Source organism: Camelus dromedarius, chromosome 8, assembly GCF_036321535.1.
Source record: "Camelus dromedarius isolate mCamDro1 chromosome 8, mCamDro1.pat, whole genome shotgun sequence".
Taxonomy (NCBI): Eukaryota; Metazoa; Chordata; class Mammalia; order Artiodactyla; family Camelidae; genus Camelus; species Camelus dromedarius.
In genome coordinates this window covers 29,739,205-30,717,076 of record NC_087443.1, presented here as the reverse complement: position 1 = coordinate 30,717,076, position 977,872 = coordinate 29,739,205, and the positions used below count along the sequence as shown (strand labels likewise).

General features: G+C 38.1%; 10 protein-coding genes, 2 long non-coding RNA genes, 1 other non-coding gene and 2 pseudogenes across 35 annotated transcripts in view; 8 read left to right on the top strand and 7 right to left on the bottom strand.

The window, feature by feature from the left end:
• The first annotated feature begins 3,237 nt into the window (after nucleotides 1–3,237).
• VCL (vinculin) lies at nucleotides 3,238–94,653 on the top strand. Of its 2 annotated transcripts, XM_031461073.2 has the most exons (22): nucleotides 3,238–3,516; nucleotides 35,273–35,343; nucleotides 52,549–52,699; nucleotides 52,879–52,987; nucleotides 55,244–55,366; nucleotides 57,157–57,317; nucleotides 64,787–64,877; nucleotides 65,722–65,869; nucleotides 69,143–69,296; nucleotides 70,000–70,175; nucleotides 73,050–73,240; nucleotides 74,480–74,679; nucleotides 75,820–75,948; nucleotides 79,454–79,603; nucleotides 81,235–81,343; nucleotides 82,469–82,771; nucleotides 84,021–84,145; nucleotides 85,438–85,623; nucleotides 87,630–87,833; nucleotides 89,836–90,039; nucleotides 90,403–90,507; nucleotides 92,591–94,653. In XM_031461073.2, the coding sequence occupies exons 1-22, from the start codon at nucleotides 3,349–3,351 to the stop codon at nucleotides 92,735–92,737; spliced, it is 3,405 nt and encodes a 1,134-aa protein (XP_031316933.2). In that variant the 5' UTR covers nucleotides 3,238–3,348; the 3' UTR covers nucleotides 92,738–94,653. The 2 variants fall into 2 exon arrangements, with proteins under 2 accessions (XP_031316933.2, XP_031316936.2); XM_031461076.2 differs by lacking the exon at nucleotides 87,630–87,833 and having other exon boundaries at nucleotides 3,239–3,516.
• A 168-nt stretch (nucleotides 94,654–94,821) lies between these two features.
• On the bottom strand, nucleotides 94,822–115,736 carry AP3M1 (adaptor related protein complex 3 subunit mu 1). Of its 5 annotated transcripts, none has more exons than XR_010381920.1 (9): nucleotides 115,430–115,577; nucleotides 107,368–107,643; nucleotides 106,377–106,548; nucleotides 102,946–103,083; nucleotides 101,910–101,995; nucleotides 101,106–101,239; nucleotides 100,032–100,261; nucleotides 98,616–98,760; nucleotides 94,822–98,146 (listed from the first exon to the last, which is right to left on the bottom strand). XR_010381920.1 is itself a non-coding variant. In XM_010984137.3 (9 exons), the coding sequence occupies exons 2-9, from the start codon at nucleotides 107,638–107,640 to the stop codon at nucleotides 98,046–98,048; spliced, it is 1,257 nt and encodes a 418-aa protein (XP_010982439.2). In that variant the 5' UTR covers nucleotides 107,641–107,643; nucleotides 115,610–115,736; the 3' UTR covers nucleotides 96,024–98,045. The 5 variants fall into 5 exon arrangements, 4 of the variants coding, with proteins under 4 accessions (XP_010982439.2, XP_010982441.2, XP_031316937.1 ...); XM_010984137.3 differs by lacking the exon at nucleotides 115,430–115,577 and adding an exon at nucleotides 115,610–115,736 and having other exon boundaries at nucleotides 96,024–98,146; nucleotides 100,054–100,261; XM_010984139.3 differs by lacking the exon at nucleotides 115,430–115,577 and adding an exon at nucleotides 115,594–115,614 and having other exon boundaries at nucleotides 96,024–98,146; nucleotides 100,054–100,261.
• Nucleotides 115,737–116,041: 305 nt separating this feature from the next.
• Nucleotides 116,042–525,781, top strand: ADK (adenosine kinase). 2 transcript variants are annotated; one of them, XM_010984136.3, is made up of 11 exons: nucleotides 116,042–116,184; nucleotides 146,159–146,233; nucleotides 166,607–166,660; nucleotides 255,955–256,033; nucleotides 314,915–315,087; nucleotides 318,112–318,220; nucleotides 397,960–398,130; nucleotides 449,669–449,704; nucleotides 459,065–459,179; nucleotides 502,852–502,938; nucleotides 524,907–525,781. In XM_010984136.3, exons 1-11 carry the CDS (start codon nucleotides 116,120–116,122, stop codon nucleotides 525,029–525,031), a joined length of 1,089 nt encoding a protein of 362 aa, XP_010982438.1. In that variant the 5' UTR covers nucleotides 116,042–116,119; the 3' UTR covers nucleotides 525,032–525,781. The 2 variants fall into 2 exon arrangements, with proteins under 2 accessions (XP_010982438.1, XP_031316940.1); XM_031461080.2 differs by lacking the exon at nucleotides 116,042–116,184 and adding an exon at nucleotides 132,388–132,544.
• On the top strand, nucleotides 328,183–328,393 carry LOC116155765 (uncharacterized). The gene is made up of 2 exons (XR_004139605.2): nucleotides 328,183–328,223; nucleotides 328,277–328,393. It is a non-coding gene; the product is annotated as an uncharacterized LOC116155765 (long non-coding RNA).
• Nucleotides 525,782–585,863: 60,082 nt separating the features above from the next.
• Nucleotides 585,864–744,579, top strand: KAT6B (lysine acetyltransferase 6B). 6 transcript variants are annotated; one of them, XM_010984131.3, is made up of 18 exons: nucleotides 585,864–585,994; nucleotides 596,173–596,242; nucleotides 599,130–600,008; nucleotides 686,081–686,189; nucleotides 694,869–694,984; nucleotides 695,218–695,299; nucleotides 697,713–697,845; nucleotides 700,637–701,568; nucleotides 702,548–702,669; nucleotides 704,202–704,317; nucleotides 706,306–706,447; nucleotides 709,643–709,804; nucleotides 712,919–713,012; nucleotides 733,785–734,016; nucleotides 734,345–734,504; nucleotides 735,100–735,447; nucleotides 737,586–737,877; nucleotides 740,436–744,579. In XM_010984131.3, exons 3-18 carry the CDS (start codon nucleotides 599,388–599,390, stop codon nucleotides 742,967–742,969), a joined length of 6,195 nt encoding a protein of 2,064 aa, XP_010982433.2. In that variant the 5' UTR covers nucleotides 585,864–585,994; nucleotides 596,173–596,242; nucleotides 599,130–599,387; the 3' UTR covers nucleotides 742,970–744,579. The 6 variants fall into 6 exon arrangements, with proteins under 6 accessions (XP_010982433.2, XP_064344098.1, XP_031316928.1 ...); XM_031461068.2 differs by lacking the exon at nucleotides 585,864–585,994 and adding an exon at nucleotides 586,610–587,099; XM_031461070.2 differs by lacking the exon at nucleotides 585,864–585,994 and adding an exon at nucleotides 586,613–587,099 and having other exon boundaries at nucleotides 700,637–701,019.
• Nucleotides 744,580–748,931: 4,352 nt separating this feature from the next.
• On the bottom strand, nucleotides 748,932–779,498 carry DUSP29 (dual specificity phosphatase 29). The gene is made up of 4 exons (XM_010984129.3): nucleotides 779,277–779,498; nucleotides 768,792–769,025; nucleotides 758,852–759,072; nucleotides 748,932–749,528 (listed from the first exon to the last, which is right to left on the bottom strand). Exons 1-4 carry the CDS (start codon nucleotides 779,360–779,362, stop codon nucleotides 749,284–749,286), a joined length of 786 nt encoding a protein of 261 aa, XP_010982431.1. The 5' UTR covers nucleotides 779,363–779,498; the 3' UTR covers nucleotides 748,932–749,283.
• LOC105092445 (large ribosomal subunit protein uL30-like) lies at nucleotides 763,139–763,884 on the bottom strand (annotated as a pseudogene).
• Nucleotides 779,499–797,044: 17,546 nt separating the features above from the next.
• Nucleotides 797,045–809,765, bottom strand: DUSP13B (dual specificity phosphatase 13B). 6 transcript variants are annotated; one of them, XM_010984122.3, is made up of 7 exons: nucleotides 809,594–809,765; nucleotides 807,068–807,275; nucleotides 804,401–804,604; nucleotides 803,400–803,494; nucleotides 799,836–800,009; nucleotides 798,134–798,354; nucleotides 797,045–797,482 (listed from the first exon to the last, which is right to left on the bottom strand). In XM_010984122.3, exons 1-7 carry the CDS (start codon nucleotides 809,740–809,742, stop codon nucleotides 797,280–797,282), a joined length of 1,254 nt encoding a protein of 417 aa, XP_010982424.1. In that variant the 5' UTR covers nucleotides 809,743–809,765; the 3' UTR covers nucleotides 797,045–797,279. The 6 variants fall into 6 exon arrangements, with proteins under 6 accessions (XP_010982424.1, XP_010982425.1, XP_010982427.1 ...); XM_010984123.3 differs by lacking the exon at nucleotides 807,068–807,275 and having other exon boundaries at nucleotides 809,594–809,649; XM_010984125.3 differs by lacking the exons at nucleotides 807,068–807,275; nucleotides 809,594–809,765 and adding an exon at nucleotides 808,579–808,627.
• Nucleotides 809,766–811,490: 1,725 nt separating this feature from the next.
• Nucleotides 811,491–859,100, top strand: SAMD8 (sterile alpha motif domain containing 8). 4 transcript variants are annotated; one of them, XM_031462131.2, is made up of 7 exons: nucleotides 811,575–811,681; nucleotides 817,066–817,111; nucleotides 840,458–841,050; nucleotides 847,468–847,563; nucleotides 849,747–849,864; nucleotides 854,137–854,287; nucleotides 854,462–859,100. In XM_031462131.2, exons 2-7 carry the CDS (start codon nucleotides 817,109–817,111, stop codon nucleotides 854,764–854,766), a joined length of 1,266 nt encoding a protein of 421 aa, XP_031317991.1. In that variant the 5' UTR covers nucleotides 811,575–811,681; nucleotides 817,066–817,108; the 3' UTR covers nucleotides 854,767–859,100. The 4 variants fall into 4 exon arrangements, with proteins under 4 accessions (XP_010982423.2, XP_031317992.1, XP_031317991.1 ...); XM_010984121.3 differs by lacking the exon at nucleotides 817,066–817,111 and having other exon boundaries at nucleotides 811,491–811,681; XM_064488026.1 differs by lacking the exons at nucleotides 811,575–811,681; nucleotides 817,066–817,111 and adding an exon at nucleotides 813,813–813,868.
• An 870-nt stretch (nucleotides 859,101–859,970) lies between these two features.
• Nucleotides 859,971–860,512, bottom strand: LOC116156082 (thioredoxin-like; annotated as a pseudogene).
• An 8,193-nt stretch (nucleotides 860,513–868,705) lies between these two features.
• Nucleotides 868,706–869,148, top strand: LOC105092442 (small ribosomal subunit protein eS26-like). Its single transcript, XM_010984120.3, has one exon. It carries the CDS (start codon nucleotides 868,712–868,714, stop codon nucleotides 869,057–869,059), a length of 348 nt encoding a protein of 115 aa, XP_010982422.1. The 5' UTR covers nucleotides 868,706–868,711; the 3' UTR covers nucleotides 869,060–869,148.
• A 9,833-nt stretch (nucleotides 869,149–878,981) lies between these two features.
• Nucleotides 878,982–891,282, top strand: VDAC2 (voltage dependent anion channel 2). Its single transcript, XM_031462135.2, has 10 exons — nucleotides 878,982–879,140; nucleotides 879,345–879,399; nucleotides 880,430–880,498; nucleotides 881,378–881,427; nucleotides 884,513–884,665; nucleotides 884,758–884,810; nucleotides 885,782–886,009; nucleotides 886,887–887,037; nucleotides 889,544–889,601; nucleotides 890,895–891,282. The coding sequence occupies exons 2-10, from the start codon at nucleotides 879,369–879,371 to the stop codon at nucleotides 890,984–890,986; spliced, it is 885 nt and encodes a 294-aa protein (XP_031317995.1). The 5' UTR covers nucleotides 878,982–879,140; nucleotides 879,345–879,368; the 3' UTR covers nucleotides 890,987–891,282.
• Nucleotides 891,283–893,596: 2,314 nt separating this feature from the next.
• On the bottom strand, nucleotides 893,597–895,719 carry COMTD1 (catechol-O-methyltransferase domain containing 1). Its single transcript, XM_010984118.3, has 7 exons — nucleotides 895,500–895,719; nucleotides 895,221–895,348; nucleotides 894,856–894,961; nucleotides 894,648–894,766; nucleotides 894,490–894,544; nucleotides 894,087–894,220; nucleotides 893,597–893,849 (listed from the first exon to the last, which is right to left on the bottom strand). Exons 1-7 carry the CDS (start codon nucleotides 895,591–895,593, stop codon nucleotides 893,697–893,699), a joined length of 789 nt encoding a protein of 262 aa, XP_010982420.2. The 5' UTR covers nucleotides 895,594–895,719; the 3' UTR covers nucleotides 893,597–893,696.
• LOC105092438 (uncharacterized) overlaps nucleotides 895,084–977,872 on the top strand; it is a 138,312-nt gene continuing 55,523 nt past the window's right edge. The window contains exons 1-10 of one of the 4 annotated variants that reach the window (XR_010381918.1): nucleotides 895,274–895,401; nucleotides 895,961–896,073; nucleotides 897,293–897,385; nucleotides 898,831–899,091; nucleotides 899,600–899,869; nucleotides 900,965–901,012; nucleotides 903,679–903,779; nucleotides 904,134–904,243; nucleotides 904,507–904,672; nucleotides 957,829–957,969. This is a non-coding gene — a long non-coding RNA (uncharacterized LOC105092438). Of the gene's footprint in view, nucleotides 895,175–895,273; nucleotides 895,402–895,960; nucleotides 896,074–897,292; nucleotides 897,386–898,830; nucleotides 899,092–899,599; nucleotides 899,870–900,964; nucleotides 901,013–903,678; nucleotides 903,780–904,133; nucleotides 904,244–904,506; nucleotides 904,673–957,828; nucleotides 957,970–977,872 lie in introns of those variants that run through there. The other 3 variants (XR_010381916.1, XR_010381915.1, XR_010381917.1) reach the window with 3 other exon arrangements.
• On the bottom strand, nucleotides 968,136–968,265 carry LOC116156119 (small nucleolar RNA SNORA31). Its single transcript, XR_004139979.1, has one exon. It is a non-coding gene; the product is annotated as a small nucleolar RNA SNORA31 (small nucleolar RNA).

The window sequence follows — 977,872 nt, the reverse complement described above, 5'->3', positions numbered from 1 at the left end:
TGGAGCCTCCAATAATAATAATAATAGCTCCCTTTTACTGAGGTCTCCTGGGTGCTTTACACAAATTCATTCACCAATCCTTATATCAGCTCTATGAGGGTGATATTATTTCACTTTTACAAGGAACAAAATTCAGGCAGAGAGAAGAAAAGCCTCTTGCCAGATTTCAGTCCCAATTAAGTTGAAAAGCTGGGATCACAGGTTGAGCTCTGGATGACTTCGAGCCTGTGCTCTCTGCACTGTTTAACTTGCCTGTCTGTGGGTCTGGGGGGAAGCAGAAGGCAGTAAGTTTGATCTGAGTCCAGTCTGTGGAGGCACTGATGCTAACGTGTGTTAAGAGGTGCCATGGAAGATTTTAGAGGGTTCATGTGAATTGTAGGGGAGGAAGTGGGACAGAAGTGGATATGGATGTGGATGGAGGGGAACACATCAGCTGGATGTGTGATGTGGTCTTTTAGGGAGGCTAATATGGCCAGTTAGGAGGATCCTGGATTACAAGAGTTGCAGGCAGAGATGATATGTTACAGTGAAAAGACTACTGTGTGATCAAGCCCCTGAATCTTGCTGCCAATTTGCAGGAAATTTACAGGACAGAAGAACATGTTAAACTTCATGTGAGTATACAATCAACAAAGTGGAGGCAGAATGAGGATCACAGGAAACAAATTGCATATAGTTCCATCACCCCAGTGCTACTACTACTAATGTGAAATAACAAGCAGAGAAAACAGCTTTGGTAGATGTGTTAAGACTAGACAAAATTTCTATTAGTTTTTAAAATTTTTAATGGAGGTGCTGGGGATTGAACCCAGGACCCTCGTGCATGCTAAGCATCTGCTCTGCCACTGAGCTATATCCACCCCCTTACTAGTTTTGATAAGCAGCTCCAGGTGAAATTGGAGGTCCCAAGGAGCTGTTTAGTAATTAAGAATCAGTCCTGGTCAGCTGTGTTAACTAGGAATAGGTTTGTGGGTATGCAATCAGTATAGCTACACAGGGCCCCAGAAGTTCAGAAGAACTTCATATTTGGGGTCCAATGCTCTGCAGTCACTGTCTTGATTCTTAATTTTATCTTTGAGTTTGTATTTTAGACGAGAAGTCCAATGGGACAACTGGAATGTGCACTGGGGGGCTTGGAGCTTCAGCTTCTGCGTGGCCCTACCTTCCACCACCTCCCTTGGTGGGTTTTCAGCAGCTTACTCTCCCAAGCTCTGGCCTCCTGACCCCACCCAGCCTCCCCAGCTCCTGTTCAGTGACCACTTCTGCCTTCTGCTCTGCCTTGGCCAAGGCTCTGTGTATGCTACCCATGATGTCTAGGGGTAAGACAAGGAGGTGGCCATACTCAATCCAATCTATCAATGCCACTTCAGTTGGTGGGGGTGAGCCTCTTGCCTTCCTTGATCCAGTTACCGAGAGAGTCTCAGGGTGGAGGTTGTAATACCTTTGGAGGTCACCCATTTGCTGTTGATTGGGAAGGGAGGCCTGTGGGAAGGGGAGATGCCTGGCTGGGTCTCCTTGTCCCTAGCTGGGAATAGCATGTCAGTCCAGCAACCGGCAGGAGGAGGCTTCAGGCAGCCAGTGAGCTGCATGGGCTCCCAAATTCCTGTGGGGGGAGGGGGACCTGAACTCATCCACAAAGTATCCCCTGCCCAAGGAGTGTGACATTAACTAGTAAATACGAAATACCATGACAGGTTGAAAGACCATCAAAGGAAGGAATAAGCTCTACACTTTAGTATATTTAACAGTGCTTTCTCCTACTTCCTGATCCACATTTTTGTTTTGCACTGGGCCCCACAAATTAAATAGCTGATCCTATGTGTAATCTTATAAATTACCAAGTACCAAATTCTAAGTTTCTTAGAATTTAAAGAGTACCAAATAAATGTTAGCTTAAAATTGAGAGATAAAGAAATCCATTGCCTATGTGGACATGTGAGCAACAACAACAAAATGAAAGTATTATGAGAAGGAAAAGTGCAGAATTTGATAATATACACAGCAGAAACAGAGGAGATTATATATATATATAATATTATATATGTAAAATACATATATATATAATACTGGACAAAAATTGCACAGGGCAACACACATAGTTTAGTCTCTTGAGAAATGTGGAAACTTGAGAAATATTTTCATTTGACTAGACCATCTTCCGCTTGGAGGTACTCATGAAAGTGTTTTGTCTTGGAATGGGGAAGTTTAGACAAAAGAGATTTTGAGGTGAGGAAGACATTTACAAGATGTCTTCTACAAAGCATGCTGTGATTGAATTAGACAATTTGGTCTTATCCATCAAAATGTAAAATGTACATATTTTTGCATTTTCACTTCATTTTTAGATTCTAAATAAATACACATGTGCACAACAGAGAGGCAAGTCCCATGATGTTCATTCGTAATTGTTTTTCTAATAGCAAAGAACAGAATCCAACCGAAATGTCTATTATTAGGAAATTGTTTGATTTCATGCAATGGAATACCATGCAGCCTTTAAAAAGAATGAGGTAGCTCTAGACCTATATTTACCAATAGTGAGATAACCAGGGAATTTTAATTAAGGGGAGAAAGTATCAAGTTTCAGGAAAATGTTTAATCCCACTCACGTAGAAAATATATGTGTACAAGAAAGCAAGTAGAGAAAGGTCTAGAAGCCTGCACACCAAACTGTTAACAGTGAGTATCTCTTAAGGATGGGAGTGGGTGGAATGTGTATGTGAATGAATGAGACGCTCATGTATCCCTGTGCCTCATTGTTGTTCGAACGTATTACTGAGAGAAATGGAAAGAGTATTTTGAGGGCATTGTATGACAGGAAAAGTTTGGGAGCTGGCAGGGAGACCTATAGGTCAGATTCCAGCACCGCCCGAGGTGAGGAGACCCCGCCCCGCTGAGGTGATTCTGCAGAGGGGCGGAGCTCTGCAGAGCAGAGGCGGGAGGCGGCCCCGGGGGGCGGGGCCCCCGACTCCAGCCGCACGCTCCGTTCCCACCATGCCCTTATAAGGAGCGCCCGGCGTTAGGGCTCGGGAATCCGGTCGCAATCCCTGTGGCGCAGCCCCAGTCCCAGGCCCCTCCCTTGGGAATGGGGGCGGGGCGGGGTCTTGGCGGCGCGGTTGCGGGGGCGGAGCATCTCGAAGCGGGACCAATAGGTGTGGCGGCCCGGCTCTGAGAGGCGCTGCCATTGGGCGCGGCGACGCGAGGGGGCGGGGCACCCGGGAGGCTGGTTACGCTGAGGGAAGCCCGGACTCCGTAGTCGCTGCTCGGAGTCCGTCTCTCCGCGGGTTCCCGGTCCAGCCGTTCTCAGTTTTCTGTAGTCTGCGGTTCGCCGCCCCGCTAGCCGCCGCGATGCCGGTGTTTCATACACGCACGATCGAGAGCATCCTGGAGCCGGTGGCGCAGCAGATCTCGCACCTGGTGATCATGCACGAGGAAGGCGAGGTGGACGGCAAAGCCATCCCTGACCTCACTGCGCCTGTGGCCGCCGTGCAAGCGGCCGTCAGCAACCTCGTTCGGGTGAGCGCGCTGGGCCTGGGATGGTGAACGGGGGCGGGACACGTCCCTGGGATCCCAGCCCGCCTCGCGGCTCCTTTTCGCTGCCTGTGGCTTTGCGCGGGGGCTCTGAAGCCAGACCGCCACGGGTTTGAATCCTGACTCCCCCGTGCTGTGACCTTGAGCAAGCCCCTGCACCTCCCTGGGCTTCAGTTTCCTCATCTATAAAATGGGGGCAATCATAATAATACGGGTTTGCTGTGAAGGTTTGGCGAGGTGGTGTTTATAAAGTGCCTAGCGCAGCTGTAAGACCCATAGTAAGCGCTCAATAAATGATTGGTATTAGGATGTCGGATAGCCCCTTTCCGTCAGCGGGCTGTCTCCCCTCGCGTTGACAGCCTTGCTCTCAGCTCCTGCTTAGGCCTCCACAGTCTGGCTTCTGGGCTGCCGGGTTCTTCTACTGATACACTGCCTTTCCTTCCAGAGATTCTTTGAGCCACGTCGTTCTCCTTTCTAATACTTCTACCCCTCGCCTTGAGACCCGCTTCACCCACCACCCCTCCCCAGCGTTCCCCGCGTCCAGCCCTTTTGTCTACTTGTCTTAACTGGCCACTCGTCTCTGTTTCCTCCCTTCCTGGACATTCTACTTCTGCTCACACCTCCGGCACTTACAAACACCGGGTAGTTTCTTTATGCAGTTATTCAGGACCTCGAATAATCCCTTTTCCCCTTTCGCTTAACCCAGCTGTTTTTAATTTTCAACCCCCTCCCGTGGAGATTTCCACCTGGCTTCTACCTGCTGTCAAACGGCTTCCTCCCACTGGGGCCTTTCCAGACTCGGGGACCCTCCTCCTCGGCCCCTCCTCCTGGCAGGAAGCAAGATGGAGCTGCTGGGAGAGGCCTGTGGAATCTGGGATCTGCGGCCCCTGCCGGAGGAAAGGACGGGGCGTCTCCTCCCCGAAACACAACTTTCCTAGATGCCTAAGTGGCTCTGCAGACCCATGTAGCCCACAGCTGTGACTAATAACCGAGGTGGTTCCTGGAGGAGGCGGAGTCCATTTCTGAAATAGGAAAAGAGGTGCTGTGACCAAACTCCCAACACTCCGCTGGCTAATATCACACTTTTCTTTCCTACACTGAGTGGGTGACTCAGACTGCTGCTGCCTGTGAGGAACAACTTTGGAAAAAGTTCATACTGTTTCCCCCTTGAGCTGTATAAATAGTGTGTCAGGGTAGTTAGGAGGCTGGGAGGCAACTGTGGGTCTGGGTGGGGCTTGGGTTACTTATCTGATTAGAGCACTTTAATGCACTGGAGGCCTTTCAGCAGCTGAAAGTCTGGCTCAGTCTTCGGGGCCCCTCCACTGTTCAGTAGACTGGTAACCAGGAGGACAGTACAGACCAGATTCCTCATCTGCCTTCTGTGTGGGTTTAGTAAGACTCTATTCAGAAAGAATACTGTATTCACTCAAAACGTCTAGTTCTACATTGTTCTTGTTCTTTTTGTAACTAAGTTTAATCTAGGACTCCAGAGTACATTCTTATGTAGTGGTGTCTAACATGGCTGCATTCCAGGCCTCCATTTTTCAACAAATAGGAAACAATGTAAAGAGACAAGGTAATAGTGTCCCTCCAAGGAGTACTTCAGGAAATGAAATCTTAAAACCACATGTTGCACTTGGAACAGAGCTACTGTAGTCTAGGGGCTGATATCTGGTTAGGCTATTTAGAAAAAAGTTATTTATGAGCTTCAGTGCATGAATTAATAAGAATTGAATGTCTGCTTTGTGGGGAGCATTTTAATAAATCAGTGGTTCTCAGGTTGAGATGTGCATCTGAATCAGCAGTGGGGCTTTTTAGAAATAGAGATGTCCAGCTCCCACCCCAGACTTACTGAGGAGCTCTTCAGGGGGTCTGGTGGAGGCCTTTGAGTTTTTAGGAAGCTTCATAGGTGGCTGTGATACACTCCCTTAGTTAGGAAAACACTGTACTAGATACTGACAGACAAATGCAAAAAAAAAAAAAAAAAAAAAGAGAGAGAGACCAGCCATAAGCTGAAAACAAAATTATGTATAGTTACATACTTCCCAATACATTACAAAAGAAGGGACTTGAGATTGGAGGTAGATAGGAGTTAGCAGAAAGATAGTGGGGGGGGGGGATTGGGCTGATAACTAGTCATGAACACTGGTGCTTGTGAGTACGACACTTCTAAGTTACAGCAAGTTGATTGTCTTGGCTAGCTCAGGAGGCAAGTTGGAAAGAAACTAAGATCAAGTTGGTGCATGCCATATGGGCAGTTTAACAGAAGTCCAGTAAGATGAACAAAGAGAGTGGGCAGGAGAGGATGAGGGCAGTGTGGGAGGGAGACTGTATAGATTGTGTTGTAGAGAAGCCAGAGGACCTGCTCATTGCTTGGAATTCTGGGTGTCAGTTGTGGCAATTATATATATATATATGCTGAGTACTGTGATGAATCCTGTCAAGTTCCCAGCTAGATTGTGTCTGGAGAACCGGCCTTGTCTGATAAGTGTGTGCTCTCCAGATGCTCCCCTCAACATTGGCACGTGGGGTGGCTTGATAAGTATTGTGGAAGGGAAGATGCAACTATGGGAAGGGAAATAAATTAGGAGACTTTTAAAATTGGTTGGTCATGAAGAAAACGAAGGCCTGGACTTAGGGTGTGGCAGGGAAAATGGATCAGGAATTAGAACAGTATTAGAAATATAGTAGAAGAAGAATTAGTCGAGCTTGTTAATAGAACTCTCAGAAAAAAAAATGCAATATTACTATAAAATAATGAAACTAATTTTTGAACAAATGTTTTGGAATTTATGCAGTTCACATTTTTTTTTTCAGTTATCATGGGAGATTATATCCTTATTCCAGTGCTTCTCTTTGGGAATTTCTTACAGATTATTTACAAACATATGTCAAATTAATTTGATTTTGGTGAAGAAAATTTTATCTGAAGTGTGCATTCCTTATCTCTGCTACTTTGTGTACCATTCCTGAGTCTAAATGACTTTTGGACCTTTCCAAAATTAAAATTTACCAGGTGAAGATGAAATTCTGCATTGTTAAACAGTAGTTATCCACTGATCAAATAGGTATTTATTGAGCCCCCCTTTTAATGTCAAAGCAATAAGTATGATACTGGGCAGAGTAAATATAATACTGGGTTGAAAGTCCTAAGTGGCTTGGAGGAAGAGAAGTACCATGGAAGTTCAGAGGAAGGTAAGTTTCCTTTTCATAAGAGCATGGGGACAGCTTCTTAGAAGAGGTGACATTTGAACTGGCTTTAAAGATGGGTGGGATTTGAACATTTAAAGATGTGGTAAGAAGGGCGTTAGGAGTGGAAAGAACTCAGACAAAGGCACAGGATCATTGAGAATCTAAGGATCAAGTTTTGACTGAGGGCATCATTAAGCAAGACTCTGCTGAATTTGTAATTTTTCATTTATGTTAAACAAAAGTAGTCTGGTCACTATATATATGTATATATAATCACAACTGAGTCATCACTTTTACCCCACACTTAGGGAGAGAATAGGATGTGAATATTTATTTGCATGTCCTTTTTTCAACTCGGGATCCTGAACAAGACCTTTTTTTTTTTTTAAAACAGCTTTTTGATGTATAATTCACATACCACACAATTCGTTCATTTAAAATGTACAATCCAGTGTTTTTTTTAGTATATTTAGAGTTCTGCAATATCACTACAACTAATTTTAGGACATTTTGTCCCCTCAGAAAGAAACTTCATACCTATTAGCAATCACTCATTCCCTCCCATTCCCCACCACCCCCGCCATATGCAACCACCAATCTACTTTCTGTCTCTAGATTTGCCTATTCTGGATATTTCATATAAATGGAGTCATAAAATATGTGGCCTTTTGTGTCTGACTTCTTTCACTTAGCATAATGTTTTCACGGTTCATCCATGGTGTAGTATGTATCAGAAATCCACTCCTTTTTGTTGCTGAATAATATTCCATTGGATAAAAGAAGGCCATTTCAACACAGTGATTCTGATACAATAAGAAAACAAGGAGCGGGCCTAGGAGAAAGAAGGATGGGAAAGGAAAAAATAGAGGAGGGGTACAAGTTCCAAGGGGAGGGTTCAGTAAGCAGTGTGAAAAATTCCGAACTCTTAGACTGCCTGTCTTGTAGCATGGTATATAAATTTGTCTTTTTTTCCCGCATTGAAATGGCCCATAGAAATCTCAGTCTTTGTGACCATATAGTCATGCCAGTTTTATTAATGGGGTTCAGACATTGCCTTTTCCATTGCATCTGAGGGCATGTGTTGCAACTCCTCCTGGGGCTCATGAAATATTTATTTTGGGAGTTTTTGTGCCCTTGACTTTTATGAGCCTCACCCGTATATCATACCCTGTTGGGACCAGCTCTGGGACAAATAGCAGCATTGTCTTTACTTTAAACTGATAGATGGCAAAGACTGTTCTGCTCTTAAAAAGAGCTCAGCAATTTTGTCATTTGTAAATCATCTGTATTAACATCTGAAAGTATTCTTTAATTTCTTTTGGTTGATATTGGACTTATTTCAGTTAAAATAAATAACAATGATGTTTGGGTGACAGGCCTGTGGGTGATTTTTTTCCTTAATCTGTAGTTTCCAGTTTTTCAAATGGACATATAAATTCCCATATTAAGGAAAAATTAATAGAGTAAATAATAAGAGTATTTGTATAATCCTTTATAGCTTATAAAATGCTTTCATATATATAATCTCAGCAATCCTTTAAGGTAGGTATTGCTATGGTCCCAATTTTACAGGTGAGGATACTGTATGTAGATCAGAGAAATTAAGTAACCTGCCCACAGTGGCACAGTTAGTGGTGGAGCTTGGAGTCAAACTCTGTTTCTCATACTCTGGATCCTCTGCTTTTTTGACTCCACGATTATGTGTTCACTTAGAGCAAAGTTGTTAAATATCAGTGGAAGTTTTCCACCTTGAATCAGAAGCAAGAAGAATGCTGTTAGTTTCCATTTGTCCTGGACCTGGCAAGGTTACCTGTTTGAAGCCTGGCTTTGGCATGGCCTGTGTGAAGGGCCTATATGAAAAAAATGATGTGAAGGTAGGGTTCTGTTTCACAGTGACGTTCAATTTTGTAGCATTAAAAAAATAAAGAATAGATACAGATCAGCACAAAGTATTTATGCCTACAAAACAGATAAAGACATTTTATAGTATATATGGCTGCTTGGCTTGAAGCCTATTAGAACTAAGTAGTATTTAAAGTAGCTTTGTAGGATTTCTATTTAAATAGTATTTAAAGTAGGTTTGTGCATTCTTGAGGAATCATGAAGTTTCATTTGAAAGATTCTGTCTTCAGATCAAAAGAGAGACACGAATGGGACTTTGTTCCTATGATACTGAACATTTACTCATATGATTGAGAGAATGGAAGAGTTTTGGAGATTGTATGTTTGTAATTTTAATGGAACCCCAACTTAAATATTTGTTTCTATATATTGACACAGTGGAAGGTTGGGCTTTTCTAAAGCTCTTTTATAAACAGCACTGGTATAACGATAATAAAAATAAAAGTTCTTTTATATTTTACAGACAAAATAAAAGTTACATTTTAGGGACAAAATAAAAGTTAAAGTCCTGTGGTGTCAACCCCAGTATCTTAAGTTGACTCCTTTTGTTACAGTCCAGGAGTAAGGGCAGCATTAAGGTGACTGCTTTTATGGAGATGGGGGGGACTTATTTGGGTTTTAATGTTTCTTGTATATTTATTCAAAAAGTAGTCTGGTCATTTTATATACTTACTTAATTGCTGCATATATATATATATATTTATATATTTTATTTATTTATTATTTATTATTTATTATTATTATTTATTATTTTAAAAGCTTTCTGACAAATTCCTGGCCTTATGCTGGTGCACTTAGGAAGAGGATAGGGTCGAAATTTCTTCATTATCCGCAGGCTACAGTCTAGCATAGCATGCATTTGTTCTCCTGTGACAGTCATCATACTTGGTCAGGGTTTGTCTTCTCCACTGGATTGTAGGTTTCTCCCTGGCAGGGACCATGTCTATTGTGTTTGCTCCTTTGTTTCCAGTGTCAGGCTGGTCATAGGTGTGCAGTAGAACTTCTTTTTCTCCAAATAAACATATATATATAGCATTTCTTTCTTTTTATGTGCAAAATATTGTAATAGGAATTTTTGTGCAACAGATATTTTCCATCCCCAGCTTGCAAACATCTGGTGATTGTTTTCCCTTAATATTCTGTATTTTCCAGTTTTTAAAATGAACATATAAATTCCTATCTTAAGGAAAAATTAATAAGGTGAACAATAAGAATATTTGTACAATCCTTTATAGTTTATAAAATGCTTTCATAGATGTAATCTGTATTTGAACAGTCTAATCAAATTTATAATGGGCTTTGTCTGAAACAAGTAGAATATATACTAAGAGGGAGGAATGAATGGCTAACTGCCCATTGTTTGAGATAACAAAAGTGTCCAGGCTATTTTGGGTTGTGGTTCTCTGTTTCAGAGTCATTTCAACTATGCAGGCCACTTACTAAATTCATAATGTGAGAATATGTTGTCTCCTATCTGAAAGTGGCATTGGGATTTTGCATTCTTTTTGAATTGAGAATGTCTTTTTAAAATTTAATGATTTAGACCAGGTGTTGATATATTATTTGGAGCTCTGCTGGTTATAGACTATGTGGTATCAGACTATGAGTCATGAATTCCTCATTAAAAGATCTTTATTTCCCTGAACCGTATGGCAGGAGACAAAGATATCATAAAGTTGATCTGCTGCTTTTTTGCTTTCTGGTTGATCTGGGCCCAGCCTTTTCCACTGAACCTTATGTCATGGTCATGACAGTGGCTTATATTTTTACATAATAAACCAGCATTAGAGCAGTATCAAAAGAAGTAGCAGTCCATAAAGAGCAAATGTCAGAGGTTAGCTGGTATCACAGCAAGGTTTCTCTCTGGGATAATGCTCTGTGCACAGGACTGTTGCTGGGGAGGGGCCGTTCTATCCATTCGTATTGCTTTCAGGCAGCTCTGCCCTTAAACCTTGCCATCTAGATGAAACTAGAAGAAGAAAACATAAATTTCAGCTTTGTCTTTTTTAAGCTTCAACAGCCTTCAGTGCTGTGCAGTATAAATACTTGAGAGTGAGCTTTAAGGAGTGAAGTTCGAATCTGTAATAGGACCCTGACACACCCAGAGATGAAAGTTGATATGTGGGAGGAAGGACCTCCCATTGGAGGCTTTCGTCTGTCTTTCTGTTCCTTGTCCATTGGACCCGTAGAATTCTTGCAGTACGTGTTTGGGTGTATTGGGCCGTATAGTTAAGTTTGTGTAACGTAAGTTTTGAGTTATCCAGGTGCCTGCTTCTCTGGTTTTTTTCTGTCATTTTTGTATTTATTCAGGTTCCACTGGGAATGGTTATGGAGAGGAAGGCTATCTTACCTGTTTCTTAATAATTTACAAAAGGGTTTATTAGGAAAGAAAGTTGAGATAAATATATAAGTAGGGGATTTTTGTTCACTTGTTTTATCTTTCATTTAACACTAAATAATATTAGTGAACAACACACTACCAGTAATTATTTTTTGTCACGTTGAGGCTTCATATAGTCTTTCAAAAAGAACAAATTTTTTCTTGTTACAAAAATATTACATTTTTAGTGTTGAAATTTATAAAAATCTATCTTTAGTCACAATCTTCTGTTTCTCAGCCCTTTTCAGTCTATTTGAACTTGGTTTGTCTTTTTGTCTTTTCTCTCTGCTCCAAACCAGTTTGTGTTTACCTAGCTATAAATACAAATTTAACTATATATAGATGCAGCATCTCATATCCTTTTTCACCATTAACACCCACCCTCCCCCAAACCCTTAAATTCACTTTCCTGCTCAAGAATTTGGAAAGAAAAGTGAGGAAAGCCAGTCTGTTTCAACACCCCCTGACTTTCTCTGTCTTGTGCTGTGTAGGGAGCCATTCTGTATTTAGCTAACTGCTGGTTTAGTAAGTGTGGAATGAAATAACTTCAAAATGATGGACTAGATCCTGAGAGAACGTCTAATCTCAGTATACTTGTTAAAAGTATGGGGGTCTTTAAGTTGATTAAATATGTTTAAGTATGTACATTATGTGCAGACAGAGGGATAGAGTATGATACAGTCGTGGATAAAAGGGGACTTGTGTCATTCGACATGGGAAGTTGGGGATTCATCACCTTCTTTCCAGTCCCTTGGTAAAGCTTTGTAGACTTTGCGTCCTTGTACTGCAGGGCATCAGCCTTTGGATGATTGATTTGATTGTGTTTGTGTTTTCCCCTCCCTCCCAACTCCCTAGGGTGTCTCCCTTTAAGACTGTTGGTTTCTGGAGGGCAAGGACTGGCTTACATTCTTCTTGATATTCTGGGTGCTATGTTTATCCCAGTCCCTGGCTCACGGTATTCCTTTGATAAGTGTGTTGTGCTTTGGTACTCACTATTCCCACTGGTCATTCTAGGCTCTTTCATGATGACAAGGATAGCTCACTATCTCCTTCCTCCATGGGATGGCCTGGGGATTCTCTTTTCCTGTCCTCAAATGCTGCTATATACAGATGCCTATGTAATCACAAAAAGAAACGAAGATTCACAAATGTTATTCTATTGTGTTTGGTTACATATTTGGACCTTTAGATTCACAAAAAATCTGTCACTCCTATCAGAAGTCAGCTCATTGGACTGGTATGAGTACAGGAGGTGTGTATGTACAGAGAATGAGAGGTAGTGAATCTTAGAACTAAAAATGTTTATAAATGTCTTTAAGTTGCAGAAAATAGAGTCTTTGGCCCTTAGAGAATTCCCCACTGATAAGATTTCCAGTTGAATGACTTTTAAGGGTAAAGTGGCTGAATTTTATTGCAGTTGGCCACAAGCCAAGCCAAAGTCATTCCTTCTTTTGAAATAAGCTTAACTTATTCCCACAAGTCGGCTTTCTGTGAAAAAAGGAAAAATGGTACATTTGTTCTCAGAGTTGAGAGTTGAGGAACCTCTGTTATGTAGTTTCCCTGGATTTCCAGCCTTCTCTCTGTCCCCACCCCATCCCTTGACAACTGGCTTGGCTCGTCTTTTATATGTAAGATGGACAACATGTTTTTATTCATTTAATTCAAATAGATAAGGGTATATGAATGTGCTGGTTAATCTCTGGTAAAACTAAAATTTCTTATTCTACTGCTCTTCTCCCCAAATAGCAAAATTAGTTATCACAAGCTAGTATGCACATCACGTTCCAAACGATGGTAGGCCATATAAGATGCAGTCTCTGGCCCCAAGTTGTTAAAATACAGATGAAATTTATGATCTTATAAATGATTTACCTTATCTGCATCTTCTCCACCAGTGAAATTGTTGCAAAATTTAAATGATTTATTTTAAAAGATTGTGTGCTTGTACTCTATGTACAGTTTTTATTCTTTGGAGCCATGGAGAAAATGTGAGTGGGCCAGCAGCAGAACAGGCAGACGGTGGGCGTCATGGTCAGGAAAAGACTTTTGAGCATTGGCTTCAGCTGCCCTCTTCTTGTGGTTCTCTGGGCACACTGGATTTTCCTTGTCTGCAAAGCACAGTGCTTCTTGTGGGCCTTCACATGTGCTTTTTCCTCTGCCTGAACCACTCTTCTGTTCTTTGCTTGGTAATTTCTACTAACCCTTGACTTCCATATTAAATGTCAATTTTTTTGGGACACTGTCCCTGACTCTACCTCCAAAACTATGTTAGTTCCCTCTCTTATTTATTTTTTTTTCCTTATTGTGCTTTTCATAGTTGTAAGCAATTATTTGTGTGATTATTACTTCTTTAACATCTTTCCCCAACTAGAGCCCCAGGGGCCAACATGGCAGAGCCAGTATTTTCAGCACCCATCAGAGTTCCTGGCACGTAGTAGAGTCTTGAGGAATAATTGTTGAATGAACAAGTGGGAAGACCATTTGCTGCTTCCCTACTCCAAACTGTTTTATGCTTCTTTGGAAAAATGTAGATCATGCTGTGGGTGAATCGGTGACATTTAACTGCCAATTAGGAAAGCAGCTGTAACTCATTGCTTAGTGCAGAGTATTGCATGCGGTAGGATCATCCAATTCATGTTTCCTGAATGAATAAATTCCAGGCATAGAGTCCTGGAGTGCAGATGGGGATAATCCTGCCCAACATAGGATTATACAGAATATGTAAGTGTAAATAAAAATATAACACGAGGGGGGAGGGTATAGCTCAGTGGGTAGAGTGCATGCTTAGGATGCACAAGGTTCTGGGTTTGATCCCCAGTACCATTAAATAAATAAATAAATATAAGCCTAATTGCTTTCCCTCGACCCCCCAAAAAAATTTAACACAGATTTGGAATTCTCTGTTAGTTTTGATGCTTTGCAAATGAACAGAATACTCAACTTTGGCAAAGTGCACCTGATATGAATTAGCAAATACCAAAGTCAGACTTGAGATATGGATATGTTAGCCTACAAACATGGGAAGACTCTTGGGAGGCAGTGTCACATAATGGTTATGAGTAAAGGGTCTAGAGCTAAATGCCTGAGGTTTGAATCCCACCGTTGATTGACACCTGCAAAGTATGTAACGTTGGAGAAAGTATTTAATTTTTGTTTCTCAGAGTCCTCTTCTGTAAAACAAAGCTAATCTTAGTATATGACTTGGAGTGTATTATTGTGAAGATTAATGAGTTCATAAAAATGTTTAGAGCTATGCCTGTCACATAGTTAAGAGCTCAGTGAGTGTTAGACATATTAATACACTTTCGCATGATTTTTAAGTCATAGTTTAAATGTTAGTCTAATGAAAAGGCAGTGTTTTTGTTTTTTTTTTTATGTCTAAGTATAACTTCTAACTTTTGCTCAACAAGGCAAAGTGCCAGTGAAAGCTTTCAGTAGAATTCCATATGTTGTGGAATATACAGTTTTACCAACTGTGGGGAAAATACCACTCACAGTTTAGGTGCCTGCATTTCCCATGATTTAAATCAGACATCTAAGTTTATGTTTGATATCTCTTTTGGTTGGAGTAATAATGAGAGTAAAAGTGTGTCTCCTCTACCCTCAATTTAGAAGCAAGAATTGGGGCTTAGGATTTGGGATTTATCCCAAGCATTCACTGTTCTATTTAATGAAAAAGAAAAAACTGAAGGGGTAGTCACTAAAATAAATTGAATCAAGCCTTCTGTGTAGAGTTGAGAAGTATGATGCATTTGTGAAATAGAATTCATCTTGTTCTGGAATAGCCAAATTAATTTAAAAAATGTTTAATGACTAAGTACTAGGCTGGATATTGCAAGAGTTTAGTATCTCTTGCCCAAAAGGAGGAATAGAACCTATTTCAGATGATCTATCAGTATATAGGAGTAATACAGTTGAACATGAGGGTTAGGGAACCATAACAACTGGTTTAGGAAGGTATACCTCTTATTTCTAGTCTTGTGGTTTTCTGGAAATTTTTTAACATGCATATTTAACTTAAAAATCTTAGATTAATTAGCATATTTACTGTCTGCCTGAATAATATAACATTGTAAATTCCTCTGTCCTCTTATATACAGTTTTCTAAGATTTCATTTGTCTTCTTTTTTCACCCCACAGATTAGGCACTATTGTTGTCTTATTCAGTTGTTTTTCTCCCCATTTACCTACATGTTTACCACTTTCTTTAAAGTATAGGAGAAATGATGACCAGATGTCCCTTTTTCCTGAAGTCTGTCCTTCATTAGTATCTTTAGTTGGGTCTCTGGGCAGTTTACACTCAAAGTTCTTATTTATCTGAAAATATCTTTATTTTGTCTTCTTTTTTGAAAGATAATTTCACTGGATATACAAAACTTGGCTCATAGTAGTTTTTTTTTCCCAGCACTTTGGAAATATTATTCTTGTGTTTTCTGCATTCAAATCTGCCATCAGTCTAATTGTAATTTTGCTGTAGGTAATGATTTTTTTCTCCCTGGGGTCTTTAAGATCTTATTTATCCTTCCTGGGATTTTTTTTGTGCCCCTTAATTTTGAGGGCTGATTTCTTTTATCAGTCGTAGAAAAATCTTAGCCATTATCTCTTTGAATTTTTGCCTCTTGCTTCCTTTTATTCTCACCCTTTGGAAGTAGAATTAGATACTGGATTTTCTCACTCTATCCTCTTTGTCTCTGAACAGTTTATATTTTCTATTTGGTTATTTCTTTAGCTCTTCCAGTTTGCTAATTTTCATGCAGCTGGGTCTAATGTGCCATTTAATCCATCCACTAAATGTTTAATTTAAATGACAGTATTTTTTACTTCTAGAATTGTATTTTTTAAAAAATCTCCTTGTCAGTGTTGAGAGTCTCTTGTTTCATCATACTTTTTAAAGAAGATTGCCTCTATTTTCACTTTTTTGGTTTGGTGAAAAAGATCTTGGAGTGTAGAAACTGCAAAAGCTTTATACCAGGATGAGAATAGGAAGGGACTTCTAAAATTTGATGTGTTAGAATTTCCTTCCTTTTAAAGACGGAATAATATTCTATTGTAGGCATATACCACATTTTGTCTATCCATTTATTTGTTGATAGATACTTGGGCTGTTTCCAGCTTTTGGCTGATGTGAGTAATGCTGCTATTTCATTACACATTTAATGCCCTCTGAGCTCTGGTCTCTGTCCCTGAGGGGTGTGAGCTTCTAATGGACTCATGGAGGACTATGAACACCCAGCTTCTAATGCCAGGGAGCAAATATGTAATCAAAGCAGTCCAAAGGCCCTTTTGAAGGTGGGAAGACAGGAGGTGAAGTTCAGTCTGTCTTAGGCAGTGTCTGATGCATGAGCAAGTTCGCCAGCTAGAGAAAAACTGGAAAGCCTTCTGTGCAGAGAGAATGAGAAGATATAAGGGTGTGAATGTGCAGTTAGGGAGTGGGAGTGCTTTAATGATGACACTATTAAGGTAGATTGTGCTAGTTTGTGAAGAGACTTATATGTTCCTTTAAATAATTTTTCTTTTTGGTGGTAGTCGGGGGAGGTAATTAAATTGATTGATTGATTAATTTAAATGGAGATACTGGGGATGGAATTCAGGACCTCATGCTTGCTAAGCACACCACTGAGCTGTACCCCTCCCCCCATATGCCATATTAATCAGTAAACAAACCAAAAAAAAAAAAACCCTTCAATTTTTGAATAAGTGAAAAATTCACCTGGTTCAAAATTTAAAAGGTTCAGCAAGGTTTATAGTAAATAGTCTGCCTCCCACCCTTGAACTCCAGCCACCTGGTTTCCCTCCTCATAGGATACCAGTGGACACAGGAAACCAAATGTCTTGCTTATGCTCCTAGGGGTAGTTATGCATAGTCAGGCAAAATGTATTCCTATTTTATGCAAGTGATGACCTATTATACTGTCCTGTTCCATAATTTTTTCCCCTTAACATATTTTGGAGTTAATTTATAGGAGTAACATATAGGAGTTGGGGAGCCATTGTCCACCGAAGACAGTGAAGGTTGCCTTCAAGCAGTGGGAGGAGTGCAGATGAAGAGGGGGCAAATTCTAGAGACACCCTTTTTATTACTTAATTTACATTTGGATTCAAAGTATTCTCAATTTCAAAAATGCATCAGTAAAACAAGTGAGTTTTTAAAATTATCAATTATTTTATTTATCCTCAGTTAGTTTATTTACACCATGTGGTTATTATTCTCATTTTACAGGTGAGGTACCTAAGGGCTCATAGAGCCTTGAGTTAGTAAGTGGCAGGACCAGAATTTAAGTATTTTAATTATGCAGATAAGCTCACTTTGAAATTCAGGACAGGAAACCTAGAATCCTTATCAAATCTGAAAGAAGTCAACAATGGTTTTACTTAAGTTATATGTTAAATGAGTCATACCCATACCTTTTTTTTTCTTTCCTTTTTCTTCTCATCATGCCTTATTTATTTATTAGTTTGTTTATTTATTTGTTTATTCATTTGAAGTATAGTTGATTCATAGTGTTGTTAGTTTTAGGTGTACAGCAAAGTGATTCAGTTATGCATATACATACATATTCTCTTTCAGATTCTTTTCTATTATAGGTTATTACAAGATATTGAATACAGTTCCCTGTGCTATACAATAAATCCTTTTTGTTTATCTATTTTTTATATAGTAGTGTACTGTACTGCTATACACTACTATATATGTTAATCCCAAACTCCTAATTTATCTTTCCCTCCTACCCCTTTCCCCTTTGGTACCCATGGTTTATTTTCTATGTCTGTGAGTCTATTTCTGGTTTGTAAACAAGTTCATTTGTATTATTATTATTTTTTAGATTCCACATATAAGTGATATCATATGATATTTGTCCTTCTCTCTCTGATTTACTTCACTTAATTTGATAATCTCTAGGTCCATCCAAGTAGCTGCATATGCATTTTTATGGCTGAGTAGTATTCCATTGTGTGTGTGTGTGTGTGTGTGTGTGTGTGTGTGTGTGTGTGTGTATCTCCATCTTCTTTATCCAATCATCTGTTGATGAACTTTTAGGTTGCTTCCATATCTTGGCAATTGTAAATAGTGCTGCAATGAGCACTGGGGTGCACGTATCTTTTCAAGTTAGAGTTTTCTCTGGATATATGCCCTGGAGTGGGATTGCTGGGTCATATAGTAACTATATACATACCCATACTTTTTGATCTCATGTGGAAGCAAGAAAAATCTTGGAAGAAGACATAGAGAAAAGATGAGATTGAAATCAAGAGCTCAAAGGAAAGTCTGTAAAGAAAGGGCTATACTTTCTCTTGAACTCAGGTATGCCAGTGGTTTTTAATCACTCTGGTATGTATTGCCAGCTGGCATGGACAGATATCAATGCTAAGATGTTATTGTTATCCAAAATACAGCAGGGGGCTATGTTTAGAATGATCCTATTTTGTATGGAAGACTATATACTAAAATGTAGTGAGATTGAGTGGTGGGCTTTCAGGTTAAAATATTTTTGCTTTTTCTTACCATAATTTATGTTTGTCCCCTAACAGTGAGTATATACCACTTCTGAAGTAAAAAAGTAAGCCCAACATCTCCCCACATCTTTTTATTGTTATTGTTTTCACTGTTCTCGCTGCCTGGAGTTACTCTTCCTCTCTTGTTAAAATGTGCCCAGTGTTGATGTCACTTTCTCCATGAAGCTCTTTCCGGGCTGCTCAGTTGAAATTAATCTCTCCCTTTGCCGTGTTTCCACATTTCTTATCAGATACTGTCATGAATTAGAGCTACTATGTGCATGTCTGTTAGCATCCCTTCTTCCTCCAACTCCACCCAGCTTCCAGACTTGATTTCTGGAAGTCATGTAGTGCTCCCATTGAGTGGGATTACTTGGAATTGAGAGACACTCTAATGCTGAATTGGTTGTATTTGCAACACTGCAGTTTTTTTCCTCTGTCAGAGCAAGGAAAGATAGATAAAAATTCTGAGTCACAGTCAGCAGGGTGATGTTAAAATTCTGAGGGCAGTGATATATCTATGTATACCAGATGAATACTCTTTCCTAATTTGAGAAGGCTGCTGACAATCCTCTGGAGTGAAAGGAGCCATAAATAAATAAACATCATCTCTAAAAGTGCCGTGTATCTATTGCATCTCTAAAACCAAAACATGAAGGCTACATTTTACCTGATATATACTCTAGAACTCTTATCTTTGAACTGGAAATTCCAACTTGGGCTGTTTGTTCGAAAGCTTTTATAAAAAGGCAAATTTCCTCAATTAGTCTACCACAGTCATATACTCCACTGAAAGCACTGAGGGATGAGAATACAAAAATCATCTCCCCCCCCCCTTTTGTCTGGAAATTGACCTCTTTTATTACATTTGCCAGATAAATCTTTTTTTTTTCATATCTTTTTTCTTCTCTTTTCTCAAAGCTACCAGTCTAGATTAGGCTTTAATATTCTCTCTTCTTGATAGTTATCTACCAATCTCTCCCTCCCCTCCATTACTGCCAGGTAAAGCTAAGTGCACTCTGATTCAACACTTTCTTTCCCAGAAACTTGCACCCTCTCCCATTGTTTTCTGAGTTAAATTCCTTTTTTTTAGCGCTTTTAAAAAAATTGAATATATTTGACATAAAACACTGTAAATGTAAGGTATACAATATGCTACTTTGATACACTTCTGTATTGTAATATGATTGCTGTTGTAGTGATATTTATCACATTATGTACTTATAATACAACACTGTTGTCTGTTTTATTCTAGTTCTCCAGGGTTAGCACACCCTGCCCCCTTGCTGTTCTTTCTCTGTGGAATGGAAAAGTGAGCAAACTACAGCCCATAGGCCAAATTTTACTCTTCCTGGGAGCTAAGGATAGTGTTTACATTTTTAAATATTTGAAAAAAAGTCAAAAGAAGAATATTTTGTGACACATGAAATTATATAAAACTAAAGTTAATATCCATAAATACAGCTGTATTAGAACAAAGCTGTGCCCATTCACTTACATATTTTCTGTAGCTGCTTTCGCACTACATCGAGAAATTGTGACAGAGACCACATGGCCCACACAGCCTACAATACTTACTCTCTGGCCTTTTAGAGAAAAAGTTGCCAACCATCTACCTAGTGGCATAGATTGTAAAGTTGGAAATAAGAGCTCAGAGATGTTCTGATCCAACTGTCTCATTTTAAAAATGAGAAAATATGTTCTCAGATGTAATTAACAGTATGTCCAAGGCAGGTTGCTTGGGCAGTGGAAAAGCCAAAAAGCAGAATCCTTTGCTGGTCCTACCCCACCATAGTGCCCCTCCCAGGAAGCTGGTACTAGCTTAGTGAGACTGCTTGGTGTGTCGTGAACAAACTCCAGTTTGTCTCACTTCTGCTTCTGTGCACATGCTGCATTTCCTTCCATCAAAGATGCCTTCTTCCTTCCAGAAATTTTATCCATGCTTTAAGGCTCAGCTTAAATACTTGAAGACTGTCCTTATCTCAGCAACTGGTTGAGCTCCTGTCTCCCAGCCCCCAGTAGTGCTCAGTTACACTTCTTGTTGGCTTTCACCCGAATCATTTACGTAGTCCTGATGCTATTCCAGGCCATAAACTCCCTAACTGTGCATCTTTGTGTCACCTGAGGAAGTGTCACCTGCACATTGCCTTACACACAGAATTCTTGGGACATAATTTAAAGAATGAACTAATCTAAAAATGTCAGGATACAAGAGATGCCTTCAAGATCTCTCGTTTACTTCTATTAAAAAAGAAAGAGAAGGAATTTAACTGAGTAATATTTTTGATGGGATCAGCTATGTAGAAGAATTCCTAGGGAGTTTACCTGTACCATATCCACCTAGCAATGGATGAAGTATGTACACCCTGGGGAGAGAACTCGGATTCCTTCTAAGGAGGGTTACCTAATTCCATGATGATTATTTTAGCTTTTAGTATGGTTGTTGATTACTAGGCTTATAGAAACATGCCAGCTGAGATAGGAATTCACACTTTTAAAATTCAGCAATGAAAACCTTCTACATTCTTTCTCAATCTCCAAGGATTTTCTGCTGTTATATCTTCCATATAAACTCTCAATATGGGATGGTTTCCATTTATGAACTAAATGTAGACTTGTGTTCTGTAATGAACCATTAGGTGTGAACTTGATATTTAGTAAGGACTGAAGATAAAAGGATTGTAATTTAGTCTTATATGTGTTGCCAGCATTGTCTTTTATACTTTCCTTAAAACAGCAACAACAATAAATATAACTGGACAGATGAGTGGACTCTCAATATAGAGTAATTCTCTCAGTTCTAATTCTGTTTCTTCCTTTTGCCCAACTGGGAATGTTACCTAAGACTGTAGAGCCAGAATTTACTAATGGGTTTAGTTGTCTGTGGCAACTGTTGAACATCTGGGCCGCAGTATTGATATTTTGTATTAGTAAGCAAGTGGAGTAAAAGGAAATAATCTTTATTATTCCTGTCAGAGTCTTTCTCTTGATTAGACCGAGGCTGTGTCTGATCTGTTCATGTTATATGAAGAGCAGTGATGAAATGCAATCTGTAAAAGGCACAAACACATGTAGTATTGCTGGGAGTGGTTGATAGCTTCTTTTAAATCTGTACATCTTGGCCAGTTTGTTCTGGATGTGTTGTAGCTGTTCTCTTATTTCACTTTTCAGCAAGTTTAGAACTAAGTCTGTGCTCAATCCATATGTGGTCACACTAAATTATGTTTGTAGTAGTTGAGAAGAAAAAGAAAATCATTAAGAAGAAAAGCCTAAAGGTAAAACTTTGGGGATTTATTTAGTATAGTTATCATAAAACAGGGTTTTTTTCTGTGAGCATTTTAATTAATAGCGTTAACCATTTGACACATTAATATTACAAAATTTTGAATTCTGGCTGCTTGTAAGAAATGTGTTTGTAGTTTGAGCTAAGAAATAAAGCAATTTTTTTATGGCCCTAATTTAATGGGTCAGAGTGTCTATTATAGCCTAGAGCCAAATTCAATTACTATACTGTAAAAAGTGACTCTAAAAAATCTCCAGTTACCAAGCAGGATGGTTGTTCCCAACATTAGTAATGATACCTACTTTTGCCACTGAGTTACTATTTCAAGTTTTGACCACATCTTTAAAAAAAAAAAAAAAAAAAAGCCTACCTTGTTGGTTGGTCCTGGTTCAATTTTAAAAGCTAGTTGTAGCCAGGTTGACTCAGTTGATTGTTCCTAAGCAAATAACAGTTAAGGAGCTTAAGCAGCTGAAACCCTAGTGAGCCTAAGCCATATTTGCTGTGGAAACCTTCCAACTTCTGGGAAGGAAGATCAGAACAATTGGACATCAGTTGTTTAAACTGCATCTCGGTGGTTGATATTTGCTCATTGTGAGCTTGAAGTTGTTCATATCTTTGCCATCTGAGAGCACCACGGAATTCTAGAATCATGTAGTATTACAGAGGAAAGCTTTAGGCATCGTTGAATCTGTCTTCCTCATTTTTAAAAAACACAGTATAGTGATTTAGGATTAGAGCGTGGATGTGCTGAAGTCAACAACACTGTGTGAGTGATTTTAGGCAAATGGATCAACCTCTCTGTGCCTCCAGTCTTCATGTGTAAAGTGAGATAGCAATGGCACCTCCCTCTCAAGGTTGTTAGAAGGATTTAATGAGGTAATAAATGACTCCTGACTTACAGCCTGTGCTCAATAAAAACAAGTATTTTTTTTTTAAAGGAGAAAACAGAAGTCACAAATGAGTACTGCAGTGGCAGAGGGAAAGAAAAAGGGACTCATGTTTATTTAGCACCTGTTATCTTTCAGGCCCTGAAAGATGCATATGTATTAGGTGATTTACATGTGTATTACTGCTTTTTTAGCCAGGAGAGGCATTTTACTGATAAAGAGACTGAAGCTCAGAGATTGTTACTTGCCCATGGGCACAGAATCAGCAGTAACAGAGCAAGGTGAGATTCATTCCCAAGCCCCAATTCTTTTCGCACCACTCCATATTACCTTCCAGGATGAGCGCTAGGTCCCAGTTTTCCAACCATAAAAATAGCTTATATTTCAAAATTCATTTACAAATTGGTTTGGAGTGATTTTTCCATTGGAGCAGTGTTACAGGTGCTGTGTTACATACCCAGGCTTATTTGCAACAGCTAAAATATAATTGAAATTCTCCACATTTGTGAACTAAAACTGTTAAGAAAAAATGTGTTTGCAGTTCTAGCTATTAAAGTAGAAAACCAGAAAAAAAAAAGTGTATTTTAAGTTCTGTGGAAGGTTAGCTCTTTGAGAAAAGCAGATTTGAGTAGAGGGCAGTGAGGAAGAAGACAGGGACTGTGACGCTCATGCGGCCTCTGGAATACTTTAAGGGACTAAACAGAGACATCCTACAGTTGATAACACTTTGATAGTGTACAAAGCACATCCATATGCTTTATTTCCCTCTAATTGTGTGTGAGATAGGACAGTTGATAGAGCTGACCTAATTTCTCCTAGCAATATTTAGCTTTCTTTTTTTCATGTTTTTATCCATGATTTTTTTTAAAATGGGCTTTGAGAGCCCAACTAGTCACCTTAATAGAACCACAGAGGATTAGCTTATAGGTGTATTGAAGAAAGGATGAAAAAAAAGAATGGATGGTCTTCCTGAGTTAACTGTGCAGGAATGAAAGAAATTAGAATGCAGTAAAGAGTATATGTGGGCAGATATGAAAATGGTAGAGTTAAATGTTAACCCCTTTAAACTAATTATCTTTCTTTATCATTTCACTTTTTTCAGCTGGCACTTATTTTCTGAGCATTTATTGTGTGCCGGTCACTGTGTGTCATGGATTTGAGGGAAAAAACAGTCTAGACCCTACCCCCGTGGAATTTGTTCTCTACTTGAGAAGCATCTACCAAAGATTACATTCAGATCACACAGTGATCTTTTCCTCCCTGCTAGTATTTATGAACATACAATTGTTATGGAATTTTAAAGCAAATGGCACTAATACCAACTTCTCTTTTAAGTAATCTTTAGTAACTAAGAAAATTGGAAAAACTAAAAGAGATTGAGTGAAAACAATCCTTTTACTTTCCCACAATTATTATCTGATTTCCTGCCACTAAAGGTGGAGAATTGGAGGACCTTTGTGTTATGTAGCATTTGCTTATGTATGTTTGAAACCAAAATGGAAACCACTTTGTGTAGGGTTTGATATGCTCTGACTGAGTGTAGGAATAGTTGTCACTTACCAATGTCTTGCTGGCAGGTTAGGAAGTGTGTCTGAAAACGTGGGAAATGTTTTGGATTCAAATTCAAGTTCTGCAGCTTTCTTAGAGAAATAACTTCTCTGAGCCTCATTTCTTCTTCTTCTTTTTAAGAGCTTCTGACTCTCAGGCGAGTGCTCTTTATATATTCATTAAAAAATTTTTTTTCCGGGGCACTAGGGATTGAACCCAGGACTTTGTGCATGCTAAGCATGCACTCTACCACCAAGTTATACCTACCCCCACCACCCCCAGCCTCATTTCTAAAGTGAAGAATTTTGATTAGGTTGCCAGATTCTTTTTCACTCTGGAATTCTCCGTGAAAAGGAAGGAGCATATCTTGTGTTCCATGGGAGGGCTGGGAGAAAGAGGATGGCAGGGAGAAGCTGTCTGTGCTGATGACCTGCTTTATTGTTCACATGGTGGCCATCCAGAGCACAGGTGTACATGGCTGTGTCTACAGAAGACTCCTGGGTTGAGGGAGAGAATGAAGTTGCAAATTGGAAGCCTGCCCACTGTGTCTTCATAAATAGGGATCTGGTGAGCAAGGCTGCTCTGCTGACATTTATGTAGCCTTAGTTGATACACTCAAATCTCCAGTTGGGTTAAAATAAACAGCTGCTGCCAAGGCAGCTTAACACTAGTTCTGACAAAAGTGTGTTGCATCAAACGAGCTTGCTTGGCATTAGAACTCGCCACAGACGTAGTTCACCTGCTTTTTTTTACCCATTTGATTATATTCTCATTGATGCATATTTGAATTAAGATTTTGGCAGTTGGTCAAAATTTGAACCTTTTAGGCATTGGTGGTTTCTCACTACTTCATAGATTGTTATGTACCAAGAATATTGTTGATACATTTTAGAAATTTAGTCTGTATTTTTCTGATTCTGAAAGTATTGCATACTCATTTAAAAAAAAAATCTGGAAGGTACAGAAAAAGATTAAGAAGAAAATAAAAATCATCTGAAATTCTACTTTCCATATTGTATTTTCCTTCCAGTCATTTTTTTTTATTTGGCTGTACATTGGGAAGAGAGTGGGATGCTTCCCTATCAGTGAAATGACTGGGGCATAAGTACACTTTTACATGACATTCGTGGTATTGGGGAGCTTGCCTCATATACTATGCTAGTTAAGAACTGAATCTTTTTTTAAAACTGGTGGCCCAAACCCAAATACCTGCAGGGTCAAATAGGTAATGGGTGAATCAGGTGGGTTATAGGGACCTGGGGATGGTAGGGAGGGTGGTAAACTGAAAAATGCAGGCTCTGATTGAAGAAAACTGCTACTGTCTTCAGCTTATTATTGCTGTGTGGAAACAGGGCCTGGGGTTACCAGATCTTCCTGATATTCAATAAAATTTGGAGATCTATATTTCCTTTTAATGTGAATTTTCCCATTTAAAAAGAATGCTGTGCAGGTCAAACAAAATAGGTCTGTAGGTTGCATTTGGCCCATATACTCCCCTTTTGTCATTCCCGACATACCTTCTTGTCAGTTTTTTTCAGAGCTCTCACAAGAAGAGCACTTTTAGAAAGTATTTAGAGAGGAGCTGGACAAGGAATTTCTAAGAGTGGCCTCAGGAACTTTCCACTCTGTATAGAGACTGAGAGGGTTGTCTAGTATAGGAATGAAAAACTCAGATACCCACAAGGACCAGGCAGTGACATAAATGAGTGAAATGGTCTGGATGTTAAGATTTTAGAGAGTGATGCAGAGAGTATATTCCCCATATGGGACATTTAGATTCCTACACTTTGTTTCCTTGCTCCTGGAATGCAGATCTAGTATGGCCAAATCTAGATGTCAGAAATTTGGATCCTTCTTTTTTTTCAGGTTAGTAATTGTAATTGTTAACAAAAACATTAACAATTATTTTTCTGTTGAAGTATAGTCAGTTACAATGTGTCAATTTCTGTTGTACAACATAATGTCCCATTCATGCATATATATACACATATATTTGTTTTCATATTCTTTTTCATTAAAGGTTATAACAAGATATTGAATATAGTTCCCTGTGCTATACAGAGAAATTTGGATCTTTGTGAAGTGTTTTATTTTATTTTATTTTTTTTTTAAAGGACCAAAAAAAATCACCCTTGGCCCAAATTCTGCACAAAGATTTGCAGCTCCTGCCTGCCCTAGATTACAATTTCCCTAAATATATTCTACAAATCTTGTTTCTGTGATAGGTTAGTGGGTATTAATAAATAAATAATTCTTGGTCAAATGGTGGATTAAAGAAAGTTAAGCAGATTTCCTGACTGAAGATTATCTTAGATCCTTAAATATACTATTATGCCTTGTAAATTCCTAAGAAGAAGCTCTAACTTGTAGACTCCACAGTTACAGTTACTTCTCTGCCTCCACTCATTTCCTCCACCATTTCCCTTGTCTCTTGAGGAGGAGGTGGCTTTCTTTCTGGTAAAGTTAGGTCTTTCTTCCTGTTCTTTACATTTTATCCCTGCCTTTTCAAGGACCTTGCTTCATAATCACTGTCTTTTTTCATTGAGGGAGAGGTAATTAGGTTTAGTGTTTTTATTGATTGATTTTTAAATGGAGGTACTGGCAATTGGACATCCTGCATGCTAAATATGCAGTCTGCCACTGAGCTATACCCTCCCCCCTATTGTCACTGTCTTGTTTCCCACCTCCTTTCTTTCAGTCTATGGACATGCTTTGTTTTCTCCTATTTAAACAAAATAATAACCCTTTCCTTACATCATACACAAAAATTAACACCAAATAGGTCATGGATCTAAATGTAAGAGCTAAAATTCTTAAAAAACAGAGGAGTAAATCTTTGTGACCTTGGTTAGGCAAAACCTTCTAAAATACTGTATCAAAAGCACAAGCAGCAAAAGAAAAAAAGAGATAAATTGGGCTTCATCAAATTTAAAACTTTTATACTGCAAAAGACATCATCAAGAAAGTGAAAAGAACCCACGGACTGGGGAAAGTATTTCCAAGAGACACTGCCTAATTAAAATATGGGTAGAGGGTCTGAATAAAGAAGATATACATATGGTCAGGAAGCACATAAAAAGCTATTCAACATGATTAGCCATCAGGAACATGCAATTCAAAACCACAATGAGACACTACTGCACTAGGATGGCTATAATAATAAATACAGATAATGACAAGTATTGGCAAGGACGTCGAGAAATTGGAAACCTCACGCACTGCCGGTGGGAATGTTAAACGGTACAGCTTCTTTGGAAAACAGTCTAGCTGTTTCTCAAATGGTTAAATATAGGGTTACCATATGATCCATCAATTCTACACTTAGATATATATACTCAAGAGAAATGAAAATTTATGTCCACACAAAACTGCCTTAGCTCATCTTTAGTTTATTTTTCAGTAAGACTCTAAGCTCCAAGAGGTCAGGGGCCACATGTATTTTCTTCATCACTGTCTTAATACTTGGCACATGGTATGTTATATAAATATTTGATTGAATAAATGCACTAACAAATGAACTTGTCATCCTAGCTTTCTTCCCTCTAGTCCATTCTTGCTGCTGCATTTTTCTTGTTGAATTACAAACCTAATACTGTCTTTTGCTTAGAACCAAGAAATAATTTCCCACTGTTTAGAGAATAAGCACATTGCCTACAGGGCTCTCCCTGATGTGTCTCTTTCTGCTCCTCCGACTTCCTACCTCTCCACACCTCTTCTCCACCCAGTACCGTGTTCCAGCCCAGTGGCTCTGTGTTCCCTGTACTGGCTGTACTTCACACATGATGCTCCACTATTGGAAAGCTCCCTTTTCTTCCCTAAATCTCATTACTCCTGGATAACTCTTTATCAGTCTTCCTTTTCCTCTGTGAAACCTCCCCTTCCTCACTCATGCAGAGCGGAAGTTTGGATGTAACTGTTAGAGGATACGTTACACTGTTACAATGACTTGTTTAAACATTAGTCTTGTCTGTGAAGAGCGAGGTCTGAGTTCTCATTTATTTTTGTATTCCCATCACACGTAGTGTTGAACATAGTGCCTCCCACTTAGGAACTTCTCGTTAAGTTCTTGATTAAATGAAAGTGAGTGAGTTGGAACTCAGAGTAGGTTACAGAGTCCTAGTTTTTCTAGTATATATTGCCTTTTAAACACTTGACTCTGGTGTGTCATCTGTGAGTGATACAGAAGGTACCAGTGAGGGAGTGGATGGATCACAAATCCATCACCAACCACTGCAGGGAAACAGTCAAAAGTGTTGCTGGTGTTGGGTCACATACATTATTGTCCCTGTATAACACACGTGTGGTACTGGACACAGCTGCCTATCAGAGTGGCTGTTCAGTATAATGGATTGATCAACCTAATACTTATGCCATAAGAAACACTGATTTGAACCAAGCTGACCCGGCAGATGGATGCACACTCTCTTGTCTTGTCACAGTCAGTTGACCCTGTAGCTTGGCTTGGGCCATTGTAACTTTAACTGTAAGTGAGGCTTCCATTTTCATCATTTGTATCTTCTTGTCTAAATACATTAACAGCCTCTGTTGATTATCATCTCCCTGCCACCTTTTTAATATAATGCTCTAAGTTACCACTTAGACTGTACAAATCGGTGACACAAGTCCTCCTTGCTGTGTTTTGTCTTTCTGTTTTTTTATACTTAGTCTAGCTAAGGGAGACATCTCTATTAATATATTTTTTAGTCTGGGTAGTGACTTGAACCAACCAAGCTTTCTTTACGGAAAGAAACCAAATCTCTCTACATTACTAAACCAAGTTGAGTAGATTGTGATAAACAGAGTAATAACAACAGCAGAAGACAAAAGGCCTCACACAGAATTTTGAACTGAAGTCACATATTAAACAAAAGATTTTAAAATTAACTACAAAGTAAGAGCTCTTCAGAAGAAACAGGGCTTCCCGCCAAGCCCCCTAAATATGCCCCCAGGGCTCTTACTCATTCACTACCATTATTTCAGTTTATATATGGAAAGATGTTTTATTTCTTATCTCTTTTTTCCCCACCACCTAGCAGAGGCGTAGTTGGCACTTACTGCCTGTTCATTGAAATGAATGGAATTGAATTGAATGAAAGGGCCTCATGAGTTAGAAGCAATTCTCTAAAGAAGAAAGTGAAAGAAATAATTTTAGCAGTGAATAGAATCAACAAATCTGAATTTCAGCAGTGGATTAAAGTTTGGAAGCAATAAAATGTGTTCACTGTAAAGTTAGATTACTTTGAAAGGATTGTTTTAAAATGCTGACCTGGAAAACCTGCTCAGACCTTAAGACTAAGATCTCTGTGTCATTTTTTTCTCTATTTTTTTTTTAAAAACACTTTAATATATAGGTCTTTTTTTCAGAGGGAATAAGATTTATTTTAAGGTTTAAAAAATCAGACATCTAGTTTTGTCTCAAAATCTTAAACAAATAGATAAAATATTCAAGAAGTGAGAGCTTTTAAAGTTTATATTTATTAATTGTTTTATACTTTGTCTTGTTCTCCCAAAGAATTTGAGGTTGAAAATGAGGACTTAAGGTAGAAGAGATAAAGGTAAATTTCCTTTATCAGAGAGCTAAAAGGGAGTTGGGTTAACCTATACTGGACAAGTAAAGAGACACCTAAGGGAATCACATAGTATAAAAGAAATATTTGAGTAATTAAATGATTTTTTTTGAGATCACAGAGGCACTTATTAGCTGAACTGGAACTAGAAATCAAGTCACCAAATTTCTATGCGTTTTCTTTTACCGTGTATGTAGCAAAAACGTTTGGCTTAACTAGGCAAGTGTTTTTATGACTTGGTTTTGCACAGGTTCAAGAAGCATTTGTCACGATTATTACTGACCCACTTGTTTGCAAAGTTGTAGCTTGTACTGGGAAATCATATGCTTCCCCCTACTAATGTTGACCTCCAGGAGTAATGTTTCTCCACCAGCTACGAAGATTCCTACTAGTTAACAAAGAACATTTTGTGAATCCCTTTCTCAATTGTTCTGCTCTTTTTATTTGGAAAAGACGGGTGCAGGAGAAACTGTTTCTGTTTTGATAGTGTGAGGAGAGAGGAGGAAAGTTCATTTCCTGTCATCTCCTGGTTGATGGCTTAAAAACGAGAAGTTTTGTCTGTGGCTGTTTTCAATAGGGTTTGCCAGCTGTTTACACACAGGCAATGCCTTTCTGGTCCTGCCTATCTTTAGACACTGGCTTCTTCGGAAATTCTTGACTTGATAACTTCAGTAATGGAATCCTAAATTGAAAAGATCTAGAACAGAGGATGACAACCTTTGAATAAATGGGCAGGTTAAGTTACATAATCCTTTCTGCCCTCACTTGGTATACAAAGCCCTTCCCAGGCTGACTCCAGCTTCCCTTTCTAGCCTCATTGCCTTTGCTGAAGCCACACCAGCCTGTTTTTCTTGTCTGGTCAACCATGTGCTCAAACACTTGTGAGCCGTGGCCTGTGCGCTTCTTTGTGCTTGGGCTGTCTAATTCCTCTTCTCCACCCAGCTACTTCTGTCTTTCCAAGCCCAGCTCTTTTCTTCTGTGAAGACACCACGTAGTAAAGGCAAAAATCAAGGTTAATCCGGCAGTTGTGGGGAGGGTGAGTTAGAAGAAGGGAGTCTAGAGGCGGGAGAACCAGTTTTAGGAGACAGTGAAAGCCCCATAGACCTGAGCTGTCCAGTGTGGTAGTCACTAGCCGCATGTGGAACTTCAGTTCAATTTAAGTGAATGAAGATAATCTGAAAAGGCTACATACTGTACGATTCTAACTATATGACATTCTGGAAAAGGCAGAATTATGGAGATAGTAAAAAGATCAGTGGTTTCCAGGGGCTTGAGGGCGGGGAGGGGTGATAGGCGGAGGGCAGGCTTTTTAGGGCAATACTCTGTGTTACCGTAGTGGTGGATACCTGTTATCATGCACGCATCGAAACGCAGAAAGTGTACAACACCAACAGTGCAGTGTAAAATGAACTGTGAATTTGAGGTGATTATGATGTGTCAGTGTAGGTTCATCAGTTGTAACAAATGTGCCACGCCAGTGGGGGATGTTGACAATGGGGGTATGTTGACAATGGGGGAGGCTGTTGATACCAGGGCACAGGGTGTACGGGAAATCTCTGTATCGTCTCAGTTTTGCAGTAAACCTAAAACAGCTATTAAAAAATAGCCTTAATAAAAAAGATTAAAGATTATAGTAAATAAAAGTAATAATTCAGTTCCTCAGCTGTACTAGCCACGTTTCAAGTGCTTGGTAGCCACATGCTTGGCTACCATATTGGGTAACACAAATGAAATAGAACATAAATGGAACATTTCCCTCACAACAGAAAGTTCTGTTGGACAGCATTGCCAAAAATCACTTTCCCAAGTAAATATGGCGTTCATTCTACATAGTCTCTTTTTATGTGTTGTGCCTTAAAAACAGGACCATTCATTTTATGTAACCTAATTGTAGGCTGAGTGTATTGAAGATCAGAGTGATTATGGATACTGTCATGAATGCAGCTTGGGATAATAAATCAGATTTAGTGCCCATCTCTTAATGCTTGAAAATAGCTTCAAAATAAGTAGCCCTTGAGTATGTTTTTCTTGTCTATTTCTCTTTCCTTACCTACCCCTACCCTTATAGAAGAGACATAAAATAGTTAAATAAAATTCATTCTTTAGTAATTACCTCTACTGGGGTCAGAATAATTGCTATTTGAAAAACGGCTTCGGTGGTTTTGCCTGGTATGCTCATGGTTGTTTTACTTTTCATGATATATCTTAGTCGTATATCAGCCTTCTAGCATTGCTGCCTTTGAAGACATTTTAGTTGACCTATATGCCATTTTTTATTTTTCTTTCCCTCAATCCACTCCCCATCCTCTACCTTACCCATCCCAAGAGCAAGTCCCATTAGCTCTTCCTCCAAAAAAACTAATTCTTCATTTCCACTTTCACATCTTGTTTTAAGTCACTACCGTCTCTCCCTGGGACGGCAGCAGTAGCCTCCTAACTGGTCACTCTGCTTCCCCGAGCCCTCTGAGATCACTTCTCCTTGTAACAGGCAAAATGACCTTAAAAAAAATCAGGTCATGTCAATCTCTTGTTTATCGCTCCTGCTTTCTGTTGTACTGAGAGAAGGTTCCAAACGCCTTAACCTGGCCTACAAGGTTCTCTGCCTTCTTACCCAACCTCATCACATGCCTTCTCCCTCACTGAACTTCAGCCATTATGGCCTTCTTAAGGTTCCTTGAGTACCCAAACTTTCTTGCCTTAGGGTCGCCTTCTTGCTTCTCTCTCTGGATTCTTTCCCAGCTCTTGCATGAGTGGTTCCTTCTCAGCTCCAATGTTACTTCTTTGTCCACTCTTTTAAAAGTAGGCTCCCTCTACTCCTGCCCCGTACTCTTTGTAGCATCATCCTTACTAGTAATCTGGAATGATTTTTGTTTACTCATTTATTTACTTGTGTAGTCTCTCTGTGTCTACTCTCACTAGAATATAACTTCTATGAGGGAAGGAAACTTACTTTGATTCCTGATCTGTCCCTGGTACATAGAAAGGTGACTGGTGCCTATAGTTGTACTCAGTAAATATTTAATAACGCTGAATAACTGAGTACTTTCGAAAGGAGATACAAGAGGAACTCAGCCCCCACCCCTTCCTCTGACTTACAGGTTCTCTTCCCCCTTCCCCAACCCTTCCCCCCTCCCTCCCTCCCTCTCTGCGCCTGTGTGTGTCTCCGGCTCCCTCTCTATATGTACACATGTGTGTAAAATAAAAGGAATCACCATGTATCTAAATGGGAATATCCTTCTAGGCCCTTTGTGCTTAGTATCAACTGGTGACTTTGTTGCTGAACTTCATCTTTTACTTCACAAAGTCATGGCCCACAGCTTTTTGAATGGTTGATTTTTGTTGGAAACTATAGTGAACAATACATCTGGAAATATTCTGTCTGTTTTGATCTGAGAAACTCTGGAGAACCAGCTGCTGATTTGAAAGGCTTTTATTATGATACAGACAGTCTATTGTCTACAGAAGCACTGGCTATTACACAGTGGTATATGTGTTTTGCTTTTTTCTGAGCTATTAACTTGAGAGAAAAAGACTTGTATTCATTAACTCATGCCTTACTGGTATTCCGTGAAAACAGAGTATTGTGTTAGTTACTTTAACTGATTTACTATGCATTTAGGACATTTTCTTTCCCATTTTTCTTCTTTAAATTCAAGCAAAGTTTAAATGGTTAAATAGGAGAACTGAGACACTTTCCATTCTGGGTTTAAAAAATTTCACAGATTTCTGAATTAAAATGTGGTTTGTATTCAAGCTTTAACACTTCTAAATAGTGTTCTATTGATAAAAGGGTGAATTTCACTATTCTCTATATTAAATATTAAAGTTCACTTCTTCTAGAATAGCTTATAATGTGATATAGTTAAAGAAAAATTGACATCCAAGCCTCTCATAGGAATGATGTCAAAGGAAGAGAGTATGTGTACCATTTGTGGTATAATAAATACACATGCACATACATGCAAAGTGTGACTTAATACTTTGATTTTTTTTTTAATTTTGGCTGTTACTTTTTGGAAAGGTTTATATAAAATGACAGATAATTACTAAAATTATTAGGTAGGAAGTAATTGCACCTAAATAATCCAGAGTAACATTTTAATATTACTTGAAAGTTTAAATTTTTTTTCCTTTTTCTTTTACATATATTTTATTTATTTTATTATTATTTTTTTACTTTTCCCCTTAACGGGGGCATTGGGGATTGTGCACTCCAGGTGCACCCTCTACCACTGAGCTATACCCCCGACCCCTGCTTTTTTTGTTTTTTTAATGGAAGCCCTGGGAATTGAACTCAGGACCTCCTGCATGTGAAGCATGTATTCTACCACTGAGCTATATCCTCCACACCAATATTATTTTTTAAGTTACAAAAACTGTATATTCACATTTCAGAAAATTAGAAAACAGGAAATACAGATAACAAATTCCCACAAAATTCTGCAAGCATTAATAAAACCACCGGTAATATATTTTTTAAAATATTCTTTCAAAAGGTGTTTTGCCTTATACATAATGATTTTTTGATTTGTTGTAATCATAGTATATTTATTTTTTATTCCTCCTTTTCAATGAATTATAATGTAATAAACATTTTCCCATGGTGCTGAGTCTTTGTAACCATTATTTTAATGGCTCCATAGTACTCACTCTATATATCTTAATTTACTTAACTGCTCTTTGTTGTTGGATAAGTTATTTAAAAAATGTTTCGGCTTTTGTAACTAACATGATAGTGAATACTTTTATGAATATTGTTATTACCACATTTGGCATTACTGCTTATAGGGTATGTTCTCATAAGTGGCATCCCTAGATGTGGCATTTTTATGTCTCAGTACACACTAGCAAATGATTTCCCATAGAGAATATACCAGTTTGCATTGCCACTGGCAGGATGTAAAACTATCTATTCCATTGCAGCAGTTAGCATTATGTATTATTTCTTTTTAAGTTGCTCTATGATTAGGGGAAGCATCATGCTGATTACTAGTTAAGTTGTACATATTCGTATGTTTGGTTTCTAGTTTCAGAGTTATAATTGCTTCACCTCCCATGCTTTCCCAGATTCAGGAACATAAATTTTTTTTCCGAATAGATATTTTAGCCTATGTAACTGGATTCACATACTTCATGTATTCTTTTGGAGATGTAGCAGTTTGTCAGTTAAACATAAATACATACACACATGTATCTCAATGATGAATTTCTTTTTTTTCTTCCTCATTGTAGTTGATGATGCTTTCAAATGAATTACTCTCGAAAAGGATGAATACATTATGCTTATACTCCATATTGTTATCCAGGTGTATTATGGAAGCATGTATGGGAGCAATCTTGATAATTTCAGAAAAGCCAGAAACTTTCTTTGAATCCAGAAACTTCATTGCTAGATTATGTGTAATGTATATGTTTCATATATGTTTAAGTGATAGTTTTAAAAGTCTGAGAATGTATATTTGAATTGTGAGTCTTTTTTTCTCTGTAGGTTGGAAAAGAGACTGTTCAAACCACTGAGGATCAGATTTTGAAGAGAGATATGCCACCAGCATTTATTAAGTAAGTAATTAAAGCATTCTGTTGCTAAGCAGAATAATCCTCTTGTTAGAAAACAAAAGTACTGATTTTAGGAGCAATTAAAAAAATTATATAAAGCTCTGTTTACAGTTGGAATGTCATTCTTTCATCTTTCAACACTCAGGTTTCCTACTATTGATTTCATTCATCAGTGTTAGGCAATTTTGATACAATTTTTAATCAAGCCATGATTTCTGAATTTTGTTTTTCAGGATAGAAAGGATTTAGAAACGTTATGACCTTGGCATGTGGGAATCTTGATTGTATACTAAATATTGTTTGCTTAAAGATAATAGTGGGTACAAACTTTCAAAAAATATATTATAACATATTTCAGTAGTATCTTGTTATATTTACATATCACTTAATAGTCCTACAAATAATTTATGGACATTTTGACCTATTTTATGTAAAGCAAAAAGAGATACTAAGGTTTTGTTTTTTTTTTAATGGAGGTACTGGGGATTGAACCCAGGACCTCATGTATGTTAGGCAGGCGCTCTACCACTGAGCTGTTACTCACCCTGCAAGTTTTGATTAGTCACAGCTTCTCAGGTTCTTGATTATATTGTCTTTGATTAATGAATTTGTTCCTCATCCTTTATGGCAACCAAGTCCTAAGTAAAAGTAAAGGCATAAGACCAAAAAAACAGTGGAACCTCTACAAGCCAATCAATCTCTTCAGTTTAAAAATAAAAAAGGGCAAAAGACTTCAAAAGAGAGGAAATCCAAATGGTCAATAAATCTATGAATAGGTGCTCTATCTCATTAGTCATCAGAGAAGTACAGACAGGTCTATTTTAAGCTCCTAAATTAAGAAGTCTGATGATGTCAGTTGTTGGTGAGGATGTGGAGCATTTGGAACTCCCATACACCGCTGTCAGGAATGTAAATTGGTGCTACTTTGGGCAACAGTTTGGTGTTAGTAAAGCAGAAGATAGGCAATTTCACTGCCCCTGAGTATGTTCCCTAGAGAACCTTATGCCTATGCACTCTAGGATCCACTTACAGAAATACTGGTATCATCATTGCTCACGATGATGCCACTGGTCTGTCTGCTACTAGAAGGGATAAAAAACAATCATGGTATAGTCATAAATTGGAATAATTATCAGTAATAAAAAGGAATGAGAATTTTTCATTTTAAAATGGTTAGTTTTATGAATTTCACCTGAATTTAAGAAGAAAAAGAATGCATGGATCTCAAAAATAATTGAGGGAAGTGAATGACAGAGAGATGTGTAGGTAGGTTCTATTTATTTAAAGTTCAAAAACATGTAGAAATAAACTATGTTGTTTAAGGATGCCTATTTGTCAGATTAAAAGATAAAGATGAATAAGGAAATGAGGGCCATAAATGTCTGGGTAGTGGTACCTCTGGGAAGAAGGAAGAGGGCAACACGCAGAGAGAGCAGTGCCGAGACTTCTAAAGTGATAATAACGTTCTCTTTCTTGATTTAACTGTTGTGTTACATGAATTGTTGTTTTATAATTATTCATTATATTATACATATGTTTTGTGCAATTTTCTGTATGTATGTTATATATCACAATTTTAAATAAAGTGAGAAATGTTCCTTTATTTTTATCCTCCTTATGTTCTATTATTTTCCTAGAACAGATGCAAAATTTCACCCGTATTGATGTCTTCTTATTTCTAACTTACTTGAGTGGGTGCTTCTACAGAACTGTTTCTGTTATTCTGCAAAATGTTCATGTGTCAGGAAGTAAGGTACCAGAAGCATCTGTTTTTGGTAGAGCCTGTTTTGTGGGAATATTTTTTTAAACTTGCCTTCCTTGGACCTGGTGGTCACCGAGGTTTCTTTTTTCCCAGCCTTAACCAGTAGGAGCCTACTTTGTTTACATGCCATTTCATCAGTGTGGTAATATTAAGAATCCTATGCTGTCAGCTAAATGTATTATAGTTAAACTTGTATTTACTGTACATTAAAAACACAGCTCCAGCTTGTACCCATCTGCCCCTCACCCCCTGGAAGGTACAGAGGATGGTGAGATAGAATACAGGGAGTTTCAACATCAGGAAGGAAGTAGGACTCGATGATCCTATAAAAAGTTCCTTCCAACCCTTCACATTCGTGTCTATGAATATCATTTGATAGGTAACCGAATTTCTTCAGGAAACTCATTTCTGCTTATTCCCGGATATAGACCCTTAAAATATGTGATGTGCTCTCTCACAGGCTTCCTTGGGGACTTAGAAAAATTAAGGAGTGCCTTAGTTGTGACAACATTTTCCAAGAAGTGGGTAACTTTAAAACAAAACAAAACTTCATTGATCCCCCTTGGTAGCAAGTAGGACACCAACCCCTTACTCTCATAATAATGGGAAATTTAAAGAAAAGAGTTAAGCATTTATCCTATCTTTCCAGAGGTTTATCAAAAAATTAAAAACAGAACTATCATATGACCCAGCAGTTCCACTTCTGGGTATTTATCTTAAGAAACCAGAATCACTTACCTTGAAAAAATATCAGCATCCGATGTTCATAGCAGCACTATGTACAATAGCCAAGACATGGAAACAACCTTAGTGTCCATCGATGGGTGACTTGATAAAGGAGAAGTGATATATATACATATCTACATCGTATAAAATATGTTATTCAGCCATAGAAAAGAAGGAAATCCTGAGACAACAAGATTTGTGACAACATGGATGGACCCTGAGGGCATTATGCTAAGTGAAATAAGTCAGAGAAAGACAAATACTGCATGATCTCACTTGTATGTAAAACATTTAAAAAACTGAATTCATAGATACAGAGAATAGATTGGTGGCTGCCAGAAGCCGGGAGGTGGGGGTATGTGCAAAATGGGTGAAGAGAATCAAAAGATACAAACTTCCAGTTATAAATAAGCCATGGGGATATAACATACAGCATGGTGACCGTAGTTAACAATTCTATATTGTATATTTGAATGTTGCTAAGAGAGTAGATCCTGTAAGTTCTCGTCACAAGGGAAAAAAAATGGTAACTATCCTCCCTTTCCTGTGCAGACTTTATTTCACAATAGTCAAATAGCACTAGTTGATGAGGGAAATCCTAACCGATAAATGTGGACTAAATGACAGAATTAGAAAGTCATCACTGTGCAACTTTTACTGGAACCATTGATTTTAGTAAGGATCATTAGTGAATGAAAACATTGAGAGATTTTAACCTTTATCATACTGTGGGGAAAGGAAAAGGAGGAGTCAGGGAAAAACACTGTGTTATGACCGACTGAAATACTTCTAGAGCAGTGTTTAAAATGTACATAACCAATATGCCACACTCTGAAATGCTACCTGAAAATAGCCTAGACTACAAAAACAATGTGGCTGTGGTTGGGGGGGCAAACAAATTTGAGAGCCCAAGAAATATTCTGCAGTTTAAAACATGATGGCTCTTTATGCTTTTCTTTAGAATGCAAAATGAAGCAGAAAATAACTTTAGTAGATGCCTTGACTCTGATGGGGAGGGGACAGAGAGGGAAACAGATGGAAACAATTAGTGACATCCTTGGAACTGTTGAGTAGGACATTCTTTTGAGCTGTTTGGTTGATGTTTGGAAGTTTCCAAGGCATGATAGACTGAAGCTTCCTCTGTCTCCACTTTCACAAGGATTTCTAAATAGGGTCTGTTTTGGTAACAGTAAAGAATAAAATAAGTTTAAAAAATTTATTCTTAGATCAGTCTCCCAGACTGCTAGAATGTTAGACTGTCAGGGCTAGAGAAAACAGAAGACTCTTGGTCTGTGGATAGATTTATACATACCTAAGTAATCTGATACAGATTTAGATACGACATTTTCAGGATTTTGAGGGTCTCAAAGTCAAATCATAGTCTATTTGAGAGACTGGCAGTTAAGGACATGTTGAAATGTTGGAGCATGGTTTAATATCAGTTAAAGATGATAGATTTGGGTTGTAACTGTCAATGAGGGACTTCCAATGCTGGGGCAGTTCGTTATTGTAAAAGTGAGGGCCGTTTTAACATAGAGCAATATTTGCATTGTCACAGGAAGGCTTTCTCTTGGGTGGAGCAAAAGTTATCTGACCCCTGAGTGCACTGGGATAGAGTTTAAAATTTACTAATTTTACCCAAGATTGCGGTAATAGCCCCACTATTGCACAAGAGGTGTAGGGTTGCATGGTGATTGCCATAGAAACAGCCATGATCTTCATAGACTTCAGGCGTGCCACCGTCATGCTGTAACTGTTGAAATATTGGTTAGACTCACGCTATAAGAAGTCCTTTGGAGACTGTCAGAGGGAGATTCAGCCACTGCGCTCCATGTTTGCATTTTGTATCATCATTGTCAATCATTATCACTAGGCAGAAGCAGCAGCAATATTTATGTGTGATTGATTGATTAATGGGCTAGACACACTAATTGGTTAATTAAATATTTATTGATTGCTTTCTATGTGTCTAGCATGCTAAGTGCTGTATAAAATAGCGGTTCTTATCATTCTTATTATGAATAATCACTCATAAGATGTTGCTTGTTAATAGTAGTAAAGTGCCAAAGTTTGCCAATGCTTTACTTAAGAAAAAAAAGTAAATGGAGTGTATTCAAGGTCACATGTATAATGATATCCCTCTCATTCCCACTCACTAAGTTTTTTTTTTTTTTAACTTTTATTAAAGTATAATTATAATTCACTGGCTTTCTTTAGTAGGGGAGAAGTTAGTGGAATTACAGCCATTGTGGCTGGAAATTGTGCATAATCCCAGGCACAGCCATGGCTGTACGTCATGTGTGAGAGATTTATCCTTCTGTGTATCATGGATGAACTAAGGTGGAGAGCTGCTGTTGCAGAGAGGTTTTTTTTGTTAATGCTTTAAGAAGTTTCAAACTGAAGAGCTGTAAAACAGGCTGACTTTACCTGTAATAGGAATTCAGAGAAAGAGTGGTATTACTGTAGGTAGGAATGGTAGAAAGAGGCTTCGTATAGGAAGTGGGACTTGGGAGGACAGATGTAGGGAAAAAGGAGACTCCGGGAAGTGGGGACAGGTGTGGCCAGAAAGGAGCATACTCCTGGTGAAAGGAACAGCATGCATCGGTCACATGGGCTGTGAGGCGAGGGATGGTCCCATTGGGCGGGGTAGGAACTAATCTTTAGGGAGGTAGGTCGGACCAGGTGATGAAGGCCCTTGAAAGCCAGGCCCAGGTATTTGGAACTAGATGGCAGAGAAGCTTTGCAGTTCTTGAGCAGTAAGTAGTGCATAAGGTGAAAATGGTTTCTCAGGAAGATTCTTGGCCAAATACAGGATGACTAGTACGTGCTAGTGGAGGAGAGTAAGCTGTATATCAGACTGACCAGATTCATTTTTCTGTCAGCATGGATTTGCTTCAAATTGATTTCTTATAGGTTAAAAAAAAACGTTTATGGCAAACCATTTTATTTGCCTCAGAAAAATTGCTATTGCAGTATGTAGTGAAATTTCATTCTTATTTCTGCAATGGAGCTGAAATGGATAAGGAAGACAGTTCTTGGCCCTTATCCAGGGGTGTTCAATACCTGAATGTATCAAAAGGTGTCACTTATGAGGTGGGCTTGTGGCATGAACTCCTTAAAAGGGGCATAATGAGGTTTGTCTGTTGGCAGGCAATTGAGTTTCATTTAGAACTGTAAGCTGTTGCTACTCTGTCTCAGTGCTGCCCTGAACAGTTCGCTTGAAATCATCAGAACTTGGATTGATTCACCAGTTTGGACTATTTTTTGAAACATATTATAATGTCTAAACCTATTGGATAAAAGAATGTTCCTAAAATACTTTGTGAAAGGGTGTATGTAGTATTGGCAATCTACATGATTGTCATTAATCATATTTCCTAGGAAGTTGCCTTGTTTTAACCCTTAAACTTTATTAGTTAAGCACAATTATGGTCTTTATTTGTATGATTTTTCCCTGACAGATATTCATATACAAAGAAGAAATTTGAAAGGGATTTAAACATGCTTACACTTAATTTAGGTCTCTTTTGACCTAATTTAAAGTAGTGTCACATTTTTAGATCACAAGCCCTCATATTGAGCTTTTTTCTTTGCTTTTGATCTTGAACACTCAAAATATTCTGTGATGAAATTTGTATTTTCAAACACTCTTCTTGGTGAAAATGCCCAGAATATCTTTTTAAAGTATTAATTCTTCACACATACTGCTCAATGCACTTTGCTTAACTGGGGCTGATGTGTGATTTTATACTTTTTGAGTTTTTTGTGATCCTTTCCATTGATATTTTAAGAAAAGATTTTTGTCTTTTAGCATAAATGACCAAATAACTATAAAATAATCATTCGCATCTGCCAGCTGACTAGTTGCTTTTTTGACCTAGAGCAAGCACTCAAACTTTAAATAGTTCACCTTTAAACTTGCCACGTAAATCATAATTGAGTACCACTATTCTTCACAGAGTTTCTCAAACCAAAATGATTTAAGACTTGAGTCTTCTCAACAGTGAACTCTGAGTATTTTATTAACTTGAGAAAGAGTTCTAAACAACTTGGCAGGGATTTAACCCTCGTTCTACTTTGTATGCCCTTCATGATTAAGAAGTAAACAAATAATGCTTTAAACATGTAATACTTTGGTTTCCATTGTCCACAGAGGAGTCACAATCATATGATTGAAAGGAACTCAAGGGGCCAAGGGAACTCATATTTACTGAGTATGTATTATTGAGCTGGGTATTTACATATTTCCATTTTCTCATGTAATTCTGAGAACACCAACCTCTAGGTATTAATAACTTCATTTTATAGATAAGAAAACTGAGGTTTGACAAAATTTAACTCACCCAAGTTTGTTCAGCATGTACGAGGCAGAACATGTTTCCCACTGATGATCTCTCGGCTGCCAAGTCCACGTTCTTTCCATAATCTGACTTCCAAGAAGTCATGTAGTCCACCCACCTCTTTTCAGGCAGTACGAACTCTATACCACTCTTAGAGGAGAACAATTTACAGTTTTCCTAAATATTTCCAGAGAAGGAATTTTACACATGTAATTTGTGATGTACAGAAGCATCTTATGATTCAAGCTACAAAGAAGTTAAAGTCATAATATTTTAAATTTTAAAAGAATCATAGACATTATTTAATCCAACCGCTTTATTTTATAGATGAACTGAGGCCATTGGCTGCACCAACTCTACTCTGCAAATTCAGACAGTAGCACTAAAAGTAATTAGACATAAGTATTCCCTTGACTATTCCTATATAGGTCCAGTCCCAAATTAAGAGGTTCTCAAGGTTTAAATTTTTTCCCACATCTATTTAAAATCTTTATTGTTCTTTCCTTAGTGGAAGCAAAAGAACCCGGTAAAAATAGCTCTATTTCTTTGAATACCTTTGATGAGCTGGGTACTTTAAGTTGTGTTAATCCACCTCATCTTGCATATGGAGAAGCTGAGACTGAGAGGCTCACAGTAACTTATTGAGAGTTGACCCAGTACATAGATGGCAGAGGTGAGATTCAAATCTTGAACTCCCTCACTCCCAGGCTTGTGCTCATTTCAGGATGCAAAGGCTCTTTCTCACCCTTCATTGTAAGAATCCCTTCTCATAATATAATATTGTGAGGCTTAAATGAGTGAGATAATGTATTTGTGAAAGGTAATGTGAAAGTACCTGAAAAAAAGATATTTGGTGATTATTAGCTTCCTTCTTCAGCTTCTCAATCTTTTTTTCCTCAATCATTTTCTCCAGATAAACTCAGTTACTTTTTAAACTTTCTCATGGAAAATTTTCCTCTAATTGATTGCCTGCTGTAAAAAGACTTCTAAAAAAATAATGATTGCTTATTTTTATTTAATGCTCTTTCTATATCTGTTGAGATGATCGTGCAATTTTACCCTTTAGTCTGTAAGATGGTCTTTATGCTACTCCATAAATACTGATTTTTGTGATGGTGAGCCATTTATGCATTTCTAAGATAAACCCTGCTTGGTTGTGATTTAGAAAAGAAAATATAGTGCTAAATTCAAATTTTTATTAATACAGTGCTAACTTCAATTCTAATATTTTAAAAAGATTTTGCTTGACGGATCTTGATGTATAATTTTCTTTTCTTGTTCTATTTCTTACCCTGTTTTGGTATCAAGGTTATTTTAAGTGTTTCCTAAAATAAGATCTTTTCTAGTCCTTGAAACCGTTTAGATAAGATAAAGATTGTTCTTGAAAGTCTGGCAAAACTTATATCTAAAATTCTCTGAGTCTGGTGTCTTTGAGAGGAAGAAACTTGATTATTCATTTAGATTCCTTTTATTATCTAATTCAGGTTTTAAATTCATTTTGAGTCAACTTTGATAATCTGATACTTTTCTAAGAAATAATCCATTTCATCTATCATATTTAGTTCACTATATGTACTTCTGCCTTTTTTCTTATCACTTTTATGGAGATTTACGTTTTGTTAGATTTTCCCCCAAAGATCTATTTAGTTCGAGTCTTCTCATATTCATTAGTTACTCTTTTATTATTTGAATATCTAATTTTTAATATTTCTTTCTTTATATTCAGTATTTCTTATTTTTAAATAAAAATATTTTGGGCTCTCCATTTCGCTCTGTTTTACAAGTTTGGAAACAGTTATATAAGTACTTTAAAAGTTGTTCAGCCCTAAATATTTTGTAATTTTGGTTGTGAATTCCTCTTACCCTTGTGCATCATTGAGGAGTACAATTCAAAGTCCTTTTTGCTACACGCATACTTTGGAGAACCGTGTGTTTGGTTCCAGACCACCATAATATTAGAAATAAAGTGAATATCATGGTAAAGCAAGTCACATGATTTTTTTTTTTTTTTTTTGGTTTCCTACTGCATATAAAAGTGTTAACACTATTCTATAGTTAATTAAGGGTGCATTATGCCTATAAAAGCAATATACATACCTTAATTTAAAAATATTTTGTTGCTAAAAAAATGACAAAACAATTCATCAGAGACCACTGATCACAGATCACCCATAACAATATAATAATAGTGAAAAGCTTGAAATATTTGAGAATTACAAAATGTGACACAGAGACATGAAGTGAGCAAATGCTATTGGAAAAAATGGTGCCCATGATCTTGTTCAACACAGGGTCGCCACAGACCTTCTAATTTGTAAAAAAAAATATCATATTTGCGAAGCACAATAAAGTGAAGCACAATAGAGCAAGATATGCCTGTATGTTTTAGTTGTTATATTTCTAATTTAATTTCTTTGTGGCCAAAATAGATGGTTGGTATATTATCAATTCTTGGAAATTGTTTTGTGACATTATTAGTGGTCAGTTTTGGTAAGTGTACTGTGTATGCTTTAAAAGAAAGTATATTCTCTTTTACTTGGGTGTAGGGTTCTCTTTTTATCAGTTAGGTCAACATATGTATATCATTATCAGACTTTCTAGAGTCTTGCTGTCTTGCCTGTTTCAGCTGTCTATGATTGAGATCTTTTGAAATATATAATATAGATTTGTCAATTTTTCTCATAACTATCAATTTTAGCCTTATTTCAAAGCAGTATTATTAAGTAGTTACAAGCTTATGATAATCTTGGGTCCCATATTCTGTTAATTGTTTTGTTATTACCCTTTTTTTAGAATGACTGTTGATTGATGTTAAGCCTACTGTTGACTTGTATCTTCAGATTTTGTTGTTGTTTTTTTAAACCACATGCCGGTTTTTGTCCGTTTTTATCATAAGTGAAAATATTCTCTTGCTGTGTCTATTCCACTTCATTTTGTGTCTAGGTATTTACATTTCTAACTCATTCATCACATTCTGCTGTAGAACAGTGATTGTCAACTTTTTTTCAGCATAAGGACCATCAAATATTAATGGTGAGATGCTTTATTATTAGTTGAGTGAGAATGTATAAGAATAAAAGTTACAATGAATTTGTAATGTTTTAAAATAAATTTTCATTTTATTCATGACAACAGAATCAGGATACATCTGAAAACTACTAGGATCTGTAAGGCACACTTGCTTATATATTTATCCTTTTCTGCTGTAACCCTAGCTTGAGACAGAGGAATGACCAAAGGAGCTGACAGACCTGTAGGTAGCAGAGTTTTTGACTGAAACTTGCAAACTTAGCATCTCCTCTCCCATCACAGATGCTGCATTTGAAATGGGGGTGAAGGAAATGGGTAGAAAGACTAGGACTAGTCATTCAAGCTTTAAAGGATTCACAGGTTGTGACTCATACTCTACTTTTCAAATAAGCTGCCACCAAGAGGAGCAGTGACACTTCTAACCCTCCCATCCCCAACCTTCGGCTTCCTCTTCAGTTATCTCTGGGCTCTGGCAGAATCCTTGTGTTTGAAGGGGTGGAGGCTGGGGGTTGAAACTGGCTACATACCCTCCTAATCTCATCTGAAATAAAAGAATTTAGTGAGCCTTCAGTGTTTATGTGTGTGTTTTAGCTTTGTTATCTTAATGTAAGTGTTCTAGTGAAAAAGAGTTTGGTCTTGCCCTTGAAGGGTTTTGAGTGTTTTCAGTATGACTCACTGTGGTTTTTAATTTTAGTTTTGGGTGTACGCTTGCAATGTCCTGTACTATCACCAAGTTAGGTCAGGGAAAGGAATAATTTGTGGATGAGGCCTGTGGCATCTTGAAATCTAGGAGCCCGGGGATGGAACGTCATGTTTTAGTGTTATCACACAGCGTACACGTGGGTGAGTTGGTGCAGTGCACTTGCTACTTGGACTAGATTAAAGTCTGTGGTTGTACTCAGTGTTCCCCATGCCCTCCTGAAAACTGTAACTGCTGGTAGCCTTCACTCAGGTTTCTGGGTGACTGATGGCTAAGGCTCCTTGACCTTTCTCGGAACGGCAACGCCAGGAGCAGAGCATGTTGGTTAGTACTGGGATGCCACAGGATGAACTACTTTTTGCTGTTTTACAGTAAAACTTGTGCCCAATGGCTACTATATAAAAGAATACTTTATTTTCACATATCTTGCTGAATCTTTTGAAATCTTCACATGTATTATTATTATCATTGTTTAACCACATGTATAGACACAAAAAGGATGGAGTGAGCTGGGTATAGAGGCATTACTACCAGTTTGAGAGATACTAGAAAGATTGCACTATCAGTTCTAATGCTGGAAATTTCATTAGCGCTCATTCAAAACAATTCAAATGCTTGAATGCCTCATGAAGGGACGATTTTTTAAAGGCATCATCAGTCGTTTTTACTTATCAGACCTTTGACTGAGGTTAGGTTCTAAATATGGGAAAGCAGAGAGCGTTTGAGGGCCTGCGCCTTGCCCCTAACCCCTGGCCTCTCACTCAGGTCTTAGATCTGTGAAAGGCCTGGACTTCAATTAATTTTCTTCAACTGATGCTATATATGCAGCCATAGAGAAAAAGAGGGTGTCTTAAAAGATGTTATTTGTGCATTTAAAATTATTCAATGTAAAGAGTTAAATATCCCACCATGTTTATGACCCTGTTTTGGCACTTACTCATTTTTAAATATGATAGGCTTCTCAAACTTGGAAGTGATCTGGGCCTTGATCTCTTCTTGATCTCTGACAGATCCTGCCCAGATAGGAAGGGAAAGAAGGTCTCAACAAGGGTTAGGAAGAGATCAGGAATAGCCTCATAGTCAATTTTGCCTGTCAGATAACTATGCCAGGGCCAGCCTGGTTGGAAATGGGTGTCCCAGCCACAGTGGGGGAAAACCTCACCAACCAGCTAATTTGTTCTTTCTTCTTCCGACCTGTTTCCTCCCCATCTACCAAGTGTTGTCTGTGCTAGGCTTGGTCAAGTATGCTTGTGGCCTGACCAGCTGTCTGTCTTGAAAGGATGGGTCCCGAGATGTAAACACCTGTTTCCTTGAGTATGCTCCAGGGTAATCCAACTTCCATGAAATCAGGTTTTTCAGGTGTTCTGCCTCATAGCACTGCAGTCTTTAGCAAATAGAATGCATCTTTTTGGTGACAGTGTTTATAACCTAAATGGCTATACTGTCTGAGGTCAGGTTTTATTAAAACAGTGAATTTGATATGGGAAAGTTTACCCCACTCCTAACATGTTTTTTGGGGTGAAGTGAAAGTTTAATCTGTTGAATGTTTTAGGGAACTTTTTGGTTTAAAATTATGGAGGAGTATGTATCTGTATAGGTACATCAGACTGTCCGCTTTATAGAGGCATGAATTGTTTTATTGCACTTAACTTTATGAGCTTCCCAGATACTGTGTTTTTCACAAATTGAAGGTTTGTGGGAACCCTGCATTGTCGGATGGTGATTAGCATTTTTTAGCAATGAAGTATTTTAAAATTAAGGTATGTACATTGTTTTATTCATAATGCTATTGCACACTTAACAGACTACAGTGTAAACATAACTTTCACATGCACTGGGAAACCAAAACATTTGTGTGTCTCGCTTTATTGTGAAATTTGCTTTATTTCAGTAATCTGGGACCAAAACCTCAACATCTTCTAGATATGCCTGTATTATTTTGTCCAAAGCTCTCTCTCCCTTCCTCAGCTAAATCAGTGAGCTGCGATATGATGACTGATTTTGACAGAAGCAGATTGAGATTGTTTGGCTTCAGGGAGAGGGAGTTACCTGTACTTTGTGATGGTAAATTGCCCTCCCTAGTCAAACCAGGTCTATTGCAAATGCATGTTGTTATTCACAGAAAGGACTCGTGCGCACGTGGGTGGGTGCGTGCGTGCGTGTGTGTATGTGTGTGTCTGTGCAAAGAATCATCATTATAAGTAGTGCTGAGCTTCTGAGGGGAGGAGCAATGTTATCTTTACCTTCTCTATCATAACTTTTCTAATTTCTCAGGTAAAAATGACTACTTCCTCTTTTATGTCCTCTCAGCAGCTGCTGGGCATACTTCTAAATACTAATTTGTATTTGCTTGTTTACATGTATGTCTCCTCCTACCAAGATGGTAACCCTTTAAGACCAGGACTTAAAAGAATCTAGTTCTAGGACTCATGTAGCATGTAGTAGGTCCTCAATATGTTAAAGGGACAAATACATGAAAGAATTAAACTAAAAGAATTTAAGATTAGTAACTCATGTCTGGATGTAGTCTAGAAGAACCTTTAAAAATGTCTTGTGACAATCAGTCTTTTTTATCTCTGGATCTGTTTCCCTCTTATTTTTCTTAAATAAAGAATCTAGCATAAGTTTGAGCTTATTGATTAGTGATAATTGAAATCACATGAAACTGAATAGTTTGGAACCTTTTCATCTCTTAAATTGTATAGCGTTATATCATCCAGTAATTCTGGGAAGAATGGATTAGAAGATTATGAGTGGGTCCTGTGAGGCTGTCATTTGTCCACTGATCTAAAGCATAAGAATTTTCTATCATCGTAGGTTGAAAACTCAAAGTCAGAGAGAAGCCTTAATCTGTGCTAGTTGATTGATTTAAAGCAGCTAAATCAATATTATTAGTATATAGTCAAGATATATAATTATTTAGAAAATAGACCATATCCCTACTGTCATTCTCTCTAATGCTTTTTTTAAAAAAAATTCAGACTTCTATTAAAAAATAGAAGATCACTTTAAGAAGCCAGGCAGCTTGAATGTTTAAATAAAATCTCATTTTCACAGAAAGACAGACTCCTTCCTGTTTCTGCCTACTGGTTAGTCATGGTGGGATTTGTTTGGCTTTTACGAATGCCATTAAATTTTAATGTACAGATCAGATGTCTTACTGTAGGTTTAAAAAAGGGTGCAATGTCTGTTTTGGCCCTATCATGTTACCACACAAGGGAACCGTTAGTGGAGAATCAAATTGATTCCTGTAAAGCTTTTCCATTTCATCTCTTTTTTTCTCTCTTTCCTTTCTCCCTGATGGTTATTCCTTTTACTTATTTTTTGCTTTTTCCAAATCTGAAACACTTGTGCAGTAATTAGATCCTTTCAAATAGGTGTAGTGTGACAGTTGCATTTTGTGGTGCTTGTATTTGTTTGGTATAATTTCATCAAGTTCATGTTACCTGGAAATAAAATTAAGTTTGTGACTTTTTAAAGTTAATGATTTCTATGGCCAGATGATTTCATGATCACCTGTACTTGGTGAAAATCCGTTCATTCATTCAACAAATGTTTATTGAGCGTTTATTATGTGTCAGGGATTGTACTCTGTGAAGACAGTAATGAACAAGATAAATAAAGTCCTTGGCCTTGCTGAACTTACAGGCTTGTGGGAGAGAGAAAATTAAATTGAGAGGGTTTATATCTCATAGGAGCACATAGGAGAGGTACTTACAGATTTAGGATGGTTTCTTGAAGGAAGAGTGTTTTAATAGTGGAGTCTAAGAGAACCAGCAGGGGTTATTTAAGTAAAAGAGGAAAGAGAGAGAGGTGTTTCAGTTAGAGAAATAACCTTGAAGCAAGAGGTCAGTGCTCTTCAACTAGTGGTCTTCAGGAGGTGGCTGGCTGGTGTTTAGGAAGGAAGGGAAATTATCAACTCATTTTAGATTTTTAACATGCCAAGTTTCCATGTTAAAATATTTAATGTAACCACAGAAATAACAGAAATAGGGTATGTAACCTATAAAATAATGAAGGGAATTGAAAAAAGATAGAAATTGACCCTCAATCAAAAAAAAAGGAAGGAGAAAAAAAGAAATTGAAATATTAAATGGCATGTAGAAAATTAATACTAAGATATGAAAGTAATTCTAAATATATCAGTAATATTAATACATTAAATAGGCTAAGTTATTAAGTTAAAATTTGCTAAAATGGGTTAAAAATATGTAGCTGTATGGTATTTATAAAGACAGATCTAAAACATAAGACTACAAAGAGTTAGAAAATGATACACCAGTCAAATAAAATAGTCAAAGAAAGCTGATTTACAATATTAATCTCAGACAAAATAGGCAACAACCATTGCTGGCTATATAGAGAGGTGTTACATAATGATAAACAGGTTTAGATTACAAGAAAGATGTAATAATTGTAAATGTACATGTACCTAATAAGCCCCTCCTTCCCTCCCTCCCTCTCTCTCTCAATATGTATATAAACAAAAACAGAACTACAAGGGAATACGGGCAAATCTGTTGTTACGGTGTGAGATTTTATCACTCAGTAATTTGATAGATAAAACCGACAAAAAAATCAGCAAGATATGGAAGATTTGAACAGCACAATTAATAAGCTGGAGCTAATGGAATATGTAAAATATTTCACCTCAAAATTAGAGCATACTCATTCTTTTCTAGTACACAGAAAATTATACTCTTTAAAATGACTAATTGTATGTTATATAAATTTCCCATCAAGTAAAGTGTTGAGATCCATTTCGGTCTGTCATATTGGTGAAGATACATCAGCTTGTATGTGGAGTTGCTGAGACTGTGAGGAAACAGGTACTCTCATCCCTTGGTGGGAATGTACGTTGATAACTTCTGTGGATGGCAGTGTGGCAACATTTGTCAAAATCATTCATGTCCAGACCTTTGACTCCGCAGTTCCATGTCTAGATTGTATCTTACAGATATGTGCATTTAAAAATGATATTTATTCAAGGTGATTCATTGCAGCAGGCTAGTAAATTGTGGACTAGCTACGTAGCCGTATAAAAGAATCAGGAGACTCCTTATGTGTTTTAATCAGAACATCTCCTAGTTAAAGTAAGAGAAAAAATCAGTGCACACAGTATGATAGCATGACCCTATTTGTGTAAAAAAGGTGGAAGCCTACGTTTTTGTTTCTGTATGCATAAAGTGTGTGTGTTTTTCTTTTTGAAGAATACACAGGAAACTCATAACATTAGTTACAAGTAGATGAAATTTGAATGCCTAGGGGATAGTGGAGGGAAGATTATTCACTGTATACTTTAGGATTTTATATATGTGTATAGGTTTCTGTCTTATATATGAATATGCATATTGTTTAATTTAAAATTAAATTTTAATTTAAAAATTAAAAAGGAACAGAAAATGACCAGTCATCTAAGAGTGATTAATATCAGACAAAATAGGCAACAACCATTATTTTACCACATCAGTGAGGTCTTGTTCTTCTCTGACGTTTATTACCTGCTGCCTTATAGCTCTGAAGTTTTTACATAGTAAACTAAACTTCTTGAGAGTTTTTGCATCTTTATATACATACCTATAGTGTCCATAGCCCAATGTTTTCTATGTAGTTGAAATGCATATGTTGGTTTAATTCTGTTTATTAACAACACAATCCTGCTTTAATTGTGGGGGTTTGTATTGTTTCATTTGATCCTCAACTCCCCTGTGAAGTGGGCTTTTATTTGCATGTGACATTTTCTGTGTTTTCAATAAGAATGTGTAATTTTGCCTAAATATTTTAATTTGAAGTAATTTGTCACATATCTTTATAAATTACTTAGTGATAACATAATGGGTTTATTGAATATGAGGTGATCTATTAGGTTTTTTTCAGCACCATATGGAAGAGTATTTGAATGAATACATTTTAGTGGTGCAAGAGGGTCAAGGAGAATTCTCGCTTTATACATTTTGGATTCCTTTTTTCAATGAATGCCCCCCTGCTGAAAAACACTGTTGGCTGATCAGGTCATCTGTGTTATTAAATGGTATTAATATTAAACTGATAATAACTGGTTCAGTTATTAATGTCAGTGAAATTTTAATTAACAGCATAGTTTTCTAGGGTTGTTTTCAAATAGTCCAGTTTGTCAAACAGATCCATTTAGCTAGATGAATGAGAAATTAATACATTACCTCGTACTTTTTCTGTGTGTTTCCTCCTGTTCCTTTGCTTTGTCTGATTATTAAATTTCACTTAGCACAGTGCTTTGATGTTTTATTTCCAGATGTCAAATCTGAAACTCATCAAGGATTTCAGTTCTTTGTGTGTCTTTTAATGGCAGTGTGTGTAGGGTGAGAACTAGGGAAACAAAGGAGTCACAGAGATACAGTGACCTGAAGGAAAAGGTCCAAAACATTTTCTCATTATTTTCTGTTGCCAGGAAAGAATGAAGAGCAAGGGCTTAGTGCAGTGAATGAGTGAGTGTGCTGCCCTTACTTGTAAATTTTAAAAGCTGGAAACTTCGGTTCTATTATCAGTTGGTCTTGGCTATTTCTCATATAGGAAAAAAATGTGAATTTATGTCCATTTACATTTCTTGCATTTGCATGTGATACTCTTCTGCTTGCTCCTGCCGGTGAATTAACTCCATGCTTCTGCCTCAGGGTTGAGAATGCTTGCACCAAGCTTGTCCAGGCAGCCCAGATGCTTCAGTCAGATCCGTACTCCGTGCCTGCTCGGGATTACCTCATCGACGGGTCAAGGGGCATCCTCTCCGGCACATCGGACCTGCTCCTCACCTTCGATGAGGCTGAGGTAGGCCATCGGGGGCCCATGCAGACCCTCTTTCAGACAAAAAGCCCAGCCTTAACGGATAAAAATGGAGGACTGATGATTGTTTAGGATGAGAAAATGTTGACTAGCTACACATCTGAATTCCTATTTTCTACTTACTGTTCCCTAACTTGACTGAATACTCCGAAATATATTTTCAGGTTCGTAAAATTATTAGAGTTTGCAAAGGAATTTTGGAATATCTTACAGTGGCAGAGGTGGTGGAAACTATGGAAGATTTGGTCACTTATACGAAGAATCTTGGACCAGGTTAGTCATATCCTACTTCTATAATAAAAAATTTTATCACTTGTCTATGTTTGATCAAGAGGAAAGGGCCCTCCCTACTACTTTTTGTGGAAGGTAGGTAATGATGTAGTGGACTTTTAGGTGTCTCTGCTCTCTTGATGGAGCTGACACTGTGCTTCTGCTGAAGAGATACTGTTGCCTCTGAAAGCTGAATCTGCTTTCTGCAGATCCTGGCCTTGTCTGTGAATTAAACTAGACATTGCAAATGTTGCTGGAGACTGCAGGAAATACTTTTCTATTACTACACTGCCTAAGGCCATCCTGAATCCTGACCTCTTCATTCCACATTATACAGCATTCCTTCACTGTCTGCCAGCTGGCCTGCAGCTCTCAGTGACCTCTTAGCTTGCTAATTAGCCCGCCTACTATTATGGATTCATGCCCTTGCCCAAAGTTGCCTACTATAATCAGACCTACAAGGAGAGAAGAGCTTCTGCGGCTAAATCTCTGATTGTTTAGTCATCTGAGAATTGAATATTCAAAATACATGAACAGATACCAGCTTTTGGTGTTACAGACGTATACCATAAACTTGAAGCTCCTTAAAGTATGAATGAAGACATGCCAGATGTTTAATTTGTTATTAAATTTTTTTGTCTTACATAAAATGATTTTTATTATTTATTTATCTATTTACTTTTAATGGAAGGTATAGTCAGTTACAATGTGTCATTATGTGTACAGCATAATGTCCCAGTCATGCAAACATACATATATTTGTTTTCATATTCTTAAAATGATTTTTAGGTAACAATATTTCCTTGAGGTTCCGTCCAGGGCAGTCATTCTGTACTCTTAGGGCAGTTAAGAATTTCTCGGAGCCGTCATTGAAGATCACTGGGAGATGGCTTTAGAGCAGCACTCTTTAAACTTTCTCATAGCTCTGTGAGGAAATTTTACTTCTTTAAATGAAATCTTATGCAGAACCCCAGCATATAAAAGACAAAAATGGAGCTCCTCTGGATGAAGCAGGGGCAGCCCCACCCTTTCCATCTCCCTCTGGGTACCTCTTGATGATCTGTGAAACTACTTAAGAAATTCTAAGAGCAGTTTGAAAATCAAAGCTTTAGGGAATCACATAGCACCTTTGAATAATAACCAAAGTAAACAAAAAGTGCTAGCAGGCTGATTCCAAAACACCAGATGCTTTCAAATGCTGTCATCACTATAATTATTTTTATAATATTTTTATTTATTTCTAATTATAAAAGTAGTACATGCTTACTTTGGAAAAATTGGAAAGTACAGAAAAATTTAAAGATGAAAACGAAACACGTTATTGTAATTCTTAAGATTTTTTTCAGCCGCTAGTGTCTCATTACTTTATTGTGCTTCACACATACTACGTTCTTTACAATTGAAGGTTTGTGACAACTCTGCCTTCAGGCAAGTCTATCAGCACCATTTTTGTGACAGGATTTATTTACTTCATGTCTCTATGTCACATTTTGGTAATTCTTGCAATATTTCAGGTTTTTTCATTATTATTATATTTGTTATGGTGATCTGTGATTGATGATCTTTGATGTTACTGTTGCAAAAAGATTCTGATTCAGTGAAGGCTCAGGTGATGGCATTTTTTTAGCAATAAAGTATTTTTTAATTAATGAATGTACATTGTTTTTTAGACATAGTGCTGTTGCACACTTAATAGACTACAATTTAGTGTAAACATAATTTTTACATGTACTGGGAAACTAAAAAATGCCTGTGATTCGCTTTATTGTGGTATTCACTTTATTGCAGTGGTCTGGAACTGAATCTGCATTATCTCTGTGATTTGCCTGTACTAGGCTCACATGAGATTTTTACATACATAGGCTCAGAGGCCATGTATATCGTATAAACCTGGCATGGTAGCCAGGCAAGGTATTTTTTCCCCTACTTGTGCATTAATTTTTTTACAAATACATATTTATTCATTTCAACATTTAAAAACATTTGTGAATGTATTTGTGACATACTTGAGAATTATGTCATATTTAGGATTTATATTTAACAAATTACTTTTAATGAAAAGAGTAAAGTTGCACTGTTAGAACTGTCATGAAAAGTTCTATGTCATAAATGCTAGAGTTCAGTGACAGTATCTGTTGTTTACATAAGTGGGAGGTCAGTTTGGACTTTCATAGTAATTCATCATGGATTTAGGCTCAGAAAGCTAGACTCTGGATTGTTTTGCTACTCACCCTGCACGATTTATTCCTTGTGTCCCAGGAATGACAAAGATGGCCAAGATGATTGACGAGAGACAGCAGGAACTGACTCACCAGGAGCACCGAGTGATGTTGGTGAATTCAATGAACACCGTGAAGGAGTTGCTACCTGTTCTCATTTCAGGTATTTTCTTCTTCCCTTCCCTCCCCCCCCCCATCCCCTCCCCTTCCCCTCTTTCCTTCTTTCTTTCCTTCTTTCCTTCTTCCTTTAATACCATTATTATAGTATGGTTCCTGTACAGTAAACTACACATATTTCAGATGAACAATTTGATGGATTTTGATTAGATGAATTTTGATAGAGTTTGATACACCAACGGAACCACCTCATTTCAGGTATTTTCTACCTGTACTTAATCTTACGGGAAAAAAAAGTTAACATGTTGTAAACTCTGGTGTTCATTTTCTTTGCTGTTAAGCTGCACGTTCTCCAGTCTGGGCAAAAATGCAACTGATGGGCTAAGTACCAATATTCACCTGCTCTAATGCTCTCCTTTTCCTACTTCCTCCTGTTGTCTGATTCTGTTCTCCTGAAGTTCTAACAGGCCCCTTTTCTCCTCTAGAAATTCTAGTTTTGGACATATGGATTTTGACACTTTTATTTATACTATGAAAAAATAATTGGAGGAGGGTATAGCTCAAGCAATATAGTGCATGCTTAGCATGCACAAGGTCCTGGGTTCAATCCCCAGTACCTCCTCTAAAATAAATTAAAAAAAAAAACCTAATTACCTTCTCCAGCCAAAATATCCAAAAAACAAACAAACAAAACCTAGCAGGTGGAATGAATATTATAGAGCACTTTGTTTAGTAAAGAAGTGAACCCAGAGCTCTTTTCAGAGGTGTGTTAACACAGTTTTCCTAGAAGATATTTAACTCTTTACTGTAGAGCTGGTGGTCTGTATTAACTGGGACTACCTTCCCAGTGTGCAGAGCCCAGAAATGCAGACATGGTGCTGCTCTCTCAACTAGCAAAAGAGAGTTGCACTTACTGAGTGTCTAGTAGTACCAGACACCTCATGGTTTATGTTAGCTACCTTAGTCAAGTTGTAGGTTAATTGCTTTGACTTTCAGAGGGCAGCTTTAGTTTCAGAATCTCCTGAGGCATGTCACTGTGACCACTCCGCCACCCTGACCCACCCCAGCTACTGCCTTCCTGCTTTGTCATTTCAGGTAGTATCTAAAAAAGGAGATGTGCGTGTAAGGATTCAGCAAGGTACATGAATTAGAAAACAAAAGTTTGTAGATAGAGCCTTATAATCTCCATGGGAAATAGGTTTTTGAGGCCAAGTGCTCTATGTGGCAGAAAGATTGTTGGGAAGAAGCATTCTTTCTAGTCTGAGTAACTCAATAAAGTGTTGATTAATCTTTGTTTTTATAATTTTAATTAGTTTGTGGGAAAATATTCTTCAGTGTTTCATGTTATTATTATGATTTTCTTCTTCACTCTTGGAGGTTAGAAAGTTCCTGCTATTTGTTGAGAGAAATTATAGAAAATAAACTCAACACTTTCGGATCTTCCACTAGGACTGGGGGCAGCAGGAGACTTCAGTTACAGTTTCCTGACTGTTTTTATCTTGTCCCGTTAGGTTTGTTTTAGATGGGGCCAGTGTTACGGCTGCAGTGATGACTGTTTTAGAAGGAGACTGGGTATTTTGTGATTGTGTAGTATTTGCGTGTTGAATTAGCTCCCTGATCATGAGGTGGTGGAGTTCTGTACCTTGAGTTTTCTTTACAATGAAGGCTGCTGATATTCGAATTTTATGGGCAGACTTGCAGTGTTTGTTTTCACATTCTTTTTAAGACCTTGGCAGCCCAAAACGTGTTTAAAGTGCGGAACATCTTGTGTGAATATTGTAATACAGCAAGATTAAATTCCAAGCTTAGTTCCTGATCTTTTGTTTATTTTTACAGCTATGAAGATTTTTGTAACAACTAAAAACTCAAAAAACCAAGGAATAGAAGAAGCTTTGAAAAATCGCAATTTTACTGTAGAAAAGATGAGCGCTGAAATTAATGAGATCATTCGTGTATTACAACTCACTTCTTGGGACGAAGATGCCTGGGCCAGCAAGGTGAGTGTTATTGGGGGAGAAATAAGCAAAATCCCAAATTCTCCCCTCCTGGGGATGTGATTATCTCACATCTTATCTTGTGATTGTGTGTAGCATAAGACTGTTTTGATATTATGAAGGTAATTTCTTCTTCACTTTTGTTTCATGGGTTACTTGCTGCTCCTGCAAATTTCCTTTATTCTGAGGTAGAACAAATAAATAGGTATGTGGGTGAATGTTGGTTGAAAGCTGAGATGCGTAGCTTTTCTTTCAAGCTGGGGTCTCATTGACTGGGCTGGCAAGAAATTCTGGTGTGGTATATACTCTCCTGGATGGGAGACCTGCCTTTCATGTGGGCGATTGTTGCTAGGTGACTAAATAAGACGCAGAATATGCCTATAACTGAATTTTATGGAAAACTTTTCCTTAACTCACCTTTGACCCAGAGAAATCTACAGAGGAAACTCTTGGCATTTCTAGGTATGTCCCTTCATCATTCTGTTTTCCCGAAAGATAGCTTAGCTAAAATGTTAGCTTTCACGTTTGTCAGTTAGTCCCTTCACCCTTGGTCTAGAATTTCTTATTGGACTCCAAAAGGGTTGGTAGATTCCTCCTAGAACCCAGCAGTGGTTGTTTGCTTCTCCCTGTCTAGTGACTGTCTCTGGGAACAGAGATGCTTGGGTTTACACTTTCCTCATAGGACCCCAAGATGCAGGCAGTGGGGGGAACACACCATCTCCAGGATCCAGCTCCCCCCCTACCCATATGTGACCCACATGATGTCTCCAGGGCCACCATGCAGGCTGGGAGCGGACTACAGAGGGGCTTTTGTAGTATAACCCCCGCTGGGTGCTTGGTAGGGCTCTGTTGGTCCTCCAGGACACTTACAAGGTAAGGTCAGAGCTGGGGCCTAAGGTCACCAGCTCTCTTTTGTTGCCAAAAAAGTGGATCTAAATGTGCAGGAGAAATTAGTCAGCTTGTCTTAACGATGGATTTGTTTTCAGAGGCGTGAAGTTCTTGAACAGATTCTAAGACTATATTTTAAATCCAGATGGCTACATCATTTAAAGTCTTTGATATTTTACTTAATCTTGCTTTTGCATATTTGACAACTTTTACTTCCCTGTTATGACTTCTTTATGCATTTTTGTTCTCTTGTCTGTTTCATTCTTTTTTTTCTCACGTTTAGAAGGTAAGCTTTCTCTTGCCCTCTAGTTTCTTTTTCGCTTAAAAAGAGAAAAAGCATGTCTGTGAGGTTTTCTTGTGCTGTGTGCCGTGCCTGATTCTGTGTGCCGGTGTAACACTGTGCTCGAATATGCGTCCGAATGTGATTTAATACGGGACTTGGGGCTGTGCTGAGCAGACTGACTCTGGCTCACACGGAGCTATTTCTTTGGGGAAAGCAGCAGGAAAGACATTACCGTGGGAGATCAGGCTTTCTGTATTTGGTGGGTGCTTTCCTCTCTTTGAGCAGGTTCCTGGGAACTGTTTTGGCCTGGTCCTTCCCACTGCCTTCATCTGAAGGGCAGGCTTCCCCAGGTCGCTTATGCCACCTGTGGACCCTGCTCTTAGGAAAGGAAACTTCCAGCTGATGCCATCTCTGTATTTGCCTCTCCTACTGGCCTCCTTTGCAGGCTCTGGAATTTTGCTTTTGGAGATGCATCACTGAGGTTTTAAGCCACAGTGAAAATGGGCAGTCTAGAGAGTTTAGATGGGGGTACCTGTCCTTCACAATAATCCTAGCCTTCAAAATCAAAAGGGTAGGTGTACCTGGTTTTTCCTAACTTCAGTCCGTGGCTCACTGCATGTTCTGCTGTCTAAGCTGTGAATCAGCTGTAGTTCCCCATGACCTCATGTTCCCTTAACCTAATCCCTTTCCTTTGCTTCTGGTAGATGAGAAAGTAAAAAAGAGGAGCAGACATTGCAACCTTAGTGTTTCTCTGTTTTTAGAGGGGAAGAGTCACCTATCAGTTAGCAAACAAGTTTAGTTACTCAGCTTTCTTTTGTGCTTTCAAGAGCTGCTGCTCTAAAACCAAAACCAAAACCAAAACCCATGGTCAGTTGAGTTTTTCAGGATGGGCATTAGGCACTTGGAGGGTGTACAAGGGACATAGACCTGGTCCCCACCATGTACAGTCCTGGAGCTGACTCAGTTTTACGCTGATCTGGAAGGAGCGAGACTGTTAGGATGCCAGGAAACTATCAGAATGAAAGGAAATAAATAAAATTAGTTCAGCCAAAAGAGCGCAAGTACATAGTGACATCAAAATGTGCAAGAAATGTTTAATTTTTAACTTCATTTTGTTATACATTTACCTGGTTCAAAAATCAAAGTGCTCTGAAAAGATGCACATGACAGATCTCGCTCCATCCCCTTCCCCATCCACTCTACCTCCCTTACCCCTAAGAGTCATCGTTTTCATTAGGTATAAGAATATTTAGAAAGACATTTTACCGTAAAAATGAAAATCAGAAACTAGGGTTTTGGTTGTTACTCAGTTTAGCAGCACTATGCATCTTTCATTGCTCAACTAAGCAGTGAATTATTCAGACCTTGTGTCTGTCTGTGATTCCTGGGTTCCCATTCTGTTTCATACTTACGGTATCTTTTACCTCCTCACGTCCCTACCAAAAAAGAATTAACTTTATCTTACCGTACTTGTTTCATGCTTCCCCACTGGTGCAGTTTTCTCCTGGAAAGTGATGGTTCCTCTAGAAAAGTAGGGGAAGAAAGTAAGTGGAAAAAAATTCTTGGTAAAATTGCGTCTTGCCGAATAAGTTAAGATTTTAAAGAGGCAATGCAATAGCTGATTATTTTACCTTTTATACCTGCATTCAAATATCAGATTTACAAATTTAAAAATACTTTGACTTTAAACACTTCACTTTATTTTGAAAATAAAACTTTTCCCCTCCTTAAATCAACAGTCATCTTATAATGATCATTAAAAATTAGTTTAGCATTTTTCCTGGGAAATACATTATGAGACAAAAGAATTGGGGAGTTAAACAATTCTCATTTTACCCTTTGTAAATTGAGCAATCTATATTTAATCTCTTTTTTTGGTATTTATATTACGTGTATCTTGTGCGTGCTGGGAATTAAGAGGAAGTGAGAAAAATTTAAAAAGCGTTTCATTACTAGGAATTTTTGAACCCTATGTGGGTGTTCCTGGAACAGCACCTGGAGTCATTAGATACTCCTATTCAGACTTCATTCGTGTGTTGTGTCTCCTCCCACTGTGGGCCTAGGCTGGTGGTGGGTAAATGTATTGAGTGACCCAGATGTCTTGCACAGACTACCCTTCCAGAGAAGGAAATACTGGTTAGAACATGTGATCCTGTTACATTTGCCTTTACTGCAGACCTTCAGGATTTAAGAGTTAATTTTTATTTCACTTTTGAAAAAAGAAGGTTGTATAGGAGCTCTTTTTTTGGAGTCTTCTAGTGTTCTGTTATGCAGTATGAGTATTCTAGTATGCAGCTAATACAGCAAGATTTCTCTCTTAGAGTTTGAGATAAATAGTTAATTCAGGCATTTATGATATTATCCCCTCCCCCCAGAAAAGTGAAAAGCCCTCCATGTTAAAGGAATTGAAGTTCCCCTTCTGATCCAGGTGATCTTTTAGTTGGTACATCTACATCTTAACTGTAGAGCTGGGAAGGTATTCTTAGAGACTGCAACTGATGCCTGGTAACTTGCCTGAAGGCTCAGAGCTCGAAGACTTAAATGACTTAAATGTATTTGATAAGATTTTGTTCTACTGCCCAAACTATTCTTTCCAAAAAATCTTTGTTTAAAATGTGGATTTGGAGGTGAAAATGTGGTTCAGAACGGAGTGGAGTGGGAAGGGTGGGGACCGGAGGTGTTAGTGGAAAGGAGAGAGTAGGTTGGGGGGTGATTGAGAGGGGGTCTTTAGTGCCATATTTAACATTTTCAAGAGCCTGAAGTTGCAGGATCTCCCTGTTCTACCGCAGTTCCTCTGATTGTCTGTAGGAGGAACTCAGTGGTTTTCAGTATTATTCAGTGTTCTTCAGGTCTAACTCCACGTAAAATTTCAGGAGTGTGTCAGTTCCTGGAAAAGCATGTAAAACAGAGTGTAAGTTGGCCTCCTTCTGCCTTTTGGTATGTGTGGCAGAGTGCCAAGGCACTGTGGTTATTTTTTCATTTAAAACCTGAACTCATAAAAGTTTTACAGTAAAAGGGACCAGAGGAGGAGGGCACCAGATGCCAGCTGTCCCCAAAGCTGCATGAATAGATCTGGTCTGTTTTGTATTCACTCTTTAAAAAAAAAAAAAAAAAAAAGAAGACCAGTGACAAAAACAGAGACAAGATTGGTGGAGTCTTTTCTGTTTTTCAAATCTGAGATTTTACAAAGAAAAGCATTTAAGTGAAGATCTAGTTTTTTTTCTCCTCTATATCATACTCTGATTGTACTCTGGGTACTTAGACTTAGATGAGAAGATTTAACTACAAGCTTTGTAGTACACAGTATACTTGACCATAGAGTTAGCGTTATTTTCACCCTTTATAAATAATATTTCAAAATTGCTTCTTAGCCCTAGTTATTCAGCAAATTTGTTTATATTAAATCCAATGTTAGCATACTTCTTTTGCTGCTTATGATTGAAACATTTGTTCCCATAGACTTTTAGTAGATATGACATTAAAATGGTATGTGTTTAGTATTGTGTTTCAATGATTATTTACAACTTGCTCTATTCCAGAAAGAATTTAAGGTGGACTTTTCAATGACTGTTTTAAATCCCCCAAATTGTTTAAAATTTATGCTATTAAGAACTTTGGTATGGGGGGAGGGTATAGCTCAGTGGTAGAGCGCATGCTTATTTAGCATGTATGAGCTCCTGGGTTGAATTCCCAGTACCTTCATTTTAAACAAACAAACAAACAAACGAATGAATAAAAACAAAACAACTTTGGCAACCAATTGAAATTCCCAGTTTAAAAATGCAGCTTCATTCCAAATTTGCCGTTGATTCTTCTCAGGAGAAAATGAACATCTCTTAGTTTTAATGTCTTAATATTGTCACATCTCCCACACAGGAGTACATTACTCACATCCTGAGAATCAGATTCTTTCCTTGAAGCATGGTGGCCACGCTTTATTAGGGCGAAAAGAGCTCTGATTTTTGAGGCTACTGAAAAGAGCAAAACCAGTTTTTCTATTGTGTTTTAAGTAATTTGGGGGCAATGAGAATAAAAGCAGTTATTTAGGTCAGTGAGGATTATGAATTTGATTTCTAGAGCTGATTTTCTAGGCAGTATTAAACCAAAGCCAAAATAGAGAAGGCAAAGATTTGCTGACTGTTATAAAAGGTTGGTGGAATCTTTGGCTATTCATTTTTGTAAAAGAAAAAAATTCTTGAATTTCATCTAATAAAAAATAGTGAGTTTTGAGATCAAATTGGGCTTCTAAGATTGAGCGCCTGTTTCTTAATTTGTAAAATGAAATTGCCTTTAAATTTGAAGTTCAGTGAAGCAATAAGGGGGAGAATGCCTAGAACAGAATCTAGCATGTAGGAAGTGCTCAGTTAGAGACAGGTTCCTAACTGGTGGCCTTTAATGCTAGAGTAGACACTGAAAAATTTCTGATCTTTGTTTCCCCTTGAATTTAGATTTTTGAACTGTAATAAATATCTGGTTTTTTCACTGAAAATATAAGTATGTTAAAGAAATGATTAACAGATTTTAAATTAAATATTTTTATATGGCTATCGTTTCTCTTCTTCTTCCTAAGTGAGAGACTGAAATTTTTCTTTTTTTCAATCTGTACCTAGACGAAGTCCTATAACTTGTATTAAACCCTGAAGGCTATCCGACTCTCTGAAGTTGGGAGTTGCCTGAGACTCTCTTTAAAAAGATATTGATTTGGGCCTTGCTGTTTTGGAATAAAGCTGACTTTTGAAGGCAAAGTTTGCTGTACAGATTAATTAGAACAAGATGGAGGAGGAGAAAATATTTAAACAATTTGAGAATTGAAGCGCTTAAAAAATGGCATTTGTTTACTTGTCCTAATTACAAATGGAGTTTGAATTAGATAGATCCTCCTATGACTCTCCCTTTTATTGATAAATAGCTATCATAATTCTGTATAATTTGATAATAAAAATATTTTATTTCCATTTTTTTAGCCATTTAGTTCACTTCTTTTTAGTTGCTGCGGCTGAGAATTTGCTGCTTAGAGTTTTGGATAGCCAGTTTCAACAGGAGAACAAGCTGTATCTGTTTAGGTGGGGAAAGAGGAAGTCCAAAGCTGAGAGTCCTATAATTTGAATAGGTACTTTGGAAAAGCTGCGGTCAGGCTGCTGACCTTAAGCCTAATTCTCATTGCTCCCAACATTGGTGCTAGTGCTGGGTTTTGTTTGAATTGGAAGTGGGGATGCGCCTAGTGCCCCCGTGTGGGAAACTGGTGGTACCACACCTTTAAGAACCCCAGCTTGCAGGACTGGAAATTTAAAAGGATACGGATTTAGGGCATTGCCTGGAATTTCAGAAGTTAACCCTATGCTTTCATGGATGGACTCCAATAAGAGTCAGTTCCCTAAGCAAAAGGTAGGTAGGCTGTCTTTCAAGGTGTTTATAAACAGAGCCTTAAGAGATGGCCAGCCTGTCAGTTGTGAGGATGGGTAGGTACATGGGTATTTGTTATACTGTTCTCTGTATTTTCCTTTATTTAAAAACCTTTATTAAAATGTATGTATATTTTAAAAGTGATAAGTCTGTTGTTTTGACTTCTCACGCTACATCCTGGGGGATTTTATGCTCGTTTCATGCTAGTATTGTGAATCCTGGTTATAAACAATAAATTGAGACCTGCTTGTTTTATCCAGCCTCTCCTTCCAGGTAGGGACAGTCAGGGCACTAAGGATGAGGGATGCCAGGGAAGGGCAGAAAGACACTTCTTTCTTGTATTACATTTAGTGGGTTTTTTGGGTGGAATTAACACTAAATTGCCATATTAAATTTTTCAGTTTTCTTCCAACCAGTAATTCCAAGTTTTTTAGATTAATTAAACCTAGTGAAACATCATCCACTGTGTGTATATTTCAAAACAAGATGTAAAAATACTGTGATTTGTGGCACCACATGCTAATGAGGCTTCCCTGAAGCCGGGAGGGCTTTGGCAGGGCTGCCGTAGGTGAATGTTGACTAGTGGAAAGGCTGATAACGAGGCATGTGACAACCGGGCTTTTCCTTGCTAAAGACGTTAAACATCTTTTGGCTTGAGCAGTTTTACCAGTTTAGCAGTAGGAAGACTAGGAAACAGAGTAGAATTAACTGAAGATTTGCATGCAAGATGCTGCATTTTGACAGAAATAAGCATTATGGTGTGATTGAGAATACTTTTAAGGCTGTTGTAGGACTACCTTAGCGATTGGATGTTAAAGGTGTAACTTCTCTGTCTTATTTTGTATGATGGTATCTCAGTTTTTGCAGAGAAAATAACCGTGGTATTTTTCTTCAAAAGGACACTGAAGCCATGAAGAGAGCATTGGCCTCAATAGACTCCAAATTGAACCAGGCCAAAGGTTGGCTCCGTGACCCCAGCGCCTCCCCAGGTAACCCTCTGGTTCTACTTTTCTGAAAGATACAACGAAAAGCTAAAAACTAGGAAAACAAAAGGAAAAAAAAGAAAGAAGTTATTCCATAATCTCATAATCCTGAGATAACTACCGTAGCATTTAGGGCCATATTCCATTCTCTGATAGTTTTTCACTAATTAAAGCATTACTGGTCCTTAAAAGGATGAAGGGCATAGACAGGTGACCTCTCATCACGGAGGAACAAACCAGAGTCAACTGGGCATTCGTTGTCGCATTATTAGTTCACCCCTTCCCTGAGTCAGAAAAGTAATTATTTTGAATAAAAGCTTTTCTCTTCTAGTTCCCATTGGGCAGGTTTCCATTTATGTCAACAGAGTACTTTATTAAGCAGATTAAACGATGTTGCTAATAAGAATTGGGAAGCAGAGTTGACTTATATAAAGATAAGACCCAAACAGGTTATTGAGCTAGGCTTTATGGATTTTCTAATCTAATATTTATTCAGTTTTAGATTAATATTTGAATGAATGTGAAAAGCCTAATGGAGTTTGGAGGTGTTAAGTACTATTAAGTTGTTAGAGCCTACTTTCATCATCCATATGCTTACCACAAGCTGCTTATTATCTCCAGATGGCTATGGTTCCAGAGGTCTTTTTAGCAGCCTCTGTGGGTGGAAGCTCACCCTCTGGCTGTAAGAGCACTGCTCCGTTGGCTGCTAGCTGTCAGATGTATTGCCTTCAATTCACTTGTTCTGTCGTATAAAGTCATCTGTTCCTTCATGAATGAAATGCCTTGTAAAGCATCCTCTCTGAATAATTAATGGGTCAAAACGTAGATATTGAATATCTCTTTATTTTAGGGGATGCTGGTGAGCAGGCCATCAGGCAGATCTTAGATGAAGCTGGAAAAGTTGGTGAACTCTGCGCAGGCAAAGAACGCAGGGAGATCCTGGGAACCTGTAAGATGCTAGGGCAGATGACTGATCAAGTGGCTGACCTGCGAGCCAGGTAATGTTCCTTTGCTCTCACCAGTGCAGGAATGGGTAGCAGATAGGATCTCATTCCTGATGGAGTGACTCAGAAAGCAAGTTTCTGTGAATTTTACTGAGTTCTCTACGGCTGATAGATAATATAGATACTATATTCTACTAGTTCTTTTGACATTGAAGTGAATTTTCCCTTTGTTGAACTTTTAAAATATGCAGATGCCTTGTAGTAAAGTTGAAATTGAAATAGAAATCTGTTAAGTTTCTAGCCATAGGCTTATGAAAAATAAAATAAGGGGGCAGTGGGTAGATATTTTTTTATGAGGAATGGGTAGAAAAAAACAGAGTGAAAACATCAGAATCACTTCACATGTCATTTTTAAAAATCAGTTAAATAGATTATCCTCTACATTGACCATTTCTAGGCTCTTTTAAGTTTCTATTTCATCATTATTCATTTGATTTTATAATTCTTTTAACTATCTTTTACCTACCTCAAGTCTTGGCTTTTAGAATCTACTCCCACCTTCTCATAAACTAAATATATATAGTTTGCTTTTAAGGAAACTCAATATGACATAGGTTTATTTGGAACTCATAAATACAGTTAATGATGCTCTAAAAGATCCTCACTTTGATGGAATTTTATAGCATGGACGTTGAGAAAAATTGAGGTATGTCGACACACTAGTACAATGAAATTTAACTTTACTTTGAGAATGTCATGAAGCATCTTGAGATGATTGGAAAACGAGGTCTCCCTACAAACTAAGTCCTCAGAACTCGGTGGCATGTTGCACACCGTTACACCTGGCTTCAAACGTGTTCACATGATGGACTTAAGAACACAGTTCTTAAAGGAGTGGTTCTTAACCTTTTTGGGACCAAGATCATTTTTATAATCTGATAAAAGCCATTACTGAAAGCCATTACTCTGTACCTAAGCAGATGCACATGGGCATGCCCATATACAATATTATGTGTACATTTCTAGAGGTTCATGGATTCACTGTAGCCCTGGAAGTCCATGGGCTTCCGGTTAAGAGCCTCCAGCTTGAAGGGGAGAAGGAACAGCATCAATAGATGTCTCTCAGTGAGCTCAGGGGGCCTTTTCTCCTGCTGTGAGGCAGTATCCCCTGACGTGAGCATGACAAAAACTTCACAGAAAGGACAAAAACAAGTTCTGTTCCCATTAGGAGAAATGCCAATGCGGTTTGATGAGATTCTTGGCTCTTCTAATTTCTCACTGCCGGCTCTTTTGTCTGCAGCCTTTTCACAGTGTGGTTTCACAGTGTAGTAGACAGTTTTCACTTGGAATTCTCAAATACACAATTGCATGTCCTCAGAGAAAGATGGATTTGAGCAAGAGAATGAGGTAGTTGCTGTACAGGATCAGCTATAAATCTGTAGAGAAAAGGCTGGGACAGGGAGGGGCTGCGGTGGGCCTGCTCCACACTGGAGCCTGCACCAGCCCCACACAGTGAAAGATTACAAAGCCGTCTCCCTGTTATCCTTTCTTAAATATGCCTGCTGGCTAACATTTAAGCGGCTGAAACTCAGTAACAAGTTCCTAGTTGATATTCTTCTATTCAGTCACCAAGGGTTTCTAGGATAGTAAATATCTATTTTCTCCTCTGTGGGACTCAATAAACTTTTTATTTTGAATGAAAAATTATGTAGTCCATAAATATTTTTACTTTTTCACTTGGCCTCTTAGACCAAAAAGGTACCTCCTCATGAATTACTAGATTTGAAGGAAAAAAGCAAGTTAAATCATAAAAAGTTTATTTCCCAGAAGTCTTAGACTCCTCTGCTGTGTAAAAGGGAGGTGTCAGGTACAAGGGAAAGCTGTATATATACCTTTTATATACCTGGCAATAAATGTTATTGCGTTCACTGTCTCAAATATTGGTGTAAGTGAAAAGCAGAGATAAATTTAAAAAGAGGATAGATAGGTGAATGAGAAATCTGTACTATTATAAGGGAAGCAAAGATGTTTTGGAGTTTATCCTAAAATTAGAAGCTCAGGTTAGGATGATCAGCTGTGCCATTCGGCCTAATGATGAAGTTGCCACCCCTACCACTGAGTTTACCAGGCTGGGTGGATTGTAAAACCTGAGTGTAAAAAGATGGCAACTCTTACTTTGTTGTGACTTGGGAAGTATTTTACAAAGGGAAAACAAGTTTCTGCTAACTCATGTCATTTTTTGTAGTAGTAGCATACCACTTCTGAGGGAGGAAAATAGTGAAGTTAATTCTTTAGGAACTTGGTAGGAAGTAATGGTTTCTAGTCACCACGTGCCCTTTCCCTTCAGTACTAACTGGCTGTGATATTTACAGATTACATAGGAGTGGAAGGTAAATACTTAAGGTTATCATTAGGTTATGATAACTACAATTCAGTAATAACGATAGTCATATATGTACGTTACTTTATTGCCAAAATGCTTTCAAGTGTATCTTTTTGCTTGAAGCCACTCTGATGAGCAGGGCAAGTATTGTTACCTACCTATCCCTCACTTTGTAAGTTAGAAAACTGAAGCCCAAAGAACTTGAACATCGTAAACAAGGTTCCATGGATATCAGGAGTCAGGATTTGAACACAGATCTGCTTGGTCTCAGTGCGGTGTGCTTTCAGTAACGCTAGGCATGCTGCCTGTTGAAGCATTTTCAGTGTTCACTTGCCCATGAACAAGACAATCTAACGGACTGTTTATTTCCAAGGCACACATTACTATGGCAACAAAACCCTCCATAGCAATAAGATGATAAGCACGTCCTCCCCCCCCCAAAGATTAGGTTTGAGTATGTAATCACCACCAAGAGGAGAATCATTATTATCAAACTTGCAGGTCTGGTCTTTAAAGTGGTTATGCAGTTCCTTGAAGCTACTGTGTGTGTGTGTGTGTGTGTGTGTGTTTTAGAGTGGTATTTATTGATTTGTTTGTTTGTTTATTTTTTGCTTTTTTCGGTGGGGGGAGCAATTAGGTTTATTTATTTATTTTTAGAGGAGGTACTGGGGATCGAACCCAGGACCTCATGCATGTTAAAGTATGCACTCTGCCACTTGAGCTATATCCTTCCCTGCTACTGGGTATTTTTCAAAGCAAAGGAGAAATTAGGTGGTTTGGGTGTTTTGCTTTATTTCTCTGTGTTTCCTTGTGCTATTCCAGATTTAGTGGAGGAAAGGAAAAAGACAAGCATGTTAGCAAAATGACATATACTGTGCTTTTAGTATTATTTTGCTCTTAAGACTTTGAGGGAGTACAATAACAGCATCTGTCTGTTTGAGTAGAGGACAAGGAGCCTCACCGGTGGCCATGCAGAAAGCCCAGCAGGTGTCTCAGGGTCTGGATGTGCTCACAGCAAAGGTGGAAAACGCAGCCCGCAAGCTGGAAGCCATGACCAACTCAAAGCAGAGCATCGCGAAGAAGATCGATGCTGCTCAGGTAGCAGTGATGTTTTCAGGAGTGTGGGGGATACAAGAGAAGGTGAAATGGTCCATAAACATCCTGCATCCCCCTCATCCAATTTACTGTGGGTGGATAATGGGGGTTTTTGAGCAATGACTGATTCCCAGCAGTTGCCAATGTTAACACGTCCGCTATCACCACAGGTTTTAGACTAATGTTTATTTATATTTTGAAGCAGAGATCTTAATTTTGAATCCTTTGGTTAGTTAAAAGTCAGCATTCTTGGGTACCAAGAGAATCCTAATTCCTGATGGAGACTATGGTATTTTAAAGCTGTTCTTCATCTCAAAAATCACAACTGTTTTTGGTCATAGCAATGTTAGAGGGTAACGTTTTCCAATACTACTCTACTGTGAAATGATTTTCAGGCATTTCCTGAAGAAACACAAATGTTTGAGAAAGTGAAGAATTAATAAGACGTGATTAATTCAAAGATAAGATAAAACTTGTGAAGGTATTTTCCTAATGGGAGAGAAAAAAATCATTTTTAAGACGAAGGATTGATTTGGTTTTACCTGAGCAAGAACCAATGGGGGGAAAAAAGGATCAGCGTTAGACAAAGAACTGCAACTATGCCTTGTGATTACTAGTGAAATATTTCTGATGGCCTTGTTAAGTTTAATAAACTTGGCTCATGAATAGATGACAGCGTGCTTCTTTTCTGTTCCTGTGTCTGTAGAATTGGCTTGCCGATCCAAATGGTGGACCAGAAGGAGAAGAACAGATTCGAGGGGCTTTGGCTGAAGCTCGGAAAATAGCTGAATTATGTGATGATCCTAAAGAGAGAGATGACATTCTCCGTTCTCTGGGAGAAATATCTGCTCTGACGTCTAAATTAGCAGATCTACGAAGACAGTATGTATTTAATCAATTAAATGGTCCTTTACTCTCTCTCTCTTTTCTCCTAAGAACTTACATAGTTGAATTTCATAGGTTAAATGCACATATGATGTTCTGTGTTCTCATTGTTTCTGTGTGACATGGTGAGGGCAGATGGTTTTAAATTAATAAATGTAGGATTTGGATTTAATAAATAAGTTTATTAATTTTTTAAATTAATAAAAAAGAACTCATTTTTTGAGAGCTATGTTTAAAATCTCTAAGCTGCTACACATGGTGGTGACCTTTCTGTTTCCCAGCCATATGAGGAAAGTAAGTTTTGCAGCTAGCTATGAAAAGATTGTTGTGTGTCGGGGGAGGAGGGGGTACGGTGGGAGGAGGCCTAAGAAGGTACTTTCTTCCTTCCCCAGCAGTGTTATTGCTTATGTAGAAGTTATAAAAGATCCTTAAATATGATATCTTCCCCACAGCTTCTTCTTTTAAGGGGATTTTTTTTTTTTTTAAATCAGTGAGACAGATAAGGCTTTCACAGCACCAGCTCTGATTATCTAGAAAAGATGTATTGCTGTCTTCTTTTGAAAGATATTTTTCTGTCTTTAAAAAACTGCATCCCATGCTAAAAGAACATTGAGAAAGGTTGCAACATCAAAAGTAAGAGTTGCTTCTTTCCCACCTCAGTCCTCCAGCCACTTCTCCAGGGATAACCATAGTCAAGTATCTTGTGAAATTTGGCTTTTCATTGAATTTGCATGTTTCAGTTCCTTTTCTTCCATGGGACAGTGCCTGACCTTTTCCCAGAGATACTTTTGAGTTCTTCAGATCTTATGTTGGCTCAGAGAGCAATGTTGGCTAAGAAAGCAAACTCCTGCCTTGGACTGTGAAATAGGAATGAGTAGGAGCAGGGGGGACAAACTTCAGGCAGGATGTTGTGACAGAGAGCAGCTTAGGTAACAGCTCAACTCTGATTGTATATCAGGCACAGTCATTTGGGGGGTGGTCTTGGTTTTACACCCCCAAATCTTAAATTTGGGAAGGTGGGAAAATGTGTATTTGGACAATCATAGAATATAATGGCTACGAAGTTAGGTCTCTGTTCATTAATATCATCTGTTCACATTTTTACTAGATTTAAAAATAAAGGAGGAAACTATATTCTCAGGACCCTAACACAAGTCCATACACATAGCAGGCACTCATTAATGTTTCTTAATGATGAAGAGAGAATGAATGATAGTGATAGTAACAGTAGATTTCAAGTCTGGTCTTGTAGTGTTACCGCTACTTATTCCTCTTTTATGTAATGAATAAATAACCCTCTGGCAGCAGAAATAACTATGATCAGAATCACAGTAAATAACTTCTTTGTCCAGCTTTATAATGGAGAAAGTATGGAAATTTAGAGTCATAAAGGAGCTCTTAAGATAGTATCTGAATTAATCACTCTGTCAGGTAGGCTATTATTTGCATTTTTATTGGTGAGACAGATATGATTATCCCGAAGTTTACTTTTCTGTGACCTAGTGGACTTGAGATATAAAATGAGTCAGACTCTTTATATGGTCATAATGGTTAGAATCATAATTTGAAATAAAATTTTGGGGACAGCAGTTATCTCCCTTTGTGATATAATTGTGGTTGTCTTTTTGTATCTGTGTTCGTGTACTTGTTGAGGTTCTTTGGTTACAAGGACCAACTCAGGTAAAAGTGGATGTTTATTGATGATACATAGAGGCATCTAATGGGACTCAACAGCTTGAAGTGTGGCTAGGTCTTAGGGCAGCTGGAAGCTTCTCCCTCCTTCTCTTAGCAGCTGTGTGGTGCGCTCTGCCTGTTTCACTCTGTGTGTTGACTTTATTTATTTGAGTTCTTCATCTAGCTTTGACCCACTGTGTCCCAGGCTTCCCAGCTCCAGATCCCACCACTAGCTGAGTATGCAGGGTTTTTAAAGTCTGGACTGAAGACCACCTATCTCAGAATCTCCTAGGAAGGTTGTTAAAAATACAGAACCCTGGACCCCACCCCAGACATACTTAATCAGAATCCCCTTTGATGCTGGGTTTAACAATCTGCATTTAAAAATAATATCCCTGGTGATTTATTCACACTGGACTTTCGAGAGCCACCAGAATCAAATTAAGTGCCTTGCCTGACTGTGACCATGTCATCTTTGAGTTAGATAACCACCCAGTTCCATCATTTATGGTAAGGATTGAGGGTTATTTGATACCAACATAAGGCAACATGTGTAGTATCTAAGAGTGAGGACTCTGAAGTCAGGCAGAGTGCCTGGGTTTGAATCTGGCTGCACCACAGTAAGTTTTGGAACCTTGAGTAAATTATCTAACCTCTTTGTGCCTCAGTTTTGTTTTTTGAATAATGGGAATAATGCTGGTATTTACCTCATAAATTTGTTGTGAGGATTAAATAATACAAGAAGAGTGTTTGCAAGAGTACCTGGCAGAGTTAGGACTCAAAAAATTGTATTACTACTAATTCTACTCTAGCTCCTTCAACTAGTGCTGCACAGCAAACGTGTCTGCTTGGGCCCGCTTAGTTCCAGAAGGAACTGGTGTTTTCAGAGGTGCCAGGCTGAGGGGTCAACTAACCTAGTGATGATTGACTAAGCTCATTTTACCAAATGGTTGAGCTCGACTGGTCAAACTCAAACTTAACTACAACATATTTAACTGCCTGAACTAGGCAAGACAGTCAGAACTTATATTATTAATCTCTTATTTAAGGGCCAAATAGGTAAGTCCCTCTACTTTCAAACCAAATTAATAATAATCATTTTGTCATCTCATTAGCATTTGTATTAGCAATTAAATCATCTCAATGTGAAGAGTGCCTCTGTGTGACAGGATGGCTATTTTTGTTTTTCCTCTGCAGGGGAAAAGGGGATTCGCCAGAGGCCCGAGCACTGGCCAAACAAGTGGCCACAGCCCTGCAGAATTTGCAGACCAAAACCAACAGGGCTGTGGCCAACAGCAGACCCGCCAAAGCAGCTGTCCACCTCGAGGGCAAGATTGAACAAGCACAGCGGTGGATTGATAATCCCACGGTGGATGACCGGGGAGTCGGTAAGGCACTGAACCCTCCTTAAACTTATTTCAGTGAGGATAAGCAAGTTGTTGATAGAGCTGTAATTAGGTTCAGAAAGGGTTCTTTAGCCTCTGGTGAGTAAGTCATTCCACAGTGGGACTCCATTTCCAAATGGAGCCAATACGATTCCTGTGATTTAATCAAGACATGTTAGCAAAGGAATGGATTTTCTGTGGGCAAGAAGAGCCCTCGGGTTGCAGTGGGAACTTCGCGCTGATTACTTCCAGTCTGTGTGTACCTTAATTCTGTTGTATTTCTGTTATTATGGTCCTTAGGAAGTTCTCAGTTAAATGTAATTTTTGAAAATAAGTAAAAGGCGTGTGGTTGCCGAGGTGATTTTCAGTGGTGAGGGCTCCTGCGTCACACAGTCACCTGTAGAATTGATTACCTACAATTCTGTGGGGTTTTTTTTGAGAGATTTTAGAAATGGCTCTATAAGAATTAAGGTCATATTATGATAGCAAGCCTGCTGAAGCTGAAAGACCTGTTTACTTCATTTGCTGTATTAGTTGGAAAGAGATAAAATTTTTAATTGGTGATTCCCAGTACTGGGGATCAGGCAGATGTATAATTTACTGGTGGAGGAATAAATTGGTGCAAACTTTATGAATGGCAGTTGGGAATTATGCGTCAAGAGCTTTAAAAAAGTACATACCCTTGACACAACATTGTAAAATGATTATAAATCAATAAAAAAATGTTAAAACAAAAAAAGTACATACCCATTGACTTAGCAATTTGACTCATAGGAATTTATTCTAAGAAATAATTCGAGATGTTTCTAACTTACATATGAGAATTTATATAAACGGCATAAATGCTTACTAATAGATACATGGCCAACAATTATGGTTAATATGATGAAATGTTACCTAGTTTTAGATTATGAATTTTTAAGAATATTTACTGACATAAAAATGCTTGTGTTAAATAAAAAGAAGAGAGGAATAAAAGTTTATGTATAGTATGACCCCAGTTTTGTAAAAGAGAAATGTATGTTTGTTTGGGAGCATGCAGTGCATTCAGAAAGACTGGAAGGAAATGTTCAGATACAGCAATTTCTGAGTGATGGGCTTATGGGTGGTTTATATTTTTTAACATTTTAAAAAATTTCCCCACTTTTTTGTGTTGTTATTATTAAAAAAGAAATACCAGAGTGGCCCTGCCTCTGGCCTCTCTGGGCCTGTGTGAGTTTCAGTGTTTTCTTTTTGGTCCAGGTCAGGCTGCCATCCGGGGGCTCGTGGCCGAAGGGCATCGTCTGGCTAATGTCATGATGGGGCCTTATCGCCAAGATCTTCTGGCAAAGTGTGACCGCGTGGACCAGCTGACAGCGCAGCTGGCTGACCTGGCTGCCCGAGGGGAAGGGGAGAGTCCTCAGGCCAGAGCACTTGCATCTCAGCTCCAAGACTCCTTAAAGGTAGAACTCAGGAGCTCTAGCATTACATTTCTTATGCTTACTGCTGTTGAAAAACTAGGAGGCGGAGAGAGTTTTTAAAATATATACTTTCTTGAGCCTAGGGAAAGTGAGAAACGTGTGATCAAGAATATAAGGAAATCCAGAGCTTATTCGGGACAAGCTCACACGAGTGTGATAACAATTAAAATTGCGTTTCCCAAGTTGCACCCAGTCCAGAGCTCTTTCATATTTGCTCTACCACGTGTCATCTATACTTTTTAATTTAGCCAATAATTTTCTTAAAATGGACTCCTTTTTAAAATGTAAATAAATTTGTTTAAAAGAAAAGTTTATAATAATCCTGAAATCAGGAGCTTGATGAACTAGTTAGATTTTTTTTCTAATATTCTGTAAAAGAAACACACAATTATTAAAATAAAACCGGTTGTCTATATAACACCTAAAATCATCTCATATCACCAGCCCAGACATGCCCCCCACCTTGAGAAACAGTGGGGGTGACTGAGACTACTCTGACTATAAATCCAGAATAAAACTTAGATTGGACAAAGTTTGATAATTATGAAAAAGAGTTTTTTTCATGACTTCTTAGAATCCTCTTCTTTAGACTCATGTTAAAAAATGGGTACATAAATTGGTTATTGAGTTTTTCTAGAAACTTAATTGAAATGGCATGTATCAAAAATATCCCATTCTTGATATTTTCTTCTACATGTAAGAAATTGCTTAGAAATTGGGCACTGCATCCATTGAACAATCCTTACTGTTACTGTGGTCAAATCAGGCCCCTCCAGCACTGAGATTGGTGAGGGGCTCTCTGTCTTCTTGGGCTCAACCCCATGATTCATAGTATCTTTTCTTAGAGGGAAACAAGAAAGGAAGGAAGATTTCTTGATTGCGTGGAGCAGTCTCTAGGAAAATGTGGGCCATGTCTTACTTTTCCTTAATCTTTTGGAGGGCAGGATCCACATCTTACCCCTGTTTCATGCTGGCTCAGTGTTTTGTTGATGCTTACAGCTGATAAAGTTGAATGAAACACTGAATGAATGAATGTGTCGGTGAAGGGAGAACACATTCACTGTGACAGATGTGCTTTTTGGATATTTCTGGAAATTTTCAATTATAAACAATATTTTTAAGGATCTGAAAGCCCGGATGCAGGAGGCCATGACTCAGGAGGTGTCAGATGTTTTCAGTGATACCACAACTCCCATCAAGCTGTTGGCAGTGGCAGCCACTGCCCCTCCTGATGCACCCAATAGGGAAGAGGTGGGTATCTGAGGTCTTCCGTTTCTTCTGTTGGCCAGCCATATGTGTTTGTATATATGTGTGTGTATGTATGTGTGTGTGTGTGTGTGTGTGTGTGTGTGTGTGTGTGTGTGTGTGTGTGTGTGTGTGTGTGTGTGTGTAAAGGTAAAATGTGACTACAGTGTATGTCAGGGGCAGTGGTTGGGAAATTGTGGATGAAGGGTGGAAGGGTAGAAGAGGGAAGGAATGCCCTGCCCCTTCTTTCAGTCAAGTATGTCACTTAGGAATGTCTTTAGGAGATGTAGTGGAAGACCTGACTGTCAGATTAAAACAAGTAGGTTTTATTTTCATCACATAACAAGAAACATGGAGGTAGGTAGCCTTGGCATTGGCTCAGCAGCTTGACACCATGAAAGCTGGTGTCTCTCTGAGTTTCTCGGTCTTTTCCTTTTGGTGTGAGATGGCACTTGTGGCCTGGGCATTATGCTCAAGGCAGTAAGGAAATGAGGAATGGGGGCACTCTAGCCATAACTGTCAGTTTTATTAGGGTACTTTATTCTCAACACAGAAGTCAGGGCAATTTCAAATCATTTGATGTCATTCTTTTACTCAAACCCTTCAGATGACTCCTCCCTGTCCCAGAGAGAAGGCAGAGTGCTTACAGTGAACAGTAAGGCCAGTGATAATGCTGGTAGACCAGCTCTCCAGGAAAAAACCAAACCAAACCAAACTAAACCAAACCACAAAAAAAGCCCTGATTTGTAATGTTTGTTGACTTCCATGATGTAAATATTCCCACGATGGCTGTTTCAACGTGAAGTCACTGTAAGCAGAGTTGGGAGGAAATGGGTGCATGTGGCTCTTAAGAGCTTATATGAGTTGGTACAAGCAGCCGCCATCACACTCTGCATCTGGTCCCGCATCTGCTTCTCTGGCCTTGAGTGGTGCCTCTCTTCCCTTCATGCTCCTCTCTCTGCATTGACCTTCTTGCATTGTACTTCCAGTATTCCTTGTTTATGTTCACGTGTTCTAACTGCTGGCCCCTTGCTCTTGTTCTCTCTGGTCCTCCCACGGTACTTTCTCTAGCTCTACTGAAATGTCACTGTGGGGTCACCACCTAAGATAGCAACCCCACCCCAACCCCAAGGAATTTCCTCATCTCCATATCCTACTTTTCTCCCTAGCGTTTATCAACAGATGACGTATTTGCTTTGTTTCCCTCACGTTAGCATGAAAACTCCACGCAGGCAGGGATTTTGTTTTGTCATTACTTGTTCCCCAGTTTTTAGACCAATGCCTGGAACTTCACTGGTGCTGAATTAGTGAAAGTAAAGGCTTTCCCAGAAATCCTCCCTGAGAGAATTACCCGTGTCTCATTGGCCAGAGCTGTGTCACATGGCCACATCACTGCAGAGGAACCTAGGAAAGCAAGCATTTGGTTTCCCAGCCTCTGTGGTGTTGGCAGTGAAGGAGAAGGGGTTGGGGCAGGCACCGAGACAATGTAGAACTGGGCGGACAGAGGCAGGCCAAACTGTCTACTGGTCATCTCCGCCCAGATGCTGCCTGGGTACCTCAGCGGGTGTTGTCCTCCTGTTTTCTTTCTATTGGAAATTTGTGAGTCGCTACTGACTTTTGTTTTCCCTTCCCTTCATCTTCCTACATCAGTAAATTAAGGCAAGCTAATCTGGCCTCACAAATATTTCTTGAGTCCTTTCCAGTTTCCATTCATGTTGCCACAGCTCTAGTGCTGAACTTGTCCCCTGCTGCCTGATTGACTGCACGGCTGTGACTGGTCTTCTTTGAGTCTGTCATTAGGCCACCAATAAAATACAAATACAGATCTGACCCTTATATTTTCCTGCTTAAACTCTTCAGTGGCCCTCGCCTTTCATGTAAGAGGAAGCCTGAGCTCTGTGATCTGGCTTCTCATACTCTCCCTGTGCCTGCTCCTACAAGCCCCCGCCTCCAGTTCATGCCCCAGCAATACCTCACTGCTTGTGGGTTCCTGCGTGCTCTGCCCTTTCTCCCCTCTGTGTCTTTGTTCTTTCTGTCTCTCTGCCTAATTATCTTCCCCTTCATCTTTTGGCTAATCTCTATGTATCCTTTATCCTAGTATCCTTTACTTCCTGGATAGGCTGAGTGCCTTTCCTTTTCCTCCCATGCTATCAGTGCTTAGCTTAATTACTATACACAGCACCCTCTACTGTAAGTATCTGTCTGTGGGCCTTTTTAACCCCAGTAGGATGTGAGCTCCTTGAGATGCAGAAAGGCACATAGTAGATGCTCAGTAAATTCTGATTGAGTGACAAGAAAAGCAAGCTAAGCAGTTGGTTAAATCAGAGAGTGCAGCAGACACGGGCTAGGATTGAGATGGTCAACCAAATTCGGCAACAGTCTGGTAGATCCAGAGTGTGGGAGACCAGCCAAGAAAAGAAACAAGGGCTGAGGGCAGGAGAAGAGAACCAGCAGATCAGAGATTTAGGCAGAGATTCTGAGCATTAAATGGCAAGAACCCAGGTGGCTGAATCCACACAAGAGGCCAGGATAGGGAAGAGACTTGAGTGGGTAAACACAGAACCCTGGCAATGAGGCTGGAGCCTGCTGTTAAACCAAGAGACCTTTAGCGATTGTCAGCCGGGAGCCAGAGCTTGTCTCCACATGTGGGCAGGTGGGCCCTCGGGAGGAGGCAAAGAGGAGGGTGGAACCTTCCAGGCCCTTCCTGCCTTGCTCTGGGTGTAGGAAAAAGCTCCCTGGGGCTGGTGGATGTAACTTTGCTTCAAGCATCAGTTCTACTATTATTTGAACAAATGACAGAAGAACTTTTGTCATCTTATCTAAGTTAAATGGTCCCCTTTATGGTATTCGACCTTGCATAATATCCATGTTGAAGAAAAAGTTAACTTTTAAAAAATGTGAGTGCTAAGTGAGTGATTCAGTAGGTGGTTTTGCACGTGGGCTGACAGAAGTCAGTCAGCCTTACCCCGTGTCAGGCCTGGGCGTGAGCACCAGCTATCGCCTTTCCCGTGGAGGTCAGAGGCAGGGTTTTTACAACATTAATGGTAATGGGATATGTGAGCGGAGCTGCCCTGAGGAGGCTGGACCTCTGGTTAGGACTCCGAGGATGTTCTTGGGCTTTAGCCCACCCAGCCACCTGCACTAGAGCCTGGAGTGGATTTTTTTGTCTTCTTCAAACTAGAGGATAGGTGTTTTGGGAATGGGGATTGTTTACGTCTTTGCATTCTGTGAACTCCTTACTGCAGACTGCATGGTGCTGTATGTCCTGTTTGCACTCAGTAAGAATTGGTTAATGAAATTTCAGGGGGTGTGCGTGCACATGTACACGCACGTGATGCTTGTGGCCAAACATCCTGAGATGCGGCCAGGCCAAGACTAGGGTTTGATGTCGTCTCCTGAAGTCTTTGCTCAAGTAGTTGCTTTTTTCCTGCTCAAAGAGAGACTGTTTCTTAGGCCACTTGACCCATTTTATTGAAATAAATTTTCTTAATATCTTTGTTTTTTCCTCCAGGTATTTGATGAGAGGGCAGCTAACTTTGAAAACCATTCAGGAAGGCTTGGTGCCACAGCCGAGAAGGCGGCTGCTGTTGGAACTGCCAATAAATCAACGGTGGAAGGGATTCAGGCCTCCGTGAAGACGGCCCGAGAACTCACACCTCAGGTGGGTTCTGCTCCTTCGTCATCGTGTCCTTACTCACCCCATGTCAGTGTTCACCACATTCAGAAATGAAGGTTAATTACAGAACAGTTTCTATACATTTTTGAACACTTACTATAAAATATCATGAAAAAAATCACATATCTATAGTGTCTAAATAATTTTTGTATTGTTTGAATTTTTTACAGTGATCATAGATTGATTTTGAAAGTAGAAAAAACTAGTAAAGCAGTGCCCCCCCCCCCAAACCATGCATAGTTAGGGAAATACTTGGATAATCTTGTGAGGTTAGTTTGTTTTGTTTTAGAGCTTATACCTTTCCCCACGTCTCTTTGAGGGTATTTTAAAATTTTTAGTTGTGTCCATAATTTGTTTTCTTTCTTCTACTTAATTATATAACCAAGATGTGGCTAGTAGGCTGTGAAGAGTATACTGGAAGGGTGGGAACAAAAGAAAACAAATTGGACAGGAATTAACATTCTAGTTCATGGTAGATGTTATTAAAATATCAGTTCAACATTGTTTAGTGTGATGTTTGTGCATTTTTTCTTCCAATCAAATTATAGGAAATTCATTACTTTTTCTTTCATTTACTCAGCAGATTTTATTGAGTGCCTGTGATACATTAAGGACTGTCTGGGCTTCGCAAATCTGTGATCCTGGTTTTCCTGGGAGCTTGTGGGCGGAGACTAGGGGAATAAGCATGTCTCTTAATTGTTCAACTTTTGCCCATGTGGCATGTTAACAAGTTAGGTTCTCTTGAAAAATTATATTTGTGTAGCTTTTCAGAAAAAAAACTTCCATAAAACTTGAACATGTCTATATTTCTTTTAAAACTTCCATAAAACATGGAACATAAAACATAGGATTAAACTGAGATTAAGAGGCTTAAGACACCAACTATGGAAAGAGCAAGGACTTTGGAGACTTCTGGACCTGAATCCTCTGTGACATTGATTTTCCTCATGTGTGACTTTGATTTTCCTCATGTGTAAAATGGAGATAATTCCTTTCTAGTGGATTGTTCTGAGGATTAAGAACATGCTTGTACAGCCTGTAACTTATCATATACTCAATAAATGTTAGTTCCTCCCTCAAGTGCTGTAACTGACTAGCTGGGAGCTCTTGAGCAAGTCACATTTTCTGCATCTTGGTTTTTGCAGCTGTGAAGTGGAGAAATTACTGTCCTGTCTCTCTTGCAGGGTTGTTGTGAGGATTCAGTAAGATAATGGATTGAAAGCACTCTGAACTGTGGACAGTTATTTTTAATAAATATTTATAAATCTGTTTTAAGTAATTTTTAGTGTTTTGCTTAATTGGTGCTTTTTAAGATGGAATAATTAACATCAAGGGCTTACGCCTGTTTTGTGTATGTTCAGAAGTATTAAGCAAACACTTATTTACTTTGTCACTTTATTACCTTCTTAAAATCAAGCTGTGACTGTAAAACCTTTTGCAAGGCCCATGTTGGGGAGCTATTCAGGAGACCAAACTGGAGTTCAGTCTGAAAAGAGACTTGTAGATTTTTGGCCTCACAGCGCCACCTGTAGGTAGAGGGGGGAAGCTCTGCCGAAGGCTTATATCTGAGCGGGAAGGTGCTCTGGTTTAAAGGTCGTTTGTTTTGTCATTGCCAGGTCGTCTCAGCCGCTCGCATCTTACTTAGGAATCCTGGAAATCAAGCTGCTTATGAACATTTCGAAACTATGAAGAACCAGTGGATCGATAATGTTGAAAAAATGACAGGTAGAGTTGTGTGCAGAGTTCTTACTGTCTAACCCATGAGGGTCAGGTTCTCAGAAACTCAAGCAGGACCGGTTATGTTACTCAGCTGCAGTTGGATAAAGGGACGGTCATGTGCTCAACAGTGCACTTGGCCCTGATTAGGGCCGCTCGGCAGCGGCTTCTCATTCAAGCCTTGCAACTTTGTCTGAAGAGAGACTCTTTGAGTCGCTTTTATTTTAATGCCGCCCCCCCTCCCCCATGTGTTGTTTATTGTTCCAGCTCCTATCTTCTCTTTGAATAGTGTCTTTTCTCTGTCTGAGCTGGAGTTTGGTTTCAGAGGCGGAGAGGCGGTGTTTGTGGATACAGTAGGTGGCCCTGTCATTTTCAGTGGGTTCATGTTTCAAGGAACCACAATAGCTACCATTTAATACAACTTGTCTCAGAGTTTCCTCCAACTTATCAGCTACGTAGTTTTAAAAAAAGGAGAAACCAACTCCCGACAAACTTGTGTCTGTGCAGTTGAAGTGGCACCTCTGAATCTTCTTCGCTCTCCGTGGAGGGAGGGATGGGAGAGGAAGAGATGAGGGATGGAGGCTTTTCGGCTTCCCTGCATAACCAGTGGGGACAGGGGTCCCTAGCAGCCAGACATGAAAGTGGAGCTCCTGAGGTGTCTGAAGAGAGGTAACAGAAACAAGGAACAGGCAGATAGGGTTATTGGAATCCTCCGATTGCCTCATCTTGGGCACTGCAAGCTGCCAACAAGCAACAGATGGCTGGGAAGTGAGACGGGAAGGGAGAAAATATTACTAACAGATAATGTGGTGCTGATGCGGTGAAGGTTTCAGATGTAATCCTTGTTTCCTCCTGATGTCGCTGCATTTCTGGTTGTCTGTAGTAGATACATGAAGGCCAGTGACCACGGTTGGTATAAATGCTGTGAGTCTGTTTGGCTTCCTGGACCACATCCTCAAATTTTTTTATCATGGTAATCATCTGGAAGCTTTTGATTATAAAAGAAGGGCTTTGAGTGAAGGGAAGAATTATGGGTGTTGTACATTCACATGAAAAACTTGAGTGGACAATGGGGTTTTAGAGTCTCTGTTCTTCTAAAATAGAAACTAAATTCCATCTCTCTTCTCTGGACAGGGCTGGTGGACGAAGCCATTGATACCAAATCTCTGTTGGATGCTTCCGAAGAAGCAATTAAAAAAGACCTGGACAAGTGTAAAGTAGCCATGGCCAACATTCAGCCTCAGATGCTGGTCGCTGGGGCAACCAGCATTGCTCGTCGGGCCAACCGGATCCTGCTGGTGGCTAAGAGGGAGGTGGAGAACTCTGAGGACCCCAAGTTCCGTGAGGCTGTGAAAGCTGCTTCTGATGAATTGAGCAAAACCATCTCCCCAATGGTGATGGATGCAAAGGCTGTGGCAGGAAACATTTCTGACCCTGGTAAGCAACGCATGGTGTGGTTCACCTCGGTTGAGAGGTTAGTTCAGGAAGCTGACAGCATGGGGAGAGGAGATGCACCCCACAGCCACCGAGTACAAAGTCTGGGAGCAAAAACTACAGATACTTAATTCGAGAATGCTAGGTTACTCCTTTTCTGTCCAAAATATATTGGACAGAATACTTTCTGCAATATTGACAGGATTATTGTAGATTCGTTTCTCTGGACCAACTTCTCTGTGCTTTTTTAATGTTGTCTGACTAAATAGCTCCTGGTCCTGTTTAGTCAGTATTTTGGAAATTTTTCAAAAGATGCTTGATAACCAGTTTATACCAGCCATTTAGCTTATGTAACTGGCCTAACTTCTGCTTTTCTTAAAATGCTTTTTCTGTGGACAACATCCTCTATGTCTGTCAAATCTGGGAGGCTTAAGTTGACCTGTGAATCCCCTAGATGATTATCTTGGTCATGCACCAGAGAATCTGGGTTTTCTTTGGCTGAATTTGGATCATGTTTTCATGTTACTACTAAAGATGTTGCCACTCCTTTCTGGTTAGAAACATCGGAATTCCTTCTTGCTGTGAGCATCCAAGGTTTCTAGCCTCGTCTGTGAGTAGAATCCACTCAGTGTGAGAGAGTGGGAAGGAAGGGCTGCCCTCTTCTTCCTCAGCCCAGGCAGAATCTTTCTAGTTTTCTCAGCTTGCCATCACTAAGTACATGTTGAGTTTCCTAATCGGCGTTTCTAATAGTTTGAGTAGATGGCTGAATTCTAGGTGACCGGATAGACAGTAGCAGCAGCTCAGCATAGGGGTTAATATGCTGAATGCCCAGTGGAGCAGAGGAGTAGGGAGAAAGGTGAGAAGTACTCCAGGGAAGGTGCGCCCCATCTGAAACTGACATCTCCGCTGTTCTGAGTGGGGCCGGCTTATCTCTTGACTGCTTTATCATAAAAGAGGTGATGGACACCACCTGAGCCCAGAGTGTTCCTGCCCAGGAACGTCCCAAGGACCTGTTAGTTGTACAGGCAAGAAGGCACCCTGGGCAGGGAATTGCTTTGTGGTGCTTCTGACTCTTCGCAGGCCTCAGGGTGTCTGCCTCGCGTTTACCTCCCTTCCGCTTCAGTCACTGCCTGTGCTGCTTGCTGGCAGCTTCACATCCAGCTTTTGTTACTGGAAACCAGTTCTTCTGCTGGACAGACAGTGCTCCAGGGCGCTGACCTGCCCCACTGAAAGTGAGTGCGTCTGTGTTTAGGCCTGCAAAAGAGCTTCCTGGACTCAGGATACCGGATCCTGGGAGCTGTGGCCAAGGTCAGAGAAGCCTTCCAACCTCAGGAGCCTGACTTCCCGCCTCCTCCGCCAGATCTTGAACACCTCCGAGTAAGTAAATTCAGACATGGGGAGAATTGAGCAGCAGGGTTTTGGGACTGTGGCAAGAGAGAAATAGACTGTTTGGAGCCTCAGTCACTAGGTGGCTTTAACTTTTACTTGAACCTTCATCAGAGGCACAACTTGACTTTCATTCCTGAATCCAGTGGAGTCCTAGCCCAGTGCTTATGCATGGGGTGTACTGGGTAAGTGGGGGTCTGTGCTGTTGGCCTGCTGTAACGGGGGCGCCTGGAGCAGAGGAGCTGGCTTTGGTGCATGTGGATGTGATGAGTGATGAGTTGGGGAGGAGAGGGAAGGAAACCTGCACAGCCTGTGATGAGCATTTGTGTCCCCAGTTGACGACAGCAAAACTGAGGTGTTTAGACTCTTGTGTATGTTCCTTCCTTCATCTGACTTTTTTTTTTTAGTAACACAATACAGTCCTCTTTTTAAAAAAGTTTATTTTTCCCCAGCTAATTATAATTTAAAATCTTTTGATGCCCCACAAAATACTATAAATTGTTTCTTCCATAGGTAAATGGTCTAGGAGGAAAGCCGGGCACCAGCTGGCAGATACAGGCCCTAGAACCCGAAATACTGATTATCTGTGGACACTGACTCCAGCAGTACTGGGAGTAGTTTGACCTTGGGAATAGCTTATTGAGGCAATAATTTGACTGATTAACTTTCCCATATTTAATGCCCCAAGTTCAACTTTCCCATATTTAAGTCTCTAAGCTGGTTGAGGACAGAATTGGGTCATTGTGCCCATAGTTAATGAATGGTGCTTCCCTAGCCTTCAACGCTTCTCTTTGATTTGATTCTTTCCGGCTGGGCTGTTTTGGTGGGTTAGGGCCAGGAAGAGGGCTATTCAAGGGAATGGATTTTTATTGATCAATAGAGTCGTGACATTTGGAATCAAGATCTTGGAGGGCATTTGGTCTGGCTACTCCTCGTTGACAGATGAGGGGCTTGAGGGCAGAAGTTACAAGCCTGTGCAGCTGCCCCTCAGCAGAGTCAGGGCTTGAACTTAGATCTTCTTTGAGAATCCTTGGTCTGGTAGTGCTGTACTTGCCTCCCTGGGATGTGTCCAAAACAGTAGCTGCTAACTTTTTGTGGAGAAAAAGGGAAGAAAATATGCTTCTGTTGAGATTGAAGCAGGTGGTCCTTGTGCTCAGTGTGGGTGGTCTTAAATGGAGTGAATGTGGGTGGCTTTTCTGGGGATGCTTTTTAAAGGAACGGAAAGAATTCTAGTGGGGAGCAGTTCTTAGGGCTTTACTTATGACCTGGCGATTCTTTCTTAGCTGACAGATGAGCTTGCTCCTCCCAAACCACCTCTGCCTGAGGGTGAGGTCCCTCCGCCCCGGCCCCCACCACCAGAGGAGAAGGATGAAGAGTTCCCTGAGCAGAAAGCCGGAGAGGTGATTAACCAGCCAATGATGATGGCTGCCAGGCAGCTGCACGATGAAGCTCGCAAATGGTCCAGCAAGGTAAGTAATGGAGCTCTTCTTGTTGAGAGAGGACGAAGACCATGCACACAGCCTAGGAAAAGTCTCTTTAGAAAGTCACCCTCTCTCTGCTTTGGTTTCTGTTGCCAATAGCAAAACCCTCGTCTTCCTGTGGCTTAGTGAGATGTTTCTGGTGCTTGATGGTTTCTCCTGGCAGCTGAGAGCTAGGATCCCTGTGGTTTGAGATGAAGGTTCCTTTCCTCTGTCCTCTAGAGTGTCCGCTGCCCTGACACTGGACATTTGGGGTCTTTTAGAAATTGCTTTTCTTTCCTGGGTTGCTTAATGTCTTTAGTTGCTCTCTTGCTAATTATCCACACTCCAGACATGGCACTGTCTTCTTCAGGCTCTGCTGTAGCTACATGAAATGGTTGCATTTTCCTTCTATTTCTTCACAGAAGCAGGTAGATTGGTGTCTTAGAAGCCACGTGCTTTTTCCTTTTCTCAGAATCATCTTACCCCTCAACTCAAGACAGCTCTAGGCCAACTCCAACTGAACAAACCGGAAGTGTAAATATTGACATGGTCGGTGAAAATGTAGATGCTGCAGCGGTCATGCCCGGTGGATAACTTTTGTCTATTTTGCTCTAAATGATGAAAAATGAGTGGTAGCTTTTCTAGATAAGAGCTAAATGTTCTCATTAACCCCGCAGTGGGATGTAGCTCCACTCCATCCAGGGGTCCATCCCTACATCTTTATTCCCAACACCCATTTGCCTTTGTTCTTTTCACACCCTCAGCTGTCTCAGGCTCTTGTAGTGAATGTCGTTCCCCGAGGGACTCCTGCACATGCAGCTGATCTTGGGTTTTTTCAGGCTGGGAATTTCACCTTGGTTTTTTACCTCTGTATTTTTCTGAACTGTTAGCTGTGAGCCCAGGTTCCAAGAAGGAATGGTGACCTTGATGGTTCTGGGCCTGACTTGGAGAATTACTTATACTTACGTCTCTCCATCTGGGACATGCACACCCCTGGGACCATTAGTGGAGTCCCAGTGCATGTGGAAAGTGGGGTGGGGGTGACAATGAGAGTTTTATTCAATGGTTTTTAAGAAAATGTAAATTCCATTACAATAAGCCCAGATACATTATGCAGTGGAACACAAAATACACTTGAATTGTAAAGATAAACAACTTGAGTTTGGGGTGAATGAGAACCCTGTTTTGCAACAGGAGAGATTTAAGTTGTACCCAAAGAACAGCTTTCTGAGTTGATACTCGCAATAAATGCAGTGTGACTGTGGTGTCTCTGAAGACTTTACAGAGAGCTGGCCTGAAATGTGGCTTTTCCCTAAGATGGAGCTGGATGAGGTGTCTTCTCGAGGCTCCTTGTAGCTGGGTGATTGTAGGGTACTTGATAAGTTCTCTTCACTCACCATTGTATTTTTCTTGTCTCTCTTGGTTTGATATCTGCTACCTACGATGTGTCATTTTTAATTCTGAGACTTTTAACTCTTGGAGAAAATAACCTGCGTCTGGCAGCTGCAGAGCTGACTCAAGACACTTCCTGTGTCCAGGAAGATGTAGAGCAGTGTCCATGTGAGCCAGCAGGGTGTTCACTTTGTCCTGTTCAAACTTGTGTGGCTGCATTTACTCTTTCCCTCTGGATTCGTTTGGCTACTACAGTTTGGTTGTTTGGCTTCTCAAAAATGTTCTGACATGAGAATTACTCTTGGCAAATTTAACTTTGGTAGTAAGTGTATAAAAAAGGAATGCCACTTGCTTTCTTTGTATAAATATTTCTCTGGAAACCCTCTGCTACTGGAGTAAGTCTCCTTCCCTTACTCGCTGTGAATGGGCTGGTGCTGGAGGCTGAGAATTCCCTTCTCTGTGGGGCGCAGTTCATCTGAGAATGGATACTCCTGGAGAGTATCCATTCTCTCCCATCCTAGGCGAGCTTTGGTTACTAAACCAGCTGAAGCTCAGTTTCCCAAGTCCTACTGTGCTCATGCTAACACTGTCCCTGTTTCTCATCCTTCCTACCATCGACAAAGCCGGGTAACCCAGCCGCTAAGGTGGGTATAAGTGTTGTAGCTGAGGCAGATGCGGCTGATGCTGTTGGGTTCCCTGTCCCCCCTGACATGGAAGACGATTACGAACCTGAGCTGCTGTTAATGCCATCCAATCAGCCGGTCAACCAGCCCATTCTGGCCGCGGCTCAGTCATTGCATCGGGAAGCTACCAAGTGGTCTAGTAAGGTACTGACTAGCACCCCCGGTTGGGGCTGCTCCATATGCATCCGGCCATGTGCAGCCTTGACACATTGCATCACTCATGATCTGTGCGGGTACTGTGAGTCTGAGCCGGGCGGGCATCTGTCTGTCTGCACCTTGTTGTTAGGACTGGCTTCACAAGTTTGGTAGGTCTGCTAATGCCAGATTAATTGAATTGCATTTATATTTGGGGGCTAGGGAGAGGTAGGATCACTGTTCGAAAGGATTCCTTTCCTTACTGACCAACATTGGAACCTTAAACCCCTTGGGAAGCCGTGGATGCGTCTGTCAGACTCTCAGGTCAGGAATCGTTGTAGACCATTAAGAGGTCATCTGGCCTGATCTTTGGGCTTTGCCTGCCCCCCTGCTGACTTCTCACTGATGGCTCAGGCAGTTGATCAGGGTGAGAAGCAGCTTTACGTGGCAGGGTCTCTGGGGAGGACTGCTTGCTGTCCTGCACTTGGCTGTGTGGCAGATGCTGGCCTTAAGGGGAACCCCCAGGGAAGGGGGCCTCACTGCTTGTCCAGGGGTTTCAGTGGGAGAGGGGGTGGGAGTTGGGGACAGAGAGCGCTCAAGGCTGCAGGACAGGGACCAACAGAACTTTGGTCTTGGGGCGTGGGGGATGGGGGTGATCACTTTTTTCCTCTTGAAGGTGGCATGTTGCAAGAAGAAAGGGTTTGAAGAGTGATGGGTAATAAGTAACACTGGCACTACACCATCTTCTAACCAAGGTCCTGAAATTCTGGAATGATCCCAGGTCTGCACTGGAAGAGGGGTCCCAGACAGCCTTGTCTAACATGCTCCTCTTCTCATGCCTCCTTCCCATACCTGTGTTCTCTCTGGCCTCAAGTACTGCCTGAGATGTTACACGCCTTCCAGCGTAAATGATCAGCCACTTCGTGGTGACTGTGGAGGTCTCTAACAGAGCACCCTGCAGTGGCATGGTTTGTGAATGCCTCACTGCATTATACATAAATTGAAAAGCATGAGGGGAAAAATGAGTAGGGCCTGGCCTTTTAGGTAGTTTTGAACATTGCATTTGTTATTTTTGGTTGTTACCAGACAAAAGATGAGCCTTTTGAAAGCATAAAGTAAATTACTTGTACATTTCTTTATTATCACCCATGAGGGTTTTAATGAGCCAAAATGCCAAATCTAAGATAAACTGCTATTAGTTGGAGTGGGAGTTCCATTTACAGCTTGACTCAAGATTTGTATTTTTCCAGTGCCTCTCCCAGCATCTCTTAGCTGAAAGTTTCTTCGTTAATTGAAGCCACTTAGCTAAGGGACTGAAGAATTGATTCTTGGCATTTTTAAATGTAAAAAATTAAAATAACATGTTCCCTTAGGGTGACGGACAAACAAGAGGCAGTAGGGGGAAGGCAGGAGCAGTCTAGGTCAGGAAATTTTTTTTTTCCACCAAGGCTAATAATAGTTACTTGGTTTATATTTTAGTTCAGCGACAATCCTTGGCTGCTACTTGTAACAAGGATAAGGATGAAGAGGATGATTTCAGCATCTGGAAAGGCTCATCTGTATTTTTCCCCTCAGGCGAGCTCTACTGCTTTCACCCCACAGAAAGGAAAATGCCTGTTTAACCAACTTCTTGGCCCCATCCCCGTTTTATTGAAATGATTAACCTGGAGATGCTGAAGTGCTTGTTTAATGCTGTGCCTGGGGCACACACGTTGTCCTGTCAGATTAATATCCAAGTCTTCCTTTTATGGGTCAGGTGATCTCTCTCTCTCCTCCTCCCCTCACCCCTACCCTTTCCCCTCCCTCTCCCAGTGCTGGGGCGAGTGTCCTGGCTCACTCTTCTGTTTCTCCTGTGCTATCCGTATCACTCAAGAACAGTCTGTTCATCCTCTTCTCACCTTTCTGAGGACTGCTAGAGCAGCAGGCTCCCTCCTTTCTTTGTTCTTCTGCTTCCTTCCCTAACTTGACCAGGGTGTGGGCTGAGCTCACACCGTATCTTGCTTCTCTCTAGGGCAATGACATCATTGCAGCAGCCAAGCGCATGGCTCTGCTGATGGCTGAGATGTCTCGGCTGGTCAGAGGAGGCAGTGGTACCAAGCGGGCACTGATTCAATGTGCCAAGGACATCGCCAAGGCCTCAGATGAGGTGACTCGGTTGGCCAAGGAGGTTGCCAAGCAGTGCACAGATAAGCGGATTAGAACCAACCTGTTACAGGTACTCAGGGAAAGTGTGTGTGTCGGGTGGGTGGTATGGGAGGGAGAAAAGCAAGAGACAAAACTCGTTGAGCAAGGAGGAGGAGGCACGTCAGAATGGGAAGAAATAGCAGAAAGGGAAATAGGTATTTGGGAAAGACAGATTCAGGAAAGTTTATTTCTGAATCAAAGAAAGAATTTTAATGCTTCCTTTCTGGACAGAAGGACTAGACTGATCCTAGGGGGAAAACAAGTGGAATCTGGCTGTGGATTTATTAAGTGCCTTCTGCACACCAGCCACCGAGAATACAGACGTGGATAAATCTCGCCCTTGAGAAGCTTGCAGGCAAGAAAAACACAGAAGCATATAAACTTTTCTTTTTAGGTATGTGAGCGAATCCCAACCATAAGCACCCAGCTCAAAATCCTGTCCACGGTGAAGGCCACCATGCTGGGCCGCACCAACATCAGTGACGAGGAGTCTGAGCAGGTACGTGGCCGCTGCTTCTGCTTGCTCGCCAGCAACTGCTGTGCCACTTTGTGGCAATTTAATTCAGCTTTGGGGAAACTTTACCTGTGAATTGAGTATTCAGTGTGTGGAATGGAATCTTCAGCTCTCTCAGAAGGGCACCTGTGTTGGAGGTGAATCAGAAATCTGGAAGGGGAGTGAAAAGTGTGCAGCTTTTGTCATTTTATGGCCGGTTAAGTGTCTGAATCAGCACCAGTTAGGACTGGACTCAGCTCTTTTCCTCCCTGGAATAGGTTTGGCTCCTTTGAGGCCTTCAGTGCCTAGTCACTCCCACCCACTGTATCTTTTTGGCTAGAGAGAATTTCTGCTTCCTTGCTCCCTGTGTGATAAGTTCCTCAGGGAGGATGAATAGTGTAGGCTTTTCGGGGACATGGAGGTGGTTAGGCCTGTGCTGAGGCTGAAATGACATCTCAAAGGAGGTGCTTCTCTTTTGGTTTCTTTGACATAGATTGAAATAAATATGGTGGGAGTGTTTACTTAAGCGATGTTTCTTTTGTGTGTCTTTGCAATCACTTCTTGGAGTGTGTTCTCCTTCCATTCCTCCTGGAAGTGGGGCTGAGGTCTTTCAGAAAGCCCTCATTTGAGCACCTCTTCCTCTCTTTATCTCCCCACTAGTAGGCCCTGCTGTGAGCCAGACTTCTAATTTCTTCTTATGGTAGGTAGTACATCTTTTGTTGACCTGCTCAGATGAGGCTTATCATACATGAGTTATGTATGTGACACTGTATTCCGTACTAATGTAGGGGAGTTTAAAAAACAGACAGAGTCCCTCTCCTTGGGGAAGTCACAAATAGTTCTAGGTCAGGAGGAAGAGGTTAGGAGCACTTCAGAGGAGACAAGGTGGTTACTTTTCTTGGTGCCAGCAGTGCTGCTTTCAGTACTGAGTTTTAATTCAGCAGTGCTCACCTTAACCCTCTCTTCTCCCAAACCATGGGAACTGGGTCTTCACCTTTAACTTCCATGTCTTCTGGGCAGGATTTGGGCACTTACGCCTTCCTGTCATCTGACCTCTTCTGCTCCAAGAAAAGGAAGTAGGCAAAACAGGGAAGGAAGGGTTAAGACTCAAGAGTTTCAGACCTTATCATTTAGTTATTCCATTAACCAACAGAAATGTATCTTGGGAGTATCTACAATGTTCCATGAAATATTCCAGTTACAAAAAAAAAGGTAGAAACTGGTAAGTGGTAGAATGGAAGAAACACAGGACTGTTAAGTCAGAAGTTTTGAGTCCCCATCCTGACTGTTGTGTGAATTTTGTTGGCAAGTCTCCGAACTCTCTGGACATCGGCCTCTTTGTTGACCAGGTAAAAAGATAAAGTGTTTGGGAATTCTAGTCCATAGTTACGGCTCTCAAAGCCCTTGAATCCTCTGAAATTGAGTGCACAAATTTTGTGTACATGAGCATTTTTCTGGGAAGAATTCCACAACCTTCATTAAACCCTTAAAGGGTCTGTAGCTCAGAAGTAGTTAAGAATTAAAAACAAACAAAACAGAAAAGAAAAAAGTTTCTGTGGTGGAGTACGTGTGATCCCAGTCCTGTATTTTGTGTGTTTAGAAGATTTACTTGTCTACTTATCATGGATTTATAAGGTGGTTGGTTTGTTTACTTGGTTACTTTTTCATTTAATTGAAGGATGAGGAATGCTGGGAACTGGGACGGTGGTTGGTGATTTAGAATAAGGTGAACAAGAAAAGCCTCACAAAGGTGACAACTGGGCAGAGATCTGGAGGAAGTGAGAACAGAGCCATGGGGGGGAAGAGCATTCTAGGTAAAGGGGACTGTAAGAGCCTCTGGCAGGAGTTTGTTTGGACACCAGGAAAGCAGTATACACTGGAGGCCACATGATGGTACAGTACACAATCAGGGATGGTCCAGTTTTGAGCTCTTTTTGGTGAAACAGCTATAAAGCACCAGTGATGTGAGAAGTACGAGTAATGTCAGGTGCAGTAGGGTAAACTGCGGTCCATTCCTGGCTTAAGCCTGTTTTTGAGGCAGGGCTCCATCAGGGACTGTGAGTAACGGAGAGCTCCTCTTTCTTTGCAGGCCACAGAGATGCTGGTTCACAATGCCCAGAACCTCATGCAGTCTGTGAAGGAGACTGTTCGAGAAGCAGAAGCAGCTTCAATCAAGATTCGAACGGATGCTGGATTTACACTGCGCTGGGTTAGAAAGACTCCCTGGTACCAGTAGACACCTGGTTGAATCTGGCTGACACAGAAATCCCTGCTAAGCAGAATGAAAATGATCTGAGTTTCAGGAGCTGCCCAGGATTTGCTAGGAGGGTTGAAAGCCACATCCTGGCCTGACATAACAGAAAGGAATGTGTCCTTTTCACGTTAGAAAACATTTATACTCTTGTCATGGACACTTTGAAACGTGTCTCCGTATAAAGCCTGTATCCTCAAACACGGTTATACTCGTGCACACTCTATCCCAGTAGACAGACTGGGTTTCTAGCCCATGGACTTCACATAAGCTCAGAATCCAGCAGTGAACACTAGCCAGACACCCTGCTCTGCCCTGCCCTTCCTTGTTCCTTAGAGGACAGTCACCTCTCTGCTTCATTTTCCCTGCACCTCTCCAACCCCCACCCCTCTCTCTGCCAGGCTCCCAAGATCCAGGGCCCAGGCAAGTCGGTTAAGAGGGAAATCACTGTGCCTCCAAAATTTGCTTTGGGCTTTCTATGTTGCTGCTGATCCTGCCTGCCTTCTCTGGGGGTGCTACCTGGGTCCTTTTCAGAAGTGAGCTTTGTTGCTGCAGGGGAAGGTGGCCACTAGGGAGCCCCAGCATATAGCTCCTGGATTCACTTCCTGTCCTCCCCCATTTAATCCTTCTGTTTCCACAGTGCAAAACCAAATTTCACTTTGTCAGGGGGAAATCACAGAATCACAGGATTCTGTCTTTACCATGCCCGAGAGCAATGTCTGTGCTAGGGAAACTTTCCGTCCCATATCCTGCCTCGGCCTGCCAAGGTTAGCCATCCCACAAACACACTGTGTGTCCTGGTGCTCTCTGCCAGAGAGGCAGAGTAGCCTGGGTGTGGCCCTGCCCATCCTCCCAGCAGGGCCACTCCCAGGCATTCCACGCTTTGTCACTGCCTGCAGAGGTCTGTGCTGAGGCCTTACCATTCATTCTTAGCTGAAATGCTGCATTTAATTTTTAACCAAATCATGTCTCCTGTCCTGGCTTTTGTACTCTTCCCTCACACCCTTCCTAAACAAGATTTTAAAGATAAGTGTTTGTTTTATAATTTTGAAAGATCCTTTTTATCCTTTTGAAATTCAGTCCTAAGAATTGGTGCTTGCCCCCCAGGGGTGTTTAATGGAAAGGCAATCCTGTCTGAAGGACACTTTCTACCCAAGGGAAGTGGTACCTGCAGACAGGAATTCTGGCGCTGCTGGGGATAAATCAATGAGAAATAGTCCTTAGTAACTCCTACCTCCCTCAGCCAACCACCACCAAGCCCCTTGCATCCTCTCCTCCCTCCCAAGTACAGGTGGTCGAGAGTGATGCGTATAGTATATAATTATCACCACAGTAAGTTTCCTATTAGCAAAGTGACAGAGAAGGTAATTTTTCCTTTTCTGTACGTATCACTGCTGTCTAAGCATTCCCCAGCACATGAAACTGTATTTCTTCCCAAAGCCAGAACTGGATGAGTAAAGTAGTACGAACCCTTGCCTGAATGTTCTTTCCCACCTCCAGTGTGTGTTAGATCCTAACATCGAATGTGTAAACCTTGTCTTAAGTTGGTACTGTACACTCAGGCTTCCTCTATTCCTTTTAACTGATGATTATTTTCAAGGCCCTCAGCATCTTTGTATAGTTGCTTACTTGATATAAATGCAATATTAATGCCTTTAAAGTATGAAAGTATGAGTCTATGCCAAAGATCACCTTTTGTTTTACTAAAGATTACTAAGAGGAAATAAGAAAAATCATGTTTGCTCTCCAAGTTCTTCCAGTGTTTTGAGACACTGGTTTACACTTTATGCCGATGTGCTTTTCTCTAGTATCAGTGCTCAAGACACAGTGAAGCAAATTAAAAAAAAAAAAATCCCTGAATGCTGATTAGAGATATCACCACTAAAAAACTCCATTTATAAGCTAGGATTTGTTATATGCAAATATTTTCTGTCTCTTCTTTTGTTCTGTTTAAAACAATAAAATGCATTTGTATAAATAATGCTTTCAATGATGGGTATGTTATTTTAGCGAGAACTTTTAGATTAGGTTTCTCCTTTGTTCTGAGGAACAGCCAATGAAGTTAATCCTCACGATGTGGAAATTAGTTTTATTTAATCTAAATGCTGTACTGGAAGGAACTAGCAGTAATATATTTACTTGACAAGGATCTGGGTACTAGAGGATACTTTGGGGATTTTACACTAGCAGGAGCAGAAGGGACAAGGTTAACTTAACAGTGAGAGGAAAGCAGCGGATGTGGCTCATCCCCTGGTTGAAGTAGTCTGTCCTCGTCATAGAAATGCTAGCTCTACTTGGAGGCCATCACCATGCCCTAAGAAGCTTTAAAGCTGTTACATGTGCAGCAGTATCGCAGGTCTATCTTTCATATTCCCAAACCCAGTACAGAACAATAGGGTGTCAGGGACCTACCAGAGCCATGAGGCAGAGCTACCTTTGGGGGACATTTTCCTCTTTGTGGTTGAGGAAGCTCTAAGAGTAGGAGCAGGTTCTTGGAGTAAAGCTGGGACATCACTGTTTTTGCCTGATTTTCTAGATCTAAAAGGGGTAAATTACTTTAAAGGATGACAGTGCTGCCTACTACATTTGTCACTGCTTTAACTCAGAAAAGTTGCTGACTAGGGATGCAGATCCCAGCTGTTTGAATTAAAGAGAAAAGTCCAAGGCTACTGAGTTGGCTCAGCAATATCTGAAAACAGTACTCATGGTCTCGTTTTTGCTACTTACCATATGTTCACTGGTGCTGCCTTCCTGCTGTATTATAGTTTGTTTTCTCAAATCAGATGGCTCTAAGAGAGACCACAGGACCAGTATCTTCCACGGGTTCTTCTGTAGTACCACTTACGGCATGAACCCATCACATGACTTCCCTTTGAATAAAATTATGCTGACTCATTTTATGCAGAAAATGAGCTCTTGGAATGTACTCCTTTAAGAATTTAGAAAACAGAGTTATTCTTGGATTATATGGAATTCTTTGCTTGAAAAATATTTCACTACTACTAAGTATTCATGGATCTTTGTTATTCGTAGGTGGTGGTAGGGAAAGTAGCTTTGATCACTTACTGTTCTGTGGCTAGAAGGCAGATGCTTAGAGAAAGTATACAGGGCTGTTAACATAATGAGGCTAAGAGAAGAGCACTTTGGAGTGCTTTGCAGCAACTCACACACCTTGTGTGATGATGCAGAATAAAATGTGATCATGTTCAGCCTGCTCTAACACTGAAGCATGCCCATCTGAGAATGCTCAATCAACAGTCAAGCTAAAAAATCAGCTTGTTACTTTCATCTTTTTATTGACAGTATAGCCAGAAAGAGAAAAGGGCTTATTGGATTCAATTAAATTAATAAATACAATAATTTAATTGTAAAAGGGAATAATCTACTTGCAAGTTTTAGCAGAAAACTACTAGCGGCAAGGGACTCTTGGCATCCGCTTGCATATGAGAAGACAGCACAGAAAGGAAATTAGTCCAGATACGATGGTTGAGATTAGGGATTCTACAGAAAGGAAAGCAAATGTACTGACTGCTCTTCTGAGGTACGAACTCTGAGGAGGAAGACATTAAAAATGAAAAGCAACTGAACTGGGTAACCAACCTCAGGCAAAGAGAGTAAGTATTTGGCAACATCGTGATTTTTAGCTGCCAAGCTGATCTTGGTTACCCTAGAAACTGCAAGGTTTCAAGTGAACTCTCCTGTTAGATGAAAGGCAGGCTGGGCGCCCTAAGCAGGCAAAGGTAAGAATGCTGCTGTAGAGTGGACTCCCTGTACCAGCACCAACTGCAGCCCTTGGCAGCAGAATGGGGTGAGTGTAAGGGCTATCCTTAGCATGGTAAGGGAAAGGGAGTTATAAGCTGAGAAGAATTAAAAGAATGGAGTCACACATAAAAGAAAACTAATAGCATGAGTAAGAATAAGAAGGAAACATGAAGAATAAGCACTTACATTTAACTTTTCTCCATTCTTCACGTCTAATGGGACAAAATAACTCCGCAAGGACTTCTAAGCCAGTAAAATTAAATGAAATGGTGTGGCTGCAGATGGACTTGCCAACCAGGAAGATCAATACAGGTTTATCAGTGTTACTGAGGATTTTGTTTCTGCCTCATTATGACGTACTGCCTTCTACTGTGTCAGTACAGCAGACCTGTGCAGGCACTGCAGTGACAATTACAACAACAGGTTCAGGAAGGAATCTACTGACTATAGCCTTAAGAAGCACGCAAAATGAAAAGGGAGTTCCCCTGAAGACAAGCAATGTAGGCAGATTCAGACCCTTAAGAACAACAAAAAAGGATAAAGGATTAAAAAAAAAGTTGATGATAGTGAGGCAGGCACATTTTCCTCCTTTAGCTGAACTAGGGCATGAGGCCTTTAGGCGAACTATGGTTTAGGTGATGCTGAGTAAGCTTTATAAAATATGAAGATGGCAAAGGTTCACTGAAGTTTTTTTACTATGTTAATTTGCTTAAAATCTCAAATGCTTGTGCTTACAATAACTTCCTAAGAGCAGAAGTAGTGTTCCCTTTTATTACCTTAAAGTATTCGCCCCTCTGATACATTGATTTTTACTGTGCTAGAAGCTGAACAAAATGGCACAAAACTGAGATGGTACTTACTGCAGCAAGGTCCCTGTAAATCAAAATCTGAGCTTTACATAAAAATCTTATTTATAAAAAATACAATACCAAGTACAGTGAGAATGGAGCAGGGAGCAGCAGTGCTGTCCCTGCCTGGGCCATGTGGAGTGGCTTCTGCTACAGTGCTTGCTTAATGGCACACGTGAAAAGCTGAATAAGGCAAACACTTGAAGAGGCAGTTTTTTGTAAACTTCTTGGGGTGGGGGGAACTCTTCCTCTGTTGGGACAGATACTGATTTGGGGTGGCTAAAATCAGGTATGACATTTGGCTGCACTTGATACATCACATTACATAATAAGACAGCTCCTGCTGATTGAGACCAGTTCCTGTTTTAGGAAAGAGGTTATCACTGTAGACTTTTGCCTTTACTATTAAAATATGCAGCCTCGAGCTGGTGCCTTCCCTATGGAGGAAGTCACCTCCAAATCTTTCTTAATAAGCTAAGACAAATACGCTAAGTCATTCAAAAGTTTCCTTAGCTTAAAGCTCCTTGAACTCTACATTGATTCTAAGCAACTCTGTTAGCAGTGTGTGGCTCGACACAAATGCTTTAACTAGATTATGTATTCCCACCCAACTGGTACCTAATAGTAATAAACTGTAATGACACTTGGAAAACAAACAGATCTTGAGGAATTCTGGCCTCTTCTCATGTCCTCACTTGGAACTTTCCAGCTTTTGTGACATATTTGACTCCTTTAAATGGCTTGTATTTCTCTCCATACATGTCCAAGCGGTTTACTTTTAAGCCTATGTCAAAAAGAACAGGTAAGAAAAGGAATAAATTACTATCCTGGTTACACCAACCAACAGAAATATTTACTTAGCGAAGAGCACTACACAGCAAACCTGACATTAACCAGTGTCCCATCCACCATTTGGAAACAATGTTCCTTCTACCATTCAGATTATAGCACTGTGGGGATTTGGTTTTAGTTCAGATTCCCATGTGGGCAAGGAATATCTTTTAAGGATAATTCTACTTTCTGTGAGTATGAATATAGACTCCTTCCTTGGTGCCTGAATGGGGCTTGGGGTGAAGGGAAGCTGTCTGGATTAAGGTGCTCTCCAAAATCACTGTACCCACAGCACAGTGTGAAAGGCAAACTGCAGCTGCTGCTCTTTCTAGAGAAGGAACGTCAGTTACCCTTCTAACCTCTTAACAGCTGACCTCAGAGAAACTCAACTACCCTTAAACACAAATCAGATTTCTTCTTACCTGAAATAGCAAGCTGCTGGATTTTGAACTGTATGTTGAGGCTTGGATTCTCTTCTGGCTTGGGTGCTCCAGACTGTAAGTTTACCAGTCCTTTAAGACTTGGGAGCTTTTGTGGAGTAATTTTTCCCACATCCCATGTTAGTACCTTAGAAAGACATAAAAAACAGAAACAATCTGAACTATTTCTCAAAAACAAATGTTCAAAGACACTATATGCTTCTGTACAAAATGAAGCACAGTGTGTTAAAAACAAAGGACCTGGGATCTTCACTGAGTTTGACCCCTAGTTCATTCTGTGACTTTGAATGCAGAGTGAGGATGGAGAACCAACATTTGCTGAACATACACTTTTGGCTACAGCCCTGTGCTTAGCATTATCCATACATCATCTCATAGATGCCTGTGATGTGAATTTTGTCTTCTTTTTTCAAATGAGGGAAAAAGGCTCTGAGGTCAAATGACTTGCTCAAGGTCACACAGCTAGTTAGAGGCAAGGTTGGGATCTGAACCTAAGGCTATTTAGTATCAAAGTTCTTTCCACTATGCTACCTTTACTGTTTCTGGGCCTCAGTTTATTTTTCTGTTCTGTAAAATGAGATGATGGGCATAAATCAGTGTTTTCAAACTTTCAGTGATGGAATTATTTGTTTAAATGAAATCTTCAGTGTGGGAGCTCAGTAACAGATAAGAAAGTGAAGCTGTTACGGTTGAAGTTGGGGTGAAGGTCCAAGGATCTGGAGCTCCCCCCTTCACTTCTCATCCCTGTGTAGTCCCTGGAGAGATTCTTCAAATCCTTAGGACTGGATTAGACAATCTAATTCAATGATTTTATTTTAAAAAGTATGCTTTTTCATTTACCAAGCAACTCAATGACTCTACTGTGGAAAAGAATTGTTTTTCACCCAAGCAGGAAGCTGAGAGAAAATCATCTTTTATAGTTTCTCTGAAATCCCTCTGCTAGGGGCAGATATACGCAGGGTAAGAAGTCAGCTTCTCTAGCCAACATACCCTAGGAAGATTATGAAACAATGCTCTTAAATTAAAAAGGAAGAGAAAGGTCTTCATGATCAATGTCTACAGAAAATTTAACAATAGATTATAATACCTTCTTATATCCACACAATGATTTTCTCTTTCTAAAAAGTTTTTACACCTTCTTCCTCATTAGAGTGAGTGAGTCTCTGGATTATCAATGGATTGAGTAAAGGCAGACTCTGAAGGAAGACAGAATGAATCTCACTTTTCTGTTCATCTGCTCAGACACAGGATTTTCTCCATAGCTAGTGGAAGATGCACAGCACAGGATGCATTCTAGGTTTTACTAGGAATTTTAGCTTTAACCAAGATATTAAACCCTTCTCTCTGCCCCTCACATCCCCGAATCACAAAATAAAGATTGCAGAAACACATGCTCACTCTTGATCTGAGGTAGCTGTACCTTGGTAACTGGATCAAATGTATAGCTGCCTTGTGTTGGTGTCAGGTTCATATTCAACACAACCTTTGGCATGTGAACTGTCACTGTGATTCCTTCAATGGTTTTCCCCATGTTCTGCTTTGGTCCAATTGTAATATCAAATCTGCCACAAGAACTGTTCTCCTTGAAGCTGATGCTATGTTTCACATACACTGGTATTGCCACTAGACTAAAAAGAGAAAGACACAAGCACAAACACACAAAATTAATGGTATGAGCTCCAGAGGTGGCCTGAAGACCTGTCCAAAGTATGTTAAACCCTCAGAACTGCAAATTCGGTATCTGCACCAGGGCAGGTTTAGTATAGCACAGAGTTCTGGTATGATTGTGCTAGGACTAATATAATTTCTGAGAAGTAAGTATACAAATCAAGATAGAAATCTGAAGCTTAATTATAAACAACTGGGGCAAATAGCCCTAGTTTAAAGAAATGAATTAAGATCTCATAGAAAGATAATTTAAAATTATTTAAACTAAATAAAGCAGTTCCTATGTGGGAAGAGCCAAGAAACAATTCCTCTGCTTTAAGTCCTTTCCTGATGTTACCCAAAATACTTTGATACTTTTAAGGGACAAACCAGTTACAACTCACAATGCTAAATCACTCACTTAAACCTCAATGCAGAGAAAAATAACTTGAAGCTAGTTAGTTGAGGGACGTCCTGAGGAGATACAGGTAGGCCTGTCTCCTTCTATCAGCCATGGTGTTGACAGATCATAGTAATAACATGGCATGAGTTCATGGTTTTGCCCAGGTTATGCACGGTCCAAAATGCTTGCTCTCAGGTACATATTTTACTATAGTTTAATTTACTACTACTTGATAGTCTTAGACTCAGGATACACTGATTATTTTAGACACATATTTTCACCAGTTCTTCCTGGGTCTCAAGGCTAGCAATGGCTAAAGGGAGCAATGATGACTTTAAGTACTGAACTGTTAGAATGAAACAGAGAAAGGTAAGTTCTACCCAGTACACTGACATACGGTTCTGGCTGATGCAGCAACATACTTTTGCGAGCTGACACGGTATGATATGAGTCGGAAATTTCCATCTGGAGGAATAAATGACAAAACCCTTTCAGATTCCCAACGCTTGAACCGGATGCAGGGGTGGAAGCTGACATCATCTAGAAGCCTTGGGTTCTGCCAGGCAAACAGAAGACAACCATAAGCATAAAGTATAATGACAACTCTATTCAGATATCATGAGAAATTAATATGCGCTCTACAGCAGTTACATAAGAGTTTGTTATTAAGATTGCATCAACACAACCTATGGTTTCACGATGCTTTAAAGTTTGCTAATATTTTATATACATTATTGTATTGAATTTTAGTAACTCCATGAGGTATAAAATGTGAGTGGTATCATTTCCATTTCATAGATGAAAAAACTGAGGTTCAAAGAACTCATGATCACAAGTTAGTGGCAGAGATAACACCAGAGCTCTCAGTTCTCTTGATTGTTCTTAGTAGCTTGTCATGCTGAATCTAAAATTATGCAAAAGATCAATGCCCTTTTGTGACAACAAAGCATATAATAATTCAGTAAAAGTGACATTGCAGACTTGCAGAAGCCAGCTAGCTATTTAAGCCACTTCTAGCATAGACAAAGGCAAAGACCCTCTCTTCAGTCTTTCTATAACAGTCATGCTCATCACGTAAGCTACAGTTCTGGAAGCTGTGCTAGGAATACTTCTGAGATAATCCTTTGCAATCTAAGCTACAACATGTCTCAGTATTTATTATTTCATTTAGTACTTCATATGTATTAGTCATACAGGGAACTACAAAATAGAAGAACAAAACTTACCATGAAAGAAAGGGAAAGGTCAGGCATTCCAGATAGCTTAATGCAAGCATCTATGACCCCTTGAATTTCTGCAAAGACTGTAGATCCTGAAGAAAGAAATAAAGATTTACTGGAATCTGCATCCTTACCAGGGCTATCACTATAAATGCAGTAACAGGTATCTCCTGGGTGTTAGACATAGTGAAGTTTTGCACATCTATTAAAAGGTTAGGGACAGGATCCATTACACCAGTTCAGACAGCTTCTTCACTGAGTGCCATGGCCTGAATGTATCTCTGGTCGGAATATGATAATTCTAAGGAAAATCAAATCTATCTCTATCTTTATAGAGTCAACCCTGTAAGACTGCTGGCTATGAAGTTGAAGAATTTTTAATAAAATTTAAAAATTAGCCAAGTTTCTAATGAAATGGACAAAGCTGCCTGTTAACTTTTAAGAAATAAGAGCCATTATTCTTTAATAATAGTTATTATTCCATACAATGGAATTTTATAATAAAAAGGGCACTTTATGAAAGATACTGTCTATAATTTACAGTAAGTCATCTTCACATAACAACCAGCTGTGTGACCTTGAACAGATTACTTAACCCTTCTAAGCCTTAGTTTCCTTATATATAAAATGTGAAAGTTGGACTAGATGTTTTAAATAAAATGTTATAATTCTAACAGAGTACTGTTGTTTTGTCTGAGGTTTTCACTAGAAGGACTGCATATAAAGTGGTAGCAAAAAGCATGGTGCATAGTAGATACATAATAAATATTAGACTGAATAAATGGCAAGAGAGAAAGGTATAAAGGGTCATAACCGGAGTAAAGTAAGGCAGCATGAGATCTGATTTACAAAGGTTTGGCAGATCTCAACGACTTGTTATGAAAACTGTATGTAACCTCTGGGCAAAATAAACAGATTTTAAACCATTAGAAGATGAATGCCTTTCCGCTGAAACCGTATTTGCCAAGGGATTTCAATTTGCTATTCAGCTTATGTCAGCTGAACTGTTTTTTCCCTGATAAGACAACATGCACACAATTACCTGATTTATCTATAATTGCATCTATTTCTTCAACGACATCAAAATAGGCTTCATTGTTTGTGTATTTTACCCCAGCCCGGCGCCATGGGATGTTGGACAGCTGCCCAGTGGGGAGTGTGTCCCCAACATTACTACTGCCTAATGGGAAAACGAGAAAGCAAAGCTAACGCATAAAATGGTCATCAGAAAAGCTATTAACAGAGGAAAAACAAAAAACCAAAAAACCACAACTCGAATACTTTGGCTGCTTCTTTAGTGTTTAGTTTTTTCTTCACTGAAGTTGTGGATGGTTTCCAAAATTGTCAGAGACATATCCATACCAACATGATCAAATTTCTAGAAGACAGAAATAGGCCATGTGGTCCTGTGTCTATCTGTAACCAGGTTAAATTCATTTACTTATCTTTTGCTTCCTGTGTGTTAACAGTAACCTAACCTAATGCCAGTGACTCAACAACAGAATTTTATCCTGCTGCTACTGATGAAAAAAAGAGGCTGGTTGTTTCAAAACCTTCTGCTGATAAAATGTCTCCACTGAGAATACAGAGTGATAACTAGGCCATATGGTATTCAGCTTAAATTCTATGCGATACTGCTAAGCAGGCCTCAGTGGAGTAACTACCTGAAAACATACTCTGGTCTTTTCCTATTTTAAGGTCAGCATATCCAAATGCAATACAGCTAATGTTCAAAATCTGGCTAATTTCCTGGTAAACTGATAAATGTCTGAAAATAATTCCAGCTGTCCAAAACATGTATCCTTGACCTGTGATGTATTTTAACATTTTGGTTAGTTTACATTTCAACTGCCTAACATGTGAAAAGTGCAGAAAAATAGCTGAAAAATACCTATCTTCCTATTACCTAAATACAACATTTTGGTATTATTTCTTTAAATATTTCCCTCATAAACATAAATATTTATTATTTTTTTCTATTTTGATAATTTTGCTTTTTTTCTGACTGCACTTTAAAACACAGTCAACCCATGAACAATGCAGGGGCTGGGGTGCTGACCCCCCATGCAGTTGAAAATCCACATATAATTTTACAGTTGGCCCTCTGTATATGCAGTTCTGCAATAAAAGATTCAACCAACTGTGGACTGTGTACTACTGCAGTACATATTTATTGAAAAAAATCCACATATAAATGGACTTGTGTAGTTCAAACTCACGTTGTTCAAGGGTTAACTGTAGTTGCAATCAAACTATATATACAACTTTGTGGTCCAATTACGGTTGGTGCTCCTGTTTCCAGCCTGTTGCCTTCCAGCATTTTCTAAAAACACTGCTTTAATTTTCCTGTCCAAAAACTTTAAATGTTTCCCCACTGGCTTTATGATAAAAGCTAAATATTTAGCCTAGCATTCAAAGATTTCCTCAACTCAATTTTTTATCTCTTAACTACTCAACTGAAAAACAGCTTTGTTTCTGTTAAAATGGCTAATATAACTCAGGATTTTTCACTGTGTGTTTTTTTATCACACAGTTCCACCTATGAATAATGCTCTTATTTGTCCCTCTCTTCATAAACTCTATTGATTCTCTAAGCCTTGCCCTCGGGCCACCCACCACAGTTCAGGAGGGATTACTTCATCCACTGAACCATTCCCTTGAACTTTATAATGTATTACCTTAATAATCCATGTTATATTTTTTTCATTCTATAGTTCAGTAATTTTTTTCTGACTAAAAAATACATGCTTATTTTTGGAAATCAAAGTATAAAGCAAAAATAAAGATAAAGTAGAGTTCCTCAGCTGAACATGATCATGATAAACTTTAGAACTTCTCTGTGTGAATATTTATGTGTAATTAAAAGTGACTTTTTATGGTTTTGTGCTTTTTTTCCCATTTAATATTATATCATGTGTACTCTCCAGTGTCACTACCTCGTCTATAAAGTATGAAACTGCTTTTCAAAATCTTACACTGTTATTTATGTGTTTTAATTTTTTTCCCCCAGTCTCCCATCCATAGTGCAAGTTTTAGGAGCACAGACACTTCATCTTATGTTTCCTTGAATTTCTCCTGACACTTAGCCTTGCCTAGAGGATGAATAAAGGAATAATCACTTTCTTATAGGCCTCTTATACACCATTTTTTAGGTCAGTGCATTTGCAAAGGGATTTATAATGGAGGCCAGTATAGTTAGAGTGGCATATAACATTTCATAGAAATCTTTCTCTAGAAGACTTTGATACTTTCAAAAGAATACTGTCACCTGGAGGTACATAATTTCCAGCTATACTCAAGAATTAAACCAAAAGCTGGTAACACAAGTACAAGGCCCACAAATGCACAAAATCTCACAAATAGATTATGTTAAGAGTGATGTTAAAATTCATGTGGAAAAGTGAAGGGACAAGACCAGATAAGGAAATTTTAAGGACAATACAGGAGCAAGGCTTTTTCAAACAGATACCAAGATATACAATAAAATTATAGCACTTAAGACAAAAGGATACTAGTGAGGCCAATGGAATAGAACAGAGAGCATCCAAAACAGATATATGCAATTCAACTACATTAAAATGAAAACCCTAAACTTTTATTCAACAAAAGACACCATCAATGAAGTGTCTTTGGGAACACTTTGAAAAAAAAAATCTCACAAATAGACTAATTTTCTCTTTCTAATATATCTTTTGCATGTATAAAACAAAGACTTGGAGGAGAAAGTATGTATTCTATGGCTTAAATTTTCTATACTCTAGTAATTGTGGGGCATTCAGCATAATGCCAGTTTTATAATGCTATTTTTTAATTTTTATTTTTTCCCCAGCTTTATTGAGATATAATTACATATAACACTGTGTTAAGTTTAAGGTATACAATGCATTGATTTGATACACTTATATATTGCAAAATGATTACCACTATAAGTGTCAGTTAACACCTGCCTTACATCACATAAACAAATGCTATTTTAAAAACTAGAATGCCGGTCTATAAATGCACTTCTAAACAGCCTCATATATTGGCTTCTTGTTTATTTTTATTTTTTCCAGTTTTATTGAGATATAATGGACATACAACATTGTATCAGTTTAAAGTATATAACATAATGATTTGATATATGTCTATATTACAAAATGATTACCAAAATAAGTTTAGTAAACAGTAATCACCATATTGATTTCTTTATAATTAACTGGAATAATTTATTCAGTCCTACTGTTTAGTGTTAAACAATAGTAATAATATTGTTCTGGTCTTGTAGAAAAACCTATAATAAAAAAAGTAATAACCAAAAGTTCTTTATCATTTATGATCTTGCCTCTTTCCATGAAAAGAAATATATATCCATTTTAACAATAATGTTAACTTTAATTGTGGCCAAAATAGATTACCTTCATAATCTGCAAAATCATAAGCAAAAATGGGTTTTAAGTGCTCAGTTCCTAATAGAGTATATTTTCACCTTACCTGTAATAGAGTTGACAACAGAACGTAGAATTGTTGGTGGTTTAATCAATTCTTTCAAAATGTTAGATTCAGTAGCCAGTGGAAATCCATTGTCTAACATTTCTTCCAAGAGTTCATATACGATGACCACATTATCCTTAATTGCAGCCTCCGAACACTCACCAAAGTAGTCCTAACAAAATACATAATATTGCACAATGAAAGGCATGAAGAAAATCTTGTTAAATACTTTTTGTTCTAAAGGATAAACTTACAGGAGCATAATTCATTGTTTCAGATGCTGAAAATATGTAACAAACAGGAAAAAAACCTACTGTTCTGTATGCTATTCCTTAATATTTCCTTAATATTTTTACACTGAATTGAATTCCTATTACATATTATGATAGAAAGTACACTGAAACATAAAACAGAATGTGAACTATAAACTTTATCTGCCCTGATTAGGTATCCCAAAATATGTTTATTTTTTTTTGTTTTTTTTTAGAGAAAATTTTGTTGCTCCTTTATTTTTATTTTTCTTATTTTGGGGGGGAGGAAAATAGGTTTATTTATTTATTTATTCTTAGAGGAGGTACTGGGGATTGAACCCAGGACCTCATGCGTTCTACCATTTGAGCTATATACCCTCCTCTCCTGATAGGTTTTAAATTACAAAAACTTTGAGACCACTTAGAGAACTGTATGTGGAGGGCACTATTATTTTCTGATGACATAATTCATAACATATTAAAAAAAAAATACAGCTTCCGTGATCATGAGATTGTTCTGTTCTCCTCAAACAGTAAATGGAGCAGCCACATGTACTACTTACTATACACCCCACAAAAAAGGTTTATGTTTATGAACTTATGCTTAGTTGAAAATAAGAGGGAGAGAGAGAGAGGCAGATAGACTACACATCAAAACCTGGGAAATTAAAGAATGTAACCGTGTCCCACCTCCAGCTAATTTGGATGATCTGAATTCAAAAGACTGATGAAAAACCAACCTGAAAAGTGTCAGCAACTCTATGTAGAAACTCAATTACAAAGAGAGGTGGCACTTCAGTCTGTATGACAGACACAAAGAAGAGCTTATCCCGGTAGATACTGATGAGGTAGTGATGAGGTGTTGAAATAACAGGTGGTACATTTTCAACATCAACAGCTTTCTCTTGAGCCTCAAAGAAATAATCACAGACAGACTGGCTCACAACGCTCTTCCAGTGCTTCTCTAGAAATATGTCACCGGAACAGTTTATGAGAAACAGACTGTGGATCATTTTCTGGAGGGGGAAAAGAAGTGTAAATTTAGTATACATCAAAAAAGGTATCCTTGTGTTATCTTGATAGCAAAACCAGACAAGGCAATACAAGAAATACAGGCCAATATCACTTAAGAATATAGATGCAAAAATCTTTAATAAATTACTAGCAAACCGAATTCAGCATTATAAAAACAATTATAATCCTGACCAAATGGGATTTACTCCATGAATGCAAGGTTAAACATGAAAATCAATCAACATAATATACAATATTCATTATAAGGCAAAGATATAATCATTTCAAAAGGTGCAGAAAAATCATTCAACAAAATCCAGCAACCTTTGGTGATTAAAGACATTTAAACTAAGAACAGAAAGTAACTTCCTTGACTTGATAAAGAACATCTATGAAATAGCTACTATATTTAATGCTAAAAGACGAAAAGCTTTTTCCCTTAATATCAAGAACAAACAGTAATTTTAACTTTCACCACTTCCGTTTAGCATGGTACTGAAAGTTCTAGCCAGGGCAACTAAGCAAGAAAATGAAACTGAAGGCTTCCAAATTCGAAAGGAAGACGCACTCACAGCGGAAAAAAAATGCGACAATGAATATATGTATGTTCATGTATAACTGAAAAATTGTGCTCTACACTGAAACTTGACACAACATTGTAAAAATGACTATAACTCAATAAAAAATGTTAAAAAAAAAGAAAGGAAGAAGCAAAATTATCTATCTGCAGATGACACTATCTTGTATATAGAACTTTCTAAGGAATACACACACACACATACACATATAAACTATTAGAGCAATAAATCAGTTCAGCAAGGTTGTAGGATATAAAATTAATATAAAAATCAATTGTATTTCCACACATTAGCATGAATAATATGGAAATGAAATTGAGATACAATTCCATTCATAGAAGCATAAAAAAGATTACAATACTCAGGATTAAATTTAACAAGTATAAGACCTAGACAGTGAATATTATAGAACATCACTGAAAGAAATTTAAAAGGCCTAAAAAATGAAAGACATTTCATGTTTATAGATTGGAAGACTTAATATTATTAAGATGACAATACTTCCCAAATTGATCTACTGATCCAATGCAATCCCAATTAGAATGCCAGCTACCTTTTTTTTTTTTGATGGAAACTGAGAGGCTGATCCTAAAATTCACATAGAAATGAAAGAGCCCAAGAGTAGCCAAAACAATCTTGAAAAGGAAGAACAAATTTGGAGGACCCACACTTCCTGATTTAAAAACTTACTACTAAGGTACTGTATGGTACCGGCACAAACATACACATAGATCAGTGGAATAGAACTGAGAGTTGTTAAATTAATCCTTACATACTTTAGGAACTAAGAGTTTAATCCACAATATCCATGTGTTAAAGCTTGTGTCATGAGATAAAACCCTTGTTCTAAAGTATATTATCCAAGGGGAATCAGGAGCTAGAACTAGGAAGATATGCATGATTCTGATCATTTTTCCTTTCCCTTAATTTTGGGACTTTCCCCCTCAGGTAAAGATCATAGTTTAAAATACACTAAACAAGACTTCTTTTCATTATTTCATAATTTCTGGTGACTGGCAAATGTGATCTGTTCTATTGCTCACACATTGAATTAGAGCAATCTTCTTTTGTCTTTTAATTTGGATTTGCTTATTGACTTCCTATATCTGCTCTAAAATAAAACAGTATCTTCTTCTTTTTTTTTTTTTTTAAGTAGAAAGCTATCCCTCAAGGTTTACAGATTCCAGTAACTTGGATCTATTATAATGTATTTGCTTATACTGGTTAGGATTAACAAACAAACCTCTTAGAGAGTCGTATTTTCTATCAGGATTCCTACTGAGCAAAAAGCTTGGTAGACAGAGGTTAGGATCTAAAGAAAATAGATCTAAGAAAGAACCCATATTCTTTAAGTTGAGTACCTACCCTAAACTCAAGTTTAAGGCTCTATCTCACAAATACATATCAACTGATTTTGCACAACAGTGCCAAGACCACTCTATGGGGGAGAGAACAGTCTTTTTAAGAAATGTTGCTGGGACAACTGAATTTCTACATGAAGAAAAATGAAGCTGGACCTCTACCTCATATCATACACAAAAATCAACACAAAATGTATCAAAGACCCAAAGTGTAAGAGCTAAAAAATAACTCCTAGAAAAAATATACACATCAATCTTCATGACCCTGGATTAGAAAATGTTTTAAAGATATGACATCAAAAGCACAAGGAACAAAAGAAAAAACATATAACCTACACTAGAATTAAAACTTTTTGTGTTTCAAAGGACGTTATCAAGAAAGTAAAAAGACAACCCACAGAATGAGAAAATAATTGCAAGTCATATATCTTACAAGGGACTACTATTCAGAATATATAAAGAATTCTTACAACTCAATAATAAAAAGACAAATAACTCAATAAAAAATGTGCAAACAATTTGACGTTTCTCCAAAAAAGATATACACACAAATGGTTGATAAGCACTAAAGAAGATGTTCAATATTTTTACAAAATATGAATCAAAATTATAATGAGATAGCATTTCATACACTTTAGGCTAGATGTAATCAAAAGATAGACAACAACAAGTGTAGACAAGAATGTGGGGAAATGGGAACCCTTATACATTGCTGGTAGGAATGTAAAACAGTGCAGCTGCTGTGGCAAACAGTCTTGAGTTTTCTGAAAGTTAAAGATAAGAGTTACTAAATGGCCCAACAATTTTATTCCTAGGTATACACCCAAGAGAACTAGAATATATGTTTACACAAAAATTTGTACACAAATGTTCCTAGTAACATTATTCATAATAACATTATTCATTCAAAAAGTGGAAACAACCCAAATGTCTATTAATTGATGAATGGATAAATAATAAACATCCAAAAATAAAACATTATTCTGCCATAAAAAAGAATGAAGTACCAACACATGCAACAACATAAATGAACCTTGAGAACATGCTAAGTGACAGAAGCTAGACACAAAAGATCAAAAACTGTAAGATTCCACTTACACGGAGTATCTATTATAGGCAAATTTACAGAGACAGAAAGTAGATTATTGGTTGCCAGGCACCGGGTAGAGGGGGAAGAATGGGCAGTTACTGGTTTCGGTATTTCTTTCTTAAGTGACAAAATCTTCTAGAATTAGCTAGAGATGATGGTTGTGCAACTCTGTGATTATACTAAAAACTCCTAAATTGCACAGCTTTAGAAAATTGAAATTTAGTAGTCTTTAGTTTAAAAAATGGTTAGTTTTATATGAATTATTATCTCAATTAACAAAAAGCATTCTTTAGCTTTGTGACAAACAAATCCACTCCCAGCTGGATTAACAGAAATAGGTATGAATGTGCACCAAAAAGATGTATAAAAAGATATTGTAATGGTGAAAACTATTATCACCTACTAATAGAACAATGGAAAAATAAACTAGTGTATTATTAAAGTGAAATATACAGCAATGAAAATGAATAAACAATTGCTACATGAAACAAATACGGATGAATCTTACACAATATTGAACAAAGCCAGACACAAAAAGATACATACAAAATAATTCTATTTATATGAAGTTTTAGAAGAAACAAAATGAATCCATGGTACTTAGAAATGAAATGGTTTCTTTTATGGAAGAGAGTAGTGGTGGTGACTGAGGGGGCAAAAAGGTGGTTTTCTAAGGTGCTGGTAATGTTTTATTTCTTGATCTAGATGATGGTTACAAGCAATGTTCATTTTGTGACAATTCACTGAGCTTTATGTTATGGCTTGTATACTTTTCTGAGTGTTAGTTATGCTTCAAATAGTTTATTGTCCTTGTAATATGAGAGACAGTGGAAAAATGTCTAATTACCTTAACTTGTTCCTTTCTTTAATATGGGTAACATCAGTATAAGGCATCTAGTGGCCCATTCATTCAAAATTATAGTACTGAATGGTAAATGTAGCCGGAGGAGAAAGAATATAAAATCTATGAATATAGTTTCTATGCATGAAAATAAATTCCAAAGAGGAAAGGAAGACTTTCCAGAATGAATTCGTTTAAATCTATTGACATAGAAAAAAATGACATCAAACTGACCACTTCTTTTTAGAGGAAATCATTTATTTTATGAAATAAAGACAATTGTGGTGATGATTTCTCCTTTCCATTTGGTGCATGTTCAACAATTAGCAAGTAAATAACATTAATCACTAAGATGTATTTTATTATTGTATTAATAAAGTATGAATGCTGTTAATAGTTTAGGGTTCCTGTTTATTAGAAATAAAAAATGTTTCTATGTTCAAAGCCATCTGTATTTAGCCAAGCAATCAATCTGAGTTGGGAGTAATAAACCCTGACTCCTCAGGCTTTGGACCTACTATATTCTTCCGAACTAGTATCTGGAACCTGCTACATTTTTCTACTTTATCTAATCAGATGCTTTGTTTAATAGGTTTGCTTTGTGTCAGTTTTTATTTGAGTGTTAAAATAGTGTCTCTGGAATACAGAGACTTGCTATTCAGAACCTGCTGACTTTTAACTATCTTTCTGATACACTTCTAAAAAATGGAACAGGAATACCCAGCAGTAAGATCTTCAAGTAAATTTGCATTATGATGTCTTTTCTTGGAATGAAATCTTCATCTAAAATATAAAGTATGGCTTAGAACATTGTAATCAACTCAATGAGACCCAGATTTGAGCACTTCAGGTGAGCCACCTATGGAATATGGTATCCTTGCAATAATTAATTTTCAGCTTCATTCAAAGTGTTTTATTCATTAAAGATAAATGAATTAATAATATTTAAAATGTACTGAGTACTGCCTGTTGGCCAAACACTATCCTAGGCACTTTACTTACACTATCTTATTTCTCACAACTCAATGCTATAAATACTACTTTTATCCTCATTTTATAGATTAAAGTCTTGGAAACATTAAGTCAATTATCTAAAATCATACAGTAAGTATCAGAGCTAGGATTCAAACCCAGAGCTAGTTGAATCTTGAGCCCCTGTTCTTACTTGCCTCTTAGAAACTAATTATTAGGAACACATTAAAAAAAATTTGGGGGAGGTAATTAGGTTTTTATCTACTTATTTTAATGGAGGTACTAAGGATTGAATCCAGGACCTTGTGTGTGCTAAGCATGCACTCTATCACTGAGCTATATCTCCTTTGGAACACATTCTAATGCAGCACTGTCCAACAGGATTTCCTGCAATTATGGCCAGACATGTCCTCTATTTGTGTTGTCCAATATAGCAGCCACTAGTCATATGTGAGAAGCTGAAATGTGGCTAATACAAATGATGTATTTAAGTTTTAATTTTAATAAATTTAAATTATTACATGGAGCTAGTATAATATTGGATAATCATACTGGATTGGGCACCAAATGTTCTGTTTGAACTTATAATTTAAGAGAAAGAATTGAAGGCTATCCTTCTTGCTTAGTTAGAAGCCAAAATGTGTTCTAATAAATTATTTACAGCAGAAATAATATTTAAATTTAAGAGCTGACATAGGTTATCTTCTTAAACTATTCATCCCAGTGAAAGTGCAGTACACATAGATCTGTGGTACTACACTGCCACAAGAGAACCCCAAAAGAGCTGCTTGTTCTTGAACCAAGTAACTTCATAGTTTCTCTGTTTTAGGGGCCAGATTCCTACTCATCCTCTTGAGCTGGGGAAAAATTCTTTCCAGGAAAAGTTTCCACCAAAGTTGTTTTCACTGGCAGCAGTTCAGGTCTCAGAAGAATACAGTACATTCATCCCGCCATCTGGATTTATTGTTGTTATCCTTAGTGCTGAGATGAGAGTATAGCACTTGTAGCTTTCAACAGTGTTTACTTTTTTTTTTTTTTCCCCTACAGGAGGTACTGGGGATTGAACTCAGGACCTCATGCATGCTAAGCATGCACTCTACCACTGAGCTATACCCATCCCCAACAGTACTTAGCTTTAAAATCCATCTTAACCTTCTAGTATAGGAAAAGAGAGCCTATTTCATTTACCCATATTATGACCAAGGGCCTAAAGCAAAAAAAAAAAAAAACAAAAACAAAAACACATGCAGCAGTGTAAACTAGCCTGTTTCTTTAGCTACTTATCCTTTTGCTAGCTGTAGTTACTTCTTTCACTATTATAATAAATTTTCTGGGAAAGCTAGACACTTATGACCACCACAACTATCTTTTTGTTCTTAGTGACTTTTGAGTCAGAAAACAGAATTCTCTCAGCTTATTTTAAAGCCACTTAAGAAGCTGTTCAGAGGCAGTTCCATCAGAGCTTTGACTGCAGCTTAAATACTTAAATAAACCCTCACTACCCAATGTTGAGCACTCTCATCCTAATGTTTCACAAGCAATGTGATTACAACAGTCACAATATCCTTGGAAGAGAGTGTCTGAAAAAGAAAATATATTCCTTCTATACATAACAGAATGGAGGCATAGAAGGGCCTCCACTATAATAGGAGAGAAGGTGATTTGAAGAATGAGGGAGAAGGGCACAGAGAGAAGGAGTAGGGGAGAGGGGGGCAGATAGAGAGAATTCCTCTTTGCTACTCATGAAATATTATTGAGCTACTTAAAAATATCTAGTCTGCAGGGAACTCCAATAGTCTATTGTGTTGACTGTTCAGAAACATTGTAAAAATCGTTAAGATTCAGTAAGAAAAGCTAACCTTATTGCCAAGAGAGGGTTCCTACTAAAAGTATGTTAAGTTTCAGGTAATTTTTCATTCATCTCATTCCTCTACTCTTTCTATGGTCAACTGAAAGTGTCCTCTGTTCTTTATAACACTAATCCTTCTACTAGTAATTTTGATCCCATTCTCTTTCCTCTTTTCCCAGGTCTTAACTTCTCTTTCTTGAATTTCTTGTGTGTGAACCTTACACACTAGTTATTTGCTTTCTGCCTCCAAACATAATGTGTCTTGTATTCTCCAAAACAAGCCAACCCCGAACCTTTTAGAGTCCTTGCCACCTTCAACAATCTTTTGCTTCATGATCCAGATGAAGAAGGATTAGTCTACACGCAATCTCCCCTCTCAGTAACTGACTCTGCTAAAGCAGTTCTCTCAAATGACATAACTTCCTAATCATTAAATTCAACGAGCTACTCTCAGACTTCAACTTCCTCCTTCGGTCCTCGCAGCATTTCATGTCACTGATAAGTTTCCCCAAAACAAAGCAAATACTTCTTACCAAATTGTATGAAATTTCACCTGTTTTGGTTCTCACTTCGAAAGTTTCCTTCTGGCTTAATTCTTGGCCTTTTTTTTTTTTTTAACTCTTTCTATCATCTCCACCTAAACCACTGTTTCAAACTTGATACATCCTAAACGCCACAAGATTCCTCCTTCTAACGTGAGGACTCCAAATTTTATAGAGATACCACTTTTTTAACCAAGTTTCAGCTTCGGGTTCAATTCAAATCCAACCAACCACATTGTTCATACTTTTCCATACTCACTGTCACCTCATCAGTTTAGATTTCTACCAACTCACTTCGGTAGAACTGCAACACTCTCCTCAACGCATCCCCTACCCCAGGCTCATCCAGGCCCCACCCTCTAACAGGACGTCCGCTCAGGCCAGTCAGGGATTTTGTCCTCCACAGCAGAAGCCAGGGGCTGAGGTTCGAATGGTCGGTACTCCAGCTCACTGTGCGTGACAAGACCTTTCCCCCGCGCCGGAGTACGGTGAGGGACCCCAATGAGCCTGAACTTCTTGGGCTTGGGGCCGAAAAACACTGGGCCTCAGGTGTACCTCTCCTTTCCGCCCCGCGGGGAAGAAAGACCGGAAGGCAGGGAGGGAGGCGCGGTCCCGGCTCACAGCACCGCAGACGCTCCCGCATCCCAGGCTGGAGTCTGGAGCCCCAGCCATTCAGCCTACTCCCCGATTTTCGAGCTGTCCCCAGTCCGCAGACTCACCGCCCATCACACTCACCCCAACACCTAAGCGCGTCAGTGATTCCAAGTGGGGTCCTCTTCGGACCCGAAGCAGAGGCAGCTAAAAAGGCCGTGAGGACCCGGCAATTGGAGTGCCCGGTAGATTGCCTGACTAACAGCTTCAAAGAAAATAAAGCATTGGAAAGACTAAATGAGCGGGAAGAAATTGAATGAAAAGAAAGAAGTCTTTTGATGTATAGAATATAATCTTCTAGATCATCCAGAATCTAGAAGAGTGATTTCGTACATTCTGGACTCAGGCGCTCGTTCGCAGCCTAAATCGATCTGGGGTGTCCCTATAGCCGGGCGGGCGGGGTCAGGAGAAGCTGCGTATTAGCCAATGGGTGAGGCCGGAAGGTAGAGCCAATGGCCGTGGATGGCACGTATTGGGAGGAGGAGAGAGGGGCGAGGTCTTGAGAAAAGGAGGCGGTGATATGGTGAGGGGCGGAGCCAGACAGCCGAAGGGAGGGGGCGCGCGCTGGAGCTTAAGTAAGGTGGGAGTGCGAAGATGGCAGCAGCTGAGGAGGAGCCGAAGCCCAAAAAGCTGAAGGTGGAGGAGCCGCGAGCGCTGAGGTGAGCGCTCCCTGACGTAGGGTGGAGGGTGACGGCACCTGCTGCTAACTAGGGCCCACCTGGGGTTGCGCGGCCCCGGCGTTGGGTGGTACCCTCATCACCGGCATACGGCCAACGCAGAGGACCGGCCGCTCGGGGAACTGACCCCCTGGCTGCGACCCTTTGCTTGGCGCCCGCCCAGTTTGGCTGAGTCGCCGCCTGCTCCGGAGAGGCTCCGCCCTCACTTGGCCAATCAGAGCCCCGGCCGGGGGTGCGAGGCGGCTGTGGGCAGGCTGCGGGCGCCACGTGGGAGCCCGTCCCCACTGGGCTGGTGCGACCTGGGAGGACCGGACCCGACCTGAGCCGAGTCACACACGGCCACCTCCTCGTCCCTGGAGGAGGAGGACGAGGAGAATGCCCAGCAACTTCTCTACTCTGGGGCAAAGACAGAATTCTTGGGGATTTTTCGTAAAGATCGCGGAAGGGCACCTTGACCTTCCTTTGCGTACACCTAATCCGAGGCCGGTATCTTTGGAGACCATCTACCAAGGACCAAGAGCCCGCCTTCGAGTTTTTGCGGGGGTGGCATTTGCTAGAATGGTTCGGAAAGGTTGATTTTTCTTTTTGTCTTTGCACTTTTTTGCAGCAGTGGAGGTAGTTCTGCACTAACATTTGCTTCACATGCGATGTGATGTTGCAACTTTTACTTATAAAAAGTTGTTGGTTAAAATATTCCTTCTTAATAAGTATAAAAGTGCAGTATGCGCATTCCTTGAGGATTTTGAAATGTCCCTTGGAAGGTAATGATTTTTCTATCTAAAAATAGACCATGTCAAACTGACTTAAAAGTATTGGGACACTGCTGATTATACAAGACAAATCTCATATCTTCCAACATTATCCTTCTTCACCTCTGAAAGAACGAATCATTCATAAATGAAAAGATCGCTTAGGGTGTGTTCATGCTGTTTTGAATAGATGGTGACCAAATCCCAACCAGTGCCTTTAATATACCCCTCGGAGGGTTAGTGTGCCTGCCTTATAAGAAGAAAATAAACCTTTTTTAAAAACGACTCAGGATGTTCTACTTTTGTTTTAAACTTTCAAACTATAGACTAAAGCAAAGGCTTTTGAATCAGATCTACCTGGGTTCAAGGCATATGCTTTCCCATTGGTCCATTATTAGAGTACTTCCTTAGAAAGCACCTCCTTCACAAAGTTTCCTCTACCAAATTGGAAGACAGCTGCAACTTTCCCCTGCAGTCCTACTAAACATACAGCCCTTAGATTTTCTCTTATACCCATTTGCAAAGTGCTTTCCTATATTACAGATGAGGAAAGGGAAGCCTAAATGAAACAATTAGGGAACCGATGTATGAACCCAGAGTATATGGGTGCAGGTTCATTGTTGTTTTGACTTTACTGTGCCTACTTTTATATAGCCACCTAAGATAAGCTTCACTCTGCCTATGTAGCCTTAAAAGTCATGATAAATAATGATGTTTAATATGTGTTGTTTCAGCATTTACCTATTTTAACTCATTAAATCCCACAACAACCCTACAAGGTAGACACTGTAATTATATCCATTTTACCAAGGAGCAAACAGGTATAGAGAGGTTAAGTAACTTGATCAAGGTCACCTATCTAGTAAGTGATGGGTTTGGGATTTAAATCCAGGTAGTCTGATTCTAAGTCTGTGCTCCTAATTACCACACTCTGCTTAACTTCAAGCAATTTATACAAGAGCCCTAGTGAACTGTTAACTCAGATTTCTGTACTTTCCCTTTTGTGTTTTTTTTTGTTAATATACATAATTTTTTATGTTGTTGCAAGTATATGATTCATAATAATTCTTAAACAGATACAATATATTTTACATGTCATTAGTGTCTGTTTAAAACTTATAGAAGTCCTTAGGCAGCTAAAAGTCATTTCATACAACATACACGTATTGCCACCTGTAGACATGAAGTTAAAAGATTAGACACTTGGGTATTGGGATAAATCTCTTAATTTTGTGTAAAGACTTTGGGATTGGCTGTTCCTACGTTCATTGTATTTGTCTTTAAGGGTCTCAGTGTGATATGTGCTGAGTGGTTAGACTGCATGCATTATCTCTGATGACTTACTTGATAGTTAAGGGGCTAGCTACTGGTTTTGGTTAGACAATGGCTTATAAAGTCTAAGCATAATTTATTGTGTATAATCAGTTACTGGGGAACAAATAAATTTATGATATATATTTATAGATGTCAGGGAAAGTATTTAGGGCTTTGTGAGAATTTCAGTTAGTTCTAGGGTAGCAGTTCTAAACCAGGGAAAATATTGCCCCCACAAGGGGCATTTAGCAATGTCTGAAGACATACTTGGTGGGGAGTGCTAATAGCACCGAGTGGGTGGAATTCAAGGATGCTGCTAAACTTACATCCTACAATTCAGAGGAAGCCCCCTACAACAAAAAATTATCCAGCCAAAACTGATAATAGTATGAGACTGAAAAAAACTCTTCTCCAGGGAGGGCCTCTGACAAGTCTAGCCTCCCTTTCTCAAATACACATTATTTTTCTAGCCTGGATTGCTTTTCAGGGTATAGCAGTTACTGAAGTTGCAAAGAAATAAGCTAGGTCTATCATGTTCTCACACTGGGTTGGGGAACAGAAGGGAACATTAATTGAGTGCCAGACATTATACTTTATATATGCTATCTCATTTAATCTTCCCAGAAACCTGTTAAGTAGGGGTAATGATCCCCATGTTACGGATGAGATATTTAGGGCTGAAAGAAGTCAAGAAGCATTTTTGGGAACTGCTTCCTAGATGAAGATGTTCTGTGATGATTACCTGTATTTAGGACCACTTAATTTTATTTTTCATTCTTTGGAAATAATCATCCAAGTTCATTTAGCAGTCACCTTTAAGAGGATAGAGTTCCTTCCAAGGCTTGTTGAGCACATGCCAAGTCTGTTCTTTCAGTTAGTCTTTCAAGTGCCGGCTATTTTAGGCATGCTGCTAAAAATTAGGTGCCTATCTATAGACAGAGCTAAAAGTCAGGTACCATCCTCCTGGTGGAAAATGAGTGGGATTTGGGAAAATGATACCTGATCATTCTGAAAGATGACAGCTAACCAGGTGTGAAGTAAAGTATCTGACCTTATAGAGAAGTTTGTTCGGTGGTAGACATGGGAGACAGCGGCCTCTGTTGGGGAACTACATTTGTTTGATCTGACTGAAGCAGAAGATATAGGCGTCCCGGCTTTGTACTGGACACATTCACGTGTATGCTCTTTCTATCTCTGTATCTTTCAGCTCTCAGACCCTAATTTTAACTGTTGGCTGAATATCTCCTTCTGAGTGTCTTGGTGACACTTTAAAGTCATATATATCAAACTAAATTCATCTGCTGTCCTAAATCTACACCTTCTTCCATGGTTCCTGCATCTATTAATGGCACCACTGACCTCTTACTCCAAAGTTTTGAACCTAGATCCTTTTCTTCTCCATCCCTGCTGCCACAACTCAAGTTTAGCCTTTATTTTGCTTAGATTTTGTATTGGCTTCCTAACTGGTCTCTCCACCTTCAGTTTCAAGTTCTGCCTACTTGTCTGCAGGTGCAGCTCTACTTACTTATCATAGCAAACACTTGTAAACTCTGAAGTTGATGTTAGGAAGAGTTGAATCCAAAGAGCTCATGTCATAACTCTCTCTGACATTAGGAATTATACATTATTCTGGGTCATGATAATTTTAATTTCTATTAAAGAAACAAACTGCAATTCTCCAGTCAGCAAATGTTGATCTTTTCTCAAATTATTGTTTCCTAACCGTTTCACTTCCATGAACTAACTTTATTCTTTCCTTCTGTCTCCTACCTCACTAAAGACTCTGTGTTTTAAAATTGTGTGGTAAACCTAGAAAGAAAAGTCTGTATCTGAGGTGACCAAGCAGTAGTCTCAGTGACCTCTTCTTTTAAAACACTTTTTTTTTTTCTGTTTCAGAAGATTCTCTGGAAAATTGCTTTATTTTTATAAACTGAGCATACTGTTCCCGGAATGGCCTCTTGTGAGGATTAAATGAGGAAAATATATGCAAACTAGAAAAAGAGAAAGGATGATCGATTGTGTGTCCTTAAAGTGTTGCTCAGTGCCTGGTCCTTAGCTGTTCAGTTAATGTTTGCTGAATGAATTATCAGCACTGCATAGTGTGGGACTGATAATCTTCACTTTTCTAGACCTTGTGTTTTTAACAGTGCAGCCTAAAATTTGTAAATTTGTAAACTGAAGAGATTACTTGGCCTATATTTGCTTTGTAGGGTCTAGGGACTTTAGTGCATCCCTAGTAGAACCATTTCTCAGTCTCTAAGAGATTCAGTTGACTAACATAGCAAGGAGTCTAGCCAAAAATCATTCATTCTTGGAGTGCATCTCTTGCCTTTATTGTCCTCTGCTATTGGATTTATTTCTCACACATGCCATTTTAATGTAATAAAAAGGTGGTATTTCTCATCCCTAAGCCAAAATCTCATAAGCCCAGAGAGACTTTCCACATCTATGTATCAGTTTTCAGAATACTCTAATTGGACCTACCTGGGTTATCTACCCACCACTGAACCAATCACTGTATCAGAGGCAGGAATTTTAGCCAGCCTTAGATATATTTTCATTCCTTATTCTGTGTGTGTGTGTGTGTGTGTGTGTGTGTGTGTGTGTTCTCACGCCAGTGGTGTTTTAATTTATGGAGGAGTGGATGGGTATTGAGGGGGACACTCAAAAGTGGCCTGATTTCTTCTTTGTAAATTCAGAGGGCCTTTGGCTGGACCTTTGGCTCAAAGTCCAGCCAAAGTCTGTCTTCCCTGTAAAACTTTCCTAATCTGCGGCCCTAGAAATGGCTTCTTCTCTGATTGTACTGCATACTTTGCATTATTGCTGTGCACAGTATGTGTATGTTTTATCCCGTCTACTGCTACTTGAAGTAAGGAAGCTAGTTGAAAGCTTAATGCCTTATAACTAATTATGCCATTGCAATATAACAGGCTCTAAATTGTTGTTAAATGAACTAATTCTTAATTCTTTAGAGGTAGTTTAAGGTTATGTTTGTAGTACTCAGTGGTGCAAAATGGATTCATGTATTAGCTGTAAATTCTTATCCATTCAATAAGAGTTGATAGAACCCTTACCTGAAAACACCTCATGGTTCTTGGACCTTTCTTTTTTCTTGTTACATAGAGTGAGCTTGTGTGTGAAAGAAATCTGATACTGGAGGATAGAAGCAAGATAGATGCACTCCTAGATTGCATTTCTGTTCTTTCTGGTGACTGTAGTGAGCTTTGACTATAATAATCATTTCTTGCATTTGTCCATGGGGAAAATTCCCTTAGAATAAGTGTATTTCTCCTGTGTAAGCAGTGACATTTTATTAAGGCCCTGTGGTCAGTGTTTTCTTTCTTTTATTAAAAAAATATAGTAGAATGGCTTATTTGGTGGAGAAAGAAATTTTCTGAAAGAGTGAATTTACAAAGAATAAATCAGTGACCTATCAAAATGATGAATGTTTTCCCTCTGGGTTAGCAAGTCCTTAATTAGTGAGATTATTTTCATTATAATTAGAACTCCAAAAGCACTGAATGGCAATACCGTTCTTTTAAAAAAATTTTTTTTTAAATTGAAATATACTTGATTTACAGTGTTGTGTTTAGTTTCGGGTGTACAGCAAAGTGATGCAGCTCTTTTTCAGATCCTTTTCCCTTATAGGTTATTGGAAGATAATGAATACGGTTTCTTGTGCTATACAATAGATCCTTGTGTATCTGTTTTATATGTAGTGGTGTGTATCTGTTAATCCCAAACTCCCAATTTATCCCTCCCTCCTTTTCCCTTTGGTAATCATAGTTTGTTTTCTATGTCTGTAAGTCTATTTCTGGTTTGTAAATAAGTTCATTTGTATAGTTTTTTTTTTTTAGATTCCACATATAAGTGATACCATGTGATATTTGTCTTTGTCTGATTTACTACATTTAATAGGATAATCTCTAGGTCCATCCATGTTGATGCAAATAGCATTAATTTATTCTTTTTTATGGCTGAGTAGTAATCTATTGTATAAATATACCACAAATGTTTTATCCAATCGTCTGTTGATGGACATTTAGGTTGCTTCCATGTCTTGGCTATTGTAAATAGTGCTGCTATGAACGTTGGGGTGCATGTGTCTTTTCAAATTAGAGTTTTCTCCAGATATATGCCCAGGAGTGGGATTGCTGGATTATATGGTAACTGTATTTTTAGTTTTTTAAGGAAACTGCATACTATTCCCCATAGTGGTTGCACCAATTTACATTTCCACCCACAGTGTAGGAGGGTTCGCTTTTCTCCACATCCTTTAGCAATACTGTTCTTAATTTCATAGCATACTGTGTAACAGTGTACTATGTAACCAACAGATAATACCACAAAATGGTCTTTTTAAGAAATTTGTCTCTGTTGACTCATCCAGGAGGGGTCACTGGAAAACAAAATATAGCAGAAGAATCAAATTCAGATGTCTTTGGTTTCTCAATTTCCTCTAAGCTTAATATAGCAAAATAAACAGTTTTACTCTCTAAGCCCTGAGCTGAAGTCTGAAAAGCCATGTTAAGTTTTTGAGTAAACAAATTAAAGTAGAAGAAAATTATCTTCTTTAAAAATAAACGGTTCAAATGTGTTGTCTTTGAAGTTAACCACATTAGATATTTGAACATTTCCTTGTTTTACAGGCATGACTGAGGATGTCTTAGCTTCCTCCTAAAATAAGAGTTTTTCACAAATTGTTTTTCTTAAGCAGAGCTGAGACATTAGTTATCATTTTCAGTTCTTAGTTTTGGTGAAGGTTAAAGCTGTTAAACTGTAGAAGTGATGCAGATTTACACCCTATGTCTCTGTTGTCACATACCCAAGAGGAACTGATTCTATTACATTTTAGCCAAGGATAGCTCGTTGATCACATTAAAGTATGTTGACATTTATACTTTGTCTTGTTTGTTTCACTTAGCACTTGCATATCCACATGTATAGAACTAGACTGTTTAGATTAGAAATATTATAATAAAACATAGTTATATTATTAAATTCAGTAAGTAGTACTAAAATGTTTATTATTAAAAATAATATTGTAGTAAAAAATAACTTAAAAATGTTTCTTTTTTTTTTTTTTGGAAGGTTGGAGATTTGGGTTCTTGTCTGCATGGTAGGTTTGACTTCTTTGAGTGTATTTATCCCTATGCTTGAATATTGTAAAGGTGCTCTGTAGAGAAATATATAAATTTCTAGACTCACACTCACAGATCCTTAGATTGGGAGGGATATTAAATTATCTTTGCCTCCTATCTCAGACAGGAATCCCTTCTTTAGCACCCCTCCTCTTCTATTTGTATAGCACTCCTCCCCTAGATTCAGCACAAATATGGGAAAAGGAGTACATTTTTCCACTAATGGAAAACACACGTACATACACATCAGAGACCTTCAACCTCAGTTCTGTGTGAAGCTTGAATAAACTACATTCCTAAGAAAACCTGTTAGTATCTTGTAGACATCAAGTCAGATTCATATCTCTTTAAGGAATTTCTTGTCCAAGATATTGCTTCTTTATATTCATAAAACAGGTTAAAGCAGACTCTCCTTGCCTTTCCCTTCTAGAAACTTCTTTGTTATTTCCAAAGACTGTTTGGGAATGCTGGTGGGAGTAGGAGCAGGAGCAGGGGTGGGAGGAGACAAATCCCCAGGTAGGGTGGAGCTGAAGTTTCCTGCAGATGATGGGGTCGAAGTGTGAAAACAACTCAAATCTCAGTATTAGCCAGATATGGCTTTGAAATGGTCATTTACAATTTTATATGATTTTTGAAAACTCTTTGAATATGTTTTAGACTCTTTAGATTGTTAGTGCCTGAGGGAGTACTTAAAATCAGAATCTAATATTTCCCTTGTGCTGTTTGGAGAATTGAAGCCCAGTGAGGTTTAATGGTATCAGTCAGGTAACACAGCTAATTACTTAAAACTGTTGAACGTCTGAGGTGAAATTTGATCCTAAGTGTTATAACTTCTTCTGCTGCCTTCTGGAACAAGAAATGAAGTGTCAGTCTTTTTTTTTTTTTTTTTTTAAGATAACAATAACATGTTTAAAGAATAAGTCAAGCACTTTAGAATGCCACCAGGTAACTGTCTTCAGCCGAGGAAATAGACCCAGAGAAGTTAAGGGCCCCTAAGTACTAAGCTCTCATTTCACACTCAGGACCAATGATTCACATTTCTTGCTGTTTATTTTACACTTTGAAGACACAGATTGAGACAATTGTCAAAGTGAATTCTGTATGTGCTAGATAAGCACACTAAAGAAATTCTGTGGCAGTGTGTTTAGTAACCTTGTTTAGATTTTTTTTTTTTCCAGGTTTTCTTGCTCACATATATAGGTCTCCCCTGTCCTCCCCCCTGCCCAAGGATAAACATTCTCTTGTAGGATATACTTAATTGTATGCTTTGCAAATGGATTAACTCATTGAACTTGAATTTTGAGCAGATTGTGTTTCCCATTAAAAACCTTGGGCTGGGGAAGGTATAGCTCAAGTGGCAGAGCACATGCTTAGCATGTACAAGGTCATGGGTTCAATTCCCAGTACTGCCTTGAAATGTAAATAAACCTAACCCCCCTCCAATAGTTTGACTCCTTAAAAAAAAAAACAAGAACCTTTGGGCAAACCAATTTTGCTTATGTTTAACAGTTAAAATGTTCCAGTTAAGAAAATAATTTCTTTTTTGTTTTTTGGGTTTTTTGGGGGGTGTGGGTAATAGGTTTATTTATTTATTTTTAGAGAAGGTACTGGGACTGAACCCAGGACCTTGTGCATGCTAAACATGTGCTCTACCACTTGAGCTATATCCTCCCCCAAGAGTATAATTTCTGATAAGTTTTTACTTACTTCAGAGATTTTGCGCATTTCTCAATACTGATATTTATAATTTGAATCTTATGGCTTAGTATTATTAATTATTATATAATATGGGATAACCATTACAGTTACAGTTCAGAGAGTTTAATATGCCCAAGATTATACAATAAGTGGCAGAGATAGGATTCAAACCTGAATCTGTCTTATTTTTAGTAATTAACTAAAATAGTCAAGTATTGTATAAACAATAGAACAGAAATCAACAGTGATTTGTGTCATTAAAAAATAAGCAAGTCTTTTGCTTCATATTATTGTATATTAAACAATAACTAGTAATCTTTTAAAAAGCTGTTAATCCTTTAATATTATTAATAATTTCAAATTTTATTAAAATGTTCTATGAGATCTGAGATGACAGTGATGAGAATTCTTTTTTATTAAAAATGACCTACAGCCACAATTAGTCTTGGACCTTATACAAAGGAAATAAAGCAAAATTTTTAAAGAAATGATGAAATGTTCAGTTAGCCTACTTTTAAGAGTATGACTATAACATTTCATTAAATTCAACTGATATTTAAAAACCTGAATTTCGTAATGCTTGATAACCGAAGGAAGAGGAAGTAGGGGAGGGAACAGATCTGTGAAAAGAAGAGGGGAGGTAAAAGGAAGTGATAAAAAGGGAAAGGCTTAATTCCTCTTAGCTATTTCTGATTTCTGTGTTAACTTCCCACCTCAGACATCTCTGCTTTTCAGCTTTTCACTCAGCTCTGAGGTGCATATGCTAGTTTGTGAGAAACTTCTTGTTATGAACTGTTATACCTATGGGCTGTTGGCATGATGCAAGGAAAAGAGCTTTTGTATTAGGAATCAGAACACCTGGGTCCTATTAAGGTTTCTGTCTAGGTTTGTGTGTGTACCTGTGAAGTTAGTAGTGTAGACTAAAGTGCTTTTCACACTGGACCATGCATCAGTTTTGGTGCAGAACAAGTAGTATTTTATGAGGTAAATAAAAAAAATCAGTGCATTGAATATGGTAGCAGCAAGTGCTGCTTTGTGAAACATTGTTTCAGTTATGTATATGTATAGAATATTAGGTTGTAGTGCAAAATATATTTTTCACCATGAGTTTGACTTTTCTATCCCAAAATTTAGTGGCTTAAAAGAATAGCCATTTTATTAGAATTCATGGTTTTGTGGGTGGTGAATTCAGACATTTGGCTTGACTAGTTGATTCTTCTGAGTAGACCTCAGTAAATATTTATTGAGTTAATGAGTGATTGGTTCCTTAAAGTTTGTTTGTGCAGTATCAGATCTATGGTGAAATTGAAATAAGAAAATCTTTTATATAGAAAATATACTTCATAAGATTACCAACAATATTTTGGGCAGGGCTGTTTATTCTGTGATGTCCTTCATACATTTTTATGTTACAATGCCCTTTTATGAAATGATAGTGATATTTAATTGTATAGTTTAAAAATATATTCTTGGTAGCATAAGTGATTGGGAAGCACCATTGTCCTCTACTTTTAGATTGGAAGTTTTCTTTGAGTTTTAGAGATTTGTGGTTCACTGAAAATAAAGAAGCACTGTGTAGGTGTTCTTGGGAGGGAGTTTTGCTAAGGATTCTTACTAAATAAAGCTCTATCAATCAAATGTTATATTCTTCAAATTCTCCTGGGAAATAAATTGTCAGGTTCCATTTGAAGATTATATTCTACTTGAATATGTAATGTTAAAGTGAAATGTGACATAAGAATCTACAGATAATAATTAAAGGAAGGAAAAATAGCGAACTTCTTATTGTGTCTTTTGGGGTAATACATTTAGCGATGTTTCTTTGAATAACCTTGTCAATGAAAGCTAAGTAAAATTGCATCATTGTAGTTGCATTAAAACTGATCAACTATAGAAAAGCAACCCAGTTTGTGTTGAGACACAAGTGGACAGTTTTCTTCCACTGTCCAATAAGAACTGAAAAGGACCTGAGATGCCACCTATAACAAACTGCCTTGTGTTTCAGATAAGGAAACTTTTGGTCAAAGGGCATAAATTTTTTCGGTAGGCCTAGGATTAGAATTCCCATCTCCTTATTCCCAGGCTCCTGAACTGTACTATGTGGCAATACTTATTTGAGGGAGACAAATTATAAGAAATGTCTCTTTCTGGAGTATGGTATAGATTGCTTTAAAATATTACTTTATCAGTATTTTCATTCATATAAAATGAGGAGATGTATTTTTTTATTTTTTATATTATTTTTATTTTTATTTATTTATTTTTATATCTCTAGCACATAACCAGCCCAAACACCTGTACCTGGTAATTGTCACTGGGTTGTGTGATTATAGGTGATTTTTATTTTTCTCTTTGTGTTTCTATTTATTTTTCATGAGGACTAAGGGGGAAATAATGTTTAATTAATCAGCAAAAAAAGGATAATTTTTTAAGGTATCTAAAACAGAAGGGGAATGGATGATGAAAAGTGTTTAGTCAAGTGTGGTAGCAAGTGGCAGTTAAGAATGAAAATGGTACTTGTAAATGGCTATGCAAGAGAAAGGATACATGGCAATTAACAAATATTAGCCTATGATTTAATTTGATTTATTAAAAGCCTCAAATATTCTGGAATGTCCCTGTGACTGGACTAATTTAAAGAATTCTAAAACATAAACTACTTGGTCCAGAATACTTTTAGAAATTATTTTCAAAATGTTTATAGTTGATCCTAGGAAAAACACTGATTTATATTAGATGATTTGTATATGTATTTTAAAAAAGGCCCCGATGAAATCTGTAGGACATTAATCTAAGTCTGATTATTGGAAGGAAACTATTTGTTACTCTGTGCACTCTCAGGTGCTTTAATTTCACGGCCCTCTATGATAAAAAGCTCATTCTTGATCTGGGAAAAAAAAGCAGAGGAGATGTATTTTTAAGTAACATGCAAGGAAGACATTGCACATTCAGTGTTGACAGCTGGCCTCTAAAGCCTATGCAAAGCTTTAACAGTGATATTTATGCTTTTAATTTTTGTCAAGTGAAGATTTAAAATTAACCAGGGAAAATTAAAGACATTTTTGTCATCCCTGTCTTAAAGAATCTTTACACATGAAAAGGAGACATTTATAAAATAAACCCAATTCCTTTAAAAATAATTGTAGTTTTGATGGTTGTGATGTAAAAAAATACAGGTTTTAAAAAGAGCAGGAAATCAGTTCTGTATTTTTAAAGCATTTTAGAAAGACAATTTAAATTTAATCACAGTTATAAAAATTTTATGCTAATTAAACCCATATATAGTAGAAAATTTATAAGCTAAATCAATATAAATAAGAGATTCAAAGTGACACGTAATTCTACTTTCCAGAGAAACCAGTAATAATATTTTGGTGTGTTTCTTTCCAGTCTTTTTTCTGTGTGTGTATGGCATGTATTTGTCTTTAACATAGTCAAGATTATACTCTACATTCCTTTTATTTGTTCTGCTTTTTTTCACTTAACATTATATCATGAATGTTTTCCTGTGTCCTTAAAAGTCTGTGAAAATATTTTATAGTAGCTCCATACATTTTCCTGTAACTTATGTAAATATTAATCTATTTTTACTTATTTATGGATATAATAAATTTTTTCTGTTATTAATGCTGAAATGGATAAGGTATATAAGTTTTTGTTCACATTAGTTCTATTTAATTTATGATAGTTGCCTAAAAAATGGAATTGGTGACATACATTGCCAAAAAGCTTTCTAGAAATTTACCAATTTCTAGAAATACACTAATATATGAAAATGTTTGATTTATTGCACCCTTAACAACAAACTAATTGTGTTTGAAGAGAACTTTGCTACTATTTTGGGGCTTGAAGCATTTGTTGCAAAGGTGAGTGGGTGGGTCCACATATTTGTAATGCTATCCAGAGGCACTTTAACTATTTGGGGTTAGCTGTCTATTTGCTTTTATAGTAGCAGACTAACCACATGATTAGATAAAATAGGATACTTATCTGTCTTTCCAAGAGAAAACTATTTTGACCCACTGATCTTGATTCAACTATTGGAATTGGAAGAAGTTTAATGAAGGTTAAAAATTTCAGTTGATTGCTTTTTCCTAAAATGAAAAGAATAGGATTGAAATAAATTGCTTAAAAAATTGATTGAAAGAGTTTTGGTAGTTAATAGCTAATCGCATGCAGGCGTGTGTGCTTGCGTGGTGTGTGTGTGTCTGTGTTTTGAGAAAGACTGGGTGGAAGAGAGGGTGGGGAAAGATTAGAAAAAGAACATGAAAGGCTGAGGAAAAGAATGTACTGTGAATGAAATAAAAAGAACGTCTGCTTTACCTGGAAAAATATGTCTTTACTTTTATAGCTGCCTGATTTACTCTGAAAGAAAAATTGCACATGAGCCCTGTTTGCTGAAGTAACATTTTTGCAGCTGTATCTGTTGAACTGTTACCTAAATACATTTGAAATAATACACTTTCTGAAAGTTGTTTTGACTGCCTGAGTTAAAAAACCAAAGCTTTAATTTTTAGATGCAAAGTGTCAGTCATCAAAAATAAATTGTTTTTCTAAGTCTTTGAATGTGGTATGGTTTTAATCTGATGGAATATTTGAATATTGCCAACCTTTACCTTCCCTTAGTGACAAAGAATTTACTGTATTTGTTAAAAAAAATAAACTTTCACGTCTAGCTGTTTTGGTACCAGAATTAGCTTTTTTTGTAAAAAAACTTTATTTTTGAAAATCAAAAGTAGAAGTTAACAAAGTATGTTAAGCAAGAGTAAAGTGCATCTATTTTTTCCCAGGGTTTATGTTCATGTTAGCTTTCATATCATGCTTCCCAGGGATATAATTTTAAGTAGTGTGATAATAATAATGATAATACAAAGTAATAATCATGTCATGTGCTGAGGGCCCTATTAGGTACTTTACTAGAATTAATTAAGTTTTAATTTTACAATGCTCTGAAAAGCATGTAGTGGGTAAACTGAGGGACAGATAGGTTAAGAAACAGCCCAAGGCTGTGCAGCTAGTAGGAAGTCAAGCAAGGGTTGTTGAACATGATTTCTGCTTGCTTCCTTTACAGTCTTGCTACTTAGCATGGCCCACAGACGAGAAGCAATTGGCAAGATCTGGGAATATAAAGAAATGCAAAAACTTGACCACAGAGACCTGCCGAGTCAAACACTTATTTTCACAAGATCCCCTCAAGTGATGTGTATATATATACATTAAAGTTTGAAAAGCACCATTCTACATCCCATATTAAAAGTTATATTGAAGTTTTGAAGTCCATTCTAAGGATTATTCCTGTTTTGACTTCAGTTCATGTGGGTTATCTATTAACATTTTCCACAAGAGGAGGAGGAGGTTGAATTAGTCAGTGTCTCCACCACTTCAAATTGCTATCCTGCTGCTGCTTTGATTCAGATCCTATTTAATTCAGAGGAACAATTGACTAATTCTCCTTGTGGACATTTGGTCTAAGTCTCAATCAGCCAAGTATAGCTCTGCCTTTACTCATGGACTGAAAACATCAGATTTATAGTTCATGGCTTCGTTCTGGATAGCTATTTTGCAAACTAAAGAGAATAATACTAAAACTATTTTCGAAGGAAACTTGGAATCTTTGGAATATTTGATGTTTGAGATAATTACTAAGGAATCACAGATCTGTGTAAACTGGTCTCCTTACTAATTTCATTTTGGGAACATAATTATTCTGTCACAAGGGCGATGATAGGTAAGAAAAGAAGCAAGGCTAACTTTGGAGAACACTGTCAGGTAGGAATATAATGCAAGACATATAATTTAAAATTTTCCAGTAGTCACATTAAAAAAGTAAAAAGAAACAGTTTAAATTAATTTTAATGTATTTTATTTAACCCATGTAGGAAAATACTATTTCAACATGTAATCAATATAAAAATTGTTAGAGATATTTATATTTTTTGTACTAAGTCTTGAAAAATTCAGTATGTATTTTATATTTACAGTGTCTCAATTTGGATGCTAAATTTTCCACATTTAAAAGGTGAAATATAGTCCAATGAAAATAAAACTGAGTTTCATGCAAAAATACTTTACCTTGCTTTTGGTTTTAAAATTTAAACTAATTAAAATTAAATAAAAATTCAGTTCCTTCAGTCACAGTAGGCACATTTCAGTATCACATCACATGTTGGATTGTGTTTCTAATGCAACTGATTCCAGACTTACGGAATTGATCACCGTCCAAATGGTCAGTAAATGAATGCCACTGTTGGTTGTGGTCTGTTATTATAAATATTTGTACAGAGACTAAACAGGGAATAAACAAAGCTGTTTAGGTCATAAGGCGTTTACTGACTCCTCTCCTCCTTTCTATACTTCCCAGTTGGAATTAATTTACCTGTCTTTTACTAGTAGTTCAGAATCAGTTCCTTAAATCCTTTAGCCCCACTAAATTGTAAGGATAGCGCCAAGAGTTACGGTTCTTCTTATTTTTCCGCTGTAGCATTAGATGCATGCCTCAGAGCGCTGCGTACTTTTCAGAGAAGTGAGGTAATCTTACAATTAAGTATGGCAAGCAGGATAGTCTTGAATAGGCTAGTTTGGCCCAGCGGTTTTAAAACTTTACATGTGTACTCGGATCACCCGGCAACTAGTTAAGAATACCAATGTCCGGGCCTCACCTTTCCAGGTTCTGATTCAAAAATTTACAGTGAGACTCCAGACACTTCCATTTTAAATAAGCTGTTCTAAGTGTTCCTTAAGTCTAAGAACATTTGAGGACCTTCAGACTCAGCAGTTGACCCTTAAAGGCTGCGAGTTCCAATTTAACGTATCGTGCTGATGTTGCCACGCGACCGGTTTTCCTTGGGCTGAGGTTTCCCTGGGCGGTTGCGGCTTTTCTGCAGATGAGTTTTCAGGCTGTTAAATCCCATCCCCAAAGACTGCCCTGACGACGTCCCAGTCCCAAGCCCGGTTAAAGCGACCTGAGCTGGCCGAGGTAGACCGTGACCATGTGACTGACAAACCTGGTGCCTTTCGGGGCGGCCATTTTTGAGGCGGGCACCCAACCTCATGCCCCGTAAGCCAGGAGTGGGGGGAATGCTGTTACCAGGACTCAAGATGGCCACCGCGCCCGCTAGCCAGCCCGCTAGCCCGCGCGCCAGCGAGCCGGCACGAGACACACGGGCCGCTTGCAGCTGCCCGCGGCCCCCAGGGCTGGTCTCCGGCCACCGATCGGGGGCGGAGCGCCCGCCCCTTCCGGGCGCGGCCAATCAGCGCGCGCGGTCGGCTCGGCGGGGGCCGCCCGCGCGCGGGGTGTGTGAGGACGCGCTCCCGGTCGCTGAGTGCCTGAGCCCAAGAGCGGCGGCTGTGGTACCTGCTGCTGCCGCCCGTGCGGACGCAGAGCATCGGACGCGAGCGCTGTTGCGTGGGGCAGGAAGGTGAAGCCATGACGTCCATCAGGTAATGAGACAGGGCGGCAGCCTAAAGTGCGCGCTTGCTGGGCGTTAGCCTCCCGGCCGCCTGAGCAATATCGCCCCTTCTCTGGGTGGTCTGGAGCCTGCCAGTGCCACCGGTCCCCCTCATGTTGGAGGCGCTCTCTGCACTTTCCACTTGGTCATTTCTGCCTTCCTCAGAAGTTTTGGGGGCTGTGGCACATGGCGGAGCCCTGTAAGTAGCTGCACCGCTGAGGTGACGCTCCTCCAGATTCCAGGATTTAAGGCTTCTGGGCTATGTAGTGGATTTCTCATGAAAAAATGTAGCTCTCTTTCCCCCGCCTGGGGTGGCCGGGGCCTGGGGAAGTGTGACGTGCACCGGGTGTGTCCATTCCCGCATGTCATGTCTCTGACAACTTCGTTGATGGCCCAGAGCAGACCTGCAAAGTTGTCCCTTTTCTGATGCAGGTAGACTGCCCAAAAGTTGTGAAATTGTGTGTCCCCAAAATATTTGTTTATGATTGGAATTAGTAATCCGGTTCCCAAGGTGCCATTTGTTCACCTATTTTTATCAGAGTCACAGGCGAAATGAGTTTTGTGAGATAGTAGGTATATAATGAAAGCAGTAAATGGGAGACTTCCCCTCAATTGCTCTTCCAGAGTTTGGAAGGTTCTTTTTTGTTGATGGCGACAGAATAATGGACCCGTCCAATGTCTGGGTGTAACATTGACTGAATGTTTACCTTTTGCTAATGTAACTATTTATAAAAAGGGATAAATTGGCTTATTTACCCAGTGTTCTGAACTGCCTCTTGTAAATGGACCTTGGCCTTCATTGTCCCAGAGAAAGGGAGGCCCCAGCACAAATGTGACGTGAATAAAATAAGTTAATTTTTGGTCTGTGAGCTTTCAGCAGCGAAAGTTCTGGTGATTTAATGGTTTCTCAGTGGTAATGTTGACTACACAATATTTAAGAAATGACTTGAGAACCTAACCCTCAGGTAAGTAAATTAAGGTAAGGTGTAACTGCTAAACTTGAATGTGGTTTCTCTTAAATTGCATGTTTCTGTTCTAACACAGACAGAGGATACTTACCTCATTATGCAGGAGAAATTCAGGTACTGAAATGTGGAGACTCACATGGAAAGATTTCACAGTAAATTATATTGGGACATATAAGTCTAGCCTTTAATACTGATAGTATTTTAGGATGGATTAGGATTATGCTGTTAAACTGAGTTAATCCTCCCTCTCTCCACTCCCACTCTCAATTCCCATCATTGTTGCTAATTAGGAGTGTGGGTCAAATATTTAAGGGTCACTTTTTAGGTGGACTCAATTTTATTCCATCATCGTATTGCTGGGTACTCTTCTGTGGAGAAGCACCCAAATCTAAAGCTTCTGCTCCTTGGCCAGTGACAACAAAATGTGTCTTTTGATGTAGAACTGAATGGTTGTTGTGTTCAAAAGATTGATTTAAAGATTGACATCAACCTTATTTGATTTATGGAAGGATAGATAACTCATAGTTATATTTATGCTTGTTTCTTAAGGTGTTATTCTGAATTTTGAATAGTCTTCAACTACAGTGACATGACTCAAAAAGATTTTTAGATGTTATCTAAACACAGCTACCGCATTTATACTTGACAAACTGAGACCAAGAAAAGTTGAGTGCCTTTTGCAGATCAGTCAGTGGCAGAGTTAGGAACTGAATCCAGTATCCATGATCTAGTGGTCTGCATGATACCTTCTTAGAAACGATATACTACTTAAATTCCCGAAAAAGCAGCTTCTATGAACAAATTGTAAAATATTGTGAGACAACTCTAGTAACTCTTTTGCTATCTTCTAGTCCTGTAAGGAACTTGGTAACTTAGTTTTAGGAGTAGGGAGGGAGACTGCTGAAGTTGAGGCAACTCTGTGTATATGGTGACGATTTTAAATGAGTTGGTAATCTTACAGATACCAGCCCTTCCCAGTGAGGACTGCATCTAATGCAAATTTGTTACACCTTTAGTTTTCACAGTTATGATGTTAGGCATGTTTCCATTTTGTGCTCAGTTTAACAGTAGCCCAAAAGGTAGGTAATACTGACTTGCTTTTACTGATGAGGAGAATGATCAAGGTCACCAAGCTGTCAAAATCTGACTTTGTGTCTAATGTGGTTTTTTACACCACGCTTAAAATAATTGTTGCTAAGTATAGTAAATGTGACTCTTTGCATTGATTATGACAGAATATAGGATTGGAAACCAGTGAGGGCCAGTGGTCAACATACCTGGGTTCTAACTGAGGGTCTTTTTCTCAGATACTGATCTTCCTTTTCTCTTTCCTTCTTTGGGCATTTATTTAATGAAATATTCAGTGATAATGATACTAATACGTACCCACAGTGTTGCTGGGTAGATAAGAACGTGTTTTTGTATTTCAAGGCATTTTATAAATAGAATATTCTCTGCTTGTTGAAAGCAATTTGAGCCCCTTAGAGAATAGTGTCATTTGAAAGGAAATGTTTAAATTTTACATTTTTAAATGGGAAGAGAACTTACCTAATTCCCTCATTTTACAGTTGAAGAAACTGAAGCCACGGCATTATGATTTGTTCAGATTCACACAAGTAGTTGCATATCTTGAACCAGAACCCAGATCTCTAGACACCTGGTTCAGTGCCCTTTCCAGTGTAGCATTCAACTATTAGGAATTCCTAAATAGTGATGTATTTCTTTTTCTTTGGGGGGGGGAGGTAATTAGATTTGTTTGTTTATTTTTAGAGGAGGTACTAAGGGATTGAACCCAGGACCTCATGCATAGTGAGCATGTGCTCTGCCACTTGAGCTATACCTTCCCCCCACGAAATAGCGATTTAAATCAAAAGAATTAAAAAAAAAAAACAAAAAACCTTAAGATCTTTGAATAAGTTTGACTGGAGAATTTGACTCTCTTCTGACTTTTATTAATTGTATTCTACTCTGCTACACCATTACTAATGGAGAGTCTAAGTTTACAGTTTCTAAAGCTAATTATCCTTGAAGAACAACTTATCTTTTGTTATATATATCAGATTCCAGTTGTTCTTCATTTGAGAAATGGTAGAACATATTTGATAAGTTAATGGTTTTGTCATTTTTAATTGGCCCAATAGAAAAGTTGATGTTTGAGTTAAAATTCAGGAAATAGAGGAAAGGACTAGAAGAGAATCTTAGAGAGCATTTTACTCTTTTTGTTTCTTTATACTGGACCTTGAGGCCCAGGCTGAAGTGATATGTCCTAGTTAGGCAGTGGTAGAGCCTAAGATAGAATTTAGGTCTCCTGACTCCTACTTTGTGCACTTTTCACTGTTCAGCACTGTTTCAAAATACTCCTATGAATATTGCCTTGTTTTCCTAACATGAATGTCTGGTCTGGTTTTGGACATTGCTTACAGCTTGAGTTTGTGCCAGGGAAGACTGGGAAAATGAGGTAGGGAGACAGGGAGAGAGTTTGCTGTAGAGCTGAGGAACTCTATTCTTTGGCCTGCCCAGACAGGTCAGATTTGGTTTAAGACTATTCTGGGACTCGACATGTCTGTGCTCTACATGATAATTCTGTAACCATTTCTGTGGGTCAGGCCTACGCTGGAAAATTTATGTGGGCTGTGGGTGGGGTCGTGGGGTATTTTTCTCCGAACACTCAAGTTTTTTTGAGGTATGTCCAGTAGGATCTGCCAAACCATTCAGATGGAGAATATTCATATGGAGGCTAAATTCTGGCTAAAATTGAAACTGCCTTTGTTGAGTTGATTTCTTTAGAGCCTTTAAACAATTCTCAAAGTCATTTCAGGACCTGTGTCTTTTATAAGAATTGCAAATTTCAGATTACTGCACAAACTTAAATGCTCTGAAACTTCTAAGTGAGGCAAGTGAGCTTTTAAAATAAAATGAAATCGTTTCATTTGTGAAATACTTTGAAGAACTAAAATAGGAATCCTTTTTTCTTAGAGAACTGCAATGTTGTCAGCTGTTAATACTCATATTTATAAATAGGTCATCTTTGTTTGAAAAGGCATACAAGGTTTTCTAACTCCCAATCTTTCCAGCCACAGTATTGCTACATTAAGCAGAACTGTCAAAGATGAATTGGAACCAAAATGATTGTCTAGACTGTTTAAATGTTAACCCTTTCCTATAACATTGGTTAACAATCATGTCTGTTTACGTCTTCATACCTACTTGGTTTTAAGTTGTTACTTTAAAAAATACTGTAATAAAAGGTAAGTATGAATTCTTATTTTCACATATATCAATTTATACAGGACAGTCCTGGATCATGACTATTATCCTGACATAATTGTTAATAGCTCTTCCTGTACTCTCAGAAGTGTCCCATTTGGATAATGAATTACCTGGTCATGTACATACACACTATAATAATTTTGTTGTAGTAGATTTTGGTTGTTGAGGTCTTATTTGAAATAGGACTATAAGATAATGGAATATTAGATTATTTTGACTAGATATGGATATTTTTCTTTGGTTAGACATTTTTATTGCAGTAAGAGAGTTCTTATTGATTTGTTGTTTGACCTTTGGCAGATTGTAAAACCTTGCTGAACCTCTTGTTTCTGTTAGAGATAATAGAAATATCTACACTATGGGGTTATTGTGAGGATTTAAAGGCAATAACATACATAAAAATGCTTTGTAAGTTGAAAATTGCTATGTAAGTGTTAGTCATTAAAGTGTCACACGTATACTCCTGAAAATTAAATTTTAGATGAATAATTTTATCTAGTTTAGGGGAACTTGCTATTTATCAGCACAATCTTTTCGAAGTGTTTCTACTGTAATGGGGAGCAGGAAACTAATAGTTGGAGATGTATGTGGGGTTGAGGTTTTTTGGGAGGGAGGGGCAGAAATTTCAACATTTTTGTGCTGAAAAGAATAATTCAATAGAAACTAAAAAAAAAAATAGATGATGCTTTTCAGAGAGAAGAGATTATTGCCTTGAGTATGCAAGAAGGCGTGCTAGTATGCACAGGCATAAATGGAAGGACTGGTTTTACATAGCCTAAGGGGTACACATATTTTCCTAGCTTGTTAACTTTTTAAAAAATGCCAGTGCTGTAATTCACATATAGTAAAATCACAGATCCTAAATTCACTGAAGTTTGGGGGAAAAAAATGCACTTATTTGTGTAAAACACCACTCAGGTCAGTGTACAAAACATGTTCATCTCCCGGAATACTCTCCACTGCGTCTTTTCAATCAATCCCATTACCTGCCCCATCTAGGCAATTATTTTCTGGCTTCTATTAGTAGAGATTAGTTTTGCTTTTTCTAGAACTTAATGTAAATGGAATCGTACAGTAAATACTATTTGTGTATGATTACTTTGATTGCTTTTGTTCAATAATAATTTTGAGATTCAACCATTTTGATGTGTGTGTCAGTAGTTTGTCCCTTTTCACTGCTGAGTAATATTCCATTATATGGATATAGCAACAGTTCTCCTGTTGATGGACTTTGGCTTCTTTCCAGTTTTTGATTACTATAAATAAAACGGCTATGAACATTTGTGTATAAGCTTTTGTGTGAACTTGGATAAATACCTAGGTATGGAATGGCTGTGCTCCTAGTGTAGATGTCTTTATAACTTCAGAAACTAACAAACTGTTTTCCAAAGTGGAAAACTGAATGCATTTCACATTCAGTGTTATATGAGTTCCATTTATTCCATATTCTTGACAGTATTTGGCATTTTTGATTTTAGCCATTCTGCTGGATGTGTAGTTATGTTTCATTGTGGTTTTAGTTTATAGTTCCTTGATGGCTAATGATGTGGTTGTAAAACATTTGCTTATCTCTTCTTTTGAACTGTCAGTTCAAGTCTTTTGCTCATATTTGTATTGGGTTGACCTTTTGTTGCTGATTTGTAATTCTTTTTGTATTCTGGATACAAGTTGTTTGTTACATTTTAAACACAAACATACATACCTCCAGATGTAGCAAATATGTTCTCCCTAAGCCATGCTTTCCCATTTTCTTAACAGTGTCTTTTGGGAGCAGAAGTATTAAATTTTGAAGTTGAATTCATTGATTTGATTTATTTAACGTTTACTAACTTTTGGGTTCTTAGAAATCATTTCTTCCCCTATCCCAAGGTTGTGAAACAATTCTCTTGTATTTTCTTCTAGAAGCTTTATAGTTTTAGGCTTCACAGTTAGGTCTATGATCCATCTTTAAATTTTTTCTGTGGTATACGGGTTTCCTCAAAAGGATTCTCAGTCAGTAGATTAGATGAGTGTACATCTTTTCTTGGACTCACTATTCTGATCCATTGATCTATTTGTATACTGTTAATGCCAATACCACACTGTCTTAATTATTATAGCTTTGTAAGATTGGTATTGTTTGTTTACATTTTTGATACGATTCAGCAATGAAGCCATCTGAGTCTGGAATGTTGTTTGGATGAAGGGATGAAAGGTTTTAAACTACAAATTTGGTTTCTTTAATAGAGAAATGATTATTCAGATTTACCATTTTCTCCTGTGTCAGTTTTGGTAAGTTGCATTTTTAAAGAAATTTATTGTAAATTGTTAAAAATTTACTCACAGTATGCTGTTATTGCCTGTAGGAACTATTTTATGTTCCCCTTTTCATTCCTGATATTGGTATCCTTCCTTTGGGGTCAATCTTGTTAGGGGTTTATCCAGTTGTATTAGTCTTTTCAAAACCCAGACTTTGGTTTTGTTGAACTTTTATATATACGTGCATTTTATATATAAAATGTTCCCCTCTCAGTACTTCTATAACTGCATCATACAAATTTTGAAATGCATCTTCAGTTCAAATTTTCTAATTTCTATTGTGATTTACCTCATTCACAGTTCATTTAAAAATTTATTTCTTAATTTCTAAATATTTAGATATTTTAAAGTTATTTTTAAAAAATAGATTTTCAACTTAACTCCATGATGTTTGGAGAATATATTTTTTATACATTGTAAACACATATCTATAGTGGAGAGAGAGAGAGAATACATTGTTTATGATTTCAGTCCTTTGAAATCTACTGAGATTAGTTTTATGGCTTCACCTGTGGTTTTGGTGAATGTTACATGTGTTTTTTTTTTTTAACATTTTTTTATTGAGTTATAGTCATTTTACAATGCTGTGTCAAATTCCAGTGTAGAGCACAATTTTTCTGTTATACATGAACGTGTATATATTGTCACTTTTTTTTCTCTGTGAGCTACCACAAGATCTTGTATATATTTCCCTGTGCTATACAGTATAATCTTGTTTATCTGTTCTACATTTTGAACTCCCAGTCTGTCCCTTCCCACCCCCTACCCCCTTGGCAACCTCAAGTTTGTATTCTATCTCTATCAGTCTGTTTCTGTTTTGTATTTATGTTCTTTTTTTTTAGATTCCACATATGAGTGATCTCAGATGGTATTTTTCTTTCTCTTTCTGGCTTACTTCACTTAGAATGACATTCTCCAGGAACATCTATGTTGCTGCAAATGGTGTTATGTTGTCAGTTTTTATGGCTGAATAGTATTCCATTTATAAATACACCACATCTTCTTTATCCAGTCTGTTACATGTGTTTTTAAAGTCTTTAATTTCACTCAGGAATATTTTGAGGTTTTCAGTGTAGAAATTTTAGATATCGTTAATTAAATGAATATTGCAGTTGTTAACTGTAGTGTTCTATAAATACCAATTGGGTCAAAGAATTTAATTGTTTTATTTACTTAACTATTAACTAATTACTGCATTCAAATATAATTCACATACCATAAAATCTGCCATTTAGTATATTCACAAGGTTGTGCATACATCACCACTAATTTCAGAACATTTTTTATCACCCGTAGGTGAAACCTCATACCTGTTAATAGTCCCTCTCCATTTCCCCTGCCATCTCCTGACAACACTAATCTCTTTTGTCTATGTGAATTTGCCATATTCTGGACATTTCATAAGTGGAATCATATATTTGGGCTTTTGTGCCTGGCTTCTTCCACTGAATACGATGTTTTCAAAGTTCATTTATGTTTGTTACATGTATCAGTATTTCATTCCTTCTTAGGGCCGAGTAATATTGCATTATATGTATGTACTGTGTTTTGTTAATCCATTCATCAGTTGACATATTTTTATTTCCACTATTTGGCTATTATGAATAATGCTGCCATAAACATTCATGTATAAATTTTTGTGTTGTCACGTATTTTCATTTCTCCTGATTATATCCTTAGGAATGAAATTGCTAGGTCATATGGTAATTTTATGTTTATTTTTTTGAGGAACTGCCAAACTTTTTTTCCAAGCCGGCTGCATCATTTTGTTTCCACCAGCAATGTATGAGGATTCTAATTTTTCTGTGTTCTTGCCAATACTTGTTATAGCCTCCCCGTCTTTGCTGAGAGGCTGTATGTGCTTACTGAGGCATACCTTCAGCTTTCAGCCAGGCTTATAACACTGCCACAGTGTTTGTTTCCTGCTTGTGTAGAGCCTCAAGCTCAGAGGTGATTGCTTAGTACCTTTTCAGGTCTTTCTTGAGCATGCCCACGGGCCAGGGCACATGTTCCTGGCCTTCTAGACTCTCAGGAATATTCAGAACTTTTCAAAACCCCTTATGGACATCTCATGCCCCTGCTTTTCCTTTTAGGTTTTTTGGTTAGCTTGTTGTTTGCCCCAACTGCTTCAGATGGCTCGGGTGTTAAACAATTGCAGCTGATTGTTTTTGACAAATGCCCCTGGGGAAAAGGCTGTTAGCACTGGGCAAGCTCTGAGTCAGGTCAAAGAATGAGTAATCTTGCGAGTAGGGGTTTTTAAGGGAACTGCCAGTAAGCTCAAATAATAGGAGTTCTCTGAAAATGGGGCTTTGGAAAAGCTCCAATTCTGTTCCGACTCCTCCAGTGGCTGCTAGGCTCCTCATTTCCGCTATGTTTTTGAGCTGTTGCTTTTAAGGCTGCTGGGGAGGGGAAAAGAGAGTGGGGCAAGTTATAATGCCACAAACCTTGCTATTTTTACTGAAATTCAGTCTTTTTTCCCCCCTTGAATTAAATGCTCCTTGAATGTTACAAGCCTTTCATTAATTTGTAGAGTTCTGAAAGTGTTGATTTTGACATATTTTGCTAGTGTTCTTGTTGCTTTTATGGAAGAGATGATTTTTGGAGGCCCTTATTCTGCCATTCCTCATGATATCACCCTAATTGTTTTTTAAACATTTTTTTCAATATCCCTACTTTCTCTTTCTTTTGAAATACTTTACAAGTTTTTTTTCTGGAAGACTCACAAGAAGTTGTAAAAAGAGTACAGAGAGTCCTGTGCAGCCTTTACGCAACTTCCCCCAATGATAAATCTTATGTAACCATAGTATATTACTAAAACCAAGAAATTGATGTTAGTATAGTACTATTAAGTTGACCTCAGATGTTATTAGAATTTCACCAGTCTTTGCATACACTATTTTTTATTGGTGTGGTGGTAGTGTATAGATACATGAAATTTTATTATGTCCAGATTCCTGATTAACACAGTTAGGGTACTAAACTGTTGTGTCACCACAAAGAAACTCCTTTGTGTTATCCCTACATGGTCACACCCTCCCCCCAACCTTAACCCCTGGCTACTACTGATCTGTTCTTCCTCAATATAATTTTGTCACTTTGAGAGTGATAAGTAAATGGAACCATACATAGGTTCTATACACATACACATAGGTAAGATTTTATTTTCACTCAGTACAGTGCCTTTGAGATCCATCCAAGTTGTATCATAGTTCATTCCTTTTTATTGCTGAGTATTAGTCCTTTGTGTGGGTGTACCACAGTTTGTTCACCTAGTCATCTGTTGAAGGACATTTGGGTTGTTTCCCTTTTTTTTTTTTTTTTTTTTACTATTACCAGTAAAGCTGTTATGAAGAGTATCAAAATTTGTATGGTGCAGTTAATGAAATACTGAGAAGGGAACACTTTATATAAAAAATGCATAAAAAAGTTCAACTAAACCAAAATCAGGGTTTTTGAAAAAATTAATACAACTGATAAACCCCGAACAAGATTGACCCCAAAAAGTTAAAGAAAGGAGGGATACCAATAATCAGGAATAAAAAGGGGGACATAAAACAGTTCCAACAGGCAATAACACCATACTATGAGCAAATTTTTAACAATTCAACTTACAATAAATTTTTTTAAAAATGCAACTTCCCAAAACTGACAGGAAAAAATGGTAAATCTGAATAATTATTTATCAATTAAAGACATTGAATTTGTAATTTAAAACCTTTCACCCCCTTCACCCGAACAACATTCCAGGCCCAGATGGATGAAGTTATAAGTTTTCATTTCTCTGAGATAAATATCCAGTAGTACAATTCCTAACATATTTATTTATTTGGGGGGGGGGTTGTGTAATTAAGTTTATTTATTTTAATGGAGGTACCAGGGATTGAACTCAGGACCTTGTGCATGCTAAGCACTCTCTCTACCACTGAGCTGTACCTCCCCAACTTATTTTTGCGTTGTCTGTTTTACTAATTACTAAAAGAGGGGTGTTACAATTACCTAAGATTGTGCATTTGTCTGTTTCTTTTGTTTCTCTCAAGTTTTTTTTCCACTGAGTATTATGAAGCATTTATTTTTTTGTGAGTTGACCTATTTATTTTTATGAAATCCTTATATATCTGGTGATACTCCTTATTTTAAAGCCTACCTTGTCTGATATTAATATGGCCACTGCAGATTTTTTCTGATTACTGTGTGCATGGTATTATTTTTATCCAGCTTTTTATTTTCAAACTGTCTATATCTTTGTATTTAGCATGTATCTCTAGTAAATGACATTTGTTTTTTCTTTTAATCCAGTGTGACAGTCTTTATTTTTTAATTGGAGTGTTTAATCCATATACATTTAATGTAATTACTGATGTGGTTTCATTTAAGTACACCATCTTTTTGTTTTGCTTATCTTGTATGTTATTATGTTATTTCTGCCTTTTTTCCTAAATTGACTATATTTTAATTTTTCATTTTATATTTTTTGTTGGATTTTTTTTTAGCTATACCTCATTGTGTTATCATTTTGTGATTGCTCTAGGAAATGCAATATTCATTTTTAACTTAAGACAAACTATCTTGAATTAGTGTTATATTATTTGACCTCAAGTATCTTTAAAATCTAACCTTACTGTAAACCCAGCCCTGATCTATGGGAGCCTGAGAGAAGCAGCAGTCTGTTGATCAAAAAAATCATAGTCTAGAATCGCAAAATCCCTCAAGGCCCGTGAGATTATCATATGCTAGCCATTGAGAATACAACTGTAATTAAGATTAAAAAAAATTTACCCTTTATATTGAGATAAGTTGATTGAGATAAAGTACAAAGAAACCCTTAAAAATCAATTAAAAAGTTCATCAAGGACTTAACAGAACCTAGAGGGAGGAAATGAGTAAAACTGGGAGGGAGAGCAGCAGTGTCTTACTTTATAGGAGCTATCTTTCACATTGTGAATAGAGCCCTCTGGAGTTGTGCAGGGGATAGCTTGTGCAGTTTTACATGAGAACCCTTGGGTACGAGTTAGAGAAGATTTTTCTAAGACAGCTGGCATATGAGACATTTTAAATAGATGAATGGGAGTTTGCTAGACAAAAGAACTAGGATAAAGTACTTTACAGTTAGGGTCTTTTTCAGGGAACAGTGAGGTATTGTGATTAGAAAATAGATTGTATGTATGAGTTAGAATGGTGAGATAAAGTTAAAGAGGCACTGTATTTCAATGATTGTAATATGCGTATTTCTTCACATTTTAACGTTTCTGAAAGTAGAATGCATCTCTCATCAGGGTTTATGTTACATACGTCTTGCAGCGAGGGGCAGTAGGCAGTGTATAAGTATTTCATCTTTTGTCCTTTAGACGGGGAGTTCTGAATCACATTTTACATGTTCTTGTCCAGTTATGTTCATAAGAAAAGGTTTTGTTGGACAAATAAATTTAGGAATGAGTTTAAACATGGTTATTGTGATTCAGTGTGCTCATTCCTCCCTGCCACCCCCCCATAGTTCTTTAACTGTAGAAGCCATAGGCCCAGAGAGGTTGCATTAATTTGGTAACATTATTTTTACTAAATTTTCAAATAGAGTGTAAGGAACTATTTTGAGAATGCAGGAGATGCGCAAAGGACTGACTTCTTAAGAAGAAGTCACAGTTATATTCTTTTTAATTGTATTCCTTAAAACCAAGAGGAGACCAGTTGGGGATGGAGAGACTGACAAGGGGACAGGATGGTTTTTTTGTGTGGTGATGGAAATGTTTCATATTTTGATTTTGGTTGTGGTTACATGACTATTTATAATGAACTGAACACTTAAAAGGGGTGAATAAAAGGAAACAGCCAGGCAGCTCAGTTGTATTTCCCCTGTACTTTTCTTTTTAAATAAGTTCTAGGAATTTTTATTGTTAGACTAACAATACATAAATCACGGAGAGATGTCCCTAATGAAATGATGATCAAGTGTTACTGTATCTGCCTGCTGATCCTTCATTTTCTAAGGACTTAAAGTATTTTCTTTTTGTATTAGACTTTTTTTTTTTATAAATGTCAGTGTGAATAAATCAATGAATGATCTTTTCACCATCAGCTTTCTTTAAATAGAAAAAGGGACAAATTTCTTTTTTATTGCATACTCAACTGTAGTTGCACAATCTGTGATTTTATTAAGAGAAATTCATCTAAATATAATTCGTTCTTCTAAATCATTATAGACTATTATTGTAGGCTGTGCCTCATTCTCCTAAAGCAGCTTTGGGGTATTGATCCTGTTAATATTATTGGTAACCTCCAAATAAGGAGGATGGTCACCAGTTTGGAGGCAACTGGAAGAGAGCTTGAGCAAACTAGAGATCAGTGGGAAATTACACAGAGGTAAATTTTACTGCATAAACTAGCGGGATGCCTTCCATGGAGGCTGACCCAGTTATGGCCACTGGTCCATTTCTTGCTTTCAGTTGGGCTGGAAGGTATCACTTGGGTGGAGTTCTGTCTTTCCCTCAGTTTTGAGCCATATTATGATCCGTTTTGGAAAACAGACTTCCTCAAAGCCTGTTAAATGTAATTGAAAATTACAGTATCTATGATACCCATTGTGAAGGTCCCACCCCAGTCATTCACAGATATTTAGGGATAAGGCTCTTGACTGGACTCCTCCAGGACTTGCTGTATGCTCCCTGAAAACTTTCATTTGTTCAGTATTTCACTTGTTAGAGAGAGTTAATTGTCTATCATGCTGGTTGGGTGCAGAACTTTGTTATGATAGACCTTAAAAAAAAAAGAACATTGAAATTAATTAGCTGCAGTCATTGGCTGTTAAATACTGTGGGAAGAAAATCACATGATCTGATTTCTTCTGTTATATTTTAGTTCCTCCAACTTAAAAGTCATTCTCCTTTCTGAATGTACTTGTCCTACCTCTAAAATGTTGCCCTGCATATAATAGGCAAATCAAAGGTTTAATAAACTAGTATGTTACATGTATTTTCAAGGTAAAGTGAAGATATTTTTATATTTGTGTGCATTTTACATATCACTTATCTTCAGAAGTATTTCTCACTTGTGCTTGTATTTTGTTTCTGTTTTTTTAGTGAAAATATTCTCTTTGGAATGGGAAATCCTCTTCTTGACATCACTGCTGTAGTGGATAAGGATTTCCTTGATAAGTAAGTATTAAACTTTTTTATATGTACAATGTGAAACTTAAAGAAAAACTGATGAGAACTTTAGAATTTACTTTCTTAACATCTTCAACTGGAGGAAAACTCCAGAAATATAAACCTGCTATTAGCAAGTAGAATATTATTACTTATTAAATAATTGACCATACTTTTCCCTGGGAAAACTTAGGTACGTTTGTTCATTCCTATTGCTATTTTCACTTGAAATTTATTTTTAATTTTTTCAAGGAAGAAGTATGTGGTTTACTTCATGATTTAATTTCCACATTTAAAAATTACTATCAATGAACTACATCTATAGTGGTACCATAATAACATGAATGGGAGAAGGAATAGGATTAGAAAGGGCAAGAAGAGTATCAGGACATAACCCAAATGCCATGAATTTCCACTATTTTCCCCTAATAGTAACTTTCAGTGTTGTTAATTTAGCTGAGAAATCATTTTGTGTTTATTTATTCTGACTGTCTGAGATTATTTGGTACAAGAAAAAAATTAAGTACTAAAAAAGGATTAATAATGAGAAATCAAGGTCCTTCTACTTGATCACCCCAAGTTCTATGTCCAGGGGCAACCACTTTTAAAAAAATATTGTTGAGGTATAATTTACTTGAAATTCATAATTTTAACCATTTTAAAGTGTATAATTCAGTGACTGCCAGGACATTTGCAGTGTTGTGCAACCATCACCACTACCTAATTCCAGAACATTTCATCACCCCAAAAAGAAACTAGTACTCTTTTAGTGGTCATTTCAGTATTTTCAACCTGCCCTCCCCACCTTGCCCCAATCTCCAGGGAACTGCCAGTCTGCTTTCTGTTTCTATGGATTTGCCTATTCTGGACATTTTATTTCATATAAATAGAGACATACAATATGTGGCCTTTTGTGTCTGGCTTATTTTACTTAGCATGATGTTTTTCAAGGTTCTTCATGTTGTAGCATGTATCAGTACTTCATTGCTTCTTAAGGCAGAATAATAATCCATTGTATACATACCACATTTTGTTTGTCCATTCATCCATTGATGGACACACTGATGATGGATGCTTTGGGTGGTTTCATTTTGGGGCTATTATGAACAAAGCCGCTGTGAATATTTGTGTACAAGTTTTTGCATGGACATATATTTTCATTTGTCTAGAGTATACATTTTGGAGTGGAATTGCTAAGTCACATGGTAATTCTGTGTTTAGCTTTTTTAGGAACCATTTGACTGTTTAAAACACTGGCTGTACCATTTTACATTCCAACTAGTTACAGGTGAGGGTTCTATTTTCTCCACATCCTCAGCAAGACTTGTTCTTTTCCCTTTTTAAAATTATAGCCATCCTAGTGGGTATAAAGTCATATTGTGGTTTTGATTTACATTTTTCTAATCACTGATGATGTTGAACATCTTTTCATGTGCTTATTGGCCATTTGTATATCTTTGGAAAAATGTGTATTGGAATTCTTCACCCATTTTTTAATTTGTTTTTTGTTGTTGAGTTGTAAGAGTTCTTTATATATTCTTAATACTAGAACCTTATCAGATGCATGATTTGCAAACACCTTCTTCCATTCTGTGGGGTTTTTTTCCCCACTTTTTTGGAAGTGTCCTCTAAAGCAATAAAGTTTTTAAATTTTGATGAAGTTCAGTTTATCTGTTTTTCCTTTTGTACCCTGTGCTTTTGCTATCATATCTGAAACCCATTCTAAATCTAAGATCATGATGATTTGTGCCTATTTTCTCCTAAGAGTTTTAGTTTTAACTCTTAAATTTAGATCTTTGATCCATTTTGAGTTAGTTTTTGTATAAGATGTATCTTAAGGGTTCACTTCATTCTTTTGCATGTGAAAATCTAGTTGTCCCAGCATCATTTATTGAAGAGACTGTACTTTTCCACACTGAATGGTGGTTTTGGCATGCTTGATGAAAATCAGTTGACCAGGGGTGTTTGGGTTAATTTCTGGATTCTCAGTTCTATTACATCAGTCTGTATGATTTTCCTTATTCCAGTACCACACTGTTTTGATTACTGTAGCTTTGTAGTGAGTTCTTAATTCAGGAAGTGTGAGCTCTTCAACTTCGTTGTTGTCTTTCAAGGTTGTTTTGGCTATTCGAAGTCCCTTGCAATTCCATATTAATTTTAGGATCCTCTTGTCTGTTCCTGCAAAAAAGGCAGTTGAAAGTTTGAATGGGATTGCATTTAATTTGTAGGCTGGTTTTAGAAATATTGCCATTTTAACAATATTAAGTCTTCTAGTTCATGAACAGGGGATGTCCTTCCATTTATTTAGGTTGTCTTTAAGTTGTTTCAACAGTTTTTAGTAGTTTTACGTTCACAAGTCTCACAGTTCCTTGGTTAAATCTAATCCTAAGTATTTAATTATTTTTGATGCTATTGTAAGTGGGATTTTTTTTTTTTAATACTGTTTTTGGATTGTTCATTGCTGGTACTTAGAAATACAACTGATTTGGTGGGGAGACAACCATTTGTAACAAGTTTTGGTTTTTTTAAATGTCTTAGAGATTACCTCCATAACTCTTTATTTGGATAAATTCAAATGTCGAAGGATCAGGCAAGAATTTATAAGTGTGTAAATTTGGCCTGTTGTAATATAATAGGAAATGGGTTGGGGGGTGTAGGACAAACTGGAGGATGTCTTATCCTATGAAATTCAGATACAAATTTAAAAAATATACTTTGCTAATCAGAAACATGCCTGCAAACAATTGTGTTAATGGTTTTATTTCTTCTGATTATCTTGTGCTTTTAAGTAACATACATACATTAAATTTTTTTCTTACATCAACTTTTGATAGAATCCCTTGACTTCTCACTATATAGAATGAAGTTAGCAGTGCCCCTATTCTTCCCTCTGCCACTTCTCCCTTATTTTCTAAATTCTGTTAACTTTCTGCTTCTACTTCTAACTGTAACTTTCTACTTTCTAACTACTGTTTATATTTTTAATATTCAGATTGATGTTTTCATTCTGTTATCTATCTATAATTGTCTTACCAACTTTGAATGCAAAGTGATAATGAAGGTTGAAAATCTTTTATCTACATGTATACTAGCATCACTGTATTAATCACTTTGCAGAATTAAATGGCATCCTAGGAATATAGAGTAGGTTTAACGTTTGGCATGTAGTTAGAGTACATCACCATATTAACAAACTAAAAAAAGAAATCATACAATCATCTCAGTAGTCACAGAAAAAGTGTTAGCCAAAATCCAATGTATTTTCCTGATAAAATTTCTTATAGCAGTTGTGGAATAGAAGGGAGCTTTTTTAACTTCATAAAATTTAAGTTGGGGAAAAGCCTACTGATAATGTAATTTTTACTGGTGAAAGTCTGAATAATTTCCCCGAAGATCAGAAACAGTTCAAGGATGTCGGCTTTCACCACGTCAGAATGTATGCAGTGGTCCTGGAGAATCCAGTCAAGGCAATTAGACAAGAAGAAAGAAAAGACATCCAGATGGCATAAGAAGAAATAATTTTTTTATTTCCAAAAGGCATTGTCATTTATGTAGGATAACTGATGGAATCTATAAAAAAGGATACTACCTGATTTCAGTAATTATTATAAAACTACAGTAATCAAAACAATGATACCAGTGTAAAGTTTGATGGCACAGAAAATCCAGAAATAGATTCACACATAAATAGACAGCTGATTTTCGACAAAGGTGAAAGGAAGTTTGGAGGAGAAAGGATTGTCTTTTCAACAAATGGTGCTGGCACAATTGGACATCCACGTACATAACAGTGAATTTGGATCTGTATTTTGTACCATATTCAAAATTAACTGATAGAACTAAATATCAAGACTAAAACTATAGAAATTCTATACAGTAATATAGGACAAAATCTTTGTGATTGATTTAAGGCAGAATTCCTTATATACAGAATACAGAAGTATGTTCTATAAAAGAAAATATTGATGAATTGGACTTTATCAAAATGAAAAAATTTTGCTGTTGGAAAGACACTGTTTTGAGAATGAAAGGACAAACCACAGGTTGGAAGAAAATCTTTGCAAAGCATTTGTCTAATAAAGGACTACCAGTCAGTCAGAATATATAAAGAACTCTCAAAATTCAATCAGAAAAGAAGCAACCCAACAAAAAATGGGTTTTTGGGCGAGTGATTTGAACATTTACCAAAGATACATGGATGGCGAATAAACACAGGTAAAGATACTCTCTTTAGTTATCAGAGAAATGTAAATTGAAGACACAGTGAAATATTACCATACATTTGTAAATTGCTAAAATTTAAAAACATATCAAATGTTTGGCCAGATTATGGAGGAAGTGCAGTTTTCTTCTCATGGGAATGTAAAATGTTGCACTGATTTTCACAGTCTTAGAAAGTTAAACACACATATGCTATTTGGTCCAGCCATTCCTTTCTTAGGTATTTACCCAAGAGAAGTGAAAGCATATGTCCGTACAAAGACTTGTTCACTAATGTTCATGGTAACTTTGTTTTTAATAGCTAAAACCTAGTAACTTCTATGTCTATCAGCAGGTGAATCAAACAGATTGCTTACCCATGGAGTGGAATACTAGTCAGAAATGAAAAAGGACTGGAATACTGATTGGATGAAACTCATAATATTTGTGTTCATTGAAAGAAGCCTGACAAGAAGTATATACTGTACAATTCCATTTATATTGAGAATATAGGAAATTCAATTTAATCTATGGTAACAAAGCAGATCATTAGTTTTATGTGCATTTGCCAGGGTGTGACAGAGTGCAGGAAGGAGAGATTACAAAGAAACTGGAGGGAGCTTTTAGGGGTGTGTTCATTAATCTTGATTGTGTAGTGATTTCATGAGTATATGTATGTATCAGAACTTATCAAATTATATACTTTAAATATATACAGTTTAATGTATCTCAATTATACATTGAAAGGTTTATAAACAAAATAGAACCAACTGAACATGAATTTATGGGTTTGAAGTTAGATCTCCTTTGTTTGCTTAGTGCGAGATGTTTTGTCCAGGAAATCAACTAACTGATGGTCACTAAAAAAAATTCACATAGCGTATAAAAATCCAAAGAGAAAGTAACAAATTGGAAATTTTATGACGTGTGTAACCAGCGTTAAACTGTTGATGAACATGCTTTCAGACATTTCTTAGGCATGTGTAACCCAGAGATAAATGTTTGTTTTTATGGGATAATACTATGGGTAGTCTTAGGTAATTAGCTTTTTTTTCATTCTATACTATGTTTTGAATGTTTGTTTTTAAAAGTTTGTGCAAATGTGAACAGAATGATTATGATCTGGCAGCTGTGTGCTGACACTACTGGGAGCTCAAGTAGCTTCTTTGTTTCACTAGCAGCTGGTCCTAAATGGCCAGCTGAAGTCTGATTTTTTTTTTTCTGGGTGGCGGTGAGGGTTTTAATGTAACCTTTACTTTTGAAATAAGTATGTAGAGATAAAAAGCAAGTTTTGGTCGTAAAAGGTAGAGAATTTCCTTGTTTATATCTCTGGCCATTTCTTCCAAAATATATTTTAAAGGTCCTTATTATTTCAATAGACTATGTTTAACTTGTATTTCAGACCATATTTACATAAGTGTTTTATATTTGAACTGTGTGAAAATAAACTATCCTGGAATAGTCTGTTAGGTACTCTAACTAATCATTAAATATATACTTATTAGTATCTTATGCTATAAAAGTGAGTCAACTGTCAAAATTCTTCTGATAAAGTATTTGTTTTTGTGATTCTGATTTTCAAAAAAGAAGTATGTGATCTTTTCAATAAAAAAATACTTATCATTGTAAAACTAGTACTAGTTAAAAACTAGTTAAACTGGTTCTGAATGTTTTTAAGGAAAAAAATCAGTTCTTTGCGACTTCTTCCGTCTCTCTCCTTGCTTTTACCCTTCTCCCCATAAATGCTGTTTTTCCAGACGAAACCATTTAAAATTCTGTTAGCTGTTTTTTTCCCCCTAGTATCTGTCTGTGTCTAAACAATAGGCTAATATTGCTATGTGTGATTTTCATAAGGATGATTGATTGGATAGGCAAAGGATAAAAGTTCCTTTAATGTAAGGAAAGGATACAAGAAATTGATTCGATTAGGATGGATTCCAGAATAGAGGATACAGTGGCACTCCATGTGGAGAGGCACACTTGGTCTGCAGATTGTTAGGAGAGTAAATGACCAAATCGTGTTTTGGGGCGATGGTGGAGAGGATTCCCTCTGACCTTCTGAGAACTTTGCTTTTGCCATTCTCAACAGGATTTTTATATTTTCTTGATTTAAAAAAATTGTTGAAGAGTCTGATTACTTCCTTCCTTGCTGATCAGGTTGTAGTAACTTGGGAAAACCCCTGTGCATTCTTGGATTTTTACTGGGAGACTAAGAGAATTGAACGTTAATTTCTCATGCTTACCCATCTACCTAGCAATTCTAAGCTTAGGGGCTTTCTGAGGTCTGTATTTCTAGCTGTTTCTTGATTTGTCAATTTTAGATTTTGCATGTTGACTCTCTCTTATGATAGCTAAGGATTTATCTCTCTTATATGAACACCATTTCCTCTTCTTCATCTTCCCCACTTTGTTATATTACATTAAATCATGAACAAAATTACAGACTTTGATTACTTATAAAGCTTTTCATTTTTCTTGCCATGATTTATTGCATTCTGTGTTCATTTGTACCATTTTCTGTACACTTATTCAAATTTTCAGTAGCCACTCAATATATTAAGTCTGTTGTGTGCCTATTAACCACTCTCCCCACCACTCCTCCTCCTCAAAGTCAGTAAGTCTATCAACCTCTTTTCCTCTGTGACCTCCCTTCTGGAGTTCACCATCGTTGTGCTTCAAACTGAACTAGTTGTGTTGCTCTACCTGTCTCATTTTTTTGTCCTTTTAAATAGTACTCTACCTGAACTTTTGACTTTCTCCTTTTAGATTTCTTGTTTCCTGTGTCTCGTATTTTCTTCATTGATTTCTTGTGTGTGTGTGTGTGTGGTGTGTGTGTGTATAGCATATCCTTCAGTAGCTTCCTAAGAGAAAGAGTGCGTGTGTACATGTATGGTAATTTTTTTAATCTTTGTGTATGTCTGATGATCTTTTACGTTTTTTTTCCCTTCAGTCTTATTAACTGGTTAATACAGAGTTTTTGTTGAGAATTTTGAAGGCCTTTGTCTTCCAGCATCTCATATATCTCTTTTTTATATTACCAATTTTTTCTCTATAGAAGCCTTTAGGATTTTTTTTTTTGGTCCTTGATGTTAGAAAACTATTATTATGTAACATTTTGTTCTTGTGTTATGAATGTAGATTTTTTTCCCTTGTCTGTCTAAGCATAATAATTAGAGTTGCTTTTGTTTGGGTTTTGAAGGTTTCACTTTTCTTCCCTGCTTTATCTGTGGATTGTCCTCTTCTGATTGCTTATTGTGATGTTTCTCCTTCACAGTGGAGACTTTCCTTCAATATTTGGTGACTGTTGGCTGTCTGTAGTTAAATGTAAGACATTAAAAAGCTTATTCTGTTTATTTGCATAGGAATAAGAAAAACTCTGGACGAATATTTTCTAAACTCTAACATTCATGGTAGGGTACCTGTATTTCAGCATTCTGTACAGTTAAATATTTTTGTAACAGTCCTGAATTGCTTTTATGAGTTTTTTTTATACTTTAATAGTTTTTTTATTGCTGTGTAGTAATAATTATCTATTGCTGTGTACTACATTACCCCAAAACTTGGCTGCTTGCAATAACAAACATGTAGTATCTCCCAGCTTCTGAGGGTTTAGGAGTGTGACATAGCTGGGTGGTTCTGGCTTAGGGTCTCTGATGAAGTTGCAGTCAGTCTGTTGGCCAGTGTGGCAATCATTGCAAGGTTCAAATGTGGCTGAAGGATTTGCTTCCAAGCTCACTTATGTCGTTGGCTGGCCTCAGTTTCTTAAGAGCTATTGGACTGAGGGCCTCAGTTCCTCACCTGATAAGCATTTGAGTGTCCTAAAAAATGGCAGTTGGTTTGCCCTATTGCCAGTCATTTGAGAGAGAGTTGATTTTCCATAAATATAAAAAAGCTGCAGTCTTTTTATAATCTATTCTTGGATGTGATGTGACATCATTTTTTCCATATGCTTGCTATTGGTCATACAGACCAAACTGGGTGTAATGTGGGAGGGCACTACACATGGATTTGAAAACCAGGAGGCAGAGATCCTTGGGGACCAGAAGGCAGACTGGGATAGCCTGCCTCCAAGGTGGCTCCCGATGATCCCCTCCTGCTGGCATTCCTGTGAGTTATTCCCTCCCATATTGCACCATGGCTGATCCACGTAACCAGCTGCGTATGGCAGAAGTGATGGTGTGTTGCTTCAAAGATTAGGTTGTTAAAGACTGTGTCTTCCATCGTGGGTGCTGTCTTACTTGCTTGTGCTTGCTTGCATGTTCTCTCTCTCTCTCCCTCTGTCTCTGTGTCTTATTTTTGGATTACTCATTCTGGAAGAAGCTAGCCACCATGTCTTGAGGACATTCAGACACCTTGTGAGAAGCATAAATGGCTGGAGAGAAGAGGCCTCACGCCTACAGCCAGTGGGGAACTGAGACTTGCCAACAACCGTGTAAAGGAGCTGAGAAGTGGGTTCTCCATCCTCTGCTGAGCTCTGAGATTATTGCAGCCCTGGGTGACAGACAGCTTGACTGAAACCACATGAGAGACCTCGAGCCAGAGAAACTCAGCTAAGCCACTTCTGGATTCCTGACTCTCAGAATCTGTGGGATAATAACTACTGTTTTAATTTGCCAAGTTTTGGGTGAATTTGTTATATAGCCAAGAGCACTAATAAATAATGCAAAGAAAATTTGTTTTTCAAAAACCCCTCCCCCCAGTACCCCTCATTTGAAACCTCATTAGCAGGTTGGTATGTATGGGTTGGACTTGTTGACTGGTGGGACTTTATTGTGGCCTAATTATGCTAAAAGCCTGTTTTTTTTTTTGGAGAGGGGAGATGACCCTTAATGTTAGTATCTGGAAGTCTGTTTTGAGAATCTTTTCAGTTTCTTTATAGAAAAGTCTTCATTTTCCTTCCTGAAGGTATAAAGCTGCTTTATTGTTAGAGTTGGCCAGAGAAAGGGGGCCAGAGTTACCATAATTAGGCAGTTTCATCTGTCCCTCCCTACTTCTGGCTTGCCAGCTGTCCCTCCATTCAGAGATGCTTCTCTTTGGTTTCTCAAGGGAATAAACCTCTAATTTATCTCTGATTTATCTTAGGAGTTGTAAATTGTGAGGGTGAGATGGTAGACTGTTCCCCTAATTTGAGCTCCATGCCTTATCCGTGTCTTCTGAGATTTAGGGCTTCTGCAGGTGTTCTGGGCTTGCTTATCATATATAGACTCTTTCTGTTGGAATTGAGATTTTAGTTTCTTTGGTGCTGCTGAGTTCCTCATCTGCTTTCCTTTTTCTGGAAATTTGTGGAAACCTTTTGACTTTCAATGCTTATATTACTGTTCTTTTTGATCCTATTTAAGTCTTTCTGCCATATTTATGAAGTCCAAGGGGTGTGAGTGTGTGTATTTCACTATTATTATATGTGCTATAATAGCAGGAAATATGTGACTACAGTTGCATAGAATTTTTGAGATACATTGAAATTTGGAGATGTTTTAATCCTCTTTATTGTTTTTACAACAGAAAAAAACCAGGTTCAGTGAAGTTAAATGTTTTCCCTTGATTACAATTAGCAGTGCAAGCCTGAGAGAGAATCTGTATCTCCTGACCCTATATTTTTCCTTTTCTACCTTGTCACACTATCTTTATTTATTAACTAGATTATTAAATTTTTGGTAATTTAAACCTATGTACAAACTAAGAATTGATAACTACATGGCAGATTTGGGGGATTCAGAATGAGTAAGCCTGTTTCCTGTGTCAGAGCAATCCCTGGATAAATCAAAATGGTTTTCTTACTTTCCTTTAGTTGAAGCTTTTTGTTGATTTCTGGTCTCATCTTTTGTTTTAAGTATTTAAAATTTTGTGTAATTTATGTGATAATCTTAATTTCTCAAATAGGTAGTGTTTTGAATAAGAGAGACTTTTTTTTCTTTAATTTAAAATTTCCTTTGACTTTCTTGGTTCTGATTTGCTTACTCTCTTCTGGTTTCTGATCTCTTGAGAGGAAGCTCAACATTCTTTTTTGTACAAGGTATATAAGTAAATATCCATAGTATAAGCCTTGCATGCAGCATTTATAAACATTGGTGGGGAGAAAAACAATTAAGAAAAGTTTCTTAGTAAATCCTTTCTGTGCGCAGTGAGCTCTGGACACCAAGGAACTGCACTATGCTTTTTTGTCATGTGACTGTTAGCATAGTGCTGAATACGCGTTAGGCACTCGGTAACTATATCTGACTGAAAAGCCTTTTTTAAGTGGAATTTTAAGTGTTAAAAGTTAATGAGGGTATTGATACTTTTTTCACATATATTTTTGTGAAGTTATATTTTCCACATGCTATGTCACGCTTTTCAGAGCAGTTTTTAAAAGAACAAGAACCATTATATCCTAATGGTCTTTGCACATTGGAGTGGTGTGCAAAAAAGGGTTGAATCTAAAGAAGTGCCATGGAAAATTCTTCTGAAAAACTTTCAAGAGTGAGGAGAAAAATAAAAGTATAATAATTTTTAATAATTATCTGATAATAATAACATTTATTCAGCATATATTAGCTGTGTTTTTATATGGTATTATTTTAGCTCTTATGACAATTTTCTGAGGTAGTTATCCTCATAAAGAATAACTTAGTGTCTAAGGCATTTGTTCATGACCAAAAAAATGTATCAGTCATTGTGCAGAGTATTTGTTTTACTTGTAAGCTTGTATTCTTTATTTTCCACTATCTTACTATAGAAGTATTAATTTGAAAGTGGAAAACTCTATATCCAGATTTTTTGAGTATAAATTAAGTAGATATGTAAAGGTTTATAAACTTAATGAAATTCTGTTCTTCAGTTACAGGTATAATGTAAGTGAGAAAAATGTGTGTAATTTGCTCTAAAAATTGTTAGCATTCAGTTTTAATTAATGCCTTTGAGTAGATTACTGATTTCTTTGTGAGAGGTTGAAAGACTCAAAAATTCTCATCTTGACTAAGCTTTCAAAACAGTGCACTTCTTGTGTTGGGAGGATGGTATGTTGCCTACAATTGACCTGTTTCCAGAATACAGCAAGCATTGACATGATTCAGAAATATAGATACTCATTTGATATTAAAAAATTAAAATTTCTTCTAGAGTATCCTATTGTTTATTTGAAGGTTTTAAAGCTAGTTTTCCCCTTGAATAAGAAAAAATTAAGATCTTTATCTAATTAAAAGAAAAAGCAGAGTCAAGTTAGTCAGTTTTAATGTATCCAATTTGCCAAATATAACAACTGAAAATAAGTAGGAACACTTGTGGCAGGAAGTAAGCTATTGAAAATAATCTTTTTCAGCATATTGAAGAGACACAGTGGGTGTGAGGGGAGAAGGAAATATGGAACATGTAAATACTTCCCAGATGAGTTTGGTCTAATTATGGAGAGTAAAGAAAGAGGTATGTATTAATAGGGATGGAAAACGGAGAGAAGGAATGCATAAGACAGATTTGCCTTAATTATTTCTGACACCAGATAAATATCGCAGAAGTTAAGAGGAATGAGAGAATTAATGAAATGATAATTGGGAAATAAAAATCATCATCAGAAGTGAAAATACTGTTTTAAAAAGAGAAGCTAGAGTAGTTTAGAAACTATGTTTTTCTCAGTGATGTAAATCTTTAGTGGTAGAATGATGTGAACCCTAGGTAAATCTTGATTAATGTAAGCATGCATGAAAGATACTACTTTAATGTCCACTACAGAAATACTGAGAGTAATAGTAGTTGGTCATAAATTTCAATGCTCATTACTCAATGCCAAAAATTTACAGCTGAATTATTTTTATGAACTAAGATGAATTACTTCGATAAATGAGTGTATATTAGGTGGATATTAACACTCCTAACAGTATTTAGAGTGTATGTTAAACTCCAAACAGTATATTTAGAGTGTACATTAACACTCCAAACAGTATTTTTGGAGTGTTGTGATACTCTGTATATAAGGTTAAAAACTATTATTGTTTTGTTTTACAAATTCTGAAATGTCCTGACACTTGTAGTTAAGTCTTTATACAGCTATTTTGCAGTGTTTTTCTTCTATAAGTTATAACATTATGTTTTATATATTTAGGTCTTTAATTGAGCCTGAATTGATTTTGTATATGATATGAAGTAGGGATACCGTTTTTAGAAAGTTTTTCTTATAGGAATCAGCTGCTTTATAACTGTATTTTGAATAGTCCAGCCTTTACTCACTGATCCGCAGTGCCGATTTTTATTTACCTCTAGTTTGGTTTCTTAATTCTATTTTTTTTCCCCTCCTGGTCTGTCTGTCTGTCCTTGAACTAATGCCAGCCCTATCTTTATTTTATTACTAAAGTTTTACGGTATGTCTTGATGTCGGATAGAGCAAGTCCCTACATTTGGTTCTTATTCAAGAATTTTCTTAGTTGTTCTTGGCTCTTTTCTTTTGTCCATAGATTTTAAAATAAGTTTGTTGATTCCTATGAAAATTCTTTCTGAGATGTTGTTTGGGATTGCATTACATTTATAGATTAATTTGGAAAAACGAGCTCTTCACCATATGGGTTTTTCTGTCTCTACATATATTTCTCCATTTAGCTTATGTATTCTATTATATATTTCAGTGACACATAGGTTCTAAGTACATTAAATACAGGGTTACAAAATTAATAGTATTTTTTAAACTTATACATCTTGTGGTAGTGATCATTGCTAAATTTGTTATAAAAATAAATGATTTTTGGAAAACATTCAAACCATTCAGAAGCAATTAAAAGTAACAGTGAAATCTGGGGTAATTTACTATATCTGCAACAGCGCTGTCCACTGGAACTTTCTGTGATGCTGAAAATGTTATATAGTGTTGTCCAGTATGGTAACCAGCAGTCACATTTATTTAGCTTTGAACATTTGAAGTATGATTAGTGCAACTGATGAATAGAATTTTAAAATTTTATTTAATTTTAGTTAAATTTAGTCATGTGAGTAGTGGTTATAATATTAGACAGTGCCACTTAGGTCTTACTGCAGAATTTTACAGTTTTCTTTATAAAAGTACTTTTTTTAGGTTTATTCTAGGTATTTTAAAAATATGGTTGTTGCTATTGTGAGTAGAATATTTTTTCAATAACACTTTTTAGATTATTACTGGTATTTGGAAATGCTACTGAATTTTGAATATTTCCTTTAACTTGGTTACCTTTGACCTTCATTAAAAGAAAGATGAGCTTTGACTATTTTGATTCTTTCTTTTAGAATTTGAAATAAACTGGTATTTAATTCTGAATCTTTATATTTCATATTATGGAATTGGACTTGAGTTGCTCTGGAGTTTCTTCAGTTAAGACTTAAATTATGAATACTAAATGAACATGGACTCATTTATGAAGACCTCATTTTGCTCCAGATATTTTTAATAGTGTTCTTTGTAGCTTCTCTGATGTTCAGACCTTACTTTGAATATTGAGGGAAATGGTATTCCTAAGGCTTACCTAAACATGGATTTATTTTTAACAGTTCACTTGAGCTCATAGAAATTTTTTGGAGCACCTGAATTTTCATCAGCATTTTTCAAGTACTGGGACTACAATGTTAAATAAATTTCTTGCCTTTAAGCAGCTCGTCTAATTGAGGAGAGACAGATGTAGAAAGAAATTGCTTCATCACCGTAGTTAAGATTGTGCTCTGGAACAACTTGTAGTTGTGTGATTTTGGTTATATTTCTTAATCTAAGGAAGCTCAGTTTCCTTGTGAGTCAAATAGGAATATTAGAATAGGAATATTATAATGTAAGGGTTGAATGAGATAATTTATGTATTTGCCATATGTTAGCTAATACTATTGGCTACTAAGAAGCTCGAAATGTCTCTTATCTCTGTTACAAACAATGGAGACAACTTGAGGGGGTTTAATAACCAGGGGGATGACATGATCAGATTTACATATAGAATTACATAAATCACTGTGTCTGCAGTAGACCAGGGGATTTGAGGAGATAAATTAGGGAAGACTATAGTGTTAGACCTGTTGAGAGATGGTGACCTGGTTGTTATAGTTAGGAGAGGATAGTTGGGAGAAAGTTCATTAATACTGTAGTGTTATAAAGGTAAGACTTGATTAATGAAAAGGACAAAGGAGTCAGGGGTGACATTTCAGTTTTAGTTTTGGGGAGTGACTAGATTGTTGTTATTTATAACTGAGTTAGTATGAGAGGGAGTAGAGAGATTGAGTTCAGTTTTGTTCATGCATGAAATGAATATGTGATATCCAGGTGGGCATACTCAGAAGAGAGTCTGATTTATGTTTCTGGTGGGTAGAGGATTCATGACTGAAGAGCTCTATCATAAGTAAATGTTATATTTAATTGTGCTTTGACACAATGCCATTCAGTAAATATTAGCTGTTATTACCATTATCATCATCATCGTTAGCATCATCATCATCATAACTACTACCACGATTATTATATAGGTGATATTTAAGCAACCAGTAGACGAGCCTTTCTAGAGAAAGAGCATAAAGTAAAAGGAGAAGTGGTTGGAAGATAGAATATTTCATGGATGAATAGATGAAGAAGGATTACCGAAGGAGATAGAGAAGAAATGGTGAGCTTTTAGCAGGAGAGCTAAGACAGGGTCTCACAAAGTACAGTGAGTTTGTATGACAAAGTGGTTAATAATGTCAGTTATAACATCTCTGGCAACATAAAGCCTGCAAAAGTCCACTGAATTTGACAATAGCATGTCAGTGGTAACCTCAGCTAGGTAAATAACAGTGGAGTGACAGATAGGGACAGAAGTCCGATTAGAATGTACTTAGAAATAAATAGGAAATGTGATATAAAGTGTGCTGATTTTGTTGATGTGGCCCAAGAGCCAAGTGGAGACAACTTACAAGTACCAAATTTTAAAAATGTCTATTAATGAAAATATGTGGCTAGTCACTATGAATAATTATCAACAATTTTAAAAAAAGAATATAGTTTGGTGTGTTTAGGTTTAAATCTAGTTTAATTATTTTTCCTCCAGCCTTCTCCAGTTGAGTTTTAATCTTCATCTAGTTTACTAATGAGAATTTAAAATACTATTTTCATAAACCTTGTAACTTTTTGCTATTATTTGCATTCTAACCCCATGGTTTACTCTTAATCTATTACTTTATAAGCCTCTTAAATTTTACCTTTAGTGATTAGTGGTGGTTAATATGTTTGGTCTCTCTTTTTCTTTCTTTCCAGTGTGTTTTAATTAACTTTTGTTTTTCAATTGCAAGAGCCAGTTAAACATGTGAAGTTGTTTAAAATCTTTGCAATATCCAGACTGTCTACCTGATTGATTCTGTCAGATTTATTAAACTACAGGATACCATTAGGGTTCTTTGGTCTGTGAAGTAGTGTTTGCAGATTTCTGGAATTTTACTTGTTTATTTCTCAGAAGGCAATCTTAATTGCAAGTATTTATAGAATATTTTATTGTCATCCTGCTATGTAGCAAGTCTTGGTTTGGCATAAACTATCTATGAAATGGGGTAGGGCATTTCATTTATGATTGGGCTGTTTGTGGACTTCACTTTCTCTTCAAGGATCTTTTTGAGCCTGAAATTCTGTTATGCTAATCTTCTTCAGGGAAAGAGCATACTTGAATAAATAATGTTTGTTTCTGTCTCTTACAAAAGGCCCAAACTTCGTTTTATTACTGTTCGTAGCACATTACTGCTGTTCTAGCATATCTCAATAGTTACCTATAATGTATTAATGCATTTTACTTATGTATTATGATATTTAATTATAAATCTGAATTAACAATACCATTTTCTCATTGCCCATGGTGGGAATGGCATTAGTGGGTTTTATTCGTTGTTTTTTTGTTTGTTTGTTTGCTTCAGGTGTGTCTTCCTTAAACAGCTCAGAGTGAGGAAAGAACTCCTTCTTCTCCTCTCCCTTCCGTGTTCCCTCTTTCTCCCTCCTTTCCCTCTCCCCTCCTTCCTACTTATTTGTTACCTGTTGCTCTCAATATTTATACAATAAAATATTTAAATTTATTTAAATTTTTAAAATACAAGATAAGTTTTGAACTAATCTTTGGAGGTTTACAGATTCATTTGTTGAGAAGTTTAAGTGAAAGCTACATCCAGATGAGTATCATAACCACATTCTAAAGTGTTATATGTATTTTTTAAAATATTTTTTCTAATTTCAAAAAAATACTATTTACATTTTGAAAGAGCACGAAGAATATATAATATTTTGACATACATGTTTCCACCTCTTTTTGGGAGTATTTACAATCTTATTTTTTTTTAAACTTAATATTGTACCATTTCCCTGTGGTTGAACTATACTTTATTGATGCAGTTGGCTCCTTTTTGGATGGCATAATTGTTTGCAGTTTTACTTTTTCATAAATAATGCTCTAGTTGACATCCTTGTACAGAGCTCTCTGATATTTCCTTAATGGAAATCTGTAGTCATGCAGTTGTTTCAAAATATGTGAAACACTTTAATATCCTCCCCACTTTCACTTATGAGCTTATTGAATTATTCATTTTATAGAGGTGCAGGCACCTCTAATAAAGAGGGGAGGGGTATTTATTACGTGTTGAATAATGTGCTGGGCCTTTTGCATGTATTATCATTTTTAATCCACATAGCAAAACTGTCACATAGGTAGTTTTGTCCTCTTCAGAGAAATTAAATGGCTTGTCTACTTAATGGCAGAATCAGGTCTTAGACTTTCAATCTAATGTTCTTTCACTGGCTCAGAGGCTCTCTTTGTAGGGGCTTGTGGCAGGAATAAAGAGGTTCCCTTCCCTGCTCTCTCTCCTGCTTCCTCATCTTCTGCTGACTGGAGTGTATGTCTCTTCCCTCTGGTAAATTCAGGTAGAAAAAAGGCTGGAATACCTTTTGCTGTCTCTGGCATTTTAAGAGACTATGTTCATGTTTGAATCTAAGAAATGGATATAAAACCAGAACATTTTAAAATCATGTCTTTAGGAAACAAAACCCAACTGAAAAATAGGCTCTGCTTTGGTATCATTCTGGAAAAGACATAGTAGAAAGTTGAAGTATATGTGGCTCTCTACTTTCACTAAGTTGAATTTTCTCTTTGAAGTTTATTAATTTAAAGTGTCAAATATTCAGATAATAAGTTAAATGTAATAGAAAGATTCAAAAGGCTGTGTATCTTTTGTTCTACCAACAGCATTTAGGTTGGCAGAACAGGACATACAAATGAAAATGAGAACTGCCTGTAATTATAGCCCCACATTTAAATAAACATTGACATTAAATGTTTCAGTGAGAAATAGCCCCGTTTATTATTCCCTCTTTGTATGAACATTATACATTGTACCTAACTTTATTGTAATACCACATTATGAGCAGTTACTTTTATTCTGATTTGTCTTCTGAATTGTGAGGTCCTTAAGGGCAAGAAACGTTTTTTATTTCTCTATCACTAGCCAGCTAGAGAAAGAGGGAAAGTAGCATTGATTGAGTTCCTATTTTATATGTACCAAGCACTTTGCTAAGACACAGATGTCGAATCCACTGATTTCAAACTTTATAACTTCCATAAAAAAGTTTTGATAAAAAGTATTTCACTTGTTAATATTTGTGATTTTTATATTATAATGTTAAATAAAACTGATAAATCACAATTTTAGTGGACTAAATACCATAGTGGTTTGATACTTACCATTATTCATTTATAAAAAGACACAAATAAGCTTTTTTTTAACATTTAAAATTTTTATATTCCTTTCTCTGTTTAAATTTATATATCTATTACACCTTTCCCCACCAGATTTTATCCTTGTGTGATGATTTTTTATGCATGAATTATGTTTTGCATGTAATATATTATGCATACATTATGAAGGCAATGTATTTTTATGCATTAAAACCTTTCATGCATGTTGATCACCCTTTCATATGTCTCTACAACTAATATATGTGTGAAGTCAAGTTTTTAAAAAAAATCTCCTAGTCATTAAATTGTGATTAGTATATAGTTAGTAAAACAACATAAATATGTTAAAATGTTGTTAAATCATTATTATACACAAGAAAATTAAGTTATTGGACTTGCATCTTTTAATGAGATGGGTGGAGCTGATCTTTAATTTTTTTCAATTAATTCAACCTTTGTGCATAAATAATACTCAGTGCTGCAATAAGACCATGTTCAACATCAATTTTATTGCCTCTTTCTTTTAGTGGTATAAGTGCTGAGAGATCTGTTCACATAATTAATTGATAACAGACAGAGTTTTGTTTCAGCAGTTGTCACTCAATTATTTGAACTCTTCTAGCATCAAATGATTTATCATCAAAAATTATTTTTATTTATCTGCCAGCTGATAATTTGATTAGGTCCTTGAGTTTTGTTGGAAGCAAATAATAGAAACCACTTGACTTGCCAGTTATTAGAGTCATTAGAGACTTGCAATTCTGGGAAGTATACCAAAAAAGCTTTATTAAGTCTTCTTAAATAACTAGTAATTATATCTGTTAGTGTTTTACTTAATAGGCATGCTTTTACTTCAGCATTTTAGGAGGTGCTGAGAGAAGTTAAATATTGTTTATTTCGATATACCTATGTCAAAAATGTGTTCTTTTGATAAAATATTTTTATCAAGTCCTTTAAACATGTTTTAGCGAAAGCCATTTGTTCAGTTTAAAGCCATTGTCTGCCTTGGAATCTTGTTGGCAAAACTGCTTTTCATTGTCAAACCAGTTTTAATTTCTGATAGAAAAAGTCTGGCTTTATTTTTCAATTCAAATAAATAATTTCATTGTATTCCTGTGACAATCATCTTCTCCTTGGTAGATAAATGGAAGGCAGGGAGCCTTGTTTAAGTATGTTGCTTGGAAGAAATAAATTGACACTGTCTTTCTTGTTCATTTTTAGAAACTCGCTTAGCTTTGCTTCAGCAGGTTCTCCCTGAAAAGCAACATCTTCTTTAACGATGAACGTGGGATGGAAATGATAAACTTTTTAAGTGAAAATTGTGACCAGCTTCTGCCCCATTCCATAATATATCATATCATATATTATCATATATAGGAATGTCATATCACAATTCCTCCTTTTTAATTTCTAGAGTCATTCTTTATAGTAACAATGTATAAAACAGGAAACCCTATAGTCAATTTGTCATACTTTAAGTAAGGAAGGGTTTTCAGACAAAATATTATGAATCATTCCTTGTTTAATACTTCAGAGGTTTTTATACCCAGGTAATGCAGTACAGTTCCATTCAGGAGGAGTGAGAGGTTTGCCACTCTTTTTATAAAGTGAGTAAAGGCATTTGTAGAAGGGGAGTCAAGAAAAGAGAATTTATTAATATATTAAATTTTGGGGGGAGGGAGTAATTAGGTTTATTTATTTTAGTAAAGGTACTGGGGATTGAACTCAGAACCTTGTGCATGCCAAGCATGCACTGTACCACTGAGCTATACTCTCCCCCCAAGAAAAGAGAATTTAGATGACTTCTCCGCTTGGACCTTGGACCTCTCTGATCCATTGTCCGACAGATTAGTTTTAGAAAAGGGATAAATGCAAGTGGAAACTGAAGCCCTGTCTTTTGTTGTTTATCTATTTCTCTGTACTCCTCAGAAAGTCTGTTTTATCTTCAGCAGTATAAATATATGTTATTGGAAGATCTTTGTTCTGATAGTTACGGTAGCTTCTATTTTACAGCCAGGGAAACTTAGACTTAAAGAGGTGAAATAATTGCCTATGATCATTAAGCTAGTCAATGATTTAGTCGAGAACTCCAGAATATATTTTTCCTCCTGTGTCACACTACCTAGTAAGTTTACTATGTATTTAACAAATGAATAACTGCATATTGTTTTGTGAATTCTTAAATTATTAACATTGTAGTAGTTTCTTCAGTTTTGAACTGCTGGATGATTAGAACATTACAGATGATTTCACTACAGAAGAATATTGAAGATACCTAATGTTTTCAAAGCATGGTCAAGTTGATCCAGCTTCAGCTCTTGAGATGGTGTCTATAGAAGTGACTAATAGAGCATCAGAGAAGTTGAGCATTTTTTAATATTTTGTCAATTAAGACAGACCTGTTAACCATGTAATAATGCTTATTTGATAGGGGTAAACTGACTGTATATTGATACCACAATCAGATGTCTATGAGGCAAACATACTTACATGTTTATATGACCAGCATATTTCTGTTTCTGTGTTATAGGTATTCTCTTAAACCAAATGACCAAATCTTGGCTGAAGACAAACACAAGGAACTGTGAGTGCATTGAACCCTAGATTGTACATAATTTACTCTGTCTATGGCGTTGATATGTATAATTTAAAAAATTTCAAAAAGTATAAAATGTAAAGATGTAATAAATACTATGATCTTAATCCTAATAGGATTAGGATAATTTATACTACATAAGGTTAACATGGGAAATAATTGTTCCTGTGTGCACATTAAAATGTGTAGTATTGTATTCCATCATGTAGACTAAGGGTATTTTGGGAAATTTGTCATTTCATTTTCTTTCCCTAGATAAAGTGTTAAATTGTCATTGTTAATTTTGGTTCTTGCTCAGTGGACTTTCACCTTATGCTTAAGATGGAGAAATATAATTTTCTTTCTTTTGTTGCCTTATGAAAAAGTAAATGCCTAACTATGTTTAGCACAAGGTAAAACACTTTAAATATAAAGTTTTAAATGTGAGTGAAATTTTGTTTCTTTTTAAAAATTTAATGTTCTTAGGGTTCTATTATTCAGATAAAAGTAACTGTACACAGGATTCTGGGACATCTCTGTTGCTAATTTTCTGCCCTATGGTAGTATCTAAAAATATTACTACCTCACAGGAACTATGAGGTTTTTGGTTAAAAATTATAGATTTGGGACTTGCAAAAATTCATCTTCTTGCTTTGCAATATCATAAGATTGTCCAAAGAGGGAAGCCCCCCACAAAATATATATGCTTTTATTTTCTAATAGTCTAGGTTTTTTCTATCACAGAGCAATAAGAAAGTTCTGATAACCTTAATTATTATGCAAATACCTAATGTCAGATAATATTCTAGAATTAAGAATTAGGAATTTGAGGCTGACTATACCTTCACATTGGACCACCCTTGTTCTTGATAATAATTAAGGTTCTATCCTGTTTATAAATACATTGGTGAATTTTACAAACTTCCTTGGAAGTTTCCCTAATGTTTGACATTCCCTTATGTTAACAATATTTTAACTTCTGATTCAATGCTCTCATGGTTTAGTTTAATATAATCCTCAGTTGTGTATGGAGAATAATTTTTTTTTTGTAGATAGAGTGCTTCAAGACTGTTATTTTATTTTTAAGATTAAGTAATGATTTTTCCAAGTACTTTTTAAGCTGCTTTTTAAAAACTCTGTCCTGAATATTTTCCAAATTATATTTTCTTTCTTCTCTCTTATTGAAGAGATTGTAATAAGTGTTAATCATAAAATGGTAGGCTTGATGTGCAGAGGAAGGATTTCTTTAAGAGTTCTTACAGTTCTTACATCCCATTGTTATGCTGGCCTTTCATCAGTATTTTTATATTTGTTCTGTCTTCATTGGATTATACTCTCCGTAATGGGTTCTCAAATATATTGTCCAGATAATTTATACAGTTTCTTTCTTTATTGCCAAGTATGGTCAGTGAGGGTAGGTGATTGTCACTGGACCATTGGTTGATTGCTTATTACTTATAAGCCTGGTAACAACTTTTTTTGGTTTGGGAATTAGGTAATTAGTCAACCTAGAGTTTCCTTTGGGCCTTCTAAACTGTGACCAATATTAAAAATACTGAAAAACTGCAATAATATGAATATTTTCATTTTATTTAATATGTAACTCATATTAATGTGTTAATTCATTTACAGTTTCTTTAGCTGTCTGTGATATAGTTCACCCTCATGGGTAGACTGATTTTTTTTCTTACATTTTATTATGAAAAATTTTAAATAGGATCCATATATTCATAATCCATAATCCATATATTCATAACCTAGATTTTATCATTAACATTTTACTATACTTTATCACCTGTCTGTTCATTCTTTTGTCTGTCCATCACTTCATTTGGTTTTTGAATGCATTTAAAAGTAAACTGCAGACATCAGTGTTTCCCCATAAATATTTCAACATGCATACCACCAACTAGAGTTCAGTATTTTAAGAGTTTTTTATCTTTACATATAAAGTTTTCATACAGTGAAATGCACATATCTTAAGTGCATATTTGCTGAGTCTTGATGAATGCATAAATGTTTGTAACTCAGTCCTCTGTCAAGATATAGAACATTACTGTCACTCTAGAAAATTCCTTTATGCCTTTTTGTAGTCACTCTGCTCCTGCCCTCCCAGAGGTAACCATTATTACAGGATTTTTTTTCTACTATAGGTTAAAATTTTCCTGTTCTGGAATTTCTTATTAATGGAATCATATGTATGTTCTGTTTTATATAATACTTCTTTCACTCAGTATAATATTTTTTATATTCGTTCATGTTACTGCACATATCAGATAATTTCTTATTATTGTGGATTAACATTAATTGTTTATCTGTTCTCTTATTGGTGGTGGGCATCTAGGCTGTTTCCTTTAGTTTTTGGCTACTATGAATAAAGTTGCTATTAATATTTTTGTACAAGTCTTTTTGTGAACATGTTTTTATTTCTCATGGATAATTACTCAGGAGTTGATTTGGCTGAGTCAAAAGGGGAACAGTATATTCAGTTCTATAAGGAGCTACTAGATTTGCTTCTAGTAGTGTCATTTTACATTCCTACCAGCAATATATGAGAATTCTAGTTGCTCTACATCCTCACCATCTTTTGGCATTTGTTGGTTTTTCTAATTTTTGCTGTTCTGGTAGATGAGTAGTGGTATCTCATTGTGGTTTAATTTTATATTTCCATGATGACTAATGATATTGAGCACTTTGTCATTTGTTCATTGGCCATGTATATTTTCTTTGAAGAGTGTTTAGATCTTTTGCTGATGAAAGAAATTGGGTTGTTTTGTCTTTTTATTGATGAGTTGTGAAATTCTTTATATATTCTGGATACCAGTCTATCAGATGTATGTTAAAAAAATTTTTTTTTCCTCCAGTCCCAGTCTTACCTTTTTTCTTACTGGTATCTTTTGATAAGCAAGTTTTAAATTTTTATAGAGTCTCATTTATCAAATTTTGCCTGTATGATTATTGCTTTCTGTGATTGTCTAGAAAACCCTTACCTATCCTCAGTTTATGACAGTACTCTTATTTTTTTTTTTTTTCTTTAAAAACTGTGTGAATGGTTTGAGCTTTTTTGTTTAGGTCTGTGATCTATTATGCATTAGTATTTGTATTTGGTGTGAGGTAGACGCTGAGGTTCGTTTTTCTTTACCTATATGGATATCTAGTTATTTTAGGTCCATTTACTGAATAGACTTCACTTGTTGATTGAACTGTTTTGGTGCCTTTGTTGAAAATCAGATAACTGTAGAAATACGGGTTTATTCTGCTCCATTGATTTACTTGTCACTCTTTATGCCAGTAATACAGTATAGTAAGTATTGAAGTCAGTTACTATAAATCCTCCAACTTTGTTCTTCATTTACGAGATGGCTTTGGATGTACTAGATCCTTTATATTGGCCTATATTTTAGAATCAGTTTATCAATTTCCTCAGGAAAAATCTTTTGGGATTATCATGGAGATGTTGAATCTATCTGGGAGAGAACTGACACCTTAACAATACTTAGTCCTTCTTTAATTTTTCTCAGCAGTGCTTTGTATTTTTTAGTGAGAAAGTTTTGCATGTTGTTTGGCTAAATGAATTTTAATACCAGCCTTGCTTTATGACTATGAATTTAGAAACTAAAATTTGAGGGTTTCAAATTATATTTTCACATAAAGTGTATTAAGTTTGAATAGATGATCTTTTCTTCTCACAGTGCCTAATAGCTCTTCTGGATATACCATAACAGACCTTTGGTAGGGCGATCCTATCTTGTTAACAGTATCAGGTGTAAAACATTCTGGCTGAGTGTAAATTTCCAGAATTTTCTTTCTTTTTTTTTTTTAGGCCACTTGGAACATCCTCTGAATTTGATTGTTGCATACTTTTTAAATTACTCTTCTTACAGATTTCTATTCCTTTTGAATGTATTACATACTAATTCTTTTATAAGTTAACTAACATTCATCACTAAAAGTGTATTGCAGTTATTATTTTTATGCCACATAGACATATTCAACTGTGTAGGAAAATGAATGATGTCCTTAATCTTTGCTAACTGTGGTTAAAATGAATGTCATAGGCCATGCCAGAGGCTGGAAAAGAAAGGTAGATACTTAGCTCAAATCTGTCATGATTATTAGAGAAACTCTTTAAGGTATGTAGTATGATGGTAGGTTAATAGCTCAAATTTTTAATCTAATGAAAGTGCTCTGGAAAAAAGTTGTATGGCATTATGACAGGAAAAGTAAATTTTATTGATTGGAGTAGATTTTCAGGTGAGACTTTTTCTTTTGTCATTACTTACATTAACAATTTACATCTTTTCTAGGTTACCTTTTGTTTTGCTTACTTTATTTCAATTAAAAAATATGTTGGAAAGGAGTCCAGAATCTTACTAGGAGCTGTATGACTTACATCTTAATACTTAATGTGTACTCATTTTATAGAAAACATAAATTTCGTCAACCATTTTAAAATCAAGTGCCCTACCACTGGATTAATCTTAAATGACCCATTCTCTTTTTCCAGTGCAATTAAGTAAATTAACTCTGAGGACTGTTATGCAATTATTAGAATGTTTTTAGGAAGATATTTAATATTGTGACATTTAGGTAGTTGAAAAGCTTCCTTGTACATATTCTAGAAGAGAATTGTAGTAGAATAGTAGTTTTGTGGATGATGGGGTTATAGGTGAAATTTTTTTCCTTCTTTGTACTTTTGTGTGTATTTAAAGTCTTTAATGGATTGTGTTATTCTATAACCAGAAAAAAGAATGCAATGAAAGAAATTCTAAATTCCCTAAATTTAAATTGGTAATTTAGTATGCTTATCTATTACAAGATGAACTTTTTCAACTTTATAATCATAATTGGTAAACTAAGTTAGCAAACATAATGAGGATCTAAAGGTTGAGAGGACACAATTTAATTTTTTTTTCTGGTATAACATGAATTCTTTCTTTTTTTTAAACTTTTTTTTATTGAGTTATAGTCATTTTACAATGTGTGTCAAATTCCAGTGTAGAGCACAATTTTTCAGTTATACATGAACATATGTTTATTCATTGTCACAGTTTTTTTTTTTGCTGTGAGCTACGAATTCTTTCGTAATAACTAGTGCTTATGTAATAAGGATCTTATAATTGTGAGTATATGCTTGATTGATTTGGCATTGATTATCTTAATTCTTTTGGCTGCTGACTCTCTGCCTTGTAGTTTTTAACCTATACACTAAAGAACACTCTCAATTGAATGTTCCACCATCAAAGCAGGATATTAATTAAAACAAATTCACCAGCCCTTCATGAAAGCTGCTCATAAATAATCTCATTTGTGTCTTTACACTTTAAATAGACAAGATCTCTTTGTGCTCAAGATGAAGCTTTTAAAAATATCATATGAGGTGTAGATATAAACAACAGTAATTATCCAATTAATAATACCATGCTTTAATCTCATAAAACATTATTATTACTTCTTAATTCTAATCTGCTGAAGATAATCTTGATTCATCATGATACTGTAAAAATGCGTTGGCATCATCACATTAGCCGGGTTTTTTAAAATGTACCTCAAGAAACGTAAAAGCATAATATAAAGTAGAAAGTTTTGAATGAAGTTATTGATGTTGTATCTTTCCTACTCCATTGAAAGCTACCAAAAAAAAAAAAAGATTGTCTTTTATATAACAGAGACTTAGCAAATACTTGAATAATTGAATGACCTTGCATTCCCACAAATGATACTTAATGCATAGAAAAATATAACTTAAAAGTTTTATGATTTTTGTTCATAGTAATTAATTTATATTCTTCTCCTGACTGCTACACACTCAAGGAAAGATATCTCATTTGTTCTTGTATCTTTAGTACTTCATGCCTGCTATGGCGTTCAAAAAATGACGTAATTTTGGTACAAGTCCTCCATATATAACTCAGAAAACACATATCTAAGCTGTATATAAAGATTTAGGTTTTACTCCCAATCCTGCTAAGATACTTAGGGATTAACATATTTTGAATTTTTGTCATTTTTCTGAATGGTGGTATAAAACACACTTAAAAAAAAAAGCAAAAAAAAAAAAAAGGTACCTCAATTCTTTGTATATGTATTGGAGAGTACAGTCTTTTTTATTTATTTTATTATATTTATTTATTTTTTGGTTTGTTCTTTTGGGGGGGAGGGAATTAGGATTTATTTATTTATTTATTTATTTTTTAATGGAGATATTGGGGATTGAACTCAGGACCTTGTGCATGCTAAGCACACCCTCTACACACTCTACCATTCAACTGTACCCTCCCCCAGGAGAGTACAATCTTAACTTTAATTATTTTGATGTTACTTTATGTGGTAAATATTAACTTTTTTTGTTTTTTGTTTTTTTTTAATTTTATTGAAATGTAGTTGATTTACAGTGTTGTTTCATGTGTACAGCAAAGCGATTCAGTTATATGTATACATACATATATATATTTTTCAGATTCTTTTCCATATATTACAAGAAATTGAATATAGTTCCCTGTGCTACAGTATTAGCTATACTTATATTTAAAATATTCTTCGTTGCCTAATTGTGATTCAGATTCCATATACACTTAATCACTAAGGTTTCACGGATATTCTTGTTATTTCCCTATCTGGGGAAGACTGACATGCAAGAAAACAGGGAAGATTGATCAGCAATGAAAATGACACTTGCTTTTTTAAGCATAATCGTTTTTCTCAAGTTTCTGTTTTCTGAACTCTGGTCATGGATTAGTTGAGAACGTACTGAAGATTCTGGGGGGTGATTTTAACTAGGGAAGGTGAATAAATTAAAATTGTTATCTGATTAACCCAAAACTTCGGAATTGATACTTTACTCTCTATGTGGTCCAGTAATGAACTGGTTTTATTAGTCTATAGATTTTTCTCAATCAGAGTTTTTGTTTTTTTAAGTGGAATAATTTAAAATAAATTAGAAAAATATCACTATTTCATTGAATAATTTTTTTTTCAGCTGCTTACCAGTCATTATGCCAGGCACTATTGAAAGGAAGGATACTGACTTTATAAATGAGTCTTACTCTCCTGTTTAATATTATTTCATATTTCAAAACAGTTTCATAACTGGAGATTTTGTAATAGGGTTTCTTATTGTTAGACATATCTGCAAGCTATAGAAGATAGAACCCTTTTGTTTTCATTTATGAATATCTAAATTTTGTGTCACACTGAATAGAACACTAAGATTAGATCATAAAGATTCAGATAAGGAAAAAAAGCTGGGCGGAGTAAGAGACAAATTCCAAAGGCAAATATAAGTACATTTAAAAGTATCCATGCCACTTAACATAGATAGAAGTAACTTGATAGCTGAGAATTTTTTTCAGTTTGCTGTGCTATAGAAAGCATGGGGAAAGCTATTTTTAAAAAGAGAGATTCTCTTTTATTTACTTGGCTTTTCAAGATAGCTGCCAAGATAAAGGCTGAAATTTTACAAGTAGTGTTTGCTGTTCTAAAGTATATTTTCCCTTTTATTATTGAATGAATTCTCCTTAATGACTGTTTCTTATGTCAAAAATTGAATTATTTTGTCAATTATACCTTGAAGTTAAAAGTTTTATCTTGTAATAATTATACTGAAGTTTTTATCTGTTTAGTATTATGATGAAATAGGAGAATATGAATTATGTAAGAGGTATGAAGCAAGAGTATTGGAAAGGACACTGTTAAACCTTAATCTTTGGTTTGGTGTAAAATATTATAATCTCTTAAAGAATAATTCCCAATTTTTAAACCAGCAGGGGAGATTTTTAAGTATTTAAGTGGCATGTTTAAAAACATGTTCAGAGCCCTTAGAGACAATGAGTAACATCTGATATGCTTTTAAATTCATTACTGTTGTTGTGGTTTAGTAATTCTTTGAAAATGATCAATACTGTTTTGTAAGAGTAATATAAGAACTGATTGCCTGTAAAGCTGATAGATTTTGTTCATGGCAAATGTATTTGCTTAATGCCTTAGAGAAAAAAAACCCTGGCAAGTGAAAAGTCAAAACTGAAATAAAGACTATCTAGGACCATCAATAAGGTTAATGGATACTATTTTTTCAGTATTCACAAATAAGCTGCAGTATTTTAAATATCATGAACATTTTTATTGTCCCTTTCTCAGGTCCCACTTTCTTTTACATATTTTAAATTATAGAAGTTAGATTCTAGAAATGAACCCTGGAACTAATTATCCATGATTTATAATGAATTGAATGAGATCCACATAACAAACTGACTTGCTGTGAGTTACACTGATATTTAATGACAGTGCTGAACCAGAATCCAAGTCTCCTGCTTCCCATTTAAGTGCTTTTTCTATCACACCAAGCAGCTCCCTAAGTATACAATAATTTTTTTTAAATAAAAGGGCTTGATACCCATTGCAAGATTGAGTAACTGATTATAATGAAATCATTAGCTATCCAGACTCAATGGCTGGTTAATTTCACAGTATTATGGTTTTAGAAACTACCTCAGACTCTTCGCATGAGTTGAGGAGAGTCAATCAAATAAATACTGTGTATACCTAAATTTCAAATGCAAGGCACTTCTCATTCTTCCAAGGAGAGGTTATAATACAAATTCAGCCAACTTGATTCTAAAAGCTTTTTGAGATGCTTCTGAAATAAGTCAAATTTATACTTATTATTTAGTTTAGTTAATGTCATACCTTTTACAACCACATATTATGTGAAATAAATTAAATATTTTTTTATTTTATACTTCTCATTTGTTTGAACATTGAGAATTTTCCTCATCTTTGTTCACTAGGATTCCTTTCTCCAGGACAACAGTCTTCTTTGATTTTTTAAATTGTTTGAATCCATGTCTAATCCTTTCTTTAGACATTTTATCCTAAACTACAAATGCCTCTTACATAGGGAACATTTTTTAATTGATTTTTTTATGGATAATCATGATCTTTATAAAGTAACTGTTTACTATGTTGCTTTTTAAATTGATCTTTAAAAAACTCTGTATAATAACATTCACCATTTGTGCTCAGGAAGCTGTGCCTCCAGGAATAAATACTAAATGTGTGTTCAAATTCTATGCTCCTTTTTTTAAACTAATACCATCAGATGACTTCTGTAAGAATCCCAAGCTAGGATTGATTGAATTCTTTTCAGTCAAGCACAGATGGTTCTCAACTAATCTGTGACCAGATTTCACCCTTTTGGGTGAACTGTGCTCTCACTTTAAAATTCTAGAATTTCATAGTTTCTTCTTACCTGTTGTTATATCTGGATTGTGAAACTTCTGAAAGATTTGTGTAAATGTTTATTGTTTAAGAGAAAATTATTAACCCTGTCATAAATGAGAAGAACTCATTACAACAGATAATTTTAGTATTAAGCTTGGTCTTATATTCATGCATGAATGATAGATGAATGAAAATTGTATGTTATTAGTGGTAAAATCTTTCAAGCCTTAAAGGATTTATCCTAAATTGCCACCTGCTGCTTTTGAAGACATTTATGGTGCCCTGGACTTAGCATTAGAAGAAACTTAGTTTATGTATGAGTTTTGCCATAGACTGTAACCTTGGTGTATCAGTTAAGATTCAATTCCAGTATGAGTATTAAGAAATAAGAACCTTATTCATTGTCGGGAAAACTAGGGAAGTAAAGGTCCAAAAGGATTAGAGAAATGTCACTAACCAGTCCTTGTGTAGGTTAATGAATTGGAGCTTTCAAGAAGCAGCTAAACATGTCTAGCTGCTGAAATGAACTGGGAAGGGAGCTGGTGGGTTGTTGGCTCTTGCAGTTTTCAATAGAGCATTTGGTGATGGGCTTGGACTTGGTTTGAAAGATGAGCTGGAGGTGGAGTGGGGATAAAGTAGGACAAATTGGAACTCCGCCCTGTACCTTTCTGTCTGTTTTTCACTGCTGCTTACCAGTAACTACCCTTTATAGTGAAATGGCTGCTGCTTCATGTGCATCTCACAAATTGTATACAGATTTCTCTTGTTGCTAATACTAACCTGAAATCACATAGGGAAGGAAATTCTAGGAAATGTAGTTTTAGTTGACACAGTATAAAACTACTACACTTGGATTAATCACTTAATCTCCTGCATTTAACATCCTTACTGTAAAATAGTGATAATTTCACTTTATCTTGTTAGATTTAATGAGGATTAGATGAAATTATATATATGGAAAAGTTTTGAACTACAAAGAACCGTAAAGGTCAATTGTGATGTAGGTTTTTGTGAGTATGATGATGCTCATGAAAACCCTCTTGCTCTTAGAGGAGCTGTCTGTCATATATCATTGTGGGGTTAGATTAATGCTTTGCTATTTTATTACTATCCATTAAGTAAATGATTTCTTTAACTAGGTGCTTCTTTTTTGGTCTATTTCCATAATCCCTTTGAATGTAGTTTTTTGAGTTTCTGGCATAAAATTGTTCAGAAAAAAATGATAATGGCCTTTTTTGCGTTCTACCTCTATTTTCAGGGGGAAGGGTAAGCTGTTTCCTGAAGCTTTAACTAGGGCTTTTCAGTCCAAGTGTACTGCATTGATCTTTTGCTATAAATAATTTACTTGACAGCATTGTACTATGTCATATCTATGACGTGAATATTTTTTAGGGTCAACGTGGGATAGAGAGAGTAGAAACTGCTAATATGTTGAATTCTTTTTTCATCTTGGTCTACAACAGACAAGAATATTTTGAAAGTGAAGCTATGACAGATATCTATCTGAAAAATAATTTCAGGGGTGTGCCAACATGGTCTATATTCCCGTAAATATTGAGTCAGATTTTTTGGGAACTATATAAATTTAGGAGTTTGGGGGAACTTTTATGGCTTAATATTAGCAGCTATTCTAATTCTTGAAAACATTTTCTCTACTAACTAATTAATGGTTTCTTTTTGGAAGTGTTGAAATAACACTTATGTGTTAAAGAGGATTTAAAAAATTTTAATTACTTTTATGCTCTAATTTAATCCTCATAGTAAGCCTCTGAGGTAGATATAATTATTCCCATTTTACAGGGAACTGAGGCTTGGAGAGATTCCATAGCCTGTTTTATAGTAGAAAAGACTGCAATTTTATTTCAGATCTTTTGTATTGCTTTTTACTTTAGTAAATTTAGTGACTTAGGAAAAAGAATATTAAATCAAATTTTTTAGAAGAATGATTTATTTAAAACAAACATTTACTTCACAGACTTATTTTGGGTTTTTTTTCTTTTGATTTTTTTTTCAGTTGATGTATAATCAGTTTACAGTGTTGTCAATTTCTGGTGTATAGCATAGTATTTCAGTCATACATATATATTCATTTATTATTTTTCATTGTAGGCTACTATGAGATATTAAATATAGTTCCCTGTGCTGTACAGTGTAAACTTGTTTATCTATTTTATATATGGTAGTTAGTTCTGCAAATCTCGAACTCCCAATTCATCCCTTCTCACCCACAAACTTTGTGATAGATGTTTTATTTCATTAGTTTTAATATGACTAGAAAAATGCCATAGTTTGTAGGTAATACTGTGGGTTTTTTGGTTGGCTGATGGCTCAGGTATAAAACCTTAGAGGATAATCTGAGCTTAATATTGATGAATAGAAATCCAACATTTCCAACAGACTAGGTCTTTTCTTGAAGCTCTGTGTGTTATAAATTTATTTCTTGTGATGCTAGCTCCCTCTGTAGAACTTCATTAAGATTGCAACTTAATTTTTTCAAGCATTTAGCAAAGTGATTGAAACTTTGTCTATCTAGAACAGATTTAAACTTTCTCTTATAAAAAACACTTCCAAGTGTTTTCTCTTGTGAAAATGTTACCTTTATAAAAATGTCTCACATGAATATACTAAATTTTAGTAGCATATACGAAGAGAAACCATCTTCCTCAAATATTCTTACTACTTTAATGCTTAAAAATTTTTTTTAAATTTTTTATTAAATTTTTTTTTTAATGCAGGTACTGAGGATTGAACCCAGGACCTCATACATACTAAGCATGCACTCTACCACTGAGCTATACCTCTACCCAGTTTAAATGCTTTTTTGTTTCTGAAGGCCAGAGACACTTGTGATTTCTAGGTCTATAAGTATGTGCTGGGTAAGACCAGAGAATATAGAAGAAACCTGTTAGAAGATTTGAAAAAAATTTTTTTTGGAAGTTTAACTGATTTCCCATCTATCATATTTGAAATTATCTTTTTTAAAGAATTTTTTCAGTCTTGAATGAGAAAATGGTCATTAAGGGAATTTTCTTTTTTTTTTCAGTCTCGCAGAAAGACATCATTTATGCATGCTAGAATGATTCATTTCCTTTTAAATTGAATTCAACAAAAAATTCAACAAAGAAATGTAGAAAATATGCTTCATATACACAGTTTCCATAAATTTATGTTCTTGTAGGAAAGTCCTTTATTATCAAGTCCTATCACCAGTTTCCCTTTGTGGGAAAACTACTTTTTCTCCTTTCTCTCTTTTCTTTCCCAGATTTTATATTTAAGTATTAAATTGTGTAATTAGCTCTTCAAGGATGCTTTCCCTACTGAAATGAGGACAGGGAAATGTGACTGGCTTCCAAGATGGAATTTAGAAAAATGAGTAAACTGATGTCAACTTTAAAGCTAGGGACTAAAACATAATATCAAGATAGGAAAGAACTAAATTATATATGCTCTTTCAATTCAAAAAATAACTATACTCTCTTCTAAGTAGGATTGAGGGACGTTGTTAGGATGATGCATGAGTTGGCTTTTAAACAATTTTGAAGGATAATTATCTTTGAACCTTTTGTTAATTCTAAACATATTTATTCTGTTAAAGTATAATATTGCTTACACAAACATGGAGATGCATTATGATGATACAAAGAACGTCAAGGATAATTTTTTTTTATATTTGTTGACTTTGAATTTGCTATCAGAATTGTTTGAAAGAATAGAACTGAACTATTTTAATATAACAATATCCTTCATTATCTTTTTTAAAAAGTGGTATATATTTGACATATAACATTGTATTAATTTCAGGTGTACAAGATAATGATTTGATATATGTTTATATTGTAAAATGGTCACCACAATAAGTCTAGTTAATATCCATCAGCACACATAATCACAGATCTTTAAAATCTACTCTCTCAGCAACTTTCACATACACAGTTGACCCCTGAACAACAGCAGGGGATTAGGGACATGCACCCTCCACATGGTGGAAAATCCACTTAAAATTTAGTCTGCACATATGATTCCTCTGTATTTGCAATTCTCTATCTGTAATTTCAATCAACCTTGAATTGTATAGTATTGTAATGCATAGTGGACCAATGCAGTTCAGACCCATGTTGTCCAAGGGACAACTGGACAATACAGTATTACTAACTATAATTACCATGCTATATATTATATCCCCAGGACTTATTTATTTTATAACTGCAAATTTGTACCTTCTGACCACCATCATTATCTTTAAAGCATATATTATGCCTTGAAATAGTACTGTTGTTTCTTTTATTAGTAAGCAGTTTGTATTGCTATATATGTACTTTGCTAGGAGTCCTAATAGTTTTTGTTTTTCCTCTAATTATTAATGGCTGCTTAAGTCCATGTCATTTCGAATTTGTTTTGTGTTGTGTATCACGTGTATAGGAGCACTTCCCAATGTTAGTACCTAAATTGTTTATTTAAATTTTTCTTTATATTAACTGGAAAAGATTAGCCTCATCTTATATCAGTGAAATCCTGAATTTTACACATTTATTTGCACATTTATTGATTTATTTGAATATATTACTATTAAGGTGAAAAATGTTTGCCACTTAAAATTGTCTCACATACAAGTTGACATCATTTGTTTCTTGATATGATGCACTGAGGAAAGAATATCACATGTGTAGTATTCCTACAAAAAGCTGGCCGGTACTCAAGAGTCACTTGTTACGAAAGATAAAGGACTGGGAAATTTGCAGAGAAACCAAAGAAATATAAAAACTAAATGTAATGCGTGATCCTGGATTATATCCTGGGAGGAAAGAAGGAAATATTATAAAGGACGTTGGGGCGGTTGGCAGAATTGAATATGGACTGTACATTAAATAATGGTATTGTAGCACTGTCAATATTCTGAATTAATAAATGTACTGTGGTTATGAAAAACAGTAGTCTTGTTTTTAGTAAATAACACAGTCAAGTATTTGGGAGTAAAGGATGTTGATGTCTGCAATGTACTCACATGGTTCAGTGATAACTATGAATAATAAATAGTTATATATATATTTATATAAATTAGGGAGAGAGAGGTCAAATTCTGGCATGATATTAATATTAAGTAAATGTAGGTGAAGAGTATGCAAGTGTTATTTGTATAATTCTTTCAGTTTTTGTTATGTTTGAAATTATTTCAAAATAAGAGGTTAAAAAAATCTTGTCTCAAGTATGATCAGTGGTACACGTACTATACTTTGGAATGACTTGACCCTATGGGTCAGCAGTGGCTGTGGTAGGTGTTTTTAAATAGGCAGAACATTTTAAAAAGAAAACCATGGAACTTCCTTTATCCTACTGGACTAACTCCTCCTCATCTTTTAAGGCGTAACACAGCTATGAATTCTTCAGGATATCATTCTCTATTGCATAGCCTACCTGTACTCTGGGATTAGTTTGGTGTAAACCATCAGATAGACCAGGATTAGTTTTGACCCTTACTAGTTGTGTGACTTTGGGTTAGTTACTTATTCCTTAAATGTTTCTTCATCTAAATTATGAGAATGATAAATATAGAATTATTGTGAGGATTAAGTAATAATAATGCATATAGACAATTCCAGGATGCCTAATATGTGAATAACTACTCTCCCTACTACTTTTATTTATTTATTCTTTGTTTATCTTCCTTCCAGACTAAATACTTTGATCATAGCGTTCACATTTTATTCATATTTCTACCCCCAGTGCCTGGCACATGGGAGATGGTTATTAAATATTTGTGAATAACTGAAGACTATTTTAAAAGATAGTTTGCAGAATATCTATGTTTTTCAATTCACATATTTATATGTACATTTTACCAATATGTGGGTTTATTCCCAATAAATAGTTTTGGTTGTTCTTGGTTTTGCTACAAGGTTGTTGGCTAATAAGCAGACTTGTTTTTATAACTGTCTTTATGAATGTCATCAAATTTAATAACAGGCTCCTTTAAGAAAATCAAATAGGTGCCTAAGATACAATTAGATGCTTCTCATTATTCCCTAAATATTACCAGTTTAAGTTTCTTAGAAGAGAACAAAATCTTTCTGTTTTTTCCTCCAACATTTGGATTGACTTTATTTGGAATGATTTCTGTGACTGCCCTCTTAAATCTGGATTCTGAGAGAATTTTTTATGCCCATTTTGGTTTTCTTTAATTAGAATTCTTTTCTTTCAAAGTATGTGGTAGATGAGAACATAAGCTTTTTCAGTACTGGTTCCCTTTAAAGACAGGAGATTGTGTATTTCCTACATTGTGATGCCTGTGATCGTGAGTAACAGACACTCAAAGCAAAATGACTTTATACTTGGAAAATTTTGTTATTTAACCCAATAAATTTGGAGGTAGAGGTTGCTTAATTCAGTGCTTCAGGAACATCATCAGGGAGCGCTGGGCCCTTTGTGCTTTTCTATTTACCATCCGAGTGTAAAGGCTGGTTACTCCTCATGGTTACAAATGGGTCTTACAGTTCCGGAGCTCAGATGTTAGTTGGTAATGTCTAAAGACTCTTAGGAAAATCTTTGTGTTATTTTTTTGAGAGTAAGAAGAGTTTTGCCAGAATTATCCCGGCAGACTTCTTAATTTATCATTGATTTCCATTGCATCATATACTCATTCCTAAACCACTGACTGGCAAAGAAAATAGAACTATCATGAATGGCTTACTCTAATCAAGAGTCATTCTGTGGGTCAAAGCACAAGGCTCCCTAAATAAGTGAACAGAATTTGGGGTTCACTGGAAAAAGGAACAGCTGTTGGTTTGGGAACTAAAAATACACTGCTCACAATGTTTAAATAAAATGGTTATGTCATATTTCCCTGGGAACTCAGCAGCCAGGGCCAGACTTAGAGACTGCCTCAGTGCGAGATTTCCTAAAGCTATGTTGACTGAAATAAAATCACACAATGTGAGAGTTGTGGGTTAAGTTTTTATCTTGGGCAAAATGGGGGCCATAGCTCAGGAGACAACATTTCAGATAGCCCTGAGAAACTATTCCAAAGAGGCAGGGAGAAAACTCAGTATTGTATATGATTTCAGCGAAGGAGGTACGTACAGTCAAGCACACATTTAGGTAGAGGCTGCTGCTAGTCATGAGGAGCAGATGTCACTGTTAATGATTTTAGTGCTTTTCTAGATGCGAGGGGATGCAAGAATTTGGCTCATAAAATCTTCTCCTGAAAATATCTAACTTTCTGATGTCCTGTTCAGCCAGTTTTCCCAGAGCACAGAATGCCTCATTCCTGATCTCCATCCTGAACTCCTTTCAGGGTGTGTTGGAGGTCAGCGGCTGCAGTGGCTCAAGATTTAATCCAAGCAGAGTTAGATGGCAAATGCCAACGTGATCCAATCCTTGTAGAGGCAGATGGCAAGTGCCCTTTTTTAGTTAGCAGCTATTTCAATCTTTCTTCCTTATTACTGTGCACATTGAAGAAATGTAAAATTTTTAAAAATTGAAAATTTAAACCCATTCCCTGATAGTAACCAAGATGTAAAAATATGAGGAATTGAGTGAATATTTTTTAAAGCATGAGAGTTTTGTGTTATACTCAGACTTGGAAGGGGGTGTGCACACTTATGTAGCCTCATGGGAAATACTGCTCCCTTTTGTCATGACTTAATTTTCAGCCTCTTTGATTTCATCCTCAGCAACCTAGAAGGACATAATAAACAAGTTAAAAATAAACAAAATTATTTACTGTCTCTAAACTTGGAAAGGTTGAGAAACACATTGAGAATTATGGTATGCAGTGTAAAGTGCTGCTTTGATGAGTGCTCTGTATTTGAGAAGAGAAACTGTGTGTTTTGAGGGGATCATAATGGGGAAGTTGGTCTTATTTCCCCTGCTTCCTGAAACAATCATTATAGTTTCTTTGTTTTGATTTGTTTGTTTTTGTTTAAAGTCCTAGTAGTTTGGGGAATTTTATTCCAGGCTGTTATAAATGACTACTCAGTAACTTGTTTTAGAATTATTTTACTTAGTCACCTGACAAAGGTAGAATTCTAACTTCACTATAAAATGAAGAGTATTACCTCCTCTGCAAAGAAGTATAGATTAGCCATGGGTGAAAGCAGCGGCTGTTGGTTCAATACACCTTGAAGAAAGAATAAATAGAATTGAATAATCTCTGGAAAAAGCAAGATGGACTGTTACATTCTAGTACTTACTTACTATGTGTAAGAGTGTTTAATGTTGTAGGTGATTTTATAATTCAAAGTATTCTAATTTAGATATGTTTGAATCATTTTGTAATCACTAAACCACAAAAATTCAATTTGCTTTGCACCTTTAAAGGAAGTTCTGTCTTAATCTCTGTAATACTTCTATATATTTATGCTTTTCATTTCTCTTTAAAGCCTTTTTTATTAATACGTGAGATTTGGAAAATAGTAATAATGCTGCAATTCCTTAAAGATTATAGTAGTATATAACATGACAATGTTTCTCAAAAGTGGATAATTTTCAGCCTCTCTTCAAGGCTTCCTGATTATTTTTAGCTGTATTTGTTAACTTTTTCCTCTTTCTTATTTGTTTCCTTGAAAGTATAGGTCTGTTAACTATCTTCTTTGTTCTGTCTGGAGTGATTCGTTAATAATGGAAATACAAAATTTATCAGTAAGACTGTAGGATTCTGGGGATCATCTCATTGACTTTGTGACAGAATGATCACTGTTGTTAATCATTATCCTTTGAATTTACACATTTGTAAGGCAGAGTAAGCAAAGCCATTATACAGATTGGGAATTGTGGACAGAAGGTTGCCTGCCTTTCTGGTAAAGTAGCCATCAGCCACTGCAGCTGCCCTTGATGGTGCGCCGTGAGGGGAGTTCAGGATGGAGAAACATAGAATACTGGCCCTAGATAGTTATGATGCATATCAGAGGAAAAAAAGGAAATGAGCCCAGACTCCTGCATCTTCCTATACAAAGAAAAGCACTAAAACTATAAATTTGAGAGTCTCTTTTTGTGATTAGCAGTAATCTTTTTGACTTCCCCCCAGCAAAACTCCTATTCAGACTCTTCCCTTACATTTTTTGAAACTATTCTTCAGAGCAATCTTTAGAAAGGCTGTCTCCTGGGCTGTCATACTCAGTAATGTCCCCGAATTAAACGTAATCTCAACTTTTAGGTTGTGCCTTTTTTTTTTTTTTCTAGTTAACTGAATGATTCCAGGAATAATTTAGCATATTATTTAGTGTGAATCTGTAGGAATTTTATTTAAAACCTTTTCTTCCCCCCTTAGTATATTATGGTTTTAAGGCCCCCTGCTTGTGGCCATTTTGTGTGCAAAATTTTTGGTGGTAAAAATTGTGTTTTATCAGCTTAAAATGAATCCAATTCCCATATATAAAATATTCATGAGGTATTACTTAAAATGCTTAATTTGTGCCTTTCTCTTATAGCAGTAGTGAAAATGTCACTTAGGTTCCTGAATATTTTCAGCTGTAGACAACATTTAGTACCATTCCTTTAATTTTACAAATGCATAAACTGAAGCATAGAAATCTTAATTGGCCATGAAAAGACTGTTACTCAGGTCTTCTTTTTAGTTCCTTGTTCTTTTTATTTTACCAAATCATATTCATTTTCCCAATATATGCATTATAGAAGTATATAGGAATTTGAATCAATGCCCTTTCAGAAAAGAAACAGATTTGTTCTTTATTTTCCAACCATAGATTTTTAGTTTGAATGCAGGTTGAGAGAGCTCATTTCAAATAGAACTATCTAGTGATTAAGTATTCTATCCTTCATTGTCATGACCTCTTTGAAGGAGTAGTAATATTTCCTCCTATGAAGAGTAGGGGAATAGAAACTTCACATACTTGTTCAACGTCACGGTGTGTGTGTTGAATTGAGAGTACTCTTAAATCAACTGTAGCTCTTTGGTTCCTGTCACCATTAGCTTTTGTATTGTTAATATAAGGTAAAGCATGTGAATTACCAAACTAGTTCCCATGCATGGGGACACTCAAATATGCACGTTAGTTACATTTGGACTATTATAATTTTTCTGAACTGAAAGTCTGGTCTTGTTTCTTCTAGGTTTAAAACCTTGTAATGATTACTCTTTATTGGCAAGGTAAAGCCCAGAGAACTTCCTTTGCTTTTTATTCCTTAGTTCTGGCATCTATTTGTGAAATTGAGCAGGATCCTTTGGGGCCCTCCTGGGTACAAAAGCCTTTTCATGTACCTCTTGTTTGTAGGAAAAAGGCTTCAGCCTCCCAGACCCTCCCTGAATCTGTAGGGCAGATTCAGTTACTAATAAGAGGAGGGAGGGAATGCAGAAACAAAGGAAGGGCAGTCAAGAAACTGTAATGCGTGATAAAGCTGGGTCCTGGTTCCTCCTCAAGGAATAAACATAACAATATATTTTTGAGTTCTTCTGCAGGGACTGAGGCCCTCACCTAGCTGGAGGATGGTGACTTCCGGTTGAGCACGAGATTCCTGGAATACCACCCTGTTAACCTTACCACCATCCAGTCCCAAGAGAGTCACACATCCTGCAGCCCTCACCTCAAATTTTGCCTATAAAACTCTTCCCTGAAAACAATCAGGGAGTTTGGGTTATTTTGAGCGTGAGCCACTCGTTCGTGCATGGCCCTGCATAAACCTGTATCTACTATGAACTGCGATGTTTGGTTTGTTTTTCCTCACTGTACACTGGGCACACAAACTTCTGTTAGGCAGCATTTGCGGGTCATTGAACATGCCCCTCTTGTCCATGTACCACTCCTCCTGAAAACCTCCTCCTTATAGATCTCCTCTCACCTTCTACATCTTTTTCAAGCTTCAGATCTTTATTTATCTGGAAAACTATCTTGACTTCCTAAATCTGGGTTGTACCCATGAAGGAGGGGTGGATTTCCCTTCTTCCCTTCTAGGTTCATTGGCTGGTGTGATAATGAAATTGATGAAGGGTGGATTAACAGAAGACAACACAAATTTAATTTTGTGTGTACAGCACCTCCGTAAAAATGTGAGACCTAAAAGACAGCCAGGTAGTTGAAGCTTATTTGATATCCAAAACTGAGGAAAGGGTTAAGGGTTTCAAGATAGAAACAGACGAAAGGCCATTCACAGGAAGGCACAGAGAAAACCAAGACTGCCCTGTGTAGATAAGTTTCTTAGGTAAAAAAGTATCTCTGGTAATGACTCTCTTCCTGTTATAGGCCCCCTTTTCATATAAATGTAGGCAGTTAGGGGGAAGGGGAAGAGCTTTTCTTGACTTTGCTGGGTTTTGATTGCTTTTAGCTCAAAATAATCCTCATGCCAAAGTGTGGCATATTTTGGAGTGACGGATTTTGTTCCAGATTTTATGTTGTAGGAGTTAGTAGATTGTTTTGTATTTCCCTGCTAACTTTTTCTTTGTTTCCTCTACATTATGAGATATCCAAAAGCAGGGATACTTTTATCTTTGTATCCTTAGGGCTTGGCACTATGCCAGACATGTTCTAGGCCCTTAATACATTTTTAATGAATAAATATCATGCTTAAATGTCTCCAACTCTCTCTCTTTCTTTTCATAGTTCTTGCCCTGGAAAGTTACAGTAGCACCTGCCTTTATTCTCACTCCTTTTCTGTACTTCACATTCTTTGTTTAATGTTTGTTGTACTTTTAAATTTGTTTCTGTCCTATTGATTTATCCACCTTTCTAAGACAGTAGTTTGTCCCATCACTTGACCAAGTTATTAAAACACATTAATAGTTCTCCTTTGCCTACTGGATGAATTTCAAGTTATTATGAATGACTTGGAAGCAGCTGATCTGAAACTTTTTCCCCCTTTAGTGCTATCCCCTGCCAACAGCTTTCTTCTCTCCAGTAAGATCGAATTGCTTGTTTTTGTATCTGTGTCTTTGCATGTACTGTTCTACCCTTTCCCAGTCTGATCTAACTGATAACTTCAAAATTTAGCTGCTTCTTCCAGAAAGCTCCCTCTTCACTTGTAATGAATTTGCTTCTGTTGTTGTACTATAATTTAAGTGTTGTCTTCCATATTAGATTGAACTTTTTGAGGCTTGTGACTATTTCATATCCACTTCTGCTTTGTGTAGTATATAGGTCTGCTTCTGAAATGCTGTTGAATCTAATTAAATGCCTGTGGGTTATGGAATAAGTATTAGTGGAATTCTAAGTGAAATTTAAGAAAATGATGCTTTAGGAATTTAGGAAAATGTTGTTAGTTTGTGAAGCATGATCCAAAGTGATAGTATTTTTATTTTTATTTATAGAAGGATTTTTAGACAAGTTAAAATGATTCTGTTTCTTTGTATTGAATGTTCTAGGAAAATATAAAAAAGGTTTCAATCCATAATTTAATCATTTCAAAATAGAGTTAGTTATCAGAACATTTCTAGAGCGTAACTGTATTCCTGTGCTGACTTACTTAATCCTGCAACCTTATTTGTAGTCAAATAAAGAAGAGAATGCGTGGAAGGGGGACGGAAGAGAGGAAAGGGTAGGGAATGCAGCAGGGAGGGGGAGAGATGGGTGTGTGTATGGGAGGGTGTGTTTGTGGGTGAGAGAGAGAGATAGAGAGGTAGACTAGGTTTATTTTACCATTCAATGTATAGACTTTTAATCTCTTAATCTCTTCTTTTTCATATGGATGCATAACCCCTGTCTCCAAAAATTTCTGAGTCTGGGGATTCTGCAAGTAAATCGACTTGCTTGTTATGTCTCTCTTCTCTTCTTCCTCCTCAGGCTTTGGTTTTAGATTTTGCCTGGTGTTCTGCTTCATCTGTCAATATTTCTGTTACTTTAAAGGCTTCAACATACTATGGACATTTTTCACCAAAAATATTGTTCTTGTGAGCTTCTTGTCAATTTAGTGCAAGTAGCAAAGATGACCTTTAAGTCTTTTGTGTTGAAGCAAAAGTTTATGATGGTCAGCATATTTTTAATATGAAGGTTGTATAAATTGAGATGTTCAATTCCTTTACATTAGAAAACAACAGGGTAAATTAAAGGGAGAAGAATTGCTGCACCTGGAATATGCTCAGACAGTGCAGAAAGATAGCTTCATTGTAAGCTCCACAAGAGAATGGGTTTACATCCTTGTTTGTGTGTGTTTGTGTTTGCTTTCCATTGTATACATAGTGCCTAGCTGAGTGTAATGTAGTGTGTGGTTAACCAATAGTTATTGGAAGAAAATAATATGTAGTTTTATCATTTTAGATAAAAAGTACATCAAGAAATATGCTACCTTTTGGGAGGTTTTGGTACTTTGATCCTGCTCTCATCCTCCATTTCACCTTTAAAAGTCTAATGTGGAAATTATCAAAATAAATAACCTCCCCATATTCCTGATTTTGTCTTTAGTTTGTTATATTCTTTTCCATAGTTGTTACATGTCTATTTTAGCTCATAAAATTATGACCTAATTTATGTTTTGACCATTACCAGCACAGTTAGTGTTTAGAAAGCTTTTTATTGTTAATCAGCCTTACCAATTGCAGTTGATGATTTAGACACACCTACTTTTTCAAAAAGTCTTAAAATAGAAACAACAGACAATCCTATCTTTTCTGAAAATTATTATATTCACAACTTATCCTCTTCATTGAATAGTATAGATGTATTATATCAAAAATAAAAATTATTTTTGAATTAAAAATTGACACTTCGTTTTTTTAGTTAAGACCACAAGGTTCTGAGATTTTATCTTTAGTAGCCTTACAATGATGGTTAGCTTCTCAGTAATTAAAAAACAAAACAACTACAACCTTGGTTCAGTTTTCAGGTATACTTTTGCTTACTAGTCAAGCCACTTTTTATTATTCATTCGTGGTACTTTATAATGATTCCCTATTATGCAGTTTTTCAAAGATAGTATTAATAAGGTACATGTAGAAATTTATTTTAAAGCTAAAGTGGTACCCACCAGATGGTGCTATTTCGCCTTTGTAAAAAAAAGACGAATATAGAACTTTTTAAGAGTGTATGGGAGATCTCCTAATATTTTGGGGATAGAACAGCTCAGTGAAAAGAAATATTCAAATATTGTCACCTTAGAGAATATGGAATAAGTTTACATATATAAGTTATACTAATATGTTTATCTTCATAAAGATAGAGACTATTGCTAGAGTTAACATGGCAGAGAACCTTCTTTAGTCTAAAAATATTAAGTAGGTATTCTTAAGGTTTACATAATACAAATTGCTATTAGCTGTTGTCACCCCATAAGCATGAATAATGTAATTATTTATAAAAGGAGGTGTGCATTACCAAAATTTATATTTCAGTTTTCTTTACATTTTCAGTTAAATAGTATTACTGTCCAACTGAGTTACATAGTTATTTACAAGTAAGGGAAACATTTTGATTAGTTTATGTGTTCTTGAACATTTCCCAAATCAAAGAGAGAAAATTAGACTTGGATTCATTATTTTTACAAAGGAAAAAGATGACTGTTTTAATTTGTTTATTAGGAAGAAAGCAGCCACACAGCACACTAGTCATTTAGATGCTACAGTTGAATGGTTGGCTATCTGTTATAGTTAAAATGACTAGCTAGTGAAATATTCTTTTCAGTGAAGTATGAGAGATTCAGCCAGTAGGATTGTCTGTTGTTTCTATTTCTAAGATTTTAATATACTTAAATTAACTTTCTCTGGCCTTAGTGTCACTCTGTTTGTATTTGGCCATGAGATTAAAGCATAAAGGTATATAGGTGCTGTTATAAGTATTTGCCAAAGTCATTGTTGATGATGCCAACAGTGATTTTATCGGCATTTGTGAAATTAGAGGTTAAACTTGCTTTTATTTCTTACATTTGAATTTTTCCTCTGGAAAGGTGTGTGTATTACTTTGTAGGGTTGGAAAATTTTTTCCTCTACTCTTCTAGGTTCTTTGGGCTGCTCTATTAATTCAGTTGACATAAGATAGATTAAAAGGAGGAAAACAAATTTAATTATGTATGTGAAGGAGCCCCATAAAAATATGAAACCCAAGGGCAAGTGTGACAGTTGAGGCTTGTATGCCATCTTGAGCTAAGGAATGGGTTAGGGGTCTGGGGCTTTAAAGAGGAGGAGGGTAATTCACAGGAAAAGAAGAAGAGCAAATGTTTGATAAGTAGGTGCCATACAGATAGGTCATTTAGATAAATGTTATCTCTGGTAGCTCTTTCTTTGAGCCAGGCCCCTACCTAGATTGTTTTAGGTACTTAAGGGAGGTAAAAAGCTCAAAATAATCCAAATGCCAGAGTGGCATATTTTGGGGAGGCTTGTTCTGAACCCCTTCAACTTTGAATTCAGTAAAAGAAACATATCTTTATAGGTTAATATATATAGACAGTAGTTTTTCTTGTATTTCTAGATTTTGTGAATGAATAGTTAATCATAATTTTATTAACATTGTTGATATCATTCTCAGAATAACCTGGAGATTATTAACCACCATACTGCTTTATCTTAACTAGTTTTATAGCTTTTTTTAATATATTTAAAATTTTTTTTTAAACTTCGTATTATAGTTTTGGAGTATACCTCAGATCTGTCCTATAAGAGTATAAAGTCCTTCCTGATTAGATTTCTTCTCTCTACTTAGCACAGTGCTTGACGTATAGTAGATGATCTATATATATTTGTTACTTAAGAGTTAATTTTGTCATGCCTAGTATTACTAGTAGCAGTATAATACAAAGTAAATTATTTAGATAGAGCTTTTCCTCCTAGTAGAAATTTCCATACTAACAGTATACTAAATTCTGTTGTTTTTACTTTTATACTTCTTTCCTGATAGGGCTTTTTACAGTTGGTTTTAAAAAGACCATCTCACTGAAATCTCTTAAAATCGTTTTAGTGAGGCATCCTATCATGGTAAGGCTTTTCAATTTTTTTCAATTTTTTCGATTTTTTAAAAAATAAAAAATCTTATCTGCCTAGTTTCATGTGGATCTTGAGAATTAAAGATGATCTAGTCCAACAGTTCTCAAAGTGTGGTTCAGGGCCTCTTGGGAGGGTTCCTAAGATCTTTTCCAGGGAGTCAATGAGGGCAGAGCTATTTTCAAAATGATAGCAAGACATTGTTTGCTTTTTCATACTCATTCTCTCATGAATGTAAGTAGTTTTCCAGAGGTTACATGACATGCAATATTGATTGAATGCATAAACATATGAGAATGAAGCTGTCTTCTATTAAGCCAGACATTAAAGAGATTTGCAAAAATTATAAAGAGATTTAACTCTTCTTACTAAATTTTTTTAGTTTGGAAATAGTTTTTTTCCCCCCGTAAAATGTTACTTGTATTGACATTTAATGCTTTGAACATTTAGAAATCTATGTTTTAATTTCTAATATGGTAACCAGAGATAGACATAAAAGCTCTTTGATGTACTCAATGCTTTTTTTTTTTAAAGTATAAAGAGGTCCTGAGATCAAAGTGTATGAGAACTTCTGATCCTAATTCTTTATCTTCATTTCACAGATGAGGGTACTTGGAGGCCCAGAAAGGTGAAGTGGTTTAATCAAGTACACCCAGCCAGTTTTTGGCTTAGCTGAAACTTGTGTCACTGACTTCTGACTGATTTGATTTATTTTACTAGCTTTTTTTTTTTTTTTTTTTGCTATGTTTAGATATTCTCCAGCCTAATACCAAGGCGGAGTTCCTTAAACTGTTTTTGTTTGATATTTTAACTTTGTAAGTATATGAGTAAATTGGAAATATTGACCTGATTTTTCAGGTACAATGAAAAAATGATTTTTGACACATAAAATGTCTGATATAACCTTGCTATAAAGTATGAACTTTCAGGCAGGAAAAGGGAATGGATAGATGAAAAAGTATAGCCTTAGTGTCAAAAAAAATAAAGTTGAGGGCAAAGAGGTAGCCTCTTGTGCTTTAGAGACTCTTTTACTATCTTTTTTACTTTTTTTTCTTTTCTCTCATCAACAATAAAACATTGTTTACAAGCTTTCCTGAACATTTATGGCTGTTCATTTGTAGTAGAATGAGCTGTTCTACTGTTAGGTTTCAAAAATTAAGAGGGATAATAATTCCATTTTGCTCTTTTGGTGGATATGTATTATTTCTCATGTTACATTTCATGTTTGGGAGGATGAATTCTAAAACATTCTCGTTTTTTTGGAATTTTTGAAGGAATTTAAAACCATATTATGAAGATGGATTGAAAACCTGGATAGTTTTAGCTTGAAGAAAGAGAATCAGGAGATATGTATGATAGTCCTCTTCGTTTGAAGGACGTCCTTCATGTGGAAATGAGATTAGATTTATTGATTTATTTGTGAAATCTCAAGGATAGAAGAACCAGTGAGGTGGATGAAATTTCTAATAGTAAAGAAATACAAAAATAGAGTCAGCTTGTTTTGTAGGTAATAAGCTCCCTGTGTCAGGAGGTGTTAAAGTATAGACTGGATTGCTTAGTAGGAATGTTGAGAAATGTTGTTGGCAAATGAATCAAGGAGTTGTGGTTAATTGGGTTAGATGACCTTTAATAAAATTCTTTCTATTATGTGTTTGGGCGTACTTGTTGAAAATAACTTGTATTAATGATAAAGAGTTTATTTTTGAAAAGGCAGTTGGTTTAGCAGATATATTCTACTTTTGTGTCAACTAGTCAATACACTTTATGGATCTGCAGTCTTGCCATGAGCAGTATAATTGATTCTCCTAGAAGGAGTACGTGTTTTGTTTGTTTCTTTTATTGCAAGCCATTTGAAGAGATGATGGATTGGTAGCAGAAATTTAGAAAAGAAAGGAATGATAAACATTCTAAAGGAAGATGAAAGCCATTTTGAAGATGTACATTGAATTGATATTTTGAGATATGTTTTCTAATTTGGCTGTGATCACAAGCATTTTCTGCCTCTTACTACCAGTTTTTCCTGTCAATTCCTTTCCAAATATTCCAACAAGGTAAAATAGTCCATAACGAATATTCATGTGAAATTCTCTCACTTGTTGGTGATTTTATAAGTTGTATATAATCAAAATGATGACTGCATTAAAACATATTACTTCTTAATTGAATGGAGTATGAGTAGGGGGAGGATCTAGTCTAATATTTTTAACTTTTTTCTTGGCATACTAGCAGAAAATACATGTTCTAACTGTAACTAGAAGTAAATGGATTATAACAAAATATTTGGCTTTATTTTCATTTGCGAGTGAGTGTCTGTGTTTCTCTGTATATGCATGTATCTTTCTCTATATATCATGTATATTCTTAATAGCTCCAAAAAGAATTTGAGATCTTATAATGTCTTACACACACAGACACACACACACACACACTGTTTTATTTGTTCATCAGACATTTATTGAAGGCCTGGCATAGGAGTTAAATTACTACAGGGTTCAGGTAGGAAATGAAGGAGTGAAATGAGCCAAGTTAGAGCAATAGATTTTGATTGATGGGTGGATTTTAGCTTCTCTTCAAAATAAGATTTGTGGCACTGTGAAATCTTGCCCCCAGTTATACAGTATAAATAAGATTGTTGTATGTGAGATTTAAATAGTTAAGAAATTCTACTAGAACTGAATGAAAAGGCTTCTTGGTCAACTCATCATTAGACAAATTAAGTAATTTTGCCATTCTTCAGGGTCACTGAAATTTTCTCTTATTGGTTGATTAATTCATGTATTTATTCATTTAATTAATATTTATTTACCTTCTACAATTTGTAAAGCCCTACTTTAGACACTGGATCCAATGTTAGACAATAATTTGCCTTCATTCACAGAGTTTACAGTCTAATGGTGAAGACAGATTTAAGCATTAAACTTCTTACTCAGTAAAAATTTCTAGTAAAATATAAAGTAAAAAACTTTTGAAACTGGAGACTAATGACTTGAATTCTTATTCAGCTGCTATTTACTTATTCATCCAGTTAATTTACTTATTCATCCAGTTAACACTTATTAAATGTTTATTATATATGCCAGAAATGTAGAGATTAGTAAAGATATAACTCTGCCTTGAAAAAGTTTCCATCTTTCCAGGATTATAAATAGGCAAAAGCTAGGGATGACTGTTACGATTAAATTATGTATAAAATCCTACAAGGGTAGTAAATTCCTCTAGCTGTGAGGGGTGCTAGAACCTGTCTCAAAGAGCTAATATTTGAGCTGGGCCATGAAGGATGAATAGAAGTTAGTTGGGGGCAAAAGAATCAGCATGAACAAAGGAGTGGCTGCCCTTGTTGACTTAAAAAAAAAATGCTCAACATGAAAGCTGTGAATTCAGTTTTATTTGGGGCTTACTGAGAGGACTATAGCCTGGGAGACAGATCTCAGCTCTGAGGAACTGCTCCAAAGAGGTAGGGGGCAAGATCAGGATATATGTGATTTTGGTGAAGAAAGTACCTGCAATCAAGCACACAAGTCAGTTGAAGATTGCTGCTAGTCACGCGGAACAGGTATCTCCGTTAATGATTTTAGTGCTTTTCTAGGTATGAGAAGATGCAATAAATTGTGTTCATCAAATTTTCTCCTCAAAATAGCTAACTCCCTGAAGGCCTGTTCTACCAGTTTTCCCCAGAGCACAGAGTGCCTCATTCCTGATCTCTGCCCTGAACTCCTTTCAGGGTGTGTTAAAGATCAGCAATTGCAGTGGCTAATGACTTCAATCTTGTAGAACCAGATGGCGAGTGGCATTTCTTTAGTTTGCGCCCTTGTACCCCAAATAGAGTGGTCTACATGAATTACACAAAAGCATGAATGAGCAAGATGTATTTGGAGATTGATGGAGTATTGTTTAGTTTGTTTAAAACACTAAGTATACCATGGAAAGAGGTAAGAGGAGAAGAAGCTACACAAGTAGGTTGAAGCCAGATTATGAGAAGTCTTAATATACTAGGCTAAGCTGTTGGGTTTAAGGTCTTATATATTAGGCTAAGTTATTTGGTAAAATTGAAATGTATTTGTGACCACTGGAAGATTTTAAAGCAGGCAAGCATGCTTAGTCTGCATTGTGCAAAGATTGTTGATAGAATTATGGATGAATTGGAGAGAAGTTGAGGCTAGAGGAAGATGTACTAGTTTGAAAACTCTTCATAATAGATAAGAATGGGATAATGAGGACCTCTTATAGGGTAGTAGTAGTGACTTCAAAACATAGGAGATGAACTTTAAATATAATTCAGAGGCTGAATTGACAGGATTTAGTGACTGATTTGTGAGAAGAGAGGACATCCAGAGAGATTTTGAAGTTTTGTCTTTAACATCTGTATAGGTAAATGGTGAGGCCATTAAATTTGAAAGGAAACCCAACATGATTTTGGGGGAAGTAATAAATTTGGTTTTGTGATGCTGAGTTTGGAAGAGTCAATCTAAAAGGAATGTTGGAAGCATTTAAATTGTAAGTGAAGGAAAATGTCCATTTGTAGAGAAGGGAGAAGAATCACGAGAGAGAGCTATTTGGTGTGTTGTTGAATCTCTTAAATTCTCAGCTTCTTATTTTTAAAATATGGGAGGTGGAATCAGTAATTTTTCTGGTTTGGAGATAAGCAAAGTTTTAGTTAGCACAGGTTCTAAATTAGTGGTGCAGAAGTCACAATAATTATGTATGTTATAGACTAATAATATTAGTTAAACTTTATTGAGTGAGTTAAAATTAATTGAGTGCTTCCTATGAAGTTCAACTCAAATGCTAAGCGTTTTACGTTTATCATCCTATTTAATTATCATGGCAGCAAGAATTAAATACTACTACTATCTGGCTTTTCAGAAGAGAGAATATGTTGGCCAAGATTTTACAACAAGTAAATGGCAGGTTGGGTATTCAAACCCAGGTTAGTCTGACTGTAAAATCCAGGCCCTTAACCACTATGCTAATTGCCTGTCTTGTAGAACGTTAGAGCTGAAATAGATCTAAACACATTATCTAGCCCTGCCCTATAATCATATATATGTCATAGCTAAAATCTCTAATTAACGTCAAGATTAGCTATCCAATTTACTTAATAAAAAGCTTACCCAGCAGCCATTCATTACTACTGTTGTCCTTTTGGCAGATCTTTCTGTGTGTGTCTTGTGGGGGCGGCTCACCCCTCTACTGTGTGACTTGAGTGAATCCTTATCAGTCTAGGCCAGTCATGGTTGTCCCACTTTTTGGTGCTAGTAATGAGTTAAGACATGGGTATGAGACTCATATCTGGCCAATGAGACACTGAGGGGACATTTGATGGGGGGCTTCTGGGAAGTGTTTTCCCCCATATTTTTGAATGTTATCCGTATGGGTATATGAAATTGTGAGGAGCTATTTTGTAACCATTTGAGGACTAGTTGAGTATAAAAATAAAAAAACACTGTGTAGCAGAGTGAAAAGACGGAGAGAACCTGGATCCTTAATGACTTTGTTGAACACAACAACAATCCTAAAGCTGCCTTGCCTCAGGACCCTTATGTGAAAATAGAGGAAATTTCTTAGGCTGTGTGAAATAAATAAGGAAGTTTATTAACCTATTTTGAGTTGGATTTGATCCGCCCCCATAATTACCACTGAAGGAAACCTAACTGGGGTCTGAAGTGTTTACCCTTAATCTGAAGTACAATAGAAAGCATTGTAAGTCTTGCATTGCTACTAAGGTAGTAGTAGACAGTCTTAGTGTCAGTGTGCCTAATTTGATTGGGGTGGAAGCTAGAGATGATTATTTTCTAGAAAACAAATGTTGTAAGTTAAAGTAGCAAAATGTCATTGAGGAAATAAACCTTATTATCTTGACAGTTTCTGTAGGTTAAAGGAATAGAAAGTAGGTCCTCAAATTAGGATAGGGAATAGAGTTGGATTTTTTTTGTAATCAGTTAACTTAAATTTTAGGGTTTCTCACTTATACACACCCTTCCAAAGCCCTGAGAGGATCCCAAGCAACGTGTCTACATAGTTTTTTTTTTTTTTTTTTGGTGAAATTTAGAAAAGTTAGACATTTTAACCAGTTAAAACTATTGTCTCTTTTCACTTTGATTTTCCCTCTATCTGGTACCCTCATTTTGGTTGGCATTAAAGTGGCCAGAGGCACTTTGGTGATCTGGTTAAGGAGAGGTTTAATAAGGGATACACTTAGATGGTGTGTGTGGTTTGCAGTTGTTTCTATGTATAGTTAAGTTATTACTAGCCATTCTTGCATAGATATGACTTCAGGAATATTCTTCCTTTCCACTGTGCCAAGGGCTTTATAATACACAGATGCAAAGCCAAGAGTTTTAGAGCAATATGAATATGTGTTTTGTATCTGGTACCAGAAGTATCTAGGCAGAGGAAGATTTAAGTATATGGAGTCAGAAACTAGTCTGGAAAAATTTTCTAAATCTTAGAGCTCATATATGAAAGAAACTTGATGGAGGTTTTCCTAAGTCCAGCAGTGTTCCTAAGAATGCACATGACCTTATCTGTAATAAGTTGTAAAACTGTTAAATGCTTATAAACTATTAATTTATAAACATTGATCAAACACATTAGCAGAAGGAATTACCTTTCTATTCTCTTCATATTAAAAAATTGTTATATGAAGAGGCAGTCAAATATGTAGCCAGAAATATAGGAAAATATGAGCATTAGAGAGGTAGGTCAGGTAGTTGATAAAAATATGCCATTCTGAAATTTATGATGTTTGTGGTATTTGTCAACTTTTTAAAGTTTGTGGTTGTGTGAAGGAAAAACCGGGCTGGTCTAACAAGATAACTCACAAGTCTAGGAATGTGAAGGAGAGGCTGGGCTGGGCTAACAAGATAACTCACAAATCTAAGTATTGGAATACTGATCTGAGTTCTGCTAGACTAACTTGTAAATCTAGGTTAATTAGTGTTGGTTTGCTGTTCATGTTTTTTGCTAGCCAGCTGTGTTTTCAAAGATACATATCTGGCTTTGGAATGTTGGTTTGCTGCCTCCCCGCCTCCACTTTTGTGATGATGCTGCTGCTAAAGCTATTCCACGCCTATTGGCCGAATACCCCAAGCTTGTACTTTACCCTATAAAACCTCATGTGCACATCTTGAAGGTGCTCAGAGCTTCAGAGCAGAAGCCCCTCTGAGCCCGCCGGCGTAATACATCTGAGTGCTCCAACCCTCCGAGTGGTGCTTGTTTCTTGGCTGGCGTGTTGTTTCCGTAACTGTTGTTGTAGTTTATTTTCCACATTCTAGATAAATGTTTACTTCATACCCAATTTTGTATTCTTTTCCTTAAAGAGAACTCCCTATGTTGTAAAAAATTTTCACCTACAAAACCAGGATCCATTCCTCTAAGGAAACAAAAGTTAAAATTTGTTTTGTAGCAGTGTTGAAATAGGTAAGTCAAATGACGATTAAGTGAGTACCGTGTTTCCTTATTACGGCAGAATAAGATAGAAGTACAAGGTTTGTAATGAACAGAGAGAATTGGGGGTTTTAATAGCTCTAGTGGGTTTGAGTGATAATATTTTCCCATAACATTTTATCAGATCATTTCTGGTACATGGCTGTGGCACCCTTGATGATATTTTCTTCATTAACATTCTTCAGGAATTGGAATGGGAGAGATTTGATGAGCGGACAGAAGCCCTCTACCCTGTGCCGGCTAATGAAGAACAGATAGAATCACCCCTGTTGTATAATAAAGAATTTATCTGGTTTTTGTCCTGGGTTCCTGGTACAGAGCAACTGAAACTCTTGGAATTTCCCAAGTGACAGAATTGTCTTTGTTATTCATGAGTTGCTTGGATCACTGTGTTATCATTATCAGTATGCTAATGAGGTGACTCTTGGTGAGTCCTTAGATAGCTTCAGGTGTGGGCATGCAGGTCACCCAGGAAGACTAAAGCGAGTGATTGGGCCTGGGGATGGGACTTTGAGCCAGCCCAACTTCTGGAAAGGTGGCTTTCCAGAAGTTCCAATGAACCAAAGGTGGTTCATTGATGTGGCCAATGATTTAATCATTCTTGTAATGAAGTCCCAATAAAAACTCTGGACATTGAAGCTCAGTGGAACTTCACTGTGTGTAAACAAAGTAGGTGCCAGGAATGTGTCCAGCATGGAAGCTCTGTGTTTGGGACCCCTCCAGACCTTATCTTATGTGTCTCTTTGTTTGGCTGTTAACTGAGTTGTATCATTTATAGGAAAATTGTAATTATGATGCTTTCCTGAGTTCCTGAGTTTCACAGTCTCTCTGTGAATTATTCAACCGAGAGGTCAACGAAAACCCTCAAATTTGTAGGCAGGCAGTCAGAAGTGTATGTGACATCTGACATCAGGGAGTCATGCTGTGAACAGTGTCCTTTAACTTGTGAAATCTGCGTCAACTACCAGTGGTTAGTGCCAGAACTGAATTGCAGTACTCCAGTTGAGTTTGGAAGAGAATACCTCCAGAATGACAAATTCTAAAATAATGTGCCAAAACACGGAACACAATTTCGGACTTGCTGGTTTGCAGCATCAAAACAAAAAACATGAACAGACAACTTAAGTATGAGAAGATGTTCAACTTCATTCATAAGGAATGGAACATTTTGTTTTATTTTTTTGGCTTGTTGTGTGTTTCAGTGTTTCGCTTTCAGGAGAATGATAATCACCAGTTCACATGTTGTGTCAATTAGGACTGATTTTGCATATACTAGAAAGTCCAAAAACCACAGTGACATAAGCAAGGTAGAACTTTATTTTTCTTTCATGTAAAAGAAATCTGAGGTTAGGTAGTCCAGGATGGTGTAGTAGCTTTACAGTCATGAGGAGCCCAAGTTCTGTTTTCTCTGTGCTGGCTTCTGTTTCCAGGTTCACTTTATGATGACGGTTACTTCAAGGTACGTTAGGCCTTATTCTAGATCCTATCCTTTGAGTAGTCTATAAAACAGACCCAGTCCCAGACCTCATGGAGTTTGTAATGAGTGAAGAAGCAGCTTGTAAAATTGAAGGTGTATTAGGCATCACATAGTGACTTCTCTTGGGGAAGAGGGGAAGGCAGCTAAGAAAGTGATTTCTGAATAGGGGAGATTAGGAGCAAAAGTAGTGATAAAATTATGATGATATATTCAGACAGTTATGAGTGAACTAAACAAACAACAGTAAGATAATCATATATTATCCTAAAGGAAATAATAAAGGACTTGTATAAGATAAGTGCTAGCCAGCTTCTAGGAAGGAATGACTAACTTTGTCTGGATAGGATCAATGATTCAAGATAAACAGGACAGTCTTTCAAAGGACTCAAAAACCCCTATTTGGTTTCTTCCTGAGCCTCTTGTTTATTCAGGCTTTCATTTTCTGGGTAGCCTCAGGTGCTCTATTTGCAGTTTCTTGATTGTGCCCTGACTTCAGTACTTGTATGTGATTCTCTGCCTGGAAGTTCTTACTCTCCCTAAAAGGCTAATTTGTTTGTCCTTGAATATTCAGGATTCCTTAAAAGGTTACCTGAGAGCCTTTCTCCTATCCTCCTCCCTCCATCATGCTAACCTCTCCTGCACTCCCACAGCATGTTAGTATTTATTGCTTTGTATTGAAATTATTTTCAGTTTGATGCTTCCTAAAAATTGTAAATTATTTGAAAATAGAAACTGTGTTTTAATTCTCTCATCTCTACTGAAAATAGTAAAACATTTACATGAAGAAAATTCTTCTTAATATGGCATGCTCACCTGCACATTTCTCACTATCTATGTGTCTAAATATATAAAGAACTATAACATTTAAATATTTTAAATTGTAATTTTCCTAAAATATCTGGGCTTTTCGGTCACTTTTGTACCATATAACTTCAAGTTATATAATTTTATAAAATCTATTTAAATGCATATATACTGAACGTGTACATGAAAGTTTTGTTACACATTTTAAAAACAGTAGTATGATCAAACTATTAATAGCTTTCTCTCTGGAAGGTATACATGCAGTAAACTCTAATTCTGTTTGTTATTTTTTAATTAGAAATCACAATAGCAAAATTACAAAAATTCATCTTTCTTTGGTTCCAGATATAAGTACATTGCATTATATTGTCCCTTGTGAAAGATCGTAATGATTCATAAATATATAGAAAGCAAAAGTCCCACACATTTCCTTATTCATGAGATAGCCAGTGCCAATAACTTGGTATATATTTTTGGAATATCTCTCTTAAAAAGCATTTAATGTAAACAAAAGAATATGTGTAAGTCAGACAGAGGAAGGCAAATACTGTATGTTTTCACTTATATGTGGGATCTAAAAACCAAAACAAATGAACAAATGTAACAAAATAAAAACAGGCTCACAGATACAGAGAAGAAACTAGTGGTTGCAAAAAGTGGAGGAAGATGATGGGAGGGGCGTAATAGGTGAAGGGGATTAAAAGGTACAAACTACCAGTTGTAAAATAGTCACAGGGATATAATGTACAGCACAAGGAATATAGTCAATAAGATTATAATAACCTTGTATGTAAAGAATCTATAAAACATCAAATCACTCACACAAAAAGAATATGTATAATGTTGTTCAGCATACTAATGAAATAACCATCATGAACTCATCACCCAATTTAAGAAATAATCTTATTAATAGCTTTGAGACTCTGTGTGCTGCCTGTGAACTTCATTCTCCCAAATTCCTCGGAGGTTTTTTTGAGGGAGGATTTTGTTTTTACAGTCCCCTTTCTTTATCATTTTACTATAAATGTGTATTCCTAAACAATACGGTCTTTAGTTTTGCCTGTTTTGAAACTGTGAAGTTAATACCATTTTTGTATGTTTCTGTGATTTATTGTGGCTGGTACATGTAGCTGTAGTTCATTGGTTTTCATTGTTGAGTAACCTGTATTCCATTCCACAAACATGGACATACATGAATATATATACGTATTTTTCTGTTCACCTGTTGATGGACACTTAATGTCATTTCCAGGTGTTTTGCAATTATAAACAACACTACTGTGAACATTCTTATATGTACCTCCTGTTGTACAAATGCAAGAATTTCTTCAGGGTAGTGCTTATCAAAATACTATGAACTGCAGCTTGCAGCAAGCAACATATTTTCTACTTCAATGCATGCATGCACACACAGGCTTCCCTGCAACTGATACTAATAGTACTTACTCTTACTAAATATAATCAAATAAAAATATAAAAGGTTAATGACAAATATGATTTTTAAATCTCCAAAAGGAACAATCAAAATGAATATTTAGAAGTTCTTTGTTTTGGAAGTATTTATACAATTTTGGAAATGTTTATGATGGATGTTCTTGCCTATTCATAAATTCATTTCAATTCACTGCATATAGATACAATGCACTGTTTATTTGGTACACTGTTGAGCCTGTTGGTGTCTTATGTTTTTAATTAAGTTAAAATCTTTGTTCATACTAATAGGTTGTTGTCAGTGGTAATAGGCTCTTGCTACTTAGAAATATAGTTTGGGTTCTAATCTGAAATAATTCATTCTGTTTGAACATCAAATTTAATGAAATATTGAGTCTAGGCTTAAAAATTGGGTATTTGTCCAAACGTTTTTCTTTAATGTTTCATATTTCTCTTTCATAAATCAATAATGAATTGTTTTACACAGAGAAGTAAGAACTCACAATACTAAACTCTCATTTAGTTCAAACCTGTCTTCATTAGTGTTCTCTTCAGTAAGCTAGGGAACAGTGTCTTTTGGTTTCCTTGGGTATGTCTGATGTATTAAAATGTGTCATTGTTATCCCTATAGTTTCACATTTGTTTTTTTAAGTGTTGAAAATCATCAAATATGCCTATTTTGTCCCCTAGTTTTTCAACAATATTTTCCAGATAAGATTTAAATTCACTTGAATTAAAAAATATTTCTAACTTCTGCATTTCATACCATCCCCTCTGCTTAGTGTGTTCTTTCTCAACAACCAATAAACACACTTCAGATGTAATTCTAAGTGTATGGTTAGTTCCAATCTCTGAACAAAATATTTTAGAAAGTCAGCTATTCAGTGAGCTTCCTTTCATTACATTAACAGCTTTTATTACATTTTACCCATGAGATTTGGTGGAATTTCTGTGCTCAAGCTTTATTACATGAAACAGTGATTCCAACCAACTCTTTGTTTTTGTAGCCTCATAATTTTTTTGGAATAACTCTGCTCTTTTCCAGTCAAATTTGCTACTCCATCACTTATAATTCCTGTAATCTTTTTACTTTAATTATATTGATCAGCAGTGAACTTTTTTTAAATTTTTTTTTACATTTTCCATAAAGTTTTGTTGGAATTTATTCTAATAATTTATCCAAAGTATATTGTTACTAGTATGTCTGTAGTAGACCTTTGATATTCATGAGGGTTATTTATACCTGTTATCTTTATGAAACTGAACTATCAATGCTTCTCTAGCACCTATTGTCACTGATAAAATGAAATCAGGTACAACTGGAAAGTATACATGACTCTTTTAGATCCTTAACAGTTGTATAAATAAGAAACTAAACTTTTATAAAGCTGTTAAAGCAACTGAATGAACTGTTTCTCGTTTCTCTTGTTTGCATTGGACTTTATTATATCAGAGGGCCGAGCCATCTCTGAGTGCTGCCCTTTTAATAAACTCAGTCATCTGAAATTTAACACGTCCAGACCTGTTCCTCTTACAGTCTGCCTCACTTATAGATAATTCCAAGCCAGAAAACCAGAAGCCATCTGTGGCACTGTGCTCTCTGTTATTCCCCACCTCCAGTCCAATTGCATGTTTTATCTATTTGTTCTTCTTTCAAAATGCCCTAAATCCATGCACCACTTTCTATCTCCACCAGCACCACCTCAGGCTCTTCTCTTTCAAGAGCCTCCTGTCTACCTCTTGGTAGCAGTGTACTTTATAATTCAATAAGTATATTTATGCCAGTTCTACGAGAGGTTAAAATTTCTATAATACAGAAGTCTTAACATTAAATGGTCTTCCCACCTGTATCTGGCATAAATTGAAAGAATTCTTATTAAGTTGGGTCTTGAAATTTATTCCAGACTAAAACAGAAATAACACTATTTCTTGATATTTTGCAACAGTCAGAGTTTATGTAATTTAATAGTATACCATTTCCAAAAGATAGAGCTATTAATTTGTCAATTATTTTAAAAAAATACATTTTCTTGTCTGTACAGTGCTAACAGTAAAAAAAAAGTTCAGTGGCTGTGTGAGTCAATTTCTTTTGCCTAGAGTTAAGTAACTAAATGATAACAAGAATGACTAAGAATTGGGCTAAATTTGTCTTTTTTTCTTTCTCTGAAAATATTTCAGGAATGTAGAGCATGCTGTTTTTCCAAGTATCTTTACTTTTAAAGATTTTAATCTTTTGTTTATAAAATATTGTTATATTTGGACTTTACCATTTTTATTAAGTTACTGAGTTTTTGTGAAGTACTGTCTGTATTACCCTTTCAGATACAGCAACTGAATTTGAATATGCCTCTTGTTTAAATCACAGTAATTCATGTACAGAGTAATATAAAAATTTTCATAATGTAAGTAGACTATGAATTACTGCAAGTACCTAAAAGAAAGGTCATTTTGAAAGAGATTAAAATGACCTTATCTTTAATTTTTTAGCATAAATACAGTAAGTGTGATATAAATCCATTACAAAATTGGGTAAAAGTTGAAGGCAACTGCAGTGTTTTAAGTCACTGAATTTAACTTTACACTAGTAAAGTATTCCAGTAAGTATTTACACAATCAGGAACTTAAGGGGTTCACTTGTACTTTGATATTCAAAGTTCAAAAATAATCTATATATACACTTTAAAATAAGGCATGTGGTGGTATTGATATTTGTTTGAAAACATGAGTTACTAAAGCAATTCATAATTTATGGACATCATGTGATTATTTTGGGAAATCATTATCCAGTATCATTAGGATAATCATCTTTATATAGATAGAAGTAACTTGATCTTTATGCAAGACATTCTTAAGATGTTTTATTATCTTAACTAATAATGAATAATGAATAAAAATTTTACCACACATATACATACTAATATATGCTTAAGATTGTTATCATTTACTGATAGTAAATTAGATTTTCACACTACATGATACCTGCTTATCTAGGCAGTAAATTTAAACTATAGAAGAAATGCAGTGTAACTTGTACTGTAAATAAACTATTAGTAATGAACATCACAGTGAGAGCTGGTAGCATATGAATTATTCACTGCAAACTTATTATCTCTGTGTCATTAGCATGTAAGATAATGAATCTAATTACCATGGCTTTAAACTCAGGGGAGTTAGCAATTTCTGTGTGGAACTTTCTGGGCTGTCATTACCACCCAGAAGGGTATTGAGAGAACTGCAGATACTACTTCTGTATTTTGTTTCTGAGATGCTCTTTCTCCTTACTTGCTTCTTTGTTGGTCAATTAGTTTTTGTTTATTTTTAGAGAAAGACTTAAGGGATTTTCTGTTACTTGAATATCTTTTAAAGGAGTTATGGGGAATATTTAAGTATTTTATTATGTGTTCTTCTTAGTGTAATTTAGTGTTGTCAGTAGACAAAATATTTCTGGTATGCTTTCATTAACCCACATGGGTTAGCATCACCTATTATAGTAGATTACCAAAAACAGTGTAATTACTTGAACAAACTAGGCTAAAAGGTTAATAATCAGTTTTCTCCCCTTAAAGGATTTGGACTAAAATACTTTACTTCCGAAGTACTTGGTATTAGCATATAGCCCTTTCGAATCTTAATACTGTACCTCGGGTCTTAATTTAACATTTTGATGAACTTCTTGCTTCTATTTTCTTATATTATAGTGTAAATGATCTGTAATAAGCCATTCTAATTAAAGTTGGTAAATCTACAACTGCTTCAATTATACACTGATCAATTATACACTAATTTAATTCTACTTAGCAGGGTACGGCATATCATTAATTGGTTTCAGACTTAATACAACAGATTTAGAAGTAATCAAAATTTAAAGCATTTTACTTAGCTGGGGAAAAGTGAAGGATCATAATGTCAAGTAATTCACATATCAACTATGATAAACTAAGAGGTTTATCTCTTTAAAAATGAAGGCATGTGTTTGCCATTTATGTTCATTGTTGAGGACTGTGGGTTGTGAGGGAGGTTTAATAGTATCTTTAGTTATTAATAATATAGTTTTATATTCTTCCCTTTTCTTTAGATTTTTATCTTTTTTAATGTTACTAAATTATTTTTTACAGCATGGTTATTTTATATATGCACATATATATATATAATATATACAAATAATATCATGGGTATACCCTAATTCACTCCTTTTCAACTTCCTTGTCATGGCTCTCACAAAATATTTATTATTAGTTGATTTTGAATATGTAAGCATGTGCTGTTTTTTTTCAGAATTATGTTAAAGAAATAAGATGATTAAATATAATTAACTTGAAAATCTTTAGTAAAGTGATCTTTATTACAGTTTTATTCTTGTTGAGGTGATGACTTAAGTGTGCCTCAGAAGTCTTAGGAATGACTGATGAACTCAGTGTAATAACTTTTCTCAATTAACTGCTCTTTGAATTAAGTGATTCAGATTAAATTTCATTACTCATTCTTTCTCTGCATGTTCGTATTATTGGGAATGCTCTTTGCCTTGCCCAGCTTGCTTCCCAATAAATTAGTATTTCTTTATAAGAATGTTATAATGGAGCTTTTCTGTGTTGTAAAGACTGTTAAATGCACTTCACCCTTTTGAGAAAGTTATTTTTGGTTACAAGTTCAGGGAACCCCATGGGCCTTTGATCTATTATATCTAAGGGCCACTTAAAAAAAAAACAAAACTCTAAGTTAATATATGCACATGGTTAGGATTCAAATAGAACAGATGGTCTTATAATGAAAAACAAGAGAAATCCTATCCTACATTTCCCCTTCTCATTTCCCCAAAGGCAGCTACTTTTAACCAATTGTGTTTTGAGTGCTTATGGTGGTTATCTCTACCTTTATTAGGCTTATATTATTTCTTGATATTTCTGACCTTCTGTATTCTATGATTAGATGAATCTTTATCTTACACCACCTCTACCTTTTTGTCACCTTTCCTGGTTTTGATCACTGTTTCAGTTCCTATACTGATTTCTTTGTATCTTCAAATAATAAAAATAAAGTTACCTTTCATGTTTTATTAGCTGTGTTCCCTGTTTTCTATTTCTCAGCTTCTTTTACTTTTAATATTATCAAAGTTGATAATAGTAGGACCATTTTTGTATTAGAATAATTCTTGCATATGGGTAAGAAAGTGATTGGTGCCAAAAGGTTTACAATAAAATATAGCAGTCTCCTGCTCTCCTCTTAGTTTTCTAGAAGCAACCAATTTTAATAATGTTAGTTTCTTCCTTCTGATACGACTTTATTTCTAAATAATATGGTTACTCAGCTTTTCTTGATTCACCAGTTTTACGTGTTATCTATTGATCTTTAATGGCGATTTGGGATTTGGATCATATTACACACCTATTCCTCCAGTTTTAAAAAATTATATTAATTTTGGTTAAATCTATAAACAACTTGTACTTAGTATTTTCATTATAATGACCATGTACGCATTGAATAATATAATGGACTATATTACATCCATTTACTTAAACAGATATTTGTGTCCTTTCCCCCTCCTGTATGATTTATTGCCTTGCTTATTTATTTGCTTGCTTTTCTATGGGCTAGTTTGCTAATTTCTCTTTCTCTTTAAATGGATCTCTCAGGCAATGCTCAAAACAATTTTTTTAAGGTGTTTAAATAAAGGTCTGAAAGCTCAATTAATACTTTTTTCTTGGAGAATTCTCTCCGTCAGCCAGCCCTCTGTTCTGCTTCAACTTTTACTTTTTTATTTTAAGTTTTTGCTTTCTACAGCCCTGTTCCTGATCTTCTGATTTTTCTTTTGTTGGATAATTTGCTTTTTTTGGTTGTTTTCTCCTTTATTAGTTTATTCCCCACTGAAGCATATCCTTCAGAGATTCCTGATGATAGGTTGTGTGGAAAATAAAATTTTTGAGGACTTGGAAGTCTTAAAATGTTTTCATTCTACCTTCACATTAGATTGGTATTTCAACTAGGTATGGAATTGTAGGTTAAAAATAATTTACCTTAAAAATGTGAAGGCCTTGCTCCATTAGTAGCTAGCTGTCCTTCCTGTCATTTTTGTTAAACATTTTTGGTAATTTCCTCTCTACCATCTTCTCTGTTCTTTCTCTCTGGAACTGTAAATTATTTTTATTAACCAATTTTCTATTAATGAACACTTTGGGTTTTTTTAGTTTTTCACTACCAAAAATACATTTATTGTCTCTTCACATGCCCTTCTACACAACTGTGCCAGTGTTAAAATAAGATATAACTTAAAAGGATACACATTTTAACTTTGGAGAAATGCCAAACTGTCTTTCATAAAAGTTGTATCAGTTACTTATGATAGAGTATAATGTTTATTCACTGTGGTAAATAATGTGATAAGTGAAAATATGAAATTTAACATTTCTAATAAGCTTTCCTCTAATTATTACTGAGGTTGAGAACATTTTTGTTTTATTGATCATTTGTAATTATATATTTTGCAAAGGCTCCTTTTGTACTCAGTCTGCAAACAGACCTTTTTGCCTGTTTTCTTCTATGTTCATACCCTGATATTGATATTAGCTTGGAGTGGATTGGCCTAAACTATCCACTCCAAGCCTTTCTCCTAGCTTTGTCATTTTTCAGACAGAGGGGTTGTTCTGAGTGTAATTGCACCAGACAAATGGAGCACTGAGAGAAAATCTGGCCATAAAATGAGATTTTAGGGGGGAGAGTATAGCTCTGTGGTAGGTTATGTCTTAGCATGCATGAGATCCTGGGTTCACTCTACAGTATTTCCATAAATAAGTAAAAAAAAAAATCTGTATATACATATATCTATATAGATATATATGAATACTGTAAAAAATGGTGAGATTTTAACCTTTAAATTGGGATTTGCTTTCTCTGTTTATCAGTGCTTCCTCTGAGAGATGGAGGTTTGGGTGCAGAAGGCAGCAAGAGGGAAAAGCTTTGAGATTCTCCTACTTGAACTTCAGATTCTAGTGTGAAGCTCCAACACTGAGTTAGCATTGCTTTTTCAGGTATATCTATTTCCAGTTTTTGAAATTATTTTGTCCTACCAAGTCATGAAGCATGAAAAACCAACATGGAGCACATTTGATACTGATGATAAATAGGTAGTTTTATTCATTTATTCATTCAGTCATATATATTGACACTATACTTGATCTCATGGAGCTTAGAGTCCTAGGGATTGAAAGGAGTCTAATTGATAAAACATGTAGTTTATGCTTCTTAAAAACAGGATTGGCTAATTCAGGAAAACTTTTGAATTCAGACACAGGTTTGCTTTAAACTGGAGTGTTTGCTTGTTTCTATTTTCATTAACACATTTCTTAGCTTTTGATTTTTAAACTAGGAGAGAGCAGAGTATCTTGGCAGAAAGATCTAATATGTGATCCTTATGAGTTCCTCAGTTGTTGCAAAACATAAACATTTCATAAGGGGTTCAACAAAGTAGATTAAATGTTATTTAAAACATATGTTATAGTTGACCTCATGGCTAAATGCCTGGTTCAGGAATCTATGAGTTATCCCAAGGGTAATTCTTATATAGCAAAGTTTTTTGTTTTATTTTGTTTTTTTCATGCTGAAATACTTTATTTCCGCAAATACTACATAGGGGAATTGAATAAAAAGTCAAAAAGTCATAAGAAAAAGAAAAGAAACCTTGCCTTTTTACTGCTTTTACTGGAACATAGAAAATGTTTTTGGTAACAGGCTGTGCTTCATCATGAAAATACACTTCAGTGTTTTAGGCCTTCACAAATTTGATTTCATTGTGTTTACTGATGGATGTTAGTGGGCTGAATGAGATAGGGAGAAATTAAAGAATAAACAGGAACTCTCAAACTTTCAAGTGGTTGTTTCTACAGTGTATAGCATGGATTTTCCTGTTTTTAGATTTTCCTTATGAAAATTTTCAGTATGTCGAAACATTTAACAAGACTAAAACATACACTCATGTACCCAGTATCTTAACACTATGGGCTATATTTGTTGAAGGTTTGATTGTAGTCGGGGGAGGGAATAAAAAAGGTACAGTTCAAACCTGTACACCATTCTGCAATCTCCTTCTCCCTCTTATCCCAGGTCACTGGTACTTTTAGCTCTTTCTCATATTTTTAGCTGTAAGATGTTTCTTAGTGCTTAAAGTGAGTATATTATGTATCCATGAACAATATGAGAGATTGATTTGAAGGTTCTAAAACATTATGTAAATGCTATTTTACTGTGTTCATGTTGCTTTTTTGTGCAATATTATATTTTTGAGACTTTTAGATGTTAAAATTTTAATGTCATATAATGTGTTTATATTTTATAAATATATATATTATAAAATAAATATAGTTCATTTTCTCCTATACAATATTGTATGACTGTGTCACAATTTATATTCTGGTTGAGGAATTAGGACTTACAACTTTTTTCTGCTTTAGAAACATTGCTGCAATTAAAACTTTTGTACTTATTTTGTGTATGCATATGTGAAAGATTTTCTAGAGCTGTCCAATACAGTAGCCACTAGTCACATGTGGATGTTTAAACTTAAATTAATTAAAAATTAATAAAATTAAGGTCCTCAGTTGTACTGGCCACATTTCAAGTGCTCAGTAGTCCTATGTAGTTAGCAGCTAATGTCCTGAGTATTGTAGATACAGAATATTTCCATTATTCTGGAAAGTTCTATAGAATAGCGCTGCCTGGGATTTATACCTGTGTGTAGAATTATTGGTCATGCAAATCTTACACTTTACTAGATATTGCTGAATTGTTTTTGCCAGCAGTATCTGAGCATTCCATTTCTCAATTGTCTTGCTAAAAATTAGTATCCATAGAAATTTTAATTTTTAAAAATTTAATAGGTATAAAATGTGTCTTACTGTGATTTTTCACTTCCACCTTAAAAATGTCTGGTGAGGTTGAGCATCTTTTCCTAAATGTTTATTTGCCTAAATTTCCTGTTTTGTGATTGCCTCTTAGTGTCTTTTGCTCACCTTTTTTTTTTTTTTTTCCTGCTGGAATACTTAAAATCACTGATTTATAGAGACTCTTTATATTTTATGGATACTAATTCTTTGTTTGCGTTTGTTAAATATATCTGTGCCCTGTGTGTGACTTGTCTTTAATTTTCTTTGTAATGTCTGGTTTCATACTAGTTTTTAAACTTGATGTAACTAAATTTATCAGTCTTTTTTTATGCTTTATGCTCTTATGCTTTGTTTAAGAAATTACTTCCTACCTGAAGGTCAAAGAGTTTTCCTATATGTGCTCTACAGAGTCTGATGTTTCATCCAATTGAATATAATTTTTGTGTATGGTGTGAGGTAGACTTTGAGACCGAATTTCTTTACGTATGGATAACCAGTTATCCTGGCATAATATTTTGAACAGTCTACTGAGTTCCCTTATATGTGTGAGTCTGTTTCTGGATTTTAATCCTGTTTCATTGATCTATTTATCTCCATACCAATATTTCATTTGAATTTTCTTAAAATAAACAGAACAGTGTGGTTAGATCTAAGTCCTCCCCCCAGAATTGATTTAACTGATGAGAAGATAGAGGATTGTAATTCATAATACAAAATATTAGAAAATGTTTTATATTTTCTAATATATTAGTACAACCAACAGAAGTGAACAGAAACATTTTTTTCTGTGATGGTATTTGAGGAAAGCTTGGCTTAATTTTCAAAGAATGAAAAAAATGGATAACTGAAAGTCAGAACTTCTGTACACTTTCAAGTGGTAGATTGAGCCTAATTTCTTTTTAAATCTAATTTTTCCCTTTCAGTGCCTTTTGCTTTCTTCTAATACACAGCTGCATCATTTACCACCAATTTTATAAATTGAGTTTGTGGTTTGGCCATAGTATGAAAAGAAAAATTAAGGAAAAGCATCATGGGTCTCATGAATAGTAATTAAGCAAATGAGTTTTGGAGTCATCCTGTCCAGTGATTTGTCATCTTGGGCATGTGAATGGGATACTTCTAGTAAATAATAACTTTACAAAGTGCTTGTGATGATAGTCTGCATTAAAAATCAAGCGCCTTGGCAAAGATGAAGGGCATACTAAATAGTTGTTCCTAAAGAAACTGGACAATTATTGAGAGAGAGATGAGAGAAGACTTAGGACAAAGTATATGTACATGTGAATAATAAGGAAATGGATTTTGGAATAATGATTAAATACAGAATAATAATTGGAGACTAGCCTGTATTCCTTTAGCTGCAGAAGAAAGTGGAAGACAGCCTCAGTGACCACTGCAGGACACTAGGTGGTGCCATTAGCCTAGATTGTTTATCTGATATCTCTGGAGGCTGAATAGCCTCAGGGTAGAAAGATAACTAAAAAGGTAGTCATAAATTAAGAGATTAGTCAGGAATTGCTTGTATATTAAAGGTGTTGAATTTTTTTTTGAGTATATTTCAAAGTAATATGATAGTTCTTGATATTTTCTTCTCCAGTTATCATTTTGAAAAATTTCCTGTTTTAAAGCAGTTTGTTACTTTTAAAATGCAGTTTATTTGGTGGACAATCTGTTTGCTTCTAATTTAAAATTAAAAATGTATTTTTATTTAGAACTCATAGTAAAGTAAGATAACAAGTTTCATATTGAAATGATAAAATTCAGGAGGAACTTGGTGTTTTAATAAGCTTTAGTTGACCTTGGGTCAATGTACAGTTCCATTAAACTTTTTTGAAATACTGAAAATAATTTCTTGATTTCTGTTAATTTCTTTTAAGATTCCAGATTGAGAATAATTAAATACATTATTTGATTTCTGGGGATGATTTACACCATTAAATTTTTATTGATAGGTTCATTGAACAAATGACAAAAAACCCCAATTCAAACTGTCTTAAATTAAGCAAATGGATATTTATTGGTTCACGTAGTTAAAAAGATCATGGCATGGCTGACTTCAGGTGAAGCTTGATCCAGTGGCTTAAATAATGTTCTTTGAACCTTCTTCAACTGTGAGCTCTGTTTTTCTTGTTATTGACTCCTTTTGCAAATAATTGGCTCTCATCTCCTCGAGGTAGGGTACCTGCTAGCAGCTATAAGTTTATATCTTTCTTGCTCTCTCTCTCTCTCTTTTTTTTTTTTTTTGCATCTAATGGCTCCGAGAAAAGCTGTGGTATTAGATCATATTAGGTCTGTTTGACTTGGCTTGGGCTGCATATCTACTCCTGCAATTGGGGATAGAATTAACATTCCTGAAAATTTAGGGATTAAGAGTGTTGAAGGGATAGTTTCTCAAAAGCAAATTTTCAGTCTGGTTGTAAAGAATGATTGTAAAATGACAGTCATTTCTTTAAGAAAGTTGTATTAAAATTGTTTTCATTCCTTTGATTTTATTTAGCTAGAATTTGCTTTTACTTTAATCCCGTTTCTGTCATTGGTTAGTTGTATGACTTCTCAGAATCTATTTCTTCATTGGCTAAAGTGGGGCTATGACACCTAGTGATATGGTAATTGTGATGATGAAATAATATAATATGTATGAAATATATATTAGAGTGCCTGGCATATATTAGATATTCCAGAAATGTTAGTTTACCTCTAAGCATAGTTATCAGCCAGGCACTTTTGACTATAATCAATACTTGATATATGTCTCATATTAGCCTTCTATAATCAGTGAATATTACAAACATTAACTTATTTTTAATGGAGGTACGGAGGATTGAACCCAGGACCTTGTGCATGCTAGGCATGCACTCTACCACTGAGCTATAGTCAACCTCAAATGTAGTAACTTTTAATGATAAATTTCTAAATTATTAATGTAATTTTCTGATTACCACTTCCAGTGCTTAAAATAGCAGTTGATAGACACTGTTCTGTTCATGACTTACCTGTATTTTTATATTTGTACTGCATGTGCAGGTTTAGCACATGAAAGATTTTTTATTTAATCTATTCTGGGAAGTATAAATTATCTTTAAAGACAGCAATAAAATAGTGAAATTATGATAAATGATTTTATTGTTTAGGTAAATAATATAAACTGCTTCATGTGTTTGAAGAATAGAGGGAAACTGACAGCACGGGAGAAAGATGAATGATTAAATATGGTTTAAACTTGTTTTTTTAATTAAGGTGCTTCATTGCTGTGTACAGTATTCAGAAATGTATTTTAATGTAACATTAATTTTTTAATTACCATTAATCTTTATTAGAAAATATTGCTTATATTTATCATAATATGTTTTCACCAACTATAAGGCTTTTGGAATCCATTTAGGTTTATTTGTATGTTGTCTCAAGAAAAGGACCTCCATTATGGTTTTTAAACGTTAGATTTTTAGTAACCCACATTTCCAGTAACTAACAATACACATGAAACTCTTGATCATGATGGCATAGAACTAATTATTTACCTTACAATTTAACATAGTGGTAAACGTGGTTAGCTATAAGCTGTGTTAAACTGGTGTCTTTTATTCAGAATTGATAAATATGAATGTCAAATATAAAAAAAAGTTCTTTTAAACAATTTTCACTACATAAAATGTTGTAGCCAAAAATAAAGCTACAGGAGACCAAAGGATGTTGTAAAACTGATGTGGCCCATCATTTTATTGTTGGTTATTGTGTTCATTATTTGTTTGCATTGTAATTGCAATTTATTTTTTAAAATACTGTATTATGTATGTGTAAAAGCAGTAAAAATATGAAATGCAGTAAGGAGAGAGGTATCAATCTGATGGTAATTAAAAGTAGAGAATTTTTAAAAATTGGAAAATAGTGAAAAATTGGTTTGTGCAACAACAGGAATTATTTTGAAGACAAAGCTGGTGATCAGACATGTGAAAAGTAGTGTGCCTGTACTTCAGAGAGCTATTGCTTCTTGGTTATATCTGATGGTATTTACCATATCAGAAATTAACATGGAGACATTTAAAAATACTTATTAATACATTTAAAGATAACTGTAATAAACTCATTATATCTTAACGGAAGTAATGCATTTTTGGGAAAAGTAACTATTTTCCATAACAGAAAATACTATAAAAATATTGGTATTGTTTTACATTTTTTGCAAACTTCTTTAATATCTGACTTAGTAGAAGGCAGTTGGATTCTCATTTGCTTCTGCATTCAATCTTTTGAAATACATTGTTTTGACTGAAGTATACAAATGCAGAATGGCCTCATGCTGAGATTATATCAACTATAGCTAAGCTAGTAAGAGCACAGTAGAAGTAAGCTCTGAAAATGGGCATATTAACATCCTAGATCTGTTACCTTAAAAACTTCTCAAACAAAATGGAACAAATACGTAAGCATCCATTTCATTAGCCACCAGAGTAGTGTCATCACATATTATGTAGCCTCTGGGAAACTGCTGTATAGTCATGCAGGAATAAATAAGAAAAGGCAAATAATTTTAACCTGTGGATTCTCTGAAAGAATTTTAGGGACCCCTGTGGTCCATGGACCACACTTTGAGAACTGCTGGCCTACACGACTAAAAATGATTAGTACGAGGCATTGGTAGAAGTTCTTTTGAATTTACAGCAAATATCAGATGTCTATTGACCTTATGTTAAAACACCAAGAGTTTAAGGTCCAACATTGTGTAAATGCTGCTGATCAATCTTGTCACAGCCAGAGATAGTCCTGTAGAGTTAAGGTCCTTTAAATTAATGTGGTACTCAAGTAAGTGGCAAAGTAGCAACTGTGGATTCCATAGCTGCTAAAAAGTTTATAAAACTTGTGCAGAGATCATCAAGCAGGGAGAAATTATCTCATAACCAATTTTTAGTGTGGACAAAACTGAAATATTTCGGAGAAAGAAGTCAAATAGAAGGCATGTACCAGCAATTTAGGAGTAGAGGGTAACAGTGTAATAATCTAGTTGATAGGACTGTATTCAGGGCCTGGTCATGTTCGATTAAGAAACAGAGATTTAACCTACTTATATATATATATATATATAGGCCTCCGTATAGAGAACTTTTCTTAGTATAACATGTATTCACCCCAATGTCAAGTTGTGGGGGATTCTGATACCTTCATCTAAGGCATGGAGATAGGCCAGACTTTGGTTAGTATCTTGCAGTAATTAAGTGTTATTTCTAATGTTGGAAATTTTAGCTCTAACACTACTAAGCACTTTAACCATTTATATTTTCATGCTTAGAGATAAAAAGTATTTCTCTTTTAAATTTTTATTCAAGTATGTTTTAAGGCAATTTGAAGTATATCATTTGTTTTTCTTAATAGTGTTTATCAAAGCTGTAATTATTTGGTATGACAAAGCTACTTGGCATTATCATATTAGTTTAAACTTCCCTTTGTTAAGTCCAGCGAATAATTGGTTGCTTTTACTGAACAGAAATCAAGTACACTGCAAATCCACTGACACTGAATTATTTGTGGAGATTTAACATGTAGGGAAATCTTAATTATTCACAATATACTTATGTTATGATGTGTAGATGATTTGTTTACTATCTTTAACTCAGTCAAAATATGAGCAGATACTTGCATAAAAGAGAAGTGTGGCTAATACCCTTTGCATTACTGAATGCTACATGTAAAATTAATTTTCCTTGTAAGGGATGTGAGAAAGTTTTTCGTTCCTCATTTCTGTTTCTTCTCTTCAATTTCTATGAAAATGTAGATTTGATCTTTTTATAATATAAGGAGAGTGGAACAACTGATGGGAAGCAGCATAGGTTTCTGGTAAGATCTGAAAGTGTCAGCTTATCAGCTCTCAGTCTCAAGTATTTATATAATTCTCTAACAATCAACAGCAGATTAAGTAGGAGGAAGGATGGTTGATCCTGATATTGACACTTTGAGTGTAGCTCTTACCCCTTGTAAGAACACTCTTGTTCACAGTGCTTCAGTGAAGCTCATCTTCGTTTTATTTCTTGAACAGCTGTTGATTCCTACATTGGGACCTTTGCATTTGGTGTTTCTTTTTTTCTTGAATATTTCTTCTCATGGTTCTTTTGGACTTATTTCAGTTCTCAGTTTAAATGACACTTCTCATAGCACTTAGCAATATCTGAAGTGACTTTGCTTTCTTGTTTATCTGTCTCCTCTAACTAGAATATAAGCTTCTTGAAGGCAGGAGTTCTGTCCTGTTGACTTCTATATCCAGCTCCTAGGAGTGGCTGGCACACTGTAGGACCTTAAATATTGTTTTATGAAGAAAGATTCTATTTAAATAGTATATGACAAAATCATTAGAAATGCTTTATTTTCTCATTCTGATTATAATTAAAAACATGGGCTGTAGCCCCCAGATAGTGGCATTTTACTGCTCCTTCTTGTGATGGATAAATTATAAGCCATCCTGTTCGGAGGTTTGCTGTTAGATCATTTTGTCAACTATTCCCATGTAATTACTTATTTCATTTACAGCCAAATAAACTTAGAACAGTAGGGCCTCCTTTTACCCACATCCAGCTTCAGTCTGTCTACAGTCTATAGTGTATCTCTTGGAAGTTTTTTGCGGTGCAGATCCTGCCTGCTTGGGCTTTTGCCTTAAGCACATGAGTGTAACAGAAGAAGTCTAAAAGAGAAGAGGGTAGATTCGGAGAGAGGAGGGAATTTTTAAAATGGATGAAATGAATTCCTAAGTGAAAGTGTGGTAGACTTGGAGTTGTGCAGCCCAGATCCTCCTTCAAGGAAGAATTGCAGCCTAGCTGTGGAGAAGAAAGTAATCAGAAAGCCTTTAGCTGTCAGCCCCTTCAAGGTCAGCTTCTGCTCAGAGAGCCTCCTCACCTGAGGTCCCATTCTTCCCAGAGCAGCTCTCATCCTGAAACTGAGCAAGGCAGAGGGATAAAGGCCCAGCCTTTTTGTTTATACCTGGGACGACTTTGACAAGCAGTGTACCTCCAGAAATCCCTGCGCAGTTGCCTGAGGCCTTGTGAGGCCTGTATTGTAATTTGACTTCTGTCTCTATAATTCTGCTTCCTCTACATTCTTTCACAGGTGTTGATCCCTAAGAAACCTCTGGTACCCCATACCATCCCAGTGTCCGTTTTCAGAGAATCCTGGTCACAACAGGGAGGTGTAGGGGCTTCATGTTGTCCTTGAATCTTTCATACATTCCATGTTGTTTTTTTTTTTTTTTTTGGTGTGTGTGTAGATATGAATAATTCTGAGAGGGTCTACAGCTTTCACCCTATTCTTAAAGCTAGATTGAAAACTACAGGTCTTTCTTACCAAGGAATTAAGAAGGAAAGGCTTTTGATTTTTTAGTATGCAGGGTCAAACTAAATATTGTGAACCTTTGATTCTGGTTAACATCTAAACCAAAGCTCTTGATATGGGAGCATTCTCTAGTGACAAAGCAATTTAACAACCTGGCAGAGGCCTTTGGAGCTGGTTCTAATATGCTGCTGCAGTGGCTCTTGGAAGCTTGGAAAGAATGATGGCCCATATCAATTGAAGTATATCTATCCGAGCTGCATGGCAGACAGTGTAGCAAGGGATCAAAAGGCTTAGAGAAGTGAGCATGCTAGAATGGAGCTACTTCTTGAGACCAGAAAAACCCTCTGCTTGTCAATGATGCAGTAAGGAAGTATAATAGTGAGGGGAGCCCTAGCATCATAGAAAAGCCTTAAGAGTGGCTTTTTACTGTAGATGGGGACTGATAGTAGATGATACATTTACAAAATTGGACTCTAGGAACAAGGGAGATGATGGGATCCTGGAAGAGTAAAGCCTAGGGAGCAGCATTTTATTGTCAGGCAAGGAAGATATTTTAGTTTTCTGTTGCTGCCATACAGATTGCCACAAATTTAGCAGCTTAAAGCAACACCTATTTATTATTTCATAGTTCTGTAGGTCAAAAGTAGGTACGGTGTGTCTCACTCAACTGGTTCTCTGCTTCAGATTTCACAGGGCTGAAATAAAAATGTTGGCAGGAATTAGGGCACTAGGGATGAATGCTTCCATGCTCATTCAAGCTGTTGGCTGAATTCAGTACTAGGAGTTGTAGGACTGAGGTCTCGCTTGTTTGCTGTTGGCCACAGTCTTTTATCTGTTTAATTTCTGTTGTATCTAGTTATATGTGGGTGTGTTTTCTAAACTGATTTCTGTTGTACTTTGCTTTCTGTTTCATTGATTTTTGCTCTTATTCTTTTTCCTTTCTTTGGTTTTATTGTTACTTCTGTAATATCGTAATGTGAACACTTAGCTCATTCATTTATAGCCTTTTTTTCTTTTATAAGATTTGCAATTAAGGCTATACATTTTTCTCAGAACACCTTCTATGTGGTATCACGTAGATTTTGATAGTCTTTTATTTAGCATTCATTTCTAAGTATTTTAAACTTCCCTTAATGGTTTGTTTTTGACCCACTAGTTATTTGGGAATTGTTTTAAAATTTGAAATATGGGCTTTAAAGAAGTTATCTATTTGTTTTTTAATTTAATTCCATATTGTGGTTAGAGAAAACATTGCATGTGATATTTGCTCTTAGAAATCTTTGCAATTTGTCTTATGTCACAGTGATTACTTTCGTAATGTTTTGTGTATACTTGATAAGAATATACATTCTCTGATTGTTGGATGAAAAATTCCATATATTCCATATGTCATTATGTGATTCCCTCATATTGTTATTTCTTACATATATGTTTTTTATTTAAATGCTTGCAGTAATGGAAAGAGGTGTGTCGAAATGTGTTGTGATGTTAGATTTGCAATTTATTTTTCAGATTTACTTATTTTTGCTAAATATATGTTTGCCATTTCATTAGGTGCATTTACTTTTAGAATTACTATTCTTTCTTGTAAACTGAATTTTTAAAAAACCATTATGTAGTGACCCTGTCTATTCTGATTGATATCTTTTATTTTAAAGTTTATCTGATAATGATTACAGTTAAACTTATTTCCTTTTATTAACATATGACCAGCATATCCTATTCCTCCTTTTACATTAGAACATTAGGCATCCTTTTGCTTTTAATGTATTTTCTTTTTTTTTGATGTATCTCTTACAACAGCCATTAGTTGGTTTTCTTCCTTTATCTAATCTTGAAATCTTTCTCCTTTAGCGTAAGTGTGACTTTCCAAATTTGTATGTATTACTTCCCTTTTTTCTCCTTTTTAAAAAAAATTGGATGCCTTTTACTTGGAACCTCACCAACAGAGTTGTTTAATTTTTGATTTTTTCTCTTTTGCCAGCTTAATCACTAAGTAATGGTGTTTCAACCTACCTCTAATTTGTGTTTTTTTTTTAAATGAGTGAAGTTGACAACCTTATTTAAAAACCATTTGTTTCTCTTTCTCTGTGAAATGTTTGTTCATATATTCTATAGCAGAATTCCTTTTTTGGGGGAGTTGTTAATGTTTTTAATGATTGCTAGGAGTTTTTTATATGTTAGGAACCATAAGCCCTTTGTTTGGCTATATGTTACAAATATTTTTACAAGATTATAATTTAGATTTTTATTTTGCTAACTTCATTTTTTATGGTTATATAATTGACATTTTTTTTTTAAGACTTACCAGTTTTGTACTTTGAAATAATTGGTCCATTTATAATTATCTTCCTACACAAAATGGGATGTGGATCCTATTTTATTTTTTATAGCTGGTTATTTAGTTGTTTCATACTGTTTACTGTCTACTCCATTTCTTCCTCATTATTTTGAGATACCACTTTAACCATGTTACCATCATATCTAAATTTCCACGTTTATTTTGCTTTACTTTTGGGCTTTTCTTCTATGTTCCATTGGTATGGCTTTTGATTCATGCCAGTTTAGTTATTGAAGGTTAGTAGTCTTCTTTATTCTAGTCCGTCCTGTTAACTTTAGTTTTTTCAGAGTTTCTCATTTTATCCTTATTTAGTTTTGTTTTGTTTTATTTTGTTTTGTATTTTTTATCATGTTGTCCCATCTGCACTACCCATCCTGAAAAAAAAAAAAACAAACAAAAACCCTGAAACCGGTTGCCCTTGATATGGTTATTGTGTTAAAGTTAGAAATTAACTGAATGTAAATGACATCTCTGTGTCGAGTTTTCCTAAGCAAGAGCATGCGTTGTCCGTTTGTTGCTTCATGTCTTCTGTTAGTGCCCTCAGAAGTGTTTTAAATTTATTTTCTTACAGGTATTATACAATTCTAAAGTTTATCTTTTTTATTCATTCTGTCAATCAAGATCTTTTAAAATTGGCTTTGGTTTTTATAAATGGAAGTTACCGATTTTTATATGTATTAATTTTTTACCCATGTAACTTATCACATTCTCTTATTGATTGTATTTCTCTTAAATTTTTTGGAAAATTTTTTAGCTATGCAGTTTTTTTTTAGCTATGCAATAACATTTAAATATTTATACCTCCAGTTTCCTTCCTTTTGTTTAATGGTGTTGGCTAGTATTCCAATATGATGTGCAATGATAATGGTGGTAGTAGACTTTATTATTTCTAACTCAGCAAATTAGTAGTAAAGTTATGCATTTCATGGTACTCCTCGAACCTTCAAAAAGTATATTTTCACAGTCTTTTTTAATGAATTTCCCCTGGTGGATCCTCTTGCTACACTTTGTGCTTTTCTTACTACTGCATGGAAGCAACTTTTGACAGCTTACAGTCTACATTTATAGTTGTTCCATATCATCACTGATTACTCCATCTTCTCCTTATTAATTTGCTATGCCTACTGACTGTATTTATCTCCTGTTTTTTTCCTGAAAATAAGGTGCTGTTTTCATTATTTTGCATGATTTCCAGTAGCAGGAATAGAGTGTTCCGTGAACATTAGAATTTCTAGTCAGAAATTTCTAACAGACTTGGGACAATTTTGAATTAAACCACGACTCCATTTTTCTTATTTTCTCTGTAGGATTGAAATATTTAGAGTTTCTGAGGTTTGAGAGCTCTTATTCCTTTCTTGCAGTACTGGCTAGTCTAAAACCAGCAAGTATGAAGCACGCATTTTTGGTGCAAAGCTATTCTAAATCTCAGTAATGTGTTTTTTGCCAAAATTGCCTTTGTATTTTCAAGGCAATGCTCCATTATCTTCTAGCTTTCAGTGTTGCTGTAATGAAATCTGATGCCATTCTGATTCTTTATCCTTTGTTCCAAACTTTTGTGTGTTTTTTTCTGCAAAAAGCCTTTAGGCTCTTTGTCCAGATAATGTCTTTGTAAGTCTCTTTTCATCCACTTTGCTGGGCACATTGGTAGTGGATTCTTTTGATACGGATCATGTCCTGGAGTTCTAAGAAATTTTCTTGAATTATTTATATGATTTCTTCATATTTTCTCTATTCTCTTTTTGGGTAGGGACTCCAGTTATTTGGATATTGGACATCTTAGACTGGTCCTCTAAATTATCTTTTCTAATTTTATTCCATGTTTTAAGAAATTCTGATTTTTACTGTCATTTTTAATTTCAAAGAGTTCTTATTTATTCTGATACTTTTTTTAAAGTAGCATCTATTCTTGTCTCATGGATGCAGTATCTTCTCTCATCTGAGGATTTTAATGATAAGATATTCTTTTTCTCAAGCTTTTTAAAAAATATATGTCTCTTTCCTACAAGTTGTCATTTAAATTTTCTATTTATTTTGGCTTATGTCTTTCACAGTGGAGTTTCAAATATCTGGTGATATTTACCTCTTTGCTTATTTTTAAGACTGGGAAATTAAAAGACAGTGATTGTGCATGGATAGGAGTTGTCAGCTGTTTGTGTCACTGTTAAAAGATCTGGCTGTGCTGTTTTGTAACAATTTCATGTTGATAGCATTAGATCATTTCTTAGACTAGGTTGATTATAGGAAGGTTCCTTTTCCAACTTCCTGTCTTCTGGAGCCAAGAAGAAGAAAATTGGAGGTCCCAAAGTATACTATATTAACTTTTGGTTAATCCTCTTGTTTTCAATATATTTTTCCAGCCCTCTTTTTATCCTTTTTCGAAAATGGACCTCTAGTCTTCTGCCTCACTGAGAAAGAGGGCCATTTTCCCTGATGTGCAGAGTAAAGGATGGTTTCTTAAGCCAACTTTTATGCCCTACTTTCCCTCCCATTCCTAGACATTCCCAGTGCCACCTAGTGTGGTGCCTTTAGGGGTATGGCAGTGCAAATTTGGCTGCTCCCAATTTCCTTCTGTCTTTCTCCACTGCTGTTTAGAATTCAACTTTTTTGGTTTGTAGAGTTAATCACTACTCCTCATTCTGTTTTCTAGTATTCAAATTTTTGTCACCATTGTTTCCATTTCTGTTATTTTTGTCCTTGAGAATAGTTTTAGTGGGGTTCAGGAGGAATCAGAAGTTCTTGCAAGTAGTGAATTCCTTGGTTTTTTCCTAAAAGTCTGACATATCTTGAATTAATACTTTTATCTTTTGTCTTTATTAATTTAGATAGAAAATTATTGCATTGTATTGTTTTCTAGTGAGATATTCTATTTTCAGAATTGAGATATTAAGGGTAACAAAAAGGATTTTCCACACTGTTACATAAAATGTTCATTTGAAACATGTAAAGGAAATAATGACTATTATGTGCAGTGTATGAAAATAGCATTAATTTGATGCTTTATCTTTTTATACAGTTGATTTGATATTTTAGTTTTTATCACTCATCAGATGCCCATGTGCTTTATGGGAAGCTGGATTCTTTACTTTTGGGGGCTGAATCTGGATTAACCTAATCCAGTCATCCTTATTTCATTCCTTTTGCCATTGATTGATTTAGTGAAGCGTGGCCAATGACACTTGGAGAAATTTGTTGGGAAAGGTTTTCTTTCCTTTTTTTTTTTTTTCCAAGACATAAAGAATGGGCAGTCTCTCTCCTTATCTTTGAACAATAGGTAAGGTGATAAGGTGATACTTGGAACTACTACAGCAACTCTGGGCCATTAAAGGACAAAAAAGTTATCACTCTAGGGATGACACAGGGAAAACATACGAAGAACCTAGGCCAGTTATGATGCTGAGTAATAAATTAACTAATCCTGGAACTCCTCTAGCTCTGGTGCTGTTTATGTAAAATAGTAATTCCTCTGATTGTCTTACAATAATACAAATAACCATTACTTGTAGCCAGGTTAAAAAAAGAATCCTAAGTAAATAAACATTCTCAAGTTCTAATTACATAAACATTAAAGCTTAAAACTACAGGTTTCTGAGAAGTTAGTGGTTATTATTTTTCCACTAAAATAAGCTGAATTGGAAATTTATATCTTTTTCTTTCATTATTACTGTCTTTGGCCATAATTTGTGTGGCTCTGACATTTTAGTTATTTGGTAAAACTGGTAATTTTATTCTTTTATTTTGGTATGATTCAGGTTGACCTGACATTTTACTAAATCTGGCTCCTAGGACTGATTGAAAAAATATCTTATTTGTTGAAATATGTGCATTTTCTTCATGAAACTGGTTTTCTTTTTTATTTGTAAATTGTCTTTCCAAAGCTTTGGAATCATATGTTTTTGATACTGGCATTACATTTTTAATTAATATTTTAGATGCAAAAGGTGGCAGTTTAAAAGATTGTTTTGTTAGTGACTTATCCTTAAAAGCAAGTGGCATTTGGTTTTATTTTACAATAGAATTTAATCTTACATGTTTTTTGTTAAAGTAATGTTACCAAAACTCTTACTGAACTATTTGTGGTGAGCTTTTTAAGGATGTTTAAGATTTCACATGCAGTTTAACTGATCACAGATGAAGTTGTAAATTAATACCTCATGAATGTATTTGACTGCAGGGCATTGTTTGTGACTCAAAACTGCTTTGTTCCTGTAAACTGTGAAAGAGGTTTAAACATATGGATTAAAATTGCATGGTGATACCGATGTACTTATGAAAAGACACTGTAGTTGGATTATTTAAAAAGTACTAAAATATTATGAATAGCCATAAATTGTAATAATTCCCTTAAGCTTTTAAGGGTTGTACGATTTAGTTTTATTCTTTTGTTGGATTTAAACACCTTTATAAGAAATTGTTTTGTTGCTTTTAAAGCTGTGCATAGTAATAAGGATAACCATTGATATAGTATGGTGATGAGAACAGCTAGTTTCCCAGAAAACATGTATTTTTCCAGAAATGTTCGCAGTTGTATCAAATACATACATGAAGTGTTTTCTTGTTTTCATTTAAGTCATTGTTTTACCAAAACATGTAGAATGAGTAATTATTCATTGTTACCTTATAATATAAGATTATTAAGTGTGTTTTCAGTGTAAAATCAGATTTACTTGCTGTTATTTTTGTTTTACACTATATGAAAGTCACCTGATGTAGAATGTACTCTTCTGGTTATGACAAACTGTGATGTATCTACCTTCAGTGCCAGAAAATTGTCAGGGACTTGTTCTGGAAGACAGTGGTAAGTTAGAGGAAGCAGAAACAAGCTTATAATTAATTTCTTTAGTCGCTAAGGCAAATGCTAGATCATAGCATGGAAAGGTTGTTGGGAAGCTTTTGGAGTTCTGATCTGTGTCACCCTTTTAGGCCTCTTCATTATTTGAAAACTTTGGTACCTGTTTTACAAATATTCTGTTTTCTGTTATCTTCATAGTTCTTATATGATGACATTTCCAGCACCAATCATCACTCTTCCTTAAACTCCTCTATTATAGCTACCTGTATCTTCATTCCACTTGAACAACCCTCTTTCACATTTTGAACCTAGTCGTTGCCGAGAACTGCTTTAAAAAGTCTGTATCCACATCCTGTTTCTTGCCTTCTCATTTTCACCTTACTCTCTTTATCCAGCCTGAGTGGCATGGTGCGTTATTTCAACTACATATTACCATTACCTTCAGTTCTCTCTCCCTTTTGACCCTGCCAGTTTCTAAACCTGGGTAATTTTAATTGTGTGCCTTGCTTTTTGACTTTTTAATCACAATTAACTTATTTTATCATACAAGGCATTTTTAGCCATTTTGGATCCTGCTTCTTAAACCTTCATAAGCAGATTGTTCACCAGCTCTCAATAACTGTCTGAAATGACTCAAATCTTACCTCTCTTTGCTCCTTTCATGTTCATTGTCCATATCATCTCTTGCATTAAGAACTGTAGCCCTCTCTTCTCTGGTTTTATGTCTCCAGTGGTTCTCCCTTTCCACTTTTTCTATCCCAGCAGTACATGAGGGATTGGATCCTCATGGAGCTCCCTCTCCCCTCTAAATTAAGAGTCTCCCTTCAGTAGTAATTCTCAATTGAGGTGCCGAATCCTTTGGGTCTCTGTGTGGTGTACGTATGGTTTTTAAAATACCCTAAAAGTGATTTTTTTTCTGTCTGAGGTTCTAAAGGTTCTGTTGTAGGACTTCTTCAATTCCATCTGTAGTGCTATAGGTGTCATCTTTCTGAAACCTGGATTTATTCATTTTAAATATATAGCAACTTAGTTTTTGCCAAGGGCTGGATTAGCTGCTGGATAAGGAGGATGCATGTTTGCCTTTGAGAATAATATTAATGTTACTGTACATCTGTCATTTAGCAGAACTTAATTATTAAGTGCTAAATATTTCCTGCACTAGTCCTTATAATAGTCCTTTAGTGTAGATAATGTTAGTCACTGTACAGATGAGTAAACTTGAGTCTCAGAATTCTTGAGTTGTCACATAGCTAGTAATTTAATAAAAAAGTGGTAATTGTTTGGATAAACACTTGAAAAGGCACTTCTGGAGAGTATCAAGTATCTAGTTCAGGATTAGAACTTCACAAAGTTAAGGTTGACTTAACTTAGAAGATAATGTCTTAAGCTCAGTCTTTAAACACAAGTATGAACTTAGGCACTGAAAGTGATAGGCCAGAAGTTATGTGTATAGCATGGTTATATTGTGAACAGTCTTTGCAAAAGACGTGCAGAGACATGAGAAAGCATTTTATGGGAACAGCTCAATGTGACTGAAGCATAATGTGTGAATTGGGGAACTCAGAGTGAGTTTAGTAGATATAAAGACATTAAACTACGTTCATATTATGTATATACCCTCTAGAAATTTAGATTTGCTATTTAATATGTGATGGGAATGATTTTAAATAGGAGAGTGAATTGATTAAAAAGTGTGGAGAACGGGTTAGAGGAAGGCCTTTCTGCAGTCATAAAGACACGTTAGACTAAAGAAATATCCCAAAAAAGAAAAAAGGAGGCCCTGAATAAGTTGGAATCAGATTGAAGGGGAAAGAGGTGGAACTAAAGGTTATTTGTGAGCTGGAATCAACAGACTTATTGATGTAAAAAAGTCAGTGAGAGGAATGACTTCTCAGGGTATATTCATTGTGGGAGAGTGGTTGTGTCAACCTGAGGTAAAGATATTAATAATATATAGTACACAAAGTAGGACATACTTAAGGCCCTAATAGGATCTAAATAAATATTTATGTAAGCTGCTTCCTAAATTGTCTCCCAGTTTTTTTTTTTTTTTAACTGAAGTGTGTTTAAACACCTGGACAGCTGTGGGCACTGAGACCTTTTCATTTTTCCAGCCTTAACTAGATACCAAGGGCCCAATTATATTCCTGTTCCTGGGAGGAAGCACAAAGGAAGTTCTGGGACTTGCCTATCTAGTTGAACTTCTTGAGTTTAAACAGCTTATGAACTTCCAGTTTTCATTTTCTCCAGCACTGGAAACAAACTTTTACTAGAGATCAGGTAAATTGTACTGTGGTTTAAAAAAAAAAAAGAAGAAAAAAACCATAATATACAGAAGTAAACTTTTTAAAGATATTTTATTAACAAGTTTATTAATAAAAGAGTTGTCTAAATTTATACTACCACCATTCTTTTATTAGCTTGTACTGACCCTGCATTTTTGCAAACATTAAATACTTTCTTTTTTTAAATTGAAGTATAGTCAGTTTACAATGTTGTATCAATTTCTGGTGTACAGCAAATTGCTTCAGTCATACATGAATATACATATGTTCAAAAAGTAAACTTTTAAAACCTCGCTAAAGAGGCATTTGCCTGAAAGTCTCACTGTTTTTTGTCAAAATTTATAAACTATTAAAACTAAAGTGAAGATGATCTCTTTACATACCTCTGAGTGGAACCTTGATAACTAATAGTGTGGCAAATAGGGTCTAAAATGGGTTAGCAGTGTTATTTTACTTCTTTTTCTTTATATCTATGGAAATTAATTGGCCTTAAGTTATTTAAGAGATTATCTGAAAAGCAAGTAATGTTTTATAAGTCTGTATTGCAACAGATTGAGGGAGGGTGAGTACTTTGAAAATTATGTTAATAGGTAGGAAATGAAAATATAAATGAAGTAGTTTATGCTTCATTGTTTAATTGACCTGGATTAAACTTTATTGCAACTCAAACATCACACACACACACACACACACACACACACACACACACACACACACACACACACACACACACACACACACACCCCAAATACAACCAAATACACATTCACCGAAGTCTCATGGCTTCTTCTGTGAACTGCACATCACTTTTTTATGACACTCTGCTTTACACATAGTAGGTGTTTGGTAAATATTTGCTGAATTGAACTAGACATTTTGCTTCTCAAAGCGTTGGGAAGATTAAGCCTAAGCAAAGATGTCAGTTGAACTATGATGAAGATTAAAATTACTTAAAATGTATTCTTATTTAAAAAGGAATGTTTCTTTTTCATTGTTGAGAATTTGGAAAATACATAAAAATACAACAAAAAAATACAAAGATCATCAGCAATTCCACCATGAATAGAGTATATTGAATCACTGTGTTGTGTACCAGGAACTAACATAGTGTTGTAGGTCAATTGTACTTCAAAAAACACACTTATAGAGAAAGAAATCAGATTTGCTGGAGGAAAGGGGGCTTGGGGGAGGGGGAATTAGATGAAGGTAATCAAAATGTATAAGCTTCCAGTTGTAAAATAAATAAGTACTAGAGATAATGTACAACATGGTTAATATAATTAACACTGTTCTGTCATACGTGAAAGTTAAGAGAATAAATCCTGAGTCTCATCATTTAAATTTTTTCTTTTTATTTTATATTTATACAAGATGATGGATATTCACTAAACTTATTGTGGTAATCATTTTGTAATATAGGTAAGTCAAATCATTCTGTACACCTTAAACGTGTACAGTATGACAATTATATCCCAATAAAACTGGAAATAAAAATGGTACTAGTATATAAACAACAAGTTTATACTGTACAGCACAGGGAACCATATTCAATATCCTGTAGCAACTTATGAAGAAGAATGTGAGAACGAATGTATATATGTGCCTATGTGACTGAAGTATTGTGCTGTACACCAGAAATTGACACAACATTGTAAACTGACTGTACTTCAGTAAAAATATATTTTTTAAAAAGATAACTACATTTTTCAAAAGAAATGAGTACTTCAGGAAAGTTGCTATCAGTTTGCTTTCTCACAGTGGTGCTTCTCAAAAAAGTGGCCCTGAAGTTGTCTCCTGTAGTGAATCTTATTTTGATGATTTTTTAAATCTCTACCTTTCCTCTAAAATAAAATTCTCCTTTGCGGAAAAAGGAGAGAAGATGGAATGTATGTATGTCATCATACAACTGAAAATTGATGCATTTCTGTGATGTATGGACAATTAGTAGTTTCCTCTTTCTTAAAATAATACTTTTATACTCTATTAGGATTCTTGGCTTACATGTGGCAGGAAGCTGAACTAGCACTAGCTTATCTAAAAAGGAAACTTAGCAACTTAGTCACTAAAACTGCACACATGAAAGTATGGGTACACACATTAGGCATAAGGGTTGACTAAATTTAAGGACTCAAAAGCTGTCAGATTTTTCTTTCTTCAGTTCTTTCCTTTGTCTCTGAGAGTTACGTACAGTTTGTCAGACTTCTTCCTCTCTTTTTTTACTTTGACTTTGTGTATGTATTATGGTCCTCTGCTAGCTTTTCCTTCTTGTTTATTTGAAAAGCTATCAGTACTGTTGATTAATTAGTAATTTCAGATATTGTTTTTACATTTTTATTTTATATGCAAGATAAATATCCAGAAAAAATAATTTGGTTTAATATTTTTGTAAGATTTACAATGTATTTCATTATTTTTCCTCAAAAGAGTAATTTCAAATGAAATAACCATGACTGGAGTTTCATTTATTTAATGGCTGAAAAAGCCTTCAATTTACGCCAGGGACCAGCTGATAAATTTCAGTATTTGTGATGCCAGTATTTATATTCTGAGGTGTTAAAATGCTTTTATGAAAGAGGTAAGTGGTTTACCTAAAGAATGAGAAAAAATTAACTTCATTTTTATAATTTACAGCTTTCTCCATTTTTGCTGAATGCTTTAAACATTTGTTTTTACATTGTTCCAGGTTTTTCTTCTTGCTAATCAACTAATGTGCTAAATGTGTTTTGTTAAGGTGACCCTTTGAGATGGCTCATATAGACTAAGGAGAGGCACTGAATTTTCTAATGTTGTGGAAGAGGTTATATTTAGCTGTTGGTATTTCAAGTTGGAACACTTCATTCTACTGTGCCTTTAGTTAATGAGTCATCTGGAGAAAATGGGCGGCCTCTTGCTTTTAGGAAGAGTCTGTAGCAAATAATAATAATAAGTTAAACGCTGTGGGAGATTTTCTGCCAAATAACAAACTTAAAATGGAAAATGTTTTGTAATACATTTTATTGCCCATATGTAAAATATATGCTAAAGGATATAGAAGCATTTTGCTCATTATTATCTTCAGCTGATAAAAACAAACAAAAAAACCCCCCCAATGTCACATGTAACAAAAAGAAAGCATTTTTAAAACCAAAGTATTGTGTAGATTGTTATGAGTTACAGACAAGTGGGAAGCCAGCTTAACTGTAAAATTCTTTTATATAAAGTGGTCAAATCTTAGTGATAATTGTCAGTAATTGGGGAAAGTATTGTGATTTTTGAAGTACTGATTTTTAAAAGTGTTTTTATGTTATGTCTACTTAATTTTCCACCATAAAAAAAAATTTTAAAAATACATATAAAATTTACCATCTTAACCATTTTTTAGTGCACAGAGGTATTAAATACATTTGTAATGTTGTTCAGTCATTACCACCATCCATCTCATAACTCTTTTCATCTGGTAGAACTAAATCTCTATGCACATTAAACAATAGCTCCTCTTTTTCTCCTTTCCCCAATCCCTGGCAGCCACCATTCTACTTTCTGTCTCTTTGGTTTTGATTACTCTAAAATACCTCACAGAAATGGAATTACATGGTATATGTCATTTTGAGACTGGCTTATTTCACTCAGCATAGTATCCTGAAGATTCAGCCATGTTTGTGTTGTGTCAGTTTCCTTCCTTACTAATATTCCATTGAGCCTATATACCACATTTTGCTTATCCATTCATCTATTGATGGACATTTGAGTTGCTTCCATGTTCTAGCTATTGTAAATATTGCTGCTATGAACATGGATGTACCGATACCCTATTTGAGATCCTGATTTCAGTTGTGTTGGAATATATACCCAGAAGTAGAATTGTTGAATTATATTGTAATTCTTTTTTTAAGGTTTTGAGAAACCATTATGCTGTTTTCCACAGCAGCTGTACCATTTTTCATTCCCACCAACAGTGCAAAGGGTTCCAACTTTGTCGTATTCTTGTCAAACACTTGTTATTTTCTGCTTGTTTGATAGTAGCCATCCTAATGGGTGTGTCTCACAATTTTGATTTGCCTTTACCTAATGATTAGTGATGTTGAGCATCTTTTCTTGTGCTTATCGGCCATTTGTATAATATTTTTTTTAGAAATGTGTATTCAAGTCCTTTGTCCATTTTCGAAGCAGGCTGTTTGGGTTTTTTCTTGTTGCATTTTAGGGGTTCTCTATATATTTCAGGAACTTAATCCTTTATCAGATAATTTAAAAATATTTTCTTCCATTTTGTGTGTTGTCTTTTTACTCTGTTGATACTGTTTTTGATGTACAAAATTTTTAATTCTCATGAAGTTTTGTCTATTTTTGTAGTTGCTGTTGACTGTTCCTTTGGTGTCTTATCCAAGAAATCATTGCCAGATCCAATGTCATGAAACTTTTGCCCTGTGTTTTCTTCTAAGAGTTCATCATTGTAGCTCTTAAATTTAAGACTTTGATCCATTTTCAGTTAATTTTATGTATAATGTTAGATAAATGTCCAGCTTCATTCTGTTGCGAGTAGATATGCAGTTTTTGCAGCATCATTTGTTGAAAAAACTGTTCTTTCTTCATTAAATTGTCTTGGCACCTTTGTCAAAAATCATTTGACCATATATGCCAGGGTTTATTTCTGGGCTTTTTATTCTTTTCCGTTGGCCTTTATGCCAGTTCATACTATTTGATTATTGTAGCTTTGTAATATGTTTTGAAATCAGGAAATGTGTGTCCTCTATCTTTGTTATTTTCAAAATTATTTTTGTTACTTGGGGTCTCTTGAGGTTCCATATAGATTTCAAGATGTATTCTGTTTAATTTCTGGAAAAAAGGTCATTGGGATTTTGATAATGTGCTAAATTTTTATAGTTTTCTTTGATACCTCGTATTTGGTTTAGTATGACAGCTTTGCAATATTAGAAATTTTTAGAGTAGTGAAGGATATGGGAGATACTGATTCTAATTTTGGTTACCTTAATTTACCTTACCTAATTTTGGTTACGTATGTCACAATGTTTGCATACTTTAGTTTTCTCATCTGCATAATATTTTTTTACTTTTCTTACAGGAATGAAAGCAGGTAGCATGGGATAAAGAAGAGCATATCATATTGAAAAACTTGAAATTTTAAAATCTTAGAATTCAGATTTTTAATGCAAGATGTCTCTTTTGAAATAAATTTGCAGGGTTTTCTTGGGCACAGAATGACTACATTACTAGCACCATGAACTGTGGGATTTTTTCCATTTTTCTCAAATTTATTTATTTAACATGGATCTATCTAGACTATTGTGAGCCTAGTGTTGTCTGCTGTATGAAGAATACCAGTTCTTTACTCATTCTGTTCGTTTACAAAGATCACGTGGAGTATGCTGGAGAAGAATTTGATTCTGTCTTAGGAAAGCCTGCATTTTGGTTCTTCCTGCACATGGCAATCAGGATGTAGGCCAGCTTCTGTCTTGGTAAGATGGCATCTGTTGTGAAGTCTTTATCCTTGTTTGTGGATCTCAAGGAATCATTTCTTTGCAGTGAAGTAGAATGTCCTGTGGCATAACTCTCTGTCCTTAATCGTACCAGTTTTGGAATATTGGAGAATCAGTCATGTTTGAGAGATGGTTGAATGTTTTTTTCAACATTTATTTAATGAAAATGCTTGTGGTTTTGAAATCCTAAACTCAGTTTATCCCAAACTGAACTCCTAATTTTCCACCCCAAACCTCTTCTACCTGCAACCTTCTTTTTTCCACTTCATAGCAGTTTTATCCTTCTGGCGGTTCAGGCTTCAGAAACCTTAGCATTATTCTTGATTCTTTTCTTACAGTGCGTATCCAATCCTTCACAAATCCTGCTGGACCACCCTTGAAATATATCCTGAATCTAATCAGTTCCCACCCTTGACACCACTACAGTCATCTGTCCCTTGCTTTGTGCCACCATCATTCTTTGCCTGGGTTAATATAGTAGCCTCTACTAGTTTCTCTCCTACTCTTGCCACCTTCATTCTATTCTCAGTACAGGAGACAGGTAGACGTTTTAAAAACATAAGTCAGATCATGATGCTCTGATAAAAATCAGTAAGGTATAGAAATGGTAAAGAAAGGAAATATTATTCACAGGTAATATGATTGTAAAACTCAGAAAATATCAACTGACAAATAATTAGAAACAAGAACATTTACTTGGTGGGGCGTTAAAGAATTGATACACAAAAATATGTTTTTTATGCTTTATACAAAGAACCACAAACAATAACTTAACAGCAACATAAACAGAGTACAGCTACATATCAAGAGATTAGTACAAGTAGGGTTTATTTTAAAATGAAAGGATATTTTAAAATGAAAGTTCAGAATTAGGGAATCTATTAATATGATTTACCATGCTGAGGAAAGCTTCGCAGAAGGTTACTGTTGTTTGCTCATCAACTTTAGACCAGCTAAAGGAATGAACTCTGCTATTTGGTGGCTGAACCACACCTTCTCAAGTGAGATCTCATTCTTTATATGTTTTTCCTTCCTCAGGCACTCTTCAGTCAGAACTAGAGTACCATATGGAGCTTTCTTGTCTCTTACTGTTCCTCTTTTATCATAGTTAATTCTTTATGTTAAAATTCCCTTGTTTAACTTACTGTGGTTTTAATCTTTTGATTGGACCCAAACTAACAGATTTTTGGAGAATTTTTATATGATTATTTTCATAGATGTTAAAAATGCATTTGCAAAATTCAACAGTCATTCTCCTTTTATTAACTTTTTATGAATTGAAGTATAACACACATAGAAAAGTATACAGATCATAAGTGTACAGCTGAAAGAATTACCTCAAAGTAAACATACTTGTTTAACTGCCATCCAGTTCTAGAAATAGTACTTGGCTAGCAGCCCAGAAATACCCCAGGCCCCTCCCCTCTGTCTTCCCCAAAGGTATCCACTATACTGACTTAAAACATCAGAGATTAGCTTTGCTGTTTTTGAACTTTAAATAAATGAAATTATATAGTGTGAATTTTTTGTCTCTGGTGTCTCAGGCTTACCTTTGTGTGATTTATCCACATCATTACTCGTGGTAGTGCTTTGTTCATTTTCTTTTCTATGTCCTATTCCACTGTATAAATCTATCTCAATTTACTTTTGTATGCTACTGTTGATAGATATTTGAGTTGTTTCTAGATTGGCTCTATTACAAATAATGCCACTGTTGAACATTCTTGTATTTATCTTTTGGTGCTCATGTGCACATATTTCTGCTGGAGTTGTATGTAGGTTTAGAAATACTAGGTCACTTAGTATGCTTGTCTTAAAGTGTACTAGATACTGCCAAAAAGATTTAGAAACTTTTGTATTCCCATTAGCAGACCTGAGAAATCCAATTGTTCCACTGGTGTTCTCAGGCTTTGAAACTTTTGTTGTAGCCATACTGTTGTGTGAGTAGTGGTATTTCATTGTTGTTTTAATTGTTATTTCTTTGACCATGATTACTAATGAAATTAAGCATTTTCTTTTTTGCTTATTTACTGTTTGTATATTCTTCTTTGCATGTTTAAGTTCTTTTCCCCAATTTTCCGTTGGATGTTTAATAATATTTGGTTCATAGGAATTCTCTATATATTCAGGTTGTGACCCGTTTTGGTTGGTGAATGCTTTCTGTGACTTTGGTATTTGCTTTTTCACTTTTTTAAAGGTATCTTTTTCTAAGTAAATGATCTTTAATGTGGATACTCATTTTGGATACTGTATGATTTTGCATATGGTTATTGTTATTTCATCCTTAAATGTTCTATAGAATTCAGTGATAATACTGTGTAGACCTGGAGTTTTTTTTTTGTGTGTGTGTGTGGGAACATTCAATTAAAAACAGTTAAAGGACTTTTTAGATTTTTCTACTCATTCTTATATTAGCTTTGGTAAGATTTATATTTAAAAGTATTAGTATATTTTGTCTAAATGTTAAAATGTGTTGAGCATACCCTTGTTCATAATATCTTCCTTTGATGTCTTAATATGTGTGTAGTTTATGGAAATATACCCTTCTGCACTTCTGCTAATGATTATTTGTTCCTTCTAAGGGTTTATCAGTTTATTAGCCCTTTCAAAGAACCAACTTTGGCTTTGTTGTTCCCCTATAGAGTGTGCTTGTTTTCCCCTATTCATCTCTTTGTTATTTCTTTTTTCTACTTTCTTTGGGTTTAACTTGCATTTCTATTTTTACATTCTGGAATGGACATGTGACTGTTTAAAAACACACTTTTTAATTCATGACATAAAGTTTGCATAAAGTTGGAAGGCAGTTTGCAAACTGGTCAAAATAATTGCCAATTAAATCTCAGTCCAAGTCCTACTTCTTTAATATGTAAAGAACTCCTAGAAGTCAACAAGAAAAGAGCAACAGTTACTTAAAAATAATAAGCAATGTCTATAAACAGATGATGAATGGAAAAGTTAATATTAATGGCACATAAACAAATGAAAGGATGTTTTATCTTTTCTCATAAGAGGAATTAAAAATAAACCTGTTACGATAATTCTTATATATTATATGGGCAAGGATATGGAGAATAGGCACTTTTGTAATGTGGTGGTGATATAAATTGCCACAACCTTTTTGAAGGAACAATTTATATTATTTATCAAAATTTTAAATGCCTTTGATCTGCGAACTTTGTGTACGTGTGAGGAGTTTGTTCCCGTACACTTGTAAAAGAAAAGAAAACCTAGAAAACACCAATCGGTTTATTCTACAGATTAGGCTGTAGCTGTGCGGTGGAAAACTTTGAAGCCACTAAAAAGAGGTAGACTGTCGGTGCTGGTTGTTATGTCACAAGCCCTATAAAAGATTGTTCCTGAAATATGTATTTTATTAAAAGAGTTTGTGGATGAAGTGTTTGTGTTTTGTGTGTACTTACTGAATTTCTGAAGTGCCTGTGTATCTTTTACAAGGTAAATGCTAAGTGTTTGTTGTATGTTTATGGAATTGGATTGACTTCATCTGTATTTGACACAGCTATTCAGAATTTCTTTTAGTGATGTTGTATTTTCTCACTTCATTGGAAACTCATTGAAAATAGAAAGTATGGACCATGTTATATGCTCATTAGGTGTTCTACACTGCCTGGCATAATGCATTGGATGTTGTATGATCAATGTTTTGTGAATGCAAAATAGAATTAGTTGAAACTCAATCACTCATCTGTTTTACAGTTTAAAAACCTGATCACATATTATCTTTGATGGTCTTTTTCATAGAGCACTGTGGTAGATAGATACAGCAGTCATTGTTTTATTTTCATGTTACGGAACAGTGAACTGAGCCCAAGTGAATAAGTGATTTCTCTAAAGCTGGGATTGGCAAAGCCTGTGGGCTAAATCTGTCCCACCACCTGTTTTTGTATGGTTTGTAAGCTAAGGATGGTTTTCATATTTTTTAATGGCCGAGGGAAAAATAATACAACATGAAAGTTACATGAAATTCAAATTGCAGTGTCTGTAATTAAAATTTATTAAAGATACTCATATGTATTCATTTATGTATTATCTGTGGCTGCTTTTCCACCCTATGGTTGGGTTGAGTAGTTGCAACAGGGATTTGATGTGGCATTTTCATTACTTCATTCACACTGCTGCTTGGCACACTACACATCTCAGAGATGCAGTTGTGATCAGTAGTGTTTCAAGTGTCATACATATTGCTGTGCCATACACTTAATTTTTTATTACTGTTGCATGCCCATCATGTCAAAACAAGAAAGGGATAGAAAGGGGGACTTTTAATCTCATGGTTTTAGGGGAGTGAACTGTGGATTGCTTCATTAAATTAGATGGTAAAATATGGGGTTTATTATGGTCTATTAAAAGAATACAGTATACATTGCCATTGCCAGGCTAAGCCCTTAGAGTATTCCAAGCACAGGAAAGCAACTCTCATAAAAATTGTAAAATTTAAAATGTCTCATCATAGCAGATTTTTTTTCACAAACAGAAAAAAAGTGAAAATGAATATGCACTCAAAGTAAGATTTGGAGTGGCTCATTGGTTAGCCAAACAAAGAGAGCCACTTACCAATGGTGAGCTAATTAAACTGTGTTTCCTTGTAGTAGCCAAAGAAATGTGTTCAGAAAAATAAATTCAAGACTATTAGCCTTTTGGTGGCAATAATTGCTTTAAGAATTGAGGACATTGGTAACAACACCAAAAGTCAATTTAAGAAGAAGATAATGATTTTGAGTGGTTTTCCTGGACTCTTGATGAATCAACAGATGTTTACTGACACTGCTCAGTTATTGATTCAAAGAGGTAATGCCGAGTTTCAAGTGACCAAAGAATTAATTAGCCTCCATGGAAAGTCTTTGTAGAACAACTGCAGGCAAGATTATTTTCAAAGAAGTTGACAACACTATTTCTGTATAGTCTGAAGTAGAATCTGTTAAGATGTGTTACAAGTGATGGTGGTAAAAATATGTGTAGAACATAAAAAAAGTTAATTGGACACATTTACAAAGTTTGTGAGAATGTGAGGCTTTTAAATTCTGTCATTATTCATTGTATTATTATGATTACAAAGTTGTAGAAAATATTTGACTCTGTTATTTATTACTGAACCAGTGATATAAACAGTGAACTTCACTTGATCTCATGAAGAGGTAGTTACAGTTTTTGTTAGAAATTGGAGCTATTTGACATGGCCTACACCCATAAGTTTGATCGTTACAATTTTTTGAGCTCACAGTCAAGATTCAAATTTTTCTAGGCATGGACACACTCCTTTAATTACTCTTACGTAACACTGAATGGCTTTGAACATTACCTTTTGCTTCCTTATTTATAGTGTTTCTTTTTAGAAATTGTTTCTTAATGATATAATTGATAATATTTAGTTGTGAGACAAAACAACCCTTATATGTGAAACTTATAATATGGTAGTCATTTGTCAGCAACTAAGGTAGTTTGACTCACAAATAATGTCAGTCTACTTTATAAACATCACGTTCTGACAGAAGTTAAAGCAAGGAGTGATATCTCTATTCACACAGATATTTGCAGTAGATACATTTTCCAGGCTGAAACTACAGTTCAAACAGTATTTTTTTCAGAGCTTGATGGAAGTGCAAAGGAAATTTCCTTATTTCAAAGTCTTCTAACAGTGCACTTGAGGAGTGTCTACCTAACCTTGAGTTAGAAGTGATTAATCTACAATGTAGTGACATGCTAAAAGGCAAATACCAAGAGACCTCTGTAATAGAATTCTATAAATGCCTTCTAAGTGATGAATATGCTCAATTAAAATCATATGCTTGTGGATTGATATCAGTATTTGGCAGTATATCTCTGTGAAAAGACGTTTTCAAAGTTGAAATATCTAAAATCTCATTATAGATCAGTGTTAACAGATGAACATTTGCAGTCATTTTTGATGATAGGGAACAGTAACTTTGAACACCAATTAAATGAAATGTTATTCCTTCCCCTTAAAAGAATTACGCTCTTTTTATTAGTAGACCTGAATTACCAAAGATTTTTTAGAAATTTGTTTTCTCTCTTGTTTTACAACTACCTAAATAATATTCTTGTTTTTCTCTTTACACTCAAAGCCTAAAATATTTAATATTTGACTTTTGATAGAGAGTTTTCTGACTCCACTCCGCCCTTAAAGGAATGTTTACTTAGAAACTAGTTACATATTGGGTTGCTTGTGCTTTAGCCTCGTTTTAGATTTCTTGGATTTAGAAAATACTAAAAATGTTCATATTTGGAAAAGTTTATTGTCTGTGCACTATAATTTAAATCTTTGAAGTATTGGAAAAGAAATTCATCTGTGAATTATGTCAGTAGAGTATATCCCATATAGTATCTTGCAACAAACACTCCTTTCCAGGAGCTGACTAATTTTGGAATTCAGGGCTTCACCTTCTTTTACCCTTCTTTGTTTGCTTTTTCTTCCAAATTGACAATGATAGTTTGCTCAATTTTTTTTACTTCTGAAATCCAGTATGTACTAAAAGGAATTTTTATTTGACATTGTACTGAGTCCAAAGTTGGTAGTTGTTTTAAAAAAACAGTATGAATGCTTTCTTCAACTTGTAAGCTTCATGGGCAGTTTTATTTTAAATTCTGTGGGAGATACGAGTTTTAGGATCTCATATAATATGCCTTGAGACATTCTATAATGTATATTTTGGTAAATAATCTTTTTATGAAACAAAATTGTACATTGATATCTTAACTTGATGTAAAAGAAAAATATACTTTCAGTATGTTTTAAATATAAATTCACCCATTTATTTCTTGCAATAGCTTTCTGAGAGCTTATTGTTGTCTCGTGAGAGTTTACATCTGGGGAAACATCTTTCACAAAAGAGTATTTGTAATCTGAACCCATCACCCAATATCCTTCAGTTAGCAGTTATAAAGGATTATTGACAGTTACCTTCTGGTTGCTGATCCCTCTAAAATCATTATGTTCTCAGGATTATTTTATCATTTTATAAGTCCTTTTTTTTTTTTAATAATTGAGCTATAGTGTTTATTTTTAAAGTTTCCCTTTATGGAGCATTTTTGTCTTGGTACTTTGTTTCCGCATTATAGTTCCTTTTGTCTTTTCTTCTCTTTCTCTTTCTCTTTTTCTTTCTTTCTTTCGAATCTGTTTATAGTCAATGGGATTAAAAACACACTTCCTCTTTTAGAGCAGATTTATCATCTACCCTTCAGGCTGTTCTCTAACATGGAGCTCTTAAGAATGAATATCTTAAGATATTCCCCAGATGTTTTAAACTTCAGCAAACTTGTGGTTTTCTTTATTGGAATCTCTGTTTGTAGTATTCGGGAGATGAAAGAAAACATCTCCTCAGTCTCTAAACACTTTTCATATTGGTTTTAATGTCTTCTGCTACAAAGACATGCATAAGATAAAACTTTCTATATTGATAAAATTTCAGAATCTTTGCTTTTAAAAAGTAATAGCAAAATGAGAATTGCATTAATAGTAATGTAAAAAATAATACTATGTGTTGTATGTGCTTTTGAACTAGCATTGTTATGTGGTTGGTTTTTGTTTTGTATAGGTGTAACGTTTGGTTAACTGTTTAATGGGTTTTGCAATAGATTTTATTCTTCATTACTTAGTAAAGTAGGGATTAAGAATGTTTTGCTTTAAGTGTTTTCCAAAATGTTGGGAAGTTTGAATTTAAAATTTTAAAGATGTCAATCATTTAGTTCTTTTTTAGAGCATAACCAAATTGCATATTCTCTGCAGAATCAGCAACTAAGGTATCCCTCCACAATTATAAAAATAATTGGTAACATTTATTGAGTGTTTAGCACGCACAAGGCACTGGCATAATGCTCACAATGGAGTGGTAATGATTTGTACAAATTGAAAGAAAGATAATAAGGGATTAGTAAATGAAATGAAAAAGTGAAATAGTGCACTACACACAAACACACATATACATACAAACACACTTTTCTCTTGAGTCTGTTGTAAAGGAGGCAAGTAGGAGTACCTTATCTGATCTCTGTTTAGAAATAATCTGACTTTTATTTCTCACCAGGTGACCTCCTATCTAACCTAAAATTTATTCTTATAGTTAAATTTCTCTCTAATAACAATGTACTACATTCTTGGTTTTTTTTCTTTTTCTTTTTCTTTCTTTTTTTTTTTTTTTTTTTAGTTCTTTTGCCTTAATTTTCTGCCTAGTGTCTGGTAGTCATCTGGGACATCTAGTAGGCAAAATCACAATCAATGTCAAATTCTGTTTAAAAATACTAAAGAAAAACTTAATTTTGTTAAAATGTGTACAGATTGGTAGTATGCACCTTCTTAAAAATCCAACACCAGCACTAACAACAGCAGCAGCAAGAAGACTCTTATTTAATCCTTCCCTAATTCACCCATCCATTTCTTTTTCTTTTTTTTTTTTTTTGCATGTGTGTACCCAGTATCTGTCAAGCACTATTCTTAAATATTGTGGAATGTAAAAACAGTTAGGGGTTTTAATGCCATGTTTTATAAATGAGGAAACTTAATCTCAGAGAGTATAAGTTACTTGCCCCATGTCAGACAATTAGATGAACATGAAATTAAAGACAGGTCTGTCTACTCCAGAACCTTTGCTTTTAAGCATTAAGGAATGCTGCCTATCCTGATGACTTGCAGTGTAAAATCACATTTTGACCGTGTTGATACCAAATTTGTCTAGTATGTCCTTAGTTAAGAAATTTGACTATGCTGGATATTCCTTCCTTCCGTCCTGAAGTTTCCTTTTTTGGTATGTGATGTTTCCCTTCCTCTCTGCTGATGCCTTTTCCTCTTATATACTGATGTTTGGCCCAGTTCCACCCTCTGGGTTCTTACTTGTCTGGACATGGATTTCTTTAGGTATATAATATTGGAGTTTCTGAGTTTCTTAAGCCTGTAGGAGTGTGTCTTTAATCAAATTTAGAAAGTTTTAAGACATGTGTCTTCAAAATTTTTTTCTGCACTGCATTTTTCTTTTATGGTACTCTGATTATGTACACGTTAGATCTTTTAGTATTATTTCATAAGTGTCTGAGTACTTGTTCATTTAAAAAATCATTTTTCCCCTTGTTCAGACTGGAACATTTTTATTAATCTATCTTCAAGTTTAAACTTATTCAATGAATTCTTAAACTCATATCAAATTATTCAGTTCTAGATGTTTACTCTTTTTTTAAAAAATAATTTCACTTCTCTGTTGAAATTCTCTGTTATTTCATCTAACTTAGACATTCTTTCCTTTAATTCCTTGAAAATATGTATTATAGTTATTTTGAAGTCCCTTTCTTTATTTTTAGTATCTGAATCATTTCTGAAACTTTTCCTGTTGTGTTTTCTTTGTAAGCTTTTAGTCAAGTTATTTTGCCTTCTTGCATAACTATCAGTTGTTTATTGTCTGTCAGGCACTGTTTACCTAAGAACTGTAGATCCTTCAGACTGTGTCTTCTACCAGAGTGTTCACCCTTTTCTCTATGAGGCTGATGTGGAGTGACGGGAGAGCTGATCACCTTAATAAAGTTAAGGATTAAAACTAGGTCAAAGTTTATTTTCGGTTTTGATAATTCAGTCTACCCTGTTGGCCTGTTATTAGAGCTTGGCGCTGTAGGACTTTTAATTCAGACCACTGGGGTCTTTGTCTCATCACCTATGGAACAGCCCACCAGAACCACTCTCAGAGGTTTCTAGCTTAATTCTTTATCCCTTTGCCTGATGCACCTTAAAAATTTGGCAAATACATTAAGCAGGAGACTGACATTTTGTTTCAGGCCCTCAGTTTCCAATTTTATCACATTAGTACTGTGTAATGACTAAAATTTCCATTTTTTAAAACCCCCTTGCCCTTCACCCTCATAACATTGTTCTGCTAAACCCAAGTCTGAATTTTCAGCTTCCTGGTATACCCAGGATAGATATATGTCCTCTCCCTGTCCCCAGGAGATAAGTGTCTGTGTATCTTTAATTATCCTTCAATCCTCCTAGGGATTTAATTTCTTGCTTATCATGTTTTCAGTTCCTTTCCTGCTAGCCTTTGTTTTGTAAGCACTGCCAGACTGGGTGAACTTTCTGGTTTTCAGGTGATTTTGGATAACCTTCACAGCTTACATTTCATTTTCAGAATTCAGCAAACGTGTTATGGGACAAACCAGCTATATGTTTTTGGTCCCTGAAATGTTAAATTTTGTCTCTAGCCTCCTGCTACTGACTACAAATTCAGACAGGTTGGACAGACAGCTTGCCAGTTCTGACCTGCCCTTTGAACAGTTCTTACCTCCTCAGTAATTTATTCATTTGGTCCTTGTTGCCTCCATAGATCTTTGATACCTTAAATGATTTATAATTTGTATGATTTTTCTAGTTGTTGTCAGTAGGAATGCTGTTTACAACCCACTGTATGATACTCAGAATCAGAAGTTTCATATGTTATGTTTTGATAAACATTTGAATGTTTCTGATGACTGATATTTTTTATAATTTAGTAGAGAAAAACGATTAATTATTGCTTAAGTACTGTCCTTATCTGTTAATACATGTTTCTAGAATATTTCTGTCGGAGAAACTAAGGCCCCATTATAAAACATGGATTCTGTGATAGAAATACCAGGCGAAATCAAATCAATAAAGGAGGGGGAAAATGTAATTTGTGTTTTAGAACATCCTGTGGACATATGGATGACACTCTGTTTATCAAGAGACTATACATCTCATTTTGAGAAACACTATGTTGCAGTATTTCTTTTTTCCTTATATATGGCTTTTTCTTGTGTAGTTTAAATTGATTCAGTAAAATTTTATTGTATTTTTACAATGAATAGAAACCTAATGCACATGCTGCCATACACCTGAATTTAAGAATAACTCGTTTTATTTTAATCATCCATATTTCTATACAAAGTGCTTTTCAACAGTATATTTGATCATTTCATGTGCAAAAAAACTTCAGTCATATTTGGAGTTGTAAATGGGAATAATTAAACTTTTAAACATTTTAGAATTGAATGAGGACTTGTCTAAGTAACGCATGCTTAAAACCCCTTATCGAATAAAATAAAATAAGAGGTTGGAGAAATACCTTTAAATTACAATCCTTATGAACTAATAACTTAACCCTGGTTTTGAATGACTGTTACTTTTTCCATCTTTTAAAAATATGCTTAAATATAAACACATGTGGGAAATGTTCTTTTGGCTTTTATCAAACTGACATTTAAGTGAATTTTTTTGAACCTCACTAAACATTTGTGGTAAAAGATTTCAAAGCTTTGACTCTTACTATTTGCCTATGGATTTTTCCCCCTTGTGTTATTCTATTAACATTTGGTCTTAATAAGTATAACCTGGTTAGAATTACTGATGTTTTTTCATATATTATTTGTTTAGATGAGAAGTTTAGCAAAGAACTCCATCAAAAACCCTGCTTGGCAGTTATGAATACTTTCTTAAGGAAGTTAAAATTTTTGCATTTTACTGTAAAGATTTTACCTGCGTCTTATCCCTTATATGTCTTTTTTATGAAATGTTCCAAATTGTTGCTGTTCGGTTTCTGTGCTGTGGTGATGTTAGCACAGTATGAGAACTTCCTTATCTTCTGATGTTTGCTGAACTCTCTGCCTCTTTTTTCCCCCAAGACTGGAATAAAAGAAGCTTTAGTTACTGTGAAAATGGGAAACAATTGCCCTAAGATAGAGATAGAAATTGTGAAGGGTAGTTTTCTGGGCATTTTCCTCTTCATAAGTCTTCTTATATCTTATAAGGACTGTTTTTTCTCTTAAGAATGATTGGTGCAACACTGTAAACTAACTGTAACTCAATAAAAAAATTATTAAAAAAAGAATGTTTGGTGCTAAGTTATAGGGTATAACCATTAAATCTTTATCATTTCAAGTAGTATTTGTTTAGAATCTGATAACTAGAAAAAATTATACCTTAAAATTTAAAGAGCTTTTTATATTCTTTTGATTTCTTGTCTCTCGTTTTCTTTCCTTAACACTTTCCCTTTTATTTTTCTGGCTTTTTAGAATGGTTTTCTGGATACATTTTAAAAACAAGCCACAACTGCTTTTTATTAAAAAGTAATTTTTTATTAAAAATTTAATTTCGGGCCATAAAGTGTTTTATTCCAAATGTTCTCATTTTTATTTTGTATGATTATAATGTTTTCTTAATTATTGGATAGATCTCATAGTCCTGAGTCTACCACTTACTAATTGTAAGAAAGTCATCAGAAGTCACTTAAACTGGGCTTGGAACATAATGAAGCTAAATTTCCTTTCTTCTTAAAACAAGGTACACAAATAAAATCACTTATAACCTGCATTCAGAATTACTAGGAGACAGATCATATGATGGATTCATATTTCTTATAAGTAAAGGAGGAAGCGTGATATTCCAGTAGAGCTCTTACTGCTTCTATACATCTTTACCTCTGGAGAGCAAGGATGGGAGATGGAGGGCCTGTGAGAAAGAAGGGAAAGATGTGGAGAATGTAGTTCAAGAACAGACATAATCACTCCTGAAAAGAAAAAGTCCAACACATGTTCCAGACCTATGTTTTTAACATGGAGCAGGATCAGATAGGCCTGCTTCCCAGTGCCCCATCCCCACCCTAGTCCAGTTGTGAGTTCTCTTTTTGCCCTTGAAGTGGCTTGTCTAGGAGGGCCACTGATCCCTGTACTGGACCTCAGAGCAAGGGATCTCCCTGTGGAGGAAGAGGAGATAGTCTGGGAGTTTTCTTGATTTGTTTCCCCCTAGATAGTATATTCTTCTTCTTCATCTTTTTTTTTCTTTAATAAGCCTGGTTTATTGAGGTATATTGAGGTTTAATTTAAGTAGGGGAAAATGCACCTTTTATGTGTGTAATATTCTATGAGTTTTGACAAACGTATACAGTTGTATAACCATCACCATGGTAACCATTTCCATTGCACCAACCCCCCCCCCCAACTCATTCTTCTTTATAGTCAGTTTCTTCTCTCTGCCTTCACCTCCTGGCAACTACTACTCTGATTTGTCTCTCTAGCCTTGTCTTATCCAGAATTTCAGGTAAATGGAATTATATTATTTGTAGCTCTTTTATGTCTGCCGTTCATATGGCATAATACTTTTGAGATTCACCCAGGTTATTGAATGTTTCTTTTTATTGTTTAATAGTATATTCCCTGTATGAATGTGCCACAATCTATCAGTTCACTGATGGACATTTGGTTTGTTTCAAGAGTTTGATGATTATAAATAAGACTTGTTATAAACAGTCATGTACTTGAGTTGTCTGGCAAGTATATGTCTAATTTTTGTGAAATTACCAAGTTGTTTTCTAAAGATACTATATCCATTTATCATTTCCATCAGCAGTGTATGAGTTTCAGTTACTCTGCATCCTTGTCAGCACTTAGTATTGTTATTTTTTTAAGCCATTCTAATAGATATATCTCCTTATGGTTTATTTGGATTTCCCTAATGAGTATTGATGTTACAGTCTATGCTTATTTGCCATCTGTATCTTTTCTTTGCTAATGTCCTTATTAATCTTTTGCCTGACTTTATTGGATTGTTTGTTTTTTCATTATTGAGCTTTGAGAGTTCTTTATATACTCGATAGTATATCCTTCTCAAAGTTAATATTTATAGTAATTGTTAAAAAGTCTATTTTTATAACAAATATATTTTTGAAATTGTTGATCAATAATGTTTAAGTCAGAGATCATGAACAGTGGTTTCATACTATTAGTTGCTAGACTCACTGTGGCATGTTCATAATTGTCAGGAATTAATGTTTTGTAATATGAAAAATATAGCTTGGTAAGTCACTAATTTTTTAAAGGAATGTCAGAAAATAAAGTTTATGTTTCTAAAATTTTCTGTTGAAATTCTCACATTTATATCTTTACCATTTGTCTTGCCAGTTTACATCATTGTTTGGGTAATTTATTTAGGGTTAAAAAGGAAGTGTTTTTGGAAGAAATTTCTTAGCCTAAAAACTGAATGATGATAGGAATTTAAAATTACATTTAAAAACTTTCTTTGGCTCTTACAAAATGAACCATGCTAGATCCTCAAATTAAAGGAGTAAGACTTAATTTTTCATTCGGATCCTTTATGCTTGAGTGCTGAATTTTCTAAGCAAAGAAAGCTTATCCCATTGTATATATTATATTATGTTAGATTCTGTGTTTCTGCTGTCATTAATCTACCTCTAACAACTCATTGAAAAAATCATGTTATGTTTGTTCTTCACTTTGCAAAGTTGAAACAAGCTGGAAATTTTACGAAATGATCAGTACACTTTAATAACAAGCAACAAAATCTAGATACTCTAGCATCATAATTCTTTTCTGTTGAACTTTTTAGTTATTGCCATTCCCACAACCTATATGCCTGTGTTGTAGTTAGCATAATAATTACTGCTTTTGAAAAGGTGAATCACTTTGTAGTATACTATCCTGTATTTATTCCATTAATACTTGTGCCTTGACTTCAATGCCAAAAGGCCTTTTATGCTAGAGGATGGATTATGTTAGTTTACCTTTGTTTACTTTAGTCATTTAGGCACTGCCCAGCTGTTCCACGGTTAGAAGCTCTTTGCTGCTGCTAGTAGCATGTTTATGATCATCAGTATTATTTTTATTTTTACTAGAAATCTATGCTGTCTTTTAGTAGACTTTAAATTTTCTTATTTGTGCGTTTTCATTTGATACCTTTTCTATGCATAGTACCACTCTGAGGTATGGTTTAATATTAAACCAGGATTAAAAGACTAGTATTTTGTCGTAGCTTTGCCTAACACATTAGTGTTTGAAAGCTTCTCTATTTCCTTGTATTTTACTTTTCTTCTCAAAAACGAAGCAGGTATGTAGATAGCTGTCATATTATTGTCAGGAATAATCAATTGTTTATGAAGTATTTAATAATATGTGATGTGAGAGTGGAAAGCATTACTTAGAATTTAAATTCTCCTATACACTATCAGCACAAGTATTAAAAAAATTTTAGAAGTATGTGGTATATCGCTTTTTGTTTTTTCCCATAAGGTTAGTCTTCAATAAATTCTGAATTACATTCCAGTGAGATTAATTTTTTCTTTAAGACTTTTCTTTAATTAAAATGTTTTCCTTACAAAATGAATATAAGCACATGATCAAATTGTAGAAAATATCTAAAAGGAAAAGGCTTTTATCAAAAATATTGTTTGAATGTTAATATATTTCTTCTGGTTATTTTCATTAATTTCTAAAGAATACTGAACATGTTGAATACATTTTCATATTCTAATAATTTTTTTGAACAGTAAATATAAGAATATTCCATATTATGGTTTGGTTTTCGTAAGCTACAAATGTGTTCTTTTGACTTCATCTTAATTCACTACCTATATTTTTAATGTCATTTTCTTGCATTTGTTTGGTCTATTTTTTCACTATAGTATATTAATCATATCTTTATAAGCTGTCATAATTCCTTCCTAGAATGATACAGCATATAAATATCTAAAATATAAATTTAATATTCTTTCTAGTGGTAATTACCATAATTTAATCATTTCCTTATTTTTAGATATTTTGTTTTAAATGTTACTTTATTATATCTTATGGTAGTATGAGCAGCTCTTGCATATAGCATTATTTATGATTTGGATGGCTTCCTTAAGAACAGTGTATGGTTATGTCAGCTTTTTCACATCTCTACTAATGCTGAGTATTATAATTTATACTTAACTAATTTAATGTGCAGAAATCTGTTTATATATTTTTGATTACTGCTGAACGAGGCTGATTCTTTTTCAATATTTGTCATTTTTCTTTTGTTCATTTGTCTATTTATATAAGCCTTAATAGTTTCTTTCTGTTCCATTTGAGAATATTAAAATAATATTTTAAAAATATTGAATTAATAAAATCATTAAAAGTTAAATTAATGTTATAGTATATAAATCATGTTTAAAACATTTAAAAATCTTTTAAGTAAGGATAACCATTTTTCATATTTGTTAAACATTTCTTCTTTATATTTTAATTTTTTTGTTTGATTTTGGTTTTATTTATAAAAGCTTTAAGTGTATTTTTAATTCAAGTATAGTTGAGTTACAATATTGTATCAGTTTCAGGTTTACAGCAAAGTGGTTCAGTTATTTATTTATTTATTTATTTATTTCAGATTATTTTTCACTATATGTTATTTACAAGATATTGAATATAGTTCCTTGTGATACATAGTAAATCCTCGTTGCTTATCTATTTTATGTATAGTAGTTTGTATCTGTTAATCTCATACTCTTAATTTATCCCTCCCATACTTCCCCTTTGGTAACTGTAAGTTTGCTCTCTGTGTCTATGAGTCTGTTTCTGTTTTGTATTATATTCCATATGTAAGTGATATCATATAATACTTGACTTTCTCTGTCTTACTTCACTTAGTATAGTAGTATGATATTCTCTAGGTCCATCCATGTTGCTGCAAATAGCAATAGTTCATTCTTTTTTAATGGCTGAGTAATATTCCATTGTATATGTATATCACATCTTCTTAAACCTGTGGTCTGTTGATGGGCACTTGGGTTGTTTCCATGTTTTGGCTATTGTAAATAGTGCTGCTATGAATGTTGAGATGCATGTGTCTTTTCAAATTAAGCATTTTCATCTTATTTGTATATATGCCCAGGAGTGGAATTGCTAGATCATATGGTAGCTGTATTTTTAGTTTCTTAAGGAACTGCCAAACTGTTTTCCATAGTGGCTGCACTAATTTACATTTCCACTAATAGTGTAAGAAAAAGAAAAGCTCTAAATATTTTTACATTATCAAATTTGTTATTCTTTGTTTACTTCTCTCAGTTGGAAACTCTCATTCACAAGTTTGATAAACACTGAATCCATTTTAATTAATTTAATCCTTTTAATTAATTAATTATTTCAGTTATATTAGGTAGAAATGTTACAATTTGACCGCACATATGCAATATATTGCATGTAAATATATACACAATATACTGCACATTTAAAAAATTTACATATATGTATTGTTCATTGTTTCTAAGAACATTTGGAGCTTTTTATCTCTGCATTTTATTTATGTAACATTTCCTCTGGAATTCTTTTAGCTTCATAAAAGCTGTATACTTTATTAATTTGGACTTCACAAATAGATAACCGGTAGGAAAATGGATCAGCCACTGTTCTTTCAGTTCTCTCTTTTGATTGAGGTGTTTGATATGCTCACTCCATTCAGACAAAGTAGGTCAACCAGAAGGGAAAAGTAAGAATGTGTCTATAAAGTAATAAAATTGCTGTACGTCACTCCCTGTAGGGAAAAAAAAATAATCACGGAGTGGAAATATATAGAAGTTCCCCATAGAATTTAAAGATATCATAAACTCTTCCATCACTAAACAACTTAGAAAATATTAAAGGTTTTTATGTAATTGATTACATCCCTATAGAGATATAATCATTGTTTTGAGATTTATTAATGTTTTAGCCTGAAATTTTTTGTTCTTTCATTAAAGATACACAGTCCTTCACCTTTTCGTAGTATTTTCCACTGGGTACATTGATAATTTTGACATAGATAACGTAGACCATTTGTGGACAAACAGATTTTTAGCAGCTCGAGAAGTATATAGAAAAAATGTGCCCAATCCATGCAAGAGATTAAAGAAAACAAATCTTGCCCCATGCAGTCGTTTCTCTAAACAATTGTTTCTGGGTTTGACAGTCAACTATTTAGGAGTTCCCTTTTCTCCATGTGATTTTTCTTCTCTCCAGTATTTCCTTTCCTAACACCATCCCAACACTTAACCAAGCCAGAAGTTTCAGAATTGTCTTTCCTCTGCCACATCTTCCACTTCTGGTTATTTATCACATGCTATACCTTCAACTTCAGAAATGATTCCTTAGCTTTATCACTTCCCTCTGGCCCCTGAGCTTAGCATCTGATCTTTGGTATGAACTATTCCATAGGCAGATAACCTGCCTCTCCTTATTCTCTCTTGTCCTCAGAGGAGTGCTCTCATCATTTAAAAATTTAAAAATCTGCCTTTCCTACTATTAGTAAACAGATTTTAATAATTCCTAATTGCCTCTTGAATTTATTAGCCTGGCAGAGAGTTACCTTTTCTTTGTCAGTTTTTACTACTTTGATTTTGACCTACATTTTAGTCTATGTGTAACTTGTTTCTCTGAATATGTTATGGTGTTTGTTTTACCCTCAGCTCTGAATATTGTTTCTCCCTTAATCTGTCAAATTGCAGTTAAAATGTTAAACTTTCCCTGCTTCTTTCGGTCAGAATCACTTCTCTGCTGTGTGTTTTGTTCTATATGTAGTTCTTTTTAAATAATTGTATGGAAAATTGCTATGTTCTTCCATTATAAAATGAAGTAGATTTTAAAGGTGTTTTTATTACCAAACATTTATATGCTTATTATACAGATAATGAAAACAAATGTATGTAGAATCCATAATTGCTCCTACTTTGGAGCTAACCACTGTTAACAACTTGGTTGTACTCTTCCAGGTCCTTTTCAGTACACATGTTTATTGGGTAATTTTATTTGCAATGTACACATGTATATTGTAATTTTCTTGGATTATATTGTGCTTATGTTTTGGTAACTTAATACTTAAATTGAAATATGGAAAATATCTAGCAGCAGATAGAGGTCTATAACATTTATATTTAACTTTTTAGTAGTATCAATGCATACACCCAGTAAAAATAAATCAAAGTGAAAAATTAAACATTTTTCTTTAAGACTTCCAGTTTTGTAAAGTGGACCTACCCTGCCATTCATCAGGATTCATCAGGCAAAATTTGGAATAGGACTAAGTCTGCCTCTTGTCACCCTCTGCTCTTTATTCTCTATGAATGCTGTGGTGGAGGTCCTAGTCTGCACTCAGACAAGAAAAGAGGAGAAAAAAAATTTTTCCGTATTCACAATGATGGTTATGTATGTATGGCAAAAATACAGAAACATCATTGCTACTAATTAGAGATGTTAGCAACTTGGCTAGGTAAAAAAGATAAAAGAATTGTATTTCTAAATACCAGCAACAGATAAATGTGAGGTTTAAACAATATCACTTACAGTAGTGTTAAAACATAGGAAGTATGAAGTTGTGACTAGTAAAACATGATCAGGATTTATGACAAAAATTATGAAACTATTTAAGAGATATTAAAAGCCTAAATAAATATACTATAGTATATGGTGTGATCATGGATTGGACAATTTAATATTGGAAGGATATCACTTTTCCTTGTATGTATGTATGTGAATGTGTATATAATGAATGCAATCCTAGTCAAAAATCCCAAGAAGTTTTTTTTTTTGGAAATTGAGATCTAGTTGTGCATTTATATGGAGGTACAACAAGACCAGGAATAGTCAAAACACTCATGAAGATCATGGTGAGGGCACTTGTCCTTTCCTTCAGACTTACAAAGCAATAGTAACTAAGACCAAATGGAAATTCTGTAGGGGTAGACATATGGATCAGTGAATCAGAATAAAGGGCCTAAAAATGGTCAAGCATATATATCTGTCCATCTGTCTATCTGTCTGTCTATCTGTCTGTATGTCTATCTATCCATCCATCTACAGTAGTGGTGATGGTTGTGGTGGTAACATTGGTGTTCACTTTAGAACTATTTTTAAATTGCATGTTTATTTTAGATACCCTTAAGAAATGTATAAAAAATAAAACTGAACTAAAAACAAGCTAAAAAAATGTAAAAACCTTCCCTTCTTCATTCCTTAGAGTTGTATTTTGTTATTTAGTTTACTATTATAAATAACGTAGTTATGCCCCATTTTTTTAATTAACAAATTTATATATCCATTGACTCATCTGTGAACTGAAGAATGTAATGTACTTAGACTGTGTTTTTTCTTTTCCCTTCTTCATCATCTGTTATTTTATATATTTTTAATTTTTTACTGATTGACTTTATTAGTTTAACAATATACTTAAAACCTTTTTTTTTTTAAAGTTGACTATTAACATTTGAGATATCTGGGGACTCTTTTCAGTTGAAGGAATGAGAATAAGAAAATTTTTCATCTCTTAACTCTCCCATCTTCAGAATGTCAGTGTTATATATAATGTTTTTACATGCTGTTTTGCAACTATAATTATATGTTATATGTTTAATCTCTGCATAGATTCTAAAATTGAAAACAAGCAACCTAAACTTTTGGTTGGCGTTGGCATTCCTTGGCTTCCTTGGTTTATGGCCACATCACCCTGGTCTCAGCTTCCATCTTCACATGGTCTTCTCTCTGTCTTTCTTCTATCTGTTTTAAGAAGATCCTGGCATTGGATTTAGGAGGGAGGATCTTGTGGCAAGATCCTTAATTATATCTACAAAGAAACTTTTTTTTCAGTTTACAGTCACAGGTTCTGGGAGCGACATATCTTTTTGGAGGAATTGACTTTTGAAAGTGAAGGGACCTCAAAGGAACATAGCAATTGGTCACTCTGTTTTTTCTTTGTCCACTGACTCTCCCATTCTCCAATCTCTAATACCAGTTTTCGCTGATACATAGCTCAGAAAGTAATTAGAAGAGAACATTTCCTGAATTACCACAACTGCCCACCTATCTGCATCTGGAACTATGTCCTTTGCCCTCTCTCCTGTTAGTATGACATTATTATTAGTGTTACACAAATACTGCTGTCAGTATTTTGGGAAGATTTGCTAATTGTGTTTATTGGCATCTCAGGGTTTTATAGGTTGAATCCCAAGGCAGTTAGAAAGTGGGTATAACAACTCCATTTTTCCTACTCCTAATGTAATTATCTCTTCATTTATCTTTTTATATTATGAAGTTCTATGAACTGTTTCATTTGTGTAAAAGGATCTTCTTATGTACTTAAAATTTTAAATTTTGAAAAAAGACTGAAATCCTCCTTGAGTATTCTACTGATATCCCAGTTTCTTTCTTCTTTGATTGACTTTCTGTAGCATTTGCTGTCTACATTGCATACGTCTTATTATTTGATAACTTGTTATTTTCTGATTTTCTCTTTTTTAATGTGTATTCATCCTTTTGTCCCCCAAAGCTTGTAAAGCCTTTTAAATTAAAGTTATACCTATACCTATGCCCTTTGGATATCTCCCACAACATCTAACATGTTAGAGACATGTAATTGGGAATATTGATTTGTGATCTAGATTATTAAATGCCATCTAATTTGAGACTTATTTGAATAGGTAACCATAGACCTTTGGCTGGGTGTGCGATGTTTACATGGATCATCTTTTATGAAAAGTTTTATGTGTAGTGAGTGTCTGTATTTTCCTGGAAAGAAGTTCTGTAGCTTTGTAAGATGCCAAAGTAATAAAGTATCAAAGCTTTAAGTCACCTCTCTCTTCCCCTTTATTTGGCACAGAAACTGTCACCAAGCAGTTTGCCTAGAATCATACAACCCAGTGTAATTTCTATTTTTAAAATTATAAACCAATAGCGTTTATGATATCTAAAACTTTTAGAACTTACTAAAATATACATTTGTAAGGACTCTAGAGTTTAATACTTGATACAGGAAAATATACATTGCAAAACAATAATTTATAAACTTTTATTTTTACCTTTTGTTAATTTAATGGTGAATTATGGGCAGCCTGACTATATATATACATATATATATATATATGTGTATATATATAATTGGTGGTGATGGTGGAAGTACTAGGGATTGAACCCAGGATCTCATGCATGCTAGGCACCCATTCTACCATGGAGCTTATACCCACCCTCTCCCTGCCCCAGTCAGCTTATATATTTTAAAATCTTATAGTTGTACATTTGTGAAAAAAATTAAGTATGGAAATTTAGCAAAGTTTTTCATACAGTATTTTAATTCATTTATTTAACATAATTATGTAATTTAAAAAGTGATTTAATGCACTTCTAGTCAGAAAAGTTTGCATTGTGACAACTGACAAATTCTAACCTACTTTTTTCTACTGTGATTTCCTTTTAGGTTTGATGAACTTGTAAAAAAATTCAAAGTTGAATATCATGCTGGTGGCTCTACCCAGAATTCAATTAAAGTGGCCCAGGTTGGTTAATTATTTTTAAGATGATAAAGAAATGGATTCAAAATGATTCTAGACTTTTGGTCATTGTGCATAATTGTTTCAATCTATATTTTGTTGCTATAAGATAGTTTTGTTGGTTTTTAATGTTTATTCATTTACATTTCTTCTTTCTTAATTACTTATTGAATCCATTGTTTATTCTTTGATAATTTTTCATGTTATTGGTTTGTAGAAATTCTTCATATTTTATGGATTATTCCCTTTTACTCTATAAATTGAAAGTATTCCTTATTTGTACTTTAACTCTGCTTATAGTGTCTTTGACTGTGTCAGAAATCTTAGTTTTTTTAATAGATAAAACTTTATGGCTTCTGCATTTCTTATAGTACTTGGGACATCGTTATAACAAGATACTGTAAGTTTTCTTGTGTTATATATAAATACATATGTACTTATATAAGTGTATGTATATGTAAATTTATATGTTTATACTTGTATCTGTCTGTATCTTCCAGTGGGTATTTTCATAAACTTATTTTGACATACACTCTTCAAGTCATCAGCCTAACCTAATCTTAAGTGAGAGTGTTAGTGTTCTATTTAAATTTCGAATTTTGAAGGACATGAGAAAACTTTATAAACCGCTGGTTCTTACCTCTGCAATTTGAAAACTGGCTCTCACTCCCTCTCATTGCAGTCACAGGTCAACTCTGAGGGACTCAGGTCATTTTGATTTTGTTTTATTGATTAATGCTTTCTCTTTGAGTTTTACTTTAATTAAGGACTGGAGAAGTGGAAAATTTACAAAAAAGGTTGAACTTCTCTTTTTTTAAACTTACTTTTATTAGATTTGAACATACAGTGTAATTATCCCACATACTTTCAAAGCTCAAATTTAATCATAGTTATAACTATTTTAAGTTGTAAAAATTAATCTTTGTGTGCAGTGGCCTGAAAAGAAGATATTTGTCAATTTTTTTTTAAACATTCTTATGGTCACTTTGTGAGTTCAGGTTAGTAGAGAAGGGACAATTTACTTTTTGTCCTTAGATATTTATATTAGTCTCCTCAGGCTGCCTTAATGAAATACCACAGACTGGGTACCTTAAACAACATAAATTTATTTTCTTACAGTTTTGGAGGCTGGAAGTCCAAAATCAGGGTGCCATCAGGTTTGGTTACTGGTGAGGCCTTCTTCCTCACTTGTAGATGGCTGCTTTCTCATTGTGTCCTCCTGTGGGCTTCTGTCTCTTCTCTCTCTTTCTCTCTCTCTCTCGGTTAGTTTTCCTAAAGCTTTGTTGGAGAGAGAGAGAGGGAGGCAGAGAGAGAAGGAGAGCGAGCAAGCTCTGGTGTTTCTTCTAATAAGGACACCTGTTCTATTGCATGAGGCCTTCACTCTTAGCACTTCATGTAACTTTGATGATCCCCCTAAAGATTCTGTCTCTAAATGTAATCACACTGTAGTTTAGGGCTTCAAAATGTGATTTGGTAGGGGTGGGGGGGTGTGGACACAATTCTGTCCATAACAGATGTCTCATAAAAAGCCTCAATCTATCAAAGCACATTCTAATACTTTTTCAGTTTTTATCCTCCTAGATCTGGGATGCTATTAGCTGTCCACTAGTAAATTCTTTTCTTTATTGAGTATATCCATCAATTTTTATTTCCCAAGGTTTATAACTTACATAATTAATATCAAGGTCACCATTGAATTTCTATCTGATATCAGTCTCATTAATTTGAATAACCATTGCCTAACTATTATTATTTTCTACTTCTCACAATACTTCATGTGCTTTGTAACAGTAAATTTCTAGTAATGGTTTATTCATATCCATATTTAACAAAAAAGTAAATGGAATTTAAAATTTTGGGTGGGTCATCTAATATTTTAATTTTGTTATTAGTGGTATTTTGGGGATTGAAATCTTATGCTGACTTCCAGAGTAGCAATCTTTCTTTTATATCATATGCAGAGCAATTTAGTTCAGGTCAGCCAACCTGATATGTATAAAGCTGTGTGCTGTATGATATACACATCAATGAACAAGATATGTCCCATGTTTACAAAATTCTTGCTTACATTGTGAAAATTACCATTTCCCTTCTCTTTAACCACTATTCTAATTTTTTGTTTTCTGCTCTTCCTCTTTCTCTTCGTCATCATTTATTGAATTCCTCCTGTGTGCCAAGTAGTCTGTTAGATGTTGGTGGTGGGACAGTTCATAATGGACTTGGCCCTTACTCCTAAAGCTTTCATTATTACAAAAATATATCTGGGATGGGGGTGGTGGGTTGGAGAGAGATAACTGTAAACTATTAGGTGCAATATCACTTTGTCAGAGCAATCCTCTCCACCCCTGCAAGACAAAGAAGCAAATTTACAAGAACCAAAATAAAAATGCATCAATATTCACATGTGTGATTCCACCAGTTTCTAAAAACTTGAAGTCAAAACTCAATATATTTTTCCAAGTACACCTCCAACGTGATGTTCACTTCCTGGTTGAATCACACTTCTCATTTTCCCAGTAGGATTTTTTCTTATATCCTAAATTTTAGGAAATTTTAAATTTGAACTAGGAAAACTGAATGAGATACCTATGAATAGCAATTTTTCTATATCCATCTTGAACCATCCCCCTCCCCTAACATAAACTCTGTTGTCTAAGATTTTTCTTCAAACAGTGGAACCTCTCAGAAGTTGTCACAGGGAGGCAATACTAAAATTGTTCTAGATTTGTTGCTTTAAAACCAGAGCAATTCTGCTTTCTATTTTGTATATTAGCTTTAAAGTAAGATTTAATTCTTTTAAAAATTTTACTGCTCACCTCATATCCATTAGAATGGCTACTATCACATAAGCATCAAATAACAAGTGTTGCCAAGGAAATAGAAAAATCAGAACCCTGTATACTGTAAATGGGAATGTAAAATGGTATAGCCACTGTGAAAAACACTAGTATGGTGTTTTTTCAAAAAGTTACAAAGAAAATTGCCATCTTATCCAGCAGTTCCACATTTTAGCATGCTGTGGACTTAATGTTTGTGCTCCCCCCCAATTCGTATGTTGAAGCCCTAATCCTCAGTATGATGATATATGAAGCCTTTAACAGGTTATTGGGAGGGGGGAGGGTACAGCTCAGGGGTAAAGTGTGTGCCTAGGTCCTAGGTTCGTTCCCTAGTACCCCCATTAAAATAGATAAATAAATAAAAACCTAATTACCTCCCCCCAAAATAAAATAGAAAATAGAAAATTTAAAAAATAAAAGAGGAAGTTAAAAAAAAAAAGGTTATTGGGTTTAGATGAGGTCCTGAGGAATTAATGCCCTTATAAGAAGAGACAGCACAGCGTGCTCTCTCTCTCTCTCTTTTCCCCACGTCTCCCTCACCTTCTCCCCTGTTACCCCTGGCCATTTACAAGCCAGATAGAGAGTCTTCTCCAGGAATGCAGTCGACTAAATCTTGATCTTGGATTTCCCAGCCTCCAGCAAAAATTTCTGTTCAAGCCATTTAGTCTATGATATTTTGTTATGGCAACCTGAGCAGACTAAGACAGAAGATTTGAAAGTAGAGTGTTGAAGAGATATATGTACACCTGTGTTCATAGAAGCATTATTCACAATAGCTAAAAGGTGGAAGCAACCCAAATGTCCTTCAGTAAATGAGTGGTTCAACACAATGTGGCATATACATGCAATGGTATATTATTTAGCCTTAAAAAGGAAGGACATTCTGACACATACTACAACATGAATAGATCTTGAGGGCATATGCTAAGTGAAATAACCCAGTCACAAAAGGGCTACTAATGATGATTCCACTTATATGAGGTGCCTAGATTAGTCAGATTTATAGAGGTGGAAAGTAAAGTGGTGGTTGCCAGGGGCTGGAGGAAGGGGAAATGAGGAGTTATTTCTTAATGGGTACAGAGTTTTAGTTTTACAAGATGAAAAGAGGTGTACAGGTGAATAGTGGTGATGGTTGTACACCAACATGAATGTACTTAATGCCATTGCACTTTAAGCTTAAAGATGATTAAAAAGGTAAATTTTGTATATCTCTATTTTACCACTATTGAAAAATAAATTGAAAACAGATTCTAGAAATGCTTCAGTAGGGTGTGAACTCAGCCTGATTCAAGTTACAGATTTTATTTGCTTATTCAACAATTAATGAGGTGACATAACAAGTTGAGAGCATGGGCTTGCTCTTGAGGTTGTGGGAGTCCGTGAGAACTGGATTTGAGTTCAAGCTTTGTCAATTTACTGTCTGTAAAACCATGAGCAACTTATCCAGGCCTTTTGTCTGGAAATAAGGAGGTTAAAGCTTATCTCAGATGGAAGTTGTAAGGATTAATGAAATACTGAATGTTTTAAAAAATGATACCACTTTTTAAAAGACAGTTTGGAAACCACTAGAGTTGAAGGGCCCCCCCCCCCCCATTTTTCTGATTTTTCTTCTTCTTAACAAAATGTAAATTTACCCATTCATGGACAGAACAACCAGATTATTGGCTCTCATCCACTTAAAAATACTTATTTCAATTTAGTCCTCAATTGAACATCTTGTTTGGCTTTTCAGTTCTCCTAATATTTTGAGAGTGTTTTTCCTTTCCATCTGATTGATGATCAAACTACATAATTGCCCAGTTATAATTTATGACTAGAATAACCACACAGTTTTGAAAAACATGCCTTTAGAAGTACTTTTCTTTAGAAGGAGAATTTCTCAGATTTTTCTTGGCAATCATTAATAGGAGGAACTGATTCCACTACGCACAGCAGATATTTATTGTGCATCTGCTGTGCTAGTCATTGTGCTAGGTACTAGCTGGTGACATAAGCTGTGTTGTCTAAATTTTAAGTAAAATCTGGTAAAATATTTAGAGCCTTAGAATGAACAATCTGGATAAAGTCTTGCTCGAGTCGAATGTGGTGAGTGAATGAGGCTGGGCTTTAAACTGTCTAAAAAAGTCTAGCCAGGGATACCCAACCAGGGAAGGTGCTGAGTTTTGTCTTATGTTAGTGTGTTTGGTTGGTCTTCAGCTGTTGTCTTTTTTTCTTATCCATTTCTGTTCTCCTTCATCTCAGAAAAAAACTGGATTACAGCCTTCCATTTTTTCTATCCAGAAGAAGCAAACACAGTTCAGTATAGCTACACTAACTGAATGTCAGGTGCTGTGAACTCTAGATCTAAAACAGAGTCAAAGTCTATGATAAGATTTGATCATCATCGAAGTATTCATAAACCATTTAATTGTATTTTTTTCGTTAGTATATACCATGTGTAATATGTGTTTTATAGAATATGTATTTTGAAAATAATTCTTCTGTAAAGACAAGAAAAATAATAGGATAGATGAAATTCATAGATAGTAAACTGATAGCGAATAAGATTGAGGCAAAACTCACAGGATATTTTTGATAGCAAATAAGGAAGTAGCTTGGGAAACAGGCGAATTTGATAAGATGCATTAAATATAAATAGCAAGTAGGCTTGTAACCTGAAAGACTGCTAAAGATAGAATAAAGAAAGACTGTAACAAACAAAAGTATTACTTATAGATGGAAAGGGATGGAAAGACCATATTACGATCATATACCACTGAGCTGGCAGTTTTATCACCCACAAAAAGATTACTTACTAGTGAAACTTACTGTGTTCTCATGCACACAACCAAGGTAAGGGAAATAGAGTCATGACTATTCAGGCTTTTCCCCAGGCTTTAGTGCCCTTACTTTTTAATACCTCCTAGGGACCCCTGTCTGTGGGCCCCCTTGCTCAAACTGTGGCCCTGTTCTAATAACTGTACCATAATCATCAGGGAAGGCAGATGAGGTAAGAGGGGAATGTTTGAACATTCAGATAGTTTGTCTTTATACTTGTTTGCACCCTTGTGTTACCTTAACCTAACTCTTTCCTTTGCCTCTTTTTGTGTGTTTTAAATGGATAAATCTGTGATCTCAACATCTTAATTTGGTTAGTAGGCCCTGTTCTGTGCCCTCTGGGGTAGCTTGTTTAGGTACATACTTGAAATCTACCAGGATTTTGAGATAATTTCCCCACACAGCACCAGGTTTAGATAGAGCTCTCCTTGTTCAGTTGTTTTACAACAATAACTCACATAATAGCTATGGAAAAATATGCAGAAACATTGAAAGGGGACGTTATTTGCAAAAACATCACCTCTTTGAAAGAAGAATTGAAAGTCATATGAAGAGTAAAGGTTGAACACTTGACAGTGTAGACCTCATTCTGTCAGATCTTACCAATAATCATAGTTTGATATATCAAGTGATGTGAAAAATCATGTCAGCAGGAAAATGTGCCCATTAGCTCTTAGATACTTTGGTTTGTTAAAACATGTTCTTAAAGATTTTAATGAAACCACAGGCAACATAAAACAAAATATTGTTAATATCTTATCCAAATACAATTCTAGACTTTTCTCATCTGCATTTTTGACAGGTAGTGCAAAACAAATTTTATTCAGTGTAAACTTCTTATTAATGAAAATAAAAAGATTTTTATCTTCTAAATATCTGCACACTTTGTATACGACACTGTTAAAAGGGATATGCTTTGCTTACGTTTGATACTGATACTTTCATAGTGAACGTCTTTGGTCACTTTTGTTTTTTCTTTAGAATGTACAGATGTACTTAATGTGCTTTTTGACTTTAAAGAAGTGGAAGGAGATAGCCTCCTTGGACATGTACCTAAAAGATGGCAATAATTGTTGCTAGACTTAGAAAATATGCCCTGTAGTAAAATATTTTTAAAATGTGAGACAAGAAGAATGTCCTTGTCTAACGTGGCAATACATTGAAGGTAAGAATGGAGAGAAAGAGTACTCTAAAACAAAAATTTATACGCCATTTCTCCAAAAGTGTTTGATGATATTTGAAGATGCCATAAGAAGGCTAGAAAAAACTTATACAACAAATAAATGGCTCATTTTTGTGAATATGACTACCTTATATCTCATGGTGGGGAAGGTCACTGTAAGGGGGCAGCCAGCTTAAATGGGACTTTCTCAATTTCTTTACTAAAGCTATAACATACTTGGAATCTAACTTAGACAGCACAAATTGAAATCCCCATTGTGCTTGGGAGTGTTTTGAAATCATCCTCATTTTAGGCATGGATAGTACATATAGTTAATTTATAAATGCAGAGGATATGATTGATAAATAGTTGGAATACCAAAACAAGCATTTAGATTTAAGGTAGATGAATATTTTGTAGAGCTAAAAATTAAGAATTTCTTTCTAAATATCATGTGTTGCTAGTAAGTAAAATCCTTAATATTCCATGCTCAAATGCTTTTGTTGAGAGGGTATTTAGCTTCATCATGTTGGACTGACACCAAGAATGTGGACTTGATAAGAGCAGAGCCATAAGTCAAAGTGAAATTTACATTGAACTATATTCAGTTTTACCACACATTAAAGGTGTCCTAATGGTTCTAATCAGTTCAGAGAAGTATTTTTGGAAAGGAAACACACAGTAAAAAATATTCTGTTATTTCATTGGAGAAAAAGGAACATGTCACTGTTTTTTTCCTGCATTTTGGTAGTATTTGTTTAATCCAGCTGTACCTACTTTTTTTAAAAATCTTAACATCTGTGTATGTTAAGAGTATATAAAATGGCCTAAAATTTAAATATCTAATAAAGAATTAAGAAAAGTTAAAATAAGTTGCTGTATTTAAAAAAGAAACAATGGTTATATTTTCTCATACATACTGTTTAGTTAGTCGTACTTTTAATTATTACTAATTGCCACTATTAACTATCCCTGTTGTTTCATTTAAATGATGGCACTTGTGTAATGAAAGGTAAATAATGCAGAATAATATATAATTTAAATTAAGTACTGTATTGGTTTTCTCAGCCATAATAAGTACCATGGATTGGGTGGGTTAAACAAGAGAAATTAATGTTCTCACAGTTTTGGAGGCTTAGAAGTTTAAGATCAAGTTGTTAGCAGCTTTGTTTTCTATGGGTTCTCTCTCCTCATGCTACTTCTTCACATAGTTGTCCATCTGCACACCCTTCTTTCTCTCTGTGTGTTCCTATCAGTGCTTATAAGGACACGTGTCAGATTAGATGAGAGCCTACCTCATTTTAACTTAATTATCTCTTTAAAAGCCCTATATCCAGATACAGTTGCGTTCTGAAATCCTGGAGGTTAAGCCTTTGACATATGAATCTTGGGAGGACACAATTCATTCCATGATGAGTACTCATTTGTTTATATTTTTTATTTTTTGTAGTGTGCCATTTTGATTCCCATCTTTCCTTTTCTGTATGTTTTAGTTATCTTGTTGGTGATTACTTTGGGGATTACAATGAATGTTCTAAACTTACAACAACCTAGTTTGAATAGTACCAACTTAGTTTCAATAACATAAACATTCTTCCTCTACATCTCCATCCTCTCCCTTTATATTGTTATTGTCACTGATTACATCTTTATACATTGTGCTCGTTAACATAGATTTATAATTATTGTTTAATTCATTTGCCTTCTAAATTCTATAAGAGTAAAAGGAGTTGCAGATCAAAAGTGTAATAATATTGGCTTTTATATTTATTTATGTAGTTACCTACATCATTGTTCTTTAATTCTTGTTATGCTTTTAAATTACTGTCTGGTATCCTTTCATTTCTTGTAGGACAGGTCTACTATTAACAAACTCTTTTAGCTTTTGTGTTTACTTGGGAATGCTTTAACTTAGCCTTTATTTTCAAAGTTTAGTTTTACCAGGTAAAGAATTCTTGGTTCACAGTTCTTTTATCACTTTAAATATGTCAAATCATTACCTTCTGGCCTCCATGGTTTCCGATGAGAAATCAGCTTTTAATCTTACTGAGGATCTCTTATTCTTGACAAATCGCTCCTCTCTCTATGCTTTTAAGATTCTTTATTTGTCTTTAAATAATTTAGTTAAGTCTTGTTACGAATCTACTTGAGTTTATCCTCCTTGGACTTCATTGAGCTTCTTGGATGAATAGGTTCATAGATATCATCAAATTTGGGAAGTTTCTGGCCATAATGTCTTCAAATAATTTTTTCTAATTCTTTCTCTTATCTTACGTGATTCCCACAATACATGTATTATTAGTCTTCTTGATTTTCTTTTTTAATGCTTCTGTGAAAAGAGTTTGGAGCTGCCTACTCCATCAGTTTTCTTCATAATTATTTATTATATCATCATAAATATATATATATATATTTTTTGGCCTGGTATTTTTGTTCCCGGATTGGCATTCTAAAAAAGTTGTTGACTTTGTTTTAAGGCCCGTGGCCTATTGTTTTCTATTCTTGCACTGGAGCTGTTTGTTTTCATGTACTTTACCTATTTGTATTCACTCCTTGCAGTCCTTATTTTATACTCTTGTATGTTCTCTCAATCATGAGATCCTCACAACAGCCTATGAGCCTGACAAGAAAATGTGATCTCCATTTTAATGATAAAGATTCTGATTAAATAAGATGAAATACCATGGTGTATACCTAAGCAGGTCAGAATTAGAACCCAAGTGTCCTAACTGGAGGCTTCTGATTGCTCTCCTTACTGGAGATTATTCTCTCTTCCTTAGAGGGTTTCAGTTTTGACTTGTCCATATGTTAGAGATTTTGGGTAGTGTTTCACATACTCTCTACACTTCTTATAGTCTGCTTCAATTTGGGAAGAATTGGAGGTTGTCAGAGAGAATCAAGTATCTTATCATTTTAAATACAATTCTGAGCAAACCAGCTCTTTCTTGCATGATTTTTAGGGGTGGCAGTTTTCCTTGCTGTTTGGATACCTTTCTGCTCCTTGGTGATTTATGCTATTTTCTGACTCACTGAATTTTTCAGAAGCCTGTTGCCCAGCTATAAGTGGTACTCCTATGTTGTTTGAAGTTATATAAGTTCACTGTTTTTATGCTTCCTGCAAATTGACCTCCTGATTTTTCTAATGTCCTGTATTTGTTAAAAATTTGTCATTTTGGGATATGTTCTGGGCATCTAGTCAAATAATTTAAGTGCCTCCTCAGCCTTTGTTACCTGGAATATAAGTAGATCATCATTGGAATCAATTGTTTCTTCTCCCTGTCATCCCCCCCAATGTTGAGGCTATATGGCTTTTTATGATTCTCTTTCACTAATAAAGAGTAATCATTTTCTTACTATTTTAGTAGCTGCCATCTTCCCAAGTAAAGTTTATTTTCTCTCTCATTTAAAGCAGAGATTTTGAGGGTAAAACAGTACTTCTTTCTTTGCTGTACTAAAAATCATTTATTGAAAACTACTAAATTTGTATATACTCTCCATCAAATAGCCCTCTCTGCCTCATTTTTCTTTAGAAAATAGATACGACATTGTGTACCTAATTACAGATTTTCTTTCTTAATTGTAAATATAAATACATCAGAAATAGAATTTGATTCTTTTCTTCACATAAGCTTTAAATGTTTAGCTTGGTCTCTTCCTGAATTCTTATATCCTTATTTCTACCTTTAAATCCTGATCTAGTTCTCTGATCATTGACTTTTCAGTCTTCCTACTTCTCATCTCTCTTTCAGTTAGCTGAGCCTCCATATTTGTATTTAACCTCTAGTGAAAGCCTAACCACATTTTTGTTTTGTTTTTAATGAAATTTTGAGAGAACTGTCATGTGCCAGCTTGTTTATGTTTTTATGTAGGATTGCAACAAGAGGGTTGGGGGCAGTATTTTAATTGTTTGTTTTTTCTAATGCAAGCATCATATGATGAACCAGTTTTCAGAATTATGTTTTAAAGATTTCCTAAACTCTTTGTATAGTGAGTACCTAAAAGCATTTCAAATAAAGTTTAAAGAATTATGTTTGAATGAATAGAAACATATTCAACCCCAAATTGCAAAGTTGGTATTTTAAGAACCATTTCCAGTTTTGTCATACTGGTATTTTGATATTAAAATTGAAAATCAAGAGCCTCATCTTTTCTTTTGTAGACCTTTTAAAAAAAGTCAGTCAATGTGTTTTCTCTGTATCAATAAATAGTATTTGATTATCTCTTTTTGTGACCTATTTCACGTGAAAAACTAGTTAGAGATTAAAAGGCATTTTACTAGACATATCTCCTGGAATCTGGGAACAGTCCAGATTGCTTAGATCTAAAGAGAAGAAACGACATTGGAGTGATCAAAGAGAATTCTCTCTTCTAATGCCTTACACCTGGAGCAGTTGTAGAACCGTCAGTAGCACAACTGTATTTATGAATATCAGAGCAGGATGTGGCAGATAGTGATGCAACACAGTCTTGTCAAACTTTTATGTCACTGAAAAGAAGGTTCCTGTTAGTGCCAATTTTAAGAAAAATAAATAATTTTAAATAACTTACAAAGTAATGTTGACTATTCAAATTGTGAATTTCTCCTTGCAATTGAAAATTTTAAAGAAGAATTAATACCTGCTTTCTTTGGTAGTCTTTTTCCTTGTTGAGTTAGATTGTGAGAGGATTTAATAGCTAAAATAAGGTGTAGAAAGTAGTGTTTTCTTTTCCTAAATGGTGTTTTTTAATATGTTTGTGACATTTTTCCTAAGTTAAGTCAAATTCTTTAATGTAAAGCAAAATCTGTATTTTATCTCTTCCTTCTCTCCCTTCCTCTTTTCTCTTTCTTTTTTTCTCTTTTCATTTTTTTGTCCTTTAAGCCTTATTTTGTAACTTATATTAAGGGATTCTTTTTACCACTGTTAGTAAAACACGCTTTTAGTTTTGTCTCATTATTTACGGTGTGCACTGAGGTTGTATAAATCTACATGTACATATCATAATTATCTACTTTATAAAAGAAAGCATAGCTTTTACATTTATAAACCTTAATGTGGTACATTGTGTCTTCCATGATATGACATTAAACATGGGTACAATTTGAGATTGTCTCTCTCCAGCCTAAGGGCAAATCAACAAGAACTGAAGTAAAAACTGTAAGTGGCAGGACTTTATTTCATCCTGGGGATAAAATTCTTTCCTTGATTCCATTCTTTTTCATTATATTTTATAATTGGAATTCGGGAACTTTTAAAGTCAATGTCTTGTGGATTAATGTATTTATTTATTTCAATTGAAAAAAATAAGTCAGACCTCTTCTGTTGGGGGAAAAAGTCTCATTTGTTTGGTTGGACAATGGGCATGTCTGTGTCAATTAAATTATATAGTGGTACTGTCAACTGCCATTTTTTTTAAAGACAAGCTTTTCTAGAGTATTTCTGTTTTTTGGTACTTTTGATGGTAAGGTACTTGAGATAACAAAGTAAAAAACAAAATAAATCTGAATTTTAGCTTAGCACAGCATTGTGATTAAGGGCATAGCAATGGGCTATGAAATTGAGCAAAGCTGGCAAGTATAAACTTGGGCAAGTCACTTAACCTTTTCAAGTTTCAGTTTCCTCTTCTGTAAAATGGGAATAATCACAGTACTTTTATAGGGTAACATTCTTAAAAGGGTAAAATCATGACTCAGCTATAAAAAGAACATGTGTCAACAATTTCATTTAATTCACAATTAATGAGTGAACAGGTAAGATGTTGCTGCTGATTTAAAAGAGAGTTGAGCTGATCATTGAGAAGCTGTTCCTGGTAGGAATAACAAGTGGGTTGCAGGTGGTGTGTAGTTAAATTAAAGAGCTTTGCCATTTGCTACTTGAGTATTTAGAAGTGCTTTTAACAACATGTATATGAAAATTTTTAGATTTTAAAAATTTGAGACCTGACAAAATACATAACTTAGATTTGATTTTGTGAAAGCAATACCAACTATAGTCCTATTTGAAGATGGCAAACCATTTATGTAAATATGAACAATTAAAATAACATTTCATGAAATGAATCAGATTACTTTCAGCCATGTTAAGAATAGTAATTATTCATATTTATTGACCACTAGGGATTCATGTTTTGTGTAACAGTTGTCACATTCTTTCATATTAAAAATTGAATGACGTGTTCATTGGGTAGACTAATATAACTCACATAGGAAAGTAATAGTTGAAACATGTTGAGTTTATGGTGAAAAAGAATATGAAAATGAATACATGTATATTCATGTATGACTGAAGCATTGTGCTGTACACCAGAAATTGACACAGCATTGTTAACTGACTATACTTCAGTAAAATAAAATTAAAATATGGGGGAACTGAAAAGTTACACCTCTGTGAAGCATTTATATAATTGTGTCTTTTGTCTTAATTGTTAAAAAAAAAATTTAAACCTTTAAGTATATAGCACACTACTTTGAATTATTTAACATGGGACATTTTCCCTTCTCAAAACTTACAGATTTAATCCTACCCCGAGGAAAATTACAGTAAGTGTGAAAGATCATATTCACTAATAGTGTAGTCAGTGTTGCAGTTTTTTAAGAGCTATCAACTATCAATTCTTAACCATCTTCTTTAGGCCCCTAAGGGATAAATCTCAATTATAGCAGCAATGACTACAAGTAATATACAGGGTTTGGGACATGTACAAGGCTGATTTGACAGGGCTCATACTTTTGGAGTGGCTATACAGTAGGTAGAACAGCAAGTCAGCCGTTGGACTCTTCTGTAGATAATTAAACCTGGCTTGTAAGAAGTTGTGGCAGGTTTATACTTTACCCTCACATCCCCCTATTTGTAGGATTCCTTAAAAAATTTTTTTAATGGTTTTGATTGTTAAATTTAGAACACATGTTAGAAAATTGAAACATGAAGAAAAAGTGACAGTAACCTCCTTTCTTCCATTTCTATGGGAGTCAGTGTATGTGTTTACATAGTTCTGCAATTTTGTATTTGCATGGGGGAGAAAACATTTTGCTTTGTTTTTTAATGTAAATTTCCTTTGTATCATGTTATTTTACAGAGCCACCAAAATAGAATTTAAGGGAAATAATGTAAGAAGAGTATTTCAAATGAAGGAAAATGAACCTTCTACAGCATATGTCTTGAATGTGGTACTTAGTTCTGGAAATTGTATATTGAGAATACATGATAAACACCTTGTTGCAAATAACATTGGGCAAATTTACATAGCCTTTCTGTGCCTCAGTTTGCTCTTTTGTACACTGTCCACTTCGGATTGTGAGGGTAAAATGTAAAGTAAAGATAAGAACAGTATGTACTAGTAGGTAAAGTACTGGCACATAAAATCATTGTTATGATAGATGCTGTTAAATTTTAGTATCATCACCACCGTTAAAGCTTATATGATTTATTTTCACAAAATATTTATATTAAGTAAGTGGTTCACATTGATATATTAGGCTGGACAGAGCCATTTTCAAGATGGTCCTATAATTATACATTTATTAAACTGCTGCTCTACCTACTGGGACTTCTGAGAAGCACAGTAGTATGGGTTGGATTTTAGATGTCAACATATGGATTGAAATGTTTGTTGGCATTTCATAAAAGTTAAATCTCCCAATATTCCCTCTCATCCTTTTGAGTAATGATATAAGTTTATCTTCCACAGAATTAAATGAATCATTTCTTTTAATTTTGTAAAGTTATTCTATTTGTATTTTCCAAAATGTAATATACATATTTTGATTATTTAAAAGTATCTCCACAAATTCTTTGACATCCCTTCATTTAAAAGGTAGAGGCTGATTTCCGTGCTCTTGAATATGGGCCAGACTTAGTAACTTGCTTCTAACAGAATTTGTGGTGATGATTTACGTTTTCTGAGGCTACATCATTAAGAGCATTGTTGCTTCCACATTATTTTCTTATGGAATGGCCATAATGGGAAGGTCAGCTGCCATGTCTCGAGGATACTCAGTTAGCCTATGGAGATGTCCACATGGGAGGGAACTAAAGTTTTCCACCACCAGCCAGCACCAACATGCTGGCCATGTGCAGGAGCCAGCTGCAATTAAATCTTCAGTTGTGGAGGCCTTGCCAATTTATTCACTGGAACCTAATGAGATACTCTGAGCCTCAACTGCTCTACTAAGGACCTCCCAAATTCCTGACCCATAAAAACCATGTAAGGTTATGTTTCTTATTTTAAGTCACTGTGTTTGGCAGCAATAGATAACTAATATGCACAAAGTCCAAAAAAAATTTTTTAACATTTTTTATTGATTTATAATCATTTTACAATGTTGTGTCAAATTCCAGTGTTCAGCACAATTTTTCAGTCATTCATGGACATATACACACTCATTGTCACATTTTTTTCTCTGTGAGTTATCATAACATTTTGTGTATATTTCCCTGTGCTATACAGTGTAATCTTGTTTATCTATTCTACAATTTTGAAATCCCAGTCTATCCCTTCCCACCCTCCACCCCCCTGGTAACCACAAGTCTGTATTCTCTGTCTGTGAGTCTATTTCTGTCCTGTATTTATGCTTTGTTTTTGTTTGTTTGTTTGTTTGTTTTTGTTTTTGTTTTTTAGATTCCACATATGAGCGATCTCATATGGTATTTTTCTTTCTCTTTCTGGCTTACTTCACTTAGAATGACATTCTCCAGGAGCATCCATGTTGCTGCAAATGGCATTATGTTGTCGGTTTTTATGGCTGAGTAGTATTCCATTGTATAAATATACCACCTCTTCTTTATCCAGTCACCTGTTGATGGACATTTAGGCTGTTTCCATGTTTTGGCTATTGTAAATAGTGCTGCTATGAACATTGGGGTGCAGGTGTCATCCTGAAGTAGATTTCCTTCTGGATACAAGCCCAGGAGTGGGATTCCTGGGTCATATGGTAAGTCTATTCCTAGTCTTTTGAGGAATCTCCACACTGTTTTCCATAGTGGCTGCACCAAACTGCATTCCCACCAGCAGTGTAGGAGGGTTCCCCTTTCTCCACAGCCTCTCCAGCATTTGTCATTTGTGGATTTTTGAATGACGGCCATTCTGACTGGTGTGAGGTGATACCTCATTGTAGTTTTGATTTGCATTTCTCTGATAATTAGTGATATTGAGCATTTTTTCATACAAAGTCCAAAATTTTAAATGTACAAGAGTATATAGTGAAAAGTAGTTTTTCTTCCTATACCCATACTCTACTCACCCAGTACATTTCATTAGGTGTTATCACTGTAACAGGTTTCTTGTATCCTTGTAGAAATCTATTCTTTTACAACTATGTGTGTATCTATTAAAGTGTATTTTATTCATATGTTATACCATATACACAGTTTTATGTCTTGAATTTATTTCTCAATAGTATATTTTGGAGATTGTTCCATATCATTATAAAATAGATCTGGCTAACTCTTTATAATTTATTTCTAGAAATAGAATTACTGGCTCAAAGAGCATAGGCATGGTACATTTTTAAAGATATTGCCAAATCTGTCCACAGAAACATTTTACTAATTTTTATTTTCGTCAGAATTAAATGAATGTGTTTGTTTTAATATATCATTAACAACTCAAAGTATTCTCAGAGCCTTCTTTGTCAATATGATACGTGAAAACTCTCGTTGAAAGTTTATGTTTACATTTCTTTGGATGAAATGATTTACTTGGACGGAGTGAGCTATTTTCTGAGAGAAGTAAATTACCAAACTCTTTCTAAAAAGAGGTAGAAAATGTGCATGGACTAATGCTCATACAAGAAACAGAGCAGATTATTAAAGAGCTTCCTTTCCACGAGAGTAAAAGTCCTGGGTGATTTCACTTGGTAAATATACCAAATTTGGGAGAAGCAGATTATTCTAAGATAATTCTAAGCCATTCATTAGCATAGGAGCAGAAAAGTTTCTCAGTTCTTTTTTTCAAGCTGGTCTCACATTGATACCACAACCCAACAGGAATAGCAGAAAGAAGAAGAAATAACCAAGCATAAAATTAAAATTAGAGATAGATGAATACTATTTATGACTGTTATAAAAAAAAATCCCAAGTAGAATATTTGGAAAGAGAATCTAGTACCACATTAATAGTCGGTGATCAAGGTGGAAAGTAGAGTTAATTCTGAGAATGCAAGGATGGTTCAGTATTATAAAATGTATTGTTTTGGTCAGGTAGCAGTAAAATGAGAAATTAGATCTTCTCTGGAGATGTTAAAACAATCTCCATTAAAGAAAATAGATATATGCTTCCTTAATAGAATCTGTCTCTCTCAACTCCAAAGCCTGCATCATATTTTAAAGATAAAATAGGGAAATAACTACCTTTTTTTATTTTATTGTGGAAAAACCCCAACAGAATGAAGTGAATACTGTTGTAAACAAAGAATTAATAAACTAACTGGATTTAAAATTAAAATATTGAGGCACTTAAATTAATAGACTATATAAACAAACTGTAAACTTCATTTATAGTAGCAAACAAAAAGATAAAATACCTTTTGGACTGACATTGTTTTTATTGTTTTCTGTAATTTCTTCCTCCACCCCTCTTTTGTATTTCTTGTTTTTATTTAAGCATTATTTTTCTCTCCTCATTTTTATTTTTCTTTGTTTTCTCTCTATTCTCCCATTGCCACGTGACTTTATATATTTAAGCTATAAGAATAATTTAATGCCTGAAACATTACAGTGCATATTGAAAATGCAAATAATATTATACATTAATATGGTAGCTTAAATCAGAAAGTACAAAAATAAGCTATCCTTTGGCTAATTTTTTTTAACAGATGCAGGGAAATGTCTACATTTTAATTTTATGTACGACAGTGTGTTTTGAAAGTTTTAAATCATGCTTCTAGTTTTGAAAACCACTCTTGATTTTTATTTCTCACAAATATGATGCTCTTAGGTAAGTGATTATAGAAGTGATTTATATATATATAAAGATATATATAGAAGTGATATAGAGTGATTATAGAAGCCATTTTATTTCAATTGAAGTAGCAAGGCCAGAATTAATTTTATTTCCCAGAAGAAAAACAAAATAAAAAATCAGTGGTAATTCTATATAACATTAGCCTGTATTTCTGTTTCTTTAACTTTGAGATCATTTGTTGCTTTTACCTGGATCATATTTCTTGAATTTTACTTTACTAATTTTGCTAATGTAAAAAATCCCAATATAATGTGATTAACAATGTCATATGCTGTCAAGCTGATGCTCTCTTAAAAATTGTTGATGGTAATATAAAATGAGGGGTGTTCGTAGTTATGAAGGATCTTAACCTGATTGTGTATCTTTTTATTTCAGAAAAAAGTACTCATATTGTTTTTATCACCAGAATTTTTTTTAATGGTATAGCACAAAGAACTATGTTATGATGGTGAGACTATGAAAAGGTAAATTTATGGTTACCTTCCAGAGCTGCTCTAGAGTTTATTACCATCTGGTCTCTTTGGAGACTATTATAATTATTCATGGGAATGTTTTCAACACAAAAAAAAGGATGGTTTGTGTATTGGCAGGAAGCTAAAAATACCAGTGGTTTAAACCATATATAGTTTTCTTAGAATTAGGCAAGGGAAGTGAACTGAAGAACTAATTGAGAATCAACAGTGGTGATGTGGTTTGTCTCAGTTTTGTCAGAATTCATTCATAAAGAACAAAATATTGCACAAGAAGATCTGAAGGTAATAGAAATACAACAATACAATATGAACTCCATTTAGCATATTATTTTGTTTTCATTTTAAACAATGAAATGTAGGATAGTCTCAGATAAATCTTGATGTAAACCTCAGAAACAAAATGAGGAATGTATGTCAAATTTGAGGACTTTAAAAAATGAAATGAAAGCATTTATGTTTAAACAATTACAGAGGTGAACACTGGAAGAATTTTACCTTTTATTAAAGATATTTTTCTTGAATTTAATGCAAGCATATTATTTTAAATATTACATGTGTTGTGGACTTGTATCACTCTTCAGAAATAGAAGTAGTTCACAATGTTTTTTAAGCTTAAGTTGATTTAATAGTAAAAGGATAAAAAGAAATATTGTTTTACTTTTCCATCCTAAGAGTTGGAGAGAGGTCTATAAAAAATGAGATGACAAGTCAAAAAATTGAAATCATCTATTTTTATTCAGCTGTTTTAAAAGAAAAATGCCTGGTGGGCTGGGAATATACAGGAAATTTAAATTTGTGATTGAGAATAAGAAATGCATTTGTGGTTTAAAAAAGAAATATCAGCATGTCACATTAAAGTTATGGTATCTATAGTATTGTACAGTTAGCAGGAAAATGTATTACATCAGGGGGTATGTTGCACCTTAGAGAGCTAGTGTGGGGATGCGGATGAAGAGAATCACTCCATAGAAGGCATGAGCATTAATAATCCAGTCAGAGAGGAAGAATTTTGCTGTCTCCCAAGTAACATAAAACAGATGTTACATTCTATTAAAAACCTTCTTAACTAAAATGAGTGTTTAGATCACTGGTCAATAGGAGAAATATGAACAATGGCAATTTAATGATTTTGAAAATTTATTCTGTTTGTCAGTTAATATTGGTGGTAGGGAGGGTGAAGGGAAGCTTGCCAAATGTTACTATGTTTTGGATATCTTAATTTAGAAAGCTGAAAAGCAACAGTAAAGTATATTAATTTTTAATTTATTATGTTTTGCCAATTTCAGCTGTTTTCTTTCTTAGAATTTGTTGTAAAAACCCAGAGATTTAGAAACTGTGAGTCCTCATTTAATAAGTCTGAATAGTGATTTAACTATCTCTAAAAGTGTAATTAATTAACTTTAAATGAATTCTGAAAACATTGTTTAGTTGGCAGTGGAAAGAAGACATATGCAGAAAGGGCCAATGGGACTGTTACCACAAGGTCCTAGTTATCTTTTCCTTGTCTTTTTTTTTTTTTTTTTTGTCTTCTCAGATTTACCTACCCCCCCAAGTATTTTTTCCATTAAAAATTTGAGGTGTAACTTACATACAATAAAATTGACCTTTTAAATGTACAGTTGTATAAGTTCTGACACATGCACACAGTCATGTAACCACTCAGGAGTAAGATATAGACTAGTTCCAACACCCCAGAACTTCCCCTGTGCCCTTTCGTAGTTGGCCTTTCCCCCACCTCATCTCCAAGCAATCACTGCTCTGTTTTTATTGGCAAAGACAGACTTCCTTGCTCGATGTGCCAAGACTGTAAGGCTCTGACTGCTCTCTTTCCTCGGACATTTCTAGTATTATTTATACAGCTGGTGGACTTAAGACATGAGGTAACTGTCTCTCCCCAGACAAAAAGCAGACTTAGTTACTGTTTGCTATAAAATTGGTAGATTCCCCAAGCTTTATGTTCCTGACCTGCCAATGCAAACCCAGTGCATACATAGCATCTACCTGAACCATATCGTGTCACCCCCATAGGACTCGGGGCAAATGGAACTGGTACAAATATGCTTATGTTTTTGTGCCTTACCGTGAGTAAAATAGTCTTTTGTCTTCGATCCAGGAATCTTGGGTCTTCTGCCCTTGTCTGTGAATTGGTATCAGACATTTTCTGGTTACCTTTTAAAACAAGGTAAAATAAAATCCCATATCTCATAGTTTTCTGTTTCTGTGGTTTTGCCTTTTCCAGTGTTTTGTATTAAGGAATCTAGCTCCTCGCCAAAAACCTATGTGTGATTTTTCAGGCCCAATCATAGGGCTCTACAAAGGTTTTAGCCGGTAGGCTTTACGTGGGAAAGCTACCTTCCCCACACCAGGCTTGGTGCAAAGCAAATGAATTACAGTCTCTGAAGGGAGTTGCAGTCAGGGATTCAGCCTCCTGGCCAGCCATGCTCTTAACACGTATCTCTGTCCCGAGCCCAAGCACCTTCATTTGGAGGCATCTTTATCTGGGGCTTTCATGGAGGCCTGGCTCAGATGCCCCTTTCAGGACCATCTTATTGGGTAGAGAACTTTGAAGACACCTTTCTATACTGTGACTTAGTACTTTTCTACACCTAGCTTTTCCCCTTCTACCTTCCCCAGGACCAGGGTTATAAAACCGCAGGAGCCTTTTGGGGAGGCTCCCTTGGCAATGAAATAACTCCCACATCTGTGTGGATTCACCTGATCCTTGACCAGTATACTGGTCCTTGTAGGGGGAATGGAACAGTGGAGAGCTGGCACTTTCTCCAGTTTAGCCTCTTTCTTATCGTATCACAGTAAGTGATGAAAGACTTAACTGTTACATTTTTTTTCTCTTGTTGTCTTAATTGACTATTCCAAAACCTGGCAGCTCAGTTCTATCCAGCTTAATTGAGTTCCTGACACATATAAATGGAATCATACAGTGCATAGCTTTGAATCTTATTTCCTTTAGTTGGTATAAGTGTATTTGAGATTCATCCCTTTTGTTGTATGTCAGTAAATAGTTTGTTTCTTTTATGGCTGAGTAGTATTCCATATAGTGATGTACTGTAGCTTATATATTCATCCCCAGTAGAGGAATATTTGGATTGTTTCCAATTTGGGTGATTACAAATAAAGCTGGTATAAACATTTGTATGTAAGTTTCTCTACTAACATTTACATTTCGCTGGAAGTGGGATTGCTGTCTCACATGCTAAGTGTACAGTTAACTTCATAAGAAGTTGCCAAAGTGTCTGTATCGTTTTACATTCCCACCAGCAGTGTATTAGAGCCTTAGTGGCTCCACATTCTTGTCAACTGTTGGTATTGTTAGCTTTTGTTATTTATTCGTTATAACGGGTAGAGTAGGGCCTCATTTTTTAAATTAATGCTTTTCTGATGATGTTGAGCATATTTTTATGTTTTTTTGCTATCTGTATATCTTCTTTAGAAAAGTGTTCAAATCTTTGGCCCTTTAAAAAAAATCATGTTTATTTTATTACTGAGTTTTAAGTGATTTATATTTCTGAATATGTCTTTTATCAGATTTATGATTTTCAGATATTTTCTCCCATTCTGTTCTTATCTTTTCATTTTCTTAACAGTATCTTTCAATGAGCAGAAATTTTTTTTTTTACCAAGTTATCAGTTTATTTTTTATAGATTTTGTATGTGTGTGATGCCTAAGAACTTTGCCTAATCAAGGATCAGAGAGATATTCTTCTATATTTTCTTCTAGGTGTTTTAGTTTTACTTTTTATATTTAGGTAGAGTTCCATTTTGAGTTAATTTTTATATATGCAGGATGAGATATGGAACAAGGTTCTTTTTTAAAATCCCAGTCTTTGGCATATGGATATCCAATAGTTCCAGCCTGTACACTTACCTGAAGTCTTTTTAAATCATTTTATTTGCCCTTGTACTATTTTCAAAAATCAATTATATGGTTGTATTTCTATGTATTCTGTTCCATTGATCTGTATGTCTGTTCTTTCTCCAGTATCATGCCATCCTGATTACTGCAGCCTTATAGTAACCCTTTATGTGTTTATTGTTTTGTGGGCTCTATAATCCTGTTATATTGAATCTAGATGTTGAAATTACTACATTTTACAGGTTGAAAATTTCTTACATTTGTAGTCATTAACATCTATAAATTTTCACTGTTGAATTTTGATTTAATGTGCTTGTTGGAAACTGTTTTCAATGTGCAACGTGCTCTTAATTTACAGTGGAAGAGAGATTTGAAATTTGAAATTTGATACTATTTAATAGTAATAAACAGAAAAAGTAAGTAGGTAGAAAAAGGAAAACTTACACATCTTATTAATTGTCACTACTTTTTCTTTTAAGTGTTTTTATTTTTAATGGGATTCATTTTGTTGTGATGGGTAGTTTAATTTATATAGGTTTTCCCAGCAGCAGAACCTAGGACAAGGGTTTTAGAACAAATAGATTTAGGTAATACTGGCAAGGGCGACAGGAGGTGATTCAGAGAAGACTAAGCAGCTAATAAAAAGTCATTAAGCCAGCTACCGTGATAGGCTGCTGGAGCTTTATCCTGTGGGGAAATTTTGAGAAAAGTCAGTGTCAAAATCAGTTTCAGAATTAACTTACTGGAAGTGCAGGTATGTTTCATGTTATTGGTTGTGGAGAGCAATTTGGGAGACTGTGCACCTGCCTAGGGTCCAGGTGGGCAAAGCAGCTCTCACCAGTTCAGGGCATAGAGAGGAAGCTTCTAGCTTTTGAAAGTAGTCTGGAGCAAGGGGAAATTGTTAGGTCCAAAGGATATGGGAGATGGCCAATGACAACATCTGATGCATGCCTTATTACTTTTAAGTACCTTTCCTGGATTATGGTAATAAATAGCTTTAATCAAATCATCCATATAATGATATTTTCTAAATAAATTATATTGTGTTTTCTATACTTGTATGTCTCCACTTTTTATTCATAAAGCTTCATTAACTTTTGTACATTTTTCCTTATCATACTATTTCCTTAGGTAAAAGCTAACTGCACACTTGGAGATGTTATTGTATAATCCCTCCTCAGATCATAAACTGTTAAATGATAAAATAGGATATTTAAGATGGCAAATAAGCATATAAAACATTTTCAGTATCTTCAGCCATCAGAAAAGTGCAAATTAAAGACATGAGAAACATTGCATATACATTTAAATAGCTAAAGTTAAAAAATGCTGACAGTAACTAGTGTTGATGAGAATTCACAATGACTGGATCTCTCATATATTGCTGTGGGAATGTAAAATGACAGAGCCACTCGGGAAACAGCTTGGCATTTCTTATAAAATTAAACATACATTTTCATGACTCAGCAATCACATTTCTGAATATTTATCTTAGAGAAGTGAAAACTTATGTTCATGTAAAAACTTACTATACATATATTCATTCATAGCACTTTATTGCCCTAAACTGGAACAATCCAAATAACCTTCAAGTGAATGGGTAAACAAACTGTGATACATGTGTATAATAGAAAATGGAATACTACTCAGCTTTAAAAAGTATTGATACAGAAAACAATCTGCATGGATATTAAGGGCATTACACTCAGTAAAAAAAAAAGCCAGTTGCAAATGGTTACATTCTGTATGATTCCAATTGTATAATGTTCTTGAAATTAAAAAAAAATGTGTAGTCTTGGAAAACAACAATGGTTGTCAGGTTAGAGATGAAGGGGAAGCAGGGACAGTGTGACTGTAAAGGAGTTGCACACGGGACATTCTTGGTGGTGATATCTTGATTGTGGTAATGGTTGCACAAATCCATACAGCTGATAAGATTTCATAAACTGTACACATACTTAAACAAGAGTGTGGGTAAAAACTAGTGAAATCGGAATGGGGTCTGTAGTTTAGTATTGTACCAGTGTCCAGTTCCTGGATTTGAAAATGGACGATGGTTTTTGTAATATGGTATCATTAGGGGAAGCTGGGAGAAGGTAATATGGGAGCCTTCTGTACTGTTTTTGCAACTTTTTGTGAATCTAAAATTAGTATTTGGTCATTCAGTAAGTCCTGTTTATTCACATTCTTCACATCTTATGTCTGAGCTAATTCTCTTCATGACAGACTAATCCCATGATACATTAAAAAAATTAAAAGTTAGGGCTCAAAAGACTATGAAACCAACTTTATGAAAATAAATTTTGTGAATTAGTTTTCCTTTGTCTATTACTTTTTTAACCTGTTCACAGAATTTCAGGATTATAAATATGAATAAAATAGTTTTATTTTTAAAATGACCTACTCGTGATTTCTTCAGAATTCTAGGCTAGAAATTGAAACTTTTGTGGTCACCCATCTCTTTGGCATAAATGTACAGTCTTCTCTGCATGTAACATTCTTTTCCTTCATTTGACCAATTTGTACCCATTTCGTGTGTCAGCTTAAGTGTCACTTTCTTGTGGAAGTCTTAGCTCTGATACTCTGTCCCCTGAAATCTGTGTTTGGTGCTACTCGGATATGCTCCTATACCAAGTTGGATTCATTTTACAGATGTACAAAGTGACCAAATAGTGGGCAAGTTAATCAACCTCCTGAAACAGTGGCATTCAGTATAAAATTTCAGAATACATCCTAAATCTTAAGTGTATGAATAAATTATTCAAAACATGAGACCACCCAGCCTATTCTAGTGATACTTAACAGAGATGTATTTGCAACTGGTAGAAGAAGAATCACTCCCTGGGCACAGGATCAATTGCTGTTCATTTTATTCATCTGATGATAAATCACTTTCACAGATTTTGCAGACTTCCCCTTTTCCTGAAAAAAATGATTTATTAAGGTGAAGGCTCCTTTACTATATCAATGCTGTCTTACTCTTCTCTTTATAATATTTCTATATTGAAAGAATCCAGAGGCCAACAGTAGTCTTGTCGATCTGCTCTTTATTTCACTGTTATTTTTAAACCAGTTGATGAAATTCCCTTTCATTTTCAAGGGCTGTTTTTCTCCTACATATGAGGGAATTTAAACTATTTGTGCTGCTATTAACATATTCTATTACTATAAATTGTCTTTAGTTTGATTTAAAATATATATATTGAGTTATATTTATGTAGAGTAAATGTAGGATTCAACTCTACTGACCAGAAAAGAAAATAGTGGTTTTTGATGTGAGGGAAAGCCAAAGGTATAGAATACTGGTTAAAAATCTAAGGAAATGCTTTCAAAGTTTTATCATGTATCTGCATTTTGCATTGTTTATATTATATGAGAAAAACTTGGTTGTTTCCCTATTTTCCCACACACTTTTTGTCAGTTTGAGAAATATGACAGTTTTTCATTTCTGCATCTAGTGACTTTTCATTCTTTAAATATTTTCAAAACGAGGTTCAGAAGTTGCATTCTGGTTCCTAGTTTGAGAACTCTGAACATTAGTATTCAAAACTGTAAGCAGATAAATCTTTCATGAAAATAGGGGCATATGTACCATTTGCTTTGATAAAGTGAATAGAAGTCTGGACTGTTCTAGGATATATAATATGTTTCTATATATATATATATTATCCTTGTACATAGATTAACAGATCAGGGCATCAGAATAGAGTCAGGAAGAAAAACACAAATAGAAATGGAAATTCAGTAAGAATATATATAAAACTGGCAACCAGTAGAGGGAAACTGAGGAATTTCTATTTGTGGGATATTTTTAAATTCGGGGTGCCTTCTAACTGTTTTAATTGTTTTTACAACATTCTGTGTACTACCAATTTTAAACATGTACATAATTTTAAAAAGTTAAAATGGCTGACAAATTTGTATAGGAACAGTTTACTTAATCACTATTTAATTGTCTGTTTGCAAAATATAATTATACCAGGAATAGTATGATACGTAGAACATTGGACATTGTCTTTCAGATACCAAAAAAAAAATACTACAACCTCCTTCCATAAGAAGTATTTCTTAATGATTAACTATTCATTAGACATATACCATTATCCTTTATGTCAGAAATTTAGAGTGAGAGAAATTTTATGACTGGCCTGATTAATGAACATTTGTCCTCATTTTCTTGTGCTGTGGCCTTTGTGACATCCAAAATCACAGTTTTCTACTCACAGTTATTTTCCTTCTCTTTGATAGTATATTAACACAAGTATATTCAGAATGATGTTTTGATTTTTTGTTTCATTTGCATATAAATTTTAACTTTTACTGTGCTTTTGCCAAAATTTCTTATACTTGTCATAGTATATTATATACATTGAAAGAACTTCTGCAATAATTACCCTTGCTTCTTGCTGTCTCCGGTTTTGTTTGTTCACTTGTTTTATTTTACTACCTATTTATGTCTTCTTCACAGTTTTCTGTATGTTTGGGCTTTACTGCAAAATCCACCATGTGTTGGTTCTCATATAAATAGTTCCCCATTGTCATATAGTTGCTTACACAATACAAGTAACTATTCTTGGAGTTTTATTTATTTGGCTGTCATTGCATTGAAAATTGTTTGACAGTTGTTTATTTCTGAACTGCCTTAGTGCAGAAATATGCAGTGCAAGACCAGCATGCTCAGATTGTGCTGTTGTGGTTAATTGCTGCTTTATGTGTATTGTGAGATTTTTAAAGGCTTAGAGAATAGTAAAACACATAACAGCACAAACATCATTACTCCTTGATATCTTTATACTGTTTTCACTTTTTAAAACTCTGTTCTCATCCTACTTTAAAAAAATAGCTTTATTGAGATATAATTCACATACCATACAATTCATCCATTTAAAGAGTGCAATTCCATGGTTTTTAGTATGTTAATAGATATGTGTAGCCACCACCAGTGTGAATGTGAGTACATTTTCATCACCTCAGAAAGTAACCATATACTCTTTAAGCTGTCACCCCCTGGTCCTCCCCATGCCTGTTCCACATGAGTTTTGGAAATCAGCTTGTCCATTTCTATACAGTTTAGACTCTGATCAGGATCCATATAGGTATTACTGGGCATAGTGGCAATATGAAGTCTTCCGCTTCATAACATGGGATACTTTTCCATTTATATCTTTAAATTCTTTCAACGATGTTTTATAGTTTTCAGAGTGTAAGTTTTGCATGTTAAAGAAAAGTACTTCCAAATATTTTCTCTTTTTGTTGTTACTGTAAATTGAATTGTTTTCTTAATTTCATTTTTGAGTTGTTCATTGCAAGTATATAGCGATACAATTGATTATTTAAATATTGATCTTGTATCCTGTAGCATTTCTGAACTCATTTATCAGTTCTAATATTTTTCAATGGATTCTTTAGGATTTTCTATGTACTAAATGTCATCTACAAATAGAGTTTTACTTCTTCCTTTCCAATTTGGAAGCTATTTATTACTCATTCATTAAGTGTATGATGAGAAGAATATAGCTCATTCTGTTTTGAAAATCTAGAAAATAATTTACAGAAAGCATATGCATTATTACATCTTTATGATTTTATATTATAAACCCTTTCACTTATATATGTGTATGTAAATTTGCATTATATATATTTCATAGTAGAAGGTAAGAAACAGACTAAAGCTTTCTTCCTCAGAGTGAGAGATTCTTTATCCTGTGTTTGGCTACAAGAGGATGATAAAGGTTTTTGTTTTAAATAAGCTGTCATTAACAAATACTTTACTGCATCTGTACAGATCCATTCATAAATATAGCCACATTTTTCTAAAATACACCTGGAACTGTCTAACATGATTAATTATGAAGAGTATCTTAACATATGTAATTTGTAAATATTGTCTAGTTGCTTAACGATATTCTGAATCATAGTTATTTGAAATTATGTATCATGCCAGAAGAAACCAGGATAATAGCAGAATAAGTAATGGGTAAAAACTTGCATAAAATCATGCTGTTTGTACATAGGCAAAGTAACTTAGCTTTCTGGATTAAGTTGGGCCCTGAACCTTCTTAATTTACTTTAAAATTTTTTATGCAATTTTTAAAGGTTATACTCCATTTACAGTTATTACAAAATATTGGCTATGTTTCCCACGTTGTACAGTACATCCTTGTGGCCTGTCTTACACACAGTAGTTTGTACCTCCTGCTCCCCCACCCCTATATTGTACAGCCCACCACACACATACACACACATACTCCCCAGCCTCCTCTTCATCTGTCAAGAGACAGCCTCTCAACTAAGCAGTCATTTTAGCTCTCAAGAAGTGTTTTTGGTCTCTTGTACATAGTCACACTTAATTGTATCCACACCTATACTTTATTATTTCTATCTTATACTTGAGATATAGGTATTCCCCTCGTTTTCTTTTATATCCAACACCCCTCATTTGTGCTTTTCATCTCATTCTTGAATCTGCCTTCAAATCTTATCCCCTTCACCATCTTTGTTACATGTGTGCTTAAATTCTCTCCCATCCCAATATAAAATAAACAAATTAAAAAAAAAAACCCTCTCTCCAGCATCTCCTTTATCTGTCCTCTTCCTTTTCAGTTGAATTTCTTGAAAATGTAGTCTGTATATCTTTAGGTCTTACTCAGTTGCTCTCAGCACTTCTCTGAAACCTAGAGAGTAGAAGCCACTCATTATGATTAAGCTGTGAAATCCACTGAACGCTTTTCAGTTCTCATCTCACTTATGAGATGGCAAATCTGTGGCATTTATCATTGTTGACCCTACTACCAGGTTGAAACTTTTTTTCTCTCTGACTTAGCTTCTGTGATACCTCTCTTCAGGTTTTCTTCCTTTTCTGGTTCCTCTGCCTCCTTTTCCATAACTGAATCTATCTATCCTTTTTTAGTTCCTACAGTGCTTCTTTCCTTCTCTTTTTAATCTTTGCCCCACGTTTCTCTTGGGTTCTCACAGCCTCTTAGCAAATGAATTCCAGCTCTTTCTGAGGTCATCTAGCATGAAGCTGGATTGTCACAGGCCTTCTCTGGGATGTTCTCTCCTTTATCTGCTGGGCAGTCTTACTAAGTGTCTACCCCAAGCAGCACTATTTCCCACTGTCTTTCTCTGACACTCCTTCATCTCTTATCTAGTTTGTTCACTTCTCTTCTAGATTAAGAATAATTTTTCTCTGCTCTCCTTACAGCCAGTCTGGCCCTCCACCAATCTGTCTTCCACAGAGCTGCTGAAAACTCTCCTAAAAGACAAATTTTGTCTTGTTACTCCTTTAGGATGCTTCAGTGGCTGACATTAACAGTTAGGATAAAGAGTCTTACATTTCTTTTTTTATGTTCTTTTTTTTTTTACTGAGGTAAAATTCATGTAACATAAAATTAATCATTTAAAGTGTACAATTCAATAACCTTTAATGAAAAAATATGAAAACAAAAATATGTATGTATATGCATGACCAGGACATTTTGCTGTACACCAGAAACTGACACATTTTAACTGACAGTACTTCAGTTTAAAAAAATAAAAATAAATAAATAAAGTGTATAATTCAGTAGAATTTACAGCATTCACAGTGTTGTGCAACCATACCCCCTGTCCAGTTCCAAGACATGTTTTCATCACTCGAAACGTCAAACCCATTGAGCAGTCAATCATTCCCCATCCTCCCCTCCTGCCAGCCCCTGACAACCACTGGTAGGTTGTCTGTCTCTGTGGACTTAACCAGTTCTGAAGGTTTCATCTAAATGAAATCATTACTTCATGTGACCTTCTCTGTCTTGCTTCTTTCACTTATAATAATACTTTTGAGGTTCATCTAGGTTGTCACGTGTATTAGCACTTCATTCCTTTCTGTAGTTGAATAATACTCAGTTGTATAGTATAAACATGTCCTGTTATCTGTTCATCAGGTGATGGACATTTGGGTTGTTCCTACCATTTGAAAGCCTGTTTTTGATTTGTTTGAGTATATACCTAGCAATTTAATTACCGAATCATATGGTAAATCTACCTTTAAATTTTGAAGGAACCAACAAACTGTTTTCCACAGTGGCAGCAAGGTATACATTTTTACCAGCAGTGTATGAGTGTTTCTGTTTGTGCACATCCTTGCCAGCACTTATCTTCCCACCCTTTCTTTTTTTTTTTTTTTTTTTTTTTTTATGGCCAGCCTTGTGGGTATAAAGTGGTATTTCACTGTGCTTTTGATTTCCCTAATGACTACTGTATTGAACATCTTTTTATGTGCCTGTTTGGTCATCTGGATATTTTCTGTGAGGAAATGTATATTCATCTTACTTAACAATATTTTTTCTTTGATTGTTTGTCTTTTTGTTTTAACCCAGACATATCTTTTAAATGATCAGATCCAGGTTATTTCTAGATTTAACGGTTATCAAAGAAGGGTCACATTTGCCCTTTGAAGTTCTCTGTTATTATAATCTCATTTTTAATAAATATAAGCATGCCTGGTCCCTCTACTTAAAATGCAGTAAATTATTTTTAATTTTAGTACTAAAATATCCAGTAATTTTGAAAATTTTAATATAGAATATTTCCATGTATTTCTTCATAACCTAATAAGCAGTTATAAAAAGGGTATAATTTCCCCTGTCGATTAACTAGCAGTCATTGGTTAATGCTGAAATAATTGTTGGTATTTCTCTGTTGTTCACTTTTCTCTTTTTAAAAAAAACTACTTGCTTTCTTGTTAGTACTTCACAAATATTTACCAGGTTAATATGTCAGTTGTAAATCAGATATAAATGTGTTTTTGGCAGTCAAACTTTCTTTTTGAGGCTGTAAGGCTAATATTTTATAATCAGCAATTTTAGATATTTCGTATGGAGAGAACCAAGTAAAGTTATAAAGCTGATGTAAATATTAATGTGGTGTGTAACCTCACACTTTATGTGTTCATAGTACCAAAATTAGAGCATTTTGAGAACTAGAAGAGCTCTCTAAATTAAACATGTATTATTTTTCTGCTTATGTTCTGTAGATTTTTTAAAATAATAATTCTGCAAGAAAAATTTGCTTTGGAAAGCATGAAAACTGCAAATGTATTTTATACTGTTTGACACTGTATATTCTATTTAGTTGGTAAACCTCAATCATTGCACTATGCATTCAGAAAATGTAAGCTGGTGGTGATACAGCAGTGACTATTTTGTGAGTATGAAGAGTTAAACAATAGTTGAAACCTAAAATGGTTATCGGGGTGCTTTAAAAATTCTTTACACAGAACCTCTAAAGCTGGCATTTTAAGAACTAGTTCATGGATTATCAATTATAATGGGGGTCTGTTTATGGGCCTATGAGAGGTCCATAAATCCACTAAAATGATCATTTTTAACATGTAATTTTTAAAGGAGAATACATTACTTATCTCCCATTCTCAAGAATCCAAGATTTGAAAAATGGTTAGAAACCACAGATTTAAAATGTTGATAAAGGCTGTTGTGGGATCCACTGTGTATACAGTCGATCCTTATTATTGTAGATTCCGTATTTGTGACTTGACCTATTCAGTAAAAATTTATTTGTAAATCCAGAATTAGTACTGGGGGCACTTTCTTAGTCATTCATGGATATGGGCAGAGTGGCATTAAATTTGAGTCACTTGATGTGCACAATACCATGTGAGGTCAAACAAGGTGACACCTATCTTCTTGTTTCAGTGCTTGTATATACTATAAACAAGTGTCCTTTTCATGGTGTGTTTAGTGCCATGTTTTTTGCATTTTGTTGATGATTTTGTTGCTTAAAACGGCCCCTCAAGGTAGTGCTGAAGTGCTCTCTGCTGTTCTTGAGATCTGTGATGTGCCTTATGGAGAGAATATTATTAGGTATGTATAGTTTGTTCAGGCATCAGTTTTAGTGCTGTACACCACAAAAATCAGTGATAATGAACCAAATATAAATAAGTATATATATACATATAGATATTTTTATATGCAATTATGGTTATGTATAGATACATTATATTTATATGAGTATAAATTTAAGTCTGTATCTCTAAACAGAAACACACGTAAAACAAAGTTATGTGTTGATACTGACTGGAGCAGTGGTTTGGTATTCATGAATTCAGTGTTGTGACAACTTTGTACAACATAAGTACCTTGAATAATGAGCATTAACTGTAACTGGTTAGAGCCAGCTAGGCTAATCTAGTTGACCTTTTGAAGTTTTTTTAACTTAGTATTTATTTCTTAATTCATTTTTATGTGAACATTTATGTGAGGCTATATACATCATTCATCTCTTAATATCACACATCAGATGCTTCTAACGTAACTATGATAAATGCTGTTGATTTAAGTGGGCTTCATATTTACACTTTCTAGCTCTGCCAGAATTCGCTGGTCTACTTCAGTTTTCTGTCTGAAACATTACTGCTCATCATACAGTATATTGGAATATAATACTATATTTTGCTATGAGATATTGGTAACTATACTGAGTTTAGTCATTTTATCTACAGGCTTATTAATTCATTAAAGATGAAGAGTTAGAAGCAGGTCTTTAACAAATATTGATCTGTATTTGTGTACTTTAGTACATTCACTAAATAAAAGTATATTTTTCATTATTCATAACTAAAGGAATTTGGGGCTCCCTCTTTCTAACAAAATGGAGTAACAAGTACAGGATTTACTCCCACCTGAAAAAATGATCAAAGAAAAGCCATATGATCATGTCTGTAGATACAGAAAATCAGTTGACCAAAATCCAACATCCATCTGTAAGGAACCAGTGGTAATACAGTAGTTATTGCTGAAAGACTAAATGCTTCCCCACTAAAATTAGGAGGCAGGGATGTCCACTTTCACCACTTCTGTTCAACATTGTACTGGAGGTTCTAGCCAGAGCCATTAGTCAATAAAAGGAAAAGCATCTAGATTACAAAAGCTGAAGTGAATCTGTCATCATTTGTCAATAATATGATCATCTATGTACATTATCCTATAGAATCTACAAAAAGATACTCGAACTGATGGTGGAGTTTGGTACATTTACAGAATTTAAGATCAATATTTTAAAAATCACGTGTATTTTTTCCTTATTAGCAAAAACAAATTTGAAATTTAGTAAACACAAGGTGTACTGTAACATTAACAATGTAAAATACTTAGGGACAAATCTGTCAAAAGATGAATGAGACCTGTATATATACAATAAGTCAAAACATATACAGTTTTGTACCTAATATTTGTACAAATAACTTTGTATCATTTAAACCTATATAAAGCTATTAAATCAGTAAACAAAAAAACTAAAGCAATTTGTGTCAACATAACACTCAGTTGTCTTAATTGAACTCAGTTTTTAATCACAAGATTTCTAAAAATGAATGAACATCCCTGATCAAGAGTTATGAGTATGGTAGAGTGTTAGATACCAGTCAGCATATCTTCAGAAACCAAAACTAGCTTGAGTATTCATAGCCTTGACCAACTTGTTTTCTTGTTAATCATAATGTTTTGGGGTAGCACTCTAAAGTTTGAGTGAGCAACATCTTTTGAACCATTTTTGACTGTTTTCTGTAATTTATTCTGATATATATTTGGTCAAATAGGTTATGGTTAGACATGAATTTAGAATATGTGTGTTTAGGGTAGAGGATATTTAAGAATTAATTTTTATTAAGAATCTTTGATTAATATATTTGAAGATTATGTAGAATAATTTTGAGGTAACTTCAAAATAACCTTGCAGTTGTTATCATGGAGATGTGTTAATGTTAGTTTGGGGGTGCTTTTACTGATTGGTATGTTTTTATTCATGGTATTTCCTTTTCAAGCAACACATTGTGATGAAAAGCAAATTCACAATGAAATACATGTATTAGCAATTGTAAATTTTGGATTTGGAAAGGAACTTTAAATTAAAATCAGCCATGTTTACATGTTGGAAAAATTATAATCTGAAGTTTGCTTCAAACCCCCCATCCCTCACCACCAAAAAGAGTTTTCCTCAACTTTCTGAAAAGTTTTACTTCAGGTTTCTAACATCATTTTGAAAGATCGTGTATGTATTTTGATTTATGTTCAGGAAAAACTGGAAGGTTTAGCCATAATGCTGGAATATCCTTTTATAATCAATGTATAAAAGATTACTTTTTATAAGAGAGAATTCATACATCCTTAATGTCTTTTATGTTACCTCCAAATTTTTCAAAGATGCAATAAATCTGACTTCCACTACTATTTTCCAAATGAAAAGTTTGTAGATACAATCTTTTTCTTCTTTATCTAGAGTTTACTTTACAAACTTAATTTAAATGACTATTCTCTGTCATTGCATATAATTCCTGGAGACTAATTACATCTGTTGATAAGATACATGTTTTAGCTGTCAGGGAATTTCCACTGTGTACCAATTATTTCTTAGGAATGGGCAGTGAATTATTCTGGAATGGAAATATTCTATTTTTTGTCTACCAAGTAGCAGTTTGTATGAATAACAGGCTTTTTTTTGGGTGTTTATTAATTGGTAACTTTTGGTACCAGTTGACTCCAGGGAGTCCATAAAGTATTTATAGTTGTTAAAAATTAACAAAATGAAGAATTACGATCTTTGAAGTAATAGTTGCCTGTTTTATACTATATTTTTGCTTGTTTAGTGTTCCTGTCATCATTTGTTATTTTTATTTAAATCCTTAACTCGGTCTAATAAGTGGGGCATTTATGATAATCAGTATTTTTTATTTTAGTAAAAATTTCATTTTTATTTTCACATCTTTTATACTGTCAGTTCCTGTTTTTCCTTGTTCTCCTCAGAACAATGACTTTATATTAAATCCCAGCATGATTTTATACACATTCTTCAGATCCTTCTATACTGAGTCAGCAGGCATTTATTGATTGCTTAATATAGCATTGGTTTAGAATATGTTTCTTAAACTTTAAAATATTTCCGTCACTTACTTTTTTGAAGTAAAAATTTCTTATGAATAATTCATTTATAATACCTTCAGTTCAAGTTAATAATAGTAGACATTATTTGAAAAATTAAGAATAAAATGTTGTGTAATGATGATCCTGACCTGATATCCCTTTTCAAGACAATTTTAACGTTTCTCTCTCTTTTTTCTTTTTGACAGTCGTTTTTAAAAATCGTATATTTCCAATTGATCCAACAGAAGCAGGAAAGTGTACATTTTAGTCATTCCTTTTTATATTTTTGAAGTTTAAAGAGGTTTAAATGAATTTTATTGTGGCTTATATAGCTATCTATCAAGGATAGATACCCCAAATAGAAGGTAAGGGATAATTTAACTGTTGTAAACAGCCATTGTCCAGTTTTGGAGTTTGTTGGGCTTGGTTCTTTTTAAACCATGCACTGTCATGTCTGTATGCTGTATGTTGTCGTCCCTCACAGTTCTATGTATGAAATATAAAAATCTAATGCTCTGCTTCTTGACTGAAACCTCTCATTCTTTATAGTTTTTCCCTGACTTTTCTCCTTTTATTTCAGTTCTTTGATGGCTTAGAATTCTCCTAGCCCTTGTACCTGTGTCACTGCCCCCAAATCTGCCATTTGACTGCACTTAATGCATTTGAGTGCATTTAAAAGTTTTCTCTCAATTTTTGTGCCCTTTTATTTCACAATGTCTAGGAACCAGTGCTAGGTCAGTCTAACCTACTGTCCACCATTCTTATACCTTGCATACTGAGATTACTGGATGAAAATCATAGTACTATTATGTAAGTGAGTCCTATTTCAAATTCCTCATGTCTAAACCCCCACTTAGCTCTTCCTGTAATGTTTTTGGAAACGGTAGCTTTTCTTTTTTGAAATTCTTTTGAAGACTAATATGTGTTATATAATTTTAAGTAAATATTCTATTATCCATCCATTTGGAGGATACCCATTTCCAAAATAAGAATACATTCTGTAAAGTTGAAGAATATACAGCTGACCTTTGAACACTGCAGGGGTTAGGAGTGCCAACCTTCTGCATATAACTTTATAATCCACCCTCTGGATCCCTGCACCAACCTGGTTCTGCACCAACCACAGATTGTATAGCGCTATAGTGTTAACTATTGAAAAAAAAAAAAATCTGCTTGTAAGGACCTGTGCAGTTCAAACCCATGTTGTTCCAGGGTCAACTATAATTGATATGTGAAAACACTACTCTTTTTATATACTCTGCTTGCAAATGAAACTGTATCCTTTTATTTGTTATTTTGGTTGAATGTCAACAAACCATGGCAAAGAAATTTTGCAATAAAAATACTACTTTATGACACAGAAGATTTAAATGATATACAGGACAAGCACTTCAAAATATAAAAGCAGCTTCATGATTTTGATAATTTTATTATTGTTATATAACATGTTAATATAACATGTGAAAGGTATATAAGAATTCTCTATTATTCTGTAACTTTAAGTGTAAAAATAATTTAAAGTAAAAAGTTAAAAATATGAAACTATTACTTCATTGTTGGTTTTTAAAAATAAACTTGTTTGGAATAATTTTAGATTTACAGAAAAAAATTTTAATCGTACAGAGAGTTCCTATGTAATCCTCATCCACTTTCCCCTTAATTTACTAAATAAAATTTAATTTACTAAATAAAAATACCATTTTCAGTGAATGTTTAGTAGCTGAATACATTTAGTAAAGTCTTTATTCTAACTCTGTTTAGGTATTAGCTTTACCACCGATTAGCAATTTTAGTACGTTTTACTTTTACTTTTATTATGGAAATGACTTATTGACAGTTAATCCTGGTAATACAGATTTAGATAGAAACTTGACTAATTTTTAAAATTTTTACTTACATTTTACATGATGATATTTTAAGTTATTAATTCTGAGGTTATATATGTATTAAAGTATTGTAATTAAATGCCTTTAGAAATTTTAAAGATTCCATTTTTAATGACGTTTACAAATCTTTCATGCTATATTGCAAATATAAATTTCAGTAGCTGCCACTTCATCAACTTCCCAACCCCTTAATCTGACATTTTTATCTGATTCTATAGAAATTAAATAAAGTAGAATTTCTTTGGGAAATCATATCACCATGTAATTGTATTAGTATACTGGTTTACATAAAACATAAAAAGTAATATAAAGCAGGGAGGGTATAGCTCAGTAGTAGAGTGCATGCCCATCATGCACAAGGTCCTAGGTTCAGTCTCTAGTACAGTCAGTCAATCAATCAATCAATGCAATCCACCACCCAAAAAAGTAATTTAAAAACTAGATTTTGTGAAATATGTATGTTTTTTAATTATCCAAAATTCAGTTAAATTTTATACTCATTGAGTCTGTCTGTGTGTGAGACATTTTTCTAGGCATTGTAAGGGACTCACACATGTCCACTTCTACAGCACTTCCAGTTTCTGCTCCAATTCTCATTTCCTTGTGTTTATTCAAATCTTTCTCAATCTCCTGTAACATCTTACCCTCCTTAGCAAGTGACTTTACATCCTATTCTACAAATATAACAGAAATCATCAGGTATCAATTTCTTCATCTTCTCTCCCCATTGTTCTCAAATTTGCTTGTATAACTTTGGTTTTTAATTCTATTCCATTTTCTTTTTCATTCTCTAGAACTGCAAATTGTTATGCTTTGCCCCTTCCCTTCACTACCAGATGTCTAGACAGAGAAGTTTACATTCATTATTAGTACTGCTTCAACTCCCGCTCATTCTTTATTCACTAATTGCAATATGGGATCTCAACTTTATCCTTCTTTGGAAACATTTCTTTTCTGTTTCTTTCTTTTTTTTTTTTTTTTTTTTTTGCAAAAGTCACTAACAATTGCCAAACCCAATGGCTTTTTAAAAATCTGTATCCTAATTGACCCATTTGAGGTTGTTTCCTTTGTTGATTTGTATCCTAATTGACCCATTTGAGGTTGTTTCCTTTGTTGATACTTCCTCATTTTAAAACTTTCTGTCTTCCATTAACTTTCAGGTCAGATAGCATTCTTTCTTTGTTCTTACTAACTCTTTGAGTCATCCTATCTCTGTACCCTTTACTGGCTTATTTTCTCTGTCAATTTCTTATTGTTATTTCTAATCTCATAGTCATAAAGATTTAAGTAAATAAAAATGCAAAAAATAGGTGAAAAGGCAAAGATGAAATGAAAAGTAAATATTTGCCAGATATATCAGGCAAAGAGTTAATGTCTCTAATGAGTGAAAAGATTCTTGGCTTCTTGGCATCACTAAGAAAAGAAAAACCTAACTGAAGAAGTAAACAAAGGATATGATGAATAATTCAATTCACTAAGAAGTAGGAATTGCTAATAAGTAAATGAAAAGCTCCTCAACCTAATTAACAATAAAAAAGTAAGTTAAAATAGAAGTTAACCATATTTACATATCACTCTGTTGAAAATAAACTGATTAGAATTCGGTCTTGGGGAGACTGGAAAGCAAAGGACACTTTTATACCCTTATGTATGGGCATGAAAACAAGGTATACCTTATTGTAGACCAGTTTTGCAGTATTTTTACAATTTTAATATGCACATAATCTTTGACTCAGTAATTCCTACTTTAGGTATCCTATAATAGTAGTTAGAGATGTGCGTAAGTAGTATGTAAGTATATTGAGCCAGTATTTATAATAAAGTAAACTGAAGACAATCTAAACCTTCAATGATAGGGGGAAAATTATGATTATTATATCTCTCTATAGAATACTAAACTTTCAATGATAAAACAAATTATAATACCACTTGCATTTGTTGAATGTCATTTATATATTAAATCTATGTATTTAAAAATCCATTGGTAAGACAGAAATTAACTTTAAGATCACAAAGATTTTCTCCCATTTTCTTCTGGAGATTTTATAGTTTTAGATTTTACATTTAAATCTGTGATCCATTGCAAAGTTTTTTTGTTTATGTAGGAGTAGTGGAAGATTTTTGTTTTTAATGTGACTATCCAATAATTCTATTACTATTTTTTTGAGAAAACTATTCTTTGTCCAGTGAATTACTTTTATAACTTTGTCACATTTACTTGTTATAGATTTGAGAGTCCAAAAATAAATCCATCCATTTATGATTAATTGATTTTTGACAGGAATATCAAGACAATCTACTCGAGAAAGAATGACCTTTTCAACAAATGATGCTGGGAAAACTAGCATTTTTTGTATGTATGTGGAATGTATCTCAGCAAAGCTATTCTGTTAAAAAAAAGTATATCTATCGATCTCTTTAACTCTTTGGATAGAAATTCTGCCCATAAGTGACTTTTAGTATAATGCGTAAGTCATTTGCAGAGTTTTTGTTCATTAAATTATGCAAATCTTCCAAATACTGTAGAATGTCTCATTTGTCAATATCACTACCAATCTCAAGAAGATAGTCTTTTGTGTATTGGGATTCTCACTGTGGTGAATATGATTTACACAATTACAATTTTCAATGGAAAGCTCAAATTTTATTATTAGCAATAAATCCTGACAGTTATTTTTTTAAGTGACAGGCTTACTTTTTTCATTTTCAAGAAAATGTCTGCCAGATACTCAAGTCTGAGTAACTATCATCTGTCTGTCAATCATTATTTCAAATAAAAATAGTTTTCCATAAAAAAAGTAGTTATTCATGTAGAAATTCAGTTCACAAGTGTTTTTCCTCAGGAAACCATTGTACTTCATTCATACTTCCCAATTTCTTACACAAATTATTAAAAAGATATGTATTTAAAAGTCATTGTTGAATAAAAATCAATGATTGTTGATGCTTCAAAAATTCTTAAATTGGTATCTTTGAAAAAAAATTTTCCTTACAGTTTTATTGAGCTGTGATTGACGTAAAGCACTGTATAAATTTAAGGTGTACAGGGTAAGGATTTGACTTACATACATCATGAAATATTATGACAGTAAGTTTACTGAACATCTATAATCTCATATAGATATTAGAAAAAGAAGAAAATTTTTCCTTGTGAAAACTCAGGATTTATTCTCTTTAACAACATTTATATATAATATACAGCAGTGTTAATCATATTTATCACGTTACACACTATATCCCTAGTACTTATTTATTTTATTATGGGAAGTTTGTACCTTTGGCTACCTTCATCCAGTTCCTGCTTTTACCACCACCCTGCCTCTGGTAACCATAAATGTGATCTCTTTTTTATGAATTTTTTTATTCTTTTTTTTTCTAAGTATAATCGAACCTACAACATTACATTAGTTCCTGGTGCACAGCATAGTGATTTGATATTTCTATGCCTTACAAAATGATCACTGTTTTCAGTCTACTTACCATCTGTCTCCATACTGAGATATTATATTATTGAATATATTTCCCACACTGTACATTTCATAAATTGGTATCTTTTTTATATGAGCACAGGGTTGTAAAGAATTCGGTGGTTCCACTGCCTTTGTCTTAGGTACCAGCAGTTTTACCCACCATTGAATTTGCACCTGAAAGCAAATGTTAACACAGTGGAAAATGCAAATAACATCTTAATATATTGTGAAAATTAAGTTGACTCTGTGGATCCCCTGACACATTTTTCAGAGTCTTCTAGGGGTCTGCAGATTCTTCTTCAAGAATAGCTAATCTTCAGTGCTTTTTCTTTATTCCTTCCTTCTTTATAGAACTACAAAATGGTATTTCCAGTGGTCCAGTAGATACTCTACTTGAATATCCTGATAATTCTGTATGCTTAAACTCACCATTCTCTAGCTCTTCACAGTGTACTTGTTCTTATGTTCTTATATAGTTTTTCTCTATTAATGGTGTCACCATCCATCAGTCATCCAATTAGAGACATTACAGTCATACTCAGCATACTTCTCCTTCATCTCCCATACCTAATCAGTGCTAAGTCTTATCCTTTTTACCTCCAAGAGAACATTTCTTACATCTGTTTTCCTCCCTTTTTTAAAGAATTCTTGAGGTTGAGATTCTTGTCTTTTTTTCTGTAATACTACGTGGCCTCATAATTGGTTTTCCTATGTCCTTTCCTGCTCATCCTTTTCTTTTTGGTGAATAACTGTGAAATGTCTGGGATTTTACCCCACTTACAAGCTAAAAAATTAGTCTGCCACAGCTGCTTAGATGTTAACAGAAGACAAAAGCCTCCTGGGTCAGAGACAAAGGGATTTTTTTACTTAATGGCGCAGCAGGCAGTGTGAATTTTATATTCCAGTTGGTTCTCTTTGCCTCCTCAGTCACTCAGAGACAGGCACAAGTATAAGCTGTATTCACAGAGTTTACATCGCAACTGAGGAATCCTAAACTTAGGAAACCCCAGTCTTCAAAGATGCTTCTTGAAAAGTCACCCAGCCTTTACCCTGAAGTAAAGCTACTGTCGTTACCTTTGAAGGCTGCTTGCTATGTGAACATCCGTAAAAGGAGAGAACAAAATTGATGAAGACCTACAGAGACATGATAAACTCAAGGAGAATTGTCTCCCAACATTTTTTACTTAGTTTTCTGAACATTATTGCCAAAGTTATCTTTCTAAAATACATTTTTGTCATGCAACTCACTGATCTCAGCCTGCTTTTCTGCAATATGAACCACCATTCCTTCATAAAATATGCTATTATATAGACCCCATGTTTTTACTAATCCCCTGAGTTAGCCAAGAACATAGTATCTGTCTATATTTTTGCACATATGTTTCTCTGTGTATAATTTACTTTTATTTTTCTTATTCTCAGCCTGGTAAAATCTTCAACCTTGAACAACCAGCTTATTTTTCATTTTCTCTTTGACTTTTTCATTACTCTCCAAACTTCCTGATGCTCTCAGAATATTTTGTGTCTACCTCTGTTATAACATTCACTGTATTTTATTTCCATTCTGCCACTCCACTAGACTGTGTACTATTCAAGGTCTTAATTAGAGTTTGTATTCCCTCACAGAGTATTTAGATATAATAAGAGCTTAATAGAAGTTTATTGGATTAATAAGTGTATAATTCCATAGTGAGTGCCCAGTAGCATTTTTATTTTGATGATGATATAATTGAGTTACTAACAAGATTCTCCTTGAAATCTCTGCATATAAATCATTTCCCTAAAAAACTGTATACATTTTAATTGTCTGATGCTATTGTGTAATTATCTAATGTTACAGTGCAAAACACACATTTATTGTCCATTGCTATTTATTTTATTGTTAAGAATAGACACAGGTGGGCCAAAGTGTGGGCCCATCAGAGATATAGATATACCTGGGAAATCATCCTTTGATTAACCTGGCCTCAGAAATCTGCACTCAGAACTATGATACAGTATTACCATTTACACCTGGTGGATAGACAGTCTCAAAGGTAAAGTCTCTTATTAGAGTCCGTCAGGAGGGACCATAATTGCATGAGCACCTCAGCAGTACAATGAGAATGGCAAGGGGAGCTTCTTGAAAGACATAGGGCATCCTCACTGAACAGGAAATAGCAACAGCAGTGGCGTCCGTAATGCAGATTTGAAAGCCAATGAAGATTTGTCTTTTTTTTTTTTAACTAAGTACTGCTTATTTTCACTATGTGCAGTCTCTTGGGATTTTAAATGCTTGTATTCTTTACCTACATTAAAAGAGTATATGTATTATTACCTATATATATGGGCATCACCTCTTCAAGCACCACCATCCTTGTGACAACTTTACATTTTTTTTTTTTTTTACTGTTTTTTGAGAGTGCTTCGTACTTTAAGGATTCTGACCTCCCTCCATCCCCTGCTGCATACATACACTCCTTTTTCCTATATAACGATCTTAAGTTTATGTCTAGTCCGAGCTATCAGTATTTCCTTCATGCCATGGTTAAGGAAATCTGCCTTGTTATTTTTTTAAGTAGCTGAATTTTCTTCCTTTCTGGTTTTACTTTTTTTACATTTTTTGGTTTAAGTATGAGGGGAAAGAGTCATACCGCATGCCCCAAAGTCTGTATACTTATCCCTGCTCAGTGTATTAAATAATTCCCCCTTTTCCCAGTTTAGTGACATGTCATCTGGATCCTGTACTGTGTTGTCAGAGGTACTGGAGTCTGAGTTCGACTCTTTTTTTTTTTTTAAATTCCCATTGATTTCTTCTTGTGTCAGTACCAAATGGTTTCAATTACAGTTGCCAAATAATATATTTAAACACCTGGTCATAAATCTTCCCCTTCCCCCATCATTATTACTCATCCTTTTTCAGGATGTATAATATATAAAGATAAAATTTTTAGGGTAAATGCGTATCTTTTGTCATACATCAAGATTTTTATTTTGTTTTCCCATTTTATATATATATATATATATTTACCTTTTTAACATTTTATTATAGAAAATTTGAAACCTACACAAAAGTGGGGAGAATAATATAATGAACCCCATGTACCCGTTATCTAGCTTCAATAATTACAATATTTTATCAAACTTGCTTTATCCTTGTTGTTAAACTGTTTTCTCCTATGATGCAAATTCTAGATATCTTGTCATTTTAACTGTAAATCCTTCAGTTTGTCTCTCCAAGAATGACACTTAAATAAAACCATACTATTACCTTAACATCTTAATTTTAATGTTATTTAACGTTCAATTCACATTCAGCTTTTCATAATTGTTTAAAAATACGTTTGTGATTTGTTTATTTGAATCAGAATCTAAACAAGAATTCAAACGTTGCATTTATACCTTAGATCTTTTAGTTAGCAGTTATCTTGCTTTCCTCTTTTTAAAGCATCATTGACTTTTCTTTCTTTTTTTAGGGGCAGCTGGGTAATTTGTGCTGTATACTGTCTCACTTTCTGGATTTGGTCCATTGCTTCATATTTAGTATTTGCTTGCAGTTAGTGCTAGAGGTTTATTTAGATTCAGATGTTTCTCTTTAGGCAGGAATCTTTAAAAGTGCTATTCTATCATTTCTGTGATATCTCATTTGTAATCCATCGTTTCTGGTGGTACCAGTTTTTTGGCCATGCTAAGATTAATCACTGGGTTCACGTTTGGTTTCTTCTTGCTGCTATTGTATGTAGAATTTTTTCTTTTTTGTTTGTTTGTTTTAATATTTTTTTCTAATTTTTTTGAGATATAATTGACATACATCACTGTTTGAGTTTCAGGTGTACAGCATAAAAGTTTGACTTACGTATATTGTGAAATGATTACCACAGTGATTTTAGTTAGAATCCATCACCTTATATAGGTATAACAAAAAGAAATGGAAAAAAATTATCATTGTGATAAGAACTCCTACAATGTACTCTCTTAACTTTCATACATTTCTTAGAGCAGTGGTAACTATAGTCATCATGTTGTACATTCCATCTTATTATTGTTTTTCTAATAGTTTATCAATAGAATTTGAGAAAGTTTTTAAAGCACATGTTTTAGTAATGAGCATCTTTTCTTTTTTAATGAAAGTACTGAGGATTGAACCCAGGACCTTGTGCATGCTAAGCATGCACTCTGCCACTGAGCTATACCCACCTCCAGTAATTGAACGTCTTACCGAACTTTCTTTACTATTTCTAATAATTTTTTAGTGGATCCTCTTCAGTGACCATTACAGAAGAGTGTTTAAAACTTGGGTCTTCTTAGTACAATGTCTAGATTTAAGTCCTAGGGAGCTTATGCACCCTTTCTGTGCCTCACTTTCTTCCTCTGTAAAAGGGGGATTAGTGAGTTATTTCCCATAATGTGCAAAAAATAAATATTTTTTTAATTTCCATTTTTTTCCAAATTGTGACATTCTGTTTTCCCCTTTCAATATTTTTAGTGCTTTATTTAATTTTAGGGTATAATTATGTTGGCCATAACTCCAGTTATGCATTAACAGCGTAGGGCCAGTAATATTGAAGGATGCATTCATGATACTAGTAGCTAATATTTATTGAAGTATTATTTTCTTGTTTTATTCTTGTATAAAAAGCAAATGTGTTTTTGGAATAGGTGTTAATATTATCAAAATAATTTTTGTTATCTATTGATCTGCTAAGAAGATACAATTCATCAGGTACCTATTGGGTATCTACTATGTGTCAAGTGCTGAGGATGCACTGATGAGCAAAACAAATAAAAATTCCTACTTTCTTGTAGCTCATATTTTAGTGGGAGGGAGAAATAAAAATAATGTAATACGTAAGTGTTGACATAGAAGAAATATTTCTTTAGCAAAAATGGGTTTATTCAGGATCAACAGAGAATTGCAGTTGATAGGTCTGCAACCATGACAAGCCATGTGCAAGTCCCTGCCCAGAAAGGAGGGAAGGACTCTTAAAAGAAGTGAAAAAGAAGTTGGCTGGGGTGGTGGTGGGGTGCTATATCGTAAAGGAAGAGTCTGTTGCTGAATGGAAGGCGATAAGGAATAGGGATTAAAAAGTAGAAGTGTGGCATTGGAAATGTTGGAACAAAAGGACTATTTTACAGTATTAAATAGAGTGGAACAGTTTTGTTTGATTTGGGTAAAGGCTTTCAAGGGGAGGGAATAGCTATCCAGCCCCTGGGGAAGTCTAGTAAGAGATGTCAGCAGTTTCCAAGGGAGAGCATGCATGACATGTTTCAGAATCCTTTGAGGAGTTCAGTATGATTGGAGCAGGATATGAAGAGTTGCAGGAGGGGAGGTTAGAGGCAGCAAGAGGTAGAGAAGAGTGGCTTTATCCTGTAGGGCCTCATAGACTAATGTAAGGATTGCTTCTTACTGAGTGATGTGAAGAGCAGAGTTTTGAGCAAAGGAATGACATTTACTGATTTACATTTTAAAAGAAAAATATCAAGGATGGAAGCAAGGAGATGAGGAAACTATTCCAACAATCTAGGCGAGAGAGGTTATGGTAACTTGGATGGGTGGTAGCAGTAGAGTTAACAAAAAGTGGTTGAAAAAAATGTAGTTAAAATCTGGAGATAATTTGAGGATAGAGCCAATAAGCTTTTCCGAAGGACTTGGATGTGGGTTGTGAGTAACACCCTCCTAACTGATCTCTTTATTGCCTTTCTGTCTATGTGTAGTACAAATACCCTTTTATATACAATAGCAAAATTGATCCTCATTTAAATTTAATAATAATTTCACTTTTCATATTTAAAACTCTTCAGTGGCATCCTGTTGCACCCTGTATGAAGTTTATTCTTATTACCATAGCCAATAAGTTGTGCGTTATCTGGAACCTACATATTTGCCAAAACTTAACTACTATAAATTAAAAAAAAATTTTTTTTAATATGCCAGCCTTAAAGCTTTGTACTTGCTTTCTTTCTGTTTGGAAGAGTCCCCAACCCCCAAGCTCACTTTCTGCCTGATTAGCTTATTTGCATATTTTATGTCCCAACTTAAATGTTCTTAGGCAGGCCTATTTAAAGTAGATTATTTTCTTGCTTCTCTCTCCCACCCCCATTGTCTTTCTCAGCCATTTTTTTTTTATGGCATTTTTTACAATTACTTTATTTCTCTATTTTATGTTTTTGTTTTGTTTGCTTTGCCTTTTTTTTTTTTTTTTTTAATGTTCATGAGACAGGGACCATGTCTAACTTGTTCAACTTTGTGTCTCAGTGCTAGTCAACTGTCTGGCCCATAGAAACATTTAATAAATAGCTTTAAGTTAGATTGACTGACTAAATTAATGAATAAATGAACAAACAAAATAATTACTTTATATGCCAGAGTAGCAGCCCTGGGCATTACACCTAACTTAGGTTTTAATTCAGTCTTGTTATTTTGATACTTTTGTCTTTAATCAGCCATTGCATATTGCTAATTGTAAGATGGTCTTGTGTGATTCTTTATCACTAGAAGAAAATTTCCTCATTTAAATTCATTTAGTTATTAACATCTAGGTAAATCCTTATCTCAGAAGATTACTGTAGTCATATGGTTATACTACCTGTCAGTGAGATGTGTCAAAGAAGATGTGAAGCAGTAGCTTTAAAGATATCCTCTGCCCCCACCCCATTTTTCCCTTGAAGCTATTATCCTAAAGGAAGTAAGGGAAAAGAGATATCTATGGTGTGAGTTCAGGTTTACTGCTGTAAGTGTTTAAGAAAGGGCCCTGTTACCATGACAACAAATGCATGAATTTCAAGTGAAATTTTTCAGCATATGGGACTGATAAAATTGTAGCATCCCTGTTCTCTTAGTATAGAATTGCTGTTTGTCAAGTTAAAAAAAAATCTGAAAACCTGTTAAAATTAATTTTTAAATTAAATTAATTTTTAATACTGTTTTAAAATCATTTATTAACTTAAAATTATACCAAAAGAATATACTTTCATAGATCTGTCATACAGAAAGCTAAGCATTTGATTTGACATTAAAAATTACTTTTCTAATCTGTACTAGATCTTTGCTTAAATGGTAAATAGTTTAATGTATTGGGAGTTTTTGACAATAGAAAATGGCCTGCCACTTTATAGATTCCTTTTCCTTAAATGCTTTCTAACTCCAGTGGAGGAAAGCTGTTAAGCTTTAAGTGCTCTGTCATATTTGCTGGCTTTTATAGTCGAAGAGAACAGCAGTGAGCAATGATGATGGAAAACGATGGCAGGTAGACTTAAAACACCATAAAGCACAGCCGATTGTGTGTAATGCCTTGAATTGAATCCTTTTTGAATGAAATGATCAGCCATATGTGCCACCCTTATGGACCCTGTAAGAAGAGGAGAAGAAATGTGCCCTAATGCTAACTGTGCATGAAATTGCAGTGTTAGGAGATATTGACCAGATGTTTCAATCTCAACAAATAGCTTGTTATGTGACTGAGTGAAAATATCTTTGCTGCTTTGATCACATACACCTTCAAGGAAGGGGTAATTTAATAGAGGCTGTCATAGTTCATCATTGTCAATAAACTTTGACTTGACCTTTGCCTTATGTTTTTGATGTTGCTTCTGATAAGTGTTGATGGGCAGATGTTTACTGCCTTGAGGGATTTTTCTTTTTATAATGTGTATGCTAGAAATAGTAAAGGAGAAGGATTTTTCTCAATTCTTCTCTTGCTCTTTGGTTATTAGTTGGCATACTTCTCTGTGCAATTTGTAGAATTTCTGGGCAAATGCCTCTGACATTCTTACCTTTAAAGACCCACTGTTTTCTCTCTAAAGGTTTCTTACTCTCTTCACCTCTGTGTCCTAATTTTAATTGGCCAAAATAAGCTTCCATGGTGATTTTTCCCCCCTTATTTTATATACAGCACATTCTTCTGGGATTTTTTTTGGTTTTTTGTTTTATTTTGTTTTGTTTTTGTTTTATGTTTTTGTAGCTTGAAGTGATGGATCTCTTAGAAAATCATCATAATTTACTGACTTTTACAATTGAGGACAATACTAGCTGGAGAGATTAAGTTACTTATACAGGGTCACGTGGTTACTCTTTTCCAGACCAGCTGTGTATGTCTGAGATCTGATGACATTCTTTCCAGTATGATTTTGTTTACTTCCCTTTTTTCCCTCGTATCTAGAGTAGTGATTGAGAGTATACCTTCTAAAATCATACAAATATGCACCTACCTGTGAAATTGGAATAGTAAGTATATGTACATGGTGCTTCGTGGTTCAGAATAGCTGAGGTAACGTACGAGGTAAAAGATTAGCATACTGCCCAACATATAGTAAGAACTCATTAATTTATCTCTTAATTATGTCGTTTCTAACTCATCTTTGGTTAATTATAGTGTTTTTTAGCTGAACCTTTGGTTTATATTTGGTTTTACTGCAGTTTTTCTTATGTTGTCAGGGGACTTTCTTATGTTTGGACTATATGGGAAAAATGATAAAATGATTTTAGGTATTATTTTAAAATCATGGTAAATACTAGATAAATAAAATGGCCTTTAAACTAGAGCAGCCATTGTTACCATCTCCTGTAATTTGAGTTTCTTGAGGATTGTAGAGGAGGAAAAAGTTTTCCTTGACCTTCTTAGAGTCCCTGGCTGGGTCTGAAAATATAAGTGACAAGGTGTACAAGTTTATTTAATATAAATTTTAGGTATCATGGTAGCCTATATGAGGAAATAAAGACCCAAAGGAATAGTTTCACCTGAGTATTTTTCTAGGTTTGATGAAGAATGGGGAATTTTGTAGAAATAAACTAGGTCAGAGAGTATGAGGCAAGTGTTACTTGGAGAAAACTTAGCAAGGCCCTTTTGTTAGGATTCTTCTCTGTGTCTCTTTGTCTTTGGAGATAAAGATGTTCCTTTCCTCCAGATGCAGGGAAAGCACCTCGTACATGAGGGTTTTACAGCCTGTTTCAGGGGAAAAAGAGAAGGAAGTTCCCAGTGACCTTCCTGCTTCCACTGTTTTCTCAAGTTCCTTCAGCCAGCATGCCGTAATTTGGAGTTGTGTGTCCTAAAACCCCCTCAGCATATTGCCCTATATGTGTACAGCATTAATTCACTGTATAAGGGAATTTAACAGTTTCAATTAATGTGACGGAAAATGCTATATTGAGTTCTGCTTCTGAAGACATTTTCCAGAAGGTTTTTTTTTTAAGATCTGATTTCTCCTTAAGAGATCTCTTTATTCCCACCTAAAAGAAAGATTTAATTTTGCATAGTGAGAAACTAAAAGTAGGTGTGGTTTTTTTTAAATCTTGAGAGAATATAGAAATAGTATATATATTATCCATTTGATAGAAATCCTATTGCTTAAAGGCTTCTGGTGAAAGTCAGACTGAATGAAAACCGGAAGCATATGATAGCACCATATTCAGGTGCTGTGTTATTTTCTATCATCTAATTTTGGAAACTTTTGGGAATAAATCTAGGCTACTTATTTTTGATAGCTAAAGAAATTGAGTAACAATTTCAGGTAAGTTGTTTAAAAAATGTAACATACAGTGTTTTTTAATTTGGATAAATATTTTTGGATCAGTGGTTTTCTTGATTAATTTAGCGCAGTTCTATAACCTTGTTACTCTTCCACTTAAAAAGAAAAAGACTTTCTCCCTAGCTATAGCTATGTTCTTCCAATACCTTTCTGTCTCCCCTTCCCTCCTCTCTGGTGTGGGTAGCCTAGTTACCTTTAGGAATCTGATAAAATCCATGAATCCCCTCCTCTGAAAAATACATCAAAGTTGCCTTACATTTCAGGGAGTTCATGGATTCCCCACTTCCCCCCTCAAATACCTTGCCCTCATAGGGGCCCATGGGCCTGACAGGCTACAAATCTCCTTAGAAAATAAAATTCAGACTCCTTTTTAGTATTCTAAATATTTAACAATTTGCGTTAGAAATAACAATAGTGTTTTTGTTACCCATATAATAATTACAATAGTAGTAATTATAAGAATAGTTAAAATTTATTCCGTGCCTACTTTGTGCTCAACCTTTAACCTGGACATATGGTTATGTTATTAATGATATCTCCAAGTGGAATATATTCAGTATGCATTTATTGTATGCTTTAGAAAATACTGTATCTTTTCAATACAGATATAAAGAAGAGATTATAAACATTTTGACTCAAAGACCTTTTCTTATTTGTCTTCATTCATTGCTTTTATAAGGTAACAAATTTTTTGGAATACTGAATTTACTTTTAGTTGTTTAATTCCAATACTCTCTTTTTTGCTTTTGAGCCTCTTTGTCATTCTTATTCTACTGAAAATTAACTATCCCATCCAAGATCCACTATGTCCTTTCATTCCTACAAATCTCAGCTTGGACAGTTTCGTGTATTTCCCTTAGGAGATCTTTGGTCACACTCCAAAACTGTCTAATATACGTGCTACTCCTGTGTGCTGCAATAACATTCCCATCCTCGTTCATATTCTCCCTCCCTCCCTTCTTCTCTCTCCACGTATATATCTATATGATATATAGATCATATATATAACATATATATAAACAGTAGTGTACTTTTGTCTGTAACATTTTATATAACCCTAAACTGTAATCTTTATGAAGAAAATATTACAGATTTCCTGTTCATTCATTTGTTTGACAAATATTTATTAGACACTTGGAATATGGCAGGCACTCTTCTAGATGTAGAAATATACTTTATATAGCTCTTTCAAAGAAGCCAGGAAAAGTGTATTGAATAGGACATTACAACTAAGTGGAATTAATTTTATGATGGGATTGACACAGTTTGCTGTGGCAACATAAAACATGGGCATATACTCTAGTGTCTAGGAAGAGCTTTATCCAAGGAAGTGAGGCCTAAAATCTTAAGTAGGAAGCTGGAAAGAACATGAGCCAGAATATGAACAGAATGAGGTGTTCACAATTTAAAAAAGAAAAGCAAAAAGAACAGCCAAAATAAAACAATCTCAAAAGAGGAAAAAAAAAAAAGAGAGAGAGAGATGTTCAATGAACATTGCATTCAAAGGAGAGTGAGTACGAAGGATGTACTTAGAGAGGCAGTTGATGGTTCAGTTGTAAAGTTGTTTGTGTTTGAACTTTGCTTAAGAGAAATGGGTAACTGTTGAAGGACATTTTTGAAAGATCACATTTTAAAAGATGCTGTGGATTTGAGGGAAACAGAACTAAAGGCAGGGAGATGAGTTAAGGAGTTTTTGCAAATGGAGTGGAGGAAAGAGACTGGGGCATGATTGCTAATGGACACAGGTTTCTTTCTGGGGTGATGAAATGTTCTGGAGGTAGATAGTAGTGATGGTGGCACAACCTTGTGAATATACAGGAAATAACTGAATTGTGGTAAATTCAGTGGTAAATCTTACAGTGTTTGAATATATTTCAACAAAATTGTAAAAAGAAGCCTTTGCAGTAGTCTCATTGTGAAGGTGGTGAAATACACTGCGGTGATAATGATGGAGATAGAAGCAGAAATGTGTAGATCAAGCAGGCCAAATAGGGTTCATAGGCTTTTGGATATTTGGGTCAGTAATCTGAAGACAGGTCTAAACTTAAAAATAGAGGTGAGGAGTCTCAGTGTACAGATGGTAATTGAAACCGTGGGAGTAGATTAGATCATAACCAGAAAAAGTGGATAGGATGAGAAGAGCTGGTTATTCTTGGATCCAGGCTAGATAACACTCAGGGATGGGGAGAAGAAAAGAAGCCTACAAAAGAGACAGAGAAATGCTTCTTTATCCAATATTTACGTCAGTAATGCTCAGCAGATGGTAGGTGATCAAAAATATTTATGGAATGAGTTGAATGAAGTTAGACTAAAAATTTTTTTTTATCATATCTCAGTGCCCTGTTACTATCATCAGTACTCCTAATAGGCAGTGCTTTAGGCACTTAGCTGGCATTATCTTACTCACTCTCACAATAGTTCTGCAAGAAATATAATTTCTCTTAGCATATGTAATTTACCATCACAAACGAGATGCACTTACATATATTTGAGTCTAAACTGTGTTTTTTTCCTAGTAGGCCAAAGTTTCCCAAAGTCTCTTCTGAGAAATAAAGGTTAACAGATACTTAACAACAAAAATAACTAAAGAAAGCATTGTTGGGATGATAGTTGGATTATTGGGAATCATTTTTTTATTAATAGGATGCTTGCCAACAGGGGTAAATAAAGTAGTTTTGGCAGGAAAGGAGGATAACATACTAGTTATGGAGGGAGAGTGGATTCTTAATAGTATTTATGAATTTTTTTTGTTTCACCCTGACTCGCTTAGTAACATGGCAGTCATCTGGGAGGCTCAGTCCTTTTAGCTTTGTGATTTATGCTATTTTCCTAACCAACTACTTTAATTTTGATTCCTCATCACCCTTTGCAGTCTCCCTGTTGTTGTTACTTCCCAGTTTTGACATTTAATTTCTTTTAGTTGTGCTTTACAATTTTTTTGAAATGCCTCATTGGGTTTTCCGGTATAAAATTTCTTATCTTAGGCTTATCTTGCAAGTAGTTCAGTATCTAGGTGTCATTCTTCATCATTCTATTATGAATTGAATTAAAGTATGTAGCATTATTTTAGAAATGACTGGCTCTTGCAGCGTTGTCACTTATATAGTCCTAAATACTGCATTTAGGTGACAGAGAGGAAATTTATCTGAAAAGTAAAGTTAATATTAATAGAAGTCTTTCCATATGTTGTTAAAGACTCTTGATATGAAACTTAATATGTCATTTTTCAGCCCCTATTTAAATTCAGTTGTAAATTTTCTCCTCGTGGTTTCCTACCTTAATGAGGTATCCTCTCTTACCACCTCACTCCTTTGCTCAAAAACCCTCCTGTGCACCCTTCTACCTACAGATTGCCACATAAACTTCTTAAAGTGGCATTTAATGATCTGGCTTTCATCTCCTTTTCCCGTTAGTCTCTTCCCTCACACACAGTGCTCTATCATTATACTCCTAATTGACAAATGCTTATTAAGTCTTATTTCTCTTTCTCATTATTTTTGTTAACACTATACTTCTTTTATTTCCCAAACTATGTGCTAAGGACCCTTCGGTGGATATTTTAAGTTTTCTAGGAAAACAGTAACATCTATTAGATATGGCATGAACCATTAGCTCCAGATATTTCTGTTTTAACTTTAGATTGCTACATTCCTTTGAATCATATCATAAACTGGATATCTGGGGGGTTTTGTGATTTAAAAAACATAATCACTGCTCAAAAATCAATATGAAACAAGAAAAGAGGGTGGTGGTGACCAGTCTGATTCCAGGGTTTGAGAATTTTGCAGTGCTAGATAAGCACTAAATTGTTATGAAATAAATACTTAAGTTGTTTGGAACCAACTACTTAATAAATAGAATGTCTTTTGCCTTAGGGACAGCATGATTAAGTTCCTAACATGGTAAAGAAGGCATGTGCTCTTTGCTTCTACTTTCTTTCCAGTTTATAGCAGTTTTTGAAAATTATATCCATCCTTCAAAGACTAGTTGATAATGTCACCCGTTTCTGGAAGCCTTTTCTGATCCCCTCAGCTGCAATTAATCTTCCTCCTGGGCGTTTTCTGGTAACATTGTATGTTTACCATTCCTTTTAAAATTGAATTCAAATAATTCATGTGTTTATTTAAAGTTGATGATAATGATTTTCTGGTTCTCCAGTTAGGTGTAGTTACTTAACAGTATCGTGAGAGCCCTTTCATTTACTGCATAAAAATGAAACAACTGTAATAATAGGTATCCTATTATTATCCCTATAATAAAAGTGCATTCGTTTATTTCTAATTCTGGAAACATCCTTACAAGGTCATAGGTTATATCATCCACATTTTGTATTTGAAGAAATTGGGATTTAGCAGTGTTGGTTTCTATCACACTGGCATACCTCCTAACCTTCGGCTATTTTAGTTGCTTTTCCTTTTACTGTTGATATAATCGGCTTTTTGATAGCCTCACAAATCCTATTGAAATTTTGACTGGGGGTTGCAATGACTATTTTAAGAATTGAATTGTTTATTTTAAGAATACTGAGTTTTCTAATTCATGTACATAGTATATAGCCTGCCATTTATATAGATTTTTTTTTCCTCAGCAAACTTATATAGTGTTGTTCTGTCTTGCACATGTTTTCTTAAATTTGTCCTGACTGTTTCATTTTTGATGCTGTTGTAGATGACATTGTTTTCTTAATTTTAACTTTTATCTGTTCCATGGTAGTGTATAGAATCACATTCAACTTTTGTATATTGATCTTGAATCCCGAGACCTTGGTAAGTTCACTCTTTAATCCTACAGCATTTATATGGATTCTTTGTGATCTCATATATTCCTTAAGCATGCTTAGATTGGTCCCCAGCCAAAGCCTCTAGACTTACTCTGTATGAATTTCAGCTCATTTCTCTCTGAAACTCTTTTTTGCAATTTCTAGTCTCCTGACCCTCCTTGAACACTTATCTCTGTCCCCTCATTTCAGTGAGAATGCCAGGCTCTGTTTGGCCTGTTCCTCCCCACACAGTAGTTTGGAAATTGCCTCCTGGCAGAGAGCCTGCATGATGTCAGGACTCACCTTCTGTCTTTTCTGTCAGAGATTACAGTTCACCTCTGCCTCTTGCCCGGTGTCTGAAAATTCTGTAGTTGTTCGCTTTTGGTTTTGTTTTTAGTTATTCACAGCACACGGGTAATTCTGGACCCTGCTTCTCCCTCAGGACTTGAGTGGAAGTTAAAGATAGGTGGTTAAGGAGGTCCTGTACTTAGAGAAACAAAGAGAAGCTGGGTGGTTTGTTTTACCTAAAAGAAACAACATAATCAGGTTATGGACAAGGTTGAATCTCTTTTTTGGAGACTCCAAAAATATAATGGTTTTGGCTTTGTATTGGGACACTGTCATTTTCATCAGTTTATTCTCTAATACACATGTATTAAATGTTTGCTGATTGGATGTCAGAAGGGTAGGAAACAGATTGGTATGTGTTGGTAACACGTATTTGAGACAAAATTAGAGATGTACTAAAATTTTAACATAAACTTTTAGCAAATTAATTTTAAAGCTTGCCAAAAATTGATATTTTTAATCTGTTTAAACTTTCTTGGTTATCACATCTTGACTTATACAGCTAGATTATTAAGTACTTTGAAGCAGTGAACATGGCTTCTGTTTCTTCTGTGTGTGTAATTTGGCTTACTAAACTCCCATTTTAGATTGACTGCCTTTTGAGTAGAAATCACTGATCCAAGCGTAAAGTTCTCATGTTTTGTCAGTATGCTCCTATCAGAAATAGCCAAGTGTTAGCCAGTTTCCTGTGATGAAATATTCAGTAGTGGAATTACAGCAGCCTGCTGAGTAGTTCTATTATTTGTCTATTTTTTTGTCTTGCGTGTTTAGGTAGTATTGATTTGTAATGGAGACATTTAAATTCATTTAAATCCTGATTGTGAAAATGTTATGTCAGATTTAAGCCTGGTAGTGAGTTGATATAGCCCTTTTTTTCGCACTACAGTTTGAACGCATGAACTTTGATTATAAGTAGGCTGAATTACATCATAGTAACTTCACTTTCACTGATGTTTCCAATTATTTTGACGGCATATTAAGTTATTTAAGTAATCATACTAAAATTTGCTATTGACTATGTCTTTTTGTTATTTACTACATTAAGCAGACATGGCTAATCATTTAACCATGCTTCTACATGAACAAAAAAGTAAATTATAGAGCAACACACAGGTATTTTCTGCTGTTGAATTTACACTTTCCCTAAGTGTGTTTTAAAGAATTTAAAATCTGTTGTGTGGATATTGATGCATTTTAAGGTATCAACTACTTCATGTGTTTTACTCATTTTAATAAACTGATTGATAATATCAAAGACAGAGTTAATTTTAAATTATTATTATTTTTAAATGGAGTGATTTAGTTACAATATCTTTGGCCCACCCTTTAATTTTGAAATTTTTCTAATCTACAGAAAAGCTAGTAAAATGAACTCCTCTATACCTGTCATCTAGACCTATCAATTGTTAACATTTCAACATTTGTTTTCTCTTTCTTTGTATAAATAAAGATAAGTGTGATATCCAAATAGGGGCTAAATACTTCAAAATGGTTCAGGAAAGTATATTTATATAGTACTATTTTCTGATTTATAATTGATATTGCAGTTTCAGCAGTTGTTCTAATAGTGTCTTTTGTAGTTGATTTTATTCTCAATCCAGGATCCAGTAAGGATAACACATTACATGTATTTGTCATATTTCTCTAATTTAGTTTGATCTATAGAAGTTCATCCTCCTGCTTTTCTTTTTTCTTTTCTTTTTCTTTTTTCTTTGTTTTTTTTTTTTTTTTTTCTTTGATTAGAGTGGGGGGATTGTCTTTCTAGGCTTTTCCTTCTATTAAGAATCCAAACCAGTTGCTTCTAAAATGTGCCATTGTTGGTCTGGATTTATCTGATTGTATCCTCATGATTAGATTCAGGTTAAACATTTTTGGTAAAAATAATAGATAAGTGATATTGTGTATTTCTCATATCACAGCAGGGGGCATATAATGTTAGTTTCTTGCCTTATTGATGATGCTAAGTTAAATCATTTGGTTAAGATGGTATATCTTAGATTCATTGCTTGAAACTTTCTTTCCTTACTCTATCCATATTTGTATTTCACTTCTACAGTGTAAGCCTTGTTCCCAACAACAAAAACAACAACTTTATGTTCATTTGCTCTATCGTACAATACACACAATATAATATTACCAACTAAACCTACTATGGAAGTTAAAGATGTTTTTGTTTTTGTTCCTCATATTAGTATATGGAAAAGTTATAGTATGTTTTAAAAGTTATTTACATTTTTTTGTGTGATTATGTTGCAATCTGATGTTTTCTTTGATTTCTTTATAATTTTTTCTGATTGAATTTGAAATTCAAATCGAGTTTAATTTCATTTTCAAAAATATAAAATGTTTGTATTTCAGAAGTCAAATTTTATGTGAAATGGTTCAGAGAAGTCTTTCATCTGTTTCTGTTCCTCTACTCCATTCCCTCCCACCCTCTTTGAAAACCTTTTTTTCTTCAAAGCTCGTATTCTTCCTTTGTTTCTTTTTACAAAATAAGCAAAATAAACTTAAAGTTATGTCTAAATTCTCAAAAAATATGTTTGTATACTAAAAGGATATATATGTTCTTAATTCTTATTCTTTCTTAAAGTATACACACACACTTTTGCTCTTTTTCTTTTAATTTCACAAAAATATCCTGGCAATTACTCCACACAACTTTCCTTATTTTTTTTTTTAATAGTTGTTGTATTCCATAGAGTGGATTTATCATATGTTCTTCAACCAGTCTTCTATGGATGGACATTAAGGTTGTTTCCAACATTTTGCCGTTAGTAATAATGTCTCAAAGAATACTTACACATAGATTGTTTTGTATTTGTAGACATGTCTCTTCAGGATAGATTCCTAGAAGTAGGATTGGATTGCTAGATCCAGACAGTTATTATATCTGTATCTTACAGTTTTCTCTTTGTTACTTTCTTACTTTTCCTCATCCCTTTAACTCTTGAATACACATGCATTTCTTTTATGCTCCAAATATTTGGGAATATGGTAAAATTTTGATGTCTTTTGACTTTGTATATTGAATATTTTGCGAAGTATAAGTGTTAGAAACAAAATAGTTGGTGACGTTACAATAACTAATACATGTATTAGAAACCTCTGGAATTTTTGGAAGATACTTGATACTAATTATGAAAGATATTTCATATCAGTGAAAAGTATACATTTTAAAAGAAATCCACTGTCATTGATTTATAACAAAGAAAGTTTATGAAACTAATGAAAAGATGAAATATTAGAATTTTTAACACTGTATTTCTGAATTTTTAAAACAGCTTATGTTTGAACATAGTTAAGTCTTATGCATTACAAGTATGACAATAATAGTGACAATGACAGGTAATATATATGATTTACTGTGTGCCAGGTACTTAGCCCAGCAATGCATATACATTAACCTAAATTGCTTTATTTAATCCCAATGGCCTTATGAGGTGTATTTATAATTATTTGCCTCATTTACAGATGAGGAAAATGAGGCATAGAAATGTTAAGTGACATCCTCTGACTCATGCAGCCAATTATTGGCAGAGGCAAGATTTGAATCCACACAGTATTCAATATAAATTCTTGGCTTTTAATGACAGTGCTTTATTACTTCCCTTGGACTCAGTATTATTTTTCTATATCAAGCCAATATTGACCTGAGGTTTATATGACTTTAGATACTGAGTTCTTAACCGCTGTGTTCTTTTTCTCCCCCTGAAAGCAGTATAATAAGATTTTATGTGGTTGTTATATCAAATTTGTAATCATAAGTGGTGATACAGGATTGGAATTCCATTCATAACAGCCACTATTGCTAACAAAGCAACCCTTTTATGCCACCATCCATGGCAGAATACAGAACTGTGTATTCTATTTTTCTGACCCATTAAAATTACTTATGTTCTGTTCTTCAGTGGATGATTCAGCAGCCACATAAAGCAGCAACATTTTTTGGATGCATTGGGATAGATAAATTTGGGGAGATCCTGAAGAAAAAAGCTGCCGAAGCCCATGTGGATGCTCATTACTATGAGCAGAATGAGCAGCCGACGGGAACGTGTGCTGCGTGCATCACTGGTGGCAACAGGTCAGTGTCATTTCAAAGGAAGCACTGCACTAACTGACTGTTTAACCACTGGTAAAATCTGAGTTCAAATCTGAATTTGGAATTTGAACCTCACGTTTATACTTAATTTTAATGTTTAATAAACTCTTCTTTCTTATATCGTTTTTTCCTTTAAATAAATTTTTTAACTTTCCTGAACCTGCTGTTGTCTTCATGAGGCTTAATGAAATGAAATTTTTGAGATGATCTAGTCCAGTCTCTACTTTTTATCATTAGGATCAGAAAAGGAAAACATTTTTTTCAATGTTTTGTAGCTAGGTTCTTGCCGAACTGGCATTAGAAAGAATGCTCTTTTCACCTTATCCTGGGATTGGAATATTAAAACACATATATATACAAATACTACATTACATCCAGTCTCATGTGAAGTAGGTCATCTAAAGCATTTCTGCCAAATAGTCATCTGTCCATATTAAACAAATTCAGTCATGGGTAGTGTACCACTCAAAAAAAACAACCCATCACATTTCTATACAACCTTGCTTATTAAAATATTTCATTTATTTCTTACCGTATTATTTAATTTTGGCGGTGGGGGAGGTAATTAGGTTTATTTTTATTTTTTTGGAGGAGGTACTAGTGCATGCTATACATATGCTCTACCGCTTGAGCTATAACTTCCCCGCAACTTTGCTTATTAGAACATTTTTCTTTCTGTGAACTTGTCCCTCAGAGCCTTCCATGCATTGGCTGTATCTGTACCTTTTGCAGCTATGTGGAGGTATATCTTCAGTACATTCATACATTGCTTCATTATTATATAGCATCATTATTTCCATATTCTGATCAGCACAAGCTTTTTTCTCCTTTGGAAAGGACAAAAAAATAATTTTCCCAGTTACTATATTGTTAGAATAACCAAAGATGATCTCTTTTTATTTTTTAAGTATATATTTTATTTTATTTATTTTGGGGGGGTAAATTAGGTTTACTTATTTATTTTATTTTTAGAGAAGGTACTGGGAATTGAACTCAGAACCTGTGTATGCTAAGCATGCACTCTATCACTTGAGCTATACCTTTCCCCTGATCTTTTTTTAAATAGTGATTCACTAGGTACTTTCCATTCCTTAAAGCTGGAAATATTGGCTGTCCTCCCCCATTCCCTATCTCCCATTCTTTCCCTCCTTTCTTATTTGCCTCTTTGTCTTCTTTTCTTTATTTTCTCCTTTATCTCTTCTCCCTTTGCTTCATTCCCCCTCTTTACCTCTTTCACTTTTGCTCACTCTTTGACCTTGCAAATGTATGTTAAAGACCTGACACTATTCTGGACAGGCGTCATTATATAACTAAAATATAACTTTCAAAAATAATTAGGATTCCAAAGCCATTTTAAAAACTTTTTTGAGTGTTGGAGTACTTTATGATTTTAAGGTTTTAATAAAGAAAAGCACCCGTTGTTCAAACGTTGAGATATACTTATTTGGAACCTTTCCCCTTTTCAGTTTTTCTAAAAAGCAACTTTAGTAGGCAGATACAGAGTTTTCCCATTAGTGAGAAATGGGTCGACTTTTCCCTCTGATACCACTCAGGCTACAATAAAATTGCTTAATTGTTTTTGTATGCTAAATTGCTGTTTTTAAAAGTTATAATAATATTAGGTTTCCTGGATGTCAACAGCTTAATTTATATACTCCTGTTATGGTTGTGGGAATCAGTATTATTTAGGTGATACTGGAAGTGAGAACTTGGGGGAAACCCTCACTATTTAACTCATTGTCTAAATTGTGGGATCTAATATATTTGGATAAATTGTTTTAAATAGGGTTAGGAACTCTTCCAAACTCTGAACCAGATACACTTGGATAGTATGAACACCAGTATTTTTCTTTTGGAGGACCTATTTAGTTTCCTGTCAAAGAGTAGTTTTATTATCAGAGTAAAGTTTAGTAACTTGTGCCAGAAGTGTTTGCTTTTATTTAGTAATCATTTTGTCAGAATTTTGCTGAAGTCATGGTTAGTAAAATTTTAAAAATAAATTAGAATTAATTATTCTTAAATTTGTAACTTGTTATTTTACATATGCATATATTGATGCATGTTACTCTTAGTTTCATTAATTTTTAATTGAACATAAACAGAATGTATCCTTCAGTTAGTCACTTGGCATATGGTTGGGTAGAAATATGTTTTGGAAGAGAATTGATTTTTTTACTTAACCCCAACTATTAGCATTGGATTACAAAAAGTGAAAAATGGACGGTTTTTTTCCCTAATTTCTGTGTCAGTGAGGAGGAAAAGTATTTTTATTTATTTGTCTGTAATGTAAATAATTATTTTATTACATTTAATTGATGGGCAATAATAAAAAGTTCCATGTGGCACTTGTAGCAAGATTTTATGTACAATATTCTGCTTAGATTTTTCAGCTGCAAAGCTGGACCAACACAGGGAGTTTTCAACTATAAAAAGTAATTTTAATTTATTCTAGTTCTTAAAATGCAATGGTTTGCAAATTAATTCCTCATAGTAAATATGGTCTACATTTATATGTGTGTTTTGCAAAATTAATCCCATACTTGGCTTTTAAAGTATTGTATTAAATAATCAGTGTATAATTTGTTGGTACTTAAAAACTGAAGTTTTTAGTTGTGTACATATATATTTTGTGTGTGCATATGTGTATAACGATGTAGTAGCTTTATTTCTTAACTGCATTTTGAACTATTAAAGTGTACAAAGTAGATAATCTTATCATTTTAGTACGACAAGAAAGCTTAAATACCAGTTTCTCACAATGCCAGATGGTATTTAGAGCAAAGATGAATGTCTCTGTTTATCTCAAAGGCAACAGAGAAGTTTCAAAAAGTTTTCAAAACAAATTAATTTTATTTACATTTATTAAAATCAGTATACAGCAGTGTGAAGAATTAAGAATTAAAATGTAAAGCAAAACTTGTGAAAATGTTAACTGTATAGTTACATGACAGGTTTGACTATAGTATATACATAAAACCTACTTACTTTTTCTTTTTGTTGTTTTAGATCCCTTGTAGCTAATCTTGCTGCTGCCAATTGTTACAAAAAAGAAAAACATCTTGATATGGAGAAAAACTGGATGTTGGTAGAAAAAGCAAGAGTTTATTACATAGCAGTAAGTATTTACCTAATTCAAGTTTCTGGTACACATTTACACTCTAAATTATAGTTGTTAGCTGATGTATGTTTAAAAATAATTGTCTTTTACTAATCCTGTAAATTATTTACCCATCTCAAAGCATATGCTAGGTTCATGATTACAATTACAGAACAGAAATATAGTCATTCTATGGTAACATAATTTGCATTTTTTACCTTCAAATATACCTCTTTTTGGATACATTATACATAGATGTTTTTTAACCCAAGTATCAAATTCTGTATTAAATCAAATCTTAAGATCTTGTGAAGTAATTCTGGAAATTTACATTTTATATTTTTAGGCTACTTGTGAATGATGCATGCATTGTGTGGGGAAATATTAGTAGTATAAATATTCACTGCAAACACTTTGAGCTTATTTGCCTAAAAAATATTAATTACTATTTATTCCATAGTAATTACTATGACACCTTCTAATTTAATATTTCAGAAACATTGATTGTGACAAATCTTTTAAATCTCAGAATAAGGGCAGCATGTAATTTGAATTATTAAATCTTCTGACATAAAAATAACTGGTTAAGAATTCATTTCTAAAATAAGACTATACTAAGAATTTCTCCAGAATTAATCACCCCATGAATACTTTGTTTTTATTTAATATGAGTTAAATGTGGCTGATCACAAATAAGTAGATACCTATGAAAAATTAAAAGCACTTCATATGCATTTAATGTATGGTTTTGATATAACAGCTGCTGCCATTTACTACCTGAGCTGTGAAACAGCTGGTAAGATGTGTAAAAAATTGATTATCCAGTAGGAGCATGTTTATTGAAAATATAATTATTTCTTTCAGTCTAGTGTTAATGTCTCCTACAGCATGTTTATGTGCACTGCTGTAGGCTTTACAAGGTTGTTATTGATTCCTGTGTATAGCAAATCCTACCTCTTTATAACTGTCAAGGAAATGCTTACATTGAGAAGATTATATAGAGGAAAGTCACCTCTTCTGACAGTATGTGAGAAAAACATTTCAAAATGTTTAAATTTTCTCTCTTGATTATCTTCTGCTCTATTTTATTTCACAAAATGGTCTCATTTTATCATAATGTCTTGGTAGCATGTTTTTGTAGTGTGACTTTTTAGGAGAGTTTATGTACTATCTCAAATCTTACATTTGAAAATTCGACTTTCAAAGAGCACATGGTTTAAAGTTGAGTGTTAATTATGTTTACTGACTGAAATATGACAATATATTATGATAGAAAAATATTTTTATCCTGACAATTACAGTTCCCTGCATGTCAGTATATCGTATTTGGACCCCAAATTATGAGCTAACTTGGAAAAAACTCACTGAACAATTATGTACATGTAACACATCTAGCCAAGTTTGCATGAATGGAATTTTTATAGCAGTATAGACCCAACTTGCAACCAACTCATAGCTTTAACCATTATGTAACTGTAACACATCTAGCCAACTGTGGCTAAGTGGAATTTTTATAGTAGTATTAACTATTTATTCAAGTGCAGTTTTGTATAAAGTGTAGAGTGATCAGTCTTGGTCAAACTAATAAACAAAATGAATTGTTTTTGAGACTTGTGTAGTATATTTAGGCAGAGGCATATATCATAATGGATTCCACTTGGTATCTCTGATGTTAGCTATTAGCTCTTAGTTTCTATTTTAGTAATTTAATAAAATAGTGCTCTTTCACATTGCCAGTCAATTTATAGTTTGTTTAGAGTTTGGCTATTTTAAAATAGTTCTAAAAATAGTAGACTCATAGTGGATAGCTGGGATGCTGTATATTCTAGTAAATATTCAATAAATACTTATTTTGCTAACAACTAAGAGCATAATTCTTGTTCATTAAAACCTGTGAAATCTCTTCTGAAATGCAATGATACTTCCACAGACATTTGGCAGGTCTTTTAAATCTTTTATACCCTTTGACCTCAGAGCATTCAATCTAGTCTTTTCTTAGTAAGAAAACTACAAGTTTAGATTGAGTAGATATATGTATATATCTGTACTGACTTCGACAGATCAGGTGGGCTTCTCTATACTCAGGTTCTATAGGGTTAGCAGTCATCCCACATCATCATTATAAACTTTGGAGGTTCAAAAAGCTGATATTGTGAGAGCTGTTTAATTACAACAGGTTCTTGATCTAAAGAAGCAACTCAATGTAAATAGCATATTTCCCTAAGTAAGATACCTGCATTACATAAAATAAACTAGATCTACATACTCAACTCTTCTTCTTCTCCCTATTCTATAAATTAATAGTGGTCTTGCGTATTAAGAAAATTCAGAACCTTCACCATTTTCTCTGTCGCATAGTGCACTGAACTTGCAGTTCACAGAAAAAAACTTTCCTGATTAAAAAACAGAAATGGAGTATATGTATACCAGTATTCTCTTTTGGTTTAAATGAAGTGTTGACATCTTTTTTACCTTCATGGCAGGTGTCCCACTTATGGCACATAAAGTCAGTTTTTCCATGTTTAACGCAAACTCTTTGTTAGAAGGTATTTGGGGATTTCTGGCTATGTTACTAGCTAATTACATTTTGAAAACATGATTCTCACTTGCTCTTTACCTTCTTAGCATCAGATTAGCATATGACTGTTTCTTCTCTTATGAGAAATATTTCCTACAGTAGCCCTCTAAGACTATGATATTTAGGAAGAGTTTGTGAAAAAGATTAGGAAATTGGAGTCATTAATTTTCTAAACCATGTATTTCTTTTTAAAGCAATATTAATATGCTATGAAAATGAGAAAATTAGCACTGAGTTTCTTCCTGCTTCTTGATTTTTTGTAGTTACTTTTATTTTTATATTTACAGTGTTTAAACATTTGCATTTTGTTCTATTAACTGTAATTCTTACAGGCTTAATTCTGTGTTTAAATGAGCTAAATGCTTACCATCAATTACTTTACTCCATTTCCCCCGTTCCTTTATTGTTTATTTTGATTTTCCTTCAAGTGGCTGCTTTTTGCCATTAAACATTTTCTCCCTGATAAAAGACTCAAAACCCCTCTTTTCTTGAGCTTTTATTTATTTCCTATTGCTTTTATATGTAAATAGCAACTTGTTTGGTGTAATGTTTTGTGAAACAAAGTGCTTTGTGGACATTGCTTTATTGTTTCCTTGTGCTTTTTACGGGAAATATAAGATCAGGTTGATTTTTATTTCTGTTCTTTACTATTTCCTTTTTTCCTGTTTACTTTGGATTTCATTGGCTCCTCTTGCCCTCCTCCTCTTCCTTCATCTACCTCCCCACCCCCCACCTTTGCTTTATTTCCTAAAGTGGAAGAATAATTCATTGATCTGAGACTTTTCTCTTCTACTATAAATGTTTAGTGCTGTAAAATTCTTTCTAAGCATTCATTTGACTGTCTCCCACAAATTTTGATGTCATGTTTTCATTTTCATTCATTTAGCAATACTTTCTACCTTCTCTTCTGCTTTCTTATTTGACTCATGGGTTGTTTAGAAGTGTATTGTTTATTTCCTAAATATGAGCATTTCTCAGAAATCTCCCTCCCACTACTATTATGGATTTGTATACTCCTCCTTGCAAATCTGTCTAATTTTTCTTCATGTATTTTCAAACTCTGCTATTAGATGCATAAATGTGTAGGGTTGATTATTTGACCCAATTATCATTTTGAAATATTTATCTCTGATAATATACTTTGTCCCCAAATCTATTCTGATATTAATATAACCAATCTAACTCTCTTTTGACTGTTGACATTATGGTATATCCTTTTTCACCCTTTTATTTATAACCTATTTGTGTCTTTATTTTTAAAGTGCATCTCTTGTAGACAACATACTATTGGGTCTTATTTTTTATCCACCCTGATACTGTTTATCTTTTGATTAGAATGTTTATGCCATTCCCAATAAAATAATTACTGATATGGTTAGGTTTGAGTTTATCATCTTGGTATTTGTCCTATCTGTTCACTGTTTTCTCTTTCCTCCCTTTTTTAAGGGGTTAATCCAGTATTTCTTTCCTCCATTGTTGATTTAATCTCTCTAACTGTTTGATGTTATTTTAGCAGTTGTGTCAGGGTTTATAGAATACATCTTTAAAACATCGTGATCTGCCTTCAAATAACACATTATGACATCACAAGTAGTATAAGAATCTTACAATACCATACTTCAGTTTCACCTCTCATAGTCTTTATGCTGTCATGTAACACATTTTGAAAGTTTTGTGTTTATTTTTAAAACACCTTTGTTAATATATAATTCACACACCATACAAGAGACACATTTTACTTTTATATGTTATAAGCACTGTAACATTATTTTTATTTAAACCTCAAATACCTTTTAAAGAGATTTAAATAGTAAAGAAACATGTATCTACTCTTTTAATTACCATTTCCAGTGCTCTTCATTTCTTTTGCTTAGAATGAGATTTCCATCTGGTGTCATTTTCCTTCTGTCTGAAGAGCATTTTTTGGCTTTTATGTGTTTGGGTCTGGGTGATAAATTCTTTCAACTTTTGTATTTTTAAAAACATGTTTATTTCACCTTTGTTTTAAAAGAGATTTTTGCCACGTATGTAATTCTAAGTTGACTGTGTTTTAGTATTTAAAAAATGCTCTACTGTCTGACATCCTTACTCTTGATCCTCTGGCATGCCACACACCGCCAACCCTGGCTGCTGTTAAGATTTCCTGTTTATTACTGGTTTTGATCAGTTTGGTTGTATTGTACCCTAGTGTGTTCTTTTGCATGTTTCTTGTGCTTCGGGTTTCACTTCTTAGAGCTATGGGTTTATGGTTTTTAATATGTTTGGAATATTTTCAGTTATTATTTCTTTAATTATGTTTTCTACCTCACCCTCCATCTCCTTTTGAGTTTCAAATTACTCATATATTAGGTCACGTGAAGTTGTCTCAAAGCTCAGTGATGCCACCTGTTTTTCATTTTTGTGGATTCTTTTTTCTCTCTCTTTCATTTTGGATAGTTTCTTTTGCTTTACCGTCTAGTCACTGATATTTTCTTCTGTAATAGCTGAATTGTCGTTAATCCCATCCAGTGGGTTTTTTCTTTTTTCATCTCATTTGTTGTTTTCATATCTAAATAAGATTGATTTGGTTCTTTGACCTCTTCTTTATCTCATTTTAACTTTTGGACATATAAAATACAGTTGAAAGAACTGTTTAAATGTCTTTCTTTGTTATTTTTAGCACTGTGTCAATCCTGGGTGATTTTGAGTAGTTAATTATCCTCCTGATTAAGGGTTGTGTTTTCCTGCCTCATTGTAAGCCTAGTAATTATTGACTATCAAGCATTGTGAATTTCACCTTTTTAGATGTAGAATACTTTTGTATTACTATTAATCTTCTTGAGGTTTATTTTGGGATGCAGTAACGTTACTTGGGGTAGGTTTAGTCCTTTGGGGTCTTACTGTTATTTTTTGTTAGGTGAGTCCAGAATAGTGCTCGTTCAATGGTAGTGGTTCTTAAACAGGGGCAATTGTGTGTGCACCTTAAGTATTATTCCCTCTTATCCTTTTCCTTCTAATACTTTTAGATCATTCTTTTCTAGGCTCTGATCTGGTGAATGTTCAAGGGTAACTAACCCACTGCAGATTTCCAGTGTTCTCTGTAAAGCATTCTTTTCTCTGGTATTCTGGCCTCTGAACTGATAGCTACTCTGATCTTCGTAGACTCCCAGCTCTATCACCTCAACTCAGGCTCTGCTCCAGTTCCTGCCTCTTGTCCTTTATGGTGAGAACTCTCTCAAGGCAGTAGGCTGATTCATCTTACGGCTCACCTAGATTGTTTCCCACCTCTGAAAAATCTCTATTTCTCATCATTGACGTCCACTTCTTAAAAACCATTGTTTCATGCATTGTTTCTGGTTTTGTTTGTTTGTTTTTGTTGTTGTTTCAGACTGGAGGATAAATACAATCCCTGGTTCTTCTGCCTTACCATTGTGTCTTGAAAGGAAATCTGTTGTCATTGTTCCTTCTTATCTTTTTTTCTTTTTAGCTGCTTTTAAGATTTCTCTTTATCACTGTTTTGAAGCAATTTTATTATGATGTACCTTGGTATAGGTTTCTTGATGTTTCTTAAGATTGAGGTTTGCTGAGTTTGGACATTTTTCTGTAAATAAAATTTCTCTCCCTAACCCTATTCACTTTTGTAGATTCTAATAAATATTGAGCCACTTGAAGTTGTCCTGTATAGCTCAATGATCTCTTCAATTTTTTTTCTATCTGTCCTTCATTTGTGTAATTAGCATTGCTATGTCTTGAAGTTTACTTATCATTTTTGTTACAACATCTAATCTTCCATTAATCCCATTCACTGTTTTTTTGATCTCAAGACATTATAGGTTTCATCTCTAGAAGTTTGATTTGGGCCTTTTTCATTCCTGACATGCCTACTTCACATACTTATGTTGCCATCTGTCATCTCTAAATTATGGACTATAGTATAATGCCTGTTTTACTATCTTGTCTGCAAATTTTGTCATGTGTTTTTTCTGGTTCTCACCTTGGCATTGGGTTGTTTCCTCATGCATATGTGCTAAAGACTTGATGGGAAAGCCCTACTGATCTCCAGAGTTCTCATTTTGTCCCTCTTTCTTCCAATAGCTCTCACCTATCCAGTATTTTGCCCTTGTATGTGCTAATTACCATGGCTTCCCCAAATGGAGGATACTGGACTCTGTTTAGGTTCTTTCTGCTTGCACTACAGCCTGGAAATTCTCTCTAGGGGGAGATAATATTTTGAATAATTATAGGGATCACTTTATTTCGTCCCTTCTTTGATTATTGTCCAATTTCTCTAAATTGTTTCATGTGTTTTGTCCACTTTTATAGTTGTTCAAGATAGGAGTGTAAATCCATTTCACATTAATCCATGTTGGTTGGAAGTGGAAATCCCCTGATTGGTGTTGTTTTCCCTTTTTTAAATGACTTTTTTTTTTTTTTTTTGCAAGATTTCCTGACTATTTCTTTGAGTTTGAACAGTCTGGTTTTTTTTGAACAGTCTTAGGTTGATTCAACCTCAGAAGCTCCCTAAATTATTGTTCTAGATTCTATAAAATTCTCTAGCTTTCACTTTATCTAATCTTTTCAGTGGATCCTTTATAGTGTTTTGGACTTCATTGTGAGTACAGTGGGCTTTTACACAGAAATCTATGCATTATTTCTGAACACTATTTTTAATGAGGAAAAAGTTTCTAATTTTGAAGTACATTGTAAAACACTAATAACCTTGCAAGTTTAGGCTTATTATAGGGAAAATTTTAACCTTTAGAGATCAAATAGATATTTAAGAAATAGGTTTTACAAAAGCTTCTAGTGCCGAGTGACTTATTTTGCATTAACTAAGTTAGCCAATGTGTGTTCTTTTTTTACTGGTCGAAGATTAAGCACTATAAATGAAAGAATAATGAATCATAGTTTGTCAATAAGTGCTTGAGAATATGGGACCACTGTTATCTCTTTTCAGCCTAGAATGTTACCATTTTGGGGAATATATTTTTTTGTGAAGGTAAGGTTTTAAGTGTTACTAATAACTTTTGCCTCAAATAAAGGGTGGTATGATTTTGGGTGAGTGGAGAAAACATGCTTTAGATAAGTGTGCAACCTTGGAGGAAAGGAATGGAGTTCACACTTGGTAAGAAATAGGAGGTTTTGTGGATAAAGGACAAGTAGTAATCAGTAAGTATTTGGGTTTTACGTCTCTCACTTTGTGCTGTTTGGGTTTTCTACTAAAATTCTCAATGACTCCAAGAGTAAGAATTTATCTTAGTAGAACTGTGCTATAGACTCACTTACAATTAAATATCTTTGTCAGTAATCTGAAAGCAATAACTAAAGTTATTAAAATGAAGTGCTGTGGAAAATTATAAGAAATCTAGTGTACAAGGTCCTATATATTAAATTTTACATATTAAAAATCTTTTCCATGGACATTGAATAACAAATTAGAATGAGTGTATAATGAAATAGTATAATTTTTATAATTTGTTTTTCTTTTAGTAACATTTACTAAAAAAAGATGCTTACAGTAAAACATGATTAGAAGTTTTAAAAGATCATTTTGATTATGTTCAAAATTTAGTATGTGTCATCTGGTGTTCTTAGCTCTGTTGTGAAAAGTTTTGAGAAAGGTTCTAATGAAAATGAGTGTATTTGTCTTGTTTAGATAACCTAGTAGAAATTAGAGTAATATAAAGGAAATCAAAGATAACTATTAATTTGATATATATGTATGAGATTTATACCCCCCCTAATCTGGATAGATGAAGTTAGAAAAGTTTTGCTCACTTATGGACAATTACTTAAATTCATTGCCTTAAACTTTATTAGACTATAGAAAAAAACCTTTTTAATATCTTCTGAAAGCTGTGCTGTTATAATGGATGTAAGTTGGCAAAATACATAAACAAATGGATTTTTTAAAAATTTGAGTTCTTTTGTGAGTAATTGATTTAATAGGTCACAGTTCTTTATAGAACATTTAGATATGAATGAATTCAGGCACTTCTTAGATTTTATTAATCTTTTAATACTTTTCTGAGATTATTAGTTAAGGAATTGGGATGGCTGAACTTTTCGTTTTATCATTGTTGTAAATACAGTTTTTGAGTGCTTATGTATTGGAACTCCCATTATATTAGTCAAATCAAAGTCATCTTTTGGCTTTGTTCCTGCATTTTTTACTTCAGGTTTTGACTATACTATTCTGGACGCTTCATTGATTTCATTAGGGATTAACTATGAAATTTTAAGCCTTTATTTGAAAATGTCCTATAGGTGACCTTAACTATTGCATTTATAAGTTCAAAAAAATAAAATAAGAAATATACGTTTTTTTTCCTCCTATCTGGATCACTTCATGTTTGTGTATAGTTCTATAATTCCTGACATTTACTATAGTAGTCCTCCTCTTATTCATAGTTTTGCTTTTTTTGCTTTCAGTTACCTGTGGTCAACTTTAGCCTAAAAATGTTAAGTGGAAAATTCCAGAGACAGACAATTTATAAATTTTAGATTGTGCTCCATGCTGAGTAGCGTGATGAAATTCTGTGCTGTCCTACTCCATCCTTTGTCCACGGGTCCACGCTGTATACACTTCCTGGGAAAACACTTTTCTGCCTTTCCAGCACTTACTCAGGAAGGCAAGTTCATATATAAATCCGTATTTGCTATTACGCAATTTCAGACCAGCGCAGGTTTCTCAGCTGTGTAACAGGGCTCCTTTGACTCTGTAGTCACCTTGTAGCCATCTTGGGTTATCAGATCATTTCTTGCAGTATCACAGTGCATGTGTTCCAGTAAACTTTATTTTACTTAATATTGGCCCCAAAGCGCAAGAATAGTGATGCTGGAAAAACAGAATATGCAGGGTTTGACACGATCAGCAGTTTCAGGTAAATGTTGGGGTTCTTGGAACATATTCCCAACAGATAAGGGGACTACTGTGTATGTGAATCTTTGTCATGCAGGAGTTTAGAATTTTGTGTGCCAATTTGACATCCCTTCAAGTAAAGCTCAAAACTGTGTGGTAAAGACGTCTTTCTTTAACTTGGATAAATATGAGAGAGAGAAAAAGACTGTTAATTGTGTTGCTTCTTGAGTTCAATTTTGAACTTTTAAACATTTCCCGTATGTTATTGATGTTCCGTGAGTTACACAAATGATTACTGTTCTTACTTCTTCCTCATTACAATTTTTGATTTCTGCTAGAAAAATTTTCAAACAAGAATGTGAGTTTTAGAAACTTATTTGTACTAATTTTCAATTTTCTGGAATTTTTTTTTCTGGCATGGTAAATTCTAACAATATCATTTTTTAGATGAATACTTTGTGATTTTTATAGATAAACATTTTCTCCTAGTTGGTAAGTTTACTCCTGTCTTCCTATAGTTTTCTTAAAGTCTTATTTTTAGCAGCTATCAAAAATAAAACTCTTTACTAGGAGTGGGAAAATCTACGGAATATTAAAGTAAGGTAATTTTTAGGTAAACAGAATACTTACTTTGTAAGTAAAAGTAAGTAGTAAGATAGTATTCGTTAAGGCGCTTTAGGCTCTAAAGATAAAGAGTGAAAGTTTTTGTCTTTTGGACTTCTGGCATTATAATGAAGTCTTGGAATTTTATGTGAGGTTGGAAACCATGCTATGTGCTAATTGCCTTACAAGGCAAGAAAATAAACATATGTATAGCAATTAGTTGTTAAGACTGTAGGCCCTTATAGAGAGCCCCAAATGAATTAACAAACCATCTACTGAAACATTTCCACTTCAGTTTACTTTATTTATATATTTCAGACCAATCAGCAATTGCTTGAGAAAATGTTTACTAAATCTCTTTAATAAACATGATTGAGAGGGAAAATTTATAAACATTATAATGACAGTATACATTTTTAAGTGCTAGTTGTCACATCTTTGAAATTGTATGTAAACTGGACATAAATAGTCTAGCATCTGCAGAAGTGTATCTGTTTTCCAACATATTTTACTATATACATTATAGAATCTTTATAGCTTAATATGATTTAACCCATGTGTTCTGTTGTCTCTGTTATTCTAGGTAAATAAAATTGGATTTAATCTCTTTATAGCAGCTTTGAAATGTTTATATACCATAAAGTTCACCCGTTTAAAGTGACTGTTCAGTGACTGTTAGTACATTTACAGAGTTAGAACATTCACATCACCACAAAAAGAAACTTTGTACCCATTAACAGTTACTCTCCTATGGTCCCTGGATTCAAATGTGTATCCATGTTTCATAATGGTTTCAGTGATATTCAGGTATTATGGCTACAGATGATATAATTGTTCCTAATTTGACAAATAATGAATTCATGTCTTTCTTCTTTGACATATGTACTGGAAGTAAGTCATAATAAGTCTTTTGCAGGTATTCTGAAGAGGGTCTCTTAAGCTTTCGTTCTCATTTGTTTGTTCTAGATATATTGTTACCACATTTGGGGGTCAATTCTTTAAAATGTTAATTAATTTTTTTTCTGCTTTGGGTGGATGACATGTAGCAGATAAAGTTTTTAAAATTATATTTAGTAAAATGGAATAAAAAAAATGAGAAAACAGTTTTCTTCCTCTCCAATATTTATTCAGGAAGGCAAGCTCATATATAAATCCATATTTGCTGTTACCCAGTTTCAGACCAATACAGGTTTCTCAGCTGTATAACAGGTCTCCTTTGACTCTAACCCCTTGTGTCCATCGTGTTTTCTCCCTGTCACTTGGAAGTAGCTTCTGGAAGATGTAGGGAACTCTCCAGACTTCTAGGACATACTCATATTTATTTTTTCATTGACGTTGTCCTGATATAATTAGGAACATTAGCAAATCCTAAATAGCTGAAGATATTCTGAAAATAGAGCGCTGCTTTTCCAAATTGCATTCTTCTTGTCCTCTGTACAGATTTCTGGCACGTTTTTCTTTAATTTTTTATAAACCCTTGAATACTTTTCTCTCTCCCCTCTTCCCCTGTAATACCCTCAACCCAAACATAAATTTTGCCCAACTTCCCGCCCCTGTTTAACTCTGCTGTCCTGACTAGTCATTTCGTGTATTCATTTTTCAAAGTATTGTTTCTTTCTGCATTCTATAAACAATCTAAGACCACTTTGTATTAGTATTGTTAAGTATAAGGTGCATGACAGAAACTGTCACAATCAAATAAAATGTAAAATGTACCATAACCCACCAAAAATATTTTGGTTCAGTCTTTTCCAGAAAGATGCACATATACAAAATAAAAGAGCACTGTATGTTCCATGATTCATTCTACAAAAAAAAATTATTTTATAGATATGTAGCTTCTTGTAGGTCAGTATTTAATTTGACAACTATAATAAACTAAATTGAATCTTTAAAATATTATTATACTTAAGAATGTCGACTAGTGGCTTTATTCCTTTGATAACTATGTAAATTAAAAAAGCTAAAGCTCTAATCTGTTTTTTTAGAAACAATGATCCGTACATTAATGTAAACTAAAAACATTTTGTTCAGTGTATTGTATTTATGTATTTACATGCAATATATGTATATGTGCAGTCAAACTAATAATTCTATCTAATAAAACTGAGAAAGGAAAAAAAAAGAATGTCAACTAGCATTTCTCAGGTAGATTGATATGTTTAGTGTAGTGGATTTTCATCTTTTCTGAGCTTTAAACTATTTCTGAAGAATTTATTTACTCATAAAATATTTGTATAAGTTTTGGAAGTTCATAGATTTCAGAAGACTTTTTTAAACTCACGGAGCCCAGGTCAAGAACTCCTGTTATAGAAAATAGTAAGTTAAAATGATCCATATTAGAAAATGTCCATTCTGGATTTCTAAAAGTTTTCTGATCGTGACTATATACTTATCTTCTTGTGTCACTCAAGAATTGTTTTTTGTAAAAATATAATAAAGTAGGGAATCAGACTCAATGGTAAAATGATGTAGTTCACTGCCAGTGATAGAAAAGCAGAATTCTATAAAATCATACAAATATTTTTAATTCATTTACTCCCTTTTAAAAATATCTGTATATTTTCACTACCTGAATGTAACCAAGGACATTTTAATGCTAGTGCTTCTTTGTGAATATTCCCTAAAGTCATTTTTATTTCTGTCTGTCACGATGGTCACTGTAATGTTTTCAGGTAGACTATAGCATTTTTTACTATCTCAGATGAGCTGAACTGGGACAGTATTTTTTGGGAAGTTTTTTGTATAGAATGTAGTCATTGGTAAGAATTGGAATGTCCACTGACTTATTAGTTTCACAGATGCTTCTGTAATACTTAGTGTACTCTTGGGTATATTAAATTATCATATTCTGACAGCAATCCTGAAACATGCCAGTCTTATAAAGCCACATTTCTGGGAACTAAAGTAAGGTGTCAGCGAACCATATCTGACATGCCATGTTAATTTCCATAACTATCATTACTGGAGGTGTTAGTATTTGTAAGGCATGGAGAATCTTGATAAATCTACCAAGTGAAAAATGGCAAAAAATCTGCCTTATCACTGGCTTTCCAATTACGAGATCTGATTTCTCTCAGTCCTAATCAAATAATTTCAAAAATAATGGTAAGCATATTTCTTCTCTTATCATGGATTATAAAATAGTTACTTAGGTGTATAATATATCAAAACACAATGTTTTAAACTATTCTATTTTAATCGTGTCTAGTGTTCATACTGTGAATGAAACCTCGTTCTGTCATCTCATAGTATATTTACATATACACATGCTTTTTGCCTTAAGTAGAAAAGAAACAGCTGACAGATACATAGGTTAATTTGCTTTTTAAAATTGCAGCAAACTGTTCTGTGATTCTTTTGTGTGTTTGGGGCTATTTTGTAGAGAAAGAATTTTTCAAGCAACATTTGAGGGACATCGGCCTTTTGTACCCTTTCCGAAATAAACTTTTAACAGAAACCTACCAACTCAAGAAAAAAATATTTCTTTGTAAATTCTCACCTGCAAATTATTGATAATGGAAGGAGCACCTTTTTAATCCTTATATCCCCCTTCTCCTCAATACAGCTTTTAGACTGTAGATAAACTTCCCAGCTCAGTAATTAACTGAGCTCAGTCATTGCACCCCATATCATGTGATTTTTTTTTTTCAGTGGAATACATTATTAGAGCACTTACACAGCCAGTCTAGCTGCAGCAGCCCAGGCGGCAACAGCAGTGCCATTTTTCACAAAGAAAATGTTGAACAGGAGCCAAATGTTTGGTGGCAGTCTGTTGCTAGGAAATCAAGGTCCTGAGGCGATTAATGACAAAGCAAGCAATAACAAGAAGGCAGAATTACAGATTTAAAAGAGAAAAAAGTGGTTGGTGTTATAATTACCCAAAGAAATCCGCACTCATTAAATTGGCTGTTTTTATGATTGACTTTAATTGGAGGTTAGCTCAGATATTTAGCTCCTTTCCCACCCCTTTAAACACACACAGGCACATAATCTGTAGAACTGCAGACTTGTTTTTCTAAGCATTGAGAGGAGCTTGCCCTGTAATTTGATCCCCACTGACAGATGCATTTTCTATGCTGCCATTTTGAATTAACCTATTGTAGAACAATTTTCTTCAGTCCTGTTGAATAAAACATCCAGTCTGATTACCTCCGATGGATTTGATAGAGTAAAAGAATGTACTTCTCATTGAAGTAGATTGTTTGCATGGACTCTACTGATTTTGAACTCTGCCAATAAGCACAATCGTTTGTAATAAAATTTCAAAAGAAATTTATGAGGAGAAGGTAATGAGAGTCACCCTTTTACAGTTTAATATTTGAGCATCTGTATCAAAACAGTATTATCCTTATAAGAAAGTGTTATTTTTCCAGTAAGATGTTCATATGCGTTTTAAATTTTTTTCTGAATCTTCATTTAGAATCTTGATATTTTTAGGAATAGAATCTTGTATTTATGTGCTCTAAAATGATCATTCTTCCTCCCCACCAACAGTATTTTAATTTTAGGACTCAGTATGCTTCAAATCACTCTATTGTAAAACTGCTTTTAATATATAAAATATTTAACTAAAATGATTTCAAGATCTGCCTGTTTGAATAAATCTTTGGTGTGTTTATTTAAAAAAAAAAAGTTGCTTTACTTAAATTTTCTAGAGTTTCATAAAGCATATTACCAAAAAGCATTGATCAGTCTTTCATGTACAATACCAGAAGAAGCATCACAGTTGATTTACCTTTCAGAAGCCTTAAGAATAAAGTTACATGATGCCACTGCTCTCCAGATTTCTAATCAAACCCTGGAACAAAAGAGCAAAGCACATTCTATCTGACAATACACACACTGCTAATCAGATGCCAATGCCAAGCTGTCTGCTTTGTTAAATACTTAGCTTCCTAGAGACAGGAAGACAGCTGCTATAAGTATGATGAATTTTAGTAGTTCAATCTATTTTTACTACCCTTGGGCTACTAAGATACTGTTAATTTAGACCACCGCAATCGGTACACTTTAGGGAGTATTTTAAAGAGTTTGTAATTAAAATGATAAAACATCATTATTACATTGAAGACCTCCTGTAAGTTTTACCTTTGGCAGATACCTACTGAGATAACCCCCAGCATGTAATTTACAATGATGTAATGGTTGTAATTGCATTTTGGAAAAAAAGAGGAACTATAGGAGATAAGTGCTTCCTTTTGAAGAGTTTTGAGATCTGCATCTATTTCGTTTAGATCCATTTCTATCCCAAAATTGCCTACCTGTAATTGACTTTAAGCAGCCATAAACATTAAACATGAAGATACTATCCAAATATTATTTAAAACGTTATCATCGCAGACACTGCCACCAGGGGGAGAAAGCTAAACTTAAAGTCCTTCCCTGATGATTATACTGCCAGCAAGTAGATGTGCTGGTTAGACCTATGTAGTTAATTACCTCTCCTGGTGACACTGCCTTTGGGGACATGGTTCTCAAATTGTATGTGAAATCTGTACTGACTTAACACACTACTTAAATATAAATGAAATGGAAACTTCCATCCCTCATGGGTTTTGTGTGTGTGTGTGTTTTAGAGAGAGAGAATGCAAATAAGCGAGCTAGAGATTTTTGGGTTTTTTTCCCTTATATGTCAATCTACTTGAGGAGGCTATCCTTCTGAAATTGAATGGTTCAGATCTATGATACTGGCCAGCTGTTAGCATATTTATTAATATCAAATAGTCACATAATTGATACACCAAATTGAATAGTCTGTAGGATAGTTTTCTAGTTTATGGTCCCTACACTATAGTTGTGGGGTTTTTTTTAGTATCTCTGGTAAACCATTAACAGTTCAATCCTAAACATCTGTATGTTTCAGGTTCCTTCCTTGTAGAATATTTGATAAATGCATAAAAAAGGTGCCTGGGACTAGAACCTAACTCCCAACCATGAACAACAGCGTAGTTGATCTCATAGTGACACATGTTTTAGAATAACACCATGGAAAAGCTAATTAAAGAACTCAGGTGTCTTTTCTCCAGTCTAGATCTCTAAATGGTTAGATTATAAGCTCCCAACGCTAATAACTTACAAGTGGTGACTCTCCTCACAATTTTAGGTTTTATTCTGTGAAGAATCATGAGTCTTAATTTTCACAGTCTGATTTTTAATCATTGAGATATTTAAATTACAAATGATGGGGAAGGAAAATCATAGGCTACAAAGGAGACACACAGGTCAGTTTTGGGGGTGATAGAACTGTGCTATATGGTGCTGTAGTGGTGGGTACGTGATTCTATACATTTGTTAAAGCCCATGGAACTGCACATCACAAAGAGTTAACTTTATACATTTTTTTTTTTTAAAGATTGGGAATCCTATGGTTAGGGTAACTTTGACAAAAGAATCAACCTGTGTTACAAATGTATGACATTACCTCACTGAAGGGGCGAGGAAACAAGCAGCTGACCTGAGTAACTTTGGAAAATGGTGTCTTGATGGAAAATGTGAAGTTAAATACAAAAGAACACTATAGAAACACTGTATTCTAGTTGGTAGATTTCTTAGAGGAGTATGAGGTAATAATTTTGAACCCACTTTGCATATATGCTGGGCTTGGAGAAATACCTAGATGATGGGTGGTGGGATTCAGGTTTTTCACTACCATGGATGTTACCAATAAGCAAGGTGGGGCGGCTAGAATAAACCCTGTGGTCCTGGATTAGAGTTGGAGATAATAGTATGAACTCATGTTTTAATATCTATAAATGGGTAGATGCAGAAATAATTACAGATACATGCATAAACCAGTGTTAGTATACATGCGTATATTTCCTGACTTTGTTAACTGAGAAGGCTTAGAAGCAGTGGTACTTCATTAGCAACAACTATACCCAGCACCCAGATCTGGGTTTGAAAATACCATTCTCCAATAAAAGGATTCAGGTTTCCTTGGAGGAATGACTGATTCTAGGACTGGAATAGGGGAAAATGAACTTGTAGTATCTTACATTCTTCCACCAAGCCCATAACCTCAGTCTAATCATGAGGAAAACATGAGACAAATTCAAACTGATGGAATCCTACAAAACACCTAAAGAATACTTCTCAGAACTGTGAAGGTTATAAAAAATAGGGAAAGACTAAGAACTTGTCACTGACAAGAGAAGACTAAAGAGAGGTGACAACTAAGTACAGAGTGGTTTCATGGATTGGAACCAGGACTAAAAAGGACGTTAGTGTACAAACTGTAAAATTTGAATTAAATCTGTATTACTACTTGGTAATAGTAATACATCAAAGTTGGCTTCTTAGTTTGAACAAATGTATTACAGTAATATAAAATGTTAACATTAGGGAAAACTGGATGAAGGGCGTATGGGAACTCTATTATATTTGCAGTTTTTCTGTAACTCTAAAGTTATTCCCAAATAAAACGTTACTTAAAAATTAAAAAAGTGTGTACCCACCACCCATCTTAAGAAACAGAACATTACCAATATCTTTGAATCTATGTGACCCTCATGATCCCTTGTCTCTCTCCCAAAGGAAACCATTATCTTGAATTTTATAATAGCTTAACCATATATGTAACCTGCATCATTGTACCACATCTCATAACCTCTTACATATTTTCCCTATCTTTGTCTTCTTTGCTGTGTTCTGAATAATTTCCTCAGATCTTTTTTCTGGTGTTTCTAATTGTGTCTTTAGCACTAACATTCTGTTTTGCCTATCCATTGAGTTTTACTATCCATTACTTTATTTTTCATTTTCATTTCTTTGAAATCTGCTTCTTGTTTCATCAATTTGATAAACTCTCACTCATTTCTCCTATTTATAATCCTTTCTTTTCTTTAAATATGTTAGAATTATTTTCTCTTCTGTACATAGCCTAATAGTTAAAGCATTTGCAGTTCTGATGTTGTTATCTGTTGTTTCTGCTGGCTCCTAATCAGGCTTCCTTATTTTGTGTGTATGAGCTCATATTCATTATTTGTGGTAATTTCAAGGTTGAGATGAAGATACGTTTCCAAAGAGAGGATTTGCATGGGAATCTGCCAAAAGTCTGGGGTTCCGTCAACCTGGGAACAGACTCAAATACATTTTACACTTAAAGTTTTGTGGGCTGCACAGGTAGCATGAGTTCTAGACCCATAAACTTTTACAAGGGTGGGCTTATGGTTAAATTTTCAGGGAAGATATTTTTACCTCTACCCAGCATGAAGTTTGAAACAGGCATATTTCCTCACTGATTCTTTCTCTGGGATAGGCATACTTCTGTTTCACTCGTATACTAAGTGTGCAACTCAGTAGAGTCCCAGCTTGATGTGGGGATCTTCACAGACCCCCTATCTTCCATATACCTAGGATTTCTCTCATAAACCTTGGGCTCTGTAGTTGGCTCATAAATACTTTAAAAGTGGCTTTCTAGGTGGGGGGGGGGAGTCCTGATTTGTAATATTTTCCAATTTTATATTATGGCTGATTTCAAGCTACTAACGTGAAGTCATTGAACATGAATTTGGAAAAAGATATGTATAGTTAGTTTTCACAAGCCATTTTCACCACACCAGTGCTAGCCCTGTACATGGCTGTGAAAACTAAAGCTCAATTCATGGGATTTGGCATATCCCCAGAATGAAAGACATTTGAGTGTTTGCTTACGTCTCTGGATTTCCATTTTCACTTTGTTTTAGCCTTCTGACTATTCTGTGTCAACCTAGCAATATATTCAAAACAAAAAAGATTCTTTAAAAAAGTTCATCATTTGTTGTTGTTTTCAGCAAAAGTGCTGTGTTATGTTATCTAAGTCAGTTTTACTGCCAAAAATAGAACTCCTCCTTGTTTGCAAATACAATTTTTTGTTTTTATTTTTGTATTTAAACATAATACTTAAGGATTACATTAAACTTGAGACAAGAGTATGGAGAGGAATATTGAAATCCCCTACAATCTCATGATAGTTATTTTTTGTGCATACATGTATTGCTTTGAGTTTTTATATAATATGCATCTTATTATATCTCCTATTTCATAATATGATTTTTGTTTCTTAATATTTAATGAATGTTTGCTCATGTCATTAAATATTCCTCTGCAGTACCTACACACCCAATTACACACTAGAATAAAGATAAAAATTTTCATAGGTAGGAATTAGTTTAATCAGGAATCCAATTCTTGACACATATTGAAATAATTTGCTAGGATTATTCATTGCAGCATTTATAATTCCAAGAATATTAGAAACTATATAAATGACTAATCATAGGAGTTTGAATAAACTATGGTACATACACATAATAGAGTATGTGCAGCTTTTTTATAAACAGATATGGATTGATTTCCAGGAAATCTGACACAAAAAGGATAGCACAAAAGACTGTATATATATAGTGTTACCTTTTATGTAAGAAGGAAGGGAAAATAAAACATGCATATAAACAGGAAGGATAAAGCAGAAAAAAATAAATCAGTAACCTACAAGTGGCAGAGTGGAGTGTGTGGTGGAAGAGATGTGGGTGGGCATGACATTTTTGGAATTTATTTTTTAAGTATAGTTTCAAATTTTGATAGCATGTTAATATCCTACCTATTTAGCGGGTGAAATTCAGATGACATCAGCAAAATAGGGGATCTCAAATTGTAAGTATACTGAAACAAATGAACTTAATTGTTTACCAGAAGTCAAATGAATACCATGTACTGAAGGATAAAAAAGAAAGAAGGCAGGACTAATCCAAGTAATATTTGAACACAATATCGGACTGTATATCTTCAGTTTGGGGCAAAGTAGGAAAGGAGGAAAGTATTGCAAACAAATCCTGACCTCTTTTTAGTAGATTTGTTTATTTTAGTGGTATGGACAATCTAATACTGAAACTATTTTGAGCAAATGGATAATTGAGCTAATAATGTTAGGAGCCTGTGTTTTCACTGTGGGAAAATGGACATACAGATATAGAATGGGAGAAGACAGAAAAGAATTCTGTGGGGATGGATTGGATTAGAGGTATCTGTGTAAACATACACATTCCCATGTATATGTGATTTATGTGTATGATACTTGTATACATGTGTGTGTTTATGTGAATATATGTGTATCTGTTTGCTAGCTCTATTGCCAAATGGGCAAAGGGGCAAAGTCACCCAAGTAGTAATGACACAGCCAACACTATTTCACACTCCTTCAGTTCCTTGGGCTGCTGCAACAAATAACTAGAAACTTAAACCAACAGAAACTTATGCTCTCACAATTCAGGAGTCCAGAGGTTTGAAATCAGGGTGTTGGCAGGGTTGGTAATTTTTGGTCTTCGAGGGACAACGTTTGATTTTGGAGGGACAGAGGGAGAATCTGTTCCATGCCTCTCTCCTAACTTCTGGTGGTTGCCTGCACTCATGCTATTTTTTGGCCTCTTCGGTCTCTGCCTCCATTGTCACTTGTATTCTCCCTGTGTGTGTCCAAACTTCCCTCTTCCTATAAGGATACCAGTCTTTGGCTTAGGGCCTACACAGTGTGATCTCTTCTTGATTATACCTGCAAAAACACTTTCCCAAGTAAGACAAAATTCACAAATAACACTAGGGTTTAGGCCTTAAACATATCTTTTTGTGGGACACAGTTAACCCACAGCACAACTAAAAGGAACCAGGACTCCTTGTCGAAATGACAGGCTGGGTCTAAGGTCAAGTACCTACAAGATGAACATCTTTTAATGTCACTAAGGAAGTGCTCAAAACAATGATGGGTAGTTTATCACAACAGTATGGGAGCTAGCTTGAAGGTTTCCCATTGGCCAAATCTAGGACAATTTGGGCATTGAAATAATTAAGCACAGTAATGAATTATAAACCACTGGGGGGAAGTAGAATTTTATGAGATTATACTGATAATAGGTGGAAAGACAGAAGGAAAAGGAAGGTATCTTGCTTACAGTTGAATGCTGAAGGTTGGCAAATGTGGAAGATGTGGTGGAGTTGGGGTAAAAAAGCCACATTATTTTGCAGCTATCAGTGTAAAGATTAGATCAGGCGAAAATTACCAATAGATGAGACATCTAAGAGGATGTGTTGATGAGGAGCAAGATATTTACAAGGTGTTAAAGTGTCTCCCTATAGAATGTTTTTGGGTCGTAGGTGTGAAGAGAAATAGCAGTAATGCATTGAAAGTGTCAGGCCCTGGTGATCAAAATTATCATCAGCAGTAAGGGTCAAGCGGCCACTGTGTGCCTACTAACAAGGCTCCCTGAGGAGGGCACATATCACCTATGCTGTATTCTGGCTCAGAGTGCATAATACCAACTTAAACAAGGAAATATTAGAAAAATGCACACATAGAGAAAGACAGAATACTAGCAAATGCAAATAAATAGAGCAAATGCAGTAAAAAATATATATATTAATAGGGAAATCTGAGTGAAAGACATATATATGGGTGTTTTGTGCTATTTTTATTTTTGGAGTTTTTGATACATTTGAAATTATTTCCAGTTGAAAATTTAGATAAATTATCCTTTAGTTACAGAGGAGAAAATGAGGAGAAAAACATTTTAAAGTGGACTCAAATAGTGGAGGGTCCCAAATGACACTTAGCCTATATTCTAAGTAAGTATTATTCAGTTGGAAAAGTGATTTTGTGCTAATGGTGAAGTGTCTTATTAGGTTGACTTTATCCCTGTTACAGTATTAGATTGTTTCCTAGAATCACCTTGAAATTTAACACAGTAGCAGTTTAATATATAGTTATATATACATAGTTAATACACAGTTATACAGTCATCTCTCATTATCTGCAGGGAATTGATTCAGGAGCCACCCGTGCACCAAGGACACCAACATCCTTCGATGCGAAATAAAATGATGTAGTACAGTCAGCCCTCCCTATCAGCATGTTTCTGTATCCACAGATATGGAAGGCTGGCTGTGTAGTTAGTATGTAGTTATAGCTTGCAACAAAATGTCTCAATTCTTTGAATTAATTCTGAATGCATTTTTATATGCGTAAAAAGATTATTAGAATTATTTGAAGAAAATTGCGGATTCTTCAGACAAGTCGACTTATTAGCCATAATTCATATCTGTAGTAGAAGTAGAGAAGGAAGATTTTTTTTTAATCCATTAGTTCTTTCAATCACGTTGGGTATAATATGAGTGGATTTTAAGCCAAGAAAGATTCATGAGAGGGGAGAAAGAGGGAGGGAAAAAGAAACTCTTTAATAGAGGAAAATTTTTGTGGTCAACCATATCATTTACACAAATATGAAAAGAGAGAAACTTTGAATAGTAATATTCTTAAACTTGGAGATTCTGAAGAATGATTTTATCAGTACAACAAAAGCAAAAATCTCTCAGGCATTCATTTGTTCATTTTCAAGTGCTCATCATGTGCTAGTTATTGTTTTAGACACTTAGAACATAGTTGTGAATAAGGATTATGTTTATAACAGACAACGTAACAATATTTTCTAAAGAATTAATAGATAATATTTGTATAGCACTTACTCTGTGCCACATACCATTCTAAGATTTTTACATGTATTAATTAATTAACTTCAGATAACCTTATGAGTATATATGCTATTATTACTTCCTTTTAGTAAACAAAAAGACAAGCATGGAGATGTTAATTAACTTGCTCCAGGTCTCACAGCTAGCAACTGGCCAACACAGGATTTGAACACATTAGGTTGGCTCCTGTGTCCAAGCCTTTTTTGTTGCTGTTAATAAAACTTTTGAGACCATTGAAGATTCACATGTCATTGTGAAAAATAATACAGAGAGATCTTAGGTACTCTTTACACAGTTTCCCCCAAAGGTAACCTCTTACAAAACTATAATACAATGTCACAGCCATCATACTGACATTGATACAATTCAGATACCAAACATATCTGTCACAAGGATCCCTCATTGTCTGGGCGGCTTAAACAGAAGGCCATAGTCTGGGTGGCTTAAACAATAGAAATTTATTTCTCACAATTCTGGAGACTGGGGCATCCAAGATCAGGGTGACAGCATGGCTGAGTTCTGATGAAGGCCCTCTTCCTGACTTGCAGATGGTCACCTTCTTGCTGTTGCCTTACATGATGGAGAGAAAAGATTGTCTTTCTTGTCTGTTCTTATAAAGGCACTAATCTTATTCATGAGGCCTTTACCCTCATGACCTCATTACCTTGAAAGGCCCCAGCTCCAAAAAATATCGCACTGGGGATTAGGACTTCAACGTATGAATATGGCAGGGAGGAGGGGGAAAGTGGGGAGATGGCAGTTGAGGGGGTGGGCAAGACAAACATTTACTACATAGCATTTATGGTTTTACCCCTTTATAGCTATACCTTATACCTTCTGCCCCACCAACCCCTGGCAACCTCTAATCTTTCTTCTATAATTTTGTGATTTCAAGAGTGTTGTATAAATAGAATCATACAGTATTTCACCTTTTGAGAGTGGCTTCTTAGATTCAGCATAATCCTATGGTAACTTATCCAGATTGTTGTATGTATGTATCAATAGTTCATTCCCTTCTATTGATAAATAGTATTCCATGATATGAAAGTGCCACAATTTGTCTCTTCATTCATTGAAGGACATCTAGGTTGTTTCTAGTTTGAGGCTATTACAAACAAGCTGCCATAAATATTTGTTTATATTTGTTTTTATTTTTCTGAGCTGCTTCTAAGCTTTATCCATCTCATTCTACCATCTCTCAATAAATTGAGTAGGAAGTGAGTTGCTGCTAGGGTGACATGAGAAGAGGCCTGAAGAAAGTAAGGGAGAAAATGCCATGAGCTATTTGAGGAAAGCACATTTTCAAGCAGGGGAGAGCAGTTCAGAGGCCTTAAGGTGGGAATATGACTGTGATATTTGCAGCACAGCAAAGGAGGACAGTGAGGGACACTGCAAGGAGAATGGAAGGAGATGAGCTCTGAAAGGCAGCTGTGAGTCAGAGCTACAAGACATGTGAGGTTTAAAATTTTTCCAGAGTAAGACAGGTAACTATTGAAGAGTTTAAGTAAAGGGGTGGCATATTCTGTATTATATTTTATTTTAAAATCACTGTAGCTCTTCTACAGAAAATAGATGGCACTTGGGCCAGTGAGGACAATTAGGAGGTTGTTACAGTAGTTCATGACAGTGGCTTATACTAGTGGTGGAGGTGTTTAAGATGGCTCAGATTCTGGGTATATTTTTGATCGGTTGATTGTTGGATATGAGGGAAAGAGAGGAGGCAAGGATGATTCAGTTTACAAGTTCAAAGTGATATATGAAAGCCAATAGATCACTTTATTCATTTACAGTAGGAAATACATCACATTGACCAAATATTTGTGTTTGCCTAATCTGAACATTCTCTATCTATAGATAAATTTGCATTGAAAACTAGATATTTTCTCTGTGATGACATGGAGTCAGAAGAAGAGGACTTGAATAAATTAATCTTTAATAGCATCTGAATATGATACATTTATCTCATCAGTTGGGACCTAAAAAATTAAGGTCTACTGACCAAGAGTTCATGAGCTTTTGTTTAATATGTAGTATTAACATTTGCCTCTTTCTCTTTAATAACCTGTCAACACTAACACAACCCCTAACCTCGACATAATCTTTCTCTAGATTTGTTAATATATTCAAACAGGCCATACTGCGTATCCCATCATACTTTGTTGTTTTATGGTTTACTAAAAGGCAGTATTTTATTTTTTATATACAATTTTTAGAGGTTAAACTCCATTTGCAGTTATTGCAATATAATGTCTGTATTCCCTGAGTTGTATATTACATCCCTGTCACCTGTCTTACATCCAATAGTTTGTACCTCTCACTTCTCTGCCCTTAAATTGCCCCTCCACTGCCACTGGTAACCACTAGTTTGTTTTCTATATCTGTGAGTCTGCTTCTTTTTTGTTATACATACTAGTTTGTTGTATTTTTTAGATTCTACGTATAAATGTATTTGTCTTTCTCTGACTTACTTCACATAGCATAATGCTGTCCAAATTCATTCATGTTGCTGCAAATGGCAAAATTTTGTTCTTTTTTATAGGCGAGTTATATTATGTTGTGTGTATGTGTGTGTAATATATATGTGTGTGTGTATATCACATCTTCTTTATCCATTCATCTGTTGATGGACACTTAGGTTGCTTTCATCGCTTGTCAATGATGAGAAATACTACTATGAACATTATGGTGCATATGGTGCTTTTTGAGTCAGTGCTTTGGGGATTTTGATGAGGGTTGATACCCAGGAATGAATTTGCTGGGTCATATGATAGTTCTACTTTTAGTTTTTTGAGAAACCTCCATTCTGTTTGATGGCCACACCAATTTACATTCCCACCCAGCAGTGTACGAGCGTTCCCTTTTCTTCACATCCTTGCCAACATTTGTTATTTGTGTTCTTTTTGGTGATAGCCATTCTGACAGGTGTGAGGTGATATCTCACTTTGGTTTTGATTTACATTTCCCTGATGATTAGCAGTGTTGAGCATCTTTTCATGTGCCTGTTGATATCTGCATTTCCTTTTTGGAAAAATGTCTGTTTAGTTCTTCTGCCCATTTTTTAATTGGGTTGTTTGTTTTTTTGATGCTGAGTTGTATGAGCTGTTTATATATGTTGGATATTAATCCCTATCAGTCATATCATTTGCAATTATTTTCTCCCACTCAGTAGGTTGTCTTTTTGTTTTGTCAGTGGTTTCCTTTGACTACAATTTTCTTTTTCATTTGGATAAATTTGACATTGCAGTTAGTATTATTGAAACTTTGGTTAGGGATATATCATTTATCCAGAATTGTCAAAAACAGCAGTGAATCACAACAAGCAGAATATTGAGTGAAACCTTATTTAAATTTTTTTTCAGATTAGATATAGCTATATAAATTCATAGTCTTCTTTATTTTCAGTTCTGTGAGTAGAATTCAGTTTTTCTTCATGTATTATCATATATAATATCTATTATTATATGGGTCTGTTCTGTGGTACATTTATTTGCTTTTAAGTGGCTCCAAACTGCTATGTATTTTGAGTATATCTAGGTAATTTGTAATAATTTTACCACTTCTGGAATTGATAATGTATCATCCTCAACCAACCTCTTTCTTTTTTTAGTATTTCTAATTTTTTAGGGTGTGAAAAATCTAATTAGGTAGATAACATTTTTAGAAAAGAGTAAATAAGTAAGTCAAGTAATAAACGTTTAGATATTTGATTACTCTGGGACCTTTTTTGCTTCCTAGTTCTCTTTTGTATTTTGCATTCTTGAGGTTTTCTTTCATTGAGTGTAAAGCTTTACAAGATAATTCTGCAATAGTTCCATGTATCATTTATTTGAAAGTCTTTTGGTTCAGTGCAAGCAAACACTGCCCATTATAAGCAACCTGACATAGAATTATTCTGTTGATGAGAAAATTAGCAAAATGGATCATCCCTAAGTGTTTGTACTGCAAACAGTGCATCAGAAATGTCATAATCTCATTTCATTAAGAAATTTACATACACACAGATTTTAGAGTACTCATTCATGATGAAAGTCTACTTCCACACTGTTTGTGTTTGGAAACATTCAATAGCCAGTTGTGAATTTAAAAATTTAATTGAATGCTTAAAGAATTACAAGTGTTCCTTTCCTTAGCTGTAATGCTAACCAGAGTGCTTTTCTAAACTGCTGAGAATGGACTGAAGATTCTGCTGAGGGCTGTAGATACTTATCTGCCTAATTGAGCCATCATTTGTTGACATGAGGAAAAAGCACGTGACCTGCTTTAATGCATTTCTCAGTAACAGCAGGAGGCTAGAATGTAGTTCATCCAAGAGTAAAATAAAACCAGCAGCAATATTATTAGGCATGTGAAAATAGCATTAGTTATGGAATGGTTTTAGTAAAAGAAGAATAGTAATACTAAAGTACATTATCATATAAACATAGAGAGTAATTTTTTTATTTTCAAAGTTATTTTGAATCCAGATCTTTTAATCATTTAGGTTAGTTATTCATTCAGTAACTATTTATTGATGTTTATAATCACTAGATGTGTTAAGGAAGTTGTTGACTTGTCAGAATTGATTTGTATAAGTTAGTGGTAAAATTTGAAATTAGTGCTGTATCATTGATTGCTAAAGCAATGAAGTATCATTATTGAAAGTTTTTGCATAGATAGGGAAGTAACAGGATCAAAATTGTGCTGGCTACATTAACCTGACCTGGAGTGAGAGACATTAGTTACAGGGACATTAATTAGCAAAGTGTTCCTTTAGTCTAAGACAAGGCAAAAGAATGTAGGAACCTTAACCAAGATACCAGTAAGAAATCAGGAATCAAGACAAGAACCTTTGTGAAAAAAATGTACGTGGCTGACTAAAACAAGTTAGAGGTTACCCTCTTGGATGACTTGAGAGAATCATGGCTCCATTAGTAAATCCAGAGGAAGAAATGTTGTCTAGATGTATAATGAGTTTGATTTAGGACAAGTTGAAATAGAAATGCCAATGAGATATTCATAAGTAATCTAAATTCAACTCTGGTTTGTGGGAAGTGAGTTGGAACTAAAAGTGTAGATTCGGGAGTCACCCATAATGATGGATTTGGTAAAGCTTCTAGAGTACTGAGAATACCAAGAGAAAGAATACAGGAAGAATACCAAAAGCAACACACTGAATGCTTCCTAAATGATGAATGAAAAATTTAAAATCAACAAAGGAGACAGAGAAGAATTGTTCTGAAAGATAAGGGTTCGTCACTGAGTAAACCAACTTACAGACTTTTGTTGTACCACTCATGACAATAAAAAAGAGAAAGAAATCACTAGAGCAAGGTGTGGTCTGGGAAACATTTGATCCTAGTGAATTAAATACAGAAATCAAGAGTAAGAATTTAGAAACCGTTTAGCAAGTTGGCATTGCTAAATGTCACTTCAATTCCTCATTGAACAGGGAATGGAAAACTTCAGATGTTCGGATATACCTGCACAGAGTTTCTTGTGATACAGAGTGAACGAGTCATGCACAGTAGTGCCACCATATGGGTTCATGTTGAACTGGGTTAAAAAAAACCAACTTGTCTTTTGCCACAGAGAGTTTGAGATGCACTACACTAGAGAGATGGTGATAGTAGGCAGATTATATAAAGTTAGAGTGTTGGGTGAGAAGGAAGTTTTGTTTAAAGACGTAAAGAGATCTGAGTTTGTATATTGCCTGAAGAAGATATGATAGAACAGTCTGATGATGCAATATAGAAGAATTATAACTCATAGATGGAATGAGGTCAAAGGCTTATAGATGAAGGCTTTATCACTGGAGGGAAAATTATATTTACTTAATATTTTGTGTGTTGTTTTTATTAGATATTTATTTTGGTCCTCAGAAGAATCCAGTGAGTTAGGTGGAATATAATTGATGTAATTCATCCCTTTTGCATGGAAGGAAATTGAGACAAAAAATTTCATGTGACTTGTCCATGATCACATGGTTAGAGAATGGAAATATTTTGATGCCTGTTTCTATGCTAGTAACTACTATCATGTTTGAAAATAAAGACAGAAAAGATACTTGAAGAAGTAATGGTAGAGAACTTCCCAAATTTATTGAAAAACAGTAATCTACATACCGCAGAGTCTCACTAAATGCCAAACCAAGTAGGATGAAAGCAAAGACACATAATAGTAAAAATGTTGAAAAACAGCAGCCAAAAGGAAACCGTGAAAGCAGTATGGGAAAAAAAAGCCATCACATAAAAGAGAGCTCCAGTAAGATTTTAAGCTGACTTCTCATCAGAGTCAATGAAGACCAGTATGCAGTGAAATGACATAAAGTGCTCAAAGAAAAGAATTATCAATAAGTAATCTTCTGTCCAGCAGAAATACCTCACAAATGAAGGCAAAATACTTTCCTAGATAAGCAAATCCAAGAGCACTTATTGCTAGCAGGTCTGTCTGCCTTAGAAGAAATACTAAAGAAAGTTCTTAAAGCTGAAGGTGACAGCAGACAGTAATTTGGATTTATACACAATAAAACAAAGCATACCAATAAAGGTAATTATGTGAGTAATTATTATAAAAGCAGTATAATTGCATATTCCTTCTTTTTTCTCTTAACTCATTTAAAATCAAATACAACTATATGTATGTAATTGTATTCTTAGGACTATAACATATCAGAATGTAATATATATGACAATAACAGGACAAAGGAGGTGGGTGGCAACAAAGTTGTATTGGAAGAAGAAAATGATACCAGATAGTAACTTAAATCCACAGGAATAAATGAAAAGAACCAAAATGGTAAATTAGAAGGTTAATATAGCAAACTCTATAAATATATATACTCTCCTTTCAAAAAGACATAAAATTATATAAAGTAATACATATAAAAATGTATTGCTGGGTTTGTAACATACATATAGGCTTAATGTATATAACAATAATAGCATGAGAGGGGAAGAAATAGAGCTATAAAGGAATAAAGTTTCTATATCTTACTAGAATTAAGTTTATATGAATCTGATACTGATTTAATTAAGTTGTATACTGTAAGCCTTAGGACAACCAATGAGAAAATATCAAAAATTATTGTTAAAAATCATTAAAGGACACATATAAATATTTCAACTATTTTTTAACATTTTTTATTGATTTATAATCATTTTACAATGTTGTGTCAAATTCCAGTGTTCAGCACAATTTTTCAGTCATTCATGGACATATACACACTCATTGTCACATTTTTTTCTCTCTGCATTATCATAACATTTTGTGTATATTTCCCTGTGCTATACAGTGTAATCTTGTTTATCTATTCTACAGTTTTGAAATCCCAGTCTATCCTTTCCCACCCTCCACCCCCCTGGCAACCACAAGTCTGTATTCTCTGTCTGTGAGTCTATTTCTGTCCTGTATTTATGCTTTGTTTTTGTTTGTTTGTTTTTGTTTTTGTTTTTTAGATTCCACATATGAGCGATCTCATATGGTATTTTTCTTTCTCTTTCTGGCTTACTTCACTTAGAATGACATTCTCCAGGAGCATCCATGTTGCTGCAAATGTCATTATGTTGTCGGTTTTTATGGCTGAGTAGTATTCCATTGTATAAATATCCACATCTTTTTTTTGACAAAAGTACAAAATTTTTTGACAAAATTTTTTGACAAAAGTACAAAATCAATTCTGTGAAAGAAGGATGGTCTTTCCAAAATGTTGCTTCAGGAATAGGACGTCCATAGGCAGAAAAAATGAACTTTGACATAAACCTCGTGCCTTATACAAAGATCAGATCAATATGGGCCACAGACTTAAATTTAAAGTGCAAACCATAAAACTTTCTGTAAAAAAAAAAAAAATGATTGACAATCTTCTGAATCTAGGGGTAAGCAAATTCGGTGTTCTACATTGTACTAGAAGCTCTAGCTATAGCAATTAAGTAAGAAATATAAAGAACATTTACAACAGAAAGTAAAATTACCTGTTGTAGACTGTTTGTGTCCTTCCAAAATTCATATTTTGAATGTTAATAATGTATTCCCCAAAGTTATATTTGGAGGTGTGGATTTTGAGAAGTAATTGTGTCTTGAGGGCAGAGTCCTCATGAGTGGGATTAGTGCTCTTAAAGAAGAGGCCCTAGAGGATCCCTTGCCCCTTCTGCTATGTAAGGATACTGCGAAAAGATGGCCACCTATGAAAAAGGAAATAGGCCTTCACCACACTTGATCTTGGTCTTCCCCACCTCCAGAAATGTGAGAAATAAATTTCTGTTATTTACAAGCCACCCAGTCCATGGTATTTTTGTGAGAGTAGCCTGAATGGACTAAGACGTTATATTTGCCGATAACATGATTTTGCCTGTAGAAAATCTTAAGGCATCCACTAAGAACAAAAAAACGGAAAGAATATGATAAATATAAATACAGAATGTAATGAAATAAAAAATGAGACAGAAAGACTTCAATCTAAAACCTGGCTTTTTAAAGAAAATTAATCAAATAGAGTGCTGGTAATATTAGTCAAATAAGAAAGAAAAAGCACACATTAGCAATATTAGAAATGAAAATAATATATAATCAGTAAACATTTCTAGGAAGAAATTTGGGCCAATATATTTAAAGTTTGACACATTCTGAAATTTTCTCATTTATTCATGTATTATCCCCATAGTTAATCTTAGCCATACTCATGGCCAGGAATACTTTTTGTAGGACGATGATTTCCAAATGTATCTTTTCTAATTCCCAAATGTAACACCCAACTGGTTACTTGATTATATGCAAACCGAACTTTTGATATACACTGTTGAGCCTGTTTTTCCCTCACATCTAATACATCTCTGTATATGGCGTCACTGTAGGATTTGACTCAAGGCTCTCTTGACAAACTCTAAGAGTCATCCTTGATTATTCCCTTTCCTTCAGGAAGTATCTATCTTTAACATTTATGTGGAATCCATTTATTCTTCTTTTGTCAGCAATTACCATCCTATTAAAAGACATTATTATTTTACTCTAGGCTTACTGCAATAACTGGTTTCCTTACTTTTACCTTTTAACTCTTTTCAAACCTCCACAGAATAATAGAAGTGATCTTTTAAAAATGCAAATCAGCATAAGACATTTTGGTGTTTAAATCCCTTGCTTAGCTGCCAGTTGCTTATAGACTGAAGTCCAAACTTCATGCAATGATATATGACTTTATAGGTCTTACAGCTTTCTCTTACCAATCATGTCATCTTATTGCACTTCCTCCCTCATTGACTATTTCTTAAATATCTAAGTTATTTTCTTCTTCAAGGCCTTCACGCTTATTCCATCTTTCTGGAATGTTCTTGACTGAAGTTTTCTAAGGGCTGACTGGTTCACATCCTTTAGCTTTCAACTCAGATATCATCCTCTTAGCAAGACTTTTTCTGGTCACCTATCTAAAATTGCTTCTCTTGCTCTTCCATGAGCTATTGTTATTGTACACCTCCAGCCTACTCCCCACCTGTCATATAACCATGTTTATTAACCTTTATTGAGTTACCTCAATTGGTAGTTAATCTTGTATAATCCCTCCCAAGATTCTAACTATAGATGAGAAGGTAAAGAAAGGCCTTGCCTGCCTTAATAACCACATTATCTCTAAGAACTGACATAGTACCTTATTTAATGTGTGTCCAATATGCATTTGTAGAATCTTTTTATTTTTGCATATTTCACAGTACTGACCACATTGTAAGCAGCCAGGACTGTGTGTGTGTAGATAGATAGATAGATAGATAGATACATACATACATACATACATACATACATAACGTATGTACGATAGATAGATAGATACATACATACATACGTACGTACGTACGTACATACATACATACATAGACAGACAGACAGACAGACAGGCTGTATTTATTGTGTTTCTCTTGGTTGTGTTTGTTATTTCATAGGGGGGTCCATTCCTTCCTTTCTTCCTTCTTTTTTAGCCCATATAATCATTTGTATTAAATATATTTGTCTTCAATTTCATGTGGGCATGTTCAAATGTATATCTATAGCCAATATCCTTTTCTCCCTAATCATGTGTCTTCTGAATAAAAATTCTCATCTTTCTATCATGATCACCTTTTAAAGAGCTCTTTTATATGTTCCACAGAATGCCTACTATTTGTTATTGTTGTTGTTAGGTTAGACTGCCCAGTTAGGTGTCAGCTGGATTTGATGTCTTTGGCATATGTTCTGAACCAAAATTTAATTCTAGAGCTTGGGGTCAGCATTTTCCCAAATATTTAAAACTGTAATCCTTTATAAAATGTTATATGTAAAATAGTGAGCAATTTTGAATTTACTAAAAGCTGAGAAAGTTTTTGCTTTAGCTTTCACCAAGATGACTTGAAGAAAGTTTATCAAAAAGGATTATATAAAGAACAGATTTATAGCAACTGTATGATATATGACCAGAATCCTTATGTTCAACTAAAACAGACTTGCCCTAGGCTTTCTAGAGCATAATGCCCTTAGCAAGTAGCTTTCAACAGCTTTTTCAGGAAGCAATATTTTCCTTCAGTAAAAGGGTCACTGTACTGTTTTTCTTTTTCCTTCTCCTGTCTTATCTTTTGAGTTCAGGAAGTACTTTAAATTTACAGGCAGCTTTGAAGGCATGAAGCAAGCTCAGCCCCAGAAGTATTTCCTGTTATGGCATTAATCTAATTCCATGAAAGTAGAGCTGATTTTTCATCTGTAAAGTAGATAAAGTGCCTAGAGCAGCTGACCATTATTCTGGGTTATCATGATAAAGAGGCTTAGTTTTGACACGAAGGAGTTTATCAGCCTAACCAGTGGAAGATTTCATCCTTTTTGTTGAAAGATATATTAATGGATTATAATCTGTCTTGTCTTCCAAAAGAAAGCGCTTCATATTAAAAATGTTTACTTAATTCAGCAAATACGGTTTTCATGTTTATAGAATGTGTAATAGAATAAATCAAGCAAACATATTAAAGGTATCACATAAAATTAAATGTTAAGATATTTTATGTTATTTAATGTTCAAACTAATGTCCTAATTTGAAATAGTCACAATTTTTTTCTTACAAATCAACTTGACTTTAATTTCAATATATAAACATGCATAATATCCTAGCTTTTTTTTTTTTGTATTAGTAGTTCAGGCTTTCTTTTAGGGTTATGAGAGTATTCTAAAATTCATCAGGGTGCTTGATTGCACATCTCTGAGTATACTACAAACCACTGAATTGTGCACTTTGAAGGTGTGTATTGTATGGTGTGTGAATTAGGGCTCAATAAAGCTGTTATTTAAAAAAAAAAACAGATGATGTTACAGAAAACAGATGTTGCAAAATGTCTAGACTGCTTAGAAATCCCTTGGCACACCCAAGAACAAAGTATCTAAGATATTGGTACTTAGAAGTATATTTATTTGTAGTAATAAAGGCATAGAACTAAAGAGGGACACTTTGAAGAAATGTATAATGTAAAAGTATTATTACTGTTGTTTTATTTATTATTTTCATCAAACCCAGGGTGATGTTAACTTGTACAATCCACTGTAGTCCCTGTTGGTTAAATACATGATAATAGTTAGGATGAAACTCAGATGTTGGTAATCCAGTGAGGAAGAGTCGGTATCAGAACTTCATAGATCACTTATCACTTGCCTCTTCATTTTGGGTGTATGCAGCTGACCTAGCTATTAATACAATTGCCTCTTCAACACTTCACCAGTCTATCTGCCAGAGCATCCAGTGTGAACAAATTAGCAATATGACCAAATTTTATTTGTAATGTAGTTTCCCCACAGAAATTACCCCCTGTGCAAATGATGGTTAATTTCCCACTATTCTGTAAATACTTAATACTTAATATAGCTAAATTAAAGCATTAATTAGGTAGGAAGCAGTGAAAGAAAAGGAAAAAAAACTTCTTTCCTGAGGATAAATCCTGGCCCCAAGGTTTTGCACTTTTAATGGGAAATATTTGTCTATTTTGTGATGATACTTGGTAGTTAGTAGACTCACTGGTCTTCTGTTTGATCCCAGTCATGTGACTGATACGAACCTTTAAAGAGATAACTCGAGTCTTCCCTGTTAAAAAAAAGAAGAGGTATTTTCTTTCTGGAGTATTCTGAAGTGAAATTAGTAGACATGGAAGGTAGCAAGGGATGGTAGGAATGCACTCTAAAGCAGCTTCTCTCTCTCACTGCATCTCTCGTATGACAATAGTATAAACACTCTATAATGTGGTAAAAAGAAGGTTTGGTCTTTTAAAGCCATTTCTTTTAAATTCGGAGTTAAGGGGTTTAGATCCTTTTTCTTCAGTATCCAGCAGTGAGTCCAGGGGTGAAGGTCATTAATATCTTGATCCATTACTTTTCATAAAAAATACAATTTTTTCCCCTGTACTGATTCATTTGTCTGACTGCTTTATTTCCCACCAGAAATCACAAAATTCATTTCCTGTGACAGTATAATAGTTTTCATAATATCTGATTATAGTGGCACATACAAGAGTAAAGATGGAGGTTAAAAAAGACATAATGAGACATTGAGAATAAACATCCTGGTAGAATTTATCTTTTTAAGTGTCATAATCTCTAATTTAGAAAAACAAATGTGGGTTTAATAGATTGTTCAATATTATCCTGAACAATTAATTCATTGCATGCACATTTAGGATTTATACACTTGCCCAGAAGTTTTTTCCAAAAAAATTTTTTCTCTCCCTGTTCTGACATGAAATTTACAGATGTTATGCACAGCCTCTGTTGAAAAGACCTTCTGTTAAACTCAGCTGCCCCTGGCTTGGGTACTTAGTGATTAACATGTTAATAACAAGTGTGAATGTCATTAATGTATCTGTAATTAATTAAATTTTTAACACCTTATGTTTTTCTTATTTATTCCTCCAAGAATTTTCTAGTTTATAACTGACAGTTATTATGTATTTTTTTAGAATTTAATAAAGAATAAAATGCTGTTGATAATATTAACAATAACTCCTATATCTGTTTATAACAAGCTTTTGTATTCATTGTTCTACGTGTTTCTCCACCATTGTACTTTATTTTTCAGTAAGCCTTTGAGTGAAAGTGGTTAAAATGTAAAAGAAGGTACTTGAAATGTCTGTAATACCACATGTCTTAGTATGTTTACACCTGTTTGAAGGAAAGAGTAAATTATTTCCTGAGAATGCCACAGTTATATAGCTAGTCCCACCTCTGATCTGCTCTGAGGCATTTAACCTCTCTTAACCTTGGTTTCCTTATTTAGAGGAAGTGACTGTTGGGCTTTACCTAAATCATAAAGTGAGTGCAAGTAATTGTTTACTGAGAATTCTAAGAAAGGGTAATGGAAAATGTCAAGTATAAACGAAAGAGTTATAACTGCCCTTCTCTTTTGAAGGAATTGCAATTCACTCATTGAACTATCATTTTTAAAAGTTTTACCTTTTTAAAAAAGCTGTTTAAGTATAAATACATAAATGAATATAATACACATATATAGTGTTCTGATTTGTTACCTCAGTAGTAACTTTTGAAGTAATTGAAGTGTACAGCATAAACATATTTTTTATTACATTTAAATGGTAGGTTAGCCAAGACCCAGTAAATGATTTGAGAATGGGTTCTGCCAGGTGAATGATAAAATGGATGGTATGTACTTTAAAGGGCTTTGAGTTTTTCTTAAATTCTGAGTTAAGACTGATAATTTATCTCCTTACTCATTCTGAGTATTTGAACTTTTTTGAAGGGGGAGGTCTGCCACTAATTATGTAACCCTTGTGTAATTTACTTACTTTCTCAGAAATCTTTCCAACCTTCCCCCGTCCTTAATATGCTAATGTTCATTTTGAATTTGCAAAACAGAGCTATGATAGGCAGCTCTTAAAAATCTATTTGCCACTCAAGCCTTTTTCATAGAGAGCTTATTAACCTCTCCTGTAGAACAGATTGTGAAATACTAATAAGCTAGCTTGCATGTATGAGAGTGGTGAGAGATGATGGTAGAAAGGTGAAAAAGTAGGAAGGACCTTATATTTCATTCTTAAAAGTATAAATTCTATTGCTATAAGCAGTTGGCAACTATAAAATCTTTTTTAAGAAGGAATGTGATATAAGGCCGTAATTTGGAAGAATACTAGTGAGAGGGTGATTGTACATTTGCATTTAACCATTTATACTAGTGGTTCCCAAATATATGAAGTGAATGAAATGTAGAAGACAAATCTTCAACTGTTCATAAGTTTCTTATTGGTTTTAGAGCTTGGAAATGTGTTGAAATTATTGTAAACCTGTTTCATCAACTATATTTGCTCTATTTTATATATTGCAATGATTTTAAGTAAACTTTTACATTGATTTTGTAAGCCAAAAGTATATATGATTAGTCTTAAAGTACCTCATGTTCCTTACTCATTGATTTTCATTGAGGAAGCTTTCGTTTGTTTTTTTAATAGATATTATTAAGTTCATGCTGATTGTTAAATTAATAGCTATACTATTTGCCATGTTTATTCAGACATCCCTCTGCTTCCCTATTCCCCCAGAAGAAGGCTGGAGAAATTGGCTACAGACTCCTCTAATACTAGAGTACTGAATTAAGATGATTCATAAGATTTGGCTAATATCATACTACTCTGTCAATTTCCAACCTTCATTCCCTCATCGGTAAAATGGAGATAATAATAGCACTTGCCTCAAAGAGTTGTAAAAAGTAAATAAGAAATACATTAAAGTGCTTACTAAAATGGTCTAACACATAGTATGTGCTCAATGAATGATTTGTTATACTGTTAATGAATCTTTTCCTTATCCGAGTCTCTAGAGCAGAAGGAAAAGTTGGAGCTCTAGAGTTAGATAGGCTTGTTTTCAAATTCTGATTCTATGACTTATTAGCTGTATGACCTTGGACAACTCAGGCTCATCTTTCCTATCTGGAAATAGGAATGATGATGTTTACTTCATTAGATTATGAGGATTAAATGAGGCATATGATAAATATTCATTATATGCTACCTTCTCCCCTATATAGACTTTCTCAAGGTTACTTGTCTTGCCCCAGGATGTTAACCAACTTTTGCATAAAACCACTCTTTTCTTCTGACGCTCCTCAGTGCCTAATGAAGTGCTCTGTGCACACACACACACACACACACACACACATGCATACAGTCTATATTGACAGACGTTTTAGAACTCCTCTTCAGTTTTTCTTTATAATTGAGCTCCTTTAATTGAAAGATGAAGTTTAAGCCAAGAGTTGTTAGAAACCTATTCAGGTTTATACTGGTTCTCACATTCACCTCAATTCAAGGTTGTATGTTTTATATACTTACATACAATAATGTATAGTGTCTTCCTTAATTGATAAAATGCCCATTTTCCCAATTAAAAAGCAGAGGCAAGGGGTGGGTATAACTCAGTGGTAGAGCACATGCTTAGCAGGCACAAGGTCCTGGGTTCAATCCCCAGTACCTCCATTAAAAAACAATTAAATAAACCTATTTACCTCCCCCTGCCACCAAAAAAAAAAAAAAAAAAAAAAGCAGAGGCACTCATTCTTTGAAAATGTATTAGTATAAGCAGAACCAGTAGGTATGTTTGATACAGATGCATACAGAGAGAGAGAAAGAGGTTTCAAAGAATTGACTTTCACCATTGTGGAAGCTGGCTAAGCAGTCCAAAAACCATAAAGTAGGCAGCCAGAATGGGGAGACCACCACCAGGCTTGAACTCCACAGGCACTAGCTGAAGCTGTCTTCCATAGGTAGAATTTATTCAGCCAGGGATTGGCTATGCTTTTTAGGCCTTTCATCTGATTTAGTCGGGCCCTTCCAGATTACCCAGGATGCCAACAGATTTGGGGTTTTAATTACATCTGAAAAATACCTTCACTGCAGCAGCTAGATTAGTGTTTGATGGAATTTCTGGAGTCTGTAACCTAGCCAAATTGTCATATCAAAAATGCCATCACAGGATAAATTTTTGTGAAAGAAATAGCAAGTTCAAGGTATTTGCTCCTTATTTTAATGTATTATGTGGTTTTTTTTTTTTTTTTAACTTTCTATTATGTACCTAGTATTTTGCTGAGAGCTTAAAGGAAACAAAAGATATCTTACGTTTTTTTTTCAATCTTAGCATCTTAAAGTTTATTCAGACACTTTGCCCAAAAATCATTGTAAGGATAGATAGAAGAGGTAGAATTTGAATCATAACTATGATTTAGATTGACAGAAATGAAGTGATCTGTTCCAGTGTGTGATTAAGTATCGACTGAGGCAGTAATAAGCATGGTGACTAAGAGAATAACAAGATGATAATATTAAGAATATAAATAGACTGTGAGCTGTATAAAAGCTAGTATTTATTTTTATTTATCATTCTATCCCTACTGCCTGGCACAGTACCTGCAAAAAAGTGTTCAATAATTGTTATTTATAGTGGATTAAGTAATGAGCAAAAACATAACTTAAAAATTGTGTTATAGTGTGATCTATCTATGCATCCAGATCTGATTGTACTTGGAGTCAGAGCATCATATCTAAATTAGTGTTAAGAATCAATACAGTCCCAATCCTTATGCTGTACACCGGAAATTGACACAGCATTGTAAACTGATTATAATTCAATAAAAATACATATACCGGAAAAAAAAAAAGAAGAAGAAAAAGAAGAATCAATACAGTCCCAATTCCTAAGTTGGAGAAAGTCATTTTCTAATATATCTTCCCCTACAAGAATGTAAACCCTTTGAGAACAATAAGTATTATGCAATTTTGGATCTCTTCACAGTGCTTTTTTGCCTTGCATTTAAAAGATACTTAATATTGCTTGCCAAATTAACTTAAAACACCATAGAAAAGAAATCCGAACTTACTTTTTTAATATATCTCCTTTGAGACTGATAAGAAAAACCAAATATTTGAAATACATCATGTAATTGATAAGAAATAGTAAACTTAATGTTTTCAGTATTCCTGCTTTCAGTATTATGCTTAGTTACTTTGTCTTAAATCATTATAAAATTTCTTTAGTTTGGTATCTTTCAGTGAACAAGTCATCTTTATACCTTTTCTTTGTAGCAGGACAAAGCAATTGAATATAAAGGAACACTGCTGTAATTTTAGCCTAGTGAATACAAATATTTGTTTGGGGATTAAAGGCTTATTAGATAAATGGTTCAAAGATTAATTAACTGTGCTATCTTTTTACCTTCCTGTTTCATTTGTAGGTCAATGGTTTGTTAATACATAGAAATTGTTTCATTTCCCACTGTTTTTCCACTCCTAACTTAGAAAAATATCAAAGAAAAAAAGTAGTTCTGACCTCTTTTCTCTTTTTTGTGTTTTAAAATTTGTAAGGATTATGGCTTTACTGCTTTTTTTCATAGTTAAATTAATTTTTCCTGGGATTTTATGAAAAAAATAAAATAATATTTTTATTTTTTTCATGATTTTCTTTTCAATTTATCCTCATTTTTAAACTAGTCAGTTGGATATTATCGAGATTTCCTTGTGGGGAGCAGAGAGAGCAAACAATATCTTACTCTGATGGCTTTTTAGTGATTTTATTACTAGAAAGATAAACATTGCTTTATTGTTTATTTTAGCCAGTAAAGTTGTCTGCAAACTAGGTAACAAAATGCAAAGCAGTGTATTTACTTTTCCACCTTTTCCCAAAGAGACAATAAAAGCAGTGTTCCAGTGGAACAATTCACTAACTGCTCTCTTTCTTGGTGGGTACTGGTAGCTTTTATCACATGATTATATGTACATTGAAAAGTGCTAATGGTGAAAAATGAGTATAATTTCTATTCCTTGAGCTGTGACTAAAAATTTATAATTGAAATCTATTTTTCTGTGGTGACACCTAGATGTGCAATTCATTTTCATCAGATGACCTGATCCACTTTTTTCAGCAGTTCAGAAAAAAGGTGAGAGTGGAAGGGCTAACATACAGTAAAGGCACTAAAGTGACTGTTTCAGTCCATCTGTCACAGCTTCACTGGGATTAAGAATTTGACACAAATGGATGTAGTTCCTTCTCTTTTTACAAAGAACTAAATGATGGAACAAAACTATCCTAAAATGAAGAAGTAAAATGCCAGAAAGAGTGAAAGTTAAAAAAACTAAATACAATATTTTTTGAAAGAGTGTAACTCTTAATGTAGAAATAATGATTATATTAGTGATTATTCGCTTACTTTTCCTTGTATTTGGTATTTTGGGAAAGGGGGCTTGAAAGGACTTAATCAGAACCAATACATTGATTAAACATCTCAATTGCCTGTTGTGCTTCTTATTTGTGGACCAGCTACAATTATTTATTCAGAGTACAGATGTGATGTGTTACACAGAAATTAAGCTGTATATTTATTTGCAAATGATGTGACCAATGAGGGCTTAATTTCCAAAATATACAACCAGCTCATGTAGCTCAATATCAAAAAAACAAACAACCCAATCAAAAACTAGGCAGAAGCCCTTAATAGACATTTCTCCACGGAAGACATACAGTTGGCAACAGGCACACTAAAAGATGCTCAATATCCACTAATTATTAGACAAATGCAAAAGAAACCTCGCACTGGTCAGAATGGCCATCATCAAAAATCTACAAATAATAAATGCTGGAGAGGGTATCGAGAAAAGGGAACCCTCCTACACTGTTGGTGGGAATGTAAATTGGTGCAACCACTATGGAGAACAGTATGGAGTTTCCTTAAACTGAAAATAGAGTTACCATATGGTCCAGCAATCCCACTTCTGAGTGTATATCCAGAAAAGACAAAAATTCTGATTCAAAAAGATGCGTGCACCCCAGTGTTCATAGCAGCACTGTTTACCCCCATAGAAGCAACTTAAATGTCATTGACAGATGAATGGATAAAGATGTGGTATAGATACACTGTGGAATATTACTCAGCTGTAAAAAAATGAATTAATGCCATTTGCAGCAACATGTATGGACCTAGAGATTATCATACTAAATGAAGTAAGTTAGAGAAAGATAAATATTATATAATAAAACTTACATGTGGGAACCAAAAAATTATACAAATGAACTTTTTACAAAACAGAGACAGATTTACAGACATCAAAAACAATTTTATGGTTACCAAAGAGGGAGGGGAGAGATAAGCTAGGATTCTGGGATTAACAGATATACACTGCTGTATATAAAATAGATAAACAAGGACCTATTGTATAGCACAGGGAACTGTATTCAATATCTTGTAATAATCTATAATGGAAAAGAATCTGAAAAAAATATATATATGTGTGTATGTATGTGTGTGTGTGTATATATATATGTATGTATGTATAACTGAATCACTTTGCTGTACACCTGAAACATAAATCAATTATACTTTAATAAAAAAATTTAATGAAAAAATTAAGCTATGTATAATCATGGATGATTAAAAGATACAACTTACATTGAACAAACAAAAAGTATTTTAGTAAGTTTGCAACTAAGAAAATAGATTTGGTTGACAAGAAAACATGAGAGAGATATTTTAGATAAATGAATTGGAATTTTCAGATTAACCTGTAATTTTATCTGCGTTTGGATTATGTCATTAGCTAGAATTCAGAGATAGGCATTCATTCTACTTGCTGACAGCTTCTAAAGCACTGAATTTACGATATAAAGCTTTGTGGTGCTGCTTTCTTTATACTGTTAATGATTTGTTGTTTCTTAAACACTTTTTGAAGTCAATCTCTAATTAATTGATCAACACACATGAATGTGGTGGGAAGAAATGAGGTTAGGCATACAACCTTTATTTTTATTTCAACATTCTAAAACCATGAATTTATAAATAGAGAAAAAAATCCTTTGGATATATATCAGAAAATTTATAAATGAGAGCTTCCTTTTAGCTATAGAACCATAATAATAATTATTATTTTGGGGATTTGCAGATACTAACTACTATACATAAAGTAGATAAAAACAAGGTCCTACTATATAGCACAGGGGACTATATTTAATATCTTGTAATAGTCTATAATGAAAAAGAATATGAAAAGGAATATATAAATATATGTATAACTGAATCACTGTGCTGTACATCAGAAATTGACACAACATTGTAAACCAACTATACTCCGATAAATAATAAATAAATCTAGAATAATTCTTTTCAGGTGTTTTCAAGTATCAGTCTATCATGACCACTTGATTCTGGATGAACATTTTTATGTTAATTCTAGAGTATCTCATGACTCGCCACAAGTTTTTAATATAGACATTTGATTTTAACTACCATATACACTTAATGGTTATAATTAGAATAGCTCTTAAATGAAAAAAATTCACTTTGAACAAGTAATGGACAGATTTTTGGTTTGCTTCTTGCTATAGACTAGTAAGAATTTTTCCCAATCTTTTAGGTTACTATATCCTCTAAATTTATAAATAGCAATGATAATGGCAAGTGCCTAGGTTTTATGATGATAAAATTTAGGAAAATTTATATAAGTTTCATACTTTATAGATGTATATAGACAATCAGATATACTAATTTAAAAATTGTCTTCATTTTGCAGTTATTTTACTTTCTGATTATTTGTGCGGACCATGGTTTAGCATATGGGCAAGTGAGTAGTTTCATGGTAACAGAGATACGTTTAATTGAAAATCAACCAAATTTCATAGATCTTTTTGAAAATCACACAAAGTAGATGACTTCTTACAGGGTCAAGAAGCTGCTAAATTTTGAAAGTATAAACACCTGGTACTATCCAGATGTTTTATTGAATTTTTTTTTAACAAAGGTCCAACTAAGTGAATAGCTAATTTGCTTAACATTTAAGATGCATTTCTATAGAACTAGGAACATACATCCCATCTCCTTGACTATGGTTTTAATTACCTCAGCTTGGACTGATCAATATTTGATCTTTTTCCCACCGTGCAAACATGTTAATTTGACTTTGTCTCTTTCTCTTCCTTTTGGATAATTTGCAGCCATGTGAGAATGGTTCATTTTGTTTGTTCTCTCTGGCTAGAGGCCAGGGGTCTCTTATTAGTATAATGCAGTTCATTGATGTGAATTTGTTGATCTCCTGGGTAGTTTTTCACAAATTTAAGGCAATTAAAACCTTTTATGTGGCATTTCACTTGAAGTTATTAGTGGCCTTTCAGTGATTTTGCTTTTAAAAATTACTTCATCATTTTATGATTATTTCCTTTCCTTCTCATTTGTCTCCCCTTTCCAACCTATAAAACTGTTGAAAAAAGGTTTGAAACAACCATTTCATTGATTGACTTCATAAAAAGTAACAACTTTTAAACTTGTAATTCAATAACTTAATAATATTTAATTAGCATAATTTTTAAAGGACTAATGAAATTTTTTTTTGTTTTATAAAACCCGTTTGTTTTAAGTGGATATTCATAATACAAGCTATAATGAATCTGGAGAACAATGACAAGAATTGGATCTAAAAGTTATGTAGTAATTGCTTTTTTGAAAAAAAAAAGCATATTTTTTAAGCTTTTGTTTTTAATTGAGGCAGGACTCTCTTAATTAGAGCTTTATTAATATCACAATTTTTTAATAGCTAGTAGGTATCCATATTTTTGGTTCCTTAACTTTTGCAGTGAATGGACTGTTCTTTAGCACATCAGGAGTAAGAATGTTAAGGACCATCTAAGTCTTTAGGAATGCTGTGTAGCGTTGATTAGATAAAAATCTTTTAGCTTTATTTATACATATTGGGAATCACTGGTACTGTTTCTCTATTCTTTCCCCATTTAAAAAAATGCTTATTAAGAGTTGTTTTCTTGATGTTTGTCAGTGGCATAGTTTCAATTACAGCCCTTGACTCAATTTGTTTGATTAGTGTACTTGATTATTATAAAGAAACCATCGCTAGACTGTGTTTGAGTTAACTTGGAAATATTTTAAAGTATTGCAGTCAGTATATGAAATGTCATATTCAGTTATAGAAATACTTGACGTTTTACACTTGTAATTTGAAAATATGTGTAAAAGTAATAACAACTATTTAATAGGAAGTTAACTTTATACTGTATTAAAGCAAGACTGTATTATATTAGTTGAGAGTATTCCTTGGAGTTAAACTATCAGGATGTAAATCCAAGTGTCACTGCTTACTAGCTATGTGACCTTTGGGCAAGTTAACTTTTGAACCTCACTTCCTTCATCTTTAAAATAGTAACTAACACAAGGACGCATTATTTAGTACAGGGAATTATATTCAGTTTCTTATAATAAGCCATAATGAAAAAGAATCTGAAAAGATACATATATGCGTGTATATGTATAACTAAATTGCTTTGCTCTATACTGGAAACTAACATTGTAAATCAACTACACTTCAATAAAAAATAAAATAAAAAAAATACCTCCCACATAAGGATAAAATGAGATAATATATGTAAGTTTTTGAAACAATGTGTGGCCCTCAAGAAACACTCACCAAATGTTTGCTGTGAAGATATTTTCATTTCTTGCTAGACTGTGTTGAATTTTATGTATGTTTATCTCAAAATTAAGGGAATGCCAAAGAGAGAAGTTGAATCCTAATAAAAAGAAAATCTATACATAAAAGAAATAACATATTTGACAAGTAGCTTATTTGATGTAATAAAAACAGTTCTTTATGGTTCATCAGAGTAGAACTGTGTACAAAGCAAGCTCACAGTTTAGAAGAGGTAGTTACTTGGACTCATGGTTGAGTAAATAGCATCTTCCTATTCCTTCGATGATCGGGAACACCTTAGAGAGTTGACATTCTCATTTAGGCAAGAAGTAAAGTGATTTGTTAATTTAAATGATATGATCAGAAGCTCCAGGTTTGATTTCATGATTCAAGAGTGAATTTCATTCATGTAACATAGAAAATATTTAACTTTCTTTTTGAAAAATATTTCTTCATCTAAATTAAATTGAGTATTTCTGAAATGATTTTTATTATCTTACATTGCAATGGCCTGGCTTTAAGACGCACAAAGCCATCCTCTGTCTCCTCCTCTAAGCAAATCTGTAAGGGAGAATTTTTTTGTTGGGGAGAGGGGTTGGTGGGGGCAGGTAATTAGATTTTTTATTTATTTATTTTGATGGAGGGTTGAACCCAGGACCTTGTGCATGCTAAGCATACACTCTACCACTGTGTTATACCCTCCCTCTCTTGAAGGGAGAATTTAACTAAAAAATCTTTTTGACTTCCAAAAAAGGCCTTTCCTTGACTGGTTTCTACCTGTCTTCAGACAGTGTTTTCTGACCTCCAGCCACACTGGACTTTTTTCAGGTTTTATTCTTCTTTGTTGGAAAAACTCTCTCATACTCCCACTTTCCTTCACTTAGTTAACTCTACTGTTCCATCAGATTTCGTCTCAGTCATCACTTCCTGGCTTGGTCAGTTCCATTTAATATACTCTTACTATCCTAACAACAGCATTCACAGTTTCAACAGCAGATATTAAATGGGTCCATACTATATGCTGGATACCATGAATACTTCAGGAACAAAAATACTTGCTTCCAGGAAACTCATTCTAGAGAGGCAGGGGGAGGGGGTACAGCACAACAGTCATATAATATATATATTCAGGTGGTAGTAAGTACTTTGTGGAAGTCATTCTGGCAATAAGTACTTTATAATAGAGTAAATCAGGGAAATTGATAAGAGCTTGACAGACAGGGATTGGGGATGCTCTCTTTTTATAAAGGTTATTCTTGGAAGATCTCTTAAATGAAAGGACTTTTGACAGAGACATTATTTGAGGGGTATATCATATCATGTTTATATCTAAATGTTCCAGACAGATGGAACAGAGAATACAGCATGGTTGATGTTTTTGAGGAACAAAGAAGCCTTTGTGATGAGAAGGGTAGTGATGTTTTGTGGCCCTAGAAACAGTGTTTAGCACATAACCAATAAAGATTTGTTGAATGACAGATTGATATTTGAAACATTGGCCCATATCATTATTTTCTTGACAAAACAGATTGTTTATTTAGTAACTATTCTCTTGATCAGCTTAAGCCCCTGACTTTCAAACTGGCTTCAAAAATATCTGGGGTATGTCACATCTTCTTGGAAGTGAAATTGGAAGTAAATAATTTATTAAATGTTGTATGAAAACATTTTAATGGAGAATGCACATGCTTTTTAAAAATGATGACCAACAGATTTTAACTTAAGATTTATCCCTTAGATTCCTCATGTTCCCACTACATCCCACTTTGAAGTTGTTACTCCTTTCTGTCATTCAGGAGTTGGTATTCTGAGACCTGTTCCAAAGGAAAGGTGTATATCATCATTCAGCTTGGCTTCAGAAATTTTATTATTGCCCCATACTTCTAGTAAGGTCATGCAGATCCACTTTGGTTTAGGCCATTCCATCTACCACACCTATTACTACCAGCTCCCACTTATCTCAGCCCCCAAATCAAACAGAAGTAAATAGCTTTCTTTTCCATACTGCTCTCTGAAGTACTCATCTACCTTTCCTTTGGGACCAGCCCACAGGCCACCTGGTAGTTCTTCCCTAATCACAGAGTTCTTTTGATTAGCTAAGGTTTGACATGGGAAAGAACCAGAAATGGTCAAGCAAAACATGATTAAAAGATTTTTTTTCTTTAAACATACACATATATTACCCTGCCTTAACATAACGGTGAAAAGCAGTTTTTCCCAAGTTATAGACCGTGGGAAAAGAGTTTCATTTCCAAATTGCTGGAAAATGTAAGGATAGACAAAAATTGAACAGATTTCTTTACTGTTGAACAGAGTCCTTTATTCACAGAACATCTTTTTACATCTCAGTGGACACTACGGTTCAGCAGAACACAATTTGGAAAATACTAGGACAAAAATATCAGCTCTGTGTAGTCAGGAGTTGAGCATTTTCACTGCTAAAATAAGGCAGATCTTTTTTCCTCCTTGTTTACATGGCATACCAACCTTTATTGGTTCTTTCTTCTTCCAATGATTTAATAAAGGAAAAAATTATCTAAATGTGTCTCCACCCCCAACCGCATGATCACTTCTTGTTTTTAGCTTCCTTCTAAGACTTTCTCCCCTTAATTGTACTCACATTTTAAAAAATGGAAGGCAGTCTGTTTTATTTTGAAATTTCAAATTAGAAAGAGGCTGGGTTTGGAAGCTGTTTATGTCTCTGGCCACCTAACTGTTCTTCTACTCCAAGGGGAAAATATTGTAAAAGAACACCTGCTATTGAGTGCTCTTTGAACATTATTCTCCCAAGCTCACCCTAGATACAGCAGTTTTTTTTTTTTAATGGAAAAACAAAAAGTCCTTGTGATAACTGTGTATCTAAAAGTCCTTTTGACATAAGCTACTAATACACACACACAAACTCACTTTGGTTGTTGCTGGTGGGGAGAGTGTAGCTTATTTTGTTTGTTGTGCTTATAAGCTGCTATTCTGCAGTTGTGAAATTTCAGACAGCAGTATGTCTAATTTGTTGGTTTGATTTTATTTCTTACCTCAACACGTACAGTATTGTTGCTATTTTTTTTAAGTTGCATGAATGTAAAATGATTTTTCATTAACTTTGTAGATTGTAGATGTTCATTGATTACATTAGATTTTTTTATAATGCAAGTAATGAAGAGATGTCTATTCAAGGATGCTTAGTTTTTTCTAAAATTTCAGTTACGATTTTATATTCAATTTAATTGGTTCCATCTCACTCAGAGTGCCATGTTATCCTATTTGCCTTATCCCCGCCATGTACAATTTAGACACTCTGCTGCAAACAACTGTGGTGTAAGCAAAATTGTCCCTAACAAACATGAAATCTGCAAGGTTTTTGTATCTTTTCCTCTGTGAAGTTGGCCCTCCAGGGTAACATGATGTGATGTGGATGTTGTAGTGAAGTGTTTCTATTATCCCATGAATTACAAATAGCTTAAGAAAATATTTAGAGTAAGACTATAATGATTAGTCCTGGTAGTCTCCATTTTACTGAGAATGCCTTTGTCAGAAATTATGTCATCACAATGGACTGTTAGCCAGGAAATTCTGTCTAGCAGATGAATGAATTAGGAGTATTGAGATTCTAATAAAAGACACTATTGTGATATTGAAATACTGCTGATGGGGATGCCAGTTTTCTGTCTTTAGATTTACAGAGCATCTTCTGTGATTAAAGTAAGGAATACTTAGAGTAAGTCCTTAGAGTAAACCAACTATAAACTTGAGAAACCAGAAATAGAAAATGATACTTCCTTTTAATAATGCCATTCAAATTCCCTACTTTTTTTGGTTCAACTGCCAGACACTTGTTCCTTTGTCTCAAAAACTGTTAGCAAAAAACAATAAATATATTTCTTGTTTTGCTCAGCTGACATCTGATTTTTTCTGCACATTGATTCCATTTAAAAACTTTTCTCACCTTCCTAGTCTGAATGTATTATATAGCCCTCTTGTTATGATTGTCAGAACAAAGATTTTGCTTCTTTATTTTGGAAAGGAAAAATATCCTGACAGTACTATTTGCACTTCATTTAACTGTTTCCTTCCAATTTAAAACATGAAATATTTTAGATACATCTCTGATCCTTTCCTATCTGAATACTTTTTTTTTTTTTTTGGTAATTTCTATTGCAGTAGCATAACATCTTACAAGCATATATTCCCTTTATGACTGACGTAGAGTTTTACATGTAGCCAGAATTCAATATAATGCACAATAATTTGGAACTCATACATTCTCTAGGATAAATATAACTTCCTGCTATTTCATTCACTTTCTTAGATTTATTTTTAACAGTTATTAGGCTTTATGATTTTTTACAATTAATAGTAAATTCATTATGCATTATGTTCTGTAGTAAATATAGAAAAGTGTTTCTGCAATTTTGTTTCCCAAATCTTAGCTTCTTAATAATAAAATATCTTATATGTACTAGAATTTTATTGTACAATAATTACAGCATTTTCTTGTGCTGTATCGTAGCCTGTTAACTAAAAATAAATGGGTACTTAAAATGGAAAATGAAATTATCCTGTTGCTTGAAAATATCTTAACTTGGATTTTATTACAGGTTGCATATGGTATCTGTTAGAACTTTGAACCTATGTTGGTTGTTGAATTATTATGTGGATTAACTGTTGCATTTGAAAGTTCTTGACTTTAAAAGCATATGTCTGTTTTAAATCTTATACAGATGCCTTATAGGTTTTGAGAATACTCTAATCTCTTTGTTGTATGTCTTTTTTGTTTGTTTGTTTTGTTTTTATACCAGAACTCCAAGTCCTAATCACCAGCAAATTTAGAACATTGTTTGGATAATGTGGTATTATTAATATTGTTTTTCAGATAAAGTCTATCTACATTATGGACGTATTATAGGGAATGTGAAAAAAATTTTAACAATTTGGAAAAGCAAGGAGAAGTCATATAGAATATAAAGAAAAAACTCTTTTTCATGGTACTCCCAGGAAAAATCAAACCTATTTTAAGAGTACATTTGTAAAAGAAAAATAAAAAGTACATTTGAAGAGCTTTTCTAAAATTTTGTAGATGACAGAGAAAAAAAATTTTTTTTTTAATGTAGAAGGCCACATTTTCTCCTAAAATTAAATACTGAAGTTTTGGAAAGTAATTCATTAAGTAATGTATGTTTCATGTCTAATTTCAAAAATTCAAGTAATTTTTGTTTAGCAGGTAAAGTCTTACAGTTTAGTCATAGTTGAGTCATTTATTTAAAAATGAAAGAACAAGGTAGTTCTTGCCATTCACGAAGTTAGCTTTCATAGTTGACTCACATTTGCCATGGTTTTAGATAGTGAATGAGTCTAGTCAACTATCTAGCATCCATTTTGACTTATTTTGTTGTTCTTTACAGCTTATTAAATAGCAGTTGCCCTTTTGAAATGATGAGACCTTGGAGTATTTCTGAAAAATTACCTTTAAATGAGAAGAGTAGTTAATAGTAGAGACAAAAAAACCTATATAGCTTTAAGATAAAAATAGAAGTTTTAATTAACTTCTCCATATTTCATAGATTTAAGGATTTGTGATGCTTTTAAACTGTTCTGGAATTCCAAGATAGTTACGACTCAGATTTCATCAATAAACATGGAAAACTACACCTGAAGTTCTTGAGAAATTTCTATCTAGTGTGGTTATTTTATGTTTTATAATGTGGTCTTTTTATATTTTTAAAACAGAATCTCTGTACTGTTTATAGATTTGCCCATCTTTCGTACATTTTTAATCGTATCAGTGTATTTTTCCTTTTCTGCACGATTATTAGAAAACTAACAGCAAAATTGTGCTGTGCAACTTACGGCATGGATTTAAGGTTTATTCTGTTTTCTTCTTCTTTACCACTAACTTTTAGTCATGATCTTGTCTTTTTTACATTCTTCTAAGCCACTTTAATCCTCAAGGAATTAGGCAAGGCGTAAATAAAATACTAATAAAATTCAGGGAAATGTTCTTAGAAGTCAGATTGTTATTTGCAACATATAGATCCTAAATGTATCATAAGAGAAAAATCGTAAGCAGACTTCCTAAAGCTTTGTTTACTGAATGAGAAAATATTGTTGCTTTTATGATTGCTCTGAAGTGGTGTATTCTAATAGACACCCAAAAATTCCTGTACACGTTTTATTTGTATGATTACAAAGTTATACATATAAAGCATTTGTGCTAACAATGACTACTGAGGAAATTTTCAAAAATATACCTAAGTTATGTTTCATATATGGCACTCAGTTTTTCCTGTGTCCTTTGTGTTCTAGTTTCTGGAAATTTTGGTCTTTTTAATAACAGTATGAAAATATGTTCTTAAGCCTATTCAAATAAGAATCTATAAACAATTCATGGAATGATATTTTAGAGTTTTTCCTTTATGTTTGTTTCCATCATACCTTGAAAGAACATTCCATAAACTTTTAGTTATTTTTACTGAGGAGATACAGAAGCATAAGTTCAAAAGATACCGTACCTTTAGAAATGTCCTTAAATTTAAATGTTGTTTTATATGCTTAATTTATTCCCATTACAGAGTTACTATGTGCCTAGCACTTTTCTAGGTGCTGAAAATACAGTACTGACCAAAACAGTAGAAATTGCTGCCCCCAAGGAGCTTACATTTTAGTGTATAGGACTTTTAACAAAATATGTAGTGTATTAGATGATAATAAGAGCTATGGAGAAAAATAAAATACAAAAGGAGGATAAAGGAGTTCTGTCTCAAGAGAGGGGTTGTACTTTTAAGTAACCCCATTAAGGAAAATCTCACCCAAGAAAGTAGTGTTTAAATAAAACTTCAAGCAGTTAAAGGAGCCAGTCATGCACATCTTAGGGAGAAAAACAGGGAGTAGACACAGGGAATAGACAGCAAGTGCCCAGGCTCTATACAAGGAGCCGAGCATGCTGATGAAAGAGCAAGGAGCCTAATAGGGCTGGCGCGGAGTGAGCAATGGGAAAAGTAGTAGGAGGTGACGTTAATAGGGGGAAAGAATTAAGGGACACATTGAATATGACTTTACCATTGTAAAGACTTTATTTTACTCTGAATAAAATAAAAGGCCTTTAGAGGGTTTTGTGTGGAGAATAAACATAACCTGACTCATATTTTAGTGGGATTATTCTGGCTGCTGTCATGGACAAGGAACTGAATGGGGCAAAGATAGAAGGCGGGAGATTGATTTGGAGGGCATTGTAATAATGCAAGGAAGAGAGATGGTGGCTTGAACTGAGTTATGAGCCGTGGAAGTGGTGAGAAGCGATCAGGTTCTGAATATAGTTTGCAGGTAGATGTAATAGAATTTGCTCTTGGATTGGAAGTAAGGTACAAGAAAGAAATAGGTAAAAGATGGAATTTCCATTAACTGAGATGGAGGAAATGGGGAGAATTTGGCCTTGTTTTATATAAACGATGGAAAGTTTTAGTCTCATAGCCCAATGTCCTATGGGTATATAGTCCCTTGTCTGTGGTGAATGAGTGATAGGTATGGCTGACTAATTTAATATTTCTCTCAGACTTGATTTATACTTAGACTCTGAATAAGCTTCTATGTTTATAATGAGGGAATTGATGTCTTTAAGTTTACCGATTTTTCTATTTTGTAATGGAATATGAAGCCCTTTAATGGAAACACAACTCGAACTTCTTTTTTTTCCTACTAACCTTTGAAAAGAATAAGTATATATAATGTTTTTTGCCTTACTAACATATTTGTACACCCTCCCGCTTCTTGGCAAGCTTGTTTGAAAGTATAGTGTTACACGTTATGTCATGGGTATACTGGAGCACATGTGTTCAATACAGTTCATAAATGGAAGCAGCTGGTTTCCTGTGCAGTTAAGAGAAGGCATGCACACAGCTGAGATCTTCAAACTTCAGAATTCATTGGATTCAGTTTCTATCTTGTGTGATCAAGCTGTGATTTCAATTAGTACAAATGTGTAACAAGCTACCTTAATGGCTTAAAAATTTGTTTGTTTCAATAGTTGAACTGCTAAACCTAGTTAATGTTCTTTCCCCCTGCCCTGTCCCAACTCACCCATCCTACCTCTTAAAAAAGCAAATTACACCTATAGTCTTAGTTTTATATTCGATTCTGAAAAGGCCTTGGCAAGGGGGGAAAAAAGTTATCATCTCAAAGGGAAAAGCTGAATTCATACACAGGAACTGCAGGATTACTTTGGCGTTTTACTAGTCCCTTGTAACACTAGCAAGTCCCATAAATACCTAATGGAAAAACAGCAGAAAATGAGATCTGCAGCAGCCTTTTGAGATCGAATTTATGTTGCTGAACATTTTTTTGAGGTTGAGTGTAAAGGTCAAAAGAAAGTGGATAGATTAAAGTTGGTGATTTTTGCAAACTTAAGGCCACATTTAAAGGTTCCTCTTTCTATAGCAAGAAAATTTCAAGATAAATGGCTTTGCTTCATTAGCTGAAATGTCATGTCTTCATTTGATATCTGTTACATGAGACGTTTGGTGATTTAGTAGTATTTACACGCAATAAATAAAATTCTCAATCCAATTTAACAAGGGTAGGTAAAAAAATTAGTTTGTAAAATTGCATATCTTCCAAAGAAGAGTAAGATGATAAAGTGAATATATATGGTTGTATTAATGTGTCTGTATATACTTTTAAATTACTATCTTTAGGTATTTTTGGAAAATATAGAAGTCAAAGTTTTCCCTTTTGTGAGTATTGGTTATTGATCCAGCAATAGAATTACCCACCTCTTTTAAAGATTATTTTATCTATTATACTATTTCAGTAAAGGTAAATGACCTCAAAGAAAAGGACACTGGCATCTTTTAGCATTAAAATGAAATTTATGGATGCTTTTACTGGTCCCTTTACCTTTTAAATAACCTTCTAACACTATACCGCTGTTGTAAGTCTGTTATCAGAGAAACTGTGAGTTGCTATGGTATTTCAGACTTGGTGCAGTGAAAAATGATGAACTACCATTGTGGACACCTCTGTCTTGAATTAATAGTACATGAAGCCACAACAGATGTTAACCTAAAGTTATGGATTATTTGTATCTCCTGGGCTCTCACTGTGTCTTTGATTTCACAGTCCAGATTGCCAGTCATTGCTACTTAGAATCCAAAACAATAAAATAAAAATTTTTCATATATTACATTCAGTGCTGTATTACAGTAAAAAAAAATTACAGAATAATAATATATTAATGCTTTTCTTTTTTACAGTAGTTGAGAATTAATAGTAAAACTGATCATTTTTCTTTTTATCTCTAGGAAAAAAGGATTATGGGCAACTTTTCACTTTTCATTTTACATTTTTCTGTTTGCATTTTTCATGGCAAATATTTTTTATAAAGATATTAATTTTAATTATTCATTTTTGTTTACAATTATATATAAACCATCAGCTGATCTTGTAGTACCCTGGAATTACAATTTACATAAAATGTTATATTTGTATGATAGTTTAGTTTATAGTCTCAGATAATTTCTGTTAAATAAGATAAATAGTTTCTGTATGGAACTAGATAGGTCACATCTCATTAGTTACTGACAGCTGGTTCTCAAACCCAGGTACCTATCTTTTCCTCTATAACACATTTCCTCATTAGTTCTAACTACATTATATAGGTAATTTACTCCTCTGACCTCTTTGTGTTTTATTGCACTGTTAAAGTAGAACTCTACTTCTCAAATGCCCTTGAGTACCCTTCAGTACCATCTCTAGTCCCAGGTGGTCAGTGATTCTGATTGGGAGAGGGAGAAGGTGGTTGTGTAGCTAGTGATGTTAAAAGGCCTTTAGGAAGGTACTTGATGTACAGTTATGACTCTTAAAGAGAGCCTTCCCCCACCTTCTCCTCAAGATAAAGGCAATGCCTTAACTGACTTAGTGCCATTCTTATTTTTGAAGATCACTTATTAGGTATGTCTTTGGTTAGTTTTTGATGTTGTTGAGTGAGGAGAGGAACCCAAATAAAAATGAACCAAAAGTTTCTTTACAACTTTAATAAACTTATGTTCTCCAAACCTTCTTAAATAATATTAAGTGATCCTTTCAAATATGATATGCTGTCATGCCTGTTTTAATAATAATTGTTAGTGAAACAATTTTAAGTGTTAGCTAGCTACAGAGGCAACCAGTACAATTTATGATATATATTCTATGTTAATTAATAGAGCTTTTATGAAGGAGTCAGTATTGTGTTCTAGATAGAGCATTAGGTGGCAAATGGCGTTTCATACGTTAATCATAGTCTTGCCACTGATTTATATAATACAAGTTTAATAAACTTTCTAGGTCTACACTTCTCATAAAATTAGAAAGTGAATAGGATTATCTTTAAAGTTTCTTCCAGCTGTAAAAATCTATAATCATTTGAACATTTTATTATGGAAAATTTGAAATCATACACAAAAATAAATAGAATAGCATAATGAACCCCTATATTCCCAACACCAACCTTCATATATATATTATCATCATTAACAGTAATCCTTAGTACCTTCTCATATCTAGTCCATATTAAAATTTACCTATCATCTCAGTGAAAATAATTTTCAGTCTACAGTTTTGTTCAAATCATAATCCAAATAATGAGTGTGTGTGTGTGTGTGTGTGTTTATCATCTAGTTTTTTTATTGAGTGGAGGGGGACGGGGCAAAAACATATAACATAAATTTTACCTTCTTGACCACTTTTATATGTACAGCACTGTAGTGTTAACTATATGCACATTGTTGTGAAACAGATCTCTAGAACTTTTTCATCTTGTAAAACTGAAACTCCATATTCATTAAACAATAACTTCTTTTTCCCCACAGCCCCTGGCAGTTACCATTCTACTTTGTTCTTAAGGGTGTTGACTATTTTAGATAACTGGTATGAGTGGAATCGTGCAGCATTCGTCTTTTTTTGTGACTGGCTTATTTCACTTAGCATAATATCCTCTAGGTTTACCCATGTTGTAGCATACAACAGGACTTCTTTTTGAAGGCTGAATAATATTCCACTGTGTATATGTCTCATTTTTATACCACACTGTCTCCATTTACCTCTTGATAGACATTTAGATTATGTCTGTAGTGAATAATGCTTCCACCTTTTGTCTGTAGTGAATAATGCTTCATTGACATGGATGTACAAATATCTCTTCATGATCTTGCTTTCAGTTCTTTTGGATATGTAACCACCCTAGGTTTCCCCAGCATCCTAACTGCTGTTTTTCAATTTGCATTCCCTAAAAGTAACTCATTGTTGTGTACAGCTCTCTAGGTTTTGACAAATATGGAATCATGAATTCACCAGTAAAGAACCAAACAAAATATCTATTACCCTAAAAATTTTAAGGTATGGTTCCTTTATAGAAACAACCCCTGCTTTTAAACTCCTGAGAAACATTAATTTGCTTTTTGTCTCTACAGTTTTATATTTTCTAGAATGTCTCTTAAATGGAATCATACAATCTGTAGCCTATTGGATCTGGCTTCTTCACTTAGCAAAATGTGTTTAGGATTTACTCTTGTATGAATCAGTAGTTCATGTTTATTACGTAAAATGTTTAGTTAAAGCAGATAGTTTGGGAGTGAGTTCTGCAATTTTATATTACACTTTCTGTTTATAAGGTTTTTTTGTTTTTATCTTTCACATGGTCGCTTTCCCCCTCAGCCCTCTACTTCTGCCTTAGTTCAGCTTGTGTGTGTGTGTGTGTTTTCCAATAAGTTTTATGGCTTGTATTTTTATTTTGATGATTGACTTTACATTTGTAACTTCATATAAAATAATTAAGGGTTGTTTTAAAAATATTAACTATTGATTCTTAGGAATTCCTCATTGTCTTTCACACATTGTTTCTTTCCCTTTGTATTTTTAAGTATACTTAAACTACAGTTACATGATCTACCAACTTTTAGAATCTTCTTGACCCTTGACTATAAAAGATAAGGAAATCTTACTTAATATCATAATCTCTCACTTTCTCTCTCAACTACTGAGAGGAATAAAGAGAGAGCATGTGTGCTCCAAATTTTATTAATATTTACATTCTGTTTTGTAATCATGACCACTCTCACCCACTCAGATTTTTGTTCTTATTACTCATAGTTAAAAAGAGTCATAATAATAGTCATCTCTTGTTAAAGTTTATTCTCAGTGATTTCTTCAAAAAGTCATATAGAAACAATTCCTGAAGTTCTTTTATGTCAAAAATGTTGTTTCCTTTATACTTACATGGCAGTTTAATCAGAAATAAAATTCTTGGCTAGACTCTCGTTCCTTGAGGAGATGATGGCCATTGCTTCATTGTCTTATAGCTTTAGATGATGCTTTGGACAGTCTGCACACGCATGTATTTCTTTCCTCTTCATTGGTGACTGTTTTCCCTTAACTAGTTTCATTTTTCTATCACTTGGTATAGGTAGTCCTTGGTTTATTTGTTTTTGGTCTGTCTCCATCCAATAGAACACAGACATTAATAATAAAAGGATTTGGTCTGATTTGTTCACTGCTGAATTCCAAAAGTCTAGGTTAGTGCTCACTACTTAGTTTGTATCTAACAAATATTTGTTGAATTAGTGAGATCAAACTGATTGTGCCCCATCTTCCATCCTACACATACCTTGATATTTTTGCTGGTTCATCAAAGGATTTTTTTTTTTTAATTGCTGTACCTTTACTAGGGAAGAAAGCAGCTAACTTAAATAACTCTGGCAAACAGTATTTTGTTTAAATACTGTAAGAAAAAAGATATTTAAAAAATGTATATATACACTGTTCTTTCATTGGTAAATTTACCAAAGGAGTGCAATTTAGCAATTTTGAAACTACAGGTGTAACATTAAAGTTAAGTTCTACTGTTACTATTTATTCTGTGCCCTAGTAATGCTGAAGACATGATTGTGTGTTTTGTTTGCATTCCTTGTTGTTATTGTGGCTTATGGGAAGATATGGATAGAGATTTGGTTGAAAGTGAGTGCTGGTATCTCCAAATACATCTTTTAACCATTTTTTAAAAATTGAAGTATAGTTAATTTTCAATGTTGTCTTTGTTTCAGGTGTACAGCAAAGTGATTCAGTTATACATATATATGTATCTATCTATTCTTTTTCAGACTCATTTCCATTATAGGTTATTACAAGATATTTGAATATAGTTCCCTATGCTATATAGTAGGTCCTTGTTGTTTATCTATTTTATATATAGTAGTGTGTATATATTAATCCAAAACTCCTGATTTATTCCCATCTCCCCCCACCCCTTGGCTTTCCTTTTGATAATTGTAAGTTTGCTTTCTATGTCTGTGAGTGTGTTTCTGTTTGGTAAATAAGTTCATATGGAGTATTTCCATTGCCCTTAAAGTCCTGTGTCTCTGTCATTTTCTCACTAATTTATTTTATTGTTTTCATTAATTCCCAATTCATTTTGCTTACTCTACCCAATCCTGACCTCTATTTCATTTACTACATTGTTAGCAATGTCTTTTGTCCATTTCTGTGATGGTTTTACTTTTCTTTTACATTTCTCCTTTGAACCCAGACAGTTTATATTATACCTTCTGTTAATACCTTTAATTATCTTTCCTCCACACTTTTATATCTCTGGTTAATACAGATCTTTGCTGTATTAAATTTGTCTATGTATTTGGTTATAATTCGGATTTGTTCCTTTGATATGTATTTCTGTTAAATTTCTTTCATTTGTCTTTTTTTTTTTTTTTTTTTTTTTTTGATAGTTTATTTTTTTCATCCAGGTACAAGTTCTAGTCTGGGTTTGGGTTTTTTTTGTTTTTGTTTTTTAGGTTGTTTTTTTTTTCCTCATATTTGAATAAGGAGTATTTTTGTATGCCCGGTGTTCTACAGGAATTTCAAATAAGGAAGAGGCTAAGGATGTGTTCCATATTAGGAGGAATTTTTCTTATAATACATAAGTACCAGTTCATTTAATGATCTGAACTCAGTAGGAATCAAATTGGATGTAACTTTATGTATTCTTACTACTATCCTCAAGCACTTTATATCAGATTTACTCTCTGTTAAGCCTTGGTGATATCTAGGGAAAATTTGCCATAGTTTTTAAATCACTTTCTACTATTAAGGAAATACTTTTATTTTTGACTGTTAAAATTTTGAGTCTAACATCAAAAATATCAGTCTTATACCATTCATAAATTGAACATTTTTTTGTCATTAGAAATGTCAGTCCTTCCTACAGTGAGGCATAGAGTCAGCGTCACTCCCATCAAAATGAAAATATTTGTGAGAACTTTACCTCAAGTTTCTATAGAATAGCAAAAAGCCAAGAAAATCAAGATACTCCTGAAGAAGGACAATGAGGGGAGATGGGACATATCCCACCATATAGCCAACATTTTTTTTCCCACAGTTTTATGATTTAGACAGTGTACTGTTGGCACAGTGGTAGAATATTGGAATAGGATAGAGAGAACAGAGACAGACCCCCTCATACACAGTAACTTGATTTATGAAAGAGCTGGCATTGCAGCTCAGTGAAGAAATGGTTGATATTCGATAAGTGGTGCTGGGATAATTATGTTTTCTTAAGGAAAAAAATGAAACTGAATTTTTGTTTTTACAACAAACACAAAAAACAATTTCAAGTGGATTATCAATCTAAATATTTAAGTTAAAAAACCTAGTTTCTAGAATATAACATTGAAGCTTATCTGTATGACTGTGAGGGTGAGGAGTGATTTATTGAGCAGGACACAAAAAACATAAAGGAAAAGACTGCTTTAAAATTTTACAATTCTAAATGTTACCAAGATTAGGATTAATAACTTTAATACAGAATGCACAGGTTTGTTTTTTTTCCAAAAAAACCTAAGACACAGTATTGTATCTAACTTACTGAAACCATGAAATATCAGGGAGAAAAAGTCTTGTGAAAGTACAAATAATATACTGAGGTTTGGCATACTCTTTTAAAGAGATTTTTTTTAAATCATGTAAAATTATTCTGAGTTTTTATATTTTTATAAGTTTGTTGAATCACAGATGGCCCACATCAGTTTTACCTTATCTTGATAATATTTTAGCCCATATTTCGAACACGTTAGAACATTTAACCAATTATTCTGAAAATGAATAATTTTACCAATCATAATCTCTATACTTAAAAATTTCTTCCCTTTATTCCTTCTTTTCAAATCCATGGCATCTGAATTTGGAAAATATTTCAATAAGGAAGAAAATAAGTATTTTTAATGTGTTCGAAAGATTTGCCAAATTAGATAAAAAGTGTTTGACAAAATAATGCTTTTTGCATTTGTTGCAGTATTGATTTTATCAATGTGTTTCTGTAAAGATACTTACTTACTAGCTTTGAATAAGTTCAACATATGGTATGTGTTATGCAATTAATGATAGTGTAGAGCTACGTTAAACCACAAAATATTGCCAGAGATTTACCAACAGCCACAAATTTAATTATACAGAAGAAAATTGCAGTTGAAAATGCAGTCTTTTGTCTATTTACATTCTTTCTTTATATCTAGATGGTACCAGAGATACTATACCCCTATGCAGTATATGTTTTCCAGAATACACTGCCACAACTAGATCAAAGCTTCAGAGCCTAATTTAAGCTTTTAGTTAAAATTATTTTTGTATTTCTAATAAATAAGAGGAAAAAAAATATTTGATCCAGTGTTTCAGCCTAGATCTCCTAATTGATATGATCCAAAAAATCCAAAGATTTCAATACCATTCATCTCTGCCTAATAACAGTTTTTTATTTTTGTTTTATCCTTGGACAAGTCAGTTAGTTATCTTATCTTTGTCTTAGTTTTCTCCTGGTAGGCTTAAACAAGATGATCCCCAAAACGTCTAGCTTGAAAACTCTATTGATTTTTTTCTTAGTAACTCACAGATTACTTCCTAGGATGGAAATAGTGCTGTACACATTAAGATATCAGGTATTAGAACATATTTGCACCCAATGATCTGTGATTATTTTCATTTTTACTTGTTAATTACAGGAAGAATTGTGTATTTCTGTATGGAATGTAATGTCTTCTTTTTATTTAAAAAATGTGACACATTGAGTCACCCAATATTAATCACCCTGTAAGAATTCTAATAGTAAGATTTTGATAATATAAAAGTATTTATCAATTAAATATTAAATACAGTGTCAACTTAAAATGAACATAAGGGGGAAAATCTGTCTTTACTACTTAAGCTATTTATAAAAGTCTTGATAGTTCTAATTTGAGGTAAAGATCAGGCAGTGCTTTCTTTCACAGTGCCTGGTAGGTAGAAGACAATGAGTGTTGTTTGAATAAAATATCATTATTTGGTGCATTCCACTTCCTTACATTTTTATTTTATTACAAATGTTTTCAAACACATACAAAGTAGCAAAAATAGTATAATGAATCCCCATCTATCCATTATTGAGATATAACAATAACTAAGATTTTGCCATCTTGCCTTTAAAAACATTTTTCCTTTTAAAATTTGCTTTAAAATACTTGACCTCTTAGCTTTTTACCCTGTATCCATTGCATTTTAAAGAAAATAGTGGTGATTTTTTTACTTCTTTTTTTTTTTCTTTTCCTAAAGACTTTGCTCCTGAGGCCCTTCATTTTTCTGCTTCAAGCTTTTGCCTTTCCTTCACTATCATCCTGAAATCCTCTTCATCTCTGATCTGTGTTGAATCCTCGGTTTTAGAATCCCATGGGTTCTAACTTAAATTCTTGTTTTGAAGGTACACATCCTCTGTTAACTTTCTGAGAAAAATACAAGGGAGATAAATATTTAGAGACCTAAATATTTCAAAGTATCTCCATCATTTATTCTCTGTCTAGATTAATAGTTTGCCTGCATATGGAATTCTAGAAAGAATATTTCATTTTGAATGTTGAAATGATTGCTCTGTTGTATTCTAACATCAAATGTTGTTTTTGAGCAGTCTCAGTCCATTTTTTAAAGCCATTGTATGTTCTGATTTTTCTCTATGTTTATCTGTGTTTTTCTAAAATTTCCTGATAAGTAATAATGGTGTAGGTCTATTTTTATTCATTGCGTTACTTTACTAGTTCCTGTAAATCTAGACAGTAAGAAAGTTCTGATGAATTTCAAAATGTAATTCCTTTCATAATTTCCTTCCTACAATTTTTCTATTCTTTCTTTTTGGAATTTGTGTTAGAAATTTGACTTCCTGGATTGACCATCTACTATTCTCATTCTTTTTCTCTTGACTTTTTTTCCCCATTTCCTCTGTTTATTGAAATTCCTGTTTAATATCTTCACTTTTTGTTGAAGACTCTTCCCAAATATCTGGCGATGCTGCTTGTCCATTTATATTTAGGAATGAGGCATTAAATACCTGACTAGACTATGCACAAGATGGGAGTTTTTGACATTAGAGTATTTAAATAAAAGACAGCTTTTATGTAGAAGAGACCGTGGCTATTTAGTTTCTCCACATAAGATTGGATCCTCCAGTTTTCTGCTTGGGTGAACTTAAGCTTGAGTGCTAGTCAGGAAAAGGGTCTGAAGGGCTGACTGGTATATAGATTTTCGCATAACCACCTTGGCCTGTTTTCAGCCTAGCACTTCATTTCATCTTGAACCCTGTCTTCCTTTATGCTTGGAGTTCCTGGGTGTGAAATCTTTCCAGTTCTTTCCTAGCCTACTTTCTCTCCATTGTCCTTCAGAAGTAATGGAAGGATATTTGTCTGGCTCTCTGGGATGTGAATGGGAGCCTCATAGTTCAGCTTTTAATCATCTCCCCATTAGATACATGGTACTATCATTTTCTGAACTTCATAGGAGTTTTTGCATAGATTAGCTTGTTTCTTGTTTGAATCACTGTTCACCTTTATATTTTAGCTTTCTTAATTTTCTCTAATTAAAATTGGTCTATAGTTAGAAATAGCTATAATAATGGAAGTTTTCTTTAATCTCTGACTCTTAAATAATCTACTCCATTTGAATAAGTATTTTGGAATCAATAATATGTTATGGTGAAGATTGGTTAGTCTATTTAATTAGAGCAAAAGTATGGCATTGCTTTTGACAGCATTTCTAGATTAAAATATAGAATACTATTCACATTTGACCAGAAATAAAGATCTATCTCATTTTCATATATATTTATTAGTCACCTGTTATTTGCCAGTGATGTTAGGTGTTCATTGAGCTTATATAGTCCTGTTTAAAGACATGATTTTTTTTTAATGTTGTCACTAACTTCATTCATCAAGTTTGCCTATAACAAAACAATTTTGTTTCTAAATTAAAATTTAAGTGTTTTGTGTGTGTTTATTGAGCTTATTTGTATTTTTGTTTTAGTGGTTACCTATACTTAACACCTTTTCTAGTATTCTTTTCTAAGTCCTCTTATTTTATTTAACCACTTACTATCTGACTCATTAGTATCCTTTAACTCTCATCTACCACCTATTTTTAGTCATAGATGTACATGTATATATTTTTTAATGTTTACCTTCATTTTAACTCCTGTAATAAATGCTTCAAAAAGATTCATGGGTACAGAATTCTCATGAGTGTGTTGAAACTGTTTTCCTGTTGTCTTGACATTTAAAGGACAGCTTGGTTGGATGTAAAAATCCTTGATTAGTTCTTTCTTTCGTTGAATTTTTAAAAATGTGCTGTTCTAGTGTTGCCTTGCTACATGTTTGTTTTGAAAAGTCTGATACCACTCTAATTGTTTTGTCTTTATGAGTTATTTGACTTGAAGTTATTGAGAACAGCATAGTCTTCTGTATTAATCAGTGTTCAGTATGTTAAGCACTGTATGAGAACCAAATATATTTTAGAACCAAATGTTTCTCATATGAAAGTGGAATTTCTCGTCTTTTCAAGAATGAAAGCCAGGTAACTAAATGTCTTACTTTTAGCTTTAGTTGTCAAGAAACTTAGAACCAAATTCAGAGCCAATTTAAGTCTCCTGTGCCGTGTTTTAACTTGTTCTGGGTTATATTTTACCTCATCTTTGTTTTCCAAAATTGTCTTATTTATTGTGGACCATAGCAATGGGTGTATAAACAAGTAAGCAGACATACAAGTCAGTAGCCTGGAACGCAAGTGCCTCCTCACATCCTTAGTTATATGACTTTAGGCAAGTAGAGCAACCTCTCTGGGCTTTAATTTTCATACCTGCAAAGTGGGTTTATTATAGATCAAATATTTTTGACTGCAGAACCCTGTTTTCATGGGAAATAATTCAGAAGCCCAATATTTAAAATAGAGAAAAGCAGAATGACTGTGTTCAGGCTGATGCCATAACTGCAAGAAAACTAATTTTGATTTTTTTTGTCTCTAGATATCAAAGCTACCTCTGATTTTTTTTTTAAGTAGACAATATCAGAGCTACCTCTTGCAACAAAGAAACACAACTCCACTACAGTCAAGTTTCATATTTTGTTGTGCGCCCCCCTTTTGCCATCTTCATAAAGATTTTAAGTTTCTTTATAATGGAGTAAAAGTCTTAAGGATAATGAGTAGGTATTTCATTGTTCTAGATCAGTGGTTTTCATACTGCAATATGTGTCAAAATCCTCTAGAGGGCTTGTGAAAACAGTTTGCTGTGTCCCTCCCACAGTTTCTGTTTCAGTAGATCTGGGGTAGGATCGAGGTAGGACCAAGGATTTGCATTTTTAGCAAGTACCAGGTGATACCAAAGATGCTGATTTAGGAATTACACTTTGAGAACTACTGTCCTATATCAGTGTTAAAAATACATTTTACTTTTTATTTTTATTTTTTGAAGGGGGGGCTGGTGATAAGGTTTCCTTATTTATTTATTTTTTTAAGTGTAAGTGCTGGGGATTGAACCTAGGACCTCGTGCATGCTAGGCATGCACTCTACCACTGAGCTAAGCATCCACTCTACCCTCCCACTAAAAATGTGTTTTAGTCAGTTTTCTTATTTTAAAAATTATATCAAACCAGATAAATTAATAATAGCCAGAAGATAAATAATGTATAAGTATTATGTGATATCTGAAAAATAATACTTAACATGTGAAGCTTCTAATGCCTTGAAGTTTTCATATCTGATGGCAAGGACTATCTCTACCTTTTTGACTTCTTGTGCTACCATTATGAGTGAATAGATACTAATCCAGCTGCAATCAGTGTCAGCTTCAGCAATAAAGAAATTATTCAAGTCTAAAAGCAATCATCTCCTTTTGATATGCTGGAAGCACCTAAGAAGAAAATGTCAGGGTCAATACAAGTGCATTTACTGACAGTTTAGCTCTTTCCTGTGTCACAGAAAATGGTTTGAAGTTTGTCTTTTATCAAAAACAGAAACACTGACCACTTACAGTGATAAAGCAGGAGCTTTCAGCTTAGTCATTTTCCATGTATAAAGTAGTACTTTTATAAAAATAAACAATTCAGTTAACTGTTTTCTTATAGTTGCATTTTCGCCATTTTGAACTCAGATTTAAAACAACTGTGTCCAGTGTAATGGAAAGAAATCAGTATTTTGCATTTCATTAAGTAACTGCTTAAGATCACATCAAGGTAAAATATTACCAAAAAGAACAGCCATCTCAGTGTAGCTCCTTATAGATGACTTGTGTTCTCTATTACTTCTCTTTCAGAACCTGACCCTTATATTTCATAAACTTTCTCATCTTGGATAGAATTTTGTATGTTTTAATTTCTCACTAAAACCTCAATTAATTAGTTACATGAATTAAAAGTTATAATAAGTTGCATTTCTGGCTCACTGAGATTTGCCAATTTCTGGATAAAAGGGACCCCCTCAGAAGATTCCTTCAAATCCTTTTTAAAATGTACTTTTGGTATGTATGTGTTTTTATGTTATTTATTGCTTCCAAAGATATGAAAACAAAAAAAATGTCCGTAACCAGATAGGTAGATAGACACACTGTGATGTATCTGTGCAATGCAGTGTTACTCGGCCATAAAAAGGAATAAATGTACTTCTTACTACAATGTGAATGAACTTCAAAAATGTTATGCTAGAAGAAGTCAAGCATAAACGATCACATATTGTATGGTTCTATTTACTTGAAATATCCAGAGTAGGTTAATCCATAGAAACAGAAAACAGATTGGTGGTTGCCAGGGGTTAGGGGCAATGTGGAGTAACATCTTAATGGGTATGGGTTTCTTTTTGAGGGTGATGAAAATATTTTGGAACTAGATAGAGGTGATGGTTGCACAACATTTTGAATATACTAAATGACATTAAGTTGTTCACTTTAAAATGATTAGTTTTATGTTACGGAAATTTAACCTCAATTGGAAAAAAAAAAAGTTAACTTAAAACCTAACTGAATTCCAGAATTTCTGAGATGGAAGGTTTTCTCAAGATCATCCACCCAATCTCCTGTCATGAAAAAACTGAATTTCATTGAGATTAAATGTATCACTCAAAATATTTCAAAGTAGCTTGTCTAAAACCTAGACCAGAATTTGAATATCTAAATTTCTAGTACAGTCATTTTTTTAAAACTATGACATGCTGCTTTATTATCTGCTACTATTTCAGATATTTTAGGGAGACATACTACTCCAATTGTTACTTTACATAATAATAACAACCAAGAAACATAGCTTCATTTGTGCCACTTATTAAAAATGAAGGGAATAGTAGGTGTTTATTTCAGTAATTCACCAAAAAGCAGGCCAGAGCTTGAATTAGAAGAGCGTTATTCTCTGCAGTACATCAGAGAAGGCTCCCTATATTTTAATTCTAGTTCACAGTTGCCTGGTTTGTGAAACCTGAAGTTCTACCATGATTATGATTCACTTCTTCAAAATTCAAGAGTCTTCAAAGAATTGGTTAACTTTATTAGCACATTCTACCACTTGACAATTTTTGTTTCTCCAGTGGAGAACACTCTGGGTATAAAAATTATATAAATGTTCCTGTCTAGCTTATGGAAGTTGGAGGGTCTGTTTTCAACAGTTACCCTCAGAGGCACCTATAAAGAAGCATTGAATAGGAGTGTGGGCTGGAGACAGAGCAGCAACAAATAAAACAAGATAACTAGTATCATTTGGAAAATGGATGTTATACTCAAATGTGAGGCACTTGTGTTGATTTAGTGCTCGCCTCAGAAAATAGTCATATGTTCTCATTTCAAGGGGGGACATCAGGAAATGTAATTGCAGTTGATCCTTGAACAACATGGGAGTTTGCTGGTAGTGCCAGCCTATGCAGTCAAAAACCTGAATATAACTTTTACAGTTGGCCCTCTGAATCCATGGTTCTGCATCCACGGATTCAGCCAACTGAGGACCATGTAGTACTTTTGCACATAATTATTGGGGAAAAAAATCCACATGTGAATGGATGTATGCTGTTAAAACCCTTGATCAATGATCAACTGTATATAGTTTCCTTCTCTCTCTCAACCCACTTTAACTTTGTTTCTTCATGCTCTTTATTCTTGTGAGGAAGCTAACTCTCAGTATCATCCTACATTGGATTTCCTGTTACTACTTCTTTCCAACAGTCCTTTAATCTGAGGGGTATTTCTACGTGGTGGTATGTATTTCCTTCTTTTTCTTCAGTTCAGGGGTCAGCAAAGTATGTCACCTGGGCCATATTTGGCCCACTGATCGTTCTGGTGAATGAAGTTTTACTAGAATACAACCATGCTTTTTTTTTTTTTTAATCCAATATCTATACCTGCTTTGGTACCAAGACAACAATAGAGATCGTATGGCCCACAAATCTAAAATATCTCCTCTTGAGCCTTTAACAGAAAACATTTGCCAACCTTTGCTTTTGGTGTCCTAGTGGAAGAAACAGATTCTGGAGAGTGAATAAATACCGCCAGCAAAGGAGAAGATACAAGAAAGTATAGCATTTGTTAAGCTAACAAGAAACCCTGTGTGGTCAGAGTAAAAGTTTCTTAAAGGTGGATCATCAGAGACAATGTAGAAAAAAACAGACTACTGTCAGATTTACAGGATTTTTGATGCTGTGTCAGAAACTTGAGATGTATTCTTCAAGAAATGAGCTGTTTAAAGTTTGCCAAACCTTTAGCAAAGGAGCTTTGCCAAAATAGTTGCAAGAATTTCTAGGGTTAAAATTGATAGGACATTAGACATTTGATTTGGCGACAAAGAGATAATAATAATTCATAGGTTCAAACTTCATTGAACAGAAAAATGAAAAATTATTTACTCATATTTGTTTGAGAGATGAAGAAGTAATTTTTGTAAAAAGTTTAAGTTAATAGAAAGAGATTATAACACTACATAGGATGGGAAACACTAAAATTATTTACTAGGTATCAGCATTACCAGAGTTGTTAGGGCATCCCAGCCAAAGGCAGTTTTCCACTGGCAGTATTTTACCCCCAGGGCATCCCGCTTCCATCATCTAGTCAGGGTTCATCTCTTTGTAAAATCCTCTCACCTCTGCCCTCCACGATGCCACTTCATACTCAGATTTACTTCTGTTCTCTCATGCAGATTAGATTACTTCCAATTTCTAAATATTCTGAATCATGTCCAAGAAGGGCTTTAGCTCTCTCAAGTAAAAATGCTTGTCAAGGTTTTTTCTTCAACTACAGCCACAGTTCCCAAACTGCACACTGAGACACCCGAGGGTACTGCAGCGAACTCCCAAGAGTGCTGTAGGGTAGAGCATAGTTTCAACATTAGATTGTGGTACATTTAGGAGCAGTGGTGTCCTATCTTTGTGAGTGGTTGCTATGATTTTTTTTAAATTGTGAAAATCAGTGCAGAACAGGAAACGAGGGTTGCACTATTTAATTAGAATCCAAGGCTTGAAGAACTGTGCAGTGCTCATAAGCACTGTATCCCATATTAAGTATTGTGGTGGTTTTTGAGTAAAGTAAAAAATTTTTTTCAGTTATATATATTATTTTTTCAAACCAGGTATAAAGTTGTTAAGATTATCGTACTTCTTAAGTTGTTTGGACCTAACTGTTAAAAAAAAAAAAAAACGCACAGAACTGTTAGGTATTTCTTAGAATACCAGGAAAAAATTACTTACTCACTAAGGATGCTGTGAACTGAGGAAGTTCAGATTCTTTCAACTGAGTTTAGAGAGTTGTCCAACTCTAAAATAAATATTCTCTTCCTTTAGCATGTGAAAATGCAACAGCCCTTTTTTTTCTTTTTTTAAATAGCATTTCAGTTACACAGGAATTTATGTAGAGTCTCAATAAAAATTTAATTAATCAGATATGTTTAAATTGTCTATGCACTGTGCAAATTATCTGTACTGTGCTTTGTGCTGTAGCAAACATAAAAATAAAAAGTACTCTTGCCTTTGAGGTTACAGTCAAGTTAGGGAGGTAAGACAAATGCAAGTTGCTTATACTAAGTAAAATAAAATAAATCTCTTGGTTATTTATCTCATAATATATATTATGGAAATTCAAAGAGGAAGGAGTACATACGTTGGTGACAGTGCGGTAAGATGAAGTCTCTTTTCATCTCTTTGTGAGATGAAAGTTAGATTTTAAAAGGACCCTTGGTGGAGGAGTCAAATTCCAGCAGGTAGAGGTAGTGGATATTTCAGATAGAAGAAACAACATAAAGACTCAGAAGATTCATTTTTGGAGAAGCAGGTCATTCTGTACGAGTGAGGCAAGGACTTATGTTGTGGAGTTACAGAGGTTGCAGCTGGTGTACTCTGTACGTTGGAGTACTATTGTGGAGAGCTTTGAATGCTGGGGTGTGAGGCATTTGGATTTAATTTACTAGGAAAAGAAGAGTGATTAGGGTGATTAATCTGTCAGCAGGGTATAGGATGATTAAATCAAGGAGAGAGAGGAGGCAGGGAGAGCTTTTGGAAGGGGAATGATGGATTTTGTTTTATGTATTTGTATTGCAAAGGAAATACCAAACTCTATATTCAAGTTATAGACCATACTTTTGATGAGCTTTGTGGCAAAGAGCTATAACAGAACTAACTTACCATTCACGGAAAGACAAAACTCTCATGTTCTTGATATTACTACAGAAATAGTATTAATAAAATGTTAACAGGTATGGAGTGCATACTACATGCCAGGCATTATATTAAGCATTAGTTTAACGACCTTAACAGACATTACTGTTCTCATTTTTCAGGTGAGAACAATGAGACCTAGTAGTAAGTCCAAGTCACATCACCAATGAGTAGTAAGATTGGTAAAACTGTTAAAAAATAAGTATACTAGTCTGTGTGAACTCCCTGCTGCTGAAAATTTTGAGTCCTTCTTAGATGCTAACAAATTAGTCATTTGACTTGGGTATGGCTCCTCTCTTAATATTTTATTCTTCATATTATTCCTGATCCCTACTGTCCAGTGTGGGTACTCCAATGTGTTTGATATGTGTCCCACATCCTTGAAAAATGTGTCATGGTGTCTTAGATGTGTGCATGTGTGTGTTCATTGTGCACAATATATAGAAATATGAACTATATACAATCTGACATGTATGTTTCTAGTATATTGCTTTTAATCTCTGTGATAGTGTACACTCACAACATTTTCCTTATCTTTTCCCCTAGAAATGGGTTTTCAGGATGCCTCACTTCCCTTTTACTTTCAGCAAAGCTGTGATAAATATCGTCCTGTGTGTTCCCCTAAAACTTATCTTTCCACTATGTCTTGCTTCCTTGTATTACATGCTTTTTGAGGGGTTTATTTCAGATGGAAGAAAAACTCATGTCTATGTTCACAGTATAGTTAAGACTTCAGGTATTTCAGTCCTAAAAAGATTAAAGTATATGTGGAGTGGGTGATTTTGTTGATGCTTCCAAAAGCAGCCACACAGGCAGGAAGATCTAGGTGGATTATGCTTTTCCACTGATGTGTTACATTCAGTCAGTGGTAACGTACGCTTTAGAGCATCACTACTTTATCTGGTCTAGCTTTCTTTTAGTGATTCTATTGCTGTCATTGCTATCAAGTAGTGCATATTCATAACACTGTAATTGTAAACGATTTATACGTTGTCTTAATGTTTGTCAAAGTCAGTATTTTTCTTACAAGCAAACAGAAACTCTGCTTTGTCAGAATTCATATTTGATCCTCCCACTCCTACAAGGAAATACATTTTGTACTCTCTGAGAGATTTGCAAATCTTGTAGGACCCATTAAAAGGAAGAAAACGTGCTATGTGGTTTTTGTATTTGTTATTTTTGGCTTCTAATTTATTAATTCTCTCAACCCTGTTCTCTGACTAGTGTTACTATGGCACCTTCGTTATGTCATGAAAAACAGACTAATTATGTTCTTTAGAACAGACAACAGTAGTACATCTTGAACTACAGCATCTGGTACTCTCAGCCTTCCCTCATCAGTGCTAGTCAAGTTTGGTGGAGCTCTCTGGTTGTCCAAATATTTTTCTGTTACCATACATTCTCCTTTATTTTCTCTTTTGTTTCTATGGATAGTGGTTTATTCTTAACTCAAGTCACTGATCTCATATTTAGTTTGTTCTGTTTTTTAGCCGTCTGTCTACTTGAAGAAGTAATGAAGACTTACTCCCAAGTGTTCATCTGTTTTTATTCATGTTTATTGAGTTAAAATTCTCACTATTTATAAACATCTTTTGTTTATACTGAGATTTAATTCAAGTGAATCAAATATTTTTATCTTTTAAACAGTAATCAGAGACTAATCAAACCACTTTACCAGAATTTGAAAAATTAAAAAATATTAAAAATTATCCATAGTTTTTCTATTCAAACTTAACCATTTTTACTTTTGGAACATTGTCTTCCAGTTTTCTTTTCCTATTAATATAATATAGTTTATAACCTTGCTTTGTACACACTACTTGTGTATCTTACGTTTCACTTAACATTTATGTAGCATAAACAGTTTTTAGTCTGCCACTTAGTTTTCATAGTCATTATTTTTTTATCTTCAAAGTATTCTCTAGAACAGCACTGTCCAATGGAAATACAATACAAGCCACAAAAATAGTTTAAAATTTTCTAGTAGCCACATTAAAAAAGTAAAATGAAATAGGTAAAATTAATGTTAATAATATATTTTATTTAACTTAAAATGTCTAAAATAGTTCTCATTTCAGTGTGTTACCATATAAAATTATTAATTGTATTTTTAACATTCTTTTTTCATCCTAAGTCTTTGAAATTGGTGTCTATGTTACATTTACAGTCAGCTCAGTCACTCAGTTGTCAACAGTTGAAATGTAACCCTTCCAAAATAATAAAATCATGTTCAGCAGAAAAATATTTTGTACTGCTTTCATTTAAAAGATTTTAATTAAATTAAATTAAAACTTTGGTTCCACAGTCACACTAACCACATTGCATGTGTTCATTAGCTACATGTGGCTTCTTAAAATTAAATTAAAAATTCAGGTTTTCAGTTACATTAGCCACATTTTAAATTGTCAATAACCAGATTTAGAATAAGTACACATGCTAATTCTTACTTGACTTTTCATTCCTCTGTTACATTGTTCCCAAGTTTTCAATGAAATAAATGATATACTGTTATGTTCCTAATTGTGTATTTTCCATATTTGGGATTATTTCCTTAATGTAGACTCTGAGTTATTGGGTCAAAGAGTGTTAATTTGTTTATAATTCCTCGTGTATTTTCAAATTATTTTCTGAAAAGCAGTGTCAGTTGCACTCCCACCAGCAGTATTAATGTATTACTTTCACCAGCCTTTCTCTACCATTGAGTTACTCATGCTTCTTTTTAAAATATTTTATGTATGTCATTTTTTAAATTGAAGTATAGTTTTATAATATTTATAATATATAAGTATATCTGAAAATATATACATTTCAGATATACAACACAGTGATTCTATTTTTAATAGATTATATTTCATTAACGTTATTACAAAATAATGGCTATCATTTCCCTGTGCTATACAATATATCCTTGTTGCTTATCTATTTTATACATAGTAGTTCATATCTCTTAGTCTCATACCCTTGTCTTGCCCTCCTTGCTTCTCTCTCCCCACTGGTAATCCCTAGTTTAGTGCCTATATCTGTATGTCTGTTTCTATTTTGTTATATATGATCATTTGTTTTGTTACTTTAGATTCTACAGGTAAATGATACCATGAAGCATTTGTCTTTCTCTTTCTGACTTATTTCACTAAGCCTAATACCCTCTGGGTCCATCCACATTGTTGCAAATGACAGGATTTCATTCCTTTTTATGGCTGAGTAGTATTTTATCATATACCTATGCCACATCTTCTTTATCCATTCGTTAGTTAATGACACTTAGGTTGCTTCCATGTCTTGGCTATTGTACATAGTGTTGCTGTGAACATTGGGGTGCATGTAGCTTTTCAAATTACTGTTTTCATTTTCTTCAGATATATGTATCCAGCACTGTAATTACTGGATCATATGGTAGTTCTATTTTCAGTTTTTTGAGGAACTTCCATACTGTTTTCCTCAGTGGCTGCGCCAAACTACATTCCCACTAGCAGTGTACAAGTGTTCCCTTTTCTCCACATCCTTGTCAATATTTGTGATTTGTAGGCTTTTTGATGATAGCTGTTTTGACAGGTGTGAGGTGATATCTCATTGTGTTTTGATTTGCATTTCTCTGATAGTTAGCAATGTTGAGCATCTTTTCATGTGCCTGTTGGCTATCTGTACATCTTGTTTGGAGAAATGTAAGAGTGTTTTGCATATTTTTCTTGTCTAGGAGTTTTATGGTTTCAGGACTTACATTTAGATCCTTAATCCATTTTGAGTTTCTTTTGTATATGGTATGAGGAAACGTTCTGATCTCATTCTTTTACACGTAACTATCCACTTTTTCCAGGAACACCTTTGAAGAGAGTGCCTTTCTGCGTTGTATATTGTTGCTTCCTTTGTGGTAGATTAATTTACCATGGGCACGTGGGTTTATTTCTGGGCTCTGTATTCTATTGCATTGGTCTATGTGTCTGTTTTTGTGCCAGTATTTTACCGTTTTGATTACTTGTAGCTTTGTGGTATAGTCTGAAGTCAAGGAGCATGATCCCTCCAGCTTTGTTGCTCTATACCTTCACATTGCTTTGGCAATTCAAAGTCTTTCAGGGTATAGGTCTTTCACCTCCTTGGTTAAGTTTATTTCTAGGTATTTTATTTTTGATACAATTTTAAATGAGATTGTTTTCTTGTGTTCTCTTTCTGATAGTTCATTATGAGTGTGTAGAAGAGCAACGGATTTCTGTGTATTATTTGTATCCTGCAACTTCACTGAATTCATTTATTAGTTCTATTAGCTTTTTGGTGGAGACTTTAGAGTTTTCTATATATAGTATTATGTCATTTGCAAATAGTGAGTTTTACTTCTTCCCTTCCAAATTGGATGACTTTTATTTCTTCTTCCTGTCTGATTGCTGTGGCTAGAACTTCCAGTACAGTGTTAAGTAAAAGTGGTGAGAATGGGCACCCTTATCTTGTTCCTGATTTTAGAGGAAAGGCTTTCAGCTTTTCACCGTTGGGTATGATGTTGCCTGTAGGTTTGTCATAAATAGTCTTTATTATGTTGAGATATGTTCCTTCTATGCCAACTCTGATGAGGGTTTTTATCACGAATGGACATTGAGTTTTGTCAAGTACTTTTCCTGGGTCTATTAAGATGATTTTTATCTTTTTGTTAATGTGTTTATCACACTGATTGATTTGTGACTATTGAATCACTTTTGCATCCCTGTAAATCATGCTGTATGATCTTCTTTGTATTTTGTTAAAGTTGATTTGCTAATATTTTGTTGAGGATTTTTGCATTTGTAGTCATCAGAAATACTGGCTTGCAATTCTTTTTTTATTCTTTTTTTTTTTTTTTTTTTTTTTGTGGTGTCTTTGATTTTGGTCTCAGGGTAATGGTGGCTTTATAGAATAAATTTGGGAATATTCTATTCTCTGTTTTTTTGACAATACCATGTTGTTTCTTTAACTGCTAGAGAGGAATACTTGTCTGTTTATTTGCTAGTGTATTTTCCTTTCTCTTTTAATGGAATGCTTTTTCATGTTCCTGACTCATTTACCTATTGATATCCTAATGTTTGTTTAATTTTTAATTTATTTTTAAAGTTCTTCATAGAAGAAAGATATTAACCCTTTGTCATAGATGTTTTTCCTGGTCTTTTGCTAACTTTTTTCCCCTCTTCTGGAATTGGAAGACAACCAACTGAAGGTTTTAATTTTTATGTAGCAAACCTTTAGATAATCTTCGCTGTCTAGGCTTGGAAGTTATTTCCACTCCAGAAATTTGATAATTGTTTCTATGTTTCTATTCCATTACAGATTGTGTATGTTTTTTAGAAAAGAAAAACAACTCTTTAATCAAACTGGAATTTTATGTGGTTCTGTATTTGTGAGAAAAGAAACGAAATTAAAAATTCTTAAACTTCAGTCAAATGCAGTGCTTACCCATCATTTATAGATGCACCTCAGTGAGTTACTGACCCACCCTTATGGCCACTGCATGTAAAATTTTATACATATGTGTATCTACATAGACCCAAATAGGTTAAAAATGCTGGTCTGAATGTTTCAAAACAATATAATATTTCTGCCCTGTTATATTCTGATCGGAGTATTAAACAAAAGGTTTTCCTGCCTCCCCATATCTTTGTGTATTCACAGTTCATAATTATAAGGCATGGTTACTCTATGCAACTTTATTTTCTTTTGAGTTAATATTCTTATATGTCCAAGAGTTATAAATTCCTAAACTTTACATAGGTATGTGTGTACCTTTGCATGCACACACATGTATATTCCTCAGTTGGAAATTATTTAAAAGAGTTTATGCTCTTAGTTAAGGACAATTAAAAAGAACCCTAAATGATCGCCCTAAATTGAGGTAAACAGTGGTAAAGTGGAAAAAAAAAAACCAGTTCCTTTTCTTTTAGTATTTTTAAACAGTTCAGTTACTTAGATTCTCCCATATTTAAACTACCCTGAGAAATCCTGAGAGTGGTTGAATGACAAATCCATTACTTGGGATTTCCAAGCTTTAAGTCTGGCTCTGCTAAAGTAGTTCTTCAACTCTACCTTGCTCTTTCCCCGTCCCTTCTACTCTTATCTTTTTGTGTTGTTTTGGTTTCCATTTTAATGGATAAAATTGTCTTACTTCACCCTCAATTCTGATTAATCTTGTCCAGCCTCTTACTGTTAGAACCTGCCTTGCTTGTGGGCGCTTGTCAGGCCAAAGAGTGGCAGGGTTAACTGTTGTGTTAACTGAAATCTGTGATTAGAAAATCACAAGATTTTGTTGATTATATAAAGTATTTTTCTAAACTATAGCTGTATAAACTATTGGCCTATTTTTATTACAAACCTGACACTTGAAAAAAATGTTATAGTGGCACTGTTTTTATTTTTGGTGATAAAGTAGTCTGGAATGTGTGGCCTAACAAAGGGTATAAATCTAGAAGAAAAATTATGATTGGCATCAATTTTTAGTCTTCACACTCAAACAGAGCACAAATCCTAAATTGTTTAAATGCTAAATATTTACCTAAAGAGAAACAAGAGATTATTCAAAAATGGAATTAATTTGAATTGTGAATTTGCCCTATTTAAAAGCTGATCTTTTCTTTGTATATTCTTTGTAAAATTCACAAAAGGAAGTTATACTGTCCACATCGCAATACTCTTTTGTTGCGTTTTAAAGTAAAACACACATACAACATACACACATTTGGAATGAGGCCAAATTTAGACTCAGGGGCATACTGTTCTATACTTTAAATTACAATCAGATGTATTTTAGCACAGATCAAATTTTCAGTCTGAAGTTGGTGAGAAGCCTAATTATTTGACCAGGTTACTATTTATGTAGACCATTCTATGGCTGTCTGTGGTTAATCCACAGCTGGCAGAAAGCTAGCTCTGGGAGGTTTTTATTTCATGCTGAAACTGTTTGGGGAGAAATAAGGAGAGGGGGACCTTTAAACTCTCCTCATTAAATGAAAACTAAAAAGCAAGTACATACGTATTACTATGGAGACAAGATGCTGTATAAACTGTTCATTTTAGTTCTCCAAGTGACAGAAATAGCAAAGCAGCTTGGATGATCATAGTTTGCAAGTGACATAGTATTTGGTTAAAAAAGTAAAATGAAAACATTAAATAATTTTACGTAATACTAAGATCTACTACTTTTAGAACAGTTGGATATCAGTAAAGAATTTGGATTAGAATTTTTAAATGATGACAAAATTTCATATTATTGTTTTTGGGAAACGTTTTTATTAGAATTTCATTAGCATTACTTTACCAAGAGACAATTATAGTTTAAAATTCTCTCTTAATATCTCAGGACTTATAAGAGCAATAACCCTTTCAAACATGGATCCCAGAACACATGACTCCTGCCACAAAATTAATATTTTAGTATTTTAATATTCAGTTTGAAGTTTGAAAATAATGGAAAAAAATCTTGTTGTCTCTTTAAATTTTTTGAGTTTGCATGATGGAAGTGGTTAGTCCTTCAGTTATAAGTGAATCTTTCAATAGCTTTCTTAAATAACTTTTAAAATAAGTTTCTTTTATATTTGATGGTTATTTCTCACGTTTATAAGCGAGCTCTTCCCTTCTGGTTCCCATTGTTCTCACTTCCTCTGGTCCCTTGCTCTGTTTAATGATCTCCTCTCCGCACCTCCCCCACCCCCACTTCATTCTTCTGTTTCTCTACTAGATCCTTTTCATTGAAAAGCAAAAATGCTCGAATTTTCTCCCTCCTAAAAACAACTCCCCTACTCTACTTCTCTCACTAAAAATATCTTTCTCTTGTTTTCTTCTCTATTGTCTATTCAAAGTAAGGACGTTATCTCTGGAGTCATTTGAATTCAAGCCCTATCACATATAAGCTGTATGACCTGGGAAGCGTTTCTTGACTTTCCTATCTTGCCTTCTTTTAATAACGGTATCTACCTCATAGGTTTGACATAAGGAAAAAGTGATGAATAAGTTGAATATACATAGAGCTTTGCCTGAAATGTAAGAACTGCTCAGCAAATCAGATGCTTCTATTATTATTCAATGATAAAGGTCCCTAAATAATTTATAATCCTTACCCTTACTTTCTCACCATTTTTTTTAACTCTCTGACTTTACCTTGATACCATAAGTACTTTCTCCTAATCATCAAATCCTGTGATTTTTGCTCAGTCCTTCTTCTCTTGCCATTTGCCTTCCTCTTGGACTCTCCTTTACTTTTTCTCTTTCCACTCTTCCCTGGTTTTTGTTTCTCCCAATTCTGTCCTTTGCCCTCTTGTTTTTCTTCATTCTCTTTCTTGGTAATTACAACTCCCCTTTTACCGTCACCTTCTTCCACAGCCTTTCTCCTGAGTCCAACTTTCTGATAAATATTTGGAGGTTCCTTAACATCTCAAACGTAGTGTGATCACAACTACAGACTTTCTTTTATGTCTAAGCCAGGTTTTCGTCTGGGTTTTTCTGTTTCTCTTAATTGTAGAACCAGATTCAAAATCTTAGTAATCTTTGGACTCTTTTCTCCTTTGTTTCCCACATCTTAAACAGGTACTAAGTGCAGTATGTAATACTCCCAGTATTGTTTCCTTACACAGAGCCACATGCAGGCTTTTATTGACTGTTGCTGTCCAGATTAACCTTCCTCTGAATTCTTCTATAAGCTTGTTATTCTTTTCTTACAAGGAAAACTTCATTACCCATCATTCATCCCCACCCCACCTAATAGACTCCTGACCCGCCACTCAGGGTCCTTTGTGTACTTAACTCAGCTGACCTTTCAAATTTTATCTTCCTTTGCTCTTTGTGTGCTCCATCATTCACTTGTGCACCATCTAAACTAAATCCCTAGGTGGAGGTTATAGCTCAGTGTTAGAGCAGGTGCTTAGCATGCACAAAGTCCTCGGTTCAATCCCTAGTACCTCCATTAAATAAATATAACTAATTACCTCCCCCCAAAAATAAAATTTTTTAAAATGAAATAAACTAAATTCTTATATAAGCATCCATGTCTTTGTTTATACTTTCTTTCATCTAGAAAGCACATATATGTATATTTTTTAAAGACTTTTACTAATGTTTAAGATATAGGTAAATGGCATTTTAAAAGATAGCTTTCCTCAATGAAATTTTAATTAAAATATTTTTCTGTTTCCTTACTGAATTATTTTCTCATTATTTGAAAATTCTAATTCAGAATCTTCCTTAAAAATTCAGTATAGGGGAGAGGATATAGCTCAGTGGTAGACTGCATGACTGGGTCCTGGGTTCAGTCCCCAGGGTTCAATCCCTGCCATTTAAATCAGTCAATCAATCAATCAGTCTATCAGATTACCTTCTCCTCCACACCCCCCCTAGAAAATTTTTTTAACTCAATATAGATGTCTCATAAAGTAACAAGCTATGATATTAGTAAGCTAATTGCATTTTTAAGTAAATACCAAGTCACTTATAAGAATCTAAACTATTTGTAAGGAGCTATAAAGATCCAATCTGCCTTTGTTACTATTACTCTAATTTAAAAGTAATTATTGTCCTGAATGAAACGTTTCGAATACTTTTTTAATGTAGATTCCGAGAAATCTTTCAGTTTTGAGTATAGCAATCTAATATGAAATAAATAACGTCCTATTCTCTGATATAATGGCACACATCAAGCATACAGTACTCAAATGATAAACTTCTCTCCCAATCAAATGCTGCTGTTTTTTGCGTTGCATCTTATAACTGTATTATTAAAGTTTATGTTATGTGGGCTTTTGTATTTTGTGTAGATTTCTTTTACTCTCACTGAGAGTGACTCTGTGGAGATTGCACTTCTGATTTCCTTCCTTTTTTTCTTTATCCAGGGTTTTTTTCTCACAGTTTCCCCGGAGTCCGTATTAAAAGTGGCCCGCCATGCTTCTGAAAATAACAGAATTTTCACTTTGAATCTGTCTGCACCATTTATTAGTCAGTTCTTCAAAGAACCGTTGATGAAAGTTATGCCTTATGTTGACATACTTTTTGGAAATGAGACGGTGAGTTACTTTTTTTATAAAACTACCTGGTTGTTTTGGTTTCTGGTTTGTGCATATGTTTAGAAATATATAAAAAACCTAAATATTCGCGTAAAATTCTTGAGAATTACATAGTAAAACTGCCTCAATTTAGACCACTCTACCTCAGTATTTTCAATATTTCCTTCAGAATATACTAACTTCTTACATAGTAAAAAATTGGTCTTTTAAAGAGTTAGGTCATTGAGGCTTATAATTTACATATAGTAAAATTCACTCTTCTTATTGTACATTTCTGTGAGTTTTTGTTTGCAAATACTTACTTGTCATGTGCCTGTGACCACAAGCAAGATAAAAAACATTTTCATCACCTCTTTCAGTCAACCCTTTGCCTCCTCCTTAGCTCTTGACATCAACTAATTTGTTTTCTGACCAGGAAAATAATGTTTTTCTTATGAAATTTTTATGAATTAAGGTAAGAGACATCTAAATAAAATTAATGTTTCATGAAGTTAAGTACCTCTTCAAAGTCTGAGTCTAACTTAACTTAATAAGGTATGAGTAAAATGTTGGATTATTGTGATTTGTATTAAATTTCTTTATTAATAGTATCATTTTTCCTAATATTTGTATGTTGTATTTGAAGGTGTTGAAGTGAAGGTTCATTTAAACTTTTGCAGCTGTTTCTTTTTACCAAGAATATACTTTCATTATAAATTAGTGGAAAATAACTTTTTTTGCTTATGTAACATTCATGGCTTCTTTCTAACCAGTAGACTTTAAAAATCCATGAAATAGGAACAAAGAGAGAGAAAGAGAGACTTTTAGTGTATCTTCATGTGACCTGAGCAGTATCACTTGACTTGAATGCCATAGTCTTTATGTGTAAAGTGAAGGTGTTGTATTAATTATCCCAGAAGTCCTTTCTGATTCAAATTCTATGGTCCTAACATAGTTTGATTATGTTCACTGATTTTGTATCTAAATAAGGTAACTGTGATGTCTGCCTAGAGTAACATAAATTTTGAGCTGGAAATAGTTTATGAGTTATTTGTAGAAATAGTATGGTGTGAATATCTTTAAAGGCACTAACCAGTTGAAGAAAATGCTACATTCTTGATGATTCACAAAGTGACAAAATGGCAAGAAACAGTTGTAAAAACCATGATCTCCCAGGTATCTATCTGTTCAAATAGAAGTCTCATTTGACTAAAATCTTTTGTTTTACATTTTCCCTATTGCCAGTTTTATTTTCTGAAGGGTAAAGGAAGTACCTAGTAAAAGTCCTACTCTACCTCTTTAAATAACATCCTCAGTATGGTGGTCTGAGAATCATTAGGAGAAATTTATACTTGAACTCAGTTCTTTACAGTCAGGAAAAATCAGAATGGCAATACTTAATATATACTCTAGATTTTAAGAAGACAAACTTTAAAACTGTTTTAGTAGATAAATATTATTCCAAGGAATGAGATTTTAGATGTAAAGACAGCTTGAGAGGATTGAATACCATCAAAAATTCAATTCTGACTTTAGAATCTCAAATGACCTTAATTAAAAAGAAAATGAAGAGGAGCCAAAAAAAAAAAAAATTGCAGAGCACACAGAAAACTCTTTAATAAGAGCTCACATTTGTAAAACACATGTAAAAAAGATGGAAAGCACTTATATAACCAGGAAATAATGCTAAAGGTTTGGCAGAGACATAGGAGAATAGAAAAGAATAGAGGCCCAAGAATGATTACGTTTGCAGAAAATGCAGATGATATCAAAGTTGTCTTCAATTGTTTTGGGGAAAAAAATTCCAAAAGCACAATCAACAGAAAAAAAATTTGGACTATATCAAAATTGAAAAGTTTCGTACATCAAAGGGCATTATCAAGAAAGTGAAAAGACACCCCATGGATGAGAGAAAATATTTGCGAATAATATATCAGATAAGGGATTAATAACCAGAATATGTATCTCAACAATAAGAAAACAACTCAATCCAAAAATGGTGAAAGGACTTAAATAAGCATTTCTCCAAAGAAGATGTGCAGATGGCCAATAAGCACATGGTAAGATACTCACCATCACTAATAATTAGACAAGTACACATGAAACCAAAATGAGGTATTACTTGACACGCATTCGAATGGCTGTTGTCAAGAAATGGAAAATAACAAGTCCTGACAAGGATGCAGAGAAATTCCCTTGTGCATTGCTTATGGGAATATAATATGGTGCAGCTGCTGTGAAAGACAGTTTGGTGGTTCCTCAAAAAGTTAAACATAGAATTATTACCATATGATCCAGCAATTCAACTTCTAGGTATAACCCAGAAAACTTCAAATAATGAATTCAAATACTCATATTACCAGTGTTTAGCAGCATTATTTACAATAGCCAAAAATTGGAAACAAACCATGTGTTCTTCAGCAGATGAGTAGATAAACAAAATTTGATATATACATACAATGGAATATTATTCAGTCTTGAAAAGGAATGAAATTCTGATACATGGTACAACATGAATCAACCTTGAAAACATTGGGTCAAGTGAAATCAGCCAGAGACAAGCAGACAACTATTGGATTATCCTGTAAGAATTCCACTTACATAAATACCTAGAATAGTCAAATTCATAGAGGAAGACATCAGATTTGTGGTTACCAGGCACTGGGGGAAAGAGAAAGTTGGGAGTTATTATTTAATGAGTACAAAGCTTCTATTTTGATGACAGAAAAGTTCTGGAAATGGATAGTGGTGATGACTGCACAGCATTGTGAGTATATTTAATGTCACTGAATTGAACACTTAAAATTATTAAAATAGTAAAATTATATTTAATATTTTACCACAGTTTTTTAAGAAATCATTGATTCTACAAATGACTAAAATTAAAGTTTGACTAGAACTTAGGCAGATTATTAAATTCTTTTTCCCTACCTAGAAAAGGAAGTAGTAAAATTACAAACTTCTTCATGGCTACAAGTCATGTCAGGATAACTTTTTACTTTTTTGGTATGATTGCTATTCATTTAAATTCATTTCAACAGATTCATAGTACCTGTTACGGCAGACCAATTAACAGTGGGAGTATGGTATATTTGAGACAATTTGTCATAATATGGATTATAGAATAATAAATATTAGATACAGGGCAGTTAGATATTTTTGATATTTTTATTGAGCCAATCTCAGAAAGTCTTCTGATAAATTAATAGACTTCTAGTGCTATGCCTCAGTGTTTACCCTGAGCTTTGCTCAAGTTAACTATCAATGATTCGGATAAAGCTGTATTTGCAGGTAATGCAAATGCAGAGAATGCAAATAATGAAACATGTTAACAAAAAGCAAGTACGTTGAATGTCAAAATGAGACTTTCAAAAATTGTCATAGAAATAACGGTTGAGTGATGAAATTTAATAAGGATAAATAACAGTGATACCATATATGATTATAAAAAGCAAGTATGGTGTTGTTTAATCTTATCTTTATCCCATTGTTCTCCTTGAATATTCTAGTAATCATAAACTATCTTCGGTTTTCTAGGGGAAAAGGGGACATTTTATTTCTAAATTGCGATGAGGTGTGAAATATGTTTCTCAGGGAATATATATAGGATTGTTTCATCTGTCTCCCCCTCCTCCCATCAAAAAAACTCCTCAGATCTACTGTGCTTGATTTAAATTCTCAAAATGTCAACACTTACCTAAAACCAAACACACTTGGGCTCTTATTTTCTGCCTTGATACCACTTTCCCTTTCATAGGATTGCATAATAGTAATGATGCTTTAAAGCTTGTCTGATAACCTCAATATATCCCCCAAAAAAAAAAAAAAAAAAAAAAGGCCTTGTCCACCAAGGCTGTCTCTTTGCAGGTAATGAAGGACAGTGATCCTTGTGGGACAAGAAATAAATGAGATGACCCCTGTGATTACCCCAACTTACCGCTGGGAGAGAATTTCCAGGCCATTGCACAGAGAAGAACCCAAGTTGAGTCTCTTTGAATTAAGGAGCCAGAGCTGGAAGTTCAGGAAATCTAAAGCTAGACAGCTGCAGTTTGCAATTCATAGTACCAGAAAGGAAAGAGCTGCATAAGAGAGAACATAGGAAATCTGCAGAATCCCACCCAAGTTTTTCATCTGAGTACTGATCAGCACAAATGTGTGAGGAAACTAATGAAGGCTGGGAAAAGAACCGCCTGAAAAGATCTGAGGGAATCATCCTCAGAGTGCACACAGAGCCTGTAACCCTTCTTATTCTACTAGCCAGAGTAGATAACCTCATAATTCATGGGGCTTCAGATTGAGTAGTCAGAACACTATTGGGGCAAAATTAGTCTAGCGTGAAGCTCCTGTGGTCTCTTCCAATAATATTATCCCAATATGCATATGGTCCCCAACTTTGCAATGGTGTGAAAGCAATATGCATTCAGTAGAAACCTTACTTTGAATTTTCATATTTGATCTTTTCCCCAAGCTAGCATAATGCAGTACAATACCGTCTTGCTGCTGGGCAGTGGCAAAAGCCAGTGCTCCTAGTCAGCAACACAGCCTCGGCAGTAAACAACCCATACACTTAACAACCATTCTGTACGCGTACAACCGTTGTGCTTTTCACTTTTAGTACAGCAGTCAATAAATTACATGAGATATTCAAAACTTTACTATAATATAGGCTTTGTGTTAGATGGTTCGGCCTAACTATGGTCTAATGTAGGCATTCTAAGCATATTTAAGTGGGCTAGGCAAAGCTACGATGTTTGGTAGGTTAGCTGTATTAAATGCAGTTTTGACTTAATGATATTTTCAACTTGCACTGGGTTTGTCTGGGCATTACATCATTGTAAGATGAGGAAGATCTGTATTTGACAGCTTTTATGTAATGGACAAATTCCTTGAAAGACATAAAGTACCAAAGCACACTCACAAAGAAATAGAAATAGAGACATACAGGTTATATATTACATAAATTGAATTTTAGTTAAAATCCTTCCCACACACGTACACAAAAAAAATCCCACAAGGGCCACTTTGCTTCAGTGTTAAATTCTACCACACATTTAAGGAATAAATAATACCAGTTCTACAGAAACTATCCCAGAAAAATGGAAGAGGAGGAAACACTACCAAAAGCAAACAGAGAATTACAAGAAAAGAAAATTATGGACCAAAATCCTTCATAAACAAAGATGTAAAAATTCTTAAGATAATTTTAGTAAATCAAATCCAGTAAATGCAAAAAGGATAATTCATCATGACCAGGACTATAGGATTGGTTTACCAATCAATATAATTCACAGTATAAATAGAAAACAAAAAGCATGATTATCATAACAGACACAGAAGAACACATTTATCAGAATTCAATATCCATTCCTGATAAAAAGCCCTCAGAGTACCAAGGATAGAAGGGAATTTCATCAACCCAGTACAGGACATTCACAAAAAAATGTACAGCTAACATCATACTTACTGATTAAAGACTCAATACATTCCTATAAAGTCAGGAACAAAGCAAGGATGTTCACCCTCTCCACATCTATTCAACACTGTACTCAAGGTTCTAGCCAGTGCCTTATTAAAGGCATGAAAAACACCCCCAGATTAGAAAGGAAGAAGAAAAACTGTCTCTCTTATCAAACACCATGATCATCTTTTTAGAAAGTCCTATGAAATCTACAAACAGCTGTTAAAAATAAGAGTTTAGCAAGGTTTTGGGATACAAGATAAACATACAAAAACCAGTTGTAATTCTACATGTTTTTCTACATGTAATTCTACAGCAAACACTCAGAAATTACTATTAACATTACCATAAAAATGTATAACATACTTTGGGATAAGTCTAATAAAAGATACGCAAATCCTATATACTGAACACTACAAAATATTGAGAAAAATTTTTAGTGAACTAAGTAAATGGAGAGAGAGAGCATGGTCATTGATTTTAAGACTCTTGTTAATGTGTTGGTTCTCTTCAAGTTGGTCTGTGTATTCAACATATTTTAATAAAAATCCCAGCACACTTTTTGTTTGTTTTGTAGAAGTCAACAAGCTTATTCTAAAGTTAATATAAAGAAACACTGGACTAGAGTAGCCAAACCAACTTTTGAAAAAAGAATCAGAGGACCTACACTACATGGTTCAAGACTTACTATAAAGCTACAGTAATCAATACAATGTGGCATTGGCTTAAAGATAGACAAATAGATCGGCAGACAAATAGATCCATGGAACAGAAGAGATAGTTCAGAGATAGACCAACAATGATTTTTTTTAACAAAGTTTCAGAAGCCATTCTATGGAGAATAGTCTTTTTAACAAATCTTGCTGTAGCAATTAAATATCCATATCCAAAAAAGCAAGCTTCAATCCATACAACAGAAAACTGTGCAGCTATTTGAATGTCCAACATTTAAAAGTTTGACCATACCAAATATTTGCAGGTTATGGAGCTAGTAAAACTGTCACATACTCCTTGCGGGAATGCAAAATGATAATTTTTTGAAAAACAGTTTCCCTGTTTCATACTAAGTTATATATGCACCCAACATGTGACTTAGCTATCCTTCTCCTGGCTGTTCACCCAAGAGAAATGAAAGCATATGTCTATGTAAACACAAAGACAAATGCTTATAGGAAGTTTTACCTGTAATACCCAAAGTCTGGAAACAACTCAATATCCATCAACCTGTGGATGGATAAGCAAATTGTGATATAGCCATATATTAGAATACGGCTCAACTGTTTTAAAAAATGAACTATTTATTTTTGCATCAAAATGGATATATCTCAGAATACTTAACGCTGGGTGAAAGATGAGCTGCCTGACAAAAAGTACATTCTGTGTGACTCCATTCAAATTCCAGAAAACGCAAACTATAGCGACAGAAAGCAGATCCATCATTGGGCTGCAAGGCAGTGATCACAAATGGACAAGACAGAACTTTTGGACATAATGGATGTGTTCCTTATCTTGATTGTGATTGTGGTTTCAGAAGTTGTTATGTGTGTCACAGCTTATCTAATTAGATGCTTTAATTTGTGCAGATTATTGTATGTGAATTATACCTTAAAGCTATTTTAGATGAATATGTACTATATGATTCCATTTATATAAGTTTACAAATGTGAAAATTAATCTAGAGTTTTCAAGTAAAAAGCTCCAAAGAACCAATGTTAAAATGTAGTTGTGAAATAGGTGAGGGAAATTAAGAGATACCCCCTCACCAAGGAAGAACAATGAAGTGCCAAGTTCTTATTATTTTTTTTTTTTTTGGTTCACCGTGTGTCAAATTTCTGTTATTTCCATGGAAGATCCCTTATATTTCAACAGCAATATCAAGCCAGAGAGAAGTGCTTTGATAATCCTGGGTTTTAATCTTGACGGTCTATTAAAATTATCATACCTTATCATTGAATAATGCTTTAAAGTTACATAGGGTATCCACAAACACCATCATTTAATCAATTACACAACAGTTCTCTGGCTGGTTTTCTAGTGCATGTGAAGTTTTCTGCTTGACTCATGAAAAGTACTGTTGACCCACAAATGAAAAACAGGGAGTTAGGGGTGCCAAACCTAAATAGAATTGAAAATCTGTATATAATTTATAGTCTGCCCCCTACACTCAAGGTTCCAACAAGCCACATATCGTGTAATGCTATAGTATTTACTGTTGAAAAAAATGTGTGTGTAAATGGATTCATGCAGTTTAAACTGGTGTTGTTCTCAACTGTACTCAATTTTTGTTACGTTGTTATTGAAAGTGTTATTAGGAGTATTGATATTATTCCTCTCCTATGTTTCACTTAACTAATTTGCTTGAATAACATGCACTCTCCATTCCCTTGATAAAATATAAGTAGTGCCATGTGAATAAGGGAAGACTATTAGGCTGTTCTCTGATATACCAACTTACTTCTCTTCCGTACAAAATTGTCTGCATTAAAAAAAAGAAAGGCTCTTATCTGGTAAGTAATTTGTATTCATTATGTAATTATTTAATGAATATAATCTGATAAAATGTGAGTGCAAAGAGAATGAGAATTAATTTAATGAATTAAGTTTGGTTGAAAAACTCAATAAAGACAAATCACTTTAAAAAGTTGTTCTTGAATTAGATGTGGGCATGAAAATTACAAAAGTTTAAAGGAAGAAGAAACCATAAATATCTATACTCGAGTTCTTCACAGAAGTCTTTATATTTTGACTCTGCTTCAAGAAAGTGAAACTGGAATTCATAAACTATGAATTATGGATCTGGTTCTATAAGAAAGACTCTAAAATATGAACATACACACACTAGAAGTCTGGACCCTACTTTAAATATTAGCAAGTGATGTATCTTTCTATATTAATAAAATGTTTAGACTTTGTCAATTAAAAATTTCAAATTTAATCAATTTTCTGATTTATTAGCCAACCACTGTACCTTCCATTTCCTCATACATAAAGTGAGGAATTTGTGTAGAAATACTAGATGATCTTTTAAATTTTTTCTAATAGCTTAAAAATGTTTTAAATGAACTATGAATTCATTTTCTCAGGCATTCTAATATTGCATAATACTGACCAGATTTATTATCAGTCAGCAAAATCCTTGTTCTGAAGTATTAAATAATATAATCCCTAACAATTTTAGGTGGTTATTCTTTCTCATTGTTAAAATTAACAGTCGCAATGGTAATGACTTACAAACCAGATTTTTCCCATCTCTAACCCTCGCTATTTCTTTTCTCTGATTTGCCCAGGGAAAAGGATATTCTTCTCTAAAGAGTATCTGAAAATATTTGGTTGAGCTCATTCTGAGATAAAATAGAAGTGTCTAAGGGAATACCAATGCTGCATTAATGTAATAAAAACAAAGTACAAATTATGAACTGATGTGGTTTACTTTCTTTCTTTTCTTTTATCATGGTAAAAAATATTAACATAAAATTTACTATTTTTAAGTGTATAAATAAATCCCTTCACTCATTGGCTGTAAGTACACTGACAGTGGTGTGCAACCATCATCACTCTCCACTTACAGAACTTTTTCATCATTCCAAAACAGTAGCTCTGTACCCATTAAATAACTCCTAGCCCCCACTCCCAGTTCCTCATAACCACGTTCTCCTGTCTTTCTCTATATATTTGACTATTTTAGGTACCTCATATAAGTAGGATCATACAGTAGTTGTCTCTCTGGCTTATTTCACTTAACATAATGTTTTCAAGATTCATCCATGTTGTAGCATGTATCAGAGTTTCCCCTTTGTTTATCCATTTATCTGTTGATAGATACTCAAGTTTGTTTTTACCTGTCGACTTTTGTTAATAACGCTGCTGCTGTGAACACCTATGTACAAGTATCTAAGTCCCTGCTTTCAGGACTTTTGGGGTATATAGAATTGGAATTGCTGGATGGTATGATAATTCTTTGTTTAACTTCTTGAGGAACCACCAAATTGTTTTCCACAGCAGCTGCACCATTTTACATTCCCACCAGCAATGCACAAGGGATTCCATTTTTCCACATCCTTGCTAACACTTATTTTCCCCTTTTTTGGCAGTAGCCATCCTAGTGGGTGTAATATAGCATCCCATTGCAATTTTGACTTGCATGATTTACTTTTTACCAAGATTCAGAAATGAATAGAGATAAATTTCTGTGTTGCCTCAATTAAAAATTCTTGGTAAGCTATTAAGTCGCATTTTGTACTTTTAAACTGTACATTTGAATTTATTGGTTGTTCTGTTAAAGTAGTTCTGAAACTACCCTTATATATAAATTCTTTAAGTGTTAACATTGTATTTTGCATTTGTTTCTGACATCTTCAAAGTTTAAAGCATTTTCATTCAGCGACAACCATTTGTTACCTAGACTCACATGTAATCAGCTTAATAAAGGACATCCTACATGTAGGTAATTATATTCATTGATGCCTGCTAATGCAAGCTGCTTTGGAGTCATTATCTAGCAATACATGACTAAAAGAACTTGATTATTATTCTTGTTTTTCATTTTTATTAAATTAAGAAGTTTTTTTTGAATAGTGTCATCTTGCAAATGGTTCTTAAGAGTAATACCTTTCAAGGCTCCATAATCACTAGATAATTAACCTGCCAGGATTAAGTACACTCAACTTTGCCTCAGGATGCTTAACTCTCAAGTAAGGTCAATTATCTCATGATAATAACTGCTTTGTCAAGAGTTACCACTTAATTCCAAAACGTCACATCACGCGTACAATGTGCTTTTAAGATAGAGATTAAATAATAAAATACAGCTTGAAAACTGGGCAGAAGATTTCAGTTTAATTATTTCATACATATTAAGAATGCTACGTTTTAGATAAAACTCCCCCTCATAGACCTAGTATTTAAAATCTCCCAGATGATTTCTATTTATAAAGACTTTGTGTTACTCTGGTTCATCCATCCTTTTGCTGGCAATATTCCCACATTGTACATTTTCTTGCAGGGAAATCCATTTTAAACCTATTGATTCTGCAGAAGATTCAGTATATTAAAAAAAAAAATCTCTAGTGCAGACAAGGAAAATTGAAATTACTCTTTCTTAAGTAATGATTTAACTTTTTCAAAAAAAAATCTTTTTTTTTAATCAATGAATGAATTAAGAAACAGTGAACAGAATCCTGCAGTTTTTTGTTGTGGTGGTTTTTGTTGTGGCCTAGTAGCTCTTCAGTCATATTAGGACTATGATTTATGGCCAAAAACAGGAATGCTACTTGATGCATCAGGACATTTGAAAGAAAAATAAAATTGGCTTTAGGTATTTGAATCCATGTTTTCTAAACCTGAGTAGCTGTATCTCCTTATAAGTAAACCTCAATCATCTTTTTACCAAACAAGATAGAATAGGTTAGCTTTTTCATCTTCTTTTACCTATTTTACAGGGGAGAAGGGCCTTTGTTGATATTTACTGTTTACAGTGTTAAATCCATCTTAATCTAATAGCCATGATTCTATCATTTTAATGATAATATAAAAATAATTTGAAAATGGCAATAGTGCTTTTGATTATAAATAGCCTTTGATAGACTCTGTCTTATATGAAGTATTTTGTCAGTGTCTATACAAAGATATCATTTGCTAATTCAATATCAAAATCTATGTAAATCTTTAAATTAGGTGCACCAAATATTATTAAGTGTTATACATACATACGTCTTCATCTAGATAGTCACTATTTGGTTAGGGGACTTTTTTTTCTTTATAAAGGTTTTATTTTTAATTTTTAGAAAATCTTCCTTTCTCTCTCAAGTCTGTGTACATTTATCCTCAGAGAATTCCTTTTTTAATTTTTACATCTTTTTGTCAAATCTAATTCCTTAAGATACATGATTTCCAAACAGTTGCAGAGAGCCAAGCTGTCACCAGATCCATATTCTGACAGTAAAAGAAACAAGTCTTCTTTTCCTCATATCAAGGTGTTTCAAACATGAATGTGGGGAATATGGCTGTATCTAAAATGGTAATTCTACTCTTTTAAGATTACAAAAGTGCTTCGTTTCTTCCAAGAAAAGAGGGAAGTCACCTTACTGAGACCATATGTAGATCTTTTCATTCCAGTTAAGACTGAGCTATGGAATCGTAAGCTTACTTAGCTCCTGGGTTTAAGTTTCTCCTTAGGGTCCTTCTGATATATTTTACTTGCCTGCAAAAAAAAAAAAAAAAAAAAAAGAGATTCACTGTAGCACAAGGGAGGTGTCTAATGTCAGTGGCATGTTGTAAAGATGTGCTGGGGGAAAGATTCAGAAGGCGCCAAAGGCTAAGTATATGCTTTGTGTCTCTCCTGCTTCCTCTCTGCTTAACTCTCTCCTTTCCTCCTTTTCTCCTCTGATCCCCACCAACACATACCCTTCCTTTTTACTCACTTCATCTCCCTCTCCCTTACCAAGCCACATTGCCTCTCTAGAGATGAAAGGTTTTTAAATCATTCCCAGACTCATCATTGGTAAAAAGCCGTGTAATTTGAAATGGTTTGAATTGCTATGGAGGTGATTATATTTTATGCAATAATTCCATTCTGTGTTGTTCAGTATTTCAATAAATCTTTTTATTTATTTGAGTGCTTTAGTTACTACACTACGAATTGTGACTATTTTAGTATTACTTGTATAGTATGCCATGATATTAAAAGTAATGAGTTAATATTTAACACTTTTATTTAATGAATTTTAAATTTTTCTTACTACTAAAATTATAATGAAATTATGCTTGTAAATAAAAACTAAATTTATATGACAGAAGAAGAAACACAGGACTGTATTTAGAAAATCTGGGTTTGACTCATCTTGAATGTTTCTAGGCCTTCTTGTGTATGTATGTATGTATGTATGTATGTATGTATTTATATTGAAGTATATAGTCAGTTACAGTGTGTCAATTTCTGGTATACAGCACAATGTCCCAGTCATGAATATGTATACATACATTTGTTTTCATATTCTTTTTCATTACAAGATACTGAATATAGTTCCTTGTGCTATACAGAAAAAAATTTGTTTTTATCTATTTTTATATGTAGTAGTTAATATTTGCAAACCTTGAACTACCAAATTTATACCTTACTACCCTCTTTCCCCTAGTAACCTAAGATTGTCTACTATGTCTGTGAGTCTACTTCTGTTCTGTAGATGAGTTCATTAGTGTCTTTTTTCTTTTTTACATTCCACATATGAGTGATATCATATGATATTTTTCTTTCTCTTTCTGGCTTACCTCACCTAGAATGACAGTTTCCATATCCACCAATGTTGCTGCAAATGGCATTATTTTTTATGGCTGAGTAGTATTCCATTGTATAAATATACCACAACTTCTTTATCCAGTCATCTGTTGATGGACATTTAGGTTGCTTCCATGCCTTGGCTATTGTAAATAGTGCTGCTATGAGCATTGGGGTGCATGTTTCTTTTTGAATTAGAGTTCCCTCCAGATATATGCCCAGGAATGGGATTGCTGGGTCATATGGTAAGTCTCTTTTTAGTTTTTTGAGGAATCTCCATACTGTTTTCCATAATGGCTACACCAAACTACGTTCCCACCAACAGTGTAGGAGGGTTCCCTTTTCTCACACCCTCTCCAGCATTTATCATTTGTGGACTTTTGAATGATGGCCATTCTGACGGGTGTGAGGTGATACCTCATTGTAGTCTTGATTTACATTTCTCTGATAGTCAACAATATTGAGCATTTTTTTATGTGCCTATTGGCCATCTGTATGTCTTCATTGGAGAATTTCTTGTTTAGGTCTTCTGCCAATTTTTGGATTGGGTTTTTTTTGTTGTTGTTGTTATTAAGTTGTATAAGCTGTTTATATGTTCTAGAAATTAAACTTTCATCAATTGCATCATTTGCAAATATTTTCTCCCATTCTGTAGGTCATCATCTTGTGCCTTTTTTCTTTGACATTAGGAGGATAATTGGCAAATTTTAAATAGGTTCTATAAATTAGTTAGTAGTATTTTATCAACAGTAATTTCCTAGCTTTGATAGTTCTAAAATGGTTACATAAAATGTTTACATTTCAAAAACTCCTAATGTCCTTTTTCTGATCCATATCTAATCCATGATCTCAGGTTGCATTTAGGTATATTTCCTTAGTCTCTTTAAATCTGGAACAATACCTTAGTATTTCTTTGTCTTTTATGACCATTACACTTTTGAAGAGTACAGGTCAGTTTGTTTGTAGAAGGTCTTTCAAAGTTGGATTGACTGACATTTCCTCATAATTCTTTTTGATAAGGATACCTCAAAATGCTATTTTTTTTCATATATTATATCAAGATTTCAACTTGTCTCATTACTAATGGTTTTAGCTTTGATCACCTGGGTGAGAAGATGTTGGGCCAATTTATACACTTTAAAATTACTATTTTTCCCTTTTAATTTAATTAATAAGTATCTTGTAGGGAAATACAAGAGACCACGTAAATATTTTGTGCTTTTACTACATTTTTCACCCACTACTTTAGCTTCCTTTGATAATTCCCGCCTCCAACAATTACTGTGGTATTTGCCATATGGTGATTTTTCTATTTCCATCATTTATTAATTGGAATTCTATGTAAGGAAGAGATGCTTCTTCTCCATTTATTAATTTATTTGTTCATATCAGTGTAATTTATGGATATTTATTCTATACATTATATAATCCTTTGAAATCATTACTTTGTTTCTCCAGTTATCTCGATTTTAGCCATTGAGAGCTCCTTCATGTTGGTTCCTCTGCTCTTTTGATGTGCCCTGTTAATTTTTAAGCACTTGTTTACTTCCTGGCACCACAAGTTGTTCCAAGTTCATCTTGTATTTTCCGTCTCAGCTCTGAAATCATCCATTTCTTCATAGTGTTCTGGTTCCTTGGAGACTAATTTATTAGAGATTATATTTAGAAACCAAGAGCTGGGAACTAGGTGTGCTCAGTGCTACTGGGTGCCTTCTAAGCCTTCTCAGCAAACAGACCTAAGAAATATATGTATGTACATACATATACACTTTTATATCTATCTGTCTATCTGTATTTATATTAAAAATCATAAGACTGTAATGATAACTCAGATTGCAATCTAGCATCACAAGGTTAAAACTAAACTTCCCTCTTGCCTTGTTCATATTCCTTTTCCTTGGCAATAAGAAACCTGGCTTTCATTATCTGCACTTTAATGACTCAGTGCTCAAATCTAAAATACCGATAGTTTCAGAATTTCATATGCTATTCCTTCTGTCTTTATCCTTACCCGTCTCCAATTCTATCTGACAAAATTCTACTTATCGATTAAAACTCAGTTCAAACAGTATCTTCCTCACTTTCTTTCCTCTTTCTCCTCCCCTCTCCACTCTATTCACTTAGTCATTTTTTAAATTTGATTCTGTGATATTTTGTGTATAATTATAATACATTATTTTTTTCTTAACATTGACAGTGTCCAGTAATTACTTGCTAATGTGTTTTCTCTTACACTGACACATTTAAAATATTTTAGGTTATTACCTAAAATATTGACCCTTGTTTTAACAGTTTTATCTACTCTATATAACATAATAATGCAAAATTAAAATTAACTTGTAGTTAACTAAACTTTGAATGTTCTATTTACTGCTGTCATACTTTCCATTCCCATCAAAAAATAAAAAGCTGTACATTACATGAGTTCTTTGGTTGGCTCTTGAATTTGAATGGCAACCCTAAAATTTAAAACTTTTGAAACAGTGTGAAGAAATTCCCTGCATATATATATATGGAGCAAAACTGAAAAATACTCAGCCCTATCATTTTTGTAGTTTAAAAAATGCACACATTTTTCCTGCCCTCTAGGCACTAGCATTAGGTGACAGTATGCACATTGTATGTTTGTGCACTTTGTTTTCCCTTCATCATTACTTTTTCCCTTAGTTTTGTTTCTTCAGCAACAGAGAAGACTGTTCTGACAGTCTCCCTGGAGTTAGTGTCAGACTCCACAGTTTTAAGGGCTCATTTCTCCACAAGACTGCCCCTACTCAGGCTGAACTTTGAGGGTCCCCAGGCCACCTACACTTCTGATCAGCTCGACCATGGGTTCAGGGATTGCCACAACCCTCTCAGGTTTGATAATTTACCTAGATGACTCACAGAACTCAGGAAGGCACTGTACTTACAATTATAGTTTTATTATAAAGGAACAGGCAGATGAAGGCATGCAAAGGAGAAGGTCTGGGAGATGCAGAGATTCCAAGTCCTCTTCCTTTAGAGTCAAAGTATTTAACCCTCCTGGCACATCATTGTTTTCACCCACCAGGAAGGAAGCTTCTCTAAGCCGGAGTGTTCCAAATTTTTATTGTAGTTTCATTATTTAGGCGTGATTACTTAAATCAATGGCCACATAATTAAAATCAATCTCCAGCCCTCCATCACTGGAGGTTGGCCTGATCCTAAGCTCCAACCCCAATCCTGAAGCTATTTAGGGGCCCACAGTGAGTCACGTCATTAGCATAAGAAAGACACTCCATTCACTCAGGAAATTCTAAGGATTTTTAAAGCTCTGTGCCAGGAACTCAGAACAAGGATGAGATAGATTTTTTATTATACTATATTAAAAGTGTAATGAATAGAATATTATTTTTGTAAGTTTTATAATTGGGGTGGGAATCATGCAGTCTAATATAAAAATGGAAGAAAGTACAAATACACCAAATTTAAAATGACAGAGGTAATAGTAATGGAAACTAAGAATTTTGTAAGAAAGTTTCTTTCAAGACCACAGTCTGGGTGCTAAGGATGCTCATTTTTGCAAGATTGCTTCTTTGTTCTTTGTAGTCCTCATCAGAGGCCAGGGCTGGGAAACATGTGCATGATATATTGCACACACACAATGCATGTATGTATTTACATTTATACACATATTCATCTGTGTGTATATCTAATTTTTTAACCTAGGTAACCCATGTATTATGCTGTTACTTCCAACTCAACTTTAGGGCTATAAACTTTTTACCTATTGTTTCCTGGAATGTATCTTTTATTCCCTTTCTTTGGCTCTAAGCATTCTGGTTCTTTAGCATATAAGGTATGATAGAATTAGAAATCCACTTACTTTTTCATTTACTTTATGCCATAGGAAATGTACCACAATCTCATATTAATATTCTTAACATTACCATTACCAATATGATTGCTAAAGATAGTTTTAATTTTTTTACTTATGAAAAAGTTAAAAAGTCTATATTTTATTCCATTTTTACTCATTGTACTACATTTTTAGAGTATATAGTATTTATAAATGTTATTCTCTTCCCTGTTTGCTCTCATTTATTCTTGGCTCTATAATTAATATATATTTAATTACTGCCACCAATCCTCTGTTGATGTTTCTTTAGTTGTTTTGATTTTCTGAAACTTACTGTATAGTGGTTTCCTCAGGAAGGCCTCATGGTGAACAGTATTCCATGAGTTTTCTCATGTTGTTAACCATTAGTAGCCTTTATACTTAAAATTCAGTTTTGCTGAATATAGAATCCTTGCTTCATACTTTCTTGTGTGTTTTTAAAATATAGCTTCATTTAGTAGAGCATGTGTTGATGTTGTTCATTCTGAGTCAAAATTTTCAGAAATGTAAAAGCATGTATCTCTTTCAGTGCAAAGTTTGTTTTTAATTAAAGTATATTTTATTACAATATTTTATTAGTTTCAGGTGTACAACATAGTGATTTAATTTTTTATAGATTATACTATATTTAAAATTATTACAAAACAATGGCTATATTTCCCTGTGCTGTGCAATATATACTTGTTGCTTATCTATTTTATACATAGTAGTTTGCATCTCTTGATCCCTTGTTCCTCCCTTCTTCCCTCTCCCCATTAGTAACCACTAGTTTACTCTCTATTTCTATGAGTCTGTTTCTGTTTTATTATAAACATTCGTTTGTTTTATTTTTTAAATTTCACATGTACTTGATAATGCAGAGTATTTGTTTTTCTCTGTCCGACTTATTTCTCTATGCCTAATACCCTGTAGGTCCATCCATATTGTTGCAAATGGCAGAATTTCATTCTTTTTTGTGGCTGAGTAGTAGTCCACTGCAGATAAGAGAGAGAGAGGGAGGGAGGGAGAAAGAAAGAGAGAGATGTGCATCTTCTTTATCCATTTGTCAGGTAATGGGCAGGTTGCTTCCATATCTTGGCTATTGTAAATAATAATGCTGCTATGAATATTGGGGTCCATGTATCTTGTCAAATTAATGTTTTCATTTTCTTCAAATGATATATCCAGCACTGGGATTGCTAGATCATATGGTAGTTCTATTTTTAATTTTTTGAGGAATCTCTATACTGTTTTCTGCAGTGGCTGCATCAATTTATATTCCCACCAACAGTATACAAGGGTTCTCTTTTCTTCACATCCTTTCCAACATTTGTTATTTGTAGACTTTTTGATGATAGCCATTTTGACAAATGTGATGTGATATCTTATTGAAAGATTAAACATTCTTCAGAATTTGGTAATACCCAAATTGTGTTCTTTGGTAAAGTGATCAATATAAAAACAGAATTACTAGGTAATAGATTTTCAGAAGAGAAGTAATGAAAGTTTCTTTTAGCATCTTTATAAGTTTAAGGCACTCTCTTGGAAATTTAATGTCCGTTAATCTGACCACAATTTATTGAGAGCATATTCTGTATCTGACACTGTGTTCTGTCTTTGTGTTTTAAAATCTTTTTAGAATGTTAACACTGCTGTTATATAGTCAATTAATTATTACACAGCCTTTTCCCTCTCAATTTTTTTCAAAATAAGAATCTGCAATGTGTTATCACATATGGAGTTCAGATCTGGCTTAGGGATCCCAGTTAATGTGATTAATTGTAAGGACCTCGATTATGTGGTAACCTTGTACTAATTTAACAAGCCCATGAATCTCTGGTCTTCACCAAAAGCGTTTTGTCAGTCCTGTTACTCTCTGGTTTCAATCCATAGTGTATAGAGAAGGGAGACTTGGGGATTGGGACTACAATTCCCTCTTGTCAAATTGTGCTACCTGAGGCGGCAGGGTATAGCTCAGGTGGTAGACTGTATGCTAAGCATGCACAAGGTCCTGGGTTCAATCCCCAGTATGTTCTCTAAAAATAAATAAATAAGTAAACCTAATTACCTAACCCCCCCAAAAAATTTGTGCTACCTGAGAAACAGAAGACTTAAACCTACCATCTTTTATTGTATTCAAGAGCTAATTGGCTCCTCCTATTTTTAATTCCTTTTCCTTGGAAGAGTATTCTAATGTTCATTCAGAAATATGACTGCTCATAGGATTTATGATAGATATTTTCAAGACCAAATGGATACGGTGTCTTTTGACTGTTGTTTTAATATTAAACTACTAATGCCTTTTGAACCATAATGAATAATGCATTTTGAGAGGTAGTGTGTATTTTCAGTAATTGACTGGAATAAAACTAAATATTAAGCATGAAAACATTAATTAATAGGGTGGATATTAGTACTGATTTTTTCATATTAAGGTAGAATTCTTAATTTGATAAATAGAGTTCTTTTATTACAGCATGAAGCCTACTTGTGTTGACAGTTTTTACAACATTAATTTCTTATGACTTGAGGAAACACACGTTTTCTTTCTCTCAGCATGGTGTTTATTTTAAAATGACCTCTTCATTTTTCTACCTTTTCCAGGAGAAAAATTCTGGTTGGGAGGTAAATTCAGTTTACTCCTTCATAATCAAACTTCACATTCGTTTTGCTGAAGTCAGAGTTTACATTTCTTGGTATGTCAAACCCCAAAATACACCACAAAGACCACAAAATAAATTAGCAGAAATTTTGTTTGTTGCTCAGGACATTTGGACCAGCTACAAAATGGGTGAAAAGATACAAACCTATCACAACAATGTTGTTATAACTGAATGGTACTTAGTACTTAGAAATAACAAATGGAAGAAGTGGAAGATGTAGGAGAAGGGAATATTTATGAGGAGACTTTTAAAATGTGATTTTAATGCATTAATTACTGTGCAGCAAGAGCATGGGAAGAAGTAGGCCTTTTCTAGAAATACTTTTACCTCTATTTCTTTAGCTACTCTATTACATTAACTGAGTTCTGGATTTTGTTTCTTTTTCTTTTATTCTAAGCAGTCAGAAGACTACTCCTAAGATGTCATTGATTTAATCAGATTTTCCTTATCTCTTTGTGTAATAGGCAATATGAGTTCAGGGAATATTTCTGGAAAGATTGTTCATACCTAGATCAGTTTCAAAGTATAGCCTTTAAAAATTACCTGTATTGTGAAACAATAGAATGTGTCAGATAGTTGGGAGAAGACTAGAAGTAGCAGAATAAATGGACAGACTGGCTTAATGCTTACCTTTTGGTGCCCCTCATTCTTCAGAAAGTAATTGAGAATGTATTCAGCCTTCTAATGTATTTTATAATTATCTTTTCATATAGTATTAAAAATAAATTCTTATCCTGGAAGTTTATAAATATGGCAAATTAACAAGTCATGGATTATATATTTTATCAAACTATCTTTAAGTGATTTTTAATAGTTTTCCACTATAATAATAATACATGTTGATTATAGCAAATGAAAAATACACAAATGTGCAAAGGAAAAATTAAAATCAGCAGTCATCATATCATCCAGCATTATTGTTCTAAAAATTTTTGTGTTTCCTTGCAGTGTTTTTTCCACACATATTTTTAATCTTTTTATTTTGAAATAATTTCCAAATGAGAGAAGAGTTGTAAGAAGAGTACAAATAAATTTGTCCCATATGCTCTGAGCATTCTCTCTCTATATATATGTGATACACAGTACAGATTCAAATTTTTTTTGTCTCCCAAGAATGTCCTTTCTAGTGATTTTGTTTTGCTATTCTAGAATCCAGTCCAAGATCATGCATTGCCTTCACTTGTCACTTCTCTTTGGTTTCCTTTAATCTGGAACAGTTCCTTGATCTTCTTTGTGACATTGTCATTTTTAAAGCATATAGCCAACAGCTGGATATATGCAAAGTTTTAATAAATTGAAATTATTTTCATTACTATAATTTTTTTTCTCCTTTTCCACTTAATATTATATTTTCAATGTTTTCCAGTGTCATTAGTTGTTCTTTCAATTATTATTTTAGATTGCCATATAATATTATTTATTTTCATTAGTCTTGTACTGTTGAACATTTTTAATGTTTCTAGTTTTTTCAATATTGCAAATTCAGTTGGGAAGAACATCTTTATAAACAAATCTTCAATGTAATATTAATTTCTGAATTCATCTATCAAGTATTATGTTAAGTGCTTACCACATGGAGCAACAAAACAAAACTCCTACAGAAGACAATAATTAAATGTTTATCTATATGATGCTGAATATAATTAGAATGGAAATTTGGAATGAAGGAAAATTACCAGATAATGAGCTTGCCACATTCAGCAAATAGAAATATAGGATATCCATTTATATTTGAATTTCAGATGAGATTCACAATGTTTATACAGTTACACTAAAATTTATTAACTAGATGTCTGAAATTCAGATTTAGCTGAGCATCTAGTATTTTATCTGGCAGTCGTACCAGAAGATTGAGTGTTCAGGAAACCTTCATGGTAGAAGCGATGGAAAGGAGTAAAGAAATATTTTACACAGATGGAATGGTTTCAGGATGCAGGAATGCATCCTGAATGCAGGAATGGGGTATGCTCCATAAGGATAAAAATTCTGTTTCATTCATTGCTATATTCCCAACCCTTTCCACAGCACTTGCACACTGTAGACACTCAAGGTTTTCAGAATAAATTTGCACTCTGAACAAAACTAAGCCTTTTGGAACAGGGTTATCTGTTGTAATTAAGTAGATAAGGATCAAATTTCTTTGAGCCTGGAAAACCTATCAGAAGAATTTGGACTTCCTGCCTTTCTTTATTCATTTATTTCGTAATGATTTTTTAAGTGTCCACTATGTACCCAATATTAGGGATAACTTAGGTGAATAAAAATAAACATGGTCCCTACCCTCATGGATCTTATAGTCTAGTGGGAGTGACAGACATTATTCAATTAAGGCACTTATTAATTTATAAGTACAACATAAATATGAGGGGAAGGTACTTTGTTCTGAAATCATATAATGTAAGAGTGTATTCTTAAAAACCTGACCAAGTTGAACATGGAGTCCTTGAGTGACAATTTTAGGTCAGGGGTATCTATCCAGTGATTTGCAGTCAGGGAGCTTTAAAAATCATTGTCACATATTACATTTAATCAAAACAGTTGCTTTTGAATCTGCCTTTGCTAGCTATGTTGAAAATCTGACTACATCTTACCACCTCTACTGTCTTCCTTCTGCTTCATGATCCCTTTGTCATTTCCTGGATTATTGCAATAGGCTCATAATTGCTCTCCCCAGTGGTCTTGTTCCCCTGGTAGTAACAACATAAACATACTAGAGGTTTTAGACAGTGGTGGTACCATTATTAGATCTGTGCTTTGACATAGCTACATTGTGTTTAATAGGTTGGAATTGGGTAGAATAAGTGTGGATTGATTTGGAAAAGACTAATACTAGTATTAGTCTTTTTAATTAATTTACATCATTTTACCTATTAATATCCATTTGAAGCTTTGTTTATAATGTGCTGTACTCCAAGGTAATTCTGTTACTTTTTAAGTAAATATTTTTCTTCCAGTTTTATTGGGATATAATTGACATACAGCACCATATAAGTTTAAGTGTACAACATAATGATTTGACTTATATACATCATGAAATGATTATCACAGTAAGTTTAGTGAACCTCTATCATCTCAAATAGATACAGAATTAAAGCAGTAGAAAAATTTTGTGATGAGAACTCTTAGGAATTACTTTCTTAACAACTTTAGAATATAACATACAACAGTGTTAATTATATTTATCATGTTGTACATTACACCCCTAGTACATATTTATCTTACACTGGAAGTTTGTAGTATTTTTTGACTGTCTTCATCCAATTCTCCCTCCCTCTCCCCCCAAATCCACCTCTGTAACCGCAAATCTAGTCTCTTTATCTGTGAGTTTGTCTGTATGTTCGTTTGTTTTTGAAGTGTAGTTGACCCACCACACTACATTAGTTCCGGTGACATAATATAGTGGTGTTAAGTAAACTTTTTATTCTATCAAGACAGTCTTACATAACAAGAGTAATTCAGACAGTGTGGGATTGACTTAAGGATAAGCTAAATGAGATAGTGTTCAGAAATAGACCCACACATGTATAATCACCTAATTTACAACAAAAGTGCCACTGGCACATAGAGGAAACGATGGTGCTAAGGTCACATGAATGTTCATATAGAACAAAATTAACCTTGACCCTTACCTTACACCATACAGAAAAATCAATTCTGTATGGATTGTACATAAATAGAAAATGTAAAACAATGAAGCTTCTAGAACTCAGGAAAATCTCATCATGGTCTTGAGTCAGCAGAAATGTCTTATGAAGGACCCAAAATGTTAACAATTACAAAAAATAAATTAGACTCATTCAAATTAATTACTTCTTTTCATCAAAAGTCATCATTATGAAAGTGAAAAGGCAAGATACAGAGTAGACTTTAGAATTATGATAAGTTCAGCAGGGAAGACTAGTGGAAGGAAATTTGGATATGCATATTTTTTTCCCTACACTGTAAGAAATACGAAAAGTAGAGAATCCTACATTTAACGAAAGTCAGAAAAGTTACATTTTGGGGGGGTAATTAAATTTGTTTATTTTATTTTATTTATTTTGGAGGTACTGGGTATTGAACCTAGGACCTCGTGCCTGCTAAGCACTTGCTTTACCACTGAGTTATCCCCTCCCTCCCTAAAGCCAGAAAATATTTTGAAGCCTTATTTGTTCTTATTTTATGCTTTTTACTTAGTAAATATACAAGTCTTAGACTTATGAATTCAGGCATATGATATATACATATTTCAAGTTCTTTTTAGTGGTTAGAAAAGCTTAGGGTTTCCCCCTCAACTCTTTAATTTCCAGCCTACTATGAAAAATGCCACATTTATCGTCATTAAATAGTGAAATGTCTTAGCCCTTTCCACTAATTTTTTACATTGATAGAAAAGATTTAGTTAGGTGGTTATGGTGGATAAACATAACAAAAAATTGTTTTTAGAAGCCACTGCTATTAGCTGTTATTTGAGATTTTAAATAAAATTTTTTTTTACTTTATTTTTACATTATGACCTTACATTTTAAAAATGACCTATTAATTCAGAATGTCTTCTATGCTTAAACCAGCTCAAGTAGTAGACTGGTGGTAGAAAAGGGATTTACTATAAATGGGCATGGAAGTACCTTTTGGGGGTGATGGAAATGCTCTAAAACTGGATTTCTGTAATGTTTGCAAAAATCATTGAATTGTGCACTGAAAACATGTGACTTTTATAGTATGTAAACTGATACATTAATAAAGATGCTTTTTCTTTTTTTAAGGACACCATTAAGGTAATGAATAGGCCAACCACAGATTAGGAGAAAATATTTAAATTCCTGTATCTGACAAAGATTTGTATATAGGATATATAAAGAAATCCTACAAATCAATAATAATTAAACAGCACAGTTTTTTAAAAAGTAGACAGTAGACTTGGACACTTCACAAAGGGAAATAATACCATGGCCAGTAAGCACGTGGCAGGAGGCTGAACATCATTAATCACTAGGGAAATACAAATCAGCAGCACAATAAGATACCATTGCCCAACCACTTCAGACCTTTAACGACTACCAAGTGTTGGGAAGGATACGGAACAACTGGAGCTCTCATTCTTCGCTAGTAGAACTACAAATTTGGGAAACTATTTGGTAGTTATACATATGTACAAACTTAATCATACATTTTACCTATTACCCAGCAAGTCGTTTACCTAAGAGGAGCAAAAATACATGTCCACAAAAAGACTTGTGCAGAAATATTCATGGCAGGAAGCAGATGTCCATCAACAGGACAGTTTTTCAACAAACCGTGGTATATTCATATAATAGTCAATACTAGACATTGAAAAGGAATGAACTACCGTTACCCCAACCACAGGGATAAATCTCAAAGAAGTCAGACACAAGATAAGATTTGGATTCTATATTAATCCATTCAAATAGTCAAAAACAATCTACGATAGAAATCAGTAAGTAGTTTTGTCTTTGTTAAGGAGGCATAAGGATTGACTGGTAAGAGGCAATAGAGAACTTTCTGGGATTATGGAAATGTTCTCTATCTTGTTTTGAGTGAACACTTAATACCTGTGCATCATACTGTTTGTAAAATGTACTTCAATAGTAAGAAAATACAAAATTCTATAAATAACAGCTGATTTCAAGCCAGCCAAGCATCTCTGGTAGTAAATTTCATCAGTTTTACAAGAAAAGTAAATCCTGTTTCTAGAAAAATAAAAGTTTTATTTAATGATCTTTTACATATGCTTATATTTGACAGATTATAAAACGATTATCTAAACAAACTGCATAAAGATCCTCTGAAAAAGGGTGAATCTTTTGCCTTATTTTATATGCTTTTGTATTGAGTAAAACAAGGTAATTTCCTATGACAGCCTCTTGTGCTCTGTTCTCTTACACTTTCTTGTGGTAAAATGTGAACTGTGATGTTCTGCCCATGAAGGGTAACTATACATAAGTGTACTCTTTTTCTCTTGTCCTTTTTCTTTTTTCCTTTATTATGAAATAATTAATATGTATCAAAGAATGTATGTGACACATATAGGTTACAAAGCAGATGCCTCCGCCTCTCTCCTCCTTTGACATATTTAAAATTCTTGCCGGTTCCCTGCAGAGCTAATGCCTATTCTGACTTTTGTATCTTCATCTTCTTCCATATGTATGTGTGTATATACATATACATCTTCATATAATATAGTTATGCTTCTCTTTTAGCTTTATAGAAATAGTGTAATACAGTCTGTCTCCTGAGTTTTGCTCTTTTCATTCAGTGATAGGTTTCTAAGATTCATCCATGTTGCTCTGTGTAGCTGAAGTTTATTAATTTATGTTGCTGTATACTACTGTTAAAAACATTTTTTTTGGTCCCTTTTCCTTTGCCCCTTTTCTCATCCTTTGACCACACCTGTAGCAATAGTTAAATCAGCAAAATCATTGGTGGCTTCACAGGTATGGAAAGCTTCTAACAAAGAATGGAAATTATGACTTGGAGATATAGACACTATTAGCAATGCCTTCTATTTCAGCAAGCATAGTAAGCTATGTGATTTACATTTTTATGGTGGGGTATGAGTTGTATAGTTACGCTGACAGCTGCAGGGTAGAAAGCTTTAACACACTAGGATGAAATGTATCTTGGAGACATTCTTGGTATCTGAAGATCCACGTGCTCCATATGGTGCTGCTGAACCAATGAGTTTAAAGAAAATACTCCTATTGCTGAAATAGCACTAAGTATGGATTACTCTTTTGTACACAAGTTTATTGTCTTTCCAATTTAATTTCTATATGAATAATTATATGTATAAAGTATAGTGATTATAAATATAACCTTTTTTACCTATAATTTTCCTTCTGGTTCCAATAAAATACTATATTTTCTGACTTAGAAAATTATTACAATAAAAAAAAATCTTTCCAGGTCAAAGTTAATAGCAGGTGTTAAGATATGATAAAGCTTATTACATTGTCATTTACTGTAAATAATAACTGTAATTCTGATTTTTTTTAATAGTCCATCTTGACATTAATATTTATTGTATTGAACAGTGTTTTATTTCCCACAGAATATGGTTCTTTGTAAAAGAATGCCAAAGTATTTATTCTATAAAAGTGTAATTTTATATACATGCAGATGTAACTTACTTTATATGTAACCATTGTGTTACAGTCACTGTTGTCAGCCACTTTGTTAATGTAAACACAGGCTTAAGATAATATGAAATTTGGCATAGATTTTAACTTTTTTAAATGATGTATTTTAGAGGCTGACCTTTCTCTTTATACTTTTAACTCATGCAACTCATTAACTTTTTTTTTTATGTCATTGGTGTGATCCTTTCAGCTGTCCCATAAGTCAGAATAATGAATTGGGAGGGAAGGAAGGCTAGGGGTGGGGAGAGAATCATCAGAGAAAGTAAAAATTTCTCTTCCTAAGTGGCATCACACAAAAAGTTTAAAATTAAATATACAATATTATAAACATCTCATTAAAATACATGATAGTCAGAGACAGTTCTGAAAGTAATCAAAGTCTTAGGAGGATCTTGTTTCTAGGTTACTCTGGCAAAAAAGCACCTAGAGGGGTGAAATAACACTGGTGCCAAATCAGAGATTTCTCCCCTATAATCATCCTAAAAATCTAACTAAGTTGGTTCTAACAGTAGTCTCAAACCCCTGGAGAAGATAGTGCATTTTTCCCTGTTGACCAAGGCTGAGACTGCATTCATCCTTAAATCACATGGAACAATGCACATACTTTTTTAGAAGCCTAGATTAATAGTAATAATAATAATAATAGTAATTCTTTATGAAGCAACTAAAACCCTGGGATGAAAGACACTGTTCATTTGTTTTGTTGAATGAAGGAGGCATTATGAGAGTGAAGGATTATTAAATGTCATTTTTTAAAAAAAATAGAAGGGGTAGAATTTTATTCTATTAAGTCATGCAACAAGGAAATTTAAGTTATTGCAGCTCTAGGGCAGCAATTACTTACATATTGACAACTTATACATGTTTTACATGCCCGTTTGCTCTCCTGTTCACTACTGAAATGTAGTTACCATAGCAATGAACACATCACATGGTTCCTGTGCTAGTTCTAAAATAGAGAACAGCAATATGCCATATGAGCTAGGCTTATTTTCTACATAAGGACTGCATATACAACTTGAGGCTATTCCATACCCTCTGCAGTGCAGATAGCTTATCATTGATTTAGGAAGCTTTCTAAGTAAAAAGCAACTGGCAGGAGTGTATTTCAAGTCTCCAACCTGTCTTGTGCTATATAGGATGTATTATTTGCCACTGAGCTAAAAGAACAGCTTCACTAGCTCTGACCGGGAGGGACTCTGCTATTGTACATGTAACCAAATATCTTCTAGTGGAATACTAGTACCACTCAAGAGATTTGGCAGGAGGGGCATATATAGCATTCATGGAAACATTTTCTCAGTCTTATTGACCAGTCCTTATCCAATCTTAGCTTTTCTCTTACTGTCTTCTTTTTTGTATCAAGTTAAAAAATACATAGGAGACTGTTTTAGAATTTGAGGAGAGGAGGGTGCCAGGCACAGCTGGAGGCATGCTGTTAGTTCCCTCTTAGGACCATTATTGCTCTGTAAGATTTAAGCGTAGGCTACACAGCAGTGTATCTGTAGAAAAGGACTTCAGATTTCTGTGATTGGTGCTGTCAGGGCTTCACTTCTGCCTTACTCTTGCATTCTTTAGAGTATGTAGTAGGCTGTCAGATCTCAAGAAATAAAATAGTACACCCCTGTTACTGTGGATCTTACCAGATATTTGTTTAAAACAGTTCAAGAGCTGCAACAGATTAGAGATTGGTGCAGCTCTGTTAACTATTCCTAACATGTATAAAACAAGCAAAACAAATTTCTACTTGAGCTGCTGGCTATGCTACACCTATTGTCACTGGAACTAAATTAAAATTCTTAATATTCTTTATTGAAACTACTAGAGACAGCTGTACTGTAGATAGTGGAGGAACTTGGTGCATTGTTTTCCTCTTATTGTACCTTATACTCTCTTGACTGAAGTTTGTAAGAGGAGATTCATAGATCTTCAAACACAGATTAGTAAATTTAAGAAGCTAAGTAGTCATATGTATTTGACTATTACTGATAGGGTATCTGTTATATATGTTGAGCTTGTAACATTTATGTTGGCCCTTTTATCCCTTTTATAGTTTAAAAACCATGTAATTTAGTATTACGTAAACTATATTATGTCAGGTACTTCAGTATCTAAATAATTTACAACAAAGTAGAACAAATGACTGGAGATGATATTGTTATCCTGTATGTGAACTTTATTTCTTTTTCAGGATCATTGTTTAAAAATTGGACTTTACAAAACTAGATAATGCCGAAAGAGAACTTTCATAATCCCACCACATCTCATAGTGAAATAATCTCTGTTATTAGTTTGGGGTAAGCCCTTCTAGGTTATTTTTTCTCATAAAAAGTATTTAAATTTGTTCATTTGAATGAACTCATACTATGATTCTCCTTTGTAGCTTTTTACCTAACAAAATACCTAGGAATTTTTCCCATTAGTACAGACTTGTCTTCTTTATTTTTTATAATGGTTATATTATTGTATGAATGTGTTTGTTCTCTTGAAGACTATTGGGGTTTTTTTCTGGTTTTGTTATTATAAATAGTGCTGTAGTGAATTTATGTCTATGTACTTCGGGTAAATTTCTCTGTAGAATCCATCTCTAGAAGTAAAACTGCCAATTCTTAGGAAGTTAATATTTTAAGTTTTGATAAATTTTGCCAGTTGCCCTCAGAGTTTCTACCAAATCATATTCCCAATTTAAATGTGTTTTTAAGCTTTACTGAAATGATAAATTTAAAGTGACATCTTGTTTTCATAAGTTTACAAGCCATTTGTATTTTCATCTGTTATCTCCTTAATTCTTTGCCCATCCTTCTTTTGGATAGTTCATTTTTTTCCTACTAACTTTTTTCTCCTCCCCCCCCCCCCCCCCAGCTTGTAAATGTTTCTTCCAGTTTGTCAGACTTTATTTTTGGTAGTTTCTTGTACTTGGAAGTTTTTCATTTCATTTCATTCATATGTAGTCAAATTTGTTAGTCTTGTCCTTTATGGCTTCTGACCTTTATTTATTAATATCAAATTAGATGTTTCATGTGGGTCTGATGTACTCATTTATTCACTAATAAAATGTAATCATTTGAGTCCTACAGTATACCAAGTATCTGAGATGATGGATCAATACTGCACGTACAGTCTAGGAGTATAATTGTATTTACAACAATGATATTTTAGCCGAACAAAAGGCTAGTTCTCTAGAATGGTTGGCAGCTGCTCTTGAATATTGCTGTAAAGCAAAGTAACTTGTAACATGACCAGATTCTCTAGAATTTTAGCAATTACCTCTGAATATTGCCATAAAGTAAAAGTAACACGTACCATGTAAGAGCAAAAGTAGAAAGCTACGTGTAACAGTTTGTCCTTTTCTGAGATTTAGTTAATTTAGTCTCTTATATGTCTTTATGTTTACTATTAGTTTTGTGGCTAATACTACATACTATTCTGCACCTTATCAAGTCAGTAAATACTTAATGAGTGCCTGTTTCACTGCTAGGCTCTTACACAATAAAGAAGTGATGGGATTTTTTTTTTAAGGTGTGAGTTGTGAGCCTCTCTTCAGAAAGCTTGTGATCTAGTTTAGACTGCATGGCATGAGAACATCAAAAGTTAAATAATAAAATAAATGCTAATTACCCAACGATATATAAAGACCCTCCCCCCAAGCCAAAATAAAGCAGACAAAAATGTCAGTCTCTTCTGTAGCAGTATTATGTGCTAAGGAAATGTTACTGGTAAGGAAGCTTGGCTGCAATCATTGCTAGAATGGAAAATGAAGAAATCATCACACACCAAAAAAAAGCCCCTGACAGTAGCCATTTTAGAAGTAGACCGAATAAATGGTCATCTGAGAGTTCGTGAATTTAAGGGTCAGAATATACTTACTTTCTTGCTTATTTTTGCCATTTGCCAAGTGCTCCTTTGTGTTCAGGCTTTCACTTTTATTAAAGTAGAAGTACCGTGTGGAAATTTTAGCATACTAAGTATTGTCAAATTATAATACCACAGTGTGAGTAAATTTAACATCCTTTCCTCATCTCAGTTTGGATAGGGAAGGAAGGAGGCAATGAGAAGATTCAAAGTCTGAGATCAGCGGAGAAGATGAACGGTGTGAATGTGGGGATAGGTTACCTTTGTACAACTCAAAGTTTCATCAGAGTATGGACTTCATCTGCCCAATACACATCTGTCTACTCCTCAAATCCACACATTTCATTGAAATTGATGGGGAATAGTTAAAATATTTTAAAGTGTTCACAGTTTATAGCTTATATAGCAGGATGGTGTGATATCATTGTATGAGGTAGAGTTAAAACAGAGAAGCAGAACCAGTAGAACCATAAAGATACAGGGATTTGTTACAAGGAATTAGCTTATGCAGTCCTGGAGGCTAATTAGAGTTCAAAGACCAGTCAGGAAGGGAAGATCATGAGCAGGTTAAAAGTCTGTGGATGTAAGTGGGATAGAGTCTCAGCTCGAGGGAAAGCCTAAGTTCTCATTGATAGGGCTCACCTGGGATGATCTCCCTTTGATTAAGTCAACTGATTAAGGACTCCAATTTCATCTGCAAAATTCCATCACGGCAACTAGAATAGTGCTTGGTTGAATAATTGGGGAAGATCATTCAGCTTAACCAAGCTGACATGTCAAAAAAACAAACAAAAAAAGCCATCATAATCATTTAGATGTAATTTAAATAATAATTCTTATCATGGCTATAATTCATTATAAAATGAGTTCCCCTACAAGTAGTAACCCCAATAGTCATTTTCAGTTAATGTAATCATACTACACACTTAGAAAATAAGCTTTGTTGCTAGTCATAAAATAGGGTTTAGAACTAGAAGGGTCTCCTTAAGAGGCCATCAGAATCTATCCCTTCATTTTACAATTATAAAATCTGAAGCCCAGAAAGTCTGTGAAGTTGTTTTTTTTTTTTAATACTTAAAAGGAAATACATCATTTAGGGATACATTTTAGTTGAATTAGTCTTTCACCTAAGGCTCTGCAGTTTATCGAAGAACATAAGTAGAACACTGAAAGTACTCCATTTTCACTTCAATTAAACTAGTTTCCACTTTTTAATGTTATTATATGTGGGAGATCCTGGTATGTAGAAGCATGTTTCTTAGGTTGCAGAACTGAAAATCTGGATATTTAATGAACTTTGTAGAGATGAGTTTTATGAGAATGAATTTTGTCCTCTTTGGAGGATTAAAAACATGTTCTAAGAGGTCTCATAAGGATTAGTGACACAGTTTTAGTATTTCTCCATTGCCTTCCCTCCCAACTTTACCTTGTAATTTTTTATAATGGATCCCTAGAGTTTACCCGCTGATATTATGGTCTATAGTTTAGTTTATTCATTCAAAAAATATTTAAACATCCACTGTGTGCCTAGCACTTCTCTTAATGCCAAAGGTGAGCAAGATAGATTCTAGTGGGAAAGTGAGACAGGGAAACACCAGCATTAATTATGGAAAGTGTCATTACAGGGGAAGTGTAAGGACATGATTCATGTTTGTTCTTAATGGCCCACTGCCTGACACATAGTAGATGCTTAATAAATGCATTTTGAATAAATAAGGACTAGGTGGCCTTTCTTAAAGAATATAGGCTTTTTTAAAATGTGTATGTCTGTAGGGTACTTGGTACAGAATTAGGGTAACTGGAGCAGGTAGAAAAGCAATGAAAGGTTCTGATTTGGGCATGGATTCAAGGACTAGAGTATGTTGGAATGCATGAAAATACACTTTCACTGATTAGAAATTTGTTTCATTTTCTTTAGAGATAGTCTTAGTCTCCTTGTTCCTGACCTTTTACCTTTGTTTTGAAATTAGTGCATCAGTTTCAACTAACTGGAATTCCCGGTGACCAAGTGAATGACATAACTATAAAAGAACAGAAAAATCGAAGTCCTTATTATGTTGCTGCATCACTAATCCAGGCTTCTAGCTAAATGCCAGAATATAAATTAGATCTCTTATCAAATGTGGCACATAAAATTTTAGGATCCTTTTTAGTGTAGTGCATGTGCTTTCAATAAATGCCTGCTTTGGCAAGAAATTAAATCAGTGTTCTTTGTGTCAAGTACACTTGCATTATATTTTATGCTCTATAACTTTAAAACTGTCCTTGCAAACCAGGTCAAGGGCAAAATTAAATTTGATTTCTGGATTTGTTTTTATATTCAACAGATACTATTTTTTCTTTCTTTGGTTATGTTGTGTTGTGGGTGTTTGCTTTATTTTGTTTTTTCACTCAGAACAAAATTCAGAATTCATAACACTGCTGTCTCTCCACTAACCAGTCTCCTGCTACCCTGGCCTATTTCCAATTTCAAAAACCATTGAATTCTTTCTCCTGTCTTCTCAGAGTCTTTGCACATGCTCTTCCCTCTCCCTTGACCTATTTTTACCCCATTATTCAGTATTACTCACCCAGCTAACTCTTACTCATTCTTTAAGTGTCAACTTAAATATCATTCTCTCAGAGAGTCCTTCTGCATCCACACCACCAAATCGCAGTTAGGTCCCCCTTAATAGTCTCTTCTATATTACTTGTTCCTAATAGTTCCTGATACATAGTGGGTGCTTAGTAAGTGAAAGGATGGGTTACTATATTGAGCACTCACTGTGTTCTAGTCACTATAAAATGCCCTCAAGGAACTTTCTTAAGTCTAAGCTCCAAAGGGCCATGTTATTTTGTAAATGATATTTTTAGTTTCACTTTAGGGGATAAAGTTAGCAATTCTGCATGAAATAAGTATAAAAGATATAAGAATGTACACTTATGTAAATATGTGTATTTATATGTCTGTATGGCAAGTTGCAAAGTAAAGTGAATATTTTACTGTGGTTGCTGTCAAGAAACCTTGAAAGCTACTACTTTAGTGGATACTGTTATATAATAATTTTATGTATTTCTGGAAAAACAACCTGTTTCACTTACCAGCTTCCCCAAGCATCCCCCTGTTTCTACATCATTGATTTCTAACAGTTCTTTGCTTAGAGTCAAAAGCCAGAATCTCAGAAATCTCCCAGAAAAGGCCATTTAAATTAGATGAGCCCATCAAGATATGGAGGAAAACCACGGGAAAAAAAAAAGAAGACACTATGTTACATTCTACCTTTAATTTTCAAAACCTGAAAACTTTCTCGAGCCTAGGCTAACTAATGGTATTTCATCTGTTCTTTTTGATGGCCCATGTGCCCTAGTCCTATGATTTTCTTAGAATTCTGTAATACACTTTACTTTTAAGCTTTTACTCTGTTTTTCTTCTCAGGATGAGAAGGTCCAACACAAATACTTTTTCTCTAACAAACCTTTCCTGACTAACCCTGTTCCACTTTGTAAAAGATTTTTGAATTGTCTTACCACTTTGGTATGTATTTCTCAACGTTTATGTGCTAGACTATCATGTGCTTGGTCATATGTACATTATTTTGTATTGGGTGTAGGCTTTCTTGTGTGTGTTTGTCTTCTTACTCCTTAATGTCATATGTGCCCCACCCCCCCAAAAAATCTTATTTTCCTTAAATTAAATGAAATCCAATTTTAAATCCTTTTCCCGGAAAATTACATAAGTCATTATTAGGGTACTTTCTTTCACCTCCCCAGAATTCTTACACAAAGTAAAGCATTCAGGGAATTACCACCACTAAGCACCCTCCCCCTCCATCTTCTGTCCACTTTTGCTCTACTGAGATCCCTGACTGTTAGCCCTTAAAATTCAGTGGCTCTGCTGCTTCCTCTCTGTGAAAGTCTTGGCCAAGTCTGGTAGCTTTAATAGCTTAGATCTAATTTTCTGTGTTGGGTACTTTTCTGTTGACCCCTCAGGATTGACTTTTTACTCTTTTATTTCCCTACTTTGTGCCTGAGGGAATTGGAAAACTGTTAAGTATTAGTATCACGGAGAGAAAAGGTATATAGACCTTGTGCGGCCCTAAATTATTTAAAATATGCTTTTAAAGCCCCGGGAACCCCAAAGTTGGGTGAAAGTAAAAGGGTTCAGAAAGGAGGAGTTAGAGTCTAGAAAGTCAAATCGCAGGTCTTAAAATTTAGCCTAACTCCAGTAGTGCTCCAGGAACATCACTGTATCGTTAATGTGGACTTGTTGATTTGCTCAGCTGTTCCTTAATAGCTGAATGAGAGCATTAAAAAGATTTTAACAATTCAAGATTACTGCTTATGATACTGGTTTTCTTCAAAAAAGTGGTGAATAAAGCATAAACTTGTCTTAGGAAGGGGAACAACGTAATAAGACTCCATTTGTGATTTTATTTTTCAGATTAATGAATATGATTAAAAATAAGATGGAATAAAAATTTTAGAAGACAGTTAAATAAAATCCAAATTGGATGTGGAATAAAGGCCAAATTCTTATTTTCAGTTGTGTGGTGCATATTTCCATATGTTCTAAAAATCCTTAAGAACTTGGCACAAAGTTCTGCTGAAATAGTTTTTGCTTCTTAAATGACAGGTGCCTCATCTTTTATTGTGGTATTAGTTCAGAATCCCATCGAGTATGAAGATGCATAATACAAAAGATAAATTTGTAAGCATTTGCCTCAGAATCATTACTGTAGTGTTTTCAGCCTATTTCTATATCTTTCCTCTCCTTCACCTTCTGGCCTCCTTATGTCTTTATTTTTTCCTTCTTTTCATTTTAACCACAATTACTTCTCTATCAGATGGTTCTTGTTTCTACTTCTGAATACATTTAAATGCCATTTATAAAATCATAAGTTTTTATTGAATTTATGTTTAAACCTAAGGGGATTCAGCAGTGGTTTGAAACTGCAACATAATTATTAAATGTGGGTTTTAATACCAGTGATGATTCACATTTTCCAACCTCCATATTTTGCAGTTTGTTTTTCTTGGCAAGGGTTTGTTTTAAGTATCTGTGAATAAGGCAAAAGGTTTCTTGAATTTTGGCTTTTAGAAAGAAGGAATGAATCCTTTTACTGTCTTCTAAAAAGTTGCTTTACCTTTTACAAAAAGATACGAGCAATAAAAAATGACAGATATTTAAATCTCACTGATTTAAACCAGTCATTTCTTAATAGACTCTTTGGACTTTTTGCGTGAGGAGCCCTCCCTAATAGTAGACTGTCTGTGGTTGTTAGAGACCTTCCAAAACCGCATTTTTATGGTAGTTGAATTTTAGACTTCGAAAGACTTTAGAAAGTGTTATAAGGCTCTCATTTTCAAAATGAGGAATCTGAGAAAGAGAGTGTATGTCTTGCCCAGAGTCACACTAGAGGTAAACTAAGAGGCAAAATAGGAACTACAATCCAAGTTTCTTGATTCTTTGATTTTATTTTATTATTTTATGGAACAGGGAAGACAAGCTGATTGTTCATATGAAATTCATTATATTATGTTTATCTTGTAACTTATTTATGTACTTTGCTCTTTAAGTTAAAATATCTTATATTTGTTACCTGTTTTCTGATCTTCCACCTAAAAACCTTCATCTCTCCTTTTATATCCAGTGTACATATTGGTACTAGATAAATTAATCTTTCTTAATTAGGTCATTTACCTGCTCAGAAATCTTAATGTCCTTTACCTCCTACATCTACCTACCACATAGTTAAATGAATTAAGTCCAATCTCCTAACTCATTACAATCTACCCTTCAAATCTTAGTGCTTCCACTCCTCTACTCATCCCTTACTATCCAGCTGAACTGGACCACCTGCTACTCCCAGGACACCTCTCATTTTCCATACCTCCCTGGCCTTCCTTTTATACACCTTCACCTAAAATTTTACCTGTCTGTTTAGATTTATATCAAATTCTACTTACACCTTTTCTTTTGCTTTCTTTCCTGACACTCTCTGATTTTAATTTTTGCTTTCATCTTAATTCTTTCCTTATTTTTGATTAATCAGATTAGTCTATCAGAGTGCCATATAATATAACTATGGAAATAAATTGTACCTAATGTGTTAATTGGTTGCTAAAATTCTTGAAGCAGATAGAAGACAATTATTGCTACCTCCCTTTATTCCTACAACAGATAATCAAAAGTTGCCCGAGTCACAACCAAGAGAAGTCCAACAACTACCATACCTATCCAGGGGCAAGGCTGTAGCTCAGTGGTAGAGTGCGTGCTGAGCATGCACAAGATCCTGGGTTCAATCCCCAGTACCTCCATTAAAATAAACAAACAAACAAATCTAATTACCAACCCCCCCTAAAAAAACTACTATGCCTATCCAGCACTCAGTAGTATCTCTCTGTCATTATCATGGTGGTTACATGGGAAGATACATTCATCAATTATTAAATGCCTGCTCTGAACCTAGTACAGTTACCCAATTTCACATTTTAGGTAATACCTATAGAATATACAATACGTATATTTTGCTTTAAGGATACCAACGAGAGTGCATATTTTTCTTACATAGTTACACAGAAAATTATGCCACTTTTCTGTGGCAGCAATGTTTTCAGATACTGTGCCTAATAATACACTGAATAACGTAGGATGCTCCTGAAAAACCTTAAGTAGACCTTGGGACTGTTGGTACTTTCTTTCATATATGCAGTTTATATCGTCTCCTTCTAAAGAATGTACTGTTGCTTCCTTGAGACTCTTGACTTTTTTTTGCCATCCTTTCAAAATAAGAAAAATAGATTACCATCACCTATTGATTGGCAGAGGATAATGTGAAGGTAGCAGAGCAGAAAGAAATTATTGATACCTGAAAATCTCTGTAATAACAAAACCATTGTTAAGTATTGGTTATCCAGGTGGAAGTTAACCATGGTAACATTATAGTGAATTATTCTGTTTAAAGTGGAAGTGGGAGACATAGTGCCCTCCCCTAAACAACCCACTCCTAAATCCAGGCTCCTTGCCTTCATCCCTGCTACTGGTAATCCAAGCCTAATTACCAGGCTCTACTGGGTTGGTGAGCACATCTCAGGCAGGCCTCTGTTGTGTCTAAACCATCTCTGATCTACTCTAGCTAATCAAGAATTGACTTTCCTGGTTTGTGAGGTGCAGTGCATGTTAATTAGAGATGTAATTAAGATTATTCCTTTCACAACAAGGTTTTTAGTATTGTTACTATTGCTCCTAGATTCTATTTCCAACGGGTTCAGTATCTGAATCAGACCTTGTCCTTGGAACATTTAACATACAGGATCAATTTATGCATATAATCTCTTCTTTGGAAATGAGGCAATTTAGCAGTAGGTCTTGAGCTACCCATGTGATAGTGTCTATAATGATGTGTGCACTGACAGTGAAAAAATGGCATAGATTACATTGGATGTATTAACATTTATTTGCTAGAGAAAATAAAAAGATGTCATTTTAAAGTTGTAGAATGTACCATAGTGGGTTATTGCTAGTTTTAAACCCATATAGACCTGTGTTTCTATCCCACATACTATAAATGTTCTAATTACCTTGCTTGTCAGCAAAGTAAAATAGTAGCTTGTCATAAAATTGCTCTTAGTTGATAACTTACCAAGTCCTCAGACTGAGTTGGGACTTACTATTTACCCCTGTTTTTTAATCTGTATGTTTGTGGGTTTTATTTAGTTATATTTGTTTTTGTTTTTTTTTTTTTTGCTATCTTTCTATTTTCTTCATAAATATTGGAGTTTTTTTTCATTTTTAAATAACTTATCCTTGTTACTGTGCTATATTGTACTCTTTAATATCCAATATCTGCCAGTGATATCTGGACTATATATCATTGAAAATATTATTATAATTTAAAATTTCAGAGTAAAATATTCTTCCAAGGAAAACTATTTCCTTGATTATTTGTGTGATACTTGGAAATGAGACAAAAGCCAAAATCCTTTCTGGTAACTTCCCGGAGCAGGACAGTTGCAGAAATGGCACAATATACAGATTGCATAAATTCTGTCACAGAACACATCAGACCAACAATTGACTAGGTTTTTTAGCCAAATCTTAGATCTCATCCTAGAAAAGTTCATTACACATGAGTAGAAAGATCTTTTACCTTTTTAAATAAGTTTCTTTTAAATTAGTTTAACTCATTCCAATGCACATTTATTTAATTCATACTATGTGTGACGCAGAATTCTAAGATTTGATATAAAACTTAGTTCTCAAGAAAATCATAAACTAGGGGAGAAAATAGACCATGTAAATAAATTATAATTCAATGCAAGAAGTAGCATAATAGAGCAATATACAGAGTACGAAAACCCCTAAAATAAGAGAATGAACCACAACAAATCAAGTCAGTGTTGATCTAATGCAGAGGTATTTCTTCTTTGCCTAATGTAAGTGAGTGCTTTGTCCTTATCATTTGGTGAATCAACAACGATTTATTATCTTCTGGGCAGAGCAATATGTTAGTTAACTTTGAGGATACAAAGTGAAAAAGAATTTCTGTGCTAAGAATTTATAATCTAATAGGAGAGATAAGCTGTCTATACAGATAAGTGTGTTTCCCGTCTACGTAATTTTTCCATAAAAGAAACCTTTATAAACTGAGCAAAACTATTCTGCAATGCAGAAAGCCACTTGTGGAGGTGGGAAAGGAGAGACCATGAACAATTCAAGAAGGCTTTCCGTTAAGCAGGAGATGCCTGAACTAACCCTGGAGGGATTGGTAGGATTTTGACAAGGATGGTTGAAGAGTATTCTAATTCATTTAGTGCCTACATGTGCAAGGTAGCATGAAGGCAAAAAAGCCTGGGGCATGTTCAGAGAATAGCAAGTATTCTGGTTTGAGTGGCATCTGGTACATGTACAAGGGAATAGCAAAAGATCAGGCTAGAAAGGAAAAGTAGGGCCATTTTATGGAGGACCTTTGAAAGTCAGGCTATGGAACTGGGTATTTTATCAGGAAGCAGTAGGTAGCTTTTTGAACAAAGGCTATATCAGAATTGATATTTAGGAAGGTGAATCTAATAGTTGGGTGCAAGGATGCATTCAAACTGAGCGTGACTGGAACCAGAGACTGGTTAAGAGACAGTAATCTAGGCAAGAGGTGGTACAGTCCTGACCTAGGTTTGTGTCAGTAAGACTGGAAACAAGGCTATAGATGTTATAGGCCTTATGTTTATAAAACGTACTGGGCAGAACTTCAAAGCTATCAGATGCAAAGGGAATACAAGTGTCAAAGGGACTCTGGAAGTGAGGCAGGATATCCGATGTTGATATCAAATGAAAGGAATAAAGGAAATTACCCCTAAAAACTGAAAAGTTACTAACTGAATTTCTAGAGAAGACTATATTCAGGGGATTTAACAAATGAGAAAGAAGATAAGCAACAGAAAGGTGAGAAAGAAAGGGAAAGAAAACATACAACAGAAAAGCAAGGAGTGTTTCTAGGAGAGGGTAGAAAAATTCAAACTCGAAAGCATCAATAAAGTCTCATATTTTTTTCACCTATTAAATTATCTAATGGAATAGGAAAATCCAAACAAAAGAACTTAAATGTGCAGGAATAAGTAGAGATAGTTGGCCAAAGTCTTGAAGGAGGAAAAATATATTTTTATGAATTCATAAAATTCTTAATAAAAAATTAAATACGCAAAAGTAAAAAGAACAGTATAACATAACCTCGTGTACTGCTCACTTCACTTCATCAGTGCCAGTGCAAGTACAATCATGTGTCACCTCAAACATTATACACTCACACTACTGAATAATTTTGAAGCATCATATTTTACTCATAAATACCTTAGTACCTATGTAGTTTCATACAATATGTGTGTTGCAATAAGTATAACCAGTATTATCCCAAGCATATTGTTTTCTTTTTTTTAATTGAAGTATAGTTGATTTACAATGTTGTGTTAGTTTCTGATGTACAGCATAGTGATTCAGTTATACATATATGTATATATTCTTTTTCATATTCTTTTTCATTAGAGGCTATTACAAGCTACTGAATATAGTTCCCTGTGCTATATAGTAGGACCTTGTTGTTTATATATTTTATGTATAGTAGTTAGTATCTGCTAATCCCAAACTGCTAATTTATCCCTCCCTCCCGAGCCTTTCTCCTTTGGTAACCATGAGTGTGTTTTCCATGTCTGTGAGTCTGTTTCTGTTTTATAAATAAGTTCATTTGTGTCTTTTTTTTAGGTTCCACATATAACCGATACCATATGGTATTTGACTTTCTCTTTCTGGCTTACTTCACTTAGTATGATAATCTCTAGGTCCATTTACGTTGCTGCAGATAGCATTATTTTATTCTTTTTAAGGGCTGAGTAGTATTCCATTGTGTGTGTGTGTGTGTGTGTGTGTGTGTATCACATCATCTTTATTCAGTTATCTGGTGATGGACATTTAGGTTGCTTCCATGTCTTGGCTATTGTAAATATTGCTATGATCATTGGGATGCATGTATCTTGTCCAGTTAGTTTCCTCTATATATATGCCCAGGAGTGGGAATGCTGGACCATAAGGTAAGTCTATTTTCAGTTTTTTTAAGGAATCTCCATACTGTTTTCTATAGTGACTGCATCAAATTACATTCCCACCAACAGTGTAGGAGTGTTCCCTTTTCTCCACACCCTCTCCAGCATTTATCATTTGTGGATTTTTTAATGATGGCCATTCTGAATGGAGTAAGGTGATACTTCATTGTAGCTTTGATTTGCATTCCTCTGATGTTGAGCATCTTTTCATGTGCCTATTGGCCATTTGTATGTCTTCATTGGAGAAATGTTTGTTTAGGTCTTCTGCCCATTTTCTGATTGAGTTGTTTGTGTTTTCTGTTATTGTATAGTATGACCTGTTTGTATATTCTGAAAGTCGAGCTCTTGTCAGTTGCATCATTTGCAAATTTTTTCTCCCAGTTCATAGGTTGTCTTTTCATTTTGTTTATGGTTTCCTTTGCTTTGTAAAAGTTTATAAGTTTAATTAGGTCCCATTTGTTTATTTTTGCTTTTATTTCTATTGTCTTGGAAGACTGACCTAAGAAAACATTGCTATGGTTCATGTCAGAAAATGGTTTTGCCTATGTTTTCTTGTAGGAGGTTTATGGTGTCTTGTCATATATAAGTCTTTAAGCCATTTTGAGTTTATTTTTGTGTATGGTGTGAGGGAGTGTTCTAACTTCATTGATTTACATGTGGCTGTCCAACCTTCCCAACACCATTTGCTGAAGAGGCTGTCTTTTCGCCATTGTATATGCTTGCCTCCTTTGTCAAAGATCATTTAACCATAGGTGTGTAGGTTTATTTCTGACTCTCTGTTCTGTTCTTTTGAGCCATATGTCTGTCTTTGTGCCAATATCACTTTGTTTTAATTACTGTAGCTCTGTAGTATTGTCTGAAGTCTGGGAGGATTATGCCTCCAGCTTCATTCTTTTTCTTCAGTATTACTTTGGCTATTCTGGGTCTTCTGTTATTCCACATAAATTTTAGGATTATTTGTCCTAGTTCTGTGAAAAATGTTCTGGGTAATTTGATAGGGATCCCATTAAATCTGTAGATTGCCTTGGATAGCATGACCATTTTAACAGTGTTAATTCTTCCAATTCAAGAGCAATAGATATCTTTGCATTTCTTTAAATCATCTTTGATTTCTTTTATCAGTGTTTTATAGTTCTCAACATATAAGCCTTTCACCTAAAGGAGGGAAAATATTTATGCAGAAAATGACAAGTAATTGATGATGCATTAGAGAGGGATTGAAATCAAACCTACGAAGGAATAGCAGGAAATATACTCATTTTATTTATTAAAATTATTATTGCTAAATTTTACACTATGCAGAAATCCTTATTCTCTGTAGAATAGAGATCAAGTCCTATTCAAAAAAATCAAAAAGAAAGGCCAAGATTGGTGACCAATGGGAAAAGTTTCTGAGATGGATGTAGGTAGAAGCCAATTTGTAATACTGTGTACAAATAATAAGTCAAGTTAATAAGTCAGCATTGCTTTTAACAAAATCCCATCTGTTAACTCAGTCACTTTATAATGTTCAGGACAATAAAAATGCCAGTACTTTGTACTACCTCTTTGCTGTATTACTTTCATTTCCCAATGTGTTGTTCGTATCTAATGAAAACTCATACTTTGTTACAGAGACTATAAAAACACTACGTACAGTCAAGCACTTGGATTGGCCAATGTGTTATGTCAGATTCTGACAAAAGGTCTGTGAGGGAAAAATAGACAGTTCTTGATTCTAGTTTATAGATTAAGATGATTGGCTCCCATCTCATTATCAAATGCAGTACTAGCTTTTCAAAAGTATCTTTTCAAACCTATTTATCATACAGCAAGGGTAGGTGAATAATACTTCTAATTTAACATTTATTGAGCACCTGCTACATGCTCTGTTGGATATCATCTTTCTGTGATTATTGTTTTTTACTAGCCTGACTTGTACATTTGGCCAGTTTTTCCTTTGTCTTCTTTGTAGTTTCATTTTTGATGTTTTTTTTTTTCCCCTTGAGAGACCCATGTTGTTACTGCCATAGCTATCCTTGCTACTTCCTAGTGGTCACAGTGAAAATTCTAAGTTTGTCTAAACAAGTTTGAAGTTGTTTCTAAGACAGCAGCATTGTAATGCACTCTATGCATAATTACTGTGTCAGCTGGCGAGAAGGAAGAGTATGATGCTGGTTATTGGTGACAATTGGATGGGATGTATAATGTACATATCCATAGATTAAAAATTCTGACTAGGTACTGTATAGCACAGGTAAATATATACAAGATCTTATGGTAGCTCACAGTGAAAAAAAAATGTGACAATGAATATATATTTGTTCATGTATAACTGAAAAATTATGCTCTACACTGGAATTTGACACAACAATGTAAAATGACTATAACTCAATAAAAAAAAATGTTAAAAAAAAATTCTGACTAGGAAGAAATTGCCTTTTTTCCCCTCTACTTGAAGTAGAAGACTAGATGTTTCTCTTTTTTAACTATATTTTATTATGTAAATAAGTCACATTGTAGCCTGCTAAGTTCCTTTTTAAATTTAATTCAGTAATATTTTCTATTGTGAATGTTGCTGGGATTTCCAATTCTAGTCCTCTTCTCCATCAAAAGACCAAGAGACTGGGGAGGAGGATATAGCTCAAGTGGTAGAGCACATGCTTAGCATGCACAAGGTCCTGGGTTCAATTCCCCAGGACCACTTCTAAAAATAAGTAAATAAATCTAATTACCTCCCCCTCCAAAAAAAAAAAAAAAAAGACCAAGAGACTCAAAGAATAGAGGAGCTTTTGTGATAGATTCTGCAGTTTAGGGTCATTAGCGAGGCCATGGAGGGTGGGACTCGTATGGCAGTGATTATCATACCTTGACACTTTAGGAAGCTTCATGCATGGAATATGGAGATATAAAGGACATTGGTGCATATTTGAGAGAGAAAAATTGTTAGACAAGCAGTTAACAAGAATGCTAATCTCTCCCCATCCTGAGGTCTTCTGCTTCCTCTTTTGGTCTAATATTTAGCATTGATTAGTAATGCTGTTCTCATTGTCCCACATAAACATGTATCTAAACTTGTAAGAATTGGTTTTTTATCTTGTGTTTCACTGTCTTTTTATTAATATAGGTGAGTTAAGTTTTAGGTTTGTTTGTTTTTGTTTTTTGCCATTGAATGAAGAAAAGAAGACCTGTCTAAAGATACACATTTTACTGAAGGCTAGCAGGCTATATAGCTTGCTCCCCAAAGGGCCTTTGGTTCTTCATTGTTAATTCAATAAAGAAGAAAAAAGTCTGTTTTAAAACTTATAAATATTCTACTAGTAACATAATCCAGGGGCTGGCTAATTTCAGGTGATCTAATATACATATTTGGAATCCTGGAGAGGAAGAACAGAACATTGTTTGAAGTAATAAAGGATGAAAATGAAATTTGGAGAAAACTATAAACCCACAAATCCAAGAAGCTCAACAGACTGCAAAAGAAGTGGGAAAAACTACACCAAGGAACATCATAATCAAATTGCATAAAATCAATGATAAAGGAAAAAACTTAAAAGCAGCCAAGTTTTTTTTTAAGACACATTATATGCAGAAGAACAAAGATAAGAATGCATCTGAAGCAATGCAAGCTTGACTTCAGAGCACAGAGGAAGAAAATTGTCAACCTAGAATTCTGTACCCCGCAAAAATATCTTTCAAAAATGAAAAGGAAATAGACTTTTCAGACATATAAAAGGTAGAAGAGTTCATCAGTAGCAGACCAGCACAAACCATTCAGAAAGTGTCAGATCCAAATGCCAGCTATAACAATTACCTTCTATTTGATCTTGGACATACTTTAATCTCTCTCTGAACCTTCATTGTGAAAGGAGAAAAATACCTATTTTATGAGATTTTCACAAGGATCAAATGAAATAAGAAAAATAATCGACATTTGTTGAGTGCCTCCATTGTGCCAAGCATGTTATCTCGTTGAAAATGGAAATAAAACACCTAATAAGAGGCTTACTACCCTGATAATATTCTTATGCTATTATTTCTCTTTTCTTTATTCAGCAATTGAAAAACTTGGATTGTTCCGTAAGTTAGCCCAAATAGCTAATCAGTCCAATTTTGATAAAAACACTTTTCCTAACCTTGTTTTCCTTTATTTTCCACCATTAAATATGCTTAAAGGTGGGAATGAACAACTCACCTTGTTAGAATAGACACATCAGCTAATAAATCACTTTGTGAAAGGGTTAAGTATGTTCTAAACTAAACCAAATTTTTTTAGCTTGTAATTTGGCTGCTTAATTTTTTTTAGTCATGTTTAGGGAGGTATAATTTATATACTGTCTATCTAATTTTTATTATAAATCTATTGGATTGGGGCCATACATGTCTTTATAGCTTATACATTGCCCCACAGAGTTTTTGGCACTCCATAAATGTTAAATAATATTTCTATTCAGCATTTTGCAGACAGGAAGCATATGGTAATAAATGTCAGAGCACAGGTTGAAAATCTCCAAAAAGTTACATGTTATATTCCTTGGAAAAGCCAGTACAGATATTTTCATGAATGAAACTTATTTTAAAAGGGAGTTCCCAGATTTATATTTTACAGAGTGATTTTTTTCCTAGCCTTCATTTACTTTATTTACAAATTAAAACTTTTCCTCATCAGAAATAGTATAATTTTTAAACTAATAAAACATTAATGCAGTCTCATAGGAAAATATGTAAGTAATCTCATCAGTAGCATAAAGACAACGTAATTCACAGTCTTAAAGAATGGTATGGAGAAATATTTAGAGGCTTAAGCAACATAAGTCTTTATGATATATTATAAAAAAAAAACAGCAGGTAATTCTGTATGATTAAATGTCAGCATGGCTTAGCGGTGTGTCACTGCTACAGATAAGAAATGGTTAACCATAATCAGTTATACAAAACTTTTCAGATTTTTGTATCTAAATTATTTTTCCATAATTTGCTCATCCTGTGATTAATCTGTTAACCACACTTGCTTTGATTTGGTTTTTGTGAGGATTTTTTTTTAGGATTAGCATAATCTGAATGAGACGATATCTGAATTGGGCCACGTAAGTTAACCTCTCAAGGCTTAGGTTCCTCATGTGTAAAATATGGATAAGGAATCAGACACAGCATAGTTTGTTGCCTCTGAATCAGAGCCTCTCGTAAGGCTGTAATCAGGATGGCAGCCAGGGCTGTAGTCATATCACTGCTTGGGGAGGATTTACTTCCAGACTCACTCACATGGCTGTTCGCAAGCTGAGATCCTCTTTGGTTGTTAGTCATGGACCACTCCATAGGGTTACTTACAGCATGGCAGATTATTTCCCCTAGAGCAAGAGCAAGAGCAAGAGCAAGCCTGTGAGCAAGAGGATGGATGAATGAGACATCCCATCACTTTTGTCATGTATTTGTTAGGGGCAAGTCGCTAGGTCCAGCCTATACTCAAGTGCAAGTACTTATACAAGGATTTGAACACCAGCAGTCAGGGATCATTGTAGTAGGCTTCCTGTGACACATATGATCCTCAGGCAGGACAGATAATTGAATGCACTCTGGATGCTCTGAAATTCATTTATTTAAATTATCCTGAGATCTTATCAAGAACTTGAATTCATTAGGCAAAATGATTTTATAATTTCATATTAAATATTTTATTTATTCCTAGCAACAATTCAGTAGGTGTGTTGGCCTCAATTTTATTGATGTAAACTGATATACTGAGTTACTTGCTCAAGATTACATAGCAAATGAGCTATAAAACTGCAACTTTAGTGTATATAGGTCTTCTGATTCTAAGCCCTGTACTCTTTCCATTTGGCTGTAACTGCCTCCGGACCAGTACTCTGTTGCATTTAAAGCCATTCGAAGAAAGCATTATCTAAATGTGTATACAAATACATGAATTTTATATATAGAGATTTTTATACATAGATTTATAGAAAGACAGACATAGATAACATTATACCTTTGACTGTCATGTATACCACTCCTTTAGGATTTGCAGTATTGTTTCAGATATTATCAAGTCAAAGTCTCATACCATTATAAGGTATCCAGCAGATATAGCAGTGATGTACCTCTAGCATAATAGTTTTTGTTAGCCTAAACTGTCCTTATGGGATAAATACTAGTTGAATGGAGAGATGAACAAAGAAAACAGCAGAACTGGTTTGGTGGCTCCATGCTCCCTTGGCTTTTCCCAGAGCTCTGGACTCCTATGACTTGAATTAAGACCATGGGAACTCCCAGTGAATTTCCTGATTCCTCTTTGCATTGGAGCAATGAAGTAGTTTATTTTGAATGGATGCAGGGCTTCCTATGGATAGTGAGAAGTTACCTGTCTTTAGTCCTAGGTTGAACCTTCTCCCTTTTTTGCTTCAGTCCATGAAGTTTCAGCCTCCACCCAGGACCCCTCATGTTTGGGATCAGGAAGTAGAGTGGTAACATAAGCAAGCAGGTAATAGCCCTAACTGGGTTCAGTACCTTGAAGTGCAGAGCAGAAAGTGGGAGAGCAAGGGTTATGAGCTGTGGTAGTGGTAGTAGTTAGTAGTTACACCCTTCCAATCACCCTGGAGAAAAGAGAGATGAATTTTTTAAAGCATTTGCTAATTTCTTAAAATAATTTTGTGGTGTGGTTAGTAGGAACATCTTTCTTTACAGGAGCAGAAGAATAGTTCCTACAACTAATAGGTGAATTTGGCAAAGTCTCAGGATACAAAATCAATATACAGAAATTATTTGCATTTATATATAATTAGCAAAAATATAATTGGAATTGGAATAACACTATGGACTAGTTATGGTTTTAGTTTAGTAGTGATTACAGATAGTTCTATTATATAAATTAAAACTGAGGTGTTATCAGGCAAAATGTAGAGGAAATAGTTTTCTCCTCAATTGACTATATAAAGGAAATAGTTGTCTTTCATACACGCAGACACACTTGAGTTTTTCTTTCCTTTCCTGTATAATCTAAGGATGGTGCTTTTTAGTAGTGGCTTGCTAATCCCTTTAAATAGCTCTTAGTGTAAGTATTCCGTAGTTTTCATTAACCATGAATTTCAGCTTTTGTTTTTTTTAAACCTCTACTGAAAAAAACATTCTTGGTTGTTGTTTCACTAGCATCCTTTTAGCCTGGTCAGTGAAGCAGCAAGCCTACTGCAAATCCTAAATGGCGTGGTGTAGAAGAGAGTCTAAGACTTTAATTATATGTCATTTTATTTACAACACTCACTTCCAGGAAGGAAAAAATGACTTTGTTGTTGTAAAAGACATATTATGTGAGTATCATTCATCGTAAACTAAAAATGATACTGTATTATAGCACAGACAGCAATGGGAACTGATTTTGAAAATGTGACCTGTACGAGAAACTGAATGATAGTGAAAGTTATCAAAATGGAAAGAAGTGTTAATGTGAAATCCAGCCTTCTCAGAAATACTTTTTCCTGGCCTGTTTGGTTTTGCTTTTGTTGCTTGTCATGCATGAATGAAAGTGCTACACTCTCAGGGGAGCAGGAAAGCCTCTGTGTCGGTTGTTTATTTCCTTAATCCCTCCTCCTTTGTGATTTTTGATGTCAGATCTAAAATGGAAAGCCTGTAAATATAATGATTATCACATGGATAATCACCTGCATTAGGAACCGCCCTGCTTCTCTATTCTAACCCTAGCTGTTCTCCACATGTCACATCCACTCTGCGGTTGGATTTTAACCTAACTGCTTCATTAGATTTGTGAAACTCAGTACGTGGCGCCCTGGGGCAGCACAGATGGGGACTTGCTTGTTTTCTTTTCTCACTTTTACTGCGAAGGCACGCTAAAAAGTCCTTTTCAATTTAGTGTGATCAGTTCACTTGGAATTACCCCTGGTATTTGGAACCTGCCGCACTATTCTGCCCACCATTTATGCCCCTTTTTTCTTTTCCTGATTTCTGACCTAATGCCTCTTCTGTCCCTCCATGCAGTGAATCTGAGGACTAAAATTCTGTTTAAAATTCTTACTGGGTCAAACTGTTCCCCCTGTGTTGTTTTATTTGTTTTGCTGTGAGGGAAAAATAAATGTTGTTCCATCGTTGTATCTACAAACACCTTCAGATCAGAGGTTAGCTGTGGGAAAGTCTGCAGTGATGTGAGCCAGCTGCCTTCTCTAATGGAGTGACTGGGGGCACCAGCCCAAGATCAAAGGAAGGTGGGAGGAAGTCAGGAGATAAGATCTTTTTAAGCCACAGAACAAGTGCTTAGCTTTTCAGTGATAGGGCTCAGCTCTGTGAACCTGAGTGAGGGGGAGCTAAGATAGAAAATTGAGTTGACTTCTTAGCATGTTCTTCTTCAGTCGGAAATATGTTGGTGGTTGGAAAAGTTTACAGATGTGGAAGTGTCCTAGGACTCAATGTCCTTAAAGAATAATAATCTGACATTTATATATGTGCTTCCTTGCAATTAGTCAGTTCTACTGTACCATAACAGACCACAGTTCATTGCTTCTTACATTTGTGTGAGCAAAACTGGACGTTAAAACGGTAATTTACTCTATGTGCATTTTAAGTTTTTGTGTCTTGGTGCAATTTTAGTCACACAGATTCTTCACATTAACTTTGTCTTATAGTCCTCTAGGGTTCTTTTGTGCCTCTGCCGAAATTCCAGGTAAATAAGTAGTTCTCAAAGAGCTTTTCAGTTGTCTTTTTCATAAGAGAAATAGCTGAAATTGGTTAGGTAGGGAAAATTCTGCATTGATATCTTTTGAACCTTAACCTTTTCCTTGAGAATCCAGACTAGCAAATATTGACTATGTGGTATACAAGATTCTATTCTAAGTAAATTGTCAAAGAGGCTAACCTTGCTTGCACCAATTGTCAAGATCATAATTTATTATTTTTTTATCTACATCAACTAGAGTTAACTCGATCAGCCTTATGCTTCTCTGGTGAACAGCCTAAAGAGTTGTGCTTTCAGCTTATCACGTTCTATTAACGTCGGTGTTCAGCTATAATTGTCTGTTTCGACCTTTTCAAACCCTCCAAGTGGTTGTTTAAATTTATATGGTATTAGTATATTGGACCATAAGTGCATGCATACTTCCCCCCCCCCCCCCGTGTTTTCCTTAACATGTAGATAGTACCCAAATTTGTGCTGGAGACATTAACTGTACTTTCTGCCTTACATGGTTTGGTGCAGCAGTCGCTTTAGTTGAGTTGGATCTGCTCACTACTCAGGCTCAAATCCCATCCTTCTATTAATATCTCTTGGCAAAGATAATTTTGGAGGAATGTAAGTTAAGATGTAGAGGCTCTTGACAGTTGTCTGCAGTTTTTTTTTTTTTTCATTTTCAAGAGGGAAGTGGAGTTGAAAAGTAATATTGCCTCCATTTTCTGTATCAGTACTAAAATTAAAATATATGCACAAAGTGAAGAAAGGGAAAGGATCTGGTTACACAGATGTGTTTTTGTCATTTGATAACCTATTATAAGGGCATTAGAGTATATAATAATGTTCATCAGATTATGCCCTTAAGGTACTTAATAATTAACTGTATTTTTTAAATGTTTAACTTTCATTACCCTGTCATCTTATATCAAAGAGAAATGGGGGAGGGGGTTGTACTGTTTATTACAAAAATTTTCAAATAGACAAAAAAGTAGAAATACTGAATACATCTAGATTTAGTAGTTGTTAATGTTTTATCATTTTTGCTTCACTTTATTATTTTTAAGTTTTCTAAAGTAAGTTATGTATATCATGCTATTGTATCCCAGTATACTTAAGGATATACCTCTAAAAATCAAGGACAGTTTCCTTATCAAATTGATAATTCCTAGTATTAATTCTCATTTCATATTCAGATTTCTCCCAAAATGTATCTTATAGCTGGTTTGTTCAAAACAGTTTCCAGTTAAGGTCTATCCATGACTCTGTCACTTTTCCCCTCCCCGCTTTACCATGACATTGACTTACTGAAGAAGACATTATTGTATAATGTCCTACCTTATGGGTTTGTCCATTTGCTTTCTCAGTGTATCATTTAACTTGTTCTCCTATCCTATTTCCTTTAGACTGAACATTATTGAGTTAAAGTTTTGATAAATTTATGTTAAAAACTTTATAGGTGATGCTGTGTGCTTTATACTGCATCACAAAAGAAGGCACAATATATTTGGTGATGCCGTTATTAATGATAAGTGATAGGATCGATCGCTGGGTTAAAGTGATGACAGCTTGATCCTTCCATTATAAAGTTATACTTGCTCCCGTGACCAGCATGTAATCCGTGACACTTTGACTCCATGAAATACCCAGTTCCCCATCATCCTTTCACCTAATGAATTTAGCATCCCTTGATGATCCTTGGCTGGATAAATTTCATTGGTGATTTTTCTGAATCTATACATTTACTAGCAGACATTTTCTCTACAGAAGCACTTTCTAAAAGGTATTGCTTTAATTAAAAACATAGCCATCAGCATCTTCCTCTGGTTTCAAATGATTGTCTTTCTTTGTTGGGGTCAAAACACCTGAACTCACAGTGACAGCTACAGTAAAAACATGTACTACATCTTCTTTATTCCAACTTGTGAAGTGTGTTGACATTATGCTGCCTTTTTTTATGCTAAGGAAAAAAGAAATCTTTTTTTGGTGTAAGAATAAAAATTGAACTATGTGGGTATATTGAGATAATTGTGTAAAACGAGGACTGTTTGAATGAGTTTCAAAATGGATTATTTCTTCATTACCTAGCACTTTATAATTAACTGTTCTTTTTTCTTCTTCTTCAGGAAGCTGCCACTTTTGCTAGAGAGCAAGGCTTTGAGGTGAGTTAACCCACAATTGCACACTAAACAGATCCTAAAGGTTTTTTCTAGCTGATAATGAAGTTCTTTTGGACAGTGATTGATGTGCTATTATACTCTCAGAGCCTCGCAGCAGTTGCCATGGAAACTTGGCAGTCGTCATGGTTTCTTTGTTCTGCCAGCACAGTGTTATGACGCACTCTGCTAGGTCTGCACCCAACATCGCCTACAGATGTTATTTATTGAATTTTGAAAAGCCTCTTGGGAAGCCAAGAGGTTGGGCACGGTTTCAAGCTGCCTCTGCAGATATGGGGCCTGTCAGTTTGTTCAGTTAAAAAGCTACCTCATTAGCTGCATTACATTTCATAAGGATTCACTGCTAAAGCAGTGGTGGAACAAGACTAAATAGTGAAATATAATGTCGTTTAAATAATTCCAACCCTACCACATGTAGATTATCATTATGTAAATTAATTTCCAAAAAAGGTTGTACTTAACAGTTCTTAGGAACTGATTAATTTAAATCCTGCTCATATAAACTTCCTGTTTGAATTTCTATTTTTTTCTTTTCTTTTTCTTCTCTTTTAATACCATAAATCATGTGTAAATTTTCTGAAACAAAATACTGATAATTGGCTTTAATTTCCATGTCCTGACTGTGTCTTCCTGATAGAAATATTATCCTGTCAAGATTCCAAATCCACGTGGTTGTTACTGGCAAAATTAAAACAATAGACAAAACCATGGTTTTACCTATACAGTGTCTACCTTCCAATCGATTGTTAGAAAACACTGCCCTAAACCTAGCTTAATTGACAGAGAATTAACAGCATTTATTAGTTTTATGACTATCATATTTCTTTGGCCAGAGCTATGTAGAATACTGTATTCTTTACAACAACTTGGAATGTTTCACGGTTGTAATTTTTTAAAATTTAATCTGACTAGAACTAGAATACATAGAAACTCTCTCCTTATTTGCATACTCAGTATTGTCTACCATCCACGGAAGCTGTGAGCATTGATTGGATGTATTACTAAGCTCACTTTGAACTCTTAAGAGAAAGGTGTTGTATGAATTTGTGATGGAACTGTTATTTAAATGTACTAAAGGCAGATTCATTACCAAGCAACAATGTAATACATGTGTATGTTATCCATGTCATAGGACTTGAAAGCCAGACGTAGAACTTCCTTTTCTTGGAGGAAGACAGGGAGCATGTGGTATAAGTGTTCTACTTTCAAGGTCCTTTGAAAAAACTATATCAGGTTAGGAAACTGCTTCACAATGCTCAGTTAATGGGAACTGTGATAGCTTCTTGGGAGTTTGCTTTTTTTGTTTTAACATATTCTCATGAATATGGTGTTGAGTCACGTGAAGAAGAAGGAGTAAAGATTTCCAAGTAATTTTTATCTAATTTAAGTTCCATTTTGTAATTTCCCAAACTGGCAATTGATATACAGGACTAAATGTAATCAGGGAAATATATTCAATTTAAAAGTCAAAGTTTGATCATGAGAATATAAGTAAATGTTTTCAGTCATGTTTTAACATTTTACTGATGTTAAATTTCAGTATTAACAATTGATATTCTCTATTGTTACATCAAAATTCTCCAAAGATGAAAGCTTGTAGAATATAAATTTGTGTCCTGTTTTCTGTGCTAACAGTTTTTAAATATATTTTGGTTCTAGAAAATAGCCAATTTTGTAGATGCTTAGAAATATAGCATATTGTATAACAAATGATCATGATTCTATAGTACCTAAGTAATAATTTTTAATAGTTTATTAAACCTTACTAATTCATACTTTTATTGCCCCCTTGAGCTACATGCATTGAATTTGTCTGGTTTAATTTCAGTCTTAGCAACAACATTTTCTATTTTCCATTAACCAGCACTATATTAACCTTTCCATTAGTTCTTACTTATTGATTCTAGAATTGTTTCCTGTTACCATAAATCTGCCATAACTGATTACAGCATATAAACAAAGTGATGATGATTATAATAGTATACCTTATTACCTCCTGACCTAGCAAACCTCCTCTGTTGGTGATGTTGACAGTGATATGTTAGATTGGATAAAGCACACATGTCTTGATGGGTTCCTGAAAATATTATAAGCTTTGCAGAATCTGTAAGATCCATGAGTAGAATAACCTCAAGTAAGTATTGTTAATAAAATATAATCCATGTATAGAATGCTATCTAGAGAAACTGAGTGATTTTTAAATGTTCCCTTGGTCCATTAGATAGTAATATGAAAGAATAAGTTTGAAACTTGGTATTCTTAAAAACTCAAACAAGAATAAATCACTTAACAATTTAATGTCTATGGAGATGTGTCAGTGCTCTCCAGTTAAGTGTGACAAACTAGACAAAATCTGCATCTTATCCCTCCCAACTTTAATTTTACTTTTTGATTTGGAGCCTGAATGAGAGGAGAGAAATGAAAAGATTAAAGAGAAAGGAAGGTGAACATTTTTTTCTTCCCACGAATCCACTGTCCTACCCTCATTTTCTATTCTAAATCCCAGTCAGTTCTGAGTGTTGCCACTAGTGATCTGTCTGCTAACAGACCAATCAAAATGGCTCTAAAAATAACCAGTGTTTATTCATCAGGAAGTATCCTCAGCGGCATTGTTTATGATATTCTAGTTAGCTTCTCTGCCAGTTTTAGATAATCTTTCTTTTAAAAAAATCTTTAATCTTTAAAAACAAATTGGGCAATTTTCAGTAAGAAGAGGCAGCTTAGGAAGGCACTGGAGAATGAGATAAAAACGAGCTGGGCAGAGCACAAAGCAGAAGAGAGAAGATTTATATATATATTTATATAAATTTATATACAAGATTTATTTATATATATTTATTTATATATATATATACATATATAGGTTGATGGAAAATTGCATAGTGCCTGATTTAAATGACAGACCTGCTAAGAATTTAAAATGACAATTCTTGGGGTAAAAAGTTTTATGAGGCCCTTTATTATTCTGGAAAATCAGTTCAGACTGCTATGTGTTTTTAAATCAACCTTATCTTGAGCTGAACTGATTAAAGGTTTCTATTTTTAGAACCTAAATAATAATAAGGTACTTAAAAACATGTTTCATTATGAAGCCTTTTAAGAATACTATTGAAAACTGATTTATTAAACAAAGTGAAGAAAATACCTCCAAAACCTAAAAAAAAAATTCTTTGTATTTTCATTCTCAGTGCAATAGAGTATGTGCCAAATGATGAAGAGAATTCATACCTTTTCTATTGGATCATTTATTCAGTTTTACTCCAAGCAACAAATTTTAACTTTTTTATTTTAGATCTCTAGAATACATTACTTTTAGCCATAGAGGAAATACAGCTGTCCTTTTCCCTTTTTCCACTCTCCCCACAGCCCATGACTCTACCCAGAGTCTTTCAGACTTGTAGTCTTTCTCTGACCAGTGATAACTCTATCATCTTATACCATGGAGAGAGGAAAGTATTGAATTGTTCTATCCAGTACACATCCACTAGCCACATGTAGCTATTTAAATTAAGATTAATTAAAAGTAAATAAAATTTAAAGTTCAGTTCCTTGGTGTCTAGGCACATTTCTAGTGCATACTTGTGTAGGTAGGGACTGCCATATTAAACAGAGCAGATTTAGAACACAGGCGTCATCACAGAAAGTTCCATTGATCAGCACTGGATAGAAAGTCCACAGAGAGTTTCAGTAGGTATTGATTGCCAAAGAATTCTCCAGGATTTTTCTAAGGCTGCTGTGTTCCTCACAAATACAAAGAACACAGTGAATGAACACCAGGAGTTTCTGGAAATAAGACACTAAGTCAGGTCCTGCTGGCTAAGAGAGTGCAGTGCTGCTTTCCTAGGTAACAGAGTCCCAAAAGAGGATAGTTTTAAAACACTAGATTGACAGAAAGAGATAAGATAGTCTTCAGATTCTCTTTATTTAACCCCTTATTCATTCAGTAGATATTCATTGAGCACTAACTATATGCCTGATACTTTGGATAGACCCTGAAGACGAGATGGAAATGACCAGAGTAGAGTGAAAGAAAATGTGAGAGTGGTTCCTCTTCTAGAAACAATGGTCAGTGGAGTGATTCTCTGAGAAAGTAAAACTTGAAAAATACAGGTATCTAGCCATGACAGAAAAAAGCAAAACAAACAATAGGAAAACAAATTTCAAACAGAGGGAACAAGAGTACACAGAACCCCAAACAAGAAAAAGCATAATGTACTATGAACTGACAGGAGGCCAGTGTGACTGGAACAGAGTGAGTGAGAAGGAAGCAATATGAGACAAGACGGAGACTGACACATCCTTGAACACCATAATTATTATGGGAGTTTCTATTTGGGAAACAAAACAGAATACACTATGCTTAAGTGAGGCAATATATGTGAACACCACAATTGGTATTTTGCAGGAGTAGGTAGATTGTGACAGTGTTGTTTAACATTTGTATCATCAGCATGTTAAAAATGGAATAAAGGGAGTATATTCTTTAATTTGGAAAACAATGCTAAATTTAAGGTGTGTGATTACCAGTGACAATAAAAGCATAATTTGACATTTATGAAATGATTCACAGTTTATGAGACCTTTTTCTAACATATCATTAATGCATTTAATATTCACACAAACCTTTGGCAATAGGTAGGGCATGTATTGCCATGTCAATTCAACAGAAAAAATAAGCTGCATGACTTGTTCAAGATCACATAGCTAATACGTTATGAAGCCAGAACCAGAGCTCAGCTCTGAGTCTAGTACTCTTTACTGTATAAACTACACTTCTTTTGTTTTCACATTCTAACGTATTGGAGGAGGAAATTAGATTTCCAAATGACCTTGGAAAGTGAGAAATATCTGCAAATTCAAAAGTTGGCATTCACTAAGGTAAAATACAAGCCAGAATAATAAAGAAAAAGATCATACTTAAATGTAGGATCTGCAGTTACTTATGAATGTGACATAAAATAATTTAGGATAAACATGCCATAGTTTTGTGACAACAACAGAAAGCACATTGCCAGAGTTCAAAGAAGCAGTACAGTCTGTGAGTAACACAGTATATTCTCTGGAGTCAGACTTTGTGGGTGCTAGTCCTGGCTTTACTTCTTAGACATTTATGACATTAAGAAGTTCCTTCTGTGATTCAGTTTCTTCATCTATAAAATGAGGATATTAGTAATTGTGCCTCTGCCTGCAGTAGTTAAGACTTAATGAATGGAAACAACCTAAATGTCCATTGACAGATGACTGGATAAAGAAGTTGTGGCATATTTCTATGAAGGAATATGACTCAGCCATAAAAAATAATAAAATAATGCCATTTGCAGCAACATGGATGAACCTGGAGAACGTCATTCTAAGTGAAGTAAGCCAGAAAGAGAAAGAAAAATACCATATGATATCACTTATATGTAGAATCTAAAAAAAAAAAAAGGCAAATGAGCTTATTTGCAAAACAGAAACACTCACAGACCTAGAAAACAAACTACGGTTACCAGGGGAGAAAGAGGGTGGGAAGGGGTAAATTGAGAGATTGAGATTTACAGATACTAACTACTATATATAAAAGAGAAACAAGTTTATACTGTATAGCATAGGGAACCACATTCAATATCTTGTAGTAACCTATGTTGAAAAAGAATATGAAAACAAATATATCTATGTTCCTATATGACTGAATTATTGTGCTGTACACCAGAAATTGGCACAACGTTGTAAACTGTACTTCAATTAAAAAAAAAAAAAAAAGAAACAAACGAACAGAAAACCCAAAACCATATGTATGAAGCACAATAAACTTAGTGAAGTGCAATTTAAAAAGAAAGATTTAATTAGTACTTTAGAGCTACATACTCGGCTCTTGGTTTCTGCATCTATGAAATGGGGATGTAGTAATGACACCTACTGCCTGCAGTAGTTAAGATTTGATGAGTCCTTCAGAGTACTTGTAGCTCTGAATGCATGGCTCACAGCTAAAGTGTATGAGCTTTCTTCTTCTTCTCCTTCCCTTTTCCTCTTTCTCTTCCCTTACTAGATACCATAATTGAATTCTCAGTACTCAAAACTCTTGAGGCACTTTTTAGAGATTTTAAGGCAACTCAGGATTTGACAGTTTGGGAAAGTATTAAAAATGACAGTCATTATAGGAAATAAATTAGTATTTATTAAGTACTTACCATATGCTAACCAAGTATTTGCATTAAGCCGTTTCACTCACTTCATCTTCTTTCATCCTCACAAAAACTATTTTTAACTTTTTATTTTGAAACAATTTTAGATTTAGAAAATTTGCAAAAATAGTACAGAGAATTTCCAGATACCCTTCACTCAGCTTCCCCTAATGTTAACATCTTACATAAACAAAGATGTAGTTATCAAAACCAGGAAATTAATATTTGTACAGTGTCAGTAATTGAACTATAGAATTTGTTCTGATTTCGCCAGTTTTTCCTCTAATTTCCTTTTCCTATCTGACAATTTCTCACTCTTTCCTTCTAGTTCGTGATCTTGATAGTTTTGAAGATAATACTTATCAGTCATTTTGTAGACTGTCCCTTATTTGGAGTTTGCCTGATACTTTCTCATAATGGAATTATGGTCATGCATTTTGGGCAGAAACACCACAGAAGTGATGTGCCCTTCTCAGTGTATCCTACCAGGGATGTACACGATACCCCAGTGTCTTATTGTTGGTAATACTAACTTTGATCCTTGAGTTAAGGTGGTATTTATCCTCTGTAAAGTTATTATTTTCCCTTTGTAGTTAATAACTATCTTGGGGGTGATATTTTAAGGATATGCAAATATTCTATTTTACATCACTAAATTTGATCTCTGAGGTGAAGGGATATCTGTCAACTTTCTCCACTGTAATACTACTGTTTTTCCTTTTGTAATGAATAAATATCTTAGGGGGAGATTCTTTGAGACTATGCGAATATCCTGATTCTCTCCAGACTTCAGCCCACTAATTTTAGCATACTTCACTCCCAACATCTTTTAACATGAATATTATTGTCTTAGTGTTGTAGATGAGGAAATGGAGCCTCAAGAGAGGTTTATTTACCAGTTTGAGGTCGCACCAATAGTAAACGCAGCTGTGTCATACTCTGAAGTCCCTTATAATTTCATCATTCTGTTAAGATATGTTAACCCCAGTATATGGGAGAAGAATCTTCCAGAGGAAGGAGGAGGGGAGGCTCCTAAACTCAGAATACATATTGTTGGGAAGACAAAATTGAAGTTTTAAGAAAAGTTTTAAAACTAGATGGGGATCAGCTGTTGAGGGTAAAACAATGTCTCCTCAAGGCACAGTGAGAAAGTTAGACTTGGTGCTCACTGAGTGATCCAAGAGGAAAAAGGAGGTTTTGTATGAACTGTGGACATGGATACAAATAGAATAAAGCTTGACCTTTCTGTAAAGATTTATGTTTTATGCTTGAGAAGTTTCTTTCAATCTTGAATTGACATTTTTATAAAATTTAATTTGAGACATTAAAAAAAAAAGATTTCTTTGATTAGGTTATCAAAACTCCCACCAAAAGATGTATCTTCCCACAGTGTTGGTATTAAACAACCAAATCTCATTCTTCATTTATTTCTTATACCACCTTAAGAAAGATCTCTCTTTTACATAGTGGAATTTTTTTTTTTTTTTTTTTTTTTGGTGTGGTGGTTGTTAGAGGATATGATAAGGTTTATTTATTTATTTATTATTTTTAGAGGAGGTACTGGAGGTTGAACCCCAGACCTTGTGCATGCTAAGCATGCACTCTACCACTTGAGGACCTCTATTTTAAAAATATTCAGTACATGAATGAGATTTTACTACCAAGATAATAAAGTAAATCTTTCTGGAATTTGTCTATTTATCTTTACTAAAAATGAACTGTACTCAATCATAAGCAAAAATCCTACAGTAGTAAAATAAGTGTGGTAAAGAGATTGGGAGAATATATGTGAGTAATTTTAACTAAATTATGCATTTATTTGAGAGAGTGAAGACATCATTTTTATAAGACATTGCCATTTTGGGGTGGGGTGTCCTTTCAGCTATTACGAGTCATTTCTAACAGTCTTTCCCCCCCAAACTGAGAGGATTTCTTTTCTCATCTTATCAGAGTTCAGGCTTAGTTCTGTTCTAAAATAAGCAACCAAAAGTGGAATAGTCAGCATGTCTGAAAAGTCAGCAGCATTGTCCTACCACAAGTGGCTATTCTTTTCAGAAACAGCAGTCCTCTGAAATCATGATGTTAGGTGTAGATGTTTAACTTCATATATCATCTGGAATTTGTTAAGTATTTCGTGAACAAACAACATGCAAATATTACTCTAAAGATTGTCATACCTTTAAAAATGTCATAGTTTCTGATGTCTATAATCAGTATGACTTGGCTGCCTTGCCTACCTAAATTTTTCTGTCCTTCATATTCTAATTAATTTCCTTTATGACACTCAGATATATTTCCCCTCTCATATGTGTTTCTCTCTCCATAACTTTTTGAAACTTAGCACAGTGACAGAGTAAACTACCAACAAGCCCCAAATAATGGACAATTTTAGAGGCCCACAGAATTCAGACATGGGTTTTTACATTATCTAAAATTGTTTAAAACATAATTCTAAAAATTTAACCCATAGCTCAAGAGTTAGATTTCAAGACAGAACATTAATGACATAAAACTTCACAGCCTTTGTGATAAGAAAAATAGTATGAGGGTTTCTAGAATTAATTTGTGATTTTTTTAATCTTGATCTTTTAAAAAAAATTGTAGGAAACAACATCTCTTTCTCTTGTTTCAGTTCTTTGAAAAATTTGTTATTATAGTAACTGCATTATTTCCAGAATCAGCATAATTATGCTCTATAAACCTCTAAAAGAATTCCGTATTACTCTTTTTTACAAATCTCTCTTAAATTGGAAATTTGAAAACTTACTGGATTTTTGTTGATGTTAAAAAATTATTGTTAATTTTTAACAGTATGATGATAGTTATATGGTTATATGTGAGTCATCATGTTTCAAAATTATGTACTAAAATCATTTACATATGACATGCATATGAGATTTGCTTCAGAATAATATGAAAGGCAGGTAGATGAAGGTATGTAGATGGAGTAACATTCATCATAAATTTAACATTTTTGCAGCTTGATGGTAGGTAGGTTCCTTGGAGATGATTGTACTGTTCTATTTACTTTTGCATATGGTTAAGATTTTTAAATAATAACTCTTACTAGATGTTTAGGTCTCTTATTTTGAATGTGAGAAGCTGAATTCTTAATCCATTAATAACATTTTAGTTTATTGTACTGCTTATGAGAATGTTTTTCCTCCTTTCTAATTAATAGACTGAAGACATTAAAGAAATAGCGAAAAAGACACAAGCTCTGCCAAAAGTGAACTCGAAGAGGCAGCGAATCGTGATTTTCACCCAAGGGAGAGATGACACTGTACTGGCTACAGGTACACATGGCAACTGTGGGAGATGCCCAGTATTATGGAGATTAATCATTAAAAAATTCTATATTCTTCTATTATAATTTATTTAAAACAACATACTTTTTTTTTCCTTTTTTTTTAAACTACCTTCACTCATTCAACTCACTCCCAATCCTGCCTCTGGCAACCACCAGTCTATTCTCTGTATCTGTGAATTTGTTTGTTTGCTTTTTAATTCTGCATACAGGTGAGATCACACAGTATTTGTCTTTGTGTCTCACTAATTTCACTTAGCTTAGTGCCCTCAAGGTCCATCCATATTGTTTCAAATAGCAGTATTTCCTTCTTTTTTTATGGCTGGATAATATCCCTGTGGGGATTGTGTGGGAGAGAGAGAGAGAGTGTGTGTGTGTGTGTATCACATTTTCTTTATCCATTCTGAAGTCTATCCATTCTAAGTGTCTATCAGTGGACACTTAGGTTGTTTCCATGTCTTGGCGATTGTAAAGAATGCTTCAGTGAACATAGGGTTGCAATATCTCTTTGAGTTAATGTTTTTGTTCCCTTCAGATAAATACCCAGAAGTAGAAATGCTGGATCATATGGTAGCACCAATTTACATTATTCCAACCAACAGTGCATAAGGATACCCTTTTCTCCATGTCTTTGCCAACATATATTTCTTATCTTTTTGATAATAGCTATTCTAACAGTATGAGGTGATATCTCATTGTCATTTTGATTTGCATTTTCCTAATGATTAGTGATGTTGAGCACCTTTTCATGTACCTGTTGGCTGCCTGTTGTCATCTTTGGAAAAAAGACCTATTTAGATCCTCTGCCCATTTTTTAATTGGATTGTTTGGGTTTTTGTTTTTTATTTTGCTACTGAGTTGTATGAGTTCTTTATACATTTTGGGATGTTAACCCCTAATCAGATACATGACTTCCAAATATTTTCTCCCATTCCTTAGGTTGCCTTTTCATTTAGTTGATGGTTTCCTTTGCTGTACAGAAGTTTTTTAATTTGAAGTGTCACTTGTTTTATTATTACTTTTTTGGCTTGTACCTTTGGTATAAAATCCAAAAAATCATCATCAAGACCAATGTCAAGGACTTACCTCCTTCATTTCCCTCTAAGAGTTTTTAGGTTTCAAGTTTTACCTTCAGTCTTTTATCCAAACTGAGGTGATGTTTGTGTATGTTGTAAAATAGTGATCTACTTTCATTCTTTTGTATATAGCTGTCTAGTTTTCCCAGCACCATTTATTGAAGAGACTGTCTTTCCTCATTGTATACTCTTGGCTCTTTTACCATGAATTAATTGACCATGTGTGTATGGATTTATTTCTGGGCTCTCTTTTCTGTTCCATTGATCTATATGTTTGTTTTTATGTCGGTACCATACTGTTTTGATTTCTCTCTTTGTAATATAGTTTGAAATCAGGAAGTGTGATACCCCTAGTCTTGTTATTTTTCTCAAGATTGCTTTGGCTATTTAGGGTCTTTTGTGGTACCATAGAAATTTTAGAGCTATTCTTTTTCTGTGAAGATGTACATTTTATTGTTTTTATTTTAATAAATGTACTTACCTTCTCTCAGTAGAAAAGATTTCATTTTCACAAACTTAATTTATTAAAATTCAGTTCAGTAAATCCACTTTGATTTAGTTTATTTACTTTGATATTTTGGAGATATTGTCAATCTAGAAATGTTTTTCCTGGGGTGGGGGGGAATGTATATTTTGCTTACCAAATACCTATGCTTGAATAAAATAAATTGATCTGATTATGAGCAAATAAAATTCAGAAATAAGTTTAGTCCTTAGTTTTAAACCTCAAGAAGAAAACCTCACCTCTGTTTCTACTCAGCCATCTATTTTATTGTTCTCATAGAAGTAGAATAGGAATTTCATCTAGTATACAAACATCTTATTGATTAAAATGAGGAATACTGTCAATATGATTCTGCCTGCTATTAAAGCCAAAATACAAACCTTTAAATACTGTCTGAACCATTAAGATTAAAGCCAATCAGTTACTTAATAATTATTATAAACAGTAGCAATTATTACCTTTGTGTTTGTTCAGTACTCTGCTGAACACTGAAATTTAAGGTAGCCTTAAAGAGCTAGCTCAGAAATTAAATTAATACACATCAAAATATGAATACAAGGAAGTATAATTACACTTCTTAAATATTGGTACAGACTATATGGGTTGTATTGACTCAGGAGGCCAGTACAGCTTAAAGAAAGATGTTATAGTGAATATGGAGTAAATTTTTTAATGAATTAAATATATAAGCCTGAAATGGATGAAAGAAGAAATTACTGTCACATTGTGGAGAGAAGGAACCCTAAAATTAATTTATTCTGACCTTCTTATTTTAGAATTGTCAAAAGCAAAATTCAGAAATTTACTTCAAAAAATGTATGTTTCAGAGTAATTCAGTGAGTGGTAAATAGTGAAGTGGGGTTATAGATGAAATGGTATTTGTCAAGGGTTAATAACTGTGGAAGCCAGGTGATGGATATATGGGGTATGTTCATTATGCTGTTACTTCCACTTTTACATATGTTTAAAATTTTCCATAATTTAAAGTATATAAAATAGAAGGAAAAGTAAAAAAATGATTTTCAAACAAAATTCAGAGATATTAAGTGGTTTTCCCAAGATACATTGATATTCTTGCTAAGCCTTGAATTTTAGGAAGGAGTTAAAGAAAAGAGGGCAGTCCAGTCAAAGAGGATCATGTGAGCGAAGGCACCAGGTACCATATAATTTTTATTGTGATGATGGGAAAAGCCATGTGGTTCATTTGTACAAGAGAGAAAAGAAGTAAGTCATGAAAAAAATATTCCTGCATTGGTAATAACTATCTGAAATGCTGTCTTCCTATAGTATGTGGCCTGTTCCTGTCTTAGCAATGAACTCTGTTTGGAAAAGTAAAAAACAGGCAGATTTCTTATCTTACAGGAACTGTAGTACTGCCTTCCATTTCATAAAATGCAATTTGTTGCTCTTTATGAAGACATTTATTTTAAGGTTTTATATATTTATATATTCCAGATACACATATTGTGCAAGTGTCTTCCTCATTGTGAATTTGCACAATTTCCCAAAATAGAAACCTTTAAAATTAGCTTCCCCTTCCTGTGACTGAATTTCCTTGTCAACTCATTTTGTTCTTTATTAAATCTATTAAACCATTCTTAGGACTGCTTACCAGCAGGAATTTATTTGAGGAAAGACACTGGCTAATCTTTGCTGTTCCTACTATATGAAAATGAACTTAAATTAGAGGATGCACTATATCTGCGATGCATGATAAATACAAGATGGATAGAGAATCTGTTCAGTGGTGTCAGCTACAAAAGCAAACATGATAAATGTTAATGCAGTTTTGAGCCCTGGGATAAGCTATTCAATGCACAAGCATAGCTGAATCTCTTTGCTGTGTTGTTATTCATGGCGGCCAAATAAATGTCAATAATAAAAGAGAATTAAAGATTTTCATTTCCCAGAGGCAATCCTCTAATACGGCTTGATCTTTCATTTCATTTGTAATTCGTTCTCATGTCAGGATGCAATCATTCGCCAGGCTCTGGGTGTCATGTTAAGTCATTTAATAATGATTAAGAACATAAAAATGCTTGGCCTGTGGGGCAATTCACAGAAGAGATGCCAATTTGTTATTGTTTTTCCTCCTTTCCTCTTGAATATGGATCAGCTTTTTCCCACCTCCTAGCATTAAAATACTAACGGAAGATGGGGAAGGAAAGTGTCCCTTAATTCACCATAAGTGACATTCCAGAATGGCACAAGGCAGTGCTAGCACACTTATTAAAACACTAATTAGGAATCATTGTTCCTTAAACCTCACACTGTAGAGTATTTTTTAATGATCACTGCTAAGTTGGTGGCATTTAGTGATAATATAACAAAATCAGTTTCTTTGGAATTTAATTCCAGAGACCTTTCTCCTTTTGAGATATGGAGTCTATAAACCACTTTTTCTTATTTTGTAGATAGAATTCTTTGAATTCCTCTTCTCTCAATTGCTTGTGAATCTAAAGCCTTTTCCCTTTTTTTTTTTTTTTTGTCACCTCTGTTTCATTTGGGTATCCATCCTCTATCCCTACAACCCAGAGGTTTTGCAGAGATTTTGTCACATCCAATCATTGTTTCGTTGATTGCAGGCTAATTGAGTTTCGAGCTTTTTGAGGGGTGAGGGGTTGGAGGGCGGACTGGGAAGTAATAAGAGTAAGAGGCAAGGGCTGGAGGGCAGGGAAGAAAAGATGATTCTATCTGTTTTGATCCTTTAACTAAATGTTGAATAAACCTTTTGGTAGCATGGGAGTCAGGTTAGGGAAATAATTTCTGTGTCTATAAACTTTAGAAAAACTGAGACTAAAGATTACCTACCAGACAGCAGCTGCTAATGAGGTCTTCATTTATTAACATCTTAACTGTATTAAGGATTGCAGTAAAAAAAAAATAAAGATTTTATACATATACATGTATAAATATATACATACATGCACATAAATACATACACATATATATGTCTTTATAGAAAGTTTAAATTTCTTCAAATTTCTGTACTAAACACATGGCTAAAAATTGGAAGAAGCAATGGGACCTTTGTTCTAAATTGAAAGTAATGCATTTTTACACAGTGGTTCTTACGAGACAATAAATTAGGTCCACTGAAGTTGTAGACTCTTCTGAGTACTTTCAGAATGCTTTCTGGGTTGTTTGAATTGTAATTTTGCCCCAGTGGGAAAAACAGACTAGGTCAGAGGTTTTCAGCTGAAAGACTGGGGCTATCATATCAGAATCACCAAATGGGTCTTTGGTAAATACAACCCTGCCTTAATAAAAACACCTTCCCCTCAATCTGATACATCCCTATGAGGAGTTAGGGTATACATCCTCAAGAAGATGTATGAGAATGAGGGTGATCGGGTCTGAGGGAAGGAGAGTGCAGACTTGTCTATTTGTTGAAAAAGCTCCTTCAGGTGATATAGCAATGCTGTCTATCCTTCACCTCTCACTTTGAGAACCATTGGATTAGATGATTTGATAATGATGCCTCACATTCTATGATCCTGTGGGATGATGGAAACAAAACCTTTTAGCAGCTAAGCATCTAGCATTTGAATAAGTCAGGCCTTGGTGAATGCATGTCTTTCTCAATAAATCACAAAGTAACAAGGACCCATCCACAATTACAAACAATCTACGTATTTAAATAGTCTCCTGCCTCTGAGGAGCTTTAATTTAAGATAGTCCTATCATAGTGTCCTTTATCATTTCATTATGAGGAAATGGGGTTACTTAAGTTTCTTGTCTTCATGTTCTTGAGTCCTTAAATTTGTCACCCCATTTGCTAGTTGAGTTTTCATGTTTTTTTGAAAATACCCAGTGCTTACTCTATAAGAAAGGTCAACGTGATTTGCAGTTCTGGTAGGCATAAAGCCCAGAAGGTGTGCAAAAGAAAATGCAAACTCTAAAGGAAAACAGTCTCAGCAGCTGGAAGGATAATGTCAGCACATCACCACAACTCCTACTGCTACAAAATATTAATATAAATCATTTTGAAAATGTTCTCTCTACTACAGCCAAACCAATTTTAAATCATGATCTTGTTGGCCTAGGTTGGTAATGGTGTGAATAGAACAAATTAAGTAGCATTCTTCCAGAATGTCTGTATATGACGTTCACGGAAGAAAGTTCTTGCCTGATGAAATTTTACAGAGTATATAATAACAAGTAAGTTATTAACTCATGTTCCATATTTAGATTTGTGTAATTGCAAAAGACAAAGACCTTTAATTAGCCAAGAGTTTGAAAATAGTTGAGAATTACGTATGTGGAACTGTCGTGTTCCTGACAAAATAATATCTTTGGGGCTTGGTTTGTATGGTTTAGTGATCTCAGGCCTGCCTGTCAAGAAATGAGACTTCTTTCAACTTCCACCTTTCTATCAAAGCTAGAAAGCAAAATGGGAGACAGCCTACACTGGGAAAATATTAGCCTATAATAGGGTTTATTTTTAGAAGGGCCTTTATTCCAATCTATTGAGGCACAGATTACATACTATAAAATGGACATATATTTTACTAAATAACATATAACAACCACCATAATCAAAATGTAGAACATCTCATATAGTTTGAAGTATATGAGTACAAAATTGGTACAACTTTTCATTATGTAAACATACTCATGCCCCTATCACCAGATCAAGTAATAGAACACTTCCAGCACTTTCAAAGGCCCACCTTGTACTCCCCTCCTAGTCACTACCCCCACCAAACATAACCATTATTATGGCTTCTAATTCTAACAGTTTGTTTTGCTTTTTTTTTTTTTAAATAGAATCACCCAATATACAGACTTTTTATCTCTCTCTGTCCCCATACTTTTTTAAGCACCACCTGACTTTCTGACAACATAAGATGCTCTCGGCTCTTGTATTCTACCTACCTCAGTCCTAGAATCAACTGTTTCTTTCAAGTAACCCTGGTTCTTTTATTGGCAAAAGTAACCCTGGTTCTAAATTGGTATTTAGAAACCCAGATCTGGGTGCTAGATATGCATCCAGAATAAGAATCATTGCTTCTAGGCCATCTTACAAATAGATTGGCAATATATGTATGTATAATAACCCATGAATACACACCCATCTATATTTATTTTTTTATCTGTATATCCATTGATATATCTAAATTCCATGAGTTCAAACTGTACCTTTGATTCCAGTCGAACAATAGAGTTCATTCTAGCCTTCTCCTTTTCCTTATTTATAACTTCTTCCTCTGACATTAAAAGTTCTGGTTCTCATTATATAAAATATATTTATTTATTTGTTCCATCCTAAAGAATTTTTAAATTGCTTACCCATTCCCTTGTGTGAAACCCATTTTCTTAATTGGGTACAGTGCTGGTTTACAGTTCTTTTTGTCTCTGGCCCTACAGTAGCCAGTCAAAATATTGTTAGCCACAAGTAACTAAGTTAGTTCTTTTACTCCATCCACTTCAGTGTGGTTACATTTTTCATTTGTAATACAGTTATGTTCATTTGTTCGAGTCTGTGTTCCATTTTGGTTTCAGTTCATAGCTGGGTTGGTTTTTTTAATAAGTAAAATTCACTCTTAATAGAGTCAAGTTCTGTGTGTTTTGACAAATGCGTGAGTTTATGTAGCCACCACCATAGTTGTAATACAGCATTGTTCCATTTTTGAGCTCCACTTTTCCAAAGTGAAGGTGCCAATTTATAATCACACCAGCAGCATGTAGAATCCATCTTTTTAACTTCAATTATTCTATGTTCTAGTGTCTCATTATGGTTTTAATTGAAATTTTCCTATTATAATGAGGTGGGGCACCTTTTCATCTGCTTTATTAACATTGGAGTATCTTCTTTTGTAAAGTTCCTGTTGAATTCCTTTGCCCATATTAGATTGTCTTATTGATTATGATTCTTTTTATACAGTCTGCATGTAAGTTTTTTTATTAGACAAACGTATTGCAAATATATTGTCCCATTCTGTGCCCTGCCATTTCACTCTCTTCACGGTATCTTTTAATAAATAAAAGCCTTTAATTTTAAAATAGCCCAATTTATAATGTTTCCCCCTGTGGGTAACAACTTTTCATGTTCTTTTGAAGAAAACCTTTGCATATGCAAAGCTCATGAAAATATTTTCCTATTCTTTTTTCCTACAATTTTTAAGATTTTTTCATCTAGATCCACATTCCATTCAGAATTAGAATAGTTTTTATATATATCATATGGGCTTGAGGGCATGATTCATTTATTTTGCCCCCCATATGAGTAACCAGTTGATCCATCATCATTTATGAAAAAGGAACACCCTTTCCCTAACTGCACTACATTTGTACCTTTGTCTCATTTCAGATGACCTTGTATCTGTGAGTCTTTTTCTAGGCTTTTCTATTCTTGTACCAGTTTACACTCTCAGTTACTTAATTTATAATCAGTCTTTTTATCTGGTAACATCAGTTTTTTAATTTTGTTGTTCAAAGTTTTCCTGGTTCTTCTTGGCCCTTTGCATCTCTACGTAAATTATAGAATCAGCTTTTTGTCACTGCCTCCCACATTTTTTTCAGTCCTTAACAGAATTTGTATTGAGATCATGTTGAATCTGCATTTTAATTGGAGAGAACTGACATCTTTATAATATTGTGTCTTCCAATCCATAGAGTATTTCCCTTTGTTAATTTAGGTGGTCTTTAATTTTTCTCACAATGTTTGTTGTTTTCAGTGTAATTGTCTTGTATATATATATCTTTGTAAGATTCCTAGTGATTTGTTTTTTCATGCTATTCATTTTTAGACATCATTCTTAATAGATTTCAGTTTCTATTTTTTTAATTGATATCCATATTTTTTTATAATGACCTTGTTTTTAACTTACTAATTTTAATCATGTATCTGTTGATTCTTTAGGATTTTCTCTGTGTATAATGATATCATCTATGAATAATTACAGTTTTACTTCTTCTCTTCTAATTGTTTGCTTCTTTAATTTTTTTTACTGCACTAACTCGCACAGAGAGGCACATTGAGTATGAGTATAGTTGAAATGGTTATATTGAACATCTTTGTCTCATTCCCAATCTCAGGTGAAAAACCTACAATGTTTCATCCAAAAAAGATAGTGTTTGCTGTAGTTTTTGTATAGATACTCTTAATCAGATTAAGGAAGTTCCCTTCCATTAGTAGCTTGCTAAGAGTTTTGTTGTTGTTGTTAAGATTTTTTTTTAATTTATGAAGGAGTGTTGAATTTTAGTGAGTAACTTTTCTGCATCTATTAAGATTAAGGTCTGTGATTTCTTTCCTTTTTTTCTTTTAACGTGTAAATTACAGCTTGATTTTTGGAGTGGTAAATCACCTTTGCATTCTTGGGATAATCCCAATAGAGTCATGGTATTCTTTTAATATACTGTTGGATTTGGTCTGATTATATTTTGTTTCAGATTTTTGCGGTGTTGTTTATGAGAATGTTTGCCTTGTAATTTTTCTTTCCAGTAACATCATTGTTAGTTTGGTAGGAATGTTCTGATGACCTTATAAAGTGAATTAGAAAGTGCCTTTTTCTGCTCTGAAAGAGTTTTATAAGATTGATGTGATTTTTATGTAAATATTTGAAAGAGCTCACCCATCAAAATATCTTGGCCTAGGGAATACTTTGTCTGATGGCTTTTCATTACAGATTTGGCTTCTTTAATTGACGAGGAATGTTCAGCTTTTTCTATTTCTTCCTAGGCTGGTTTTGATAAATTGATATCTTTCTAGAAATTTTTCTATTTTATCTAAATATTCAAGTTTATTAGCATGAAATTATTCATAATGTTCTCTCATCTTCCTAATTATGGTAACATCTATAGTGATCTTTCTTTAATTCCCGATCTTGGAATTAAATTTGTGCTCTTTCTTTTTTCCTTGATCCCTCTTCCTAGAGGTGTACTTTAGTTTGGATCTTCCAAGAACTAGATGCCAAGATGAAGTTAGACATCAAGAGGTTTATTGAAGGAAATACCTGCAAAGGGAAATAAGGTGGGAGTCAGAGGAGGCAAGGAGACCTATCAAATTGTGGTGTAGATCTTAGGTTGAGTAGGAGCTACTCACCTGAGACTGCCCACTCTCCCCTTGAACATACTATCTCTTACTTAATAAATCCTTACTTTACTTTCTTGATCTAAAAAAAAAAAAAAAAGTAGGTTAGCTAGGAAGAGGCTTAGATTGCAATGTAATTAAGTTTTGACAAGGCTAGTGATGAGTCATCAAGCCAGAGTTGCTCATCAAGCAAGTTTGCCCAAGAGAGCCCCACCTCTCTCAAAAATAGGACAGCCTGAAACTCCAGTTTTGGTCTCACTAGCCCTGGAAATTGCTAAAAACTTTGTTGGCTTTTCTGCTTCTTAGCAAGAGCCCATTGCCTAGATTCTCAGCCTCTCACCGAGTACCCTGTAGGGAAAAGTCAACTTTTAGAATGTCAGCCTAGCTCTTTAAGGTTCTCCTCTCTCAGAGATCTTATCCCATCAGGTCTTGGCTACTCTTGCAACTCTCATACCTTCATTTATTTAAAAAAAAAAAAAAGGTTGGTTTTTTTTGCAGTTTTTCTTGCTGTTTATGGTGTAGGAGTTGGTTTGTTACAAGCTATAGCATTAGAGCCTAACTAAAAGTCCTTAGTCAATATTTTTATTATGAAATAGAAATATATATGGCCCAAGAAAGTAAAGTGGGCTCATCTATTTGTTGCATAAGGTTTTTAGCTGATTTAACAATACTGTCCTCCATAATCCACTTTGAGAACTTCTGAGAATTAGGTAGTTTCCCCCTGATCCCAAAGTTAGAGACAAAAACAGCTAGATTAGAACCCAGCCTCTTGAATCCAAGTCTAGTATAATCTGTTCTTTACCATGTTGCTTTATTTATTTTCAACAGCAGTTCTCAACTCAGAGCAGTTTTTCCCCTCACTTTTGGTTGTCACAATTGGATGGGTGGTGGAGGGTGGGGGGATTTCACTAGCATCTAATGGACTAGCAGATAAAGGCCAGAGATCCTACTACATCCTATAACGCACAAGACAACCTCTCACAACAAAGAATTACCTGGTCCAAAACATAAATAGTGCCAAGATTGGAAAAATCCTGACTTACAGTGTACCTCAGAAAATGTATACTTTAAGGATCACTGTCTGATTCTTCATTACACTTAACCATTAATCAATACCCATAGACTTTAGTAAGGTAAATCTTCTTGTAGGAATATATCCAGAGGCCCCTTGAACCAAGGAAGCATCCATATATGATCTAGTCCTTATTTGGTTAACTGTGTTTCTTAGAGCTTCTCCCAAATAATCTTCAACTTCTAAGACTTCTCTAATTAGAATCTGTTAGAGGTGGAAAACATTCTGATGAGGAGGTGTGTATACATCTTATAAATGCATTTCATAAATGTAAATGAATGTCTAGATGATAGCTATATTTTGTTTATAGGTAGGTAGATAAACACAGACACACATTAGCTTAAATGCTTCTTAAAGAATGTGTCCATTGTCTTTTAAAACTACAGATAATCAATTTCTATAATTGAAAGCTCTTGAAAATATAGAGATGGATACTTATCTAAGAGGTATATTACCAAATGTTTTTCAGAATAATTATTGTTTATACCCAGTGAGTGATTTTTCTGTAATTAAGTTAGATACCAAAATTCATATTTCAGAGCATTACAACTTGGCGGCAAAATTTTATTTGGGCTGAAACAGTGCATGCAAGTTTTTTGGCTCAGATGAAAGTCTTTGGAGGTGTAGCAGAAAAGTATGATGCAGATAATTGAATAGCTAGAATTTTCCTCGGTTAAAAGAAATTAAGTGTTTGTACATTGATTATGAAAAGCTGCGTAAGTGAAGACTTAACTATTGCCTTATTCCTTTTACTAGGATAAAAACAGTTTACCCTAATTAAACTTGTTTAGAAGCTCACGTCATTTTTGATTCATTGATTTTTAAAGTAGCCCTGTAGAAGACAGCATTCCTGAGGACTTCACCCCCATTGCTCAATCTTGGTCCATAAGTTTATTTAGCTTTTGTCTGCTTCTGTTAAACTATTTTATGTTCTTATGTTTAGAGCTTTTTTGGTTCAATAAACAGTCAAGTCTCAAGAAAATGTCCTAGTTTTTTGGTCATATTAATTATTTTGCACTTAGCCATCTATTTAATTTACTTCTAATAAATTTTGCCTGTACTCTTAATTATTACTTTAGTCCTAGAACCCCACTCCCTACCCATCTATAACAAAGAGAAATTTTTTTAAATGCTTTGGGAATAGACAGTATATTCATATGGTTCAGAATTCAAAAGGTGCTATAAGTAGGGCTGTTCAGTGGCCCAGCACTTGTGAGGAAATTGGCAGTTTTTCATTATTAGAGTAACTATAAAACTTGTCATCAAAACCTACATACTTTTGAGAGTGAAAGAGGGTGCTATTAATTATAATAGGACTATCCGTGCAAACCATTCCATATGGTCATGCCAATCATTATAGACATTTAAACAAAGATGTTTGGTAAAATGAATTCTTGCATTGGTTGGGGTTTTGGACTGTGTTACTTCTACCATTTCTTTGAACACAGAGATTCTTGATCACATGCTAAGAATATGCCAGGTAAGAGAACTTAAAGGAGTCCAAGACTATCTAACTCCAAGCAGGACAAGTTGGAGAGACCAGACACTGATAAATAAAACAGTAAAACAGTACGAATGAATTCAAATCAGTATGGTTTTATTGAGCACCTTCCATGTGTCAAGAATTGTAATTATACAGGTAAATCAGACAAAAACTCCTTTTCTTGGAATCTAGGAGGGATAACCCACTAATGCAATATGAGAAGTAGTATACAATTTTATGAACTAATTTTTATAGCGTAACAGAGGGAACAAGAAGTTGGGAAAAGTTTCACAAAGGAAGTGACGTTTGAACTAGGCTTTGAAGAATACTTAGAATTTTGGCAAGCTGAGATTACAAAAGACAGTAAGTTAATGGAATAATAAGATCAAAAGGCAAAGAGGCCTTTAAGGGTATGATGTATCACAAAGAAAGTCACATATCAGGGGGAGGGATGTGGGTAGGCATGAAGTGGTAAGTTGTACTAGGCCTTTGAATGCTATGCTGGGCAGTACAAGATTAAATGCTTAAAGCACAATCAGAGAAGGAAGAGATCATTTGGGCTGAGAACATTTTATGGTCAGTTTATCATAATTCCATAAAAGAAAGGAACTACACTTCTACTTGTTTATAAAGCTGTGTTTTGGAGGGATCAGCAAATACTGAAGATGAAGTTTTTTTTTAATTAAATGCCAAAGAATAAAAGCTGCAATAATCCCTCTAAAAAGTATTAGTGATGAATAATCCCATGGGGTTAGAGTGAGACAAATTTGATAGAGTTAGAAAAATTATAGAGAAAAAGAGATATATATAACCTGTGGTAAAAGCACTAGGGAAGATGCCTTAGGAAATTAATAGGTTGGCTTGGTTTAAAGATGATAAACAAAGACTAATGCAAAAGGCTAATGAATTCAGTCATGGAGAAAGTTTATACTAAAGTGCTTTCTAAAAGAATTGCTACTGGACTGGCTTTTATTAAACACTTTTTCGCCTTAAATTAAGGGGAAAATGTAACTAACCCATTAACAAAATTTGCATTTGATGCTATATTAGGAGATAATGTAGCTGTTAATGAAATTATGGAAATTCTGATAATAATTATCAGAAATTAGAAATAGAAGTTCAAAATAGTGTTTAAAATAAAATAAACCATATTCATTCTATCTTAAAATCCACATCGAAGTGGCAGGTAACATTGGAGAAATGTCTCCATTTTCAGGAGATTTTCCTGGCTTAAGGGTTTTAAGAACTGATGGTAGAGTCACCTAAAACAAAGAGCAGTAGGAGTATGTCTTCACCAAAGAGTCTTCATTTATAAGATGCATAATGTGATCATATTCCATGACTTAGAGTTGAATTTTTGTGAAGTTTTTCAGGTAAATCTTTGTGATTGAATTTTCTGTAGAACATTCTGTAGACCATTTTCTTTTGTGACTCACATTTCAGTGAAGGAATTATTTTAAAATTCTTATTCCCGCTAGATGTTGCTTTAATATCCGGAGGTTATCTAGATCCTAAGGAAGATTGGATGAGGAACAGTGGGTGGAGGCCTAGGCAATAAGATGAAATTCCCTGGAACAATTATACAGTTCCCTAGCAAGGTTCATATTTCTGTCTAAACTGCTGGGTATACTGAATATGCCCATGAGTCCTAGAATAAGTAAACCATGGCCTTCACTTTCTGTATCTTACAGCAGATTTTACCATAAATTACAGATCATAGCATGATTATTGTGAAAGATCAGCAGCGCAATTTGTTATGATCAAATAAACAATAGTTTTGCAGTCAGTGGTCTGTTAAAGCATTTAGATCTTAAGCCCTCATAGCAAATCCATATAGATTTAAACTTTTTAGAGCCTTAGCTCTAGCTACTTTGAAAATGTGACACAAGGGGTAATCAAAAAAGATTTCTTTTGAAATGACTTCATGTTTATCAGTGTCTGTCTTTACACTGCTCTATAAAGGATGTCTATTTTCAGATATGTTTTATTGGCTGTTCTATAAGTACAAAGAACGATTTCCCTGAAAAATAAGAGAAAGGGAGGAACGAGAAAAGGAAGGTGGGGGAGAGTGGGAGCGAAGGGGGGAGCATTGTTTTTTTTTTTTTTTTAACCTTAATGGAACAGTTGGCTGTAGTAAACTTTTAGAAACCTGTGCATTGGTATATCAACTTAAGAAGTGGATCATAAGGCAGGTCATTAGGTTTCTTTGACACATGATAGCAAGAACCCAACCCAGCATGCCACTTGTAAGCTTATCTATAAAGCCTGGAGGCATTTGTCACCATTGACAGTACTGACATTTAATCTGGGATCTGTTTGCAACTCAGCTTTCCACGTGTTACTGCATATTTGTTGGTCTCAATTCAACCTCAAAGCATAGCTCGCTTTTTCAAGTTCTTCTGAATTGTACCTAACAGAGAAAAACAGAAATGTTAAGTAGATACTATTGGGATGATTATTTTTCTCCAAATGAGTCATGCCAACCAGAAACTGGACATTGACCTCTTGTGCTGTTTCTGTAGTTCACAAGCCAAAGCTATGATGAGTTATATTAAAGTAAATTAGATTAATGATCCAGGAAGGAGGCCTAGTGGATCATTTAAATGAGAATGATCTGGAAGGCCAAGCCAGCAGGGACTGAAAAAAAAACCTAACCCAGATGAGGCAGATGTTGAGATAAGATGTCCTGGATACAGGGGTTGGTAGCAAGTCTGGTGTTAAGTTAGCATAAGTACAGTCTCCACAGAAGTGCAGCAGCCTGAGCAATCCTAATATAAACACACCAAGATATTATGTGAGCTGGGAGTGGTAGTGGGAAAACGGAAAAAGCTCTTTCTCAGGAGGCAATCAGTGTCAATCAGAGAGGTCTATTTTTATATAAAAGGAGCTGCACTGGTCTTCTAAAAAGAAAGGTTGTCAGGAGCTGGCAAGCACTGGAATGCCCAACAAACACCTTGGAGTTCGTGTGACTCATTTTAGAAGATGGAGGCTAGAGTTTTCAGAAGGATATGGCTCAGGGCTAAGGACAAGGAGTCTAGACTGAAGCTCAGTCCAGTTCTCAGGTTTGATTGGTGCAGAAGACATCTTATTAAGATAGAATAAAAGCTTTGTGGTCACAGTTGGGCCACCACAGTTACATCTGGATGTCTAAAGTTATTCCATGCCCTACTCTTGGTAAATATCCTGCCCTTATTAGGACTAGCTTAGAGTTTATACCCAACTCTCAAGTGCAGCCTGAACTATAGAGACCTGGGAAAGATATGAGCAGGGCAAAATGAGAAAGGAACTCATGCAAGAGAAATTGGGACTTAAAATGCCAGCAGATCTGAACATGTCACGCCAGAAAGCAAGTTGCAATTTTTTTTTAACTACTACAATGCTAAATTGAACTACAGCTAAGTATAACTTACTGTGATGGGTTAATAGTGGAAACAAAGATCTGTGGCGCTCACTTCAGAGCTTATGCTTAAGTAAGGTAGGTGAGATATATACCGGAAAACAGTATATAGAAAGGATTATGTGAATTTTACCCCAAAGTGTACTGTAGAAATAATGCAAGCATGAATTCCCTTTAGTGATCAGAGAAATGATATATTCTAAAAGGGACATGTAAACTAGTTTGTGGAATATAAGTTAGATTTTGATACAAATAAGGACTAGAAATGATCTTAGTGATCATCCGGTACCTCTTAAAATTTTTTTAAATATTGAGACCCACTGCTGGTGAGAGAAATTTTGTACAGCTTTCCTGGCTGACAGCTTGAAAATACATATCAAAAACTTTAAAAAATACTTATCTTTCACTCAGTAACTTCACTTACAAGAATTAATTCTGTAGAATAATTTAACAGGTGCACACAAAGATGTTCATAGAAGCATTGGTCTTAATTGTTTTTTTAATTTTTTAACTTCTCATTTCACAGCAAAGAAGTTGTAAAAATAGATTTTCCATGTATCCTTCACCTGATTTTCTTAAATATTAACATTTTATATAACGACAGTACAATTATCAAAACCAGGAAATTAATGTTGTTATAATATTATTAATAAAGCTACAGGTCTTATTCTTATGTTGCCAGTTATCAATTATGTTCTTTTTCTGGCCTAAGATACAATCGAGGATCCCACATTGCATTAGTAGTCAGTTCCTTTTAATTCTCTTATAGTCTGCCATAGTTTTTCAGTCTTTGTCTTTTGTAACTTTGACACCCTTGAAAAGTACTGCCCAATTATTTTGAAGAAAGTTTCTCAGTTTGAGTTTGACAGTGTTTCCTCATGATTAAATTCAGATTATGCATTTTTAGGGAAAAATACCACATGTAATATTATGCTTTTCTCAGTGCATCATATCAGGAAGTATATGTTATCAATTTGCTTCATTGGTGGGGATGTTAACTTTGATCACTTGGTTAAGGTGGTGCCTGTCATGTTTCTCCATCATAAATATAGTGTTATTCCCTTCTTAATGAGTAAATGTTTTGCGGGGAGATACTTAGTGTCTTTCATCTTCTTTTTTTTTCCTTTTCATTATACTTTTGCCCTCTAATTTTTTAACATCCATTGTTTGATCAGTAATAATTATTACTTGGTGTCAGCCATGTAATGATTTTGTATTTTTATTATTCCTCATACATTTATTAAAATTCTACCATCAGAAAGAACTTTCTCTTCTCCCCATTTGTTTGTTTATTCACTTATTTGTATCCACATGGACTGATAGATTTTTATTTTACTTTATGGATATAGATTCAAATTGATTACTAACATTATTTGTTGCTCAGATTGTCATAGATTTGGCCTTTGGAAGTACCTTCAAGTTGGCTCTTACTCCCTTTCAACATGCTCCCATCATTTCTTTACTTCCTCATGTTCTGTTTACAAGATGTTCCAGGTTCATCTTGTAATTCCCCTGCGCTAGCCATGGAATCCAGCCATTTCTCTAAGAAGCCGTGGCTCCTTTTATTGGCACTAGCTGTTCTCATTTCTACTGGATTGTCTTTATTTCTAACTCCTCTGTGGATGAGATAAGGAAATGCATGAATATACAAATAATTCTACATCTATTTCTATATCTGTGTGTATATGTATTTAAAATACGAATTCTTAATGATATTGCCTACTCCATTTCCACTCACAGAGGTTCTCCCATATCCCAGTTACTGTTAACTCTTTATGGTGGATGGAAAGTTACCATGGTATCCATTCACAAAGAAATTCTCAATGAACTGTCACTCTCCACTCCTCCCTTCTGCGTTCCCATCTTCCCACTCTTTCATCCTTTTTCAACCCACCTCTTATAGGCAGGTGAAATCACTTGTTTCTAACTTGTCCTTCCTGTGCTTCCTCTTTTTTTTTTCTAATAGCTTGTTGAGATAGAATTCACAAAGCATACCATTTACTCATTTAATATGTGTAATTTAGTTTTTGTAGTGTAGTCACAGAGTTGTGCAACCATCACTACAGTTAATTTTAGAATATTAGAATATTTTCATCACCCCAAAAGAAACCATTTCTCCTCAGTTCCTCCAACCTCTGCCAGCCCTAGGCAGCCACTGACCTGTCTCTCTACATAGGACTTCTGTCTTTTGAATTTTTGAATTTATTGACTTTTGAATTTATAAATATATTCATAAGGCAGAAATTGGTTTAGTCATAAAAGTGTTTTTATTAACATGGAAAAATATATACAATATATTCATGAATGTTTTTCTACAAATTTTTAAATAAATTTTTTCAATATATAACATTTTCACACAATACATTCTCTTTTGTATCGGGCCCCTTTCATACAGTATATTTTCATTCAGTATATTTTTAAAGTTCATCCATGTTATAGTAGTACTTCATTCCTTTTTATTGCCATATACAGTTGCCTTTGTCGACTGAAATAAAATCACAGAATGTGAAAGTTGTGGGGTAAGTTTTTATTTGGGGCAAAATGAGGACTAAAGCCTGGAAGACAGCATCCCAGAAAGCTCTGAGAAACTATTCCATAGAGGCAGGGGGGAAACTCAGTATTACATATGATTTCAGTTAAGGAGGTACATGCAGTCAGGCACACATTTAGGCAGAGGTTTGCTGCTGATCTCAAGGGGCAGATGTCACCACTAATGATTTTAGTGCTTTTCTAGGTATGAGGAGATGCAAGAACTGGACTCATAAAATCTTCTCCTGAAAATATCTAACTATCTGACATCCTGTTCAGCCAGTTTTCCCAGAGCACAGAATGCCTCATTCCTGATCTCCATCCTGAACTCCTTTCAGGGTGTGTTGGAGGTCAGCAGCTGCAGCAGCTTGTGATTTAATCCAAACAGAGTTAGATGGCAAGTGCCAACGTGATCCAATCCTCGTCGAGGCAGACGGCAAGTGCCATTTTTCAGTTAGCACCTTGCATGACATATTCCTTTCCTAGGGCTGCCCTAACAAGTTACCACAACCTGGGCGGCTTAAAACAACAGAAGTTTGTTCTCTCACAGTTACAAAGCATACAAGTCTCCCGATGTCAGCATATGGAGCAATAAAGCTGTCAGCAAGGCCATGTTCCCTCTGTAGGCTCTAGGAGAGAATCCTTTCTCGCCTCTTAGAAGCCTCAAGTAGCTCCTGGCAATCAGTCCTCAGTATTGCCAACATTCCTTGGCTTGTTGCTCCAAGCTCTGCCTCTGTCTTCATGTGGCCTTCTTCCCTGTCTGTATCTCTCTGTGTACTCACCTCTTATTGTAAGGACCCAGTCTTTGGATTTTGAACCTACTCTAATATGACCTCATTTTAATTAATTATATCTGCAAAGACCTTTTTTCCAAATAAGGTTATATTCTGAGGTTCCAGGTAAATGTGAATTTGAGTTTATTTTTGTGTGTGGTGTGAGGGAGGGTTCTAACTTCATTGATTTACATGAGGCTGTCCAGCTATCCCAAAACCACTTGCAAAGAGCCTGTCTTTTCTCCATTGTATACTCTTATCTCCTTTATCGAAGATCAGTTGACTGTAGATGTATGGGTTTATATGCAGACAAGAGTTTTAAAGCAATTATTTTAAATATACTCCCAACATGGAAAGAAAAATATGTCCATATAAACGAACAGTTAGAATATCTCAGCAGAGAAATAGAAACTTAAAAAATGGAAATTCTAGAACTGAAAATACAGTTTCTGAAATTAAAAATTCACTAGATGCTCTTTGAGCAGTTTAGAGATGACAGAAGAGCTAGCAAGCTTGCTGTAGATCTATAGAAATTACCAAATTCAAATAACCATCGTAAGTTCTTAAAGCAAACCAGCAACCTAGAATTGATTATTGACCATTGGCACAGTTTTTTTTTTCAAAATTACAAAATGTAAAATAAAAGACAAATCACCTGAATGAATGTTTTTCTTAACTCAGAAAAAAAAGAAATAGGATAACTAAAGAAGAAACAGAATTGTTGTGAATGTTACAAAGTTTTTATTCTAAATTATCCAATTAATTCCTCTTTCATTTGTTTTAAAATACTGTTGTTTCAAGAACCACCAATTATCAGGTAATGCTAGATCTGTAATTATGTGTTTAACATATGATGAGGCTGGCAGTCTCCACAGAAGACTGGCACGTAGCAGAATGCTTGAAGCTGCTGTTGGTCCAATCTGTAGCTCAGAAATTTTCCTAAAAGTAACGTCTAGTGTTCAAATTACATATCCATTTATGGAGACAAAACCCACTGAGTACAGGCAGAATTACTGAATCATTACAGAATAATTGATTAAAAATCCAAATCAAACTTTGATATTATGTATCCATGTGAGTCAGTGCCTGGGAACTGGGGGGCAGGAAGAGGTAGGAGCTTATTAAGAGGCACAAGAAAATTTTTAGAAGTAATGGATATGTTCATTATCTTGATTGAAGTGATGGCTTCAGGGCTGTATATATATTCAAACTTATCAAATTGTACACTTTAAATTGTGTGTCAATCATGCCTCAGTATAGCTGTTAATAAAAGGAATGAATGTAATATTAGAATGATCAGATACAACATTTTGGGTCCTCCACCATTATCTGTATAAAAAAGAGCTAGCCATTTTTAAATGTATATACACAACTTGAACTAATCTAGGCTACCTGAGTTATAATGAACTGGGTATAGTGATTTTTAACTAGAGTCTTAAAGTAATACACTTTATTAAAATATAGGTATGTGTATTTATGAATCTGTGCTGATTCTGGATGATTTTTTTTTTTTTTTTTGAGAATTGCTCTTTATGGACTGGATGTTAAATTGGCTTTTAAACACATTCTACAGTACATCAGTACCATATTAGTATAAATATTTTTTCCTTGTGAGAGATGCAGAAAGATCAATGTCTCAGGCGCCCCAGATCATAACAAATATTTTTAATACTTTTTTTTGGACCTTTATACATATTTACTTTTATTAATGAACTTTCTTTAAAAATCAGACTATTAATGGCTTTCTGACAATGTCATCCTGGCTGTGGTTGAGACCAATGTGAACTCTAGTTTTTAAAGATTAATTCTGTAGGTAGAACATAGATAAGTTAGAGGTCATAAGGACTTTGATAAAGAGGTTCAAATTAGGATATATGATACAAGAGAATCTTTTTAAAAAATTGCTATTTGGTGCTTGGAATGTAGTCAGTCAGATGCCGTTATAATATTGCTAAGATATAAATAGGTGAAAAGATTCATATCCTTTAATATAGTTATTTCAGTTCTTGGAATTTAACCTAAATAATTAATCAAAAATAGGAGCATCTGTATGTGAAGATGTTTATGTTATTATCGTGTATAATAGTAAAAATTAAAAGAAACCTTGATAGAATGGATAAGCTATGTTATTTGCTTGATGCTACCATTAAAAATAATGCAGCAATTTGAGACTATCTTTATGTATTGTGTTAGATGAAAAATAAACCAACACAGTGGGCTCATTCATTTTGTCTGATTTCATTACTTAAAATTTGAGGACTTTCCTATAGTGTAGAAAAATCAGAATATAAAACTGCCTGCTGCTACAATCAAAACAGCAAGAGTGATTATGTTGGGAGGGTAAGATGATGAATACTATGTGTTTTCCATATCTTCCAAATATGAAAATATTTCTAAAAAATTATCAGTTGTTTTTAAAAGAACACACTCCTTGTCATTAAGTATACAAATTTAGCTGCCCTAAAGTAATACAGACTGCTACTAGCTGAAGCTCTGGGGTTTCATTAGTACAGTGATGACTTAATTAAAAAATCCTCTATGAACAAAACCTCTTTCCCCAAGACTGGCCTTGGTGCAGCAGGCATAAGGGAAGGATCAATTTTCTCTGAGCTAGATTGGTGGCAGCAGGGACTAATGAGGCAGGGCCTTGAAAGTGGCTCTCTCTCAGATCTGACTCCTCAGGGGTTGACGAGAGCTGATGCTAAGGGCACTGCAGTACTCCTGGGACCTACACAGCCTGGTTACCCAGGTGTTAAAAAAAACAATTTCTGTGCCAAGACCATATGTGGCTTTTAAGAGACTCGGCAGGACTCTTGATTTAGGCAGAGCATTCCTAGTGTGGAACGAGTAGGCTAGAAAATAGCAAAGAGGGAATTCCATGTGCCAGGAAGCTTCCACTTGTCTTCTGTGTGCTCAGTGTACTACTGCTTTTTTGACTCTCTGGGCTTCATTTTATTCAACTATAAAATGAAGAAATGACTAGAAAATCTCCACTGCATCTCTCAGTTCTAATGGTCTACATGCCTAGATCAGGAGTCAGCAACCCTTCTGTAAAAGGCCAAAGAGTAAATATTTGTAGCTTTGTAGGACATACACTCTCATTCACAACTGTTAAATTCTGCCTCTGTGGTGTCAAAGCAGCCATACATAACAGTACATATAACCAGATAGGTGTGGCTGTGTTCCAATAAAACTTTATTTATAAAAATAAGCAGATACCTAGATTTGGCCCCTAGGGCATAGTTGGACAACTTCTGGTCTAGATGTTAATGTAATGGAAGTATCATTAAAAGAATTATTGGGGGGATATGATATAAACATTACTTCATAGGAACTATTCTCTCAGACTTTTTACTTTTAAAGATTAGTCAAATATAAAATGATATTTCAAAGTTAGGGTTTAGCAGCATGGGAAAAAGGATAAAAGTACCCTGTCACCAAACTGCTACATTCTCTTCAACAGAGGAACCCTGTGTCTTTCCAATTAAGGAATAAAATGGTGTCTACAACACTCATGACTAGATTCTTTTAAGTCTTCCAAACCTTGAGCCTAGTAAGAGAGAAGTTCAATGTCCTGTTAATTTTGTTTCTTACAAAATTTTGTTTCTTTCTAAATCATGCCTGTCATGGTAGAGTGTGGGCTGCAGACTGTGTGTGTGTGTGTGTGTGTGTGTGTGTGTGTGTGTGTGTGTGTGTGTGTTCCAGAAAAGGGCAACTGCTGTACTAGGCAGGCTTCACATCTCCATCTGTCTTGGGTTAGGCTTATATCTTAGCCTTAAGTTACCAGGATTCTAACGTGGAAATCAGACTGTCTTCACTTTGGAGACCTTCACTCCTGCTTCGGGTCTCACCCAGCGTACTTTGTCTAGTGCACGTAAAGCCATAGATACCGTGTTTGTTTGCTATAACAACAAAGCCTATTCATACATAAAGGCATCAGCACAGTGACACTTTATCTGCCTAGGGAAGTCTAAAATATTCTGGCTTGCCACCTTGCTTTCATCTTAAGCACTTTTTGAGGTCTTTACTTTTTAAGCTGAAGAACATTAAGTCCTTACTGGCCTATCCCACTAAACTGAGCTGTGAGCACAGTAGAACTGATGTATTCTTGCTCTTATAGTTCTTCCAGAGTGAGCAGGTCTACCATCCTAGCATGGTGACAACTCTAGCCCTTACTTTACTGCAGCAGATTTCAAAGTGTGGATCCGTTGGAGGTATCCACAATTCCCTCAAGGTGTGCTTCCATAAAGTCAAAACTATTTCACAATATGGGAAGGGATAAATTGGGAGTTCAAGATTTGCAGATACTAACTAATATATATAAAATAGATTAACAACAAGTTCATACTGTATAGCACAGGGAACTATTCTCAGTATCGTGTATCAACTTACGGTTACAAAGAAAATGAAAACAAATATATGTATGTTCATGTATGACTGAAGCATTATGCTGTACACCAGAAATTGACACAACATTGTAAACTGACTATACTTCAATAAAAATATATATTCAAAAAACTACTTCACAGTAATAGCAAGACATTATTTGCCTTTATGACTCAATTTCAGTGGAGTTTTACACACAATACATAATGTATAATATAGCAACAGATTGAATACTGAAGCAGATATGAAAATCTAGCTGCCTGTTATCAAATCAGACATTAAAGAGATTGGTAAAATGCAGATGCCACTCTTTTCAATAATATTTTTGTTTGAAATATAGTATTTAATAAAAATGTTAAAATGTAATAGGTCTGGCAATAAATATTCTTAAGTTCTCTTTTTGAATTTCTAGTACAGTAAATATTGATAAATATAACTCATATAAACAAAAGCCATTTGGGGTCCTGAATTTTTAAGAGTTTTACAGGAGCCCTAGAACCAAAAAGTGTGAGAACACCTACCTCAACGTAATACCCTTAGTTGCAATGCTCTGATGTTATGGTTACTGATAACATCCTTGGCATATTCCCATACATAGAATATTCACTGAAATTCCCCCATTCAGAGATAACAAATGTTAACAATTTAGTGATTATCCTTCCAGACATCTTTCCACTAAATGCTTGCATGGACACGTTACGTAACTTTATATATTTAGGGTTAAACTATACTTTGCCAAATTTTTGTTTATGAGACATTTCAGTTTAAATTTTCTCCCTATTAACTCTGAATTCTTATAAAATCCTAAGGTCTTAAAAGGGGCATAGGATTATCTTATCCCTTTCCTAACTCAATTTAAGAATCCTCTCTAAAACTCTGCCTAGCAGATATATTTTGGTTTTATAAACTCTAAATTTTTAGAAAGTTTTTCCTTCTGTTGAACAGACATTTACCTTCTTATAACGTCTATCCATTGGTCCTAATCTCACTTTCAGGAACTGTGTAGAATCCATCTTATCCATCTTCACTGTGTCTCGTCTTAGATCTTTTCTTCTCTCTTCCAGTTCACTGATTCTTTTCTAAAGTATATCTAACTTTCTGTTAAAACTATTTATTGAATTCTTGTTTTTGATTCCCACTTAATCCTATCAAGTTCTTTTTTTTTTTTTTTTTTTTTTTTGGGGGGGAGGGAGGTAATTAGGTTTGTTTGTTTGTTTGTTTTGGAGGAGGTACTGGGAATTGAACCCAGGACCTTGTGCATGGCAGGCATGCACTTTACCACTTGAGCTATACCCTCCCCCCAATCCTATCAAGTTCTTAATTTCAGTTTCTACTTTTTATAATTTATAGTCCTTTGCTAAAATTCTCATCTTAGTTTTTAACTCACGATCAATAAGTATATTTATTTCCTAGTTTCTGTTTGATAAGTTCAATACCTGGAACCACTTTGGACTACTTTCTGTTGTGTAATTTCTGCAGTTAATTTCTTACTTGCCTCCTTATATTGCTGTCTGTTTTTTTATTGTCTGTGAGACATTGTATTTGGAAAATTCTTTGCGGGAATAATTTGAGGGACAGGGTGATTCATGTTTGCTTTTGACAGGCACGGGAACAGTGGCATGCTAGAATCTTCTTGATCTAAGTTTAGGAGTTTAGATGATGCCTAGCTGCAGTCCTTTGGGTTCCAAACCTAAGATGAAGGGTTTTTACCAGAGCCATCTCTCTTGACAGGCTTTAATTCCCAATTTTGTCCTCCCAGCAGTATCAAACAGCAGACTCATCTCTCTGGGCTGTATCATCCATTGTGTCCTACCCTGGTAATTCTTCACATCACATTTTGTTAGGCCTTCACTACCTTCAAGCACATTTTTTGAAGATACACTTTGTCCAGACATTCTGATTGTTCTTGATGAGACAGTTGGTCTAAATTACCTAGTCTGCCATTATCAAAAGCCTCTAGGACCTACTTACATTGATATTAATATTTCTTTACCCTTCTGGGTTGTTTGGGAAGCTGTTGAGGAGCAGGGTAACCCTGGCAGGGCATCCTCATGGGCACATTTTATCATCTGCACCATATTCATCCAGATGGTCTTTAAGAGCACTCCTTAAATGTTTATCTAATATTACATTTTGGTTCAGGCAAATTGAAGGTATTATCAAGTTCAAATAAGCATTTATTCTATAACCTTCATCTTATCTCAAATTCAAATAAGCACTTACTCTATAACCTTCATCTCGTAAGTTAGGATTCATAATTGCAGTGCTACCCTTTTTTAATATGTTTATTAACTAGAATAGACTAAGGTAGCAGCCTAACAAGTAACCTTCAAAATCTTAATGGCATTCAATAACAGATAATTATTTTTCTCTTTCATTCTTGTTCTTCACTGGGTAGCTGAGGCCCTACTCGCTGTTTTCTTCATTCTGGGACCAACACTGAAGGGCAGCCCCCATCAGGAGCAGCTGGTTGTATTAGAGGGGTAGCGTCATGATGAAGAACTACACAGTAGTTCTTACATCTCTTGCATCACTTTCCCTCACACTTCATTGATGCAAGTCATACGGCCAAACCTGATATTAATCAGGTAGGAAGTTCAATCCTTTTAACAGATTTTAGTTCTCCCATAGGAATGAGCTCAGTAAGGAGAAGCAGTGAATATAATGCACCAGTGGCCCCTTCACAGGTTATTTTTCTAGTCTGGAAATAAAACGAAAGGTCTCAGGCAGGGAGGAGGGTATAGCTCAGTGGTAGAGCGCATGCTTCGCATGTACAAAGTCCTGGGTTCAATCTCCAGTGCCTCCATTAAGAAAAAAAATGAAATAAGCCTAATTACCCCCCCAAAAAATTGAAACTATAACTAATGATTTCATTGTAATAGAGAATTTAAACCACTAAAAACAAGATGTCAGAACAAACTGTTTAAACCTTAAATTAAGCTAGGGAATTGGGTTTGTTTTTTAAAAAACACTCTCGTTGCCCTTCTTTAAAACATTAATTCCATGTATGCACAGTTTCTTTCCTCTGGTGTTTCTCTACACTCCTTTATCCCATTTCTTATCCAAGGGGAGTTTGCTCTTCAGGGAGTTAAATCTTTAGTATTGACCTCTCGGTATTTACAGTACAGCCCAGTTGTTTCCTGTTTTGTATTACATCTTAATCAGCACTAAATGTTTCATATTAGCTTTTCTAGGATTTTTAACAATTTTTTAAACTTTAAATTACATTCTTCCCATTTATTTGTCATTCTTCTCTCTTCTCCTAATTATTTCATTGTCCACCCACCAAAGATACATTATTACTGTCTCTTATTTTTTCATCTATCGTATAAGCGCATAAATTCTAAACTCAAGAGGTTCTCAATTCTCCCTTACATTTGTGGTATTTTTCTAGTTCTCTTGTTACTGTTTAAAATGTTTTTGGACTGTACTGGGATTTTCTTCAGTGTTTGAGGTTCTCTAGCACGTTTTATTTTTATGCATCAGAGCAATTCCTACTCTATTTGTATGGGGTCTCATGATTTTTTTTAATGCACAAAAGTACAGCATTCAGCAACATTAGAGATTTTATTATTTCTTAATTTTAAAATATAACATTTATTTACTAATGAGATGAAAATACAGGTTTTGTGAAAGGGAGAGAAGTGTTTCTCTCAATGTAATTCCTGTGTTGAAAAGCTGCAAGTGGCTACCACTGTTTTGTGACCCCTGAATGATGTCTGCTCTTTTTGTGCTAAATCTAACAGTAGTTGATTCCAAAGAAAATCATAAAATTCTCTGTTGTTAGCTCTAGAAGTGCATTGATGAGTACCTTGTTTGACAGGATAAAAGCTTCAATACTGATGCCCCCACCTGAGTGGTTAATTCCAAAATATTATTTGCCTAACACATTGTTGTCAGTGACAACTGAACAAGAACTTTTAGGAGCAGTTGGCTGTCCAATAATGGCAAATTTCAAGGCTATGCAAATTATGCCAGTTCAGCCCAGCTCTTTTCTCTATTATCATATCAATTGAGTCAGTTCATAGTAGACAAAGCAAGGTTATGGGAACCACCTAGAGCATCATGCACCATTTAACATCAATGCAGCGCACAAGAACATCTGCAACTTCAGTCTTATTAACAGAGGATGGAATGGAAGGCAATAAACAGCTTTCTTCACCATCTAATTGCAAAATAGTATTTCCTAATGTTTGCATTGTTTATCAACAGGAACTTCATCAATAATTGTATAATTATGGTTGCCTAGATTACATAGGCAACCCTCATGCATCTTGTCATTTATTACAGAGAGGTCTGAATTTAATCTAAATGATTCAAGACTAATAATATAAGTCCTTTGAAATGTGAGTTGCATAATACAGATATTCTGTGCAGTAGGAGAATGGCAGTTTATGATGCCCCAGTCACTTCGGGGATTAAGTTAACATAGAGAAAAGATTGAAAGGCGGTGAAAAATGAGGGGAAGCCACTAGTTAGATTCAAACATAGATCCATTGAACATGAAAGTAAGTTATGTTCTTTAGAATTAATCACGAGTAATTAGATGTTTGCTTTAGGCCAAAATTGGGCTGAATTAAAACAGGATTATTATGCTGAGATCTTGCCCTCAATCTCTATATTCAAAGGGAGAAAATAGTAGAAAACTAGATGTATAGTGAGAAAAAAAGCTGTGGAGGCCAAAGTTAAAAATTCTAAATGCACAGGAAAGACCTGACCTATCTGTTCAGTCTTTACCTCTGATGCTGTTTGAAGCCTGATAATGTCACTACTCTGAACGAGCAAAATGTTAGCGTTTACAGTAAGCAACCAAGTGCATTCTTCAGGCTCTGCGGAAACAGTTTCTTTTGGCACACAGTACAAAATATCCAAGAAAATGAGAGGAAATAATATAAGTTCAGTTAAAGTTACTGCTGTGGTCAGTAGGAGTTGTCTCATAAAGCAGGAAAAGGAAAATGTGAAAAATAACGGGTGCATTTAAAGCAAGTGGGGCAAGAGAATAGTCTGAAAAGTTTGTCATTTAAACATGAAAATCTCATAGTTTTACTCAAGTCCATTTTATATTTCAGGGAAACCTGAGGCCTGTTCATGAAATTCCATTTGAAACATTTCAATATGTAGTTAGGGTTCCTCTTCCCCCACAAAAAAATAAAAGTATTAAATTGAGTGAACCCGATTTGACCTGGACTTTTTCTTTCCAACTGATCAATGTAGTCATTTCCTTAAAAAATATAAATAACTAGAGTTAGAATATTTTCATCCCCTGATTAGTCTGTATTTATACCTGTAATAATTCTCCATTCATTTTCTAGCAGCAAGCTTTTCTTCCCTTCTCAGATTTTTTTTTTTTAAGATCACATAAGGAAAAAGGGTGGGGGAAACATCTGCTGTAGTAAAGTATCCACAGAGTAGAGAAAAATATACAGTTTTTCCCCCTTTTTCAGTGGTTCTGGGTATCATAAACATAGCAGAAGCTTTCTTAACATAATAGTTCATGTGTCATTTCTTCCATCGAAGGGATACTAAGAACTGGTTTGTTAGAGGTAGTAGTTTGAGCTGTAATTATGTAACATTATGCCTCCTGACTTTTTTTAAAAAGTAATTACAGCCTCTGCTATAAACTTGAAAAAGTTCTAGCTCTGTGCAGAATGAGAGTGAAGATTTTATATACATACATTTGTATGCCTCTCATTTGAATACCTAAGGAAGCACATTTTTTTAAGTTGGGATTTTGCATAAATGTCTGTGCAGTTCCAATTCTGACACATGCATACCTTTCCTTTAAAGAACTTATATGCAAACATTATTCAGGAACCTTTTCTAGGAGGTATTTATCAAAAACGCTATGATAATAACTTTGTCCTAATGAGTCCCGGTCTCTATTTAGGGAGTAATCGATAAACTACAAATTAATGTTCCATAATTCACATTACAATGCACATGTAATTATTTTGAGATGAGGCAAACCCTATGCATTTAATTTACAACTATAATTAAGTAAACTCATTTGATACTAATTAGGTGAGCCTAAAAGGATCATAGGTTTGTGTATTTAATTATCAAAGTACAATCAGCAACCAGTTCCTGAAAAGCTTTCCTGTCTTGAGCTCAACAAGCACCTTGGCCCACACTACGATTTTATCTTCTTGGACCTTCAGTGAATTAAAATGCATTGTGAATTGTGGAGAATCTACTTGGTGAGTTAGCTTTTTTGGTAATTAGACTTGTAATTCACCATCTGAAAAAACGAGCTTAAATATTCAGAAGTTTTATATCTGATAAGGCAGTCCATCAGAAATGGAGAAATTAAGACATTTCTAGTTAAGCAAAAGCTAAAGGAGTTCATTAATGGTAGACCTGCCCTACAATAAATGCTAACGGGAATCCTTTGGGCTGAAATGAAAGGATGCGGGCTAGTAACTCAGTATGAATTCCAGTAAAGGTAACTACATAGGTAAATTTATTAGCGAACATTCTTGTATTTTTGGTTTCTAACTCCTCTTTTATTTTCTGCATGATTTAAAAGTCCATAAAACAGTAATTTTAACTATATGTAAATGGATACACCTGTATAAAGATGTAATTTATAACAACAACATAATGGGGGAAAGGAACAATATAGAATTAGAGGTTCTATATGCTTTTGAAGCTAATTTGGTATCATTTCAAACTAGACTGTTATATGTTTAGGATGTTAATTGTAATCCCCATGGTAACCACTAAGAAAATATTTAAGGAATACAGAAGTTTTTTCTGTTTTGTTAAAATAGCATATAAAAATTAGTTTATCAGAAAGTATACTTGTATGCTAGCTTAGAAGTCTTAAATTCTGCTGTCAGTCAATCACCAAGTATTTCCTGAGTATCTAATATAATGGGCTTTCTGCTAGGTTTCAATAATTATCTCTCTTTCTTCCCACTAAATGTATAAATGTACAATCAAGAGAGAAGAGTTGTAAGATGTCCGGAGTGACTTCCTAGTCTTGGAATACACTAGATAAGATGTTCACATTTTCGTATTTCCCAGCCACATTTATGCTGTAAAGAATGTGAAAGCTTGTGCCTGTGACTTTCCCTGTAGGTGTAAAAATGTTTCTTGTCTCCATAGCTTCAAAATCAAGGTACCTGAATGTAAGGAGTAGAAGGCACCTGTATGATCCAGCATATGTTCCCTTCACTCTCAAAGTATTTAGGGTATTGTCACCACTATCAGAAAGTGTGAACCTTACCCACAGACACGCAAACTCTAAGCTCTCAGGATGTGCTAGCCAGAATCTGAGAGTTTTGCCCTTCCCTTATCAGCAGCCACTACGGTCAAATAAAATGTAATTGCTGATGCTTATGTTGTTCACATAGAACACTTACTTATATTGTCTAAAATGAGGTATTAAAATAGATGAACAAATTGATATCTGGCCTGTTGCTTCTTTTATTTCTTTGGGAATACTAGCATAATTTGTCAGTACATTAAAGCAGTGACTTTTTTTTTTATAGCATAGTTCAAATTTCTTCTGTCCACATGTAACCACTGTCAAGAAGTCACACACCACACAATTAATGCCACCAGCCTTGCTGCAGTAACATCTATAGCCTGGCCAGTTTGTATGTTGTCCCAGGGTCATCTGTAAATGTGTATTTACATTACAGGTAGTATGGTGGACTATGAACAGGCCATGTCTGGCAGGTCCCACGTACATAGACCAGCATATAAATAGTATCCTCTGAAGCTATATGACATATTCTTAAACTGAATTATCTCCCATCTTCCATTCTCAGAAACAAAGATACTGGTTTTTGTATCGTTTGAATAACTATTAGTCATTCAACATAACTAGCAAAGTATGAAGACTTGATACCTAATAACTTCTATTCTATCTCCTCATGGTAAGAATTATTTGGTGGCTTGAGAAGAGTAGCAGACATTTAGAATGATACTTTGTGGAGGGTAACGGAAGCACCAACTAGGGCTTCTTTTGTAGGACCAGTTCCGAGAGGAATCAGCAGTAATTGGCACGGTACTGGATGACAGACACCAGCCCATTTGGACACGGGGTTTTGTTTTGTTTTGTTTTGTTTTGTTTTGTTTTGTTTTGTTTTGTTTTGTTTTTAAATAAGGTTGTGCCGTTCTTCTTAACCTACTGATAGGCATGAGTATGATCCTTAAACTGTTTCTGCAAGTTTCAAAAACTTGATGCTACAACTTCTATTCATAAACAACAGTGAGGCGTACAACCAAGCTTTAAAAGCAATCTAAAATGTTGCACTTGAGAGGGTTTTTTTAAAACAGGTAATTAACCATACGTTTACACATTTTAATCTACTTTTAAGTGCAAGGGAGATTGGCAAATGACTCAATAAAGAAAAGTGTTCTGTTTAAATTGGATAAAATGGTTGTTTACTAGCATTTATCACTGTAATCCAAGTAGTGAAGTGATCTGTGAATCCAGTTTAGTTTATTGGACAATAAACAGTACTCATAACTTTTATCACTGTTTGTCAGGGCACCCACTGAAAATGACTCCATACTTTGGGGAACTTTAATTTTATTGTACAGTATAGAATACTTTAAAATATTTTCTTTCGGTATAAGCCTATGACACTACCTTGAGGCATTATCATCCCTGCAAACCAGCACTAAACATCAGTGATATTTCAGCAATACTTTCTTGCTCTAAAATTTCTTCTAATCCATAAAGAGAAGAAAGGAACCATTGGTCCCCTCATATCTGTTGCAGCTTTTCTTTTGTAAACTTGCTAAACATTTTCCACTGCCACCATCAACAATTCAAACAGAAACCTTACTGATAGAAAACTCATGATTAACAAACTGTTATGTATAAAATAAGCTACAAGGATATATTGTACAACACAGGGAATATAGCCAATACTTAATAACTATAAATGTAGGATAACCTTTAAAAATTGTGAATTACTATATTGTACACCTGTAACATATAATATTGTACATCAACTAGGTAGGTAGGTAGGTAGGTAGATAGATAGAGTCCAAAATTAAAAGTGGTGGCATTAACAGCTTCTTTAATAATAGAGAGCAACTTTGTATATGCATATCCATTTTAAAAATCTTTACTGTCATACTCATAAGGAAATACATGATTTTAAGGAGGGGTACATTTAGAATATCAATATTACCTTGTATCCTACTCCTGGAATGATTAGGACTAAACCATAAAAAATTTAAGAAAGCCACTGATACTTGATTGCTCGGTTTTTTCCATAACCCTGATGCCTTGGTCCAGTTATCTAATAAATGTGTCTTCCTGTTCTTCAAATCCTAAGAGCCTATGTCTCTTTACAAAAAAGGGTTGCATACATATAGATGTTAGTTGGACTTAGATGGTATCCTCCTGAGGTAAATCCCACCCGTGTCACCAGGATCCATTTGATTGCTCTGGTTTGAGCCAATTCACATGTTAACTCAAAGTCCTCATATCAGAGCCTTCTGTCTTTAAGCAAGATCTGAATCTGAATTGTAATAATAACTTCACTTCTGAATGATGGAAAGTAACTTGCTTGAAGGCACCAATCAAGTCATATTTTTATTATTTCTCCAGCATGTCTGCAACACAGTTAAATCTAGAAAGGTTTTTAGGAAGAGTTGTGCAAGGTTGAATTTATTCACTGTTGAAGTAGCACACTACCCTCGGATTTTCAAGCAGTCGTATGATTTCCTTTCATATAAGCATTTAGAATGCTAGATTAAATCCTAGTAACTCTAAACTCAGGATCATTGACGACTAGAATCTTTTGTTTACTTGGTTCACTATACTAACCTAGAGAAGTATATTATAGTTATGTATCACTTAAGGTCATTCAGAAAATATATATTGAGTTCATATTCTACAAGGTGAAACAGAGACCAATCTTAAGGAACTTAAAATCTAATAAGAATAATCATTCATTTAGTAGTAAATGTTTGCTGAGCACCTACATTGTTCTAGGTACAGAACTAAGAGCTGGAATAAGGTAGTCATAAGGAGCTCATAGTTTAGTAAAGAAAATGCTTGTAAATAAGTAATTTTAAATATGATTTAAGGACCTTTTTAGAGATATGTAAAGGTTATAAGTCATGGCATAAAAGAGGAAGTAATCAATTCTGCTTCTAGGGAAAACCCTGAGAGGTCAGGAGCCATATCTAAGAAGACAAGCCTTGTCTGGGCTGGGATAATAGCGAAGGGTGATCTGAGCAGTAAACTTGGTATGTACACAGCATGAAAAAGCATGATACATTTGAAAAATTGTAAGTATGACAAAAGAGCAATCACAAGTCAGAGACTAGCAAAAGAAGAGGTTTTTAAACAGGAGAATAACATGATCAGATTTGTATTCATGAAGAATCACTCTGTTCATTCAACAGATACTTATTGAGCACCTGTAATGTACCAAGTATAGTTCAGGGTACTAGAGATCATCAGACAAACTGCCTTTCATATAGCCCCTCTCACCTAAATAGCCAAGTTCTGTGCCATGAGCCCTAGCCTTGGACACAGCTGGTTGACTCATGAATAGGATGCTTAACCAGGTTAGACAATCCATAGACAGCCAGTGACCTATAAGCTAAGCCATCAAAGAAAACCAGTTCTTACAGACATGACAATGGAGCAAAGACATAGAAAGAAGCAAAAAGAACAGGTTGAAATGACGTGCTTTATAGAAGATTAAAGTACTATGCACTGGAAATTGACACAACATTGTAAACTGACTGTAACTCAATAAAAAAAAAAAAGATTAAAGTGATATGCTTCATTTAGTGAACTTATTAAAGATATCAGAAACCTCTTAAGGAAATAATAAGTAAGTACATACCAAAGGAGAAATAAAGTTTTAGAGCAGCAGTCCCTTCTATCGTTTCCTTAGTCACTTTTCTTTAGAAAACAGTTTTTATTCAAAGCTAACACTTACGTATTCTCTGACTACATTTAGCACTGAAGGCATTAACTGGCATTTAATTGAAACATTTCTAGAAAATTACAAGAAAACATGAACAAGCTAAGAGACTCTGCAAAGATAGTAGTTCTTAAGGTCAAACTCATGCCTTCAGAAGGAGCAATTTTACATGAGACCTGATCTCCTATACCCAGAAGCCTCATTTTAAGATTTAACTATTCTTGTACATTTATTCGTTAAATGCTTACTATGTGCCAACATTTGCCCTAAGTGCTTTACATGTATTAACTGATTTAATGCCCACAAAACTCTGTGAGATAATTACTATTATTGCCCCCATCTCACACATGAGAAAACTGAGGCATAGAGAGTTGAACTTGGTTACAAGCTAGTAAATGCAAATTTACTAGTAGTTGGGAATATGAACCCAAGAGTCTGGTTCATGTTCTTAACCACAATGTTATGCTGCCTCTGTTTTCTATGGAGTATTTATTACTTAATTTAGTCAAATTGAGTTATCAGTACAGAGCTTAAAAAGGAGATTTAAATGTCAGTTAACTATTACATACTGCTTAATCAAAATCTGTTTTTTTTCCCATTATCACTGTTTTTCTTTCCCAGAAAAAATGGTAGCAACATTGCTCAAATGGCAACTTTGGAAATATTTTACTTCCCCTCTCATTCTTTTTGTCCCAAAGTCCTACTTGGTCATGGGACTCTGGGCAGTTGACAACTTTCATGAACCTCAGTGTCTTCATTTATAAAATCAGGCCACTATCACCTAACTCGTGAGCTTGCAGCAAGAGTACATTAGATAAAGCATATAAAGTACTTAGTACAGTACCTGGCTCACAGTAAGCATTTGAATGTCATGTTTTTACTCAGAAACTGCAGTTGCATCCCATTGCCTGACATATCAAGTCCAAACTTTTGTCTGGCTTTCAGAGTCTCCCTAGAGATGGCCGGTCCCCACCCATGTTGGATTATTTCTTGCCTTTTCTGATATAAACTTCCTTCTTTCTCTATGCCTCCTGGGGCTTATATATCTTTCTTTTCCTTTCCTTTGCCTTCGCACATCGAGACCCAACTTTTTAAGTTCAGTCTTCTCTGTGAAACTGTCTCCAGTTAATTAAATTCACATTGTTCCTTTTCTTCTTTGAACTCCTGTTGCAGTTTTAGGTATTGCATTGTATAATATTTCACAAATTCTTTCACATGTGCTAGATTTCTCCTTTCCATCTAGATTCTAAGTTCCTTGAGAAGACAAACGTGTCTTAATAATTCTCCTGTATCCCCCTCCAGAGGATCTAGCAGAGTATGAAGAGCTCATGAAGAGTGTTCAACAAATATTTATTGCCTGATTGAAGAAGATGAGCTCCTAGGAACACCTTATAAAATTGTATAGGGTTTTGTATTTGACAAGGCACCTTTATAATATTGTTAATGCTTAATAATAGTCACAGAAAATAGCTAGAGCAAGTGTAATCCTCATTTTCTGAGCAATTGTACAGAATTTAAGTTACCTGTGACTTGCATAAGGTCTCTGGGTAAGTAGCATCTTTGACTCCACTCCCAGCCCTCACCATTCTGTCGGTTCTCTATAAGGCTGCAAGAGTAATATCTTTTAAAAATAAGATTGTGTCACTCTTCTCTTTAAAACTTTCCAGTGGTTTCCCTTTTTACTACATAGGATGAAATTCTACCGGCCCCTCCTCCACCACACACACACACACACACACACACACACACACACACACACACACACACAGAGTTGATCTCTGTTACTGTCACTATACTCTAGTTATAGTGGCCTTCTTAACCTTAAATAGGCTTAGCTCCCCAGGCTGGTTTCTAGCCCAGGGCCTCTGCACTTGAATATTCTACCCCTGGATCTTCACACCTCTGGCTCTTTCTTGCTATTGAACTCTCAATTCAGACGTCACCTCCTCAGTGAGGAGGTAACACCCATCTAAATTAACTCTCCTCCCATCATACTTCATCACATCATCCTGTTTTATTTCCTTTGTGGCATTTATTAATATCTCAAATTAACTTCATTTTTTTTATTAGTTATATATTATCTGTCCTCACTAAAATGTAGGTCCCATGAGAGCAGGGTTTTCATTTTCCTATTCACATCTTTATTCCCAGTCTCTAATAGAGGTCCTATTGCATGGTAAGCTCTTAATAAGTATTTGTTGAATAAAGTAGCTGAGCCAAAACCAGACTCAAACCATGGGTCTTTTGAGTCGTAATCCGGTGTCCTTGCCGTCATTCCATTTATCCTGCCTTTAATGAAAGCACTTGCACCTTCAGAACTACAGTAGGAATTGATGTTCAGAATAATGATATTAACATGTGCTGTAGGCGTCTCTATTATCAAAGAAAAATTTCATTCAGTTCAATAAACTAAACTAATTAAAGCAGAGATGTCACAGTATGTTATTATATTAGTACATTTAGAAAGATTTCCAACTAAAAAGACTTTCTGCTTTTTCTTTAGTTAACCAGAAAATTAAATTAACTCAGAACTCTTCATTCCCCCAAAAGTCCTTGTTAATTAGGATTGTTCTATAAATCTCTATTATTAGCAGAATTTGTCATCTGTCTCATTACCCTGTTTATTAGGGCAATCTGAGTGAGGTATCTTTGCTCATATCCTGGTATGTATATCCCAGTGAAAAGGAAAAGCATTTCCTGATTCTCATTTTATTCTTATTCCCTAACACAGGCATATTTCATGCTGTTTGTATAACAGTTTCCTTGTGTCAGTCCCCTATATAAAGTAGGAATGGTATTATTGACTTGGCTATAAGTAAAATAATTAAGTTTAGAGTCTACTTGAAATAAAAGTATTAGTGCTTTGAAACATCGTTTGTGATAACAGAAGATTGAAAACAACCTAGAAGTCCATCAATAAAGGATAGCTTAATAAATTACAGCATATGGACTGTTATGCAGCAACAAAAAATGATGAGAGCATTTTCTTCCTACCAACAGAGAAGGATCTCCAAAAGAAAAAACACGGTCCAGCGCAGCCTGCATAGTATGACACTTTTTTTTTTTTTAATAGAAAGAAGAAAAATAAGAATGTTTTGCTTGTGTGTGCATAGACAAATTGTGGAAGGATATACAGGAAAACAATAATGGTGATAACCAGATGGGAAAATAGTAGGACTAGAAATTAGATGAATGGGAGAGATAAGGACTATAGGGCTAAATAAAAAATAAAAACAAGCACAACTTAAAAGCATTATGTGGTTCTGAACTGGATCCTGTACTGGGTGAAAAACATTGCTATAAAAGACATTAAGCCAGTTAACAAAATTGGAATATGGAGTATTGATTTGATAAGAGAACAATATTAAGTTTTTTAACATATCAACTATACTGTGATTACCCAAAAGAATATACTTGTTCCTAGGAAACACACAATAAATTATTAAGGAGGAAAAGATACAAAATATGCAACTTATACTCAAATGGCCTGAAAGAATAAATAATAATATGTTTATATTATTAAAAAATATAGAAACTGGTAAGTCTGGATAAATGCTATGAGAGTTCTTTGTGTTTTTCTTCAAACTTTTCTGCTTGTTTAAAAGTATCTGCAAAATAAATAAATAAATAAATAAATAAATAAATAAATAAATAAAAATAAATAAAAGTATCTGCAAATAAAAGGTTAATGAAAAACAAGCAAACAAAGATATTAATACCCTGGAAATTACCTAATTATAAGGAATTGCCAAGGTGCAGGATCCAGTTTTAAGAATCTTATGAGTTCTGGTTTTTACTCAGTTATGCTTGTCACTTTCTGGTGAAGTTTTTGCCTTCAGTTTTCTGTCTGTTCCACATCTGATGATGCTCAATCAGAAGCAGTAGCTGAGGTGGTGACTACAGTCTACTTCAAGGTTGGAAAAAGCCTGCCTGTCTGCCTGTCACCTGCTACGTATCTTCTTCAATTATATCTTCTCTGCAATTTAGAAGTGACATCAGTAAGACATGACAAAACATGGCATTTTAATATACCTTGAACAAAATTTTTGAGGATGTTAATTATCATGAAGTGGTGTGTATACCATGCTAAAATATATGGTTAGTTTAGAAGCATCAAGGCTACAGGGACGTTTAATCTAGTTGTTTGGCATTGAGTGACTGAATTTTTTTATTATTTTTTTAATTAGATATTGTGGCATTTGTATGAACTAACTAGCATTGTGGTTGATTCTATCCAGACTGACCTCTTAAGTGATTGGGTAGTGAGGCTTATGTCACAGTAAAATGAAGAGTAAATTATCTTTTATATAAACTGTCCAGAGAATGTTTGATTTATTACTTTGTATTTTAACTAAGCTAAATTTCATTGCTTTAGATGAAGATACCCTGGGGGTTTTATCTAGTAAATGACACCAAACAAATCTGGTATCAACTGAATCGTTGGTGTTTGTTTCCTGTCTACTTGGGGAAGCTCATGATTTTGTGCTTTTATAGAAATCTGGAGAGTAGGAATAGTAATTATTCCAAATCCTTTTCCTCCTCACTTTGGAAAAAAAATTGGGAAGAATGGAGAGACAATGGCTCTTACTTACCTTAAATTCGTAAGAAGTACTTGATCAGAACTATCAGTGTCATTTTTCTGTAACTAAGGCAGAAAGCTCTTTTCCCTACTTGTTCCCACAGCTACTCCAGGCCCATTTCACACCTTGGAAAACTAGGTCCCAGGAAGAGTCATATGAGTGTCTTGGGCCTCAGTGGCTAATTAACACCCATGCCTGTAAGTTTGTCTTAAGATTTAGTGAGGTACTTCATATGCTCATGCAATAAATTGTTTACAAGGCTATGGAATAGGTCATGCTGCTGAATAGTTGATTGTGTGGGGTTTTTTTTTTTAATAGCTCTGTAAACCAGCTTAGATCATCATATTTCAAAAAATCAGAATGTACCAAAAATTTAATTGAGCTTAAATATTATTGGACATTGTTTAATCCCTAATACCTTTCATGATCTTGCAAATTTCCAGGGTCATTATTTTGAAAGGAGTTCTTATAATATAGCTCTCTAGATGCAGAAGATAATAGAGCCTGGACTATGTACTGGTTTATGACAGCTCTTTTGTATTCTTAATATTCTTATATATTAATTTGTATTAATAAGTATAAAAGGGAGAAAATATTTCTACTTCATGTTTCAGGAAGTTGGACTTCATATGACACCTAAGGATAAAGCATTTCAAGGATGTACACATATATCCAGAAAAAAGTGTAGTTAAGACTTCATTCACTTAAAGTTTTTACTAATTTAAGCCAAAAGTCATAATTCTTAAGAACAAAGTTCAGAAAAGTCTCTTACATTGTGAATTAGATTTTATTCATAAGTAAAGATTTATGTAACTAAAAATTAGTAAGTTTTTTAAACAAAGGACTCAGGGAATTATATCTAATTGCAGCTTTCTTACTATCTGTGTGCAAGTATTTTCAAATCTGTAATCCAGTAATTAATTCTTACATTACCTAAAAGGTTTTATAAACAAGTTACATTATTACATAATGTAACCCTATTATAAATGGTAATGGTATCATTAACATAGCTGGTTTTACTTTTTTAGTGCCTGTTTGTTCTTAGTTTATAGTTGTAATTCCCTTTATAGTATGACTTGTAAGTAATAAAATCAGATTTCTTTATAAATATTTGTGGTACAGACCTTTTTCTAAATCAGACTGTAGACCTTTCCTAATTATTTCTAATAAAGTCTGCTTATATCTTTTTTTTTTTTGGCCTTGTGTAGCAATGTATACTGTATACTCCCTAGAAAATTTAATCCTGGATATTTGAGTATTTATGCCTTCACTTCCAATTAATCAAATCTTGTCAACTTCGTGTACATTTGGTGTTACAAAGTATGCAAAGTTAGTACTTAAAGAGTTTAAATAGATGCTTCTCCTATGGAGTCTCCTTAGCATCTTCAGCCATGGGCTCGAAAGGGATCACTAAGTGAACGAGTCCTCTTCTTGAATATCAGTCTTTCCAGGAGAATCTTTTTTCATTATCATATCTATGTTTATATCTTGTTGAAAGTATCCATTAGTAGCAGGTAGGAAAAGGTAGACAGAACATGCTTTTTGAGATTCCTAGTTTCTTCATTAACACCTTAAGTTTTCAAGATCTCCTTTTCCCTCCTTCTTGATCTTAGGTGAGACTGAAGTTTACCAGTCTTCAGCCACATCTGGCCCTATGAGGGATGCAAATTTGTGATTTCAGAAGTTCCAGACACCAATGAAAAGCACTATCCAAATTCTTAGAAATGTCCTCTAGGCCAGATTTCATCACAAATATAGTAGTCCCCCTTATCTGCAGGGAATATGTTCCCAAACCCCCAGTGGATGCCTGAAGCTGTGGATAGTACCAGACCCTTACATATACTATGCTTTTTTTCCTATACATACATACATACCTATGATAAAGTTTAACTTACAAGCTAGGCATAGTAAGAGATCAACAACAATAACCCATAATAAAATACAGCAATTATGATAATATATTGTAATAAAAGTTATGTGAATGTGGTCTCCTCTCTTTCTCACATTATCTTATTGTACTGTCCTCACCCTTCTTGTGATGACAGAAGATGATACAAGGCCTGTGTGATGACCTGAGGTGAGATGAATGACATAGGTATTGTGACGTAGCATTAGGCTAATATTGACCTTCTGATGACACATCAGAAGGAGGATCATCAAGCCATAACAGTGTCAATGGTTGGATGTCAGGAGCAGATGATGTCCATGGTTGGGAATCCTCAATAGTTGAAGGGTTTTTGTTTGTTGTTTTTGTTTGTTTTACCGAAACCTTGTGGAAGAGCATTGTAATCAGAAGGGGTCTCTTTGTTTTTCACTCATCAAGTTTTGCTGCAGAGGTTGAATCAATCCTTCAGTAATTATAAGGGTGACTTTAATGCTGTGTTCCATCCAAGGATCTTATATTCCCTAACTTTGTCTTTTAAGTCTGCACAATTTGAAACACTTTGACAAATTTCATTAAAATCCATATTGCTGGTTCTGCTTCAGTTTTTCCTTCATTATGTTTCTCTTCCTCCGTAGGTGACTCAACAAGTTCTTCTAGTTTCTCATTTGTTAATAGCACTTCTCATTGGTCTTCAGTGTGTTCTACTTTATCGAGCATGTCGGCAAATCCTTCTTGCCAACTGCATGAATGGTTTTCCTACCTTCTCCACTGATTCCCAGGAAGCCTTTAAAATCATTCAGAACTGCAGGCATTTATAATTTCTGGTTTTAATTTATCCACTGCAACTTTGATGAATGATATTGCATCAGAAATAGTGAATGATTTCCAGCACTGCATTGTGTCCAGGTTAGAGTCTGCATCAATTGCTGATCAAATGTAATCAAATACCAGGTGGGTGCATGTGGCCTTGACAAACTGAATGATGCCCTGGTCAAGGGTTGAAGCAATGAGGATGTGTTTGAAGGTAGAAATCCAACCTCAGCGTTTCATTTTATAACAATTCAGGATGGCCAGTTACATTATCTGTTATCAATAGGACTTGAAATTCCAACCATTCCTCTTCCAAATATTTTTTCACTGCTGGATTGAGCAGGTGGAACCATTCCATAAACGAGATGACTGTCACCCACACTTCCTGATTATGTTGCCAGTCATAGGCAGATAATTTTTGTTTTTTTGTTTTTGAGAGCATGTGGGTTCTTCAGTCTGCACACTGTGCACACCACACCTGGCTTTGTCATACACCCTGTGGTGTTGCCATGTAGCACCAGAGTTACTCTGCCCTTCTGTGTTTTATGAATGTAGCTTCTATTAGGCATCTTCTTCCAGGTGAGCCCCATTTCATCGCCACTGAAGACTTGCTTTGGATGGTATTCTTTTTCCTTAATCAGCTCCTTCAACACTGCCGTAAATGTGGCAGCAGCTTCTTCATGCGGATGCAACCTCTCCAGTAATTTTCATGTTTTTCAGTCCAAATCTTTCCTGAATCTGTGTAACTATCCTTTACTTGCAGAGAATGGCCTGGTGTCACTCATTTCAGGGGATCTCTTGCTAAAGTGCTCCTGTAGGCTCCATGTTTTCTGGCACAACATATTGCTGTCAATAGGAACACATTTTCTGTTCATTTCCTCCACCCCAAAATTTAATGCCTTTTCTGTCTTAACTAAGCACTTATCACACACTGTGGCCATAACTTTGGCATTTTGAGGTCCGAATTACATCAGATCTAGCACAAATTTCGTTTTCCTTCACAATATCATGGATAGAAGACTCGTTCTTACTGTAGATCTTATCACCTTCAGCATACAATCTTCTTTCCTCAATAAATCAGGAACTTTCACTTAAAGGAAGAACTTTATGGTTTCTCTTCGGCATATCCATATTGTCAGCATCACTATTCTTGTGCTCTGGGGCTATTATTAAGTGAAATAAGGGTTACTTGAATACAAGCACTGCAGTACAGTGACAGTCTGATAACAGAGGCGGCTCCTAAGTGACTTACAGGCGGCATACGTCAGACAAAGGGATGATTCACATCCAGGGCAGGACGGAGTGGGATGGTACTTAGAATGGTGTGGAACTTAAAGCTTACGAACTGTTTATTTCTGGGATTTCCCATTTAATGTTTTTGTTCTTCAGCTGACCATGGGTAACTGAAACCGCAAAAAGCAAAACTGTGGATAAGGGGGACTACTGTAATGCCATTCCACTGTAACATGCCAAGTTTAAAGTACTGTATTAGGTTACTCTGTAGTCAAAACAACTAAGCCCTGGTCCAGACTGTAGGACAGGAACTCATTGCACTGTCCCTTTTGTTCTGCCCATGCATTCAGTGGTAGCTCTCCCTTTTGTTATTTGATAGATAGTTTGGAGGAAATAGTGACTCCTTTGTGAAAAAGTAACCAGGTTAGATTATCCATAATAAGCCAACTAATGTCAATAGTCCTTGACATTGGCATCAACTATTATAACAGAATAGCAGTTATATTTTTATTGTGCCACTGTAATTTTCCATAGAGAAACACCCAAGACTCATTGTTTGCATTTTTTAAATTTACAGCTCTTTAACTGTGTCCCAAGATTTCACTGCCAGGACTGTAACCAGGCTCAATGCTTTATTAGAGATCATGATCTAGTACTTAACAAACACTTCCTTTAGTTCGTAGTTTCTGTTAAGTATTTTTGCTTTCCAAAAAGGTACTGCTACCATTTACAGTCATTCCTCAAAAACATGGACTACCTAGGTCGAATTCTAACACAACACATACAGCATCTGTAGGCTGAAAATGACCAAAAAAGCATTGCTTACAGATGACCTTTCACTTTGTTCCTACGTGCTCGTGTATAGAGTATGGACCTCATGTTCCGTCTCTCTCTGAATGATGTAGGAGCTTTAAACTTTGAACTGAGTGAGTTTGTACACTGAGTGTTACAAAGAGAAGTCAATTTGCCTTTCTTTGGCTCTAATTGCAGAAAGTGAAGTCACTGCTTTTGCTGTCTTGGATCAAGACCAGAAAGAAATCGTTGATACCAATGGAGCTGGAGATGCATTTGTTGGAGGTACAGACTCATTTATTTCATGCTTACTTATAAGTTAAACATTTCCTTTAACTCTTATCTCTGCCGCATAGCCAAGATTTATGAATTTAATAACTTTTAATTTCTTCTTTTAAAGGATTAACTCTTAATGTTCTTTCCATATGCTACTATCGTTGTGAGTGTTATAAGAGTATATTACTACAGGAAAATATGTATTTTTGGCTTAAAAATAATTTACTATTACACTATATCCCAGTCATTTTCACAAGATTAATTGTGTTTGTCAGGATATTGCATAAACAGGCTGCATCAACTACAGTACATAATACAATCATAGCCCTTCAGGCTTAAATGTTAACACACTGTTGTTCTTTAAAACAAGTTGTGAATATTAAATAGTATGCTAATAACCAATGGGTGATATCTTTGGATTATATCCTTTGGTTAAAACATCTGATTCTAACATGATTGTTCAATGTTTATTGTATCAGGAAGAGGTTAAATTTTGTCTGCTTCAGGCTCTATAAGAACTGCCATAGTTTATAAGAACTAAATCACTTTTGGAATGAGTAGCAAAAAATAAAATCAAGACAATTGGAAGATTCTTGGCTTGGGAACTTAGATTGATCTAAAATCTGGTTCAAAAGTGTTTTTGATATGTCTAAACTCCTTCTAGCTAAGTGTTGTTAAGCTCGGTTAAGATCTCTAGAAAGCTTTAGATTCCTGACTGGTAACTGGGAAGAGTCTCTCCTGATCTATATTTGTCATAACATCAAGCAAGACAAGGAGAAGACAACAAATGGAGCTGACCCTTGTCCTTCTTTCCTTGGAAGGTAATTTGAATTATGGGAAGCTTATTGAAGATTGTGTGGTGGTTTTAAATTATTCTTTAAAATATATATTCTTTTATTTTATTGTTCTTTTACACCAGCGTAAGTTTTTCATGTTTCTCCTTCTTTGAAACTTTTCATGCCTAGTCTTAAATGACCTGTTAACCATTAGACTGGTAGCACGGTCCATGCCCTGTTGGAAAGAGCACATAGGACAAATAATGCTCTACTTCACTGTCATATGTGCATCTTTTATTTCTTTGCTCTGAAAACCTTTATCATTGACTAGAGTATTTTGCAGCTGTTTTTCCTATTCCATACTACTTCAGAGCTATAGAACCATGTAGCCTGAAAATATCCAGAATTGGGCCAAATTCTGTAATATGTTAAAGAAATAATATTGATTTCCTGGTTAGAAATTATTTAAGCCAGGGATCTTAGTACAGGAACTTTTAAACTTGTAACTTGTGTGTGCATTATTTAAGCACTTTAAAATATTTAAAGCAGTAAGTATTCTATTTCTTTGATATTTAGTTGGATACATCATGAGGCCATATGAGAGTGACCTAATTAGCCAGTGTTTCTGACCCTGAGGCCCAGGGCTTCCTACACCAACAAATTCCTTTACAGACCCCTAACTACCTGTAATGCTTCCAGTACAGGGTAGGAATATATAGACTTTTTGAGGGAGAGAGAAGTCATTCTTAGTGTACTGAATAGGAACAGCTAGCTACCCATTTGCATTATGGTTAGAGTGATAAGAGAACTACATCGTCAGAGCACTTGGGCCCTTTGTTACAGGATTTTCAGCCTCTTTCTTAATTTCACTCTACATACCGAGCCTCATTATATACTCATTGCTACAGTACAGTGAGGTAGATAAAAAGGAAAGAGTGTGGAACAGGGATCTGCAAACTTTTTTTTCTAAAGGGCTAGGTAGTGAATATTTTAGGCTTTGTAAACCATGTACGTACTGTGTTGCATATTCTTGTTTTGTTTGCTTGCTTGTTTTTGGTTTTGCTTTTGGTTTTTTACAATACTCTAAAAATGTATAAATTTTTCTTGGCTCTCTTGCTATACAAAAACACGCCACAGACTGGATTTGGCCCTTAGGCTGTGGTTTGCCAACCCCTTGTGTAATATGTTGGCAGTTTCCTCACTATTCACTTTCATCGTACCCTAGATTTACTATGTACTGTTGAAATCAATATAGTGAAAATGGAAGGCAGGCAGAACTTCACTGGTAAAACCTCAGTTAGGTAGCCGTTTTTCTCACTTTAACCCTCCTCTGATCGGTTCCCAGGGTAATCAGATTCTGAAAGACTGAGTCATGCAATAAGATGAATACTCTAATGTCATTTTAACAAGGAATGCTTACATTGGCATGTTTAGCACTTCTGTCTATGCTAGAATTTATACTATATGGTGGTAGTAACATATAATATTTATGTAGCACCTAGTAGCCAATGGATATCTTAAGTAAGCACTGTATAACTCACTTAATGTTCATAAAAGTTCCTTGAGGTAGGCTGTTTTTAAGTCTGTTTCACTGATGAGAAAACTGAAACATGGAGAGATTAGGTAAAAGTCTCATAGTTAGAAAGTAGCAGAGCCAGAATTCAAGTCCAGACAGTCTGGCTCCAGAGTTAGTGCTCTTACTGAACTGTACTGTTTCTGTAAACTTTTAGGGAAATTTCATCATTAGGACTCAGAACCACAGACCAGCCTTCCTCACAAAAGCTAGTTTGGCAGAAGCAAATCTTCCTATTGTCTGAATAGATGACTTCATTTATTGAACAGGTGCTTTTGTTATCTGATAGGATTCTGAGGGCTCTAGGGTGGGATTGCTGCAGAAAAGAAAGAGAAAGTGAAAGGGAAGAGAATCGAAGGACTGTAATCCCCGGTGGGTTTGAACCAGGAGCTTTTTGCTAAGCAGTAGAATTGATTGCACTACAGACATACAGAAAGCCAGATCATAAACTTGCTTGGTCAGCATGGAATTCGAATACAAAGAGTTATATGAATCCCCTGTTTAGTAGCACCAGGCTGATACATCCATCTTGCAATAGAAGTGGTTTTGTTAATTGCAAATACTCAAAGATCCATTGGTTAAAACCCTCTACTCCCATCTCTACAGCAGGAAAAGCCTTTCTGCTAGGATTGGAAATATACTCTAGCTGTTGAAGCATACTCTTCTATCTTAAACATGAAGGGAGAGGCAATGGCATTTTTATATTTACTATGTAGTTTCCTTTTCTTTGCTTTATTGCCAGATTAACATATCTCCTTTCTGATTGAGACATTCTGTCTTTGGATGGTTAATATATTCCTCCTGTTTCAAGTTTTTCTGGCTTAAAAGCATTTCTTTCTTTTGCGACTTTGCATAACTATATTGTAGTCCCAGTTTCAAGTTCTTAGAGAAAGCATGACTTCCCCTACCATGTGCTAATACTATATATCCCAGTACTGGAGTGCCATGTATTCTAATAGCCACATGAGGGATATATGACTGTGTCATAGATTTTCATGTATAATTTTTAAATGAGTGCCCCAAACGTACATAAATTAAATTCATAGTTCCATCTCAAGGGTTTAATCACAGTGACAAATCCCTCTGACCTCTACAAGTGTACCTCCTTGTTCTATTTGGAGATCTTAAGCACTTTCTGATGTCTGCCCTTTATTTGTTACCAGCCAGCCCTGATGGAACTACCCTTTTCACATTCTCCCTCAAAAGCCCAAGTGCTACGATTGTACCCTTGGAAATGGAGACAATTCTGTAATCTCTAAGTATGATTTCCTAATTTCCCAGGTCAGTAGAAAATTTCTTCCTGTTGTCCTGCTGTGCTTTGTCACAGCAGGTCTGCCTTTTCATTTGGAACCCTCTTTGTCACTGCCATAGTAACAAATGGAAACATTGAGAACATTTTGTGACAGGCACTGTCATTGTTCCCGGTGAAATCTCTTCCCCTGTGTCTTCCCAGTAAATGAAACTGAGAAGAAAAATCATAACAAATAACATGAAAGGGGACCTAATCAATATGTTCCCAGTGGGCTGTCAATACCAGCCTGTGTTAATCTAATATGATTTCGCTGTATGTTTTATGGCAGCTGAAGGAATATGGACTAGAGCTACAAATCATCTTTAGACTAAAAGTGAGTACACCTTTGACAGATTATAGCCAGGCACGTAACTCTCAGATAAAAGATGAGAGACCTCACCCAAAAACCAATATTCTTAGGATTTAAAAAGCTTCATTCAGTGTGGTTAAGAGCCATGTATAGCTTAGAACAGCTTGTTTTGAATGATCGTAACGTAACTGTGCTGCCTGTAATACTATTTATTTTCAAATTTCTCATGACAGCCCTAGCAGGGAAAATATATTACCCTAAAAGGTATTACTTGCAATATGCAAATGACCTTTAAAGCCGCTTAGCAATCACAGTGTACGTAATTATCTTATTTCCCATCTAATAAAAAGGAGCATTAATTTAACTTACTAATTCATGTTCAGAAAAGATTTTTTATTAAAAAAAAAAAAATTTAGGTTTCCAGAACAGGGATACTGCTTCCTTTCCACATAGCACCTGTCTGTGCTACTGAGAGCCACACGTCATCTCTACATTATCTTTACATTTTTCCTTCTCACCTTGTTTTTTGTTTCCAAACATTTGTAACGTACTCTCTCATTCTTCTTAACTGCTGCTTCATTGTGCTGTGTGAAAAAGTGGTGCAGAATTCTTGTGATTTTTTTTTCCGCACCACCTCCTTCCTTTGCTGTCCAACTCAGAGGACTAGAAAATAACTTGATGAGTGTTGAATATATCATTTTTCACACTTCTTCACTCAAAAACCACAACCTTCATATGACCCACTGTATGCAGAGGATTTCTTGTGAATGATGACCAAGATGATTGCTGCACACTCCTACCCCATCCAAGAGCAACAGTGAACCCTTTCCCTATCTTTTATCTCTAGCAGGACATCTTTGGTGTTCTTATTTCTTTTTTTTTTTTTTTAACATTTTTTACTGATTTATAATCATTTTACAATGTTGTGTCAAATTCCAGTGTAGAGAACAATTTTTCAGTTATACATGAACATATATATATTCATTATCACATTTTTTTCTCTGTGAGCTACCATAAGATCTTGTATATATTTCCCTGTGCTATACAGTATAATCCCGTTTATCTATTCTACGATTTTGAAATCCCAGTCTATCCCTTCCCACCCTCCGCCCCCTTGGCAACCACAAGTTTTTATTCTATGTCTATGAGTCTATTTCTGTTTTGTATTTATGCTTCGTTTGTTGTTGTTGTTGTTGTTGTTTAGATTCCACATATGAGTGATCCCATATGGTATTTTTCTTTCTCTTTCTGGCTTACTTCACTTAGAATGACATTCTCCAGAAACATCCATGTTGCTGCAAATGGCGTTATGTTGTCAGTTTTTATGGCTGAATAGTATTCCGTTGTATAAATATACCACATCTTCTTTATCCAGTCATCTGTTGATGGACATTTAGGCTGTTTCCATGTCTTGGCTATTGTAAATAGTGCTGCTATGAACATTGGGGTGCAGGTGTCTTTTTGAAGTAGGGTTCCTTCTGGATATATGCCCAGTAGCAGGATTCCTGGGTCATATGGTAAGTCTATTCCTAGTCTTTTGAGGAATCTCCATACTGTTTTCCCCAGTAGCTGCACCAAACTGCATTCCCACCAGCAGCATAGGAGGGTTCCCTTTTCTCCACAGTCTCTCCAGCATTTGTCATTTGTGAATTTTTAAATGATGGCCATTCTGACTGGTGTGAGGTGAATACCTCATTGTAGTTTTGATTTGCATTTCTCTGATAATTAGTGATATTGAGCATTTTTTCATGTGCCTATTGATCATTGTATGTCTTCCTTGGAGAATCGCTTGTTTAGGTCTTCTGCCCATTTTTGGATTGGGTTGTTTGTTTTTTTCTTATTAAGTCGTATGAACTGCTTATATATTCTCGAGATAAAGCCTTTGTCGGTTTCACTTGCAAAAAATTTTTTCCATTCCGTAGGTTGCCTTTTTGATTTACTTATGGTTTTCTTTGCTGTGCAGAAGCTTGTAAGTTTCATTAGGTCCCATTTGTTTATTCTTGCTTTTATTTCTATTGCTTGAGTAGACTGTTCTAGGAGAACATTTTTGAGATGTATGTCAGATAATGTTTTGCCTATATTTTCTTCTAGGAGGTTTATTGTATCTTGTCTTATGTTTAAGTCTTTGATCCATTTTGGTGTTCTTATTTCTTAAGAAGCAGTTTTCCGTAAAACCATCAAATGAGGTATGGAATTGCCTAGGTCATTAGGAATATGAAATACATCACAGACAGCAGCTCAAGTTCATGCAGGGGGAAAGGGACAAGGGATTCTTTATGACATGCTACTCTGGTGTTTCACATCCAGAGACTGTGATAAGCTGACATTGGACTGGGGCCAAATTTCAAGAACCTTGCTCAAGATTATTTAAGCCTTTGTTGGTTTAAAGGTAAAGATGATCCTCAAGCCATGACAAAAAATAAGAGAAACAACTTTCATTCCCATGGAATACAAGATGATTTTAGGCTGAAGTCTGGAATTTCTCACAAACATGAATGTTTCCTCAAAGATCTAGTATCCTGGATAGCCTCCATCTAGAAGCAATTGTAAGTAGATAATGGAATTCAAAGGACTTTGTCTTCTGGAGATTTGGATAAGACAGAGACAGTCTGAGCCGTGTAGGCTGTCAGACCCTGAAACTTAATAATGAGTCTTATATTTCTAATATTTGAAGACTATTGAGAAACACTTATTCTCAGAAAACAATGTTGATATTTCTAAGATTTTATTTAGCAGCAGAGGGCCAGAAGAAATGTCATAAACAAAATTTCTGAAGTTATTGATAAATGAGATTAGACAAATCCCCATTTTGCCCTATCCATATTTTATTTGGTGGCTCAAAAAGCAACTGCCTCAAATGAGTTGATGTTAGGTATGAAAACCTAATATGGTCTATTAAAAAGCCCCCATTTGATGGATAAGGAAAGTGAGACCCAAAGAAAGGGAGTTAATTGCAAATATGCAATACTAGACGCCAGATCCCCGGACTTATTAACTTATGATCCAGTAATTACATATGATCATAACCCAAATGCAAGCTGTCAGTTAAGTAGGCTATTACATAACCTCTTGGAAATACATAGGTCAAGAGTCAGTACCCCAAATGGATAGAAGCCTTTGATGTAGTTTTTCTTGGCATGTGGATATCCAAGATGTTCAGCTTTAACAATAAACAGTAGCGTATGCTAAACTTTTATTTTGGGAACCACATCAAGAGATCACACAGAGGTAGGTTTAAAATTCAGATTCTAACCTCATCTTGTACATTTTTGTTCCATAAGGAGGAATGATCTTTAAAGCAATATTTTGAGAGAAGTTGGGGTGTAAGGGCACCTTATCTACACAAGTAAAATGTACTGCTTAGTGGTACTCTTTAGAAGCTTCTTTCCTGAATTAGGAGCATTTTGTTTTTTTGGTTTGGGCTTGTTTGTTGTTTTTTTTTTTTTTTCCCATTCAAATGCAGTATCCCAAGCCATGTTAATATAATTTGACAAGCTTCCATTTTCAGACACCAGAAAGAGGAAATAAATTATCCTCATATCATAGTTATAGCAGTAACCAGTGCCTGTTTATTACACCACGCTGCTCAGTTGCTCACTTTGTGTGGGAGGGTGTGTGGTGCTGAGCTATCATAAAGGAACCTTTGCTCCGAATTGACTTCCTGTCCGTGTCAGTCACTGCACCATCTGACACCACTTAGGCTTTGGTTTTCATTATGCAAATACCTGCTAGGTCAGACCTTACCCTGACAGGCACAGTAGCTTTTTAAGTTATTTCGAAATGTAATATTTGTTTGTTTCCTTTTTCCAGAAAAATCTATGTTTTCTAACATAGAGGTCACAAGTTGTTATTTGAGTTCATGACTAGTTGGTAGTCAATATGAAGTCAAAACAAAACAAAATTTTACAAACTAGACTACATAGAAAATCCAAGGAGAAAAGTTTACATCTGAGCCTTTTTCAGCAGGGGGAAACCATTACTTTGTCACATCTGGGTAGCGTGAGCTAGCCAAATTGAAGTGGGAATTTCCTGCCATGTGTTAGTTCTCTGAGCAACCTGTGAACGTCTAAAAGAGGGTATGTGAGTTCTTGTTTGGTAGAGCGGCAGCCACTATGGAGCCTGGCTCCTAATAGGCAGCAGACATTTTTATGTACTACCACTAGTCGGGAGGTTGCGTAGCCTGTCTCAGGCTCACACTGTTTGCGCTTGTTAAATGCATTAATTTGGAAGGCCTAATTTAGAAGGCACAGCATCAGGTCTCACAGGTATTATAGCTAGAGTGAACGCCGCATTGAAATGACCTCCCAAAGGTACATGGCAGAAGTCCTGTTTCATTAATAAAATGAAGGTAAGACTGATCCACCACAGCTATTCCAGATAACTTGAATAAGGTCATTTTATAAAGTCAGTGAAGACTAAAATAAGCCTCTGACTATAAAGGAAAATAAAGAATCTGAAGGGGCAGGGAAAATAACCAAGGATTTACATCAGCATCTTGTTCCAGATGCACATGAGAATTAGGAAGCAAAGATTTCATTCAGAAGAGTTGTGCACAAAAAGTAGAAATGCTTTGTCCGATTGAAACAAGAAACATTTTTAAGGGGGAAAAAAAGACTTTCCACATGATCTCACTGTTTTTGTCATCCTCTGTAAGGGAAAATATTGACATTTACCAGACTGTTTGCTCCAGCTTTCTGATCTCCTGCAGTTTATTTTTATAACAGCCTTATCGATGGGCCTCTTACCCAGCTCTCTAGGTTTAACTGAGTTGAGTCGATTTGTTACCACAGCTTCAAGTAGCTGTTACAGAACAAGCAAGACATCCTAATAAAGCTGTAAACGTGTTTACTCAAACAGCGTATTGATTTTACTTGGAGAGGGAGAAGCCAGTGCTTAGCACAGTGTCAGGGTGGATGAATTTCACTGCAGTTTTTCATTGTCATCTGTCATGGTTGTGAAACACTAAGTAAAGCCATCAGAGGATAATTAGAAGTACCAGAAATTTAGCCCCTAAAATCAGTTAACCACTTGGGAATGTTGTAGCTTAATTAGCTTTTATTAAAAATTTCCTCTAGTAATAGTAGTCAAGCTCTTCTTTAAGAGTGCTTTCAAGTAGAGCAAGATTTCAAGGTTGTGACTTGTTAAATATATGAATTTAATGGCTAAGGGTTTTTCAGACTTTTTCTCATTCTGGTAATTAGGCTAATACTAGAACACAACATAGAGAGTGATCTATACTCATATCAGCCTCAAGTACATGATTTTTCTGAAAAAATCAATATTAAAGAAGTAGTAAAACAATTATAAAATATTTAAAACACATCTTGTTAGGAAAAATACCCAGTTAGCATCTTTATTGAACATAAATGTTTTTGTAGCACAACATGACCATAAAAATAAAACTGTCAGTGCCACCCTTGTTTCTAAATACCTTCCTTCATTAAAGAAGAATCTAAAATATGCTGCCCTGCTGTAAGTTACTCATCATCTTAAAAATAAAAGTTGATGCACATCTGTGGGAAAGACAAGGATCAGACTGAGGAGTTGCTTACTTTCTGTAGAAACAGTATTAGCTATTGAATCTGATGAAAAGTATTCATGTAAATACTGTACCTGCCCTCTTGCAAATGACTAGAGAAATGTGACAGTTGGAAAAAATCACCTAGGATAACGAACACAAAACTGAAAATTTATTAAAAATAAGTTTGACCATTATATTTAAAATTAGGCTTCTTCACATATCTACAGTCATATATTCAGTGCTTTGTAGTAAACTTCTCATGCTTTCTGGCACTTCTGGCCCAGCCTGCCTAAAGAACTCATTAAAATGATGGTATCTGAGGGATGACCAGTTCTAAAGCCTAGGAGTAACAGAGTCTGTCAAAAAGAACAGTGAAAGGTGTTGGGAGTTTTCTTTGCCTTTGAAATGCTATATAGTTATAAGCCAAATTCTACCCTGAGTTAAGTCTTTAAGCCTTGAAGTAGCAGGTTGTAAAATTTTGTTACATAAGAAGGCACCACTAGAGTTCTTTCTTTCAACTTTTCAGAGGATAGAGGAAGAAATTGGTTTTTCACGGTTGTATTTAGATCTTTATTCTATATTAAAGTATTCAAAGGCAGAGGAAAAGGAAAGGATATAGATTTATGATTATAATATAACATTCTATTTTTTATAAGTGCATTTCAAAATCCCCACAATACAGTAATTTATTTTTTTCTACTAAATTTTCTTAAGAGTGACAACTCTATGAGGGAGCTTGCGGTCATGGAAGCGCAAGGGGCAAGATATAGTAGAGCAGCCATACTTTGGCTTTAAGGCACTGTTTCATCCGACTCCTTTGGTCAAAGGAACAGAAAGCCATTACATATAGCTCAAATAAGGGTTTTTTTGTTGTTGTTGTTGTTTTTAAGGAAGCATACAAGCATTAAAGGAGACCTTATAACATAATGGTTAAGACAATAAGTCAAAAGACATTGATTTGAGTCGTGGTACTGCCATTAACTAGTTGTGAAACTACACACAAGTTACTTAACATCTCTCAAGTCTAGGTTTTCTCATCTATAGAAATGAGAATAATGAGTACCTGCCTCACTTGGGTTGTTATGAAGTTAAATGAAATAACGTTTTTAAAGCACCATGCCTGGCACATAGCAAGGATTCAGTAAGTGTTACCTACCATAAAAGGACTCCCAAGCAAGAGCCAAAACTGGACGAGTTTTCACTGAGAGTGGAGCCATGTGACGATCCTAGACTCAGATCAGAGACCTCAACAGCAGGTATTCATGGATTTTCACTCCAGTGCTTACACGTTACTCTTACTCAGCTACATTGCACGTCTGCTTATTCCTGCCTCACAGTCAGCTTCCTGGTCTTCCTCTGCTTTCCGTCCTGGCTCCTGAAAGAGAACACTAGGTTAGCTCAGTTCACTTTTTGTGGCATTCATAAGTAGGACACTGGAAGAACATCTTGAGTCGGATACCCTCCCCTTGGTCCACTTGGAGGTAAGGCTTGATTGACACGCTCAAAACACACCAAGTGACCCCCTCAGCAATGCTGGAGGTGAGACAGTTTTCCTTAAAGGGTAATAGATGGGTGCACTCTATACACATGTATGTTTGCATTCTTCGTCTATACACTTTTTCTCGTGCTTAGAGTTCTGAAAATGTTCCCTACAACATGATTCATCTGTCACACAATATGTGGAACATCAGACACTTTATATCTTAAGCTAGAAACCTAGATGTCATTCTTAATGACTTTCTTTCCCTTTGTCTAAACCTTCAGTGTGTTCTTCTGACTTGGTTTTAAGTATATCATCTAGTCTTAAATCCAGTCACTTTTCTGCCATGACTGTAGCTCAGTGCTGTTTTCTACTCATTGTAGTAGCTTCCTAACTGATCTCCATACTTTCACTCTCTTTTGCATTTTCTTCTATTTTTCTGCACAGTAGCCAAAATATTCATTTTAAGAAGAAATCAAATTATTTCATTCCCTTGCTTATAACCCTTCTAGTTGCATTTAGACTAAAAGTCTAAACTCCTATGTGGCCTAAAATGATCTACATGATTGGCTATCCCTGCATCTGTATTTCATGCCACTCTGACCTTTACTTGCACGCTCTGGCTGTGCTGGCCTTCTTTCCGGCCAGAGACTCTTTGCACATAGAGTTCCCTTTGCCTCGAATGCTCTTCCCTGCTCTACCTGGTTCTGTCTTTCTCATCCTCAGTCTCAACTTAAAAGTCACCTCTTCCCTAATCATCCCGTCGGACAGGGGTCTCTTCACTATTCTCTACTGCTGCACACAGTCCTTTTCCTTAATAGCACTTAACCTTCTCTGGAATTTTCTTATTTACTTACTAATTACTAACATTACTTTTTTATCTCCATCATTAAAATATAAGCTTCGAGAGAGCAGGGACTGTATGTGTCTTACTCACCAGTGTATCCTCAGGACCCACCACAGTGCCTGGCGCAGACCAGATACTCGGTAAATATTAGTCGCGTGAATGAATAAATCAATTAATCACATGCATAGCTACAAACAGACTTGCCCCCTACCATTGCATAAAAACTGTTCTAGTCAATATATCTAAGAACTTGGTTACTGAGGGATTTTGTCAGAAGAGGGGTGAGTCAGGAAATATCAGGCCAGCTATCACCTTAGTATCAGGTCACCTTGACTTCAGATTAAGCCATGCTAGAATGTGTATGTGACTAATCCAGTGACAGAGAGACTAATCACAGCTACCTTTTCCTTACTGTTACTTACAGTAGAGGTGGATATGGAGAGAGCATGTGTTAGGGAAGGAGGCAGCATTTAATATCAATTGTCCTTAGTAACTATAGTATGAATATGAAAATCGGTTTTCAAGGTCATAATTCTGAACATCAGTTCCTGCTTTAATAAGCCATAACGTACAGGTCAGAGGCTCCAGTTGAGACTTCACAGAATATGTTGAAGTTATCTAGTAGATCTCTGAATTCGGTTTGGCACAGTGCCCACTGGAATGTCCAGTGCATCAGATAATGGCACCCTTGTCCTGTCCTACCTAGAATCTTTACTGCTGTTCCTTAGTGGGAGCCGGGTAAAGTGTAGCTCCTCCGCAGGAAAGCCAGTGAGACGCCCTGGTGAAGGGCATGTGACGTGAACTGACCCTGAGACATAGACCACGTTTCACTTTCCACATCATTTCCTAAACTTTAAGTCAAAGAATTGTTCTTAACTTTTCATCTTTCATCAGCATCCATGCCAAATCACTGTTTATTCTCCTTCCTCTCCTTATTATCTGTCACCGTAGAACAGTGATTCTCAGACTTGAGCATGCATCAGAATCACCTGGAGGACTTGTTAAAGGACAAATTGCTGGGTCCCATCCTCAGAGTTTCTGATTCAGTAGGTCTAGGGTGGGTGGAGCTTAGGTCATGCTAAAGCTGCTGGCGCAGGGACCACACTTTGAGAAACACTCCTAGAATACTGCAGTAGATTACTCTATGAGCTCTCTGCCAACAGTGCTTTTCCTAGTAAGTTCATGCTCCACCCTTCTGCCAGGATTATTTTGAAGTATTTATGTGGCTTTTTCTCCTAAAACTATAAGATCCTCAAGGATTAACACTATGTTTTATCCATTTTTGAATCCTTTGATTTCAAGCACAGTACCCAGTGATGATAGGCAGGGTAGCTGTCGGTTGACTGCATAATTCAGAGTACTTCTCATAGCATTCTAGGTTTTTGCCTTCTTTTCATTTGTCTCTTATAGTAAATATCAAGTGTTGAAGTGGTAGTGGCATGTCTAGTAAATGGAGGGTTCAGATTAGTCAGTGTTTTAATTTATATTTTATTCTCTCTCCTTCTCTGTAATAAATATACAGCCTTAAAAAAAAAATACAGCTTTTAAGTTGACTGTCTCATGTGCCATGTGGCAGCATATATCTGGTAACCATTGGTTTAGAAGCTATAGCAGGCCTGTCTCAGCACATAAATCATCACTAAGGTGTAGATATCTAAGAAAGATGGAGAATGAACAAAGAATTGAGAAATCAAATCGACCCAGAAATGACTGAGACCAAATTTATACAGGAAAGAAGACAGGGAGAATATAGAATTCACTGTTAGTTGCTGTAAAATATTATATCAGGTTTGCTTTAATTACACGGTAATGCCTCTAAGAACAAAGGTAATTATATGATAACTTATGTTGCTACTCCCACATTATCTCTTAATAACTGTGTAATTAACTTGTCACTACTACAATGTGTAGTTCAATACTCCTCATGTATAAAGAACATTGATAACTTCAATGAATGAGTTGGGATGGGGTGAGGGATAGAGGTAGGAAGAGCATAGTATTATAGCAGTCAGGCATGTGATGATTCATTAGATCGTTGCTCCAGTCCTCAGGGGTCTGAACCAAAGCCATGGGGATACCAACAGAGTCTGAAGTGACTCAGGTAGCACTCTGAAGACAGCAAACATACAATAAAGTAAATAAATTTACCAAGCAGTGAAATAGACAAGTGAGTATGGGATATCAAGCCTATACTTTTATGTTCTGGGAGGTTTTTATTTTAAGTAAGTGTAAAGAATTTTTTTAATTGGGAAAAAAAAAATTTATTCACTCATGTCATTTTAACCACATCGTGAGTTTGTGTGTATGTCCTATGTGGTGAGGGTGTGCAGCACCAGAAACTCTCATTCACTGCTGGTAGGAAGGCAGAATGGTACAACCACTTCAGAAAACAGTTTGGCAGTTTCATAAAAAACACACTCTTACCATATGACCCAGCAGTCATGCTCCTTGGTTGCCCAACTGAGTAAGAAACTTATGTTCACATAAAAATCTGCACACAAATGTTTATAACAGCTTTATTCATAATTGACAAAACTTAGAAGCAACTAAGATGCCCTTCAGCAGGTGACTGGATAAACAAACTGTGGTATATTCATACAATGGAATGTTGTTATTATTCAGCCGTAAAAAGGCACGAGTTATCAAGCCATGAAAAGACACACAGGAAACTCAGACACATCATACTAAATGAAAGAAGCCAGTTTGAAAAAGCTCCAAAATGTATGAATCCAACTATGTGAGATTCTGAAAAAAGCAAAACTATGAAGACAGTAAAAATATCAGTGGTTGTCAAGGGCTCAGGGTGGCTGTGCGAGGGATGAATAGATAGAGGACAGGGGCATTTTAGGTCAGTAAAACTGACCTGTGTGATGTAACGGTGGATAACAGATCATTATACATGTTCACATCCCACAGAATGAGCGTCACAGAGTGAACCCTAATGTAAACCATGGACTTTAGTAAATCACTATTGGCCCGTTAATTGTAACAATACTAGTGTAGGATGTTAATGATGAGGAAACTGAAGGATGAGGACAGGAGAGGGTATACAAGAGCCATGTACTTTCTATTCAATTCTCAGTAAACCTTAAACTCCTCCTGAAAATAGCTTTTTGATTTAAAAAGCAAAAAGACCAAAATGGAAGAAGCTTTCTTCCACTCTCATTTTACCAGTATCTTCAGTTTGGGTGTGTGCCTTGAATTTCCCACCTTCATCAGTTACATTGTCCTGATGTGCTAAGGCCGGTGTCCTATGGTCAGTGACCTCACAGTTTTTACCAAAAAGCTTGTTTTATTGATATCACATAATAGCCACTCCATCCAAGTACAGTGATCCTTTCTGCTTCATTCTGTCAGGAATTCTCCCAGCAATCCCTGCTAGGGAAGCATTGCTCCTTGAATTTTCATTTCAAAAGATGCAGACTGATTTACTTAGCATATACCTTCTATAGATGAAAACTTCATGTGAGGAAGAGAGACTGTGCTAAGGTTCCCTCAGAAACTCTCTGAGATGCCTCCTCTAACACTGCCTTTGTTTCCCTAAGCCTGAGAATACAGAAAGTAATGAAGGTTTTTAGTTCTTAAGGAATCCCTCTAGGAGTAACCAACTTCATTGTACTTACACCAACACTTACACTGATTTTCTTTGTGGAAAGCTCTGTTCCCAAATGTCTACAATTACTAATAAACTCTAAAAGCATGAATGGAAAACTGTCAGAACAGAACATCACTTAGCTGAAATTCTTGAATTAATTGTTCTTAACCATTTTTCTGAATAGTAAATGTTCCCATGTTATTCTTTAAAATAATGCTTAATGGCTTTTTTCTAATTATAAAAGTAATATTGCTTATTATAGAATATTTAGGGAATAAAAGTAAACAGAAAACAAAAATCATCTCTGAAATCTGGAAATGATAATATCTTTTCAGACATACAAAAATTTTGCTTTTTTACTATTTTGAATTAAACATGTTTCTAAAACACATTGCAAAGATCTGACCAAAGACTGAAAATGGAAGGAAACACATGTAGGAATTTAATAAAGTCAGGATGAGTACAGGAGTATTCTATACTATCTTTGCACCTCTTCTGTAGATCCAGAATTACTTCAGAATGTTTTAAAAGGATTGAAACAGGGTAGGTTACTTAAGATATAGTAATGGAACAAAAATACAACTCTTTGGGGAAAATGAAGGTTGATCGCTACCAAGCATCAAACCAAATAATTTCCAGATGGAGCTAAACAATTAAATGACCATAAATAAACTAAAAGAATATATGAGCTAATATTTATCTGATCTCATGGTATGGAGGACCTTTGTCAGCCTAAATTCAATGGAGAAAATATTAAAGAAAAGACAAATATATCTATGTAACAATGGAAATAAAAGGCAGGTGACAAAGTAATGTGAAGTATTTGCAACGTAAGTAGCAAACAAACTAGGAATGTCTCTTACAAATCAACTAAAGAAGAAAAAAAACCCAACAGAAAAATAGGTAAAAGTTATCATCAGGCAGTTCATAAGAAGAAATACAAATGGCCTGTAAACATATGAACAAAAAAAGTTTTCAACCTTCCTAATAAACAAGTAACTGTAAGTTAAAACAAGATTCTACCTTTCACTTTTCAAATTATCAAACAGATTTTTTTTTATAGCAAGAGTGCTGTTGGGTGTATATGTTAATAGGATCATTTGAAAAGGAGTTTGGCAATATGCATATAAAGCCTTAAAAATTATTAATTACCCTTAAAGAAATTTATCCTAAGGAAATTTTAAAAATTTTACTGAGCACAATGATAAATGTTATAACCTATAAAAAATATAACCTATAATAAAAAAGTATGAAAATCAATATATATATATATGTATATGTATGACTGAACTGTTATGCTGTACACCAGAAATTTGACACAACATTGTAAACTAACTATACTTCAATTTAAAAAGAAAAAAGGAAAAAAATGACTAATACTAAATTCTACCCTAGGAGGAAAAAAATCCTATAAAGGATATTATCGGGTCAATTGACAAAACCGGAACATGGAGGGTCTATTAGAGAACAATATTCTAGCAGTGTTACTGAAGTGGATGGCTATGGTTATGTAAGAGAAAAGTCTTATTCTTAGGAAAGACATGTAGATATACTTAGAAGTAAAGGACAGAAGTGCAACTTCCTTTCTAATTGTTTGGGGGGAAAATTATATAAAAACAGCATGTGCACAAAAGGAGCAAAATGTTAACAATAAATGCATCTGGGTAGAGGATGTATGGGTACTTTTTACATAGTTTTTATTCTTGCAGATTTTCTCTGAATTTAAAATTATTTCCAAATACAGTTTTTTAAAAAATACATTTTAGGCCAACTAATAATTAAAAATTAAATTTAAAAACTTATATTGAAAGACACTATGCTGAGTGAAATAAGCCAGACACAAAAGGACAGATATTGTATGATCCTATTCATGTGAAGTACCTAGAACAGGTAAATTCACAGAGACAGAATGTAGAATAGCAGTTAACGGGCCAGGAGTAGGGGGGAACAGAGAGTTCAGTTTAATAAGTATAGGTTTTAGTTTCTGTTGGAGTGATGAAAAAGTTCTGGAAATTGATTGAGGTGATGGTTACCCAACATTGCAAAATGTACCTAATGCCATAAATTGTACACTTAAAAATGGTTAAAATGGTAAATTTTAGGTAGTATATATTTTACAATAGAAAATGTATCTTGATGTTTATAATTCATATTATAAAATGATTCCCTATGATTCTTTAAATATAAGCTCCCTTTGTTTACTTAAACTATTCTGTACAACTTCTGAAGATTCACATCAGCTACTTTATGAAGAGTCCACTTATAACTGATTATGTAACATTTGTAGTTCATCTCAGTTGGTTTCTAAAAATAGATTATTAAAAAACTGATATTCACCCAGGACACAGGTCTTAACTTTTCTCTGCATCCAGGTTTTCCACTTGTCAAAGTAAATGTCTGTTCAGAGTGCTTCACTTCAGTCATCAGCTCACTCTTCTCTTAGAAAGAGGATGCTGGTACTTATGCTTCACAAAAATATTTCATAAACATAAGCTTTTCTTTTTCTCACAAAGAGCATACCAGGAGGAATGAGGAAAACAGATGTTCCTTGTAAGGCTTCTAATGGACGTGTTTCCATTGTAAACTGATCTGACTCTGAATTTGGCATCTGTTCTATTCACTGTGTGGGCTGAGCAGTTTAGTCTCACAGTTTGGCTGAAAGTTAATATTGACCTTTGACTGTTACCTGAAAACTCAATGATAAAATACTCTTACTAAATCTCTTGAGAGAGTGATTTCATATTCTAAGCAAACGTCTTCAAAATACATCACTCCATTAACCAAATTAATTATTCTTTGGTTGGGCGTACTTATTTGTTTTATTAGATACAGGGCATTCCCCAAATCTGACAAGGAAAAGCCTGTGTGGTCAGAATTGTAGAAGAGAAAGAACATAAATCTCTTACAATGCTCTCTACAGGTCACTGTACCACAGCTTCTCAATTAACCTTCACCCTCCACCGTCCCCCCCAGCCTGCCCAGGGCCGATGGGAAGGGCTAAAAGTCTGGCCACAGAACAATTTCTCATTATCATCTGTTCTTCTGAGTATTTGAGTACTGCTACGGCAGCTCAGGTTTTCCTTAGGGGGGAAGTAGCCCCAGATTCTAATGTTCTTGACTACCTAATTTGTAACTACAACAATTTTTATATAGTTTTATTGCTGCATAATTGGCATATAGTAAATGGCACATGTTTAAAGTATACAGTTTTACAAATGTTGACATATGTACACACCCCTGAAACCATCACTATGGACCTATTCACTACTTCCATGCTCCTTTGTAATCCTGTCTTCCTGCCCCTTCTCATCCCCATTTGGATTGTTTCCAGTTTCAGGCTATTACAAATAAAGCTGCTGTGAACATTCATTTTCAAATCTTGGTGTAGAAAAATGCTTTCATTTACTTTGGGTTAAATACCTAGAAGTAGAAAGACTGAGTCATATGGTAGGTGTTTGTTTAACTTTTTAAGATGCTGAAAAATGGTTTTATGGTCTCCTAGTCAGTATATTCAGGTTTCAATTGATCTATATCCTTGCCAACACTCGGTATGTCAGTCTTTTTAATTTTAACCATTCTAGTGGGTGAACAGTGGTATCTAATGGTGGTTTTAATTTGCATTTCTCTAATAAATCATAATGTCAAACATCTTTTCATATGCTTATTTGACATCTGTTTATCTTCTTTGCTGAAGTGTTTGTTCAACACTTTCATCCGTTTTTATTGGGTTGTTTCTTGCTGTTGAGGTATAAAAATGTTTAATTTGGCAAAGTCAAAATTATTTTTTCTTTCATAAAAATTTATATCTTAAGAGATCTTTGACAAATTCAAAATCACTAAAATTTTCTTTCAAATTTTCTTCTCAAATTTTCATAGTTTTACCTCTTACATTTAAACCTGTGATCCATTTCAAGTTAATTTTTGTAGTTGATATGAGGAAAGGTAGAAGTGGTTTGGTTTTTGTTGGGTTTTTTCCCACATACGGCCATCCAGCTCTTCTAAGAACTAGCTTTTCTCCATTGAATTGCTTTGATACCTTTGTCAAAAATCAATTGACCATATAGAAGTAGGTCTATTTCTGGGCTCTATGTAGTTGCATTGATTTATTTGTCTATCTTCATGCCAATCCCATAGTGTCCCAATTATTGTAGTTCTGTAATAAGTTTTTAAATCAAGTAATCTTCTTTTCAAAGTTATGTTTTAACTAGTCTAAGTCATTTGCATTTCCACATAAATTTTAGAATCACCTTGTCAGTTTCTATTAGAAAAGGCTGCTAGAATTTTGATTGTATTACATTGAATCAATAGAACTGATGACAATATTGAATCTTCTGATCTCTGAACGCTTCATTTATTCAGGTTTGTTTTATTTCTCTCAGCATTGTTTTGTCATTTTCAGCGTGAAGGTCTTACACAACTTTTGTCAGATCGGTCCCTAGGTATTTCACGTATTTGATAGTATAGTAAATAATGATATTAATTTCTAAATGTACATACAATTGCTGTGTACTGAAATGTGTGCTGGTACACACATTACTAGTACTGAAATTCAGTTGATTTTTGTATAATGATCTTGTATCCTGCAACTTTATTAAACTCATTCAGAAGTTCTAGTAACTCTTTTCTAGATTCCATAGGATTTTTCTACATAGACCAGGATTTCTTAATCTCAGTATTATTGACCTCGTAGGATATTTAGCAGCATCCCTGGACTCTAGCCACTAGTTGCCAGAAGCACCGTCTGCCCCAGATGTGACAACAAAAATGTGTCCAGACATTGCCAAATGTCCTCTGGGGGACAAATTTGCCACTGTTGAGAACCATAGATATAGACAATCATGCCATCTGCAAATAAAGACAGTTTTACTTCATTTTCAATCTTGATACCTTTTGTTTCTATCTTTTGTTTGCCTTATTGCACTGGCTAAGGTCTCTAGGAGATACTCTTTCCTTGTTCTCAATTCTAAGGAGGAAACATTCCATCATCCACTATTAAGAAAGACATTAACTGCAAGTTTTTCATAAGTGCCTTTTATGAGATTTGAGGAAGTTCCCTCCTATTCCTAGTTTGCTGAAAGTTTTTTGTTTAGAAATTGATGTTGGATTTTGTCAAATTCTTTTTCTGCATCTATGAAGATGATCTTACGGTTTTCTTACATCATATGGTAGATTACATTGATTGATTTTTGAATGTTAAACCAACCTTGTATTTCTAGGATAAATGCTACCTGATCAGGATTTATTAGCTATTTTAATATACTGTCAGATTTGATTTGCTGAAATTTTCTTCGGAATATTTGCATCTTTTCTGATTTTGCTATGAGAGTAATGCCGGCCTCAAAGAATGTGTTGGAATGTATTCTCTCCTTTTCAGTTTTCTGGGGCCTTTGGATAGCATTGATACTATTTTTCTTCCTTAGTTATTTGGTGGAATTCACCAGTGACACCATCTGGACCTGGAATTTTCTTATGGGAAGCTTTTTAATTATAAAATCAAATATTTAATAGATAAAAGGCTATTCAGGTTATCTGTTTCTCCCTGAGTGAGCTTTGATAGTTTGTGTATTTTCTGAAATTTGTTCAATTCATCTCACTTGTCAAATCTGTTGACATAAAGTTGTTAATAACGTTTCCTTATTATCCTTAAATTTAGTGTGCGTAGATGCTATAGTGATGTCATTTCTCTTATTGGCAGTATTGGCAGTTTGTGTCTCCTCTCATTTTTTTCCTGAACAGTCTGCCTAGATGTTTGATTTTGTCCTACTTGGACTCCCAATTCCATCTTCTCAACTCTGGAAACTATTGGGCTCTGCTCATAGGTTGCCTCTCCATGTGTTGTGGCCTGGTAACTTTTACAGCTTACCTCATTTGATTCCCTTCTTTCATGGATCTTTTGTGGCTGATGTACAATATTTGAAAAACTTTGTTTCATATACCTTGTTTTTATTTTGAAGTTGTTTCTGGAGAAAGGGCAAATCTGGTACCTTTTATTTCATCCTGGTCAGAAGCAGAAGAAGGCCTCAGCACTGTTTTCTGCCTTATCATATTTATTTTTAATGTCAAGCTGGTCCATGGTACTTGACTACAGAAATTATTTCACTGTTACTTCTGGGAGTGCAAGGGAAATATAAGGTCCTTCATAACTTTTCAACTCTCAGATTTATTCTTGGAGAGACATCCAGATGATAGAGTTTTTTCCAGCATTTGCTAGGAATAACAACAGTACAGAAGGAATTGATAGAGATAGGAAGAGGCATAACTAATAATTTCTCATCTGTAAAGACCCAAGATAATATTATTTGGCCAGTATTTCTTACTTACAACCTTTTAATATCAAAGTAAAAGGAAAGTATGATCGTTTAGGCTTAGAAAGACTCAATTGACTTGATGGTGAGTTTCCACATCCCAACTTGAGCTCTTTAAAATAAATATTAAGGAAGAATTCTCTAGCCCTTGAGGTTTAACACAACTATCAAGACTGAAGAAAGGGATAGGTACGTAGACCGCTTTTTGTTCTGACCCATATGACGTTTCTGATGCTGTTACTACAATACTCATGTTTTCCCCTCTTGTCTATGTTGCAGGTTTTCTGTCTCAACTGGTCTCAGACAGGCCCCTGACTGAGTGCATCCGTGCTGGCCACTACGCAGCAAGTGTCATAATTAGGCGGACTGGCTGCACCTTTCCAGAGAAGCCAGACTTCCACTGATGGAAAAGCAGGAAACCCCAGCCCAGGAGTACAGACTGCCCTGATTGCTTCCTGAGAATTCCCATATCAATAAAGAAGAAAATTATCTGCCACCTTTCCTACTATAATAATGTTCATTCTTAATTTAGAGGGTACAGTAATGCTCAGTGGAATCTTTATTCTCTCAACAACCTAAAAAATGAGGTTTATTTCCATAGTTTGATAGTGCCACTTAAATGTCAGTTAAACAAGAATATAACATTTTAACAGAAATTTTTATTTCATTTTCAATTATTTTGTAAATTCATGTGTATTTAGCAAAGTGATCAGTTTTTTTACATACATTTCTGCTTTGAATGCAGATGCAATTTAATATAATAGATTTTTTAAAGGAATTAATGGTAATACATAAATCTTTAGCTTTTATACAAGTATATTTAATTCAGGAGTGTGTGTGTGTATACATACACAGATATCTCATATATGTACCACATGTATACATGATAAATGGTCAAATAAGGTACAGAAATATTTATCTTGCCAAGTTATGCCAAATCATTTCTTCAGTGTGTACTCAAACATGTAATAAACTTTGGATAATTAAATAATTTGCCAAATTATAAGCTATATTATAATATTCAAATCATAATCTTATATTTACTTATGGTACTCTGTAATTTGATACAAATAAAAACATATCATAATAGGACTTTTTTACTTTCTTTGCCCTGTTCTCAACAAACTAAGGAAGAAAGATCATTATTTAATCCTGGGCCCCAAAACGATACCTAATTTTTTGATGGAGATTGAAAGAACAACATAGCACATTGAAAAATAACTTAGTATTGAAGACCAATAAGCCACTGTTTTAAGGAAGTCAGAATGGTATAATGGAACCTCTGGAGTCAGGCTTAATTACCCTTAAATGACCTTGGGCAAATTACTCAGCCTCTGAGCTTCAGTTTCCTTTCTATAAAATGGGATCATAACCCCTATGTACGAGGTCATTGAGATGATTTGAGAGAATATCGAGTATAAAATGCGTGTTACAAGCCCAGTAAGTGCCTAGTAAGTACCTGCTATTTTTATCACTATGATTATTGTTGTTGAAGAAGAGAGAGATCATAGTTATAAAACTGGATTCAAACCATAGAAAGGGGTTCAGGCTTTTGTTTCGTTTGATGTTTGAGTAATCTTCCAGGTCTCCTATGCTTGCTTGTCTTTATTATTATTGAGATATAATTCCTTTACCATGAGATCTTCCATCTTAAAGTATACAGTTCAGTGGGTTTTAGTGTATTAACAAAGCTGTGCAGTATCACCATTATCTAAATCAAGAACACTTTCATCACCCCAAAAAGAAACCCTGTACCTCCGAATTCACCACACTCCCCTTCCTCTGGCAGCCATTAACCTATTTTCTGTCTGTTGATTTGCCTATTCTTGACATTCATAAAAATGGAGTCATACGTGTACTTTTGTGTCTGGCTTCTTTCACTCAGCATGTTTTCAAGGTTCACCTATCTTATAACATTTTCAATATTTCTTTTTATTGTTGAGTAATGTTTCATTGTATGGATAGACCATATTTTGTTTATCTACTCATCCGTTGATGAATATTTCAGTTGTCAACAATTTTGGGCTATTAAGAATTATGCTGCTAATTAACATTCACGTACAAGTTTTTTATGTGGATGTACATTTTCAGTTCTTTTGGGTATATACCTAGGAGTGGAATTGCTGGGTCACATGGTAACCCTACACTTCACTTTTTTCCAAAGGGACTGCACCATCTTGCATTCTCACCGACAAGGTTCGAGGATTCCAATTTTTTCACAGCTTTGCCAATTCTTGCTACTCTGATTATAGCCATGTTGGTGGGTATGAAGTGATATCTCATTGTGGTTTTAATTTGCATTTTCCTGTTCACTAATGATACTGTGCTTATTGGCCATTTATTTGTATTTTTCCTTTGGAGAAATGTCTCTTCAGATCCATTGCCCATTTTTTAATTAAGTAATTTGTTATTTTTATTGTTGAGTTGTAAGCGTTCTTTATATTTTGTGGGTATAAGTCTTATCAGACATGATTTACAAATATTTTCTCCCCTGTGGGTTGTGTTTTCACTTGTTGGTGTCCTTTGAAATGCAAATTTTTAAAATATGTATGAAATCCAATTAATTTTTTTTTCAATTTTGCTTTTGGTTTCATATCTAAGAAACCATTGCCTAATTCAACGTCATAAAAAATTACAACTATGTTCTCTTCTAAAAGTTTTATAGTTTTTGCTCTTTGATCCATTTTGAGTTTATTTTTGCATTTATTTGAGGTTGGAGGTCTAAATTAATTATCTTGTTTGTGGATATCCAGTTGTCCCAGTACCTGATTTAAAAGACTGCGTTCTCTACTATTGAATTATCTTGGCATCCTTGTCAAAAATCTATTGCTCATAAGTGTAAAGTTTTACTTCTGGATTATCAATTCTGTTCCATTGGCCTATATGTCTGTGTGTCTATCCTAATGCCAGTCCAGACTGTCCTGGTTACTGGAGCTCTGAGTAAGTTTTGGAATCAGAAAGTGTGAGTCCTCCAACTTTGTGTCTCAACAACAATTAGAATTAGTTTAGGAGCTAGAGTATCTCTATCATATTAAAACTATTACAGAATGTCTTCCTCTCAGATCAGTAGACGGGACTTCTCTCTTATTTTTGTTGTTAAGAAAATCTCATAAAAAAAGAACTATTGATCAAGTACCACTCACCAGGTAGGCTTTTATGACAGTCCCTGTTTATAGGCGGTTTCAAGGAATGCTCTCTGGTACTAATTAACATGCACACAGATTGTGCAACTGTCTTGTATTAAAAAAAAAATAATCATTGGAATACATGTATTTTGTTCTTGGGTTTATGGCATGTGTTTAGTTCTCTGTTTTGGTACAGGACAAAGGAAAAATATTGGCTAGCATAGCTGACCAGGTCTCTGCAAAACTGCCTCTAACTGATTGTTAGGCATTCCCCTCTATGGCCTGAGTTTTTCCATCTTGGAATGACGAGTAGTTAACCTAGTTCCATTTTATAGCATCTTGGTTTAATAGATAATTGAGGGAAAACTTATAGCATAGGGAAAGAACAATGAAGTTGTCAAGAAGATGTGGGTTCTGCCCCAAAGCTGGCTTCAGATAACTGAGTGACCCTCTTATTCTATGTAATTCACAAATGTAGGTGCTTTAGGGATAACATCCCTAAAGAATGCTGTGTACCAGTGGTTTTAACAAGGTCATCTCCCTGTATGTGGGGAAAGATGACTCTTACCAGAGGAGTGAGCCAGAAAGACTGAGGTCATTCATTTGTGTGTCACAGTTGGAAAAATGAGGTGGGCACTAGAGACTGATAGTCAGGGGTGAGCTCTGGTGATCTGGAGAGTTAGAATATTGAGGTCAGCCTAGTCTCAGCAAGTGATCAAGGGTTGCTGAAAGCTGCTTCCACGTGGTAGAAAAGAAGGTGGTATCAAACGTGGAGACAGGCTAGGTGCCCAAATATTAATATGGCAGAATAGGAGGGAAAGAAAAAGGAGCAGGAGTGGCTATTGAGTTTTCTTGTAGTTGTTATGTCTGTCTTCATGATATGTACCTTTAAGTACTGCTTTATTTCTCTGAGTCTAACTTTCTTTTTAGATCAGAGTGAGAGAAATATATTCTTTATCTTAAATAAAATCCAGGCAACCTTGGCTAAAAGCTATTATTCTTACCCACTTTTGTAAAGCAGATATTATAATTTTTTCACTCTTTCAAAAAGAGATGCATAATATAGATTGCTTTGGACATATACAAGCCTACAAAGAAAGCATGTGTGTGGGCGATAGTCTAAAAATACAACCAGTGTTGAAATATAAAAACATTGCACTTACTCATTTCTGTTATTCTGTCACTCTTAGGAAAAAAGTGTCTATTTAATAATATTTCCACTGGATAAAATAGGTTTAAAATGTAAACAATTTCTTTTTGATTCAGTATTAGTTCTGTGTTCAAGTCCTTGGCTTTGTGTCTCCTTGGTCAAATTCTTGAACTGCCTTGAGCTTTGGTTTTCTCAACTCTAAAATGAGGAGAACATCCACCCCCAGTGACAGAGTAAGAGCATATGAGAGTAAAAACACTTTATAAATAGTAAAATAAATTTAAATATTAAGCAGTTTGATATTTTATAAAGGCACTAAAGCAACTCAATAGGGAAAGGAAAATCTTTTCAATAGATGCTATAACAACTTGTATCTTTTTGGAAATTTAACATTTGACCCCTTACCTCATACCATACATAAAAATTAAAGATGGAGCTTGGCCATAACATAAAAACTAAAACTATTATGCTTCTAGAGGAAAACAGCTTAAGGGAAGGCAAGTTTCTTGGAGAGGACTTTGAAAGCATTAAATAACCATAAAAGAAAAAATACTGATAAATTGAACTCTAAAAAAATTTAAACTTTTTATTCATCAAGATGCCATTAAGAATATGAATGAACAAGCCACATGCCAGGATAAAATATTCACAGCACATATAACTAATGAAGAATACATTAAAAAATCTCTAACTCAATAATAAAAAGACATAGATGATACTACAAAAGAAAATATATGAATGGCCAATAAGTGCATGATGAAGTATTCAACTTCATGAGAGAAAGGAACATTAAAACCTCAGTAAGATACTACTGCTCTGGAAAGTCTAAAATTTAAATGACGACATCAAACATTGGAGAGGATGTGAAGCAGCCTTGCCAGTGGAAGTGTAAAATGGAACAGCCTCTGGGAAAAGGCATGGGAGTTTCTTTAAAAATTAAACATACCTATTCTTTGATCCAACCATTCCACTCCTGGTATTTACCGAAGAGAAGTGAAAGCGTATGTCCACATATAAAGATTGTATTAGAACATTTAGAGCAGTTTTATTCATTGTTGTCAAAAACTGGAAACTGAGTAGCTGTCCAACAGCAGGAGAAGACATAAAAACTATGGTGTATTCAAACAATGGACTAATACTCAGCAAATGAAGGAAATTACTGATAAAACAATATGAATCAATCTTAGAAACATTTCGCTGAGTGAAAGAAGCCAGATATGAATAAGAGCAAACTGTAAGATTCCCCACGCATGAAGTTCTAGAACAGGTAAAACCCACCTACAGTGAAAAAAAACAGAACAGGAGCTGGCTTTGTGGGAGAGGAGAGAAGTGGAAACTGGGAAGGGGAATGAGGGGACTTTCTAAGCTGACAGTGATGTTCCATGTCATAATAGGGGTTACACAGTTGTATACATTTGTCAAAACTTGGGGAATATCCCACTTAGGTTGTGAGTTTTTTAAATTTCACACACCTAAAAAGAAACCAACTGAGCAAATACTGAACTCTAGTTAATGATGCGCATATTGCTAGGTATGAATTGTATTGATGTCTGTAACTTACAGTGATGTTTATCAAATAATAAGATGAATGGAAAGAGGGATGGGTAGATGAGTAGATAAATGATAAGGCAAATATAGCAAAATGTTAATTGTAGATTCTAGATAGTAATTAGATGGATATTTGCTACATAATACTGTTCAATATTTCTGTATGGTTGAAATTTGTCCTAATGTTGGAAAAAATATAAAGTGCTTAAATAGAGAAACATATTAAATTTTTTATTAAGTATAGTCAACTTAATATTATGTTTCACATGTACAGCAAAGTGATTCAGTTATATATTTTTTTCAGATTATTTTCCATTACAGGTTTTTTACAAGATATTTGATTATCATTCCCTGTGCTATACAGTAAATCCATATTGCTTATCTGTGTATAGTAGTTTGTATCTGTTAATCCCATAGTTCTAATTTCCAACCCCCTACACTAACCTTTCTGTTTTGGTAACCATAAGTTTATTTTCTATGTCTGTGAGTCTGTAGGTTTCTATTCTGTATACAGATTCATTTGCATTATTTTTCGGATTCCACATATAAGTGATAGCATATATTTGTCTTTCTCTGACTTACTTCACTAAGTATAATATTCTCTAGGTCCGTCCATGTTGCTACGAATAGCAATATTTCATTCTTTTTATGACTGAGTAATATTCCATTGTGTGTATGTGCCACATCTTCTTAAACCAGTCAACTGTTGATGGGCATATGGGTTGTTTCTATGTCTTGGCTATTGAAAACCTTTTAAATTTGATTAATAGCATCTCATGAAGAAGATAACACAGCACATAATACAAAATCACACGTTATTTATTTCAAAATGTAATTTTTACATGAATTCCATGACAAAATTAGCCAATCTTGGGTTGCTGCAGGGCTTCTTGGGGCTACCACAACCTCCAAGCCCCTCTTCTTAGTATGGAATACCCTCTCCTCATCCCGTAACCCCCCGGCAATTGGAATATTCATGAATCACCTCTGCAAACACCAACCAGACCTCTTCCCATCCAGGCTCCTAAAACCACTACAATCTGCTTCTGCCTCCTCTGAAGCATTCCTTCTCCTGATTACCAGAAAATTCCTAATTGTCAAATCTAATGGCCAGTTTTCAGTCCTTACCCTACCTCATCTTGTCTCAACATCTGACTTGGAGGACCACATTCTCTTGAGACTTATTCCCTTGACTTTTTCCTCATTGTCTTGCCTCCTTTACAGCCCCTTCTTTGTCTGCTTAGGAACACCTCCTCTATCCTTGTCTTCAGTGTCAAGGAGCCTCCACTCCCCCAAGCCTTTTGTCACTGTTACTCCCTCAAGCCTTTTGTCACTTTGTGAACTAGTTGACCAACTTGGTTGCCAAGAATTCATCTATCACCTAATTACTCTCAAATCTCTGTTTCTAACCCTGATTTCCTCCCAAGCTTTAGGCTCAAAACCTACAGGTCAGCCCCTTGGGATATTCTGCAGACAAGTTGATTATCAAAACAGAACTCACCTTCTCTTGAACTCCCCAGCCCAGTCTATTCTTCCTACTTTTTCTATCTCCATTAATAGAAATAATTCTTCCTGACTTTTCCCTTCCTCACCCATTTGTCTAACTGATCACCAAGTTCTGTCAGGTCTGCCTCTCAAATCTCTTCCTCACCTCTTCATCCTCTCAGATATAATTTAGACCTTCATCATGTCTGGACTAATTTCTCCCACTTTAGTTCTTCCCCTCTATCAATCAGCCCCCTCTCACCATGAAGGATCCCTTGCTAGAGCAGAAACACAGTCACATTCCCTGGTCTGTTTAAATTCCTTGACCATCCACCTCTTAACCACTTAAGCAGCCTTCCTACTGCCATCCCTCCTTATAACCCTTCACCCCAGCCCAAACATACCTTATCTGGATTACTGTTTTCCTGCTATAACTGCTCATGTTTAAAGATCCAGTTCAAAAGTCAAGCCCTTTAAAAAGTTTTCTCTAAACCTCCCACATAATTAGCTGCTGCTCCATCCTTTTTTTCTCTCAAGGTGCATGGCATATTTCCTTATTGTAGTTTATACAATCATAATGTAGCATATAATTTTCATTGGTCTTCTTCTAAGTCAGGACTATCCACTGCCACACAGTACATGCTGAATAAATGTTTGCTCAGGGAAAGCCTTTCTCACTGCTCCAGATCTCTGCAGTGAGTCAGAGACAGAGATGGCAAGGTCACTAAGGATTTTAGTTGCTTGAACAACTAAAATTGCTGTTCTCTGGATATACTTCTGCTCACATTCTCCATGCTGGAACTCTTCCCTTTCTATTTAGCTTCATTATTAGAAGTCTGTCCCCTAAGTAGGCAAGAGAAAACAGTATCCAGTTTGCCTTAGTTGGCCCACCTTCTCCCCTCTTCCCTAATCACATAATCTACATGCATATAAATGGAACTTGATCATATGATGTAAACTCTTATCCTTTATGACTTTGATCCTTTCTTAACTTGGAAAAAGCTATAATGTAGGGGACCTGGAGTTTGAGAACTGAGTTCTAGTCTAATCCCTTCACTAATTAGCTAGTGAGGAAGTGATTCCACCACTCTGAGCTTCAGTTTCTCTTTGACTTGGAGTGAGACATTTACAAAGACCTAGCACAGTATGTAAATCTGCAGCAGTTGATGATTTATTCAAAGATTCACCGGCTGCTTACTAAGTATCAGATAATTTGCTTGATGCAAATATGTAGCCGTCACTAAAAATGTGAGTTTGTTTTCTTGTAAGTGTGTTTTAGACTTTATTTTTTTTTAATATTCTGTATAGTGCTGTTTCCTCCCCATCCAATTCTCCCTTGGCCAAAATAATTTTTCTCTGAATTCCTCCTTTAAGGTCTTCTAAGTAGCACGGAGTGGTGGTTAACAGCATGAGCTTTAAACCAGACTTTCAAGGTTTGAATCCTGGCTCTACCACTTTTTAGCTGTTGAGATACTGGGTAAGTTGCTTGATGTTTTGCTTTCCGCATCGTTAAAATACAGTAATACCTACTGCATTAGGTTGTTGTAAAGAATAAAAGTATTAATACATGAATCTTAAAAATGTTATCTGGCATTAAGTAAAGCACTTAAGAAGTGGTAGCTGCTATTATTTGCAACCTATGGTTCATCGGATGATGACCTTGCCATGAAAATCATTTAGAAATTTTCTTATACGCTTGCACTGTCCAGTATGGTAGCTACTAGCCCTATGTGTCTACTCTGCACTTGAAATGTGGCTGATTGGAAGAGTAGGATTGCAAGTATAATGTAAACCAGATTTTCAGAACTTACTAGCAGAGAGACATCAGTGAAAATAACAGAATAAAGTAAGAAATAGCTAAAGTCCACCCCTCTAAAAGAAACACTTTTTTCAAGAAGAACAGCCTCATTTTGATAAAGCCAGTGAGCTTCATGGCATTTGAACTTGCCCAAGTACCATTTTCCCACACTCCAAGAAATGCAAGAAACAAGAAAGTATGGTCCATACCCAGGGAAAAAAGCAACCAATATAAAACTGTCCCTGAAGAAGCTCAGTCATTAGATTTACTAGATAAAGACTTTAAATCAGCCATTCAAACAGCTAAAAGAAAAGCGTGTCTAAAAAACTAAGGAAAAGCATGGCGTCTCACCAAATAGAGAATATCATTAAGGAGATGTAAAAAGGAACCAAATAGATACACTGGAAGATTGAAAATTACAATAACGCAAATGAAAAATTCACTAGAGAGGCTCAATAGCAGATGTGAACAGGCAGAAGAAGGAACTAGAGAACTTAAAAATAGTTCAATTGAAATTACCTAATCTGAGGAACAGAAAAAATAAGAATAAAGACAACTGGACAAAGTCCCATAAGAGACCCATAATATACCATGAAGTATACCAACTTACATATAATGAAAACCCCAGAAGCGGGGAAGAGAAAGAATATGTCAAGAAGTAATGGCTGAAAACTCCCCAAATAATCTACACACCCAATAAGAGTATTACACTCAGGTAGGATAAACTCAAAGACAGTCACATTGAAACACATTAAGTCAAGCTCTCAAAAGACAAAGACTCTGGGGTGGAGGGGTTATGGCTCAGTGGTAGAGCACATGCTTGGCATGCATGAGGTCCTGGGTTCAATCCCCAATGCTTCCATTAAGGAGGGGGAAAATGACAGACTCCTTAAAGCAGCAAGAGAGAAGAAATATCACATACAAGGAATCCTCAATAAGACTAACGGCTGATTTCTGACCAGAAATCAGGAAAGCCAAAAGGCAGTGTGTCCAAAGAATGAGAAAACAAGCCACAGACTGGGAGAAATATTTTTAAAACACATATCTAATGAAGGACTGTAATCCAAAATATACAAAGAACCCTTGAAACTCAACAGTAAGAAAATAAACAACTTGATTTTTTTTTAAGTGGCCAGAAACCTGAATAGCTACCTCACCAAAAAGTTTTATAAAGACAAATAACTATATGCTCAAAATTATATGTCAGATAATTGCAAATTAAAACAATAGCTTCACACCTAATACAATGGCCAAAATCCAGAACACTGACAACACAAAATGCTGGTGAGGATGTGGAGCAACAGGAATTCACATCTATTGCTGATGGGAATGCAGAACGGTACAGACACTTTGGAGGACAGTCTGGCAGTTTCGTACAAAACTAAACATATTTATCATATAATCTAGCAATCACACTTCTTTTATTTACCCAAAGAAGTTGGAAACTTGTATTCACACAAAAATCTACACATAGATGTTTATAGCAGCTTTATTCATAATTGCCAAAACCTGGAAGCAACAAGATGTCCTTCCATAGGTTAAAGGGTAAATAAACTGTTGTATATCCAGACAGTGGAATATTATTCAACTCTAAAAATGAATGAGCTATCAAGCTGTGAAAAGACATGCAGGAAGGAGCCTTAAATGTGTATTGCTAAGTGAAAGAAACCAACCTGAAAGGCTATCTTTCAGTGTATGATTCCAACTGTATAACATTCTGAAAAAGGCAAAATTATGGCAAAATTGGGTGCCAGAGGTTGCAGGGAGTCTGGGAGAGGGATGAATAGACAGAGCATTGAGGATTTGGGGCAGTGAAACTATTCTGTATGTTACTATAATAATAAATATGCATCATTGCACATTTGTCCAAACCCAAAGTATATACAACATCAAGAATGAATCCTAATGTTAACTATGGACGCTGGGTGATAATAATGTGTCAGTTCAGGTTCATCCATTGTAGCAAATGTACCACTCGGGTGGAGAATCATAGGGGAGGCTGTACATGGAGGGGAGGCAGAGAGTATATGGTAATTCCCTGTACTTTCCATTCAATTTTACTCAAAGAGTCTCTTAAAAATAAAAAGCTGTGGGATGACATACTCAAAGTGCTGACAGGAAAAAAAGCTATTAACAAAGAAGCCAGCAAAAATATCTTTTAAAACTGAAGGCAAAGTTGAGATATTCCAGATAAACAAAAGTTGCAAGTGTTCATTGCTGGCCAACCTGACCTGAATGATATGCTAAGCAACACCCCTCAGGCTGAATTGAATATTTGCTCATCATTATCATAGGACAAATGTTGCAGCCAATAAAAATATATTAGAGGTAATTTTTTGACCCCAGGATTTTTTTTAATTATCATGTGTAAAAGATTTTAAATAATTCCATTTACATTTGCTAAGCAATCACTAAATTCTCTAAAGTTGGCTTGAATGTACAAATTACTTTCAAGTCTTGGATAGTTTTTGCCTTTAAGGATTTTCCAGTAATCGCTAAGGATGCCATCCCCAACTCTGCCCCATTTACATCAGACTTTCCATTCCATCTTGCAGATTGCTGCCTTGAGAAAATTTGGACTGAAGCAAGCTTTCTAACCAAGTGCCACCTAATGGTGTGTCAGTATTTGGCTATCTCAAATGAATTTTACTGAGTTTGATGCCAGAATCAAACAACTTTATGGTCATAAGCTGAAAGCATGATGTCTGTGTGAGATTTGGGCATGATGGTGGCTGGCAGTTTATTTTTTCCAGAAGAGTGGAACTTTCTTCCACTTCCTCATCAAAGGAAATGATGATTTTTAAATATTCTGTATAGAACATAAAGAGATGAAAGCTTTGATAAGCATAATGGCCTCACAAAGATGCCTCTGCCCTAATCCCTAAAACCTATGAGCATATTATGTTACATGGCACAAGGGTCACTGCGGTTGTAACGAAGGTTACAGACTTTCAAAAAAAGAGATTATTCTATTTGATCTGGGTGAGCCCAGTCTAATCACATGAGCCTTTAAAAGCAGAGAACTTTCTCCCGTAGGAGAAGGAGACATGAGGCAAAAAGAGAAATCAGACAGAATTGAAGCATGAGGACTCAATGTACCACTGCTGGCTTTGAAGATGTTGGAAGCAATGTGACAAGAAATACAAGAAAACTTAAGGAGCTGAGAAGGGCTCTAGGCTGACAGCCAGAAAGGAAACAAGACCTCAGCCCTACAGCCACAAGGAACTGAATTTCACAAACAACCGGAGTGAGCTTGTTAGTGGATTTTTCCCCAGAGCCTCCAGTAAGGAGCAAAGCCCTGCTGACACCCTGACTTCAGCGTTTTGAGATCTGAAGCCCAGTGCTTAGCCTAGCCCACCAGACTTCTAATTACAGAACAGTGAGACAATAAATGGGTATTGTTTTAAGCCTCTAAGTTTGTGGCAGTAGAAAACTAATACAAGATCTATTGGAAAGGCATTTAGGAGTCCCACATGCTTAAAAGTTTCTTCGTCAGGGAAGGTACGGGAAAGATGCTTAAATTTAAATTTGGAAGATGTATTCAGGGATATAAATAAAAACATGATGAGAGGGACTAGATTAAATCACAGAACCAAGGTTAGGGGCTCACAGGTTGGCTCTGATGTTGGGCTCTGTGGCAAGCATGCAACTGGCCTGATAAATGCAACTACAGTTGTACAAATTCAGAAAGACTCAGAGGATAAAGACAAGCAGTGGGAGACTCTTATTTGTGTCTGACATCGGGAGGTTCTGTGAGAAAGGAATAACGCTGGTGCTGCTTTTTGCCCCAGGTTGCTTATCACTGCAGTTTTCTACTCACCTCACACAAAGCCAGTCGGTCACCCCTGCCCCAAAGCATAGTCCAGTCTTGTGCTGGCCACAAGTATGAACAGCTCTAGGCTGAGGGCATCCTTGGTGTCCTCTCCGGAAAAAAAAGCCAGTCCTTTCAAGAACTGGACATACAAGGCCACTGTTCTCCCGTGAGGGGACAGGACTGAAACAAGAAATACATTTCTTGTCATCAGGCTTATTGTGGTATAAATCTCCGTTCTGTCCCATTTTCATAAATTCTTCTTTCAAAGGTCTAAGATTCAAGAAACCTCAGTTCTAGTCTTCTAGTCTGAACTTTATAATTTAATGTGATTGTCAAGGAATAAGAATGAACCTTATCATTCCAGTGCTGTACAAACTATAGAAATAATGGCAAGGTTTTCCATTTATTTTACAAAGCTAACATAAACACACACACACACGAGGCCAGGTCAGACTAATCTTGCTTAAGCTATTTATATAGAATTTATAACATATATCCTAAATGGAATACCACCAAATCTAATCCATTAGTACAATATATTAAAATAACAGTATTCCATTACCAAGCAGAGCTTGGCCCAGAAATGCAAGGATAATCAATACTTTAGAATTTATAAATACTATATACAGACCATGTCTGTTTTGTACATTAGCACAGTCTTGGTGTCTAGCATAGTGCCTGGCACACAGTAGACAATAAGTGTTTCCTGAATGACTAAATGAATATTCACTGTCAACAATCCATTTGAAAATAAAATGAGAAGAAAAAGATCCCATTCAAATAGTAATTATAGCAATTTTACATAAATACATAAAAATGTATACAAGTATGTCTCATTTTACTGTACTTTGCTTTATTGTGCTTCACATATACTGCTTTTTTTTTAATGAATTGAAGGTTTGTAGCAATCCTGTGTTGAGCAAGTCTATCAACACCATTTTTCCAACAGCATTTGCTCCGTTTGTGTCTCTGTATCACATTATGGTAATTCTTGCAGTATCTCAAACCTTTCATTATTATTCTGTTTGTTATGGTGACCTGTGATCAGTGATCTTTAATGTTACTATTGTAGTTGTTTGGGGGTGCTACAAACCACACCCGTGTAAGACACTGGACTTCACTGATGAATGTTGTGTGTGCTCTGCCTGCTCCGTCAGCTGGCCATTCCCTCATCTCTCTTCCTCTGCTTGGGCCACTCCATTCTCTCAGACACAACAGTATTGAAGTTAGGCCAGTCATTAACCATACAATGGCCTCTAAGTGTTCAAGTAAAGAGAAGAGTCACATGTCTTTCACTTTAAGTCAAAAGTTAGAAATGGTTGACTTTAGTGAGAAAGCCAAGATGGGCTGAAAGCTAGGCCTATTGTTCCAAACAGTTAGCCAAGGAAATGCAAAGGAAATGTTCTTGAAGGAAATTAAAAGTGCTACTCCAGAGAACACACAAATGATAAGAAACAGCCTTATTGCTGACGTGGAGGAAGTTTTAGTGGTCTGGATAGAAGATCAAACCAGGCCCAACATTCCGTGAAGTCAAAGCCTCATCTAGAGCAAGACTAACTGTTCAATTCTGTGAAGACTGAGAGAGAGAATGAAGCCACAGAAAAGAAGTTTGAAGCTAAGCAGAGGTTGGTTCATGAGGTTTAAGGGAAGAAGTCATCTGCATAAGATAAAAGTACAAGGTGAAGGAACAAGTGTTGATGTAGAAGCTGCAGCAAGTTAGCCAGAAGATGTAGCTGAGATAACTTGGGAAAGTGGCTACACTGAACAACAGATTTTCTATGTAGATAAAGCAGCCTTCTTTTGGAAGAAAATGCCATCTAGGACTTTCATAGCTAGAGAGGAGAAGTCAACGTTTGGCTTCAAAGGACAGGCTGACTCTCTTATCAGGGGCTAATGCAGCTGGTGTCTTTAAGCTGAAGCCAGTGCTCATTTACCATCCTGAAAATCCTAGAGCCCTTGAGAATTATGCTAAATCTACTCTGCCTGGGCTATATAAGTGGGAAAACAAAGCCTGGATGACAGCACATCTGTTTACAACATGGTGTGCTTAATATTTTAAGTCCACTGTTGAGAACTACTGCTCAGAAAAAAAAAGATTCCTTTCAAAATATTTCCGCTCACTGATAATGCACCTGGTCACCCAGGAGCTCTGATGGAGATGTACAAAGAGATTAATGTTGTTTTCAGGACTGCTAACACAGCCATTCACAATCCATGGATCGAGGAGTCATCCTGACTTTCAAGACTTACCATTTAAGAAATACATTTGGTAAGGCTATCGCTGCCATAGATAGTGACTCCTCTGATGGATCTGGGCAGAGCCAGTTGAAAACCTTCCGGAAAGAATTCACCATTTCAGATGCCAGTAAGAACATTTATGATTCACGGTACAAAGTCAAAATGTCAACATTAACAGGAGTTTGAAGGTTGATTCCAACCCTTATGGATGACTTTGAGGGGTTCAAGACTTCAGTAAAGGAAGTTAACTGCAGATGTGCTGGATGTGGCAAGAAAACTAGAATTAGAAGTAGAGCCTGAAGACGTGACTGAATTGCTGCAAACTCCTGATGAAACTTTAAGGGATAAAACTTGAAATGACAATAAAGGGTCTAGAATATTACATAAACTTAGTTGATAAAGCAGCAGCAGGGTTTGAGAAGATTTACTCCAGTTTTGAAAGAAGTTCTACTGTAATTAAAATGCTATCAAACAGCATTGCATGCTATAGAAAAATTGTTCTTGAAAGGAAGAGTCAGTCAATGCAGCAAAACTTCATTGTTGTCTTATTTTAAGAAATTGCAGGGCGGAGGGAGGGTATAGCCCAGTGGTAGAGTGCTTGCCCAGCATGCATGAGGTCCTGGGTTCAACCCTAGTACCTCTATTTAAAAAAAATACACACACACACACACACACACACACATATGTAAGTACCTCTCCTTCAAAAATTTAAAAAAAAAAGAAAAGAAAAGAAATTGCAATAGCCACTCCAAACTCCAGCAACCACCACCCTGATCAGTCAGCAGCCACCAACATCCAGGCAAGACCTTCCACCAGCAAAAAGATTACCACTCACTAAAGTCTCAGATGATGGTCAGCATTTTTTAACAATAAAGTATTTTTAATTAAGGTATGTACATTGTTTTTTATACATAATGCTATTGTATACTTTATAGACTATAGTATGATGTAAACATAACTTTTTTTTTGAGGGTTGGTAATTAGGTTTTCTGTTCATTTATTTTTAATGTAAGTACTGGGGATTGAACCCAGGACCTTGAGTATGCTAGGCAGGCACTCTACCACTGAGCTATAAGCACCCAAACATAACTTTTGTATGCACTGCAATACAAAAAAATTTCTGTGACTCACTTTATTGCATCATTTGCTTTATTGCTGTGGTCTGGAACCAAATGCACAGTATCTCTATGGTGTGCCTGTATCTATGTGTGAGTTTATATTTGTGTGTGTGTATGTAGGTATGTATGTATATATATCACCCTGGAATAAACTAAAAGTTTAAAAATAAACTTAAAATAGGGTAGAGGGTATAGCTCAGTGGGTAGAGCTCATGCTTTGCATGCACAAAGTCATGGGTTCAATCCCAAGTACCTCTGTTAAATAAAAATAATAATAATTAATAAATCTAATTACCTCCCCCCCAAAAAAACAAAACAAAACAAAATTACATAAATAATAAGTAATTTTTTAAAAAACTTAAAATGCATGAATATCTACATTAAGGGAAAAGCAAAATTTTACCAAAATACATAAAAGAAGGTAAATACATGTACAACAATGTGACTATAGTTAACAATAGTGTATTTTATACTTGAAATTGCTAAGAGGGTAAATCTTAAGGGTTCTTACCACAAAAAAGAAAAGAAAGAGATAAGAAAAAAGGTAGCTATGTGAAGTGGTGGCTATGTTAATTACCTTGATTGTGGTGCTAATTTTACAGCATGTATGAATATCATCTCACCAAGCTGTACACCTTAAATTACATAAATATTTTACTTATTTAATACTTAGGTATTAAAACCTATTACAAAGCCAGAGTAATTAAAACAAGATTTGGCATAGAATAGACAGGTCAGTAAAATAAACTTTAAAACCTTGAAACAGACCCAAATATATACAAATATTTACTATATAATAAGAGAAGCATTTAAATCAGAGGTCGAGGGGGTGGCAGAAATGGGTGAAGGAGGTAAAACAGTACGAACTTCCAGTTATAAAATGAGTAAGTCGTGGGGATGTAACGTACAGCATGGTGACTATAGTCAACAATACTGTTTGCATATTTGAAAGTTGCTGAGAGAGTAGATCTTAAAATTTCTCATCACAAGAAAAAAAAAATGTTTGTAACTATGGTGACAGATGTTAACTAGACTTACTGTGGTGATCATTCTGAAATATTTACAAATATTGAATCACTATGCTGTACACCTGAAACAAATATAATGTTATAGCTCAATAAAAAAAAAAAAACAGAGGGGGAAAAGATTATTTAAGTAAAAATTCCTGGGAGAGTTTGTTTTCTGTTTGGGAAAATTAAGCTAGAGTTCCCACTGCATACCAGTCTTCAAATACATGGGTTATTTTTAAAACACCTAAAACAAAACAACTAGAAAATGCAGAAAGTATATAATCTTGAGTCATAAAGGTTTTGCAAAGCAGAAATCAAAAGATGCATAGACTTGCCTGCATAAAACTTTGAAACATATTTGATTTTTAAAAAATGAAAATGCAAACCACAAACAAGGATAAAATGTTGGCAGTATGAAAGGTAGCCAAAGAATTAATACCCTTAATTTTAGAAACACTTGCAAAGCAGAAGGAAAAAGGCATACATCGAAAAAAAGAAAAGAAAGAAAGGCAATTCGCAGAAGAGTATAAATGAAAAAAAGATTTTCCTCACTAACAAACCCAGAAGTGCAGATGAACATAAGAAGTTATTTTTTTATACCTTTCAGATTGCACTGATTTAAATTCTGATAATATAACTCTGGGAAGCAGGACTTCATATACTGTAGAAGGCAGTTAAAAGCCTTAAAAACATGACCTGGAAATACTATATCTAGAATTTTCTTCCGAAGAAAAGATCAAGCGATGTCCAAGGATGTTCACCGCAGAATTTCTTTAAATTTTTTTAATGGAAATAGTTGAAATGTTCTGCAGTACAAGTCTGCTTTGCTAGGTCACAGTCTATGTATACAGTGGGATGCCAAAGAGCCCTTGAAAGTCCTATTGAAGAGTATGTTCTGACTTGGTAAAGATCAGAGTGTTCAAGCCATTAAGCTCTGGAGTCAGACCTGGATTTAAACCCATCTCTTCCCAGCTTTGTGTCAGTCTAACCTCTCTAAGCCTCAGTGTCCATACCTACCTGCTACAGTTGTTGTGAGAGTTAAATCATTTCATACGAAGTGCTTATAAACACAGTGCCTGGTATTCAATGAATATTCACTGCTCATCTATGTAGAGATTGGATTCTAAATCTTTAAGTCAGTGATGCTGGCCTGCAAAGACATTTAATAAATGTCTTTGAATAAATAAACTATGATGAACATGACAGAGAATTTGACAGAAAAAGTTGTGTTTAGGTGAAACAGATGATGTGATTCTAAAGTAATGAGACCTTGGTTCTATAGGACTTTAAAGAACTCAGAAGGAAAAGCCTAAAGAGAGCTTTCAAAAGTATTTTGAACAGTAGCAGCAAATTGAAATAAATGTACACAGCCTCGAAAGGTGAATTCTTTGGAAGACAAGACACATTTAGACTTAAATGTTCTGTTAAAATGTATGCAGTTATAACTTTATAGCCATTCTGTACATTGGTCTGCCTCAAAATACCCTTAGTACTTCATTTATTTAACAAATACTTCAAGGGTTATGTGCTCAGCACTGCCGCAAGCTCAAGGGCTTTGCCCTCGGAGAGAGTTCCATTGTGGTTCGGTGACATAGTCTCACCTCCCCGTGGGCACTGTGACAGGTTCCTGGAGCTCTGGAGGGCCTGGCACTCAGTCACCCAGGAGAACCCCAGGCTCAGCTCCTAGAGAATACTGTGTGTAACCCCAGCAGTTACGTCATGACTCTGGACCTCAGTCTCCTCATCTAAAAACGAGAGCGTTAGAAGGATGACTTTCATTTTTTTTTTCCTTTTTACGCCACAAGCAGAAGGAAAATAGTCGTGACCCAGTAAGTCGGCACATGTACACACAGACACGCAAAGCGTAACGACATTTAACGAGTGCCAGGACCACTTCCAGCTCTGAAACGTTGGCTTTTCTAGTGGAAAAAGGTCTGGCAAGGAATCAAAAGCCCTGGTTGTTGGTGGCTTCCAGCCTTATGGGATCGTAGGCAAATTATTTCAGCTCTCAGGCCCTCGTCTGTGAAATCAGGTTCTTAGACTGGATCATCTCTGAAGTCCCTCCAGGTCTGTAATTCTGTTTTGTGATCATTCAATTCTGTTCAACCATCATTATCAAGAACCCTGTGCCAGGCACTTTCTAGGTCCAGGAGAACGATTCATAGAACCCACCATTTAAGGACCCACCAGCTTATTGAGTGAGACAAGGTGGGTAGCACAAAGATGGAAATGGAGGTGCGTGTGCTTGCTCCAGAGTTGGTTTATAACATGCTTGAAGAGCCTTAATAAAAGGTCTGCCTGTCTCCTATCTGGGCCACAGCTGTTTTTACAGTCTGGTAAATGGGCAATGAACATACTAAGAGTCACCAAACATGTTTTCACCACATTTCCACACTGCCCCCCTATCCTGAAGGAAGGGAGTTTCAAGTGGGGAGCCACTGTCCATTCTCTGTGCCCAGAGCCAGCAAGTTCTGCTGCTGCTGAGAAGTGCTTGCATATACTGCATGAGCTGCATATTATGAAAAACAAATGCAGACAATATAATACAGCTAAGTGCTGAGTTAATTATCTTACTAAAGTCTAAATGTTTTTCAGCCCTCCTCCCCTACCCTGTGAGCTGTTTACTTTTATCAGATTTTTTTAAGTCAGTGTCATGCAGAACATAATTATGCTCATAGTAACAAAAAAATGTTTTTTCAGTTAAGACCCACAGCCATATCCATTTGACCACTTTCCATCAGAAGACACTGCTTGAATTGTCACCTCCAAAGCTCCCACTGCCCAACAAGGCCAAATGCCAACACATACACACACAGAAAAAAAAAAAAAAAAAAAAACCCTCCAAGCCAACTGAGTTTATCGCTGATGCCAAACACAGCTTTGAAATACAGGTTTAGACAGCACATGAACTGCTGGTGAAGAATTGCTTCAACAGGATCAGCCCTTTAAGGGCCAAAGGAGTAAACATAACCTTCCATGTGAATAAAATGCAGTGGCTGTGTTTGGAGGAGACACGTTCAAGTTTTACCTTCAGCTGCACAGTCAGAAGTAGACTCTTTCCTTCCTCGGTGTGAAAGCTCATCTATAAACAGCCTGACCAGCTCTGTGGCGCCAGACAATTGGACCATTGAAAAACAGGATGGTAAGTGCTACCTATTTCCAGGGGTGATTCTGCACAGCTCGACAGAAGTAGGGTGCTTTGTCCTGTTTCCCGTTACATGAGTAAATGTCTCATTCTTCCGTCTCTTACTGTTACTGTTTAGCCTTTTCAGCCGGAAGGAAGCAAGAGGTGGAGAAGCCGACCACAAAACAGGCCCATCCCAATGCCAGGTGGGTAGAGTTCTCTCTCTAGGAATTGCTGTTGGGTTGCAGAACCATTGCTCAGAGTGAACTGAGGGTGGTTTAAGGTAGAGTTCTCCTGGGAAGCAATAAAGCCATCCAGGAAGCCTTTGTAAACTACATAATCCAAAAATGTTCACTGAGACCTAACAAACGCCAGACAGGTTCCAGGCCCTGGGGGAGGGCTCCCTGCTCCCATGGTGCACATATTTAATGAGACAAGAAAGATAATAAATAATTACATCACATGTCAGGTGGTGTTCAGGGCAAGAAAGACAAATCAGGACAAGGGGAAAGATGCTATTCTGGACAGACTGCTCAGGCAAATTTCCTCTGACAAGGCAGTATCTGGATGAAGAAAGAGACTGAGACACACACGTAACTGGGGCCAGAGTTTCAGGCAGAAGAGAGCAAGAAAAAGGCCCTGGCTGGGGATGTGCTTGGCGTGTTTGAGGACCCGAAGGTGGAATTTGAGGAGCTGGTGACAGAAATCCCTTCTAGGGTGCCTCTTACAGGAGATACTGAGTTCAATAGCAAATTAAGGGCTTCTTATTAAAATTGCTAGTGACGATCTCTCCATGTGAACGGCGGCTTGCGCCTGCCTGTAACTGGTGTTCACATCTTCTAATCCCTCCATCCATTCTCCTCAACACATGTTTTTCCAAAGGGCCAAAGCTGCTGAAATCAAGCAGCCTCACAGGCAAAGCCACCACAGAATGAAAAAAGAAAAACAAGTCTGGTCTTAAAAATATTTGTAAAGAAAAATAAGTCTGGTTATTTTCTGTTGATCAACTACTAAGATACAAACACTTCGTATATATTATCTTGGATCTAGGAGTTATCATCCTCATTTTACAGCCAAGTAACCTGGATCAGGATTTGAACCCAGGCTGTCTGACTCCAGTGCCTGTGTTCTCTTCTGTCACAGAGCCTCACCTCCTGTGAGCCATGATTATGTGCATTGGCTACTACAGACTCATTGTTAACCCAGTGGTTACAAAATGTTGTCAGAGAGCAGACTTCCAGATTTGGTTTGGGACTGTGCAGGAGCCCCCAGTAACTGGCACATTGTTTGTATATGGCGGCTGTCAATTCCTCAAAGCCTATGTCTCTCCTAAATGTGTGTCATGTCTCCATTGCAAGTTTGGCCATCCCACAAACCTCGGGGGCGGGGCAAAGTGTCATCTTCAGCCCAGCCCACATCTGAAGCACCATAGTAGGATCTCAGATGATGATGTGAAGGCAGGGCGGGCTGGGCTGTAAGAGCTACGGCCGTATGCTTCCACAGTTAACCAGGGCTTTCTTCTAGACTATCACCACATGAGTAGCCCTCACACAGGAAATGGCACAAATAGGTTAATACTCATTTCCCTTTCTTTAGAGAGACTTCCAGTTCCTAGAATCACGGAATGTGTCAAAACGGACCTGAAGTTCTTTGAGACCAACCATCCTCTGATGGTTCCCTAACTACCCCATCTTTTTGCCATGCGGTCGTTCGGTTCATGCGGAAGATTCCATTTCCAGGGAGCACACTGCCTCCTGAGCAGCTCTTCTGTCTCTGAGCAGCTTCCTTACACTGTGCCAGCATCTCTCCTCCTTTAGTCTCTACTCTGTCTCTACCCTTAGTCTCTGCTTAGTCTCTACCCAAATTAATTCATCCTCTTCCTGGGGGGCTATGCGGTCCACCTCAAATCCTTGTTACAAGGAGGCCAAACGCTTCTCTGTGCTTCTATTAATGTAGCCTGAAGTCTCAGCTTTCCTGGCACTGTTATGCTAGTGATTCACATTGAGGCTTTTATCAACTAAAACGTGGTATTTTTTAGTTTATTACTGTTAAACCATGTCTCTGTGTCCCCCTAGTACAGCCGATTTAATGGACAATTACAAGACTTTACATTTATCTCTATTAAACTCAATGCACATCTGTTAACTAGACCTTTCTGGATCTTGATGCTGTTACCGCTTTCTTTCTACTCCTCCCATTTCCACTTCATCTGTGGTTATTTGGGGAAGCATCTGTCAACAGGGCTTCAAAATCAAATACCTATAGAGACCAAGGAGGTAGCATAAGTGGATCGATGGGAGTGAGTGTAAGTGTGAGCTCTGTGTGAGTGACCTGCGCCCTGTGAACAGGGGAGCAAAAGTCCCTCGGCAGAGGGGCCGCTCCTACTGACTGCAGCTGACTGTTGCTCTGCAGGGATGCAAATGCGCTATTGCCTGATCTCCAGCTGGAATCCTGGATTTTTTTTTTTTTTTTTTTTTTTAGTTTCTTGATTTTAAACCATTGGCTCTATTTTTTTCCAGCATGTGGGACAAAAATGTTTATAGAATAGATGTCCTATGGGCCACGAGTTAGCAGTCAATTAATGAATTCATCATTAAACTACTTGAACTGTCAGAGCCTGTGACACCACTAGAAAGCACCCTCCAAGGCATTCTGAATTCTTTCTCCAGCACCCTCTGAACGCGGTCCTTCAACCACTTTCCAAACAAACCACTTCCTTTGGGTGACTTCCAGCCTCAGATTCGCCATCTTGCCCAGACACCCTGAGGACTTCCGCTCAGAGGAACCATCTCGTTTCAGAAGGGAATGTGTACAGTGTAGGAGGGGTCAAGCTCTGGAGTCAGTGCTGGGTTCTCATCTCATCCTCTACCGCTTCCTGGCTGTGTGACGTTAGGCAAAACCCTTCACTTCTCTGTGGTTTAGTTACCTCTCCATAAAGTAGAGATAATAATATTGTTTACTTCATAGAGTTGACATAAGTATTTTACAAAATCATACATGTAGGGTGCTTAGCTCAGGTTCTAAAGCAAAGGAATTGCTCCATGAATTTTACCTATCCTTATTACTTTTGTGATTGCATACTTATTACTGTTATTAGTAGTATGAATCACATTTTTATATCTGACATCTACTGCAGATGGTGACTGGATGAGAACAACCCAGTGAGCACAGTGGGATTCTGGAAATATACCCAACCTTCTTCCTTCACTCGTGACCCCCCCCCCAACCTGGCAACTTTGGCACATTGCTAAAGCTCCTCTTAGAGAAAATACCTCCAATGGTGGGAGCAGAAATCCCAATTTCCCTTCATGTGTCACAGACAAGATCATGCTACTCCTCTCCTTAAAAATTTTCAACGAGAGTTCCTCTTTCTTGCAGAGTGGAGTTCCCACTCCTTTGCCTGTCATTCAAGGTCTTCTCCCATGTAGCCTCTGTCCACATCTTCAGCTCTCCCCTCAACAGAACTTTCCCAGGAGCCGCCACCTTAGGAATTCTACAGCTGCAACTTGCCACTCTCTGGATGTGTCCTGGGACCTTCCAAACCCATCCTGTGAGCTCTTCTCCCAGGTGAGGAGCCCTCGCCTTGCCATTCACTGACTAAATCCCATTCATCCTTCAAACCCTGTGAAATTCAAGTCCACTGTGAGAAGTTCTTTCTTGGAAATTCTTTAGCATTTACTGTTTCTACTACTTATTTGGCTTTAACATTTCTGCCTTCTGTTGCTGCTTGGCTGGTAAGCTTCAGAAGAGGGACTGGGTCTTGGTCTCTTTTGTGACTCTCCCATCACCACACACACACACACACACATTCACATGCACACACCCCGCATAACACAAGGCTGAGAACATGGAGAATGCTCAATAAAGAAATATTTTTGGCCTGAATGACTGGCCTGAAGGGCTGTTCCTTTCAACAATTATGGCCCAATAAATTATACCGGCATTGCCTCCTGGAGAGAAAGGCCACACCAAGCCTCCCACAGATGGGGAAACTGCTCTGTCTGCCAAAACCCAGATGCAGGGCAGTCTTGGCCCTATTTGGCTGTCTACCTGAATCTCGGTTTAACAACTTGGACTGCAGTTTTACAGCCTAAGTCACCAGGCTCAGCACAACAGCATGAGTTCTTTGTCCACATGCTGGTGCCAGGTGTTACAGGAACTGGCTCACCCTGCCTGGGGAGACCTGCAGGCGGGGGAGGGGATGCCTGTGCGCCGAGCTGTAAGGCCAGGGGACTTGTCTGCAGAAAAGAACCTTCATCTGGACCCTAAACAGGAAAAAAGAAATGAGGAAAGTTTATAACCTGAGGATTCTGGGCTGGTTGCTGGGGAAGGGGGTTGGGGTTATGCACTGTGTTGGAGGTTGAAGAAAGGGAAACAGAATGACCTTGAAGGTCATGACTGAATGGGACAAAGCTGAGAAAAAGGGACTAGACTCAGTCAGATTTTATTTCCGTTGCTCTAAGTGTTGTGTGGTCCTTGGAAGGTGAAAGAATGCAGGAATCCATCAAATTAAATCTTTAGAGTTGAGGTTACATATTTTAAGAGACAAAGAAATGCAGTATCTAAACAAGTGACAAAAGGGCTGAAGACTTCGTGTGAGTAGAGGTTAGAAGGGTCTCTGGCAGGATGAGCATTCCCTTTTGTGCTTATGAAGTTATGGGTACAGCAACTGTAAACAGGGTTCAGGCAGGGGTGTGCTGGTTAAGGTTTAACAACCAGTTCCCCCCCCCCAAAAAAAGCCCTGGCTTGTAGCCTTTGCAGATTTCTGTGGTGTAAATACCCCACCATGGTTGATATCAAGCTACTAATTTGAGGCCTCGAATGCAGGGTTGGGCAGAGATTGAGTAGCTGGCTCTTGTGAGCCTGGGCAAGTGGTTAGAACGGCGGAAAAATTTGAGTCACCACAAGCACACCTTCCCACTGAAGTTCAACAAGCTGATGTCTTGCCTTATGCCAGCGCTCAATGCTGTAAACAGGTGTCCTTTCTTGGTCTACTTAGTGCCAGGTTTTTCACATTTTTGTCCTTTTTGTTGCTGTTTTCTGTGTTTAAAGTGGCCCCTGCATGTAGTCCTGAAGTGCCATCTACTGTTCCTGAGTGCGGGAAGGCTCTGATGAGCCTTGCAGACAAAGTATGAAGGCCAACTTCATTCAGGCATGGGTTGTGATGTTGTTGGTTGTGAGTTCAATGTTAATGAACCAACATCATCTATTAAATCAGGTACTTTAAACAGAAATACACATAAAATTAGGTATGTGTTGATCAGTTGACCAAAATGTTATGACCAGGGGCTCTCTGGAACCTAACTCTGTATTTCCCTTAGGAGCCATTTACTAACTCAGTGTTTTGCAGCAACTTTATAGAACACAACTACCTCGAATGCGAATCCATTGTCTTCAGAATGCGTGAGGGACTGCAGTGGCCCAGGGCAGAGTGTCAGATCCCAGGCAGGATGAGGAGGAGATCCGTGCAGGGCGGAGGCTCAGGATAGACAGTCAGAGTCCCAGCAGGTAAAAGTAGTGGCAGCCCAGGTGGGAGGTGAATTGTGTGCCTAGGAATGGATCAAATAAATAAACTTATTAAGGGTAATGGAAGCTGGGTTTCTCTATTTCTGTCCAATGACAGGACTTGGGAGCAGCATCACCCCAATGGCAAGGAGCACACCTTGGCTTCAAAATACTATTTTCCATGGCTCCTTGGAGAAATGAATGATTCCAGGGCTAGGGCAGGGAGGATGCTATAAAAATCTGAACCATTTTATTATGCCAGAAAGTAAAAGAGTGCTCAAAAAATTATGGGGACACATTAAAAGGAACAAACTAATTTGATTAGAGACAATATGAGTCTCAAAATAAAGAATGATAGTGATGGATTATAACCCACTGAACAAAATAGGAAGCTTACAGACACAAATAAATAAATGAATACATTGAAAGCTTTATTAGAACTTTTACAAAAACAGGATATTTACATGGCTTCAAAAATCCTGATTTACAAAGGGACTAAAAAGTTGTTTACAGTAAAGACTGGAAGACACTACCTTAATCAGATGATCGAAGTGAACAATGATTAGATGAGAAAAACTGAAATCACACGCCAATTGATAGAATGCAGTGAACACAGCACTGTTTCTGTGCCCAAGATACGTGGCCTCAAATTAATCATGAGGACCAGACATACCCAAATCCAGGAATATTTTGCAAAACAATTGGCCCGTAACCCTCAAAAATACCAAAAACATGAAAGTCAAAGAAAGGCTGAGGACCTGCCAGACTGAAGGAGGACAGACACATGATGATTAAATGAACACGTGATTCTGAGCTTGATCCACTTGGTATAAAGGACATCATTAGGACTATAGACAAAATTCTGTTGGAGTCTGTCAGTATGAATTTCCTGATTTTAATGGCTGTGTTGTGGTTATGCAGGAGAATATCCTTATTTGTAGGAAAACACACACTGAACTATCAGGAGGTGCTGGGGCATCAGATTGGTAACTTACTCTCAAATGGTTAGGAAAGAAGTTCTCTGCACTGCACCTCCAACTTGTTTATAAGCTTGTGTTTGTATCAAACATCTGTAATCAGGCAATTGATTTAGATTTACGATTTTAAAGTAGAACTCTTAACCAAGTTTATGTACAGTAGTGAAACATTTCAGAGAAATTAGGTTCACTCTATCGATGTGTTTAATTTATTAGATTTATAAAAATTACTTAGGTACTTAGGAGGTTCTGTCAGATAACTGAAGTACTTTTGAAAGGAAATAGAGTACATTACATTTATAAATGCAGTTTTAAGTGATTGAAAGTACTTAATGGCATCTGTAAATGGGACCAAATTATTATTTTAAAAGTCCTTAAAAGTCTCTGCTAAAATTTTCTAGACTTATAAATAGAATAGGCCTTCAACTGAACTTATAAGTCTAATGAATATCAACTTTTTAAAGCCAGACTAAATACAAATAGTTTTTACAGGGTAATATAAATTCAACAATTAACTAGCATTGCTTCAGCACTAATTTTGTGCCTTGAGCTGCTAGGATAAAGAAGGAACATAATCTCTGACCCGTTAAGGAGATTATAACTAATCGGTACCAGGAGATCAGCACACAGGAGACAGTTACAAATGAAACAATACGGCAAGTGTTGGAAACTGAGATTATGTGGTGTGTCCTTGTATATACCTTTATACCCCTAGAAGGCAAAACTCTCATGAGGGGAAGAATAAATGGAGGCAGTTGTAGTATCCGCTTTAGTACTCAGGATGAGGTAGTCTACCCTGCAGGGACAAACCAACCTGGAACTCTCAGAGGCATAACACACAGAATTTGTATCTTGCTCGTGCAAGGTTAAAGGCAGGCCAGGGTAGCTATTTGCCAGGTGGTGATGTAGGGGTCCAGGCACCTGTCATCTTACAGCTGCACCATCTCCAACCATTGCTTCAAGGGTTGCTGCAACAGGAAAACAAGAGAGCGAAGAACTCACACCTGCTTTTCAATGCCTCAGCCTGGAAGTTCCACTCACAGCCCACTGACTAGAAATAGTAATGCTGTCCCACCTAATCACAAGGGTGCCAGGAAACGTGGTCCTCCTGCGTGCCCATGGAGAAGAGACTCAAATCTGTCCTCTTCAGCAACAGCACGTTTGAAAAAAGTATAATGATGAGGAACACAGAATTTGGAGTCAGGTGGACATAGTTTGAAGCTGGATCCACACAGTTAAAGTAACCTTGTGTGTGACTTCGGACAAATAACTTCTCCATGTTTCTCTGTAAAATCAGCTAAAAATAACTACCTCAGATGGTTGTAAGAATCAAAAGATGATCTATCTTATCACAATGTAAGGGCTCAAACAATAGTTGTTGTGATTGTCATTATTACCACCAAGCCATCCACCAACTGAACTTAGAAACTAGTGATGAGGTGAACAAGTTACCTCTTACCCGGAGGTACCTAAAGAGAGACAGGGCAGCAGTTTAGCCAGGATCCTGTGTGAAAGGCAAGCTTCAGAGAGTGGGTCAGGCGAGACCTAAGGACCTTTCACAGAGATTCTGTTCTATTCTAAGTGCACTAGAAGATGAAGGAAATTGATATGGAATGAAGGTGATGAGCCTTGAAAGATGGGAACAGCTGCTCATGGCCACCATCAGCATTTGATTGCAGAGTGACTTTTGGTCAGGTGGCTCCAAAGGAAAACATGGAATCAGAAGACCCGGCTGAGAAGTTTTTTTCTGTCTCTTTTGAATATAGCATTAGCTTTTTCATTAAGAGTCTGTGTGCTGTCATTACAACAGATGCTGCTGGGATTACTGGATATCCACATGCAAAAGAATGAAGTTGGATTCCTTCCTCACATGCACTGTATGCAAAAATTAACTCAAAACAGATCAAAGACATAAATGTAAGGACTAAAACTATAAAATTCTTATAAGAAAACACAGGAGTTGATCTTCATGACCTTGGATTAGACAATAAGGCACAAACAACAACAGGGAAGTTGAAAATTAGACTTCTTCAAATTAAGAATATTTGTGTTTCAAAGAACACTATCCAGAAAGTGAAAAGACAACCCACCAAATGGGAAAAAATGTTTCCAGGTTGTATATCTGATAAGGGTCTAGTATCCAGAATATATTTTTAAAAACCCTTACCACTAAATAACAAAAAGAAAAACAACTCAATTTTTTAATACAATTTTTAAAACATTTTCTATTGAGTTATAGTCATTTTACAGTGTTGTGTCAAATTCTAGTGTAGAGCACAATTTTTCAGTCATACATGAACATACATATATTCATTGTCACATTTTTTTTTACTTAGCTACCACAAGATCTTGTATATATTTCCCTGTGCTATACAGTATAATCTTGTTTATCTAGTCTACATTTTGAAATCCCAGTCTGTCCCTTCCCACCCCCCGCCCCCTTGGCCACCCCAAGTTTGTATTCTATGTCTATGAGTCTGTTTGATTTTTTTTATTATTATTATTATTATTATTATTATTTTAGATTCCACATATGAGCGATCTCATATGGTATTTTTCTTTCTCTTTCTGGCTTACTTCACTTAGAATGACATTCTCCAGAAATATCCATGTTGCTGCAAATGGCGTTATGTTGTCAGTTTTTATGGCTGAATAGTATTCCATTGTATAAATATACCAAACTTCTTAATCCAGTCATCTGTTGATGGACATTTAGGCTGTTTCCATGTCTTGGCTATTGTAAATAGTGCTGCTATGAACAGTGGGGAGCAGGTGTCTTTTTGAAGTAGGGTTCCTTCTGGATATATGCCTAGGAGCGGGATTCCTGGGTCATATGGTAAGTCTATTCCTAGTCTTTTGAGGAATCTCCATACTGTTTTCCACAGTGGCTGCACCAAACTGCATTCTCACCAGCTGTGTAGGAGGGTTCCCCTTTCTCCACAGCCTCTCCAGCATTTGTCATTTATGGACTTTTGAATGGTGGCCATTCTAACTGGTGTGAGGTGATGCCTCATTGTAGTTTTGAACAACTCAATTTTTTTAAATGGACTAAGGATCAGAATAGACAGCTCTCCAAAGAAGACATACAGATGGTGAATAATCACATGAAAAGATGCTCAGCACCATTAGTCATCAGAAAGTGCAAATCAAAATCCCAGTGAGATACCACTTCACACCCACTAAGATGATCATAATAAAAAAGATGGACAATAACAAGTGTTGATGAGAATATGGAAAAATTGGAATCCTCATATGTTGCTAGTGGTATATAAAATTGTGCTGCCATTTTGGAAAACAGTTTGGCAGTTCCTCAAAAAGTTAAACACAGTACTACCATATATGACACAGAAATTACACTCTTAGGTATATATCAAGAGAGATGAAAACATATGTCCACACAAAAAGCTGTACACAAATGTCCATTAGCAACATTATTCATAATAGCCCAATAGTGGAAAAAACCTAAATGTCCATCAATTGATGAATGATAAACAAAATATAATACACCCATATAAGGAAATACTATTTGCCATATAAAGAAATAAAGTACCAATAAAAGCTACAACACAGATGAACCTTAAAAAATTATACTAAATGAAAGAAGCCAGTCACAAAAGATCACATATTATATGATTCTGTTTACATGAGATGTCCAGAATAGGCAAATCTATAGAAACAGAAAGTAAATTAGTGATTGCCCAAGGCTAGAGGTGTTGGGGGGAAATGGGGAGTGACTGCTAACAGTCTTGAGTTTCTTTTTAAGGTGATGATGTTCTAAAATTGGTTGTGGTTATGTTTGCACAACTCAGAATATACTAAACATCATTGAATTATACTGTTTTAAAAGGGTGAATTGTAAAGTGTGTGAATTATATCTCAATAAAGCTGCTATATTTTTTTAAATTGCAAAACACATACTGAGAAAGGAATTATATCCAGAATATGCAAAGAGTTCTTAAAATTCAACAAGAAGAAAACAAACAATCAAGTTTAAAAATGGGAGAAAGAAAGATCTGAACACATCGTCACCAAATAAGTTATGCAGATGGCAAATAAGCATATGAAAAGATCCTCAATATCATATGTCAATAGGGATTGCAAATTAAACAACTGCACACCTTTTAGAATGATCAAAATCCAAAGAACAGACATGCTAAATGCTAGCAAGAATGTGGAGCAGCAAGAACTCTGATTCATTGCTGGTGGTATTGCAAAATGATATTGCCACTTGGGAATACAGTTTGACATTTTCTTACAAAAGCTAAACATAGTCTTATCATACAATCCAGCAATTGTGCTCCAAGGTATTTACCCAAATGAGTTGAAAACTTATGTCCACACAGAAACCTGCACATGAATGTCTATAGCAGCTTTATTCATAATTGCTAAAAAGTGGGAACAACCAAGATATCCTTCAAAAGGTGAACAGATAAATAAATTATGGTAATCCACAGAATGGAATATTATTCAATGATAAAAAGAAATAATCTCTCAAGCCATGAAAAGACAGGGAGGAACCCGCAATACATAGTGCTTAGTAAGAGAGGCCAGTTGGAGAAGGATACATAGTATGTGATTCCAACTATATGACATTCTGGAAAAGGCAAAACTATCAAGACAGTAAAAAGATTAGTGGTGGCCAAGAGTTTGGGGGTTGGAGGAAAAGTAAATAAGTGGAGCAGAGGGAATTTTTAAGACAGCAAAACTATTCTGTATGATACTGTAATGGTAGATACATGATATTATGCATTTGTCAAAACCCATAGGAGGTACACGATACAAGGAGTGAACCTTGATGTCAACTATGCACTTCAGTTAATAATAATGTATCAGTACTGGTTTATCAGTTTTAACAAATATACCACATTAATGCAAGATGTTAATAATAGGAGAAACTATGTGTATTGGAGGGTAGATCTTATATTAAGTGTTCTTACCACAGAAAACAATAATTAAAAAATAAGAGGGGTGGAAAGAAACTTTGGAAAGTGATTGATACGTCTGTGGCTTTGATGACTGCAGTGGTTTTAGGGGTATATATTCATCCCCGAACTCACTGAGTTGTGTGCATTAGTAGGTACAGCTTGTTTTACATGTCAATCATACCTAAGTAAAGTGATTTTATAAATAAGCAAATAAATAAATAGACTCTGTGAGCTTGCCAACTATGATGTTTCCTCTCTTGCAAAGGACAAATGATGTCGTGGCACTGTGTCTCCCTACTGCCACTCCAACATTCAGAACGAGACCGAAGCCACCATAGGCAGCAGAAGCTCTGCTGACCACCACAGGAAGCCGGGAGACCTCTGTTCCAAAAATTCCACTGGGGGGAAAAGAAGTGTCCTCTACTTTCATCTCAAATTTAACAGTCACAAAGAGCTATTCTGTATCCCCCTGACCTGTGTTCTTTTCTAAGGTGTGTCCATTTAGAATACAAGCACCAGGAGAAGCCGCCACAGCCTCACACAGAACCCACTCTCTCTGCTTGCTGTGCCAAGACTGTTGGGGGGATGCTGTCCCTGACAGGCAGGAATAAAGCAGAGCGTGCTTGACCACTTAAGTCCATCAAGAAAAGGGCAAGGACTACGTACATCCCCAGTGAACTGGGGACCACAGGGCAGTGGCTCCCCACCCCGCTCAGGACGCCGTTGGAATCACAGATACCCGGTCCTACCCTATCCATTTGGTCAACTAATATTTATGAAGCCTCTTTTTTGTTGTTGTTGTTCCAGGCACTGTTCTGTTTACTTGGGATACAAAAGTGACTCCCCAAAAGACAAAAATTCCTTGCTTTTGTGGAGATCATGTTCTAGTGGAGAAAAAAAAAAAGAAACAATAAACCCAGTAAACTGGTAAATGACATGGACGGCATAAGGCACTAAGTGCTATGGGGGGAAGATGTAAGACAAGGAAGATGGAGAGCGTTATGGAAGGTGAGAGATGCTGGTTGCAATTTGTAATCTCAGGGGCAGGTAGCCCTCACTGGGAGGTGAGGGGAATGAAGATGGGGGGTGAGCCACTCGGCTCCAGGCAGAGGGAGCAGCCCCTGAGGCTGAGGGAATGAGGCCTGGCCTAGTGGAGGCTCTGCAAGGACTGGCCTTGGCTGGAACCCAGGTGTCTGTCCTCTGCCACCTAGAGATGATCCCACCTGGTTTCCCTTTCTCTGTCTTGGGGTTTGAGAAGTGAGTATATGACCACTGAAGGCTCTTCTAACTTGAAACTCTGGTGGCAGGCTGGAACAGGGATGAGAGAAATCGGAGGGGCTGACACCAGTGGAAACGCCACTGCTGACTTGTCAAAGCGAGTGGCAGTGGAGATGAAAAAGCCTGAGGCAGCCGCTGAGGGCTGGGCCCCATTGACGCAGAGTCAGAACTGAGCACGAGATCAAGTGTGTGGTGTGATGGCAGAGGCAGCTGCAGTTTAAGGCAAACTCAACAGTAAGTGTGGTCCCTGCTACCTTACCCACTCATCAAGTGTGGAGCATACTCTGATCGCACACGGGTTAGATAGTGTAAAATAGGTGACATCAATGTGTCCATATTTTCAACTACTGTTTAAAGAGAAACCTATTGCTTTGGGGAATTTCATCTACAAAGTTCCTGGACGTGGAAATGGCAGCTGTTTACTTAGAAAAACCAAATGCATGCTTGAAATAGAAAAGGTGCTAAATATGACTTCACACAGTAGGGTGCTAGTCAGAGTAAGATTTGTTACCAGCAACCCAAACCTCAGTGGTTTATAACAACAAAGGTTATTTCCACTCATGCTGTGAGACTGTCATGAGCTGGTGGGGGCCACTGCTTCGTGTCTCCTCAACATAGGACCCAGGCTGGGGAAGCAGCAGTCATCAAAAACATTGCCAGTCCCACGGCAAAGGGTAAGAGATCTCGGAAGTGTCTTGCACTCCCAATTAAATGCTTGAGCCCAGGTACAGGCCTTCCACTCAGGGCTCACAAGCTGGAAGGAGTTACATGGCCCTGCCCACCATAACGGGGCCAGGAATGCAATTCAGCAGAGGCCCAGGAGGCAGAGAGCTGGAAGTCTTTGGTGAATGAGACCACCCTAAACTATCAGTGTGATCTGGTATTCAGACAGCTGGCCACAGGCAAACCCAGCCAATCTGAGCCCGGAGCACAGCACCCGAGATGCAGATTGCCAGCTGGGGCTTCTTGATGCAGTATGGTAGGAACAGTTACCTATGAAGACAAATAATAAAATAGTTTGGTTGTATTTGTCACAAAAGAGCATCTAAGCGAAAGAGAACATGACAAGGGTAAACTTTGTATCAGGTTATGTAAAAAGACAAAAGAGCAAGCAGCAGCCTGCCTTCTCCCAGCTCCAGCCCAAGACCTCTGCAGTATAACCACAGTCACCAGAAGGTCTCAGGAGCCGGGACTCAGATGAACAACACCACGTTCTGTTCTGGATGTGCCGAAGTTTGAGGAAACTATCTAGAGGGCGGGCGGATCCAGCAGGCAGGTATCGATGTATTTCAGGCTAGAAGATGGGCTACATTGAGAAGTCTTCTTCATTGAGCTGAAAGCCAAACCAGGAAGAGTGAGGAAAAGGTCAAGGGCAAGATCTTGCCAATGCCATCAGACACTGCACAAGACAGACCAGGATGTCAGAGGACCAGGACGGTATGTCTGGGAGGAGGGTTTGGAGGAGAGGGCAGCTGTATGGAGTTGGTCCCAGAGGTCGAAAGGGTATGTCCAGGCAGAGGGAATACATGCAAATGCCAGGGGTCTCAGCTTAGACATGGCAGCCCGGAAAGCCTCCTCACTTCCCTAAACTGCATCACCGGCCCCTTGCAGTCTGCCCTTTCCTCCTCCCTGTCCCTCTCCCTGGACTAGGGCTTCTTGGCACCTGGACAGTATTTTGTTCACTGTGACCTCCCCAGTGCCTAGTCCAGTGCCTGACCCTTAGAAAGCATGTGACAAATGTTCAACAAATGAAGAGATGGATGAATAGAAAGAGAAGGTATATCCAGAAACTAGTGACGACTGAAGCTAAGGGTTCAGATGGGAGTGGCAGGGGGAATGCAAAGGTAAATGCAATTTGGTTTAATTCAACAGATAATGGACTCAGCCCTTTAGGGGAGTGGGAGGCTGGGATACATGATGTGAGAGAATACAGGCCTGGTTTGAGGGTCCACACAGCCTAGTGGGGAGAGACAGAACTCTGATATCACAGAATGAGGGAAGCTCTAGAAGAAACTCGCCAAGGGCTATGGGTATTTAAAGTAGGGAGAGAAGGTAAAGCAACCTGAATGGCATGCCATTTGTGACGTGCAGTTGAAAACAGGAATGGGTTCTCCAAGTAGCTGAAACAGAATGATGAAAGGCACCAGCCTGGGAAACCATGGCCTCCCAACACGCAGGATGTCAGCATTTAGAGTCAGGAGGATTCACCAGTGTGTTAACGAGGAAAGAGTAAATTCTTCCTCATAGGACTATTTCTGGGTGAACACCAAAGTGTGAGCACAGAGGAGTGACTCAGACCGTAGGCAGAGTCTCAGCTGTCTTTTGTGTGGTCACTGAGCTGCTGTCACCCAGGAACAAAGATGCTCAAAAGGACAAATGCAAACAGATGCAAAAAAACAAATGCACCTTCCCCTTCTCACCCACTTGAGAAGACCTACACAAGGCAAGCAGAAAACTGCTTTATCATTGACCTCCCTGGGGCCCGAGAAGAAAAACTTCCGGCTAATATTCTTTCAGAGAGTCTGGGTGGAATTTTTAGACTTTATATTTCAAAATTAGTGACTGTTTTTTTATTTGCCACAGTCACTTGTCAGTTTGGGACACTGGCAAAGTAACTTAATCACCCTGATTGACCAGAGGACCTGTCCCTCTCATAAGGGCCCCTTAAGTTCTTCCAAACAAATTCTGCAAAAGGTGAGGACCAAAGATGTTGACTTTTATGGCCACTTCATGCCAGAACTGAACCGTGGTGACCACAGCCAGGCAGCGGGGGCAGGGGGGGGGGGGGCAGGACCCCAGGTAGAGGACAGACTTAGCAGCTTTCTGCTCTCCCAAGCAGAGCACAGGAGACAGCTTCTAAGCTCCCCATCACCCAGCAGTTCTGCTCCTTAGCATCCCAGAAGGAGGAGGGCCTTCAGTTTTCGGCAGTACTTATCCCTGTAAATGAAGGCAAACCTCCCAAGTTTCTCCTTGTAAAATAGCCTTCTAAAGCTGTGGGAAGTGGCGGGATCAGAAAGTGTCTGTACCCTCTCCAAAAAAGATCAAAATTCCTCCTTGATCTAAATAAAGTGACTTAACAAGTTTTCACTTAATAGAGAGAGAGGATATGCATCCAATTCAACAATCTACCTGCCAAAAAGGCACTTTATGGAAACTAAAGCAGAGTTATGAACCTCTCAGCAAACTTGTGCATAATGGAAATTATAAATCAGCACAGTGATATAATTATGACGGATATTTTACAAGAAAAAATTTCTCCTAGCATGTTTAGAGATACTTTATGTTTTGTAACAGAACACTAATCTTGGGCTAATTAGAAACAATGACATGGTACATAATGATGTCAAGTTTCAAGGTGTTTTTGTTTTTTGTTTTTTATTTCTGGTGGGACCAAATATTCACCTGGGCCCTTATCCTGATCTTTCTGGGTAATCAGATTTACCAGTCTTAAAAATCTATTGTCTTGTGCTCAGAGGCATGTCATGGCAGGGCTGGGCACTGAAGGGGTGCAATGAGATAAGAATAATCAAAAGCCAAGCCCCAAGGGCAAGAGAGTGCACTTCTGGGCACCAAAGTGATGGGCTCTGCTGGACCATCCTGAGTTGACCCCATATAATTTCAAATTAAATAAAGCAAAAAAATGTCATTTTGCACAGGACATACCGTCTCAGCTTTTGGGAAGGAGAAGGACAGGGGAAAATTGAAAATTCCCATATATCGTGTCAATGGCCAGTGTATTGGATGGGAAAAATGCTGAATGAGAAGTAATATTTCCCAAAGTATGGTACGCAAAATCACTTCAGGGGATGGATGCACAAAGAAATCTTTTTTTTTTTTTTAACTTGGAACATTCATATGTGTATGTTAATGAACAAAGACAAATGATACTGGCTTTTCAACTTATGGTACTGACATAAAATTTCCCTTTTGACTATATTTCAATAAAGCACAAGTTCATTTAAATAAAACTTGTAATAAATAATAGCATGGTCAGCCCTCAGCTAATGTTAAAATAGTGTTACTGATTCCCCATTGGGAGGTCTGTGAAACATTGAACAGAGACAGGTATCCTGGGCCTGCTGAGTACTTCTTTCTGTCTCAGAGTGGAAAAAATTTCATTCATTCAAACCAATCATTCACTGGTTTGACTTTTAGCAAATGATTTTGGGTCCCTGTCATGCCCAGACACTATTCGCTGGCATCTGATGATGAACAACATATGGTCCACCATTGAGGAACTACACATTATAGGGGATACATACAATTAAAGAGACAGGGACTGTATGCCAGGTAAGTGGAAAAAAAGGATCAAGGCATGAAGTAATAAAAGAAATAGATGCTTTAAAACAATGGATAGTAAATTATACAAATATTTAACAGTCAGAAAAAGGAAACAAAATGATAATACAGCCATAGCAAAAATATTATGCATAATACTATCTTTATTAATGAATGTTTCAACGAAGAGCATTTACCATGTTCCTATTTTTGCATATATTATTTCATTTATTCCTCACCACAACACTGCAAGTTAATAGTTATTTAATCCATTTTACAGGTGAGCAAACAAAGAATCATCCCCAAATTCATACAGCAGTTCTGGGATTCAAACTTAGATCTTCTTGGTGCCCAAACCTGAGCACATTCACTAAGTCATGTTGCTTCACTCGAGCAGATGTGGGAGGAGCAAGTGCGAGACAGGAGAAATGGAAGGAAAGTGTAGAACAAAGAGGAGGAAGAAGGGAGAAGAAGCAAAGAGGAAAAATAAGTAAGACGATGGATGAGAAGAATAGGGAAGCAGGTAAAGGAAGAGGACAAGGAAGGGGCAGGAAGGCTCGGTCTCTGAAGTGGAGGAATTAAGAGGGATAACTTGATTCCATTTAAGCAGGGGGTGAGCTGAGCATGGTGACCAGGCCAAATCCATTGCCCCAAAACTCTTAAATTGAAGACATAGAATGTTCACAATAGGAAAGTAAATATGTAAAGAGAATAGATTTGTGGTTGCCCATAGCTGGAAGCTTTGGGGTAAATGGGTAGTGACTGCTAATGGGTACAGTGATAAAAAGACTCTAAAATTAATTGTGGTGATTGTTGCAGAACTTTATGAATATACTACAAACTGTTGAATTGTATACTTTGGGTGAATTGTATGGTATGTTATGTCTCAGTAAGTTTGTTATTTTTAAAAAAGAAATCAGAGAACTTGAAGATAGGTCAGTTGTCATTATCCCACCTCAGGAACAGAAAGAAAAAAGATTAGAGAAAAAGAACAGAACCTCAGAGACCTGTAGGAAACTTCCAAGTATATCAACATGGACATAATGAGAGTCCCAGAAGGAGAGGAGAGAGAAAAACGGGCAGAAAGAATATTTGAAGAAATAATGAATCAAAACTTCCAAAATTTGAGGGGCAAAAAACCCCCCAATAATCTACATAACCAAGAAGCTCTACAAACTCAAAGTAGGATAAATTCAAGGAGGCTCAAACCTAGACTCACCATAATCAAACTGTTGCAAGATAAAGAGAGAACCTGGAAAAAGAAAACAGGAAGATAGAAGCAACACAATTACATACCAGAGACCCTTAGTAAAATTAACAGCTGATGTCTCATCAGAATTCATGGGGGTCAAGGGCAGCAGGAAGGCACATACAAAGTGCTGAAAGAAAAAACTGTTGACCCATAATTCTACATCCAGCAAAATTTTCCTTCAAAAATTAAGGAGAACTCAAAAGATATTTGTATACTGATATTCATGGCAGTATTATTGATAAAAGCCAAAAGGTAGAAACAAACCAGATGTCTGTCAACAGAGGAATACATAATAAAGTGTAGTGTATCAACAAAGGAATGAAATTCTGACACATACTATGTGGATGAACCTTGAAGACATTATGTTAAGTGAAATAAGCCAACACAAAAGGACAAACACCATATAATTCCCCTTATGTGAGGTATATAGAGCAGGCAAACTCATAGAGGCATAAAATTGCATGGTGGCTCTAAAATTGCATGGTGGCTCTTGCCAGGCACTGGGGGAATAGAGATTGGGGAATTAGAGTTTAAAGTCCACAGAGTTTTAACTGGGAAGATGAAAAAGTTCTGGAGATGGATGCTGGTGCTTGTTGTACAACAATGTGATTGTGAATGTACTTAATGCCACTGAGCTGCACAATTTAAAATTGGTTAAAATAATAAATTTTATGTTCTTTATATTTTACCACAGTAGGAAAAAATACAATGTTAGATAAGAACACCAAGAAAAATTAAGGAGAAATTAGGAAATTCCCAGATAAACAAAAACTGAGAGAATTTGTCAATAGCACACATATCCTACAGAAAATACTGGAGGGGATTCTTCAGGCTGAAATGAAAGAGCACTAGAGAAAGAGGTTGTGGTGTATTTATGCAATGGAATATTACTCAACCATAAAAAGAATAAAATGATGTCATTTGTAGCAACATGGATGGACCTAGAGATCATCATTCTATGTTAAGTAAGCCAGAAAGAGAAAGAAAAATACCATATGATATCACTTATATGTGGAATCCAAAAGAAAAAAAAAAAGGACACTGTGAACTCATATGCAAAACAGAAACAGACTCACAGACACAGTAAACAATTTTATGGCTACCAGGGAAAAGGTGTGGGAAGGGATAAATTTGGGAGTTTGAGATTTGCAAATGTTAGCCATTATATATAAAAATAGACAGTAGAAAAGTTTCTTCTGTATAGCACAGGGAACTATGTTCAATATCTTGTAATAGCATTTAATGAAAAAGAATATGAAAATAAATATATATATGTACATGCTTGACTGGGACATAGTGCTGTACACCAGAAATTGACATATTGTAACTGATGTACTTCAATTAAAAAAAAGAAAAAAGAAAGCTCATTAGAGAGTAACAAATCCACATGAAGAAATAAAGAGCATTGGAAGAGGTAACTAAATAAGTAAACATAAAAGACAGTGAACATGAATTTTGCTTTTAACTATTTTTTCTTTTGTATCTGATTTAAAAGACAACTGCAAAAAGCATTAAGTATAAATTAATCATGAAATATACAAAATATATGTTGATGATCGTATATTGTATAAAGATGTATTTGCTTGACAGTAGTAGTACAAAGGAAGGAGAGGATATAGAGCTATGTGGGAGCACAGTTTTTGTACGCTTTTGAAATTAACTTGCAACAGTTCCAAACTGGATTGTTTTAAGTTAGAATGTGAATTGCAATCTCCAGGAAACCACTAAGAAAATAACTTAAAAATATTGTAGAAGAAATTAAAATGGCACACTAGAAAATATCTATTTAATAAAAAGAAAGGCAGTAATGGAGGAATAGAGGAATAAAAAAGACTTAAGTCATATAGCAAACAAATAGCAACATGACAGGTGTAAATCCTACCTTATTAATAATTAAATTAAGTGTAGATAGACTCCAATCAATAGGCAGAGATTTTCAGAAAGACCAGCTATATGATCTCTACATGAGATACATTTTATATTCAAAGACACTGATAGGTTAAAAGGAAAGAGATAGAAAAAGACATACCATGCAAATAGTAACCAAAAGAGAGCTGCAATGTCCATAGTAATGTCAGACAAAGTAGACTTTATAATAAAAATTGTTACTAAAGACAAGGAAGGAGATTATATTATTATAAAATGACCATTATATCAAGAAGACCTAACAATTATAAACATACATATATATATATATATATATATATATCAGAGCCCAAAATATACGAAGCAAACATAGTCATAAGTGAAAGGAGAAATAGACAATTCAGTAATAGTTGAAGACTTTAGTATACTATTTTCAATAATGGAAACAATAACTAGGTAGAAGATCAACAAGGAAACAGAAGACTTGAATAATACTATAAATTAACTTACAAATACCTACAAAAGACTGTAACAATAGCAGAATATACTTTCTTCTCAAGTGTACATAGAATATTTTCCAATATTAGATCATATGTTAGGCCATAAAATTTTTTTCAATAGATTTCAGAGGAGTGAAATCATACAAATATACCTCTGATCACAGTGAGATGAAAGTACAAATGTATGTACAAATGTATGACACAAGGAAATTTAGGAAATTCACAAATATGTGGAAAATATACAATACACTCTTAAACAGCCAATGGGTCAAAGAAGTCACAAGGGAAATTACAAAATAACTTGAGATGAATAGAAATGAAGACTCAATGTGCCAAAACTTATGGAATGCAATGAAAGCAGCACTTAGGAGGAAATTTATGGCTTTAAGTACCTATATTAAAAGGAAGAAAGATCTCAAATTAATAATCTAACATTTCACCTTAAGAAATGAGAAAAATACCAAAACCAGACAAAGATATAAGAAAGGAAGATTACAGGCCAATATCTCTGATGAACATAGATGGAAAAATCCTCAACAAATTATCAGCATGCCAAATTCAACAATATGTTAAAAGGGTCATACCATGATCAAGTGCAGTTTATTCCAGGGGTGCAAGGATGGTTTGACATCCACAAATCAATCAATGTGATAAGCCACACTAACAAAATGAAGCATAAAAATCATATGATCACCTCAATAGATGAAGAAAAACCATTTGACAAAATTCAACATCCATTCATGATAAGAACTCTCAATAAAGTGGGTATAGAGGAATCATATTTCAACATCATGAAGGCCATATATGAAAAGTCCACAGCTAACACCATACTTATGGTGAAAGACTGAAAACTTTCCCTCTTCCATCAGGAACAAGACAAAAATATCTGTTCTTGCCACTGTATTCAACATTGTACTGGATGTTCTAGCCAAGGCAATTAGGCAAAAGAAGAAAAAAAGCCATTCGGATTTGGAAAGAAAGAAAGAAAACTATCTCTTTCATAGATGACTTGATCTTAAATGTAGAAAAGCCTATGGAAGTCACAAAAAACCTATTAGAACTAATAAACAAGTTCAGGAAGGTTGCAAGATACAAGCTCCATATACTAAAATCAATTGTATTTTTATAGTCTGGCATTGACCAATGCAAAATGAAATTAAGAAAACAATTAACACATTATTGTAAATCAACTATATTTCAATTAAAAAAAAAACACATTTACAACTTACAGTTTTATTCAAAAAGAATAAAACAGGAATAAAATTAACAAAATAAGTGTAACATAGTACATTGAAAACTACAAAATATTGTCAACTTACATAAAAAGATAAATAACCTAATGAAAATTAGCAAAGATCTGAATAGATATTTCTCCAAAGAAGGTACAGGAATGGTCAATAAGCACATTAAAAGATGCTTAACATCACTGACCATCATGGAAATGTGAATCAAAACCACAAGATACCACTTCATACCCATTGTATAATCAAATCAGCAGGAGGAAGGAAGATTTTTCTCCTTGCCTGGCAAGGAGAGCTCAGCCAGTGATTGTCACAACTCAGTCAATGTAAAGGCACTCTACCTCAAACTTCTGGTTTCTTCAGATTAACTCTTTGTTTTTAGCAGCCCCTTCTACCTTCCCCTTCTCCTCTTACGAGTTTCCTCTCCTTGCTTTACTGGGCTGACATTTGGTTCTCAATAGTTGTATGTCCTGAACTGCAATTCTTTGCTGCTCCTGAATAAACGTATTTTGCTGGTGAAAAATAACCGTTTTCTTGTTTCAGGTTAACAGTGAACATTTAAATTGTCTCCTTCTTTATTAAACTAAATGCTGCAGAGGACATTTTTCTATTTGTCTCTTGGAGCACATGTCGGAGAATTTTTCTAGGAGGGGAATTACTGGATTGTGGGATATTTTCTTCTTAAATATTATTAGCTATTGCCAAATTGCTTTGCAAAAGAGCATGTCCCCCTTTGTGCTGGCACCAGGGTGTACAGAAGTTTCAGCTGCTGCACAGCCTTGCCTTGCCAGCCCTTGAAATATCTCTTTGTGGTTTTAATTTGCATTTCTCCATCCTGGTAAAATTGAACACCTTTTCATGTGTTTATTTGTGATTTAGGCTTTTCTTTAATTGCCTGTTCATGTCCTTTGATCACTATTCTACAGAGATACTTCTCTCTTCTTTTAAATTGATTTTTAAAAGTTTTTTTTTTTTTAATATATTCTGGATACTGATCTTTTGTTGATTATATACAATCTGTTGTCGATTATATATAATGCAAATATCTTCTCCCTTTCTCTGGCTTGTCTTCACTTTTTCTTTATGACATCTTTTGTTGTACAGAAGTTTTTAATTTTTATAGTGTTGAATATTTGAATCCTTTTCTTTTAAGGCTTATGCTGTTTGCATCTTGATTAAGAAATACTTCTTGACGCCAAGGTTATGACATTTTCTCCTATTCATTCTTCCTTTATATTTGTTAATACAATCAATCTGGTTAGTGTTAAGAGGGAAAGGGAAGACTGATCTGTCCCTTTAAAGATGACTTTGCATATCTTGCCTGGATTCTTTGATGCTGATTTCATGGTTTAACTCTCTGTGGGCAGTTAGTTATATTCCCCCAATTTCCAGGCTCCAGGGAAAGCTTTACTGAAACTTCCAAATGCTAGGCAGATTTTTATTTAATAAGCCTGGGCTGGGGCCCAGGAATTTGCATTCTTGATAAGCAACCCAGGTGATTTTGCTGCAGAAAGTCTCCTTTTAAACAACTGGGTAGTGCTTAACTACCCTTTCGGGTGTCTGGAGACTTTGAAATGAACACACATTTTGCTAGCTGATGATTTAGCCTCACTCTGCTTCTGGTTCCTCTTTGTAAAAGGCCTGCCCTGGAAGAGTGCTTCCATGAATGTTGACTTTCATGCTGAAACATGTTTAAAGGTTTAAAGACTTAGCTGGTCCCTGCATGTGGCAGGGCTCAGTACATGGCGATGTTCACTAATCCTGAAGGTCTGAAGCTCTGGGCTGGTCGGCCCTTCCTCCCACCTACACTCATCTCCCACCATGCTCCTTATGTTGGGCAAGTCACTTAACCCCTCAGAGCCTTAATTTCATTATCTGTAAACTGGTATTGTTGCCCAAGGCAAGTTCGTGTGCCTGTCACACCTTGAGGCCAAACTAAAACATGGGAGTTTGGAGCAGGGAAAGGTTCATTGCAGGGTCCAGCAAGGAGGATGAGGTGGCTCATGCCCAAAAAACCCCAAACTCCCCAAAAGTTTTCAGCAAAGTATATTTAAAGGCCAGGTAGAGAGGGGGCTATCAGGGAATGTCAGCTCATGCACAATTCGCTGATTGGTTGATATGATGTTGAAGTAACTGGGCGGACAACACTATCAACCCCTAGTCGCCAACAGGTCTGGGGGCCACATGCTCTCAATCATTAAATAGTTAATTTCTTGCCTTTGGTGGTGGTTTTTAGCATCTGAAAACCTCAGGAAATACACATGAGATACTATTATCAGAGAGGACCTACAGCAGAGGTTACGGGAGAGGAGTCTGTCCTGGGAGGGCCCCACAGGTCCTGCTCCATTACAGTATTAATAATCTCTATTTTATGAGATTGTTATAAGGATTAGAAATGGCATGTAAAATGCCCGGGACAGTGCCCAGCATATGGTGCTGCTATAGGGGCTGAACAAGCTGAGCAGTTGTGTTTTTAATTTGGGAGAAGCTGAAACTTGAAGTTCAAAAGCTACTCTCACTGGGCAGCCACAGACCCTGGGCAGTCCTGGGGCGTCTCCTATGTCCCCTCCCAGTGCCTAGAACAATCCTGGACATACAGGCTTTCAGTAAAGCTTTGATCAATTAATGTTTCTATCCAATGTCATAGACAATTCTTACGTTATCTCAGCACCTCCAAAGAGGCCACAAAACTGGGAAATCATTTTACTATTTTATTCAATAAGTGTTTGTACAGAGCTTACAATATGTCAGGCCCCATTCTAAGTACTTAATGTTAACTAACTTATTTCATCTTCATAATAACCCTCCAAGGTAGACACTATTATTATTCCTATTGTATATATAGGGAAACTGAGCTAAGGGGCAGCCCTGTGTGGAGTAAAATTGAGCCCTCCAGGTATGTTGCATTCAGAATAGTAGAATTAGAAACCTGGAAAGAAGGTGCTACAACTGCTGGTCCTTCTCAAAGTTTTCTGTCTCTGACTGAGGTGGCTTAATGCCAGAGGAAAGGAACCTTTTGGATCCAAAGTCATATCCTTGAACAATGTTAGTTGTAAAAAAAATTTTATGTTTTAAAACCCACCATACCACTTCATATCAATTAGGATGGCTACTGTAAAAACAAGCAAACAACATAAAAAGTGCTGGTGAGGTTGTGGAGAAATTGGAACCTTTGTGGCTCACTGTTGGTGAGAATGGAAAATAGCACAGTCACTGTGGAAAACGGTATGGCATTTCCTCGAAAAATTAAAAAATAAAATTACCATATGATCCAAAAACTCTGCTTCTGGGTATAGAGCCAAAGACTTGAAAGCAGGGATTTAAAGAAATGTTTGTATATCCATGTTCATAGCAGCTTCATCACAATAGCCAAATGGTGGAAACAACCCAAGAAAATGTGGTATATCCATACAATAAAATGTTAATTCATCCTTTAAAAGGAGGGAAATTCTGACACATGCTACAACATGGATGAACCTTGAGAAGAGTATGCTAAATGAAATAAGCCAGACACAAAAGACAAATTGTATATAATTCCACTTATATGAAGTACCTCAGGTAATCAAATTTATCGAGACAGAAAGTGGAGTGGTGGTTCCTGGGGACTGGGGGGAGGGGGGAGGGGTAGAATAGGAAGTTATGATTTAAAAAGTAATTAATGCTATAAAACTGTATACATAAAAATGGTTAGGATAGTAAATTTTATGTTATATGTATTTTATCACAATAATAATAATTTTGTAAAGGAGAAAACTAACAAACAGAACTGCTTATGAGATGGTGGAAGAATGGACTGTAGGTGCCAGGAGACCAGTGACTTGTCTATTCCCATTACTATGTGTACTCAACACCTGGGCTTGTTGTGGCTACTTAAAGATACTGGATGAGTAAATGAACATTAGAAAACAAATCCTCCTGCTAACCCCTATAACCAGTTAGGGAACCTTACAAGAAATGGACAGTGGTGTTGGGAGGAATGGAGAGGAAAGAGTGGAGTCAAGTTCAAGGCCCGTTGTTCCAGCCGCACTTGAGCCAGGCGAGGGCCAGCTGAAAGGCCCCTGCAGAGGTTGGGAGGAGGGGGTTCCCTGGGCGGAGGCAGATGGAACCTGGGGCTCAGGAAACTGATCTCTGCCTGGGTCTGTTGATGGCCCCACCAGCCTCCAGGTGCTCTGAGGAAGAACTGAGATGTTCGCAGGACTCCTCTCCCACCTCCCCACTCAACAGGCACCCTGACTGACTCTCCCCTGCAGCCTCCATCCCACCTGTAACTGACCCTTCCTTTCTACCTTATTGCTACTGGCCTGTAGCAAAGTGATTTCTACTTGTCTCCTCACCTCTGCTCCTTCTCTTCTCCAACTCAAATTATACAAAGCAATCTTTCCAAAATCAGTTTTCACACTTTAAAAAAGTCAATAATGAGCCTCATCCTCTACCTGTTAAAATCTGCGCTTAGATGTTTAAAGAAATCCATCCTTTCCCAACTAACAGACAGGCTGTGCTTCCTCTTCTCCTACCTGTCCTAAGATTTTGGGTGTTTTTCTTTTTTCTTTTTTACTTTTTATTATGGAGTATTCTAACATGCAAAACTAGAGAATACAGAAACACTCCCAAAGCTTCAGCAGTTGTCAACATATGGCTAATCTTATTGCACCTGGACCCCCACCAACTCCCTGACCCCACACACTATCATTTTAAAAAATTCATGGGCTTTTTTATTCATTGGTTTTTTTTTTTTTAATGGAACTACTGGGGCTTGAACCCAGGCCCCCGAGTATGCTAAGCATGCTCTCTACCAGTGAGTTACACCCACCTCTCCCTATTCTTTGGGGTTTTTTCCCCCTGATTTTCAAATAGCATTTCTTATAAAAATTTCAAATGTCACAAATGTACAGAACAAAGAATGTTAAAGCCTCCCATAATCCCACATTCCTGAGATGATAACCATTGTTCATAGTTTAGTGTGGGTTTTTTTCAGATTTTTGGCTGTGAATGTATTAACATATAAACTAGTTAATATTTTCACAATATTAATAACCATATTTAATCTGGTTTGCAAATTGTTTTTTCATTTAACAATATAATTTGGACAGGTTTCATATCAGATCACACAGATCCACCTTGCTCTTTTTAATAGCCAGATTGTTTTACTCTCTATGCTGAGCTATAATCTATGTAACCAGCCCCTATTGGTGTACAGTTGAGAAACCTGTTTCCTTCTTTTCATTGTTACAAAAAGGTTACAGTGAACATGCTTTTACATGCTTTTTTGCTTGTCTGTTTGCACTTCTTTGTGCAAGTATTTCTATAGGGAATGAACTCCAGAAATGGAATTGCTGGGTCCACTGGTGAAGGCATCTTAAGTTGAAACAGATGCCATAAAATAAATGAAAAGTGTACAAAAGTACTTATTTTGCCTATAATTAACCTATCTTATCTTTGCCAATCTGATAACTTTAAACTATTTTATTATGATTTAAATTTTAAAAATTCTCTGTGATTTTGAGCCTCTATCCTTCTTTGATCAAGTATCAAAACTCCAAAGAGAGGGTAGAGAAGACGTGTTACTGGCAGAGGAATAAGGAGGGAGAACCTGAGCCCTGAGAGGTGGGCAGGTTCTGGATGGCAGGTGCCTTGAGCATCAGACTGATGTGGCTGGGCCTATTACAAGCTAGAAGGTTTGAACCCAAGGAGTGACTATGTCCAATTCTCTGGATTCAGACTTGGTGTCCTTGAGTAGAGCCTGAAAGCTCTCAGCCTGCCTCTGTCTTCATTTGTGGGGGATATTTCCCCCAAGAACCCCAACTTCAGATCACCAACCACCCCCTCCAACCTTCCTCTTCAAAGGCACCAGAGATCAAGCATGGTTTTAGCCAAAGATAGTGGACTTTGGGCTCATTGGAAGATTGAGACACTTAAAGCATTAGTAGAAGAAATTTTTGTAAAACTGTAATACCTGAATTCTTTCCTTCTCAATGTATAGAGTAATTAATAGCAACCAAAATTATGTTTTGCATAGGACCTGAATTCAGAAGATTCAGTGCATAGCTACTAAATTTACTCACTGAGTCAACCAAGGTTTCCCAGAGGCTTCCTGAGTGGCGCTCAGGTAGAGATACAAAGGAGAATAAGAGAGACTTGGTGTAGAGGGGAACGACTTTTATTTCAAAATAAATTGTTAATATCCAAATATTATAAACAGATACAAAAAACAGAACTGACAAAAAGAGTGTGAGCAACAAGAGAAACACCCTGATCTGTATTCAAAAGAATAAACCCTAAATGCAAAAAATAAAATAAAATACCATGTTTACTGATTATCAAAAGGAGATAGTACAAAAATGTAGAAGATAATGCATTAGAAAATCAGCTGCAAATCCAAATTAACCATAATGAAAAAACTATTTCAAAATGTGACTCCTCTGATAATTTGGTTATAGTATACAAGAATCATGAGCAATTAAAATATTTTTATCAAAAATGCATGATCTGAATCTAATCATGGAGACACATCAGACAAATGCAAACTAAAGGAAATTCTACTGGCCAGGAATCTTTAAAAACTTCAAGATCATAAAGACTAGGTTGAGGAACTCTTCTGGATCAAAGGAAATTAAGAAGACAAAATAACTAAATGCAACCAAGATTAGATCCTGGTCTGGGAAACAAAGAGCTATAAAGCACTTTATTGGGACAATTGGTAAAATTTGAATATGAACAGCAGATTAGATAGCAGTAATTTAACAATGTTAAACTTTCTGAATTTAATACCTGTACTGTGATTATGTAAGAGGATGTCTTTACTGTTAGCAGCAAAGACTTAAATATTTAGGGGTAAAAGTCTACAATTTGCCTTCAAATATTTCATTTAAAAAGATAATAATAGTATATATTGTATAGAGAGTGATAAAGCAAATGTAGCCAAAAAAAACAAGAATAATTGGTGAATCTAGATGAGGAGTGTTTGGGAATTCACTGAATTGTTTTTGTAACTTTTCTGTAAATTTGATATTTTTTCAAAATAAAAAGTTAAAAATAAAAAAGCCTTTAAGATACATAGAGATATAAAGATATTTTCAATGTCTCTGGTCCGGTAGGGGTCGTTGTTTATAGTGGCTGCATCATGTTTTCTCGGAAGAGGAGGCTAACTATTCGAATAAAGCAGAATTGGATACGTGAATGCAGCCCTCCTAGAGTCAGATCGATGTCCCTTGCTTATGGAAAAACAACACAGATGGCTGAGCTCCAAAATGAAATCAGCTTTGGAGACAAGGTTTAATTTTGTACCTCTGCACAATTTTGCCCCTGAACAGCAAGCACTATATGAGACCCTGGCAGCAATTCCTAACCTGGTCTACCTCTGCCAAAGGCTGAAAATTGTTCTGTACCCTCTTCCTTTTCCTTTTAATTTGAATTTGCTTGATTCTTCCTGGTGAGGCCAGGAATGCTCCATAGATTGGAGTTAATCATTTGCATGACACAATCTGAGCCTCCCAGTTCTTTGCAATTGGAAAGGAACTTTGCTTTTCCTCCTAGGTACCTGAGAAGACACACTGAGGGTCTTCTGAAGCTGCCCCAGTCCCCTGTGGATGGGGATTTGCCCACCAGCCCGCTCAGCCGAGGAGCCAGAGCACAGTGAGTCCCTAAGGGGCTGGGAGAGTGTGTCCCACTTGGGGCTGGACTGGGGCTGGGCTGGGTGGGAGGCTGAGGGGTGGACTTGTTAACTCTCACATATGACCTTGAATGTTGATCTCTGAGGCTGGGGTGATACCTTGAAAATTCACTACATTTTTGTTACGAATTGACCATGATTGTTTGGTGGCAGAAGTTGATAGGACAGGGGAATGTTTTTTCTTTGTGTACTGTGCTGAGCAGATTTACCTAGCAGGCATGGGTTATTGGCACTCATTCACAACATGGAACTAGTCACTGAACAGGTATCTTTTGGCTGCCTGCCAGGGGTTCAAGTGATGAACCAGATAGTCACAGTCCCTGCCCTCAAGGAGCTCAGAAAGAGTGAGAAGAGTCAATGAGTTAGGACAATGCAGAGTGTCACGGCACAGAAAGAGCAATTGCCTAGAACCTAGATAATATGGCTTTTTATTTTAAAGCTGAATGGCAAAAACCACCAAGAAAAAAAAATTAAAAGATAAGTGATAAACTAGAGGAAAAATAATTTGCATAACTGAAGAGCTAAATGAATGCAGGGAGAAAAAAAAGACCTATTACTCAATAGAAACTGAGGCCAAAGCTACTGTGAGCAGACAATTCAATGAAAAGGAAATACAAATGGCTGTTAAACATATGAAAAGGTGCTCAACCTCACTCATAAGAGAAATGCAAATTGAAATTTCAATGGGATACCACTTTCACCTTGGCCAAGAACAAAGGTTGAGAACACTGTTGTGGAGAGCTGTTGAAAAAGGCCCTCTGGTATCTCTGCCGGAGTGTGCTTTGGAACAACTTCTGTGGGGCAAATTGGCCATGGCTGCAAATTGTTAAATGCACATCTTTTGAGCCAGCAGTTCCAATGCTAGGCACTGTTATCCTGCAGACAAGTAAAACTTGCAAAATGTTATACTGTTAAGTTAAAAAAGGAAGGTACAGAACAGTGCATATTATATGCTATCAACTGGGTTTATATCCAAAACCACATAGTTGTACCATTGCTTTCTTAACTTTCCCCCTAATGCTGGGTGTGTTGTTTCCATGGTTTATTTTATCTATCTTTTAATCTATCTATCTTATCTATCAATCATGTTTTTATGATTATAAGCAATGCTGGATAGACATCTTTTGTGCATGAAATCTTTGCCTACATCTCAGATAATTTGGGGGCAGTCCAGATTACTGGCTTGAAGAGAATTTATGATAACAACCACTGTATCTACCATCACCGTTTGTTAAGTAGCCTGTATTTTTTCCCTTCATCCTTACAACAGCCCTGTGAGTTAGAGATTTGTCTCCTACTGGAGGAAAGGGGCTTAAAGAAGCTTAAGCGAGTCAGTGACTTGTCCTGGGGCACACAGCTGGAATAGTGAGGATTAGGACTCACATCTTTTTGGCTTCCAAGCCTCTGCTTCAGAGTTCACTCATCTGTGTGGAGCATTTTTAAGGCTCTTGATAGATGTTGCCAAATTACTTTCCAGAAACCTCGTATCAATTTACATGCCTACAGAGAGTTCCAAACTTGGCACACCCAGGCCAGTGTGGGGTATTCCACACTTTCATTTTGCTAGTTTGGAAGGGGAAAAGGAAGGTCTCACACCTCTTCAATAACTAGTAGATCTGAACATTTTTCATATGTTTATTAGCTGTTTGTACTTTGCCTCATTTGTTCAGTGTTAGTGTTGGATTATATATTCTTTAAAATATATCGGACCTGCTTTAAAATGTTTCATGCCAATTCTTCTCTAGTCAGGTCAAAGCACTGGCTCACGTGGGCAAAAGCAGCAGCCAGGCAACCAAAAGGGCTGTCTCTGCTCCTTGTGTCCTTGGCTTTACACTGGAGATCCAACTCCAGGAGGTATAGACCCTGGCGGTGGGAAAAAATCGGGCACACTCATATGGAGAAATGTGGCAGCAAGGACTTGGATGTGATGCTTAAACAAAACGTGCACTACGATGTGCCATCTATGTATTAACTGCTTTCTGCTAGAGCAACAAATGTCTAGGGGCATCCTCACTGGAACAGCCCTTTCCTTCAGCCTGATGTCAGGCTGGTGATGGCTCCGGGACGCTCCGGCTGGGAACCCCAGGGGCAGGGCAGAGCAGAGCTCCTCCAGGAGGGAGCCTGTCAGTTTCCAGAACCTTCTGCCCAATTTCCCTGCTTCCGTCTGTGCCGGCCACTGAGGTCCTGTCCGGGAGGAGAAAGGCTGGACGCGGGCTCCCCGATGGCGGAGGCACGGAGGCCAAGCCAGGCCCAGGCCCTGGTCGGCCTTCCCAGGAAGTGGTGGCCCGCCGGACGGGGTTCCGGGAGGCAGGCCCTCGGGGAAAGGAGGCCGAGGCCCGGGGCGCCCAGAGGGCGAGCAGGAGGCTCCTGTCAAAGCCTGCTGCTCACTGCGAGTTTGGTGCGCCTGACAGCGGCCCTTAAGCAAGGTAAATTCTTTCAGAAAGGGACTCATTCACACGCTGCCAAGACACCGAGACATTCTTGAATTCACATCGAAATTAAAAGCAAAACAGCAGCGCGGCTAATTCAGCAACTTGCAGAGATGCAGCTGATGCTCCGGGCCTTCCGGCCCCCTCCCCCGCCTTGGGGAGGCCCCGTTGGAGTTATTTTGTATCCTGTGGCTCCGGGCCGCTTGCGACAGCTGAGTGACTTAGCTGGCTCGGTGGGATGCAGAATGACAAAGGCGAAGAGCATCGCTGGTGGCGGGACGCCGCGAGGGCTGGCGGGGGAGGGCGCAGCACGCACGGCTTTGCCCCCAGGAGCCCCTGAGGCTTCCTGTCCTTGCTCGTCCTTCCTCTTCTCTCTGTAAAAGAATTCTTGTTGGAATTGAGGGAGGAGTTTTAGTAAGCCAAAAAGTGGTTATTCCAATGTCCTCACGGCCTGGAGGAGGGTGGGCCTCTGGCCTTCCCAAGACCTGACCTGGGATGGTTCTTTTCTGTCACTGCCAGCAGCACCTTCTCTTTCTCCTCTTCACCGAGTGCCAGGACTCTTTCCTTCTGCCCCAGAGGCCATTTCGCCTTTCCTGGCCACCTGCCTTGGTGTCTTCCCATCCTTGGTGGAGCCAGCCTCCACTCTGCCCAAGAGCCTGGGGCCTTGTGTCGTGGGCACCTCAGGGTTGCTTCTCATCCACAGGCGCCGTCTGGCCACCGCGAGGAAGGCGGGTTGCCCAGTGCCTGCCTGGACCCCTGAGCAGCCCCACGGGACCACCCTTAGGGAATAGTGGCTGGAGGCCTGGGCTTTGAGTTCAGACTTAATGGAGGGACCGGACCAGTAGAGGGAATTCTGACCTCCTGCCAACCACTCAACACCTCAGGGCCACAGTTTCCTTGTCTGTAAAATGGGGGATAACAGCAGTATTTAAAAAGGATTTTTGTGAGGCTCAAAGAGCCATTTCAGGGAAATCACTTAGAGCTGTAAGTACTTCGTAAGTGGTAGCTATTATTAATAATATTGTTATACCAAGCACTCCTAAAGCCAGGCTCAACCAACGTGCTCCCTCAGTCCACTTCAGCATCCAGAGTTCCCACACTGTTTATCCTGAGAGGTTTTGAGTGGAGCCACAGAATTACACAACACATTGCCCAACGTGAATCCCCCTGCTCCTTCAATCGACAGGAGCAAAATACACTTCTAGCCACCTTGCAAATCAGCTCTTAGGTCATTTGTCATTTCTTAGAGCTCCAAGACTGGGCTGAGAAGCTGAAAGAAAAAAAAAAAGGCACTGAATGGACTGGGGCAGAATTTCTTTCTCTTAAGAAGCAGTCGTTTTCCCAAGAAATACCCATATTTCAAAAAACTCAACTTAGAGTAGTGACAGAGTTAATTATTTGGAAGCCAACAAAGCCATGCTGAAGTACTAAGGTGATTCTAACTTAGTTTCTATTGTGTTCAGAAACACAGTAGATTGTAGCCTGAGAATGATGCTACTGCCCCAGGCTTTCCCAGCTTTTATTCCCATAGAGAAAGTGATCCACTTCTTAATTCCCTCCATCTCATCAACAGTTTTACTAACGGATTCTGGGGAAGGTCCAACCTAAAGTGATCATATATATCCATCATAACCACAGCCAATGGACAGTCAGCAGGGTTGCCTGGAGAAGAGGATAATTAGTGGGGAGGGAAGTACTTTTACCTCAATGACATAGTTAGTGAGATTTTAAAATGTAGTTGTAAAGTATTACATATATAGAATATATTCATTTATGTTCTGCAACAGTACTACATGCTGCAGTAGACAAACTTCAACATACATCTCTCTGGCTTAACACAACAAAATTTATTTCTCTTGTTACGTGTTACAGTTGTGGGGTGGGGGAGTCTGCTCCATTCAGTCACTCAGGGGTCCAGGCTAACAGTGGCCCTGCCAACTTGTAAGTCTTTATCTGGAATACATGGTTTGTGAGATGTTTTGGCAGGGAAAGAGAGCAATGGACAATAACCACCCTGGTTCTTAACTTCCTTGACCCAAAAGTAATACATATCATTCTGCTCATCATCCATTGGCTGAAGCTAGCCACATGATCCAACCTAACTGAAAGGAAGTCTGTGAAATGTAGGGGAGCACAGGGAATACTGGTGAACACTAATCTCTCTGCCGTAGATTGAGATACTACAAACTACAAATAAACTGAACTTGGAATTGTTTCTTTAGGTCATCAGTTATGATTCAGAAAACAAAATCAGGAGCCACTGTAGGCTGTTTACTAAAGGCTATCATTTGATGTGTGGCATTGTAATTGAAAGAAAATGGAAGATCTCAGTCCCAGCTAGTAGATATGCCAAGTCACATCAGCCATTGAAGTGAGTCACATGGAGCAGAACAGTATGTGAAAAAACTCCAGAACGGGGTCGCTAAAACAGTTGTGGGAGTGGAGAGGAGCTCCTTAAAGTATGGGTTTCTTGATCTTAGAAAGAGAGAAACAGATGGGAGTGGTTTTGTCCATGTATATATGTATATACATAGCAGAGAAAACCCAAATATAATATATAAAAAATAAAATACACCCATTGGTCAAATGTTGAAATGTCAAATGTTTAAGGACACTCCTCCAAAAATATACATAGCTTAAAAAAAGTGTTTTTTAGATTGGGTAACAGGAAGTACAATTTTACAGTGGTAAGGGAATGTATTTATTCAACCTTCATATATTTAATGAGTGCCTATGAGATGTAAGACACTGTTTGAGAAACATTTAAGCTTATGATATTTACAGTTTAACTTATGAATTTTATAAGATAGGCTTTAGATAAGCAGATAGATAACAGATCCTTAACCTTTTATTTTACTCAACATCATTTTTAAAAATTTTTATTGAAGTATAGTTGATTTACAATGTTGCATTAGTTTCTGATGTACAGCATAGTGATTCAGTTACACATATATATACACATATTCTTTGTCATATTCTTTTTTATCATAGGTTATTAGAAGTTATTGAATGTAGTTCCCTAAACAGTATTTATTAATACCATGTGCAAGGCAATTTGGGGAATATATAGATGAACCCCCATCCCAACCTTGAAGGAGTTTCTTGCTGAGGTTGTTATGATCAAGCTCAACCATGTTCTCCCACAAGCAGTCTTGTTACTAATACAAGGAAAATTATTCAGCAGGTTAACTGGTTCACCAGGCTGATCCTCTTGACCTTCTTTGGGATGTTTTAGACTTGCTAACTTGAATGGCAGGATGTTGACTACATTGAGAACCTCATCTCTGGAAAGGCTAATTCAGGCTCTCTGTCTGCAATCTGTTGAAAAATTGGAATATTTCCAGACATGGAATGATTATCATACATGCAAACCTCTCTGAGAGGTCCCAGTATCCTAGTAAGTCGTAATAAGTTACTTTTTACTGCTTCAGTTTCCTTAGCTGAAAATTTTACCCCAACCTTCAGTCACAGTAGAAATATTAACTGAGGTAACAAAAAAAAAAAGAAAATTAAAAGCATACATGCCAAAATAGTCTCTTTCAATGTCAGGACCTATGACTAATTCTCTCCCTTTCCCCCCTCTTTTTCTTTATTTTCCACACTTTTTATGACATATATAAAATTTTTACAATTAAAAATACAATAGACAACAAAGTTATTCAGAAGTTTCACTCCTTCATCAATTCTTTAGGCACTTTACATACAAGAATAATGACCTTTTGGGAACCACTGGGTAAGTTAATAATAAATTAGTAAGGGCAGAGATTTGTAGTTTACTATTTAAATACATTGTAGGATTTTGGGCCTGGCTAAGACTTTAGAAATGATGTAAAATAAATCCTCGATTTAATCTATTCATTAATTTAACAAATATTTATTGAGTATCTACTATGTACCAGGCAGTGTACTAGGCTCTGAGGACAAAGCCACCCAGATGGAGCTCAGTCTCATAGAAAACCCAAGTTTTAAGACATTGCTACTCTGTGAATTATCCAAGGATGCACATTAGTTGGTGGCAGAACTGGATAAAAACCTGGTGTCCTACTTTAAATTTGGTGCTTTCTTCCATATTCCTTGGTCATTGGCCCTCTGAGCTGTGTATTTTCTTTCTGTGTGAAAGACAGAATAAGAGAAAACCATCTTCAATTAATTGAGCACATTGGGTTGGGCATATTGGAGAAAATTGTTAATGGTTGGATTGACATAATCTATACTTCCGTATTCCTGGAAAAGTGTAAAATAGTCCAGTGAATCCTAAATGCTCTCTGGTCAGGTAGCCAGGCTCAGAGATAAAGTTTTACTGCCTACATTGAAGTTAAAAAAAAAAAAGAGGAAGAAAGAAAATGTACATGTTGATGTAAAGTCACCATTTTCCTTTCATGGGGGGGGAAATATCCTTTATTCAGAGAGTCCTTTCCTTCATGTAATGATGCAGACAGTGGATGGCAATTCGTTCTTTTTAAAAATGTCCTCATCAAAATTAAAAATTGGAAAATGACTGTCATTTTCTCCCAAATTTCAAAGTCCATAGGACTGGAAATCATTAAATTAAATATTGGGATAGTTCAATTTTTCTTTGCTATAGCCTGGTACTAAAAACTGAGTCCTTATTAAGACTCTCTTAAGTCTCAAAACAAAAACAAAAAGATCCCTGAGAACCCTGTCCTGTTAGCAACATTAGCTAATTTTATTATCTTTTACCACCCTCCTGTCTTCATCAGAATTTCTCCCTTGAGGCTGAAGCATCCTCCTAATTTATATAAATCAATGATTCTGTACTCTGACAGCACAAGGTATTTAAAAAAAAAAATACTGACGAAAGGGCCCTACCCCAATTATTCTTAAGTGGCCTCAGGTGCGACTTAGTGCGAGGCTGATTCAAAAGTTCCTCACATGATTCTGTTGAGCAGCCAGGGACGAGGACCACAGGTACAGATGGTGTTTATTAAGTAGCTTCTATGTGTCAGGCACTAGGGCAGTTACAGATGAACAAACTGGACTGTGCAGTAGAAAAGCTATTTAGGAAGACTGACGACAGAATGTGACAACAGAGTGTAGTAAGTGCTCTCTTTTATTCCGTAATTCAACAAATGATAATGGAGCACTTAACAGGTGCCAGGGCTGACGTAAACGTTTGCTTCCAGTGCTGTGGGCTACCTGCAAAGACCAGGGAAACTGCACAGATGAGGCTGCAGTGAGGCAGGGATTTGGAGGATTCTTTCCTCAAGGTCTTCATCAGATAAGGTAGAGAAGGCGGCAGGGCTGCAGAGGGAAGAGCGTGTGCTGGGCGCGGAGGAGTGTGTGGGGCTGGGAGAAGCTAGAGATGAGATAAATGGTTGGGGGCAGATGTGCATAGCCTCAGAGGTAGACTAAGATGTTTAGACTTGGTCCAGGGTGCATTTAAAAGACACTGAAGGTTTTTAAGCAGGAACAAATGGGGTGTGAGTGCAGAAAACCGGTATTTAAAATAATGCAGGCTGTTCATACACAGCTATAGCTTGAATTTGCTAGCCTATTTTAAATTAATCTTTTTTCATCCCCCATCCCCCATGCCCTTGACTGAGGGAACCAGACACTGATCTTGTGGGGATAGTTTCCAGTTAAGGAAGAAAGAGGATTCCATATGGCAGGTGGAAGGACAATGTAGGCCAAAGTTCTTTAAGTGACTGATTGAATGTAAATAGAATTCATCATGGGCTGTGGTCTGGACAGTCAGTTCAGGGTCCCTGCCTGCTGCCTCCTTACCCAATTTCTTTCAGAAGGACTTGGTGTGTCTGTGGATGTGATCCCTCTTATCAGACTGTCTGACTTGCTTCACAGCAAGTAAACAAACCCAAAAGATCAAACCCTCCAGGTTCCCTTCTGCTCCTCAAGCTACTCTGCATTGTTCTTTATCCTTAACTCAGGACTCAAGGACAAATAGGTCAGAGCATGGAATCATCTGAGTACTGGGGACTATAACCTTCTGCCTAAGACGTGCACAAAAGAAACATTCCTTTCCCGTCAGGAAAGAAGAGGATTCAGCCTAGGCCAGTCAAATCAATGATCATAAGCTTCAAACCAAGCCATGGGCTAAAAATGTGGATTTGGGAGCCTCACTACAGATCTACTGAATCACAGTCTGGGGCTAGGCCGAGGAACCTGTGTTTTAAGCACTCACTTGCCAGAACATTCTGATGCCACTGATCTGTGGACCACACCAAGCAGTTCTGGCCAGTGGTGATGGCTGGCCACTGTTTGCAGGGAGGGAGGAGGACTGGTCATTTGGGACCCTGGATTCATAATTTTGCACTATGCTTGGTTTTCAGTTCAAGTTTTTTCTGGGCCAACTACTTAACTGAGCTGTTTAGCTCAGCAGAGGACTTGCGATACCACAGATAAAAAGAAAGGTTTAGGAGTAAGCATTAAGTATCTCTGGCTGTGTCCCTGTTATCCTTTCCAGTCCCACTTATCTGAAGAGCCAGGATTTCTCAAAGGACAAGTAAGCTTCGAGGAGAGTATCAATGGGAAAGCAACACATTCCCTTTCCCTGCCATGCCCCTGTTAGAGAACTAAGTTTGTTAAGAAAAGAAACTCAAAAGACACCTCAAGATGTTGAATAGACACTTCCCTCTTCTGTGTTTGCCAGCTGCTGGAGTTATAAGGAACACAAGTTTAGGCAAATAGGACCCATTTCTGTCTAAGATGTCTGTTCACATCTTGATGCACTGGAAATCCATGTGGCTAACTCATTAGTGATAACGAGTGTTAGATGCTCATAAATCTCCCACAATTCATTGGCTGAAGACATCTTAAATGGGGACTTTTGGCTTTTATTGTCTTTGGTTGCTTCTTTAGCATACTTTAGTTTGAGTGTACAGATTTGGGGTTTTGAAACTTGTTTTTAATTAAGACATGGTTTATTTTTATTGCTTGAGATAAAATGCAGTCTGGGGTACTCAAGTCTAAGTTACAAAATAAAGTGCATCTGGGCAGACCATAGGGGGGAAAAAAAAAGAACATAAAGGCTGAAGTATCTGCCAGGATTCTTAAGTTTATTTAGTAACTTCTTGGAGAATAAAAACCCCAGCACCTGCATTATAAAAAAAAGCACACCTTATAAATGTCCTTTTCTTTGAAATACCTAAATGAACTAGACTGAATTATGAACTAATGGCTTGTAAAAATTCACCTTGAGTCAGCTACTGAAGATACCAAATAAAAGAGGTAGAGAGAGACTAGGAGGAAACCCAACCTGCTATTTGTTTGTTTGATCAGTAATGTAACTCAAAAGTAGCTAAGCCGATGGCTGACGGTGGAGCTTTCCCTGTTTTGTTTCCCTGAGCTGAGCCTGTGAATGCCAAGATTTAATCTAGAGAGGTTTGTGTTTTAAAAACTAACAACCAAGTAATAAAAAACCTATAAAAGGGATTTATAATGGAACCGGTGACAGTTTTGAGTGTAGTATTACAACGCTTCTGCTCCCCCTCTCCCCTTTTTTTATCCTTTTATCCAACTCTGTGCCCTTTGTCTTAGCTCCTTTCTCACCTTGCTGCCAAGAAGCATATAAGTAGGGGCAGCTCACACCCCAGGGAGGCAGACCATCTTTAAAAACTGAAGTGTGTGTTGAGCTCTGCATTCGGTGACTGGGCTGTGCTGCATGTTTTGTTTGTTTGAGAGAAGTTGCTCTAACACAGTACCTGCCTAGTTTCACAGTGGTTTCCAATGGAAAGTTGAAGATGCTGCTGCTGAAGTAAGTCAGTGCCATGAGGATGCTAGACTCAACCAGGGCAGGAAACCTGGGGACTCCTTTCCCTGGCACCTGGTCCCCCTGCCAGGGCCCAATATTGCCCTGAGACAGACTTCAGTCAACAGGTGGTTTTCCACCGAGGCCACCATGCCTTTAACTTGGTTCTTTTACAAAGCCATAGTTCTCCTCCCCCTCATGAAGAAATGGCGCCTCGGAAGGGAAACTTCGTACTCAAACTCTGTAGAAGCCATTTCTCCAGCCTACTTTTCCTATTTTCTGAAGTCTCCACTGCCAGCATCCCACCCATCTCCGCGAAGAACGAGGGGCTCTCTCTTCAGAGTCTGGAAGGCGCTGGGAGGCATGTGGGCAGCGTCAGTGTGGCCTTGCCTGGGCGGCCAGAGGAGCCCCCAGCCTCCCTATTGTGGGCCTCAGGAACTCGGGGGGCCCAGGGGAAGCCTGGAAAACCGAACTTCGCCATCAGCCTTCCTTCGAGCGCTGGCTAGAGGAGAGGGGGGAAGGGCCCCCCAGCCGTCTCCCCCCGCCCCCCAGCCCCTCTGCCATCCGGCTGCACCGCCCAAGAAAGCACTCTGAACGCAGCTCAGAGCTCTCCAGTTCCTCGCAGGCCGGGAGAGGGCATCTTGAGGGGCAGCTTCCCCCTCCAGCCCGCGTCTGACATCCCCACTCCCACCCAAGGATGCCGCCGCTGTGCCCTGTCCGCAGTCGCTGAATGTCACTGCTCCCTCTTCCTCCTGAGGCATCCCCCACCCCAAAACTGCCGCGATCGCCCGAGGGTGCAAGGCCCGGGCAGAGGACGAAGTTTGGGGCCCACAGCGGCGGGAGGGGGGCGCGTTGGCGAGGACCGCACCTCTCAGTCCCAGCCCTGGCGGGCACACTCCCCGCCCCAAACGGCCCAGGCGTCCCCATCCTCCCGCGGACACCGGCATCCCCGCCCTCCCCCGAGGGCGGCAAGCGGAGCCCCCCAGGGCGGAGGCAGGTACCCCCGGGGCGGGGACTGGGGCGGGCGGGGTCCAGGCTGCGCCCCCGGCCGGGCCGGGCGGGCTAGCTGGCGGCGCGGGGGGAGCGGGGCTGGGCGGCGCTGCCTCGGGCTCTGTGCGCTGCAGCCCGGAGCCGAGGAGGAGGAGGCGGAGGAGGAGAAGGAGGCGGCGGCGGTGGGTCCCGGGCGGGGGGAGCGCGGCGCTGCGGACCCGGGCGGCTGGCAAAGGACGAGGCGGAGGCTGAGGAAGGCAGCGGGGAGACCCAGGCTGCAGCAACAAAGGGCAGCAAGCGATTGGCCGGGCTGCAGGCGAGGTTAGCCGGGGACCGGGGTGGCTGGAGACAGCGGCGAAAGGTGCACGTGCTTGCAGACACGGGCGAGTGTGGAGCCGGGGGGTGCACGCCCGGCGGGTAGGGGCTTGCTCCCCGTCGGCGTGGGATGGCGAAGAGGCTGCAGCGACATCGTTCTGCTTGCACCCGGCCTGGGGCTTGCAGGGTAGGGGTGCGTGGGGGGTAAGGATGCGAGCCAGGGGGCGGGCGAGTAGTCGCCCGGGACAGGACGGGAGAGGGTGGAGGAGGGGGCGGGATGGAACGCTCCGGGCGGCGCGCCCGTCCGCGAGCTCCACCGCAGGAGCTGGCGACTGAGAACCTCGAATTTTAACTTCGCGTGCCCGCCCGCGCGCGCCCGCCCGCGCCCACCCCTAAATCCTGCGGCCGCCGCCAGCGATCAGCTCTCACACAAACTTTAGCTGCGGGCTAGGGGGTTTGGGGTTGAGTGGGGGAGGGGAGAGGGAAAAAGCCCTCTGATTGGCGTTGTCTACAGCCAATAAGGCCAAGCACCTCTCTTGGGAGTAGACCCAATCCTTTCTAAAGGTAGAGGGGGCGGGTAGGTGGAAGTAGAGGTGGCGCTGTGTCTGGGAGAGAGAAAAAGGGGTGGACCAATGGGTGCCCAGAAGAGGCGGGCCCAGCGGTCTGTTGATTGGTACTGGCAGTGGACCCTCCCCCGAGGTGGTGCCGGAGGGGGGGATGATGGGTCGAGGGGTGTGTCTATGAGGAGACGAGATGACCGGCAGGATCCTGCCCCAATGGGCTGCAGAGTACTTAGTGTGTGTGTGACGGACAGAGCCGTAGGCCAACGGGTGGCCCTAAGTATCTGCGGTCTCGTCCAATGGAGCAGTGCCGGGGCGGGGCCGCGGCTCGGGTTTAATGAGACTCCATTGGGCTGTAATCAGTGTCATGTCGGATTCATGTCAACGACAACAACAGGGGGACACAAAATGGCGGCGGCTTAGCTCCTACCCCTGGCGGCGGCGGCAGCGGTGGCGGAGGCGACGGCACCTCCTCCAGGCGGCAGCCGCGGCTTCTTTCTCTGGTAGCAGCAGCGCCCCCGGCAGGCGCGGTGGCGGTGGCGCGCGGCCAGGTCTGTCACCCACCCCGCGCGTTCCCAGGGGGAGGAGACTGGGCGGGAGGGGGCGGGAGGGGGGGGATCGGGGGCTTGTGACGCCCCTCCCACAGGCCTCCGCGCGAGGGTCACCGCGGGGCCGCTCGGGGTCAGGCTGCCCCTGAGCGTGACTGTAGGGGGCGGGGGAAAGGGGAGGAGGGACAGGCCCCGCCCCTCAACAGGGCCTCCAGGGCAAGGGGCGGGGCTCGAGGGTGGAGGGGCGGGGCGATATAAAGGTTGGGGCGGGGCTCGGGTGGTCGGAAGGCGGGGGTTTGGAGGGGTTTTCTGAGTGGGAGTGGCCTGATAGGAACAGTTGGGGGGCCAGTGAGTGTCTAGGAAGGACTAGTGAGGGGGTGGATGGGAGGGGATACAGGAGGTGTGCAAGCAGGTGCAGAGGGAGAGTAGGGAGAGGTACAAAATTGGAGATGTGGAAGGGGGACCGAGGGGCTGATGAAATGATGCCCAAGGGTGAGATTGCAGTTATCAGGGGGCAGAGTAAGAATGGGTTTGGGTGTGGTGAATGTGGAGTAGAGTTGAGAATGCAGTGCAGAGTAGATACTGAACTGGGGCAAGATATTGGGGAAATGGAAGAACACTTACTGTAGTGGGAAGGAAGTATCTGGATGAATGGGCATATTGGAATAGAAAGGAAGTTTGCTAGCTTTGGGGTATATGAAGCATTAAAAACACATGGAAGGATGCGATGGATATAGTCGGGAGAGTCTGAAAAATAAGACAGCAAAGCATTGTAACTGACTGTACTTCAATTAAAAAAAATAAGACAGCAGAGCAGACTTAAATGTGAGGGGAGGCTACCTAGAACTTGCAAAATACATCTAGCAGAAAATTTCATGAGGTTGGGAGATTCAGGGAGTAGGAAAAAGTGACAGGTGTGAATAGAGAGGGGTGGAGCTGGGCAGTAGGTCTGGATGAATGTGATTTGTTGGACTGCACCAGAAGTGAGGATGGGCAAAGAAAGGTGTTAGTTTGGGAGACAGGGTTGCTTGATAGGTTGGATTTTGGGGGTGTAACTTGAGCTGGAGTCAGGAATGGGGGAACAGTGTGTCTGTCTCAGGGAGAAGCTCGATGTACTACCTTGGGAAAGGGCATTGTGTGTTTTTTAATTTGTAAGTACTTCGGTCTGGGTGGAGTGCAGGGAATGGTGGGAGACAAGAGGCAAAGGCACGGGAGGGGCTAGATTACAAATGTGGGAAAGAGGAAAAGAGAACCAGTGAAGTGAGTCTGGGGTGGAGATATCAGGAAATTCAAGGTAAAAAGTATATGAAGAATCCATATATGGACAGGAGGTGGGAATAGCAAGTGGGAATTAGTTATGCTGGGATAGTGTTAGTTTTGTGGTGCTCCAAGAAAGGCATCTTTTTGTTCTGTATGACTTTGAGTAAAGTACTGTCTTGTGTACTCTAGATTTTCTGGGATAGCCCTGAAATAAAACACCCCATTCTTTTCTTGTTCATAAATTCTACACAGATTTATCAAAATTAATTCGGCCAATTTTTTCCATGTTTTTAAGAAGGAAAGGATAATATTGCAAGTTTCAATAAAGGATAAGACTCTTACCTGAGAACTTCTATTTTGGGTTGAAGTGATGTGAAGGAAAGTGAAGTGATGGTTTAAAAAAAGAAAGAAAGAAGGAAAAGATAGAGGCAGAGGAAGGAGGAACTTAGGGGGATGACTGGTGACTGGCTGGTGGTGCTGACATGGTCAGTTGAAGTTCTGCCTACCAGCCAAACTCAGGCCTCTGAGTAGAGTGGATGTCCGGTCATTGCTGTTATACCAGATGTTTATCTCTCACGCTGCTTGTGAAGATAAGGTGGAAACTGTCTGATGGGAGGCATGACGTGAGTGAAAGGTAAAATAGGGTGAGTACTGGAAGTTGAGGAAGTTCGATAAATAAAGTCCTTCAGAAACTTTCATGGACTTTCGAATACTGGTTAGAAGACAACTTAACCAACTGACCTGACTTTATTAATTGCCAGGATTCTCAGCTGGTGACTTTTCAGTCTCTTAGATAGTTCTCTACCCAGTACTTTCAGTTTTCTTGTATACAGATGCCTGTGCTTTTATAAAGTGAGAGAAAAGGAATTGTTTTATGAAAGCAGGGATGTGTGAGCTATAGTGATGAGTCTTTGCTTGTAAAGTGGTAAATGATGCATGGATGGAAAAGCGGGATATTTCTTCTCTGTGATGCTTTAGTTTGCATTTCCAGAGCACCTTTAAGCACCTTTTCATAGGATGCCCGCAATCTTGTACAATTTTTGTATCATTGGTTTCACTTTTGCTGGATATTTGAGTTGTTTCTGGTTTGCGGAAACTGTGAACTAAGCTGCTGTGACTGTTCCTGTCCCTGTCATCTGGTGCACATGTGCACAGGTCTCTCTAAGCTGTACTCCTGGGAATGGAATTGCTGGGTCATAGGCAGGGTGACTGTTTATGCCGGCTTTTGCCTGTTGTCCCTGTGTAATTAGTAATATAACACCTTTACTTCTCAGAAGTGTCTGGATTTGGATGATGAGTTGTAAGGTTGCCCTAGTCACGGGGTTCTTGTCTTCAACTTTACCAGGTACCAGTCGGACTGTTTTCCAAAGCGATGTACCAGGTTACACTCCCTCCACTGATATATGAGAGTTCCCGGGGCTTCTTGTCCTCACCAACTTGACTCAGTCTTGGTAGTTTTTCAAATTAGCCAAACTGGTAAACCTTGTTTTAGTAATGTTTTAGTAATCAGTAAAAACCTGATTAGTAATCAGATTGAACAGCTTTTCGTGTATTTATTGGCTATTTGGATTTCCTCATTTGTAAAGTTCCTGTTCAAGTCTGGCACCCCCCTCCTCTTTTTTTTTAATTGAACCTTGTGTCTTTTATTGCTATTTAGAAGTTCTTTATTTCTTCTGGATACAAATTCTTTGTCCTGGGTGTATGTTGCACATGGCTTCTTCCATTCTCTGGCTTGCCTTATCACTCTCTTTATGATGTCTTTTAATGACCCAGAAGTTCTTACTTTTAATGGAGTCAAATTTATTGGCCTTTTCTTTATGGGTAGTGCTTTTTGTGTCTTCAGACTTTTTCCTACTCTTTGGTTAAGTAGATAATCTCCTATGCAGCATTACCTTCTAAAAGCTTTACTAACCTTAAAAGATGTATGATTATGAGTAAAATACACTCTTCTTGACACCATCCTCACCATTACAAATCTATTTTTGCTTTTCTTCACTTTCTTCTGTTCTCTGTCTTGCATTTTTACTTGTCTGCAACTATAACTAAGAGCCAGGTGCTGACTTCCCTGTCTCTTAGGAGAAAATGGTCATATAGACAGAAGTTCAGCCAGATTAGATTTTACAGGCTTTCAGCTGACTGTACTGCCCTTTTTCCTTTTATGAGCTAGCATTTTATTGTGTTCCTGCTCTGTGTCTGCCCCCATCCTCGGTTCTTTCATATTTGTTATCTCTTTTATTCCTCTACAATTCTGCAAAACAGGGACGTATTCTCATCTTTACAGACAAGAAAACTGAGACTTAACTTGATTCAGTAACATGTCCAATATCCCACAGCTCAGGTAGCTGGCAGAGTGGGGACTTGACCCCTGAACTCTCTAGATCCATCTCATCATAGCACATCTCCTTGTTGAATAAGATTTCAAGAGCCTATTTGATAAGATCCAAACCCAATGAGAATAACTTTCTTACTTCTAATGTAATATGTCCTACTTAAAGCACACATAGAGAAAACTGTTGTGAAACTGGATGAAACTATTGACCTCTCTGTGTATGTTAAAGTAAGTAAAGTTAGAGTAGCAAGTGGACCTTAAGATGTCTTTGGATGGGCAGTAGAGGTTCTGTAAGCAAATGTTTGTAGGTACATGTGTTCATTTTTAAAAATAGATCTGTAATTTTCTTGAGATTCTCAGAGGGCAACCCTGATTTGTTTTAAGGCTCTACTGGATATTCTGTTTGGAGACATTTGTGATAAAGTTAATGCAGAATTCTGAAGTGATCAGAATAATCTTTTAAAAATTCAGGTGTCATTTTAAAAATTAATATGTCACATCTTTGTCATTAAAACCCAGCTAAAGCTAATTTGAAATTAGGAAGAAATCTAGGGTTGAATAGGCATTTTTAAATGCCAAAAAAAGACACTCTAAATATAGTTGATTATTTCTTAAGTAAAAATGCTTAGTTATAATATCATCATTACTAATCAGTGTGCCCTGGCTCCAAAGGCCTGATGACTTCAAATGACTTTTTGTCTTGTCTCTAAAATCCTATTTTACAAGAGATCAAATTTCCTGTAAGGTTCCTAACAGTGTGATTAAAGTTTAGAGACTGAAAGTATTGAGCACTTAAATGCAGGGATGACTGTGCAAATGTAATTCATGGGCTTCACCAGGAGATTTGGGATATGTCTGTACTAATTTATGATGATGATGTTGAAACTAATCTTTGCTAGGGATTATTGAAGCCATAATAGTTTATTGATGGTTCAGTTATTGTTTGTTGAAGCAGATTTACACAATTATAGTTTAATGACATAACAAGGATATTGTCAACTAGGAGAGCATGACATGAAAAATTAAACTTCCAATTAATATAATATGTATTAGTTGAAATGATAATTTTCATGGTGATTTAGCCTCTTAGAAATCCTTGGAAAACATTATTAGCTTATGAATTGAAAACTCTCTATGTTAATGAATAGTGAGAAAGAACTTAATATTATTCTGAGAAGATGGGGAATTAAATATTCAGTTCAGCTAACATTTATTGAGTGCCTACTCTGGGCTTGCTGCTGAGTTAGGCTCGTAAATATAAGTTGAACAAGATCGATGTTTGGATGGATGAATTACTGGTTGCTTTTGTTTGTTGCTTCAGTCATCCTTCCCTCCAACCTATATCGGATGGATGCTTTTGCCAGGGTTATTCAGACACTCAACAATTTGTGTGTGTGTGTGTGTGTGTGTGCGCGCGCGCGCGCACACGTGTGCATGCTTGTACTCCACTATCCCTTTTTGTGTCACTACTCCTGCGGTGGCTTTCTATTGCTTCATCTGTCATGTTCATATGCCTCAGCCTGGCTTTTGTCACAGCCAACCTTATTTCTTATTCCTCTTCAACACATCCTGCTCCAGGCACGCCCATGGACTTGGTGTCCCTTTTGTCTAACAGCCCAGTCTTAGCTCTGTGCCTTCTCCTCAGTTTTCTTCATTCACTGATGCATTCATTTAACAAGTAGGCATTGAACCCCTCTTGTGCTCAAGCTGTGGTCCTGGGAAGTCTTGGGGCATACAAAGATGAATCAAACATGAATCCAGTTCTCAAGAATTTTTCACTCTAGTAGGGGACATGATGAGGTCACTTCACATGTAAGCAAAATACAAAGTAGAAAATTAATGCCAAAGTGGTAAGAAAGCTAAAAGCTTCCTGTTAGAGTGACGTAAGGGCTTCTGAGAAGGTGTCAGTTTGCACTGGGCTATGAAGGATTTGAATTTGGGTGGAGAGACCAGGCAGTTGTCCAAGTTCTGCTCTGTCTTTCAAGGTCCAGTTTAAGACATCCATCCAAGGGGTGTTCTACGCATCCACATTCAGCAAGGCATAGTCACTGTTTCCAGACTTTTTCCCTTCTGTAATCAGAGGAACCCTTTCTTTGAAGTGAATCTTGTGGAATAGCCTCTATAAATAGGACAGTTAAGGTAGAGATGTTTTGTGTGGTGCAAGGGATTATGATGGCCCTAGTGTTTAACCCACAAGGGGTACCTGCAGGCGGTGCTGATACCCGAGGCACTTTCTCACAAGAGATCCAAGGAGTGTAGTTTGAAAGCCAAAGAAGAGACAGGAAGGAGTTTAGGTTTTAGCATCTGAAATGAAATCTCTCATGACTTAGTGGTCTCAGGTCTTGACAAAGTCAGGTCTCAGTTTTCCTTTCACAAAATGGGGGCAACAGCGCTACCTTACAGAGTTGTTTTAAGGTTTACTGGTAATCTACCTGGCCCACAATAGGTGTCAGACAGTGGTTGCTATTACTATGGTTTACTGCTTTATTTCTTTTTTTAAAAAGTAATTAGGGGAGAGGAGGGTATAGCTTAGTGGTAGAGTGCATGCCTAGCATGCACAAGGTCCTGGGTTCAATCCCCAGTGCCTCCATTAAATAAATAAATAAACCTAACTACCTCCCCCCACAAAGTAAAATAATAAATAATAAAAATAATAATTTGAGGTAAAATTCACTTAACATAAAACTAATTATTTTAAACTGAACAATTCAGTGACATTTAGTACATTCACAGTGTTGCGTGACCACAAAACATTTTCATCATTCCAAAATAAAATCCCTTACCTACTAAGCAGTTTCTCTTCACCACCTCCCTCTCCCTGCCCAGGCCCCCCTCCCTATCTGTGTTCTGTTGATGGCTTTATCTGTTCTGGATATTTTATATAAATGGGATTATATGACATGTGACTTTTTATTTTAATTGAAGGATGGTCAGTTTACAATGTTGTGTTAATTTCTGGTGTACAGCAACATGTAACCTTTGGTCTGGCTTCTTTCATAGCATGTTTTTTGAGATTCATCCGTGTTGTAGCATGTATCACTACTTCATTTCTGTGTATGACTAGATAATATTCCAGTGTATGGGTAGACTACATTTTGTTAATCCATTCCTCTGTTGATGACCTGTTTCCATTTTTGGCTGTTGTGCATAGTGCTGTCCTGAACATGTGTGTACGTGTACTTATTTGAGTACCTGTTTTTCAGTTCTTTGGGGTATATAACTAGAAGTGGAATTATAGAGTCATACAGTAATTCTATGTTTAACTTTTTGAGGAACCACCAAACACTGCTTAATTGTTCTTCATCCCCATAGCATCTCCCATAGGGCTTCACTCACAGAAACAGATCTCACGAGATAGTTGTTGGTTGTCTTTGATTAGCATTTATAACCTCTCCTCCCAATTCACATGTTTTGGGCCTCGAGGATTAATTTTAGGGGAAATAGATGCATGCAGGACTTGAAAGTTAACAAACATCACCATATGGATGATGTCTGATGTTGTCAGACAGCAGATACTTGTTCACCGAGGATGCTGTTTTGAGCAGATGTGCCAATAGTCTGTGCTGGGTGGTTACAGAAGAGAAGTTGTTCAGGTCCCTTCCAGTAAGCGGTGTATGTTCTGTTTCAGAAAATATTGTTGAGATTTGTGGATCCTCACTCAATTACATAATAAGCTATGAAAAAATCCAGGAGCCTGTAAAAGTGAGAGAGCTAAAAATAACTTAGCAAATGAAACTCAGGATGACAAAAGAGTAAACTCTATTATTAATCTTTATTTTTTTCTACCACTGTTTTTGGCTCATCCATAATCTCATGACTCAAGTGTTATGACATTGATTTTGAAACAACACACAGCTTTAGTAAAAGCTTGGAGGAGGCTTCACATAATATTTATGATCCAGGATATTTTGCCTTTTCCTATGCTGACATGAGTATTTCTGAATAGTGTTGATATTTATATAATACTAATGAAGCCAAAAGCTCAGTGTTGGACTAAGCATTTCTCTAGATCTGTTTAGAATAGTTTGTAATGAATGATGTAAATAGTGTTTTATTATAAGACTGTATGATACAACCATATAATTTACTGATGTTATTTTGTAGTTAAAAATAAAATGATTGAAAACCTTAGAAAATAGAATAATTTAATTTTGATGTAGTATCCGAGTCCTCAGAATTAATTTGGAATGATTCATTCTTATTTTGATAGCCTTTTAGTCTAACTTTCAAGTTTTTATAGAAAAAAATGAAAAGAGAATAATGATTTTTAGGGTTGTACTTGTGATAGAATATCCTATCTACATATGAAACAAATCCTAGTGCTCTGAAAAAGAGACGTGGTGTGGGTAATTCTGAATCAGGGGGAAAAAAAGCATTTATTATTTGACTTTTGAATGAATTATGCAGTTTTTTTCCTGTAGATTTGTCTTTCTAGTTAGATACTGCTTAGGCTAAAGTTAAATTGATTTTCAATCTATTCTTTTAGTATGCCAATTTACAGGGGGACCAGTGAGATGCCAGAAACAAACCAGCCTAAGATTAAAAAATTTGCAGTGGATAATATACAAAGTGGATAATATACATGTGTTTAGTTGTGAATTGGCTGCAGATAAGAGACTTCTGATTTTGTTCCTCTCCTAGGTGTGTGTGTGTGTGTGTGTGTGTGTGTAGCATTGATTTGGTTTGTAGCAAAGAGCTCCTGAGTTACATCTGCTTCTGCCTAATTAACTCTGTTGGTTGGTGTCAGATGAGAGCTAATTGTGAGATTAAATTGAGGAGTGGGGTGTGTGTCTGTGGCTGGGGGAGGGGAGAAGGAGGCTCTAAGGTTGCTTGGTTGTTTTGTGTAATATCAAAGTGCAGTTATTCACAGTGATGTTTTACATTGATTTTTTTTTTTTCTTGCCTTTGGAGTAAAAATGATCACTACTGCCCTGAAATGTGACTTGTGCCAACACATACTCACCATTGTGGAAACTGGTACATCCTTCTCTTAGGTGTGGTTATTGGCCATATCTTGATAGTTCAGTCAGTACCTAGATGCCTGGTGACCTTTGGGACACATAGTGACTGTTGCCTGGGAAAGTTAATATTGACCTTTAAACGACGTTTGGCTCTTTCCTGCCCTGGCCAAAATATTATTTCTGCCTGGCTATTTGAGTAATAGGTTTTTTTTTTTTGGATGTTGGGATTCTCTTTTGGACTCTTTCACAGATCTAATTTTTAAAAATTGAAGAAGAGGTCTGTCCTTAAAAGAGTGAAATTTACTTCTTTAGGCACTTGCTTTGGGGCTTCATTTCCTGTCCTGAATTCCATGTTCTTAAATACCCTTTACTGGTATGAAAGAGCTAATATATCACCAAATGCAGTGTACCAGTAAACTCATTGCAGCTGTTTGGATTGAATAGTTGTAGAGATCCGTAGATGGTTACTGAACTTAAGGGATGTCCTTATGCCCAAATTAACATTTACTTTTTTTTCTTTTGGCAGGTTTGCCTGAAGATCTGGACAATCTTCTTTTTCGTCATGGACTGTTAAAACACTTGGCGTTCCAATTCTGGTATTTTTCCTTGTTTTATTATATTTTTAAGATTTAAAATGTCAGTCTTATTGAAATGTGTTGGTAATGGATATGAACAGTTCTTTTGATTGTGGGTAAGCGTTGTGGTAATAGCTTGTCATGTATTTTGAGTATTTATTAGTTACAAAATGCATTTTGTTTTAATGTGTGTTCATTTGCTTGTGTAACCAAAATGCCTGAAAGCAACTTTGCAATATTGGATACTTTTCTGTCACCTCTTGTCCTGCTTCCTGCAGTTGTATTTTGTGCAATCAAATTATATTAGTTGATTCATTCTGAATAAATGATGAAAGATGAAATAATTACTTGGACATGGTGAAATGTCTTCTAATGAAATTTTGCCCTGAACCATTTTAGTTTGGAAAGATCAGCTTCCTGTTCTAAACTTACTAAAGCAGAATGATTCCTGTGTTCTGTTGGTGAAAGTGGTTGCACTATGAAAGCCAATGATTTCATTCCTAAACACACTGTGTTCCAAGTCTAACATTTTTGTCGATGATTTATATAACACAAAGGGAGTGCTTATTAAATTTGTAGGTGACATAGATGACAGAATCAAGATGCAAAACAATTTTTAGCAAGTTGGAGGATAGACTCAAACTACCAAGATGAACTTGAACTATAATAAATTTAAAATCCCAGCATTTAAATTTGCACAAGGAAAGGAATGGAAGGACTCAGCTAGACAGCATTTTTGAAAGAATATCTGGGATTTTTAGTTGGACTGTGTGCTTGGCATGAGCCAGTTGTATGGCAGGGCTGTTAAGAAAGTTCATGTAACCTTGGGTTGCGTTTGTAATTAGATAATGCCTAGACTGCCAGATTTTAAGATGGACATTAGCCAAGCTAATAAACAACCAAGAGAAGGAGGTGTGTGGAAACCATGTGATATGTGGGAATGTTAAGGAACTAGGACATGAGTGGTCTAAGGTGGGGCTGGAGGTAGAATGGGGTTTCATTGTAGTGGTTTCCAAAAGATACTTGTTTTCAAATATTTGAAGGCCTGGCATATTAAAGAATTAGTAAGAATTTCTTGATTATTGCAGGGGAACTAGAACTGGTGGGTAGAAGTTGTAGGAAGGCAGCTTTTGGCTCCTGTGAACAAGAAATATATTACAGTTAGAGCTGTCCAACAGTGGATGAGCTGCCTGAAGAAGTGACAAATTCTCCACCACTGGAAGTATTTTAAGACTTTCTGGCCCATCTGTTGGGGATATTGAACAAGGGATCTTTTACTCTTTAACTGCAGGTTGGACTGGATGACCTCTAAGTCCCTTCGGCCCCCAATTTCTAAATCTGAAGGGAAGAAAATGGAGTGAACCTACAGTTTACTTCAAAAAGGACAGTCCTTTTTAAACTGCCTCTTTCTAGCCGGCTGAAAAAGTATAGTTCAATGGCCAGTTGTTTTTCAGCAACAGAATCTTTGAGAGCAGATATTAATTTCTTCAGTGTATCTGGCTAAAGTTTTGAGGAAAGAGATTTTCCTCTTTCAGTCACGTTAAGTGTGAATAAACAACCAGAGCTAACTTTAATTTTATATTTTATGGGATTTTTCAGAGTGTGTAGACATTGTATTGGATGAAAGTGTTGATGGCGACTATATATTGAATATTAGATACTGTGTTTGCTAAATTCTCTTAACAGTCCTGTGCGGCATATATTATTATTGCCCTGCAGGTGAAGTGACTGAAACTTAAGTCACTTACCCAGGGTTTCTCCTCTGGGCATTGGTAGAGCTGGCATTTGTACCATTAATCTGATTGCAAAGGCAGAACTGGCTAGAGCAGGCAGTTGTGGCTCTGGGGACGGCAGCGCTGACAGATTTTAGAATAATGGTGTCTGAGCCTTAAGTCTGCTACTGACTGTGACCTTGAATGATTTCCATCTTCCCCTGAGCCTCAGTTTACTCCTGGAGTCGTCCTGCAGATTATGTCAAAAGTTATATGTGAGCACACTCTGTAAACTTTATGAAAAAGAGTTAAGATGTGGATGTTGTCAGTGAAGAGCAAGATTAGAGCCGAGATCTGCCCCAACTCCCAGGCCGAGGGACCTTCTCATGGTGCTCTTTGCAGGTGTACTGAATACCAGATTGGAGACCCAGGGGGTTTTTGTGTACACCAGGAGTTTCCCAGAGAGCAAGACCACTGTCTACCTGGTATCAGATGTGTACGAACCTTGCTTGTACTAAGCAGTTTCATGAACTAAGTGGGTACTAACATATCTAGAGCACTACTTTATTAGGAAGGTGGGGGGTTATGTTACTGCATTAGTTTCAGTTTTCTAACCTGTGGGTTAGAGAGTGTCACAGACCCTCTTCAAAGGGATGGGAGAATGTGATTCCATAGAAGTGGCTAGGTGGGAGATTTTCTTCCATATGAAACTTGGGAAATAGAATGTCTAGCTGAAATGGAAGAATCAGGATTATTGCTCTTTTTTTTTTTTTTTTAAGTTTAAGATTTCTTGAAGTAAGCTTAATGTGTTTCCATCAGATTTTTTTGCTTCATTTACTTATTCTTTGATATTTTGGTTTTATGTTTATGGAAGATATATGTCTTGAACTGCTTTCATGTAATTTTATTAATTTCAGTAAAGGTTATTCATTAAATATATAACTTAGATGTGATCTCTTAAATGTCCCATAAGTGACTCATATAAATAATAAGTGAAAAATCCTAAAAAAAGTTCCTTCTCAGACTGTGACCCAATTTCTGGTTGGAAAATATAGCCCCTGTGGCTTTGTTACATAATACCTGCCTGTCATTACTTCTGTGGTCATTTTGCATCTGAAAAAGTATTACAAAAGAATCTTTTAATTTATTTTTGGGAGTTCCATTATTGAATTTTTTCCCCCTTTTTATCCTTTAAGGTCTTGATTTCCTAGTTAAAGATGTTCATCATCCGAATGCAGTCTGTCCTGTTGGTCAAATAAGACAACTATCAACATTGCCTCTTTGTCCTCTTTTTAATCTCTAAAGGATGGATGTTTGCTAGATATCTCTTAACATGGTCTGGAACACCCTGCCCATTTGTTGAATTGTAAATGACTTTTAAATGTGCAAGTTCTGTTAAATACAAGGAGAACCTCTATGGGTAACTTTTGTATTGAAGAAGTCATTTGTCAACCATGGTAAAACTTGCAAACCCACTTTATACAGAGTGGATTCTTGAAGCTATACAGAAAATAAAAAAGCAAAAGCAAAGGCCCTCTGAAGAGAGAATCTGCCATGCAGTCAGCACTTCCCATGGGTTGGATAAGAAGACAGTCTCTGAACAGCTGGAGCTCAGTGTTCAGGATGGCTCCGTTCTCAAAGTCACCAACAAAGGCCTTGCCTCCTATAAGGACCCAGACAACCCTGGGCGCTTTTCATCAGTTAAACCAGGCACTTTTCCGAAGTCAACCAAGGGGTCTAGAGGATCATGTAATGATCTTCGCAACGTGGATTGGAATAAACTTTTAAGGAGAGCAATTGAAGGACTGGAGGAGCCAAATGGCTCCTCCCTGAAGAACATAGAGAAGTATCTCAGAAGTCAAAGCGATCTCACAGGCACCACCACCAACCCAGCCTTTCAGCAGCGGCTGCGGCTGGGGGCCAAACGCGCAGTGAACAATGGGAGGTTACTGAAGGACGGACCGCAGTACAGGGTCAACTATGGAGGCTCAGATGGCAAAGGGGCTCCCAAGTACCCCAGTGCTTTCCCATCCTCGCTTCCACCTGTCAGCCTTCTACCCCACGAGAAAGACCAGGTAAGTGAAGGGAGAATGTCAGTACATTATAAATATTGCCCATTTGACTTGCACAGTTTCAGTTAAATTTTATGTGAACTTAAGTTCTGAGTAAAGTTTGATAAACTCAAATGTTTTATCTCAGAGCAGGCTTTTATAATTTAAAAGGTGTATGTTGTTTTACAATATAAATTGTTCTGTATTGTTTTACAGTGTACAGAGGGCTTTCTCATTGGTTGACTATGAATTTAATGTGATGGCAGTGGTTTTTTAAAATGTATTTTTATTTATTTAATTTTAATTGAAGTATAGTTGATAGTGATTTGTTTTTTAAACTAATTGGTGAGTGCCTGAAGGGACTAGGATAGATAACTTTAATCCTTCCTCAAGGCAGGATCACATATATTTCAAAAAAATCCAAGAGAGATCATTGTATATTTTTCTCTTTTTAAAATTATTATTTATATATGTTTTTAGCTTTATGAGGTATAATTGATATATTTTTCTCTTTATTATGTCAGAGAAGAAGAATCTGTAGACTAATTATTTTAATACTGCTAGTCTGTGCTTACTGTTTTAATATGTGACCCAAACCCTGTCTGCTTCACTTTAAAGTCATTTGTTATTGTTCACTTCTCAGTGAGTGAAAATGAATGTTTATTTTGTCTCATCGTGTATCTTTTCTTACACTCTGGTTTCTCTGTTATTTCTAAAGTGTTCATACATAAATGGCAGATTTCTCCTTAAGTTTATTGCTACAATTTTAAGTCTTTGGTTAAGCAGAATTTTCCTTTGTTTCATTTCAAAGTTATTGAAATTACCACCCAGACTAAAACCAAAGTAGAACAACAGCAAATTGTTCATAGTGATTTAGGCCCTCCTGTTTGGGGGCCTGTTGTGTATCTTCTAGGTGAGTGGATGCCCTGATACCAGTTATCTTTACGTCTTGTAAACCATTAACCACTGTAGGTAGAAGCGGTGGTTGTTGGATGTGTTAACTACATTTTCAGAAGTGATGGAAACACCACGTTAGGAAAAACTGTGCTCCTGGTGCCTTGTTTTTTCTCTTTGGTTACGGCTAGGCCCTGAGGCAGACCCTGCTCCCCTCAGGGCATTAAGCTGCTGGAGGCCCAGCTCTGCACACTGGGTCAGACCAGGTGATTTGCCTTTCTGTGGCCTGATCTAAACTCTAGCATTTATTTCTTAACCGTATGTTTATTTTATTAGTTTTCCTCAACATTTATTTTATCCTTTGGTGGTGTTTGTGTTTATGTAACCAACCCCCAGTGCTTTGTAAGAGAATGTGGGCATAAAGAAAAAACTAAGTAAACCTAGGAAATTTTCTTTTTAATAACATTTGTTTCAAGAAAATACAGCAAGTGACTTAAATCCGAATTCCTGTATCTAACACAGCCACATTAAGCACTTCTGTTTCTCATTAAATATTTTTATAAAAGCTTATATCATGAGGAAAGCTTGTATCATGCTTTAAGGGTATATAGAGCCATTTCTTGATGGATTTGGATATCTTTGTTTTTAAAGTAAATACATTACTCTAAGATATATCAAGGTTTTATAATTATCAGGTACACAGACTAATTCAGTCAGCTTTAGGCAATTTAATAGCATGTTTCAATAATTTTGTGATCCAGGGGGCTATCTTAACTTGTGACAGAGGAATCACTACAGATATTCCACAGTCCCTTTTCTGTCCTTCCCTTTAACCTTGCCCATTATGTCTTGCCACCCATAATATTTTCTTCATACAGCATCTGTATAGAAGTATTTTTAGCCTGAAGGAGAACTCATGTCTGAAAGTGTTTAGATTTGGAAAGAGTAATTTATTGCTTAATGGGCACTTGCTACTGATCTTTTTATGATGATCTTTAAATTGTCCAGTTAGCATCATCATCTTATAACAAGGAAAGCTGAGAAAAATGTGTCCTAGAATTTTCATTTGAAATTTGGGGATCAGTTTTGTTGAATGATCATAATCTAAGTCTTAAAAAAGATTAAAAAAAATCAAATTAAGTCAGTTTGGCCACAATGTATTATATTGTTTGTATTGTATCTTACAATAGCACTTCTCCTTGAAAAATGTAATAAAAGCTACATCAGAATGTTATATTGCCCTTTGAGATTACAAGGAGTAAGTAGTTTAAAGCCATATACATTTTCTAAGTCAATAAAATAGAAATTCTGGGTCCATGAATGAGTTTGGGGTAGGTGGGCTACGCTGAAATAGAACAGTTGTTTGTATCCACATGTTTTTCTAGGGTCAGGGTCTATAGTTTTAAAAAACTTTTTTAAAGGAATCTAAAGTGTCAAATAGCCAATGTGAATATTTTTGTATTGTGGAAAATATTTTGAGTTTTTCCTACTAAAACCATGTATGTACGCTAATTGCTAGCTTTTGATCAAAAGCCCTTGCTTCAGCCCATGAACTTGGATCTTCATGTAAATTGGCTGACTATAGCTTCATGTATATAGGACTTGTTCTAATGTATTTGAAAGGCAGATGATCCCTGTTCTTGATGTGCTAGAAGTCTGTGGAATTTGCATTGTGGGAGGACATTTGTGATATAAATGGCCACTCTACAGAGATGAAGTCATTCAGTTGCAGTTCAGTCAACTAATGTCTTTCAAAGAAGCTGTTATTCTAGGTACTTTTGTTGAGCGGTTTCATGTAACTGTAAAAAAGAAAACAAAATAGTAAAAATACTAACATTTCTTAAGTGTTAAATGCTGGCCCTATTCCAAGTGCTTTACTACATTTATTGTCTCCTTATCACAGTAACTGTGAGGGCTTTCACAGATGAAAAACTGAGGCTCAAAGCCTAAGCATTTTATCCAAGGTCACTTACAGAGCTGGTGAGCGGTGAAGCCAAGACTCTTAATGAGACAGTCTGATTCCAGACCTCCATACCGCTGGGCTGTATACTGGTCAACAGTGGTGACTTTTCATTAACAGTTAAAGTATCTTTTCCAGTTCCTCAGATGCTTAGGAGCAGTTTCCCCCCAATAAATAGATTTCTGGCATTTCAAGTTTGGTAGTTGCAATAAGCTTATTACAGTTGTTAAAGCAGATACTACTTATAATATTAGCAATATGGGAAAGCAGTAGGGAAAGTAGTAAATCTGTGTCTAATTAGATTTAACATCATCATCATTCCTATGCATGACTGCCAGGAGGGGAATACAATGCAAGTTAAAATAGAAGGGCTCCTTCCTTTCTGAAATGTAATTGCACATCTTCTGATAGTCTAGAATTCAAATTGGATATTACCATACTGGCTCCTTAGCATAAGTTCTTTGTATTTATTTAAGAAAGCTCTCTTTGGTGAGGTGATACGGAAATGAATTAAACCATTGAAGATAAAACTTTATCTTTGACTTGGCTAGGGAACTCCTAAAGGATAGTATTAGTGTTTCTCATTAAAAGTGGTAAAGCTCAGTTAGGTCAGATTATGAGGACTTTGGAAAGTCAAATATTCTAAGAGAGACTTCTTTTATCGCTACAGATTTTGTAGCATTAAGATTCTATTTGAACATCTGGGCATTAGCATTTTTGTAAAATCAGTTTGGTTCAATTTTAAACAGATTTTTTGGTATTTCACTTCATTGGGAATATCTTCCTAAAATCTGTTGTCAAATCTTGGTATGTTTCTAGTGCAGCATATAATAAGGGAATTCTCATTCTAGGCAGCTGTCGTTAGTGATGCTTCTAATATCAGGTAGGGCTTTTGATTTTTTTTTCTTGAAGAAACGAAATAACTTACAAAAACTTTCAAACATAATTACCACAGCAGTGATCCTATCAATAAGAAAAAAAAAATAAAGATGAGTTTAAAAAAGAGGACAGATGATCAGAAATGGGGCTGAGAGACAAAACTATGTTAAAAGTCACTTTTCATGGTCTTGGCTTGTTCAGTTATTTATTCTGTTTGTCCTCCACCCCCTTTTAGGGAGATACTTTATTAGGGTTTTTGGCAGGGTTCTTAGTATGAAATATTTCCATAAATGGAAGATTAATGTACATCTTACATCAGGTTCTTGTGTTATGTCAATGCCATAAATTAAAAAACTTTTATTTTTAGATTTTCTTCTTTTCAGTTTTCCCCTTACCCTGGAGAGACCCTCCTCATCTCCCTGTGGGACTTTTCCAGTCACTCGTACTTTGTGAAGGACCATTTATACTAGTCCATATTGTTCTTTGATGTGGCAGTCTTCCAGAAGTCTCTCAGCCCTTGGGGAACTGTTCGTAGTCTCAGACGACAGTGGATCTTTTGATAGAAATGTGTGTATTTTTTGTCTGCTAGTTATAGAGTCCTCGTGTCCTCCTCCCTGTTGTCCTCCTCAATTCTCCTTCGAGTTGGTGTCCTTTGTACTGCAGATGTCACATTGCTCAGTGCTCTGCTTTGTGCATTGAGCTGAAAGTTGGATGAAGCCCTCGATACCGCAAAATATACTCTTCCATGTAACCTGAATTTTGGAATTGGTATGGGTGAAAGCCAGTTTTAGAATGACTATAAAGTCGGGCAGAACCCCATTACAGAATGTGACGGACTGGGTGAATCCGATGCTTGCTGTTCCAGGGTCAGGGAAGGAAAAGGATTGTAGTTCTGTTGTTCCTATGACTAGGTTTCAGAACTAGCAGAGTATCTGAGGACTCCCTTTGTGAGCAGACGGTACCAGTTGTTGAGGCATTGCTGAGAGAACGTGGATTGTCTCAGACCAGTTAGTTGGGTCAAGGGAAGGATGAAATGAAGAGGAAGTGCGTCTTTCTCTCACTCTGTTGAGTGACAGCATGTTCCACTTGTGAGCTTTTATTGAGATGGGACTTGTCTAGACTTCGAATGAAATAGGTTTCAGGTAAAGTAGAAACATTATGTCAGAGGATTTTGGACTCTTAAAATGAGTCTTAAACATTCTTTTTAACCCTTTGGATCTTAGATGTGTTTGATGCGATAGCTGCCTTTTCCTGATCCTGACACGAATGATATGTAGGTCCGTCTATTTTCTGATTCTCTAGTGGTATTATCTTCCAAGCATTAAGGATGCTAAGGGTATAGTTTCCAGACTAATTTTGGATATTTTCAGTAGCTTTCAGGAATTCACTGTGGTATTCCGTATACCTATTTGGATTTTAACGGCTACATTTTTTTACACTTTCAGTGCTAAGAAAAATCTATATTTTCTAGCTTTGAAGTTATTTAACAGATAAATGCTGCTTGCTGATTTATTCTGATCGTATCTTAGACAGCCAAGATTTTTCACTCATCCTTTCCCTTTAGTTAATAAATAGTACATTTTAATGTTTCTCAGAGTGAAGGTCTGTAGTCTTTTTGTATATTTTATCTTTGTATATGGTAATGTAACAGTGATACACAAGGAAATGTGACTGTGTTGTCACCGCAACAGCAAATTTTGATTGTGAAATTCATGACTTTTTGCTTTGCTTATAAACTTAAATTTCCTTGGCCTGTATATTAAGCTACAGTAAATTTGATGAAACTGTTCATCTCTGGTTACACCAACTTTTCAAATGTGAATCCGCATCTTCTCGGTACTTGATCTCTCCAATCTATTAATGTTTCTAGCTACATAAACATCAGTTAGCTCAGTAAATTAAACTTCACCAATAAATCAGCCATGTCATCTGAGACACTTGAGTTAGCAGGCCTGTGAGGAGAATAGTTTTTTTGTGTTTTTTATTTTAGTTTATTTTTTTTTAGGGGGGAGTAATTTATTTTATTTATTTTTAGAGGAGGTACTGGGGATTGAACCCAGGACCTTGTTCATGCTAAGCATGTGCTCTACCACTTGAACTGTACCCTCCCTCCCAAGAGTGTGTTTTTTGTTTGCGTGTGTGGATGCCCTTCTCTCGCTGACTGCAGGTTGTGATGGGGAGTTGAGACGTCTAAGGAAAGGAGGAACGGCAGTGTGGGTCGTGAGATGTGAAGCACTGTTACCCTGCTTATGCTTTCCCAGAGAAGCCTCCAGGAGTTGCAGACTGTATACTATTATTTTTCCTTTTATAAGTGAACCTTTTAATTAGCAGAATGCTAACACAGAGTATAACTTTCTGCTTTGTTTCGTGAAACATATTTTGAAAAATCTACAAAATGCACTATATGGACAGAGTTCTAGAGCAAATGATACTAGAGTTAAGCTGTGAGGCTGGTTTCTACAAAGCTACAAAATAAATACTAATCAGTGGTCTAAGCAAAATCCAGGAAGGATTTGTGTTAATTTGACAAGTGGGCTTAGAATTCTTTAGCCATTATTTTTTAGAAACCAGCTTTGTTCGTACATCCTTTCTCTAATTTGCTTCACTTTTGATCTTTGATAAAACCAGCTGCAATTTTGTTTCATTAACAAACTTAACTGGTTGACAGATGTTTGTTTTGGCTTGATTGTGTCCTTTCTATTAGAAACAGCATAAGCATACATAGAAACCATGCTGGGCCCTTTCCTGTCTGTAGCTAGACAGGAGTTTCAGAAGAGCAACTTAATTTTATTTACAAGTTCAATTTTTGTTCCTCTGTGCTATTATAGTAGGTATACAAACATTCCAGCTCTTGTTCCCCCTGTCAGGGAGGTCTTTTGTTCTTAATCCTCCATCTGTTAGTCCAGCACACCACCTCCCCCCACCTTTTTTTTTTTCAGCATTGCAAAATCTTAGCATGCAGAAAAAGGTATTGCAGAATTGGTAATTGAGATATCAGTGACTCTTCCACAGTTCAAGGAAGGGTATGGGACTAGCCTAGTGAATTTAGATAATTTCTTCCATCTTCTTTGATGTCAGTAAGCTGCCATATGGAAAGCAATGAGGCCTACAGGAAGGAGGTGATCCTTGATCTGGGATGCCTGTGAGACTGAAAGGCACGTGGGCTGGGAGCCAGAGGCCGCACTCGTAGTAGTTTCTGATGCGGCCAGTCCTGATTTTTGCCCGTGGTGTGCTGCCATGCTTGTGGCCGTCTCAGATCATAAATGGGAATGATGAAGTTCAAGAAACAGAGTAAAGGTTATATGGGGTAAGAGAAACAATAGTAAGAGAAGCAAAGAACGCTTAAACTAAAATCCAGTGTTAAGAACATGAAATGATGGTTCCTGTTTGATGTTTGATAAACTTGTTTTCCAAATTTTATTTTGATATCATGTAGCGGCCTTATATCAAATCCCAACCCTAGTTTTGGAGCCTTGCGATGTGAGTCAAGCAGCAGAACATACGATCTACTTGTGGAAGAGTGTGGGCAGTTTGAAGAATATGAGCCATTCCAGATAGAGCACTGGCAGGGTGTAAGGAGACTGGGGGAGGGAGGCCATGGAGGGGGCCAGGAAGACGCTTCCCCCTCAGCTTTGTAATTTATAAAATTGCAATAATGCAAAAGAGTTGCAAGAGTGGTCCAATAAGCACTGTTATTCTCTCTCTCCCGTGTGTGTGTGTGTGTGTGTGTGTGTACGTGTGTACACATACATACATACATTCATATTGTTTGGCTGAACTATTTGAAAACAATAGAAAACATTATGATAACAAATTATACTACTACTTAATTAAATATTAAGGAATATTCTCCTGTGTAACCACGATACTATTATCTCATGTAGGAAATTCGGCAGTGAAACAAGAGTATTATCTAATAGTCTGTATTTCTTCAGATTGCCCCAAAATGTCATTTATAACTTTTGATTTTGAGCTAGGATCCGGTTAAGGATCCTGTATTGCCTTTGGTTGTTATATCTCCTTTAATAAAGAAGTTTTCCCTCTTTTTTTATTGCTCAGTGACATTTTTGAAGCATCTAGGCCAGTTGCTTTGTGGGACGTCCCACAGTTAATGTTTGTCTGATTACATCCTCATGATCAGATTCAGGGTAAGCATTTTTGGCAAGAGTACTGCATGGGTTGTGTTGTGTATTTCCTTTTTTGTCACATCAGGAGATACATCCTTTCAGGTTGTCTTGTTACTGGTAGTGCTTATTTGATTAGTTGTTGAAGGTGGTGTCTGCCAGATCTGTCTTTATAAAGGTACCTTTTCCCTTTTGTAGTTAATAAGTAATTCGTGCAGTGATGCTTTGAGACCATGTGAATATAACCTCCAATGTGTATTAGTTTTCATATTACTTTCTGTAACAAATTAACAGAAACTTAGTGACTAAAACAATACGTATTGATTGTCTTACAGTTCTGTAGGGTAGAAGTCCAACATGGGTCTCATTGGGTTAAGATTAAGGTGTTGCAAGGCTGTGTTCTTTTCTGGAGGCTCCAGGGGAGAATCTGTTTCTTCCCCTTTTCCAGCTTCTACAGGCTGCCTGCGTTTCTTGGCTCATGGCCCCCTCTCTCCACTTTCCAGGCCAGCAACATCCCATCTCTCCAACCATATTTCCGTAGTCACGTCTTTCTCTGACCACAGCCTGGGCAGCTTTTACAGGATTCATGTGGTTAGATTGGGGCTGCTTAGATAACCCAGGATAATCGCCTCATCTCAAAGCCCTTAATTTAATCAAGCTATAAAGATTATTTTGCCACTAAGGTGACAGGTTCACAGGTCCTTGGCATCAGGAAGTGGATATTTAGGGAGGCATTATTCTGCCTGCCATACAGTGGTTTCAGTATCCTCACCTAAATCAGTTTTTGCATTAGAGGTTGCAAATCTTTGAAGGTTTTGGGGCTATAATGTAATAACATGGTCTGAGTCTGCTTAGAAAGGAATGATCACAGCTGATGACAATTCTAGGTGGGACGGTACATCCTGAATCATTTCCGTGAGGGCAGGAACAAGGGGCTCCCCCCCACTTTCACCTAGTGTTTCTTTATTCCCAAGTCAAAGAACTGAAGGATGGATTTGGCAGTGTTATAGCTTGAGAGTTTTTAACAATAGGAGTTTGGATATCCAAAATGTTTTCTAACAAGTGCACTTAAAGTTGTAGAGGAGGGTCTTTCATTTAAATGCCCACAAAGTGCATGAAAATATGTAAGACAACTTAATAAGAGAGGTCTCTTGGTGACATTTTATGTCTATTATTTAAATTTAAATCCTCCATTAGAGAACTCTAAATAGGCTGAAAAAGAAACTGACTTGTTTTGGGGGAAAAAAACAGTATCATGGTCACCATGTTATACCTCAGTAAAGTTGGGGAAAAAAGAAAAATATCCTGCAGGTGGATATATATTTTATTCCTTTAGTTCTTAATAAAAACTCAGAAAAAAAATCAAATCAAGATTCACAAAGTTGGTTAACCTCAAGAATTCTCCATTTCCTTTCTTTTCGCAGTGTTTTAGTAGACTCTTCTGCAGTCACTGCAGTTAGTTAAAATGCTTTGGAAACACTGACTGTTCCAGTTGTTAAAGAATAACTGTTTAGTTATCAGCCTGTAAATGTGCTTCCTCGCACTGATAAAAAAAGATGATCTTTTCATCCAATGAGCTCTGACCTGTAAACCTCCCTTCCAACTAATCTCATTTTCCACCAGCTACTGAAATATAACAAGATGCCAACAATTACATCCTCAAAAGCATTTATACCAACCTACATAAAATCATCTCTTTATTGGAAAATTATGTAACATCTTGATTTCAATTTAGCATAACATGTTGGTTAGCAATAAATCTTGGTAGGGTATGAACACAAGCCTGCAGGCAGTTTGCAGAACATTGATTAGGGGCAAATTATGTGTTTTTTCTAGCTTCTAAAAATTTCAGAGCAAAATGAAATAAATAGTTATTATCAAGACCACCATTTTTTAGGTCGTTTTAAAATCTGACATAGTAAAACATCACCATGTGTCTTGCACTAAGTACCTGGACTCTCCTGAAATCTGTGATTTATGCCTGTGACTATTTAAGTTCCCAGTTTTGTCTATGATGCACAACAAAAGCAGAAGAACATGGTTAAAACCCGTACTTGGGCCTTGTAAAGTATGCATAATTAACAGCTCGTATTAGATTTGAAGGCTTTACAGAAAACATGCAAGAGGATATTAATATTAAACACTTAGTGCTTACTGTGTACCAGGTAAAATACTAAGTATTTAATATATGCAAAGTAATTTTACATGAAACCTGAGAGATAAGTACTATCACTGATGGAATTTTACAGATGAAGAAGCAGGCCAGAGAAGGTACCTTACGCAAGAAGATCTTTCCCCTGCTCCTGACTTCTGACCTCTAAGATGGCTCCCAGTCTCTTTCTTTCGTAATTTCCTCTACCCACTGCCAGCACCTGAAGTATGTGAGCAGCTTGGTTCCTTAGCTCAGGGCAGCCTCACTGCAACACACCCCTCTTGCTGCTCTTCCCCTTCTGAGGGTAGATTTACATCGGAGGGTCTTTATATGCAAGGGATGTGTGTATATATGTATGTATTTATTTTTTTTTTACAAGAGGGATGTTCACCTCGGCACACTTGAAAATAAAGATCCTTGTGGCTCCCTTTATGACTGCTGAAAAAAAAAAAAAGTGTTGTAGCTGGTTTTTCAACCCTGGCCCACAGGTTGGAGTACAACCACTTCACCACCTCCTTGGCCTCCCAGTTATCTGGATGGAATCAACACATACCTGCTGAATTCTTGTAACATATAAAGCTCTGTCCTGGGCACTATAAAAGTTACAAAATATAATAAGCTATATTCAAATTGGAATTAAAATTACCAGTTGAAACATACCAAGACACACAGCTATGTGATTCCTTCTCAAATGGCCAGTGGGGTGATCTCATTTTCTGAGTGATTGAAGTTTATTTTCTTTAGGAATGAGTAAATAACAGCTGACATTCACATATTGGTACTGTAAGTCAGACACCACTTAAAGTGCTTTAAATATAGTAACTTGCCTGTGAGGTAGTACCTCTTTTCTTTCTTACAAGGGAGGAGACTGAGGCCCCGGAGGTTAAAGGACTTACCCAGGGTCACATGGCTGTTGTGTAGGGAATGGAGGGAGGATTCAACCCCAGGCATTTTGGCTCCATAGTCTGTACACTGAACCATTATGCTCCACCACCTCTTATTTCCTTCACAAAGAGAAACTTCTTTTAAAGAAAAGGTATTGAAAAGAGTAACACATTAAATTAAGTTCTTATAAACCTGGACCTCTCAGTGCCTTTTTAGTGTTTATAATAGGAGCCACTGAAAAGACTGTTAAAATTTGTAGTGTGACATCATTTAAGGTGGCTTTTCCCAAACAGTGCTCAGAGGTAGAAGGAAGCAGAACTCTAAGATGTTAGTGATGCTAATAATGTTCTGAGTTGTAAAGTCCATGAGAAGTTCTGGAATTTAACCTGCCTAGCCTGGAGTTTCCCAAGATGGTTTGGGCCCTCTCCTCTCCCTTTCTCCTCACTCCTCACAATAGCCATCCGTTTGTCTAGAAATCATTGCATTTGGTTAAACACAGTTTGGATAGTAATGATGTAAGTTTATACTGCTAATCCCTTTCCTCATTTCTCCCAAAATACACATCCCAAAGGAAATAATTGACTGATTGACTGTGGTGTTTGTACTTCAGAACAGAAAACCCAAAATCATCACATTCATGCCTTGTCTCTATTATGAATTAATGTAGTAGAACTGTTGATGATAATTCTTCAACTGTAGAGTAACATTTTAGAGTAGCAGGTGATTTTCGAGGTCACCAGGTTCAGGGGTTTTAAGCTGAGGTCCAAGGGCTCCTTTCAGGGGGTTGTGAATCCCTGAACTTTGTATACAGACTGTGGACTTATATATTTTTGAGTATTCTCCTGTTGTCTCTCACCTCTTCTCTTCTTCAACAGGTCATTTGATTTAGGCCAGTGGTTCCAAGACTTTGCGGCACATTTGAATCATCTGAAGAGCTTTTTAAATTCTGATGCCCAGATCACACCCTATACCTGTTAAGACAGAGTGTCAGGGTAGGAGGCAGGCATCAGAACTTTTTGCAGCTCTTTAGAGGATGCCAGTGAGCAGTGAAAGTTTGGGAATGAATCACTGCCCGAGGCTAACTTTCTTCCTTTATAGACGAGCAAACAGGTCTACTTCTGTGGTTGAGGAAACAGTCTAGATATGTTAATTGGGCAGGGAGCTTAGAGTTCATTCTAAAGGAGTCCTTGGAGGAAGAGGCTCTGGACCAGAATGCTTAAGTTCAAATCCTGACTTCTCCACTGGGCAAGTACAGTGTGTCTTGGTTTCCCCAGATGGCTGATGGAGATAACAAAAGCACAGGCTGCTTAGGGGTGGTTTGCTCCAACCCCATTGCCTTGAGAAGCCAAGATGGCGGGCATTTCCTGGGCTGTGATCGGAAGGGCAGCTGAACAGAGGTCAGCGCTGCAGGAAGGGCGGTTGCCGCTGGCGCTCCCTGCCTGGCCATCCTGCACCCGAAGGAGAAGTGTAAATTGCTACCCTTCTCACCTTCCAGTGAAGACCTCCTCTCCCACTGGAGACTTGTTCTAGTCATCTAGGCCGCCAATTGCTAACATTCATGTTTCTTTGTTGTTTTCTCCCCAATTCTTGTTATTTAAATAATCAGAAAAAAAAGTATATTTTCAGAGTAACACATGCTTATTTTACAGACTTTGAAGAATACAGAAAAGTTCAGGAATGATACACTATGACCTCAAATTTCACTCCAGACACAACTACTGTTAAAAGTTTGTATTTTCTTTCTTCCAGTCTTTTTTCTCCTGCATGTGTGTATTTGTTCTGTTTAAATAAGGAGAAGGATATGTTAGCTATATAATCTTGTATCTTGCTTTCTATGTTTAAAATAGGTTGTGAGCCTTTCCCCATATTCTTGATGATTCTTTGAAGTGTGACTCTACAGAGGCTGGTAGTGTTTCTTACTTCTTTGTCGCTCAACATTGAGGATGTTCCTCATTTTTTTTTGCTATTACAAATAATATTGCTGCTAAAAATTTGTGTACATGTGGGTAATTATTTCTCATAGGATAGATTATTAGAGGAGGTACAGTAAGGCATAAACCTGAATTCTTTTTCTAAAATTTTTGGAACATTGTCAAAAGGTATTTCAAAAGGTAGTACCAGTTCATACTTGGGCAGAGTATGAGAGGCCTTGGGCATCCATTTGCTTCCTCATCCTTACTTTTTTTTTTATTTTGCTAGTGTGGTAGAGGGAAGAGTGGAACCTTGTTACTTTACTTCGTGTTTCTTTGATTACAAATGACTTGTACATTTTTTTATGTTTAATCGTGTCATGGTTATCTTATCTCCCCATCCTTCATTCCTGTGTCCCAGAGGCAACCATCTTCAACTCTTGTCATTTCTTCTAGAAGTTAGGGTTCTGTATTTTTAAACAGCATTCTTATAAAGGTGTTTCTTGAATTTCAGTTTTAGACATTTTCCATTGACTTCTTGCCAGGGAAAATAAGAATAAGGTTTCTTATACACATATGCCCTTCCCTGTCCCCTTGCCTCTCTCTTCTCAATGTAATGTAAGTCTTCATCTTTGCTTAAGTATTTGTAGTCAGGGTTTATATTTTTACCTGTATGCAAATATTATTTAGTTGAGCCATGAAAAATACTATTATCAATCCTTGTGATTTTTTTCTTGCTTATTTTAAGAAAGTTCTTCTCCATCCTGAGTTCAGAGAGGCATTTATGGATATTTCCTTCTAATTTTTTATTTGTCTTTAGAGGTGTTATACTTCAATCCTTAAAATCATCTGTAATTTTAATTTTGGTAAATGGTGTTAGAATCTCTTGTTGTTTTTAGTAGCTGATTGTTCTAGGATCATATAATAAAATTCTTATTTTCCCACTAATTTATGGTGCCTTAAAAAATCACATAATAATTTTATATCTTATCAGAAGGCTAGATCTCATTTTAATACTCAGTTCCACTTTTACCTTTGAACATTTTAATTTAATTAACTTTCCAACTTTTATTTCACTTAACCTCATTTAACCTGTGGAGCTGTCTCCAATTTTGCTTTGGAATGTAGAGAAGAGAGGAGGCAAAAGGCAAGTGGCCTCCATGGTACAGAATTCCCATTTTCAAAGTTTTCTGGAATACATAGATCAGTTGAAATCATTTGCTGCTCAAATCCTGTGGATCTCTGGAGGGTCTTAGTTAGTCCTATAAGTCAGCCTGTGTTTCACTAATTCCTTATGATCATTTTATGAGACTGAGTGTTCAGAAAAGGGTTTATTTTAGCTGATTAACTCTTGGTTTTAATGATGTGAAAGTGCATTTGTCAGAGATCCTTGCTATATTAAACCTGACATAGCTGGAAGAGAGTGGATTTCCTGTTGGGCATGACTTGAGCTGTTGCCCATCACACTCTGTCCCCTGCCCTGCCATCTGATCTTTCCAGGCACCTCAGTCTCATTCAGTATTGCCCAAAGGTTTATACTGGGCTGTGAATTTCCTAAATTTACCTCTCTCATTGAATTTCTAATTTAATTTATTGTGGTCAGAGAATACCGTTTATATGTTTTCAGTCTTTTTCCATTTATTGAGACTTGCTTTATGCCTAACATACGGTTTGTCCCAAAAAATGTTCTGTGTGTGCTTGAGAGAAATGTGTATTCTGCTATTGTTGGGTGGAGACATCTGTAGATGTCTGTTAGGTCTAGTTGGTTTGTAGTGCTGTTCAGAACTTCTAATTTCCTTGCTCCTCTTCTGCTTGGTTACTCTTATTGAAAGTGTAATATTGAGGACTCCAACTGTTATTGTTGAATTATCTACCTCTTCTTTCAGTATTGCTACTTTTTCTTAATGTGTTTTGAGACTCTGTTGTTAGGTACAAATATTTATAATTGTTACGTTTTTCATGATACATTGACCCTTTCATTATTGTACAATGTCCCTTTTTTCTTCGTAGTAACAATTTTTATGTGAAAATCTTTTTTCTCATAAGCCACTTCACTTTTCTTTGGTTACCATTTGCATGGTATATCTTTTCCATTCTTTTACCTTCAACTTACTTATATCTTTGAATCTAAAGTGTATCTTTTGCAGACAGCATAAATAGTGCTGCTGTGAACACTTGTGCATGAGTATTTGTTGGAATCTGTGTTTTTAATTCTTTTGGATATATGCCTAGGAGTAGAATTGTTGGGTCACATGATAATTCTACATGTTTAATCTTTTGTGGAACTCCCTAACTGCTTTTAACAGTGACTGCACTATTTTGCATTTCTACCAGCAGTGTATGAGGGCTCCAATTTCTCCATATTCTCATCAGCACTTACTGTATTCTCCCCTACCCCCTTTCTTCGTAGGCTAATGGCTCCCTTAGTTTCTTTTTCAGAATCTTCATGGCTAGTCGTGCTTGCTTATTTTTCCATATAGACTTCAGAATCAGCTGTTTAGAACTGAAAAGATCTTGCTGTAATTTTATTGGAGTTTTTAGGATATAGAATGGCATTTCTTGGAATCTTTGTTTTTAATTATACCAAATAATTAAATCTTATACCAATAATTGAATCTTATACCAAAGAACAGGTGTATCTTTCCATTTTTAAAATCTGTTCTTTTACTTAAATTTTTTATTGTGGAAAAATTTCAGCATATGAAAAATCAAGAGCAGTGCTTACCCATTACCAGCTATGACAATAATTACCTCATGACCACTCTTGTTTCAGTTATATCCCTACATATTGCCCCTAGCTCCTGCTACTACTGAATTATTTTGAAGCAAATCCCAGACATACATCATTTTGTCTATAAATACTTCTGTGACATAGTCATTATTATCTATTTAAAGCCTTTTATATGTGAATGTAAGTATGTAGAATATAGAGTGTGAACAGTGTACTGAAGAATAACTTTATGTTAAACTAAATTGATTCCTACGTGTGATCTTTTTGGGTTGCTGTTGTAAATGGAGTCTTCCATTACACTTTCTAATTGTCTCTTTTTTTAAAATACAGGATTGTTACTGATTTTTATATATTAGTTTTATACCTAGCCACCTTACTGAATTCTTTTGTTTATAATGATTTTTAGTGTATTATCTAGAGTTTTTCAGGCAAGTAATGCTGTGATTGGCAAATAATGATTATTTTAATTCTGTTTTCTCCTTTCTAATTTATGTATCTTAAATTTTTCGGTTGTCTTTTTATCAGCTCTGGCACCTCCTTAATGATGTTAAAGAATACTGGTGATAGTGGGTATGTTTTGGGGGAATACTTCAGTATCTTCCAATTAAACATGATGCTGACTTATGTATTTACCATGTTGTTAAAGAGATTTCGTCAGATATGGTTTTTTTAATTGTTAAATGTCTTTTTAGCACTTATGGAGATAATGAGTTTCCTCCTTGGATGCTTAGTATAATTAATTACAGTATATGATTAATTATAATAACTGATTTCCTAATATTTAACCATACTTGCTTTCTGAGTATGAATCCCACATGTTCATGGTGTATTATTTGTTTAACAAGTGGCATTCCTTTAAATAGTAAATTTTCAGGGCATATTTAAAAGTTTTAGTCTTAATAAATTTACTCACAACATTTTAGAAACATGTCTATTCAGTGAAAAAGTGTTCTTATTAGTAAGCTTATTTCCTGTTGTCCCATCCTTTTGTTCTGCTCATATTGGGGGACCAGATTGTGTGTGTGTGTGTAAGTGAGATAGAGCATGCATGCACTTGAGGGAGAGGGAGAAAGGAAGGAGTGAGAGAGAACACAACCTTGTGCAAGAGAGAAAACACAATATTGTGTTTTAGAAGCTATGATATGATAATTGTAAGACATGATATATCCAAATCTTTGTTGTAACAAACTGTAATATAATAATTTTTTTACCAAAACAATTTAAACTAAGTATTTTTACCATTAAATTAAAACCAGATGTGTCTAATGGGTGAGAATACTTGAAACAGTGGTGATAGCATAGTATGACTGAAAGAATACGGGCATTTTAAATTTAAAATTTGCATTTTTTGACCTTTTGGAAGTTATAAAAGTAAAATGTGCCTAATGTAAAAAATGTAAACATATAAAGTAAAAAGTAAAAGTTGTTCCTCATTGGCCCTGTATGTTTTTCCCCTAAAATAGCTTTCCAAAGACAACCAACCACAGCTAGTGATTTGTGTGTATTCTTCCAAGTCCTTTTAAAAAAAAGTACTTGTACATAGATATTATACATATATTTGTGTGTGTATATTTTAACAAAAAATAGGTTCATACTTTTGGTATTTTTTGTTCTTTTGAAATTTATTTTTTTCTATCTATATATATATACACACATATATATATAAGAAATGTAGTAACGTATTCTTGAAAAAGTTCTAATAATAGGAAGAAAACAAAGCCCCATACAAACTCCCTGAGTCTCAGTGATTTCATCTGTGAAAAAGGGAAGAATAAAATATTTTTCATGGGAGTGTTGATTAGGATTTCATGAGATAATGCATTTGAGTACCTGACACAGTGCCTATTCAGTAAAAGAGATAAGTAGTTATTTTGAACATGTATCAGCTCTGGAAAAATTTTTTAAATTATTTTATTTTTAGCTCTGGAATGTTCGATGACACACATTTTGCTTCATTACCTATAGGTTCTGACAGTGATCTTTTGATTTACTCTTTTTTTAAGGCCCAATCAAAAAAGAGAAGGTCTTAAATGTTTTCCTTATAGCTTTATGTGCTATAAATATGTTTAATTTTATAGCAGAGGTTAATTTTTTTCTTCTTCTTTATTAATTATTTAGATTATTTCTCTCCTACTCACCTCAGTCAGTACTTTTCACACCCAAGTGTGCCTCCATCACAATTTTTGCCAGTTTTGCATAGTATCTATCAATTGTTTTCCTAATATTTTCTTTCATATTGCCCCAGTAAAGAGGCATAATAACCAGATGACATGCATGAATCTTGGTTGGATTCTGTACCAGAAATTGTAGGGAATAATTAGGTACACTTGAATTTAGCCCAGATATTAAGGGAAATTAAAGCATTGATGTTAATATTCTTTGTGTGGGTGATGGCATTTTGGTCATCTAAGATTATGTCCTTATGCATTAGGACACGCCTTCTGAAGTATTTAGAGGTCAAGTGTCATGCTGCTTCAGGTTACTGTCAAGTGGTTCATCAACAACCGTAACCAAAGTACGTGTGTATCAATGTATGTGTACGTACAGAGAGATGCAGGTGTCGAGAAAGGCAGAATCTTAACTGGTGAATCCGGGGGTAGGGCATACGAGCAGTGACTGTGCTACTTAAACTTTTCTTTAGGCTTGAAATTTTTTCAAAATGTAAATTTAGAAAAATAAGTATAATTAAACTACTCATTAAAAGTAAAATTGCCTCACGTTCTTTACTTTAATAGAGCTACTGAAAAAGGAAACTGTACCACTACCGTAAGTGGAAAATAAGTATTCCTTGTCATAAACAGAAAGGAACTCTGAAAGTTACTATTAAACATTTTAAAATGAAAATGTCTTTGGATTCTGTTATCTGCTGAGACTCTCGGCCCAGGCCTAGTCTCTCAAAGGAAGATTAGCAAATATTAGAGAGGAGTTAAAAACATATTAGCACCAAGCTGAGACTTTCCCCTCGACTTAATGAGAGAGTATGAGAGAAGATTGAAAAGGGAACAGCTTTCTCATGACCTGTGATTTACATCTCTTCAGACCGTCCTGAATCTCACCTCAAAGCATCTTAAATCCCACGCTTTGGGAAATACTACATCCGCTGATTTAAGTATGAAGTGTTAGAAAGAAAAGAAACCTCTGTACTGAATTGTTTATAGTGCCTATTATGTCTTTGTTTTTAAACCAACGTTGAAAGTTAAATGTTGAATTATCATCATTATTATTTGGTAGTTTTGATCACTACAGATGCATGTTTGGCCGAACGGCGTCCTGGCCTAAGGCAGATGTCACATTTTGCAGTCTAAATCATTACTAGTTTCTTGCTCTGAAGTTGCTCTTATAGTTGGGGCTTTGCTGGTTTTTTTGTTTGTTTGTTTGTTTGTTTGCCTTTCTTTTTTTTCTTTCCCGCTACATTGTTCCTGCTGTTATTTGGAAGCCACTAGGTCGCTTTGCCTCTTGAACAATGAAAGGATCCAAATCGTGTCTGTCTCACATTTTGTTATCCCAGTACAAGGCTCAATTGAATAAAACATATTACCCATCTGGCCTGGAAATCTCAGTGGCACTCAAAATAACTTACTAACAAGTTGTTGGATCATGATATCTTGAAATTTTTCTGAAAGTTCAGCTTCTTTTTAGCTGTTGCTAAGAGAGAAATTTCATTGACACGAGGGACATGAGGACGTGTCTGCACACTGCCTGTTGTTTTATAGGCATTTGGCTCTGTCGCCTTGCAGATGGTTAGACTCTGGGTGGTGGGTAAATGTGTGCTGATTATCTTATTGAATTAAGGTTACCTTTTGTCGTTCATTGAATTCTGCAGACCAGTTGGTCAGTGAGCAGCTGCTCTGTGTGGCTTGGTCAGGGTTTTGAAGCACATAAAGACTGTCTTAAAGGGTGGTCAGTCTTATCCAGGTATTTAACAAAGCAGTAGAGAAAGCTTTCTTCCTCTTTTGACACTGTTTTCTGTTCTGACGGAAGCAAATGAACAAAAACGTTTTTACTCTTTGCTCAATTAACTAAATGATTTAAAGCAATGATTTATTGAGTGTTTGGATGAATGCAGTTTTTTAACTGAATGTTTTAAGTTGAAGAAAATATCCTATCCTAATATTTGATGTTAGAAGCATTCTAGTTTTATGGCAGAGTCTATGTTGGAAGATGCATGGTAGACTAATGGAGTTGTTGGGTTTTTTCAGTTTATTTTCACAAATATCCTGGAGACCGAAAGCATGCCTTAGTGATATCATCTCTTGGCAAATTCCAGCTGTATAATTTTTGTAGGGCTATTTTGTTTTGAATCTGCCATATTTTTATATGGATTCTATCTCAGTTTCTGGAAACTGTTTCAGGAGGCTTCATTTTTTTTTTTTTTTTTTTTTTTAGTATATGTGCTGCCAAAGTGAGCACATAGAGGCTTCATTTTTTAATAAAGGCGTTCTAAATTGTTTTTAGTAAATTGCCAAAAGTGTGTGGCTCATTTCTCCTTTAGGAGAATTTTCTTGGACTGTTCTTTTTGGTTTTACTCAGGGTACAGTGTAGAGGGCCTCAGAGAAGACGTGTGGCCACTAGTTGATTTGCTTATTGTCAGAGAGAAGCCACTTAACAGTGATTGATGAGCAGCTGTCTGATTTCTCTAGTTTGGTCATCTGGTGGGCCCAGGAGACTCTTGATTCAAAGCCCACTTTTTCATTTGGATTTATGTGCTAGTGATGATCACGATGTCTGTCAACATTTATTAAACACATATTCTCTGCTGGGCATTGGACTTGGTCCTTTACATATGCTCTTTCATTTTATCCTCTCAGCAGCTTTATGAGGTAGGTCTCATTAGCTCCAGCTCAGAGAGGATAAAACGGCCTCCCAGGGAGGGTAAGTCACTCGTCCGGTGTCACACAGCTCGTCAGTGCCTGGGCCATACTGGAGTCCAGGGCTCTCAGCCTCCAAGTCTCATGCTCAGTTCTGCTGTGCTGCTATTTTAATGATGATCTAAGCCACAGTTTTTCGGTCAAATTTAAGAGTAAATAAAAAGTTCTTTAGGGCTTCAGATTCTATGTCTATGCTTGTTTAAATTATGGTAAAAATAATGTAACAACATTAAAGAAAAATTTTGAAGTGTGAACACTGTCTGTAATCTTGCCACTTGAATACAGCCATTTTGTTTTTGTTTTCTCTTCCAGATTTGTCTCTGGGCATGTCCTTTTATATAACTATAATCAAAACATATCTGCAGCTATATATTAAGCTTTCTAAAAAACATACTGTTAATTTATATTTTCCATTTTAAATGTCATTCTTTTAAAAAGAATTTTGTAACTGTTTTTTCCCCTTAATGGAGGCACTGGGATTCAGCCCATGACCTCATGCACGCTGAGCATGGGCTCTATCACTGAGCTGTACCCCACTCTGCCACCCCAATATCATCCTTTAAAAAGGCTTCTCCTAATCTCTTTGAACCTCCCAATCCAATTGAAAACCCTTTAGTAATTCCAACAAAATACCCTATACTTTTTCTTATTAGCACTTATTAGTCTATAATTATGTATTTATTTGTCTGGTTATTACTTAACTTCACTTGTCCCCTCTAGCTGGAAAAACTCCACTCAGATGGAGACCGTATCTCTTTACTCACCTCTTTTGAATGAGTGCAAAGAAGTGTTATTTATGAGCTAAAATTAAGTTTCCATCTATCTGTTACTCCATTGCAGGAACACACAATCTGTCCAGAAACAACTGGACATATTTTCACTAAAGTTGGAGGGTTTGGGGAGAGTGTGTTTAAGATGATCAGGAGACCTGTATCTTATGTTTTCTGATCCTGTGTCAGAGGTGACGTACAGAGATTTAAAAATTGAAACCTAAATTGAAAGTCCTATGGGCAGGTTATTGGAATTGCAGACCAGGGTTTGCATTTTAGAGTTGACTAGCTTCTCCCTTGGGCTACTCCATATCTTGATCTAGGATGAGGGGCAACAAGAATCTCTGTAATGATGACCAGTGGACCTTCCAATCAGGTATCAGCTAATTTTCAATAGATCCATTTGATCTTTTCATTTTGCTTCTTTGAATATAAACTGTCTATTGAAAGATGATTTTAATTGCAATTTCTCGTCTGAAATGTTTGTGAGCTAATGAAACAAGCTGAACAATGCAAATATTTATAGTACAAGAACATGATCTGTTGATATCTGAGGCTAGAATTTGGTTAAAAGAAGAGACTCTGTGTTATATACATAACCCTCCTGGATATATAGTGATTATTAGGAAGGTTTAAAATAAATCAGATACTTCAGGTATGTAAGCAAGCCAACTGCTTGGTAATATAAAAATCTTAGCAAGGTCATCTGTTGACAGCCACAGATGGAAAGAAATAGGAAGAGTCAAATAAAGACAAAATTTGTTTTCAGTCTCTGACATTTAAAAAATCAGTTTTGAATTTAGGATAGAAGATTGTCCTTTGAGTCTTTGGAGAAACAAAGGGAAGCTGGTGTCAGTCTCCCAGCCACTGCCCTCTTTAGCTCTGTGGGCTGTGTTCTGGGGTGTTCTGCTGCTGGAGCCCTCTTGTTTCTCCCGGGGGCTCACCCCTCTCCTCCAGCTCCCACAGAGGATTCTGCAAGCACTTCTCTGTTCCGTACCATCCCATGCCATCTCACTCTGCATAGCGGCGTGTTTGCCAAATAACCAAGTGTTCAGGAACCTGTGCCGAATAGTAGACCAACAATTAGACGTGTCTCCTGTCCTGGACCTGTCAGTACGTGGGTATGTGTGTCAAGCCAAGGCCAGAACCAGCAGCATAAGAAGAAAACTACCACTAATGTTCATTAGCAGAGGATACAGTCCTCGAGTAGCTGTATGGTACCCACAGTCCTTCACATCACATCCTAGCAGACTTGTCGCCTCTTCTTGGACAGTCTCCTGGTTTCTAATAATTTCTTCTCCTCTAAGCCACTGTCACATCATGATCTTCATTGTCCGTCCTGCTCCTTGGCACTCTCTGTAACTCTTCAGTTCTGCGGGTTTTGACATTCGAGGCTGGTTGTCAATTCCTTGGAGACAAGCGACTAGATCTTAAATTTATTCATAAGCTGTTTACCCCAGGGACATACTTAATTCAATTAAAAAATTGTAGAATCTCAAAGTTGAGAGAGACCTTATGGGTCCTGGAGCCGAGCCCATGCTTGAATCGCTCCTGCAGATTCCTCACAAGTGGTCGTGCCGCGTCTGCTCCCACCACTGCCAGGACGGGGGCCCCTGTGCCCGGTGCAGCTTTCATCCCTGGGTTCTGTTAGCATCTACTTGCATATTTTGAGCTACTCTTTGCTCTGGGTCCAAATAGGGCTGAACAAGAGTGAGAAGGGAACTGTTGAGAATGTAGTCTGTGCTGGACATGATGCCAGGCTTTTCACCTAAGTTATTGTTGCTACGTGACCACTTACTGCTGCTCAGTTGGGTGCCGTAATTTACTTCCTCCTCACCTCTATGCAGGAGCCTGTTTTCCTTTTAGTTTTAAAGACCCTGCCACCCAGTATCTTTCTTAAAACACCCTCTACTCTCAGATGGACTAGGAAGTAGGCATCCTTACTAAACATATGAGGAAATTTGGGCCACCCAGATGGGAGGCAAACCCCGTCTTCTGACTCCAGAGTTAGCCCTTGCTCTGCAGCGCTGTGGGCTTCCTCTTTCAAGCTGAGGGCGTGGGACTTTCTAGCACTTGAAACTACCTCGTTCTGGCCCGCTAAACCCTCCGTGCTGGCCTCTGACTTGGTAACCTGCACAGTTACCCAACCTGAGGGTGGGTGTTCATGTTGCCTGCGCCCTGGCTGTGACCGCATGCTGTGCTGTCCTGGGCTAGAGAAGTGGTCTCACTCACTTGTCCCTTTCAGTGTTTAGCCTTATGCAATGATGTCTTGACAGGGCCATTTTTTTTAAAGCAATTTGTTTGTTTATTCTTTCATTTTTCACTCAAAAAGTCTACCCTGAATCAAGCACAGTTCTCAAAGACGCCCCTGCTTTCATGGAATTTATACTCCAGTGGGAGAGGTGATGAAAAGCAAATAAACCAACAAGGTAATTACAGATTGTGTTAAGTGACAGGTAGGAAATCAAGAGTGAAGCGAGAGAGCAAAAAACCAAGGAATGTAGCGGTGGACGTTGTACGTTGAAAAGTTCCTGAGAAGGGACAAAAGGATGCCAAGGGGTCAGCTGTGGGGAGAGCCGTGGAGCTCAGGGAGGAAAGGGTCAGAGTTTGTGTTTGAAGAAGACAAGGGCAGCTCATGTGGCTGAAGTGGAGAGAACCAGGGTGTGGGATCTGATGTGTGCTTTTAAAGATCGCTGGGAGACATGACAGCTAAATGAAATGTGTGACCCTGGAGTGGGGAACAAACAGTGCTGCTATAAAGGACAATATTGGGATAAATGGCAGAATTTGAATACAGACTGCATAGTAGGTAAGAGTGTCATATCAGTGTTAAAGTTCCTGAATTTGGTGATGCATTGTGGTTATGAAAAGAATATCCTTATTCTTAAGAGAGGTGAAGAGTCAGGATCTCTGAAGCTTATTCCAAAATGGTTCAGGAAAAAAAAGAGAAGAATAGAAGGTGACAAATTGTTGAGGGCATATGGGTGTTTATTGTAATACTCTTGCAACTTTTCTGTGATCTGAATTTTTTTTCCAAAAGAAAACTTTAAAGGTCTTTGAGGCTGCCGTGTGTGGGAGGAGCTACAGCAGGCAGAGGAGGGTGAGGCAGGCCTGGGAGGGGAGGAGGTGTTGGGATGATGGAGTTGTGGGCAGGGCTGTAACCCTGGGGATGGAGAGAAGAGGACAGATCTGAAATGTTTTGGAGGTGAAACTAATGAGTCGGGTGTGGTGGCCGAGGGAGGAGCGGGAGGTAAAGTCAGTCCAGTAGAACCTTCTCCATCCCAAGGAGCTCTCACCCCAATCTGTTCTACTCAAGGCAGCCACTCTGTGAAGAGTTAACACAGCAATTTATTTCTCAGGGATGTGAAGTGACTCATCTGAAGTTACTGGGTGTAGGCAGAAATTCTACTCTCTTTACCCAGAAAACCAAAATAGAGGCATGAGTTCAGTGTTCTTCAAGCTAAACTTTCTCTCATTAGTTAGTTGTGAAATCAATGTAGTAGCTGCTACCAGCATTAAAAAAGAAAGGAAAAGAACCATTATAGCATGTCCCATGTGGAAAGGATAAGTAATGTTTCATGAAACTTCTGTTTCAGTTAAATTTATATATATGTATATTTTAGGTCATGATGTAAAAATGTGTTATTTACTTTGAATTACCATCAGAACTTGGAAAGCCAGACACAGGATTATTGTAAACAGGTCTTGCAATCCCCATGGGAATAAGAAAGCAAAAGATAAACTCACTGGGGTGGCTACTGTTGGCTGTCCTGTGTTTATTTGCTTAATGATGGATGGGCTTTAAGTCAGAGTTTTCTTAGTTGACTTCACAGTCATCCTCTCCTTCCAGTCCTGTGGTCAGCAACTACTGAGTGCCTACTGTGTGCCAAACAGTGTTCTAGGCAACAGCAGTGAGCAGAACAGACCTGACCCTCAAGGAGCTTACCTTTAAACATGTTACCAAGTGAAACCTTGAGATTCCTTTAGTTTTTTGAATGATAGATACTCTCAAGATTTAGTAGGACTGGTCTGGGAAGGTGACGTTTGTGTTCAGACCTGAGTGAAACTGAAGATGCAGCTTTACTTCATTAGGAGTGTCCCAAGCAGAAGCAGCAGCTCAGGCAAAAGCCCTGTGATGGAGACAAGCCAACGGTTTGGAGGGACAGAACTATAGTGTAGGGATCCCGGGAGAGGAGAGGAGATTTAGGATATTTTTGGAGATAAAGCTAACAGAACCTAGTACTGGATTGGAGGTGGAATGTAGAGGGAAGGGACGAAGGGGTGAGTATGGGTGGATGATGAAGCCGTTTACTGGTTGGGAAGCCTGGAGGCTGATGTAGAAATGTGATTTTAGAGAAAATTTAACCAGTAGTTCTGTTCCTGGCCATGAGTTTCAGAGGCTTTTTGGATATCCAGACCCAGGGTGGTCAGTTGGATAGTCAAAGTCTTGCATAAGAGTCTGACCTGGAGAATTTGAGAGCCATCAGTCTATAGCTGGCATGTCAAGGACTGAGACAGAGTGAGCTGGGGGGCGGCAGGTGGGGTACTGGGAGTGTGGATCCCCAAAGAGCAGAGGCCCAGGGCATTAAGAGGAAGAAGGACCATCAGTGAGAGAGGAGGAAAGCTATGTAGGAGCCTAGAGAAGATGTTCTGGGGAGGAGGGAGGGAAGCGCCCAGTATCAATTTATGTAGCATCTGACTCCCTGTTTTTGAGTCCTGGACCTACTAGCAGTAAGTGAAATTACTGATCCCAAGAAGTTACTTCTCTGTGTCAGATATATGTGCTTTAAAGTTTTAAAAAACTTTTATTGATAAATTGGGGAGACTAGCACTCATTTCACAGAGCTTTTTGATAAATTTAGTTAGTTAAGACACACAGAGTGCTTCAGACAGTCCTTGGCACATAATAAGAACTCGATAACTGTTAGTTGTTTGTAGCTGTGGTGTTTATTATAAGAAATCAATTCAAGCTTAAGGTCTAGATTCCAGATGAGTAGAGAAGTACGTAATAGCGGTAGTGGCTGTTCACCTGTGTGCTATGTGATCACCAATTTTGTTTCTCTAGTTCTCTGAGTAGCAGATTAGAGCAGTCTTGAACAATGAGGGCACCTTGTTACTAGATTATCATTAAATGGTGATATCCAGTGAACCTAAAATCAAAGTAATGGAAAATTGTCTTCTTTTTTCTCAAACATTTGTTTTTTCTTCATCACACATCATCTTTCCTTCCCTTCAAGGTCAAGGGCAGATATTAATTTTTACTATACTGCTGCATCTTCACACAAATTATCATCTGAAGGAGCCTCTTAGATTTGACAAATGAAATCTTTTCCTTCCCAGGAGGAACTTGTTAAACCAATAAAATTCAAAATTTTAATTCCCATTACTTTCTAGTGTACATCATTTTATTCATCTCGAATAAACATACAACCTCAAGCATCCTACAAGGCAAATAGATTCCTTTTTAATTAGTGGTTCTCTATACAGAATTCTATCATCAAGACATTTATAAACCAAGAAAGGTACAAATATTTACACTTGCAACTTCATGTCAACATTACCCAGTATTTGAAGAGCTCTGAAAATGTAAACGTATCTCCCAGTTTTTCTCTGTGGCAGTAGAAAAATAGGCTTCACCTTCTTAGGAACATGTCTGTTCTGTTATGTATGGAATGTGGAAGAGACATAGAAGTGTTCTTTTTTTGGTGACCGACATTACTCTTCTCATGCAAAGACTTGTTGTTTTTATTAAAAACTAATGTTTGATTTTTTGGGTGCTTTTTGTAGTACTGTTTCTTAGGCATCTCCAGGTGTTAAGGCAAAATTTTATTTTGAGGAGTTAATTGCTTTTTAAATTATCATGCAGAATTATTTCTCAATTTAAGTAAAACTTTAATTCCAAGCCAAAATTAAGCCAACTACAGGGGTTCCTGGGAGCCGAATAATATGGTGATAAGATTTTGTGTGTCATTGTGGGCAGGCTAATGCTTTACAAAAGATTTTTAATGATGCTTAAATATTTGGTGGTTTAAGATCCCATTTGAAATGCAGATGCCCATTAAAATGTGTTGAAATAATCTGGAAAAGGGGGAATGATTTTTGCCAAGATTTGAGAGAGGCAAACTGTTTCCCAAGACTTCACTATGCTTTTGATGCTGCAGAAACTGGCTCTGCCTAATTTCATCTATTACAGACGCTGGTTATACTACGCATGAATCCAAAAATGATTTTGGGTCATTCAGGTCATTAACATATATTTAATATACTAATCTTTTTTCAAAGCATCAAAAATAGTTAAGATGAAAGACCAGATAAACATATGTCTAGAATGAATAATTTAGTTCTAAACATCCTGAAAGCTAACAGAAAAGAGAAAGATACAGTTTACAAGATTCTCACTGTCAGATACAGAAGCATAGAAATTTGAGGAGAGAGAATGTTTTTCCCGCTTTTTCTGAATATAAGGGTAATTTATTTAGGTTCTAATCCGATATAGTCAGCAATGAGTAATAACATTGACAGTCTTTCTTTCCACTCCCTTCTCTCCTCTCTCCCCAAAGGGAAGTACCTGATTATAAAAATAATGATGTGCTGGTTGTACAAAAAAGAAAAAATTAAAACACATAAAAAAATACACATATCGAAATGAAGTTTTGCCCTGAATGATACCAAACCTCTGTGGAGTAGACATTTCTCACTTCTCATTTCACAGAAAGGGATGGCCTTGAATCACAACTCAATGGAGATATTTTTGTCAGCAGCTGTGATGATATTGAATTCAGCGAACATTTATTGGACATCTCAGATTTGCCCTTGTTAGGGATACACAAATGAGTAAGACACCACTCTCCCTTAAGAAACTCAAGGATTAATGGGGTTCGCTTATTCAATCAGTGACCCATCAAATATTTGATTTTCATTCATTAACTGAGCCCTATTATAGGTAGAGCACCTAGTGGTCACCCGGGAGACGCTAGTGGGGTGCGTCAGTAACTAACCATACAGCCAGTGCTAATGTTGTGTGCTAAGTGACTGGGCTTGGGATGAATAAATTACCTGCAGAGCACAAAGAAGGAGAAATTTGTGTTGCTGGGGAAGGCTTTGCCGAGGGAAGAAATTTTAGGTGGAGATGTGGTGTCAGAGTTCAAAGACAGCCCCAGAAGTGAGGGCAGTGTTCTAGACAGAAGGAATAGCCAGCCCGGCGTTTGGCAGGTGTGATCCAGAATGCATGTTTGGGCAAGGGGGTGAGTGACAGATGGCCGAACAGTGTCTGGCTCCGAGCAGGGGAAGTGTGAGGGAAGATGAAACTGTGAGGATTGTAGAGCCATGTCCAGTGAGAAATTTGGACTTTAAATTTGGTCTTTATTCTGTAAGTAGGCTTTTTGGCAGCGGAGGAGAGGTTTAGATTTTAGGTACATAACAGATGCAAACATAGAAGGTTGACTGTTGAGGGCGGGGAGTCATGTGCTAAGTGAGGTAATAGAGAAGCAAGGTCTTGGGCATGGAGCAGCATCTGTGGGTTGAGAGGACAGACCACAGTGTCGGGACATTTCTAATCTGAGTTGTGTGGAATGAGCGAGACGAAGCAGTCTGAGGGGTGATGGTCGCAGAGGAGGGGGACAGGCCTCTGGGAATATGGACTTTCAGGGATCAGCCCAGAAAGTGGGCTTCTCCTTCATATTATTGGATATTCTGAGCAATTTTACTTTTCATTTTCTTCCCTGTACGTAATAACTGTATTAGTAAATATCTCAACAGACTATTTTTATCCACAAGTTACCTTATTATCTAATATATACATACATACATATACATCTTTAAGAGTAAAGCCTCTTTATCATACATCAGACTTGTTTACACCTTTTTTTTTTTCCTTTTTAAGAAGTCGTGATAAACCATTATTTTAATGAGAGGTCGTGATGAAGTTCTCTGTGCCACTATGTAGAACCTCATCTTTTCCTCTACTCATTTAGGCAAAACGGTGCCTCTTTCAAGGTACCCAGTCCATCCTCCCCATCCCTGGAACAGAAGCTGAGAGTCTTTGGGCTGGTGCTAGGTTTGGTGAGGCTCTTCCTTTTTGTTCAGGAAATGAGGTACCTGGCCCCTCTACACCCCCCCCCCCCCCCGCCACAGGGCCTCTGCTTATATTTTATTGCCTTGGGCTGAGTCACATGGCCATCACTAGCTGCAAGTGGTCTGGGGGGTTAAGAATTGAGCTCTTCAGTCTCTTTGGTTAGAAGGCAAAGGGAAAAGATGACGGGAATGAGTTGGCAGTCAGTCTACACGGTATCTGCCCTTGTGAGGGCAAAATTGTCTTGGGATAGTTACTAATTTCAGGGTCTTACTTGGGGTGACCAACTGTCCTGGTTTGTCTGGGGCTGAGAGATTTCCTGGGATGCAGGACTTTCAGGACCATAACCTGGACAGCCCTAGGAAAACCAGGATGGTTGTCACCCTAGTCTTGTCATATTCTCTGTGGTCTGAAAATATGCAAGTGAGTTGTCTCTTGAGGATGAAACCACCTTGTCTAGGCTTCCAAAGATGGAAAGGCAGCTTAGTAATTTAATTTTAATAATAATTTAATAATATCAAATAGTAATTTAATTTGACATTATATAAAATAGTTATTAAACTATCAAAATGATAATTTAATAATTTACAATGAGAAATAAGTGATACTGGATCTGTGGAGCATACTGGAAGCTACTTAGTGCATGTGGAGTTTTGACAAAGGGTCTCAGGGCTGCATTGTTATCCAACGGTAGGGAGCTCTGATCACAGCAGCTTGGGGTTAATTCTGTAGCACCAATGCTGCGCAGAAAAGCGTTTCCAGTGGGACCAAATTCAGTGTCCCTAGTCTCTCTGCCAGTGAAGCTTCTCCTCTTGACACTGCCATTTTGTTTCTTCCCCCTTTCTGAGCTCCTGTTGCTGACAAGTCTTCCCTTCTAATGGACAGTCTTTGGGTATGTTACCGTCTTCAGGCAAATCTTTTTTGAAAAATTGAGGTATAATTCACATATAAAATTCACCCTTTTACAGTGATTTTTTTTAGTATATTCAGAAAGTCATTTTCATTACTCCAAAATGAAACCCTGTACCCGTTAGCAGTCACTGCCCATTCCCTGCTTCCCTGAGCCCCTGGCAACCACTTGTCTACTTTCTGTCTGTGTAAGATTTGCCTATTCTGGGCATTTCACTTAAATGGAATCATGCAGTATGTGGCCTCTTTTGTATGTGGCATCTTTCACTTGACATAATGTTTTCAGGTTCATTCATGCTGTAGCGTGTAGCAGTACTTCATTCATTTTAATTGCTGACTGATATTCCATTGTATGGGCATACCATATTTTGTTTATCCATTTATAAGTTGGTGGACATTTAGGTTGTTTCTGCTTTTTGGCTATTTTGAATAATGTTGCTATGAACAGTGAGTCCCAGCTTTTGGGTGGACACATATTTTCAAATCTCTTGGAATATACCTGTGTTCTACTAGACTATACCTAGGAGTAGAATTGCTGAGTCTTCAGGCAAGTTTTACTCTGATTCTTTAAGGATACTGTGTACCTCTGATAGCACCTGTTAGTTTTATAGTTTGACTCTTCCTGGACAGTGTTAGTTTTCCAAGATTTGGGAGGCATATATTTACATCAGAGTTGCCCTTGCCCACTGCAGCTGTAGACTTACTGGGAGGCTTGCCTGAGATAAACCTGTATACAGTGAGCTGCTGGCCCGTCACTCAGCTGTTACATTTCCGCTGCCCTTAGCTTCCCTCCCGCCTTTGCCTTCTGGCCGGCTTCGAACACCCCATACGTTCTGTGCTATCTTCTTCTTTTCTGTCACAGCACAAGAGTCTGTAACCATTCACTGATACTTTTGATTGCTTGACTGATTATAAATTGTATGCTATCTCAGGCGTAATTTATAAGTTAAACCCTATATTGCAGGCATGTACTAGCTAGCGCATAGGTTGGGATGGAGTTTTAGACACCAGAGTCCGTCTTGTCACACCAGGCTTCCTGCTGAGGTTGACCTTGAAAGCAGTCTTAATGTAGACCCTTGGTGGGTGACCTGGGATGGGAGAGTAGGATCAGAAAGACCTTCTCTCCCCTCCTCACTCCTTTGCCTGAGCTGAGACCTAGACTGGATATGTCTGCTGGAGCTGCCGGAATCCTCCTCTTCACCTCAGTTAGAGCCTAGAGCTCTGCCCCTTCTTCAAGATTTCCTCTGCTGTTCCCTCTTTCCTGTTCAAACAGAGATTCCTCTTATTTCTCCTCTGACTGTTGAAAGTAATCTTGCTCGCTGCCTCTTTTTCTAACCTCATCATAAAATTGTCTGATGCATATTTCATATTTTCTTGCATGTTTGACTTTCAGTTAATATTTAGTGATGATTTCATTCTGCATCCATCCTCTTATCTGATATCCTGGAACTCATCCCTGTGCCTCTCAATTCTAGCCTCTGATAATTAAGTTTTGTTAAAAAAGAAGTGTGACATTCGGACATATTCTCTTATTAGTAAAGGTATTACTGAACGTGAGACTAATGCTGTGCATCTGTAACAAGCTGTTCGACTTTGTGAATACTAATGTCACTTAGAAAGAAACCTTTCTTTGTTAAAGACTTTTTCTCCATGGGCCTCGTGTTTCCAGACTGATTTCATAGTAATTTGTGGTTTTTTAGGTATGTCAATAGAGATGCTGTAGCCAGCATGCTGGGATTCTATTAGATAAACATTTGGTAAGATTGCTTACTTTTAAAAATTGTCTTTGTTTAAAAAGTTAATTTCTTCCCTAATGTCCCAGTAAAGAAATTTTTTTAGTAAATCTGATAAACTGAGGTTAAAACAGTCTGTTTTTTAATGTTTAAAACCTTTTAGACCTCTTTTCTGAGGGTTAATATGGTAATGCTGTTTTTGGTCCACATACTTTCTTGTGAATTTTAAGAAATCCACACCAGATTCTGTGACATGTTTGTAGTGTACTTTTGATGCTCATATGGGTTTTCTTTATTAAAAACAGCTAACTAAAAATTTCAATGAATGATAGTGTGCATATGGTAACATAGTCCTCATCGTTTATGCACTGTTGGGAGAGGGACTCATGCACTGTTTTCTCTTGAGTTTCTGAGAGTTTATGAAAAGTTTATAAACAGTTGGCAATGGAATTGAAATAATGGATTTTAAAATGGGAGAGAATTTTTTTTCTCATGTGTTTCTATCTTACCTGGATGAAATTTCTACCACTTAAAATTTTCCGGTAAAGTCAAGGTCAGTTTTGTCAGCCCAGTATGGTTGTACCCATCATGGTCTAAGGATTTCATGTCCTGTCGCAGAATGTGTACATTCCCAAAGGAGAAAATACAGTTTTATTCCATGATGATAAATAGCTCTTTAAGGACAACAGAGTCAGGTATAGAAGCATGATCACTGTTTTAGGACTGTGGGATGCTGTGGAAGGGAACGGGAGAGGAAAGTTAACACTCTCAATTGTTGGATGCCCAACCTCTTCAGCTGCCTTTCTTCTGGCAGTATTTTAGGGATGTATTTCCTTTGACCTTCTATTAGTAGGCGACCATAGGCCTTAGATAAATCCAGCTGAAAACAAAAGAGTTGTTTGTGACCCGCTTGCGTGGTCCTTAAGGTAGAGTACAACTCAGGGAGAACTGATAAATGACCTTCGGTAGTTAAGTAAAACTTAATTTATTAGACAGTGTGGTGGACAGGCCAATGAGGATGTCACAAATACATACCAAAAATGTGTAAAATTCAGATTCTAACATACAATTTTATACCTTGACACTCCTGGATGGGTTGTTACTGCTCTTTTACCTGCAGGCCTCCTCTTTGGTCTGTCATTATCCACCCCGGCTTTGTTGTTGTTGTTGTTTTTCATTGTGCACTGATTAACCCTCTTATTGATTCACTGTGGGGCAAAAGCTTTTCTTTCGAAGTGCTGTAACTTTGCTGCCTAGGACTTTTACCCTGAGTCTCAATGTTCCTAGAAGTCTATAAAAGAAATAGAAGACCACTTTTCTCTAACTCCCTGTGTGTATATTTTATCTGTTAAAGAATGTTGGCATTTAAGGGAGAGTTGGTAAGGGGATGACCCATATAGTAGAGATTTCCTTTGTTCTAATTTACACATTTAACATATTCATGGCAACCTTTTTCCTAGCTTCTAATTCTGAACCCTTGGAGTACTTAGATATTTTGATTTTGTATGCGTACATGTTGAAGTCCCTGGATTGAAAATCTGCACATTCTATTCAGCCTAGGACATTAAGGGTTATATAAAAATTAGTTCCCTAAATGACCATTAACCAGAAATTTTATCTGTCCAGAGAGAGGATTCATGTAACTTCAAGTATGCATTGCCTTCTGCCTAGCATATTAATTTTGGCAACCAAAGATAGATGAGAATTATGCTGTGTCTAAATTTTTCATTGTGATGAGACAAATCTATTATTATAAAAGCTCTACTCATCAAGGAGAGTGTTTCCTTCTGTTACTTTAATTAAAGGAGCAATGTTATTTTTAAATTTAATTGTGGCACTTTGATGATCTGATACTTAACTGGCTGCAAGCTAAGAATTCTTTGAGTTTTCAAGATTTATAATGCATCCAGAGTAGTGCTAACCAGAAGAATAATGGAGATGTTCTATATCTACACTGTCCAATATGGTAACCACATGTGGCTGCTGAGCACTGAAATGTGGCTGGTGAGACTGAGGACTTAAATTTTAAGTCTTCTTTAAAATTAAAATAGTCCCACGTGGTTAGTGGTTACCATATTAGACAACAGAGATTTAGATCATGGAGAAGATTGCCATTTAGTGTAATGGCATCCTAGGCTTTCAAGGTTCCTTGTTTTGGATGGGGAGGTTGAGGCTGGTTAAATTTAAAGTTGATAATGGATAGCATTATTGTTAGCCATAGGGAGATGGCTAACTTAACAAAAATATAAGCTTATCAGACTTAAATATATTTATCAGACTTAAATATATTTATCAGACTTAAATATATTTGAGAAGGCAAATTCATTCCAAAGATAATTCCAATATAATTAATTGCACAAATATTTCGAAAATATTTCCTGTGTGTAAAGAACTACACTAAATGTGGAGGCCAGAGTGATTGGAACCTAGGTGGTCCCCTCACTGAGCTTTCTATTTGAGTCTTACTTGGGAGGCTTTGCTAGGCCAAGGGGTGAGCTCTGTCCAAGGGGGTACCTCCTGGATCTCAGAATGCCAAGTAGGCTATCATCATCAGGCCATTAAAGTCAGGATTTGGCCTCAGTGCTGTGCAGCATGGCCTGGGCTGTAACAACACGAGGAGGAACTGTTTACATCTGGGAACATTAAGATCCCGACATGCAAGATTAATTTAGGGTGAGAGAGGGTCGAGGTGGGGTTGGGACTTCTCCAGGTGTGCACTGCGAGCAGCTCTGCTGAGTTCCAGATGTGTTTGAGCAGGCCCCTCAGGCCTTCACCACTGCTGGGAGGTGGACTTTCCCAAGACTCTGGAAAGCCGGAGGCAGAGAGATTGGACACAGACCTCCACCCCTCTGCCCAATTACCCCTCACCTAAGTGAGGAGGAATTCTTGATAATGCTGAGTTTGGCTCAACAACCAGGAGTGTCTAATGTATATAAATATTCCCTTAAATATTATATTAGATATTAGTATAGAGATTGTTAGGTAAGCCAGATTTTTAAAAAATCACAGCAAGAATTTAGTAGGTTTTTTTTTTCTTTTCTCTAAACTGGCAAGATCCCACCTCAGTTCAGTTGGATGTGCTCTAAGCTGGAAACCCAGAGGCTAAGGAAAAACCACAAAAAAATAGGCTGCATTTGCTCCTACCCTGTGCAGCCACCTTATTTGGTCATTAAGTTCTGTATTTTTAGCTAAATAAATCATGAACTTACAGCAGAGGGGTGTGTGTTCCTGCCAGCCTGTGACCCACCTACAGCCCCATGTCTTCCCATCGAGCCACTAACCAGAGCTCACTTAGTGCTGCCTGGAGGCAGGGAACTCGGAACCTAACTGTCCTGTGCCCTCTTTCTGGCAGTTGGGTGAGTCATGGGGGCCTGCAGGGCGAAGCTCAGGCAGGCGAGGCGGGGAGCAGTAGGTGACAGACTAAGAGAAGGAGACTGTTGTCAACAGTGGGGAGCTAGAATTAATGATCTGATCTTATGATGCAGGTGTGGAGGGAGAAGAGCCAGGCTCTCCTCCCCTGGGGACAGGAGACTGTCACATGGACTGTGTCTCGGCAGCCTGACAGGGTCCAGCCACCAGTTACCCAGTGCGGTGGGGTTTGTTTTTGCCAGGTCAGGGATGCAGCGCCACATCCCTGTTATGGTCCATTACATCTGAGGCTGAGGTGGAGCTGGGGGGGTGTGTAGCGGGCGGATGGGTTGGCAGTCTTCACACAAGGTGTCCAGACACCCGTGGGTCAGGAACTCAGCTGTGGATGGTGGGACACTTGCCTCTTGTTGTGTATGGTCCTTGGTCTCTGGCCTTGGGCCATGATGTCAGGCTGACCAGGTTGGCACACATAGCCTGGGATGGGGGAGGCTTCTGCCTCAGACATTAAGGAAGGGAACTGGCTATCCTTCCTGAAATAGTGCCCACAGGCTGGCGGAGCACTGACTGGCACTTGCCCCTTTCAGAGGCAGGCTTGGGATAGCCGTGGAAAGTCTCCAGTGTTTGGGGTATGGGAGTGTTTCCCACCTCCCTCCCAGAAATGCCAGGCCAGAACCCAGTGGAACTGCAAAGAATGAGTTACCTATTAGAAGCAAATGTTACCTCTGTGTAAGTAATCTTGGATACAGATGAGAAATGATGAGTAGATTTGACTTTTAAAAGATTTGGAATGTCTGTATCACTGAAGACAAAATCACAAGTACAATTAAAAGACACATATGAGACTACCAGAAAATAGAGGATAAATATAGAGAATATAAGGAACCTTCTGCAAAACAATTAGATATGATTTTCTCTCATTAGATTGGCAGAAATTAAAAAGAATAATAATATTCTATTTTGGTGACAGTGAGGAAAAATGAGTATATTTTATATTACAGTGTATCAATTGTTCAGACTTTTCTGGGAGGCAGTTTGGCAGTGTCTATGAAAATAAAGTCACATACCTTTGATTCAGTAATTTTGTGTCTAGCAAAATACACATGGGCACATGCTTATCCCATTATTGTTAGCAATGGTGAAATATTGGAATAACTAAATGCACAGTGGTGCAACCAGCATATAGAATATTACGCAGCACCTAAAAAGAGTGTGGTAGATCTATATGCAGCTGATATGGGAAACTCTTCCAGATACATTTTTAGTGAGAAAAATTAATTATAAAATTACTGCACTTATGTTTAAAAAACCCTCAAAACTAGATTTATTTCTATATGTTTCTGTATATTTCTATATTGCATTCTGTAGATTTGTATAATGCATATGAAATCTATATATAAAATAAATTCATTTCAGTTCTAAATGTATTTTGTAAATTCTAAAACATGTTTTTTGCATTTTAACATTTTCAGAATTAGTGTATCTAACAATTGGTGGCATAGTTTAATAGTTAAACTTTTTTCTTGGTGAAGCATAATGCACAGATATCCTGAGTGATTCAATCTTAGGTGTAATGAAAGATGGTAGGTAAATACATTGATCAAGGACTATAAGGCAGGAATGTGATGGGATAGAGGAGGTGTCAGTAGAGACTTCATCTGTATCATCTGTGTTATTTGACTTTTTTAACAATGAAAATGTATTCACTTACTGTGTAATGAAAGTTATTGATATATATATATGTATCAGAGGAGATAGGGTTGCCTGGTTATCTGTGTCATCTGAGCTGTTTTTCTGTCTCTGTCTTATACTTGATACTCAGCTTTGTCTGAGAACTTTAAGGCGTGGATGGGTGAGAGATTGTTCAGCTCTGTTAAGAAGTTAAGTAGCTGTGAAGGTTCAATGGGAGGGGAATTGAGGAAAAGCTGGGAGCAGGACTGGTCTCCAGCCCAGGGTCAGTCATTCCATCGTAACTTTTACTTTCCGTGGAAAGAGGTTGAAGGCCTCAGTCTACAAGGTGGCACGAGGTTAGCCAGGGGTAATTACTGTAGATTTCCTCATCCACCAACTGCGGGTTCCCCAGGACAAGGCTGGTCAGCGGTGCCCCTTCCATTGTTTGGATAAGGAACTTGTATGGTGAGGCAGAAGATAGGTCAAGTCTAGGAGCATTACTCAGTGCCATTGAAAAGAAAGTGCACTGTCTGCGTAGAGAACTAAGCCCTAGTGGGAAGAGCCAAAGTAAATGGGCTTTTAAGTCTGAGGGGCGTAACACAGCAGGTAGGAGGTGACCTGCCGCAGGCTGGAGGCTGGGCCTGCTCTTCTCTGGAGGCCTGAGCAGGGGCTCTTTATATGTACACAGGGCATGGTGAGGGTGTCACTCCGCAAGTAAGAGCTGCATTGTGAAGATAAACACGTTTAGTAGTAATGTTATAAACAGAGATGGCTATTAAAAAGGTACAGAGTGTGGCTTATTTGAAAGAGGTTGGCCAGGGCTGTCGGAGCCAGAGGAAGGCGAGAGTGCTCCCTGGGAAACCCAGTAAGACTTCTTGGCAGAGCTGTCACTTGGGGTGGTCTCGGGAGGAAGAGTAGAACCTGGTTGATTTTTAAGGAGGGATGCGGGAGGAAATGAGGGAGAGCGCCCCACTGCGAAGCAGGGCACAAAGGAGACTTGTGAGGAGTGGTGAGCACTACAGTTCCCTTGGTATAGGCGTATAAACACGTAGATAGATGAAATCTACACAAGGGAAACAGTCAGAAGAAAGGCTTTAAAAGGTAGGCTCTGGCCAGACCATGAAGAGCTGAGAGTGCCAGGTTTTGGAGTTTGACTTTGCTTCAGTAGGCGCGTGTTTTACATTGAATTTGTTGGTTACCACCAAGTATTTTTGTACCATCGTTGGTTTGTTTTTTTTTTTTTAAATTCAATTACTTCAAATTTATTTTCTAAGGGCTTTGTGATATATGTTCAAACCCTGTGTTCAATAGAGCACAGGGTTTGGTTTGGCTTTGTTTCTCATACAAATGGTTGAATTTCAAAATTACATTTGTTCTACAAACTTTGTTTTTACTGTCTGCCTCCCAGCGTTTGCGAATAGCCACTTCCCTTTCACTGGAGACCATAGGAGATCCCAGTTTTTATCTCCATTCAATGAAAGTGAGAAACCGAGCCCTGTGTCAAGAGAGGTGAAATTGCACATGAAAGCTTTACTGAGTGAGATTAGTGGCAAATGAAAACGGGTGAACTTTGTTTTGGGAAAGCTTGTGATCCTTATTCCCTTTGGTGTGATTTGGAGCAGCTTCTGTCCTGGCAATTCCGTACTACCTTTCTTTTAAACCTGGCCTCCTTTGTGTTGCCAGCTCAGCCTCGATATTAGCTGGTGCTGCTGCTTGGAGTGCTGCCTTTGGCAGAAGGCCTCCAGTCAACTTGTGGATTCTTGATTTTGGCTCCCCAGGTACCCTGCTGAGCTGAACTGACCTTAGGAATCTGAAATGTGGAGGGTCAATTTGGGGTGGGGAAATGTGGTAGCAATTCTTGCATTTTCTGCCTCAGTATAACTTAACAGATCCTCTTGTTTATGGTATGAAGGGTTGCACTGAAGTGGTTATTCATCTGTGTCTGTGATGCTTTTAAAAATAATAATTTCACTAATATGTCACAACATGCATTATTTATTATTTTAGTAAATGGATATTTTAACAAGCAGCAATTTACAAATTTAAACATGACAATTAACATGATCTGACATAAAAAATTAGCTAATCTCTTGGCATCTTTGTCATCAGCATTGCATTAATGATTTTAGCCCTTCTGGGAGCTTTCATTTTTTTGTTGACTCTGACTGATGATGGCAGACTGGAAGTGATATGCTTTTATAAATTATTTTTCAGTCAAAATGCTATTAGCATGTAATGTGGACTGACAGAAATAACATTGTTTATCATTGCCAGGGTTGTTTTGATTTATATTCCAAGTTGTTTGAGGAAGAAGATAGGGAATGTCTATTACAGACATTTGCTGTCCACCATGGGTTGCCCACTGGTGGGCCAGGATAGGGTCTACCTTCTGCTGTGGAAGCTGTCACAGGTCAAATGGGACATCTCCTGATCTTGCTTCCTAGAAGTTCCAGGGATGGGCTCAGTCCTTAGGCTCAGCTGCTCACTGCTTTCACCCTGGAGTTTGAACCTGGAGAGAATGGCATAAAGTGCAGGGACAGTTTGTAGTGGCAGTAGAGTTACTAAAATTAACAAGATTTCTTTCCTGGATAGTCCTCATTGCACACATGAATGCCAATACAGGTGGGCTTAGCTTTTACTTTTGCACGTTTTACAGTGATATTTCTAACCAGCACATAATTAGAGCCCTGAGGATTGGGTGACAGACAGTTAAAGCTATTGCGTGGTGACACCGCCTGCCAGCCAGCAGCTTGGGTTCAGCAGTATTGACTTCTTTTTCTGAGCAACAGTGCTTATTTGTGCAGTTATTTGAATATTTAATAGAGTTGAATTTCAGACTGTCCTTGAAAGAATTTTCTGCTTCATGGAGGTACCTTGGACACCTGATAACAGAATACCTTGACTTGATATAGTCCTCATTTTTCTGTCCTATTACTATACAAATGTATATGATAGCATGTTAAATAGGAGTTCTGTTGCCTGAAATTCTGGCCAAGGTCCCAAAGCTGTAGCCAATAAGTGGCAAGTACCCACATAGTCTCAAGAGAGAATCTAGAGCATCCATTGTGGGGCTTGTCAAGAGGCGGCTAAATGGGTCTAGCGATGATTACCCCCTCCACCCTGTAACCCAGCCCGTGACAGGAAGGCTAGGAATGTATTACCTGCAAGGAACTCTTAGGGTAGAGAGTGCTCTTCCCCGAGGGAAGTGAGGGTTTCCCTCCCTCTTACCTCCTCCCAGTCATTTGAGAGAGGCCGCAAGAGAGTAACAGAGAGATTAGGGATGGTTGCAAAATGAGATTGACATTTTATTTGAACTGCAGTCTCCAGCCAGCTGCTGATAGGGGGATTAGGATTGACTCTCAAGAAAGAGTTCTTGAGAGAGTGTGGGTGTCTCTCCCGGAGTTTGGAGATGTCTGTGAGCAGAGACTGGTATCTTCCTCTCACCCAAAAGCAGCTGTGTGGCTGAGTGTGCAGATAGCTCTTTGAGATCCCGTTTTCAGTTCTTTTGGATATGTTCCCAGAAGTGAGATTGCTAGGATCATACGGCACTTCTGTCTGTAATTTTTTGAGGAACCTTTATCCTGTTTTCCTTGGTGCCTGCACCATTTCACATTCCCACCAGTGGTGCATAGCAGTTCCAGTTAATCCACATCTTCACCACCATGTGTTATTTTCTCTTTTGCTAGTGGCCATCCTGGTAGATATGAGGTGGTTTCCCATTGTGGTTTTGATTTGGATTTCTCTCATGGTTAGAGATGTTGAAGTGTCTTTTCATGTGCCTGTTGGCCATTTGTGTATCTTCTTTGAAGAAATGTCTATTCAAGTCTTTTGCCCATTTTAATATTGGATTATTTGTTCTTGGTTGTTGAGTTGTGGCAATTCTTTATATATTCTGGATCTTGACTTCTTATCAGAGAGATGATTTTAAAATATTTTCTCCCATTCTGTAGGTTGCCTTTCCCTCTTTCCTTTTAATTGTATTTTTTGGCAGTTAAAACCTAATTATAATGATTAAATACCCTGAAATACTGAAAGTTTAGGAAATAGTATGACAGATTTTGATCAGATCTTCAACATTTTCCTGGTAGGCCCTATATAAAGCTTGAATTAATTGCATTGCTTGACTAAAATGCTCTTCTTCCATAATCTGGTTATCATCAACCCTTTCCGCTTTGTGTACCCCATCGTCATTCCTCCTTATTCTCCCCACTCTTCCTTTGTCCAAAGATTCCCTAAAAATACTGTTTCATCTTTTGTATGTACTGTTGTTTCTGTCCTGTGGAATAGGGAGTGAGTGCTGAACTTTCCCTCTTGTTTCACCTTTTCAAGTTCATTCTCCTTTAAGACTCAACCAGTCAGTTAGCATCTTGCTTCTCCCATAGCTTCTTACATATAGCCCAGGTCAGAACACTTGTCTGGAGGTATTGTGAGGATTTTTATAACCACCTTCTCCTCCCTTTTCCTCCCATCCCCAGCACTGTGAAATTCTGGAGCACCCAGCTTGGTCTTGTCGTTTTAGTCCTTCATTCCTCTGGACCTAACATAATATCTGGCCCATAGTGCTTGTCTACTCTAAATGATAGATATGGATAGAAAGAAAGAGAAAAATGCCTTTTTAGAAGTAACAGAGCTTTTTGCCAATTATGCATCTAAATATCCTTTCTCTTCTAATTTTATCTGGTAAGATTTTGGCAGCTAATTGTAGATTTTACGAACTTACATTGGGTTGCTTTTGTCTTCTGTTATAAAAGCAATAATTAGGGGAAATGATCCTTTTGAGAGGTTGCTTAATGAATTCTGCTTCTTTTAAATGTGCTGCCTTAAATCTTATTTCAAGTAAACTGAACTAATGCCCAAATTACTTCACTGTAGATCAGGGTTGAATAAAGTATTACGATGATTAATTTCCTTCTGTTAAATTTCTTATAGTCTTGGAGGTGGTGGCGGGAGTAGGGGGGACTTAGCAATCAAAAAAGAATTTATTGACTTTACATTTAGCGTGGTTTACTGTGCTCGATCATATTGTTCAGATGTGAATTTGTGTGTGGTGTAAGATTGTGCCGTATTGGACTTCTATTTTCTGTTTAACAAATTGCTTTGTGTTTTATTAACTACTGGTGTTTAAATTTAATAGTTTAAGATTTCAAAAAGGCTTTTTTTGTTAAGTCTTCAAATGCTTTTATTATAATCCTGCAGCCTAACCTTCTGGTTTCACTGCATCCTTCCCCACCCTTGAAACAAGCCCAGGCACAGACACATACTCTGGCACAAAGCCTGGTGAGCCCTTCCCCTGCTCCTCACCCCAGCATGACATGAAACGCCTGGCTGTGAACCAGGAATGGGCACCTAGAGTGGTGGCCCAAGTCTAGTGGCCCTTGCACCGCAGCTCCCCTCCCCGCCTGTGGTGGCCCACAGACAGACCTCTTATCTTCAGTCCCAAGAGGTTGGTCAGTTCCTTTTACTTCCATTAAGCCTGTGGGCAGGGAAAGTCCAGTAAGTCACCACTACCTGGAGACTTCCTTGTTTCTGTTACCTTCTAACAAGGCATGCTTGCATCGCACAGAGTGTAAGAGATGAGACTAGCATCTGTTTTGTGCCTTAGCAATGAACTTCGTCCAAGATGGACTTGATTTTTAAATGGTTTCAGCTCGAATCATGATTTAAATCACTAGTCAGGAAGTTTCAGCTTTTCTATAGAAAATACATCATATTAAATGTATTCATTATGGTTTACATTCAGTAAGTTAACACTGTGAACCTATAAGCAGAGATTTCTGTTGCTCTTATGGCTCCACAGATTAAAAATTTGGAGGCTGAGTTTTCCTTGAAACTTGAAAACTCCACAGGAAATTATAATTCAGTTGTAACATTTTACCATATTTAATTAGGATTTTAACCATACCAAGCATAGAAGACAGACACTTTAAAATTATTCTGTTAAACAAAACACACTGAGTCCTTATGTATATTTGCTGGACCTTTTCTTTGTCAATAATAAACTGTATGTTTGGTAAAGAAGAACAAGAGAGTGCTTATTATAGAACTTTTATCTTCTCAACACATGCGAAAGGCATTTGTAAACTAGGCAGAGCCACCTAGAATTTGGATCCTCACAAATCAAAGTGCGTGGCTTCCTTGTTCTGAAGTCACTGGAGGCAGGATTATGACTGGAAGACTGGGCTGCAGACTGACCTGCTTCTTGTACCTGCTCTAGGAGTTTGCACAAGTTAGGATTAACCTCTTTGAACTTTGCTTTCTCATTTATAAATTGGAAGAAGATTAAGATCATGTTTGCACATAGCGCATCATATTAACTAGTTTATTTTCTCTAGATAGCAGCTTATAGTTGTGAATTGCTTTCAGGTGATGCTACTTCATTTTTTAAACTTCATCTTAGTGGGTCTTTACTGGCCACTTGGACAATGGGTAAGGCAGGTAGTACTCTCCTTGTGCAGCTGAAAAAACAGGTTCAAGAGAAGTTTTGTGTTTGTCTGTCTTACCGTCACATGGCCAGTCTGTGACAGAGCAAGAACTCCAGCTTGGGTTTCCTGGCCCAGGTCCCATGGTTTTCTCATGGAAATTATATATATATATATATATATATATATATATATATATATATATATATATATATATATATATAAATATAAATATATGTATATGTATATATGTATATATATATATGTATGTGTATATATATATATATATATATATATATATATATATATATATATGTATGTATGTATGTAAGTAATTTTTTTTTAATGGAAGTACTGGGAATTGAACCCAGGACCTTGTGCATGCTAAGCATGTCCTCTACCACTAGCTATACCCACTCCTGAAATGCTGTTTACTGTTGTGCAATCTCAGAAAAAAGAAGCATAAACCAGTTCTCTGTTGATGGTCACCATCATTTCCCAGTGTAAGTATGTCTTTGAGGAAAAAACTGAACCTTTGATTTTTCATCTCCCAAATAATTCCTTTCTTATAGTCAATTAGTCCAAAGAAAGAAAATGTTTTTCATATATTTATGGAGGCATCTGCTATTTCTATGGAAGATTAGATAGTATATCATTATTCTAAAAGGATTTTTAAAACTCCATGATGGTTCCAACAAATGGTTGTTGAATAATTCTTAGCCTGAAGTACATAGGTTGGATTGTGAAGGTTTTATCGCTGGGGGTTTGTGCACTGTAACTGCTGTTCTTTGGGTGTGAAGTTGACCTCTACCGAGTAAATGAGTGATCATCTCTTCTCTTGAAAGGAAACTTGAATATATGAGGTATTGCAGTGTTGCAGTGAACCAGACTCCACAAGTAACATATCAATACCAGCGTCATTATTTTTGGTCAAAAGTTCTATTACATTGCTAGAATTTACATCCTTATCCTAGTCTAATTTAAAATATCTTAGATTTAAGCAGCCTTTATAGTCTTTCTAATATCTAGCAATAAGAGATTTAAAACTTTAATTAAACAGATGAAACAGTAAGAAAACAATTCGAGAGAAAACCTGTAGGTAATGTGATAGAAGTTGAAGTTCTGTAGAACTTTAGAAAAGAGAAAGATCAGTAGGATTTCCTAGAGGAAGTGTGAATTTAGCTGTGTCTTGGTCAGAATAACGATTTTCCCATTATGTTATTGCTAATATCAAAACAGATAAGTCTGGCATTAACTAACGTTACTATTACGTAGAGACATCTAATGTTCAAAATGGAAAGTGGAGGTGGATTAGACTCAGTTGGGCCCTGTTGCTCAGGGGATGTGGTTAGGGCTGTTACTCTGCATCTTGAGCTCTGCTCCCTCTGTGTGTGAGCTCGCTGTGCCTGTGGGCTCCCTCCCTGGGGATGCGGAAATGGCTGCCCAGACAGCCTGCCGGGGGTGAGCACTTCCAGCCCCCAAAGACTGATCTCTCCCAACCCACATATAGAAACAGCCTTCCTGAGGCATGTGTCCACCCCTTAGACCAGCCACTGTCACTGGAGGCCTGGGGACTGTGGTTTGGAGGATGTCCCCATCCATGTGCGTAGAAGGTGAGGACACTATGGTTGACAGTTCTCCAGGACCAGGAGTGGAAGCGGGGTTCCCCAGGAGAAAGGAGGTGAGGTACCAGAGAAAAAGCAGAGGGTGGGAGACTCGCACCGCGGGACAAATAGCTATCGCAGTCTATGACACAGGACTGCCAAACAGTTCTAAAATTGTTCACTGGGTTTACAGATGAGGGTTGGGCCAAGTGTCATTCCCTGTTACAGTAGTTTTTAATGTAGCAAATCATCAACTACTCTTTTACCTAATACACCATAAAAGTATATATTCTGAGTGTCCCCAGTGTTTGTGCTTTGAAATATCTATATGTACGTTCCATATTTGTACTTTTTTAAGTTAAAAAATATAATCACCACGGCCATCTATTTGGATGTGACAGCCCTTCATTTTATAAAATAATTACTGTTGAATCAAAATTTTTGCTCAACGTGTGCTATCAAGTTACCTATCAAAGCCAACTGAATGAATGATTAAAAGGTTCAGATCAAAAGCAATTGGCTTAACTTCATGGAGATTTTCATCCTTTAATTTAGAATGTGTCTATGTCTAACTGATTATCTCTCACATTTTATAAAGAAATATTGACGTTCTGTAAAGTGTGCAGTGACCTCACTTCTGGCTGTGTGGGCAGGTTTCACTGCAGGCCTCTGAAGCATTGATATTCCTGTAACCTTTGAGGCAAGATGTGTGTATAGTGTATTAATAAGCTGGTTGAAGTGATGTACAGTAATTTCATCCTTGGGTAAAAACAGATGTGAAAGATTCTGTTTTAATATTTAATCAGGTTCCAAGCCTCTGTTGGCTTGTTTAAGTTGACCTGACAGCATTATACCTGGAAACACTTTGAATTAAACTCTGAGTGCTTGACCTTGTTCAAACAGTTGTAATTTAATAAGGCTGCTGTCTTGGTGGAGATAGCGTGGCTAATAGGCAAATCCTTTTCTGGCTGGGATTGTTCTGTTTGTGAGTGCTGGGGGTGGAGAGATTCAGAGATTCCCAGCTTCCCTCCAGCTTTGGGGAGGAGCTAGGTTTGAAGAAGCAAAAGAAGTCTAAATTAAGAAATTGTCTTTTAGAAGACCTTTAAAAACTTGTGTTTTGTTTTAATTTTCAGCCTTATGGAAACAATGTTTTATAACGTCATTTTTAATTTGGCTCATTTTGGTTGAAAGAAACGAAAAATCATTTATTAAAAATTATTCCAGCCAAAAGGAGCTGGAAAATTCTCAGAAATTAAAGGAGCTCTAGGAGAAATGGATGCTGGTTCTGGTTCTCTGTCTTGTCTGTTCGTCCATCCTTCCATCTTCCTGTCTGTCTGCCACCCATTCATTCTCCTCCTCCCCTCTAGTCTCTCTCCTCCTCTGCACATCGCATGCTCTGCTCTCTGCTCTCATCTGTTGCTTCCTCACTCTCTGTTCCATCTTTTCCTCCAGCTCACAGCTTCTGTTTACTCAGCATTTCTTTTCTCTCAAGCTACCAGATTGTTGTAGCCCTTATTGGTTCCAGTGTTCTTGTATCCTTTCAGCTCTGGTTCCTGCTGTTAACAGATTTGTTTCCTGAGATTCCAGAGTGGATCTCTACTAATTTTTTTTTGTGCCATGTCAAAGCTGCCTGTGTTTTCTAGAGTGAGGGGTATGCACAGGATTGGTTTTGGTTTGAAAGAAAGGTTAGTTGGACCAAATACCTTGACTTGCCCTATATAAATGCATTTTTTTTCTGGTTATAAAAGTGCTGTTATATGCTTATTGGAAAAAATGAGAAAACTAAAAAATTAATTAAAATGCAATTAAAATCTCCTGTAAATCCCACTGTTCAAATAGCAAACCACTTTGATATATTTCCACTCATATTTTTTCCTTGTTTACACATAAAAATTATATATACATTAAACACCCCCGAAATTTAGAACCATATTGGTAATATTTTTAAAGGTCTTCACATGTACTCCTTGTCACCAGTGACATTTGTAGGAATACTCTGGCTGTGAGATTTGTGTTAAAAGCTGTGCAGTTTGGTGTGAACATTATATTAATTCTTGGCCTTCTGACAAGATTAGTGTGGCATCATTAATCATTTAATATTATCTTCTCTTTGACTTGCATTATTTTTCACGCTCTTAGAAAGTAGTTAACTTGTATATATTTCTGTCTTTTACAGTGCTTATTTTTAAATATTGTATTTATTATTGTATTATTTAATTATTTTATTTTGGTGGAGGGAAGGTAGGTAATTAGGTTTATTTATTTTTAGAGGAGGTACTGGGGATTGTACTGAGGACCTTCTACATGCTAAGCATGTGCTCTACCACTTGAGCTATACCCTCCCCTCCACAGTGCTTATTAACACAGTGCCTCATATTCAGTGTATGTCCAGTATTTGGTCTGTGCTGTTTGCTTAATTTTTATGAAACTTAATTTCTGTGTGTGCTCAAAATATATTGGTAAGGTTCCAGCTCAGAGAAATAAAAGGTATCAATATGTATGTATATGCTAAAAGATATGTATATGTAAATGCTAATGTGGGAAGGATATGGAAAAGGAATAGAGAGATATACTAATTGGTTTAAAACTAATGGGAATTTTCACATTCCTTGTGGTGTGTCTTCTGTAGGACACTAGCTGGTTCTTCTTTCTCAGGAGCCCTTCCAGGGTAGCATTCATTGTCTTGTTGGGTTGCTGTGATCCAGTGTGGTAGGCAGAATTCTAAGAATGACCCCAGTGACCCTTGCCCTTTGTATACTCCCCCCAGAACATGGGTGGAACCTATGAGTGCACTGAGATAGCGCTCCCGTGATCATATTACCTTGCACAGCAAAAGTGAGAACTGTCCAGGTGGGCCCATAGAATCACACAAGCCCATTAAAAACAGAATTTGCCCTGGCTCATGGGGAGAAAGAAAGATTTGAAGCTTGAGTAGGATTTGATTCAGTGTGTTTTGCTGGCTTTGAATACAGAGGGGACGTTATTGACAAGGACTATGGGTCGCTTCTAGATGTTGAATGTGGCTCCCAGCTGATGGCCAGCAGAGAAACGGGGACCACAGTTCTACAACCACTAGGAACTGAACTCTGCCAGCGACCTAAATCAGCTTGGAAGTGGGTTATTCCCAAGAGGCTCCAGATAAGAGCTTAGCCTGGCCAACACCTTCATTTGACTCTCTGACACCTTAAGCAGAAGAACCCAGTGCAGCCTACCTGGACTTCTGACTTACTGAGCTGTGAACTAATAAATGGGTATTGTCTTAATCTACTGTTTGTAGTAATAGAAAATTAATACAGTCCAGGGTCTTGCTGATTCCCAGCTTTGTCAAATTTTATCCTGATTTCCTCTGGGTATCAAGGACAGAGCTCTCTCACAGGGACAGACTCACATTAGCTCAGCTAAAGAACTGATGTATAAAGTCAGGGGGACCAGTATATTTATTTGTTTATTTGCCTAAGAAATAATTGTCCCCAGGTCCAAGATACTCCTTTTGAATGGTTGGTTATATCATCTCCTGGAAGCCAAGCATGTATTAGTGAGCATGGCATCTAACCTAAAGACTTTGATGATTATGGTTTTTCTGTCACACAACAGGGATGCCTTCCCTATGTCCTGAACAGTGTTTAGATGGACACTCTCAGCTTACCTGGAGACTTGTTCTGTTAGTTTTCAATTGCTCTGTTAATAAATCACCACAGTCTGGCAGCTTAAACCAATATATGTATTATCTCACAGTTTCTATGGGTCAGGAGTCTGGACATGGATGAGTTGGGTCCTCTGCTCAGGGCCTTACCAGGCTGAAATGAAGATGTTTAACGGGCTGTGATGTCATCTGGAAGTTGGGTTCCTCTTCCGAGCTCACTGGCTGTGGGCAGAGTTCAGGTCCTTGTGGTTGTAGGACTGGGGTCCTTTGCTTCTAGAGGCTGCCCTACAGCATGGCTCTCTCCACACCATAGCTTTTTGCTTCTTCAAGGTCAGCTTGAGAATCTCTCATAGACTTCCAGTTTTCCAATCTCCAGTCCTTTTAAAAGCCTCCATCTGATTAAGTCAGGCTCACCCTGGATGTTCTCCATCTTTATGGGCTTGAAAATTGATTGATTTGAGACTTTAATTACATCTGCAAATTTTCCTTGCCTTGATCATATAACATACCCTAATCATAGGGGTGAAACCGTAATAGTCACGGTCCTGCCCACACTCAAGGGGAGGGAGTTATAGTGAATGTATACACTGGGAGGCCATCTTAGAGCTATACCTCTCGCCTACTGCTGCCTTAGTCTCTGCATCCACTGCTGACTGACCCACCACCTTGCTGTCTGATGCCTTCTTCTTTAGCTGTGTTCATATGTCCAATGTTTGGAAGTCTGGGCTTGGAAGCTATTTTGCATCTGTAAAGTTACTACATAGTTCTACTCATGTTCAGTCTGTTGGTTTTTAAGTTTAAATTTGAAGGCAGTTTTGCTTCTCTCATCTTTTCCTCTTCCAGTAGTTGGGGGACAAGATGAGGGGGAATGTCTTCACTGTAATTTCCAAGGTCCTGACGAGCAGTGACCCCTCTCTGTAGTTTTATGGTCCAAAGACTTTTTATTATTAGAGAAATTCTGCCCTCACTGAACTTTTGAGGACTCTAACTTAACATTCTACTTAAGAGATGGAGAAACTAAGGAGAGGAAATAAGTCGTTTGCACAGTGAAATGATTAACCATTGAAGAAATGCGAGTACGTTGTTTCTTAACTATCGTTTGCATTCTCTCAGTGTGATGACTTCCAGTAAAAGGCAGTCTAAAAGTAAAGCAATTAAGAAAAAATGTTTCTATTATAGTGACTTTTATAGTACATAAACATAGATGTCCTTGCTCATTAAAATGAATGCTGAAGAGTCCAGAATGTTTTCATGAGGTAGATTTTTACCTTTGCCTGACTGTTGTGAGAGATCTCTGCCTCAGGCCACAGTGGCCAGGGATGTGGCAGAGCTAACCTGCCTTGCTCTCTAGGGAAACTGTCCAGCAATGGGCAATGGATTAATAAGTAAAAAGTGTTCTCTGAGCTATAGGCAATCCGTTGTTGATTGCCTGATGAAAAGGTAGGAGGTGGGCTAATGAAACACGACATTCAAACTCAGCTGTTGACTCTCAGCTGAGCTGAACTGAGGGGTTTCTTCTGTCTTGTGCTCATTTCTCCTGAAGAGTAGTAGCTTGTAGGTTAAATAAACAGACCTGGGAATCAGGCTGCCTGGGGTAAGTCCTCATTCTCCCATTTACCTCAGTCTCCCGAGCCTCTCTCTTCTTGTCTGTAAAATGAGGGTTAAGAGAGAGTTTGTGTCGAACAGTTACTGTGATGCTGAGCACTAGTACTGGTGGTAGACCAGGCAGAGATGGCTGTGACAGGAGCCACCAGCCCCAGCAGGGAGGAGTTAGAATTGTTTAGAATTGCCAGTGCAAAGTGATAATAAAAAGCATACTGACTAGTCAGTTTATTACTGTTTTTAAATTCTGTACGGATGAGGTATCCCCTTATTGCCTGCACTCTGGGTGGACCACTCTTTCCATCCAACCCCTTGAAATGCCACTGCCTTGCCCGTAAATGCCCCCAAATGTATGCAGTTACAGCTTTTCTCACATTTGAGCTGAGGTGGATGTTTTCATTAGGAAGTGCTAGATGAACATGGTCCAATAACATTTGTGATAGAAGTGTGTAGAAAAATTGGTATAATAAAAATAACAGGACATTTTAAATATGATTGGTAAGCCATTAAGAGTAAAATGCAGCAAAACCTGACCTGAAAAATAGAAAAATGAACAGCAAGTAATTAATCAAAACATATTTTTGCTTTTTCCTCTTGGTCTGGATTCTAAACATATGATATTACAAACATGTGCATGAATCCATGAATTCTCCCCTTCACTTATTACTTCAGTCTTCCATTTTGTCTAGAAACTATGCTTAAAAGACTATAGTGAACAATTTACAGTATAAACCTGAACTTGGCAATCAAGATGGTCCTCAGGCTTGGCCTTAGTCCACTTTCCCTGAGTTATCACCCCAGAATCTGTTCAGCTACATTCATTGTCTCTGGCCCTGGTGGTCTGCTCCTTGGGTTTGGTGCTCCCCACTCTGTGCCCCAAACTGCTCATCCCAAACTACCTAAGTGGCAGTTCTGCAGTTTAAGTCCCGTTAGCTCAGTGAAGCTTTCCTTCCAGACCCTGTTACTGCATTTTACTGGTGCTAAATCCTTCCTTTAAATTTATAGCACCTCTTTATAGGGCTCAACTTTTTTTCCCTGCCTGCAGATGTTGGTTGGGATTTCACTGTGGTCACGCCAGGATGATGGCTAGGTTTTGCAGAGGGTGGGCTGAAAGTGGCAGAAATGGTCATTTTCTTGCCTTCCTGAATTACTTCTCTCCCATTCTCTTTTTAGGATATATTCCTTTCACATCTCCCTGTCTTCTCCACTCTTACTACAGACAGAACCAAACTCACCAGAAATGGCTTAGAATAGGTGGGTAACAACTTTCAGAATATTCAGAAGGGATCTTAGAGACCACTCAGTGCAGAAATCTCTCAAGAGGGGGCTGCCCTGTTCTGTTTGTACACCCCAGTTCCCAACTTGGCGGCCCTGTTTGTCAGAGGTGCGTCCTTCACCTTGAGCCTGAAATTCTCTCCATTCTGGTGCTCTCCAGTGCACTTACACTGAGTTTTTCATTACAAAGCATTGGATAGGTATTCATTTGAACCTTATAAAATTGCTTTTTGGGATCTATAAAAATGGTGATTTTATATAGGTCAACCTAATGTATTCCTTCTGATTCTGTTTTTTCAGTTTATATATTCTAGTTTAAATAACCTCCCGTCACATAAATCCTTAATGTAAGTTCTTAGTACCTTTTTTCCTTTTACATATTTTTTTATTATTTCTGTTTATCTTTACTCTGGTAGATCCCAGGGTTTTGACCCACTGCAGCTTAAATTCTGCCGTGACTCCTCTTCCCCAGATCAACTGCGAATTCTTTCCCAACTTCTCTCCTTTTTTGGACTCTGAACCAAGGTTTCTTAATCATGATATCCACCAGTATATAGATCATGAGGTTGAGGGGAGAAAAGTCACTAGTGTGGACATGAGAAATCAGAAAATTAAAAGTAAAGATGATCATCTTGGCCTTATTAATACGTAAATGAGGCCAGGCCTGTTCCCTAAAATCAGTTTCAGAGTTTCTCCTCTTGCTTGTGCAGAATAGTTCCTTGTCTAGCTCTTTATTGGCTAGATACCAGGCTGAACTGCTCAGGTTGGGGTTAGGGTTGCACCAACGCTGGACTCCTGTCCTTCCTGGATAACCTCCCCGCTTGGTGCATAAATGCACAGCTCACCTCCTCTCCCTCGTGGCTGTGTGCTGCTTTGCCTTAGTTCTCTTTGGTTCTGCATGGATAGTGGGCTTCTGGTGAGGAGGGGGTTCTATGGCCAAAGGTGCTTAGGGATTTAAGTTTGGACCAGCTTGGGTTCTACAGCAGACCTTAATTTCTTCCCCTAGGTTCTTTATGCATATTTCCTGAGTGCTCAGTGCTCTTGTCCTGATCTTGTTTCATAGGGAATTTTGTGGAGCAGTTGTAGTCCTTACAGGATGAGCAGAGGGCCCAGCTCCCAGGCCCCACCCCAAACCGCTTAGATCTCAAACTACTTTAAGGGAGGACGTTAATAGGCTTTGTATTCGGCTGGTCTCTTCTTTCTCCTAATGTTCTCACTATTTTACTCCTGCTTTATTGAGGTCGTGTATTTATTGAATAGTATGGGGCAAAGAAGACCTCTCATTGCCAGTGCCTTATTAATCGATCTGCTTTGGTTATGCTGTTGTATAATTAGTGAATTCACCTGTCTTTAAACTTATTTTTCTCTCTTCTCCATAATTATGGCATGAAAAGAATTTGTTACCTACCCTTCTGGGGGGAGGGGTCTATGGAATTTTCTGGGACTAAGTATCCAACATCTTTATTAAGAGGAGAAATGACCTTATTAGTTTTTGAGTTTTAGTGACTCCATCTTGGTTTCTAAAGATACTTCATTTCTGGATACTCAGAAATAATCTGTTTGGTGTTTTTTAAAGTTTTTGCTGAGGGTAAGTGCAGTTTTTTCTTGTCCGTTATTTTCTGAATGTTCTTCCTTTACTTTGTTGTTGTTGGCATTTGATCATATTCAGACTCCTGGCATCTCAGCCACTCTCCTTGACTTTAAAAACTTAACGGACTGCAGGTGTGCTACCTCCCTAGTAAGTCCTCTCAGGTTTAAGAGGAAGTTTGCTAAGAACTGGAAACTTGAATTTCTATAAAATAGATAGCAACACTCATCTTTTATGGACACAGGCAGGGGTGATACATGTATGCACAGGAGCCGTGTGCTCTCTGACCATTTCTTCCCTGATCTTGGGCTTGAGCTGTTTATCTTTTCTAGCCTACCCTTTGCCATTTTCAAGATCCTTTTTGATTCTTGATAAAGGACCTTGTGTATTGTTCTTCATTCCTGAAAGAATACGTTTTTTTAAATATATTTTGAGATTGGGTACTTTAATATTTAAAACATCTTTCCTCTAAAACCTTCAAAGCAACTTTATTCCTTTTTGATTACTATAGGTGGCCTAACAGTGTGGTATGTGTGAGGGTGTTTCATACCCTTCGCAGTCCTCTGGGATTCATGCTCTTAAATGACAGCATGTATGTGTATGACGTGTGTGTATGTGTAAACATGTTTTTTTAAGTTGATTGAATGTAATTTTTAACTGTCTTCACTCACTTTAGACCTTAGTCCACCTGCTGTCCCCTGTCATTCTTATAGAACCATGTCGCCTTTTCTTGATGCAGTCCCTGCTCCTGTCTTCTCATCGTGATCTTTTATTTTGTAGTACTTGAGATTCTTACATCCATTTCAAATTCTCTTTCCTTTAAACATATTTTGATACCTTTTCTAGAATGACTGTGTATATATGTCCATAATCTGAGGGAAAAACAGTAAGTGTTTGTGTTTACTTTGTGTGTGTGTGTTTACTTTTTTAAAAGCAGATTTTTGTTTTCCAAAGTTACATTCCCTTTTATATTACAGGGGATTTCTAGACTGGTTTCCTTCTAAGCATGTCTTCAGTGGTTGTTGATTTTAGCCTTCAACTGTCCTAATTTCTAAGCTGTTTGGGCTTGTTACTCAACATTTTTCATGTGCCTGTGTTATAAAGGTTAAAGGGGAAGGGATTGGAGGAGAAATTCTAACTTTCAATAGATTTTCTGTTAAATAGTCATTCCGATATATAATTTCACATATTGTGAGTCTATGCAGTTTAGCCATGTATCTTGTATTTAGCTCTCTCCCTGTATTGTAGAAAAAGGTTATTTGTTGTATGAGCATTTGCTTCCTCCTATTTCTCCCTCTTTAAAGTTTGTTATAACAGCTATGAATGCACCTTATAACATGGCAGCCATGTCCAATTTTTAGGCTTTCAAAATGGCAAAGGAGACTATGATACTTGAACTGTATTTGAACACATGTTGGGACACTTTATTTCTTATTGTGTGGCTTTGCCTAATTACCATCAAGTTCATTAATGACCCATGTGAGTTGGTACTCTGCCTGCTGTCCGGGTCTGTGTGATGGAGCAGAGTATATCTGTGGGGCAGGGCTCTCACATGGTCCCCAGCATCAGCCCCAGGGGAGCGGACAGCTGGAGCAGTCGTCGGCCTTTGACAGCAGAGTGTCCTTGTTGCTATTGATTGGGTTGTTCAGTCGAGTGCGAAAAAATGGGTCTGACCATAAATGATAGTTATATGATAATCCTGGAGAGAAATAAGTGTCATGTGAAGTATTACTTGAATTTGGAATATGAAGGGGGATGGGTAGAGTATTTGGAGGGAGAAGTTTGGTGTAATAAGCTATTCAGTGTAGCTCTTTTCTGTTAGGGAACTCTGCAGATATCTTTTGATAGGGAAATCTGAAGTTCAGCATCCCCGTGGTAAACTTCGAAATAGATTTTAACATACTCAACTACATTCAATACCTTGTAATAACCTATAATGAAAAAGAATGGGTGTATATACGTATGTATGGCTGAATCACTATGATGTACACCAGAATCTTAACACTGTAAGTCAAACTATATGTCAGAAAAAAAAACCCAAAAATACTCTCATAATGTTAACTGCTTCTAGAATTCACAAGGATTGAATTAGACTTGGATCTTGCTGAAGAAGTGCATTACCCAACATGAGTCAAGCAACAACTTACATGTTAGAAATTTGTCCCTTTGACAGAGAGTGCATAGAGGTGCAGGGAAACTTGTGTGCTCGGGCCCCGCTAACAGATCTGTATTCCAAGTCACAAAGCATCCTGCCCTGTGGGGGTCACTCAGGGCTTCCCCAGCAGAGAGCTGTGCCCAGTGCCTGAGTCTCCTGCTTACCCGGGTCTGTTAGGTTCTACTTGGTGCAGCAGACTTGTCCTCAAGCCCAGCATGTGCTTTAAGTGTTGTTTATTTAGCAGGTCTGTAGCATTTTCTTCGTACAGTTTATCACTGTGCTTTTTCGAAGTGTAATTAGTTAATCCAGAAATTAAAAGTCCTGTGACAGAAAACAGATGCTGTTCTCACACACACACAAAAAAAGAGAAAATCCAATCAGATTTGTTATTTAAATGAATTCTTTTTAAATGGAAGTCTTGTTATGTGGGCAGCTTTCAACATAATTTTCTTGGTATTAGATGCGTAGAACTAATTTGGATTTAGTTAATTCAGTATTTATTACATTTAATTATTATTTACTGCCAAGGTTAAAGCAATTTATTTCTTCTGGAAAATTTTAGGATGTTATGAGTAAGGGACTTCAGCCAAAATTGGTAACTTTTTTGAAGTAGCTGGCTCTAAAAATTAGGAATTTCTTTAATAATGAGCCATCTTTTTTTTTTTTTTTTTTTAATAATTCAACAGTTTAAAAGGCCTGCATAGTTGGGTTATGATTCCAGTGTACCCTCAGTGGAAATTTATTTTTTTCTTTCCCTGTTGACACATTCTACTTTGTTTTCAAAGTCTTGTTTATACAGTTTTCTTCAAAGCAAAGAAAATGTCTTTAGAAATACAGCTTTCCATTAAAACATGTTCTTACTTTGGCAAAAGTAGTGATAATCATAATGATAAACCATTACTATATGTAACTTAAGAGAAGCATCCATGTAAGTCTCTGTGTTTTTTGAGAATCATGCTATAGGCTGATACATGCATGTTCTACCCTATCCCACTGTACAGTCTGCACGCTGAATTTTCCTCACTTCCTTGAATCTGCCATGTTCCATGTACTTCCAGACCTTCCTTCATATAAGGTGCCTCCCCTGCCAAGAACCCCATTTCACACCTCCTCTCCCTTTGTCTAGCTAGCTCTCACTCATTCTTTAGACCTCCGTGTAAGTGTAACTGGAGTCTGCGAGGCTTTCCTGGCTAGGTTCTGAGCTTCCACTGCCTCCTGTTTTTCACTAACATAACATCATCATGTTTATTAGTGCTGTCTCACTATCTGTTGCAATAAGGCAGGGGCTGGGTCCCTCCGTGTCCCCAGTACTCCCACAGTGCCTGGCACATACTAAGTTGTAGTGAGTATCTGTAGAATGAAAAACTGTTTCCTTTCTTCATTATCCATCTTTCAGATAAAGAATTACCTACTTACCTTTGTCTTAAGTTGGAACAATTTCAAAAGGTTACATGTGCTGGAAGATCAATTCAGACCCACCGCTCCAGTATCATTGCCCATTGCCACTGTTACCGATATTCCAAAGGTGATTTAAAATTCACTTATATTGCTTGTGATGATGGTATTTAAAGTCTATAATTTTTTTTTTTTTTGTACTGACGTTGCCATTACAGTGAGCCTGTGAGATCTCATGATGCCTTAATGGTAACGTCTCTTGTAGATCTGTTTACGTTTTCACTTACATCTATAGTTCTAAATGTTTTAGTGAATTGGTGCTTTCTTTGATAATTTGTCTTTTTCTCTAATTTAAACTGACCTCACATTTGTAGTTTTACAATGTGAACAATTTTATCAGGAATGTATTTTTCTATTAGAATGTATACATTTCTGATAGAATGTATTACATTTCTATCAGGAATGTAATGTTCTATTCTGTAGTATGGCACAGTGCTTTTTTATACAGAGCTTGGTTTCATGTGCAGTGATGTGTCAGAATGAAATATCTGCACTGTGGTACTGATTTCCTGTATTATGATTTAACATATTCTTTAGTATATCATCAATTTCCATGTTATCCAGAGAGTCCTTGTAGAGGTGTCTCTGAGTCATGGATCTTTATTGACTACACTGGCCATAGACATATTTGCAGTTGTATTAAATTTGCTTCGTACGTCTCATATACTTTATTTGCTTGGCTTTGTTTTTCAATTGTACTTATGTACATGAGTTCGTTCTTGGTAAAAATTCGGAGTATAGTTCTGGTAATGGTTTCTCTGACCTATCCCATTGTTTATTTACATTGTGTATCTGAACAACTTGTATAAAACTGAACGTTTCTTTGTGATGTTTCTACAATTTGATGAAATAATTCAATCCAGCAAGTACTTTAAAAAATTGTTTTAAAAATAATACAGAAAAGTTACAAAAATAGTAGAGTTTATATATACCTTTTACCCAGCATCCCCTAATGTTAACCACTTACATAGCCATAGTATGATTATCAAAACCAGAAATTTGTTGGTACAATGCTATTAAACTAAACTACAGTCCTTATTTGAATTTCACCAGTTTTTTGCCTACTGTATATATGTATATATATATATATATACAGTAGGCAAATATATAAATATATATATATATTTGTCTCAGAATCAAATCCAGGATCCCACATTGCCTTTAGTTTTGATTTCTTCTTTGTCTCCTCCAGTCTGTTATACCTCATTCTTTCTTTGTCTTTCTTTACCTTAGCAAACAGTTTTAGATACTTACTATGTCCTAGGCACTAAGATTGATGCTCGGAGATAGGGAGATAAAAGAATGGAAAAGACGTGGCCCTTACCTTCTAGCTCTCATGAAGTGGACAACATACATACAAGTGATGAACACAGTGTAGTGTCTTCTATAAAACGCCTGTATCATCTGAATAGAGAAGAGAGAGTTAATACTGACTGACTGGGTGAGCATGTTAAGGCAGCCTTTTCAGAAGAAATGACATTTGATCTGGATCTTAAAGAATGAGGACTTTTCTTTTTGGAGAACTGGCATGGAAGAGGAGGACACTGTGGACAGAGACAACAATATTTGGCATGAATGCATGGCAGACAGACTGTGGTAACTGTGTAGACTGGCAAATCACCTGAAAGAAATGGAAGATAGGATATATGTGGAAGTTGTAGGTGTGCTTTTCTTCTTTCATTATCCCTTGTTAACGTGCACCGAATGCCTGGTACATTGCATGTGGACTTGCCTGTTACATTCTCACTTCCACTCCAAATTCATCCTTGCTTTGAGGGGGAACCCTAGACTAGGACAGCAAGATCCTTGTCGTTCCTCCTCGCCACTGGTTCTCCTGCACTTTTGGCAGTTCTCTAGTGGCTGCTTGAACTATTGGTTGTCACACTGACCTGATTTGTTTCACTTGTAAACAAAATGGCTTAAGGCACTGTTGATTTTTGTGGCAACTCAGTTGCTTGGAGCAAGGTGCTAATGAGACACAGGTCATAGGTCCTGGCTCGGAGTGGGTGGGTAAGCTTTGCTCTGGCCCGTGGCCACAGACCCTGACTCCCCCTTGCCAGCTGTCTTGCGCATGTATGCCATGCCTCATTATGGGGACAGAGCAGGGGGTGTAGATAAGACAAGGCAAATCTATCATCTCTGCCAGAAAAGACAAGTCCTACTGATAGGTCAGTAACCTTCTCATTGGAAGAACAGCACATTAGTTTAGCTTCCATAGACATGTCCATCTGAGTCTTTTTCTTGAAATAACTCGTGATTGTATGGGTTGTCTGAAGCAAGTTTGAAATGCTCACATTTTAAAACATGTTTGAGTATAAGGGTAGCTTTTTAGTTTCTAAAAGATCATTGTTCTCAATCAGAGGTTTCTTAATGTCATTTTCTGAAATAGAAAAGTCAAAGTCAAATGAATAAAGCACTAGAAATAAACTGCAAAATTGCTACTATGAAGAGATCATCAAGTTTAGGAAATGTCCCCAGATCTTTTTATACCTGCTAACCCCCTCCTAAAAGAAACCAAGAAGGGAAGGAGGGAGGAAAGAAGGTAGGTAGGTAGGTAGATAGATAGATAGGTTAACAGACAGACTGATGCTCAAAAAATGAAATTACCTAAAAAAGCATACAAGTTTGCTCTTTACCAGAGCATTTTAGCAGATAATTTCTTGCAGAGGGACCCAACAGATAATTGAACAGATTTTCCCATTAGGAGCTTAGGTTTGATGGTCTAAATTAATCTGACCAGGAATTTAGAGATTTCTTCATGGTATATTTGGAGTCTATAGATGATCTGATTCTTTAGGGACTTGAATTCTTAACTTACATAGTATAATGCAAAGAGGAGTGTGTGTGTGTGTGTGTGTGTGTGTGTGTGTGTGTGTGTGTGTTACTTCCTAAGGGTATTGCAGGCCCCAAGATAAACATTTTGGCTTATATCAGTGAATCCTGGAGTATGGTTTTGCACCACTGGTGGTGGACTGTGGACAGACACTTCATTTCTGTGGTCATACTTTTATTTTTATATGTATTAGTGGCAGGGGGAGAACCTGCTTCAAGCCTATCATTTTATAGATGTTATTGCTTAAGATGAGTTTCTTTTTACGTACAGTTTTTTAAAAAAAGAACAAAAGTGAGCCAAGTTAAAAAAAAGTTGTTAAGAAAATAACAAATTTCTTGATGTGTGGATGAAGCAAAATTGCTGAGGATGGTCTGGCAGTGACTGAGGACTGGGAAACACTGTCTGAATTGTACACAAAGAAACTGTGAACCCTCAGAAGCAGGCAGAGGTTATTGGAAAGATTCAAGTCCCAAATGTTTAGCTAGAAAGTGAGCAAGTTGGTTTCTTAAGTTCCTGTTCATTTATTGTATATAGGCTCAGATAGGATAATAAGAGTTATATTTAAAACAGAAAAAAATTCAAGACAATTTTATTGCTAAATCATGGGCAAATAATTCTATTGTTAGAAGTAGTGTGGAGAAGGAGGGGAGGAAGTAGAAGGGAGAAGTCTGGCATTTATTCATAAATCAACCAGGATTTCCTGAGTACCTACTGTATGTCAGGCACTGTTGTAGGCATCAGGGATACAGCGAAGAGCAAAACAGCCCGGCCTCTGCCTTCATGAAATTCATTTATATTCTAATGGGGAAAGACAGATAATAAATAAGTAAATATGTAGCCTGTCACCTGGTGATAAATACTGTGGAGATAAATAAAGCAGAGTTAGCGACAGGATTGGGGAGGCAAGACTGCTGTTTTAATTAGTTTGATTAGGAGAGGCCTCCCTGAGAAAGTGACACTGGATTCCGGGGGAAGCGGGAGAGCATGCCATGCGTGGGGAAGGAGAGTTCTGGACAGAGGGAATAGCGAGCCCAGAGACCCTGGTGATGGGACTGTACTCTGACCTGTCTGAGAAGTAGCAGGGAGGCCACTGTGGCTGGTGTGGAGAAGGAGAGTAGTGAGAGATGGGGGCAGAGAGGGAAAGAAAGGCCTCTGGCTTTTCTGAGAGTAAGGTGGGAAGCCTTTGCACGGTTTTGAGCGATGAGGGCCATGATCTGACTGACTTAACCAGAGATTCTGGCTGCTGTGTTGAGAAGAAACTGTAGGGCGGCACCACGGAGGCCAGCTTGGACGGATTTACTGTAAATCAGGCAAGAGATACAATGGTTTAGACTAGAGTGATGGTGGGAGTGGTGATAAATGGACAGATTTTGGATATATTTTGAAGTAGAGCCAATAGAATTTGTAGATAGATTTTGATGTACAGTGTTAGGGAAATAAAAGACTTCAGGGCTTTGGCCTGAGTAACTAGAAGGATGAAGTTATCGTTTTTGAGATGCACTGAGATAGTAGCAGGAGAGTAAAGGGGGGAGAAAGCAAAGTAGAAGGTGGACTGTACCTTTAAATTTTCGACTTACTTTTGTTTAAAATACCCACAGCTCCCTGCCCTGTTGCACACAGAGGACCTGTATTTGCCTCTATTCTGAGTTTGTTACTGTAGATTTCCTGGAATACTTTTTAAAAAACTATAAATAAAGTAGTCATAATATAGCTAATTTTGCAGATTTTTTTAAACTTCCTTCATAAGCTATTGGCTTCCAAATGGCAATGTATTCTGCCAATTTGGTGACTAATTGGGTTAGAGGTTAATAGCAAGACATTCTTATAAACATCAATGGGAGTGGTGTATCCAAATGAAAGCGTGTCTTAGGCAAAGATTCAAAGAATGGAAATGACTAAAAAACATGTTCCAAGCCAAGTAAATATTAAGAGTTTTAACTTTGAAAGGAAGAGACATTACCCTTGGAAATAACCATCTTGGTTGGATGCTCTCATGATCAGGTTTTAAAAATGAAAGATACTCATTACCATCAAAAACATCACTTCTTAACCGTGAAATTGACTTTTTAAAATTAGAAATTCTGTGACTTGCTCTTTACCATGATGATTGGATGTTTCTCCTTTTGCCAAAAAAACAGAAAGTTGGAATTAGTGCCTTCCAGCCAAGTGAACCACTCTTCCGTCTCTCCATAGGCCAGTTAAATGCTTCTTACTGCTCTGTGGTGAAATCAGATGATGGAATCTGTCAGTTTGCTCTATTGAATTCTTTTTTTCCCCCCAACTTTGTTTTAATTGAGCCTTTGGGGCATACACTCTTTTTTTTTTAACATCTGAAAGCTAAAGGCCTCATATTGTGGGATAATCATTTTACACTTCACCCTTAACCTCCCCTTCTCCCCTGCCCCCAAAAGTTTTCAATGAAGAGGATTTCCTAAGTAGGTCTACGGGTTAGTCTTGTTCCAATAACATTTCTTTTTCATAATCCTCACAAAGGCACTGGTAATCACAGTGGTTGGCAGAGAATAAAGCATTTCGTAAAACCTATACCTGGAAATTGAGTCACTTTTATTGCTTAAATTTCCTTTGCAGAATAACATAGTTTCTGTTGGATGAGCATTTGTTATAAAAGCAAATTATTAAGGGTGGAAACTATCTATACAGGGTGACGTGTGGGAGGATATCTGAACTAGATTATTTGCTCCTTTGTCGGTGTTTTCAAAGCTTTTTAGCCGTAACTCTTCCAACACTCAGTACGTACTGTTATCATTAATTTTTAGGTGTCATTCTGTTCTGTAGAGTGGGAATTCTTTTATAACACAGTGCGTGAAATACATTCACTCATTCATTGGAAAAACGTATGGAGTGCTCACTGTGTGCTGGACGTGGACTTGGCATGTGTGCTGGAGGTTTAGTAGTAAGCAGAACAGATGGAGTTTGTGTCACATGGAGCTTACAGGCCCATGGAAGGAGTTGGGGAAGCGCAGTAAACCAGTAATCGTACAGATAACTATGCAGTTACAATGATGATGGGTACAGGGCACAGTTGAGAGTGTAACTGGGCACCTAATATGTATAGCAATAGGTGTATTGTGAAGACTCAATAAATAACTGTTGAATTTGATTTTGAAATTGAGTAGACACTCGAGGATTTAAACTAGTCAAAAATGGGATGTATCATTTAAAAAAAACTACCATTGTATATATATTGCCTATAAGAGAAAATGTAAAAACAAAAAAAAAAACCTGACACAAATTCTTTCTTGGGTCCACGCCTCAGAGCGTGTTGACATGCATGTTCTAGTCTTCTTCACTGGCAGCACCACTCACCCTTCCAGACCCAGCCGCAGTGCCATCTTGTTCTTGCCCAGTCATCTCACAGCTCGTTTAGCAGGAGGACTATGTTATATTTATCCGCAAAATTCTAGAGCTTGGTCCACCACTTCACGTGGAGGCATTGGACAGAGGTTTGTTTAACGAATGAATACGTACCTCCCTCGGTGCACATCAGAGGACCTCTGTTTTGGCTCCCAGGAAGCAGGGACCTCTAGTCCAGTCGGCTCTGCGTCCCATTCCTTCATTTCAGGATATTTATTCTTGCTTTTCTCACACAGGCTTGTGAGGATTAAATGGAGTGATGAAGTCAGAGTTAAGCATGTTCAATAAATGTAAGACAGTGGGAATCATCATAGTCAACCCTAATTATTACTCTGTTGTTGTTCCTTAGAATACACATCCCAGAAACAGAATGATAAAATCTTACTGAGGATGCCAGTATTCCAGGTTTGACCTAGATGTTAATGTAATAAACAGTTCGCTACCAATTAGTGTGTGGACCCAGTAGAGGTGCTTGACAAGGCCCCATTCAGGCTTCTGTGCATCACTTCAACCCCCTACTCCCGTAGTGCAGGCTGCTAATGAATTAGGAGTCGAATCTGTTGACTGGCAAGGGACTGCCTAGAGCACATCCCTGCAGAGTGAGACCTCGCTGTTTCTGTGGGTATAAAGAAGCCTCTCAGGAGAGCCTGAATGATTCAGGAAATCTGAACTGGGGAGCCAGTGGCTCAGCAGGAGGCACCTCTCCTTGGCTGACTAGAGCCTGCTGTAAGAAACTTTTTTTTTTTCCTTGACTCTGACAGACTTGTTGGGGGAAATTGAAAATCTCCTTTTTAAGAAACAGATGATTTAAAATCCTTTCTGATACAGAATGTCATCAAGAAGTGATGCGCTGGATTGTTCACTGATGGGGCTGGTAGGGGAGCCCAGGGAGCCCTGGATTCTTTCAGTAGCCCATCTCCCCGGGTCCTCACCCCTCATCTTCCTCCGGCTTCTTTCTCACACTGGTTTGGAGTGGATGCTGTTTTTCCTGCCCAGTCACCTTTGTTGATGTCCTTTGTCACTTTCAGTGTCCTTCACCATCCTTTGCAGTGCCGTCCAGAGACTGCTTGGTAGCATCCACAGTGATCCTTACCCTTGGACTCTGTGGTCTCCAGCCTAGGAAGTATGCAGATCAATTAGTCTTGTACTGCCTGCTTCCCAGTGCTGGCACATGGAGGAGACCCTCTGAGCCACCCTGAACTCAGGAGGATCCCACAAGCTAACCCAGACCATGAGTCAGGCATGTGAACTCATCAACAAAGAATGCTCCAGGAGAAAACAAATGGTCTACCTGGCATTTTATTATTTGAACATTTCTTTTAACTGTCAGTCCTCTATTTCATCTAGGATAATAATGCAAGGGTGTACAGTGCAGAACTCAAGGAATAGTAAATTGTATTTCATATGGCTGTAATATCAGATTTTTTACTCTGCTCAAGACTTGTGAAAGTGTTAATCCTATTTTATGAGCCAGGATATTTGAGTAAAGCGTGTATCCCTTGTTTATGCCACGTGCAAGAGTTTACTTTCTCTCTCCCTGGTTAGATTATCACTTACTTGATAGATAAGTAATTTTTTGAAAGTCTTTTTATATCCTGATGATGTCTTAGGCCCTGAAGAAGATATAAAAAGACCCTCTCTCAAGAAACTAGTGGTGTGGTTGAATGGATAGAATTTATGTATGTGAAACAGAATGCTAGATATTTTGCATAGTTATCAAATGTAATAGTATATAATTTCATTTTTAAGTGCTTTGTGTACAGGAAGAGAGATGAAACATAGATATTTAGCAAAACCCACTACTATAGAAGAAATAAACATCAGTAATATTTTCTATTCTCTTGTCAGGAAGAACAACTTGAATCACTGATTTAATTCCTGATAGAGAGCCTGGGTTTTATTCTGTACCTTAGAATTTTTTGCACATTTATGTCATTTGACATATGAACTTACCTATTTGGAAAAAGATATCTTTAGTTTTTATACATAGTTGTTAAAACATTCATAGCCCTTTTCTTGAAAAAATTAAGACATCAAGTCAACAAGTATTTATTGAGCACTGACTTTGAGCCAACGCACGTACATTTTTTAGTTTTTAAACAACAGTAGAGTAACCCTGGAATAATGCCTCCTAAGATGACTTTGATAAGTACAAGATGGTGAGTTGAGCTTTTAGCCAAGAATCTTTGTTTTCCCTTGCTGAATATTTTTCTCTTTTATTATGTGGAAGAATTTAGAGTTAGACATGTTCAGATTGTTTCTGTCCAAGCTGCATTCTCACCATTGTTAGGACTTGTTTAGTGATTTATAAGTAATTAGATAAAAATTTGCAAAGCTTTTTGGGACTCTGTAATGGGAAATGCTACATAGTACGAGGTGGTGGTTGTTTGGGCCTCATCTCTTATATCTGACTTGTCTCTCACAATTTTATGCCTATCTCTACCAAACAGAGAGTCTTCCCTCTAATGGAATTTGAAAATGATCATTTATCTTGAATGAAATTGGTTTCTTTTATGTATTGCTGGGGGATTTAGTCTTCAACCAGAATGTCTGATCTATTTTATGTGCCTGCCAAAAAAAATCCCAAAATACTGGCCGCCTGAGTTCTGGCTAATGTTTCCAGGCGCTCTGTTTTGAAAACATTCCGTTTCTACCCTGTGTTACAGATGCTCTTGCCTACAGCGAAATCCTGTGATAAATATTTTTCAGCGAACATAAAGTATTTGAAAAATAAACGAATGGCAGTGTTATCATTAGTCATACGTTGACTGAGCGCCACCAGTGTATTCATCATCATGCTCAGGACAGAGTCCAAGACACAATCCCTATTTAGTGGTTTTATAGTCTAATTATCTATGAAATGGTCATGTCAGAAAAAACCAAGGAGCCATCAGCTGGGCAAATTGTTTGCAATTATGATTAATAACCTGCTCTGGGTAATTAATGGGAAAATACATGTGGCTGCTACGGGGCTGCTAGTTTCAAATATAGAAGCAGTAAATGTGTATTCAAAATAATTCCCAGTAAATAGAATAATTCTAATTAATAATCTTAGGTTCTTACCCGGACTTTAACCCGCTCAAGAAAAAAGTGAGCACAAATAGGAAGTACCTACCATTCTTTATGGTGATAGTATTTAGGCCTTAAAATCAGTCAATAGCAAATTATATTATTTGGAAAATGATTGCTTTTCAGGATTGGTGATCCTTGCAGTGTTCATTCATTTTTTTGATTATTTAAGATACTTTGAAAATATTTAATATCTATTTAGACTTCTTTTGTGTTAGTATTGTATAAGATACTGTTTTTATTTAGTATATGTGCTGTTGAAGCAAGCATTATTTACTTTGTGTTTGATAAAATGAAAACCACTTAAGATTGTCTCTACAAATGCAAATATCTATTTAAATTCAGTTTTCAGATTGGCGTTTGGGGGGCAAAATATTTAACAACATTTGTATTTAATTTACCTGTTATTTTGACTCACATAGATGCAGCTGAAATGAGACAGTGAATATAGATATGAAATTTTGTGTAATTGAAGAGGATTTTCCCCACCTGTCTACAGGTGTAGTCTTTTGATAATTTTCTTTCAGATATGATCATATGGTCCACTTGATTTCATCACAGTAGAAACTTTTATTTGATGTGATAACAGTTGGCTGGTTCACCAAAAAAGCTGGTTAAAAGTAGGGAATAAAAATTATATATATGGCAACGTTTTATTAGTATTTTAACCTATAAAATACATATCATGTATATATATTTGCCATTTGTTTGGTGGAGGCTCCGGGCTTTTCTTGGGCATGGTTTGGAGTTTCCCATGTTTTTTCTCAAGGACTTTCAGTCTCAGTTTCCTTAGATGCAGTTGTGAAGTGATTAGAATGCAGAATTCTTCTAGTTATAACTTCCTCCAAGTCTTGTAATCATTTTTTCACTATTAGTCAAATCTGTCTAAAAATATTCAACAAAGTGTCCATAGAGACTACAACTCTTTTTGTGCATATAGTTTATTGAATGTTGGATAACAGCGTTTAATTAAGGCACTTAATTATAGTAACAAGCATAACTGACATAAACAGCTTTGAAAACAAACACAATTAAGCACAGAACTCAACAGGTGGAAGCAGAAGTGCACCGGTGTCGTAGACAATAGCTTATTAGCCACTGGTGTTGAGCAATTTGTGGGGAAAATAAAGAGCTCTGGACAAGTGAGGCTGTGACGCGGTGGTCAGTTAGGGGAGCTTTGTTTTGTTTTTGTTTTGTTTTTTTAACTAGAGGCTCTTGCCAAGTTGGCTCTCCATCTAAAGGACCTCCTTTCTTTTCCTGTCCCCACATGAATCCTTGCTCAAGTCCATGTATTTTAATTATCACAGCTGCCACCTCTCTCCTTTCCCCCCATATCTGCTGCCCTTAACAACTCTGCTAGCAGTTTGTTTCTACCTGAAATCCCTCCCACTCTCCATTTCACAATTCACCCCCTTATAGAAGCCCTGTGGATTGACTCTACTCAACTCTTATACTTCTGTTGATAATGTATGTTCTATCTATACAGCTTTGACAAAATAAAACTTCAAAAGCTTGGATTTTAGTATCAAATATAGTGTCCTGTATATATAGTAAGAGATCAAATATTTCTTTAGCCATATGAACTTATAAAATAGGACAGCCCCCCATTTTATTGAGATATAATTGACATGTGACAGCTCTTGGGATGTTTAATTTTCAGAACTGTTCACCATACCTTTCTTTTAAAGGAGTAGAAGAACTGGCCTTTTTAGAATGTGACTGGCCAGCTTTCCAAAGAGTATTACTATCAAAAAAAGCAAGAAACATATGTCTGGGGGATGATGTTGTCTGAAAGTCGTTCTTGAGTTGTATACATAGGCTGTTTCCCCATGTGATTTGTGAACTCTTCAAGGCACAGGTTGTATGTTCTCGTTTTTGGAGTCTTCTATGGCATAGTGGATAGAGTCTGTGCTCCTGTGCAGTTGAAGTAAGAAGCGGGTGCTGAAAAACTGTTGATTGGCCAAAATATCTATACATCAAATACAATAATAACTCACAGCCACTAACATCTTCTGAGCAGTCACCACATGCTATGGCACTTCACACTTTGTATATACGATCTCGTGTAATTCACACAGCTGTTGTCATTCCCATTTTATAGATGTGGAAACTCACGGAGTCCAGTACTTGGCTCAGGTCACACAACTAGAAAATGAGAGAGCTGGGACTCAAACCCAGGGACTCTCATTCCAGATTCTAGGCCCTCAGTTCCTTGACTACAGAGTGTGTCAGCAACCTTTCAGAAACTTTCTGTAACAAGTTCTAAAAATTTAGATGAAATACGAATTTTCTCTTAACCAAACCAAATGGAAAACTAAAAAGGAATCCTTAGATGTAGTAGATTTGTGCTAAATAGGAAGCCTTGGGGAGACCTGATTAGAAAATGAGAGAAAGGGAGTCCAAGCAGGGTATTGTCTGCTACCCAGTGAGGAAACTGCCTACTTAATGCTGTGAACTCTTTCATTTTATACACATAACACCTGAATGAGGATGGTAGCATTAGCAGGCTCTCCCATCTCATTGCTGGGTGACATCAGGGGAGCTCTTTTTTTAGGATAGCTGTCCATCTGTTCTCCTCCAGGAACTCCTGAATCTGAGCCACTGCCACTTGGCTGCTGGCTTCAAGAGAGCCTGAATCCGTGCGTTGCTCACACCAGGGAGAACAAACAGGCTCTTCTCCTTAAAGTGTCTGTAATTATATGACCATAATTAGAAATAAAACCTTCTTTATATAATTTGCATCTCACGAGGAAACATTTCCTGCTTACACACCATTTTATCTTCCATTGTTTCACATGCTGCTCCGGAAGCAGGTTACTTGGCCTAACAATAGACCATTGAATCAAGTGGGAGAGCCAGGTTCCCTCCTCCCATTTGGCTGCGTGGCCTTGGGGTCATCAGGTGCTCTTTCTCAGCTTCTGGTTTGTAGTGTTACGTGATGCCATTGGCTAATACACGTGGGAAGTGTCGCATATGATGACCTTAATTCCTGCTATTAGTTCCTTGGAAAAGGAGAGCACCCAGAAATAAATAACTCATGACCAGAGACACTAGTCTTGGTGCTTTATAGTTAGGGTTCAAATTTGTTGTCATTATTGTATATGATATCATTGTTTGGGTGCTTCTCCAGTGTTCAAAGAGATGTAGGTCACTGTTGATTTTTGCCTGATGGTTGGAGTTTGAGTGGATGCTGATTAATTCATGAGCCCCAACTGCAAGGTAGATGATCAGTATTGATTAGACAGACAGATGCCTCAGGTTATATGCTGTTAAAAAGGATTCAGTTGTGAAGTACTCCTAAAGCTAAATCAGTAAGCTACTAAAGTTGTTTTTCTCCCATAAATGTTTGTATTTTATCCCTTTAACTAAATAAGAACTGTGAGGAATTTCTGTGATCTGGACTGTTAACAAAAGCCAGCTGTACCTTTGGAACAGTATGCTCATATGTTAACCATTCCAGGTGAATATAAATTATTCATAGGTGCATCTTAGCTGAGGAATAACTCTGGCTTAATGGAGGAGACAACATAACAGTTTTCCCTGGAAAATTATCATCTTTTTTTCTAGTGACGTGGGTAGAGAACTTTGCTCAGAGCATACCCAAATACTAATAGGAATTTCAAGGGCTTTGAGACATATTTCCTCACAGTGTTAAGAGTTTAAAAGTGTCTACAATTTCTGTGATGCTCATGGCCAGTAATTGCTAAGTAATTAGCTGTACTGGCAGAGTCACTAGGAAGTTTTCTGCCTTGGCACTTTTTTTCTGAAGATTTTATTAAATTTAGAGCGATTTCTGGCTGACTTTTTCCCCCTCAACCTCAAGACTTACCCAGAATAACACCGGTCTTTATGAAATCATCATGAATTCCACTAACTCAGTAGCTTCTAGGCCTGTCAGTCTCCTCTCCTTGCCTTCTCTTCCAAGTTCCTAGAGTGGGCTGTTACCTCCTGCTGGGTGGACTCCTAACCATGCCAGCCCCTCCTTAAATCCTTACAGTGGCTTCTCATTTCCTTTTGCATCTACTCTGGCTGTTCGCCCCACGCATCAAAGCCAGTCACCAGCAGGCTCTGGATTATCTCATTTCCCTCACCTGCTGCTCGGGTCCCCAGCCTTCTCTCTCTCTCCATTCCTTTTAAGTTCCTCTAGGTAGCACCTTCCTCGTGAACTCATTACATTAGTCTTTTGAGCCATCTTCCAAGCACTATCATTTTCTTAGATTCCCTTCTCAACAAACTTCGTTTTTCTTCTGTTCTAAATAACTCCTGAAATCCAATCTTCTGTAAAAGTCATTTTGAATTAAGTAGAGAATTGCTGATGGTCTGCTCTTCCTCTGACAGTGACAGACCTTCCGTGGCTTCTTCCTCTAATGTCCACCCCTGTTATAAACTCACCTCCGCTTCCCGCTTCCAAAGCAGCCCTTGCCCATTCCCGCTCTGGTAACTGTTCCTAATTTAGAGACTCACATGGGTGAAGAAAGCAGGTTCTGAGGTCAACTGCCTGACTTGGAATCTGAGCTCTGCCGCTTGCAGCTGTGCCCCTTCGGGCCCCTTGTTTAACCTTTCTGTGCCGTAGTCTCCTCCTTGATGAGACTGGAACAATAAGAACACCTCGCTGAGACTGTTGAAATAATTCAAGTGCTTCACACAGTATCTAGCACATAGTCAGTATGCAATAAATATTAACTGTCATTATTATTTTTTTAACTGGGGGGAGAGAATGAAGAGCACACCCCTACTTAATACATCTATATCTGTATCTATACACCTGTAACGACATACACGTACGTACACATATACACATGTGCTCACACATCTGCATTCACACAATTACATAGTTTGGAAAAATATTCAGACTATAACTTGTTTTTTAAAAAATGAAAAACTACCTATTTTTAAATGCAAAACACATGAAGTTGAACAAAATCTTGGCTAGTGAGGCATGTGTTTAAACAGTGGTGGGAAAGTACACCGAACCGTTTGTTTCTGCACACCTACCTAAGATCTGGCATTAGTGGTTTGGTCTTTGTTTACAAGCATCAAGGCCCAGATGCAGGTGCGGGCACTTGCTTTTGAGTGATAATGATTAAGATGACAGATTTTTCTTAGGAAAGTTTCAAAAACGGGAGCTAGTCCACACAATTTTAAGTAAATGAAAGAGAAATTAATTTTTTTTTAAAAAGGATAGTGTGAAGAGGAGCATTCTTTTCAAAAATGGCTGTGGGAGGGAACTATTCAGGTAAGCCTGTCATGAGTCTGTTCATACCCAGTGAAGTCCGATGTGTCTTCAGTACAGCCGTTATTTAGCAAGGGGATAATTAATTGCTTTTGTTTCCTAGTTTTGATGCTTGTAAATATTCTCTTAAGGAATCATAAATATACTGAAGGTAACCCTAGGCTGATGAGTACCCTTTCTAAAAAGAATACTTACCAGGCTTATGTTGATTATTTATATTTGAAAATGTTGGCTGTGGATGTTGATGGATTGCTTTCAGATTAATCACTTATCCCTGCTTTTTCAGAGATGGGATGTATCAGCAAAACATTTATTTCAAAAATAGAAATAGTTTTAGATAGAAAAACTGAATCTCTTAAAAAATAGTAAATGATTTTATACACCAGTGTTGTGTGTGTGTGTATATGTGTGTGTGTTATATTGGGGGACCCAGAAGTATGCAGTGTGCTTAAGAAATTATGAAGGGTGGAATGAAAGAGATGACCGAAGTTAAACTGTTTCGTATTTGTAACTTTCATTTCTTTTCAAGTGTAGATTTATTCCTGGTGATACAAATTGCTGTTTTCCTTGGCAGGCATAAGAAGCAAGTCTATGTGAAATTATGTAATGTCTGAAAAGTTATATTCATGATTAATTGGCCTATGCTAGAATGGTATTTGTGTGTGTGGAATAAGGCGATCATGCTTTTTCATTTGGCAGTGAGTTAAAGTGCCCCTGCTCAGATCGGGTTACTCTACAGAGCTTTTTGACTGAGAACTGTATGTTTAGCTTGATCCCTTTTTAAAAAGCGTAAAATGTAGCTTCGAAGCCAAGTATGCTGGAATTCATATTGTAACCAATATTAGTCTTCAGATAACTTCAAAAGCAAGCTATTCCACTCTGTCACACCTTAGTTAATAGAGCCAAAAGATTTAAAACAACAACATTATCATCCTCATGGCCTCTGAACTCCCAGCCAGTCTTGATTATCTAAGAGTAAATTGTAGCAGTGTCAAGTAATAGTTTTACGTTCCTCCTAACCTTGACCCAGACTGATCAGTTACAATGATTTGTCTATTTATTTATCTAAGCTGGACTTTACAGGAGCTAGAAAATAAGGCCCTTAAACAACTACCCCCTCCTATGTGTCAGCTTGAGAAATGATGACATTCATTACTAAGATCACGGTGATGGTGAACTGGAGACAGCGTACTGCAGGGTCCCGGAGCCTTGGGAAAGTTACCTTCAGTTTCTCATCTGTGATGTGAGATAATGGTGTCTGCCTCCTGGCCTTTTAATGATTCATTGAGTGCTTACCTGAATACCTGTTCTTAGTAAGTGCTTTTCACATGTCTGCCGCTGCTAATTGCTGTGTTCCTGCTGCTGCTGCTACAACTGCCACCACACCAACTACTGTCCCACTGTCACTGTTAAAATAGTTCCTACTCCTGCAGGGCCTTAACTCCAGGGTTTTGTTCCTCGGTGAACCCTCATATTGAAATGGTAAAACATATCCCACAGTTGAATATGAGTAGTTTTAGAGTTACTTTTTTAAAGTATCTATATTCTTATTGCTCAAAGGTGTGGACCACAGAGCAGCAGGATTTAGTATATGGGAGAGCTTCTTAGAAATGCAGAATCTCTGGCCCCATTCCAGAACTACTGAATCAGAACCTGCATTTTAACAGGATCTCCAGGTGTTTTTTGTTTGTTTTTTGATTTTTTGTATTATTAAAGTTTGAGAAGTACATATCTACGTCATTTCCTAACACCCCCCCACCCCAAACCATCCTTAAATTTATCTGAATAATTTTGAGATGACTCCCCGCAGTGGACTACCAAGCAGTATCATGTGAGCCACGCCCTCAAAACAGATGGCAATTACTGAGAAAGAAGGGAGGATGGAAAGAAGGAGGGAGGAAGAAAAACTGTGCCTGACAACATTGTTCCTGTGATTCTGTAGGTGGGTCTGTGCTCACTGATTTCAGATTGTTCTTTGTTGTGACACTGGCTATGGAAAGAAGCACTGATATTTTATGGGCTGGTAACACATTTCTGTGGCTCTGTAAGTTCCAGGGTTCTGTCAAACATACTTTTCAGAGCTTCCTTTTAACTCACAGTCTCAAAAATTATTACATATCCCTTATTTTCTTAAACACGCACATACATGGTGCATTCCTCTTACAATCAAGCTTCGGTTAACTTTTTGGTGTGAAGATGATATTCTTAAAGTCCTGATCTTAAAAGATCAGCACATAGGAGAAGTCTCATTTACTGTCCCCTCTGTGCTTTGGCTAGTGCTTCCCCCTTTGGTTTGTTTCCTCCAAGAGAAAGGTTGTGAGGATGCATAAGAACATTGGTCTTTGACTAACCATGAGTTATGGATGGTTGTGGAGGCACAGCTTTCTTTGTATTATCACATAACTAGGGGATAAGGAGAATTACTCATTTTTTTACTTAAAACGTGACGCTTTAAAAAATTTTTTTAATTTTTTTGAAAAACAAATTTAAGTTAAAATATGATATAGTCTTAATAGTTTTCAACTATTAAATTGGCAAGGATGAAATATGTTAGGAGTATCCAGTGGCACAACCTCATGCAGTTAAGAATGCCTGTGTTCTGTGACCCAGAAGTCTCACACCTAGGCATTTATTCTACAGGTGTATTTGCACATACGAATTCACATACGTTCGTTTTTGTAGAAGCAGAAGAATGGTAATGACCTCAGTATCTATTAGAATGAAACTGGCTTAGTGTACTTCAACTTTTAATTGTTTTAAGATGTTATATGTTTATATGTGCCAGGTCTATCAATGAAGGTCTCAGTGAACCTTTAGAAAGGGGATCTGAAATCTGAAAACAAATATATGTATGTATATGCACGACTGGGACGTTGTGCTGTACACCAGAAATTGACACATGGTAACTGATGGTACTTCAATTAATTAATTAATTAAGAAATAAAAAGAAAGGGGATTTGAGTGTCCAGGGATTAAACATAGGAGGGAGACTTAGTTTCTATTCTGAATGTCTTTGTACTGTTTGAATTTTTTTAACCATGATATATAAAGTATGTATTACTTGAAAATCAACAAAATAATCAGCCCTTGTATTGAAGAAATTTAACCTGTGTTTTCAACACATGTATTTTTTTCCTACTTTTAAAGCATGTACATGTACATAAACTCGTTCATGTGTCTGAGACCTTCAGGCCCACAGTTATGAAGAGTAGGCAGCATATTCTTAGTAGCCTCTCTGCTCTGAATTTACTCTTACGCTCCTCACACTCTTCAGAGCATAAACTGCTTAATGTCCTAATCATTCAGAGCTGTGATTCTCATCCTGGGTACCATGAGAATCTCCTTGAAGCTTATGAAAAATCAAGATGCCTAAGTTGACCCCAGACGTATTTAATCAAAATGCACGGGTGTGGCTTAGGCGTGTACAATTTAAAAAAGCTACATAGGACTTTGATGTTTACACCTGGTTAAGAACCACTGTGCAGAGAGCAATTCTTGGTAGGATTCTTCTTCTACTGAAGTAGCAGCTGTTACCCTCTCCCTGTCCCCAGCCTCCCAGGAGTGGATGTGGCACCAGAGTAGAGTGCGTAGAACCTCTGCTCTCATTCCAAGGAAAAGAGATTGTTGCTCTGAATAACCACATGGCTTTATCTGTTGTAGTAGAGTAAAAATGATAATGATAGTGATGATAACAAATCAGCTTTCTGCACAAAAATCAACATTTTTCTTCAAATAAGGAACATTGAAAGTAAATAGGATAGATAAAAGCTGATTCTTTGAAAATATCAATACAACTCAGAAATCTCCAGGTAGGTCAATCAAAAATAAAGGGAAAACACGAATTACCAATACCAGGAATGGGAGGGGAGATCACTGAAGACATAAAAAAGAATAATAAGGGAATATTATGAGCAATTTTATACCAATAAATTGGGCAACTTAGATGAAATTGGACAATTCCTTGAATGCCCAAATCACCACGGCTGACACATACACACAAAATAGAAACTCTGAATAGCTGTATATCTATTAAAGAAATTGAGTTTATAATTTTAAAACTGTACTACAAAGAAAACTCCAGGCTCAGTCAACAGACAACTTTAATGGTGAAGTCTGTCAAACATTTAACAATGCAGATTATTTCAGGAAGTAGGAGGAAACCCATCCCAATTTATTTTATGAGACCAGCATTACTTTGATACCAAAACTAACCAAAGACATTGCAAAAAAGGGAAACTATGGAACAGTATTCCTTATGAACATAAACACAAAAATTTTTCAAAAAATATTAGTAAAACTACTCCAGAAATATGTAAAAAGGACAACATATTATGAGGTTTATCCAGAATGGGGTTTATCCAGAAATGCAAGATTGACTTAATATTCTAAAATAAACAGTATATGATCATATTAATAATATAGGAAAAGCAATTGACAAAACTAAAACTCGATGAATTGTACATTTCATTATATGTAAAATATACCTAAACTTAGTTGTCCAACACTGCGAATGTACTTTACACTGAACTTTACATTTAAAAATGGTCAAAATGGTACAGTTTAAAAATGTACATGTGGTGGATGTAACGTGAAGGTTTTACATGGGCAAACATTTGAAGTGTTTATTTTCCCTTATATCATGTGCCTTTCCATTAGCTTTTTATTTGCCATTTATACTAAAATAAGAATGTAATTCAGAAAACGATGAGAAAGTACCAAGTCTGTGAAATGTTACATTTATATATACAACAGATACTTATCAAATATCTACAGTGTATATAGTTCTTCATGGTGTGTAGTAATTAAGATTAAGGATCTTCTTCACAGAGCTCACAGTGTACTAAACTTTGACTTAAAATATGCAAAAAAAATTCACAAAAATATAGAGCTTTCTTCTGCCTCCTGTATACCCTTTAGTAGGTTTCTGTACTCTTGAAGTTCTAGGAAATTGAGCTTAAAAATCCTTGCCCTGGGGGAAAGCCCATCCTGCTGGTGTTTCTCTTCCCAGCCTTGCTTGAGTTTGCATGGACAGGCGAGGGGCTTATGTTCCATGTCCTTCCTGCCCAGCCTGCAGTGATGTTAGAAGACCAGAGACTGATCAGTTCATGTAAGTGCTAGGTTGGTGCCTGGCCTAAAGCATTAGTAGTAGGTCTAGAACCTCCACTACAAAAAGATTTAGGGCAGAGTCCAAAAGAGCAAGGTCAGAGCTCTTGACATTCAGGTAGTAAATATCAAAGCAACCCTCCCTTTCTGCTGCTTATGACTACTGTAATTGAAAGGATCAAACGTGGTCTGAAAGTGAAGAAAACACAAACAGAAAAGTCAGGGGCATGGAAATTGTGTACACCAGATGCTTTAATGTGCTCACAGGGCAATTGAGAATTAAGTGTGATAATGGAATTGTACTACTTTTATTGGTTCTGGGAAGACAAACACTTGAAATAACAATTATATTATACTTGGCATACTTGGGTGCTGAGTAAATATTAGTAACTCGTTGAATAGTGCATAGGATCTGAACTGCCAGGTTAATCTCTGAATGCAGAACGTTGTTGGAGGGGACAATGGTGGTGATGGCATTATTAAGAAAGTGACTACCTACCATGTGACTTTTCTAGCTTGTTAATATCCATCTACCTGTGTCTCATCTCTTCATTCTCCTTCCCTGTTTGTGTGTAATTACAGTCAGTTCAGTTGCCTGTGTCTCTGAGACGTTAATGCAGGTTTCTCCTGGTGGAGTTGGTAACAAGAATGTTTACATTCATATCATGCCTGGGTGGGGTTGTATATAAGGCACCACATCTGCATTAAAACAGATGACCTCGGGCATGTGAGGAAGCCAGCTGTATGGTCCCAACTATATGACATTCTGGAAAAGACAAAACTAGGGATACATTAAAAAAAAAAAAATCAGTGATCACTGAGGGGTTAGAGGGGGAGGGAGAGATGAATTGGCAGAGCATGAGGAATTTTTAGGACAGTGAAAATACTCTGTATGATACTGTAATGGTAGGTACATGTCATCATAAATTTGTCCAAACCTGTAGAACTTACAACACCAAGAGAGAACCCTAATGTAATCTGTGGACTTTGGATGATAATAATGTGTCAGTGTAAGTTCATCCGTCATAGCAAATGTATGATTCTGGTCGGGGGTGTTGATAGTGGGGGAGGCTGTGTATGCGTGGGGGCAAGGGTTATCTGGGAAATTTCTGTACCTTCCTGTCCATTTTGCTGTGAACTTAAAACTGTTCTTTAAAAAAAGTCTAAAAAAAAAAAAAGAAGCTATTAGATTTGTGACACTTGAATATGAATTGATTTTAAAATTCCATTTTTCAAAATCTAGAGTAGGGTTTATATTACATTGCTAATATTGTGACAGATTTGCTGAAGAAAATAGTTTGTGAATCCTAAACTGACTTCCTGTAACCATGTGTTGAGTTTCCAGCTGTGTTGAATCAGACTTTGATCCCTCTTAAGAAGATAAATGCAGTGTCTGCAGTCTGTAATGGTAGGGGTGTAGGAGAGACTGTCAGATGAAATCTTAAAAGCCAAGTCCCTGTCCGGATAAGAAATTAAAGACCCTGGGGAAGGCAGTTATTTCATTGCCCAACCCCCCACCCAGTTTGTAGGCCTCATCTATACAACCCCCTCCCCCCCAAAAAAAGAGAGCAAATGAGACGCTATTAAATGCAGTGTGCAGGATTAGATGTGTTTCCTTCCAACAGAATCGCTTTCCTTAATCAGCTCTCTTATAAATGGCAGACCTGCCTAATGAGAACAAGTTCTAGACTACAGGATACAGTGTGAGCATTTCAATTAGCTCCATAAATTGATAACTATTGTGACTGATTTTCTTAGAAAATCTTCCCTTCTCTCCTCTTCTTATTCCTTTGTGGTTAAGCTTTTATTACTTTATACTTCTGAATCAGCCTTTGATTATGGGAATTTCCCAGTGTGTGGTCATTGGATATTGTTTTTGTTTTTACGTGATTCTTTAAATGAAAAAAAGAAGTGATATATTTATGGATATGTGTAGGGATGCTTTTAAATATTTTTATTTTATTAGATTTAATTTACTCGTTGTCACTCTTAAAATAGAGAGAACCCTCTTGACTGTGACAAGGGGGTAAAATACAGCAGTCACATTCAAGATCTCCATACATTAGCAACAATAAATCCTTTTGCCCTGAGTAATACAGAGACTCAGTCCAGAGTCAGTGGGGATGATGTACTGCTCCCTCACAGAACCAATTACCCACAGAGGAGTATAATGAGCAGGGGAGGTGATAGAATAAAAATCTATATGGCAAGAGAAAAATTATGGTAAAATTGTTGCCTATGAAGAGTCTTGTAATAAGTATATCTCCAGTTATCTTCTGGAAGAAATTATTTAGTCATCTATTCAGGTCAAAATGCATGACAGAATTGCCAGAATTGCCTTAGAATAAAACAAAGAGGTTCATAAGTGGAGAGAAAATGGCGGCAGACCTGTTGTGAACAGAGTTCTGTTGGGTCCCCGAGGCTCTGAAGTGGCCCCTGCGCTGCAGTGAAGGGTGCTGCTCACCAAACCTTGCAGAGAAGTGGCTGCACTGACCGCTGTTCCAGCACATGCTGACGGGAACAAGTTACCACTAGTAAAAAAATTAAATGCTTTAGATAATCACAGAAAGTCTCTACTTTTAGAGTTAGTATATTTCCCAAGACCACATTTTAAGCAGCTTGCTGTAAAGGAAAATCCTGAGTGTGCATGATCTATATCCTAATTAGAAGTGAGCTTGATCTGTTCAGACAAAGATCAGTTGAATAAGTGGGTTAAGTGGCAAGAAATGAAGTCTAGTTTTTTATAAGTGTCAAGCAGAGTGCTGAAGTGGCCAAAAACAAAAGTTACTATGTTACCTAAAAACAACATAAACAATTTTCAACCTCTGTTGTCCCAGTGCCATTGGGTGTACAGTCTGTAGAAAATAATTCATTACCAATAATAAAACACCAAAGTTGGTAAAATATTTTTAAAAATTGATTGAACAGATGAATGCTTTTTTTAAAAAAAAAATAATTTAATCACTTTCACTGCAGTGTATTCATCTTCCTTGACTTTTTTTAAAAAAAAATACATGTTATTTCTTGAGAGGGAAAGCGAGAGTGTGGGGGTTACTGACAGCTGGGCGTGGCCCCAAATCTATCTTACTTAAAACCTATAGTGGCTGTTACTGAGTGAGCCTTAATAGTTAGCACTTGAGGTAGTGGTGAAGCAGTTTTCCTCCCAGCTGATTTTAAAATTTTGGTTCTGTCTTGTCAGATTTTACCCAAGGAAGTACAGTTAATGTCCAAACATAAGTGTCATTTATTACAAATGGTCAGAGGATGAAAAAAAGCATTCAACTTACACAGTAATGAAACCTACCTTGCCATTGATGGTTGCTTCATTTTGTAGCTGTTAAAGATACACATTAAAATAAAGAACAGTAGTCAGTATTTTGGGACCTGTGAAACCGGAAGAACCAGTTCTGAACCTGAAAACAGTCTGTTGACCATTTGTTCATTCATTTATTCCACAAATGTGCTTTGAGGCTGGAGCTGTAGCAACTAATCTCTGCCCTCTTGATGTTTAGTAAAGTGAAACAAAATAGACAAATGATGCATCACATGTCAGATAGTGCTGAGTGCTGTGCAGAAGAATAAAAGCACGGCGTGAAGGAGCCGGAGTGATGCTGGTAGAGTGCAGTTTTAGAGAGAATGGTCAAGGATAGCCCTCCTGATAAGGTGATACTTGAATCCAGCTCCAAAGGAAGTGAGGGACCAACCATGGGAACACGGAGTCAGCAGGCTGGGTTCCCCGTCTTAATAGCTGTGAGCCGCAGGGAGGCTTTAACTTAACCTGTGAAACGGAGACAGGAAGAGCCACCAGGCCTGTTACACAGGGTTCATGTCCAGCCCAAGCGAGACACTTGAGAAAAACGTTTCGGTGAGCAGTGCCTCATCCTCAAATTTCAGCTCGAAATGATAAGAAGGTACAAATTAGACATACAGAAGAGATAAAACAGCCCCTTCCAACAGCTTGTTTTGGAGTTACTGAATTGAGTCGTCTGAACTTAAGTGTAGAGAACATTCTCCAAAGATGAACTGTTTGATACTGGGGTGTAAAAGAGTTATATTCATCTCTGTTTGCTTTTGTGGTATTATTTGTTTAAGATTTTATATATATTTGTGCTTTTCTTCCTTTGACTTCTTTTTCTTTTCCTTTGAGCTTTCCTTTTGTTAAATCAGGAGGAGGCATTTTTTGCCCTGTTCCTGAACTCCCTGATTTATTCACCAAAAACAAAAAACCGAAACCCCTCTAAGATGAATATTTATCATGGGGGCTCACAACATCTGTCTTTTACAGGGTAATCCTAAACTCCAGAACAAATCACTCGTGCTGATGTTTATTAAGGACCTGAAGCTTAAAGTTTTTTGTTTGCCTGTTTGTTTTTATAGCCAGAGTGAATTTTGCAATAATTGTAACAGTGTTTGAATAGAACTTCATAGTTTACAAAGTGCTTCACTCACTCACGTGGGAACTTTAGCAACCCCAGAGCTGGACAGCATGGACGTTCCTGTGCCCTTTTGCAAATGAGGGAACCCAAGGCTCAGACAACAGAATTTAAATTGCAGGTCTTTCCCTGATACAGATTTGAATATATGAATGAAGAATCGCTGAGTTCTTTTTAACACTTGGAATTACTAAAATGGTGTTTATTTTATAAGTAGTTTCAAGAAATTTTGTAGATGACTCCAGGAGATAAATCCATAAGAGACTATGAGAAGAGAGGTCAAGGTCCCCAATCATAGTGAATGGAGACCATTGAGACAAAAAACCATTTTGTGTCATTGTCAGAAAGAGGTTGTGAGCCTGGATGCCCCTGGCTCTGATCTATGCATCAACTTTTTTTTTTTTTTTTTGGTCTGTTACTTAGACTAACAAGACTAACAAGACTAACAAGCATGGTTTTTTCCTTCAGGGCAGAAACAAAAGTAGGTATAAGCAAATATAAAACTTACAAAAAATGCGTTGCCTTGGATTTAAAGAACATTTCCTCAGAAGAGGCTATTTCATTTTGATATCAAAGGTCCTGAAGACTCTTAAAATGTCTTTTAGAGTATTATAGAAGCAATAAAAAGTTAGAGCTGAGCTGGGAAGGGTGTTAGAGATTATCCAGCCATGGTACCATAGCTATATGATCTGGAAAGGGCTTTTGGAATGTCCCAGACCCCAACTCACAGGAGGCTCCTTGTCCACTGTGGCATCCTCGCCATCCTGATAGTGTCCATCCAGCCCTTCCATGGCCTCTTCTGATTATGGTGAGGGTCCAGCTGCTTTAGGAATAATTCATCACATGCAGACTATATGATTCCACTTATATGAGATACCCAGATTATGCCAATCCATGGAGTCAGAAAGTAGAAGGGTTGTTGCCTGGGACTGTGGGGAGTGGGGAGTTAGTATTTAATGGAGACTGGGAAGATGAAAAAGTCCTGGAGAGCAAAGGTGGTTGTATAACATTGTGAATATACTTAATGCTACTGAACTGTGCACTTAAAAATGGTTAAGGTGGCAAATTTTATGTTATGTATATTTTACCACAATATAAAAAATAAACAAGAAAAAATTCATATTATTAATGGACAGCTCTGTTGGAAAGTTTAACTCTCTTTACAATAACCCCTATTGGGTTTTATCCTCTGGAGGCAAAGAGAACAAGTCTGACCTCTCTCCCTGGATGAAGACACCGACTTCTCCCCGCCCGTCAGTCTCTTCCAGGTGAACTAGCCCCAGTTCCTTCAACAGGTCGTTGCATTTCATTTTGTTTTACAGTTTATTTGAATCACGATCAAGATATGGATTATACCTTGTAAGTTGGCTGATAAGCCTTTTAAATCTCTCTTAATCTATTGGTTCTTCCATATCTACAAGTAAGAACTTGCTCGCTCACTCTGTCTCCCTTTAATTTATTTGTTGAAGAAACTGGGTCATTTGTCCTGGAGAGTTTTGGTACTTACATCCCTCTGCTAGGTAGATTGATATGTTCCTTTGTCCTCCGTGTTTCCTGTGAATCAGTATTTGGATCGAGATACTTATTTTATAAATGCTGTAATCCAACTATATAATAATGCATTCTAGATCTTTTTTTTTGATAGTGCTCCCCCATGTTTTATTTGGAAAATTGTAAACATGCAGAAAAATTGAATGAATAATGCAATGAACACTCATGTACCTTCACGTAGATTCACCAACGGTTAACATTTGCCACATTTGCTTTCTCTATCCCTCTCTGCGCACACACACAGTAATACACATAGGATTTCCCCCAACTCACCCCCTGCATCGTTTGAGCTCAAGTTATACAGACATCATGACCCTTCACTCCAAAGTATTTTGGCACGTAATTCCTAAGAACAGGGACATCCTCCTATATAATCACAATCTAGTTTATATATTGTCTGCTATTTAGTGCAGATTTCTCTCGTTATCCAAATAATGTTCTTCATAGCTGTAGGTATTTATTTTTAAAAATTTGGAATCCAAGCAGGGATCACAAATGATACTCAGTTTTCATGCTACTTTAGTCGCCTAAATTGGTTCTGCCCTTTTTGGGGGTCTTACATGACATTGACATTTTTTGAAGAGTCCAGGCCAGTTGTTTTACTGAATGTCCCTAAATTTGGATTTGCCTCATTGTCTCCTTATGATTAGATTCAGGGTAGATGTTTCCAGCAAGAACATGATCAGGCAGTGCTGAGTCCTTCAGTGCCATTCTTAGATGTCAGTTTGTCCCATAATGGTTGATAGGTTTGATGACTTGGTTAAGGAGGTATCTACCAGATTTTTTCATTGTAAAGATACTATTTCCCCATTGTAATTAATAAATAATCTATGGCCTTTAGTGGTTGCTTTTTAAATAGTTTTGAAAACATATGCCATTAGTCATGGGAGAAATTGAATGAAAGAGATTATGAGCACATTAGTACAGAGTTATCACTGCTGATGGAAAGATAATTTTTAAACATTTGTTCTTCTGGAGAGAGGAGAGAAGGGGAGGGGAGATAGTAAAGGTGAGAAGTGGGCTTTAGTGCAGACAGACTTATATTTGCATCCCGGCTCCACACTTGAACCTGTGCAGCTTTGAAAAAGTTACCTCACTTCTAAGATCCTCAGTTTCTTTCCTACAGTGGGCGTGATAATATACATTCCTGGCAGGATTGTTAAGGTGATGAAGTGAGCGCCTGTATGAGTGGCCTCTCGCCTCGCAGCTACTCTGGGACCATTACCTGCGAGCAAGGAAGGAGTGCTTCCTGAGCAGTTTACGGAGTTTAAACCTCTCCATGGGTGTCCATTCTCCAGATTAGATTGAAATAGTCAGGCATGTTGATAAGAAAATGTGATCAACAGATTAGGTGCTTTTGTGACATTTCAAAGAAAGGAATGCTGAATTGGGAGATGTTTGGTTCCATTTTCAGACCTCTTAAATATGACTTGTCTACTGTGGACTTGGGTAGAATTGAGTTACCGTTTATTCAGACCTTTTTCTGACTGCAATCCATTTTACTCTATTACCAGGGATTATTTTTTGATAGAGTTTATATGTAGTCTGATTGAGAATAGTGAATCATAATAATTCCATGACCCATTTACATGCATTACTGTGAAAGTTTCATTTCATACAAGTGACAATTTTCTAAAGTTAATTAGACTCGGCTGTACTGAGGTTAGCAAAAAGTGCTTTGAATTATCAATAATTCAGCAGGGCAGACACTTCTGTATAATGCAGTGGTTTTATAGAGTATTGTGAGATAGTTATCCCTAAAATAAATGGTTGTGAGCATACATCAGCATGGTGGGGCTCACTTGAATGTAGTGTGAAGTGATATCATCTACGCTTTCTATTACTGAGCAGAGCGTGGGACATCAGTCTTTCTGGCCATGAACTACTAGCAACCTTTGTCCTTTGTGTTACCTTTAGTTAAAAACTAAAAATGAGCATGAGTGCTGGCTGATGGCCACGTCTTTCTTACAGCTAAAAATCCATCTTGGAAAGAAAAATGGGATTGCAGATTTGGATTTGTTTCGTTGCATGAATGATACGTGACATTTTGTAAATTATTTATCACTGCAAGCATGGCAGCAATGGCTTGAGCATTGTTATATCAAATGAAAGCAGGAATCCCATTAGTACAGGGACTGGGTTTCAGCTAGAATGTATCAGGGGAATGTTGTCACTTGAAAACCAGATTGTTCTTTTAATTGCTATTTAAAGGAACAAAAGTGTTCCCAAGGTACTGCAGTTGAGCAGTTGCAAGTAATAACTGTGGATCCATAATTATGCGGTGCTGATTATCTAGCATTTAAAAACTTGTGGCGGGAGTCAATGACCAATTTGTTGTAGCTTGTCTTTTTTGGTTTTCCTAGTACATTTTTTATACTCAGCTTTTTAACTGAGGCTACAAAAATATATTTGCATAGTTCCCTCAGAAAGTAAAGCCTGTGCATGTTAAAAGGACAAATTAAACCAAAAATAAAGGCAGGATACTGAACATTTATATTATATTGTAAGATGAAATTAACAGTGAACAGTTACACAAATGCATGGTCATAAGATAGATTCTGGTTTTTGATGGCATGTTGTCACATTGAACCAAGATGTTTGTTTGGAATCATAACCATCTGAAATATTATCTTATAGGTGAGGATTTTTTAAACTAGCATAGGTTTCTTTCATTTATTCAAATATATATTTTTATATAGTTAGCAAATATATCTTGAGTGCCTACTGTGCATCAGGCAGTGTTTCAGTGTTTGGAATAAAGTGGCTGAACAAATGCACTTTATTCTATGCTGATGTATATTTAGAAAGTTAGACCTAGCAAAATCTTGTTTTTAATTTACATTTTAAAAAATTGGTGATTATGCTGCTTTCTTGCCCTAAATTTTTGATTCATGAAATTCAAATATAAATACATTATAGTTAAATTCAGATGGCTAGCAGACAACAGGTGTGAAGCTTGGAGTAGGCAGTAAAATTTTAGTTTTCATACAGCTTTGTCTGTTCAAAATAACGTGACCAGATCTGTAGGCACAGTCAACTCTTCATACGGATGGGAATACCAGTGTCACCGGTGGTCGTAAATAACAATTGCGGCACTGAAATCTATGCAGATTTATACACTCTTAAAAGCAATTTCCTTAGTGAGAGTTAAAGGGGTGCTAGGGGGTTAGACAAATGTTTTGTTGTTTCTTTTATTAAAGTGGGAATGTCAGAGACTGAGAGTTTATCTCCTTTGTGTGGCATGCTGTGGTTTATTTTTGAAGACCTTGGTGCCAGAAAGGCCTTGTTAATGGTCTCTTGATCATCTTAAGTGATCCCACAGAATTTTAAACTTCTTTGCTTAGTTGTAACTCTGTTATTATGTCACATAAAAACATACCAGTATTTTATGTCATATTTACTAGATTAATAATATTAACCTCTACTAAAACATTTGATAAAGTTTAAACAATCTGGTCTAACTAGATATCTGTAGAGTTTAATACCGAATAGATGAATCCATTTATTATAGGCATATAGATTATAGGAATGATTGAGTTTTCAAATGAATTCTTAATGTTCGTTTCAGGAAGGTTAGTTAATATATAAAGGTTTTAGTTTTCATTGGCTTAAAAATTACTTCCGAGTCTTATACATTACACTTAAATGCATTATTCAGGCAATACTTCAGAATCAAACAATTTGAGTTTTTTTATTAGCAGGAAATGTTGATCTGAATACCTTATTCAGCAGTTTTTCTTTGTTAAAGAAATACATAAGAAGCTTTTGATTTTAATGTTTTTAATTTTGAAATGGAAAACTAACAGTTTTTTTTTTCATTTTAATTTTGTCATAGCCCCGTGCTGATCCCATTCCAATATGTAGCTTCTGTTTGGGGACAAAAGAATCAAATCGTGAAAAGAAGCCGGAAGAACTCCTGTCTTGTGCAGACTGTGGCAGTAGTGGTAAGTTGGCATCTTTTATATGTGTGTGCAGTGACTCCCCATTATAGCCACATGCAGTTTCTCTCCATCCAAGCAGTATGTGTTATTTAAAACAATTGTTTGGTAATAGTGTAAGTTTTACATTTAAAAAAGTAAATGCAGGTAGGGGGTGGAAAAGTGAGTATATTAGTACTGACATAAAAAATGTTATATATGTCTATATAATGTTATATATTATTATTTTAAATTAAACTTTGGTTTCATACCAGCTTTGATAATTTAATGTGGAGAATTTTACATTGCAGGTAAATTCAGGGTAGAAAATTCTAAACTTTCAAACTGAATACAGCTAGAGTCACTTGTTTTCTATAACCTGAAGTCCCAGTTTAAGAGATACTTAAGTTGGAATATGTAGTGTTTCAGGTCATGACACCTACTGGTAAAACGTGCTATTACAGCCCAGCTCTGTGTGACTGAGAGGGGTGGACAGTATTCTGGAAACTGCAGTGAAGGAATCAAGAAGTCATCCAGCACAGAAGAAATTCAAATTGCCCAGAATAAGATAGGTAAAGGGTGGTCAAGGCAGAAAGTGATATTGAAATCAAGGAATTGCTGACTAGGGACACTGGGCCATTGGCAAATTGCAATGCCCAAAAGCATTTTCCAGGTTGCTGTCACCTCTGCCCTTTTCTCAGCATAGGAAATTAAAAGTCAGATTGTGTTTATATTAAAAGAATTTGTCTTACTAGCCAATCTTCCTTCTTGTTAAGCAGGTGATAGTTTGCGCAGGTGAGATGTATATGGTTATATGTATTTGTGTCTATACAGACACGTACCCATATACAGATATATATGCACATGTATATGTATATATATCTCAACAGAGTGAGTGGCAGTGACTGGGTTTTGAATAATTAATCTCTGTGTTAATCTTTAAATTTTCTTTCCCCAGCATACTGAAACCTCTCCCCCATCCCGAAATACTATTTTAAAATTAATGACCGAGCATTTCTCTGGTTATAGTTAAATCTTTAAAAACATCAACAAACGTGCAGCACACGACAGCATGCTCTCATTCAGGAAGTCGGTTTAATATAGTGTGGTTCAGAGCTAACTAGAGAGCCAGCCAGAGCTCCTTTACCTTGAATGAGTTACTTAACCGTTCTGACCTCAGTTTCCTCATTAGAAAACTAGAGACAATGGTGTGTAACACCGACCTCGTGAGTTGTATGAAAGGTAAAGGAAAGAGCACAAGTAAATAGCCTAGCACAGGGTCTAGAGCAGCTCTGGTAGCTGTACTTGGGTAGTGCCAGCCATTGTGGGTTTTTTGTTATTGTTGTTGTTTTGGAGGGGTTTGGCATGTTTGATATTGTCATCCTTGATTGCTGCACATAATTTAAAATCTTATCATCATTTATGACAGCTGCTTGATGGTTGGCTAGAGAAACCGTTCCACGCTGAGGAATGGCAGTGTTGTGTAAGGATTCCTCCTCCTCCTATGAAGGCTTGACTTGATAGGCCTTATGTGGTTCTGCAGCTTTCAGGACCTGACCAGGAGCAGAGAGCCTTGGAAATAAGACATTTCAAACTCTGCTTGAGAAATGCTTTCTGACAGTCTTTTTGATGGGCTTCACAGATTCATTAAAACTCTTTCACCTGCCCACACTATCGTGGACAGTGACAAAAGGGCAAGGAAACATTATCCGTATGTTCAGTTTAATAAATTTCAACCCTACAATCTCCTTGTTTTATCCTGGTGAGGTAGTGCCTTAGTCATCAGTTTGGACTCTATAGTTACCTTTTGGGTTTTCTCACGAGGTTCATACTGAATGAATTATTGTTTTGTGTAACTGCCTGATCAATTTCGTGGTGTTTACTTGTCTAGGGTTTACCCTTTGTGATTTTTAAGGTGGTACTTAAAAACACCCTTAACGGTTTTATTTCTTGAGTATCTATTTGTCTGGGCACCTAGACAGATTAAAGATGTACTTAAATCTGGGAAGAAAGGTTCCCTTCATATATTTCCTTACCTCTGGTGATACTCTTACTTGAGTTGATAAGAGATCATTATCTTCTAGATCAGAACTTCAAGGCCTCTTTCACAAGGTATAAAGGTGTAATTCTAAACAGGTAGATCTTAGATTTTCTGATGTAACCAATCTCCCTTCATTTCCCTCTGATTGAAGGCCTGCCAAAGGAGAATTCTGATCTCTTTTACACTTTGAGGTCACTGAAAAAAATTTTTCCCCTGAAGTTTCTTGCTTTTCCAGGGTGTGTAGGAGTATTCAAAAACATGCTCTTGTTTTTTCTTTTAACAAATGGAGAAGAATAGATTGAGGAGGCTGTCTTCTATCCAGAGTCATTTTGTGAGCCAGACTTTCCCCCTCCATCCAGGTAGAACGAGCCAGAGGCTTTGGAGTTGAGGTATGGGTCATGGCAGAAATTCAAGCCCTGGGGTCATCCTGTCCCTTTGTTTAGGATAGAGGATGGCTCAGAGTGCTCCTCCGGACTCCGTCCGCAATGTGATCTGGCGCTAGTGTTAAGGTTCACTTAATCTTCCCTTGAGTGTACCATGCCAGTCTGGATTTAGCTACTTTAGTCAAAAAAAAAAAAGAAAGAAAAACCATTGTCCTTAACTTAGGGGGAGGTACATCGTAGACATTTACTTCATTTGGTAGATCAGATGAGTGGACTTTGTTACTTGCTAGTCTTCAAATAGAAGGATCAAAATAAAATATGGTTCTTCTTAGAGAGCTTGGGGAGATTCTTGAACTTACAATGCTATGTTGTGACACCTTGGTAATTATAGGGAAGAAGTAAAATAGGCTGGCCTGGCTCATCAGCATCCTCCAGTAGTGGTGGGGGCCCCATTGTCATGGTTCAGTCCAGTGTCTCAAGCAGGAATTACAGAATGGCGGGTTCCCTTGCTTGGCCGTATGGAAATGGTTGCTGTCTTAACAATCCAGAGTCCATTGGTTTCGGAATTGAATTGGACTGTTTCTGATGTTCAAAGGAATGTAAGATGCTTATGTGGGGGTGGGGGAACCCATAGCAGTATAAAACCCCAAAAAAGGAAATCTAGACGGCAGCCCATGAGGAAGATCATTCTTATGTGTGTTTGCAATATGTGCCTGTTGGGTTTTAGTCACCTCTGTCTGACGTACCTTTTGTATGATGTCACATTTAGACTGTTTAGATTTCATAGGCCTAAGTAATAAATGTTTCCTTCTGCTTTCATCATAAAGTAAAGCCAATTAGAAATTTCTCTTGTTTTTAAGAAAATAACTGCAAATGGGCAGTATTTTCTTTAACAGTGTTTTTACTGCTAAAAGTTCTTTCAAAAAAATAATGGAAATTTTCAGGTGGTAAAAATGTGACGTGAGGTACATAGCAAGGGGCTCCAATGCGGTGTCCCAGTTTTCTTCTGGTTTCTGGCCGTGGAGTGTGCTTTACACACTGGTGAAATTCGGAGGGTGACGTCTGCACCCTGCATCACAGGGCTGTTGTGAGAATCCAGTGAGATAATGATGCGGAGTTGTCAGTGACAGACGTGAAGGATTATTCGAGCCACGATTGTGTATGTGGGAATCATCACATAGTCTTTAGGTCTAGGGAAATGTTGGGATGAGGAAGTGATTTTACTTGACTTTCATGGATCAGCCTGCTTTGAAATTAACACTGTTATATTCTCTTTGCCTCATTAAGACCAAATTATCTTTAATTAGCTTCACATAAGTATTAGATATTATACCAAATGAAATTTTGTGTCTGCTGCTCAGATTGCTGGGTGGTTAAATCTTACTTACAGATGAGTTGTGTGCATGTGTGTTTTCAAATTAGCAAATCTAAGATAAGTGCACAGTTCAAAATTACAGCATCATTCTAAGTGGAAGCTCATTGAAACTGGAGGCAGAAAGGCTGCTGCGATGCAGCTGGGAGAGCAAGGAGATCACCTTTGTGTAGTAAAGGGAGCCAGAGCCGTGGCATCAGGTATCTGTCCGCCCTCAGGAGACCTGAAGTCTCTCCTGGGTTTGTCTTTATCTGTGTGTTAGCCCTGAACAAAACTTGCCTGCCTTCTGCCCCCAGAGTGAGCTGGTAGGTGCAGTATATGGAGATAGATATAGATACATAACTTTACGATTATATTTTATTTTATATTATATTATTTTATTTTATTTTATTTTATTTTATTTTATTTTAATCACTAGTTTCTTAAGGTCACTGTGAGAAAATGCCCCAGGGTTTGGTTGGTCAGTCATCCAGTTTCACACTGACTAGACACAGATTGAATAATTAGGTTTGGAAGGAGACCCTTGACTAGAAAGAAACCTAAAGAAGGAATCCAAAGAGGAACAGACAGGGATGGAGAAGGATTGGCGAGCCCTACTCTCCACAAGCACAAAGTTGGATTGACCATCTGAGCAGAGAAACAAAATGCAGAAACCTTGCTTCTGGCCTGTTATTTCACTAAAATTGTGCTGGTCTGATCAACAGTGACCTCCATGTAGCAACACCTAAAGGTGATTTCTAAGTCTTTGTTGAAATCTAATGGACATCTTTCAGTCCACACCAAATCCTCCTCTCAGCCGTATTTGACTTGTTGGGAATGTTTTTCCTTGAAATGTTCTCTTCCTTTGGCCTCTGTGATATCGTATTCTCTGTGTTTTCTCTCTGCCCCTTCTTCTACATCTTCCATTAGCTCCTTGGACTCTCTCCACCCCCTCAATGTTTCTTCAGGCTTCTGTCCTTGGCGCTGTGTTTCCTCACTTGGCTTCAGAGCTTCTCTTGAGTTCCAGACCCTTAGATATAAATGCCTCCAGAACTTCTCCTTGACTTGACACCCCGTAGGCTCCTCAGAGATAATATCCAAAACCGCTGTGAACCTTGCACTGCTCCTTCTCCCCCAAAACAACAGCCACAATAGCAACAACAAAAATCTTAGCGAACAAGCATCCTGCTTCTCCTCAGGGATTTCCATTTCAGCAAACTGCACACCACCAGCCCCTCATTCATTTCTACAAGCCATCTTCTGTTCTATTCTCTCATAACAAGGAGTCACCAAAATGCATTGATTGTATGTCCTAATATATGTCCCACCTCCTCAGTATACCCACATCCCACATGAGAGCTGCTGATGTAATAACCTAAGTCTAATCTTGACCCTCTTTCTCCTCATCCATTTTCCATACTGCAGCCTAAGTTACTCTTTAAAATTGTAAATCAAATCACAGAATTTTTTTAGTGGCCACCATTTATACCCTTAGGAAGAATCCAAACCCAAAACACTCTCCTGGATTGGGCGCCTGTTGACCCTGTTCCGCATCCCTGTCCCCTTCACACTAGTTCTGTCACGCGTTCTTCCTCTCCTCAAATGTTACCATGTTCTCCTCTCCCTCCGCACACGCTGTCTTCTCCCACCCTGCCCCTCTATGGTCTCATCTAATCCCACTCATCCTTTGTGTGGTCTCTTCTTGAGGAAGACCTTCCTCTAACCTCCAGCTGGATTCGCCCATGTCTCCGAGGCACCCCACCCTCCTGTTTGTTTAATGGTTGTCTTTCCTGCTAGACTATATGATCTGAAATGTCTTTCCTTTTCCTTGCTGTGTCTCAGATGGACAGATGGCTGGTCAGATAGCCAGTCTGAGGGACCCCATGTCTTGAGTCTTTAATAGTTTTCCATCGCTGCTATAGCAGACTACCACGAAATTGTTGACAGAATTCAGTTCCTTGCATATGCTGGACTGAGATCCTCATTTTCTTGCTGTCAGATGAACGGCTCTCCCTGCTTCTCTTGGACACTCATATTCCTTGGCTTCTGTCCCCTTCTCTCATCTTCAGTGCTGGCAAAGCTGGGTGGAGTCCTTCTCCTGTTTTGAACCTCTCCTCCTTTCATCTCATCTTACTAACCCAGCTGGAAGATTCTCTGCTTTTATATACCCGTGATTAGATTGGGCGTACCTAGATAATTCAGAATAATCTCCCCATCTCGAGGCCTCTACCCTTTAGTCACATCTGCAAGGTCCCTTTTGCCATGTCAGGTAATATATTTACAAGGTATAGAGATTACAGCATAGGCATCTTTGGACGACATTGTCCTGCCTATTCTGCCCATGGTTTTTTCTCTCACAATACTTACTCCAAAGGTCATTTCTACTGGGTTGTGGTCTCGTTGGTACTTGTTTAATTTTGAACAGTACTCCTTTGGTTTCACTAGGTAAAACTTGTGTAAGCTACTAGTGCTTAATATGTGTTTGTAATAAGAATGAACAAGTGAATGAATACATACTTAAGCTCTCAAATCAGAACAACTGCAAGCCACAAAAGTAAAACAAGCTCCAGAAACATAAAGCACCATGAACTGTGTCAGCAGAGAGAATCTGAATTTTAGAGGGAATTGCTGAGTTTATGGAATGGCTAAATGGGAGGTAAGGAATTGCATTACCAATTGTCCTTTATCTCATGACTGTAGATTGTGTCGTAGTATATCGAGACTCAGTTACAGTCTTTTGTGTTATTTTAAAGTTGGCCGTGAGAAAGTAAAATGGAAATGTTTCTTCATCCCTCAGCATCCTTTACAGAATCATAGAAATTTAGAGCTGGAAGGGATCTATGGCCAATTCTCTTGAACTAATTAAAGGTAAGATTGCTGCCTAAAGGAAAGATAGGCTGAAGATGTAGAATTTGACACGGTAGCTTAAATGGTCATAACTGAGGTATAATATTGCTTAAAAAGTGAGAGGAGAAAGCAACAAGAGGAAGCGTATTCCTTGCTTTTGATTGAAACTGGCTGAAATCCATTAACTTTCAAAATGCATAATTAATTATTGAAAAGTATTTTTCATAGGATGTCTGTGAGAATAAATAATAAGCTATAATATGATGTGAATTACCTTAGTTACTGGATATTAAACTACAAAGTATAAAAGCAGATTTTAATGTAGAGAAAAATTTAGTGCATGAAATTGCGGTCATATGTGCTAGTGATGTATGACTTACAGGAAGTAATAAAAAGAGGGGGAAAAAAGACAAAGTAAATGGTATACTTTTAAGCTGATGGGACCCATTTTAAGGGTGGAATTTAAATTGCCGTTCTTTAAAACTTGAGTTTTTACCCCCCTGACTATATATAAGGAGGAAAAAACCCTGATCAAAGTACACCTTCCCCTCCCCCTTCAGAGTATACTTCTTAAAGTCAATGAGGAAGCTGTCTTTGTTTGCTGTTCCTGAGCAGAAAGAAGTGATTGATACCATTTTTATATATTTAAACTTTTTTCCCACCACATTTACTTGAATGAGAGAAGCCCTTGTAAAAGAGTAGTGTCACAGGTTAAATGCATCTGCCTGGGTGTCTCTCCTGCCTCAGGTCATAATCCTATGACAACATTTTATTTGCTCAACATCTTAAATACAGATGTTTCATTTTTTTCTTTTTTAAACTCAAGAATAATGTGATTTTATTAACAGTATTGATGATTGATTTTGAATGTTTTTACTTCAAAAAGCTAAATCTCCTGGTGGGTGGAATTTTATGAAGCACCTGTTAAGCTTTAGGGAGGAGACCTTTTTGGCAGCCACCCAAAATACATATTTAAACAATGAGCCTGCCAAAGTCAGGAAATTATAAAACAGTTTTGAAATTGCAGAATCTGCTTTTTTTTTTTTTTTTAACCCCTCAGGTTTTTTTTGCAGCTTGGTTTTAAGTTCTTTCACATAGGATTTACCAGTGTTCTTAGTATTTTAAGACCAGATTTAGAAAAATAAAATCCAGTTTGGGGATCTCAGGTTTATGTGATAAAAGATCATCAGATTTTAAAGTGAACCACCTTCCAAAGAGCCTGGGCTAATACTCCCCAGACCTTTTGGGGGACTCTGTTGCTCAGCGTGGCCTGGCTGGCTTCCTTGAATGGCGTTGCCCCTTGGGGTCTCCAGTTTTCCTCTGTGAGGTGAAAGAGAGCTGCTAGATGGAAAGTGACCCTAAAAGAGTGGGTCACTCAGGAAAATGGGGGCTACTTGCTGAGGATATGCTTCTTGGCATATTCCATTTGACCTGAATCTTTCATCTTCTTTACTCTCCAGTTCACTGTTTCTGCTCCTGCTTAGAGAATTAAAATCTAGAGACCCAGAGGCAAGATGGCAAGGGTTCTTCTTCCCGTTCCCAGCAACGGGACATTCTTTGTATACTCTTGGACTTTTTTCTTTTTGGCATTTGTTAGTTGTATTATGTTAAGCAGCCCCATATTTTTATTCAGTTAACTGTCGTTTTAAGTTTTATGATTTCATTACACACAGAGAGCAGGAATTGTTTGAACTATGGTGCTCCCCTTACAGTCTGGCAAACCAGAAAACTTTGGGGTGGATGGTGGTTGATGACGATGGTGAGGGCAAGAATTTTAGCAGAAGGCACAGGAGTGAGAGCGTGATTTGAGCATACATTTTCATGAAGTTTTCCAAGACTTGTGATTGGAATTGATATAAATTTTCCAAATTCCTCTTGGGAAAAACATTTGTACAGTCACTCTGTCACATACAGATGTGGGAGGATAGGTAGAAAGGAAAGTATAATTTGGATTCTTCGATCTTTTTGTGTTTTCAAGTTCTTAAGTTTCTTTGGCTGGCATCCTCACTATCTGTTAAATATCAGGGAATGGGAGTTTGAAAAGGTACCATTCCCATAAAGCAATTTGCTTTTTATTCTTATAGGACACCCATCCTGTTTGAAATTTTGTCCTGAATTAACAACGAATGTAAAGGCCTTAAGGTGGCAGTGCATCGAATGCAAGACATGCAGTGCATGTAGAATCCAAGGCAAAAATGCAGTAAGTACGGCCATCACTAGTCCATCTCCAGGTAAATTGTTAGCTTTCAGTGTTAAGACGGTTTTTCATTTCTGTAGATTGTTGCTATTTTCTTTTTAAATACACATGATGTCAAATTTCGACAGGGATCACGGTGCTCCTTCAATATTTTATTGTTAATCGGATAAGATAAGAGTTTGTGGCCTTTTACAGTTGATTCGGTCTCAATTAGTCTCTACTATGTTATATTGCAGGATAACATGCTTTTTTGTGACTCCTGCGATAGAGGATTCCATATGGAGTGCTGTGATCCCCCACTTTCCAGAATGCCAAAAGGTGAATTTTTAAAACATATTAAAAATGTGTTTTATTACATACTCATTAGGCTTGTCCTAATACCTGAAAGCTCAGAAGTATACAGGTTTCTTAAGCATTTTTTCATCCCTCACACCTTCCTTATACTTGTGGGTTTGGCACAGGTCATGAGCAGAGAAGTGTAACAGCATTTAGTTTGGGGGTAACGTATATAATAAATACCCTAATTCAGACATAGGGATAATAAGACCATTTCTTTTGAGACCACTCCCCTATTAGAATAAATTTAGATTAGGTAGGTCAAAAGTTTACAATACTCTTCCATATTATTCAGTACAGTGTTCAGAGGTAAGAAATTGCCTGTTTTCAATGATGGTGATGATGATGACTCCAAAAAAGTCCTATGACAGGAGCCATCTCCATTTTCTTGTCCGTTGAGATTTTGAACATGAGGATCCAAACTATCTTATATGGATATATCCATAAAGAATATGGATTTTTCTTCTCTGTTTATTGTGTAGTCGGCCAAGCTAAGACCTCTTAATATATTAAACATTAAAAATAACTTTCCTTTCTTATTACAGAATTCATACATTTTCATTGTGAAAGATTTAGAAACTACAGATTGACAAAGAGGAGTAAAAAGAGCAATCAGTTAGAAAGTCCTTCCTGCCCCTGTACACCCTTTTGAAAAGAAATGGAACATTCTGTACATATTTATGGTTTTTCCCTCTTAGCAGTAGCTTCTCACATTCCCACATCATTAAATGTTCTCCTAAACATAGTTTTTAATGAATGTGTAGAGCAGGGGTTACAAACCTGGTGACTGGGCCACAGAAATATTTTCTGGGTTATAGATATATGCATGTGTATTTTAAAGACTTCTCTTAAATGCTTTCCAGAAGAACTGGTACAATATTTTTTAATTTTTGAATTTGAGTGTGTAGGTGGGTTATGTGCTCTCCCGTTTGCCTCAATCTCACTACCACCTGTTGCCTTGCATTTCACTTCACTTCAGTCACATGTATTATACCCGGGTGGTTCCTGAACATAATTGATTTTGCAACCATGTATTAAAAAAAACATAGCTTGCTTAACCAATCTCCTGTGGTGGATAGTACAAATGTTTCCAATTTTTTTCCATCCACAATTATTGCCTTAAGATAAATTCCTAGGGGAGGAAAACTGGATCAGAGGCTGTGTACCTGAAAGGTTGTATCAGTTTTCAGATCAACCACCGGCGTGTGAGAATACTTGTTTCCCTGTATTGTGACTTAATACTCACCATGACTGTATTTCATTGAGTCTAAGACACTTTTAAAAAAAAAACCATTTTAACATCTTTAAAATCAGATACATTTTATAGTTAGTAGTATCTTATATTCAATGTAATACAGCTTTATTATTATGAATTTTTACCAATTTGATAATAGAGAAGAAGATGTCTGATAATTTTTTTCTTCAAGTAGTGAGATTGAACATTTTTTGTGCTTGGTTATTGGCTGTTTGTATATCATCTTGTAAAGTGCCTGCTTTTATCCATTAATCATTTTTCTATTGGGGTTTTCACCTTTTTCTTACTGATTTGTAGAAGCTCTTTAGATTTTTATGTAGTCGTATCCATGAATCTTTTTCTTTATGGCTTCAGTCTTAAATGTCAGTCATGCTTAGATTGTATAAATATCCACATATTTTTGCTGGTACTTGTAATATTAATTTTGTCATATAATATTCATCTGCCTAGGGTTTATATGTATAAAGGATAGGAAATAATCATTTCCCTTCCAGATAGGCAGCTGTTTGTTCTAGCACCACTTACTGAATTTATTTCTTTCCCCACCAATGTGAAATATGACCTTTATGATATGCTAAATTTTTCAGTTGTCCTGACCTTTCAGTTCTTATCCATTGACCTGTTTCTCTATGCCAGGTGTATAGTTTTAATGATTGTAGCTCCATAGTACTTACAATTTTTAAATTTTTATTTAAAAATTAAATTTTATATTGGTAATTTTTAGTATAGAAAATTTTCCAAAAATAGATGATAAAACAAGTTTTTTTCCCCCTGGAAGTTCCAAAAACTGATTGATTTGAAATTGTCTTCCTCAAATGAAAAGATAGATAATATTTTGACAGGATTGGGTTTTCATGTTTGTTCATGTGGTGGAGGGAGGCTCGGTGACGTGTTGGGAAAAGCGTTATTGGAAGAGTTCTAAGGTAGGGACAACCCTCTGCTCTCACCACCTTGACCCTGGGGGAATTGACCTTTAATGACAGTGTCCCGAGGAGAACCACAGAAGGGAATGACCCACCTTGTAGAGTAACGTTCTGCATACAGGCATCCTCGAGCAGCTCATCACAGCTGCAGTTTATATTTAATCTCTCTCCTAAAATGAAACATTAAAATATTTTTCTCGTATATATATTAATTCAGGGATGTGGATTTGCCAAGTCTGCAGACCAAAGAAAAAGGGAAGAAAACTACTTCATGAGAAAGCTGCACAAATAAAACGACGATATGCAAAACCCATTGGACGACCGAAAAATAAATTAAAGCAACGATTGTTGTAGGTTGAGATCTTATCAAAAGAAATCTTTTCTGTTGTGCTTTAAAATATAGTTGATTGTAACCCCCTTAGATTCCATTAACTCTTCAGCACTTTTCTTTTTTTACAAACTCAAGGGATGAGGAGTATTCCTCCTTTTGCATAAGCTGTGGACATTTTTTTTTTGAAAGTAATATTTTTAAATTACCATTGGCATTTTGGGGTCTTCAGTTGGCAATATTTGTGATGCTAAGTGACATTTTTTCAAGCAGCAGGGTAGAAGCAGAATGTACGGATTGGAACAATCATTCTGCCTTTTTTATTACTGGCTGAGCACTAAAAGAGCTTAATTATATAAGTATTTTTATGGGAATTTTTAAAACAAGAGAGGGATTTGTTCACATCTATAATGAATCTCTTTTGTTGCTCTAGGTAGCATTTTAGAAAAGTACTTCTCTTTCCTGGTGCTAATTTAGTATTACAACTTTTTAAGATCCTTTTTATGAAATAGGAGCTTCTGAGAAACCTGCAAATGACTGTCCTAATGTTTGCCTTCAAAGAGGACCATTTGGTACATGCACATGTGTGCAGACAGACAGACAAAATCATGTATTTCCAGTAGCCTGCAGTTCTACCACAATAGCCCCATTTCCATGAGCCTCCTGCCATGTAGATATCATTAAAGCCAAGTAGAACATTTAGCAGGAGTTACTTAGAAAAGTAGAGAAGAGATAAGAGGTGAAATAGATGTATTTTTTTAACCTGTATAGAGTACAGATTTGACTTAGCAGCATTAAGCAAGGTGTTTAGAAACGAAATCAGTAGACCTGTCTGAAGCAGTTCTATCAATAAGACCTACCCTTTAGGCTTTAGTGAAAGGATCATTGTGATGTAGAAATGGATAGGTGTGCTCTGCACACACAGTGAACAGACACCAGGTGTCTTACTTACTCGCTTACTCTTTCCCCCTGTAATTTTATCTGAAGCAATTCACCATATTACCTCCTCTCAGAAAAACAGTATCCTCCTGCATCTTTATCTCCCACAGGAGAAATAGAAAATGCATGCTGCTTTCTAGAGTGTTACGTGAAACTTTATGAAAACCTTGTGACTGGTGGACATGTTAATATAGATTTTTTGTTAATTTCCACAGGCAAACATGAAACATACTCATGCATAAAATCTTACATATTAGCATCATTTGAAGTAGAAATTATATGTTTTTGCATTCATCCTGTGTAAGCATTGTTCTCGAAATGGGACTGTATCCTCAGGGCCCAATTAAAAAAACCAAATTAGGATATAAACTTTCTAAACAAAGGACACAGCTGAAAATTGCATCTGGCACCAGTCCTAACTTTTTGTTTGTCCAAAATTGTCCTTTGGCTTAGGAATTTTTAAGACAGTCTAGGGAGTTTTCCTTTTTACATGCTTTATAAGCATATTATCCTTTCTGGGCAATCGATTCCAGATACAGTCCAAATGTAGCATTCTGATGCAAAACATTTGAGCCGGGATGAGTTGTTCCCTGGTAACTCACTGTGACACTAGCGGTCTCCAGCTCTGACCTGATTTGGCTGAGTTGGTGGCGTTGGGCAGAGCTCCTGGCGGTTGATCTGCACCAGCCTCCCCTTCAGCTGACTGCTGAAACTGTTCACTAAATCTTAATGGACAGGATGACCCCTAAACTGTGCTCTTCTACTTGTTGTTACTTAAAATATTTTTATAATTCAAGATCATATCATTTTCAGGCTTCCATTTCTTCATTGTTAGCCTTCTGCTCAATTGATAATTTTTAAAGTCCATTCCTGGGCCCCAGCACTGCCATAATTCACATGCAAATGTTTCTATTGTATGAAATTCTGCTGCAAAGTGGGTAGCTTTCCAAGCCCTAGCCCGAGGTGAAGGCAAGCAGCTGCCGTTCCTGTGAGCAGCTGTGCTAGCGGAGCGACCTCCCGTCTCTGTTGACCAAACAGCTGTATGGGCAGAACCAGCGTCCAATGAACCGAACTAGCAGTCAGAACCCGTGTATAAAGATTCTGATGCCAAGTGTCTGATAATGACCATGGTAAATGTGCTGCTTCTTCACCAGACTCTCCATGTCATGTCTGACCCGCTGTAGCTTTTCTTTAATCATTTCTTCAGTTTTTTGCTATTGTTGTCCTTTTTTCAGCAATATTTTATGCTGTAATTAATTGTCTCCTCTACTTAGAGAGTATTATTGGTTATCTTATCCATGCTAAGCATAAACTGCAAGAGGAAGAGGATATCTTTTAATGTTTTCTTCAAAAAACTACTAATTTATAAATATAACCAAATTCTATTTATATAAAATTTTCCATTTGCGTTAAAATTGCTTCTCACTAGAGATTAGATAAGCTTATTCTTCTGCTTCTAGATAATCCTTATGACTTATTTCCTTTAATACTTAAAAAAAAAAGACATTTCAAGAAACCAATTATGTGTGATGACACAAGGGGTAACCTTTTTTATTTAATTATAATGAAAGCATTGGGTGTTCTTTTAGTCTCTTCAACAGTTTTCTTACTCATACCGCCCCTGGGTCCACATGATTCTTCCAGGACCTGTTGGAGGGTCCCTGGGAGAATCACTACGTGCAAATGTAGTTGCTGCCACCTGTTTCAACACAGAACCATCTAGGCGGAGGCACACACACACACAGTGCTGAGGGTTACAATTCAGTTTCTTAAGTTTAAGCACATTGAATGCCTCTAGTTGCTATAAATCTGTTTGAGATACCTTTATACTTTCATTATTAAATGCTGATACTATTCTCTAAATTTTTGCCTAGGTCTGTAACCAGTGATGAAGGATCCATGAATGCATTCACAGGAAGGGGGTCACCTGGTAGGGGTCAAAAGACTAAAGTCTGTACCACACCTTCATCTGGTCATGCTGCATCTGGGAAGGACTCAAGCAGCAGATTGGCTGTTACAGACCCCACTCGGCCTGGTGCCAGCACCAAAACCACCACCACCTCCACCTACATTTCTGCCTCCACACTTAAAGTTAACAAGAAAACCAAAGGGCTCATTGATGGCCTTACTAAGTTTTTCACACCATCACCTGATGGTCGCAGATCACGAGGTGAAATCATAGACTTTTCAAAGCACTATCGTCCAAGGAAAAAGTTCTCTCAGAAACAGTCATGCACTTCTCATGTGTTGGCTACAGGTACCACACAAAAGCTAAAACCTCCACCTGCTTCACTTCCACCCCCAACCCCCATCTCGGGTCAGAGCCCCAGTTCACAAAAGTCCAGCACTTCTGCTTCTTCTACCTCTCCCCAGAGCTCTTCCAGCCAGTCCAGTGTGCCCTCCTTTAGCGGTCTTACTAATAACAGCCAGCTGAAGGCACTCTTTGACGGACTTTCTCATATCTATACCACTCAGGGACAGTCTCGGAAAAAGGGACACCCGAGTTATGCACCACCTAAACGTATGCGTCGTAAAGCCGAATTCTCTTCCACGGCAAAATCTAAAGCCCATTTCTTTGGAAAAAGAGATATTAGAAGTAGGTTTATCTCTCACTCCTCCTCCTCTAGCTGGGGGATGGCTAGAGGACGTATTTTTAAAGCAATTGCTCACTTCAAGCGAACAACCTTCCTTAAAAAGCACAGGATGCTAGGCAGATTAAAATATAAAGTGACCCCTCAGATGGGGACCCCCTCACCAGGGAAGGGGAGCTTGACAGACGGAAGGATTAAACCTGATCAGGATGATGGTAAGCAAAAGGTCAAAGCTCCAACCAAACCTGCGTCCCGTCCCTTTCTCCCCGACCCCGAAAAGAAAATCAGTCGATTCCTATTTGTCACATAGGTCTGAGCTATTTCTCTTGTTCTCACTTCACTTTCATACAGAAGCAGCGAAACTTTGACCTTTTTCTAATGCTGACTAAACCTCCAAAATGTTGTTTTTCCAACTAATACTCTCCCACTCTTTATTATTTATATTTCCACTCGTAGTGACACTAGGACCCCCAGATGCCTCCATAGCGTTGCTTATGGCTTTGTAGTCCCGCATGAGTAGCCACTGTCCCGCTTCTGACCTGTTCTTTCCCATGCCACCTCTGCGGCCTCTGCGCCGCATGCCCGTGTGCTGTCCATGCTTCCAGCGGGGCGGCTCCCGCTCCTCATGTCCCTCTGTTCATTGCTTTCTCATGACAAAGTCCATCCTGCTTCCTTCTCAACAAAGCCTGATCTGTGATGCTGTGGAGTGTGCTTTTTGATGTGAGCGTGTCTGTGTGTGTATTCACCTTAGGGAGAAAACCGATTTCCTGATTTCATTTAACAAATTGGCCCGTTACATTTGCTGTCCTTTATAAAACAAAAGCCAAAAGTGTCATTTGGACAAAGTGGTAGATTTTGGATAATGGGAATTCTGTAACTGGACATTGATGTAACTTCTAGTCTTGGTTGAAAAATATGATTTTGATTTGTATTGCTCTTACTTTCCTTCATTTATTTATTGAAGCTCTAAAAAGATGACAGTGATGATTCAAATAAAAATTTGGGTACAGCAGAGAAAGTGCTGCTGGATCTATGAGCAGTGCTGAGATAGAAAAGCATATAAAGCTTAAAAAAAAAAAGAAAGAAATCATCCCTATTTGCCCAGTATGCTAATTTGGTACCATTTTGGTAATTTATGGTGGTTATTCATGATGCAAGTCAGTGAATACACTTTCTGCTGGTTTTAAATGACAGATACGGAAATCAAAATAAGCATCAAACAAGAAAGTACAGATATAAATGTGATTGGGAACAAGGATACCGTTACTGAAGAGGATTTGGATGTTTTTAAGCAGGCCCAGGAACTGTCTTGGGAGGTAAGGCCAGGATACCACATTATAGTAACTGGGATAATATGTGGCTTTTATATAGGACTACTGTGAAATTACTGCCTTGATTTTATAAAGAATCCCCCTCAAAAATCCTTTGTGGTTCTTGAACTATTATCATTTTTGTTGACTGTACATTCCAGAGCAATAACTTTTATAGCGTTGTCTCCACCCTTAAAAGTTGGTAATGGCTCAGCTGGTCTCACAAAATAGGCCAGAGTAGCAGTAGTTAAGGTAGATTTTTAAAGGAATAGATTCTTTTTACCCAAATTAAGAAAATAGCCATTTAAAATTATTAATGGAAAGAAGAACATCACTTTTAAATTGACTATAGCTTCTTCCAGCACAGATGGCCAGCCTTCCAAAATTGTCTCCTAATTTTAAGTCTTGGGCTTTGATGAAGGCAATATTGTGCTGCATTATCAGTTGTAATCGCTTTTATTTTCATTGTCCAGTAATTTCTTTAAGTGATTCCCCTTAAAATATTAACTCTACTTGGCCTGTTGTCACCAGAGCATTGAAAGGTAAGGCTATTGAACTTCTCCAAGACAAATTTATCATGGATTGTGAATTTTTGTAGTAGTAGATCACATTCCATTTCCAGGGCACAGTATTCTCAGGCAGACTCCCTACCCCACCTCAGTTCCTTTTGTGGGGAGTAAGGGGCTATCTGTAGGCTCTTAAGCTTTATTTTTAGTAGTAACCACTTGGGCTAAATACTTGTGCAGATTTCTATGTTAGGAGCCATTGGATATTTTGATTCTTCATTCTGCCCCTGTCAGTATTCTCTGTGTTGTTTTCCCTTTGGCTAAGATAAAATATCAAATTTTCCCCCCATCGTTGAGATCTGAAGTCCTTAAATATTACCATTTGGGGAGCCTTCTGGCATTCATGTATAGACGTGATGAACAGCAGGCCATTATCTGAAAGGTACTGCTAAATCTAAAGCCCTTTCTTTCCAACCAGGTAACACTGGCTTTTTCACTCATTTCTTGTCTGTGTCAGGCACTGTGCTCAACCCTGGGAATGGCACAGTGAATCCGGCAGGCAGCATTCTTAACCCTGTGGAGCTCTTTGCATGCAAGTAAAAGGAGATGGGTATCGAACTGCAGACTTCACAGTTGCTTATTTAATTATAGTTGGGTTAAATATTACTTGGTGGAGGAACAGGGAACTGTAACAGTGTGTAACAGCCGCATCATTTTATAATTTCCTCAGTTTAACTACTGTGCAGCAGATCATTAAATTTAGTTCAGTAGACATTTGTATGTATTAACAGTGAGTCATTTCCTACCTTGGTAATACTGTTTCTCAGGGTATTGGTTTGTTTATATATGAATTTTATAGAGTTGATTATTATTTCACAAGTTCCTATAATGTTTTTTCCACAACATGAAAATTCACAATTAAGATTAGTGTCTTGGTCTTGATAGATTTTCATATCTACTGGTGAGAAAACCAAAGTGTAAGTGAAGAAATCTCTTCTAATGCTTATATTTTGTCTCCTTTCTCTGTGGCAGAAAATAGAGTGTGAAAGTGGAGTGGAAGACTGTGGCCGGTATCCTTCTGTAATAGAATTTGGGAAATATGAAATCCAAACCTGGTACTCCTCGCCTTACCCACAGGAATATGCAAGGTAATGGAATAAGCCTGGCAGGGATACAGCCTTAATGTCTCATATGCGAGGAAGGAGCATTCTCAACTTTAAAGCTGGAATTGGATGATTTCTAGGACATGAATTTTGATAATCCGTGCTAAATGTTTCCAAAACTATTGCTTTTACCAGCACATTTTTTTATAGAATTCACTTTTCTATATACATGCCTTATACTCCTCAGTTACACAGATGTTGTAAATTTTGCCTTTTAGCTTTTGGACTGTTTTTTTAATCTCTTCAATTAATTGGGGAAATATTATTTGCATAAGAACCCAAATCAAGAAAAAATCTTAGCCATTGTGAAATATTTGGCAGTTTCTTCTCACTTGACTTTTTCATTTTCCCAATTAGGCCTGTTAGTTTTATCTCTGATTTCTGGCATTTTATTGTCAGGATTTTTAACAAAGTATAGCAGAAGAAAGAAAAATGGGAGAAAGTCAGTGGGAGTAGGTAGCCTTAAGAGGCCCCTCCCAAAATCTTGACTTCTTAGGGCCATTTGTGACTTAAGTTGTTAAAGTTAAAAATGAAGAGAAAATGATGGTACTAGAATTTTCTTTTGTCTTGAACTAAGATTAGCTGTGAAATTGTCTTGAACTAATATATCTAAAAATGGTTATCTTGTGAGCAGATGTCTTCCTTCAGGTATGTCAGGATATACTTCATTAGTGTCTTCTCAGATGTTTCAGCCTACAGAGTTTCTGGTAAACACAAACATGCTTTTCTTCTAGAATAGATACCATGCTTTTCCTTTTCTTGTGGGTGTCTGCCCAGTCATCCAGCTGGAGAAAACAGGGAGGGTGTGCTAGAAGCTAAGTGGCAAACTGAAAGTCAGGAGTCTTGGTTTCTCTTCCCAGTTCATATCACTTAGCTGTATTTTCTTGAACAATTTTGTTTGTTTGTATGTTTGTTGCTGGGGACAGTAATTAGGTTTATTTGTTTATTTTTATTTTTTAATGGAAGTACTGGAGATTTAACCCAGGACCTTGTGCATGCTAAGCATGCTGTCTAACACTGAGTGATACCCAACCTCCTGAACAATTTTTTAAAAAAAACTCTGTGCTTTTATTTGTATAGGTAATCATAAGTCTTGTGTTCTGAGAGCTTTCAATAAAATTTGCATATGAGTCCAAGATTTGAAATTACTATTATCGGAGTCTGTCTGACTCTTTTCAAAACCTTCTCCCCATTCTTATACCCCTAAAGACCTTGCTAGTCTTCTAACCATTTTCTTATAAATACTTGTAATGTCTATTTACGTGTGATGGGATACAAATAAAAAATGGTATAATATTTAAGGTGGAGAAAAAGTCAGCAAGGGAGAGAAAGCTGTTTGTCTAATCTTACTAAAAGAGTCAGTGGAATTGGCAGAAACAAATAAGTCTTTTGACTTTGACTACATTTACCGCTTAGACCATGCATAACTATGATAATAATGTTAAAGTTACCTCATCCATAAGAAATGGAAACAACTAAATTCTAGGACTTCTGCCTTGTAAGTACACAGATCATTTTAAAAATAATGAGTTCACTTCTCTCTGGATAAAAGATTGTTACAGTTACACCACTGATTTTGTCTGTACACTGAAACTATGACATTAAATCTAGAATTTTTAAACTATGCACGGATGGCAGGATGCTGTCCTTATTTTTGACTTCTAGAGTAGTGGTACCAAGTCTGAAAACCTTTCTTCCTATAGGACATCTCTAAGGAAACAAATGATTGGTTCGCAAAGCAAAGGCAGCACATATTATTAGATTGAAAAATAATGTAAGATTTGTACATTCTGTTTACTACTCACTTTCTTTTTATTTTTCCTTTTTTTTTTTTTTGAAACTACTTTTTTCAAATACTATGAGCCTTAGACAGCCTTTTTATTACTTAGGAAAAATTGAACAGTATTTTAATATTTTTCCCCTGAATGGTGTAATCAATCTGATTCTATTCTTTGGTTTTAAAATTTCAACAGATTACCAAAGCTTTACCTGTGTGAATTCTGTCTTAAATATATGAAAAGTAAAAATATTTTGTTAAGACACTCAAAGAAATGTGGATGGTTTCATCCTCCAGCAAATGAAATTTACCGAAGGAAAGACCTTTCTGTATTTGAGGTAAGCATGTGCAAATAAAAAATTCAGCATTTGAAACCCAGTACTTCTAATTGTTGATTGTGTACTGATTTGTTTATAGAAGGTGCAAATTATATTCAGTTTTGGCCTGAAATTCAGACTGCTTTTTAAAATATCTCCATGTTTTGGGGTGTTTTTCTAACCATATTAAGCAACCATTGAGACTGATGATGAATTCCTACTTCATCACATTAACTTTTTTGTCTTTTCCCAAATCCCTGTCTGCACCAGATACATTCACCAGTGAATTTATGATCTCCTCAGCTCTTTGTAAATTCTACTTTCTCTGGCAGGAGAAATTAGCTTTGTTCGGCAGCTCTAGCCAGTGTCTGGCAGGTGCTCACTCTTCCAGGGAATTGAGCAGCTGTACATATCTCTTCAGTACACAACCACCTGTGTTTCCATCCATTTCTTGGCAGGGTAGCTAATCCTTTTGGTGAGACCCCAGCAGATGTTGGGACTTCCCCACCCCCCATCTGGGTAGATGGCCACCCCTGGAGAGCTCTCCTGTTCGCAGGAATCCCTTGTGGCCATGGGTCTGTCATTGTGTGTTCTTGAAGACATATTGTGTTTTCAGAATTGATTTAGTAGCCAAAGGTCTTTGCCACTATATCGTTTCATTGTTTGATCATGTTCTCTTGTCAGTTTCGAGGGGTTCCAGTTTAGTGGAGTCAGTTGTACCTTGAGGAGACCATGCCTCTCTTTGGCGTTCTTGCCTATTCACAGGGCTGCTTCATTCTCCCACTCCAGTTCCACCCTTCCATTGCCTGCCTTATTTTCTTCTGTGTTCCCATCTTGGTGCATTGCTTTTGTTCCTGGATGCTCAGAACAAACCTTTCTTGTGCAGCAGATGTGGTATCTTCTTTCTCTGAAATGCAGTTTTACTTGAGGGGGTCTCTTTTTCTGAGTTGTTCAGGTTGGAAATTTATTATTCTGCCCCACATTTCTCTTTAGTTCTGGTCTGTAATGTCTTGCATTCTATTTAATATAAGGGAGGGACATACATAGGTTTCTCTCATGGACCAGGCTCTCAGACAAGCTTGGGCTCTCTACTTTTCCCCAAGACTGATCAGAGAACACATGTAACTCCAACCATGTCTTATGATTTTTTTTTAAAGCCTCTCCTCCCAGTTATATCAGGCTCTTTGGGCAAGCTTGAAGGAAGAAGGATATTGTTGCTCGGAAGATTTGATGATATTGTTAGTGGTTACTAAAGGAGATGCAGGGTTTCTCAGCCTGGGCTCTGTTCGCATTTCAGACTGGATAATTCTTTGGTGTAGAGGGCATCCCGGGCACTGTTGGATGTTTAGCAGCATCCCTGGCCTCCACCCACTAAATGCCAGTAGTACCACATCCCTCCAGTCAGAACAACCAAAAATGTCTCCAGACCTAGGCATTGTCCCTTGGGGGCAGAATCACCCCCCAAGAGGACCACTGGGCTAAAGGGAAAGCTGAGTGCAAGTTGCTGTCCTTCCTGTTGTGTTAGTCTTGGGATGCTACCCAGCCAGCCCCAGCCAGTTGAGACAACAGAGCTGCTCTCAGTTGAAGCTTAATTAGTGAATGTCACAAGTTCAGCATAACTATTGGCTTCCTCCTCGATGCCTTGGAAGCTTTGTTCTAACCAAAATAATATGAAAATCATTGTCTCATTGTTTCTTAAAGTACAGAACACATTGTTGGCTTTAAGTAACTGTTCAATAAATCAACGTGAATCTGCCTGTGAGTGTGAACTTCTCATAAATCCAGGCAGAGTCCTCTCAGGGGTAAGAGAATCAGTCTTGTTAGGCTGTTATAGGCTATTTCAGGGTTGGTGCTTTTGGACCATACAGAGATGAGAGGGGAAAAATCAGAAGAAAATTTGTAGAAAATCTTCAGAAAAATAATTGAAAGAATTGGATTGGATAAGTGCCACAGTCCCTATTCCAAAATCTGAGTTAATACTAAGAGTATAGCATATAGGAAACTTTCTCTTAGCAGTCTCCTAAGTAACTTACAAAATAAATGAATGCTAATCACAGCTTGCTACTTTCCTATCTTTATCCCTCTTGAAAGCATGCCATGTTAGACCTTTCACAACTGATAAGAATCTTGCTTCAGCTTTGTCACCTCTGGTTTTCTGGTTCAGGGATACATACACCTCTGTCTTTCCTTTTTGTAGGGTACTACCATTTCTGAAAGGACCATACTCCCAAATACATAAAAACTTCCTTTAATTAAAGAGAGAATGGTATCCTCTGTGCCCAATGCCCGTATTTGATTATGTTGCCATGTGTGGGACCTCGGTCTCATCCAAGGGAAATAGTTATGTGAAGTCTAAAAATAATTTGTGCAATATGAGAACCTGTATGGTCCACAGGAGACTTGAGAATGGTCAAGTTCATTGTTAAAGAGCTCTGGTTAGCAAATATCCATTTCCCCTAAGAAAAGTGCTATGGAAATTCTTCTTGAATCTGCTGTGCTTTCTGTTTTCAACAAGTAACTACGTTTGATCAAAGAAATTGGCATTTGTGCCTAGCCGCCTGTCTGTAACCATCAGTATCACAGCTTGATTCTTTTATTTTGAAGAGAAGTAGGCTGTAATCATGGTACTTACTGTAGGCTGAAATTCATCTTGCTTTCTCTGTAAGATTTCACAACATAGAAATTTTATCTTTTCTAATTATGTTTAAAATGATGCTTGGGATAAAACCAAAATGGAAGCCTCTTTTGCTAATCCACACTTCTGAGGAATCAGAATAATACAGTTCATTCATTTTATTTTTATGTGAAGCCCTTTTGAAAACGACATAAAGTTTAACTTAGTATTTTGATCAGTTTATATTTCTTAATTCAGATTTACTTGGTTGAAATAGAGAAGACATGCCTAATCACTTTTTACTTGTAATAAATTGCAAATAAAAATTACTCCTTTGCTAGCAGTTTGGCCTTTCTTCGGGTAGTGTAAAGCGAAATTTGAGCTACCTTAAATTTACCCCAATTTAAGAGAAAAGGTGGAATTCTGATCTGCCAAGTAACAGCTATTTTCTGGTAAAGTTTATACTTGGTTAATGGAGTATTTTAATCTCTCGGTTTGGGATTTGGAAATAAAATTGTATACTCTCCAAAATACCATATAAAAGAATTATATTTTGAGTGGTATTTTTATGTTAAATAATGTTGTCTGTTTCTCTTTGCTAGGTTGATGGGAATATGAGCAAAATTTATTGCCAAAACCTTTGCTTGTTAGCCAAGCTCTTCCTGGACCACAAAACGTTGTATTATGATGTCGAGCCATTCCTTTTTTATGTCCTTACAAAAAATGATGAAAAGGGCTGTCATCTGGTTGGATACTTCTCTAAGGTAAAACAAGAGCCAGTATGACCTTCATTTTCTTTTTCAAAATGTTTTTGGTAGAGCCCAATTCTTTAAACAGGGCTTTTTTATGACTTCAATTTGAGTAAGTGACACGTTTCTGGAAAGCTCAGATTCTTGTTCAGAGCTCATTAAAAAACAAAAACGAGAACAATAAGCATCATGCCTAGAAGTGTGTAAAGGACCTCAGTACTGTTTGCTGTCTGACTGTCAGTATTCGTGGAACGTCCTAATTGCTGCCTTGCAGACCACCTAGCATCTTTCATTTTCTAAATGTTAAGCATATTTCCCTTTTCCCCTTAAGTGGTGTCAACATGAAGGTTTCAGTGTAATGTAGCATTTCAAAGATAATTCTCATTTCTCCCCGTTGCATTCCCTCTGTGGTCATCAGTATCTCAGTGAGTTGGAACGTTGGCATTTGGACAGTCAAGCTGATAAAACGGCTGGTTTTACTCTTTCGTTGTTTATTCTCTGTGCTGTTGTTTTAAGATGTAAGGCAGCCTCACCTTTAGAAAGCCTAAGCATCTCCAGCTGTTAACATAGGGGAGCCCTTGACATGTTGAGTGGATATAGTTTGTCTTTTTCACTGGTTCAGGGAGATTCTCTCACATTCTTCTGTTCAAAGGCTTCTGAGAAGCAATAACTCATATGCAATAAAGGAAATCTGGGTTCAGAGATATTTACAGGTAATGACCTTAACTTTTCTTAGGCTCTTAGGAAATACTTTTAATGTGCCAGAATGGTAATTATAAGACTTCCCTGCAGAAGGTAAATGAACCAAGCCCTATATTTTATTTATTTTATGATGTATTTTTGCATATTAGGTGATAAGTGCGTTTTCTTGGGTCGTCTGTATCATAATGTAAGTGGAATGGCTTATGGAGGTGTCATTTTCACAGAAGATCAAAAGATAGAGTATATAAGAAGGTCTTTTGCATACTGTCATTTTTCTAAATTTAGGAATCAACCCAGAGACCGTAAACAAAAATATGAGTAAGTGACAGCACTCAGGGGAAACAGCCTCAATGTTTTAACCCGCATACTTGGTAAAGCTCTAAAACGAAACAGAAGAAAGTTAATTTTATCCATTACAGATTTAAAAGATGATAGAGAATTAACACAAGATGAAATAATAATTGGACAATCTATTTGTATGATGTATAAAACATTTTACCATGTATTTAAGTGTGTAAAGATCTTTTTCCCCAGTGGGTTAAAAAGAATTTTGGTCATGATTGTCCTTCCTCTTAGAAGATGGTGTTTCTTTAAAAAGCATCAGAGTTTAAACATAGATGCTTAGTGATGCCCACTGTCCTTGTCCTGCCTTGTCTCCAGTTGGCCTCTGGGTCTACATCTACGCTGACAGTAACTCTTGGAGTTTGAGTCTCTGTCTCTCTTCCTCCCGGGGGGCCCAGCAAGCTCGATGTTTTGCATTTTGCCACAGTTTCTTTTATAGTATGGCAGCAACTATTGTCATTTCTTACCATCCCCCAAATAATACTACAGTACTCTTTGGCAATGTAGTAAAACAGACATTCATCTCAAAAACAACCATGTTAAAAGACTAGATGCAAATTAAACCTTATTCTAACATGTCAGTTGGAGTGTGAAGGACTACGGCCCTTCGGGGGTTATACGTAAACCAAATTTTAGATGCTAGAGCCAGAGAATAGCCAAGCTGACTTAGAAAGTGCAGTGTAAATCCTTACGTGCATATGACTTTCCAAGCACATAATAGATGACTCAAAACAGGAAGGAAAGAAAGAGCCATATTTTATCCATAGGTTAGAGTTAAGCCGTAGTAACATGTGGGGGCAGGGGCTAGGGGGAAGGACCACTGTTGTATTGGATTTTAAAAAAAACTCTCGATAAGGTAAGAATCATTTGAGATAAAGAAAAGAATGGCATCAAGGATGAATCTTTTCAATCCAGAGTGTATCTCTTTTTAGATACAGTGAGCCATTTGTCTAGCTTTGCAAAATAGACTAATTATTTGAATCTTTGCCAGTGATGGACAGTCCAGTTTCTTAGGAAAATTGACACATTATTTCTTCCTCCTCATTTCTGGGAGACAGACAGCTACAAATGTGCAAAAGTTGGAAGCATGTCTTTTTCAAAAAGAAATCTTTAATTCTGCCCTGTAGGGTTTTTTCCACAACCATTTCCTGTGATCTTTCAAATAGGTTCATTAAAGATCTGGGTGTTCTGAAGTAATTCTTTGATGTGGTTAGTGCCATTTGTGGTCAGTCTAATTTGTGGCTTATATTTGGCCAGAGCATTCACAACCTCAAAAGCCTTTTCCAGATCTTCTCTGTGTAGGTTTTGGCGGCTTCTGTGTACCCTGCAGAAAGTACTGCCGCTCTGATGCCATATTCCATGAAAATTGCAAATTTTCCCTGAACTATATATATAAGAACTATTTCCCTCCATGTTCCTTCCAGGCTTCCTCCTGATTTCAGGCTGTTGGTAATATTTTGGCCTCACTTTTGTTTGGATGCTTTGAGATTTCTTGTTGCTGTTGTCTTTTTTGGTTCTGTTTTCCTAGTTTGAAATGCAGGTTAATTATTTCTCCAGCTTTTTACCTTGATTTTTTATTCATAGGAGAAATATATTTGTGCAAATCTACCCACACATATATACTATGTTGGTTTCACTGGGGCATTTGCTCAAAGGCAGAAGATAGATTACTGTTACAGAGTTACAAGCTATTTAGCAAGGTAGCTGTCTAAGCCCTAACCGACCCCATTGGGTGACTCTCTGGATGATTTTTTTCCCCTATTTCCCACGTTGTTTTGAGGAAGGAAAACATTTCTTCCATTCTGTGTTCTGTTTCACTTGGCTCACATTTCCTTGGAGTCTTTATTCATATTGCGTGGTACTGACTTTCAAGAATAAAGATGTAATTGAGAGGCACGCCTGGAGTGGTGCATTTGTTGTTAGCGGATAGTTTGACTGATTGATGCAGCAAGGTTATTCTGCTTGATCCTGACCTAATACAATGGCTCACCTCGGTGGACTGTCGGACAAGGACGGTGGCAGGTGCAGGGAATCGCCCACTTCAGTAGAGCTCTGACATACTTGATCTGTTTCTCCTTCCCTCAGGAAAAGCTTTGCCAGCAGAAGTATAATGTCTCCTGCATAATGATCATGCCCCAGCACCAAAGGCAAGGATTTGGACGGTTTCTCATTGATTTCAGTAAGTGAAATGCTTTATTTACTTTCATGATCCAGGGAGCTGATGACTGTTCAAGGAATGAGTAACACATAAAACTTTATTTAACCTACGTTGTTGTTTTTATCAATAGATAATGGGTTTTCTATTTATATTTACATAGGGTAGAAAATCTTCTTCAAGTGAAAAGTGTACTGCTGCTCACCCGTGCTCTAGGAAATTGAGACCCGATCTCCCTCAGCAGTGTTACTAGCTCACAAAGCCATTACCCTGAATGAACCGGCAGAATTACATTCCATTCTGTGGGGCTCATGCTCATTAGCACCAAAAGAGGCAATTATTTGCGATTAAAGCTAAAGGAAGTGTTATTTAAAAGGATTTTCAGCTTTCTAAATTTTGCCTATAATCTTGTGCGGTACAGAGCAAGAAAGGGATATTTCTGTCGAAAAACAATTCTTTAGGTAGCCGATCCTTTGAGCCTCCCTAGCAGAAGTAACTGTCTTGTTTTGTTAATTTCCCTTTTCTGTTAAGGAAATTATTACAATGTTTGTATCTAGAGGTTGCCTCAGGAATATTTTTTATACACATTTGTGTCTTCTGAGTCTACTTTATGAAAATCAGAGTACTGTTTTAAAAAGTGCATAGGATGTTTTTAAAAATTGGTGTGTTTTCTTCTCCTTGTTTATATTATGTTGGATGTATAAATGTAGTGTTAAGGCTGCATTTGGAGAACTGATTCAAAATATCCAGATAACACAAAGGCCAGGTAGGTACCCCATGATAATAATCATTTCTGACCATGTGAAAAACCTGTCACTAGGAACCGTGTGCCTCTTCATTACCAGATTTTAAACTAAAAGAAGGAAAATACAGCAAATCATGTAATCTTTATAAGGTATATCAAATGCAAAGCCAAAATGTAAATATGCTCAAGGAAAACCATGAAGTATGTTGAGTCTAAATCTGTATTATTAGATGTCGAAATATTGAAGTCTGGGTGTGAAATATAATTGTATAACAGTTTGGGGCTAATCTGTATCATTTATTGACATTGAAGGATATTCTTTTTTGAAATATTTTTATTGATTATTTCTGTATTTTCAGATAAAATTTCTAGTTATTAATTCATTACCCTAGTCTTACTATTCTTTTCTAATGTAGTTATCCCACAGGAGACCATCTTACCAGAAGTTCACCTTTTTTATTTTACAGTCCTCGTTGCAATGAGTTCTAAGGGCAAATCCAATCGTCTTACTCTGGAGTTTTTTGTGGCCACTATTCACAAGTTGTTCCTAAATAATACAGTCCCTTCTATGCATAGCAGCCATTCAAGCCTTTGGATAGTAGCTGCATGCCTGCAGAATAAGGCACACTCCTTGGCTTAGCTTCCAGGATCATCCAACAGCTAGTTCCAGCCTGCCTTTCTGGCTTTTTCGTATACTGAGCTCCTTTTCCTCAAATATTTTGAGCAGGTCCCATACTTTGATTCTTTGTCTGTGCAGTTCCTTCCCTGAAATGAAGTGACCCCTTCCTCCTTCTTCAGCTTCTGTCTGTCCAGAATCCTACCCAGTGTGAAGAGCTAGCTCAAGAGCCTCTTCTTTTTGATCCCACCTCCTGGAGTTTCACTCCACTCTCTTCTTGGCTTCATATCTCTGTAGTATAGTACTTAGACCCAGTTCATTCTTTTGTGGAAATTATTCGATGTGTCAAGCTTCCAACTTACTGTAAAGTCCTTGGACACCTTCTTTGTATTCAGTAGCACAGTGCATTCAGTATTCTGCATTAGATATATTTTTATTGATTTGAATTGAATCTATGAACTGATATGGTCACTGCCCATAATAATTTTCTACCTAAAATTAAAAAGGGACCGGTACTTACCAGGTAAAAATGTAAGTCCTGAGGTGGTGGGGAGTATACCTCAGTGGTAGAGCACATGACTGCACAAGGTCCTGGGTTCAATCACCAGTGCCTCCATTAAGCAGGAAGAATAAAAATGCAAGTCTCTAAATACAGTAGCATCTTATTTGTATGGCGTGATCTGGTACTGAGGCCTTCTACTTAAGAGAGCAACTCAGAAACAGGGTCATTCCCTTCAAATGCTGAATCTTTATCTTACTCTTTAAGTGAAAACTGTATTAGAGCCTACTCTGTTTTTTTAAACATGAACTAGGGAACACAGTGGAACCTATCTGGATGGCTCAGGGCCATCGTGATGAATGCCATCCACTAGGGTGCATCCAGGCAGTGCTGTGCTGAAGGTGTTATGTTAGATTTTCTCTTTCATGTCCCCTTGGCATTGCCCTGCACTAGGGCACTGAGTCGGGTAAGGAATATGGTGAATGATCTGAGTGAAGTTGAAAGGCAGTTAGTGCTATTCCTTCACAGAAGAGGAGACCAGAGGAAGGATTACACAGCACTCAGTGAAAATGGGGACTGGTATGAACCCAATAGAAATTCAGTTTAAAACCAAGAAAAGAAAACAATTCCTTTGCCACAGAGGTTTTAAAGAAGATAGAGTAGGCTGCTAGAGAAATTGATAGCATCTCCTTCTTTGGAGTTACTTAAAATAATAGTAGATGATATCTTTCTATAATGATTAGATCCAGTCTTCTACAGAAGGAAGAGATAAACCCCATGACCTCTCATAATCCTTGTCAACCTTACAATTCCGAACTTAGGGCAAAACAGATAACCAGGGTTACAGGTTTTCTAAAATCTGCTGTTTTTCTAAAGGAACCTTTTACTGGTTAGATTTATTTTATTTTTATTTGTACTTGAGCCTGAGGGTCTTTTGATCGGGGGATGTATTTTCAGTAACTCAAAGAAACTTATAAGGCGGGAAATCTTTATTTTGTCTATGATAATTGCTAGTTGGGAAGCTGAAACAAGATACCAGCAGGCAGAGAGCTGTTAGCAGCCCAGCTGCCCACTGCCCACTGGCTCACAGACATGGGTGAAATATGACGTATTGTGTATATAGAAAGAACTGCAAATTCAAAGCTTTTGAACACTGTTCTCCAGGACAGTCAGGGGAGGTGGAATGGTCATCACGGGACCAAATGCTGACCTTGGAATAATGTAGTCTGTGTCTTCCTGAGACAGGTTGTCTGGGATTTGTCAGAGCAGGGCTTCCCAAGAGGTCATCTGCAGAGCTTGGCCAGAGTGACTGAAGGGCTCCAACTCCCAGTCTGCTCATAAACCAACTCACGGGTTTTGTAACTCCGCCCAAAGAGCTCACACTGAACCTGACATTCCTGATCAACACCACCGCAAGGTTTTACTCTGTCCTTCCACATTTCTGCATTTGTAACTCTTTTCTGATAGTGAGAAACCTGACTTCTATTATCCACAGTGTATTTACTTAGGTGCTCAGCCCTGGAATGTACATTAATTAGTTTTAGAACTGCTAACTTAAACCACTGTGTAAAACAAACCTCCTAACTAGAGGTCAATATTTGTATATAGTTCTTTTCAGTTTTACCCTGAGTGTATTTAGTTAAAATACTGTGTTCAAATGTTACTTGGGTGAGTTCTTTTTAATTTTTCCCCCTTCAATGAGGTTTTCTTACTCATTTGAAATACAGTTAGGCTTGTTTCTGTTTGTTTGAAACATTAGATTTTCCTCTATCCTCGTTGCTGTTTTTTTTTTTCTTTTAGTATGTGAAACATTAACATGATTTTCAAAATTGAAACTATATTAAAGGGTACACTCAGAGACGCATCACTCCCCGCCCCCCACCCCCACCCCCAGTTCCCCTTCCCACGGGTCACCTGTCTCGTTAGTTTCTAGTTTGTCCTTCCTATGTTTCTTCCTATGTTCTTCAGATGAGAAAATAGATTTGTATTTTCTAATTTCTCCTGCTTTCTTACACAAAAGTTGGCATACTATAGATAGTCTTTTACATTTTGCTGTTTTACACTTAGCAATATGTCCTGGAAGTCATGCCATTACTACTGCACAGAGAGCTGCTTCTTTCTTTTCTTTTCTTGTTTTAGAGTAAAAGTAGATTTATTCAGAGAGGTACACACTCCATAGACCAAGTATAGGCCACCTCAGAAGGCCAGAGGGGTGGGTGTTTAGTTTACAGTAGAAGTAGGAACACACTCCATTGACAGAGTGTGGTCCATCGCACTCTGGAGATCTGCTTATTTTCTTCTGCAGCTGCAGTTCTCCATTGTGTGGTTGTACACATGTAGTCTCCTAGGTATGGTCATTTAGGTTGTTTACAATATTTCACAATTTTTAAAATGTTGTGGTAAGTAGTGTTGGGCATATTTTGACTGGTACATACTTACCTAGCAGTGACAGTCTGCTACATATACTTTCAGTTACTTAGGACTCTGCTTGTCTGGGCAGTGGCTGGGCAGATAGTGAACTGTCTTTTACACAAGCCTGCAGAGCCAAAACCCCCTGCCTGGGGAGTGGGATACAAAACCCGTCCTCCTCGGCTAACCCAGGAGAGACCCAGGGAAAGCCAGCTGATTCAGCAGTGGGTCACAGAACATAGTGCCAGGTAGTAGTGTAAGAGGCTGGCCTCAGTACTTGTGTGTTTGTGTAAATGCCCTTATCTGAGTCTAAACTAGATAATGGAGGAGGATGAGAAGTCACTTTGCTCATTTTTTTACTTCTTCATTCAACCTTTGTTGATTGGGGCACCCTCGTCTACACTCTGCTAAACACCAGCAACAAAACTGAAGAAGACATAGCTCTTGGTGGTCACAATCACTGACAGGACATCCGTTGCTGGACAGTACATTTCTACAGTATATACTGAGAGCTCATGGCATGAGAAATGGAAGTGAAAACATTTCAGGCTGAGGCAACCAGCATATTCAAAAGAGTGGCCATGTGAGGGAATGTGTTAGATGTTTGGGTAACAACAAAAGAAACTCCAGGATATAGCTCAGTGGTAGAATGCTTGCTTTGCATGCACAAGGTCCTGGGTTCAATCCCCAGTACCTCTGTTTAAAAATAAATAAGTAAATAAATAAATACATAAATAAACCTCATTACCCCCCCCAAAGTAAATAAACAACAAAAAAATCTTTTTAATTAGTGTCTGCTTATTTGTAGACTGATCATAAAGGTTTGTAAGCAGCTTTAATTCTTGGCTTTCTTTATTCGATATTAAAATACTGCGCAGTGTGTCAGGGTTGTCCTTCTCTGGCAGAGCTCACTGTGGGGGAAGCAGGAGTGACTGAGTTAGGCACTCATTTCAGGAAATCCCCTTTGCTGACCCTTCCTATGATCTTACATGTGAGAGATTTTACCTTGGCTTTCATGCGGAATGTGTCCTATTTACGAACTGAGGCTATAATTAGTGTGTGCTGCTAGAAGGTGGGTGCAGGTGACCCAGTTTTGTGCCTGTAAGTTATGAACTTGGTCACGTCACAACCGTAGCTAGCAGTGTCCTGTTTTCTTGTTCTCATTTCTTAAGAATGGTGCACGAACACACACCTGGACTTAAGGAAAATAAGAAATACAATCGACTTTTATGGCAGGATGCTTCTGGGTACAATTTAATATCTGGTTTCTTTCTCTCTGAGAATTAATGGGTTAATTTTCCACGCCTTCATTCTTTCCCCAATCTGGCTCTAATGACAGAGACCTCTTAGCTAGGTACTTGGAGAGTCTGGTCTCAGGCTTGTCTTTCCTTTAGTTTCTTTATAGCTCCTGGCTGATTTCTTGAGGAAGCACCACTTAGATGAGAAGGCATCTTCTCTCTGGTTTCCCACTCCCTGCCTCTCTGCCCTGGTAGGTCCATCAGGCACAATTAGAGAGAAAGTCACGTACTTCATCGCCACCTGGGAGAGAGTGATGTTGAGAGGCTTATCATGTTAACTCTCTCAAAGAGAAAACGTCTTCCCCTGTATCTTAGATGCTAGCAACTAGCTTAAATGTTATGTTATATGATATGTAAATACAAGAATGCATTTCACAGTGCATGGTTTATTGCCCATCGTGGGGGTAGAGTCTTTGTTCTCTGCTCTCATCTCACCTCCTAGAAGAGCCTGGCACTTAATAGGCCCTTATTATTTGTTAAATAAATATTAAATGAATTACCTCAGGAAGGGCTTTCTTAATGTCCTTTCTCTACTCACATGCAATTTTTAGGAAGAAGAATTTTATTTTATTAGAACGTCATTTATCAGGTGTGGTTTGCCTACTTCCAAATGATGGCAGGTGTGCCGGTATTTTTGTTCAAGGCAGCCTCTATCTTAGGATCCTGGAAATTGCATCAGAAAGGAGGTTGCCATTATCTACTGTAAACCTTGGGCAGAGAAATGAGGACTGTGACAGAATTCACATTTACACATATTTGGTTGAAAAGATAATTATCCTTTCCTTACTTTTACAGAGAATTTATTTTTTTCATGCACTTATATTTGAAGGAGAATTCCAACTTTAGTCCTAAGAAACTGTCAAGAAAGCTTGTCTCTGCAGAGCTTTCCCAGCGGCTGTCCTCCCGGGGTGAGCTCAGGCAAGGCAACCATTAAAGAATAATGAGTTATGCTTTTGAAATGGTGCTCGACTCCTTTATTGCCTTTTCTAAGATAGGAGCGCCGCTCCCTCCACCTCCACCGTGACACTTGTTGGAAGACAGGACCAGCAGCTGTATCCTCAGACTTCTGCTGGGTTTTGGAAGACACGTTTTGACCTGTGTGATCAAGTGTAATGATGACACATATTTTAATAGGATTCTAATTTATAATATAATAAGGAAAATGGCTATTTTTCCTTATTTTCTCATTACAATATGTTGCACTAGAGGCCTTTGTCATGACTGTTTTATTACCTTGGCTGAAGTACAATATATTTTAATATGCTAAAGATAACATCAGGGTTGGAAATTGAGCTCTCAGTGATTTATTCACAGGTTGACTTACTGACTGCATTGAAATGAGTTGCAGGAGGCAGTGTAGCTAACGATTTATTTATGTATCTTTTTTAACTAAGCTTGTCATAAATAAGAGCAAATAAATAGCTCTTATAGAATAGTTTGTATTCATTGCTTCAATGAAAACATTGTAAATATGAAACATACGGTCTGCAGTTAACATTTTACGTTACATAGCTGCGAATTTTTTGAAGTTTTGTCATGCAGGTGGATTTTTTTTTTTTTTTTTTTTGGACAAATCTTTTGTCTGTTTGGATTTTTCACATGGACCGGCATTTGCAGTGAGTCATTTTGAAACCCACTACTGGGCAAATTCCATTCTGATAATTAGTATGGGAAAACCTAGCCTTCAACAGTAAATGGAACCTTAGCAACGCCATCACGGGGGCCAGGACTGGTTCACTGCCCAACCCCAAGCCACAAGCACAGTGCCACGCAGGTAGGAGGCGAGCCCACAAAAGGTCTGTTGAGGGAGTGAATAAATGAGTGCCCAGTCCTCTTTGTGTCACTGACAGCATCTCCCTGATTGACCCAACTAGCGTATGGGGGAACTGGGACTTGATCCCAGATCTCTCAGTCTTCGGGTTTTTTTCACTAATTTATCCCTTCGTCCTTTCCTTCAGCAAACATGCTTTACATGGGCTCTGTCAGGGCAATGAGACCATAAGGATAAGGGATCCAGTTCTTGCCCACAAGGAAGTGGACGGTCAGACACAGAGGGTTCATCCAGCCCTGCATGCTGCGTGTGCAGGGTGCCCCGAGGCGCTGTCAAGTGCAGAGGAGGAAATACTTCCGACACTCATTTTTATTTTCCCAGTTAAGATATATGCAGGGGGAGCATTTTTCCATTATTAAACCAAGATCAAGAAAGATGTTGTTCTGACCGGTTGAAATTAGTGCTGTACCTGGTTCGGTTTTGGTTCCGGGAACTATTCCCTGTAAACATATTTTCCAGCTTGTTGTATTATGTTTGAAGTAGAATATTCTAAGATAATAGTTTGATAATGTCCCCTCATGAGGGTATTTCTAAACAATACATTTCAGATGGCTATTAGGTAGTATTTTATGTAATATCAATTTGTTTTGGGTAGAGCAAAAGATTTTCACTTCTAGTTAGGAATCTGATTTTTTTTCTCCCCCATAGATTTGTGGTTAACATATTTTTACTGTAATATTAATGCTATCTTTTCATGTTTACCAGTTTAAAAACCTGTTTTATAACTATGTTGAATCCTGCTTTGAATTAACAACATAAAGGAGCTCCATTTTTCAACGAAATTGTTTAATATTTATAAAGTGCTTAAAAGTAGTTGAGTAGATTAAAAGTAATTCAGTTATGCATCTGTTTGTCCACATTGAAAAAAATATGCAGTGTGATTATATAGTAGAAGGTATTGTCTAAGAAATTGTCTGAAATCTTGAGGAAAATGTAACGCAAGTATTCCTCACTATCTATAATATATTTGCATATGTCCTTTGAGGGTGAGGGGCAAATTGAATCATCATTTAAAATGAAGTAGAGAATTCTTTCTGTAAAAGGGTGTTCCTTTGTTTCAGACTAGACAGCAAGGAGGCAAAAATTCTTAAGGTCTTGTCAAAAAGGCATAGAATTCAACTTAAAGAGGCTCCCACTGGACATTAAATATAATAATAAGATAGCAGTTGCAGTTGATTGAAACTCATCAAATGTATAAATTCACACATTCATGATGGCATTTAAGGACCAACAGAGTTACAGGATGATGAGAACTAGTTTTTAATCTTGCAGACTGGTAAATAAAGCATTTAACTTGCCTTTCCTATAGAAACTATACCACTAGGTAACCAAAATAGTGAATGAGGTGGGAGCATCTTTTTATAAATGTATTCCAGCTCATAAATGAAATGAAATGATAGAATTGTTAGAATTAAAACATCACATTTTGCAATTCCACCAATGAATTAATGAATCTAGGCATTGAACAACAGCAGCGGCCAGCATTGCAAACAAGGGGACAACCAGAATTTATGTGCTTCCTGATCAAGGAACATACTATCACCTGTAGTTTTGCCAGAGGAGCGAACCCAAGTCCAATGAAGCCTCTGGGTCCAGCTGCCATATTGCAGGAACAAATTTGTAGGAAAGAGGAGCAAATTAAACTGCATTGCGTGCATGCAGTCAGCAAAATCCAAACTGGGGAAGAAACTCTATAGTCAGATGGCCACTGTTCATCAACAGATGAATTATAAGGAAAAGAAAGGAGTGGTGGTGGGGAGGGGCCCATATATTAAAAGATATTTAAAAGACATTCCTTCTTTTTTTAATGGACAATACTATACTGTAGTGCTTGGGGGTATTCATGTAATAAAAGTATAAAGAAACACGAGGGGTTACTATTAGTCATGATTGTGTTTACTTATGAGGGAGATAGGAGGGGTGAATGGGACAGGACAAGTGGAAGGTTCTGGGGGATAGCTGACAAGCTTCTATTTCATGATCCTGGTTGATGGTTACAAGGGTGATTGCCTTATAATAATCCATTAAGCTATATATTTACTGTAGTTTTCTGTATCTGTTTTATTTTTGCTTTTTTTGGTTGGTTTTTAAAGAAAGTATTGGTCTTAAAATGGGAGGTCACACCCTATGGCTTAGATTTTTGTAACTCTTAAAACTTTTTTGATTTATTGGTGGCATTATATTAGTGATGTTTTTAAAAGAAAGATACAGTTTTTCACCTTTACTGCTTTAAGATGAAAACATGAGTGCAAGGGTATTTGGTGTGTTGATATCACCTTCATGTCAGACTTTGCAGAATCATTTTTATGTGAAGGAAATGTACTGAAATTTACTAGGATCATATACTCTCCAGTGTTGAGTAGAGTCCATTAGAAAAACTGCATTCCTGTAAATTATGCTTCCACTCTTAAATCTCAAGAAACATAAATGAAGGGTTGCATGTTAGCATCAGTGATAAAATAGAGGATTTGGGCAAGGGATGGCTGTGCAGAATAGGAGTGAACTGCTGAGAAAATATGGAGCAGAGGATAAAGAAGAGACACTGCAGCACTGGAACTTTTTTGTTTTTATCTTTTTTTTTTCCTCCCTCCCTCTATCCCTCCCCTCCGTCTTCCCTGCTTTCCTTCCTTCCTTTTTTTTTTTTTTTTTTTTGATCCAAAATGAAGAAGGTGATACTGGCAGGCACTGTAAGTGTAGGAAATTGCCCTTGCTTCCACCTAGAATGCTGGGAGTTTGGCAGCTCTGATATTTGGGACAGATTTTTAAGCACTAGAAACAGTGTTTGCAGAAGAGAAAAGATGTTAAAAAGTTAGATTTTAAGAAAGGGAAAGAAAAAGGTTAGAATGTCTTAAAAATGTGCTGAAACAAGGTTCTGCTACTTATTTATTGCAAAAACAGGCTTCCTCCTTCTTAAGAAGAAGACAATTCTCTGTTTGTAGATTAGAAGGCCTACCCTGTGGTTTGCACAGTGTTGGAGCTTTTCCCCAAGAATTTAAGGAAGCTAATGAGATTTTTTTTCCTACCAAAGCAGGAGACGCGTCTGAAGACTCTGACAGCCTTCTACCCCTGCAGCTTTTCAGTTGCATCCAGTTAAAAACTTGGAGACCATAATGAATGTTTTTAGAGAGGAACTAAAATGGATGACGCCTGTGTATTTGTTTTAAATGTTGTTTATTTTACCGAATAGATAAATCTTTCTTGAAGAGGAAGATAAATCATCAGTTTTCATGAATAATCTGGAGCATTTCAGAGGATTACTTTGAAGTACCTCCCTGCCAACTTCTCATAAATTAAGCATAAACTTTTTTTGGCCTCATCACACATAATTAAATAGCCGTTGAAGGGTTAAAACCAACTAAAAAGTGATTCTGTTTCTCGATCCCCAGTCTCCTGCAAAATTACAGGAAGTTTCTTTTGGTTCTCAAGCAGGGTAATTACAAGAGACAGTTACATAATTTACAGTTTCAATCTGTTCGTCCATAATCACACACTTCCACCTAGTTGTATATACCCCCACGAGTACCCAAGTTATACTTTGATTTGTAAATGATGATTGCAGTATAATTGATTGCTTGCATGTAACATATTGAATTGATTCTTAAAAAGTGAACTTTAGCTGTTAACATGTCTATTTGAGTTCCTGTTATTTACGTAGTTTGCGGTTCTTGCGCTCAGCAGTTGCATACTACTTAACAAATTAAACTCCCAGAGCTTTTCTCCTTATTAAATTTGGAAAATGGAGTGTCTGTATACAACCTAACCGGAAAAGTGCGTAGAAACACAGTAGGCACTCAGCTTTTGAACACACTGCTAAAGCCATTCCAGCCCTTTAAAGCTGAATGGACATCCTTTGATTAACAGCGACCACAGATTATAAAGGTTTATGGGGATAATAGTAGTATATTGTGGCAAAAGCTGTGCTAATATTAATATGTTGTTACCGAAGTCTCAACTTTAAGTACTGCTGGAATCAGGGAGCCAATTTAAACAGTGGACTTTGAGAAAGGTATCACCCACTCACTGAAGGGGTAATAACTGGCATTTTTTCATACTGCTAATGATGACATTTCATGTTTTTGTGTTTCCAACAGCTAACATCTAACTGTAGCCAATTTGGACTTTAAGATCCCTTTGGGATTAAAGGCTAGATACCTTACCTACATGACACCAAATGCACTGGTAAACCAACCAGTCACTTGATTGAACACCTCATCCCAGCCCAGCTCTCACCCCCCGCCTGCATGTGTGCTGCACATCCGTCAGAGCGGGCTCATCAGTAACCTGAGGGGACACCACCATTTACTGCCAGAGGCTTTTTACCTCGAGTCCTCTTTGAAAGCTCACAAGAGATAAATAACAAATAAGTGAAAAAGGGAAGTTTTTGACTTCTGGAGGCCAGTGGAATAGGGCTGTCTAGATGACCTGAGAACAACGAGAGATAGTTTCTCTGCTGTACATTTTCAACATTAGTTGATCAGTCAGATTCGGTGATAGGCTGTGCTTTGATTTCAGAAAGTTAGCCCAGAGAATGACAGATCCCTTTTAAAATGTACTTTGAAAACAAAAGAAAATACTAGAGAGATTTCTCTTCCCACTTTTTTCTTTCTTCAGTTTTGCTGTATTCTTGTGTTCATTCATCACCAGGATTTGGGATTACAGCATACTTTGTCCTGTTTTTGAAAATGATGGCTGGTAAACACAGACACACACACACACACACGGAGTATTGGGGGAAGTTGTAGGAAAGCAGAGGGAAGGGCAAGCTGCTCTGTAACTGTCTCGTCTCCCACGCTTGGTTCTCAAATCCGTGGCCAGTGTCCACGTTGATTTAAATGCTCCCCCTTTCTGCTGGAGAGGGTTAGACCAGACAACTAGTAGAATAAATTGTCTCAGCTGCCCCCACAGAACCTCACTGGTCAGAAGAAACTCCAGTTTATATTTTTAGTAGTTTATTTAAAGAAGTGTTCAATTGTAACGTTTGATAGGAGAACTGTCTCACAGGTGTATTGTAAATACATAGTTACTTGCTCAGAGTAGATGCTTCATTTGAAGTGAGTGTGTGTTTAATGCCGTGTTCAAAGTCTTGTAGCTTTCCAACAGTAAAATCTTGTTACCAGGATTTTGTAACATAGATATGAAAATTTTACCCAGGTTTCAACTTGGAAGTATTAAATTAGTTTCTGAAATCATTTTTCAGATTGACTCTCCAGTGTGGACTTTTGCCTGTTTCTAAGAGAGGAAATAATTTTTACATGCCAAATTACTTCATCTTAGAAATTGTTCTTTTGGTAAATTTGTTTCTCCTAAGGCCTTCCAGAATTTAAAAGTGGTTTGAACTGTGGAAACTCATAAAAGGTCAAAGAGGAGGGCATTCTTGCAACATGTCTTTCTCATTTGTCACTTCAGAAGCCATGGTACTGGGACTGTATTACCATTACCTAACAAGAAGTGCCTCGGTGACAAATCAGAGCTTTTCTTAGATTTGCAGTGGGCTTCATGAAGAATCTGGTTACTTCCCAAATATATTTAAGGAAAGATATTTTTAAATTCTTGCCTTCCCTGAAGGATTTCAGTTTGGGAATAAGTGATATTGACAAAGAATAGCATTTCTCATTCCCTGATCATTTTATCCTGTCAGAGGTGCTTCATTTTCCTAACAAGAAGATTGAGAGACTGAATCTAGTTCATACATGATTAGAAAGAAAAATTATATCCTTCTAATACATCAGACCAGGACCTTGCAGGTGTGATGACTGGCCATACGTAAACAACTTCTCAGTTAAGTGTTTAAATAAATGAATGTGCCATGAAGTCTATCACAGAGCTCTCTACCAAGTGACCCTCTCCTCCCTGGTCTCAAGTCTTAGATGTCTCTGTTTCCCCCAAGATTCACCTTCTCCTTGAGTGTCTCATTGGGCACCACTGCTACAACCACAGCCCTTTGGGGTGGCAGAAATGGAGAAGTGGCATTGGTATTGCATCCCCATTTAGCATTTTAGCCAAGGTACAGTCCCCAAGACCCTTTGCCAAATATGACCCCTAATACATCTGAGACCAGACTGGCCTGAGATGCAAGAGTTGAGATAGGGTAAGATACAGACATCTGTAGTTTTTTAAGCCCCTGAGTGCTTCTGGTGTGCAGTCAGGGTGGAGAGCCATTGGGATAGACCAGAGGATGGAAAAAGAAGAAATAAAGAGAGAAACTCAGTTAGATTATCAATTATAAAAATGCCACTGACTCATCTTTGGCCTGTGTGTGTCTCACAAGGGTCTGTCTCTGGCCCTGGCTTAGGAAATCCTTCACAGATGTTCACCCTCCTCCATACAAGGGCATCACAGAGGGAGGGGAGCCCCCTTTCCTGCTGCCTGCTGCCCTCTTTGTGAGTTCATTTTTGTATGTTCATATAAACACCTACCTTTCCCTGAGTGAGTGACACACAGAATGACCACCCACTTCAGGAGAGTCCATGCCCACTCACAGAGTCATGGAACTCATCTGGTAAATTCCGGCGTGGTCTGTAGGCTGGAACACACCCAGCAGCAGCAGGGGAGACCTGGCCCAGCCATACATCTTCTCCGGTGGGGATGGGGATAGGGGAACATGGTTCCTCTGCCGGGTAGACTAGGGGAGGGTGGGAGGTGCCCAGGGAGGAAGACCAGTGGCCCCTCTGCATGACTGAGGACAAGCCCAGCACTGGAGCAGTCTGTGGAGGAGCTTGTGGCATCTTTCAGAGGAAGATCTTAAGGAGGGGCTTAGAGAAGCTGACTGGAATGTGACCCGGGGCAGCAGGTGTTCCTTCCCCAAAGACTTGCTCTTTCCATTCGCTGGGTTTCACTGGCTCAGGCCATTTTCCCAGGGACACACTTGGGTCTTCTAGAACATTTGGGTCTTTGTTTCTTCTGTCCTGGGATTGTCCCTGGGTTCTGCTGAAGCCCTCCAGCCATCATTGTTATTGTGGTTGGATGGGCTTGCTGCTTCCTGAGAGTAGTCCTTGAAGTTAAGGACTAAAGGACCAAAGGGAATTCGTGGGGTACAAAGGCAGAATGTGCTTCCTGACCCCCACCATGGCTTCTTCCTTTAATTACATTTATATTTGGGTAGTTAGATGGTGGGGAAGGGGGAGGAGAACTTCTGGCTGAGGCAGTAGAGTCTGTCTCTTCCTTCTGTCCATATTTTCTTTCCTTCCCTTATAGAAGGCTATCTAGTCACCCAAATGACCACCTTGAGATTTTGTTCATTCAATATGTTGAATAATAATTACAGCTAACACTTACATAGGGTTTCTGTAATATGGCAAGCACTTTTCCACATGCTTTGTATTAATTCATTCAATTATTATGACAACCCTAAGTGATAGGTATGATTACTCTCCACATTCTATGGATGGGGGATCTGGAGCACAGAGAGAGTAAATAACTTGCCCAAGGTCACACAGCCGGACATGGTGGACCCTGGCCCCCCTTCCAGGCAGTCTGGCTGTAGGACCCTTGCTCTAAACCAGCCTTTGGTGCCTCTTGTGATCTGTCAGACTGTATTCAGTAAGTGCCTTACTCTTTTAAAATGCTCTTGGCCTTGTTGCCCATCTTTAAAAATTCTTCTCATCTTTTGTTTAATGCAGATGGTCTCAAAATATGGTCCAGGGGTCCCTGGGGATCCCTGAGGCCCTTTCAGGGAGTCTGCAAGGTCATAACTATTTTCACAGTAATGCTAAGATGCTATTTGTCCTTTTCACTCTCATTCTCCCACAAGTGTACAGTGGAGTTGTCAAGAATTTCATGACCTGTGATATCACAACAGATTGAATACCAAAACAGATACTAGAATCCAGCTGTTTTTTCTTAAGCCAGTTGTTGAAGAGCTTTTCAAAAATGTAAAATGATGCCACTCTGCTCACTACTCTTTTTTTTTGTATTTTAAAAAATTATGTTAACACACAATGGGTTTATTGGGGTTTTTTAATGATTAAATATTTGTCAAATTTCTCTCTAAAATTAATATATATAATAACCTTTATAAACAGAAGCTCTTAAATAATTTTTTTAACGTAAAGAGATCCTGAGATCCAAACAAGTTTGAGAATCACTGATTCAATGTATAAACACTTGCTATTCAAGCATGGTTCATAGTGTAGGAACTTGTTAGAAATGCAGAATCTCAGTCCCCACCCCAGACCTACCGAATCAGAATCCAGTTGCAGTAAGAGGTGATTGTTTGCACAGTGAAGGTTGAGAAGCACGGGCATAGGAGCCATGGACAAAGCTGCCCTGCAGCTCAGTGACCCTGGCTGAATTTCAGTCTGCTGGGGCTTTGGAGACTCCTGTCCCCAGTTCTCGGTCACCGAGGATCTAGGTGAGGCCTCCTCACCTGAGAGTCTTCTATTCACTGGCTCTCCTACTGCACAAGGCGGTTTTCACATCCTCATTAAAACCAGCAGCCCCGCAGCATAGTTTATAGCAGTGGTCCTCAAACCTGGGTGCATCAGAATCTCCTGGAGGGCTTGTTAAAGCACAGGCACCGGGCCCTACCTCCAAAGGTTCTGATCACTAGGTCTGAGGATTTGTAGTTCTGACAAGTTCCCAGGTAATGCTGATACCGTTGATCTGCGAGACCACCCTCTGAAAACCACCAGTCTGAAGGAAGTAGACTGAGAAGTCAAGCAACGTTTATTCAAGTTGTTGTGTAATTACCTCAAGCCCATAGAGTAATGGGAGTGATGTCTTAAACGTCCACGTTTTCAAAACCAATCTCTTAAAATACAAAATATCTCAAAAATTCAAAATATCCATTTTTGCTAGGGACACGTTTGTTTCTTTTAATAAATGGAAAGCACTAAGAATTCAGGCAGGTCACAGGTCATGTCCAACACTCCGATTCTCTTAAAACAGTGGGAAGGCTGCGGTTCAGCTTCCCTTCTTTGCTAATTGCAAAATCATCACAAAATTTCAGCGAGGAGACATAAATAGCCTGTCAAGTTCATTTATCACTGTTTAAACTGATAACGTGCCATTCGTCCACTTGGTCACAGAGCTGCTTAACCCCAGAAACCAGCAGCAGATGAGCGTGGACCAGTGAATTTCCGTTCCCAGTCATGAGATACATGGTTAGAGCCATTGGACTTCCTCAGATCGAGAGCTGCCGTAAATCCCTGGCTGGGGTCAGTCCCCAGGCATGCAGACCCAGTGCTGCCTCCTGATACGACTCTTTCAGCAGGGTTTGCTGAGCTAAGCAAGTGTCTGTGAAAGGTGTGCAATCCTTGAAAATTATCTTCCCTTAAAAGCAACTAGTTACCCCAGATTCACATAATCCGGACAGATGAGAGTTAGGAGTAGCTTACTGAAGTTTGCCCTTTTGTCTCTGAGGAGGTTCATTTGGTTTGGCTCCAGGTGGCAGAAGATAAGGTGAGCGGGGGTGAGGGGGGCTGGTTTTGGGAGGACAGTCCTTAGCCACACTACCCCCTTGCTGAAGAACATTATTCCATGCTGGTCCAGTCTACAGTCTTGAAATATTACTGGCTTAAAAGGAAGGAATGTTTCATATTAAGCAAGGGTTAACCTTGCAGTTAATATGCCGAGAGTTCAGTTAATTTGGGAATTTAGGCTGCAAAAACAAATCTTGACCTTGTCTGGATAGTTCCTTCCTTATCCTAATGGATCTGTCTACAGGAAAGCAACTCTCTACCACTTTTTTTCCCTCCCCCTAGGAGAGAGTTAACCATTTCAAACACTAGGGATCAGAACTAGTTAACATGAGAATTGATTATCTTACTACAAGTAGGTCAGCCTTAACCAGGGTGAAGTAAAATTTGGATCCCATGCAGTGCAGCTTAGAAATGTTTGCTTTTTTGCAGACATTGCATTGTTCTTACTTTCCCTTTAAGCAAATACCTTGATAATCTTTTGAATTTAGTGTGTGGTCCATACACTGATAGTCAGACCTCACCTTCCCTTGGGTATATAGGTCCAGTGAAGCAAAAGAGAAAGCCAGCTTCCTCAAGATAGTTACCAAGATAGTCGATGTGAATATGGGGTTTACGGGCCAGTCAGCTTTCAATTACAAGTCTCCAATCACCGATCACCGGGTAAGCGCTGTTCACCGGCACTTCTGGCCCACAGACAATTGAAAGGGAATAATTTCACCAGCGATTAATTATACTGAAACTACTGGGATCTGTCTCTAAACATCACTTTGCTTTCCATCTAAACAGCGAGGTTTCCCCAGGGATAGTTCAGGTTTTCTGAAAGTATCCTGAGTTGAGGAAAGGTGTTAGAGGACCACAGGAATCTATTCACCAGGGGTGTATTGTACTTGTTTCAGATGCCTCAGGATAATAACACCGGCTTCCAAGATAAGTGCTTTTTATTTCCCTGCATCTTAGATCAATTATTTGGAATCTTTTTGGTAAGTTAAATTTAAGAGCTGTAACTTAAACCGCCACATCTCTGTAACCACTCAATAAGTAAATGTTCTTACCAAAAATTCTTCTGTCAGTGGGCTATAAAGTAATTATGATTTGAGGAACCTGGAAAAAGTAGAAGGAAACAAAAGATGGCAAGAAATTCATTATTTAAAACATTCCACGTTATGAAGGTCAGAGTAGTGAAGTGCCACCAGCTACAGCTTTTTTAAGGGAAAGTGCCTGCTGCAGGTAAAATTTAAATTATGTATTACATCAACCTCGCGCACAAGTGGAGCAGAGGTATATGGCACAACTTTTTCTGCTAAACTACTGTATATATGTTAACATATAAGTGATTTCACTTAACTAGTAAGAAATCAGAAATTTATCCTTGGTCATTGTGGTTGTAGAAATGGATTCCATTTAAACCAAAAATTTCTCCTTCAGGAGGAGACTTTGTGGACTTACACATGGCTCTTAGCCTAAGTGTAAGTTCCTTGCACCGGTGTCAGCTCCTTGACGTCTCATGAGTCAGAGAGAGGAGAAGGAAAATCTAACTGCAGGCAATGCAGTGATGCCTTCGGACAGTGGTGGTGTGTGGTCTGTCATGTTGCTGCCCATCATTCCTGAAAACCTGCTTGATGTTTTCTGGTTGGAGTTTTGGTTTGCAGTGTTTTCCCTCCAGCACTTCCTGGCAGGTGTTGGGAACCTTTGCACCGTTCGTTTGCGCAGTGCATAGCTTTTCGCTGTGAACATCCAGTGGGCTTGGTGTACACATGCTCGGCGGGCTCATTGCCCTGCTGCCACCCCCCCACCCCCACCTCAGGCCCCAGACTCACCCGAGGGAGTGTCCCTGGAGACAGCCACTTACCATGGTGGGAGCAGCAGGTGCTGAAAGGTTTATGCCCAGATGTTTCCCACAGACCCCAGGTTGCCCGAGAGTTGCAGTGGCCTCGTCTGTCTAGTCTCGGGCCCTGGGAAGGTGTGTGTGTACTACCTCAGGGTGTGGAAACATGAACAGCTGGGTAAACTATGTTTTGGGGGGATTCTGGCTGCATCCTCTTAGCCCAGAGGAGGAATCGTGGGAAGAGAAGACAGAACAAAGGGTTACATGTGCTTCCTGGGTAAGGCTGCTCCTTGCAGTGGGGGATGTAAGGTAGGGAGGACACATACCACCTTCTGACCACTGTGGTTATACAGAAATCCTGCTAGGCTGAGGCAGGCTTTCTGTCCCCAGCGCTGGGGTTCAGATAAGAACCAGTGAGAGGCTAAGGAATTTCACAGTCACTGCAGGAGACTTTTAATTGTGCGATCTCTGGACAAAAGGAGATAGTTCCATAGCCACAATCCTACAGTTCTCTTCCCCATGCTCCACCCTCCTCCCACCCCCGCCCCAGAAGTACAGAGCTGGGACCTCCAGCCGACTGAGGAAATTTCACAGCATGTGCCAGGCACTTAGGAGGCAGATGACGGATGTGCCAATTATCTGTGTTCTGAGATTTGGGCACCCTTTGTACCCTGGTGACAGAGCTCTTCTCCACATTGACAGGGCATGATCGGGGCTGGGTTCGGCAGTGGCCGTCACCGTTAGCATTCCTGACACACTGCTCTCTAAAGTCTGTGTGTGCAGCCAAATGACGAGTCGATGGTGGTTTGACTGTAAAATTTTGTGGTATTTGTTTGCATTCAGTCAGACACTTTGCACTTAAATAGGAGTTAAAGAGACAAGTCAAAAGACTTCAGCAAAACCTAAAGTTGAATATATGCCTGTTCTTTATAATGGCATTCAGATTAAAACCATCAAAATGCCAAAAGCAAAATGCCAAGATCGGGTTGGATTTCTTGTTCTCTATTTCTGCATTATTTACAGAGATGTTGAGAGGCAGGAGAATGCTCCACAGGCATTGATTTCTCCTTCTAACAAAAAATCCAAAATTGAGAAAATTCTTGAAAATGCAGCCATTTTGGAAATGTAGATAAAGAAGAAAAATGCTGAAGATCTGGGTGGTTTACAGAGCAGCATGATTTTGTAATTGCTGCCACCTACTGTATGTGGTTGATGTTTGTTTAAATTTAGAAAGTTCATGAAGGTGAGGCTGTTGAAGTAGATAATTAGAGCAAGGTAGACATCATTAGTTTATAACATTTCTTCTCTGCTCCAGAAGTGGCTCTTAATTACTGAGACAGCTGCCAGCTTTCATTCATTACCTTCAAGTGGGTTTAAAGTTTGCCTCATTTTAAAGTTCCTTTGCCAAGGAACCTTCACTGTAATGCTGTGGGATGCACATTCAGAAGCTTACCACGCTCGGGGATTTTTCTGAGGATGCATGAAACTGTTTTAAGGAGGTTGTTTTGTTTTACTTTGTAGGAGCAATGTTCTGGGGGTAGATTATAAATTAATTTCCATGAAAGAGGTGAAAATAGAGCTAGTGGAGCTGGTATGAATTACAGCAGTTGACTTAAAAGACATTCTTTTATTAGTCCTAAAACAAAGCTTCAGATCAGCCGCTAGTTAAATGTAACGAGCAATATAGAATCCCAGTCAACAGAGGCCCCTCTCTTTTATTAAGACCCAGCTGTCAAAGGGTCATTCGGTCCTTCCTGTGGAAAACAACTTGCCCATTAATGTTTGGGGTGGTCCCCCTGACAGGATTTCTCAGTAAATGCCTGACATTTAGTTTTTGAAAGAATCTAAGCTGGGGGCCTTGGATTTTGAGACTTAACAGAAGTAATGTCTTCACCCTTAGCTTTGTGAAATATGCCACAGTGTATGTTTGGAATGCTGCTGTCTGCCACGTGAACTGACTTACAGTGCCACTGGCAAAGGTTCAGGAGCATAAACTTCATGGAGATCACATCACTGTAAGGATGAGACTGTACATAAAATTAATGTGCTTCTCTGATGTGATGTTTTTATCTTGTTGCAACTTATTTCGAGTGGCCCCTGTCCCAGTGTCAGAATACATCACAGTGAGGACGACTTTTGTTTTTTCTGCCCTAGGCTATTTGCTTTCCAGAAGAGAAGGCCAAGCAGGGTCTCCTGAAAAGCCACTCTCTGATCTGGGCCGCCTCTCCTATCTGGCCTATTGGAAGAGCGTGATCTTGGAGTACCTCTACCACCACCACGAGAGGCACATCAGCATCAAGGCCATCAGCAGAGCCACGGGCATGTGTCCACACGACATCGCCACCACCCTGCAGCACCTCCACATGATTGACAAGCGGGACGGCAGGTGAGTGCTGTGCCCCCAGCGACCCCGACTGCCTCTCAAGCATCTCACACCAGAAAGGGTCCCTAAAGTTAGGTGGATTCATTCCAGTTAAAGATAAGAGGTTCCCCAATGGTATTATCAAAACCTTTCTCCTAAAAAGAAAACAGGAAATGACCCTTTTATTTATTTATTTTTTTGCTAGTCAGATTTCATTTTTGCTGTACCTTTTCATTAATGAGCTTTCTGGTTTTTCCAGATCATATTAGTGCTAATAACATAGATCAATATGTGACGGCAAAGTGAAATTTCAGCTCTTGATTGCACTTTGTTCTGCGTCCTCACATTACAGATTTGTCATCATTCGACGGGAAAAGTTGATATTGGGCCACATGGAAAAGTTGAAAACCTGTTCCCGGACCAATGAACTTGATCCAGAGAGTCTGAGGTGGACCCCAATTTTAATTTCTAATGCTGCGGTTTCTGAAGAAGAGCGAGAGGCTGAAAAAGAGGTAATTTGGCTTCATCAGCCTGAGTTGTGCAACTTCAATCCTCCAGCATTTTTAAGCTGAGAAAGTCATTAACATCCTTGTCAAAAGCTTGGTTATGTAGAGAGAGCTTGTGAAATGATAAGGCACTAATTTATCCTAACTGAGGTTGCATGGTAAGACATGATAATTTTATTGAATTGACTATGAAAAATGAAACATTTATCATTGATCACAAAGCAGCATTTTTCACCACTGACAGCATGTAATCAGATCAAATTTGATGCTGAGCTCCAAGGCTGCAATGTCAATCGATTCTTTGTGTTTATGAACTTGCTTAAAGTGCTCCATGCCAGTGAGCATGTAATGTAGTGATAAAGGACTCAAATCAATTCGCTGCATCATTAATACTGCTAAATATCCCATGAAACCCAATCTTCTTTGATTTGTTATCCTAACTGATGCAAAAGAGTTCTGAGATGATGCAGCTGGAGTGCTGCTTGGCTGGCCGACTAGCCTGATCAGAAACAACTTAGAGATCCTTTGCCTTTGATCCTTAGAGGCTCTGGCCTCGTAGCTGCCCTCTCACTGGCCCCTGTTTTTACCCTTCCCCCCTTAGGCTGAGCGGCTGATGGAGCAAGCTAGCTGCTGGGAGAAGGAGGAGCAAGAAATTCTGTCATCTAGAGCCACCAGTAGGCAATCACCTGCAAAAGTACAATCGAAAAATAAATATGTGCATTCCCCGGAGAGCCGGCCAGTGGCAGGGGAGCGAGGGCAGCTGACGGAGCTGTCTAAAGAGAGCAGTGAAGAGGAGGAGGAGGAAGAGGAGGAAGATGAAGAGGAAGAGGAGGAGGAGGAGGAAGAGGAGGAGGAGGAAGAAGAAGAGGAAGAGGAAGAGGAAGAAGAAAATATTCAGAGCTCTCCTCCAAGATTGACTAAACCACAGTCAGTTGCCATAAAGAGAAAGGTATGTGTCTGTTGAGGTTCCCAGCCTGTGAGTCAGTGTCAATCAGATCTTATTTGTCATTGCAGACATTCTGTCTATTAGTGTTTGTTTCACTCTCTCTTCTTTAGATGTAGTTTATTCGTATCCAGGCCCACGGATCATATATCATCATCGTTTATCTTACGGTCATGATTGTGTTTACCCTGTTACATTTGTTAGTGCAGTGACGGAACCAGGGGCAGACTGGCTTTCTCGTCTGGTAGTTACTGCCACCTGCTGGTTTGTGGGACTAGAGTAAATCAGGCTATGGGGATAGAAAAGGGCCCTTAAACCACCCTTCAGTGAACTTTGATGAAAACACCCCAGCCTGGAGAGGACAGGAGACTTAGCCAAGGTCACACAACTCATTAGAGATGGAGCCAGAACCAGGTGAGTGCTCAGACCCCAAGCCCAGCTCTTCCGATTCTGTTTCCTTTTCTTGGCACAGAATTGTTAGAAAGTAGTTTAGGCCCTTCATTTTGCATTTATGGCCCAGGACACAATACTGAGATGTCTCATATGGTTTCTCTTAGATACGTACACCCTGTGTGGAAGGTACAACATTGATTTTTGCCTTTAGATAATTGCTCTACCCAGATCTGATACCTTTGTCTTCAGTGTCTACCTGTGTCATAGAGAGGGACCAGGTATTATTAGGACAGCCCAGGCTAACAGCAGTAACACAGATGAAGGCCCTGCCGCAAGGTCATCACACGTGGTGTCTGTCAAGGAGCCTGCTGTCCTGATGCCCAGCCCAGTTTACTGTCATCTAAGCCTGGCCTTCTTCTAGTGGAAGGACAGCTGGGGACAGGTGCTGGAAAGAAGCATCCCATGAAGGGGATTTTAGGCTCATGAATGATATTTTGATTTCTTAACAAGGAAAATGTATTCATGTATTGTATATCTAACAAAAGAAATTTGTTTTCAAAACATCAAAAAACCAGATTATCCAAGGCATGATATGATATGGACTCCTGTCATATAAGTGGACTCAACCTAAAGAAACAGTTTTTTATATTGCCTATACTCATGGGGAAGGTTCTAGTGGATTAGGGGGAACAGGCCAACTGGGGGGATTAATAATCATAAATATGAAATCACAGAATATGGCTGTCAGGCTTATATGTACACTTCAGTGAACATTCAGAGTTTAAAATGTGAGACACAATAATTCTTGGATACAGTTTACCTGGAGTTTGAGTTTAACCAAGCATATTGAACCCTTCTTTGCAGTGTACTTTCAGTAATTTTTTAGACCCATTATCGACAGATCACATTTTAGCAGGAAATCTACCTGTTATTCTTATATCTGAATTTTGTATCATTGAGTACTTTTCTTCTTGGGGGAAAAATATTTTATACTTGTAATTATGGAGAGTCAATTGCAACCCCTGGTGCAATTAGAAAAAAAAATTTTTTTTTAATATTATATAAGACACGTTCCACATGGCTTTAAGTTTTCTTTAGATGCCTTCCACATCAAAATATTTTGTAAGATTATCAGTTTCTGACATCCTTATAGCCACCAGCACATGACTGTTAGCATTTTATACAGTAGAGTAATTCTTCAAGTGCCCTTTCCTGCTTCCTTTTCATTGTTCCTGAAGTCCTGTGAAATGGGGAGCAGGTAGGCTGGTCTTGTACGCTCTCATGTATCCTACAGTGCTTTACACGTCGTAGGTGCTCCTGGAACAGTTACCAAGTATTAAAACAAGTGACCCAGTGGCTAGTTAATTATCACAGCATTTATAGAAACATTGATGTCCGCGATGCCTTGATAACTATGATGTACAGGATTTTGAAGTCAGCAGGTACTATTGGAAAATACATGCTAGAAAAGCAAACCTTGGCTTTTAAAATCTACAGTTAAGCTGCTAGGATGTTCCCTCTCAAAGCATCTGCTTGAATAAACAACTGTTTTATTTGGAAAACACTTGCCTGTGTAGTAGGAGCCCGAGAGGGATGTTAAAACATCAAATGGAAGGTTAGGTACAAAGGCATCACAGGCGTCTCTACATGTAAGGTTCTCAGACACGCGTTCAGTACATGTTTGCTGCTTATCGACTCAGTGATTTAATTTCTCATGAGCTCTGATGTATTCTGTTTGGAATTAATTTCAGAGGCCTTTTGTACTAAAGAAGAAAAGGGGTCGTAAACGCAGGAGGATCAACAGCAGTGTAACAACTGAGACCATTTCTGAGACGACAGAAGTACTGAATGAGCCCTTTGACAACTCAGATGAAGAGAGGCCAATGCCACAGCTGGAGCCTACCTGTGAGATTGAGGTGGAGGAGGATGGTGGGAAGCCAGTCCTGAGAAAAGCGTTCCAGCATCAGTCTGGGAAGAAAAGACAAACAGAGGAAGAGGAAGGAAAAGACAATCATTGCTATAAGAATGCTGACCCTTGTAGAAGTAAGTGGAAGAATTATAAAGACCTTACCCTTGTGAATGTCTGTATATTACTGCCAAAAAGCAGGCACCTGAGTCACACCCAGAGGCACCTCTGAGGTTGTACCAACCCACCAGAAATAAGTGCTCACCTGTCCGTTCTCATTCATAAAAGATTCTGTCCCTTCTTTCTGGATGTTAAACGTTAAGGCCAGAACATCCCTCTGGGTGGGTTCATCTTTCTAGAAATTGGCTTACCTTCAAAAACTTTGCAGTCTCAATAAGAAACACACATCTGGTATGTACTTTTTTCCCACATTTAGTATTTCTGAAATCAAGGTGTATGTTATTATGGATGTGAGCGCATTGAAAGGAATAGTTTCATTTTCCCTGAAAAACAAGTATTAATAAATTGATGGTGCATCTTATAATCATTGGTGTCTTTGGATGTGTTCTTATCAAGAATCATCTAAACCTACCCACACTATCATTATTAGCTTTGATAATAGAGGAAATGCGGAAATCAGGAAATTGTCCTTCCTTTCAAATTACTGTTTTATAGTTGCTGTTGGCAGGAGCACCCCACCCCATCTTCTAAAAAACAATGCTAAACACATTAATTGTCTTTGATGCCCTGCTTAAAAGAAACCATCCCTTGCCTGTCGGCCTAGGAACTTGTGCTCCCAGCTGAATCCTGAGGATCTGTGGGACAGTCTCTACTCTGCAGTCGAAATGACTCTATTTAAAACCTTACCTTATTTCAGCCTAGGGTTATCCCTCTTGCCTTTGAAAAGCCCCAATTTTAAGAACCTTGAGCAAGCGTCTCCTTGACTTTCTTAATTAACAGGAATACTGTTGCTGTATACATATTTTGCTGAAGCAAGGACATCTTACCCTGGGGACAGAGGAACCAAGCCTTGTGCTTTAGTTTCTTTAAGCAAATAAACATACAAAGAACAACAAAGTGCAGAAAGAGGTCATTTTTTTGTTGTGGAAATTGAGCCTTCTTTCCACCTTTTAGCTGTCCTCTCAGGAGCCTGTACACAAATGATCACTGCCTTCATTCTCCACTTTGTGCCATTTGCCTTTAAAAATTCCAAGTGGCTGTATTACACCTGATTCCTTCCAGGATCTTCTTTCTTAAAAAGTAGTGATTGGAAAACTCATCTTCTGATTTAGAGGGGTGTTCCTACAAAAGCTGGTAGGTCCAGTGGCGTAAGAATGTGGACTCCAGGGTCATTGGCATTGCCTGCTCCCTGTTCGTGTGAGTAGAACTGAAACGATTTGAACATCTGGAGATGTCTGTTAACTGGGTATTGTACTTTGCACTTCTGAAGAAATCAATCTACAGCACATATCTTTTCAGCTACCCAATTTGAATGTAAAACTTGCAAGTGAGTTTAAGTGTAATCCTTCTATTACATAAATGAGCTAAGAGCTTACCCTTCTCTGCACTGATTGGGTTAGAAATCACTGTGTTCTGGCAAAAGGGATCTCTGTTCCACACCAATTATTAGATCCTGTTTTTGTTCTCCAAAATAGTGTTTCTAATAAGGCTATTTCTCTTTGTGAAGCTTTTCTTTTAAATTGACCTCTCCAGGAAATCATTACGATCTTTAATTTTACAAAGATCATTAAGCTTTGGGTGTTTCATATTTGGATTTACTTATATATTTACTTGTTCTCTTATATTTATATAAATATATTTATGTGTTTCTTTATATTCCTGTGTGCATACAGGCACAGTAAAAAGATTAGCTGAGCTAAAATGAGCTTGACAGTTATGGTTTGTTTCTTATTTACTTTAATATTCAAACCATACATTTGCAGATTAACCCAAAGTACAGTGTGGGCAGAATTAGTGATAAAAAGAATACCTGTATTTTAAATGTTCAACAATTTCATGGAAATTACATTATCATTTGTGTCGTGCAGAAATGATGATCCTGGAGTAGCTTACAGATGTATTTATGTTTTGGGTATTTATTTATTCATTTGCATCAGAGGTACATAGTTTATTTTTATGCCAGAGAGAACATTCAAATCAAAGTAAATAATGTCATCTGAGATCATTTAAAGCCAGTAAATGTCCACAAGCAGAAATTCACTTTTTCAGGATAAATATGCGAGTTAGGCTTCTATTCACAGTGATGATTTGGATATGAGCTGGCTTTAACCCCTTTCCTCTGTATTTCCTGATTTGCAAACCTTCTAGTTGATTTTTTTACATTGTGGAATTCCAGGCTTTTGCATCAGAGAATGTCTTGTTTGTTAAAACTCAAATGAGTTTATTATAGTTGCCTGTATCCATGTGCTTCCTATAAAAAGCACAGCTCTGTTAAGAGTAGGGTGTGGGTGTGCAGTGTATATAGCATGTCTTATTTTCCCAGGACCTAGGTTATTTACTCAGTTTATACCACAATATTATTCTATATTAGTCTTTTTGATTATGTCTTTAGCATCAACTCTTAAAATGCTAAATTGGAAGCAATGTTTGCTAAGTAAAATTCAGGTTGTTCATGGTTATGCTTTCTAAGACTTTGTTTTTCTTCCTCCCCTCTTCTCTCTGCCTCCTTGCTAAGACAATATGGATGATGATGCAAATAACTTGAAAGAAGGCAGTAGAGACAATCCTGAACCTCTAAAGTGCAAACAGTGGCCAAAAGGAACAAAGCGGGGTCTATCCAAGTGGAGGCCAAACAAAGAGAGGAAGACTGGATTTAAACTGAACTTGTACACCCCGCCAGAAACACCCATGGAGCCTGACGACCAGGTAACGATGGAAGAACAGAAGGAGACTCCAGAGGACAAAACCAGCCCCACTCCCACCAGGACTGAGGAGGAGGTCACGGAAGCCGTGGAGCCCCTGCTGCCTCGGGACGAAGACAGAAGGGAGGAAACCTGTGCACCTGTAAGTCCAAATAAATCGCCGGGTGAAAAACCAGAAGACGATCTAATCAAACCTGAGGAGGAGGAAGAGGAGGAGGAGGAGGAAGATGAGGAGGAGGAGGAGGAAGAGGAAGGAAATGTAGAAAAAGACCCTGGTGGCGCGAAAAGCCAGGATAAAGAGGAACCAGAAGTGTGCATGGACAAAGAGGGCCCTGTGCGTTTGGATGATCATGAAGAGGAGGAAGAAGAGGATGAGGAGCCATCTCACAACGAGGGCCACGATGCAGATGATGAAGATGACGGTCACATGGAGTCTGCCGCAGCGGAGAAAGAAGGACGCCCCAGAGAAGCCTTCAAAGAAGTACTGGAAAACCAGGAGGCTTTTTTAGACCTTAGTGTCCAGCCTAGTCATTCGAACCCAGAGGTCCTAATGGACTGTGGCGTTGGCCTTGCAGCTTCGTGTAACAGTGAACCTAAGGAGCTTGCTGGAGCCACTGAAACTGCACCTGAATCTGATGAGGAGCCCCCAGAAGAACAGGCGCAGAAGCAGGACCAAAAGAACAGCGAGGAAGTAGACTCTGGGTTCAAAGAGGGAAACACGGCAACCTTGGAAATCGACTCTGAGACCGTCCAAGCGGTTCAGTCCTTGACCCAGGAGAACAGCGAACAGGACGACAGCTTTCAGGATTGCGCTGAGACTCAAGAGGCCTGTCGAAGCCTACAGAACTACACGCACGCAGACCAAAGCCCACCGATCGCCGCCACTCTGGACGACTGCCAACAGTCAGACCACAGTAGCCCTGTTTCATCCGTCCACTCCCATCCTGGCCAGTCAGTACGTTCTGTCAACAGCCCAAGTGTCCCCGCCCTGGAGAACAGCTATGCCCAAATCAGCCCAGATCAAAGTGCCATCTCAGTGCCCTCTTTGCAGAACATGGAAACCAGTCCAATGATGGATGTCCCGTCAGTTTCAGATCATTCTCAGCAAGTCGTAGACAGCGGATTCAGTGACCTGGGCAGCATTGAGAGCACAACCGAGAACTACGAGAACCCGAGCAGCTATGATTCTACCATGGGTGGCAGCATTTGTGGAAACGGCTCTTCCCAGAACAGCTGCTCCTACAGCAGCCTCACGTCCAGCAACCTGACACAGAGCAGCTGTGCCGTCACCCAGCAGATGTCCAACATCAGTGGGAGCTGCAGCATGCTGCAGCAGACCAGCATCAGTTCCCCTCCGACCTGCAGCGTCAAGTCTCCTCAAGGCTGCGTAGTGGAGAGGCCCCCAAGCAGCAGCCAGCAGCTGGCTCAGTGTAGCATGGCTGCTAACTTCACACCGCCCATGCAGCTGGCGGAGATCCCCGAGACCGGCAACGCCAACCTTGGCTTATACGAACGAATGGGTCAGAGTGATTTTGGGGCTGGGCATTACCCACAGCCATCAGCCACCTTCAGCCTTGCCAAACTACAGCAGTTAACCAATACACTTATTGATCATTCATTGCCTTACAGCCATTCCGCTGCTGTAACTTCCTATGCAAACAGTGCCTCTTTGTCCACACCATTAAGTAACACAGGGCTTGTTCAGCTTTCTCAGTCTCCACACTCCGTCCCCGGGGGACCCCAAGCACAAGCTACCATGACCCCACCCCCCAACCTGACTCCTCCTCCGATGAATCTGCCACCGCCTCTTTTGCAACGGAATATGGCTGCATCAAATATTGGCATCTCCCACAGCCAAAGACTGCAAACCCAGATTGCCAGCAAGGGCCACGTGTCCATGAGAACCAAATCGGCATCTCTGTCACCAGCTGCTGCCACCCATCAGTCGCAAATCTATGGGCGCTCCCAGACCGTAGCCATGCAGGGTCCTGCACGGACTTTAACGATGCAAAGAGGCATGAACATGAGTGTGAACCTGATGCCATCCCCAGCCTACAACGTCAACTCTGTGAACATGAACATGAACACTCTCAACGCCATGAATGGGTACAGCATGTCCCAGCCGATGATGAACAGTGGCTACCACAGCAATCATGGCTACATGAACCAAACGCCCCAGTACCCTATGCAGATGCAGATGGGCATGATGGGGACCCAGCCATATGCCCAGCAGCCAATGCAGACCCCGCCCCACAGTAACATGATGTACACGGCCCCCGGGCACCACGGCTACATGAACACGGGCATGTCCAAGCAGTCTCTCAATGGGTCCTACATGAGAAGGTAGGCAACGTGGGCAGTCACAGAACTCCCGGGCATCACTCTTGGATTGATCTGCACAAATACCTTCTTCGAAGAGTACGATTTCAAAACCAGCAATTGGTGTGAATGCAAAAACATTTGTTGGCACCATTTATTTAAAAAAAAAAAAAAGCTGTATGCAGCAGAAAGCCTTATACAAGTTGTTTTTCTTTTTTCTTCGTTTTTTTTTTTTCCTTTTTGGTACCTTTGTTTCTATTTCTTTTATATGAAATTCTCTGCTAAGGAAGGCCTCTCTGGACTACAGTTTGGAGGCAGCCACTTGCTTGTGCCTGCCTCCTTCAAACAGTGTGGATATCAAGCCCCGCCCACCCCTCAGATTATCTGTTTTAATACTGAACCTAGAGGTTTTTTTTCTTCCCTGTCCACTCCATGTAAATGCCTTTAGCATTTCAGTTATTGTATATTTTGTTTGAGGTGACACTTCAGCATGCCGCTAATGTCTTTGTTAGTGACAGTGCATTTTGTAGTACTGTACAAGTGTTGTGCTAACGGTAAGCCATTTCTTAAGTTTTTTGCCTTGATTAGGGTGCCCTAATTTGAGGGTTTAAAAAAAACTATATTTTTGTTAATTATAAAACTGTAAAGAGCTATAAAAGCTGTTCCCATTTGGTTAGTCAAAAGGGTTTTATTGCTAAATGTTTGGTGTAAAGTTTGAGACCCTTTTCCATTTTGGTGACAGATTTCTTTGGGGAAAAAAAAGGCAGCTTTCTGTTTTATAAATGCAGACTTCTGTTTATTGAATGAAGCATATCTCAGTGTTTATCTGTCAGGTTTTGAAACATTTCATATATGTCCAAATACTTGGCAGGATTTAAAAAAAATAGTGAATTTGGTGTAAAGTTGCTATTTTATGGAAATGCCTCTAACTTTACATTTTCATTCCATCTGTAGATTTTTCTATCTTTATAAAATATCGGAGTTATTTTTTAAGGAAAAATAGAGAAGTAGCTTGTGAATAGCTCAAACTAAGCTTACAAATCGCATGTAAAAAAGCAAAAAAAAAGTTATTTGTGTCTGTTTATATTGCTTCCTTTTTTTGTAGCCTTTGTACCTGTACAGGGTGACTGTAAGGGCCGAGCAGGGGAGGCGTAATCCTTGTATAAAATAGGAGCCAGCGACACTCTTGTATTTATCTGTTCTCTTTTTAGTCAGTCACTTCAAAAAAAAAAAAAAACAAAAAACAAACAAAAAAAGCTGTACATTTTAACATAAAATAAATTATGATGAGCCATTTTTAGCCTCTTGTGTCCTGTCATATTATGATTGATAGAGAATGACCAGTTGGACTGTATCCTGTGTCACATCTCAGAACACATACACATTTTGGGGGAAAATAAATTATTTAGTGTAAATCGGGGTTATGAGATTTTCTGATTTGTTTTGACTTTGGGGGAGGGGGTTGGCAATAAATAAGAGTACTATCTAATAAAACCATCACATATACCAAATACCTATTTAATAAATTAATTTATAATGGATTTTAATGCTTTTCATGAAAGTTTTATTTTATGCGAGTGCATACCTTCTGTATGCCAGTCGTTGTCTTTAAAATAAAGTGAATTTGTTTTTTTTCTTTTTGACTTTGATCTTCATTTGCAAAGGGATCCTGCCCAAATATCCAGCTGCCTCCTCTGTACAGTCTGTAACAGCTCCCTTCAGGGCCTAGTCCAGCGGTAGCCAACTTCATTTTTATAAAGATTAATACAATAGCACCCAGTTAGGGATTGTATGTTTAAAAGATTGTTTTCTCAAAAAAGGCGTGCAAGTTTCGCTCTGTTGTGAATGAGTGATTGGATGTTATTTTTAGAGTCTCAAGTTTAGACCAAAAGAGAAAGTCAGTGTTCACAAACATTATCATATAGCATTCAGAGAAAGTTCTGTCTGACTGTTAAAACATTTGCTTATTCAGGTGACAAGCCTAGGAATGAGGGCTGGACTCAGCCCCCGTGCAGGAGGCTGGGTGGTGCACACAGCCTGGCATCGTGGGTCCCGAGAGAGGGAGGATGCCTGGCAGCGCCGTGCCTTGTGCGCCCCCTCGTGTCTTTTTTCTCACAGTCACAAAGCATGCTGGGCTTGGTGTCAAGGTTTTATCTTTTGGTCCCTTCTCCCCACAACTGCATAGCAAGTTACGGGAATGTCTGTAGTGGCTGATGGAGGGCCTCCAAGAAGACGCTTCTACAAGTCTGTCGTCGCAAAGGGGAGGAGAGAACCTTTAAGGTGCGTGGCTGTAGGAAAGGAAACCTCTCACCCACCTTCAGAGTGGGCAGCTGTGGTGTGCAGCTTGTTGGAATCAACTGCTCAGTCAGTTTGGGAGCTGCAAGACCTTAGCCTGGTGGATCCGCACACGAGGCAAGAGGCTGCCCCTGCCTGGGAGGTGGGGTGGGGACCTGCTAACCAGCTGATGGGAAACGATACAGAACCTCCCATAGGCCCGACCTTGAAACCTCCTTCTTAGATTTAGTCCCTTTCCTCTTGGGTTAAGTAAGGTTCTTTGGGGACTGAGATTGTCCTCTGTGTTCGGTGTGTCGCAATGGCCTGTAACCACACTACGGTTTGTGTGGCGCCGGGGCTTCCCACACTCCGCCTGCCTCGCAGTCCTCCGGGGAGCTTGAGGACAAGACCCAGTCACTGCCCCAGACCTGCCACACCAGAATTTCAGAACAGCACTGGGGACTCCTGGTGTTTCACAGGCTCCCTAGGTGTTGCAGCACAGCCAGTTTCGGGAGCCCCTCTGCTGGCTCCAAGTCCTCGCATTCATGGACAGACAGACAGGCTTGAGGTGGGGAGAAACTGCTGATCTGAAGTGGCCTCAGAACACCCTGCCCGCTGCTCTGTGCTTACCTGCTCTCCCTTAGAGAAATCCACTCAGACCTACATGTGACACCAAGGACCCTGGAAAACAGGAACTTGGGTTCATCAGGACTGAAATAGTCACCATTGAGTTGAGATTCATTAGCAGGCCACATCTTTTAAACCCAGTAATGTGTTCTTTCATTTTTAAGAGTCTTAAGTGGTTGTCAGTTGCTAGCCTTTACTTTTTTGTTTTAATTGAAGTATAGTTGATTTACATTGTTGTGTCTTAAGCCTTTCCTCTTTAACAGTGGGTGTGGTGCCTACCCCAGAAGGAAGGCATTGGTTTTTCTCACTGACGTTTCATCTTAGAAATAATGGCTCACAAATAATATCACAAATAACGTCATAAGAACTAATGACACACACAGCCCTCCCTCGTGATCCACACACCCACCCTGTGCAGGAAATGGGCCCGTTTCTCCAATTTTCACATGAGATGGAGGCTCAAAGAAGCTAACAATTGCCCAGACACTCAGCTAAAATTTGTGAGCTCAATCACAGCTCTTTTTCCCTAGAACACTTCACTCTGTGGAAAGGCCCTAACTTGTCCTCTTTTTGATTTAAAGCCTTAGCTAATGAATACATGATGCTTTTAAAACCATTAAGCCCTATACAAATAGAGGTTACTTCGTTGTTACAAGCAATACTGGTTTACAGTCAATACTCAGGGTACAAGTGCTTGTTAAATTAGGAAGCAGTCAGTGCCTTCAGTTTCTTTGTACCCAGGTTTCCGACATGCCACACTCCTGGTTTTCCTTCTCCCTCCTCCATCCTCTTTCCTGGATCTCCCTCAGACACCCAGGGCTGGGGCTTCCTCCCTCTTTTATTTCACTATCTCGCCCAGTACTATGTTGTCTATACAGGTAACACCTAGAAGCATATCTCGTAGTGAACATTCCTCTGCACTCTCCCTAGATTCAAGGTGAAGTGACACAGGACACCTTTTGTATGTCTTAGACACCACATAACTGGTGACCTCCAGCCCCTCCCTGATTTCTGCCCTGGTTAACCCCATCTCAGTAATAAAACACTATGGACAGAAACCGAATCTCTATCTTCCAATTCCCTACCCATCCCAGCAGCCTCTGTCTCTTCTCCAGGATCAGTAATCGTGAATGCTTGCGCCCTGGCACTATCTTAGTCCAGACTGTCTTCCTCTTTCCTGTCCACAGTTCAACGACCTCCTTGCTAGTCATTGTGTCTCCCTACAATTCATTCTCCATACTTCTGCCAGGCTGATTTTTTTTTTTTCATTCTTTCCAGGGTGATCTTTGTAAACCATAGATGGTACCATTCCCCTGCTTAAAACCCTTCTGTGGTTCTTCTTTGCACTTGGAGTACCCTCTGTACCCACCTCCCCTCTCTTGCACAGGCTCCAGCATCACAGATGGCCTCAAACACACCACTGGGAGCCTTTCCTCAGAAATACACCTCGTGGCCTTCATCTGTGCTGTCCCCCTGTGCCTAGAATGCTCCCTCCCTGGTAGGAAGGCGCTCTCCTTCAAGTCTCAGCTCACCCCATCTCAGGTCTTCCTCAACCACCCCATCTAAGTGGGTTTTCCCCTAGCCCGTCCCCGGTGCTGCTCCACCTCAGCACCTGCTTCCCTACCCCCGGCTCCCAGGAGCCAACTTGAAGAGACCAGACCTCCGACTTGACAAAGTTCCCTGCTTCTACTTTCCTCGGCAGGACTCAGCCCCACACACAGGTGGGAGCACGTGGGAAGGTGGAGCAAGAATGCCAAAGGAGCCCAGGAGAACACCGGCCGGGACCTCTCCCTCCTACATATGGAGAATTACATGTAAACACTTTACTGTGGTACATAAAGGTAACATTTCATTGAAATGGAAATATTTATGTCTTTCTGGATGCAGACTAGATCAGACCCAGGAAATGACTGAGTTTAGAGGGGGTATCCTATCATGGGGCCACTATGATGCCAGAGTCCTTTTTGTTCTACATCTTTTTCCCAAAAGCCTGTGTGTATGGCTCTGATCACACCCAAATCTGAGTCACTGTGAGGACCTGATCCCCCTTGGGCCAAGGTGACTCTCCCACAGTAGATCCTGGGCAGTCCCAGGGAGCCCTACTGGCCACAGGGTCCCAGGCCCCAGGCCCTGTCCTCTGGCACAAAAGCAGGGCAGCCCACCTAAGGTCATGGGGTCACCTTCAGGTGGCTTTACATCGCTGCTGAGCCCCTGGACACAATCCTCCCTCCATCAAGAATGTCCTCCTTCATTCTGCTGAAAGCCACAACCAAGCTGGAGGATTAGGCCACTTTTCATGTATTCCCCATAGGCCTTTATCATGCTTTCTGGTGGCTCTGATTGCTGGTCCTTGACTGCTGGCATCCCCAGCAGCAGCTCTCTTCGGATTGTGTCTGGCTCCCGGTTCCTGGTTCTAGAAGACATCTCTACCCGCTGGGTGCCTGCTGCTGTTTTCTCCTCAAGACTGAGCGTCACACAGTCATGTGATTGGCTTATTAGCTCCCAGGGGCTGGGGAACCTACAGCTGAGTTCACCCGGCTGCCTGGTTCTCCTATTCCAGGGCAAGCACATCTGCAAATACCTTCTGCTGTGACTAAAGACAAGCCCGTGTTGCTTTGACTAGAATCAAAATCCAAGGCGCTTCCCTGAGTTCTGGTCCCCCAAAGGGGGTCTCCTTCCAAAAGTATAAAATCAAACTCTTGTCCAGATTTACCAGAATTCACTGAATTTTTCTGAGTTGTCAGCTCTGGCTAAGATTCTGAACAGCCCTGGCTCCCTGAGGAGGGTGGGGTGCCTAAAGCAGGGGCCTCTGTGCAAGGGCTCAGGACCCCCACTTCCCACCCCTACTGGATGAATTGTTCTCTGCAGCTTCCAGAATGCAGCATCTACCGATGGTGACCTGAGTCTGGGATTCCATCGAAAAGAGGCTACAGGAACCGGTAAGGAAATGCAGGTCCCCCAGAGAGCAGACTCACTAACAAGCAGGGCAGACTCTCCTGAAACACAGCTCTCCCAGGCCCTTTTCTGTGGTTAGAAAATAAAGTTGTATTTTAAACTTATTTTTTAAGAGTATGACATTCAGACAAAGCTAAATGTTTAATCACAGCACAATGTCTACACATTTCAAAGTCCTTTTCTGCTTCCATCTTACAAAAACAAAGCAAAACAAAAGGGTGCCTTTGTGCAGAACTGCATGCTCATCTGTAACCAGTTCTCCTGGGAAGCCCGGCTGCCCCATTTTGCCATGAAGCCAAGCACTGGACTTGTCCCGGAGGCAGCTGTGAAACCCTCCCTGTTCACCAGCCTGCACCCGGGAAGTTTAAGATGATTTGGAAAGAGTCAAGCTTTGGTTTCACGTCCCTTCTCTGTGACACACGAAGCCACAGGCCAGAGTAATTTTCAGCCCTCCCCCTCCATTCTCTAGGATCCACGAGGGGGGCCCTACATCTCCTTGTCACCAGCCTTCTCACCATCCTCGCCGTGCTGGGCCTGTCGTCTCTGCTGCACCAGCTGCTTGTCCAGTTCCCGGAGCTGCTTCAGAAAGCCCCGGTTGGGGAGGACACAGCGGTTCTTGGCCACTTGTTGGATGGCATCCACCAGGGTCATGTTCCTGTGGATCATCAGGTAGGCCAAGACCAGGGTCGCCGACCGGCTGCGGCCCATGGCACAGTGAACCAGGATCTTATCTGAAACGGAGTGGGGAGAAGAAAAACCCACGTTGGTAGGCGAGTGGCCTGGCGGTTCAGGCATACGTGGGGAGGAGGTGAGGGGCGCTCAGGCAGAGCCTGCTCAAATCCTGATTCTCTCCCCCACTATTGTAGGACCCTGGGCAAGTTACTGAGTGGTGGGGAACCGCAGCTTCCCCGTTTGTAAAATGGGAATACTATCAGCATCTTCTTCATAAGGTCGCTGTGAAGGCAGCTAGTGCAAAGCACTTGGTACAGACTGGTGCGTATTAAAAGTTCAGTAAATCACAGATGTTATTATTGTTGCCTCGGTAAGGAAGAGGAGGTAATGAAACCAATGCTTCCTACTGTTACCGAGTCCAAGCTTGTTCTGCTCACCACATGACAGGCCAGTAAATCTGGAGACGAGGTGTCGGGGCAAGGAATAGCGACTTTATTTGGAAAGCCGGCAGACCGAGAAGATGGCAGACTAATGTCTTGGAGAACCATCTTACCCAAGCCAGCATTAAGGCTGTTTTTATACTAAAAAGGGGAGGGGGTGTGGTTGGTTGTTGCGAACTTCTTGCTGTAGGAATTCTTTGTTCTTGCAGCTGTCCACGTGAGTCAGGTCATGGTGTCCCTATAAAAACTCTAACAAAACAAACGTTATTTTCTATTCTGCAACTTGTTATCTTTATATAAGCGCAAAAGTGTTAATATCCTTAAAGGTCAGAGTCTTGAGAATGGGCTCTCCAACTTCCCAGACAGGCTAAAGGCAACATTCTTTTACAAAAGGTCTAGAGCTAGCAAGACTAAGCCTAGGAAACAGGGCACAGGGTTAAAGCCAAAGGAACAGATCAAATATGGAATCGTTTCTATGACACTACCTGCCAAAGCACCTCCAAGTGAGAACTCCAGCAGGGTGCTGGAGAAATAACTTTGAGTTTAATGTTTACTTTTAATTGATTTATATTTATAACATATTCATAGCCATAGTATTTATTTACTTAATGCTTACTTATTTTGAATAGGGCATCCACTAGGGTTCAAATTTCAGAAGGTACAAAATGATGCCCATTGAAAAGCCCCCCTCCCACCTAGCTCCTCAGTTCCCCAAGGAAACAAGTATTACCAATTTCCTCTTCCAGAGAAGCATCTGTGCATAGACAAGGAAAATCATCTTTTTTGTCTTCTTTCCTGCCCAAAAGGTAGTAAGCTTTACACATTTTTCTACACCTTGCTTCTTCCATTTAACAATATACCTTGGAGACTTGTATATCAGTCTGTGAAGAGTTCTCTCTTTATTTTTTCTCATGGCTGCGTAGAGTTCCTCTGTATGGATGAACTGTAATCCACTGTAAACAGGATGCATTCCGTCCCATCCATGGCTGGAGGTGGACTCCGAGGAATGTGTGCTTTCTACACCTTTTGCAGTGCTGCTGCATTCGTCCTCGGATCAGCAGAGAGCTCCCCACAGCCCCCAAAGGCCCTTTGCGCTGCGGAGACAGAGGGTGCGTCTGCTCCATGGAGTCTGCGCGCATCCACGTGGCCTCAGGAGCCTGCAGAACCCTGGCCTACTCTCTTGCAGGCCTTGGCCCCAGACTCAGTTCTGCTACTAACCACCTGGGTGTGGGGTAAGTCACCCAGCCTCTGGAGCCTCAACTTCCTCAATTGTCAGATGGGGCAGCAGCAGCAGATCAGCCATGAGCAAAACCAATTCAGTAAAAATCACACAGTCAGATTTAAAAAATAAAATAAAATAGTTTTAGTATGTCATGTGGTAAAACCAGGGGATGAATATTCTTACAACTTAGATTACCAAACTGTCATCCAGACCAGAGGTTTTCCAAGCAGGATCCAAGACTCTGGGGGTTCCCAAGACACTTTCAGGAGATCTACAGGGTTAACATTATTTTCAAAAGAGTGCTATGGTGATCCTTGCCTCCTCCACCGTGTTGACATTTGCACTGATGGTACAAAGGCAACTATGGGCAGAGCTGCTGGTGCCTTAGTGTGAAGCAAGGCAGAGGCACCAGACTGTACTAGAAATCATGGCATTCACCACCAAGCATTCTCGGGGGAAAAAAAAACCAAGCCAATTTCCCTTAAGAATATCCTTGATGAAGCAGTGAAAATTAACGTGATCAAATTTCAGCCCTTGGTTACACTTCCTAATATCCTGTGTGATGAAATGGGATGTACGCATAAAGCACTTTGGCTGCAGACCAAAGGACAATTGTTATCTAAAGGAAAACCTTATGGGAGATTGAGTTGCAGGCTGAATTAGCCACTGTTCCATGAATTGAGTTGCAGGCTGAATTAGCCACTGTTCCATGAAACACCATTTTTACTTAAAAGAGTGAGTGACAGAAATACCATGGTAATTCAAACTTGGGTATTTGGCAAAAGTGAACAAAGTGAGCCTATTGCATCAAACCAAACCGTCGACAGTATCTTTTGTCAGTGATGAAATGCAAGCTTTCGAGCAAAAAAAATAGATTTTTGGAAAACTTGTATCTACCACTGTGAGACTGTCAGTTTCATAATACTTCGAAGATTTTTCTGTTAAGATTGGCGGTGATATTAACAAATGTGTTTTTACATAATATACAATGAAAAGTATTAATGTTTGGAAGACCAGCGAAACTTAGTGAACCAATATTTTCCACATGATCAACATGAGACGTTACAAGATTCTGCACAGGTAAGAAAATTCATTCAAAAGTGCAAGACAGACCAATGGCTTTTCATGTAACAGAGTATAAAGTTTATTGATATGGTTTCAGATTCCATGTCACAATTAGTCTTTAAGAACCTATCACTTGTCAAGTTTTGGTATAGTATCAAAGAAGAATATCCACCATTATCTGAAAAGGCCATTAAAATATCTCTCCTTCTCCAACCACATATCTGAGTGAGGCTGGATTGTCTTCATATACTTCCACCAAGACAACATATCACAACAGGTTGAATGCAGAAGCAGTTGTAAGAATCCATGTGAATTCTAATAAGCCTAACGTCAAAGAGATTTGCGAAAATGTGAAATAAAGCCGCTCTCCTCCCTAACTTTATTTTGGAAGATACAATTTTTCATGAAAACATGTGTTAATGTACAATGGGTTTACTTTATTATTTTTAAATGAATAAATATTTAAAAAATTTTCAGTTTTTATTGCCAATAGGGTAAATATTGGTAGATCTAACCAACATAAATAAAAACTCTTTGAGTCGTTCAATTATTTTTAAGAATGTAAAAGGGATCTGAGACTATGAAGTTTGAAAACTGGAGATCTAGAAGAATCTCAGGAAGAAAAAGGCTCCCTTTGGCCACTTTAATGGCTACTGCTGAGCCCGATGAGAAGCAGCTTTCCATCCTTCACTCCTCCATCGGGTGGCGCTCTAGAGCTCACCTGGGGCATCAGCACGCTTTATCCCATTTCATCCTTAATACAACCTTCCCAGTTTCATTATCCTCATCCCTGCTTTACAGATGGGGAAACAGGCTCAGAGAGGTGAAATGACTTGCCAGAGTTCACCCAGAAAGACGGTGCCATCGCTGGAAATAGTTCTAAGCAACTTGTTACTGAGGCCCTACTGTGTGGTGGCTACTGGCGCCTGTACTCTGGGAACAGGAAGTAATAGATTAGCCTCTCTGGCTGTCCCCAGCGCTGTCACCACTGTCATCCCAGTGGTGGCCCTCTCCTGTGGTTGTGGGAGCTTTTTGCTGGGGTAGATTTTGCTGGGGTAGCTTGAGCTGTGTGACCCCAATGCTGTCCTGTTCCTGAGTCTCAGGCTCGAGGCCCAGAAGGACAATCAAGAAGACACTCGTGGACGTCGCTGAGTTTATGGAGAACTGGAAGGAGGTGAGAACAGCTTGGCAAAGAACACTTCTGAGTGGATGTGCTCCTCTGCCTTCCTCTTACCCTGACCCCCCTCGGGACCACGCCCAGGACAGTAGTGACGATCAGCAGCCGCAGCAGCACGAGAAATCCAAGAGGGCCGGACGCCAGGCACTGGGATGCTCTCTCCCCACCCACCCTGGCCAGAGAGTCCTGTGCACCCTGCCTGACAGTGAGGACCCCCACCAGTGACCTCTACACACACACACACACAAACACACACACACACACACACACACACACACACACACACACACAGAAGGTGCCCCATAAAGAACTATGACTTTTACCACTATTCATTTTCACGAATCTCTGCGGACTAACCAGGTGGCCCATCCCTGCCGCTGAGCCTTTCCCTTGGCACCTTGGCCAGACAGGCCAGAGGGCAAGAAGCAGGGCGGCCTCTATAGTGCTGCCTGGGGTTCAGGGAAGGCTTCCCCGGCTATCGTGGGCATGCCTGTGCTCCTGGAGTGGAATGTCTTCCTCTGGTATTCTAATCCCCTGAGACTGTTCCAGATGCCTCCTGGCCCCTTGCCAGCTCTGCTGATAACTAAAGCGTTTCTTCCTCCCCTGGCAAAAAGGGTAATTCTTTCTGTCAAGACTAAAGACTTGAAACAGACGAAAGCTGTAGTTCATTAAGTCCTTGGGGAGCCTGAAGTCTGTAGAGTGGGAGGAGGGGGAGGGGAGAGGAGGGGGGAAGGGAGGGTCGGGGAGAGGCAGGGGAAAGGAGATGGAGGTGCTCTGCTCCAGATGGAATTCCTCCCAGCTGAATTCTGCTTTTACAACAGCAGCGCTAATGCCATCAGCCCTGTGCGTGTGGTGGGCCTCCCTGAGGCAGAGGGCCTGTCCCCAGACACTCAGGCCACTGCTCCCTCTTTGCTCTGTGGCTCTGCTAAGCACCACCCTTTGGGGCCCAGTGTTGGATGGTGAGAAACTTCTCTTAGGAGAGTTCAGAAGAGAAAGCAAGTTCCCAGCACGGCCCACACCAGAGGAACCAGGAGGTTCTCTCTGAGTTAGATGCCAGGGAGAGTGAGGGTCTGGAGCCAAGGCAGCATTGCCAGCATTGGCATTTTCTAGATCAGTGGCTTTCAAACTCTTTTGTGTGAACCCTCGCCTCCCGCCCGCCCCTGCAAATCATGAAATTCACAGCTAACACATACGTGGGTTTACCCCACCCCTCCATATCTTCCAGGTACTTTATGTGTTCATTGTAGTCAATCCCCACCACAACCCGACAGAGTAGATAAAGTTAGTAACCCCACATTTACAGAGGAGAAAGCCGAAGTGCAGAGCAGTGATGTGTCCAAGTCATATGGCCAGGAAGTGGCAGAATCGTGATTCAAGCTCAGGCAACCTGACACCAGAGCCCTTGGATGCTCCAGGGGTATCACAAATGGGTGTGTATCAGACAAGAGTGTCACAAAGTAATTCGTGCTTTTATTCCATGCCATGCATGCTGATGTCTTCTATTCCTCCCTAACCTAGTCAGTTTTTCTTTTTTAAAGAAATGCTGGTCATAGCCACTAAATTGATTTTACGACCCTCTGATAGGCCACAAATCTTCATTTGAGAAATGATGATTTCAATTAAATCTTCCTCCTTTGGCCTTTACCAAAAGGTGAATTCCCACAATCTTATGAAGAAAACCCAAATCCAGAATCTCTGCTGCTCCCTAATGGCATGTTTTTACTGGTGACCAGAAGGTCTGCCTCCGTCACTCAGCTCAGACATGGAGGCCAAGCCTGTTACTCACCAACTCAACTCACCCCACTTCCTTGGTTTGGGGGGTGCCCTTTGTCTTCCACTCACTACCTTGGAACCTGCAAAGGCAGAGTTCATACCTCTCCCAGAATAGTTCTGCACACGTGGAAGTCCTCAGAAAAAGGATCCATTGTGTGTTTTAGAACTGTCAGGGGCAGGCCTGTGTGTGCTGCAGTGGGTCAGGAGACCCTTAAAAGGCTCTGAAAGTCTGATCTGGTTAGAACTTAGAAGCACCAGAGAATCAGCCTTCAGTGCAGACTTCACTTACTTGTTCATACCTCCCTTATCTATAATAGATTTTAAGACGGCTTCAAAAGCAGCCTAGGGACTGTTTGGTTAAGAAAAAGAAAGGAAAGTGGTGATACCCAAATCTGATCTTTAGAGACTCCTGGTATCTTCCCTGAGATTTCTTCCAAGATTTCATTAAATTAAAACCACAGTAATTCAGCTGTGAGGATGCCGTGTGAGAAGCAGTGAAGACAGGCCAGAAGGGGCAGTATTTTGTCAGGACTTCTTTTTCTGATGAACAGTGGCAAGTTCAGGTTTTTAGATCCTATAACCAGCTTGACTGTCTCACCTTCCATGATATTTGGTAACTTCATTTACAGCAGAGTCGCCAGATGCTCAAAACAGGGGCAAAGGACGCTTCCGCAAAGCCTGAGTGACAGAACGGACTCCCATTGGCCTCTGATTAGCTTTGCGACCCTGAGCACATCACTTGGCACCTCTGGGATTCTGCCCAGCTCTCAGGGCAGAACACTGGACTAGATCATCTCTAAGATTTTTCAGGGGTGACTGATGTTGCCTGGTGAGTTTTTTTGGAAGGGTCAGATCCCGGGAGGGCAGAGGTAGGAGTGCGCCCCATGGGGCTGATTCCAGACCACAAGTACAGCTCTGCAGTACCACAGGGAATGCTTTTCAAAAGGAGTGAGCAAGACTGGCTGTGAGGGGCTGGGGAGGGAAGCAGTGCACACTAGGCTGAAACCAGCCAAGGAAGAACAGAAAAGACAGAGAGAGGAAAACAGCATGTCTTGCCTTTTGGCCAGACTGTCCTTCAACACCTCTTACATCAAGAGTATAATAAGAAACATACGAGTGTGTCTGGCTCTAAAATGCTACAGCAGTGTCCCCTGGTTTTGCAGGGTACAACTGGACCCAGCCAGGCTGCCTACTGCATGTGCTGTGAAGGCTGGGCACACGCCACCTCCATGTGTGGAGTCTGTGACAAAGTCACTGCTGAGCTGACAGGCATTTTATTTTGTTACCATGACCACTCTGGGCATAGGTGACAGCCACTGGGTTTTGTTTCTTTGGCCTTTGCAGCATTTTAGGACATTTTATTTATTTATTTAACATTTTTTATTGATTTATAATCATTTTACAATGTTGTGTCAAATTCCAGTGTAGGACATTTTAAATTTGTTGCCAACACTTAAAAAATGAGTGATTTTATGTTAAAAATCCAGATTTCCTGAAAAGTCACATCCACCACATTGGCACTGAGTCTCACAAGACAAATTTGGCTGGGACTGAGCAGCAGCTGTCCCCTTTGCGGGGGACATGGGGTTCTCAGCTTAGCCACCAGCACCCTCTAACACACCCCACAGCCTTCCATGCAGCCAGCTTCATTCGTTTAGGCCCTCTGCCTGGTCCTGAAGCGTTGGTGTTTGAGCCCTCAGCTTGAGGACATCTTTAGAGGCAGATGCAAAGGGACAGAGGAGGGAGTCCAGCCTCTCACCTGGCAACAGGCTCCTGTCCTGCTAGGCCCACACTATCTGTGTGTCCTCTGACCCGGGTGTACACTTTTCCCTCTTGACCCTTCCTTTGCTAGGTGCTTCACACCACCAGCCTACCTGTCATGAGCCACACCAGCCTGCCATCTCCACATGGGTGCTCTGCGTTCTGCCCAGGCCTAAACATATGACCCCAAAGCCCACTCTTTCCTAATCCAGCAGTGGGGGCAGGCTCTAAAATGTTGTGCTGGGAACCTGGCAAGCGGTCAGGTTCATACCACTGTAGTTCAAAGTTGGAATGTCTCTTTTCCTTTTTTTCCTTCTTCGGGAATTGGGAACTTTATTATGCTGATGTGCACGTGCTGAAGCGGTTATGCGCTTCATGGTGCACGACCTCTCTTTATCAAACACATCTGAGAGCCTGCTGTGCACCAGGTTCTACGCTAAGTGCTTTGTGTGGGTTACTGCTGATCCTCATTATAGCCTTTCAAGGTAAATATTTTCATCACCGGATGGAGAAACCAAGACTCAGAGAAGTCACAGTGTTAGTAAGTTGTGCAGCATGAATTTGAACCCAGTCCTGTCTTCTCCAAAGCCGGCCAGACCCCTATCATTAAGGGGAAGGTTGAAGATACAGTAATGGCAAGTGAGCACATTAAACAGAATCTGAAGGACTGTGCAGTTGGAGCTTTTTGTTTTTTCATGTCAAATCTGTTTTCAGTTAACTTCAAATACTGTGAGGCGAATTTCACCTCATGGTGATGAGTCAGAGTCCAGTTGCTTTTTGATCCTGCTTGGAAACCCAGAATGTGCCTAACACAAAAGATGGTCCATAAATAGACTCATAAAAAGGATGACTTTGAAATGAGGCATCCCCTAAGACAAGCACTTCAGCTTTTTTTTTTTTCACTGTAACATTGCTTTCTGAACCAAAGTAATGACAAGGTCTGGGACTGCCCAGCAGACCTGGCCTAGCCCCAGCTGTGGGGTGCAGTTCCTGAAGCGGCCAGTTGGTCAGTCAATGAACCTTGTAATCCCCAACCACTTGTGGCAAGAAAGGCTTTCAGTAAAACTGTATACCGTAAATTATTTGATGGCCCCACAGCAGAGTGCGACACATGGGACTGAAGTCAGAGCACAGGTTTGGGAGTTGAAGTCTCTCTGGTCTCTAGGGAATGCCACTGAAATACAGCCTGCAGAAGTCATGGCATATTGTCTCACCTGGATGCATACCTACACTGTGCCCTTCTCTCCAAAATAGCCTTGTAGCTTTATCTGGATTGGAGCAGCTAAAACTGCATTTTGAGCACAAAGACTAGCACTGTGATTTAAAAGATGGTTAATTAAACTTGGGAAACGTGGACATCATGGGTGCAAAATTCAGATCCTCAAATATAGTTTGACACTTATAAAGAATAGGTCAGCTTTCTACAGGAGGGTTTGCCAGACTGAAAAATGACTCAGGGTGGAGGATGGGGAAGTATGGGCTTGGTAGTCTGGTAGGAGAATTCGAAGTCTCTGCTAGATTCCCACTCAAGTCAGCTCCCTGAGGGTTTTCTGGTGTCCAGGCCCTTGTCTATTCGTCTGGTTTGGGCCCATGCACAATTAGTGTCTCAGCCACATTCCAGCTTTGAGGGTTCCCAAACCACCCCAGGTGTTCGAAAGACGGCTGCTGTGACTTAAGGAAGAGAGAATCAGGCCAAAGGCCCCTCCTCTGAGACCTCCTGATTCGAATTTCCCTAGAGCGGCAACCAAGAACCGAACCCCACCAGCAGCAAGTCCAGTGGAGCTCACAGCCTCCACTGGATCAGACATTTCCACCCTCACCAACACATCACCCCCGCAGAGCAGGATTTGAGAGGGGAGCTTAAAGTGTGCAGATGCCTCCTCCCACCAGGATGGGTGGGGCGGGGCTGGGGGCGGGGCCGCGGGCGGGCGGAAGGCCTCTTACTTTGATCGTATCGGAGCGCAGCGTCTATGAAAGCGGCCGCTGGGTAGAAGAAGACGCTGAGGTCAAAGCTGGGCAGGTCGTCGGCCTCGACGCCGTGGTACTCAATGGCCATGTCGCGGTAGTAGTCGGGCCCCGTGTCCACGTTCCAGCGGCCGTGGGCCGCGTTCAGCACGTGCGTGAAGCCCGCCTTCTGCAGCCCGTAGCGGTCCAGCGCCGTCGCCCTGCGTGCAAGGGAGAGAGGTCGGCCCGCTGCGCGGAGCCTTCCTTGGCCTGGGTCTGGGAGAAGCTCGGGAGCCGCCCACGGGTTCCTGCTGTCTGTTCTGGCTTCTAAAATAAGGCCTAGCCGCTGAAATGAAGGACTGTGCCATTTTTTTCTTTCCGGCTCGGCAGCTTCGAGAAGGGGGAGTGGGTAAGCCATTCATTCTCTCCTCATTCTTTCATCATTCACCAAACACAGAAGACTGGTGCTTGACACCACAGTGGTCGCACGAGTGGGCTTTCAGCTGCGAGATCACCTCTAAGGCATCAGAGTAACGTGTCCATCAGACAAAGTATGTATGGGAGGGGGCCACCGTCACAGGGCCTCAGGAGACACTTCAGCTCGAGGTTTGGAGATTGGAACTCGATTGAGTGGTTTAAGATGGGTCATTCAGTGTGAGTAATTGATTGGGATTTGGCAAATTTTTTGATCTTGATGTTCAAGAGATTCGTGAACACAGTGCAAAACCCTTGCTTTGATAAGTGAATTATTGGCTAGTTGGGCAAAGCATTGTTCTGAGGAGAGCTGCCTGAGAGCTGTCGGTTGTTGGAATTGATTCTGGGAAGTTTCTGAAGCCAACAGAGAGGTTATTTTCTGGTTTCTAGCCTTACCTTTCTAGGCAAGAATTTCCAGGAACAAAGAGTAAAGTCATGTTGAAGTAGGTGGCCTTGCAACGCAGAGCAAAGGAAGCAGGAGTGATTTCTGCCTTTAGGGGACAGGGGATACTTTGCTGGGGAGGGCGCTTTGAGCCTGCCTGACTACAGGTGTCAGCACTTTGTAACAGGGGAAGAGGGAGTCAAGGCAAAGCCAAAGAAATAGCACCATCTAAGGGATGGAGGCTGGAGATAACGAAGGTCTTTCAGGAAACGTTTATTATTTCCTGATCAATCATTTATCCCCAAATGAATAATTTAGAATCTGTTGTGCACCGGGCACCGTCCTGGGTACTGATGATGCAGCAGTGAACAAGTTAGTCAAGGTCCCTCAGGAAGCTTAGATTCTAAGGGGGAGAGTGAATATGTGAGTAAATGAGATAATTTCAGATAGCAGTAAGAGCTGTGCAGAGTGGCTGTGGTCCTGCTTTAGGCAAGGTGGTCAGGGAAGGCCTCTATGGGGAAGTGGCATTTAAGCTAAGACTGTGGGATGCTAAGGGCCTAGGCAGGGGAAGAGTTGGAGGGAAAGTGTTTCATCCAGGCAGAGGGAACAGACATCAAGTGCTAAGAACAGAAGGGAAATTAGTGTGGCTGTAGTAGTGAGGGTGGTCATGGTACCTGAGGAAGTTGGAAGTGGGGCTGGGTCATGGTGTGACCTGTAGGCCATGGGGAAGTGTTTGGATGCTACTCTAAGTATGGTGGAATGCCACAGGCCACAGAGGAGTTTAAGGAAGGGGTGAGCATTATTTGCTTTTTTAAAGATCAGTCTGGCTGACACATGGAGTTGGGTTGGAAAGGAGCAAAAACATAGAAGTGGGGAGCTCTGTTGGAGGCCGTCACCGTTGTACAGCCAAGAGAGAAAGGTGGCTAGGGACTAAGTCACAGCAGACTTGCTGATGGATTGGGATTGAGGGGACTGGTTTGGCCAGAGCATAGGATGTGAGAGGAGAGTAGAAAAAGGTTTGAAGAGAGAGTGTGGGATTTGATCACGAAGTGCTTGGCGGTCAGGATCTGTATTTGGGGTCCAGGAGAGCTTTTGCTGGTGTTTGAGGAGGGGGATCCCGTCTGAACTTTAAGATGACAACTCCCTCAACAGCACGAAGACTAGTTCTTAGGCTCAGGGAAGAGGGGACAAGGGTCTGGTGGAACCACAATAGTGAGAGACCAAAAGTGGCAGCATGCTCCAGCTGAGGACTCATCACAAGGCCACTCACAGGACATGGACAGAAGTGAGTGTCCTGGATGTCAGCATGGGTCAGCATCCTGGGCTGGGAGGCTCCGTGCAGCAGAAACACATGCCATGGTCCCTCAGCCGAGGGCCCCTCATCTACCTCTGGCTTCCTGGAGCTTTTTGTTGGTCATGAGAGGAGGCATGATTGAGTCCAGTGTTTCGGAAAAAGAGACCTAAACACAGGCATTGAGCTTTCAGAAACATTTGCAAACAGCTCATGGGAGCTGAGGCATGGGGAGGTGGGGGGTTCCACCAAGCCCCCCAGCTGGCTTTTGGGGCTGCCATCCTGACTACGAAATACATTCTGCTTCCAATTTTTCCTCCAAAAGGTCTGTTTTTCATTTTTCTTCTTGTCCCAAAGTATGTATACAACAAACATTATGCTTTGGGGACACAGATCTGTGCTCAATTAAAGCCTCCACTAATGCAGTCCATCTTGCTGAGTAGCAATCAACCTCACTTTGAGGTTGAGCTCAGTGGAAAAATTAAAATTAACTGTCCTTGTCAGGAAGTTCCTACCCACCATAAAGACTGTTCTCCCTCGGTTCAGCAGCTGGCTTTCAACATAATCAAATGGCAGTTTGAGTAAATAACAATTTGCACTTTGCTGTTTAAGGGGTCAAGGACCAGGGTAGATATGCAGCAGGACTCATTGTTCAACACCTCCACATTTACCCCCAGAGCTGGTTTTGACTGTGTCTAAGGGAGAGAAAGGGGCTCAGGGGGAGGATTAGACCTGGTGGGTATCTGAGACCTACAGCAGGTTTTGAGGCTCTGTGGCTACCTGGGTGGGGAAAGGGAGGTGGTGTCCTCACACACCTCTCTGGAGGTTCCCCCAGCTTGGTTTACTCAGAGTCCAGGTGAGGGCTCTGAAGGGTGTCCATGGCAGAATGGGGATTTGCAAATATACTGAGTGACCCTTAGGACTCTTAGGGGACAGCAGCTGTGATAGCGGCAGGTCCCCAGTGGGCCCAGACGCCTAGCCTAGCCATTACTGGGAGTAGGGTTGGGTCAGAGTGTGCCGCCCGGCCCTGCATTATTTTATTTTCTTAGCTTTCAGGGCCACCTGCTCAGGTATGTGGGAGAGACTAAGACACGTGTCTCTGCTGAAGGAGAAAATCTCAGAAGAAAAACAGGGTTAAGAAGTTACTTCTAGGGGAAGGGTATAGCTCAAGTGGTAGAGCGCATTTCTAGTATGCATGAGGTCCTGGGTTCAATCCCCAGTACATCCTCTAAAAATGAATAAATAAATAAACCTAATTATGTCCCCTCCCAAAAAAGAAAAAAAAAAGAAAGAAGTTACTTCTAGAATTCAGGTGATGCAGGATCCTCAGTTTCTGGTTGGTTAAGAAAAATCCTAGATGTAAGTAATCTACTCATTTTAAAAGTAGTAAGTCATCTTATTACAGAACTAGCACATGCTCCATGCAGAATGTGGAAAACATATCTCACACACACACACAAAAACACCTGTATTTCTGCTCCCTAGAGATAGACTGTTTGCTTTTTGATATAAGTTCTTCCAGTTGTTTTTCCATTCATGGGTTTGTATGTTTTATATAAAGATTAAGGGGGTGTTCTTGTTCCTTGCTGATGATGAAGCTGTTCGGTTATGAGGCCCCTCAGAAAACACAGGGCTCACAGGTGTAGTTTGTAAGCGTAAAGTGCTACATGAACCGAAACAACGGAGCCTCAGGGCCCCTCCGTTTTCTTTATTTGTTTAATAGAACCAATTACAATGGCAGTACGTTCCTTACAGGATTCTTGTAAAGTTGAGTGTTGCAATACTCAGGTTTCTTTGAAAGGTTGAAAGATGAACTCAGGGGAGAAAAAGCAGTAGGAAGATGTATAACAAAATGTTATCAGTGGTTGTCTCTGGGTAATGGGACTACAGAGAATTTTCATTTTCTTCTTTTTGCCTATCTGTGTTTTGTAAAATTTCACTAATGAACCTATCATATACTCACTCCGTGTGTGAATACACACCATGGTTTTTATTGATGTGATGTCCTTAGTTCTCAGGAGAGCCTGTTGCAAAGACATAGGTGTTTTTAGCTCCTTAGAAATCTCTCTCTCTCTTTTTTTCCAATTTGAAAGTAGTCACTGTTTGTTAACTGACCAGATTACAACAATAATTATGGTAGATACCTCAATTCATCCTTCTAATAAGCCTGTTGATCTGGTCTTCCCTGTTGCCAGCATGTCCACCTTCTAGACAGTGGGGGGATCTTTTTCTTTATTCCACCTGGTGGAGAAGACAGTTTGAAGGGCCACAGGAAGTTGTTTGCTTCTTTGAAAAGTTTTCCAGCCGTATAGATCTCATGAATCAGATTTTCCACACAGAGACCATTTTTACCCAGGGATGGAGCAATCAACGCGTTATCAGGGCAATTTGCATCTTGTTGATTTTGCCATAACCATGCCTGTAGGTTAGTTCATTTACTGACTTCAGGTTTGGGTAGCCCCATGCAATATATGGTTCCTTGATGCTCAGCATGTTAATTGAAGACTTGTTGAACTTCACAGAGGTGCCACTGACAATCTGATGGAGGCGAAGAAGCTCCTAATGCCCTTCAAACCTTTGAGCTCACACCACTGATACCTATGATCCTGATAGCAGATGCCATTCTGGGTTCCACAGGTATGTAGAAGTTGCCTGCTTTTCATCCCATCCTGGCCATTCGAACTTCATTTCTGTGCATCTGCCTGTTTCCTTATGACAGTGCTTAGCTTTTTCATAGATAAGCTTCCTCTTTGCCTTTCAAAGCATCTTTTGGGCAAATTTCATTCTCAGGCGCTTGATCTTCAGCTCTGAGAAATTCTTTTGCTTTTTCTTAACAGTTTCTGGCACAGCAGGAACCTTATTTTTCTTCTCTTCTGTGCCTTCCATGGTTCCAGCTGGGAAAGGGCTAGAAATCTTCATTATCTGCCCTTCTATTCTGTGCCTTCCATGGTTCCCCTGGGAAAGGGCTAGAAATCTTCATTATCTGCCCCACTCTGAGGATTGCTCAAGGCCTCCGAGGACGAAGGCTATGAGGGGAAGGACAATACATTGGAGGCTTGGTTTCAAGAAATGATGTTTAGTAATGATTGGGCAAGGCATTTGGCTATGGTGAAAGGAAATGGCTGACATTGCTTGAGGCCTACGCTGCAAAGCTGTCACCCAGTGTGAAAGGCCCAGTGAGGCCAAGGCCACCGGCGCCTCTCCCTGGGCCCCCTGCCCATGACTGGTGCCCACCAGTTGTACCTCAGTTGCCTTCGGTACTTGTTCTTTCAGGTAACATTCAATATGTGAAACCTTCAACCTTGACATTGTTTTCACTGCATCCTAAACCTGCCACAGCCCCATCTTGGAGAAGCAGGTCAACTTTTAGCCCTACTTGGTGCCTTGAGGCTGAATTAGTTTTTTCCTTTCGTAGGGGAGAGGTAACGGCTGTCCAGGTGTACCGATGAGAGGTCCTCTCTTAAGCTGAGGACTGTCCCAGCAGTTGATTTGGCTTCACCTCACTTTCCAGCCTTCTCGACTACAGGCCAGCCCTGGAGGTGCTGCTGGCTTGTGCAGCTGTTGGTCCAGTTGGGAGCAGGAAAGCAGAAAGGGCAAGACAGGGAGACCCCTGGCAAACCAGCTCGGGCTGGGTGAGGCTGGCCGCAGGCATTTGGGAGTCAGGCTTTGTGAAGAGGCTGTCGGTGACCCCCAAAGCCAGAACTTGGAGGCAACTGTAGTTTGAATAAAAATAGGGTCCTGCTTAGGCCACCATTCGCACAGCAAAGCAGCTTTGCAGAGCCCTGGTGTTGGCTCACAGGGATGCCTCTATCATGAGAAGGAAGAGAGATTTCTCAATTATCCTGTTTCAGCCAAGCCCTACTGTGGGGAGGCTGTCCTGCCTGGGAATTTACAATCACTTTGACATTAGCCAGGGTATTTTCCCTCCTGCTGACTATAGAGGGAAAAGAAAGAAGGAAAGATTTTTGCCAAGCAAATGAAAGATGTGAATGAGATTAAAGTGAGAATAGTTAAATTACAGAAATTTAGTGCTTTCAAGCATCCTCAAGCACTTTTGAAGCACCCATTTAGGGACCGCTGATTGATAAGAGGTGATGAATTATTCTTATCTCATCATCGATGCCAGTCCCTGGCTCTCTGGAGGGCAACACTTGGTTAACCTAATTTGAATCTAATTTGAATGACTTAAAAGTAATAAAAACAAGTATGTGCTTGAACCTAATAAAGCATAATCTATTTAATAGGACATTTCTTAAAGAATGTTACTTTACAGCTGGAAGGGACCTTTGAAATCATCCCTTTATTTTACAAATAAAGAAACTGAGTCCCTGAACAATAAGATGGTTTGCTAAAGGCCACACAGAGTGACCACCCACACTGGGGGCTTGAACTCGGTTCCGCGAATCCCACTCGAGGGCTTTAGCTCTACTCTAGGCTGTCCCTGCCGTTCCCACGTGCAGATTCAGACCCCCTACAAAGTTGTGGGAAATGGGTGGGAGGGGATGGCTGCTCCCTGAGCCCTTGAGCGAGGAAGACTTCCCTGTGGGGACATCCAAAAAGTGGCTGCGTGGCCTGGATCTCCCCGCCACTCCACTGACCCAGCACACTAAACACAAGCCACAAGCCCCTCCCGATAGCCTCTTCTCATGAGGCTGTGGTGGTGGTGATGGTAGGGCCATCTCTGACCTCCTGGGGCTGGTAGGTGACAGAACTTGCAGTCACCAGGCACCCCATTTGGCAAGTTTCTTGGGATAAGCTGGGATTGAGAAAATGCTTTAGAAATTCTGAAACCCACAGGCATGTAGGGCTTTGATGCAGCTCTGCCTCCTCAGGCCTTAGGCTGCCCGGGTCCCTGGAAGGCCAGGACAGTGTCTGTGGAGGGACCTGGCTGGAGAAGGCCCATTAGGAGGGCCCTTACTTCCAACCAGACCCTGGGTTCATGATAGCATCTCCTGGGAGAAACTGGACCTGGGGTGTTTCCTGCCCTGGGGCTGCCCTCAGCACAGTGGGACCCTTAGGGGCAAAGCGCACTGACTGTTTTCTTCACCTTCTTCTCACACTGTGAGTCGAGTTTCCAGAACCTACCTCATCTCTAATAGTTCACGCTCAGTGGGTGTGCCGGGAACTGTGCTAAAAGCATCCTATGTATTCATTCACTGAAGCCACAGCTTGTAGGCTCAGAAAGATTGACTCGCCCAAGGCCACATGGGAACCAGTATTTGACCCAGACATCGTGGCTCCGGAGCAGATGCTCATCCATCCTGTCTTTCTCCATAAAGTGGCCCTTGAGGAGAGAGGAGGGGGAAAGAGTGAGCTGCTTCATGGGGTTAAGTATGGTCCCAGTAGGTCCCGGGTGTCGCAGGTCTAGACTTCCAGAACAGCTGGTGGCTCTGGCTGCCTCAGGACATCCATTCTCATTCCGGGGTCTTGACTGCCCTCACTTCTAGAACCTTGGCTTTTAAAAATCTTAGGTGCTTTTAGGGGAAGGAAAACCTCAACCTAAATGCAAATATCAAGTTAAAACCGGGGCTTTGTGCATGAGGAGGTGACTCTGAGGTTTTCACTGCTTTGGGCAATACTTACAAAGAGACCAAGAAGCACAAGCAGTCGTGCCTGCTCTCAGCCGGGGTGTGACCTCGGTATGGTCCCACTGGCAGCGGGACTAACTGCTTTCTCAGTCAGCATCTCTGAGTCGCAGTAACCCTGTTAGTGGGTGTCTAGGGAGGACCCTGAGCAGAGATGGGGACAGGCACCCAGCCATTGCTGACCTTAGTCCTCTCCCTGCACTGTGCATGCGGGTCACACACGCTGATCGTGCAGCCTGCCTGGACTGTGCATGTGCTTGTGTGTCTTAGGGCTTGATTAGGCAGAGCTGGATTGAATTGAAAGGGCAGTGACATTTCCTTGGTTAAAGGAAGCAAGGTTATGGTCAGATGTCAAGGAGGTAAGCATATCTTATTGCATCAAACCCTGTTGTCTGTCATTCTATTAACCAGGCCATTTCTGTCCTGCTCAGACACTGAGTGTCTTCCTGAATAAACTCCCTTGACCCTGACCTACCTTCCTAGGTTTCTTTCTCACTAAGTAGCAATAATAACACAAACATTTGCATTTATCTATTACTTCATAGTTTACACAATGCTTTCACATTCCACTATTTCTTTGAATCTTCTCAGTCACCATTTTTAGAGATGAGGCCCAGGAAGGAGAAAAGACCAGCCCAAAGGCCCTGCACCTGGAGTTGGTGGTGGCTGCAGTAGATTGGGTGTTATCCTTTAGAATATTCGCTGGCCGTCCCTAGGGGTGGGTTACACTTCTCTACCCCATTGTCATGAGGCTTTGACATGGACTTGCTTTGCTGATGAAATGTGGGTATAAGTGTCTTGTGTCACTTCCGAGTCAGTCTGGGATTTGCCATGTCTCTCTTTTCTCTCTGCCAGGAGTCTGGCAGTATTCCAGATAGGGCCTAAAATTTACTTAGAAGAAATAAAAATCCTTTAAATATATATTTATGTTTCCTTATGTTTGCAATAACATACATAGAGTAAACTATACTGGTTACTCAGTGGCAGAATTAAGAGAGGACAAAGGGAGATTATGCAGTTGGTTTTTTTAACCCTCTATTTAATTTAGTATTAAAAGGCATGTAATTTTTGTAACTTTTTCCATTTAAAAATATTAAGAAAAAAGAAAAGAAAAGGGATGTTGCCCTTGGATTCCTCATGAGAAGACAGTTTTGTCTAGGTTGTAAGCAGCGAAGTGTTTATTAAAATCACATATGCAGAGGCCCTGCACCATCTGCTCCTTGGAGAGAGAAACCATGAGCTGGAATCCTGGGGAATGGAAGGAGGAGCAGGAGTGTGTGTCAGAATGAAAACTCCTGGGTTAGGCAAAACTGCATTTGAATCCCAGCATTCAGCCACGTAGTGAGCTGTGGACCTTGGGCCAGTTTCCTAAGTGCTCTGTGCCTTGGTTTCCTTATCTTCAAAATGGGAGTAATTAGATCATCTTTCTCATTGGACTATGGTGAAAATAAAGTGAGATCATGCATGCAAGATGCTTAGCACAGTGCGTGGCACATAATATTCAATAAATGATAAGCATTATTATTGTTAATGTAGATACTTCCCAATTGTTTGAAGAGTGAGGAATGGTGGCTATAAAAATCTAGAGGAGGGGACAGTGACCTCAACTTTGCTAGGTCACACTTCTTGACACGTGGGTTGCTGTGCTCTTGTGTTAACCACCCTGAGAACTGACTTTATTCCTGCTGGTCGTATCCCCAGCTGAAATAAAAAACTACATTTCCCAGCCTCCCTTGCAGCTAGGGGCAGCAGAAATCCTGGGCGGGACTTCCCTTCGGGAAGATATCCTTTTGCTCTTCCTTTCCCTGTACTTTCTTGTGGTCCAGAGTCTACAGTTGATGGCTGGAGCCCTACCAGCAATCTCAGACCATGAAACAAACTTGAAAAAGGTGCCACACCCTAGGGATGGCGGAGCCCAAGCATGGGAGCCAAAGCCCCGAGGATCCTGGAGTGGCCCAGCCAGCCCCCGTTCCCCTTCCTCTGCACTTCTTTTATGTGAGAGAGAAACCAGCCTCTATCTTGCTTAAGCCCCTTGTCTGAGTTTTCTGTAGTATGAAAGTAAACCCAGCCCTAACTAATAGAGTTCTCACAGAACCAACCTAAAAAGCAAAAGCTCATGGTGAGGAGGTGGTGAGTGCTGTGCCCTGGGGAAGGCTGGCTGCCTCCTCCAGGGCGAGGCCGAAGGTGAGGCTGGGCCTGGGCACTTACTCGTCGCCGATGTAGAGCTGGGGCCAGACCTCGTTGACGTGGGTGTACTGGGGACTGCCCTTCCAGAAGAGACGCTCCAGCTCGAAGGCTCCGGGGGTGCAGTAATCCTCTGTCTCCCCCTCCTCCTCCACCTTCAACAGCAGCTTCTTGGCAGACGGGTAAGCATTCTGGAGGCTTGTCTTTGTTTCTCTGGATGTCATTTTGGAGCCAAGGGATTTTCTTTCCTTTCTGCAACTGGTCATGAGACAGGGTCACGACTGAGGTTAGCAGGGACAGAGGTAGGGAAGGGGCTTTAGGAAAAGGGGTTAGGGTAGGTGGGTCTGAACTTTTGGCAGGCATGTGCCCGGCCTGCTGGGCTCCTGCTTCCTCGCCCCAGGCCGCAGAGGTCAACAAGGAAGGCCATGATGGCGGTTAAACACTTCCCCAACATTCCAGGCTCCCACAGAGCAAGTATGCTGGGTGCCCCCTAACATGGGCCGATGTGCATTTGCTGCAGACCCAAGACAGGTTTTGGGTCTAAAAACTCCCCTTCCCTGGCTCCTTTCTTTTAATTTTACCCCTTTTTTTTTTGGTGTCTACTCTTTCCTTGGTCTGACTGGAATCTGCTGCCTTGGGCCGTTTTGAACCCGTATAAACAGGCCCAGAAGGTCCTTGGAATTCCAGGCCCATGGTGTTCAACATCAGCAGAAAGCTGTTGTCCCGTGGAAAGGGCACACCTGGAAATCCAGAGCGTCTGTGGTCTGGGCAGCCACACCACATCCTCAGGGCTTCAGAAGTCTTGGGGTGGAAGGAAACTTGGCTGCGTGAGGGTTTGTCAACTTGCTAGGAAGTTGAAGTCAATGTTGGCTGCTTTCACACTGGGAGGCTGGCCTTTGTGCTAACTTACCAGGGCTTTGGAAGAGATGTTCCAAGCTCAAAAGCTGTGTCTACAGATTGGAACGTGTATTTGGAGAGCTTGCCAGTCTCTGTGAGTGGAATGTGGGTGAAGAGTTTCCATTGTCCCCAAGGAAATGAATTCACTGTGGAAGCAGGCACCACGTGTTCCGTGGGCTGAGTGACCAGTACACCTGCACTCGGGCAGCCTGGGAAGGGAGATTAAACTTGTGCTCTGAACTGGAGGGAAGGAGGAGCGGGAGGAGTGACTGAGAAACGTGGGGGTGAGTGATGGGAAGGGAGTGTTATTCATTTATTTAACAAATACTTATGTAGCTCTTATTTTGTGCCAGGCACTGTTCCAAGTGCTTTACAACTATTATTAACTCATTTAATCTTAACAACCCTAAGAAATAGGTACTATGACTATCTCCATTTTGGAGATGAGGAAAATTATAAATGTTTGTGACACAAGGTCTTAGTCTTCTGAGAAAAAAGTAGTTGCTGAGAGGGCTGGGATCGGGGTGGAGGCTGCAGCGCAAGGAGGAGCAGGCTAGGACTTAAAGAATGTGAAAAAGCCCTGGCAGCTTCAAAGTCCACTAGGATCCTCTGGGAAGGACTCAGAACACACCTCCAAGAGGTTCCCACTCATCAGTAATGGAGCAACTTGAACATGAATAAGAAAAATAACTGCTGTTGATAGAAACACATCAAACGTTCAAATCATAATGATACTTAAAACAATTATTCACTGATGGAAGACGCTAGGGAACCAGCTCGTTTTGGAGACAGGTCAGTGAAGGGAAAGAATCTAGCATTTGTCGTTCCTTTCTGATACACACTGTACTACTGGGTAGATGAGAGGAGTTTTCTTTTATAGAAGAATTCCAGGTAATAAAGAAGGAAGAAGTCACCCCTTTATAGCACCTAATGAGCTGATGAATGTGGGCACTGACAACTGACTGCTAGCAACATGAGAAGAGACGATCAGGTGTTCCGGGCCTTCTGATGGGAGAACGCACCTCCACCATCACCAAAGTAGTCTCGCCAAAGGGAAACCTGAATCTTTGATCAGAGTCCTCAGAGTCTAGATCTAACAACCAATTTGCAGGAGGTTCGAATGACAGTTAAATTATACCGCAGGGCCTTATCTTTTAGAAATACATACTGAAATGTTCACAGATGAAATGATATAATGTCTGGGATTTGCTTCAAAAATAATACCATTGGAAGACATAATGGTATATTGTGTGTGGGGTGGGGGATATGCTTGTCGGTCTGATGAGGCAGGATTGGCCATGCATGACGGGTCCAAGGTAGTTACCGTTTCTCTTTGTGTGTGTTTGAAATTTCTCATTAAATTTTTTTTAAAAGAAAAGGAAAGGGTTGAAACTACCACTCTGGGAAATTTGATTCTCCCAAGTTCACCCTAGATGAATTAAAGGATCACTGGCTAACAGTATCTTTGGGGATCGTGGGAGGCCAGGATCTGTGACTTTCTCCTGCAGAATCCTGAGTTGAGGGGTGGGGACAATGGCTACAGTCGCGACCCTACTTTGGAGTCTGTCAAGGGGTGGCCTAAAGCCCACCTCCCTCAGAATCATCTGGCACTTGCTAAAAATACAGATTCCTGGCTTACAGGCTGGACCAGGGGTGGGGTGTAGGGGTCAATAATGCGTATTTTAACAAGCTCCCAGGTGAGTCTGATGCTGACTAACGTTTGATAATAATTGCCACAGAATGTGGTTTAAGAGTCAAGGAGCTGTTGAGTCAAGAGGAGGGCAGGAAGGCTCGTATGCTTTCTATCTTCTCTCTGAAGGTCTTTCGCCCAGAGTAAGGGTGTGGGGCTGGGACAAAGGAGGGCTGGGCAGCCTTACTATGAGGCTCCTTGAAGTGGCTCCTTTGAGCCACATTGAAGTCACAGCCTCAGCGTCTGAGATGTAAGAGGTGCTCAGAAAGTATTTGCTGAGCGAAAGAATGGCCTGGGGAGTGAATGGAATGAGTGAATAGATGAGATTGTGGGCCCTGTGTTAGGGGCTCAGCTGGAGCTGATGGGGCAGGACAGAGCCTCTGGGCTAGTTTGGAGGAAGTGAGGGTGAGTGAAGAGTAGGATTCAGGATGGACAGTCCCCTGTAGCGAGCTGGCGTTCACAGTCACCAAGGGAGGCGTTGTTTCAAGGGATGGCCAGAAACTTCTGCTGGGGGAGCCGGCCAGACCCCTCAGTCTCCCAGGAGTGTAGTCCTGCTCTCCCCACTACAGACCCAAGGCGCCTGAGTTTTGAAAGGTCTGGAGCTCAGCCCATCCATGGCACCAGCTCTTCTTGTGTCGAAGTGAGTTGAAGCTGGGCACCATTTATGTAAATCTGGAGGTTTAGACCATTTTGAATCCTTCCTGCTGCCAGAGGAGGCTGCAGAAGGGATTTTAGGAAGATGCTGGAGTAACTGCATTCTGAACCTCTGCCTGCCTCCTTTGCTCACTGAAGCGGACCTCACCCTTGCTAAGGCTGGTCCTCCTTCATTATACTGTGGAAGGAGCCATCCCCATCCCCTTCCCCATCCCTGTGCTGAAAGCCTCGGCTGGATTTCCAGACAGAAGAGGAAGTGGTGTGGTCTACCCGGAGCGGCTTGGCACGCAGAGGGAGCTCTGGGATCTATTATCCTCCAGTGTGCAGATCTGATGGGGGAAGAGAACAAAGCGCAGAGCCGTCCAGAAACCACAGACCTATAATCTTTCCAAATCCTGAAGGCGGCCCATGTGCATCCCTCTCTGCATGGCTCCCAAATCTCTGAATCTCCAAGAGGCCAGGAGTGTCTGTTTCCCAGATCACAGCCAAAATGGAAGGGGAAGACAAATCTGTTCTGTTTGGTTTCCATAGATTCGACCCAGAGATTAACTGCCAAGGTCTCGATGACACATACCATATCAATCACAGGCTAAATGTCATAATGAGAGCTGGGCAGGTTGTCAAGAGAGGCCTCCAGGTTCCTGTTAAAGCTTCATATTTGAAGGTTTGGTCCCAGGAAACTAAATGCCAGCCTGAAGGCTACTTAGCCTGTATGTGCAGCATCAGCCTGCCTCTTCCTCAAAGGATAGCAAACTCAGGCTCCTTCCTGGAGGGGCCAGGCAGGTAATGTAGAGGAGGGAAGTGGGCTGGGTGTTAAAGAACAAAACAAACGAGCAAAAACCTAACTCTTGGCCTCAGGCAGGAGACATCAAGGAGTGGCGGGGACTGTGGCACAGTAGAGAGCAAGTGCCCCACTGGGGCAACAGCTTGGCATTCTATGTGGGAAGGCAAGCCCAGATTGTTGGATATTTTTATGAAAAGTCAGAAAGCCAGAGTTTTGTGAGAAGTCTGCCGATTTAACATTTTTAAATCGGCAGACAGTGGTAGCAGAGGCTCTCCTTGCCCGAGGAAGGAGCCATTCCTCAGCTCAGATCACTGCAGTGTAAGTGGACAGTTCCCTTATACACCAAAGTCTTCCTCCCTCAAGCCCCTGTGTTTCCCAGCTTGAGGGTGTTTTTCTGGTCTTTGCGCTGGTCTGGGAGTTACCCACTCCTTGGAGCACCTTGTAAATCAACAACTTGCTCCCAAACCCTGGTCTCAGGGTCTGCCTTTGAGGGAACCCAAAGTGAGATGCTGCTAATTTGAAAACTTTTAAAGGTACCATGATAACAGAGAACGCAGAGGCCAAGTGGTACTTGACCTCTAAGGCCTGGAGTGCCATTTCCCTCCGTGAAACCGTGGCCTTGCCTTTGAGGAGCTCTTTCCAGGAATAATCAACACAAGGACCCCTTGTTCATTCTGACTCCACCTCGGACTTTTCAGTGGTCCAGCTTGCATTTGGTTAAAAGTTTCCCTTGCCCAATGAGGAAAGGCTTTAATCTGAATTCAAGACTATAATTTTGATACCTTGATTTGACTTTATGTGGGAAAAAAAAGAACCCTGTATATAGGTTTTATTTAATTAGGGAAAAAAAATCAGAATATCATTACTATGGGCAAGGGCAGGAGTCAGGGAGATTTTTTTTTCTGTTTTCTATTTTGGGATTCTTTTAATAAATAATCATACTTCATAATAAATATCTGTGCCTGTATTTTTTAATTATGCTGGCCCCATAGAACAGTCTGGGCTGGACGCTGCTTGTGACTTCTCATTTGTGACCTTCTCTTCGTCTTACTTGCTGCCAGGACCTGGTGCTTTCCTGGGGTTTCTCTGCCTCTGTGTCCCCCTCTCCCCACATTTGGCCCTTCTCTGCTCTCACAGCCCCAGCAATCACTGAGGACTCTCAGATCTACAAGTTTCCCCCTCCCTGAGCTTCACTTTCTTCCGTGATAAAACAGAGCTATATAGCAAGGGGGGTAAAAATGCTTTTTAAAACAAACAAAAAACCCAACCTGAATTATTCTTTCTAAGGTGGAGAATGGGAGGAGCCAGGTGGAGAGATGCATCATTCATTTCCATGGGAAAATTAAACCTCCACGTGGACCCCTTGAGCCTGCAGAGACTTGCCAGGTAGCCAGGCCCAGGAGTGTGAGCCACCGAACAGGCCTCCTGCTTAACAAAAGACACCATTTGAGGATGGGGAAAAGGTAAGTCCTAAAGCATGATTTGGAATGTGGTGGAGTGAATGAAGAAAGCCAAATTTTTCTGTACAAGAAAGCAAGGGGGTGTCTGAGCCACTAGAACATCCCCACAAGGGGTGGGAGGGGCCCTGCTGCAGGGCTGGGGAGGGAGGGCGTGGGGCCAGGAGACACAGCCACAGGACTCCTGAGACCAGGGACCCAAGTGTGTAACTTTGCAGTGCCCCCTGGCTGTGTCAGCTGTCTCTTTGTCACCTTAAACCTTAAATGAAATTGTTAGACAGGATAGACAGCTGTGTTCATGGTGGTTTTGAGACATCAGTCGGGAAGAGGCTTGTGCTGGTGGCGAGAAGAGACCAGAAGTCTATGAAGCAGCAAGTACGGTATGATTCTGTGCTTATACAAAAATACATTTCACCGGAATATTAACACTGGCTATATGCTTATTTTAGGATGATGAAATTGTATGTGAATCTTCTTCTTTTTAAGGAAACATCTTTTCTAAAATCTCTATGATGTGCATATATTACTTGAATATATAGAGAGGGAAAAAAAGCCTGTGAAAGTTCCATTTTAGAATTGATGTGGATAGAATAGATGCTCACTCTAAACCTGCAGGCCGAGGCACAGGAAGGTGGCCGTCAGGACAAGGCCTGACCAGGCGTTCCTCACATCTCTGAGCGCCCTCCCAGTCAGTGTGTGCTCCTGGAAGGCAGGACTGTGTCCTTGGGCCCTCTGGTGGCAGAGCCAGGCCTAGGTCGTATCAGAGGGTCATTTTGTTCCTCAGTGCTTCCCAGAAAACCAGAAGGGAATCAAGTTTTATGGGTCCTGAAGTTTATAGAATTTCTTTAAGAAAAAGAAAACCAAGTATGTGCAGGGCCTTACAAGAGGCTGGTGCAAGTGTGGGGTTCCACCTCTGAAGGAAGCTTGCTCCCCCTCTGACTGGAGACAAGATCAACTGAAGTGCACATCACCCCTCCCCATCCCGTGGGGCTCTTTGACTTGCCTTAGCCTGGTCTTGGTTTCGACTAAGTCTCCCAGCATGAGGGGTGCTCTGGTGGGTCATGAGTGGGCATGGGAAGTGGCCTTGTTTTTACCTCCCAAGTTAGGAGTTAGGCCTGGCCCTGCGCACTCCCACCTGCCCCTGAGCCTTACTCACACATCCCTCTGTTAAGCACTAGGGATGGGCTGGGCCAAAGAGGTCTCTGCCTTCTAGTCTAGTAGAGCAGTTTATAATCTGATCTTTTAAAAAAAATTACCTCCCTTTGAAGGTATTCTGTATCTGTGGATGTCGCATATTTACGCTCCTAATGCGCTGGGATCATGGGGGAAGTTAGTCTGTGTTGAAAATGCATGCCCACCACATTTCTTCCATGACACCACCCAAGTTGGGCTTGGAATATTCCTTGAAAGAAGAGGGAGGGTAAAAAGATTCCTGTGGTTGGGAAAATTACTGTATTAGGAGAGTAATACGTACTGCTGGGGTATGTGGAGGGGTAGAAATTGGCAGCAGTGTATGTATATAAATATACATATTTTTAATTTACTGCAAGTCATACTTGGCTTTATGCATCTTAAATCTACAAAAATGATCCCAACTAGGAAATAAACGATGTGGGATTTTTAAAAAATTAAAACCTGGATGTGAAAACCCCAGGAATTTTTTGTTGCCTATAATTTAATTCCTAATGTATCAGATACAATCCAAGTTTAACAGATTTTTTTTTGATTCTGGCAAGTATGTTAATAGGAAGCAATTATGTGAATTAATATAAAATCCTTTTATTAAAAAAACCCCAGAAAAGCCCTCATTTAAAGAGGTAATTTAATATTCCTTCTACGATGGTGTTGATGCCATCAAATTGTTTGATTAACTCTTCAAATGGTTTCAGAGCGCTTCAGGGAGGTAATTTATGAACTCCTAATTGATTCCCCCAATCTTGGTTTGGCAGAGCTGGGCCTCCTGGAAACTGGGGAGGCTGGAGACCCACATGTGGCTTCCTTCTCAGACAGGGGAGCTGGCCGGGATGGACTTGACCCCTGCGGCCAGTGCAGTGAGGGAGAGGAGGCTCTGGCACCGGAGACAAGAGGCCAGCATGTCTGCCCAGGCCAGTTGTGGTGGAAACACTGCAGGCAATTACACAGCTCATGAATTCAGGAATAGATGGCCCTTTAGCCCACCTCATTCAAGAATCATTTCCCACTATGTGTCACCTCAGAACATGAAGCTTCCTCATTGGGGGATAGACTGTGGGGTGTGCCCCTCACCATGGGCTCACCACCCCTGCATTGCCCTGTCCCAGCCACTGTTCCTCACTAGGCCTGTCTTGGTGCTGCACGGAGGAGGCGCCAGGCCTTGGGAAGGATATAGGAACAGGCCCCCGCCTCTTCAGGCTGCCACAAAAGCTCACTGAGAAACCAAGGCCCTGGCAGGACCCAGGGAAGTGATCATACAGCTGGTAACTTTTATCGTGTGCCTGGTGATTATCTACTCTCGAAACCTCCTAGGGAGGGAAATGGCTGGCCCCACTTTGGAGATGAGAAAAATGAGGGTCAGAGAGTTTAGTAGCAGGACACCAAACTAGTTAGTGGTGTGACTGGGACTCAACCTAGGCAGCCGAGCATCCCCACCCAGGTCAATAGATAGGTCACTGTATTCTTGGTCGCAGAGTATGCTCCTGAGGGCAGGCCTAGGCCTGGGCCTCCCTCCCCAGGTAAGGCCCAGACTGGTGTGAGGTGCTGGAAAGAGCTCCCACAGGCCTTGATGTCTCATGGACCCAAACTTCAGCTCCCTCATCTGTAGAATGGGGGTGATATCTGCTTCGCTGCTTGTTGGGTAAAGAAGATACTGTAAGTCCTTGGCACATTGACATGGACTCAGAGAATGTTTTCAGGAAAGGGGACAAGGAGGTGATGGGGCATGGAGAATTCCCAGCCATGTTGGGAGCCAAGTTGTGAGTCCAGAGTAAGGGAGTGGGGGTAGAGCCATTTGGCGGGGGCAAGGGGTCTCAGTAGGGTGGTTGTGGGAAATGGGATGGGGTGTAAATCAGCGTGAACATTCTCCTGTGGGTGATGGGGCTCATTTGCTCATGTGTGAAGTACAAGCAAGGCTTTTGGGAGGAGGAAAAAGGACCCTCTGTGGGCTGTTAATATCTGGTAGCCATGCCAGACTGCCGTGAGACTTGACCTCCTATCTACTGTGGGGCCAGAAACATCAAAGATCACCTGAAGCAAAAATTCAAATGCCATCTGCCCTGGATTAGGGCTGGGAGGACAAACGGAGCTACGAGCCCTGGCACCAGGACCTGGAGTGGCTGTGCCCAGGCTGGAGTTCATATGTGGAGGGAAGCGCCCCCATGTCACCCTCTGGAGGGGCACCAGAGTGCAGTGGCTACGCCGTCAGACTCTGAGGCACAGCAGCCTCAGCCTCACTGCAGTCTGGGCTGTGTGCTGCTGGGCAGACCGCTCCACCGCTTCGTGCCTCAGTCTCCACATCTAAAACGAAGCTGGCGAGGTACGCTCCTCCTGGGGCTGCTGCAGTTCTGAGGAGTGAGGGCATGGCTGCCTACTTGGAAGGAGAGCTCTTGGGATGATGCTTGGCACACGGTCAGCACCAGGACTCATTTCCGATTCACAGTGTTGTGTAATGTCTGGGGAAGGCCAGCCCCAGCACCGTGGAGGGCAGGCTGCCCCTCCCCAAGTGGACTCAGCTGAGCATCTATTGGCACGGTTGCAGGAAACGCTAAAAGCCAAACCTCTGGCCTCTGTTTCCCTCTCCGTTCGGCACCCTCCGTGAGGTTGTCAATAGCCACAGGAACTGCACCGTCAGTCAGGACTGAGTCCCCTCCAGCCCAGTGCCACCCAGGACTGAAATGTCCCCAGGGAGGGCTTCCAGCTCATCAGATGGTGGAGGACCATCGCCTCCCCTCTCACCCTCAGCCCAGATCTGCTTTTGTCCCTGAAGAGCCTTCAGAGCCAGCTGACCTTCCCCTCACTCCTCAGACCCTTTCCCACGTTCCACCCCAACCCCCATGCCCAAGGCTCTTTCCCTGTACAGCACTGAACTTAGAAGCCCTTCAAGTGTTGTTTACAAATGTCATTTGGGGGGAACAGAATGATTTTGTCACGAGGAGAACAAGGAGGGGCTGCAATGGAAAATTCAGGGCAACAGGACAAACACTAGGCCCTTGGATGCTGGGGCCTTAAGTGAGAAGCACCCCCGCCCCAGTCTCTCTCCCATCCTACTGGGAAGTTGCCCCCTGGAATGTTTTCAGAGCTCCCCACTCCCAACTCTTGGGTTTCAGCCCATGAAGTGCCACTGGGGCCACAGGACAAGGGCCCAGGGCCTAATGGGGGAGCCCTGGTCTGAGACGCCGGACATCTTCCCACCTTCCAGCCGACATGCATTGCCGTCTTGGTCAAGAGGGTCTGTCCCTCAGTGACCCAGTCTCTCCATCTCCACCAGAGCAGTCACCCCCAACCCCAACCTCCCACCAGGACTGGGAAAAGCTTCCAGAATAGTCACTCTGTCCAAATGGTGCTTAGCGTTACCCAGGACACAGGAAGAATTCTCGTCCCTGGGGTTTTGAGTACTTACTTGTAATGTGTGCCGCCCCACGCAGGATGTGAGTCACTACGGGCGTCTCCATTCCGCCCCCACCTCCCGCTGAGGTTTTTTTCCCCTCTGCTGGCTAAATGGATAACTGTAGAACCTTGCTGGAATATGATACATGATACAATGCATCCAGTGCCTCAGAAGGGCCCGATAGGCTTTAACTCGCCCTATTATGCTTTAGAAATGTTCACTGAACTGGAAGCTTAGATTTAGAGGAAGGGAAGTGGAGAAAATGCCTTGAAATCTCTCGAGAAAGATGGGGCAACAAGAAGCCTGTCATACTAAAAGGATGTCAGCTGCTCTCAGCCGCTCCAGAAACAGGGTGGAAAGAGGTCTTCTAATTCCCATACCCAGGCTCCCAAAGAACAATTGACTGGACACACGAGGCGCCACCCTCCCCACCCAGGGGCCTTACCTGTGCTCACCGGGTACTGGCCAGGTCAGGAGGTGCTGGTCCGTGGGGCGTGTGGCGGCTGCACACCCAGCCACCCCGACTGGCATCCAAGAGCCTATTTTTAGGGTCAGATCTGCTGACGCTGACCTTGTCCTGCCCAGTCTGAGAAGAGACCTGTGGCATCTGCTTGCAAAATGATTCACCCGTGTGACCTGAAACCCTTGACTTTGGGAGTCCTGTACCTAGAGCCCACACGCTTGTCCCTGGCCCGGCCACGGAGGCAGGACACGCAGCCACCAGGGCGGGGCCAGGCAGGGGGATTTCCCAGCTTTGTTTTCTTGGGATGGACGAGGCCAGGTGCCTGCAGGGCCCTGCCCGGGGCTCTGTCCGGGAACAGCTGGAAGGCGGGAGATTGGCCCGCTGGCACAGAGCCCATGGGATGATTGGGGGCGCCCAGCCTGGAGAACTTTCCACTCCACACTTTTCCAGGAGTTTGTGGGGCCATCTCTGGGGAGTGGGTGAAATGAATGCTGCATCACGCGGGGTGATCAGTGAACCACCTCCGCCTTCCAGAGAAGCTCTTGAAGCTTGGGTTCATTTGCATTGTGTTGCTATCTGTGAGACCTCCGGCAAGTGTCTAATCCATCTGGGCTTTAATGGGGAAAATAGTCATAATGCCACCTTTTTATGTTGTCATGAGAGTTAAACAAGATAAAGTACAGAAGGTTCTCAGCACAGTACCTGGCACAGGCTAAACATTTAAAAAATGCTAGGTGATACTAGGATTCCCAGAATATTCCCAATTCAGCAGTCTTTCCCAGGTCTCTCTTCTTGGCGGTTCCTTCTCTAACATCCTGCCTCTTTGGCTCCAGCCTTCTTTGCTCCAGGAGCCCCACCAGCAACCCTACCACGGGGTCCTCCTTTTTAGGGCTGATGGGCAAAGCCCTGTCCAGGCTTCTCTATTTTTCTAGTAAAATCTTTCCACAGCTTTTTACAGTTCCTTATAATGAATGACATGGTTTTCCATCCTTCCCTATCCTGTCACCCTCTTTGGGCATCCTTCAATGTATGAAGGATTAGAGGGAGCAGGAAGGGGGTCACCAGTCTTCCCACATCCTTCACTTAATAGGGTCTCATGTTGGGGTCATTAATCCTGTTCTCTGTAGCTCTGTATTCAGCAAACCAAAGATCTTCCCCACAATTTTCATGTTCAGCTACTGTCAGTTTTATTTAGAGCAGTTATTTCTTCCAGTATTTTTCATTGTGAAACTGCTAAGAAGACTTTGCTTTTATTAATTTCTTGGTGCAGAGAATAGTCACAAGGCAGGGACTCTGGATCTAAGTGTACAAGGAGGTCAAGTACTGGAGTCAGAGCAGCAGGGCCAAAGGCCCTTCTGCAATCATCCCACAAACTTACAGGAGTCAGAAATGCTGGACCTGACACAGACTGAAGGAAGATTTCCGTCTAGCTAGGAGCCTGGTGGGTCAGTCCCTGCCCTAGCCCCATCCCAAGTCAATGCTAGGGAGGCACGAGGAGCTGCTGAAGATGCAGGTTCAGCAAGGGGCAAAAATCAGATGTCTAAAGACACCTGAGACACATAGATAGCTGATAAAGAGAGGGAGACAGTATTTCACACTGTCTAGAAGGATGGCCTAGTAAATAAAGCCAAGAAAAGAATGAGGTGAGCTGCTGGATTATCACCCCCATTAGAGTAGCCCCTGAATGTGGTGAGCAGAAGACTGGTGACCCTCTCTCCACTACCCCACATGCTCCCAATCCTACACACATTAAAGAAAGCCCAAACAGGCAGCACCGTGGGAGCCTCGAATAGCTGGTCCTCCACCATCCCCGCCAGCGGGCCACCGCCTGTTGAGACCGGAGTCCAGTGAGGAGAGCCCTTCATCCTGGGACACGGGGCAGGGCCGAAACGGCGGCCGCCCCTTCGCCCGTCATGCACTGCACGTTTGTGGGGAACCTGGTGCTAAACCATTCGTAGGGGACCTGCTTCTGGGACGGGGTTTGGTATGTAGCAGAGCAGCTCCCTCACTGTGATCTATTGAAAGTCAGCCATCGACACAAGGGTTTGTTAAAAAAAAAAAAAAATTAAAAACATATATAAAAAGAAAGAAAAAAATGCCCAAAACAGGGTGACAAAGGGTGGGAAACCACCTCATTAATTATGAGGAACTATAGGAAGTCCTGTGAGGAGCTTATTAGAAAAGAGTGGTGGTGGTAGCAGGAGTTACCTGGTCTGTCTTTAGGAGCTGAACGGCTGACCAAGAGAAACAAACAAAGCCTCTGCACAACCCTCAGGGCAGAACTCGGGCCATGGGTAGATGCCCCAAAGCTGCCTTGTGTGGACACAGCAAACACACTATTATGCCGGATGGGAGCAAGCCAGGTAACCGTCGGCTAGTCTCAGAGATGTCTCCAACTGTTCCAGGCTCAAGGACAGTCCACCAGAACTCTGTACAACAAACAGTAAGCGGCACTAGTGCAGGTAAAGTATGATCTGTAGAAAGCTGTTATTTTCATTGTAGCTTCTTAGGAACTTACGAATGGCAGCACCTGACATAGGTTTCTCCCCGACACCACCACCTTCTCTGACCTATGTGATTTTCATTAGCAGACTCCTTTTCCCCACAGTCTCCCTCTACTTTCTCCATTTTCACATATAGGTAGATGCTGCTGTTTGTCCCGGCTTCTCTGAATCAGAACCACTCTTAGGCCCAGTGGCAAGACAGGGTAGGCAGGACACACACACACCCCACCCCGCTCCCAAAGATGCCCACATCCTAATCCCTGGGACCTGTGACTGTGTTACAAGGCAACGGGGAATTGAGGTTGCAGATGGAATTGATGGCTAATCATCTGAGCTTAAAAAGGGGAGAGTATCCTGGATCATCGAGGTGAGCCCAGTGTAATCACAAAGGTTCTTAAATGCGGAAGAGAGGCTGAAGAAGAGGTTGGAGAGATGTATCGTGAGAAGGACTCAGCCCCTCGTTGCTGGCTTTGAAGATGGAAGAAGGGGCCACAAGCCAAAGAACAGCCTCTAGAAGCTGGAAAAGGCACAGCAACAGATCCTTCCCTAGAACCTGCAGAAGGAATACAATTCTGCCAACACCTTCGTTTAATCCAGTGAGAACCAAGTCGGGCTTCTGACCTAAAGAACTGTAAGATGATAAATGTTGCTTTAAGCCACTAAATTTGAGGTCATTTGTTACAGCAGCAACAGTATATTAATATATGAGATTTGACTAATGCATGACTTTTCTGGGTCCAAAAGATCCGGAGGCTTCTAGTGCTCTGCGGGCATCTGAGTTTATGTGGACACTGAGTCCAGCTTGAGCCCAGGGGAAAGACTGCCTTCCCAGACAGAGCCCAGAGGGCCAGGGCCACATCTCCACACATCTCTATGGCAGATATGTCTTGTCTGCTGACCGTAAGCCCTCTGCTCTCCTAGAGGTCTCGCTCTTCTTTCACACTGAAAAAAAAAAAAAAAAAAAAAGAAATGGACTAGGGCCCGTGTTCTTTCTGCAGGACTCTCAGGGCCCTCCACAGCATCTCGAAGGGCTGCTTTCCTTCGGGAGGGGTGCAGGTAGGATGGCTCTTGTTTCTCCTGAGCCAGTTTCCCTGTAACCCGCTCACTGGCACCCTCTGGCCTCCCCCTTCTTCACCCTCACCCCAAGCTCAACACCACCCTCTTCTGAGCTCCCTCCAAACCACCACCCACCCAATGCCATTGTGTGCGGCAGAGGGGACCACAGCACAGAGCAGGAGACAACTCCCCATTCAATATCTGACTCCCTGTTCTTAGAAAACTGTTGGCCGGGCCCCGTCCCCAGGGAATTTCTCCCTGCAGAGACGTCTGTCCTGCCATGTTCACATACCTGTATCTCCATTCTGAGTCTCTCCTCCTCTTGTCTAGAGCTCCCTCAAGAGGCTCCAGATTTCTGTTCCCTGAAGATTACGCAAAGCAGGTCAGCTCCCTCCCAAGCAGGGTACATTGGGGGCCTCCCTTCCTCATCCAGAAAGCCCACCAAGGCATTTTCCTGGATAAGCCTTCAATCCAAGAGGGGAACTTTTTGATTTCTTTTGACAATATCATTCTTAGACCCTGGTAGCAGGAGCCCCTGACCTGAGGTTGTTTTCTAGAGGTCCACGCATATCTCTCACACACACACACACACACACACACACACACACACACACACATACACACATACACACACACACACACATTGAGATACTGCTAAGCACTCATTAGAATGGCTAAAAACAAACACGAACCCAACAATACCAAACTCCAGTAAGAATTTTGGGGGTGCTGGGGCTGTTCTGTACCTTGGCCATGGTGGTGATTACACAACTATACACATTTATCAGTAAAACTAAGAAGAGTGAACTTTGCTGCATGTTTAAAAATAAAAAAGAATACGGGTGCCTCGTTCACCTGGGATCTGGCTTTTGGCACTGGCAGAGAGTGACTCATAACTCTGTCCACTTCTATGACTAACACTGTTTGGGCCACAGAGAATGTGTTTCCCCTTGTCTCACTCTGCGTCCTCAAAATAAAAGGTGACCGAGTCTGAATTCCATGAAGGTCGGTGAGTTGTGTTGCTGGTAACCTGGGAGTCCAGGGAGGATTTGCGATGTGTAAGTACTTGGGTGAGAGAACAGACAGCTTATCCCACTTAACCAGCCGTCCGCTCAGATAGCACGCAAACCTGGTAGCACCGAGCGTCCATTGTGCGTCTGCGTTCTGCTCCAGCGTTCTGGAGGTGATCTGGGATTAGAGTGATATTCACAACAGTTACACAACAACTGAGGGATATTTTGGTACATTAGACAAGCCATAGGGTTCTTCAAAGTGTGTATACATAGGGCTAGATGTAATAAATGTGAAGCATAATACCAGTCCTTTACACTGACTCCTAGGATTGTCACTCATTTTATTTTTATTACAGTAGTCATAAGATTTAACAAAACTCTCAGAGAAGTGACTTAAGATTTTCAGATTTTATTCAGATCTTTTGGATTAAAACTTTGATATTCAATAATTATGTATTACCTTTTATTTAGTAGAGACTTCAAACATTTTAGAAAAAGAACTCTTTTGAAATGTACACAGAAATATTTTGTTTTTTATTTTCATTTGTTTTGCATTTTGATAAAAATATTTACATTTACTCACTTTGAATTCAGTTACATTTTATTTCTGATCCTGCAGATCAGCTCCATTCAATAGAAGTATGATGCAAGCTAGGTATGCAGTTTAGTTTTCTAGCAGCCACATTAAAAAGAAACAGGTGAAATTAATTTTAATAATGAGTTCAGTGGGGGAGGGTGTAGCCCAAGTGGTAGAGTGTGTGCTTAGCATGCTTGAGGTTCTGGGTTCAGTCCCCTCAGTACCTCCTCTAAAAATAAACAAACCTAATTACCTCCCCCCAACCAAAATAAAATAATTAAATAATACAATAATAAATAATGAGTTCAGTCCAGCCTATATATATGTTTGTGTGTATATATTTGTATATATACACACTCAACTGACTATGTCCCAAGTATTATCATTTCTACATGTAATCAGTATGAAAAATTACTGAGATACTTGACATTCTTTTTTCCATATGAAGTCTTTGGAATCTGAGTATTTTACACTTACAGCACACGTCACCTCGGCCCAGCCATGTTTCAAGTGCTCAGTAGCCCCACGTGGCTGGTGGCTCCCGTACTGGACAGCCCAGGTCTAGATCATCGATGATGAAACACGTATGGTGTTGGAAATTGGGATGGGAAGTTCCACTGGTCCTCCTGCTCAGGCCTGAGCTACCTCCTTCCAGCCTGGGATGTCCCCAGTTCCTGAAGCCCATTGTGTGGGTGCCTTGGAGGTTTCTGTGGCTCGACCGGGAGTTGGCTGGCAGCCGGCAGGGCCACGTCTGTTGTGGAGCTGTCACTCTTGACTCTGATGGCTGAGCGATGTGAGGACTTTGTATTTGGAGAGAAGGCCTAAGGGCCGAGGATGTTTCTCAGAAATCGATACCTCTGTTTATCTCCCTGGCTGTCAAAACCTTGGGAGTGCCTGCTGCCAGCCCCCTGCTGGGGGGCTCTGGAGCCCTCAGGACCCAGGGCCTCAGCTGTCAGTAGGGGTCCCCCCATACTCCCCCCTTTCCCAGGAGACTGAAAACTGTTTGAGCCCTGCTTAAGTCTGTCAGTGATCAGCAAATGGGTAAATTGCGTCTCTATTAGCACCTCTGTCTTCATGCCAGGACTTGTTTATTTTACAGATAGATGGCTGTTTCCTCTTCACGACCTGTTAGTACATCAAAGTGACATTGATGAGGCTTGACAGGGTGATTATTCATGTGTGGGAGGCAGGAGGACAGGGGAGTGAATGGCTTGTGCTTTCAAAACATAAGGAATTGGGTTCAAATCCTGCCCCTGCCACTTAGCTCTGAGCTGGTGCAAGTCCCTTAACTTCTCTGAGCTTGCACATTGGGGATGATAACAGGACCTACCTATGGGGTTATTGTGCAGATTATATACTACAATGCATGTGAGGCTCTTGTCTTGGAAGAAACAACCATTACACACTAGTCATTGCTGTTCTTTCTCCCTCATTTCTGGTTATGTGTTTTAACTCCCATTGGATGGATTAAGAAGTCCCTAGAGGATTAAATTGACAAATCATTCTAGAAGCTGAAATCTCCCTGTGGTTTCAGAGACATTTAGTGAAGTGACGCCCTACTCTGTGTCCAGGCCTTGTTCTAGAAGCAGGTGGCAGGACAGGAGGCAGGAAATCAGGGCCTGCCTGGGGTGAACTCACTGTCCAGCCAGGAAACAGACCTCTAAGCACACACCTGCAGCTCGGTGAGTGAGGACTGTGAAGGGCGCACAAGGGGCCAGAGTTGCCCAGAAGAGCTGGGAAACTCAATAAAATGTCTGGAGAAGGCCAGCGCTGGCACTAGGGGAAGAAGGCTGGATGGGAGTATCTCATGGTAACATGCTGGTTGTTCAGGAACCCAATAGGCACTCGACAAACACTTGTTACACAAGGAGTGCTATTACTACAAACTGTCCTGGGCATTTTTAGTTCAGTGACAGGCATTAGCCAATCCATGATAGTTTAGCCAAGACACGTACCTTGAGCCAATTCCAGTTAGATTTGGGGATATTATCTGGAATGGGGAAAAACACACACATACACACATACCCATATATATGCACACACGTATATGTATACACACCCACATACATACACACACCCCCACATATATACACACACCCATATTTATACAAATATATACACACACATATATGTAGGCTGGACTGAGCTCAGTTTTAGGAAGGGGTTGAATTTGACACACTGTCCAGTGGACCCTGATCTGACAGGGGCCAAAAAGGGACAGAATTCACCAGGGATGGTTTAAATGAAAAGATATTAATGAAGGGACCACAGATAGAGTATGAGCAGGGTTCAGGGAAGGAATGTGGAATGCTGAAGCAGCCAGGAACTGGCAACGGGGAAAGCCACAGGGTATAGATGTGACGCAGCTTGAACCAGGCAGATGAGGACAACACTCTCAGGGATGGCAGAGCAATGACGTGGAAGGAACCTGGGTTCCTGCATGACCTCTTGGAGCCAGATCCCCTTGCCTGTCTGGACTGCCCACCTCCCTCTGTATAGTGACATGAGAGAGAAATAAATAGCTATCCCTTTAAGCTCCTCTGTTTCAGAGTCTCTGATACAGTAACCCAGCCTCTACCCTGAAAGGCTGGTGTGGTTGCAGCAGAGGGAGGGAGGGAGAGAATGTTAGCAGATGAGGGCCTATAACCATGGGGCCTTGTAGCTGTGGTAAGGAGTTTGGATTTTATTTTCGGGAGGATGCTTCCATGATTTGATTTACATTTTAAGAAGAACATTTTGACTGGTATGTGGGGAATAGAATGTGAATAAAAAGTGAACTGGGGAAGGCATTGCTCTGGTTGTCCAGGGAGGAGATGCTGGTTCCTTGGTCAAGGATGGTAGCAACAGAATTTGTGACTCAGATTCTGGATGTATTTTTTTTAATTGAAGTATTGTTGATTTACAATGTTGTTTTATGGTATACAGCATAATGATTCAGTTATACAATATATATTCTTTTTCATTACAGGTTACTATAAGATATCAACTATAGTTCCCCATGCTATACAGTAGGACCTTGTTTATCTATTTTGTATATAGTAGTTAGTATCTGCAAGCCCAAACTCCTGATTTATCCTTCCCCCACCTTTCCTCTTTGGTAACCATAAGTTTGTTTTCTATGTCTATAAGCCTGTTTCTGTTTTGTAAATAAGTTCATTTGTGTCATTTTTTTTTAGATTCCATATATAAGCGATATCATATGATATTTGTCTTTCTCTGTCTGACTTACTTCACTTAGTATGATAATGTCTCGGTCCATCCATGTTGCTACAAATGGCATTTCTTCATTTTTTTTTTAATGGCTGAGTAGTGTTCCTATATTATATATATACACCACAACCTCTTTATCCAGTCACCTGTTGATGGACATTTAGGTTGCTTCCATGTCTTGGGTATTGTAAATAGTGCTGCTATGAACATTGGGGTGCATGTATTTGGTGTGCGTGTTTGAATGAGTTTCCTCCAGATATATGCCCAGGAGTGGAATTGCTGGATCATATGGTAACTCTATTTTTAGTTTTTTAAGAAATTCCCTTATTGTTCTCCATAGTGTCTGCACCAAATTAGATTTTGGGTATGATTTGATGGCAGATTATAAAGAATTACCTGGTGAATTTGACTTTGAGGTATTTGTATGTTCAGGAATAAATGAAATAATATAAAGTGCTTAACACAGGCCGTAGCACAGAAGTATTACTGTTGTTTTAATAAAGGCTTCCTGACCTTGATGATGTAACTTCTTCCTGCATGAGATGCTGATGGAGCTTAGAAAAGAAGCTCATGTTTTATTAAACAACTCACTACTTTGATGTGGGTTCACGTGGTCTCAGACCATCCCTGAGGCTGGTTCTCAGGGAGGGAGGTCAGTGGGTGTGGCCCAGGACCCTGAGAGACCCTCACTGCTGCAGTCAATCTGGCTTGGATTGGGTAGAAAATTCGCTCGTCTGTCTATCCCACTAGAGCACCTGCTATATGCCAGGCCGTGTTCTAGAAACGGAGGGAATGGTAACAACAAGATACCCTATGTCGCTGCCTCCATGTTGCTGTTATTCTTTTCACTGGGATGGACAAAGAAAGTAAGGCATCTTTATTTTTCTCTAGCTCTTCTAGCCTTCCCCACAAGCCCCTCCTCACCTGCTGGGAATTGCAGACACTCAAATGTGCTAAATAATGAAACCCCAGTCTCTTCCCAATTAAAAGCCCAAACTCTCAGAACCCTCTTCTGTTGCACGAATGGATTGTGGGTGTACATCAGGCTTTCCTGCACGAGCCAAAGGAGGGAGGGAGCCTTGATGATTGGGGCCCCTTGAGCCTGGCTGCTGCTCAGATTGGGCAAAATAATCTCCTTCCAGAAGCCTAAACAGGTAAAGAGCAAAGCACTCCCTCCACTTTTCACTTTGTCCCTGGGACATCGTCACCTGCAGGCCTCACTGCCGCCTGCCTCCTCCTCTGTCCCTTGTTCTCTTCAGTCATTCACTTCCTTTTACTTTCTTACCTGAACATCCTCTGGGCCTCCTCCTACTGGATTTGGCCTCTTTTCCCCATTTGTCTGGGGCTCTGAAGGTGAAGTGGCTTCCAGGTAGGGTGGACTGATTTACAGATAAATTTTTAGTGTTAAGTATGTCCACTGCAATACTTGGGACATGTTTATACTAAAAAATTATTTGTTGCTTATCTGAAATTCAGATTTACCTGGTGTCCTATATTTCACCTGGCCACACTACTTCTAGGGAACTTGATTATGGGGGAGAGGAAAGAAAAACACATTTAGTATTTTCAAAATATTATGTCTGATAGAAGTCTTCGCCCCTGCTGGCTTCTTGGCTGGACAGACTTAGAGGGACTTCAGAAAGAAGGAGGCTGCCCCCCACCTCCTCCCTAGCATGGGCTGTTCCCAGTTCCTCAGAGGAGCCCATTGTGTGTGTGTGTGTGTGTGGAGAAGGCAGGGGGGATGGTGAAGCAACCAACTTTGGCTTCCTGCCCTGCATCCTCCAGTCACACCACGCAGGCCTCTCTGGGATGTGAGTAGCCCCATCCTGCTGGCAAAGCTATTGCTTACCTAGAACTTTTACGAGGACATTTTTATTGAGCTATAATTGAAAAGAAAAAAAAACACACACTCCAAGACATTCCAGATTTTTCTCATAAGCCTGCTTCAGGCATTCATGAGTGTGTGTGTGTGTGTGTGTGTGTGTGTGTGTGTGACATTTAACTTTGCTCTCTTCTTCTTGAAATTAAGGACCAGAATAAAGATGAACTGGGAGTCTGGAGAGCCTGTAAAATGCTTTTCATTAAGCAAATATTCTAGTGTTTGGAGAACCAGGGTGTTATGTAAGAGGGCTGCGTTTGTCATTACGATCTAATATCCTAATGTAAGTTTACAACCATATCTAAGAAACCTGTAATAGAATGCAGAGCCTCTTATAGATGTAAAACTGCGTGGCAAAAGTTTATAAATTGTATGCATCCATTTAAAGGAATGTGAAAGTAAATCCAGATTTTGGCCTTTTAGAAACAGCATGGTCGTGACCACCCCATTGTGCCCCATTGCTGTTCTGAGAAGCTGCAGGGGAAAAAGTGAGTCTCTCTTGGAATCTGTGTGACCAGCCCTCCAATCCCCGACCTAGGCAGTATGGAGATGCTGATCTTCCTCCCCAAACCCCTGGCTTTCTCAGCAGGAAGGAAAGAAACACAAGCTTTTGTCGAGGACCTACTGTGTGCCGGGCATTGGGCTGCTGCTGTTTCCATCTTCCCAGAAGTCCTCTGTAATGCTGTGATCCATCCCATTTTTACTCTTGAGAAATGTGAGGTTCAGAGGAGTAAACTATCTGCCCAGATGACATAACTGGTTCAAGGATAGAGTCTGAATGAAACCCCGAGTCCATGTGTGTGCGAGGCTCCCGTTCTTCCTGCCACCCCATTCCCGCCCCAGGTAGCTCAACTTGGTGGTGGTGTACGTTATGATCTCCTTGCCTAGAGAAGTCCATGGGATGTACAGAGTACTACGTGTGTGGTGTGATCTATAAGGGACTATGAGAGCCCCTTCATCCCACCCTTAAGTTTCTGCTTAGTAGTCCTGCAAGTTCAACATCCAAGTAAAGCAGTGCCTTCCCAGCTCCCCTCTTAAAGTGTGCACAGGATCCTGGGGAAATTAACCTGTCCTCCATTTTTTATACTTGCCCTTGTATTTTCTCACATCTGCCTAATTGGCAACACTTTGCTCCAGTCGCTAGTCAGGTTGGCCCTAGCAGTCAACAGCACTAAGCTGGAGCCCTGGGAAGCTTGAAAGCTAGTGTGATAGGGTTCCATTGGGTCCCGGGAGCACCATTATGGGCCCAGAGGGTACAGGAGACAAAGCCTGAATAGCCGTACAGGCCTATGAAAGGGAGAGTGTTTTGAGGGATGGGCTGATGGCAGGCTCTGAAGTAGCAGCTGGGGTACAGGAAATCTCCAAGGGGGGATAATTCTAGGAGGTCCCCAGGAGAGAAGCCAGGCTGAGCAGATGTCAAATAGCTCAGGAAGTTTGGATGAAGAGATTAGTGCAGAAACCTGGGGGTGTAACATGAGAGGAGCTGAGTGACCTGGGGAAAGGGAGAACCCTGGTAGCTGCGTCCTCCTGCCTGCTGAGGAGGGCGGGAGCTGGGTGGGTAGGGGTGCTGTCAGGTGTTTCCCTTTGAGTTTTCCCCAAGCCAGGCTTCCCCAAGGCCCCAGTGGCTGCAGAGTTCATAGTTCAGCTGCCCTCCCCAACCCCACTGGGGAGGAAATGGAGGAGGCAAGTGTCAGGCCAGACTGGGAGCTGGAGGCCAGCAGACCCACAAGGGGCCTCCTGGTGGCTAGGAAGTCTTGGGCCTCTCAGCCGGAGACTGATGGCCGGGAAGGTAGGGCAGCTGGAGCTTAGGACAGAGCTTGGGAGAGGAGGGGGATGTTCCATTCCTGGCAGCCTCCCCACCCCAAAGCCTTTGCCACCAGCATTCCCCGTGGGCCCCTAACCGTCTTCTGATCTCTAGTGGGGCTCTGGGCAGATAAAAGCCAGGGCTCTGTTGTCCTCTGTACTCCTCTATAGCTCTGAAGCATCTCATCTTCGAGCCCTCTGCGCAAGGGTGGATGGGTATGGCTACTCTGTCCTTTTCTCATTTGCCTGTTTCTCCAGAGGCTGATTTAGTGGTTAAAAACTGGGACTTTTGGTCAGACCTGGCTCTGCTGCTGTGCTGGTTACCTATTGATATACAACAAACTACCCCACATGCTATTGACTTAAAACAAGAGCATTTTCCTTTATCTCATGATTTTGTGGGTTCTTAATTCAGGCAGGCTCAAATGAACTGTTCTTCTGCTCCATGTGGCATTGACACCTATTCCAGGTGGTATTTAGCTGGCAGGTGTGCTGGTCTGGGGGGTCCAAGAAGAGGTCACTCTAATGTCTAGGGTCTTGACAGGGAGGCCAGAAGGCTGGACTCACCAGGCCCTGTCGACCAGTTCACCTACACGTGGCTTCTTTAGGCTGGTGGTCTTGGGAGAGTCAGACTTCTTGTGTGGTGGCTCAGGGCTCCCAAAGAGAGTATTCTAAGAGACTCAGGGAGAAGTTTGCAAGGCATCTTATGACTCAGCCTCAGAAGTCTCAGAATGCCACTTCTGCCCCAAATTCTATTGGCAAACAAGTCACTAAAGGCCAACCCAGAGTGAAGACTCAGGAAGTGTTTAAGAAAATAGGCTTGCTTATTTTGTGGTTTGGTTCTACCACTACTAGCTAAGTGACCTTGAGAAAGTTTACTTAAACTCTCTTTGAACCTCAGTTTTTGCATCTGTAAGATGAGAATATTAGTAATAGTATCTACTGCTATGGCTTATGAGAATTAAATGATTATATATATGTATCTCATGTTAATGCCTGGTCTGGAAACACCTTCTCGTGATCACTGATATCTGCAGTTTCCTTTCTTCATGGGCACTCTGCGAGACTACATTTCCCAGCCTCCTCTGCAGTTGGGTGTGACCACGTGACGGAGTTCTGGCCCAGAGAACTAGAGGGGAAGTGATACATCAGGCCTCTACATCCTCCATGCTTGCTCCCCCTTCTACCCATCAGCTGGTGTCGTGAGAGAGAAATAAAGCTTTGTTTGTCAGAGCCATCAGCCTGACTAATGCCCGGGTACATAAGCTCTCAATTAAAGTTAGCTGCTGTCTGGCTTAACGTCTCTGCCCTGTGTCCTTGTCTGTAAAACGGGATGATAAAGGACCTACCTCATAGGGTTGTGAGAACTAAATGATATGTACAGTTGGTCTTTAAACCATGAAGGGGGTTGGGGGCACCGACCCTCCAACGGAGTTGAAAATTCACGTGTGAAACTTATAGTTGGCTCTCCTTATACGTGGTCCCTCCAAATTCACGGTTCCTCCAGATCTGTATCAGCAATTCACTTTGGTGGATTCAACCAACCATGCATTGTGTAGTACTATAGTACTTACTATTAAAAACAGTCTGTGTATAAATGGACCTGTGAAGTTCAAACCTGTTTTATTCAAGAGTCCGCTGTATAGTTTGACTTGCTGGCCTAGCTCTTTTTTGATCACAGTTATTTCATCTAAATTCTATAACCTGGTCATCATTACCTTTTTCTTCAAGCAAGATTATCCGTAATAAAGCCTCCTGAAGGTTTTAAAAGGATAACATGTGAATTTTGCAGTATTTTAGGCCTAAAGCCAGTAATAGTGGCACCATTTTAATTCAGAATATTTCCTGAAATCCATTTGCTGATGGATTTCAAAACCTAAATATACAGAATAGGATGTTTCTAATTTTTAAAGTTAGTCAATTTATTTTTTATTTTTTAAATTAGGAAATATTTTAAGAATACATAAAAAAATAGCAAACAGCTGTATTCCCACAACTCAGTATGGTCTTAACATTTTGCCATGTTTGATTTGTGTTTTCTCTAAAGAAATAAAACATTATGAATGAAACTGAAAAAAAAAAAAAGATGCATGATGTATCTAAAGCGCCCAGCATACATCGTACCTGGCATATGCAAAGCAGTAATTATCAACAAATTTTTAAAACACTGAATTTTGAAATTATTTTAGATTTACAGAAGAGTTATAAAGATAACAGAGACGTTTCTTATATACTCTTCACCCAGCTTCCTCTAATGTTAACTTCTTCTATAACCATGGTATGTTTAGCAAAGACATTAAAAATTGACGTCACACTATTAACTAAACTGCAGACTCTTTTCAGATTTTACCAGTTTTTCTGCTTATACCCTTTCCTGTTCCTGAATCCAATCTGGGGTGTCATGTTGCACTTAGGTCAGCTAATTTTTAATTGTGCATTAATTAGTTCATTCATTCAGTGCACTGAGAGTGCTACCAGCTTTCAGTCCGAGACTGGGGGTTCTGTGCAGCTGTTGATGTCAGGGCCCTTGTTCTGTGTGTTGTTACGATAGTCGCGGCTTTCAGTTTTGAGAGCTTGCCACATGTTGTACAAAGCACTTTCTACATGCCTCACTTAACCCTTCCATCAATCCTGTATGTTGGCTATTACTACGCCCACGTTAGAGGTGGTGGAAACTGAGGGATGGGGGGATTAAATGAGTTCACATATCTGGTAAGGGGCAGAGGTAGAATTTGAACCCAGGTAACCTGGCTCCAAAATCACACTCTTAACACTACCCTACTTCTTTTATGAGGCTGCTCTATAGAACAGGAGGAGCAGATGCATCATCACAGACCTCCTGGGGTAAGGGTGACAGACAGGAAGGCTTCTTGGTGGAGGTGCCAGTCTGGAGGTCAACCTCTGTTTCCTTGGTTGCTCTGGGGAATGTTTGGCCTTCTTTGCCTTCTGAGGGTTTCCCTCCCTTTTCTCCCTGTAGCCCCAGATTCTGAGCCCAGTTCTTGGAACCCCAAGAATGTAACCTGCTGAATCTCAAGCTCCAGGCCCAGCATGCAGCTCTGCCCCAAATTCTGGGCTCTCCACCCCAGCCAGCAGGGGCAGGCTGCCCACACCCATCTCCCAGAGGTTGATTTAGAGACTGGCTTCTGGAGCCACTATTTTGGATCCTGCTGACTGTGCGCAAGCAAGAAATAGGCACAGGGGCTGAGTTGTCAGCCTAGGGGCGGGGCCAGGGGAGATCCAAGGAAACTGGGGGCAGGCGGGCTGGGCTACTGAATGGGGACTGGCTTTGTCTGCTCTAGCGAATTATAGGCCCCACCAACCTAAGAATGAACTGAGAAGTTTTCCAACCCCAGGTTGGAGAGGGGCCCTGCCTGATTGGGCCCAGCAGCACCAGCCCTCTGCCATCCTCCAGCTGGGAAGTAAATATTTACCCTTTGAAAATGGCCCAGAAAGCACCTGAGGCAGCCAACCGCCAGCTGCAATTAGGACCAAGCGCTGCAGGGAGGATAGCAGAGGAGCTGCTGGCCAGTACCTGCCCTTAGAGGCCAGAGCCCTGGATCCAGGAGGCAACATCCAGCCTCGTTTTAGCTTCTCTGAGCATCAGTTTGTTCACCTGTAAAATAGGGATATTAATTCCTACAGGCCAGACAAGGCCATATACCTTTGTGCGGTTTATAAATTGCAGAAGGAATGAAGGGGGCCCAAAACCCAGCCCGTGCTCAGCTCGCTAAGCTGGGCACTGTGGCTTAGAGCTACGTCTGCTTAGGAGGAAGGGACACCTTTTCCTTGACCAAACTGTTTGCCCAGGAGTGCTTCTGTCTAAAAGGCTGGTGTGGTCAGAGGGGGCCCCTCTTTCTGATTTGCAGAAAGGAAAAGCACCTGCCCTCTGGAAACAGAGGAGGTGATAGAGAAGAGCAAAGGCTCCTTAAGCCTCCAGGAGAAGGCAGGGCTGGCCCTAGAGAGCCTTGGTAGAGAGTAAGGAGGGGGGCTCAGAGGTAGCCCTGGGGGACAAGATGATCTGGGAAGAAGGTGTCAGGGTAACCAAAGGGTGAGATGCTGTGTACAGGCAGAGCTGGGAGGAGAGGAAGTGCCCTCTGGAAGCAAGCCCAGTCCTGGGGTCCACTCCCACTAGTGACCTCTGTAGAGAGAGCCCAGGTACAAGGAGCTGTACCTGAGGGCAGGGTCATAGAGAATGTGGGGGTTATAGGGACCTTAAGCATAGGAAAAGCCTGGTGAGAGACAGCCAGCTGGAAGAGGATGACAAAGCACCAGGCAAATATAATTCAGAGTGACAGGTGATACCACAAGGGGTAGCCTGAGGAAGAACACTTCACTCAGGCTTGCGGGGTCCAGGGGTGTACCCAGAAGTGATATCTAAACTGAGACCTCAAAGAGACCCCAGTGAAAATGGGTGAGGATGTACATTCAGGTGGTGCTACCTGAAGCAGGTGCAAAGCACCAAGAGGTAAGAAGAGTACAGTACACTCCGGAAACTGCAAATGGATTTACTATTTCTTAATGACACAATGTATGGGGACAGAATTAGAAGAGGTACATCTGAAGACATGAGAAGTTCTCAGATAATGAAGCAGCTATGCTTGGTCAAGGTGTCCTTCAGGGGTTGTAAGTGGAGGAGTGATGCGATCAGATTTTCATTTTAGTCAGATATCTGGGGGCTGTGTGAAGACTGGAGGGGCAAGGTTGGAGGCAGAGAGACCATCGGGGCTGAGCAAGAATCCAGGTGAGAGGTGAAGTGGCTTGAACTTGGGCAGTCAGCAAAGATGAAGCTAAGGGAGCAGATCTGAGCCCTATCTAGGAGGTAGAATTGGTAGGTAAATTAGAAGAGAAGCAGGAGTCCAGGGTGACATTCATCACTGACTTGGGTAACAATGCCTGTCAGAACCCTTCACTAAAATGGGGAACTAGGAAGGGGAGTGGGTCCAGGTGGAAGGTGGTAAGTTCAATTTGAAGTTCAAGAACAATATTCAAATGGAGGTGGCCGGGAGAATACAGAGGTTTTGTGCTCAGAAGAGAGAATCGGGCTGCACAGGGGTCTGAGCATCATCAGCCTAGAGATGTGGGCTAGGGCTATGGGAGCACGGGGACCCCCCAGGAGAGCAGGAACACTGAGGGAGAGAAGAGGCAGAGGCCAGAGCCTTAGAAACCTTGATGTTTAAGGATCTGCCAAAGAAGGCAAGGGCTAAGTAGGAACAGCCAGAGAGGTAGAAGGAAAGCCAGCCCTACTTAATCCTCATAAAAACCTTGTACCAGTACAAGCGAGGGACCTGTGGGCTTTCTGTATTGTTTTATTTTATTAGGACAAGAAGTAAGAAACTCGGGGCCAAAGGTTGCCCCATCACATAACCATCCTTTGCCAGGATTTCTGGCTTGTCTGCTCCCCAACCCTATCCTCTGGTTTAATGCCTCTCTTAGGTTTCTGTAATTTTAGTCAGTCCTTTTGAAAGTAGAGTGAAAATGAAAAGACTGGCTGGATTCAGGAGATGCTGTTTGTGCACAGCAAGCTTTGATAGTCAGTTTCTGACAGACTGGGCATGGGGAAGGTGCTGACACATCAAACTCTGGTCTTTATTCAGACGATGGACTCAGACTTTGTCTCCAGGCTGCCATCATGAGTTGGAAAGCCTTCTGGAACCTCATGACCATCCTGAGAGTAAGCCACTGCCCCACAAACCACCAGAAGATCTGTCTTTATTATGATGAACCTTTTATTATAGAGACAGACTGAACTCTCTTTTGCATAAAGAATCTTTGGATTGGGTCAGGGAAATCCACCTGCTAAAGGTCACCAGCCAGCTCTCCCTGCCTCTGCCTCAGCTAAGCCCCGACTTGCTATTTACATCTGCAGGTCACTGAGAACAGCAGAGACTGCTGTCCCCAGGGCCAGGCTGGTCGGTTGAGTCTGGGATCCTGACTGCCACCAGGTCAGAGCCGGCCCGTCTCCCGCCCTAGTCGGTTGTCCAGAACCTGGAGCTGCTGGAGGAAGCCTGAGTTGGGGCAGATATCGCGGTGGGCCTGCACTGTCTGGATGGCCTCCACCAGCGTCATGTTCTCGCAGATCATGAGGAAGGCCAGGACAACTGTGGCAGAGCGGCTCACCCCCATGGCGCAGTGTACCAGCACGCGGCCTGCAGGGAGACCCAACCCAGCATCAACCACCGGTCCTTGCACTGCCCATCCTTTGGGGGATCAGAGATGCTTCTGGCCATCCAGGAGCCCACCTATCACAGCATCCTGGAATACTGACACTGTCTTCACTTTCCTATGGGGCAACTGAGGCCTAGAGAGGGAAGGGACTGGCTCAAGGTTGCACAGCAAGTCAGTGGCAAGGCTAAGGTTAGTAGCTGGGCTTCCCTTCTCCTGGTCCGAAGTGCTTCCTCTGGCATCTTTTGCAGCTTTGGCATGGTGGTGGGGATCAGTACTCCTGAAGTCCCCTGGGTTTGTATCAGATTAAGGAGGTGTTCACCTACCTCCCTTTCTCCTCAGTTCTGCCCTCTCCCCTGCCCCTGCAGCTCTGCACCAAGGCCTCATCTTAGAGAAACCTGCTCAAGAGCCTTTGCTAGGGCCTCTTACTGAGGGATACAGTTACCATGACAACCACACTGGTCCTTAGTTATATCTATGATTGTCAGTTTCCTGGGTGTCCCTGAAGGGGATGCTTACTAAATGGTAGTAGCTATTTGCCCCATGGGGTAGGAAAGTTGCTGAAGGACCCCACCATCAGCCCCAGATCCCACCTACTCCCTACCTCCACCCCAGTGCCTTCCCCAGCCACTGACCTCGGGGGACACTGAGGGCAGTTCGGATGTATCGAGCAACAGGCAGAAAGTAGACACTGAGGTTGAAGAATGGGTTGTCATCAGCCTCGATGCCATAGTAGTCCACGGGCATTCCACGGTAGAACTTGGCACCTGTGTCCACCTGAAACTTGCCCGCAGCAACATTCACGATGTGTGTGATGCCCAGCTGAGTCAGCTTGTACTTGTCCCGGGCTGCATACCTGCAGGGAGGGCACGGGGGGAGTTGGGAGGTGGAATAGAGCTCACTGGGTCAGCTGTGGCTGAGCTGGAACTTGCCCCTTTCCTCCCCTGCCATCCCCCTCCAAGGTAGAGACTGGGACCAGTGAACTGGTCTCAGGTGAAGGGACTCCTCTAGTAGGAGTTCAAGACCCTCTTCCACTCAGGCCAGCTTTTCTGGAGAGCAATTTGGCCACATGCATCAAAAGCCTCAAAACTGTACACTTACGTTGCCCCAGCAGGTCTCCTTCTAGGAACTTAAAGATACAATCCCAAATATGCCCACAGACATGTGTAAACTGGATCTTGTTGTATTTAAGATGGTGAAAAATTGGTGAAAAATTGAAAAAATTCCTAAGTATCCTCTAATAGGAGACTGACTGTATACCATAAATGAAATACTATGTAACCACAAAAATGTCTTCAATGGATGCAGGTGAACCAGGAGAGGTGTTTGTGCTATATTGAGAACCTGGGGAAAATGCAGCTATTTAAACAGAACACCATTCAAAGTGTTTTTTAAAGTATGTCATGCAATTCCATTTTTTAAAAAAAGCTTTCTATATAAGGCAGATTATAAGATGGGATTATCAAGTGCTACCATTTTTGTAAGGAAACAAATTGTGAAAAAGCATTTATGTATGTGTGTGTATGCATCTTTAAAAGTCAACAGGGATTTTATTACTGGTTGTCTGTGGGAGTAGGGGGATATATATCTGCCATATTGTTAATGAGATATTGATCCATATTTCTAAAAATTAAGCAAACCTTAGAAAATCCACATACATTGATCCATATGTTCTAAATGTTAAGAAAACTTTTAGGGAAAAGGACTCAATTCCACTCTCTATACACCCTAGAGAAATGTATGTGTTCCCAGGACACGTACTAGAATGTTTCTGGGATCACTGTTCATAATAGCCCCAAAATGGAAACAACTCAAATAGAATGGATAAATTCTGGTGTATTCATACAAATGAGTAGTATATTCTTAGGTAGCAACAAAAAAATGAATGAACCCTAGCTACAAAGAACGTCAGCAAATCTCCCAATTTTGAGCAAATGATGCCTGGCACAAAACACACAATCTGATTCTATTCATGTCACCTTAAAAGACAGGCAAAACTAACACAAGCACACAAGCGGTGAAACTGTAAAGAAGAGCAAGGAAATAATTACTTCAGTAGTCAGTCATTATCTACAGGGAAAAGAGTTACGATGAGAAGGGTTCAGCAGGGGCTTCTGGGGCACAAGTAATGCCCTGTTTCCTGGCCTGGGTGGTGAGACTGTTTGTGTATGCTCTGTGCACTTTTTTTTTACGTGTGTTCTATTTCCACAAAGTAATAATAACATAAAAGGAAAGAAACATGTGGAAAGAGATTGTGAGAAGCAAAGAGGTGCTACCTGCTCCTTACAGGGCTCTGGGAGAGGCTCCCCTTCTGCTCCCACTAGGGGCTGTACTTACGCATCTCCCAGGAAGAGGTTGGGCCAGACTTCATTGATGTGGCTCAGCATGGCAGCCCGACGGACCCACAGCAAGCGCTGCAGCGAGGCCAGCGTGGGCGGCTGGTAGTGGGGCACCCGGACTGCCCCATGGATCTTGGGCCTCCGGAGGTCCTGCTTCTGCAGCGAGTCCATCCTGAAACAGAGTGGACACTGCGGTGGCCAGGGGCAGGCTCCTGCAGGTGGGTCCAGCTGACAGGGAGGGCCAGGCCTGGTGGGTGCTTCAGGAAGGGCTTCAGATATTTCGGATTTGGTTCTTAACCAGCTCGGCTGAGGCTGAGGCCTAGATCCTTTCCCCAGGGAACAAGGGAATCAATCCCTTGTCACTGCTGTGGAGCTGGGAAGCCCTCTTTCCTGCTCTCCCCAGAGGCCCCTGATGATATTGGAAGTTTTGTTCAAGGGGCCCTCGGAGTTCCCTGTTTCTAACAACTAGTCAATGCATACCCCATTCCTTAAGTTGCTGGTCGCTTGGGACTTTGTAGGGAAGGGGACCCCAGATGGCTGTGGCCCTCAGAGCATCTAGGAAGACCCCCACAACCGGGCAGCTCATCTCAAGCCCCCTCCTCAGCTACTTCTAGGGCTGATCCTCAGGCCCCCACTCCTCCCATTTTCAGGTGCTGGAAGGTCAGAGCCCATCTCTGGAGCGAGGGGCCTAGGCTGTAAGCTGACATTTGTTAACATTTCTGTACTGAATAAGCCAATGCCTCTTAGGGTGTGGGAGGTCCCTACTTTACATTGGAGGAAGCTGAAGGTCAGGATTAATTTTAAGAGATGCCCAAAGCCACATGGCTGCTAAGTAGCAAGGCTAGAGTTTCACTCCAGCTCTGTGCTCCTTCATCTCCATCCCCAAGCCTCTGAGTTACCACCTTTGGGGATTCCAGAGAGTGATCACTAACCCATCTGTCTCTACAGGGGAGCCTGGTGTAGCTGTTACACATCTGTCTATAGGCCCTGGGATTTCCCTCCTTACCCCCACGACTCAGGCCAGAGCTGCAGGTCAGGCCTCGTGCAGGTTGGGTGGCTTGTGTCAGGAGTCAGCTGGCTGAGGGCATCCGAGACCCTGCAGAGCTGGGATGTCAGTGGCACCAGAACCTGGGTCTGGTGCTGGGCTGGGAAGGAAGGCTTCTCTTGGCTAACAGTCCCTGGCCCCCTCAACCAGTAACTAGGGAAGGTACAAACTGGGAAGAACTTCTTTGCTCTTTGATAAGCGGTGCCAGGACCAGGAAGAGAAATAGGCACCCAGGAGGCCACCGGCTTGGCCAAGCTCACCCAGCGGGCAGTAGGAGGGCAAGGAGGAAGTGAAGACCCGGTTTTCCCCTTCATCCCCCACTGTGACCTCTCAGGGCAGGCTGAGTGGCCTGCCACCTACCTAGGGCATGGTTTGGGTCTGGGAGTGGGGGAATGGGTGCAGGGACAGGTCTCAGCATGTGAGCGGAACCGGGCCAGGGCAGGTTCCGCCCAGAACACAAAACGCTGTGAAGCGCCTGGAATTCCAGTTCCTCGCCTTGGAGTCCGTGGGGGTGGGGCCTGAGAGTAGACCTAGGCCACTGTGGACTGAAGTGCAGTCCCTCCAAACCTCTCTGCTTGGCATCTCTTTGGGATTAAAGGCTCTTGGCTCTGGAACTCCCCATAGAGATGGGAAGCTACCTGAATTTGTGGGAAGAGAACTTTAGAGGGAGGGTGGAGAGCTCGGCCACAACTCATTCTGTGGTCAAGAGCAAATTATCTGCTCCTATCTGGGCCACAGTTTCTCTTCCTCATCTTAAAGATGCTGGCCTTGCCTGACTTTAAGGAATCTCTGCAGGGTGTGACCTGAGAATGAGAGTGGCTGGGTTTGCAGTAACAGATGGTGACAGGGGAGGGCGCAGTGTAGGGTGTTGGGATGGGGAAAGTCCAGCAGCCACACTGGTCTGGACCTACCAGGTGGGGCTGCATGAGCCCCAGGTTGGGCGGGACGGGGTTTGGGAAGCCTGGCAGGCGGGCGCAGGCCTCTGCGCTTGGCGTGGGGTAAGGCTGCCACCCAGTGGCCAGTGGGTGCCTTGCAGCCCATCTGTGCCTGGGAGCCGACAGCCAGGCTCCAGGTGAGACAGAACTTTTCCTGGCTCCTCCTGGAGGCTCCTGGGAGGAGGAGCCAGCAGGGAGGTCTGGGATTATTGAGGGTCACTAAATCACAGCCCATGCCTCAGCCTCCCAGGGGCCCTTAGCCCAGGTCTGGAGAAGGGGGCCTTTTCCTGGAACTTAGAGGTATTTCTTATTAGGCCTCACCTTGGACCTCACACCTGATGCTCATGGATGCACCCCCTACCTGTGTGCTCTGTCCCACAGGAGTCCAGCCCACCTTGTCAGCCAGAATCAGGCCTAGCTCCCACCCAGCAACTCCTCCTTCATCTTCCAGAAAAGGGGAGCTGGTGAGGCAACTGCAGCAGCCCCCTGGTTTCTGCCATCCCCAGACCTGGACTCCTGAGGTCCCTGCCAGACACCTCCTGTATGTCCTCGGCCACTGCAAGCTGAAGCCCGGGCCCAGCGTCCAGCAGGGCCGGGCCTGGCCTGGCCCTCCTCCACACTCACGCTGGTGCTCGGTCTGCCCCGTTCCTGCCTCTTCTCCCTAAGCTGAGAGCTGCCTTTGTGGGCAGCTGCTGTTTTCAAGCTCAGACACTTGTTTTCTGCCTTTGTGCCTTGCCTCTCTTGCTCTCCCTGGTTGCCTCTGTCTGTCAGCCTCTCACAGGGGCTCCTGCTTCTCCACAGTCACCCAGCACACCACCCCGTGTGCCGGCTGCCTTTGGCCAAGGCACAGGCTCCGGGGGGTGGGGGCGGGGAGGAGCTGTTAGCCATCCATCTCCTCCGTGGAAGCTCCAGATGTTCCCCCAGTCTGCCCTCCTGCTCGCTCTCTCTGCTTCCCCCTCCTTCTCCCCAGATGGACCAGATGGGACTGTGTCCACAGGAGGTCTCAGGGCAGGACAAGTGAAGAGTATGGTGGAGGAAGGTGCCTCATGGTCGATGCCCAATAAATGGTGCATCTTACTATTATTATCATTACTGTTATTACTGCTGCCCTCTCAATCCTCAGCCACACCCTGGGTAAAGAGTAACTTTCCAGCAGGACAGTGAGGCTTGGTCTCTATCTCTTTGTGTCTCTTGATGTCTTTTTGTCCAAAAATAATTATTATATTCACCCACTTACTAAGGATGTACTACATATCAGAGCTGAATGCTTATGTCTTCTCCCTGAATCCTCACAGTACCCTTATGAGTTAGATAATATTATCATCCCTATTTTGTAGATGAGGAAACTGAGACTCAAAAAGATTAAGCCATATGCCCAAGGTCACACAGCCAAATAAGCATGAGAGACAGGATTCAAGCGCAGGTCTTCCTGACTCTACTATGCTTTGTTAGTGCCTCTGTCTCTGACCCAGTCCCTCCCCCAACCTAACCCAGTCTCTCCTCAGCACACACAGGCACAGGTGTCCTGGCCCTCATACCCAGCATGCTCTGCAGCCCCCCTGAAACAGGGGCACTTACCCACCTGTGGGGGTATCTGGCCCAGGCTATGGTCTTCTCGGACCGGTATTTCGTGCTGCCGACTTCAAGCCGCCTGTCTCTGCACACTTGATGCTGTTTCTATTTTTTGATTGGAGTTTAATTATAAAGCATGATGTGCTGCTCCCCTCTTCTGGCCTCCTTTTGCCACTCCCAACTCACCCACTGGTCCCCTGGGATGATGATCAGTGCCAAGCCCAGCCAGGCACCTGGCCCTGCTGGGAGCAAAGGCAGTCCTGCAGGGGTCGGTCTGTGGTATGCGTGTATGATGATCATGGGGCAGGAAGACAGAAGATTGAATAAGCCATTTTGAAAGCTCCCTTGGCCTTCAAGGGTGGTATGGAGCATGCGGAAGGTTAAAGCTAGAAGGATCCTCCATGGAGCAGTACAGGGAAAAGACTAGCCAAAATCACACACAAACTGGCAGCCTTGCCAGCATCAGAACCCAGGTCCAGGGGCCTTTAGTTGGGAGCTGAGGATTACAGGACTGGCCCAGGATTAAGATCTAGAAGACTCAGGCTGAAGGAAGTATGGGCAGACAAACAAATATGTAAGTGGAGTTTGGAGTAGGCCTTTGGACCAAACTCAGCAGTTGTGTGTCTGGAAACCACTCTGCCCTCTGCCAAGTTCCTCCTTCCCTCAGAAGGCATTCCTGGCTCAGGCCTCACTGTCCCTTGAGGCCAGTGCGATGATCTAAGGTCACTCCTCATATACCCATGTGTCAGTACTCTTCCCACTTGCACCCCCAGACAACTGACACACACACAGATGTGTGCATACCCTCAGCCACACCTCCACTGGGTCTCTGAGCCTGCTGCAGCTCCCTGAGCCCTGGGGAGAGCTGGCAGAGGCAGCTGTGGCCAAGGGCTAACATGAATACTTAGAATCCCCTCCCGCTCTCCTCCAATGCCCCCCACCTCCTGAGGGAACTTGGGGTTCCTGGCCGAGGAGCTTCAGGGCTTGGCTGAGAGGGTCATCCCTTCCTACCTGTGAGAACTGGATACAGTGGCTGAGAGGGAGTGCGGGCAGCAGGAGGAAGTGGATGGAGTTGCAGGCTCTGGGATGGTCCCCAAACTGGGCTCTTATCATCTTCTGGGTATCCACCTGGGCCAGAGGCTCCAGCAGCACCAACAGGACCAGTGCCTGGGTGGCAAAGTGGCAGAGCCCCATGACAGGGCGTACGGACCAGCTCTGGGGGAGAGAGGAGCTCCATGTTACAGGTGGGTAAACCAAGGCTCAGAATAGCTGAGGCTCATCAGGACAGAGGCGAGAGCTGCCAGATCAACCTGCTACTGCCTCAAGCCTCCGTGTGAGGTCAAGTGGGTATGCATGCCAGGAGAGATGAGGTTGCAGGTTTGGGGTCCAGGGCATGCAGAGAGACGACCTCTCCCCCAGCCCTCTCATTTCTCAGAGTCCCCAGCCCCAGGGCTGCTGTGTGCCGTCACACAGGTTGTTCATTGCACAACTCCTGGGGCTCCAGCTGCACAGACTGTTTGGTGGATGGCACCCCCAGGAGTTGTGCAGTTCTGTAGCCCAACTAACCTCCACTCCAAAGCCTGCTGCCTAAAGGGAAAGATGCTGGGGTCTGAGGTCAGGGTTATTTAAGGGCCCCAGGCCCTTAAATAAGGAAGTACGGTGATTGGGCATGATCAGCGATCTCCTGTTCTGCCAGTTTCCAAAACCTGTTTAGGGGAAAGAGGGCAGGATGGGAACATGATGTTCCTTTTCCCCTTTTGGCTCCCCACACTGCAGAGCTCCTCACAGCAAGTTCCCACCTACCCTAGCCCCATGCCTAATCCCAACCCCAGCTATCAGCCTCATTTTCTTCCATTACATTCACCCCCAGACTCTAAACCTAGCCCTCTGTCCTGTCCTAGTCCCCATCCCCAAGATGCTCATCCTGAAAGCACGTGGGAAGGGATCGCTATTGCTAAAGTGCTTCCTCTTGGCTGGGCTGGCTATGCCTTCAGAGACAAAGACAGCTCTCATGGGTGATGGGCAGGGGGAGATCCAGGCCATGCACCAAGAAGCCCTTGGCAGGAGGAGAAAGCTAACTCTCCCAACTCCCAGGAGAGCCCCCACCCCCAAGTGGCAGCCCCTCTGAGCCAGTGGGTGGTGGAGTACAGTCAAAGTCAGGGTTGCAGAGAAATGAGGGAAGGAGTAATATGGGTAGCAAGAGCTGAAGGTGGAACAGGAGGAGTGGAGAGCAGCTGTGAAGATCTAATTTCCCATCTGACATCCCCCACTGGGGATGTGAATGTAAGGGAGATGGGCTCTTGGGGCCAGACAGGGACAGCCCCAGCCTGGGCACGGTGGGAGAAGAAGGGCAGTGGGCCTTCTGCAGCTCCTCACAATCTGGTGCTCCTACAGCCACTCCCCCTGAGGAAGAGACATCCCTGCCTCCTCTTAACTGAGCTGGAGGAGAACACAGCGCTGGTGCCAAAGAAATTGCAGCAGCACCTCAGTCACCATGTGTGGGCGGGGAGCCTGAGAAGCAGCGTTGCTGCTGGGGGAGCCCAACTCCTTCTGGGCAGCTGGGGACATGGGGGACTCTAGCAGGAGGGAGGCAGCTTGGGGAGAGGAGGTACTGGGGATCTGTTCCCCTTATGCAGCTTAAGGACCATCTGCTATTGCTCCAAATGCACTGAACACAGAACAGGAAGGCCGGAGGTAGATGGATAGACTTGAGGAAACACCTTTATGTCCTAAAGGGGGCCCAGAGCCAGGGAAGGAGCTCAGGGAGGATCCCTCTTTAGATCTCCGAGATCATACTGGGTGGGGGTGAAGGTAGAGAGCGGGGTACCAGGTCCAAGGCAGAGAGCTGAATGGCATGGCGACAGGAGAACTTTACATGGAGCTTGTGTGAGGAGGTTATGGCTGATGGCAGGAGCATCTGTTTTTCTCCTTTGTGGGAATGGCAGGGCTGACATGAGAATTACCTAAGCTCAGAGCTGTAGCTGCAGCCACACTTTTCCCCAAGGGCTGTGGCTGGAGTCCAGCCCTTCAGGGAAGGTATGCAGAGGGGTGGGAAGGCCCAGACAGCCCTCAGGGGCCAGGACTGGCTGCGCTGCTGCCTTGGTTGGGCTCAGGGGAGCCCCACAGGCTTTCAGCCAAGGAGGCAGGGCAGGTCAGCATCAAGACCGGGATGGAAGGCCTCACCTCTTCCATTTTATTCTTTCCTCCCCTTTCCCTTCTAGCCTTTCCAGCCTCTCTCAGTCTGAAGAATCCCGGTGGGCTAGGGGATAAAGAGGGTCCTACCAGGGAGTTGCCTCATCCAGGCCCTGGTGAGACCCTGGGTCAGCAGCTGGGGAATGAGCCAGGCCCCCTTCAACTCTCTGCCGACCACTCACAGCCCTGACATCCAACCTCTGAACTAGTCCCATCCACGTCCCCTTACTTCCGGTTGTACCCTTGCCCTCTGCCCAGCCCTCACCTGACCTCTCTTTTTTTTTTTTTTTAAGTCCTTTTTATTTGTTTTGTGAGGGAGGTCATTAGGTTTCTTTATTTGTTTATTTTTTAATGGAGGTACTGGGGATCGAAGCCAGGACCTCGTGCATGCTAAGCATGCGCTCTACCACTGAGCTCTACCCTCCCCTGACCTCTCACTTCTCACTGCACCCAGCCTTGGCCCCTCACACCCTGCCCGACCCTCACCTGGCCCCTCAGCTCCGGCCTGCACCCCGCAGCTGCTGGTCCAGCTGGCAGAGCTGGTGGAGGAAGCCTCGGTTGGGGAAGACCCATCGGTGTTCCCGCACGGTGATCACTGCCTTGCGCAGGGACAGCTGCTGGCGCAGCATGAGGTAGGCCAGGACCAGTGTGGCGGAGCGGCTCACCCCTACCACACAGTGCACCAGGACCTTGGCTGCAGAAGACATCCTGATAAAAGACCCTTTCCCACCAACCAGCCCACCCAGGAGCTGAGGTGGGGACCCAAGTTCCTTTCCCTGCTCTGCTTTGTGACCCTGGGCAAATCATTCAGCCTTTATTGGCCTTGGTTTCCTGATCTGTCAAATGGGTATACCAACATCTGTTAGGCCTACCCTTGGGATGGGGTCCATGTTCCTTCACGTGGCTGACAAGACCCTCTGTGAGCTGCCCCTGCTGCCCCTGCAGCCTCATCTCAGGTTGTCTCACCCCAACCCTCAGCTCTAGGAATCCTGGCTGACTTTCAGTTCCTTGAAGCTGTCATGGTTCCTGGCCACCAGCCTCACCACATGCAGTTTCAACTACCTGTAAAACTTTTCCCCTTCTCTCAGTCTGACTAACATTTCCTACTCATCTGTCAGGTTTCCACTGAGACAAGGCTTCCTGACCATTCATGATATCACTTGAATCACAGAGCAGCTCATCCTTTTTGCACGTGGCCAGTGAAGGCTGCTGTAGAGGGAAGTCCCTCCACCTCCCCAGTCTTCTGAAATGAGCGTCCTACCCTGTGCTCCCATTGTGCTGCACAGTGGCCCACTCATCTGAGTAGCACTCATGATACTTTCATGTTTTGACTGTCTTTCCACCAGGGGCCCTGCCTTGCCTAAGTGTGGATTCCCAGTATGTGGCTCAGTGCATGGTACAGAAAAGATAATAACGAGTTGGTGAATGAATGGATGAACAAATGAATGTCAAAGTGCTCTGGGTTGAAAAGTGCTATGAGCCATAGCCTTGTCTTTCCCATCACACAGATGAGAAACTCAGGTCCAGAGAGGGACGCTGGCTTGCCCGGGTCAGGCAGGAAGGGGCACAGTTCTCACCCCTATGAACACAAAGCCCAGGCTCCAGCCTCCCCAGGCTCCTTTTTTGTACCCTAGGTATTAGAAGATTTTTTCCATTTGAAAGTACTTCGGGGCAGAAGCAGACATCTAGGTACCAGATGGTGATTTCCCAAGGCTGAGTGATGCAGAGGAAGTACGGTTTTGTTGTTCGGGAGACCTGGCTTCCAGCTCCAGGGCTACTCCTAACTCGTGGTGTGACCTTGTATTCTAGGCCTCAGTTTGCATTGCTTCCTGTGAAGCAATGAGGTTGGATAAACTGCTAGAACACAGAGCATAGGATTTTTAAAACCTGATGGCTTTTTAGAAGCTAGGGGTGGGAGGGCACTGAGGTTTGAGAGGAAACTGGACATCCGCCATGACTGAGCAGGATGGGATATGGGTTCTGCCCCTGAGTCCTACCCCCAGGTGTGCTGAGGGCACGGTGGATGAAGTCAGCTGCAGAGGAGAAGTAGGCACTGATGTCGAAATCAGGAAGGTCGTGGGCGGGCACCCCCATGTAGCTCACGCTGCTGCCGTAGAAGTCAGGGCTGCCGTGACAATACAGGCCCCCGTGGGCGGCGTTCAGCACATGGGTGATGCCCAGCTTCCAAAGCTCAAAGCGGTTATTTGCCGTGGCCCTGGGGAGGGGGAAAAAGGGTTGCTGGATGCTGGCTGAGCCATGAGGTTCAGGAAGGAAGCTTTGCCTGGTCCCCTGCTTCAGAGGGATGGAGACATTAGGGTCCAAAGGGAGCCAGAAGGAACCCATGGGGTCTACAGCTCACAATCCCACTCTAGGGGCCTTCTGGTAGGAGAGTTGGTGGCACAAAGATTTAGCTTTAGCCCCTCTTTGCTTCCTTAGGCAATCTGCCCCTGCCTTGCCTAGGACAGGAAGGAAAGAATTGCTTCAGTCCTGGGACTCAGCTGCCCCTCCCTTCTTGCCCCATGCCATACCATGCACGTACATCCAGCTTCTCCTGGCCACTACCTCATACCTGCTTCTAAAATGCAAATGTTTAGAGGCGACACCTTCCCTGATTCACCTTCAGTCAGGCTTCCTCACCCACTCTGTGTCCAGAGGCAGGAGGCTGGGACCAGAAAGAGGAGCTCTCTGTCCACTCCATCTCATACCCCAAATCACCATTCCCCAGTCCTCTGTCCCCTAGACTCGCCTGTTCTTCTGGATGTGCCTGCCAGAAGACTCCAGGAACCTCTGGAAGCTCCCTTCTTTCAGGCCAGCAAAGTCCCGCTCCCCCTGGTGGCTACACCTGATCACTGCACTGCTCCCAGCACACAGGGGTCCTGAACAAAAGTCCCTGGCCTGGGGTGATCAGAGTATTTGCCCTTGTTCCCACCCCACCCCCATCTCTGGTAAAGATCCCAAGAACTGTGTCTCCTTGTCACCACCCCCACACCCCTTTGTCCAGCTAACACTCACGCATCTCCTATGTAAAGGTTGGGCCAAACTTCATCCACGTGGTTGGAAGAAAATTTCCCTGCCCTCAAGAGCTCCTCCAGTTCCAGGATGCTGGGGCAAGGCAGGGCTTCGGTATCTCCCTGCAGCTCTGGGAGCGAGGCCTCCGCCATAGGACAGCCCACCCACCCCTCTGTCTCTGCCGTCACTCCTCTCTGCCTCTCCAGTGTCATTTCTCCTTCCTGGAGATTGGCAGGGACAGGTGGGACAGCAGCAGTGACTCAGCAAGTCACGGGGCCTCAAAAGAGAACAGGACATTTTCCTCTCCAAGTCACCCCTTAACCCAAAACTCTGTGACAATATGGAATCAGACATACCTCTGCAAGTCACTTTATCTTGCAACCTCAGTTTCTTTATAAAGTAAGGATAATTACACCTACCTCAGAGAATTGTGAAGATTAAATGAAACAAAGGATATTCTATGTCTAACACATAGTAGATGCTTAAGAAACATTTGTTGAATTAACAGATTTAGACCCCTATATAAAGCTATTTGGTTTGAGGACTGAGTTAAAGTAGAGATCTAGGGTGCAGAGGAGGTGGTTGGCTCCAAGGATGAATAATAGGAAAAGTTCTGCAGGTCTGTGTGGGTCACAAGCTGGGTGGGAACTGTTTGGCTGTTGGATGAACTTCTGGATTATGGAGGGGAAGTTTCCTGAGTTATAGAGTCAGAGAAATGTGGAGAGGAGGCATGGAGGACCTCATCGAAAGGGTGCCAATAAGGTTTGTGAGGGAAGATTTGGCAATGGTTCTGTTATGAAGATGGGCGATTTCTCAAAAGAGAAGGCTAAAATGCGCCATGTATGTCAAAGGGGCAGAAGGGAGGTGACTGTTGCCCTAGACTTTCTGAAAAACCAAAGGGCTATCATCAGAAATATTTTTGGGGTGGGAGGGACATTCCTCTGCCTATAAAGGCTTTTATCCCCACAACAGAAACAGAAAGTTCTATTATCTGTCCTGCTAGAACTAGTTATGGGACGAAGAAGTGAGATGTCTTGCCCGCTCTCAGATGACTTCATGAAGTCTTGATGGGGCTGGGAGGGGTATGAGCTGCAGTGGGAAGGCTCCCAGCTGCACCTGGCCTTGAGTCCAGCTTCAGGGTAATGGCCACACCAGTGTAGAGGAAAGCAATCTGCACTCATGTCCACCCCAGAACCTGCCCCCACTCCCATCAGAGCCACTGAAGTCTATCCTGCACTGCCTGGGAAAGCTAGGCCAAGGAGGGGCTGGAGCGCAGATCGCAGGTGGTTTCGGAATCAGTTTATGCCAATGTTAGGCCTGGGTTGGGACTTCCTACTGGGTCAGGTAATACAGTAAAGTGAGAAGAGCACAGGTTCTGAAGTCAGAGAGATTTGAGTAGGAATACTGGCTTTGGCACTTATTAACTGCCCTACCTCAGGCAAGTTTCTTGGCCCTTCTGTTTGTAATACCCTGTAGAGCTGGCAAAAGGATTAAGTGAGATATTTATGTGGCATTTGGCATAAGGACTGTGAGAGACTAAAAGGGTATTAAATGGTAACAATGATGATGGGGGTTGGCTCTTGGAGAGGGGCTGGCTCCCGCCAAAGGAATTCAGATAACCTCCTCTTGTCCCCAGACCCTATTTACTAATCCCATAGGCCCCGCCCCATCCTTTCTAGCCCCTCAACTTCTCCTACTTTGACTTTGGGCCTGACGCATGCGCTCTCAGGTTTCCTTGCTGTGGTTTCATTCCAAGATTCTTCCCTCACGCCCATCTTGAGCCTCGCGTCCCTTCCTGTTTCGGCCCCGCCCCCCGCCAGTAGGGCTCCACCTCCCGCCGGTAGGGCCCCGCCTCCCGAAGCACATCCGGTTCGGATATCAGCGGCTGCCGGCGCGGCTGAAACCGGGGCCGCAGCAATGCCTGCGCGCAGCCGCCACCGCCACCGCCTCCACTCCGGCTCCCCTCCCTGGGCCCCGCCTCCGCCGCTCGAGGCGTTTCACTCCGCCGAGGCCCGGAGGGCGCCGGACTCCGACGGCGGCTCGGACGCCGACTCGGAGGAGGGTTCGGGGAGCCCCACTCGGACCGCGGAGGTGAGCGGGAGCTGAGGCTGAGGAGAGGGGAGTTTGGGGGGCGTCTGCAGTCAAGGGCGAGTGGGGAGTCGGGGATGGAGCCGGGGGATGCCACGGATAGGGACCCGAGGGGCCCCGGGAGATGGTTGAGGGAGCGTGGAGAGTCAGCCCTAGAATGGAATCTGAGGGAAATGGACGTTGTTGAGCCGATGGCCCGACGCTGAGAGGGGTAAATAGAGGCTGAGGGGAGGGCGAGAGGGAGAGTGAGACTGAGGGAGATGTGGCCTTGAAGAGGCAGGCCTTGGAGGTTTTGAAAAGCAGAGTACTGAGGGAAGAAGACTAAAGGGGTCCCTTGGGAATGTGGGACCCGAGGAAGAGATGCTCTGGGATTTGGCGTTGAGGGCGAGGGATCAGAGGAGCAGGGCCAGGGACGATGTTACCACCTGGAGGGAGAGAGATAAGCGGGTTGGGGCTGACGAGATCGCTGATCATCGGGCTGGTAATAATTTGGGGAAGGATTTAGGTTCGAAGGGGCTTATCGAGTGCAAGTCGTCTGGCGTTAAAGGCCAAAAAAAGAGAAATGGTATCAAGAAAGAAAAGGAGCCCTTGAGGGCTCTAATTTAGGGCTTGGTATTTTCACAGGCGTCTTTAATGCATGGAAAATCACTAGGGTTATATACTTGGATTGTAGGGCTTTCTCATTTGTGGACAGAGAATCCTTTTAAGAATCTGGGGTGGGAGGGGCGGTGTTAAACACTGATTTGCCCAAAGACTAGGGGGAAGTAGTGAAAGGAAGTGATGTTTGAAAGATAGTGAAAGGAGTGATTCTGAAAATGAAGATTATCTTTTGGATTTTTTTCTAACAGTAATATGTGTGTGTGTAATATATTAGTGTTTTTTTTTTCCTGTAACTCTTTCTTAAATTTATCTTAAATACCAGACAAATTTATATATTTTAAAAAAGATTTAATACATTACCTTTAAATTTAAACAAGAATTTGGGCACTTGGATTTTACAGATATTCAGTATTGACTGGTTTCACTTTGACAGCTTCAGTTGACACATATTTGCCACAGGGTAAAAAATATGGTCAATTCAAATATCTGGGTTTAAAAGATACATAAAACTGTATGTGAAATCACCACAGCTGAGGAGGCTAGCAGATCTTCCTCTCATCCGTTACTCCGGGAATGGAGTTATCTCTTAAAAATTAGAAGGGTACTTTGGACAGATTTGCAGGACCAATATTAATGCAATTTTGCAAATATTGTATGAATAATATTTTTAGTAGAGTTATCTAGAAAAATAAAGGGGGGTTTTGTTGTTGGCAGTTAAGGGAACTGGGAGAGGTGGGTAAATAGATGCCTTTTATGGAAGACTTAATAGCAAAACCATAATTGTGCCATAAAAATAGTGTTTGCAATATTTATATTCTCTTTAATAGAGATAGACTAATTTCTTTGTAGATTTGTTAAATTATAACATGGCTTTGTGAAAGCATTTGACTTTAGCCACATCTCATATGTTGTTTTACAACTTGTTATCCAGTTACAAGTTTACAAAGTTGTTGACTATTTCAAAACAAACTTTGAATCAAGTGTTTCTTCTCTAAATGGGTATCTGTTATTTAATCTTCATGAGATGATAGTTTACTGATTGCAGCAAACTGTTAAATTAGTTTATGTGTATAGACTATGTCATATCTTCAAATACTCAGTATTTCTTCAAAAGAGAGATGAATGCTTAGCTTTGCTTCTAGCTGTTGTTAAAAGATTAACCCCCTTTTCTTTAAATTAATACAAATGATCTTTAGTTGAAAAAGTATACTTAGTATTACTATTGTTTATTTATGTTTCTTTTTGCCTTCACCAGACGGAGATTCTCTAGAGACTTTGTCTTAATACCTGGCTCTAAATAAAAATCTTGGCAAGTAAAATTTTGCTGAACTGAACTGAAATATAAGAACTCTCTATTAAGGTTACATTTTAATGTTACTATAAAAATAAATTGTTCAATGAAATTGTACAATTAATATATTAGAATGCCTAATAGTTATTTTATCTTTGTTTTGCTTTGACAGTTTTCACAGCTACTTAGTTGTAAAGAAAATCAGTTTTATGGTAGAGCTGTTTGTCTAAGGCAAGAAAATCTGTATTTCTCCAGAAGAAGCCATCATGACTATGATGGCAGAACATGCAGACATTTAGGTAAACCAGCTTTGGCTTCAGTAGCATCTTCTTCATTCTGCAAAGACAGTTCACATTGCACAACTATTTGTAAACATTTTTGTTTTGTTAATCCCTAGATTGTCAGTGCTTTTTCAGAACTTTGCCATAGTTGATTTAGAGACATTTTCATGGCTTTTCTGAGAATTGAAATTTGAGCATTGTTTTTGAAACTGTTGAATCACAGACATTCTAATGAATATTATTAATTATTATTATTTTGTCTTATAATAATGACCATATTAACTAGCTATTCTTTAAAAATTCTTACCTCCAGTCCTGATGGAATATTATGGTGTTATAGTAGGGTGCACCTAACTTGGCCATTAATCATGACAGTGATTCTTACTTTAGGTCTTTTGGTTTTCTGGGCTTTGAGAAATCAGAAGGTTACCTAAAAATAGAATAGCATGGGCCAGGCGCCCTTGGAAAACAATTCAGTGTTTACACGCTGCCTTTGTTGCTGTCTGGTAATTTGCCATCTGAATATACAGATACGGATTTGTGACAGACGTGCTCCCCATCCTCCCATACACAAAGCACCGTCATCACTGAATCTTAAGCCTAACCTGGCTGAATCCAGATTCAAGCCTTCATATTTGAGATGGTTTGTTATTTCACTACACTGGACCCTGCTAGTAATAAAATCACCCAGTACTGACTGTAACATAATGTGAGTCTATCTTGGCTTTTGCTTAGGATGGTAGAAACTAGAAAAACTTGGTTATAACAGTTTCAGCACAGTGTTTCACCATAAAATAGTGTTTTATAATATGTACTTTAGATGAATTTTGTGGAGGCAGAGACCTATTTTTGTATTTGTCTTGAATTTTTATTGTGGGTTTAGTTTAGCTTTTGAATTGTGGCAGAGGTGGTAATCTGTTATCTTGACCCTTTTTCTATTCTCTTAAAATTCTTGACATTTAAGAAATTCTTGTAGGAGGTGAGAACCATGAATTCTGCTAATTTAGGTGCTTCCTGTAAGTTAAACTGTTTCACTGAGTTATTGGAAATGCTTGCAAATTGGTTTTAGTGTGAAACTTCAAGACTAAATTAAGTCAATGTCAGTTTCATCAATATAATATTGGTATGAAAGTCAAAGATTGCCAAAACTATACATTAAATTTTGGGTTCAAATCCAGTGTATTTTTACAATATTGTAATGGAGTTTGAAGTCTTGAGCCAGTTTCTCATTTTCCATTATGTTAATTTGATTTGGAGGTGTAGCATATTTAACAATAAACTTTTTTTTAACCAGTCAAACTGTCAAACTGCTACTAGTCTGCGCAAATAATATTTTAGTGATTAGAGTAAAAATTTGAATTTTATGTAATTGGCTTTTTTACTGGTGTGCTCTAATATGCAACCAGATTAAGGATCCTGTATCAAGCTTACCACTATATTTTTGACTGTTGTGTGAAAACTTTTATTATAACTGGAGGAATAAACTGCACAATGTTGTCTGTTAGATTCTTATTCATTGAACTGAGACAGTTCTGAATGTGGTATAAGAATTAGGTGCAACCTAATAGTGGAAGTCTTAGTTTAAAGGCAAGTTGGAGCTGAAAAGTTTTGTGTTCTTTGGAATACATGATGACTTTTTTTTAAAGTAACAGTATATAAGAGTACATGGTCTGCACAACAACAAAATGTCCTGGGGCTGAATGAAGTGCCAGCCAAGAGAATGATAATGTAACTGAGGAGGCAATTTAATTTATTTTAAATGTGCTGCCCCAGATTCTACTGCTCAGAAGTGGAACATAGCAAAACAGTAGAAAATCACTGCTAGAGTTTCAAAGTGGTTCAGTGTCTCTGAAACTGTTTTGTAATTGTAGCAGATTCATAGATACTATGGAAACAGTGCTCACTAAGAAAAAGTGAACTATCTTTTTGATAAATATAAAATGAAAATAATAGTTCTTGCTTGATCAATGAAAAGATTTTAATTTAGGTTTAAAATTTTTAAATGGAATTTTTTAAAAACTGCGTAGTCTCAGATACCACAGACAGAGAGTTAAATGCCCAAAGTGAACTGTGTCCTCCTACACTTTGGTTTTCTTTCATAAAAAATGACTTTTATGCTCTGGTTTAAGATCTGCACACTGGTATAATTTGTCTCTGTTGTGTGTATTAAATAAGCTTTATTAGGTAAAATTGGATTTAAGCTTATTTTAATAGTATGAGTGGAACTATAATATATAATTGCCTTAAGGAGAATATATTAACATTAACTCTATATAATTAAAAAAAATCTCTTTCCCATTTTTTTGTCCTGGAGTATGGGTATTATTTCTTAGGCTTTATACATCACTTGGAAATGATAACTTTAAAAAAAAATTTACTGTATACCGAATCAGTAATAACTTCCCAAAACGGCACATTTTATTTATGAACCAAGTTTCATCAATTGTTATAAATTTCTTTTGGGGCATTTGAATGTATGGTATGGTATTTAAAGAGGACAGTTGCTTCAGATAGCTGTAAAACTGTACTCCAGTATTTTAGAGTATTCTGTACACACACACACACAAAATCCCACACATAACTGAGTGAAACTACAAAAAAAAATCCAGCATATCTGTTTATTTATTTAATATATTTTTATTGAAGTACAGTAAGTTTACAATATTGTGTCAATTTCTGGTGTACAGCATAATACTTCAGTCATATAAGAATATGTCTATATTCATTTTCATATTCTTTTTCACCATAAGTTGCTACAAGATACTGAATATGGTTCCATGTGCTATACAGTATAAACTTGTTGTTTATCTCTTTTATATATATTAGTATCTGCAAATCTTGATCTCCCAATTTATCCCTTCCCCCCCATAACCATAAGTTTGTTTTCTATGTCTGTGAGTCTGTTTCTGTTTTGTAAATAAGTTCATTTGTCTTTTTTTTTTTTTAAGATTCCACATATAAGTGATATCATATGGTATTTTTCTTTATCTTTCTGGCTTACTTCAGTTAAAATGACATTCTCCAGTTTCATCCATGTTGCTGCAAATGGCATTATTTTATTATTTTTTATGGCTGAGTAGTATTCCATTGTATAAATATGCCACAGCTTCTTTATCCAGTCATCTGTTGATGGACATTTAGGTTGTTTCCATGTCTTTACTATTTTAAATAGTGCTGCTGTGAACATTGGGGCACTTGTGTCTTTTTGAATTAAGGTTCCCTGTGGATGTATGCCCAGGAGTGGGATTGCTGGATCATATGGTAAGTCTGTTTTTAATTTTTTGAGGATTCTCTGTACTGTTTTCCATAATGGCTGCACCAACTGTGTAGGAGGGTTCCCTTTTCTCCACACCCTCTCCAGCATTTATCATTTGTGAACTTTTGAATGATGGCCATTCTGACTGGTGTGAGGTGATACCTCTTTGTAGTTTTGATTTGCATTTCTCTGATAATGAGCAATATTGAGCATTTTTTCATGTGCCTATTGGCCATTTGTATGTCTTCATTGGAGAATTGCTTGTTTAGGTCTTCTGCCCATTTTTGGATTGGGTTGTTTGCTTTTTTCTTATTAAGTTGTATGAGCTGTTTATATATTCTGGAAATTAAGCCCTTGTCAGTCTCATCTTTTCAAATATTTTCTCCCATTCCATAGGTCGTCTTTTTGTTTTGTTTATGGTTTCCTTTGCTGTGCAAAAGCTTATAAGTTTAATTAGGTCCCATTTGTTTGTTTTTGCCTTTATTTCTATTGCTTATGTAGATTGCCCTAGGAGAATCTCAGGATTTATGTCAGATAATGTTTTGCCTTTATTTTCTTCTGAGAGGTTTATAGTGTCTTGTCTTATATTTAAGTTTTTAAGCCATTTTGAGTTTATTTTTGTGTATGGTGTGAGGGATTACTTCACTGATTTACATGCAGCTGCCCAGTTTTCCCAACACCGTTTGTTGAAGAGACTGTCTTTACTCCATTTTATGTTCTTGCCTCCTTTGTCAAAGATTAATTGATGAAAAGTTTGTGGGTTTATTTCTAGGCTGTCCATTCTGTTCCATTGATCCATATGTCTGCTTTTGTACCAATACCATACTGTTTTGATTACTGTAGCTCCGTAGTATTGTCTGAAGTCTGGGAGGGTTATTCCTCCAGCTTCATTCTTTTTCTTCAGTATTGCTTTGGCAATTCTGGGTCTTCTGTGATTCCAAATAAATTTTAGGATTATTTATTTTAATTCTGTGAAAAATGTCCTGGGTAGTTTGATAGGGATTGCAGTAAATCTCTAGTTTGCTTTGGATACTATGGCCATTTTAACAATATTAGTTCTTCCAATCCAAGAACATAGGATATCTTTCCATTTCTTTAAGTCATCTTTAATTTCCTTAGTCAGCATTTTGTAGTTCTCTGCATATAAGTCTTTTACTTCCTTGGTCAGATTTATTCCTAAGTATTTAATTTTTTTAGATGCAATTTTACAGGGGCTTGTTTCTTTACTTTCCTTTTCTTGTATTTCATTGTTAGTGTAAAGAAATGCCACTGATTTCTGTTTGTTAATCTTGTATCCTGCTACCTTGCCAAATTCTCTTACTAGCTCTTTAGGATTTTCTATATACAGTATAATGTCATCCACATATAATGACAATTTTACCTCTTCTCTTCCAATTTGGATCCATTTTATTTCTTTTTCTTGTGTAATTGTTAATGGCTAGGACTTCCAATACTATCTTGAATGGAAGTGGTGAGAGTGGACATCCTTGTCTTGATTCAGATTTTAGTGGAAAGGCTTTTAGCTTTTCACTGTTGAGTATTATGCTGGCTGTAGGTTTGTCATAAATAGCTTTTGTTACATTGAGGTATATTCCCTCTAAACCCACTTTGGTAAGAGTTTTTATCATAAGTGGGTGTTGAATTTTATCAGATTTTATTGTATCTGTTGAGGTGATCATGTAATTTTTGTCCTTTCTCTTGATATGGTGTATCACATTGATTGATTTGTGTATGTTGAACCATCCATGTATCCCTGGGATGAATCCAACTTGATTGTGGTGTATGATCTTTTTTATGTGTTGTTGCTGATATTTTGTTGAGGATTTTTGAATCTATGTTTATCAACGATACTGGCCTATAGCTTTCTATTTTGGTAGTGTCTTGGCTTTGGTATCAGGGTGATGGTGGCTTCATAGAATGAGTTTGGCAGTATTCCCTTTTCTTTTGTATTTCTTTTGAAAGAGTTTGAGAAGGATTGATATGAGCTCTTCTTCGTATATTTTTTAGAATTCCCCAGTGAAGCCATCTGGTCCTGGACATTTGTTTGCAGGGAGGTTTTTATTGCTGATTCTATTTCACTTCTAGTGATTGGTCTGTTCAAGTGATCTATTTCTTCTTCTTCTTCTTCTTCTCCTCCTTCTTTTTGTTTTTTTTTATAGTGGGGGGAGGTAATTAGGTTTACTTATTTATTTATTTTTACAGGAGGTATTGGGGATTGAACCCAGGACCTTGTGTATGCTGAGCATGTGCTCTGCCATTTGAGCTATACCCTCCCCCCTGTTAAATGATTTATTTCTTCTTGATTCAGTTGTGGTAGACTGTATGTTTCTAGAAACTTGTCCATTTCTTCTAAGTTGTCCAATTTATTGCCATATAGTTGTCCATAGTGTTCTCTTAATGATTTTTTTGTATTTCTGTGGTACTGGTTGTAATCTCTCCATTTTCATTTCTTATTTTGTTTATTTGTGTGCTCTCTCTTTTCTTCTTGGTGAGCCTGGTCTGGGGCTTGTCAACTTTGTTTACTCTTTCAAAAAACCAGTTCTTGGTGTGATTGTTTTTTTTCTGTTTTTTTTTTTAATCTATATGTTATTTATTTCCTCCCTGATCTTTATTATTTCTTTCCTTCTGCTAACTTTGGGTTTTGTTTGTTCTTGTTCTAATTCTTTTAGGTGGTAAGTTAGGTTGTTTAAGATTGTTCTTTTCTGAGGAAGGCCTGTATCACTGTGAACTTCCCTCTTAGGACTCCAGCATATTTAAGTCACTACAGTCACCATCTGAACATAGACATTGGTTCCGTGAAACACATAACAAGTAAAGGTTTTATTTTGTTGATATGTCCCTCTGTATTCTAAAAACTGCATAATGATAAATTAGAAGGCATTGGGTCTTTTGTGTGTTTGCATAATGAAGACCAGTGCAATAGTTTGTCTTTCTACTTGTTGGTGCCTGTCACTTTAGGAAATTGTCCCAATTTATTCCCAAATTGTTAAAGTATAGAAGTTCTTTTGGTATCAACAATAATCAATTGCATCAGCCTGTAACATACTTTTTTAAAATGTTGGTGAGTGGTATGCTCCTGTTGAAAAATATTTTTTAATTAAATTTGATATTAAATAAGTCTTTATATGAGAAACTCATGTTGATGTGTAAAATTCTGCACTAGTTAACTGGAATCACTACTGTATTCTGTTTGTCAGTTTATTTTACTTGATTGTATTGTTGTTTCTCTGAAAGGCAATTCTACCTTGAGCAAAATCTTTAACAGATGTTTTCAAATACTCATTTCTTTTATATTAACCCAAAGATTTCAAGAGTTGAGTGGATTTGACTATTGACTATAGATAACTATCCTAATGGTTTAATTTCAGGCCTAGGGCAACACTAGCAAAGAGAGGAATTGATGGTGGCAATACCAGCTTGCATTTACTGGGCAGTTTCTGTTTGCCAATCATTATTACAAATACATTACAGGAATTAGTCTGTATTCTTCACAACAAGCCTGTGGAGTAGGAATTAGTATTCTCCTCATTTTACAGATAAAAATAGTGAGGCCCAAAGAGGTTAAAGTAACTTCTGCTTGTCACATAGCTGTGAATGGTGAATCCACAATTTGAACGTAGGCAGTTTGATTGCAGAACCAACACTCTTACTACTATGCTTTCTGGGTTTTATATCAGATTCTGTGTTGGAATAGCTGTTTGAAATTTATTTAATTCTTTAGCCTTAGTTTCTTCAGCTGTAAATTGAGGCGTTGTACTAAATCTTCCAGTTAACTTCCAATTCTAACATCGTAAGATCTCTGTCATCCTGATTCACAAAACAAGATGTTTAACATTTCTGATTAGTTTCTCTTTGAAATGTCTTAATCTGTTAAAGTATAAAGGCTAAGTCATTTTCCAGAGTCTCACTGTTAATGGGTGATGGAGCTGGATTTATAGTCACATCTTCTCTTGTACATCTTGATCTTACTAGTTGCCTCACTATTTCTTATCTTTTATTTAGTGTGTATAGGCATGGATGGGACAATAATTGAGTTGGACTTATTTTCTTAATTTTTTCGATTGATATCTGTTTGTGTGATGTGCTTCAAACAGGTAAGAAATAATACTGTTCTTGTTTTCTTAAAAGAACCTTTCTATCTCATTATCAAATATTACATCTTCATTGTATAAAACTTAGAAATTGTAGAAGTATTAATGTAGCGAATGAAAGAGTCCACTGGAGAAATAGCTATTAATAGTTTGATATTTTATTCATTTTAAAATATATACATATGTTACATATGCTATGTGCTATTTTTTAGGACGTTTTGCTCCTTTAAAATTTTCTTAATTTTTTATTTGGAAATAATTAGAGATTCACAGGAAATTATAAACATTACAGAGAGATCCCATGTACCTTCAATAGTCATGTCTTGCATAATTACATTAACCTATCCAGACCAGGAAATTGACATTGACTCAATGTTTGGATATAGGTGTGCGTCATTTTATCATGAATAGATTTGTGCAACCATTGCCCCAATTAATGTATAGGAATATTCCATCACTGTGAAGATCTCTCTTAGGTTACCCCCATCCCTTAACACACACTATCTGTGTAACCTCTGGCAACCACTGATCTTTTTTCTACCAGTATAATTTGTCATTTTGAGAATGTTATATAAATGGAATCATACAGTATGTGACCTTTTAGATTGGCTTTTTTCACCCAGCATGATGCCCTTGAGACCAATCTATTCTGAATATCCATAGTTTATTTTTATTGCTGAGTAGGATCCGATAGTATGGATGTATCACAGTTTAACTATTCATATATTATTAGATATTTTGTTTTTATACGTTTCAGGTATTACAAGTAATGAAGCTAGGGACATTTGTGTACAGGTTTTTGTGTGGGCATTGGTTTTCATTCCTCTGGGGTAAATGCCCACGAGTACAGTTGCTAGGTTGTACGATAAGTTTATGTTCAGCTTTTTAAGAAATTGCCAAACTATTTTCCAGCATGGTTATACAATTTTACTTTACTACCAGCAATGTGTGAGATCCAGTTTCTTTGCATCCTTGCCAGCATTTCCTGTTGTCACAATTTATTTTAGCTCTTCTAATAGGTGTATAGTGATACTTCATCATAGACTTAATTTGCATTTCCCTAGTGACTGGACACCTTTTCATGTGCTTTCATGAGCATACCATCTTTAATAACGTGCCTCTTCATGTCTTTTGCTCGTTGTTGTTGCTTTGCATCCTAACTTCAACCCTCACAATCATTTTACACTTTTGACAACTATTCTTTCTAAAGTACACTTTGATTATATCATCCTCTTGTTCAGAAATCTCTAGTGGCTCCCCATTATCTATAGAATATCCTCAACTTGACAGAAGTTTCCATTATCTGGCCCCAATATGTATTTTCAACTTAGTGTCCTAATACGCCCTTGTGCCCTATGAATACTAAAAATTCTGTTTTCTGTCTTCATACTTTTGCGCCTGCAGTTTCCTCGGCTAGTGTGGTTTTATTTCTCCATTTCTCCCTACAGTTTCACTTCTCCTTTAAGTCTCAGTTCAAATGTCACTTCCAAGAGCTCTCTCTGATCTCATCAACTGGAAATAATCCCTCTTTCCAACTCAAGACTTTACAATTTTTAAACAAGTTACATAATTAACTACTTTATTGGTGGTGTTTTGAGGATTAAGTGAGCTAATGTTTATGAAGAACTGGCAACTGTAATTCTTTTTACCTTCTTTAAAAATGATTTTCTTTATTATCCTTTTCTAGACTATACAATCTTTAAGGGCAGAATCTGCTTCAGATTCATCTAGGTAAATGCCACATTGCTTAGTGTGCCTTCACATAACGTGTGCACAGTGAGTATCTAATAGATGAACAAATGTAACAAGAGAGCATCTTAAGACTGTCTATATCCCCAGTGCCTTGCTATCTGACATCTGTATACAGCAGACAGTAAACATTTGAGACTGAACAGTGCAAAATTTATAATTCAAAAAGCCTTCATCATTAGGCAGTCTCATTAATGTAATCTTTAATGTAACTGAAGACCTTTGATAAATTCCTCTGCTGATAACTAGAAAATATTTAAAATTTATGAGATTCAAACCCTACAGAAGTAGAAGCATCCTCAGCTCATGTGAGGCAGTGTGGTGTAGTGAGTAAGAACATGGACTTCAAAATGAGATTGTCTAGGTTGAAAATTTGTTTGTGCTAGTTACTAGTACAAGTTTATCTTGGGCAAGTTTCAGTTATCTGTAAAATGAGGAAGATAATGATACCTATTTATATGGTTGTTGGGAGGATTATTTGAATGTGTAAGTAGAACACTTAGAACATGCTGGCACTTTGTAACTGCCTTAAATGTTAACTGAGCTAATTATTACCCGTTGTACTTCCCTGAAAACACACTGAACACATTTTGGAATTAGAGTTGGATGAGTTAGGATATACAGTTGATCCTTGAACAACATGGCTTTGAATTGCTTGGGGCCATTTATTTGTGGATTTTTTTCAATGGTAAATACTGCAGTACTACACCATCTGCAGTTGGTTGGATCCCTGGATGCAGAACTATGGGTGTGAAGCAACTGCCTATATAGAGGGCTAACTACAGGATATTTGTAGATTTTCAACAAAGTGGAGGATGGGTACCACTAAACCCTGGGTTGTTTAAGAGTCAGTTGTACATTTTTAAGGAACAACACCCAGGAGATATCAAGTATCTTGTACTTGAACATCTTGCTCACTGTATTCCTATACCATTGTTTGGATACCTTGTTGCTTATGATACAGAAGTTAAAAAAACAATCCCTCTTGGATTTTTTTGCTCAGAAAGGATTAACTAGTTGACACTAAGGGACAATGTGTATGTCTTCTTCATTTGAAGGATATGATAAGAAACTTTATTAATTCTGATTGAATATGCTTTCCTGTTTTGTGCTGTTGACTCTTTCTAGGTAATATACTTTTGTTTTGTCTTCATGGACAAATTATAATGACTATTTAACATTTCCTATATTATTTTGACTCTTAAGTCTGTTTGTTTTTTTTTTTTAAATCAATTTAACAGTCTTCTAAACTTTTTCCAAGAGTAGTCTGTCTGGTTCAGATTCTTTTTTAAATAACAGGTGAGTTCTGCAATGTACTTTTGTGTAAGACTTAAAGAATACATATAGTATGATTCCACTTGTATAAAATAGAAAAACAGGGAAAGCTGAATTGTTTATGGATACATGCTTTGTAAGTAAAACTATAAAGAAAAACAAAGGATTACCACAAATGTGGGTTTGTGGTTACTATGAGGGGAAGAAGAGGGTTATTGATTGTGAGTATACACAGGGATACTGGGCTGGTGACCTAGTGGTGATTATAGAGTTTAAGGGAAATGAATAGTTGCAAGCCTGAAATAGAAAGATTTACTTTTTATCTAGCTATTTTGATGAAGGAAAACGGATGTGGGGTGTGAGGAGGGTCATGTCCCAGGTCTCAGTTGAGCCCTTGGCACGTGCCATGCCAAGTGTGGGTCCTTGGCTTCGCGCAGGAAAGAATTCAAGTGCGAGCCACCATTGAGTAAAGGTAGATTTATAGAGAGAGATACATACTGCATAGGGTGTAAGGCAAAAGAAAAGCAAAGAAAGAGGTGTGGGAATTGGGTGCTCAGGTTAAAGTAAAAGTAGGTACACACTCCATAGACAGAGTGCGGGCCATCTCCAAAGGAGAGAGAACGCAAAGGGCACTAGGCGTGGTGTTGTCACTTTTTATGGTCTCTGTAGCTTCACATGCTTACAGGTGGGATCAATCCAACTGCCCTGGGGAAGGGGCTGAGATTACCAGGAATTGGGCCACCGCCCATTCTTTGGCCTTTTGCGGTTAGCCTTGGAGCTGTCGTGGCACCTGTGGGCATGTTATTTGATCACACTGTTACAGGTGAGCACATAATGAAGCTCAAGGTCTACGAGAAGTTAAACCTCTTAATCCTCAAGGCCAACTAGGAGGTGAATCTTCCACCATTTTGGTTGCTGTCATTCCTTTAGTGGTTGTGCCCTGCCCCCTTCCCTCCTGTCTCAATTTGTATTGCATTATTAACACATACATTTACCTAGTTTTGGTACCTAAATAGTTAGCACAGATTTCCAGACAGACATTGAAGAAAATGTATTGTTTTTATCTGCAAAAGGATCTTTTAACAAAAATTGACTTTTATAATAAAAAAGCCCTACTTTCCTCCATAATTCTCTTCTATATTATATTTCACTTAAAAGTCATCTGGATCTTGTTTCCAGTGTGCTTTTCTTATTTTGAAGATATTTGCTTTATCCTCTTTTTGGACTTCTTTAAAGTCAGAGACTAGTTAGCTAGTCTTATTTGGAATTGTCAGATTTAAATTAGCCATCTTTGTAGAAAAATGAAGGTCTTAAGGATACTAGAAAATGGTTTGTTTATACAGCCTTAGACATATAGTAGATAAAAATTAATGTTTTAAGAAACACTCCCAATGCCATCTCAATAGTTAAATTTATGCTTATTGTTAAAGATCTGTGCTAATTTTAGCTGTTATCTTAACCTCTGACATCATAGTATAATGGTTTAGACTAGAGAAGATAATTAAAGAGGCAAATCCAGATTGTAGGTCAATCTACAGAACTGCCCTGAACTCAACCCTTCTCCTTCCATCCCCCAATGATGGGGCACTGTTCTAGACTAAAAGAGACTGAAGAGAAGTGATGACCAATTGCAGTGCATGAATCCTGATTTTGAAGGAAAAACATAAAAATACATTCTTGGGACATTGGGGGTGATATTATGGTTGATTTTCTTAGATGCGGTAAGGAGTATTGTGCTTGTATAAGAAGTTGTCATTACTATTAGAAGATGCATGCTGAAGTATTTATGATATCTTAATGTCTTCAGTGTTAAATGATTTAGCAATATGTGTGTGTATGTATAAAGCAAATGTTTTGAAGTGTTTGAATCTTGAATTTGAATCTTGCCAGTTTCAAGTTGTAGGACTTGGTCACTTTACTTAAATTTTCTATCTTTGTTGTCTCATCTGTAAAAGAGAGACAATAGTAATATCTACCTTTAAAAAAAACTGTTGTGAGGATTAAATAAGATTGTACAGATAAAATGCTCAGAACGGTACATGAACGTTCCATAAACGTGACTGCTTCTGCTGTTGTTATTGCTGTGTATTCATCTCATTATCTGTTACACTGAAGAGGGCTTGGAGGTCTCAAGAGGTGGAAAATATAAAACAGGTCCAGGCAGACAGAACCCTCAAAGCAACTAGGCAAAGAGGCAAAGATGAAGCAGAAATTATGATGGTAATGGTGATGATAGAGATAATGGAGGAGAGGAGGAAGAATAAAAATGAAATTACATGTGAAATCACCCTACCACTGTCTGACCTGTAGCAGGTGTTCATAAAATGTTAGTTTTCTTCTGTTAGCCCTTTCTCTCCTTCCTCATTTTACAGGTAAGGGTATTGAGGTGCAAGGAGTTTAGATTATTTTAAATCGCCTAAAGAGTTCATTCAGGTGTTGAAATTAAACTCCAAGAATTTTGGTAACTCAGTGCTCCCCCTCACATCATTCAGTTTTTCTTTGGAGCTAAAGGACAGGTTGAAAATAAAGGTACTAAATTCTACCAGGGATTTATAGATTTTAAAATGTTTATTATAGAGTTTTTAGAATTCTCATCATATTGAAAATTCATTTATTTCCTTATAATTATCAGAAATATATAACTTGTGGATAAATTTGATTGTAATAATCAAAATTCTGTTTTCTGGGCACTGGATTTTGATCCTATATACAGACTATTATTTTTAATATTATATATCAGCAGTCAACCCTAAAGTGTGATACTTCTTTTCGCAGTTTTGTGTATGTGTTTAACTATATTTTATTCAATTGTATCATGTAGATTGTAAGATAGGACAGACAACAACTCGACATAAAATTAACATGTAATAGTTGAAATAAGATGTGTGCAAATGCACCTCAAAGATTAATGTTAGCCAAGCCAGAAGTAGAAGAACAAGCAGAATTAGACTGAGTGGTCTAACATAGTGTTTTGAAACTCTTGGTATGTATCAGAATCACTTGGAGAGCTTTTAACGATATATAGATGTAAAGCTCCTATTTCTTGGGAGACCCAGTTGTCCTGGGGTAGGGCATGGGCAATGGTACAGGCACGTTTTAAAATTTCATACTAATTTAATGTCTAGCCAGTGTTGAAAGCCATTGTATGTATAGTTTCTTTAGAGCATAGGCAAAGGAGGAGTCAGAATTGGCTTTTTATATCCCACACTGTTGAGGAGGGAAACAGACAGGATGGGAGATACGAATAACCTATTCTAGACAGGTACTCTCTGGCACAGATGTTACATTAGGTTTCATAAAAGTCTGAATTAAATTTAGCTTAAGCTCATCTGCTTTTCTTTGATTTGATTGCTTACTTTACAAGTGACATACTGATTATTAAATCAGCTTCCTAGATATGTTCAAATTGTAAAAGGATGTGCATGAGTCAAGGTGCTTGTGCTTTTCTTTCTAGACATTAAGTGTCTAGTATTGGCATTCTAGTTTATCTGAGAATACCTTGTGAGTTTGCTGTTAGTCTCCCTTGGTTTGGTCAACTCTGGGGTACTGACAAGGTCGAGTTTTGAACTTTCAGGGCTGAATACCAGATCCTGATCCTTGTGAATTTACCAAGTTAGTGACCAAGGGTTATCTCTTGAGAGTTGGATATTCTAAATTTGTTGATATAAAACTATCTGAAGTCCCGAAGAATTTACAATAAAATTTTATGATTAAAATATGCATAAATAAAAGGAAAATTTTAAATCTTTTTATGAGTGTATACTCTTTAAGAATGAAATAACCACCTAAATGTCCATTGACAGATGAATGGGTAAAGATGTGAGATAAATATATATATATATATATGTATATACACACACACACACATATATACACAATGAAATATTACTCAGTCATAAAAAAGAAGGAAACAATGCCATTTGCAGCAACATACACCTAGAGATTAAGTGAAGTTAGTCAAAGACAAATATATCACTTATGTGAGGAATCTAATAAAATGATACAAATGAACTTATTTACAAAACAGAAATAGATTCACAGACATAGAAAACAAACTTGTGCTTACCACAGGGGAAAGGGAGGGAGAGGGATAAATCAGAATTTGGGATTAACAGATACACACTACTATATATAAAATAAATGTATGGCACAGGGAACTATAGTCATTATCTTGTAATAACCTATAATAGAAAAGAATCTGAAAAAGAATATGTATATATATACAACTGAATAACTTTGCTATGTACCTGAAACTATACTTCAATTTTTAAAAAATTGAAAAAAAAGTCATTCATGAGCATGAAAAAAAAAAAAGAATGAAATAATCGGTCTGAAGGCAGGGTTTTTTTGTTGTTTTTTTTTTTTTTAATGATCTTGTTCAAAACAACATTGAGGAATTGAGTTATTTAATTATTTTGACTCTTGCTTTTTTGTTTTGCACATTCATTTAATAATGCTTATTGAGAACTTAGTATGTGCTAATCATAAAGGCCTTAGTAATGTTCTTAGTAATCACTACTATCTTCTATAAAAACAAAACAAAGATAACCTAACAAATAAAAACTCACTAATAAGCTCTCCTACTGCCCTAGATGCTAGATACTTTTTTATTTACTAAATACATTCTTATTTTCATTTTTCTCCTCTTTCTATAATTTGTAGTGTGGTATTTGTCTAGTTTCTTATTCTTGATACTGTTAAACCTAATTAATAGATGAAATGGCCAGATCAGAGCCTTTGTTTTGTTTATATTTTTGATGGGACATTTTAGTATTCAAGTCTTTTTCCACTGATACAGTGTGCTTGGTTGAGAAAAAAATAGTTGAACAGCTTATTGTAATAAAACATGTCATTCATGCCAAAGATAATGCAAGTATATATAATGAGAAGAACAGATAAAACCATATCCTGCTTAATTAATTTCCCAGGAAATTAGAGGAAACAACACAAAGTTCTTTGCCTTACATAGAATTATACCAGAATTGGACCTCATGAGAGCTTGAAGCCTTTAACTTTGGGTACTTTACTTGATTTGAAAGATGACAGCTTGCAAGACTGAAGGGCTTGTGTGGGTGTATTCTGTCAGGGTTCAGTTACAAGAGACAAAGCACTCTAGGCTCTGGGCTGGGCTACTAGGAATGACTTCTGGAACAAGATTTGAGCTGGCATGCTAGAGGAGTGCTACCTTTGCCACAGTCAGCAATACCTTTATTAGGGTATTAGAAGGCCAGCATGAAGCTATCAGTTTAAGAATTTGCCATGTAAGCAACAGCAAAAATAAACCAATTCAAAACTGAGCAAAGGACTTGAATAGACATTTCTCTGAAGAAGATATACAAATGTCCAGAAAGCACATGAAAAGATGCTTAACATAACTGATCATGAAAATCAAATCAAAACCACCACTTCACACCCATTAGAATGACTACTCTTAAAAACAAAACAACAACAAAAAATAACGAGTGTAGGTAAGGATGTGGAAAAATTAGAACATTTGTGTGTTGCTGATGGGAATGTAAAATGATGCAGCTGCTTTGAAAATGGTATGATGATTCCTGAAAAAATTAAACAGAATTACCAGATGACCCAGCAATTCCATTTCTGGGTATATACTCCAAAGCAGTGAAAACAGGACTTGAACAGATATTTGTACACCCACGTTCACAGCAGCATTATTCACAATAGCCATAAGTTGGAAGCAACCCAAGTGCCCACTAATTGATTAATAAACAAAGTATGATTTATACATACACTGGAATAATATTTAGCCTTAAAAAGAAGGGAAGTTCTGACATGCTGCAACATGGATGAACCTTGAAGACATTATGCTAAGGAAAATGTGCCAGACACAAAAGGACAAATATTGTAGAATTCTACTACATGAGGTATCTAGAATAGTCAAATTCACAGAGATGGAAAGTGGATTAGTGGTTGACGGGGGCTAGGGGGAGGGGACGATAGAGAGTTATTGTTTAATGACTATGGAGTTTCTGTTTGGAATGATGAGAAAGTTCTGAAAATGGATGGTGGTGATAATTGCACAACAATGTATATATATTTAAAGCCACTGAATTGTACACTTAAAAATGATGAAAATTGTACATTTTCTGTTATGCATAGTTTAACACACACACTCAAAAAGAAGATATCATATCTGTGATGCAGGTGTTAGGAAGCCAGTGCTGCCACTCTACAATTGCAGCTGCTTCCTGACACAAAGTTAGTGAATGAAAACTGAAAAATTACATGCACAGTCACACACAGCCAACATTTCCATAGTCTTTCTTGTGGATAGCCAAAACTTCAGGAAAATGGCCCCTACTTCACTTTCTGCTTTCCACATCTCATATCAGAGCATCTAGTTGGCTGACCCTAATCTGCATTTAGAATGCTACTTGCGAGGGATCCTGGGGAATAATTTTTAGCTTTGTGGTAGCAGAAAACAACTAGAGGGAGATTGGAAAGGATGCTGAGTGCCAGTTCATCATATTTGTCACAGACACTGAGTCAGTGGTGATTCATAGATAGTAATACTCCTTTTAGTCAAGTCATAATTTCCAGTAGTAGCCAGATTGTCCTGCAGCTGGTCAGTCACAGAGGTAGGGTAGGGCAAAACAAATAGCTTCAGTGAGGCAGAATAGGGAAAGAGTTTGTTGTTTCTAGTCATTGTCTCCTTTTACAGTTCTGGGCTGATTGTGCTTTGTTAAACCTAACATACAGTATTTACAGTTATAATATGGTATAAGTGAGTTATTTATATTATTGCGAAGGGATTTAGGTCACTCTGGTGGTGTGCACTAAAGGCTTATTGATTAAAGAATAGCTGTGCTGCTGTTAAATACTATATTTAAAGTTCTTATGTTCATGATACAGTGTTTTCATTTTATTAAGTTATGGAGATAAGAACATAGGAAGTATACTGAGCTCTTTTGCTTTCAGGCTGCTGAAATCTCCAATTAGTATGAACTAAATTTGGAGGAAAAGAAAGAAGTTTGCTAGTAAATAGTTGATGTGCTAAAAATTGCATTTTAAAAATAGTTTTCAAAAATTTCTAGCTAGACTCCACCGAAAAGATATCTTTTCTTCAGCTTTGTACAGAACAGTCAGCTACTTCAGTTAAGCTGTTATCTGTGACTTGGAGCTAAGTTTTTAATTTTTTTTAATAGACTTTATTCTTTTAAAGCAGTTTCAGGTCCACAGCAGAATTGAGCAGAAAATACAGAGTTCGCATATAGCCCTCCCCACCCACACATATATACTCCCCTACCCTCAACATCCCTCATCATTGTGGCATATTTGGTACAATCGAACCCAAATGGGCACATTATTATTAACCAAAGTCCATAGTTTACATTAGGGTTCACTCTTGAGACTTGGAGCTAAGTTTAATACCTATTGATTGTAAGATTCTGCATGAGTGGACTATTCTCTCAGTGCCTTGATAATAGAGTATTGACCTTTGATAACTGAATAATTCCTAATTGCTCATGATTTCAGAATAAATTTTGAAATTTTATCTCAAATTGACATGTTTCCTTTACATACAAATTAACATTTTGGACAAGCCCATGCTTTGCATGCTGTGCTTTTTGATGTGGATCAAGCTTTAATGACTTACCTCAGATTTTTTGATACTGTTATTCCACTTCTAGAAATCTAACCTGAGATATTGCAGTACTGTTGTAATAGTAATAAAATTGTACACAGTTGCCAACAGTGGGGAAATAGACATATTATATGGCCATACAATGGAGTCCTTTTCAAAGGATAGTTTAATAACGTTAGACAGGACTCATGCAATAATGTTAAGTAAAATGATACAAAATTATCTATGGTATGCTTTTTCTATAGAAAATTCTATGTGTGAAAGGTAAATTAAAAGTTGTAAAAAAAAATTGTGAGCAATAGTTCTCTGAGGGATAATTTAAAAATTATTTTTTAAATGTTCTTCAATTAATATGTATTGTTTCTATGTATTCTTCTACTCTTTTAATTATAGAAATATATTACTTTAAAAGAGTCAAACAATGCAGAAATTTGTATACTAAAAACCTTAAAAGTCCTTCAATCCCCTACCAAGACAAATGAATTCCAATTTATTAATTTGTTCTCTTAAGGATTTTGCTTTTGATGTCATATCTAAAAAATCTTTACCTAACCTAAGGTCAGAAGTGTTTTCTTTCAGAATTTTTCTAGTTTTAGATTTTACATTAGGCTGTGACCCATTTCAAGTTAATTTTTGTATGTGGTGAGAGGTATAGATGAATGGTTTTTGCATATGGATATTCATGTGTTCCAATACCATTTGATGGAAAGACTATTCTTTCTTCACTGAATTGCCTTTGCACATTGGTAGAAAATCAGATATCCATATAGATGGAGCTCTTTTTCTGGATTCTCTGTTCTTTTCCATTGATTTGTTCAACTTTATGCCAGTAACATTTTGTCTTGATTAGGGTAGTATGATAGAATTCTAAAATGACCTCCAATGACCTGTGTATAGTGGGTGAGACCTGTAAATATGATTGGTTATCACTCTGTGATTATGTTATATTATATGGTACAGTTGACTAAGAAAGGGAGATTATCATCTGTGGATCTGACCTAATCTGCAAGCCCTTAAAAAAGACTGGGCTCTTCCTGGAGAAAGGGATTCTGAGTTACAAGGGGATTCAATATAGGAGAAGTTGCTGGTTTTCAGGGTAGTCACTAAGTTATGGTAATTTGTTACATAACAATAGAAAACAAGCACTGTATGATAAGGTAACTGTATGGTGAGTCTTGAAATCAGCTACCTAAGCATGTTCTTTTTCAGGGTTGTTTTGGTTATCCTGGGTCCTTTGGATTTCCATTTAAACCTTTGAAGTAAGTTTATCAGTATCTACAAAAAAGTCTGTTGGGGTTTTGATTAGAATTGCACGATTATAGAGATCAAATTTGGGAAGAACTGATGCATGTCGCCGAAAAATGAATCAGTCAATCTAAGAAAGAAACAGAAAATTTTATTCAAGCCAAATTGAGGATTATAACCTGGGAACAGCATTTCAGAAAGCTCAGAACTAACTCTTCTGCACGTTTGAAGTCAAGGCACAATTACATAAGGTTTTTGAGACAGAGGGCTGTACATTAAATTATGTATTACTGACAGTTTACACAGTCCAGATCTGAGAGTCATGGTGGCCCCTTACAAGTTCCAGAAGGAATGTAATCTTTTAAGGAGTTGTCTTGTTGGTGCTAGGGGAACATAGCTCTTTATGGCTGAGCAGATATTTCTGCCGAAGGGGAAGATTTAGTAGATGCATCATGTAGATATACTGTGCACAGTAGTGGGGAGAAAGGAGGCCAAAGGGCAGGAGAAAATTTTTTATGTTTAAGTTTTTCTTGTCTTGACATAAAATGTGAATTTTATTTTGCACATCTTAACAATATTGTCTTCTGATCCACTCATCTCATTATTTACTTACATCTTTAATTTCTCTTAGTGTTTTATAGTTTCTAGTGTACAGCTCTTTCCCATGTTTGGTCAGATTTATCCTTGAGTATTTTCTACTTTTGATGCTATTGTAAATGGTATTGTTTTATAAATTTCAAATGTTGATTGTTTATTGCTAGTATATAGAAATAGTTATTTTTTGTTTGTTGATATTATATCCAGCAATCTTGCTAAACTAATTTATTAGTTCTAGTAGTTTGTGTGTGTGTGAGTGTGTGTTTATGTATTCCATTGAATTTTCTACATAGATGATCATATTGTCTAAGTGCAATTTTGTTTCTTTCTTTCTAATCTGTGTGCCTTTTACTTCTTCTTGCCTTAATCTTCTGGCTAGATTGTCTAATGTTTTATAGAAATGGTGAGAGCAAACAGTCTTGCCTTATTTCTGATATTAGAGGGAAAGCATTCAGTCTTTTCATCATTAAGTATGATGTTAACTATAGGTTTTTCAAAGATGCCCTTTATCAAGTTGATGAAGTTTTTCTCTATTGTTTGCTGAGAGTGTTTATCAGGAATTAATTTTAGATTTTGCTAAATGCTTCTTTTGTGTCTTTTGAATTATTGTATAGTTTCTCTGTTTTAGCTTGTTAATATGGTGAATTATTTTAATTTTCAAGTGTTTATTAACTTTGCATTCTTGGGATAAACATCACTTGGTTATATTGTATTATCCTTTAAAAATATTGTTGCATTTGATTTGCTAAGATTTGTTTAAAATTTTTGCATCTGTGTTCTTGAGGGCTATCAGGCTATAGTTTTATTTTCTTGTAAATTTTTCTGGTTTTGGTATCAAGGTAATACCGGCCTCATGGAACGATTTCAGAAATATTTCCTCCTTTTCTGGAGGAGTGTTATTTTAGTAGTCCATTTCTCCCAACTTTTACGCTATTGTTGACATATTTTACTTACATATTTACTCCTGTGATTATTACCATTTCTGATGTTCTTCAGTGTTTTGTGTAGATTTGTATTTTCATATAATGGCATTCTGCCTGAAGGACTTCCTTTTCACATTTCTGGTAGTTCAGGTCTGTTGGAGATTAAATTGTTCAGCATTTGTGCATCTGAAAAAGTATTTGCTTTACATTTGTTTTTGAACAACATTTCACCAGTCATAGAATTATAGGTTGACCCCTTTTTTTTTTTTCTGAGTAAAGGTAGAGTTATTTAGAAAGATACATATTTCATAGAGTGCAGGCTGTTTCAGAAGGCGAGAGAAAGTCCACGGGGTGTGGGGGTTGGGTAGTCAGGTTAAAGTAAAAGTAGATACACACTCCATAGAGTGTGGATGTTCTCCTCTGAAGGGAGTGAGAGAGGCCATGAGACGTGGTTTTGCCAGTTTTTATGGGCTGGGTAGCTTCACTTGCCAACAAGTGGGATGACAATTCCAACTATCCTGGGCAAGGGGTGGGATTTTAAGATTTTTCTCAGGAATCTGCCCACTCTTTGACATTTTATGTTTAGCCTGGGGATTGAAGTGGGCATGTTATTTATCATGCTAAAATATTACAATGAGCTGACCTTTCTTTTCAGTACTTTAAAGACTGTTTCACTGTCTTCTAACTTGTGTTGTTTCCAGTGAGAAATCTGCTATAAATTCTGCTATCATCTTTATTCCTATGTACATAATATGTATATTTTCTTTTTCATTTTAAGATTTTCTCACTGTCACTGGTTTTGAGTAATTTGATTACGATATGGTGTGGTATAGTTGTTTTCTTTGTGTTTTCTGATGTTTGGAATTTATTCAGCTTTTGAGTATATGTGTTTATAGTTTTCACTAAATTTTGAGAAATGTTGACCATTGTTACTTCATGTATTATTTTTCTGTCCTCTCCCTTCTCTCTCTTCTCCTTTGAGGATTATAATTACATCTCTTGGCTGGTTGAAGTTGTCCCACCTCTCACTGATGTTCTTTTAATTTTTAATTTTTATTTTTATTGTGGTAAAATACACCTAACATAAATTTATATTTTAACCATTTTTGAGTGCACAATTTAGTGGCATTAAGTACATTTACATTGTTGTGCAGCCATCATCACCATCCATTTCCAGAACGTTTTCATCATCCCAAGTGTACCCATTAAACAATAATTCCCCTTTGTCTCCTAATGCCCAGTCCCTGGAAACCATTACCTACTTTCTGTCTCTGTGAGTTTGACTACTTTTGGTACCTCATCTTAGTGAATCATGCAATATTTGTCCTTTTGAGTCTGGCTTATTTCACTTAGCATGATGTCATCAAGATTCCTTTTAAAGGCTGAATAATATTCTCTTCATTAAAACAAATTCTCTTTTTTCCTTTGTTTCACTGAATAATTCTTATTGTTATGTCTTCAAGTTTATTTATTCTTATCTTCTGCAGTATCTAATCAGTTGTTAATCCCATCCAGTGTGCTTATTACATATCTTATATTTCATCTCTAGAAGTTTGAGTTAGATCTTTTTTATGTGTCAGTGTCTCTATTTAACTTTTTGAACATATATAATACAGTTATAAGTGTGTTAACTTCCTTGTCTGATAATTTTAAAAAAAAGGTTTTTTTGTTTTGGAGGTTTTGGTGGGGGGAGGGGAGGTAATTAGGTTTGTTTATTTATTTATTCTTAGAGGAAGTACTGGGAATTGAACCCAGGACCTCTTGCATGCTAAGCATGTGCTCTGCCACTTGAGCTATACCCTCCCCCCTCGTTGTCTGATACTTTTATCATCTGAGTCCATTCTGGGTCAATTTCAGTTGATTTTCTACTCACTATAGATGAGTTTTCCTGCTTTTTTGCACACCTGCTAATCTTTGTTTGCCAGACATTGTGATTTTACCTGTTGGGTGCTGAATACTTTTGTATTCCTCTTAATATTCTTCAGCTTTATTGTGGGATGTTGTTCAGTTACTTGAAAACAGTTTGATCCTTTTGGTTCTGTTTTTAAGATTTATTTGTCTGGATCAGAGACATATGTAGTCTAGGGCAGGATTTCTCAATATCAGCACTATAACGTTTTGGGTAAGATAATTCTTTGTTGTGAGGGGCTGCCCTGTGCATTGTAGAGTGTTTAACAGCATCCCTAGCCTCTAGTGTTTAGATGACGCCCTAGTTGTGACAGCCAAAAATGTCTCCAGAAATTGCTGAATGTTGGGGGGGAGGGAACAAATTGCCCCCAGCTGAGAACTACTGTTTTAGGGTTAGTTTTGCCTTACTACTATGGAAAGATCTTCCTGTGTATTCTACCCAGTGTTCCATGGATCATGAGTTTGTTGATTCCCACCCCCTCTCCTGGCCCCCTGTCTGGTTGTTTGCAGTAGGTACTTCTAGTGGTCTTGTGTGAGTACTGGGCGCTGTTGTCTCTAATCTTTCTATTTTCAGTCTTGTTTGGTTTCCTCACATATATGTATTGATCAGCATTCATATGCATATCCAGGGAGATTCTCTGCAAATCTCTGGAGTTCCATCTTAGTCCACTTGGGCTATTATAACAAAAATACCATAGATTAGGTGGCTTAAACAACACATTTATTTCTCACAGTTCTGTAGGCTGAGGAGTCCAAGATCAGAGTACCAGCAGATTTGGTATCTGGTGAGGGCCTGCTTCCTGGTTCAGAAATGGTCATCTTCTAGCTGTGTCTTTACATGGCAGAAGGGATGAGAGAGCTCTCTGGGGTGTCTCTTACAAGGGCACTAATTCCATTCATGAGGGTTCTGCCTTCATGACCTAATCAGCTCCTAATACTATCCCATTGGAGGTTAGAATTTCAACATAGGAATTTGGGGAGGACACAAACATTCAGTCCATCACAAGTTCTCTGTCTGTACATATTTCTCCTCTCCAGTATTCAATCCCGTGAACACTAGCCAACTTGATCTCCCTTAGACTCTCAGCTCCATCTCAACTCAGCAAGTCTCCTGGGCCTCACCCAGTTTATATCCTTACCACTCATGGCTGGAGCAGTAGGGCTCAACTTGTTTTCTGTCTCTCAAGGATATCCTTTGTTGTCTGGTGCCATGTCTTTTTTCCCCCCATATGTTTTGTCTATTTTTTGGTTGTTTCAGGTAGGTAAAAGGCAGAAGGGTAAATCTGGTTTCTCTTATTACATCTTGGTCAGAAGCAGGAGTCTCTTTAACTGATAATTGATTCATATTAATTATGGGTTGATGCTGAAAATGTTCTGAAACATTTACTAACCTAAGTTCTCCATTTTGTAGATTTGTATGAAACCTATAGCTGTCATAGTCTTCATTAAGTCTCCTGTTCCCTGTAGTCCCTATGGCAAAACATAAATATTAAATTGGCCCTGTAGCCTTTTATCATCTTTTAATATATCTCTTTAATGCAGGTTTTTACAGTGTTAGCTAAATATGGGCCTCTAACTATACATAGTAGCATACAATTAAAGGACATGTCTTGACCTGATGAAGCACAACAGTGCAATGTGTCATGCTTTTTGGGCATTGCCACTGTAGACTCAAAGACTTCCAGAAGGCTTTCTTGTATAATTCATATTTCAGCAGCTAAAACACCAGCATCAAAGCCTGTTTGTTAGCCAGATTGAAGGTGATATAATAGAGGAAAGAAAAAAAAAAAAAACCATGAAATCATTTTGTGTGGTGTGAGGTGAAACTGCTGAAGAATAAGGCTACAAAGATGGGAGTGACTTGGAACCCATCGGTGGTAAGCTGTGGAATTTGGCCTTGTTTTGTATGAGATGGGCTACTCATATTTGTTACTTTTGTAACAGTTGCAGAGTTTGTAGCATGTGCTTGTTGCATGTTCAAGAATGGAATAATTTATTCAGAGAATACCTTGAGGAAAAGATATGTATATAGTGAGTAGGATGAAACTATCTGGCTGTGTATGTGAACTAAAACATAGCAAAATCATTTTAAATGGAATTATATATATGTAATAAGTGATAAAAAAAATTATATATATACATCAAGGTGTATAAATTCCATGAGTTGAAGTGAATACATCCTAATTCCCTGGTCTTTGGGGTGGCAATGATACACTGTAGCTAAAAAGAAGAGTTGAGTAAGAGTTTTTGTAGCCCTACAGTATATAAGAATTAGCCTTTTAAAACATATAGATTCCTTATAGATGGATATACTGTTAATATTCTAAGAGTGAAAAACTGTTGTAGAATGATAATATTAAAAGCTTTGTTTGGGAACAAAATGTGATTTAAGGCTTCCAAAAACTAGGATTGCTTTTTAGTAGTTAAGAAGTAAATATATAATGAGTTTATTTCTTGCTGGCTGAATATTTTTGGTGTAAGAGGTGCTCATATAAGTTGAATATCTGCCTTTTTCAGGTGATTATAAGTCTTCCTGTCAAGAGTTTGTGTGGATGGAAGAGAATGCAGAACAGTAGCAGCTTTTTACTTTCCTCAGAATAAGGAAGCTTAGAAAGCTTTTCATAGCTAAAAATGAATGTTATAAGGGAATCATAAGTGCCAAAATCCAGAATTATTACATCTGGGAGAAGAGGAAGGGGTTGTTATCAGGGAAGGACATTCTCTTGAATTGATGTTTTGTTTTTTAAAGCAAACTTTTAAAATAAAATTTAACATATATAAAGTATAGATCATAAGTATATAGCTTGATGAGTTTTCACCTGTATAACTGATACCCAGACTAAGAAACAAAACATTTGTACTGGAGCTATTTGATTTTTTTTTTTTTCAAATAGGGTAGTGAGCACATGGGCATTTGTCATATCATTCTTCTATTAATGCTTTGAAGTTTGCGTACTTTTTTTTTTTAATTATCTCAGAGGAAAATATGGTCTTTAGATATCTGGGAAATGTCAGAAAACCCACAGGCTTAAGTAGTTGAGAAAGTACTTCAGAGAAATAAGTTTTTTATCTGCAGGACTTTGCGTCCTATCTATCTGATGAAGTTTATAAAGCTGATACAGGCCCAAGTTACTGAACATTTTAAAATGGAAAAATAGCATAAACAGAGCTGTGTGGGATCAAAGTAGTAAAAATTATTAGTACTTTTTGAAACAGTACATTATTGGCCTTTTATAATTGCAGTTCAAAGTTACAGGTACTTTGAAATGTTTTATCAGTAAAATCTCACTAATAGTTTGAGGGAAATTCCTTATTCAGTTCTGTAATGGAATATTCAAGGTATAGAAAGAACTGAGCTATTAAGATTTATGGATATTTATATCTAGTTTAAAGGTTTTATATATGTTGTAGAAATTATTTGTATAGTAGATAGAAATATGCTTAATCTAAGGGGTTTCCTGAAATTAGTTATCTGTCTGCCTTTGTGGGTTTTTTTTCCCTTCATTTTGGAGGAGGGAAGATACTTATTCCATAAACATAAAGATTTCTGAAACTTCATTTATCTTTATATAAAACATCTTTCTGTGTATCTCATTTTGTCAAAAATGTTATTTTTCTCAGTTCTCAACAGTAGGATCTTTCTAAGTTATGGCTGCTATGGTGTGGAAAAGCCATTTGTAAAATATGTAAAATATTACAAAAATACATTTTGTAAAAATGTTTGGTTGTTAACTTTCTTTCTGCTATTGGGGTTATGTGCATGAAATTATTAGAATATTAATATATTGACAACCACTCATTATTGAGTAATTTTTGTTGATTTTATTTTCTTCCAGAAGCAAGTAGGGCAGTGTAGGTAAATTACTGTTTCTGGTCTATTTATGTGTATTTGGTCTTCAAAGGAGTTGTTAGGACACACTGAAGTTTTTGTTTTATTTTCCTGTTTTCCCTTGGCAGGCAGTGGAAGAGGAAATGGCTGGTCCTAATCATCTCTGCATTCGCCGCTGGACTACTAAGCATGTAGCTGTTTGGCTGAAGGATGAAGGCTTTTTTGAATATGTGGACATTTTATGCAACAAGCACCGACTTGATGGAATCACATTACTTACATTGACTGAATATGATCTCCGGTCTCCTCCTCTGGAAATCAAAGTCTTAGGTGACATTAAAAGGTTAATGCTCTCAGTCCGAAAATTGCAGAAAATACATATTGATGTTTTAGAAGAGATGGGATACAACAGCGACAGTCCCATGAGTTCCATGACCCCTTTCATCAGTGCTCTTCAGAGTGCAGAGTGGCTCTGTAATGGGGAGCCTTCTCATGACTGTGATGGACCCATCACTGATTTGAATTCTGACCAGTACCAGTATGTGAATGGTAAAAACAAACATTCTATTCGAAGACTGGACCCAGAGTATTGGAAGACCATATTGAGTTGTATATATGTTTTTATAGTATTCGGATTTACATCTTTCATAATGGTTATAGTCCACGAGCGAGTGCCTGACATGCAGACTTATCCACCACTCCCAGATATATTCTTAGACAGGTAAGTTTTGTTTCTAGTTGCCAAGTTTGTAGAAGATTGCTATAATAGCAATGATAATAGTATATTTATGATAATTATGTTTATTATTTTTGGGTTGATAATACTTTTCATTTGCTTTATCTGCTACTATACAAAGATATGCTTTGAAATGACCTTTTTCCCTTAGAGTAAATTAGACCTTAAGCCTAGGTGAGTGGGAAAAACCGCTGCTTAATTTACTTTTCTAAGGCTATGTTATAGCTCCTTGGGAATTTCAGATTTTAAAAAGGTTTTCTGGAATGTTATTTGTAATAAATGGAATTTGGTTACTTTTTTTAAAAAGATGAACAGAGTTTTGTGTTTCCAAAATTGTGAGGAGATCTCCTGTATCATCAAATAAATTGGAATTATCACGAGTAGTATAAACTAACTCATTGATAGTATCTGTTGTTTTTATAGGTAGGGCATGAAAAAGAATATAGTATATTATATGAAAAATAAGAGTAGAATGAAACTCAAAGTATTAGTTTTTATATTTGTGATTTTTAAAAATCTTTTTAAAGTTTATAGTGCTGTCTTGTTTGGTTTTGTAAAATGTTGTGCCCTTCTGAAAGTGCCTTATCGTATATGGGGTTTTTTTTTTAATGAGATGAATTAAAATGTCCACATTAAGATGGCAGAATGACATATATATCACATTTTATTCCCTCTCAAACCCTGACTAAAAGTATAGTGAAGAAGGTTTGTTTGTTGATTGGTTGATCTTAAGTTGTAAACTCAGAAGGATGGGGTAGATAAAAGAGGAGAAAACAGCCATACATTTTGGAAATTTGAGAACAGATGGGTGAGTGGCAAGCAGCAGACTTAAAATAACCTACTTCTAAACAGCAGTCAGGAAAACTGAGAACCAACCCAATCTGTGTTACAGATTTCTCAAAGCTCTGGATACCCGAGGTGAAAGGATGGGACTAAAATAAGGAGAATTGAATGACAGCTGTTTAACAAGCTGTTAGATCTGTATATCTCCTCCACTATTCTATACAATTTTTCCAACAGAAGACCCTAAGGAAGTACAGAAGAAAGCATGTGGATATCTGGGGAAAGACCACTCTAGGCAGAGGAAACAGCAAGGTGCAAAAAATCCTGAATTGGTGGTATGCTTAGCATGTTTAAAGAACAGCAAGTGAGAGGTGGAGAGAACAGTAGGAGATGAGGTCTGAGAGGAGGCAGGAATCCAGATTGTGCAGGGACTTGTAGACCATTGTAATGACTTTAGCTTTCATTCTGAGTGAAAAGGGAAAACCACTGGGAAGCATTTAGGAGAAGAGTAGACTGATCTAACTGCCATTTAAAATGGTCACTCCTGTTGTACTGAGAATAGCTGGGGGGTGGGGCCAGGAGCATAAGGGTAGTTAAATAATTGAATTCATCTAGACAAAGATGAGATGGATTGGATGAAGATAGTAGTAGAGATGGCCAATTTAAGTCTAGGGCATATTAAGCATAAAATGAGCCTGAAACAGATCTTGTGTGATAAAGCAAGAAAGTGGAAGCCTATCAAAAGAACACAGGAGCTGGTTTGAAGGGGCTCCCACTGATCAAACTAGAACAGTTGGAACATCAAAAAGCATAATCGTGGTAATGGATTATAATATTTTGAGTAAGAAAAAATCTATAAACTCATAGTAATAAACAGAACAAAAAAATAATGGGGTGAGAGGGGAGGTTCTTCAAGGGAGTTATATGGGAAGTTGAAGAGCCATAACCAAGCACAATACATGAACTTTCATTGGATCCTAGATCAAGAAAAAATACTGCTACAAAGGACATTTGGGGTACAATTAGGAAAATTTGAATATGGATTGCATAATAAATGGTAAAGTATTCCTCTAAATTGGTATTAACTATTTCCTGGGTGTAATGGTATATTGGATTATGAAGAGGGTATCCTTGTTCCTAGGAGATACATGTTGAAGTGTTTAGGGGAGAAGTGTCATAATGTCTGCAGCTTACTTTGGGAAGGGTTTAGTCTCCTCCAAAAGAGTGTTTGTATATGTGCATGTGGGTATGTATTGAAAGAGGGAAATAAAGCAAATGTGGAAAAATGTTAATTGTAAGGAATTGATGGGATAAGTGAAGAACATAAGTGTTTATTCTTTCAACTTTTGTTATGATCAGAATTCTTCAAAGTTAAAAAAAATGGGCAAGGAAATGATGAGACAGAGAAAGAGAATGAAAACAATCAAGTCTTATAATTTTTCCTGTAAGGGCAGCAGCGAAATGGAGTTGTAGCTTTGTAAGAGGAGGAAAGGATATGGAGTCATCAGGGTTTTGTTTTTGATGGGCTGTATTATATGGCATGATTGTTACATTGATGATAGGAATGACCCAATTTAGGGGAAATGAGATGCTTTTAGAGGAAAGAGAGGGTATAATTGATGGGATTGTGTCCTTGAGTAGATGAAAAGGGTCGGATCTAGTGGGTGGGATAACCATAATAGCAAGGGAGGAAACAGAAGCACTGTAAAAAGCGTACATAAATAATGGAAAAACCACATCAATCTGGGGCTTAACTGCCCTTCATTTCTCACTCATCCCTGAGATTATTACTATGTCCATTGTAATAATCAGTGTTCACAGTGATGACTCTGAATTACCACAGAAAATTAAATTCTATCCAGAAAAAAAAAGCATAACATGTATAATGCATCTTAGAAGGCTTTGCATCAAAATAAATATGTGATGTTGAATACACATTTGACGCTTTCCTTATAACACTTCACTAAAATGACAGAAAAAAGTGAGGGCAAGGGGCCCCAATAATCCCATGAAGGCAGAAGCTGTGATAATAATGAAAATTTGGAAAGTAGAAAGCTAAGTACCTGTTGTGAGATTGAGAGTGGGGACTAGCAGTGCCCAAGAGGTGAGCTAATTGTACTGCAATGCTCCAGAAAAACTCTTAAAACAAGAGGCATCAAGCTTCTCTCAAGACCAGGTAGAGATAGGAGATCAATATGAAGAACTGGTTGCAAATCAATTTAGGAAGCTTTTAGAAGAACAGAAACTGTTCTACTGCAGTAGAAGACAGGTGGTTTGTTCTTCAGAGTAGTTGAATATGATGGACTCTGGACTCGGGGACACCATTCCCAGATGAGAACAAAGGTGCATGTTTTCAGTGTGTTCTCAAGGTAATTAACTATAAATCTCTGGACTGATCACCGAGACTTCCAGCTCCCTTTCTTAAGTAGCCAGACTTACTTCCTGTCCCAAGTCATACCCAGCCCCAGTCCTCCAAGCAAGAGAACAGATTCCTCTCCTTGGAAAACCTGCACAAGAGAAAAAGACTGTGATAGGGGAGATATCACTGTCTCAGCAGCCTGACCTCTGTATTATCACTCTGTAGTGAAACCCACAGTGTGACCAGCTCAGTCCATACACACAGAGCATCACATTATTTTTTTTAGTACTTCACTGCCAAATATGAATGGTCAGTCAAGAATCACCAGACATTTGAGGAAAACATATCAATATAAATAGAAAAAAGCAAACTGGGAAACACAAAATAAGGAGCAGAAGAATATTTTGAAAAGAAAATAACCATTCATATTCTTACAGATAAGAGATACTGGATTCTCCAAGACAGTAACAGTAGGCTATAAAAAAGGAAAATGCAGAGAAAAAAGCGTTTGGAAAATAAAAAATGAAAGTAGAAATGTAAAACCTAGCAGGATGATTGGAACATAGATTTGATGAAATTGCCCAACTTGTAGAGCACTGATGAGAAGTAATGGAGAACAAGTAAGATCAATCCAGTTGGCCCAACAGTGGAAAATATAGGGGTTTTAAGAATACATAAAGTGAAGGGCAAACTACCAGTGAGACGTAAGGGTAGACTCGAGGATATTTTTAAATTCACAAATCTCAAAAAAATTTACTCTCCAATCCCACACTTAATAGAATTGCTAAAATGAAAAAAATTGATAATGACAAGACCTGACGAGGATTCAGAGCAACTTATGCTCTTGTGCATTGCTCGTAGAAATGCAAAATGGTACAAATGTTTGGAAAACAGTTTGATAGTTTCTTAAGAAGTTAAACATACACTTAACATAGGGCTCAACAGTTTTTCATCCAAGAGAAACGAAAATATATGTCCATGCAAAACCTGTATATGGTCTTTATCACCCAAACCTGGAAATAGCCCAAAATATCCATCAACCAATGAATGGATAAGGAAATTGTAGATTAAGAATGGATAAAGAATTGTACATACAATTGCATGGATGAATCTCAAGTATATTATGCTGAGTGAAAATAGATGCAGAAGGTATTTGGACAGATACTGTATGGTTCCATTTATATGCCATTCTGAAACGGGCGTACCTGTAGGAATCAGAAATCAGACCAGTGGTTGCCCCACCCCTGGAAGTGAGGGAGGGAACTGATTACAAAGGGACACAACGGAACTTTTTGGAATGATGGATATGTTCTGTCTTTATTGCAGTGGTGATTACATGACTGAATATCTTTGTCAAAACTCATTGAACTGTACAGCAAAAAATGGTGAATTTTCTGTTTGTAAATTAAACCTTAATAAATCTGACATTAAAAACAACTTATCCTCCAGCCCCTCTTCTGAGAAAATAATTGGAGGGCATACTTTATTAAAACTAAGGAGTAAATCGAGAAAGAAGAGGACATGGGATTCAGGAAACAGAGAATCCAATATAGAAAAGAGGAATTCCCTGGATGAGGGTTAAGTTTTATTACAAGAAATAGCCATGCAGAAGGACTAGAAAATGCAGCCATTCTAAACTGGAACGAGAGAGAGAAGGGGCTCTAGGAGAGATTTCTCCCAAGGAAAAGTTGAAATTGATAGAATAATCTGGAGATGAACTGGTGAAAATCACAGAAGAAATAGAACAAACTTTTTAAAAAGTTATTTATTAGTTCCAGAGAATTACAAGAAGCTGTGCAAGAAAAGAATTTAATCATTGTTCTCCACTGTCTCAGCTATGAATGACATTTATAAATTTACAGTAGGTAAAAGCCAAAATTATTTTGAACAAAATTGTGAAATAATATTGAGAGCTTGAGAGAGAAAAGAGGGAGAGAGAGAGAGAGAGAGAGAGTGTGTGTGTGTGTGTGTGTGTGTGTGTGTGTGTGTGTGTGTGTATGTATAACTAAAACATAATGCTAAATAAAACAGAAGAGTGAAAGTGATTGCCACTGGGGAGCAAGAATTAGGTTTAGTCTAGGGGAGAGCAGAAAACTTAATTTTCATCATAAACACTGTAAAACTATTTTAGATATATACACATACATGTATACATATACACATACAGGTACACATATATATTGTTTTTTAATATTAATTTTAAAAGTTTAAATTTTTAAAAGTCATTTAAAGGAATTCTTTCTTTTATCAGAAAATTTCTATTATATAAAATAATCCTTTCCCCAGAAACACTAGATAAATAAGGCAGCAATGGATTAAAAATACATAAGTCTTTTTTTCTTGAGGTAATAGGTAAAAGATGAGTCCTTGAATGATGATGATTGACTCTCTTCAGTTACTCTAAATAAGGTTTGGCGTAGACTGTTAATACCTTTTGGATTTCATGTTTTCTTTTTTAAAAACCTTTTTTTTTTTAGTTATAAAATTAACATACCATCGTATAAAAATTTTAGTGTAAATTTATAGGGAATAAAATATAATCCTACCAACCAGAGATGACCATTTGGACTAATTAATTTCCATCTCCTCCCTCCCATGCTTCTCCTCCTCTTCCTCATCCTCCTGTTCCTTCCTCTTCCTTTTTCCTCCTCTTCTCCTCCTTTCCTTTTCTTACTTTCTTTTTTAATTAAGAAATGTGACATCTCTTTTACTGGTGAGTAACCCCAGGCACTGTGGATTTGGTGAGGGAAGTGAGGTCAGTGGAAAAGACAGAAGGAAATAGGAATATAAAACAAAGGAGGGCAGAGAGAAATAAAAGAGTTAAAACAAAAATTCTATTTACTTCCCCTAAAACAAAACCAAATATACTTAAAGAAGGAAAAAAAAAAAAAGAGTTGAGTTCAAGCCATGATTGTCTGGGTTCTGAAATGAGCACATCATTGAAGCAGTGAGCCTTTTCCCCCATTGTCTTTTGAGAGTATTCCTGTATCCAGGTCTACCATACTATGGGGAGGGAGAAAATGGTTGTTATTTCTTTGCAGAGAACCATGATTGAGAATCACAGACAACAAAGAGGTCTGGTAAATGGGGTACTTTATGAAACAGTTTCTTTCCCCAGGTTCTCCAGATATCATCTTCTGAAAGAGGTGAAAGTTAAAACAATTTTAGGGTCATTATTAAAGAGTACCTTATTGAAAAGGTGGTGCTGTTTACATGCATATGCTTATTGTCAGTCCAAAATGTAATCTTTTCTATTCTAGTGTTCCTAGAATCCCATGGGCCTTTGCCATGACAGAAGTATGTGGCATGATTCTGTGCTATATTTGGCTCCTGGTTCTTCTTCTTCACAAGCACAGGTACCTCTCTTATTCCATTAAAGGACTGGAAGTGTTTTGACTGTCTTAGGTAAAGGTCATCAAACCTTGTTTCTCCCTTTGCAGTTGCCTTGTTAATTTGCTTCTCTAGTCATTGTGACAGTATAGTTATTGACATAGAAAAATGTTGTGGGTTTGATCAACCTGAGGTAATACCTATATTTAGTAATATTTTGAGTGTATTTTGCAGAGAAAGATTAGAGATGGTGATTTCAGCCATGGGCCAACCATTGACAGTCTAGCCTTACCTTTCTTTGGAAACAAATTGGAAATGTCACTCTTTATAGAAGGCTGGAAACTCCTCCAAGGACAGTCTTTGGTCAGATGTTTGGATGGAAGAAATTATTCTTTGCTTGGAAGAGGCCCATTTAAAAAGAGATTATTTTGGGATGAGAGTATAGTTAAGTGGTAGAGTGCATACCTAGCGTGCACAAGGTCCTGGTTCAATTCCCAGTACCTCTGTTTAAAAAAATTAAAATCAATAAACCTAAAATTATCCCCCCATTAAAAAAATTAAAAAAGAAAAAGGGAAAAAAAAGGAACAAAAAATAAAAAGGTTATATTGCACACCATGCACATCTAGTAAGTGTGGTTTACTTCAGATGGTATAGGAAATTGCTTTGGCACTTTCACTAAGAAATATAAAGGGAAAAATTTTTTTATTAAAAAAGAGATGCATAAGGGGAGGTTCCTTTCCTACTTTAATAAGGGGAATTTATTTGATTTAAGTAAAAGAAAAATAAGGCATAGGGAATAAAAAAAAGTTTAAAGAGCTTATAAAGTTTGTGCGTCTGCCATCCCTTGTCTTTGGATGCTGAACAGGAATAATAGCACCATGAATTTTTTTTATCTTTTCTCCTCACTAGGGAATGCTTGAGGTAAACCACAGTGATGGGCTTTAGGTCCTAAGCAGCAGTTATTTCAGTGCTTTGAAGGGGAAAAGAAAGGTTGATGATTGCTATTTTTGTCACCCTTTTAGGCCTTACTGCACTTCATTCTTTCCCATTTTGCAGCAGTTTTTATAACTGGATTGCTTGAAATCAGAGGTGGTTTAGAAACACATGTATCACTGCTGCTTTCTAACTTTACACTGCAAGACCCTGTGGATTTGAATTTATCTGCTCTTCAACATAAGAGTTTACCTTATATAGGAAACCTTGGTAGGTTTAGCCAAGTGTAGCAGTGGCCAGTTAAATGTAAGTTTTGGTGTGTAATTAGCCAAAAGAAAGTGTTCCTCAAAGTGTGGTCTTTGTACCACTTTCATTTGAATCACCTGGGCTCTTGTTGAAATGAAGATTCCTGGGTTCCATCCTAGGTATACACACTAACGTTTGAAACTTACCTAACCTTGTGTTCAGTGCTTTTTTTCTTGAAGGTGGGAGGAGCATTTCAAAAAATACATAAAGCAAAGCCTCTGTACTTAAGAATCTTATAGTTTGTTTTGGTTTAAGACATTAATAAAAATATTTTAACAGTATAAGTAATGTTATAATGCAATTCAGAATTTTTGTTGGAGATGTACTTAATGTAAAACTTAGTATTAAAAAAACCTCAGTATTTTATAGCTTAAGTTTAAGAAAAAATTAGAGAATGTTTATTATATAGTTACTGTCATGAATGAAATTACAGTGACGTTAATAAGCAAAAAATTCCCTAGAATCATGTATTTAACTTCTCATTAAATAAATAATCTATGACAATATAAGAGTAATAGAATTAACACTGAGCTAAGCTTCAGGCTAGGTACTAGTCTTACTTCTCTCTTGCATAATTCTTTCTCTTAGCCATATTTTCTTATCAATGAAATGATGCTCTTAGGTTTGCATCGTCCAACATGGCAGGTGCTAGCCACACATGGCTATTTAAATTTAATTTAATGAAAATGAAATATAATTAATATTCAGTTCCTTAGCCATACTAGTCACATTTCAAGTGCTCAAGAGCCACATGCAGATAGCTTATTGGACAGTGTAGTCATAGAGCATTTTCACCATTGCAGAATGTTCTATTGGACAAGGATGCTTCAGATGGTATCTAAGATTTTTGTCCTCTTCAAAGAATCTAGTGGTTTTCTGCTTGCTCTCCCTTTAAGTAAACATTAGATGGCTGGGGTATTTTCATTTGTTTTCTTCTGATCTTTCTCTTTTTGGTCACTCTGTTCACAGGTCAATTCTTCTGCGAAGGCTTTGTAGTCTGATGGGCACTGTATTCTTGCTTCGCTGCTTTACCATGTTTGTGACCTCCCTCTCCGTGCCAGGACAGCACCTGCAGTGTACTGGAAAGGTAGCCTACTACCTTCTGTATCATTCTTTCCTCTTGTTCTTGGTGTGTTGATGGCATCATATTTGAACTAGGGCTGAGACTACCTTTAACACTACAACATGCTTTTCGGTATTTTCAATATCTGTAATAAACCTCTAGAAAGAATTTGGTAAAAATCTTAAGCCAGAATCTACCTTCCTATTGCTTCTATCCATTGATACAAGCTCAGTGCTGTAGAGTGATGCAAAAAAAGTAACTTGTGATTATCATTTTCCCTCTCACTGTCTTCAGCATCTTTAGTTCCTCATATGATATCACTCTGGTTATCACTCTGGTTCCTTCATTCTTTTTTAAAAAGTGTTGCATTTGAACTATATCCCATTTAAAATATAATAGCACCCACTACTCTAAACTTTATTCTTTCTGAGATATACTTAAATAGTGGCTGATTTTTTGTTTTTCTTTTCTACTTTGTAGCTTGTTTTGATATACTATAGACATATCTTCTCTTCTGGTTAAATAAGAGTGGATAGATTATGCAGATGGGAACTAAAAAAGCAGGGTAATGAATTACTTGAAGTAAATAAAATAAAATATAAGTAAATAAATAACCCTGAAGCTTACCTGTGCTTTATATACAAAATTGGCTGTTGTGACTCATTAAATTTGGACAAAAGAATTTGTCATCCTACTTTTCTAAGCCTTCATACACTAGTTATGTATTCCCAAATATTCAAATAATATATTAACACCTTTTTGTTATTTTAATGTTGTTTATAAAACGTGAAACAAAATTAAGTGTCACTTCTTCCACTGCTTCTACTGTAATATAAATAGTTGAAATGCTGACAGGGAAAGATTAAGTAGCCAAAGGAGATCAAGAACTAAAAATATAGCCCTGAGCTGAAGGGTGACTAAACTTTCTTCAGGTATTAGGAGACTGGCCAGTAAGAAAGGAGGAAGGGTTAATGACATTTAGGATTCAGTGTAAAGGGAATAATTTATTTTTAAGGTAAAAGCTGTCTTTATTTCTTTTTTCTTTACCAAAAAGGGAAAGTAATTTCTCTAAAGTTATATAAGCTTATTATAAAAATTCAAATTGTACAGAAGTATATAAGTTAAGAAGTAAAATCTCACAAAATTCCCTCTTCTTTCATCCCACCCCATAAATAATACTGTTAACAGTTGTGTATACAGCCACATAGACTATGTTTAACCATGCTTACACATTCACACAAGTTTATATAAATAGATAATTTTGAACAAAAAGTAGGATTATACTGCACATATTTCTTTAGCTTACGTTTCATTTAATAGTATGTTGTTTGCTTTTTCTGAAGAGATACATATCACTTTACCTCATCTTTTTAATAGTTGCAGAGTGTTCCATTGTATGATTTACGAATGATGTACATTTAGGTTATTTCCAAATCTCACTATTTATAAACCATGCTGTCATAAACGTCCTTTTACATTTATGCTTTTCATTTATTTAATCATCTCCTTAAGATATATCCCTGGAAGTGGTATTATAAAATTATTAAAGAACATACACACTGAAAATTGTGATACATATTGCTCACATTTCCACTAGAAAATGTAAGACTAGTTTTTCACTACTATCACCAATGTGTGCATGTCGCTTTTTCCATCCCCATGCCAACACTGTGTGTTACCAATCTTTGGAGTCATTGCCATTATGAGTAATCAAGGTGATATCTGAGACTTCTATGGTCTTATATTTTTGTTTTAAAATCTTTATCAACTGAAGTAAAAACACAATATAAAAGCTGTGAGTTTCAGTTTTGAGACTTACTGAGAACTATAGCCCAGGAGAAAGCCTCTCAGATAGTTCTGAGGAACTGCTCTGAAGAGGTAAGGGGGGAGGTCAGCATATATGCTGTGGTGGAGAAGGTATACATACAGTCAGGCACATATCTTGGTAGAAGGTTGCTGCTAGTCATGAGGAACTGTCTTAGTGATTTTAGTGCTTTTCTAGGTATGAGAAGATGTGAGAAATTGGGTTCATAAATTTTTCACCTGAAAATATCTAAGAATCCTGAAGGCCTATTCTGTCAGTTTTCCTAGAGCAGAGTGCCTCATTCCTGATTTCTTTCCTAATGTCCTTTTAGGGTATGTCGAAAGTTAGCAACTGCAGTGGCTAATGATGTAATTCTTGTAGAACCTGGTGGCAAGTGACATTCTTTAGTTGGCAGATCTATTGAATTTATTTCTGTATATGAAAGGAGGGAGGGATAGAACAGTTTCCTCCAAATGCTAATTGATTAGAAGAGATTTAAAAGAAGAAACATTTAAGCTTATTATAATGAAAAGAGAATTTCCTACAGCTGAGGGAGTTAATTGTGAGTCATCCACTAACGAGAAGAATATATGTGCATAGGGCTGCAATTGGTGCTGCAAAAATAAATTAGGTATCATCCCTTTACAGTATGGGCAGCTCGTTTTCTGTCTCTAATGACTGTTTTTCATTATCAGTTTTATGTGGACATTTCTATTCACATCTGCCCTAAATACTGTTAATTGCTTTGAATTATAACCTACTTATTGACCTGTATTATTTGCAGCAGTCATTAAAAATAGAAAGTTAAAGTGATATTAACTAGTAGTCAGATCCCTTACAGTGAACTCCATAGGGCTTTTTATTGTAATAAAGTAATTGCTTGAAATCTCATTCCCAGAAGTATGAGGTTTGGGGACAGAACCAAGAACATGCCTGTTGTTTTTTGTTGTTGTTGTTGTTATTGTTGATGTTTTTGTTTGAAACACTTAAAGCAATTTCTCATCAGTGTCTAATTAGTTCTGTTGTGTTTCAATTTTTATTTTTCTTGAAGGAAATTAGGGACACTTTAAGATTGAAAAGGATGGGGTGATTTGAGTAATTGAGCTGTAATTGCTTTCTTTTGACTGACATCATTTGTTTCCTGTCTTTGGCTGAGACATTTTTTTAACAATCTCTGTTCTTCACTGCCTGATTTTTTACTTTTACGAGAGTAACATCTCTAACCCCATTCTCATTAGAAGTTATTGAGAGAAACAACCCATGTATACTTTAATACCTTCCGTTTCCTTTTCTCTGATAATAAATTTCTTCTCCTGCTGTCAACTGAGGCAGAAAGGGAAAGCTGGGTAGTGTATAATCAGCAGTTTGTGATTGTGATTCTAATGAGGTTGTGATTTTTTGTTCACTAGCCATAGTAGAATCATTAAGACATAGGGCTTTGGAATTGGACTCCCTGGGTTCACATCCTGATTATGTTACTTACTAGCTGTGTGACCTCTCCAATCACCTGCACAACTGAATCACTTCATAGGATTTTTGTGGAAACCCAAGTGCAATAATATATAAGCATGTATTATGTGTTGACTGCCTTTTTTGTAGCGTCCATTGCTCAAACTCTTCCTCAAAATGGATTGCTTTCTTAAGTTAATGGGTGGGAGTTGGGATTAGTTTGGCTGCTAATAACAGGAACTTCAAGGTGGCTGTGGTTTAAATAACAAACAATGATTTATTCTCTTCTCAGAAGAGATGTCTGAAAGTAGGTTTTCCAGGTCAGATGTGGTAATATTACAGAGTTGTCAAAAACTCATGATTCCTCTGTCTTTCTGCTCTCCTACTCTAACACTTGGCTAGAATCTTCAAGGCCACTTTGTGGTCAAAGATGGCTGCGAGAGCTTCAGCTATCATGTCTGAATTTTAGGCTAGAAGAAAGAAATGTAGAAAAGACTTCCTTTGAGCTGTTGTCTCTTTCCTTAAGTAGCCTTCCCAGAAATCTTTTACACTTCCATGTACGTCTAATTTTATAGAACTTAGTCACATACCCACACCTAGCTGTGAGAGAGGCTGGGAAATGCAGTATTTTGGTTGAGCTCTTTGCCTCTTCAGATAAATTTGAGATTCTATTACCATTGAAGAAGGGGAAAATGGATATTGAATGGTAATCATTGTCTCTGTCATAGCGTATTTCTTATTGGCAAAGACAGACAAATACTACTGTGCTATAGGATTTAAAATTTGGAAATATTTTTGTGTTATATAGTCACCTTTTCATTGTAAAGGAACTCCTAGTAGAGAAGTTTGAATTACACTGATTTCATTTAATTACCAAAAAAATGTCTTGAGTACAGCCAAGCTTTGAACACCCATTCTTGATGTCTAGATGCTTTTGCTTAGATCTTACTTCTCAGTCATTCAGCTTTTGAATTTCGGTGTGAGTGGTAGGAGTCTCTACTGCCCTAAGCATCTGAAGCACTAATTCTTTGTTTTCTTTATAGATATATGGCAGTGTATGGGAGAAACTACACCGGGCCTTTGCCATTTGGAGTGGCTTTGGTATGACCCTAACTGGTGTTCACACTTGTGGAGATTACATGTTCAGTGGCCACACAGTCGTCCTAACTATGCTGAATTTCTTTGTTACTGAATGTAGGTACCTCTTTAGTACATCTATGCGTATCAAATAACTAGCTGCAGAGGGGGCTGTGGGAAGGGTGTCAAATTCTGTGAAGAATGGGAGAAACAAACTGACCCAAGAAACATATGACTAAGAAGTGCTGGAAGAAGAGTGGTTTTAAAATGATCTTTCTGTCCTTTTCCCAGATACACCAAGAAGCTGGAATTTCTTGCACACTTTATCCTGGGTTCTCAACCTCTTTGGAATCTTCTTCATTTTGGCTGCCCATGAACATTATTCCATTGATGTGTTTATTGCCTTTTATATCACAACAAGACTCTTTTTGTACTACCATACTCTAGCCAATACCAGAGCATATCAGCAGAGTAGAAGAGCAAGAATTTGGTTTCCCATGTTTTCTTTTTTTGAATGCAATGTTAATGGTACAGTACCTAATGAATATTGTTGGCCGTTTTCAAAACCAGCAATAATGAAAAGACTAATTGGATAAAGACTATCTTTGTAATGGGTCCGTGATTAAATTTACAGTTATTGTTGAAGGTGAATAACTTTGCTTTCTCCCCATAGGTTGTTCCTGGATGCCTTGCTTTTTGGCCTATATATTGATAAAGTAAAGTTTCCTATTCTGAGCAAGGCTGTAATTATAGAAAACAAGAACAATCAAGAGTCCTTACTTACCTGTTTGAACAGAAAGCTTAAGCAGATGTTTTCTGCCCCTTCTCTTTAGGCAGACTTAATGTTGTGATTGAAGTCAGGCTGTTACCTTTACCTGTTGAGTATTTGCCTATTGAACTTAAGCAAATCAACTTAAGCAGTTTGCTGATTGAAAGTTTTTTGTTTTGTTTTGTTTTAATTTCCAGTAGGACTCTAATCAGGAAACAATATTTTTTGAAGCTCCTTAAAAGGAAAAACCTCTACCAAGTGAGCAGGACTTGTTCTTTGAACTAATCTGTGTCTTTAAAAAAATGCAACTCTAGAAAGTGATCCACTTTACTAACAAATAATTTTTGTCTTCTGAACCATCTTTAAGAAAAGTATACTTTAATATACCAGAATGCCTGAAAAAAGAAGAGAATGAAAGGGGCCATACATGAGGTGACAAAGTACAGATATAGTGCTGGCATTTTTCACTAAAGATGCAACGAAAGATGCAGTTTTGGTCTGAGGGTTCAGTATGGCCATCAGTAAGTACTCTTGAGGGAAAAATGGCTTCATCCATCAAAATAAAATTGGCTTAATTTTAGTGATATAAGTACCTGGAATAACTTTGTGCTATAGCTGTTAGCTAGACAGATGACAACCCAACTTTAGGCTTTTTAATGATATTATTTAATGAGCAAAATAGTGGAGTGTTTTACCAGATGTTAAAGTTCTTAATGTCCTGAAGTAGGGAGGTATGCATGCAAAGAATCATTTTTCTCTTTCTGAAATTTATAACAGGTTGCAGACACAGTACAACTTTTTGTTTTTGAAATTTCTCATTCTTGGCCATCAGAAAGTAAGCAGTCTCAGACATATTTGGATATGAAAAAGTTTCAGTTTTTATTTTTAAATACAATTGTGTACATACATTCTTTCTATTTAGTCTTAATTCGGCATTCAAGAAGCGAAGTAACTTAGTTGCTGTTTACAACACTAGAAACTTAGTACCTTAAGTAATTTGACCTATGTGATAACATTTGTCACTTTACTTTTAATGATTTTGTACAGTAGTTCTGACAGTAGGATGATTATGGAATTGGAATTTGAACCCCAACTGATGAGCATAGCCACTTGGAATATTAATTGTGTAGTTTTTACATTCCATTTTAAAACAAAGAGTTAGAAAAGGTGCTGGCTGGTTGAGGTCTAAAATTAGACCACTTAGCAGAAACTTGCTTCTTATATGGGTGAAATATTTTATTTTTGCACTTTGAGTCATATTCCCACCCTGTATAAGCTACAGAGGAGCCTCAATGGATTGGGCAGAAAACAGGTATTATGCAAACAAGTTTCAGTGAGTGCTGAGTGACCCCAGTTTGGATCTGCTCTGAACATTATTTTTTTATTTCTCACTTGAGACATGGCATGAAGCAGTTCAAGTTTTATTATGCTTTTGAATCTCATACTTCAGAATCTTACAATGTCTTAAATTGCTGATTCTGTTATATGCTGGGGACAAAAATGCCAGCATTTCATCCATGGAAATTGCATCATCATGAAGGGTGAAGGATGTTTCCTAGGCCAGTTAGAGTAGTTTGACCTCAAAACTCCCATTTTTTTCTAAATGACAGAGCAGGACTGAATTTAGCTTGGGAGGGACTGAATGCTGGCTTTTGGAAAAATGTTTGAAAAAAATCTGTGGCAACATTAATTCAAGAATATTGGATAGCAACTTAATGGTAAATTTCCTACTATCAGTCTCCTTTCCTTCATATGGATTCTATTCTAGAACAAAGTAGCAAAAAAATTGCAACTAACTTTGTAGAGCTATTGATATTGAGAGTGCCTAACAGCAGACTGCAGTGAGGATTGTAAAAATAACTTTTCAGCCTTGCATTTATCATATCTGTACTGAGGGAAAATTAAGCTAGATTAATAATTTCTTGTTATAACCATTTTAAGGCAGTATTTACATAAATTAATTATCTCCAAGTCTCTTCTTTGGAAAACATTGAGACAAAATTCTTTCCTGTTTCTTTTTTTAATACAAAACCTGTATTTTAGTTGCTTTTTGTTTTGTCCAGAAATTTCCAGGTTTTGTCTTTGTATTTTCTTTCTTGTTAAAATCTAAACTTCACAGTGAAGGTGAGATTTGCATTTTTGGGTGTGAATGTGGCTAGGTAGAGAAGCTAATGCCTTAGCTCTACATATTTTTCAATCTTGTCTACAATTACAAACGTGTGAAAGGCTGGCATCATTAAACACCGAGACTGCAGTATAGAAGGAACCAAGAAGGTTTTTTGATGGGGATGCAAACTAGAGGTTATATTGAAAGTCCTCGATGAATTTTCTATCTTCCTGGGGGCAGCATTGCCTTTTTCCTTTCTTCTTTTTTAAAAATCCTTGCAGGGCAATGTTACTGAAGGGTAATTGAAGTTTGTAGGAAGTCAGAGGTTTGGAAGAAGGCAAGTTTGCTGTTAGCATCAAATAATTTGGGAGAAACATTTTTTGGCTATGCTGCAGAATTCTCAACATGGCTGTCTGCTCTATAGTTCTCTGTGGCCAGAATTGCCAGGGAAAAAATATGGCTTCCATATGCTAGGTCTATTAGTATCCTTTTAAGTTGGAAAGCAATGAGCTTATCCATAGAACCAGTCAGTTAAATAAGTGTGGACTATTCACAAGAAGAAAACACGTGCTAGAGACCTACTGATAGTGTAACTCTGACACTGCAAGGGGCGTTCTTCCCTATCCTGTACCAGCCCTGAGTGTTGTTATTTAGAGTTCCAAAAGTCTTATAATTTTGTAAATGGAGAACAGAGGAGAACCAAATCCTTTTATAGCTGGCATGAAACTGTGTGTTTTAGGGACACATGTTTGGAAAGTGTTATTTATATATTCAGAGCCATATTCATAACACTAGCCTGCTTTGACTGTATTCAGTAAAAGGCAATTTCATCATTAGTTTCAGAGTAAACTTTTTTTTAAGGATTCTTGTTCCAAAATACTTGAGAACATTAACTATGTTCTTGTTTTAAACTCTCTCATCTAATAAATGTTATTCTTTGATAGTCCTCTTACAGATTTGAGTTATCCCTTAGTAAAAGCCATTTGTCGGTTCTTTATACTATTCAGGCATTTGGGACAGGAAAGCTCTTTTTTATAATAGTCCCATGGCTTTCTTAAACAGTATTCATTTCATTTAGATAGTTTGAAAGCCACCAAAGCATTTCAGCTTTAATGCCATCTTTGCTTGGCAGTTAAGACAGTTTGTATTTGTAAAATGTTTAGCTCAAATTACCCCTATACCTCTGTAGAGGAAAATTGTTAGTAACGTCAAGTCAGACTGCTTCAGGAGACCAGTGAGAAAGGAAAGAGGTTGAGTGGGGTTTTTTTTTGTTTTTTTGTTTTTTTTCTTTCTCTGTCTTTGAGTGGCTTTAAATGACTGAAATTACTACGGCAGTAGATTTTGCCCCCCCACCTATCCCTCACCCCCAACAAATACCACCAATTTCAAGTAACTAAAATGTGGCCTATTACTTTGTATCAAGTTCAATAAAAATATCTATGAAATCTATAAGCCACAATTTAGCTACCAGTGAAGTTGGTTTTTAAAATATGTTCTACCCTAAATTAACCAAAGGACTTTTATTCAATGTACTGCATATTTAAGTATAAGAAAGCTTTGTGTCTGATATGGAGGTAGAAGGAATACTGCATTAATTTCATTGTTATTTCAGGTCTATTTCAGTCTGAACTACTGGGTTGTCTGAACTAGCCCAGCAATGTTATCAGTTAGTGATAGCATCTTTAGAATCTTAATTTTAATAATTTTCTTTTTATTCAGAGAAATCTATGGATTGTTAGGACAACTGAAGTGTTTCTGATATGAAACAAAGGAAGTGGAAACTGGTACGTAATGGGGGAAACAAAATTAGCTTGGACTACAGTGGGCATGTTTTGTTTTAAGAATTCTACCTAAATGTCACCCAATCTACAGAGAAACTAGTATTACTTGAAGATGTGAAAGTTCCTGTGGTAGCCATACCTTGAAGCACAGTATTGTATATAAGTAAATATCTTGATTCTAAATTAAATCCAGATTTAACTAATATATATTATTTTATATCTTTGTTGTATTAAAATGTTTAAAAACACTAAAAATAAAACATTTGAAAGTTGGTTTGTAGTCTCTTATTTAAATATCTTTGCATCATTAATGCAACTGGTCTGTTTTTTATACAATGAATTTTTATTTTTGCAATTGGACTCTGCAACTTTAAATCCTACTGTACTATCTAGTCCCTGGCATTTACTAATTCTTAGTTGTCTATTAGATAAACCATTTGCCCTTTCTCATTTCTTTTCTGTAAACTTGGAAAGAAAAGTGATCTACCTGACGGTATTAGAATAATTGTAGATTAAGTTAAGAGGAAGGAAAGGGAAGCAAATAGCTTCTTACCTCTGGACACATTAAAGTTTTTGTTTTTTGGTTTTAGGTTTCTTTTAATTGTAGAATAGATAGGGAAATGCCATCATCCTGTCAGGTCAGCTTTGGAGATTATGATGAATAGGAAAAGAAGGAAAAACACTTGTTAGTGATGGCCTCGTAGCCCAGAGCCCTGGAGTAGTTGAAACACTCAGTGTTGTCACAGGACCATATGAACTTATTAATCCGTGACTGAATTTGTTTCATGATCACTACCAGTTGTAGCCTCCTGTCTGGTGCCAGCTGCAGCCGGTCTTTCGTGGGAACTCTGGGAGAGAGTAGTCCAAAACAAACCGAGAGGCTGCTTGGTGGAATAAGAAATACGGTGAACTTAGACTCTGAGGACCTGGGTATGGGTTGCAGCTCTGCTGCTGATTAAATTGGGTCCTTTCATCCAGCTCTACTTAATCTTACGTGTAAAATGTAAGGAAAAATGTTTACCTTATAGGTTGTGTGAAGGGCCAGATTATGAAAGTACTGTAGCCTTAATAGCTCAGTAGCTGGTACATAATGCTGAAATATTAGTTGAATTGTGATACAAAAAACTGGATTCATTTGTATATGTATTAGGGAACTGTTGACAGATACATGTTTGGTATTTATTTATTTATTTATTCATAAAAGGGGTAGAGTTAATATTTTATTGTTATTTATCAGATGGCAGTCGGGTATGTAGTTTTCAAACTTGATCTTTCATTTTTGTAAGTTAAAAGAAAACAATTAGATTAATTCATTAATGGTGGCTCGAAGTTTTTCCTAATTAGCTCCAGAAAATTCACCCACCTTTTGTCCCTTTTTAAAAAACTGGGAGGTTGGCATGCATTTGACTTCACACTCTAAAGCAACGTCCTGACAGTCATCCACGTCTACTTCAAGGAACACCACATTGGAATACTTTTCAGAGAGAGAATGAAAGAAAGGCTTGATCAGTTTGCAGGGCCCATACCTCATGGCTGAGAAGTCAACTACTACCAGTTTATCTCCTGCATGGTCAAGGCTTCCTGAAAAGCATGCTTGCTCTCGATCTGCTTCACCATTTTGGCTGCTGGGGTCTGACGAGTGACCTTACGATGGAAGCGGATCCAAGGCTCCTCAAAGAGCTCTGATTTTATTTTAAATGGAAGCATTAGGAACACCTATTGCCAGGGTCTAAATTGTGGGGACAAGTATAAGTAGTTCTATAAACAAGAATTGGTAAAGGAGAGAAGTATAAGTCAAAAAGAGAGAGAGGTAAGATAGTAGAAAGTACACAGAAGGTCACTGGAGATGAAGGGAAGCATAGAGACCCCAAGATAGTAGGTCAGGGAACCAGGACTGGGAACAGCTTGTAGGAGGCCTTTGCCCCCAGCCCTGGAAGATCAAGACACCAAAAAGAGCTGCCAGCTGCTACTGGCTGGTGCATTATGAATCTAGGGTATGATACACCTTATATCCAGAATTGTCTCTCTTGTGCTTACACACCTAACTCACCTGTTGGAATGCTGGGCTACCAGTCATGAAGTGGAGTGGGAGCCGGCTCTGGTGAAGATTTGAGGTGGGTGCTATGGTAAGAGAATGCCTCAGAGGTGCTCCGTGATCACCCTTAGTTGTAACTTTGAAAAAGAGCAGATGATAAATAACCATAAGGCCTCTTAAATGCTGTATGTTCTCAGCTCACAGAGCTAGCTCCCAATGAGAGCCAGAAATACAAAACCACCATGACCTGTTCATATTCCAGTCTTAAGAGCCCTGGCTCCCACGCTAAGGACCTGTACCTAATGTTTTTTTGATACAAACTAATCAGCTGCTTTAATCAATAAGATGTCAAAAAGTAATTGAAATTTGATCGTATTTTTCCACAAAGACTGATTTTGGAGGCTGAGCTGGAGAGAATTTGGAGTGATGCAGTTTGAGGACTTGAACATGGTTGAAATCTCACACGCGGATGGTAAACCTGTGCAGGCAGCATTCTGAACTTTCTTCCACAGTGGTGCCTGTGATTCTTACTCTCTTTTTTGAAAGTTACTATTTTCAAATAAGTAATTCATGAACGTGGTAACAAACCGTATATACTGCAGACTCTTCTCCTTCTATTCCAGTGCCCCAGCCTTTAGTTCTTCCAAAAGACAACCATTTTTAATGCATGTGTTTTTCAGAGCTGTTCTATAATGCATTTATAAGTATATTTTTAAAAGTTATTTTTATATTATTTTACACAAATTGTAGCATATACACATATATGCACATATATACATAGTTTTGCACCTTACTTATTTTACTTAACATGTGCCAGTGCTTTCCCCTGTAAAGACACATCTTGGTTGAATAAACTGGGTTTATTGCTCATTGCAATGAGGGAGAACACACAGCATAGGGAATTATATAGGTCATCTCATTCGGAGGATGTTGGAAAGGACTTACAGGATGTGGGTTTAGACTGGTTGGTTTTGAGGGAAAGTTTTAAGGAAGAGCATATTTGCTGTGGATTGGATGCTTTCAGGATGCTGGAGTAATTCTGATTGCATATTTTAATAAGTCTTAGTAAGGCAGGAGGAATGAATCAAGACTAACGTTACAGTTGGTGAAGAAGCAGTGGTCACTCATATCGGTCAGGATAGAGGATTATTTGGTCGTGTTTGTGGTTACAGTAATGTTCATGTTTTTATCTGGGTTTGGACATCGTTGCTCAATAGTCTTGTTTTTGTCTTGATGTGTCATAGTCACAGATCTCTTTGTCTGATGTTGGCGTCCTGTGAGATTCTTTATGTTCAACAGCAAAAAATAAGGCCTAGCTGTGAGTGCTTACGCCAGCTTCTAGCAATGCCAAGTTCTAGCTGATGGTACCTGGCCAGCTCCCCAGAGTCAAGAGCTGCTTTTCTCTTGGTGTTCTCTCCATTGCACAGATGTCGTAATTTATTACTTATTACCTGAGAGATGGACATTTTGATTGTTTACTATTCAAACAGTACTGTGATAAATAACGTGTCATTTTGCCTGTGCATAAGTTTATCTGTAGAATAAATTGCTAAAAGGGAAGTTGTTGGGTCAAAGGCTTTTTGCATTTTAAATTTCATTAGATATTGTCAGATTGACCTCAGTAGAAATTGTACCAATTGATTTTTCCACTAGCAATGTATGAATTTGCCTATTGGTCCACAACATTGCCAAAATAAGGTATTACTGAACTTCCTTATTTTTGCCAACTTGATAGGTTTAAAAATGGTAATCTTAATTTTCTTTCTACATAAGTCAGCTGCAGAATTTTTTAAAACACCTTTATTGTGGTATGGTTCCTGTACGGTAAATACACATATTTCAGATGTACAATTTGATGAATTTTGATAGATGTATACACCTATGAAACCACCACCAGAATCAAGATAGCTATCCATCACTCCCCAAGAGGTGCAGTTTTTTAATTCAATTTATCCTTGTCATCCCCTTTTAACCCCAGTACAGAATTATTTTTAAATTGTAAGATAATAAGGGAATGGTGGAATGCTGACAACTTTATTGGCATGCAAATCTTTCTGCAAGACTGACTGAATAACAAACTATATCGTATATTTTGTTAAAAATTCACATGACTATAAGATATTGAATGGGGAAAAGGATGATTATTAGATTGAAGAGTGTTTCTGCCATTTTATTTGTTGCATAGTCTTTAACTTGGCCGTCTCTTGTCATTGGAGAGTAGCGCTTTTTCGTGGTAATTATCTTCCCTGAGCTCCTGGCAGAAACTAAGTCCTTTCCAGTCTAAGGGAGAGTCGAGAGGGCTCATTTGCTCTCCTTGTTTTAAAGTTCTATGAAGTGTAAATGCTAATACTTGTCTGCCCACCATCAGCCTACTATTGGCTCTGCCATCGCTTGTGAGACATTCCAAGGACCCGAATTTACCTGTCCTAGATATAGGGCTGCATTGTAGATGCGTAAGACCTGAGGTATGGAAGGTGTTTTGAAAGATTATTTATCTAACACTTAGTGAACACCTAGTATATGCTGAACACTGTACTCACTAGTGCTTCGGTGGTAAACAAAACAAAATCCCTGTCCTTAGGAAGCTTACTTTCTAGATAACAAACCAATATATGAAAAAGAAAAAAGCATCCCTGACTGCTATCAGCTAGTAACTGCTTAGCTACAGTGGTGTTCCCCTAGTGAACATAATGGTATAGAATATCAACATCAGATGAGCACTGTGACCATGACGGACCATCTTCAATCATCATCAGGCCTGAACAGACACCATGCAACACAAAAATAACTATACACCCCCTTTTCCAATTAATACAGTAACTAAAATACTGAATTGCCCTCAGATTTCTGAATACACTCAATCTAGAATAGCACCCCATTTTCTTGTTGTTGTGAGCTCTCTGTAAGATCCATTACAGGCCCAAATCCAGTACAAGCCCCTCTAAAACCCTCTTACTGAGATCCTCCACTCTTCTCCATGGTGTTCAGTCATTCTTGCTGTAGGGAATTTAATTTTAAAAACTAGCTGACCAGTGTGTGCTCCTGGTGACCTCTGGCTGATGGAAATTGACTTTTCCTGTGTGTATTTTTTTTTTTATTGAAGTGTAGTCACTTAACAATTTTGTGTCAATTTCTGGTGTACAGCATAATGTTTCAGTCATACATGAACATATATATATTCGTTTTCATATTCTTTTTCATCATAAGTTACTACAAAGTATTGAATATAGTTCCCTGTGCTATACAGTATGAACTTGTTTATCGGATTTTGTGGGAATCCTATATTTCGAAGTGAGAGACACTCTGCCAGAGTTCTGTGTGATTCATGGGTTTGTAGATGTAATTCTTGGTGTATTTGTGGGAAAAGGCGAGCTGTGAGTCTGTCTACTCCCCCATCTTGGCACCTCCCTTGGGAATTGACTGTTTAGGTAGCCAAAAGTGCTATCTTACACACACACACACACACCCACACATGAAAACAGGATGAAAGGATAGAGAGTGACAGGGAGAATTTGCTGCCTGACAGCACTAAAAGGCCTTGTGCAGAGGTGCCATTTGCACGGAGGCCTGAATGAAACGAGGGAGAATAGGGGTAGAGGGAATAGCAACTTCACAGGCCTCTGGAGCAGGCTTGTCATGTTCTACAAACAATTAAGAGGCCAATTTGGCTGAAGAGTGAGGAAAGGGTACTTGGGAATAAACTTAGAGATGTAGTCAGGGCTCTAATTATGCAAGTTTCAAAGGTCCTGGTAAAGACTCGATTTTGCTCCACGTGTTCTAGGGAGCCATTGAGAGGTTCTGGCTTTGTGTAGGGGAGTGACTCCCATCTCCACTGTAGCCAGAGTGACCACTGCCCTTAGGCTAAGGCAGAGAAGGCCTCATCCACCCACCTCTTTCTGTGTGGGGTTACTTGCCTGGTCTTGGAGACTTATCTCTGAAAGTTTTATCGAGCTCTTCTGGATCCTTTGTTAGGAGCCCGGAAGAATGAAGGATGCACAAGCAAATGAAAGCTGCAAGCAGAGCCAAAGGAGAATGCTCCATGATCTCAGAAATGCTGCAGCAGTGGATGTAATAGGAAACAAGACTTTTCTTAGCTTCTCTTCACTTGAATGAAAAATTAACATGCTGGCAAACACTTACGAGAGCCTTGTTTTTGGTTCAGAGGTTGGCCTTTGTAGACGGGCACGAGGAGAAGGTGCTGCAAACCTCCAGCAGCTTGTGTGCCTCTGTCACTTAGGCACAGAATGCACTACGAAAGTTGCTGTTTTGAGCAAAGTATAGCGTGCGCATCAGAATCGCCTGGCTTATTAAAACACAGCACTAGATCCTACCTCCCGAGTTTGGTTCCACTGATGGGAAGGAATTTTCATTTCTTACAAGTTCCCTGGCAATTCCCAGTCAAATTGGTTCCCTACCTGGAGGTAATCAGAATCACCTTGAAAAGCCTTTCTACAAGGCTGGGTACCCACCCCTAGGGGCATGTCACAGTCCGGTAGAGTGAGAATGCAAGTGTTCTCAAAACTCTCTAGTTTACTCCTCCCTCCTCTTAGGTAGTTGAGAAAGTTCACTGTAAATCAAAGCTCATGCTTAGCTTTTTTATTCCTCCATTTCATCTTTTAATTTTGGTTTCCAGTTGTACATTACTAGGTTATAGAAATACAATTGATTTTTGGATGTTGACTTTATATCCTGTGGCCTTGCCAAATTCATGTATTCTAGAAGTTCTTTTGTAGATTTCTTAGGGTTTTTTACATAGTATGTGGCCAATCTTATCATCTGTAAACAGGGACAATTTTAGCCTTCCCCTATTCCATTTTGGATTCTTGTTTCTCTGGTGGTCAGAAATAGACCTGCTGACCCCATTCTGTCATGATATTCAGGAGCAGATAACGCACCAGTTTACAAGGCAATTGACAGTGTTCTGAATCCTAAGTGACCACTGAGGGCACTTAGGAGGAAAACATCTGAAATGATGATAAAGGTGTTGGCCTTGAGATGAGAGAGACCTAGCCTTGATAAAATAGTTTGTTCTCATTGGCCAGAGGTAAAGAATAGAACCCCCACCTTCCTACAGTGGAGAGGTTAGGCTCCCACCAGGAGTGGATCGAGTCCAGCCTTTAGCACAGCCCTGCCCCTCTGAGCCAGGGGGTCCTAAGTGGATGGAGTAACTGAGTTGCAGCATCTGAAGGGACTATTGCATTAAGCCTTGGGGTGGGTCAGGGCTTGGCAGAGGTGAAGGCAGCCTTCAGCCCATTTGATGGATCATGGGAATTGATAGGTAGCTGCATTCTCATGGAGGGCTCCAAAGGGAAAGCAACAGATTGGACTTTTAATCAAGGCAGCAGGGGAGAGGAAGTTGGCTTTTTCCTGGTCAGTAAGTGACTGGGGATGAATGGCATCTGGGGGCAGCGTAATGTGTATCCTCCCTGCATGCATACTGCCTGGTGCCTTCAGACATTGGCACTGGTAGCATGACCTCTTTGGCCCTCCCTTTGCCAAGCCTCATTTCCTGGGGACTAGCTTCTGGGGTCAGTTTACTAAGCAGCTTCCATTCTCACTGCTTCATCCTTCCTCTGCTTCTATACTTAAAGGTAGCCATTGTCTTCTCAAGGAAAATAACAGCATGTGTAAAATGCATTACATTTTCATTTCCCTGGCCGTAGGGTAGCATGTTTTAGAGAAGATTCAAAATTGGTACTGCCTTTGGCCTCCCATTCTGGGCTCCCTCTCACCTTATAATTCTTTCTGTTGGGGAAATGACTTTAAAAAGGAATGGTTGATAACCTCAACCGTCACACCGTAATAGGTCTTGGCTTGCAGGGGGAAGACCTGGGTTCTGTCTCCTAGTTTTGATGTAGTGGGACTGTGGGTGAGTACGGGCAAGTCACCAAACCACTCTGTCTCTGTTTCCTCATTTGATATAATGGACTGATAATGTTTGGAAGGTAATATAGTACAGTGGCTTAAGGGCATGGACTCTGAAGCCAAATGCCTGGACTCAAATCTTGGCTCTTCTACTTATTAGCTGTGTAGTCTTGGGAAGTTTCTTAGCCTCTTTGTATCTCGGTTTTGAGTTGGTAATAGTACTTACCCTCACAGGCTTATCAGGAGGACTTGTGAGTTAACTCACACAAAGGATGTAAAACAGTACCTGGAACATCAAAAGTGTAAGATGCTGTCGTCATCATCACCACCATCATAATCATGGCCTTTAAGGACTGACTGAGTTCATATTGTAAAAGTTCTTCGAAACTGAAGAGTGATATCCATCATGTGACCGTTCCCTTACCAAAGGTATGTAATAGTGGAGCTAGTCATGATTAGTCTGCAGTTGTGGTTAGGTTGGGGAGGGCGGTTTTGAGCATCACTTTCTCAAAGCCTGGAAAAGCTGCCCTTGCCTGGACAGTTTCTCTGCCCACAAACTGGCATGGAGGACCCAGGTCCCCATTATTTATGCAGAGCCTCAGGTGCTGATGAATTAAGACCTGATGGTATCACACCCTCAGGGAGTCACTGCACCACATCTGCAGGAGGGGTTTGGAAAGGGAGGCCTCAGTAGGCACCAGGGGCAAGGACAGTGCCCTGGCATGGGACAGAGAACTGACGGGCAGTTAAGAAAAGCCTGGCTTTTGTGCCAAACTTCTGGAGAACAGGACAGTCTCCTTATCTCTGAAATAGGAACAAGAGCCCCTGTCCTTCTCACTTTATGAGGTGCTTGAAAGAACACAGTGAGTTAATAGTCCCAGGTATAAAAAAAAAAAAAGTATTATTGGAGTATAAGTTTATAGTTTTATTACTTAGCAAATTACTGTTTCTGAACCAAGCCTCCCTGAAAGTGACTTCTATCGGAGAGTCAGAGTGTGTGTGAGCCATAAACGCTGTTGATACAGGGCTCGCTTGCCGGCCCTCGTCCGCCGTGTCTAAACTTTTCTGCTAGACGGCACCCTAAATCGCCTCTTTGAAGGCTTTGGTTGAGCCTGCAGAATTTTGGCCACTCTCCCACTCACTTTTTGCAGTGTTCTGTCTCTGCATGGTCAGGAGCCTGGGAAACGCTTTCTTTGCTTTTCAGCCCTACGCTCACCCCACATCATACAGATGTTTTTGGCAGTGGCACCAAGTCTTCTGTGGTAGACTGCATATCTTTTGTGCTGTGACTTCACTGTTCTTCATCCATCAAGAGACAGAGTCTAATACCCCACCCCTTGAAGGCGCTGTCTCTGTGGCCTGCTTTGACTCATAAAATGTGGTGGCAGTGCCATTATGTGACTGAGGAGGCTACCATTTTCACCCTCTTGGATGCTGGCCTGAAACTGCTGTGCTATGAAGGAGCCCAGGATGAAGGATCTTGTAAAGAGAGAGAGGCCCAGCTGACCAAGCTGTCCCAGCTGAGCCCAGTCCCCAGCTCACCCACCAGCTGACGCAGCTGCGTGAGTAAGCCCAAGGAAGATCAGGAAAACTGTCCAGTCAATGCACAGGGTCATAGACATAAATTGTTTTATGCCACTAAGTTGTGGTATAGTTTGTCAGATGGCGATAGATAACCCATATACCTAACATTTTATTTCTAAAGCCCCTTCCCATTGGTCTTCTATATCTTGAAATGTCTGGCTCTACTTCTTTTAAGGGGTCAGAGTGTGTTTTTTCCAGCCTTCTCGGCCAATGTCCAGTTCCATACTGTCCTGAAGTCTGTTTTCAGGAGGCTGGTCTTGGCTCTGAGGCTGTGTATTTTAAATGCAGTCTCACTGGTGAGCCACTGGTCCATTGTCTCTTGGCTTTGCCTGGAATTAAAAGGACCAACACATATGCTTCCAAATGTTTTTTAATTCTCTCTCGCGTCCTCACTTCCAAAATGACCAAGAAAAGAAGGAATAACGGTCGTGCCAAAAAGGGCCGCGGCCATGTGCAGCCTATTTGCTGCACCAACTGTGCCAGATGCGTGCCCAAGGACAAGGCTATTAAGAAGTTCGTTATTCGAAACATAGTAGAAACCGCAGCCGTCAGGGATATTTCTGAAGCAAGCGTTTTCAACGCCTGTGTGCTCCCCAAGCTGTATGTGAAACTACATTACTGCGTGAGTTGTGCCGTAAACAGCAAGGTAGTCAGGAATCGTTCTCGTGTTGCCCAGAAGGACCGAACACCTCCGCCTAGATTTAGACCTGCAGGTGCTGCCCCACGACCTCCACCAAAGCCCATGTAAGGAACTAAGTCCTTAATGACAGAAGAAATACTGTTCTTCGGAAAAGAAAAGCCTCGATAAAATGGAAATTATACTTAAGAAAATGTTTTTCAATTAAGGAATCACAAATTTAGATTTCCTGTGGTAAAGATGAAGTAATAGGGTCTGGATGTATCCTCCCACTTCACTGATGCCTCCTGGTTTGTCACCATCATCCTAAATGTGCTACTGCAGATGTGATATGGGCCCAGTACTGAGGACAGCCAGCCCATGCTCCCCTTGATCTGGACTCTGTCTGTCTTTTCATGCTTGTAATTTCATGAAGGAGGTAGAAGCTGAGCAGGCACTGTCTATAGTAGCTTGCGATCTGGCCTCAGCTGACCTCTCCAGCCTGGCCTTGCTATATAACCTCTCCCCTAACATCCCATCTGTTGTAATTTCCATTCTTGTCATATTATTTGCAGTTTGCTGAACATGCCATGCTGTATCGTGCCTGGGCATTCTTTGCTCATGTGCTGCCCTTCCCCTCTTTGTCGGCCACACAAACACATCCACATTTTTAAAGAATCCGTTGAACTGAGGCCTTCCTGATGCCCGCAGGGTGAACTGACCCCACTGTCTTCTGTTCACACAGCAATCCTTGCCCAGATATCACTTTATAATACTTGTTCATGTTTGTCTCCCTTTCTGGACTGTGAGATTGTAGATTTTTAATTAGCCTCTGGCACAGTGTCTGACACATTCTAGTTGCTTAATAAACATTTGTAGAAGGAAGGGAGAGAGGAAGGGTGTGTGTGCTATAAAATCTGAAAGAATAGGGACGTCGTCCCCACCACCTGCAGTGGAAGAATAGCCTATGCAAAAGCTATGTTCCTTCTGACTGATGAGTATAGTAAGTTGATTTCATGCTAACAGAGTCACTGCTCTAGTAACTGGGACTTCACTATGAAGGAACGACAAGTTTCATAGTTTATTTTATACCATTTATAAACACAGGATTTGTCCAGATGAAACCCATGATATAAACAAAGAGCAAGAATTTCAAGTAGGCTTCCACGCCTGACAAGTAATTCTTTCCGTATAAACAACTGATGGACTGAATTAGAAAATATTCTGTGTTTTTTATTAAAACAGATTTCCCTTAAGACCTATACTGAGGAGCAATTTATTAGCATAGTTCTACTAGATTCCTGAAGGTAGTAAAACTGAATCTCTTTTAATATGCTTTATGATTCAAACTAACTCTCGTCAGCTGGATCTAGTTAATCTGAATTAACTATAAGTGAAGTCCTTGGCACTGCAGAGAGCAGAGTGATTCACTCGAAAGGTGTGTTTTTGTAGTTTGTCTCATAAAATTGCTGGAAACTCAGAGGAAACTGATGCTGTTTTGGGAGGAGGTGAAGGAGGTGCCCCTGGCACACTTTGGCCTCTAGATTGGAACCTCATGAGCTTGGTGGCTTTCTACTTATATAAGGCAGTTGTAGCAGCAGCCCTGACTCTTAACAGGCACTCCTCCCAACCGTTCCCTCCACGCCCCCCAAGCCCATTTTTATGTACCCATAAAACATATTGTACCTATAGAACTTTCATGGGGCTTAAGGACTTTAACCAAAGAAAATCACAGACCGGTCATGGAGGGTCATCCTGTTAGAACAGAAGGGAGGAAGCATTGCTACATATGAACACACTTGCCTACTGGGAGAACAAAGAGGCCATTAGTGCTGGCTGTAACCCCCACAGGACCTAGGCACTTCTTGCAGCTAAAACTTTTCTACTCTTTGCTCAAATATCCTGGACCCGGGGTTTCAAGGATCTTATGAGGCTTTGGGAAGAGCTGAGGTGAGTGTGAAGGCCTCCGCTCCCATCAGAGAGCAATGCTGGGCTCCTGGGACATGTTATGTCCTTTCCTGAGCCTCCCAAGATGGAGAGCCACAGCTGGGCATATAGGCAGAAGATCTAGGAATTCAAGTGGCTTCCTCCTGCACAGACTCACAACAAGTTACTTTAGGGGGTCACCACTGCTATGCAGTGGTTTCCCCCACCAAGTCAGAGTCCATGGGAAAACACTGAAACCAATGTGGCCCGACACAATGAACTGAACAAGAAGGCGATACTGTAAACTAGGCTGGAAAGCCCTGGTTCTGTATGTTCGGCTTGTATCCCTTCAGTTAATGCATTGTTTATGATAAATCTTTGCAATTTCCTTCCTTTGCTTTCCTGCCATTTTTTCCTAGTTGCACTAGGCTTGGGTATGAGGTTTTTACTGCTAAAATAGCCCTTCCAAGTTGTGTTTACAGGGCTTAAGAGTGCCAATCCCTGTGGAGGGACATGGAAGTACACCTTTGGTCTTCCTGGCCCTCTTCCAGGCAGTTATTTCTGAAATCATGGTTCTTTTATATAGTTAAATATTATATATAATAAGTATATTTTATGTATTATATAAACACTTCCTATTTCATACAAGTATTATATATTTTGAATATTTACATTTCCTGTACCATTGGCTGATTCTCCTGATTGGCTCTTCTGCTTCTCTTTTCTGAGATGCCCCTTTCCTTCTGCAAATAACCATTTTTTATCCCGACTAAATTTAACAGCTATGTGTTGCTCAACTGTGAATAAGGCCCTTCAGGGGAGTTACAGATGATTATACTGTCCACACTCAAGACTTTATAATCTGTTACGGGAAAGTAGATCAAACAAAAATGACTCTAAATGACCATCATCATTCTGTTTACTGAGTACTTGCTATATGCTCAGTGCTTTAAGTGTAACTTTTAGTTTAATCTTTGCAAGCCTTGCAAGATAAGATTATAATCTCCCATTTTACAGCTTGTTGAGGAAATTCTTTAAGGTTGTGCTGCTAGTAAGTGACAGAGTTGGGATTTAAACCTGAGTGACCATCTTCCAGTGTCCATGAGCTTCCCTGATGTATCAGGAGGCCTCTCAGTACAGACCATAAAAAAGCAGATGCCATAAAAGTGACGTGATGTTCTAAGGAGGAGCTGAATCTGGAAAGGCTTTAGAGATATTTGAGATAGGTACACTAGTTTACATCCTCTAAGCAGCAGATGCCAAGGTGCCATTAAGCATGCAATAGATTAACTGAGGGGTACAAAGCAAAAAAGAAAAAGCAGAAGCTTCAGATTTTGATACGGAAAGAACATTGGGTAGGAAGAGTTTCAGATGGCAATGCAGTTCTAAGAAAGTTTCGGCCAGGCTAACGGGGCATCCTCAAGCCTAACTTGCCTGTTAGAGGAGTCCCATGTTTTGAAGGGATAGACCTACATGAATACCTCCACCATGCTCTGTCATCAGCTGGGAGCAGCCTGGGTAGCTTCCCTGGACCCAGAGGAATAGCAGCCATAGCAGTGAGTCTGCCATGCTCCTCACAGTAGCAGATGTGTACCATGCATTTTCATGGCTGCCACTATAGGCTCAGAAAGACTGGTTCTATTTCAGGGGTAGCAACGTTGAGAATGAAATTTGAGACAGCACACTTTTCTGTGGAACACTAGGCTCTCAAGATCCTTCTTGAAAAAACCAGGAACATACTGCAATCTCCTTTCAGAGACTCATCCATTAAGTTCCACTTAAAGAAGTGGGTTAATACAATAGTTCCCCTACTGCACTGTTGGTGGGAATGTAGTTTGGTGCATCCATTATGGAAAACAGTATGGAGATGTCTCAAAAAACTAAAAATAGACTTACCATATGATCCAGCAGTCCCACTCCTGGGCATATATCTGGAGGGAACTCTAATTTGAAACTCTAATTGAAACTCTAATTGTTCACAGAAGCACAATATACAGTAGCCAAGGCATGGAAACAACCTAAATTTCCATTGACAGATAACTAACTAGATAAAGAAGCAGTGGTACATATTATACAATGGAATACTACTCAGCCATAAAAAAGAATAAAATAATGCCATTTGCAGCAACATGGATGGACCTGGAGATCAGGAGATCATCATTCTAAGGGAAGTAAGCCAGAAAGAAAGAAAAATACCATATGAGATCATTTATATGTGGAATCTAAAAAAAAAAAAAAAAAAAGAAATTTTTTACAAAACAGAAACAGACTCATAGACATAGTAAACAAACTTATGGTTACCAGAGGAGAAAGAAGATGGGAAGGGATAAATTGGAAGTCTGAGATTTGCATATACTAACTACTATATATAAAATAAAAACAAGTTTCTACTGTATAGCCCAGGGAACTATATTCAGTATCTTGTTGTAACCCATAACAAAAAAGAGTATGAAAAGGAATATATGTATATGTATGAGTGAAACATTATGCTGTACACCAGAAATAGACACAACATTGTAACTGACTATACCGCAATAATAAATACATTAATAAATAAAAATACAGCAGTTCCCAAACCTATTTGATCTCAGTTCTTTCTATATATGTAAATTCTATTAATGCCCTGTGTATTTAGTGTTCTACAAAACTCTGTGCTTGTTTGGAAGGGTGTAGGCCATATGGTGGAGGGCTTTAACTTGGTACATGAGTTGGTTTATAGAGGGGTTCTGAAGAGGGGAATCGTGCACTTAGATTTGTATTATCTGGCAGTGGTGTGTAGTGGGGATTGGAGCAAGAGGGTGACCCTCAAAATTAATCCCTGATTACTTACAGCCATAACTTGTCCTGGGATTGTCCCCAGTGTCCAGACATAGCAGGTGAATCATTTGAAATACTATTGCTTTACTTCTAATCAAAGGTCTAGGAGAACTTAAATTGGTGGGAGCGGTGGTGGGTCTCCCAATATCAAACTGAACAACCTCCTACAGCCAGAATAATGGTCCATTGTCCTTCTGGCTTCCTCCTCAGCTTTCCTCTTTACTGAATGGTCCAGGCAGCTGCCAGCAGCTGCCCTTGTGACTTTCTCAGGCCTCAGAACTCTCTCTCCTTCCACTTTCTCCCACACCAGCCCCAGAGACATAGGGCAGCCACACAGCAGATGCAGGCAGCCGTAGGATGTGAGTCATGAGACATTATCAGCGGTGATCCAGTGACAAATCTGTGGACAAGCTAGCTTTCCTCTCCCCTATTTACCTTCATTGTGGAGGCTTGTGCCCTCATCACAAACTTACCAAGGAAAAATTTTGAAGGCAACTATCTCTGTTAATGGGCCGTGACAAGGCTGGTCCAAAACAGTGGACTCTTTGAACGTTCCATAAATATGACTAGTCACCTGTAATGGGTAAGGCTTTGACAATGGGGAGGCAATGTGAATGGTGGTTAAGAGCATGTGGCCCAGAATCAGAGCTGTCTCCACCACTTGAAGAACTGTGCATCCTGGGCTAGTTACTTACCCTCTGTAGGTTTGTGTTTCCTGTCTTTAACAGGCACCTTTATGGTACCTGTTTAATATGGCTGCTATAAGGATTAAATAAAGCATATGATGTATTTAGACCAGTGTCTGGCACAAAGGAAGTGCCTGATATATGTTAGCTGTGATTATTTTGATTGTGTTTATCATTACCAGTGTCATTTTTATTGGATATTGGATGGTTGGGTGGGTGGGGATGGAGTTGAGTAAGAAATGGTCCTCACCATTAAAGAGTTTGATAGGAAAGGCAGAAGGCGGAGTATTTTTGTAAAAAAACAAAAACATGGTATGTAGGTAAGTTTACTTAAAACAGAAACAAATATTGAACTCTAGTTAATGCTATGCATGCTGAAGTACTTAGGGGTGAAGTATACTGATGTCTGCAACTGACTTTGAAATGCATCAAAAACTTAAGATGGATTGATGAATGGATAGATGGATAGATATGAAATAAAGCAAATAAAGCAAAATGGTAGTTGTAGAATCTAGATAATAGATATATGGGGCTTCACTGAACAATTATTTCAGCTTTCCTGCATGTTTGAAAATTTTCATAGTAAAATATTGGGAAAATATGTAATACCTTATGCCACTAGGTAACAACAAATGCCATAGAAGTTCAGAGGGAGTGAAAATGAATGTGTAACTGGTAGATTGGAAAACACTATGGCTGGAATACATTTGAGTTGGGCTTTAAAAGGATTCAGAGGGTTTAACTCAAAAACAGTAAGGGCAGGGAAGCATTCCTTCTTTCCTTCCTGGTTTGTCCTCCCACTGCTGCCCTCCCTGCCATCCCATCCCATGGAGCCCTCTAGAACCTTGTTCTATTGTAAACAGATTACCCTCAGTTTTATTGCTGAATGCTCTTTCACTCTGCTTACCTTAGCATAAAACTACCTTTTTCCATTGATATTGGATCCCAGGGAAGACAGCTCATTTTCCTATGCCCTCCCATATCCCAGGGCTGGACCTGGGAGCAGGAAGGGTGGCCATTTCTTTTACTTCTCCACCCTCCTATAAAATTACCTCCTTTGAGGTTCACACCATCAGTTCTACTATCCTCTACTGTAGTCATCCTTTATGGCCAGCTTCCTGTGTTCCCTGAGGACTTTGGCACCTGATTCACAGTTTCTTCTCTCTTATCCTAGCAACATCCTGGTAACTTCAGTATCCCTGCCAGCAATCGGTGCCTATTCCATCATTGTGTATGTGATGTGTGTGGGGCACATAGCTCCAACATCCAAACCTCACCTGTGAGCCCTGACCACCTTCAACTCCAGTAAACTTCACTTCCACTTCACCCTTCCATGGCTACTCACCACCCAGAATGCTCCATGGCTAAATCTTACATCCCAACGTCCCACATTCTAACTGTAACCACAGCTTACAGCTCGCTCTCTCTCTCCTGTCTCATCTTAATAAATGTTTGTTTCAATTACATGAAGATTCCCAGCCCCTAGCCCCAGTACTGCCTTTAGACCTGGGAAGAAGAGCCCCCACCCTGAACCTCTGTCTTGACCTCATTTGACCACTCCTCAGGATGTGGCACTGTTCAGCACTCTCTCTTCCACCGCTGCTCTCCCCCTTTGGCTTCTAGGAAAGTACTTCCCCTGAGTTTTCTTTTAGCCTCCAGGCCAGTCTTTGTCAGTTTTCTTCATTAGCTTCTCTGCTACTTGTCCCTGAAACAACCAACTCTCCTAAGGCTCCTAGTATCCCATCTCTCACTCACTTTAATCACAACCATAGTTAATCATAATTAAAATCAAAATTTTCATGCCAATACCTTCTATCCAGACCTTTCTCCTAGGCTTCATAACTGCCTACAGGACAACTCTGTTTAGGTGTGGATGCTAGCACCCCACACTTACCTGAAATTAAATCATCCTCTTTATCCTCACATCTGTCCCTCTTCCTGTAGCTCTTCCAACAGTGAGTGGAACAGTTGTCCTCCCAACTGCGCAAGTCAAAAATATGGCTCCCAGCCACCGTGGGGGTGGGGGGTATCCTTTCAGGACCTTCGGCATTTGACTCCAGCCAATATCTTTAGACTAATCTTAAAACTTTTCCTACAGGTTTTTGCACCTTTACTTAATTACTTGTGGTTTCCAAAATGATTCTTGCCACTTCAAGTCCCTGTTTGGCTTTGCCTCTTCTAGAATTTTGCTCTTCCATTCTTCCATCCTTGGCCTGTTGGCTTTCCAATTTTGATACATCCTACTTCAAACTTTAGTGCAAGTGTCTCCTCAATCTGTCTATGCCCATAGTTCTCTGTGCTTACGTTTAGCATTGTGCATCATGAGTTGTATGACAGTTCTCCATGGTGTTTCTATGTGTCTTGTGACTGCTTTTATCTCAAACTCTGTTTTCAAGATTGTGTGCATAGCAAACAGCCTTGGGAGACAGGAGTAGTAACTCCCCTTGGGACAGGAGGCAGAGGGCAGATTTTATTTCCTGAGAAGTATAATAATGTCTCCCTCTGGGGCAAAGGTTGGACAGGTTAGTAGCTCCTTATAAGGCAGGAGTTTTCCTAAGCTTAAGATTCTTCACCTGTGGCACAAACACATGGTGTGCAGTTTCTATCTAGGGTTTTCTGCATCACTTCTGTGGAACAGAACTGATTTGAACACTTACACGGCCTGCTGAGTCACACGTAATAAAGTCCTTTGTCTCTGACCTTCGAGTTTCCTGTCTTCTGTCAGCATCTATGAACCTATGAAATTATGGCAGGCGACCTTTCTAGTGTGCACATAAGGAAAATCTTGGACCCTTTCCAGTTGTGGACACCTCTACACATACTTGACCATAAGTACCTTGAGAGTAGGAACTGTGTCTGAACGGACTTTGCTTCCTGTGTGGGTGACATGGTAGTTGCTCTACAAATGGTGGCTGCTACTAATGATGCTTTGGTCTAAAGGGCTTTGGATGTAAGAATTCAGATATATTCACTGAATCCAAGTTTGAAATAAATTGCCATGATTCCTCTCCTGGTTATTAGGTATTGTGTACATTCCTTGGATTTATAGAGGGTGAACTCTCAGATCTGTGTTCTGTGGCACAGTGAAATTCTCTGGGGGTTTAAAATGCTACAGATAGTTCACACTGTGAATAAATCCTACTGCAGGTAATGAAGGTGACTGAGCAGACTAGGTTTTTCTGGGAAGTGGTGTGTTATGCTGCAGTTGTGATGGGATGTCAGTCTCTGCCATTAGCCTCATAATAGTATCAAACATAGAGCAGACCAGTACCCTGTGGAATCAGGCTGACTTCAGACTGACCTGTCTGAGCTTGAATGAAGGATTAATCAATCAGTGTGTCTGGTGCTTGAACTCTTAGGAGCAAAGACTCTTCCTTTCTGACCGTTTACAATGAGCAATCCCAACCATGCATGACTAGGCAAGATACTGACTGGGCTTGCTCGTGGGAGGGAAATCCACCAGGCTGCAGCTTTAATCCAGGTTTGCATCGTGGAAGTCTATCTAGCTATCTTTTTTCTGGTTTAGGTGGAGATGGAACTTTGGAAGCATTTGAACAGAGGTGGCTTTCAGAGCAAGAGTCAGAGGGGAAAAGGCTTTGCTCGTAGTCTATGGCTGAATGACCATTAAAGACCACTTCATCTCATTTAAACTTTTCATTTTATAGATAGGCAAATGGGGTACAGAGGGGATAAACTGCTGAGATTGGTGACTGATTCCGGAGCCATTTCCATCTCATTAAAAGGCTCATTTTTTTTCTTGTTGAGTTGGCTACCTCACTGTACACCCAGGGAACTTAAGTGTAGCATTCTAATACTTGGTCAGCATGATTCTTAAATTTTCTAGCACACTTGATTCACGGAGAGAGTTCCGGTCAGGTGCGTGTGTAGGGATGGAGGCGGTATAAGAGGAACCCTAGGGCTTGAGAGTGGGGCGGAGGGAGGGGAGGGACGGGGCACCCTGAGACGTGCTCAAGTTTGTTTAGGAAAGGGCAACCCGAGAGCTTCTCCGGCTGAGTCCCGCCCTGTATGGTGACTACACTATGGTCGAAGGAGGACGAAGGAAGGGAGTGCACGAGGGGCTGGAGGTGCGCCCTGGTGGCCCACTCGTTTCTCCTTGGGCCAGGAGAGGCAGACCATCTTTCAGAAGCACACGCTGCACTTACTCAGGATAGAAGGGGCAATGTTTAGCAGACTCCTTCCTAGACTGGGGATTGGCTCTGCAGCGTGCTCTACTCACAGCCGAGAAAGGGAATACGAGAGAAGTACGTGACCCCGGGGAGCGCGGCCGCGCCCTTTCGCGCCGGGTCCCGCGCAGGCACGCTCCTGACGCCCCGCCCCACCGTGACAAGCGCGCGCGGGGCCGCCGCCCCATCCCCCGCCCGCGCGGTCCCCTCCGCGCCGCCTCCGCCGTTCCCCGCCCCCTCGCCCCTGGGCTGCCCTCTTCGCTGCCTGACCCAAGGTCCCGCAGCTTCTGCCTTTCTGGCCCTAGCCGACGGACCGAGGCGACCCATCCAGGAGGTGGGGGTGTTCTCGGAGCACGTGGTCGTTTCGGAGCAGGTTGGAGTGGGCAGCGGGCGGCGCTGCGAGGACAGGCGCCGCGGGCAGCCCCAGGGGCAGTGGCAGGGTCCTGGCGGGGGGAGGACAGGGTTGCGGCGGGCGGAACGGTGTCTCCTTCACTTCGCCCTCCAGCGCCGCAGCTGCAGCCGGACCCCAAGCCAGCCGAGCGGCCTCACCTGAGAGCGGAGAGACAGCAGCGGCCCCCCACCCCCTCAGAAGACCACCAGGTACCGCCGCGCCCGCCTCACTCCGACCCGTGGGCCTAGGCCCCGGCGGCCAAGCAGAACGCCTGGGCCGGACTCGGGGTCGGCCCTGGCTCCCTAAGATGGCCGCGCTGCCCCAGGGCCCCTCTCCCTTCTGTCTGAGACCCCCTTCTGGCTTCTTGATCCGCTTCTGACCCCCGTTGACCGCACTTCTTGTCCTTTCCGCAGATCACCGCTTCCCGCGGCCTCGCCATGGCAACCTACGGACAGAACTGCCCGCGGCGTAAGTAGAGCGGGGATTTCTGCGGGATGGGGCGGTGGTGTCCGGGCACTTGAAGCCTACTGACCTGAAAGTCGCAGCGTCTTTCCCGGTATCTCTCCAAGGACTTGGAAATTCGCCTCTTTCGGTAGCCATTCCACCGTCTGACTCCTGGGTCTGCGGAGGAGGGGCTGCATTACTGGATTTCGGGTAGGGGGACTAGGCCAGGGAAGTTGGGTCTTTGGCCGCATTCCCCTGCAGTTTTTGGAGGTGTCCTTGATGAACTCAAAAGCAAAATGTTACTAATTGTCGGATTCGGTCTTTGGAGGATTTGGATCGGTTACTTTTCCTGAGGAAGTAGTAACCCCCCTTGTGAGAGCGCAAGGTCATTACATGTGCTCTTAAGGGCATGGACGTGCTATGTAGAATGAATGAACTGGTGTAATGAGTTCAGATTGCTTTCCTTTAAGCCTCACAGCATAATGTAGATTTCACTTAAACAGATGGCTTTTTTTTTTTTTTAAAGTTCCAATATTTAAGTCCCATAAGTATTAATTACTCTTCTCTTCCCACTCCAGAATAATTGGTTTTGACTTCAGTGAGGTTGCTAAAAGATGTAGTTGGGGGGGTGGGACTTGTCCTAGGTTTTGATTTTATCTTATTTGGTTAAATCAGCCCATTCCAGTGAATTTTGGCAGATTTAAATGTATGTATAGATATATATGCGTGTATGTGTTTGATTCTTTGTACTAGTCCTGTCCTAGGAGGTGAGGCTACAGACGTGTAAATTTAGGCATAGAATGTCTGTTTTCATATTTCGGAAGTAATTTCCCAAGTTTGTATAGTCAGTTACTGTGGTTACTCATTTTAGAAATAAGCCTTCGGTGCTGATATCTCCTTCATGAATCATATTAGACTACAGTTTCAGCTCCTGGTGGAATCAAAACCAAGTTGGACTGCTTGGGTTTAAAGATGGTGGTAGATCATAATCTAGTTTTTGGACAGACTGGGAGAACAGGAACATTAACACTGGAATGTTTCTCCTTCCCACCAGCAATGTGTATTCCTCCATCATATGCTGACCTTGGCAAAGCTGCCAGAGATATTTTCAACAAAGGGTTTGGTAAGAACTGTTTTAAAAATTTTCAATCTGAAATGAATGTGTGTGTTTGGATTGCTTAGGGAAATTAATAATTTCTTCAAATTGTAGATATCTTGGCTGCATTAATTCTTGTATTTGGTACATTTAAGGTAAAATTTTTGTTAAAGTAGTACTGTAACAATCCACATCCCCTTCTGCTCCAATTTCCTCCAGTTTTTTCAAAGTTAGTTCAAAAATTTTACCTTTAAGAAAAAAAAAATTGTGCTTTTATTTCCTTCAGATACAATTTAGACCTCGGTTGAATAGAATTATGATGTATTGCTGTTTTGCTTTTACAGTGGTGACTCCTAAAGGGTAATGGTTTTTTTTTTTTTTTCAAATAAATTTGTTTTTTCTTGAAGATTTTGTTCCACGCTCCTCTCTCCCTCTCTCTCTTTTAGATTATTTCCCTAATTATTTAGATTATTAATCCAAAAGGGAGATAGATACCCCTTTGGCGTAAATGTTCCAAATGCCTGAATTATAATAATAAAAAGGGTTGGCTGTTCTGAGATTCAAATTAGATTGATTTTCTGATCTGACATTTAGATATGAGAGGCATTTTTAAATAAATGCTTTGATAAAATGGTTTGAAAGCCTTTTTTTGGTGCCAAACACACAGCAAAATACTAGGCAAAGCTAAAGATGTTTTGTCCTTTGCATTTCAGTTTACATAGAATAATTAAAATTGTTTTCATTTAAGCATTGTGTATTAGTATGCATTTTTATCCTCCTCTGAGTGTGTAAACTTTCTGGTTTTTGTATTTGGGGTTTTTGGAGTTTTTTAATGTATACTCAACTATTGGTATGCATCTTTTATACAAAATAATCATATTGTTCTGTTTTGGTCTTTACTTGAAGGTTTTGGTTTGGTGAAACTGGATGTGAAAACAAAGTCATGCAGTGGCGTGGTGAGTGTTGGGTATCTGATAAGTTCTGGTAGCCTTTATATAATTTTTCAACCCATAATAGTTATACGATCTCTACCCAGTTCATCTTTTTTTTTTTTTGGCTGGGGGTAACTAGGTTTATTTATTTATTTTTAGAGGACGTACGGGGGATTGAACCCAGCACCCAGTGCATGCTAAGGGTGTGCTCAGCCACTTGAGCTATACCCACCCCCCATACCCATTCAATCTTAAAGAAGAAACAAGTTAATTTTGTTTTAAGGGATTTGCGTCTTAATTTGTTTTGGCTTTGAATATGATTACTGATTTTGATGTGGTCTTTTGACATATTTCTTTGTAAGCACTAGTAACTCAGGCAAGACATTAGTCATGTGGGAACCTGTTGTACTTTTTGTAACCCTTTCTTTTAATGCCTATAAAAAGCATTAAGAGTTCTGGGCATAAAAATACTCAGTAACTCTTAATTTGAGTGTATTAATCATTAATATAATGGTCATATTCTAGCAGCCCTCCTTGGGGAAGATTTCCATATGTATTTTGTGAATTTAGAGAGTTCTAAGTTTGAATATTTTTAAGGGTTGATATTTTGATACTTGGATCTTGATTCTGCCTACCAGACTCCTGTAAAGAGAGTAAAGTAAAATTTTGTGATTTTTTTTCTTCTAAAATTTTTTGTTTTGAGATTGTTTTGGGGATGGGTAATAGCTTTTATTTATTAAAGTTAATCATTTTGTAGTTTCTTAATGCCTCCACTTGGATTTCTGGGGTTTTACATTGGTCACATCTGTCATTTGGTTTCTTTGGTTTGAAAGGAAGCCTGAATATTCAGTGAGGTTGAGTGACTTACTTGCTTAAGGTAACAGGTCACAGTAGTGTTTGTTTTGTGTTCCCTCTCTTAACCTATTGAGGCCCCTTATAAACCACTTGGTGTGTATTTGTTGAAACACAAAAGGCCTCCTGAAAAAAGAAGACGACTCAATCCTTGTGTTTAAAAAGCTTACTTGCTGACTGGAAAGACAATAAACTTTAAACTAGGGAACAGTCAGAGCAGTATATCTAGTACTAGATTGTTGGGTAAATCAAAATCTTTGTTGGAAAATAAAGGCTTAATGTGGATAAGAATTTTATGAAGTTAGGCTTAAGAACATGAAGGATATATAGAAGCTTGATTAGATATAGTATGTTTTTATTTACATTTAATGTGTGTAATTCAAAAGCATGGTACTGGTCTTGTAATGTGTACCTGGCCCCAAATATATCACAGTAATGCCTGGTTCTGTTTTCTCACCTGAACTGCAGAGATGTCTAGGCCACCCCAGAATATAGAAGCCTAAATATCTTGATGATGGAGTGAAAGGGTATAAGCTCTCATCAGTGGTGTCATCCGGCTGAATTCTTGTCAGAGATCACAGCGTGATCTTGGTTTTCTGTCTTGAGGACTCTTTGACATGTATATAAACTGGCTCAGTCTATGGGCTGATGAATGGCAGTGGGTAGGACCTCGAGAATCATTAATCAATGTCACTCGGGATTAAAAATAGCTACTCATACACATTCTGCATCTTAAGTGTCTGTTAGAAGAACATGCTCCACATATATTGTTTTAATGATACATCCTTTTGTGTGGAACACATGAGAATGTGCAGTTTTCAGCATCAGTCCAATTGAATCCTCTAGAGGTAGTTTTTATTACCACATTTGAAGTAACTGAGACCCAGAAAAGTGTTGTCTTCAGTGTTATTCATTTAGTAAATGACAGCCAGAACTGGATGTCAGGACTCCTAATTTTATATCAGTATTCTTTCCTAACAAAATCCATTGCTTTTTAGTATGGGCATTGAGGGCTTTGACTTGAAATTTCTGTTAATGAAAGCATCTAATTTCAGGCAATTGTGTATAAGACCTAAAGAATTGGGTATCTTTCTCTGCAGAGCAATAGTTATCCAAATACTCTATTTTCTAAGTGAAGGATAATTGGCCTTTTCTCCCATTGTGATACAGTTTCTGGTATTTCATCATTCTGCAGGTATCACAATTTCAGGTCAGATTTCTCTTCATTAGTTCAGATCAGCTGTCTTTAAACTTGGCTTTCCAGTGACCAAAGTGTATAGCCATCATTAGCAGACAAATCAGAACCCTCAGATGGCATTTTAATGTTTTTATCTTGGAAGATTTGAATTGTTTGCCTCTGTGTACTGTGCTCTGAAAGATTATTAGATTTCTGGATTATCTGTAGCAGACTTTAAGTTTCAGATAAGGCCTCCTCCATATTATGCCTTCCTTTTCAGTTAGTGTGCAATTAGGGATTGGCAGATTAATAATATTTGCTACAAATATAAGATTATATAATGCACTTTAAATTGATCACTGCATTCAATTATTCTGTTATACTGTCATCTGTTACACAGAGTACAGTATATATTATGTATGATATAAACCAGTTGTAGAATAAATGTATAGTTTCTTTCCCCCTACTTGTTTTTTAAAATGAGAATGTGAAAGATTGGAAAGGCATAAAATGTGGTGGCTATGTTGGAAAAACAGAATATTAGGGTTACCAAAGAATTAAAAAAAATCTTTTGTTCATGGCATGGATTCCTACAGTGGAGTGCTTTTCCTTTAAGGATTTTCAGGAACCATTTTGTAATAAATTGTGTATCAGTTATCAACTGATTTTAATGAAGGGGTCTGTGATTAACTGTAGTGACCTGTTTAATGTTTTATTCAATATCAGGTGTAGATTGGAAGCAGTACTAAAACGCTCATTCCTTTTTTTCTCCCTACTGATTTTTGAATTCCAAATGAAATCACCTTAGCAGAAGTTTCCTTAAAAGCGATACAGTTTATTGTTCACTTAGAATTAGATACAGGTAACTTGTGATTGGTTGGTTGAAATGTGAGCAATAAGTTGGCAGTAACTTAACAGGCTAATTTGTCACTCGTATATATTCAGTATCAGAAGGTAGGAAGCTAGAACAAAGATCAGTGAAATTACTAAATGTGTCCGTGGGTTCTTTTTATTTGTGTAAGTTAGTGGATTCTTCTAGGCTTATGAGAAAGTTCATGAAGTTATTTGTTGTCTTACTAGGAATTCTCAACATCTGGTTCATCTAATACAGACACTGGTAAAGTTACTGGGACCTTGGAGACCAAATATAAATGGTGTGAGTATGGCCTGACTTTCACAGAAAAGTGGAACACTGATAACACTCTGGGAACAGAAATCGCAATCGAAGACCAGGTAACATTTTGAAAATGTGCTTTAGTGTTATTTTATTTTTGTTTTCAAAAAGGAAATAAAGCTGAAAACAGATTCTTTTTCTTTCAAAATAGATTTGTCAAGGTTTGAAACTGACATTTGATACCACCTTTTCACCAAACACGGGGTAAGCATGGACATTTTTATCTGCTTTAAATTTAAAGGCATTCCTCTTGGGTATATATAGGAACGGTTCATATTTACTGCTTTGATGGCTTACTGAACTTCAACTGCCTTGTGGTGGGAAATTTCTGTTTCTGCCTTTGGACTATGAGCAGTACAGTTGTTGGCTTGCCTTCAGATAGTTGCCTCTTATCACTGTGGCACTAACTTGGGTAACTAACGTGTTTCTAATAGGCTTTTGTGACTGATAACCACTTCTGCAAAGCAGTCTTCCTATGGTGGTGGCATTCAGGTTGCCCCGTGTGCCCTTGTTTTTAGTTCATTGAGCTATATTTTTTTACCCCTTAGGATTAGCTTGCTACGTTTTTAATAGGCATACCTCAGAGATACTGCAGGTTTGGTTCCAGACCACCACAGTAAAGTAAATATTGTAAAAAAAAAAAAGTGACTCATGGGTTTTTTGGTTTCCTGGTGCGTATAAAAGTTATGTTTATACTATAGTCTGTTAAGTGTACAGTAGCATTATGTTGAAAAAAACAATGTACCTATCTTAATTAAAAAGTGCTTTATTGCTAAAAAATGCCAACCATCATCTAAGCTTTCAGTGAGTCATAGTAGTAACATCAAAAGCTCACTGACCACAGTCACCATAACAAATATAATAATGAAAAAGTTTAAAATACTGTGAGAATTACTGAAATGTGACACAGAGACAAAAAATGAACAAATGCTGTTGGAAACGAAGAACCAGTAGACTTGCTTGATGCCGGATTGCCAAAGACCGTCAATTGGGGGCGGAGGGGAAGAGTCTCTGCAGAGTGCTCTAAAGTGAACCACAGTAAAACAATGAAGTATGCCTCTGCTCCCCAGTTCTAGTGCAGTTCGTTTAAATCTGTTGTGTGCCCTCTGTGCAGAAGTTATGTGTGTCATTCTTCCACTGGCATCAATTTTAAATCAGTTTGTTTCTTTTTCCAGAAAGAAAAGTGGTAAAATCAAGTCATCTTACAAGAGGGAGTGTATAAACCTTGGTTGTGATGTTGACTTTGATTTTGCTGGACCTGCAATCCATGGTTCAGCTGTCTTTGGTTATGAGGGCTGGCTTGCTGGGTACCAGATGACCTTTGACAGTGCCAAGTCAAAGCTGACAAGGAATAACTTTGCAGTGGGCTACAGGACTGGAGACTTCCAGCTACACACTAATGTGTGAGTATTTCTTTGTGGATATTATGATACAGGACCTCAGTGATGTTGATGTCTCCTGTCATTTCCTGTGAATCTAGGTGCAACCTAAAGGACATAAAAAGATCATCCCTGGCCATTCCTAGAGTGCCCCTCAAAAGTGTATAGTGAAAAATGTTAGTTTGACTTTTGGTGCTGAGAGAGTAAGTGTTCATTTCACATGAGGTTTGATGGGCTTTGGACTTTGGATAGAAGAGGCTAAGACATTGCCAAACTCTACTTGTGCATTCATTTGACTTGTCTGTGATGTGTGAGGTGCTCATTTGATAGGATTGCTTAAGATGTATAGTGTTTTTTCCTAACCCAAATTAAATGTATGTGTGGAAAGGACTTAAAAAGAATTAAAATTAAAAAAAATTCTTAAAAAGAATTTTCCCTTATAAATATGGTGCATTGGTAAATAACAGAAGTACAAAGGAAAAAAAACAAAATTTCTCATTCCACCCACTAGATATATAATCTTTGTTAATTGTTAATGCTTTGGTGTTTCATCTTTGTTTTTGTATACATATAATATACATACAGAAAAGGCTGTCTTATAACCCTCCCCCCACCTTAATACATTTTGATCATTTTCCTGTAGCATTATGTATTTTACAGCATGATCATTAGTAGCTTATGGTAGTTCTGCTTAATGTGTGTACCATGAATCACTTGACCAAGCCTTGTTTTTGGACATAGGTTGGGAAAAGACCTTTTAAAACTTCAAAGTTTTCATTGGAACACTAGAGAGCCATGTGGTCAGTGGCTTTTATTTAAATGTAATGCTACAGTATCAGCCTGTGCCTTAGACATTATTACATTGTCTATCCTAGATTGACTAATCTAAAATATCTTATAGCAATGATGGGACAGAATTTGGAGGATCAATTTACCAGAAAGTGTGTGAAGATCTTGACACTTCAGTAAACCTTGCTTGGACATCAGGAACCAACTGCACTCGCTTTGGCATTGCCGCTAAGTATCAGTTGGACCCCACTGCTTCCATTTCTGTGAGTATTGCTGTGGGCTTAGGATGGGGTTTTTGGTTGTTGGAATTAATTTTTGGGTATGTTGAACTGTGTTGTCAAAATTTGAACTTAGTTCATACAATTCCCATTTTATACACAGATTGGGATTAGAACTTGTAAAGCTGTTTTTTCAGTGGAGACGATGTTAGAAGTTTGATATCCAGGCCACAGGAGTTTGCTTACCCTCAAAAGCTGCTGAATTAGTGTAGATAATAACCCTGAGCCCCAAACCTGTCCGAGCCCAGGGAAGCCAGTGTTTTGGGTCCTGGGCAGTTCTCATTCTTGTTGGGAGATAATAGTACTTTAATTGTTACTTTGTGTTTGTCTTCTTAGGGTTTACAGATGTGTTCAGATTTGATCTGAATGGTCATTGGTACCCATGCTGTTTTGCAGGTGGGGAAACCAAAGCTTGGAGAGAGGCAGGACTTAGACCACTGCTGGGGAGGGAAGGAAGGAGGCGTAGGGCCAGGACTGGACTGCTTGTCTAATGATTTCCCTCCTGTCTGGGGTGACCAGGTGCATCCCAGGAATTTCCTCCCCCCTCTCCTGGGTTAGCTGGGTTGCGTGACCATCCTGGTCCTGTCCTTAGACTCTGCTGTTTCTTCCTTCAGTCATTGTGCACTGGGGTAAGAGGGTGTGCAGTGTCTGAGGGGGTAGAGCAGCTGGCTCCGGTTTCAGGCAGATGAACAGCTGTTCATATGTGTCAATTATTTACAAATTGGGCACTGTACGTACTGGAATGAAAGAGAGTTAAACTTTCCATGAGAGTTATTTCTCTTACATAAAGTGATCTTCTTTCCTGAGGACAGTATGTTTTGATAACTTAGGCAGTTAAATTTTAGCCCCGTTCTTGTTTTATCTTAGCACAGTTGTAATCAGAATGAGACGCACCCAGAATGCTTTTTTTCTTTAAAAAAATTTTTTTAAAAGTTATTTATTGGGGGTGGTAGGTAATTAGGTTGATTTATTTATTTTTAGAAGAGGTACTGGGGAATGAACCCAGGACCTCATGCATGCTAAGCATGCACTTTACCACTTGACCTATACCCTACCCCAGAATGCTTTTCCCATAAGCAAGACCGTATTAATTTATTTTTCCCTTTATTTCTGACCGCACTGTAGCAGAAAAATCCTCAGGATTCACTCAACACTTCTCTGGTAGCTATAGTGCTGTTCTCGTCAAATGTATGTCTGTGGCACCATCACAGATTTAATGCCCAGCAGGAGATGCAGCCCTCTCACAGTGGAAAATGGGAAGGTGGCTTGGGACCTGTGTGTGCCAGTGAGTTACTTCTTGGGATTACTTTGGAAATAATCTAGTATGTCCCACCTATGTAGTGCTGCTAGTGCCCAGTCCGTTTCATGCTTGACTCATATTCTAAAATAGTAGGACTTTGTATCCTGTTGTCTGGGGCTCTTAATTGGGCGTAAGATGCTTATTAGTGGGGCATTTCTTCCTTAGACAAATAACTCACATGGTCTTTGGTGACCCAAGAGGACTTGGCTGTAGTGCCAAGTGAATATGAGTGCCATTTATGTGACTTTGGCCTGTATAGTTAGTTATATCATTTCTCTCTCTGTCTTGGTCTTACACATTACTAAAGAGTGTAGACATCAAATCATTTCCAAATCTGTTTTGATCCCAGAGGCTGTTTATTCTTTTTGTTACCATAGCACTCAAAACGCTGAAGAGGGAAGTTGCCCGACTTGGCAACCTAGGCCCTGGAGATGGGGTGAGCTGCCCCATTTACCTCTGGTATGGCTCAGTGACGTTAGTAGTAGGAGAGAATGGAACTACAAGGAGCTTCTCCTTACCGTGTCTTGCTCTCCAGAGTTCTTTTTACCCCTTGAAGGTTTGTGACTAAAATTCTAAAATAGTAGAATTGTGCAAGGAGGACACGGTTCTGCATTGGTGAATGATGCCCCATTGGAACCTCTTCTCAAGCACAGTCCAGTTACATGCAGCCCAGACGCAGGGGTGGTGAATGAGAGGCTTGAGAATGTGAGGTAAAGGTCTGTTTCTTCAGAGGAAATGCCTGTCTTTTGGAGATTTTGAACATTCCTGAGAGTAGTAATGTGTGTCATAGCCACAAATTTAAACTTCACGTGCTGTACTTTGAGGCTGGCGTGTGTCACATAGCGAGCCTGGGGGGTTTCCATTAGCCATTCGGGTACGGTTTTGTGCTAGATTAAACCAGTGAGGACGGTTTCTGTGAGAGCGCTTAGGCTTCTGTGCTGTAGGACAACTTGTCTGTAGACACATCCCAGCAGATAGTGAGAATACTGTGTTCTGCTGACAATTTTACTTTTAAGTTTAGCGGATAAGAGTTAAGTGGCACCTGGTTTTTGCTTGGCTTAATAACTATTAAATTTTTTATTACCTCACAGGTGAAAAAAATGAATGCTTCATAATTATATAATAGGGTAACATGCAGGTGCTTTGTCTCTCCATTCAAAAATTTTTCTTACATTTCTTTTTGCATTTTAGGCAAAAGTAAACAACTCTAGTTTAATTGGAGTGGGCTATACTCAGACTCTGAGGCCTGGTAAGTACTCTTACTTAAAAAGGTAGGATTGTTCTGGTAGTGTTTTGAAAACTAGTTTTCCCAGCTTCTTTTGCAGATCTTTCAAGCATGCAGAAGAATTGACAGAAAAGTACCTTTTGCCACACTTTTTTATTCCTTTCCTTTTTTCTTTTTTTTTAAATGATGGGTTGTTGGGAAGTTTCAGCCGTCATGACATTTCCCTAAATGCTTCATCATGTGTCTCAGAATAAGAACGTTCTCTGGCAGTATTATGCTATTATCACACCTGAGAAAGTTAACAGTGATTCTGTATTATGATTTAATACCCATTCTGTATTTACTTTCCTCACCTGGACCTGGGCTGTCTCAGTGATTTTTATTTCTCCAATCTTAGTTGACTCATTGTTTTGATGGTTTGATCTCTGTAGTCTCGTTTACTTGACATAGTATTTGAGCCTTGCTGTGTTTTCTAGAGCAGTACTTCTCAAACATCAGTGTGTGGATGAATTACCTGGGGAATCTTACTAAATCCACATAGGTCTAGGGTGAGGGGTTCTGTCTTTCTAACAAGCTCTTAGGTGATGTCCCTGTTGCTGGTTCTTGAACCACCATTTGAATAGCAAGGTTCTAAAGCACTTGGAACTTTTCCCCAGACTTTCTGACTATTTTGAAACCTAAAAAAAGAATGGTACCATGAACACCTGTACATTCCCCACATTCACCGGTTACTAACATTTGCCATATTTGTTTTACCTCTGTGTCTGGATACATAATCCTCTTTTTCTCCCCACCCCCCACATATTCTTATGAATTATTTAAATGTTTTGCAGACACGTAGACACATTAGCCCTAGCATGCATGTCCTGAGAGTAAGGCATTTTTAGCTACACCATTTTAAATGACATCGTAACTACAATACAATTGTTTCCACAATTGTTAAGGAGATTAACAATTAAAATAATATCTAATACACAGTATGTTCAGGTTTTACCACTTGTCCTGAAAATGTCTCTATGTAGTTTTTCCTTTCCAGGATCCAGTTATGATTGTCTTTCAGTCTGGATAGTGTATTGAACGTTACTGTATTTTCTAGAGCCATTTGAGCTTTATTAACATTTTTATGCTCTGACTTGATGCCTGCCTTATTCAGGATGGTGCCACTGAATTCTTCGCTATCAGATACTCCCAGGCGCCCTCTGGTGGCCGGCACTAGTAGGTCCTCTGATAGGCAGGCTGTGAGGTGATTATTAAAGAAGGCTGCAGGCTTTCATAAGGTGTTTCAGGCACATGATGGTTGTCTGCTTTTGTTTACAGGTGTGAAGCTTACACTGTCTGCTCTGGTAGATGGGAAGAGCATTAACGCTGGAGGCCACAAACTTGGGCTTGCCCTGGAGTTGGAGGCTTAATCTAGCTGAAAGAAACCTCTGGGAATGGATATTAGAAGATTTGGCCTTAATATATTTCCAGTGTGACCAGCAGGCTTTTCCCCCCCAAGAAGGTGATCAAAACAAAGGATGATCTAAACAAGAGCTGTATTTTAAATATTTAGACAGTTACTTGTTAGCTCGTTTCTAGTTGAATTGGTTATCTATCTAGTTACCAATGCTGCAGTCATGCAGTCACCTATACATTATTTAATGTATTTAACTGTTAAATGCACTACCCACCAATAATGAAATAGACCTTTATGAAAACTGTGCAATTGTGTGCATGTTTGTTTTTATGTTCCTTTTAACATTGAATATTGCCATTGAATGAGATGGATCAGTGAATGTTTTAAGATGAGGTTAAAATTTTTTGTTAAATTCAACCATTATTAGAATTACTTTTGGTATCCCCAAACATTACAAATTATGAATAAAACAAGTGTACATAATTAATGACTCCAAGTATTTGCAGAGTTAAAAACTTTTCAGCTAGGGTCACATCTTTCTGGTTATCTAGCTAGTACTTTATCAGTGAGCATTTTGCTCTTTATAGAAGCCTTCTGTGTCCTGAGAGTGACTCCATGCGATTTTTAGATGACAATAAAATAAGATATATGCCTTTATATCTTCAGTTTGTAAACTTGTGCAGAATTACATTGGGTCATTGTTTACTCCAGGAGGGGTTAGAAAGTAAGTGACGATGAAGAAAGGAAAATGAAGGGATGATGCTGAAGCTCGTATACACACCATACTCTTTCAGGCTGTTGCTGTGGAAGTGATCTAGGCTCTAGTTAGGTGGGACGGGACTAGGTGTAGGGACATAGAGTCAGGTGTAGACAGTGTCAGTAACCAGAGGGTCTGTGAGAGGGGAGTATATGGGCCCCACTAAGAGGTGGTTAACTCGTTTCTTTCCAAGCATAGGCTAAAAAGCTTGGGCCTGAATTTGAGACCAGAGACAGTGCCTTCAGGCTGTGTGGCCACTGGCCTTCATCTGGACTTGGGTTGGATGATAGAAATGAATGGGTGATTATGGTTAGAACAGTAGGAAAGAGGAATTTTGATAGGAAGAGATAGAAGGATACAATCAAAGGTTAGAGAAGGTTTTGTTCAACAAATTCATAATGTTACATCTGAAGTAATTTTAAGTCTGAGAGAGAACAGATAAAATGTACTCATTACCCAAAAAATGATACATGCTGAAAATTTTCCTGTCGAGAAGAATCTAAGATTAGAAACCCAAACAAGCTTTCCACACAGGTGGAATGGGGGCCACAAAGGCCCCTTCTGATCTATTTGTCTTAAGGGACTGGTTTGAATGGCCCATGTGAATAAGACATGACTTAACAGCAGAAAGTTGGAATTTGAACCAATTTGAGTGAGCTAGGACTTGGTAGGTAAGAAAAGCAGAACAAGATGTCTGTGTAAACTAGGTGTGAAAGCACCTTGTGCTTTTGGGATACTTTTGAATAAAATGGACCTAGTCACCCATGTGCAGCCAAATATGCTATTATGAGTGGAAGAGAGGATAGGTTTACAGCCAGGTCCCTGAGTGTTGTCTAAAATGCAGGGTATATCCCAGGAGCTGTAGGATTATACAGCTTGCCTTCTGTGGGCTCATGGGCTTCTATGGCCTTGCTTCTAACAGCCTCCAGGTTCATTTCCATCACCCAGGCCTAACTAGGTGGTTACAAACTAATTGTATTCTAGGCTGATGCCATTTCTGCCTGAGGCAGTGTTAGTGGAAGAACTTGTAATATCGCCTGCTCTTAATTTGTGGTGTGGAGATACTATCCTCCTACTTATCAGGGAGGTAACCAGAGTGATGAACCTGGCTCCCTCTCCACTTCTGCCCATAGATGTTGGTGTTGGAGAGCCTAACTTTCTCTTCATCTTCCTCTGGGGCACTTGTTAAACATTGCCTCCTACCTGTCTGTCTTCACACCTCTGGCCAGAGATCCCACTCAGTGTCTCACCTTCCTCCAGGAATTCAGGGGGAGGACAGGGTATATACTTCCGTCAACCTTGAGGTCCTCAGGTCTAAGTCAAGTGGCTTGGTTCTCAGGGGTGATTTCCACTGACCAGGGCCTCCACTGCAGAGATGAGGCCAAGCCGACAGTTTTGTGAGGACATGGGCGAATGGCCAGCAGAGCTGGTGTAACCTACTAAAGTTCCTGGTGTAAGGCTCCTTTCTTGCCGTTAGATCCCAGACTGGTCTCTCCACTAGTCCCAGCTGCACTGAACAGGAACTTCATTCACTTTTCCCTCCTAGGAAGAGCTGTAGGAGACCAAGGGGCCTCTACCAAGCCTCCAGCCCTCAGATCCTGTAGAGTGGAGGCAACTCCTAGGAGCTGGTGGGGGGGGGGGGTGGTTCTGACCAGTTGGATGTGGCCAGGTCAATTAAGACTATATCCTGCCTCCAGTCAGCTGGAAGCTCCTGTGGTCAGGCCACAGCCCTGGTGCCAGGCAGTCCTAAGGAATGTGTTAGGGAGGGGATGAACATCTGTGGCCTCAAGGCCTTTTGCTCAAGTTGTGGCTAGTGTGGGGCCTTCCCTCTCTACCCAGCTTCAGCACATATGGAGGCTCAGAAGATCGTGTCCCAGGCCCCACTTTATTGTCAGATTTAAAACTCGAGGTCAACGGCTGGTGTTCCCAGGGCCCCTCCCTTGAGGCCACTTGCCAGAGGCCAGTCCTAGATCTTGAAGGCTAAGGTGAGGCCGTCGCCCAGGGGCAGGAGGCTGATGTGGACCCTGGCGTCGCGCAGGATGCGCTCGTTCAGGTTTCGCACACACTGGGCCTCCTTGTCCTGCGGTTGAGGCTGCAGCACCTCTCCACGCCACAGAACCTGCGGGGGTGGAGCGGGCATCATGGGGGCGGGGCCTGGAGAGCTGCCTGAGCAGGTGGCGGGCGAGAGCTGGGGACCCAGGACCCGGGCAGCGGAAAGCCTGGGACTCAGCTCGGGGAAGAAGCTTACATGGTTTACTAGGCGGGGCTCCAGGGTATGGGGGCAGGGCATAGGGAGAAGCCTAAGGAAAAGAGTGACCCAGTCCCGGAGGGTCTTCTGGCCCGGGCTGTCCCTTACACTGAGCACAGCGAGGACGCCTCCGGGTCGCAGCAGCTGCAGGCACCGCTCATAGTAGGCGGTGCAGTTCTCCTTGTCCGCGTCCACCACGGCCACGTCGAAGGTGCCAGCCTCGCCCGCGGCCAGGAGCTCGTCTTGCGGGGGAGGGAGGGGCAGATACGGCTGAGTCCGCAGGCCCCAGCGCCGGAAGCCCCCGCCCAGGCCGGCCCAGGCGCTGTGACTATGCAGGGACTCGGACCTCGAGGGCGCCGGCCCTGCCACCCTGCATGTGGCCGCGTACCGTGAGGCCGGGCGGCGAGGGGCTGTCATTGCCCAAGCTCGCCTGGTGGACGGGGTCACTAGCTCGTGCCCGGTGGTCCCATTAGGGAAATGGCATCAAGGCCCTTTCCGCTCCGTTGCTCACCCAGGGTCTCCAGGGCGGGCTTCAATCGAAGGTCGATCTTGTGCTCCTCCTCAGCCTGCGGAAGGCGTGGGTCAGAGCCAGCATGTCCCTTCTCCTGGAGCTGGGAGTGGCTGGGCTCCAGGGGCCTGACGAGGGCCTCAGGTCCGTGGGACACTCACCTGCCTCCACAGGGGCCGCCCCAGCTCTGGGGGCCCCGCGTCCACCTCGCAGGTCACTACGCGCCCGGCCGGGGGCAGCGCCAGGGCCAACGCTAGGGCTGAGTAGCCTGTGAAAGTGCCTGGGGACAGGGACACGGTCAGGCTCAGGCCAGAGTAGGGGGACGGCCCAGTGACTCCGGCCCCCAATGACCCCGGCCGTGCGCCCTACCCAGGTCCAGCGCTTTCTTAGCCTTGATGAGGCGAGCCAGGTTGGCCAGGAGCTGGGCCTGCTCACAGGTCATCATGGAATCCCCCTGCGGCTGCTCCAGGGTCAGCTGCGCGTGGAAGGAAAGGTTCGCACTAGCCCTGCCAATCACCCAGCTCCGCCCCAGGTTCAGAGCCCCACCCAGGGCCGTGGCTGTGGGCGTGTCCCAGGGGGCGGGCCCTTAAAGAACGCCCTCAGCGCCCGACGAGCCGAGCCCGGAAAGCCCTGAGAGGGCCACCGCCCAGCCCAAGGTCACAGCCACGTGGGCCCCGCTGGGCCCGAGGTGGGCGCCTGTTCCTGCCCCGGTCCTGCTACGGGGCCCTGCTAACCAGCCGTAGGCTCCGCAGCGCTGGGTGCTCCCGCATGGAGCGGCTCAGTAGATACTGCCAAAGGGGGCTGTCCTCAGGGGGCAGCAGGCGCTTCTCTCGCCGGGGCCGCCATGGAGAGAACCGTCTCCCTGCCGGGCAGAGGGGGTGCTGGGTCAGGGCTTGGGGCTCCTGGGCGCCAGAGGTGAGCTTCAGCCGCAGCATTCGCGGGCTCTTCTCCCGCGCCCTACCGCCCGTCCGCGGGGGCTCTGGAGAGGGTGCTAAAGGCCCGGCCCTACTCACCTAGGAGCAGACCGCTAGCGAAGGCGGCGCCGAGTGCGACCGAGCCCAGGGCTAGCGCGGAGGGCACAGAAAGCCGGGGCAAGGGCTGGGTCATGGTGCTGGAAGGAAGCGGCGGCTTCCAGGTCACTTGCGTTGGGGCTGCTGGGACCGCCCTGAGACCCGCGGGCCCTTGCGGTTCCGCCTTGCCTGGGCAGTGCCCGCGGACCCGCGGCTTCGAGCACCATCTGGCGGCCTGACTGCCTTACTGCAAACACCTCCCGGTGGGTCTGGCGTCATCTGGTGGCCGCGTTCGGAACTGCGCCTACATTTAGGGAGGAAACCCTGTATCTGGGGTCTGGGTTCTCCCTTCCGGCGCCAGAGGTCTAGGGCCTTGAGTCAGAGAGGGAAAACTTGATGCCCTCCTAGCTATGCTTCTTCCTCATCGCTGCCATTTTTGCTGAGACCTCCCTTGGGTTTAACAGGATAGTAACCGGTACGAAGTGATAGAAATGAAAGGGGCCCCGAGAGACACAGAGAGAATGAGGAGAGGCCACCAAGGACATCAAGCTGAAGGAGTGAATGCACAAAACCAGAGGTGGGGCTCGGGAGCCCTGGACCCTGGGGGAGGCCAAGCAGGAGCGGAGGGCGAGGCCTCCTCTCAGACACAGGGGTGGGGCTGGTCCTTTGACCAATCAGCCCGCCGTCCCCAGGAGGGGTTCGGGGGGAGGAGCCTGCTGTGTGGGGGCTGGGTGGGTCCTCCCAGCTCCCTGTCTCCGGCCAAACGGCCTGCTTGGAAGAGAAGCGCCTTCCCCTAACCTTTTGTCTCTGCACCCTGCTTGGCTCTGTAAATGTTTCTTTGACCTGTGGATGGGTCTCATTCCCCAGGGGAAGGACTGAGGCCGCTCTTATTTCCTCCCCCAGAGCTGAGCACACAGCATGTGCATTTAAAACGCTCTCTGAATAGCCTGCTGGTGGTGCCTGGGGCTCCTCGTTGCCTGAGCTGCCCGGCTGAGTGGGGAACCTAGTACCAGGAAGGGGCATTTTATTGAGCACCAGGAGCTGTACAGCCAGCCTCCCTGTGAGGCTGCGAGATTATCTTGTTTCCCAGAGGAGGAAACCAAATCTCAGAGAGACCAGCCTCCGTGCTTACTCCTCAGGCCCTGCTTTTGCTTCTGTAAACCCTCTGACCCACTAGCCGGAGGGAGGATACACCTACGAGCTCTTCAGACCTGGCAGGGCCCAAACTCCCAAGAAGCGCTTTCCAGGCACCTCTGCTGGGGCCCTGGGCTCAGCTGGGGCTGCAGACCTGCGCGCTCTCCTGTCTGGGGGTCTGGGTTTGGGCAGGCCGGGAGCTCACACCAGATCCTCCCTCCCCCAGCCTGGCTTTAGGCCGGAGCCCATGGAGGTGGGGGGCAGGCGAGGAGGGGAGGCATGTCACCATATATCCCCGTCAGATTAAAAAACTAATTTGAAAAGATTAATGTATTCCATTCTTGTTACACTGGCTCTGATACCTCTGGGCCCGCGGCTGCTCTGCCTCCTGATTATTGAATTTTTATGGCCTGGTAATTAATTGCAGATTCCCTGTTTTGTTCTATTTCTTTTTCTCTGACATTTTAATTTCAACAAAAAGCAGTGGTCTCCATGCAGGTTCTCTCTGGAGATCCTAATGGTCTATAAAACAGAATGACTTATAGACGTGGCACCCACTTCAGTTGGCGAGCGATTGTTTGAAACCTTGCTGATCACGCAAAATTTAATTTTTCCACCTCCCTCCCCCGTTCACTGCTCATTTCTTGTCTCTTCCATTACAGCGCCAGTGTCTCAGCTCGCAATGAAGGGAGCAGAGTGTCGCCTGTGTATCTGTTACAGGGCCTTTCCTAGAAGGCCAGGTGGCTGAAGACAAAGTAGGTTTTTATTCTTCTCTTTGGAGGTTGCCCCAGTGGTGACAGTGGGAGCTCGGCCTCCCCAGAGGGCCACGTGGATGTGGGCAGCTTCCCCCAGCAGTGGGGGATGGGGAGAATCATTTCTTCCTCTCTCAGTTGCCCTTTTGGGGGCTGTACATGCTGTTAGGTCCCCATCAGGAAGTCAGGGGGTTTGCCCCCTGAAGAATTCTTAGCCAGACTGGGTCACTGGAAACAGCTGTTCACAAAAATGAGCCTGGAAGAGGCCCCTGAGTTGCTATACTAATGCCCCCAACTGCTGCTTCTCCAGTGCTGCTAACATCACACAGGCTGGGCCCCTTCCCCCAGGGCCCCCCAGGACTGGGTGGGGCAGGGGCAGAAGAGTAAGGTCATGGAGTCAGGTTCCGCCTAAAGGATTGGAACTCAAGTATCTTCAGGGGCCAGGCAGGCAGGTGAGGGGAGGGCGGTAGAGGGCAGTGGGGACTGTGGCGCTCCAGAAATCACGCCACATCAGAAAGTGTGGTGGCCACTCAGCTCTGGCCCTGGCTGCCCAGTGGGACGAAGGGCGCATTGTGGCCAGAGCAGATTTTTTCAAGAGAGGTTGGAAATCTGGCTTTTAATGTGAAACCTCACAATTTAAAACATTTGGGTTAAACTTTTTCTTTTTAAAGCTCCACGTCTGGCAGACTGAATACACCTTTGATCTTTACATCTGATCTTGCCCATGGGATAACTGTTTCCTCCAATCTGGAGTGTGGCTCAGAGAAGTTAGGACATGGAAGTGGAGTCTGTCAAGGCCAGAAAGGCCTCAGTGGCCTCCTGATCGCCCCTACAGCCTCCCAGCGGCCCTGCGCCAGGAATCCTCCTCCTCTCTTGTGGCCCTTCAGTCCCCTTCCTGCCCTCAGTGGGCTCTTCTCGGCAGCTGTGGGCTCCCAGAGGTGCCTATGGGCCTCTGCCCGGGGCTTGCCTCCTCTCTCCACAGAGGAGCTGCCAGCCTGGAGCCTGACCACATCTGGGTGAGGTCTGCTGAACTTTCCACCCAAGACTTTGGGGGGCGGTGCCATGACTCTGAAGGCTCTGAGGGCCGTGTCGGGCTGAGTGGGCTGACAGGTAGACCACAAGTCAGTGGCTTTTGGGGCCCCTCGGGTGAGCTGGGGAGGGGGGAGGGCCCGCTGCCTGCTCCCGCCTCCTCTGTGCCACGATGCGAGGAGCTGGCGTGCATGCCTAGCCTCTCGTGCCTCAGTTTCCACACCTGGACAGGCTGCGTGGGCTCTGGAGTCAGAGGGACTTGGGGTCAAACACTGGTCTACCACTCACTTGGTGGCCATGTGAACTCAGTTTCTCGATTAGAAAAACAGGGATGATCTTAAGTGTTTTCTGTGGTGTAACAAACCACTACTTACTGAGTGGCTGAAAGCAACACGGTTTATGATCTTGCCGTTCCACAGGTCAGGGGCCCAGCCAGGCCTGGCTGAAGGATCCAGGTGGCATCTGGGGATACCGCCCCACCAGGGCTCCACGTTCTCTTCTGAGCTCTCCAGCTATTGCCAGATTTAGTTCCATCTCAGGAAGCTGCGCCAGCCGTCTGCAAGGCCCGCAAAGACTCCTGAATACTTCTGGTGCTTCGGCTCACCCCGCCTTCCTTGTCGCTGTTAAGGATTCCAGGGACCCACCCAGCTAATCCAGGATACTCTTCCCATGCGAAGCTGGTTAGTGACCTTGGCGCCATCTGCAAAGCCCCCCTTGCCATCTAAGATGAGGGCCATGGGAGTAACTGTCATTGGGGAAGGAGATCGCAAGAGGGTGGTGAAATTCTGCCACAACCTCCAACCTCTCAGAATGGTTGTGAGGATTAAAATACCCCTGCCCGGTTCCGGTCCCTGCTCCTTGAGAACTATGGTTTTAGGCATCTGAATACAGAGGATTCCCTGCTGCTGCGTAAACTGCATGGGCAGTGGTCATATTTCTCACAGCCACTCTGAGTAGCTAACATTGTTCCCATTTTCCAAATGTGTAAACTGAGGTTCCCAGATGTCAGGTGACATAGAAGTGGCAGAGCCAGGAAGTGAACCTGTCCTTGTCTCAGCTTCACATAAAAGTTTGTCATTCACCCCTGGGCCCAAGTCCGGAGCTCCTGTAGCCCCTGAAATTTCACTGAGATCTTGTTAGAGGCCTCCACCATGTGCCAGCAATTTACCTGTGATCTGATTTCTCCAGTTTAATGCAGGTCTGGGCATTCAGGTGTCTCTGGGAGTCCCCAGGGGATGACAGGTGTGTTTCGTGGTATCACCTGTTCCTGTCTTCTTGATGGGATGGCCAGGGTGCCATTATCACAGCCACTCCTGGGCATCATCGCTTCTGCCCGACACCTCAGCTGACCCTCGGGAGCCATCAGATGGTCAAGACTTCATGGGGTCCTTTAGAGAAATGGCAAAGAAAGTCCTCCTGCAACCCTTCTGTCTCCATCCTGGGACATTGGCTTACGTTGTGAGTCCTTCCTTCCCCAAAAGAAAACAAACACATTTCCCTGACTCCCCTGTAGGCATGGGACCTGGCGTCTACCGTCTGACGTGCTATACAAGACTCAGATGCAGACGTGCCATGGAAGTCAGTGGTTGGTGAAGGAGGGTGATGCTGTGACAAGAAGTGGGTTGGAGGTGAAGTTCTTGTCCCTGCTGGAGCCTCTGCCCAGAGGTGTTTGAACTGGAACAGTCCCATGGTGTGATTGAGTGTTTGAACTAGAACCGTCCCATGGTGTGAGCTTTGAGAGCCTCCAGCTGTTCAGTTCCTGGTAGTGGAACATCCAAGCCTGATTCTCTGGCCCTTCCAGAGCCTGCTGTTTGCAACAGAGTGGAATTGGCTATTTGCAACAAAGTAGATTCTATTATTTGTAGCAAAGTGAAACCTGCTGTTTGCCATAAAGCAGCTTTTATTTGTTTGCAGTAGAGGAGTCCTGCCTGGTACTGCTCCTCTGTGGGACTGATCCTCCCAGCTCCAGCAGGCAGTGTTACCACCTACCATAGTGCCAACCCCCTCCTTCTGTCTTGCCAGCAGGGACCCGATATTGTTCAAGCAACAATGTGCCCAGCTCGGGGATGGACAGTCTCAGGCTGTCATAACCCTCCTAGTCCCTTTTTCAGGATATCTAGGGATATCTTGCCAGGGAAAATGGGGGTCCTTTTCAGGATGTTTTCTTTCCTGATAATAAGAAAACTCCTCTTCTGGTAGAGCCTTTTCTTATCTTGAGTAGGGTGTGTAAAGATGAAATGCTTCAAACTGTAGCAGCCATCTTGTGGCCATGAGGCAACAAAGTTGAGGACTGAAAAACCAAACAGTGAGGATGGTGAGTGGTCCTTGAAGACATTATCTAGGCATTGAATCATTAGCAGCAACTGTTTCCCTCCGGCTTCCTTGTTATGTGAGAAAATGGAGCCCTTTGTGTTTAAGCAGTGATTAGCTGTGCCTTCTGTTACTTGATGCTCAAAGCATTCCTAAGGGATGCAGGCACCCCAGCAGTGTGCCCTGAGCCCATGCGGTGGTTGAGAGTTGGTGCTGAGATAACCCTGTTTGCTTTTTTTTCAGGCTAGAGTGACAGATTCCACACTGAACTCGAAATCATGCGTTCCAAAGGTAAGGCCTTATTTTTCTGAGGGGTAAGTTTTCTCACAGGAGATGCTCCACACCTCCCCCACCCAACAAGTCCAAATACCAGTAGCAGGCACCCCACGCCAACCCTGCTTGCAGACTTGTGGTGTCTCATCAGGCTCCCCAGTCCCCAGTGAGTAGGCATGATCACCCACACTTGACAGACAGGGGTGTGACTCATCTGGGCTCTCACAGCCAGGGGCATGTGGGGATTGGCTCCAGCTCTGTATGGCCCAAAGCCTGGAGTCTCCCCACTCCAGGGGGAGTCTCTCTGTTTGCATCAGGGCCAGGGGTGCAAGGGCTTCTGGGACCGTGGATGAACAGATGGGGTTGGAGGTGCCCACAACCTCCCAGCCTAGCAGTCAGGCTTCTGCTGCAACCATGACATGTAACAGCCCCGAGTCTTAGTGGCTTCCAAAATAACCACTTACTTTTCTTGCTCTTGGGTCAGCTGGGGTGCTTCTGCTTCAGGTCGTGGGTCCAGATCATTCTGAGACCAGCAGCCACCTGGAGATGCTCTTTCCCAGGGGCCAGCATGGGTGCAAGAGGCCAATCACACACGTGCTTTTAAAGCCTCTGCCTCAGTCAGGTCTGCTGGTGTTCCAGCGGCCCCAACGAGTCACTTGGCCAAACTCTGTGTGGGGGCAAATGTGTGTACTCCAGCCCCTCCACAGGGTGGCTCTGTGAGGTCACACGGCAAAGGGTGTGGTCACATGGCAAAGGATGTGGACGTGTAGCCATATCACTGGTCCGGGAGAAAAGAGTCAGGGTCAGCACTCCAGTCTACACACCAAGGGCCTCTGGTGTCCCCAGAGCCATGGGTGCAGAGCCCCCTCCACAGGGCAGGGCCTCAGCAGGGGCTGGTGGACCAGGGTCACTGACTTGTACCTGACCTGCAGATCCCCAGTCTGTTTCTCAGAGAAGGAACCTGGAGCTGTGGAAGTCAGAGTGTCACCTGAGGTCGCAGGGCAGTTCCTGCCTCTGCTCTCCCTCGCTGAACTCAGGCAGGGAGGGGGCCGAGTGGTCAGGCTCACCTTCCTTGGCTCCAGCCCGGAGCACCTGCCTCCCTTGAAGGACGAGTCCCTGGGGCCCTTTTCTTTCCTCCACACACTATGTGTGGGACTCTTTGGAGGACACAGCCTGGGACACAAGGGTTCCAGCTGCATTGCCTGGGAGAGCCCTCGTGCTTGTTCACTTCTGGCTGGCCTGGGGACGTATTTTGTTGGCCTTGATCAGTATTTTGCTTATTTGAATGGAGCCAACACTAAACAATCAGAAAATTTCACAAAGAATTCAGATTTGGTTTCCATTTCTTTAGAAAGAACAGAAGATTTGACAACACTGGGCCCATTTCGCTGCATGGCAGGTTGACTGGTGCTGGGTGGTGCCTACCCCTATCCCCCACGTGTCGTGTGCCCTTGCCCAGTCCCCACCACTCCCTGCTCCCTCCTCCCGAAGAGGTACCCTAATATTCCATATTGGTCTTTGTGCTGCTGGCACATGAGGTGTAACCTCTGATTTAATCCATTACCCAGAGGCCCAGAGAGGAGAGATACGTGACACAGCCAGTCATGGGCTTTTGTTTCTCATTCTCTCTTCCTGAGTAAGAACTTCATTTGGATTCCAAAGAGGCAGGAGCCCATGCCCTGCCACCAACCCCTACTGGCTCAGATTGGGGTCCTCTCCCCTGAGGCAAAACTGTTCATGTCATGGCTAAAGCTTAGAAAGCCTTGAGAGCACAGCCACCTCAAGGGGAAAATCCAGACTGAGATGAAGCTTTGGGAGATGTTATGGGAGCCCAGGCCCCTGAGTTACATAGGGAATCCCCCTAGACACATAGAAATGAGATGCTAACTGCTGGTACTTATACAGCAATTACAATGTGCCAGTCACTCCTTCTAACTTCATATTCACTCAGTCCTCACATAAACCCTGTGAGGGGCAAGGTATCATTTTTACCCCCATCTTACAGATGAGAAAGCTGAAGCACAGAGAAGTTAAGCAACTTTCCCAAATTTGCACAGCTTGTAAGTGGTAGAGTTGGGATTTGAATCCAGGTTCTCTGATTTCAGAGCTTAGAGTTCTTAACCCCTGAAGTATCCTAGAGGAAATACCTACTGAGGTGTCTACTTTTCCTGTAATGTCTCATTTTAGCCTTGGACTTGTCCAGAAAAGTAGGGTTGGGTTTGGTTGTGGGAGACAGAAAAACCCAAAAGAACGGTGACTTAATCAAGAGAAGTTGATTTCTATTTTTTATAGGGGTAACTTGGAGATGGTAAGGAGGCTCCAGGGTTAACAGAGACTCAGGCTTCTCCCCTGCTGTGTTGCCATCCTCATCATGTGGTGTCTCCTCATTGAACAAAATGACTGCTTGAGCACCAGCTATCATACCTTCAACCAAGTTTTCAGGAAAAAGGAAGGAACAAAATAGAACTCACCTCCTTCCTTTAAGGACCCTTCCTGAAAGTTTCACAGGATACTCTCTCTACTTGTATTCCTTTGATCAGCACTTGGTCACATGGCCACATTTCAGCCTAGAAATAGTATTTACTCTAGAGGGTTGTATGCTCAATGAAAAATCAGTTCTGTCGTTAAACTTAAAAGGAAAAATGGATAATGGAAACATTTAGTATCATCACTGTGTTTTGCAGATAAAGAAACTGAAGCTCAGAGAAGTGAATGACCTGCTGGAAGTCACACAGCCAGGAAGAAGGGGAGTCTGGATCCTCTGTCCCTGGACCCTTTGGAGCAGGTGGGGCTTCAAAGACAAATTCTGCCAGTTTCCTGGGGGGTGAGGAGGACTGTGGATATGTGCATAACCGCCTTCCCAGGGCCCAGGTCCTGCCAGCCGGCAGCCTTGTGCCTGCAAGCCCTGGCAGCCTCTCTGGGCCCAGATCCATCACCCCGGCACCAACCATGCCCCAGGCCTGACTCCATCCATCCCTTTAATGCCGGCATCGACTGTGCTCGGGCAAGTTCCTGAGGCAGCCTCAAGAGCGCTGAATAATTCAGGTCTGCGTAATGGGATAATGAATTTACTGACACCCCAGTGTGGTCTTGGTACTTGCATTTAAAGAAATACTGACTCCCTAGGCCCGCTTTGCAGGCTGGAGATGTACACATGCCAAGAAACTGTTGCCTTTACCTGCCTCGTGGGGTTCAGGCCTGATTGAGTGGAGACCCTACTTTGATCTCAGTGATTCTTCAACTACTTGGGTGAGTGGGGAGTCTGGGGGCAGGAGTCTGCCTAGGGTGAGATGGAAGTGGAATCACAGAAGCTTGGACGTGCAGAGCTGGAAAGGAACCCAGTGACCCCTTAGTCCTGCATACCCATTTTATGAACAGGGAAACTGAGGTTGTGGAAGGGATGGGCTCTGGTGCACTGTGTTCTGCGGCTGGGAATGCCAAGGATGGCTCGGGGCTCTGGGAGGGAGACTTCCTCGTTTCCCTTCTAACCTTCTGGTTTCCCGGTCCCCCAGCTGCAGGAGGGTTGCTTCTAATGGCTTCCAGCTGCCCCTTCACTGCAGACGAGCCCTCAGCCAGGCGAGAGCTGTCCCCCAGGAAGTTGCCCCGCACCGCACCACCTGGGCAGATGGCAGCCCATGACTGGCTGATGTATTGCAAAAGGCCACCTCAAGCCTCAAGGTAGGACGAACTCTGTGGTGCTATTTGGGCTCTAGAACCCTCGGTGGGACCACGCTGTGGCTCGACCCCAGCTGAGACCACTTTCTGGCTTGGCTTTTACCCCTGCCCTTTCCTGTTTCCCTCACTCCTCTTCTCAGAGCCTCCCCCTGGAAATCCTCTGAATTGGTATCCCAGATTCAGGCTCTGCTTCTGGGGAGCCCTCCTGAGATCGCTGCGTTTCCTGGTCTGAGCCCTCCTTCCAGGGCACTAAGAGGCTCAGAGCCAGGAATCCCTGGCTCTGGCTCTGCTGTGTGTTGGTGAGGAAATCACTTCTCCACCCTGTGGGGCTGGGGCAGGGAGAGCCTCTCTCAGGTCCCTTCTGGCTCTGAAGGTGTGTGGTAAGATCTGAGGTGCCAGGAAGCCTTCCCCTCCCCTACCCAGCCCCACGTGTGCATGACTCCTAGCTCTGGGGACTTTTCTCTGAAGGCTTTTCCAAAACACTGAAGTGTCTGAGATGAGAATGAGTTTCATATTGGGTGATCATGCTGCAGGGCAGAATCTCTCAAGGTGGGATCCTTGGATCACCTGAATCCATCACCTGAAGGGATGCTTACTATTAATATTTCCTTTCCTTTTTGGATATGGTATGTGATATCTGGAGCTGCAGCAGCTATCTTTCAATCATGAGGAAACAGCATGAGATGTAAACAAGCTAAGGATGATGAAGCGGAAATATAGAAACTGGTTTTCAGTGGCATTTCTGAATCATTGCCAAAACCTGGAAGCTACTTCTAGAATCTCAGTGTGTGAAATAATTGTCTTTATTGCTCAAGCAAGTCCTGCTTGACTTTTCTGTTATTGGCAGCCCAAAGCATTCCAAACAAATCAACAGCCTTTATCTCCTTGAATCATAATAACACTCTCTTAAAGTAGGGACTATTATTTTTGGCTCAGAGAGGTTAAGTGATATGGCTAAAGTCACACAGCTGGCAAGTTGCAGCACCCTTTGGGGCTGGAGCTTTCAGGTTGGGAGGAATTTTGATTATTGATGTGGATTTAATTCCTGTCTCCACTGCATGTGTCCTAGTGTAGTCTGACCACTGGGAATAATCCCTGTCCCTTGCCATTCTGGTCTTTGGTCATTCGCTCCTTATCCATCCCACCCTAGGTCTCAGCCTAGAGACCCAGGAAAGGTCCCTTGTCGGGTGGGGAGAAGGAGGCAGCAGGTAACCACTGTCCTTTCCTTCATGGAATTTTCTGAATGAATGTGGCCAGATTCTGGTACCAAGGATGAAGGAAAGGTGAACCCATTTTGGAGACGATTCTGGTCTCTAGACAGCCCTAGACCCTTGGGGCGGCAGTTACAGTGAAAGAGAGAAAGAGCTCAGACACAGAAGTTGACAGACAGGCAGGGATGGAAGGAGAGGCAGAGAGAGGCAGAAGTCAAGGAGGAGGGTGAGAGGGAGGGAGAAGAGAAGGATCCAGGTTTTAGAGATAAATGTTGAGATAAGCTGACAGTGAACCTCAGCTCAGGCACAGACTAGCTCATTTCCCCTTCCCCCAGATTCAGCCTCTTCACCACGTGATGGAGTAGACTAGAACCCCTCCCTCGCGGGGAGGTGGGCAAGGACAGATGGCTCCACACTGACCTGGAGCAGATGCTCGGCCAGCAGGCACTCCTGCCCCACGCGTACTGGTCTGATGTTATGGTTGCTGCTCTGAGGGTGGAGGCAGGACTGGAGGGGAGGGTGATGTGACCTCAGGTGAACCTTTGTTCCACCTCTTCCGGAGATCAGAGCCCTCTCGGAGGAAGGGGAGCAGCACTTGTGTGTGTGTTTGTGTCCCAGACTAGGTACTTCCAAGTGATCAGAAAACTGGATAGAAAAGTGGCTTCCCTGACTAACAGCAATACCAGAAATGCATTTGTCTCCTTACCAAGAGGGTAGGATGGGGAAGATTTTTAAAGACTCATCAAAAGGCAGGGAATTGGGGAGCCACAGCTGGCGTTACCGGGGGGAGAGTAACAGATCCAGACCCTGAGACTGAGCCCCCAAACCTCGGGGGTTGATGTCTGTGTGGGGAGCTCTCTTGAGGGGCCTCCTGTTGGCCCCAGATTAGTGGGGAAGGCAGGGTCAGAAACGGCCCCAGCCTAAGGAGGAAAAGAAGGATTTCTGTCAGGAACACAAAGCACCTGTGGGTGGCGGGCAGAGAGGAGCCTGGGGATGACTTTGGCTTGGGTGCTTTCTGGGCAAAGTCTGTATGTCCAGGGCCTGGCGCGGAGCCTCAGCTGAATGCATGAGCTGGGGCTCCGCCAGGCTTGGAGACTGTGAGTGAGGGTGAAGGGGTGGTGCTTCAGCATCAGCCAGGAGGCTCAGGGCCGGGCAGGAGAGAGGTGGCTCCTCTCCCTGGCTCTTGGCCTCCCCACCTAGCTAACTTCTTATGCTTTGGGGTTCAGGGGGGCAGACACTGCTGTCTCCCCCAGGTCAGATGTGCCCCTGACTGAGACAGTGTGGTGGTTTTAACATGTGTCCACGAACCCCTAGATACTCCTCTCACCAGCAGATGGGGTCTACATCCCGTTGCCCTGAACCTGGGCGAGTCTCCTTGAACAGAATGTAATGGAAGCAATGTTCTCTAATTGCTGAGGCTTGTTAGAAAAGGCTAGATGGCTCCTCCCAGATTCTCTCTTGGGAACTTGCTCTGGGAGCTGTTAGCTGCCCTGTAAGAAGTCCATCTCTGCAGAGGGTGCCATGTACAGAGACCACATGGAGTGAGAGATGCTGGATGGGCCCCAAGTCATCCAGCGTCAGCTGTTTGCCCAGATGTCAGATGTGTGTGTGAGGAAGCCTTTGAGATGACCCCAGTCCCAGCCACCAAATACCTGCCTGCACTGTATGATAGACCCAGAGTGAGAGCTGCCTGCAGTCCAGCAACCTTCAGATTCATGCACAGAATAAATGATCACATATGAGTTTCCCAGGACTGCCTAGGTAACAAATGACCACCAACTGGGTAAAGCAACAGAAATTTATTCTCTGGGTTCTGGAGACTAGAGTCCAAAATCAAGGTGTTGGCTTGTTCCTTCTGGGGCCTCTGAGGGAGAAGCTACTCCCTGCCTTTCTTCTAGCTTCTTGTGGTTGGAGGCAATGCTCAGCTTTCCTTGGCTTGTAGCTACATCACTCCAACCCCTGCCTTCATCATCACATAGTCTCCCTGTGTCTCTGTGTCCCAGTTTCCCTCTTCTTATCAAGGACACTTTCACATGTGGTGAGAGGCCCCTGTAGTTCAGTATTACCTCATCTTAACTAATTACATCTGCAGTGACCCTGTTTCTCAAATAAGATAACATTCAGAAGTACTAAAGGTTAGCACTTCAACATATCTTTTGGGAGGTCATAATGCAACCCATAACATAAAGTTATGCTTTTAAGCCACTGTTTTAAAGTGATTTTTTATGCAGAAGTAGTTACTCAGAACATGAGAATTAAGGTATGGCTAGGGAAGCAAATAAACATCAGTGGGAATGTAATTTACCAGAATATCCCTCCAGGAGACACTGTATGTGGTTGAGATAATGGATTTTCTAAATAGCTTGGGGTTGGGATGGGGGCTGGATCTTCTCCCCAAAAGACCTATGTTCCAGTAACAACATGTGCTTGAATAATAACAGACAGCTTCCCTAATGCTTTCTAATTTAGAAAAAGAGCTTCAATTTTGCTTTGTAAGGTATTCTTCTCCCTTAAATAAATGTTGAATATTTACTTAAAGAGAATCAATGTGATTATTAGAGTGTTCCTGGCCTCCATGTATCTCTGCATGGCCTTTTTTACTAATACCTACCCCATCAGAGCACTGATTAACTGTGGGATGCAGTCACCTGGTTAAGTGTCTGTTTTCTCCATACACTTCAGAGTCAGCCCTGAGAGCAGGGACAGGCTCTGTCTTGTTCTCCCTTGAATCCACAGCAGGTGCTTAATCGTTAGTCTTTGAAAGCATGGATGTTGGAAAAGGAACAAAGGGATTTAAAATCTATATGATGATGAAAGGTGTACAAATATTTCAGCTACAAAACATCTAGGGATGCTAGGAAGAATATTTTTGGAATTCTCTTCTGTTAATGGAAGAGCCTATAAGAAAATAAGGGAATTACAAGAGGCCATGAACAAATTGGAAAAATCTGTCCGGGGAAGTAAAGATTGCTGAAACTGCTGTACACCTTGGGGACTTATACTTTGAGCTCCTATGGCACAAGAAAGACAAGGAAGAAGAAGGGATCATAAACATGACGAGGCAGATTTGAAAAAGAACCAAACAGAGGTTCTAGGAATTTAAATATATCACACATGAAGTCAAAAACTCAGTGGAACTGTTAAATAGAATAGACACAGCTGGAGAGGGAATTAGTCAACTGGAAGATAGAGCTGAAAAAATTATGCATAATGCAGCACAGGAAGAAAAATGAAAATATGAAGAAGAGACTTGGAGGATAGGATGAAAATTTATAATATATGTGTAATCAGATTTTTGGAAATCAATTACAGGAATAATGGGAGAGAGGTAATATTCAGAGAGCGAGTAGCTGAGAATTTTCTATGATTACTAAAAAAAAATGAATCTTCAGATTCAAGAATTCCAGTGACTCCCAAACAGAGTAAATGAAAAGAAGTCCATGCACAGATACACCATAATCAAATGGAAGAATATCAAAGACAAGAAGATCTTAAAAGTACAAGACAGAAAAAAATCTTTACAACTTCTATAATTAGAAGAAATTACACTAATGGCAATTAGTTATGATAGTATGAATATTAACAATGAAAGACAGAAAAATGATGACTTTAAAGGACTTTTTAAAAAGTCACACCAACTAGGGACTGTATACCCTAGGCCCTAATAAGACTGAAATAATTTCTTAAGAGATAATTTATCTCTTAATAAGTGTAGATCATATGTACGTATTAAAGAGAATTGAAAACATATGTCCATGTGAAAGCTTGTACACAAATGTTCACAGCAGCATTATTTATAACAGTGAAAAAGTGGAAACAACCCAAATGTCCACCAACGTATGAATGGATAAACAAACTGTGGTATATCCATACAGTAGAGTATTACTTGCCATCAAAAGGAATGAAGTTTTGATCCACGCAGCAACATGGATGAACCTGGAAAAGATGCTAAACAAAAGAAGACAGACACAAAAGGTCACAAATTGTATGATTTCACTTATATAAAACATCCAGAATAGGAAAATCCATAGAGACAGAAGATAGATTAGTGGTTGCCAGGGGCTGGAGGGGAATGTGAAGTGACAGTTAATGAACATGAGGTTTCTTTTTTGGTTGATGAAATTTTCTGGAATTAGATGCAGTAATGTTTGTAAAACCTTCTAAGTGTACTAGAACCACTGAATTGTACACTTTCAAAGGGTGAATTTTATAGTGGGTGAATTACATCTCAAAAATGCAAACAATAAGAAGGGTGGAAATAAAGACATTTTAATTTACAGACATACCTTGGAGATGTTGCAAGTTCAGTTCCAGACCTCTGCAATAAAGTGAATATCATAATAAGGCAAGTCACACAAATGTTTTGGTTTCCCAGTGCATATAAAAGTTATGTTTACACTATACTGTAGTCTGTTAAGTGTGTAATAGCATTCTGTTTAAAAAAATGAACATAACTTACTTAAAAAATACTTTATTGCTAGAACTGCTGTCATCTGAACATTCAGTGAGTTGTAGTAGTAACATCAAAGATCACTGATGACAGATCACCACAGCAAATATAATAATAGAAAGTTTAAAATATTGTGAGGATTATCAAAATACGATGCAGAGATACGAAAAGAGCAAATGCTGTTGGAAAAATGGCGCCAATAGACTTGCTCAAAGCAGGGTTGCCACAAGCCTTCAATTTGTAAAAAAGGCAGTCTACAAAGCACAGTAAAGAGAAGTGCAATGAAAGGTCTGCCTATTTACTAATCCGGAAAGAATTTATAAATAGGAGTTTCTGAAGGAAGAACTTGAGAAGAAAAATGATCTTAGAGAAAAGTCTCAGATACAAGAAGTAATGATGAATTGAGAAAATAATAAAAAAATATGGGTCAATCTAAACAAACACACAGACTGTCCAAAACAATGTCTATTCCATGGGGTTAAACCAAAGACGGAGCAGAGAGCCTGGACGTTACTTAAATGGAATTAAAGCTTTCAAAGCCCTTTACATTGTTCAGGAGAAGCTTAAGATATTGATTAACTCTAGACTCAGTGAGTTAGGTAATAATTTCAAAATGCTGAGTCGCCAATAAAAAATAAAAAAATAAAATGCTTATCCTCTACACAGTAGAAGGGGGGAAAATGGAATGAGTAAAAAAAACCTCAATTAATTCAAAACAATGCAACAAAGAAGATGAAAATAGATCCTTAGGAAGCAGGGCAAAGTTTTCAAAAAACAAAACAAGATCATAGAAATAGTCAAATATAGTTGTAAGCTCTGTAAATACACATAGACTGAATGCTCCAGTTAAAATTCATATACTATCAGGTTGGATTAAAAAAAAGAATAGCCAAATGCTGCTTACATGAGAAATGTCTAAAACATGAGAACAGATTAAAAACTTGTGAGTAAAACAGTGAAAAAATGTCAGAAAAATACGAACCAAAAGAAAATTGGCATAGTTATATTACTATCAGACAAAATAGACTTTAAGGCAAAAAGGCATCATTAGAGATATAGAAGATCAATGTATGAAATTTAAATTTATCAGGAGAAAATAGTGGTTCTGAGTTCATGGATACTTAATAATGTAAGTCCCTTACCAGATACATGATTTGAAAATGTTTTCTCTCATTTTGTGGGTTGTCTTTTCACTTTACTGACAGTGTCCATAGGAGCACAAATGTTTTCAATTTTAAGTCCAGTTTATAATTTTTTTTCTTTTTTTGTTCATGCTTTTGGGGTCATACTTAAGAATACTTGGCCAAACTGAAGATCATGAAGATTTAGTCCTATGTTTTCTTCTAAGAGTTTTATAGTTTTAGGTCTTTGATCCATTTTGAGTTAATTTTTGTATGTGGTGTAAGGTAAGGGTTTAACTTCATTCTTTTGCATGTGGATATCCAGTTGTCCTGGCTTCATCTGTTGAAAAGACTATGCTTTCTCTATTGAATGGTCTTTACACCTTTGTTAAAAATCAGTTGACCATAGATATATGGGTATATCTGTACTTTCAATTCTAGTTCATTGATCTATCTATTCTTATGCCAATAACCACACTATCTTGATTACTGTTGCTTTGTAGCAAGTTTTGAAATTAGGAAATGTGAATCCTCCTACTTTATTCTTCTTTTCCAAGATTGTTTTGGCTATTCCTGGTCCTTTGTAATTCCGTGTAAATTTTAGAATTGGCCTGCCAGTTTCTGACAGGGGTTCTGACAGGGATTGCATTGAATGTGTATTCAAATCTTACATCTCTTTGCAAGGTGAGCGTATCTCTAATCAGCTGGCCCACCAGAGTTGGACCAGAGGACATTCCTGACCAAGCTGGTCTGGTGTGGCCCCATGTGTATGTCCTCAAGAAGCCACATTCGGTGTGGGTGTCACAGGGACTGAATGCATGTGGTAAGACTGCAAATGACTGAAATAGGAACCAAAGTCTTCAAGACCCCTCCAAGATTGTCATCATGACTATAGTAATGGGTGATCTTAGGTTGAGTCCCCCAAGAAGCAGACCTTGAGGTGAGGATTTGGGTGAAAGTAGATATGTGGGAGATGAGCCCAGGAAGTTATGGAAGGGGAATGGGGAGGGGGACCAGGGAAGGGAAGAAGTCAGGAGAGTGCCTAAATGAGCATGTCGTTGCTGTGGGCATCTGGGGCTCAGTCGCACTGGGGACCTCTGGGACAGGGTGGAGAACAGGGTTTCTCAACCTCAGCACTACTGACATTCTGTGCTGAATAATTATTGCTTATTGGGGAGGGGGGCTGTCCTGGGCATTGTAGGCTGTTTAGCATCCTGGCCTGTACCCACTAAAGACCAGTAGTACCATCCAATCACAATGTCTCCAGACATTGCCAGATGTCCCCTAGGGGGCAAAAACTGTACCTGGTTGAGAATCACTGATATAAACATATCTCAGAATTGTCCCATCCAAGAGGGGAGAATGCTAGGGTATTTAAACACCAACTCCTATTCATCATTGTTAGGGCTGCTCCTGGGGGTGTCAAGTCCCTGGTACCTCTTGTCTGTCCTAAGGGTGTAGAGAGCATGATCCCAGGCCAAAGAAAGCTCTCAGGCATTGTTGCAGATGCCTACAGTAAGAAGCCACCAGCATGCATGGAAATAATGAGGGCCGTGGGGATGTGGGCACCCACAGTACAGCTACCTGGATTGTTCCATGTGAGGCTTTGGAGACCCCAAGTCCTTCCCAGATCTTCAGCTTGGCCTGGACATCCACGTTCCTGGGGCTTTGCAGGTTCCATTGCACATACAGTGTTCAAACCAACTCACCCTGGAGCAAGGTTTGGCCCCTCAGCACTTCCCGGTCTCCCTATCTGTTGCAGGCCTGGCCAAGCTCCTGCAGATGAGGAAAGATGACCTGCAAAGACTTGTAGAGTGAAAAGACCCTAAGTGATCTGGTTTCCTAGGTGGAAGGCACTGGTAGGAAAGGTGCTCACAGAATTCCCCACTTCTCCCCATCTCCACAAAATCAGTCTCAGCTTCCTGCACCCACTAGAGACTCTAAGCATGTTATGCTCTGTGACTTTGGGCAATCAGACCTCCTCTCTGGGCCTCAGTCTCCCTTCTGTAAAAAACATGGGTCTGGTGGGGTGGACTGGATGACCTTGAAATGTCCTTCCATCTCCAGTGGCTGCTGAGAGGCAGTGGGGAGTCACCAGGCAGCCAGAGCCTGGGGGCTGGCCGGAAAATGTGACAGCTCGGCCCCCAGTGGCATCGCTGGCGTCTGATCTCCGAGCATTTCCACTGTGTGCTCGACACTCTGGGCCCGGTCACAGCCCAGCGCGGCCCCTCGCTCACTCAGGAACATCTGCTACAGCATTTACCACGTTAATAGATTAGCTTTGAGAATCGGGCAGGTGTTTTCCACCCAAGCCAGAAAACATCAAAATCAGATTGCTCTCCAAGCCTTTCCGCACAGGCAATCGAGTTAGAATGACTCATACGGTCTAACAGATAATAAAACACACATAACATTTGCTTTAAGGTACAGGCGGGGGTATTTTGTCCTGCGCTTAGGAGAAACAAAAACTCATTCTATTTGGGAATAGGGTAATTGAATACAGATGGGAGGAGGTAAATGAAAGAATTTAGCAAATATCTCAGTGGACTAGCTAATGGGAATGAGACAGAATAGGAAATTAAAAATTATTCGAAGCAGATGGACCATTCTTTGAGTTTTTAAAAATTTATTAGGGCCGCGAAAAAATGTGTCTGTTTATTTTCTACGGCCATGAAATTAATGGCTTGGTGAGTTTTGCTTGTGCAATTTTATGACTGCCATGTCATCTGTCATAATTTGGGGGCTGTTTGATATGGATTTATGAATGTCCCCACCCTGTCGCCCCTCCCTGATTTATTGGTGTGGGTCATACGTGAATTAGGCTGTCCCCTATCAAGGGAGCAAAGCCAATGGCAGCAGAACCCCACAGACCCTGGGCGGGGAGCCTTGGGGACTTCTCAGCCCAGAGGTGAGTGGAAAAGCTGTGGAGGGTCACTCTGGGGCTGTGGGAAAGGGGTAGGCCTGACCTGGCTGAACTTCCTCTGCAGGGATGACCCCAGCCTGCCCGGACTGGGGAGGAGGTGTCGGAAAGGGGTTTCTTGCAACCAACTGGAAGCAGGAAGCCAGCCCAGGCTCTTGTGCATGGCGAGGAGTGAGGTGGGGGCTGTTGCTGCTGCCTTCACCCAGCCTAAGGGCCACCTGGCTTCCTGTCCCTTCAGCCTCCATAGCTGGGCTCACCTGCCTCCAGACCTGAAGCTCAGGGAAAAAGAAGAAAATTCATATTGAAGGGGAATCTGTGTGTGCTTGGCCAGGTGCTGGGGGCTTAAGTGCATCCTCTAGATGGTGATTAAAATAGGGCTTTACAACCAGCAGGTCTGGGTCTAGTTTTGCTCTGATTCTTCCCAGCTGTGTGGCTTTGGGCTGGTCACTACCCTCTCTGAACTTCAGTTTCCTCCTCTATAAAGTAGGAATGGAAGTACCTATTGTTAGGGATATTTTGAGGCTCAAAGGAGATAAGGTAACACCCTGGCACATAGCAAAGTACTAGTAAATGGTAACTTTATTATTCTTAATGATCTGCATCTTGAGATGGATATTTTTATTTCCACCTGACAGATGGGGCCCTGAAGTTCAGAAAAGTTAAGTGATTTATCTGAGGTCATACAGTTAAAGGGATGGAGCTGGGTTTTTGGCACAAATTTGCTCTTTCTTCCATAACTGTGGGGCCCAGTCTTTTCTGCACTGGGAAACTCCAGACCTCTGGGGACCCAGTTCAGGGCTACAGACTCTTGACCCTGTTCTTTGGTTCCTCTGCCTGGGTCTGGCCTATTCCCTACCTGGCCTGGGTTTCCTGCCATAAACTCAGTCCTGGTGACCGGTCCCTTCTGCTGCTTGGGCGCCCTATGGGGACGGATAGCCTCTTCTCTACCCCGTTGCTGGGGCTAGCTGGGCACCTTGTTGTCTAGGTGTGGATTGGAGGGTCTGTCCATCCCAACCCTCTGCCTCCCCCTACCCCTGTTCCCAGAGGACACAGGAGGTTGGGCTTGCAATGGGTGGGGCTCAAGGGCCCCTCAGGCTGAGGAGTTCCCTGATGGTAAATCCTTGCCTTGGCCAGATGTCAAGGTGTGTGATGTTTGGCCTCTGGACAGGCTGGGTAGCTTGGAATTCCACCTGAGCTCTCTTCTCTTTGGCCCCACCCATTCCCTAAAGTCTAGGTCCCTTCATGTCTCTCTCAGCACCTCCAAATTAGTAACAGTAACGACTTCTATTTACTGAGCTCCTGTGATGGGCCGGGCACTGTACAAGGTCACTCATTCATGCAATCAGCCATTCATTCTTCCCATGGTCAGTATTTGTTGAGTGATTTCCATGTGCCTGGCACTGTCTCAGCACTGAGGATACAGCAGGAAATAAAACAGACATGGTCCCTGCCCCCCCGAACTTACATTCCAATGGGGAGGATAGGCAGTCAGTAAACGCATTACTCTCTTATTTGTCAGGTAGACTTAAGGGCTTTGAAGAAAATTAAAACAGGGTAAATGGTGGAGAGGAATGGAGGTGGTGGGTGGCAGTGATAGTGGTGGTGTCTATTTTAGATAGGCTGGTTCAGGAAGGCCTCTCTGGCATGGAAACATTTTGAGCTGAGACCTGAAGGAAGTGGGCCTTGCACATGAATATCCAGGGAAAGAATTTCCAGGTATACGGAATAGCAAGTGCAAAGGCCCTGAGGTAGAAGGATGGTTAAGGAGGTTAAGAAACAGCAAGAAGGCCAGAACAGAAAAAATGAGGAAGAAAGTAATTTTAAAGCACATTATCTCATCTTACCCTTACCAGACTTCCCCAAGGTGGGTGTTGTTAACCATAATTTTACTGACAGGGCTGCTGAAACTCAGAGAGGTGAGGTCACTCGGCCAAGGTCACCCAGTAGAGAAAGGTTCCAGCCCCAAGTCTCTCTGAACTCTTCCCACTGTACCACATTCCTTCTCTGTATATTACAATCGGGTGACACAGCTGAGTGGGACCAAGGGTCCAGAGTGGGGATGAGGGCTGGAGAAGACCACAAGGTGGTTTACAGTTCTGGAGACGTCTGGAAGGTGTGGCTCTGAGTGCAGGCAGGGTTTACTCCTGTGGCCTGGAGGCCCGTGGCAGCCCCAGCTGTAAGGATTCTTTAAGGCCAGAGCACTGGGTTCTGACAGGGCAAGATGGATGAGAGCGCTGGGCTTCGTACCTGACTGAATTTCCTGAAAGGTTTTCATCCAGATGGTCTCTGGGAGTATCAGGTTTAAGAAGATTGATTCCCTGGGAAGGGAGGACGGGAAGGAGAAAGGGCTCTTGGCCTTGTCTCTTGTCTTCGAATAAAGGAAGCTACTGCTTTGAAAGGTGTGGCTGGATGGGCTTAGTGCCCTGTGTGATTTGCAGGCCTCAGGAGTGGGGCAGGAGGACAGAAAAGGGGTGGTGATGGCTTTCCCGCCTGGGAGGAGGGCAGAGGGGGAGACGCCCATCCTTCTGGGCTGGGACACCTGCAACCCTTGCAGCGTTAGGGGCCGCTGAGTCCCATCTCTCAGCCCCACATGGGTTTCTGCATCTCCTGCTTCCTCTTTCATCTCTGAATGACTTAAGGATTCCTGTCAGCCCCATACAGTCACAGCTTCATGCCTCCAGGCCTCTCCTCATGCAAGCCTCGGCTTGGAAGACCATCATTCTGTGGTGGGGTGGCCAGTGAGGTGGCACACTTACTCTGTGTGTGTGCATGTGTGCGTGTAGAGTAAATGATACAGGGAACTTGTTTAATGGCAGGAAAAGTGGTGTGAAAGTTTCAGAGGTTTCTGGGAGAGAAAGGATCAGGACTCCAATTCCTTCTGTCTAAGATTTGAAGGTATTAAGAACTTTGGAGTGTGTATGTGAAATGTTCTGAATATTCTGAAAGTGACTGTGGTGATGGTTGCCCATTTTTGTGATTCAACCAAGAGCCATTGGATTGAATACTTTAAGCGAGTGAATCATGGGATATGTGAATTATATCTCAATAAAGCTGTTATTAAAACAACAACAACAAGACCCAGTGGCAGGGAAGGCTATTGAGTGAGGTCCTTGAGATAAAATCATCATGGGACAGGCTTGGGACCAGTGGGTGGGCTGGTGGTAGGGGAGGTGATTCTGGTTGGGGCCGGGAAGGCAATAGAGACCAAAATCTGCCTCGGTCCAGTCGTTTTGGTTTGTGCTCTGGGATTTTGTGTGTAGCAAATTACTATTTTTTTAAAATATATTTTTAGAAAATTTCAAACAGATGAAAGATAACAAAGGATTCATTAAGAAAATGCCAAACAGAAATTTTTAAATATCCAGAAAGAGAATAGCATAATGAACTCCTGTGCACCCATCATCCAACTTCAACAATTACCAACTCGTTGCCATTTGTTTTCATTCACATCCTCATTCACTTCAGCCTTCTCCAGATTATATTGAAGCACACATCACATGATTTCATCTGAAAATACCATTATTACACCTTAAAGAATGAATAGTAATTCCTTAATGTCATCAAATATCCAGGCTTTATCCAAATTTCCAAATACTTCATTAATGTCATATTTTAGTATTTATTTACCTATTATAGATTTTAAAATTGAAATATAGTTGATTTACAATGTTGTGTTAGTTTCTGATGTACAGCATAGTGATTCGATTATATATATATATATATATATTTTTTTTTTTTTTTTTCCATATTCATTTTCGTTATAGGTTATTACAAGTTACTGAACATAGTTCCCTGTGCTGTACAGTAGGACCTTGTTGTTTATCTGTTCTGTATATAGTAGTTTATATCTGCTAATCCCAAACTCGCAGTTTATCCCTCCCCTGCGGTTTGCCCCTTTAGCAACTATAAATTTGTTTTCTGTGCCTGTGACTTTCTATTTTGTAAATAAGTTCATTTGTGTCATTTTTAAAATTCCACATATAAGTGATATCATATGATGTTTGTCTTTATCTGATTTACTTCACTTAGTATGGTATTCTCTAGGTCAATCCATGTTGCTGCAAATGGCATTATTTCATTCTTTTTTATGGCTGAGTAGTATTCCAATGTATGTATATACCACATCTTCTTTATCCAATCATCTGTTAAGTTGCTTCCATATCTTGGCTATTGTAAATAACACTGTGAACACTGAGGTGCATGTATCTTTTCGAGTTGGAGTTTTCTCTAGATATATGCCCAGGAGTGGGATTGATCACATGGTAGGTCTATTTTTAGTTTTTAAAGGACTCTCCATACCATTTTCCGAAGTGGCTGCACCAAATTACATTCCCGCCAATAGTGTAGAAGGGTTCCCTTTTCTCCACATCTTCTCCAGCATGTATTGTTTGTGAACTTTTTAATGATGGACATTCTGACTGGTCTGAGGTGATAACCTCATTGTAGTTTTGATTTGCATTTCTCTGATAATTAGTGATATTGAGCATCTGTTCATGTTCCTATTGGCACTCTGTATGTCTTCATTGGAGAAATGTCTGTTTAGGTGTTCTGCCCATTTTTGGATTGCATTATTTGTTTTTTTGTTATTGAGCTGTGTGAGCTGTTTGTATATTCTGGAAGTTAAGCCCTTGTCAGTCACATTGTTTGCAAATATTTTCTCCCAGTCTGTAGATTGTCTTTTCATTTTGTTTATGGTTTCCTTTGCTTGCAAAAGCCTATAAGTTTAATTAGGTCTCATTTGTTTATTTTTTCTTTTATTTCTATTGCCTGGGTAGACTGCCCTAGGAGAATATTGCTAAGGTTTATGTCAGAAAATGTTTTGCCTATGTTTTCTTCTAGGAGGCTTATAGTGTCTTGTCTTATAATTAAGTCTTTAAGACATTTTGAGTTTATTTTTGTGTATGGTGTGAGGGTGTGTTCTAACTTTATTGATTTACACACGGCTGTCCAGTTTTCCCAACACCACTTGCCAAAGAGACTGTCTTTTCTCCATTGTATGTTCTTGTCTCCTTTGTTGAAAATCAATTGACTGTACGTGTGTGGGTTTATTTCTGGGCTTTCTGTTCTGTTCCATTGACCCATATGTCTGTTTTTGTGCCAATACCATGATGTTTTAACTACTGTAGCTCTGTAGTATTGTCTGAAGTGTGGGAAGGTTGTGCCTCCAGCTTCATTCTTTTTCTTCAGTGTTGTTTTGGCTATTCTGGGTCTTTTGTGATTCCATATAAATTTTAGGATTATTCTAGTTCCATGAAAAATGTCCTGGGTAATTTGATAGGGATAGCATTATAATATATTAAAAAATTTTAGGTTGTCTGAGTCTGGGTCTAAATAAGCCTGCACATTGTGATTAGTTGGTATATCTCTGAGTCTTTTTTAATCTATAAGTTCCTCCTTTTTTTTTTTTTTCCTTGAAGTTGACTTGTTGAAGAAACTGGGTTGTTGTTCAGAAGAGTTTCTTACAACTTGAATTTTCCAATTATATGTTTAGCAAGCTCCTCTGGACTCTGAATTTCATATAAACTGAAAGTTGGATCTAAAGGTTTGATCAGATTCAGTTTTTTTGTTTGTTTTTTATTTCTGTTTTTGGCAAGGCTACGTCATTGGTGGTGGTCTCTTAATCCATTAGGAGACACATAGTGTCTGGTTATCTTTCTTTTTGTGATACTCAGTGCCTAGATCCATAAATTCATAAAGGGCTGCAAAAATTATCATTGTTTCATTTGTTAGCAAAGAGAAACTTTCCCTCATCTATTATTTGGCTTCCCAGGGTAAGTCTCGATTTGCCCTTTTATTTACCAGTCTTCAAAAGAACCCATCCTCCTGGGTTGGTTTGTGTGCTGTTGGTATCATTATGAACTCACAGATTTAAACGTATATGACGCAATTCAGTTCATTGCAGTTAGCTTTGTTATTGATGCCCAGCTTGTCCCATCTTTGTCCGGTGGGAGCACTCCAGTTGGCTCCTGAGTCCTTCTGATACCACCCTAGTGGTCTTTGAAGAGTCCGTGCTGGCTGCTATGATAAGGCTCATCTTGTCCATTCCTTGCCTCAAAATTGGGATCTGCCATTTCCTGTCAGTGAATAAACCTTGGTGTGTCTGTGGGGAGGAGCATCCTCTCCTACATCCTGTGAACCATTTTGGCCACTGTGTGACGTGAAGAGCTCAACCCAGTCCCATTGCTGTGGCCAGAGCAAGTGGCACAGGGGTCAGCATAAACAGCACTTCCTCGAGAAAGCTCTTGCTGCTCCCCCAGACCACATCAACAACCCCTCTTTTACATTTCTTCCTTTACTCATTTTGGTAACAGTCAACATTCTTGGTTGCAAGCAACAGAAAATGCCTCTGCTAGCTTAAATGGAAAAGGTGTTGATTAAAAAAAAGTATTTATTGGGATATTGGTTTGGCTGCATTGACAGATAAAGATAGAGGATTTATTTCTCTCTTGTGAAAATGTAAGATGAGAGGTAATTGGAGCAGGGGAGGGAGTAGGGGGTGACTCTGCTCCTCAGAGTTGGCCAAGGACCCGGGTTACTTCTGTCTTGTTGCTTTTCATCCTCTGTGACAATGCTTTCCAATAGAATTTTTGGTGATGATGGAAATATTCTCTACCTGTGCTGTCCAGTACAATAGCCACTGGCCACATGTGTCCATTAAACACTTGAAATGTGATTAGAGTGACTGAGGAACTGAGTTTTAAATTTTGCTTAATTTAGGCTCATGTGGCTAATGGCTCCAGTGTTGGACAACATAACTCTAGAAACTGTCCTCATCTGCCTGGCTATGAAAGAGACTCCATCAACTAACCTTGTAGATGTCAGGATGGAGGGGGTGGGGGGAAAGCAGCTTCCTTCTGAGGACACACGTCACTTCCTGTCACACCCCACTGGTTAGCATTTAGAGCGGCAGGCTTTGCTGCAAGGGAGTCTGGGAAATGCAGTCTCTAGCTGGAGAGCTGTGTGTCCAGCTGACACTCAGCAGTTGCTGCTACTAAAAGGAAGAGGGAGGAGAATGGATATTTGTGGACAATTAGAGACAGGGAAACTGGGTAGCTTAGACTGTTGCCAGGAGTCAGAAGGTGAGGCAGGCAGAGCATCAGACGCTGAGGCCTCCAAGGCAGACAGAAAGCTCAGAAGTCTCACTGTGATGCTGATGCTGTATCTTGCGCACTGTGTCTCCAGGGACACAACTGACGGGTTAATATTGCTACCCCACGTCTTAAAACAAGATCCCCAAGTTCCATAGCTAGCTGTACGTTCATTTCATTATTTAATCCTCAAAAAAATTCTAAGAGGAAAGAACTATTACTATTCCCCTTCTGACCTCGGCCTCCGTCTTCACATCACCTTCTCCTCATGTCTGTCTCAAATATCCCTCTTATAAAGACACTTGTCATTGGATTTAGGGCTCACGTGGATAATACAGGATAAGCTCCTCTTCTCAAGATCCTTGTTATTCACATCTTTTGCTATGTACGGTAATACTCACAGGTACTCAGAAAGGACATAGATATATCCTTTGGGGGTCACCCTTCATGCCACTACAGCCCAACTCACAAACCTGGTAAGTAGGTCCCTGGATTGCACAATTCTATGGTGTTTAAGGTAGTGGCCCTGTGGGTGACAGCAGATCTGGGATTTGAATCCAGGCCAGCCTGATTCCAAAGCCCACTCTTTCCATCTAGAACTTAACCTCTAAAAGTTTGAGAGTGAGAGCAGTTCAAGAACAGAGAGCTCTGGTTAGCCTGACACTGGTCAGACCAACACTGAAGGCTGGATCTGAAGTTCACGTCTCAGCTCCACGATCACAGGTTTTCTTCTTTACTAGTTCCTTCCCTGCCCTGGTAGGGTGCGCTGTACTTCTGAAAGAGAATTCCTCACACCTGTTAAGTGCTTTATCCTTTTCAAAGTAATTTCACATAATTTGAAGTTGAGGACTTTTTTTTTTTTTTTTTTTTTTTTTAGAATTGGCACCACTTATTCTTGATTCAAAAAGCAGAAGAGTTGATTTCCTTTGTTATTTTTCAAGGAAAAACAGCCCCCAGATTCAGTTGATTTCATAGATGACCCCTTGGTTCATTTCTTTTTGGGGTCAGTGGCCTTTGATAGAAAAAAATAGCCTTGCTCCTACAGCCAGAGGAAATGGAAAGACAAAGGAGGCTTGAGCAGCCCAAGGCCAGAAGAGGGCAGCCCCGTAGGGCTGCTCCCCAGGGCAGGGGCTTTGGAGAAGGAGCTGCCCAAAGGCCTTGCTTGCCTCCATGGTGTGGCTGAACCCGGGCTCTTCAGAGCTGAGTGCCAGGCTGGGAAGCAGTACCCAGAGGGCCAGCACCTGGCTGTTTACGGATACTTTTCCCCAAATCCTGACACATGTGCCCTCAAGAACACTCAGGCCTGTTCACTGCAAAGCTGCTCACATTTCCATGCTCAGAACCCACGTGGACACATACTGGTGCACACACATGCACACCAGTATTTTTATGAATAATACTTTGCTAGCACTTGTTAGGCACTTACTGTGTACTGGCACTGTTTGATTACTTGCTTTTTATTCATGAATTCATTTTGATCCTTATTACAACTCTGTAAGATAGGTAACATCATTTCCCCCATTTAACAGATGTAGAAACTGAGGCACAAAGAGACTAAGTAACTTGCCTGAGTTGGATTTGAACACAGTGCATCTGGGCCTAGCATCCACACTGCTTCACCCAGGCCACCATCTACTCTAGTGTGACACACACACATGTACACACACACACACACGTTCTGCCACTCACAGTGCTGCCAGACCACTTTGTGTGCAAATGTACTCTGACATACACTCACCGCTGACCCTACACGTGCACTCCTGCCCCTCCTGCCTTCCTTCCTCTCCCAGGTTTTCTTCTGAAGCTAATGACTGAGGCCAGGCCAGCTGGGTGTCAGGGTCAGGATGGGGGCAGGGTGGCTGCTGACAGGGTGATGGAAAGCAGGAAAGTCACAAATAAGCAAACAGCCCCGCCTGGACACAGCCTCGCAGAGCATTTCCTGAATGTCCAGGGACGTGTTTATTTTTCGACAACTGTCCAGAGCCGACCCCAAGTCTTTCCCTTCTGAATGGCCGTCTTGATGGAGCCATGGTGCTGTGAGTCTGGCTCACTCAGTCCTGATGTTTACAGACGTCTTTCTAACAGAGGCTGGGAGGCCCTTGTGGGGTGGGCCCAGCCTCAACCCTCCAACCCCAGGTGTTCTGCTGGCTCTCTGACCCCACACCCTCCGGCCTCTCCAGCCTCCCTGGCTTTGCTTGAGCTGTCCTCTGTCTGGGACGACCATTTCCTGTTCTCTAGGTAGATCCTACTCTCCTTTCTGGATCTAACTCAAATGACACTTCCTCCATGAAGCTGTCCAGGTATACACTCTTTAAAGGTATAAAGAATCTCTTCCTTTTCCTGGCACTTAGAAAAAGTTAAACATTTTAATTGTGGTAAAAACACACATAACATAAAATTTACTATCTAAGCCATTTTCAAGTAGTGTTAGGTATATTTACATTGTTGTGCAACCATCACCACCATTCATTGACAGAACTCTTTTTATCTTGCAGAACTAAAACCCTGTCCCCATTAAACAGTAACTCTACATTCTCCCCTTGCCCCAGCCCCTGCAACTACTATTCTATTTCTGTCTGTATGTATTTGACAACTTTTGGTACCTCATATAAGTGGAATCATACAGCATTTGTCCTTTTGTGACTGGCTTATTTCACATAGCATAATGTTCTCAATGTTTGTCCATGTTGTAGTATGCATCAGAATTTCCTTTTTAAAGGCTGAGTAATATTCTACTGCATGTATATACTACATTTTGTTTATCTATTCATACATCAATGGATAGTAGAGTTGCTTCCACATTTTTATTATTGTGAATAATGCTGCCATGAACATAGGTGTATATATCTCTTTGGTAATTTGTTCTTTTAACACAGCACTTGTTTGTCCATTTATTTGTTGATGGACAGATTTTGACTATTACAAAAAAAGCTGCTATAAATATTTGTCTACAAGTCTTTATATTTACCCATGCATTCATTTCTCTTGGGCAAATATCTGGGAATGGGCCAGATATGCTAGCTATATATTTAACTTTCTAAAGAGACTGTCAAACTGTTTTCCAAAGTGATTATACCATTTTATTTTCCTAGTAGCAATGTACAAGAGTTCCAGTTCCTCCATATCCTTGCCAACACTTGGTATGGTAAATCTTTTTAATTTGAACTATTCTAATAGGTGTGTCGTGGGATCTGTTGTGGTTTTATTTTGCATTTCCCTATTGACCATTGTCATTTGTATATATCTTCTTTGGGAAAGTGTTCAAGTCTTTTGCTGATTATTTTTATATTGAGTTGTTTGTTTTCTTATTATTGAGTTTTGAGAGTTTTTTGTATATTCTGGATATAAGATCTCTATCAGATATGTGGTTTGCAAATATTTCTCCCAATCTGTGACTTGTCTTTTTATTGTCTTAACAGTGTCTGTTGAAGAGTAGAAAAATTTAACTTTGGTGAAGTCCAATTTATCATTTTTTCTTTTATGTATTATGCTTTTAATGTCATATCTAAGACATTTTTGCCTAATTCAAGGTCACAAAATCTAGAATTTTTATTGTTTTAGGTTTTACATGTAAGTCATAATCTATTTGGATCTAATTTTTTGCGTATGGTATGAGGTATGGATCAAACTTTGTTTTTTTCTCTCACATATGCATAGTCAATTGTTTCAGCATCATTTGTTGAAAAGACTCTTCTCCACTAAATTGCCTTTACATCTTTGTTGAAAATTAGTTGTCCATATATGTGTGGGTCTCTTTCTGTTCCATTGATCTATTTGTCTATCTTGATAACTGTAGCTTTATTATAGGTTTTGAAACCAGGTAGCATTAGACCTCCAACTTTGTTCTTTTTCAGTGTTGTCTGGGCCACTCTAAGTCTTTTGTATTTCCATATGAATTTTAGAATCAGTTTGCCAATTTCTTAAAAAAAAAAAAAAGCCTGCTAGGATTTTGACTGGGATTACTTTGATGCTGTACATCAGTTTGAAGAGATGTGACACCCTAACCATCTCCTGACCTATGCAGATGGTATATCTCTGTATTTATTTAGGTCTTGTTTATTTTCCTCTCAGTAATGGTTTGTGGTTTCTAGTACACATGTCTTATACATCTTTAGTTAAATTTATCCCTTGGTAGTTAATATTTTTGCTGTTACTACAAATGACATTAAAAAATTTTTATTTCTAATTGTTTATTGCTAGTACATAGAAACAGTTGATTTTTTAAAAATAAATTGATCTTATATCCTGCAATCTGCCTAAACTTACTTATTAGTTTTAGTAGATTTTTATAGATTCCAAAGGGTTTTCTATATAGATGATGATGTCATATACAAATAAGGAAAATTTGCTTCTTTTCCAATCTGGATGCCTTCTTAGAAATCTTTTCTTGACTTATTGGATTGTCTAGAGCCTCTAGTGCAGTGTTGAATTAGAGTGACAAAAATGTAACATCCTTATCTTGTTCCTGATCTTCAAGGAAAAGCATTCAGTCTCTCACCATCATGTTGCTAGTTGTGAACTTTCCATAGTGCCCTTTATCAGGCCAAAGATGTTTCCTTTTATTTCTGGTTTCTTGAGAGTTTTTATCATGGATGAGTGTTAGATTTTGTCAAGTTACTTTTCTGCATTGATTGATATAATCAACTGTCTTTTAGCTCCTTCATTCTGTTAATATGGTATATCTATTAATTGATTTTTGGATATTAAATTAACCTTGCATTCTTGGAATAAACCCTACCTGGTCATGATATATTACTCTTTTTATATATTTATAGATCCAATTTGCTAAAATTTTTGTTAAGAATTTTCATATCAAATTTTATAAGGGATATTGGTCAATAATTTTCTTTTTTAATAATGTCTTTGGTGTCAGAGTAATGCTAGCTTCATAGAATGGGTTCAGAAGTAGTCTGTCCTCTTCAATGTTCTGTAAGAGTGTGTATAATTGATACTATTTCTTACTTAAATGTTCGACAGGATTCATCAGTGAAGTCATCTGGGCCTGGGAAGTTTATAACTACAAATTCAATTTCAGTTTCTATAATAGATACAGGAATATTCAGCAGATCTATTTCTTCCTGAGTAAGCTTTAGTAATTCGATGAAAAATTTTGGCCGTAATTTCTTCTTTCTTCTCTCCTTTCTGTTGGGGATATATGAATATAATATCCCCTAATATAGGTATTAGGCCACATGAGTTGTTTCACAGTTTGCTGATGAAGAGTTCAATTTTATGTCTCTAGAATTGATTTGGGTCTTTCTTATATCTTCCATGTCTCTACTTCACGTCTCTGCTTGCTCTTTCTTCTAGCTTTTGAATATATGGATACAGTTATAATAACTGTTTTAATGTTCTTGTCTATTCTAATATCTGCATCAGTTCCAGGTTTTTATTGATTGATTTTTTCTCCTCTTTATTGGTTGCACTTTCCTATCTTTTTGTATGTGTGGTAATTTTTGAGGGATGCCAGACATTTTGAATTTTACTTTGTTGGGTGCTTTGTATTTTTTTTAAGTCTTGAGCTTTGTTCTGGATGCCATTATGTTACTTGGAAACGGTTTGATCCTTTGGGGTCTTGCTTTTAAAATTTGTTAGGTAGAACCAGAGTAGTGTTGGTCTAGGGCTAATCTTGTCTCACTACTGAGGCAAGACCCTTCTAACTACTCTCCCCAATGCCCAGTGAAAAATGAGGGTGGAAACAGAAAATATTCTTGGCCTTATAATCTTTTCTGGTAGTTCTTCCCCTGTCCTCGGGTGACATCCTTATATACCATGCACTGCTCAGTACTTTGCTGAGTGCTGGACAGGGAGCTGCAAATATCTGGCATTGTCTCTCTGTACAACTCTCTCCTCTCTAGAGCTCTAGCCTGCAAATGCCAGATGCCCTGGTTTCCTCAAAGACCATCTTAGCTCCATTTCCTTAACTCATCTCATTAACTAAGCTCTGCTTGGGATTCCTCCTGCCTTTGCAGCATCCTGGAAACTCCCTCAAGGCAGTGAGGTGGGGAAAGTGTATGGCTTAACTTGTTGATTTCCTACCTCTGTTGCTGGATGTTCAGTGGCTTGAAAACTGTCTTCTATACTTTGTACTATGTTTTAGTTGTTTTTGGTGGGAGGAGGTAAATCCAGTCCCTATTGCTCTATCTTGGCTGCAATTGGAGGATGCTCAGGGCTCTTTTGCTTTCAGGGACAATGCCGTCAAACTGGGAGGCTGGTAGTTCTGGAGGAGACTGGGTAGGGGGTTTTGAGGTTGGCTGAAAGAAGGGGCAGTTTACATGAAAGGGTGTGCATCTCTGTGCCTGTAGCTGTGTGTCTGTTATCCCTGACTGCACATCTGTCTGTACGTCTGTCTGTACATCTGAATGCTTTCTGCTGGAGTCTGGGAAGCTGTCTGTGGCTGGGCCTCTGGAACAGGGTCCTTCCTTCTATCTGCTCAGGTGAAACTCCAGGCTGCCTGTACAGTTACCCTGCCAAATTCCTGGATGTCCTACACCAGAGTCCATCAGGCCTGGGCTGGCTTGGGGACAGGCTACAGATGAGCCAAGCAGACATTGCCTTTTGTATTCTGGTTGGGAGGACAGGGTGGGAGCAGAATGGTTTTCCTGTTTTGAGTCAGCTGGGGGTGATCTGGGAGCCCTGTGTCTCCTTTCTCTTCCACAGCAATCCCCCAGGCCCCAGGCTGACCCTTCTGTGGTTCCTGGCTTGAGTGTTGATCTCTCTAGGCATAGGAGGGGTCTGATTGTTGCTATCAGCCCAGCCCAGGCCTTGGAGGGGCACAACCCAGTGTTTTACACTATGGATTTTCCCATGAGCCTCCAGGGCAGCCAGTGCCATCATAGAACCAGGAGATCCAGCCTTTTCTAGAACTCTCTCCTATGCCAGGAGGTAAGCAAGAGCTGGTATTGCCCAGGCCACCTCTGCAGCATCTAGCTCATTCTGAGGCTTTTTTCCCTAAGGGTGGACAATAGCACATAAAGCTGTGTCTATAACAGGTAGCAAATGTTTCCTAATACCTGGAGTGGAAGAAATATGTATTTTTAAAATCAAATTAAATTTTGCTTTAGGCCCCACTTGTCAAGATGAATAAACCAGCCCCCAAATTCTAGAACGTATGCAGACCAAAAAAGGGGGAGGATTTAATCTGGTTAAGTATATTAGGTATATATATCCTTAATGACCTGAAAAGTCCACACCCCAGGGAAGTTTTCTCACTGGTCCATAAGGGGACACGTACACATTCACTGGCGCACTGTAGGTGGTGGTGTGGAGTTGGAGGCAGTCTGGTTGATATCCTGCTCAGGAAGGATGAGAGCCAGGTGCAGGGAGGGCCTTACAGTGCTGTGTCTCTCATTCTGTGATGGTTTTTGTTTAAACTCCTCCTGTGATGGGCGGCTCAGAGTGATGTGTTTGTTATGTTGCTGGGAAGCTCAAATTGTGCCAGAATTACATCTCCCTGCAGATGATCTCAGTGAACTTGGTGGAGGTATGCATTTGGCAGAAACACTGTGTATTCATTCATTCATTCATTCATTCATTCATTCATTCATTCATTCATTCATTTTCATTCATAAGATAGTTGTAGGGAAACAGCCTGTGCCAGGTTTTGGAGATGTGGGGGTCTTTGTTTATGATCTAGTGGGGAAACATATTAAACAAATAAACATGTCATCACATTGATGATTCTGGCAATAAAGAAAAAGAACAGCATTGTATGATAGAATTAAAGTTCACGGGGGATAGATAAAGGAAGAGTCTTCCACAAAAGGAACATTGATATGAGACCTGAGAGCTAGGCAGTGGAGGGAGCTGGGCACTGTGTTCCTGGTGGTGTCCTGAGGCACTGACCCCTTCAAAGAGCCCTCTGCCTGGCTGGAGGGAGGTGTGTAAGCCAGAGGGGAGCGGAGGAGAGGAGCCTGGGGACAGAGGCAGGGAACATGCAGAGCCTACCGCTTGATAAGGTGACCACATAATTTATCATCTAGACAGGGACACATTTGAGACCGAAAGAGGTGCTACTAATAATAATGTCGGGATAACAGGTCACCCTACTTGTAGGTCAAGGCAAAGAGTTTGAATTTTATTCTGAAGGATATGAGAAACCAGTGGGGTCTTGAGGAATGGGAGATAGGACCTGCTTTGCGCCTGGAGGCCGTGAGGTGGGACCACAGCACTCAGATACCTCCCATCTTTCCCATCCACATGGAGGAGCCTCTTGAGAAAGGTTTGGGAGCTGTCAGAAATCTGGAAGTGAGAGCGGTATCCAGGAGCCCAGAAATGGCCTGTGGAGTCTGGTGGGTTGGGTGGTGAGCTGGTCCCTGTTACTGTGTAGCAACCCCCCGACCCCAGTGACTCTGTTTTAAGTGCTGCCTGTCTCCTGACTACTTCCTGACAGATGTAGCTCCCAGCAAGTGAATCTACCCCAAGTTGGATAAAAAGGAGACAGTGATGAGAATTTTCCCACGGGTGTTACAGACTTGGGGCAGTAGCGTTGGGGGGGATGCCCTGTCCTCCCCCAGCTGCAGGTGGAGGTGGGAAGGGAACAACCCCCTTATAGTAGCCTCAAACAATTTGACTGTCAAAGATTTTATAAAGGAAGAATGTGAGATATATGAGTAAGATGCTAAGGCTCTATTTTGATACCATGGTCTCCAGCACTCTGGTCTCCTGTGGGGAGTTCTTCTGGGGAGGGCTCTTCTTCCCAAACAAAAAGACAAAGGCTTGACTGGAGAATTCCTTTTCTCCCTTCTCTCTAATTCCTTTTCCCTCCCTGGACTGAAGACATGATGCTTGGTGGTACAGCAGCCACTTTGTAACCAGAAGGCAAGAAGCTAGAATGCAGGGATGATAGAGTGGGAAGATAGGAAGAATCTGGGTTTTTGAGATCATTATTGAGCTGCATCAGTCCTGGATGATCTGCCTAGGCCTTCTCGTTATAGGAGACAATTAACCTGTACTTGTTTAAGCTGCTGTAGCCAGGCATTCTGTGATGCAAAGCCCAAGTCTGGCCTTGACTCCCCTCCCCACCTCCAAGAAGCCACTGAGGCTTCCAATTTGGGGAACTCCTGTCCCTACCCTTAAAGGGGGAATCAAATGGCACAGAGAAGTGAGAGACTCCCAAGATCTTGAACCCCAGCTTGGCCTCTTCCCTAACAGGATGACCTTGGATGAATTCACTTTTCTGGATCTTGGTTTCCTTGTCTGCACTTTGGAGCAATAAGTAGCACTTGCCTCATAGAGTTGTTGGGAAGGAGAATGAGACAATAATAAATGGGATCATGAGAAAAAAAGAAAGAACTCCAGGAAACCCTGGATGTAAAGTAGCTGTTCAATAAAAGTCAGCCCCCTCCCCTCTCTGGGAGTTACAGGGAACCACCCCTTCAATCCTGGCTGTCAAGTTGCACACACACTCACTGCGCATGTCACCCTTCCTGCCAGGAGAGGATTTTGCATTATGGAACCTTGAGTTTTAAATTAAGTGTCAAATATAATTTGGCCACACTAAGAATTAATTATGTGACTGCCCTAGAAAAGCCAGGGAGCTCAACTCTGAGTGTGAAATTGGTGTCTGCCCACAAGGGTGGGACCCTTTCCCCCACCCCAAGGAAGTGAATGGAAGGGGACGGGCCTGGGGCTTGGCATGCTCAGCTTTTCCCACCTGGACCCTCAGCAGCAGGGCTCCCAGAGGAGTGACCGAGGGGTGGGGTTGAGGGGTGGAGGAGAAAATACTTCCAGGAGGGGTCCCCCTGTCACAGCGGCCTGCTTCGGCTAGCTCCGCCCTCCATGGCTTGTGCACATCTGTCAGCTGCAGGCACACATGTGGCTGGTGTCAGTCCTTCCCCTTTAAGGGAAGGGAAGCATTTCCTGAAAGGGTGGTGGGGGGAGAGGGAGACTTGCAGCCAGAAGGGAGGCCACATTTGTCTCAATGACAAACCAAGGACAAAAGCTCAGCCCTGAGCATTCCAGGAGGGGCCTGCCTCCTCCCGAGGATGGAGAGAGCCATCCTCCCCTGGCCTCCAGGGTCCAGGGCATGTTTTGAGGAGGGGGAGACAGTGCGCTGGGAGCAAGCAGCTGGGCATCGGCATCCAGAACCCAAACCAAGTCCATAGTCCCCACCCCCAGCCCAGGCCTCCCCTCTCCCAGGAGTCTGGGTTTAATTTTCTGGTCAGTGCCAAAAGGAGGAGGAAGAGGACAGGAGGAGGAGAAGAAAGGAGCGAGTTGAAGTTCTAATGCAGTCGGCTGGGATCTGTCACTCAGCGCACAGCCCGCTGACGACTCAGGGCAGCCCCAGCTGTAAGCAGCCCATGATTTATGGACACCGAGTGAACTCCTGCGGCAGAAACCAGCCTTGAGATCAGAGCGGCAATAGGGCCCTTTTTTTGGCAGGAGACAGGGCCTGCATTTTTCTCATTCATGCCAAACTGCTTTGCACGGCAATTAGCTCTGTCCTCATTTAGTCTCCAGTCCCAAAGGGTAATGAAAGTCATATATCATCTTCAAGACTGCTAATTATTGAGCTCGCTTACAGGTAGGCTTTGTAACTGTGAGAAGGGCCTGTCGGCCCAATATTTATTACTCTTCCAATAAGTAAGCAAAGGGGGGTGGTGCTGAGGGGAAGAGGGGGAGGGAAGGAGGGAAAGAAGGGGGAAAAACAACTTTCTTGCGAGACCGCCCAGCCCCAGCCCCAGGATCTCTGACATATCTTCTGTAAATGTGCTCATCAGAAGGGAAACATCTTTATCCTACGGAGCCATTTTTCATGCCCTAACAAACCAGCCTTTGAGAGAGTCCCAGAGTGGTGAAGAGAGGCCTGTGGAGGGGCTGTGGGGTCTGCCCCGAGGGTGGGGAAGGGGACTGAGCAGAGCGGTGGGGAGAAGAGCACAGGAAGAGTGCAAAGTGGAAGGCAGAATCCCCCCCAGACCCCCACCCTGGTCCAGAACATTCTCCCTGTCATCCTTGGGCCTGCCAGGTGGATGGTGGGGGTGAGGGTCAGGACCAGGGCTGGGATTAGCTACATCTGTCATTTCAGGACCTGGAGTGTGGAAGGCTCATGCTCAAAAGGTTTTCATCTGAGCCCTTTGCCTTTATTTAGTCGTCCTACAACCAAGTGGGTTTATTGCCTGGATTGTAATACGAATCAACAGATTTCCATGGATGTGGTTAACTAAGGGGAAGGTAGGTCCTTATTTCCACTCAAAGGGACTTAAAAAATAGAATGACCTTTTAGGAAAAAATGAAACATAAACATTAGCCAGGGTTACTGATGATTACTTTAAAACAGAGGATGCAATTAAAGCAGGAGCTAAAGAAGTACGAATATTTCAGGACTGTTGCTGCCATACTCAACACGCAGTTAATACATACTGTGCGCTTCCTCCGTAATGTCAAGAACTGTTCTGTGTATGGGGACACAGCAGAGCTCACAATGGATGAGGTCCTTGCCCTCATGGAGCTTCTAGTCCAGCGATCAATCCTCATTTACTGATTATGGTTAGTTTTCCACCCAACTTAAATAGTTAATAACAGCTGCCTTGAGTTATAAACATAGCTGACATCTATTTAGTGTTTATTATGTGCCAGGCACCTTGCTGAGAGTTTTGTGTTCACATTTCTCACTGAATCCTCACAACTCTTTGAGGCTGGTCCTGGTAACATCCCCATTTTATAGGCAGGTTAAGTTACGTGTCCAAAATCACACAGCTAGTTAGGATTAGACACATACCATCCGGCTCCAGATTCCAGATTCCATTCCCTAAACCATGTTTGCCTTAATTCATTCTGAACTATTTACATTTTCAGTTAATGACACTGGTGCATTGGTCTGTTTCAGCATCAAAAGCCCTTATGGACAGAGTTTCCTCTCCTGCCATCAGCAAACCTTTCACTCTGAGCCTCTGTGAATACACATTGATTTCAAGCTAAGATGGAGGGAGACTATTAGGTTGACTCAAAAGCCCTTGCAGTTAGCACCAGCTTCACTGGAATTATTCTTGACGGGGGGAGGGACAGTGGTGTGCTGGAGTCCTCCCAACTCCATTCAAGGATATGATGAAATTGACTATGGTAGGAATATTTACAGTACAGAAAATGGCAGTTGTTGCAAGTCAGGGTTTCTGTTGGTTTGTTTGTTTCCTGAAGAGATGGCTATTAAATATCTACCAGCACACTACTGGAGAGGACCCAAGGGAAAGGGGAAAACATGATGCTCATGGTAACCTCTTGGTTTCTCTCCATCGGAGGGAAGTGCAGAGAGCACTGGAGAGGGAATGTAGAGACCTGAGTTCTAGACCTAGTTTTCCCCCGAGGGATCCTGACTTGAGCTCTTTGTCCTCATTTGCATCAGGTGGCCTCTTGGATGTCACCATAATTGTAGGATTTGTTATCAAACTACTTTCATAAAGAGCCTAGAGCTACAAAATTAAACTTAATTTTTTGCTCACAGATAGAAGGCAGTTCCCTCAAATATGTGTACAATGGGCTAGGGCTTTGAGTATATGTGCAGAATACGTGCTGCTGTATGAACCATAGAGGGCATGCAGGACAGTCCTTCTGCTTTCTCTTTCTTTCTTCACCATTTCTGGGGCTAGACAGACCAGGGCTGGAAAGCCACCTCTTCCCACCTCTGTGACCTTGGACAAGTTGTTTAGCTTCTCTGTGCCTTGGTTTTCTCCTCTGAAATGAGGATACCAACGGTGCCCATTCATGGGGTCCTGTGTGGATTGAAGTGGATGATGCAAAGCAGATGTCCCAAACCTCCTCAGTGTTGCTATCATTTCTCCCCTGCATGGTCTCTTTTTCTTGGGTGCCCCATACCTACCTCCTAGCTTTGCAAGGGGCCAGGGTTGAGACAGAGGGGCTGCCCTCACCTCCCCAGGAGCTGGCCTCCTCTGCTGGAGCCTCCCACCTTCCAGCATTTATGCAAATCTCTGTGTTCCTGAGGCTCCCACCACTGGAGTGAGGTGTGATCCTGGAGTCTCCTGTTTCTGGGAGTGGAGGCTCTGGCTGAAGGGACTGGACTCAGTGGGTAGGTCAGCTAGGAGGACACCAAGCAGGCCATGGGATTCTCCAGTCCCTGCACCCAGAGTCTGCCCTCTGCCTGTGTGGTTCAGAAATGCCCTTCCACATAGCAGGCTTCTGGTCCTTGCAGGCGGGGGGCCTGGTCCTCTCCTTGTGTGTCTGGTGGTGACCGTCTTTGGGGTGGCTGCCACCTGCCTGCCACCTCCCATGTTGCTGCTCCTGGCCTGATGCTGGGAGATTCTGGTTCTCTGCAGTCACACCTCTCCCTGCTCCAGGCGATGATGCCCTGATGGTCTCTGAACATGTGCACAGGATGTTCTCGTTTCCCATCTTTCGGCTGCTCCTGTCCCCTGGTCCTGGAGGACAGATTAATCTGCTAGCTTGGATGCATTCCCTGCCCCTCCAACCCTTCTCGTGACCCTCTATCTGGCCTTCTCTCCAGCCCACCCTGCCACCCACCTTCCATTCTTCCCCTTCCTAGGTGTGTTTCCATTTCCTTCCTCAGTCTCCCATTCCTGTTTCCTACTGTCCATCCCCACTTACCAGGGTCTAGCCTCGTGATACCTTCCTGATCTTTGACTTGAGGCTTCCCAAGAGTAGGCTGAACACACTCAGCCTGGAGCAGGGCAGCGACGAGCGGAACCAGGGCCCCTGACAAAGTCAGACTCCAGGTTCCTCCCTGGTTGTGCTGCTGTCTCTGGTGACATCGTCCTCTCTTCCCAGCTTCTCCTCACAGTGGGGCACAGTTGACAAAGGCGTGGCCTCGCATTAGTGCTTTGGCAGACAAAGGCTGTCTATCCCTGGTCTAGTTAAGACATCCTGGGAGGCGTGTGGTTATCCAAGCTTGGGACACTGTGCTGAGCAGATGGGGTTTTATGATGGTCCAGGCATGGTGCGCAGTTAGATAAAGTGTTGTCCAGAAGAAAGGAGAAGCTATGTCAGCAAGAAAGCGTGCCTTTATTACAGGTGAAGATAGTTTGCCCAACACTCCAGCACTAGCAACACAGTCAAGCGGAGCCATATGGGGCACTAGGTTCAGATACAGATGATGCTGCACCCTGGGGGACTTGTCTGAAGAGAACCACACTCATGTTTGGAGCTAGGGGATAATGTTTTTTTTTTTTTTTTATTATTTTTCATGAACCAAAAGTGACTATTGCAAAAATTTGGCCAAGGTTCCAATTGGGTGGCTCCTGCTGAGGTTGGGTTAGGGCTCCCTGCTCAGGCTGGGGTGGGTGGGAGGAGGAGAGAGTAGAGGGACTGTGTGCGGATCTGGGGCTCAGAGCTTCAAGATGATGTCAGGAGCCGGGCTGCAGGAGAGGCCTGTGCCCTTGGGTTCCACATTCAGGGCCTTTCTCGTGCTGTCCTCTGTCACCACAGAGAACCTCTTGAACTGTCAGTTCCCAAGCTGTGGCACCAACAAATCATCTGTCTCCTTCCTAAAGGCCCCACTGGGGTCAGCCAGGCACTGAACATCGCTTTCCACATTGTGGGCCCTCCCAGCCTTGCCAGCCACAGACACTGTAGACACTGCAGCCTGCCACCACCTGGACCCCCTGGGCCTGCAAAGCCCAGCCTGCTCCATATGTCCTGACAGGTGGGCCTTGGGACTGCCCGGGATAAAGGGGGTAACTCAAGACCTATGAAAATGTAGAACACCTGCCCTGGAGAAATTGAAATCAGGAGAAGGAGGGGAAATTCCCTCAAATTTTGAATTTATAGGTGGAGGTCTAAATAGGGGTCATAGAACAGAAAATATTTCCCCCTAACTTTGCTGTCTCAGGGCTATGTAAAGAGGACATTGGTGGGGGGCCCTGTGGGGTGGGTCTTCCTTGTGAGCACAACACCTGCACTCTTAATACTTCTTGCTACCTGGTGGGCCCATGTGGATTTCTGAGACCAGGAAGGGTGGGACCAAGGACTGTTTATATTTGCAGCAAGACCTGGGTTTCAGACTGGCTGGAGAGAGGGCCCTGTTGGAGACAGGACAACACACAGTAGAGAGTCATCACTGCATCCCCAGTGGGTCCCAGCCTGGATGTGCCCCATGTCCACATGGCTCTGAGGGCCTCCTGGCCATCTTGTCCCTACTGTTCTGGTTACTATTGCTGCAAAACAAACCACTCCAACCCATTTTATTATGTCACAGATTCTGTGAGAGTCATGAATTTGGATAGGGCACGGTGAGGATGGTTTGTCTCTGGGACTTCAGCTGGGCTGACTCAGAGGCTGGGGGAATCACATGGAAAACTCTTCATTCTCACGTTTGCTGGTCGATGCTGGCTGTCAGCTGGAACCTGGCTGGGCTGTGGGTCAGAAGCCTCCACAGGCCTCTCCGTGTGAACTCTCTGCATGGGATTGTTTTGGGCTTCCTCACAGCATGGCCACTAGATTCCAGGAACAGGCATCCCCAGACAGCCTTTTCTAATCTGGCCTTAGAAGTCATGCCATGTCACTTCTGCCACATTCTGTTTGTGGAAGCAGTCACAAGCCAGCTCAGACTGGACAGAAGGGAGTTAGCTTCTTCATAGGGAGAGGCATGTAGGAAGAGTACGTGGGGTGGGAGATGTGGTTGCAGCCATCAGTGAAAGTACAACCAGCCACATCTTTGAAAAATCTACCTGCCATTCGCATAAATGTAGGAAAATGAGGGAGTCCTGTGGCAAACAGATCCTCACACCCACTTCACAGAGGAAAGAATTGAGGCTGCAAAAATCATTGACTTGAAAAAGGGCCCTCAAAACCCAACATCCAATCGTTTTAGGGATTCTTTCTATAGCATTCCACGAAGCTAATTATTCAGCCGCTGCTTGAAAACCTGCAGGAAGGTGGAGGTCATTACCTTACAAAGGGGCCCATTCCAATTGCTGCACAGCTGGAATTTTCAGAAAGTTCTTAGATCATGATAAAAGCTGCCTCCCTAGAAGGTTTGCTCATTGGCTCTGGTTCTGCCTCTGGCGAATGAGGACTGGACAGGATGGAAGGAAACGAATGCTCTCGAGTGCTGATTACATGCGTGGCCTGTGCCTGGGGTTTTCACAGCCGTTTCATGGAGAACAAACAGGTGCCAGCCTGTCACTTCCCCATCCGGAGGTCTTTCCCTTGTCCCTCAATGACTAGGTTTCCCAACTGCTCATCCTCTTTACCTGTGTTACAGTTTCTCAGAATTCTTAAAACATCATTTGAACATGATGCTCTAGCCTAACCTGACTTTTTTTCTTTTTTAAAGCAGTCACATCACACAAGGTTGGCTCACCTTAAAGCTTGCCATCAACTGAAAGCCCCTAATCATTTTTCACTTTAACTACTGCTGTACCTGGTCTCTCCCATGCCACCTTTGTCTAGGAATCTTCTTGTTAGACCACTGTTAGAATGAGAATGAATATCAAGAGGTCTGTTTTTTTGGCCCCAAAGGATGTCTGAGATCAAAAGATTGTCTGAAGAGTGGGTCTGTGGCTGTGTCCAAGGTGGCCCAGGGGTCAGCTTGAGCCCTGGCCTCCTGCTGGACGGGAGGTGGGGCACAGACCAGATGGGTTCATTTAGGTGCCAGGAGGACTGCCAGTCACCCAGGGCCTGTCCCCTTCTTGCTTGGGGATGGGGACAAACCACAGTGTTAGGAAAATACCATTCCTGACAGACTGAGAAGTGCAAGCTGCTTGAGCCTGGCCTGGGAATAGGCTGACTGCCTGGCCTGGGAATAGGCATGAGGGCTGAGGTCCCAACGGGATGACCGTTGGGGAGGAGAGGCTCAGAAAAGGCTCACTGCGGCCCTCCTTGTTCTGGGCCTCAGTGACTTCTTATTCATGAATGTATATGTAAAAATAGAATAGAAGCATGTATTGATTTGGGGGAAATCCTCCTGAAATGACAAACCTCCTGAACACCAGTATGAGGACTCTCTGGGTTGCAAGTGACAAGCAAAACTAAACTGAGTTTCAGCAAGAAAAGGATTGTACTGGCTGAGAAGTTCAAGGGTAAAGTGGACTTCAGGCTTGACTAGGTCCAGAGACCTGACGATGTCATCAGACTTGTCATCAGTGGGCTCCACTGCTCTGGTTGGCCTCATCCGCTCCTGCAGTCACTTGGTTTCCTCCAGGCTGTGGCCACCCTGGTGCTGGAAGCTCTGGGGTCCTAGACTTACAATTCTCAATCCAAAAGGAATGGAGAGCATCTCTCTTTCAGAATCAATGCATAAAGTACTGGGGAGGACTCTGATTGGCCTGACATAGGTCCCATGCCTATCCCTGGGCCTTTCTTTATAGGCAGAACGGTGGGACAGATGGCCTGGCCACGCCTGGGCCATCTTTTCCAGTGGTCTGCTATCTCATAGGCATCTGAGGGCAGGAATCAGTCCAAACAGGCCCCAGGGGACAGGAATGGGCAAGTCTGGAATTGAAGCTGTGCTGTCTTCTGGATCTATCTACTATTTCTCATCTGCTTCTTTTTGCCCACCTCCTCATTTTCTTGCTTCACTTTGAAGATCAACTTTTTATTTTTCCCCTCTGCTCAGCATGTGCATGGCTCAAAATAGTTGCCCCAGCTCCAGACACTATGTGATTTTCAGGAGCCCAACACCACGTGGCTGCGTTCACATTTTTAAGGAAAAGAGAATCTGGCTGCAGGGATAGGTGTTCACTACTGGAACCATCAGCTGTGGCAAAGGGTGGGGTTGGTTATTTAGGACAGACACGCCTGTGAGGCCTTCCCCTTGAGCAGTCCTGGTAGGAACCATTCCTTCAAGAAGGGAGCTGTGGGTATCACAGGCATTTTAGAACAAGACATCATCCTGATCCCAGGTGACCCAGAGGAGAACAGAGCATGGCACTATCCCTGCCCTCAAGTAGCTTCAAGTCTAGCTGGGCAGGCAAGGTGCTCATCTGGGCCAGGGGTCACAGGACCTCAGAGGAGGGCAAGGTCACTGTAGACCACGTTAGGCAGTGCAAGCTTCCTGGAAGCAGTGAGAACAGAGCTGGCCTTTCCAGGTGGGCAGAAAAGAAATGAAAAGATACTCTAGAGCACAGAGCAGACGTTTCCTCCACGAAGTACTCTCCATGCCTGAGCCGGCTCACCTGAACCCATCCACAAATGTGTTTGAAGTGGATAGGCCTTCCTACCTCCACCCAGCAAGTTCCCACCAGACTCCTCATAACACCCTTGGTTGCTAGCTGACCATGAAGTGACCCGATCCCTCTGCCACTTACCATCTCTGGACACATGTGGAGGTTATAGGGAGTTTTTCATGACTTTTTGGAATGTCAAGGAATGTCTTCTCTTCCCTAAAGCCAAGAATGAAAACAAAAGCCAGAACCCAAAAATCCCTTTAAGAATAAAAGGAAGAAAATAATTCTTGGCATCTGGAGAAGGTAAAGAGACCCGTAAGAGCCCTGAGGTAGGGACTTCCACTCCCATGTTATGGTTAAAGAAATAGAGGTCTAGGAAAATTCCAGACTTGCCCCAGTTCTTCTCGTGGGATTTGGACTCTGGCTTCTCACCACAGGCCCAGAGCTCCTTCCATGAGCCTGTGCTTGCCAAGGGCAGTGGGTCTGGCAGGGGTAATCCTGTGTGGGGTAGAGGAATGCCCCACCTTCACAAGGAGGGAATAGAGGCTCAGCCCAGGAGTGTGTGGCCCAAACCAAGTTCTTTTGGGAGTCCTGGAGGATCTGGAGAGTGGCTAAGACGTCCCTGGCAGCATCTCAGGCAGAAGGGTGAAGGTCCATCCAATACACTTTATCTGAGCAGATTTCATTTCCCGCTGGAGGAAAAGGAAGAGATCTTTGTATTTCTCTGCTGTTTTTTCCCTTTCAGACAGATCAGAAATCAGATCCCGTCAGATAAGCCCAGCTGAAAAGAAAGAGGCAGAGGCTGGCTCAAAGAGAAGGTTCCCTTGCCAAAGTCACACAGGAAGAACCCAGAGAGAGCCTCCCCTTCAGAGGAGGGAGAAGGGGGTTCATGTGGGCCTTACTTCCCCCAAGGGCTTTGCTTTAGACTTTAAATAATATTTCCAAAAGAAGTTTTAAATACAGTGATTGTATTATTATTTTTCACACCTGGTTAAAAGAAACCAATTGTTAAATCCAAACTTGACTTCACACTCCTCCCAAACGGGTCATCTCTTCATGGTTTCACGCAGGGGCAACCTAACAAAATGGAAGTGGCCCAAACCTCACTTGACCTCTGAGAGGTCCAGACGGCAGTCAGTCACCAGAGAGGAGGGCGGGGGACAGAGAGGAGGAAGAGGAGAGGGAGGGGAGGTGGGGAAGGGAGCGAGGGGAAAGGAAGGGGAGAGAAGCTGGAGAAGTGGAGAGGAGGGCTGGGGGAGCCGAGGGAAAGAGGCAAACCGGAGGGAGGAAGCGGTGGGAGCCCCGGCGACAGGGCTAGGGTGAGCGGGGAAGAGGGCAAGGTGACCCGGGTATCAGTGAGGGGCCAATTGTCAAGGTTCTATCTGCGCGATGATTGATGGGAGCCTGGGTTTTTCTGTCAGCCTGTCACGGCGCAGGAATGTTTAATGTTCTCATTATTGGTTACGCTGTTGTGTATATTTCTCTGTCAGCACCGCGGACCCAGCTGAACTGGCAGAGCACTTCAAAGGCCTGCGGGTCATTCATCATCCCCATGACGCTCCGGCAAATGCTCAGCTTCAGCTCCGCGCCAGGGATTTGTTATGACTTGCGAGCCGCCTGACAGACAGGGCTGTGGCGGCCGCGGGAGGGGACACGGGAGGGAGGCACGCAGCCCTTTTTTGTCACTCTGGGCCCACGGCAGCGCCCAGCGCCCGGACTCAGCGGCTCCCATGGGTGGGCGGTGTGGACTAGCCCGGGGGTGACCACCCCAGGGGCGGGGCGCATTCCGGCTGGGGTCCCAAGACCTCCCCCCTCCAACTCCCCTGGAGTCCTGCCGGCGCCCTCTCCCTCCAGTCCCACCCTCCTCCCGTCGGCTGGCGGTGGCGTCTCTGAAAAGTTGTGCTGAAAACCCAGAGGTTGGGGATAAAAAGCGAAACTTGCAACCGTCCGGGGCGCGGGAGGGGCGGGGAGGAGAGCGAGGGAGGGGAGAGCAGAATATCGGAGCTTTGTTTCCTTTCCCAGGCCGTGACATGATTAATCGTTTTCTTCTGATCTAATTTTGGAACATGAAAAACAGCACATTTGTCTTGAAGAAAAATGATGTGCCGAACTGCGCAGATGGAAATTTCGAGCAATGAGAAAGATTAAAGTGAAACCCCACTCCTTAGACCTAATCATGAGTTGTAGATTATTCTGTCGGCCCAGCCAGATGGTAGCTCTGATTCCACAGCCCCTTCTTATATTAATGAATACTAGACTGTTATATTTGACTTAGGTAAGTGAAATGTCTATCAGAGCTAATGGACTGCCAGCCAGCATAACACATGTTGTACCGCTAAGGGTCCTTGCTGCATTTTTCATGTTTTATACTAATGTAGAACATTTTGTTTCCTACTGTTTTTCATCATTGTCACTGTTTGCTAAATATTTTCACATGGAAGGGGGGAGTGGGAGACAAAGTCAGGAGGAAAAAGAACCCCCCTCCAAACTTGTGTCCAAAGCTAATTTCCTCCCGTTGGGCTTGGCTATAACTCTGCAAGTAAAACAGTCACCCCGAGCAATGCGTACAGGAACTCAATAGTAACGTGATTAAGTTCCTAGTCAACAAGACTACACTCGACTGTATGTTAACAAACCTAATTATAGCCCTGTGGTGATAAATTGGGCCAGGGCCCTTGCTGCACATCTCGGAGGTCATGTCTCTAAGAGCAGTCTGACCCTCTTGTCCCCAGGGAGAGAACTGTCCTGGAGAGGAGTCCCAGGCTCAGCCTTGGGGGAGGGGCCGTTCCTCCCTGACCCAGTTGTCCAGCCCCTGGGGAAGGTGGGCAGATGCTAGGAAACATTGTGGAGCAGAAGGTCAGAGGTCTGAGCCCTGGGCAGTAGGCTTTCCTGGATGAGGCTGGAAGGGCGGTGGCTTGGGTGCTGTTGGCCCCATCCATGTTGTGAGCAGTAGCACTGTGGACGACAGGAGAGGGTGGTGTTCCCAGCTCATTGGTTCCATGTGGGCTCAGAACCTACAGGCTCACCAGCTCTGGACCCAGTAGAGGGTGGCTCAGGCCCTGCCCCTTCATCCAGATGCCTTGTCTATACACGGGTAGGGCCCTGAAGAGCTAGCTGTTCAAAAGCAAATCCTGAGTTACTTATTTGTAAGGGACCCAAGCCTGGGAGGGATGGTGTCCTGGATAAAATGAATCCTGGAGATGGAATCTGAAAGGTGTCTGGGGACAGATACATGGAGGCAGTTGAGAGACATCATCAAGAGGTGGTGTCCTGAGGAAAAAAAAAAATGGAAAGAAATACATAGAGAGGAGAGACCTAGACATGAAAGCACATGGAGAGAGAGAGAGAAGGAAGAGCAGAGTGCAAAGACAGAGAGAGAGAGGCAAGGGAATGCAGATACCAGAAGACTAGATGGCTCCTGAACTCAGAGAAACTCTTCTTGTTCCAGCCAAAATGAATTCCCTAAAAAGCAAATCTGACCCCTGCTTAAAATTCTCTCTTGACTGTGATGTCCACGGGAGTCAGTTCAAATGTTTTGGCTGGAAAGAGGTGAACCTTTTCCATCTGCCCCCAGCTTACCTCTCTGGCCTCTCCTCTCACCTGTCCTCAACTGGGAGCCCTGTACTTCTGCCTCATGAGCCTTCTCAGGGTCCCCAAGAATGCCAGGCTCTTTCAGAACAATGTGCTTTTGTCTGTGTTTATCTCTGTCTATCCCACCTCTTTGCATTCTTCTTTGGCAAACTCCTACTCATCCTTCAAGACCCAGCTCCCATATGTCCTCAGTTGCCACATTTTCCTGGCGTTCCCCAGGAGGCAATATTTCTTCCTCTGGGCCCTTAGCATTTTGCCCATATCCCTGTGAAAATGTCCTTGAAAAATACCTGTGTTTGCAAATCTCTCCCTCTATACCTCCCTTCCTCTACAACTGTTCCTGTTCATTGTTTTGTTCGCTTATTCAAGAAATACTTGTTGAGAATCTATTATATGCCAAGTATTGTCTAGGCATGGGGGATTCAGCAATGTATGAAATTCGATGTCCTTTTAGAGCTGATGTTTTGGTAGCTATATGTGTGGATATGTTGGTGAGGCTTCTTACAGTGAGAAACAGAAACTCATTTAGACTAGCTCTGGTAGTGGGGGTTATTGTAAGGTGGTGGCACTAAGGGCACAAAAATCTTATGGGGACCTTTTGAGACAAAACTCTCATGCCATTAAGTCCATTCCTTAAAAAGGTAAAATTCAGTGGTTTTTAAATATATTAACAAAGTTGTGTGAATATCACCTCCCCCTAATTCCAGAATGTTTCATCACCCAATAAAGAAACCCTATATCCATTAGCAGTCATTCCCCATTCCTTCCTTCCCCTCAGTCCCTGGAAACCCCTGATCTACATTCTGTCTCTATGGATTTGCCTGTTTTAGACATTCAGTATAAATGGAATCCTACAATATGAGGCCTTTGTGTCTGGCTTATTTCACCCAGGATGATGCTTTTAAAGATTCATCCATGTTGTATCATGGACAAGAACTTCATTCCTTTTTATGGCCAAACGATGTTCTACTATATAGTTTTACAACTTTTTGTTTATCCTTGCCTCACTGTTGGACATTTGGGTTGTTTCCACATTTTGGCAATTATGAATAATGCTGCTCTGAACATTTGTGTACAAGTCTTTGTGTGCACATATGTTTTCAGGTTTTTGGATATATATCTAAGAATAAGTAGGAATGCAAGTTCATATGCTAACTCTATGTTTAACTTTTTGACTGTGATTCATTTGAAGTTAATTTTAGTGTATTATATGAGGTAAGAATCTAAGTTCATTTCTTTTGCATGTGGATAGCCAATTGTCTCAGCATAACTTAAAAAAAAATCATGAATTAGCACTGGATTTTTGTCAAGTGCTTTTCCTGCATCTACTGAGTAGGTTTTGAAATTTTCAGTTAATACTATTAAATTGTCTATTTCTTCCTGAAATTATCATGTGAGTTTTGCCCTTTATTCTTTTAATATGGTGTACTACATTAATTAATCTTCAAGTATTAAACCAGCCTTACATTCCTATAATAAATACCACTTAGTAATGTTGTTTAATCATTTTTATATGTTGCTGAATTCGGTTTCCTAATATTTTGTTAAGGATTCTTTTGTCTATATTCATGAGAGATATTGCATTTCTTTTTTTGTAGTACCTTTGTCTAGCTTTTGTAGTAGCTTTGTCTAGCCTTATAGAATGAGTTGTAAAGTATTCCCTCCCCCACTATTTTCTGAATTTCTGAAGAATTGGTACTATTTCTTCTTTACATATTTAATATTTGATTAACCAGTAACTCCTTCTGGGTGTAGGCTTTTCTTTGTGGGAAAAATTTTAATTATTCTTTCAGTTTCATTTTTATTTTAACTTTATTCACTTTTTTAATTCTTTTTGAGTCAGTTTTGGTAATTTTTGTACTTCTAGGAATTTGTCAATTTTATCTTAGTTGTCTAACTTGATGGCATAAAGTTCTTCATGTTTTCTCTTATAATTCTTTTAATTTTTATAGTGTCAGTAATGATATACCTTCTTTATTCTTGATTTGGGTATTTTGTATTTTCTTTTCCACTTTCTAGGTAATCTGGCTCAGGATTTGCCAATTTAGTTTGACCTTTTCAAAGAACCAATTTTTGGTTCCATTGATTTTCTCTACTTTCTATTTCATTGACTTTTGCTCTAAGGATGTTGTTTAATTTAGTTTTTTTTTTTTCATTTTTTCCATATTTCTTTCTATTATGGATCTCTAATTTAGTCTTCTTGTGGTCACAGAACATACTTTGTCTCATTTCAGTCTTTTAAAAGTTATAGAGAACTGTTTTGTGACCAAGCATATGGTTTATGCTGGAGAATATTCCGTGTGCCCTTGAAAAGAATGTTTATTATGCAGTCTTTGGGTGGAATGTTGCATAAAATGTCAGGTAGGTCAAGTTGGTTGATAGTGTTATTCAAGTCTTAAATATCCTTTCTGACTTTCTGTCTGGTTGTTCTATCAATTATTCAGAGTGGGGTGTTGAAATTTCTAATTATTATTGTTGAATTGTCTGTTTCTCCTTTCAGTTCCATCAATTTTTGCTTTATGTATTTTGGGGCTCTTTTGTTAAGTGCACATACATTTATAATTGTTACTTCCTGATATATTAACCCTTTTATCATTATAAAATTTCTCCATTTTATCTCTAGTGATGTTTCTTGTCTTAAAGTCTATTTTGTCTGATATTAATATAGCTACTCCAGCTCTTTTATGATTACTATTTTCCTGGAGTATCTTTTCCCACCTTTTTACTTCAGCCTACTTATGTCTTTGAATCTATGATTTTGTTGACTACACTTGGTTTGGTTTAGCTTTTTTATCCAGTTTGACAGTCTGTGCCTTTTGAATGGCATTTTTGGTTCATTCCCTTTAAATATAATTCTTGATATGGTTGGATTTACACCTGCCATTTTTCTATTTGTTTCATGTCTTTTTTTGTTTTACTGTTCTCCTTTACTGCCCTATTTTATGTTAAATAATTCTAGTTTTAGTTAAAAGTAAATATTTTAATTTTTCTCTTGTTTTCTTACTGTATTACTTCAAGTTATTTTCTCAGTACTTGCTCTAGAGATTACAATAGGCATTTTAACTTAGTACAATCTATTTCAACATAATACTACCTTAATTCTGGCAAAATATACAAACTTTGTTCTAATACATTTCCTTTCATATATATATATGTATAACATCTATGTATGTTATAAATTCAATAATACCAAGTTATAATTACTTAATATTACAGTCTTACATTTTGTTAAAGTTAAGAAAAGAGATGAGAAAATATACACACAGAGTCTTTTATATTTACTCACACATTTATGGTTTTTGGTGCTCTTCATTTCTTTTTGTGGATTTGAGTTATTGATTGGGGTCACTTCTTTTGCCAGAAGGACTTCGTGAAGACAGGCATGGTAGCAAGAAATGTTCTAAGTCTGTTTATTTGGAAATGTTTTTATTTTACCTTTACATTTGAAGGATTATTTTAGCTGAATAAGGAATTCTTGATTGAATTCTTTTCTTCTAGTACTTTGAATATGTCAATCCATTGTTTTCTAACCTTCATTGTTTCTGATGAAAATCAGCTGTTAATTGTATTGTTTTGTTCTTTGTGATGTGATAAGTTGTTTTTTGCTTGCTGTTTTCAAAATTTTCTCTTTGTCCTAGGCTTTCATTAATTTGACTATGTGGATCCAGCTGTGGACCTCTTTGTATTAATCCTACTTAGGAGTTATTGAGCTTCTTGGACATATAGATGAATATTTTTATTACATTTAGGAAGGTTGTGGCCATTATATCTTTAAATACTTTTTATACCCATTTCACTTTCCACTTTCCTTCTAGGATACCCATTACAGATATGTCAGTACCCTTAACATTGTCTCACATCTCCTCTGCACATATATACAGGCTTTGCTGGTCAAGGATATGTGAGCCTCTTTGGCCCTCTTTGGTCTCTGCTGTACATGCACACAACTTCCGGTCAATCCAGGATATGTGGGAACTTTATCAAGCCCCTTATGTCTGTCTTACCTCCTGAAACTTCTTGATAAATTCCTGGGCAGTTGACTAGTCTTTGCTTGTCTGAACCAAGCCTAAAACCTCAGACTAATGGAGATGATGGTCCTCCCTTTTTGCTTGCCACTGAGATTATCTCTTTAACTGACAATGCTCCAAATCAAGTGTACCACCTCCAGCATCAGTGGTGAAGCTACTCGTTCATGGCACAGAGCTGAGAAAAGGGGGATGGGATGTGAGCAGCCATAGACTCATGCTATTCTTACCCAAAACTTGGTAGTTTTAATAAGTAAATATTTCTTAGTTGTTGTATGCCTTTGGTAGAATTCCAGTGTGAAATGTTTTTGTTTGCTTGCTTGTTTGTCTTGGTTTGGCTTTTGTTTGTTTGTTTTTACTATCTTGTCTACCTTGATAGTTACTTTCTTGGAGAGATGTTTTATGGGCCTCCTAACTCCATTGTGCCAAAAGTCAGAAGCTGCTTGTTTTTTTGTTTTTTTTTTCTCTTTGGAGCTTCTGCTTCTGTTATTTACTGACTATCTCAGTCTCTTTATTTCCAGTTCAAATTTCTGATAGAAGCTGATTGATACAAACAGGTATAGGGAGTGCTCCTGCTCCAAACCATTTCATAAGTGGTGGCCTGGCTCTGCCTTAAAGGAGTTGGGAAGGTTAGGGAAGAAATTCAGGCAGGAAAAACTGAACTGTGTGAAGCCAGGGCCAAGTGTGTGATATAAATATGTTCTTTATGATTTCAGCTTATGTATAAGTGACCACAAAGATAGCTGGAAAGTGGTTCTAGGAAATTTCAGTGATGTAGGTAGATTGTGTGAAGTTATAGGTCAAGGAGTATTGGGGTAGTGAGTATCAAGGCTGTTGGGTCCACATTATACCATGTAAAGCTGAAATAAGCCAGGCAAAGTCTGACCAGACTGAACTTCTCTTGCCTCATGCCTGTTCTGCCTTAGCACTGATCCTGACTCTTTCTTGATTTACTCCTGCCTCTGTCTCGATTGAGTAGACACTCTAGTGTTGAGTGTGGGCCCCAATTATTTTCTACAAGCACTTCATTCATTTATTCATGTATGCATTCAAGCAGTATTTGATCACCCACCTTGTGTTAGACACTGTGCTAGTTACTGGGGATGTTGTGATGAGTGAGGCAGACCTAATCCTTACTCCCAAGAGCTTACCATCTACTAAAGGCCAAGGATCATCTTCACCACAGAGAACTGAAATGGCTGAAACCAAGATAGGTTGGGTTGTCATTTTTGGTCTCTGGGAAGAAAGTGTTTTGTTTACCAAATGAATGTAACAGCATAAACAAGATTGCAGAGAATACTTTTAAACTACTTAAAATAATTTATTTTGTCTAAAGCTTAACCACTGTGTTTATTTTCAACTTCATCTTGCTAATTACTAATGTGTATTATTATTTATTAAAACAAGCCCAGTGAGACTCTCATTTAGTAAATTTGGTTATTAGTGAAAATTATCATGATCTTCAAATATATAAAAGCTCTGCTAATTAACCTCCATTTAAGTATTTCTTCGTTTTCTCCGTAAAACATACGGAATCATGCCCTCAACACAATAAACACTAGGAACTCATATGCTGCTCTCCAGCGTGCCCACTAGTTGTGTTAAATATAATGTAAACTAATCAAATCTGACTATAAAAATAAATAAATTTGTTTTTCTATGTTAACTAAAGTGAATGTTGTAGAAGGACTAGTAGCAAAAAGTTTATGTTAAATTGAGTGTGCATGTTACAGCTAGAAAACATTGGAGGGAAGAAAAATATCACAAATATCCAGAATGAATCTCCATATATGAAGAATTCTGCTTAAAAATCTCATTATACTAACAGTGTAAAAGAGACAGAGATGCTAAAATTATCTGAAAGGTTTTGAAGTAACCATGTTGAAAGTGCTTCAGTGAGCAATTACAAATGTATTTGAAATAAACAACAACAACAACAAAATAGAAAACCTCAACAAAGAAGTGGGATATATAAATGAAGATTTTAGAAATAAAGAATACCATAATCAAAATTAAAAGCTCAAGAAATGGGATCAACACTGGAATGGAAGGCAGAGCAAAGAATTGGTGAACCAGAAAGTAAAACTACAGAAATTACCCAATATTAATGGGAGAGAGAGAGAGAAAGGAAGGAAGAAGGGAATGAAGGAAGGAAGAAAGATAGATGGATAGAAAGAAGAGCGTTTCAGAGACATGTAGGACTATAACAAAAGATATAACATTTGGACATCAGAGTCCAGGAAGGAGAGGAGAAAGAGGGTGGGGCTGAAAAAGTATGAACAGAAGTGGTGGTGGAAACTTTTCCAGTTTTGTCAAGAGACATAAAGCTATAATCCAAGAAGCTGGGTGAACCCCAAACGGGATAAACTCAAAGACATCTGTACTAAGATGCATCATAATTAAACTACTGAAAAGAAAAGAAAAAAGTAAAGAAAAAGTTTTGAAAGCAGACAGATAAAAATGACACTTTACCTAAAGGGGAAAACAATTTGAATTGCAGTTTGTTTCTTATCAGAAACCATAGGTGCCAGAAGGCAGTGTCACAATATTTTCACATGCTGCAACAAAACCCTGTCAATTTGGAGTCTTACACCCAGCAAAAATTTTCCTCAGAAATGCAGAAGAAATTAAGACATTCTCTGATTAAGGAAAAGTAAAATAATTTGTTGCCAGCAGAACTATCCTAAAAGAAAGGCAAAAAATAACATTCTCTAAACAGAAAGGAAATAGTAAAGTGAGGAACTTTAGAACATCAGGAAGAAATAACATAGTAAGCAAAAAATATGGGTAAATACAATAGACTTTCTTTTCTTAAATTTTCTAAAATAATGTTTGATGATTCAAGCAAAATTTATAATATCTTAGCAGTTATAAATGTATATAGAGGAAATGTTTAAAATAATTATAAATGGGAGAGAGTAAAGGGACATAAAGGAAGATGAGGCCTCTATTCTTCATACGAACTGGTAAAATGACATAAATAGGCTACAATAAGATATATATATATAAAGTAATACCTACAGCAACCAGTAAGAAAGCTATACAAAGAGATACACTAAAAGACACCACAGATAAATCAAAATGGAATTTTTTTAAAGTTAAGTAATCCACTTGAATAGGCACGGAAGGGAAAAGAGAAATGAAAAGCAGAAAGAAGAAACAGAAAAAAATAAAAATGGAGACTTAAGCCCTAGGATATCAATAAGTACATTAAACATAGAGTATCTAAATACAATAATTAAAAGACAGAGATGGCAGGAAGGATCAAAAAACATGACCCAACTATACACTGTCTAAAAAAAATTCCTTACAAATATAACAATATTGCCAGATTGAAAGTAAAAGGCTGGAAAATGCTGTGTCATGCAAATGTTAATCAAAAGAAAGCAGGAGTGACTTAGATGAAATTGGACCAATTCAACACCAACTTCCACAATTCACCCAATATGAAATAGATATTTTGAATAGTCCTATACTATCCTATATAAATGATATTGAATTCATAATTTTAAAAACTCCCAAATAAGAAATCTTGAGGCCACATGGTTTTACTGGAGAATTCTACAAATGTTTAAAGAAGAATTAACACTAACTCTATATAGTCTTTTGTAGAAAATAGAAGAGGGGGCACACTTCCCAATTCATTTCATGAGGCTAATATTACCTTGTTACCCAAACTCGACTATGTCCGTACAAAAAAGGAAAACTATGGACCAATAACCTTTATGAATATAGATATAAAAATCATTTAAAAATTAACAAATTGAATTCATCAATATATCCAAAGAATTATACAACATAACTAAGTGGGGTATATTACAGGGATGCAAAGCTGGATTGATATTCAAAAGATGGTATGGATCAATTATGTCGTTTTGGCACACCAACTCCCAGTTTCTTATCGTCAGACTGGGTTGATTGAACTCTTAGCCAAGAATGATAATAGCTGCATTTCACTTCTGGTCCTGCTGTGAATCCCCTCCCTTCAGTGTCTGACTCAGTAGCATCTTCTGCTCCACTGTACTGATTCTGCATGGATCCCTGTCAGTCTCTTCGATGGAATGGCTGTTTTTTTTTTTTTTCCATCGTTGATCATGTACCAATGGCTGAGGGTTTTCATTTTCTGGTGTGCAAAGCATGGTCCTTGAACTTGTCAAGATTTATCAACTATGTTTCTGTTGTGCTAAAAAAAAATCTATCAATGTAATATACTAAATTAACAGGCTAAAGAAAAAAATTATATAATTATATCAACTGATGTATAAAAAGCTTTGACAAAATTTAGCACCCATTCATGGTGTTGAAACTCTCAGGAAAATATGAATAGTGGAGAACCTCCTCAACTTGATAAAGAGCATCTACAAAAAAATCTACAACTAACGTTACAGTAAATAATAAAAGACTGAATCTTTGCCTTAAACTGACAAGGCAAAAATATCTGCTCTAACCACTTTTGTTCAGTGTAGTGCTGAAAGTTCTAGCCAGTGCAATAAGGCAAGAAAAGGAAGTAAACAGCTTGCAGATTGGAAAACAGTTTGGCACTAATGAGAAATATAGGTTCACACAAAGACTTTTACATGAATGTTTATAGCACTTTCTGTATAATAGGCAACAAGGGGAACAACCCAGATGTCCTTCAATGGGTGAATAAACTGTGATACATCCATACTATGGAATACTACTCAATGGTTAAAAGGAACAAGCTATTGATACACACAACAACCTGTATGAACCTCCAGGGAACTGTCCTAAGTGAAAAAAAGCCAACTCCAAAGGTTACATACTGAATGATTCCATCTATATACTATTCTTTTGTAAAATTTATTTTTATTGAAGTACAATTAAGTTTACAATGTTGTCAATTTCTGGTATACTGCATAATGTTTCAGTCATACATATACATATATATATATAGTTGTTTTCATATTCTTTTTCATAATAGGTTACTACAAGATATTGAATATAGTTCCTTGTGCTGTACAGAAGAAATTTGTTGTTTATCTGTTTTATATATAGTAGTTAGTATCTGCAAATCTTGAACTCCCGATTTATCCCTTTCCACCTTGTTTCCCCCATAGTAACCGTAAGTTTGTTTTCTATGTCTGTGAGTCTGTTCTTGTTTTGTAAATAAGTTTGTTTGTGTCTTTTTGTTTAAGATTCTGCTTATGAGTGATATTATATAGTAATTTTCTTTCTCTTTCTGGCTTACTTCACTTAGAATGATGATCTCCAGGTCCATCCATGCTGCTGCAAATGGCATTATTTTGTTCTTTTTTATGGCTGAGTAGTATTCCATTGTATAAATATTACCACACTTCTTTATTCAGTCATCTGTCAGTGGACATTTTGGTTGTTTCCACATTTTGGCTATTATATACTATTCTTGAAATGAGAAAATTATAGAATGGAGAACAGATTAGTGATTAGCAGGGGCTAACGTGGGGGTAGGAGCATGAGGGAAATGAGTATGGCTATGAAAGGATAACATAAGGGATGAAAATGTTCTGTACCTTGACTGTATCTATGTGAAGATCCTGGTTATTGTGGTACACTTTTGCAAGATGTTACTATTCAGAGAAACTGGGTAAAGAGTCACATGATCACTCTGTATTATACAAAACAATGAGTTTAATTTTTAAAAACTGAGCTCTCTTAATCATCTACATGTGTATGTCAAATGTGATATTTAGAGGAAAAATATTCTTCATTTTAAAATCTATGTCATTATTGGTAGATTCTGTCTATTATTAAGGGAGATATGTTAAGATAATCCATTATGATTGGGACATGTTTATTTCTCCTTTTAGATCTGTCAGTTTCTGTTTTTTTATATTTTAAGGCTATGTTATTACATGCATATACATTTAGAATCATTCAATCCTCTTGGTTGATTGTGCTTTTGATCACTATGAAGTGTCACTCTTAATATTTTGTGATGCTTTTTTGTCTTAAAGCCTATTTTGTCTGATTTTAGTATAGTGACATCATCCTCTTTTGGTTAGTATTTGCATAGGGTTCCTCCCCTATTCTTTACTTAAAATTTTTTCTGTGTCCTTATTTTTAATGAATGTCTCTTGTTAATGACATTAATATAATCTTGTTAATATATTTGGGTTTATATCTACCATTTTATGTATTCTGTAATTATCCCACTTAATCTATATTCCTTTTTTCTCATTTCTTGCCTTCTTTTAGATTAAACAAGTATTTTTATTATTCCATTTCTTCCCTCTATTATCTTGTTATAAATTCCTTTACTATTATTTTTAGTAGTTACCTTAGAGCATTCAACACCTTTGATTTATTAAAGTCTAATATGAAATAGTACTTTTAGTACTTTTCATGTCATGTAAGGGCTTTGGAATACTTTAATTCCATTTCCCATCTCCAGTTTTTATGCTATTATTTTCATGTTTCAATTCAACATATATTTTAAAACTCACATGATATTATAATTCTTCCATTAAAACAATATTTATTTTTTCATTTGTTACAGTTAGCAGTTTGCATTTCACTGGGCGTTCTCTCCACATGTTGGTTGATTTTTTAAAAGTTTACATACAGTAAGCTTTATTCTTTGTTGTGTACTGTTCTATGGGTTTTGTCAAATGCAGAGTCATATATCCACCACCAAAAACTCTTGGTATAGAACAGTCTATCGATCACTCCCAAAATTCCTTTGTGCTGTTCCCTTATAGTCAACTCTGTTCCCAGCTCCAACCCTTAGAAATATACGTAGCTTTCTGGTCTGGCTTCTTTCACATAGCAATATGTACTTAAGATTCATTTGTGTTGTTGTGTGTATAGTTGTACTATACCTTGTTTATCCATTTGCTACCTGAAAGACATCAGGGTTGCTTCCAGTTTTGTGCAATTATGAATAAAGCTCCTATAAACATTCGCTTGTCATAAGCATACATCTTCATTTCTCTTGGATAAATATCTAGGAGTAGGATTGCTGGGTCATATGATATGTTTATGTTTAATTTTTTTTAAAGAAGCTGCCAAATTATTTTTCAAAGTGGCTTTACAATTTTGCATCTCCACCAGTTCCAATTACTCCGCATCCTCATCATCACTTGGTATTGTCAGTCAGTCTTTTTCATTTTAGCCCTTTTAATAGGTATGTAGTAGTATCTCATGATGGTTTTAATTTGGTTATCCCTAATAACTAATGCTGAACATCTTTTCACGTGGTTATTAGCCACCCATATATCTTCTTTGGTGAAGTGTGTGTTCAGAACTTTTGGCATTTTAAATATTGTGTTGCTTGTTTTTTTTTTTTTTTATTGTTGAGTTTTTAGAATTACTTATGTATTCTGTATACAAGTCTTTGTCAGAAATATGATTTAAAAATGTTTTCTTCCATGGCTTGCTTTTGAATTCTCTTAACAGTGTCTTTTGCAAAGCATGAGTTTTTAATTTTAATAAAGTTCAAATTATCATTTTTTTCTTTTGTGGATCATGCTCTTGTGGAATGTGCTCTTAGTGTCTAGAAGCTCTTTGCCTAATGTAGGGTCATGCAGATTTTCTCATGTATTTCTACCAGAAGTTTTGTAGTTTCACATTATACATTTAGGTTTATGATCCATTTAGAGTTAATTTAAAAAAACATTTTGTTTTATTGAGATATAATTCACAAACCATAAAATTCACCCTTTGAAAGTGTACAATTCAGTGATTTTTAGTATATTCACAAGGTTATGCAACCATCACCACTAATTCCAGAGCATTTCACATCGTCTGAAAAAGAAACCCCAGAACTCATTAGCAGTCACTGCCCATTGCCCCTCTGCCTTAGGCAACCACTAATCTACTTCCTGCCTCTACAGTCTTTCACTTAGCGTATTATTCTCAAGGTTCATCTGTTTTGTAGCATGTATTAGTACATCATTCCTCTTTATGGCTGAATAATGTTCCATTGGATGAATATATACATTTTATTTACCACTCATCATTCAATGGACATTTGGGTTATTTTTGGCTATTATGAACATTCACGTACAAGGTTTTGTGTGAACACATACTGTCAGTTATCTTGCATACACTTAGGAGTAGTTGAGTTAATTTTTGTATAAGGTATGAGGTATAGGTTGAGGTCTTTTTTTTTTTTTTTTTTTTTTGTATATGAACATCTAATCATTCCAGCACCATTTATTAAAATAACTATCTTTTTTCCATTGAATTGCCTTTGACTTTTATCGAAAATCAGTTGAGTCTCTTTTTAGATTGTTCTGTTCCATTGATCTATGTGTCCATCTTTTTGCTAATACCACACTGTCTTGATTACCATAGTTTTACATTAAGTCTTGAAATTAGGTAGTTTAATTCCTTCAACATTGTTCTTCCTTTTCAAAGTTGTTTTGGTCATTCTGGATTCCTGCCTCTCTCATAAACATTTTAGAATCATTTTAGCTGGTCAGTAATGATTTTAAAAATATACTGAGATTTTGGTTGGGATTGTATTGAATCTATAGATCAATGAGAGTGGTTATTATCAATTTGATTCTTTCAGTTCATAAACATGGATTATTTTTTCATTTATTTAGGTCTTTGATTTCCTTCATCAGTATTTTATAGTTTTCAAAGCACAGATCCTGCACATATCTGTTAGATTTATAACTAAGTCTTTCATTTTTAAGGGTGCTAAAGTAAATGGTATTGCTTTTAAATTTTTGAATGCAATGTTTATTGCTGTTATATAGAAATACAATACATTTCGTATATTGACCTTGTGTCCTGTGCCCTTGTTAAACTCACTTGTTATTTCTAGGAGCGCTTTTTTTTGTAGATTATTTGGAATTTTTTATATAGAAATATAATCATTTTAGTTTTATCCTTACACATGTTGACCCTCCTAGTGTTCTTCATTCCTTCCTCGATATCTTTGATTTCATCTGGGATTGTTTTCCTTCTTGTACGACTTTCTTTAGGTCTTTTTTTTTTTTTTTTTTTATGTTGGTTGGTTGGTTAAATATTTTAATTTCTGTCTGAAAATGTCTTATTTTCATTTCTTGTTAAAGAATTTTTTTTTGTAAGACATATTATTCTAAGTTGACAGTTATTTTCTTTCAAGATTTTGAAGCTTGTCCTTCATTGTTCTGGCCTCCATTATTTCTATAGAGAAGTCAATTGTTGCTATTGTTACTACTTTGAAGGTAATATTCCTTTTTTTCCCTCTGTTTTTTTAAGGTTTTTCTTTGCCTTGTCTTCCAGCAGTTTTACTCTGATGTGCCAAAGATGTGGATGTAGTTTTCTTTGTATTTATCCTGCCTGGGCTTCTTAGCATTTCTTAAATATATATAGCTTGTGGTTTTTATTTCTTTTGGAAAATTCTTAGTCAGTAATCTCTTCAAATATTGCTTTTGCTCTGTGTTCTCTCTCCTCTCCTTCTGGGACAATTACACATATTTTATGCCTTTCTACTATGTTCGTATCTTTAATTTCCTTTCCGTATTTTCTATTTTTTTCTCCCTTTGATCCAGTCTGTATGTTTTCTGTTGACCTATTTATTAGCAGGTAGGTGTCTAGTCCTCTCTTCAGCTGTGTCTGCTTTGTGATTAAACCCATCTTTCCAGTCCTTAATTTCAATTATTATATTTTTCAGTTTTAAAATTTCTATTTGACTTTTTGGGTGGATTCTAGTTCTCCACTGCAATTCTTTACTTGTAATTTTTTTTTTGGCAAATCTTTTTTTTATTGAGTTATAGTCATTTTACAATGTTGTGTCAAATTCCAGTGTACAGCACAATTTTTCAGTTATACATGAATATACATACATTCATTGTCACATTCTCTTTCGCTGTGAGCCACCACAAGATCCTGTATATATTTCCCTGTGCTACACAGTACAATCTTGTTTATCTTTTCTACATTTTGAAATCCCAGTCTGTCCCTTCTGACTCACTGTCCCCCTGGCAACCACAAGTTTGTATTCTATGTCTATGAGTCTGTTTCTGTTTCGTATATATGTTTTCTTTTTTTGATTCCGCATATGAGCGATCTCATATGGTATTTTTCTTTCTCTGTGATTTGTTTTCTTGAATGTATTGATGACAGTTATTTCAAAATTGTATCTGATAATTCCCACATATGAATCAACTATAAGTCTGCTTTTATTATTTGGTCTTTGATATTTGGTCACTTGGTCTTCTTTCCTGGTAAGTCTGGTAACTTTCGATTGAATGATGGACATTGTGGATAAAACATTATAGTGGAAATTTGAGCTTAAATGTTACCTGCCTGCAGAGGGGGTTTGCTTTTGTCTCAAGTCAGGGTCAGATCATCCTAATCTAATCTTAGACTGAGCTGGTTTAAATCTGAGTTTCAGCTTTGGGGATGGCTCATCTGTTTACATACCTGAGAAGTAAGATTAGCCCTTACTTTTAGGCTATAACTTGTCAGGTGTCCCAACTGAAAGCTGGGGATGTTTGCTAAGTTTCCTATATCTGGCATCCCAGAATTCACTTTTAAAATTCTCACTCCCAGGAGACTGCTGGATATCTACTCAGCTTCTGGGCCTCTCACATGTTTGTTTACAAAGCTGCAAACACCTGCAGGGAAAAATGTGACCAGATCTCAGGTTCACGTGAATGTACCTCTTTTATCTTGGTGACCTTGGCCTCTCAAGTCTGTGCTGCCCTGGTAACTTTTCTTTGCGTTCAAACTTGCTTTTCTAGTTGTTTTTGGCGAAGAGGCTGGTATGATACAAGCTAATCCACCGTATCCAGAGGAAAAGCAAAGAGCATGGACTTTGGAGCCAAATTTCCAGGATTCAAACCTTAACTCCATCACTTACTTGTCCTGTGATCATCAACAAGGTATTAACTTTTTTTGAGCCTCATTTTTCTAATCTCTGAAATAGTGATACTAATAGTAGCTACCTTATAGAGTTATTGTGATGATTTATCCAGTATATAGAATAACCTTCATTATTCTGGCCTCCACTGTTTCAGTTGTTGTTATTATTACTGCTTCGAAGGTAATCCCTTTTTTCCCCTGTTTTTTAAGATTTTTCTTTGAATTGTCTCTTGGCAGTTTTACTCTGATGTGCTAAAGGTGTGGGCATGGTCTTCTTTGCATTTATCTTGCCTTGGCTTCTTAGCATTTCTAACATCATATATACTTAAAAAATATATAGTATACATCCTAGAAAAGTGCCTGGAATCCAAAAAAATGCTATGTTGTTATTTGCTCTTATTATTTTTACTTGACTTGTATTGTGGAACACAATGGGGTGGCTGGTCAATGGGCCAGTGACACGTGGGTTGGTAAAAGAATTTACCAGAGATAAAGGAGGAGAATAAAAAAGGAGTTTATTAGGGTACACTGCCATAGACAATAGCAGGCCACACTGACAAGGGGTGCCTGTGTGAGCACTGAGGGCCGGTTGTTGGGGTTTTTTATAAGGTCAGGTCACAAGGTTCCTGATTGGCTTGTGCACAAGAGTCTGGTTGGTTGTAGGTGAGGTAAGAGGTTTAGGGTCCGTGAAAGGTGGTGAGGTTTGACTCTGATAAGGTGGGCTGAAACAAACCAGCCTGAGCTATTGTGAGATTAGGCATTACCTACAGCTATTAGTTTGTTAGGGCAAACATGGCCAGTAAAGAATGTACTTTATCTGTTGAGGGATCACAGGCAGACATCTGAGAGCCCAGGAATGGGGATCGTTGGACTTTGAAGGATGTCAGTTGGCTTGACAACTTGGTCTTCTTTCCAATCGGTGTGGTTTTTTTATATAAGTATATTCAGTTTACAATGTTTTGTCAATTTCTGGTGTACAGCATGATGCTGCAGTCATACATGAACATACATAGGTTCGTTTTCATATTCTTTTTCACCGTAAGTTACTACAAGATATTGAATATAGTTCCCTGTGCTTTACAGTATGAACTTGTTGTTTATCGGATTTTGTGGGAATCCTGTATTTCGAAGTGAGAAACACTCAGCCAGAGTTTAGTAGGTGTTCTGTGCGATTCAGTAGGTTTGTAGACGTAATTCTTGGTGTATTTGTGGGAGAGGGCGAGCTGTGTCTCTCTACTCCGCCATCTTGGCACCTCCCTCGGGAATTGACTCTTTAGGTAGCCAAAAGTGCTGTCTTAAACACACACACACGCACACGCACACACACACACACAAACAGGATGAAATGATAGTGACAGGGAGGATTTGCTGCCTGACAGCATGAGCCAACCAGCTGTATTTCTCCTGAGCCAACAGGATGGTGGGTTCTGAGACTCTGTGATTCAGGATGCTTTCCTGGGCTACCTCTCTGTGTAGACAGGGAGCAAGAACAAGTGACATGAGGTTTAAGATAATAGTAATTGCATATACTTCAGGGAAACAGGTCTTTCAGCTCTAGTGATGGGAGTATAAATTGGTTCAATTTTTCTTGAGGCACATGGGCAGTGTGAATCAAAAGTCTTACAAATATTCCTACACTTTGACCCAGCAATTCCACGTCTAGGAGTATGTTCTAAGGAGATAGTTGGATGGGGGCACAAAGATCTATGTATATTGACATTCATTATAATTTTGTTCACAATAGTGAACTGAAAACAACCAAAACGCCCAGCAGTTAGGCATTAGAGAATAACTAGGGGTACCTTCATGGAACACTATGCAGCTATTAAAAAGGGCACTACTACTCCTTCATATTTATTGAAGTGGAGAGAGGTTTATAATATTTTAAGTAAGAAAAGCAGGTCCTAGAACTACATTCACTGTGCATTCACTGTGATCCTATTTTATTTATTTCAGTAAATTTTTTTTCTCCCTGACCTTTACTGAAGATGACTTCATGCTAAGACTGCATCATGTGGGTGGCCCCATTTTACACAGATTACTGCCACAGAGTAGCTTATTACTACCAATAATTTACTTCATATAAATTACTTTGGATAGTGTCTGACATATAGTAGGTACATAGAGGTAGAAAAAGTAAATATTTCCTTCAGAAAGTCTCCTAAACTGTTAAAGAGAGTATCTCTGTGGAATGGTTTAGCATTTTGATAGAATAGAAAGAATGATACAAAAATTGGCAAAATTTGGTGGCCAGAAAGCATGTAGTTGGTATGATCTTAATTTTGAAAAACACTGTACATGCCCCCAGAAGGAAAGTCTGTAAGGATATAAACAAAAATGTTAACAGTGTTTAAGAAATGTTGGATTATGAATGATTTTTATGTCCCTCCCTTTTTTTTGCTTTAATACACCCAACTTCATGTGATGAAACAGACTGGCTTTATTACTGTATTTCTCTTCACTCAAAGTCTTAAAAAAGCAGACTTTACTTACTGATATAAAATAAAACAATAACTTGTTGGTTGGCTGAGAATTGCTAGAAATTAATAAATAGTTTGGAAATTATTTAGTAAATTCTAATTACTTAGCAAAAGTAATTAAAATATTTATAAGCGAACACCCATAAAACACCACCAAGCAAATACATTACTCAATAAATGGTTTAATTAGTATTTCATTACTGGAAATTAATCTCAGTAACCAAACATTACTACAAATTACATGTAGGATGGACAACTTATTTTACCGCTATTAATGATTTCAATTACGAAGTTTGTGCGAGTCTAATTCCTTCCCGCGTCTCCCGCCCTCCCCCTGCACCCACCCAGGCGAGTTCCCGCACACCAGGCAGAGTTAGGATGCTTGGGGCTGGTCTGACACCTTCCACATGGTTGGAAGTCCCAGATTAACAGTTTCCCTCAGCTTATTTCCCAGTTGTCTTACTGAAATACTAGCCCTGGGTGCCTCTTAATCAGCTGGAATCAGACTCCAGGGGCTGGTGGGCTTCTTACCACAGATATACTCTCCTCTGGAGCCTTCTAAATCACTTGGCTGCAAGGCTCGTCTCTTTCCCCATGTCTGTGCCAAGGCCTTTCTGGCACCAGTTTGCAATCCTGGTTCAGCTCTCAGGTTGGGCTGGTGGGAGCTGGGCCAGGCTACTGCTAAAGTTATAAAAGGACATCTCCTTGCAGATTAGAAAAAAGGAATCCTTTCCTCCAGACAGATGCAGTCTCACGCGAGGGTGGATTTCAGCCCCAACCTCCTTTCGCAGGTTCCCCAGGGAACAGACTCTGAGCCTTGAGATTTGCGTGCAGGACTCTTACTGAGGAGTGCTCTCAGGAACAACCCCCTTAAGGGAGGGACGGAAGTAAGACTGGGTAGAGGGACAAGTTGGACGACAACCTCACGGGAAGCTCTAAAGCTTCAAAATGCCCTGGATTGAGGCAAGGAGGTGGGCAGGTCTTTGTCATGTCAAATGAGCAGACAGCAGATCAGACATCACTCTGGGGAGTGACTTGCCTCTCTTTGGCTGAGGATGTCCTGGAGAGAGACTCAGCTGCCAGCCATTAACTCTTCAACACTCCCAGCATCTAGAGGAATGAATGTCTTGGTTCTGAGGGAGGAAAATGGGCAGCACACCAGCATCCACTGTAGTCCCCTTGTGTCGTGGACAACCTGAGCAACCACACGTAAAAGCCCTTCTGGGGATGGGCTGAGGCCATGAGTTGAATGGGTGTGAGTTGTCCCATTGTTCTCCATTGTTTTGCTGAGGCTAGGAGGAGTCTTGCTTCTGGAGTTAGGGTGGGTCCTCACTTAGGTACCAGCTGGGATTTATGCCTGGACTGTAAGCTCCATGAGGGCAGGTCCGTGTGTCATGGTATTTCCCAGAACTTAGCACAGTTCATGGCTCCATTAATGTTTGCTGATTAAACCTATAGTAGTAGAGACAAACTCAAATGCATTAATATAAGCTACGTCACACTTGATGAAGGGAAATACATAGCCTCTGATCTTGGAAGGGTCAGGGGAAACTTCCTCCAAGAAATGACACTTGAGCTGAGACCCAAGGGATGGGTAAGAGTGAGCCAGGCAGAGTGGGGTGGGGGCAGGGGGCTTCCCAAACCTCATAAGATACGTGTTTACCTTGGCCACCTCCTGAGCGTGTCTTAGGGTAGGGCTGGGAGGCACACAGAGAAGACCTCAGCTATCACACTCACTGAATTTCTTCTGTTATCTGTTGCTGAAATGTATCCTTTGTCCTTATTACAGCCTTATCTTGTATAAGATTCATGTGTCAGAGAGCTTTTTGACCCTCTGTCAGGCCGAGGCAGCATGAATGTGCCTGAACCTGGAAGGTGTTTTCTGGAATGAGAGATACAGGCATGGTGTCACAGCTGGAGGTGGGGGTGCAGGTCACCCTGGGCCGCCCCTGGGGCATCACACATGGGGATGTCCTGTGTTGTGGAGGAGCCGAGGCTGGAAACAGCTGGGCTGCACCATATCTAAACTCTTCCTTCCTATTTGTTCTCAATCTGGGTCCCGCCCCTGCTTTCGCCATCCAGGCCTGTCTCCAGATTCCTCACTGCCCCAGAACCACATTCTGCTCATTTCTCTTCCACTCCTGCGTATGCATCCTCCTCTTTCTCCAGGACCATCACTCCACTCAGATGACCCACCCATAGCCCCTCCAGGGAACACCAGTCAGCGACTCCAGGTCATGCTGAACTCACCCCTTTCTGTGTTTCTATAGCCTTTAGCTGTAGATTCTTTAGGGTAGAGGCTGGTTCCAAAATCCTGGGCTTGCTATTATGCTTGGTGGAGAGCAAGGAGGTAGCGGGAGGCTGGGGGACAGGAGAAGCCCTGAAGGAAGACCCAGTATGCCCGTCCCTGCCATGACACCCTGGTTGACACCAAGCAGTGTGAGCAACAGCTGGGACGACATCTGCCAGGTGTGCTGTGAGCGGTGCTGCGGCCTGGCTTCTGCTGGTGGTGGCAATGGCAGGATGGAGAGGGAGGGAGGAAGATGGAAAGTTCATGTTTATCACGTCTGGGACTTTGCCTGCCTCATCCTTAATCAGCCTACAGCTAATTAGCTGCCTCCCCCCAGCTGATAGAACACCATTAATCACCACCGGAGAAGGCTGAGGTCAGCGGGCCTTCCGCTGGGAGATTCCCGGCTCCTTGGGCGGGCTCTTCTTGCCTGGGGCACTGAGAGGGTGCGGGAGCTCCTCTGGGGTTGTGGGAGGGGGCCCCGTGCCACCTGGGGTGATTGTAGGAAGAAAGGTGTAGCATCTTCCTCTTTGCTTTAACATTCTGAGATTTTGCTTGTGGTGACAGTGTCAGCCTCAGACAGAAGGCTCACTTTCCCAGACCTGCAGCCATGTGTCACAGTTCAGACCAGTGGGAAATAAGCTGAAACCTTTTGGGGGCTGTTAGGAAGGCTTTTCCTTTGCTGATAAAAGGTGTTGGATGCTGCTGGTACTGCCCCTTCTTGCCCTTTCTCCTTTCTGGCTTGAATTCAGACTTGAAGGCAGCCATCAGCCTCTATGAGGGAAAGACCAAGAGAATGGTCATGACGCCAGCCGTGAGCTGATAATCCAGTGCCAGTAACTGTCCTACCTCCAGAATTCTGTCAGCTGAAAATAATAAATCTCTATTTGTTTAGTCCACCATAGGTTGGTATTCTGTTACCTGCAACTGAATACACTTCTAACTAATACACAGGGGAGCTCTGGATGATGCTAGCTTGACTGCAGAGAGCAACATGGTGTTGCCAGAGAACAGGTCCTTGCCTCACACAGGAAAGAATTTCAGAGCGAGGCATAGTGAAGAGAAAGCAAGTTTATTTAGAGAGATACACACTCCATACAGAGTGTGGTCTATCTCAGAAGGCAAGAGAGAGAGTGACTATAAGGTTGTTACTCAGAAGGGAGAGCAGATTAGGAGATACACACTCTGTAAGCAGGGTGCGGGCCATCTCAAAGGGCAAGAGGGAGAGAGGCTGAGTGGTATGGGGCTGTTTACTTTAAAGTAAGTAGATACACACTCCGTAGACAGAGTGTGGGCTGTCTCAGAAGGCAAGAGAGAGAGTGACCATGAGGTATGAGGTTGGTACTTTTTATGGGCTCAGTAATTTCATATGCAAGTAGGAAGATTATTCCAACTATGTTGGGAAAGGGGCAGAGATTTCCAGGAATTAGCCCCCCTTGCCCATTTTTTTGCCCTTTTATGGTCAGCCTAGGAACTGTCATGGCACCTGTGGGTGTGTCATGAGGCTCAAGGTCTACTAGAAGTCAAGTCTTCCACCATCTTGGTTCTAACCAGTTTGTCCTGTCCTTAGTTGCTGTGTCATTCCTTCAGTGGCTATGCCTCACCTCCTTCCCTCTTGTCCCAGTGGTGCCCAGAATAATCCAGACATTCCTGGGCCTCAGCAGCCAGTAGGCACAGGTGAGGTTACAGTACCCAAATGCCACCAGCTCTGCCCCCTCCTCCAGTCCTTCATCCGTCTCTTAAAGTCTCATTCTCTGACCCTTTTTAGCCACTTATATCATTAAGAAAGTATCTGGATGTGACATTGGTGTATCAGTCATGTTAAGCTCTGTGAAATGGAGTGCCTGGTAAGTCAAACTAGATTTTTTGGCAAATAAGTAACGCCTCTTCTCTTGGTAATGCATCATTTAGGTAAGGAGGCAAACATATTGCTTTGGGAAAAGGGTGCATTAAGTAATATTGTGATTCTAAGGTTTTAAAGAGCTGGTCACAGAGGTGGGATATTTGCACATGGGAAGACTGAGGTCACGTTCCTGACTAACTCTTCCCTTTTGGGCTTTAAGATGACTAGAGCCTTTCTGGTGAACTGAGTTGGGCCTCTCGAGATCCTTTGGTAAGAAAGCATAGAAAGGACCCCACAGGAGAACCTCACCATCAGGAAATGGGAAACTGAATAGGTGAACCAAGCTAATACCAGTCTTAGATGCTTGTTAGGGAGGTTGGTACCCACCAAGCAGCTGGCAGGGCCAAGACCTTCTGACCCAGACACTCTGGTGGAGGTCATGCTGCGGGAGCAATGGCTGCACGTTAGAGTGTGAAATAAAAGAGCTGTAGCCTAGAGCCCAAATGTGGGGCCCTGCTGTGTGTGTCCAATGTTGGATCAGCAAAGGCGGCACTGAGCCGTAGATGTGGAGGTGCCCAACTATGCAGGACCAGTTTTCAACAGCGACCCCTTGTGGAAGCAGGCTGGTAAGACTGTTCAGTTCTGTCTCCTGCTGGCTTTTAAAGACAGGGCAGACCCTGATGCACTGAGTAAGCCACTCCAGTCCTTGGGCAGCTTGGGAAAGGGAGGGGAGGAAGAACTTGAGAGCAGAGAGGTAGTACAGCGCAGTGATTAGGAGGAAGGACTCTGGAGTCAGACTGCTCAGTTCAAGGTTCTGCTTTCCTGCTTCCCTGGCTGGGCTTCATGGGCTGCAGGCCTGTACAGTCTTACAGGGCCTGCCGTCAACAGATCCCATCCTGGGCTTAATGCTTGGTGTCTTGAAAGTCTTCATAATTTTTTAATAAGGACACCCTCCCCCCCTCCATTTTCACTTTGCTCAGGCCCCTGCCAGTTATGTAGCCAGTCCTGCTTGGGCAAATTACTTCTCTATGCCACAATTTCCCCAGCTGTAAAATGGGTTAAAAAAAAAAACATGCCTCAGAGAGTTGTTGTAAGCATTAAATGTGTTATATTCATCAAGTCCTTAGCACAGGGTCGGGCATGTAGTAAGCTCTATGTAAGTGTTAGCTACTGTCATCGTTCCTGTTAATTTAGGCCGATGAGGACTCCAGCAGTTAATCTGCAAAACACAGACATGAGTTTGTTTGTGTCTCCAGCTAGTGAAGCAGATCAGATCAAGCACATGGGGAAACAATGCAAAGAGAGGAAAATGTGACCCCTGGACTTACTTCTCATACAAGATGAGATGCCTCATTAAGCCCACATCCATCTGGACCCACAGGGATGACAAGAGAGGAGAAGGCCGGGGCCTGAGAAGTGTGGAGTCAAGGCCAAGTGTGGAGTCAGCCGGCTTGGCTTGGAGGGGCAGGCTGGGGCACCTCCGGAAGCAGCCTGTCTCCTTCCCACGGGGTCAGGCTGAGGGGCAGGCTGTCGTCAGACGCAGGTCCTGCTGCCCCTCCTCTCGGATGAGACACGCTGTCAGGGAAGGATGGCCCAGCCTCAGCCTCCCCTCCAGCCTGGGCTCGTCTTACACTTACAGACCCAGATCAGAGGATAGGATGCTGTGAAGTGCCCAGCTCACTGAAAGTGCTCAGCTTAATGAATCCTCCAAAAGTGAACACCCTCAGTTTGAGAAGCAGACCATGCCCACAAGTCAGGAAGCTCCCAGCCGTGCGTTGCTCCCAGTCACTCCCTCCTCCCCCCGTCAACCACTCTCCTGAATATTATTTTTTTTAACATTAGATTTCAATTTTCCAAATTTTTTGTTTTGAAAACATTTTAATTTACAAACTAAATTGGAATAATAGAATAGGAGCACCCATCTACTCACTGAGATATACCAATTGTTAACATTTTGCTACATATTCTCTGTCTGTCTGTCTCGCTGTCTCTCTTTTTTCTCCCCCATCCCCATAGACACAATTTTCTGAGCCACTTGAGAGTTATTTGCTGGCATTGCGACACTTTATCCCCAAATATCTCAGCACACATCCTAAGAACAAGAGCATTTATATAGTGCAATTGTCACAATAAAGAAATTTAACATGGCTACAATATCATTATATAATGTACAGTTGATATTCATATCTTCCAATTACCCAATAATATTATATGATTACATGTATATAATTATATAATCATATTATATAATCATAATTGTATGTATAATTCTATAATATATATAAATCTATAATCCAAACCATTTGCATTTAGTTGTATTTCTCTTTCATCTTCTTTAATCTAGAATGGCTCCTCTTTTTTATTTTCTTTTGTCTTGATAATTGACATTTTTTTGAGAGTACAGGCAGGTTTTCTAGAATATCTCTGAGTTTGGATTTGTCAGATTATTTCCTAATGTTCCAATATGCATCCTCACAGCCAGTTCAGCCTACTGTTGGTGATGACTCATCCCACTGGAAGGAGACCTGAGGCTGTGCTTTGTAGGGCTGGGACTGCATTATATTCTCTGATGAATTCCAAGCTTAGCCAGGGCCAAACCCAGAGCAAGGGTCCAAAATTTTTTATTGAATAAATGAATGAATGATTGTTTTATAGACAAAGATTACCATGCAGTCCATGGACCACTGGCATCAAAATCACCCAGAAAGCTTGTCAGAAATACATTTCCATGGGCCCCACTGCCAGCCCCCAAACCTGCATCTCTGTTGATGGGACCTGAGGATCTCTATGTTAGTCAGGTTTTCCTAATATCCTGATAGGAAAGATTAAATGAAAAAAGCACGTTTCAGAACGGTGTGTGCATAATTCTGTATGTCTCTTTCTCTGTATTTTAAGATTATGAATCATATATAGAATTACAGTTTCGGGAAGGATGTTAGAACTGTTAACAATAGTTACCTCTCAGGAGTGGAGCTGGGGGCCTGGAGAAGGAGAGGAGGACTTTACCTTTTCCTGCTGCACCTTAGAAATGACACAAGCGATCACTTAATACATTCTTTTGTGTAAAAAATTAAACCCTACAGATAAGTAAAGTAATTAAATAACTTATTACCCAAACTGAGCACCTGTGAGAGTGAAAGACAGTACTGTTATTAGTTACATCAGCAACAGATAAAACAGAGGCCATTCTGGGCAAACCTGGACAAGTGGTCACCCTGCCCAGGACAAAGTCCCCTTTGATCACCTCCCATCCTGCTTATGGCCACCCCCAATCCCGGGTAACCACTGTAACCAGTTTGATGCATATTTTACAGACCCTTTTAGTACAATATGTAGCCATTGAAAGCACCTGTCTGAGAGTTTCTCTTTTTATGTAATCGATATCACACTAAGTATATCAACATGCAGGTTGGTTTTTTTCACTCCACATTCTCTGTCTTGGAGATATAGCCATGTCCAGCCCACGTGGGTCTCCTTCATTCCTTTTAACTGCTGTAGAGCATTCCACATGTGAGTTTTTTCCCATTCTTTTGTCGATGGATGTTCAGGTTCTTTCCAATTCTTTTTTTCCCTCCCTGTATTCCCCCATTCAATCTAGGCTTTCACAGTCAGACAGAAAGTCCAAGGATACTTTTTTCTTGCATCTGTGGTGGAAACCTTAGCAGCAGACAGTATGTGCTCCAGGCCTGGCAAATTGATGCATGTTTCCAGTGCTTTCGAATGACTAACCATGCAAATGATCACGATGACAGTGATACTGTCCCAACAGTGGAACAATCTAGCCTTCATCAGAAGTCAGTCTAAAGCTAAAAAAATTCTCAGAGGATGAGATTTTTGAGGAGTGCCTGGGTTTATAAGCAAGGTCCCACACCAGGCCTGAGGATCCTCCAGTTTCCCTGTTCAGGGTAGGTATGGGGGTTCAGAGATACAGCTCTCCCCAGCTTCACCATCAGAGACTCAGAACGCCCTTGGCCTCTCCAGACCGTGCCTGCAGTTGAGGTCCAGCAGAACTCCCGTCCCCAGGCCTGACTCCTGCCTCACTGCTCATCCTCTTCTCCACTTGCCTCTACTGTTCACGAGGCTCTTTCATTCACCTGGGGTGACGCTAGCTATGGCGGAAAGAGCCAGACAGACTGTTCAAGTCCCTGTTCCACCACTGACCGGCTGTGTGACCCGGAGTGCATCGCTTTCCCTCTGTGGGTCTCCAGGTCTTCATTTGTGGAATGGGGCAATATTATCCACCTCCTGGGCTTTGGAGTGCTTAGGTGGAATAACAGAACAAGTCATGTACATGCCCGGGTCACCACCAAGAGGTGGTGGTCATTTCTGTAAGTGGTCGTTTCAGTCCCCTTTCCCTTGTCCACCACGACTTTGTGTGGATTAGTGTCACTGCGAAATTGAAAGGCCTGTAGGTGCTCCTGAGGACGGAGATTGTATCATCTCCTGCTTTGGTACCATCTGTGCCCCTTTCAGGTCCTGGCATAGATTTGGGGCACACTTTGATGTCCAAGAGGGAGGGGGCAATGCAAGGAGGCTGTCTTTATTCAGGGTCCTGGGAGGCTATCCAGAGAAAGACAGAGAAACAGGGCCCTGCCCCTCGGATAGATACTTGGCTTGTGGGGTTTTTCAGTCTGATGGGGTATTTGTTCCTAATTCTGGCATCTCCTGTTTGATGGAAGAGACCTCCTCTGCCTCCAGGGGACTTCCTAGTTTGATGGGAGGGATGTGGTCAGTACTCCCTGAAGCGCCTAGCCTGATAAGGGAGACATGTGATCAATTCTCAGGGCAGTTTCCGGACTGATGGAGGAGATATACATCTGGGGAGCCTTCCTGACCGTCATTGAAGGTTTCCATTTTGCATGAACCTTTCTTACAGCATCCTTTCCTTACATGTACATGCGTGCTGCTCTCTCTACTGGACTGTGAGTTTCATGGAGGTAGAATTGATATCTTATCTTTGGGATCTTTTGTCCCAGCTTGTTCCTGGGCATCCTGAGGGACACGTGAAGATTGGTCACGTTCTCAGGGGCTCCCAAGAGTCAGGTTCTCAAGGGGCCAGCAAAGCAATCCAGAGAATGAGAGTGAGTCATCAGAGGAGGGGATGGAGAGGGGTAGCCTGGGACTGGGGCCTGCCCTCCCACCCTCTCTCCACTCCCTTCTGAAAGCCACTGCAGCTCCATCTGTGGCATCTCAGAGGAGCACCCCCCTAACTTCTCTCCCCAGGGGAGCTGGGTGCTGAGGTGGGCACCTCTGTCTGGGTAGGAGAGGAGACACATCAGACCCGGAGCTGGCAGGCAAGTCAGAACTGCTGGTTAAGTGGCTTTAAAGTAATGGCCATTTATAAGTTAATGAAAGAGAAAATAGGCACATTATACATACAGATTTGTCCTTAATGAGGGGAAAAGGCATTGTTTACTGATGTTCAGTTCTAATTATCCACGCACAAGGCTAGCTTTTCTCCCGCAGTGCCTTGTGCTCCGATTCTGCTCTTTTCCACCAAGTTCCTTTTACCCCTTCAGTGCCCAGCTGGGCACCAACTCAACCCTCAAAGCATCAGTTTCCAGCTCTGCCTGAGGAGCCAGTTCCTGAGTCTGTAGGGCCTTTGACTCCGAGACTCCTGGCAGCTGCTTGTGTCCTCTGCTCTCTTCAGCTGGTTGGCCAGGTGGAGGACAAGGCCGCCAGTGCCCTCAGGGCAGCCTCCATTGGAGGGAGGCAGAGCTCGAGGATGACTGCTTTTCTGTGGACTGGACTGCAGGGTAGCAGGAAGGACCCAAGAGTGGAGACCGATGGAAGGTGGGCTGCCTGCCGGGGACTCCCCAGGAGGCAAGGGCTCAGGAGCACCACCTGCCAATCCCATCCTTTATGGTTTCTGTGAAACTGTCAAGAAAGGAGAAGAGGGAGGGTATTGCTCAGTGGTAGAGCCTGCTCAGCATGCACAAGGTCCTGGGTTCAGTCCCCAACACCTCCATTAAAAACAAACAAACAAACAAACAAACAAACCTGATTACCTCCCCCGAAATAAAAATAAATAAATAAATATAAGAAGGAAGGGGGCTCCACTGGGAAAGGTCAACAGCAAGGTACATCCCAAGGGGCACCTCCCTGAAGCCACTGCTGAGGTTGCATTTCATCCATTTCTCACTTTAGCATCTGCACACATGAGGTGGCTCTGGGATAAACAGATAACCGGCCACTGCCCCATAGGCTCTTCTTTTACCCCCAGGTACTGGCCCTGATCTCAGCCTGCTAGATGCTGCTTATCCTCAGTGGGGAAATGAATTAGCAGTCGGGATGAGGGTGGGACGTGCATGACTACTACCGGAGTGAGGTCACAAAGCCTGCTCTGCTGGGGAAGTGGGTGAGGAGAGAGGAAGCTGAAGGACTTACACATGGGCGGGCGGTGAGGTGGGGAGATGGCTCGGTCAATGGCATACCCTCATCATCAGGGGCACACTTGAGCTGCCTTGAGGAGCCCAGCCTGGGAGGGAAGGTGGCTCTCCCTTGAACTTTCTGGGTAAGTCACAGGCAGTAGTTGCTCATGCTGAGTGGGCCTTCACCGCTCTGCCCAGGGGTGGGGCCAGGAAAGCGTGACTCAGGCTCCTTACAGGTTGTTACACTGGACAGGAATACACGCAGTGACCCTGCAGCATGATTCTGAGGGTTTGATGGGAGGACTTCGTGATTGATTGAATGGGCTGTTGAACAACTTTAGACCAATATGTTAAAAAATGTAGATAAAATGGACAAAGTCCTAGAAAAACACAAATGACCCAAACTGACAAAAGGATAGAAGGCCTAAATCATCCTATAACTATGGAAGTATCTGAATCCTTAACTACAGATGTCCTCACAGAGGAAACTCCAGGCTCCAACAGCACCCCTTCCTGTGACAGTTACCAGGCATTTGCTTCTATTAATAAAGCTAGGACTTCAATCCGCAATCACCTCCTTATGCCTGTTTTCTATACATTAAGACCTGGAAAGAGAAGAATTATGTTTTAATCCTCCTTCCTACCCTCAACCCAGAAGAAATGTCCTGCAGCATCTTTTTTCATAAGCACCTCCTACTTATTTGCAGGTTTGAGTGGGCAACCAGAGGGCCTTTTATGAGAACATGTATTAAGGGTCTATGTGCCAGGCAGGTTGCCTCTGTTGATAGTATTTAATCTACACAAGCATCCTGCAAGATGACTTTATCTTCATCTGAGGTTCAGAGAAGTGGACTGACTTGTCCAAGTCGCAGGGTCAGTGCAAGGCCACCTGACTGCAAAGGCTGTTCCTGGCCCACTGGATCACAGTGCTGCCAGAACCAGGCTGCCCCTTCCTCAGGGAAAGGCAGGTCATGACTGAGTCCTCTCCCCACCCCACATACCAGCCCCCATCCCCAGCTCTCAGCATCTAGGTCTGTGTTCCAGGTCCCTCCCACCCTGATTCCAGTGCTTGAGACTTTCTTCAGAGGACCAATGACCCTCTTACAAAGCAGCCCCTAGGACTGAACCCAGCACTGAAAGGCATGGTTGGCTATTCTGGTTATCTATTGCTCGGTTAAAAATTACCCCAAACTTAGGGGTGTGAAACAATTACTTATTATGCTTATAGACACTGTGGATCAGGAGTTCAGATCGGGTACAGCAAGGATGCTTGGAATCTTCTCCATGATGTATGAGCCTCAGCTGGGAGATTCAAAGGTTGCAGGTTCGGGGCTGGGAACATTCCCTCTTATGTCCGATGGCTGGTGCTGGCTGTTGGCTGCAACCTTTGCTGGGACTCTACATGTGGGCTCCCAAGGTAGCTGTGGCTTCCCCACAGTATGGTAGCTAGATTCTCATGAGAGGGAGCCAGGTGAAAGCATAGTGCCTTTTATACCTAGCTTTGTTAGTTTTGCAGCATCATGTCTGCAACATTTTATTTGTTAAGTTGCCACAAAGCCCTGCCTGATTTCAAGGGGAGGAGAAATGGACTCCACTTCTTGAGGGGAGAGGTCAAGGTTCTAGAAGAGCAGATGGGACTGGAAATATTACTGTGGTCATTTTCGGAAAATACACTGTGCCTCCTGGGCCCGGCTTAGAGGAAGCTCTCCAACCAGGAGGACCTGAGAGGTGCCTATGATTTCCAACATGATTCATTCACTCAGCACAGTGTTCACCATGTGCCAGGGGCTGCCGCCCTGACTGGCCCCCACCTGCACAGCCTTTCAGCCCCAACCCAAGTACTTCTCCTGAGGTCCTGAGAGGTTTGATCCAGATGAGGGAACTCTGGGCTTAATTCTCTCCATCCTTCTGGGAAACATTGTTCTGGGTCACTGTGGCTACAGCCAGAGAATAATTTCTCCCTCTGGGGGCTGCTGATGAACTGAGGTTTTATACTTCCATTTCTGAACAAGAAGACATATTAAACAGTTTCTATTTATTGAAGAAAATAATAATAAGTTGTTTTTTTGCTTATATGTAGCTCTTATTTTTGTGGCCTCCATGTAATAAGTGGTTCCTCAGTAGGAAGGAGGCTCCTGCCCTTGGGTGAGATTCAGAAGTGGGAGACTCCATTTGTGAATTAGGTCCCTGGTGTGTAGAGGATGAAGCTGGTACAGTTCCTCTAACCCTTTTCTTTAGCACTGAGTATGGCTAGTATTACCGGTTCACTAGCTGTCACCCTGGAAAATGTGATGATCGGGTCATGACAAGTTGAGGTATAGCCAGTATAATAATCAGAGTAATAACCAAAATGTGTCATACTCCAGACTCTGGGCTGAGCATTTTATACACTGTCCCATTTAATCCTCTTAACAGTACTCTGAAAAAGGTACTAAAATTGTTTTCACAGATGAGGAAACTAACTTACTAAGGTTCAGAGAAGTTAAGTAATTTTCCTAAGGATACACAGCTAGGAAATGGTAGAACTGGGTTTTGAATCTAGACCGTGGACTCCAGAGTCTGTTCTCTTAATGCTGGGCTGCTGTGCCATGCAGGTAGTAGGCCTGGTAGCTTAAGGGAGGGGCAGGAATCAGAGTACAGTAGGCTGGGTGTTGGGTCTCTCTTGGTTGGGTACCAAAGACTCATTCTGATGCCTCAGTTTGCTCATCCTTAAGTGGGGATAATACCTACCTGAGTGTGTTATGTAAAGCACCAGTACAGGACTCCAGACCCAGTGAGTGACCAGTGTGTGGCTGGGGATCCCTCTTCCCTTTCTCCTTCTTCCATCATTTACTTGAGTTGCCCCTTAGAGTGGGCCTCCTTGCCAAGAAGTAGAGGGGTGGACATGATGGCTTGCCCGTGACTATTCTAAAATCCCTGGTTCCCTAAGCTCCTGCTGGATTTCGAGATTCCAATCCCTCTCACCGTGATTTTCACTGGGAGAACTTTAAATGATTTTATAAAACCTGCAAATGTACAAGGTAATTGAGTCTTCTGTTTTATTACCCTGAGCTGCCTGGACCTTGCCTGGCCTCCTCCTCACTCACTGAGCCGCCGGAATAAAGTTGGAAGTGTTTGCGCTGGTAATATATAGGACTTAATTAACCTGGTCTTTTATAGCATTTCCAATGGAGGGTTGGAACGAACTTCTAGGCAGCTTGAGAAAAGGGAAGGGGGGCCTGGGGTGGGAGTGTGTGTGTATGTACAACACTTGATGTTGTTTTTTTTCTTTCCTGTTCTTTTCTCCAGTACTTTAATCAGCGTTTAATGACCCAGTCTAAAATTCATCATTTGGACCCAGGCACTGGCGGGAAGGGGTGGAAGGGGAAACCTGCCTTCTTCCCTCTGTCCCAAGCCCCACAGCCGGCTATGGAGTGGTCAGTGAGTCTGGTCACACCAGCCTTATTCCTAGAAACTTCCAGCAGAGGCTAATCCAGCTCATCTCAGGCAGGAGATGGTGAATGGATGTTAACAAGTGGACTCTCTGGTTGGCCAATACCATTCCCTACTCAAAGGCAAACCAACCTAAGAAGGCTTCCATAGGGTCGTGTCCACACTCCTGGGACTCAAGCCCAAGTCACTTTCCTATCCTGCCTACCCCTCTCCCCACTGCTCCCCAACATTCCCACTCCTTTCCTCTCCTAGTGTGAAGCTGTTCCTGAGCCGGACACCCTTCTAAACCAGCCTAGGAAAAAGTGACTCAACTCAGATCCACCCTGGGCACAGGGGGATGGGTTTATTACTGCCAAGGTAGCTTCAGGCCTTACAGCCATTATTTTAGGGAAACTTCCAAGAGAGGGCAGTCAGGGTAAGTGCCTTTCACCAGCTGCCTGCTCAGACCATCGCTCCACAAACCATAGCTCATAAATCCTACCCTGACGCTGCCGAGTGGTTACATCATCCCAAACCTCATGCAACAATTCGATTTGGAAATAAAAAGGCAGGTGTTAATTGACTCACTCCCTCTGCCCCTTTGTGGTGCCCCTGACCCTCGATAGCTTTTAACCTCACAGTTAATAAAAGTTTGGGGCCCGGCCCCAGCACAGTTCCTCATTCATTCTTTCATAACGTCAGCAAGTTCTTACTGAGTGGCTATAATGCACAAGTCATTGACCAGTCCCTTAAGGGAGGGGGTTAAGTGGCCAAAGATGAGCAAGAAGCATTTTATGCCTGAAGAAAGCTTCCAGAGGATGCTCACAAATTATACAGGTTTAGGCAGCAGGTGCTCTGGGCCCCCAGAGAAAGCCTGGGTGCAGCCAGAGTTTTAGAAGCATCTCCAACTCTTGAGTTGACCGCTCTTGAGTTTATCTGCCCAGCATCCATCCCTCCTCCGAGAGCACCCAGATTCTCCTTTGGGGAACCCATATCTCTTCCACTAAGTAAGTCTCTGTGTTTTTTTTTTTTTAATTTTTTTTATTGGGTTATAGTCATTCTACAATGTTGTGTCAAATTCCAGTGTAGAGCACACTTTTTCAGTTATAGATGAACATACATACATTCATTGTCACATTCTCTTTCACTGTGAGCCACCACAAGATCCTGTATATATTTCCCTGTGCTACACAGTATAGTCTTGTTTATCTATTCTACATTTTGAAATCCCAGTCTGTCCCTTCCCACCCCCCATCCCCCTGGGAACCATGAGTTTGTATTCTGTGTCTATGAGTCTGTTTCTGTCTTGTATTTATGTTGTTGTGTTTTTTTTTTTTTTTAGATTCTGCATATGAGCGATCTCATATGGTATTTTTCTTTCTCTTTCTGGCTTACTTCCCTTAGAATGACATTCTCCAGGAACATCCATGTTGCTGCAAATGGCGTTATGTTGTCGGTTTTTATGGCTGGGTAGTATTCCATTGTATAAATATACCACATCTTCTTTATCCAGTCATCTGTTGATGGACATTTAGGCTGTTTCCATGTCTTGGCTATTGTAAATAGTGCTGCTATAAACATTGGGGTGCAGGTGTCATTCTGAAGTCGGGTTCCTTCTGGATATATGCCCAGGAGCGGGATTCCTGGGTCATACGGTAAGTCTATTCCTAGTCTTTTGAGGAATCTCCACACTGTTTTCCACAATAGCTGCACCAAACTGCATTCCCACCAGCAGTGTAGGAGGGTTCCCTTTTCTCCACAGCCTCTCCAGCATTTGTCATTTGTGGACTTTTGAATGATGGCCTTTCTGACTGGTGTGAGGTGATACCTCATCGTGGTTTTGATTTGCATTTCTCTGATAATTAGTGATATTGAGCATTTTTTCATGTGCCTATTGACCATTTGTATTTCTTCCTTGGAGAATTTCTTGTTTAGGTCTTCTGCCCATTTTTGGGTTGAGTTTGTTTTTTTCTTATTAAGTCGTATGAGCTGCTTATATATTCTAGAGATCAAGCCTTTGTTGGTGTCATTTGCAAAAATTTTCTCCGATTCCATAGGTTGTGATTTTGTTTTACTTACGGTTTCCTTTGCTGTGCAGAAGCTTGTAAGTTTCATTAGGTCCCGTTTGTTTATTCTTGCTTTTATTTCTATTGCTTGGGTAGACTGCCCTAGGAGAGCATTTTTGAGATGTATGTCAGATAACGTTTTGCCTATATTTTCTTCTAGGAGGTTTATTGTATCTTGTCTTATGTTTAAGTCTTTGATCCATCTTGAGTTGATTTTTGTGTATGGTGTAAGGGAGTGTTCTAGCTTCATTGCTTTACATGCTGCTGTCCAGTTTTCCCAATGCCATTTGTTGAAGAGACTGTCTTTGTTCCATTGTATATTCTTGCCTCCTTTGTCGAAGATTAGTTGACCAAAAGTTTGTGGGTTCATTTCTGGGCTCTCTATTCTGCACCATTGGTCCACATGTCTGTTTTTGTACCAATACCATGCTGTCTTGATGACTATAGCTCTGTAGTATTGTCTGAAGTCTGGGAGAGTTATTCCTCCAGCCTCTTTCTTTTTCTTCAGTAATGCTTTGGCAATTCTAGGTCTTTGATGGTTCCATATAAATTTTATTATGATTTATTCTAGTTCTGTGAAATATGTCCTGGGTAATTTGATAGGGATTGCATTAAATCTATAGATTGCCTTGGGCAGTATGACCATTTTAACAATATTGATTCTTCCAATCCAGGAGCATGGGATATCTTTCCATTTTTTTGTCTTCTTTAATTTCCTTAATCAGTGTTTTATAGTTTTCCGTGTATAAGTCTTTCACCTCCTTGGTTAAGTCTCTGTGGTTTTGAAAGGAGTTGAATGTCTAGGGTCCTCAGGGCTCAGCCTATGACTGGAGCTGGCTCATCAGAGCAGGTCAGCCCCCTGGCCACAGTGGTTAGTTCAGTGTTGGGCACGGGACTGGAGATGGGTTTATGAAAGCTATCGCTGCAACTCCTGGAAAGAAGCCCTTTTTTCCATTAGGGTTGGCTAGAAGTAGGCCTGGAGCCGCTAGCCACCATCTTGCTGTCACACAGGAGATGCTTCTTGAGCCTCAGAGTGAAGCCATCCCTTTACTCCCTCCTACAGAGAACCTTTAGCTTCAGGCCATGCTGTCTCCTGCACCAACAGGAACAGCTTCAGTTTTTATGTGTGTGTGTGTACTATCCCAGGTCCAACTGAACCTCTGTCTACCTTCAGCTAGTCTGTGCCCAGGAGAATTTCAAGGAAAGCAGATCTGAGAGACAGAAAGGAAAAAATTGTTGAGGATGTTGGGTAACTGGATCCAGCCCTGTGTAAGTCTCAACAACCCCTGAACCCCAGTGAATGGCTCAAGTTTACCTCTGTTTACATTTGCATTTACATTTCAGTTTCCTTAGAATTTCTGTTTGTTATCTAGTCCCTGAGTTCCAAGCTTTCTAGGTACTGGGACCAATTGGAAATCACCCTGTCCATCCCCCGACTCAACAGGTGGGACCAAGGAAACAT

Excerpts from the sequence above, each read along its gene's own strand:
- SAMD8 (XM_010984121.3), top strand. The coding sequence starts at position 811,508 with ATGCCTGCGCGCAGCCGCCACCGCCACCGCCTCCACTCCGGCTCCCCT. Across the intron at positions 811,682-840,457 it reads GCCCCACTCGGACCGCGGAG|GCAGTGGAAGAGGAAATGGC; the intron begins GTGAGCGGGAGC and ends TTCCCTTGGCAG. Across the intron at positions 847,564-849,746 it reads CTTCTTCTTCACAAGCACAG|GTCAATTCTTCTGCGAAGGC; the intron begins GTACCTCTCTTA and ends CTCTGTTCACAG.
- VDAC2 (XM_031462135.2), top strand. The coding sequence starts at position 879,369 with ATGGCAACCTACGGACAGAACTGCCCGCGGC. Across the intron at positions 879,400-880,429 it reads CGGACAGAACTGCCCGCGGC|CAATGTGTATTCCTCCATCA; the intron begins GTAAGTAGAGCG and ends CCTTCCCACCAG. Across the intron at positions 887,038-889,543 it reads ACCCCACTGCTTCCATTTCT|GCAAAAGTAAACAACTCTAG; the intron begins GTGAGTATTGCT and ends TTTGCATTTTAG.
- DUSP29 (XM_010984129.3), bottom strand. The coding sequence starts at position 779,362 with ATGCCAGTCGGGGTGGCTGGGTGTGCAGCCGCCACACGCCCCACGGAC. Across the intron at positions 769,026-779,276 it reads CCAGTACCCGGTGAGCACAG|TTGCAGAAAGGAAAGAAAAT; the intron begins GTAAGGCCCCTG and ends TCTCATGACCAG. Across the intron at positions 749,529-758,851 it reads TGCGCTCCGATACGATCAAA|ATAAGATCCTGGTTCACTGT; the intron begins GTAAGAGGCCTT and ends ACTCCGTTTCAG.
- COMTD1 (XM_010984118.3), bottom strand. The coding sequence starts at position 895,593 with ATGACCCAGCCCTTGCCCCGGCTTTCTGTGCCCTCCGCGCTAGCCCTG. Across the intron at positions 895,349-895,499 it reads CGCTAGCGGTCTGCTCCTAG|GGAGACGGTTCTCTCCATGG; the intron begins GTGAGTAGGGCC and ends TCTGCCCGGCAG. Across the intron at positions 893,850-894,086 it reads GCGTCCTCGCTGTGCTCAGT|GTTCTGTGGCGTGGAGAGGT; the intron begins GTAAGGGACAGC and ends CCACCCCCGCAG.
- AP3M1 (XM_031461077.2), bottom strand. The coding sequence starts at position 115,546 with ATGGCTGGGGCTCCAGACTCCAGCCTGGGATGCGGGAGCGTCTGCGGT. Across the intron at positions 106,549-107,367 it reads GAGTTGCTGACACTTTTCAG|GACTACTTTGGTGAGTGTTC; the intron begins GTTGGTTTTTCA and ends GTATTTTGTTAG. Across the intron at positions 100,262-101,105 it reads TACCGTGTCAGCTCGCAAAA|TCTAGTGGCAATACCAGTGT; the intron begins GTATGTTGCTGC and ends TTCTCTTTTTAG.
- DUSP13B (XM_010984122.3), bottom strand. The coding sequence starts at position 809,742 with ATGGCGGAGGCCTCGCTCCCAGAGCTGCAGGGAGATACCGAAGCCCTG. Across the intron at positions 804,605-807,067 it reads GGCCGGAGCTGAGGGGCCAG|AGCTGGTCCGTACGCCCTGT; the intron begins GTGAGGGTCGGG and ends TCTCTCCCCCAG. Across the intron at positions 797,483-798,133 it reads TGCCCTCAGTGTCCCCCGAG|GCCGCGTGCTGGTACACTGC; the intron begins GTCAGTGGCTGG and ends GTCTCCCTGCAG.
- LOC105092442 (XM_010984120.3), top strand. The coding sequence starts at position 868,712 with ATGACCAAGAAAAGAAGGAATAACGGTCGTGCCAAAAAGGGCCGCGGC.
- KAT6B (XM_010984131.3), top strand. The coding sequence starts at position 599,388 with ATGGTAAAACTTGCAAACCCACTTTATACAGAGTGGATTCTTGAAGCT. Across the intron at positions 694,985-695,217 it reads GAATCCAAGGCAAAAATGCA|GATAACATGCTTTTTTGTGA; the intron begins GTAAGTACGGCC and ends GTTATATTGCAG. Across the intron at positions 713,013-733,784 it reads ACGGTTTCTCATTGATTTCA|GCTATTTGCTTTCCAGAAGA; the intron begins GTAAGTGAAATG and ends TTTCTGCCCTAG.
- VCL (XM_031461073.2), top strand. The coding sequence starts at position 3,349 with ATGCCGGTGTTTCATACACGCACGATCGAGAGCATCCTGGAGCCGGTG. Across the intron at positions 52,700-52,878 it reads TCACCTTCGATGAGGCTGAG|GTTCGTAAAATTATTAGAGT; the intron begins GTAGGCCATCGG and ends ATATATTTTCAG. Across the intron at positions 75,949-79,453 it reads ATGCACCCAATAGGGAAGAG|GTATTTGATGAGAGGGCAGC; the intron begins GTGGGTATCTGA and ends TTTTTCCTCCAG.
- ADK (XM_010984136.3), top strand. The coding sequence starts at position 116,120 with ATGGCAGCAGCTGAGGAGGAGCCGAAGCCCAAAAAGCTGAAGGTGGAG. Across the intron at positions 256,034-314,914 it reads ATTCAATTAAAGTGGCCCAG|TGGATGATTCAGCAGCCACA; the intron begins GTTGGTTAATTA and ends TCTGTTCTTCAG. Across the intron at positions 398,131-449,668 it reads TACTTTTTGGAAATGAGACG|GAAGCTGCCACTTTTGCTAG; the intron begins GTGAGTTACTTT and ends CTTCTTCTTCAG.